Here is a 1,053,756-nt window from a genome sequence, read left to right on the forward strand (position 1 = left end):
AGGTGTTCCCAGAGCGAATTTTCACTTTTCAGGGGAATGTGCGCTTATTTGAAACTTCTTGGCAGATTGCAAGTGTGTACCCGACCGAGACTCGAGACTGGGACCTTTGTCTTCACAGGCAGGTGCTCTGCCAACCGAGTTTTCCAAGCACAACTCACAACAAGCACTCACAGCTTTACTACGACCAGTCTCTCTCTCCTACTTGCCAAATTTAACTGAAGTTCTCGTAATACCTTGCGGGAGTAAAACTTCCGGAGGAAAGGTCAAAATCTCGAGTCCTGGTACGACTCACAGTTTTAATCCGCCAGGAAGTTTCATATGTATGCTTTTTGTGTGCAGTGTTCCATCATTTAAACTACCTCATACAGTTACAGAATTTCTGTTTCCTTCTTTCTACCTTCTATGACTCGCCGCAAACTGTTCTCCTCCAGTGAACTTCATCACATCTTTATTGCGGAGGCGGCAGAACAACCTCATCAGTGGGAATGGCTCTACGGAGGTTACGAGAAAGTTGGGAATTGCTATTGGATCGAAGTTTTTGCTCTGGCCCCTCAAGCATGTTTACATATACCTGATGGATAAGATACATCATCATAAAGCAGGCAACTAAACTGAGATACTCGTCCTGAAGTAAGTTTTGATCTTTCATGAAAGTCCTTATCAGTGCTAACTGCTCTGTGACAAGAGCTTACTCCTTTAGGAAAGAAGCTATAGGGGCGCTAAGCGAGTCTGATCTATACACTTCCTCACAGGTGTGTTACCTGCTTATACTGTTACACTTTGTTCTGATAGATCAACACGTGTCGCGCTAGCTTTCAATATGACGAAATGAGCCAGTTCTATCTCAAATCCGCGCTGTGAATTAACGACACTTGGTCCAGTACGCTGACGTAGCTAAATGTATCTTTTCGGAGGTTTTTCACCTTTCAGCTCAGGAAATACCATTCACGAACAGTTAAAACATGATAACACACAGAAAAAGAATCTAAACGAGTCACTAACAGGTGGCACACATGGCTTCCCTACCTGATATTTTTATTGGATCAGCATCGAAGTGTCACTCTGTACTAAATGGTTGGTTCAAATGGCTCTAAGCGCTATGGGACTTAACATCTAAGCTCATCAGTCCCCTAGACTTAAACCTGCCTAACCTAAGGACATCACACACATCCATGCCCGAGGCAGGATTCGAACCTGCGACCGTAGCAGCAGCGCGTTTCCGGACTAAAGCGCCCAGAACCCCTCGGCCACAGAGGCCGGCACTCTGTACTAACTGCTCCCGATGACTCAGCTGTTATACTGCCACTATCTACTTCCTAGTAATCACTCCTATAGTAATGACTGGATTGGTCCCCTGTACTGGCGGTTTATAAACTGTTTTGTTTTTCTTTTTTTTTTCTTTTACGGACTTTAACGCGAGCTTTTCTTGTACAGACGTTTTCCCTGACTCTTCCGAAGATCTTACTAACGATTCTTCCAGAACCTACCGGAACGTTCCCAAACATTTTGGCAGTATTCCATCATCTGCTAGTCAGCTTGGTCGCTCGCCTAGCCATTACGTCACACCGTTTCCTCTGCATGCTGACAAAAAAACTCACTTTATACAGACTGCTGACCCGCTTTCTGATGTCCGCCCGACACCAGGCCTGATGCATTGGTCTTAATAAAGTTTCTCTCCTTTCCCTGCAGCCATTCAACTTCTTACATTAATAAAATTTTATATCCATGACCTATAAACCTAATGGTAATGGTATTGTATGGAGAGTGTCTCAGTTCAGGTGATGAATGAGCTGAGAAGTAGCTAAATAATAAATGTCTCCACACAACTATATTTTATTTATGTTTACAGTCCTTGCGAACCTTACTTTCTTGACAACCCTACTAATTCCATTTGTCCAGCCGGGTGTGTGGTTCAAGTTTTCTGCATGATATTTCGACGAGTAACTGATTCCTCTTTGTCAACTGCAGTGACAGTGTTGGATGTGCTCACTGTCTATATTACCGATAAAGAGCCGCTGTGTACCCACAAGTTCGCTTTATGGGGTGGCCACCCCTTTTACCACGTGTTTCTTCTCTGACTGTCGCCGAACTAAGCTCCATCTTCAAAGCTGAGAACTCTGAGGACGCATAAGCCGACTCAGGTGTCGGAAAACATATGTGCCATAATATGGTTGGCACTGGAAGTCAATATCGGGTGTGTATAGTGTACTTAACAATACGGTGCTGAATTTCGTTTCGTCAGCACCTTTTACTTCTGAAACCATTTGAATTATCATTCTGGATTAAATATGTAATATACCTGTCACAATGGAATTTATGACAAGAATTTGCGGGACATGCTCTAGATGGAGAACGTCTATTAGTTAGAAAACATCTTTACCGGGACCATTCGTGAGACACAGAAACCGAAAGAACAAAATTTTCTTCCTACCGTTGCTGTCCTTAAAACTAGCTTTATGAAAAGTACACTAAATCACAGCCATAATTTTCCGCGACTTAATAACAGAAATTGGGAAATAGGCATTTTTGCAATAATTTGATCGTTTGGAGAGTTCAGTAAGCCCCTTAATCAGAGTAATGTCACCTAAATGATGAGGAGTCCTTCCAAATGACACAAAGCGTTTACTGTAACGCAAACGGAGAAATTTTCTTGCAATAACCAGAAAATAGGCGTCCTTGGCGTTTTAGGAAGCAGCTTTCTAGGCTTTCGTTAACCGTATGTCGCATGTAAGCTAACAGCAGACCCTTTGAAAGAAATGAGAGATAATTTTGTTTATTTAAAACATCCAGTAAAAATAGCATTTCAATTACAGAAAATTTACCTGTACAGATTTTAATTGTTGACAGAAAACCATAATATTTACTTTAACAACCATCATGACTATCTTGGATTTCTGTTTGAAACAACAGTATAGTATGTTTTCGTATGCAAAAAAAAAAAAAAATAGAAATGTCATTAGAAATCTTGAGACACTCTTGTAAGTTTCCTGGGATTGATATAACACTAGATATGTAACTGAAATGTATAGGACAGCTTCCATGGCTGCCCAGCTGGCGTTCTTTATCTCGAGCTAGACTGTAGTACGGGACACGTGTACTGTGACGTCTCGATCGGTAGTGTATATCAGAACTGTGATGGAAGCATTTTAAAAAATGCGCCGCAATTTGCATAAAGCACAGTTTGCTGTAAAATAACCACAGAAAACTGATAAAAGCTTTTGTTTTATTATTCTGCAACTAGTTTCGCACCAACGTTCATAATGTGACTCTTTTTCGCCCCCTCGTGAAGACGTGTCTTGAATCATGCTTGGGTAGCTCAGTCGATAGAGCATTTGACGTGAAAGGTAAAGGTCCCGTGTTTGGGTCTCGGTCCGGCACACAGTTTTAATCTGCCAGGAAGTTTCATATCAGCGCACACTCTGCTACAGAGCGAAAATTTCATTCTGGCACCCCAGATATGCTCAATAATATTCATGTCTGGGGAGTTTGGTGGCCAGCGGGAATGCTAAACTCAAGAGAGTGTTCCTGGAGCCACTCTGTAGCAATTCTGGACATCTGGGGTGGCGCATTGTCCTGCTGGAACTGCCCAAGTCCATCGGAATGCACAATGGACATGAATGGATGCAGGTGATCAGACAGGATGCTTACGTACGTGTCACTTGTCAGAATCGTATCTAGACGTATCAGGGGTCCCATATCACTCCAACTGCTTACGTCCCACACCATTACAGTGCCTCCACCAGCTTGAACAGTCCCCTCCTGACATGCACGGTCCATGGATTCATGAGGTTGTCTCCATACTCTTACACGTCCATCCGCTGGATACAATTTGAAACGATACTCGTCCGACCAGGCAACATGTTTCCAGTCATTAACAGTCCAATCTCAGTGTTGACAGGTCCAGACGAGGCGTAAAGCTTTGTGTCGTGGAGTCATCAAGGGTACACGAGTGGACCTTCGGCTCCGAAAACCCATATCGACGATGTTTCGTTGAATGGTTTGCACGCTGACACTTGTTGATGGCCCAGCATTGAAATCTGCAGCAATTTGCGGAAGGGTTGCACTTCTGTCACGTTGATCGATTCTCTTAAGTCGTCGTTGGTCCCGTTCTTGTAGAATCTTTTTCCGGCCGCTGCGATGTCGGAGATTTGATGTTTTACCGGTACACTCGTGAAACGATCGTACAGGAAATCCTCCACTTCATCGCTACCTCGGTGACGCTGTGTTCCATCGCCGACTATAACACCACTTCAAACTCACTTAAATCTTGATAACCTGCCATTGTAGCAGCAGTAACCAATCTAACAACTGCGCCAGACACTTTTTGTCTTATATAAGTGTATTCTGCCTGTATATCTCTGTATTTGAAAACACGTTCCTATACCAGTTTCTTTGGCGTTTCAGTGTAAAATGATGGAAACTGTGAACGAAATAATTTTATGTGAAGTGAAGGAAAGAGAAAGTCTTCAGTGTACCATCAAGAGGTGGAGGGGGGGGGGGGATTGCTACAACCACGCTCGCTTTTAGTGGTAAAGATTCTCATACGCAATAGAGTATTTGACTGTTTCCTGGAAATCGTCTTAAATAGTTAATTATGTCATTTTATGCTCCTAGCATGCTTGTTTCCTTCTTGGATTTCAGTATTATTTTATAAAAATGGAAATTAAATTTAAATAATTTCAAAGCCTGCTAAAACTCTCCATTCTAATCACGTGATGCCTGTGACGTCACTGGCTGGCTCACTGCCCCTACAGTCATAAAGCTAACTCACAGTGATATGTCGATTTGGAATGCACGTTTCGGAAAGTGGTTTACAAATGGTGTGTGGTACCACACTGTACAAATACATCCATAAAAACTCTTGAAAAATTGGTTTTGAGTGTTTCAGAGAATGAGAAGGTCTGTAAAAGTTGATTGCACCGTACCGGCAAAACGCTGCCACATCGATGCCCAATTTCTCTCACTTACTTAGTTAAAACTGCTTTGCACTCTGAAGTTAACATTCATTTACTCGAGAGATACGCTATCCCACTGTTACAAAGGACAGCGCTGTCGTCGAAATTAAACTTATAGTAAGAATTATCGTTATTCCGCTTACGCGTACACCACTGGTAGCTCGGTTGATAGAGCGGTGGAACATTGGAGATTGAAAGATGATATCCGTAAGGCGCTGGTTCGAATGTTGCGTGTAATAATATTTTAACTTATTTATGAAACAAATCGACAGTCCTTTCATATGAAAACCAAATCACCATCACAAAACTTTACCTCACCGATTAGAAACAGAGTACTACCGTATCTTCCATGGCATTTACATCCGCTTACATTTGCAACAGCTATTCTCACATGTCACGTTCAAAAAGATATTTTCTAATTAATGTGAGCACACACTTTTTACTTTATTAGAAACAGTGCTTTTTTTTTCAAATCACCGTGCTCTCAAGCTAGGATCCCTATTGTTTTAATTTTGTTTCATACACTGACGCTAGTTTACACACAGAAACAGCACAGTCCTTACGTTTGTTACCTGCATGTTGTACATCCATTGTATCTCTCCGCATACAAAACCTCATGGTCCTACACCTCTTTGTACTATAGGACTATGGTGATATCTTTACTACTAGTAGTGCTTTCCAAAAATAGTAATTGCTTGTAAGCAAAGTAAATGCGTTTATCCCCTGTTGTCCATTTTTCAGACTAAGATTAATGTGAAGCTGTATACAGTACAACCCACCATCGAAACAATTGCTACAATTAGTTCTTGCTAACACTATTTTCATATTTCGTGTGTAACTTTTTTACCGGAAATTAGCACTACAACTTGCCAAGAACAATTTTATTGTGCTTTGGGTCGTATTTCATGAGTGATAGTCAACAATCTAGATATAAGTTATGGACCCAATAGCAAAAGTTCCCCAGTTCCTTAGTTTTGAGCGGGTTTAATGATTTTGCAAGCAGCAAGAAAAAGAATGTCCGTTCTTGCACAACATATCGCCGATGTAAATAAGTGAAGCATAAACACATCAATTTTCGTAAGGTGTTCACTATCAGTGTTAACAAAATTCCTTTCTATTGTCACTTAAAAGTTGTAAATGCGTTTTCCATCACTAAATAGCTAAACTATTTGCTGGAAAAGTACATAAAAACGTAGTAACTTTGGCTAACACTCCTGTAACACACGTATAAGCTTCGTCTTACTCTCAGTCTGTGACGTCACCAGAGTTTCAGCCAATAACAGTGCGTTTTCGACCGCGTGACCAAATCCTGATGTTTAATGATTTTTAAGCTTTAATTAAAAAAAATATCAGATATTTTGTGAGAATATTGACCATAAATCTGACCTCAATGTTGTAATCATTCGCCGGCCGCGGTGGTCTAGCGGTTCTGGCGCTGCAGTCCGGAAACGCGGGACTGCTACGGTCGCAGGTTCGAATCCTGCCTCGGGCATGGGTGTGTGTGATGTCCCTAGGTTAGTTAGGTTTAAGTAGTTCTAAGTTCTAGGGGACTTATGACCTAAGATGTTGAGTCCCATGTGCTCAGAGCCATTTTTTTTTTTTTGTAATCACTCCGAATAACAACAATAATAACCATATTTTTGACATAGGAAAACAGCCTATTGTTGGCGGGCCATAAATTATTCGCAAGTTCTACCCCAGGATCAAGAAGGTTTCTTTAATTATTAGGGAGTTTTATAACCGTTCCTGGTCTCCAACACGTTTCGCACTTTTTCCGCGACGCGCATGTTCTATTTTTTTGTGGTAAAATAGTTTCGCGCTCATTAATTGCCGTTGATACAATTTTTCAAAATGTTTTCTTCAACAATCTCACCCTTCTCCTCCTCCTCCTCTTTCTTCTTCTCCTCCTCCTCCTCCTCCTCCTCCTACTCCTCCTTACGAGTTCACTTACATTCGTACTAAAACCGTATTCTTTGCTTATTTGAAATACTAGCTGAGAAACCCAGCATTGCCCGAGTATTTATTTATTCCAATCTTCTATTAGTCCACCTCTTCCTCCCTCTTCCCTCAGTCCATCTCATCCTTTCCCCTCTCTCTGTACATCTCCTACACTCCCATCTCTCTGTCCATCTCCTCCTGCCCCTCTCTCTGTGAACCTACTCCTCCGCCTCTATCCATCAGCTCCTTCCCTCTCTGTCCATCTCCTTCGCCTCCCTCTTTCTGTCCATCTCCTCCTTCCCCCTCTCTCTATCCATCTCCTATTGTCCTCTCTCTTTGTTAATCTCCTCCCATTTCCTTTCTCTCTCCGACTGTTCCTCTCCCCTCTCTCTGTCCATTTCCCCGTCACCCATCTCTCTCCGTCTTCCCCTCCTCTATCTGGGCCGAACTCCTTCTCCCGCCTCGCTGCCTGCCAGTCTCCTCGTCTTGCCTTCTCTCTCTACATTATCACATCCCAATACGAGGCTGGTGGTTCTTATACCTACAGTACTTCTTTCCAGACTCAACTAATACTTTCCAGATTGTAACTAATATATGTACCAAATTGATTGAAATCGTTTCTTGGCTTTAGAATGAGCTTTTTACCCGTGGCTTTGCTCGCATACATCAAGTATATTTGACAAATATTTAACAAATTTCACTCGTATTTGTACACATATTCCACCTGCATGTCTAGGGAATATCGCCCAGCAGTTTCGTTTTCACGCAGCTGAATGTTTATGACATCGTATCTCCTGAACTATGTGCTGTAGAGCGATATAAATTTGCAAGTACGGTCCGGTGGTATATGTAGCCACAGTCTCGTAAATGTTAGTAGTAAAGTAGTAATAAATTAAAACGCAGTAAAGAAGTAATAAATTAAAACGCAGTAAAGAAGTAATAAATTAAAACGTAGTGAAGAAGTAATAAATTAAAATGTAGTAAAGAATTAATAAATTAAAACGTCATGCATGGTGAGGCAGTTTCTCACGCATCACAGTGTATATGACGCCGCATCTACTGATCTATGTGTCGTACAATATATATTTTTCTGTTTTCCGATTCAGCGTTTATGTCGTGTCTCCTGAATTAAATGTGGTACAATGATTTAATTTTTCGGGTATATTCAGTGGTATACGTGAATACTGTCTGCAAAAACCTTTCACAAATACATTCAGTAGTAAGGAAGTAATAAATTAAAGTGTCATACTTCATGTGGCAGTTTTACTGCATGAACAACGAAAATATATTAAGTGACAAACTTTTCTCCTTTCATCATTTTGTGTCAGCGAGCAAAAGTTTCGTAAAGGTTTGAATCACGTATAAAGTTTGTTTGCAAGACTCGAAGTACCCTATTCTCAAATACTGGATAAATAAAGTATGGGCATTCACGCGTCGTGGGATACGCTTCTTTTTCTTCCCTACCCCTACCAATTTGTTAGGTAAGCATTCATTACCCCCACAGTGATACTTTCGATAGTAAGAGAGACGTTTACCAAATTTGGTTGTATTTTGTCCAGTGGTTTAGAAGGATATGTGGAACATACATGCGTGCATATATACGTACATATGTGCATCAATTTTTTATCATTTGTATGGATATGAATCACGAAGTTGCTGCCAGGTGACACCAATCACGTAAAACAAATGACGCGCGGAAAACCGATATTTCAGCAAAGTCGATTCAGGACTAATCGGTTCCCGAAATCCGTTTTCCGTCGTCTGAAAGTTGAGTCGCACGTGAACTTTGTGTGTGACGATACTGTCACCCAAGGCCAGAGTAGATTCGCAGAATGACAATGGCACTAAACTACGAGTGGGTTGTCATCGACTAATGAGTCACTGAAAGTATATTTATTATATCGCGGTTACCAACAATAATATTTACTCTTTGGATTACAGCCACGCCTGTGCGTAAAGCTACAGTAATAATAATAATGTTGTTAAAAGTTAACACTTTCGAAACGGAGCCCGAGTCTCAAGGCATGTTGTTTTAATTTATTACGTCTTACTACATGCATTCGCGCCACATTTTGCAGGCAGTATCCACATATACTTAAGTCACTCGGGATGGAATTCCCGTATTTCGGATGGAAGCAGTCTGGAGTGGGTAGATAAATTGCCGATACCTGCGAGTGCTAACATGGTGACATTTCCATATTTCTGCTTTTTCAAATTATTACACGTACATTCCTGAGTTTCAGTCATTTCTGTTTCGTTTGTGTTAACAGCTGTCGTTAATAAAATTACGGGAAACTGCCACAAAGAGAAGTGACTGCTATTCCTTTGGAATTTCGTTCCATATTTCGACTCCTCCCTGTGGTTCGCATACTACATAAATAACTACTGCATAACATCAGAAATTCTCTCAACATTTCTCTTAAACATATATTTAAAAGTGCACAAAGCAACGCTTATTACATTAGGAAGTGTACCACGTTAGCACAAATTAATTTTGTGCTGAATTAACGTACATTTAATAAATGAACTACTTTACAAACGTTTGACACTATACAATAAGTGACAACCAGTAACGTCGTCATTTTACTTCCTAATGTTGCGGAAATGTTCCATTTCAGTAACTGTGACAGGGAGCTGTAACTCAAGGAACGTATCAAGAACATGCTAGCCTATTTTGTATTAAAATGTGGTCCAGATCGGCTTCTAAGTTATTAGTCAATAGAACGTAAATTACGAGGTTAGTTTCCAGTAGACAAAAGTTCGGGACTACCGTCAGAGCCCTGGCAAAAAAATTTTGCAAATCTCCTTAAAGCGTTCGATACGAACGGTTTAAGGAGATCTGCAAAATTTTAACATCCATCGATACTGATAAAAGACTTGTGGATGCGACAGCATTTATTTTATCCGCGCAGACCTCTGTTTATAGTAAATAAGCGCTGTGTTCCGGGCTGTCCAGCCAACTACCGGACTGGGAAGAAGATATCCATGTTCAAAGTTCCAAAGGTTTAAGAAGTGTGCAAGAAGTGGACTCGTGGTAATAGACGTGATACCTTCAGTCTATCAGGACACCAGAACGCTCTGTGGTAAGTGGAATTAAGTTAAATTAATGATAAATTGCTCAAAAAAAGTTTTACACAGCCCTCGTGAATTGCATAGTATGTGTTTTTTTTATCATAAACCTCTTTCCCAATACTCTTTTGACAGCAAGGAAAAGCTGTGTGTCAGAAATAATAATGAGCTTAAGTTCTTAGTTCAGTTCGGTAGAACGCGCTGTATATCCAGTCTTGAACGGCACAATGTGGATTCGTATACAATGTAGAATTTGTCAACCCCCCTCTAAAGGTAAATTAAACCTAAACCGTGCGCTCGTTGCCGTTTTGCAACATAAAGGGTTGTCATATGCGACGTTACCCACCGACTTGACGTACACAACAGTAACGTCATTCGAACACTCAGCCTCTATTGCGGGACACAAAATATTGAAAAATTGCCTCTCCGTGGTCGTCCGTGGCCAACAACATGCAACGTAATTCTCTCCGAACGATCAATTTGGTCTGTAGGTGTCACTAGGAGCAATAGTACGAACTACTTAGCACAGTGGTGCGCATAGTAGGTGGACAAGGGATGACCTGGACGACACGGAATAGAGTGTGAATCAGTGGCGTCATGTTTTCTTTACCGAAAAGTGCATGACTTGTCTGGGGCGTGATGATCGCCGTAGGAGGGTTGGAGGTGATAAGAGACCACGGCGCGTCTCAGACACGCAGCCTCACAGGTCAGCAGAGTGTGTCAGTCACGTTTTGAGTCGGTGTCATATCCAACACGTTTCATCGCTTTAAAGGGTATTTCGGCTAAAGGTTTTCAAGACGATAATGCAGTTGCGTGTTCCCCAGAGGCGGGAACTAACCGAACTGAATGCTCTACTGTATCTTCTGAATTTAACCTTATTAAGCACGCCTGGGACCACTTGAAACGGGAAGTATGGCACATCACCCACATAATATTCCCCGTCCCTATCAAGACTACTCCCAGCTCCACCCACAACACTACCTGATCCTCTTTCATAAAATTCCTACATGTTGTTGTTGTTGTGGTCTTCAGTCCTGAGACTGGTTTGATGCAGCTCTCCATGCTACTCTATCCTGTGCAAGCTTCTTCATCTCCCAGTATCTACTGCAACCTACATCCTTCTGAATCTGCTTAGTGTATTCATCTCTTGGTCTCCCTCTACGATTTTTACCCTCCACACTGCCCTCCAATGCTAAATTTGTGATCCCTTGATGCCTCAAAACATGTCCTACCAACCGATCCCTTCTTCTAGTCAAGTTGTGCCACAAACTTCTCTTCTCCCCAATCCTATTCAATACTTCCTCATTAGTTACATGATCTACCCACTTTATCTTCAGCATTCTTCTGTAGCACCACATTTCGAACCAAACTAGTTATCGTCCATGTTTCACTTCCATACATGGCTACACTCCATACAAATACTTTCAGAAATGACTTCCTGACACTTAAATCTATACTCGATGTTAACAAATTCCTCTTCTTGAGAAACGCTTTCCTTGCCATTGCCAGTCTACATTTTATATTCTCTCTACTTCGACCATCATCGGTTATTTTACTCCCTAAATAGCAAAACTCCTTTACTACTTTAAGTGTCTCATTTCCTAATCTAATTCCCTCAGCATCACCCGACTTAATTTGACTACATTCCATTATCCTCGTTTTGCTTTTGTTGATGTTCATCTTATATCCTCCTTTCAAGACACTGTCCATTCCGTTCAACTGCTCTTCCAAGTCCTTTGCTGTCTCTGACGGAATTAGAATGTCATCGGCGAACCTCAAAGTTTTTACTTCTTCTCCATGAATTTTAATACCTACTCCGAATTTTTCTTTTGTTTCCTTTACTGCTTGCTCAATATACAGATTGAATAACATCGGGGAGAGGCTACAACCCTGTCTTACTCCTTTCCCAACCACTGCTTCCCTTTCATGCCCCTCGACTCTTATAACTGCCATCTGGTTTCTGTACAAACTGTAAATAGCCTTTCGTTCCCTGTATTTTACCCCTGCCATCTTCAGAATTTGAAAGAGAGTATTCCAGTTAACATTGTCAAAATCTTTCTCTAAGTCTACAAATGCTAGAAACGCAGGTTTGCCTTTTCTTAATCTTTCTTCTAAGATAAGTCGTAAGGTCAGTATTGCCTCACGTGTTCCAACATTTCTACGGAATCCAAACTGATCTTCCCCGAGGTCAGCTTCTACCAGTTTTTCCATTCGTCTGTAAAGAATTCGCGTTAGTATTTTGCAGCTGTGACTTATTAAACTGATAGTTCGGTAATTTTCACATCTGTCAACACCTGCTTTCTTTGGGATTGGAATTATTATATTCTTCTTGAAGTCTGAGGGTATTTCTCCTGTCTCATACATCGTGCTCACCAGATGGTAGAGTTTTGTCATGACTGACTCTCCCGAGGCCATCAGTAGTTCAAATGGAATGTTGTCTACTCCCGGTGCCTTGTTTCGACTCAGATCTTTCAGTGCTCTGTCAAACTCTTCACGCAGTATCTTATCTCCCATTTCGTCTTCATCTACATCCTCTTCCATTTCCATAATATTGTCCTCAAGTACATCGCCCTTGTATAAACCCTCTATATACTCCTTCCACCTTTCTGCCTTCCCTTCTTTGCTTAGAACTGGGTTGCCATCTGAGCTCTTAATATTCATACAAGTGGTTCTCTTCTCTCCAAAGGTCTCTTTAATTTTCCTGTAGGCAGTATCTATCTTACCCCTAGTGAGACAAGCCTCCACATCCTTACATTTGTCCTCTAGCCATCCCTGCTTAGCCATTTTGCACTTCCTGTCGATATCATTTTTGAGACGTTTGTATTCCTTTTTGCCTGCTTCATTTACTGCATTTTTATATTTTCTCCTTTCATCAATTAAATTCAATATTTCTTCTGTTACCCAAGGATTTCTACTAGCCCTCGTCTTTTTACCTACTTGATCCTCTGCTGCCTTCACTACTTCATCCCTCAGAGCTACCCATTCTTCTTCTACTGTATTTCTTTCCCCCATTCCTGTCAATTGTTCCCTTATGCTCTTCCTGAAACTCTCTACAACCTCTGGTTCTTTCAGTTTATCCAGGTCCCATCTCCTTAAATTCCCACCTTTTTGCAGTTTCTTCAGTTTCAATCTGCAGTTCATAACCAATAGATTGTGGTCAGAATCCACATCTGCCCCAGGAAATGTCTTACAATTTAAAACCTGGTTCCTAAATCTCTGTCTTACCATTATATAATCTATCTGATACCTTTTAGTATCTCCAGGATTCTTCCAGGTATACAACCTTCTTTTATGATTCTTGAACCAAGTGTTGGCTATGATTAAGTTATGCTATGTGCAAAATTCTACAAGGCGGCTTCCTCTTTCATTCCTTCCCCCCAATCCATATTCACCTATTATGTTTCCTTCTCTCCCTTTTCCTACTGACGAATTCCAGTCACCCATGACCATTAAATTTTCGTCTCCCTTCACTACCTGAATAATTTCTTTTATCTCGTCATACATTCCATCTATTTCTTCATCATCTGCAGAGGTAGTTGGCATATAAACTTGTACTACTGTAGTAGGTGTGGGCTTCGTATCTATCTTGGCCACAATAATGCGTTCACTATGCTGTTTGTAGTAGCTAACCCGCACTCCTATTTTTTTTATTCATTATTAAACCTACTCCTGCATTACCCCTATTTGATTTTGTATTTATAACCCTGTAATCACCTGACCAAAAGTCTTGTTCGTCCTGCCACCGAACTTCACTAATTCCCACTATATCTAACTTTAACCTATCCATTTCCCTTTTTAAATTTTCTAACCTACCTGCCCGATTAAGGGATCTGACATTCCACGCTCCGATCCGTAGAACGCCAGTTTTCTTTCTCCTGATAACGACGTCCTCCTGAGTAGTCCCCGCCCGGAGATCCGAATGGGGGACTATTTTACCTCCGGAATATTTTACCCAAGAGGACGCCATCATCATTTAATCATACAGTAGAGCTGCATGTCCTCGGGAAAAATTACGGCTGTAGTTTCCCCTTGCTTTCAGCCGTTCGCAGTACCAGCACAGCAAGGCCGTTTTGGTTAATGTTACAAGGCCAGATCAGTCAATCATCCAGACTGTTGCCCCTGCAACTACTGAAAAGGCTGCTGCCCCTCTTCAGGAACCACATGTTTGTCTGGCCTCTCAACAGATACCCCTCCGTTGTGGTTGCACCTACGGTACGGCCATCTGTATCGCTGAGGCACGCAAGCCTCCCAACCAACGGCAAGGTCCATGGTTCATGGGGGGTAAACTCCCCTAATTTAATAGTCATCTGAGCCAGCACTGCCCTAGGCAGGTCTTGGATTCACTGTCATCAATCATCCTCTATACAGTCCTGACTTGGCTCCGTCCCATTTTCATCTGTTTCCAGAACTTTAAAAGCACTTCCGAGGACTTCACTTTGATAGTGATGAAGCGGTGCAAGTAGAGGTGAGGTTGTGGCTCCGTCAACAAAGTCATTCTACGGTGACGATATCAACAAACTAGTCTTTCGTCGGGAGAAATGTGTCCATTGCCAGGATAACTATATTGAGAAATAGATATGTAGACATGAAGAATGAAGATGTAGAATGTTAATAACGTTTGTTTTATTTAAAAAGCTTTAAGAGTTTTCACAAAAAATTCGGAGGTGTTACTTTTCAACACGCCCTCTTAGGAAACCTTGTAACCTCGTAAGAAGTGTAGGTAATATGCTCCTTTGATGGTTTGCTCTCAAGAGGATTGTCTGTTAGCACAACACCCTGGCAGTAAAAAAAAAACTCGGTATAGCTTTGCCCTATGAAGACTGAGTATTCACCTTTGTCATCGGTATTGGACCCGCATGTTTCCAATACTTATTTTGATCCTTTGAGTCGGAGTCATACTTGTACACAGAGCACTCGTCCATGGCAATTGGGCGGCTAAGGAAGTCGTATGTATTGATCAGAGACAAATATCACATTTCCGCCAATTTTTACATTTTCCACTATCGCTCCGACGGTGATACGCCGGACTTAGATCTCCAGGGCCACCACCTTTTGCGTTTCCCAATTCTTCACTGAGTGATGGTTTGCTAATTTCATCTTCGTCATTCTGACTCGTGTGACCACGTTGAAAACGTCTGTGCCACTTGACTACAGTGTCGTATGCTGGTGTATTGTTGCATACACTTCCACCAACTCAGCATGGATTATTACAGCATTGTCCCTCTTCAAATGCAGAGAAATGAATGAACGCACAATACTTCACTTTGTCAAAGGGCTGCGCCATTTTGTTGTTGATTCTTCTATCGGCATGTTACAGTACTTTGAGACGACGATTTCAGTGTGTATCGGGACTGAAGGCATGTACTTGCAGACAGAAAAAACATTATTTACAGAACTTCATTTATTACAGGTCATGATTAACGCTTTGTCTGTCCCTGGTAGTCTGCTATGACGAATCGCATCAAAGTGGTAACCAATTTGGATGTCATCAACCGAGAAACCCTCTGTAACATAATTTTCTTGTTACCTGGGAAACTGCGTAGAGGATATCGAGGTAGGATTTGTGGTAGGTATAATCAACTCTCCCATCCTCCTCATCAGTTGCCGATTTAGAAGATGCTTTTCACACCTGTGATAAAAAACCAGTTAACTGAGTTCGCGATTGGGCAGTCGCATCATAGGTGGTAGATAGTGTGGTTGAAAACTAGTCAACTACAATTCCTACATCTGCATCTACAGGGTGTCCCAGAAGTGTTGGAACAAACTTTGAGGGGTTGTAGAGGGTGTCTTGAGGAACAAATCGAGGCTGTGAACCGGTGTCTGAAAACGTCATCCAACGATGCTTCAGAGCATTAAAGTTATAGGCCCCAGCGCCTGCCACTAGGCTACCTCTTTGGCAGTAGACATGACTTCGTACGCTGACGGACCATAGGTGGAACGTCTCGGAATGTTGTTTGTTACACATTTCGTACTGACTACCACAATCGCCATTAGAGAAGATGAAGCTAGCTGCTGCGTGGAAAGGCCTTGTCCGCTATGAATGCGATGCCCTGTTACCTTTGTGGATTATAGTTTCGGACAAGAGTTTCCATCTGCAGTTTATTTATTTCCTGTATACCGAAAAACAATGGAGATTTTAAAGGGCTCCAGGAGAAAAATAAACTATGGATGGAAACCCGGCGTCTATAACTTCCACGCTCTGCAGCGTCGTTGGATGACGTTTCCAGACACGGGTTAACTCTTCGATTTGCTACTCAAGACACTCTCTACAAGCACTAGAAGTCTGTCGCAACACCTATAGAACATTCTGTATGCTCTGAAAACCACTGTGAAGTGCATGGAAGAGAATGCTTCATTGTACCAGTTATTAAGGCTTCTTCCGTGGAGCAGGAGTAGAGTGAGCGCCGTAGCTAATCTTATGTGCTTCTACATCTACACTCCGCAACCCACCTTAGACACCCAAGGCACTAGGGACTTCTGGCACTTCTATCTTTTCCACCCTTTGCTGTTCCATTCAGGAATGCCGCACGCGAAGAATGATTGCTGGTAAAGCTCCGTATGAACTCTTAATTTCTCCGATTTTCTCATCGTAATCGGTTCGCGAAGTCGTATGTGGGGAAGTGATATGTTGTCTGGCCGTTCCCGGAACATACTCTCTCGGAATTTCTATAGTAAACCTGTGCATGATGCATACAGCCTCTTTCGTAACGTCTGCTACTTGAGTTTTTTGAGCATCTGCGTAACGCTCTCGTGCCGACTAAACAAACCCACGAAGAAAAGTGCCGCCTTTCGTTGGATCTTCTCCACCTCCTGTATTACTCCAATTTCGTAAGGGTCTCACACTGACGAATAATACTTATGAATTGGTCTATCAAGTGTTTTGTGTTCCACTTCTTTCGTGGCTGAATTACATTTCGTTAAGATTCTCCCACTGAATTTCAGGCTGCCATTTGCTATTCCTACAATTAGTTGTATGAGGTAATTCCACTTTAAGTCGCACTGAATCGTTTCTTCTATATAATTTACTGTTATTTTTGTTTCCAAGTATTTATCGCCAATCGTTTGATCGAACAATAATGGATCTGTTTATCTAGTTATGCACAATGAGTTACATTTATTTACATTCAGGATCATTGACATGTGACCGATAACCCTTCCTGAAAAAGGGAATGACCTGTGATCTTTTCCAATATCTTTGTACTCTTTGCTACTCCATCAGCCTGTGATACGCTGTTGCTAGAAGGGGAGCAAATTCTCACAGGTATCTCATCTGGTCCAGCTGCCTTACCACCATTGAGCAGTTTTGGTTGATTTCCTATTCCGCGATAGCTTATCTCAATTCCTGTCGTTTTGGCGTTCTTGCGATGATTGAAAGGAGAAACCGTATTACGGTCGTATACGATGAAACAATTTCAGAAGAGAGATTTCAATATTTCTGCCTTCTCTCTGTCACCTTCTGTTTCAGCGCCAGTATAAAGTCTGAGGGACTGAAAAGGTGATTTCGATCCGCTTACAGACTTTAAATAAGACCAAATTTGTTTGCAATTTTTAGTCATATCGTTGGCAAGATTTTACTTTCAAATTAATTGAATGCTTCTCCTACTACTCTCCTCACGCTCATTTTGACTTCATTCAAGGCCTGCCTACTGGGCTTCGACTTCAGTTAAATCAGAGATGCAGCTATCTTTGCTCATGCAGCAATTTTCTATTACGGCTACTGAACCACAGTGGTTCTTTTCTAACTTTCATTACTTTTCTCGGTACATACTTGTTCAAATCTTTTGAGTTTAACTGTTTATGCTCCATATCTTCGTCCTCAGAGCTGAATATTTGACGTAGAGTCCTTAGATATTTCCTATTTTTTTAAATTCTCCTGGTTCATTGATGCTATCACTGGTTCCCTGCTTAACGTTTACTGATACGAAAAGTTCGGGCTAGTTCGTTACTAGGACGCCTAAGACATAGACTTCATGTGTCTGTTCTGTAACTGTCTGCGCGAATTAATTTTCAGCGAAGACATTCAGAAAAATCTCACATGAACCCCTTTCTCTGTCACCAGCAGTAATTGCTTAAGTCTCACATTCTATAGCTGTCTTCGAGATCCCTACTGAAGCGATATGTAGGGGGTTGTAGTATATTCCTGGATTGCTCACTTAAAGCTTGTTCTTGAAACTTTGTAAGTAGGCTATCACGAGATAATTTGCGCCTATTTGCAAGAATCTGCCAGTTCAGTGTTTTCAGCATGTACGTGATGCTCTCCCACAGGCAAAATAAACCTGTGACCATTTGTGCTGTTCTTATAGAGTTAGGAGAAATTTAGTGGTAAACTACCTCCAACCAAAGTGGAGCGTTCAAAAATTTCTATATTACTTTCTGTCACTCATTAAAGAAGAATGATAATTTGATTTCAGTAACATGATTGCACTGGTTGTTGCAGCGACTGTGTACGGCGACCCACGCCGGGCGCCACAGGCAATTGAGACATTGGTAGATGGCCCACAGGAAGTGCCAATGCCACGACCGGCACATCTGCTGAAGCTGACACATCTCTTCATGAAGTACAGTGCTCCACAGTGCCCACCTGCCCCTTATGCCATCCCGCTCCGTCCGCCGCTGGACCGTGGCGGCCATCAGCGGAAGACCAGTGACGTCATCCAAATGGCCGACCGTGCAACAGCTGATCTTGCTGTTAGTGTTGCCATCTCCTTATCCGTGCGCGAAGATCCAATGTCGGAGTAAGTTTCGTTTAAATGAAACCCAACAGAACTGTGCGCATCCACACATTCTGAAGCTCTTTATTTTTCCTCCAGTGCTGTTAGCAGAGCGAGGTTTGTGGTGATAAAGATAAATAACGATTACATTGTTCGTAATACTTGTATTCACAGAATATGTGTTACATGGTACACACAGAGAAGGAACTACTACTCAGAGATAACCCACACCTTGTAAATGGCAATGATCAAGATGAACCGAGGAGCCAGATTACCAACCTAACCTCACTACAACTTAATCTGGTGACAGTTTCAGCTTATGAAAAAGATAGATGTGTTGCTCTCTAGCAAGTGGTTTAGTCAATACATAAGCAGGCATTACCTTTGACTGCCAGTACTTACGAACAATCTCACTTCCTCTTACACATTGTCTAATAAAATGTCCTTTAGGCCTAGTACAAACATTTTTTAAGTCTGGAGTGCAATACAGGATTCTGGGGTAGTCTAGCAGAATTCTTCTTGGTATGGAAAATGGTTACAGTATTTTGATACTTATTATTTAACAATCCTCCTATCAGCTGTCGCAAATAGAATGCCTCTTTAGCCACAGAATTTAAAGCTGCCTATTTAGCTTCTACAGCTAGGATTGCAATGTCCCTCAGTTGCCGGCCAAAGTGGCCGAGCGGTTCTAGGCGCTACAGCCTGGTACCGCGCGACCGCTACGGTCGCAGGTTCGAATCCTGCCTCGGGCATGGATGTGTGTGATGTCCTTAGGTTAGTTAGATTTAAGTAGTTCTAAGTACTAGGGGACTGATGACCTCAGAAGTTAAATCCCATAGTGCTCAGACCCATTTTTTTGTCCCGCAGTTTCTAGCTTTCCCAGGACATGGTATTTTTCCCCAACAGAAAAACACTTCCATATTATGAATTGTGATAACCCTGTAATTAAATTATCTACAAAATTTGAGCCAACTAACCCAGTTACTTGCAGATATTTGAAATCTCATTTGTCAAACACACTGCCATAATTCATAGTACGATTGCTATAGCAAAGAACTCTTTCTGCTGCCTTCCAGTGCATACTAGTAAATTTACAATTATATTGACCTGAAACACTAGCTGCATAAGATAAGTCAGGTCTTGTATTAGCACTGATATATAGCAAACATCCCACAATTTCTTGACATGGGATGCGAACTTTATCACCTTGCACATCTGAAAGTCCTAATGCAGATTCCATTGGTGTTCCAACAGGAGTACAATCATACATATCAAATAGTTTCAGCACATCTGCAATATAACACTTCTGCTCAAGTTATAAACTACCTTCCTCCCACTTTCTAGTTATACAGATACTGAGACAGGTCTTTGCTTCTCCTAGATCTTTAACTTCAAAATGCTCAGCTAGCCTGATACAACTTGTCTATCATCACACTGTTATTACACAAGACATAAAAATTATCTATCTACAACGCAACAATTGCAAGACATTTATCTGACCTTTTAATAAAAAGGTTTCACAAGAATCTGTATTAAACTTTTCGGTAAACTCCTTAGCAACAATTTATTTCCTCTTTCATGGCCTTTATCCAGTCTTCTCTGTCACTCCTTGACATGACATCCTCCAAGTTCATGGCATCTTCTCCCAAACTGGAAACATCACTTACCAAATAGGTGACATAAACTGTGTACTCAGTGCATTTGGGTACACGAGCTGACCTTGTGAGTGGCTGGTCCTCTTCTATAGTATCAGGGTCTGTCGACTGCATCTCAGTCTCCTGAATGTCTGCTACTGACTGAGCATGTGGCATGTAGTGTGTGTCTCTATCACTGTTGGCTCTGTCACTCCCAGCACTGCTAACTTCTACTAATTCCTCTGCCTCTTTCAATTGAGCATCCTGTTCACTTGAGTAGAACGTACAGTAACCTTCATTATTTACAGCTGGTGTCCTGGTACTGACAGTCATGCATTCATTCTCCAGAAAAACAACACTCCCACTTTCACAATTTTTGGGGGTTCTGTGGATCAATTAGGTTCTAACCTTTGGTCATTTCACTGTAATATCCAAAAAAGTTCTTTATCTTAGGCATCCCACTTTCTTCTATTTTTAACTGGTATATCTCAACAACCAGATACCTTTAAATGGTTGAAACAAGATACTTTTCCCTTCCACAACACCTGTAGAGTCTTACCATTAAGTACTCTGAGGAACACAGTTCTTTGTGCAAATAGCTACATTGCATGCTGTAACCTTACCCACCCACACAACAACATTAATTTTTCCTGTCTCTTCATAGATTTCAAAAGCTTCAAGAGGCCTAAGATATACAAAAGAAAAACTTTTTACTTATCTTCATTTTCTTTTGTTGTTGTTTTTGTTGTTAGTTTCAGTTATCACGTCTAGGAGTACATTCTTGTGGCTGAAATTTCGACTTACTGGGTTCCAGATGACTAAATAATTGATGAAGTACTATCTGTTGCTATGATTTTCTTTTATTTTATTCCATTCTTCTATATCAAAATGACTTCATAATCTCCATTTTCATACGACCATCAATTACATTGTTGTAGACAAAATTAAAAAAACATGTACGTTTCCGTCACAGGCATGTGCCCTATATCTACTTTCTGTGGTACTCACAATATTCCAAAGAGTTTATAAAGCAAAAGAGTTTACAAACTTTCTTGACAAAAGAAAAATCATCACCAAGTTATAACATTATTTTATAAATGAATCCAGGAATAAATTTAATAATTAGCATTAGATTGTGCAATTAATAATATGAATTTTAAATATGCCAGATCTTTTGTAATTTCAAATATTTTTAAAAGAAGAGTAATTTTAACCACACATATAGATTAGTACATAACAATTGTAACAAATTAATTTCTTTTTTATACATTTTAGCCTGCAATATAATACATCATATACAAAATCATATGAAATTCAATTAGTTAAACTTCTGAGACAATGTTCACCTATACAAGTTATTTTGTATCGACTATTTATATTGAAAAAAAAAGGTTAAGTTAGAAAAGTGTGTCCCATTACAATTTATAACACAAAGTGCAAACAGCTATATTCCCTGCCTCTGCTCAATACTGAACAATGGAAAACCCAGAATGGAATAATGACAATATTATAAAAAGGATACACTGTTATTCATTATGTAGTGTAGATTGAGTCACAGACAGGCACAACAAATTTCTGTGAAACAAGTTGTTTCTCTTGAATTAGAGAAAACACACACACACACACACACACACATGACCACAGTCTCTGGTTGCTAGGTCAGGTTTGGATATATAATACACTACTGGCCATTAAAATTGCTACTCCACGAAAATGACGTGCTACAGACGTGAAATTTAACCGACAGGAAGAAGATGCTGTGATATGCAAATGATTAGCTTTTCAGAGCATTCACACAAGGTTGGCGCCGGTGGCGACACCTACTACGTGCTGACATGAGGAAAGTTTCCAACCGATTTCTCATACACAAACAGCAGTTGACCGGCGTTGCCTGGTGAAACGTTGTTGTGATGCCTCGTGTAAGGAGGAGAAATGCATACCATCACGTTTCTGACTTTGAGAAGGTCGGATTGTAGCCTATTGCGATTGCGGTTTATCGTATCGCGAGATTGCTGCTCGCGTTGGTTGAGAGCCAATGACTTTTAGCAGAATATGGAATCAATGGGTAGAGGAGGGTAATACAGAATGCCGCGCTGGATCCAACGGCCTTGTGTCACTAGCAGTCGAGAAGACAGGCATCTTATCCACATGGCTGTAATGGATCGTTCAGCCATGTCTCAATCCCTGATTCAACAGATGGGGACGTTTGCAAGACAACAACCATCTGCACGAACAGTTTGACGACGTTTGCAGCAGCATGGACTATGAGCTTGGAGACCATGGCTGCGGTTACCCTTGCCGCTGAATCATAGACAGGAGTGCCTCAACGACAAACCCAGGTTCTGTTTACAGCATCATGATGGTCGCATCTGTGTTTGGCGACATCGCAGTGAACACACATTGGAAGAGTGTATTCGTCATCGCCATACTGGCATATCACTCGGTCTGATGGTATGGGGTGCCAATCATTACACGTCTCGGTCACATCTTGTTCACATTGACGGCACTTTGAACAGTGGACGTTACATTTCAGATGTGTTATGACCCATGGCTCTACCCTTCATTCTATCCCTGCGAAACCCTACATTTCAGCAGGATAATGCACGACCGCATGTTGCAGGTCCTGTACGGGCCTTTCTGGATATAGAAAATGTTCGACTGCTGCCCTGGCCAGAACATTCTCCAGATCTCTCACCAATTGAAAACGTCTGGTCAATGGTGGTCGAGCAACTGGCTCATCACAATACGCCAGTCAGTACTCTTGATGAAGTGTGGTATCATGTTGAAGCTGCATGGGCAGCTGTACCTGTACATGGCATCCAAGCTCTGTTTGACTCAATGCCCAAGCGTATGAAGGCCGTTATCACGGCCAGAGGTGGTTGTTCTGGGTACTGATTTCTCAGGATCTATGCACCCAAATTGTGTGAAAATGTAATCACATGTAGTTCTAGTATAATATATTTGTCCAATGAATACCTGTTTATCATCTGCATTTCTTCTTGGTGTAGCAATTTTAATGGCCAGTAGGGTATATGCCCGTGTGTGTGTGTGTGTGTGTGTGTGTGTGTGTGTGTGTGTGTGTGTGTGTGTGTGGAAGCTTACTTGATTGGCAGTCTTTTCTTATTCCTGTCTGAAACTCAATATCTCCACTATACACTGAGTATCAATCTATCCTTTTCATACTATTGTCTTCCCAACATTGCTTAGGCAGACCAGATTCGAATGGTATGCATCGTACCATCTCACAAAGTGATCTGTTAGTCCTCTCCGATACACCAGTCTGTTTTGGACTGTAGGGCACAGTAATGTAATGCTCTATTCCATTCTCTCTATGAAATGAATTGAATTTAGAGTTCACAAATTCGCTGCCATTGTCTGATCTAACTGCTTTGATCTTTGCACGAACTCTGTTTTCTGCAAAAGTTTTAAATTCTGTATTTATGAGAAAATAACAGACTGTCCTTCAGGAATAATCATCCACTAGTATATACATGAACTTAGCCATACTGTGGGACATTTAATCCATGGAGCCACATAATTCCACATGCACAAGGCCATGCAGTTCAGTTGTGTATTGTCCTTCACTCTTAGAAATGGGAATTTAGGCATCTTAACAAGCATACATGACTTAAACTTGTCAATGGTTTCAGATCCACAACACTCCAACTTTGTAACCACTCTCTAAATGTAACTACTCTAACATGACTAAGTCTATAGTGCCATAAGTCTTCCATATTGCAAAATTTTTTAAAAGTGAGAGCTTCCTCATCTGACAAAACAGGTTCAACATATTTTAGTTTATAAATGTCATTTGACTCTTATCCAGAACAAAGTCGCCTATCACTTTTGAGCATCTTACATCCATCTTTGTCAAAAACCACTTTTATGCCTTTCTTAACCAAAGCAGAAACTGAAAAGAAATTAGTGGATAAGCCAGGGACAGGAATAACATTCCTGATTGAAGATATATCTCTTGAACTGACAATAATATCTCTTTTCCTGCACTTACTGGTTCGACGTTATTTGTATACTTAACAATTTTTTGTTTGCAATTTTCTATTACAATATCTTGAAGCAATTTCTTCCTTAATATCATGTGTGTTGATGCTCCAGAATCAATGATCCACTCATTCTTGTTGAAATTTGACATACCAAGTGCAAAAAACAATTACCTGTTTACTCTCTTGGAGTCCTTTAGCAATTCTTGATTCTGGAGACAGTCAAACTTGAAGTGACCATACTTCCAGCAGCAGAAACATTTTATTTTCCCCCATTTCTTGCTTGTCTTTGGAAAAACCCTGCTGTGATTTCTTGCAATGCTTTGTGAATAATGCTCTATCGCTGCCATCTTTGTCCAGCTTCAGGTATTCTTCCACACTTCCATTTAGCAACTTTGCCTTGTTGTTTTCTTATGTGAAATTTTCGTCCATTGCAGTGAATTCTATACCCATCTGGTAAGGCAGACAAACTTTTGGTAAACCTCTGAGCGTAATGAATGCAATTAGTCCATCATCAACTAGTTTGTCCAGGCTCTGTAGTTTATTGGCTACATCCGGAATATGAGTAACATAATTCTCAACATTTCCTTCAAATTTGGGTATTGTAGTATCTAACAGAGCATCCCAGAGATTCGTCCACCTAGTTTTATTCTTACCGGCAAGTAGATTTTCCAGAGTATCCCAAGCTTCATTTGCCTTTGTTGTGTTTTTCACATTTGCATGCAGAGATTTATCCACATGCTAGAGAATAAATCTCTACACATCTATATCCTCTTCTGCATCCATAGCAGATGACAGTATTTGCACCTATGGCATAATCTCATAATTGTTCACTCATTGCTATGAGTTTCATTCCAAACTTCCAGCTATCATAATCATCCTTGTTCCTCACTTAGTCTACCACTGGAATAGTGGTTTTGGTCAAAATTGCATTTGAAGACACTTTGGAAACTCATATTCACAAGCACTAAATCAAGTAACAGCTTTCTTTCAGAAACCAGGCATTCAGATGGTGGTGAATTTGACAAAACACAAATCTAAACAATTATCACTCACAGCATGGTTATATAATCCAATATGCTTGTCCAGTTATTTATCTTCCTACCTGCACAACATAGGCATACATAGGTCACTGCACAGATTATTATTCGGAGCCTATAACCTGTTAAAAGTGTGAGATTTGTAGTGATAAAGACAAATAACTGTGATCAGATGCAGTAAATGAAGCACAAAAATAAGCCTGTTTGTGCAGAGTTTACTGTAATGTGTAACAACTTACAACTAATGGCAGACAACAATACCCTCCCAGAATAAACAGCAACAGCCAAAGCACCTAAAGAATGGAAGGTAACACAAATCAAAGAAAAACTGTGCTCCTTCTTTAAGATAACATTAACATTCCACCATTAACACCCTCTCTCATTATTAATTATCAGTGAAAAAAAATTACAAGCTCCAAGTAAGTCCTAACAAGGCTTTAATTTTTTCAAATTTTATTTTACCTAGTGACTTTGTTAGAACATCAGCTTGTTGGTCATTTGTGCAGATGTGATTTAACATAACTTTCTCAGTAGAAGCTTTCTCTCTCACAAATTAAATTTTCACATCTACATGCTTTAATTTATGATAGTACTGTGTCTTCTTGCAAATATTTATTACTGGCACATTGTCTTCATAAAGTACAACAGCTCTTTGACTGCCAGAAAGACTATGATACAAATTACTGTGCCAACAGGCTTCACTAGTTGCCATGCTTAAGGCTACAGATTCAGATTCTGTTGATGTGGGTTGCTTCTTAGATGCCCATGAAACACTGCACCCCAAAACTTTGAAAAGATAGCCACTTGTGAACCTCTTGTGTACTCTGTCACCAGCCCAATCACAATCCACATTGCCAATTATAGGCTCAGTACACTTTTCATCCCTACCATATAACACATTCAGTTTTAGGGTTCCCTTAATATAACACAAGACAATTTTCAAAGCAATCCATAAATACAGACTTGGACATCATTGATACCTGCTTTGAATACTTATACCTATGCAAATATCTGGTGTGAAACCTAACGTAGCATACATCAGTGACTCTATTAATTTTCTGCAAGTTTTTTCAGTGTCTCCATTTTCAAGTTTTTCTCTTTTTAACATATTGTGATCAACTTTTCCTCCACAAGGGTTGAAACAGAATTACATTCAAACATGTCAAAAGCTTTCAACACTTTTTCAAGACAGGTACGTTGGCAAATAGTAATAGTAACTTCCATTAAATTTTGAACAATATTCATTCCCAAATAGTTCCTAATCATACCAAACCTTTCATTTTAAACTCATCAGTCAGTAACAACTTTAAACTGTCAGTTACATTCTGGGAAGTTGAAGCTATCAGCAGATCACCAATGTAAACAAGTGTGTATGCTTTGTGGCTACTTTCTGTCTTTACATACAAGCAATATTCAAAATCACTTCTTACAAATCCTAAGCCAGTTATTACTCAGCAAAATTTAAAATTCCAATTTTTGTGTGAGTCCTTTAAACCATACAGAGCCTTTCTAAGTTTACAAACTTTACCATTCATTTTACTGAAACATGCAGTACGTAATTTGACATAAAAGTCTTCAACTATCTCTCCATAAAGAAATGCACTACAAATACCCTGTTGGTAGATTGGGAAGTTATTCTCATTACAAAAACTAGGAAAAGTTTCACTGACATTAGTTTTGCTATTGGAATATGTATCTCTGAATAATTTATTCTTTGTTGTAAAACTTTTTCCACAAGAACAAGCTTTATAAGAAACAACAATGCCTTTTTCATTTCTTTTTTGCCTAAAAATTGTTCTTGTGTCAATAACTTCACAATAATTTGGCCTACATACATAATCCCATTTCTTACTTTCTTCAAGGGCTTGCAGCTCTGTTACTATGGTAGCATTCCAATTTTTAGCTTCACTACAAGGCTGCTTCAGTGTAGGTGCTGGGACTTCATCAATCACTGCTGTCAACAGGGCAACTCATAATCCTCCAAGTAACTGAATTTTCCTCCAGGGTCTAAGATTACATGTCGTCTCGTGATCAAAAACTACATCTTCCTCTGCATTCTTAAAAGAAAGTTATCTGTTTTCACTGTCTTCCACAAAGACATCAGACATCCAGTATACATGCACCAAGAACAACAACAACAAATCAAAGCATTTATGTGACAGCCAGTCAAAACCTTAAAATAGCATTACTGTATACAGGGTGATTCAAAAGTAACTGTTCACACTTCGTGAGTGTAATGTAAGCATTAAAATAAGAGTAAAATGTAAAATAAACTTTTGTCTCAAATTGCTTTATTTCAGAGTTACGCAGTAGAGTAGGGATCACAAGTGCAATGCAAATAACACTAAATTAATTCCTCTAGGGAAGCGGTGACACAAAGGGACCCAAAAATCAACTCAACTATGTATTGTATGGTTACCCGATGACATATTCAAAATTATGTCCATGTAGATGTGCTTGACTTCTTACCAATCTTGGATAGTTGCATGCTTTGTTAATCTTATTCTGCATAGCTACACAGCTATTTTCAATTCACTGCTGTAGTTCTGCTACATTCTCAATTGCAAAACCATATACGAGCTCCATGAGGCAGCCTGAAAGGTCCAGGGGTTAAGATCCAGAGATGTGGCAGGCCACGTAATTGATCCTGCATGACCTGTAAGCCTACACCCTTACTGGGATATACAGTTTTGAGGTACTCTCTAGCTTCTCAACTGAAATGTGGAAGGGCTTCATTGACAAAACAACGTCTGTGGATGTTAGGGAAGAACAACACGCCAAAAGCCTCTGCTGGCGCATATGTACTGCCTACCGCAAATGATATGCACTATAACTCGAAAATAAAGCAGTTTCAGACAAAACGTTAACATTTTACTCTTATTTTGATTGTTACAGTACACCCATGAAGTGTGTACAGTTACTTTTGAATCACCCCGTATATTAACACACACACACACACACACACACACACACACACAAAACAAGTACATTCACACTCTTCTACAATGTTTTACATGTCATAAGGTAGATGCAACAGGAACAAGTTCCTTCAACGCCTATAACTCTTGAAATAGTAACCGTTTGGTCAGAATGCCTACTATCTCTCTTCTAGTTGGTATGTAATTCACTCTAATCTTCTTCTGAATAACTATATGATGAATGTAATGATACATTGTCTGTACACATGCAGATCATTCATAAAATCATGACCAATTAATAATTTTGAAAATACTATACTTATCTATTTATAAAATAGGAACTGAGGACACTCTAATGGCAGTAATTTCTTTCAGAAGTCAGCCTAACAACACAAGTTATTTGGAAGCTTCATTTGTAGCCAGATATTCTGGTTCCATTGAAGAAAGAGCAACAAACAGACATAATTTACTTTTTCATATAACTGGACCTCTCTGAAACATGAGAAGACTGCCATCTGTTGATCATCTTGTGCATGTGTCCCCACCACAACCAGCATCACCATAAGTTTCAACACTAGAGTCCTCATTCTTCTCTAACTAAATACAATCTGTAGTTGTTAATTTATGATATCTGAATATTTGTTTGCACACAGTGAAATGCACTTTTGTTTATGAGTCTTAAAATCTGGTCTTGTCTCCTGTTTTAAATACAATAAACTTCCAACTATTTCTCAACAGAGTTTACTATTAGTAAAAGCAGCTGATTTACCTGGTATCTGTTTCATTTGCAAAAGATAATGGTTTTGACTCCATCACGCCATATTTTCTATAAAATTGTCTTCATACATATAGACTAATTTATTTGAATACAGTTGTTAAAATTCATGATTTGTAAGCCAAGGTAGTAATCTACATTTTCCGCAGTGGCTGGAAAACATGTATCCAATTGGTCCATAGCCAATTCATCATCAACATGAAAAAGCAGTACCAGGTTTTCACCTAATAACATACATCAATCTGAATGGTTCTCCCATGAACTCCATTCACTGATAAATGTAACAACACATTTACATAAGCATTTTGAGTCATGCTTTAAACCATACAGATTTCTCAGTAATTTACCTGCACATCCAGTACCATCAGCATAGCCTCTGGTTGACACATTAAAATTTCCTCCTTCAGAATAGCATTGAAAAATGCAATCATTCAATCAATCTGCATTGTACACCAGTCATGTTGAATTCCAGCACTCAACAGGGCTCCAGTGACCTCGTATCTTGCTACAGAGCTAAATGTGTCTGCATAAAGCATTCCAAATCATTGAATACATCCTTCTGCCACCAGCTAAGTCTTATATCAACCCACTTCATTATCTGAATTTCATTCTGTGGAAAAAAAAACACCAATTTTCAATCATGTTATTTGTTTTAGTTTTATGAAGTAGTCCCCATGCTTTATTCATCTTAAGAGAATTCATTTCTACCTTCATTGCTTTCTTCCAATCTTCAGAATCTTCATACTGCACCGCTTCATCATCATTCCTTGGTATCTCAAAAAGAAGCATTGTTCTCAGTTGTTGGGCTCACAGTGACAAGGTGGTTTCTTCAAATTCCACCAATCACTTAAATTGTGCATCACTTTGTCTTCATTTCTTGCTCCCAAGTTCCTCTTAACTTGCCCTCAGTGTCACACAAATGGTTCATTCCCATTACTCAGAGCTGCATGCTGGTTTCTACAAGCCTCTTGTCTATTGACTTGAAAATCAACATTTTCGCATTCGGTTTTTGTAACCTCTTCCTTTTCATCTCTATCTGACACATCAGCAATGCTTGTAGTCTCTTGAAATGGTGGCTCTTGTAATTGTTTGCAATTAAATTTTACATGATTGTATCCACGTATGTTACACTGCAAATATGACCAAATTATCAAAACAACCTTCCTTCTTCAAGAATATTTCAACTTGAGTTTGATGTTTAATTTTTGTGGGACAGTTTGATTCAGAGTGTGTACTGCAGCTAGAACTGTCCCACCCTACAATGCATCTGATATGTGTTCAGCAGAGCAGAGCCAAGAATTTGCCATCTCACAGGGGATTCTATTTTCCCTCTCAGCAACTCCATTCTACTGAGGAGTGTATAGTGCACTAATTGAATTTTTAAGTCCAATTGAATAAGCAAACCCATGTTCGTTAAGTTAAAACACTACAAAATCAGCATGAACCATAGCTAATATAGGTGGATTGTTTTTGGTACTAAGGCATGCAAGACAAATGTTTTTTCATTCTTGGCAAGATGAGAACAAATAATAAACAGCTCACCTATGTCCTTATTTAATGCAATGCAACGCAACTAACCCTGCTGCCATTCAGAATTGTTCTAGTTTCATATTCTTTCCACAAGTTTAATCTTTGTTTAAATCATATGTCTGTATTTTTTTTTCTTTTTTTTTGCCTTGCTCACTTTCCTTTTTTTACTTATTTTTAGTGGACGAGTTCAACATCATCGTTCTCAAGCCAGAAATGGGAGTGAACAGGCAGCATATGAGTGTCAGTAAGAAGTGTCTTTCTGATACATTATTATATCATATTCCTACAAAATACTAACATTGCTCATATTAGTGTTGATATTTGATACCACCTATATTCAGTGATTCACATGAAGTGTACCTTCATCCAACAAACCCTAGCTGAAATATGTGGTTTACAAAAGATCAGTCACTAATATAATTACCTGAACAAATCACTGTTCTAGTTTATTGTCTTTGTACACTTTGACAATTTCAGGAATAGCTTCACCACTGTGCCAGGAGATGATAAGCTGAGATGAAGCTGCATACTGACATCTATAATGAGGATGAGTTTGGTAGGAAATGAAAAAGAGTCTGTGACAAGTTGAAACTTCAAGTCCTTGTGAGGCATGCTCAGACTGTACAATTGGTAAAGCATTGTCCACAAAATTCAGGAACCTGCACTCATTATCAGTTTGGCATACAGTTCTCACACATATAATCAACATGAATAAATTTACATTTGGGCACTATACATTTCTTCTGCCTCATCTTTCCACATTGAAATTCTATAAATCCCACAACTAGAAAGGAGCATACTGCTCTGGACTAGATATTCTTTTGAGTATCAGTTCTAAGATTGATTTGATGCAGTTCACCATTACTGTCACTGTTGCCATCCAACACTCTATCACAAAAATCTCTTCAAAGTCAGAATTATTTTCAGAATTATCTTTCAAAACAAGTTATGCACTGAATGCACAGAGTGATAGGTCAATAATAATTGACAGGACTTCATGAAAATAGAGTAGGGACAGAAGGGGAATGATAGTTGGAAAAACATCAGAGTCAAACAAAAGATCCTCATTCATAGGTCGTGTGAGGGCTTGGAATCCACAGAGAAAGACATAAATAGAGAGACAAAGTCAGTGAGAGCAGAGGGACTGAATGAGAATACAAAAAAGAAAAGCAAACAATGCATGTCTCAAACAGTGCTTTTCAACTAATTATTTCAGTGTTCATTTGAACCAAATGGTTGTGGTAGAAAAAATAAATAATTTTTCTCAAAACTGAAGGAAAATTAGTCCTGCTTAATTTAGTACCAAATGATGCTACTCAAAAGTGCATTGTTTTCAAGTTATGAGCAAACACCTGGAAGAAATCTGAATATTTTGTCCCTTTTATCCACTTATTTTTATATTTCAGAGGAAAATGTGAAGTAGCAAAGTTGAGATTTGTAATTAGCACACCAAAAAAAAAAAAAAAAGAAGACAGAAATTTTCAGAATTTCTCCACAACTTTCCACTGAGATCTCTTTCTGATATGCTCATAACTGTACTAAGGATTGATGTGGAAACTACTGCACAATCATTCTAGTATCCCACGTATCAAAGATACTGAAAAAAAATACTTAAAAGATTACCTTACCAAAGCACAGAAGAGAAAACTTGAAAACTTTAAATAATCAGCTTTGTTTTAGCAGATGCAGGGGCACTTGGGAAGCAATTTTTAGCCTTGCAGCTAATGATAGAAGGTAGATTCAGTAAAACATGGAAACATTCATTGTATTCATACATTTGGAGAAAGCTTTTGATTACGTAGAATGGATTTTTTTAACTTGTTGGCAGTATGGTATCAGCTACAGGGATGTAAAAGTAAGCCCATGACTCAAATCATGAGTGATAGCAAACAGTAGTTCTGATTTACAAAAGGGCAACTGCCTCATCTGACTTGGGTACTATGACTTGTGGCATCCCACAATTATCTATGCTGGGCTTCTGTTATCTGCTATTTTTATAAATGATATTCCAGTATGTGTGAACCTATATACACTTTATTCTCTTTGCAGACGAAACAGATGTTTCCATTGTGAAACCATAAACAGCAGCACAGAGAGCGTGGCAAACACAGCATTTGGAGAGATTCTGGAATGGTTCACTGGAAATGATCTGACATAATGTCAACAATACACAACTTGTACTGTTTCACACAACACATGAAATGGAAGAATAATAAAAATAGAGTATAGTGATAAAAAAATTCATGGAAATGCAGTCCTCTTTATTACATATAGACAAAAAACTAAATTTTTCTCTATACAACCTCGATTTGTGTGAAGTCAGAGCTCAGCAATATTTTGTACCCACATTATAGCTTCTATTGGTAATAAAGATGCAGCCAGCACTATGTACTTGGGCTGTTTCCAGTAGATCATGTCTTATTGCCTAGTATTCTGGTGCAACTAATCACATCAAAAGAAAATGTGATCAGAAAAACAAGTGATTAGGATCATTTGTAGATCCCATCCTAGGAGTTCATCTAGAAAATTATTCAAACAACTGAGCATCCTCATCATGTTATCTCAGTAACCCTTTCTCTTATCTCTGTTATGCTAAGAACGTTAGAGGTACAAAATGAACTACATATATCACAACCATATTAACAATATTATGAAAGGAATAGATTTCTAATCACCACATAGAGTAGGCACTGAGGCACAGACAGACACAATGAAAAGACTTCTAAAAAGTTAATTTTTGGAGAAAAGATTTTCTTTGGAGACAGAAAACAAACACACATTCACAAAAGCACAACTCACACATGTTGCCACTGTCTCTGGTCACTATGGCCTGCCACAACTGTAGCCCTATACATGAGTATTATTTGTACAGAGAACTAAAGAGAGGCTAGCTATTTCAAGAATGGCATTCACTTCTCCTGTACAAAGGTGTTTAATACTCTTCCAGCCAATACCAAATTCAGTATTACTTACATAAACAAATTTAAAAAATAGTTAAAACATTACATGCATACATAAATACATACATACAATTCTTACATGTTTGAAATCATTTCTATTATTTATGAAATTTTATTAACATGTATAATCAGTGTGAATTGTTGTGTAGTGCATTGTAAAATGTTTAATTTGAACTTCATTGTTAACACTTGTTTGTCTTTACAAATTAAACTATTTTATGTACAGACCAATGTGAAACAATAACATGTACAGATTTATTGTATTTTATTGATATATTCTACATCATTGTGATTTATTTGCTCATAGAGCTATGGAGCATGAAGTGTTGAATAAATAAATAAATAAATAAAGTCAATTCTCTTTATGTGAAGCAGACATGTAGTCAACACTGATGGAATGGAACAAAAGTCCAAAATCACAACTAATGCAAGGCCGGGTTGCTCATTGTTATGACTTTCATGTAGTTTATATATTGAACAGGCAGTGAGAGGAATAAAGGAGTATATTCACATGTGTGTTGTTTGTCATTGATAGAATGTCAGTATAATATAAGTCACTGATGACATAACAGTGCCAGTATTCTCCAAAAGTGAACAGAAACTGTTGTGATTTTTTTTAACTTTTTTTTTTATTTCTGGGAAGAATCCTAAGTGGAAGAGTTGAATTTCCCAATTAGCCTCCCAAGAAACATAATGAGCAACTCTGGTAATTTCTCCTAAACTTTTTAGATGAACATTTTTGAGACTACCTCTTTTGCTTTCTTTTGAAGTGTAATTAAATTCTTTTCAAATTTTACTGAAGCTTCACCAGTTTCATAAATTTAATTCACATGTGTCTATAGTCCTTGCTCCACCCTTTATCTTGATGCCTCTTGCTAATTCATTAACACCAAAGCTTTTGAGTTCATGCATAACTTTTTGGAATTCTTAAATATTGAATTTCCCCAATTGTCTTCTCCATTTTTGATCAGTGTAATTTATTGTAGGCAGTTACGAAGTTTCTCTGTGTACTGTTTCCTATTTCTCACCTTACTTTGTGCTTTTAACACATAATAATCTTTTCCAGCATTAACCACTGTGCTTCTTATTCTGTACTCCCTAAAGTGATTATTTGTTAGTATTTGTGCAGAACCTGTGTTACCCTGTTTCAATTTTATATCTATCTCATGCCATTTCTTCTCATCAGTTCCTCTTTATATTGTTTCTGTTCATTTTCTACATTTTTACATTTCTTTTGTTATGTTATTAATTCCAGAATCTCATCTGTTACCTTTGGCACTCTTTACTGCTATTTTCAATCATAGTGCTTTTTCTGCTGCATTTACACCAACTCTTAAGACAGTTCCATTGGTTTTCATCACCAGTAGTTCCTTGAAGTGCACCATTCCTTTTGTCACATATTCTTCCAATGCAGTCTGATTTTGTAATTCTGTCAACTTGTCTACGTTTGAGCATTTCAGCTGCTTCCGGTTTAACTTCTTGAAATGGTTCAAATGGCTCTGAGTGCTATGGGACTTAACAGCTGAGGTCATCAGTCCCCTAGAACTTAGAACTACTTAAACCTAACTAACCTAAGGACATCACATACATCCATGCCCGAGGCAGGATTCGAACCTGTGACTGTAGTGGTTGCGCAGTTCCAGACTGAAGTGCCTAGAACCGCTCGGCCACACCAGCCGGCAACTTCTTGAAATTCAGTTGGTATGTCATTAGTAGGTCACTACCAATATCAGTGTTGGCATAATTCATATACTCCTTAGTTAGATCAAAAATCTTTGTCATACCAAATAAAGCATTATGGTGTCTTCTTTGGCCATCTGACACCTGCCATATATTCCTCCTTCTCAAGTGGTTCTTGGAAAATTCAATCAACTGACCTACTCATGCATATACTTGTATGAATCTTCCTCCCTGCCAATTTCATTCATCGAGACCAAACTGTCTTATTATTTTCTGTTTCCTACTTCATTTTAGTCCTCCATTATGAACAAAATCGTTGCCCCTTTGACATTTTTATTGACTTCTTTAACATTATTACAAACTACTTAAGTTTTTCTCTCACCCCTATCTGTGGTTGGTAGTACATGTATGATTTCAATGTCTGTTGGATATGTATTCAATTTTCTAGTCAACATTTGTTTTGTTTACTACTTATAACCCTTCAATTTATTGTCAAAAAAAATGTTCAAATGTGTGTGAAATCTTATGGGACTTAACTGTCAATTTCCCTGTTCACTATTATTCTCTTCCTGCTTTACTGTTATCTGCCACAGTACAAACAATTCTATTCTCTTCTTGCCATTGCAACCTACTGATTCTTAAAGTATCTGTCTGGGCTTTTCATATTTATAGTTTTAGATTTTCTAGCTACCCACAGAGCCTTAGTGACATAACATTAATTTTTTCAACCTTGCTTAGCATTCCTTTTTTGTATGATAGCTCCTCCTGTGCAATTGTCACCCAGAATCCAAATGGGGAATTTTTCTACGTATAGACTATTTTGCCCATGAAGAAGCCATCATGATATTTTTAATGGAGTACTGCATACGCTATTGTCTTCTACATCACAGTACTGCAGGCAATAAAGACATCCTGAACATTCCTGCAAATAGCATAACTGCTGCCCTACCAGTCTTCTTGACATTCACCAACTGTGAGTACAGGAAGAAATACCATCATCTTTCAGGATGAAGCTTCTTTGTATAACAACCCCAGAACAAATAGAGTTGTTGCTTCTGTTATATGAGCACTGTTGATGACTGCTTGGTCTCTTTCATCTCTCAGACCATTACAGTCTCCATCGTAAGTCTGGAAAGAGGCCCTTAGAAGGTAAAACTAGCCAGACCAGTTAGACCAATGTTCTTCTTCTGTTGCTCCCTGATCTATGGCAGGTTGGATCTGGTCTCCCAAGGAAGAGGTCAGTTTTTGGACAAATAGCTGTCGATAAATTTATTCTACCTGTAAATATTTTACACATGTGTAACAGATGATATTGATGATATGCAATTGACATCTTGATTTTCCTTTTGTGGAATCCCCTCCCATATCATAAAGATGTTTCATGAAGTTGCTCCCATATAAAGGGACACTGTTTCTGTTATAGGATTTAGTAGCAAATATTATGTGTGTAAAAACCAATGGTCCAACTTGATTGAGATACATCTGCAAAATAACCTGGCCTGTCTAACATGAAATAACTCATTTCATTTGCTGGTCACAAGGACAGTAGTGCTGCTCATGGTGACAGTAAAAGAATTAGTTGTAGTACTAGTAATACTAGTACTAGATGTAATAGTAGTAGCAGATATTTACTGTTGTAGTTGTAATAGAATAGAATAGAATAGTATAGAACAGATGTTTATTGTCTTATAATCTACAATTTCCAGCCATTGACTTAATGTACAGGAGACTCGTCAAAACACAAAAACTGGTTTACAGTTTTCCTTCTAATACCAGTAATATAATATAAAGTACTCAATAATTACTGTACTTAATTAAGCAATTAATAACTTTCCTTCAAAAGTAACAAACTTTTAAAAATTAACAGTCCTAATAACAGTGAATGTGCATCAGGAAAAAATCAGATAGAATTTTATTCCTCCACAGATCATTTTAGTATGATATTAGCTTAATACAATAATAAAACATCATTAAAATTTATCAGACATGAACATAATTACATAAATGTCTAGTTATTCCCAAAACTAACATACTATTCATTCACATGCCAGCAATAGTCACTGCCTATATTACAGACTGACAGTAGAACTATGATATTACCCCTCTCACTCAATTACATTTTTTGTGTTCCTATTTGTCTTGCAGAAAAACTGAGCCAGAATACCTCCATAGTGAACACGTTGAACTTGGAAAAATGAAAGGAGGTTAACATTTTCCATCACTGATCTTCAGGATGCAATTTTTCAGTATCATGCATTATAATCTGAGAGTATGTGTTGTAATTTGTTTCATTGCCTTGGGGAATGTATTCTGCAGTTTGATTCCTTAGTATAAAATATTGAGATCTTTGTTTAATTTTTCTCAGCATGTGTAGGTTAAGTTTGGCTCTTGTTCCATGATCATGTATGGAGCTATTAAAGTAATAATTACTAGCATTTTCCTTAATGAATATAATGTATTGGTAAGTGCATTCAGATGTGCAGTTAGAATCTAAACACTGTAAATGTTTTTTTTTTATTATTATTTTTTTTTTATTTTTACAATTATCACAATTGTTGTTTTTAGTTGTTTTCTTATGGTGCTTTTCTGTAACATAAATACTGGGGACATATTTTGTGGGTGTAATCCCCAAAAAATATCATGGCTAATGATAATGTGTGCATAGAAATAGTATGTAACTACCAGGCAGCTGTTGTTAGAAACTGATGACAGGACTACAATAGCATGCCATTCTGTCTAGTGCTAGTGCTAGTGTTAGTATTAGTGCTAGTGCTAGTACTAGTGCTAGTGCTCGTGGTCATTCCACTTCAGCTGACATTGATGGTGTTTGGCACTAAAGAGTTTGTAACAATCTTCTGCACTGTTGTCTACATTTACCTTGACAGTATTCTTTTCCTTAAACTAACACTGCAAAAACTTTTTAAGGGTGAATATTGACTACCAATTGAAGTGGAGACATTGTTATCCAAACATTATGCTCTTGCAGTCCTATTATCAGCTTGTAACAGCAAGTGGCTGGTAGTTTCATACTGTTCCTTTGTACAGTTATGATAGCTATTGACTATCACTTTTTGCGGATCAAGTGCACAAAATATCACCCCAATATTCAAATTACAGAAAAGGTTTAGAAGAATTATAAATAAAAACTATAATTTGGATCATTATAAAAACATGTTCAAGGAGTTGGGGAAAATGCCTTGAGGAAGTATTTTTGCCTAAGGTTACTTTGACTGTAACATTAACTCAGTAATTGTAAGTTTACTGTTGTGCATGTAACATTAAGTATTTATTTTCTATCCTAATATTTATTATCAACACCATTTATGTTCATAAAACTTTCTTACAATCAGTGTATTTTGCTCCTAACAGTGCCCCTCAATATGAGTTTGAGAAGACATGAGTTTCATCAGCAGCCACGAAGGTCATCCCAACCTGCACCAGATGTAATTGCAGCCACTGCTGGGTCTTCACACCTGATGATGGGGATATCTCAGTCACCACAAACAACATATGCACAAGCCTCTGTACTACCCCAACAAATAGAAAGGTCCTGGTCCATAAATGATGTGCCACAGCTGTCATCTCAACATGCAAAAGGAGCATTGTGGCCCTCAGATAGTGCACCTCCAACAGTATCCAAACCAGCAGATGTAGTAACCTGGCCTGTAGCTGGCCCATCACATGCAGCAGAGCAGTGGCCCTCAGATAGTTCACCTCCCATATTCCCCAGCCATGAAGCAGTAACCTGGCCTACAGCTGGCCCATCACATGCTGCACAGAAATTCACAGTACCACAGTCAACAGTCATCAAATCTCAGATGCCATCCCAGCATGCAGAAGAAATGCCCTGGTCCATAGCTGGCAGCTCCCACATATCAACCCAGCATGTAGGTGTATCTTGGCCCATTACTAACACATCTCAATTAAGTTCTCAACACATGAACGAAGGATCTTGGCCTATAATTGGCAGATCCCAGTCAAGAACTGAGACAGTTCCGCCACCAAGTGAACTACGTCAGCACGAATATGGACAAGTAGAGCAAATTAATAATGAATGGCCAACTGACACAGGTTTTCCCTCACCAAAACCATCAGAGTCATCTGATGATTCATCAAATTCATCAGAAACTGCTAATTCACGCCGGCGAAAACAGAAAAAAACCAAGATTATACGCCAGGTTAATAGCTATTAATTTTCTAGTAATGTTTGCTGTGAAAATTAGTGATATGACACTAGGAAGTGCATAGATTTCTATGGTACATTTATAAGAATAAAATGTTTCAGATTTGAGTACCATAGTGATTTCTTTTGGATTAACAGTCTACAACTAAAAGAAAATTTCAAAATGCAAGTTTTAAGGAAGAATTCAATAATACCAATAGAACAACATTATGAAATAGGACATAGGTTCAGGGAAAAATATGAGCTGATCATGAACCACAACTGAAATGAACTTAAGAAACTTCTTTCCAAGTTTTTTTTTAAGAAATTGTTTTCAAAACATGATTGCTTACAGTTGTAGTAGGATTGATAATGTTGATGGTAGTTTCCATCCTATCATCCTCCTGTATGCACTCACATGATGTAAGAAAGTTGATGGATGAGGAATAGGAGGCACCCCATAACTTTGTTTTGGGCAGTTTCTATTTATTTTCATTTTTTGAGTACTCCCTTTGTGACAAGACTGGCTCTGTACTTCTTGCAGTCCATCTGATTTCCAAAAAAAGAGAGAAATGAAATTCATCTTCAGAAAGCTGGGTGTGTACCCCAATTTGCTGAGGCCAGTGTACTTCAAATATCTTATTAATGAAATGATGAACTCACATGTGGTTCCCAAGTTCTTTGACACACTATATTTATCAGTTTATCACTATTTGCTACCAAATGAGACTTGTATGAATTAAACTGTTAATACTATTGCATATAAATATAACAAATATAGGAAAAGTTAATTTGCTATTTGATATTAGTACAAATGTGTATGTTTTTTAAACATTTGAAGAGTGAAAACATTGATTATAAATTGAATGAAGCTGAGGACTAAAGCTGAATACTTTAGTAAGATAAACCTATAACAATTAAGTTTCAAAATACAAGCTATAAGCTTATAGACTGTGGTGTTATATGATATGGAATTGTTCTTGAATTAAGGACTTTTTACCAGGTCTGTAGTATTTAGTGTCTATGTTTTACCAGATGAGAATGTAGGATTGAAGGAAACATTCCATGATACCTGTTCACAAAGATTTAAAATTTCCCACAAACTTACCATTATTTTTGTTGTTTCTGTCAACATTAAGTACCTACAGCTCTCATTCTGTCCTTTTGTGCTTCATAAATGGATTCTTTTATTCTGAAACCTATAAATTCAATATCAGCTTCATTATTTTTGTTGTTTCTGTCAACATTAAGTACCTACAGCTCTCGTTCTGTCCTTTTGTGCTTCATAAATGGACTCTTTTATTCTGAAACCTATAAATTCAATATCAGCTTTTATATTTACTTTTTTGTCAATGGTATCAAGGTATGTAATTAGAGACTAGTTGCATCACTGTTCTGTGTTTTTGTCAGTAGCTAAGATTTTAACATTTGTAACGTAGTTTTTTTTACTATTTATATAGGTATACTAATTCATATATGTATACTACATTTTATATGTATTTTATACATACATTTATTTTATATGTATACTACATTTTATATAGGTATACTATTTTTATATGTATAATGTAGGATAGTTCACAGTTTTGAATTAGTAATTTGCTACTATGAGATGATTTTCTTTCAGTGTAGTTAACAAGCCTAATGTGCAAATATTCTTTTGGTGCCTATTAGAGAGATTAACAAAGCCAGTACAATGTATGAGATAAAATAATACTCAGACTGGGAGAAACCTCTCACAATTTGAATGTGAGTACCATCTGTAGCACACTAGATCATGTACGCAGCAACTAAAAACTTTCCTCAGTTCTTTTGTTTTCTTATACAGTTGCACAGTTATTTGGGTTAATGGTGACTAGTCCTGAACTTTTTCTTTCATTATCAAACCATTACTCAACTGATTCCAAAATGATTAATACCCATATTCACAAATTTTGAACAGTAAGTACCTGTTCAACTTTAGTTAACAGGTAACTTAGTGTGAAGCAGACACTTATATTAAGGTACAGAATGATCAAACTTATTTATATCTCAAAATGTATGAATGATTATGTTAATCTTTTCAGAGGCACTCAGGTAATAGTTCAATAATGGATGTAAAAGTTCCAAACTACTCACCATTAAGCAAAATTATCCACGCAACTGAGATGGAAAAATAAATAAATAATAAAATTGAAGACAATTGTGGATAATTACACCAGCATAAGACTGGAATTCTATAAAAACACTTAGGTTATGTACATTAATGTGGAACTGCTTCCTCATAGTAAATGTTATTAAATTACTGGCATGCAGGGGGTCCTTTAGTTCACCAACAACTCTTGCATTGTGGCAGCCCGATCTCCACACCACTGTTTCCCTTTCAGTTTTAAGAAAATAACAGACAGGTGAGCTTTAGAATTAAATTATGAAGTGTTCACATCACATAAAAAATAGGCCCAAGAAACATTGCAGTCAAAGCATTATCTGTGTAATGTATTGTTGATGCAGTATTGTAAGGCATTTATGAAATCAAATGTAAGTTAACAACAATATGGAAATGATACATTGCTACTCACCACATAGAGGAAGCATTGGGTTGCAGACAGCAAAAATGAAAAAGACTGCTAAGACATGACAAAGCCCTTCTGCAGAAGGTTTAGTGTTTTAGCAATCTTCTCAGTGTGCCTTCCTGTGACTCAATACCCCTTCTATTAGGTGAGCAGCAGTATATCCTTTACATATTGTTGTTAATCCATCAATATTTTCTACTGTTCAAATATGAATTAAGTAGTATTAATATGTTCTGAACATTATCTATATTATGCACACCTAATGCAGTATTATAATGCATTTATAGAGATTATTTAGGTAACTGTAAAATGTTAGTGCTATTGCTCATTGCTGATAGAAGTGTATCTGTGTGTGTAATACATATGAGGATAATTGGCATAATTGATGCTCTTGTATCTTTCGATGTACTAAGGAAGAAAAATGTAATGATAGCCATTAAAAAATAAAAACATACAGAAAATATCAAAAAACTAAAAAGTGTAATTCTCATTATTTTAACTCGGGTTTCTGAGAGCTATACAATAACTTTATCTTAGCATATCCAATAGACAAATCAGGCTATAATTTCACATCTGACACTCGTAAGAGTGCTTACTACACAAGTCATATGAAGATCAGTAAAAATGAAGGCTAAACACAATATTCACTGATGTTATGTTTTCTTTAGAGCATTAAAAATTTTAATTCAGTTTTTACAAATTTATTGTGGCTCTAAAGTAACAAAATAAATAGCAAAATTTTCACAAATATAGTAATCAAGTTTTTCACAGTGGAAGTCCTCAGTACAGCTCATAAACTGTGGAGAGTAACGTTTTATTGCCACAGAGATTACTTTGGTGCAATGGTGAAATGCAGCGACTGAAGTTAAGTAAGCATTAATTAAAATTAATTTTTTTAGATATTATTGATACAAGTCAGTCTGTAGATACACTCATTGGGAATGTATGTATTTTATATATGATATTTGTGTCAAGTTTTCTCTGTTTTGCATACATCTCAAGTAAAACAGCAGAGTGTTCCCTGACAAGTGTTTCAGTTAATCATAGTGGAATATTCATATCACAAAAAGGTATATTCATGTTTTTTTTTATGTTTGGCAACATGAAGGGAAATTAATGTGAGGTTGCAAGGCTGTATCAAAATGTGTTTCTCAAAAGAGAAAACCTTTGCTGCTGTTAATCATCATGTTGCTGAGACTCAGTCCACAACACCACATTTACCACTAAAAAAAATCAAGCTCTGCTTAAAATGATGGAAATGTTATCATCACTGCACTAGTGCCAAACTGTCTGCTTCACAGGCTGATCATCATGTGCTTCTGAAACTGTGCCTCAGTCTTTTCTCTGAGCATGCAAAACAATGTATCCTGCACTATTTCTAATCAATATTAACAGTCTCCAAGATACAGTAATCAAAATGAAATGCAGACATGTAATAAATGAGTGTTCTTAAAGGGACAAATATGGTCCACAGCAACAATTTTAGCTTATATTCCATGTAAACAATTCTCATGCTGTTGTATTACATCAGTGCAAGTCCTAAAAATTAAGAGTCACCACTGGAGGGTGAATATATAACCCTCCAGTGAAACTAAGCATTTTTATGTTCACACTAACCAACATGATGACTGTTTCCCTTATTGTTGAAATACTGTGCAGATTCAGCAAATAAGTTCCATCACACATTTTTTTTCTAAAAGTATGCATTTTTAGTGTGGCATACCCGTGCATAGTCTGTCTTATTCATCATATCCCTGGCTCTGTTCAGTTCTGGTGATTATCAATATACACAACAGGAAACAATTCATAATGCTTTTTTTTAAGAACCAATAGCAGTTCATAAGAAATTAAATAATAGCATACATACCAGTAATTTATATGAAATGAGATTACTTCTGACCATAGAGATAAAATAGGCAAATTTAAGAACTCACAGAAATTCGTAGATAAAAGCATGATTAACACTGTGAACTGATACAGCTAAAAAAGTAAATTGTAATTGGAAATTCACCATAGCCCTCAAATTCTGTGAAGTCCATACCACAGAGAAAAACTTGGAAAACATTACCTCTTTGCTTGCAACTTGTTACATCCAGACCATGACAGTGTTTTCTTATAGTGTGAACTCATGACACCAAATATGTTGTGGAGTCTGCTGACCAAAGATTGCTCAACACACATCCAAAGTCACAAAGGATGGACCTAATGGCATTACCCATTTCAACAGCATCTTGTGTGTCCTCAGTAGTGTTGAGTCCAAGTTATGTCCAAGGACATGCAAAACATAATGGCAAAGGAGTATTAACCAATACACTGTGACTCTTTTTGGGAACAATAGAGTGGTTTACTGACTTGTTGAAGCCCCCTCTAAGATGTTGTAATTAATAACTTGAACATACATGATGTGACAGCAGTTTTGATGTACTGTTTGCCTTTAGGACTGCTAGCAAACATGTTGGTGACCTCACGTGTGAACATAGCCCATTTGAGGATACAACAGCCAGTCTCAACTACACCTGCTGCCAACATGGGCACATCAACTTCTGTATCCCCTCATTATCGAGTACCAATGTACTCCATGATTCACCAATGTAGACAACTTTTCCGATCCTTTGAATATCAAATAATAGTGTTCCTGTACTCTGATTAAAACCTGTGCACTAGGATGCTGAGGTCAACCCATAAATTGAGCCTCCATTGAGTAGTTTCTAGAATCCACATCCTTGATAGATATATTTATCTTGTGGTCCTTGTTTTGTCCTGGATTGCAGGTGCACTGCTTCATTTGATGTTTTAGGTGATATTGAAGTTTTAAAAAAATTGTATGTGCTGTTCAATAACCATCATCACCACCACCACCATCTACAGAAAGTGTCAACCAGAGCACCAACTTTTGCTCCTTTGACTCTGCTAGTAGCTGTCATAGCTCACTGACAATCTACTCTTAACAGCCAAGGCAGCTACTTTTTACTATGGCAGTTTGTAATGTCATTCTTGTGACATCAACTAAACATTACATTGTAATTAGAAAATTCCTTTTGAATCAAATTATGTTTTGTACGATTTCAGATGTCACTAATGAACAATTTTATATGAGATTCAGTGGATCAAAATAGAATTCAGAGACTGCCATAGGCTGTGGGTTCTGTTTGCTTGCAAATCATGTTAATAATACACTGATTAAACAAGGTTGGCATGTTGATATAATGGCTACCAACATACAAAAAGTGAAATGAACTATAAAAATGTTAAAAATCTGAACATACTATGGTTGATATGCATCTGATTTTTCAACTATAAATCAGGAATTATATTTTGACAAGGAAAGTTTTTCTTAAGTTACTGATGCATTACAATATTGTTTTGATTGTTTATTACTAATTAAAACTGTTTTTAGATGAAAAATAACCTGACTGTTGAAATAGGTCCAAATATCTGTTGTAGCTCAATTACTTAAAAATAAATTTTGAAGCAAACATCAGGAACTTAAGTTCAACAGTGCTCCCATATCATGCTTTGTGTGTTTAGTTCATGGACCCTATCTTGCAGCACAAATCCTGTTATCTCACTGTGAATAAGAGGTGGTTATGGCTTCCACTAAATGTTAGTAATGCTGGGAATAATTTATATAAAGAGAGTAAATATGAGTAAAAATACTGATATGGAAAAGCAATTGTATGTTTTAACCAAATGTGTTTGTTATATTACATGAGAACCAATTTCTACTACACAAAATTTAGATTATGATGAAAAATGAACCTTCTGTCTGAAGTAATTGATTAAACATGGATTGTTTTAACTAACAAAAAGAGTAGAGAATTCAACAGAATTATATAAGAGTTGGTGGCTTGTGGCCTTGCATATCAAAGGAATATCCTAGCTGCTATGAACGGCTATTGCTTATTGTGGTGGTGGTGGTCGTAGTGGTGATATGTATAGTACACTCAACAGTGAGGTCATCAGCACCCATATTCAACTGATGGGAGACAAATTAGGTTTTGTTTTATGGAAAGTATGCAACAGTTAGTAAAATATAAAATTTAGTTTTCAGTCACAATGAGACACACTCTGTCACTCACACACATGGTTTCACACAGAGTACCACAAAATGTGTGCCTCAAGGTGGTTTGGGATTAAAATACACAGTCTGTAAGTAAACAAGATCTAAGATACTGTAACAGGGAATCGTGCCTGGTTGAAAAATTGTAAAAAAACATTAAAAAACATTAAACTCTTCTACACAAGATACCATTGACAAAACCAGCCACCTCACAGAATCTTAAAACATGGATCACAGTCAATGCATTGTTTCCCAAAATAGAGACCAGGCCAGCTGGGAAGTTGGTTGCAGCCCTCAGGGCTCAGAATAAAACAAATTCTGTTAAGATGTGACGCACAGATACTGCACACAACAAGCACTGCATACTGGTGAATCTTGCTGTTGGAGGAGGAATCTATGTATCGGAGGACACTGCCCTATCTACAGATGTTTCAAGAGCATTTCCTCCACCACAGCAGCTGAAAGGGGGAATGTCACAGTCAAGTCAATGGTTTCATTGGTCACAGCTTGTTGCTCCTCAACACCAGCCCACTCCTCCCACAGACACAGCCCTCTGCCCGAACAGTGAGTTTTCCTAAAAGGCATTCTTAGCTGCACCATCTGCTGCTTCATTACCCTGAATGCTCAACTGCCCTTGTACCCAGCAAATTACACCTCCTTTCCCTGCCTCTAACTGGAAAAGGGTGTCATGAATCAGCTGAAGATACATTTCTGCTGAATATATGCAGAGGATAGTCTGAAAGGCACTTAGGGAGTTGGTGCAGCTGAGCAGTTTGGTAGCAGGTAGACACCACATCTGCTCCAGAGCCCTCAAGATTGTGTATAGCTCTGTGTCACATTGTGAATATACCACATAAGTGAATCTTGAGGACACATTCTGGAAATAACACAGTGCAGCTGATGCAATTACCCTGCTTAGGCCTATCAGTGTAAACAGCCATATGATCACAGCTTTAACATGGAGACACATGAAATGTGCAGTGTCTATTATATCTGTAGATGGTTTCCCTCTATGTATCTATTTCTAACCATCTGGCTGCAATCAAACATACTTGTCCATCCCACAACATGATTACTAGTCAACCAGGCAGTACAAAGCATTACATTAGTAAGGATACTACTGTACAAAACTACTTTATTTACTGAAAAAAGTGAGGGTTGTCTTTGCAATATTGTGTCAACATTTAATTAATATGGGATTATTAAAACCACACGTGAAAGAAAATACAGCACTTTTTACATGAATGAAATTATCTGAGAACATGACATAGCCAGGAACCAATATGGGCTCATAATTATCAAAATTAAAATTTTAAAGTTACATCACTACATCTTTTATTAGTATGTACTCTGTTGTAATGGCTTATTTCACTGCAACTCAGCTATAAAACGTTACCTCAGTATGTGTAATTATCCTTTCATAGCTTTTTGGCAGAAATTTTACCAAATATTATGCTAAAAATCTTACATGTCTGATATTTTTTGTATCTCATTACATCCTAAAAATAATAAACAACAAAATATACATGGTGTTTCTCAATTCCTACTAAAGGGTTCTAGGGGTTGTAGAGAAGACTTTGCAGATAAAGTTTTAAATAAGGAAACCATGTCCAGAAATACACCACTTGGATACAAAATATGTTTGAAGTTCAGACTACTTTCAATTCTCCCACTTCAGGGTACAGTACATAATGGCAGAGCTACACAACACATGTATCAAGAACACTTTCCATATTGCCTCAGTACATCACATACAATTGTCATCTAATTACATTAGTAGCTGCAAGTAACTGGTATGTTTGTAACCAGTAGGGTTGACTGTGGTGTTCCACAGAGGTTCAATAGTGTTTTGGACCTTCTGTATGAAAGCACATGTTGCAGGTACACCTTGTGCAATGAACAGCAGGGTCACCACATAGATCAGCTTCTGTAGTTCACAGAGGTCAGAGTTTATTCACTGGGTGTCTGTGTTGGCCTCATCATTTCATCATCATCCATGCAAATGGTGAGATTGGACTGAGCAAAGGTTGGGAATTTGTACGGGTGCTGACAACCATGCAGTTGAGTGCCCCACAAAACAAACATCATCATCATCATCATCATCATCTGCTCATTCACTCCACTTTCTGCATACCATGAAGACAGAGACTGATCCAATTTTGACCTTCTTTTACATCCAAACAGTATATTTCCAGAAATGGGTTCCTTATCAAAAATTTATCTACTTTGAGAGGCACTCAATAAGTAATGCAACACTTTTTTTCTGAAAGCAGGTTGGTTTTATTCAGGATTCCAATACACAGTATTATTCCCCAATCTTTGCCTAAGAAACTCTATTTTTCAACATAATCTCTGTTCCGTACGATGGCCTTATGCCACCTCATTGTGAGGGGCTGTATGGCAAGGTGGTAGCACTTTACTGGTCAACATCAGAGACAATGTCTTGCTGCATCAATAACCTCTCCATCATCCACCTACTGTTTCCCACAGAGTGCATCATTCATAGGACCAAACAGATGTAAGTTGGAAGATGCAAGATCCAGGCTGTAGGTTGGATGAGGAAGAACAATCCAATGAAGTCCTGTGAGCTCCCCTTGGGTGCACAGACTTGAATGATGCCTTGTATTGTAAAGGAGAAAGAGAAGTTTGTTTGCATTTTTGTGGCAATGAACACACTGAAGTCATTTCTCCAGTTCCCTGAGGGTAGCACAATACAATTCAGAACTGATCATTGCACCATGAGAGAGGATATCAAACAGAGTAACCCCTTCAGAGTTCCAGAAGACTCTTGCCATGACTTTGCCATCTGAGGGTGCAGCTTTGAACTTATTCTTCGTAGGAGAGGTAATGTGGCATCACTCCACGGACTGCCATTTTGTTTTCAGTGCAAAGTGATGAACTCATGTTTCATCACCCTTGACAATGTTCAACAAAAAATTGTCATAAGGCACAAGAAATTATGTACAGGTGGTCCTTCATTGCCCATTATGGTCTTCTGATAGACAGGGAGGAATCCAGCAGGCACAAACCTTTGAGTACCCCACCTGCTGGATGAGTGTGTCAGCACTATCAACAGAGATGTGTAGATGCACAGTGAGGTGTTTGTTTGTGATCCATCAGTCACCTTGAATGAGACTGTCCACATGTTCCAGCACTGCACGAGTCACAGCTGTGTGCAGCTGGCCAGCACGTGGGAAATCGGACATATATATTTGTCCTTGTTGTGGTGATGACAGGCACCTCACACAATGACTCACCATGCTTTTATTCACTGCTAGGCCTCTGTAGACATTCTGCAACTGCCTATGAGTATCTGTGATGCTCTGGTTTTCCACTCCCCTCTACATCCCTTAGGATCCTGTAATAGTAATTGTGAAACAACATGCAGTATAGGTAAGTAAGAGAAGAAAAGCTGCTGAGAAGTAGAAGTAGTGAGAATCATTAGCAAAATGTTTAAAGATAAGGTAAATGTAATGTAGAAATTCTAATTGATAGGAAACAAAATTATACAAGTTATTAAAGGAAAAGTGTGTGTATGAAATACACATGCTACTCATCAAATTGTGAAGTATGTTAGAATCAATGTCTGACCTGTGCTTGAAAGAAGGTATTACTTTTGTATGCAAGCAGTGCAATGACATTGGATGCAATGTGTAGATAGTGAAATAAACCCAAAACAAAGCAGTTGCATGCTCCAAATTATGTGATGGAAAGGCTGATGAAAATTAAATGTTACCACAATACAAGCAGAATGGCCAAAGTAGCAAAGTACTCTATTATCCTAATACAATTGTTTTGTGGTATGTCATAGTGACTGCAGAAAGTTTGATCACCCAGCAATAAATTACAATGAGCAACTCCTTGCAGAAATATTCTAATTTTTGTGATTGCCTGCTACTGTTGGTTTGAAAAACAAAACATGAAGAAAATTTGTTGGACATTGTGGTAAAGAACAGACTTGTGCTTAATGAAAATGTTTGGACTGAGATTACCATTAGCGAATGTAACCTATTTATACTGACACTGATCATCTACACACCCAAGGCTTGAGACAAGGTAAATGTTCATGCTCAATAAACTGGACAAGTAAGAGGATAACCCTCTAATTCTTGTCAGAAACATGTTTGAATACTCTTGTGCAAGTACATACCAATAAAGGATGAAAATGATCCCTCTTCTACAGAGTATATGCTCTTGTGAAACTTCCTGCTGTATTAAAGATGTGATTGGACAGGCTCTAATTCAAAAGAGAAGATATAGGACTACCTGATGGTGTATTTGTTAGTTTTCCTGTTGAATGTAACCACGTCTTTTGTAGAGTTTGTAAACACACACCTGAGAAATCATCACTCAGTTCTAAGGCAGCCATTGTGAAGACTGGTGGTGGAAGAAATTTTAATTGGTACTATTTAAGAGATGGTAGCATAAAGTTCTTGATCACCATTCTTTCCACCAGTTTCCAGAACTAAATTCAAAATCATTCTGAAAAACACACACACTTTTTCAGGCAACAGTTTGCAAAAGATTTCTGGAACAGATACTTGTAAAATCACTCACATCATTCCAGTCATCAGAAGAATTACAGGAGAAATACACAGACTGGGCTCCTTAGGGCAGCTTTGATATGCCACATCTTTGTTATGTCAATGAGTGCTATAGGGTGATATAGAAGCATTTATCATGGCATAAACCTGAATAAAACAATTAAAGACACATTTAAAGATTTGTTAGCAAAAACCATAAAGTGGCACCATGATACAAACATGATTAAGGAAATTAAAAACAAAATTGACACTGCTTCCTAGTTCATTATATAAGAATAGACATAAAAGCAAAATCAGATTGCATCATTAGAATTTTTCTTGAGCAAAAATTAAATTAAGTTCTTAGTTTGTTTACAGGATCTCAAAAATTTGAAATAAATTGAAGTATTTAGTCTGTCTGAATTCCATATAATCACAACAATTGAAAAAAGTAATTTAACTACATATTAACTGAATGTGTCTATAAATCTGGTATGAATAGAGCAGCTGACACATTCATAGCAAATACATATAAATAGAATAATGTAAGATATAAGTAAATACTGTATAGACCAGGAGATACAAAGTATATCAAAAAACACTGATAATGCTTAGTATGTAGGGTATAATGGCAAACTGGCCAATTTTTCAAATGGGAACCCTCACCCAGAAATACATAGTTTCAGCACTGTGGAGCACCGAAGTTTGACAATGGGGACATCAATGTATCTGAATAATGTTTAGTAGCTACAGCATCTACTAACCATCAGTGTAAGGTGGATTCATAAATTGTACCCAATAGCATTCCTGCAACTGTGCTGCACCTTCCCACAGCCCTTTGTTCACACTGTAATAATGTAGATAAAAAAAAGAGGTACGTGGTCAAGCAAGACACAATAAAATCCCTGGTCAAACTTTGAATTGCTCCACTAGAACATTCAGCCTCTTTCCAACAACCTGAATGAAATAGAAATCTTGTTAAACAATTTGATTGATATGGCATTTCATGGAGCACTGACTGAATAGCGATGTGTTAAAACTGACATACTTATCTTAGTTGAAATTAGTGTGCACATTTTGTACAAAAATTCTCAGGCATGGTGGTAGCTGCATATACATCCAAGAAAATATAGTGTTCAGTAATATAATTAAAATTGATAGCTTATCCAAAGAAAGAGACATAGAAGGGTCAATAGTAGAACTGCTAAATCAAAACATAGTTATCATCTGTGTATATGGGTCACCAAGTGGTGTTAAAGTTTTTCGTAATAATATGGATGAGCTGTTAGATAATTTCAACACACTCAAGAAAAATATTTTCACATGCAAAGACTATGATATTGATTTCTCCAAACCCAATAAATTTAAAGATGAAATTAAGACCTACTGAAATCCTTTAACTTGAAACCAACTGTAACTAACCCAGTCATGGAACTACTACTTCTGAAATAATTATTGATCAGGTTTTTGTAAATACAGTCAAATATATCTGCAACATACAAATTGTAAGCACTGATTCTAGTGATCACCATGCCTAAATACTAACAATAGCTATTCCAGGTGACATAAAACCCCAAAAATCTACTCCAATGTCAGGAAGTTCAATGATGAAAATGTAGATTACTTTTGCTCTCTCTTGAGAAGGGAAAACTGTAATGATGTTTACAGCTCAAACAACACAGATGACAAGTTTGATACATTTATGGGCACATACAATTTTTTTTTAAATAACTTTTCCTAAACAAACAGCAGTAATAAATTCTGTGCACAATCCAAATAAATGGATAACAGCAGGAATAAAAATAGTGTGCTAGAATAAAAGAAAATTACATGAATCCACAAAGAAGTTCACAAATCCTGTTTTTATTACTTATTTTAAAAAAATATAAACAAATTCTTAAACAAGTTATGTCAAAATCAAATAAGGCAGAAAATGATAAACAAATAGAAAATTCCAGGAACAAGACTAAATTAATCTGGAATATCATCAAAAAAGTAATAGGTACTACATCATTTTACCACAAGAACATAGAACTTCATGAAAGTGACAATAAAATAACTTACCACACAGAAGTGGCTAATAAATTTAACAGTCACTTTTCAAATGCAGCACAACAGCTGATTACTAAAATTTACAGCTCACAAAGAGACAGCAGTACAATACATTCATGTATGTGTGGAACAAAGTTTAACAGACGTCTGGCAGCGAGTGAAATGTGCCGCGCAAATCGTGAAATCATAGTACTCGAATCACTGCAGAAAAAACTGAAAGCCACAAGAGAACATGCTCTGTTGTTGGAAAACATTATTAAAAGTCTATCTGACCCATCACATAAAGAACTCGGTCAACTTCAAGAGTACAGTGAACCAAAGAAATGTGCCAAACCTAAATTTGTTTCCAGTGAGTTAGAAGTTCCATTAAGAAATCGATGTCAACATCTTATTACAGATTGTGAACTTAAAAATGTTGAAACAAGCAACTCACACCAAGACTACAAATCGGAATCGGCGGACAGGAAATTTACAAAGCGTTAATAAGTCAGTAAAATGTAACTGTCTCGATGTTGCAAACAAAGTGACTCCTAAAAACTTTAGTAGGCCTACAGTTTTGCTTGCTGACAGCCACAGAAGAGGAATTGCAGGAATTCTTTGTTTCCAGCAGGATCTCAATATTACAAATGTTGTGAAACCTGGAGCAGGCCTAAAAGAAGTTTTGAAAGACTATAAAAACAATAATCACGTGACACAAAGTGAACGCATCGTAATATTGGGCAGTGCAAACGATGTATACAAGAATGAACTAATAGTAGCAAACAGAATGCTAAGAGATGTGCTATGTACAACAGAGGATCAAAAAGTTATTGTTGTAGGCATACCACACAGACATGACCTTACTGAATCTTCTTGTGTGAACAGAGAAATCCAAAAAGCAAACAGGGTGTATAAAAAGATCTGAAAGACCACTTCAAATGCTTTTTTCCTCAGTATTGACGATCTTGAAAGACAGAACTTCACAACACATGGTATGCATTTAAATAAATGGGGCAAATCACTCAGTCAAAAGATCAAAATGTTAGTGGATAGTGTTTCTCCTAGATGTAAGAAAAGTGAGCCAATTCCACTACCACTGCTAAAGTACGCCTGCAAAGTATCTTCCCTACATTGTACTCCAGTTGCAGCAGTAACACAACATCAGGTATCACTGATTACAAAAGAATGTGCTGGGAGAGAAGAAGCTGTAACTACAGTTACAACAGGTAGAACACCTCATTCAAGTACTAAGATAACAGGAACAGCAAAAGTGGCAGCATATTCAGCAACAAGTGTACCAACAGGTGATCCAGCTGTCCATTCTGCAGCAACATTTGAACTACCTACAGTGGGAACCCAGCCTCTTAGATCATGTCATGAACAAGAAGAAGAGAAGAGACCTCCAAGAGTAGAAGCAGTATCAAGTGTAGCGGGCAAATGGAAAACTGTACCTCCATTACGTCTAAATGAGAAGCCAGCAAGAGGAAGAGGCCCATAAGATAAATTGTGCCAGAGATTTAATAGCTTCTCAGCAAAATAGTGCATCTGTAAAGAAAGACAGGTTTGATTTTATAATCTGTTATCTTAACATTGAAGGAGTAAGGGATAAAGAATTTATTGTCATTGAGTTTGGATTAGAAAATAAGTTTGATATCTTTTGTTTAAGTGAACACTGGGCTAGTGAGAGTGAACTTACATTTATTAAATTTGATTATTATAATCTAGCCAGTAGCTACTGCAGAAAATTGCATTTAAGAGGTGGTGTGGCAATATATGTTAACAAGTCACTTAGCGGTACAGTCAATAGATTAGATCTAGATTTTCTGTGTGATGAACAAAACTTTGAAGCTGCTGGTATAGTAATAGACAGTTTTAAGTTAGTTGTAATTTCCCTGTACAGGTCACCTAAGGGTATAACCAATGTATTTTTAGAAAAACTGGGCCTGCTGTTACATGTACTAACAGATACTAGATGGATACATTATGATATTGTGATAGGTGGAGATGTGAATGCTGAATTTGATGTTACAACACAAAAACGTACTGTCACTGAACTCCAAAACCTACTAAGACAGTGCAACTTGCATTCAGTCAATAACAAGCCTACAAGAGAACATGCATATCTTGACAATATTTTTGTAAATTTTAAAACAACAGAAGAATCATGTTTTGTGGCAGTATATCCATATTCTGATCATGATTCAGTATCTTTAAATTATACAAGTAGGTTACCTCTTGATAAGAGAAATGTAAATAAGCTTGTCCCAGAAGTTGTGGTCACTAGAACAGTCACAGATGAGAAAATTGACAGGTTTCGTACATCCCTTTCTAACAGATATTGGTTTGGCCTATGTTATAATGAGACACATTATACTCTAAGCAATTATCTGCCAGCAAAGGTACTATTTGATAGGTTTCTGAAAGCATTTTTGGGACAAATGGAAAGTAACTTACAGAGTCCTAAAAGCAAAAGTTCCAAATAGACAAAATACATGGCATACAAAACAGCTGTCTACTATGAAAAATCAAGTTATGTTGTTGTCCAATATTTATAAAAATCTGGAAACCAAACCATGCTAAATTAGCCTATGTTAGACCTAGGAATGAGTACAAAAAAGCAATTGTGGAAGCCAAACAAGCACACAAACTCAGAAGTATTGAGAAATCCACCAACAAGTGCAAAGCAGCATGGACACTAATAAATAGTGTCGCCAAAGATAAAAGAAGTGACAAAATTAGTATCTCTCCCCAGGAATTTAATGACTTTGTTATTGAATCAGTTGAGGAAGTAGGAAGTGCTATAATTAAACCTGAAATCAGCTCATCACAGTTACTGTCAAAAAATATTGCTAGGTCATCAACAAACACAAGTACCTTCAATTTTTCTGAGGTCTCACCTGGTTTTTTGTTAAGAATAGTGAAGCAGTTAAAATCATCAGACAGTGTAGGCATATATGACCTGTCTTGTAACATGCTGAAGAAAGTAATAGACTGTATAGTGTACCCCCTAACAGAGTGTATAAACAAGTGTATACACGAGGGTTTTTTCCCTGATGAGCTTAAACTGTATAGGGTAGTTCCAGTACATAAAAAAGGAGATAAAAATTCTGTCTCAAGTTACAGACCAATATCCATAGTCCCAGTTTTTTCAAAAGTTCTAGAATGCGTAATTTACCAACAATTATCTGTTTACTTTGATAACATAGGATTAATAAGTGGATCACAGTATGGCTTTAGGAAAAACCTGTCAACCATTGATGCCATAGACAATGTTGTTAAATACATCCATCAAGTATTTGAAGATAAATGCTTTGCTCAAGTGACTTTCTGTGACCTGAGCAAAGCCTTTGACTGTGTAGAACATACACTGCTACTCAAAAAAATGGACTTTTATGGTGTTAAAGGTAACAGCCTTAAGCTATTAAGATCATATTTACAAAACCGTAAGCAAGCCATCTGTGTTGGGAAAGAAATGTCTAGTATAGAACAAGTTAAGGTAGGTGTTCCACAGGGATCCGTGCTGGGCCCTTTCCTTTTCCTAATAATGATAAATGACCTGCCATCATTTATTAAATCCAGATGATACAACGTTTCTGAACAGCAGTAATGATCTTAATAGCCTTAAAACATGTGTTACAGAGACAATTGAGCAAGTTTCACTCTGGTTTAAAGCAAATGGGTTCTTGCTTAGTGAAAGCAAAACCCAGCAGATGGTATTTAGTTTAAAAGGCAAGTTTCCATCAGATGATCCTAGTTGTGTTAAATTTTTGGGGGTATATTTGGATTATAAACTTTCTTGGAATCCACATATTAAGTATATTAGTGGTAAATTGTCTAGGGTAATCTATTTGTTAAGGCGATTAATGCACTGTGTACCTAAAAATTACGTTAGAGTATCTTACTACTCATTTTTCCAAAGCATCAGATCCTATGGTATTATTTTATGGGGAAACTCCACTTGTGCGCATGATATACTATTGCTGCAAAAGAAAGCTATTAGGATAATTACAGGCTCACCATACAAGGCTCATTGTAAACCTTTGTTTACTCAACAAAAAATCATGACAGTAATAAACCTATATATTTACTATGTTTTAATCTACACAAAAAAGAACTTACCTAAAGTAAAACACAGGGCAAATATACATTGTTACAGCACTAGGACAAACAGCTCCATCTATACGCCCTACCACAGACTGTCAAAATCAGTTAACAGTTATGAACTTATGGGCCACAAATTATTTAACAAACTTCCACAAGCTATACAAAATTTACCAGAGCAACAATACAAACAAACACTTTATGACTGGTTAGTTGTAAACCCATTCAACAATATAAAGAATTTCATGACCTGTGATATTAAACTGTAATGTTCTTAACAATTCTGTTCTTTTATAGCATGTACTGTACTGTATTGTAATATGTGTATGACTTTGTCTATTGCTGTAATGGCTTAAAGACAATAAAATTATTATTATTATTATTATTATTCAAATATTTATACAATAACTCTGTTCATTCTCTATAATACTTGAGAAATTATTTATGATAGTAAAAAGATTACTCAATAAATGTTCAACAGTTGCTGATGAAATACCTGACATTATCATCAAAGCAGGTGCAGTACTTATCATAGAACCAATACCAGATATCTTAAACCCATCATTCATGAGTGGTATATTATCAACAAATCTGAGAATGGAAGAAGTAACACCACTGTACAAGAAAGGAGACACATATGAGGCTGCAAACTATAGGCCTCTACCAGTATTATCAGGCTTGGCAGGACTCTTGAAAAACTGTTTTCAGTAGACTAACAGCCTTCCTAAATAAAGAAATGACAGTAAGTGATTCGCAACTTGGATTTGGGATTGGCAGATCAACACAGCTATTTTTACCTTCCTAGATGAAATTCTAACTGCAGTAGGAAATAAGCAACATGTTTCTGGCATATTCATTAATCTTAAAGAAGTTATGGAATATGAGGCCTACCAAACAGGTGGATCCACTCTTACCTGCATGATCATCACCAGATCACTCAAATAAAACACAGAGATATAAAAATGCACGGAATTTCTAATTTTTATAGTAATGCACAAAAAAAAGAATCAGATATGGAGTCCCTCAAGGGGCAGTCCTTAGACCCATTCTTTTTGTTCTTTATGTTAATTATCTATGAGAAAAATCTACTTATGAGACAACAGTACTATTTGCAGACAACACAAATATCCTAATTAAATCATGTGATGAAGACAGCCTACAAAAAACAGCTGCAGATCTAATACAAGATTTAACATAATTGTTTAGACCAAAGAAGCTAATAATAAATTCTGAAAAATTCTCTCAGTCCGTTTCCACACTTCACAGAAACTCTACACAGCAACTCTGATTTTTGAGATTGATGGGAAAACTATCTCATCAATGAATTTTTAGGTATGCATTTCCAGGATAACCTAAAATGGGAGCTATAAGCAAATAATGTAAATAAAAAGTTAAATACACTTACATATACAGTAAGAATCCTATCACAAAATACAAGTCATGCACCAATAGTCATCATGTACCACAGCAGTATCTGTTCACTACTGATGTATGGCATTATATCTTGGGGTAACTCCGTATGTAGCAGAAAACCATTTAGGGTGTGAAAAAGATTGTCAGAACAATAACACATGGTAAATACAGACTCTTGTAGACCAAGATTTATAAGTGTCAGTATACTGTCCTTTCCTGCCAAGTACTAATCTTCATAAAAGTGAGCATATTAAAAGAAGAAAATATCTTCAAGCATAATTGTGATTTTCACTCTCATAATACTAGGCAGAAGCATTACCTGCATGTCAGTACAGTAAGTACAAACATTTGTTGGGAAGGGGTGTACCATACTGGCAATATGTTATATAGCCACATACCAACCTATCTGAAACAGATACAAAAATTACCTAAGTTTAAAGTGGAACTAAAAGAGTGCTTGCTTGACCACTGCTTCTATTCTGTTCCTGAGTTTTTGGAGCACTAAGAAAATATAGTGTAATCGATCACATAATTATTCTTAACCATACAACTCTTTTGATGATGTTATTGTTTTAATAGTTGTGTTACCAGTATCCAACATATATTGAATGCTGTATGTATAAACTTGTATGTACTCTACCAAACCTGACTCATTCTATATCATTTGTACAAATTATGAACTTCATCATGATTTACAGAATGAATAAACAAACAGTAAATTATTAGTATTTGTGTTGTATACCAGTGCAGTAATGCTTCAGAGATTATTATAAGTACCAGAACAGAAATTATGAAAAGAGTGATATGCTGCTTGCATATGGCAACTTTTGTGGAAATGACAGAGCTGCAACATGGTTGCAATTGGAACTGTTTCCCAAGAGATATACTCTGCATCATTTGTTGTTCACAGCAACTGTAAGAAGTCCATGAAAGACCAGACTGTTGCTCATTTTTTCTGTACGAATGTTTTCAGACCTTTTGATTGTACATACAGCTACGTATACTTTCTGTATTTCTTACATTTTTTTCCTGTATGCATGGTTGTAGTGAAGTGCACTAGGCTTTTTGTTGTGGAACACTACATTTGAAGATAATGTTTGGAACACTTTAGAGAGGGACCACCCACAGCACTCACCAAGTTGTACAAATACTGAGATAAGCATGGAAAGTGGACTGAGCAAAAGCTAAATCCATAGCATCATCATGCGAAATCCAGGCAACAGTAGTGGAGGTTTATTCATGATCAGAGCAGTCCGTGCAAAGGGATCTACAGTGCTCCATACTCCAGCACCAATGGTCAACTTTGGTGTTACTTACTGATGAATGCACACTCACTTCCAACAATTTGTGAACTTGCACAACATTCATGTTTGGCCAAACAGAAATCCATGTGAACAAGAGGCTTGAAGTGACCTACACAGGTCCATTGTGAACGTACAAGCTGGGACTATTTATTATCAGATCATTGGATCATATCGAATGCCTATCAGACTTAGAGGATTAATCTATCTCCCCCCAGAGATGTTCGCCTTATCTTATAATGTGAGACACCACAACAGATGTCAATATGGTTGTAAAGTGAAGGAGACCACTTTGATGCAAATGTGCAGAACTGTCTAGATATCACAAACCCAAATCAGGGGACTGTTATATGGAGATCAATTCCATGCCCACCAGATCTAACACCTTCTGATAATTTTCTGTAGGGTACTACAGAGACTATGGTATATACTATTAATGTAATATTGCAGGAGTATCTTGTTACATGAGTTCCCACTGTGACTGAATTACTGAATGCACAGCCATAGTTATTTCACCATGTGTAACAGTAGCTACACTGCTGACAAACACTGTGCAATCATGCTGGAGGTAAAATCTATTAACACCTTTTGTACTGAATGATGCCACTCTAATGTTGAGTCTCTTAACAACATGGAAAACACCAAGCCATCACCATATCTGAACTGTTATCTATCTGACAACCCAAAACAAACTTCTTGACATTAGTTCCACCTTGAAAAAAAGATTAGTTCACCATCCACAGCATACTAAGAATTTTACAAGCTGTAATGTAAAGAAAAAGTTAGATTTGGCAATCAAAAACTACAAGCAGACACAAACAAGTAAAGATAAAATGGTCAGAATTGTGTATAGCCTGGTATAAATTTCAGAAAAATAACTTTGGGGATTGGGAATTGTGGACAACAGCATCAATGATTAGATAAGAACTATTTTTTAACCAAATTTTGTGAGTGTAGTAAAGTGTTTCATAGGAACTATGTGAATCAGGTTTAATTATCTGTTTGTTATAGCAGTTAATCATCACAAATAAGCAGGAATTAGACAACAGCATGATTTGCTCACAAAAGGCAAGGGTTCTGAGTTCATGTCTCGATCCAGTACACAGTTTAAATCTGTTAGGAAGTTTCATATCAGTGCACACACTGCTGCAGAGTGACCAAAGTTTCAGTTCGATATCATCAAATGAGAATATTGTTACTATAATCTGTTCATCATAAGAAAAAACCTGATGTAAATAAACACAAATGCGATGACTGGTCAGAAGCCGTAGCACACGTAGACTGGTGTTGTTATGCTCTTGGAAGTAGTTCCTACTTATGTATTAGATATCTTATTACTAAGTTCCGTTAAATGAAACTTTAAGATATTTGTATGTGTTAACAGCCATTGACAATTTTCTTAATCACACTTTAGCTGCACAGTTTTTATATTAAAAATTGTTTACAGTCACAGCCTCTGCAGCATTGTGCTCTGATTGTTGCACTGTTAATGTGCAGTATCAAAATGGCTGAGGCTGCTTTCTGTTCCATAATGAACACCAATGTTAAATAACAAGATTATAAATAAAACCCACTGAAACTTCCTGGCAGATTAAAACTGTGTGCTGGAATGAGACTAGAACTCAGAACCTTTGCTTTTCAAAGCTGTGAGGATGGGTCACAAGTTATGCTTGGGTAACTCAGTTGATAGAGCACATGCCCACAAAAGGCGAAGGTCCTGAAATTGAGTCTCAGTGCAGCATGCAGTTTTAATCTGCCAGAAAGTTTCGTATCAGTGCACACTCTGCTGCAGAGTAAAAATTTCATTCTGAAAACCCACTGAAATCAAGACACTCTCCAAAACATGTATGGGTAGAAAACCAGGAAAAATTGTGTTTGCTCAAGGCAGAACCAGATTTCCTTGTTACATATTAGGAAGCAAACACTGACAAGGAAAGAGATTTGATCACGAAAGTATTATAGCAGACAACAGAATTAAAAATGTAGAATCAAATTTGTCACAAGAAACTGCAAAAAAAACTGAAAATTTTGAGAATTTGTATATACTATGTGATCAAAAGTATCCAGACACCTGGCTGAAAATGACTTACAAGTTCATGGCACCCTCCATTGGTAATGCTGGAATTCAATATAGTGTTGACCCACCCTTAGCCTTGATAACAGCTTCCTTTCTCACAGGCATACATTCAATCAGGTGCTGGAAGGTTTATTGGAGAATGGCAGCCCATTCTACATGGAGTGCTGCACTGAGGAGAGATGTCAATGTTGGTCTGTGAGGCCTGGCACAAAGTTGGTGTTCCAAAACATCCCAAAGGCATTCTATATGATTCAGGTCAGGACTCTGTGCAGGCCAGGCCATTACAGGGATGTTATTGTCATGTAACCACTCCGCCACAGGTGGTGCATTATGAACAGGTGATAAACTGTGTTGAAAGATGCTATCACCATGCCCAAATTGCTCTTCAACAGTGGGAAGCAAGAAGGTGCTTAAAACATCACTGTAGGCCTATACTGTGACAGTGCCATGCAAAACGAAAAGGGATGCAAGACCCCTCCATGAAGAAAACTACCACAGAATAACACCTTTGAATTTTACTGTTGGAACTAAACAATGCTGGAAGATAACGTTCACTGGGAATTCACCTTACCCACACTATGCCATTGGATCGCCACATTGTGTACCATGACTCATCACTCCACTGTTCAGTTGTCCAATATTTACACTCCTTACAGCAATTGAGGTGTCAGTTTGCATTTACCGGTGTGATATGTGGCTTATGAGCAGCCGCTCGCCCACCTCCCACCTAACTGTCATATAGTTTCAGTGGATCCTGATGTAGTTTGGAATTCCTGCGTGGTGATCTAGAAAGATGTCTGCCTATTACACATTATGACTCCCCCTCTTCAACTATCAGTGGTCTCTGTCAGTCAACAGACAAGATCAGCCTGTACACTTTTGTGCTGTACATGTCCCTTCACGTTTCCACTTTAATATCACATTGAAAACAGTGGACCTAGGGATGTTTAGGAGTGTGGAAATCTCACGTACAGACATATGACACAAGTGACACCCAATCACCTAACCACATTCGAAGTCCATGAGTTCTGCAGTGCACCCCATTCTGCTCTCTCACAATGTTTAATGACTATGAGGTCGCTGATATGGAGTACCTGGCAGTAGGTGACAGCAAAATGCACCTAATATGAAAGATGTATGTTTTTGAGGGTGTCAAGATACTTTTGATTACATAGCATAGGTTTGTAAAACAAGAAAACTTAAATCTGAAAGTTTAGATTGTTTAGACTAGATGATTTTTAGAATAAAAAGTAGATTTTTACAAAGGTATCAGCAAATTTCTGCTCCCAGTAACAAAGTTAATGATGTAGAAATATATGTAAGAACAACTGTGGTACCAAAAAAAATAATGAATTAGATTTAAATAGAAAATTAGTAGAATCGCAAGAAAGTGTAACACAAGAAAGTTTTGCCAATAGCTGTAAGGGCATGTGGACTAACATTCTGATCAAAAGTTTCCTAGGAGATGGAAAGTTGCATTTCATAGATTTTTGCAGCACTGTTGTGATAATTTTTCATTTGAAATGACAGATACATTTAAAACAAAATTCTTGAAAAAGTTCCTAGATGGTTAACCACTTTCATGGACCAATCACAAGCCCAGTCCAAGTACAAGGGTCACTCCAAAAGAAATGCACACTATTTTTGCAAAAATACAATTTTCATCCTGCATGTGTGAAAGTTTTACAGTGTGTAGGTACATCCTTCCCACTTGTTTTGATACTTAGTTCAACCTGTTCCTATGAGTGGCACCATCACAGCATGTCTTCAAGATGGCTGCTACATCGACATTCATCAGAATCAACATGCTGTCATAGAATTCCTGTGCTGTGAAAACGAGACAGTGGGAAACATCCACAAGAGGTTGACAAAGGTGTATGGAGATGCCGCTGTCGATCGCAGTACTATTAGTTGGTGGGCAAGCAGGTTACATGATGGAAGCGGGCATGGCAATATTGAGGATTGTCCTCACAGAGGCAGGCCTCATACTGCACACACTCCAGACAATGTGCAGAGAGTTAACGAATTGGTGACTGCTGACAGACACATCACATTGAACAAATTGTCACACTACGTTGGGATGGGGGAAGGAAGTGTTTGCACAATACTGAAAGTGTTGGCGTTAAAAAAGGTTTGTGCCATGTGCATTCCCAGGATGTTGACAGTGGCTGACAAAGAAACAAGAAAAATGGTGTGCAGCGAGCTTTTGGAACAGTACAAGAATGATGGAGATGAATTTCTTGGAAGAATTGTGACATATGATGAAACATGGCTCCATCATTTTTCACCAGAGACCAAGAGGCAATTAATGGAGTGGTATCATGCAAATTCACCCAAGAAAAAAAAATTCAAAACCACACCTTCTGATGGAAAAGTTATGGCTACGGTGTTTTTCGATTCCAAAGGACTCTTGCTTGTGGACATCATGCCAAGTGGAACCACCAAAATTCTGATGCATATGTGATGACACTGAAGAAACTTCAAGCTCGACTGAGTCGTGTTTGACTACATTGGCAAAAGCAGGATGTTTTGCTGTTGCAAGACAATGCACAGCCACATGTCAGTCAAAAAACCATGGAAGCGATCACAAACCTCAGATGACAACACTGAAACACCCGGCTTATAGTCCTGACCTGGTTTAATGTGACTATCATCTCTTTGGGAAACTGAAAGACTCTCTTCATGGAACAAGGTTTGAAGATGATGACTCCCTTGTGCACGCTGCCAAGCAGTGGCTCCAACAGGTTGGTCTAGAATTTTACCGTGCGGGTATACAGGCGCTGGTTCCAAGATGGCGTAAGGCAGTTGAGAGGGATGGAAATTATGTGGAGAAATGAAAATATTGTTCCTAAAGGATGTATATACACACTGTAAAACTTTCAAACATGTAGAATAAAAGATGGGTTTAAAAAAAAAATGTGAATTTCTTTTGGAGTGACCCTCGTATATCACATAGTGATTACGAGAAAAGCTTTTTGCATAATTTTTGGTCAGAACCAGAACAGGCCCGGATTTACAGCAAATTCCTGAATGGACCAATGTACAAAGAAAATGATAGGGGTATGAACATTTCCTGTGAAAAACAATTAAGGAGATTAGTTAATTTAGATAAACCTTTTGACCAGTTAACACAGACATGTTAAAAAGGTTACCAAAGAGAATTCAATGGGGACTGGTTTATGGACCAGATGATTCCACAGTTCAGTTTCTAAAATATGTTGAAATGTTTGACAGAGCAATCAAAAGAAATGAAAGGCAAAATTTTAATCAAAACAACTTTGGGGGTCCACCACATGGGGTTGGAGGGTGGAATAGTAACACAGGTAGTGAAGTCATGGCTGAACAGAAAACTTAATAATGAATATCATAGGGGAGGAAACAGAAGAAATTTCAATTTTAATGTGAGAAAAAGGAATGGGAATAGGGAATCTGAAAGTAGAGGTAGGCCATGGGAAGAAAATAATAGGCAACAGGACATTCAGAGGTCAGGTAGTGATGGAAACAGTCCTTTAAACTGAACAACATCCCAATGGGATCCTCTACATTTGGGGAAAGGAATTGGAACCAAAACCAGGCTAGCCACAACAGAGTGACACACAATGGGAGGAAAAGATCAGTGTCATTTAATTAGAGAAATTGGAGGGGTTAATGTAATCACAAGAATTGGGGAGGGGGGGGGCAGCGGCACAGAAAAAATAATAAAACACTCTGTTGAGGGGGTGCAATTAGATGACAAAACTGTCACAAAATTGTATAATCAATGTAAAGACATGGTTAATCAGGGGAAAATTATTTTAGGTAGGAACTTCAATCAATCTGGGTTAGGTAGATTAACACGTAATGAAGAGGGTAGTCTAGAGGACCATACTGATGACACTAATTTTGTTGCCAGCAGGACTGGTGACCATGGAGAGGGGGACAAAGGATTGCCAATATTGAACAGTGGTGGTGATAATGTTGTAAGGACTGATAATAGTGTTGATAATGATGATGATAGTAGTAAAGGTGATTTTGAAGGGGAATTGGATGGAATAATTTACATTGGAGTAAAGGAGTTAATCAGTGACAATGTGGTTAGTTGTATCAGTAAAGACACTGAAAATATAGAATATGGGAGTCAGATTTTGCCAGTGGAGCTTAGTAATACTTCAGTTGGTATGGAAGGACAGAAACAAGAATGATATTTCAGGCAAGATTCTGAGAGTAATTTAGGATAATTATAAAGATCACAATGATAAGAAAGATAAAAGTACTTTGTGAGAAGTTTTATCCTAATTGGGAGGAAAATCCAAATCATCAGCCATGTTTTAAAAAATCCTACAGAAATCAATTGACCTCTGCAGGAGAATTATATCTGGTGTAGCTCTAAGTAATTCTAAAACAGAAAGGGAAAGAATTTGGTAAGAGATATGGGTTATGGTGAAATAATCAGTATATTGCAAAAATTAAGGAATAAAATAAAACACATCTCCATCTTTTCTGAATTACCTGTTATCGGGATAAAGATAAAATGAGCAATGAGCAGGCATAGTCACATTGCGAATATAGAAGTATTGTTGTCATTTTCTATTAATGATGTACAGTTTACACAAGGTTGCCTTGTGACTCCCAATTTACATGAACATTCTTTTTTTTTTTTTTTTTTTCGAGGATGAATTGGAACAAAGAAGCAGCAGCAGGGTTTAACTGTGTCAACAGAAGACTTATGTTTGCTTACCCAAAAAACAAATATCACTTCAGAAACCAATTCCAATATTCAAAACTGTATAGCGACTAATGTGCAGATCAGGGAGGTGCGTTTTACTGATGACAGGGGATACAATGATGATGATTATAGTGGGGTAGAATTTAGTGATACTCAGTTTACTGACTTAGTTGAAGCTAAATTTAAAGAAGCAGAAAAGTTTAGTCATAAACAAAAAGATCAATTAAAAGAATTATTATGGTAGTACTATGATGTTTTTGATAATAGACCATGGAAAGTGAAAAACTGTGAATGTAAGCTAAGACTGGACCCTCATGAACCTCTCTTTTCTAAACCTTATGGAATACTTATTTCAAAGAGAAAGGTGTAGAGAAAGAGCTTCAAAAATGAAAAGTTGGCAGATAATTCAGAGGAATGACAGTGAATACAATAATTGCTTTCTTCTAGTTTCAAAATGAGATGGGGATGCAAGACTGGTTTTAGATTCAAGGAATTTAAATAAATTTTTAGAAAGAGCAAGAGATCATCTGGAGAATATTGATCAATTGCTGCACATATCTGAACATATAATACTCGTGACTAGTTAAAGTCTCTGTAGCTGAATTCATTTGTGTACTGGATTTTGAGTTGTGGAGAGAACATTTGGGAAAACTAACCATCTATGTGGACAATATCTTAATTTCTTGGAGATATTGGGAAGAATGTTTTTGCATATTAAGGCAAATTAAGACAGGGATGCATGTCATTGAAATTAGAAAAATGCACATTTTCTGTGAAATAGCTCAGATTTTTTGGTCACAACATTTTGGAAGAAGGGATGATGAAAAACTTTGAACCATCACAAAGTTCTCTACTCCAAAAATAAAGAAGCAACTAAATTCATTCTGTAGTATTTTCAGGTGTTATAGAAAATTTATCAGTAGCTGAATGCACCTTGCTTAAATAACCTGCTTAAGAAGACTACTGTGTAGGTATGGAACAAAGATAGCAAAAAAGCTTTTGAGAATATTAGGCAGTAGTTATATAACAGCAGAGTTTTGTACTGACCCAACTTGACTACACCGTTTTGTATGATGTCCAACAGTAGTGATTGTGGTCTCGGGGCACATCTTTTCAAGAAAAGTTTGTTGATGGTAAGATAGAACACAGGTCAATAACTTTCACAAGCAGAACACTGTAGAAACATGAAATATCATACTGTCATGGAGAAAGAACTGTTAGCTACTTATACAACATTTACAAATTTTAAATAGTGTTGGCCAGGACACCAGGTTGTGGTGGTCTATAAGGGAATATTATTCAAGAGTACAAGTGTTTGACAGTGTTATATGGAAACTGTGCTGGCCAGAGCAATATATTTAATTTCAATAAAATACATTAATGACCATTTTGGACACTATGGGACACAAAAGTGCATTCGGAAAATCCAAGGAAATGTTTACTTTTATATCACAAGGAGAGTGAGAAAGCAACTAGCAACCTGTGTCAGGTGCAAGAGTGTAAAAATCACTAACTAGGCATGTAGGTGACTCATACAAAACGTCTTATGGAAAGAACAGCTAGAACTCATTGCTATGAATACATACAGAACTTTACCCAAGTCAAAATGTGGTGGGGGTTGGGGCGGGGGGGGGGGGGGGTGGCAGGAAGGTGTCCTAGATATCTGTACTGGTTGAGCCATTTTACAAATTTATCAGACTATATCAACTCAAAAGGCTCCCAGTAAAAATATCATTCTCAAAATCAGGAGAAATTATTTTACAAAGATAGGAAAATCTGAAGAATCATTTCTGATAATGGTAGACAATTTACATCCAATTCTTGAAAATCTTTTGTTGCAGATGAAAACATTAATCACATCATAATATCAAAATACCACCCATAGAACAACCAACCAAATAATGTATGTAGGAGAGGGCAGAATATTTAGAATGTACAGCAACAAAAATCATGCCAGCTGCATAGAACATGTTGGTAATTTTCAAGATATTCTTAGTAGTTTGCAGCACATTTCAGCTGGATTCTGCCTATATGAAATTCTGTGTGATAGGAAACCATGTACTTTGATCAGTGAACTGACTGAATTCCCAGCATGCAGTTGAATAATTCCATAAGAAAGAGAGAAAATAAAAAAAATGGTGGAAGAACAAGAGAACATCAGAAAACAAATACAAGGCAAGAAACTGAAAACAATCCACTTCAAAACTGAAGACCTGTTGTTAGTTAATTCTCATTGAAAATATAGGGCTATTAGTGGAGAACTAAAGAAATGTTTTGATATCTGTACTGCCCCATCTGAATCAAGGTAATCCATATCCAAATGCATACAGACTGGTGCACCACAAATCTAGAAAACTGTCTATTCTACAGAATGCAGCACAACTAAACCATATAAACAAATAGCCAACACAAATAATTGATATTGAACAGACATATCAAAAGAATCCTGTACCACAATATTTTCTTTGTATATTGTGTATATTCTATTTTATTCTCTTCTTTATGTGACATTGTGATATCCTCAGAAGGACATACAATCTTTGTGAGCAAAGTGTGTAACAAGCACTAGGTCTCTAAGCTATGTAGCATTCCCCTTCAGTTTTTGTTATCGAATGTAATATTCTCCAAATCCTGTCCACCTATCATAATTACCTCTTACTATAATCACTATCCAGTCTCTCCAGGTTAAAAAAAACACTATGGGACTTAATGTCTGAGGTCATCAGTCCCCTATAACTTAGAACTACTTAAACCTAACTAACCTAAGGACATCACACACATCCATGCCCAAGGCAGGATTCGAACCTGCAACCATAGCAGTCGCGCGGTTCCAGACTGTAGCACCTAGAACCGCTCGGCCACACCGGCCGGCTCTCCAGATTAAGCAAGTAGTAGAATAACTTTATAATTCAAATTTATTTCATCATTTGCTGATTTTAAACTGACTTCATTATCAGTTTCATTTATTATGTAGAATGAAATATTTGTACAGTTATATGAAAGATCAGACCATATGATTTCACTGAAGTGATAAAATTTGTCCTATGACTAACAATGTTCACAAAACAGACTTTGTGTGATGAGTAGTACCACACCATGTACTGGGACATCTTATTCTGGTTTTTATGTATGTATATTTTGAGAGATGTGAATTCTGTGTGGCTTATCTATTTAGCTGTTAAACGTGACAGAAACTATGCACTTTATTATCTGTCTCACCAGACAGCAATGTTCTTATTTTTCTTTTCAAGTAAACCAATGAGATGTAGAAAACTAGTTAATAAGAGTAGAAAATGCAAAGAAATTACACTTTGTACTATATACTATGAATCAGTTTCACCATCTGCTACATAATAGTACATTACTGATTATCCTTGTAAGCAAAGACTATTGTGCTACTGTGACATGTAACAGTTACTCTGTGTGAATTTTGTGAGCCATAAATAAAGTGAAATAGGAACTATATTTTACGTTACACACCACAGAGAATAGATCACATCCTATAATTAGTAAAAATTTATACAATAGGAAGAAACTAACATCATAATTGTGTTACCTGTACATAGACACATTGCATATAGTATTACTGAGTTCATATTTACTCAGATCATGTGTAAGGGAAGATAAACACTAAGAGTAGGTGAGAATTTTAATTATATAGAACTTGCTAGTCACATGAAAGAGCAATGAGGAAACATAGTGTGACCAGGGAGGCCAGAAATCTGTGTTTTATGTATTTTCATACCTATAGTGCAAATAATTATGTTGAGGTATGATCTGTGACATATCTCATGTTGTAAAGATGTATACACTGATGTGAAAAGTTGCAAACATACATTGGTGTAGTACAAATTGTAAATAGTTATACATAAGAGCTACAGAGAAAAACAGTACAGTCCAAAGTCAAGACAGAATTAAGAGAGAAATGATCTTATATTTTTCAATACTACACACTGAAAGATAGTAAACCAGTGACATAGCCCTTACTTGTACATACACACACACACACAGTGTACGCTTTATTTGTGATAAGTATTTGACAAATTTATTACTGATAATACATGATGAACAGAGATGAACTACTTTGCCAACATAAATTTCTGTATTTTCCCCACAACTACTATTGATGATATTTTGGATATAAACAACTTTTGTAAATACCTAGTGATGAATATTTAGACTAAGAGAATATTTACTACAGTTTTTCTTCACACATTGTAATTCTATGATTAATATCATGCCTATAATGCATTTCATTTCCCTGTATGGGAAACAGAGTTGGCTTACCATATATGAGCATTGAATGCTTTCTGTGCCTATTATTCTATCCTTGTACTGACTCGACATATAATAATTTTGACTGATTGTGGCCTGTGCTATTGTAGTGCAAATACTCATGAAGGATGATAAGACAGACAAAATATGGATAGACTGTCTAATTTTCTAGCTCTTAATGCATTGACACACACAGTGAGGAATGTGAGAACTCATAAAATCCGATCTTACACTTAGAAGTGATTGTTTCTTTTGAACACCATTACTTAATGTTTTGTGAAAAGACACATTTCAAGTACATCTCGTAAGTGAATTTGACAGGGTAAATAAGGAAATTTAGAGACCCAGTATTTGAGGCCAGCCACAGAATGATTCTACTCCTACCAACATACACTTCACCTAAGGACAACAAACATAAGATGAAAGAAATTAGGGCTCATACGGAGGCTTATACACAGTCATTTTTCCCCCACTCTATTTACAAGTGGAACAGGAAAGAAAAGTAGTAGTGGTATGAGCTACCATATGCCTTGACTGTGTGATGGCTTGCAGAGTACATACGTAGATGTAGACAAAGTAGTTTAAAGATACTGTTAGCCACTAATAATTTAATATAAGACAAATTTTCCTTCTTAAGTTGTTCCAGGTAGCAGCACCATGGTAGCTGTGCTTTCAGACAATAAATGAAAGTTAAATGAACACAAGCTTATCCTGTAATAAATAAATTCTAAAATTGTAATGCACACAGCTAAATTACATACAATTCGAAAACATTTTCAGGAAAAGATGAGGCTGATTAATGACATGCTATCCGAATAATTAATTTAAATTTAAACATAATATGACTAAAATGTAACTAGGGCAATGATTCCTTTCAGCTCTTATGACATTTCTTAATATATTAGTATCAATTTTTTAAAATAGTTTCCACATTGAAGTAATTAAATACAATACTAGGAAGTTATCACTGAAACCTTAGACATTGCAGACATCAGAGTGCCTTCAAAATGGGCAGGGCACATGCAAAATTCAATAGGAGTAATGATAAGGATGTACTTTTCTGTTTTAAACAGTACTGGAAAATAGTGCTGAAACAATATACTAAAGTATATGTAACTCATATGAAATCAATAGTCCAGACAAGAAAATCTGTTCAGCATCGATGAGATACTGAATTTAATTGATGAAAGGAAAAAATGCAGCACATGAATCAGATAGAAAGGAATAAGACAGAAGTTGCAAAATGTTTAAGCAGGAACAGCTAGAGTGCATTTGTAAGGCTATGGAAGCATGTATAACTAGGTAAAAGATAGATGCCATCTATAGTTAGTTAGTTTCTTAGTCAGTCAGTCCAGTCAGCCAGTCAGCACATCAGCCAGTCCATTCATTTCACATTCCGTGGATTATTTGGATAATAAATCATAATGATGTGTAATGAGTTATGCTTTCCATTCACATCAAAAATCAATTTGTAAGTATGGCTTCATGCTGCACATTCATTACAATAACAATTTCTTCCTTGGAATAGAAGAAGTTGTCAAGGCAAAACTTACTCAGTTTGTATTCAAACAGGAAGGCTAGGAATCTTTGGAGAAAAGTATATCTAGAGCTCAACCAGAAAGGAAAAGGTGAAAGGAATACAGAGGTTTTTTACAAGGGAAATTAAATCAAAGGCAATGTAGGGGAAGTAAATAAAGATGAAATAGGAGATGACACTGCAAGAAAAATGTGACAGAGCACTGGAAGACCCAAGTCCTTGGAAGAGTCAGCCATGGCACAACTATTATACTGGATGTGCAAAATATATGAGGGATGGAGTACCCTCAGACTTCAAGAAGAGTGTAATAATTATAATTACAAAGAAAATAGATTGATAAGTGTCAATAATGCTGAATTATCAGTTTCATAATTTATGAGTGTAAAATATTGACATGAATTTTTATAAAGGAAAGGAAAATTGAAGAAGAAGTTTGAAAGAAGATGTGTACAGGGATCAAGAGGTTTGGATATGAGGCTGTGAGTAAAGGCCTTAAGAGCTGTAAACAGCAGGTGGAAAAAAAAGATTGTCCCTTGTCTTAGAAGATAGGTTGAAGAAGGAATGAAGGCAAGCCTACATTTACAACATTTGTAGACTTAGGTAAAGCTTTTGCCAGTATTGACTGGAACACTCTTAGAAATTCTGAAGATAGTAGTGAGAAGTACAGGGAATGAAAGGTTACTTATAATTTGTAAAGAAACCATACAGCAGCTATAAGAGACTAGGAGCATGAAAGTAAGCAGTGGTTGGGAAGGGAATAAAAGTTCATGGAGAAGAAATAAAAATTCTGAGGTTTGCCAATTCTGTCAAGAGGCAGGACCGGACTTGAAAGAGCAGTTTAATGGAATGGACAGTGTCTTGAAAGGAGGATATGAACTGAACATCAACAAAATAAAAACAAGTGTAATGGAATGTAGTCTAATTAAATCAGGTGATCCTGAGGAAATTGTATTAGGAAATCAGACACAGAGTAACAGGAGAGTTTTGCTGTTTGGGTAACAAAATAACTGATGATTGCCAAAATAAAGAGGTTATAAAATCCAGACTGGCAAAAGAAAGAAAAGTGTTTCTGAAGAAGGGAAACTGAAATGTATCTGCAGACTGTGTCTACAGTACCACCAAAGCTATACAGTTTACTGAAAACAACTGAAAAATTGTTGCAGAATGAGACTCTAGCCCAGATTTCCCACTTTATGTGAGTGATTTCCTTAACTGCTTCGGATATCCGAGCATGCTTCACAGACACATCCAAACTTCCATTCATCCCAATGTCTGCTCTAGATAGTGCTCACAGAATTATGTGATTCCAACATAAGGAGAGACTTATTTAGTTTTCTGGTCAGATTGCCTTGACTTTACCATGAAATAAGTTAGTGCAATGTCTTTATTTGACAGTGTCTGTAAAGTTTGATGCAATGTTCCTTCAAACACACATGAACATCTGAGGGAACATTGCATCAAATTGTACAGACACTGCACTAATTTGAAGGGAATTATGTTAACATCTAATACCAAAGAAGTATTTTTTGAGGGTATTTGTCTGGAGTGGAGCCGTGTACAGAAATGAAACATTGACAATAAGCAGTTCAGACAAGAAGTGAATAGAAGTCTTTGAAATGTAGAGGTATAGCAAAATGCTGATTATCAGGTGGGTAGATATCATAACTAATAAGGAAGTACAAACTATAATTAAGGAGAAAAATTAATTGAACAGTTTGATTAAAAGAGAGGATTGGGTGATAAGACATATTCTGAAACATCAAGGAATCATCTATTTAGTATCAGCAGGAAGTATGGGAGGTAAAAATTCTAAAGGGAAGCTATGGAATTAAGTTGCAGCATAAAGCCCAAATCACTGGTTCAGCAGGGGTGGGGGGTCTAAATAGTACTGAAAATATATATGGAGTAAGTGGAAAAGAATTTCTTCAGTAATATAGTCACGGGCTACTCTAAAACTGTTAACCTAAAAAGAAGTTTATAGACTAAATGTTTATAAATGATTTATACAGGGTATGAGCATGTAATTTAAAGCTAAGTGAAGTAGGAGCTACACTTCATATCAAAAGCTCAAATTTTACAACGTTAAATTATGTTACAAAATTCATTGTAAAATGCTGTTAAGTCATCAGAGGCTATGTACTTAAAGTTCTTCTGGCAATGAGATTAAAATTTTAGTTTACATTTATTGTAGCCTAACAATTATAGAATGAGGTATTGAAAATAAGCAAGAGATATGAAGAAACTAATTTAAAGTTAAGTAACAAGCTGATCATAAGTAGCACTCAAAGCCTACAAACTTTCAGTAACTTTTCTGTCAGCTGCAGATAATATGGATTTGAACAGTTTTAAGGAGAGTATTCTGAAACATGTTGGTTAAGATTCATCTGTATATTAAATCTTCAAAATAGATCTTCAACATTATCACAGTCTAAAAAATAAACTGTCTATTATTTATGACCAAACCAGAAAACAATAAATAATGTATATTACAACAGCTTTGTAATATATTAATACAAATATGTAATGACTTTCTAGACATATTTACCCATCTTGAAATACATTGTTAAATCACATCACAAGATGATAGTGACAATATTAAACTGCTGAATCTTATCACTGTTACTGGCATTTTTCTACAAAAAATTAGAGTATTGAGAATAGAATTAATAAAGATTTAGTACATAAAAACATTCTGTAAGAAACTGTTTGGAGTTTTGAAAGATGTGTCAATGGAATATTCATTATTTGTCTCACTGATTAAGCATTAAAATCAATATGTCAAAGAGGCACTGGAAATATTTCATTGTTCATTATAAAGCTTTTAGCTGTGTGCACCATGAAATCCACAAATCCAATTTGGAATACTTGACACAAGTACATGTTATGTATTAGTTTGTGTTCAGCAGACAGAGATAAGCATTGTGGCTTTGAAAATATCAAGCACAGTGTACTACATCTTTCCATCTCGGATTTCTTTTTCTTTCAAGTTTCTCCAAAAATATACTGGAATTCATTATTTTTCATGTTCTTGAATTCACTGCCATGTTCTGAAATTGGAAATATTCAATTCTATGTTTGAGATTTCTCAAAGTAAAATGCCAAGATCAGCTTGAGGTGAACACAAAGTGAATGCTCAGTGAATATTTAAGTAACAGTAACAAATGTGATATTTAGTCAGTTTCAGTGTGCAGTACCTATTTATGCTATCCTGAAGAAATGCACAGAGGGGCAAAGTGATATGAAGAAATGAAACTGAAGCGGAATAAGAAATGCAACTTGCATCAGAACAGGAATATTATCAAGAAATAATAACATGTGTAAGTGATACACAGCATGGGTAAAAAAAAGTGTTATATTGTTTTTACTATTGGCAGGCGAAGTGCCAGATTGTTTCAAATGTAGCATATTTGCACATAAAGAAAGATGATATGAGATATAGTGAAGGAGGAGTCTGTTAGAACCAGACATGAAGGACAGATAGCATTAAGAGTAAATGCTACATCAGTAACAGATGTGTGTAGTGTTGTGAACTTAAGAAGCATTTCATAACAGTTAGTGAAAAGATGCTGCCATGGAGTACCTCACGCCAGTTACTGCACATTTCTTCACTAATATGAATGTGACCCTCACTAGACCAGCAGAAGTAAGATCCATAACAAAATGTTTACAATTAAAAGGTTGCAGCTGAGCATTCAGTGACATGACAACATTCCAGATGAGTAGCATGAGTCCCCCATGAGATCGAATGCCATCCTCAGGGGGGGATGTCAAAGCAGATTGAGGAGATTGGAAGGAAATGTGGGAGAGCAAAGCAGTCTCAAGAATACAGTTTTGTTTCTTGGAGGCAGGAAACAAGCAGATGCTGCATTTCCAAGACCAGCCATAATTCCTCCTTGTTGGATCTAATGCTGTGAAAATTCCATTGGAGAAGATTCATAATGTAGAATGTGAAGGAGAGAAGAAATGAAGAGTAGTCACCTTGGTGACTGCCGAGTGCCAGTTTTCAAAGACTTTCTGCTACAGGGAGCAGATGGTGGAGGATCCTCTACCATGAGATCTAAAGAGGTATCAGTATTCTCAATGGGTCAGCCTGTGAATTCCAGGGCAGAAAAATGGTGGGCAGTGTGCACTGATGAAATGGAGGTCAGTCCGGTAAGGGTGTCACACGGCAACATCACAAGCGGATCTCCTCCGACTCAGGGAAGGAGAAGACCGTTTGCCTTTGCTTGATTTCTTAGAGTCTATGCAGTTGGTGGATGAATACTGAGATGTTTCTTGGCTGGAGGGACATAAAAAGACTTCATGTGTGTATTCCTTTTGTACTTTCTGGCCTGCCAGTTGTGTAGCAGGTGATTTGGCCACTTGGGACAAAGATTTGGTGGCTTGTTGCATAGGTGTAGGAGAATGAGACAGGGATACTACAATGATACTGGGTGACTTTACAGCTGCAGAGCTGAATTGGAGGTCAGAAGTCTGTGTGGCCATGTCCTTCACAGAGCAAGGCATAGTGAGAACTGTAGTTTAAGTGCTAGATGGGAAGATGCAGGGCTTTCATCTAGCCAACAACTTGCGAGCTACAGAGTAAGGTACCTTTTCCTTCATGCAGATCTCTTGTATGGCCTGCTCATCAAGACACATGGGACATTCTTGGGACGAGGTGGCATGGTTGCGATTACAATTTATACAGAAGGGAGGAGGAGGAGGCGGTGGGCAGTTGCCCTTATGAGCATCCCTAAACATATAACACATTTGGCCATGTTCTGACAGGACATGTGAGTGTGGAAGTAATGTTGGCACCGATAGCAACGAGTCATGTTTGGAATACACAGTCAGACTACGATGACTTCATAGCCTGCTTTGATCTTCTACAGAAGCACTACTCGATCAAATGTGACAAAAAAAGTGTGTGTGGGCACTTAGGTTGCATAAATCGTTTTCATTACCTGATGGACTGCAGTGATGTCCTGATCAGAGAGAAGTTTTGGTATCTCCCTTGGTCAGACCATCAAGCAGCTGAGTGTAAATAATGCCATGTGAAGACTTCAGTGTTCGGTCGGCCTTAACACAAGAGTATAGCTGTGGAGCAGCGAAGCTGTGTGCAGTTCTTGGGCTTCAAAGTCACAACTCGTATTCAGAACCAAAGATCCATTATGTAAACAAGAGCAGGATTTAACAGGGCCTGCAATTGCATCAACACCTTTCTGAATAATAAACAGAAAATAACTGAACTCCTTCAGTACATGATACCATGAGGGACCAAGATTCAGCCGCAAGGCACTTTGAATCTTTAGCCTCATTCTGTTTACATTTAATAGATGTAGATTGAGTTGAAGATGATAGGCTCATTGTGAAAAAATCCCCCACAATTGCCAGCATCTCCAATGGTGCACTCCTTCCATTTGGGCCCCTATAATATCCCTTCCTCAAGTTAATTACGATAATGTACTAATTCTCTCTTGAATGAATGTGTACTGTACTGGGCAACTGTGCAGATGAAAAAATGAAAAATAAGCAAGAATATTATGAATGTTTTTGAAGTTAATTGCAGAACTTTTCATAAAAAAAAAATACTGAAGATTCTCTTAAATACTTATTATTATTGTTGTTGTATCTCCAGCAATAGAGATTTGCTGCAGGAAGAATTATTCTTCTGAATCTCGGCTATGTTGGTCCTGGTACTCCACAGCTGTGGCGATCAATGATCTCAAGGAAAAATGGGAAGGGAATTAAAATGGCAGCAGATCCTTAACCACTGTAGTGAGAATAAATCCATGTCTGGGCTATTGGATGTTAGTTTCGGGAAAATGTATTACCCTTTCCTGTTTTGTTGTCTTTGATGATAATTATAGTCACCGTTTATTCATCAAGATGAGCTCTTTTGAATTACAGTGGCTTTTAATCCTTCCACCTTTTCTATATAGACACCAAACATTGAAGTCACAATGCTGACTGCTATGGTGGACGATCCCTTTCATACAACAATATATACCTCTCTCCCTTCTGCTAGGAAGACAACAAAAAACAAAACAAAAAATAGAAATTACATCCAAGTTGGCTAACAAAACCAGAGATACAATGTACAACAGTCTCTTTTTACAATCACTGCTGCCACTCGGGTCCACTATATCTTTGAGTGTCAATATTACCATCATAGTTTTTAACATATAAAACAATTTATAGCTTTTCTAGTCTGTCCAGATCAGGTATAAACAAAAACAATTAGCATTACATTCCAAAACATATGCAAAGTAAACATTTGGTCACTACCAGCTTTTAACAAAAACAAAAAACATTTCCAGTGCGTTGACACTTTCACCACTTTCACACGTGTGTTATAAGACAGAGAATACAATGAAATATCAGATTCTCTCGACGTGATACTACATAGCCCTCCTTGGGCACAAAATTTTTCTCTGACATACAAACATTTCATGTCCACAATTGTTAATGGTTTTGAAAATATTTGCAGAATATTTGCTTTCAGTTTTAAATGGTAATGAGTAAATTGATTATTACTTCAGATAGTAATGGAAACAGTTTTCTCTTAACAGTGATTCACATTTCTTCCAGTTAGATAAATTTATAGCTTTGGTTTTGCAAGAATTGGGCCACTCATTTTGGGCAAGGCTGGCCAGGAAAATGAGCCCTAAAGCCCCCATTGCCACTATCCAGGCCAGTTTTCTCAGTATCATCAGTAAATATTACACCAAAATTCAACATTACACAATTAGAACAACTTCTGCACACAAAAATCATATAGAGTTCATCTTATACAATTGAATGTTTTTAAATATATTATATCAATGAAAGATGCTGATGTCAATGAATGATGGTGCCAACGGATGTTGAGAAATGGTGAGAAACTGGACGTAAACTGGGAAGGGATGTTGTCATCCAAGGTGCAGTGAGATACTGGTAGTGAAGGGTTGGCAGGACTGGAGACAGGATAGTATGACCTAGGCTTCATAGCACCAAGATATAAGTTGTGGTGATAGGAAAAGAAATGTGAATGAGAAAAGAAAAAAAAGTGATGTGCCACAGTGCCCATCTGGAATGGAATTGTGTTACTTTCACATTCTGACTCGCTTCTGTCAACAAACAACCAACTTTGGTAGTGTCGGTTCGCACATATTATGTCCCAAAAAAATTGTCACGACACAGTACTTTGAGTCATGCAAACTGAAGAAAACTTCACAACACAGCATGTTGTCTCATAATCGACAGTTACATTCACTCTGACTCATTTTCTTTAGTGAAGAAGGGTGCAAAATTCCTCATGTGCACTAGCAATTGATTAGAAACACATTGTCTATGCATAGTAACACACTTTCAAATGAGCAACACAAAAATTTAAGGAATGTTGTGAGACTGTCCAAAGTCAGCACTTCAGTGGAAGGTTGTTGAAAAGACAGCTTGTCACCTAACACAAAATCACATGAACAGGGATCTCACAGAAGGTGATTAACACAATGCCGAAGGACGCTGTTCTTCACAGTTACTAGTCAGGTTTCATTACACAATCATTCAGCAATAATCACATGACACAGGCCTTTTGACATCTCTGACTTACTTTAGAAAACCTTTTCACCTGTCCAGGATGACATCAACCATATTTCCATTGGTTCCTAGGCAAATTGCTCTCAAAGCTAGCAATAACACAAAAAATTATAATGATGTGAAGGATCAACAAAAATAAGAGAAAACCTTAGGACAAGAGTGGTAAGACGGGAAAGAAAGAAAGATAGAGCTATCTTGATAAAGGAATCACAAAACGAACAACTTACACCTATTCAACAAACTGACATGAGATACAAGAGAAATCGTTAGTTAGAAACTTCATCACTTATACACAGGATCAAGAAATAAAATATAATTGTGAATCTTCACAAAAAAATTAACTTCCATCCTTAATACTAGATGTAAAAAACTTATACACTAGAGAATAAAAAAATCTTCTACTTTGCATAAGAGTGTCTTGTGAGTTGTGATTAATTTAAACACACTTAATGTCCATTAATGTCATTCAGTAGTTACTGACAGTCTTCACACAATATGCCAAAGAACACCCACACTGCTATATACACATCAATTAATGTTACAGATATGATACTAAAAACAATAGTGTTTCACTGTCTGTAGTAGTTTCTCTGTGAATACTATGGTGTATGACTGTCTTCTATTTATCCTAGATTAGATTAGATTAGTTTTTTGTTCCATAGATCCGTGTTGAGGAGATCCTCATGGATGTGGAACATGTCACTTAAAAAAAAAAAAAAAAAAAAAAAAAGGCTGAAATAACAATACTAACAGTATGAATATATACAATACATCATTTGTTTCTATTAAAAAATTCGTCAATGGAGTAGAAGGAGATGGCCACTAGTAAGTGTTTCAGGCTCCTTTTAAACTGATCTTTATTTGTAACTAATTTTTTTATGTTTGCTGGCAAATTATTTAAGATGAGTGTTCCTGAGTAGTGGACCCCTTTTTGAACTAAAGTAAGTGCTTTTAAGTCCTTGTGCAGATCATTTTTGTTCCTCGTATTGTATGTATGAACTGAGCTGTTTGTTGGAAAAAGAGATATATTGTTTAGGACAAATTTCATTAAGGAGTAAATATACTGCTAGGCAGTAGTTAGTATACCCAGTTCTTTGAAGAGGTTTCTACAGGACGTCTGTGAATTTACTCCACAAATAATACATATTACACGCTTTTGGACTCTGAGAACTTTTGTTTGACTTGAATAGTTACCCCAAAATATTATACCAGAGGACATTACGGAATGAAAGTAGGCAAAGTATGCAAGCTTTTTCATTTTTATGTTGCCTATGTCTGCTAACACTCGAATTGCAAATAAAGATTTGTTAAGGCATTTCTACAGTTCTGTGGTGTGCTCCTCCCAACTGAATTTATTATCAAGTTGTAATCCCAGGAATTTAAGACTGTCAACCTCTCCTATCTGCTCTTCTTCATACTTCATGCATATGCTGGGTGGAAACCTCTTACAGGTTCTAAATTGCATATAGTGAGTCTTTTCGAAGTTTAATGTCAGTGAGTTGGCTTTAAACCATTTATTAATATCCATGAAAATATCATTAGCAGATCTTTCTAGAACTACACTCGACATACCATTTATTGCAATACTTGTGTTATCTGCAAACAAAACGAACTCTGCTTCTGGCAGTGTAACTGATGAGAGATCATTACTGTACACAAGAAAAAGCAATGGCCCTAAGATGGATCCTTGTGGAACACCACATGTAATGTCTTCCCATTCTGATGATGACTGATGACTTAATTCACAAGTCCCTTGCACTGACACCCTTTGTTTCCTGTCAGTGAGGTATGACTTGAACCATTTTGCAGCACTGCCTGTGACACCATGGAATTCTAATTTATTTAAAAGAATTTTGTCGTTTACACAGTCGAATGCCTTTGACAAATTACATAAAATACCTGCTGCTTGTAATTTGTTATTTAATGAATTAAGTACATTTTCACTGTAGGTGTAAATAGCCTTCTCGATATCAGAACCCTTCAGAAATCCAAACTGTGTTCTTGATAATATGTTATTTGTGGTCAGATGGTTGAGAAGCTGCCTGTACATTACTTTTTCTAAAATTTTTGAGAATGCTGGCAAAAGGGAAATCGGTCTGTAGTTTAATGGTATCTCTTTATCCCCTTTCTTGAAGTGAGGCTTGACATCTGCATATTTTAGCCAGTCAGGAAATGTCCCAGTTATAATTGACTGGTTACACAAGTAACTTAGAATTGTACTAAACTCACAAGAACATGCCTTAATTAACTTTGTTGATATTTCATCGTAACCACTAGAATGCTTTGCTTTGAAAGATTTTATCATGGAAGTTATTTCTTTTGGTGAAGTGAGTGACATATTCATGTACCTGAAGCTATTTGTAAAGGCTAGTTTCAGATATTCAAGGGCATTATTTACTGATCCTGACAATCCCATTCTATCAGTAATGGATATAAAGTACTTGTTAAATAGATTTGCCACACTATGCCCATCGGTTACTAATGTGTCATCTACCCTTAGTGCTATTTGCTCCTGTTCCTTTCTTGTTCTACCAGTCTCCTCTTTCACTATATCCCATATTGTTTTTATTTTGTTCCCTGACATTGCTATCTTCTTCTTGTAGTGCATTTGTTTAGATGTCTGAATTACTTTTTTTAATATTTTACAGTATTCCTTGTATTTAGCTAAATCATCAGCATTGGAGCTATTCTTGGTCGACAGATACATTTTCCATTTTGTGTGATCTGTGGTTTTATTATAGACTTCTGTTTAATTTGAGTAACTTTTAGAGGAAAACAGTTTTCAAACATGGTACTGACATTGTTCATGAATGTGTTATATTTCTCATTCATGTCATGAGCACTATAAACATCTTTCCAGTTCATATCTTTGAGCAGTTTTCTAAAAAACTCAATTTTTGGTTGATTGACTACTCTCCTGTACTCAGATTTAGCAGTCTTGATAATCTGCTTAGAATTTACATCTACAACAAGGAGCTGCATGTCATGATCTGATATTCCATTTATTACAGGTTTTATGATATGATTTTGTTCCTTTAATTTGTCTATAAAAATGTTATCAATGGCTGTCCTTGAGGATTTAGTGATCCTTGTTGGAAAGGTTACAGTGTGAGTTAGATTGAAAGACAACATTAATAACTGCAGTAAATGTTTACTGGAAGATTGCATTAGAAAATCTGTATTAAAGTCACCAGCAATCAAAATTTCTTTGTTTCTCCCTGTTAAATAACCCAAAAGAGCTTCTAAATGATTTATGAATAGATTATAATTTCCCACAGGTGCTCGGTAAATAGTTACTATTATATAGGATCTGTTATGGAACTCTACTTCTGTTGCACATGCTTCTAGATGCTGCTCTAAACAGAATTTATTAATGTCAATGTTCTTGAATTTATGGCAGTTTTTAATAAATGTGGCAACTCCTCCTCCATCCATATCTACTCTGCAAAAGTAGGAAGCTAGCTTAAATCCTGAAATGTCTAACGTATCTATACCAGTGGTCACTTGATGTTCAGAGAGGCAGATTATGTCAATTTGGTTAGATGAATTCATTTCATCGATATAAATGAGTAGTTCATCAACTTTATTTCTGAGTCCCGGAATGTTGTGGTGTAATAAAGATAACTGATACTGCATACTAATGGCATTATAACTGCTATGGTGAAGATGAACTGGCAGTTTCTGATTACTTTCTGTTAAACATTGTTTAAATGGAGGCTGTATGCTAAAATCTGACTCCTGTTCATCTGTTTTCTCAAACTGAGTGTGTCTGTCAATCTCTCTTAAAACTCGTTTTCTATCCCCCTTCCCTATCCTGAAAAAGGCATCCCTCTGACGCCTGTGACCACTGGTATTTTACCAATTGTGACAGTGTCCCCCCTTAAGTTTTCTGCAATCAACCCAGACAGTTTTCCTTTCTCTTTCCTATTGAGGTGAAGGCCATGCCTAGTGTAGTCCCACCTATCGATAGCATCCACAGGAATCAAACCAATATGGGACCCTATATCCATCCTAAGCAGCCACTCCAACTCCAAGTTCACCCTCCTTACAGAAGAGTTCAAATGAGGCCGATCATGACGTCTCAACACAGACACAAATCCCACACTCGTACGCTTCGTTGCTGATGCTATCTTCACCAGGTCACTCTCTATGGAATATTCAGAGTCTCTGTCAATGCTGTTTCCTGGACCACCCACTATAACCACAGCATCCTCCTTCATGAAATCCTTGCATAAAGAAGCTACATCCTCTGTTACCTGACCCAGATCTGCACTAGGCGTGAAAAAGTTTGTGACCTGGTACTCTGGACCTAGATTTTCCTGCAGTAGTTGGCCAACACATCTACCATGGGAACTACCTAACAACAGAACTTTCTTTCTCTTTACGAATTTCCCTACCTTTTTCAAGTCCTTGAAAGGTTGTTGTGCCCTTTCTACAGCTTCAGCTACATGAGACTCATCCGATTCTGACTGAGGCAACAGGTCAAATCTATTTTCAAGATTCATCACAAAGCTGTCTGATGCTCTCCTTTGCCTGTTCCCCCCATTACCTGTTGCCACTTCCCACCTCCGTTCACCCTTCTCCCTCTTTAACCTTTCCAGATCCCCCCTTGCCTTGTCTAGGTCAGCTTGAAGAGCTGCAATTTTCCCTTCCTGTTCCAGTATTTTCCTATCTCTACTGCAGATCCTACAATACCACTGGTGAGCCTCATTATGTCCCGATTTCCCACACCACTACATTCACCCCAAAGAAAGAAACTACAGCACCCATCACACCATACCCCAGAACTCACGATCCTACGGCATGTCACACACTTCTCACTCATGGTAAAAATAGAAATCGTATAAACTGATTTAAGTACTAACTAATACATAAACAAAGGACCCTAGAAACTATTCAGGCAGATATAAATAAATTGAAAGAGTACTGAATAAAAAAATGGATGATTATATATAAGTTTAAGTCACTGTTTACTTAGGACACGCGCGCGTGAAATTAAGCCTAAAAACCGTGCTATAGGCACGAGAAGGAAAATAAATTTCTTACCCCGTTTAATCTTATTTAACACTTCACTAACACTTCCACTAATGTACCAACACTTATATTATATTTATACCAACTGGAAACGTTTACCTATAAGTTTAATTCACTGCTTACTTAAGATTTGCACGCGTGAAATTAGGCCTAGGATTTGTGCTACAGGCGCGAGAAGAAAAATACGCTTCTTACCCCGTTTAATCTTATTTTATACTTCACTAACACTTCCACTAATTTAACAACACTTATATTTATAATACCTGTAGACGTTTAAAAATAGCTTAATAACAACACTTTTTATAATTATTTAGTGCAGCATATACTCGAAGAGTCCGCGTCGGCGCAGTTTTGCCAACGTGCTTCATTTTTCTTCTTTCAGATATTGCTGACATATTCAAGTAAGCATCCCTAATTTCTGTCCCCAGTTTATCTTGTTTCTTGGGATTCTTGGTAACATTTTTGTCCACTCATTTTCTTCTTTAACAAACATTAGTCCCTCTGGTGTGCATCCGGTTGCAGTATGTGGCAAATTATTCATAATGTGTGTAAAATCTTTAATGCATTAATCCATTTGGTTTTCTTGTTGGAGCAATAGGTCCTCATAAACTGGTTCAGTTTTCTAAAGACACTTTCTATCGGACTGGCTTCAGCATGGTAACAACTTGTTTTGATATGTTTGATGCCTGCTGCTTGCATAGCATTCTTAAAAGGTAAATGCAGATGCATTATCTGTAAGAACTGCTTCCAGTTTTCCAGTGAATGGTATGAGGTCATTGAAAAGTTTATTCAGTATGGCCTTGCTGGTTGCTGCACGTACTGGATACAGCTGAATGTACTTTGAAAAGGTATCAAGCACTCCAATAATGTATTTGCATCCTCCTCTTGCATGAGTTACAGGCCCACACACCTTCAGAGAAAATAATTGCAAGGGCTTTTCAGGAAGGACTGAATGTATAATATCTAAGCTGTCTTGGTTATTCAGCTTAGTTATTGGAAAAATCTTACATTTTCTTAATACTTGTTGCACTTTTCTTCTCAAGCTGGGAAAGTAGCACATTTCAGCACACCACAGCACCCCCAAGCATAATGCATATGTAAAATCAGTCTTTCAACATAATCCGCTGGGATGCACACATATCATTCATCTGAAGTTTCTTTTCATCTGTAAAATAATACATCATTCTCTGTTTGGAAAAACTTCTTTAATTGTGGCTGCTTTCTCTGTCTTAGTTTGGATAGAACTGAAGGCCAATCTTGATCCTTCCTTTGTAAACTCACTAAATCCTTGCACATGGTTTCATAGTACCACTGGCTTTCCACATCTCTCATCAGAAGAATATAATGCTGATTCTGTTCTTGTTCCATGCTACCTTCAGAAAGCATGCACCATATAAGTAATAATGAAATGTTTTAAAAGCCCAAAAGCCCATATCACTGCAAGGGCCTCTAAGTCAGTTGTCATATATGATTGCTCACAACAGGACAAAATTCTGCTTGCAAATGCAATGGGGCAGAACGTTGCTTTTCCATCTATTTGTTTAGTCTGGAAGAGCACTGAGCATAACCCAATGCTTGAAGTACCAGTCATTAGTCCAAATTCCTGTGACATGTCCAAGTGGTGTAGGATTTTTGCATTTGGTAAGGTGTCTTCGATGTGCCAGAATGCAGTATTGCATTCACTTGTCCACCCACATAACACATTTTTACATACCAATCAGTGAAGCTCTTTGGCATTCATAACTTGATCATTGAGAAATCTTATAAAAAATGATGACATTCTGAAAAAAAGCCTTCAGCTGTTTCTTGTTGCTGGGCATCGGAAAGTTCTTTCTGGTGCTTATCTTGGCAGACTCTAGTAAAATTCCAATGTCATTAATCAGGTGTCTGAGGAACTTGATCTTGTTCAGTGCAAAGTGCAACTTTCATAAATTCGCAGTATTTTCAGATTGTTGAAATATTGAGAGAACTCTTGACAAGAGATTAATGTGCTCATCCCACAATGTTGTTGCTATTGGTATATCGTCAACGAAGAGCGTTAGCTGACTCCACAATTCAGATCCAAATACTGCATCTAGAGCCTGAATGAAGACTTCTGAACTCACGTTCCAAGCAAATGGCAGAACTTTTAAATTGGTAGCTTCTGCCCACATAGAAAAAAGCTGTATACTTCCTATATTCTTCTTCTAGCTTGACCTGCGAGTACAAAGTGTGAAGGTCAAATGTGGTGATGTACTTCTTACCATGAAATCTTTGAATCAGTTCATCAATATTTACAACGTGTGTTCTACTGGAACCATAATCTTGTTGATCAAATGGGCATCCAAAACTAGGCAAACTTTACCACCTGGCTTGGGTACAACCAACAACAGACTGCAATATGGACTAGATGAAGTCTTGATGAGATTCCACTCCATCATTTGATGAATTTATTCTTCCACTCCATCATTTGATGAATTTATTCATCAGCAGGTTGATGTTGCCTCCACAGTATTGGGTAAAAATTATGAAAATATGTGTCATTGTCATATATATCCAAGTGACACACATATCCTTTGATGATGGCTAGCTTTTCATCGAAAACCACTAGGTGGTTTTTCATAAGGTTTGACAGTTGGACTCTTTGGCTATCACTCAAACAAGAAGATTCAGATGTCTTCTGAGTTACATGATCATCCAAGATGCAAATCATCTTAATATCAGTTTCTATAATATTCTACTTATTTTTCTTCCTGTGATAACGGATCAGCTTGTTGTTGTATCCTTGACAAAACTGCCTGTGTGTGCTCTCTTCCCTTATCAACACCACACAAATCCTCTCACCATCAACATTAAAATCTGCATATCCTGCTAAGAAGTCAAAGTGCACATTCTTCTCATGTATGACCTCCATTCCTACTATACATTCCTCCAACAATTTAGTAATTAATACAAACGTGCATAAAATAGCTGCATTTCCTAGTCCCAATGCTAAGAAAGTCTGTATACATATATTCTGAGCCTTACTGCCCACAGCTCCAATTACCTTACAGTTACTTACGAGAAAGATTGGCAGTTTTGCATTTTGAGACAGTTTGTCAAACAAAGATGCTGAAATAGCATTAACATTGGCACCTGTGTCAAGAATTACCTCGACTGTTCTATCCAGAATCACTGCATAAATCATCAGCATAAAAACTGTCATCGTCCTATTGGTACATTTATTTACACCCTCAGTCAGTTCATCCTTAAAATTATGACCATTATTACATATGAACAAACTCAATCTCTCGTTGGAGCCGCTCTCTGCACTGACGACCATTTCTCAGGGGCACAATCTAGTCATGTTTAGTTTAACTGTTGGTTGGTTGGTAGTCTTGATTGATCTGTTTCATTGGTAGTTATAACTGGATTGTTTCTCCAGTTAGGATTATTACTAGCAGTAGACTGGTTTGAGTTTGATGGCTGCTGCCAGTTGCCTTGATTTTGTGGTCTGCTCTGTGTGTTGCTGCCCTGCTTGTTTGGATACATAGGGTTTTTTTTTAGGTTAAATATTTGGTGCATTTGCATTGAGTTGCTGAGCATTGTCCATTTGTTGATGTTTGACCTGAATTGTTTTGCCTGTTATTGTGGTTCTGCCCATTCTGGTTTGCAAAATATTTATTAAAGGAATTAGACAGACCACTATTTTGGTTTCTTTGTCTTAAATTTCTTGGTAATGGCCAACTGTGTCTACCACAGATAGAAATTCCACAAAATTGTCTTCTGGTATATACATTAACCTCTCATGCACCATACATTAACTTCTCATGCACCTCTACTGGAAGTTTAGCCTTAATAATTTTCACTATGTCCTTCTCAAGAACTGCTTCGGTCCAATATCTGGCCTCATTCAAATACTTCTCAAAGTATATCCAGAGGTTGCTGATTTGAAGGAAAAGGGTTCTGGATTGTACAACTCTTTCTTCAAATGCTACTAGACTCCCTTGGACCAATACCAGCTGAGAAAAGACTTTTCAAATTCCTCAAACTTCTGGCATGTATCCATTACATCTGTACACCAAAGGCTTCCTTCCCCTTGTAAGTAGCCTGCCACAAAACTGATTTTCTGGGCATCAGACCAAGCCCTAGGCAAGACCCCTCAAAATCCTCAAATGAAAATGACTGAATTAACTGATTGGTTCTCCAGTAGAAAGGGCTGAAATTGTAGATGCTTTAGTAGCTTCCCTTCCATGAGCATCTGTGTCTACAGATTATTGTTTGGTATATTGCCATGGAATGTGTCTGACACCACAACTTCACTTTTAGCTGTCTGTACAGAGATACTCATTACGGAAGTTGTTGCTTCCAAATTCGGCCTAATTTCATGAGAAAATGCAACATGGGTTGTTGAAATATTCAACTTGAGGTCATGAATGGTTCTATTACAGTCATATATGGTTTCCTCCACAACGTCCTTCCATTTGGTAAGTTCAGCTTTGATTTGCTGCTTTACATTACTAAATTGAGTTTGGATATGTGCAGTATTGGGTACTATGGATGCTGGCATTTGTTGTATTGCTTGCTGTAATTGTGTAGCAACACACCATGATATTTTAGTTTCAATCACTTGAACACAACCCAATGATACTTACTCAATCTTGTCTGCTAATGTTGCTACCTTAGATTTAATTTGTGAAATCTCAGATGGAATAGTTTGTTGAGAGATTTTTAGACTAGCCATATCATCCACTAAATCAATTTGTTGTGAGTTTATGCAGTCATCAGATTTGAGAGTGTCGAAATCTAACTTGGTAGGTACTGTTTTAACTTCAGCAACCAACCAAATCTCTAACAGTGGCAAAAATCTTTCCCCGTTCGCCTACAAGAATATCTTGTTTCTGTCCTAAACTATCTTGTTTTGCAGATAAGCTAACCTGTTCAATAGTGACAGTATTCATTATGCGAGATATTTTTTTGTGAATAAATTGTATTTATTGTGATTTGTCATATCTAGATAAGAGTGTGAATCTATTTGTAGACTATAGGTTTTATTATATGGTTAAGACTAGGTTGCACCATAAGCTTGGATTGTTTGGCAGCTACATTCTTAACAGTTGTGGATACAATATCTTACTTTGCAGAAAAGGTTTGGACAGTTGCCGTTAAATTCTGCATCATTTGTGATATACTCATGAGCAGATCTCAAGTATTTATTTCTGCACCCTGGGGTGGGGCCTGAGTTGTAACTGCAGTCTGAGTTGCAGGAACATCCTCAACTGCCTGTACACTTCCTTGCAAATTAGCTTCCTGCTCCATCTTATGGTGCAACCAAGTCTTAACCATATAATAAAATCTATAGTCTACAAATAGATTCACACTCTCATCTAGATACAACAAATGACAATAAATACAATGTATTCACAAAAAAAAATCACTAATAGTGAAAGGAAGTATACCACTGGGAAAAAGATAGAAGAGATAAACAAGGCCAGAAAGATGGTTGTGGCTTTCCTGGTGTTGACACTGCTACAAAATTCATGCGTGATGTACTCATGACATACAGTAAGTTACCAGTAGTGACCTCAGTCCATGACGTTCAGGTTACAGTACATAAAACACACACAACAAATACATGATATTGCACAAATAACATTGATACATACATATATATTAGAATGTAATTCCTCTCTCTTACCCAAAAGTCCTGTGAACTGTTGCCAGTTCTTATAATATCCCTTCCCAAGGTTAACTGCAATAATATACTAATTTTCTCTTGAACGAATGTGTACTGTAATGGGCAACTGTGCAGATAAACAAGAATATTATGAATGCTTGTGAAATTAATTGCAGGACTTTTCCTAACAAAAATCTTGAAGATTACTGCATCTCCAGCAATAGAGATTCACTGGAGAAAGAGTTCTTCTTCTGAATCTCGGTTATGTTTGTCCCGGGACTCCACAGCTGCAGCAATCAACAATTTTGTATTGATGGTTCTGCATGATCTCAAAGAAAAACAAGTCGGGAATGAAAATGGTAGCAGATCTTCAGTTGTTGTAGAGGGAATAAATCTATGTCTGGCCTACTGAATGTTAGTTTTGAGAAAAGACACAATGTCGCTCATAGCTGGTTTTGATCTGTGTTGTTATAAATTCGATGCAGGCCCTGAATCTTGCTGGTTAATCTTAATCATATATAATGTCCAATGTGAAGTGTTGGGTTTTTTTAAAGAATGTATTACCCTTTCCATCTTGTTGTCTTTGATGATGATTATATTCACCATTCATTCATCAAATTGATCTCTTTTGAATTACAGTGGTTTTTAATCCTTCCACCTTTTCTGTATAGTAACCAAACATTAAAGTCACAATTCTGATTGTAATGGCAGACTATTCCTTTCTTACGAGGTGCATTCATGTTCTAAGGCCTCCGATTTTTTTTTCTAATTAACTAGTCACCCAAAATTGATGAAACTGGCGTTACTTCTCGACGTAATCGCCCTGCAGACGTACACATTTTTCACAACACTGGCGCCACGATTCCATGGCAGCGGTGAAGGCTTCTTTAGGAGTCTGTTTTGACCACTGGAAAATTGCTGAGGCAATAGCAGCACGGTTGGTGAATGTGCGGCCACGGAGAGTGTCTTTCATTGTTGGAAAAAGCCAAAAGTCATTAGGAGCCAGGTCAGGTGAGTAGGGAGCATGAGGAATCACTTCAAAGTTGTTATCACGAAGAAACTGTTGTGTAATGTTAGCTCGATGTGCGGGTGCGTTGTCTTGGTGAAACAGCACACGCGCAGCCCTTCCCAGACGTTTTTGTTGCAGTGCAGGAAGGAATTTGTTCTTCAAAACATTTTCGTAGGATGCACCTGTTACCGTAGTGCCCTTTGGAATGCAATGGCTAAGGATTACGCCCTCACTGTCCCAGAACATGGACACCATCATTTTTTCAGCACTGGCGGTTACCCGAAATTCTTTTAGTGGCGGTGAATCTGTGTGCTTCCATTGAGCTGACTGGTGCTTTGTTTCTGGATTGAAAAATGGCATCCACGTCTCATCCATTGCCACAAATGATGAAAAGAAAGTCCCATTCATGCTGTCGTTGCGCGTCAACATTGCTTGGCAACATGCCACACGGGCAGCCATGTGGTCGTCCGTCAGCATTCGTGGCACCCACCAGGATGACACTTTTCGCATTTTCAGGTCGTCATGCAGGATTGTGTGCACAGAACCCACAGGAATGCCAACTCTGTAGGTGATCTGTTCAACAGTCATTCGGCAATCCCCCAAAACAATTCTCTCCACTTTCTCGATCATGTCGTCAGACCGGCTTGTGCGAGCCCAAGGTCGTTTCGGTTTGTTGTCACACGATGTTCTGCCTTCATTAAACTGTCGCACCCACAAACGCACTTTCGACACATCCATAACTCCATCACCACATGTCTCCTTCAATTGTCGATGAATTTCAATTGGTTTCACACCACGCAAATTCAGAAAACGAATGATTGCACGCTGTTCAAGTAAGGAAAATGTCGCCATTTTAAGTATTTAAAACAGTTCTCATTCTCGCCACTGGTGGTAAAATTACATCTGCCGTACAGTGCTGCCATCTCTGGGATGTATTGGCAATGGACGCGGCCTCATTTTAAAACAATGCGCATGTTTCTATCTCTTTCCAGTCCAGAGAAAAAAAATCGGAGGCCTTAGAACTTGAAAGCACCTCGTACAACAAGATATACCACTCCCCTTCCCACTAGGAAGACAACACAAAATAAAACAAAAAATTAGAAATTACATCTAAGTCGGCTAACAAAGCCAAAGATACAATGTATAACAGACTCTTTTTATCATTGCTACTGTTACTCGCAGCCACTATGTCTTTGAGTGTCGATATTACTGCCCTAGTTTTTAACATATAAAATAATGTATAGTTTTTCCAGTCTCTCCAGATTGGGCGTAAATAAAAGCAACTATGCATTACATTTCAAAACATATGCAAAGCAAACATTTGGGATCTACCAGCTTTTAACAAAATTAAAAAACATTTCCACCATGTTGACACTTTCATCACTTTTGCACACAACACCACCTCAGAGGTGTTAGGTGACTGTTCACACCTCAGGTCACATCACCCAAACTCCTGACAGAGGGACCAATTGGCCATATGGGAAGGTGACAGCTCAGGCAATCACCCAACGGTAAATGTGAACCCTACCTGTCAACCTGAGGCTGGGAACTGTGCGTTACCCAGTCACCTGTAACTCATTAAACACATGGGCCGAACTTCAGCAGTGCACATGAAGCAAGAAGAAACAAAGAAAACCTCAAATGCCAAAGCTGAGGAAAGGTAGGAGATGGAGAACAAAGGAAGAAAGGAAAGAAGGAAGAAAGAAAGAAAGAAAGAAAGAAAGACAGAGATGAGGGACTGCTATGATGTCAGGCTATCAAAACTTCAGAATACATTCCCAAAAATATCCCAGACATGTTCCCCAAGGGAGAGGAAGAAGAACATGCAACATGGAATGGGAAGAGGTGCTGCAAAGATGGAGGCCCTGTGGTAGCCAAGCATGAATCATCAAACAGTGGAAAACACCCTGGGGGGGTGTCAGAGGAACACTGCTCACAGTATAATAGTTTTCAAGTACAGAAGTATACTGAAGAATTGTGTTTGTGTTTTTCTCAGAAATTCCCTCAAAAGCCTCTGAAAAAACTTTCGAATTTTGTCAAATGTTTCAAAATATACATATTCAGTCTCATTTCATGTTACCAGGATTGTGTTATCTCAAGAAAGTATGAAGCATTATATATCACCAGAATTACACTATGTGATCAAAAGTATCCAGACACCCCCAAAAAATATGTTTTTCATATTAGGTGCATTGTGCTGCCACTTACTGCCAGGTGCTCCATATCAGTGACCTCAGTAGTCATTAGACATCGTGAGAGAGCAGAACTGGGCACTCTGTGGAACTCACAGATTTCGAAGGTGGTCAGGTGGTTGGATGTCACTTGTGTTGTACATTTGTACAAGAGATTTCCACACTCCTAAACGTCCCAAGGTCCATTGTTTCCGATGTGATAGTGAAGTGGAAATGTGAAGGGACATGTACAGCACAAAAGCATACAGGCTGAAGTTGTCTGTTGACTGACAGAGACCGCCGACAGTTGAAGAGGGTCATAATGAGTAATAGACAGACGGCTACCCAGACCACCACACAGGAATTCCAAATTGCATGAGGATCCACTGCAAGTACTATGACAGTTAGGTGGGCAGTGAGAAAACTTGGAATTCACGGTCGAGCGGCAGCTCATAAGCCACCCATCACACCGGTAGATGCCAAATTATGCCTCACTTGGTGTAAGGAGTGTAAACATTGGACAATTGAACACTGGAACATTTTGTGGAGTGACGAATCACAGTACACAATGTGGTGATTTGATGGCAAGGTGTGGGTTCAGCGAATTCCCAGTGAACGTCATCTGCCAGCATGTTTAATGCCATCGGTAAAATTCGGGGGTGGTGGTGTTATGGTCTGGTCATGTTTTTCATTGAGGGGGCTTGCATCCCTAGTTGTTTTGCATGACACTGTCACAGCACAGGTCTACACTGATGTTTTAAGCAACTTCTTGCTTCCCATTGTTGAAGAGCAATTTGGGGATGACAATTGCATCTTTCAACACAATTGAGCACCTGGTCATAATGCATGGGCTGTGGTGGAGTGGTTACACAATAATAACATCCCTGTAATGGACTGGCCTGCACCTGAATGCTATAGAACACCTTTGGGATGCTTTGGAACGCCAACTTCATCCCAGGCCTCATGAACTGTCATCGATACCTCTCCTTAGTGCAGCACTCCGTGAAGAATGGGCTGCCATTCCCCAAGAAACCTACCAGCAACTGATTGAATGTATGCCTGTGAGAGTGGAAGCTGCCATCAAGGCTAAGGGTGGGCCAACACTATATTGACTTTCAGCATTAGCGATGGAGGACGCCATGAACTCTTAAGTCATTTTCAGCCAGGTGTCCAGATACTTTCGATAACATAGTTTAGAATATTCTAAGGTTTAACATTGCTGATATACGGAAACAGATGCACTGATAATCACAAATAAAACAACATGACAGAGGACATTAAATGTATTGAAGGAAACATGATTAATTCCAATAATGAATTAGAGAACTTCCTGTTGATTAACACCAACTGAACTGTATGACAATTTTGAAGAGATTATTGAGACTGGTGGTTGTGCACATAATACAGTATATATTTGCACTTTAATACAATAATGCTCCATACCAGTCATTTTATTGAAATGCACTTGAATCAAATTTACATCAGTCATTTCGTTCCACAAACAACTAACTCTCCAGGAAACCTATGAAATAGAATTCATGCCATGTATGTTAATGTTGGTTAGAACTACAACAACATTCAGTGAAGCTACGAGTTTGACAGAAACATGTAATCAGTCTCAGACTGTAAGCTGCTGGTGGTTCAAAGTGAAATCTGAACAGCTGCAATAAATAACTAATAGATTCCAGATCCTCAGATAAGAAATTGTGCATTCACCAGTCTCCCTATTCTGTCATAAGCAGTTTCTCAGATAATCAGTTCAACTTAGAGACAGATGAATAATCCAACTTTACATTCTTTGACACTATAATGTAGGCACATACCAGATGTTTCATGTAAGTGTTGTCAGGCAATTTTGTCTGTTTTTCAACGAATATATACCATTTTCTTTTTCTGATATGAGAATAGATACAAGCTTTATTCATGCAAGATTCATTGTCAATGGAAAATGTCCATTTTTTGTACTCATTTAAAAGGAAGTTCCCAGAATTGTCTACTAATTTATTCAGTTCCATAAATGTAGTAGCAGTGATAGCAAAACATGAAGAGTACCAGCCACTACAGGAGTGAACGAGTTGCTCCACTTCATGGCTGTATCACAGACAGTGTGGCACAGACGAGCACACAGAACAGGAGAACCAAGTATAGGAACATGTGATCAAATGTATACCTGATATTCGGTGTCTACATTATTGTTAACATCATTTAGAGAAAGTGAGCCACATAACAACAGTACTAATACAGAAAGGTACTACTACCATCTCCCTGTCAAGATATTGTCTAGAAATAGATTTCTGTTTAAATTTCAGTATTCATAACAGGATAAAAAATTAAAGAAAGGTAAAAAAAAGAAGTGTATGAGACCTGGATAACTTTAAAGAACCAATGGTTGTCCAGAGTTTCTAAGGGAGTATATAGGCAATAGCTGACAACAAGGAAAGGAAAACTGTAGGTAAATGGCTAGCTCAGAGATGAAGGCAGCATAGTATCAAAGACAAAAAAGACACGTTTCAATAGAAATCTCAATAACAAACCGGTTGTGGAATTTAATCAACAACATGAGAACAAATGCATCAAATAAAGCCAACAAGAGGGAAATTCTGCACATGCATGCCATCCATCAGAAAAGTAAAGAAATCTTTAGAGAAATAAACACCTTTATAAGAGTTCAGATGGCAAGCCAGTATTACACCAAGACAGTAGTATGAAAAGGGGAGGGGAAGCAGATGATGAAAAGATATGTGATACTCTTCAAAGACACTGACAGAGCACTGAAAACCTAAGTCAAAACAAGGTGTCTGGAGCAGATGACAGCTCCTTGGGAGAATTTCGTGATGAAACTGTTCCATCTGGTACATAAAACACTGCCAAACTGAGAACATAATAATACCAATTCCAAAGTAGGCAGGTGCTAACAAGTGTTAAAACTTCTGAATCAGTAGTTCAATAAGTCATGGTTGTAAAATACTGAAATTACTTACAGAATAAAGTAAAAATGGGTAGAAGACTACATCAGTAAAATCAGCTTGGGTTCAAGAAATGTAGGAACGAGAGGCAATACTGAATTACTAAATTTAAAAAGTTCTCTCAACAACATCTACTGTAATATATTCTCTGAAATTGTGAAGGTAACGGGGATAAAACGCAAAGATCAGTGTTGTCTACAACTTGTACACAAACCAGATCATAATTATGAGAGACTAGAAACATGAAAGGGAGGCAGTATTTGTGAAGAGGATGAGAGGACTGTGTTTTAGCCCATTTCCAGTGATGTTCAACCCATACATTGAGCAATCAGTAAAGGAAATCAAGGAGAAATGTGGAAAAGTAACTGAAGTTTAGAAAGAAGAAATGAATAGTTAGAGGTATTTTGATGGCACTGAAATTCTGTTGGATTGTAAAGAACTTTGAAGATCAGTTGAACAAGTTGGGTAGCATCTTGACAAGAAGGCATGTTAAACATAAGCTAATGGAATGTAATTTGATTAAATAAATCCAGCAATGAAGAGGAAATTAAATTAAGAAATGAGACAACTAGAAGCAATAGACGAGTTCCGCTTTTTTGGGAGCAGAATTACTTATAATTTCCAAAGTAAGGAGGATGTAATATGCAGTGGCTATAGTAACAAAAGGAATTCTGAAACAGAAGAATTTGTTAAATCTGAACATAAATTTAATACCGAAGTAAAAACAAACTGCAATCCTTGACACAGAGGATGTGTATGGAGTCATAGGCCAGTACTGTGGGAAAATATTTATTTGTTTATGAGTCAGAGCTGTGGCTGTTTATCTGAGCATGAGAATAGCTCGAGATTAAGAAAGCATTTCAACTTTCACTGATCATGTTTTAGTAGAAACCGACTAATATAATGTAGAATTACATTTTACATCCTGAAGGAAAGCAGGTTGATAACCCTACTTCAAAAACTGGAAATCAACAAACATACGACACAGAATGCCAGCTTAAAATTAAGTAACTAAATGTTCTTTTTCCCTTTATTAAATAAAGTTTTAGTTACAAGCACAACATTGAAATTTTAAATTTAATTTAATTTTTTTATCAGCGTTAAATGTAACTCCACATATCTCTTCTCCTTTTTAGTTAACTACTTCTGCAGGACAAAAAAATGTAGTACTTTCCTATTCAACTACTCCCTATGTCTCATTTTGTTCTTTGTAAACAATGTGTGAAAGCCACTTTCTTTTATCTCTGTTTGTGTCATGCAGTTGTCACCTGAAGAAAGCCAAAACCACAAGCTGATGCAAGATAAAAGAAAATAGAATCTTTTTTAAAAATTTTGCTGTGGAAGAAGATTAGGTGGGTATATCAGGTAATTAATGAAGGGATACTAAATCCAATTAGAGAGAACAATGCATGTCATAAGTGTGTACATACTGAAAAACTGAAAACTGATTAGTCACAGAGAAAATCATTATACATGACCAGTCCATAAAAGTTACATCCAACCCTACTTGCATTAAGTCATTGTTAAGAAGTTCTCTACAAAGTGTAATATTTTAATCATTTTTTCATACTTAACCTTTTGTTATATTTTTCAGGATACCAACAAATACTAAAATCAAGAGGCTCACTGCAACGTTCCTTGTTACATCCCAATAGTAAATGGTGGAACCAGCTGCAAAACATTTCCAGTTGACAGTCCAAAGAAGGTTGAAGATTTCTTGACTTCAGTGATCTGCATTTGCTCCTTTCATCAAGAAATGAAGATGGATGATAAGACCTACCAAAGCACTGATTTCAAATGGTGCTAGAATTTCACATTATCTTACCACACACTTGAAACCAGTCCCTGTGCAAGTCTGTTAAGGGAAAATACACTCCACTTTTTCAAAAAATTACTTGATTAGAAGAAAGCCAAAAAAACGTTTTCAAAATCATTATTTAATTAAAATAAATTCTCAGAGAAAATTATATATCAAGGAGACCAGTATAATCTAAACTAGAGTGATTACACTTTTTCATGGACTGTAACTTCTGAGGTAATTGCGTAAAGCATCAGAGATTAAAAGACCCTACTTTCAAGAAATATCAGAGAATGTAAGCATTGATTAGTACTAGAGCTAGTCCTCAAAAATGATGCTGACAATATTTTTTTGTAATAACCTGATTAGTCAGCAAAATGAAGTCTTCTATTGATTTATAAAACTTATCTATGTATAATTTACCATGTTAAATGTCTAAAATGCATGCAGTGAAGCAGAAGGAAAGTAATACGAGTGTGCATTGTGATTTCTTACCTTTATGACTGAAAAGGTACAAGTATTGTATTTGGAATGTCAACACTACACTGAAATGAACTTAGATATCTATTTCAAAGACGACTTGTGAAGAGAGACATGAGCAAACCACCTTTATCACAAACCATATTTCTGTACACATTAAATTATTTCTACCACTGTCATCTCCACCATTTTATGGCTTAGAAGGAAAAACAGTAACTTCAGGAAATCACTCAAAAAAGGTATAAAGTTGGTAATGATATATGGGTCCTTATACTTAACCAGAAAATATGAGTGTACATTGTGATTTCTTACCTTTATGACTGAAAAGGTACAAGTATTGTATTTGGAATGTCAACACTACACTGAAATGATCTTAGATATCTATTTCACAGACGACTTGTGAAGAGAGACATGAGCAAACCACCTTTATCACAAACCATATTTCTGTACACATTAAATTATTTCTACCACTGTCATCTCCACCATTTTATGGCTTAGAAGGAAAAACAGTAACTTCAGGAAATCACTCAAAAAAGGTATGAGTTCGTAATGATGGTCCTTATACTTAACCAGAAAATACGGAAATTAAAATTCGCCGCAGTTCTCTTTGCAAGATGCTTTTTGTTGGCATCAAGTTGCATGAGATGAATAGATTTCTGTAAATGTTAGCACTGGATAGATTTAAGCATTGTTAACACACTCCAAGCTAACGCTTAGCACAGTGGACATAAAGTGACCATTAAGGTATATCCTATTTACAATCAGTGCCATCAGTCACTGCACCCAGTGTCAGCTTGCACTGCATGACTAGTACCATCATAACAAATGCATCCACAAAACAGTTTCAGTGGATAACAATTTTGTTTTTGTTGCATTAATACAATAAGCAATGGAGCATATATTTCTTTTAAATATTTATTACATTTTTTGAATCCAGCATTCAAATCATTTGTATGTCAAAACTCTGAAGTAACAGTAGAGTTAGTTACTTATATAATTATACTTATATAGTAATGCCTTTTCTTCTTAATAATTTAATGAACATTTGGCATTAAATGGAACTAGTTTAAAATATTTGAATTTTAACCTTAGTTGCAGATGTGAGTACCATATACAATTTAATTCGCATCTGCTAACAATAAATTCTTATGAAAATGGAGACCATCTGCTGTAGGCTCCCTGTCTACCACAGTGCCAGAAATTGTTTATTATACTGCTGAGTCAAACATTTCATTAAAAAAGTCATTAAAAATTATTTGCATCTGGATTTTTGCTTGAAATCATAATTTATATGTGACTTCCTACTTTTTGTTTTTGAATAAATGCAAAGTGTTAGTTTTCATAAATAAATTCCTGACTGTAGTTAATTACCTAATTTTTCTGGTGCTATGAGGTTTGAAGTATCAATATTTGCGTAGTATAAGCATTCCTTACATGATATTTTACAGGAAAAAATGCATGCCTTCTCTGCTATGCTCTACACCTGTCCATCCATAAGTACGGTAAGCACAGTACCTGTATCACTAAGAGTAGTGAGGACGTTGGCGATGGCAGTGGAATGATGTCCCAGCTGCAACTACGATGAGCTGGCCCATACACACACTTTAAGAGAAGCCAACAGTTCTGCTCTATGGCCTCAGTACAAAGCACTGGTAAGCTTAAACCTGCAGCAAATTTGATACCACCTACACAGTACAAGATACTGTAGGCTACAACACGGCACCACTCCTCTTCCTGCCTGAAAAGAGAACAGAAGACAGAGACCCTCAAAAACATATTTTTCAACATCAGACATATTGACACATTAGATCAAAATCATGTGTAACCTACATTATTTCACAAAATATTTTATATACCATATTAATGTAGTTACAAGCTGATTCATAATAATACACAAAGCAAGTCATTATTTAAAAGTGATATTTCAGCCATATTATCTACACCTGCATGTAGTTAGTGGAAAATATTTTTGTCTCAGCTTATTAACTTATTCCATTTTGGATCCATTCTTTTGTATTTTATGCCAGCCAGTTATCCTGATTAGTTTTTACCACATCTAATGTTTTCATCCCTTATCAGTCACTTTTAGATTAGCGTACAATCAGGAAAGAGAGACATTAGACAGAAGATATAAAAGAACTATTTGTTGACAACCATAAATCTCAGTATTATGGGCATTTAAATAGAAACTAAGGCAACAAAAAGCACTTTCACAACCTAATGTTGAAGAGGAGAAGTAGACAAAGGAAGTCATGGATATGAAATGAAAGTCTGAAATAATACATCGAGGCCTCACAATAAATAAACCACTTTCATCATCATCATCGTCATCATCATCATCATCATTATTAACATATATAGTGAAGAATTTCTCAATGGAAAAAATTCAATCTTCTTTTAAACAGATATTAATACTGCCCTACAATTTATTTCTGTAAGTAAATTGTCACAGTTTTATACCAGTACACCTGAATTCTTCAAGACAATTTACTGTGAGAGGAGATAATTTCTTCTATCTAACTTATTTGTTGATGTCAACTTATTTTGTAACTACAGTTAATTTTTATCTACAAAGATAAATTTAGAGTTGAGACAAAATAATACCACATTCTAATTGCACATTTTATAGCAGAAAGAATGGTATACAGTTGTGAATCACACTAAAAAATGTAGCAGTAGTAATTTATTCCAATGGGATGATAATGATGATGAAATTAACTAGACTATACTCAATTTATTCTACGTAGAAAATACTTAGAAACCATATGACTTCTTTTCAATATAAGAGCAGTTCACTGAGGAAACTCATTTATGAAGTTATACATTATAAATATTTTCTTGCTGTTAAGAAACATTCAACTTTAGAAAGTGTGTGGAATTTAATGTGGACATTATTGGACGAAAGACGCAGGAAGTGCCCGAAAGGTGGGAAATGTGATCCTAGCACTGCATATCCAGTGACACCTGACATATGAGATGCCCCAGTTAAAAAAGGGAAAAAAGCACCAAAGGGAAGGGAAGGAAGAAAGCAAGACAAAGGAGCCCATAGGACAAAAGAGGAAGGCAGCTTGCACTTTGATACTGCAGCAAACAGCCCTATAAATAGTCAATACATTACTCCATACATGCTCATTATCACTTCACTTTATCATGTCATATGTAAGTCTAATTCTGTACTTCATGAAAAGAACCTTGTTCATAATGTATGCAGTGATACCAGTACAGCCAATTAAAGTATTTTTTCAAATAATTTTATTGAAAATGTCATTAATAATCTGGTATTAATTTTCATATCCATGCATTTTTGATACATTCAGAACACTTATTTAATTCTGAATGATTCACATTACCCACAGATTCATTACTAAAACAAGTTTTCTGGTTAGAAATGTCAAACTGTCTTCAGAATTAGACTGACATACCAAATTACTTTTCAACTGAATACCTTTTCAGATCGTGGAGTACAGTTTTCAACAGCAATTATAGAACTTTCCTATATTAATGTATATATAAATATAAATGCCTTGCTTGTCAGTTTTTGTCAGAAACCCCGTAAAATATTTTAGTCATTTAGGGTGGAAAAATGTAGTAGTAACAGCAGCAGTAGCAGCAGCAAGCTAGCAAAAGCTTATATTTCTTTACTTCTGAACACAGAAATTAGTGCCTTGAGATCATCAGGTACAACTAACAAGCCACTGCATACATTTTGATTTTGTATATAACATTTCTCCTCACTTTATTCTGCTATTCATCCATTACAAACAAAATGGTGAACAGATCAGTATCTGCAAACAATGAAATGCCACTGAAGTACATTCAAAACAGAGCTGAAAAAAGGCTTCAGAAGAACATCTAAGTTCTACTTTAGTGGCCAGTAATTGTATCACACTCTCACCACAAGATGTGAACAGAAATTCTTCACAGAAACTTCAGCCAGTTGAAGTTTCTGTTGACAGTCAAACTTTGGTATGTGTTATTTATGCAGATTTGCTATTGTCACGAGCTATTTGAAAATAAGCTTTGTAACTATGAAACAATAAATATAAATATTTCCTGAGTAACTGTAAATTATTTATGATGATCTTTTGATCAGCTTCTGATTTCACTTTCCATAATTCTAAGTTTTGTGCTCCATAGATGTATGCATCTTTGTCAACGTTCCCCTCACCATAGTTCCCTTTATGCTTTGGCCTATGACTGGTGTATACACTTGCTGCATGTGACACTCATGTCCTCATGCGGGTTGGCAGTAATGCTGTTTTGACCAAATCTAAGGGCTTAACATTGACTGCAGTCATACAAGCATTTACATACAGTGTCAAATGCCACATTCTAGTTTGATATAAGTAATCAAATAAGGTGGACATTGGGTGGGCTACTGGAGGACACTATTGGTATCAATTTTAATACAATTATCCACCTGGCTTTTCCCTTGAAGAGACACAGAAGAATATTGTAATTATTAAATCAGATTAGTATCTGACGCAAAGAAGGTAAATAAGTCAATTGCAAGGTTATGTGCTAGGCAATTTTTTTTATTTATGTAAATTGCTTACAGATGAGGATCATATGGTTTGCAGATGACACTAGTGTATTAATGAGCAAGGTTATGGAATCTGTTTACAACAGCTTATTGTGATTCAATGCCAACAGGTTGAACCTTAATGTTAAGACAGTTACATTCAGTTTGGAAAAGTGAATAAAAACCACAGTCTCCAACTGGCACTTGATGATAATGAGAGGGTGTAATCAACAAAACTATTAGGAATATGTGCTTTTGATTATAATCATGTCAAAAATTTGCTCTTCAAAAGAGGCTAGAATGTTTTTGTTGCTTCTTACTGCTTGTACCTTACGAAATAGTATTTTGAAGTAAAAGTATGCAAACAGTTGTACATTACAGAAAAGGGCTATTCCACTATCAACACAGTGCTACAAGATCACACTGCAAATCCTTATTTGACAAGTTGTGTTCACTTAGAGAACCCTCCCTACACATATACAAATGTATTGTCAGTCAGAGCTAAAATTTGAGACCTATTAACAGAGATTACCCTAGCTACAATATGTGTAACAGCGGGTTCCTTCACTATGGTGGCTTGCTTTATAATGCATTGTCGACATACATAAAGAGGTAGGAAAAGGAAATGACTAAGAGCAGAGTTAAAAATATTTCTACTTGATCAGTCTTTCTACATTGTAAGTGAAAATGTTAGCTTACAGAATTGTGAGACCCACATTATCTGTAGAGCATATTTCTTATCTGATAACACAGGTACTATCATTATCGAGTTTGTCTTTGCATAAGAATGTGTCTACATTTTGCTTTCTGTTTCTTTTGTTTCAGATGCCATTGCAGTATACCACTTCAGTGAATACTATTCAGCTACAGGAATAGTTATAAGGAACATAGTGTTGGCAGGTGTCCATACGTCTCTGTTTTTGAGAAGTGTAATATATTGAACTTACATGACCCAGTAATTTTATTGTTTACAGTTCTTGTGAAAGGTGTAAACTAACTGCCGGTTCTAGATTTGTGGTTTTATTGAATGTCCTTTTCAAATGAAATACCAGGTGAGGTGGCACAGTGTTATGGTAATGGAATTTTATTCTGGAGTAAGCAGTTCAAATCCCCTTCCAGCCATCCTGACTTCAGTTTTCTATGCTTGTCAAGCAGGAAGAGCACCCATATGATAGTTTGTTGAGGGCAGTTCCAACCTTGTTTAAAATCTGCATAATACCAACTTTTTAATAATTTTTTTGAAAGAAAAAACACATGACTACACATAATTTTGTTTTCCTTTTCCCAAGACCTGGAGGGGAGGGGAGGGGAGATTGCACGGTCTGCCCTTGCCCCAGGAATGAGTGCCGCTGCCAAGTTGTCAAGACAAATGCTGACAAAAAAGCCATGGCTGACTTCTTGCACCACTCTTGTCTGATATGATCCAAGTTTGTGTGTGTGTTACACTTATGTATAAATAATATCTGTAATGTATCTGACATGTCATACTGTTCGTTGAATGGACAAAAGGTAAATACATACAACAGAAATATACAGTTTTAATGTACAACACTAAGAATTGGACAATTAACAGATCAGACAAAATGAAATTAGAAGGTACCAAGATGAGTTCATTGAAATCTGTGGCTGGCTGTACACTCCAGGATAAAAAATGAATCACATAAGGAACTGGAAGCTTCCAATACAAATTTTATAATATGGGATACTAAGCACTCTTTCTACATCTACATTTACATGGATATTCTGCAAATCACATTTAAGTGCCTGGCAGAGAGTTCATCGAACCACCTTCACAATTCTCTATTATTCCAATCTCATATAGCATGCAGAAAGAACAAACACATATATCTTTCTGCCTGAGCTCTGATTTCCCTTACTTTATTGTGGTGATTGTTTTTCCCTATGTAGGTTGATGTCAACAAAATATTTTCGCATTTGGAGGACATAGTTGGTGATTGGAATTCCGTGAGAAGATTCCACCGCAATGAAAAACGCCTTTGTTTTAGTGATGTCCAGCTAACGATTATCATTCAGTTCAGATTTCAGTGTGGTACTGGAAAACAATCCTTCCCCTCCTCCCCCCCCCCCCCCAACTCCCTTTCCAAAATCTTTTTTGTGGTGACAGACTGATCTGTTGCATGGCCTAAGGTCAAGGTTTGGTGGGGAAAGCAATAATCTGTTACTGAGTAGGCAAAGCCAACAAATGGGAATGCCAAATAAAAGTTATGGTAACCTACAGGCCTGTAGCATAGCCTAATATCTATGTTTGCATAATATTTAACACTGATTTTACCATGGAAACAAACGGCAAGATTCATGCAGAAAACCTGCTTTAGATTATGAACAAGTCTCATATGAGTATTTTGATGAGCACTATATACATGTGATGTACATAGGCCTAAACTTCAAAAAATCGAAAGGTGGTCCACTACTTGAACCTTCAGTTCAACCTTTTGACTGATTGCTTCTGTAATTGCCAAACTATTTCATTCAATGTTCTAATAATTTCATTTTACTAATCTTTATATCAGTGTATTCACATTCTGAATGAGTCAAATCCTAATACCAGATTTTTCCACTTTATTGGCATTTGCAGAGTATGTAGCATCAAGATACACAAAAAAATTCTACTAAACTGTCATGGACTCAGGAAATCATGGGCAGAACCAGAATGAAAGGCACTTCTTTGAACATGGGTTATTGTAAAAGTAATCATATTTTCATCTGCGGTGACATTCAAAGCCAGGCTTTGATGCGAAAGTTCTAGTGCCAATTGAATTATTAGTCTTATGAACAGATGGGTAGAAATGTGTCCTTTTAGGCCTGTTTGTATCATGTGAGGAACTAGGGCAAGGTACTAAACGCCAAACCAAAATCTTGCTTCATTTCACTAACTGCACTTTGACTGTGTGCAGCGTAAATGAGTAGATTACTGTACCACTGTAGTTTACAGGGTGAAGTGGAAATGTTTTGAATCCTCATCGAGCCATACCTGTACCTAGCGTAAAGTAGCTGGTACCAATGCTATGAAACTTAATTCTAAGTTCTGCCCACAACAATTCTTTTAAAAATTTTCTGAGTTAACAGTGATTTTACTTATGTTAGGGCTGCTATTAATGAGGTTAAGGAGTTGACAGTATTTTGCCCCTAGTACACAAAACTGACGCTGCTTACTTGTCTTTGAATAAATGCTTCATGTGGGGTGGGGGGGTGGTGGATCCGAGTTCGAAGCCAGTGAGATTTGTCGAATTCAACGCAATTCATTGGCCTGCGTTTCATGAATAGCCCCTAATGATTTCAGTATCGACGAGGAGCACGACATTACGTTTGCACTGATTACCTTCATAAATCTGATTAGTGTACCACTATCCCGATAATTGCCTTACGAATGCGTTCATCTTCAGTTCCTCCAGACCTCCCTCCCCTCCTTCCCTCTCGCTCTCACTATCTCTGTCTCTCTCTTTCTTCGTGCGTGTGCTGTTTTTCCGCGAAAATTTTCGTTACAAAATGTAAGAACTACAAACTGTTTGTACCAGTATATTCAGTTGTTGCCTCCACTACTTCTTTGCATTTATTCTTCACTGTACCAAATGTACAGTTTTCATTAAGTTCTTTAAACTGTTCCCGAAAATGAACCAAATCTGTTACATGTACCGTACTTTGCATACTCTTAGCAAGCATACTCCAACAAACGTTTGAGCATTCTTACTATCAAAGATAAGTGAAAATGTTCTTTAATTTTTTGAAGAAAGAAGTAACCGTATGTCATGTGCAGTACTTTAGCATAATGCATCAGAAAATGAAAACGTTCATGCAACAAGAAACTTTTCTCAAAATAAATTGACCCTAAGAATAGTCCTATGACGTTTCAAATGTGATAATAATTATGAAAAATCGAATAAGATTCAAAGCAGATCAAAAATATGTTTGAACTAGCACAACACGAATTCGCGATAGATAGGAGAAACTCTAACAACTACTGCTACAAAAATGTAAGACATAATTTATTTGTCGAAAAATTCCCACGAATAATAAAAGGATTCCCAAAAGAAGATAATTCAGTGTTATATGACACTAAGTAATACCGGTATCTCCCCTAGAGAGAGACTGTTCGTGCGATTTTTCTTAAAGCTATCATTACTCATCTGTTAGTACTGTTAATTTTTTTTTTAATGTTCCTTGCGAAGACCTAAATCTATTACATCCATAAGTAACAACTAATTTTATTCATTATGTTTACTAGAAGTTTTTTTTTCGTTTACGATATCTCAACAGACATGGCAGCCATAGAACTGTGTGCTGGTCGTAGAAGCCTTGCATGTGCGTAATACCTCATGAATGACCCGCCCTAGAGCTGTTTCACTATAACCACAAATCAAGTTCCCTGGGAAACAGTCTGGTTACTTACAGGTTACTCTGAGGAACACATTACAACGTCTGAAAGACATGAAGAGTAGAAATATGATGAAGCCCACCCGAAACTGACATGTATGTAGTTCTCACAGACGTTGCGAACTACACCTTTCTCAAACGTAGCGGTAGATTGACGTTCGTGAAAGAATGCCCAACCGCGGGATAATGAACATTAAACAAGGCACCACTCTCCTTCTGGGGGGAAACGAGGCGTACATTAATTACGAAGCAAAACTGCCGACACGAAAAGTGATCTGAACATGAATTTGGTACAAAAAAAGATAACGATACGAGGAATAAGTCAGTGGCTGGACGAGTGTCATTTAAAGGCCTCTCGCTTCTGTTCCGAGCAAAGGGCATCCATGACTGACAATAAACGAGCCACATAATTCATTCAAAAGGAAGGACATATGTTCTGTTACAGCCTAACGTTCCAGCTGTGAGCAGACTGAGAATAGTACTTAGTGAAAGAACTATCGCAGCATTTGCGTAATGTGGTTCAGGGAAACCACGGGAAAACTAAATTAGGCAGGCCGGGAGATTTGAAAGCAGCTACTCACGAACAGATAACTCCAATATCTCAACAATTACACTATTTAGCTTAATTTAGAGCAATGTGTACCATCGAAATATGGACCTCGTAAATGAGTCTCAGCGTACACTCAAATTTGCCCTCAGTGTTTCACCCCTAGTCGAAAAAAAAAAAGAAAAAAGACAGGAGAACTCTAAAGAAATAACAATTCGAACGCACGTTCCGTTAAGTGAATTTCAGCCCCCACCACTTCTTTACATACTCTCATAGCAGCAGTACATGAGATTTCTGTTTTCCTGACAGACAAAGGAGTATGTGGACCAATATGTTCGTGAGTCTGGAGTCACCTCTGGGTGGCCGTATTGTAGAGATGCGAAGAAACAGTGCAAAACAATTTTTTTATATTGTAAGTTATACTGCGCAGATCGCGTATGAACAAAAGAACATTTTACAACTGGGACCAACCGAAAGCGGTAGTGCATTTAAGACACCGATTGACACATTCGGGAGGATGGACTCATCTCTATCCAGCCATCCTGATTTAGTTTATCTGTTGTTTTCTTAAGTCATTTCAGCCAGATGCCAGGCTGGTTCCTTCAGAAGAACCAGGGCCGACTTCCTACCCCAACCTCGTAAAAACATCTTTGTATATTCTATGTATGTGTAGATTGGCTTTAAATGGTGGCCCAAGGAATATGTGAATGGAACGGGGAAAACACTTCAATAACTAGCACATTGGAATGTACCCTCTGCCATGCACTTCAGTGGTTTGCAGGGTATACACGCTGGCGCGACAAAATTCGGAGAATTCAACGCAACTGGCCATTTCCTTCAAATGGTTGGGGTGGCCAGGAAGAACTGGTAACTCACGTCAAGGACCTTCTCTAAAAGAAAAGCGACTTACGCATAGCGGACTAGACTAGTTCGGAAAGGTCTAGAGCAACTAGAAACTGATCACTTCAACATTCACCACAGATACCAGTACAGATTGCTTATCAGAGACTCAGATTTTCTTCAGCCAATGAAAGTACGTCCGGGACCTGGTGTGAAGTAGGGGAAAAGCACTGACAGAACCAGGCAGAGAGAGCACTGGACTAAGAGGAACGCTCGTTGGAATTGGTAACTATGTTGTCCAGTGTGGGGGGTAATGGAACATAACGTGTTTTTCCAGAGATTTGAACTGACTATTACAGTAGCCTGTACATAGCGAGAAGTGTGCTATACTACGCTGCTAACGAATCATTACTTTTGTAATAATTCTCATTGCTCTAAAGGTGGTTATTGCAGAGGTTATAGCGGAGAAAGACAGCATTTTAACATACACTGAGGAAGACCTTCCTTGAGTCCGAAAGTCAAGTTTTCGATGTTTGTGATATCTTATATGCGAAACTTTGAACTGACAAAGAATATCAAATATAGCTGCCACTCCTCCAAGAAATGAGTGGACGGTGACAGCTGCTAAACTGTTTTGCGATTTTCTCAAGCCAACTACAGTAACAACAGGAAGTTGAATGCGTTTACATAGACGACCTGTTCGATAACCTTAGATTAATAAACGTTCGTAAAATTTACAATTGCAGGAAAGTACGAAACGGGACATTTTTGTACTTAATTTGTTAATTAACATACCACTGGAAACCTAATAATGGTAGTTAACTAATACATAACCCATAAATTATGACTTAGGTTGGCTACGGTCATCGGTCCCTTATGACGTGCTTTGAGTAAAATGTAGAGTAGTACACTTTACGACAGTTTAGTAGCAATGTAACACTACTCGCCCCCCCCTCCCCCCCCCCTTTCAGTGTTCTGGAGTTAAGTGGACCCGAGCAGTTCGCTAATACTCCACTCGGGCATTCCAGTGTTTTTCTTTTTTTTGCGGGGTGGGGGGGAGGGGGGGGAGAGCACAGTTTTACAGTGAACGGCCAAACAATTCTGAGAATTCACGGCAAACGGTTCTACGTAAACTTGCTACTAGTCAGTATGGATTACATGTTCCACGATTCGAGTTCGGCGAGGGGGGAGGGCGAGTCAATTTTCAGATTTCCATGAATTTCAGATGTAGCCATTTTTTCATGGTAAGCAAAAAAATTTCTTAGAGCTGTATATTTTGAAGCTTAGAACTAGGTGCACAGACGTAAAATGTTAGAGGCTTTATGGTTACTTATTCCGCAAATCACAAAAAATTGTAAACATTAATTGTAACAACCCCGAGCCGAAACATCGTTCGGCAAGCTGCGGGGCACAAGCAGGTATTCGTAAAAATACGAGATTGTGAGGCTTAACACACGTATAGAGAAAACTTTAAAAAATAGCTGTACGTTTTCCAAAAACATTCAAAATAACATTTCGCAACTTTATGTAAAAATTATACGGCCTCATACACGCTGGCAGATATGACACTACGATGTTTACATCACCCGATGGGACCTCACCATCGAAGACGGACTGTGTTCTTTCGTGTTACTGAGCCACACAGAACGTTTAGCTAAAAGAAACATACTCATGACCCGTGACTGTCGTTGTTGTGGTCTTCAGTCATGAGACTGGTTTGATGCAGCTCTCCATGCTACTCTATGCTGTGCAAGCTTCTTCATCTCCCAGTACCTTCTGCAGCCTGCATCCTTCTGAATCTGCTTAGTGTATTCATCTCTTGGTCTCCCTCTACGATTTTTACCCTCCACGCTGCCCTCCAGTTGAATTAGAGACGTCAAAAACATCTCTTCCATTCCAATTTTAACTTTATATACTGTTCTTAATTTTATTCTTGTAACTATCCTGTTTTAAACATAATAACTTCATCACCTTCGTGTACCACTTAATAGAGGGCCACACCTCGTGTTGTGTGTCCCTCATCTTGTTTATAGACTCTGCCAGTATATCATCCCCGTAACGGAGGTCTCTCACTATTTCAAATTTCTTAGGTATGTTCGTATGAATCTACAAATTTTGTATAATGTAGTAGGTGGAATGTAAGTAGCTCTTTAATGAAAAATATCTATCTACCATCCTGAAAATTCGTCGTATTATATTTGGTCAGCATGCAACCTACACCCTTCCCAATAGATAGCCGAAATAAACAGCCTCGCCCTTCACGTCATCACCTCCACCCTCACCGCTCTCATCAGATGAGCTGACCTTAAAAATTAAAGCGGTGGAGGTGGAGTCCGACATAAGTTCCCACCATGTCCTCCATATAGGAAAGATCCTCCGTATTAACAATGACTCTGGCCCTACTTACATAGTTCGACACTTTCTGGACTCGCCATCAGCCATAGATTATCTGATACATTAACTACCACAAACACATAGTTGAACCTTCAAAACCCCACCATCCTCCTTTCACTGGAGCCAAAAATGTCTCTTACATAACAACGGCCTGTCCATGGTATGCAAAAATCCTCCCCCAGACCTTACATTAAATCCAAGCACTTTCTCAAACAATATCCAAACAAAAATCAAATGGTTCAAATGGCTCTGAGCACTATGGGACGCAACATCTTAGGTCATAAGTCCCCTAGAACTTAGAACTACTTAAACCTAACTAACCTAAGGACATCACACACACCCATGCCCGAGGCAGGATTCGAACCTGCGACCGTAGCAGTCCCGCGGTTCCGGACTGCAACGCCAGAACCGCTAGACCACCGCGGCCGGCTAATATCCAAACCTCTCTTCCCCTCCTATGCCTAACATCCGTAACTGGCTCATCGTAATTACACTTGGAATTGTAAGGTTAAATCCTCATCACCCAAACCAGATCTCATATTTCGAATCAGGCACACCAACATATTCATCAAAACAAAGCCTTCCGTCCATCCCCCCCCCCCCCTCCCCCCACTGCTGAAGATATCAAAAGGGTCTTCACCGTTCTCTTTCAAAATATTCATGAGTTCAGAGGTTATGGTACCTAAATCTGCAACTGAGTTCGCTTCATTATCAACCATCTCTAGACTTTAATGACCCATCCCAAACCTCTCCCCTAACCTTTTTCTATATCACAACAGCAGTACAACATTCTTTCCACATATCTGCGCATGTCATTAGAGACGGAGCATAAGCTCGAATTCTGTCAAGGATGGGGAGGGAAATCGGCGGTACCCTTTCAAAGGAACCATCCCGGCATTTGCCTGGAGATATTTAGGAAAATAACGGAAAACCTAAATCTGAATGGCTGGACTTGCGTTTGAACCGTCAATCTCCCGAATGGAAATCCAGTCCGCTAGCCACTGCGACACTTCGCTCAGTCTATAACAATTGCCAGTGGCCCTATATACATTTGACGTGATCATCCTATCTCTTATGATTGACTCTCCCATATATCCACTAATATGACTGCTGCCGACATAAACATCCACAGTCGATCCCCCACAGAGCTTCGACGATAGCATCAATTTATTGACTGCCTGCAAGGTGATACAGATCCTATCACACAGCACACGTGTTCTGAAAGCAAATCCATCACTGGTGTTTCCCTTACGTCTCCAACCTCATTGGGCACATCACTGTAGAAGTCTATAGACTTGCTGGAAACGATGACTTACCCATCCTAATCAGTATCCCTTACAAAACACCGCACACCCACACAGCCACTCCCAACGGGAATCGAAAACTCGTCCAATACTACTTCCACGCCAAATGGAATGCCAACTGGGAATATATTGATACCCAAATCTGAAGTTATTATTTAACCTTTGAACTTCCCGTTGACGTCCCTCATGCCATTTTCTTCCTACAACAGATATTGTCAGATGTCATAGTCACCGATATCCCAACCTAACACATCTATCCTCAGCCGCCGCAACGGAAAACGCCTTTGTTTTAATGAGTGCCACCCCAGTGTCCGTATCATATCCGTATTACTCTCTCGCCTACTTCGCCATAATACAAAACGAGCTGCCCTCCTTTAAACTATTTGATGTTCTCCGTCAATTTTCTCTGGTAAGGATCTCATAATGCGTTGTGATACTCTTGCAGAGAACGAACATGCGTAGTGTAAGCAATCCAATAAATTTGTTGTATACTGTAAGTGTTCTACCAATAAAATGCAGTCTTTGTAATTGTAATTTCTAGGAATTAATTGAGCCGACAACCTTAAAAATTGTACCTGGGGGTTGTAATTAAAGTGCAGGTACTCACAGAGGTCAAGTGTAGGTAGTAATTATCGTATGGCAGCGCAGATTTGTAGATGTTCTAATTCGTTAACGCAGAAACGATTTACGCTGGAAAAAATTTGTTCCAGTTTTGACCACCAGGTGCAAATCTCGCGCTGTGAATGCAAGAAAAACGTATATAAATAGTCCCATATACAACGGATTAGGAACAGCATGTGGGCAGAAAAGGTCAAACAAGTGAGAAAGGCATAAAATTGATTTTTATTATTAACTGCCGCTTACATAATTTGTTCAATATGAGCACCGGAGACGTCGACGAGATGCTGTAGAGCGCCAGATTTGCACTTGGTGGTCAAAATTGAAACTAATGTTTTCCGGCGTAAATCAGTTCCGCACTGACGTATTAGCATATCTACCCAGTTTCGCTGCCATGCGATGATAATAGCCGTCATAGGACCTCTGTGACTATCTGCACTTTAATTATAACCTCCCGGTATTGATTATTGTTTAACCGACATTTGGACGAATTTTTGTAGTAACTTGGAGGACCTCAAAATTTTTATGTTTCAGCAATAGCTGACACTTTTCACATCATAAAGATACTTAGCCTAAATCATCTTGTAATTCATATTGATCTTCTGATGACTGTACTAGACGATAGACAGCGTCACCTGCAAAAAATTTAAGAGGGATGTGTGGTGTCACCGCCAGACACCACACTTGGTAGGTGGTAGCTTTAAATCGGCCGCGGTCCATTAGTACATGTCGGACCCGCGTGTCGCCACTGTCAGTAATAGCAGACCGAGCGCCACCACACGGCAGGTCTTGAGAGACGTACTAGCACTCGCCCCAGTTGTACGAAGACTTTGCTAGCGACTACACTGACGAAGCCTTTCTCTCAATTGCCGAGAGATAGTTAGAATAGCCTTCAGCTAAGTCCATGGCTACGACCTAGCAAGGCGCCATTAACCATATCTAGAGAGAGAGTCTCACTTGTATCATCAAGAATGCTGTATACAAATGATGGATTAAAGTTAAGTATTACAGAAGCTATGTACTTTTCTTTATAGCATTCATTACGTATCCTGTTTCAGACCTCACGCCAGCCGGCGTGTGTAACGCGTGCATTTCGGCTACTTCCGAGTGGCGTGGCTGTCTTGATACGCCACAACAGGATGTTCACATTGTCTCTCAAATCTCTTATATAGAACAGAAACAACAGAAGGCTTATAACATTTCCTTGGAGAACGGCAAATACCGCGATATCACTTAAGTTCCACTCAGATTTAGTCTTCTATGGATTTCCTAAGTCGTTTTAAGGTTAATGCCGGGACAGTTCCCTGAAAAAATGATACGACGTATTTCCTTCCTCATCACTGATGGCACGCTGAAGCCGAAATTCTTCTCATTTTCATGAACGATAACAGGTATTAACACAGAAATTCTCTAGAGTGAGAATAACGGTTTTCTCCATCTGCAAGTGTTCAAGAATCCGCATCTGGCGACAAGGAGTAAAAATTGTTATGGGTCCTAGCTTGGGTGGAATGTGATGTCGGAGAAACCGACTCTCCAAGATATCGAACTCACTTCAAACTGCCAAAATTCGTTAACCAGTCTTTTAAAAGTCTTAGCGTGTTTTTTTTTTTTTTTCTTTTCATATCAAATGAAGTGCTATGTGTTTCACCAGGTACCATTAGGAATCTGGCGTGAGGAACCGAAGGGTTTGAGACGTGAACGCAGGCTAAATTCATATCAGTAGCGCACTGAGAAAATCAGCCAAATAAGCCCATAAAATAATTAAGGCTACGTCTTTTAAGTTTATAAGAGAGCCCGCACAACAGTATTAAATCAGGAACTTTTTTATTTAGAAGTGTTCTTGGTGCGAATCCCTTTGTGGTGCAGATGTTTAAATATACTACTGTCTGTGACACTTGAAGCACTAAGACGGAAATATGTGATTACAAGGGCATTTATTCCACAGGTTAGGGTCATGAGAATACATAAATGATTAGAATTACAAAAATGTAGATCCACTTATACCGTGAGATTCAGTACCGTGTGTGGCCGTCACGTGCTGGAGTCGGAGCCTCTAGAAGTCGTGACTTTGACTCAAAGGAGACTGGATAAGGTGCTGGAGACACAGTGCCATGTGGTTTGTGGCCGGGTCCACAAAGCATTGACAGTGGTTGCACGAGGACCACAACGAATCAAGTTGCCGACCGACCATATCCCAGACATGTAGCATGGGTGACATGCCAGGCGAACATGGAGTTCCGAGAAGCAGTGCTACCCAACGTTCTTCGAAGGAGGCTTGCAAATTCCTGGCTACATGTAGCTGGGTATTTGTCATGCTGAAAAATGGCACGTGGAGCTGCTTGCAGCAGGGGCAGTGCCTCGTGCTCGAAGATGTTCCTGATGTGGTTGCTGTTCAGATTCCCCTCAGTCCGTAGGAGATGAGATAGCCGGTTATAGCCAACGGCGCCCCAAATCATGGCACATGGCGTTAGTCAGCTATGTCGCCTAACAACACAGATAACCGCGGCAGCATCTAGCACGCATGCTGCCATCACTGTAGGACAAGTTGACGCGTGGCTCATCCGAGAACACTAAATTTTGTTACTCAGCACGCCAGTGACAGCGTTCACGTGTCCATAGCAGTCTGAGACACTGGTGCTTTCTGCACAATAGAAGCAAACACAGGAGCATGCATGGCACCCATCCAGTCCTCTGCAGAAACGCAGACGTGCCCATACCCTTTGCGGTGCTCCAAGGTCGAGTCAACGCTGTGGACGAGGTTGTTCTATCGGTTACGGCCACGACAAGACGCCGTCATTTCGCGATGTGGCCACACTGTGTTGTCTAGTACCCTGTTGTCACTGTGTACGAGCCTCTTCTACCCACTGGTTCCTCACGCGCACCACTGCCATAGTAGCTCCGTACGAACTATTATGTCACAATGCGACAAAACTGTTCCCAGAGACCAATTGTTCTTCACAGCTAATTGCGGGGAGACAACATGCCGGAAGCTTATAGCCGTCTTCTCTACTGAAATTACAGGCCTTTTTTTTAATTTTTAATTGCTCCTCGGACTTTTCTTCTACAAATTTTGACTTCTGTAGCCAGCACACGTACATTATTGAAATCGATGTCGACACCAATGGTAGTCACAGGAGTTTTAGCCAATAACACTCCCCCCCCCCCCCTACCCTCCTTCGCCATTAGCGCGGAAAAAACTCATCTTACTATGCATTGACGATGGTCCACCAGTGGTAGCAAGGTTTTCTACCCAATAATCCCATTTCTCCAGTACAAGCGCGGAAAAAACTCTCCTACATAAGAGAAGGCGACACTGGTCTCTGACAGTGCCCAGTCTGCATTGGATACCACAGGATCCTGAAGAAGATCCCAGCAGAGGGGTCGAAACGTCGATTGTTTGAAGAAATATGACGTGGCCTAACAACACAGAAGATTTTAACTTCAGTGACATTGGCCACGAAAGCCTGCAGACTCACTCGGAAGATACCCCTGAACATCCCGACATTTTTATGTCTCTGGAATTCAGCTTCGCGCTGTATCTGCAGAAGACAATTGGTAATGTAGGACAGTGGGCGACAGAGTCTAGTGGGCGGCCATTTTGAGCAGGGCGGTGAACACGAGCAGCGGCTGTTCCGCTGCAAGAACTTGCTGGCGGGGAGCTTACACGGCTGTGGTCGTGTACTCTGAGCCCGGCCGGCCGGCCGCTGCGGGCGGCTCGGGTGTCGCCTCCACGTGACGCGTCGCGCTCTCAGGGCCGCCTCGCCTCCTACCATTCATAGCCCGGCTACTGCCACATAGCACACTTCCCTGCAGCTAAACTTTCATCCAGCCAGCAGTGCTGGGCAATCTACCATTCCGTACCGTTGCGCGTGCGATAATGGATCATGTAGTGGAACTTCGGACAACAGTGACTCGTTAAGACACTTCTACATTGGTATCTGTAAATCAAGCAAAAATATCACACGAACAGCAATACGTAAGGATCACATACGCTGTTCACCCGAGAGATGAGGAGCTTGTTGCCACGAAAGTGCTGCCCAAAACATGCCGTGCTGCTGTAAATCGGAGATAACTCCGTGAGTGAGAGTGTTGCGAGAGAGAGAAGACAGCTGGGTTAACCAACTTCGTCGTATGGCGTTGCAGGATCATGTACTGGACAAACAACGATGGAGGGCAGTTAGCCGAGTGGAGGTAGGTCGAACTTGCAATGGAAGCATACATCCGACGGATTACCGATTTCGGTAATCTTTCGCAAGGTAGCATATACTTGGCTGTAACATATCTTCTCCAGTGTGATGCGCTTCTCAAGCGTTTCCGAGAAGTTTTCAAAGTTTTACGAGCTTGTTGAAGGCCACGCGAGGGCGCCAGTCACCCTTTAGCTCAGCCGCTACCGACATCACTAGAAATACGCCCCCCCCCCCCCGCCCCCTCCCAGCAACGAACTTGTGACGTCACCCTAGTCGGCTTGTCTGTCACATTTCTTAAACGCCCGGCGACATTCATGGCCTACGAGAAATCAATGTATACTTGATAAGGTACCCTTTAAAGGTCTTCAGTTTTTTTTGTGTGCTACCGACAGTTTGCATGCATTTAAACGGGCAGTTAGGAATTATTAAATGTGTCTGAAATAGGTATTTGTTCCCCGCCGGAGACGGCTGCTGGCACTCCTAAGGCCTGCAGTGTAACGTGCTGTGACATACGCGCCACGGCCTGTCTTTCTCGTGAACCTCGAGCCACTACGGCAGCAGACTGGAAGTATGCCTCTATTACGTTCCAGTCTCGTCATTTTTGTTCCAAATCTTCCCGTAAGCGTAAACCTGTATCAATAAAAAGAACCGTGTTTCTTCGGGAAAGAATGATAATAATGATAACAATCACTGTGGTACTTTTGTGGCTAGATGTAATCGAAGTAAAGTAATGGTGATGAAATGAATTTTATTTAGTAGTAAATTCATGCGAGTATCGCAAATACCCCAATGGACATTATTCAAAGCAGCTATAGCCCCGTATGACTTCACTGTGATACGCGCATGACTGTACGGACAAATAAACATTAATTCTATAACGATTTTCTTATTCCACCTCGTCACGAATGTACCGCAATGATCATCATTCTTATGATTTTTCCCCAAAGAAACATGAGTCATTGTAGCGATACAAGTTTTTGGTGGAAGAAAATAAAAAAGAAAAAATGAAAACATTATTGGGACGCTGTAAGAATAAAATTTAGTCTCCTCTGTTAGCCGATTGCGCTAACGTCGTTGCTCGATGACTGCTGCTCTCCTATTGTGTTCCACAGTCTCGTAAGGCTTTCAACCTCCATTTCTCGACAACGTTTGAGAAGCACTTCGTGATATTGTTACATCTAGGTATGTACTACCATCTTGCGAAAGACGTACAAATTCGGCTACCTGTTGGGTCAGAGGTGACCAAGTAGTGGAAAGTTTGGCCTTTTATTGGCCATCGGCTGTGGCAACAAATTCTGATCAAAGGTTGGGCATCATGGAGGGAAGGTTAACGCTACGACGTGGGCCTATAGCTGACATCGAGCGATCCTATCCCAATTATGGTACGGCTTGGCTGTAGCCGTTGAGGGGGTGTTATACATAGCCCGACAAGAATAGTGAAGTACCCAGAAGACAGGGTCGGGTGTCAATGTAACTTCGTACACATGCACAGTATCGGTGGGTATGTAAATAATAGATCTGCAGTCTCTTGTGGCTGGTAGAACGGCCACCAGAGTGCATTAGCGTTTTCGTGTTTAGTATTGTTATCGGGCCTCGTGGGATATACGAGGTGGTCAGAATCAGTCTGAAAAGCTTGTAAGGGTATTGCAGGGTAGGTTATGCTGAGAAATAATTATTAAGATAAAGATCCGAATGTTGGCTATTTCCTAGTTAATCGACATTGAAGTTAGCCAATCAGGCCGTTGCGCGCGCAAATTAAAAAGTCCATGCGGTCCGCTAAAATCGGTGCCGCCAAACGTGTTCTTCGTTTGTTTTCCTACAACCTAACAGGAGAGCGATACAAAAATGGGGCGGTAGTAAGGATCGAACCAGAGCCAAAGGATGAGCAGTCTACTTGGCTGTCATCTACGCCATGAGAACAACTGACATTAATTGTGTCTGGCGGGCAGCTTGAATTTGCGCGGCCAACGACCTGATTGGATAACTTCAGTGCCAATCGGAACGGTGCAACGTATTCTTAACAATTATTTCTCAGCGCAACTTACTATGCAACACCCTTACAAACTTTTCAGACTTTTTCTGACCACACTGTATAAGGAGCGTGAACAGTGTCAGATGTTGAGTGATTACTGTGAAGGACACGGAGATGCCACATACTCGTGTGACACAGCGTTGTCATCACCTGACGGAGATTGAGTAGTGGTTCATTGTAGGCCTCCATTTGCCTACCTGGTCGAATCGTGCAATATCCAGATTTTTAAGGCATTCCAGTGTGACAGTGGCCGTATGTTGAGCTGCATGAGAACGTGAGGGCAGGCATACTCGTCGTCAAGATAGCGGTTGACTACGTCTTATTATCACGAGTGTGGATCACCGTACTGTGCACCAAGCATATCGTAGCCCCTTCACTTCTGCACCTGCCACCAGAGAACAAATAATGGACTCCGCGCAACACTGTGTGTCCTCCGGCACCATTGGCTGGAGACTAGCAGCAGCCAGATTAGGGCTGTCGTTAACACCACAACAGAAACGGCTGCCTCTGGATTGGTACTGTGACCGGGAAGCACGGACCGCGGCTGAATAGCGCTGCGTTGTGTCCAGCGATAAACTGCCGTTCTGCACTATCCTGGATGACCATCGCTGGCTAGTATGGCGGCTACGTGGGGAAAGGTTCACTCATCCAATATTTTGGAGAGATACCGCGGTGTTACTCCTGGCATCATGGCCTGAGGAGTCATCGGGTATAACTCTAGCTCACGGCTAGTATTTAATCGAGGAACTCTGCCGGCACAACGGTACGTCCTGCATCATCATGCGTTACATCTAATGCCACAGTATCGGTTTGCCGTTTCTCAATGAGGCAGTGCTCGTCCATACATGGCCCATAGCTCTATGAACTGCCTGTGTGATGTGAACATACTCTCCTGGCCAATAAGATTCTCAGGTATGTCTGCTATAGAACATGTGAGGGTCAAGCTCGGAAGTCAACTCTGTCCCAGTGATGGTGTCTAGGGTCTCGAGGACTTGTGGGCCAGTTTCCTCAAGAAAGGACACAACGGCTTTACAACACGCTTCCCAACCGAATCATTGCATGCATCCAGGCCATAGAGGGCGCAATGTCATACTGACAAGTGGGTTCATACTGCCAAGTTCTTTGTAAGTTTCACGCGATTTTGTAATCACTGGAATTACATCACATACCCTCTCAACCCTTGAATTTTCATACCGTTTACTCCTCCCCTTCTGGATGCTTCACTTTTTTCGTCAGACAGTGTAACTGTATAATACGAGCAGAATTCGTGAAAGTGATACGTATCCAGGACGATCAGTCGTAGAAGGAAGAATATGCAGCTGTAACACCATATGTACCCTAGACTGCAAATCAGTGGGGGACCAGTCTCTTTTTGGGCGAGTTCCAGTTCACTTGCAAAGTTACAGCAGTTGCGATTTTATTCACTACGAAATCAAACGTGAAAGAGATCTCTTAGAACGAAGTAGTGTCTGTGCGTGACGTGATACGTGCTTTTAAGGGCAGCACGGACAACAGTTATCTCTCCGCACCGAACCGTGACTGCGTAACTCATTAAATGACGTATGTAATAAATGGTTCAGTTGGCTCTGAGCACTATGGGACTTAACTTCTGAGGTCATCAGTCCCCTAGAACTTAGAACTACTTAAACCTAACTAACCTAAGGACATCACACACAACCATGCCCGAGGCAGGATTCGAATCTGCGCCGTAGCGGTCGCGCGGTTCCAGACTGTAGCGCCTAGAACCGCTCGGCCACCCCGGCCGGCTGACGTATTTAATACTTTTGTGCACTAGGTAGAGACTTGAGCCTACAAAATAACTAAGCTGGACGAATAGCTTCAAAATCACATAATTCAACGCATGGAGCAATTAGTCCTCTCTGACAGGAGACATGTTGCTGCTCGTCGTGGGCCGCCGCAAATTTGCCGCCGTGTTACTGCAGCTACGCTGGAAGAACTGCTTTAATATCCTGTGGATCCCACAGAAACCAGTATTTTCAACATCATACTCGGTATTGTTATTGCTTCGTTGTACAAAAGTGAAACAACCATTTTGTATATTTAAAATATATTCTGAGACTAGTTCTTCGTACATAACTATCTTCTGATTTATTTACGTACTTTCATATTCTCCGTGTATTTTTTTGAGTCATCTTTATTTTTGTTCATTCTACAGCCCCTCCCCTCCCCCTTGAATTGTGGAACACATTTGTCAAATAAGCACGAGCGAATGTTGGTCCAATAATGCTACATTCCTAAAAGTTCAAAGTTCTGATCGCAGCACACCTCTCTGTTCAGGAACAAGTACCCACCAGGTAACGAGGCAGTTACTTATGAAATTAACCGTCGGTCCTCGAGGAATCTGCGTTATTTGGTGGAAGGCGTTAATTTTCCAGGTGAAAACTGTATAAATTTTCGGGGTTATATTTTTTCTATGAAGGCCGTTGCCTTGTGTTCCAACGAACTGTATAGTAGATTCTCGATTTCCTTGCCGCGTCAAATCCGACTAAAACTTCGAGCTCTCATCGAGATCCTCCACCGTATTCGACAGGAACAAAGGACTGTCTTGGCTGCCGCTGAGCGCTGACGCGAGCTCTCTGCGCTGAGCAGGCACAGAGGAATGCGCTTAGTCGACCACAATATTATTGCACCCGAGAGTGAAGGTGCTTCGGTCGGCTTATCGCGAGTTAGCGCATAATCAGGGTTCATAGTATATGCACAACTCACATGAAAGCATTACCACTGCGATGTGTATTCCGTAGCCATCACTGTACTTGTTTGTTGTAACGTCACCGCAATAATATCGTGGTTGAATAGTACGTTCCTAGGAGTGCGGTGACGCCACCAGTGTAGACGTTGGAACAATCTCTGACAGCGTGACGTAATAATAACGCACGCCAACCAATCACAAGCCATCTATGGGCTATAAATGATCACCACAACAACAGCAACGACACAGCCGTTCTTGGGGAAGACGATGGAAGATTTCGTTGAAAGGTCGAAGTTTTACTCAGATCTGACGTGGCAAGAAAACCGAGAATGTTTTATACCAGGTTGTCCTGCGAGAAATTTTGATCTCATTACTCATTATTGTTTGGTAGGTTTGATCTTGGACGGAACAGTACTGTTTTAACATTGACTGCTTCTCCAGTTTGCAACAAAATTGCTGAATAATAACGGCAGCACAACAACAAATGATGACTATTATTTTCCTCAGTGAATGTTCGGTTTAGAGATGCGTTTCAGCAGCTCGTCAACCACTGTGGAAAGTTAGGTCATTTCCATATCATATTTGGTTTTCGTCACATGTCACAGCGTCTTGCAAACGTGCAATGTATAAAGAATGGTCAACCAGCCACATATATCTTAAGTTTCATAAAGGTTGCAGATATCAAAATGGAGTTTCCACTACAGAGTATAAGGAGGGGGGATTGGTGTAGAATATTTTGCTATACTGTTGCATCCGAAATCTTATTATTTACCGAGATATAAATTTCATTAACATTTTAACTGGAATTAGTTAGTTGTTAACAGTAGCCGGCCGGTGTGGCCGAGCGGTTCTAGGCGCTTCAGTCTGGAACCGCGCGACCGCTACGGTCGCGGGTTTGAATCCTGCCTCGGGCATGGATGTGGTGATGTCCTTAGGTTAGTTAGGTTTAAGTAGTTCTAAGTTCTAGGGGACTGATGACCTCAGATGTTAAGTCCCATAGTGCTCAGAGCCATTTGAACCATTTTGTTAACAGTATTCGACATATGACGAAAAGAGAAACACTGGCATAGCATACGTTAACACTGGTAGTGAAACATTTACCAAAACGAACTAGAAGCTTTGATAAATGTCAGGGCAAAGTATGCTAATACATCGCTATTTGAATGTGCAGCAGCAAGTCGTGTAGAAAGCATGCGACAATAATACGTAAGTTAAACAGTACTGCGCAAATGCTGGATAAGTCATGCAATGAAATGTCATCAGTTGGTGAACAAATGTCTTTATTACAACGCGTTTCGGGTTTACCCATCATCAGATATTCTGAAAAAAAAGGATAAAGTGTCATGAAGTAAAATTTTCTTACAACAGTGACATGCCATATGAAGAACAAACACTGGTTACAGCATAATGAACACATACTACATACACTACATTGTTCAGATGAACTGAAAGTACATGTTGAGTTCATAACTGTCAGGGGCAGACTGACAGTGTTAGTAAGGCAACATCATCATGAAGTAAAAATTACCAATAGGGAGCACTAATTTGTGCAAGGTGGCGTCCTCAGCGTATATATATATATATTGATAAATATACAAAAAGCCAGTCTAGGAGCCACACAGCGTAACAATAGAATTGGTAAGTCTAAAAAAGGGAGAGCATTATATTAGCTATATAGGCATGTAAGAATTTATACAAGCTCGATCGGCAGAGAACATAACCAGTGACTGAGAGTTGTAGGACAACATGAATGTTGCCTAATTATAATCTTACACAAAACCGTGGCCATAGGCTTACAAGCTTGCACATGTTTCTTAGGCTAACCAATTTTTTAATACGAAAGTGACACACAGAATGTATTTTCAATTAATCACAGCAACTAAAATACAGGATTAGCATTAACATCGTGTTTGGTGTCGTAGTACTTCTACAACGTAGAAGCTGAGAGTCGGGACCATAGGGAACACTACGATATCGTTGTTAACTTAGGAATCAGAACAATTTGATGGTCATGAACAAAGCCAAATCAACATGATAAAAACAGGATTAAAAAGAAATGCAGCAAAATGTAAACACGGCGTACCCTGATGTAACATAAAAATAGTAAAAAAATAATTGTGAGTTGTGACTAACTGTCCTGCTAGTGATGTTGGTGGAGTGCGTAAATTAAAATACCAGACGTAACATTACATTGCTTTTGGTGTCTCAAAACATATCATGTAGTGCTAGTACACTTTACTGCAGAGTACCCTAAAATGGAACTACATTACTCTTTGTTTCGTATTTGGTAATGTTGTTTGCTGTATTCTGTAGTAAAGTGTCCTAGGTCTATGCAGCAAATGTTTTAAGACGGTAAATGGTATTTTGATGTTACGCACTCTAGCAACATCACTGGGAGAACAGTTAGTTGCAACTGCAAAGTGCTTTTTTACTATTTTTGTGTTGCTTCAGGATATGAAATTTTTATATATTACTGCATTTCTTTTTGATGATGTCTTTACCATTTTACCATTTGTTCCTGACCATCATGATGTACTGCTTCCTATGTGAACAACTGCATTTTAGGGTTCCTTATGGTTACGTCTCTCAGGTTCTGTATTGTAGAAGTACTACGACACCGAACACATGGTAAATGATAATCCTATGTTTTAGTTCCTTAGATTAACTGAAAATACATCATGTGGTTTACTTTTCTATAAAAAATTTCTTTTGTATAAGGAACTTCTACAAGGTAATAAGCCACGGTTTATTGCAGGATTATAATTAGCTTATGCTTATGTTCTCCTAGAATTCCCAGGATAACTAGTTATGTTCTCTGTCGATCCAATTTGCAAAATTCTTACATGTTTGTATAGCTATCATAATGCTCTCACTTTTTTTAGGATTACCAATAGTATCATTATACTATGCGTCTCTGACATTGGCTTTTTATCAACAAAGAAAAAAAAACTCTTTGTAATGGTCTATACATGTTATGCCTGAAATATGAATATGTATACATTTTAAATTGTCATTTAAATTTATATCACTGTAAATAACGTATTGTGTTTCGCTTTGCTATTTGACGCTGAGGGCACCACATTGGGAAAATTAGTGCCTGTTATAAGTAGTTTTTGCTCCACGATGATGTCACCTTACCAACACTATCAGTCTGCCTCTGACAGATTTCTACTCAACATGTACTTTCAGTTCATCTGAACAATGTGATGTATGTGGTATGTGTTCATTTTGTTCTACTTTATACAGCATGTCAATGTCGAAAAAAAATTTTGTTTCATGGAAATGCATGCTTTATTTTCAGATTATCTGATGATGGGTACACCCGAAATGCGTTATAATAAAGCCATTTGTTCACCTCTACTTCCTTGTAAACATCGCCCATCAGAGCTGCAAGTGGTTTCTATCGACAGAATCTCATCCCTAGCGCGTTGCATTGGGTTCTCCATGCTTTCACCTTGACCTGCTCGTATAGCTAGCTTGTGACACAGCGAGGTGAGGTAGGCGGGGATCGAATCCGCGTGACGTATTAATGAGCTTTGCTCTGATACACCGGCCAGTCTGGGAGTCATTTTTCGGCTGTTTGCTTAAGCAAATGTTGGGCTTGTTCCCGATACCCGTCTCAGACAATGTTATCCACAATCAGTTAAAATACCATAACACAATAAACAAAGTTTTACATGATTCATGGGCAGCTGTTGCACACGACTTCCCTCGAGCACACACATCATGGCCGTGTGACATTTACTTTTTCAGATCGTGATTCTGGGTGTACATTAATGGCTGTCCCTGCTGCGGTGTTGTCAAACTTAGATTTGTTCAGAATTAGGCCGACGCTAGGTCGAACGTCGTAGAGCACGCTACCCCTAAAATTCAGCAGGAATACGAACAAGGTACTTTCTGATGGACTGACACTATTTGATGCCTTTTATAATTATACAACTTACTTCGTTCCGAAACTTGACATTCATGTGCAACGACCTCCATACTGATGAGGGATGACACGGTAATCTTGAAGGTAACAGCGATCCAATGTTTGAGAATGTGTGGAAACCGAAATAGTTTTTCATCCCAAATTTGTTTTGTTGTGTTCAACAACCGGTTTTAATCGTAATGATCATCATCAGATTTATGTAAAAATGAATGTGCATATTTATCAGTAAGAGCATTATTTGTGGCGTTGGTTTACGTTGTCTGGGAAGCATTTAACAAATGACGTACCTGTCTTCTTGAACTTAGTAAAGGAGGCGCATAAAATTTATAGCTTTGGCCGACATTGACGCATAATATAAACAGATGATTAAATTGTGATAAATGTTTTTACATACTGTGTCCATGTCAACCACGTCTATAAATGTTATTTGCTTCTTTTACTAAGTATAAGGAGACAGGCATGTTATTTTTAGATGTTTGTCAGACAACGTGAATCAACGCTACTAGTTGTACTTTTTTAACCTTTTGCAATGCTCTTACTCATAAATATACACATTTCTTTTTAGATGAATATGATGATGGTAACGATCGAAAACAGTTATAGATCTGAAGAAAACAAACTTGCGATTAAAGTCTATTTTGGTTTCCATGTACGACCTCCATATTTCTGTTTTAGTTCACTGAGATTGATGTCTATGGAAGGACCACAGAAGTTAACAGACAATAAATCCGCCAGATCACTATGACTTAGCCTCCAAAGTTCCACCGCACTTATGAGAAATTCTGTCGATAAGTAGAAGCATCCAAAAATGCTTAGCGAAGGCAACGTCCTGTTTATTCAAATTGTTATTAACTATAAATCACTAATATATCTTTGAATGACTGTAAATATAGATTGACGGTAGACACTTTGAATGAATTCTTCGTCCAGGTGTATTCGGCGAGCGTGATGTGTGTTGCGTACTCATGTTGACAAGTGAATCACAGAAAAAAAAAGAAAAAAAAATGGTGTGGCATTGTTGGCTGGCAGGCCCCATCCGGGGAAGTTCAGCCTCAGAGTGCAAGTCTTATTTCAGTCAACGCCACATTGGGCGACTTGTGTGCCGGTGATGAGGATGAAATGATGATGAGGATACACAACACCAAGTCCACGAGTGGAGAAAATCTGCAACCCGGCCGGGAATCGAACCCGGGCCTGCTGCATATCTCATTTTGTTCGTAATTATTCGTTGGATATGTTCGGGGCGGACGTCGCATGACACATGTTAAAGTTCATCGTTGATCCGTTCACTCAGTTTTTTTTATTTATTTTTTTACAGAGGGCAGCTAACCCTCTTAAGTCGCATAGAGCTCAGAGCCATTTGAGCTAACCCTCTGACCGAACACGCTGAGCCACCGTGCCGGCATCACTCAGCTTAGCAGGCGGAATAAAGTTCATCTCGAGTTCTGTTCGATACTTGTAACGTGTCCATAATACACTGGCTGACAGAAAAAAGTGAGGGACCCGGAAAGGGGGCATTATGAGTCCTCTTACTAATATGACATTATCGCTCTGGTATCGATGCATTATATGGATTATATGCCAACTAGCTCTGCAGATGACGAAGAAATTGAAGAAATGTATGATGATATAAAAGAAATTATTCAGATAGTGAAGGGTGACGAAAATTTAATAGTCATGGGTGACTGGAATTCGAGTGTAGGAAAAGGGAGAGAAGGAAACGTAGTAGGTGAATATGGATTGGGGCTAAGAAATAAAAGAGGAAGCCGCCTGGTAGAATTTTGCACAGAGCACAACTTAATTATAGCTAACACTTGGTTTAAGAATCATGATAGAAGGTTGTATACACGGAAGAACCCTGGAGATACTAAAAGGTATCAGATAGATTATATAATGGTAAGACAGAGATTTAGGAACCAGGTTTTAAATTGTAAGACATTTCCAGGAGCAGATGTGGACTCTGACCACAATCTATTGGTTATGACCTGTAGATTAAAACTGAAGAAACTGAAAAAAGGTGGGAATTTAAGGAGATGGGACCTGGATAAACTGAAAGAACCAGAGGTTGTACAGAGTTTTAGGGAGAGCATAAGGGAACAATTGACAGGAATGGGGGAAAGAAATACAGTAGAAGAAGAATGGGTAGCTTTGAGGGATGAAGTAGTGAAGGCAGCAGAGGATCAAGTAGGTAAAAAGACCAGGGCTCTTAGAAATCCTTGGGTAACAGAAGAAATATTTAATTTAATTGATGAAAGGAGAAAATATAAAAATGCAGTTAATGAAGCAGGCAAAAAGGAATACAAACGTCTCAAAAATGAGATCGACAGGAAGTGCAAAATGGCTAAGCAGGGATGGCTAGAGGACAAATGTAAGGATGTAGAGGCTTATCTCACTAGGGGTAAGGTAGATACTGCCTACAGGAAAATTAAAGAGACCTTTGGAGAGAAGAGAACCACTTGTATGAATATCAAGAGCTCAGATGGAAACCCAGTTCTAAGCAAAGAAAGGAAAGCAGAAAGGTGGAAGGAGTATATAGAGGGTCTATACAAGGGCGATGTACTTGAGGACAATATTATGGAAATGGAAGAGGATGTAGATGAAGATGAAATGGGAGATACGATACTGCGGGAAGAGTTTGACAGAGCACTGAAAGACCTGAGTCGAAACAAGGCCCCCGGAGTAGACAACATTCCATTGGAACTACTGACGGCCTTGGGAGAGCCAGTCCTGACAAAACTCTACCATCTGGTGAGCAAGATGTATGAAACAGGCGAAATACCCTCAGACTTCAAGAAGAATATAATAATTCCAATCCCAAAGAAAGCAGGTGTTGACAGATGTGAAAATTACCGAACAATCAGTTTAATAAGCCACAGCTGCAAAATACTAACACGAATTCTTTACAGACGAATGGAAAAACTAGTAGAAGCCGACCTCGGGGAAGATCAGTTTGGATTCCGTAGAAATACTGGAACACGTGAGGCAATACTGACCTTACGACTTATCTTAGAAGAAAGATTAAGGAAAGGCAAACCTACGTTTCTAGCATTTGTAGACTTAGAGAAAGCTTTTGACAATGTTGACTGGAATACTCTCTTTCAAATTCTAAAGGTGGCAGGGGTAAAATACAGGGAGCGAAAGGCTATTTACAATTTGTACAGAAACCAGATGGCAGTTATAAGAGTCGAGGGACATGAAAGGGAAGCAGTGGTTGGGAAGGGAGTGAGACAGGGTTGTAGCCTCTCCCCGATGTTACTCAATCTGTATATTGAGCAAGCAGTAAAGGAAACAAAAGAAAAATTTGGAGTAGGTATTAAAATCCATGGAGAAGAAATAAAAACCTTGAGGTTTGCCGATGACATTGTAATTCTGTCAGAGACAGCAAAGGACCTGAAAGAGCAGTTGAACGGAATGGACAGTGTCTTGAAAGGAGGATATAAGATGAACATCAACAAAAGCAAAACGAGGATAATGGAATGTAGTCGAATTAAGTCGGGTGATGCTGAGGGAATTAGATTAGGAAATGAGACACTTAAAGTAGTAAAGGAGTTTTTCTATTTGGGGAGCAAAATAACTGATGATGGTCGAAGTAGAGAGGATATAAAATGTAGACTGGCAATGGCAAGGAAAGCGTTTCTGAAGAAGAGAAATTTGTTAACATCGAGTATAGATTTAAGTGTCAGGAAGTCATTTCTGAAAGTATTTGTATGGAGTGTAGCCATGTATGGAAGTGAAACATGGACGGTAAATAGTTTGGACAAGAAGAGAACAGAAGCTTTCGAAATGTGGTGCTACAGAAGAATGCTGAAGATTAGATGGGTAGAGCACATAACTAATGAGGAAGTATTGAATAGGATTGGGGAGAAGAGAAGTTTGTGGCACAACTTGACCAGAAGAAGGGATCGGCTGGTAGGACATGTTCTGAGGCATCAAGGGATCACCAATTTAATATTGGAGGGCAGCGTGGAGGGTAAAAATCGTAGGGGGAGACCAAGAGATGAATACACTAAGCAGATTCAGAAGGATGTAGGTTGCAGTAGGTACTGGGAGATGAAGAAGCTTGCACAGGATAGAGTAGGATGGAGAGCTGCATCAAACCAGTCTCAGGACTGAAGACCACAACAACAACAACAACATGGATGCATGCACCGGTACAGTTGGAATGGGTGTCATTAAGCCGTTGTATCCTCTTCTGAGGCAACTTGGCCCACAAATGGTCTTTGATATACCGAGTACTGGCACCGGGACAGAGGTGAGTTCCGGGCAGGTCCCGCACATGTTGTAATGGGGACAGATTTGGGGATCTTTCTGGCCATGGGAGTACCTCAACATGAGGCTGACAGCTCATAGACACACGTGGCTTATGTGGACGAGCGTTGTCTTGTTGATAAATGGCAAAACTACAGTGTCGCATTAGAGACACCACATGAGGACGCAGGATGTCTGTACTGTACCGTTGTGAGGCCAGATTTCCCTTAACGACTATTAGCCGTGATCTGCGGTCATAACTGATGTCTCCCCACACAATGAAGGCAAGAGTAACACCACTGTGTCTCTCAAGATCACTGCGAAAATGAAACCTCCCTCCAGGTAGCCGCCATACTCACCGACGATGGCCATCCTGGCTAGTGGAGTACCACGATTCATCGGTGAACACAATTCGACACCATTCATCAGTTACCCATGCTTCCTGGTCGCAACGCCATTCCAAACGCAGCTATTTGTGTTGTGCATGTCTCTAACAAACGAAAACAAAAAAATGAAGTTAATTATATTAAGTGATAATAAATGTAGACAAAAATATGGACTTGGCGATTAGATAGTTTCGGCAAACGTAGGAATATATCCCAGTTTCCGTTTTCTAGAACGGTAGCCAGTTTTACATTCAGTGTCAACTGTAGGCAACAAAACAAAGAGTAACTGAAAACATCTTTGACAAAAACCAATAATTTAATGCTGTTTCAGAAGCTGAAGAATAGCAAATAGCCGTTCCTCAGAATGATTAATTTAAGATGGTTTTGCAACTATTCTAATTTCGCTGTCATCATAACATGAATTGCATTTGTATTAGCAAGTTATCAGGTTACATGAAGTCTTACATAGGGAGCACGTAAGTATGTTCTTCAATAACATCAAGAACTTGGCTTTTAGTGTATAGCAAAACGTTCAGCATATTATTTTGGTTTGTCATGAATGTTTCATTAGACGACATTCTTCTCTGCGGAGCGAGGCATTCATCCCAAAAATGCTGCCCCCTCCCCCCCCCCCCCCCACGCCCTCCCGCTCTGGCTTTGACGGTATGCAGAAGAGAAGTTATGCAATTTGGGAGGGCTAAATCTTTCTGATTCGTGTTTTAAGACGTACTCGGCTGGCTCAGGTAACAAACCAGTTTCCGATGGTTCGAGTTCTACTGCAAGGAAAGTTTCAATCAGTCAGGGAGTTAACAAAAATAATTGTTCAATGTTTGTTAAATCACGCTTTCCTCGACATATTTTTCGTTCAACTTCAGAAAACTACATTCAGTGTATAGATATACCAAGCAAATTTAATTATGAGGCTTATTAGTCGTTAAGATGTCTTTTCACGATCATAAAAAACTTGTCGCGCAGTCAGCTTTTGGTAGAAAATGAAATATTAGTTGGTTCTGTAAGTCGTTCCAGCCCGCCACTTCTCTATCGCATAATACTCCGATATGAGCCACACCTCGATCTATTTAATCATATCAGATTTTTTGTATACTTTGCAGTGGTTACAAGGATAGAGCTGCATATAAATGGACAGACAATAAAGAACAGTAATTGTGGTTTTGTTATTCAATTACGTCTTTCTACCTGTACATTCGCATAATGTCAAGCCTCCATCAGATCGTGAGGTTATGCTTTCAGACGCCAAAAGGGGCGTTCACAACTTCAAAATTTTGTAATTACTAGTTGAAATCTAATGCCATGTAAAGATGTATAATTCTCCTAATCGCACGTGACAAATTGCCTCAGGCTTAGCGCTAAGTGTGCGTAATAATTAGTCAGCATGCTCTGTTGAAAACCACTAACTAAATCACTAAGGAAACTTTCTATACCTGCGACTGATTTTTCACAATGAACAGCAAAAATTGTTGACTGGTTTCATCTGTGTCAAGAAGGAAACTCCTCGCTGAGATTCCACGAGTGGAGATTTGTGTAAGTATTCATTACTGAAAGCCAACAGGACTAAAAATTTTGCAGTTACCGCTGGATGGGCCTCAGCGTGTGTACAAGTTTCGTGGCGTGCTCTGTGAGTAATACGCCACAAACAATACGTGCCACCACCATTCATTTCCAGCGTATATGTCTCTACAGACATTTCACGCATCAGTATTTGAAAGCATCACAACATAATTTCTCTTCTGTTAATTTTATTCGGATAAGGAGTTAAGCCCACAAAGAAAAAATGTTGTTTCAAATTTCTTCTATGAAATTTGTACTGACATATGTGCCACAGATCTATGCAGCGTACCTCAAAATAATTATCTCGATAATTTGACCACCAGCCTCTATATTGAGCCGAACGTTTCAACACTAAACAACATCTCCATTTTTCCTTTCGCAATATTTTAACTGTTTAATGCTGTTGACATAAGAACACAACGAGTGAAACACAATTATTCCACAAGGATAAAGACTGTAAAGAGAAAAAAGGATGTGCAGTGTTATATAAAAGAGCACCGAAAACAACAACAACAATGGTTTAAATTTATTTTCAGTCATTATCACTATGATAACCACCTTCTCGTCAGCTGGCAGCACTGCGAAGTCTTCCACAGTCTCACGGCAAGCGAGAAGGGCTCTTTGCCACCTGAAACCTGTCCCCTGGACAGAACTTGATACCTGTAACCCTCTTTCAGGTTCTCCTATATTACCGCTACATTCTTTCAAGTCTTGGCGCAAAATCTGATCGCGCAACATGGTTCCGCACTACATTTTTCTGCTTTCGTAGTTTGTTATACAAATCACTTTCTCACACACTTCAAATCTGGAGAGTCATCTTCTACGTTAATACACTTTGCGGAGAAATACGTTAAGCCTTATCAGTCTTGTCTTTTCTCCTTTCATCTTAGCGACGAATGAGTCTTACCATTACTTCTTTAGTATTGTGAACCAAGTTACCTACTCTACAAGGAATGATTGCTTTGTGCAGCGCTGAAATCTGGAACTTACCTGGGAACATTCCGCTCCAAAGCTCGGTGGTGCTATCCTGCTTCGTTTTCTCTTAGTTTTCCTCAAGTTACTTCTGGCGAATGCCAGGATGATTTCTGTAATAAAAAGAAGTATAAGTCATAAAATCGGCCGAATACGCGACAGTAAAAGGGTGACCAGCAAACTGCTTCAGTGACGAAGCGACGAATCTCTTATATAAAAAGATTAATTCATCTTGTGATAATAAAGGAATACTTGAATAGTTACATGTAGACGGTTTGCAGCATCTTTATTTTCCTATTAATGTCATCTAGTTGTAATGTTTTTGATTAGTTTCGTCTCGGTGAATTGAACTAAACTCTTCGTGTGTACGAGGAGATATGGTGGAAAATTACCAGCCAGGCACAGGGATGGCGTTGGTAAAAATGAAATTCCGTTTCTATTTGTTGGCACACGTTGCGCTCAACGGAAGTCGAGCGTCAAGTTAATCTGATGAGCGGTATTTGTAAATATTTTTTAATGAGGATTGTTGTGCGCAACTCGAGTGTCAACTTGATCTGATGTGCGGTGTTGTTTGTAAATCTTTTCAAATGAGCAATGTTGTATACATTTTATTAAAAAGAAAAAAAAAATTGGAATACTGCACCATCTTGAAATGCTTTGAATTGGACAATTTATCGCCAACCGAAATCCATCAAATGTTAATAAAGGATGTAACAAGTCTGTGCCGTCATTTTCAGCGGTTAAGAAAGGGGCCAGTGAATTCAAACTACCGTCCTGTTTTCGAAGACGATCCACGCGAAAAACGTCCCGAAAGTACAGCCACAGTGGACTACATGGAGAAGATTGAAGCTGGCTCAAACAGCTCACTCCCGATTTACGTCAGAGGAAAGAAGACGAGATAACTAACATGAGGAAATTACGAAAACATTTCGTGCAAGACAGGTTCCGCATTTTTAAAATGTTCACCAAAAGGAATGCAGTTACTAATTTATCAGCAATGTTTGGACCGTTTTAGGAAGCCTTCAACTATTTCTGTGCGCCAGTATGCTTGGTTACCACTTTGTGGTAGAAACGACACCGCAAAATAACGCGAAATCAATGTTGTATACCATTAAGATCGTGTCAGGTGTTTCTAGCATGCAAAAGGGACTCCTTTTTATTTGTTACCATTCGAATGGTAAAATAGTTATAAGTGAACTGCCTGCATGTCGTCTGCATCAACTGGATGAAAGAGCACGTCATAATAGGTCTGAATTGAAAAAAAGAAATTCAGTAGAACGACGCAACTGTCCACAGAGGTGCTTTCAAAATAGTAAAACCGAGATATGCGAACTGTTAGAATATCCACACTGTTCAGCAGAACCCACCTGAACCAACATCTAAACTGAAGTTTTGGCTGAAAGACGTTTTGAGGCCAATGAAGAGGTTATGAAAACTGTATATAGATATTTCGCATGTCTTTCAGAATCGCAATTCAGGGATGGAATCTGCTCACTATAAAAACCTTGGGAAAGTGCATTGATCTGAAGGAGGGTATACCGACAATAATATGCATTTTTATCTTAAAAATGTCACACAATATTTCTGTGCCAAACAGGTATCCTTTCACCTCGTTTTCGTGAACAAATTATTATGTACTTATTAATCCGTAGCAATATTCTAATATTTGTTACATCGTCCTATCTGCCTATCTGTACCACTCTAAATGATCGTAAATTTAAAGAAATCACGTCATTTTGTCTTTTCTTCTGATAATTTTCTGAATCGCCCCCCTTATTTCCCCAAGTCTGTGCAACCCACAATTATCAGTATCCTTCAGCAGAATAACATTTCAGATGCTGTGAGCTTTCAACTTTTTTATTTGCACATGTGTCATGATTCAAAACGATACATGCGAAAATTTCTTTTAGAATCACATATCAGTATTTCATGCTTGCTGTGTTAACGCAATGAAAAACATTTATTTCTTCCTCGTGTTCTAAATTTTTCTTATATATTCTCCTACTCTGATGCGAAAATTTCTATCACTTGCACCACGTCTGCCTAAGTTTTCTGCCTGTTATATTTATTTGTGCTGTGCCTAATAGATTTAGTATTAGTCATAGGCGTTAAAGGTTTTTCCGAAACTCATGACAACCTGACCCTCAGGTATTGGCGCTTGTTTTATTGTTAGACATACAAGACCATGGCACTTTTTTCTGTTCTGTAGTGAGGAATTCCCCAAAGCTGCTCAAGTCATCTTGAAGCATATGTATTAAGAGCGTATACTCGCCATTGCGAGTGCGAATGTGACTAAGCCAAGCGAATCTTCAATGGTTGACGACATGGGGATACAAAACAAGGGGAATTTCAAGTTATTAAGGCAGACCCTACAAAATGCGCTGTCAGAATTAAAGGTATGACATAAAACTGCACTAAAAATGCCGACAACAACAAAATTATTACCGAGCGGTCGATCGTCTCTCAAATGGTTCAAATGGGTCTGAGCACTATGGGACTCAACTGCTGTGGTCATAAGTCCCCTAGAACTTAGAACTACTTAAACCTAACTAACCTAAGGACATCACACACATCCATGCCCGAGGCAGGATTCGAACCTGCGACCGTAGCGGTCGTGCGGTTCCAGACTGTAGCGCCGTTAACCGCTCGGCCACTCCGGCCGGCGATCGTCTCTCATTTACGATACTCCAGTACCTGTGTTGTTAAATGGAATGCACATGCATGCATGTCCAAAGGAACATGGCGTCTTTCTTCTTAACAACACAGGCTTTGCAATATCGTATTTATCCACCAATACCGGACAGCGACTTTCAATTAAAATATCTTCCCCTGTACCGCACATGTATACGAGTACTGGTTGTGACACAGGACGACATATGCAAGTTTAGGTCTGACTGTGGGTCAAATCGGTTAAGGCGACCGCTCGTGTAAAGCGGGAAATCTGGCACAAGTTTTGCATTCTCGTCATTCCCTTATGCATTTGACGGTTGTTCGTATTCACAACTGCAAATATATTTCATCTCTTCCATTTACATTCCTTGGTCAACGTGACTCGCTCAAAGAAAGGCGAATTTTCTGCTCGCTCTCCAGTGTCTATGACATTTTACAAAACTCCAGATGCGTAAAACTTTTCTTTAACTTGAAAAGCTCAGTTACGAAGCTGCAATTTTATATTGTCTCTCTGTGCTGAACATAAAACCCTCCTCCTCTACTTTCCTTTCCTTTTTAATTAGACGAGATGCGTTAACTGTAGATAGTTGTGGGCTAATTAAGAATAGTCACACCCATTACTTCTGTAAAATCGATAACTCAATGCTGTTCTAAAAATATGATAGCATTTCACCAGTCCTGGAGCTACTGAAAGAAGTTTAGTAACTTTCCAATTCTCTTTTCCTCAAAGACTGAAACAGTTATCTGTTCTGTATCATTGGTGCGATTCAGAATTTAGTACCTGATTTTCTGCTCCTCACCGAAATACCTCTCTGCCGTTATCATGCCACTGCACAACGCTTCTCCTTGACACGGGCCATCAGTGGTTTTCTTATTTACTCATTTGTTTGCTCTTTCATTTTTACGTGCATTTCTAATGTTAACATATTAATTCCAGGACTCAGAGGTCTGTCACATCAGCTCTATTTCCGATCGATCTTTTGCAGTTACTTGTTTTTCCTGATAGCCAGTTAGTGAATATTTCGCTGCCCAATAGTTTCACTCTTATACACTTCTTCACATAACTAATTTATTATTCAATTTCAAAATCGCTTCATTGTTATTTCCATGAACCTATCCGTGAAATGAGAGGCTTTAAAAGCTACAGACAGTCGACCGATTTTACTTGAAAAATCAGGCCGTATGAGTTTTCACCACGACATGAATCGACAACTGCTTCCTCCTGTCCAATACAAAGTTTAATCTCTGAATTCGTGTTTCAGCCTAAGTGTGTCCAAATAATGGCTTGGTCTTGTTAAAAATACATCATTTTCTGTTGCACTTTTTGAAAATAATGTGGGCTACTATTAGATAAAGTTATATTCAGCTCTATTCCGCTAACGTACGTTCTCAAAAAATATATGGTATTTTTCCTTGTCGGTTCAGGGGTTGTAAAGTTCACAAAAACATCAGAACATATAAAAATTCCTGACCTTAAAACAACAGGTAAGTTAACGTTATTGCGCGCAGTAAGAGTATTATACAGTAAAACGGCTTAAAGAATATTATTGTGTTAGCGTATTTTACACAGTTCTTTACAAGATTTTTCACGCTATCTAATAACGAATGACTGTGCACAAAGTAAAATACCCACGCCTGGAACTGTCAGTCAAAAGGCATACTTCTTAATATTTGCTCTGCAATGATTTACTCAACTTTGCAAGACTACTCTTACCTCTGTCAACTCACTTTTACAAGTAGACAAAAACATCAATAAGTTGGCAGTGATGTTCACATGCGAGAGTCGTCTGAGAAATGAACTAGAAGGGCCCAGCCAATGAGATAAGAAAAAATACACGCTCTTACTAGTGCCTGTAATTTTTCTGGAGGAGACATTACTTTTTATAATATTCGATCAACAAACGTTTCGTTGTCACTATTTGCTCACGTTGATAGTAACATATAATAAAACAACGTCCAGACTCATTCATAACGTGTTTCTTGCTTGACTTTGCTACGCTTTAGCGCGCAACGCTCGGGCAAACAAAACCGACAAAGTACGTGGACTTCCAATTTGAGATACATCGGCGTTACAAGGTACAGGACACTATCACTGCCATTGTGTACTGACTGAAAACGTCAGTACAGGATTTCGTTGCGATGAGTGACAGAGAGCTAAACGGAGCGAGTATCGTCGTACGCAGAGGCGGCGCTGGCAGCGTTTTGAGGCACAAATAGCTCTGCAAACAGGAGCAGCGTGCGTGACGCCATTGTCACGACGGAGCGACCAGGTGCTCGCGACTCATTTGTGCGGCTGCTGGCTGCTTCCGCTTTCCTCCCCAACTCCCCGACCGACCCCTTCCAGCCTTCTGACCAACACTCCTTCCGCCTTTCGGTCCGCCGGAAACAGAACCTCACGACGACGCAGTCTCACACAAAAAAGACCTAGTTAGCACCAAAAACCAGTTCCCGTTTAATTTCCTGATACAAAACTACTGGAGCCTTCCGAGCGTGTCAGCTCGGAAGCGGGCAATAGCTGCGGGTGAAAAAGTTACGTCAAATGCGATTAAAACTAGTGGTGTTATACCAGACTAGTGTTCCTTCTTCTTTAGAACAATCTGGTGAGTATGACCACAAAACAGGGGACACTGCCATCTTTCATTTTGCGACAAAGAAGTATCAGTCAGTTTCTGTACCGTTAATGTAGCTGGCATTTTCATATTTTGTTGCGAGAAGCGTATTTAGCCTGTTTATGCTATAGCCATGTAGTGATATTCCTCACGACTCTGAAAATTCTTGGGGAGATAAATTGACAGTAACTTCGCCTACCACAACTACAGTATTCGCTCTCATACACTAAGTATGTTAGCGAAAGTAATGCATCTTCCGGTAATAGAAATGTTCTGTCGGTTCAAGTTAGAACAGATTCACCAACGAATAATATGATTTTTCTATGACAGTTACCGTTTTATAAATCAGTTTTCTTCCCCTAGCAGATCGGTTGACTAACTGGCACAGAAATCATATGTGTGCCGATGTAAGCCTTCATATATGGACATCAATTTTCTGAAAACAAAGAAGATGAAGACTCTGTCATTATCGCGACAACAACTTTCTCCAGAAGAAATACACTTACTAACTGACGATTAACACTATAGTTATTCTAGCACCGTAACGAAAAAGAGAACTATTTTCCTGTGAATTTTTGTAACAGAAATGTTTTCAGATCAACACGAAAAGAATATTTCTAAACACAGCTTTTCTTTAAGAAAATCCCGAAAAGTATTTGAAATAAAACAGGAACTCGAATTACTATTAATTAATGGGAGTGCAAAAAGTCAGCTCTACACGTGAATGTGCATTTTACAGTGTCACCAATATAAGCTGTGCTGTGTAAATGCGAAGCAAAACTTGTAGTGACTGTGCCCATGGCTGTTGTTCAGCAGCTGCGGTATGTATTCTTTCACGAAAATAAGGAACAGTCGTCACTTAAGTAAAATTTTGAAAAATTGTGCAGCTGACGACTTATTTTTATTTTGGTTAAAGTAAATACTGCAATATTATAAATAGTGGACTACAATAATGATAATGTTATTTGATACACATTTTTGAAACTTGAAATGTATCACTTTCTCTGACACTTTTAGAAAAGATCGTACTTTAATATAAGCAAAACTTGTATGCAGTTGTAAATTACAAACTTATATTGAAAATCATTACGTACTGCATGAACTGCGTTTTTATTTGACATCGAAGATAAGACATCCAACAGATTGAGGAAAAGATCAGGAGGGAGGAGTAATATAACACACAGAATGGTATAGTGAATGCACTGTATTAAAATCACACAGTATTCGAAGGAAAACATTTAACTTGCTGCTGGTCATTTGAAATTGTGCATCCTTGTACAACAATATCTCTTAGTTGATTCTGAGCTTTAATGACAGCAGTTGTTCTCTATATTACTTTTATGTAAATGTTTGTATTAAGTAATGAATATTCGTGAATATTACTTTATCCAGCTATTCCGATTTGAATTTTCCACGTCTTCTTTGCAGTGACACAAGGACTACTGGAAAAATAAGGAAGATGAAATAAATTTTAAATATATCTGATCTATGCCAATTTGAAGTCCTATTAGATTTACTGTTTTCGTGGAAACCGTAACTGAACACATTATTTCCAGTGTTTTGCGGAAATGAAGAATTTAATGTTCGGTCTACATCAACAGTGCATAGCAGGACAGTAAGTACTCGTATGCAGGTAGCAGCGATCTATATAATCAGGTGGAATAGCAATGTAGTGTAGGGATCTAATTATTTAAGCTGCCATTCAGAATTGGGACAGGGAACGCAACAAGAACGAATACTCTCATTTTGATGCATACGAAATGTAATAGGATGAAGGTCTGTGAAAGTCAATTACATAAGACGTCTTAGTTCTGTGAACGGATCAGGAATTAAGTGCGGAGACCAGTTTGAAAAAAAGAGAGAAGTTGCAACATTAGTGTGTGATAATTTTACTCCCATGATCGTTTCATGAGATAAATGTGGGAGACAGAATTATATTTGTCTTACTTGCCTTGGATGGTCCGATCTTGGAATGTTAAGAGAAATGATACCTTGTATCTTTCTTGTAGCTTATCCCACTGGAGCTTGTTAAGCAATTGAACGAGTATGGCGTTCTCACCATGACTTAAGAACACCACAAAGAAATGAGCAGCTCTTCTTTGACTTTTATCTCTCTCTTTGCTTAACACAACGTGACAAGTATATCAGACTGACGAGCAATACTCAAGACCTGGTACGGTGAAATTCTTTCTTATGATTGTCCTCCATGGTGGTCAAATTAAATTTCCTTGCTGTTATCCCCCATTAATCGCAGAGAGGCACCTGTCTCACCAATATTAAATTTGTGTGTACGTTCCATCTTAAATCAGTCTAGGGGGATAACTCTAGATATTTGACGGTCATGATTCCAGTGATTGTTCAACGTCCGTGCAATGAAAAACGTACTTAATATTCTTGGGTATTTACAAACATTAAATTACTTTAGTTTAGGGTGAGGTTCACAACATAGCCTTTGGAAAAAACATAGATCTTTCGCAGGTCTCCTTTCGTTTCAAATAATGATACCTTCCTGTGTACAGGGTGTCGCAGGACAAATGGTCAGTATTCAGATATATGACAAAAACGGATATTCGAAGCAAAAACGTCTAATACGCAAGAGCTCTAAAATGCATAACGTAAGAGCTATGAGCGCTAGTTCTTCTTCGCTACTTTGAAACACGTCTCTTCAACTGAACAAGTACTCATAGCTCTTAAAGTGCGCGTTTTAGAAACCCAGATTACAAGACAAGTTTTTCTTGTTTTGGTCCATACTACCTTCTCCCAAAATACGGAAAGCAAAGAGGCTGCACTAGAAGAGATTTGTTTCACTGCATCAAAGATGACGAAGTGCTCATAGCCCTTAAGGTATGCATTTTGGAGCGGATGTGTTCTAGATTTTTTTGCTTCGAATGATCGTTCCTCTCACATCGATGAATATTGACCATCCCCCTTGGGACACCCTGTATAACTACATACTTTACTAACAATCTCAGAGAGCCACCTGGTCAGTTATTGTGTATTTTTAATAGTACCGGTATTATAATATTCCTTTGGGACATCTCAGACACCACTTCCGCTTCAGAAGTTATATAATAATAAGTTACATAATAATAAGAAGACTTGAAAATTTAGTGTGCAGAGGGGAATAAGAGGCGAAAATAAAACTGAATTAGTAGCAAAAAAGGATAAGGAAAGATCAATCTAGATGATATGGGAATGAAGTACAATGACGACTGTACAGGAACAGAAAACTAAGGGAAGAAGAGGAAGAGGTAAAACTAGGTTTGACTGAAGGACTGTCGGAGCAGTGCTAAAAGAAAAAAGTGGGGCACATAATAGATGAAAGCATGGATGGGAGCAAATGTCCACAAGAGTGTGAATGTAGCGGGAATAAAAAGAGAAGATGGATGAAACACAAACAAGGGTAAGAAGAGGTATACTGTCCTGAAGTGTCACATAAACCTCGCATGCATGCATGCACAAACTAATTCCCACCATGCCTCCCAGCCAACCCTGCAGTTTGAACGTCCTAAAGCAAACCGTTCAGAATTTCATAACGTCGGAAGCTCAGTGAGGCTATCCGCGGATGCAGAGAAGTCGCAACGCTAGAAATTTATAACGAAACGCTGGGAGACCTGCTTGGTGCGAAGTGCAGTTGAACTTCAACATAGAAAAAGTAACGCTTCATGTATAAACAGACGAAAAGACCAGTTATTTTATGATTTCTGAACAACATCCTGAAAGTTGTCACATCCGTTAAATATCTTAGAGTGTGCGTATGGGGTTATTTAAAGTTGAACTACCACTGTAAACTAATCGTAGGAACGACAGCTGCTAGACTGGGATTCACAGGAAGAAGGAGGTAGCTTACAAACCATGGTTTAACCAACACTTGAGTGAAGCCCGTCAGTGTCGGATCCTTACCAGAAAGGTTTGATGAAGGAAACAGAAGATTCGAAGAAGAGCTGCATGTTTTGTCATATGTTCGTTCAGCAAGCGGAAGTGTCACGAAGATACTCATCCATCGCCAGTGACGGACCTACATGAGAGACGTTGTGCGTCATGGTGTGGCTTTCTGCTAAAATTCCGCCAGCGTGCTTTTCTAGAATAGTCAACCAATATATTGCTTCCTACTACGTGTATCTCATGGAAGAAACACGAAGGAAGACTTAGAGAGTTTAAAGCTCACACAAAGGCTTGCCAACAATCGTTCTTCCTGCGTACCACTCGCTACTGGAACAGGAAAACGGGTACTGAGATTATTTGTAAGGGGGTCAAAACTACAGTAGGGCAGAGTGTTGTACCTTGGAACACTTTTCAGACTTCTGCTTCTAGCTGTAATGAAAGTTTAATACCTTTTCTTATTCCATTCTTAAAAGGTAGCATTTACTTTTTCTGTGCTGTACACTTTTCTTTAAATTACAAAAATTTCTCCGTAAAAGAAATATTTTCCATGTACAACATGCTCATGTACCTAGGAACAAATGTTGTATTGAATCTTAAAAGGTTCAAATGGCTCTCAGCACTATGGGACTTAACTGCTGTGGTCATCAGTCCCCTGGAACTTAGAACTACTTAAACCTAACTAACCTAAGGACATCACATACATCCATGCCCGTGGCAGGATTCGAACCTGCGACCGTAGCGGTCAGGCGTCTCCAGACTGTAGCGCCTAGAACCGCACGGCCACTCGGACCGGCCAATCTTAAAGGTGATGCGGCTGGTAACATCTGGTCAGTACTGCATTTAATAGTCTATCTGTTATATTATTACTCTACTACACACCAGTAATCAGCAAGTAGAAGTATTATCGAAAACCAGTTACAAGTTAAATACATTTAGGAACAGAAATTACTGGAAACTGTCACAAATTTCTATTTTCAAGAGAGGTGAAACTGTTACGACTTTAAAAAGACTTATTTCATTGATATAATCACATGATACATGGCAAAAAAACCTTCAATTGTCTCAAGGTACAAGATGGTGCACCACCGACTGCTACAAAATCACTTTAAGCTATTGTCGCAGTAGTGGTGGTTGCTTCCGCTAAAGTACCTTTCCTTACCAAATGAATTGGTAAACCGTCTATAGTGACCTCCAAAGGATCAATGGGACATTAACGTTTCTTCTTTTCCCGCTCTCTCGTTTTACGCGTGAACGGTGAAAATATGCCTGTGTTCTATGGACGAGAAATTGCAACCAAAAATGAGTGGTAGGAGGAGGAGGATTGGAGATATGGAAGACGAAGCGGTAAGAGAAGAAAAAAATAGTACAAAGATCACTGTAGCCTTTATCAATCGCTGGTACTGTGCTTCTACGGGATCCAAGTTGTTCCGCTCTCTTAAAATGGACATTTAGAAAAGTTTTGGATGGGGCTCTACGGCAGAATCCATATAAATGCAGCAACAAAAACTTCCTGTGAGTGGGAACAGCTACAGAGCAAAGTGACGCAACAGCACTCGGCCGGCTGAGTCAGCCCCTAGCCGCTACGCTCCGCATTCTCACTGGATTTTCCGAAATACGTGACACCTGTTTCAGTCCTGTTTCTCCGCCTCTTTGTTGATTATTTCAGTAAATTATTTTCAAATGATATTATCTAAACATCAGCCACGTAGCTATGGTATAGTTCTATGAAAAATATGTGAAGAAAAGTATGTCACAAAGAGTTGTGGTCGTTAATATTACTATTTGACACCCGCCAATTAGTAGTTAATACGTCATTTGAACCACCTCCATGGTAGCAGTCACTAAATCCCATAGGCCACGTAGCCTCCGCGTAAAAACAGATGGTTTGAATCTCGATAGTGGGAAGACTTTCTATGACAGGTCATGGCCAGCAAGAGAAGTGGTGGTGACATACACTTCTTGATTACTAAACGATAGGTGACATACGTCGGTGTTAGAGATAATCTCCACATTTATCTACAGTATCTTATCGAAAGAGTATACAGTGCACTGATGATGGTAGTCCATTAGATCTGAGACTGGCAAACCTGGTGGACATTTCCTGATTTACGGATTTAGCAGTCCTGTCAACCAAGTGTCCAAAATTGGTAATCCCTCCCAGCCGTCATTCAGTGTCGTGCTTACATCTCAGTCGCCATCAGGACCGACTATAATATGAACAACGTAAAAATATTGAAAATAATGAAGTGGCACTTACATTGCTAACCACCAAAAACAACAGTGCGAGATCTCCATGTTGGAGATCACAGTCTATTTAGGGTGATCGTTATTTCAGTCCCCACCGAACGACGTGACGCAGTTGTTAAGGCACTGCTCCGGTATTACGGAGGAGTAATTGTTCAAATTCCCGCAGGGCGTCTTTATTCAAGTTTTCTGCAGTATTTCTAAATCTCTCCAAGCTAATGCTGGGATGGCTTAATTGAGAATGGCTAATTCCTTTTCCGATCTCCACCCAGATGAGCTATGATCTTGGCACTGACGAGTCGCTAAATTATACCCCCCCCCCCCCTTTCATCTTTTCTCTAAAGTTGTGTAAAGGAGGCAGTAAAATAGCTGTCTAAAATAGCATCATTAGATTTTCATGTCTGAATGTACGTTCAGAAAATGTATCTAGTTGAGATGCAATAAAATTTTACACCTTTCTTTCAGATGTGAGTTCATCATCATCAAAAACAATTATACATATACAACAGAAAAGTCTGTATATTTTTTAGTCTGCGAGTGCTGTGGAAGATTTACAGCATCTTTTCAGAAAAATGTGAGTAGGTCTACGTAAAGAACTAAGAAGGGTCCAAGCAGTTTAATCCACCGAGACTGCAAACGGGTCAGTCCGTTTCCTTGGATTATTGCAATCTGAATATTCTGTAAATTTGCCAATCTTCCGTATGTCTCCATTCCAGATAAATGGTAAAAGGGACATTTTACGAAACAGGACTGTTCAGTTTACTTCTACAACACAATTTCCGCTTTTCTGTTTTCTCTTCACTTCCAAACGACCTATGAAATCAATTTTCCAAAATCCTCTGGAAGCTGAAAACATTCACTAGCCATGACAGAGAGAGTCTTCATCAGCAGAAAGTACGTGCTTCCAGCCCAATGCTCACTTTCAAAATCATTGCTACGCCAATCAGTAACTTTGAAACCTACTTTGATTAAAGAGACAGAATTTTTTTATCCAGTGTTGGCGTAGAGGAAAAATTAATTCTGTGGCTTCGATTTACACCGGCTGCATTTAAGTTTCTGTGTGCACTGTGACTGTTTTACTGCGCTTCTCAGTGGCTGTTCTTTGAGAGGCGAATGCAATATGTTGTAATATTACTCTTCTGGTGAAATATCAATCACATTTTTTTCTTTGGCAGACAGAGTTCCGTGGACGACAGAGTTACTCATATCTTCGAAAAAGTGGTATAAATATCATTGAATAATGTAACATCTCCTTCTTTGGTGCAAATGGCCCTGAGCACTATGGGACTTCACATCTGAGGTCATCAGTCTCCTAGAACTTAGAACTACTGAAACCTAACTAACCTAAGGACATTACACACATCCATGCCCGAGGCAGGATTCGAACCTGCTACCGTAGCGGGCGCGCGGTTCTAGACTGTAGCGTCTAGAACCGCTCGGTCACCCCGGCCGGCCATCTCCTTTAATTGCAACAACATTCACTTCACTAAACTCTGTTTATTTGAGTCAGAATAAGTGAACTTCGTTCTTGATGGTATTTCACCTCAGTTAATGAACGAATGTTTACTAACCCTAGCAATCTGTCCTCATTTTTGTCTTAGTTCAAAGAATACAAATCTAGCTTTATACGCAATTTCTGGCCAGGCAAAGTATGTTATTCGAAAGATTGTTCACCACGTCCACTACTATATTCGTGGGAGATCACCATTTTCTACCTCAAACACTCTACATAGAAACCTTAGCAATAATTACAGTTCCAATTTTACTAGAATGTATGAACAGATACAAACCGTCCCGAAATTGGTATAGGCTTTCTGGATCAAAGTCAAAACAGTGATTTGTGTGTTTATACAGCTGTCTCTTCTAACCGTCAACAGGCGCTATTTCTCTGGTGTTTCAGCAGACAATTGCAATTTCGTTAAAGAACAATCATTATTGTTCTGTTTATTCTCTTGAGAGTTAATAAAGGAAAAAAAAAAAGGTTTCTGATGGACTATGTTTTCAGTTTTTAATAAAGGAAAACCTGCATCGGTAGCGTTGAACTCTCATCAAGACAGCACGGGGTACGGCAGTACATGAGATGGGCAAATTGGGCAAGGACTGCTGTTGAAGTACCCGTTGTCTTTAGTGTCTTTAGTGTTTTACAGTAATCCATACATATTATAAAAATAGATGTATGTATGAAGTCCCACATCTCCTCCTAAACCACTAGGCCTATTTCAACCAAACTTGGCACCCATATTACTTGTTCTCTGCAAAGAAAAACTTTGGTGGTAAGAACCAACAACCTCGTATCAGCGTGGGTGTGATAACGTGGAGAGGGAGAGATGGAGGGAGGAGGAGATGGACAGATAGAGGAGATAGACAGAAAAAGAATGACGAGGAGATGGACAGAGAGAAGTAGGAGGAGTAATGGACAGACAGAGGGAGTGAGGAGTAGACAGAGAGAAGAGAGAGGAGTAGGCACAGAGAGGGGGGAAGAGTAGATGGACCTAGAGAGTGGGGAGAATGAATTGGACACGGAGAGGGGGAGGAGCAGATGGACACAGAGAGCGGGAAGAAGGAGATGGACAGAGAGAGGAGGATGGAGGGGATGGACAAAAGGAAATAGACTAATACAAGACGTACTTGGGCAATGGCAGGTAATCAGATAGTTGCTAATAAATATCGATAAAACAAATACGGCACTAGACTAATTTGGGAGCGCTTTATCGAATGGGCACATAAAAATCCGCTTTAAAAATAATTTTGTTGTCAACCGTAAACAAACTAACGCTTTGCGTCGACACTGGGCGTGGTATGTAAAACGTGGTGAGCCATATTTGTTTGGATGTCTCCAGCTACACATCGCAAAAATAAAGCTGCAAATACATGTCAAAACACTAGAGAAAATGCGCCTGACGATTCCTAGGAGAGACACTCGGTTTATCGAAATTTCATTGGTTTAAATTGCGAGGCGTATTGTACAGAAATATCTCCATCTAATACACAATGATGTGCACCTAAAATATCGACAGGAATGAGAAATTGGTAATGTAGTAATTAATTTTGAAGTTTTGATTTGTTAAAATCTCCTAAAAATCAATAGTGAGGGAAGCACGATAGTGGCATTTTGTAACAATCATGTACAGAAGTCTATAACTGATTTCCTGAGATTGTGACTGTAGATCTGAGCCAGGCAGTCCACTGAAGGACGCTTCTACCTGAACACGTCCATTGTTTCTGTGTTTTCTTTCGTACGTACCAAGTTTTGCATCTGAAACTCGAGACATATCTGTTATTTCCTTGCTAACATTTCCAACCACATACTAGAATCCTCGGCTGGAATCAGCACGTGCCGTCACTCTTGATGTGTGTTCAACGCTACCAGTTCAGGTTTTTTTTTTATGAAACTGAAAACATAGTCCATCAGAAACCTTTCTTTCCTTTATTCACTCACTAGGATATAAACAGAACAATATAAAATTATATAAGTATAGATGTCAAAGATAGTATCTCTACATTTACTTCTTAATTTATAGCCGGCCGGGGTGGCCGAGCGGTTCTAGGCGCTACAGTCTGGAACCGCGCGACCGCCACGGTCGCAGGTTCGAATCCTGCCTCGGGCATGGATGTGTGTGATGTCCTTAGGTTTAAGTAGTTCTAAGTTCTAGGGGACTGATGACCTTAGAAGTTAAGTGCCATACTGCTCAGAACCATAAGTATCTGCTACACGACCTGCTTGGTGTCCGTCTCAGAGCCACCATATTCAGTGTACAAAAAAAATCTGCTCATACTTACATTTATATTCACACCGAGCAATACCCCATACGACACATTATGGAGTGTATCTCGTACAGTATTATATGCATCAATTTCTTTGTGTCAAGGATTGGTACGTGGACAAATAAATTTTGTTTGTTTCTCTGTGTTTTCTAAGTATAGTTCTTGCGCGTTTTACTAGCCAATCATATGAGGAACAATATCTTCAGTGTAGCGTCTCCCGCTGTAGTTCAGTGTACTTATCTATAAGGCTCCTGAACTGTCCAAAGAGTCCCATCACTAGCAGAATTATTCTTTTGATAAGGTACACCTCAAAATTTCCACAATGTATCCCAGTGTAGCATTTACCCAACACGTTACTAGAATCAATTTTTCACCCAATTATACAGCTGGTTAGAAAAAGAAATGGTGATAGCTGAACGAAAAATATTAACACGATGTTGAACATTTTTTGGGTTGTGCAACAGTCACACAGTGAATGCACATAGCTCGTCCATTGTTTCCTGAAGAAGTTTGTACTCGTTGTCTTTATTGTTCGTCATACAGTGGATACCTTACGAGTAGCCCCAACATCGATTATGAAGGTAGAAACGTATACGACTTTGTCCAGCATGTAATCGATCACAGATCCTCGAAACGCTTTATCAGGGGCAGAAACGATAGGGTGCTCAACATCAATCGCATAATCATAAAAATATGCCTGAGCATAGCTGCCAGTGTCAAATGTGATATTAGTAGTTTGGAAGATATTGCTCTTGTTAAGAAATAGCACCCGTACCTTGTAACACACTTGATCACCTGAAAATGTCAACACAACCCTCTATCACAATTTATGATGATGATTTATGGTGGAGGGCGCTAAACAGCAAGGTCATCAGCGTCACAATTTATTATTATACTGTATCTATAAAACCAACAGAATACCATGTAACCGCTACTGCACCATCTCAGAGACAGGCTACGCGTTTATAACAGTAGCAGCCAGCGTGATGTATATACTGATTTTTGCATTTTCTATCGATAAACTGGACTCATCGCTGGAAGAAGCTGTGAATGTGTGACTCATCGGACACTATTACCTTCTACCAGTTAACGTCGTACAAACGCTTTACTATTAATGATCAGAGTCTTGGAGACTATAGCTGGAGTCACGAACGATGGCGGACGAGATTAAGCTTGTTTTGTGCATCTACGTCATACATTCTCCGACAGCCAATGAGCTTTCAGTAGTGTTCTGAACGCTCTGCTGTGAATGCTCTAGGTAATGCGAGCATTAAACGTGATCGTGGAGAGTTGTTTAGGTAATTTCTATTCAAATTCAAATGGTTCAAATGGCTCTGAGCACTATGGGACTCAACATCTTAGGTCATAAGTCCCCTAGAACTTAGAACTACTTAAACCTAACTAACCTAAGGACATCACACACACCCATGCCCGAGGCAGGATTCGAGCCTGCGACCGTAGCAGTCCCGCGGTTCCGGACTGCAGCGCCAGAACCGCTAGACCACCGCGGCCGGCAATTTCTATTCCATTTGTTATGAGTTGTCATCGCTGATTGTAGTGGTAAGAGACAAATTCTGCATACGGGAGCAAGAGACATATTTTTCAGGACATACGCTTTCTTGAAGTACAAAGCACCTGTATACGTGTAACGCAACTGTCGTATGGAATCGGCAACAATGTAATTCCCGTACGAACCTCGACATGCGCGAATCGCCATCATTCGTGGATCGGACTATAGTATCGGTACGGAATATGACAGCGGAAATAAGTTGCTCGAGGGACAGGCAGAGCTCTGACAGTATTTGCGCTACAGTGTACACTTATGACAATCCTTTTGTAAATTTGTAGATCCCTATCACAGCTACTCTTCACTGATGATGTCTTGGCACAAGCGAATATCTTCTTCACGTTGGATGTTCTCGCTCTCTACTTAAAAAAAGAAAGACGATAGACTTAGATAAACTGACTTTAATAAACCGGTCTCAGACAGTCTCTACTCTTCAAGCAATAAAAATGTCTCCCAATTTGCCACACCTCGTCTGACCAATAAATTGTTTGCTTTATTGACAAAGGAGAATCGCAACGAACGAATGATCAGTTACCACCTCAAAAAGAAGCTGTTCTTTGCCATAAAATAGCTGTTACTAGAATAGTTAATTGGTATAACGAGTTAAGCTGAGTGTCTATCCCACGTCTGTGGTTACGAGCTACGGCCCTCTCTTCGACTATTCTGAAGATATATTTTCTACACAAAACATCACCTTAGAGTTACGCAGCTTGTATTGGCATTCACAAAATAAAGACTGCCACCAATCTAGTTAATTACGTTTTGGTGAGCTCCGTCTGGGATATGGAAGAAGTGCAGTAGAGAATATGGACAGATCCAAGGCAGATGTTCACAGTGAGTTTGAATTTGCAGTCGATCAGTGCGCAAGGTTACTTTTTCTCAAATACACTGTGCTCTTCAGTCTCATCAGGTGCTCCACAAAACACACTGCAAGAACAATATCATTGAAAATAACGGCATAATTGAGTTAAATGTTTTAATATTGTTGCCTGACGATGAAATTTATATCACTCGCTTTTTTTGTGTGAAATCGACAAACTATGACTGCTAGCGTTTGCTGAAAAATGTATTTACTAATTTCAACAAAAAGCTGCAGTCTAAAAATGCCCTGTAAAGTGTCTTCCTGCCTATTGTGTCTTATTGAGTTTCTCAGTTCATGTATGCACCATTTTTGGGGAATCAGTGTATGGAAACCAGTTAACTGCCGACTTCCACTGGACAAAAATTTAGCTCAAAAGTCCATTGCATAGCATACACGTCTTTTACAGGCGTCAGTTACTCTAATGATGCAAACTGCCGTCAACAAATAAAGCACAATTTAAAAATATCGTTTTTTCATTTACATCTGTTACCGTTTATTTTATACATCCAAATGAAGTCTTGTCATATAGTGAAAAGAAAGGGGGGACGGTAGTTGGGGCGTTTGGGGCAATAACGTGGAACTATACGTCGGTAATACTTCTCCGTGGTTTGACATTTTCTCACAGATTAAAACTGCGAAAAATCTTACACAGTTTAAAAAGACCGCAGCTGTATTACACAGTCTATAATGTGAAGTCAAATATGAGAAGCATGTTGCGAACGTCATTGGAGGCTTCCAATTTGAAACCTGGTGCGAACTACTGTTTTATAATACACAAAGGTTTAGAATCAAATATGTTGTGGACTAAACCTTCGAATTACAACAAATTTTTCTTGTTGTTTCGGTTACATGTTTATTCATTTTTTGCTTCAAAATTTCGTACGAGTTTCTTTGAAGTTACCGATTTTTACAATTACTTACGACTTCAGTTACACAGCAGCAGAGAGAATCGAAATACGGATTAAATATACTTGTTGCAAACGGAGGCAAGGTGAAAAACATCTTGTGTTAACAAGCTGGCCTCTTTCACTGGAAGCGAAGCGGCGCCAAAGTTCCCAGTAGTGAACTTTGCTGAACTCTGCGACGTGACCTAAGGTTCCACAGGCTGATCGTACTGCCAAGGGTCTGCCCACGCACAACTGAGCAGAAAACGCACCAACGAATCGTATTGATCGTGAATGTTGCGTAAGCAGCCTCAATGTGCTGATGTCGAGGGCTCTGGAAGCTGAGACAAATCCCCCCGCGACCGAACGTGCGTGGATTTAGTCACGATGCCAGTGGAAACTCTTTAGTGTTATATGACGATTTCTCTTGCGTTACATGACGGCTGCAAGCAACTGACTGCGTAAAAGAGGGCTCAAGACTGACCAATACTCCTCTCGGACGAATTTCAGTCACTTGCAACTGCTGAATGCGGCAAGACGGAACTGTCGATTTCATTTACAATTTCAGCTCCTTGGTTTGATGCTGTTGTAATTAGTTTGGTTTCGCAGTTATGTATCAGTAATTAACACTCTCACATTCATGTCTCGTAAGTGGTTTTATTTTCCAAATCTGCCATTACTTACCGTACAGGTGATGTCTTAATAAAACACTGACTCATTTGTTCATTTTGCAACATGTTTCACGACGAAAACATGCTACTACAAATATTCTTCACTGAAGCTTGAATTGTAATTGTGAACGAAGACACATTCATTCATGATACATGAGCGGACATCCAGACACAGTTTTCATTGAGCTACGATAGTGACAGGACTGAGTTACGTGGTAGGCAGCTTTGAATATTACGGGTCTTTATAAATATTTACTTGGGTTCGCACCAGGATTATTTACTGTAGAATCTGTTAAAGCACCGAATGGTCCAAATTTTTGTCATAGTGTGATAGCGGTACTTACCGATCGCATGGTACATTATTCATATCCATCGCTTAGGCGCAGTGCATACAACAGTAATTTTCTGCCTCAGAACGAGGCTCACAATCAATGACTAAGTAAATTCATCTTCGAAATAATGAATACCAGCATAAATCTTTCACTTTACAGCGGAGAGTGCTCTATTGTGGAACTTCATGACAGTTACAAACTGAAATCATTGCCTTTCGTGGCCAATGCTCTTATCTATTGTACGTCTGACAACATAACTTTACAGATCATTTTTTGTCAGTACCTCTCTTCCACTACCCTAATACTGCAAATGTCCTCCTCCATATTTTGCTAAACTAGCGCTCATGAGAGAAACGATATCGCTGAGCATGGCGTAGACATATCCTTAAGTTTGTTTCCCTCTGCAGTGGAATTTGAGCTGTTGCAAAGCAGGTATGTAGGAGAACTTCTGTCCAGTGTGAAAAATAGGAGAGACGCACTAGAAAAATTAAATTTGTAAAAAGACATCATGATTCGAGCCTGTACAGCTCAGTCGGTAACAGTACTGCACCAGGAGACAAGGTACCGGGTTAGAGTCACGGTCAGGTACATCGTTGTACAAGAAAAGAAAATATGAGAGAAACAACACGTACGAGTTTAATTAAGCTCATTATATAGTAAAATGTGAAATTAAAAGAAACTCGTGCTATATCGTTTTCTACGTGTCTTAGGTGGAAATGCTTCAATTTCACGAACTTGTTATGTAGGAGTTTTCTTTTACAAAATTCTCGATTTATTGATCTTCTTTTTCCTATTATATAGTCTATTTCAGCTGTTTTTTTGCTGTATATCACACAAGCCAAACTGACTTTTTCAACAGTTTTTTGTAGAACAGTTATGAAATTGATGTAGACATGCAGATATTACGTCGTTTTAATTGAGCGTCAAATTTATCATCATCACGAAACCTCGGAATATTGGCTTCAGGTAAGGTGGTGATGATTATCGCATAACGAAAATAAAAGTCAGCATCCTCTCTCCTCTCTAATGACCTCGTCACCGGCGGGACGCTGAACGCCAAGCTACCTTCCTTCCTTTCTTAAAAAGTTACCTTATAACATAAAATGTGTAGTAAGGCTTTCCGACTTGGTTATTTTGTTGAATGATAAAAGTAACAGCAATACGGAGAATCGTTACGTAAGTTACACGATGGATCCGCCTTCTTTCCAGCAGCCGAGTAACTAGAAGAGTCAGATGTAGGTGGCGTTACGTGATTCCTTTCTGAGAACTGCTCTTCTTTCTCCCGTTGTGCTGTATGTCGCAGAAGTTTCTTTCTGTATGTCGCACAAGTCAAACTGACGTTTTCAATAATTTTTTGTGGAACTGTTATGAAACTGATACAGACTTATTCAGTCTGTTTAATTGGGTGCCCAGTTTATGACATCATGAAACCTCGAAATATTGGCTTCAGAAAATCTGTTGAAGATACCACATAACAAAAATAAAAGTCAGTACCGTTTCTGATGACCTCGTTATTGACGGAACGTTAAAGCCTAAGCTTCTTTCCTTCTTTCAAAAGTCGCCTCGTAACATATAAACCGTACTAAAGCTTTCTGACATGGTTCTTCTGCTGAATGATGAAAGCAACAGCAATAACGAGCGTCATTACGTAAGTTACTCGATGGATCCACCTTCTTTCCAGCAGCCCAGCAACTAGAAGACTCAGACGCAGGTCGCGTTACGTGATTCCCTTCGGAGATCAGATATCTAGCACACGCCGTGCGAGTATTACGCAACAGCTGCGCAGACATGAGCACTTATCCTGCTCATTCCTGAAGGCGCGCTGTCATCATTATGGGAAAACTCTCAGTCCTATGAATGCTTCATGCGATACATCCTTCCGCCAGATGAGAGCCCATGATTCACGTCATGGTCAGCTCAGGCAGCAAAGCTTCACTCTGGCGTTGACTTTTTTCTGTACATCACGACGGGATGGCCACTTTCATCTTTCGTAAAGTTTTTTAATTATTAAGGAAGACAGTCGCAGACAGTTGGATATGGCAAATAGAGTGACTCCAAAGGCACAGAAAGCTGCAATATCACTGCGAAATTTCCACTGCCTGCCAGAGTAGGTATTTGATGAAATGTGACCTTCTGGAGCATTATTACTATCGTTTTCAGTAGAAGTCATAGCCACCGAACACTAATCGAGTGGGTATCGATGCATTCATAAACATAGCACGGTAGTCAGAGGTATAGCAAAATAACAAGTGAGAAATTAAAATTTGCTCTTTGTGTAAATGCTGAAGCTAGAAGACGCAAAATATACATATACTTTCTTCGCCATTTTTCTTGATTATTACAAAAGTCGCTGACTTACAACACTGCAGTTCTCCGCATCATCGCAGTCCTGCAGTACTTGATTTTTCTGGACTTCAGTAATAAATGCCAGCATTAGCTAGTTTTCCTGATGCTTTATCCATTCATATATCATCTTACAGGATAATGAATAAACAAGAGGGGTGCAAGAGAAAACATTTTCATATGAAGAAACCTTTCGTATGATGAAACACTTGCACTTATTTCAGAATCTCCCTCTCTTTTTTAATTCCAGTTTTACACCTATTGTAATGCACATTTTTTTATGTCTTCGCTGAAAACTTACCTCATATCACTGTTGGAGGTGGACACATTGGACAAGGAGAGTCCCGGCTAGAACTTCCGGCAATGTACACTGTTTTATATTACTCCATTTGCTATTTATAGCTAAAGTTTAGCTACAATACAAACATATTATATCCTTGTGTCGAAAATTCTTAAACAATTGCCGAGAAAGACAAAGGCAAAAGTACTGGAACAGAATTCAGGTTATTTGTACCTTTATTTGGCCATTCGCTTTTATGTCATCTGTGGTTTTCTCAAAGCACATAAAGTGAATGCCATGATGGTTATATCGATCAAACCACGACCGATTCTTTCCGCCACCCTCCAACTGATCTACTATCGTGATGAGAGAGGTTTAAATCCCATTCCAGCTATCCTGGAAGATTTTTCGTAAGTCAACTGAGGCGAATCTTTGGATTCGGGGTGGCTCATTAAACACGGCCTGTTTCCTTGCTAGTACTTGCCACTCAGAGCTTATGCTCAGTCTCTAATGACTTCAACCCCTATCAGATCTTCCTTTCTTGTCATAACCTCTTTGTTAATGAGACTTTAGAATCGAACATTACTCTCTTGCTTCTTGCGTACAAAATACTAGATAGGAATATTCCAACCGGACACAGTATTGTGTATAATAGACAACAGACTGAGCCATATGAGCACTGAATACAGAATTAAATTAACTCTCACTGCGCCTTTCGATAACAGACCTAGCGATACTACGTAGACGAAGCTGATTTTAAGACCATACAGTTAAAGGAGCTTAAGTGAAAATCGAGTAAAAAAATGAGTACGTGATACACATTTATTTATTTCAGATTTTTTACTCTGGCGTAGCATCAAGTGGACAGCAAAAGGATCAGGGACGGAGACATCTCTAAATTTGAAGATGATCTGAGAAGGGACTGTTCCTGGCCACGATTTGGATATGATTATAAGAAATCACGAAAGATAAATTAGTACATCAGGCACCGTAACTGTTTAGTGGTGGTCCTACTTATGAATCCAGCTGTTCACCATTGCGTGCTTCCTTTTAGCTAAACGTTATATTTTTAATCATTATTAACCCTATCAAATCCAATTAAATATTCTATGATGAAACAGTTCGTGGCTGTATTTAAGATAATCAACAGATCCATCGCCGTCTTCAGAGCGGCGTATTATACTTGCAAACTTCTCTGAACATTTACCGTCCTCTTCTTGGTTTATTTGATGGTATTAATCACTATGTACACTGACGCTCAGAACTTAAGGACGAAAGTAACTTTCGCATGATGTGTTGGTACCAAGTAATATAGGTCCATAAAACTTGGACCATAAATAGGAAGAACTGCTATAGTATAGTACAATACAGTACAGTACAGTACAGAAGATAACTGAAAGAATTACGCAATGACACGAACAGTAATGGCACTTTTATTCAAAGACAATAACTACACTGAAGTCACCGCGATTTATGATGGTCCTCTAGGCGTTACAAAAGGCGGGACATGGTCCTTAATACGGTGTGTGATCATTTCCAACGCCAGTACATGCTCTGTAAAGAGCTTCCATCCTGGCCACAAGGCTGGTAAGGAGTTACTGTGGTAGGGAGTTCCATTCCTCCTCCAGCACGGCCGCCAACTGCTGTATGGTCTTTGGTGCATGTGAACATGCAATACGTTTCTGCAACGCATCACACCCGTGCTCGATGGGGTTCAAGTCGGGGGAAAGGTGCAGGCCAGTCCGTTCGCCGTATATTTTGTCGTTCCGAGAGCTCACCCACCTGCGTAGATCGATGCGGTCGCTGACTGTCATCCACGAAAATGAAGCCATGGCCACATACATCCCTGAAGAGACATACATAGAGAGGGAGCACAGTGTCACAATAACACTGACCGGTGAGTGTGCCGTGTTCAGAGATTTGGTGGTCAGTAAGTCCATGCAATGTTATGGCTGAATGGAAGTCTTGTGAGTTGACAACGACTATGTGCCACTGGGTTCCCAATATCATTGGGCGCATTAAGGTGACAGGTAGTCGTGTATGAAATGTGAGATAAGGAATCTTGTTCGAGAAGTTCACGCTTCGAAAATCAGTCAGACTATAATGATGAACTTTGCTGCCATTTCTGAATATCATCATCATCATCATCATCATCATCATCATCATAAAATGGTCCGTCTATTGACAGTTGCTGTCATCATTGCTGTCCCCATCTGATTCTATTCCAGGTCAACTGCTTCGTAGTCTGGTGTCTTCCTCTTTTCTACATAGTCTAGTAGTATCTTCGTGTTTTCACTTCATCCAGCATGTTTTTTCTTGTCCTTACTATTTCCCTCTGTTTTTCCACTGTACCTTTGACAACGGTAGTCCTTTTCCTCACATGGTATGTACCACGCAACCTGCTTTCCTTTTCTTAACCAGGTTTAGGAGAGTTCTTTGTTACTTTACTCTTTCCAGTGCTTCATTGGATTGGGGAAGTAGACATCCCAGCATTTTGCACAACCGATTTAGAGAAACCGCATGAAACTTAAAACTGCTTGGACAAAGGGAGATTTGAGCACTGGTCCTCTCAAATGCTGCGCCACTTTCCTCAGCATCATTGTCTTGATAAAAATAATAAAAAAGTGACAAAGATATTACCTATTATACACTTGAACGCTAAAAAGTACACTGAAGCTTCTAAATACAGGCGAAATTTTGACAGAGATCGTACAAATGAATCGTCTTTAGTCCAAAAAACTGAACTGAGATGATCAGTGGCTGAGACAACCGAAAAACAAACGACGTTAGATAATTGCGATTATTGCTGAATGAATGTCCTACATAAATTTTGATAACAAATAATGTCACACCCGGCAGTTCTCTTGCTGTGTAAGAAAATCGAATGAACAGTGGAAGCCGGCGGTGGTGCCCGAGCGGTTCTAGGCGCTTCAGTCCGGAACCGCGCTACTGCTACGGTCGCAGGTTCGAATCCTGCCTCGGACAAGGTGTGTGTGATGTCCTTAGGTTAGTTAGGTTTAAGTAGTTCTAAGGTCTAGGGGACTGGTGACCTCAGATGTTAAGTCCCATAGTGCTCAGAGCCATTTGAACGATTCGAACAGTGGAAATGAAAATCGTTGTAAATGAAATTTTTACGAAACACTTTACCATCGCTATTGTATTCTCAGTAATCTGTTGCATGTCCCTAGATATGATTTAGGTACCAGACCACGGAGAAAGTTTTGCAGAGATATGTTAGTAGATGGTGTATGTTATTTGTGGCAAGCTGTGCTTCCCTCTGGAGTTTCAAAATTTGAAAGATGTGAAAAGTGATATTTTTTTACTACATTTCTACTAATTAAAAACCTAATGCTATATTTGTGTACTTGTTTTATCTCAAATAAAAAGCTGTGCGTCGGTGTTAATGGCACTTGGAACAAAAACCTTTTTCCCTGCTATTTTGTCATAAAATCTGATATTTTTAGTCCATGGGTGTGTACAAAATAAAAGTTGATTCTTGTAAAGAAGGAAAAAGCACCTATCCATTGTTAATAATGCAACTTATTTACATAAATAGCGCCATTACCCATTTCGAATCTACAGGTTCGTCTTCACACTGTTGTTCACGTTTATTGCTTAGATTACTTGTCGAAAACAAAAGCCTAAAACTAACGTAAGCAGCAACAAAAATAATATAAACGTGAACAGCCGTCTAAAGATGAACCTGTCGGTTTCTAAACTTGTAACGATGCTATTTGTGTAAATTAACAGCATTATTAACAGTGGCTACCTGCTGTTTCCTTCTTTGCAAGAATCAGGCTATAAAAACTTTCCTTTTGTCACCTAGAACCAGTCACTTTCCTGGCATGGCACAAGGTTATCAGTAAAAAATATTTTCTACTTTTTTTCCATTATTTTTTGCGGTGGTGCAGTGAGCAGCATGATTCGTGCTATCAAAATACCCTTTCGGGTTTTGTTGGATACAAATCAGTTATGCACAAATAGATATACAGACATGGCACTTGCAATATTTTCCATTTTCAGTCTTCAAATGTCCTTTACCGCTTGGGAAGTGATATTGGAGAAACAGTTGTTAACGGAATTCTTAGTCAAAGCGTCTTCCTGCGCCATGTGTTGCTCATACTGTAGAACAAAACTGACAAGTATTATAAAATTTATAGTTGACATCAGGCAGAAATGAACCTTATTACTTTTGCATGGTGTTTAATGTTCCACCTGAAGCAAAATGAGCAGTTCACGCCAGCCTAAAGTTTTATATGTAAATTGAACGGGAGAGGGAATGAAAGGAAAGGATAGGGACGGGATCACTGCCGTTAGCTGCATCGGGACATTACACAGAATCAGCAGCGGTGAATGAGGATGTATACAGGACCAGGATTCGAACTCGGGATCTCCTGCTTACTAGGCAGGTGCGTCAACCACTGCGCCATCCGGGACACAGCATTATCGCTACTGCGCGTAATATCTCGGCACGCCTCACGGCCGAACCACACTCCAATCGAGCCCCACCCACCCGCAGTCGCTCTCCATTTCCTCCATGCTCGCTACTCTGAGATTCCCACAGGAGGTCGGTCTGAAGAAGGTGGATCCATTGCCCAGATAGGCGGATTGATCAATTATATGAATGCTTGCTGTCTGTTGTTTAGGACACGTCCACGCATTCATATAATTCGCCTAGCTGGGCAGTGAATCCATCTTCTTCAGTACGGGTGCACAGATACGTCCGAACGCCTGTGGGAATCTCAGAGCAGCGAACATGGAAGAAATGGAGAGGGACAGCGGATAGGTGGCGCTCGATCGGAGTGTGGATCGGCCGTGACGCGTTCCGAGATAGTCCGCGCAGTTGCGGAAATGTGTCCCGGATGCCGCAGTGGTTAAACCACCTGCCTAATATGCAGGAGACCCCGGGCTCGAATCCCGGTCCGGTACAAATTTTCATTCGCCGCTGTTGATTCTACTTAATGTCCGATGCAGCTGATAGCAGTTATCCCCTCCCTTCTTTTCTTTCCCTCTCCTCCTGCAATATACATATAATGTATCACAGCTGTGGATTCAGGGTGGCGTCTGTTCTTTCGGACATGTCCGAAAGAACAGATCTTCAGCGAAACAGATCTTCAGCGAAATGAATAAGGCGTCGCGAGACGCCATGTTGGCTTTCAGTTGAAACCCGTAAGTACATGTACCGTTTCTAAGCACCAGCAATTTGAGGGTCTGTTGAAACCCGCCGTTAATTGCAGAATTTGTTGTGATAAAAAAACGGGAAACATCATATTCACGGTTAAAGAATGATTATAACTAGCGTATTATGAAAGTATACTGTTCAAGGTAATAGCACATTGACGATCCACCAAAACCGTATTGCTGTGGTACAATTTGTTGCAATTAAATGTCAGTTAATAGCACAGCTACTATTAAGGCTTTCGGGAGTTGGTAAGATGCAAAGAATGTTCTCTGTCTTTCATGGTCGGTGTAGCGTAATGACTAGAGCTGCAGACCTGAAATGTTACATGTGATGTGCTGCTGGTTCGCATATCACTGAATCTCGATATTTCTTTTTACTAACCTTCGCATTTTCTGATAGATTCTGATACTTTTTTATTAGTTTAATAGAAGCATATTCTATAATATTCGATGCTTTGTAAATATAAGTGCGTTCTTTCTGAGGAGTGAGTTTGTTCAATTGGCTTTATGTACAAGGTACCTTGTACTACTTGCAACAAGATATTTTGCAATTTATTGTTTCAAGATTTGTATTTAATATGCGGTAAAGATTATACTACTGAATAAGAGCAGTAATTAAGTAAGAATGATCTCAGGGTTTTACTAACAGTGAGAATAATGAAATAATTTTTATTTTATGTAGAAAACAACTGTAAATTTGTATCGCACTATTTGTAATGGAACTTTGACAGGTTAATGTCCTTATCGATTGTACATGTTCTTTCCTTTCTGCCTTATTACACGTTCATGGATATTGAAGTTCTTATTTATGTATACTACAGAGAGAACGTAATGACTAGCGTATGGATAAGGGAGGAAACAGATACAGCTGACAGTCGCTGGAGCGCGCTGCGATTGCGTATACTGCGTTGAGGCACACGAACCGTGTGTGCGAGTCATCGTTTCTACGCGTTCAGCAGCAGTTTGAGTTAGGCCGCTCTATGTTCACGGTCGAAAGCACGGTCCGTGTGCAGATGGCTTAACCTAAGGAAGATTATGCTGACTGACAACATCTGCCGGAGTGAGCTACAAGCTCAGGAACTGCAAAGCGATGGATGACTAGGTTTAACGTCCTGTCGACATCGAGCTCATTAGAGACGGAGCACGAACTCAGATTGTTTCAAGGATGGAGAAGGAAATCGGCCGTGCCCTTTCAAAGGAACCATCCCGGCATTTCTCTGGAGTGATCTAGGGAAACCACGGAAAACTTAAATCTGGATGGCCGGACCCGGGTTTGAAACGTCGTCCTCCCGAATGCGTGGAAAGCGAATTATGACTGTGTGTCTGTGACTTTGGTGACCTACGCAGTTAGCTCCCTGAAAATTACTACTAATGATTCAAAGGAAAATCTCACAAATCCAGCCTCTATTTGGGTTGGAATGAGATACACCACCTTATCCATGCTGTCACATCTTGCTCAGTCATAGGATATATCCAGGAAGCTTTACCATAAACAGCATAGTAAAACATGTCCTGTGAAGACTATATTTCACAAATTTACTTGATACCTTGGCGTACATGAAGTAGGACTTACTACACTACTCCTTTTCTGTACGACGTCATAGTAGATGCGGCCTGAAAGGATCTGTGAATGAATCGAAATCTACATGGCAACGGACATTACAAGGAAAGGTAGCCTTCAAAAAATGTAATGATCATAGACAACAAGAACACTGATAACTGAGCTGAGAAATAGATTGGTTCAAATGGCTCTGAGCACCATGGGACTTAACATCTGAGATCATCAGTCCCCTAGGATTTAGAACTACTTAAATCTAACTAACCTAAGGACATCACACACATCCATGCCCGAGGCAGGATTCGAACCTGCGAACGTAGCAGTCGCGCGGTACCGGACTGAAGCGCCTAGAACCGCTCGGCCACCGCGGCCGGCGAGAAATAGATGCTTTGATTCGAGAGTAGATACATATGACACAGAAATCTGAACGATTCAGAAGAGAGAGGGTACACAGAAAAGAAGCTACAAATTTCGGGCGAATTTTAACTCATGCACACAGAACTACAAACTTTTTATTTTTTAAAGAAATTCTGATTTAGGAAGCGTTATCTTTTACGTACATGCACATCAGGGTATTTTATATAATTACGTTTAGGATTAAAGTATTCCTTTACCTTTTACAGCTGTTCAACGTGTCCTCCACCAGTCACATGACAAATATGTAGACGATAGTGAAATTCGCCTCATTCTTTTTCGAGAATGTCTGGATTCGCAGCATACACTGCTGTCACGCGGGTCGCAGTTCACCTGAAGCTGTTGGAAGAGGAGGCACGTAGATGGAATCTTTCACAAACCCCACAAAAATGTCACATACCAGTATCTCAGGCGACGATGGAGGCCGACGGTGCAATGTAAGGTTCATACGTCCCCTATGGTCGGTCCATGGCTGTGGCAGGGCGTTGTAAAGAAATGCTCTTACATGCAGTCGCCAGTGCGGTATTGTTCCGTCCTGTTGAAAAATGAAACTTTCAGCAATCATGAAATGAACGCGAGTGAGCAAGTTGGGCCAGAGAAATGCCACCGACAACCTCGTCAATCGGAAAATTACAACTGCACCTAAGCTAAACATTTAGTTTCGTTGTGTAAGTTAATATTCACCCAATGTTTCTTTCTTAATTAATTTGGAACCCATAGGAATTGATACCGGATGAATATTTTTGAAGCACTTTTTATACTTGGGAAGTTCTAAAATATGACTGTGGAGAGAAATGGAGCAAATTAAATGGATATATGAAGTGAGGAATCATGAAATGCTTGAAAGAGTAGAGAAAACAAGTATATTAGAAGCGAATTAGAAAGAGGAAAGCAAACTGAGTTGGTATGTTCTCAGAAAAATTTGTTTTCAATAAATTATCATTGAAGTTACAATAGGAGGAGAAGGCAGACAAGGAAAAATATTTGCCCCCTGATATATTAGAAGAAAGGGGGAGCTTACCAAGAACCTAAGGGAACAGCAACGAATAGCACAATTTAGGTGTCAAAGTTTTGTTGACTGATTTATATAGGCTGTAACGATATAAGTGCAGATACTTCTGTTTGTGCTACCTTAATATGTACACATATCAGTGTGTTGGTTGCTTTTTCTCCGCGTCAAACAGTCTTCCTGCAAACATATCACATAAATTACTCCTGACGTTCACAAATGCAGCAAAGGGGACTACGCCTGTCAGTATAGATCGACCGTTTTGCGTCCACGTGTCCACATGTCCACACTTTAACTTCTAACGTGCTGCCCAGGAGCAAGTAAGCAGGAATGTCTTGCTCTTGCCACATGTACTTGGAGGTACTAATCAACATTAAACATAATCCCCCTAATAGCTATAATTATTGAAGTAAATACTGATGTAATATTGTCCAGTACACTGTTCTCAGTCGCCAACAGAAATATCTACACATATACCCGTTGCACCTTGTATATGATGATGAGAAACGTACGTGAAACCACCTGATCAAATAAGATACCTGGTGATGCCCTTGTATACAAGATATGGGGACCGGTCACAAACGTGTCTTATAATAACAATAAATAATATGGTACACTGACTGTCAATTTTTTCTTTCCATTTAGGTACAAGTCTGATAGGTTTCCAATTTGAGATTTCATTAAATAACACACAAACATTTTAACATTAAAAACACAACACAAAGTTAACGTGAATCACAAACATATGCTACATACAGCGGCACCTCCGCAGAGGCTAAAGCAGTACATGTTTAGAATACGGATCTGGTGTCTTACCAGGCTTGGCAACCAGGTCATCGTTCGCGGAGGAGTCGAGTCACCGACCACTGAAACAATACTTACGCTGCGTCCCTGGTATGTGGCGCCACATCCAAACCGTCAGCAGGAATGTGTGACAGGACACGTCGGGCTCTTCCGTTCCTGCTGTGTGCAGAACATACAGGCCTTTGCGTCTCTTACAAAGGACGGTTCAGTGTAGCACCTTTTCGAACATTTCAGTGAAGTTCGCCGTTGATTGCATTCATACATATCACTTTAAATGTTACAATAATGCACCCAGCTAAATTTCAGTACTCTTTGTGATTACCAATACAAACCGTGAAACGTTAATGCTAATGAATAACTACAAAATGGTGACTCTGATTAATACTGTACAAACTTCTTGGAACATTAAAACTGGGAGCCGACTGAGCTATCCAAGCACGGTTCATGACCCACCGACACAGCTCCTTAAATTTTTGTTTGTAAGGTGGGAGAGGTACTGGCGGAGGCAGAGGTGTGAAGGTGGGTCGTGAGTTGTGTTTCGAGCTCTGTCGCTACAACATTTACACGCGAAAGGTAGAGGTCTCAGGTCGGAGTCCCGGTCCACTCAGTTTTAATCTGCCAGGAAGTTTCAAATCTGACAACACTCCGCTGCAGAATGAACATTTTTCTGGAAAATCTGTACAAACCATTAGATCGGCTCTACGAGAATCGAGTGCCATTCTAACGGTAATAATATTATGTTTTACACCAAACGCCACCTAAGTTTTCTGTGACCTTCGTAAATACTATGGTCTTTCAGCTTGAATGGATACAAAGTAATAGGGCAGATAATTAGCTCAGAACCGCATTGAAGGAGTCCATGTTTACGTGGCTCCTTCGTTATTTTCGGTTGATGTGTCGACCTATCGACTGACTGTGGGCAGTCACTTAGGATTTCATGATATTTTCTGGCATGGTAAGTGTCACTGCGTATCACACTGAAGGTTCGTTACACATTATCACGAAGGTTCGTGGCAAGGTTTCGTTGATATCTGGTGAACTATAAGAGGGCTTCATAAAATTTCATCAGTAGGTAGGAAGAAAAACGCCAAGATCTGGCGTTATGACATAAATGTCGACATGTCGACAATGAATTTAAGGTCGAATCATTTTGTAGATATATGAGCTTAGACTTTCGCGCTAGAGGCTGTTTCAGTAAGACTGCTTGGGTGTGTGACAGCGTCGTGATATCACAGTTCTATCACATCAAGAAACGCTCACACAAAAGAAACAGTGAAATGTTTAGTAGATCTTGATCGGGATTAAAAAACATTGCGGCCGTGAGATGGAAGTAATTGAGCGAAACCAAGAAATTCCGTTCTTCCATGCTCTATATCTAAGTGGAATTAATGAGAACTGATGCCAAAATGAGCAAAATCTGGCAGCTGAATATGACGAAGTCTTTGAGTCAACCGACAGCAGAGGCTGTGCTAGGAATAGAACGGAGCGCTACATCGATCCGTGCACACAGAAGATGTCATGTTGACATACGCGCATGTATCAACGCTGACAAGCATTAAGCGATACAACTCCCGCGGCTGATTATAACGAGAGGACCATTCTGCAACTGGAATCGTTCTTTGCACATAACAAATGATGAAATCCAAGAGGGGAGTAACATGTTTCTTGAGCAACTGAAATATAATCGTGGAATACTGGGAAACGTATCGACACATTTCTCTAGAATTACGCTTTTTTTTTTTTCAAAACCTTCTGCTACAGAAAGCAGGAGCAAAAATACCGAAGAAGGAGAATGTTTTCCCTCAGTTTTGGATGTGACCAATACGTTGCAGCTTGTCGTATTGTAAATTTCCTCGAAGATCTTTAGAAGAAACACGGTCCTTTTCCCAATAAGTGTTAATGTCGTGGCTATACTGTGATACCTGATGTTCTACAGCGCGATAACTTAACATAATTTACCCAACCACTCAACCACCCCCCTCCCTCTCTCTCTCTCTCTCTCTCTCTCTCTCTCTCTGTCTCCCCCTCCCCCCCTCTCCCTCTCTCTCTCTCTCTCTCTCTCTCTCTCTCTCTCACACACACACACACACACACACACACACACGAGACAGAGGACGCAAAATAACGCTAGATTCACTTTCCAGGATGTCTATTTGGTTTTCTAGGGAAGGTTTAAGTTCAACGTCCCGTCGACATTAGGAATGGAACGCTAGCTCAGCTGAATGAGGCTGGGCACAGTAAGCTCACTGGGCAAAATATTAGTCAGCAACTTAAAAGAGCAGACTGGTCGCTTTAGAGAGCTGTAGATGGTGTACAACTGGTACCAGGTCGTCATGTGACTCTCACCGCTGATGTAAGTCATGACAGTGACGGAGCTATCGAGAGCTTGTATGCATTTAAACTCGCACTCAAGAATTATTAAACACGTCTGAAATAGCTACTCGCTTCCCTCAGTGGCCGGCTTTGGCATTCTTAAGACCCGCAGTGTGACGTGCTGTGACGTATGCGCCACGGCTTACCTCTCTCGTGGTCCTTGTGGCAGTGAATTGGTGTGTATGTATTAGTTGGTTGTGTGAGATCAACGTAGGAAAATGGATCAACGTCGAAATGTGACAGAATAAAAGAAAGGAGGTATCGCGTTTGGAGGTGCCCATGACTACACGGTGAATGATGTTGCACGATTTGTTGGCGTATCAATTTAGACAATCCAACGTGTCTATAAGGAATGGTGTATCGGTCGAAGTCATTTAACATAGCGTAAGAATTGTGGTCGTAAAATCATACTAACCGAGATGCATTGGAGACGAGTGTCACGTCTTGTCAGTGACAATCGATTTTAAACTAAGCATGAATATTGCTGTTGTCAGCGAAGATAGGTCCATCTCTACCAGTTTCCGAGCAGATATCGCGAAGGGAACAGCGTTGGAGATTTGGAGACGGGTACAATCCAAAAGTCACTGCCCACAGTAGGCATAAAGCTCCATGTCTTCAATGGGCCACACAACACGAAAAGTGGACAGAAGCAGACGGGAGACGAGAGACGGGAGACGATTCACCATTTTGCCTTTTTTCAAATGATGGATGGGTGATTGCTCCACGCGGCGTCTAACACGCCTTTCTTTTACATCCTCATGATGAGTATATGCGATGGACACTCTTGTCTTCTAATACTGTGTTCGTAGGGTGTACACATATATGTTCCCAGTTTGACGCACTTTGAGGAACCCTATCGACCCTCGACTGGGGCGCTAAATCACACGATCTTAGTCTCAGTGGAAATGTCTGGGACTATTCTGAACATCCTCTAACTGCTTTGCTGCAGTGGTAACACCAGTTACCGTCAGATCACCGAAGTCAAGAGCTGTCGGGCTCCGTTAGCATTTGGATGGGTGACCATCCTGTCTGCCAAGCGCTGTTGGCAATTTGAGTAGCTACTTGACTGGGAAGTAAGGGCTCCGGTCACGAAAACTGACAACAGCTGAGAGAGCGGTGTACTGACCACATGCCCCTGCACATTCGCATCCAGTTATACCTGTAGACTGACGATGACACGGCGGTCGGTCAGTACCGTTAGGGTCTTCCGAGACCTGTGCGGACGGCGTAATTTTAAACATCCAGTAAAACACAGCAATCAATATTCCCGCAGTTTGGTATGTCAACGGGACTTAATCATCAATAAGTTGCTTCAGATTTATATGACATAATAGAAGAAACTTTTGGAATCTCTTCGCCCGAACTGAGACCATTATGAAAGCTAACGGCGTCGTTCCACGATGTTAGACTGACGACAAATATTTTTGCCCGATGTGCGTATTTGAGCCTAGTCGTATTCTATAAGCCATCCTGGCATTGTCTTATGTCTTGTGTGTTTAAACACACACACACACACACACACACACACACACACACCAAGTAAATCAAGAAGTCAAGATACCTTTACGGGTACTAACACCACAGTCCTCAGGAATACGGTTCCAGTATCTCAGCCTTTTACTTCTTACAGAGGAAGATGTAGCACTGTCCTCTCTTTATACCAGCGTGGGTATGAGAATGATTTTCATCAACGTGGGATAAATGTTAGCTGTATGCTCACTATCTTTGTATTCGTAAAAAAACAACTCTCCTGCGCGTATATGTCCATGACTAACAGATTATGCACGTTCCGTGAAACACCAACCTTTTCTCTAGTATTGATGAGGTACATATGACAATGTGTTTCTTGATATTGAAGACAAGAAGGATGCCTCATCGCTATCTCCTCGTAGTGATCTAGTTATGATAAAACTTAAGCAGAGAGCGCTCGCCTGAGCTGAAGCGGACGACACCCCTGAAACCGGAGACGACGCTACAAAAAGCTGTCGACAACCGCACGAACAGGTCTCCTGAAACAAAGGGATACCTGAGCGACGCTCGGTGGGGCGTGCTGCTGGGACTGCTGCCTATGGCGAAGTATGCTCACAGTGAAATCTTCGCATTACAGGTGCAGGCAAAAACTTCAATCAACAAAAATCAATTTTAGCCACTTAATAATCTTTGAGATGGTCAGCTTCCAAAATTGTCTTTTACAAGGGAAAACTCAAGTTGAAGTATAAGGAAGAGAGGGAATTTGGACTTAAAATCTCGTCGAAATCTACCTGTTATTAGGAACGGATTGCTACCTCAAGAGGATAATGAACTTTTTATGGGTGGGAGGGGGGGTTGTAATGGGCTTGCGCTATTACCTCGTTTGCGAATCATTCCGGCGTTTGCCTCGCATGATTTAGAAGAAACACAGATAATGAAAATCAGGCCGACAGGGTGAGAATTTAAGCCATAAGGACCATTCACACTAAGAAGAAAAGTGATAAGCAGCATGATACCAAAAGAACGTACAGAATGCCTTTGACATTCTCTGTCATCAGGTCAATAGGCGCACTAGTACTAAAACCGGACGTCAATTATGCTTTATTGGCATTTATCGAATTATAGTTCTTACCCGCTCATTTGGCAGGTGAGTCTCCAACGTAGAGCGCAGAGGCTCAAAAATATTGAGAATTGGTGACTGTGGTAGCCAGGGAAGATGCGACAGTTCATCCTCGTGCCAGCGAAGTCATCCCTGGTCGATACGAGCTGCTCACATAATCAGTCGATCTAATGCGACCTTGCAGAGTAACCACGGGCCTCACGGAGTACCACGACACGAATGGTGAAATCTTCACCGAAGTTCCGATATGTTTCACTCTTGGGACGCAGACTCGGCCAGAAGTTGGAAACAGTATTAAACAAGATCCGTCCGACCAAATGAGAGTCTCCCATTGCTCGGTAGTCTAGGTTTAATGTCTTCGGCACCACGTTTTCATGGCACGGACATTTGCATCAGGAATCCCACCTCGCCCTATTTTGGTGCTGACATGGTGCACGAGTGCGACGTATAGTTCTACAGTGACTCTTGCAGCTGTCTTATTCTTATTTGTCGTCACAATTCTCTTTAATGACCGTTCGTCACGATCACTGAAAACACCCTTTCGTCGGTGTTGTGGTTCGGCGGGTGCTATTTTGTCGCTTTCCCAGTATCCAGTATAAATCTTAAATATGGTGCCTATCCTAGCCTAGACCGAACTTATGCTCCGTCCCTAATGATCGATTCGTTGACAGAACGCTAAATCCTAACGGTCTTCACCCAATCCGCATGTGTTCATTATTCCAGCCCACGATAATTAAAACTGTTTCCCCAAATCTACCAGTCACCTACCCGTACGTGCCATTGTATAATACGAGACGGATGAAGAAAGTAAGTAAACTATGTAGTATTTCAAAACTAGTTGCCATAACAGTTAATACATTTATCCCACTGGGAGATACGTCAGCTCCTTCATGGAAAAATGTAGCGATTCCCAACAATCATGATTGTACCCAGGCGTGCACCCCTTCGTCCGAAGCAAATCGACGTCCACGAATTCCTTTCTTCGAGGCTCCAAAAGTATGGAAGTTGCCTGGGGAGAGATAGAGCCTGTATCGTAAATGTGTAAGGCCTTCTCAGTGAAATCTCTTCAGCATAGCCGAATCAACAAGCACGCCGGCTCCGAGAAAATCTTGATGACCTTTTTCTTTGACAGCAAGGGTTCGCTGTTCATTGGCGTTCTCGAACACGGCGCCACAGATAACGCACAGCGGTAAGTGGACACTGCAAAAGTCCAAACGGTCAGGAAAGTTGACGGACGGCATTATTCTCTTGAAGGATAATGACCGCCCGCATGCTGCCAAGATTGTTTCGACTACGCTGTAGAAGTCTCGCTGGGAAACTCTTACACGTCCTCCACATGGTCTCGATGTCTCCCCAGGTGATTTCCATATTTTTGGAAACCCGAAGAAAGGCATTCGTGGCCGTGGATTTGCTTTGGACGAAGAGGTGCACGCCTGTGTAATATCATTGTCCTATGATGATGATGATGATGATGATGAGGTCCCATACCCCTAGGAGCGTAGGGGACGATGCGGGAGACCCACACCACCTACTAGGCAAGGTCCTAGCGGAGGTGGTTTGCCATTGCTTTCAGGCAACTGCAAACATTTTTCCACGAAGGCAATGGCCGTCTCGTCTCACAGTGAGATAAATGTATTAACAGTAGAAGAATTACGTTTGAAATAATAAACAATTTACTTAAATTTTTCTATCTATCTCGTTTTGAGTTGACTGCCGCTTACATAATAAGCCATAGACAGTTCAAGGCTATCTATGTACACGCTTTTACTGTATTATTTTGAACCACCGCTTGACATAACATGGTAAATGCCCACGCCTTCTTCTCGGGATAACAGGTCAGCCACCCCCCCCCACCCTCCCCTTGCATCTGTCAGGTATGTTACAGACTATGTGCACCCCATTCGGACTGTCATATCCGAATTGGCCGTTGTTTACCTAATTCACTTCACCCAAACTCTGGGTAAAGATAAAATGTTGGTTTGAGCACTGTAGTTATTTATTAGTCATGGTGCTACTACACTGAAGCGCCAAATAAACTGATATAGGCATACGTATTCAAATACAGAGATATTTAAACAGGCAGAATACAGCGCTGTGGTCGGCAACGCCTATCTAAGAGAACAAATGTCTGGTGCAGTTGTCACATTGGTTACTGCTGCTATAATGGCAGGTTATCAAGATTTAAGTGAATTTGAACGTGGTGTTATAGTCGGCGCACGTTATGGGACACAGCATCTCCGAGGTAGCGATGGAGCGGGGATTTTCCAGTACGACCATTTCCCGAGTGTACCGTGAATATCAGAAATCCGGTAAAACATCAAATCTCCGACATCGCTGCGGCTGGAAAAAGATCCTGCAACAACGAGAACAACGATGACTGAACAGAATCGTTCAACGTGACAGAAGTGCAACCATTCCGCAAATTGCTACAGATTTCAATGGTGGGCCATCAACAAGCGTCAGCGTGGAACCATACTGCGAAACATCGATATGGGTTTTCGGAGCCGAAGGCCCACTCGTGTACACTTGATGGCTGCACGACACAAAGCTTTACGTTTCGCTTGGGCCCGTCAACACCGACATTGGACTGTTGATGACTGGAAACATGTTGCCTGGTCGGACGAGTCTCGTTTCAAATTGTATCGAGCGGATGGACGTGTACGGGTATGGAGACCGCCTCATGAATCCATGTACCCTGCATGTCAACAGGGCACTGTTCAAGCTGGTCGAGGCTCTGTAATGGTGTGGGGAGTGTGCAGTTGGAGTGATATGGGACCCCTGATACGTCAAGATACGGCTCTGACAGATGACATGTACGTAAGCATCCTGTCTGATCACCTGCATCCATTTATGTCCATTGTGCATTTCGACGGACTTGGGCAATTCCAGCAGGACAATGCGACACCCCACACGTCCAGAATTGCTACAGAGTGGCTCCAGCAACACTCTTCTGAGTTTAAACATTTCCTCTGGACACCAACCCCCCCAGACATGAACATTATTGAGCATATCTGGGATGCTTTGCAACGTGCTATTCAGAAGAGATCTCCACCCCCTCTTACTCTTGCGGATTTGTGGACAGCCCTGCAGGATTCATGGAGTCAATTCCCTCCAGCACTACTGCGGACTATTGTCGAGTCCGTGCTACGTCGTGTTGCGGCACTTCTGCATGCTCACGGGTGCCCTACACGATATTAGGCAGGTGTACCACTTTCTTTGGCTCTTCAGTGTAGAAGTGGCGTACTTTTACTTTTCTTCCATCTTTTAATTGACTTAAGCAGCCACTTACAAAGGGACCTGCAGTTTAATATGAACCCCGAACCACGGTGCAACATGACATTTTTCACATTAACAATTCATTACAGAGGTGAGAGAAGCGATAAATGTCAGAAACTAATCCTAACACCGTTTGATGGTTAAGTCCGGGACCTTTGGATTTCATATGTGACCCCCACTTAATTCCTGAGCTACACAGTTCTACAAAAATGCCATGGCTGCTTCCAACCCCGTCCTTCTCCAACTGTTCTTCTCCAAGTGTTCTGAGTAATGAAACTGACGTCGAAGAGCTGTTACACTGTAACCTTCGCAACTGTTCCGGCCAGTCTTCTCCAGCTGCATGTAATAGAAAACCATGGACTTGCCCAGAAGTATCCTGGGATCGCCTGCCGCGGTGGTCTAGCGGTTCAGGCGCTCAGTCCGGAACCGCGCGACTGCTACGGTCGCAGGTTCGAATCCTGCCTCGGGCATGGATGTGTGTGATGTCCTTAGTTAGGTTTAAGTAGTTCTAAGTTCTAGGGGACTGATGACCACAGTAGTTAAGTCCCATAGTGCTCAGAGCCATTTGAACCATTTTTTTATCCTGGGATCCTGTGACAGTTAATACCTCGAAAATACAAGAAAAGCCTTTTCGAATTGATCTCGTGACTTGTAAAAGGAGCTGCTTTTGGTCATATTATTTCCGCAAAATACTGATTTTACCGATGACTGAGCTTTGTCAGAACAGTGGCTATTATTTGGTTTCTGAACGGAAGCAGAAAAACGTAACCATACTCGGTAAAATGTTGCGTTATTCAGCAAAAATTGCTTTTTTTGGGTTTTAGTGCATTATCGGATATTTTTTCACCGAGCGTATACAGATGCCTCCATGTGATAATCTGTATCAGCTCGAAACAGAAGTTCTTCCAAAGTATTTGTGACTGGACTCTTTAACGTATAAACGTTTACGTGCATCAGTGTTAGCTACAAATGTTCAATTCAGAATAGGGATTTGTCAAATGTGACAATGTGACAATTGAGAGGATTCCCCATGAACGGTGACGTTCGGTTGGTGCGTGAAGAAATGAACTGAATGATGCTTTTGCCATGAGAAATGTACAGTAGGTTACAGTTGTTCGGGTGGGTAGATCTCAAAGATGAGTTCACAGTCTAGAAGGTTTACACGGACTAGAATCCGTACTCAAGAAATCTGGCAATTAGAGCGTTCCAAACATAGGAGAACAGAAACTAACATTAAATTTTTGTATGTTCAAACATAAAATCGTTGCAGATCAGTAACAAAGTATTAAATGGAAGAAGCAACGTCTGTTATCTTTTTAAGAATCTTGCACTAGCGAGCGAAAGGACAGTAAGGAGAATGCGCACATTTCTGGCTGCAAGCGCAAGCAACAGGCCAGCCCATTGGCAGGTATATAGGGGAAGGTCGCGAACTCGACTAAGGGGACGTTTTTGCAGGGTGGCGTGAAGCAAAGCGCTGCAGATCCGTTCTCAACCGTAGCTTGGACAAAACAGGTTTGCCAGCCAGGTACGCGCTACCCTGCACAAAGCGCGCTGCGCTGAATAGCCCAGGACGAGGGGTGGAACAGATGGCAAGCCATGCTCACCATCCCCTGCCGGCTCCTCAAGATTTTATATATCTCATACATCGGACGTGTTAAATTTTCCTCCATCATTTTAAATCGAGGCACTGTTTCGAATTAGTGGTGAGCTGAAATGTAGCATCCGTCAACTTCTTCCATCGATGTTCCGAAGCAGTTTTCGTCTTTCATTCTTACTTGTTGTTGCATAATTTATTACGATTCATTGTCTCGTTCTCTTCTTCCGTCTGCGGAACGTTCAACCACCTACTACAGAAAATACAATAACTTCTATATAGTTACTTCAGGCACTTTTTGTTACTATTTTTTATTACAAGTTCAGTTCCGCAAGAGCGAAATTTCTCCGCCTAGTTTACTGCTTAGTACAGGACTGACGTCTCAAATGGCACTGCCGCTGCGTGAATCAATAGACACGTAATAGGCGAAACATAAACCAGCTACAGGTAGTCAGAGCGGACTTGTAGGTCATGATAGGACAAATTATTGCACGCGCGGGTGCGCGCGCGCTTGTGTGTGTGTGTGTGTGTGTGTGTGTGTGTGAAGTGCATACATTGTTTACTGCTTGATTCAGACAGAAGCGAAACATGTTCTGATATCAGAAGGAAATCAACCACGTCGCTGTTTATGAAACCCTCCTGACTTCGTCTCGTGTAATTTAAGAAAACCACAGAAAATCTTAATCAAAATGATCAGATGGGAATTTGAAATCCGCTCCTTCCATTTGTGAGCCCTGTTTCCTGTTCGTTATCCTCGTCCACGCACACAGCTGCGATAAACCAGTGAACTGGGAAAACGTAGATAACAACAGAAAATATTAACTGTTTCGAAACTTCGCTAACGAGCGCAGACGCTGTCGAAAGCAACCGCTTTAGTGATACAGAGAGCAGAGCCTTCTCTTAGTCAGATAGCTGAGTCACATATCAGCTGAGAGAGAATCAATAACTGGGCGAGTTGCGGCCTGTGTTTCCTCGCTTTTCCGATTAAAATATGAACGGATTTCCATACGAATTGTGAGACCTCCTTCGACGTCTTTAGTCCAATATTTTTATTCGAAAACGCATTCGTGTGTTTTGTGAGAGTGTAATAAGTTTTTGCAGGGAATTTTCGGAACTTACAGAAATCACTTACGTCGCATTCTGTCGTCACCAGTTGTTCATATTACGAACACAAGTGCGAAGCTGTCATCAGCCACCATGACAATGGTTCAAATGTGTTACTGTCTGCATACGTAAACAATTATTGAGCTTCAGCATGGAGGTTTCACGCTTTTGAACTGCTCTTCTCTACAAATTACCACTTGCTCGCATTTTAGGGCAGCTTTCGAACAATCCATGTTATAAAGGTTGTAAAAACTGCATTACAGCACAAATGAATAACGTTCATCGAGTAATGTTCATCTATTGGATGCATGACAAAGGATCAAAACTGCAGAAGCGAGAATGCACGGTCTTAGGAGGGTTAAATTCTGTGTTGTTGCCACATCTGTGTGTAAATTGTTGCATATACTGGATAGAATCCCCACTTCGAGGGATGGGTTTGTGCAGCGGCTACTATTTTGTTGATAAAATCGATTTTACCACGTAAATCATAGCTCTGTAAAAGATGAATGTATTTACCATAGCATTACACGTCAGCCTGGCCATAAACGAATGGAAAAAAGTGAGATATTTCATTGATTGCATGTGAAATCACATGTATGATGACCTAATCAGATTTAAAACAAGACAGACTGTTAATATTTTTCCACAAAACACCAATGAGAAGCTTTTGTACCATACATGAAAACCTCCGATGCATTCGTCGAGTTACTGTTACAATCGTAACTACACGACAGTTAAAAGTTCGAAAATTTGTAATTCTGAATAAAACTTGATTTACAGTCTCCTGCTAGCCAGCAGAATTTCATCGTCATACCCGACGTGAGCAAAGTAAATCACTCCGTCAAGACAAAGCTAATTTTCATTCACTGAACATATTCACTTAAGTTCACTCATTTTAACTACAGAAATTTGTTACGTTAAAAGGATAAGATGTAACCTGCGGGATCATTCTTGTTAGCTAAAAGTATGATAGATAATTTCCAACAAAAATGCAACAAAATGTGACACCTTTTTGTACTAAAATAATTTTACTAGTATATCCGCTGCTACATATCGCTTACTTTGACAACGACGTGATCATCGATGGAAAGAGAGAAATGTTGTTTAAAATCACGACGGCTGTAAAAACTGAAAAAAAGTGAATATGGAAACGAACTGTCTACAGAAATCCGTAAATGGTTTTCAGAAAGAAAAATATTTCGTTAATCAACGTCTAAAATGCTAAGTTTCGAAGTATTTTCTTCCGAAACCGAAATCCCAAAGGGGATACTGCTGCTTTGTATTTCTTTTCAATTACAAGTCTTCCCAGACTACAGACCGAAAGACACTGGGTTCGATCCCCAGCCAATCCTAGAATTTTTGTCTGTAACATGTCGTTTCTTTCACTCCTAGCAATGCTTGTTGACGTGCAAAAGTCGAGTTTCACCATGGTTCGGAATCCATATTAAAGTGCGGCCCAGGTAAGTCAGGTCAAAAGTCGGAGGAGGGCAACGGGATACCAGTTTCAACAGGACCACGCTTAATAAATCACCGTGGTGCTCAAAACAATCTTCGGATTGATGAGTGCTTTATTTATGAAATTTCCCAGAAAAGTGAGTTCGAACTTAGTCACTTCTCGAGTTTTCGCCACTCAAGTTTACTTACGTATCACATTCACTGTTTAAGGTGTATGTGATACCACACGCCTTAGATAACGTATTACATGAATACGAATACCCAAATCAGATTTTGCACGTCCTTTTAAGTCTCCAGTTGAATGGTTGGCGTTTGTTGCAGAACATACAGGTATTCTGCTTCGTTCTCGTTGTAGCGGATTCTTGTCAAGGGGAGTTTTTATTTGGTCAAAACTCCAAACTCGTTTAGCCCGGAGCACGCTGGACACGATGAATATTTTCTCCCGGTTTGGTTGAATTTAATTTCATCGTCAAGGGGATGAATATCTGAGGAAGATAACGTGGGGAAACCGAAGTCGTGCAGCTGTATGTTGTACAATCCCCCTAATACAAGTACGGTCTGTGAGGTACAGATGTGTAAGGAGTTACTGTTTCATAGTGAATGTTCTTTTCCCTCTCAGTCTCTCCGTCGAGACGGCTGTTCTCTGTGAAAGGACGAAAAATTACACATTAACGCCTCGTCGACGTCGAGATCATTGGAGACTGTACAACCCATGGGCTGGAAACGGATGTAGAAGGTAATTAATTGTGGGCTTTCCACAAGACGCGATTCCAGAAATTACTTGTAAATAATTTACTTACTTCTAGCCTCACGTCGTTGGTGATGGAACCTATTATTTTTGTAGCCTCTTCGACTGATGACGGAGACACTTATAGCTGTATCAGTTACAGAGAATGCACCTAAACAGCGTTTTTTTTTTTAATTACCAAAGGTGCGATGATATTTTTCTTTACACATATGGAACACACACTCACACCAGAACATAATTCTCGCGTGAAATTTGTATAAATTAGTTCACTTGTAGTGTAAGTGAACGTCATGTGTTTCTTACTTTTCTTCACAAGTAGTAAATCCTCTAAAAATTCTGTCGCTTCTGATAAATATACCAATAATTACAAAGATATCTACTTATTCTTGAATAAAGAATGTGTATTTAAAGAATAAAAACAGGAAGGAAGATAAGATAGTTCAAAACGAAAGATCTCTCAAGAATCAAGTAGTCACTTCCGCACACCGTAAGTATCTCCTTTATTGGTAATTCATTGGCAAAGGAATAGTGTCAGACTTGACTCACGGCTTTAATGTACACGTGTCTAAAATGATACATCAGTAATGGAGGAACATTTTTATTCTATGAGTGTGTATTAGATGGTCAAGTGGTTTCATATTTGATTTAATAGGTGAACACAAAGTGAAATGGTTTCAGAAGATTTTTCAATATTATTTTGGACCCCTGTCCTGTCTTCAAGAGCATTTCGTTGCTTAATATATCAGTGACGTGGCTTACGATTCTCAGGAGTCTGCCAAAGACAAAAAATCGATTTTATCTAACACAATAAAAGGGCAGTTCCGGGAGAAAGAGTTATGTGGTTTGTAGATTCGTCTACCCACTCTAAGGCAACATACGATTTTTGAAAGAATGGGGACAGTTAATGACTGTTCTTGTTGCACGAATAGTTCTCCGATTATGTATGTAATATTTTTCAAATAAAAATGACATGGCTCTTCCTCTAACCAGTTCTTAAATCAAGTTCGCCAAGCGATGTGCTGCAGCGATCCACACAGTGGACTGGGGCATGGTTTAATTCCCCGGTTGGACATGGTGATCTAAGTTTCTAGTGGTTGCCACTAACTTCTCCCAGCTATGCCGGGATCTACACCTATATTCTGAAAACCACTGTGAAACACGTGGCAGAGGGTAGTTTGCCTTGTACCACTTATTATGGCTTCCTCCCTCTTTCGTTCTTTAGTAGAGCGAGGGAGAATCTTCTCTTCCGTGCCGGATCAGTAGGTTGGAGTTGGAGTTGTAGTATATTCCTAGATTCCTCACTTAATTCTGGTCCTCGGAATTCTTAAGTAGGCTTTCGCAGACAAGTTAGCGTCTATCATCAAGGGTCTGCCATTACTTTCAGCACCTCCGTGTGGTTTTCGCATGGGTTTTCTTGCTGGGGCAACACCCGTTTCTCTCCCTAGCCTGTGCCGTCTGACAATATGGTGTCGTCGTGTATAATAAATCCTCATTTCCATTCCGCCCTGATGAATGGCCCTGAAATCACAAAAGCTATTATTTATTCATTAATTTTACTTAAATGTATGCACTCGAATTGCAGGCCGCTACTCGGTCTCTTAACACAGGATAAATGAATCGATGATGTGGACATATTCCCGGATGAAAATTCTGCTAATATTTACTTGAAAACTGAGTGATTAGACACTGTAAGGAGACTTTGGACTACGAAAACGAATCCGAGTAATCGCGACATGTTCACCTGCAAAAGCTGAGCGTCCCACGAAGCAAAGACGGTGTCGCAGCGCGCCGCTGGCTGAACAACGTAATGAGCGCGCAGTGCGCAGGCGCGCCGCAGAGGGCTCTCGAGGCGGCCGAGAGCTGGCAACGATGCCGCCTTTCTGGCGGGGGCTTTCCCTAGCGCAGATGTCGACGCCAAAACTGACTCAAAACGCAGATTTGCACTCGCAAGCCTGCGGACACACTTCTGAGATTGGTCAGGAACGGAAAGGCTCTGCCGCCGCTCCTTTTGTCTGTAGTCCAGGTAACGCTTATCTGAGGAAGCAAAAAAATCCATACCGCGCCTGCAGTGGGGTGACTCGCGGGCGCGTCGCCACGGGCAAGAAGAGTCTTGCCACCCTCCCCTTGCTGCTGCTCCAACAGGGCTACAGGCTCCCGTACATCCACCAGCAGCGTTGGCGAATGAGATAAGAAAGCCGCCTATCTGACGCGATACAAATCAGAAACAAATACACGTCTCTGCGTTTCTGGAAATCACGAGACAATTAAAATTATCGTAATTGCAAACATCAAAAACATTTCCGCTTTATTTAAACGTATTGTATACGATACAGCGCTTGTAGCAGTTTTGTTCGAATACAGCGTAGTCGTGGCATTGTTGCGTAACCTTTGCCTTTGGCACGTAACTAACGCAGATGAGGGGAAATTCCCGAGAAGTTAGATGAAAATGGCCGATCCCGCGGACTCCTGAATCGAGATTTAGTAGCTTCTCCGATTCTCTAAACTGGCGGCCGTAGTATCTATTCAGTACATTATCGGTATATTTCTGGAAAACTATGGAGTGGGGAATTCAGACGTCAATATCAGCGCCAGGTTAGTTAGTTATGTGTGTGAAATCTTATGGGACTGCCGACCGTAGTGGCCGAGCGGTTATAGGAGCTACAGTCTGGAACCGAGCGACCGCTACGGTCGCAGGTTCGAATCCTGCCTCGGGCATGGATGTGAGTGATGTCCATAGGTTAGTTAGGTTTAAGTAGTTCTAATTTCTAGGGGACTGAGGATCTCAGTAGTTAAGTCCCATAGTGCTCAGAGCCATTCTTATGGGACTTAACTGCTAAGGTCATCAGTCCCTAAGCTTACACACTACTTAACCTAAATTATCCTAAGGACAAACACACACACCTGTGCCCGAGGGAGGACTCGAACCTCCGTCGGGACTAGCCCCACTGTCTATGACTGCAGTCAGTGCCAGGACCACGGAGAATGTTGTTCAGAATTTAACTACCCGTCGATAGTTTTATTAAAACAGAAGTTGTAACGCAACTGAAGAAAGATGAGGTAAGAAAATACCCGTTATCTTATTGAGGGATCCTTTCCAGACATACGACTAAACTGAATCCAGGGAACCGACAGAACGACAGCCGGATGGCAACTAGACTTGTGCTCTGCCGACGCCAATGCCACTGTACAATCTCGCTCGATGAGACAACTAATCACATCCGTTTAACCTCCTCAGTCCTTCCGTAACATAATATATGCTACTTCCAAACTTTTTTTTTATAAAGCTCCGAAAATAAACTAAACTAGTCCTGATTGTAGTACACACCTTTCACAATGTGCGTACAGCGCATCACATATTTTCATCGTCTGCATGTACCCAGTAGGTTGGATCATATGCCTAAAATAAAAAAAAGCTATTTGTCGTAGTGGCAGCATGTCTTCTAGAAATAAAGGTAATTTCTGTTTCCTTTTCAATAATTTTTGACTAGGACAGGCTTTAAAATGCTAATATATCCTGCACTATCGAGTAAGTGATGGATATTTCATCGCAACACAGCGACATACTTTTTTTTCGATGTATTGTTGGGACTGCATTCATCAACGACCTATATTTTCACATTCCAATGACACTGTTTTCACCATTTTTAGGTGTTTAGTAGTGAGTTTTCTAAGTACTGTACAAGTTTCATTCATTTCCCAAAATAAACAGTTTTCTCTTTGAACATGATCTTAAATTTTGGTATACAACGTGAATTTTTTAAATTTAGTATTTTAATCTTATTTTGAAGACCAGGAAAGGCAAAGATGTACTCTTTTATTTCTGTTTTCAAAACAATCGTGCATAGAATTTTGAAACGAGGGTTTAAAATTCGTCAACAGTCCGTGTTTTTCGGAATCATGAGCAGGGCAAATTAGTTAATTTCTATTTAGATGCTGGATTAATGCCACAAAGGTTGACTGCGATTCTTTTCTGTGTTATACCGTCGCTATTGGTGAGTATACGTGTCAAGTTCGCAGCATACTACGAAGCATACTGCAGCTTAGAACCAGATTGTAGCATCAGAAGTTTATCTTCCACTGCCATTTCTTCGAACTTTAGCCCATATTACAGGAAGCTTTCATCTCCCATTACCTTTTCTTCCAACTTTAGCTTATATTGAGCGAAAAATTAACGAGTGAAAAACAGATTAGACAGCATCTGCTTACAACAGTCCTCAACATCTGCGCCTGTTCTCTGCCAGCTGCTGTACAGCTTGTGACGGAGGGTACTGGAATACAGTATAATTCACCATCCCTGTCCCTCCCACACATCACCCTTGCTACTTCATTCGCGGACGGTATACTGGAAGAAAGACTTGGGTCTATCCGACATTTGCGTCTTCGTCATTACGCTAGATGCATATTAGAAGAATTAATATATGAGTATTTCTTGACTCGTTTTGTGAGTATGGCTAGCTCCGACGCACACTGCAGTTAGTCATACATACCCGGGTAGACCCTCAGGCTGTATAAACAAACACATGAAGAAATCGTGCAGCTCTTCTTTGAAACTTTTCTACCACTACTGTTAATCCAACTTGGTAAGACTCCCAGACAGACGAGCAATTCTCAAGAATAAATCGAAAGAGAATTTTGCCAGCGACGTCTATCGTGCCCGAGTTACACTTCCTTAGTATTCTTCCAATAAATATGCCTTCCCCACTGTTAGATTTATATGTTCATTCCATCTTAAATTGCTCCACACAGGGCTGCTCACTCTCTTCTGGCTTGTTCAGTGGATACATTCAGAGAGCAGTAGATGAAGAAAGGGATAAATTAGGAATTATACGATGAATTAGAAGTCCATGGTAAGAAAATAGACATGTTGAGACTTACTGATCATATCGCAGTGTTAAGTGAAGATGCGGATCAATTAGAATCGATGCTGGCCCAGATGGAAATCGCCTTCAACTCCTTCTATAACGTGAAGATTGATCAAGCTAAAACAAAAATCTTGGTGGTGAATAAACAAAACATCGTTGCCCAATGTTTACTAAATAATGAAATACTGGTGACCGTCGAATCCTTCGCCTACGTAAGGAGTAAAATTATATCAGACGCAGGTTGGAAGAAGAGAATGGCAAGCCGAATCCACCAGACAAAGACTTCTTTTAACAAGAGAAGAAACATTTTCAGCTTCAGCGGCATAGACAAACATCTCAAGAAAGACCTCATAAAGACATTTGTTTGAAATGTGTTGCTGTACGGAACTGAAGGATGGACACTGGGAGAAGCAGAAAACACAAAATACTAGCCTTCGAGAAGTGTTACTACCGCAGAATGCTAAAGATTTCCTCGGGAGGTAACGTATCAAATGAAGAGGTGGTCCACAGAGTGGACGAAGAGAAGCCGTGTCTCTTGAAGCTTATCCAACACAGAAGGGACACATATGTCGGTCACCTGCTGTAGTATACAGTAGAAGGGAATAAGACAAGAGGCGAACCGAGACTGGAATACATGAACTAGATCATGGAGGATACCAAGTGCACCATCTATACCGCTCTCAAGAGGAAGATCAAAGACGGAAAAGTATGGTGAGCTGCTGCTAACCAACCTGATGGTTGAAGATTTAAAAAACAAATTTACTCACATATTACAGACATTTTCACTACATATATTTACTATCTTTCCACCAGGCGCCGATAGTCTGTAAATCTCTCTACATTTCGTTTCGCAATTAGTTACCAACCATGTCACCCGCCTATGCATAACTGCGTAATCTACGAACAGCCTCATAGATTTGTAGACACCAATTGAACTGAAAGAAGACACTTAGTAGAGTACAGTACCACCCTTCGCCCTCATGACAGCGAAGCACCGTGGTATGCATACCAAAAGATACTGAAATCGTTGGGGAACCGTCCTGAACTATGACCGCTTAAACGCCCGCAGGGTGCTGAAGACTGCAAAATGGATCAGATGGTTCCTATATCCGTCATAGGTGAGAGAAGACGGCAGAGGTGTCATGTGTCCCATTTCTTCCCGTGTAATATCCCTCACACGAGGATAAGAGTAACTCCACCACCTGCCTGAATAGTGTCATGCTAGAAAGCGGAATGAGTGGCATCATACGGTTTTCTACGTACTGATACACCGCTGTCAGCATACAGCAACATCTAGTACGGTTCGACAGTACGGACGACATATTGCCATCCTTCAGGCGTCCAGTGGCGGTATCTATGCCAACTCCGTGCCCTGTGGTACGCCAGTCCAGGGCGGCGCATGTGGAGCGTGGATTCGGTGTCTCACAGCGAGAAACTTCTGCATCGTATGGTTGTCATTCAGCACTGGTGAGTGATGTGCTGCCCCTCCGTCCAGTCTTGTAATTCGTGATAGTCAACGGCAACCTCTGTTATCTGCACGCCGTTACCCACGGCAGCTGACTCTGGCGACCGGATTTCTCTCCGAATCGCGATACTTTAGATCAATGACACTGTAGCACACGAGAAACTCAGTGGCTGCACGACTACGGAGATGGAGTGTCCCGACGGTCGGGCATCCACGCTCTGACCACGATCAAATGCGCTACTGTGGCGCGCCTTGGCCATTTTGCGCACATTTGTCAAGCCAGCAGCCACCTAAGAGGTATGACGATATTCCAATCACGTGAAGTGTCGAAATATTCCAGTAGGCGTGGTAACAGGAGCCTGCTTCTTCTAATTTTTTCTAATTAAAATGATGTTGAGTGTATAGCTTTTATCACACACACACTGCTCGCTTTGGAGCGCTGTAGATAGTGTACAACAGGTACCATGTGGTCATGCTACCCTCCACCGCTGGCATAAGTCATGGCCGTGAAGTGATGTGTATGTGCAGTCGTTTGTCTGGAATTAGCAAGATGGGTCATCGTGAAAGGATGACAGGAAGGAGCTATCGTGTCTAAATGTGCCCTTGACCACAACGTGAATGTAGTCGCCCTATTGGTTGGTGTATCAACGCGGACTGCCCAGTTTCTCTACGAGGAGTGGCGTACCAATTCGCAATAGGCATTACTCACAGAGGCAGATAAAGCAGCACATCGACACAAAAAGTGGACACCAACTGGCTGGAAACGTGTCGTGTGGTCCGAAGACTCACCTGTTTTGCCTCATATCAAATGATGCAAGGCGGCGACTGCACCGATGGCCCAGTGAGGTGTTTAGGCCGCAGTGTGTAAAAGGTGTAATTGTGGCCGGAGGTGGTTGTGTGATATTTTTGGGGTGTTTTTCGTACAATGACTTGGGCCCACACAATCAGGATACCGTGAACATGAACCACGATGGTTATTTCAACATCATCGGTGCGTAAGTGTTGCCTTTCCTTGTACATTTCCATGATGAGAGTGATTTGGACCCTCCCGTCTTCCAAGATGACAGCAGCTGCATTCGCAGGGCTGAAGGCGTACACTGTCATGGGATATCTCCTAATACCGTATTGAACCCCGTTTCGCTCGGCGTTGTGCAGCAGCTCGGCGTAGCATGAACTCACCAAGTCGTTGGAAGTCCCCTGCAGAAATATTGAGCCATGCTGCCTCTATAGCTGCTGCCAGTGCAGGATGATGTGCACGAACTGACCTCTCGATTATGTCCCGTAAATGTTCGATGGGATTCATGTCGGGCGATTTCGCTGCCCAAATTATTCGCTCGAATTGTCCAGAATGTTCTTCCAACCAATTACGAGCAATTGTAACCTGGTGACAGGCCGCATTGTCACCCATAAAAATTTCATCATTGTTTGGAAACATGTAGTCCATGAATGGTTGCAAATGGTCTCCAAGTAGCAGAACATAAACGTTTTTAGTTAATGATCGGTTCAGTTGGATCAGAGGACCCGGTCCATTCCATGTAAACACAGCCCACACCATTATGAAGCCACCGCCAGCTTGCACAGTGCCTTGTTGACGACTTGAATCCATGGCTTCATGGTGTGTGCGCCACCCTCGAATCCTGCCATCAACTCTTACCAACTGAAATTGGGTCTCATCTGACCTGGCCAAGGTTTTCCAGTTGTGTAGCGTCTAACACATATGATCACAAGCCAACAGAGGCATTCCAGGCGATGTCGTGCTATTTGTAAAGGCACTCGCATCGGTCGTCTGCTGCCATAGCCCAATAACGCCAGATTTCCCGCCACTGTCCTAACGGATACGCTCGTCGTACGTCCCATATTGATTTCTGCGGTTATTTCACGCAGTGTTGCTTGTTTGCCAGCACTGACAACTCTACGCAGACTCCACCGCGCTTGGTAGTTAAATGAGGGCCATCGGCCACTGGTTGTCGGTGGTGAGAGGTAAGCTTGAAATTTGGTATTCTCGGCACACTCTTCACACTGTGGATCTCGGAATACTGAATTCCCTAACGATTTCTGAAATGGAATGTCCCATGTGCCTAGCTCCAGCTAGCATTCCGCGTACATAGTCTGTTAATTCCCGTCGTGCAGCCATAATCACATCGCAAACATTTTCACATGAATCACCTGAGTGCAAATGACAGCTCCGCCGATGCGCTGCAATTTTATACCTCGTGTATGCGGTACTATCGCCATATGTATATGTGCATATCATTATCCCATGACTTTTGACATCTTAGTGTACGTTTCTGGTTCGACAAACACTCAATCACCCTATCACACCCAGAGTGGCCCTCTCAATCAGCCGATATTAATCCCATGGAAATTTTCTGGACTATTTGAGACAATGGGTGCAACGTAGAAATCGACATCCCTCCAGTTTGGTAGCTCTATTGGGTCTAATCATCAGTGAATGTCGTCAGCTGGATAGGCAAACCTGAAGAAACCCATGGACTCTCTTCCCTGCCGAACTGAGGCCATTACCAAAGCTGGAGATTGTATTACCCGATATTAGCGTGATGCCTACTGGGGGTGACTAAATTTTTCTCCTGTGTGTTTACTGGATTGCAAGTAACCTGCGGTCAAATCGCGATTTACGTGGAAAATAGTCCACGGTGCGTTTTATTCGTCGAAAAAATGATTTTACTTCTCCTTTATACCAGTATTTCCTTCCTACTTTGTCAGCCCCACAGAAGACATAAGATACAAATTATGTTGGGCCAATGTGCGTACTCGGGCAGCTGAGTTGGTAAAAAAACTGCCCACCAAATGCGGTTAACGAGGATGTAGCATATAGTTCTGTTTCAGTCTGCAAGAAAAGGTCATTAAGGCACACGTTCCGTTGGGGCAGAAATATTTCATATTGTCAAAGATATTGGTTTGAGAGGTTGTTATGGCACAAAACAACAACCCTTAAAGAGCAGACACGTGCCACGTATTTTCCTGTCACTTATAAAACTTTCGCCACCGGTACTGATTTGTATATGTGAGTAACCGTGACTCGGATCGCTCATTAACGAGTTTCCCCAGTAACTCAATCTGCTTGAGTTTTCTGTAGATGCTTTTTGCTATGCTCTCCCATCTCTACTCACATCTTCCCCTTTTTCATAATTTATTACTGCAGATTGAGATGCAAGTTTTATTTGACATTTGCAATATAGGGACCGTCACAACGAAAACTGCTAATAACTTAGCAATATCTTATTAGCAGGTTGAAACCAAGTATGAGAGTACTCTAACTCTGTCCGTACTATAGTATTTTCCTCGAATAGTATGCATGTTCGAAATTCGGAGTCGTTTTGAGTAGCTGTCGACTGTAAAGTGTTAAGTAAACAACAATTGCGTTTTGACTATTTACAGTTCGTGTCACTTGGATCAATAACTGTGATCTAATTAGGAGGCACGTAGTCACATGTAGTGATTGGTTCTGGCCAAACTACCCACAGTTTAGTTCCCTTATTTTTGAGGTCCTTCTTTTTATAAGCGACACATTGTACCAAGGTCGGTTAAGACTTTAAATACACTGGGAGTTCTTGTGAAACGAATAGCTTTAAAAATCCGGAACACTGATTCTACCTAAATCTGGACATAACTCCCACTTTTGCAATTAAGTCATTTTTATGACTTGCGGAGGAAAATAATCATAATTCCCCTGTCAGTCACAATAATATGGTTGAAATGGCTCTGAGCACTATGGGACTCAACTGCTAGAACTAAGAACTACTTAAACCTAACTAACCTAGGACACCCACACATCCATGCCCGAGGCAGGATTCAAACCTGCGACCATAGCGGTCGCACGGTTCCAGACTGTAGCGCCTAGAACCGCCCGGCCTCTCCGGCCGGCGTCACGATAATAAATTCGTTTTAAATTCTGCAAGATAATATTCCATGTGGCTCCATTTTGATGTGTTTTGGCGCTTACAGCACATACCTGTGTCCTTTTGTATATCATTTGTAATAGATATTAATGTTTTTAATCCCTGGAACTCGAAGCAAAGTGCAATTCATTATACAGAAGGTTAGCTTGGAATTTACCATCCAATCGACAATGAGGTCATTACAGACGGGGTGCAAGCTCAGTTAGGGGAGGAAATTAGCCATGTCATTTCCATATGGACCACCCGGCATTTATCGTGAGCGACATAGGAAAAGCACGGAAAACCTGTATCTGTATTATAGGGCGGATATTTAAGTCCCGAACCTCCCGTACAGCTGTCGTGTCCTTTAATGAATACAGATTCCACAAATGACATGTTTTCAGTCAAATTTTAGTTCAGTGACAGCTTAATGATCTCCCAGCCATTAATTCTGTACGAGTTTGCCATTCGTTCGCCGTTACAAGATGCCACAAAATACTTCGATCTCAACTGCATGACAGATGTAAAATCTTGTAAAAACCAAAGCATCTGAAGCTTAATCCAGAAGTTGGGAAATGTCATAATGCAAAAACGTTAAAAGAAGTTTTTTGTCACCGGCACTGGAATTCCTGCATATAATCATCTGAATTACCACAGTAACGGTTGTTTTAAACATAGTAGATAAGATTAAATTTCATAAAAAGCTTACCGAAGCCGGGCGAAAAAAATTGGGTTGTTCATAATGGTCCAACGCGCAGTACGTTAGAGCTCGTTTAAATGTAAATTACTGATTATTTACTAAATTAATTGTGGGAAAGCGTTGAGCCAATTTATCTCCCAAATGAAATACGTGACGGAAGGAAGAATTTACAATGTTTCAGTATGTTTATCTCGCATTAATCGAGTACAATGCGGCTAGACAAAAATGTTTTATAAAGCAGTAGATGTCTGCACGTACAAAACCATGCACTGGATACCGAGAAAAGAATTCACTGTGTACGGAGAAATGATCATACTGTTGCTGATATCTTGAAACTTACAGCACGTAGCATATTGTTCATTCCATTTATATATATATATATATATATATATATATATATATATATATATATATATATATATATATATATTCATTTCCAAGGCACAGGGAAGAGTAAAGTGGAATGTGTATTTATTGCACCCTAAATTTCATCTTCCTTTACTTCGATTTACGATTTGAACGCGAGTAGAATGCCAAATTGCATGCTTTTGTACCGGCAACAAGTACTGTAATTCTGGATTTCTGAGGATAATAGGAAGAGCTTTGGACAATATATTAGACCTCTCATCCAAAAGTACAATTTTTGCCACATATTGGGGGTGTCCATTCGAGCGGCTGCCTGTACTTAATTCTCAGGCTTTCAACATTTGTCGTGTGTTCCAACAAGAAATAACATACAAAAAAAGGAACGTTAGCATTCCTGCAGAATGTTAGTCTCATGTGACATGCATGTCTTACGCTCTTGCGATAATATACTACATGTACTAGAAGCTTTTTACAAACATTTCTTTCGTCTATGAACTGCAGCTTCCCCGTATCCTCTCAACGAATCGACGCTTGGTATTTGCTTTATCCGCAGCTGTACGTACGTGATCACAGCCTCACCTGATTTTACCTTCATCACATTTACATTTACAGCCACTGATCCCAGCTGAAACATTAACCCAGCAGATTACATTTTTATAATTATGTAAGGATGCTCCTTCACTTTTCTAAGACAAAGTTTGCACGAGGTCCTCTTATTGTCCAAATCTATCTGGATATTCGTTTAGCCTTTTTCATACAAAGCTTCATCATAGATATTCTCACTGTCTGCTAAAAGTCTGTTACTAGAACCATAATTCTCTGTCAAGTCATTAACACAAAGTACGAAACATCCTTCTATTGTGCTCTCATGAGACACAACCGAAAATACATTTATTATTCGTATTACTGTCGGTTCTGGATAATGTCTTGCGCTCTGCATGATCAAAAGACGTTCAACTCAACCGTACGTCGAGTATTTCAAATGATTTTCTCTGCTAGTCTGAAGTCTAGTATTGTATCAAAACATTTTTCCAAATAATAATCATCGAATGTAACAGCTTATATCGCTGTACGGCTTTCACAACATATAAAACTGCAGGGTAGAATTCATAATTATGATCGATATTTCACAAGCCATGCTGAAAAGTATAGGACACAAGACAGTGGTTAATATAGTTGAAATTAGGCTCTATATTCTGAAATCATTATCGAGATTTTTTTGCATTATCACTAGAGCCCAAGATTATGTTTGCTGCGAGGTTCTTACGGATTGGACAACGAATGAGTTTTGACAATGTTCGAATAAAAGTATGAACATTATCTTACTGGAAGAATCGTTGTAGCAGCTTCCTGAAGAATCTGAAGAGTTACGGACGACTTTTATCAGAACGCTGTGGCTGGTATGTGAATCACACTTCTCTCGATTACGTAGAACACTTTATTACATAATCACCATAAATTTCCCTTTGATATAGTTAAGAAACCATTCCAAAAACCGACCTTAGATGTTAAGAAAATCAATCAACTGCCATTCCGAAAAGGCACCTTTTCATTCTGCTGGCAACTTAAGCAAATGTCAATAGCAATTTTCGAACGCAAATATTTATCTGAATTGTCGGGAATTTTTAAGTTACTAGCTACATAAAACTGAAAGTTGTATAAAACTGCGTAAATAAATAAATTAATTTTGTGCTAATTACATCAATCATTACTATGCACCGCAGAGGAAGCGGCTGCTGTGTTTACGAAGCTACGGAAACCGTTTCAGCTGCAGCGTCGATCGACTATAATTAAAACTGTGTATTCGCGTTAGGCAGAAAGCTCACTTTTTCACCACGCGTCGGAGCGGAAGTCACAAACAAGGCACGCAACATGTTCTCCATCATAAAACACGTAGCCGCTTATCTGACTGGGAAGTATTCCACTAGATTAAGTACAATCTCACTTAAGAGAAATAAACATTTCTCGGTATTGTGTAAGGCGTAATCAATAACAATACATATGTCAATGCATGGATAGAAATCCTAGTAACTGACGAAGTTTTGGGGCTAGTAATTTCTTATACTTCACCGAACTGCGCGTAAAGTAAGTCGGTATGGTAGGTTTTCATGATTATTTTTTTCAGCACACGGAAAAGAAAGCAGCAAAACATTTTAATATCAGCGAAATAACTACACAACAGTGTATTACGAGCGACGGTTACATGAAAAATAGCGAATATTCAACTCATCACGTCGTTCTAAGAAGAGGACGGGGAAGCGGTGTATATTGTTCTCTCTTACTACACTTAGCAAAAAGAAAAAAAAAAAGAAAAAAAACTTGTGAAAAAACAAATCTTATTGCTCCAGAAACTCGCTATATCAATACGTTATTGATTAACACTTGCGACGACTGTTATGGTGGGAGAATTATAAGGTGGAAAAACGTCTCACACGAAAGTAAAGAACTACAGGATTTGCCGGCCGGGGTGGCCGAGCGGTTCTAGGCGCTACAGTCTTGAACCGCTCGACCGCTACGGTCGCAGGTTCGAATCCTGCCTCGGGCATGGATGTGTCTGATGTCCTTAGGTTAGTTAGGTTTAAATAGTTCTAAGTTCTAGGGGACTGATGACATTAGAAGTTAAGTCCCATAGTGCTCAGAGCCATTTGAACCATTTGAACTAAAGAATTTAACGTCCCATCACCAGTGAGGTCATTACAAACGCAGTCAGTGGTTATTTTCAACTTCTTGAAACTATTCTGCTCATTTTGAAACAATTAACTGGTTAGAACGGTACACAGTTTTCTAGCTCCCTATCATGAATAGTCCTACAACAAACTACCTGAAACACCGAGAATCAAAGTTATGGGAACTGAAGAAAAAATGCACAAGAGTTCATATAATTATGTAAGAGAACAGTCCTGCACCATAGTCTTCTTCATTTGTGACATCTGTTCTTCATTACTTTCTTTCATCCGCTTTCTACTTACTTTTAACATCTTTCATCAGATGGCGAATAAGTCTTTCTGCTTTGGCAAGAAGCCCCTTTTCGGCAGTGATGAGTGCAATGACCATGTTCTCTCCAACGTCTATCCCTAATTCGTCCACTGAGGTAACTGTGCTTTTTGCAATATCACTGAAACCAGGTACAGGCTACAGAATCCAAGTCTCCAAGCTTTAACGTACATATAAGTACCAAAACGTGTTTCGCTACCCGTTCCCAGCTTATGTGACTCAAACTTTTATTCTCATTTTGCGTACGACTATGGTGACAGTTTACCAAAACGCTTTAACACTTAGTTCTCCAAAGGCAGATTTGACGGTTATCATCACTGCTTCAGACAGTAATTACTTAATGGATATAAGTTTCAGAAACCTTCAGGTAAAGCGCATGCTGTGGACTGATTACTGCTGAAAGGTTATTATAAAATACTACCTATATCGATCTGCTCTGTATTTCAAACTATGGTAACAATGGAGGAAACCTATCTTACTATCTCTGAGATGTCCTCTATCTGTTAGTGGCTTACCTACCATCAGACAATTTCTTGTCCTAACTGCCTTTCTGGAGTTGTCATAGCCTCTCATTCTTTCTGCACATGTTCACAACAATCTAATTTTGAAATCTCTGCCTCTCCATACTACTAGCACGTTTCACCCTCATGAAACCTTCTGAATCTCCATCCTAAAGGTAACTGACATATGGAAAATTTTGAGAACGCCTTCATCTTTCATTCTGCCACTGTAACCTTCATAGTTTGTAGTAAATTATGGAAATGATCATCACTGTTATATTTACTCCCGTGACGGTGTTTTGTGATAAAATCCCAAACTTTTCATTCCCAGTATTTCAAATGAAATGGAAACTTGGAGAACAAAAGCGACAAGCGCACATGACTACATCGAAGAGAAACGCAAATTGCAGATTCCTCTATCAGATATTAGACACATACAATACAGCAGACACTATTACCATAACATAACAGATTTTTCAAAAGGCTGTCATATCTGTGAAGCAAAGAAATGCAGTGCACATCTAACAATACAAGCAGGACTTTCTACCCCACATCTACAAATTCCCGAATGAAGTATTTAAAGCGTAAATGGCCGAATAGCAAACATTTTCCAGTGCAGAATAAAACTGTGCATCAGACAGGACAAAAATAATCGATTGTTCCATTCATCTTCACGACACACCGTAATTCGGTCTTGCACTTAACAATGCACACAGGAAACCGATCTAACCGACCACACAAATGGGAATAATCAAAGAAGGAATATACACTTACGGATATAAAAATATGAACCGGTCTCTATCTTAAAATTAGTGAACATTGAAGCATAAACTTATATGCAACAGTACCTTCATTAGGGCAGTGGTGATAAAACGGGATGAATGACAAGAAATTATTGTCGTTTGATTGTAGCTACCGCTTTCGCTTTATTCATTGCCTCGTTCCATTTGGATTTTGTTTTCTTTTCTTCTTCAGACTTGCAACGTCTTTGCTGTTTGCGTAAGTAAAGGGTAACAATTATTAAACTATATGAAAAAAAGTAAATTAGTTACAAACTACGGCGTGGACACACTTTATTCAACATGTAAACGTCACTATAAATATTCTGATTTAGGTTATGGCATGTTCGATATGCCTGCCATCATTGGCGATGATGTGGCGCAGGCGAATAGCGAAATTTTGCATGACCCGCTGAGGTGTCGGAACATCGAGGCTGTCGATGACCTCCTGAATGGCTATTGTAAGCTCAGCAATGGTTTTGAGGTTATTGCTGTACACCTTGTCTTTAATGGTGCCCCACAAAAGTGAGTCACATGTGTTCAGATCCGGAGACTATGGCAGCCAATCGAGGCCCACGCCAGTGGCCTGTGAGTACCCCAGAACCACAATGCGGACCCCAGAGTGCTGCTCCAGAACGTCAAACACTCTCCTGCTTCGATGAGTCGAAGCGTCGTCTAACATGAACCACATCTTGTCGAAATCAGGGTCACTTTGGATAAGGGGATGAAATCATCTTGCAAAACCTTCAAGAAATATCGCATCGATTATTTCGCGACTGGACATTGCACACTACACAGTCACCTGTTGAGAGTAAAGAGACATCTCGATGGCGAAATGCGGATTCTCATTCTCCCAAATGCTCCAATTTTGCTTATTGACGAACCCATCCAAATGAAAGTGGGTTTCGTCGTTACACCAAACCATGCATGCCCATACTAATTCTCATCATGCCCCGCGGCCAATCGTGCAGTTTGAACGTACTAACGCAAACCGTTCTGAAGTTATGACTACTTTATTTCATATGATTCAATAGCTGTAATTCTCTACTTTTGCTAGAAGGAATCCCTTTCCTTTATGCAATTACAACATTCATTTCCTGAGATGCTGACTTTGTTACTTAATTTAATGTGGTATAATCCTCTGTACTTAAATAAATTCTCATAACCTACATTTTTCCACCTAAAACAGAAAAAATTGTTGATGTTCTAAACCATTTTATACCTACTACTGAAGATGACTTTGCGAACACGAAACCAGGCGCTATTAATTAGAAAATTAAATCAGAAAATTCACGAAGCTGCAACTTTTACAGAAACATTCATATGTTCGATTATGACAGTGGACAATTGTCTTAATTCAAGGCGATTAATATTACTGTATCTCGTAAGTATGTGTCTACTTCTACTGATATTCGGCACCTTTGAAATATATTTAAAAATTGTGTCTGCAAATTACGGTGAAGTTCGGGTCCATTCATAACACTTTTATCATTAACAGGTACTTAATACTTTTATATTTAGCTTTCGAAGCGATAGTTTCTCTAAAGTGAGCACGTCTTGGAACAGTCTCCATGCTCGAGGAAGTCCCGAAGCCTTACATGGGCTGCCCATACATTGTGATTAAACCACCAACTGGGGGGCTTTCTGGAACGGTGTCATATTCTGGTGGGGAGCTTAAACATAAGTACAGGAAGTGGCTTTGACATCCTGCAGATTACTTTAACTAAAATGACGCCAACAGCTGCACTCCTTTATTTTCAGCATTCTCTCAGAATTTTTCTTGGATGTCGAATCCAATCAGCTTTTCCAGCTTAATTTCCGTTTGCTTTTATTTAACGTTTTATGTAATAAAGAAAGCTAAGACAATTCGGTAAATAAATATTGTATCCTGCATAACACAAGTTCTCCTCTATTCCGTCCAAGTTTGTTAATGATGCTGACATGGTACGATATTCCATAACGTACATCATATTGTTAAAAATTGAGTCTTTGGTCACTGCTTTCTGTCAGTCATTTATAAAGATGTGCGGCACAAAACTTCTAGTTTATATCGAAGAAGGTGCAAGTAACTTTATTATTTGTTCGTAAATGTGTCATCAATGCAACTGAAAATGAAATGGTCGTATGGAGTTATTGGCCGAGAGACTTTGTCTGGGGTTGTATTTATTCAACAAATTCTACAGGACGGAGCGAGATGGTGCGGTGGTATAGCCACTGGCTTCTCACTCGGGAAGTGTCAGTCCAAAAACTCATTCGTTTATCTTTATTTTAGAAAACTACTTAAGATGAATTTAGAGAAGGTATTGATCAACGATGACATGGGTGAATCTGGATGCATACTATGTGCTACATAACTGGTATCTCTAATGACTATGCTTTTTTGTTTCTTTTAATCTGTTATGGGTATTACTGTAACAAAACTATATGAAGGCCAACAGTCAACTTAGAAAAAGGTGAGTCAGTTTTATTATGTGAGAAACTGCATTGTATTCTGAGAGTGAAAAATCCATCGACTCCCATATGAAATGTTAGTGTTATAGTAGAATGATCAGTGTCACAGTGGTACAAGTAATGACGCTATACTGTTTACACCTAATTAGAACCATAGGAAGTCTCATTACTAATAAACCCCTGCCTAATTATCTGCTTTTTCAGTAATAAGTGAAATCGCACTGAATTGTGCCCTTAACAAAATCAGGACCCAACAATTACGTCTATTATGCCACTGTTGTAAAGCCGATGAATTGTAACACTGACGCCCGAGAAGATTCTCTCTCTCATGATTATAAATAATGAGATATTATTTAGAAAGAAGTAGGCCAGTAATCTGAATCCCATTTTCTTAATTATCATAGAGCAAAATCGGCGTTTAAATAGCATCTCTTTTCAATATGCTTTGTACATAAACGGAAATTTAAACGATGAAAGTCAATGTTGGAACAACGAAGGAAGATTTTCATAGTAGTGTATTGGGATTCGAGACTCAAATGTGTAAAAATTAGGGAAATTGCAACTGCTTGAGCTGTCTAGTCAAGACATGTATTTTGCAGAAAAAGTGAGCCAAAGAACATATGGGGTATTTGCCTTTATTGCTTAAACTGTTAAAATTAATGAAATTATTGCTTTCAGATTATCCAGTGACGAAGCTGATTTCTGCAGACAAGTATAATTACTTTATAACTACAGTTATATCTTAAGCATCTTCGTATTTATACTTGCTGCAACGAAAAATGTGAATAAATTCAACTTAATGGCATAAACTGAAGGGGGGAAATTGTTTAGCTTTCGATGACAGCACTTTTATAGGCGTTTGGATTTCGTCACATCGATCAAATATCTACATGCTCCGTTACGGTGCGTTGTATATTGAAATGAACATGAGGACGCAGTTGCAGAAGGGAAATGGAATACCTAGATTTGTTGAAAGACATAAGAAAGTGCAGTGCCTCTGCTATAGGGGCAGTGCACTAAGACTCTCGCGAGAGATGTTCGAAATTACTGATTCAGTGTGAGAGAGCTTCGAGTGGACGTGAAGAGAGAGATGGAAAAGGGTTCTTAGAAGTGCTGCTAGGTTTGTAAAATGTGAAAGCGGTTGACCATATAAAAATAAAGATAGTTCAAAATGGTTCTGAGCACTATGGGACTTAACTGCTGATGTCATCAGTCCCCTAGAACTTAGAACTAGTTCAACCTAACTAACCTAAGGACATCACACACATCCATGCCCGAGGCGGGATTAGAACCTGCGACCGTAGTGGTCGCGCGGTTGCAGACTGTAGCGCCTAGAACCGCTTGGCCACAACGGGCGGCAATAAAGATAGTGTTTAAGATTTACTGTACAGCGGTTATACTGCCTCTATTTTACATTTAATATGAAGACCTTAAGAATAAGGTAAGAAGACTGGAGCGAGTAGGCGAACACTAGCATTTCACTATCGCGCCAGGCGCGAATGGGGCTGGAAAAAAGTGGCTAACAATGATATGGAATACCTTTCACAATGCACTCTACTGTGACTTGACATATTTCATTGAAGTTCTTTTGGAAATTTGTATTTTATCTAAAAGGAGCTCTTAAGTTCTGGGTGCGCTGTGGAAGATGCTTGCCTCACCGCAGCGCTTCTGCCAACATATTCGACACATTCCCAGTCAGATTAACATCTGACAAGCACGTTACCACAGCATTCAAGCAATATTCTCAACTTGCAGCGTGTCGTCGTTTCAACTACCTCTGTGAAGAAATCGAATAACTTGCCACGCAAGTATAAGTGAGAACAAAAGGTGGTAATTTTTCCTCCCTACACCTCAAAGATGGTTTTTCAGATAACATGGAAATCATTACGTTCGCGACTCCTGATTCCTGCCAACACAACCGACAGACAACATGACATTCAAAATTGTAGCGGCCGGCCGAGCGGTTCTAGGCGCTTCAGTCTGGAACCGCGCGACCGCTACGGGCGCAGGTTCGAATCCTGCCTCGGGCACGGATGTGTGTGATGTCCTTAGGTTTAAGTAGTTGTAAGTTCTAGGGGACTGATGACCTCAGATGTTAAGTCCCATAGTGCTCAGAGCCATTTGAACCATTTGAAAATTGTAGCACACTGACGTACGGGATTTTCGTGTCCCTCGCTCCTTCCTGCAGAAATAGTTTTCCTAGACACATACCACCTAGAATCACTTCTCATTGGAGAATAAAATACTTCCCCATTCGTTGCGCTCCCATCAACTATTTTCCTCAACCCAGTGCCAGTGGGAAATTGGGTGAATAAAGGAAAACATACTCGATTTGGACAAAAATATGGAAACACCGCAAGAACTGCAGCTTTGAACATAAATGCAAATTCTAGCTAAGCCTGCAGTGCTGTATGTGACAACGAACAGCACCTGTGCAATTTTCTTACTACGTTGCGAGTATCAGTCCTGGTCATAACAGTGTTCTGTGTAGTTGTGAGTGGATTATGTCGAAGTGAAATGAATCCGAACGTGGGCAAAATGTTGGCGCTCATGTGATTTGTGCTTCTATAAGCAAGGTAGCCGAGGTGTTTGGTGTTTCAAGAGGCACTGTATCGAAGATTTAATCGCCTACTGGTAAAGCGGAAACAACATCATCCGCTAAGTCACGGAGCTGACGAATATACGTGTTGAGTGACTGTGAAGGACGGTCATTGAATAGTAGTGTGACGAAAAATAAGAGAACAAAAACTGCAAAGGTCATTGTAGAACTGAATGTCACCCTCGCGAATTCTGTAGCACCAAAAAACACGAAGGCAGCTTCATAAGCAGTGAACTGAAGAGCGAGCTGGAATTCCGAAATCACTCATAAGAGATGCAAATGATAGTAACAGGAAAACGTAGTGTCGAATCCTTAAAAGCTAGACTATGAAGCAATTGAAGGAAGTAATTTGGTCGGCTGAGTCTTGTTTCACACTGTTTCCAACTTCTGGCCGAGTTTACGTCCCAAGAGTGATGAAACACATCGGGAGTTCAGTGATGATTTGGGGATGCATATTGTGATATTCCATGGGCTCTGTTGTTTCTCTGCAAGGTCGCATTACTGCCAAGGATTATGTGACCCTTTTGGTCTGTTAGATCCATTCCATTATACAATATTCGTTCCCAATGGTCATGCTGTGTTCCAAGACGACGGGGCCCCTGTTCACACAGCTCACATCGTCCAGGAATGGCTTTATGAGCAAGAGAATGAAGTGTCGCATCACTCCTGCCCACCACAGTCAATAGATCTCAATATTATAGAGCCCTTATATTCTACTTTGGAGAGCAGGGTATGTGATTGCTATCCACTTCCATCATCGGTCCCTAAACTTGACAGTATTTAGCAGGAGCCGCGCGGAGTAGCCGCGTGGTCTAGGGCGCATTGCCACGGTTTCAAATGGTTCAAATGGCTCTGAGCACTATGGGACTCAACTGCTGTGGTCATAAGTCCCCTAGAACTTAGAACTACTTAAACCTAACTAACCTAAGGACATCACACACATCCATGCCCTAGGCAGGATTCGAACCTGCGACCGTAGCGGTCGTGCGGTTCCAGACTGTAGCGCCTTTAACCGCTCGGCCACTCCGGCAGGCTATTGCCACGGTTTGCGTGGCTCTCCCCATCGTAGGTTCGAGTCCTCCCTCGGGCATGGCTGTGTGTTGTCCTTACCGTAAGTTAGTTTAAATTAGATTAAGTAGTGTGTAAGCCTAGGGACTGATGACCTCAACAGTTTGGTCCCATAGAAACTTACCACAAATTTCTAAAAAAATTAGCTGGAAGAATGGTATAAGATTGCCTTGAAAACCATACAAGATCAGTATTTATCCATTCCGAGTCGACTGAGAGCTGTTATGGATGCCAACGATTTTCCTACACCGTATTAGGCAATGTGTTGTGTTTTCGGTGTTTCCATATTTTTGTTCGCCCCCTGTAGATGGCCACAGTACATGGAGGCTATTCAGGCTATAAGTAGGTGATCTGCCAACAGTTAGGACTGCAGTATGTGCAGTGATGTTCTGTAGTTGAGTCACACTCTGTCATCGATTTCAGTATGTTATCAACAGAGAACAATTTCTATTATTGTTCTTGGACGACCTACACCTGGTATTCGTTGGAAACCTAAGGCTGCCTGAAAACGAATGCATGGTTCTGCAAAGCTCCTAGTGCACCACCTTCCAGCAATGAAATACAATCTTCTACCCTTCCGACGATGCCACCATGGCACCGATCAGACAGATTGCTCTCAAAGCAAGGCATCGCCTATGGTTCTTCAATAATGAACTTTAAACCTAAAATCTGGCTCGCAGAATTCCAGTATTTGAGCACTTCCTTCCTCACTACAGCCGTATGTTGATATCACTAGACAGAGTAGGTGTGGGAGCAGTCCGGCAATTTTCAGCTTTTCTAATATTGTGGTCAATGAGGGGTAGATTTTCACTCAACTTCAGATTGAATTTATAAACCGAGTTGTTACCTGTAACCCATCCAAATTCCAGCTCTGTCTGATAATTAATTACAGAGAAATTTACAAAAATGGTTCAAATGGCTCTGAGCACTATGGGACTGAACATCTATGGTCATCAGTCCCCTAGAACTTAGAACTACTTAAACCTAACTAACCTAAGGACATCACACAACACCCAGTCATCACGAGGCAGAGAAAATCCCTGACCCCGCCGGGAATCGAACCCGGGAGCCCGGGCGCGAGAAGCGAGAACGCTGCCGCACGACCACAAGCTGCGGAAGAAATTTGCAAGTTAAGTAAAAATATTGCGGGGTTTCACCCCTGAAAGTGGGGTAAAGCCCCGCATGGCTGGTCTTTGCCTTATTCGAGATAAACGTGGATAAAAATGGATGATGACATAATAAAAACTCTTGAAATAACCCTTTCTAACATTGCTGTAGCCAAGTCACCCAACACAATACTGAACTGAAAATTCGTAATTTTGAACATAATGTTTTAAAATACTTGTGCAGAAATAATACTTTCTTCTCCACGAAAGGAGTATCAGTTGGGTGACCTGAAAGATTTCAAATACTGAGGCTAAGATATCTAGGTAATTAGCAAATGGTATACTTTGTTGGGTCCTCTGATTCTTTCTTGAAGCCCTAGACTCTTGTTTTTCGGATACTTCTTCGCCAAGCAGTCAGTCCATATCTGTATCAGAGCTACTGTTATAATGTGAGAAGTCTGAGTCTGACTCCCAAGAATGATTAACTGGCGTTTTTATCTGTTATTTTTCCTTTTTTGCCATTTATGTAATGAAATCTAGATTACGTCGCTTTGTTCCTATAGTGCGCTCTTTTCTTTCGTTGGTACTTCTCTCCTTTTCAGTAGAAAGCTTTTCTTTTCCCGCACATTATTTTTCCAGTAGTTCTTTATTGTGTGTCATTATAAGCACAGATTTCAACGCTTTGTCAGGAAGTTATTTCTAAATATTCATTTTAGACAGCGGAATTATATCTTCAGATGAGATAATCTCACGCAACTGCGCAGGTTATCATTGAAGAATTGTCGTCACATTGATAGAGCGGCGGGGAATCATCCCAAAACTCCTGCTGGATTTTGCCCCATTTAGCCATTTCCTGAAAGATGCGCCATTGTTGATTTTGGGGAAAACTGGAACAATTACTTCCAAGAGAAGGTGAAGTTTAACTGCAGCAGTGTCAACGAGTAATTCGTTGATTCTTCTTCTCAAACTCTACGTTATACATTGTTCTAGTAAAATATACGCAAAGTTGACATAAGTGGTAAAAACAGATTTACCTCATCTTCTCACCTCTGGAACGACCTGCCGGGACACAGTTTCATGGAACCTTGTGGCGAATTCCTGAAACGACTGCAGTCAATTAAAAACCTGGTGCTGATTTTTGCTCCATGTGACGTTTCATCCCTAACTACCCTAAGTAACACGTCTGCGTAAGCCCTATAGAAGCGTAACAGTAAAGGATTGGTTGCCAGATCGTCTTAGACACAATAACCTCCCCAACATATCACACTATATATGTTAGCTAATTTCCTAACCTTCATCAGGCGAGTGACGCTCTGAAACGGAGAGTCTTTCCGTGCCAGTTGCAAAAATAAATAAATAGTGAAATGTGAACCACAGAGAAAAACCTCGAACGCAGCTACAACGATTGTAATCGCTCTGAAGTGTAGCACTACTGTTTCAAATTTTACTGGAACTTCTTTCAACGAGTGATGTCACCTTATCACATGCGGTCAACGGTCCTTCTCAAAAATCCGTTGATCGTTGTGATCTTGAAAAAGTGAGAGCTCTTCTATCTCAGTGTTCGGGGAAAGATTTCAAGTAGTTGTACCAGAGAGGTAATAACTTAGAGTACAGAGGTAACAAAACGTGTAAATAGCGCGCGTGTGCGAGAGCGAGAGAGAGAGAGAGAGAGAGAGAGAGGACAGAACTGAAATATGTAGTTTTGCACAACAACACTGGAGTGGCCGTGTATTCTGTGGTCTCTCACACGATTCTTTCTGTGCGATTCTTGTCTTCGTTCAACGAAGCTGAGAATACGTATCGTTACTATGTGGCGTACTTTTATTTCTCTGTGGTATAAAGTACATTCTAATTAGAGTTTGCAAAACTCAGCTTCCCCTTTAGAATGATCATGCCCATGAAACATATGCCTCCGTCTTCCGCTTTAAATCATTAGAGTATCGAAGTTCATCTGTACCGTGATGTACTAAACTACCGCCTGCAGCGGTTCTTTGCCGGTGGACATCGACGAGACGTAAATTTTCATTCCACACTCCTCTGACAGTTGGAACTTTACATAAAATCGGCATATTGTCTAAAGAAAGGATAGGGTGTTTGAATTTATCGACTGATGAAGTTAACGTCAATTGACTACTTAAAAAAAAGTTCGAGTATGTATCAGGATTGGCTGAGAAAGTTATTAGATGAATTCAGAAAGCAACGTAAAACCTCATTCGAGCTTTATGCTGACAATATGAGAAGCGGGAAATAATCTGTACAGAGAAAGTGAACCGCGCTCAGACGAACATACTAGGCACGCCATATTTATGACTCTTTTGACCTAGCAACGTAACGCTGTCCGGAAGACTGTGGCCCACCTTTATTCGAAGAGGCAGGTCTCACATCACTATCTGGACATCCTGGTTTAGGTTTTCCGAAGTTTCCCCAAATCACATCAGGTGAATGCTACAACAGGTCAGTTCCTTTCGCTTCCCTTTCCTACTGTTGCGCGAGTAGTGCTCCGTTTTTAATGAACTCCAGTGTTGACGGTTCGTTTGACTCTAATCAACCTTTCTTGGTTCATTCTCCAGCTGACATTATTTTTTAGTTTTTGCCGCACTCTTCCTTCTTTATCTATCTTTTTATTTCTACGTATCTATGAAAACCAAAACAGACGATGACATGTTATAGATATTCTAATCTTCAGTAGCCCCATTGCAGTTTCCACTATGAAGTCAAATCATCGATCGATGCATTAGTACAAGCCCCACGAAACTGTGGCTTTAATAATCAGTTTACATAAAAGACAACTGCAAGAACCCTGTGAATGTAGATAAAGGAACGACGAGATGAAAAACATAGTCTATCAAATTATTTCTAGGCGTATTACTAAAAAGGGTAACATAAATCGTCGCTAACATAAAAATTAATGGCATAGGTCGGGAAAATGGTTGCCTTAACCACATTAACCGCGGATTTGGCCTCATTCTTTACGTAGGCCTAAAAATTATTTTTCATCTCTGTCGCGAGAGGAGTTTCGCAGTCAGTGAACAGAAAAAAATATTGCTTTTGGTTAACGTATTAAGGTTATAGCCATCAACAAGTTATCCGAGACTTAGCACACTAAGAAAGGGTTATTTCTGTCTCTACCTGAAATGTATGATCTTCATGAAAACGGAATTACAGTGTTCTCGAAATATTGGAACACTGAGGTGAATCTAACGAGCTCCTTGTGTGCTTGTAATCTAGGTTTCATTCGGTACTCTCAGTTACACTGTTATTCTCCTTTGAGTCAGAAATCGTCGTGGTTAAGTGACTAATAACTACCTCCACGAGATTTTATGAGCCATATACCAATACTACGAAGTACGGCGCGTTCATTGCATATCTCATTCATGTTAAGGTATCTTGCTTGATTGCGGACAGTACCTCAATCAAAGATAAAAAAGAATCTCATTTAATCACCGACTCCCTAGCAGTTCTATTCACCATACGATCATAACGGGAAGTTTATGAGTCCGAGTTTGTTAATCAAAATTGTCGCCTCAATCTACATGTATATTTCGTAAGTCACTGTACAATGAATAGTAAAAGTACCAGGCATACTGCAACTGATTATGAAGCAATTGTTCTGAAATTTCGGCAGCCAGTCGTGATGAATTGTTGCCAGTCCTGTTGATTATTATTAAATATAACATAATGTACCCTTGGAAGTAGATTCCACACTTTCACTGTCGGTAAAGGGTCGTTTAGCAAGGCGTGGAACAGTTGTGGATTCTGGAAGAAATATTTAGCCCAGTGAAGCAAGTAAAGAAATAGTATGACTTTTTAGCCCCACTCACTAGCTCATAATAATTACCATTCTAGATATGCGCAAAAATCTGGTCCTATCTATGGGGTGAACACATATGAAAACCCTGAAAACAATTTAAGGTGCGACTTCGAGAGCACCTGCATAAAAATTGTGTCACATTACAAGGAGCGGTGGCAGAAACTAATAGCGGCATGTCACATGTACTGAAAAAGTATGGAGCACATGCCAAAAGTTAGATCTTCACCTACGGTCGGAAAAATATACTCCCAACCGCTACAACTATCACATTAAACTGAGGTCATAATAGGGAAACATTAAAGGAAACTGAAAAATAAAAGTTAATCGGCCAATTTACACAACATAGACTGTTTGGATATTTGATAGTGCGAGTGGCCCTAATCTAGCTTCATCGGGAGGCAGAAACTACATTAGGATCTATTATGAAAATCTGGGCTCCTCCAAATACTCCCTATCACGTCTGCAAACCAAGATTATAGAGCAAAGGGACAAGGAGGAGGCACATTCCCAGAACAGGAAGAGGTTTTTGCTGGAACACGGAAAGCTGCGAGACGTATAGGAGTATATTTTACAATGTACGCATTTCCAGCCTATCATGTATGGAGGACGTGGTTCGTTTGCTTCCTTTTCTGCATTGCAATCAAAAACACTCGATTTTTAACGATGATCCAGCTTAAATAGAGCGATTTAGTGAGAGTAATTAGCAGTGAATGAACTGCAATCTGGTGAAAATTGATTGCAAAGCAAGACTGACAATAGTCGCAATTAAGGTAGATTACGTATCTCCGCTCACACGCGCGGTAAACGGGTCGGATTTATGACTGTGTTCAGTGCTGCCCAGGATTCACACCAAATTAAAGAGCATATAATACCCATATAAACCTCCGAAGATTTCTTATCTTCACTGAACTTCTGGGAACGACTGCAAAATTTAATTTTTCACAACAAATTCATTAGATAATCCTCCCAGCGAAAAGAAAATCTACGTTCTGTTTCATTTACTCATTCGAGAGGCAAAAAGCATTGTTACTGGAACTCTTCCGATACACACGGTCAACGTGGCTACTACCCGTGCTAAATTAGCTGCTGCCACAGAACGTGAGTCTTCAGAACCCATAGGAAGTAACACTCGGGAGAAGGACACTTTGACGCAACGCTTCGGCGGTAAATTAAGAGCACTTTCAGCATTCGCTATATTGTAAAAAGTTCGCAGCCAAACTTACGGCTATACACCGCATTTTTTACGGAAATGCAATTTCTCTACAGCCGGAGTTCCTCTGCTGAACTTGAGCGCATTTGTATAAAAATTATAACAATTACGATAACAAATCTGAACAATCGGTATTCTTGAAGATATGGGATACTTTCGGTGGTCATCCAATGTACAGCAAGTGTCGAAATTTAGAGAAAGTAAACATTTTATCCGTAATAATCCAGTCGTCGTTTCGTACTTTTGCAACTACAGAGGGTATCGGGAAATGAAAATGGTATCGATTCCTTTCACCGCTTGCAATTGACTAAGAAGCACAATCCTTTTGTCGAATGAATTGTTTGCCGCGAGGACCTCTTGCAGATCGCAGAGGCGAGCGCCGCTGCAGTGCGCCGGTGGATGTGGTACATTCGATACCCGTGTTATGAAATTCCGCAAACGCTAGTATTGTTGTCGGCTACAGCTGTTCCGTCGGCAAACAGTGGCGGAGCGGCACTTACCAGCTAGAGAAGAACTGCAGTGCCGAGGAGTCGAGCAAGGCAATTTTCTGCGAGTGCGGAGGCTCGCCTCACACTGCATTCGAAGAATGGCGCGCGAAGGACTGCACGCGCGTGGTCATCCGAGACCGAACTGCGCAAGTCCGTTACTGGGCCGGCCGTTAGAGCGGGCCGCGAGGGGCGCGCGGGGGGGTTGCCGTAGGTAAGGGTGGGAGTGGAGGGGCCCGGGGGGAAACTATTGTTCGCAGCAAAGGGGCGAGCGCGCGCGACAACCCCCGCCGCGGAGCGCAACCCTCCGAGAGGCGAGCACACGCCAGCAACCTTCAAAAAATGCTTGCCGCTGAGTCGCTAGTTGCGTAACCGTAACCAATTTGCCACGGTCTGCAAACCGTGCAAGCTCGACGATGTCAGTTCAGCCCTGGCGAACAACTTCTTTGCAATCACTGTTCTCGAATGGTTTCTTCAGTAACGACACATACTCGGCAGTGGACTACATTGTAAATTCGATACCGTGTTGTTTAGAACATCTGCCTGTTGCGAGAACATCTGCCTATTGCGAGAACATCTGCCTACTGCGAGAACACACGGCGGCTCAATAAAAATCCAGGATTAAGATTCAGATATAGGCCACATGCCACAAGCAAATGATTCGCAGTCTTTCGCGAAAATTTTCAGTCCCTGAAAAACAAAATGAAATAACTCTAAGTAAAACTGCAAACACTAAACGGTTCAGTTGTGTGTGTCACTGAATACCGGTGCAAAGGAAGTGAAGCTGTATATACCAGTGGTCACCAAACGTTTTTGCTTAAGAGCCAATACTGACATTGTAGGATGACACCTCGGGCCGCATAGGAAGGTCATGGCGGCGGGGTGAGGTGGCATAAACTGGCCACTCTAAGAGAAATTCAGTTTTCACCAAATCATGGTAACTGATAGAAGCTTTCCAATTACGCGTTTTAAATGTACGTTTTATAAAGCATCACATGAAAAATTATTAAATAAAGAACAAAATAACCTATAAGAGCCGGCCGGTGTGGCCGAGCGGTTCTAGACGCTTCAGTCTGAAACCGCGCGGCCGCTACGGTCGCAGGTTCAAATCGTGCCTCGGGCATGGATGTGTGTGATGTCCTTAGGTTAGTTAGGTTTAAGTAGTTCTAAGTTCTAGGGGACTGATGACCTCAGATGTTAAGTCCCATAGTGCTCAGAGTCATTTGAACCATTTTTGAAACTATAAGAACTACATGCGTTTTTCTGAAGGCTTACATAGTGATAAATTCCACGTACCTAAGCGGGTAACGTGCTCAGTGCCATCATAACAGGATCCCTCGCTTTATTTTGTTTCTTTTTTTAAATCTATTTCCGGCCCCATTTTCTACGCATTTTGATGCCCTAGTATCTGGAACAATACCAAGCGGCTGTAGCAGTCCGTTTCCAATTGGGCTTTTATACTATTTTTGTATAACAGAACAGAGACGGTTTTAAATAATACGACTTAATTAGTTCAAAGTTATCACAAAGGGATAGAATGGCGGATAATAGCTATGCATACAAAAGTGTTTAGAAGTCAGTTTTACATGTTGCATTATGTGTGATTTTGGAAGTAACTAACTGTTAATGGGGCTTTTTCCGACGGGTATTGTGACCACATTTCCCGACCGGACGTAATGTCGGTATTAGTGACCCACAGAAGGAACTGTCAGATTGAGAGAAACAACAAGAAATTACATCTTTAGGCCACAAGACGTTGTTTAAACTTTGACATTGTGAAAAATTATTGCTCTGCATACAATTAAGATAACAAGAATATAAACGACTTAGGTGATTTATCAGGTGACTCAAACGCAAGTAAGTTTTTACTAAAAAGTAACGGAAGAAGATTCCTCTGTCAATCTCACTGACAACAGTGGTGATTTGTGTTAGGACTAGTGTGAACACTTCTCGGCAGGCAGTATCGCTGTTCAGACCAAAAACTATGCAGCGGCCACTTTTCCCCTTCTGCCTACTTTTCCACACCTTTTCCTGCCGATTTTACTATTAATTGGAAACCTACATAAATTAGTACGTTTTATTAATTGCAACGTGACATACCAGCCACGATCTCGAATGTTTTTGTTTTAATGTCATTTTTCAAATGGCTCTGAGCACTATGGGACTCAACATCTTAGGTCATAAGTCCCCTAGAACTTAGAACTACTTAAACCTAACTAACCTAAGGACATCACACACACCCATGCCCGAGGCCGGATTCGAACCTGCGACCGTAGCAGTCCCGCGGTTCCGGACTGCAGCGCCAGAACCGCTAGACCACCGCGGCCGCCAATGTCATTTTTCTTCTACTTATTTCGTTGTATTACAACAGTCTAAATTTAATTTCGTGTTATTTGCTAGAAAAATGTACCACATTTGAAGATGCCCGTCTCTCTAATGCGCATTCACAAATCCACGCTACTTCCGTTTGAAATGTATGCCACAGGAACTGATTAGTGCGAGTTGCGCACATTCGTGAGTTGTCAGCACTGGACGACAAACAATAAAATGTTCCCCCACTCACTTCTATTACCCGACAGTGGCCCCGCTACTTACGACTCGGCCACTGAGGTAAGAGCCAAACTGTACTTAGCTCACGGTCTAATTCACCAACGTCAATAAAAATTTAAGCACATCTTAAAACATTACTGTCTGTGCAAGTATTTTTATTTGTTACAGAGCAAGAGAAATATACTCTTAACAAGCTCTTAACGTAAGTTGACATTTTTGGGCTCTGCTGTTGGTTGCTAGAAGCGTATTATTATAAAATATGGCTGGGAACCACGGGCCGCACGAACACTTAATTAGGACAGCTGGCCGCAGTTTGACGACAGCTGGTACATACTGTCTTAACCTCATATGACCTGGTCTGTTCCTGTAACAGAGTCCATGAATGGTGCGGGCTCATGTATTTATCTCAAGAAAGGGATCTCATTTAATTCTAGAAATGACCTCATTGTATTAAGTGAAGATAAACATTTTGAATTATCAGCTGTTAAGATAATCAAACATAACATGGCAAAAAATTTAATTGCATTTTGTATGTGCCGATCTCGTAGTGGTGATACAGTCATCTTTTCCTCAAAACTCAGCTTACTACCCATCTTCAGATTGAAGCATACTCTTGTGTCCGTGTTTGCTTACAAACAAATTTGTTTTTGGATATGTTCGGCTTGAGCAAACATAAGCTTTTTCTTCCTTTTATTCGTATGTTTCGCTGAAGTTTCAGCATCACCGACGATGCTATAACTTCAGCGGGACATATTCGGGTAAAAAGAAGAAAAAAAAATTTTTGCTCAGGGAAGAACCTACCCAAAAAAATGTTTCTAGTCCACAACTAATATGCTCATTTGTGGCGATTTAAAATCACTACAAATAATATGCCAATAAAACTTACTTGAAAGTACCGAGTAGTTCTAGCATACCTTCGCTAGTAAATAATCCAAACAGACTAAATAAACAGTCTTTTTCAATAGATAACGACAGAACAAATGCGTAGCCAGTCATCTGTGTTGGTTACTTGATGCTAATATCCTCATAGAAAAGCATGCTAACGTAAGTGCGTACAAAAAGATCTTCTCAAAATCAAACTTGTATGAATATGCAGTCCACTTAAAACATGAAAAATAGGAGAGAGTGTGTGCAGAAGCAAATCTGAACAAAATGTTTAGTAAATGCATGAGACTATTCAAATTAAAATTTGAACAACCATTTCCCAAAACTCTGTCACTGGAACTTAATAAAGAAATATATGGGTGACAGTAGGTACGAAAAACCTGCTGAATCGCTTAGACCCAATCCAAAATAGACACACTGAACCAGATTTTTTTTATATTTTTGCAAAAAATACAAAAGAATTTACATTGCAGAAAACTTACAAACAAAAAGCAAATACAAAGCAGCCTGAAATATAATTAAGTGAGAGACAATAAATGCTGAGGTTCAAATGGCTCTGAGCACTATGGGACTCTACTGCTGTGGTCATAAGTCCCCTAGAACTTAGAACTACTTAAACCTAACTAACCTAAGGACATCACACACATCCATGCCCGAGGCAGGATTCGAACCTGCGACGTAGCGGTCGTGCGGTTCCAGACTGTAGCGCCTTTAACCGCTCGGCTACTCCGGCCGGCAAATGCTGAGGAGAAACACCTGAATTCACAAATTAAAAACAGAGATGTAAAAGTAAGCCACCCAGAGCAATTAGCATACTATGTGAATGTATACTTCAGCAGCATTGCTACGCCACCCAGAGCAATTAGCATACTATGTGAATGTACACTTCAGCAGCATTGCTACGAAATTACATTAGAAATTGACAGGCACAAATGTTTTACGCACCGAGGACCAGTAGGCAAACTGAATGATGTTCCTGCCAACAACCGAGAGAAAAGTGACACATTTAGTCTACATCTTCATCCATACTCTGTAAACTACTTTAAAAAGGAGGCCAGACAAAACATCCCAGTGTACCAGTTACTAGCGTTTCTCCCCGTTCCATACCCATATAGAGCACGAAAGAACGTCTGTTTAAATGCCTGTGAAAGTGCTGTAATTAATGTAATCTTGTCCCCACGATCTGTAAGGGACCGATGTGTATGGCGTTGTAGTATACGCCTAGAGTCATAATTTAAATATGGTTCTTGAAACTTTGTAAGTAGGCTTTCTCCGAACAGTTAACGTTACCTTCAAGATGCTGAGTGTTCAGTTCTTTCAACATCTCTATGACACACTCCCGCTGCTCAAACAAACCTGTGACTAGAGCACTTGCCAGCGAAAGGCAAAGGCCTCGAGTTCGAGTCTCGGTCCGGCATACAGTTTTAATCTGCCAGGAAGTTTCAAACCTGGTTCCCAAACATTAGAGCATTATTCTAGGATGGTTCACACGAGTGATTTGTAAGAAATCTCCTTCGTAGACTGACTGCATTTCCCTAGAATTCTGCCAGTAAGCCGAAGTCTGCTTTCTGCTTCACATACGACTGAGCCTATGTGATTGTTCCATCCCATGTCCCTACAAAGTGCTACATTTGGTATTTGTATGAGTTGACCGATTCCAGGTGTTACCCGTGATTCTGTAGTACAGTATACTAAGATTTTTCGTTTTGTAAAGTGGGTGATTTTACATTCCTGAACATTTAAGGCAAGTTGCCAACCTTCGCACCAATTTGAAATGTTATAAAGATCTGACTGAATATCCGTGCAGCTTCTTTCAGACTGTACTTCAGTCGGCCAGTGTGGCCGAGCGGTTCTAAGTGCTTCAGTCTGGAACCGGGCGACCGCTTACTGTCGCAGGTTCGAATCCTGCCCCGGGCATGGATTTGTGTGATGTCCTTAAGTTAGTTAGGTTTAAGTAGTTCTAAGTTCTAGGGGACTGATGACCTCAGATGTTATGTCCCATATGCTCAGAACATTTGAACCATTTTGAACTGTACTTCATTATCGGTAAGTGCATAATTTGCGAAAAGTCTTAGCTTACTATTAATATTTCCTGCAAGGTCGTTAATAAACAAAACGAACAGCAAAGCACCCAACCCACTTCCCTGGGGCACACCAATAAGCGTAGTTATGGTAGTGAGTCAAATGATTTTCGGAAATCGAGAAATACTGCATCTACCTGACTGCCTTCACCCATAGTTTTCACTATGTTATGTGAAAGAAATTAGAGTTCGGTTTCGCATTATAAGCGTTTTCGAAATCAGTGCTGGTTACCATGGATGAGGTCATACTGTTATAGATATCTCATTATGTTCGAATCAGAGTTTGTTCCAAGATTCTATAACAAATGAATGTCAAGAATATTGGACGGTAGTCTTGTAGATCACTTCTGCTACGTTTCTTGTAGACTGGTGTAGCCTATGTTTTCGTCCAGCTACTGGGCACGGAATTTTGTTCTAGGCATCTACAATAGATTATAGTTAACATATGGACTAACTTAGCCGCAAACTCGGTACAGAATCTGATAGCGATTCCATAGTGCGATAGGCCTTTTTCAAATTTCAACGATTTCAGCTGTTTCTCAACGCCACTGTCACTAATATCTATTTCACTCACCTTTTCAGTGATACGTGAGTTAAATTTGAGCAGCACTCCTGGATTTTCGTTTGCGAAGGAATATTATTGAAACAGAGTTAAACATTTATGCTTTTACTTTACTACCCTAAATTTCAGTTCCTGTATCGTCTGTGAGTGACTAGCCACTAACTTCAGTGCCACTAACATACTTTACGTACGACCAGAATTTCTTTGCGTTTTGTGAAAGAGCTTTCGGTAATATTGTGTCATTCAGATCATCATCTACCTTTGCAGATAAGTTAGTGAACTGATCCGAAAGTTCGGCTACTTTCTCCGATAGTGTACTTATTTCCTCAGTGTGTTTTTCTGAAAGCCTACCATTTAGCATCTGTCTATCTATAGCGCTATGATTTGTTTCATACCCATTATGCAGTGGTGTCTGTTCCTTTAGGTGATTCTTTACAGTGGCTGTTTACTACGGAGGGTCTCTCCCATGATGAGCTTTTCTACTAGGTACACATACACCAGTGCATGGTCAATAATTCTTTTAAATTTAAACCATAGTACTTCTACACGCTCCTATACCGAGCTAAATGTTTCAGGTTCCTGATTGAGATATGACATCACTGCTTAAACTTGAAACAGAGCACCTCTACATGCTCCTATCCCGAGCTAAAAGATTCAAGTGTCTGGTTGGGATAGGACATTACTGTTTCTTTATACACTGAAGAGCCAAAGAATGTAGTATAGGCATGCTTATTCAAATACAGAAATATGTAAACACGCAGAATATGGCACTGCAGTTGGCAACGCCTATATAAGACAACAAATGTCTGGCGCAGATGTTAGATCGCTTATTGCTGCTACAATGGCATGTTATCAAGAAGTGAGTTTTAACATGGTGTTATAATCGGCGCACGAACGATGGGGCACAACATCTCCGAGGTAGCGATAAAGTGGGGACTTTCGCGTATGACCATTTCACGAATATACGGTGAATATCACGAATCCGATAAAACATCAAATCTAGGACATCACTGCGGCCAGAGAAAGATACTGCAAGAACGGGAACAATGACGCCTGAAGAGAACCGTTCAACGTGACAGAGATGCAACCCTTCCGCAAAGTGCTGGGTCATCAGAAAGTGTCAGTGTGTGAACCATTCAACGAAAAGTCACCGATATGGGCTTTCGGAGCCGAACGCCCATTCGTGTACCCTTGATGACTTCACAACACAAAAGGTTTACGCTTCGCCTGAGTCCGTCAACACCGACATTGGACTGTTGGTGACAGGAAACATGTTGCCTGGTCGGACAAGTCTCGTTTCAGATTGTATCGAGCGGATGGACGTGTACGGGTATGGAGACAACCTCATGAATCCAATGATCCTGCATGTCAACAGGGGTTCTTGAAGCTGGTGGAGGCTCTGTAATGGTGTGGGGCGTGTGCATTTGGAGTGATATAGGACCCATGATACGTCTAGATACGACTCTGACAGGTGACACGTACGTAAGCATCCTGTCTGGTTACCTACATCCATCCACGTCCATTGTACATTTCGACGGACTTGGGCAATTCCAGCAGGACAATGCGACACCCCACACGTCCAGAATTGCTACCGAGTGGATCCAGGAACATTCTTTTGAGTTTAAACACTTCCGCTGGCCACCAAACTCCCCAGACATAAACATTATTGAGCATATCTGGGATGTCTTGCAACGTGCTATTCAGAAGAGATCTCCAACCCCTCGAGCTGTAACGTATTTACGGACAGCCCTGCAGGATTCGTGGTGTCAATTCCCTCCAGCACAACTTCAGACATTAGTCAAGTCCATTCAAGTCCATGCCACGTCGTGTTGCGGCACTTCTGCGTGTGCACCACACGATATTAGGCAGGTATACCAGCTTCTTTGGCTCTTTTCTTTTCGTTGTCCTTTGTTCTTTGGTACCCATTATTGCTATCAGTGCCACATGATCACTAATACCGGTTTCCACGTAGACAGTGTGAAAAAGGTCGGATCTATTTGTTGCTTTTATATCTATATTTCCATTATGCGGGGCTCGAACTTTTCAGTTTTCAGAGAAGGCACTTAATATTGTTTCACAGGCTGTCTTGTCGCGCCCACCACTAACAAAACTGTAACTATCCAAGGTGATTGTTGGATGATTTAAGTCTCCTCCGATGATTACAATATGACTGGGCAACTTATGTTCAAGAGAACTGAGGTTATCTCTAAAGTTTTCGGTTACATCAGGAGTCGAGCCTGGGGCCGATAGAAGGATCTAATCATAATTTTATGCCCACTCTTGATACTGAGTCTTTCCCAGACAATCTCGCATATAGCTCCACTTTCAATCTCGGTGGATTTGAGTTTCTTGTCTAGGGCGATAAATACACAACCTCCATTTTCCATTAGCCTATCTCTTCGGTATGCGCTTACATTTTACCCAAAACTTCACTGTCAAAATTTTACCCAAAATTTCATTAACACTCATGCTTAATTAGCTTCCTGTGCCTAGTATTACTTGAACTTCACTGATTTTTAAGAGCGCTTCAAACTTTATCACTTTATTGAAAACGCTAACCCATTTAAGCACTTGGATTTTAATATTCTCGCCTGTAAGGGAGCTTTTCATTGGATCTTCCTCTGCTAATTCTAGGTTTTCTGCAACCATTGTTATCTCTATCGGACAGACAGTGGACTAATCTTAAAAAAAAATAAAAAAAACCTTCTATACGCCATGCTCACAGTCAGCTACTGCCTCTGGTGCATAGTGCACGTATGACCCATTTACGGGGCCCTATAGTTCTCATCCTATGTCGCAAGTCTAGGAAGTCGCAGCACGACGCAAAACCAGTAGGCCACGAGGTGTTCTGGCAGACAATAAAATATTCAAAGTCCTACATTTAATCAAAGTTTGTGTCCTTATCGAATTCATAAGTACCATAAATATTCCTTTAAGAGAAATAATTAATTTATCATTGAAATCTGTCTGCTTATCTGAATACCTATACTCAAAGCTGGTGGCGCGGAAAACGTTGAAAGCTACAGACAGATTTCAGTACTGTTTCCATTTCTGAAATAATAGAAACAACAATAAAATTAGACTAATGAATTATATGAATAAATATAAACTTATTTGCAATGAACAGTTCTATTTCAGGCTCAGGAAAACTACAGAGTCCACCACAGGATAGGTTACGAATGTTGTTCTTGAAGCACTGGACGAAGGTGGCGCGGTAACTGGCACATTCACAGACCTGTCAGAGGCTTTAAACACTGTGGACCACAGAATTTTATTATATAAATTAGAGATTCTAGGAATAAAGGTTGTACCAAATACACTACTGCCCATTAAAATTGCTACACCAAGAAGAAATGCAGATGATAAACGGGTATTCATTGGACAAATATATTATACTAGAACTGACAAGTGATTACATTTTCACGCAATTTGGGTGCATAGATCCTGAGAAATCAGTACCCAGCACAACCACCTCTGGCCGTAATAACGGCCTTGATACGCCTGAGCATTGAGTCAAACAGAGCTTGGATGGCGTGTACAGGTACAGCTACCCATGCAGCTTCAACACGATACCACTGTTCATCAAGAGTAGTCACTGGCGTATTGTAACGAGCCAGCTGCTCGGCCACCATTGACCAGACGTTTTGAATTGGTGAGAGATCTGGAGAATGTGCTGGCCAGGGCAGCAGTCGAATATTTTCTGTATCCAGAAAGTCCCGTACAGGACCTGCATCATGCGGTCATGCATTATCCTGCTGAAATGCAGGGTTTTGCAGGGATCAAATGAAGGGTAGAGCCACGGGTCGTAGCACATCTGAAATGTAACGTCCACTGTTCAAAGTGCCGTCAATACGAACAAGAGGTGACCGAGACGTGTAACCAATGGCACCTCATACCATCACGCCAGGTGATACGCCAGTATGGCGATAACGAATACACGCTTCCAATGTGCGTTCACCGCAATGTCGCCACACACGGATGTGACCATCATGATGCTGTAAACAGAACCTGGATTCATCCGAAAAAATGACGTTTTGCCATTCGTGCATCCAGGTTCGTCGTTGAGTACACCATCGCAGGCGCTCCTGTCTGTGATGCAGCGTCAAGGGTAACCGCAGACACGGTCTCCGAGCTGATAGTCCATGCCGCTGCAAACGTCGTCGAACTGTTCGTGCAGATGGTTGTTGTCTTGCAAACGTCGCCATCTGTTGACTCAGGGATCGAGATGTGGCAGCACGATCCGTTACAGCCATGTGGATAAGATACCAGTCACCTCGACTGCTACTGATACGAGGCCGTTGGGATCCAGCACGGCGTTCTGTATTACCCTCCTGAACCCACCGATTCCATATTGAGCCAACAGTTATTAGATCTCGACCAACGTGAGCAGCAATGTCGCGATACGATAAACCGCAATTGCGATAGGCTACAATCCGACCTTTATCAAAGTCGGAAACGTGATAGTACGCATTTCTCCTCCTTACACGAAGCATCACAACAACGTTTCACCAGGCAACGCCAGTCAACTGCTGTTGTGTATGAGAAATCGGTTGGAAACTTTCCTCAGGTCAGCACGTTGTAGGTGTCGCACCGGTGCCAACCTTGTGTGAATGCTCTGAAAAGCTAATCATTTGCATATCATAGCATCTTCTTCTTGTCGGTTAAATTTCGCGTCTGTAGCATGTCATCTTCGTGGTGCAGCAATTTTAATGGCCAGTAGTGCAAGTGGTTTGAGACTTACCTGGAAAACAGAGTGCAACTACTCCAAATTTCAGATGCTTCGAGAATATTACTGCTAAATCATTTATCATACGCAAAATGCTCTAATGAGCCAAAACATTGTGACCACTGCCCACAGTGAGAATGAATGCTGCTTGGTGGCGCTGCGGGCATATGACACAGTAAGAAGGTCTACAAGCAGAGCAAAGACGGGTGGGGAATAATGCTTGCGACGATACGAGCCGGAAACGGAGAAAACCACTGACATAAGCGAATGTAACTAGGGCAGATTGTAATGGCCCGGCGCCTGGAAACGAACATCTCGGAAACGGCGAACTGGTCGGCTGTTAACGTACTGCTGTTGTGAGCATCTATGGAAAATGGTTGAAAGTTGGTGAAACTTCGATATGTTGGCGAAAATACTTGTTTAAAGTCGGTGGCAGGCATAAAACGCAGTCCGAAATTGTAATGTATGCATTCTCAGAAAATTATTTTGAATATGTGGTTCAGTAGTTCACTCGAATTGTTAATGGTTGCGAAAACATGTTTGACATATTAGCAACAAATAAGCATGAGCAAATAGGGATTAGTGAGCACAAGGTTGTTTATAGTGAGACTGGATAAAGTAACACCCAAATCCACCAACAATAAACGCCAAACACACATATTTTAAAAAATAGATAAAAATTCGCTTGACGCCTTCGGAAGAGACAGTCTCCACGCCTTGCAGCCTGACTATGTAAACGTAGTAGAGATGTTGGTTGCACCGAAAGAAACAGTATCGGAAATTGAGAGATGTATACCAAACAAATTTGTAAAAGATGGTACTGATCCCCCATGGTACAAAAGACAAGTCAGAACACTGTTGTAGAAGCAACGGAAAAAGGCATGGCAAATATAAAATAACTCAACATCCCAAAGACTGGAAATGATTTACAGAAACTCGAAATTTAGCGCTAATTTCAATGCAAGATGATTTTAATAGTTTCCATAATGAAACTCTGTTTCCAAATCTGACAGAAAACTCAAAGTGATTCTGGTCGTATGTAAAGTACACCAGCGGCAAGACGCAGTCAACTCCCTCACTTCGCAATAACAGTGGTGATGTTACTGATGACAGTGCCACTAAAGCAGTGCTACTAAACACGGTTTTCCAAAGTTCCTTCGCCAAAGAAGGCGGAGTAAATATTCCGGCATTCGAATCAAGAGCTACCGCCAACATGAATAAATTAGATAGGGATGTCCTCTGTGTAGTGAAGCACCTTAAATCAGTACAACCAAGGACTCCGGTCCAAATTGTATACCAGAGAGGTTCCTTTCAGTGTATGCTGATACAATAGCTCCATACTTAACAATCAAATAAAACCTCTCATTCGTCGGATGATCTGTACCTAAATACTGGAAAGTAGCACATCTCACAAGATTACCTAAGAAAGGAAATAGGAGTGATCCTCTGCATTACAGGCACATCTCACTAACGTCAATTTGCAGTAGAATTTTGGAACATATACTCTGCTCGAACATTATGAATTACCTCGAAGTAGTCGGCCGTTGTGACTGAGCGGTTCTAGGCACTTCAGTTTGGAACCGCGCTGCTGCTACGGTCGTAGGTTCGAATCCTGCCTCGGGCACGGACATGTGTGATGTCCTTAGGTTAGTTACGTTTAAGTAGTTCTAAGTCTAGGGGACTGATGACCTCAGATGTTAAGTCCCATAGTGCTTAGAGCCATTTGAACCATTTTCAACCTCGAAGGAAAACATTTATTTACAAATAGCCAACACAGATTCAGAAAATATAATTCTTGTGAAACATATTTAGTTCTTTATTTTCACGAAGAAATGAGTGCTACCGGCAGGGGATGTCAAATTGATTCCATATTTTTAGATTTCCGAAGTCTTTCGACACCGTACCTTAGAAGCGACTTCTAATCAAATGGCGTACATGTGGAATCGACTTAGTTGTGTGACTAAAGTCGTGATTTCCTGCCAGAAAGGTCACAGTTCGTGTTAACTGACGGATAGGCACCGAATAAAACAGAAGTAATATATGGTGTTCCACAAGGAAGCGTTATAGGCCTTCGGCTGTACCTGATCTATATAAACGATTTAGGAGACACTCTTAGCATTCCTATTAGATTGTTTGCAGATTATTTTGCCATTTACCGTCTTGTAAAGTTATCAGATGATCAAAACCAATAATTTGAAAAAGACAAGACATCTCTATGGTACGAAAATGACAATCGACTCTAAATAATGAAAAGTGCAAAGTCATCCACATGAGTACCTACTAAAAGGAATCCGCTGGTTACACGATAAATCACACAAATCTAAAAGCTATAAATTCAACTAAATACTTAGCAATTACAATTACGAATAACTCAAATTGGAACGAGCACATAAATAACGTTGTGGGGAAAGCAAACCAAAGACCGCGATTTGCTTGCTGAGCACTCAGAAACTGCGGCATGTCTACTAAAGAGACTGCTTACACTGAAGTCGTCTGCCCTCTTCTGGAGTAATGCAGTGTGGCGTGGGCTGCACATCAAAGAGGACTGACGGAGGATGTCGGCAAAGTTCAAAGAAGTGCAGCTCGTTTTATACTTTCGTGAAATAGGGGAGAGTGTGTCACGGATAAGACACGCGAATTGGAGTAGCAATCATTAAAACAAAGGCGTTTTACTGATATTCACGATACACTAGTGAAACAATCAGTCGTACGGGAAAATCCGCACTTCATCGCTACCTCGGAGATGCTGTGTCCCATCGCTAGAGCGCCAACTATAACACCACGTTCAAACTCACTTAAATCTTGGTAACCTGCCGTTGTAGCAGCAGTAACAGATCTATCAACTACGCCACACACTCGTCGTCTTATATAGGCGTTGCCGATCGCAGCACCGTATTCTGCCTCTTTACGCATCCCTTTACCAGATTGTTTGGCGCTTCAGTGTAATAGCATAGGCTTATGTGGCACGTTATACGTAGCGGTGACGGCAAATTATATTCTGGGGTGGTGGTGAAGCTGGGGGGGGGGGAGAAAAGGAAAAACAGTGAGCCCCTCTGGAAATAAACACTGCATTCACACCTGCACATCGAAGTGAACAGCTACTCGAAACATGCACCGCGCCGTGGATGCAGACGGGTGGGGACAGTATTACGCTATAGGAGACATCGCTCTGGACTTCCAGCTTTCGTAATTATCGAAGGGATCATGACAAATGTGGATTACGTGAGCATTACTGCAGGCCTCCAGCATTCCTTCATACTTCGTGTCTCTTCCAGCAGGATAACTGACTGTATCACAAAATATGAACCATGCTACAGTGGCTTAAGGAGAATGATCCATAGCGCATGTTGATGTCTTGGCGACCAAATTCGCCTGATGTAAACTCAATGGAACACATCTGAGACACTACTGGACACCAGCCCCATGCTCACAAACCCTTGTACGATAATTTACAGAAATTGTGTGAACTGCGTAGAAGTGTGGTACCACATACCACCAGAAAAATAACAAGATACTGTGAAGCCCATGCGACATACTTTCACTGCCATTTTATGTGCCACATGGAAACAAACATCCTATTATGTAGGTGCTTATTGCTGTGTCATGGACTTGTGACAACTCTGCCAACAACACACATTACATCCAAGATACGAGGGCGGCCGGCTTCCTAGTAGACGAAATTCGATGGCTGCCACGTTACACACGGTCGCCAGATGGCAACTAAACTCCACCAGAGGTCGCTGGTCCCTTGGCCTCTTTCTTACTCTGGCCACGTGACAGGAAGCAGGGCGACTGTATCCTATACTTAGGCTGTTGTTGGGTCACTAGGAGGCCAGTTCACTCAGAGTGAGCTTCCTGGCCCAGGCGCCGAATGCACTCACATTTCATCTATCAGGAACTCACTCAGAGCCAGCACTACGCCATCACCACTGTCCTGGTCAGTCTCCACAACCCAGAACCCCCGACTTGGCCTTACCAGCAGAAGACGTGGACACCATTACTGTGACCGACCATCTGGCTCTGTAATATTTTCTCCTGCTAACTATTGAAATCACTCAGGCCTTAAACTTTCGCCATACCTTCTGAAAGTTGACAGTAGCTCATCCTCTCGGGTCCTTAACCAAGTGCACTGTGGTAGTGTGATATTCTTACTCAAAGAAAGTCCTTGCGCGCAAATTTCCAACGATCCAAGACACTGTGACAGTCGCGGTCGCAATAACATTGTTTGTGTTCTTTAATTATACGAGGAGTCTTTTGGTTTCATAAGTGTTTCACCAAAAACTTACGTGAAGACAGACACTGGCCATCAGCCTTTATTCTTTTGTCAAGATAGCACAAGAAACAAGGCCCTTGGAGTAGACAACGTTCTGTTAGAGCTACTGATATCCTTTGGAGAGCCAGCCATGACAAAACTCTTCCGTCTGGTGGGCAAGATGCATGAGACAGGCCAACTATCTTCACACTTCAAGAAGAATATAGTAATTACAATTCGAAAGAAAGGAGGTGCTGACAGATGTGAATATCACCGAACTGTCATTTTAATAGGTTATGGCTGCAAAATGCTAACACGAATCCTTTGCAGAAAAATGTATAAACTAATAGAAGCCGTTCTTGGGGAAGATCAGTTTGGATTCGGGATAAATGTAGGAACACGCGAGGCAATACTGACCCTACAAGTACTCATAGAAGACAGATTAAGGAAAGGCAAACCTACATTTATAGCATTTGTAGACTTGGAGAAAGCTTTTAACAGTGTTGAATGGAAACTCTCAAATTCTAAAGGTGACAGGGGTTAAATACAGGGAACGGAAGGCTATTTAAAGTTTGTACAAAAACCAGATGGCAGTTATAAGAGTCGAGGGGCACGAATTGGAAGCGGTGGTTGACAAGGGAGTGAGACAGGATTGTAGCCTATCCCCGATGTTATTCAGTCTGTATATTGAGCAAGCAGTAAAGGAAACAAAAGAAAAATTTGCAGTAAGAATTAAAGTCCAGGGAGAAGAAATAAAAACTTGAGGTTTGCCGCTGACATTGTATTTCTGTCAGAGACAACAAAGAACTTGAATGAACAGCTGATCGGAATAGGCAGTATCTTGAAAGGAAGATATAAGAAGAACATCAACAAAAGCAAAACGAGAATATTGGAATGTAGTCGAATTAAATTAGGTGATGCTGAAGGAATTAGATTAGTAAATGAGACACTTAAAACAGTAGATAAGTTTTGCTATTTGGGCAGCAAAGTAATTGATGATGCTCGAGGTAGAGAGGAAATAAAATGTAGACTGGTGATGGCAAGGAAACCGTTTCTGAAGAAGAGAAGTTTGTTAACATCGAGTGCAGATTTAAGTGTGGAAGTCTTTTCTGAAAGTATTTGTATGGGGTGTAGCCATGTATGGAAGCGAAACATGGACGATAAACTGTGTAGACAAGATGAGAGTAGAAGCTTTCGAAATTTGATGCTACAGGAGATTGCTGAAGATTAAATGCGTAGATCACGTAACTAATGAAGAGGTACTGAATAGAATTGGGGAGAAGAGAAATTTGTGGCACAACTTGACTATAAGAAGGGATCGGTTGTTATGACATGTACTGAGGCATCAATGGATCACCAATATAGTATTGAAGGGCAGCGTGAAGGGTAAAAATCGTAGAGGGAGACCAAGAGATAAATACACTGAACAGATTCAGAAGGATGTAGGTTGCAGTTGGTACGGGGAGATGAAGAAGTTTGCACAGGATAGAGTAGCATGGAGAGCTGCATCAAACCAGTCTTTGGACTGAAGATAAGGAAGAAGAAGGAATACAATTACCTTGCTGAAGTCAGTTTGTTATTTAAATATTCGAATCATAACCGGTCAAGGTCCGAGTATTTTTTGTTTTCGATAAATATTCAAGACTTACCATTGTTGAAGTCTGTATGTTTAACATTGCCTCCTGTCGGGGCTGATTCTTTGAGTTTAATAAACGTTTTAAGTATATTCTATCATACCTTCTACAGCCTTCGGGGGATACGTTACTTACAATTTTTTTTCAGCTCGGTGCGTCATAACTTCCGAACGGTTTGCGTAGGACATTCAAACTGCACGTTTGGCCGCGGGGCATGATGGGAATTGGTATGCGCATTGTGGATGTGACTGTATTTTGTGCAGTGTCCAGTCACGGAATAATCGGTGCGATATTCCTTGATGGGACGGTGACTACCGAACGGTACATGAAAATTTCGGAAGATGATTTCATCCTTTATCCAAAATGATCCTGATTTCGACAAGTTGTGGTTTATGCAAGACGGCGCTCGACCTCAGCGAAGTAGGAGAGTGTTTGATGTTCAAGAGAAGCGCTTGTGAACGGCGTTGTGGCACTGAGGTACCCAGAGGCCACTGGCGTGGGCCTCCATTGGCCGCTATATTCTCCGGATCTGAATACATGCGACTCATTTTTGTGGGGCTATAGTAAAGACAAGGTGTACAGAAATATCCACAAAACTACTGCTGAGCTCAAAACAGCCACTCAGGAGGTCATCGACAGCCTCGATGTTTCGACACTTCAGCGGGTCATGTAAAATTTCGCTATTTGCCTGCGCCACATCATCGCCAATAATGGCAGGCATATCGAACATGTCATAACCTTAATCCGAATACCTATAGTGACGTTTACATATTGAATAAAGTGAGTGCATGTCGCAGTTTATAATCAATTTCAGTTTTTTTTTATAGTTCAGTAATTGTCACCCTGTATTAGACCCGATCATTTTCCTGTGTTATACCAATGATTTCCCGTGTCAAGGATGGAGATAAAATACTGTTTATCGATGTATGCACCATATTGATCACTGATAAAACACCAACACAGTTCTGAAAAAAAAGACAATGATGCTCTCAGAGATGTCCACAGTCCACAAGTGGACAATAGAGCAACACTGAATGCAATGAAGGAAAACTGTAAGAACTTGCGATTGAATACGAAGCACAATGGTGCTAGATTAAAAGTCAACAATGCTGTATTACAACGTATAAAAGAGACCAAATTATTGGGGATGAATGCAGACTGATAGCTGAAGTGCACAGAACATACAAAGGTACTGACAAAGAGAACATTTACAATACCTTGTACCCTTCTAATCCTTGCTCTAGTGTGCAGCATTTCAAGCTTCAGAATGACCTGCTTTGGAAAAATACATTTAATCCTCAATTTTGGTATCAAGTTTTGGAAATAAGTACTGGGATTATATAGACCGTCTTCAAGGTACAGAAATGGGCTGTACAAATAATAACAAAAAGAAGCAATAGGGCTCATTGTGTTGTTAACTGAAATGATAGAAATTTCGACCTGCCTATGTGAATATATCTTGCAGAATATGAAGTACGCTAGGAGAAATTTGCATATGTATGCTGCTAACATGGAAACAGATTGAGTCTCTATTTACATTCAAACATAAAAACAATTCTAAAACACAATATAATGTGTTATATCATGAAATAGAATTGTACAATAGCCTGCCATTGGAAATTAAAGATCTAAGTAATCCAGGTACCTTTAGCGAAAGATTTACAATATTTATTAAATAACAGGTATTGCACTGTGAATAAATATTTAAAATAGCCAAAGGCAGCCACTTAAAATCCTTAAACAAGTAATATGTAAACGAGAATCCAGGCTTTCTCGGCGAATTTCGATGATGGAGTCTTCTTGGATTATCAGACGAGTCAAGATGTTGTTACGCGGCAACGTTTCGACAAGTTTCCTACACGTTACCTTCAGGCGAAATCTTAGCCTAAAGATTAGGATAGGATATTTGTCGAAACGTTGCCGCACAACGATATCTCGGCTCGGCTGATAACCTGAGAAGACTTCATCAGTGTCATATGTAACTTAATAATGATGTACATGTACACTAACTGATAAATAAAGTTAAGCACCCAGAGCGAGGAGGGGACGAAACGAAACTTCAGTGGTTGAGAGGGTATGTGATGTTATTTCGTTGATAATAAAATCTAGTCATATTTACAAAGGAGTGCACAAATGCGGTATGAGTCCACTTCTCAGTATGATGCTATACCCACTATGGCCTGGATGCGCACACTGATTCAGTTGGGAAGGGTATTATTAAGTCTTCGTATCCTGTCCCGAGGCAAACTGGCCCACAACTGTTGTAACTGGTCCGTAATATCCTGGATACTCGACACTGGGATGTTGATGTTGAAGCTGGTCCCACACGTGTTCTATCTGGGACGGAACTCGAAATTTTTAGGCCATAGAGGTAACCTCAACATCACGCAAACAATTCATAGAGACATACGTCACTTGTGGATGAGCATTATCTTGTTGAAAAATTGCATCACGATACTGTCGCACAATGGATATCACATGAGAATTCAGGACGTGTGTGACGTACCGTTGTGCAATTAGTATTTCCTCGATCACCACCAACTGTGATATGAAGTCATAACCGATGGCTCCCCACACAACGATACCAGGGTTAAGACTGCTGTGCCTCTTCACTGTAAGAATTGGACATCCCTCTCCCCCCTCCCCATCTCGCAGGTCACTACCATACTAGCCGACGATAGTCATCCACCGTAGTGCAGAACCGAGATTCATCGCTGAACACAATACGACGCCATCCATCAGCAGTCCACGTGTTTTGGTCACTGAACCACTCTGAACCTTGCCGCTTATGTTGTAGTGTTAACGGCAGCCCACAAATTGGACGGTAATTCTATAGTCCGACTGCTGCTAGTCACCGACCAATGATACAGAATTTAGTAGAGATTCCGTTACTTGTTCTCGGATTGCAGGCGCAGATTAGAAGGAGTTGCAATGTGCTTGGTACACCATAAAGCAATCCTCCGTTGTGATGGTCAGACGTGGTGTATCGAAACCTTGACGACGAGTATGACCGCCCTCACTTTCCCATACAGCCCATCATCGGGCCACTGTCACACCTAAATGACCCACAAATCTTGATGCTACAAGGTCCGTCCAGCTGGCCAAATGGAGACTCTCAATGAGGACTATTTCAAATTCTACCAGGTGTTGATAACGCTGATTCACGCGAATACGCAGCATCTCCACGCCTTCACAGTGATAACTTCTGACACTATTTATATCTTTTTTATACCTTACCAGCCCTGGTGACAACATTAAAATTCGAACAACAGTTATGCAATCTGGTGGCCGTTCTATTTCTCACAGAGAATTGAAACTGTAGTCGTTTACATACTCACAAATGGTTAGTACGTGTACGAAATCACATTGATGGCCGTTCTATTTCTCACAGAGAATTGAAACTGTAGTCGTTTACATACTCACAAATGGTGTGTACGTGTACGAAATCACATTGATCTCCGAACATGTGTCACGGCGGCTTTACTTTTTTTTCCAGGCACTGTAATATGTAACAATATGTGACAGTAACAAAATTGCTACAGTATGATATTAATCATGAGAACTATAAAAAGAATAACAAATTTTGTATGTTATTTTAATACAAACATTTGTATCAACCACTGATGAGATCCATACAACGTACATAGTAGAACGGATGAATAAATAAATAAATATCAACAGCAGCCACAGACATAGTTTACAGATAATGCAGTTACCTTTAATGGAGTACTAGCTGAAAAAGTCTGCATAAATAGTCAGTCATATCTTGATCACATTCCAGTGTGGTGCAAAGATTAGCTGCTACTTTAAATGTTCAGAAATGTAAAATTGAGCACCTCACACATTGCAGGAAAGAATTATCCTATGGCTGTAATTTCAATGGCTTAAAGTTTTAATCAATTAGTTTATACAAATTCCTGTGTGTAATATTTTGTGGAGATATGAAATAAAATGATCCGTTGGCTTAGTCGTAATTATAGCAGATGGTAGACTTTGGTTCAGTGGTAGGATACTGAGAACATGTTGTTAGTCTACGAAGCAGACTGCTTACAAAAAACTCATGTGATTAATACTAGGCTATTTTTCAGATGTTTGGGAACAATACCAAAAAGGATTAATATAGGATAGTGAATGTATACGAAGAAGGGAAGCACCATTCATCACTGGTTTTCTTGACTTACGGCAGAAAGTCACGGAAATTCTGAAAAATCTGAACTGGCAGACGCTGGTCTCATCACCGCCAAGGCCAGTTCGTAACACGAGACATGCCTAACACAGTAACTACCAGCTTACTTCCAAATTAGAATCAACTGATGTTTGAAAGTATCATTTTGGGAAATACAGTCGTTATATTCCATTGCTCTGTACCAAGAATACCACATTTCAGTGGTACCATTTGGGTCTATCAGTAGGTCGGGTTTCACCAGGCATGGCCTGCACCTCAATAGGTATGGGAAGGGGAAGCTGGCAAAGCTTATAGGTGACAGTGTAGTGGGTGGTGGTGGGATCACTCATGGATAAATTCCTGTAGTAGCTGGTGTTAGAGCTGCACCTTTTTTACATTGAAGTCAGCTAATAGGTATACCTGCTTAAAGGAAGTCCCTCTAACTAAGGGCTCAGCTTCAGAGGACGTCATGTTTCCAAGTAGAGAAGGAATTAGCATATTTCTTCAAAATATAAGAGGTATTGGAGATAAAGTTAGTGAACTACTTATAGATATTGACTCTGAAATTATTGGTATATCGGAGCACCACTTAAATAATTTTACAATTCAGAGGCTTCCTTTACCGGGATACAGATTAGCTGGTTGTTTTTCAAGGAGTTCCTTGCGGGGTGGGGGAGTGGCTATGTACGTAAAAAACGGAATTCCATTTGAGTCCATAGACATATCACGGCACTGCACTGAATAGATATTTGAATGTTGTGCAGGGGCAGTTGAAATTCGTGAAACTAAACATCAAATTGTTGTTGTTTATAGGTCCCCTAACTCTGACTTAGAGCATTCCTGCTTAAGCTAGAGAGGATCCTTGATTCACTTTGTAGGAAGTACCAAAAATTATCTATATGTGGTGACTTCAATATAAATTTTGTATATGATTGTGCAAGAAAAAGGATGTTGGTAGATCTCCTAAATTCATATGATCTGTTGCAGACTGTTTTTTCCAACTAGGGTGCAGGGGAACAGTAGCATAGCCGTACACAATATTTTTAAGCATTCTTCATTGCTAGATGGGCATTCTGTTAGTAAAAGGGTGAATGGCCTTTCAGACCATGATGCACTAATTTTAACACTAAAAGGCTTTTGTACTAAAACAAATGTCACATGTAAATACAAAGTATGTAGGAAAATTAATCCAACAGCAATAGAGAGTTTTTTAGATCTTGTCAAGGAACGAGAGTGGCAGGATGTTTATAGTGCCGACAGCATAGATGATAAATATAATGCCTTCCTTAACACACTTTTGATGCTCTTTGAGAACGGTTTTCTATTAGAACGTTCTAAACGGGGTACTAGCAGTAATAGGCAGCCCGGGTGACTGACTAATGGGATAAAGATATCATGTAGAACAAAGAGGGAATTATATCAAAATGTTAGAAGTAGTCACAGTCAAGCTACATTAGCCCATTACAAACAGTACTGTAAGGTGCTTAAAAATGTTATTAAAAGGCAAAGAGTATGTGGTATGCAAATAGAATAGCTAATTCACAGGATAAAATTAAAACCATATGGTCAGTTGTGAAGGTAGTCACTGGTCAGCAGCACAAGGTCGAAGATTTAAAGTCTGTTCGTAGTAAAAATATTTCTGTTACCGATAAATCAGATATATGTACAGTATTTAACAATCTTTTCTGATCATTGCTGGTGAATTAAATAAAAATTTAGTTTCTACAGGGAATCATATAACTTTCTGGGCAAATGCCTTTCCGAGGTTGATGTCTGAAATACTCCTCTGTGATACAGACAAAGGGAAGATTGAGTCAATAATTAAATCACTGAAAACTAAGGATTCTCATGGATATAATGGAGTGCCTAGCAGAATGTTAAAGTACTGTGCTGCATATGTTAGCCCTGTATTTATCCATATTTGTAATTTTTTCTTTAGGAATGTTCAGTTTCCCGAACGATTAAAGTACTCAGTAGTAAAGCCGCTTTATAAAAAGGGAGAAAGGGATAATTTAGAAAATTTTAGACATATTTATATGCCATCAGTGTTTGCTAAAGTTATAGATAAGGCTTTGAATGTAAGGATAATTGATCATTCTATAGCACACGATTTGCTATCAAATGTACAGTTCGGCCTTAGAAGTTGATTAACAACTGAAAACGCTATATTCTCTTTTCTCTGTGAGATACTGGATGGGTTTTACAAAAAGGTTTCGAACGCTAGGTATATTTTTAGCTTTAACTAAGGCGTTTGAGTGTGTTGATCACAAAATATTACGGAATATGGGGTGTAGGCCACAAACAACAGACAGCAAAAGGTCATTATTCACAATGTTGAGAATGGCTGTGATGTGGGGTCTGAGTGGGGTACTGTCAAGTGGGAAGTGCCCCAGGGATCAGCGTTGGAACCACTCCTGTTCCTTATTTATATAAATGATATGTCCTAGCCGGCCGGTGTGGCCGAGCGGTTCTAGGCGCTTCAGTCTGGAACGGCGCAACTGCTACGGTCGCAGGTTCGAAACCTGCCTTGGGCATGGATGTGTGTGATGTCCTTAGGTTAATTCGGTTTAAGTAGTTCTAAGTTCTAGGCGACTGATGGCCTCAGATGTTAAGTCCCATAGTGCTCAGAGCCATTTGAAACATTTTTGAGTCAGTACCAATGAACTGTTTCACAAACCATCGTTAAGACCAAATTTCTAGCCAATGTAGCGAGTTGAGGTGACTCATGACTAGGTGTAATGTTTGATTCCAACTGTTTGAGCTATTATTTTTGTCCTGGCATTGTTGTTATTAACTGAATTTGTGTATTAGTGGATAAGGGCTCCACAATGGCAGAGTCCGAGATGCAGGGTGTTTCTGGGCAGAATACGATATAGTCATCAATAAATTAAGTAGCGCAGTTGCCAACAGATTACGTGGAGATGTATACGCAAATGGTTGCTATGAGGGAGGATAGGATATCGTACAGTCTGTCCATTATGTTATTGGTTTTGCCCTCCGCTAATTTGGTAGCCCCCTTTTCTCGTAACTCAACTGAGGATGTGTTGTCTTTCGTCGATGATTTGGTAGCGGCTGCAATGCCTGGGTTTTGGACGATCAACTGTTGCAAATGACTAAGTTACAGTTGAAAAGGGAAGCGAAAGCATTTGTCAGGTAAAAAAAAATGGGAATGTCGTGTGGCTAGGGCCTCCCGTCGGGTAGGGTATCATGAGGGTTTGGGGAATGTGCTTGTATGTGAACAAGTAAAGGACGATCTCCTGAAACACTACAGGAAGCAGAAAAGTGCACGATATTTTTCGCGAGCAGTTGAGTGGGTTATAACAGAAACAGAATGATTCAGTACAGAGTTTGATCAATACGATAAAGAAAATCGATTCATATACTTATGAACTGGCAGAGAGCGATGAGACGAACAAGATTATCCTTCAGAAGATGGAACATAGAGCTCTGGATGCCTTCTTGGGGGGCTGCCACCAGACAAGTTAAGATGGGTACAGGCAGGTATCCTGAGAGACCTAAACACTGTCATCAGGAAAGCCGTAGAGCTGGAGGAAATAGACACAGAGACAGGGGTGTGCGATAGGTGAAGCATTTTCTGTGCTGACCTAAGATGTTATAGGCGAAGACTTTTGGGTCGCGTCCAGACGCCATGTCGCTAACCATAATGTTAGAAGTGTGGTGTTGTTAGGCATCAGCAGTGAAATGTAGGCAAAATAGGCAAAGGTGAAATAGTCAGAACGTGAACGCAAATGGGAACTTCAGGTCCAACTTACAGCGTTCTCTGTAAATTTCAGTGCTACAAAGACATATACAGAAGTAGAGTGTCACTTGGTAGGAGTTGTAAGGGATAAGAAACGTAGATTTTTGCTAGCCGCAGGGGTGCATGTATTGGTGCCAAGTCTGGACCACGTAGCTAGAAAGCAGTTAAACCGACCATGCTATAGGTTGTGTGGAGTAGGAGATAGTGATATGAAGGCACTAGGTTCAGCGGTATTGGGTTTTCATTTTGAGAGAGTGTAGAAGTTGTGCGTTATATAGGTGAAGGGTACTGTACAGACCTAGGGCTAGACTCTCTATTCAATCTTAATACCAAGGTTGACCTTTCGCAACGCACAGTGGAACTTCAGAAACTATGATCCAGCTGTGGGAAACTGTCGCCATTGAAATGTTGCTGCAAAGTGTCTGTCATGAAGTACAAATCAGTTAAACTGTGGACAGAGTTATTAAGGCTTAAATTCAGATGATATGGTGCTACAAGGCACCTTGAAATAGCTTTGGGTTAGTGTGGTGTTAGAACTGCCTGTTGACATTTTATGTGTAATAGAGCCACTACAGGAGACTGGCATGTTGGGTGCAGCACTTCGTTTTAAATGGAAGAATGTCATACACATACAGGAAAGGGATAGTGAGAGAGTGGTATCAGTCAGTTTAGAGAACTTTTGCACCAATGGGGTAAAGTTAACCAAAGGTTTGTTGGTTACTAATTTAGATGTTCTAGACAAGAAAGATTTGGACATGTCATTTGTGAATCATTATCATAAACTACAGTCGCATTACATACAAAAGTAGGACATTTGAAGGGAAGAGACAGGGTAGCAAAGAAGTAATTATCACAGGAATCTGTTTAATCCTAGGGGTCAATTACTAGCGATGTCCGTAATGCAGTGTACAATTCCGACAGGGGATTAAGCACCTAAGTAGATAAAACCATACTTAACAGACAATTATGAAGGACTTCATAAACCTGCAACTGAATAGTGGCACAATAGAGGAGAGCACTAGGCTTTGGAGAGGAGTGAATAGGGACAAGAAAGTATAGATTTTGTTATGACTCTTAATGCTTAAATGAAAAACAATAACAGATGCATATGCAATAACCATCATTACAGAAACCCTTGATAATTTAGGGCAGTACCAATACTTCTCTATGATAGATTTAAGGAGTGGCTACCATCAGCTGGAGGTAGTGCTGGAGGACCGACCACAGAATGCATTTTTGGTTGCCTGGGCTCATTACCAGTATCGGAAAACGTTGTTTGGTTTAAAAAATGCACCAGTCACATTTCAATGGCTGTTGGACATAGTATTAAGGGGTCTGAAGCTACAACAATGGATAGTGTACCTTGATGATATTATCATGTTTTCAAACGATATGACGTAGCGTGTACAGCAGTCAAGGCATTTTTTTTATGAGCTTACATTTTCGATGAGTTACATTAAGTACTGAGAAGTGTCATTTGTCCCTGGAAGAATAGAGCTATTTCGGACATGCGATTACTCGAGATGGTGTAAAGACAGAGCACAGACTGATATAGACAGTGTGAGATTTTCGATTCCTCAGACAGGTAAGGATTTGCCTTCATTCTATGGGGTGGGCCAAATACCGTAGGAAATGCATGAATTGGCTTGTATTATTGCATGGCCGTTTACACTATTATTGAAGAGGGTATAAAATTCCATTGGGCAGTAGAGAGTCAAGCCCACTTGAAGATCTGCAAGAGGCTTTGAAATCAAGCCCAGCATTGACTTTTACAGGTTATGAAAAAGAGTTTTATTATCATGTGATGCTTCCAACCATGCACTGGGAGTGTATTTTGAGTCGAGTAATACACTCCTGGAAATTGAAATAAGAACACCGTGAATTCATTGTCCCAGGAAGGGGAAACTTTATTGACACATTCCTGGGGTCAGATACGTCACATGATCACACTGACAGAACCACAGGCACATAGACACAGGCAACAGAGCATGCACAATGTCGGCACTAGTACAGTGTATATCCACCTTTCGCAGCAATGCAGGCTGCTATTCTCCCATGGAGACGATCGTAGAGATGCTGGATGTAGTCCTGTGGAACGGCTTGCCATGCCATTTCCACCTGGCGCCTCAGTTGGACCAGCGTTCGTGCTGGACGTGCAGACCGCGTGAGACGACGCTTCATCCAGTCCCAAACATGCTCAATGGGGGATAGATCCGGAGATCTTGCTGGCCAGGGTAGTTGACTTACACCTTCTAGAGCACGTTGGGTGGCACGGGATACATGCGGACGTGCATTGCCCTGTTGGAACAGCAAGTTCCCTTGCCGGTCTAGGAATGGTAGAACGATGGGTTCGATGACGGTTTGGATGTACCGTGCACTATTCAGTGTCCCCTCGACGATCACCAGTGGTGTACGGCCAGTGTAGGAGATCGCTCCCCACACCATGATGTGCAGTCCTGATTGTGGCGCTCACCTGCACGGCGCCAAACACGCATACGACCACCATTGGCACCAAGGCAGAAGCGACTCTCATCGCTGAAGACGACACGTCTCCATTCGTCCCTCCATTCACGCCTGTCGCGACACCACTGGAGGCGGGCTGCACGATGTTGGGGCGTGAGCGGAAGACGGCCTAACGGTGTGCGGGACCGTAGCCCAGCTTCATGGAGACGGTTGCGAATGGTCCTCGCCGATACCCCAGGAGCAACAGTGTCCCTAATTTGCTGGGAAGTGGCGGTGCGGTCCCCTACGGCACTGCGTAGGATCCTACGGTCTTGGCGTGCATCCGTGCGTCGCTGCGGTCCGGTCTCAGGTCGACGGGCACGTGCACCTTCCGCCAACCACTGGCGACAACATCGATGTACTGTGGAGATCTCACGCCCCACGTGTTGAGCAATTCGGCGGTACGTCCACCCGGCCTCCCGCATGCCCACTATACGCCCTCGCTCAAAGTCCGTCAACTGCACATACGGTTCACGTCCACGCTGTCGCGGCATGCTACCAGTGTTAAAGACTGCGATGGAGCTCCGTATGCCACGGCAAACTGGCTGACACTGACGGCGGCGGTGCACAAATGCTGCGCAGCTAGCGCCATTCGACGGCCAACACCGCGGTTCCTGGTGTGTCCGCTGTGCCGTGCGTGTGATCATTGCTTGTACAGCCCTCTCGCAGTGTCCGGAGCAAGTATGGTGGGTCTGACACACCGGTGTCAATGTGATTTTTTTTCTATTTCCAGGAGCGTAGATGGTGAAAATAAAAAAAGGCTATGAGCACTATCGGACTTAACTTCTGAGGTCATCAGTCCCCTAGAACTTAGAACTATTTAAACGTAACTAACCTAAGGACATCACACACATCCATGCTTGTGTGTAAGTATAATCTAACTTCTGCACCATTTCAGTGCAGTAATGTGTTCATTGTAAATAAGTATTACAGTAGTTGTATTACATGTTTATTACCTTATAAATAAATAAAAAACTTTTTTATTTTAAATTCAGTGCATTAGTATTCGTAAAATGACCCTTAGTGTTCATTAAAAAATGACGATCATTCCACTTGGGACCTGTGGAATGGTACATTAGCTTATTTGTTTTAGTTGTAAATATTTGTCATGTATTGTTGTTTTTCTGACATGTCCCACATCCTGGAGGACCTCCTCACTACGGATCAATTGGAATGAAATTAAATCTAATCTAATCTAATCATACCCGAGGCAGGATTCGAATCTGCGACCGTAGCAGTCGCGCAGTTCCAGACTGTAGCTCCTACAACCGCTCGGCCACTCCGGTCGGCAGATGGTGAAGAACAGTCACTGGCTTACACTTCACAGCAGTTAAAAGAAGCCAAGAAGAACTACTCCACAACAGAGAAGGAGATATTGACCTTGTTAAATGGGGTTACGTATTTCAGGTGCGATCTGTACAGCAAAAAGTTAACGGAAGTAACTCATCACGCAGCGTTAAAGTGACTGTTAGAGTTTGAAAGATTCTTCAAGCACACTCGAGAGGTGGACATTGACACTGAATGAGTTTGACGTTGAAGTGTTTCATAAACTAGGCAAGAACCACAGGAACGCCGACAGTCCTAACAGCAAAGTTGTAACAACACAGCTGCAGTTCATTGCGCACGATGGGCTGTTATGTAGGCGACCTAAACTGGGGCTGTGCATGACAGTACCTGCAGAGCTGAAAGAGGAGGCATCGAAGGAAGCACACAATCATGTGCCTTATGGGCATGCAGGTCGTATGGTGACAGATTGAAGAGTGGCAGAGCATTCCTGGCGGAAACAAGGGAAAAGGATTTAGACCAGTAAGTAAGAAAATGTGTAGTGTGTGCACAGAGGGTGGATATAAGCCATCAGCAAGTACCTCTACAGAGATTGCCAGAGGTAACCAAATTTTTTTAGATGACTGGAATGGATATTTTAATAACAAAACATACTTGTAATATAACCTCAATACATCAGAATACTATTCTACACCAGTGGAAAACCACTATGTTATGACTATTATTAATCATTCCATGCAACACACTTCAATGATAGCCATCTTGAATCAACAAGCAACTACGGTGACACAGGGCAAGGTAAATAACTGGATAATTGGCTGATGAAGTTTGGTGTCCCTGAGATAATAATCACAGACCAAGGTACTAGCTTCATGACAGATTTGATGATATAACTGACAGGTTTGCTGAGCTTTATGATGGTGGTGGTAGTGGGGGTGGGCGGGTTGAAGCCAGGATGTCAACAAACCACCACCCCAGGGCATGAGTGAGAGGTGGTGTGGTGAGTTGGGGCTAGATGCCCAATGAGACAACAGTGAAACAATATTGACACACCATGTATTTATTATTCAGAATCCATCTGTGTATGTGACGTAGGTCCAGGCAGCCAGCATCTGCCGATCACCAGCAGTGCACATCTGTTGAGATAAGGGGTGACTATCACGTAGTTCACAGTTGCAGGTGGATGGCGTCGAAAAAAGCAGTGGTATCAGCACCTTCGACACTGAAACACTACCGACGCCACGGAGCCAGCTCACTGTGTCACCCGCATAACCCGGTGACCGCTAGCAGCCCCAGGAATCGCCGACCAGGGCAAGCAAGGCCGCTATATAGACTGCATGCAGAGGGATCAGCCCCCAGTGGCACAGCCAGTCCACGCGAACACTGCAAGTAGCAAGTAGTTTCCCCGCAGAAGTGGGAACAGACTGACAGCTTAACGACCGTAGACACGAACTAGAGGCCACCAAGAGGCCCATTGGTTGCAGAGTGCCAAGTCCCCTGCATTGGATACTGCATAAGCACAGCGCCATGGCTAGTAGCTTGTAATTCCACAGGAGAAGACATGCAGATGCATGGAGCTAATAGATCAGTAGACGCAAAGATTGGGAAACGTCATAGGTCCCACCTTGTAGCTGTATGCAGGTGTGCTGAAGAAACAGTTCCCAATGAATCAGCAAGCCATTCTGTGTAACTTGCTTGGCTGGTTTGACCCACTTCTCTGGGGTCTTGCAGCACCTGAGGAAGTTGCCTTAATTTTATTCAGCGGCGCCAAATACATTATTTGTGGTGGAACATGATTGCCTCCTTTAGAAAATCGGCTCTGGATTTTGCTTGCGGCTCCTCGGAAAACTCTAGACACATATTTAAACATTGAAACTCAAACAGTACACTTAGTTTTCTTCTTATACTAGTGTGGCTTAAATTGTGAGATTCATTGGCTATGTTCCTAATTATAAACATCATTTCTCTGGCTCAATCCACTGGACCGTCTTGCGCTGGTACAGAAACATATTCCCAAGTCACTACTTTACGAACTTGTATAATTATATTATCACATCCTTCAAATTTCCACAGATCCTTAACAAATATTTCACAATAACAGTGTCGCTCACTTTTCCTAATACTCCTCACTCCTTACTTACCAGGTATTCTCCATTCAAATCTTACATAACGAATCCTTAATTGACACAGGTTACCCACCCTACTTGTTTCTGATGCGCTGGCAGTTCATGAGATGATTTCATTTTCGCTTGAGGTGGATTGAGATTACACGAAACGCAATACAATATTAGAAACCATGACACTTATAGTCATTACATTGTGATGTTGCTTATCACGATACTGCCATACATGCTGAAATATCTGCTCTTCGGTAATTTGCCCTGTTTGGAGAGTTATGAGATCATCTAAGAGTGAAGGGAGTCCAATTGCCGGCCGCTGTGGCCGAGCGGTTCTAGGCGCTTCAGTCCGGAACCGCGCTGCTGCTACGGTCGCAGGTTCGAATCCTGCATCGGGCATGGATGTGCGTGATGTCCTTAGGTTAGTTAGGTTTAAGTAGTTCTAAGTCTAGGGGACTGATGACCTAAGATGTTAAGTCCCATAGTGCTTAGAGCCATTTGAACCATTTTTGGAGTCCATATTAAGGTATCATTTAAAAAGGTTAAATTCTGGGTTGGCAACGCATCTAGTGGCTTCTCCGGAAAATACAGTCTCGGCTGTGTCAGTTTTATCACAGTAGTTCAGCGATAGTATGTGGGAGACGAAATGACGCACCCCCTATTTCACAGGTCTTAAGTTGACTAGCACCCCGCTATCCCATAACTCCAACATCGTCATTCGCTGCGGGCTTCCTTTTTACTATTACAACCTCTAGAGAAAATATAGAGGAAACCCAATGCATGTTTATTTGTTAGAAATAAGGGTTTGGTGTCAGGACTTCTCTCTGACACCTGGATGTGTCTGAGTTCCCCAAAAACATTTGTACTTCACATGCCTGCACACTTGTCTGAGCCAACATATCGTAATCTGCGTCATTTTACCTCCCTCTTTAAAAAGAACTGGGCTTACATAACTTACCAATACAGTTATATTGAACCACACTACCCCATACCACGTGTGCTCATAAACATTTAATAATGCAAACCCACAAAATACAGCAAGACTTAACAATAACAAAACATACTTGTAATATAATCTCAATACATCAGAACACTATTCCACACCATTATTTTACAAACTTCATTACACTCCAATTTAATAACGTCATGAAAGCGCATAAGGCACTCCACGTAAACCCTGTTTGTGTACTTCCACTTTACTTTCTTTTCTTCTTTCTTTTCTTTTCAACGTCAACTGGTGCCGACGCTGACCCGTGCAGTAAAGTTTCCACGGATCCCTTAAACGGCTTAGCCCCCCCTCCTATGCACAGTGGTAGTCATTGTTCGTAACTGCAGCTTTATATTTCAATTCTATGTCCTAATAGGGTCCTTCGGATCGAGTTAGGAATTTTTTCGTCTTGCCCTTATGTGTACATGGAATCAACAGCAAAACCCATTGACCAGTTCTGTACTGAGGTAACTTGCCAACACATCGTGTCACTTGCCACTCGAATGTCTTCATATCCACTGTTTTCCCTTCTACCACACATCCCGTAACCTTTCTGAAAACTTCTTCACTCACCCTCCGTTCTTCCCGAGCTTAGACCTAATTACTCAAAAAGTGACGGCATATGGTGAGAGTTCGACAATACCTTGTACCTTAAAATTATATGCTGCCTTGACGCAAGGCAGGTAAACATCCCAACCGTTGTGATGGCTGCTGACATAATTGTTCCATTATGAGTCGGTTACTTTTATGTTCTGAGAATCCAAATGTTACGTTCTCGCTGGTTCAAATGGTTCTGAGCACTATGGGAATTAACTTCTGAGGTCATCAGTCCCCTAGAACTTAGAACTACTTAAACCTAACTAACCTAAGGACATCACACACATCCACGCCAGAGGCAGGATTCGAACCTGTGACCGTTCTCGCTGGTTACGATAAATGTGTGAAAGGTGGCCAAAGGATCTGTCGCCGTAGTAATCTGGACAGTAAAGAAAAAGATTAGTTGATACTAGTGCACGTAAATAAACATATTGTACTCAGGTTACAAGTGAAGAAATGCTACATTGTTGACAACTTGTGCAGAGGCCCCACTCGAGAGTGCGTCTGAGAACACTGAATGTTTGCCGGTAGAGCTATCACCAACTCGGTGTAACTTTCGGCACCAACTAGCGACACAGAAGTAAACTCGACTTGAGATGGCAGACTGATGTCCAGGTGTCCGCCGCTTATAACACCGTTCTAGCGGTCTTCATTGGTCGGCCCTTCATTGGTGATGGTGTTCGAAGAGTCGCTGGGGGTTCCAGCAGGGATCTCCGAGGCACCGGCTTCGGCAGTATCGATAGGCTAAAGGAAATCACGAATCAAATCGCACAACTAAGACGATATTCAATAGGCACTCAATTTGATTAGAAGTCGCTCGTGAAGAACTTTCTCAAAAGTCTTCTGGAAATCTAAAAATACGGAATCAATCTAACATCCCCTGTCGATAGCACTCATTACTTCGTGAGAATAAAGACCTAAGCATTTTTCACAAAAACAATATTTTCTGAATCCTTGTTGACTATTTGTCAATAAATTGTTTACTTCCAGGTAATTCATACGCTACGAACAGAGTATATGTTCCAGAATCCTACTGCAAATCGATGTTAGCGATATGGGTCTGCTCCAGTTCCTTTCTTGGGTATCAGTGTGACTCTGGGTATGAATCTTTCTTCGAGCGAGCAATTGTATATTATAGCTAAGTAAGGCGCTATTGTATCAGCAAACTCTGAAAGGAACCTGACTGGTGTACAATCTGGCCCTGAGCCTTGCGCCGGCTGGAGTGGCCGAGCGGTTCTACGCGCTAGTCTGCGACCGTGCGACCGCTACGGTCGCAGGTTCGAATCCTGCCTCGGGCATGGATGTGTGTGATGTCCTTAGGTTAGTTAGGTTTAAGTAGTTTTAAGTTCTAGGGGACTGATGACCTCAGAAGTTAAGTCCCATAGTGCTCAGACCCATTTGAACCATTTTGAACCTGAGCCGTGCCTTTATTAAGTGATTTAAGTTACACCGAGGTTATCTGTTTCTAAGTTACTCATGTTGGCAGTTGTTCCTGATACGAATTCTCAAACATATATTACGTTTTCCTTTGTGAAGGACTTTCAAAAAACCGTGTTTAGTATATCTGCTTTAGTGGCACTGTCATCAATAACATCGCCATTGTTATCAAGCAGTGAAGGTATTGATTACGTTTTGCCACTTGTGTACAGGATGTCCATAATTAAAGTTCCAGTTTCCAAACGTTGTAGGAAGAGAACCACTGTTCAGAATGACTTTAAATTCGAATATTACTGACTCAGGGATAAATGTCATGAAAAAAACCCAAGGAAAACGGGAATCTGACCAGTAGAAGGCGCTATAAGTGTCAGAGTGCATACACCAACAGACGCGCAATACACGTTGTTCCTCAATTTGGGTCCGAGACGCCCAACGTGACTGTCTCCAGGAACGATTGCACGCTGCTGGTAAAGAACGGTGACTATGCGCCAGTTGCCGTGCAGAAGCTGCAGTCATTCAAGGGTATGGCAAAAGGCATTGGTCCGATGACTACTAAGGGTTTCGAGAAAATGATTACAAAACTCGGAAAGATAGGTTCTTTTGAAGTGCAGTGTGGCAGAGGTAGGAAAGCTGTTGATCCGGCGTCTATCGAAGATGTGGGCACTGCATTGCATGAGAGTTCGATCGGTGGTGTGCAGACATGCAAAGCACTGGGAATTGCTCGAACGTTGGACACGTCTGCGAGCACGGTGCATAAAATCCTACAAAACATCCTTCACTGCTATTCATACAGTTCAGGAGTTGCTTCCTGCTGACCTACGGTACTCTTTGATGACTGATGTCAGCACAGTGCGCTCAAGTTATAAAATTCCTGAGATGCTGCTCGATGACCTGCTTCCTCGTCTTCCACCAATACTTATCAGGCACCCAGATGTCAGTTGTTCTTTGCCCTCTATGACCCACAAATACGTAGTCATGTGCTTGTCTCAGCACTTCATCTCTCATAACTGTACGTACCACAACATGTGGTCCCTGCTATGGCTCTACAGGTGTCTGAAAACGTGGTTGTGCCCTAAATACTTGGCAGTCAGCGTCAGCAGCCTATACTTCCTGCCCCTCAGTATAGGTTTTGCCAAGTGTCCACATGAACTTCAATCTTCTTATTCAGACCGTCGCATTAATGTTTTTGTTGCCTGGTTTGTATATCACTTCATAATCAAAGTTACTGAATTTCAGAGCACAGCACATTAACTTATTCGAAGGACCCTTTAGTTCCGGTAACTATTTCAATGCAACATGGTCCTTTACGACCCCAAATTTCTTCCTGTACAACTATCAACAAAAACACGTAATCCCGTAAACGACAGACAATATTTCCTTTTCTGTGACTGATAATTCCATTCCGCTGTACTCTATTGTCTTAATGCATATGCCACTGGATGTTCCTTGCCACCCATATCTTGACTGAAAATACAGTACATCCAACGGTCTGACTGCTTGTGTCACATGATAGAATAAACTCCTTCCCAAAATTTGGGAATACCAATACTGGACTTGTAGTCAATGCTTCCTTTAATTGCTCAAATACAATCTGACAGTTGGCTGATCACTGGAATGTTATACCTTTCTTCAATAAATGTTCTAACGGTGCTGCGTTTTCGGGAGATCGCGTAGCGGGTTTTCTATAATTATTACACAGTCCATCATAAAAATGACTGAAGTTGCATCGTTGCCTATGATTGAAAGAAATCAGGTACTGCACTAATCAGCCGACGTCACATGTGCTGAATTGCTGTTCAAATCGCTCTCCAATATTTTCTAAAGTTTTAGGTGTCGGATACTTATTTTAACGATTATTGGTGATAATATTTGCTCTAAAAGTAATTTATTATTGGGTTTTCATTCATCTCAGTCTTTCTTGTTGTGTTATTGATTCGAGTGGTCTGTTATTCGTGAGCGTGTTTTCGTCGTTCTTCGAAGTCGAAGCAGTGTGTTTTCATTTCGCGATGAGCAGTTGCAGCTCTAACGGTTCTAAACCTGAGTACTGACATAGGTTTGAAGAAGCTTTCGGAAACTTTTCTTCACTGTATTTTATAAAGTTGTTTGTGCGTTGTAGTCATTTATTAAACTAGGTACGGTAGTTTTCAGCCGGTGTTTCTTGCTCTTTCTTGTGAAATATTTCAGTGACAACTTTCGCTCACTGCTTTAGTTTCGTTTAGTGTTCCAGTGGACCCTTGCACTTTTGGTTTTAGACAAGAAATTGTGTGAAGTTTTTGTGGTATTGGTATTAGTTGTGGTTTAGTAGTATTAGAAGCAGTTGATCTCTTAGTAGGGAGTGAAATTCGAGATCACTCTTATTAGTTCTTTCAGTCGTCCTACTGAAGTAACTGAACTTAGCTAACGCAAGCGTTTAGTTTTATCACTAATTGTTAACATTTTATCATGAGTGAATAGTGTGGACTTTGTCGAAGGCTTGAAAGCAGTAGGTTACGTTGTGAGATTGTTCAAAGTATTTTCATGGGGGGGGGGGGGGGGGAGGGCCAAGGGGGAAGCCAGCGATATCCTCTCTTGGAAATGCAAAATTTTCAGCAAAAATAAGTTAATAGAGGAACAGGAGCGTAAGATCTGTGCCCTTCCGGTGCAGTTAGAAATCGCAGAGGAGGAACTACATACGATGAGGAGGGAGAAGGTTCAAAAAATGGTTCAAATGGCTCTGAGCACTATGGGACTTAACATCTGTGGTCATCAGTCCCCTAGAACTTAGAACTACTTAAACCTAACTAACCTAAAGACAACACACACATCCATGCCCTAGGCAGGATTCGAACCTGCGACCGTAGCTGTCGCGCGGTTCCGGACTGAGCGCCTAGAACCGCTAGACCACCGCGGCCGGCGGAGGGAGAAGGGCACTGGGGAGTGGGAACTGGCATTTGGTAATAAGGCTGCTGGGAGGAAGATATATTCAGATAGTTTTACTTCGCGTATCACCAATAGATTTGATCAACTGTCAGAGTTTAATAGAGAGGAGCCTCTTGCAGCGGTAGCTTCATACCTCAGTAGTTAAGGACCCTAAGAGAGCTGCAGTTACGACTATAAAGGAGAAGGCCCTACTGTTAGGTAGTTCACATGACAGAGGATTAGACCAGTACTTGCAGGAAGTGTTGAGAGCGAGTACCAGGTCACCAGCATTGTGGGGCCTTTTCCAGGGTTGGCTTAGGTGGCTGTTAACGTAAGGGAGTTGTGTACGAATTTTAGGAAAGAGGATCAGATAGTGATTGTGAATGGAGGTGGGAACAGTCTTGATAGGGACAAGGAGTATGACGTAGGTGGTGACCTGGAAAATATAGCCACTCAATCTGGTGGCGCAAACGTGCAGTTCGTGCAATTGTTTCAGCTTCATCATCGGCCTCATCTTAAGACGCTGTTAGGCATGTTAACATGAGGCTTGAGAAAGCACTGATGGCGGAGGTCATGGCTCACATTGCAGTGGTGTCAGCTGCCTATCAGTTGATCGGGTTTCACTAGGCACCGGCTGCACCCCAATAGATATGGGAAGGGGAGGTTGGCAAAGCTTGTAGGTGACAGTGTAGTGGGCGGTGGTGGGATCACTCATGTATAAATTCCTCTAGTAGTTGGTGTTAGAGCTGTACCTTTTCTAGATTGAAGTCAGCTGATAGGTATACTTGCTTCAAGGAAGTCTCTCTGACAAGGGAACCACCTTCAAAGCAGATCAGGTATTCAAGTAGTGAATTAATTACCATATTTCATCAAATTATAAGAGGTATTAGATATAAAGTTAGTGAATTGCTTATAGATGTTGACTCTGACATTATTGGTATATCAGAGCACCATTTAAATGATCTGATAATTCAGAGGCTTCCTTTATCAGGATACAGATTAGCTAGCTGCTTTTCAAGGAGTTCTTGGGAACTTAATAGGATTCATACACATTTTATTTTATGTTATTACTGTTCTGTTGTAACTTCATGTGATGACACGTTCCATGACCATGGAGATTTTCTTCTCAGTTTGGTCCTACGGAACTAGACGCGTAAAATAAAATTAAAAAAAGTGAATATATCTTCATGACCCTTGGGTAATTACATAACTCTACTAAACTCCCTCCGAAGAGGTATCGGAAGACCATAACGGTACCCACTGGCCGCCGCGTCATCCTCAGCCCTAACGCATTACCGGATGCGGGTATGGAGGCCATGTGGTCAGCAAACCGCTATCCCGGCCGTTGTCAATTTTCGTGACCGGAGTCGCTACTTCTCAACCAATTAGCTCCTCAATTTGCGTCAACCCCCTTGCTAACAGCGCTCGGCAGCACGGACGGTGACCCATCTGACAAGTAAGTGGTAGCCAAGCCCGATAGCGCTTAACTTCGGTGATCTGACGGAAACCGGTGTTACCTCTGGGGCAAGGCCTCCCAAGTAGCGTACGTCTATTGATGCGAAATGACACTCCTCAATACTCAGCAGCAGGTGTGCTGAATGTAGCCATTATTACACTTTCTCCAGATTTTTAGAAAATACAACGTCGGCGTGTAGTACGTAGAGTAAAACTGAGCAGTTGTTGCATATATTTTCGCTTTTATAATTTGTTTACCCCCCCATGAACCATGGACCTTGCCGCTGGTGGGGAGGCTTGCGTGCCTCAGCGATACAGATGGCCGTACCGTAGGTGCAACCACAACGGAGGGGTATCTGTTGAGAGGCCAGACAAACATGTGGTTCCTGAAGAGGGGCAGCAGCCTTTTCAGTAGTTGCAGGGGCAACAGTCTGGATGATTGACTGATCTGGCCTTGTAACATTAACCAAAACGGCCTAGTTGTGCTGGTACTGCGAACGGTTGAAAGCAAGGGGAAACTACAGCCGTAATTTTTCCCGAGGACATGCAGCTCTACTGTATGATTAAATGATGATGGCGTCCTCTTGGGTAAAATATTCCGGAGGTAAAATAGTCCCCCATTCGGATCTCCGGGCGGGGACTACTCAGGAGGACGTCGTTATCAGGAGAAAGAAAACTGGCGTTCTACGGATCGGAGCGTGGAATGTCAGATCCCTTAATCGGGCAGGTAGGTTAGAAAATTTAAAAAGGGAAATGGATAGGTTAAAGTTAGATATAGTGGGAATTAGTGAAGTTCGGTGGCAGGACGAACAAGACTTTTGGTCAGGTGATTACAGGGTTATAAATACAAAATCAAATAGGGGTAATGCAGGAGTAGGTTTAATAATGAATAAAAAAATAGGAGTGCGGGTTAGCTACTACAAACAGCATAGCGAACGCATTATTGTGGCCAAGATAGACACAAAGCCGATGCCTACTACAGTAGTACAAGTTTATATGCCAACTACCTCTGCAGATGATGAAGAAATAGATGAAATGTATGACGAGATAAAAGAAATTATTCAGGTAGTGAAAGGAGACGAAAATTTAATAGTCATGGGTGACTGGAATTCGTCAGTAGGAAAAGGGAGAGAAGGAAACATAGTAGGTGAATATGGATTGGGGGGAAGGAATGAAAGAGGAAGCCGCCTTGTAGAATTTTGCACAGAGCATAACTTAATAATAGCCAACACTTGGTTCAAGAATCATAAAAGAAGGTTGTATACCTGGAAGAATCCTGGAGATACTAGTAGGTATCAGATAGATTATATAATGGTAAGACAGAGATTTAGGAACCAGGTTTTAAATTGTAAGACATTTCCTGGGGCAGATGTGGATTCTGACCACAATCTATTGGTTATGAACTGCAGATTGAAACTGAAGAAACTGCAAAAAGGTGGGAACTTAAGGAGATGGGACCTGGATAAACTGAAAGAACCAGAGGTTGTAGAGAGTTTCAGGGAGAGCATAAGGGAACAATTGACAGGAATGGGGGAAAGAAATACAGTAGAGGAAGAATGGGTAGCTCTGAGGGATGAAGTAGTGAAGGCAGCAGAGGATCAAGTAGGTAAAAAGACGAGGGCTAATAGAAATCCTTGGGTAACAGAAGAAATATTGAATTTAATTGATGAAAGGAGAAAATACAAAAATGCAGGAAATGAAGCAGGCGAAAAGGAATACAGACGTCTTAAAAATGATATCGACAGGAAGTGCAAAATGGCTAAGCAGGGATGGCTAGAGGACAAATGTAAGGATGTAGAGGCTTATCTCACTAGGGGTAAGATAGATACTGCCTACAGGAAAATTAAAGAGACCTTTGGAGAGAAGAGAACCACTTGTATGAATATCAAGAGCTCAGATGGCAACCCAATTCTAAGCAAAGAAGGGAAGGCAGAAAGGTGGAAGGAGTATATAGAGGGTTTATACAAGGGCGATGTACTTGAGGACAATATTATGGAAATGGAAGAGGATGTAGATGAAGACGAAATGGGAGATAAGATACTGCGTGAAGAGTTTGACAGAGCACTGAAAGACCTGAGTCGAAACAAGGCCCCGGGAGTAGACAACATTCCATTAGAACTACTGATGGCCTCGGGAGAGCCAGTCATGACAAAACTCTACCATCTAGTGAGCACGATGTATGAGACAGGCGAAATACCCTCAGACTTCAAGAAGAATATAATAATTCCAATCCCAAAGAAAGCAGGTGTTGACAGATGTGAAAATTACCGAACTATCAGTTTAATAAGTCACAGCTGCAAAATACTAACGCGAATTCTTTACAGACGAATGGAAAAACTGGTAGAAGCCGACCTCGGGGAAGATCAGTTTGGATTCCGTAGAAATGTTGGAACACGTGAGGCAATACTGACCTTACGACTTATCTTAGAAGAAAGATTAAGAAAAGGCAAACCTACGTTTCTAGCATTTGTAGACTTAGAGAAAGCTTTTGACAATGTTAACTGGAATACTCTCTTTCAAATTCTGAAGGTGGCAGGGGTAAAATACAGGGAGCGAAAGGCTATTTACAGTTTGTACAGAAACCAGGTGGCAGTTATAAGAGTCGAGGGGCATCAAAGGGAAGCAGTGGTTGGGAAAGGAATAAGACAGGGTTGTAGCCTCTCCCCGATGTTATTCAATCTGTATATTGAGCAAGCAGTAAAGGAAACAAAAGAAAAATTCGGAGTAGGTATTAAAATTCATGGAGAAGAAGTAAAAACTTTGAGGTTCGCCGATGACATTGTAATTCTGTCAGAGACAGCAAAGGACTTGGAAGAGCAGTTGAACGGAATGGACAGTGTCTTGAAAGGAGGATATAAGATGAACATCAACAAAAGCAAAACGAGGATAATGGAATGTAGTCAAATTAAGTCGGGTGATGCTGAGGGAATTAGATTAGGAAATGAGACACTTAAAGTAGTAAAGGAGTTTTGCTATTTAGGGAGTAAAATAACCGATGATGGTCGAAGTAGAGAGGATATAAAATGTAGACTGGCAATGGCAAGGAAAGCGTTTCTCAAGAAGAGGAATTTGTTAACATCGAGTATAGATTTAAGTGTCAGGAAGTCGTTTCTGAAAGTATTTGTATGGAGTGTAGCCATGTATGGAAGTGAAACATGGACGATAACTAGTTTGGACAAGAAGAGAATAGAAGCTTTCGAAATGTGGTGCTACAGAAGAATGCTGAAGATAAGGTGGGTAGATCACGTAACTAATGAGGAGGTATTGAATAGGATTGGAGAGAAGAGAAGTTTGTGGCACAACTTGACTAGAAGAAGGGATCGGTTGGTAGGACATGTTTTGAGGCATCAAGGGATCACAAATTTAGCATTGGAGGGCAGTGTGGAGGGTAAAAATCGTAGAGGGAGACCAAGAGATGAATACACTAAGCAGATTCAGAAGGATGTAGGTTGCAGTAGATACTGGGAGGTGAAGAAGCTTGCACAGGATAGAGTAGCATGGAGAGCTGCATCAAACCAGTCTCAGGACTGAAGACCACAACAACACAAATTTGTTTTATAATTTCATAATTTTATACTTTCAATGTTTTAAAGTTTTAACATTTAATGACACCTAATTCAGTTCTAGATACTCTACATATTTCCACTTCCATAATATTACGATCTTTGTCTTTTACTGTTTATAGTCCATTATTCTATACTTTTAATATTTAACGAGCAGTTTTATACAATTTTTCTTATTGTACTTTCAGAGCAAGACTATTACTGTTTTATACTTACAGTGTTTCATACTTTTAATAATTCAAGACACTAGTCCAGTTTTGGTTACTTTATTTCCACTATTATAATTTACTGTTCTATCTCTTTTAAGAGTTTGACATCCGTTTGTTTACGCTTTTAATATTTTAACAGAAAATTTTTAGGTAATTGGTTTTTAGCAGTTTTAGTATTAGACCACCTCCTGTTAAACCTATCCTTACCACTCCCTTATCGCCCCACTCCCCCCTTCCTGCCCACCTTCTTTTCCCACTTGCAGTGCCCCTCGCTCCACTTTATGATTTTACTGTTTATTCCGTTTGCAAGTTATTACACCCATGGTTCTATAGTATTCATGTTTTAACGATAATTTTTACATATTTATGCTTCTTATAATTTTACCCGATGACACTCCCTTGTTAAAATTTATGATTTCCCTACCATTCCCCGTCCCTGATTCCTGTCCCCTCTCTCAAGCACTATGGCTTCGTTTCCCCCCCCCTCCCCCTCTTCCCTCCCTCTCCGCTCCCCTACCACCACAAGATACTAAATTAAAACACTGACTGCAGCTGAAATATACAGTACTCTGATATGAGGTTCTGACACAGTCAAGGCGGGCTGCTTACACAAATACTTAGGTAAATTCTACATTTACGTACAACAGTTCTTGTCTGTTTATTGTAAAATATTAGACGGTACGTATCTAGTATTACTTTGTTTTAGATCTGAAGATGATCAGTGTGATCGAATCGGGCCATGCAATTAAAAATGTACGACTGAGACTGAAAAATAATTGAGAATTCTTTTAAATATCAATACATTTTGGTGATTCCTTCGGCACGAATATGTTGGCTGTGGTGACTTGATTTTTATGTAATACCTTGTGCCGCGTACTTCTTCTTGCTCTATGAAGACTTTAAACACTGTAATCTAGGTATTCTCGCTAGTTTCATTCAAGGCTCGCTACTATTGTAACAACCAAACGTAAAGTGCAATTGTTAATGATGAGACGTATTCGAAAGGGAGTGTGACCATGATGATTTAGATTTTCTGTGGCTTCTTCAAATTACTCAAGTAGAATGTACGAAAGATTCATTCAACGTATTTACGTTCGATCCCTTCACTCATTCTTATCCAACTATATTAGAGCTTCGTCGCTAATTACCTTAAATAGCCTCCTCTTATTGCGATTACGATACATTTATATTTTATATTAAGTGAAGGATGGTAAGTCTCGTTTATTACAAGGAAGGAAGTTTTGAGTTTAACGTCCCATCGACAACTAGGTCATTACAGACGGTCCACAAGACCGAATTAGGGGAGAACGTGGGAGAAAAGTGACCGCTCCCTTTCAAACGAGTCACCCCGGCAATTGCCCTACGTGATTTAGGCAAATCGTAGAAAACATAAATGTTGGTGGTAGGGTGGGGATTCGAACCGTCATGCTCCAGATGTGATATCAGTGCTGACCACTGCGCGACCTCCTTTGGTCTTATTGTAAGGTCATCGATGAGTAGTTAAACTAGAAACTGAAGTACATAACTCCATCACTGGCGATCTGTTAAGATGTGTTCAAAAAACTGCTGCCTCCCGAATCAATTTATTGATCTTGAGCCGTGGTGGCCCTTTACACAGCCCATGCCTTTCTGTGAGCAAGCCTCTATCCGAGATGTCATGCTCTGTTCTGTCACACTAGAAATTCTCTCATAGTCCTATATCTTGATAGATATACAGCAGCAACGTATTTTCTCTGCATTTTGTTGCAAATTACTTGGATGCTTTGTTGGGCTAAAACTGAAATGAAAACTGCACACCTCTAAAGATATGTCAAAGGTACACCATATTTCGGCACTGAAAGAAGACAGTAAAGCTAATGGAACAACTTAATGTGGATTGACTTAGACCCACTTGCTGAGAATTAAAATTATGAGCCCATAACTACTATGTTTCTGTTCCTGAAAGATTTCTCTTATTTCAAAATTTTTAATGAATTAGTATTCACTGTAGTCAGGCTAGGACGACACAGACGAACAAAATTTCCCATGTAGTTGCATTTCAGTGAGATCGTATTCTGAGCAGGTGGAAGGTTGGATACACAGATAAACATTCTCATTTGGCCTGATGTTTGATATCAGTTGCCATTGCTGACACACAATGACAATAACAAATATTAGGAACAATGTAGTACCTAGGGCGGCAACTTGGATCATCAAGATCTATTTGCTGGAAGCTAGACAGTGAGAGTAGAATCTCCTTCAAAGTCAGTGACGGTCGCCAGTTGTACCAGGAAAGTGGTACGTGCAAAAGTGTAATTGCATAGCCGTTCCACTATCAACTTCGGGCAACTGGCAGAGGGAACCATAGCAAATAATGACTACTATCTGGTATTTGCGAAGGACGACTGAAAAATGCAGTAGGACAATGACCGTATAACTCAGCACCTGCTGAAAAAAAGAACTAAAAAATGTAACACACGTGAAGCTAGCCATGAGTACCCAAGAGGAGGCTATCATGTTCTTTTTAGATTTTAGCGAAGGCTTTGGTATTGTCGACTTAAGCGTTTTACTTTGAAAGTTGTCAGCCTAGAGGATTCTCAGAGTTCAGTGCAACGCTTTCACTCGTAGCTCACGTCCCGCCAGGAATGCACAATGCCTGAAACAAAAAGGACGCAATGTTATGTTTTACAGCGGTCACTGACCCTCTAGAGCAATCACTGCTTCAACGCTCATTCTTCGCTGCATTGTGTCCGTTGCTCTTTCCTCCCAACTGACTGCTCTGAAAGGTACCGCAAAGGCTGGAAGCAAATAATACGATGGGCGTTCATTAAGTAATGCAACACGTTTTTTTCTGAAAGCAGGTTGCTTTTATTCAGGATTCAAATACACCATATTATTCCCCACACTTTTACGTACAAAATTGTACTTTTCAACATAAACTCCGTTCTGTGCGACAGTCTTACGTCACCTTATTGGGAAGGCCTGTATGCCCACATGGTACCATTCTACTGACCGACGTAGGAGCCAACGTCTTGCTGCATCAGTAACCTCCCAATCATTCACGTACTGCTTTCCACGGAGTGCATCCTTCATTGGGCCAAACAGATGGAAGTGGAAGGTGCGAGATCCGGGTTGTGGGGTGGATCAGGACGAAGAGTCCAATGAAGTTTTGCGAGCTCTTCTCGGAAGTGCATACTTACGTGAGGCCTTGCGTTGGCATCTAGGAAGAGAATTTCGTTTGCATTTATGTGCTCGACGAACACGCTGAAGTCGCTTCTCAAATTTTATGGGCGTAGAACAATACACGTCAGAGTTGATCGTTGTAACATGAGGGAGACACTCTGCAAGTGCCTATGGATATCTACGATACTTTGGTTTTCCGCCAAAAGAAACTCATTGACAGCTCTCTGCTTGTTGGAACCCACCTCTGTTACGGATGACATGTTGAAGGCTTTGTATAGTGCCGTCACCTATCTGAACTTCATGAAGCTCTACCGGCTGAACCAGGAATATTCCACGTCGTCCCACGACAAATTCCGCAGTTTTTCAACCGAAATTAGTCGAGGAAAAAAGTTTTGCATTACTTATTGAACGCCCCTTGCGTAATGCGTCCCCAAAGATTTGGTATTCTCTTCCCATTGTACGTTACTGAGGTATCAACAGCTCTTTAAAACTGAGAAAACAACATGTAGGCTTATAACCTTCAGCAATGCTTAAGTAGAAAACCAATAAACTTGAGGACATCGATCGATTAATTTCAGTGTTGATCTTTGACCATTATCAAACAGGGCGTAGAACGTAAGGGTAGAACGTAATACGTCAAAAAAAAAAAAAAAAAAAAAAAAAAAAAAAAAAAAAAAAAAAAAAAAAGCTGTTCCAGATCGTCATTCTATTCTCATTAGTCAGAAATTTCAGAAATCTCTTCCATCTTTAGTCCTAAATGTGACAAACATAAAATTCGCTTCTTCAGGTAAGAATCTAGAAGTGACATTAGATGAAATAGCAAACTGGGTTTAAACCTACAGCTCTAGCTCGCTGGAAGACATCGGCATCTCTCACATATAAAAAACATACAAGCAATTCGTTCTGTATCACCTGAAAAATAAACGTCTACAAACGCATGTGCTTGTAGTTGTCCTGCAAGGACTTTATTAGGAAAGCACACGGTCTCTAGAGCTGGTGATGAACAACTGTGTGCGATACACAGAGTGAACCAGAACTTCACCGACAAAATTTCAAAGAATTAATGTAGGTTAATTCTTACAAAGAAGAAAACAGCAACCAGCCGCTATTAATACCGCTATTTATTTAGGTAAATAGCGCCGTTACCGGTTTCGAACTGGCAAGTTCATCATCAGACGGCTGTTCACATGATTTACTCTGTATTTCATCGTTTGGAGGTTAGTTATTTTCACATAAGGCGCTTCTAACACTTTTTTCTACCGTAGGGCAACAACACACCAAAAATACTTCGCCACAGAATAAAAATCGAAAACGGACGATAATGTAAAGCCTATCTTGAAAATCATGTGAACAGCCGTCTGATGACGAGCTTGCCAGTTCGAAACCGGCAACGGCGCTATTTAGCTAAATAAATAGCAGCTCTTTTCTTCTGTGTAAGAATTAACCTACATTAACTGTACACATCCACGGTCTCACCATGTCAGTTTTAGACAAAATATCATTAAAATTTCAAAGGCTGTTCAGGAATATGTACTGAGTATTTTCGTACAACGGACCTGTTGTATCCGGTGGCTCGTTACGGAATGGTAAAATAGTTATGATTTATAGGGATTGTACAAGAATATGAAAATACGGCGAGAAACGCATGCCTGAATATAGATGCAGATGCTGACGAGGCCTGCAGGTTGTGATGTTGTATTTCACCACGAACGGTATCTGTGCAATTCCCTTAATGCGTTGCAAACGTTAGTTGTGATAACTGTGTTCTGTGTAGTTGCGAGTGCATTATGTCGGATATAAGTGAATTCGAACGTGGGCAGATTGTTGGTGCTCGTATGGTGGGTGCTCCCGTAACCAAGGAAGCCGAAGTGTTTAGTGTTTCGAGAGGCACCGTATCGATATTTTATGTCTCCTATAAGGAAACCGGAAAAAGATTATCCGCTAAGTCAGAACGCGGGCGAAAATGTGTGTTATGTGATCGTGACGGACAGTTATTGAAGAGGACTGCGTCGAAAAATAAGAGAACGGCAACTGCAAAATCCATTGCAGAAATGAATATCGCACCATGAACTCTGTTAGCACCAAAACACGGAGGGAGTTCCATAAGCAGTGAATTGCTGGGGGAGCCGGACTTTCAAAACCACTCGTCAGTGATGCAAACTGTCGTAACAAGGAAACATGGTGCCGAGGCCATAAAACTTGTTCGCAGATGATGTAATTTACAGTCTAGTAAAGTCATCAGATGATCAAAACCAATCGCTAATTGACTTAGGCACGATAACTGTATGATCCGAAAAGTGGAGATTCTTTCTGAATAAAGAAACGTGTGGGGTCATTCACATGAGTACGAAAAACATCCGTTTTCTGTTAACACGATAACTCACAGAAAATTAAAAGCTTTAAATGCAACTAAATACCTAGGAATCACAATTACGAATCAGTTGGAACGATCACACAGATGATGTTGTGGGTAAGGCAAACCAAATGTTCATCCTCTGCTAGAGTATTGCTATGCCGCATGGGATCCTAGCCAGTTACGATTGACGGAGGGCATCGAAAAAGTCCAGAGGAGGGCAGTTCGTTTTGTAATATGGCGAAATAGGGGAGAAAATATCACGGATATGATAAATGAGTTGGGGTGGCAATCATTAAAACAAAGCAGTTTTGCATTGCGGCAAGATATTTTCACGAAATTTCAATCATGAACTTTCTCTCCTGAATGTGAAAATATGTTATTGTCACCCACCTCCTTAGGCAGAAATGAACATTGTAATCAAAGGAGAGAATTCAGAGATACTGCAGAAAGTTTTAAGTGTTTATTTTTCCCATGTGCTGTTGGAGAGTGGAACAGTAGAGAAATAGTCTGATGATGGTTCGAAGAACCCTCTGCCAGACACTTAACTGCGAACTGCAGAGTAGTGATGCAGATGCACATGGATGTGTCAGTACGACCCTGAGACAAAGGAGCACAGTGGGCAGTGGAAACATGATTCATCACTGCTGAAGAAAGGAAAGATTCAACCATCACTGGGGAAGGTGAAGCTATGAGTTTTTGGGACTATAGTAATGTGGTGCTACAAAATTATGCTCTAAAAGGGCTCAAAATTGGTCTCGCCGCTATGCTTCCAACATGGGACCTAGTGACTTCTTCTTCTCTCTTCGTATGAAGGACAACGAAGAGATAATTTTCGTGGTGAAATATTTCCTGAACAGCCATAATAAATACAATCAAAGTCTCTGACGGGTCTTCTATCGCTACGAAAAATTCGTCACATTGAAGAATGAATACGTACAGAAGAACTAACACAATCACCAAGTTTCGTGGTGGCAGCTAGATTCTGTTAAGGTGATAAAGCTGGTACTACTCCTAAATATTAGAATATTCTAAAGTCACTTTATTATTATTATTATTACTATTGCTATTAGATGTGATTGAACCAAATCAGATCTTGAGAAAATATAATGATTGTTTTCGGAACAGTTCTCATTTATTTCTCCATGGATTGTTTTTCAGTTTTCAGTCCACTTTGTCCCTGGTCTGGTGGTGACTTTATTCTCTGACAGCACTTTGTAGGTATAGGTTTTTGCTGAAAACTGTCTGGACTACACTGAGGTGACAAGTCATGGGATAGCGATATGCACATATGCAGATGACGGTAGTATCACGTAAACAAGATATAAAAGGGTAGTTTATCGTATGAAAAGTTTTCCGACGTGATTATGGCCACACGACGGGAATTAACAGGCTTTGAATGCGGAATGCTAGTTGGAGCTAGACACACAGGACATTCCATTTCGGAAACCGATAGGGAATTCAGTATTCCGAGGTCGACAGTGTGAACAATGTGCCGAGAATACCAAATGTAAGGTATTACCTTTCACTACAGACAAAGCAGTGGCCGACGGCCTTAACGACCAAGAGCAACAGAGTTTTCGTAGAGTTATCACTGCTAACGGACAAGCAGCACTGCGTGAAATAAGTCAATGTGGGACATACGACGAACGTATTCATGAAGACAGTGTGGCGAAATTTGACGTTAATGGGCTATGGCAGCAGACGACCGACGCGAGGGCCTTTGCTAACGGCACGACATCGCCTGCAGAGCCTCTCCTGGGCTTGCGACCATAGACGACTGGAAAACCGCAACCTGGCCAGATAGTCCCGATTCAGTTGGAAAGAGCCGATGGTAGGGTTAGAGAGAGGTGCAGACCACAGGAAACCATGGACTGCAATTGTCAACAAGGCACTGCCGAAGCTGGTGGTGGCTCCATAATGGTGTCGGCTGTGTTTACATGGAATGGACTGAGTGCTCTGATACAACTTAACCGATCGTTGACTGTAAATGGTTGTGTTCGGCTACTTGGAAGCCATTTGCAGTCAGCCCCGGATATACGATATTTCTGTACTGGGGCAAAATCTTTGTAGCGGCGACACACACCCCCGGGTGGCATATCACAGAAAAATCAGAGATAGCAAAACTATATACAAGTCAAACATACGATTGAAGCCACAGCACTTTACCTCACTGTAGAACAGCACTGAACAAAACACTGACACAGCACACTGATGATGAAGAACAAACTGTGAGGAACTGCCAGGGGTAGGGATACAAGGAGAACGGGAGGAAGGGCGGGGGAAATGGGTGTTGCCAGAGGGGGCGAGCAGCGTGCTTGTTTTTCTTTAGTGTGATTTTATTCCCCTGCCCCATATGGGCAGAGGAGGGCTGGCAGTGGCACAATCCGCCATTCTTCAGCCAAGTGACATGTCAGTTAATAAAAGGAGAAAACTATACATATAAAGGCGATAAAAAGGGGGACATAAAAATAGGATAAGTGGAGACAATGGGGGTTAAAATATACACTCACATGGAGACGTTCATTGTGGAACAGTTGAAAAAGTCGACATAAAGTTAAAAGACACAGTTGGTGATTCGTGGAGCACATAAAATACACTGGAATCACAAACACAGGTTAAAAGTTGGCCACGGTATTAAAACACTCCAGAACAAAGACGCTTTAAAACCACTGTAAGAAATGAAGCACACACAAAGTATAATAAAAACTGCCAGAAGGGGCCTGCTGAGGGAGAAGCCTGAGAGGAGGGAAAAAGGGGGAGAGAAAGGTGCAGCGGGAGAGGGGGTGGGATGAAACGGAAAGGGGGACTGGGGGCGCACCAAGGGGTGGGAGATGGCTGGAGTGGGAGATGAAGAGGGAAAACAAGTCGTAAGGGAGTGCAGAGACACAGAAGGGGTGCACTGGAAAGGGAGGGGAATGGGGAAGGGAGGAAAATCACTCATGGGAAGGGAAGAGGAGGGGAAATGGAGCCCTGAGAAGTGGTAGGGGGGAAGGTAGGGTTAGAGTTGGTAGAAAGGGCAGATGTCAGGGTGAAGCTCATCATCTGGGAGGGGTAGTAGCTGGAAGTTGCATTGGGAAAGGAGGTGGAGGGTGTGGAGATGGAGAAAGGGTGGGACACAACAGTAAAGGCATGGCAATCGGCTGGGGGTGGAGAGGAAGATGGACACCAGGGGGTGGGGGGCATTGAGTCAGAGGACGATGTACAGAATGCAGATGTGTTCAAGGAAAAGAAGGTGGGGGAATGGGATGAAGTCGTAGAGGATGTGTGTGGGTGATGGAAGGTAGATACGGAGACGAGGCAGAGTGCGTGGCGTTCTAGGATTTTGATGGCTTTATAGAATCTGGGTGGGATGGAAATCCAAGCAATGCTGGCATAACATATGATGGGGCAGATCAAGGATTTGTAGGTTTGAAGGATGGTGGAAGGATGTAGTCCCCATGTCTGGCCAGATAGGAGTTTCAGGAGGTGGAGTCTATTGTGGGCTTTGTGTTGGATTATAAGGAGATCGGGAGTCCAGGTGAGGTGGCGGTCAAGGGTGAGGCCAAAGTACTTTACAGTGGGAGTGAGGTGGATAGGACGACCGTAAATGGTTAGGTAGAAATCTTGGAATCGGAAGGAGCGGGTGGAGTGGCCTATGATGATTGCCTGCGTATTGGAGGGGTTAATGCAAAGGCATCACTGGTTGCACCAAGTGGTGAACTGGTCAAGGTGGATTTGGAGGGTACATTGGGACCGTTGAATGGTAGAATAAGACGCGAAGGCAGTGTCATCAGCAAACAGGAGGACATGAACAGGTAAGGGAGGTTTGGGCATATCAGCAGTATACAGGAGATAGAGGAGAGGGGAAAGGATGGAGCCTAGGGGCACGCTGGCAGTGGGATAGAAAGTACGATAGTTGGAATTGTGGATAGCAACATACAGGGATGACGGGAGAGAAAGGAAGCAACGAGACGGCCGAAATTGATAGAGAGAGCATAAGTCTGCAGTTTTGAAGAGGAGCCCGGGATGCCAGACGCGGTCGTAGGCATTCTGGAGGTCGAGGGAAACAAAGACTCTGGAGCGATGGGATTTTAGTTGGAGGGAAAGAAGATTGGTAAGGTTAAAGAGTTGGCAATCAGCTGAGGAGGAGGATCGGAAGCCACACTGGGTAATGGGAAGGAGTTGGTGCTGGTTAATGTGGCGATGAATGCGGTGGTAGAGGATGGACTTGAAGAGCTTACTGAACACGGAGGTGAGGCAAATGGGATGATAAGAAGAGGTGTCAGAGGGTGGGTTTGTTGGGTTTAGGGAACAGCGGGACATGGGAAGTCTTCTACAGGTCAGGGTAAAAGCCAGTGGAGAGGAGGGCATTGTACAGGGTAGCAAGGGCAGCCAGGAAGGACAGTGGTATTCCTTGAGGTGGCGGTAGGTGACACTGTCGTGACCAGGGGCGGTGATACGTTTGGAGCGGAGGATGAGTGTGATGTCGGACGAGTGTGATGTTGTGCGTGGTGATGGGAGTGTTTATGTCTGAGGGGTGACTGATTCAAGTACTGGAAACTAGGGGCGAGCGGTGGGAGAGAGATATCAGTGCGTACAAGGGCGGTGGGGAAGAGGGAGTAATCAAAATGGGGATTGTCAGGAATGGAGAAGATCTCGCATAGGTGGGAAGCAAAATGGTTAGCCTTACAGAAGTTGCAGGGAAGGGGCGATTGTCGCGGAGACAGCATGCTTGTGTTTTTTTTTTTTTTCTTTACTGAATTTAGATTCCCCACCAAAGGGGGGGGCTGGCTGGCAGCAGCTTAATATGCCGCTCTTCAGCCTTCAGAAGAGTTAAAAACATAATGAGAAGATAACAGACAATAAAAACAGGTGATAAAACGGTGACTTTTTAAAAACTGTAAAATGACGGAAAGTTGTGGAAGTTAAAATATAAAAACATAAGGTTGGCGATTAAGACACAAAGTAAGCAGACAGGCACAATTTAAAAACATGGAAACAGTCTTGTTTCTGTTCGCAACACATATAAAAGGGACAGCACAAAGCTGAACACACCTGTCCCTACATATAGGACTCCTGTAGCGATATTATCTGGGAAAGAAACACACTTATACCTCCACAGTACATCGATGTTGTCGCCAGTGGTCGGTGGAAGGTGCACGTGCCCGTCGACTTCGGACCGGACCGCAGCGACGCACGGATGCACGCCAAGACTGTAGGATCCTACGCAGTGCCGTAGGGGACCACACCGCCACTTCCCAGCAAATTAGGGACACTGTTGCTCCTGGGGTATCGGCGAGGACCATTCGCAACCGTCTCCATGAAGCTGGGCTACGGTCCCGCACACCGTTAGGCCGTCTTCCGCTCACGCCCCAACATCGTGCAGCCCGCCTCCAGTGGTGTCGCGACAGGCGTGAATGGAGGGACGAATGGAGACGTGTGGTCTTCAGCGATGAGAGTCGCTTCTGCCTTGGTGCCAATGATGGTCGTATGCGTGTTTGGCGCCGTGCAGGTGAGCGCCACAATCAGGACTGCATACGACCGAGGCACACAGGGCCAACACCCGGCATCATGGTGTGGGGAACGATCTCCTACACTGGCCGTACACCACTGGTGATCGTCGAGGGGACACTGAATAGTGCACGGTACATCCAAACCGTCATCGAACCCATCGTTCTACCATTCCTAGACCGGCAAGGGAACTTGCTGTTCCAACAGGACAATGCACGTCCGCATGTATCCCGTGCCACCCAACGTGCTCTAGAAGGTGTAAGTCAACTACCCTGGCCAGCAAGATCTCCGGATCTGTCCCCCATTGAGCATGTTTGGGACTGGATGAAGCGTCGTCTCACGCGGTCTGCACGTCCAGCACGAACGCTGGTCCAACTGAGGCGCCAGGTGGAAATGGCATGGAAAGCCTTTCCACAGGACTACATCCAGCATCTCTACGATCGTCTCCATGGGAGAATAGCAGCCTGCATTGCTGCGAAAGGTGGATATACACTGTACTAGTGCCGACATTGTGCATGCTCTGTTGCCTGTGTCTATGTGCCTGTGGTTCTGTCAGTGTGATCATGTGATGTATCTGACCCCAGGAATGTGTCAATAAAGTTTCCCCTTCCTGGGACAATGAATTCACGGTGTTCTTATTTCAATTTCCAGGAGTGTACATTGCACAACATTTTTTATGAATGTACTGCACATTATCTTACCTGAACAAAACGTCTCAAGACGGAAAATGAAACTGGCTACCAACCTCCAGCCTAGTCCAGTGCGATCTATCGAGTGTATTATGTACCAGAAGAGCTGGCCAGCTGGCGAGCTACCGCTTGCGACAGCCGTAACCCTCGACTTCCTGTTAGCAGACCCCTTCTGACCACTCCTGCTGCTGACCAATGGCACAATGCGGTGTGACTCAGACTAACTGCTGTTCCAACACTAACACACACTCATCAGTTGAAAAAATCCGAAACAGGGATGTTGTTTTGTCAATACAGCTCAAATTCTTCATGCAAAACGTATAGCTCTCTCTTTTATACTAGATATTTTCGAAGACGATTTTTACCCTCCACGCTCCCCTTCAATTCCAAATTGGTGATCCTTTGATGCCTCATAAAATGACCTACTGTCGCGTCCGAGGCATGGGTTTTGCCTGAGATTGAGCGACACAGTTCGCAACCACAACTTAGCTGGTTGGCCTTAGTGAGAGGGAGACTTTGACCTAACTACGAAGTGACGATAAATGATGTGAAGGTAACAAAAGGCTGGGAGATAATCAAGCAACTCTCCAGAACGTTCAACTATGTGAAGTTTATTAGAAAATGTACAGACTGAACCCCACAGCTCTGGCGGAGGTCTGTCCTATGAGCGGCCAAGTCTGATACAGAGACGGCGTAATGACACTGTCGTTCCGTCTACTCTTAGAATGCGATCCACACAAAAATCAGAGTCCCACAGCTGCTGCCTATCGACGCCTGCAGACTATCTCCTCACAGCCTCGTACATCGACTGCCTCTTCCGACTAAATCCCTGTCTCTCCAACTCTGTCTACTTTATTCTCGGAGCGTCTTGCTGCAGATTTTTATATCATTTTCCCTTCGACCCCGCCGGCTATTGCCTTGTAATGTCGAGGGCAACTTGCCTCCTTATTGGCTGTTATTGTGCACTATTCTTCAGTGGTTCTTCAGAGGCTGGGTGGAGGGGTTGAGATGCTTCTCTTCATATGGTCATACACTGCATGCGAAGCCCCATATTGGCTTCTCATGACGTAGTGCTGTCCCCACCAGAAGGCCATCTCTGTTACTCCCTCTCGTCCCATGCTCTCTCTAACTATTAGTGCTGTTTGTGTATTAACTTTAATTTCTGTCCTTCTCAAGGTCCCGTTACCAGAAGTGTGCACAGAGCCCCCCTTGTGCCATTATAGCTTATAGCTTTCAGCATGCTGTCAACACGGCTGCCCGTCAGCCTGGCGCCGGCTAGCCAGCCTGCTTCCGGACCTTCGGCTCCTCTCGCTGCACCTAAATACATTACTGTTGCTTCTTTATAGTTTATCAATTCTCTTATTAACAACGCCTCAAAAATTTCCCGTTTTGTTGTTACTAGTGCAATTCAGACATGGTTTCACTCATGGATATAACACCTCCCACGCCAGCAGAATTGGCGCTACTCTTCAGAGTAGCATCAATTGTGAATCCTTTTTATTTTCTTTTTATAACATACATTACAGGTTTTATTTTTATTTGTTACATTAACACTTTGACATAATACGTTTTCATTAGCACTTGATAGAACATAATTTCCTTAACCCATTAAATATTCATAACACCTTTCATTAAACATTGGTGAATATAAGGTATTAACACATTGAGACAGTTACATTAACTATTCATCTCTTAAGTTACACTTTGCTATACATATTTTTACAATTTGCTTTCATTTAACGCCGGTTTCTAAATAAGACTGTCTTGTCTTGGCCGTTTCCACACCTTTCATAAATCACCACATCTTCAGTCTCTTTAGTGCTTCGTCTTTTAGTTAAACTCGTTTCTGGATACTGGTTCACAATTGTGTTTCTTATACACACTTTACCGCAACAATAATTATTGTCGAAGTATTTCCACGTGCTTTTAAAACATTCCTGAACGCGTTTACAGTGTTTACAACAACATGTTACTATAAAAAAAATGGTTCAAATGGCTCTGAGCACTATGGGACCTAACTTCTGAGGTCATCAGTCCCCTAGAACTTAGAACTACTTAGACTTAACTAACCTAAGGACATCACACACAGGATTCCAACCTGCGACCGTAGCGGTCGCGCGGTTCCAGACTGAAGCGCCTAGAACCGCTGGGCCTCTCCGGCCGGCATGTTACTATAATTAGGATAATTATTGCAATAGTTATATACGTAAGTACCGAATAGTATGTGAAGTATCGAGAATATTTCACTTCCTCCTCCTGCCTTTCTGCCATTCTCTGGACATCGTCCAGTCTTTTTCCTGCGATTCTTAAATCGTCCAACTGTGTTACTACCTGCTCTAATGGTAAATCTAATGTTAACACTGAGACATTTCTCTTCTCATCATTCACAATACAACAATCGAATTCTAGATTAATCTGAGGCACTACATCTTTCTTTGTGGTATTACTATGGGGCAGATCAAGGATTTGTAGGTTTGAAGGATGGTGGAAGGATGTAGTCCCCACGTCTGGCCAGATAGGAGTTTCAGGAGGTGGAGTCTATTGTGGGCTTTGTGTTGGATTATAAGGAGATGGGGAGTCCAGGTGAGGTGGCGGTCAAGGGTGAGGCCGAAGTACTGTCTGTCTGTATGAACACTCTGGTTGCATATCCCTTACACTTACTGCGGAAGCTTATTTTACCCACCCCTTTCATTATTAGGTCCCGTGGTGGTTCCTTTCCACATAGTACCGTTAGGCCTTCCTCTTTTCGCGCTATGTACAACCATTCATTACTGTTTGGATGTGTCCAAATGCTTTGATTGAGTGCGACCACTTTTCGCACGCAATCTTCCAGAATTTTTCTCACCGGTTGCAACAACTTGGCTTCACACTCTTCGTGATCTAATGTTGACAACAAGGCAAATAACTGTTTGCAAGTCGTCTATTCTTACTTAGTTCCTTGCATTTCAGCTGTTCTGCAGAAAGTTTCGCGTATTGCCTTTTGGACTCATCTATTAGTAAGAATTGCTTTTCTGGCTCTTTGTATACATACCTCCCTTTCATATCCGGGATCTCTTTAGCTAGTGGAAGTACTCTATACAAGTTGAAATTATTGTTATCTATCAAGGGGATGTTGATTACATAGCCTAATATACAAACCACGATGAAAACATCTAAATCAATTATTCTTAGTAGTAGGTAACCTGAGTATTCGGCTAGACGAACAGGAAACTTTACATCTTTTAGCTCGTCACGTATTAAACTTAAGTATTTCACAATTTGAACTGGGTTTATGCTGTGCGGCTTTAGTATTCCCTTTAGTGAATTTACAATAGCGTGTACCATCTGTTCATATTCTTCCTCAATTTAGCCAAACACTGCCGCTAATTGTAATACTTGTTCTGTTATTGTGGCAAAGGACGCTACACGTTTGAAACCCATGTCTGTTTCTTTCACATAGTTTTTCATGAACCTCTCTGATCTTTGCATGCCTGTCTTCAGAACAAGTTCGTTCGATTCTAACGTATACACTGTCTTGTTCACTCCTGCCAACGTGGCCCTTCCACTGCCACTTGTTCCTTTGTTAACCTTAGACATCTAGTTTTTCCTTGTAATATGCTGCATCTGCTTCATCTAATGTCCCGAACAGTATCTTACTCACCTGTCCAATGAAGTTAAAAACTCCTCTTTTCCTTTTAGTCTCATGTTTCGTCAGCTGTTGTACTAGCTGTTGCAGACCTGTAATTTTTTTCTATGTGGTGTGTTACCCGCTGATCTAGTACCCTACACTCTATTAATCCTACGTTTAGTTGTTGTAAGATGTCCCGTCACCTTTGTGCCGCTATTTTACCGTACCTTTCTGCCTTCTGAAACCTCTCTGTTATAGCATCTAGATTCACATGCGTAACAATTCTCCATATGGTGCTATATATTTTTACTTGTCCTAAGTTATCATAATATAATCCTGAAGAACTCGAAAACTGTGTCACCTGAAAATTGTTCGTTGCATACTCTGATGCAGTGATGTCGCATGTGGCTACCACTATAAGGAGTTGGACAATTTTCTACTTGAGTGCCATATCTGAAATTTAGAAGAACTCTTTCAACCTATTTGAATGTACTTTTGTTTCGTTATTTCTCTTAATTTTTATTACTACATTAGGACCTTCAACTTTTAATACTTCAAATGGACATCTCCATTGCTAATTTCCGAGATCTACCGCGTCTCACCGACTCATCGTGCAGTAACACTTTATCTCCAACTTTGAATTCTGTTTCATGTCATACTGTCCCTTATTGGTTTTCTTACTCTTTATAATCGAGTCTCTAGCCACTCTGTGGGCTTCCTGCATTCTCGCTCGTAACCTATTTACATATGATTCATAATCGTAGCTTACCTGTTGTGATTCCTGCTGCAGTACTCCTGGTATGTTGACCTTATTCCCATACAGTAGTTCGAATGGTGTGTAACCTGTGCTGCTATGTGGTGTAGTGTTGAACACAAAAATTGCATACGGTACACATTTGTCCCAAAAACTTTGATCGCCTTTTTCAAAATGTCTGACATACTTTACAAGTATCCTATGACCTCTTTCTAGCGCACCATTTGATTCTGGGTGATAAGCTGTAGTATGTATACGCTTAACTTTCAACAGTTTACACACTTTTAAAAACGTAACTCAGAAAATTCGAACCCTGATCCGATAATAACCTTAATATAATGTTTTCCACGAATGCTTCAGCTACCGTCTCGGCATCTTGCCTTTCAGTTGGAACTGCTAATGTAAACTTACTTAAACCGTCCTGAAATGTTAACATGTACCTTTTGCCGGTGCTGGATACATCTAGAGGACCTACTATATTCATTAAGCATTTCTCAAATACTGTCTCTGCAGTGTCTGTAATCTCTAAAGGCATCATTGTCCTCATCTGCGTGTTTCTATTTGTCTGACGTGACGGACATTTCCGAATGTAATTTTCAACATCACGCTTTATTTCGCGCCACCGCTTGTACGCCTTTATTCTTTTTAATGTCCTGTGCATTCCTTGGGGCTCTCCCAAAGAATTTGCATGCATCTCCTTCAGTATGTTCTTTTCCTCCGGACTCATTTCCTCTTCGCTGTCTGCTTCCTGTTCTATTTCAGCCGACAGTTGTGCTTGCCGCACGTTTACGGAATTTTGTTCCCCATTTGTTTGTGCTAGAGAGATCCTCTCTGTCTCCATATTCTGTTTCGCATCTATCTCTTCCTTTCCTTCATGCCTTATTCTGCTTAGCGCTTCCGCATTACAATTTAGCTTTTCTGGCTTGAACATTACCTCACAGTCATAATCTACAAGCATTAGTCTCCACTTCAGGAGCCTCGAATTCGGATCTTTTACACTGAATATCCATGCCAGTGGCTTGTGGTGTGTTACCACCGTAAAGCTTCGTCCATATATATATGGTCTAAACTGTTTTACTGCATACACTATGGCCAATAATTCCTTTTCTGTTGTGCTATAATTTAATTCTGCCTTGTTCAACGCTCTAGACGCATATGCAATGGGCAAGTCTCGGCCCACTTTCCTCCCTTGCGATAACACGGCTCCCAGGGCGGCGTTACTCGCATCCGTTGTAACAATAAACGGTTTCGTGAAATCAGGGTACTGAAGTAGCAGAGGATTTGTGAGCTTCTCCTTCAGCTCTTCGAATGCATTCTTCTGTCGTTTTCCCCAGTCATACTCATCTCCTTTCTTTAAAAGCTCATGAAGTGGCTTTGCAATTTTGCTAAATTGTGCAATGAAACGGTGGTAATAGCCTACTAGTTCGAGAAACCCTTTTAATTATTTCGTTGTTCTTGGCTGTGGAAAGAACTTTACCTTCTCCACCTTCGCCATATCCGGTGCTATTCCTTTGTCAGTAACACAGTGACCTAGGAAGATTATACTTCCTTCCTCAGGAATTCACACTTGTCTGGTTGCAGCTTCAATTTGCGCTCTCGCAACCTATCAAATATTTCCCAGAGCTTTTCGTTATGTTCCTGCAGGTTTTTCCCATAACATACTATGTCATCTAAATAAACAAAACCTTTCACACCTTTCGGACCTGCCAAAACTGTGTTCATTAGTCTCTGGAAACATCCTGGGGCTCCCTTCAGTCCCATCAGCATTCTCTTATATTCATAATGTTGATAGTTCGAACGGAACACAGTTTTCTCTCTCTCCTTCTCATCCGTCAGTATCCGATGGTATCCACTTGCAAGGTCAAGCGTTGAGAAGTATTTTGCTTGCCCTAGCTGGTCCAAAATATCGGAGATGTTCGGTAGTGGAAATGCATTGCCTACAGTGATGTCATTTAACTGTCTGTAGTCCACTACGATTCTCCATTTCTGCTTGCCACTGGCGTCTAACTTTTTTGGAACCAATAGTAACGTGCGTTCCAGGCGCTCTTACTTTCGACAATTATGTCATCTCTTAACATTGCTCTGTTTGCTTTTTTAGCACTTCCTTCTGCGTTTCTGGGATCCGATACGGTCTGGCATTTACTACCTTCCCCGCATGTTCCGGCGCAATTGGTATATTGTGCTTTACTGCGGAAGTATAGGACAATTTGTCACCTGGTAGATGAAATACATCTCCGTACTCCGTGCTAACCTCCACTAGGGCGCTTTTCTCTTCCGCATTCAAGTGATCCAATCTTAATTGCTTTCGCAGAACACTAGCACGACTTTCCGTCTTTCCTACGATATCCGTGCTACCTTTTACTTTGCGCACTTTCACGAGTCTTTCTAACTCTTCCGTCATTAACCTGACATTTCCTAAATGAACTCTGTCCTCTAACAAGTTCAATGCACTCACTATGAATTTACCATTTCGCACTTTCACCAAGGATTCAGGTACATGCACCCCCAGTGCAATTTCCTGTCTTGGAATAATCATTTCTTTTTCGCTTCCCCGTGGTACATTTCCTTCCACCCTTAATAACATTATTCTTTCCTCTCGGGGGCCGTATTTCCCCGCCTAATCCTGAATCCGATTCGATCTCATATCCCTTCGGTTTTCTTCTACTGTCAAGGGTATATCTCGCCCTTGCAGCCGTATTACTTTACCTGCATAGTCTACCTTGACCTTATGTTCTGTTAAGAAATCTCTACCTATTAAACCGTCGTACGGGATGTCTAATCCCGATCCGTACACATGGAACTTGTTCCCGACTTTTCCAGCACCTTCCACACTTAGGTGTATCCTTACTGCACCTATCGTACTCATAGCTTCGCTTGTTACAACCTTTCAGCCGAAGCATATCTGCTACATTAATTCTAATTGCACTTTTCACTGGAATACTTATTCTCTTTAGTAAACATAAGTTTGCTCCTGTGTCTATCAATAACCTTAAATATCTTTTTAACTCTATGCAGTACAATATTAAAACATCGTTCTCTGTTGCACAGTCTATTATCCTAACTGTGGGTTTATCTCTTGCAACAATGCCCGACTGTGCGGCCTTGGCCGGCCGCGGTGGCCGAGCGGTTCTAGGCGCTTCAGTACGGCACCGCGCGACTGATACGGTCGCAGGTTCGAATCCTGCCTTGAGCATGGATGTGTGTGATGTCCTTAGGTTAGTTAGGTTTAAGTAGTTCTAAGTTCTAGGGGACTGATGACCTCCGATGTTAAGTCCCATAGCGCTCAGAGCCATTTGAACTATTTTTTTTGTGCGGCATTGCCGACTCTTAGTTTCCCTGCGCCACCTACCGGTTCTTTTAGGTACTGGCACCCTGCCTTTTGTCCAGGTGTGTCAGGGCCCTTCATGACAATCCTTAGCGTAGTGGGCCTGCCGGTTACACTTAAAGCAGGCTATATCTTTTACCCTTGTACACGGGACTCCACATTTACCTGGTAAATTGCATTGTGGACATCTCCACTCCCGTAAACGTCCATGGCTTTCTCTGTACTTCCCTTTGAAATCTTTTACATCTATGAGATGAATTTTCCTTAACCTCACCTGATATTCTGCGTCGGTGTGCCCAGGCTTGTCGCACGCATAGCAAAAGTTGGTGAATTCTTTACACGTCATTGCCCTGTGCTCTACCCTCTGGCTTATTCTTCCTGCACTTGCTCGCAGTATGACCTCTCAAACCGCAGTTGAAACATTTTAATTCCTTAATATCTCTAGAGCTCGCCACCGTTTCCCGCTCTTTCATGGACAGTATCGCTCTCGCTTCTTGCAGTGCTAACTCCTCTGCTGTCGCTAGCGTGATTCCATAGCCTCTGCTTCTTGTTATCGTTTGGATTCTATCACTGCTTAACCCTCTTACAAAACAGGTTCTTCCTAACTAATCGACCAATTCTATTGCGCCCTTTAAGTTATCTCTAGCCGTGACCCTGTTTACGGCCTCCCTGAAATCTGTGCATCTCGTCAATTCGATTTGCCCACAGCGCATTTGGCTCTCCCTGTCCCTGTCTCGCTTGAAAAATCTTACACGCATAACAGTCTACGGTGCGCTTACTCGCATAATTCTCTTCTAACACGCACTTCACTTCTTGCCACGGGCTCGTGCGTTCGCGCACTTGCAGTGTCGATCTGGCTTTTATTTTTGCTTTCACAAGTTTTAACAAAGTTTCGTGTTCCTCCGGCTTTACTAGCTCAAATGCCACATCCACATCTTCAGTAAACTCTCTGAGCTCTCTTTTGTTCCCCTCAAACACTTTCGAAACAATACACAATGCTTCTCACTGATATGTTACCGCTACTGGTGGACGACGAAGCTTCGATAGTCTGGGGCATCTTACCAAACTTAACTTTGTTGACAATTTAGAGCTACAATTTCTTAAAACAAATTTATGTGTACCGTTTCTCTTGGTGCGTTGTCTGGTCTGTTGATCCGCATTGGTCTGCGCAGCTTTGTGCCCGCGGTGTCCCGCTCTGCTGCAATGCGTCGGTCGCCGCACTGCTGGGCTGTGCCGACCCCGTCGCTCGCCTCGGCTGCCGCTGCTACGGCTGCTGCCGCGTCTGCCGCTACTAGGCCCGGACCCTCGGTCTCGAACCCTCGACCCGCTGGCTGCTTAAGCATCCCTGTGCCTCGTCGCTCTGCGTCGTGCTGCTGCTGTCCTACGCTGCCTCGCACTCGCTCGGACTTCTGGGACTCTATTGCCCTGAGGCCGATAACCTACTTGCTTTGAAAGTTGCGAGTCGTCACAACTTTCTACAGGTTGCTACAGTCGCTGTAGCAATGCCTACTGGCTGCCTTCATTGGATCCTACCTCCCAACTGCCCGAGTGCCTTTGTGGTACCCCACACCTGGCACCAAAAATTTTATGTCTGAGATTGAGAGACACAGTCCATAATCACAACTTAGCTGGTTGGCCTTAGTGAGAGGGAGACCTTGACCCAACTACGAAGTGACGATAAATGATGTGAAGGTAACAGAAGGCTGGGAGATAATCAAGCAACTCTCTAGAACGTTCAACTATCTGAAGTTTATTAGAAAATGTACAGACTGAACCATACAGCTCTGGCGGAGGTCTATCCTATGAGCGGCCAAGTCTGATGCAGAGACGGCGTAATGACACTGTCGTCCTGTCTAGTCTTAGAATGCGATCCACACAAAAATCAGAGTCCCAAAGCTACTGCCTATCGACGCCTGCAGACTATCTCCTCACAGCCTCGTACATCGACTGCCTCTTCCGACTAACTCTGTATCTCTAACTCAGTCTACTTTTTTCTCGGAGCGTCTTGCTGCAGATTTTTATATCATTTTGCCTTTGACCCCGCCGGGTATTGCCTTGACGTAATGTCGAGGGCAACTTGCCTCCTTATTGGCTGCTATTGTGAACTATTTTTCAGTGGTTCTTCAGCAGCTGGGTGGAGGGGTTGAGATGCTTCTCTTAATACGGTCATACACTGCGTCCGAAGCCCTGTATTGGCTTCTCATGTTGTAGGGCTGTCTCCACCAGAAGACCATCTCTTTTTTTCCTTCTTGTCCCACGCTCTGTCTCTTACTATTAGTGCTGTTTTCGTATTAACTTTAATTCTACTCCTCTTCAAGGTCCCATTACCAGAAGTGTACACAGAGCCCTCCTTGTGCCATAATGGCTTATAGCTCATAGCATGCTGTTAACACGGCTGCCTATCAGCCTGGCGCCACCTAGCCATCCCGCTTCAGGGTCTCTGGCTCCTCTCGCTGCGCCTACATACATCACTGTTGCTTCTTTATAGTTCTTCAATTCTGTTATTAACAACACCTTAACAATTCCCTGTTTTGTTGTTATTAGTGCAATTCAGACTTGATTTCACTCATGAATATAACACTACCAACCGATCCCTTCTTCTAGTCAAGTTGTGCTGCAAATTTCTCTTTTCCCCAATTCTATTCAGCATCTCCTCATTAGTTATGTGATATACCCATCTAATCTTCAGGATTCTTCTGTAGCACCACGTTTTGAAAGCTTCTATTCTCTTCTTGTCTAAACTATTTATCGACCATGTTTCACTACCATACATGGCTACACTCCATACAAATACTTTCAGAAACGACTTCCTGACGCTTAAATCTGTACTCGATGTTAACAAAATTCTCTTCTTCAGAAACGCTTTCCTTGCGATTGCCAGTCTACATTTTATATCCTCTCATCTTCGACCATCATCAGTTATTTTGCTCCCCAAATAGCAAAACTCATCTACTACTGTAAGTGTCCCATTTCCTAATGAAATTCCCTCAGCATCACCCGATTTAATTCGACTACATTCCGTTATCCTCTTCTTGCTTTTGTTGATGATTATCTTATATCCTCCTTTCAAGACGCTGTCCATTCCGTTCAATTGCTCTTCCAGGTCCTTTGCTGTCTCTGACAGAATTATGTCATCGGCAAACCTCAAAGTTTTCATTTCTTCTCCATGGATCTTAAGTCCTACTCCGGATTTTTCTTTTGTTTCCTTTACTGCTTGCTCAATATACAGACTGAATAACATCGGGGCTACAACCCTGTCTCACACCCTTTCCAGCCATTGCTTCCCTTTCATGCCACTCGACTCTTATAACTGCCATCTGGTTTCTGTAAAAATTCTAAATAGCCTTTCGCTCCCTGTATTTGACCCCTGCCGCCTTCAGAATTTGAAAGGGAGTATTCCAGTCAACATTGCCAAAAGCTTTCTCTAAGTCTGCAAATGCTAGAAACGTAGGGTTTACCTTTCCTTAATCTGTCTTCTAAGATAAGACGTTGGGTCAGTATTGCCTCAAGTGTTCCAACATTTCTACGGAATCCAAACTGCTCTTCCCCTTTCTTATCGACTTAATAACTGCTACGTCCTGTATCAAATGGTTCAAATGGCTCTGAGCACTATACGACTTAACTGCTGAGGTCATCAGTCGCCTAGAACTTAGAACTAATTAAACCTAACTAACCTAAAGACATCACACACATCCATGCCCGAGGCAGGATTCGAACCTGCGACCGTAGCGGTCGCTCGGTTCCAGACTGTAGCGCCCAGAACCGCACGACCACTCCGGCCGGCCGTCCTGTATCACAGGGCTACGATATTATACTCATTACAGAATTCTAAGAGCATGCTCCACCTCTGTCACAGCATGTCTCCTCATTTTTGAACTCTCTTAAAGTAAACAGCTCATCACATGCAAAGTGTCTCAGGGTAACAGCACAGAGAAGTTGTAAATTTGTGATTTATACTACGTATTGGTTTATATAATCGGTAATGTAGCTGCTTTTATTACCATGGTCATCTCTACCTGCGTAGGTGGGAGATTGATATTTTCTTAAAAGATCTCACCCCAACGAGAAGCACCTGATTAGCCCTTCAACTCCCAAATCATTTCCGTAGTACTCACGCCCTCGCTTCCACCCATCCGTCCGCGCGTCATTGACATCAAATTAATCACGAGACTTCCCTTGCGTGGTATTTTTTTCCTACAGTCGCATTACGCTGGCCTCGTGAAGGTCACAGACGCTTCCATGACATCTCTGGAGCCGGCCGCTTCAGTCAGAAGCCGCGCTGCTGTTACGGTCGCAGGTTCGAATCCTGCCTCGGGCACGGATGTGTATGATGTCCTTGGGTTATTTAGGTTTAAGTAGTTCTAAGTCTAGGGGACTGATGACCTCAGATGTTAAGTCCCGTAGTGCTTAGAGCCATTTGAACCATTTGACATCTCTGGAAGCTTCCCACAAGCTAGGTACTCACTTCCTCCCATACCAAAATTGGGTGGTAACCGTCATCAAATAGCTGAAGACACCCAACGCTAATTGCATTCTGTCTCTCAGTAGTCTTGTCATACTGGTGGAAGTAAGGTTATTAAAATTCTAGTACACTGTTTCCGAATTAATCATGCTGAGACCAGTCAGTCTGAGTGCAGTGGGATGTTTGACTCACTTCTCCAACCCCTCCATGCCTCCGCCACCGGACTGCATGCTAACAGCTCGACCACTGCCACCGTGTCGAGAACCTTCACCCACCCTCCAGGACTGTACTGCTCCTGGCCGACAATCTACCGCAGGACAGCTTTTAATGATTCCAGACTCGTAAAAGTTGTGCCACCCTTCTCAGAAGGGCTGGGCGCTTAAATGTCCCTGGGGTAAACATCAGGATGTTGAACAATGTGCTTCCTCTCATCCTTCCTGCAAAACGAAACGTTCTGAGATGTGTTTTCGAAATAGCTCAGAAAGGTTGACGCAGTGAGCAATAACAAAGTACCAGTCTACTGACGGCCACATCCCAAACGTGTAAGAGTCTACGGACCTAGGTTTCCTTCCGAATATAGCCCTATAGAGGTGTTCCTATTGGCTCCCGCCAAATTAGTGGGTAGATGCTTCAAGAACGCAAATGGGAATCACTGGAGGGAATACAATGTTCTTTTCGAGGAACACTATTGAGAACCAACATTTGAAACTGACCGCAGAAGGATTCTCCTGTCACCAACGTAGATTTTCACATAAGGAACACGGAGATAAGATATGAGAAGTTATCTCTTATAGGGAGGCATATAGGCAGTCTCTTTCCCTCTATCTATTTGCGAGTGGAATAGGAAAGGGACTGCCTAGTACTCGTCCAGGGTACCCTCCCCCAAACACCGAACGATGGCTTGCGAAACAAGCATATAGTTACATGTAAATATATTCTACCTGTTAAGATGTCAGTCCATCTATTTGTAAGCACACAACACTCACGGAAGAATGTTGTCTCTTATTTATCGAGAAAACAAAAGACGGAAGTTCTGCTGCTGGTAATCTCTGTAGAAACCTTCGCGTTAGCCCGTAATTTTCTCACTGCACTTACTTCACGAAACGTATGCGAGAGGTTGTAATATGTTTGCCCACAATACTTAGAAGAAACGGTACAGAGCTCACATCTCAACTCCAATTTCGTCAGAGCATCACTTACCATAGTCTCGCGAATCTTACGGTGGTCTTCGATGTACAGGATTGGAGCCCACCTAATTTTGACGAGTAAGAAATGTCCCCTGCCAAGCTACAGACGCCTTTTAATTCTCTCAAAATCCCATCACGTTTCGACAGCACATTAGTTAGAAGGCTGACAGGTAGAGAGCTGGCAAAACGAGAAAAATTGCACACTAATGTACAGGAGGAAATTCACAACCATGCAGAGTATATGCGGACAGCTCAGAGAAGTTCAGAAGAGTAACATCTACAATTCATCGATATCGAATGACGCTCTATAAATATCACTCTGTACATGTCCTAATCTCCTTCATCATGTTCATGATTACCAAGCTAGAAACACGACAGCGTAGTGGTGTCTGAGTCTTCATTGACAGCAAAGTCTCTCTCTCTCTCTCTCTCTCGTAAATCTACGAACAATAAAAACTTCATTGACGTCACCTGGCAGAGAAATCAATAAGATTTTACTGCAGCTCTCTCTTCCAATATAGCGGGAAACAAATACTGTCTGCGTATTGACACTGAACACATGTGGTGATCCTACTAAGTATACATGTGTTGGTTAACTGGAGCAGGAGACCAGTGATCGAAGTTGCTTCCACAGACCAGTGTAATGTTTTGTCGCCTGTACTGGAGGAAGACCATATCAAAAATCAGTCACAAGGAGAGGGTTCTTGTGTTCTCGTTGTTTCAAAAGCAGTTTGATACTTTTTTTTTGCTGTAACACATCAAAACAGTGTATCACTACAGCTCAATACACAGCCAGCCATACATTTTGTTTTTCTACCTTGACTTCGAAGACTATGTCAGGGGCTAAACCGACATTAACACATTTCGATCCATTGCCTCTCACAGAAGGCATCTTGCATGGTGTAAACTATGCTGGTCATACAACACACAGGATGGTTGAAATAAGACATAGGTGATGTTTCTTACGGACAAAAATGACGAAGACATTACAAAATATGGAAACTGGAACAGTTTGCGGCACTGTGGAGTGTTTCCAAATAGCTGTCCAAACGTGATGACACCTACATTTAATCTCATCTTCCGCAATGATGTGGTAACAGATGTCTTGGCGTTCCATTTATAAGAGACCAACAGCATTGATTCCTCATGTGGCAGCTATGTATACGATCACTGTTTCGGTGCTGGTCATCCCCGGAAGCGGTTGCTCTCTCCAAGACTTTCTCCATCTCAAACAAGTAGTGTCGGTCAATTATTAAGTCGTAATCAACAGCGTAACAGCGAACGGACGGGATGGAAAAGACACCATCAATACAGGATGATGTACTGTAATAAGCACCACAGCTGATAGTTCAATCAATTTTAGAAATTATACCAGTTTTTCTGTAATTTCGATGCCAACCAATGACGTGGTAGCACGCTTCCCAATTTTTGTATCATCACTAAACCACACCTCCACTAGTTTGCGAGTACCATATACCAGATTGTAAATGTAGATAGATGACTGTGCAGTACGTTTATTCGTGGTTAATTCTGGGTCATATACACGAAAGTATACTGGACATCGTCCTATACTGTTGCAATCAGGTTATCTACATATTCCTGCCACTTCAATCATAGTGTGGAATTTACAGTTACGATTGGCCATCTTTCCCTGTATGGATAGGAGTCGCAGGATATTCTCTCATTCATAGGATCAAATTGGAGATTACGAGATCTCCCCGCATTGTCTTCGACCAACCCTCCCTGCAATACTGTCGCCGATTTAATTTGCAACAGCCCAGACATAGGAGGATACTATACCCACCACATTCTACGTCTCATGAAGGAACAGAGAGCGAGCTGAGTCTGTAACTGCGGATCAGCAAAGACTGTTCTACACCAGCTTTACTCACGGCAACCATCTAAGTATACGAGACCTCTCCAGATGCGTGCACGTCGAGGAGATTAGTACTAGTTATCGGTATATAGTGGATATGAGAGTGTTGCGCTGATATAACAGAAACGTGTGGTTCATGCATGACGGAGTTCCAGACAGATGGAGTTTGAAGCATTTTATATAAATCCACTGTGTGGTCAATTCTGTAGTATTGTTCTAGTGTCTCGGGTCAGTACCAAGAAGGTGTTGGCAAGGCATGGCTGTGCTGTTTGACATGTGAAATTACACGCCATACTGCACTAACTCCATGAACAGAACAGTCTTTTCCACACACGATTATTCTCATGCAAATGTGTACGCAGGGTATGCAGTAGCTCACAATCACCTGTCGCTGTCTTAGAATCATTGCAGGTATGACGTTGAAGACACAATTTATGGCCAGAGCACTTTGTAAATCAGTCCATTCTGTATGAAAGTCTCTTCGGGTTTGCTGCCGGATCCTAAAATCAACTTGACTCGATATTTCGGCGATCCAACTGTTCGCCATCTTCAGGAAATGCTGCTTCTGCCGATGAGTCCCGCTGAGAACTGACGCAAAATTGCAATTTGACGTCCTATATAGGCCACCGTTCAGTACACGGCGCATGCGCCGCCCACCACGGTTTCTGCCTTACAAAACAGGGAGGTGGCGCCGCCCTTAGTGAAAAACTGCTGGCAGCGATATATCGCAATCCGTCCACCTTCTAAGATTAGGGCTCTTCTCGGCTCTGTGAAGGATGATTTGGGACTTAGGAAACCCGGAGTGTACAAAATCCCGTGTCAATGTGGGAAAGCTTACGTTGGCCGTTCTATTCGCACAGTGCATGACAGGTGTGTGGAACATCGCCGTCACACGAGGCTACAACAGCCGGAAAAATCGGCCGTAGCAGAACACTGCCTAAATGAGGGACACAAAATGAAATTTGAGGAAACCAACATTTCCGGTTTTTGGAATAGTGTCTATAAAGAGGCGATTGAAATTAGGTTGGCTGATAATTTAATCAACAGAGACAATGGGTTTCCTCTTAGCAAAACGTGGAATCCCGTATTATCTCGCATCAAAACTGAACGTTCTTCGGTGCGTCATGGATTGCGATATATCGCTGCTAGCAGTGTTTCACTAAGGGCGGCGCCACCTCCCTGTTTTGTAAGGCAGAAACCGTGATGGGCGGCGCACGCGCCGTGTACTGAACGGTGGCCTGTATAGGACGTCAAATTGCAATCTTGCGTCAGTTCTCAGCGGGACTCATCAGCAGAAGCAGCATTTTCCTGAAGATGGCGAACACTTGGATCGCCGAAATATCGAGTCAAGTTGATTTTAGGATCAAATGGTTCAAATGGCTCTGAGCACTATGGGACTCAACTGCTGAGGTCGTTAGTCCCCTAGAACTTTGAACTAGTTAAACCTAACTAACCTAAGGACATCACAAACATCTATGCCCGAGGCAGGATTCGAACCTGCGACCGTAGCGGTCTTGCGGTTCCAGACTGCAGCGCCTTTAACCGCACGGCTTGATTTTAGGATCCGGCAGCAAACCCGAAGAGACTTTCATGACTTATTACGCCGGGAAAGCCTACGTAATCACAGTCCATTCTGTAGTTGTCATGGTTGAATGTAGGGGACCAAATAGATCATGGAAACACGTTTGTGGGTCAACAGGGCACTCTCACCCCAACTGACCAGTTCGGGGAAGCCTAGTGGCGGCCCACGCCTTAGTCAAGAAATGTCCATTCATTTCACTGGTGCCACGCTGCAAGTCGTGGCCAATAATCAGTTCAATGTGCCTTTCCACACCGACACAACTTCCTCTCTGTTGTCATATTTAATTCAAGTGGTGATGATCATCATTCAACACTCACCATCCATCATTCCACATTGACCGTCATTCAAGCCTTCATACGTCACACTTTAAACAATTGTTCAGACCTCATAGTATTATTATGATTCCAAATTCGCATACAGTGTTCAATGTTATCAATCGTTTCATGATCTCAGAGACCATTTCTAGCTGTAAGTTCAAACAAACACCTGATAAACAGTATTATGTTTCTTTTGGCCAGCTGGCTGTAGGCCACAACAATTCTGTTAATAACATAGGAGGAAATCTCTCACAAACTCAACAACTCAACAGTGCCGCCCTAGGGTCGCGAAAGGATCTATCTTGACAGGACAATATGGAACAAGTGTCAGTTAAGTTGTACACGAGTAATTTACACGTTTAACCTGTGTGAATATAAGCCGTTAGCACTGAAACTAAACACAAACCTATGCAATTAACAGTCATCTAACCTTACACAGGGTGTAGTGACATGACTCAGAAAGATCTGTCTCGGTCTAAGCACATCAGCTTCTGTGTGGTGGCATTACAATTCGCAGTGATGTGTAGTTGCTGGGAGGGATTGAAAATAAGTATCAACACAATTCGCATAACGCAAGACGAAACCATCCCCATTATTACTCCGTCACAAAACACATGAAGCCACAAATCCCTTATACTGAAATACTCAGAAAATATCCCTGAACAGCCTCCGAAATTTTATCGAAAGAGTTCTAGTTCACCATGTGTAATTCTAAATTTTTCAAGTAAAGCGCTTTAGAGTAAGTATTCCAACGTATAACGACCTACAATTGTTACTAACAGTAAATGCTTGTATCTTATATTCCCCTGTTGCAGCTAAGTTTCTCCACACACTACGTTTAAAGCAATAAGGGAACCTTGCTTGTACATCTACAATAGCTTCTTCTTTTTTCGGCTGCGATTTTTTTATTGACGCTTCATGGCTGTTGTTTTCTTAAAATACTCAAGTTTTCGTTTCCTGACTTCGACCTGATCCATTTCCCGTTTTCTTTTGCGTGCACTTAAAGGGTGGGCAATGGTTTAAACCTGCTCGATACATTGTTTCCTTTTTTTTCTTAAAAATTGCAGTATATTATTGCTTGTGGGTACCAGAACTAATTCGATGAGATGACATCTATATAAGGCGTTATTATGGGGAACAACGTCCTAGAATGGGAAAATATGTTTCACCTGCTATAATGTACCACTTATGTCTTCTTTGTTGGAGGCAGTGTTAAGAATCTCTATGCCGGCCGGTGTGGCCATGCGGTTCTAGGCGCTACAGTCTGGAACCGAGCGACCGCTACGGTCGCAGGTTCAAATCTTGCCTCGGGCATGGATGTGTGTGATGTCCTTAAGTTAGTTAGGTTTAATTAGTTCTAAGTTCTAGGCGACTGATGACCTCAGAAGTTAAGTCACATAGTGCTCAGAGCCATTTAAGAATCTCTACGTAGTTTACAGGTAAAAGGTTAAAACTGTATGCAGACAAATCGTAGTTTATAAGCTTTTCTGACTTAGGTGATGATTTGACAGCTTGCACAAATATCATTCCTTGTAACCATCGCGTCTAGAAAGTGTAGTTGCTAGTCCTTTCCGACCTCCATAGTAAATTTTTATGCAGGTGTCGTAGGAGATGACCGAGCTGATACACACCATGAAAGTATCGCTTATAAAACAACTAGAACCAAGTCAATTTGTAAGTCAGAAATTTAATGTTGTGTCCCTTATGAAACTGGTGGATTTTAAATCGGGGATGTACACACCAAGAATAACATTTCCTGTGTCGACGGTGCTTCGTATTAGTAGTAGTAGTAGTAGTAGTAACGGTAATAGTAGTGTTGATTTTGAAGCACCTTACCCTGCTCCACTAGTAAATGGAGCAATGGAAAACAATAGTGACATAAAACACGTATTTTTGATCGTTATATCGGCTGGAAGGATATCAAAGCAATTTGGCTACGTTATAGATGAGAGGACGGGGGGAGGGGGGAGGGGGGTATATACAGGGTAGTCCATTGATATTGACCTGGCCAAATACCTCACGAAATAAACATCAAACGAAAGAACTACAAAAAACGAAACGTGTCTAGCTTGAAGGGGGAAACCAGGTGGCGGCCCGCTAGATGGCGCTGCCATAGGTCAAACGGATATCAACTGCGTTTTTTTTAAATAGGAACCCCCATTTTTATTACATATTCATGTAGCACGTAAAGAAATATGAATGTTTTAGTTGGGCCACTTTTTTCGCTTTGTAATAGTCACAAACGTATAAGTACGTGATTGCACGTAACATTCCACTAATGCGGACGGTATTTGCTTCGTGATACATTACCCGTGTTAAAATGGCTCCTTTACCAATTGCGGAAAAGGTCGATATCGTGATGATGTATGGCTATAGTGATCAAAATGCCCAACGGGCGTGTGCTATGTATGCTGCTCGGTGTCCTGGACGACATCATCCAAGTGTCCGGACCTTTCGCCGGATAGTTAACGTTATTTAAGGAAACAGGAAGTGTTTAGCCAAATGTGAAACGTCAACCACGACCTGCAACAAATGATGATGCCCAAGTAGGTGTTTTAACCGCTGTCGCGACTAATCCGCACATCAGTAGCAGACAAATTGCGCGAGAATCGGGAATCTCAAAAACGTCGGTGTTGAGAATGCTACATCAACATCGATTGCACCCTTACCATATTTCTATGCTGCACCAGGAATTGCATGGCGACGACTTTGAACGTCATGTACGGTTCTACCACTGGGCACAAGAAAAATTACGGGACGATGACAGACTTTTTGCACGCATTCTACATTTAGCGACGAACCGTCATTCACCAACAGCGGTAACGCAAACAGGCATAATATGCACTACTGGACAACGGAAAATCCACGATGGCTGCGACAAGTAGAATGTCAGCGACCTTGGCGGGTTAATGTATGGTGCGGCATTGTGGGAGGAAGGACAATTGGCTCCCATTTTATCGATGGCGATCTAAATGGTGCAATGTATGCTGATTTCCTACGTAATCTTCTACCGATGTTACTACAAGATGTTTCATTGCATGACAGAATGGTGATGTACTTCCAACATGATGGATGTCCGGCACATAGCTCGCGTGCGGTTGAAGCGGTATTGAATAGCATATGTCATGACAGGTGGATTGGTCGTCGAAGCACCATACCGTTCAACGGATCTGAAGTCCCCGGATTTCTTTCTGTGGGAAAATTTGAAGGATATTTGCTGTCGTGATCCACCGACAACGCCTGACAACATGCGTCAGCGCATTGTCAATGCATGTGCGAACATTACGGCATTACGGAAGGCGAACTACTCGCTGTTGAGAGGAATGTCGTTACACGTATTGCCAAATGCATTGAGGTTGACGGACATCATTTTGAGCATTTATTTCATTAATGTGGTATTTACAGTTAATCACGCTGTAACAGTATACGTTCTCAAAAATGATAAGTTCACAGAGGTACATGTATCACATTGGAACAACCGAAATAAAATGTTCAAACGTACCTACGTTCTGTATTTTAAGTTAAAAAACCTACCTGTTACCAACTGTTCGTCTAAAATTGTGAGCGATATGTTTTCACAAAGCGAAAAAAATGGTCAGTTTTTTTCACACATCAGTAAACTTCCACATGAGCACCCTTGGTAGCACGTAGCACATCCAGGCGATATTCAATTTCCGTCCACACATTAGTCAACATCACTGGAGGGATCGATTCAACGACTGTGGTTATCCGTTGTCGCAGGGTTTCAAGATCTGGTACACGTGTTCGGTAGACCTCGTCCTTGACGTAACCCCCATAAAAAGAAGTCTAATGGGGTTATGTCAGGAGAGCGTGGAGGTCCATCACGACCAATCCATCGCCCAGGAAAGGTCATATCGAGATAGGCACCGACGTCCAAACCCAAATGAGGCGGTGCACCGTCTTGCTAAAACAAGACATCGGGGTGGTACTGAAGCAGCTGAGGAACAGCATACAGTTGCAACATGTTCACATACACTGCAGATGTGATGGTAGCCTCAGCGAAGAAGAATGGCCCGATAATTCGATCGTGCAATAGCGCGCACCAAATATTCACCTTTGGACTGCTTCTGGTGCACTCCATGACCTCGCCAGGGGGTTGTGAACCCCAAATGCACACATTATGGCGATTCACTACTCCACTGACAAAAAAGGTCGCTTCGTCGGAGAAGGCAATTCGTCTGAGATAACCATCATCGTCCTCAATACGTGATAGTATTTCGACCGCAAAGTCATATCGTCGTGTACTGTCATTGGACAACAATGGAAATGGAAGTTTACTGATGTGTGAAAAAAACTTTGATAGTTTGTAAACAATTAGACACCAGTTTCACATTTGTATCTTACTTCTAGCCTGAGTTATCAATTTATGTAATCAGGCAAAGACTTTTCGGACACCCTGTGTATAGGGTGGTCCATTGATCGTGACCGGGCCACACATCTCACGATACTGTGCATGACAAAGGATCTCACTGGGTGGAGGGCTTTGTATGTTGGCTTCTGTTTCATTGTCTCAGATTTTTCGCGAACAGGCTCACGCCTGATCCTACATGCTTACCGTTTCCATCAAGGGCTCACATCCCCTGGGGCGGACCAGAACTTTCACGCCCTCATAATTTACAACAGCTCTTTTAGTGGGTTTTCCAGACCAGGTTAGCCATTGACAGTGTCTTGTGAGAGGTGGCATTCCCCTATAGATTCAAACAGCCCAGTTCAGTTGTATTTCCTAGTGTCCCAGCTAACATGGCGCAGAATATGGAATGGATGAGATACTGTAAGTCTCTTAGAAATTGTTCACATGACAACAACAGCAACATGTATACATACGTTTGTAGTTTGATGAAACTGAACGTGTTTTGTTTATCTTCTTTTCCAGTTCCACTGCAGACCAACCATGATTTACTTCTGTGGGGTGGTGGTGTTGATGAGTGGGATACCGTCTCAGATGCAGGTACAGAAGGATTTCCGTTCATTCAAGTTGTGTGTGTGTGTGTGTGTGTGTGTGTGTGTGTGTGTGTGTGTGTGTGTGGTGTTATATCAGTAGCAGCTTTCATCTATAGATGTAATTGTAATTTTGAGGTGTGGTGTAATACAGAGAGTTTCGCTCTTATCTGCAGGATTTGACGTATATTTAACGAGATAGACAACGTTCTCATGATGGTGCAGGCTGATAATGCCGAGGATTCATCACCAAATGATTGTGTTCACTAACTGAAATGTATGTATGGTAAAGAGTCTCTGTATGACAAAATCTATTCTTAATTTTTGAATTAAGGCTGGAGTTCTTTTCTCGGAAACTGCTACAAACTCGTCAAGCTATGGCTCACATGCATGCACTTCGGGAAATTGTATTTGTTTTGTCAGTGCATAGCTAATACTAAATATTATGTGCAATGTCACTAACTTCTACAAACAGTTCTCAAATTCATGTGTAGACCTCTGTCGAACATTGAAACAATTCACGAATCTCCTAGAGTAAAAACCCGCCGAGAATTGTTCAAATGGTTCAAATGGCTCCGAGCACTACGGGACTTAACATCTATGGTAATCAGTCCCCTAGAACTTAGAACTACTTAAACCTAACTAACATAAGGACATCACACAACACCCAGTAATCACAAGGCAGAGAAAATCCCTGACCCCACCGGGAATCGAACCCGGGAATCCGGGCGCGGGAAGTGAGAACACTACCGTACGACCACGAGCTGCGGACTGAGAATTGTTAGTTGTAGTTCTTTACACTGCGGAAGCCATAGATTACATGATATGTGTGTCAACTAGTTGAGACTGGGCTACAGGTGATACTCTTATAGTGATTTCGTTCTTATATTCAGTATGTCTGATAACTATATCTTAAAAGTTTTGGTATAACTTCTTCGAAAATATAGCGGAATTACTGATAGCTGGATCTTAAATTATCGATATAGCCACTTAGAAATTGTATGGACCTGTTACGGGAACTTATGTAGGTTCAAATGGCTCTGAGCACTGTGCGACTTAACTTCTGAGGTCATCAGTCGCCTAGAGCTCAGAACTAATTAAACCTAACTAACCTAAGGACATCACACACATCCATGCCCGATGGCAGGATTCGAACCTGCGACCGTAGCAGTCGCTCGGTTCCAGACTGTAGTGCCTAGAACCGCACGGCCACTCCGGCCGGCACTTATGTAGGGATGGTATGTTAATATATGTTCACATCATGTACAATATTATAGAATCGAGCAATGTATATGAATTACAATAAATGAAAAGCACCAGTTTGCTTTTGTCTAAAATATTACTTTTATTGTTAACCAGTTTTTGGCTTACAAGGCCATCTTCAGACTTCGTTTTGTCTGAAGATGGCCGTGTAAGAAGAAAACCGGTTGACAATGAAAGTAATATTGTTGAACAAAAGCAAACTGGTGCTTTTCATTTATTATAATGTTGTTCTACCAGGAACCGAAGGAAGATTCTGTTAACATAATATGAATTACTATTTTGCTGCAGTTTCAACAAATATTTTACTGTACTTTGAACAAAGTCTGTTGTAACACGACACTGAGAAGCAATGCATCGATTGTGCTCTTACTTCGTCGGACAATTCTTGTGATTTTGAGGAGTTGTTCTATAATGGATGACGGCTTGTGTTTTAATGGTTAACCACAGACACACAGCAGTTGGATATGTAATCCATGTGTACAACCTTTTATTTGCTATGAAAACATATTAGTCTACATCCCACAAATAGAAATTAAGACTTTGTAATAAAAACTGTTTCCATTGTCGGACATGGCTAGTCTGTCGCTAAAAGCATGACATCCAGTCTAATGCAATGTAAGCAGAGTCAAATGAAGATGTAGCTTTTTTTTTTTTTAATCATGCACCTTCGATTTTGTAAAAGAGTTCGATTCCATAGATTTTGACACTTAAGTATTTTCATCACTGTTTAATGTAAAAGCTAATATCTCATATCTCCTACTTGTAGCTATATTTACATGGACATAATGTTTAAATGGTTATTATTATTATTATTATTATTATTTACAGTGGACATGCAGCATGAGGAGTAGGAGGGGGAGGAGAAGCTAACACTCCTCTAGTTGCTTTAGTGGTATATCAACCAGAGGTTGATCCTATGATAATAGATGATGATTAGGCTAAAATAATATACGAACTGAATTGTATTGGCTAAATAAAGTTTATAACCTGCTGCACAAGTGTTCTTGCTACATATCTCAGTTGGGCACAGTAAACGAAAAAAAAAAGCTAATGGACACTTGTATTGAGGTCTTGCCATTTCCTACCTCTGATCTATAATGTAGCCAAATTGCTCTGATATCTTATCAGCCAATCTCTCTTCCAAAAATATGTGTTTTATGTCACTATCGTTTTACATTGCTCCATTTACTAGTGGAGCAGGCTGAGATGCTTCAAAATCAACACTGCTACTACTATTACTACTACAACTACTAATACAACTATACACAGTCGACATGGGAAATTTGATCGTTGGTGTGTAGATTCCCGACTTAAGATCCACCAGTTTCATAAGAGACAGAACATTAAATTTCTGACTTACAAAGTGACTTGGTTCTAGTTGTTTTATAAGCGATACTTTCATGGTGTGAATCAGCCCGGTCACCCCCTACGACACTTGCGTAAAAATTTACTATGGAGATAGCAGGGGACCAGCAACTATCCTTTCTGGATGCGGTGGTTACAAGGAATGATATTTGTGCAAGCTGTCAAATCATCACCCGAGTCAGAAAAGTTTATAAACTACGTTTTGTCTGCATACAGTTTTAACCTTTTACCTGTAAACTACGTAGAGATTCTTAACACTGCCTCCAACAAAGAAGATTTAAGTGGTACATTAAACAGGAAAAACATATTTTCCCATCCTAGGACGTTGTTCCCGATAATACCGTCTTATATAGATGCCATCGAATTAGGTCTGGTACCCACAAGCAATATTATACTACAATTTTTAAGAAAAAAAGAAACAATGTATCGAGCAGGTTTAAACCATTGCCCATCCTTTAAGTGCACGCAAATGAAAACGGAGAATGGATCAGGTCGAAGTCAGGAAACGAAAACTTGAGTATTTAAAAAAACAAAAAAAAACTGCCATGAAGAGTCAATATAAAACCACAAAAGGAAAGAGAAAAAGCTGACGCAGATGTACAAGCCAGATTCCCATATTGCAACTGGGGAACGTAATATACAAGCATTTTCTGTTAGTTGTATGTCGCTATATGAGGATTGGAACTTAAAAAGTAGCAACTGTTCATTCATAACCGATACAAAAGAGTTACATGTTTGCACCGGTTACTGTCCTTCAACGTAGTCAACAGCGTTGTGTAGAACCCATTGCCATCGATGTGGAAGATGTAGTATACCGTTAGCAGAGCCTTTTCTGTTGATCGTGCGAATGGAGCGGTCTACTGACTGTCGAATCTCTGGAACACTTCTGAAGGGAATGCTACGAAATGGTTCCTTCATCTTCGGAATCAAATCAAAGTTACAAGGACTTAAGTCGTATTACTGTTCGTTTTTGGAGCATCACCTGCGACCAGCTTTGCGAAAGAAGCGACGACACTTTCTGCGCAACCCACCCATCATTTTGCACGACAATGCGCGGGCGCATACAGCGCAAGCTGTGGTTGCTCTGTTCGGTCGATTAGGGACTTGGAAGTACTGTACCAGCCACCACACTCCCCAGACTTAAGTCATACCCTGTAGTCATACACTGCTTCAGTTTTTTTTACAGAAAAACAAAAGAGAAAAAACATTGTATGAAACTGCTTACCAAACAACAACACAAGAACCCTCTCCTTGTGACTGATGGGTGATATTGTCTTTACACAGCTCGGTGGAAACAATTTCGATCACTGATTGCCTGCTCCAGTAGACCAATACACATATATTTAATAGGCTCACCACATATGGTTGATGTCACCACGCAGATGGAATGTTTTTTTGTTTAAATGGTTCAAATGGCTCTGAGCACTATGGGACTTAACTGCTGTGGTCATCAGTCCCCTAGAACTTAGAACTACTTAAACCTAACTAACCTAAGGACATCACACACATGCATGCCCGAGGCAGGATTCGAACCTGCGACCGTAGCGGTCGTGCGGTTCCAGACTGTAGTGCCTTTAACCGATGGAATGTTTCCTGATATACTTGGAGAGGGACACAGTGAAATCTTATAGAGTTCTCTTCCAGGTCACGTTCCCGAAGTTGCTGCCAATGAAGATTCGGATACCATTACACTGTCGTATTTCTAGCGTGGTAATCATAGGAACACAATAAAAGAGATTAGAACATGTACAGAATGATATTTATAGACGATAATTGGAAATCGACAAATTGTAGGCGCTACACTTATGAATTTCTTTGAGCATTCTGACTGTTGCGAATTTCCTCCTGTACATTAGTAAACAAATTTTCTCGTTGTTGCAGCCCTCTACCTGTCAGCCTTCTAACTAGCAGAACCGCGCTGTTGGAACATGATGGGATTACAAGAGAATTAGCAAGGGTCTGTAACTTGGTGGGGGACATGTGTTACTCGTCGAAATCAGGTGGATTTAAATGCTGTATACCGAATACCAAAAGGCTCGTGAGACTATGGTAAGTAATCGATACTTTAATGAAAGGAAGTTGAGAGGTGAGCTCTGTACCATTTCTTGTAAGTACCGTGGGCAAACATATTACAACCTACCACATACGTTTTACAAAGTGACTGCAGTGAGAAAATTAGGGGCTAATACGAAGGTTTCTACAGAGAGACAGTCTGAGGGGGTGGGGGGGGGGGGTGGGGGCGAAGAGAGGTGAAGGTGATTGGGGAGTGGTGGAGTGCCAATAGTGTCCTCTGGGGTGGTGTTGTGAACTTGGTCAGATGGTCTCGAAATCTCAAGGTGAACACACAACTGTGATATTTCCACCAATAAATTCGAATTTCACGCAAAATTTTGTTTTCCCGCCATTTCCAGGGGGGAGGGGAGGCGATGGTACGGGAATAGGGGGAGGGAGCAATGTGCCAGCTGGGGAAAACCCGTGATGTCCTAAGGGGATGGGTATTAATTAATTGATTAATTAATTAATTAGCATAGTTAATTTGATATCAATTTGATATCAAAAGTGCTCCAGAATGCAGTTTTCTCTAATACTATTCTACACGCTACTTTAATACAAGTATGATGAACGTGAACTCCACCGACATAATTTTGAAAATTAATTCATTGTTATTTTGCGAGAATTTGGTTACAAGGGACCTGTAGCTCCGATAGGTCATTATAGAATGTTATGGTAATGGTCTATTCTCTTTGTTACCTCAACTAGCTTTGCTCCCGTGAAAATACCTTCACAACGTTGAAAAAGTCTGGAATGTCCTATCACCAAAACGTACTACACAAAAACGCAACAACTTTCAGATGAAACAGGTACACTGGTTGCCGTCGCAATGGTTCAGCAAAGCTCCTTTGTACCGCTCTTCCCTTGCATTCAGTGAATCTATACACGAGGCTAACTCTTCATCAGTAAACGTGTCCGTACTGCTATGTATCACTGTTGATGTATATCTAAAACTGCCGAAAAAGTAATCCCGAGACAGTAGCGGGCTGTACTGAATGAAAACTTGAGAGTGAATCGTAAAGTGGCCATTACTGTTGTGAGCAGCATGCACCGTGAGTGAATGGACAAGATTCTATCCTAACAAAACAAACACATACCGTTAACATTTGTGGTGTTGATCGGATATTTTGAGTGTAATACAGATACAAACGTAAATGGAGGTCAGAAATCGAGTACTCTGTAAGGACCCCTGGAGATCATGTGTCTCTTATGCCAAAATACTCAGAAAATAATTCATCAAGTTACCTTCCATTAGGAATGTGGGTGCACTGAACGAGTGTGATATGACTTTCAAATGAAATAGCACAGCAGTCAGCCGTCCTTTTCTTTCAGATTTTATTAGGCAAATTTAGGTTTCGACTAGTGTCTAGCCATTATCAATGCACTACTGAGTGTTATCAATGCATATCCTATAACGTCAGTCCCCTGTTGTTCGGGCTTCTGTCACAGTTCGTTCAAGACTAGTAGTCTTCTAGGACGTGCATTGATACCATGAAATAGTGTACTGATAATGGCTAGGCACTAGCCGAAATCTATTGTGCCTAATAAGACCTGAAAGAAAAGGACGACTGATTGCTATGCTCTATCACTTGAAACTCAGAAAATAACACTGAACAACCTTCGAAATTTTTTCAATGGAGTTCCGGTTCATACCGCTTAGACAACCAGAGATGTACCGACAGGGCATTTCGTTTCGCAAAAATGAGGATAAACTCGGCTCTGTAGATAATAAAAACGAAATCAGAAAAGTATTTAGGAGAACCATAGTAAACGTTAAAGAACACGAAACGCGATGGACTTCAATGTGCCACCCAACACATGTATAATCAAAGTTGATGAAATCTCTTTGTTTAATCTATTAGAGCATAGCTGTCATAGATTCCAAATTACGAAACTTTCTGTAAAAAGAAACACTTTTCATGCAGGGAAGGCATTATGTGAACTTCGGCATAAAAATACTGTACATATTTTGAACTCATTTTCTGATTATAACAGTAACAACTAACAAATTTTAATGATAGAATATTTCTTCAGTCATCAACCTATAAAACTAAAAGCAGCAAATGCGATATATGCAACCGATCACCGTTTCGCTCTTCGCTCTCTTAATTGTTTACTCGTGTTCGAGCATTAATTTTAAATGTGTACTCATATCACCATAAAATATGTACGTACGGTGAAATGTAACTACTTTGAATACGGATAAAAAACAATTATGTCGCCAAAAAGAGTGACTATAGCGCGGTTCCAATTTTTCCAAACCTTGTCGACGGTGACAGACTCAGCAGTGTTTTGCTGGACAAAAGAGTAGAAAAGCAAAAAGGAAGCCGCTACAAAAATGACTGCATGGAGAAAGAAAACGAAAACTAGACGTGACACCTCTGTCTGTTAATTTCTTTCAGAAATAAAAAAAAAGAATATCAATAGATAAATCTCTTGAATGATTTGGTTAAGGGTTACCGGCGTTTCCGCACTTTGGCCAGAATCTGTCTAGTAGCATATAAGAGTCGGTATCGCTTCAACTGCACTTTGTCTACGGCGAACGAAAGATGACTGTGTGTATAAAGACAGAGGGAGTATCTCTCGAAATATAACTTCCTCTAATCACCATATCAGGCACCTTGTGGAAATAAGTGGAAGAAAAGTCACGCTTAAAAAAGAGAACGTGCAATGTGACGATGTGCTAGGGAGCTTCCAGCGATGGTGAGTATCGATCGACGAGTCTTAATTTCGTCTGAGTGGTATGAGCCGCGTACGCCATCAACAAAAATCCCCGGACGGCTAAAGGCTCTGAAGAGATGTTTCATCCAGCTCTTCTTGTGCGGGCCCCTTGACACTCAACATACGTCATGTGCGACAGACGATATTCACACGTCAGAAAACGTAAATGGGTGAGGATGTGGCATAGCTCGTCGCAGATACAATGACGGCTTACAGTAAATTTATTGATTAATTTTTGAGTCAGTGATTTATAATAATTAATGCTTACGCTATTTCTTGCTGTATCCGTCATTATTATTCGTCAACTCTGAGCGGCGTTCGTATTGTGGATTCATTTTACCTGTTTGAATAATATCACGCAGATTGTAGTAGGAAGTTTTGCTCAGTGTAGAATGACGAACGTAACCCATGACTGTGGTAAACTGTCAGAGATTTCAGAATTTCTCTCTGTATCACAACTGTGATAAGAATACTGGATCTCCAACGCCGTAGAAGCACCGTCTGCCACTGAGCGAAATGCTCAGACCAGAAGAATATAAGAGCACCAAGGGGCAAAAGAGGGAGTAAAGAGTATACGAGATACTCTTCACTCCGTTAAAAACAATAAACCAGGCTAGATAGCCCTATGAGCGTTATTATCTAACGAGAAGTGGAAGGGAGAGGGCGTGCTTTCGTGCGTCATCGTAATAAAGGATGCTGCGTATTTTGTGTAATACAAAAAGAAGAATGAAAGATGAAAGATCGTAGGAACGGAAAAGCACGAAACTCAGAAGTTTCTCTGGGATCGATTAAAAAGAAACCAACATGGAGCTGACACCGGGACTTACGAAATGATACTGTAAAGTAAATTAAGGCATCAGCTGCATTAGTAACTTGCCTATGATCCTAATAGTACGAATCTCACGTCGGCAATCACTTACCCTTGAAGTTAAACAGCCCTACTACCGTTTAAACTACACGCCTTCCCTGAAGACTATTAACTAGCACTATCTGCGGAGCATTACCTTTAGTACAATCGTTATAATTCTGTTTTCACAATTATGAAATTCCATCCTCTAAATATATACTGCTAAAATCACAGTAAAAAATAATTTTTCCCTTTTTATTCTATTCGTTGATAAGGTGAGCTATATACATAGCTCAATAGTAGCCTACAGCTGCATGTTTGTGAAAAATAAAAAATTTGCTGAGACCATATCATAGAATATAGAATTTATGAGAAAAGTGGCAGAATCATAATATGAGAACAAAATTAATTTTCACTGGTCTGAAGCATTATCTAAAGGCAAATTAAAGTTCATTGGAGCTTCCATGCCTACCTAAGCAGATCTGTGGATTGAGAATGAAGCCCACCAGATCTGTTATTTTCTTCTTCCTCTGACCTCTATGTGCCACACTTCCATCTCTGAATAATACCAATAATTTTCAGTTTAGAATGTACTTCATGCCCATGTGTATTTATCATTTAACGATTGTGAAGTACAGTACTGGCTCATCAAAGAAGTTTCCCAGATGGAGCCTCCTGGCCGATAATGCCATACAATCATTGAATTTCATATCAGGTTAACCCGGAACTCCCCAAGCAAACTTTCAGAGGTTGTTCACGGATACTTTCCAAGCATTTTGGTATTAAGTACCAATGACCTCTGGTGGCTCATTACAGAGTAATGATATAATTACAGTTACTGCAGTCACCATTGTTTCTGTGAAAATATTTTCACAACATTAAAGAAGCCTGTAATAAGCAGTAAGCAAAATGCACAACAAAAAATAAAATGTACTGTCTGCAAAAGTACTGTGATGTGGCCACCTACAGTGCAGGAACAGCTTAGCATTGTCACTGTGCTGCTCTTCCATTGAATAATGAGCCAATACATGAGAGGCATTTCAACCAATCCTTCACTAGTAAACCTGTCCATAATACTGTTGTTTATCACTGTTAATGCACAACTAACACAGCAGGAAAACAAAGCCATAGACAGAACTGAGCAGTAGTGAATGCTGACTTGAAGGCAACGATTTAAGGTGGGTGGTAGCTGCTGTTGTCAACAGCAGGTACCATGAGCAAATGGAACAAGATCCACAGTGCATACCATTACATTTGCACTGTTGTGTACTATTTTCTGTGCAATACAGATGCAAAGGTAATTGAGGTAAGAAACCAAACGAAATGCAATAACTCTGTAATGAGGTACCAGAGACTGTAACTTCATTATATTAAAACACACAGAAGATAGCCCTGAAAAACTATGAAAGTTGGGTGTGTTCACTCTATTGCCTGTAACCACCTATGCCATAAATAAAAAGTGTATGACATTCAAACTAGTTTTAAATATTCTTGCCAGTCTTCAAGTACGTACTGTACTTCAGACGCCATACTATCCATTGAGCAGGTATAAGGAGACTGGGACTGAAATGAACACCATCATGCCTGAAAAATGGACGACAAATAGTAGAAGTTAAGTATCAAAAGGAAAAAAATAATATTCATATATACCATTTAGAGAAACACAATGTTGCATATGGTGTGCCACAAGGTTCTATTCTAGGTTCAATGTTGTCCCTGCTGTTTATTAATGACCTAGACTCTGGTAAACAATTAAAAACTGCAAACAGTGCTACATTTCTTGGAATATAGATCCAAGAAATATCTAAAGCGAGACAAGCATGTAAGCTTTAGCAATAAAATATTATCTGCCACTGTGTGAAAATTATTACTGGATGTATGACACAAAAAATGATAAATATATCCTACCCAGAGATGGAATCACTGTTGAGGAATCGTCTCTTTTCTTGGGCAGCTCACCTGCCAACAGAAGTTGCTATTTTCTCCAAAAAAAGAATTTAAGAACTTTAGGAAATGTTGTAACTTCCAGATTTTCATTCAAGCCACTACTTGTGAACTTGCAAATTCTACCACTACTGTGGTACATTGTAAACAATGACAGTGTTACAATAATACAGAAAATAAATAACTATGTACATTAAATGTGTTCTATCTCAGAAACCATTCAGAATGAGGCATATCTCCATGTGATGTTTTTTGTTCAGAAACACTAATACTATCATCCGTCAAAGAATGTATATTTCCTATTGATGTTCCCCATATATACTGTCCTAAACTGTACGACGACATAATTATTTAAGATTTTCATCTGTTGATATTCCAATATGTGAATTTTCTCTTACATGCTATAAGGACTTCAACTTTTAAATGTGTATGCTATTGAAAAGTATGCAGTTTTCTCATTACTGTCTTATTTTCACATTATATTATTACTTTATTATCTTACTCTTCTATTTCATCTGTTTTAGAAACCTTATTTATGTACAGTGTGCAATGTTATATACTTAAAATGTATTGAAGACTTTGTTGTTGTATTACCATGCACCCACAATTTCATCTAAAAGTTGTTCTCATAGCATCATTCTTATAGGAAATTGACTTTTCCAGTATATAATTGTACCCATGTACAGAAAAGATTAAAAGGATCAATAAATCAAATTATTTCAAACATTTTTTTCTTTCATAAAAAGCAAACAAAAGTTTTTTGCTGAAAATACGTTTAGCACATAGAAAGTTTGGATTTTAGATATTTTTACATCTTCTTTTTGTTTTCACATCATTCTAATGGATCCATTTTCATCAAGAAAAATAAACTAGTGTATTAAATGTGAAAATGTTACGTCCCATTCCAGTTGGTATTTATTTTATACACCACTGTCAGAAAATAGCAACATCATGAAAAAACATGTCAATCATATTAAATTTATAAAATGATTATTGCAGGACATGATACATAACTGTTTAGGTTACCGACAACACTGTATATATGTGGGACAATTATTACCAGGGATGCTGGCTTTTGAAAATCAGAGTGGGTGCCTAAATCACTGTTCAAAAATGTCGAAAATTAAACCACTTGAAAACCCAGTTTTTGATGTGTTTGAATGAGCAACACTTGATAACGGTAAACAGCTATTGTTTATTAGGTTATTTTTTCATACTAATTAATGAATGCAAAAAGTAATCCACAGTCCATATAAAGTTATCTTATTTTTTTCATATCTTTGTGTAATTTCTAAATAGCTCTCATAAAGAATTTCTTCCTCTGACAGGTTAGTTTGATGAAAATGTTCACCACCATATCAAGGTTCAAAATTTTGGATTCTTCAAGGACATACATGACAGTTGTCGTTCAATTTCTCTTGCATTATTGTGTTGCTCAGGTAAGCTTTCAATCTTCTAATGGTCGAGAAAGAACATTCTGCTGTACATATAGAGATTGGTATAGTTAGAGTTATCTGTCAGTTTCATCACCCCTGGAATCAATTTTCTGACCTACATGTTGTTGTTGTGGTCTTCAGTCCTAAGACTGGTTTGATGCAGCTCTCCATGCTACTCTTTCCTGTGCAAGTTTCTTCATCTCCCAGTACCTACTGCAACTTACATCCTTCTGAATCTCCGTGGTGTATTCATCTCTTGGCCTCCCTCTACGATTTTTATCCTCCACGCTGCCCCCCAATACTAAATTGGTGATCCCTTGATGCCTCAGAACATGTCCTACCAACCGATCACTTCTTCTAGTCAAGTTGTGCCACAAACTTCTCTTCTCTCCAATTCTATTCAATACCTCCTCATTAGTTATGTGATCTACCCATCTAATCTTCAGCATTCTTCTGTAGCACCACATTTCAAAAGCTTCTATTCTCTGCTCTCTAACCTATTTATCATCCATGTTTCACTTCCATACATGGCTACACTCCATACAATTACTTTCAGAAATGACTTCCTGACACTTAAATCTATACTCTATGTTAACAAATTTCTCTTCTTCAGAAACGCTTTCCTTCCCATTGCCAGTCTACATTTTAAATCATCTCTACTTTGACCATCATCAGTTATTTTGCTCCCCAAATAGCAAAACTCCTTTACTACTCTAAGTGTCTCATTTCCTAATCTAATACCCTCAGCACGTGACCTAATTCGACTACATTCCATTATCCTCGTTTTGCTTTTGTTGATGTTCATCTTATATCTTCCTTTCAAGCCACTATCCATTCCATTCAACTGCTCTTCCAAGTCCTTTGCTGTCTCTGACAGAATTACAATGTCATCGGCGAACCTCAAAGTTTTTATTTCTTCTCCATGAATTTTAATACCTACTCCGAATTTTTCTTTTGTTTCCTTCACCGCTTGCTCAATAGACAGATTGAATAACATCAGGGAGAGGCTACAACCCTGTCTCACTCCCTTCCCAACCACTGCTTCCCTTTCATGCCCCTAAACTCTTATACACTCCTGGAAATTGAAATAAGAACACCATGAATTCATTGTCCCAGGAAGGGGAAACTTTATTGACACATTCCTGGGGTCAGATACATCACATGATCACACTGACAGAACCACAGGCACATAGACACAGGCAACAGAGCATGCACAATGTCGGCACTAGTACAGTGTATATCCACCTTTCGCAGCAATGCAGGCTGCTATTCTCCCATGGAGACGATCGTAGAGATGCTGGATGTAGTCCTGTGGAACGGCTTGCCATGCCATTTCCACCTGGCACCTCAGTTGGACCAGCGTTCGTGCTGGACGTGCAGACCGCGTGAGACGACGCTTCATCCAGTCCCAAACATGCTCAATGGGGGACAGATCCGGAGATCTTGCTAGCCAGGGTAGTTGACTTACACCTTCTAGAGCACGTTGGGTGGCAAGGGATACAGGCGGACGTGCATTGTCCTGTTGGAACAGCAAGTTCCCTTGCCGGTCTAGGAATGGTAGAACGATGGCTTCGATGACGGTTTGAATGTACCGTGCACTATTCAGTGTCCCCTCGACGATCACCAGTGGTGTACGGCCAGTGTAGGAGATCGCTCCCCACACCATGATGCCGGGTGTTGGCCCTGTGTGCCTCGGTCGTATGCAGTCCTGGTTGTGGCGCTCACCTGCACGGCGCCAAACACGCATACGACCATCATTGGCACCAAGGCAGAAGCGACTCTCATCGCTGAAGACGACACGTCTCCATTCGTCCCTCCATTCACGCCTGTCGCGACACCACTGGAGGCGGGCTGCACGATGTTGGGGCGTGAGCGGAAGACGGCCTAACGGTGTGCGGGACCGTAGCCCAGCTTCATGGAGACGGTTGCGAATGGTCCTCGCCGATACCCCAGGAGCAACAGTGTCCCTAATTTGCTGGGAAGTGGCGGTGCGGTCCCCTACGGCACTGCGAAGGATCCTACGGTCTTGGTGTGCATCCGTGCATCGCTGCGGTCCGGTCCCAGGTCGACGGGCACGTGCACCTTCCGCCGACCACTGGCGACAACATCGATGTACTGTGGAGACCTCACGCCCCACGTGTTGAGCAATTCGGCGGTACGTCCACCCGGTCTCCCGCATGCCCACTATACGCCCTCGCTCAAAGTCCGTCAACTGCACATAAGGTTCACGTCCACGCTGTCGCGGCATGCTACCAGTGTTAAAGACTGCGATGGAGCTCCGTATGCCACGGCAAACTGGCTGACACTGACGGCGGCGGTGCACAAATGCTGTGCAGCTAGCGCCATTCGACGGCCAACACCGCGGTTCCTGGTGTGTCCGCTGTGCCGTGCGTGTGATCATTGCTTGTACAGCCCTCTCGCAGTGTCCGGAGCAAGTATGGTGGGTCTGACACACCGGTGTCAATGTGTTCTTTTTTCCATTTCCAGGAGTGTAACTGCCATTTAGTTTCTATACAAATTGTAAATAGCCTTTCGCTCCCTGTATTTTACCCCTGCCACCTTCAGAATTTGAAAGAGAGTATTCCAGTCAACATTGTCAAAAGCTTTCTCTAAGTCTACAAATGCTAGAAACATAGGTTTGCCTTTCTTTAATCTATTTTCTAAGATAAGTCGTAGGGTCAGTATTGCCTCACGTGTTCCAATATTTCTACGGAATCCAAACTTATTTTCCCCAAGGTCAGCTTCTACTAGTTTTTCCATTCGTCTGTAAAGAATTCGCGTTAGTATTTTGCAGCTGTGACTTATTAAACTGATAATTCGGTAATTTTCACATCTGTCAACACCTTCTTTCTTTGGGATTGGAATTATTATATTCTTCTTGAAGTCTGAGGGTATTTCGCCTGTCTCATACATCTTGCTCACCAGATGGTAGAGTTTTGTCAGGACTGGCTCTCCTAAGGCCGTCAGTAGTTCTAATGGAATGTTGTCTACTCCGGGGGCCTTGTTTCGACTCAGGTCTTTCAGTGCTCTGTCAAACTCTTCACGCAGTATCATATCTCCCAGTTCATCTTCATCTACATCCTCTTCCATTTCCATAATATTGTCCTCAAGTACATTGCCCCTGTATAGACCTTCTATATACTCCTTCCAGTTTTCTGCTTTCCCTTCTTTGTAGAATTGGGTTTCCATCTGTGCTCTTGATATTCATGCAAGTCGCCCTCTTTTCTCCAAAGGTCTCTTTAATTTTCCTGTAGGCAGTATCTATCTTACCCCTCGTGAGATAAGACTCTACATCCTTACATTTCTCCTCTAGCCATGCCAGCTTAGCCATTTTGCACTTCCTGTTGATCTCATTTTTGAGACTTTGGTATTCCTTTTTGTCTGCTTCATTTACTGCATTTTTATATTTTCTCCTTTCATCAATTAAATTCAATATTTCTTCTGTTACCCAAGGATTTCTACTAGCCCTCGTCTTTTTACCTACTTGATCCTCTGCTGCCTTCACTACTTCATCCCTCAAAGCTACCCATTCTTCTTCTACTGTATTTCTTTCCCCCATTCCTGCCATTTGTTCCCTTATGCTCTCCCTGAAACTCTGTACAACCTCTGGTTTAGTCAGTTTATCCAGGTCCCATCTCCTTAAATTCCCACCTTTTTGCAGTTTCTTCAGTTTTAATCTACAGTTCATAACCAATAGATTGTGGTCAGAGTCCACATCTGCCCTTGGAAATGTCTTACAATTTAAAACCTGGTTCCTAAATCTCTGTCTTACCATTATATAATCTATCTGAAATCTGTCAGTATCTCCAGGCTTCTTCCATGTATACAACCTTCTTTTATGATTTTTGAACCAAGCGTTAGCTATGATTAAGTTGTGCTCTGTGCAAAATTCTACGAGGAGGCTTCCTCTTTAATTTCTTAGCCCCAATCCGTATTCACCTACTATGTTTCTTTCTCTCCCTTTTCCTACTACCGAATTCCAGTCACCCATGACTATTAAATTTTCACCTCCCTTCACTATCTGAATAATTTCTTTTATTTCATCATACATTTCTTCGATTTCTTCATCATCTGCAGAGCTAGTTGGCATATAAACTTGTACTACAGTAGTAGGCGTGGGCTGCGTGTCTATCTTGGCCACACTAACTTTAACCTATCCATTTCCCTTTTTAAATTTTCTAACCTACCTGCCCGATTAAGGGATCTGACATTCCATGCTCCGATCCATAGAACGCCAGTTTTCTTTCTCCTGATAACGACGTCCTCCTGAGTAGTCCCCGCCCAGAGATCCGAATGGGGGACTATTTTACCTCTGTAATATTTTACCCAAGAGGACGCCATCATCATTAACCATACAATAAAGCTGCATGCCCTGAAGAAAAATTACGGCTGTAGTTTCCCCTTGCTTTCAACCGTTCGCAGTACCAGCACAGCAGGCCATTTTGGTTAGTGTTACAAGGCCAGATCAGTCAATCATCCAGACTGTTGCTCCTTCAACTACTGAAAAGGCTGCTGCCCCTCTTCAGGAACCACACGTTTGTCTGGCCTCTCAACAGATACCCCTCCATTGTGGTTGCACCTACGGTACGGCTATCTGTATCGCTGAGGCACGCATGCCTCCCCACCAACGGCAAGGTCCATGGTTCATGGGGGGGGATCTACATATTAGAGGAAAAGAAGTGCACTCTATATTCCATATTTCCAAGGAAATAATTTTTAGATTTTCTCTCATCTAACAACATATATCTGTGTGAAGTTAAGTTTTCTAGGTCAAAGTCATCCTTATAACATTCTATTACCTAACTGCTATTGTTTGTTTTGGAAAGAAGAAATGTTTCTATTTCTTTGAAGCTTTTTACAGCCTGAATCACAATACCTAAAACTTGAAAATAAATCCAAATTTTTTAGTCGATTCCCAGCAAGATCAACATTACTTCATCAAAACTTTCGTCGGTTCAAGATAACTTCAAAACATCTTGGACACTGTTACTATTATCTATGGCTTTGTGGAGTTGTTGAAAAGAATTTTGCAGAAAAGCATTCAAATTTTCAACTGGCTCTAAAATTTTAATAGGTAAGAAATGTAGCGATGAAGATAAATTCAAAAGAACACAGAAAATTTACGAAACATTTAGTTTTAACACTGTCATAAGATTTTTCACATTGGAGCTCCTTGAAGAACAAAATTAACTGTTCAAAATTCTGGAAATTAAATTTCAATGAAACTAACCTAGAAAAAGGCTGAAGAGCTACAGGATGAATAAAGCTAGCACCTTTGGCAGCTTCCAGAGACTCAAATATTGATGGTCTCTTGGTGGTGCGATGTACAAACTTGGCGATTTTTTTCACATTTGAAAGATAGTCTCTCTTCATGGTCTCATGCTGTGTTGCTTCTTGTGTCACAAGGTTCAAAGAATGGGCCAAACAGTGAATTTTTGGCTCAATTTCTCTGATTTTTGCTTGCAACCCAAAAAGGTGCTGGTCATACTTGCCACTCTGCTAGTAGCAACATCTCTGCATGACTTGGCATCTAGAGAAAAATGAGTAACAACATCCATTAACACTGCCAACAATTCCTCAACTGTAGCACATTCAGTATTATAGAAACCTAAAAATAATATGTGTGGTTTCAGTTGCCTGAGACTGCACTCGTGTATGTGCGTGTGTGTGTTTTGGAGGGGGGGGGGGGGGGGGGGGAAGTGTCTATTTTAGATGAAAGACTTACTGGTGGAAAGCTTTATTTGTGTCAGTCTTTTTGTTTTGCCTATCTGTGGCTCAGCATCTCCACTGTATGGTGAGTAGCAATTTTCCTTTTCATAATATTGTTACGAAAAATAATATGCATTAATCTGAAAATTATCACCAGTGACACATTGAAACTTGCTCATGTTGACGTAAGTTTCTAGTTTCATCTATGATTATCAAAGATTACAAGGATTATTTCATAAACATTTTCAAACTGGGTGAGACTTTGTTAGCCACTATAAAACCTTCTTAATTTGTTATGCCATACAAAAGCCATTTGTAATTTATATGCTAGAGCCAAATGGACAAATTAGAATTATCTTCTGCAACCAACTTTAAACCGTTTAATTAGAATTTTCATCTTTGTGACCACAGACTGCTAACCACTGCACAGTGAGATAATGTAGAACTACTCTTGTGTATTGCATTGCTTCATCTTTACCCTTAGGCATTAAACACTGCATAGTCCTACTTTTATCGATTGACCTGTTCTTACTATGGCAAGAAATACTATAATTTGAATTTTCATGACAGGTGAACCTTTATAACACTTTGTTCCAAGAAGAAAACTTGACTTCAGAGACTGCTTTTAACAAATCTTTATCTTCTTTAATTTTCCTCACATACGTCTTATAGAGGAACTCATTTCCTTACACATAGAACAAAACACTTCACTGTGCTTGTCTATAAGATCCACTTGTATTTGTCTCTCCACTGTTTTTGAAAAGAATGGCTAATGCCAGCATGAACAGTTTTCTTTGTTTCATTCAATACAGCAGTGGAACTTGAGCCACCTGAACCAATGCCTGCATATGTCATAGCTGAATCACTTTTCTTCATTGATGAGTGAACAACAAATTTATTCATTATGAAAACTAACTGTAACAAAGAAGTAAACAAAATAAATTTTAATTGTAAATAATTTTAAATGATACTACATTATGCACTTAAAAAATTTAAATTAAAACTTGCTACTCCACAAAGAATGGTACTGGGTGAGTGAATAACTACCAACAAAAAGTAGGCAGTCTAAATCTCTGTGGCCATTACACATTGGGCAGAATGTTCAAAAGCTTTTGTAACATGTCTGTAAGAGAGCAGTACTGTGGACCTGTCAGTTGTTTTTGGAGGACCGAGAACTGCTAGGCTGTGCTTATGCGGGCCAACGCAAGAGCACATGTCAAAATTGGCATAATTGGTGGTTTTCAAATTTTCCCAATTTTTTTCTGTTTTTTAATTTATTCAGTTTATTCCTTCAGCCACAAAGTTGGTGACCCTGATCATTGTCATCTGAACAGCCATGTTAGATATGTGTTATAAGGGCTGTAGAAGAGTAGTGAGGATTGTGTACCATTGTTTGGTAGGTGTAAATTTTTGATGAGATTGACTGTTATTCATGAACGACTGTTATCCAAGTGAATTACATAGCTTGAGCAGAGTTGTATGTCTGGCTTTCATGAATATGAGCTGCTGTGTGGTAATATTACAGTGCATATAGTGGTAATACTATAAGAGTAATAATATGTGTGCAGATGCTGTTGGCCTTTATAGTCCTTGTTAAAGTGTAGGTTACCATTTCAGTGGCTGGGTAGGTCTGTTCAAAGACCAGAAGAAGGGAAAGGCATACTACTTCTAATAAAATCATGTCTTGTAAAGAATTCCATTGTTCAAATCAGCCTTTGGCTTGAGGATAGCCTTACCTTTAATTTAGCTGTGGGCCAATAAGAAGCAGAAAAGGAATAAACCCAACAATTGGTAAGAGAGAGACCTCAGCTTGGAGTAACCGAGATCTAAATTGAATGGTAATGATGAACCTCAGGGGTTTAGGTTGACTGATTGCACAATGTTGGAATACTTCAATAGGTTTACCCTTCTTTGGTGCCATAGTTCACTTGAGCGTAATTGCATACTGCGAATACATATTAGTTTCTCTGTAATACACCTGAATGTTTCAGAAAAGTCCCCTGGCCACAAAACAAGTTGTCAAGCTACACAGTCATATTTCCTGCTGACAAAAGATTTTTTTTAGTTGGTCTGTCTTCACTTTGGTCTGTATTGATGGCTGAGTAATGCCAAGACTCTATAACATTGACCACAATTTTCCAGTGAAGTAACAAGTGTACACATATAACAAACATATGAAATATACAAAGGATGTTCAAAATGTTATGCACAGTCATCTCTATTTTTTTTTATTTTTGGAGCAGGAGAACGAAATTTTTTGAGAACTTGCTTGGAACATTTAGCTATACCTGAGCCTACTTAATGTAGCCCACATCAGCTGTGATGCATCTGGCCCAATGTTCTTTCCATGATGTAAATGTACTTTCGTAAAACTCTTGGGATTGACTTTTACACCATCTCTCGACACAGGAAATAAGGTCTTTCTTACTACCAAATCTTTTACCGTGCAGGTGGGCCTTGAGACGACTAAAGAGGTAAAAATCAGACACAGCCAAGTCCAGACTGTAGGGAGGATGAGGAACAATTTTCCAACCCATTTCTCTGATTTTCTGCTGTGTCATAAGGGCTGCAGGGGTTTGGCATTGTCATGGTGCAGTCTGATAAGCTGATCATGAAGCTGTGGTCTGTGGGTCTTGATGGCATGTCACAACTTGTCCAGTAAAAATGTCACGTGGCTAGGGCCTCCCATCGGGTAGACCGTTCAACGGGTGCAAGTCTTTCGATTTGATGCCACTTCGGCGACTTGCGCATCAATGGGGATGGAATGATGATGATTTGGACAATAAAACACCCAGCCCTGAGCGGAGAAAATCTCCGACCCAGCCGGGAATCTAACCCAGGCCCTTAGGACTGACATTCTGTCGTGCTGACCACTCAGCTACTGGGGGCAGACAAATTGCCCAGTGACAAACAGTAACAGTCCCAGTTAATTGTGGAGCCAGGTTACAAAAAGTCAATGAAAATTACACCACACTGATCCCGTAAGATGGAGGCCATCACCTTTTGGTCTGCTGTTCATAAAAGTCTTGGTTTTTTCCTTCCAAGGGGAACCCGGGTGACGCCACTCCATTGATTGGGTGTTCCTCTCAGGTTCGGACAAAAACAACCATGTTTCATCCTGGGCAATGACGCCGTCAAAACACTGTTTCCATTCTTCAGTAAAGGTCTCTATGAGACCCTCACACACATTCTTCCTCATCATTTTCATTTCTCTTGTCAATAATCTAGGCACCCTACATGCACAGATTTTTCTGTACCCTAATGACTGTACTAGTGATACCACACTACCCAATGACAAACAAATCACTTTAGCAAGCTGTTGTGTCATCACACATCTGCCATTTTGGAGGATTTGATGAATGATCTCCTTATTCATCTCACTCACTGCCATCAATGGTCTACCGCATAATGGATTGTCCAGTAGAGAGAAATCACCATCTTTAAACCTCTGCAACCACCGCTGGATATTGCTGCAATCCACTGTGTCCTCCCCATAAACAGGGAGCAACTTCCTGTGAATTGATGTGCACCGGTCTTGAAGAGGAACTCCATCACTGACTGTTGTCACAACCTGACATCTACTTCATGGTCCATTATGGCTCACCTGTAAATAAAATAAAATACTTTTATCTACCAACTTATAGCTAAATGTTGCAAGTGTATTCACAAAAACTTTCATTCTCCTGCAAAAAACAAAAAAAAAAAAAAAAAAAACAAAAAAAAAAATTAGAGACAACTGTGTAAAACTTTTCAAATGCCCTTTGTATTTAAGATAAATCTACTGTGTGAACTGTGGGAGAGTAGCATTTATGCATAACACAAAGATCACATGACCAACCTTGCCACTGGGTGTCTCTGTAAGATCTGCATGCAAAAAATATTTTGTTGTTCTAGACGTGTAAGTCTGCTTATATAGCCTGAGCTTGAATTGTCATTGACCAACTATGAGGGTCATTCAGTAAGTAATGCCCCACATTTTTTTTTTTTTTTTAAAACCATTAATATACATAGACAAATGTCCTTCTTGGTGCTTCACATTTGGTGTTTGTTCTATGCACTGTGAAGTTTTGAACCATTCTGGCAGACGGCAGAGCCATAGTACAGCATCAAAATGGCATCTACATATGAGTCACATTACAAACAGCATGCTGTCATTGAATTCTTGTATGCAGAAAAAGAAACCTTGGTGAACATCCTTAAATGTTTGTATGCAGTGTATGGTGCTGCTGCAGTTGATAGTAGTACAGTTCAGTGATGGGTAAATAAAGTTACAGCCTCAGGAAAAGCAGAAATAAAGCTCCATGATCAGCCACACTTGGGACGTCCTGTCACAGCCAGTGCTCCAGACATGCTGAATCGTGTGGATGCCATTACTCATGTCGACTGGTGCATCACAACTCGACAATTGGCTCTACAGTTGTCGTTCAGCATTGGTAGTGTGTCTGCAATGATTGAGACTCCTGGACATTCAAAGAGGTGCTCACAATGGGTTCCACAAATGCTCACAGTGAACTACAAGATTCAAAGAAAGGCCATTTCATCTGAATTGTTGGAGCATTTCGAGACCGACAGAGAGGCCTTTCCGTCATGGATCATTACGGGGGACAAAAGCTGCGTGCACCACTTTGTGCAAGAAACAAAAATGCAGTCCACGGATTGGCATCATCCTCATTCACCAAAAAAGAAGAAATTCAAGACATCCCCCTTTGCCACTAAAGTCATGGTGGCAGCCTTCTGGGATTGTGATAACATGATTCTCATGGATGTGATATGTGATGCCAAGAGGGTCAATCATTAATTCAGAGGCATATGTGAAGACTCTCAATAAACTCAAGAACCGTTTCTGATGTGTTTGATTGGACAAGAGTCCAGCAGAAATCTTGTTCCAACATGAAAAACCCATGCCTGAGAACCCGGGAATATCACCAGATTGGGTTGGACATCACTAACTCATCCACACTGCAGTCCAGACCTGGCACCCTCGGACTTACAACTCTTTGGACCACGTAAGGATTCTCTACAGGGAACAAACTTTGAAAATGATGGGAGTGTCAGCCATGCAGTGAAAACATGGCTACACCTACAGGACAAGTGCTTTTACCAGCAGGGAATATACGCTCTTGCACAATGTGGGCATTCAGTCATAGAACTTGATGGGGACTATGTAGAAAACTAGGCTGTGGACAAGACATGTTGATATATATTGTCACCAAATTCTGACTCTTAACAAAAAATATGTTCTGAGAAGAAAAAAGTGAGGCATTACATATTGAATAACCCTCGTACAATGCCTAGCAACATTTACATGACACTGCCACATCAACATTGGAAGAATATTATTGGATGCCGGCTGGGAGAAATTCAGAGCTTTAACATGGAGTACACACTATGTTATACATAAGCTGCCACATGTGCTACAGCATTCGTGTACTTGCGTATGAGGGGGCCTGGGGGGGGACCACCCGCTACATAGTACACATTGATCTTACCAAAACCCAAGAGGCAAAGATGCATTAGTTTACTTGATATATATTAAGTCTCTATGCGTGTGTGTGAGTGGGGGAGGGGGAGGGGGAGGTAAGTATGAGCTTTGTAAAAGAATGCTATTACCAGATGCTGTGAGTGCCACTAAAATAAGTGGCTCAGTTGTTAACTCACTTGGCCTATATTTATAAAGAGTGAAGTTCAGATCTCCATCTATCCAGACAAATTTTCTTTGACTCCCCTACATTACATGAGGAGAGTGTTAGGCTGGTTTCTTAAAGAACGCCACAGCCAGTGTTCTTACTCATTTTTCCCAAATTAAAACTCTTGCACCAGTTGTAATGAATTCAGCCCCAATGGGACATTTAATTCTAGCCTTCTTTCTCCTTATACTGACAGAGAAAAGTGATGGCTTGTACCCTAATGTTATGGAAGACAATTTACACTGATGTGACAAAAGTCACGGGATACCTCCTAATGTCGTGTCAGAACCCCATTTCCCCAGTGTATTGCAGCAACTGAATGCAGCATGGACTCAACAAGTCATTGGAAGTCCTCTGCAGAAATACTGAGCTATGCTGCATCTATAACCATTCATAACTGCAAAAGTGTTGCTGGTGCAAGGTTTTGTGCATGAACTGACCTCTCAGTTATTTCCCTTTTTTGTTTGAAGGCATGACATTAATGCTGGCTGATCTGAGTGGCCAAATCATTCACTCAAATCATGCAAAATGTTCTTCAAACCAATTGTGAAAAATTGTGGCCCAGTGAGATGGCACTGTGTCTTCCATAACAAATCCATAATAATAATAATAATAATAATAATAATAATAATAATAATAAAGATGGCCACTATGGCCGAGCGGTTCTAGGCGCTTCAGTCTGGAACTGCGCAGCTGCTATCATCGCAGGTTCGAATTCTGCCTCGGGCATGGATGTGTATGATGTCCTTGGGTTAGTTAGGTTTAATTAGTTCTAAGTTCTAGGGGCTGATGACCTCAGACGTTAAGTCCAATAGTGCTCAGAGCCATTTGAACAACTGAATAATAATACTTGTCTGATGAAAGAAAGAATTAGTTTAGGGCAAGGATGGCATAATGTGAATCCTTCACTCCCCTCAGTTTCATCAGCCAATTATTAACATAGTATTATTAAAGTATTGCTCTTCACCAAGTCTCACTTTCTGAAGCAGGAAAATAGCAAAATTTCCTCTTATTAAATTTCCTGTCCTTCCATTCAGTCAGACAAAATATTAATGCCAATAAACGTTACACTGCAATGCAGGTAAATGTTAAATAGAGAAAACTATACTACAGCATGACCAACATTGCATATTTATAAAGAAAATCATTCGACTATTTTTAAATCATGCAAATGTCTTTATCACACTACTATTGGAGTATTTAATATCATTCACAACCTTTTTCTCAATTGCAAGCACTGCTAATGCCAAAAGCCTATTCTCCATCATTGCATTCTGAAGGAAAGTTTTATCCTTTTCATTGCTGAGAAGCAATAAAATCCAAAACTTAATACACGGTTATTACAAATGATTGAAGCGATTTCACAGCTCTACAATAACTTTATTATTTGAGATATTTTCACAATGCTTCGCACACACATACAAAAACTCAAAAAGTTTTTTTAGGCGTTCACAAATGTTCGATATGTGCCCCTTTAGTGATTCGGCAGACATCAAGCCGATAATCAAGTTCGTCCCTCACTCGGCGCAGCATGTCCCCATCAATGAGTTCGAAAGCATTGTTGATGCGAGCTCGCGGTTCTGACATGTTTCTTGGTAGAGGAGGTTTAAACACTGAATCTTTCACATAACCCCACAGAAAGAAATCGCATGGGGTTAAGTCGGGAGAGCGTGGAGGCCATGAAATGAATTGCTGATCATGATCTCCACCACGTCCGATCCATCGGTTTTCCAATCTCCTGTTTAAGAAATGCCAAACATCATGATGGAAGTGCGGTGGAGCACCATCCTGTTGAAAGATGAAGTTGGCGCTGTCGGTCTCCAGTTGTGGCATGAGCCAATTTTCCAGCATGTCTAGATACACGTGTCCTGTAACATTTTTTTCGCAGAAGAAAAAGGGGCCGTAAACTTTAAACCATGAGATTGCACAAAACACGTTAACTTTTGGTGAATTGCGAATTTTCTGCACGAATAAGTGAGGATTCTCTACCACCCAGATTCGCACATTGTGTCTGTTCACTTCACCATTAAGAAAAAATGTTGCTTCATCACTGAAAACAAGTTTCGCACTGAACGCATCCTCTTCCACGAGCTGTTGCAACCGCGCCGAAAATTCAAAGCGTTTGACTTTGTCATCGGGTGTCAGGGCTTGTAGCAATTGTAAATGGTAAGGCTTCTACTTTAGCCTTTTCCATAAGATTTTCCAAACCGTCGGCTGTGGTACGTTTAGCTCCCGGCTTGCTTTATTTGTCGAATTCCGCGGGCTACACGTGAAACTTGCCCGCACGCGTTCAACCGTTTCTTCGCTCACTGCAGGCCGACCCGTTGATTTCCCCTTACAGAGGCATCCAGAAGCTTTAAACTGTGCATACCATCGCCGAATGGAGTTAGCAGTTGGTGGATCTTTGTTGAACTTCGTCCTGAAGCACTGTTATGACTGACTGATGTGAGTGCATTTCAAGCATGACATACGCTTTCTCAGCTCCTGTCACTATTTTGTCTCACTGTGCTCTCGAGCGCTCTGGTGGCAGAAACCTGAAGTGCGGCTTCAGCCAAACAAAACTTTATGAGTTTTTCTACGTATCTGTAGTGTGTCGTGACCATATGTCAATGAATGGAGCTACAGTGAATTTATGAAATCGCTTCAATCATTTGTAATAGCCCTGTATACTATCACACATTCAGAAACCCATAAAATAGATTTTGGTTTTTCCAACTATAACATGTGCTGGCATCTGATCTAATTTTATGATATAGTGACTGAATTGACGTATCTGAGAATGTGTTATCATCTATCAGCATTTATTCAAAATGAATGGGTATTTACTTCTGCTGCAGTGTGCTATCATCTTCTGACATTGACATAAACTTTGAGTGGTAAGGTTTAGCTGTGCACACCATAACCCATGCACATTTTTTATCAAATCTATATGTATTTGACCCATAAGGCAATTACGTCGTGCCAGTTGCACAACTGAAGGTGTGCTCGTGACCCTGATGCCAAGTTTCATGGAGTGCAGAGGAGTAGCAGTGCAAAGCAGTACAGTAGATTTAAGTGTGTATATTTCAGATTATTGCATCTATGTTATATTTAAGAGCATTCAAAGAAAAATAATCAATCAATCTGCATATGTCAGAAGTTAGGGTGTTTATGTGCTCTTACACAGCTGCTGCCACTGAAATTTGAAGTCCATGATTGGTTCCAAATGGTCTCCAACTAATTGAACATAACAATTTCCAGTCAATGCTCAGTTCAGTTGGACCATAGGAACCAGTACATTCCACATAAACACAGCTCACACCATTATGAATACACCACCAGCTTGCACAGTGCCTTGTTGATAACTTGAGTCCATGGCTTTGTGGATTCTGCACCACACTCAAATTCTACCATCAGCTCTACCAACAGAAATTGGACTCATCTGACCAGGCCACAGTTTTCCAGTCACCTAGTGTCCAACAGATATTATCACAAGCTTAAGAGAGGTGCTGCTGCTGATGTTATAATGTTAGCATAGGTCCTCAAGTTGGTCATCTGCTGCCATAGTCCATTAATGCCAAATTTAGCCACACTGTCCTAACAGATACATTTTTAATACACCTCACATTGATTTCTGTGGACGTTTCATGCACTGTTGCTCATCTGTTAGCACGGACAACTCTACGCAAATGCCCCTCCTTCAGTTGTTAAATGAGGGCCATCAGCCACTACATCATTCGTGGTGCGAGGTAATGCCTGAAATTTGGTATTCTCAACACACTCTTGACATTATGGATCTTGAAATATGAATTTCCCTAATGATTTCCTAAATGGTATGTTCTATGCGTCTAGTTCCAACTGTTGCCCCATGTTCAAAGTATGTTAATTTCTGTTGTGCAGCCATAACACATAACCTTTTCATAAGAATTATCTGAGCACAGCTCTCTCATTGCACTGTCCTTTTATACCTTGTGCTGTACCTGTGCATATCACTACCCCATGAATTTTGTCAGCTCAATGTATTTTCAGTCCTACGGCCATTTGTAATTCAGCTATTCTGAAGATAGAAAGGAAAATATATAACTACACATGAAAGTAAAGACTGAGAAGCAAGGCTTAGCCACATATAAAATAATAATCATTTCATATGGAATTCTGAGGAACAGACATTTTCATAGCTCAAGCAGTGAGACAGAATTATGAGGAAACTTGTAAGATTGGCGGAGAGGTATTTATGATCCACTGTAGAGCAATAGTTCCTTTGATACTAAATAGAGGAGGAAATATATCATAAAGCTTCTATCAGTGCTGGACATTCAGGATAATAAGTAATAGTTGTTGGAGGAGACATGGGACTCTCTAGAAAGAGAAGGGCAAATAGAGATCAAACTGCAGTCCCTGTAACTCGCAAGGTATGCTGTATATGCAGGAAGTATTTGTCTGCAATGTAGCTTTACACACACGTAAAAATTGGATGACAAATAATACAAAAAGTGAACTGAAGCTTTGGAAACATGGTGGTGCAGAATAATACTAAAGATCAGATAACTTTTAGAGATAATGTGCAGGTGTATCAAAATAATTTGTTGAACTGAAGACCACAACATAAAGAAAAAATTACAGGCATCATACACTGTGTGTGTGTGTGTGTGTGTGTGTTTGTGTGTGTGTGTGTAGTAATTTTTCATTCCCTTTATAGCCAGTGGCCTTGTCTCATTGAATTCGCCAATTCCCATCAGATAATTAAAGCTAAATAGCGCTGGGCCTGGTACTGGAATGGGTGACCACCAGGGTGCATTACATGCTATTGGCAATTTTATCTATGTCTTTCTAACAAAGGGGACGAGGGGTCATTGTGTAATGCTCTGGATAATCACACTTCATGCCATGTCCCAGATTAAATACCAAACCTCTCCACAGTGTCTCATGGAGTGAGGGTATGTGACACTGTTGATGGCAATCCATCCACTGAATGGAAACATTATGCTTGGTGGTCCCCTTCGTGCTTTTTAAGAGGAGTAGGCACTGGGTTTCACTCTGTCCCTACTGCCATCATTATACAGTGCGCGCTCGTGGCGCCCCCCCAATCCCCCCCCCCCCCCCCCCCCCCACACACATTACAGTTAATCTACATGTATCATATACACTTAAAACACAAATCTCATCCTTCACTTGCCACCTAAGTTCCTTATATTCTTACAGCTGACCATTTTTTCCCCGAAGTCTCTCTAATTTTGCTAGAGACAGCATCTGTCTTTCGCTTAGTTACGCATGCTTCTACAGCCTTGAATTTGTGTTCTAGCCATTCCTGCTTATCCATTTTGTGCTTTCTGTCACTCTCATTTTCATATGTTTGTATTCTATTTTGTCTGATTCATTTGTTGCATTTCTGTATTGTAACCTTTTGTCAATTAAATTCAGTATCTCCTGTGTTGTTTAAGAATTCCTAATAAGTTTTGTGTTTTTACCTATTTGATCTTCTGCTGCTTCCATTACCTCATTTCTCAAAACTATCCATTTGTCTTCCATTGTGATCCTTTCCCATCTTAGTCCAATGTTGCCTAATGCTCCTCTGAAAGTCTCAAAAACCAATATTTCTTTCAATGTATCTAGGCCTCATCTCCATAATTTCCTACCTTTTTGCAATTTCTTCAGTTTTAATTTGCACTTCATAACCAATAAGTTATGGTCAGAGTCCAATTTTCCCCATGGAAATGTTTTTCAATTTAAAATCTGGTTCCAAAAACTACCTTACCACTGAAATCTTCCAGTGTCACCAGGTCTCTTCTGTGTACACACCATTGTTTCATGATTCTTACATCAAGTGTTAGCAATGATTAAATTATGCATGACATATAAGCTTTTATTACTGTGGGGGCAGGGAGGGGGGGGGGGGGGTTATGTCTCTCTTTACTATGATAATGTACTATGCTGCTCATAGGAGGTTACCCACATTTTAATTTTCTTATTTATTATTAGACCTGCTTCTGCATTAGCCCTATTTTATAGTCTCGTACTCACCTGAGAAGAAGTAAGAACTTCATTACTGCTGCCAGCACATTTCACAAATTCCCATCCACAGTCAATCTACACATTTATTTTTTAGAATTTCAAAGAAATAAAAGAATTGTTTGCCGTGGTCTTAAAAGACAAAGAATGAGTGTTAATTCATAGAAAGCAGGATGTTGTAGCTGGAGATAATATTATTAATCTCAGTAGGTTATCATATGGGATGACTGATGGAAGTGGTTCCTGGTGATGAATACTAGAAGTAAACCTCCATGAGGGGTAGTCACAAAGTTTTCATTCTCAAAAATAAATAAATAAATCAAGCTCATATTCAGTCTTCTATGTGACATGTTTCCCCAACAATGGATGACTTGGGAGAGACCTTGGTGGTAGAAGTCTGCTTTTTGGCTGTTTAGGAAATTTTACGTCATAAAAATCAACTTGTCATAGTTCTGGAGATGTTAGCCATTCAAAAGTTTATTCATCCAAGGAAAGAGGAAGAAGTAATTTGTTTCTCCAAAGAAAGGAGAAGAAGAAGGAGGAGTCACTAAGTGCTTCCTAATCTTGGAAGCAACTTTCTAAAAATAGGAGGTGCAAACAACATTTATATTAATGAAGCTACACTTATCACAAGAGTGCTGAGAATCACATTACGGAAAATTACAAATGTTAACTTCTTCATTGATAGTGTTCTACAGATATGTAAGGCTATAGAAAACTCCTCTGTCAACAAAGAAATCACAGTTACCAAGAATAAAATTGAGAAAATTTGTTGAAGCTTCCTGAATGCCACATAAGTGACAATACCATCTTCAGAAAAGAAGTCATTTTACAAGGCATGGGCTACACAGAAATAATCTTGGAAAACCATTTATTAGTCAAGAAGTCCATAATGCAATGAAAACAGTAAAAGACAAGAATGGCCTGACCATATGACTTCCAGCCACAAATACAGCAACTGAAAATTTCCAACAAGAGAAATGAAACTGAGTCACTGACAGCAGGCCAAGCCCTAGAATCTCCACTTGCCACAAAAGCTGCTGATGTAAATGATTTATCTAGGATAGAGGCCTCCACAACAGCTTCACCAATATCATAAGCAGGTACATACTACACCACTGCGTCATTATCAAGAAAAATATCAACTGATGTGTCAGCATCCAAGTCATCAGATTCAACAGGAATCCGAGCATAAAGAGTTGTAGCACATCCAGAATAAAACAAGACAAGATGCAGAAAACCTGTCTCCCTTAAGGATTTTTGGAATCCAGCCTCAACACAATGAAGCGGGTGACATCAGACAACACAAGTATGAACTTTTCTCACGCTAACTGTAACAACTTAAAAGTAGTTACCCTTAATATACAGTGTCTCAAAAATAAAGTTTTGACTCTTGAGACTGAAACCAGTGATGCTTATGTTGACAGAATTTGTATTCAACAACATCGGTGGAAATGTTATGAACTTTATAACATTAGTAGTCACATGTATAACTTGGTGTGTCATTTTCCTGCGAAGGAAGCCAAAAATGGAGGTGCGTGAATTTATGTAAATTCAGGGGTTAAAGTAAAAAACAGGCCTGAAGCTGAATCTCTGAATGTATAAAAATATTTTGAGGCTGCAGTAGTGCAACTGAATGTAAAAAAATAGAAAATAATAGTTATGGCAATCTATAGATGACCATATGGTTTAATAAGTCATGGCTGCAAAATACTAACATGAATTCTTTACAGATGAATGGAAAAATTGTTAGAAGCTGACCTTGGGGAATATCAGTTTGGATTCCTAGAAATGTTGGAACACATGAGGCAATACTGACCCTACAACGTATCTTAGAAAATAGATTAAGGAAAGGCAAACCTTCATTTCTAGCATTTGTAGACTTAGAGAAAGCTTTTGACAATGTTGACTGGAATACTCTCTTTCAAATTCTGAAGGTGGCAGGGGTAAAATACAGAGAGCAAAAGGCTATTTACAATGTGTACTGAAACCAGATGGCAGTTATAAGAGTCGAGGGTCATGAAAGAGAAGCACTGGTTGGGAAGGGAGTGAGACAGGGTTGTAGCCTATCCCCCGATGTTATTCAATCTGTATATTGAGCAAGCAGTAAAGGAAACAAAAGAAAAATTCGCAGTAGGAATTAAAATCCATGGAGAAGAAATAAGAACTTTGAAATTCGCTGATGACATTGTACTTCTGTCAGAGACAGCAAAGGACCTGGAAAGGCAGCTGAATGGAATGGACAGTGTCTTGAAAGGAGGATATAAGATTAGCATCAACAAAAGCAAAACGAGGATAATGGAATGTAGTTGAATTGAATCAGGTGATGCTGAGGGTATTAGATTAGGAAATGAGACGCTTAAAGTAGTAAATGAGTTTTTCTATTTGGGGAGCAAACTAACTGATGATGATCAAAGTAGATAGGATATAAAATGTAGACTGGCAATGACAAGGAAAGGTATCTGAAGAAGAGAACTTTTTTAACATAGAGTATCGATTTAAGTATCAGGAAGTCTTTTCTGAAAGTATTTGTATGGAGTGTAGTCATGTATGGAAGTGAAATGTGGACAATAATTAGTTTAGACAAAAAGAGAATAGAAGCTTTTGAAATGTGGTACTACAGAAGAATGCTGAAGATTAGATGGGTAGATCACATAAGTAATGAGGAGGTATTGACTAGAAATGAGGAGAAGAGAAATTTGTGGCACAACTTGACTAGAAGAAGGAATTGGTTGGTAGGACATATTCTGAGGCATCAAGGGATCACCAATTTACTATTGGAGGGCAGTGCAGAGGGTAAAAATCATAGAGAGAGACCAAGAGATGAATACACTAAACAGATTCAGAAGGATGTAGGTTGCAGTTGGTACTGGGAGATGAAGAAGCTGGCACAGGATAGAGTAGCATGGAGAGCTGCATCAAACCAGTCTCTGGACTGAAGACCACAATAACAACAACATGGTGACCCAGAAATATTTACAAATAAGAGTGAGGCACTGCTGTGCATCTTACATGATGAGAAACTGTCGATAATTATGTGGTGGCTTCAATGTCAATATGTTGAGAGAAAGCTCAATTAAAATTGAATTCTTCAATATCCTATAAAGTTCCAACTCATATTCTAATATAAACAGCCCTACAAAAGTAACAAACACTTCAATGAGTCTCATAAACAATATATCTTCAAATATAGAAACCTTAAATACAGACGCTATTAATATTGATCTAGGAACATCCAACGACATTGAACTCATCATTGAAGTTTTGACAGTTTCAATAAATACAAAAACAGTACATCATATGTACAAAAGAATTTTCTCCTCTGAAAACTGTCTTTCATAGTGACTAACCAATCCTAGGCAGAAGTACCGTCACAAACAAATACAATGTTGCATACAATGTTTTCTTTTCTCTTTTCAAGCCAAACTTTGAAATGTGCTCTCCAAAAAGATAAGTCTAAATAAACTCATCTAGGCACAGACACATACTCGTACTCTATGTGATCAAAAGTATCCGGACACCTGGCTGAAAATGACTTACAAGTTTGTGGCACCCTTCATTGGTAATGCTGGAATTCAGTATGGTGTTGGCTCATTCTTAGCCTTGATGACAGCTTCCACTCTCATAGCATATGTTCAGTCCGGTACTGGAAGGTTTCTTGGGGAATGGCCCATTCTTCATGGAGTGCTACACTGAGGAGAGGTATCGATGTCAGTTGGTGAGGCCTGGCACAAAGTCAGCATTCCATAACATCCCAAAGGTGTTCTATAGGATTCAGGTCAGGACTCTGTACAGCCCACTCCATTACAGGGATGTTATTGTTGTGTAAGCACTCTGCCACAGGCCGTGCATTATGAACAGGTGCTAGATCATGTTGAAAGATGCATTCACCATCCCCGAATTTCTCTTCAACAGTGGGAAGCAAGAAAGTGCTTAAAACATCATTGTAGCCCTGTGCTGTGATAGTGCCATGCAAAACAACAAGAGGTACAAGCCCCTCCATGAGAAACACGACCACACCATAACACCACTGCCTCTGAATTTTACTGTTGGCACTACACACTCTGGCAGATGATTTTCACTGGGAATTCACCATACTCACACACTGCCATTGGAGCGCCACATCGTGTACCATGATTTGTCACTCCACACAACGTTTTTCCACTGTTCAATCATCCAATGCTAATGCTGCTTACACCAAGTGAGGTGTCGTTTGGCATTTACCGGCATGATGTGCAGCTTATGAGCAGCTGCTCGACCATGAAATCCAAGTGTTCTCACCTCCAGCCTAGCTGTTATGATACTTGCAGTGGATCATGACACAGTTTGGAATTCCTGTATAATGGTCTGGATAGATGTATGCCTATTACACATTACGACCCTCCTCAACTGTCGGCAGTGTCTGTCAGGCAACAGATGAGGTCGGCCTGTATGATTTTGTGCTGTATGTGTCCCTGCACATTTCCACTTCACTATCGCATCAGAAACAGTGGACCTAGGGATGTTTAGGAGTGTGGAAATCTCGTGTACAGACATATGATACAAGTGACACCAAATCATCTGACCATGCTCCAAATCCATGAGTTCCGAGGAGCACGCCATTCTGCTCTCTCACAATGTTTAATGACTACTGAGGTCACTGATATGGGGTACCTTGCAGTAGGTGGCAGCACAATGCATCTAATATGAAAAAAATGTATGTTTTTGGGGGTGTCCAAATACTTTTTATCACTTAGTGTAAATTCATCAATCACATCTGATGTAAGAAGTTATTTCTAGACCGAGGAAAGACTCAACTCTGAAATGAAAACTTACATTGACCCCGATTTTAAGAAATATGCAAGAAACAACAAGAATGTATATAGAAAGATGTTGAATCTGGCAGAAGTACAATGTAATGATAGATTAATAAGGAAGTCAGACAATAAATCAAGAACTACATCAGAAACTGTTAAAAGAAAAATAGGAGAAAGCTGCAAGGGGCAGGATGTTTTCTTAAATCTAGTGATAACATCAAAATAAAGAAAGAAGTCTTGCCCAATTACATTAATATCTTTCTAAGTGTATCTGAGAAATTAAGCATGAAATCTACCAAGCAAGAGAAAATAACAGCACCAAAAGTAGTCAGCAGTGTGAGAATAAGCCTCACTAATGAACAGAAAATGTTGAAAGTAATTGATAATCTGAAACCAAAAATGTCTGCAGGAATGGATGAGATGCCACTGTCATTAATAAAGAAAGTAGCCTCACAAATTTTGAAACAGCTGGTACATATTGCCAATTTATCATTCAGTGAATGGGTGTTTCCACTGAGGCTGAAGGTTAAACCACTATTCAAAAATGGGGATGCATGTAAGGTAGAAAACTACAAACCAATATCCCTCCTTCAATCTTTTACTAAATCTTTGACACCTTCAGTCTTCTGAATTGTGATAGCCATAACTTTCGTACAGATCACAACACAGAAGCAGAAGAGAAATTGAAGAGATTGTTAGAAATTTAGGCAGTAACAAAAGTGTGGTATCAACCTAGATCTTTCCAAGACTTTTGACACAATAAGTCACCAAATTCTCATTGACAAACTGGAGGCCACAGGCTTCAGAGGAATTGGGAGGAAGTTGTTTGAATCTTATCTCAAAGACAGAACTCATGTTGTGGAACTCATCTCGAAACAGGCAAAAGATATAAAGTGGTAATCAGATGCTAAGAAAGCAGAAGCAGGTGTTGCACAACACAGTGTTCTTGGCCCTTCTCCAATCACTCTTGATCTATATAAATGAAATTAAAAGCCCCAACAGTTGTCCAAAATTATTTTATTTGCAGACAATACATGCACAATTATAAGTGATGACAGAAAATCCTTACCCAGTATAGATGAAAAAGTTCTGAAGTGTGTGCATCAGTGGTTTCACAAAAATAAGTTAACATTTAATTTAAATAAAACTAAAGACAGCAGAGTAAAGTTAATGAGAAGGATGACCTCCATTTATTGTTGAGTGACAAGGGGAGAGAAAAAATATGGTCTGCAAAATTTTTGGGCCTGCATGTTGAGCATGACTTGAGCTGCAAAGGCTACATATCATATGCATATCCAAAAAACTCATTTCTCCATTTTTTGTGCTGAGAATAATTTCTAGAGTTTATAGCACAGAATGTGCAAGATCACTGTGTTTTGGTTATTTCAGTTCTACTGTTTCTTATGAAGCAATGTTATAGGATGTAACAAAATCTTGCTTGAGACATTTTTAAATTACAGGAAAGGGCCATTACAATTGTTACACACAGCTCTCCACAAGCACAGTGCAGGTCCTTATTCATGCAGCTAAAAATACTTTCAGTACCATCTTCTTACATATTCAAAATTGTAATGTATACAGGAACACATTTAAGTAGTTTGCATATAAATTCAGATACCCATAACTACAATACATGTATCAACAAGAATCTGCACATTGAAAGAGTGAGAAAAACAAAAACTCAAAAACATTTGAGCCATTATGGAATAAAGCTATACGGAGCTACTAGTTTGCATCAAGTGAATGGAAGATGAGGGGAAAATTTAAGTTATAATTAAAAATTACATGTTAAATAACTGTTTTTATAATATAGAGGAATATTTTGAATCTTTAAGTCACTAACAAATACATTGGTGTCCAAAATTAAAACAACAAACGGAAATTTTATAAGATTGTGTCTATTTTGCCACACACAAAAAAAAAAATAAATAAATAAATAAATAAAATATATATATATATATATATATATATATATATATATATATAAAAACAGGTGACATCAAAGAAGAAACATGTAAAGGATACAGAACACAATCAACTGCAACATGTATAACAGTAGACAAAAATGTACTTCATTTTTTCCAGCTTAATTGATTTACACGCACATTCCAACAACTGGTTAATGTGCTCACTATGGAGTGTGACCTCCTCTGGCAGCAATACAGAACTGACAACAATGGAACATACTGTGAATTTGTCATCACTGTCATGTTGAGGCAATAACACCCATTCTTCCTGTGGAGCTGCTCACAAGTCTCAGAGAGTGGATGCTGACGTGATGCAACTCATCTCCCTAATGCATCCCATATGTGCTCTATGGGATTCAAATTGGGAGACTTAGTGGACTATGCATGTGTTCAGCATTTTCCGTTTCCAAGAAAACACCAACCACTTGTGCTCTATGAGGACGAGCATTATTGTCCATCAATATGAAGTCTGGGCACACAGCACCTCACAACAATGGCACGCAAGTTCCCAAGACCTTGTCACAATACCTAATAACATTTAAACTTTTCCAATTCACTCATACAATTTCATGAATGGGTGTTCATGTGGTAAACATAATCCCTACCCACACCATTAGCGATCCTCCTTGATATTGGTCTCTTTCTGTAATGTTCAGGTCTTGAAATCATGTTCCACTTTCGCTTCAGATGTGAATCCACCAAGAATCACTCTCCAGGCCAAATGGGGACTCATCTGTGAAAAGAACATTGGCCCACTGTTCGACTGCTCAGGTGGAATGTTGATGACTCCACTCCAGGCGTTCCCTTTTGTGAAGTTGCATTAGAGGCATACTTATAAATAATAAAGGCTTCTCTGTCGAAGCCCTCTCTACGGCATTTGCCTTGGTGCAACACGTCCAGTGGATGGTGTGAGTTCAGATGCCATTTGCTGCACAGTACTAAGTTGGTACCATAGTGCCCTTACAGCCACATAACAGTCCTTTCTTTCTCATGTCACATGTGGTTGCCCCGCCCTAGACTTCAGAATACAGATTAGATCTCTATAAACAGTCACCACATCTGAGACACAACAGAATGATTCAGATTAAGCCATTGGGCCACATGAGTTTGTGACTGTCCTGATTCCATTCTTCCTATGGCCCTCCACTGCAGAGTGTCTAGGAGGTATCTTCTCTATGCCATACTGCACCATCCTTGACTGTGTACACAGTGATCGTGGATGTGGGGTTACCCAGCAAACACTAGTCAATTTGATAGATGCTCTGATGCCATCATTGGTGTGGTCTTCTGTTGACCGAAATGCCATCTTTTGTGCAGAACATGACTGTACAGACATCGGTTGACAGTTTGTACGATTATATCATGAAGTAGACATGGTACTGGGAAATAGCAGTTTGTTGCTTTCATTTTGGACACCAGTGTACTTTTATTTCCCTCATTGTCATTTGAATCATGCTATTCTTACTGTAAATTTTATATTTTATTTGTATACTTTTTAACTCTAAATGACATGACAAAAAATGGCTCTGAGCACTATGGGACTTAACTTCTCAGGTCATCAGTCATGACATGATAAATGTGTTTCTTAAAGTGTACTGCATGTATGCTGTATAATTATTTACTTCTTTCAAGAGATTGTATAAGATCAATGAATTAGTTTATAGTATGAATTTTTTAGTATATTGTAAAAAGGCAGGTTTATATTTATTGCATTAATTTGTATAACTGTGCTGTGCATGTGCAGTATGGTATTATGACAATTCCTGTATCACAAAAGTGATGGAAAGTATGATATAGACTAAACTATGTCAGGGGAATATCTAAGTGAGGCAAAGTTTGATAGCCCAAAGAAGCAGTAAGTCAGTATTTATGACTATGACCTGTGCAGAAAGAGCTGGAGCATTGTTACGGAGCAAAAACACTCTCTCAGATAGTGTTCTGCATCACTTCATTGTGATACCTTTCTGTAACTTTGTCAGGAGATTTTGGTAATATAGCCCTGCGTTGTTTGCTCCATACCAGCATAATCCCTCAGCACCACTCCATGGCAGTCTCAAAAAACTTTCAGAGTCACTTTGCATGATGTTGGTTGGGTCTTCCCCGTTTTTGGAAGTGATGAATCCATGTTTCCACTGCTTGCTTTGGTCCTTTGTCTTGGGGTCATAGTGATACCTCCAGCAGTCATATAAGATAATTAGGTGACTAAATAAGTCATCTGGATTGGAGTGACATAGTTACAACATATCCGCAGTTGCCTTGTTTCAATGGCTTCTAACGATTGGCTGGGACTAGCAGTGAAACCCAGTGGATGGTGACCTTTATCGTGTTCAAATTGTTGTGCCAGACATTGAAAACTGTTTCACTTTTTCTTCTTATAACTTCTTATATTCTTAATATATTGTGGTGTATGCCTTTTTGTAGCCTCTAAATAACTTCATGCAGCTGAATAATGTTTCAGTACCTATGTCTTGGAATTACTTCTTTAGTGTTGTTTTAGCATTAATGATAGCTGTTGGAGGTCATCATAAATTATTGTGGAAAGTGAGAGGTATAAGCAATATTTAATATTATTACTTGTCTCTGGTGTTTGTGGCTTAAAGTTTATATGCAGTTCCTGATGTCCAAGGTTCCTAAGTTGGTTAAAGAGCAAATCAAGCCAGTAATTCCAGACTGATCCATTTTCATTTTTCTTCTAGTCACATTTTCTAAATAAAATTTCACAGAAAACATATTTACAGCAACTAACACAGTATTAATTCCTCACAAAACAAATCACATAATTTTTACATACCTTGTAACTAGATAAGAAAAGACACCTAATTGTTGTGCCCTCAGCCTTTATTAAGACTGTTTTCATGCATGAATTTCTGAGAAAAACAACGTTTTCCAATTATTGACAAACAGCAAAATAAAAATGAATTATAATAATTATGTGTATGTAGTCAAAATACAATTTAATTGCATCAAAATGATGATATTTGTTCTTTCACTTAATTTCTCCTTTTCAATAGAATGTTCTAGAAATAGTTCATTTTGTTTACATTAGTATTTTCAAGACTGTTACTTTAAAGAAACTATTTTGCAGTGAATTTACCTATGTTATTTCAGTTAGTAAAGTGAACAGTCAGTAATGAATTATAATAAACTTTTAGCCTTACAAATAACATGGAAAAAGATGTAAGTAAAACTGTCCATCTTAAATACCAGTGTGACAATAGTGAGAGGAATATAAACATAGGACAAAGATATGACCCAGGTTTAATGACACAAACTGAAAAAAATCAGAAGCAATGGGAGCAAGTGATGTGCTTAGTATATTACAGGAAGGGGAACTATTAAATTTAAAGCCAATTGTTAGAATACTTCACCAAAATGTTCAATACATAAACTGGAGGTAATATTACAGGAATATAGGTCAAACATTCTAGTAGTTACACAACACGGGCTAAAAGAAAATCACATAGGAATATACAACTTGAAGAATTATGTGAAAGTACCCAGTTTTTGCAGAGCTTCCTATAAAGGTGGTGGGGTTGCCATTGTTTCTAACGATAAATCAACTAAAGCCACAAATATAACAAAATGTACTATAGAATTGAGCTTTGAAGCTACAGCACTGGAAACTAAAATTGCTGGGAATTTATGTTGTGTGTTAGGTTTGTATCAATCACCAAATGCTGTAATTAAAACCTTCTTTGAACAGCTGGAAGATATAATCCAATACTTCTCAAAAACATATGCTTATTTGATCATGATAGGAGATCTGAACATATACACAAGTAAAAATACAGACAATACTAAGACCCTACTGGACTTATTGAGCATATACAATCTAAAAATAAAAATGGATAAACCAGCCAGAGTAACAAAGCATAGTGAATCTATAATTTATCATGTAATAACAAATATTCCTACATGCTATTGTGACACACAGGTAATAAACTCCACATTAGCAGACCATTTTGTGATCATGATAGACATAAATATAAAGACTAGTGATTCAGTGCAGAAGATATGGAAGATGAGAAGACAGAACTACCCACATAACATAACTCTGCTAAAAAAGATGTTAGAGGCAGAAAACTGGGAAACAATATATGCAGCTAAAGATGCAAACACCAAATGGAACCAGTTTTTTTCTTTATTCAATTATTACTATGATGTTACATGTCCTGTTAGTAAAAGGCTTGTCAAAATGCAACAAAAAAAGAAAAGCTGGGTGACTGGAGAAGTAATCCATGCCAGAAAAAATCTGAGAGTATATTATGACCTCTCCAAACAAAAAAATACTGAGGCCTACAACACACTGTATAAAATAAAAAAGAAAGATTACTGTAGTTTTATCAGAGAAACTAAAGCATCGTTCATCAGGATGTCTATAGACAAGGGAAAGAACTACTCAAAAGGTTTATGGTCTTTCATTAATGAAGAGAGAGGAAAAGTAACAAATTGGGCAAAGGCCATCTGCCCACTGATGAGTGGGAAAAGCAACGAAACCCTCTAGAAATAGCCAATACTTTTAACAGGTATTATATTATTGTAGCAGACGAATTAATGTGACAAAATAAAACAAATGCAGTAAGTAAATTACACACAAATCATACTATGGTTTTCATACCTACAACAGATACAGAAGTTTCAAACCTAATAAAACAACTTAAAATTAAACATTCATCTGGCTTGAATGGTGACACATCATACCTCATAAAGGAATGCAGAGAATGTATATTAAAACCATTGACACACATGCTGAATGCTGCGATAGAAGAAGTATATTTCCAGATTCACTGAAAGTAAGTAAAGTGAAGCCAATATTTAAGAAAGGGAACAGGGGCGAATTAGGAAATTACAGGTCAATATCATTGATCTCAACATTTGCTAAACTCTATGAAACGATAGTAAAGAATAGAATTGTAAGTTTTATAACAAAGTACAGTATACTGCATTCATCACAACATGGTTTCAGAGGAGGGAAGTCAACAAAAACAGCATCAACAGATATAACTGAGCACATTCTTAATTTACCTGACAGGCAACAAAAGACTTGTGGGATTTTTATGGAACTGTCTAAGGCATTTCATTGTGTGAACCACTCAAAATTAATTATGAAATTATATCAGTATGGAATTAGAGGAAAATGCTATGACATACTTAAATCATACATTACAAATAGGAAACAATGAATGGAAATCAGACATACTAGTGGGGGAAATATAACAAACTACAGATCAAAATTGCAAACAGTTAGACATGATGTGCCGCTAGGGTCAGTGCTTAGGCCAATACTATTTATACTCTATGTAAATGACTTCCGTAGCTATATAAATCAGAAATGTATAATGTATGTTGATGACACAACAATCATTTTCACAGCTGACACAAAGGAGGAGCTTGAGAAGGAAGCACTCATGAATATCAAAAATCCAAATAAATAATTAACAAAAAACAACCTGTTTATGAATCAGTCTAAAACAATGAATGTAGTATTTCAGATCAAGCATAGTGAAAATTATAATATAAATGTTAATATAAATGGAAAGACTATTAAAGAAGTAACCAGCACAAACTTTCTAGGAACTATAATTGACAAACATTTGGCATGGGGGGAGCACATAGATGCACTGTGTAAAAAGATAAACAAACAGATCATCATCATGCATAAAACAGCAAAGTCTGTGGATGACAAAGTCCTCAGTTAAAAAGAATATTCACAATTCAGTAAAGGGCAGTGAGATACATTGCAAAAATACCACCAAGACAGACCTGTAGGCAAGCTTTTGTACACTATAATATTATGACAGTGTATTCACTATACATATACCAAAGCATAATGGTGGTAAGGTCAAGCGATAAACACCTCCTAAATAAAGATGTACACAACCACGGTACAAGAGGAAATGAAAATTACTACATGATAAACAGAAATCTAAAACTGTCTATGACTGCCCCTGAAGAAGCAGGCAAAAGGTTTTTTAATAAACTCCCCAAAATAATTAAAAAAGAAACAGACCTAAAATCTTTTAAAAATCATTTGAAACTATATCTCACAGAGAAATGTATATACAGTTTGAGTGAATACTACTGACAAATATTACAACATTGTGGGTGGAATAGACAGAGACTGTATCATCACAACAAGCAAAATTACAGGAAATGTGTACAAATAACTTAAGTGAAGCATATTCTTGTAGCATTGTGTGTTATCTGTATCTGATGTGGGCATCATTGATTCTGTCCAGTATATGTACATGTCATGCATTTAATCACCATTTAAAATATATGATTTAAAATGATTTAAAAGTAGTAGCTCTCTATTTTACGGCTTTATCTTAAAGCTTTTTAAAATACCACATATTTGACAATGGATCCAACAAGTTGAAAAGAGGTAGAGGGGAGGGGTAGAAAACAGTGTGCCATTAGACATATGGCTTATAAAGAGCCTGCAGGCTAAGGAAACATAGAAAACTCTCTACAATGTGTGCAAAACTGCATGAGAAGCACTTGTGCAAGAATACACAACTATAACAAGCATGAGCATCAACACAAAAATCCATCAAGGAAATATTATCAGTGTACAAGAGGTCCAGTACTTGATATCTTAAGCTGACCCCTGACATGAAGGAATACTATAAAAGGAAACTCTGTGATGCAAATATTAAAAGGCAAAGACAAACTGGGACAAGAGAGGGGGGGGGAGAGGGGTAGATCATCACTTGTGGATCATCATGCTAAGGGAAGTACTTGTACTGATAAAGCATGCTACGAGGGCTATCCACAAAGTACATTACATTTTGGAATTAAAAATAAATAAAGTATTGGAAATTTTTTTTATTATATACAGATGAAAGCCACACTTAAATACTACTTTTCTACATAGTTGCCATTTAAATTAAGGCACTTATCGTACCGATGGATGAGCTTGGAAATTCCTTCATCATAAAATTCGGCCACCTGTGCCTTCAACCACGTGGTTACCTCTTTTGGGGCAGAAAAGGTGTGATTTTTTGTGGATTTCCTGGAAAGAGGCACTACAATAAACTCTCAAAGGTATTGCCAAACTCTGCACAACCTCAGAAGAGCAATACAAAACAAGTGCAGGGGAAAGTTGGGCTCAAAGATCTTGCTGATTCACGACAATGCCCGGGCCCACACGGCAAATGCCACTCGTGAAGTTCTCGAATCTTTTAAGTGGGAGTTGTTTCCTCATCCGCCGTACAGTCCCGACCTGGCACCGAGTGACTTCCACTTATTCCCAGCAATGAAGAAGTGGTTGGCTATGCAGCGTTTTGATGACAACACACAGCTTCAAGAAGAGGTAACCACGTGGTTGAAGGCACAGGCAGCCGAATTTTACAACAAAGAAATCTCCAAGCTCACCCATCGCTACGATAAGTGCCTTAATTTAAATGGCAACTATGTAGAAAAGTAGTATTTACGTGTGGCTTTCATCTGTGTATAATAAAAAAAAATTCCAATAGTTTATTTATTTTTAATTCCAAAATGTAATGTACTTTGTGGATAGCCCTCGTATATGAACAAATATACAAGAAGGGGTGTAACAAAATAACCAGTAAAATAATGAATAAACAAAGACACACAAAGCAGTGTATACATGCTGAGAAATAATGAAGTTATAGACAGAATACAACACACTAGAGACAAAAAATGGTGTGTGGGTCCTAGGTAGTTCCTAACCAAAATTTTGAACAGCAACTTAACTGTGTAAGGTGAAGTGTACATTGTAAAATAAATGTACTTTGAAGAAAGTATAAAAGAAAAACCATTACTAATGATGCTGTAAGAACTACTTTCATTTTATTTTGCTTATTTCCTACAAATGAAATAATAGGATGATGAATTTTGCTTGAGAAATACTATGTTTATTTAGTATGCTAAATTATTAATGAGAAGCTATTCCATATTAATTGCTAACAAGTTAAGGTAATTGATGTATCCTGTTCCATGGAGATGTTTATTAAAGAGGCAGGAAGTCAGTAACACAAGTTTATTTCTCTAACACAATATTAACAAGATCATAATGTATTATGGAGATAAAATTTGTTTAAGTCTGAAATTAAACAAAATTCTCCTGCAAGTATGCAAACAAACAATGGTTATTCATGACAAACAAATTTAAAGTTCCTAAATACAAAAAATAAATAATTAAGTTGCTCAGCATGTAGAATTAATCAAATTACTCTTCAAAGGTGAGCTAAATCTTGAAATCTGAAGAATGTTAAGTTCAGCCTGAAGCAAGTTCTTGGGTTTGGAAACAGTCTGCAATCTGGGTTAAGTCACAGAAACAAAACACTTTCAAAGTATCTTTTAGTAGTGCTTCCCAGAAGAAGCATAAACAGTCAAATAGTTTGGAAAAATTTCTAAGTCTGGCAAGAACAGATGCACAAAGTAAATTCTTGGCATTATCTTGTCAGTTAAGAAAACAAACAGTAAAAATTATACCAGTTTCCAATTTTCCCATCACCAAACACACTTAGAACTCAGACAAAGGAGGTGGCATGCTGTCCCAGGAGACGGTAATGGATTCCAGAGTGAGGCATAGTGAAGGTTTTCTGACCACTTGCTCACTGCATAGAATTGTTTTTTTAAGCTTGTGCACTGGCCTAAATAGCTATCTTGTGGAAGAATCCATGTGGGTCTATTTTCAGTGCATGCAGGAAGGGGGGCAGTACATCAGTGATCTCTACCATCACCATGCACACCACCTGGTGGCCTGATCAGAATACCGTTGTTGCCCTCTGCTAATTTGGCTGCAGAGTTCCAAAGTTCAGAATCCCTGTGGCATCTGTTCTGTAGACGTGTGGCTCACAGCAACCCAAATGACTTGGAAGTGTTGTCAGCACCTGATCTCTATGGCAACACGGTGTCCCTCCCTTACCCTCCCCTCCCCTAGCCTCTTCTCTCCAATGTCCTCCCCCCCTCCCCCTCAGGCCCAGGAGGAGAGGTGGAATCCTCCATCCTGGGGAAGGGGAGTGCAAGGGATGGGTCAACTTCCATGAGGTTGCCATGATATATGCCCAATGCCCAGCATCATGCTGATGTGTGGCAGCCAGAGGAGGCACTGGATAGGCAGCATCTGTGGGAGAGTCCATGCAGTGTTGTGTTTCTGGAGGAGAGAGTTGTGTAAGATTTCCTGCAGGAGGCATGGCACCCCAACATGGCTGAACCTGATTTACATGTTTCTTGCACCAGATGCTGTCCTAAAATTCAACCTCAAGCATGGCTCAGCCAAGAAAGTGGGTGAAGGTAGATGGAAGCCGCTGGGGATGGCATCAGGAAAAGGTGAGCACCCAGACAGCATTATGTAAGGAAAAGCAGTGCCAACGAGCATGCTGAGGATGTGATGAGGACTACTGAGGGTGTAAAATGAAGGGCCATGAACTGTGTGGATGCCTGTGCAATTTTTATATAGACAAGGACCCATCTTGTGGGGTAGCATGGCAAGAAGAGAGAAAAAAGTACATCAGCTGCCATGAACCACAAGGCCTCCAAAATAGAACCAGCAAAATCTAAGTGTATTTTGGACCATGTGGAAGAGGTGATTGGCCAGTGAAGGTAATGCTTAGCTGGGGCAGGATGCTCGCTCTGATATGTAGAGCATGATGTGATGATATTTGTTGTGTCTGAATCCATGCCATACCAACAGATGTGTTGACATGCCAGCCTCTTCATAAATACCACACTCCAACTGCCCTGGTGGAACATACCAAGGACCCAGTACTGCAGTGTGTGGGGTGTGGTTGGTTGGTTGGTTGATTGGTTGGTTGATTGGTGTTGAAGGAACCAAACAGCAAGTTCATCAGTATCAGTCCCTTGTTTCATATGTGGTCCATTCAGACAGTTTGACATCTCAGAAAAGTCAGAACAATAAAAGGTAAAAGGCTAAAAAATGTAAAAGTGCAATCGTGTTGGGGGGAAAAAAAAGAAAGAAAGAAAGAAAGAAAGAAAGAGGAAAGTCAGCAAGAAAGCCACCCCAAGGCTATGCTAGAGGCAGGAAATATTCCACCTCTGATGCAGTAGAGGCAAGACCACCTGCTATTTAAAAGTGTTCAACCGCTAGAATGTAGAAGTGTGTATTGTAAAAGGAGACCAACCAATTCTAAAAAGTGATAAAAACAGAGTAAAAGGGAAAGACAAGAGAAGCTTGGCCAGGGAGGGGAGTCAAGAATCTCTGAACACTGCTGACAGTGGGAGACACCCCAACCCTCACCACCCTGCCCCTACTCCAGAGTGAGATTAAAAACCTTAAAACTGAGAATAAAAAACACTTTCATGGAGGAAACTGAGATCCAGTTCGACCATCAGGGAATCGTCTGCCAATATTAAAGGTAAAGTGTGGGGAAGTCTGTACTTAGTTGGCCCATGATTGTGTGAAGTGGGATTTGATGTGAAGCTGTAAATCTGCTGCAGGGGAGGTTACAGAGAAGGGGGCGTAAGTGACTGCTCCTGCCAGCCAAACGATCAGCAAGCTCATTACCCGGGATACCCATATGGCACGGGACCCAAAGGAAGTCAATGGAACAAGCAGCATGGTAAAGATCAGCAAGACGGTCATGGATGACCGACACCAAGAGATGGTGGGAAATACACCGGCCAACAGCCTGAAGGCCACTCATTGAGTCCGTACATAGCAAAACGCAGTGGAGTTGGGACTGTTTAATAAAGGTAAGGGCCTGGGAAATTGCCATCATTTCTGCAGTAAACACACCACATGTAGTTGGCTGGAGATGATTTTCTATGCCATCAGAGGATGTGAAGGCATATCCCACATGATCAGCAGATTTAGAGCCATTGGTGTAAAAAACAACAGCATCCCGAAACTCCCATAAAGTTCGGTGGAAAAAACAATGGAACACCATCGGAGGAACAGAATCTTTCAGAGCTAGGTGGAGATAGATCCGAATCCGGGGCCGAGGAACTAACCAAGGGGGGAAGGGGTGGGTTGGGGAGGCTATGTGGGAGACAGGACAAAGAAGGAAGCTGAAAATCAAGGTGAAGAGATTCAAGGTGGAGCCCAACAGGTAAACCCGCCCAAGGGCGGGAATCAGGAGGGTGTTGTCCTTTGTCTGGGAACAGTATAGAATAGGAAGGATGAGTGGGAGAGGAATGGACAGCAATTGCATAAGTAATCAGAATCTGGGACTGCGGACAGAAAGGGGGGGATCCCTGCTTCAACCAGGAGAGTATCAAGAGGGCTAGTAGGGAAGGCACCGGTGGCCAAACAGATACCATGATGGTGGACTGGATCCAGGAGGCACAGTGTGGAGGAGCAGCTGGACCATAAACTTGACAACCATAGTCCAAGTGAGGCAGCACTAAAGCTAGATAAAGGCGGAAAGGATGGAACGGTCTGCACCCCAAGAGGTGTGGGCAAGGAAGTGAAGGACATTAAGTTTACGGAAACATCCTACCTTCAGAAGTATTATATGAGGCAGCGAAGTGAGCTTTTGGAGATTCAGAGTGTGGCTTGCTCTTCACACCATGCTCATCAATGAACTTTTGCAGAAAAGTATCTTGGTCATCTTAGTAATATTGAGCAAACTCAACTTTGTGTGACATCTAAATTGGAGAAACACTGCATGCAACACTTACAATCGAAGCCTGTTATTCCTGTTGGCGCAAAGTCATTCAAACTTTTATATTCTTGGCTCCTTGTCTATGATGATATGTTAAAAATTGGTCAGGGATATATTTACACTGTTCCATTTCCTCTTCTTTGGTGTATTAAAATACTACCTTTGCTGCGTTATGGCACAGAATAGTAAGGGATAGGAAACTAGAAATTTTTATCAAAGCTCATTTGCATTGCCACAGGTAATATCAAGTTAAGCCAGATACAGAGGTTAAAGCAGGAAGTGATATATCACAAGTTGGTCAGGCTTTTGACACATTAAAACACTGTCTGCCAGGTGAGAAATATACATTCAGCCAAAAGAAGACTGCAACAGAAAACCAAGTGAAGAGAGAGAAGCATATTTGTTAGCTCATGAGGCATGGTGCAAGAAACTCTATCTCTGACACAAGAACATCTAACAAGGACCTGATAAATACTTAATTGATTATTGCAATCAATGGCTTTTACAGAAATAGCACTCAATTCTATGATTATGATAATGTAGTGAATTTATGTCCTAGATTCTCCATCACAGTCTATGAACCAGAAGACAATGTACTTGAGATGATGTATGTATTAAACTGCGGACCTAAAAATGACGGAGAGGCTTCATCTCACCATAGCCCTTAGTGGTTCACAAACCCACAACAGGCCACAGCTCTCCACCCACCCCACCACTGCCCCACACCAAACCGAGGGTTATTGTGTGGTTGAGCCCCCAGTGTACCCCCCGGTAATGCCTCATACCAGACGAGTGTAACCGTAAATGTCTGCATGGCAGAATAATTATAGTGTACACATACATGGAAATGGTTTTTGCACAGCAATCGCCAACACAGTGTAACTGAAGCAGAATAAGGGGAACCAGCCTACATTCACCAAGGTAGATGGAAAACTACCTGAAAAACCATCCACAGGCTGGTCAGCACACCGGACCTCAACACTAATACACCAGGCAGATTCATGCCAGACACCTGCAAGCAATTTCACACAGATGGTTATTCATTGCTCTTTATGGTCTCCTCTTAGATGCAAGGCACCCAGCTTTGAGTCTAGCAAGTGGTGGACTAGGGCATCAGCATTGCCAACAGAGACATCCAATTGATCAGTGAGGTGTTTGTGATCCATCACCCACCTTAAATGAGAGTGTCTGCACAATCCAATACCGCAGGAGTCACAACTATGTGCAGCTGGCTGGCTAGCAGATGATTGGACATGTTTGCATGATCTTCTTGCAATGATGATAGACACCTACCCCAGTGACTCTTTATGCTTTTATTCAGAGGCAGGCCTCCATAGTCATTTTGCGTACACCTATGAATATCTGCGATGCTCTGGTTTTCCACAAAAATAAACGCAATGACAGCCCTCTGGCTGGATTGATTGATTGATGATTGGGGTTGAAGGGACCAAACAGCACAGTCATCAGACTCTTGTTTCAGATGTGCTCAGTTCAGACAGATTGACATCTCAGAAAAGTCAGAACAATAAATGGTAGAAAGCTAAAAAACGTAAAAGGGCAGTTGTGTTGTCAATGGTAAAAACAAAATGAAGGAAGTCAGCAAGTGAGCAACCCCAAGGCTATGCTAGAGGCAGGAAATATCCCACCTCTGATGCAGTAGAGGCAAGAATACCATCTATTTAATAGCATTCAACCGTTAGAATTTAGAAGTGCTTATTGTAAAAGAAGACTAACCAATTCTAAAAAGTGATAAAAACAGAGTAAAAGAGAAAGAAAAGAGGAGCTTGGCCAGGGAGGGGAGTCAGGAATCTCCAAACACAGCTGACAGTGGGAGACACCCCCACCCTGCCCCTACTCCAAAGTGAGATTAAAAATCTTAAAACTGAGAATAAAAAACACTTTCATGGAGGAAACTGAGATCCAGTTCGACCATCAGGGAATCGTCTGCCAATATTAAAGGTAAAGTGTGGGGAAGTCTGTACTTAGTTGGCCCATGATTGTGTGAAGTGGGATTTGATGTGAAGCTGTAAATCTGCTGCAGGGGAGGTTACAGAGAAGGGGGCGTAAGTGACTGCTCCTGCCAGCCAAACGATCAGCAAGCTCATTACCCGGGATACCCATATGGCACGGGACCCAAAGGAAGTCAATGGAACAAGCAGCATGGTAAAGATCAGCAAGACGGTCATGGATGACCGACACCAAGAGATGGTGGGAAATACACCGGCCAACAGCCTGAAGGCCACTCATTGAGTCCGTACATAGCAAAACGCAGTGGAGTTGGGACTGTTTAATAAAGGTAAGGGCCTGGGAAATTGCCATCATTTCTGCAGTAAACACACCACATGTAGTTGGCTGGAGATGATTTTCTATGCCATCAGAGGATGTGAAGGCATATCCCACATGATCAGCAGATTTAGAGCCATTGGTGTAAAAAACAACAGCATCCCGAAACTCCCATAAAGTTCGGTGGAAAAAACAATGGAACACCATCGAAGGAACAGAATCTTTCAGAGCTAGGTGGAGATAGATCCGAATCCGGGGCCGAGGAACTAACCAAGGGGGGAAGGGGTGGGTTGGGGAGGCTATGTGGGAGACAGGACAAAGAAGGAAGCTGAAAATCAAGGTGAAGAGATTCAAGGTGGAGCCCAACAGATAAACCCGCCCGAGGGCGGGAATCAGGAGGGTGTTGTCCTTTGTCTGGGAACAGTATAGAATAGGAAGGATGAGTGGGAGAGGAATGGACATCAATTGCATAAGTAATCAGAATCTGGGACTGCGGACAGAAAGGGGGGGATCCCTGCTTCAACCAGGAGAGTATCAAGAGGGCTAGTAGGGAAGGCACCGGTGGTCAAACAGATACCATGATGGTGGACAGGATCCAGGAGGAGCAGTGTGGAGGAGCAGCTGGACCATAAACTTGACAACTATGGTCCTAGTGAGGCAGCACTAAAGCCCGATAAAGACGGAGAAGGATGGAGCAGTCTGCACCCCAAGAGGTGTGGGCAAGGAAGTGAAGGACATTAAGTTTACAGGAACATCCTACCTTCAGAAGTCTGATACGAGGCAGCCAAATGAGCTAGACCTGGAAAAAAAAACTGTGGGACCACAGGTAATCGTTGTGCATTTAGGTAGAGCTCTGAATCAGGGTGGACCATAGTCCGGCGACAGAAGTGGACCACCGACGATTTTGAAGGAGAGAACTGAAACCCTTGTGAGAGGATAAATACACAGGCACACCATATAACTCGATGGAGCTGCCGCTCTGCAGAGGCCATCAAACAGTAACTAACCCAAATGCAGAAATCACCCACATACAAAGCAGGGGTGACCGAAGGGCTGACGGCCGCAAGTCCATCTACAGCAATGAGGAAAAGAAGTACACTCAATATGGAACCCTGTAGCCGGCCACGGTGGCCGAGCAGTTCTAGGCACTTCAATCCAGAACTGCGCGACTGCTAGGGTCATGGGTTTGAATCCTGCCTTGGGCATGGACGTGTGTGATGTCCTTAGATTAGTTAGGTTTAAGTAGTTCTAAGTTCTAGGGGACTGATGACCTCAGATGTTAAGTCCCATGGCGCTCAGAGCAATTTGAACCATTTGGAACCCTCTAGGGTGCCATTCTCCTACATCCGTGGAGAGCTAGAAACAGTACCAACCCGCATGCTGAACGACTGATTCATCAGGAACTGGGGGTAAAAATAGGGAGCGGGTCCTGAAGACCCCACTCATGAAGTGTATGTAAGATGTGATGGCGCTAAGCCCTGTCATAGACCTTGTGAACGTTGGAAAATACTGAAACAAAATGGCGGTGCTGGGAAAAAGCCTGTTGAACTGCAGATTCCAAGTAAAGTAAATCATTGATCAGAGACCATCCCTCTCAGAAGCCACACTGGTAAGGGGACAATATATCCCGAGATTCGAGGATCCAACTGAGCTGACGGGCTACCATCTATTCAAGTAATTTGCAAACAATGTTTGTCAGACTAATAGGCCAATAGCTTTCGACAAAGAGGGGGTTCTTACCAGGCTTAATGACAGCAACCACGATGCTCTCCCTTCACTGATAAGGGAAGTCACCCTGGAGCCAAATACGGTTAAACACCCTTAGAAGATGTTGCCGTTATGGAGCACATAGATTTTGAAGCACTTGGTTATGAATGGAATCCCGGTCAGGGGCCATATCATGAGAAGAAGAAAGTGGGGAAAGAAGTTACCATTCAGTAAAAGGTTCGTTCTTAGATTCTGACTGACAAGGGGTAAAACATAAGGCAGAAGCTTTGGCCCACTGTTTCTGGTGATGGAAAGCAGCCAGATAGGAGGCTGATGCTGATGCTATTGCAAAATGTGTCGCAAGATGTTCCGCGAAAATCAACGGGTCCGTGCAAAGGCCATCTGGGAGGTGAAGGCCTGGGAGGATAGACTGCTGATGGCAACCTTGGATAGAGCTAAGTGTAGCCCATACCCATGACATAGGGAGAGTAAAACTGAGGGAAGAAACAAAGCATTCTCTACACATCCATTTACTTTGTTTGATTAAGTAACAGGCTTTAGCGCAATGGCGTTTAAAGGTAATAAGGTTGGCAATGGATGGGTGCCTCTTAAGGTGTTGCAAAGCTTGACAGCGATCACAAATGGCAATGCCAATGGCCGTACTCCACCGCGGGACTTGCCGGTGGCGAAATGGTCCAGATGAGCACGGGATAGCAAGGCTAGCAGCGCGAACAATAGCGTCTGACACCTCACGTAGGACGTCATCAATACAACCCGACAAAGAGGAAGAAAAAAACGACCTGTGCAGTATATAGAGGCCAATCGGTGCATTGGAAAGACCAACGAGGTAACCTGTCCATTGGGGAGCGGGAAGGGAGTGAGAGAATCAACGGAAGATGGTCACTATCACAGGTCGTCGTGTGGTGGCCAGTCTAATGAAGGGAGGAGGGAGGGAGAAGAAAGAGAAATATCAATAGCAGAAAAGGTACCACGACCGGCACTGAAATGAGTAGGGGAGCCATCATTAAGAAGGCACAAGTCGTGGTCTGCAAGAAACTGGTCTGTGAGAAGACCCTGACTAGATGGGAATGCACTGCCCCACAAGGGATGATGAGCATTAAAATCCCCGAGAAGGAGGAAGGGAGGAGGAATTTGCTGAAGAAGGGCAGTTAAGGCAGCAGGCATACGAGTCCTGGCAGGAGGGAGATAAAGATTGCAAACCATGACCTCAGAGTCCAGGTGGACCCTACCAGCAACTGCTTCCAATGTAGTTTGAAGTGGAATCCACGTGCTAGCAACGTCTGTATGGACCAATGTACAAACGCCACCAGAAGTCGGCAGGGGGTCGACCCGATTTCAATAGAAAACACGGAACCCATTGAGGGTCAGTGAGTGATCATCAGTAAAATGAGATTCCTGTAGAACCACACAAGCTGCAGAGAAAGATGAAATAAGGGATTTCAACTCCGGAAGGTGATGGTGATATTCATTGCAATTCCATTGGATAACCGCAGAATGATGATTCAAATGGGGGCTGAACAGGCTAAAGCCAGTCATGCCGTGGGGGCACCACCTGTCAGCGACAAGAAGGGGCCAACATCCGTGAACAACAAGTCAGAATCAGGTTGTGAAGGTGAGGATGGGACCTCTGGTGACCCCAGAGGCTCCTTATCCCAGGACTTATGTTTCTTCTTCTTTTCTGTTTGAGATCGAGTAGGGCTGTGTGGCATAAAGGAGCCAGCTGCAGCAAGATCTGGAACAGAAAGAGATCGGGTGACCTGGGGGCCCACAGACTGTGGTTCTTGTGGTCGTCATGTGGTAGCATACCTTTGGCCTGGAAGGTGCCAGGAGGGGGTGTCCTGGGAGGGGCACCCTTGACCGGCAGACGCCGAAGAAGTGGGACACTTCTCCAGCTGAGGAGGAGAAGCAGCGCCCAGAGGGGAGGGTGTGGGAGCCACAGGGGAGGGGAGGAGGAGAGGTGTTTGGGACTGGGGTAAGGGAGGGGGAGGAAGGGGTGAAGATGTAACTAAAGCATAGCTAGATGTCATGGACACAGGGTGAAAACGTGCATACTTCTTACAAGCCTCAGTGTAGGTTAGACGATTAAGGAACTTATACTTCTGTATCTTCTTTCCCTTCTTATAAACTGGGCAATCTGGTGGGAATGCAGGAACTCCCCTCATGGAGTGGACATCCACAGTCACCACAGAGAGGGGCCTGTGAACAGCGGAAAGATGTGTTCAAAATGCAAACACTTAAAACATCTCATAGGTGGTGGGATGTACTGTTTCACATCACATCGATAAACCATAATCTTTACCTTCTCAGGGAGGGTATCCTCTTCAAAGACCAGGATAAAGGCACCAGTATCAATGCAATTGTCCTTCAGATCCTTCTGAACACACCAAACAAAGTGAACACCCTGACGTCCGAGATTGTCATGAAGTTCCTCATCTGTTTGAAGGATGAGGTCCCTGTGAAAAATCACACCTTGACCCATATTCAGAGACTGGTGGGGGGCAATGGACACAGGAATTGTGCTAAGATGGTTACAGGCACGAAGGGCTGCAGACTGGGCAGCTGAAGCAGTTTTGATCAACAACAAACCCAACAGCATCTTGATCAGAGAGTCCACTTTGTCAAACTTGTTTTCAATGTGTTCCACAAAAAATAAAGGTTTGGTATTGGTGAAGGTATCCCCATCAGTCCTGATGCGAACCAGATAGTGGGGGAAAGGTTTCCCCTCTAGCCAACAAGCCTGACCCTCCTCCCAGGGGGTAGCCATGGAAGGGAAGGCCGAAGGGGCAGAAGAAGCAGCACTAAAAGAATCATGTCCATGCAGAGAGACAGCCGCAGAAGAACGGGCAGAGTTCTTGACCTGTATGAGTTTCATTTGCATAACATCCATCCTGATGCCACCCACTCCAATCAGGGGCTCTCCCCACGGGCGCCACGCAGCCACAGCAAGGGCTGTTTGGCACGACGGCCATTGCCGGGAGTTCCGATGCTCTAGGACGACAAGCGACCACTCCTAGGCTTACATGAGGAGGTCACAGCTCAGGTATCAGAAGTGTGATACCTGTGTTTTCAGAGGGATCAACCAATAGGGTACATAGCAACCTCACCACATGGGCTGGCTACCATGCTGGCTATACACCCTAGCCTCAGACAACGACGTGAAGGAAGAGGTGGAATGAACTAGGAGGGCATGCGTCGAAGACACTAGGTAAGGTGCTCTTCCCCAAATGGCTCACACTATAGAATAGAAATTTAGTAATGGAGGTCAAACCCCAGAGGGGGTCCAGGGAATGCCAAGAGGATGAGGTGATTATGCAACAAAAACCAAATTGCAAAGCCAACATAACCAGGAGGATAGTGGGGCCAACATAAACAAGGACACCAAGAGAGGTAGAGGAGAGGGCGAAGGGGAAGGAGCAAGGACAAAAAAGGAGGGGAAGGGCAAGGAAATGCAGCCCTGAGAAGAAGGAAGGCTGCAATAGCTTGGGGCACCGTGCTTGCACGCACGTACTTACGAAAGGACAATGAGCCCGCAGGGGGGCCCTCTGGCTGGAATGCACCTCCATTACAGACGACATTTTGAAGACTATGTCTAGCTCCACACGTACTGGAACTTCCTGAAGCTATAGGGGCTGGAGCAGGAATTTTCCACGATGTCCAACAACGAATTCTTCATTTTCCTCTACTCAAACTTCCCGAGAAAAAGAAGTGTTCCATTACTTTTTGAATGCCTCTTTATAATTACTGCCAAAATTATTTATCAAATATGCCTGAAATATCTGGTAACTGAACTGCAAGAAAACTGAGAAGATGGTATAAAACCACCAAGAATGAACCTACAGAAGAATACTTAAAAAGTGTAACCATTGACTTACCTTGTGTGATGTCGGTGATTAGTCATAGCAGCATAGAATAAGACCATGATCAACTGATCATTGAGTAAGACATCCTTCCTATTATATGAGTGCTCAGTGATTTTAATTTCTTCCAGAAGGTTAAGTAGCCTCCCTTTGGGAGTGCAGAGTAAACCATAACAATTATAGTGTCATAGCTGCATTATATTTTATGGAAGATTTGGTGTTTGCACTTTTGTCTTAATTTATACCAAAGTTTCCTGCTCATGACAGCCAGTTTTAAGTTTATAAACTAAATGTGGTTTGGGCTATATGCTCTTGACAATTATCAGCCCTCTTTTGGTATTAATCATTCTGCAATATTTGTTTGTATTGGCCGGCCGGGGTTGCCGAGCTGTTCTAAGTGCTACAGTCTGGAACCGCATGACCGCTACGGTTGTAGGTTTGAATCCTGCCTTGGGCATGGATGTGTGTGATGTCCTTAGGTTAGTTAGGTTTAAGTAGTTTTAAGTTCTTGGGGACTGATGACCTCAGCAGTTAAGTCCCATAGTGATCAGAGCCATTTAAACCATTTTTTTGGTTTCTATTGACAAGGGTTCCTGTTTGTGTGCCTTCTAACTTGTGCCCCATATAGTTTTAATTAGGGTGTTTATGTTTGGGTGTTGTATTTTATAATGCTTTTCACTTTATCTTCTGGCTGTATGTCAATTTCTTTATTCAGTTTATTGTGCTACACACCTCTGCCACATTTCTGACTTTATTGTCCTATGTGCCTCTGCCACATCCTTTCTCTTGTTTCTAATTTTTTTCTTTTCTTTCTAATTGTGCTATGTTCACGTACTTGAACCCCCTGCCTCTGTTCTTGGGCAGCATTCTGTAATAATAATTATCCAATTTATTTCCTATTTTTACATGTATGTGGCTTGCTTAACAGAATTTCTTTATCTCTATGATAACAACTTTTTATTTAATTGGTGGCTTTGTACCTGCATTTGGACCCATCGAATGTTTGTAATCTTTGCTACTGCTATGAGTACCTTATGCTTCTATCATACTGTGAGTGCACTGTGTGAGTGTGGATCAGACCCCACCACTTTGTCCCAGGGTCATGTTTACAAATTATGAGCAGTTTACAGTTTTACAGTTTACTGTTTATGGTCTTATCCTGATGATGCTATGACTGATGATTCACATTGCATGAGGTAAATTCACAGTTACACTTTTTAAGTGTTCTACTGTAGGTTTGTTTTCAGTGGTTTTGTACTACCTTCTATGTTGTTCATCATGTTCTGTTACTAAACATTTTACGCATATTTGATGAATGCATTTTGGCAGCAATTATAATATTTTATACATGCTTTCCTATCCTTTTCATCTTATATATCTACAATTTCTGTTTTTGCTTTTGAGTATTGTAGTTCAAGATAGCACGATGCCCAGTTATTTATTATGGACACTTTATATTGTACTTCCAGATAATCTGATGAAGCCCTTACCAGGTGAAATGATCATTTCTGCACCAGCAAAGAACATTATGCAACCTGTGACTTTTTTATATTAATTATATGCCATAACTTGTCCTCTCTTTGACTGTCAAATTCTGGCAATGAAAGTGTTTTCTTACACGTAGATTCAAAGCATCTACCTTGAAGAAGAATTCAACCATACAATAAAGTGGATACAGAGATAAGTTAGGATGATACTTCATTTAAGAATCATATATTTTCTGGGGAGAAATAGCTCAGTTGCCATCAAGGCTACTGAGCCACAATCCTATTGAGCATTTACTTGATATCAACAAGTGGCACATTATATCATTCTTCACATTCCTATTAGCATTAAAAAAGCTTGTTGAGATGCATGGTCACCTCTGTCACAGCACTTTTGTTATTGGCTCTTCACATTATTGTCATGTTAGATGGCTATTACACATGGTGTCTGCCGTTCAGTAGAATTATGAAGGAAAAACTTCAAAAAAATCCATTCACTAGAGTTGTTCAATGTGAAAAATGGCTTATGGAAATTAAGAGTGGTTTCAATGATGGATTTAATATAAGATTGTCACATTTTACTGACACAACATTCTTGCAGTACCATTGGTGTAATGTGTGTAGCATTATGCACGTCAACACATCATCACCCTAGTCAGATAAAAGTTTAGTTTCTTTTCAATTTCAAAGGAAAAAACCTGGACACCTCTCTCCAATTATGTTTTTATAAGAAAATCTAGTTGAGTGCAAGTGTCCAAGTTTATTAGAAATACAATTTAAAAAAAAATGTAAATCATTTTAAACCAGGACCTACATAATCTGAATCTGAAAATTTGCTATTAACATGTTAACATGTTCAAGTTAAGAACAATAGTAAATTTGTGGAGATGTTCGAGAAAGACGTCTCAAATTAGTTGCAAGAGTAGATACAAAAGTATGGGCTGACAAAAGATGCTGATTATCTTGGTAGATATTTTACACACACACGCACGCACGCACACACGCACACACACACACACACACACACACACACACACACACACACACACACACACACACAGAGCCGAGGTTGGCGGTACATTTGTAAACAGGAAACACGACACAATCCGATCGTAATTTGTAAAGGACGTTTCAGGTTACCGTTCATTCATAGTTTCTCTGGCACTATATTACACAGTTACTATTGTCTCAAATGAACCTTTGAAGTAACATCTATTATAAATTATCAGTTACTTTTTGCAGTATTGGTAAGTATTGACAAAACAGATAAAGCTCAATTAACGCAGGTATATATTGTGCTTTCATAAGGCATGCCAGCTAATAGTACCTTTCTTCTTCCAGTTTCACAGTAATGTGGAATCCAATTAATGTTCTTAATTTAGTAATGATGAAATATGAAGAACATTGTTTCTAGCTGAAATCACCTACTTCTGCTCAGAACGTACATATGTGTCATTTGTTAGTTGACTTTCATTTGAATGATATTGACATATGTCAATGTGCCAGTAATAGTTCTGAAGAAGAATACCTTCCTCAGCGACGAAGAAAAGGCAGCAAAATATTGGTTAAAAGAAGGAGGGGGAAAAACACTGGATGTTACGCAGTTTGCAAAGGCATTTTCGTTTCGTAAAATCAGAGCATGAACTGTACAAATGGAAGAATGAATTACATGAAGTAAGAAATATGCGCCACATGGAAACCCGAAGCCATCTGAATCAAAAACTCATTGAAAGATCTAGAACTGCTCGTGAGAGGCTATGCACCATTACTGATGGAGATTTATGAGACTGGGCCCTCCAAATTTAATCTGACATGAACACTGCTAATTTCCAGGCTTCGTCGACCTGGCTACGCAGGTTCAAGAAATCATACAGATCAGGAAGTCACAAAATTACCAACTTTATGTCACTTAAACGTGTAGAGCAGGTGCCAGTGACAGACAATGCTATAGAGACATCCATAGCTGACATAAAGATGAAACTGTTGTTTATATCACTGATCAGTGAGGTTTTGTGAAAAAGCTGCGTGGACACCACATTTTATCATTTTGGGGTGAAAAAAAGTCGGAGTCTGTTGCCCAATCAATGAATGCAATGACACATTCATATACAATGAAGTGTGAGCTGGTCAACGCAACACAACACGTCTCCACTCCACTGACTTCGCCATTGCTGACCACGTGTGTCGAGTCAATGCGACTCCCCCGCAAACGCGTATGCACAGCCTGAAACACAGTTGCTCGTTTTGCGGAATGCACCCTTCCTCTCTTCCGCAGACATCGCATTGCTTCCACTCGTGCCAGGAGCTGAACATTCGGCGACACAGCCTTTGTCTTGCTCAGTCCACGCGGTCACACCACAGCTCATCACTGGAGTGTATACCCTCCGGGATCTGTGATCGAGCCGTACTGCTAGGGCAACATGCCTGTACAGATGAATGTTAATGATGCATTGTATTTGTACTGTAGTGTAAGTCTTCCCAAGAATAAATGTGTCATGACCAAAACTGGTCTAGTCATTCCATCACCAAACCTCTCCTTTGAACATAGTGCGTGGGCACGGCAATAAAGCTGGTTCACCGCACGTTAATGACTGTAAGTGGTGATACCACACGTCTCTGCTTCACTGGTGACCCCGATGTGATCCGAGGCTAAAAACACGTGGTGACGAATGTTCGTCGGTACGAGTGACATGGAACTGTGAGTAGTCTGGCGCATACACGATCGCGCCCGAACAATGCTACATTTTTTTTTAACGTACTTATTTTGTATTGTTTTTGTGCGTGTGCTTCATTCCAAACAGTCTCGTGTTATTTTATTATGTTTTACTTTGTTGTGTCAGTTTCATTGTGTGCTTTCCCCTTGTGCGAGGACTCAACTCTAAGCTAAGATGGCGACATTGGAAGAGTTGTAAAAGACCGTTGAAGTCCTGCTCTCACACAACAAGGGACTGGAGAGTGAGCTACAAGCACAGGCTACACGCGTGGACGCTGCACACCCGCAGACAGCTCAGGACAATTTTGGCGCGCAAACACCCGCCACACCAACGCCTCCTACAATTGCCGGAGCACCCACAAGCACTGGACGGGTGTTGATCAAGCCTTTTGGCCTCGTGACCCTGTAATGTGGTTCAGCCAAGTGGAGGCGATCTTTATGAGCAACCATGTAACCTGCGACCTGGCAAAATTTGGACACGTTGTGAGCCAGCTCAATCAGAACTACGTGGCTGAAGTGCGGGATATAATCACCACCCCGCCAATGCAGTCATCCTACAAATGACTCAAGGAGGAGCTGATCCGGCGGATCTCGTCGTCTGAGGAACAACGAGTGCACCAACTGCTGCGGCAAGAGGAATGCGGCGACCGGAGGCCCTCACAGTTCCTGCGCTACTTGCGGAGCCTCATGCAGTCCGACATGGTGCCAGATTCTCTGTAACGCACTATCTGGGTGTGCAGTCTCCCAGCTCAGGTGCTGACAGTGATAGCAGTACAGACGGAGATGCAGCTGGACACCATCGCTAACTTGGCCGACTGGGTGCATGATGCGCTGACAACGGCGCCTAGCACCGCGGCCGTGGCAGCTTACGACACTGTCCCCCCACCTCCGTGGCGGCATGCGCCTCTTACAGCCACATCGGAAGCCGACGTGCACCAACTAGTGCAAAACTTGGCCGCACAGGTAGCAGCTCTCTCCACGCAAGTCGACCGGTTGGCGCGCTCACAGCAAGAGTGCAGCGCGCACTGCAGAAGCAGCAGAGCAGGCTACAGGGGCATGGCTCGCGCAGCCGGAAACACAGCAACAGCCGCTCCAACAGTACCCTGCAGACGTCAGAGCAGGCACAAAGCGGCTACTGCTGGTACCACGCCTGCTTCGGCAATGAAGCAACCAGGTGCTGCGCCCCTTGCTCACACCCAAACGGCAGCTGTGACCGGGCCTAAGTGCACCCGGCTGCAGTGCAACATCGAAGCATCTGTTTGTTGCGGAACAGGGTGCGGGTGTGAGATACCTTGTTGACATGGGTTCGGACCTTCCGATATTGCCCCGTTCTATGGTATGAGAATGCAGGCAGGTCAAGGCACTCTCTCTCGCAGCAGCGAACAATTCAGCTATTAAAACTTACCGCACACACAGCCGCAATTTAGATCTAGCTCTATGCCGCACGTTCTCATGGACTTTTACTGTGGGCATCGTTAATGAGCTGATTCTGGGCGCAGACTTTCTCGGCCACTATGGGCTGCTAGCCGACATCTCAAATGGCCAGCTCATCAACGCGACAACAAATTTAAAGATAGCGGGACAGCACTGGCAGGCCGCATTCTACAGTGTTAAACCCGTGAAGTGCCCTTTACCTTATGCTGACATCCTTGAAAAATTCCCCGACCTCACCTGCCCAGCCGGCGCACAGAGAGACATTAAACATTCGACGGTGCACCACATAATAACAACACCCGGACCCCCCACATCATGTTGCCCATGTCAACTCGCGCTGGATAGGCTTGTAAGCAGCAAATGCAGAATTTGAGGCCATGCTGCGACAAGGCACCGTTCGACCATCGAGCAGCCCATGGTCATCGGCGTTACACTTAGTACCCAAAAAAAATAATTCGTGGCGCCCATGTGGAGACTATTGCACCCTTAATTCGCAAACAGTGCCAGACCAATACCCAGTCCCACACCTGCAAGACTTCAGTTATGCTTTGGCAGGCTGCGCGGTGTTCAGAAAGATAGATTGTGCAAAGGCGTACACCCAAATTCCGGTGGCGCCCAAAGACATTAAAAAACAGCTATTGTAACACCCTTTGTACTTTTCGAAACCCTGTTTATGACTTTCGGTCTTCGGAATGTTGCCCAGACTTGGCAGTGGTTCCTGGACGACGTCTTGCGATGCTTGCTATTTTGTGACGCGTACCTCGACGATGTCCTGGTGTATTCCAAGTCGCCCGAGCTCCACCGCCGCCACGTAATGACTGTCTTTCACTGCCTGAGTGAAGCCAGCATCGTTATTAATCCAGCGCAATGCAAATTCGGTGTGACGGAAATCGAGTTCCTTGGCCACTTAATTACCCCCACCGGATTGACGCCACTACTGGAGAAAGTGCAAGCAATACTGAACGTGCCGCATCCACAGACACACAAAGAATTATGCTGTTACCTCGGCATGTTGAACTTCTATCGTCGACACGTGCATAACGCTGCCGCCACGCAAGAGCCATTGACTAAGGCGTCACACGGTCCTATCTCAAAGCGAAAGACCCCTGTGAATTGGATGGACGCAATGGAGCAGAGCTTAACGGACTCAAAACGAAATATAGCAGAAACAACGATGCTCGCGCACCTGGTACATGACGCTGACTTGGCTGTAGTCGTGGACGCCAGCCAGGCTGCCACCGGTGTGGCGCTACAACAGCGCACCAGTGGGAGCTGGCAGCCTCTCAGTTTTTTCTCTAAAAAGCTGTCCGAATCGCAACCCACTTGGAGCACTTATGACCGAGAGTTGCTTGCGGTGCATGTGGCGGTGAAATACTTCCGACCGTCCGTAGAAGCCTGACAATTCGTAATTTTCACCGACCACAAACTGATAACCCACACGTTCCACAACAACCACACTAAGTGTTCACCGCACCAACTCCAGCAATTGGAGTACGTGTTGCAATTCACTACAGACATCCGATACATTTCGGGGATAGACAATATCGTCGCCGATTTCTTGTCCCGAGCATGTGCCGTCATCTCACCCGCTGTGAACTTTGAGGACGTCGCCCAAGTACAGGAGAGTGATGAAAAACTGTACCGCTTCCGTCACGACACTTCCAGCGGCCTGCAACTGGAGCTGGTGCCTGTCCCCGGCTCTGCACGGAAGATTTGGTGTGACATCTCAACCGGCATGCACTGACCATTCCTTCCAAAGAATTTCCAGTGCAGTGCCTTTGACCGTGTCCACGGCCTCTCACACTGCGGCACCAACACCACTGTGACGCTCGTGACTGCGCGTTTCGTTTGGCCCGGGCTTCAGAAGGACTGCCGCGAGTGGGCACGCACTTGCACGGCATGTCAGCGCACCAAAGTTGGGAGGCACACCCACGCACCTGTGGGCACCTTCCCTGACGCGAGACGCCGATTTGCGCACGTGCAGATGGACCTCGTCGGCCCGCTTCCTCTCTCTCAAGGCAAGCAGTATCTTCTAACAATGGTGGACCGCTTCACTCGCTGTCCGGAAGCAACGCCCGTCGTGGACATCACCGCCGAGACCATCGCCACCTTGGTGGCACGCTTTGGATGTCCCAGTCACGTGACATCTGACCGTGGCCGCCAGTTCGACTGCACATTGTTCACTCACGTCGCCAGACTATGTGGCATCCAGTTACAAAGGACAACAAGCTACCATCTGGCGCCGAATGGCATGGTTGAACGGTAACACAGGACTCGGAAAGCCGCCTTAACTTGCTACGACACCTCGTGGCCAGGGGCAGTCACACTGGTGCTGCTGGGCCTGTGAATAATGCCAAAGGAGGAGATCGATGCGTCACCTGCTGACCTTGTATACAAACGGCCTCAGACAATCCTGGGCGATTTCGTCAAGGAAGTACCACTCCCACATGGCTGGCCTCCGAGTGCACGCACCAACGTGGCACGGCACTGGGAAGGTATTCGTGCATGGCGACCTGCAGCGCTGCACGCACGTCATGTTGCGTACCAACGCAGTACAGCCACTTCTCTGGCCGCCTTACAGCGCACCATATCACATGATCGCCCAAGGAGACAAAACGCTGGTCATTGAGTGCAACGGGAAGCCGTCTGCAGTGTCAATCGATCATGTCAAGCCAGGTTACATCTTGCCCGCTCCATCAGCCATGCATTTCTTCGACCCAGCGGAAGATCTGGTTACAGACGACACTCCCTCTGCCAGCGGTCAGATGGAGCACGCACCCGTAGCTGCCAGTGATGCACAGCTGCAGCCTGCTCTCATTGCGTCACCATGTGCCCTCCCACCAGGCCGCTCAGGCAGCCGGCATGACCTCCCGGAAAGCGCCCACCACAGGTGCACCGGTTGTCCCACCACAGCCTCAAGCAGACTACGTCATGCACGCTGGCATCTGCATCTGATTCAAACAGCCGTGCTGCATCACCAACATGCTGAGCCACCCAAAACAGCAAACACATGCCCGAGTCACCGGACGCTGTCAGAATCCGGCGTCCAATGTAGAGATCCAGCTCCAGCTGCCGGCGCCCTCAGCCGGTACTTCCAGTCAAGCTCTGGACAATGCCTCCCGTGTCCGTCGGAGCTCCTGGACCCGCGTTCGTGTCCCTCTGCCTCCGCCACGTAGGGTGTTGAGGCCGGTTCTGCATCTGCATCAGTTTAACGTATTCGCATCGCTGTCGAGCTCCGACATTGCACTCCACACTGCCTGTTTTGTCTGTTGCGGCTCCCGGACCCGCGTTTGAGTCCCGATGGTACAGCACTCGTGAATATTCTCCGTACCTCCGTTGTCCTGAGCCTCGAGGTTGGTTAGAATACTGCACTGTGTTCCTGCAACTGAGTCACTCGGTAAACTTGTGGAACGTTGTAATGTATGAACACTTGGACTTGCCACTCTCAACAATGTAAATACACTCCTGGAAATTGAAATAAGAACACCATGAATTCATTGTCCCAGGAAGGGGAAACTTTATTGACACATTCCTGGGGTCAGATACATCACATGATCACACTGACAGAACCACAGGCCCATAGACACAGGCAACAGAGCATGCACAATGTCGGCACTAGTACAGTGTATATCCACCTTTCGCAGCAATGCAGGCTGCTATTCTCCCATGGAGACGATCGTAGAGATGCTGGATGTAGTCCTGTGGAACGGCTTGCCATGCCATTTCCACCTGGCGCCTCAGTTGGACCAGCGTTCGTGCTGGACGTGCAGACCACATGAGACGACGCTTCATCCAGTCCCAAACATGCTCAATGGGGGACAGATCCGGAGATCTTGCTGGCCAGGGTAGCTGACTTACACCTTCTAGAGCACGTTGGGTGGCACGGGATACATGTGGACGTGCATTGTCCTGTTGGAACAGCAAGTTCCCTTGTCGGTCTAGGAATGGTAGAACGATGGGTTCGATGACGGTTTGAATGTACCGTGCACTATTCAGTGTCCCCTCGACGATCACCAGTGGTGTACGGCCAGTGTAGGAGATCGCTCCCCACACCATGATGCCGGGTGCTGGCCCTGTGTGCCTCGGTCGTATGCAGTCCTGATTGTGGCGCTCACCTGCACGGCGCCAAACACGCATACGACCATCATTGGCACCAAGGCAGAAGCGACTCTCATCGCTGAAGACGACACGTCTCCATTCGTCCCTCCATTCACGCCTGTCGCTACACCACTGGAGGCGGGCTGCACGATGTTGGGGCGTGAGCGGAAGATGGCCTAACGGTGTGCGGGACCGTAGCCCAGCTTCATGGAGACGGTTGCGAATGGTCCTCGCCGATACCACAGGAGCAACAGTGCCCCTAATTTGCTGGGAAGTGGCGGTGCGGTCCCCTACGGCACTGCGTAGGACCCTACGGTCTTGGCGTGCATCCGTGCGTTGCTGCGGTCCGGTCCCAGGTCGACGGGCACGTGCACCTTCCGCCGACCACTGGCGACAACATCGATGTACTGTGGAGACCTCACGCCCCACGTGTTGAGCAATTCGGCGGTACGTCCACCCGGCCTTCCGCATGCCCACTATACACACTCGATCAAAGTCCGTCAACTGCACATACGGTTCACGTCCACGCTGTCGCGGCATGCTACCAGTATTAAAGACTGCGATGGAGCTCCGTATGCCACGGCAAACTGGCTGACACTGACGGTGGCGGTGCACAAATGCTGCGCAGCTAGCGCCATTCGACGGCCAACACCGCGGTTCCTGGTGTGTCCGCTGTGCCGTGCGTGTGATCATTGCTTGTACAGCCCTCTCGCAGTGTCCGGAGCAAGTATGGTGGGTCTGACACACCGGTGTCAATGTGTTCTTTTTTCCATTTCCAGGAGTGTAGTTAACTTTTTCTATAGATCTTGTGGATGCTCTGTGTTATTATTAAGATGTCATACCAAATGACCTGCAGCGGGCGCCTTCGTCACACATGCTATGGACAGTTGTAGCCAGTGCTTCATGCCGCTGTCACTAGCCGAGCGTATGAGGACACGCCCACCGCACCCTCGCCGGGCCGGTGCACTGACGTCATGGGCCGCCGCCCTGCCAATGCTGACCAACCCCCACCGACTCTGCCACACTGTCATCACACAGCACGCGAACTTTAAACACACACACGCCACAGAAAGACTGCCGTGTTTTAGCAGCTACGGAGCTCCACTCTCCAAGGGGGGGGGGGGGGGGGGGGATCTGTGTGGCGGCCGCACTGTTCAAACGTGTGAAGGGCTGAACTATGGCACAGTCCACACAAGTAAGTAACGCCCGGCATTCACGGGTGCAGCTATACCGCTACGCTGAGTTTTGGCAACAGTGTGTTGTGCACAGGATGCATGGAACAAGGCTAGTAGACAGTGTGAGCCGGTCAATGCAACGCGACACACGTCTCAGCTCCACCAACTTCGCCGTCGCTGACGACGTGCGTCAAGTCAACATGACTCCCCCATAAATGTGTAAGCGCAGTCTGAAATGCAGTTACTCGTTTCGCAGAATGCACCCTTTGGTTTGACAGTGCCTTCCTCCCTTCCATGGACATCGCGGCGCTTCCGCTTGTGCTAGGAGCTGGACATTCAGTGACGCAGCCTTTGTCTTGCTCGATCCATGCGGTCGCGCCACGGCTCATCACTGGAGTGTATACCCTCCGGGATCTGTGCATTTCATTTGTAACATAGTGTAAGTCTTCCAAAGAATAAATGTGTCACGACCAAAACTGCTCTAGTCATGCCATCACCTAGCCTCTCCCTTGAACATAGTGCGTGGGCATGGCAATAAAACCGGTTCACTGCATGTTAATGACTGTAAGCGGTGTACCACATGTCTCCACTTCACTGATGACCCCGACATGATCCGAGGCTAAGAACACATGGTGACGAATGTTTGTCGGTACGAGTGATGTGGAACCGTGAGTAGGCTGGTGCATACATGATCTCTGCTTCAGTATCAAAATCTGGAAAAATGGGAAAGAATAATTTTCAACATTTCATTCTGAACATATTCCTACCAGCTGCAGAAACTAATTCATTGCTTTTGTTAGATTCATGGTCTGCACATAATGACGCCTCTGTTTTTGAGAAGAACGACGAAAAATCCATAGATGTAATGTGGATTCCGCCTGAACTACTGGTGCGATTCAACGCTTTGATAAAGAATTTTTTCGACAGTGGAAAGCATTTTTCAGGAAATTATCAGACAACATAATTTCTGATACCTCTTTCTCATTTCAGGTTTATTAGTGGAACAGTATTCTTAAGCTCCAGTCGTTTGTTCATTACTAGTTTTCTTCGCCACGCTTTACAAATTTGATCAAGTAGGGCTGGTATGCAGCATAATATGCAGAACAACAGTCAGGACTGTTTCTTAGTTCTTTCAAGTTCTGTCTAAATAAAGCTAATGGTTTCTGTGAAATGCCTGACTACGTCAATTTTTTCTTTCTCCTGTGTGCCTGGTACATGAAAAATGTTTGTTTTTGTCATTCAGTAGACACTTCGCATTTTTGGGATGACTACAAGGAATAAACAAAAAAAACTGTTTCACTGATAGTAAAATGCACAATATTCAAACATTATAATACAGAATGGCCTACAGGAATTGTTATCAAATGTAGCACTGCATGACACATTTCGTTTCAACAAATTACAAGTCCTCATTGATGGAAGTCGTCTGTAACATCAAACACTGCCATTATCTTATTTTCTCTGCTAGCCACGTTTATCAGAGTTACATGTGCAAGAACTGAACCGTCTATATGAAGTTATTCAAAAAAATGTTTATCTAGTTTAAGCCAGTTTTTCACCAGAGCAAACAAGCTAACATGCATGAGCAAAAGAGAATTCTGCCTGGTCTACCTAGAAGACTTCTTGCATGCCTTTCAACTGGACTCCACTGCAGATATTAACATGTCCCCAACCTTCCCCAATTACCTAATCAGAAAATGGAGACCTGCAGTTGAATGTGGAATCTGAACCACATGTCTTTCGAGGACACTCCAACATCTGAGAGATGTGATTGCTTGGTTAAAAATCATAGAGAAAAAGTTCTGGTCTGAACTGGATTTGATCCTGTGCTCTGGATCTTTTTTTTCTTTTTATAAGGGTGACTTGGTATTTTCATGAAAATCAGACAACCATAGTCAAATCATAATTTAATATCGGCTGCAAAAAGAAAATCAACAAATTAGTTCATGCACAAACAATTATTAAATTCTGAATGGAAAGACTAGCCCATTATCCCACCCTTTTCATTTTTTTTTCATATACATGTGGAAGAGAAAAAGTGACAAAACAAGCTACAATGGAGGGGACTGAAGCTCAGGGAAGAAACAGGGATTGCAGAGGAGCTTAACAAACACTCTGATGGTTAAACACAAGAAAAAGCATATTCGCAAAAAGCGTTCGGTATCATGGCAACCACTGCCATTTCCAATGTGCAGTTGTCAGATAATGGTGAAAAACATGGAGATTGGGGCATTCCCACCTTTAACGACATAGTGAACATAGTAACCCAAGAGCCAGACAATCGTGTTCATTTTCGTCTGAGGAAAAAAAGGATATGTCCAGATGTAGGAGAATTTTGTCTGGGAAAGCGGTTTCAGGCCCTTGGGTAAGGAAAGTTAATTGATGGCAGACCCGGAGCTAATGATCCCGTCTGCAAGCAACAAGCCTGTGAAGTAAGGTGGCAGTTTGATGACATTCCTCACACTGATCAGTTGGACGAAGGCCAATACAAAAAAGACAATCACCAGTAGGTATCAGATGGCGAATGACCTTATACCACGTTGAAGCAATCTCCATCGGCAATATAGAAAGACTAAAATGAGACCAGACCATTTTCCAAGATGTTGATGGGGAAGCAAGTTCAACAGAAGAAAGGGGACATGGTGCACCTGAACAGGATGATAGCATGTTGGTACTAATATGCATCATAGAAAGTATATTATCACCTAGGATACCGATAATTAGAAAGTATTCACAAATGTGCCGCAATTTAGGATTAATCCATCCAACATCAACAGCAAGGGTCAGACAGACTGGCTGGAGGCAGGAAAGTAAACGAGAGGTAACTGAATGTGGAGTCCGTGTACAGGTTAAAGCATTTAGACGGGCAAATAAAATGGATGTCTTCATTTTGATATCGAAAAGACCCAATCCTCCAAGCTTTTGAAGCCTGGCCACCACTTCATACTGGACATGAAAGATATGGTGGCGTCAAAGGAATCTACCAGACAACTGTTTCAGTCTGCGGGCCATCATCGCAGGAAGCGGGAAGACCTGCGCAATGTAATATACTTTACTGAAGACATAGGTTTCTAAGACTTGTACCTTGTGAAAGAGGCTAAGTGAATGGCGTTCATGTTCAAGGATTGCCCTGTGAACACGACTCATAACCTCACGCTGCTTTAGTGTCACCATTCTGATCGGATTGCGATCCACTAAGATCCCTAAGGTCTTATGGCGATTGACAACCATCAGCCAAGGAATGACGACATGATTGAAGCCTCTCAATGGTAGGAACGTGCATTTATGATCATTAATGCGAGCACCAACAAGATGACAAAATGAATCCAAGGTATCCTTAAGCCTCGGTATGTCGTATTAAAACCATGACATCATCGGCGTATGCATGGACCGAAAAAAGTTCCCCAATATAGTCCAGCCACATAATTGCATGGCTCTAAGAAAAAGACAAAAAGCGACATGGATAAAGGATTTCCCTGGGGTAGACCCCGTCTGATCGATATACAGGGGGTAGGGTGACCATTCACAATCACCGAGACATGGATACTGGTAAAAAGGTGAGTTAAGACCTGTTGAGCATCATTATTAAGGCCGACAGTGGTGAGAACTCTCATTAAAAAATCATGACTGACACGATCAAACGCATTTTGGAAATCAAGAAGAAAGCAAAGCCCTTGGAATATTAGTGGCAGCCGCCACTGAGATTACATCGCGACATTCAAGAACAGAAATCAGTATCAGGCACACAGCTTTGGTGGGTGGCAATAATGGTATCAAGCAGCTTAGAGAGATGGATATTAATCGTTTGAGTGACAATTTTATAATCAAAGTTAAGGAGAGTAATAGGACGGAGGGAATCAATCACAGGTCGACCTGTGGATACCGGGTGGAGGACAAGTTTACCTTCCCGAAAAGGAGCAGGAAGTGAGACTGCCCACATAAAAAAATGGTGCAAATGGCTCTAAGCACTATGGGATTTAACATCTGAGGTCATCAGTCCCCTAGACTTAGAACTACTTAAACATAACTAACCTAAGGACATTACACACATTCACGCCCGAGACAGGATTCAAACCTGCAACCATAGCAGCCACGTGGTTCTGGACTGAAGAGCCTAGAACCACTCTGCCACAGTTGCCGGCCTCCCCGCATTACTTTATTTACCACTGACGTTAAGGTGTCACCAATGAGTGGCCAAAATTGAACATAAGACTCCTTAGTAATACCGTCTAATCCAGGTGACTTGCAGGACTGAGATCCTGTAACAACATCATATATCTCATCCTTGTGAAAGGGATGCAGAAAGGCATCATTTAATTGAGGAGTGATGATGCAGCAAGGATGTAAAGTGATAGAGAGAGTTTTCAGCCGGGACATGGGTATTGCACAGATCAGTAAAATCGGTGTAAATAAAGTCGAAAATGTCACGGTGAGAGGTGAACATGTGCCTGTCAGCAGTTCTGAGGGAGACAAGGCACACACGTTTCTGGCATGCCCGTGAACGGACTAGATGGTATAGTGACATCAATTCGTCTTGTAAAAGGGAACGTGGTTGAGACATCATCCACAGTCCATTTGCATGCGTTTGAGCTGCAGCAATTTGGCTTTGATGCGCTGTATATCAGTAACCTGTAGGGGAGCATGCATAGCACTATCATACAGTTGACGTAAGACTGAGTAGTAAAATTCTTGCGTTTGTCGATCGTCTGCCACCTTCGCAGCTCCAAAACACATGAGAGCCATTCGGATTTGTCATTTTACACGCAGTGTCCACCATGCCACAATAGACGAGTATCGGCCCATAGTACGAGAACAACGAACCTATACATCCTCCAGGATGACACCAAGAGAGGTATCTTGCAAATAGGCTATATTGAGCATCCAGGGAGGACAAAACAATTTTACCAGTTGCCGCTCTTAATTAAACGTGATGGCTATGGCACAATGATCAGTAAAACAGGCTGGTATTACATCAACATCCAGAAGTTGCCCACACAAGGAATCAGAAATGTAAAAGCAATCGAGGTGACTGCTAGACGTGGGAGTTATGTATATATGTCACACAAGTGTAGGATAGGGAGAAACCCAAACTTCATGCAGGCGCAACGAGTGCACCAGGTCGTTGATTTCTTTACTGAAATTAAAATTAGGAGACTGATCCACCGGCCGTAGAACACAATTGAACTCCCCACCTAAGATAATCTTTGTTGGGAATTTTCGAAGCAGGTAAATGATTTCTTCTTTATAGAAACTCAAACGTGCGGTGGTACGACCTGTGCCAGACAGGGAATAAAGAAGGAATAAACTGAGATCACAAAACGTGCACCCGATCCCCCTTCCACTGTTGAGTACTTCAAAATCCATCAATGGAATGCCTTCCCTATAAAACAAGGCAGTGCTCATAGAAAGTTCGGAAGCTACATGAAGAAAGGTTGAGAACCCAGGAATGGAAAACTGGTCGAATAAGACTTCCCGTAAAAAAACATCTGCCCCAAATTGATATATAAACAGTCACAAAGTGGTGATCCAAAGCTCAGAAGATATTCTGTTAATATTCAGAGTAAGAAATGAGTATGCTTGCATGGAATTTCAACCCAGAAAGAATAACAAAAAACAGCAGAGATCCATTAGTTGATGGAGAAATATACAAGTAACCATACCAGAATCAATAGCCAAACCAGAAACAGAAGAACTATGAAACAGAACCCTCATCTTCCCACTGCTTTTTCTTCGGCCATGACGCGGCTCTCTGGGGCTGTTTACTGATTGTACTATGTCCCTGCAATGCTTGTGCTCCCACATTTGGTCACATGGGAGCATCATGTAGGTATTCCGTTTCAGATTGCGAGGGAGAGGCCTCTACATACCACTCGTATGCAGACATCGGTTCACGGAGGGATGGTCGGTGAATAACAATGGGATCCACTGGCTCTTGAGAATCAATCAGTTGTCTCATGGGAGAAGGCTGTGACTCACAGGGGGCAACAGAAGTCGCAGAGGGGGGATGGGAAAGAGTCAACAGGAGAAGTGTCTGAGAGAACCGGAGAAGACACATGGGAACCAGAAGCAGGTTCCTTCACAGGCATCTCAGAAGGGGTGGCCTCGACAACAGGAACAATGCTAGATAAGGTGTCCGGGATCTTCTGCACAGGTGTGAAAGCACCTGTGGCATCCTCATCCATGATTTCAGACTGAGAAAGGGGGTCCTTTACTGGAGGCCCATCGGAAGGGGGAGCCCATAGGGAAGGTTCATGTGCCTCAACATCATATGTTCGGCACTGCTTGTTGTGAGAAATCATGGTGGGCACATCAGAATTAATGGCATCAACATCCCAATGCAAGGACAGAGGGGGAAAATCACGGGTGGTGTCTGTCAATGGATCACTACATCCCTCAGTAAAAGGGAGTGATTCAGTCTGAGATCCTGTGGGAGAAGATCAGCTAAAGTCAATTTTTTACGCTGTTTGTACGTAGCTTTTAATACCGCCAAATGCCGTAGACGATTAGTATGAAAATGACCGGTTTGATTAGAATAATAACTTGTTCCTTCTTGGCCACTGTACATAATATGGACCCTATAACCACATACCTATAGATGAGAAAGAATATGTTTTTTGACCACCAGTTCCACCAACCGAATACCACTATAGACCTGTAAGCGGTGCTGAGCGGACCTGTATGCAGTGCTACGGTAGAGGCGAAACTAATAGCACAACCTAGTGACCCGACGGGCGAAGCAGGAATGAATCTTGAAGTGTGCACTTTGCCACTGGACCATTTTTGTTTAAAAAAAAAAAAAAAAGAGACAGAGAGAGAGAGAGAGAGAGAAGAAGAAGTAGAAGAAGCAAAGCAGAATATGACTATTAGACCTTACATGTGTAGTGGAAACGATAGCTGTGTCACCTCCGTTCTGTTTATAAATTTCCCCTAAATGGTAATGAGAAGCTGGGGAAAAATGGCAGCTGACATACAAGGAAATTATTGGACCAGTGTTAAGGGAGAGATGGAAGAGCAATTCCATGTCAAAAGCACGATCTCCATGTATGTCATGCTTCCATAGAAATTGAGACACTTTAGTTCTTCCATCCCTGCATCATTTTGCATACTCTGTCTAGAACAGTGTGCTCACCATGCGAAACAATCCTCACTGAATAACAAAGTTTCATGTTGTGACTCTAATATGATAGGGTTGTTTACTACATGCCGAATATTAGCTACAAAAACTAGAAACTAATAACATAGCGTTCATAGGCAATGTTTGTTACCTTGGGTTCTCTTCTGTTCTCTCTAGTATAAACGATTCTACCCATAAACAAACGAAAGGTAGAGAATTTTCTGCAAATGCTCATTTTCATGTGGTTGCTTCGATTCATACCATTGTAAACCTGACTTTAGGCGCTTGAAATTTATGTCTGTGAACACCAGATAACTCCACTATGCAGCGCTGCTTGAGTGATTCACCAAGTCGTATGCTAGGCAGGCAGGGCTGTAGAAACCGCTGTTATAAGCGGTTCTTCGCATGGCCAAAAATGTGTAACTCAACATTTTTTACAAAATACTTGCAGTGCCTGTTAGCAGGTAAAATTTTGGCAGTGCATTACTTTCATTTTCTTCTTCCTGTGTAAAAAATTTCATGGTAGATTTCGACATGTCTTGTTGGACCACTCCCTTGTCAGTAGCATAAAATATAATAAATATTAACAGCTTCTTCAGTTGATGTCAGTTATAGTGTTTAATATATGCACTGTTTTTACTATTTCAAAACAATAATTAAAATCTTTAGCAGGACACTTGCCACACATTCCCTCACCCAATTGTACATGCATCTAGTAACAAAATATGACTGGTGTTTCCTGTGATCTATATATGACATTTGACTATGTGAATCACAATATTATCCTAGATAAATTGAGGTTTTATGGAACTGGCTGTATAGCCAACCAGTTGACAGTGTCTCATCTAACCAATATGTTGTAAAGTTGTGGTTGATAATTTGATGAAAGTAAGAATGGGAAATTCTTCTGACTGGAGATATTTATGCAAATTCCACAAGGTTCAGTCTTAGGTTGACTATTATTTCACATGTACACAACTGGTCTTCCAACTAATATACAACAAGCAGAATTAGTTCTTAGTGCAGATTGTAGTAGAATTTTAATCATTCCAAAAGTACATACAGCAACAGAAGAAATTGTAAATAATGTTCTGTAAGTATTATTGTGTGGTTTTCTGTGAGTGGTTTCACAGTCAATCTCAAAAAGACATAACATATTCAGTCCTTCACATCTAGAGGTAAATATAGCACATGGTGAGTATAGCCCAGAGACTTTTTGAACATCTTTAGAGCATGTGATCAAGTCTCAGTTGCTCTCCAGTCCAGTACCATCACGAGTTAAATACTGTTTGTGCCATTATAAGTTAAATCTTATGGTCTTGTAAGTAAATTAATTATAAAGTGAATGAATTTAACCTGCTTATTTAAATGTCAAAAGTAATTTTTCCCAGACGCCAATAGCTTGCCTAAGCAGAAGGCTATCAATTGGAGGGAATGGAGCAATTTTCATGGTAATGAATCACTTAATACATAAAGTAAACAAGATGTCATTAGTCACCAGAAGTTTCACAGGCTGTTAACTTTAAATTCAAACCAAGTCAATTGCAGTTTCTAAGGATATTGATCCCTCCCGTAGTCAGTGGACTGGTTCCTCCCCAAGACCACCAATCTGCACACTGGGTAGTCAAACTGCTCTAGGGAGAAAGCCATGTTACTCTCACAGTTTCAGTTTGTTTCTGTTCTAGGCATTACTTCATGACTAACTCTAATGTAGTAACTGCCACCTTTTCTGAAATGCTTGTGTGGGTTTCCGTCACCTTGGAAGGAGCTATGTACAGCTACACTAAGCCTGGCTCAAGACATTCAAGGTAGAATGCTTGTAGTACATCCAGTACATCCAGTATGACAGTACATCCAGATCTATGACAGTACATTAAGCTACAGATATATGATTGGAACCTTGAGAAATTATCTTTGGTGTACCTTCAATGTTAGAGCTGTTAACTTTGTCATACTGCCCCTGTTTGCATGCTCACAAATCATGAATACTTATGTCTCATTACTTTTCTTCTTGATTTTAAATTTTCAAGATTGTTCTCTGTTTTTCTGATCAGTACACTCTCTAGGGACTGGACAAATAATAATTTTTCTAATTTGTTTCTGTGTCTTTTCATATACATTTGAGTTGGTCCATAGCAAGCCTGCAGATAGCTGTAAAGTCCACATTTGTGGGCTCGCAGTTTCCCACATTATGTAACAAGACTGCCTCACATGTCTGAGTTTCATTAAGAATATGTCCAATTTAATTACCACTGTCCATCTGTGACTGATATTTAGTCTCATGCTTTACCCTTCATAAAACACTTTATTCATTTATATTTCCAACTGAATCCTCTTGCAGAAAGAGAAGAGATTCAATGCCTCAATGGTCCAGAGACAGAAGGTTATCAGGTGAGGTCAATTTAATCTGATGGTAGGGGGAACAAATTTTGGAACAATCTGCCCTAGTACATCATTTGTTATGCTTGACCAAAATTTAGCAGTAATGAGAATACACCTGTTTCCCACTAACCACTACTAGTACTGTGGGTGCTGACCATTTTTCTTATCATTCTAGAGAGAGCAAATTTACAGTCATTGCCTGCAACAACTACATAGCCATGAAGGAGCATTTTCAAAGCCAAGGAGATGGTCCAGCAGACAATGAAAGGGAAAAATCCGATACTGTGTTAGCTATGTTTGAGCAGTTGATGGCAGCAATTTGGGTGCAGGCTGATACCTTGTCAAAAACAGCTCAATTACAACACCAAAAGGAGATTATCAAAAAGTTAGAGGCACAAACAGTTCAAAATGCAGATCCAATTGCAGCTTTAGCAAAGAATTTGGAATCCCAAACTGCCAGTTCTATGAAAGCATCAAAGAGATGATTATTGAAAGGTTTAGAAGTATAAAATTACGATATATTGAAAAAGATAGATGAGAAAAGTACAAAAATAAGTTCAGACTGAGCAGCAAATGCAGACAGACATGTCTGCTTGTGTCTGTGTATGTGCGGATGGATATGTGTGTGTGTGTGCATGAGTGTATACCTGTCCTTTTTTCCCCCTAAGGTAAGTCTTTCCGCTCCCGGGATTGGAATGACTCCTTACCCTCTCCCTTAAAACCCACATCCTAAAACAAACACAAACATACACACAAAATTCTAGCTTTCGCAACCAACGGCTGCTTTGTCAGGAAAGAGGGAAGGAGAGGGAAAGACGATGTGGGTTTTAAGGGAGAGAGCAAGGAGTCATCCCAATCCCGGGAGCGGAAAGACTTACCTTAGGGGGAAAAAAGGATGGGTATACACTCACACACACACACACATATCCATCCACACATATACAGACACAAGCAGACATATTAAAAGGCATTTTGTACCTTCTCTACCTCAGCCATCACAGTTATTTTGCAGCTCAAACAGCAAAAAACATATACTACTTTTAGTGCCATAACTCTCAATCTAATTCTCTCCATACCATATGATTTAATTTGGCTATATTCCATTACTTTTATTTTATTTTTGTTGATTTCTATCTTATAAACTTTTTTTAATTTATGTTTTTGATATCTGTACATTATTGTTTGTTTATATATACATTCATTAAGTTGCTATGTGCCTTTATGGGCCCTAACATTTGGTTCAATGTCAGAGACAGCCTAGTATTTTAAGTTCTTTTCACTTATGAAATGCCATATAAAAGGGTTTTTGTAGTTAAATATTCTGTTATGTTTGTTTCCGGTTAAGTATTTTATGAGTATGATATATTTCAAAAGGCAATGATAATTTTTCAACGTCATAATATTTTGGCTTCTTTCCACAGTATTTTATGATTAGATTAGATTAGATTAATTATTAATTCCATAGACCCACAAAAGAGGGGATCCTCCCGGCTGTGGAACATGTCAGATAAACACATCTACATCTACATCTACATGATTACTCTGCAATTCACATGTAAGTGCTTGGCAGAGGGTTCATCGAACCCCAATCATACTATCTCTCTACCATTCCACTCCCGAACATCGCGCGGGAAAAACGAACACCTAAACCTTTCTGTTCGAGCTCTGATTTCTCTTATTTTGATGATCATTCCTACCTATGTAGGTTGGGCTCAACAAAATATTTTTGCATTCGGAAGAGAAAGTTGGTGACTGAAGTTTCGTAAATAGATCTCACTGCAAAGAAAAACGTCTTTGCTTTAACGACTTCCATCCCAACTTGCGTATCATATATGTCACACTCTCTCCCCTATTACGTGATAATACAAAACGAGCTGCCCTTTCTTGCACCCTTTCGATGTCCTCCGTCAATCCCACCTGGTAAGGATCCCACACCTTGCAGCAATATTCTAACAGAGGGCGAACGAGTGTAGTGTAAGCTGTCTCTTTAGTGGACTTGTTGCATCTTCTAAGTGTCCTGCCAATGAAACACAACCTTTGGCTCGCCTTCCACACAATATTATCTATGTGGTCTTTCCAACTGAAGTTGTTCATAATTTTAACACCCAGGTACTTAGTTGAACTGACAGCCTTGAGAATTGTACTATTTATCGAGTAATCGAATTCCAATGGATTTCTTTTGGAACTCATGTGGATCACCTCACACTTTTCGTTATTTAGTGTCAACTGCCACCTGCCACACCATACAGCAATCTTTTCTAAATTGCTTTGCAACTGATACTGGTTTTTGGATGACCTTACTAGATGGTAAATTACAGCATCATCTGCGAACAACCTAAGAGAACTGCTCAGATTATCACCCAAGTCATTTATATAGATCAGGAACAGCAGAGGACCCAGGACGCTTCCCTGGGGAACACCTGATATCACTTCAGTTTTACTCGATGATTTGCCATCTATTACTATGAACTGCGACCTTCCTGACAGGAAATCAACAGGAAATCACGAATCCAGTCGCACAACTGAGACGATACCCCATAGGCCCACAGCTTGATTAGAAGTCCCTTGTGAGGAACGATGTCAAAAGCTTTCCGGAAATCTAGAAATACGGAATCAACTTGAGATCCCCTGTTGATAGCGGCCATTACTTCATGTGAATAAAGAGCTAGCTGCATTTCACAAGAACGATGTTTTCTGAAACCATACTGATTACGTATCAATAGATCTTTCCCTTCGAGGTTATTCATAATATTTTAATACAGTATATGCTCCAAAACCCTACTGCAAACCGACATCAATGATATAGGTCTGTAATTCAATGGATTACTCCTACAACCCTTCTTAAACACTGGTGCGACCTGCACAATTTTCCAATCTGTAGGTACAGATCTATCAGTGAGCGAGTGGTTGTATACGATTGCTAAGTAGGGAGCTATTGTATCAGTGTAACCTAATCGGTATACAATCTGGACCTGAAGACTTGCCCGTATCAAGCGATTTGAGTTGCTTTGCAACCCCTAAGGTATCTACTTCTAAGAATCTCATGCTAGCAGCTGTTCGTGTTTCAAATTCTGGAATATTCCATTCATCTTCCCTGGTGAAGGAATTTCAGACAACTGTGTTCAATAACTCTGCTTTAGCGGCACAGTCGTCAGTAACAGTACCATTGGCACTGTGCAGCGAGGGTATTGACTGCATCTTGCCACTTGTGTACTTTACATACAACCAGAATTTCTTCGGATTTGCTACCGAATTTTGAGACAATGTTTCATTGTGGAACCTATTAAAGGCATCTCGCATTGAAGTCCGTGACAAATTTTGCGCGTCTGTAAATTTTAGCCAGTCTTCGGGATTTCGCATTCTTCTGAACTTTGCATGCTCTTTTCCATTGCCCCTGCAACAGCATTCGGACCTGTTTTGGGTACCATGGAGGATCAGTTCCATCTCTTACCAATTTATGAGGTATGAATCTCTCAATTGCTGTTGCTACTATATCTTTGAATTTGAGCCACATCTCATCTACATTTGCATAGTAAGTTCAGAAGGAATGGAGATTGTCTCTTAGGAAGGCTTCTAGTGACACTTTATTCACTTTTTAAAATGAAATTATTATGCATTTGTTTCTGGTGGATTTGGAAGAAACGGTATTGAGCCCAGCTACAACGACCTTGTGATCACTAATCCCTGTATCAGTCATGATGCTCTCTATTAGCTCTGGATTGTCTGGGGCTAAGAGTTCAGGTGTGTTTTCACAACCGTTTACAATTTGCGTTGGTTCATGGACTAACTGCTCGAAATGATTTTTGAAGAAAGCATTTAGGACAATATCGGAAGATGTTTTCTGCCTACCACTGGTTTTGAACAAGTATTTTTGTCAACATATCGAGGGAAGGTTGAAGTCCCCACAAACTATAGCCATATGAGTGGGGTATTTATTTGTTACGAGACTCAAATTTTCTCTGAACTGTTCAACAACTATACCATCGGAGTCTGGGGGTCGGTAGAAGGAGCCAACTATTAACTTAGTTCGGCTGTTAAGTATAACCTCCACCCATACCAATTCGCATGAAGTATCTACTTCGACTTCACTACAAGATAAAAATGTAATTAGAAAAAATTGAGTTTCATTAACTTTAATGATCCTCAGTCAATAACCAGTAAAATTTTGTACATGAATTAAAATTAAACTTCTAATATTTACTTACATCTGCTTTCATTAAATCCATCATTCACACAGTAGCTAATTACTTAGCTATTACAACCAAGTACTGTGAAAAATTAAAGTAAATTATCCATTTCAATGATCCTCAGTTAAGAACAGTCAATTTACGTACAAGATTTAAAATTAAACTTCCACTGTTTACAGACTTAAGACTTACATCTGCTTTCCATACATCCATCACTCACACAGTAGGTAGTTACTTGGCTGTTACAACCAAGTATTGTCAAAAATTAAATTATAATAAATTTTCATTAAAATGGTCTACTGCACTTATTGAGAAATTCATGGATGGAATAGAAAGAGTTGGCCACCAAAAATTCTTTTAAATTATGTTTAAATTGTGCCTTGTCTGAAACTAAACTCTTAATGGTTGCTGGTAACTTATTGAAAATATGCGTTGCTAGTTATTGGACTCCTTTCTGGGCAAGAGTAAGTGATTTTAAATCTTTATGTATATTGTTCTTATTCCTAGTATTGATACTGTGTACTAAGCAGTTACTTGGAAAAAGAAATGTGGTATTTGCAACAACCTTCATTAAGGAATAAATATACTGAGAAGCACTGGTTAGTATACACAGTTCTTTGAATAGTTTACAACATGATGTTCTCGGATTTACACTACACATTACTCTTATTATACGCTCCTGTACTCTAAAAATTTTTTCTTGGTTTGTGGAGTTACCCCAAAATATGATACCATATGACATAATGGAGTGAAAATAAGCAAAATATACCAGTTTTTTTTTTAATATTTATATCTCCTATGTCTGACATCATTCACATTGCAAACACAGACTTGTTTAGGCACTTTAGCAGTTCATTAGTATGTCACTCCCAAGTGAATTTATTATCAAGTTATAATCCCAAGAATTTTACACTCTCAACTTCTCCTGTTTCCATGTCATCATATTTTATACACACACTAGAAGGAAATCTCTTGGAAGTTCTGAACTGCGTATACTGGGTCTTTGCAAAGTTTAATGACAGTAAATTGGCTGTGAACCACTTATTAATGTCAATAAAAATTTGATTAGCTGCCCTTTCTAAATTTATATTTGATTCACTATTTACTGCAATGTTTTTATCATCTGCAAATAAGACAAACTTGGGATCTGGTAATGTAACATATGACAGGTCATTAATATACACAAGAAAAAGTAGTGGACCTAGTATGGAACCGTGGGGAATACCACATGTAACTTCTTCCCAGTCAGATGCTGAAGTGTTATGTAACAACACCGTTTGTTTTCTATTAGTAAGATATGACCCAAATCACTTAGCAGCACTACCAGTGATGCCATAATATTTTAAGTTAGTTAAAAGAATGCTGTGATTCACTCACTCAAAAGCCTTTGACAGGTCACAGAATATGCCAGTTGCCTCTAATTTGTTGCCTAATTAATTAAGGACATTTTCACTGTAAGTGTAAATAGCCTTCTCAATATCAGAGTCCTTAAGAAACCCAAACTGTGACTTTGACAGTATGTTATTTTCACTAAAGTGCCTAAGTAGACGCTTGAACATAACCTTTTCAAACAGCTGGAAAAAGAGAAATCGGTTGATAATTTCATGGCATTTCTTTGTCCCCTTTCTTGTGGAGAGGTATAACTTCACCATATTTAAGCCATTCTGGGAATGTTCCTGTGATAAGTGATTATACAAATAACTTAAGATATTACTAAGCTCATATGAACACTCTTTTATTAACATTGTTGATATGTTATCGTAACCACTAGAAAGCTTTGATTTCAAGGACTTTATCATGGATTTTATGTCTTTGGGTAGGATAAGTGTCAATTCCATTTTACTGAGATTGCTTGTGTGCACTGGTCTCAGATATTCCATTGCATTATTTACTGAACCTAACAACCCCATGCTATCAGTAACAGAGACAAAATACTTGTTTAAATGGTTTGCCACACAACATGCATTTGTTACCAGGGTTTCATTTTGTTTTAGAGCTATTTGTTCATCCTCATTTCTGGTCCTACCTATCTCTGACCTAACTATAACCCATATTGTTTTTATTTTATTGCTTGATGTATTTATCTTCTTCTTGTAATGCAAGTATTTAGATTTCTGGATAACCTTCTTCAATATTTTGCAGTAATTTTTGTAGTGAGCTATAATGCTAGTATCAAAGGTGTCCCTACATATCAGATAGACTTTCCTTTTTGTCTTACATGATATCTTTATCCCTTGTGTGATCCATGGTTTCTTATTAGACTTCTGCTTAATTTGAGTTACCTTCAGTGGAAAACTATTTTCAAATAAGGTGCTAACTTTATTAATGAATGTTTTGTATTTGTCATTTGTGTCTTGGATGCTGTAAACTTCAATCCAATTAATTTCTTTGAGCAATCTCCTAAATTTTGTCAGTTGTTGGCTGTTTTATTGGCCTTCTGTACTCAGTTCTGATAGATATTTTACCCTGATAATTTTCAAAATTTAATGTTAGGTGTTGCATGTCATGGTCAGATAGCCTATTTACTACTGGTTTTGTAATGTGGCTTAGTTACCTACAATTGTCTATAAAGATATTATCAATGGCTGTCTTAGAACATTTGTATACCCGAGTTGGGAAATTTACAGTAGAAATTAAATTGAATGACAATATAAATGATTTCAGCAACTGTTCACTGACAGTGTTTTTCAGGACATCTATATTAAAATCACTAGCAACCACTAGTTCTTTGTTTTTTAATTTTAGATGAGATAATAAATGAACTAATAATGAATGATGTTACATGTTGCTATAGCATATGATCTTTATTTGTTTATGCTGTATGTGGCGCTGCTTGGTTCTCGGTTTTAAATGGAAAAAAATGTTTTAGCTTTGATCAGTGGAAGTTGTAATCACTACATCCTGTTAGCCACCCCCTCCCGCCCCCCCCCTCCACCTGATGTTTGCTTGTAGCAGTGGAGGAAGTAGACTATCAGTTATATGTTTTCCCTGTCATTGTTTGTGGTCAAACTTGATTTTCTTATACATCTATGTATAATCCTGACATGGTGTAGGTGCTATTTTGGTAAATACTGTTTTGTATGACTGGTTCATACATCCTGATATGCTACATTCTGTATCTTGTTGCATGCACTCAGTAATTTTGTAACAGTTTATTGGATGAATTATAACTTTAACAGGATGATCTGAAAATTGGTTCATATAAGCAAAAATTAGTCATCAGTTTAAATAAAAAGCTTCAGTTGTTTGTATATTGCACTGGTTACACAAGAGAGAGAAAATAAGATTACAGAATATAGCAAAGACACAGAACATGCCTCATGAATGTCATTTGTACCTGAAGAATTACAAGAGGATCCTCAAAAATGTTGTAAGGAAAGCTAAAAGAATGGCAAATGCCAAATACATTGAAAATTCAAAAAACAAATCTAAAGCTGTATGGGAAGTTATAAAAAAATCAAACAACAAGTGAAACTAAACAATATAAAAATATAAACTTATGTTATGAAGGACAAATGATTTCTTGGCCAACAAAAATCCTAGGAACTTTCAACAAATAGTTTGCAAATTTAAGTGAACAGTTGGTGAGTGGACTGGAAAAGCACAACAAAATATCAACTCCATCATCCAATAGCATGAGAAATGTTACTACATCATTGTTCCTTTCACCCACAAATACTGAGGAAATTTTATCAGTTATAAAAACCTTGAAAACAGGGTGCTCATGTGGAATTGATTGAATACCAGATGCAAGTATTAAAAATGCTGTGTTGCCTTAGCTCAACCCTGGACACACTTGTCATCAGGAACCTTCCCTTCATGCTTAAAAACAGCAATACTGAAACCACTGCTCAGAAAAAGAAATCCAGATTGTGCCTCAAATTATAGACTAATAGCCCTACTGCCTGTATTTTCAAAAATTTTAGAAATTTTTTTTTTGTAAGAACTTGTCTGATTTCCTAAATAAAAATAAAGTTCTCTCCCCCTCACAACAAAGTTTCAGGAAAGGCTATTCAACTGAAAGTGCAATATTTGAATTTCTTAATGAAATCTATACTAAACTGGATGCAAGTGAGTTTGTGACGGGCATATGTCTTGATTTATCCAAAGCTTGACCATAATGATCTATTACAGAAGCTTGAGCAATTAGGAATTAGAGGTATATACAAAGAGTGGCCCAGGACATACCTATGTGGTCACAAACAGGTGGTTGAAGTGCAATATACTGACCATAACAAAATCAGCTACTACTACTCAGGATGTGAAAATGTGAAATTTGGGGTCCATCAAGGGTCAGTATTAGGACCCATTCTGTTTCTCCTCTATGTCAGTGATTTTATGTACAACAAGTATTGCCAAACTACCCTCCAATTTGCAGACAATACAAGCTTCCTTATTAGTAGTAAAACAGAAGAAAAACTAAAATACTGCTATCCAAACAATGAACAGCGTAGAACAGTGGTTCAGCTGTAACAAACTAATTATAAACAAGTAAAGACAGTACAACTGAACTCCCATAATCTAAAAGGAAGACACCATCCAAATGTACAAATAGAACTAAGGGACAGAGTTCTTGAAAGTGTTGACAGCACAAAATTTCTGGGACTCTGTCTCCAGAACAACATAAAATGAGAGGTACACATAGAATATTTGCAAAGTAAACTAAGCAAAACCTACTACATGATAAGGATCTTAAAAACTTGTTGCAGCAAAGCCAGTCTGTTAAATTTATACTGCTCCTATGTGCATTCTGTAATTGAATATGGCATAATCTTCTGGGGCATTGCAACAACAAATATTAAATTTTCAGGATGCAAAAGGGTAAACAATATAAAATCATGCAGAATCATACTCAATAAACAGTCAGATCTTCCTCTTCCTTGCATTTTTATTATGAAATATCAGTTTTTATCAAACAATATATTGATAGACACCCAGATATATTATTAAAAATGGAAATATACATGCATACAATACAAGGCAGAAATCTGAGCTTCATGTGAAACAGGTGAGAACATCATTGTGCCAAAAATGAACTCTACATACTGGGATAAATATTTACAATTATCTGCCTAACCATATTAAATCAGTAAGTAAACTCAGTAGTTTTATGGCTGAACTAAAGGCATATTTAATGGATCGTTGGTTTTACAGTCTGACAGAGTACTTAGAAATGTGAAAACAAAATAATGATGCGTTATGAATATTCTACTTTGTATGTTGCCTCTAATGTTTGTTGTAGAAAAGATTCTTTGCTAAATTATTTCAATATCTAGTCCTTAGGAATGCAATACAAAGTGTATTTTATCTTCTAAAGAACTAACCATGTCCAATATCCTTGTATATATTCTATGCATGTAGGAATTGAAGGACTAAATAAATAAATAAATAAGTTGCCATCCTGCAATTAATTGAGCAGGCTGGAATTCCATGTAATTCTTTTTCCAGACTTCTCATTGCTTTTCTTCACAGCTTGCTCAAGGTACAGATTGTATAATAATAGGACTGGGCTATAATGCTGATTCACTCCCTTCTCAACTATGAGTTCCTTTTTAAGTCCTCTGATTCTCATGATTGCAGTCTGGATTATGTACGTGTTCCAAATACCATACCATTTCCTGTATTGTAATCCTTCTACCATCAACGTATGTATTTTCTTATTCATTATTAGGCCTAGTCCTGCATTACCCTTATCTGATTTTGCACTGCATTGACAACCCTCTACTGACCTGACCAAAAGTCTTTTTCTTTCTGTCACCACATTTTTCTCTATGTCCAACTTCAACATGTACATTTCCCTGTTTTAATTCTTCAACCTATCTACCAGATTAATGGATCTAACATGTTGCACTATAGTGCATAGAATGCCAGTTATGTTTCTCCTGATGTTTACATCCTCTTGATTATCACCCACCTGGAGATCCAAATAGGGGAATATTTTACCCAACTGAATGCCATCAATCATTAAGCCATTCAGTAGAGCCACATACGCTCAGGAATAAATAACAACTGTAGCTTGTGCTTGCTTTTAGCCATTCACAGTACCAGCACAGCAAGACCATGTTGGCATAATGTCCAGTTTAGTAATGCTAACTGTTGCCTGTACAACTACTGAAAAGGCTTCTTGTCTCTCTTCAGCAAATACAAGTTGGTCTAGCCTCTCCACAGATACCCCTTAATTATGGTTGCCCTACAATACGGCTATGTGTATCACTGAGGCATGCAGGTCACCTCACCTTAGTAACATCCATAGTTCATGGAGAAATGTTTAAATATCACCTAGAACATTCTGTGGATAACAAAGCTGAAACCATCCAGAAATGTTAATACATTGTTTCTCTTCTTGTCCAGACTGTATACCAGTTTGGTTAGGTTTTTTTTAGGTACAAATGATCCATACTTAAAGGGTGGAAAGTTGCACAGGACACATCAATACCCAAGAATGGAAATAGAAGTAACCCACAGAATTACAGAGCTATGTCACTGATGTCAATTTTTGGTAGGATTATGGAAAATATACTGTGTTCAAACATTATGAATTACCTCAAGGGAAATGATCCATTGGCACATAGCATGGATTTTAAAAAATATTGTTTTTGTGAATCACAACTGGCTCTTTACTCACACAAAGTAATGAGCACTATGAACTGGAGATCGCAGGTTGATTCCATATTTCTAGATTTCCAAAAGGGTTGTGACACAGTTCCTCCCAAGAGGCTTCTAACTAAATTACCTGACTACGAAACATTGTCTCAGTTAAATGGATCCATGATATCCAGCCATAAGGGTTACAATTCATGGTAATTAACAGAGTCATTGGCAAAACATAAGTGATATCTGCCACTCTTGAAGAAAGTGTTATAGACTGTCTGTTGTTCCTAACCTATATGAATGATTTAGCAGACAATCTGAGAAGCTGTTTTAGATTGCTTGCAGATGATGGTGTCATTTATCATCTAGTAAAGTCATCAGAACATCAAAACCAATTGCAAAATGATTTATACAAGATATGGTGTGAAAAGTGGCAATTGACTCTAAACAATAAAAATTGTCAGGTAATCCACATGATTACTACAGGGTATCCATTAAAGTTTGGTTGTTCTTGATATTCATAAATGGCTTACCAAGTTATTTAACACAAGCTGGTGCTGTACTGTTTGCTGATGATACTAGTCTCTTTGTTAAAGCTCACAATGTGACTGACTTACACAAAAAATTGACATATCAAATGAAGAAGTAGTTAAAAAGTTAAGAGAAAACAGCCTATTTGTTAATGAGAAGAAAATGTTGTGGATGAATCATAGGTATACATCAAATAAAGTAATCCTTAACATATCACTGAAGTTAGGTGAACAGAAAATGCTACAAACTTCAGATACTTAACTTCTAGAAATTTGGTTAGATAAGCCTCTTGAGTAGGATAAACACATGTAATGCCTCAATAAAAAATTAAGTGAACGCTGTTACATATTAAGAGTGCTCAAAAATTCCTGCAGTGAAGAAACAGTCATGAGTGCCTATTATGCATTCATGTCTACATCTACATCTACATACATACTCCGCAATCCCCCCCCCTCCCCCCACCCGTTCCACTCCCAAACAGAATGATGGAAAAATGACTGCCTATATGCCTCTGTACAAGCCCTAATCTCTCTTATCTTATCTTTGTGGTCTTTCTGCAAAATATAAGTTGGCGGCAGTAAAATTGTACTGCAGTTAGCCTCAAATGCTGGTTCTCTAAATTTCCTCAGTAGCGATTCAGGAAACGAATGCTCCCTTTCCTCCAGAGACTCCCATCCGAGTTCCTGAAGCATTTCTGTAACACTCGCGTGATGATCAAATCTACCAGTAACAAATGTAGCAGCCCGCCTCTGAATTGCTTCTACGTCTTCCCTCAATCTGACCTGATAGGGATCCCAAATGCTCAAGCAGTGCTCAAGAATAGGTCGTATTACTGTTTTATAAGTGGTCTCCCTTACAGATGAACCACATCTTCCCAAACTTCTACCAATGAACTGAAGATGACTATCCGCCTTCCCCACAACTGCCATTACAGGCTTGTCCCACTTCATATCGCTCTGCAATGTTACACCCAAATATTTAATCGACATGACTGTGTCAAGCGCTATGCTACTAATGAAGTATTCAAACATTATGGGATTCTTTTTCCTATTCATCTGCATTAATTTACATTTATCTATCTTTAGAGTTAGCTGCCATTCTTTACACCAATCACAAATCCTGTCCAAGTCATCTTGTATCCTCCTACAGTCGCTCAATGACGACACCTTCCTGAACACCACAGCATCAACAGCAAACAGCCGCACATTGCTATCCACCCTATCCAAAAGATTATTTATGTAGATAGAAAACAACAGCGGACCTACCACACTTTCCTGGGGCACTCCAGATGATACCCTCACCTCCGACAAACACTTACCATCGAGGACAACGTACTGGGTTCTATTACTTAAGAAGTCTTCGAGCCACTCACATATTTGGGAACCAATCCCATATGCTCGTACCTTAGTTAGGAGTCTGCAATGGGGCACCGAGTCAAATGCTTTCCGGAAGTCAAGGAATATGGCAACTGTCTGATACCCTTCATCCATGGTTCACAAGATATCACGTGAAAAAAGGGCGAGTAGTGTTTCACAGGAGCGAGGCTTTCTAAAGCCGTGTTGATGCATGGGCAGCAACTTCTCTGTCTCAAGGAAATTAATTGTATTCAAACTTGGAATATGTTCAAGAATCCTGCAACAAACTGATGTTAAGGATATTGGTCTGTAATTTTCAGCATCCGTCCTTCTACCCTTCTTATACACAGGCATCACCTGCGCTTTTTTCCAGTCACTTGGGACTTTACATTGGGTAGGAGATTCGTGATAAATGTAAGCTAAGTAAGGAGCCAATGCAGCAGAGTACTCTCTGTAAAACCGAATTGGAATCCCATCAGGACCTGGCGATTTATTTATTTTCAACCCATTCAGCTGCTTCACAACCCCAGAGATGTCTATCACTATGTCCTCTACACAGGAATCTGTACAAGACTCAAATGGCAGTATGTTTGTATGATCCTCCTGCATGAAAGATTTATCAAATGCTAAATTTAAAATTTCAACTTTCGTTTTGCTGTATTCCATTGCCAGGTCGGACTGATCAGTGAGTGACTGGATGGAAGCCTTCGACCTGCTTACCAATTTTATTTAAGACCAGAATTTCCTTGGGTTTTCAGCAAGAGCTTTTGCTAAGGTATGATGGTGGTACTGGTTGTATGCTTCGTGCATTGCTCTTTTTACAGAAGGACAAATCTCTACAAACTTTTGCCTGTCCTCATTCTCCCAATCTTTCCTGTACCATGAGTGCAACTGTGTTTGCTTCCTGAGCATTCTCCGAACTGCAGTTAAACCACAGTGGGTCTTTTCCATCCGTAACCCACTTTTTTGGCACATATTTCTCCAATGCGTGATTTACAATGTGTTTAAAATTTGCCCATAATTCTTCCACGTCCATCATACCGGAAGTAAATGAAGTCGATTCATTTACTAAGTGGGATGTTAAAAACTAGTCTGCTGTGTCATGGTGTCTTATTTTTGGGGTTTTACATGCCCAGTAAAACACTCCTTTACTGTTCAAAATCGAGCAATAAGAATTATAAAAGGGAATACCCCTAGGTAGTTTTGTACGGAAATATTCAAAGAACTGCAAGTTATGACTCTTCCGTCTATATACATCAGTGAAAGTTTATGCTTTTTGAAATCCCATCTCCAGCTCTTTTCTTTCAATAGTGATTACCAAAACTATGAAACTAGACAAAGAGTTGACTTCCATGGAGAAGTACATAAGAAAGCCATGTATCAAAAAAGTGTAATAGATCATCCCAAAATTCTTTCTGCTGCACATTTTTAAAAACGAACTTAATAAAATACTTATAAATGAAAGCTTTTACAGTGTTGACGATTACATAAATTTTATGAATTTGAGGACATCCATAACTTAAGTTACTGGATATAATGTAAACTTAGAATTTGTATGGTTTATGTATTTGGTTATCTGTGTGATTGTATATGTATGATTTTCTTCTGTTTTGGTACTTAATTATCTTAATGAATGTGTACTGACACTATCATTTAAGTTTTTTTTTGTGTCAACATATGACAAGTCCTATATCACTTTATATGATAAAATGGATGATCAACAAATAATCAATAAATCAAATCACACAAATGAACAGATTGCAGAGTCAACTAAATATGAGGGGATATGATTACAAAAAACTTAAACAGGAACAATCACACTGAAATTTTGTGGGTAAAGGCAAACCAAAGACTGTTTTATTGGCTGAACACTTAGAAGATGCAACAGATCTTGTAAAGTGATTGCCTATATACTATGCTAGTCTGTCCTCTTTTGGAGTATTGCTGCATGGTTTGGAATCCTTAACAGTTGAGACATCAGAACGGCTCAAAGAAGGGCAACTTGTTTTGTATTATCACAAAACAGGGAAGTGGATGTAATGGATATGATACGCAACTTGACAAGGCAGTTATTAAAACAAATGAACTTTTAGTCATGGTGACATCTTTTCTAAAAATTTCAATCACCAACTTTCTCCTCCACATGCAAAAATATTTTCTTGGTGCCCACCTACATAGGAAGAAATGATCATCATATAAACTAACAGAAATAAGAGCTCATATGCAAAGATTTACGTATTTATTTTTCCTGTATATTATTTGAAAGTGGAACGGTAAAAAAAATTGTCTGAAGGTGGTTCAGTGAATCCTCTGCCAAGCTCTTACGTGTGAAGTGCTGAGTAGTCACATAGACATAGATGCAGTTATGTATGGTGAATACAGTACCATGACTGGTACAGAATGACAGGCTCTAATGATATAAGCCAAATGCCAAGAGATCAGTCTTGCATTAAAATAATGTAAATTTCATGAATGAAACAATAATCCTCATGTCTGTAGAAAAAGACATATGCAATGTTGTAGGCAGTTTGCAGTGGGAGTAATAGGAAAAGGGGTAGACAGGTCGAATTTAATCATCTGAATGCTACATGCTCAATAAATTCTTTACTAAGAAGATACAGGGAATAATAGTGAATATTGATTCACAATATAATTACGGAGCACAAGTGCATTTTGGAAAACACTGCAAATGAAAAAAGTACATTTAGCTTTACATTGATTGATTAGTAAGAGTAATAGTGTGCTTCTGGATGTTCTGCCAAGTTGTTTCCATTTTATGCTCAATATTTTGATGACCAACCCAGCCATCTTCTTCATGTACTGTGAGTTTTGGTGTTGTGTGTACTCACTGCCTGGGTGCCAACCAGACTGTGAACTGTTAATTTGGATGCATGAGCTGTTAAGCTGATTGTGCAAAAATTCTCACACTTGTTGACTCTTGCAGTCTTCAGAATTATGTGGATAATATTGTTCCAAAAGTAAGATGGTGTGTTGCCAGGAGTCTGGCTGGGTAACATTAACCAGTAATAGTGGTTTCATTGCCACATCACTCAATGATTTTAGAAACTCTGATGGAATGTTATCTGTCCCTTCTGCCTTATTTGATCTTAAGTCCTTCAAAGCTCTTGTAAATTCTGGTTCTAATACTGGATCTCCTATCTTTCTGCTGTCGACTCCTGTTTCTTCTTCTATCACATTATCCAAATCTTCTCCCTCACTCCTTCACTGTACTCTTTCCATCTATCTGCTCTCTCCTCTGCATTTAATAGTGTAATTCCTGTTGCACTCTTAATGTTACCACCCTTGCTTTTGATTTCACTGAAAGTCTTTTGACTTTCCTATATGCTGAATCAGCCCTTCTGGCAATCATTTCTTTTTCTTCAAATTTTTTATACACCCATTTCATCTTAGCTTCCCTGCATTCCCCATTTATGTCATTCCTCAATGGCTTGTATTCCTGAATTTCCTTGAACATTTTTGTACTTCCTTCTTTCATTGATCAACTGAAGTATTTCTTCTGTTACCCATGATTTCTTCACAGTTACCTTCTTTGTACCTATGTTTTTATTTCCAGCTTCTGTGATTGCCATTTTTATAGAAGTCCATTCCACGTTCCTACTGAGCTATTCCTTATTGCTGTATCTACAGCTTTAGAGAACTTAAAGTGTACCTTATCATTCCATAACACCTCTGTATCCCACTTCTTTGTGTATTCATTCTTTCTAACTAATCTCTTGAACTTCAGTCTACTCTTCATCATACTACATTGTGATCTGAGTCTATATCTGCCCCTGGGTAAGGCTTACAGTCCAGTATATGATTGCGGCTCTGTCTGATGATGATGTAATATAGCTGAAATCTTCCGATATCATCCAGCCTTTTCTAAGTATACCTCCTCCTCTTGCGATTCTTGAACAGAGTATTTGCTACTAATAGCTGAAATTTATTACAGAACTCAATTAATTTTTCTCCTCTCTAATTCCTTGTTCCAAGCCAACATTCTCCCATAACCCTTTCTTCTACTCTTTCCCCTACAACTGCATTCCAGTCCTTCATGACTATTAGATTTTCATCTTCCTTTACATACTGTATTACTCTTTCAATATCCTTATATATTTTCTCTATCTCTTCATTTTGAGCTTGCAACATTGGCATATGTACCTTAACAATCACTGTCCGTGTTGGTTTGCTATTGATTGTGAAAAGAACAACGCTATCACTGAACTGGTCACAGTAACACAGTCTCTGCCTTACCTGCCTATTCATAACAAATCCTACTCCTGTCATGCCACTTTCTGCTGCTGTTGATATTACTTGTACTCATCCGATCAGAAATCCTTGTCTTCTTTCCATTTCAATTTACTGACGCCTACTATATCTAGATCGAGCCTTTGCATTTCCCTTTTCACATTTTATAGCTTTCCTATCATGTTCAAGCTTCTGGCATTCCACACCCTGACTCTTACAACATTATCCTTTTCTACTTTGATTGAGCTCATATTATATGGGCTAAAACAAAGTAAACTTTCTTTGCATCACTATGTTGTAATGTACAAGTGTTAGCACACAGTACTGACCAACTTGGAGCACTAAACAGCACAGCTGTATAAGATCACAGCCAAACATTTATTCCATTACTAATTCTCTCATAGGCAACTGTGTTGTTAGAGGGTTGTGCTGCTAGCTTGCAGGCTGGGCAATTTTCTTGCACAGATTGTAAATTTTTTCTCTCCTGGCTCACAGTTTATTTTATATTAATGCAGCTCATTTGGACATACAACACAGCTTATCACTGTGTTACCTGAAGCAATAATGAAGGAATAGAAGTGGGTTCACAATTGTAAAACAACAATAGAATGGTACAAAACCATGTTATTTGTGGTTGGAGCACTTTATACATAGGCACAACCACTTGAGGATTAAAGAAGTTGTACTAAATGATCAATTGTAAAAATGTTTGAAGAAAATATTTTCTTCAGCAATAGTCCATTTGGTTTCAGACCAAGATTTGGCACAGTTAAAGCTACTCTATCACTTCTGACACAATGCATCAAAAAACTTGCAAATTGATAAGTTATCTATAGAACACACTTTTTGATTTATCAAAAGCTTTCAACACTGTCCTATGAAATACTACTGAACAAGCTGTATGTATACTGACTTAGTGATATTTTATTTAAGTAACTGAATGCAGATGGTTGAAGTTAACGGTACTGAGAGCATTTTAGTGACCCTCAAGGGTCTGTACTGGGTCCAGTCTTATTCATTCTTTATACTGCGATGCAGCTGTTTGCAGATGATGATGCTCTCTGCGTGACATCAGAAATATTAGCAATATTGAAATATGAAGCAGTCAAGCCACAGTTAATGCTGAAGATTGGTGTAATGTGAATTTCCTTTGTATCAATGAAGAAAAAGTACAGGACTCACATGTTGTATGAAACCACTGAAGATCAAGAGAGGGAGTGATCAATATTATGACTGATATAAAAGTACAGGTTCTCAAGTAATTAAAAACATGCTCACAGTGAAAAAGAAAAGATTAATACAGGCCTTAAAGGAAGCTAGGTGTAAAAAAATTAAGATATAATATTAACATCTGAAAATAAGACATGTGCAATGTGGAATATCATTAATAGTCACTGCAACAGGAAAATGACTTCACAGGCTGAAAGCAGTAATCTGAATGCGGTGCAGTTAAATACATTCTTCACTGAAAAGGTGCAAGAAATAATAAATGTGATTGGCACTTCCAATATAGCCACTGACTATTATTACTGCCTGGGAAACAGCACAAAGCCTGAAAGTACATTCAGCGTTAAACTGGTCAGGGTACAGGATGTTACTAATATACTGAAGAAAATGAAGAATAATTTTAGTAATGATGTTTATGGTTTAAATTCAGCCATGTTAATGTGTGATTCAGTTCAACTGCCTGAATTGATAACTCATGTAGTAAATACACGTATATTGGAGGCTCAGTTCCCAAAGGCACTAAAATTTGTTAAAGTCACTCCGATACATAAAAAGACAGCCTCTCAAGTTGTGATAATATTAGGCCTGTTGCGATTGTGCCAATCTTGTCTAAAGTAGTAGAAGCTATACTAAATAATTAAAAAACTAAAATACTTTGAAGAAAACAAAATCTCCACTGATAGTCAATTTGGTTCCAGATCAGTGTTAGGAACTATTAAATGTGCCTTATAACTTTTAACACAATGTGTGAAGCAACTAGATAGCAAGCTAGTGGTTCAGAATAAACTCTTTGATTTATTAAAAGCTTTCAACACTGTGCCTCATGAAACCTTATAGAACAAACTGCAATTCTATGGCTTTACAGGAAGTGCTGTGGAACTGATAAAATCTTATCTAAGTGATAGAGTGCAGAAGGTGGTTTTAATGGTGCAAAATCAGATTACTTATCTGTGGGCATAGGTGTCCCACAAGGTTCTGTACTTGACCAAATTCTATTTATTATTTATATAAATGACTTACCATGTAATATAGCTGGGCCGTCAACTAGGACTTACTTATTTGCACATGATCTTGCAGTCTGTATAGTTGCAGGAGCAGCACAGAAGGTGAAATATGAAATAGACCAATGTACGGTCAAAGTTGAAAATTGGTGTAAAGCTAATTCCCTTTGTGTCAACCGAAAAAAAATACAAGACCTGTATGTATCATGTAATAATAACACTGAATTTGAGCAGAGCTCAAACGTTGTTAATTTCCTTGGAATCTCAACTGATTCAAAATTATCCTGGGGTAACCATATAGAAAAAGTAAGTAACATTAGCAAAGGAATATATGCTCTAAGGAAGCTTCGTCTTTGTATAAACGTGCCAGTACTTAAAGTGGTTTACTTTGCTTTAATACACTGTCATATTTCCTATGGCACAATACTGTGGGGATATCAAAGCAAGACAGATTATGACCCTACCCTCAATATTTATACTACAGTGTGTAATGCATATTAAGGAAAACTATTCCACTTATCAATAGTATGATTTGTGACATATTTATAACACAAGAAACAAGCAGGACATAGTTTATTTCCAATGTAACTATAAAAAAACACAAAAGTGCTTCCTATACAAGTCCATAAAATTTTTTAATGCCATACCCCAACATTTCAGGGATCTTCCAATTCAACAATTCAAAAAAAAGTAAAGGAATTTCTTATTGAACTCAGCATTTATGAAACTGATGAATTCTTAAGAGAGGTAAGGTATATGGTATGATTACACTTTATGTGATCAGTTTGTATATGCTTCTATATCTGAGTAAGTCTGTAATTAGCTAAACTTTACTATGCAATATCAATTTGTACAAGAAGTTTCTCTGTTTTGTATTTGTGTGAAGGTACTATAATTATTTGTGTAATATTTATATTGTGTAATATTTTTCTTGTTTTTGTAATTATTTGTGTAACATTTATACTGTGTAATAATGACTTTCGTAATTCCTCAGATGATCTCTGAGGTCCCTACAACAATAAAAATCAATCAGTCAATTAATCATTACACCCTAATGAGACAAGGAGTAAATACTGATAGTTCCCTTGTGATAACAACCGATTCCAGATTGGTATAATCATATAAAGTGGTATGCAAAACTGGTAAGGGTATATTTCCTCCTAGGAAATCATATCTGTGACTTAGTATTTCTCTAGTCAGAGTTGGCTATTATACCTTGATACAGACTCATGTAACATGTGATCTATTATGTCAGGCCATCAAATGAATACAAGCAATGATTTTAAATTAAGGAACAAGGATTTTTGGGTAATATGCACCATGGCACACAAAGCTCATTGTGAACATAGGTTTAGAAAACTTAAAATTATGATGCTGCAATCATCATTTATTTTCCACTGGATATTACACATCAAAGAGAACTACAACAACATCCAACAGTATGACACAGGTCACAAGCACAATAGCAGAAACAATCATATCTAATATCGTTACATAGTATCTACACAAAAATGAACAAACATTTATGCAGAAATCAATAAAAATCTTTAATGCCATACATGAGCATTCCAGTTATCTACTAATCCAGTAATTAAAAAAGAAAGTTAAGGAATTCCTATTAGAAGTGACTGTTTATGTAATAGATGAATTTCTGATTGAAACAAAGAAAATGGTCTGACTGAAATTTGTGCATTCTTGTACTTGTAGATAAATGCCCAAATATTATAAATTTGTTGTATAAATGTCTATAGCCATATTGCATTTGACACCTGTAATGCTGGAAATGACATCTGCGGTTTTCAAACCAATAAAAATTCATTCATTTGTGATAGATAGGAAACTACAGAAGATGCACACTATAGTATAAACTCTACAGAAAGTACAAAATTTTAATATGTACTTGCTGATGTAACATAGACTTCATAAGTTACAGTTTCAAAGGCAAGGAGCATACCAAAATAAACTTATCATTATATAAAATACAAATTAATATATTAGCATCCATTTTCTTTGTTTATAAATATAGTACAATAATAGATCACAACATTTAAAGAATATATTCATTTTTATATTTGTCTGTACCCAGAATTCATTTGGCACATTTATGAGAAATATATATTTTTGATATATGTATATATGTTTACTACCAGTATAATCATTGATACTGATGATTACACCCACATCGTCAGGTAAAAGTGAGCAATTCAAAATGTATTTCTTTCCTTGATTCACCAGTACCAGAGAACAAATTCTTCAAAAATTCAGAAATACGTATTTGGTATCAGTGCTTATTTTAGGACGGTTACAGACATTACACAGAAAACACCAAACATCAACAGGTTTAGAGCTCATACACATATATTTTTTGTCTTTTTAATTTGTTTTTAAACATTTAACATCTAAGATTGACTTTTTTTTGTAGTTGAAATTGCCTTCTGGCAGGTCATAGAAATTGATTTAAACACCGAACATCAACAGCTTTGGATCTTACACAGTTTTAAAACATGGAGCTCACTGAATAGACAGTTTCATCTCTGAAACTGATTTCTGACAGGTAAAGGAAAAGGATTTTCTGATAGACTTCTACCTGTTGCTCAACGTGCTTTATTTTAAGTGATGAGCCTGACAGATTCTGCGCTGAAAGTGACGCCTGTCAGACCCTGGTGATGCCTCTGTTGTGGAGCTCCAGTCTTGATGTGGGTACATAGGATCTAAGGAAGGCTTTACAAGTCGAGGGAGAGGAGGATGATAAGCAGCTACCATTCCACCATCATCTAGCTGGTTAGATGATTCTGTGCGGCTTGAAGTACCAGGTTCTGTGTCAGATTCAGAACCAAAACTGTCATACTCCTCACTTGGTCGAGGTTTCTTCACACGACAGTACTCACTCCTCATAGACTATGATAGAAAGGAGGAAGCTTATTAAAATTATTAGTCAGACACAATTAAATGAAAATATTTTAATTTAATTCCAGGACTTAAATATGATACTGAAAGTCATGGTGGAATAAAGACAATGGAAGGAGCAAAGGTACTCACCTGACAGCTGAGGCTTAAGTGATTAACAGGAATATAAACAAGACAGAAACTGTTGTTAAGCATTTGGACAATGCTCTTCCTTTGAACTAACAGACTGAAATACACATGCGTGTGTGCTGCCCCCCCCTCCCCCCCATTATATTATCTGTGTACTCGTCAGTCTGCAGTGCCAGTATCATATATCTGTGTGTGTGTGTGTGTGTGTGTGTGTGTGTGCGTAGAATGACTAGCTCTGGGATAATATGTGTGTGTGTGGGAAGGGGGAGGGGGGCATGCATGCACACACATGTGAATAAACAAGAGTGAAATCATGAGTTTTAGTCTGTCAGCTCCAAGGAAGTACATTGTCCGAGCTCTAAGGAAGTACATTGTCCAAAAGCCTTGGAATAATTTCAGTCTTTTTTATTCACTTTTACTCCTTCCATTGTTCACAGTGCATAAGCATGAGCACAATTCTGGAATGCAAAAATAGTCTTAGATTAATTCTATTGTGTTATGTCAGGTATGAAATTTTAAAAATGAAATATAGATCAGTAACAAACAGCAAAACAGTTATTTAGGTTTTATTTGTAAGCTCAGATATGATTATTGGTGTAATTTCACTGGAGTGGGCAGTAACAACTGATCGTTACAGCTTATCACTTTTAGTGTTAGGCTGTGAGGCTTACGTACTTCTTACATTTATTGTTAGATTTCTTCATGCATACGTTATTTGTGGTACAGCTTAAAATACTGGTTCTTTTTAATGTTATCTGTTCATTTACTCCATGAATTGGAGTGGTCACTATTCTGAACAGGAATTTGATTTAAAGAGAACAAGAAGCAGTGCATTTGACCCATAATGTCTCTTTCATGTCTTCATTTTGGTTGTGAACGAGAGTAGCCTCTTCATAAATATTTTAATGTAATGCCACAAAAATACCATTTGGATCCTGGTTTGCTAATTGGAATCGTCAGACATGCTGATACAGGTCAGATGCTAATAATTATTTCAAGACTTTGGCAATGATCCCAAGATACAGTATATGTTCATCAGTGGTTGGGACAAGGTCAGTCACTCCTCAACTGGACCTCCAGCCAACATTAACTACACGACAAATTCCAATGATGTCTGCATTAACTGTTTGCAGAATTTCAACTGCCACAGGATTTACAGTTTCGTGACATATTGTGCATCAGAGACTTAGAACAGAATGTCTATATGGCACATATCATGTTGTGAGTTTTGCACTCACAGAAGTACATAAAGTAATCCAGTTACTTCACAGACAGCAACATCAGGATCTGACCATGAATAAATAGGAAAATGTGCCCTTCTGATTTGACATCCATTCAGTTTGCGATGTTATTCTTGTCACACATTTGTCTTTATGGAAAATGTTATCTGGTATAACCATATAAATATTGTAAAAAGAGAGCTATTTTAGTGGTGGGGTTCTAATTTGCAGATACTTTAAGTTGTGTGAGTATACATAGTTACACATCATTATTTTGAACAATGCTGCTAATGCCCAGATAACAGGAAAAAGGCACTGAAACAAACTGTTCAACTTTGTGGGGTGCTATTCTGTCAGACTTCTTATTCATGGAGGATATTCTACAGCACATGAATTTCTGGTGGGAAGATATTCCCTATATGGTTTTCCAATCTAGGTTTCCAGACCAGGATCCAATAGGAAAAGTTAATACATCATTATAATTCTTCTTGCCAACACTTATGAAGTACCAGCATCATCTGAAAGTCTGGCCAACAAAGATGAAGTACTGAAAGTTACAGTGGACCTGAGACAATGTGATACATTTCTCTGCTGTACATCCTATTCAATGTTAAAACTGGTGCAGAAAGGAAGAGATCTATTACACTTTGGCAATTTGCCAAATAGGAGTCCAGGAGTCCAGTGGAAAATTATGGAGAGGACTATGATGCTCATTCATCATTGTTTATGCCTGGATAACTCAGTGTGCATTGTGAAGAGGTCATCCCACCAGTGATGCAGGTCCAAGGGGAGGTCATGATGTCATGAGAATCCACCCTTCCCCCCCCCCCCCCCAAAAAAAAACTACATTTTACTAAAAGTGTTTATATTTTTATATATATTAATTACAAAATTTTTAATCTAACTTTCAGAGGTTACAGTACTGCAAGAACTAAGACTCTCAGAAATGGTGAGAAATTAAAAAAAGATTACAAAATTTGTTTAACACAAAGTATTTCTCAGTTGCTTTCCTGTAAGCTGGACCATGCAGGCTGGTTTGTGGGCTGACTGGCTATAGAGAAAATCCTAGATAGGGAAAAGTAGCCATTCAAAGGCTGACCTTACCTGTTGCCATCAACAAATGCGACATGTTTTGTGAGCCTACAGGTGAAACCAATAAACTCTTAAGGTTACGGGAAGGCAACACAGAAGGTGAAAGATTATACACTAAGAAAAAACCAACAGAAATACTGACTTTCCAGAGTGCAGGTGGAAATAAGAGAAAGATACAGAATTTCCCCTGTTTATATGCTCATATGGCTATAGTCTGCAGCTCTGCATTCATAGTTTTTGCCCTAGGTAAAATACTAGTAACAGTGAGTGCATACTTTGATTTCATACCATATAAATTTTGAAGGTGTTGAACTTGTGAATTTTTGTTGCTATTATAGTTATTAAAACAAGATCATGACACAGTGACTTTTCAAATTTTCAGACAAATGCTTTTCAGATGAAATGCTTACTTGTACCGCAGTTTCTTGGAAATTATACTGAAGTGACAGAGCTAAGTCATTATATAACAAAATTATATAAAATGTTTTATTAGCACAACAATAATACATTGATATTCTTTATATAATATTGTGCATCTGTGGCTATATTTTTGGATTTGTGTGTTTGCGTGTGGGTTTGCTTTGTGGGATGGTGGTTAACCCCCCTCCCCCCCCCCCCCCCCCACCAAAAAAAAACTTCAACTATTTATTAGACTAGTCAACTCTCCACAGAGGAGGATGAATATTAGTGCAGTGAGTTGGTAAATATTTTTATTGGGCACTAAGAAAATAATTTCTCAACAGATGATAAACTTTACATACTAATCAAAAGTTCCGTCAGAATGTAAATAATTTTGAAGTAAAGGTAAGAACAGACTGAGTAGTAGAGACGTTTGATTGCTGACAGGCACATCAACAAGATTGAAAAATTCTCTAGGTAACTCATATGCATGTACATGTCCAAAAGCTAGTGATTTTTTCAGTCTTGTTCATTAGTTAATGTCTCTACTGTTTGGTGAGTTCTCACCTTTACGCCTAAATTACTTACAATGAGAAAATTAAGATATTAGTGAACAACTGTAAATATACTTGCAAGAAACTGTGAGGGTTTGAAGAACTTTTTAAATGCAGGCAGGCTTTTGTAACACTTAGTGCTAAAAGTTGGCTGCAACCAGATCCTGTCAGAAGCAAAACCTTGGGACTAAACCCAAGTGTTAATTGAGAGAATAGATAACATGGAAAAGGGGCAGTAAGCCTATAAAAATTTAAACCCACAGGGCTAGAAAATGAGTCTGCATGTGAAATTATTTGGGCAAGACCAGCTGTCAAAGCTTGGCTAAACTGTTTAGTTGAATGCTTCTGGTAACCACCAGATTAATGCACAGAAGTATTTGGAAATTTTTGAGGCATGTCTTGTATAACAAGTATATATGTTCTCCAGTTGTACCATGATCGTTGGAGCAGATTTTAACCACCCTGCACTGTTTAGGTAAATGGCAATCTCATAAGTAGGAGATGAGATAATCTTTCTGAAAATATGTTCTGAAATGTTTTCTCTGAAATCATCTAGCAAAAATTGTTAAAAGTGGTTCAGTAACGCATCCACAAATGAAATAAATTAAATTTGTTAATGACAGATAAATCACATATTTCTGAGAATGTGTGCATAGAGATTAGGATCAATGATAATGATGAAGTCTAAGTGACAGTGATTACCAATCTAAAAATGACTGCAAAAACAAGCAAAGAATTTTAAATTGTTGGTAAACTGAACAAGTAGCCGAGAAACTATTATTCAAGTACAATAAGGAAAAACAAAGTTTGAAGCAGCAGGTAGATTTATAAAAACATATTTGGCCATAATGCAAAAAAAAAAATGCAATGGCTTCATATGAAAATCCTATGTCAATACTTCTTGCAATGGTCATTATCATCATCATTATTTATTGCACTGGTCACCCTTTAAGGCCTACAGCAGAAAAACTAAAGAAATAACCACACTACAAAAGGAGAAAAAGCTGCATTATTTAAAAATTATAAAAAAAACACACAATAAAATGCACAATAAAATAGTCAGTCAATCACAACAGAAGAAAGGACAACTTCAGATGGTAGTCAATTGTTGCCAAACTCTAGTTTCATCTTCCACCACTCTCTAAACCACTTCTGTAAGGTCTGTTAATTCTTTGTTTGTGTCCTCCCTTGGGAATTTTTTAGTAGGTTGAGGATGGAAGACTCAGTATGGAAGGGATCTATCAGACTGAAGGATGCTGCCAAACCACTGTAGTCTATTGTACCCTAACATCCAGCCAGTGTGTGGTTTCCCAAACTGCTGGTGCTAAGAAATTTTGTTATTTTCTGTTATGTGTTAATGCTGCAGATAAGTTAATGGCCTGGCATTTGATTGTAACAGTGAGACCAAAGACTGCAGAAAAGTGAAATGATGAATTCTACTTTAACATATAAGTTATGAAAGGAATAGCAATACTACCACCATGCAACTACAAAAGTCAACACTAGTGGTCATAAAAACAAATACAAGTGCTAATGCTCAACGATGTTTCAAAAAAAGATAGGGCCCTACCAAGTTCTCCACAAAAACAATGTGTAAGTGAATTAACTTTATTCTTGACCAGGATTTATGGCATTACCTATGGAGCAATGAACTGTTCCCAAAAATTGAAAGATGGCACAAATAGCACTCATTTATGTAGAAGTGATGGACAGAATTACCACCCTCTACCACCCACCTCCATTTATAGTACAATTTAGAACATATTCTGAATTCAGACATAGTGAACTGTTGTTGTGGTATTCAGTCTAAAGATTGGTTTGGTGCAGCTCCCCATGTTACTCTATCCTGTGCAAGCCTCTTCATCTTTGAATAACTACTGTAACCTACATTCTTCTGGATCTGCTTTGCTTACTGTATTCATCTTTTGGTCTCCCTTTATGATCTTACCATCCACACTTCCCTCCATTACTAAACTGGTGATCCCTTGATGTCTCAGAATGTGTCCTATAAACCAATCCCTTCTTGTAGTCAGGTTGTACCACAAATTTCTTTGCTTCTCAGTTCTGTTCAGTACCTCCTCATCAGTTAGGTAATCTGCTCACCTATTCTTCAGCATTCTTCTGTAGCATCACATTTCCAAAGATTCTACTCTCTTCTTTCTAAACTGTTTATCGTCCATATTTCACTTCCATACATTACTACACTCCACACAAATACTTTCAGGAAAGACTTCCTGATACTTAAATCTATACTCAATGTTAACAAATTTCTCTCCTGCATAAATGCTTTTCTTCCAATTTCTGGTCTACATTTTATATCCTCCCTACTTCAGCCATCATCAGATATTTTGCTGCCTAAATAGCAAAGCTCATCTACTTTTTAAGTGCCTTGTTGCCTAATCTGATTTCCTGAGCATCACCTGATTTAATTCAGCTACATTCCATTATCCTTGTTTTGTTTTTGTTGACATTCATCTTCTATCCTACTTTTGAGAAATCTTCTATTCCATTCAACTGCTATTCCAGGTCCTCTGCCATCTCTGACAGAATTAAACTGCCATTGGCAAACCTCAAAACTTTTATTTCTGCTCTCTGCACTTTAATAATTCCAACCCCAAATTTTTATTGGTTTACTTTACTGCCTGTTCATTGTACATATCGAATAGTGTTGGGGATAGGCTACAACCATATCTCACTTGTTTCCAACCATTGCCTGTCTTTCATGGCCCTCAACTGCTATAACTGCTGTCTGGTTTCTGTACAGGTCGTAAAAGCCTTTCGGTCCCTGTAATTTACCCCTGCTGCCCTCAGAATTTCAAACAGAGTATTCCAGTCAACATTTTCAAAAGCTTTCTCTAAGTTTACAAATGATAAAAATGCAGGTTTTCCCTTCCTGAACCTGTTTTCTAAGATAAGTCGTAGTGTCAGATTGCCTGTCATGTTCTTACATTTCTCCGAAGTCCTGACTGATATTCCCCGAGGCTGGCGTCTACCAGTTTCCCATTCTTCTGTAAATATTTTATATTAGTATTTTACAACCATGACTTATTAAACTGATAGTTTGGTAATTTTCATGCCTGTTAGCAACTGCTTTCTTTGGAATTGGAATTACTACATTCTTGAAGTCTGAGGGGTCATGGCTGGCTCTCCCAAAGCTAGCAGTAGCTCTGATGGAATATCAACTACTCCCAGGGGCTTGTTTCAACTTAGATCTTTCATAGCTTTGTCAATTGCAGTATCATACTCCCATCTCATCTTCATCTACATCCACTTTCCTTTCTATAATTTTACTTTCAAGTTCATCTCCTTGTATAGACCTTCTATATACTACTTCCACCTTTCAGCTTTCCCTTCATTGCTTAGGACTGGTTTACCATCTGAGCTCTTGATATTCATACAGCTGTTCCCTTCCCCCCAAAAGGCCTCTTTAATTTTCCTATAGGTGGTATCTATCTTTCCCCTACTGGAATATGCTTATAAATCCTCATGTTTGTCCTCCAGCCATTCCTGCTTAGCAATTTTGCACCTTGTGTCAATCTCATTTTTTAAACATTTGTATTCCCTTTGGTCTGCTTCATTAGCTGCAGTTTTAAATTTTCTTCTTTCATCAGTCAAATTCAATATCTCTTGTGTTATCCAAGGATTTCTACTAGGCCTTGTCTTTTTACCAACTTGATCCTCTGTTTACCAACTTGATCCTCTGCTGCCTTCACTGTTTCATCTCTTAAAACTACTCATTTGTCTTCTACTGTGTGCCTTTCTCCTTTTCTAGTTAACCTCTGCCTAACACTGCCTGAGAAACTCTCAACGACCTCTGGTTCTTTCAACTTATCCAGGTCCCAATTCCTTAATTTCAAACCCTTTTCCACTTTTCTTCACTTTTGATCTACAGTTCATGGCCAATAAATTGTGGTCAGAGTGCACATCTACCCCAGGAAATGTCTTACAACTTAAAATCTGGTTTCTAAATCTCTGTGTAACCATTATATAATTAGTCTGAAACTTTCCAGTGTCTCCAGGTCTCTTTTATATATACAACCACCTTTTATGATTCTCAAACCCCAAGTGTTAGCAATGAATAAATTATGCTCTGAGCAAAATTGTATCAGGCGACTCCACCTTTCATTCCTTTCCCCCAGTCAATATTCACCTACTATTTTTCCTTCTCTTCCTTTTCCTACAATTGAATTCCAGTCCCCCATAACAATTAAAGCTTCCTCTCCCTTAACTATATGAATAATTTCTTTTATCTCATCTTACATTTCTTCAATCTCTTCATCATCTGCAGAGCTAGTTGGCACATAAACTTGTGTTACTGTGGTAGGAGAGGGCTTCATGTCTATCTTGGCTATGATAATGCAGTCACTATGCTGTTCATTGTTGCTTACCCACATTCCTGTTTTCTTATTCATTATTAAACCCACTCCTGCATTATCCCTATTTGACTTTGCACTTACAGCCCTGTATGCACCTGATCAGAAGTCTTCTTCCTCCTGCCACCAAACTTCACTAATTCCTACTATATCTAACTTCAATATATCCATTTTCCTTTTTAAATTTTCTAACGTAGCTGCCCAATTGTCTTTGGTGTGACATCATGTGTGCTGCACTGCTGTTGGAATTGCTTGTTAATATTTTATAAAATTTTAGTCTTCATTTACTTATTTTAACATTAATTTGTGTCAATATTTGCTGTAAAAGTAACTTATTAGTGGATTTTCATTAATCTCAGTCATTCTTCCTGTGTTATTGACTCAAGGGGTCTATTATTCGTGAGTGTTCTTGCGTCGTTAGTCTAAGCCTCGCCTCAGAAGTGTGTTTACATTTTGTGGCGTGCACTGCAGCTGTAGTGGTTATAAAGCTAAAGTACTGACAAACTTATTTGTGCTCTGTAATACAGTTATTAAATTTAATAGCTTTCAGTGGTGTTGGGTGCCATTTGTCATGAAATAATGACTTAATAAACTTTTTTAATCATTCGCTCACTGTGTTTTTTTAGAGTTTTCTGTGCATTGAAGTTGCTTAGTAAATTTTGTGCTTTAGTTTTCAACTGATGTTTCTTATTGTTTCTAGTGAAATATTTCAGTAAAATTTTCGTTCATTGTTTTAACTTTGCTTAGTGTTCCAGTGGACATTTGAATTTTTTGGTTTTAGGTAATAATTTTGTGATGTTTTGTTGGTATTGGTATTAGCTGTGGTGTAGTAGTATTAATACTAGTAGTTGCTTTCTTAGTAGACAGAGAATTTTGAGACCACTATTATTATTTCTTAAATAGTTCTACTGGTGTAACTGAACTTTGGTAACATAGACATATAGTTTCTGTCAGTAACTGTAAAATTTTACCATGAGTGAGAAGTGTGGGCTCTGTTGTAGGTTTGTGAGTACTGGGTTACGGTTCGGGATTTGTTCAAAGTATTTTCATTGGGGGAATGCATGGGGAAGCCAGTGGGCATTCTAGCGAGATCCTCTCCTGGGAATGCAGAATCTGTAGTAGAAATAAGTTGATAGAGAAGCATGAGCATAAGATCTGTGGCCTTCAGGTGCAGTTACAACGTGCAAAGGAGGAACAAGATGGGTTGAGGAGGGTGAAGGGTGGTGGGGAATGGGAAATGGCAGTTAGCAAGAAGGCAGCTAGGAAGAGGACATATTCAGACAATTATACTTTGCGTACATGCAACAGATATGGCCAACTGTCAGAGTTTAGTAGAGAGGAGCCTCTTGTAGCTGTAGATGTAGGGAACATGCAGCAGTGCTCAGCAATTAGGAAGCCTAGGTTAGTTGCAAAGTGTATCAGAAAGAAGAAGGTTCTGCTGCTAGTTAGTTCCCATGGTGGAGGTGTGGGCCAGCAGTTGCAGGAAGTGTTGGGGAGTGAGTATCAGGTCACCAGCATTGTGAAGCCTAGTGCAGGGTTGGCTCAGGTGACTAACAGCATAGCGGAGTTATGTAAGAATTTTATGAAGGAGGATCAGGTAGTGATAGTGGGTGGAGCAGGGAACAGTCTTGATAGGGACAGGGAATATGATGTAGGTGGTGACCTGGTTAAGATAGCTACCCAAACTGGTGGCACTAATGTGCATTTCGTGCAACTGTTTCAGCATCATGATTGGGCTCATCTTAATGCAGCTGTTAGGCACGTTAACATGGGGCTGGGGAAGGCGCTGATGGCAGAGGGCATGGGTGACATCTCAGTCGTGCCAGTTGGATCTATCAGTAGATCGGGTTTCACTAGGCATGGCCTGCACATCAATAGGTATGGGAAGGGGAGGCTAGTTAAGCTTATAGGTGACAGTGTAGTGGGTTGTGGTGGTGATGTCAATCATGGAAAAATTCGTGTAGTAGTTGGTGTTAGAGCTGCACCTTTTTTAGGCTGAAGTCAGCTGATAGGTGTACCTGCTTTAAGGAAGTCCCTGTAACTACGGGCTCACCTTCCGAGGATGTAATGCTTCCAAGTAGAGAAGGAATTAGCATATTTCATCAAAATATAAGAGGTATTAGAGGTAAAGTTAGTGAACTGCTTGTAGATGTTGACTCTGAAATTACTGGTATATCAGAGCACTACTTAAATAATTTGACAATTCAGAGGCTTCCTTTACCAGGCTACAGATTAGCTGGCTGTTTCTCAAGGAGTTCCTTGTGGGGTGGGGTAGTGGCTATGTACATAAAAAACAGCATTCATTTGAGTCCATAGACATATCATGACAGTGCACTGAACTGATATTTGAATGTTGTGCAGCAGTAGTTGAATGTAGTGAAACTAAACTTCTAATTGTTGTTGTTTATAGGTCCTCTACTCCAATTTCAGAGAATTTCTGCTCAAGCTAGAGAGGGTTCTTGATTCACTTTGTAGGAAGTATCAGAAACTAGCTATACGTGGTGACCTGAATAAACATTTTGTATATGATGGTGCAAGAAAAAGGATGTTGTAGATCTCCTAAATTCGTATGACCTGATGCAGACTGTGTTTTTTCCAACTAGGGTACAGGGGAACAGTAGCACACCCATAGACAATATTTTTATTCATTCTTCATTTCTAGATGGGCATCTTGTTAGTAAAAGCGTGAATGGCCTTTCAGACCATGATGCACAAATTTTAACACTAAAAGGCTTTTGTACTCAAACCAATGTCATATTTAATTACAAACTATGTAGGAAAGTTTATCCAACAGCAATAGAGAGTTTTTTAAACCTTGTCAAGGAACAAGAGTGGCAGGATGTTTATAGTGCTGATAACATAGATGGTAAATACAATGCTTTCCTTAACGCATTTCTCATGCTCTCTGAGAGTTCCTTTCCATTAGAATATTCTAAATGGGGCAGTAATGGGCAGTCTGGGTGGCTGATTAGTGAGATAAGGATATCATGTAGAACAAAGTGGGAATTATATCAAAATGTTAGAAGTAGTTACAATCAAGCTACAGTAGCCCATTACGAATAGTATTGTAAGGTGCTTAAAAATGTTATTAGGAAGGCAAAGAGAATGTGGTATGCAAATAGGATAGCTAATTCACACGATAAAATTAAAACAATTTGGTCAGTTGAGAAGGAAGAGTCTGGTCAGCAGCACAAGGTCGATGAAATAAAGCTAGTTCGCAGTAAAAATATTTCTGTTACTGATAAATCAGATATATGTACAGTATTTAACAATCATTTTCTGGAGCGTTTATGGTGAATTAAATACAAATTTAGTTTCTACAGAAAATCATATAACATTCTTGGCAAATGCCTTTCCGAGATTGATAGCTGAAATATTGGTTGGTTGTTTTTGGGGAAGGAGACCAGACAGTGAGGTCATCGGTCTCATCAGATTAGGGAAGGATGGGGAAGGAAGTCGGCCATGCCCTTTCAGAGGAACCATCCCGGCATTTGCCTGGAGTGATTTAGGGAAATCAGGGAAAACCTAAATCAGGATGGCCGGACGCGGGATTCTACCGTCATCCTCTGAAATACTCCTCTGTGATACAGACAAGAGGGAGATTGAGTCAATAATTAAATCACTGAAGACTAAGGACTGTCATGGCTATGATGGAGTGTCTATCAGAATATTAAAGTACTGTGCTGCACATGTTAGTCCTGTATATAGCCAATTGTAATTTTTCCTTTAGGAATGGTCAGTTTCCTGAGCAATTAAAGTACTCAGTAGTAAAGCCGCTTTATAAAAAGGGAGAAAGGGATAATGTAGATAATTTTAGACCTATTTCTATGCCATCAGTGTTTGCAAAAGTTATTGAAAAGGCTGTGTACGTAAGGATAACTGATCATTTTATATCACACGATTTGCTATCAAATGTACAGTTCGGCTTTAGAAGTCATTAACAACTGAAAATGCTATATTCTCTTTTCTCTGTGAGGTACTGGATGGGCTAAACAAAAGGTTTCAAATGCTTGGCATCTTTTTTGATTTAACTAAGGTGTTTGATTGGGTTGATCACAAAATATTGCTCCAGAAGTTGGACCATTATGGAATATGGGAGTAATTCACAATTGGTTCACCTCTTACATCTACATCTACATCTGCATCTATATCTACATCCATATTGCGCAAGCCACCTGACAGTGTGTGGCGAAGGGTACTTTGAGTACCTCTATCAGGTCTTGCTTCTATTCCAGTCTTGTATTGTTCGTGGAAAGAAAGATTGTCGGTATGCCTTTGTGTGGGTTCTAATCTCTCTGATTTTATTCTCATGGTCTCTTTGTGAGATATACGTAGGAGGGAGCAACATACTGCTTGACCCCTCGGTGAATGTATGTTCTCGAAACTTCAAGAAAAGCCTGTACCGAGCTACTAAGCATCTCTCCTGCAGAGTCTTCCACTGGAGTTTATCTATCATCTTCGTAATGCTTTCACGATTACTAAATGATCCTGTAACGAAGCGCGCTGCTCTACGTTGGATCTTCTCTATCTCTTCTATCAACCCTATCTGGTACGGATCCCACACTGGTGAGCAATATTCAAGCAGTGGACGAAGAAATGTATTGTAACCTACTTCCTTTGTTTTCGGATTGCATTTCCTTAGGATTCTTCCAATGAATCTCAGTCTGGCATCTGCTTTACCGACGATCAACTCTATATGATCATTCCATTTTAAATCACTGCTAATGCCTACTCCCAGATAATTTACGGAATTAACTGCTTCCAGTTGCTGACCTGCTATATTGTAGCTAAATGATAAAGGATCTTTCCTTCTGTGTATTTGCAACACATTACACTAGTCTACATTGAGATTCAATTGCCATTCCCTGCAACATGCGTCAATTCGTTGCAGATCCTCCTGCATTTCACTACAATTTTCCATTGTTACAACCTCTCGATATACTACAGCATCATCCGAAAAAAGCCCCAGTGAACCTCCAATGTTATCCACAAGGTCATTTATGTATATTGTGAATAGCAACGGTCCTATGACACTCCCCTGCGGCACACCTGAAATCACTCTTACTTCGGAAGACGTCTCTCCATTGAGAATAACAAGCTGCATTCTGTTATCTAGGAACTCTTCAATCCAATCATACAATTGGTCTGATAGTCCATATGTTCTTACTTTGTTCATTAGACGACTGTAGGGAACTGTATCGAACACCTTGTAGAAGTCAAGAAACATGGCATCTACCTGGGAACCCATGTCTATGGCCCTCTGAGTCTCATGGACGAATAGTGCGAGCTGGGTTTCACATGATCGTCTTTTTCCAAAACCCATGCTGATTCCTACAGAGTAGATTTCTAGTCTGCAGAAAAGTCATTACACTGGAACATAATACGTGTTCCAAAATTCTACAACTGATCGACGTTAGAGATATAGGTCTATAGTTCTGCACATCTGTTCAACGTCCCTTCTTGAAAATGGGGATGACCTGTGCCCTTTTCCAATCCTTTGGAATGCTAAGCTCATCTAGAGACCTACAGTACACCGCTGAAAGAAGGGGGGCAAGTTCCTTCGCGTGCTCTGTGTAAAATCAAACTGGTATACCATCAGGTCCAGTGGCCTTTCCTCTTTTGAGCAATTTTAATGGTTTTTCTATCCCTCTGTCATCTATTTCAATATCAACCATTTTGTCATCTGTGCGACAATCTAGAGAAGGAACTACAGAGCAGTCTTCCTCTGCAAAACAGCTTTGGAAAAAGACATTTAGTGTTTTGGCCTTTAGTCTGTCATCCTCTGTTTCAGTACCATTTTGGTCACAGAGTGTCTGGACATTTCATTTTGATCCACATACTGCTTTGACATAAGACCAAAATTTTTAGGATTTTCTGCCAAGTCAGCACATGGAACTTTACTTTCAAATTCATGGAATGCCTCTCGCATAGCCCTCCTCACACTACGTTTCCCCTTGCGTAATTTTTGTTTGTTTGCAAGACTTTGGGTATGTTTATGTTTGCTGTGAAGTTCTCTTTGCTTCTGCAGCAGTTTTCTAACTCTGTTGTTGTACCACAGTGGCTCTTTTCCATCTCTTACAATCTTGCTTGGCACGTACTCATCTAATGCATATTGTATGATGGTTTTGAACTTTGTCCACTGATCCTCAACACTATCTGTACTTGAGCCAAACTTTTGTGTTGAGCCATGAGGTACTCTGAAATCTGCTTTTTGTCACTTTTGCTAAACAGAAAAATCTTCCGACCTTTTTTAATATTTCTATTTACAGCTGAAATCATCGATGCAGTAACTGCTTTATGATCACTGATTCCCTGTTCTCCATTAACTGTTTCAAATAGTTTGGGTCTGTTTGTCACCAGAAGGTCTAATATGTTATCACCATGAGTCGGTTCTCTGTTGCTCAAAGTAGTTTTCAGATAACGCACTTAAAAAATTTCACTGGATTCCTTGTCCCTGCCACCCGTTATAAACGTTTGAGTCTCCCAGTCTATATCCGGCAAATTAAAATCTCCACCCAGAACTATAACTCAAAATATTTTCCAAATTTTCCTTGAGATGCTCTGCCACAACAGCTGCTGAGCCAGGGGGCCTATAGAGACATCCAATTACCATGTTTGAGCCTGCTTTAACCGTCACCTTCACCCAAATTATTTCACATTTCAGATCTCCGTCAATTTCCTTTGATACTATTGCACTTTTTATCGCTATAAACACGCCTCCCCCTTCACTGTTCCGCCTGTCTCTGCAGTATACATTCCAATCTGAGTTTAGAATTTCATTACTGTTTACATCTGGTTTCAGCCAACTTTCTGTCCCTAGTACTATGTGGGCATTGTGACTGTTTATTAATGAGAGCAGCTCTGGGACCTTTTTATAGATGCTCCTGCAGTTTACTATTACCACATTAATATTGTTATTCCCTGTAGCGTTTTGCCTACTACTACCTTGTTGCGTCTCAGGAGGCCTCTTGTCGGGCCTAGGGAGGGAATTCTCTAACCTAAAAAACCCATATGTGCATTCCACATGTGCTCCACTACCCTTGTAGTTGCTTCCTGCATGTAGTGCATGCCTGACCTATTCAGGGGACACTACATTTCTCCACCCGATAGTGGAGGTCAAGAAATTTGCACCCCACATCTCCACAGAATCGTCTGAGCCTCTGGTTTAGGCCTTCCACTCGGCTCCAAACCAGAGGACTGCGATCGGTTCTGGGAACAATACTACAAATAGTTAGCTCAGATTCCAACCCGTGAGCAGGGCTTTCCTCCTTCACAAACTCCGCCAACTGCCTGTATGAAGTGAGGATGACCTTTGAACCCAGACGGCAGGAGTCATTGGTGCTGACATGAGCAACAATTGGCAATCGAGTGCACCCAGTGCTCTCTATCGCCAACAGCAGGGCCTCCTCCACATCTCGGATCAGACCCCACGGCAAGCAGACAGAGTGAACACTGGCCTTGTTCCCCAAATTTTCCGCTATTTCCTTAAGGGGCTCCATCACCCGCCTAACATTGGAGCTCCCAATCACTAATAAACCCCTTAAACCCCTCCCCCCATTTGCCTGCTCAGACCTTGCTGAAGGAGCGGGTGATGCCATCCGGCCAGCCTCCACATTGAGCCTCTTCCTTGTGCACCGCGAATGCCGCTGAACCCGCCACTCCCCTTGGGGAGAAGTTGGCACAACCGCGCCCGGTACCCACGAAGATGTCTCGACAGCAGGGACTGTGGTTGAAGCATGTAACACCTGTGGTGTACCATGCAACACACCAGACTCCCCACTGCTGCTAAACTTCAAGGCAGCAGCCTGAAGACGGCTGACCACAGCCATCAGCACGTTCAGCTGTTCGCGAACAGTGGCCAGCTCCTCCTTTGTCCATATACAGCAGTCACACATCCCATCCAGCCTAAGAAATCAACAACTCTAGAGAGTTAATCAACTTTTAACTAGACTGCTAATTCACTAAAGGAGGCTGATCTCTGACTAAACTGTGGTTACTAGACACTTCTTTTTGAAAACAATGAAAATAAGCACTACCTGTGTTTGGACTGTATTCAACACAAACATAGCACTACTGGCACTACAGCTGACTAAAGGGACTCACTCTGACTGTATTCAAAACAAACACGAAATCTATGGAACACTATTGCTAGTACTTGAAAATTAAAGCTTCCTAAAAGCAAAAACGCACAGAAGAAGAAGTGACAAGTAAGAAAAATACAGTTAATACTTAAATTATTGTAGCTCGCTGCACAGCAAATGTGAAGCAGGCAACAGGCAGCAAAAGGTCATTATTGACAATGTTGAAACGGCTGTGATGTGGGGTCTGAGTGGGGTACTGCCAAGTGGGGGTGCCCCAGGGATCAGTGTTGGGGCCTCTCCTGTTCCTTATTTATATAAATGATATGCCCTCTAGTATTACGGGTAACTCTAAAATATTTTTGTTTGCTGATGACACTAGCTTGGTAGTAAAGGACGTTGTGTGCAACACTGGCTTGGTTTCAAATAGTGCAGTACATGACCTAAGATCATGGCTTGTAAAAAATAAACTAACGCTAAATCACAGTAAGACTCAGTTTTTACAGTTTTTAACACACAATTCAACAAAACCTGACATTTTAATTTCACAGATCGGGCATATGATTAGTGAAACAGAAAAGTTCAAATTTCTAGGTGTTCAGATAGACAGTAAGCTGTCGTGGCAAGCCCACATTCAGGATCTTGTTCAAAGACTTAATACTGCCATTTTTAGTATTCAAACGGTATCAGAAGTGAGTGATCATTTGACATAAAAATTGGTCTACTTTGCTTACTTTCATTCGCTTATGTCATATGGTATTACATTTTGGGGTAACTGTTCCCATTCTAAAAGGATATTTTTGGCTCAGAAACGATCAGTTCGGGCAATAAGTGTTGTGAGTTCACAAACCTTGTGTCGACCTATGTTCATGAGTCTGGATATTTTGACATTGGCCTCTCAATAAGTATATTCCTTATTGTTGCTTCTTGTTACCAATATTAGTTTATTCCCAAGAATAAGCAGCTTTCACTTGGTTAATACTCAGCACAGCAAGGCCAATTTGGTTGATGTTGCAAGGCCTGATCAGTTAATCTTCCAAACTCTCACCACTGCAACTATTGAAAAGGCTGCTGCACCTCAAAAGGAACCATGTGTTTGATCTACCTTGAACAAAATAACCTTATCTGTGATAACAGGTGACAATAACTGATTCCTAGAACATCAAAAACCTAGCTCACTTGCTTTACATGTGATAACATAAAAGCGACATATAAAAGTCACTGGCCCTGTGCTGATTTTGAATGGAACAGGAGGAAAGCTTAGTATTATACAATATAAATTACTTTCTCTCAGGTACTTTACAGGGATTTGCAAGCTACGGAGACAGAAGTAGAGCATGCAAAGATAGAATGACATACTTCTTTTGCTGAATTATTGTATTGTACAAGTTTCTTCAGTGGAATCTATAATGTTATGGAAACTGGTACAAACTTTAGTTAAGTACACAAGACTATAAGAGAATTTAAGACCTACATTATCTGTGAAACTGCTTTTTGCATTCTCCATAGGAGTTTAGTCTAGTACATTGAATGGAAGCTCCACCAGGAAATTTAAGATTCCAGTGAACAGAAAGAGAAAACTACACCTGACTTATGTAGGCCAGCCACGGTGGCCGAGAGGTTCTAAGCGCTTCAGTCCAGAACTGTGCTGCTGCTACGGTCGCAGGTTCAAATCCTGCCTCAGGCATGGATGTGTGTGATGTCCTTAGGTTAGTTAGGTTTAAGTAGTTCTAAGTCTAGGGGACTGATGACCTCAGATGTTAAGTCCCATCATGCTTAGAGCCATTTGAACCATTCATTGACTTATATAGCGCTGTCAAAAATGGAACTTAGTGTGTACAGGTAAAAAATGATTAAATGTTTCATGCAATCCATGCTGTAACTGCTTCTTCATCGAGTATTCATGGGTGTAGGTAATTGATTGACTAATTCATATAGTATATAAGGTGCATATAAACAGGTGTTAAAACTATTAAAATATAAAACTGAATGACAAGTCCACTAGTCTTAAGTAGATGTTTTTATTGAAATCGATTAGAAATTCACACAATCGGTGACTCACACAACTGCTTTCTAGTTGACTAAAATAAAAACAGCTACAAACAGCTACTATGGACTATTCAACTTTTCATTCAGATTTATATTTTAATAGTTTTAAAATCAGTTTGTATACACATGATATACTGTAAGATCTGGCCAGTCAATCATATATATTTATTTTGGTTGTGGCTGCCCTAGTTTCAAAATTATCTATTCATGGGTGGTTGCTATGTTGGACCGAGAACTGTTTCCACAGCATTTGAAATACCGCAACAAATGAAAACAACACAAAGACTGTCAAACGTTTTTTAGTCCAAACTCTGTCAGTTCCTACTGATTCTGAAATAGGAAGATGATAGATGAAGACAAAATTCTCAGATAATTGAAATAGCTGTCACAATATCTGTTTTTGCAGAAATTGTGATGGGTCTTTATGGTAATTTTTAGAAAAAATAAATGATAAAGAGTGCATTACACAGAATAATCATGATTAAAATCTTTCTAAAAACTTATTTTCAAAAACTCTCAGATCACTGGTTCTGCCAACAAATTTTTAGAAGTTTAGTATAATGATGAAAAAAGTACTGGCGCTTGCAGTTTTTTTTATTTACCTGCTCAGATTACCTTTATTGTTTTCATTCTCAGTCAGGTTTCAGTCAAAAAGTTTCTTTCATTGAATTTTGTTTTAGATTTTAAAATTGTTTTGCCTGCACACCAAATAATAGACAATAGTCCAAGTCTGTGCTTTTTACACTTGAAAACAAAAGAACTTCAATCATAGGAATGGATGAAGGTTCAAGGTACAAACACAGAAAAAAGATAATTATATTGGGTTTGCAAGTCATTGACTCTGTTCTGCAAACTTCAACTACAATGAACTACAAGCTTTTGAGAACAGTGCTATCACCTTATTTGTATGGTACAGTGTCTGTCCACCTGCTTAGCTGAGTGATTACATGGTTGCCTGCTATGCAGCAGGCCCGGATTCGATTCTCGGCCGGGTTGGAGATTTTCTCCGTTTATGAACTGGGTGTTGTGTTGTCCTTGTCACCATTTCATCCTCATCACTGGCATGCCAATTGCCTAATGTGGCATCAACTGCAATAAGACTTGCACTTGGCGGCCGACCTCCCCTGAATGGGGCCTCCCAGCAAGCAATGCCATACACTCATTTCCATTTTTAGTGTCTGTTATAGATGCTGTGTTGCTCTTAAATGGCATGTCAGTTTAAAGCTGTGTTTATAAAAGTAGATTAATTTGGTAATTAAAGAAACCTAGTGACTGAACTTTGGAACTGATTTATTATTTGCTGTTCACATAACTCTTAATAGAATGTCACATTCTTTAACATCATAAACAAGATTAATTGTAATAGCAAATTTTCTTCTTTGTGCACACTTTATTGAAAAGTTTAAGTATATTTTGGAACTGTAGTGAAGTTTACTTTTATATTGCAAAATACAATACCTTTCTAGTTGGTGATGCATCACCTTCACGGTATACAAATGTCTGCATTTTTGTGCTTTCTGTGTTGACTGGCGTAGCAACATGGAAAGTAGCATATGGCCTAATATCTTCTGAGTACTCTGCAACAAAATGCCTTTCATGAGCGCAAGGCTTACAGTAATTAATATACATAGAATGCATTCCAGCTGATACAAGAACAATGTTTTTTTAGCACTGAGGTGTACATTTTGAATTCTCAATCAGCCAAATAACCTTTATGTTTAAAATTAAAAATTAAAAGTTATATCTGAGCAGAGTGATGTACTCATTGAGAAACTAGACTTGTATTTAGGAATAGAATGATTTAGAATCCTGTCTAAGCATCCTGATTTTAATATATTATGTGGATCCCTTATATCCTTTCACTTGAATGCAGCAATGGTTCCTTCAGAAATGCTTTTCTTCAAATTTGTAAAACTGAAGAAATATTATCTTAATTCTTGATACTGTTGGGATGTTTAACTTCCCCATGTAAATGTTTCTGGTTACTTCATTAATCAATTTCATTGTATTAATGTTTTTTTAGAAGAAAAGCAGATTCTTACAGCCCTGTTTCAGAAAGATAATTATATATACTGTTTTACAATGCTGTACCAATTGCTCTAGTGATGATATGACTATTTTACAATTTTAGTATCTTTCACATTTTTTAAAGATTCATTTTCTTCCTATACCTACTAATAATTTTATCTTCTCTTCCAAATTTTTGTGTTTCTTGCACAATTTCCAATTTTTCACTCCTTCTTCTTCTTCTTCTTCTTCTTCTTCTTCTTCTTCTTCTTTTCGTTGGCATTTAACCCATCTAGTTCTTGCCTCTGCTGCACTCAAATTTTGGCAAATTTATTTAACTTCACATAGTGGCAATGGCCTTCCTGTTGATAGTTGCCAGTTACGTATTGAGGGAAAGTCTTGTGTGCCACATGCCTATGAATTGTATAAGCTTCGTTCTGTGTGAGAACATATTTTAGCTGTTTTTTTTTATTTTGAATAAAACAGTCTTGCTTTTGAAAATATTGCTTTAGTGATGCATTTTGCCTTTTCAGAGTATCATCAGTTTATCATGGATTGAGATACACTAGTAGAACTATTATGCTGTGGGATAAACATACATCCAGATTAAGCTAACCAGGGCACGTGCCTCCAATACATTCATGATGGCAGGTGCAGTGATACAACCACAGTTAATAGAATTGCACACATCTAGCTTCACTAAAGATGGTGCAATGATAATCATCTATTAAATTAGAATACTTCAAGCATGTATACAGTTGAGCATATTGTATGCATTCTCGACATCATCTACTGTGATAGGTGGTTTTCACTGCCCTACATTTAGTGGAGCAAGATGTGTGCAATTCTATCACTGCTTTATTGCACTTGCCATCTCTCAATCCATGACAATCTGATGATACCCTACAAAGGCAAAACATGCCATTAAAGGAATATTTCCACAATCAAGATTCTTTTACTCAAAAATAATGATTATATGGTTGCTGTACCAGTTGGCCAGATGGAGTGGGAGATGTTTCATATTTCAACTGTCAGTGTATTGAATTTTCTTTGATCAAAAATGTGGAACAGCCCAGTATTTGCCTAGATGAGCATGAGAAACTACGTGAAAACCACACTCAGGCTGGTTGGTGCACCAGAAGGGGTTGTTAATCTGTCACACGCATTTTGTCTGGATCTGGCTCACATTTCTGTCTTGCAAGCTAGGGTGCTATTGATTACACAATACAAGCAGTCACAATTTGTTCTTGCCATCACAAAGTATTACTAGTAACATTGGCTTGTCATAATGTTGTTGGGTTACACTTTGTTAATTATGAAAAGATTCTATCTGCAGACAGTAACTCAGGAAATGATGTTACGCGACATATACATAACACAGCTGTGGAACAAGTTACAACCCTGGTAGTATTATGGTAAGGAACTGATATACCAGTGCCAGTGTTCTCACCAATGGCAGCATCACATTAGGAGCACATCTGTCAATGAATGCTTTTCTGGGGTACTGTGAATTACTCATGTTGTTTCCAGGACCTTGAAAACAGCTGTTCTTGTAGAGGTGAGTTTGTACACTGATGAGTCACAACATTATGACCACTGCCTAGAGTGAGATGGTGCAGTGTTTAGCACATTGGACTTGCATTTGGGAGGACGATGCTTCAAATCCATGTGCAGCTATCCTGATTTAGGTTTTCTGTGATTTCCCTAAAGTGCTTCAGACAAATGCCTTGATAGTTTCTTTGAAAGGATGTGGCTGACTTCCTTCCTCATCCTTCTCTAATCTGGTTTGGTCCTCTCCCCCAAATCAACCAACTAACCAACCAACCACTGCTTACCATGAGACTGAAATCCAACTGCTGGTGTTGCAGGCAAGAAAAATACATAAGTGGAGCAGAGAGAAATGAGTAATCATTCAAGCAATAATAAGGGCCACCAACAGGGAAATCCACTGACGCAAGTGACTTTGAACAATACCAGTTTGTTATGGCCTGGTACCTGGAAATAACACTTCAGAAACAGCAAAGCTGGTCAGCTGTTCATGTGCTGCTGTCATGACCACCTATTACAAGTCGTTGAAGGATGGTGAAACCATGAGTGAGTGACAACGTGTTGGACGTGTAAGCCTTATCACAGAATGTGGAGATCAGAAGCTTATCTGGTCTGTAAAGCACAATAGGTGGCAGACCTGATGATAGAGTACAATGCTGGTGCAGGCACAATTATGACCCAACAATGTAACCACTTACAATTTACAGTGCACGAGGGTTAACCGAGATTGGTCTGGTCAGATGAGTCATATTTCTCTTTACACCAGGTCAATGATGATTTCTGGATACACCATCATTCAGATAATCAGATGTTCATAACATTTGTTCTGTCAAAGACACAGGCTAATTGGGACAATATCATACTATGCAACACTTTCACCTGGATTTCCATGAGACCTGTAGTAGTAATCGAAAGCACCATGACAGCTATAGGCAACATGAACATAACTGGGGCCACCTGTATACCTTCATATTTGATACAATATTGCAGGGCCTATGTTGTTCAGGATTATGATGCAATGTTCCTTTGGACATGCAACCATGTCCAAAGCAACAGACACTGACTACTGCCATTATGGAATACATGAAATGTATTCACAGTTGAGAATATGGACGACTATCAGCTGTATAGTGGAAAAATGACAATGAAAATTTGTGTCATTCCAGCAATCTAACTCAGATTTCCCACTTATCATGAGCAGTTGCCTTATCATTAGATATCTCACCATGCTCCATGGTCAGACCCAAACTTCCACATGTCATCAACCATGTTTCTACAACCTGCAGCTGTACATCCATTATGTATATTCCTGTTCAGGGAAGATATTTTAATTGGAATTCGCTTACCCAGTGTCAGTGAATTGATACAGTATTGCAGTGTCTGAGTGTCTGTGTTGTTCAGAATTAAAATTTAATGCATGCATGCATGTGTTGGCTCACCATTGGCAAGTGACTTTCATTTAAAATGTTTCCTCTGTACAGGAATATGCATAATGAATGTATGAGTGTAGGTTGTAGATACATGGTTTATGACATATGAAAGTCTGGTCTGACCTTGGAACATGCTCATATAGTGTAATGGTAAGATAACCACTCACAAAAAGTGGAAAATATAAGTTTATGTCCTGAATTTCCATTGTCATCATTCCATTATATAACTGGTGCTTGTCAATATTTGCAACTGCAAATATATTTCATGTACTTCATACCTGAGATCTTCCCCAATGGCAATGGCATATTCCAGCAGGATATATGTCTGTATCACATGTTCTGTGTCTTGCTCTAGTGGTTTGATGAATGACGGTGAACTCACATTGATGTCTTGGTCTCCAAATTCAACTAACCTGAACTCAATGGAACACATCTAGAATGCTGTTGGACACCATCTCATCACCTACAAACTGCCAGACTGTAATTGACAGTAACTACACGATCTATGCATAAACGTCTGATACCACATACCTCCTAACAACTATCAATGACATCAGATCTGTGCCATGCTAAACTGCTGCTGTATGATGTACAAAAGATGGAGCAACTTCCTTTGAAGTAGAGGGTCATAAAGTTTTTGGCTTATCAGTGTCTGTAGCCATGACATTATGTTATAAAAATGTGTTTCACTTAGAGTTTGATTCTTCAGTTTGGTGCTAGTTTGCCCAAATATAGGTATTAAATTAGTTATCAACCTAAAGCTCTGTTTTAACAATCACAGTAATTTACTATCATGATCCTCTGACTTATATCTGAACTGTAAATTTGGCCATCCAGTCAATTATGTGAAGACCCACAGCTTAACATGGGCTTTGTACCATTGTAAAACTTCATGTATTTTGCATACAATAAGCACTTAAAGCATTTAAAGTGATATTAAGTGCAAAGGACCAAGTCTAGACTAGCTGCATAGCCTTGGGGTATATATTAGAATTGCCCAGAACTTAAGGCACTGCTTTTTTTTTCTTAACCGAAAACTATTGCTACAAATGTAAAACATTACATATATGTATTATTTGAAGTCCCTTAATGAGCGTACCAAGTTTCTGTAAGTTACGACAGATAGTGTAGCTGCAGGACAGATTCAAAATAATGTCTGTAGGTGATGTACATTACAAGCAACATGCCATCATTGAATTTCTCACTGCAGAGAAAGAAACTGTGGGGAATATTCATAAACTCGTGCAAAGTCTATGCAGGATCTGGTGTTGACAGAAGTATAGTTAGTCACTTGGCACAGAGGGTGAGGTCATCAGAAGGCAGTTTTGGTGGAGCTCCACGATTTGCAGCAGTTAGGGAGACTACCCATGACTGTCACACCCAACCTAACCCCCTCAGACTTCCACTTGTTTGGACCATCAAAGGATGCCATTTGTGGAAGACATTTTTAGGGTGATGAGGAGATGATTCACACAGTGAAACACTTGCTCCACCACCAGGACAAGCACATGCACACCCTTGTTTCATGCTGGAGGAAGGCCATAGAACAGGATGAAGATTATTCGGAAAAATAGGATGTGTAGATAAAACACCATTTCTTCATGTGTGTAATTCTCATTACACTCAATAAACAATTGGAGGAAAAATGCAGTGCATTGCTTTCTGGGCAACCCTTACAATTTACATAGGAACATGACAGAGAGTTTGTAAACCTTTGGCGAAAAAGAGGGAGATCAGAAACAAAGTTACAAACTTGAAAGGTTGCTACTCACCATATAGTGGAGATGCTGAGTCACAGACAGGCACAACAAAAATACTGTCACAAATAAAGCTTTCAGCCATAAAGGGCTTTGTCAACAACAGACAACAGAATCTGTCTCTCTCTCTCTGTCTCTCTTTTACACACACCACACACACACACAGCTTTGTCAACAATACACAACAGAGTCTCTCTCTGTCTCTCTCTTGCACACACGCATGCACACACACACACACACACACACACACACACACACACACACACACACACACACACACACATACGACTGCAGTCTCACAACCACAAATAACTGATTATGTTATGCAAATCATATCACACAAAGTGTTACAAAAATAAATGTGGCAGAAAGTATTAAATGCTAGTTACAAATAGACAACAGGTTTACCTGTTACATTCCATCCTGAATTTTCCATTGTTTGAAAATTACAAACTTTTATCATTAGCCATTACTACTGCAAAATTTACTGACTAGTTCTATTCTAGCTCTGCTAATCCTTGTTAGAAATTGTAGAAGCCATGAATGTAGTAAATAAAAAAAAAAACATTGTTATAGTACACAATTAACTGTTTATCATTTATGAGCGCCAGCACACACAAATAAATGTGGAGGAGCTGAGTTGGATCAACTGGTATAAATCATAAAATAGTATCTATTTTTGAATTAATGGGTTCCTTGCTGAATTACATGTTTATTGGCACCAGTTGGAATTATATGTAAAGTGCATAGGGTCTAAGTAGAGCTTTGAATTAACACCATAAACAGACTAATTTTGATGTCAGATATTCACATAACGTAAAACTTGAGTTTGTAACAACTGGTTTTATCTGCAGTTATATATTTCCATTCACTTCACATTCCAGAAGGTTCTCCTTCATAATACATTGTACAGAATAAAATGTTAAAATGAATGAATAACTGACTATGCTATGCAAACCATATCACACAAACTGGTACAAAAATAAATGTGACAGAAAGTATTAAATGCTAGTTACAAATGGACAACAGTTTTACCTGGAATGCATTCAAGTCCTGCAGGGGATGGAGGTAACTTGCGAACTGTTGCATAATACTGTTCTCTTCGAGCTATGTTGTGTTTATTATCTTGTGCAACAGTGGTTTGAATTTCAGGAATGGAAGTTTCTGGTTCTGAATGCTCCCTTGCTTCTGGAAAAAATATATAAAAGCACAGAAGGATTAGCAGCTAAAATTTTAAAAAGGGTAAGCCATAAAAATCTGTCAGATACAAGAGGGTTATCAACAATGGGGGCAATCTGAAAGAGATGACCTCTGTGAGGATATATGACAAATAAAATTTAACAAAGAGTATGTAGCCCTTTTTTTAAAAAATTGATATTAGGCCACTGCCATGCAGCCATCCGCCACATTTACAAAGGTTCTTAATTAATGGTTATTCTACTAAATACTTTGTGAATGGTTATTTACAAAAAAAATAGGTTATTAATAAATAACTAATACCTGTTCCCACTATAAACTAGTCATAAATTGAGTATACCACAATAATAATAATAATAAATATAATAATAATAGACCCCATGGATGCCTGGGAAAAGAATAGGCCTTCGGTATGTTCTGCCAGTCATAAAAGGCGATGAAAAGAACAAACCACTAATAGGGCTAACCCCCCTTTTAGTGTGATTAGTTGGTTCAGGACAGAACTAAAGAAGCCTCGGACAAGTGCCATCATGGTCGGGGATGATGCTTGAACCCTATGCCCTCCCACAATGGTAACGACACTGCTAGCCAACTGGAAAATGATTTAAATCCAAATAGAGGTGTTTTGCAGGATATGCTTCCTGCAACCACCCTAGAAGGAAAACAAAGGCAGAGGATGAGATGGTCAGATGAAGTTAATCGACACCTCATGTTCTGTTATTACCAAGCAACAAACCTAGGAACCAACACAACTGGATTCAGATCACAAGTATACACAACATCTATTACCAGATACCCGGAATTAAAATTTTTAACAGAACAGTGTCTAGCTGATCAGATCCGTGTAACAATAAAAAATAACAGGATACCCCAGTCAGAATTAGAAAACATCAAACAACAAGTACAACAAATACTGGAACAAAATAATGTGCAATCAGAAGAAGAAGAAAATACAGTAATGGACTCAAACATCCCCGAGCAAACAAACAAAGAACAACACACATCAATTAAACAATCAGAGGAAAACAAAATCTTAAGACAGCCACCAGAACAAGCACAAATAGAACACGAAGTGACACACATGTTAGATATAGAAGAAAAATTTCAGCTGACATATATAGAATACAAATACACAAACACAGACATTAGACCATTCTTGCATGGACCGCCAAATAACCCCCAAGTCGAAACAACAATAAAAACTATCAACACAATCAGTCACAATAAAATAAATGAATACACAACTATGGAAGAGTCACAACTACTGGTTTATATAGGAGCACTCACTACACTAGGCAGAGATCAGAACCAACCAACACACAGAAGAAACCCACAAAACCAGCATGGCAACACAGGCTACAGATCAGAATAGAAAAACTGAGAAAAGACATCGGATAGCTAACACAATTTACAATAAATGAAATATCAGACAAAAAACGAAAAAGGCTAGGTAAAATCTCACAACAAGAAGCGATAGAGCAATTAGATGAAAAGAAGCAGAAATTACAAGCATTGGCCAAACGACTTAGAAGATACAGAAAAAGTGAAAATAGAAGGAAACAAAACCAAACATTCAACACAAACCAAAAGAAATTTTACCAGACAATATATAACACACACATTAAAATAGACAATCCACCAAACATAACAGACATGGAACACTTCTGGAGCAACATATGGTCAAACCCGGTACAACATAACAGGCATGCACGGTGGATACAAGCAGAAACAGACACATACAAGATGATACCACAAATGCCTGAAGTGATAATTTTGCAACATGAAGTCACCCCAGCAATTAATTCTACTAACAATTGGAAAGCCCCTGGAAAAGATAAAATAGCAAATTTCTGGCCAAAGAAGTTCACCTCAACATCTAACTAAGTTATTCAATAGTTACATTGCAGACCCATACACATTTCCTGATACACTTACACATGGAATAACTTATCTGAAACCTAAAGATCAAGCAGACACAGCAAACCCAGCAAAATATCGCCCCATAACATGCCTACCAACAATATACAAAACATTAACTTCAGTCATTACACAGAAAGTAATGACACATACAACACAGAAAAAAATTATAAATGAAGAACAAAAAGGCTGTTGCAAAGGAGCACGAGGATGTAAAGAGCAACTGATAATGGATGCAGAGGTGACATATCGAGCTAAAACTAAACAAAGGTCGCTACACTACGCATACATTGATTACCAAAAAGCTTTTGATAGTGTACCCCACTCATGGTTACTACAAATATTGGAAATATACAAGGCAGATCCTAAATTGATACAGTTCCTAAACATAGTAATGAAAAATTGGAAAAACACACTTAATATCCAAACAAATTCAAATATCACATCACGGCCAATACAGATTAAGCATGGAATATACCAAGGAGACTCATTAAGTCCTTTCTGGTTCTGCCTTGCTCTGAACCCACTATCCAACATGCTAAATAATACAAATTATGGATACAATATTACTGGAACATACCCACACAAAATCACACATTTGCTATACATGGATGATCTAAAACTACTGGCAGCAACAAATCAATCAATTACTAAAGATAACAGAAGTATTCAGCAATGATATAAATATGGCTTTTGGAACAGACAAATGTAAGAAAAATAGCATAGTCAAGGGAAAACACACTAAACAAGAAGATTACATATTGGATAACCACAGCGACTGCACAGAAGCGATGGAAAAAACAGATGCCTATAAATATCTAGGGTACAGACAAAAAATAGGAATATATAATACAAATATTAAAGAAGAACTAAAAGAATAGACAAAGACTAACAAAAATACTGAAAACAGAATTGACAGCAAGAAACAAGACAAAAGCTATAAATACTTATGCTATACCAATATTGACCTACTCATTTGGAGTAGTGAAATGGTGTAACACAGACCTAGAAGCACTCAATACACTTACACAATCACAATGCCACATACACTCCTGGAAATGGAAAAAAGAACACATTGACACCGGTGTGTCAGACCCACCATACTTGCTCCGGACACTGCGAGACGGCTGTACAAGCAGTGATCACACGCACGGCACAGCGGACACACCAGGAACCACGGTGTTGGCCGTCGAATGGCGCTAGCTGCACAGCATTTGTGCACCGCCGCCGTCAGTGTCAGCCAGTTTGCCGTGGCATATGGAGCTCCATCGCAGTCTTTAACACTGGTAGCATGCCGCGACAGCGTGGACGTGAACCGTATGTGCAGTTGACGGACTTTGAGCGAGGGCGTATAGTGGGCATGCGGGAGGCCGGGTGGACGTACCGCCGAATTGCTCAACACGTGGGGCGTGAGGTCTCCACAGTACATCGATGTTGTCGCCAGTGGTCGGCGGAAGGTGCACGTGCCCGTCGACCTGGGACCGGACCGCAGCGACGCACGGATGCACGCCAAGACCGTAGGATCCTACGCAGTGCCGTAGGGGACCGCACCGCCACTTCCCAGCAAATTAGGGACACTGTTGCTCCTGGGGTATCGGCGAGGACCATTCGCAACCGTCTCCATTGAAGCTGGGCTACGGTCCCGCACACCGTTAGGCCGTCTTCCGCTCACGCCCCAACATCGTGCAGCCCGCCTCCAGTGGTGTCGCGACAGGCGTGAATGGAGGGACGAATGGAGACATGTCGTCTTCAGCGATGAGAGTCGCTTCTGCCTTGGTGCCAATGATGGTCGTATGCGTGTTTGGTGCCGTGCAGGTGAGCACCACAATCAGGACTGCATACGACCGAGGCACACAGGGCCAACACCCAGCATCATGGTGTGGGGAGCAATCTCCTACACTGGCCGTACACCACTGGTGATCGTCGAGGGGACACTGAATAGTGCACGGTACATCCAAACCGTCATCGAACCCATCGTTCTACCATTCCTAGACCGGCAAGGGAACTTGCTGTTCCAACAGGACAATGCACGTCCGCATGTATCCCGTGCCACCCAACGTGCTCTAGAAGGTGTAAGTCAACTACCCTGGCCAGCAAGATCTCCAGATCTGTCCCCCATTGAGCATGTTTGGGACTGGGTGAAGCGTCGTCTCACGCGGTCTGCACGTCCAGCACGAACGCTGGTCCAACTGAGGCGCCAGGTGGAAATGGCATGGCAAGCCGTTCCACAGGACTACATCCAGCATCTCTACGATCGTCTCCATGGGAGAATAGCAGCCTGCATTGCTGCGAAAGGTGGATATACACTGTACTAGTGCCGACATTGTGCATGCTCTGTTGCCTGTGTCTATGTGCCTGTGGTTCTGTCAGTGTGATCATGTGATGTATCTGACCCCAGGAATGTGTCAATAAAGTTTCCCCTTCCTGGGACAATGAATTCATGGTGTTCTTATTTCAATTTCCAGGAGTGTATATAGAATACATCACAAACATTCAGCAACAGAAAGATTCACATTAAGCGGAAAGGAAGGAGGAAGGGGACTTATCGACATAAAAAACCTACATTATGGACAGGTAGACAATTTAAGAAAATTCTTTCTAGAATGAGCAGAAACTAGCAAAATACAAAGGAATCACTCATATAAATACATCGGCTACACCACTGCAATTTCATAACCACTTCTACAACCCTCTAGATCACATAACATCAACAGATACGAAGAAAGTAAATTGGATAAAGAAAACACTACATAGCAAGCACCTGTATCATCTAACACAGCCACACATCGATCAAGACGCATAGAACACATGGCTAAGAAAAGGCAATATATACAGTGAGATGGAAGGATTCATGATTGCAGTACAGGATCAAACAATAAACACCAGATATTACAGCAAGCATATTATTAAAGATTCCAATACCACAACAGATAAATGCAGACTTCGCAAACAACAAATAGAAACAGTAGATCACATCACAAGCAGGTGTACAATACTAGCAAATACAGAATACCTCAGAAGACATGACAATGTAGCAAAAATAATACATCAACAACTTGCCTTACAACATAAACTTATAAAACAACATGTTCCCACATACAAGTATGCACAACAAAATGTACTGGAGAATGATGAATACAAATTATACTGGAACAGAACCATTATAACAGATAAAACAACACCACATAACAAACCTGACATCATACTCACCAATAAAAAGAAGAAATTAACACAACTAATTGAAATATCCACACCCAATACAACAAATATACAAAAGAAAACAGGAGAAAAAAGTGAAAAATACATCCAACTGGCTGAGGAAGTCAAGGACATGTGGCATCAGGAAAAAGTTGACATTATACCAATTATACTATCAACTACAGGAGTCATACCACACAATATCCACCAGTACATCAATGCAATACAGCTACATCCAAACTTATACATACAACTACAGAAATCCGTAATTATTGATACATGTTCAATTAGCCGAAAGTTCCTAAATGCAATATAACATATACGGTACAGTTAAAAGGAAGTCACGTTTGATTAAGGTCTGTGTCACTTTCCATTTTTGACCAGACATAACGTCTGAGAAAAGAAAAAAAGAAAGAATAATAATAGTAATAATATACATAGAGTCTCTAGATAGTTAAGTCAGACATGGTCTTGGAGATACCCATATAAATCTTTATCAAATCCTGGAAAATAATATTGAGCAAAATGCTGATTGCAGTCTTCAAATTTGAAGAATCTTTGTATTGTACAATATTTTCAAAGATTAGTTTATTTTCTTCTCAGTAGTTATAGGGGGCTCGGAATTCAGGTATGACATTTATTCCTGTATTTTATTTTCATACCAGATCAACTGTAGTAACCACAACTAACAGTGGGAATGCCTTGGGCTGCGGATCGGAGCCGCCAGGCGGGGCTGCTGCCGCTGGTGGATCACACACCACCGGGTATACACAGTATGAGTTGGATGACAGACCAACGACAACTGACAACAACTGACCACGACCGACTATGAGCGACACAACACGGAAGAGATAAACAACGGAGGCTTGTGGAAACCACAACACCAAACACCAAATGTAAATCCACTCAGAACCAGAGCCAGGCAATGTCAACAACGAGCAACGACCAGAACGCAGTACCGCCGAGAAAGAAACAAAATCCAGAGCAAGTACCAGACTGCTGGACTAGGGCAGAGCAGGTCCATATATACGAAACCGGAGGGAGCGGCTATTGGCTGCTGTCTGCACATGGCTTAGCGGTGGTGCTGCGTGGAATAGCCGCCACGGAGGTGGAGCCCTCTATGGGCTAACCACGTCCATTTGTTCTGCCGCGTGTTCGACTTCCACAGGTACTAGATCAACCATTCAAGAGATTTTATAATTAATGACTTTCTTTTATTTCCAGAGAAATAGTTAAATTTTTAGTGTCTGACCAATATTTCATTATGCCATTGATTAGAGGGTGTCCTGTCATTTTTTTGACACATGTCATATGTATAATACTTTATGACTCTGAGAGCTTCGACAGTCTGTTTTGTTTCCAGTGCTTGTCTTGATAGTGGTGGTGGTAGTGGTGGTGGTGGGGGGAGACCTGTTCCTTTGTACTTTGTCACTTTCTTCCAATTGAATCATCTTCAACTACATGATTACTTAGGTCACTGTTCAAACAGTGCATAGCACTTACCATGAGATCACTGACACTATTGTTATCAGGGGAAATAATATTCTCTCCTTCACCAAATGCCCCACCATCCATGTTGGCAATCTGATGAGTGAAGCCCGATTATAAGTCCACTGCCCATACAGTCACTGCTCAATGATTCTTAAATAACAATACAACAATATGAACTGAGTACAGTTTATTTTTGTTCCCTAACAAGTCAAACCAATAATCACACTTCCATGATTCATGGTAAATTATTTCACAAGAATTAATTTGCAGTTCACACATGACAGCCATCTTCAGCTGTAGCCATCATGGAGATCAATACCACTATCTAGTAGTGAATATCAAGTGTGTTTGTTACTGAGATGTATAATGTGGTATGAATAATGTGACCTGTGGTAGGGAATATATACACGATTTGATATATTTCATTAGATATTATTAGTTTCTTGTAGTCTCACACAGTTTTTAATCATTGGTCAAAATCATCTAGCATTTGTGGATATACTAATATTCTGTATGGATATGTTTGAAATGAAGAAATCAAAGTATAGATTCCGATATTAAATATAACTCACTTTAAAAATAAGGCCTCTTTTGCAGTCATTTCTACTTGAAAACAGTATGTGTGGACATGTGATAATTGAAGTAAAGTTACAGAGAAATATAATTTCGTCTACACGTATATTATTACTCATTACACCACAAGGTGCAACTTCTGAGATTATTACACATGTGTAATAACTTGTCACTTCTCAGGAATCCTGCTGGGAGTGGGAGGCTTAGTAGAAATCAGACATTACTGTCATGTTTTCAGTCAGCTCCAACCTTAGTAGGAAACAATACTGTTTATGGTAGCATTGCATATTGGTGTATTGTAAATTGTTGCAATAAGATTTCAGTTATAAACAAAGTTTATAAACTGTGCATTACTTTTCCTTCTGTAGTAGTGCAAAAGACAGGTAGGCCCTACAGTTTTGTATTCAAAAAGGTGTCAACAGAAGATGAGAAGAATTACTACCCTTTCTCTCTTCTCTAAAATATTTAAAAATATTACAGCAAGAGTAATCCTTGGAATAAATGGCATGATTATTAAAAACCAGTTTGACTTCCAGCAAGGAAACAACACTGTAAATTCTGTAAGTCAGTTTATTCAAGAGACTTGCTCCATATTAAATAATGTTAAAAATGTCACATGAATATTCTGTGAGCTAATAAAAGCACTGAATTCAATGAATCACTCCTTGCTTAGTCAAAAATCACTAACTGGTGGAATCAGGAACAGTGCTTCACAATGGTTCAGCTCATACACAACAGATAGGAAATAAAGAGAAAGTCTAACATTAAATTTAAGCAATTACTCATCTGACTGAAAAAACAATTTTTCTTTGATATCCACAGGGTATGATGTTGGGTCTCATCTGTTCCTGTTCTATGCTAATTAAATATCACTTACTGCTGTGACCGATATGGTTACAACTCAAATGTCAATGCAATAAGTACAACAGGAATAAAATTTGAAGCAATTAGAGTTGCTTCTTTACAGCTACAAACTATCAGACAATTAGTAAGTAAATTATTCATAGCATATACAAAACAAAACTTTAGATTATGGACACAGATTGTGATATCTACTGTATGAGACTTGTTGAACACTATAGTTAGTTGTAGAATTGGTGAGATATTATGAAGTAATAAATTTGCACTAATGTTTGTGAAAATTGCAACCCACAGGAAGACTGGCCCAAACGGAGGATGTGAAGAACAGTGTACCAACAACATGTGTAGGTCTATTAGCACCATGTCTTCTATGGAAAATCAGTGTTAAACCAAGGACAGGTATTTTCAGCAGATGAAACACAATGTATATGTGAATGTAAGTGCCTGTATGCCTAAATGACATAAAATAGTGCAATATTGACATGAGAGTAAGTTGAAATGAGACAAAATGATTAGTCTAAAAGCAAACAATGAGAAATTCAGGATGGAATAATGACAAAATTATGAAAAGGAAACATTGCCATTCACCATACGGAGGAGATGTTGAGTCACAGACAGACACAACAAAAAGACTGTCATTCATGTTGACCTTTGGGCCAAAAGACCTTTTTCTAAAGTAGACAACACACACATATATACACACAAGCACAACTCATACACGCATGACCATTGTCCTGGCCACTGAGACCACGATTAGTCTCCATGAATTGTTTTTGTCATACCACGATATTTTTACTTGTATAGGACAGGTACCATAACACTGATGCATGTGTGGCACTAGAGTACTGAAGAGGGTATATGCAGCAATGCATGGGGGCTAAATCACGCAATGTGACCATGGAATGACTGCCACCTTTTCTGCACATCTTTAACAGACCATCTCACTTTGTCCTACATGTTGACTTGACATCTGAGCACTCATATTTGTGGAATACTCCTTCTATCAATGATTGTTTCTGTTTAAGTTTCGACTGGAGGTGTTCATTGTCAAGGCTGCAATGGACATGTGAATCGAATTTCTGGAAAGCTGAGTGACAAACTTTTAGGTATCTAGTTGATTTATTCTTCAACCTTCCCTCAAACAATGATTCTATATGTACAAGCTTGCATAGGTGTATGATTATTTGGAGCACTACTGAGTACAACATACATTCTTAGATTTTGCACCTAAAGGATAATTTCAACAGCAACTGCTACATCTTGGAGGCTTTCGAGGCATACTTCTGTGGGACAACATCCAACCATGTGCGTATGTGTGTGAAAAGGGGGGGAGGGGCAGGGAGGCGGGAGTGGAGGGGGGGTGGAGAGGGAGGAGGTTGGGGTCCCACACTTTCTTCAAAGAATGATGTGTATCATTGCTTCCTTGGCCTGCACATTCACCTGGCATGGTCTGTACTTGATTGATGGTATAACATCTATTTCAGTCATATCCATCATTCCTGGTGTTGTAATTTCAACAACCTTTAGTGTATATAGGGTATTTATTTTGACTGAAAACATCAAAATAGCTCAAAAAGTACACATCAAATCAAAAAAAGTTATAATTCCAATTTGTTTGTCTCAGAGGGGGACATCCAATGATAGCACATTCAACCCTCCACACCACCCCATGTGTCGGTGGCTGGGGCCAGCTTTGAAATCTTCAAAGGGAACCAGCATTGTAGATTACAATTCTACTGCAAAATCTACATATGTTTTACCTGAAGAATTTTCTTCATTTTACCACAGATGGCACTGTAAACAGAGTAATAGAAATGGGAACACAATCATAATTTATAACATGCTACTCAATGTCGCTTGAATATTCAATGCCATGTGAGACCCCACTTCCATGCTGTGAGGATAGCACAGGCTAGTATTTCACAACTTGTAATTGGAAATCACATTTGCAATGTTGTATTACTACAACATATTGAACAGGTGACTACTCAGTGTGCCACTGTGGCCATGGCTTGAGGTGAATGCTACTCTACTTTTCCCATTAGAGTAAGTGTTCACATGTAGTACCACCAACTTCAATAAGCTTAGTGATCTACTTTTCAAATGACCATACACAGGACAGAAGCATATCTGCAACCTTCACAGCCGGTTGGCACTTGTTGGTACACCTTATCTACATCTACACAGATACTTCGCAAGCCACTGTACAGTGTATGATCAAGGGTACCCTGTACCACTAGTTGTCATTTTCTTTCCTGTTCCACTTGCAAATAGAGTCAGGGAAAAATGGCTATCTATATGCCTCTGCATGAGTCCTAATTTCTCATTTCTTATGTTCTTGGTCCGTAAGTGCAATGTATGATGGCAGAAGTAGAATAATTTGGCAGTCAGCTTCAAATGCCAGTTCCCTAAATTTTCTCAATAGTGTTTCTCAAAAAGAACGTCGCCTTCCCTCCAGGAATTCCCATTTGAGTTCCTGAAACACCTCTGTAACACTCACATGTTGTTTGAACCTACAACAACAAATCTATCAGCCCACCTCTGAATTGCTTTGATGTCTTCTTCAGTCTGACCTGGTACAGATCCCAAACACTTGAGCAGTACTCAAGAATAGGTCACACCACCGTCCTATATGCAGTCTCCTTAACATGTGAAACAGTCTTGCCTAAAAGTCTCCCAATAAACCGAAGTCGACCATTTGCCTCCCCTACCAGCACTCACAGGCTTGTTCCACTTCAAACATTATGCCCAGATATTTAAATGACTTGACTGTGTTGAGCAATGTACTACTAATATTGTATCCAAACATTACAAGTTTGATCTTCCTACTCATCCACATAAACTTACATTTTTCCACATTTAGGGCAAGCTGCCATTCTTCACACCAAGTAGAAATTTTGTTTACAACATCTGGTATTCTCCTACAGTCACTCAGTTTCGAGACCTTACCATACACCACAGCATCACCAGCAAACAACTCGCAGATTGCTGCCCATCCTGTCCACCAAATCATTTATGTGTATAGAGAACAACAGTGGTCCTATCACACTTCCCTGGGCACTCCTGACAATACCCTGATGAATACTCACTGTCGAGGACAACAAACACAAAAATAATTTGGTGATGTCAAATCTGGTGACCTAGTGGGCCAATTAATAGGGCCACCTCTGATGACACAATGAACCAGTGTAAACATGGTCTAATTCCTCCCTTACCTCAATTGCATCATGTGGTGGGCAAAAGTCATGTGGAAACTACATACACTGTTGAACATCCAGGCCAACATTGTGTAGTAGTACCAGTAGTTCCTGTTCAAAAAATGTTTTCTATTTGTATCTGTTCAATGTGCCATCAATAAAATATGGACCTGTTATTAGTGCCACACCATACATTAACTGACCAAGGGACATTGACGATCAGCTTGCTGTTACCAGTGGGGATTGCATACATTCCAGTAATGTATGTTATGCTAGTTAATTCTACCATGGTTTATGAATGTAGACTCACTGAAAAATAGTACCTTGGGAAAGAATGGGTGGATTATTTGCATTTGTTGACATGCCCATTCACAAAATACTATGGGAATTAGTACTAAGAAGTTCTTGATGCATTGACACGTGGCATGGATGATAATGTATAATGACACAATACAGTGTAATTGCCAGGAATTTATCTGTGGGTTGAGGTGCAATGTCATGAGTACAATTAGTTCATTAGCTTCTCCTGTAACATGTTGCCTTCATTTCCTTTTGCCAGTCTGTATGATGCACTCAGACATAAAGGCATTTACAAACTTGTAAAAGAATGAACAAGAATGAGCTTTCTCTGAAAAATGCTTGGCACACAAGGCAACAGCAGCCTCAACATTTCTTCTATATTCTCTGTAGATCAGGATCATCTCAATTTTTCTTCTGTGGTTGCTACACTCATAATCCACTTGCACATCTGTTCGCCAAATGATAGGCATATGTGCAGCTAATAAAGACTGCGCAAGTATTGTAATGTTTAGAGCCACTATCTGTTCTGTATCTGCATGATACATGAGCTCCAGTCACAGTGTACTGCATGTTATGTCTTAGTTTGCTATACAGCCACAGTGGTGCTTGAAGTAGTCCCGTGTTTGATATGCTGGAGGAATACAACATTGTGAATGGGTTTCTAATTAGGAGTTATGAAATACTGGCCTGATCTACTCTCCTAGCATGGAGGTGAGGTCCCAAGTGCCAATGGGTATTCAGGGGCCACTGAGTAGTATGTTATAAATTACAATTGTGTACCCATTTCTATTTCTCTAATTGCAGTGCCATCTGTGGGATAACAAATAAAATGCTTTAGAAAAAATGTATGTAGATTTTGACATAGAACTGTTTTCTGCAATAAAAAATGGGGGTTCCTGTTGAAGATTTCAATATTGATCCTCGCCACTGACGCATGGGTTAGGGTGGTGGGTTGAGTTTGGCATCATTCGATGTCCCCATCCAAGAGAAACAAATTAGAATTATAACTTTTAGATATGATGTGTAGTTTTTGAGATATTTCAGTGTCTTTTGTTAAAATGAACAGCCTGTATAAAAACAGTTGTTGAGGAAGTAAATAGGTGTATACAACAAGTGCAGTGCACCTGCAAAAGAATATTGTGAATAGGACTATTCTGGTATTCTTAGGATACTCTTCATGGAACGTCTTCAAGCAGATATAACACACATGGCACAGGGCTGGGAGTAACTATGGATTTAGAGCTGACCGAGATATGTCATAGATATATTAGGTATCAGCACATGACTTTTTGTGATCTGGGAAGGATTTTGGCATCCCTCATTTCATGGAAAAATGTTAAGGTAGTGAAGACCTGGAAAGTGTTGCATTTAAGAAGTTCTTCTGGGGTGGTATTTGATAATGTGTGCTGTGCATGTTTATAACTGATGGGTTCTGGTGGTTTGAATATTACAACCATATGTAGAACAATCTATATCCTTACTGTAGAAGGAAAGTTGCTACTCACCATATAGTGGAGATGCTGAGTCGCGATAGGCACAAGAAAAAGATTCACACGATTAAAGCTTTCGGCTATTAAGGCCTTTCTCAGCAGTACACACACACACACACACACACACACACACACACACACATAAACACAACTTACACACGTCTGCAGTCTCAGACATCTGAGACCACGCTGCACTGTGGCAGTGTGGTCTCAGCTCTCTGAGACTGCAGACGTGTGTGTAAGTTGCATTTATGTGAGTGTGAGTGTGTGTGTGTGTGTGTGTGTGTGTGTGTGTGTGTGTGTGTGTGTGTGTGTCTACTGCTGACAAAGGCCTTAATGGCTGAAAGCTTTAATTGTGTGAATCTTTTTGTTGTGCCTATCGCGACTCAGCATCTCTGCTATATGGTGAGTAGCAACTTTCCTTCTCTGGTACTGTTACATTCCATCCTGGATTTTCCGTTGTTTGAGTATGTCCTTACTGCTCTTGATGCAGTATGCCTCTTCCTCAATTTTATCCTGCACTCCACTTCTCCTCCCCCTCTCCCCCCCACCTATTTGCTCATGTACAACTTGCCCCTTCCCCTTCCTCTGCCAGTGTGAGCTCACTGGTGCTTCACTCTTATCCCAGCCCCGTGTTGCTTCTCCTTCCCACCACCCTCACTCTGCCTTCCTTCATTGTTGCCTTCCTTCTCCCAACATTTTTGCTGTTTTTACTGTTTCCAACCACACACCCTCTCATCAATGACGTGGCAAGTAGTTTTCTCTCTCTCTCTCAGAAATTGTCCAAAAGCTTAACTGCAAGTTAAATCTTGTTCATGTATCTATCTACTGCTCAACACTTCATCTATTTGGTAAATGATTATCTTTACTCTCTCCATTTTTTGTATTCAACCCAGGACTTTCTCACATCATTTGCATGTTACAAACAGAAATTTTACTGTTACAGGTGCCTTTTAATTTACAGTTTTAGCGTATCAACTGAGTGTAGCAGCCAAAATTTATTTGAATGGTGAATACTGAATATAAATAGAAATTATTATTTGAGATATTATTCATTGACCAACAAAAACACTCATTTATCACCTGTGATTAAAAAGGGGTATGAATAATAGATAAATCTGAAATCCAAAGAAATTTCTTGTTCTAATTTTTTGTTATTTATAAAACAAATGTACTAGTATTTTTTGTTGGTTCTTAATTAATCTTCAGAACAACTCTTTTCTGTAACATGTCATCAGAGTTGATTTGATTTTGGAAGATCTGCCTTTATGATATCTAAAAAATACCACCTACAAATGCCAAAGAAGAGTATTACATCTTCTGAAAATCACATTTATTTCTTGGTAACAATGTAAGATTTTTAAAATATGATATTTTTCAGCAAAAATTTGAGAAAACACCAATTCCATTCTACTTTTTGGTGAGTAGCTTTATTCTGATTCCACATCAGCCTTATCTCCTAATATCCCATTGAAAATAGAAAGATAAATTTTCATTTTATGTGAAAACTTCATCTGAAATTTGTCACCAGTTTCTTTGGCTATTATGTGTCTGTAGTTTTTTGTACACCTCCATTATACATGCACAACAATACAAGTGAACTATTTGTTTTTGAATTATGGGCAAAACAGTGCTGCAATAGTTGTATGTTCTTTCTTCGGGGCATAAATGTGAAAGAAGCCTTCAAACCATCTATTGAAACTTTCTCAATAGGAAGTTGCCAAAGAGCTGCAATATTATGAACCGTTTTAGGTAGTCAAACCCAGTGTCTCTTACAAAATTTTTCCATCGCAAGATTCTATGTAACTGCAGAGATGTACATCATGTTGAAAAACTTTTCCATCTTCTAAGGCAAAGGTTTCTCAGAGGTTGTTCCAAAAGACTTTCAATTATTTCAAATGCCTTTAGATATTCAGCAGCATCCCACATTTTTGTGTAGTTTTGTGAATCTCTTTGATTAATACTGTTTTAGGAAACTGTAGATTTAAAGTCAGTTGATTTTAGTCACATTCAGCCTCTGAGACATTACTTTGTTCACTCATTCTGCAGCACTACAAGTGTGAGGGAATTGCATGATTATATCAACAATACACTCATATTTAATAGCATTAGCAATCTTGTGATTAGCAATCTTGTCATGTTAAGGAAGGTATTGTAGATTAGCTGTGTTCTAATCTTTCCTAGTTACCAGGGGGAGAACGCAGTACTGGCAAGCGCAGAGTCAGTTGGATTGGGCCTCATTGGTAGTATTAATTTTCAAGCTTTTTATGCTCCATTTATTACACTGCAAATTTGTGTTCAACCACAATGTTCACCTGAACACTGTATTTCCTTACTTGGTACTATTCTATTCGAGATGGTATGCTTGTGCCTTCCTCCAGTTTTTGACCTGACTTCTCCAGGCAGTTATACATCAACCTATTGCTTAACATGAGCTCTGAAATGTGATGCAACTTAACTTGATATTTTTCTCTTTGATAGAGGTGAAGGAAGTCAGAAGTGACAGAATCAATGCTAGAACAAAGGGGGGATTGAGCACCAGAGTTTATATCTGTAGTCTTGAACTTAACCCACTGATCCACTGAAACACACCACTGCACCATTCATTAATACTTACCTCATAAAAACTGTGCTGAACCAGAGGAACAAACAATGTTTATACGTGTCTCAGAAGTAAACGAGGAACATGTAATGATACTGTAACATATTCATTATTTAAGTTACAAATAATAAATAACAAATAATTATTTGTACTCAGTGAGGAATAACCTATATATCTGGGAATAATTTATTCAAGAATACAGTTCTCTGAGTGATCTATTTATTCAAATACTAATGGCCTTGCCACAGTGGAACTTCCATTCCTGTCAGATCACCTGTCTGGCTTGGATAGTACTTGGACGGGTCTATCAAGTGCTGTTATCAAGTGAGGTGCACTCAGCCCTTGTGAGCAAACTGAGGATGTACTTGATTAAGAAGTAGCACAATAACTGAAAACGGCTGGGAAATTGGTGTGCTGACAACGTGCCCCTCCATACCCGCATTCAGTGACACCTATTGGCTGAGGATGACATGGCGGTCAATCGGTACTGCTGAACCTTCCAAGGCACATTCTGTTTACTTTTTATTTATTCAAATAATTACCAAGATAGAAATTTGTTTCAATAATGTCCATCTCTGACTTTGAATATGTTTCGCCTTTAGTCAATCAGCATCTCCACTGTAAGCTTCAGTCATATGGCGGCAAGTGTACACGTAACGTTGACCGCTCTGCAGTTTTTGAGGACTTAATTTCAATCAAGTGTATTCTATGTGACGAAACAGTGCTAAATGGAATTAGAATATGCACGTTTAAACATAAATGGTGCCACTCAAACTGCTTTGCTCAGGAAGATTTACAAATACAGTGTAAATGTGTCATAGAGTGTAACGGCCACGAGATTGCGAGTGAAAAGTGCTACGCGGGATTAGCAGACAGCGTGCATGACGAACTTCAAAAAGAAATTGACATTATAAAAAATATATATAAAAACAATGGAAAATGTGGCACTAAACATACGGGAACTGTCTGAATTGTCAAGGCAACAAGATCACATTAATGCTAGCCATAAAATTCGTAAGTCTGCACAACCAAATGTCAAAGTGTAAACAGTACGACTGTAACTAGAAATATGAATCAACTGATCACTCAAAAAGACACAAGTGAATTAATCACAAGAAAAGAAAGTGTTAATAGTGCGTCTATGGCTAAAAATATGAACAAACTATCCACACAAAAAGATGCAAGTGGATTAAACGGAGAAAAACACAACGTAAATATTTGTAAAGAAAGAAAAGTAAACAACCACGTTATGCACAAGCAAGGACACAAGCAACAAACATATATTTTTGCAGATAGTCATGGGAGAGGAGTTACAGAAATTATGAGAAGAAATCACCCAGACCTTAATGTAACGGGCATCATCAAACCAGGCGCGCCACTATGTGAAATTTTGGAAAACAGTGACAACATATTGATGACCGATAACAGCTGCATCATAATAGGAGGCGCAAATGACATTTACTGTAATAAAACTTGGCGTGCAACAAGAATCCTAAAGGAAACAATCAAAAGGATGCCTCGAGTGCATTTCTACATTGTTAGTATCCCTAGGAGACACAATCTGATGGAAAACTCATGTGTAAACATTGAGACTGTTACAGCAAACAGGCTATTTGAGAAAATATGTAGAGGTTTCCAGAATACGACTTTTGTAGGGATTAACAGTGTTCACAGAGAGCACTTCACAAGACATGGTCTCCACATGAACGTAAAAGGGAAAAAGATTATTAGTGCCGAAATACTTAAATTTATTAATGAGTCATCTGTAACGGATGGGTCTCCAATCCCAATTCAGTCAAAATGAGAGTTGTTTGTAACAGTGGAACCATCATTATCTGCAGGAGAGCTACAACAAACACCAGTAGCAGCAGCAGAGTCTCTGATATTCTCAGCAGCAGTGTCAGATAAACCACTAGCAGCAGAATCACCACAATCATCAGCAGAGTTGTCGTCAACAGCAACAGCATCCAGAACAGCAGACTCCATAATATTATCTCAAGGCAATGAAAATGCTTGTGAGAAAAACATACAAGAGTCATTAGCTGCAGCAGCTAACCAAGTAGGGCAGTCACCAAGTCGGAGAGCACAGGAGCCACCAGCAAGAGCAACCACACAGAAGAGGTACCTGAGGCCTGGGAGATCAATAGTAGAAGCAGCTTCCAATCAAGACAGATGCCTGAGAAGTAGGAGACCTGCTACCTCAAGTGAGGATTTTTATCGTATCGAGTAAGCAGAAAGAGAACATGGAAAAAGATATAAGTAAAACTGTCCATCTGAAATACCAGTTTGACAATAGTGAGAGGAATATAAACATAGGACAAAGATATGACACAAACTGAAATAAATCACTGCATAGTATCAGAAGCAAAGGGAGCACGTGATGTGCTTAGTATACTACAGGAAGGGGAACTATTAAATTTAAAGCCAACTATTGGAATACTTCACCAAAATATTCAATACATAAACAATAAAACAGAAGAACTAGGAGTAATATTACAGGAATATAGGCCAAACATTCTAGTAGTTAGAGAACATGGGCTAAAAGAAAATCACATAGGAATGTACAACTTGAAGAATTATGTGAAAGTAGCCATTTTTACAGAACTTCCTATACAGGTGGTGGGGTTGCCATTTTTTCTAACATGTCCTGTTAGTAAAAGGCTTGTCAAAAAGCAACAAAAAAGAAAAGCTGGGTACTGGAGAAGTAATCCATGCCAGAAATAATCTGAGAGTGTATTATGACCTCTCCAAAGCCATAAATATAACAAAGTATACTATAGAATTGAGCTTTGAAGCTACAGCACTGGAAACTAAAATTGCTGGGATATTATGCTGTGTATTAGGTTTGTATCAATCACCAAATGGTGTAATTAAAACCTTCTTTGAACAGCTGGAAGATTTACTCCAATGCCTCTCAAAAACATATGCTCATTTGATCATTATAGGAGATCTGAACATAGACACAAGTAAAAATACAGACAATACTAAGACCCTACTGGACTTATTGAGCACATACAATCTAAAAATAAAAATAGATAAACCAACCAGAGTAACAAAGCATAGTGAAACTATAATTGATCACGTAATAACATAGATTCCTACATGCTAATGTGACACACAGGTAATAAACTCCACATTAGCAGACCATTTTGCGATCATGATAGACATAAATATAAAGACTAGGGATTCAGTGCAGAAGATATGGGAGATGAGAAGACAGAACTACTCACATAACATAAATTTGCTAAAAGAGATGTTAGAGGCAGAAAACAGGGAAACAATATATGCAGCTAAAGATGCAAACACCAAATGGAACCAATTTTTTTCTTTATCCAATTATTACTATGATGTTACATGTCCTGTTAGTAAAAGGCTTGTCAAAAAGCAACAAAAAAGAAAAGCTGGGTACTGGAGAAGTAATCCATGCCAGAAGTAATCTGAGAGTGTATTATGACCTCTCCAAACAAAAAAATACTGAGGCCTACAACACACTGTATAAAATACACTCCTGGAAATTGAAATAAGAACACCGTGAATTCATTGTCCCAGGAAGGGGAAACTTTATTGACACATTCCTGGGGTCAGATACATCACATGATCACACTGACAGAACCACAGGCACATAGACACAGGCAACAGAGCATGCACAATGTCGGCACTAGTACAGTGTATATCCACCTTTCGCAGCAATGCAGGCTGCTATTCTCCCATGGAGACGATCGTAGAGATGCTGGATGTAGTCCTGTGGAATGGCTTGCCATGCCATTTCCACCTGGCGCCTCAGTTGGACCAGCGTTCATGCTGGACGTGCAGACCGCGTGAGACGACGCTTCATCCAGTCCCAAACATGCTCAATGGGGGACAGATCTGGAGATCTTGCTGGCCAGGGTAGTTGACTTACACCTTCTAGAGCACGTTGGGTGGCACGGGATACATGCGGACGTGCATTGTCCTGTTGGAACAGCAAGTTCCCTTGCCGGTCTAGGAATGGTAGAACGATGGGTTCGATGAAGGTTTGGATGTACCGTGCACTATTCAGTGTCCCCTCGATGATCACCAGTGGTGTACGGCCAGTGTAAGAGATCACTCCCCACACCATGATGCTGGGTGTTGGCCCTGTGTGCCTCGGTCGTATGCAGTCCTGATTGTGGTGCTCACCTGCACGGCGCCAAACACGCATACGACCATCATTGGCACCAAGGCAGAAGCGACTCTCATCGCTGAAGACGACATGTCTCCATTCGTCCCTCCATTCACGCCTGTCGCGACACCACTGGAGGCGGGCTGCACGATGTTGGGGTGTGAGCGGAAGACGGCCTAACGGTGTGCGGGACCGTAGCCCAGCTTCAATGGAGACGGTTGCGAATGGTCCTCGCCGATACCCCAGGAGCAACAGTGTCCCTAATTTGCTGGGAAGTGGCGGTGCGGTCCCCTACGGCACTGCGTAGGATCCTACGGTCTTGGCGTGCATCCGTGCGTCGCTGCAGTCCGGTCCCAGGTCGACGGGCACGTGCACCTTCCGCCGACCACTGGCGACAACATCGATGTACTGTGGAGACCTCACGCCCCACGTGTTGAGCAATTCGGCGGTACGTCCACCCGGCCTCCCGCATGCCCACTATACGCCCTCGCTCAAAGTCCGTCAACTGCACATACGGTTCACGTCCACGCTGTCGCGGCATGCTACCAGTGTTAAAGACTGCGATGGAGCTCCGTATGCCACGGCAAACTGGCTGACACTGACGGCGGTGGTGCACAAATGCTGTGCAGCTAGCGCCATTCGACGGCCAACACCGCGGTTCCTGGTGTGTCCGCTGTGCCGTGCGTGTGATCACTGCTTGTACAGCCCTCTCGCAGTGTCCGGAGCAAGTATGGTGGGTCTGACACACCGGTGTCAATGTGTTCTTTTTTCCATTTCCAGGAGTGTAGAAAAGAAAGAGTGCTATAGTTTTATCAGAGAAACTAAAGCATCCGTCATCAGGATGTCTATAGGTAAGGGAAAGAACTACTCAAAAGGTTTATGGTCTTTCATTAATGAAGCGAGAGGAAAAGTAAGAAATCAGGCAGAGGACATCTGCCCACTGATGAGTGGGAAAAGCAACACAAACCCTATAGAAATAGCCAATACTTTTAACAGATATTATATTATTGTAGCAGACAAATTAATAAGACAAAATAAAACAAATGCAGTATGTAAATTGTTAAACCCCCCACATACAAATCATACTATGGTTTTCATACCTACAACAGATACAGAAGCGTCAAACCTAATAAAAAACTTAAAATTAAACATTCATCTGCCTTGGATGGTGTCACATCACATCTCATAAAGGAATGCAGAGAGTGTATATTAAAACCATTGACACTCATGCTGAATGCTGCGATAGAAGAAGGTATATTTCCAGATTCACTGAAAGTAAGTAAAGTGAAGCCAATATTTAAGAAAGGGAACAGGAATGAATTAGGAAATTACAGGTCAATATCATTGATCTCAACATTTGCTAAAATCTATGAAATGATAATAAAGAATAGAATAGTAAGTTTAATGTCAAAGTACAGTATACTGTATTCATCACAATGTAGTTTCAGAGAAGGGAAGTCAAGAAAAACAGTATCAACAGATATAATTGAGCACATTCTTAATTTACTTGACAGGCAACAAAAGACTTGTGGGATTGTTATGGACCTATCTAAGACATTTGATTGTGTGAACCACTCAAAATTAATGATGAAATTATATCAGTATGGAATTAGAGGAAAAGGCTATGACATACTTAAATCATACATTACAAATAGGAAACAATGCACGGAAATCAGACATACTAGTGGGGGAAATATAACAAACTACAGATCAGAATTGCAAATAGTTAAACATGGTGTGCCGCAAGGGTTGGTGCTTGGGCCAATACAATTTATACTCTACTTAAATGATTTCCCTATCTATATATATCAGAAACTTATAATGTATACTGATGACACAACTATCATTTGCACAGATGACACAAAGAAGGAGCTTGAGAAGTAAGCACTCATGAATATCGAAAATGCAAATAAATAATTAACAAAAAACAACCTGTTTTTGAATCAGTCTAAAACAATGCATGTAGTATTTCAGACCAAGCATAGTGAAAATTATAATATAAAAGGAAAGACTATTAAAGAAGTAACCAGCACAAACTTTCTAGGAACTATAATAGACAAACATTTGGCATGGGGGGGGGGGGGGGGAGCACATAGATGCACTGTGTAAAAAGTTAAACAAACAGATCTTCATCATGCATAAAACAGCAAAGACTGTGGATGACAAAGTCCTCAGTTAAAAAGAATATTCACAATTCAGAAAAGGGCAGTGAGATACATTGCAAAAATACCACCAAGACAGACCTGTAGGCCAGCTTTTGTACACTATAATATTACGACAGTATATTCACTGTACATATACCGAAGCATAATGGCGGTAAGGTCAAGCGATAAACACCTCCTAAATAAAGATGTACACAAACTCGGTACAAGAGGAAATGAAAATTACTACAGGATAAACAGAAATCTAAATCTAAATCTACATCTGAAGAAGCAGGCAAAAAGTTTTATACACTCCTGGAAATTGAAATAAGAACACCGTGAATTCATTGTCCCAGGAAGGGGAAACTTTATTGACACATTCCTGGGGTCAGATACATCACATGATCACACTGACAGAACCACAGGCACATAGACACAGGCAACAGAGCATGCACAATGTCGGCACTAGTACAGTGTATATCCACCTTTCGCAGCAATGCAGGCTGCTATTCTCCCATGGAGACGATCGTAGAGATGCTGGATGTAGTCCTGTGGAACGGCTTGCCATGCCATTTCCACCTGGCGCCTCAGTTGGACCAGCGTTCGTGCTGGACGTGCAGACCGCGTGAGACGACGCTTCATCCAGTCCCAAACATGCTCAATGGGGGACAGATCCGGAGATCTTGCTGGCCAGGGTAGTTGACTTACACCTTCTAGAGCACGTTGGGTGGCACGGGATACATGCGGACGTGCATTGTCCTGTTGGAACAGCAAGTTCTCTTGCCGGTCTAGGAATAGTAGAACGATGGGTTCGATGACGGTTTGGATGTACCGTGCACTATTCAGTGTCCCCTCGACGATCACCAGTGGTGTACGGCCAGTGTAGGAGATCGCTCCCCACACCATGACGCCGGGTGTTGGCCCTGTGTGCCTCGGTCGTATGCAGTCCTGATTGTGGCGCTCATCTGCACGGCGCCAAACACGCATACGACCATCATTGGCACCAAGGCAGAAGCGACTCTCATCGCTGAAGACGACACGTCTCCATTCGTCCCTCCATTCACGCCTGTCGCGACACCACTGGAGGCGGGCTGCACGATGTTGGGGCGTGAGAGGAAGACGGCCTAACGGTGTGCGGGACCGTAGCCCAGCTTCATGGAGACGGTTGCGAATGGTCCTCGCCGATACCCCAGGAGCAACAGTGTCCCTAATTTGCTGGGAAGTGGCGGTGCGGTCCCCTACGGCACTGCGTAGGATCCTACGGTCTTGGCGTGCATCCGTGCGTCGCTGCGGTCCGGTCCCAGGTCGACGGGCACGTGCACCTTCCGCCGACCACTGGCGACAACATCGATGTACTGTGGAGACCTCAAGCCCCACGTGTTGAGCAATTCGGCGGTACGTCCACCCGGCCTCCCGCATGCCCACTATACGCCCTCGCTCAAAGTCCGTCAACTGCACATACGGATCACGTCCACGATGTCGCGGCATGCTACCAGCGTTAAAGACTGCGATGGAGCTCCGTATGCCACGGCAAACTGGCTGACACTGACGGTGGCGGTGCACAAATGCTGCGCAGCTAGCGCCATTCGACGGCCAACACCGCGGTTCCTGGTGTGTCCGCTGTGCCGTGCGTGTGATCATTGCTTGTACAGCCCTCTCGCAGTGTCCGGAGCAAGTATGGTGGGTCTGACATACCGGTGTCAATGTGTTCTTTTTTCCATTTCCAGGAGTGTAATAAATTCCCCAAAATCATTAAAAAAGAAACAGACCCAAAATGTTTTGAAAATCATTTGAAACTATATCTCACAGAGAAATGTATATACAGTTTGAGTGAATACTAAGAAGGTGTTTAAATATGTCACATCATTACTGAAATGTACCTTTAAAAATTATCATTTCTGTATGTTGTTTGGATTTGTGTGTATATATAATGTGAAACATGTAATACCTTTGTATGCTTATGGACTATTTCTGTTTAATTATTTGTTTCATTTATATTTAATGAAATTAAGTTTGATGTTAATAGCCTATTGTATGACACACCCAATACTCTCAGCTGGATTTTCAGCTGGAGTCCATGGGCAAAGAATAAATAAATAAATATATATATTAAAAACTGAATTAGTTGTTGCAGTGATAAGATGGCGATCCCAATCCCCATTTGGGAATCTACAGTTAGGTTTTCCATGGTTTTCCTAAACTCCAGGATGGTTCCTTTGGAAGGGCACAGCCAGTTTCCTTCTGCATGCTTCCCCAGTCTCAGTAAGTACTCCACATCTATTACCTCATTGTTGACAGAATGTTAAATCCTGATCTTCCCTTTCCTCATATAGTAAAATCAGAAATATTACCTGAAGTGAGTAAACTGTGCGCCAGTCATAGCTCCACTCCCATCCCTCTTACATGCACCTAGTTGCCATTTATGTCACCTCTCTTTATAACCAAGAATGTGGCTTGTCTCCTGCTTACTCAAAATGTTAGAAACCAAACTTATGATGTATTTTCCTCTCACTTTAATCAGTCTGTGTGTACCATTAACCTGTACTCTTCTGAGAGAGAAATAGATACACAATTTGGTTTTGAAGTTCTGATGATATTTCCACTGTCTTGATTTGTGATATGGAATAGTTGAGTGTCTAAAAAAATCTAAATTTTTTCACACATACTACTCATTTGATCCTTTTCTAAATCTCATGCCATCTTCCTAAATCTTGAGCTCAGTCCGATGATCTGCCAAGTTTTTACTTCCAGAAATGTTAGACCCATAGACAAAAAGCAGTGGTTCCACTTTTGCAGTTGACACCCTTTCCAAATGAATCTGTGTGAATGCATAGCCAGTTCAACCACTGTCTTCACATTGGATTATCACCCCACTAACCTGAAAAAATGGGGAACTTCCTGTGTCATCTCATCCTCATCCAGTACCAGAACTAATAAAAAGAAAGAGAAAGAAGAGTAAAGAATTTTCCAAGCAGAGAGTATGTACTGATGCACAGTGGTCATAGCTTTGGTATCTGTTTGTGGCTTGTGTATAATTTGAAAACTTCCTGGCTTGTGTGTAACTTGAAATCTTCCTCCCAGCACCAGTACACCAAAATATTGGAATAAAGGATCTCCTTTACAGCATTTGTTAGGATCCCACCACCTATGTTGTTTCAACTAATACTAATTACTGCTGATATTATCTACATCGGTTCCATTTCAACCACACTTGATCCCCCCACCCCTCCTTCCCTTGTACACACACACTGTCACTAACATCATTGTCCACTTTGTTGTTTGTCATGTCTCATCTTTTCTCGGCTGCTGTTTCTGAAAAATTGCTTCTTCTCTAATTTTTCTCCATCACTGTCCCCATTTGCTTCATTTATGCTTCTACCTTCACATGCTACATGCCTTAATTCTGATTTATTAACTGTCCTTACAGGTACTTAAAACATCTCAGGTTTCCAAAAGTTCTCTGTTGCCAACATGCTGCTGTTATCAGCTTAACTTCTCTCTTGCTCACCCCCCACACCCTGGCTTGTTCCCTTGACTTAAGCTCCTTAGAGACTCTCCTAATTAATTTGTTCATTACTCTTGTATCCCTAAACATTGTAACTAGAATCTCAGGATATGAGATCAGTGTACACTTGGTATGTTTGCTTGAGGGTAGGAGTGTCACATGTTAGATCTGAAGGAGGCTCTGCTTGTTACTATCAAGGACACTGAGTGCACCTGGCTAGATTGCGGCTCACTTTCATGTGGCTGAAGTGTGGCAATGGATTCAGAGGCCATACATTGTTATTATAGATACTTAACTGAAGTGCTCAAGGCAGCTAGCTTCACATTCCGGGTGGAAGCACAGCTTGCAATTTACAACATTTTCTTCTCAGAATTTATTGCATCTTTCTTTTTGGAGTTGGGTAGGAGGCATCAACCAAAGATTCAAATTGTGTGGAACTTGCTTCATGTTTTATCTTAATTCATATCTGTATTATTATTATTATTATTATTATTATTATTATTACTAATATCGTTATTCCCTGAAACTTATTGCTAACAAGTATTTGGAGTTAGACAATGAATTCCACAATTATAATCAAATTATTCTATTTTATGTAATATTGAAATTTTACCAAAATAGCAAATGTTTCTTCGTCTAGCTGTGATTCCTAGTACAAATGATATCTGTGTCTTAGATATATGAACTTACTTTTCCTTACACAGAAGCAGACACCAAAGATGCTTGCTATGACAACCAAAGCAGAAAAAACTGATAACAGTATCACTTTCAAATCCTTATGTAGTGGTAGTTGTTCATCACCATTCACTAATATCTGGTTTGGGGTATTCACACCTGGTGAAGAGAAGTTTTTGATTATTTTGATGAAACAACAGAAAATTTTTACATGCAGGCTATGATTTACATTCATATCCATATTAAAATATTGATATGATCTGTACATAATAGAAAGAAACATTCCACGTGAGAAAAATATATATAAAATACAAAGATGCTGTGACTTACCAAATGAGAAAGCGCTGGTAGATAGACACAATAAAAAACATACGAACACACACACAAATTTCAAGCTTTCACAACCCAAGGTTACTTCATCAGGAAAGAGGGGAGGAGAGGGAAAGACGAAAGGATGTGGGTTTTAAGGGAGAGGGTAAGGAGTCATTCCAATCCCATGAGCAGATACTGTAATGTTTCCTAATAGTGCCATAATCTTAAATAAAGATATTATTATATGAGTTGAGAAACTTGATCTGTAGCTAATTGATAAAATTATGTACAATTCAGAAATAAAAAGTGAGGCAGACACACATGACCAATGGTATAACTTGTTCCCTAGCATCATGTTTCAGTATATTATTAATTACATGTGGCCTTCTAGGTATAACTAAATAATTCATTCTGATGATATCATTAGCAATTCACTGCAGTAATTCACAGTTTTGCATAAAGTTTCATGGTTAATAGCATCATCTTAATAATCATTGCAGACCAAAAAATACCTTACAGTATTTTCACTTGTATTTTGAACATACAAATGTTGCTATGTATTTCATAAAACAAGCAACTACAAATTTCAGGTTGTGAAAAGTATTTATTTTGTTTTGTCCAAATAACTATATTTCTTGAAATGGTTTGATGTCTTTTGCAATGAATTTAAAGTCAAATGCAAACACAAGTCATTCATTTGCATAGGTTGTCAGAAATATTTTACACACAATAAATTTACTATTCCATCTGTTTGACATACTATGTAGCTAATATAAACCACATAATAAGAGAACCAGTAACAAAATAAAACAATATCAGTATTCAGACATCCACAAAATAAAATAAAAGTGAACTAAATATGCAACTCATTGTGAAAACAAAATGGTACTCTACAAGACTCAAACAATGGAAAATAAAGTTAGATCTGACAAAAAACTAGGTATACCAATAATACAATACCAATCACCATTATTTAGGTTTTATTTTTAGGCTGCCAGTTTTGATAATACATTATGTCACCTTCAGGCCTGCTTAAATTGAGTAACCTTCATGTTACAAAATATAGCAGCACTTTTAACTGGTCTCTGTCCAAGGAGCACACATGCCCATAATAATCTTTGTGAGACCAGTTAAAAGTGGTGCTATATTTTGTAACACAAAGGTTACTAGATTTAAGCAGGCCTGAAGATGACATAATGTAGTGTTGAAACTAGTAGCCTAAAAATAAAACCTAAATAATGATGATTGATATTGTATTATTGGAAATTGACCAGCTGTAGTCCCACACTCTAGATAGAAGATGGAGTTACGTTCATTCAGAAACTAGGTATGTTTCACTCTATAAAAATATAATAAACTTCCTACTTACCTCCATTGATACTAAGTGTTGTGAATTGGTAATTCCCAACATTTGAACCAGCTGAGTTGTGTGCAGTAACTTTAAGATTGTATGTTGTTCCAGGGCTTAGACCAACAATCAGGAATAATTTCTCAAGGCCAATGTTATTTCCCACTGAAATATGTTATATTTAATTGGCTTTAGTTTTACAAAGATTTGTGTAACATATTCTTCAATGTAACAGTAGGCCCTTAAGATAAGGATGTTTAAAAATATAACAAAGGAATGACATTTAAGTGTTAGTAACGTTTTTTGCTTCCTGGATTTTGATAGCAATGAAATTTATTATTACTGCATATGAACAGAAACACACATATTAAAATTTAATTTTTTATTATTTCATATAATTCTGCTGCCATACTGTTAAACCTCAATGTTTGAGTAGTTAAAAAGTAAAATTAGCATAAGTATTGAAATTTATAAATTTTTTGGTTTGTGACCTTACTATAGAATATGGTCTCAATTTTTACTAGGTTTATGTCATTGAATTCAAGAAGTGTATCATTAATTTGATAGTCGCATTTAGATCTGGTGCTCTTGTCATTAATATTTATATGGAAAAAAGCTGAATAATTATATCAAAAGAAAAATATTATTGAGAAAACTGTAAAATTGCAAGAAGACAGTATGATTGGCCAGTATTTACATTCAACAGACAAAATTCCAAGTGTTTCCTGACTGTAACATATAAGTGCAGGAAAACCATACCTAAATCTTGGCACTTTTAGAATTTTGAGGGGAAAAGAGAAATATGTTGGAAAAAGTTGCAAAGCAGGTGCAGGTCACTCAGATCCAAGGTTGACAGGAATTGACTTATTGTGAGAAAAAGGTGAGTTGGACACCAAACATAGGCACCACCATATTCCTTTTTAATATCTCTGGGAAAATTCCTTCCTCCATTACTAAGTTTATCATAAGAGGTTTTTAAGGGTATTTAGACATCTACAGTTTCAACATCTTTAACTGTCATATAATCATTTAATACTCTCAATTTTCATTGTATCAGTTTGTTTGCAACATCAGATTTATCTAGTGCAAACATCAATAATAGTTCTATATGTAAGATCACTAGTCACCAAATACCATACACGCTGATTGTTTGATAGACACATAAAAAGGAAGTGAAATAACTTAGGTTGCAGACATACCCACCCACATGCACACATGCACATGCACATGCACATGCACGCATGCACGCACACATGCACGCCTACACACACACACACACACACACACACACACACACACACACACACACACACACACACATTCTCTCCTAAGACTGCTACCTGATTCTGAAGGTCAAGTCACAACAACCAGTAAACAAGTCACGGTAATCAAGGACATAGGTATAACCAGCTGCAGTAACTTCAAGTGGAATAATGCCACAAAACTAACTGTTGGAGTATACAGATTCAAATTCAATGGAATCATTATTTGAAATAACAAAAAAGAAACACTTTGATTAAGATATTTATGCTCTACAACAAGTTTTATTTGTTCACTGACCAGGTTTAAATTTCTGAGGCAAGAAATTGTTACGTTTCAAGAAGTGATACTGCTGTTGATTCACTGATTTCTCATAAAGAAAAGCAAACAGTTATCAGGAATAACACAAAACCAAGACAGCACAGATAATCAGATAATACAGCTAATCCAAAAGACACATGTTTTTACCAGAAAATGCTATTTTCTGTACATACAACACTGTCTTTGTGCATCCAGTAAAGTAGTATTCACAGTACATCGCATTTGAATTGGCAGTTATTTGGTGTTGAAGGCTGCTCTTTTGCTGTTGAGGACATCACAGGGATGATGGTACCATTTCCTTGTTGACTGAGTTTTTCTAACATATGAAGTATTTTTTTACCTAATAGAGTTTTACCACTTCTATTTAAATGCATTCCATGTTTTGTATGGTGACTCCTTTCAAGAAAGTCCATACTGAGAAAATGTGCATTTTGGTTCATTTTGAAGATCTTATGGATCTGTCTGTTTGTCTTTCTGATTTCAAGATTTACACACGAGGTGGTCATTAAATCATATCTGTGAGGTATTCCACTAACGACAATGACCCCCTCTCTTGTGAGATGTAAGGCTTGCTTTAGGTTGTAGGTTGCAGTTTCTAGTTCATTTCTGTAAACATCGTTTGCATCCACAATCCATAAGATGCTTCTATTTTTCTTCTCTGTTATTACTAATCCTATGTTTTTTTGTAACTACCTTCATAGGTGCCCCAGGTTTAACGTGTCTGCATGCTTTCACATTAAGGTCATAGCGAAATATTGCTGCAAGACTTCATCCGTGACTGTCCGAGAAAATTTCTATATCTGCAAACTCATCAAACAATTGCAACTTCTTTGATGTATTTACATGCTTTTCTTGTGCTATCTTTCCCACTTCACATTTTTTTGAAACTGTTGTTTTGTTTACTAAATGTGAACAGTTAGTTCATACCCACCGCTGTGATTCTGCACATGTCTGAAAACCTTTTGTTATGATTTCATCGCACTTTTTTAAAGCTGCTGTTTTGTTTACTGAACAAGAATGGTTAGTTTGTACCCACTGCTGAGATTCTGCACATGTCTGAAAGCCTTTTGTTATGATTTCATCGCACTCACAGCACTCAGCAGTCATTAATGCATGAGTCCATATTTTGTGATCTATCATATACGATCACTTTCTTCTGATTAACAATTGCGGACCTGTGGAGCTGTTGTTGCAGTTCCTCATTTTTGTTTTGAAGATTTAGTACTTCCAGATTTAAGGCGTCCATGCTTTTTTGTAAAACGAGTAGGCGCTTATGAATTTTCACTGTTTCATTACTGTATTGTCCATGAATTCCTTTTTTCACTCTAAAACTATAACTTTTATTCTGTTTTTCACTACACACATGTATATTTTCTGCTATCTTTCCAAATTTCATAGCTGCATTCACACCATGGGTATCTGTATGAGTGACATAATTCAAGGTGATAGGAACCTCGTAACTATCATTCCAGCAACTGAAACAAGCACATCTTCTGCAGGAAACTGGATGTGGACATATAACAAAGTTAAGAGTCCCTGCATTTACCTCAAGATTAAATACCAAACAACAGAAAAATATTTCAGGAATGTCTGATGGCGAGATTGCGGCTTTCACTGTCTTCTGGCTATAAAACTTGGGTCACATGTATAATAATATGTTATGAACAAAACTATTCATTCTAATTATAGGAGAATATTTCAGGTATAATCTGCAGTTTTTTCAAAACTGGCTGAAGTATGGGTGAATAATCTGCAAACCAGGCAATCCATACTCTGGTAATTGGGAGCTTGTTGAATGTGCATGAAATAAAACTTAATTTATCAGAAGAAATTTAATTTGTTTATTTAAACCCAAGTGAGCATTCTGCATCATCAGTTTATTTATTTCTATGATATTGTCTTTATAACTTACTTTGCTGTATGAAGAACACATGTTACATCATATGGTTTTTCAAGGTATATGGCAAGAGTGGAATCTGTTTTTTGTATTCTGTCTTTTTCTCATGTCTGGATGACACACTTGTTACAGCTCTGTCTGATTGACCTGTACATAATATTTCACTGACCTTGCAGATGACTTGCAACATTGTGCGAAAGATAGTGCTGAATAACATCTTAACTATTTTACTGTTATGATAAAATGGCAGTTTATATTTAGGATATCTTAACTTTTTTGGAGGGAGCCCCTGAAATTTTTCCAATGCATGAAATGTTGCAGCATTAGCAACTGGAGTTGGTTAGCATGTACAACTGTAGAATGTCATCAATCAAGTCAGAACTACAGCTATTTCTGAAGGTGGAGTGTTTGATCATCCATTTCTGTTCAAAAGACTGATTTGATTAACCCTTTAAGTAGGTATGACTGACATACCCATCCATGCTCTGCTAATTCACAGTTACTTGGACACATATATCCAGCTTCTGCATTCTGTGGCTAGTAGCTAGTGAGAATGGTGAGTTATCAGCCTGATACTGAAACTTTGGTATTAGTTGAGCTTTGCCCACTAGATGGCAGCACATTTCCAGCAGCACAGCATATTCTGGGCAAGTTGTAATGTTTTCCACTCAAGTGCATGTTGACAGAATGCATCCAGTGAAGCAGCCTTTGATGCATGCCTTTTTTGTCTATGTTTGCTGCCAGGTTAGTAAGCGATTTTTTGCAATGGTAAAAAGGAGTCAAGTCACTTACCAGACTTAGAGATAGACGAGCTACTTTCAGAAACTGATAATAATTTCAGTTACAGTTCTGTAGGTTTACAAGATAGATGTTGAGGCTAGTGACAATGAGTGCGGTTCAGAAACATCTGTCAATGAGACACTACTGCAGCAGACAGTACATTTGTGCATGTTAGTTCAATGTGTAATCGACATTTGTTCAGAGGTAGCAGTAGTACAGTTGTGCCTCTAAAACAATATCATATGATGAGTTATTTATGTGTTTTGTGGGTGATGCTTTGTGCAAAATAATAGCTGAACAGACAAACTTATATGCAAAATGGTTTATAGCTTCCCATCTCAATTTGGCGGTATGCTCCTAGGTTCGCAGTTGGCAAGATACTACACGTGATGCGGTAAAAACATGTATTAGAATGCTCATACTTCAAGGAATTCTTCACAAACCAGAACACAAGATGTGCTTTTCAAAGACAGAATCAGTTGACACACCTTTCATCAGGAAACGGATGGGTGAACAGTGGTTTCATCTTTTATTGAAATTCCTCCACTTTGGTGACAATACACAATATGACCCACTAGGCACTACCAGCAGGGAGCTATACAAAATTCACTCAATTAGGGAGCATCAGCTGCATAAATTCAGATTGTTATACATGACAGAAAGTAATATCAGTTGCTCTGGAAAGGGTGCTTGGATGGAGGCCATTTATTCCATAAAAGTACAGCAGACATCACATTTTATGAACTCTGTGAAAGCAGCTCTGGGTATTTATGGGACTTTATTGTTTGCACTGGAAAGGACAGTGTTTATGGTAGCTTCCACATGATCTACTCAGGAAAGGCCATCTCATTTATCTTGACAACTTGTACACCAGTCCAGGTTTGGTAGAAAAACTAACCAGCAATAACACCAACACTGTTGGTACAATGTGTCAGGACAAGAAGGGATTCCCTGACTTCATAAAGAAGGAAAAACCAGAGAAAGGAGAGTACATAACATGATACAGAGGCAATCAGTAGATAATGAAACGGAAGAACCAGAGAAATGTTCTTATGGTCAGCACCTTGCATGAATATACATTTTTAAATGCCAACTCAAAGAAGGGACTCATTCAAAAGTCATTGATTACAACAAGAATACTGGGATGCAAAACTTTCAAACGACCAGGAGCAGGCTGAAAAAAATATCATAAGAAGATTTCCACCACTTGTTGGGCATTGCATGCTTCGGTGCTTACGTTCTGTACAAGAAGCATGATGGCGAACAAAGTAAAATGAGCTTCATGATTAGTCTCAGCAAACAGTTGGCTATATCTTCACCAAACAAGAGACATTGGTAGGATGCCCATCTCGAACACTGAAAGCAACAAGCCTTGCAGCCAGGCAGTTTCCAAACCTTCTGCCACCCACAATTAAGAAAAGACCACGAAGGAGCTGTGTTGTGCATGAAAAAAGGCCTTCATTAAGAGGCTTCAAACTAATGTGCAAAACGTAAAGTTTCCTTGTGTGCAGCACCACACTTTAAAATGTTTCACACCAAGAACAACAGTTAATATCATGGAAATATATTTTTTTTAACATCTGCAATATGTTTTATTCAACTCCACCCAAAACATAAATGAAAACTTCTATGTGTAAAAAAAATAAGCACCACCACCGTACGGGGCATGCTGGTGCATATTAATGATGACATAATTAGTGTGAAAGAGCAGAAAATCAGACTGGCAAAGGAATTTACCTATGCCATTTAAATTATCCCATAATTTACATTAAGTGTTTTAGGGAAATCATGGAAAACTCACATCTGAATGGCTGGCTGGTGATTTGAAGCACTGTCATCCCAAATATGAAGAGCTTTCGAACATCCTACACTTTATCTCTCTCTCTCTCTCTTTCTTTTTTTTTTTTTTTTTTTTTTTTTAGGAAGCAGCTTAAATATAATACATGGTATCACTAACTCAGCTGTGGCAGAACTACATAAGAACAATTACCCTTTTGCCACATTATATGATACTTTGATCCTTTGGTTGTGAAGATTATTAAATTCTACAAGAGAAACTAAAATGTTGTGGCAGCATAGGCAACCCCCTTGCATGGATGGAATCATGCCTCATCAGGCAAACTGAATTACATTTACAGATGATACCACAGGAAAAAGATTAAATTAAGAGTGGGGAAACATCATACATGGAGTCACACAAAGGTTGATGTCTGTCTTGTGCCTGTGCTACACCTGTATAAATCATTTCCCTATGACAGTTGAGGACTCTTCAAAACCTGCAAAGTTTGCTGATGACATCAATATACCAATAAAGGCTCCAAATACATCCACACTAGAAATAACCAGAACAATGAAACAAAATAACAAGTGGATCACAGCAAACAATAACTCATAATCTTCGAGGTTCTCACATTGTGGTACTCCAAACAAATAAAAATAACTTACAGGTACTAGAGATAGATATCAATAGGCTCATACTGGATGAGGCTCCATGTGTGGATTTCTTGGGCATCCAGATTAATAATAAATTGAGATGTATTACAATTTGGTAGTGGTGGGTATGATAAGACATCCTGTGAAACTTTACTAAATGCCTTTTCTGAAAACTATTCAGAACAGAGAGTTAAGAACCCCACCTACGATGGAAATATATTGGATCTAATGGTAACAAACAAACAAACAAACCTGACCTCTTTGAGGATATCCACATCAAAATTGCTATTAGTGACCATGACGCGGTTGCAGCAACAATGATTACCAAAGTACAAAGGACAACTAAAACAAGCTAAAAGATATATGTGTTCAGCAAACTAGATAAAAAATCAGTAATGTCAAATCTCAATGAGGAACTCAAAACATTCAGTACAGGCCAGGAGTGTGTAGATAAACTCTGGCTCAAGCTTAAAAGAATAGTTGACTACACATTAGATAGATATGTACCCAGTAGAACAGTACATAATGGGAGGGAACCTCCAAGGTATACAGTAACTGTAAAGAAACATCTAAAGAAACAGAGATTACTGCATAGTAGGCGTAGAACAAAGTAGAGGGCTATAGATAGAGAGATGTTGAATGAAACACATTTGGCTGTGAAGAGAGCAATGCATGATGCCTCAATGACTACTGTTGCAGAATATTGTCAAATACAAGTTCACAAAATCCAAAGAAATTATGGTTGTATGTAAAGACTGTTAGCAGCGCCAAACTTAGCATCCAGACAGGAACTGATACTGAGAGTAGCAAATCGAAAGCTGAAATTCTTCAGTTTGTTTTCAAATGTTCCTTTATAATGGAAAACTGAGGAGAATTGACCCAACTTAATCCTCGTACCACCGAAAAGATGAATGAAATAAGTAATAGTGTCAGTGGTGTTGAGAAACAACTGAAATCATTAAACTTGAACAAAGCTCCAGGCCCCAATGGAATCCTGTCAGAATCTATGTTGAATTTGTGGCTGAGTTAGCCCATCATCTCACTATAATCTATCATAGATCCCTTGAATAAAAAACCATGCCCAGCTTTTGGAAAAACGCACAGGTCATGCCAGTATAAAGAAGTGTATTAGAAGTGATCCATAAGACTACCGTCCAATATCCTTGACAACGATTTGTAGTAGAATCTTATAAAATATTCTGAGTCAAACATTATGAGGTATCTTGAACAAAATGACCTCCTCAGTGCTATCCAGGATGGTTTTTGAAAACATCGACTATGTGAAACCCAACTCGCACTTTTCTCACATGTCATACTGAAAGATTTGGATCAAGGTAACCAGGTAGATGTAATGTTTCTTGATTTCCAAAAAGCATTTGACTCAGTACAGCACCTATGTTTATTATCAAAAGTATGAGCTTATAGGATGACAAGTGAAATATGTGACTGGACTGAAGACATTTTGGTAGGGAGGGCACAGCATGTAACCTTGGATGGAGCGTCATCATCAGATGTAGAAGTAACTTTGGGTGTGCCCCAGGGAAGTGCGTTGGGGCCCTTGCTCTTCATGATATATATTAATGACCTTGCAGACAATATTAATAGTAAAATCAGGCTTTCTGCAGATGATGCAGTTATTATAATGAAGTATTATCTGAGAGAAGCTGCATAAGCATTCAGTTTGATCTTGGTAAGATTTTGACACGGTGCACAGACTGAGAACTTGCTGTAAATGTTCAGAAATGTAAAATTGTGCACTACACAAAACACAAAAACATAGTATCTTACAACTATAATATCAATGAGTCACTGCTGGAATCAATCATGTCTTACAAATAGCTGGGTGTAACACTTTGTAGGGCTAATCTGAGATTATGATGCACCTCCAATGATCATGTGACCAGCATGTCATTAAAATCTAATCTTTCTTTCTTACCTTCCAATCAGAATGACTATTTTTCTCTTTTTGATGGTAGGACTGTGATTCTCTGTTACAGAATCTCACATGTTCCTTCCATAAAAGTTACTCTGCAGATGTTCCACATTCATAACATTATAATTAAGCTAGTTCCCAAAGTAAAAATAGTTCACTAAAAAGTCAAACCTCTGCAGAAAGAAAAGGAATGTTATATGCTGAATACACATTCTACAGTAATTAAGGAAATTTGCTTTTAAACTAGTTTGTGTTTTATCCAGGATATTGCATTTAATATGTGATAAAACTAGACAACTGCAATTTTTCAGTGCTTTGAATTTTTTCACTGTAACAACAAAGACTATTTTTTTCATTCTGTGTAGAAAAGTTGGCCACTATATAGAGTGCCACCTTTTTACTTCCGTGTAACTGTGTGATAGTGTCCTCAGTACCTAGCTCCAAACGCCACAAATGGAAGTTTAACTGCAATGGAATAATTGTGATATTAGGCTGCACCCAGACACGTGAATGAATGACTGAAATGTATTGCAGTTCACACAACATAGAGATACTGTTAGTAATCCATCATATTTTGTATGGTTTTGTGCTGTTATTGACAGTCTTGTGATCTACTGGCTGATGCATTAATCACATGCTTTCTTATTGTTATCAATGCCCTTTTCATATTTAAGTTAGTGCTATGCAAGTAGTAGGCTGAGGATTGTGGCAATGTAGGTGAATAAAGTGCAACATAGTCTTGGAGGATAGAAAAAAGAACACTGAAAAGTGCACTATCTACAGGATGAAGTTAATCTTATACAAAAAATGAATTCAATGATCTGCACTTCAAATAGGAAATAAATAGTGGTCAGTCTTCATTAATCATCTTCTGTGATCATATAATGTGATTATGAATTGTATTATCCAATATTAAATCAGTAATAGTTACACAAGTGTTAGAGAAATTTGATCTTTTTCTTTGCCAGTAAATAAGTAGTGACCTGCTACATTTTATTAAGATATTTAACTGAAAGCTCACAAAAATGTAAAAATGAAAAATTCATGACCTGCTTAGATTTTTTCAGATTTTTCTCTCAGAGTTTACTGGACTTTATTACCACCATGAGAATATGCTGACTTTCACAAGAAAAACAAATGAATATCCAACTGTAGAACTGTGGTTTCCATAACATTATTAAATTTTAAAGTTAGTGTAATTTTCCATGACTGCACTTTTAAAAAGTTGACATTCACTTACTCAAATGAAAACTGACCTCTTTTCACAGATAATTTACTTTTTCAAAATGTTTGAGTATTATCTTAAACATTTTATCACTTTTTCTATGAAAACTACAAAGCATGTGTACCTTCATGCTAAATATCAGCTGAATAGAGAACTATTAGTAATACCTGTAATCCAGTTGTCTGATCCTCTAGGTACATAATTTGAATATTCAACAACAAAATATAATATAGGACATCCTCCATCTGGCCAAGTGGCAAGACGTAGCCCAACACTTGTAGAATTAATAACCAGAACATCATAAGGAGACGGTAAGTGTGGACGCTCGCCTCGAGTTCTGACAGCCAGTGTTTTACTGGGATCTCCACTACCAACTCTATTGTAAGCCGTTATAAAAACATGATAGAGTGTCCCACAACGAAGATTGGTCAAAGCATGTGTGTTCTGTGATGCATCTAGTTTGATTTCTTCCCATTCACCATGCTCCAGTTTAAAATGTACAATAAAGCCACGTACAGGACTTCCTCCATTGTCACCAAGCTTCCATTGTAAATGCAGTGTATCATGTGAAGCTGTAGGAACTATAAGTAATGGTGCACTTGGTGGAACTGAAAACATTATTACAAATATAATAATTTCATATATAACTGAGATCCACTTACATTACTGTTTACTATAATAACTTGCAGACACATAAATTTTAATAATCTTCTTAGTATGAGTAACAGAAATTGTCTTTCCAAATATCTACCACTAGGCTCATTAAATATTAACATCACATAATTTTCCATCATTCCTGCAAGAATTAGGTTTTCTCAAAGTGTTATGTTAGTGTGAAGAAAAACTACAATCCTGTAATTTAAAAATGAAGTGTGTGAAAACTGCAGTAGTGAGTAAATTAAGTGCATTTAAAGGTGACAGTTCATGGTCAATGAATTAACAAATGACATTATTACAACTAAGAATGAAAAACTGGAACTGCATTTAGAGCAACAATCATATGAAATGATGCAGGTTAGATGCATTAAATCATTAAAGTGAAAGGAAGTTACACTCAACAGTAGGACGTCAGATGAATAAATGTTACCAACTTAAGTAAAGGAAGCTACATTTACAAATGAAAGGAAAGCTTTTGACTTTCCTTAAAATGAGACAGAGTAGTCAATCCAAATCTTAGGTATACTTTATGATATACATATGTAGGAAATGACACTGATGATAACATAAAAGTAAACATTTTGTTCAGTATGGTTTGTAACTAATAGGAAGAGTTCTTTTGGGTTACTGTCATGTGCAATACATATGTATAACATATAGCAATAAAGGTTCAAAATCTCATCATTCACTTCCAAACAGATGAGATACTTAGGAAGGTAAAAAAAAAAAAAAAAAAAGAAAAAAAAAGAAAAATATTGGCTATACACTGTTATCTTCTGTCATACAGTGTATGGAATTTGTAATGAGGGACATGTAGTCAATATTTCTGGAATTATAAAAACTTAATTAAGATGATTTCATTTGGAATTTATTATTCAGGACTTAGTTATCTGTTACCTCTTTGTAATACTGTAACTGACTCCACTGAAAATGTGCTATTTACAGAAAAAAATCACAAAATGTCAACATAAACAAACTAGAGATTATATAAGATTTCTACATAGACAAAAGTTGTTACTTGTCACATATATCACAGGATACATTTTGTTATCTACTAGCTGGCTGCAGTGGCAGAGCGGTTCTGGGCGCTTCAGTCCAGAACGGCGCAACTGCTACGCTCGCAGGTTCGAATCCTGACTCAGGCATGGATGTGTGTGATGTCCTTAGCTTAGTTAGGTTTAAGTAGTTCTAAGTTCTAGGGGACTGATGACCTCAAATGTTAAGTCCCATAGTGCTCAGAGTCATTTGAATCATTTATCTACTGACAAAAAATGACCTGATTTAATCAAAAAACATGTCTCTTAAAAACAATGTTTATAAAAGAAACTTTTATGTTCCAGTAAATTCTTCAGATACAGGTACTATCTTTTGTAGCATTAAAATAATAGTTTTCAAAATGTATACTTCTGTTAAAAATTATGTTTTAATTAGAATATTACTGTGATTGAAATGTGTATGTTTCTAAAATGTTCTGGCATGAACAACTAGGTTATAAATAGATGCAAAGTAGGCCAAATGCATGTTTAGTCAGTCACATGTTTTCAGTGTATTAGGAAGTTCAGATGTTATTTAGCAGTCCACTCACTTAGCCATTCTCTTGTTGAAATGAGCTTTGCAAAAATATTTTTCTGATGTTTATGTTTTTACTACATTGTTTTCTAAGGAGTGTTTCAGAAGAAAATAAATGACAAGAAGTAAAATGCTGAAAAGTATTTCAATCAGTATTATAACAAATGTACACATATAGACAATGAGATGGAGGTGATCTGCAAACTATCTATATGAGTGCCAAATAAAGATAAATACATTAATTTAATGTAGGTAGTTAATCTTCCCAGTTATAAGACTATAGTGCAATATTGATTTGAACTTAACCCAAAAATTTAACCAACTTCATCATTAGAGATTGCCTGGGAAGGTATATAAAAGTTACAGAAATCCACAATGAATATGTCATTGAAAACAACTCTAACAATAACAAATACACAGTAAAAGAATTTACTTCATTTTACATCCTGTAGTAGTGGAGAACAAAAGGGGAATGTGTCATTTGAAATCACTGTTTTTGTACATCATGCACCCAATTTTTCATTCTCTTAACATGAACAGTTTTCCATACCTTTCAACGTATTTTACTTAGTAACAATTACAACAAAATGATCAAATATGCATAAAGTACTTGTATTTGCCAATACTGTCCAAAATTTAATTAATTTCAATGATTAACACAGGGAAGTAGAAAAAATTTTCTGTGGGAATAGCCTTCAATGTGGTTTTGAAAACCTACAAATCCCAACAAGAAACACAAATTTTTGTTGAAAGCTACTCAAAACTTATGTTCCAGAAATCTGAATTTTTTTAACAATATTTAATGATTAATGCCATCACTATGTTGACATTTGTGTTGTGATGACTGCATGTCAGCTGCTGTTTCTTATAAACAAATCCATGTTTTGAACTAAAAACTTATAAGCAAGAAGAGCTACAAAGGCACGTAGATATCTGAAGCCTATTACAAAAAGATCAACATGAAGTCATTATCAAGGAATGAGATATGCAAACTGAAAAGTTCTAATTTACCTAATCTATTATATTGTACCGTAAATGAGGTGAATTAGGCTTCATTGACTGTGTCATAGTTTTTCAGAGATTGTATTATCAGCACAGACCAAATTGTGTGTAAGAAACTGGATGTACTGTATTTCTTTATTTGTTGTTAGTATACAATATAGACATAATTTGCCATGGCTGCTTCTGCCTCTTAATGTATTAGTTGTCTAATTCAACATTCTTGACCACCCTCCTTCATGAGAGACTTACAGAACATGATGTGTGAATGAATAAATGAGTAATTGCAGTTATAAACTGGCTCATTAATAGTAAATCAAAATGTAGTTCTCAACACAACACAATTTTTCTGTGATATTGAATTTCTGTCCCGAATCCATAACATTATTTTTTTTTACACATGGGCTCACAACTGCTGTATATTTCTTGCAGGATGTCATTTCCTGCACAAATTGTTCTTTTATTTTGAAGTAACGCTTTGTTTCAGTATTATCTTCTTAGCCATGGCTTTACCCATGTATGTGTATGTCACACACATATGACTGAATCTCTGCTGTTTCACACCATATGACTCCAGAGATGAAGTTAAATTTACTTGTGGTATTCGCACAATCTTTGGTCTCTAAACATATTGACATATGAGTCATGTATATTACAAATTTTGTCACATAGTTTCATCCCAAAAAATCAGGAAAAATTTGAATTTATTTCCTACTCTACATGCCCCTTCAATTTCTCTCTTCCCTTTTCCCTCTGTTTCATCACACCCTGTCCCTCTTCCACCAGCCTCCTCACAACCTGTCACTCTTCTATCTGCCTCTTCACACCCCTTCCCATTTCTATCAGCCTCCTCACCCACTATTGGGAGGTTGATGGTTTTTATTCCCAAGTGGTTGTTTTCATACAATAAGTGATAAGTGTGCCAAATTTGCCTGAAATTGATGTAGTTGTCTAGGAGGTGATGTGGAACATACATATGTACATACATTTTTGTAAAATATAGATATGGATTCAGCTCATTTCACTCGTATCATCAACAAACAAACTATAATTGAAGGCAGATTACACATATATGTTAACAGAATATGTAGCTTTAGTTTAAAACCTTGAGGTGTAGTCCACATGTCTCCACCACACTTGCTTCCAGTTATGTGAGAGTATAAAGCAAACTTTTGTTCCCTACTGCTTAGATAGGATGAAACCACCTTAATGCCTCAGCTTCAATTCCATGATGTTCAAATTTATTTAGAAATTCATTTTTTAAGTCACAAAAGATGTCCAATGGCTGCAATCTCTTTATCATGACCTTCTATTAGCCCATGAATGAATGGATATACCACAAGGTTGATTGATGATGTATTCCTAAAACCATTCTACAAAGTTGTCAATAAGTTGAAGTGAGAGAAACAAGTAACATGTCTACTGCACATTGTCCTTATGAAACTGACAATGACATTGGTCTGTAGTTATCAATACCATATTTTCCCCAGCTTTTATATCTGAAAGACCTGCTTGTATATCTGTGCTGTGTAAGTAATTAAATATCTTGTTTATGCAGGACATGCATATCATAAATGCTATTCTTGGTACCTCATCCTAACCATATGCAACTGTACACTTCAGAGATGTAATAATTGCCTCAGTTTATTTGCTGTTAAGACTCCAGTAAGTGTCTAGTAAGGGTCTTCTGTAAATGAGTTATGTAATTGATGTGTGAGAAGTTTTAATTCATGTTGCTCATATAAGTGATAATCAAAGATTTTGGATATCACAGAAATGTCTGAGATATTTTAATTCTGGAATTTCAGTGAGTTCAGTATTGCACATTTATAGTGATTCTCTGACACAGTCTCCACTATATTCCATACCATTCTGCTATTATTCTCAATATCGTTTTGATACTATTCTCAGTTTGTGTCCTCTGCAAAAAGTTCATCCACTTACATTTCCTAATAACATTACACCATATCTTGTAATAAAGCGCTGCAGAGGAATCTTAACTGTACTGTAAAGCTTTAATAAACTTTCTGTTTTTTTACATTTACATCTACATCAGTACTCTGCGAACCAAACCACCATGAAGTGCATATCAGTAGGCACTTCCCATTGTGCCGTAAATTGAAGTTTCTTCCTATTCCATCCACATATGGACTGCAGGAAGAATGATTCTTTAATGGCTCTGTGCATGGTCTAATTAGTTGAACAGCATCTTCGAGGTCTATACAGGAATGATTCATCATCTGAGAGTGGTGTATTTCCAAATAGACCAATAACTGCAAAAGTAACATCTCTGCCTAGAATGGGTGACAAATGTGAAACTGCTGATCATAGGCCAGTATCAGTTTTGTGAGGTTTCAGCAAATTTATGGAAAGGCATGTGAAAGATGTGTGAAATAGATGTTAGTGTCAGTGGTGTTGAGAAACAGCTGAAATCGTTGAAAGTGAATAAATCCCCAGGACCCAATCAAATCCCTAGCTGCTTCTATCCCCAATTCACAGAAGAGTTAGTTCCTCCATTAACTATAATCCATCATAGATCCCTCAAATTAAAAACTGTGCTCTATAGTTGGAAGAAAGTACAGGTTACATCTGTCTACAAGAAGGGTAGCAGACATAATCCAAAAAACTACCATCCAATATCATTGACATCCATTTGTTGCAGAATTTTTTAACATATTCTGAGCTCAAACATAATGAGATATCTTGAACAGAATGACCTCCTCAGTGCCAACCAGCATGAATTAGAAAAACATCAATAATGTAAAACCCAACATGCACTTTTCTCACATGACATACTGAAAGCTTTGGATCAAGGCAACATGGTAAATGTAGTATTTCTTGATTTCCAGAAAGCATTTGACTCAGCACCACATCCACACTTATTGTCAAAAGTATGATTATATGGGGGATGAAGTTAAATTTGTGACTGAACTGTGTACTTTTTGTTAGGGAGGACACTGCATGTTATCTTCGATGGGGAGTCATTGGCAGATGTAGAACTAACTTTGGGTGTGCCCCAGGGAAGTTTGTTGGGACCCCTGCTGTTCATGTTGTATATTATGACCTTGCAGACAATATTAATAGTACAATCAGGCTTTTTGCAGATGATGCAGTTATTATAACGAAGTACTATCTGAGAGAAGCTGCATAAGTATTCAGTTAGATCTTGATAAGATTTCAGCATGGTGCAGAGACTGGCAACTTGCTCCAAATGTTCTGGAATGTAAAACTGTGCATTTCACAAAATGAAAGGATGTAGTATCCTATAACTATAATATCAATGAGCCACTGTTGGAACTGGCCAACTCATAGAAATACCTGGGTGTACTTAGTATGGATACGAAACAGAATGATCACATAGATTCAGTTGTGGGTAAAACAGGTGGTAGACTTTGGTTTATTGGCTGAATACTAGGTAAATGCAATCAGTCTAAAAAGGGGATTACTTGAAAATCACTTGTGCTACCCATCTTAGAATATTGCTGAAGTATGTGGGACCCATATTGAATAGGACTGGCAGGAAGTATGGAACATATACAGAGATGGGCAGTATGAATGGTCATATGTCACATGAGAGAGTCACCTAGATATTGAAAGAGCTGCACTGGCAGACTCATAATGATACATGGAAACTATCCCAAGAAAGTCTAATAAAAATATTTCAAGAACCTGCTTTAAATGATGACTCTAGAAATATACTACAACCCCCTACATATCCCTCCCCTAGGGATCATAAGGATAAGATTGGAGTAATTACAGCACATACAGAGGCATTCAAACAATCATTTTTCCTGAACTCCATATGTGAATGGAATGGGGAAAAAGCCCTAATAACCAGTACAGTGGGATGTACTCCCTGCCATGCACTTCACAGTTGTTCACAGAGTATGTTTGCAGTAGAAATAGATGCGGATGTAGATATACTGTAGATTCAAAGCAGAATATATGTACTATTGTAATCTGGAGCCCATAGGAATGTGAAAACAACTTACTATAATTTCTAGAAGTTAGGTACACATGGAAAAAATGCATGTGAAACTGCTAAATAAAAGCTTGAGAAATTGGTGTTAAATCATAAAAATACTCAGAGACTGTTGCATTATTTAAGGATAATCATGTGATTAGTATAAAATAACCATGGATTGGCAATATTTGGCTTGCTTTTCTGGATACAAGGTCAACACCCAACACAGTAGTGCAAGTTACATGCCTAACAGCTCCACTGACAGTGAAGATACTGGAAGAATGTATGAGCTGATAAAAGAGATTATTCAAACTATTAAAGAAGATGAAAATTTAACTGTGCTTGGAGACTGGAATTTGGTAGTAGGAAAAATAGAGAAAGAGAAATAGTAAAAGAACATGGACTGGGGGAGAGGAATGAAGGGTAAAGCCACCTGATAGAATTTTGCACAGAGCATAATTTAATCATTGCCGGCACTTGGTGCAAGAACCAAAAAAGCAGGTAGTACTTGTGAAAGAGACCTGAAGAACCCCAGAAGATTTCAGACACATTATGTCATAATGGCAAGACAGATATTTTGAAATTAAATTTTAAGCTGCAAAACATTTCCATGGGTAGATGTGGACTCTGGCCATATTTATTGATTACAAAATACAGATTTTGAAAAGATAGAAAATTAAGATAATGAGATTTGGATAAACTTGTGGGTTTTCTACTGACACTGGCAAGTGTCTGGATAGAAATAACCAACTGTTTTGATTACACACTCTTTACTTACGCCCAACAGCCAGAAAATAACAGAAGTCAACTGAATACAAACATAGTCCACAACAAGATCCAAAGCTCACTAAATCCCACGATAGAGCACACCACATTCTATAATTACTGGTGACCTATGATTGCCACAGAGCCTCCCTCGCCCCAGGAGTGCAGAGCGCTGGGGAGAGTAAGTGGGCGTTGTTGAATGCAGGGGTGTTGAGGGCCACTCAACAGGTTTTGCCTGATTGTGCAAGGAACCAAGACCACCCATGTTGTGGCTGGTTTGAATGGAAGGAATGGGTGGACCATTTCTCATGGGGTCAGGGAGGACCATGCAGGGTGGACTAGAGAGGACATAGTCCACCATCCAGTGAGGAGGAGAGACTGGTCACCCTGCAAATGTGAACTGTACCTACATGGGAGGTGACAGTGTTGGAAGAGCATCGAAGAGGGGGACACACATCTTGAGCATCCCATTGATGCCAAGTGTCACTGTTATTCCAGCTGCATCCATCCCATCTGGAACAGGGAATGTCCATTGGGTGGTTATATGTGAAGTGGGCATGGCCTTGGGGATGTGCCCCACACATGAAGGACGAAGAGTGATCCATCTTGGAGCAGTAAGGAAAGCTTGTTGTGCAGGCACCCAGAAGTATTGATGGAAAAGCAGATCTCATCGATGGTAGTGACAGGTTGTACTCTAAAATAAATGGAAGAAAAATATTATAGTTTGGGAGAAGCACAAGAGCACAATGGGGGACAGCAGATGAAAGCACTTGCAATGATGGACTGTCACATGCAATGTGTTTTTGAAACTGAGGCAGTGGATCATCACACGCAGAGTCAGAGTGAGGCAAGGGAGGGGTCCATCATGTGCAACCCTTAAGTTACTGATCGACATAGGCTCAACACATGCAAGATCAGGTAGATGCACAGGCTGAGGGGTGGTATTTACTGGTTCACAGTCATTGCACAATGGTGAGGAACTTGACTCGGTGCACAATGGTGAGGAACTTGGCTTGACGAGAGGTTGTGGTGGGACGGACTCCTCGATTGTCTAAACTGGTTTACCCCACTGAAGTGAAACTGTCTGACACCAGCTGTTGATGAGGATGTCCATAATATTAACCATGCATGTCAATACCCGATGCAGACCAGATTAAAGCAGCTGTAGTGCTGGTTTGACAGTGTCACCCTATAACATAATAAACGTCCACGGCCAAGTGCAAGAAAACTGGGGGGGGGGGGGGGGGGGGGGGGCAGATATCCAGTCATGTGGGAAGTATATGGATGGCCATTTTCCAAAGCTACTGCTGATACAAATGAATAACACCATGATGTGGTTTACCTTGGTGGACAACTTGTTTGACATACATGGAAACTTAGATGACAGCCCTCGTTTTGTTTGTTTGGTGAACCATTTACATGACCACCCCAATCTTATTAGTGACTTGCTGCTAAACCCCCTGAGTGTAATAAATATGCTCCTGCTCAAGCACTACTCATTGACATTAATGTACTCCAGATCAGAAGTTTGCATGTTCAAATCATGTTGGGGTCTTCCGTGTTCAAATCACGTTGGTGTCATCAATGTGGGTTTTCTATCAACACCGATTAGCTTCTGGGTAGAAATAACCAACAGTTATGATGACACACTATTTATTTGCACATAATAACCAGAAAATAGCACAAGAGAGGTGAATACAAACATTGTCCGCAACAAGATACAAAGTTCACTAAATCCCAAGATAGAGCACTCCTCATTCTATTGTCAATAGCAATCTATGGTCACCACAAACTAAAAGAACCAGAGGATGTCGAAAATTTCAAAGGAAGCAATAAGCAACTAAAATAGGGAAATGAATACAACACCAGATGAATGGATAGCACTGACGGATGACACAGTGAACACAACACAAGATCAATAGGTATAAAGACATGAGCCAGTAAAAATTGTTGGATAACACAAAATGTATTGAATTTAGTCGATAAAATGTTAAAAAATAAAAATTTCAGCAAATGAAGAAGGTAAAAAGAAATATGTGTGTCTAAAAAACTGACAGGGCACAAGGTGGCAAAGCAGTAATGGTTAGAAGACAAATCCAAAGTTTTAGAAGCAGGTGTTAGTATGGGAAACATAGATGCCACCTGTAGGAAAATTAGAAAGACCTTTGGAGTAAAGATAAGCACAAGTATGAATATTAAAATCTCAGATGATAAGTAGACCAGTACGAAGCAAAGAAGGGAAGGCTAAAAGGTGGAAGAAATATGTAGAAAAGCTGTACGAGGGAGACAAACTTGAAGACAATGTTTTGAAAGGGGAAGAGGAAGCAGATGAAAAACTGCTGGAATATATGATTATGTGAGAAAAAAATTGATAGAGAATTGAAAGACCTAACATGAAACAAATCACCTTGAGTAGAAGCCAGTCCCTCAGAATTATTGAGATCTTTGACAAAATATACCATGACAAAACTATTGTTCTTGTTGCGCAAGATTTATGAAACAGGCAAAATATCCACAGATTTCAAGTAGGCTGTAATAATTTCCAGTTCCAAAGACACAGATGCTGAGAGGTATAAACATCACTAAACCATCTATTTAATACATCATGGCTACAAAGCACTGACACAAATTATTCACAGAAGAATGAAAATACTTGTAGAAGAATATGTAAGAGTAGATCAGCTTTTGATCCACAGAACATTAGGAACAAGGGAGGCTATATTGATCATATGACTTATCTTAGAAGATAGCTTAAAGAAAGGCAAACCTACATTTATAGCACTTGTGGATGCAGGAAAAGATTGACAGTGGAATACATACCTGAATGTAACGGTTATCAACAAGTTTTAGAGAAACTAGACCAGAGTTATTACAGTTAACTACATGAAAGGTATGCAGTTGCTGAGAAGGGAATGAGACAAGGTTGTAGCCTATCCCAATGTTATTCATTCTGTGCATTAAGCAAACAGTAAACGAAAGAAAGCAGAAATGGAATTCAAGTTCAGGGAGAAAATAAATTTATGGCACAACTTGACTAAAAGAAGTGTTTTGTTGATAGACACATAATGAGGCATCAACGGATTGTCAGTTCAGTAATGGAAAATAGTGTGATGGGTAACATTTGTAGAGAGAGACCTAGGCTTGAGTACAAAAAGAAGGATCAAATGAATTGAGGTTACAGTAGTTATGGAGAGAATGAAGAGACTTGTACAGAATAGACTAGCATGGAGAGATACATCAAAACAGTCTGTGGACTGAACCACAGCTGGCTGTTGTGGCCAAGCGGTTCTATGCACTTCAGTCAGGAACCGCGCTGCTGCTACGGTCGCAGGTTCGAATCCTGCCTCGGGTATGTGATGTCCTTAAGTTAGTTAGGTTTAAGTAGTTCTAAGTCTAGGGGACTGATGATCTTAGGTGTTAAGTCCCATAGTGCTCAGAGCCATTTGAACCATTTGCACTGAACCACAATAGCAACAACATACTGGAGAAATACCAGTTTAGTGAAAAAAAAAGAAAAATCAGACTGATGGAAGTCACTGACCATTTATTGGGAAAATAAGTATGTTATGTGAATAGTCTGCAGTTGAAAAATCCTAATATATATAAGGGTAGTGCTTGATTTTTGACAGTATGCACTGGTATATTGTATAGGTATCTCTGATGGAAAAAAGTCTGAGCTGCAGATTTTGAGATGTGATGCAATAGAACTTTTCCTGCAGTTGAAGCAATGCAAAACAAATGCTGTATTCACACTTTTAAAATGCTCAGAGATGCATTAAGATAACATTTTAACAAGTCTAAATTTCAAAAACACTCCTTGGAATGTCACAGTAGCAGAACCTCTTATTTTACAAATCAAGCACTATTTAAGAGAATCTACAACTGTGTTGAATAAATAGATAATTTGATTTTGATACAGATCTATCAAAGCATCAGAGTCTTTCACCAGACCTATCTACAAAACTTTAATTCTCACACATAAATGATCTGTCAGTTATTTTCACTCACCTTAATATTTTTTCATCTGTGGACCAATTGGATTCTGAATCTGTGAGAACTGGCAAATAGTGTGAAAGACTATATTTAACTTTGGTAATAAGTTCAAATTTACTGTCTGAGTTGAAACTGAACACGGAACCCTGCTCACGAAAGTTATGAATCTGTGTCCAAGCACTCTTCTGGTAGACATTTAACTTGACACAAACGTTTAATGCAGTAAATATTTGAGTAAAAAATAGAAAAATTTCAACTCATTCACAATTTATTTCATTTACTATCATAAAAGACCCTCTATGAATTACTGTACTCTCTCACAGAATGTTTACCATGCCTATCATCCAGTGATATCAAAAGATTTATTTCATTGTCTTCTCTCTTAGTGAGAATTCAGATTTTGTGCTTACGAATGTATCAATCATGCAGTAATATGGCATGTGAATGATACTGAAATCATCTGCTTCAGGGTAAAATTTTTAGATTTGTAAGAACAGAAGGGCTAGATTTTAATGTCTCTTCTACATTCAATGTGCTGCAAAGTGTAATCTCAAAAATAGCAGCAAGCTGTCACAGTTATATCTTCACCTGTTGCTATGGTATTTTACACATTTTGAGTTATTTGCCTTCAATTATGGATGTTTTATTTCAGCAATCAAGGTTCTCCCTTTTGGTTTGTCTCAAGTCTTAACATATTTTATTTTGATAGATAAAAAATCTACTCACAATATTTTATTTGGATAGATAAAAAAATCTTCTCATGATGTGGAGGCAGGAGAACACACATATAAAGTTATTGAAGTTTGCAATTCTTCGTAGCCAGTGGCTCCTTCTTCTGGCAGAAGGGTTGAAGGGGAAGAAAAAGGGGTGAAGAAAAAGGATTGGTGGGTTTAATAAAAGGGGTAGAGTTTGTGAAAGTTGCTCAGGACACCAGGATAAGGGAGACTTACCAGACAGGATGAGAAGGAAACACTGATTGTTGTGGACTGCAACAAATGCAATCTGAAAACCTGAGAGCTTAAATGTGTAAAATGCAAGGCAGAGATAACTTCCAAAATATCATCCATGAGTTAATAAGAGTGGCGAGCTAAAGTGCATTGTATGTGACAGAGGTGGGAGGGGGAAGGCAAAAAATTGACAGATCATAAAATGAAAGATACAGAAAACTAAAATGGAGTTAAGAAAGGAATAGTTAATGTGAATAAATGCAGAGACCAAAAAAATTAATGTAAATTAAAGCCAGGAGGGTGGCACTGGCATGAATAATTCTAAGTTATCAGTTAGGATAAATGGGCACAGGCAGAGGTTATATACTGGCAACACACAATATCCTGTTGCAGAACATGCTCTACAACACTACAGTCATGACTTCTTCCAGACACCAGTTTCCCAGAAGCCTGCAGGTGGGAACTAGCACTACATTCTGTCCTTGACTCTCAACTCTCACCAGGCCTTAATTTACTTTAATTTCTTCAGCCTCAGCCTTTCTTCACAATAACTATTCCTTTATTCACTCAACTTCAGTTTTCTATATCTTTCACTTCTGACACTGATGTACTTTGCTTTCTGCACTTATTAACTCATGCACGATGTTTTGAAAGTAATCTCTGTCATGTGTATTACCCTACCTTCAACCTTTAAGCTCTGACGTATTCAAATCTAGTCCTGTGCAGCCCCAACAACCAGTCATCCCTTCTCATATTGTCTGGTAAGTTGCCTCTGATGTGGGGCTCTGGGTGACTTTTCGAAGTTCTACACCTTTCCTAAATCACACCAGTCCTTTTCCTTCATCCCTCTTCCATCACCTTCAACCCTTCTGCCAGAAGAAGATGCCACAGGCTCTGAAAGCTGGCAAACTTTATTACCATTATATGTGTGTTCTCCTGACAACACTTAGGGAGTAGATTTTTTTATCAATCCTATTCCATTATATTTTCAAAAATTGATTATTTTTGTTAAAATATTTTGTTTGTTATTCTCATCCTTCTTTGTTGATTGATGCTTTCCATTCACTTCTTTAAAATATAGATCTGAGTGAATATTCTTTGGGAGATTATATTTAAGCATTCTGTAGAAAACTTGGGCCTTAATTTTCTGAGAATTACATCAATTTAATGGAGCTGACTTTATCATAAACATGTGCAATGTTCATTATCACTTCTGCAGCTGTTGTCAAACTCCATTAAATTTTTAAATAAACTTGCTATTTTGTCAACAGTTTCACAGTACATATGTCCATTATCAATATCTATGTTTTCTCAAAAATAGTGTAAAATGTGAATTACCTGAACAAGGATATTAAAAGCACAACACTAGTGTAGAAAGAAGTCACACAAAGATGTACACATGAATTCATTGACCTTTCAAGACATATTAGTTGTCTTACGACTAATATGGAGGAGTTAAAGACTGAAATAATGAACTTCCTGTTTAGCAAACTTCTTCTACAATAATGAAGAGTATCTTCATGAAAACTATTAAAATTATGTTTAATCTTATGGTATTTTATGATTAATGTTAACCATCAACAATAATGTTAAGCCATTTAATTGTACTGCACTTAATTAAAATGTACATTCTTGACTTCTTTTGTCATCAAATGGGCCTCTCTCTATGAGATATACAGAATATAACTGATGAAATGAAATGTCATTTTAGAATCAGAACTTCGTTATGTTTGAACAACATATGCAAGGAAAGAATAAAGACTACATAGACTTCTGTACAGAGATATAGGCAAACATGCAACTGCTTTATACATTTCGGAGTAAGATTCAGTCATTGATAGTAAATATATTTTTATTTTGCTTTACCGGCTTTGACAAATTAAGTTGAATTCTTCACAAGCTCAGTACTGGTTTACAGATTATTGTAACCACATGCAATATGAACATTTTTGGACATACTACAGCACTATGCTTCTATGAAGAAGATATTGACATCTGCTAAACCAATACTAAGCAACTGAAGATGACAAATTAAGTTGCTGAAACCAGCAAAGTGAAATAAAAGTACATTTGGAACTGATTATTTTTATTTATTTATTTATTTATTGTTCCGTGGGACCAAATTAGGGAGAAGTGTTCATGGTCATGGAACGAGTCAATACATGAAATTATAACACGATATTAGAAACAGATAAAATGAAATATAAAAAACCATATTCAGGTGACAAGTCGTAAATTTAAATAAAGAAAATCAACAATGTAACACTGGAATTTGCTTAATTTTTTAGCTCTTCCAGGAGCTCCTCGACAGAATAGAAGGAGTGAGCCATGAGGAAACTCTTCAGTTTAGACTTAAAAGTGTTTGGGGTACTGCTAAGATTTTTGAGTTCTTGTGGTAGCTTATTGAAAATGGATGCAGCGGAATACTGCACTCCTTTCTGCACAAGAGTCACGGAAGTGCATTCCACATGCAGATTGGATTTCTGCCTAGTATTAACTAAGTGAAAGCTGCTAACTCTTGGGAATAGGCTAATATTGCTAACAACAAACGACATTAAAGAAAATATATACTGTGAGGGCAATGTCAGAATTCCCAGACTATGAATAGGGGTTGACAAGAGGTTCTCAAACTTACACCACATATAGCTCGAACAGCCCGTTTTTGAGCCAAAAATACCCTTTTTGAATCAGAAGAATTACCCCAAAAAATAATACCATATGACATAAGCGTATGGAAATATGCAAAGTAGACTACTTTTCGTGTTGAAGTGTCACTTATTTCAGATACTGTTCTAATGGTAAATAAAGCAGCATTTAGTTTCTGAACAAGATCCTGAACATGGGCTTTCCACAACAGCTTACTATCTATCCGAACTCCTAGGAATTTGAACTGTTCCGTCTCACTTATAATATGCCCATTCTGTCTGATCAAAATATCGGTTCTTGTTGAATTGTGTGTTAGAAACTGTAAAAACTGAGTCTTACTGTGATTTAGCATCAAATTATTTTCCACAAGCCACGAACTTATTTCATGAACTACGTTATTTGATACTGTTTCAATATTACACACAAGATCCTTCACTATCAAGCTGGTGTCATCAGCAAACAGAAATATTTTTGAATCACCTGTAATACTAGAAGGCATATCATTTATATAAATAAGAAACAGCAATGGCCCCAACATCGACCCTTGGGGAACGCCCCACTTAACAGTGCCCCATTGGGACTGAACATCACTACCACTCTCAATATTGTGGAGAATTACCTTCTGCTTTCTGTTCTTAAGGTAAGAGGCGAACCAATTGTAAGCTACTCCCCTTACTCCATAATGGTCCAACTTCTGCAGTAACATTTTGTGGACAACACAGTCAAAAGCCTTCGTTAAATCAAAGACAACACCTAGTGTTCGCAACCTTTTATTTAATCCGTCCAAAACCTCACAGAGAAAAGAGAATATAGCATTTTCAGTTGTTAAACCATTTCTAAAACCAAACTGAACATTTGACAGCAAATTATGTGAATTTAAATGCTCCAGTAACCTTGCATATACAACCTTCTCGATAACTTTAGCAAACACCGATGGCATAGAAATAGGTCTATAATTGTCAACATTATCCCTGTCTGCCTTTTTATGAAGTGGCTTCACTTCCGAGTACTTTAATCGGTCAGGAAACCGACCACTCCTAAAGGAAAAGTTACATATATGGCTAAGTACTGGGCTAACATACATAGAACAATACTTCAGTATTCTGCTAGATACCCCGTCATATCCATTAGAGTTCTTGGTCTTTAGTGATTTAATTATTAACTCAATCTCCCTCTTGTCAGTATCATGGAGGAGCATTTCAGGTAACAGTCTCGGAACACTTTTTTTCTAAGAGCGCTATATGATTCCCTGTTGGGACTAGGTTTCTATTTAGTTCACCCGCTATATTCAGAAAGTGATTATTAAATACTGTACATATATGTGACTTATCAGTAACACGGACATTCCCACTACGCAGTGATTCTATATCCTCGACCTGTCTCTGCAGACCAGCCACTTCCTTTACGACTGACCTTATGGTTTTAATTTTATCCTGAGACTTAGCTATTCTATTTTTTATTCTGACATATAAACTACAGTTACTGGAAATGAATAAAATAATACTAAATATACAAGGTGAAGCTAAATGCTGCACTTGGAGGTCAGTACCCAATTCCTCATTCCAATTTAAGACAAAAGTTTATCTATCAAAATCGGATTGGGTGCATTTTGAAAACATATGAATGTAAACAAGGAGCTGGAAACACTGTCACATCATGCAGTACATCACAATGTACAGAGGAATGTGTATAATCCCATACTTTGGTACCAGCTGTCGTAGCTTACTGGGTAGACTTCTGGGACCTCAAACTCACATCCGCCAAGGAACTATAGTTCAAATCCTCGTCAGGTTCCTTTTCCATTTTTTAGCCATCTGTTCCCTAGTTCCTGTCATGTACAAGTAGGACATCATTTTGTTACATAACAATAGCCTATCAAATCATAATGGAACCTATGACACTGCGTGCATGTGTCTACTAACCATGCAGTGCACAACCATAACTGATCCTGTCAAGTTCATGTAGGGCAGCTTTCTGGTGGAGTACACAAATGATGAATATGTCAGTATGCTTTTGTTGTTGGTTGCATCTGATAACCAGTCTGCTGCAGCTCGAGTGTATGCTGCACGGTACTCTCAAAGGTGCCATCCTAATAAGAATGCTTTTTGTCATCTGAAGTCATGCCTCCAGGAGAATGGTAATTTTCATCCACAAGTAATGAACAAAGGTCATTCAAGGACTAGATACACTCGACAAATAGAGGACATATTTCCTAAAACCATTCACCAATCACCTTGGCAAAGTATCTGTGTTAATGCAAGGCAATTCCAGATATCTCAAAGACTGGTTGTTGAAGTGTTGCATGATGAATAACTGCATCCATATCATTACATATTAACTCAACACCAGCAACCAGAAGACCACATTCAATGACTACAGGTTTGTGAATGGAAGATGATGAACATTTTATAAATGACATGATATGGACTTATTAGTCTAACTTCACTCGTGAAGGTATTTTCAACCTCCACAACATCCATTATTGGTCAGAGCACAACCCAAATGTCACTCTCATGAATGTGGCTTGCAGGCACTCTTTAGTACAAACCTGTGGGCTGGAATTGCAGGAGGAGAGCTTTTGGGTCTTTTTATGTTGGTGGACAAGTTGAATGCACCTCTGTATCATACATTTCTTTGCAGTACTTTGCTTAATGCATTAGAAAACTTCCACTCGGTGTTTGGCAACATCTATAATTTCAGCATGATGGTGCACTGCCTCATTTTGGAATTAATGTATGTAACTAGTTGAATGAAGTGTTTCTAGGGAAATGGATTGGTGGCACAAATCCAATGTTCTGTCCTCAGTGTTTCCTGGTGCTCAAATATTAGAATTTTATTTGTGGGATCAGTTAAAGGAACAAGTTTATAGTACTAAACTTGTGGATGTACATGACCTAATAGCTCACTAGCATACCACTTCGCCAATGGTGGATGCAGGTGTGTTGCATAGGACCAGCAAAGTATGAGCCAGAGAGTGGTGAAGCTTTGGCAAATGTAAGGTGGTTACTTTGAACATCTTCTTGTCTGTGCTCATACTGGCTCTGTGAAGGTAAGCCTGGATGTCAAATGTACAAAATGGAATTGTTGTGTGTAGTATAATAAGGTGCAATACGGCCTAGACTGCCTACTGTGTTTTGTGAACCTCACTGGATGCAGACGATGTTTCTGCATCCAATATTACTTTATATTGGCTTTATTTGTGCCACGGATGAAGCAAAGTGGTCGTTTACATGTGGAAGAAGTTCATGTTATTTCTTACTGTTTAAATAAAAGAAAGAGTAACAGAAAGTAATACACAAGCTACCACATTGTGGAGGCATAAATTCTACACAATTTGACACTTTAACTAAAGAAAAAGGTTGGAACAAATGAGACTTGAACATTGATGAGTCTGCACATCCATTCCCTACTGCATAGCTTCTGTGGCTTTTTTTCAGCTTGTATATGAGCTGAAATTGGTTCATGATAGGCAAACTATTCTAAAGCATGAGGAAAGAAGTAACATACAGCAACACTTACAACTTTCATTAAAATTCACAACATGCATGTTAATTTTGAGATTCAAAATGAAAGCCATCAGAGACAAAATGTAAAACCCAATGGTAACATTTTCTTCTTCACTTTATTGAATTTGTAACTAAAATGGCAAGATAATTAAGGATACAAGCACTGAGAACTTCCTAACATATATGACGTCAACATGAAGTGAAGTTAGCATGACAAATATCTCTTATCTTAGAATTCATGAAATATTTCTATCATACACATTTCTTTATTTTTTAATGATGAACTCTCTTATTTGTATGGAATGGTAAGCAGATGACAGCTACAGCACAGGGATAGTGTACATACCTTGAACTAAAAGTTGATAAACAATGGTATCTTCTCCATACTCATTAGAGACGTGGCATGTGTATTCACCCTGATCAGTTCTTTGTACTTTTGACAGGAGAAGAGAACCATCAGGAGCAAAATTGATTCTTGGGTGCTGGTTTAATGGTACATCTCCAGCTTCTAGCCATCGCCGTTTAGGTTCAGGGATGCCTACAGCTTGGCATGGTAAACGTACATCGCTCTTCCACGTCACCATCCTTGGTCCCCCGAATGAAATAATTCCTGCCCTAACTGCAACTAACATCACACACTGAGTTAGTACCTTAAAAAAACCTGAAAAATTTAATCCATAAATGTAATATAAATGGAATATTTTCTGTTATTCTAAAAAATTTTTTTTACTACTTTCTGCTTTAATAAGAATCAATGGTTTTTGAGATTCAAAGAGCCCTCAGACTAGTGCTTTTGACTGAAATACTTTCCTGTGCTTCTTCATCTTCAATGCCTGAAAAACAAAGTGCAGTACCCAGAAGACATGGTCACATATCAATGTAACTTAACACATGAACATATCATCATTAAGTATGTAAGTGATTAGAGTAGCATTTTTCTGCGGAAGGTAGAATGACCACCAGATTGCATTAGTGTTTTTCATGTTTAGTATTGTTACCAGGCCTGAGATGGTATATAAGAAGCATGAAAGTGTCAGGTCTTGAGTACCAAGGACACAAAAATGCCATGTACTAGTCTGAGACAGCATTATCAGCACCTGACAAGAGTTTGAAAGTGGCCTCATTGAGAGTCACCATTTGGCCAGCTGGCTGACTCATGGATTATCCAGATTTATGAGGTATTTGGATGTCACAGTGGCCCAATGTTAGACTGCATGGGAACGTCAAAGTGTACATACTTGTTGTCAAGGTTCCAGTCAACTACGTCTGACCACCACAATATAAGATCTTCATATTGTACCCCAAGTACAGAGTAACATCTTCACATCTGTGTGTCATCTGAGGAAAAGTACTGCATTCTCTGCAACATTATGTGACATTGCAAACCACTGATTGGAGACTAGCAGCAGACAGACTAGGAAATAACTGTGACATGCATAGGCTGCTGTTAACACCACAAAACAACAGCTGTGTCTTGAATGGTACTATGACCAGAAAGTGTGGAATGCTGATGAATGCCACAGTTTGTTGAGAGATGAATCACAGTTCTGCCCTACAACAGATGACCAAAGTTGACGAGTATGGTGGTGGTCTGGGTTGAAATTCAGTTCTTCCAATGTTATGTAGAGGCACAGCAGTGCTATTTCTGCCATCATGTTTTGTGGACCCATCAGATATAATTTCAGGTCATATGAGTACAGATCACAGATATGACTACAGATCACAGATGTCAACTGAGGGATCTCTGATAGCATAACAGTACATCACAGACATTCTCCATCCTCCGGTGTTACACTCCCATGTGAGAAATTGTGGTGCCATTTTTCAACAGGACAGTGCTCATCTACCCACCTCATACATCTCTACAAACTGCTTGCATGATGTTGAGGTACTCGACTAGCAAGCAAGATTCCCAAATCTCTCCCTGATAGAACATGTGAGGACAGCTCAGATGTCAACTCCATCCCAGCATCAATGTCCAGGTTTTCAAGGCTCAGTTACAACAGTTGTAGGCCACCTTACCTCAAGAGAAGATGCAATGGCTTTGTTATATCCTTCACAACAGAACAAGTTCATACATCCAGACAGGAGGGAATGCAAAGTCATATTGATAAGGGCTCATACACCTAAGTTCTTTGTAAATTTGACTTGGTAACCACTGAATTAACATCACATATCCCCTCTGGCCATTAGTTCCATTTCCTCCTCCCACCCCCCCTACTTCTGGGTGCTTTACTTTTTTTGTCAGCCATGTATGAAGTCTGTTTTTTCTTAGCATTGTCACAGTATTACTTGTGCTGCAACAAACTGGACTTTTCTCTCTCTTAATACACTGTATTTTTTCCAAATATTGATTAAAAAGAAATTTAAATTTACATTACAGTATTTTTATATGTACTATGAAAAAACTAAATGCTTACATTTACGACCATTGCACTGTAGTCAATGACATTAGTCTTTGTGTGAGCAGAATCAACAAATACAAGGGATTATTATGTTGTATGCATTTTATGCACAATTTAATGGAGTCATTTTTTGTAGTAAAGTTTGAGAACAGTTTAAGGAGTCATTTTTTCCATGAATAAAACTTTACTTGATATTTGATAGTGCTTAGTGTTGTTATATAGACCAAGTTTAAAGCCACTTCTGCAAGTTGCCATAGCATTTGCCTTTATAAGAGCATACACTAATGAGTAGGTATATTATAACCACCTACCTAATAACCAGTATGTCTACGTTTGGCATGGATAATAACAACAATTTTTTGTGGCATTGAAGCAACTCTAGGGAGTTGGCACCACATCTGTACATACAAGTCACCAAATTCCCATAAATTCTGGGGAGCGGGATGATGACCTCTGTTCAACCAGGATCATATCTGGCAAGTTAGGGGCTTGCACGTCAATTGGAACTTGCCACTATGTTCCTCAAACCACTCCATCACACTCCTGGCCTTGCAACATGGCACATTATCTTGCTGAAAGATGCCACTGCCATCGGGAAATGTGATCGTTATGAAGGAGTGCACGTGGTCATCAATCAGCATATGATACTCCTTGGCCACCATGGTCTCTTGCACAAGCTCCATTGGACCCATGGATGGCCATGTGAACATTCCCCAGAGCATAACAGAGCTGCCACCAGTTTGTCTCTGTCCTGTAGTATAAGTGTCATGGAGGTGTTCCACTGGAAGATGATGGACTTGTGCCTTCCCATCAGCATGATGAAGAAGGTATCAGGATTCATCAGACCATGCAATGCTCTGTCACTGCACAAATGTCCAGTCTCAATGGTCAGGTGCCCATTTTAGTTACAGCGGCTGATGTTGCGGTGTTAACATTGGCACATGCATGGGACATCAGCTGTGAAGGCCCATTGTCAGGAGTGTTTGGTGCACTGTGTGTTCAGATACAGCTGTACTCTGCCCAACATTAACGTCTGATATTAGCTCCTCCACAGTTCACTGCCTGTCCTGTTTTACCAATCTGCTCAAGCTATGACGTCCAACATCTATAATGCTGGTTGCCGTCGAACCCCACGATGTCTGGACACGGTTTCACCTTGGTTTTGCCACATGTTGGAGACACTCACCACAGCACTCCTTGAACACATGACAAGTTGTGCAGTTTCCAAAATGCTGATGTGCCTCCTCCATTCTACACTTGGACAGCACTCTCACTGATACTACAAGCACCATTTGTGTATCTGATTAGCACTCATTCCTTGCCAGATGATGGTGCTATCCCCTAGATGTGTTTATATTGATAGTAGGTCAGTGGTTACAATGTTCTGGTTGGTCACTGTAATTTGGTTGAACACCTAGAGAAGTTTTAATGAAGATGATAATGACTAGAAATAACTTTACATGTAATATTGCCCCTGACTTGAAAATGAATTTCTTTCAATTTTATTCTGCTACTGGTACTTTCTACTACCACTGTAAGGAGCTTCAGTACAACAGGACTGAGATATTCTCTGAAGTTTGCAGCTGTTTCCTGTAGTGAATGAAGTGCCAAATGGAGAAAATATACTTCAGGTTCTCATATGATGGTTTATTCATATTACCAAATCTGTTGGGTATTTATGGGCTTGATTGTTTATGGGCTTAATTTTTATTTACAGACTTTTATACCAAACATATGCCCTATCACCTTCCACAGCTGCATTACTATGCATCCAAACTGTCACAAATGTTAATTTAGATATCAATCAGTATTCAATATCATTTCCAGAAATTAATCATTTTCTGCTCAGTCATTTACAAGTGTTTCATTAGTTTTAGTCTGCCTAAGAAACTGTGGCATTTATAGAATCACTGAAAATCATTTTTCAGTATAGTGTAAAATAAAGTGAATTCTAGAAACCAGTGGTCATGAATGGATCTACTTCTCTCTTTCTGGAGTGAGCAAGTGTAAACATTTCCAGCTTGAGCATCCGAAGTGTAATGTATGTAGATCTAAAGGTCAGATAGCTTAAAAAATGGCTACAGGAATAACAAAAGCAGCAGCAGCTATATTGACATGAGCTGCTGTCATAGCAACATGGTGGTTCACAGCAACAGCAAAGGGGACAGGATGAGTTGTTACAGCAGAATCACTGGCAACAGCATGACTCTCACAAATGTTGAAATGCCGGTAATATTGTCAGTGCATAGCAGCAACAGCTTCATCCCAGACCATCACTGATGAAGAAAGGTATTGATATTAGCCTCTGTGTTAAGAAAGGCAAATTAACTTGGGTATTTGAACAAATGCAGCTGGCAGTACATTGCAATATGGAGTAACATTTTCACAAGTTTTAGGCCTATTCTGGTAGATTAGATGTCACTATTAATGTGATATCACATGATTGAAATGTTATACAAAATGTGCTTTCAAAAGCTGCTCTAACTACATACACATAGTCCAATGCACAGAGCCAATAATGTGTCCTAGATAATTCAAGATAATTTTTCTTGTAATCACCAAACATCAGTTCCTTAGCAAGCTTATGATGGAAATGCAATCGACATAGCTAAAAGTAATGATGGCAATGCAATCAATATAGCTAAAAGTAATCATTGTCATGCTACTAATGGAGGCTTGTTTTGTTTACATTAAGAGTAAAAACAATTTCATAATAAAATTACATCCCACGGCTGTAAACAAACTAGTGTATAAGGGATGTGATGTATGCTATAGAAAGCTATAGAAATAATCAAGAGAATGGGAAGCAACTAAATTAGAGATGAACTTAATTCTGCTAGTGCTGCCAGTCTAGTGGTTATATCAGCATTGCTAAAAGCAAAGAATTTGGAATGTAATGTACCAATTCCCATGATTCAAAAGCAGGGGGTAATATAGCAGGCAATTTTGAGGGAATTAGATTAGGAAATGAGACACTTGAAGTGGTATATGAGTTTTACTATTTGGGCAGCAAAATAACTGAGTATGGCTGAAGTAGAGTGGATATAAAATGTGGACTGACAATTGCAAAAAAGAGTTTCTGAAGAAGAGAACTATATTAACACTGAATATAGATCTAAGTGTCAGGAAGTCTTTTTCTGAAAGTATTTGTATGGAGTGTAATGATATATGGAAGTGAAAAATGGATGATAAACACTTTAGAGGAGAAAAGAATATAAGCTACTGAAATCTGGTGCTAAGAACGCTGAAGATTATATGGGTAGATCACATAAATGATGAAGAGGTACTGTATAGAATAGGGGAAAAACAAATTTGTAGCATAACTTGACTAAAAGTTGATAGGGCACATTCTGGGACCAAAGGGATCAGCAATTTAGTATTAGAGGGAATTGTGTGGGAGTAAAAATCATAAGAGATGAATAAAGTAAGCAGATTCAGAAGGAAGTATGTTGCAGTAGTTCAGAGATGAAGAGGCTTGCACAGGATAGAGTAGTATGGTGAGCTGCAATAAACAGTCTTTCGACTGAAGACCATGACAACATAACACTGGAAAAAATCACAGATGTGGAGTGTTAACAAACTGAGAAACTGGTGAAAACAGAGCATCATGTACAAGTTTTACACTCTCACAAGAAAATAAAGTAGTAACAAACCCCACTGAATTCCAACTTTGTAGGCATTGATGGTGTCCCTTCAATAGTAGTAAAGAGGAGTACTCAGAACCTGGTTAAACTACTAACACACTTTTGTGATTGCTCATTTCAAGCAGGGACCTCCCATAATGCATTGTAAACATCTAAGGTAATTCCATTATATAAAAAAAGGTGTGAAAGATAATGTAAATAACTACAGGTCCATCACAATTTCCTTTTGAATTTCAAAAATATTAGAAAAAGTTATGTATAATAAACTAAAAGAACTTATAAATAAAAAGAAAATATTATTTAATGAAGAACACAGATTCAGAAATAAGATGCCAACAGTAACTGCCATTGTGACTGCATACTGAGCCTCTGAGCCTGACTGACAAGAAATAGGAATTGGCAGGAGCATTTATTGACCTATCAAAAGCTTTTGGCATGGTTCATCATATGAGTCTGGAGTCAAAGCTTGAAAATTATTTAATTCAAGGTCTCTCCCAATGCTTGCTGAGCAATCTTAAGCAAGCTACATCAATCATACTAACAACAACTGCAAAACTATTTCTGCTATTTATGAACACTAGTCAGAGAATAATCCAAATAAATATGATGTAAACAACACAATAAAATTCTCAGAAACATAAAAGCAAATACCAAGTTCAAAATCTTTGGAAAACCTTTAATTTCATATTTACAGCATCACTGCTTTTATTCCACTGGAGTATATTTAATGTATGAAGTGCATTATTTGTAATTTCAAATATATAAGCACAGAATTCACTTTCACCTATATACACATAAACTGACTTTCAATGTCTTATGCATAAAGCAATTTTGTAGACTACAGGACTGAGAAAAATACAATAGCATCTAAAGCACTGCCCTGTCTTAAAAGATTCATGGTCTCAATTGCCCATATTAAGGGTCAAACAGTTTTTAAAGAAAAACATTTGTAATCAAAACATATTATGTGGCCCCATCCCAGTTGTATTGCAGACATTTATATCTGAGCTTCTCCTAGCATATGTCTATCTGTACTGTATTGACAGGCACAGTTATGCCCAATGTGAAACCCATTAGACAATGTCATGACCGTCTTCATTTCTGTCACGTACATGTGCAGTGTCAAAGTCAAACCCAATGTGCAAAATGTGTGGATGAACAATATATAAAACAATGCACATCTACAAAAGCAACTACTTGCATTTGTTACTCTGGCAGTCACTTATCTATGGGCCACATCTGTCCACTATTTTCAAAATTATGGCAAAAATCATTTCTGTCAATGGCTTTTAGTACATGAATTTCACTTAAATCTATTTAATTGAATTCCGAGGTGGCAGCTCCTTTTCTGCAGTCAAACAACATATCTCTACCTAGTGTTCAACACACAGGAAATAGTGTAGCTGTGCTAAATGGGGTTCCCCATTCAACAAAAATCCCCTTACCTAAGCACTCATCAGATAACGTTCCAAGACCATACATCTTCCCACACAAACTGACATAGAGCCAACAAGCTCTTTTAATATAATGGACCTATCACTTTCATTATGAAAAATCCTACTCCAGCACCCTCCTCCTTCAACTACAGTGGGATCAGTTAACATCTGTCGAAGCTTAAATATTAGTGATAAATGGTTTCATATTTTAATGAATGTAATTCAGCACACGAACTAAGAACTAGTTGGCTGCATTACTTAATCTGATGTAAAAGCATTAATAGGGGTCATAGCGGGGACAGATTATGGCTCACAAAATAGTAAGTTTAGAACAAAACACTGTGCAAGAATTTATCTTTCAATTTTCTTCAGCGAAACGCACAGAGTCTAGGAAGTAAATGGAATGACTTTTTGCAAAAACATACATAATGTCTGAAGGGATACCGCAATTACTGGTTATACAATGTCACTTATAATCCATGTTGATTGCAAAAATGTTTATTCACGTGACCGGTTTCGGTTCCTCTAGAACCATCTGCAATTTAATGTGACGCGGCATGTGAAGGTTGCTGTGTGTGGATGGGTTACTCCTGTAACCGTAATTGCAGATCTGAAGATGGTTCTAGAGGATCCAAAACCGGTCATGTGAATAAACATTTTTGCAATCAAAACAGATTATAAATAATATTGAATGACTTTTTACCTAATTAGACTCAACTATATGCAAGTATTGTTTTAATCTCCTAAGTTTGGTTAGCTGGCAGTATGAATTTAAGGGACTTCCAGTATAAAATTTATCATGAAGCCAGATGTAATGGCAACAGTGGAGTCACCATTGTTACAGACTAAAGTATCTTTTACATGCCTTATAGTCTCCAAAAAATAACAGATATATTGGCATTTTATCACTTGATATTATGAACTCACAAGACATCAGGAATGTTGTGGTTAGTATTGTTCTTCTCCCATCCACCTGTTCTATAAGTTACCAAAGAAATGTTTCTTCATTAGCGATCTAAACTCACACACTAAATGACTTCAGTAGTATGGAAGTTGAATGATTCATTAGATTGTTCAGATTTACTTTTACTTAACACAAATCCAGCCTACTAAATAAGGCACTGCATTTCAATGGCAATATCCCCCTTACATCTTGTTAGCATGTCTTTCTTTATCTCTAAAATACCAGTGGATATCACTCACAGACACTTTAGATAGTGACCTTCTTGTCATTAAAATATTAGTGATTGTTCCAGTTCCTTGTAGCATGCCCACATGAGTGACATCAGTCTTAACTGCAAGAGTAAAAATTGGAATGGGTGTCAAAACAATATTAAGCGAGCTTTTTGAATCACATGTACCTAATGCCAACTTGTGGGGCTGGTACCCTTAGTCTGAGAATTCTGTCCTTAGGTACACTTTGATAGCACATCTAGGAATATTTCAGTGAATCCTAGATGTCACTTTACTGGGCCTCATCTCACTGCAGGTGGTATTCTGCTGCCTTCTTCTGACCTTTCAGTAAGTCTGTTTGTAGGTCATCTTTAATAAGACAATGTCTAGTAAAGCACTGTAATCTTCAAGTTCATGACAGCTTTTCTTTACATGTCACCAGTACAAGCACTGCTGGACTTCTGAATGCTGTGACACAGTAGCTGAGAGACAGCTAGTAATCACAGTGTTCTCAGCTGTATCAACTTACCAAAACTTTATTGTTGTGGGGAAGATGACATCTTGGGCCTGGAATATGTACAAAAAGCAAAGAAAGCAAACTGAACCAAGTTTTGCTTAGAAATATGGATGAATATGTCCGCACAAGCATTTTGTGGGGAAGCCAGAAGTTTTAGAGGTCCTACATAGGATAATAATACAGTTAAAGCAGGTATTTAACATGCAGTGTCATTTGTGGATGTCTTAGCTCCAGCTTACACCAAAAATTGTATCAATGATACAATCAATTTCCATCAGCAGTTTATTTTTAATGTGCTACACAGGTGCCTAATGTGATTGTATAGTCCTTGATCTTCAGTCTTTCTTGAAAATTGAAAACTATACTTCCAGAGTTGTTTCATGATTTATTCAAAATAACCTTTGTATCTTAACAGTGGAAGCTAGTCAACATTGTGCCTGTGACCAAACATGGCAGGAACCAGTCTATGCAAGCTCCTTTTGATCTGTTTCTTTGATCTCTTATCTCTGTAAGATTATGTGCAAAAAATCTGAATAGTTTGTAGGAAATTATAACATCCTTTATAATTTAGTATTTTGTCTCTGTAAAAAACTCAGTTCTATTGATGCTCATTACACACTTGTAACCAATGTGCAACTGAACTTCACTGATAATTTCTGCATAATTGCAGTTTTCTTAGATACCAAACACACCTATGGAAACAACAATCATACTATTCTTCAACAAGTGTAGTGCTATATTAGCATACCATCAAAAATTATCAACTGGTGTTGTCACTACCCTCACCACAGCATCGTAACAATAAGCATGGTAGATGGTTAGATGATTACCAGACTCCTGTCCAAGGGTTTACCATGAGGAGATCCTTAAAGTCTGCTGTTTTTTGGTCTATACACTGTGACAACAGATTATGGTATCCTGTCACCATCCCACAGTATACAAACAATTTCATAGTATAAGTCAAGGATGAATTTGAAGGCTGAGCCCTCAGCTTTTTACCAAAAGATGGCAGTAAGGTAACACTGCTATGAGTGATAAGGGAATCGAAATAGTACCTGGAAATGTCAACAGGTGTTTCTTCCCAGGCATGAGCTACAGAAACCAAGTACTCTGTTATAATGATTGTATTACGTCCTATAAACATTTCCAGTCTGTTATTAATTACATTCTTGTCTATATAAATGATTTTCACACCCCAGATGATGCAGCCAAAGCAATAATATTTGCAGACAATACTAGTGTGATAATAAGTGCACCAAAGCTATTGCTACCAAGAACTGCTGATAAAGTACTAAATTACATCCACTCTTGGTTCAAGGCAAACAGGTTGACATTGAATGTAAATAAAACAAATTATATGCAGTTTGGGAAAATATGTCAAAATGTAAATCTCGATCTGGTGTGGGGTGACAAAGCCTTAGACAGAGTGACATCCACAAAATTGCTGGGGATTCATGTGGCTGAAAACTTAAATTTTACTGACCACGTAATAAAACTTGCACAGAAACTTAATTCAGTCTGTTTTGCCCTCAGAATTATTGCAAATGTTTGTACCTCAGAGGGTGCCAGAATGGCATATTTAGGCTATTTTCAATCTCTTGCCACATATGGAACAATATTTTGAGGTTCCACAACAAAGCACCTAAAACAAATTTTTTTGTTGCAGAAGAGGGCCATCCAAATAATAACTCACAGTCATCCACAGACACACTGCAAACCCATATTCAAAAAGCTTAGAATACTTACTATACCATCATTATACATATATAAATGTGTATTGTATGTCAGGATGCACATTGCAGATTTTGAGACAAATGCCAACCTTCATAACTACAATACCCGTAATAGCACAGCACTCCATACTCAGCGAAAAAAAAGAATGAATACACAAAGGCATGTGAGCCATATTGTTGCAAAACTGTACAACGCACTGCCTGTCAACATCAGAAAGTTAGAAGATGATAACAAATTTAAAACAGAATTAAAAAAAATTTCTGGTAGAACAATGTTTTTATTCTGTAAATGACTATGTAGTTCTATAAATTTTTTCTGATGATATTTAAAAAGGCAAAATGGAAAATGCTCTATCTCTACCTAATCATTCATTACCTAATCATTCATTACATTTACATACTTAAAGGACAGCTGTTGTGTCATGTAAATACACTCCTGGAAATTGAAATAAGAACACCGTGAATTCATTGTCCCAGGAAGGGGAAACTTTATTGACACATTCCTGGGGTCAGATACATCACATGATCACACTGACAGAACCACAGGCACATAGACACAGGCAACAGAGCATGCACAATGTTGGCACTAGTAAAGTGTATATCCACCTTTCGCAGCAATGCAGGCTGCTATTCTCCGATGGAGACGATCGTAGAGATGCTGGATGTAGTCCTGTGGAATGGCTTGCCATGCCATTTCCACCTGGTGCCTCAGTTGGACCAGCGTTCATGCTGGACGTGCAGACCGCGTGAGACGACGCTTCATCCAGTCCCAAACATGCTCAATGGGGGACAGATCCGGAGATCTTGCTGGCCAGGGTAGTTGACTTACACCTTCTAGAGCACGTTGGGTGGCACGGGATACATGCGGATGTGCATTGTCCTGTTGGAACAGCAAGTTCCCTTGCCGGTCTAGGAATGGTAGAACGATGAGTTCGATTACGGTTTGGATGTACCGTGCACTATTCAGTGTCCCCTCGACGATCACCAGTGGTGTACGGCCAGTGTAGGAGATCGCTCCCCACACCATGATGCCGGGTGTTGGCCCTGTGTGCCTCGGTCGTATGCAGTCCTGATTGTGGCGCTCACCTGCATGGCGCCAAACACGCATACGACCATCATTGGCACCAAGGCAGAAGCGACTCTCATCGCTGAAGACGACACGTCTCCATTCGTCCCTCCATTCACGCCTGTCGCGACACCACTGGAGGTGGGCTGCACGATGTTGGGGTGTGAGCGGAAGACGGCCTAACGGTGTGCGGGACTGTAGCCCAGCTTCATGGAGACGGTTGCGAATGGTCCTTGCCGATACCCCAGGAGCAACAGTGTCCCTAATTTGCTGGGAAGTGGCGGTGCGGTCCCCTACGGCACTGCGTAGGATCCTACGGTCTTGGCGTGCATCCGTGCGTTGCTGTGGTCCGGTCCCAGGTTGATGGGCACGTGCACCTTCCGCCGACCACTGGCGACAACATCGATGTACTGTGGAGACCTCACGCCCCACGTGTTGAGCAATTCGGCGGTACGTCCACCCGGCCTCCCACATGCCCACTATATGCCCTCACTCAAAGTCCGTCAACTGCACATACGGTTCACGTCCACGCTGTCGCGGCATGCTACCAGTGTTAAAGACTGCGATGGAGCTCCGTATGCCATGGCAAACTGGCTGACACTGACGGCGGCGGTGCACAAATGCTGCGCAGCTAGCGCCATTCGACGGCCAACACCGCGGTTCCTGGTGTGTCCGCTGTGCCGTGCGTGTGATCATTGCTTGTACAGCCCTCTCGCAGTGTCCGGAGCCAGTATGGTGGGTCTGAGACACCGGTGTCAATGTGTTCTTTTTTCCATTTCCAGGAGTGTATATACTTAAGCAGTGTTGTGTATATAAGGACTTGCCGTTTAGGGAGGACAAAACTAAAGCCTTATGAAAAACAGACTATGCATTTAAAATAACAAGCAGTGATGTATATAGGCTATATTAATTTCATTGTATTATTATTAACTTCATTGTATTATTTTGTTTTGTACTTTTTTACATACATATTGTTTGTGTCCCATTTCTTTGAAATGGCTTACATGTACCCTTGACAACTTCCATACAATATTTATTGTCAATGGATGCATAAATAAAATAAATAAATAAACTGCAAATAATCTGCACAAATCAACAATCACACTCTCTCTGTCCCTGCATGTTAAAATGTATTAGTATGTCACTTGACTACTTCTTTCATGGCAGAAATGTATTAAAGAGTTCCAACAACAAATTGTTAAGATGATTAATAACTTAAAAATTCAGGCATGTACTGACAGGAGAGAAAATCTTGCAATCCTCTTACACAGGCTGGTACGAACAGGGATTTCCTCTCTAATCAGTAGCTTATGAATATTTAATAAACTTCCACTTTCTGCCAGTCAGTTCACATAACTAACTTCAGAAGCAAGCTATTAAACTGGTTACCTATTAATCCTTTTTATGATATCACTGAATTTATTAACATAAAATCAATTGACATTAATTTTTAATGTTTTTGCTATGTAACATCACTAACAGTATTTGTTTATTGTTTTGCTGTTTATCCTATCATTTCTAGGTTTTATATGGAATATGGAATGTTTATTTAGTTTTAAGGTACTATTGAAGGAAAATATAATATGTTATCAATGTAAAATGCCTGTTCCATCTCAGGTGGTCAATGGTAAATTAAGAATCTAAATCTGAATCTGAAGACCTTTTATATGCTTTTAATCTGCAGTAAGATGAAGTATGACTTCTACGTTTACAGTTTTAGATCCATTCAATTGATGGTCTGTATATCTGTAAAAGCAACATTACAACTTCAACTATGTATGCAGAATTGGCTATCCCCTCATTCAAATTGAGATGGAAGCCTTTGAGTATAGAGCTCATCTTAAGAGAAAGATCATCATTACATCATCCCTGGCAATGAAAAATACATTTGCATATGTATATAATCTTTCAGTTCTCTTACACAGGCTGGTAAGAACAGGGATTTCCTCTCTAATCAGTAGCTTATGAATATTTAATAAACTTCCACTTTCTGCCAGTCAGCTCACATAACTAACTTCAGAAGCAATTTTTTTTCTCATTGATTTATTATTATTATTATTATTATTATGCTAGTCATGACTTAAATACTGCACCAGTTACTTTTTTGTGCATTGTGCCACACATTTCGAGAATTTATTCTCATTTTCAAATGCATTTGTTTACAAAAATATTTTTGTGATATTTATACATGTGATTGTCTGACTCTTGTGCATTGTACTTGTCTTTTTGATGTTACACTGAAATCAGAAAACCAGAAAAATATATCTTGGAATTTTTTTATATGATAATGTTAGAGATAGTATTTTTGAGTGTCTACATACAAGTATTGTGCCTCGTCCATACTTGTAATTAGACAGACAAAAATACTATCTCTAACATTAACACATAAAAAACAGTACAAGATTTAATTTTCTGATTTTCCAATTGCAGTATAACCCCAAAAAGACAACTACAGTGTAAGAGAGGTAGAAAATCTCACATGCAAACATAACAAAAAATATTTACCTAAACAAATGCACTTGGGAATGGGAATAAATACTGAAAGCACACATAGTGCTAAACATGAAAAATAAGTAACAAGTGCAGATTTTTGTTTTTTAAATCATGAATGACACAGCTGCAGGCTTTCAAAGAACATTGATTATGAAGAACAAAATTAAATTATTGCTGTTACTGTACTAAGGCACAATATTGTATTCAATCTAACAACTTCAAAATGGTTAAAAACAGTCCAATATGTAAACAGACAGAGTAGGTCTAAAGGACTCAATAAACTAAATAAATAAATGATTCACAAAGAAATGGACAATTTCCAGATTTAAATATCTTGTGGATGATTAAATATTTTTGGAAAAAAAAACATGAACTATTGTCATCAACATCATACTGGGATACTTGCCAGTCCAATGCCAATTTCATCATTACTTGGAAAACATGGTGCTAATAAAGTGATTTTCCCACTCATGTTCGCTATTCAGTACATGATTATCAAATTAGTAAAGAAATGGTATCTAAGAATGACTTACAAGTCAGCACTCTATCTAAGGTATATTCCTTTTGGTATGGCTGGCTCAGAGTTGTTACGAATGGATTGAAAGTGACAGACATCCCTGCAGGAACTGTGGTCAGCTATGAAGTAGATGGGCATGGCTTAGACTTTGTGCTTCCCAATGAAACATTGATGCTAACAGCTTAGGAATTTGTGACCTTACAGATCATACTATATTCAACAGAGCTAAGAGTCAACAGAATCCTGATATGTGCAAATTCCACAAGTGATCTGTTATCTTTTGAAGAGTAGCTTGGGGGAAAATTGCAAACTACGTAGAGCAGAATATCTTAAGACTGAAATATCACTATAAATTAATCTGTTTCCAGTGCATACTGTGCCACATTGACATAAGGGGGATGATTACTCTGACCAGATTTTTATAAACATACAACAACTTGCACCCACTATAATATTTTTTCCATAGTCAGACTACTATCAATGGCATGCAGTTAAGGGAAGAGAGGATAGCCATCAGAATGTAACCCAGACACTAATTTAAAATGAACTTAGTACAGAGCTATCAAACCTCATACCCCATGGTTTCGTAAAAGTTGGCTGATGTGGAAGGATATTGTCACCATTAATAATACATGGCTACAAACAAAACAAAACACTTGTTAAAGGTAATACACTCTATGAACTGCAATTACTGTACAGCTGAATATGACATCCTGCATTTTTGTTCACTGGAGTGCATAACTATAAAAGAAAGGGTGAAAACACTACACGAAGACAGTTGATTATTTCTCACTCCAATTATCTCTACGTCCTTTCAACTATAAAACCTGTAAATGTATTTATGAAATCATTAGTTTCTGTAAGCTGTACCTTTAATGGTGCTTTAAGTTTTTTCTTATAACTTTATTGGTTTTTAAAATTGTTACTTTATGGAAAACCTGAACTTTGGATGTCATAATGTTCAGTGATTTTATACTCATGAAAACAAAGTGCATAAATATTTATATTTCTATACATACCTATCCTATGTATAAAGTAATCACAATTTAATTTTACCCCATGTTTTTGAATTTTTTATTTGGTTGTATAAGCCATTATACAAACATATTCGAAACAAATTAAAAGGTTTCATCTGGTCTCATCAATTTGTGGTGATGGTAATTTTGTTTGTCCAGTGCTAATGTATGCAGGGATCCTATGTGTCATTTTTGTTCTTCAAAAGAACCACAGGTGAGGACAAAGACGTCTCTGATGACTGAATAATGTCCTCTCACAGTATATTTTCCAGTGGCTACTGAATAATCCATTGTTTAGATAGTGACACCCTATATGAGTGGTAAATGATGAATGTTTCACATTGTGTCATCTGGATCATCTGGTGTGTCCTGTTTTCGCTTCAGACCAGACTACATTAAAAAATTTATTCAAAATGGACAGCACTGAAATGATATTGTTCCTTCCTCAAGCCATGTCCTATTGCTAACTGGGTAGATGATTCCCTTACTGAGTTGTCAACAATAGTAGAGTAGAATGAGCCACGATCTATGGCACTGACCTGATCTACCCATACAGGAATTTAGGGATGAGTTGTGGTTGTTGATGGCAGTTGTTGACCCTGAGCTGTCCTTCTCCACTTGTGATGGTTATGATCCTCACTGGTAAACAGATGTCATTTGTGAGGCTGAGTACTTTTCCACACTTGTCTAGCACTCCACAGGTTAACTGAGTAAGTCTATTGATTAGAACTCATCTCACTGAGGGTGGAAGGATAAGTTTATCTTCAGTGTTTTGTGAACTTGTTGACGTAATTTTATCACCTGGAGTTCCAGCCTACCACAGTGTGTGACTGCCTGTGATACCTGCAAGAAGTCTCATCCAAGGATAACTGTATGGCTACATTCTTGTAAAATGACAAACTTGATTGGCCATGTTCTGTCATTGATAACTATTCTCACAAAACTTATCCCTATTGGCTTGACATATTTTATATTTGCAACTTTCAACACAGTGGCTGTTTAATTTCAGAATATAATATTTTTCAGATGACTGTGATAAGCAACCAATATCACAGGAAGTGATGAGCCAGAATTGACTAGTGTCCAGAAAAGTTGTTCATTGATGCCAGCAATGTGATTTTCTGACATCTTTCAAACTGCTGTCCATGGAGGCAGCCCCACCTCCATAGATGGTCAACTTATTACATTTTTCTCATTTTAGCAGTTGGGCAAGTAGATGGAACCCCTGCACAGTGTTCAGGAGCAACTTTGGCACACCGAAGTGTGAATTCTACCAGGTAAAGTGATGGTATTCATTCTGCATGTCAGTTGTAGTCATCTGCAGTTGCTTGGTGTGCATAGAATAGTCCTGCTGTTTGAAATTTATTAGGTATTGAACAGTCTTCTTTTTTTCTTTATTATAGCATATGATGTGGCCAAGGTGTCCACAACGAATACATATCAGAGTGGTGACCCTTCTCCAAATGTCTGTTTTTCTGTGCAGTAATCGAACTGGCAAGGGAGCCATTTTTATTTATGTCATCAACACTCTTGGATGTTATGTGACAGTTGTGGCATAAGTGTGAGGTTTATGACTTCATTCACCAATGTTGTTATCTCTTGTAGGTATCTGTACCAATGGTCACTGAACCTCTTCTTGAATTAACAATGATATCTCCTTCTGGTTGGCTTTTACAGTCAATATTGTTACAGAGGCAGTCTTGATTAAGGGATATCATAAACTTCTATTATCTGTGTTATTATTATTACCATATTAAAGAAGTGAGGTCCTGACAGTCTTCCATGACTTCCATCGATATGACAGCCTGTTGAACATCATTCATGTGTGCTCTTTTTTTGGACAGAATCAGAATTTTTATTATCCCATAACATACAAAGTCAATTCACAGATCTGATGAACTGGGGACTTGTCAACATTACATTTACATTACAATTACTGTTTGTATATACAGTATTACAAAAACAATATATCAATACTCGAGTTTACATGTATTACAAATTAATATATAACAACAGCATTTACGTAATGACACAGTGCCACAATGCCCTGGCAACACTTCACGAAGTCCTCTGTTGTGATGACATCCTACAAAATAAGCACCTGATAGATATCTACTGTTCTGCCCCTAGCCCTTTCATACCCAAACTATGAAAAACTGCACCAAAGGATTTAATATTTGGGGAGGATATTACAAAAGCAAATCAAAAATTTAATACATACTTTTTTTTTTAATTTGTGTGCAGAGTACAAGTGGGACTTTCGAGTTCCATCAGATCATGGAGGGATTGGACAAAAGCACAATGCATTACTATAACTAGTACAATGCAGGAAAACCATTGACATTCAAAACAGCTTCCAATTATCTTGCAACTGGATAAATACAGGTCCTGTGTGGTTTTCAAAGGAATATTATATCATTCTTCCCATAAAATAGTGGCAAGTTCAGGTGATTATGATGGAGGTTAACAGTGAACAGCAATCAAACACCCTTCTCTCCCAAGTACACCACAAAGACTCACTAATATTGAGATCTAGTGATTAGCAGCCAGGGGAGAAGCAGCAATTCGTCATTGTGCCAACAAAATCAGTCTGGGATGATGAGCACTGTGTGAGCAGGTGCCCTGTCATCTTGGAATGCAGCATCACCACTGTGAAACATTGTATCATGGGATCATTTTGATCAGTCAGAATGGTCACATAATCCTTGACAGTAACATGACCTTGCTCAGTAACCATGGAGCCTATGGAATACCATAATATGGCCACCCAAATCATCACTGAACCCCCACTATGTTTCACTCTTGGGACATGAAGTCAGCCAGAAGTTGGAAACATTGTGAAACAAGAGTCATCCAACCAAATGACTTTTTTCCATTGATCCCTAATCCAAGGTTTATGGCTTTGGCACCCTGTTTTTCTGGTATGGGCATTTGCATCACTGATGAGAGGCTTTGGAATTGCAACTCACCCTGCAGTTCCCAGCTTATGAATGGTTTTTGACTGCAATGTTCTGTACTGCAGTGACTTTTGCAACTGTCATCCTCTTATTTTTTGCCACAATAATCTTCAATGACTGGTCGTGAACAGTCAACACACACTTTCATCCATGTTGTGACTTAGTGGATGGCATCTTTCTGCTTTCCCTATATGAAGTATAAATCTTTGATATGGTGTTTCTTGAAACACCAAACACCTTTGTTACAGAAGCACACACCATACAATGATGAATTATTTGCCCTTGTTCAAAGTCACTCAGCTCCAAAACAATGCACTCATAACCACAAAGAGCACTGTTTTGACCATGACTGGCCCTTGCAATGTGTTGAGAATGTTGCACAGGCACCATTCATGATCAAATACAGCAATGCAACTTTCAGGCTTGGCTGGCATCCACATTAATGTTCAAACATGAATTTCTCATGGTGTTCCATATTTTCCTCTGGCCCGTGTATCTGGTCAGATTATTTATTTATTCCATTAATAATATCAGTTTACAGGAACTAAAGCAATACAAAAACACTCAAGATAATGTCCTTTCACATCAACAGGGCACATAAACTCTTATGAGGAAACAAATAATAGTGCAATGATGTGACAATCTATCATTTACTGTCCACTGTAACCAGTGATATTGAACTACCACAGCCAAGGAGTTTCCTGTGCTACAGCAGAGGTAGACAGGGGTCCTGATAGGATGCCACTGCATGAATTCTGCTCCATGCTTTCTATGACTCTAGAAAGTGGACTTTTAAGTCCTGTTGGGCAGAAAAGGGCAATTTAAGTGTGGATATTTGGTAACTTCCATCATATTTAGGAGCTACATCATTTTACACATGAGTGTGTCAATTATGCATAGTAATGGGCTCTGTTCTTTAATAGCTCTTTGGCTAGGTGGACCTACTGCAAATGTATTCTTAATTTCTGAGTGAAATTTGTCACAGCTCTTGAGTGTTCTCTCTCTTTTTTTTAAGCAACTGCTGTACTATATTTCCCAACAGTTACATTTAACGACACAGTTGAATATGCTTAACCATTTTTTGGGAGCCTGGCCAGTTACTCTCAAAAACAATGTTGGTTGCCCACTGTGCATCTGACTCACAAATATCTTTAAAGTAGTGACTATACAACTGGAGATGCTTGTGCATTGTTGAAGTACTGACCATATGAGTGGAGAGGTCTGTGTATTCCCATGAAGCTGAGGGCTATCTCAGCTATAGTGTAGCTGCTGGCAGGGTCTCCAGTGCCTGCCATGCTGGACAGGCCTCAGTGGATTAATCAGACAAAGAGTGTCTCACAAGGCCACATCACTCCCATATACATCCTCCTAATCCTTCCCCAGTGTTCCAGATACACAAGCCAAAGTGTGATGCAACCCATGCCGAGGGGTGTGTGACACATGGGAAGACATGTTATTAACAGAGTATCAGGGATATAGGTACTGGGCAACCTCTCTGAGTAATTAGCTAGTGTGGGACTACATGGTGTCTATCAAATAAATCTCCAATGCTTGTGGAACAAAAATGAAGAACAGTGAGCAAACCAAAATGCTAATGAAATGTCAAGCACAAGAGCATCAGGTTTGGAACTGATGGAAACTATTTCCTCAATTGGACTGGGTGACAGACCAGTCCAACAAGTGGAAATCATCACTGAGAAGTTGGACAAGGTCAAGATCAAATCTTTGTCTAGTGCTCAGAGAAGGAAACTTCTCAAAGAACAAAGAGCAAAGGAAGGTAAAGAATGGCTTCCTAAACATAAATGGAGGGAACTAAAAGGTCTTGAACCTAACATCTCCAATAATGACTGCCTCAGAGTGAATGAGATAATAGAGCACTTTCTGCATCCAAGACAGATAACAAGAGAACAAGAGAGGAATCTAATGCTTCCACATCTCAGGATAAACAGAGCCACAAAAAGGTGAGGCAAGAAACAGGGAAAGAGATTTATTGTACTGCAGCCTCAGTTTTTAGGATGGTGGTTACCCAACAGAGATATCCACTAAGAAACATAGCCTTGCATCAGGTGCAGCTTGTTCAGATGGTTCTATTTGAGAAGATTTGGGAGGATGAAAGTGCAGGCCCTAAATTCAGAAGGGTCTACCTGGACAAGGATTCTCTTTTCTTTGCGTGCAAGGGAGTAGGAACAGTGGACTGGTTTAAGGAGATGGTACCCAAGATGCCTCCATGGTAGAAGGAGAAGCTGCTAGTCAAGGCAGTAGCTGAGCTCTTCAAGATCACAAAGATATCAGTTTGGATACCAAAACTCCTAAAGGATACTCCTGCCAAGGGTATTTAGGTTTCTCACAGGTTACTGTTATGATAATCAAAGACATTAGAAGCAACCATACTGGCAAGTTGGGGGCTACAAGTGTTGCAGATAAATCTCCAACACAGTAAAGGAGAAAATGCCACAACGACTCACCTTCTGGGGAGGCAGAAAGTCGATGTGACCCTGATCCAGGAACCCTGCCTATATAAAGGAGGCATTTCAGACCTTGGAGGAACTGAAGGTAAGTTGATTTATGCTAGAAATAGAAAGAACTCTAGAACATGTATTTATGTTAAGAATGGAATTTAATTCTTGCTGAAGGCTTCTGTTCCTGAGATTTGATGACCTTCAGGATGAAACAGCATGAGAAAAGAGGCATGAGGGAAACTGTATTGGCCTCAGCTTACCTTTCTTGTGAGAACAGTACTCCTTTTCCAAAGGAAGTGAGGAGAATGGTAGACAGCTTGGTTTATTGTGATGCAGGTGCCCAGGACCTGGTATGGGGAAGTAGTGACACCAAAGCAGATGGGAGCACCAATGTGACTATTAACTTGAATGTAATTTGGAAATCATGTGTAGGGACTGTACCTTCAGGAATAGAAGAAGGGAAGTAGTAATTGACACAGTTTTTGGGTCTACTTTAATTACATCTAACAACAGCACATGGCATTGGAGTCATCCTTATCTGACCACACTTATATTAAGTTTGTGGTTGAAAAGGGTGTTATAAAGAGACTGTGGCCTAAAGGAATCCTAGGAAAACAGACTTGGACATAGATAGAAAAGACCTAAACTCATGCTTATCTGAAGTCAGAACTTTAATAAAGAACTCAGCAGATTTTGAGAAAATGGCAGATGCAGCGACACCTGCCATTACGACATCACTTTAAGAAGCCTGTCCAATCACCAAGAAGTACACAAACATAAATGTACCTTGATGGAACAACAACATGAAAGAGCAAAGGATGCAGGTACAAAGACAGTTCAACCTTGCAAGAAAGAAAGGGCAATAGGCAAAATATCAGGAGGCTCTTGTCAAATACAATCTTGCAATCAATCAAGAGAAGATGTCATGCTATATTCTGTGAGGAAGTGGAATGTACAGCTAATTGTGCTCGACTTCATAAAATTCTCACTGGAATACCAACTAATCCAGGAGGTACTCTAAGGAAAGAGAATGGTTGATATACAAAGAAAATGAGTGATACGCTCAAGACATTTCTCTCAATGTTCTCTGGCAGATAATCCAGAACAGGAGTCATTTCCACTGAGGCACTAGTTTACAAGTAATCACAGTGAAAACTGGAAATCTGCCAGAGAATGTGTTGATTTCAAAACAAAATCCAATGGGCAGTGGGAACGTTTCAACCACTCAGGTCACCAGGCCCAGATGAATTCTTTCCAGCTCTACTACAAAAAGCAGGAACGAGTTTAATTAGATTCATATGCAGACTGTTTAGAGTGAGTCTAGCATCAGAAATCATTCCTAATGGTTGGAGGACGTGAAACAGTGTCAACTCGTGAGGGTGGTAGAGAAAAACTCTACACTTTCAGTACATTGCTCTCTGGGTCTGCCAGGATATTAGAGGGACTTTTAGCAATATCTTCAAATTCAAAGTTAAAGCTGCACAAGAGCAAAACACTGAGAGCACCATATCCAGATGGATTAAGACAATGCTAAGCAAAAGAAAGGTAGAAGCCACCATTATTAATGATTTTTGAAAAAATCATATTTCTGTCATCAGCTGTACAATTATATTTACTCTCTACTGGTTTTGGTTATTACAACCATCATCACAGGAGAAAAATAGTGTACACTAATGGATCAAAAATACATTTTTGTCAAATATGACTCACTCAAATGTACAACATACATAGCTGTCATAATAGTCTGAACACATTCCACATAAATGTGCTGTGTTTGGCACAATTACAGTAATGCACACTTGGTGAAAACTCCACATTTAATAAGTGTACAGTTATCATGAAGTGTATAATACTGTACTTGTGCCAAGGCACAGCCCACTACTGTGGAACCTAGTGGTGAATGAACTCACTGAAGAATTAAATACTGCAGGCTAGTTTTGGCAAGGAGACACAGATGATTTAGTCACAGTAATAAATGGTAAATTTGTTAGTACTGTTAGAGCAATTGCTTAATTTGCAAAACTTATGCAGAAAACAGGATCTAATGGTCAGTCTCAAGAAAACTGCTGTAGTATCATTTACAAGGAAGCATATGCCACACAATACTGGAATCTCAATCCTCTCAATAAGAACTATGAATCTAATTTATTAGTCTCATAATGTACATACCCTAAATCATTTGAGACACACAAAGGAGACACATCAAAATTGTGATAAAAGTTCATCATAAACATAAAACAGCTGATGTTAAGAAACAATATCATAATATAATAGAAGTTTGTTACATATACCACAATAAGATCTAACACTGTATTACCCCTCACTCAAATTATCATTTCATCCTCTATGAATTCTTCCATAAAATAGTAGCATTTATCCCACAAAATCTGCTTTAGCCTTATTTTTAAAACCTCTGGCTTCATATTAAATATGTTTTTGTTGATTAACTTGTTACATGTTGTCATCCCAATATACTCTGCAGACATGCGTATAATTTCAGCTGGTGTGTTGGTAGCACAAAATTATTTTTATTTGACATGTTATATGTGTAGTTAAAATGATTCTCTTCAAATAATGTTTGTCTGCTGTGTAGGAAGATCATAATTTCCTAAATGTATATGGAGAGAACATTTAGGATTTGTAGTTTCTGAAATAATGGGGATCAAGATTCTCTTTGCTGACCAGTGCACATCTATTTGACAATTTTCTTTTGCAATTTCAGTATCAGAGATACACTATTTGAACTTGACCAGAAAATTATACTATATCCAATGTAAAACTCAAAATAACTATGATATGCAATTTTTCAAATAAACTAAGCAAAACTGCTTAGTTTATTTGTCAGGCAGTCAATATGCGTATTCCAGCTTAAATTCTTGTCCACATTTAGTCTCAGGAATTTGATCATCTCAACTTTTTCTATAACTATTGTTGTGTTTTTGTATGTTCCACAAATTTAGAATGTTTGATTTTGAAGCGTACCATGTGGGTTTTTGCAATGTTCAGTTCAACCCATTTAACTGGAACCAGTTTTCTAGGGTATCCATCATGCTTATGATGGAGCTCAGAATTTTTTCTGTGTTGTCACCTTCAATTAAAATAGAATTCACATCTGCAAACAGAACTGATGGGTAATTTGTGTATTTATGGGTAAGTCATTTACATAGAACAGGAACTGGATTGGCCCCAAAATTGAGCCTTGAGGCATGCCTTGTGATACTATATTCCATTTAGAATAATAATTCACTGCATTTGAGGTGATAGTTACCCTACATTTTCTGTTTTGAAAGTAAGATATGAGCCAATTTAGAGCATTGCCATTAATCCCATATTTGTCTCATTTGTAGATAAGCAAGGCATTGTTCATGGAGTCAAATGCTTTTGTAAGATCAAAGAAGACACCTGCAATTTTACTCCTCTGATCCAGCAATTTGCATATCTTTTCAATAAAGTTACTCACTTCATCCAGAGTGTTCTTTCCTGGTTGAAACCCAAAGTGGTTACTTCGTCATTTTTTACAACAAAATTTTAATCTAGTTTCCAGCTACTTTCCTTAACACTTTGGACAGAACTGGAAGAATAGAAATATGGTGATAGTTTCCCATATGTTCCCTCATCCCTTTCTTGAATGGAGGTCCGACTCTGGCATATTTCAACACATCAGGAAAGCATCCCTGTTCAAAAGATCAGTTGAATATTTTAGTTAGGGAAGGTACTATTATGTCACACACTGCTTTAACCACTGTGTAGGTATCCCAGCCTACCCTGATGAGTTCTTATTTCTTTAACAATAATACAACATTTTCCACATTGCTTATTGTGACTTACCTAAAATCCATGACAAATTCAGCTTCTTGGCGGAGTCCAAAAGGATTTACTTTACTCTGATACTCTGCTACACCAACATCTGACTTTGTCACATTTATGAACAATTCATTTAAACACTCTGGCACTTGAGCTGGGTTTACAATAATGCTATCATCTACTTTAATCCTAGATATTTCATTACTACTAATTCTAATGTCTAACTCTTATTTGACAACGGACCACACTGCCTTTGTCTCGTAGCATACAGATGTTAATCATTTTGTTAGAGTACAGGAGACACATTAAAATATGGTTAATACAATTTCACTGATGTAAAATTGTAATTAATAATACGGAGTAATATTTAAATATTGATGTAACTCTTTTGCAAAAAGATACCTTTTACATATTCACATACCAAGAAAATTGACAAACTGCATCCTGCTCAAATATTCAGTTAATCATTTACGAAACTTTCAGCTGAGTAGTAGCACCACTGAAGCAGAGTATCATGTAGCTTTCTTTCAGTGAATCTAGGTTCATACTCAGAATCTTCTTGGCATTTTGTTTGTTGTAAATTTTCATTCCCATATACTCGGAAATCTGAGCATCTAAGTTTAAATGATAAGCAGAGAGTTTAAAATTTTCTTTATTTATTTGATTATAATTGTAATCAAAGCAGTTCTCCATGCTCCATTCTAAACTGCTACATAAACAATGATAATACCATGGATAGCTGGAGTGGGTGCTTAACAATTTCAGATTTTTAAATGGTAGGTGGCATGATTTCCTTGGATGCAGAGCGCATGTTTCCAATAATTCATTTCCACAATTTTAATATGCACATTAAGTTGCTTGAATTTCTCCAAAAACAATAGCAACCTTGTAACTGACAGGAAGTAGCTATGATATGCAATTTTCCTTGTGTTCATATCAGAGGCTTTAGCTAAAATTGCATCACTGAAAGAAAGCTACATGATACTCTGCTTCAGTGATCCTTTGCAAATGTAAAGCCACATAGTTTGTTTACTTGAAATTCCACATATTTGTTCCAATTTAAATTTTTGTCAACGTTTAATCCTAAAAATTTCACAGAATCCACTTTTTCTAGATTTTGATTTTTATGGTTTATTTTAATTTCCTGGATTGTTCACCATTTGTTATCAGCTGGATCACATGGGTTTTTGGGACTGTTCATGGTTAATACATTGAGGTGAAATCATGCCTCTAAATGATATATTGTATTCATGATGCAGACACAGATAGTTTCTGGCTCATGGTCCTTAATACAGATATGTCATTTGAAAATAAAACTTATGTGGTATTTATATTGATTGATAGGTCATTAATGCAGAATAGAAATTAAGTTCCATAAGATTTCACACACTCACAAACAAACACACACACACACACACACACACACACACACACACGGAATAGAAACAAAATAGGTCCTAGGATAGAACCTTGAGGGACACCTTGTGTTACTGTCTTCAATTCCGAAAGAATAATTTGTTACATTTGTAGAGACAATCATTCTTTCTTTCCCATTGCACAAGTATGACGTAAGCCAATGTAGAACAGTACCCCCAGTTCCATAGCTGTCAAGTTTATGTGTAAGAAGTGCTTAATTTAGTGTACCAAAGGCTTTTGTGAAGTCACAAAAGACCCCTGGAACTTTATTTTTGTTGTCTAATGATGTGCTAATCTTGTCAACAAACTTGTTAATTGCATCTATAGAGATTTTTTGACACATGAGGCCAAATTGATTTTTCAAAATAATCTCATACTTTTCAGTAAAATTTTGAATATGGATAGCAAGAGCGTTTTGGAATACTTTTGACAGAATTGGAAGAAAGAATTGGGATGATAATTTCCCATACTCTTTCTTGATCCTTTTCTGAACAGCAGTTCCACTTCTGCATATTTCAGTACCGGTACCTCTGGAAAACATCATGGTTCAAAAGATTAGATTATTTTATAGATAATGGGAGTCCTATTATTTTATACACAAATTTAAGAACTTTTGTGTGTATCCAGTCCCAGCCTGCAGAATTTTTCGTTTTTCAATGTTAATATAATATTTTCTACTTCCAGTGCTGATACTGTTTAAAATTTGTGACGCATTCGGACATTTGATCTACTCTGAAGGGACATACTTTGTTGTCATAATATGCAACACTGACATCTCACTTTGCTACATTAATGAAGAATTCATTCAAGCATTCTTAGATCTGAGCTGTATTTACAATAACCTCATCATCAAGCTTGTTTGCACAAATTCCATGGCTAGGGGCCCCAATACCTAATTCAGTTTTCACAACTGACCACACTGCATTTGATTTATTCTCATGTCTTAAAAATAAACTACTTCTTGCCATTTGCTTTGCTGCCTTACTGACTTTCTTAAATGTAATTTTATAGCATCTAGCACATTCAACAAATCAGTAGTTTTATTATATCTTGGTTCACTATGTAGCTCTCTCTTCTAAGCACTAGAGATTTCTATACCTTCAGAGATCGATTTCAATTTTTCTGTCATTTTATTAAAAGAAGTTTTAGGTGGAAATGTTTCACTGAAAACATTTACAAAATTAAAATTTGCACTACTTGAACTACAAGTCATACAACTTTGCTTCCGCCATTTTTTCTCCAAGATTTGAAGCTTTAATGAAAAAAATTGGTTACACATGTATCATTCAAAGTATTTTTCATAGATGGCCCCTACTTCCTGCCATCTTTTGGGCAGTGTACAAATCCCACATTGAAAAAATTGTTCATCTTTTGAAGCGATCCATGAATCGATCCAATATATGACTTACTCATGAGATTGCAAGTGTTGGTCAACCAGGCCATGCGCCATTGATCTAAACAGGTGATAGTCAGAGGGTGCAATGTCTGGACAATATGGTGGGTGGGGTAGGACTTCCCATTTCAATGTTTCCAAGTACGTTTTGACCTCTTTTGCAACATGGGTTCAAGCATTGTCCTGCTGCAAAATCACTTTATCGTGCCTCTCATTGTATTGCGGCTTTTTGTCTTTTAATGCTCTGCTCAAATGTATTAATTGCATTTGATAATGAGCACCTGCAATTGTTTCACTTGGTTTTAACACCTCATAGTACATGACACCGAGCTGGTTCCATCAAATGCAGAGCATGATCTTGGAGCCGTGAATACTTGGTTAGGCTGTCAACATGGAAGCATGGCCGGGATATCCCCATGATTTTTTGCATTTAGGGTTATCATAATGAACCCATTTTTCGTCCCCGGTCACAATGTGATGCAGAAATCCCTTCCATTTTTGCCTCTGAAGCAACTGTTCACAGACACACAAACGCCGTTCAATGTCTCTTGGTTTCAGCTCACACGGGACACAAGTTCCTTCTTTCTGAATTGTGCCCATAGCGTTGAGTTGTTTTGAAATGGCTTGCTGTGTCACTCCCACTAATTGTGCCAATTCTTGATGAGTTTGATGTGAGTCTTCACTCAGCTATGTCTCCAATTCTGCATCTTTGAAAACATTCTCTCTTCCACCATTATGCCAGTCTATGACGCTAAAATCACCATTCTTGAGGCATTGAAACCACTCACAACACGTTCTTTCACTAATACCGTCCTTACCATTCATACCTGAGAGCATTCAATGAGACTCAGCTGCTGTTTTCTTCATACTGAAACAAAACAGTAACACCTCCCGCAAATGACGAGAATTAGGCTCATAAAGTGACATTTTCAATCAAGAACAACTTTATGATGAAGACACAAATTGAGTAATGTCTGAATGAGGTTATGTTGACTCAGGTCCAAGCTAACTGCCTGAGGTCTGCGATCAGTTTCTTTCGACCACTACTTACCGTTGTCACTACCTATCGGCAAACGGCTGAAGCAAAGTTGTACACCTTGTATTTTGCTCAAAGTGCCATTCTATCTCATTCAGCCTGTCATGATTGTGATCTGGCAGCTCAACGAATAATGCTGAATGATCAGAAACTCATAATTTCAAACAAAATTTTTGTACATCTTTAAAAACACAATTCATTAATAATTCATTAAAATTTTGTCAATACATGTATGTGACTGTGCATTTTCTCTCACTGATTTCAAAAAAATTAATTTGAAACTGTATTTTTTTTATTAAGTTAATGAATTTTAATGCTTCACCATTTTCACACTGATCTTGAAATTGGCAGCAGTTATATATATTTTTTTCTATTTCTTTTTAGTGAGGTGTTCTTGTAAAAACAAAATTTACATAGGAAATGCTCTGTTGTGTCTTTCCTTTGGATTCTATAAACTGGGATTATAACATTATTTATGTTACTTAATTAAACATACCAACCCCAAGAAAGTAGAATCCTCATTTAAATAGTTAAAGTCAGCTCTTACATGGTAATCTGAATCTGAATGGGGTAGCCCTGGACGTGAAACTATCATGGAACTCTCACATAAAGAATATACATTCTAAGGCAAAAGAACCTCTCATGAATATTAGAAGGGCCTGTAGTAAAAACTGGGGTATAGTGAATATGCTACACTGTAGTACGAGCTATGATAATTTATGGGGCTACAGCAGGGTGGAATGAAGTAGAACAGAAGGTGGCTGCTCAGGAGACTGGCAAGGTGCAGAGACCAGCCTGCTTAGCCATAACAGGCAGAACAAGCAGCACAACCACTGCTGGGGTGGAGATCTTTCTGGACGTGTTGCCATTATACCTTTGGGTTTCAATGGAGGTAGGGGTACTCAGTTTAAAAACTGAAAGAACTAAATACCTTAAGGATACCCAGTATCTCACACACCAGTATAGTGAGTGCGGTAAATATGGGAATGGTCAGGGAAATACTGGCTGAGCATACAATAACTTCTAGCTTCTTCAATAAACCTTTCAGTGTAACTGTTTGAAGGAGGGAGCAGTGGAAGAATGAACCCCAAAACCATTCAGGATACATAGGGTACAGACTATACTAGAGAGAGCAATCTCTCTAGAGAAGCTGCTCACTTTATTCCATATGGGAATATCTGCTATCAGAATGTACACAGAGGAGTACTTGTTTAGGTGCTACATGGATCATCGCATCCACAGTTATTCAGAAAGCCAGGTGGCTCTATCAGCCCCTCCAACAAGATCAAAGAGAGATGCAGAATGCCATGAAGCCATTGTGAGGCTAGTGAAATGCAAGAGGGTAAACCTGCTGTGGGTTCCTGATCACTCAGAAATTCATGGCAATGGACAAGCTAATAGGCTGGCCAGGACAGGTGCTATGACTCCATTTTGTGGCGTGGGATCTATTCTAGCCATCATTAATGTGATATGAAAATCAAAATTATGTAGCTCGATCAGAAGGTAACACACAGAATATTGGACTATTATCTGAAAACAAAACTGTGGCAAGTTAATGATGCTGAAGGCATGTTCTGAGAGAAGTTCTATAATCCTGTACTTGAATAGGAGACAGAATAAAGTGATGGTAAGACACATGACTGACCATGAAAACTTTAAGAAACACCTATATACTATGGGTATACAGGAAGGACCACTAAGTGTAAACTATGTGGTGAGGAGGACGAGACCACACCACACCTAATCTTCCAATGTGAAACACTGGTGGGCAAAAGACACAGTATATTTGGATCATTAAGTTCTGAAAAAATCATGTTGAATAAGGAATTAGTAAAGCATCTCCTTCAACTCTTTATGAGTGCCAGTTAGTTTTACTAGAATCACAGGGGGCGAAAATGCACAATAAAATCAGTTTTAGTGAGGGCAACAGTGTCTTCCTGTGCTAATTAAATCGAATCCATTGTAACAAAAGAGGTGCTCAAATCTTATATATGCAGGGATAAAATTATTCATACAGTTTATTTCATGTGAGAACATAAAAAATTGTAACAGACTTATGCAGCTTTGATGAAGTTTACTGAAATTGCACATAGATTACCTTTTGACTCTGGTGTCACTGATGCCACTGGTGTACTCTGACCTTCTCCAATTTTGGTAAAAGCAGTAACCCAGAACTCATATCTCAATCGTCTTTTAACTCCAGGAAGAGTAAATCGTAAATCTGACATTGACAGATGAAGGGCTGAGCGAGCATCTACTTGATGCCCATTATCTACAATACGTATGTAAATGACATACTTCACTATAATGCCATTTGGGTGAGTTGGAGGTAACCAAGTAACCACTGCTGTATCTGGTGCTTGTAGTAGTGCTTTAATTCCAGCTGGAGCACCTGGAACTAAAACCATTTTAATAGCAAATAACCAAACTCATTTTTAAAAATGGATCAATTAATAAACATTAGGAAAGGTTATATTGAAGCTAGTCACATATATTACAAAGCTTACCATCTTCCTTTGTCATACAGAACACTTTTGGTGATTTTACACCATCACCAACACGAGTAAAGGCTAGTATCTGAACACTGTAGTTTGTGAATTTGAAAAGACCATGCAAAACTGTAGTAAGTGTTGGTGTCATTTTAGTCCTTGTTTCATCTATGTCTGTAAAATAAAGATATCCTTTGATAGAACACATCAGTGATCACAGTTCACAAGTTTATAACCATTATATCACATAAAATTACCTTGCTGTTGAGAGGGTGACACTGGTTCATAAATAAGTCTGTACCCTTGGATTACACCATGTACCAATGATTCTGGCGGAGGTTGCCAGCTGACTTGGAGTGATTCTGAAGACAGTGCTGTACATCGAACATCTCTGGGAGCAGCCTCTGGAACTACACAAATGAAAAAAGAAAGAAGATCAAGAAATGAAGACAAGAAGGGAATTATAGACTCACATAAATTTCCATGTATAACCAAGGAAATAATATGGTAATGTACAAATGATTTAAGGCATCCATGGCCACATAAAAAAATTGCAAAAATATAATGATCAAATTTCACAAAAAGCATAATTTACATTTGAATTGTGTACCAATAAATAAAACAGTTTTTGTCATGGAACAACCTTAAATTTTTGGCATGATCAATAGACAATAAGATCTCAATAAGAATGACCCAATAAGTGATCTTCAGGTGTGCACATTTCTTTTCCTGGAGATAAAGAGGGGTATTTGAAAATTATTGAAAAAGTGTTCCTTTCAAAACTAATTACATTCTTCGACAAGAATAATATTTCTGGATGTCAACATGGCTTCAGGCCACAGCGATCAATTGAAACAGCCACTTTCAGTCTGATAAACCATGTCTTAAATGCCGTGGACAACCACAGAAATATCTCAGGTTTATTCTTGGATCTAACAAAAGCTTTTGATGTGATTGATCATTTTATACTCCTGAGGAAGCTTGAATAGTATGGTGTAAGAGGTGTGCCAAATCAGTGGATTGAATCATATTTGGAATATTGCTCTCAGGTAACTGAAATTAAGTACACAGAAGGAAATGACCTCCAAGTACACCTTTCAGAATCATGTGGACTAAGCCAAGGTGTTCCACAGGACTCCATTTTAGGTCCCTTTCTTTTTTTGGTCTACATTAATGATTTCCCATCATACGTTAGGGATTTTGTACCAGTACTGTTTGCAGATGACACTAGTCTATTGACTGAAGGGAATGAAGAAGAAAATCTTACTGCATTTGCAAAAAATATTAAAAAAAGAGTGTCTGAATGGTTTACCAGAAACAGGCTAATAGTTAATCCCCAAAAAACCGTACTCATGAATTTCCACACTGATCAAAATAAAAATCTGGCACAACCTGTAATATGTATAGATAACCAAAACATTAGTGCCATCAATGAAACTAAATTTCTTGGGATTCATATCCAGGAGAATCTTAAATGGAGCACTCACATCACATCCCTAAATTCAAAACTAGCAAAAATGAGCTATGTAGTAAGAATTATCTGCAACAATACTAGTGTAGAAACAGTTAGGGCTGTATAATTTGCCCATGTGCATTCAATACTGAAGTACGGTATCATTTTCTGGGGAAATGTACACCAGGCCATAACAGTTTTCAGGAAACAAAAGGCTATTATAAGAATAATGAAACGAGTGAGCAGCAGAAAACCATGGAAACCCTTCTTTAAAGATCTAAAGATCCTACCCTATCCAAGATGGCCGCGAGTGTAGAAGTGTGTGAATCTAACTTGAGAAATAGTTATAGTTATGCTGTTAAAAAGGGTGTTTGTAAGAATTGTAACACTGCAATAACAACGCTAAAAGAACGAATTGCTAGCTTACAATTCATAGTCAGTTCCTTAAGAAGCGATATTGACTCACTCAAGAAAGAAAATCGGGATCTGCGATCGAAGCCAACACTAAGTGAAGTGATGCAAGACAAAAGTAATATATCGTCCGAGTGGGTAAAAGTGCCGTACAAAAATAGTGTTCCAACTACAAAAAGATCAACAAAATCTGCTAAAAATGTCACATTTTCGGAGAAAAACAAATATCATGTTTTGCAAACAAGTGACTGTGATAACGACTCTCCAAATGATCATGAAATTGAAAAAGACAGTGAACTGAAAATGAATAGCGTTTTTTCAAATAATGTCAACAACAAACACAGATCATCAGGGAAAAAGAGTAGTGTACTATTACTACAGACAGTCATGGCAGGTATCTATCCAGCATGCTCCGTGAGAAAAATCGCGACATAGCAGTGACTAGTGTAGTGAAACCGGGAGCGGGATGTAAAAATGTTGTAGACATTAACTCTCAGACGAAATTAATGCAAGAAAATGACTTTATCGTCTGTATAATGGGTTCAAACGATGTGGCAAAAAATGAAGCAGAGGTTTGCGTGAAAACGCTACAGAATTTTTTACAAGCCAATAAATGCAGAAACACAGTAGTTGCCACACTTCCTCATAGGCATGATCTGATTTATAATTCGTGTGTAAACAAAGAAATTCGGAAAACAAACATTAAAATAAGGAAACTGTGTTCTCAATACACTAAGTGCGATGTACTGGATATAAGCAAGCTACATGGAAATCTGTACACGAAGCATGGAATGCATTTGAACTATGATGGGAAAAGATTTGTTTGTGATCGTGTTAGTGAAATAATCAAAGAAAGACTTGTAAGGGATAGAACAATTGATCAGCTTCCTGAACATCCTTCCAACAGCGAGGAAAACAAAATAAACAAGAAAGAAGAACGAAAATACAACGCTGCTGACGTTCCTAATTTAAACTAGAGGTATGTGATGCTGTAAATATGATTCCCAATTATCAAATCGTGAATACGCCCGAACTAAAAATTTATCACCATAATGTGCAATCCCTGCGTAATAAGATCGATGAAATTAACGTTCTATTAACACATGAACTTAATGATATCTCAGTGTTATGCATTTCAGAGCACTGGCTTAACCCAGAATTAATCCAGAATACGAAAATAAACAAATTTGTCTTGGCTGCTTACTACTGCAGGAATAACAGCAAACAGGGTGGGGTAGCAATTTACACAAAGGATAATGTAGATTTTATTAGACTACCTGACTTAACTAGGGCAATGTCGAAAAGGATTATGAAATTGCAGCTATAAAAATTACTCAGTTCAACCTGGTTATTGCTACAGTTTACCGATCACCGTCCGGGAATTTTGAACTTTTCTTAAACAAAATGGAGTCATTGCTAAATAAAGTAAATAAAATGGATTGTGAATTGATAATCTGTGGTGACTTCAATATTGACTTCCTCACGAATAGTGGAAATAGGAAGACCATTTTGAACCTTGCAACGTCCTACAATTTAAAGGCTGAAGTAAAAGCAGCTACCCGAGTATCAGAAACTTGTCAAACAGCTCTTGATCAGTTTCTAGTAAAGAAGAGTTTACACAACACCTCACTAAAAATTTTCAATGCAGGTTTTAGTGATCATCTTGCTCAAATATTAAGCATAAAAGTACAAGGCAGTATTATTAACAACATGTCTTTTAGAACAGCATATCGAAGCTATAATCAGCATAATGTGAACTACTTCAACAACTTATTACAGAAAGAAAAATGGCTAGGAGTGTACAAAATGAACGATATAAATGAAAAATTCGACACTTTCATTGATACATTAACCCATTTCTTTGAACTTGCATTCCCACTGAAAACATTAACCATACAGGGAAACTCTAGAACAAACAGCTGGATCACAAAGGGAATAAGGGTTTCATGCCAGAAGAAAAGACTACTTCATGAAATATGTAACTCAAAAAATTCCTCACCTGTAGTACGCGCATACTATAAAAAATACTCCAAAATATTAAGAAAAGTAATAAAAGCAGCAAAAATAATGCATAATGATGAAATCATTTATAATTCAGCTAATAAATCAAAGGCTATGTGGAGTGTTATAAAAAAAGAATGTGGAGAACACAGACAACCTTGGAAAAATATAACACTATCACATAAAAATAAAAAAGTAACAAACCCCTTAGAAGTAGCTAACACATTTAACAACTTTTTCACAGGTGTTGCTGAAAATATGTTACAATCAAACTTTAAGAGCATCCAGGCAAATGAATATAAAATAAGTATATGTAGAGGATCAATGTACATCAGTTCTGTTTCACAAGATGAAGTAGCTAAAGCAATAAAAGGGCTAAAAAATTCCAAATCGGCAGGTATTGATGGTATACCTGCAACAATGTTAAAGAAGAGCGCATCAAACCTAACTGAAGTACTCACACATTTATGCGACTGCTCACTTCAGGCAGGCACTTTCCCTGATGTGTTAAAACATCAAAAGTTATTCCTGTATATAAAAAAGGGGATAAAGACAATGTAAATAACTACAGACCCATCACAATTTCCTCCTGCATCTCTAAAGTACTGGAAAAAGTTATGTATGAGAAACTTATGAAATTTATAAATAAAAACAGCATCCTATGTAATGAACAACATGGATTCAGAAATAAGAGGTCAACGACAACTGCTGTCTATGAGTGCATCAATTCCATCCTAAACCTGATGGACAGAAAACAGGAAACAATAGGAGTCTTTATTGACTTGTCAAAAGATTTTGACATGGTGGACCATAAAATTCTGCTATCAAAGCTAGAAAGATATGGTATTCGAGGTCTGTCCAACAAGTGGATCAGTTCCTTCCTGACAAATCGTATGCAGGCAGTGTGCGTCAAGCACACAAATATTGAACTAAAAACTGTGTCTAATCACTTATCTGACTATAAACAAATAAAATGTGGTGTACCCCAAGGATAGGTATTGGGACCCCTTCTGTTTCTTCTGTACATAAATGATCTAAGCTTAAATATTGATGCACACAAATCAATCATATTTGCAGATGACACCACGATTCTACTAAAAGGAGACGACGATGAACAGTTACAGCAGACAGTAAACACGGTCACGAAACAACTTAGCAGCTGGGCACAGAGTAATCAGCTTGTAATAAACAGTAAGAAAACCGTTGCTCTAAAATTCCACAATGTTCCTAACAAGGACATGTTTATCCCATCAGTCTCTATCAATGACGAACCAGTTGGTAACAGTACTGAAACCAAATTCTTAGGACTTTGGCTGCAGAGTAACATCAGATGGAATAAGCATATTGAATGTCCCAATGCAGAACTGAGCAAAACATGTTATCTTCTTTGTTCATTAAAATCATGCTGTAGTGAGAAAACAGTATTGAATGCATATCATGCGTACTTTCATTCTCGTCTTAGATATGGGGTCACCTTCTGGGGAAACTCTAAAATAGCTAATAGCACTTTTAAACTACAAAAAAGGGCCATTAGAATCTTGTTTGGGTGCAAGCCTAGAGACTCTTGTAAACCCCTGTTTAAGAAATCTGGTATTCCCCCATTACCGTGTGTATACATTATGGAAACCCTTTTGTTCTTTAAATTAAATGTAATAGGCAAGGACCAGAGGCTACAAAAAAACTGTGATATACATGAGCACTTTACCAGACAAAACAGGAACTTACATATGACTCAAATCAGCACAGCACTGTGCCAAAAAGGTACTTTTCACATGGGAGTTAAGATTTATAACAAACTTCCTGAAAACATAAAAGCTATCACTGAGGTCAATACATTTGGAAAATCTCTAAAGTCATTTTTACAGCATCACTGCTTTTATTCCATTGAAGAATATTTAAATTTATGAAATGTGTTATATAAATACTTCTGTGTAAAGTGTATTATTGTAAGCTTAAATATGTATGCCTTGAAATTACTTTCAGCCTGTATATTTATAACTTGACTTGTCCAATGTCTTATGCATAAGCTGCTATGTAGACAACAGGACCAATAAAATACAATCTACAATCTACCCCTTCCCTGATTTATATACTGGAGGTAGTCATGCATGTCAAAAAAAGCATACTGAGAAAAGAAAACCTTTTTCCTCAAAACAAAAGTGTCCATGATTACAGTACCAGGTCAGTCAGTGACATACATGTTAATCATTGTAACACAACATTATGCCAAAAAGGTGTATATCATGCTGGAACAGAACTTTCCAACAGATTACCAAGACATATAAAATCTCTTCCTGAACTACAAAGCTTTAAAAAGTATGTGACAGCCTACCTTCTGAAAAACTGCTACTGTTCAATCTCACAGTATCTTATACAAGAAAAAATGAAATTTGTATCTTTAATTGTAGATATAAGTTATAAATATACAGTATTTCAGAAATTTGTAATTATTAACTTTATAGATCCAATTTGTCATAAAAATTTAAATCATGTATGTTTGACATTTGAAAAACCAATAGCTAAAAAAGGTTTTCTGTCCAATATCCTGTGTACAATATATGTGCTGAAAAAGGGATTTATATGGACAAATAAATAAATAAATAAAAATGGAAACACACTATACTACTAAGGAATGGAGAGAAGACAGATAGACAAGTTGTGGAATGGCAAGTGTGTCTGTACCAGAGGAACAAGGAATGGATACTTTCAGTAAATTAAATTTTTTATATTTGAAGGGTCCAAAGGAAAAAGGGGAAAAAATTATGTTAGTACAGTTTCAGAAAGCTTTCAACAAGCTGCTTTTATCAGTTTTTGTTTCATGGAAAGTAGGGGGATAGCGTCAAAGTTCAAACGGTTTAAAAATATAGCACCCACAGGAAAAAGGAGGTAAGTCAATGACAAACTACAAAAAAATGAGGTTAGTCAGTTGTCACCAATGATCACAACTGTTGCTTACATTCCATTGTCTATGATTATCAGGTGTTGAGTATGTGTTGTTGGAGAGGTTGTGTGTTGTGTGAATTCGTTAGTTTTTTTTACATTTTAACTGAACTGTGGAAGTGAGCATGGAAAATGAAGATGAGGAAAGTATCACCTTCAGCTAACTGTCACATTCAACATAGAAAACAGGTCAACTTTCCAACATGAGAAAAAAACTTTTATCATCCACCCATGAACTAAGGACAGACTGTAAATGTTTTCAGAGTACCACTGACGCAGGACATGGGTTATATTATATCTAATTATAACAAAATGACTGTGAATGAGCAGAATGCTTACTTTGCAGGCCTAATTAATGTAAATAGTATATTGCAAAGGAGACCTAGGTGACCAGGAAATGAAGCTAAATTTTGTGACAACAGTTATTCATATCATGAAAGAGTGAAGAGGGAAAATTTTTTCACTGAAGTAAATGTTTGTTCTAAAGCCTTTACATTTTTTCATGGAATATCTAAAAAAAAAAAAAAAAATAGAAGTAACACAACGTCATCTGAAAAAAGGTGTGAGTCCTTAGGATGGTCAAGGCCAATACTCTAATCAGAAACATCATGTGACATCAGAGACACTTGACGCAGTTCACCAACCCATTAGTTCATTTAAAGGTGAACAAAGCCATTACAGCTTGAAAACCTCTAGGAAAGAGTATCTCCCACCAGGTCTAGGATGAGTGCAGAAAAAAAAAATCAATTAACTGTCAACGTGAAAAAACTTCACTTATTAAAATCTGATATGTTTTATATTTGTAAAAAAAGTTTTAAAGTAAACAGCATGGCATCAAGAGAATGTGAAACTATTACTATGGATTTACAGAAGAACTTACCTTTCCCTAACATCACAACTAACGACATGTACTACAAGAGACAATTAACTTTGTGCATGTTTAATATTCATATATTGTCAACCGATGAATCATATTTCTTCACGTATGATGAAACAGTAGCCTACAAAGGATCTAACAAGGTCTCTTACTTTTTGTTTTATTTTGTGACGACAATTCTTGATACCTCTGTTAGAAAATTAGATGTATTTTCAGAATCTTGTGGGGGGCAGAACAGGAATTGAACTACTTTCTGCCTGCTGCATTACATCATTCATCATGTCAAGAGACTTGAGCATGTGAAAATGACTTTTCGAATCTGTGGCCACTCGTATTTCAAATGTGATCATAACATGGCCAGAAAAAAAAAATGAATGCCTAAAGACAGGATAGAGGAAATAGAGAGTTCAAGAGCAAAATCCGCACCTCTTCATGTTGTTGAAGTAGACAGGGAGATTGTGAGAGATTGGTCTACACGCCTCAGTCAGTTATATTTCAAGAAATGCCCATTTCCTTTTAGACCAATAAGAGAATTAGTGACTGCAAAAGAGAATCCCCGATTCTTGGAATACAGAAGTACATTCCATGGCCATTGGGATTGGCACATTATCAACAAGCCACTTATGGTTCCAACAGAACAACCTCAGCCTCAAGAAGAGTTCTTTTTACCTGATTATGCATACAAGGGAGAGTCTTTTCGGTTTCATCCTTATTTGTATTATCATATATTTTTTGTATTACTTACTTAAAACAGTTTTTATTTTAAATTTTGTAAACAACTACCACTACATTTACTTTGTACAAAACCTACAAGAATGTGTTTTTGTTGTAGGTGCACAACCTATTACTTATGAAAGTGTGCAGACCTACAGCAGTTAAGGATATTTTGTGGAGAAGAGGCTAGGCAGTTTTTTACCCAGCTGCCAAAACTGGAAAAAGGACAAAAGTGTAACGAGAAACTGTGTCATCAAGATGACACTATTTTTCCAAAACCAATAAGTGCAAGTGCTAAGAAGAAGGCCCAGAGAGAAAATGAATAAACAATGGATGAACATAGTTTACAAAGAAATTGTTTGGGCCTACAAAGTTTTGTTCTGTTTGTAAAGAATTAATTCTAGTCTATAATTTTCTGTCTTATGACATTAATGTTTTGTTCGTAACTAATAAACTTCTGCACATTCATTTGTTGCATCGTTAGTTCTAATTGCACTAGGTTTGGCACAGTTAAAGAATTAGCAAGATTTATTGTCATTCCCCCTTTGATAATGACCTACCCCCTTTTTCCCTACAAAAAATTGAAGTTATTGAATATAATATTTTCTTTTGGATGTTACAGTACCTTTACACAAAAACCTTGTAGAGGTATCTAACGACTATAAGTAAGGCTACGCTATAGATAAATTTCAAGAGGATTTGCTAAAAATTGCATTTGGTACAGAAGGATTGGTGTTAAAATCTTCTTTCCTGAAAAATTAAGAAGAACTGACTTATCTCCTCTTTCCTGTGGACTCTTCACTTGGAAAAGGCCTGGAGCTATGGGAAGATTACATCTTAGTCAGATAGAGATTACATCTTAGTCAGATAGAGATTCCAGAATCAGATACGGGATTGTAAGGCATACAAAGGAGACAGTATAGACTCAATTCACAACTTAGTAATGATAAAGAGTTTAAGAGATTTGATGAAGAGTTAAAAAGATAAAGAGTTTAAGAGAATAGTCTGGAAGAATCAATGTGGAATGAAGTGGGATACTGAAGTACTGATGAATGATGAGCTGCATCTGAATTTCTTTGAGGTAAAAACCAATACTACAATAGGCACTTCACTCAAAGAGGAATGGACAACTCTAAGAAGATGGATCACATAAGCCTGACAAACAGATATAGACAGATAGAAGGTAGCTAGCTGTGAAGAAATATTGAGTAACAACAAAAGTATTTTCAGTTGATTCATTAAAGAAGGAAGTATAAAAATGTTCGGGAAGAAAAGGAATTGAGCAACAAAAGTCACTTAGGAAGTGACATAAATATGAAGTGCAGGACAGTGAAGACAAATCAGCTGCAATGATAATAATAATAATAATAATAATGTTCATCAGAGGGATTGATTCAGCATGCATAAAAAGCAAAACAACCTTTAGCAAAATGAACACAGAAAAATCAGACCAACCTTTGGTGAAATTAAATGCAAAGATATCAATATTAAAAGTGGAAGATGAATTCCACAATTAAACCCAAAGGAGAGAATGGGTTTGTGGAAAGAGTACACTGAGGTCCACAATGAAGGGGAGAAAATGTCTGATGATGTGATAAAAGATGAAATGGTGGTGGATATGGGAGACATAAGTGATCCACCATTAAAGTCAGTGTTTAATAGAGATTTAGAAGGCCTGAGTTCAAATAATGTAGAAGGCATAGATACCATTCTTTCAGATTTTCTAAAATCATTTGGGGAAGTGGCAACAACATGAATATTCAAGATGGTTAGTAGAATCTAGGACTCTGTAGACACGCCATCAGACCTATCTCTCAATCAGCTTAATGTCTCATCATCCCAGTCTCTAAAGAGAATAATATCAAGATGATTGGAAAAGAAATTGATGATCTGTTAGATGACAATCACTGTGGCCTTAGGAAAGGTAAAATCATCAGAGAAGCAGTTCTAACATTATATTTGGTAACAGAAGCAAGACTTTAGAAATATCAAAACAGATTTAGAGAATTTGTCAACCCAGGAAAAGCATTCCACAATGTAAAATTGTGCAAGATTTTCTGAATTCTCAGAAAAATGCATATAATAAATAGGGATTGTCAGATAATACACAATATGCACAAGAACAAAGAGAGAAAAATAAGAATGGAGGATCAACAAAAAAGTGCTGAAATGCATTTTTCACCCCTATTGATCAATATATACAACTAACAAGCACTTATAGAATTAAAAGAAGTGTTCCAGGGTGGGATTAAACTTTTGGGTGAAAGCATGTCAATGATAAGATTTGCTGATGAAATTACTACTATCCTCAGTGAAAGTGAGGTAGAATAGAATGCAATGAACAGTATAATAAGCACACAGTATTAACTAACAGAAAAAAAGAGAAAGTGATAGTAATGAGGAGTAGCATGAATGGGATTAGCAATAAACTTGACATCAAATTTGGGGACAATGAAGCAGATGAAGTGAAGAAATTTGGTTCATCTTCCCCTCAACATGTGATCATTCAATTTATGTTTTTCACAACTGCTATCCCTAGGAATTAAGTTGAATTGACATTCTTTGGATCTGTGTGATTTACTGTGTAATCAAAATGTAATGGATTCCTTTTAGTACTCATACGGATGACCTCACACTTTTGATTATTTAGGGTCAATATCCACATTTCACACCAAACAGATATTTTGTCTAAACCTTTTTAGTTGTTTTTTTTTCTTCTGAGGGTGTATTCAGATGGTAAATGGCAGCATCATCTGCAAAAAATCCATGATGGCTGCTCAGATCAAATCCTAAATCATTTATAGAAATTAAAAACTGTAGAAGACCTAGAACACTTCCTTGGGGAGTGCCAGGTTGCTATGAACTGTGAGCTTTCTGACATTAAATCATGACTCTAGTCACACATCTAATTCAATACTCCATAGGCACACAATTTTATTAAAAGCAACTTCTGAGGAATAGTATCAACAGCCTTCTAGAAATATGGAACCAATCTTAGATCCCATGTCAACAGGACTCATTACATCATAAAAATAAATTCCACAAGAATGATATTTATTTATTCCATTTATTGAGGTAATTCATAATGTTTGAAAAGAGTGTATGTCCCAAAATCCTGATGCAAATCAGTGTCAGTAATATTAGTCTGTAATTCAATGGATTACTATTATTTCACATCTTCAGTATTGGTGTGACATGTGCGACTTTCCAGTCGATAGGTATGCATCTTTCATCAAGTGAGCAGTTGTATATGACAGCTAACTATGGACCTATTATATCAGCATACTCTGAAAATAATGTAATTAGTATTCAATCTGGATCAGAAGACTTTCCTTTATTATATGATTTTAGCTGCTTTGTTACACCGAGGATATCTACTTCTAAGTTACTCATGTAAATTATATTTATGTAAACTAAGTGAAAAACTATGTAGTACATTTGCTCAAATGATGAGCTTCAAATATTTTTTCTCTAGGAATGATTGTCAAATTGAGGACAGGGACACCTGGAGACAGACATTACAAGATCTGCAACTGGGACATGCTTAAAGTAAAGCTACTTCCAGTTTAAACAGACTGTACAGTCAGTCACATCAATTATCAGTGGGATCCCCTCTGAGCATTCTGTTGGCTGAAATGTTTATAGACAATTTCGAAAAAATGTTTTTTCATGAAGAGCTCATAAGTTCTATTTCAGTCCCAGGCCATGTGTGTGGGTGACATAGTATGCTTGTAGACAGGTACCACCAGACAATTAAACAAATTTTTCGAATATTTAAATTCATACCACAGTAAAATCAAATTTACAGTGGAGGTGGGAGAGGACTCAATCTACTTCTTAGACATTACCACTGGCATTAGGAAATAAAAATATTTATTAAAGACATACAGCAAAGTAACTACTACAGAAACAATAATGCCTGCCAATTCCTGGCATCCTGTGACACATAAACATGCAACCTTCCATTCCATGGTACACTGCCTGATATTTATACTACAAACCAAATCAGATTTTAAAAATGAATTTAAAATAATTAAAGAAGTTTTATACAGTAATAGTCCTACCCTAATTTATAAGATACTTAGAATGAAGAGACAGAGGATAACAGCATTTTTGTATCCTCCTCAGAAAACAATAAACCACACTGACAATAAATGGGTCCCCATGCTATATTTAGGTAGGTCTTCACAGGTACTTGCCAGCATACTAAAATCCAGGATAAACAGGGTGTTCATTTTAACTGAAGACATTGAAATACCTCAAAAACTACACATCACATCAAAAAAAATTATAATTCCAATTTGTTTGCCTTAGAGTGTACATCCAGTGATACCACACTAAAACCCCCAAACCACCCCATGCATGAGCTGTGGTGAGGGGTCGGGCAACTTTGAAATCTTCAGCAGGAACCTTCATTTTTGATTGCGGATTATGATTATATGGCAAAATCTACATACATTTTGTCTGAACCATTTTCCTCATTTGCCACAGATGGTGCTGTAATCAGAAGTATAGAAACAGGTACACCACCATAATTAATAATGTTATTCAATGGTCCTTGACTATACCATGGCACATGGGACCTCATCTACGTGCTGCAAGGATAGGTCAGGCCAGTATTTCGTAACTTCTAATTGCAAACTCCATTGTATTCCCCCAACATTTCAAACAGGGGCTACATGACACACCACTGGGACCATGGCTGGAGGTGAATGCTACTCTACTTTTACTATCAGAGTGAGTGTTCAAATGTAGTACTTCCAACTTCAATACACTTACTGATCCACTTTTCAAATGACCATACACAGGACAGAATCATATCTGCGGGAATGTAAGCGCAGACATTTCTGATGTGTTGTCCATGTCTTCATGGTCTGTTGGCACTTGCTGAGACACCTTATCTTTAATTATCCTCACAGAAATAAATCCAGTGACATCAAATCTGGTGACCTAGAAGCCCAATTAATAGGGCCACCTCTGCCTATCCACTGACCAGTGTGAATACAGTGTAATGCCTCCCGTGCTTCAATTCCTTAATATGTAGGACAACTATCATGCTGAAACCACATATGTTGTTGAATGTCCAGAGCCACATCCTGCAGTAGTACCGGTAGTTCCTATTCCAAAAATGTTCAATATTTGTGTCCATTCAATGTGCTGTTGATAAAATGTGGTCCAATGAGTTTGTTTCCCATGATACCAACCGAGGACACTGATGGATAACTTGCTGTAATTAGTTGTGATTATCTGCACTCCAGTAGTGTATGCTATGACAGTTAATTCTACTGTGGTTTGTGAATGTAGACTCAAAGGAAAATAGTACTTTGGCAAAGAACATGGTGGTCATTTGCATTTGTTGATGTGCCCTTTCACAAAGCACTACCCAGTAACGGAAATCAGCATCAAGACATTCTTGATACAGTGACACATGATATGGCTGATAATATGATGAAGCAGTATTGTGACAATAATATCTATGGGACATATGGGAATTGCAGTGTAATTACTGGGTGTTTATCCCTGGGTTGTGGTGTGCTGCCGTTACTACTGCTGTTTCCTTAGCCTCTCCAGCAACAGGGTGTTTCTTTCATTTCCTTTAGTATGTCTGCCTGCTACCATTGGACATAAAAGAATTCACAACCATGTAAAAGGATGAATGAGAGTGAGTTTTCTCTGCAAAACATTTGACAGCCTTAACATTTCTTCTACTTTCTCTGTAAATTATGATCATTTCAGTTTTTTATTTTGTGGTTGCAACATTCATAATCCACTTGCACATTTGTTCTCCAAATGGTAGGTAGGTGTGCAGGCAATAAACACAGTACAAATATTATAATGTTTAGAGCCACTATCTGTTCTACGTCTGCATGATACATGAGCTCTGATTACAGTGTACTGACTGTTACTATACATCTTAGTTCGCTACATGGCCATTGGCACATTTAGTAGTGCCCTGTTCCATATGTTGGAGGAATACAATGTTGTGAATGGGTTTCCAATTAGAAGCTATGAAATACTGGCCTGTTCTACACTTGTAGCATGGAGGTGGGGTCCCATGTGGCATTGGATATTTGAGGGCCATTGAGTAACATGTTGTAAATTGTGGTTGTGTACCCATTTCTATTCCTCCAATGAGAGTGCCATGTGTGGCTAAATAAAGAAAATGCTTCAGACAAAACGTATGTAGATTTAGCTGTAGAATCATAATCTGCAATAAAAAGCAGGTGTTTGCATTGAAGATTTCAATTTTGCTCCCACCACCCATGCACGGGGTGGGGCGGTGGGTCAAGTGTGTTATCATTGGCTGCCCCCTCTGAGACAACTAATTGGAATTATAACTTTTTTTCATCTGATATCTTGCTTTCAAGATGTTTCAATGTCTTCATTTAAAATGAACAGCCTGCATACACCAGTTATCTATACTAAGAATACTGTTGCTCAAATTCTGTTAAACTGTAAAGATAAGGATCCATCTTTTGAGTGGAGTATAATAGGAAGTCCTTCAATTTGCATGGCAAATTACATGTTGATCAAACAAGTGGGGCTGTAATTACTAGAATAACTAAACATGAATGGAGCTGAAGACTGAAAAAGGAAGATTCCACACATGCTGAAGATGCTCTGAGTAAATATCATCCTTATGATATTATATGTGATGTTTTCTATGGAGCATATAAAGGCAAAAAACTAAGCTTTCTCAAAATTCTGGCTTCCAACAAACACTAATCACAGAATCCTGACTTAATCCATAATGCTCAAATACAGTTCCATTATTCACTCATTTCTTTGTCTCTTCATAGCAGTCACCCATTGCTTCATCCACATTTAACACTGTAGTCTGTGCCAGTATTCACTTGTGTACTGTTTTGACTTCACATTTTCATGCTTTTAATCTTTCAGTATAATGTGATATAAGGTTTATTTTTACATATCTTCTTTCAGTATGCTTGGGTTTTTCATACATATATATAGTCATAAAATGGTCACATATCTCTGGGAAAACAATCTTTGTACAGTTATAAACTCTCACTGATGTCATGTGGACAATATGTTTACTCTTAGGCTATCTGAGGATGGACTAAAAAGCCAAAACCTTGTTCACAATGAAATTTAAAATAAATATTAATAACATAATATGCTACATAAGTGCTGCAGACTAAGGTCCTCCACTACAACAATATCGAGGACGGTGGTGCACTGGTAATAAAATGGTCTCACATTTGGGAAGACCACAGTCCTTATTTATTTTAATTGGTTTCTTCCTTCATCACTCCATCTGTGATAAGCTCGCAATGATATAGTGTGTCAGTTTTTTAAATTATTATATATGATGACATGATCCTTTTACACACACAATTAGCTTGACAGTAATGTTGCAAAAGAAACAAAAGTAAAATTATATTTGAATAACACACTACAGAAGTGTAAATGGATTGATAAACATGTACAAAGGTTAAGTAAATGAGCAAACTTTAGGAGCTGGTGACTTCTTCTTCTTCTGGTAGAAGCGTTGAAAAGAAACAGGGACAAAGGAAAAGGACTGGTGAGGTTAAGGAAATGGGGAGAGTTCAGATGGGATGAGAAGGAAAGGCTTCTTTCCTTCTAATCCCATTTAAGTCTCTCCTTAGCTGGGGTAGTGGATGACTTTACTGAACTCTTTCCAGTTCCTAAATGTTGCCAGTTCTTATCCTTCATCACTCTTCCATCCTCTTTAACTCTTATGCCAGAAGAAGGAGCCACTGGCTCCAAAAGCTTGTACATTTACTTGACATTTATACATGTTTTCTCCTGCTTTTGCTAGTGAGTAGGTTTTTTTATCTGTCCAATTACATTATATTTTCAATAACTGATTATATTTGTTGATCTACAATCTAAAAGATAAGCCATGAGATTATGTTATATGTAGACCGAGCAGAGAAACATAAAGAGGGCACCACTGAAAAATATATTTACAGTATGTTACACAAGTACTTCTATAATTGATCAAGCTTATATTGGATTCTGTCACATATAGATCTTATCATTCCAGGGGTGTTTTTGATTATGATCTAGAAACTCTTCCAAACTACAAAATGACCTTGCCAGAAGGAACTGCCTCAGGAGCTCATAAAAAACAGACCTGTTACTGAATTTACATTTAGTTTCTGAACATTTCAATCTCCATCTAACCAACATAATTCAGGTTTCTGTTATCCCAAATATGCTCCATGATATCATGGTCCTGTCTTCAAAGGTTTCCATCAGATCTCCAAAGTCTACATGATTTCAAACAACAGTTACTACAGTCAACCATTTATGTCCTCCAAACACAGCATCCAAAAGAACAAAAAAGTCAAAATAATATCCTCTAAATATGTTATGATCTCCAATAATCTGTTGACTAATAGGTGTACCAGCAACAGAAACAGCAAAACTTTTGAAACTCCTCTATACAGGAAAGTAGTGGTAATGGGAAATATGTCATCTCATATGTCATCTCACTTTTCACTGAAGATGACATGACCAGTTTTCTTCCATATCCTTCTTCAATCAAAGCTTGTGCTTCTTTGCTAATGACTTTGTGAGTTAGTTAGTTACACGTTCCATGAACCATTTTGCACATTAGATCGGAATGATGTGGAACATCTCATTCCACATTCACATCACAAATTAATTTCTACATGTGGTAAGCAATTCCTACTCACCACCTTTTACAAGTTACAGTAACAGAAAGTGTTTGGTGGAATATAAGGAGTTGTCAAGAAGAAACTTTCTCAGTTTTTAATCAAATTTTACTTTACTGTCTGTCAGACACTTTACATCACTGGGTAAGTGATCAAAAAATTTTTGTTGTAGCGCTGTGCATCACTTTTCTGCTAAAGAGTAATGTGGAGTAATGAATGTCATTTTTCCTTCTGACATTATAATTATGTACTTCATTGCTCCTTTTGACATGTAGTGGTTTATTTGCAACAGACATAATGAGGGAATAAATTTACTGTGAGCCAGTAGTCAGAATGCCCAAATCCTTAAACAAATGTCTACAAGATGATTGTGTGTGAGCACCATATATTATTCTTACATTTTTACATTCTTACATTGTTGTGCGATAAAATTTTTCTTTCTTAGAGATGAGCTACACCAGAGCATTATTCCATATGACATAATTGAATGAATTACTGATTTACTCTCCCCAAGATTTGCAGTGATTCTAAGCGCAAATATGGCTGAACTAAGTTGTTTTAGCAGTTCAAAAAAGTGGTTTTTCCAATTTCGATTCTCATTGATATGGACTTCTAAGAATTTTGAAGTTTGCACCCTATTTATTATTTAGCTGCCATGTTTACACTTGTCATTGGTGTAGTAGGCCTACCTATACATGTGTGGAACTGAATATGATGTGTTTTTAAAATTGAGGGTGAGACCATTTGCAGAGAATCAGTCAATGATATTTTTAAGAACTTTGTTAACCATTCCTTCTCTTTCTGTATGTATGCTTGGATTGATTACAATACTAGCAGCATCTGAAAAAGCCCTAATTCTGCCAGGGAATGCCACACACGATTTCTCCCCAGTGAGAATTATGCCCCTGGACTATATTGTATGAATTACTAAGTAAAACTTTCTGCATTCTTTCGGCTATATAGACAACTACTGGTTGACTATACCATCAGTACCATAAAACGTCAACTTATCTAGGAGAATACTGTGATACACACCATCAAATGCTTTAGGGAGGTTGCAGAAAATACCAACTGGCACTCTTTTATTATTTAGAGCTCATCTGAAGTTATTACCGCCAATAGACTTTTCGCTAAGATATGTCGAGGTTATCCTAATGCTACATATGTTAGGATAAATAGTGATTGCAGAGAGCATTTTACAGAGCATGGACTTCACAGAAACATGAAAGGGAAAGAAGCCATAAGTGCTGAAATATCGAATGCTATTAAAGACTCTAAAGTAGAATGAAACACTATTACACTGTCTGAAAACGGCCTTATTAAAGTATCAACATTAGTGGAAATAGGAAGGGCTGATGTCCCACAATCATTGGTAGCAACAGAAGATTCTTTGACATTAGTAGAAGTAAAAAAATCTGAAGTGTCGTCCAGTACAGCAGCCACATCAGCCAAATTGTCAGTAGTGTCGAAATCATCAAAAACAGCTGAACCATTATCATCAGCAGCAGATGTACCACCTTCCCCAGCACGTTCAAAATCAAGATAGTAAGATGGCGCCGACAGGAAAGTGTAGTGACGCTTCTCTCTCGTTAAAAAGGCAAAAAATGAACAGTTCTTCGTGTAGAGAATGTAAAAAGCGTGTGACGAAGGGTATTCTGTGTATCAAATGCAACTTCTGGTTACACGAAAAGTGCGAGAAAGTAAATCTAAAGTTCGTCAGCGATGATTTTCCGTGGACATGTCACGGTTGTTTACGTGACGAAACGGCCGATCTTGTAAGTGCAGTTGATACACAAAACGAAATTATAAAGTTACTACGAAGTGACATTGAGGCATTAAAAACCGAACTTTCAACCATCAAGAAAGAAAACGATACATTAATACAAGAAAAGAAGTCCTGTGTGTGTAAAAGCCATCAAACGGAAAAGCACGAAGATCGCGAAAATACGAATGACCGATCGTACTTTAAAAACAACATTTCAAGTGTTCCCGTTGATGTCTCGGTAAACTCAGTAAGCCAAAAACCGGAAGATAAATATAAATGGGAGGTGGTGACATACAGCAAAAGGTAAAACAAGGCGACAGATACGCAACAAAAGGAAAATACTTTTTAATAATTGGCGATTCGCTGCTGAAGAATATCGCTGTCCCCAATTGCAAGATCGACATACGACCTGGTATTAGAACGCATCAACTCGGTAAACATTTTAAAAATATGGTAAATGCAAGACAAGATACTACAGAACCAGATTCTGAAACCAGACATAACTATAATGGGGTGTTTATACATGTTGGAACGAATTCGTTAAGGAGCAGCAGTGAGGAAGAAATGGCAAGCGAAACAAGAAACATGATTCGTTATGCAAGAAATATGTTTGCAGGATCTCGTCTGATACTTAGCGGAATCATAAACGGAAGGTCGGTGAGTGAAAAATATATCGCCAAAATAAACTGTGCTCTTAAACAACAATGTGATCGTCTTGGGGCAATTTTTATAGACCCAAACAAATTCCTATATGAAAACTCACTAGCGAAGGATGGCTTGCATTTAAATAGACTGGGGTCTGTAACGTTCAGCAGAATGTTTGCAGATGTCTGCAAAATCATTAGATGCAAGGGAAACTAATATGGCCTGAAGGGGGTGAAAAATCATACACTCCAGCTGGAAAAGAAAAATATAAGCACCATACAAAAAAAGACGATACTAAAGAATTTGCCCCAGAATACAGCTCACAACATGTAAACCAACAAAAGAAAAATTACATAAAAGTACTTCATCAAAATATTCAATACTTTGGTAACAAAAAATTAGAAGCAGAAGTACTCCTGAGTGAAGTAAGACCAGACATATTATGCATAAGTGAACATGGACTAACTGAAAGTAAAATACATAATGTGGCAATAAAGGACTACAAACTAGCTAGTTACTTCTGCAGATCTAAATATAAGGGTGGTGGCGTTTGTATATGTATTAAAACAGGTACTCTATTAAAGAATGTAAACAGTGAAGCTGCTACATTTCCCATAGCTAGAGAAAAAGACTTTGAAGTTACTGGTACAGTGGCAGAGGATTTTAGAGTGTTTTGTGTGAACAAGTCACCATGTGGCAATATTAGCATCTTTCTAAAAAAAGTTGCTAGCTTATTGAGAATGAATATGAAAAGAAATCTTATTATATGTGGAGACTTCAACATTGACATGGGAACAGACACAAAAATAAGACAGGATTTTGAAGAATTGTTAATACAGCATAACATGAAAGTGACAATGACTGCACCAACAAGAGTGACTTCACAAAGTGAGACAATTATTGACAACATAATTACTAATATGTGTAACTATGAGTCACATGTAGTTCAGACAGAAATATCTGATCATCATGGACAACTAATCAGCTTTTGCAGAAGTAATGACACAGTATCAGAACCAAAACAAACAACCAAAGAAATTAGGATCATCAGTGAACAAAATATCAACATCTTTAGAACAATGTTAAGTAAGGAAACCTGGAATGAAACCCTACAGGCCCAGAGTGTAAATGAAAAACATGATGCATTTATTTCAACAATTAAGTACCATTTTAATGTAGCATTTCCCAAAGTAAAGAGACAAGAAAGGCAGCAAGATCAAACACAGTGGATTACCAGTGAAATACTAGAACAGCGAAGGAAGCTTCAAGACGTGAGACAGATGGGCGAGGCTGAAAACTATAAAACGTTAAAAAAGAAGTATAGAAAAACAATAAGAGAAGCAAAAGCAAGAGCAATTGACACCACTATAGCGAACTCAAAAAACAAGGCAAAGGCAGCTTGGAATGCAATCAATGCTGAAAGAAAGGGAAAAGATGGGTCAAACAAAGAAGAAGGTATTAGGTCAATTAAAGTAGACAACACAGTGGTCACAGATGGTATGGAAATAGCAAACATACTGAATAATAACTATATCAGTGTAGTAGAAAACCTAAAATTGGAAAGAAATAGTCAAAAACAGAAGGGTATTAAGGTACCAAAAAGATCATGCAGTACTATGTTCTTGAGACCAGTCACGGAAGATGAATTGCGGAAAACTATACAGAAACTGAAGTCCAAGAAATCAGCTGGTGATGATGAAATATCAAATCATGTAATAAAGCTGGTATGTGAGGAGATAATAACACCACTGCTGAACATAGCAAACTGTTCTTTCAGAGATGCAATTTTTCCGGAAAAACTGAAGATAACGAAGGTAGTGCCAGTGTACAAGAAAGGGCGTAAGGATGATCCCAACAACTACAGACCAGTTTCACTGATATCAGGTTTCTCAAAAATCCTAGAAATGCTTATGTGTACCAGATTAGTTAACTATTTGGACAAACATAACATTCTCATGACCTCACAACATGGTTTCAGAAAGGGTAAATCTACAGAATCAGCAATTGTCAGTCTAACAGAATACATTTTACAGTCCTTAGATGAGAAAAAGGTTGTCTCTGCAATGTTTCTGGATCTTTCAAAGGCATTTGGCACCATTGACGATGAAATGCTGATACAAAAATTAAGCAACTATGGCATTCGGGGGCAACCAAGTGAATGGATAAAATCATACTTGTGCAACCGCAAGCAGTATGTATAATTAGGAAACTCGTACCAATCAGAAACCAAATCCATCAAATATGGAGTGCCGCAGGGTTCGGTAATGGGGCCATTGTTATTTAATGTATTTGTTAATGATATAGATGTTGAGGAGGAAGAAAAGAAAATATTGTATGCTGATGACATGACAATACTAAATAGTGACCAAAATATGGAACAGCTTGAGAGAAGAGCATACATATCTGCAAATGTCACAGCTCAATGGCTGTTGGAAAATGAACTGGTTATAAATCTAAAAAAGACTATGTATGCAGTGTTTAAAAACAAGGAAAAGGCTGTAGACATGGATTTAGAGGTTGATGGAACAAGGCCGGAAGAAGTAGAATCTGCTAGATTCTTAGGTATTCTTGTGGATAATGAACTGAAATAGAAAAAACATATTAATAATGTCTGTAAGAAACTGAGCTCTGTCATATTCTTAATGATGCAGCTATCACAGTATTCAGACAAGAACCTTCTGTGTACAGTGTATCATGGACTTTTCGAACCATACTTACAGTATGGAGTGACTGTGTGGGGAAACTCAAACAAACAAGAGACAAAACGAGTGTTCACATTACAAAAAAAAGCAATTAGGACCATTTTAAGAAGAAAGACCTCTGAAACATGCAGAAACTGTTTCAAGAATTTAGGTATCTTAACTTTTTCATCGTTGTATATATACAAAACAATAATGTACATCACAAAAGGTAGTGAGGACTGGGTTACAAATGCTAGTGTACACACCCACAATACAAGAAAGAAGAATGAAGTACGGAGCATACCCCACCGACTGGCAATGCTAGAAAAAGGACCCCAGTACTCTGGTATCAGACTACTAAGAAGTCTGCCTAAAACCCTGCAAGATAGTGTACTTCACAATGACTTTCCAAAGAAACTTAAAGACTATCTCACTGAAAAAGAGTTTTACAGTGTTGCAGAATACTTATGCCATTAAATTTGTATATATTGTTACTCATTATCAGTGATGTAAAAATGTAAGCTAAAGGTGTAGAAAAATAAGTGATAAAGAATGTTAATACTTTGACATGTTCTACATTACACGTACATTTACTGTACACAATGTAATCTTACAGGATCAAATAAAATTCAATTCAAATTCAAATTCCAGAATCTGTGACTAGTCCATCAATCAGAAGAACAGAGGCAAGACCAGTGGTACAAAATGCCACTCAGATATCATCAATAGAAGAAAAATCAACACCATTGAAGCATCATTTATCAGCTACATACGCAGCTTCAATGCCACAGTAACGTCAGTGCCAACTGTAGTTCAAGATTTAAACGAAAATACAGTTTCAGCGAAAGTTCCAGTATCAATTGGAACATCAGTTACAAAAACAGACTCAGCATCAAAACTGGAAGCATCTTCAACATCTACTGAATCATCAGCTTCAGAAACACCTCCAGCATCCACTGAAACAGCAGCTACAACTACAGATACAACAAGTATGGTGGCACGTCCAGAGGTAAGAAATACAAGGAGCAGGAAACGTGTAATTCTTAAGGATTTTTGGTACCCAGCTTCAGCAAGGAACAGCCAGTAACATTGGGAAACATAAGTACAAACTCCTCTCAATCTAATTTCAATAATTTAAAAATAATGAGCCTTAACATACAATGCATTAAAAATAAAATATTAGAACTTGAGATTGCAGCCAGTGAAGCCAGTATAGATTGTATTTGCATTCAAGAACATTGGTGCAAGAGTTATGAACTAGAAAATATTTGCATTTCCCCATACAAATTAGTAAGTCATTATTGCAGGAAGGAAACAAGACATGGTGGTGTTTGCATTTGTGTAAAACCTGGAGTAAAGGTTAAAAATATGACTGTAACCGAATCCTTGAGTGAAGAAAATCATTTTGAGGCTGCAGAAATACAGTTGAATATGCAAAAGAGTAAATTAATAATAATGTCAGTGTACAGATCACCATGTGGTGATCCTGAAATTTTTAGAAATAAGTTAGAGGCATTGTTCAAAATATTACATCATAAAAAATCAACAATAATTATAAGTGGAGATATTAATGTCAACTTATTGACTGAAGGTGCATCCAAAGATCAGTTCCTGAATGTTTTACAGAGCTTCAATTTGTATCCATATATAACTAACCCTACAAGAATAACAAACTCTTCAAAAAGTCTCATAGATAATATCATCACAAATATAGATACCATAGATGTAGATGTAATAAATGTTGACCTAGGAATATCTGATCACAATGCACTCATCCTTAAATTTCCCATAGCCCCTGTGACCAAAAATAGTTCATACCAAATGTAAAAAAGAACCTTCTCCACAAATAGTTGCAGTCACTTCATAAATACACTGGCTAACCAATCATTCCGTAGAAATACTGGAACACGTGACGGAATACTGACCTTACAACTTATCTTTGAAGAAAGATTAAGGAAAGGCAAACCTACATTTCTAGCATTTGTAGACTTAGAGAAAGCTTTTGACAATGTTGACTGGAATACTCTCTTTCAAATTCTAAAGGTGGCAGGGGTAAAATACAGGGAGTGAAAGGCTATTTACAATTTGTACAAAAACCAGATGGCAATTATAAGAGTCGAGGGGCACGAAAGGGAAGCAGTGGTTGGGAAGGGAGTGAGACAGGGCTGTAGCCTCTCCCCGATGTTATTCAATATCTGTATATTGATCAAGCAGTAAAGGAAACAAAAGAAAAATTTGGAGTAGGTATTAAAATCCATGGAGAAGAAATAAAAACTTTGAGGTTCGCCGATGACATTGTAATTCTGTCAGAGACAGCAAAGGACTTGGAAGAGCAGTTGAACAGAATGGATGGTGTCTTGAAGGGAGGATATAAGATGGACATCAACAGAAGCAAAACGAGGATAATGGAATGTAGTCGAATTAAGTCTCGTGATGTTGAGGGTATTAGATTAGGAAATGAGACACTTAAAGTAGTAAAGGAGTTTTGCTATTTGGGGAGCAAAACAACTGATGATGATTGAAGTAGAGAGGATATAAAATGTAGACTGGCAATGGCAAGGAAAGCGTTTCTGAAGAAGAGAAATTTGTTAACATCGAGTATAGATTTAAGTGTCAGGAAGTCATTTCTGAAAGTATTTGTATGGAGTGTAGCCATGTATGGAAGTGAAACATGGACGGTAAATAGTTTGGACAAGAAGAGAATAGAAGCTTTCGAAATGTGGTGCTACAGAAGAATGCTGAAGATTAGATGGGTAGATCATGTAACTAATGAGGAAGTATTGAATAGGATTGGGGAGAAGAGAAGTTTGTGGCACAACTTGACCAGAAGAAGGGATCGGTTGGTAGGACATGTTCTGAGGCATCAAGGGATCACCAATTTAGTATTGGAGGGCAGCGTGGAGGGTAAAAATCGTAGGGGGAGACCAAGAGATGAATACACTAAGCAGATTCAGAAGGATGTAGGTTGCAGTAGGTACTGGGAGATGAAGAAGCTTGCACAGGATAGAGTAGCATGGAGAGCTGCATCAAACCACTCTCAGGACTGAAGACCACAACAACAACAACCAATCATGGGCAGAAGTACTCTTACAAACTAGCACAAACACTGCATATAATGTTTTTTCTTCCCTGTTTATGTTGAATTTTGAAATGTGTTTTCCTAAGAAACTTGTCAAAACAAACACATATGGGCATACACATGCTAACTCCTGGATCACAACAGGTATTAGAAATTCCTCCAGGACCATGAAAATGACTATAGACTGAAAAGTTGGACTAACCCCAAGTTTAAAGAACATGTAACAAATTACACAAAAACATACAGAAAAGTAATTACAAAAGCAAAATTACTAAGTAATGATAAATTAATAAGAAAATCAGGGAATAAATCAAAAACTATTTGGGAAATTGTGAAAAGGGAAACAGGTAAGGGCCTCAAGGATCAGGAAATAGTACTTAAAAATAGTGAAAATATTGAATTAAAAGATGGAACTCTGGAAAATTACATTAATAATTACTTTTTAAGTGTACCAGTGTTATTAAGTAAAAACTTTACTAAAAATGAGAAATTAACAGCCCCAAAAGTAGACAGTAGTATGTTGTTAACTCCCAGAAATGATAATGAAATATTAAAGGTGATAAAGAGTCTAAATTCAAAAATGTCTGCAGGTGTGGATGAAATGCCTGTGTCAATAATAAAAAAAGTTGCCCAACAAATTATAAAGCCCCTGGTACATATTGCCAATTTGTCTTTCAGCGAAGGTGTGTTTCCTGAGAGGTTGAAAATCTCTAAGGTTAGACCTCTGTTTAAAAAAGGAGATCATTACAAGGTAGGAAATTACAGACCAATATCCCTTCTCCAATCATTTTCAAAAATTCTAGAGAAATTAGTGAAAACCAGACTCATAAATTACTTAGATGCTCACAAACTTCTAAACTGCAATCAACATGGCTTTCGCTCGGGCCACAGCACAGAATCAGCTATCCATGCCTATACCAAAGAGATTGTCAGGAGTCTCGACACTAAAAAATTTGTAGTGGGAATTAACTTAGATTTATCTAAAGCTTTTGATACAGTAAATCACAAAATTCTGTTAAACAAGATGGAGGCAGTAGGTGTAAGGGGAGTTGTGAAGCAGTGGTTTGAATCTTACCTTCAAGATAGAACTCAGGTGGTAGAAATCATTGCAGAACATAAAAATCAGAAAATCAAGTGGGTCTCAGATGCAAAGAAATTGGAAATAGGTGTCCCACAGGGCAGTGTTCTTGGTCCCTTATTCTTCTTGCTTTATATAAATGACATAAAAATCGTAATATTTCTACCAAAATAATGTTGTTCGCAGATGACACTAGCATAATTATAAGTGATGATAAAAAATCATTAACCACCACAACTGATATGGACCTGAAATGTATTCAACATTGGTTTAATGCTAATGAGTTAACACTTAATCTAAGTAAAACAAATTATATACAGTATGGCAAAGCAACTCAAGATATGGACCTTCAGTTAAAACTAATGGATAAGAAGATAGAGAGTGTACAATCCAAAAAGTTTTTGGGCATGCACATTGATCAAAACTTAAGCTGGAAAGACCATCTCAAGTACTTATCCCACAGGCTCAATTCAGCATGTTTTGCATTGAGGATATTATCTAGAGTATGCAGCACAGACTGTACTAGACTAGTGTATTTTGCTTACTTTCAGTCCATCCTGTGTTACGGCATAGTGTTCTGGGGTAAAACTAAATCAAGCTTAACAGATATCTTCAAATTTCAGAAAAGAGCTATACGAATCATAACATATAGCTCTCCAAGAACTCATTGTAGGCCCCTTTTCAAAGAACTGCAAATACTCACAATACCATCACTGTATATTTTTAAAAGCATTCTGTGTACAAGAACACATATGAAAAATCTATGTACAAATGAGGCCTGCCATAATTATAATACTAGAACTCGTAAGAATTTGTATGTAGAAAGGGTAAGGACAACACAAACCCAAAAGCATGTAAGTTATTTTGGAATAAAACTATACAGTGCTCTGCCAGTGTACATGAAGGAAATAATAGATGAAGTAAAATTTAAGACTGAGCTTAAAAATTACCTTTTAAGTAAAACTTTCTATGACATATGTGAGTACTTTGATTGTGTGCAAATTTATTGCCAAAAATTTTAATTTATATGTCTAAATTTGTACTTTTAAAAAATGCCTTGAAAGTGATATTCCATTATTATGCCTGTAGTACTTGTACTAGTATGATAACTTTGTTGTGACAATTCCTACATCATGTAAATGATTTACAGGAAGATAATAAAATGAAAATGTAAATGAAATGAAATGAAATCTGTTGAGTGAATGTGAAAATTGCATTTTCAGTAGAGCAAACCTTCTGAAGGCCAAAAGGTGATTTACTAAGGATACTGCAGTTGTTAAGGTGAGATGTTATTCTAGAATACTTTATCTTCTCAAAAATTTTGGATAATGGTGTCAGCAGTGAAACAGGTCAGTAATTATTGGCATCTCTCTTATAACCTTTCTCAAAGAATGTCATATATCAGTCTCTCTGGGAAAATGCCTTGAGTTAGTGATGCATTACATATTTCAGATAAGACTGGGCTTATTACATGAGAACAAATATTTAGTACTCTAGTCGAAACACCATCCAAACCAGATGAGCTTTTACTTTTGAGAGAATGTGTAATCTTCTAAATTTCAGAAGGAGAAGTTGGTGATACTTTCATATGACTGAATTTTATGAAAGTTACATTTTCTACATACTGCTGTTATTTTGCTATTGAATGTTATTATACTAATTTCACAATTCCAAAAAAGGGAGATACTGACAGTTGTGAATATTAGCACACTATCAGTTTAATGAGCCATGTTTTTGAAACACTGATACAAATTATTTACAAAAGAAGGGAAGAACTGGTAGAAGTTGACCTTGGGGATGGTCAGTTTGGGTTCTGGAGAAATTTAGCAAACATGTGAAGTAATAAAGACTCCATGACTTATCTTAGAAGATTGGGTAAGGAAACACAAATCTACATTTATAGCATCTGCAGGTTTAGACCAAGCATTTGATCATGTTAACCACAATACACTCTTTGAAATTCTGAAGATAGGAGGCATAAAATATGGTTAGCAAAAGGTTATTTACAACTTGGACAGAAACCAGATTGCAGTTATTAGAATCAAAAGGAAAGCAGGGTTGTAGGCTATCCCTGACATCATTCAATCTGCACACTGAGCATAAAGTAGACAAAACCTAGGAAAAAGAATTAAAGTTCAGGGAGAAGAAATACAAAGTTTGAGGTTTGCCAATGGCACTGTAGTTCTGTCAGAAACAGCAAAGGACTTGAATCAGCAGTTGAATGGAATGGACAGTACCTTGAACAGATTTTGTAAGGTGAACATCAACAAGGTTCCATTTTAGGGCCCTTACTTTTTCTTGTGTATATCACTAACATTACCAGGTGCCAAGTTCGTTTTGTTTGCTGATAATACAAACATTGCAATAAACAGCAAATCAAGTGTAGTCTTAGAAAGATCGGCTAATAAAATATTTGTGGACATTAATCACTGGTCCACTAAACTTTGAAAAAACACACTACATTCAATTCAGAACTTGTAAGGGATGTCCGACGAGTATATGCCTAACATACAATGACAAGTAGATAGAAGAAGTGGACAGTGTTAAATTTTTAGGATTACAGCTCGATAATAAATTCAACTGGGAGGAGCACACCACAGAACTGCTGAAGTGTCTTAACAAATCTCTATTTGCAATAAGAATTGTGTCATAGTGGATATAAAAATGAAAAAGCTGGCATACTATGCTTACTCTCATTCCATAATGTCATATGGAATGATTTTTTGGAGTAATTCATCAAGCCAAGCTAAAGTTTACCGGGCACAAAAATGTGCAATAAGAGTTATATGTGGTGTGAACTCAAGAACATCCTGAAGAAGCCTGTTTAGTGAACTATGGGTACTAACTACTGTGTCCCAATAATTTATTCCTTAACAAAATTTGTCATTAAAAATATATCACTTTTTCAAACTAACAGGTCAATTCATGGAAACAAAACTGGAAATAAGAATAATCATCACACTGATTTGAAGTCACTTACTCTTGTACAAAAAGGTGTGCACTATTCAGGAACAGACATTTTCAATTACTTGCCAGCAGCCATAAAAAGCTTAACAACCAATGAAATTTGGTTCAAGAGAAGCCTAAATATACACAGCATAACTTCTGTAGTAATGTGTTCATTGTAAATAAGTATTATAGTAGTTCTATTAAATGTTTATTACCTTATAAATAAAAGAAAAACTTTTTTATTTTAAATTCAGTGCATTAGTGTTTGTAAAATGATTGTTTGATATAGTGTTCATTTAAAAAATGACAATCATTCCACTTGGGACCTGTGGAACGTACATTAGCTTATTTGTTTCGGTTGTAAATATCTGTCATGTATTATTGTTTTTCTGACATGTTCTACATCCTGGAGGACCTCCTCACTATGGATCAATTGGAATGAAAGTAAATCTAATCTAAACAGTAAAGCAAGGGTTATGGAACTTAGTTGAACTGAATCAGGCAAGGCTGAAGAAATGATATTAAGAAATGAGACACTAACAGCAGTAGATGAGTTTAGCTATTTGGTTAGCAAAATGACTGACAACTCCCAGAGTACATAGAATAAAAAAAGCCAATTGGCTATAGCACAAAAAGCATTTCTGAAAAACAGGAATTTGTTAACTTCTAACATAAATTTAAGTATTAAAAGTCTTTGCTGATGGTAATTTCCTGGAGTGTGTGTTCAAAAGATATTGAACATTCTTGTTTCCTTTGTAAATCAATGAACTACGTGAGGCTTTCTCTGGTGCAGATGGGGTGGGGGACGTTCATACACAGCCATCAACTTTTTCTCACCACCAGAAAGTGTCAGTCTAGGGGCAATGTCTTAAGCATCTCATGGGTACAGGATGAGTGGTACAGCCACTGTAAAGATGGTCACATATCAGCAAACAGCAGATTGCTTTGTGGCAGACCCTCACCAATTAGAAATGACAATGTCACTGAGCAGGTGCATAATTTGGTCACTGAAGACCTTTGTATGACAGTATGAGAACTTGCAAATGAGGGTCATGATACTTTGTGGTACAAACAACCGGATTTTTGGGGGCTAAATCTTGGTTTCTCCACCTGATAACCATTCCCAAAGAGACATTCATGAAGCGTTTCTGACAACAGCTTGAGTGCTGGGAGAAGTGTGTGATTACCAGGAGATTACTTTGGAGGGGATTACAATTCCATGCCTACAAATCAATAAATATATTCCCACTCACCTCATATTTAAGGAAACCATTTATGGAAGTGAAACACGAATGGTAAGAAGTACAGACATGAAGAGAACAAAAGGTTTTGAAATGTAATGGTACACATGAATATTGAAGCTTAGATAGGCTGATTGAATAACTAATAATGGGATAAGGAATGAAATTGAATAACAAAATTGGAACAACTGAACTAAAAGAAGGGATTTGTTGATAGGACACATTCTGAGACATGAAAAGACATATGGTGGATAAAAACTGTACAAGGAGAAAGGCTTGAAAACAGGAGGAGGTTTGGATGAATGTAGGTTGCAGTAATTATGCAGAGATGAAGAGGCTTGCACAGGATAGAGTAGCATGGAGAGTTGCATCAAACTAGTCTTTGTGCTCAAGATCACTACAAAAACAACAAGAGCAACACATTCTAAGAAATCTCAAATTTGTTGGTTAGTTCAGATTATGAGATACATTGATTATAGATGTACTACTGATATGATAATAACCAAATAAATGTTTGAGGAAGGAAACAGTTACAAATATGAAATGATTTTGTTGCCTAGTTTATCTGGGAATACACACCATTTATAAATGATGATCAGATAATCTCAAAATGCATATAAAAAATTACTCTAAAATGTCATTTTTACTGACTTAAACATGAGAGGAAAATCCATTCTTTTGTTTCTGAGTCTAATAAAATTTAGGTGTTAAAAATAAATTTTGCTTTTCTTTTTATTTTACTCTTATGAGTAAATATCTGCAATTCATTTGACATTAAATTCATACTTTTATGTTTCTGTTACTGCTTTCTTGCCATACTGATAGACATTGACTCTTATTTCATTTTGCCCAATTTTTAAATCTTTCATTTTTTTCCTGTTGCCTCTTCTGCTCCATAACTGTAGAATACATGTTCTCTTCAAACACATACACTGTATTAATATATTTCTATACAAGTGTAAGAAACAAGCACAAAATAAATTAAATAAAGAAAGATGTGAGGTAAATGGCTGTACTGAACCAAAAGAAATATGAAAGTGACACATTAATGAAACTGCCATCCAATGATACCATAGTGAAATAGGAAGTTAACAGTCAGTTGGTAGGAGAGAGAAGAGCAGCATGACTTGGTTTTATTTAAATATTGGTAAATGAAGTAAAATTATTTCTGAACAGTAAATGAAACTATAAATGAGTAGTAACAGATCCATATATACTGAATCAAAAAAATGAAGCCACACTTTCTGCAATGATGTTGAATGATGGCTAGTGTATATAATAAAAACTATACATCTCAGTGGAGGAAAATAAACAGTTACTGCCTTGTCGGTGGTGATAAATACAACTTCTAAATATTGTCAATTACCTGCATACTTCTCGTAAGTGGGGGTATTTTACAGTTCACTAAATCATGAAATTTTGTGAGTGCTACAATTTTGCAAATGAACTTTGATGCAAAAGCCAATAAGAAATGGCACAGGAAGGGATACAATGGACCTATAAAAGCAAATAGTCACTTCATGGAATGATTGGTGTGAGGATAATACAAAGAAGCTGAAGACCTCACTGTGATGCAGCCACATCACCAAATAGTCATCATAATACACTGATCAGCCAGAACTTTATGAACACCTACCTAATAGCCAGCACGTCCATCCTTGGCATGTATAACAGCAGTATCACATCATAACATGGAAGCAATGAGGCCTCGATAGGTTGCTGGATGGAGATGACACCACATCTGGACACCCAAGTCACCTGATTCCCGCAAATTCCAGGGAGGGTGGCGATGATCTCTGATGCCACGTCCAATCACATCCCAGATGCGTTCGATCATGTTTAGATCTGGTGAGTTGGGGGTATGCATATCAATTGGAACTTGCCAATCTGTTCCTCAAGCCACCCCATCACGCTCTTGACCTTGTGACATGCTGCATTATCTTGCTGAAAATTTACACTGCCGTCGAGAAACATAATCGCCATGAAGAGGTGTGTGTGATCTACAATCTGTATATGATACTCCTTGGCCATCATGGTGCCCTGCACAAGCTTCACTGGATTCATAGATTCCCACGTGAATGTTCCCCAAGGCATAATGGAGCTGTCACTTGCTTTTCTCTTGCAGTACAGGTATAATGGAGCTGTTCCCCTGCAAGACCTCGAGTTTGTGCCCTCCCACTGGCATGATGAAGAAGGTATTGGGATTCATAAGACCATGTAATGCTTGGCCACTGTGCTGATTTCAATCATAGTTGCTGATGTTTTGGTGTTAACATTGACACTTGCATGTGTCGTCAGCTGTGGAGGCCTATCGTTAAGTGTGTTCAGTGCACTGTGTGTTCAGACACACTTGTACTCTACTCAGTTTAAAGTCTGATGTTAATTCCTGTTTTACCAGTGCACCCAGCTTATGACATCTGACATCTGCAATGACGGGTGGCCGCCCAACCCCATGATGTCTAGACGTGATTTCACCTTGGTTTCACCACGTACTGAAGATACTCACCACAGCACTCCTAGAACACCTGAAAGGCTGTGCAGTTTCCAAAATGCTAGTGACAAGCCTCCAGGCCATCACAGTCTGCCCCCAGTCAAACTCAGACAGATGGCATGCCTTCCCCATTCTACATATGGATAACAAACTCATTGACACATCATGCATCATTTGTGTGTCTGATTAGCTGTCATTCCTTCACTGGTGATGCTGCTAAAGCCTGGATGGGTTTATATCAATAGTAGGTCAGTGGTCATAACGTTCTGGCTGATCAGTGTGTAATATGGATTTGTTACAATCAAATTATTGACAAAATCCTATGGCTAAAGCATAACCATTGGAAATTAGTGTCAGGTGTGTTAAAAGTCTCTCAAGATAGTCAGTAACTTATTCAGAAAGACATGCAGACTATCGGTGCTATTAGTGATTTAAATTACCATTGAAATACCAACCAGATGTGGAAACTGCAACTTTTGGATTGGTGGTTTTGCATGACAACCAAAATATTTCATATGTCCCCATGGAGTATTAATGTGAAAACTGTATCACTCTGAAGCATTATTTTGCACTTTGAATAAATACATTTGTTAATGAGCTTCAAAGGTAACATGCCATAAACAAAACAAAGAGAAAGTAACCATTTACCTGCAGCTGACTGAAATGTGGCACAAAAGTTATAAATGTACTATTGATAATTAGTTTCTTAGTTAGGAGCTTGTTCCAGAGAGCAAACGGGCAGGTAGGTGACAATTCTGTAGTACATTATCTTCTCAAAAATTTTGAAAATGGTGTGAAGAGTGACACTGAGTGGTAGGTAATGACATCTGTGGTGTCACTATTTTTAGAGAGAGGCCTAACAATCACATATTTCAGTCTTTCTGGGTAAACATGCTGTGTTAATGATGCATTACCTAAGTGACTAAAAGCATTACGTACTATAGGGCCAGAACATTTCAGTGTCTTATTTGAAAGATTGTCCACTCAATAAGAACTTTTATTTTTTAGAGTTATCTTCCTTGTTTTGCCAATGACCTTGCCGCAGTAATGCTGGTTCACATCAGATCACTGAGGTTAAGTACTGTTGAGATTGGCTGGCACTTGGATGAGTGGCTGTCTGGATCAACTGAGGAGTAACAGCTCCAGCCATGAAACTTGACAACAGCTGGGAAAGCAGCATGCTAACCACATGCGTCTCCATATATGGATACAGTGACACCTATGGGCTGAGGATGACATGGCAGGTGGTTGGTAGCATTGGATATTCAAGGACTGTCCACACAGAGGGTTTTCAGTGTTTCAAACGGGATTTTGACATGAAGTTTTAATTCACTATATGTCATCTGTATTGCTTCTTTTTCTGTTTTGTTATCTCTTCTGAGCTATTTGCACCATTCTTTTCACCCAATTTTAGAACGTAATTATTAAAAATATCCAATGCACATGAAATTACTTTTACAATGTTCTCATTCTCTTTAATGGAAATAATGTCACCTTCTATGGCTACTTTTTCCTGTATTTTACAAAGAACTTTGAGTGTTGCATAACATGTACCATTATTTAATTATGACTCTTACAAGATACAGGAGACACACTTGAAAAGTTAAGTGGCACTGATTTAAAGTTTCAATTAGGTTAGAGTGCTTGTATTTGAAAACACTATGCATAGCTTGCTTAAAACTTTACATTGGTCAAACTGGACACATAATTCATACAAAGAATAAGGAACATGTTAATGTATACAATTATAACACACCAGAAATGTCTACCGTAAGTTTCCACTCACTCCTTCCCTATCACACACATACAAAGACATGGGCCATACTCTTAAACCCATTGATAATCAGTGAGAAATACTCATATAGTGAAATGAATGAAAGTTCGTTAACTTGAATTGAGAAATGGAAAAAAAAAATAATATGTTGAATAAAAGTAGTCAGCAAGTTTTTTTAAATGGTGAAGTTGACCAAGAATCCTTAAAATTGATCAAGAGCTTCTCGAGTAAGTAGTAGAACTGTAACAGTACAACAGTACATGTAACGTTGGTTGATTTGGGGGAGAGGACCAATAAGTGAGCTCATCGATCCCATTGGGTTAGGGAAGGATGGGGAAGTAAGTTAGCCATGCCCTTTTAAAGGAACCATACCAGCATTTGCCTGAAGCAATTTAGGGAAATCACAGAAAACCTAAATCAGATGCGGGTTTGAAACATTGTCCACCCAAATGCAAGTCCAGTGTGATAACCACTGCGCCAGCATGCTCAGTAGTACATTAAGATAACTTCCAAAATTCTTTGTAATATGAAGACATATCTAGACATAAATTATACAGAATACTCACAATATGTGCATCAGTGCTATTGTAACTATCAAAATTTGTTTCAGAGTCACTGTTAAAGCATTCAAAAGAGAAATACTGTGCAAAAAATATCATTACGTGAATCTAATAGATGTCAGTACATTAAACAGAGACATGCATACCAGTCACGGCCTACATTTGAATTACTATGGCAAACAGTTCTTGGCTGAAGAAATCTGCCGTCTTGTAAACAAGAGTGACAAGAAGCACAAAAAGATTGCACATCAGAGTACTTTGGAGAAATGAATCACTAGGGAAGAAACATCAGGCAGCCTCCTCATCTGAATGATTTTTTACTGCCAAAAGCAGTAGCTACAAATTGCACAAACTAGAAACATTTAAACTGAAGGTAGGTGGTACTGTAGATTTTCCAACAAATTCTGTAATAAAGATCTTTCACCAAAATGTTCAGTCCCTAAGCAATAAAGTTGTTGTTGTTGTGGTCTTCAGTCCTGAGACTGGTTTGATGCAGCTCTCCATGCTACTCTATCCTGTGCAAGCTTCTTCATCTCCCAGTATCTACTGCAACCTACATCCTTCTGAACCTGCTTAGTGTATTCATCTCTTGGTCTCCCACTACGATTTTTACCCTCCACACTGCCCTCCAATGCTAAATTTGTGATCCCTTGATGCCTCAAAACATGTCCTACCAACCGATCCCTTCTTCTAGTCAAGTTGTGCCACAAACTTCTCTTCTCCCCAATCCTATTCAATACCTCATCATTAGTTACGTGATCTACCCACCTTATCTTCAGCATTCTTCTGTAGCACCACATTTCGAAAGCTTCTATTCTCTTCTTGTCCAAACTAGTTATCGTCCATGTTTCACTTCCATACATGGCTACACTCCATACAAATACTTTCAGAAACGACTTCCTGACACTTAAATCTATACTCGATGTTAACAAATTCCTCTTCTTGAGAAACGCTTTCCTTGCCATTGCCAGTCTACATTTTATATCCTCTCTACTTCGACCATCATCGGTTATTTTACTCCCTAAATAGCAAAACTCCTTTACTACTTTAAGTGTCTCATTTCCTAATCTAATTCCCTCAGCATCACCCGACTTAATTTGACTACATTCCATTATCCTCGTTTTGCTTTTGTTGATGTTCATCTTATATCCTCCTTTCAAGACACTGTCCATTCCGTTCAACTGCTCTTCCAAGTCCTTTGCTGTCTCTGACAGAATTACAATGTCATCGGCGAACCTCAAAGTTTTTACTTCTTCTCCATGAATTTTAATACCTACTCCGAATTTTTCTTTTGTTTCCTTTACTGCTTGCTCAATATACAGATTGAATAACATCGGGGAGAGGCTACAACCCTGTCTTACTCCTTTCCCAACCACTGCTTCCCTTTCATGCCCCTCGACTCTTATAATTGCCATCTGGTTTCTGTACAAACTGTAAATAGCCTTTCGCTCCCTGTATTTTACCCCTGCCACCTTTAGAATTTGAAAGAGAGTATTCCAGTTAACATTGTCAAAAGCTTTCTCTAAGCCTACAAATGCTAGAAACGTAGGTTTGCCTTTTCTTAATCTTTCTTCTAAGATAAGTCGTAAGGTCAGTATTGCCTCACGTGTTCCAACATTTCTATGGAATCCAAACTGATCTTCCCCGAGGTCGGCTTCTACCAGTTTTTCCATTCGTCTGTAAAGAATTCGCGTTAGTATTTTGCAGCTGTGACTTATTAAACTGATAGTTCGGTAATTTTCACATCTGTCAACACCTGCTTTCTTTGGGATTGGAATTATTATATTCTTCTTGAAGTCTGAGGGTATTTCGCCTGTCTCATACATCGTGCTCACCAGATGGTAGAGTTTTGTCATGACTGGCTCTCCCGAGACCATCAGTAGTTCAAATGGAATGTTGTCTACTCCCGGGGCCTTGTTTCGACTCAGGTCTTTCAGTGCTCTGTCAAACTCTTCACGCAGTATCTTATCTCCATTTCGTCTTCATCTACATCCTCTTCCATTTCCATAATATTGTCCTCAAGTACATCGCCCTTGTATAAACCCTCTATATACTCCTTCCACCTTTCTGCCTTCCCTTCTTTGCTTAGAACTGGGTTGCCATCTGAGCTCTTGATATTCATACAAGTGGTTCTCTTCTCTCCAAAGGTCTCTTTAATTTTCCTGTAGGCAGTATCTATCTTACCCCTAGTGAGACAAGCCTCTATATCCTTACATTTGTCCTCTAGCCATCCCTGCTTAGCCATTTTGCACTTCCTGTCGATATCATTTTTGAGACGTTTGTATTCCTTTTTGCCTGCTTCATTTACTGCATTTTTATATTTTCTCCTTTCATCAATTAAATTCAATATTTCTTCTGTTACCCAAGGATTTCTATTAGCCCTCGTCTTTTTACCTACTTGATCCTCTGCTGCCTTCACTACTTCATCCCTCAGAGCTACCCATTCTTCTTCTACTGTATTTCTTTCCCCCATTCCTGTCAATTGTTCCCTTATGCTCTCCCTGAAACTCTCTACAACCTCTGGTTCTTTCAGTTTATCCAGGTCCCATCTCCTTAAATTCCCACCTTTTTGCAGTTTCTTCAGTTTCAATCTGAAGTTCATAACCAATAGATTGTGGTCAGAATCCACATCTGCCCCAGGAAATGTCTTACAATTTAAAACCTGGTTCCTAAATCTCTGTCTTACCATTATATAATCTATCTGATACCTTTTAGTATCTCCAGGATTCTTCCATGTATACAACCTTCTTTTATGATTCTTGAACCAAGTGTTGGCTATGATTAAGTTATGCTCTGTGCAAAATTCTACAAGGCGGCTTCCTATTTCATTCCTTCCCCCCCAATCCATATTCATCTACTATGTTTCCTTCTCTCCCTTTTCCTACTGACGAATTCCAGTCACCCATGACTATTAAATTTTCGTCTCCCTTCACTACCTGAATAATTTCTTTTATCTCGTCATACATTTCATCTATTTCTTCATCATCTGCAGAGGTAGTTGGCATATAAACTTGTACTACTGTAGTAGGCATGGGCTTTGTGTCTATCTTGGCCACAATAATGCGTTCACTATGCTGTTTGTAGTAGCTAACCCGCACTTCTATTTTTTTATTCATTATTAAACCTACTCCTGCATTACCCCTATTCGATTTTGTATTTATAACCCTGTAATCACCTTACCAAAAGTCTTGTTCCTCCTGCCACTGAACTTCACTAATTCCCACAATATCTAACTTTAACCTATCCATTTCCCTTTTTAAATTTTCTAACGTACCTGCCCGATTAAGGGATCTGACATTCCACGCTCCGATCCGTAGAACGCCAGTTTTCTTTCTCCTGATAACGACGTCCTCCTGAGTAGTCCCCGCCCGGACATCCGAATGGGGGACTATTTTACCTTCGGAATATTTTACCCAAGAGGACACCATCATCATTTAATCGTACAGTAGAGCTGCATGTCCTCGGGAAAAATTACGGCTGTAGTTTCCCCTTGCTTTCAGCCGTTCGCAGTACCAGCACAGCAAGGCCGTTTTGGTTAATGTTACAAGGCCAGATCACTCAATCATCCAGACTGTTGCCCCTGCAACTACTGAAAAGGCTGCTGCCCCTCTTCAGGAACCACATGTTTGTCTGGCCTCTCAACAGATACCCCTCCGTTGTGGTTGCACCTACGGTACGGCCATCTGTATCGCTGAGGCACGCAAGCCTCCCCACCAACGGCAAGGTCCATGGTTCATGGGGGGAAAGTAGAAGAACTAAATATTTTATTAATGCATGAACTAGAGAATATTTCCGTAATGTGTCTTTCAGAACACTGGCTTGACAAGAACTTAATTAAATCTGTCTGCCTACACAATTTCACTCTGGCTGAGTACTATTGTAGACCTAGTGGTCACTATGGAGGTGTAGCCATATATGTAAAAGATAATATAGAGGTTACTAAAATAGATAATGTCACCTCCCTAAGTTGTGAAAAAGACTTTGAGATTACATTGATAAAAATTCCAAAATTAGGTTTGATAATAGCTACAGTGTACCGCTCTCCAACGGGAAAGTTTGAGGTATTTTTAGAAAAAATGGAAATTTTCTTAAATAAGCTGCATAAAACGAGGTGTGATGTTGTAGTATGTGGTGACTTTAACATAGATTTTCTTAGTAAATGTAAACAGAAAACCACCCTTGGCAATCTCATTAAAACACATAACCTGACAGCCACAGTTAAAGTTCCGAGAATAACACCAACCACTCAGACAGGTTTAGATCAAACCCTGATTGATAAAGAGAAATTGGAGTGGTCAGTAAAAGTGTTTAACACAGGATACAGTGACCACACAGCTCAAATACTTACCACCACAAAGGAAGGAAGACCGGTTAAGAATAACTTACTAAAGGTCAAGAGAAGGCTCTACAGACAGAAAAGCATTGACCACTTTAACTCACTATTGCATACTGAAGACTGGTCTGATGTCTATGAAAAGCAAAATCTGAATTCGAAATTCAATATTTTTCTAGAAAAATTGGTAAAGCATTTTGATACAGCCTTCCCTCAAAAAATGGTAAATATAAGAGAGAAGACAAGAGGAAAGGGTTGGATTACTAAGGGAATCAGAACTTCTTGCCAGAAAAAAATGGAGCTCCACAGAATCTGCAAAGAAAATAATGCAACTGAGGAAATGCGTACTCACTACAAAACATACACAAAAATCTTACAAAAGGTCATTAAACAGGCAAAAAGAATGTACAATGATTACTATATAAATAATTCTACAAATAAAGTGAAAGCTATGTGGGACATCATTAAAAAAGAAACTGGCAAAAATAAGAGAACTGAGGAGAACATTGTCTTGATACACAACAATAAAAAGATTTTATGGCCTAGAGGAACAGCAAACATATTCAACAAATACTTCACTGGGATAGCTGAAAATTTAATAAAAACTAATTTTAGTTCAACTCAGCATCAAGTGCAACAGTAATAAATTTTCAATGTTTGTTGACCTAGTAAACAGGGAAGAGACATTGAAGGCTGTCAGAGAACTAAAGACAACATACTCAGAAGGAACTGATGGTATACCGAACAGAATCCTAAAACTCTGTATCCAAAATATAATTGACCCCCTTACTCACTTATGCAACTGTTCCCTAGAGTCAGGCATCTTTCCAGATCAACCAAAAACATCAAAAGTCATCCCTATTTTCAAAGCTGGTGACAAAGATGAAGTAATAAACTATCGTCCCATTACATTAACATCCTGTTTCTCAAAATTAATAGAAAAAATTATGTGTAGTAAGTTGTTAAAGTTTATAAACAAAAGTAGTGTGGTATCTAATACTCAACATGGCTTTAGAAGCAAGAAATCAACGGAGACACCAATCTATGAATGCATATCTACTGTATTAAAAACAATAGATTAAAAACAACAAACAACAGGTATATTTTTGGTCCTAACCAAAGCCTTTGACATGGTAAACCACAAAACCCTATTGAAGAAGCTAGGGCACTATGGAATTAGGGGGTTGGCAAATGATTGGATTTGTTCATTTCTCAGCAACCATAAAGATAAAGTATCCATCAGACATATAGATGATAAAGCATGAATAATCACAGAATATGAATCATCAGAAAGCCCAATCACTTACGGGGTACCGCAAGGGTCAGTAATGGGACCCCTACTTTTCTTGTTATATATCAATGATTTGGATATACATATTGATTACCACAAAGTAATACTGTTTGCTGATGACACAACAATACTGGTAAAAGCAGCAAAAAATGAAGATATACAAGAAGAAGTAAACAAAGTTACAAAACATATAAGTAATTGGACAGCAGAAAATCAGTTGATAATAAACTACGACAAAACAGTAGCCTTAAATTTCCATAACCACCAAAACACTACATTGATATATCCAGAAATAAAAATCAATCAACACCCTATTGGAAATGATGAGGCTACAAAATATCTCGGCATCTGGATACAAAGAGACTTAAAATGGGACAAACACATAGAACAAATTAATGCCAAGCTGAGCACGGGCTGTTATCTTCTTAGGGTTCTCAAACGATGCATAAATGAACAGGCACTATTGTGTGCCTATTTTGCGTACTTCAATCCCATCTCAAGTATGGACTCATATTCTGGGGAAATTCCCCAGCAGCTCAAGGGACCTTCAGAATACAAAAAAGAGCCATTAGGATTATGACTGGGAGTGGTGGTCGACAGCCCTGCAAACCAATATTTAAAGCACTGAATATACTACGTCTACCGTGTATGTTTATTGTTGACACACTAATGTATGTAAAAAAAGTATATGATTGGAAATGATGGTAATACTTTAAAAAACAAAGATATACATGATTATAATACTCGAATAAAATATAACTTGCACATACCCCCAGCCAGTACCAGTTTGTATCAGAAAGGTACATGCTACCTGGGCATTAAACTCTATAATAGACTATCAAATAGTATAAAATGCTTACAAAATATTAGTGCTTTTGAAAGATCTGTCAGAGAATATGTACAGTACCACTGTTTCTACTCAGTAAAGGAATACTTGGACCAGAATAACTGTTAAGAACTAAAGCTACTGTAATTTGTAACATTGTATCATTGTAAGAAATACAACTATTGAAATTGGTAGCATGTTGAAAAATGATTATTTAAATATGTATCATTTTAAACTTAGTAATAAGTCCAATATCATCCTGCACACTGTACTACATATGATCAAAGGACTCAATAAATAAATAAAAAATAAATAAATCTTACAAAAATTAGAAACTGTTAATCATCATGAATTCCCTTAACATTGATACTGACAATATACTGCACAATTTAGTCCTTTGCCTGTATCAACATAAGAAGTAAGATACCTACTGAAGTGTATTTATTTGTGAGTCTATGTTGATCATGATAATGTATGTAGTGAGTTGTTTTATTTATTATTTAACAGTTGCTATAACAGTTGTGGCTTCCAAATCTTTGGTTAATGTGTCTTTACTTAAAGTTTGTTTCTGTACCTTCAGAATAATCTGTCTATTTATTTTTTTCTCTCTCCCCATTTCGCATCATACACCTTTGAGAATGAACGGGCTCTCAATTACACTTTGGCTGACACAATCTCATATCTTATCATCTTTTTCAAATGAACCCTGTTAGTTTCCTACATGTGATGAGTCTGAAAACTTGTCTTGATCCACTCATCATCACATCTTCACATCTCTCTTCCTACCAACAAGAAGGAATCTGTGACTCAGAAAGCTTGATATCTACTGTTTACTTCCAAGCTTTGGACAAATTAAAATAAACATCTACTGATATGATTTAGGCAGTTTCTGGGATCCAGATAACTTTGAATCATAAATCATGAAAGATGGGCATGGATTATACTATGACTCGCAAAAAAACTGTTTTGTTCTTTTATTAAAACTTCTGGACAGCAACAAGTCCACAAATTTTATTTCAGTAGGGATACTAATGGCTTGATATATGCAAGTGCAGTAACGTGTGATTCATGTATGATATGTTGTTCTGTCCTCATGCTGACTGATGAAATCTCTGTTATTTTTATGAATATGGATGCAAGTATTTTTGTTCTAAAAAATGAAGAAATCCTTTACATGGAACTATGAGGTGTAATTTTATGAACATGGTCACATAAAATAGATTCCTACATTTACCCACTATCTTTCCATTCACAGTGATCTTACTTTGACTAAAAACAATGATATGACTACCAAGTCCACTAAAAAAATCCATGTTTTACTTATCATCTCAAAGAAGAACACCCAGACTGCCAAATTTCTCTGGTACCCTCTATGTGTAATCTCATACTGTAGTAGTAAATGGGTTAAAGTAGATTCATCAGACCACATTGTAGGTTCCATTCATTGATAGTCCAGATTTTATGCTCTAGATACCACTAAAGCGTTTATTTGGATTTGCCTGCTTTAGTGGTTTTCCAGTTGTAGCACTACCATAAACATACTTTCCACAACATTGTTTTCTTTCATACTGTATCTCCTAGGTGTATACTAAATCCAGCAATCATGCTGATATCCAGTCTTCTTACAACAGGTAATAATGCCTTCTAATATGTGTCAGTATGGTTAGTATTTCATTCACTACTGCTTCTAGTAAATGAAGATTTCTCATGAATTCTGCAGGCTGTCATTAGGTCCATTTGCACCAAAAAATAGGCATATGTACACTAACAGGAAGTCATCTCTATAGACCACAGTTGGCACAACATCCAAAGGTGAAACATGCAGTAGTGTGCACTTATTGAACAACAATACTATCTGAAATAAGAACTCATGAGCCACTGCATTAGTCAATTTCCACAGTACTGGTATGTATGTACTATGTACCATCGGCCACTAGATGAGCAGAAGGTAAGACTCACTGCCACTCATTATAAAAAGACTGCAAACCTTTTATCCTGGATCCTGGATGAGCTCACAGTGGGGTCAAGCTACTATATTTACTGAAAGAAATGGTTTGTTTGTGTGACACAGCAACCTCTCAAAGCTGATGATACACAGACTCATGGAATGTGAATGACGAAGAGGCTGTCACAAGAACTCTACCTGGGGCAGGTTCTTTGCTTGTTGGTCATCTTCAGGCAGTCAGGCAAGATAGTGATACTAGTGTCAGTAACTTAGTGACTACTTCTTTGTAGTGCCACTGATTACGACTTCTTTCCTGATATCTTCTCCGCAGCACGAAAGAACTCCATAGTGGAAATTCAACTCCGTCACTGATTTCTCATCATCCATATGTATTAACCATGACATCCTGCTTCCCTATATCTCAGATCTCAAATACTGTGTACCAAACACACACAAAACATGCTATTGGAACCACTATGCTGAAGATCTTAGACAACGTGGACAACTTTAGGCACACTAAGCTGTCTTGTACTAGCACAGCACAAATGTTACTTGTTTAAGTGTTGTACTGCCAAGGTTAAGTCTGCACAGTCTCACCATAATGGCTTTTTATCTTGACAGTCACTTAACTTATTTAACGAGTAACTTCCTGGCAGATTAAAGTTGTGTGCCAAACTGGGACACAAACCTGGGACATTTGCCTTTTCTGTGCACACGCCTGGTTCAATGACATTTTTTTCACACAAGCAACGTAACACTGAGTGCCCCCCCCCCCCCCCCCTTACCACCCATTTTTCCACAACATATCATTTGCCCCACAACCTTCTCCTTTCCTCGACCACACATTATTTGCTGTTCCTTCAGCATTTGGTAACATGTTTGAAAATCTAAATTTAGTTAGTGTGGAAATTTCTTGATTCCACTACTAATTATGATACACCCTGTGCACAAGTTTGGCACATAGTGTGTGTGTGTGGGTTTTTTTTTTCCCCACTCCTCTCAGCTTGGCACCCAAAGCAGCCACTTGTGACTTACACTGGCCTTGTGTGGGCAAGTGGTCTACTGACTGACATCCATAAAGATTTTATGTTTTCAACAAACAATGAAATGAATTGTCTAGACATGCACATTTGACAATATTGTTTTAAGTTCTCTGCATCAAGTACTAATCTGATCAAACTACTTTGAATTTGTGGAACACAGATGCCATAAAATGTCTTACCTGGCAGTTACTTTAAACATGAAGCCTATTTTCATAACTATCCTTTTGTTAAATATTAAATAAAATGGAGAAGTAGTAGAAATAAAGGGAAAGATAGTTACTACATAAGATCAGAAAAAAACAGGAAAAGATATTTTTACCCACATTATGAAAACAGTAGCAGCCAAGAATTGGTAACATATCACAGCCAAAAAGCAAATGTGTCATCAAAAAATCAGAAAGCATGCACTGTGCAATAAAAATCAATATTATTGTGCATGATCAAATGAAGTGTTCCTGTGGTTCAATGACAGCATTCATCCCAGAGGTAGAAAAGTCTTTTTTTATTTTTAAGATGGTCGAAGTTTTACACAGCAGTTACATAGCATGAGGTAATATTTGGATTAAATGATAATGTCGCTTGATGATGAAATGTATGAGGAAGTTTCTACAGTGCTACTGGTGTAACATGCCTGCAAAGTAAGATGAAGCAAACCAGAAATGCTGTACCTCACCTAAGAGAAACCTACAAATGGATTATCAACCAATAGGATTATCAACCATTTATGTCCAAACGCAAAACACGTGGAATCGTGAATAAATTCTTGAAATTCATTATGTTTAACATAACAGAATGGAAATTAGAAGGTTTTTGTTAATGTGAATCATTTCTTATGTGTAACAAATAATATTAGATGGTTACATATGCATGTTATTCAGTTTGCATTTCCTGGCTGTATAAATCTCAAAATATTTATATATAAAGTTATTTAGTGCTGTACCAACAGTGTATTGAATGATGGATGGGTTTAGTGTTTCAATTGTGCAGTCAAACAATTAAGTTCATATCTGAATCAAGATTCATTTTGTATATGCAAAGACAATGTATTTGGCACAACACAGACACTGTTTCATGGATCAGATCTTACAAACACAAAGAATCTGTCAATGTACTAAGTGAGATATAAAAGTTTTCAGAATTCTCATCATGTATTGACACCATAACATAGTATGGAGACATAGGGAAATGATACATAATCATTTATTTTCATTATATCCTTTCTGTTGTTATGCTCTGAACCAATTTTACTTTGTTCAGTCAGTCTCTCCGGCTTTCCATCATCCACTGGGTTACAAAGTTACAAACCAATGGCCGATAAAACTTGTATGGAATGTATATCACAACTAGCTTCTCTTTTTCAAGAAATTACTGAACACAGTTATTCCTTCAGATGAAGGACTGCTTATTATTTAAAAAATGCAAGAGTTTTAAGAAGCCTACCTTAAGAAACGTGTCACAATTACTACATCATTACTCCAGAGACAGTTGGCATATCGAAGGAAACTATCTGAACTGAGAAGCCATTTTAAAATTTGCAGTTATGTCATTTAATATTTAGTTTAGTTTGTGATCCATCTGGAGGAAGTTTTATATTGTTATGTCAACATTCCATTAGATGCTATCACTCCTATTAATAAATACTTACATGGAATACATTGGGGTATGGTGATATGAAGGAAAGCTGCCAGTTGTAATATGAGTTAAGTTATCAGTTTCAGGTGAAAAATTATTAAGATAAAAGTAAAAATTACCTTGTTAATAATAATAATAATAATAATAATAATAATAATAACAATAATACTTATAATATTTACTTCTCTCTAAGTTTTTTGTTTATAATAATAATAATAATAATAATAATGGCGTGTGACGAGGGCTTCCCATCGGGTAGACCCTTCGCCTGGTGCAAGTCTTTTGATACGACGCCACTTCGGTGACTTACATGTCGATGTGGATGAAATGATGATGATGAGGACAACACAACACCCAGTCCCTGAGTGGAGAAAATCTCCAACCCAGCCGGCAATCGAACCCGGACCCTTAGGATTGACAGTCTGTCACGCTGACCACTCAGCTACCGGGGGCGGACTTTTTGTCTATGAATAGCACATTGACTCATACCTTTGTCACCAACATAAATGTTCAGGTACTCAAACATTTAAATGACTATGAAACAGCATCGGTTACGAATATTTACAGTGAATCTCATAATACCAGAGTCACATGGCAAAATTACTATTTTTTAATATTCTGACCAATAAAAATTATACATTCATAACAATGTGGTTAAGGTAATAAATAGAGTGTACCTTAATTTCTAGATCTGAAATTCTTATTCATGATAACAAATGCTACAGTGCTCATCCAAACTGATGAAACAGTTTGGTCTTTCAGAGCCAATGATTCAAATCAGTGTATGAAGGAAATTATCATGAACCCACTTAGACAGATAAACTGTACAAAGAGGGAAAATTTACTGATTATGATGGTGTGCAGTTGAGTACAAAATATGAGACTCCAAAATATATTTTCTACTCTTTACCAAATTCCATATGAGGGCTTTTAGAGTGTGGTACATCCTTTGAAAAGCAAGCTTTCCTTCAGTAAGGGCACTGCCTGAATGCATAATAGGAATTTATAATTCCCAGCCTACACTTTGATAATATAATATATGCTGTTCAAATGTATACTTCAAAGTTTCTTAATAGTTTTACTTACAGAATTATCTCCTATATTAGATTTTTATTACTATTTCTTCTATGTGTTTTGTATTTTCACATTTATAACCTGAATAACATGACATAATACTGTCAATGGTATAGTATATTCAAAGGAGCAGGATAGAACTACCAAATCCCAGTGTTAAATTATAAATGTATTACAAAAACTTCTGCATTTGTGGTTCTAATTGAGTTACTTTAGCATAAATTTATTATATGATTACAAATGGATGGCTGTAAATGACAGAGAAAAAGTATGCTTCTTCAGAAAAGTAAACATTTGCTTAAGCATGAAAGTTAGAGAGAGTAAAAAATAAAAATAAAAATACAATATACTTTGCTCAGTGAAATTGTGTATCAAATGAGATTAAATGTAGCCACAGTCTTGAACACATACCATAATACAAACTGTAGTATCATAGCCTACTGATACAGCCTGAGCCAGTGCATCAAAGATTCCTGAAGGTGCCACAAGCAGTGGTCTGAACATCACCACCAATGAAGAATGTCCAGGCTGTTGACCAATGAAGACTGCAACAATGGTGTTATAAGTGGTTGGTGCATGGGCACCAGCAAAATAATTCAAGATTACCCCTAGTTGCCATCAGATGACAAACGTTACAGCAATTCCTTGATAGATAGCTCTACCGGCAAACAGTCAGGTAAATAGATGCATGTCCGTGTCGAGCCTCCGCTTATAGCTAGCAACAGTTCCCACAAGTTATCAACAGTGTAGCGTTTCTTCATCCAAAAGCTGCATACAACACATTTATTTAAAGTATGCTTGTGCCAACTAATCTTTTGCTTGCCAGTCCACATTCCTATGGTAACAGATCCCTTTGGTCACCTTCCACCCATTTACCATTAGCAGCAAAGACATAACATAGTGGCTGCTGGCACAAATCATAACATCTGCAATGAATCTTGTCTACTCTATGAAGACACATTGTTTTAGTTCCTTTGTTGCCTACTTTTAGTCGCTTTCTAGACATTTTGTTTCACTTTTATCATTTGTGCTTGTAGATATTTCTGTTTAAGATCTGTGTTTGCCATTTTAATTCATTTTGCTTGTTCGTGCTGCCACATATTGATTTAGCTTTAGTATTTTTTGCTTTTTCCTGGCTAACCTATTGCATGAAGCCCCATGCATGTATGCCTCACACTTAGCAACACCACAATTGCAAGTACCTTTGGCACCAACACTTGATCTAAGACAGTTTCTTCAGTTACATATGCAACATATGATACAGCTTATGATAAGGGGCTTCATTCAAATGCAGGCAGCAGCCAGTGAGAATTGAAATCAGATGCCACCAATTACAGGCAGCACCACTATTTACACAGCCTCATTAGTGCCTCCATTTTGCCCATTTGAAGGGGACAAAGAGGATTGGAATGAATACTTGGCACAGTTTGAAGCTTATCTATCTGCACACAAAGTACCAGGTACTGTTAAACAATCTTTTATCTTATCAACAGCCAGTGTGTCAGTGTACAGAACATGTTGAACATTATTCCCCACTTTGCAGCCAGAACTTGTGAGCTATGAAGAATTAATCCAAGTTTTGAAGGAATACTGTGATAAGTAAGTCTCTGTGCTGGCTGCCACATTTAAATTTTTGAGGCTAAAGCAGCAGTCAGGACAAACATATAGACAGTGGGTGACAGACTTACAAGGGTTTACTAGGTAGTGTAAGTTTAAATGTGAGTGTAGCAAGTATAATAGTGACCTCATGATTCATGATGCCATTAGTCAGATAATGACTGATAATAAAATAAGGGAACAGGTTCTCAAGTATCCTGAGCTATTCTTGCAGCAAGTTTTCCAAATTTATTGACTGACAAGACTCTTGTGACAGTGCTGTAGACAGTTTTCACTCAGTCAGCATTTGTGCTGTAATGCCTAGCAATAGCGTTGCATGGCCATGTAAGTATACGGCTTCCAAGTTGAGCACACAGTGGCCCACTCAAAATCAGCATAGCCAGTCATCCAAGGCATCAGGTCAGCAAGGTACCAGCATGATGTCTTACCCATAGTGCTTCTCAGTGCATAAGCATCACATACACCCTTAACGAAATGCAATTTTTTTATGTGGCAAGAATGGACATGTTCAGGGGCTATTCTTGCAGAAAAAGAAGGCTCCCTCCCATAATATATGCCCACGGGAATCAAACTTTGATGTACATGTTGTGTATTCAGAACCAAACAGAACTTCTAGTGTGGAACAGAAGTGTGGTTGTTCACAGCCCAACAAATCAGTAGCCCTTTGTGATCTCAAACCTTGAAGGAATGTTAATGAATTACAGTCAGTGCTAAGGAAGCTGATGTATTACGTCTGGTTTTTTCTGAATGCAGCTCAGATTGAGGCACTGTTGCACCACCTTTGCCACAAGAATGTAGCTTCTGTGTGGTCCCAGGAATGTGACAATGCTTTCTGACAACTCAAAGACACTTTGCTCAGTGATCATTGCCCCATTCATTTTGATCCTTTGAAACCTATAGTCTTAGCCATGGATGCCTCATCGTATTGTGTTGGTGCTATCCTCCTGCATATGACAGATTCTGCTAACAGCACCAATAGCATTCACCTCCAGATTGCTTAACCAGAGAAACTATTTGCAAATAGAAAAGAAGGCTCTTGCCATCATCTATGGAATGACTTAAGATTCATCAGTATTTGTGTAGAAGGTAGTTATACTTGGTCTCCAACCACAGGCCTTTGCACTCATTTTTAAACCTGGCCAAGCACTGTGGAGAAATTGCAATGTTGGGCTCTCATCATATCACACTACCTGTATGAGATAATGTACAGGTTCACATCCAAGCACACCAAGGCATACATGTTTCTTTGCCTTCTCTTAGCACTGGATGTGGATTTTGACACATCAGAAGCATCTTGTTGCCATATTGATGCACAGGACACAGCCATACTGTACCAGCTTCCATTAGATCACCAAATATCAACCAGGCCACAGCAGCAAATGCAGACTTGCAAATTCTGTTGTGCAACATCCCCACTGTTGACCTTGCATTGTGAATCAACTTGTCAGCCATGTGTTTCACCAATACTTTGCATGGTGGCGTGATTTGCCTGTGTTTAGTTGTCCTACTGCTACACACTGAATCTGAACAATCATGTGTGGTGGTTCTAGAGGTTGTCAAGAGGCATCTCTCTTTTTCCAAGCATTAATCCCGACTTGCAGGGTCTGCTGATTAATTGGAAGTGGCATGTTAATTTTAAGGGGCAGCCAGATGCCCATCCTGTCACCAAGGTTGTCCAGAGGCATGTTTTTAGTTTACTTCATCAGGGTCACTGGGTGCATCAGCACCAACCAATTAGCTCACTAACATTGCACACGGTTTGGCATGAACTCTCGGATAGAGCAGATGAGGGCTCAGTGTCATGCTTGTGCAGAACATCAGGCAGCCCCTTCTCAATGATTCTTTGATTGGCCAAAGCCTGAAGCACCTTGACAGTACTTGCATATGGACTTTGCTGGACCTTACTGGAACACTCTTTGGCTAATTCTCATTGAAGTATATAACAAGTTTCCAGAATGAGATTTTCACTCTGCAGCAGAGTGTGCACTGATATGAAACTTCCTAGCAGATTAAAACTGTGTGCCCGACCGAGACTCGAACTCAGGACCTTTGCCTTTTGCGGGCAAGTGCTCTACCATCTGAGCTACCGAAGCATGACTCACGCCCGGTCTTACAGCTTTACTTCTGCCAGTATCTCGTCTCCTAACTTCACTAACAAGTTTCCTTTTGTGGTTCCCATGCATGCTATGATGACATGTTGCACCCTTCAAGTCTGGACTCCATATTTTGCCTAGAGGGTCCACCAGAGCTGCTTGTGACTGACAATCGACCTCACTTTGTGCCTGCAGAATTCAAGGACTTCTGCACAGCCCATGAGATTCATCACACCACCAGTGTGCTTTTTCATCGAGAGTCCAACAGAGAAGTAGAACACTTTGTTTACACTTATAAGCAGCAGATGGGGGCCCACCACATGTTGCACCAAGCTTTGCTGCTTTTCTTGTTATCCTACTGCTCCCAGCCCCACAATGGTGCAATGTTGGCAGAGTTGCATCAAAGATGGTGGCACCACACCTTGCTACAGCTGTTGCATCCACTGCAGTGACTGGCACCTACTCTGCCCACTCACACAATGTATCACATTAATGACCCATTTTTTTCAGTGATTAGAAGTGCTAGGAATGCAGAATTGTCATAAAGGTTCTTGGTAATTGCATGTTTTTGATACAGGGTCCAGGCAGATTGCAGAGACACCACCTACATCAACTTTGCCCCTGTAAACTGCATGATCCTGCCACTGACTCTTTGTCCACATATTCATTACGTGTCTGCATGATGCAGCCTGCATCCCCTCTGACTACATGGAGTCCCATATTGCCAACACCTGGCCCTAAACCAATGGACCTGGATCCTACACCTCATCCGTCACCAAGCAGAAAGCAGATGTCCCCAGCTGAAGGTCCATTCAGTTCTGCAACCACCATTACAGGATGCTGTTGCAATCTGACCACCAGAATACCTCAAACTGTCATTGCATGAGGGGCATGCCCTTTGTCTTGTTTCTCAGCTGGCATTCTGGAATGGTCTCAAAGTGAATGCTAGGGCACAGACAGGAGCTCAGCACCATCAGCCACAGCTTTGGCTTGTGTCTCCTTATCAATTCCTGCATCCACATCTGCCCCCCACCCTTCCCCCCCCACCCTCCCATTGTTGTTGCAGTAATTGTCAATACATGATGATGGTGAGGAGGTTTGAGGGCGGTGGGGGGGGGGGGGGGGAGAGTGTAGTATTGTAGCCTATCAATATTACCAGAGCTGGTGCCTTAAAGGGTCCTTTGGATGAAGACTCCTGTGGGTGCTGTGAGTGGCATTTTGAACATCGCCACCAATGAAGAACCTCCAGGCCATCAATCAATGAAGATCGTGAGGGTGGTGTTATAAGTGCTGGACTCCTGGGCACCTTGGCACCAGTCTTCCAGTTCAAGATTCCTTATAGCTGCTAGTTAATGCCTAATGTTACACCGAGTTGTTTATAGATAGCTCTACCAGCAAACATTCAGTGTGTATAGATGCACACCTCTGCTGGGCCCCTGCGTATAGCTAGCCACAGCTGCTACAATCCATCAACAGTGTAGTCAGCAATACTAGTCAATGTCCCATTTTATGTGCTGCGATTCTGAGTGGATTGTGTATGTCATGTAACTATGAGTGTGCTCTTACAACAGATTAGAGTAAGTGTCTAAAACAGTCAGGAAAATTTTTATTTCTGAGGTCTGTTTGTTCATTGAGAATGTATTGTGGTTGTTCTACAAGGCACTATACATTTAAATTTTTTTCTAGAGTGTACATTAATCTGCCTGTGTAGTGTCTTTAAAGATTCCATGATGTTCTTGGTGTTATGATTATAGTTTCATAGATATGCATTAAATGAAGATCTACAACATTAAGTAACCTTGTAAGTGCAGTACATGAATGTCAGAAAACTTCAAAACTGTTGTCCTGCTGTTAATGCCACTGTAAATTGTTCTCATTATGTTGTATTATGTTCTGCAGATGCTGTGATGTGGCACTATATATAAGTGAAAAGTGCGTTTTATCTGGTAGAGTCCAATGTCGACTTTCTCACATGCTGTAACATTCATGTTTTCTGTAGCATTGTGTCAAGTTATTCAGTGTTTAATCAATGTATTTCCATCAAAATGTGTGTTATTAGTGATGCATGTTACTTTAACTGCATTAATAACAACAGTGTTCATCCCGATAACCATTAGTAACATTGAAAACTGTGAGTATCCATCACCCTTGTTTCATGTGCTTCAGTTACCACTGTTTACTGCCAACATAAATGAACTTAACTCTGTATGAACAGGCCTTGGAAGGCCCAATGGTACAGGCCAGCCGCTGTGTCATCCTCAGCCAACAGACATCACTGGATTTGGCTACGGAGGTCCATGTGGTCAGCACAACACTCTCCCGGCGGTATGTCAGTTTACGGGACTTGAGCCAATACTTCTCAATCAAGTAGCTCCTCAATTTGCCTCACAAGGGCTGAGTTCACCCCGCTTGCCGACAGACCATATGCTCACCCATCCAAGTGCTAGCCCAGCCCGACAGCGCTTAACTTCGGTGATCTGATAGGAACTGGTGTTGCCACGGTGGCAAGCCCATTGTTGTTACTGCCAACATGGACCACACTGTTCCTTCAGGTTCAGACTTCTCCATGTCAACAGTGTAGTTTGACTGTGAACCTGCTATCATACCTGCCTTGTTGCTCACAGCTAAGACGGAATTATGTGAGTTCATTTCATCGGTTTCTGCCACCACCAAGACAGCCTCACCTGGCACAATATGGCCAAATTTGCCTGCTGACTTGCATGCTGACCATGCTACACTGAGTGGCCTGCTCACCAACCTCGTCTCTCCTGTAAAGGATGTCGCCATGCTGTTCCACACCACATCGCCACCTAAATGACAAGGTTGGAGCTACACGGCTCATTTGGTGAGTCCACAGCTTGCTGACACATTCCACTCAACTCTTCATTCTGCAGTGTTCTCACAATTTGTGTCGAAAATGCCCACCAACCTGCCACAACAGGCTCCAGTCACATGGTTTCATTTTCACATGCTATATTGGTGATGCCAGTCACCTCCACCACATCATTTTGCCAGCATGCTCACCAGGCATTGCATTCTGCCTCTCCTGCATTGGCTCCACTGAACATTTTAGTGATGATGCCAGTCACCTCTTCTACACTGGATGCCTGCACTTCTACACATCTCATCTCCCACCTGCATGGATTTACGGCAACACCGGTCACTTCTGCCATACCGGACACCTACACTCTCATGCCTTCCATGCATCTCGCTTCCAACTCCCATGAATTTTCAGTGATGCCAGTCCATTCTGTCACTGAACACCTTCGCTCTCATGTCTTCTGTGCTGACTCCTGTTGCACCAACCTACGATGCCCATACTCTGCTCGTGCCCTCTTCAAATGCTCCAGTCCATAGCACTGCAGCATCCATCAAGCTTCCCTCACTCACACCCACTCCTTTTGCTTTGGGCCTTCACGTCCCTTCTTTGTTCATGCCTGCATTGTTTGCACCTACTGCCTCTGACTGTGGTTCCACTACCTTGTCCGAACCTGCTCAACTTGCTGCTGCTGCCCACGTACACGGCCCTGCTGCTATGGACTATGCCACCCCTGCTCTGCCCACACCTGCTCCTGCTCACCACTCTCTGATGCCCCTGTCACCGGATCATGTGTTTCAAATACATCCATTCAGGACATTAGCAAACTTCACATGCATCTGACTACTAGCCAGGCCAGGCTTCTGCTGCTTCAGTCAATGGTCTGATAACGACCCTTGAGCCACTCAATCATGATTTCCCACCACATTCTGGTATGGCTCTCCTACCTCGTTTCACGTTGGCTGCTTAATCATCCACTCATAATACTATCCCTTCGAGGTTTCCCAAGCTGCCAGCCCTGCAAAATGACAATCCTAAGATGCAATTTGCCCTATTGGACAATATTCTCAATTTCCATGGTATCTCACATGATAGCAAGAGGTTCATTTTCTTGGCCGGCCGTGGTGGCCGAGCGGTTCTAGGCGCTTCAGTCAGGCGCTGCACGACTGCTACAGTTGCAGGTTAGAATCCTGCCTCGGGCATGGATGTGTGTGATGTCCTTAGGTTAGTTAGGTTTACCTAGTTCTAAGTTCTAGGGGACTGATGACCTCAGATGTTAATTCCCATAGTGCTCAGAGCCATTTCATTTGCTTAATCAGTCATTTGCGTGGCCACATCGAGCTCATCAGTGATCTACTCCTTTTGCTGCCTAAGGACTGGAGATATATGTTGGCTAAAAATAAACTAATCATGCACCTGTCCCATCCTTCTACAGATGCTACACACCACATTATTCATGACGAACTATTAGGTGAGCGCACACCGTCCCAGCTCAGGTGGAACTTTCACTCTCAAATAGACAGTGAAGTTATGCCTGACATTGCTCTCAGACTTCCTTAACAGCTACAGCTGCAATTTCTTTTGCATGTCACGACTGCTCTGGAGTCATGCCACCATTTTGCTGAGCAAGCATTCACTATTATTTGCTACTATCAGCGCTTGGCTCAAGCACTGTCGCTGACCACAGTGGGGGTCAGTGCCTTCCACACTACCCCCTCCCTTGCACTGCTGGAGCCTTGTTCACCCAGGTCAGTCCACCATTTCTATGCTGCTGCCACCTGGTAGCCTCCAGCCTGCACTGCCAATGTCAACAAACTGACACTCAACGACTTCAACTGAAGCCACGCCCAACTGGCCTCCGAATGCTCAGCAATGACACAGCCTGTCTACTGACACCGCCTCCCCTCCCTACCTATCTGCACTGTTGGTTCGATGCAACATTTGGTGCCACTGCTAACAATTGCAAGCCTCCATGCAGTCACCCAAATGCCAATGGTGGTCATGTTTAGTCGTAATGTCCCACCTTGTTGCTACATGGCGCCTACCAGCCCAGGTCACACAGTGTAAACCTCACACACATGCTTACCACCTCTACATGTGTGACATTGCATCCAGCCTTCGCATCCTTTTGGACACAGGAGCAGACGTCAGCGTCATCCCTGCCATTGCAATGCCTATTGGATCCCTCTCCAGTTTCATAACTTCTCACTTTTGCAAACAGGTCAAATGTCACAGTTCACGGCTCTCTCAGGTTATCACTCTGTCTTTCCCACAATAAGCTTTTTCCATGGACTTTTTACGTGGCAGAAATCGATGAACCTGTTGTAATGTTTGACTTTCTCCATCATCATGACCTCTCGCCTGACCTTCAAGCTGCTTCACTTCACCACACTACAGGTGCTTTGATCTCCTGTATGACAACAGCCATAGACTGCACCCAGTGTCTGTTCCTTTGGCCGCACAACTGTCAATCCTCACGGAATGTGAGTCACTAACCTCTCAGCTCATGAACATGCTCTCTGAGCTCTCACATGAGCTCTCTCAGACAGCATCCCTCTGCACACAATATTTGAAGCTGCTCTCACACGTCACAGAAACATCCCCCAAACTGTCACATGTACTGGCGGACTTCTGTCACCTCTCTACTGATGCCTGGACTTCTGAACATGATCTCGGCCAGATGATTGCAACCCTGGCCATCATGCTGCTCCCTCCATCCACAGCAACTACACCGACTCCACTACACAAGGCCCAGCAGCTGCACCCACTTCTGGGTGATGTGCATAGCAATTCCAACATAGTCCTTGCAGCTAGCGCACCACCACACACATCGCAATGCACCTCGCCCGGGATTTCCCGACATCAGCTGACATATCAGTCACACTGCCAATGGACCCATCCCCATCTCTCACACAACAACAATCCATCTCCCATCAATGATATGTTTTATTTTCTATCAGCTACCCACAGCACATGCTACCTGACCTCCCTTCCTGCTTTACTTGTTTCCTAGGCACCATCACCAGTGGCACCTGTCATAAAATAAGTGGAGAGGACTCTGGTTTAACAGAAGGCATGGTGCCTTAATGTGTTCAAGCTATGCTGCACTGAATACATTGTCAAAGACTCACTTGATGCAGGTATCCTACAGCCCTCAGACAGAAGAGTCCGAAATTCTTGCATGATCATAAATAACTACCATATTCCCTACACCCAGGACTTCATACAGTTGCTACATGATGCCCAAGTGTTTACAGTGCTTGACTGCTGTAAGGCATACCACCAAACTCCCTTGCGCCCACCCAACATATCTAAGACCTCCACCATTATTTCGTTTGGGCTCTCTGAGTACCAATTCATGTCTTATAGCCTTAAAAACGCCACCCAAACATGGCAACATTTTATCACCTCAGTGTTGTTTAACTTTCCCTTTGTCTATGCATACCTCAACAATATTCTCTTGTTTTCATCATCTGTGAGCATGAATGGTGCCTTGAGCAAGTTTGCATGGCCCTGGAATCAAACAGCATCGAGATGAATCATGAAAAGTTGCAGCTTAGTAGCACCACCCTCACTTTTTTGGGGCGCACTGTTTCATCTGATGGAGTGCACCCCACTTCAGGCCAGGTCGGCCTCATTCTCAGCGTGCCTCTCCCAGAAGATTATTCTGAACTAAGACACTTTCTAGGCATGGTCAATTTTTATCACCAACACCTCCTCCACGCATCTTCCATTCAGATACCTTTGACTGATGCATTGGCCAGGAAGAACATGTCATGCAAATGGCATCTTCCTTGGACAAACGACATGATTGACGAGTTCAACAGTCTGAAGACTGTACTTTTCAAGGCTGTAGCCTTTGCCCCCCCCCCCCCCCTGTCCCATAAACACGTGTCTCTCACAGCACACATCAGTGATGTGGCAATCGGTTTCTTGCTACAACAGCATGTGAGTAACACTATGAAACCATTCCACTCCTTCTCAAAAAAACTGACAATGTCTCAGTGCTAGTGGTCAACATATGATTGAAAACTTTTAGCAGAGTATGAGGCAATCAAATACTTCCATAACAATATCAAAGGGCACCCCTTCACTATATATGTCAACCATGAACCTCTTGCTGAAACCATTCACAATACATCTCAGGATCTCCCTCCCCAAAGTTTTGCCATCTTGACTTCATCTGCCAGTATTCCACAGATGTATGATACATCCATGGTGCAGAGAATGTGGTGGTGCACTAACTCTCACAAGTCAATGTCACTGTCATGCCTACAGACCTCAAAGACCTGGAACACCGGCATGCTGCCGACATATCAATCGAATGGGTATGTACTGACCGATCGAGTTCACTCGTGCTTGAAATGCGCAACCTTCCTGGAGCAATGACACCAGTGCTCTGTGACACAGTGACAGGCAGGGCCCAACCAGTCATCACTTTGTCACCTTCCACAAGTTCACCCACCCAGACATAGGAGCAACCACCACAGTGGTAACTGAACATTACATCTAATAGGGAGTCAAGCATGACTGCCACATGTGGGTGAGGGCGTGCATCCCTTGCCAACATAGTAAGGTCGGCAGCCATGCCTCATCCTCCCATCACCATTCACTTTGACAGGCTCACGCACGTTCACATTGATCTCACGGGTCCCCTCCCTCCCTCTGAGGGTTTCAAATACATACTGTATTCAATCAACTGGGGCACCCAGTGGGTTGAGGTGGTTCCTCTGGAGGACATCATGGCTGATAACATTGCCCGTGTTCATCAACATGTGGATCTCCTGATTTGGCTGCCCTCTGCCCCTGACAATGGACTAGGGCTACCAGCTCAAGTTTAACCTGTTCGACCATCTGCGTGCTCTGTCTGGTGTGTCAAAGTTCCACACCATGCCCTACCACCCACAGAGCAATGGCACGGTTTAAAGCTGGCACAGGACATTCAAGGCTGTGCTCATGTGCCATGGGGGGCCTGGTCTGAAGCACTTCCATAGGTACTTTTAGGTGTACATGTGGTGCACAAGGAGAACCTGGATGCATCACTTGCAGAAATCCTGTATGGCAACCCACTAATCTTGCCTGCCTAGTTTGTGGATGACATCCCATTTCCCTCTTAAGGTGAACTACCTGGCCTGGTCGAGCATGTTTATGCGCACATCTCTAACATTCAGACTGCAAAACCTAAGCCACATGCCACTCCACACATATTCCTCCATAAGGACTTGGAAACTTGCCACTTCACGATACTATGGAATGATTCTGTATGTGCAGCTCCTCAACATGCCCAATCAGGACCACATAAAGTGCTCATGTGTGACACCAATACTATGCACATCATGCTCAATAGCTAACTTCAAACATTATCAGTGCACCGCATAAAACCCGCTTGGACCCTGAAAGGCTCCCTTGAGGCACAGGCTCCTCTGTTGCCCCAAGACGATACATGAACACAGTGACAATGTTCCCACTGAACCAATGCAAGCTGATGCACATCCCATCTCTAGAGCTGGATGCCATATTCAGCTGCCCTACTGGCATGAAGACTACTATATGTCACTGCAGCCAGTCCCCTTAGCTCCACCATCACAGGGCCTCCGAACGACATCTCCACCCTCCACTGCACTTTGAGGGGGGGGGGGAGGGATGGTCTCGGTGGTGACTATTGATAAGTGACAAGTGTATTTTATCTGTGAACAGCTTTATTTGGTGGAGTCCAATGCCAGCTTTCTTATGTGCTGTAACACTCACATTTTCTACTGTATTGTGTCTAGCTATTCAGTGTTTAATAAATGTATTTCCACTTATGTACATTACCTTAGCTGCATTAATAACAACACATGAAAATGGCAAAATGCCTAAATTGCAATTACAAAATAAAACTCTAACAGCTGAAAGCAAGATGAAATCCCTTAAAAAGTTTGTACTCATGTTTGCTGTTATTTTATTAGCCATATAAACAAGGAAGTCCTGGCTGCTGACAGCTTAACATTGGATGATTATACATGTTTAGATGTTCCTATGCTAAATGTCTAGGTCTTCACGTATAGAAGTCTATTTGGAGTATTTGTGGCTCTGTATGTTTTTCTACTACCTACTACTGTTGTTCAGATATACATTATATGTTTGGGACAGGGTTTCTTTTCTCTGCAGGCAAATTTCTAAGGAACTCAACAATTAGATCCACCAGATGATGTATCACAGAATAAACAGCTAATATCCAGGAAGCAGAACAATAGTTTTCTTCTTTGGAAAATTAAAAGATTTTTAATATCTGCAACATCAGGGACATAACCAGTTTTCCTGCCCCTGTTGCGCTTTCCCAATGTTGATAAACTTATTTTTCCACCATTAAGGCCAAGTATAGACATTGTGACATCTGTAGATATCAGGTGTTCTAACAACTGACATCCGAAGATGATTTTCATACATAATGGCCCATTTACACAAGAAGCTGTACAGCTTGGTTTTCATGGTTATGACAGTGCAGTGATTAACCATTATACCTAAATTGAGATGTAAACTTGAATCATTGTATTTGCAGTGTCCTTTTCTTGGTTCAGATACAACAACTGTCTGTCTGTCTGTGTCTGTGTCTGTGTGTGTGTGTGTGTGTGTGTGTGTGTGTGTGTGTCTAAAATATGTTCAATATAAAACTTAGGTACTGAAGACATTTCTGGAAGAATAATGGTTTCATATTAGTTGGGAGCTCAGTGTCAGTGAATGGAAACTATGTTTGTAATACTTCATGACACCATATTTAAAATGACATGTAGTAGTGGATTTTTGTAAAAATGCCTGCATTAGATATCTTGGTCTGGTTATATTACTAGCACTCACATTTCTTGTGTATACATATTCTATTAGATACCCTTTAACAGCATTAGCAAAGAGCTTCCTTCGTTTTTTTAATTTTATATTGACTAATTAGTTGAATAACCTTCTCTCAGCTATACAGCTGCCAATTGCCCATTGCTAGTTTCATGTTTTGTTGACTTGTACAGTAACTCTCATTTTACAGTCTTGGATATTTCCATAAAGTCCACCATCAGCAATGGAGGGTGAACCTTTGCCAATGCCAGCCATATGTGCTGGCGAAATGTCAGGAAAATCTCAAACAAACATCACCCAATGAATTTAAGACAGAAACCAACAGGTAATGTGTCAACAAGTGGTCGTGAAATTCTAAACAGTTTTGTACTATTAGGAAGTTGTGTCTTACTGTCTTCAGCCATGTGGGGTAGCCATGCGGTCTGAGGTGCCTTGTCACAGTCTGTGTGACTCCTCCCATCGGAGGTTCAAATTGTCCCTCGGGCATGAGTGTGTGTGCTGTCCATAGGCTAAGTTAGTTTAAGTTAGATTAAGTAGTGTGTAGGCTTAGGGGCTGATGACCTCAGCAGTTTGGTCCCAAAAGACCTTACCACAAATTTCCAATTTCTTACTGTCTTCCACTGAAGTAATAGTCACAACAAACTTTGCTGTACCACAAATCAGAAAAATCTAATTCTCTTGCAAACATTATCTTTGTGGTCTGCCCAGTTCTGGTGCTTATCAGTTCTTAAATATATTTTGTAGTTTACTTCTTTAGAAGAGTAATTATTTATTGATATTTCTGTACTGCAAATTTCAGAGTGTCTGGCTTGGAACGTAGGTACAAAATTATTTACTGGTTTATAGAGAGATGATTTTATACAAAATATTCACTACTATTTTCTTCAGTTTCATCCTCAGAATGGGCTGTATAAGCCAATGATCTGTCATCAGCATACATGGTAACTTTCTGATGTATGTTTCTTAGGAAGTCATTTCTGTGTAGTATAAACATTATTATTGGAGGCTGATACACTCTGTTTCACTTGATGTTGTTCTACTTAGTTTATTTATTAAGAAACATAAATTATTACCTACAGTCCCTCATTTATTTGTAACTTTTGTGGACCCTTGCTTGATGAGTTTGAAGTACCCTTTCTTGATGTTTTGTGCAGAACATTATATGAGTGTCTTGTTAATCACCCTGGATTTTTCCTAAAATATCTTGTGTATTTAAGTATCATTCATAATGTTAATGTAAACAAAGACAGCAAAGTGTATTGGAAAATAGCATTCACAACCTTGGTATTGCACTAACATGGTGTAATGTTGCTTATTATTGGTCAATTGTCATTTCACTTCATTCTGTTACTCCGTCTGATCCTTAAAAAACAACAATTACATGACTTTTGCTGCATATCCCCCAGTTTCTCACTTACAACTTTTTGTCACTCCAGTTCCCATCTGAGGAAACTGTTTGCAGACATCAGAATCACCCACACCACTTTGCCACAGATTCTTATTCTGCAGCACTGTCACAGCACTCACTGACCATTTTTGCTCTGTTGTTTGTCATGTTGACTCCACTGAAAGCCTACAAGTGAAAGTGTCCTACACTTATTGTACTGGTTTTCTCTGGAAACTGTAGCAGTGTTGTATCAGGCTTCACTGTGAGGAATTTGTAATACCTTACAGTATGACTTATAGAATGGTCTTCATTTCTAGCTGACGATTACCTTAGATTAAATAATTTTGTGAAAAGTTATAATAAATTAACTGATGAATGCTTCATTGAGCTACCAAACTGACAAGCTGCTATAGAAATAATTTCTGATGTAATACTTTTGCTTCTGAGATGTTTTCACATAGTGTCTTCACAAGCATTCCCAAGAATAATGATTTCATATTTTTTCAAACAATGTGCCTTTTGAATGTTGTGCAGAACTTTAAATTTTCAATTTCAATACAACAGCATACAGAGTGTTACCATATTAAATGCATGTGACCAGAGAATATATCTAGCCCCCACAAACTGTACAGAAATAATGGATATCGTTAGCTCTCTAAAACCCTCTAATTCAGGTGGGCATGATGGCCTAAATATTATTGTTTTAAAAGGCTGTAGCCAAAATGTGTCTGTACCTCTGTCTGTAGCAGTCAAAAATATAATAGCATCAGGCACCTTTCCAGACAGACTAAAAATAGCACAGGTAACATCCATTTTTAAAAAAAGGTGACAATAACAAATTAGAAAACTACAGACTAGTCTCGATCCTTCCTGTCTTTTCCAAAATAGTTGAGAAAGTTATATATAGCAGGATTATAATCTTTCTTAACAAACACAACCTGATGTTTGAAAATCAAAATGGATTCCTAAAAGGTAAATCAACTAGCACTGCAGCTGATCAACTAACTGAAGAGGTGTTGGGGGGTATCAAAAGCAAGGAACATGTGGTGGGTGTATACCTAGACCTGGAAAAAGCCTTTGATTGTGTGAATGTTGACATCCTATTAGACAAGCTAAGGAAAATTGGCATTAGAGGCACTGCTTATGACCTAATAAAGTGTTATATGAGCAATAGAAAACAGTTTGTTCTGCTTAAAATGGAAAGTGGTGTCTCCAAATCAGAGATCACTAACATAAAATATGGTGTGCCTCAGGGCTCGGTGTTGGGCCCCCTTCTGTTCTTGAGCTATGTAAATGATATTAAATACTGTGCTATAAATTCCAAAATTGTTCTGTATGCTGATGACACATCCATTGTGTGTAAAAAGGAATCACATAATGAACTAGAGACTGAGTGTAATAATGTGACAAAAGAAATTGTTCAGTTTTTTAATGAAAGCCACTTAAATGTAAGCACCAATAAAACATGTCTGATGGAGTTTAACAAAAGTAGTTTGAATAACGAAATTAAATTATACATTGGCAACGAATTGGTAAAGAAAGAGTCTAGTGTAAAATTCCTTGGCCTAACAATCCAAAGCAACCTGAAATGGGACACACATATTGACTCCCTAGCAACTAAGTTCTCAAAAAATATATTTGCAATCAGTACTATTAGCAAGTTCTGCAAAGACACTGTAGTCCTAAACACTGCATACCATGCTCTTTTCTCCTCTCTCTTGAACTACGGTATTGAAATTTGGGGGGCAACAACCAAAGATAATCTAGATAAGCTACTCATTCTTCAAAAAAGGGGTTGTGAGAATAATCTGTGGAGCAAAATATAGGGAATCTTGTCGCAACTTGTTCCCAAAAACAGGGGTGTTAACCGATATAAACACATACATTCTAAAAGCCATATTGCTTGTGAAAAGACTGCACCCAAATACTTATTTGAATTTCCACCAGTACAATGCTAGAAATAAAGAAAGATTTTACATCGGCAGCCTCAGCACTTTACAAAAAGGGGTCTCAGTACGCAGGTATAAATTAGCTAATGCACTGCCTAGTGCAGTCATGGCTCTTCCTACAATAAAACTGAAACATCAGCTTAAGAAATTTTTAGTAAAACACCCTTTCTACGCATTAGAAGAGTACCATACTTACATGAAGAACAACAAATGCTTTGTGAAATTATGTAAATAGAAATCAGTAAACATCTTATTGTAATTTTGCTGTAAATTAATGACGTATTCAGAAGAATGTGTCTTGTGTATTGTACAAAAAACTGTAATCATTACTGTTTCTTTGTAGCTTTGCAGTGTACCATTCGATGTTGAATAAAGCTATTACTATTATTATTATTATTGTTATTATTATTATTTGATGTTACTTAATTACTTAGAACTTTCATTTTATATATAATAAATTTACATTCTCCTTGCTTCTTGCAGTGCCTTATGTTATGAAAGTTATTAATAAAAATATTAAAATTCCAAGGCAAAGCGCATAATTTCCCCTTCTTTCATTTCTGACTGCATTCATCACTTAACTGTAACATGCATGCAACAGCAGTTTCTTCCATCTAGCCTAAGAGCAAGCTTGCTCAAATCAAACTGGGATCATGCTTCAGATAAGAATAAGTTGTAGTAAGAGCACTGGAAATTGAGTGTGATGGATGCTTTCGTGTTTTGAATGGTCACATGCAGCAACTGTCATGTGAAACTTACTTTTATAAAATATGAGTGCAGGGGAAGTCCGTGTATTCTAGGTAGGTGGGTAGGTCTGTACATGTGGTTCACAGCTCTCTCTACAGTTTCTAAGCAGCTGATTTTGTGAAACAAGCAGGAACTTAATACAGCTGAATCAGGTGCATTTTCTGACTGCTGTCACATGGTAGTCCAGCTTTAATTGAAATCCTGAAGCACGCTACTATGTGATAATCAAGTACTGCGTATTTATTTTTTGTGTCAGAACTAAGACTAAAACTTACTTAATATTAAGGATCCATGGAGGACTGGAGCAACTGTGGTGAGTATTTCATCTGAATACTACAAAGCAATAATGACTCATCTATGAGTCTTATGTCTGAATTACTTACTGCCTATTTCTTCACTCTCATGTTCCTCCAATCCTCATGTCCCTGTGTTTGGTTTTCTCTTGGAAGCAGCAGCAGCTCGAAAGTCCTGCAGGCACTGTGGTTGAGGATCCTCAGGAAGGAAGTACCTTCTCAGCTTTCAACAGTATCTAATGAAGTGTTTCGCACCATTAGTGTTTTCATTTTATTTATGGCAATCTAATTTCCCAAGAATTTAACAGCCCATGGAAATTAATGCTGGTGGTCTTCACAGAAGTAAAAGAAAAATAAAAGCCACATAATTCAAATCATTCACCTGTACCATCACAGTTTCATGTCTTTTTTTGTGAAACTAAGGGAGAGGAGTTTTTTGGCCACAATATATCATTCAGGGGATATTTTTCTTTACCGAAGGTACAAATGAGAATAGGATGTTTCTGTATTTAAACAGTTTACAAGACTATGTTGTTAGGAAGAAAGTATAAGTTCAGACTGCAGCACAAATGTTACTGCCATCAGACAGTTGATGGCAAAATAACTACACAACAGAATGAAAATTAGCTCTTCAACTTGTAGGTCAAAAATTTGACAGTCAAGTGTGGAAAATGAACTAAGGACCAATAGATCACTTTAAATCTGGATCCAATGTGCCCTAATAAATTGAGAGAAGAAAATATACACAAGAAATTTAGATATATCTTGCTAAAAATATTTTATTTTTATGTTGTAATCAGTGTCATTACTTTCCTCTTGCTATTATGTTTTCTTTTTTTAACATATTAAAAAGAGAATCATATTTTTAAATACTAAAATCAGCCATCAAGGAAAGCAATTCAGAATAATAGAGTGCAACAGAAATGTGGTAACATATGTGGAATATAGACATATTGTATGACTGCATCAGGCAATAATTATGTTGTAATGTGCTCTGAAGCAAATGATGGATTTAACTGATACATCAGTAATGACACACTAATATTATTTATTTCCTTTATTAACAGAAAAAAGTGCTGTGTAAGGTACTTATTGTCAACATTATGTAACTACTTTATTAAATATTCACAATGCACCAATCACGTAAATTAATGGTTACAAAATTGTAGTGGGAATAGAAGAGCTTCACATGAACTTTTCTATACATCCTGGAAATGAAAGGGATATATTTTCATGGCTCCCAAGGGAATGAAGAGTGTTTGGGAGTGGGAGGAAGACTTAACCATCAGTTGCATTGCTTAAACTGCAATCCACACAGCCTGCAGACTTGTCTTCTCGCATATATACTTAGCAAACAAACAATGAGATCATCAATATCGACAACAGTCATCTAACATTGTCTACAACAATACAATGTTCCCTGCAGTTGGATCATTTTCTTCTAATGCAAATGATGACAAGCACCATCAAAAAATGAAACTGATTCCTAATTTACACGCAGCATTTAAACTGAGATTGTTTCATTAATGCCCATAACTACAAAACAAAAAGCCATACAACTTATTCCCTCATCACTAGAATTAAAATATTTGCCATTAAAATAAAATATTCAAATAATGCCATTGTTTCACTGATACGCCTTTAAATTGAAATCAATAGGCTTTCACTTAAGTTAAAATTTTGTTGCTTGTCATACCGGAAAGACAATTTATAATTACGCTTTGTCAGGTATATAAAAAATTATATTGTTGTGAAAACAAACAGTAGGCTCCAAAGGCATAGTTATAAATAGAGTACATACTGTTTAGAAATACATATCCATTTATATATAGCTTAAACTTTTTACACTGATGTCAGTTCCTGAGGGCGCAGGGTGACATACATATTTTCAAGTAATGAAGAGAGAAATATGCCCCTTTGGAGCTGCTTGATAATGTTGTAATTAATATTTTAGTACTTAATTTGTACAGTAGTGATTGTAATACAGACTACAATTAACTCAGAAATTGCTATAATGTTGATTAAATTCAATGCACTCGCAAGGTTATCATAAAAAGTATGTGTGAACTCATATAGAAAAAAAGAAACAACAAGCACGGAAAATTTCAGGCAAAGTGCCTCCTTGGGTACTGCAACACCATTACAAGAAATTTATGGAAGAATAAGTGTCACTGGCACTATTATCTGATTGAGTAAATTCTTTTTGTTAAATATTAGTACTGAACAGGATATAAAATCTATTAAATTTGAATTCAAGAGGGTACTCAGTATGCCAAAAATTGATTAACTTAGGACATTCCTCAAAGACATGAATTGGGAATGATGTACATAGTGCTCATGGCATGAAAGAGAAATACAACACTTATTAACAAAGTCATTATTTTATTTGAATACTGTTTTCCCTAAAACTAACCAAGAGTAGATCAATACATAAAATAAGGAAAGCCAACCACTCACCTATAGTGGACTGATTCTAGGAGGAGCACAGAGACATGAAACAGGAAACAATTTGAACAGTAGCTTTTGGGCACTTGGTCTTTTTCTGGGAAAAGTATGCACATACAAACACACAACCACACAGACACCCAAGCATGTACTCCTGTCGCCGTAGTGAGACTGGTTATGGATATTCATTTACTGAAAGCAGTTGCCTGAGCTGATGGAAGAGGGGAGGGGGCAGCAAAGGATGCTGAATGTGGGGCAGAGACAGATGTCCATGGCCACACAATAAGACAAAATCAGTACAAAGGGTACAGGAAAAAGAGATATAGGAAGAGGGAGACTGGGGTGGGAAAAAAAAGATCAAGATGGAGATAAGGTGAGAATAAGGAGGGAAACAAGAAGGGTGGGAGAGGGAGGGGGAGAGGGAGGGAGAGGGAGAGGGAGAGGGAGAGGGAGAGGGAGAGGGAGAGGGGGAGAGAGAGAGAGAGAGAGAGAGAGAGAGAGAGAGAGAGAGAGAGAGAGAGAGAAAATGCCTGAATGCCCACATGAGGGGTGGGGGGAGAGGGGAGGGAAGAGGTAGGAGAAAGCAGTGCACAATCTTGATGGGGAAGAAGGTTGCAGACATGTGGACGGGAGAGAAAAGGGAAAATGTAAGATGAGGCACTGGGGGCAGGTTAGCAGCAGTTTAGGTCAGGGGGATTGTGAGAACGCAGAGTATGCTGGAGAAACAACTGCCATTGTTGTAGTCTAGAGAAACTTTTGCTGGATGGGCCCACATGGTAAAGTAGCTGTTGAATTAATTTGCGTTATGGAGTGCACCATGTTTAACAACTGGATAGTCAAGTTTGTGGTTTCCCACAGTTTGGCAGTGGCCATTCACACAAGCAGGCACTTGCTTACTTGCCGTGCCCACATAGAATGTTGTAAAGTGTTTACAATGTTTCCTGTCTTCTATTGGGTGAGAAACGTCTGTGACTGGACTGTGGTAGGAGGTGATGGATGGGTGTATGGGACAGTGACATGGGGGGATATTGATGAACAAGGACATCACATCCACACTAACCAATAAGGAATCCATTTTTAATCAAGCAGGAATTGTAGAGAGTCAATGAAGGAAGCAAGCAGTGTCATGAAAGTAAGATGAGAGTTTACAGTCAATAGTTTGGAGGTGTTGGTAAAAAAAAATAGAGGTCTGTACTGGGGCAGCATTGTACCCTGCCACAAAGGGACACCCAGTGTTATGGAGTTTGTGGAGTTTGAGCAGTAGGTAAATGATAAGAGTGCATGGGGTTGCTGGTGTTAGGGAGATAGATTCATGTTATGAGTTTTGGGTTGGACCTAAGGGCCTCATGGAGTTGTTTGAGGTCATTTTGGACTTCTAGGATGGGATCATGATTGCAAGGTTTGTATGCAGAGGTGTCGGGAAGTTGACAGAGGCCCTCAGCCACATAGCCACTATGATTCATGACCACTGTGGTGGTGTCCTCGTCTGCAGGAGTGATAATAAGGTCTGGATTGTCTTTCAGGTTATGAGCAGCAGTGTGTACAATTAGAGGGATGTTGGATGCACTGAGGAAGAATTCAGAAAAGGAAGGTGAGGCCAGGTTAGAAGTGAGGAATTCCTGAAAAGTTACCAGGAGGCGGCTGTGTGAAAGGACAGGAGGATCATGTTTGAAGGGAGGTTGAAACCATTTTAAACAAGGTTCTATATGGGATTTTTGTTGGCTGTTGCCAGTAGGGTGTGTGGTGAAGAAATTTTTCCACTGTAGAAAATGAGTAACGAAAAGGGCATCCTTTACAAATTCAGCATTGTTGAAATTATGTGTGGGGCTAAAGGTGAGCTCTTCAAAAAGTAGAGATTTCTGCAAGGGTCAGAGGTTTGGTAGAAAGATTGACAACAGTGTTATAGGATGGATTTTCAGGAGCATGTGCATGACTATGATACCAGTGCAGAAGTCCAGCATGAACTGAAGGAGTTCCTCAAGGTCTTAGCATCATCCCAAAACATGATACTTGAATCTGCCTTCCTCCTCACAACAGTAAACACCTGAACCCTTACCCTTTATCTACTCCCCAAACACCTCAAAGCCAATTCCGCAGGTCTCCCTACTGGTTGTCCCATTGTGGGTTAGTACAATGCTCCCCCAATATGAACATCTGCCTTTGTTGTCCAATGTCTCCAAATTATTGTCCATAACCTCCTATCCTACACTAGTGACACCACTCACTTCATTCACTGCTAGTTCCTGTCCCATTACCAGCAGACTCCTTGTTGGTCACTGTGGATGCTATGACCTTATACATCAACATCCCCCATTCCCATGACCTTGTGGCCTTGGAACACTACCATTTCCAACATCCTCCTAATGGCAAACTCACCACTTCATACCTAATCCACCTAGCCAACCACATCCTTACCCACAGTATTTACCCCATGACATAATTTTTCTTTTTATCATTATTCTATTAATTCATCTGTGAACTTTTTATAATTGCTTGATTATCAAGTTTATAATCTGACTGACTACTCTGCATGTCACATTAATTTTGTGTTAATTGTGTCAAAAGGTGACACTGCATAACTGAACCCCTGCGGAGCAATGAGTCATGTAATTGTCTACGCTGGGTGTCTGCCCAGCTGAAGAATGAGTGTTAGGTCTGCACTTAGTCATGGCACATCACATAAAGTTAGTCTCTCACCCTCCAGGTTCTGTTGCACTAGCCAGTCAATTCCTAAAACCTCTTGCCTGCTACATATTCATTGACAAAGTCTTAATGATGTGAACTCACGACAAGGAAAACATTTGCTCTTTTGCTTCACCTTGTGGTTCTCAAATTATCAAGCCACCATCCTAGATCTTGTTGTATGGTCATGGAGTCATCTATATAAAGATCTACATCTATCCTGCTACCCCTCTTTTTGTGTCCTTTGCTGCCCTCTCCCCACCTCCAGCAGCAAAGGGAGCTGCTTTCAATAATTGAGTATCAAAAATCAATCTCATTGTGGCCACAGGAGTGTACATTGTGTGGTTGTGTGTGTGAATGGATGTACTTCTGCTAGAAAAAGAGCAAAAGCTCAAAAGCTAGTGTGAATGATGTTTACTGTTACATGCCTCTGTGCTTCAAACATCACTCCACCATAGGTGAGCGGTTGCCTTTCCAATATTTCACATATTGCTCTGTCCGGATTTCCATTATTGTTACAAGAGTACACCAGATTCTATAAAGAAGCCATAGATTACTCAAGGAATGAAGGTATCCTCTAAAAAAAAAGGAAACTGTATCTATTAGTCATAAACAGCTCTGACATTGATGCTACACTTCATTACAAGAAATACAGGAACTATTAAAGTTAGTAATATCAACATCAAACCAAATGCATTAAAAGAAGAAGATAATCATATAAGAGTAGTAAAATAAAGGCAATATGGGTTTGGTGGAAGAGGAGACTAGTAAAACCAGATATGATGAGGAGTAGATATCATTCAGAGTTGATGATACATTGGTAACAGATGCGTTCAGTACTGCAAAATATTTTAACAAGCATTTCCCATCTGGCACAGAAAAGATGGAGTTGTTGGTTCAGTAGATGCAACCATGGAATATCTCACACCAGCCATTAGAAATAACTTCAGTAACACAAATATGACCCTCACAGTAGAAGTAATGTCCACCAAACAATCTTTAAAATCAAAACACTCTATTGGTTATGATGAAATATTGACAAAGTTAATTAAAGAGTGTACTGCTCAGTTCAAGTTATGTGTGTTAATCATCATCTATCAGTGGAACATCTCCTAAATGATTGAAATATGCTGAAGATAAGCCTTTTCTAGGAAATGAAATGAGAAATACCACCAAATTTCCATCCAATTTCACTTTTGCCAGCATTTTTGAAAATTTTAGAGAATGTAATATAAAATCTGCTTCTTCGACATTTGACAACAAATAACACATTGTCAAAGTTACAGTTCAGATTTCTAAAGGGTTGAGAAGGCTGTCTACACAAAATGATAATGTATTTAATTAATTAGACAGTAAATCACAGGCTACTGGTATATTTTGTGATCTGACAAAGATGTCTGGTTGTGTAATAACAATATCCTTTTAAATAAATTATAACATTATGCTGTAACAGCAACTGTTGCCTAATGGTTCAAATCCTTTCTCTCTGATAGGAAAAAAAGGTGTCACTAGGAAAGAAATATATATCAAGTTATCAGACATCATCCAACTGGGAACGAATTACATGTGCTGTCCCACAAGGATCCACCATAGGACCCTTAAGTTTTCTTGTCGATATCAATGACCCAACATCTGTAACATTACCAGATGTCAAGTTTGTTTCGTTTTACAGATGATATAAATACTGAATAAATAAAAAATCAAGAAAACAAGTGCAATCTTAGAAAGATTAGTTAATGAAATTTTCATGGATGTTAATAAACGATTCCTAGCCAATTGTTTGTCACTAAACTTTGAAAAAACACACTACAAGCATTTAGAGCTCGTGATATGATTTCCAACAGTGTGTGCCTAAAATACGATGACACACAGACAGAAGAATTTGACAGCATTAAATTCTTGGACTTACAAAAAAAATGGTTCAAATGGCTCTGAGCACTATGGGACTCAACATCTGTGGTCATAAGTCCCCTAGAACTTAGAACTACTTAAACCTAACTAACCTAAGGACATCACACACATCCATTCCCGAGGCAGGATTCGAACCTGCGACCGTAGTGGTCACGCGGTTCCAGACTGAAGCGCCTTTAACCGCACGGCCACACCGACCGGCCTCTTGGACTTACAGCTTGATGATAAATTCACCTGGGATGAGCATATCGCAGAAATGGTAAAGTGTCCAAAGAAATCTCTATTTGCAATGCAAATGTTGACAGACATACAAGATATAAAAGTAATAAAACTAGCATTCTATGCTTACTTTCATTCCACAATGTCATATGAGAAAATTGTTTGGGGTCGCTCATCAAGCCAAGCTAATGTTTCCTAGGTCCAGTAAAGTCTAATAAAAATTATTTGTGGTGTGAATTCAGGAACAGTCTGCACAGGCTGGTTTATGACATAGGAATACTAACTACTACTTCCAAATATACTTATTGCTTAATAACATTTGTCATTAAAAATATATCTTTTTTCAAACTGAGAATAATCCTCAAAAACATTTAATGTTACTTAATTTGACCCAGAAAGGTGTTCCTTATTCAGGAACACTTATTTTCAATAAGTTTCCAGCTGTCACAAAAAGTTTAACTACTAATGAGGTTCAGTTTACGAGAAGCCTAAAGGACTTACTGGTGGCCAACTCCTTCTCCATTGGGGAATTTCTAAGTAGAAGCAATTGATGTGTTCATGCTGCTAATAATGTCAAATAATATATTAGTTTCACCTGACTTCTGTACAAACTTGATACAGTAATGTGATCCATGTAAGTAACTGCTGTAAAATAATTTTTCTACCCTATGATGAATTGTTACAATAGCCTAATATTATCATATGCACCTTACAATACTGAGCATAATGTTTTGTTACAAGTTATTTCTTACCTTTTAAATGAAAATACGTTTAAGATATTTTTTTACTTATTGCACATGTATAAGGATTATTGCACTTGAGCTCCATGAAAGGTGCATTAGCATTTTTTTGTAAATATTTATTTCGTATTCTTGTTTTTATGAAATATTCTACTTCCTGAAGGATCCAAAACACAAAAGAGAGTTTAATAACTGCTGTTATGCACCTTACTGAGATAAATGAAATACAGTATACTAAATGTGATACTGTAGTCATCAAAGTGTTATATAGGGATATCATATAAAAAATGCTAGGACTGAAAGAAATTTTTTTCCTCAATGACCCGAGTGACTTTCTTTCAGAAAGTTGAATGAAATCAATTAGCAAATAAAATAAATATTTTATGGTTGTAAAGATGGCTACATAATTATGTCAACTGATAAACACAAACAATGATACCTATTCAAGAGGAACTCAAAAAAGAAACGACCTGGTGAATCATACTATGGCTTTTCCCCCATCATATTTGGCATTATGAAATACACTAACAGGATCTGATTAAAGACAGAGTTGATAAAGAAAATTTTCAAATGAGATATTGTTTTAGAAATACTCGCAAACACTATTACATAACAACTGATTTGAGATTTTATGGAAAATCAACAGTTGAAAACAGTATTGACTCATGAAGAATCATTAGTATGGAAGAACAACATACACCAAATTTTTAAATGTAAAGAAAAACATAGAAACTTCACAAAAATGTTAGTAAATGTTCTTCATAACATTGATAAACTTGGAATGTCATGAATATATAATTTATTTGAGTTCAAGTTAACCCTCCTTTGATTATTTAATGTCCTATGGCATCTACATGTAAAGTAATTTCTTTGGTCAGCATTATATACTTTACATCCAAATCTTACATCAGAAGTATAGCTAGTTATTTAAACTGTACAGTACATCATTAAATAAAAATAAACTATTCATACATATCATATGCCAAACAAACATGTGTTAGTAATATCTATATCAAATCAAAATAACAAAGAACATAAGTAGATATCAGTATTAATATTCTATTCCCAGAGGGTATATATAATTTGCAACATTGATGGAACAAAGAAAAAAAGTTAAAACTTGGTATTTACTGCCAAATTCACCAGTGAAACATAATTTTAATAAATTAAATTGCTGGTCCTATTTTATGGAGTTGTGGCTCTAGTGTTGTAGTTGCAATCTCCAAGAAACTGGAACTGTTCGCAAATCAGGTAAAAGCTCAATGTGTCTGTGACTGTCATTTGAACTACGTCACAATAACAATGCAGGACAAATTTCACAGAGGTTATAGAAAGATTTCTCATGATAAGAAAGTAATGATATGACAAAATACAGCATTTCAGGACTCGTTATTAACTTACTAAGAACCAGCTAATTGTCAACCTCTGCAGAAAGAATAGCAGAACAACAAACAAATACCATTTTACTTAAGTCCCAAGAAATCTACATACAGGCCTCCAAGCATTGTGTATAAGAGAGTTTAGAATAAGTTCATTTTTCAGACATACAAACTATAATGTGACAAGGCTCTATTGCTGAGCAATACCATGTTTTACAATGGATTTTCATCACAATTTATTATCATAATAGCTATTTCAAAGAGCTTGATTTCTATGGTCCTTCAAGCTTTCTCTGGAAGGACAAAGATGAACTAAACCTTACCACAACATACAATTTTATTTCAGCTTTGTATGAGGTGCACAGTGGTAAAATATCATTAAGAATATTTTTACTGACAAGTAGAAACGAGGTTATGATGTTAACTCACAGACTATGGTTTCTCTAATCAAAGTGCTATCGAAGTAACAATAAGTGATATAACAGATGTGAAGAGCATAATTAGTAACAAATACATGTGTATGTTATATAAGTGAAGATAATAACAGGACATTCAATAATCTTTTGAAGTATGCAAATTGGAATCTGGAGACCTACAGTAATGCAGGTGATTTGTTTTAATTGCCTTTATGTAATAGAAAATTTATTATTACATCACATTCTAAACTAGAAGAGTAAAAATACAGTGTGAAACAAGAACAGAAGTTGTGCTGTGTATAAGAAAATCATCTCATGATGTGAGAATTCTCAATATGCTGGTAAGGCGAAATGTCCTAGTGTGCTCAGTACTACAAAAGAATATACAAGAATGTTAAAGCTACAGAAATTATATTAAGCAATGATCTATATCTTAGGAAAGTAAACAAATAAAACTATATCAGATAGAAAAAGTATTAACAGTGATATCAGCGAAACAAGGCAAATAATAATAGCATCATTACATTCAGGTTGAAGGCATGTTAGTTGAAGATTTGGTAAAACTTACTAACATGGTTAATTAATATTACTCAGAAACAGCCCCCCCCCCCCTCACATAAGAAATAATTACAAACTAAATTATATGTTTCTATGGATGAAAAACTATATCCATACATCCAGCAATGCCAATAAAAATAAAAAAGTAAAATATGTTACCTGCAAGCTAAAAAGCAAAATGTCTCATAGAACTGATAATATACAGGACAAAGTAATCAAATGTATTGCAGGAAACATAATCCACAGTCTTACATGCATTATCAAAGCATTAATTTTCATGTGAATATTACCTCAAGATTCAGATTGTTTTAAAGAAAAGGATGACAGGCCTGATCTCACCAATTACACACGAATGTCATTTTGTCTAAATTTTCAGTAGTGTCCAATGCAGAGAATGCCTTTGGAAATAAACAAATTTGCTGACATTGCAGTAACCAACTTTCTAAAGCTGGTCATTGGTGCTGCAGATAATGATGAAAGAAATTCTGGGTCATTTACAGACATATAAAAAGCCTTTGATTCATCAGTTATGAATTTCTGCTATGTCATATTGCTTCAGTGTTTGGTGAATCTTATATGGCTTGTTAAGGCCCTGTATCTTGTACAAGTATATCATACCAACAGCATACACTGGGTTGTGAAAATATCAATAAAAATTAACTGCAAGGGACTTTAAATTTCTGAGTTGTGTGTTTTACTCTTTAAAACATATTTCTAATCAATTTACTAGTGCAGTCAGCAGCAACAGGAACAGTGCTTCTGACAGATAACACTAACACTTTCTGTTGCAGGAGAATGTGAGGCTGGTCTACAGCAAAAAACCGGGTAATTATATTAGACAACAAAATTTGGGTTACAGATAGTTGTTTGAAGTGAATGCATGGAAAAAAAGAGTGTGGATGAATGTCAGCAACTTAAGAGGCAGATAAGAACCTACCGAACAGGTGAAATTTGGAGCCATGGATTTCAGCAAGTGTCCTACACAAATTTCTCATTGATATGGACTGTAATTTATTCATGGTGGGAAAATCATGCAGCAATTGTAAATACATCATTACATACTGCACAAATGTTGTCAGGTTTTAAGAATACTTACAGATTATTGCAACACTAAAATACTATAAATTGTATATTATTCTTTCATAGACAGTTAACAAACAATGTAAAGAGTTTGTTATTAGAAAACATAAATATAAGGGAACAAATCAATAAACTACAAAATAAAACTGTAAGAGTTTGCTATGAACATGTCTCAAGAGGTGCACAGGAATACACAACAGGCCACTACCACACAAGCGCAACCACACACCAGGCACCTCCTCAATTCCTAGTAGCTGCCTCCAGATGATAATCACTAATTAGGACTATTTTCTGCTTTCACCCCATAGCCACTGAAGCATGAATTTCATCCACTGGTAGTACTGCGAGCTACCAGAGAGAGTGCTGTCAACCATGGAATGTTTTGAATCTGTCTAGTACTGCCATGGATGGAGATCCTTCTGCCAACAGGCATGAAAGACGATATGCCAACACTCACCCAATTTCTACAATGCCAGCAGTTCCTATAGTAACTACAGTTCCTGAAGTTACACAGTTCCAGAAGCTCTGGGAGTTCAATTCAGAATACTAAAGTTCCAACTTAGCACTCACTATTTATGGAGCAATAGGAACAGTTAACTATGAGTATCTGAATAACACTTTCTGTCACAGTGGCTGAATCATAGACTGTCAGGAGAGAGCAAAGTTATTTAGAGTTTCATTGCATTAGGTATAGAACCCAAGTGTTACCATAATTAAGTAAAACTGTGCACAATAACTATAACTAAATGTTATTAATTATTTGTTATTGTGTTGTCACATTTCTGTTCTAATGCTGCCACCTTTGGTGGAACCATAACAGGAAATATATCATATGTTCTACAACTTTGGATGTCTGAGATGAATTGCGAGAAACATTCAATTACAATATCCCAACACTGGTAATGAAGAAAAGTGAAAATTGTTAATAGTTTTTTGCCAATTACCAACACTGATTATGAGACAAAGTTTATAGCTTTGCTGAAAATTTTCAGTCAGTATCCAACACTGGCAATGAGACAACAACAACATGAATGATATTTTAATGTTCCCAAAAGTGACAACAAGACAGTGCAAAACCACAGAATCATTGCCACCAGCAATGCCCATGACCGAAAAGGATCAATAATGGAGACAAGGTTACAGAACTAAGTACAGTGACCTAAGCCGTACAAGACTGGGAAAGACTTGAGAACCTACAGAGACTGACTGACTAATGGTGTCAACAGCAAGCCACCATGAAGTGAACAAACAAGAGGACAACAACAAGAAAAAGATGTACAACAGAGATGGCAGAGCAGAATAAAAAGTCCAATGAGCAAACCAAGATCAAAAAGTTAAGACACAATGAATCCAGAAACAAAACAACAATGTGTAGCAAGACTAGTACAGCAGCACAGGGAAATCAAGAGTGACTGACTGATCAGCTATGCTGCTGGCTTCAAAGAGCAGTAACTGGTGCCGACAGGTCAGCAGGATAGGCATGCCTCTGTAGCCAGTGCTGCAGCAGTGACAGCAGCTCTTGAAGATTGAAGCAGTACTTCCCAGTGGCTGTCATGAAGATTCATGCCTTCTGATGGGCTTTCAAACTCACCAGGTTAGGATACAGATACATCCCCACTGAAAAGGGTGTGTAGGCCCAGAAGCACCAGGCTGGTGCTATGGAAGGCACCAGAGGAGTCCTGATACTGAAACTGTCCAGTGGGAGGGAAGAAGCCGCTGGGGTGTGATAGCAGGAGCAACAATGGCAATGGGTATGAAGGCTGAAGGAAGGCTCTACCTCCAAGCCCATATCCATGGTAGCCACTGCTGGTACTGCAGAGCACAAGTTGTACCCATTGTGTAAGCTGTACCTTGCAGACTGGTCACCCTGGCTGTATATGATTGCCTGGGGAGCTCATGGTGATGGTTAAGTTGCAATTATGCCACTGGCAAAAGAGTCTTGTGTGCAAAATTCTGTGTGAATGACTGGCAGAGTACCTCAGAGTTAGGTTTCTAGTAACTGCTGGGTGACTTCATATTCTGCAGCATTTTGTACAACTCAGCAGCATTATCAGCTGGATTGATGATTCACCTTACCTGGCAGTACCACAAGGACTGGCACAGGTAGTCCTCCCAACTTTCTGCAGAATCATCAGAGCTGCCAAATGGCATAAAATAAGATGAGGGAAAAGGCTTGTCTGCAGACACCTGGCCCACCATCAGCATGGTGTGAGAATGGAATAATTGCCATTCTGTTTGAGCAGTGCTCATATCTGCTCCTGCTGCAGCTTTTGTTACTGCTCTTCTAGGTGCATCTCCTTCTGCCAGCACTGCAAAAATGCTAGGACCATGGTAGTAATGTATTAACACCATGAAAATGAGGAAAGCATCACATGCATAACAAAGTCCTACATTGGCACTTTTGGATCTGCAAAGGGCATGACAATGTCAAAAACCATCACTGTCAGCAAGTATGTAACTATACTAGCCAATGATGGCCTGACTACAAAACTGGGGAGCTGAATCTTGGAGAGGGGAACGAAACTCTATGTGTGAATCTAAATACAGGGAGCAGACAGTTTGAACACTGGAGACAAGCAAGGAGATAAACACCAAACATGACCAGTGCGAGTGACTGAACAACTAAGTATGTGGAAGCAGAGCACAGCAGGAGGCAAAGGCCAAGTAGTTGAAATCAGCCTAAAAACTGATGGCCCTGGCCTGTTGCTGCTGACATGTAACCACCTGACTATATAGCTCTGCCCGTACAGTGCTTTACACACTCCATCTGTAACAGCTTACAACACTACTCTGCTGTGAGAGCCATGCAATTTTATGTGTGTCCTTATTGATATCCACTGGCAGGGACACTAAATTCAGAACTGGAAATACTCACTACAGAGGCACCATAGAGACCAATATTTAGTTCTTGTTACATGTAAATGATTATATATCCAAGAAGCAGAAACAATTCACTTTGCTAGTGATGCAAGTACTATAATCATACCTAGCAGACTATTTTCAAGACAGGAAAACATAAATAATGTTTTCTTGAAAATTAATAGCTGGTTCCCTGAAAACAGAATTTAGACAAACAGAGGGTTGGGTTGTTTGGGGGAGGAGACCAGACAGCGAGGTCATCGGACTCATCAGATAACGGAAGGATGGGGAAGGATGTCGGCAGTGCCCTTTCAAAGGAATCATCCCGGCATTTGCCTGGAGCGATCTAGGGAAATCACGGAAAACCTAAATCAGGATGGCTGGATGTGGGATTGAACTGTCGTCCTCCCAAATGCGAGTAGACAAACAGAATTTAGGCAAAACATAATACATTCAATTCATACTACATATGGCCTGGCTGCGCCATTAAAAATAATGTGAGACGGTAAGTCAATAAATGAAATATTACATCATAAATTCTTAGATGTTCATATTTATAAGAACCTGAACTGGAAGTTACATGTTACAGATTGTGTTTAATGTCTAAACTATGCAATTTTTACATTATAGATAACATTAGATTTTGGAAATGAAAATGTAAAAAAGATGATTTATTTTTCCTATTTACGTTCAGTGATGCCTCATGGCATTGTATTCTTGGGTAACTCATCACTGAGGAATAAAGTGTTCATTGTACAGAAGCATGTGATAAGGATAATGTGTGGTGTTCACTCAACAGATCTCTTGTAGGTAGTTCTTTAAACTGTTGGTCAAACTGAAAACAGTCTCTCAGTACATCTTCTCCCTGATGGTGTTTGTTGACAACACTCAATCATAGTTTGAAAACAACAGTAACATTGATAAACAGAATACTAGAAGGATTAATGATTTACACCAGGGCTTCCCAATGGGTGGTCCGCAGACCCCTCAGGGGTCCGCCAGCTCTTTCTAGGGGGTCCGCGACCACCTTTCACCAAATAATGTAAAACAATGAGTAAAACTAGTGAATAAAAACGTGAAAATCAACTTCATCACTATTTTAGTTTTCATGTGAAAAACATGTGTACTTTTTACTTCAGGTCCTATTCCCAAGCAGCCTTTGCAGTTCCTAGGTGAGAACACATACACAATTTAGTGCCAGAGAATGCGCCTTCTCTGATCGACTGTTTCGCAACTATACGGGGGTCGTTTTTGCACCGGCTCATGGTGCTAGATGTGCTGAAACCTGTTACGCATGCACGGAGCGATCTTTGTTGACCAATCACAGCACTCGCTGGCACATATGCGGCCCCAGGCATCATTAACTGTTAAACCTGCTTTGCCAGTGCACTACCTATTTCATAAGTCGATTTTTGATCAGTTTATTACTTCTAACATGGATCGGTGGCTCAAGTCAGAATCATTGAAGAAGGGTGCAGTTTCTCCATCACCTTCACAACAAGGGAAGTTTCCAGTTGAAATGAATGAGGAGGGAGGACGACCAAAGGAAGAACAATCACAAGAAGCTCCACAGCCAGATTTGTTATGTGAAAATAACCTCTTCTGCCAGAATTGTTTCCTTTGAGAAATAAAGTCTTACGTTCTGTGAAATGCTTTGTCTTCTTATACAGAAATAAGAGAGTCTGTTTGTTTGTTTTCCTAAATTGTTTACAGTCAAGGCTGACTGCCACGATATGGTGTCCAAGTAGTAGTTGAAGTTGTCAGCTGTGGCTAAACTGTTGCCACGCCGCCTGCCAGTTGCCAGCTACCAACTGACAGTACACTGTTGCAAAGGCACCTGCTAGCTGCTGGCTAAGGACTGACAGCTGCCATTCAATAGATACGCAAAGACGTAAAAATAACTAGACTTCCCGAACTGTTTACATGGGCACAAAAATTGATTGTGGAACAGGGAAACGGCTTTATAGAAGCAGATTTCCAGAATCGATTTTGAAGTGTTTACCTGACCAACCAAAAGCGGAACTGGGACATCGGCTTATGAAATCTGCTTTTGGAAAGGCACGTAAACTGGGTGAATGTACTCCCACACATTGCACAACAGATGTCACAATAGTCCTTTAAAGGCAATTCCTTGGCCTCTTTGCTTTCATGATGTGTTTGTGTCCCGAATCATGGGTCTGCCTCTTTTCTTCACAGCCACGTGGAATGGCCGAGCAGTCCAAGGCGCCATGTCGTCATGGATTGCGCGGCCACTCCCACCGGAGGTTCGAGTCCTCCGTCACACACACACACACACACACACACACACACACACACACATGACTGTTACGAAATATGCATGCTCCTTACACAACTGCAGCCAAACAGTGGAAGTGAACAGACCACAAGCGGCAGCTTGTCAACAGCAAACAGTTTGGATGTGACGTTGATTGCTCTTGGAGGAAGGCAGCTCCAATGTGTGAAATGTCAATCACCAAGTAATTTTAATCAGGCTATAGTGTGTTGAACAAAGGGAGGAAATCCACTAGTAAGTGTCTGGATACAGTGGTAATTCAAATTGGATCGTTAATTTCAAGTTGTTTTCATTCATCTCTAAACCAAAGACTATTGATACTTCGTGGGCTGGGGGGGGGGGGGGGGGGGACACATGGTACTTGCATTAAGAAGCTTTCAGCTTTCAGTTCCCATGGGTTTCGCTCTGAAATTTAAAGGGGGTCCACCAGCTGAAAAGGTTGTGAAGCCCTGATTTACACTATCCAGCTCTCAGCCTTAGTCTGGTCTCTCTCTCTCTCTCTCTCGCATGGAAGATGAACAAAACTCTATTGAGTGTCTAAGTCTCAAACTATAAGTTTTGAATAAGTGAATGGGAGAAACATATGGATTTTCTCTTAAATAAACAGGTGTCTTGAAACCGCTGGTATCATCATTGACTGTTTCAAGCTGTGAAAGGTGCAATGCCACACCCTTGACAAAAATCATGCCACATAGTTGTAACTAAATAGCACCTGTTGATATGGAGAACACAAAATATCTTTTGTTGCTGTGTTATCACCCTGTCATCATTGGGTGCTGAAAGAACAAGTAAATGAGCAAGCTAGTTTCTGCAAGGAGAGCCTTTAACCATTCATGTAGAAGAAACAGTCTCTCAGATCAGATTACTCTATCTGAAACTCCAACGTATTTGCAGACTTTGAATTGTCACTGGCCTGCGCAAGGCAGTGATGTACTTTGCACTTGAATCCGCAGAGAAAGTACTGTTTCAAATCTGAAAAACTTACTGGAAGAGCTTCAACATATGAGGGTGGCTTTCCAACAGGATGGGTTTTCTAGAAAACACATTCATGCTCCACTTCAATTGAAGAGAGTGTAGCACAGGGAACATAAGGGAAAAAAACCTAGACAGCCCAACTGTGAGTTTCTTGTTATACTTACATCATAGTTTTTCAAGAATTGGAAGAATACTCATTCAGCTGAAAAACATAAAAAATACTGGGGTCTGACAGAAACAATTTCAACCTTAGCGTAGAAGACTCATATGAAATTCCAATTGAGTGTGGAATGTCATATGAAGCCCAAATGTGCTTCATGATGAAAGATCATTGTGATAAATATCATCATCATTAATGCTTCATCCTACCAGATAAATCTGCATTAGCAGCGAAATGTCTTAGCACAGGACATCAGAATGAAAATAAGAAGACCAAAAATATATCCCATGTTTCAGTTATCTTGGAGTATGTTGCAAATGAGGCAATACATATTAGTATGATAAACAATCATCAATATGGATTCTGGGTTCCAATTCAGTACAGTTTTTACCTTTGCACTTTCTACCATCACGCTGCATCAAGCAGGACAAGAACTTCTGATGACAGTCCAATCACAGCATAGTGTAGGACTCTTACAGAAATCCAAATATAATTCAGTTTTCAGTCACTGCTGTGTCTGGCAAGATCTAAGGAGCTGTGCATGTGTGGAAGGCCACACCTTAGTTCCAATCAGGGGGATCTTAAATGCTTCCACCATCCATCTTATAGCAACTATGTTATGCATGTGTGACTTTCAGAACTTAGTCAACAGTAATGAACAGTAGCCACTGGAAGGTGTCAAACAGTTGCCTCAAAAAATGTACTTAGATTTACACAACATAATACAGCATCAGACCTGAGAATATTTGATGTGATATCCATCAGACACTGAAAGTGAAAACAGAGTAAGGAAAATACTTCTGATTGATTACATATATGTAAACTAGAATTAACAACAGATAATAGTTAACCCTCGAGCAGGCACACTGTTTTCCATAACAAGAGTGGGTGCACAGCACACTTTGTACACACGTACAGAATAGATGTCTTTATGTTACCAAGGTAAACACATATGAGCAGAATCACAGATTAATCTTAGTTTAATAAAGAATGATAAAATAGACTTACATCACATGAGCTTAATCACTCATTAATTAAACATTAATGAAAAAAACTTTACCCACAGTAACGGCCCACTCAAAGCATTAAACAGTGCAGCTGCATCAGATCCCTGTAAAATGCTTATTTGATTACTAATTATCTTGTAGATAACTGCCTCATTATGGGCTTGTGCTGCTAGCTCATAATCTGGGAAATTTTCTTGCATGAATCATAAATTTTTCCTCACCTAATTCATTGTTTATTTTATATTACTGCTGCCCACTTGGACATATGACAACACAACCTATTACTGTGTCAACTGAAGCAATAATGGAGAAATAGTTATGGGCTGACAATTCTAAAACAACAACAGAAGGGTGCAAGACAAAGTTATTTGTGATTGGCACATTTTATACATAGGTGAGTCCACTTGAGGGCTAAACAGCATAGAAAGCAAGTGTATAATAATTACTTCAATCTACACCAGTTTTCCTTGACATTTTCCAGGTTCTTGTCGATCTTGCTGTTGGCCGTAAAACATGACTGACTAAATAAATGTACAGGAAGCATGGAAGAAGTGTGAAATATGTGAGTTATGGTGAAACGTTAAACCCAAAATACTATCTTTTTTTAATATAAAACCACATTTCTCAGAAATTATTATAAATGATAAACATTCTGCTCCTAACATGCATTTGAATTTGATACATTATTGCAGAAAATGTTAATTGTAGGAGCTTCACTTCTGGCTAATAAAAAGTTCATTATGATGGAGTATTCCAAGTTGCTAATTTTTCTTGCAGTGGTAGACTAGGAACCATTCTAATTCAGAATATGGCACTTTACTTCTCAGAAATGACAATCAATGGAAATTTGATTACAAAGGGTGAAAGACATAAGCCAAAAAATGTGTTATGGAAAATAATTATTCAAAATTTCATTAAAGATTTCCACTGTACAGTAACATATTAAACAATTAAAAATTACATGCTCTTATTCTTCTTCCCTCCAGGTTTATGCAATCAAAAGAAGACAGACAACGAAAGTCCACACCAGATCACAACTTAATCCTGAACAAACACACCAAGAAAGATGATTTCATGAACCAAAGCCATATATCCTTACTGGAAGTTCTGTGAACGTGCTTGTCATTTAATGCAAGACCTTGGTGCAGTGTGTAGTGATAATGGACTGTATGCTACTATCTGTTTTCTCCTTACTAGCCAAATTCCAAATGAGTTTTATGAGCAGGATTCAGACTGAAAATTTTCAGTGTGGGTATTATTATGAAGCAAATTTGGCAATGCAAGTACCACAAACATGCACATATCACTTTCATCACTTTAAGATCAGTGTAAAACACAGATATGCTCAGTCTCTCAGTATACTGTTTCTTCAAGTAGAGTTACTAGGCAATTTGACTTTCTTATTTTAATAAGAAAGTCAAATTTCATAGGAATCAAATATCTCTATATACTACAAGATCTGGCAAAATTTAAGTTGCATCGTGTACTGAAGAGGCTTTTGAGTACCTACCTAGCGCCACAATTTTATGGAAATTCCTCTAACAATTGTGGCTTTAAATCAGTCAATTCAATCTGACACAGATCATGAAAAAGTACACTATTGGCCATTAAAATTGCTACACCATGAAGATGACATGCTACAGACGTGAAATTTAACCAACAGGAAGAAGATGCTGTGATATGCAAATGATTAGCTTTTCAGAGCATTCACACAAGGTTGGTGCCGGTGGAAACACCTACAACGTGCTGACATGAGGAAAGTTTCCAACCGATTTCTCATACACAAACACGAGTTGACCCACATTTCCTGGTGAAACGTCATTGTGATGCCTTGTGTAAGGAGGAGAAATGTGTACCATCACGTTTCTGACTTTGATAAAGGTCGGATTGTAGCCTATCACGATTGCGGTTTATTGTATCACAACATTTCAGCTCACGTTGGTCGAGATGCAATGACTGTTAGCAGAATATGGAATCGGTGGGTTCAGGAGGGTAATACGGAATGCTGTGCTAGATCACAACACCCTCGTATCACTATCAGTCGAGATAACAGACATCTTATCCACATGGCTGTAACGGATTGTGCAGCAATGTCTCGATCCCTGAGTCAGTGGATGGGGACATTTGCAAGACAACAAAATCAAACATGTATTCTCGCCAACATATCGAGGGTAAATTAAAGTCATCACCAACTATTATCATATGAGTTGGGTACGTGTTTGAAATCAAACTCAAGTTTTCTTTGAACCTTTCAGCAACTGCATCATCTGAACTGGGAGGTCGAAAAAAGGATCCTATCATTATTTTATTCTGGTTGCCAACAATGACCTCTGCCCATACTAAATCACAGGAACTATCTACTTCAATTTTGCAACAAGATGAACTACTTCAAACAGCAATAAACACACGACCACCAACTGTGTTTAGCTTATCCTTTCAGAACACCATTAAATTCTTTGCAAAACTTTTGACTGAGTTTATCTCTGGCTTTAGCCATCTTTCAGTGCCTATAATGATTTGAGTGTCAGTGCTTGGAGCTCTGGTGCTTTCCCAACACAGGTATGGCCATTTACAGCTGTTATACCAATGGTCCCTGTATTTACATTCTTCCTGTGTTCAGCCTGCACCCTTTGTGACTGAAGACCATCTTGCGTCTTCCCGAGACCCTCTAACCTAAAAAACTGCCCAGTCCATGCCACACAGCCCCTGCTACCCATGTAGCCACCTCCTGCGTATAGTGGACACCTAACCTCCCTGCCGCCGTTGGATAAGCAGCTGGAGCAGCAAGTCATATACTCTTAGCTCACTTATTTGTTACATAGTTTAATTCTTAATTTCTTTGCGTGTTTTTGGTATTTGCATTGTTTAATTCATAAATTTCAGGTGTATTATAGTATTTGAGAGTTGTAGCATCACGTTTTAGTACCTGAATAGTGTAAATTCGGGTAGTCATCTGTCTTCTGTTTTTGTTTTGAATGGCCAGTGTCGGTTGGTCACAGCCAGTGTACTCCCTGACGCCATTGGATAAGCAGCTGCAGCAGCAGCAGCAAGTCATTTACTCTTAGCTCACTTATTTGTTACATAGTTTAATTCTTAACTTCTTTGCGTGTTTTTGGTATTTGCATTGTTTAATTCATAAATTTTGGGCGTATTATAGTATTTGGGAGTTGTAGCATCACGTTTTAGTACCTGAATAGTGTAAAATCGCATAGTCTCCTTCCGCCGCCGAGCAGTGTGTCAGCAGTGCGAAAGTAGCAGCATTACTGCATTTACTACGCAATCTTGTATTTTAATAACCATTTAAATTTTGTGTCGAATTGTTTGTGCTCTCTGTAGATTAGTTCAGATGTTCTTTGCAAAACAGTTTTTAGCATGGATAGGGACTGCAACTGCTGTGTTCGGATGCAGGCTGAGTTGGCATCCCTTCGCTCCCAGCTTCAGGCAGTGTTGGCTTTGGTCACACAGCTTTAGGCTGTTAACAATGGGCGTCACTGTGGGGGTCCAGATGGGGGTTTGTCGGGGACGGCCAGCTCGTCCCACACATCCCCTGATTGGACTACGACTGTGGCTGCCTGGGATACTGCCCACATTGAGGCTGATCCCTCACTTGTGGTAGAGTGGGAGGTCGTCTCGAGGTGTGGCAGGGGGTGAAAGATATTCCAGAGGGCTGAACGGAAGGCCTCTCCAGTTTGTCTGATGAACCGGTTTCAGGCTCTGTCTCAGGCTGATACTGATCTTCGGCCAGACATGGCTGCTTGTCCTGTTCCAGAGGTTGCCCCCTAGTCTGCAAGATCCGGGTGGTCACAGAGGGTGGGCTTACTGGTAGTTGGGAGCTCCAACGTCAGGCATGTAATGGGGCCCCTTAGAGATATGGCAGCAAGAGAGGGGAAGAAAACCAATGTGCATTCCGTGTGCATACCGGGGGGAGTCATTCCAGATGTGGAAAGGGTCCTTCCGGATGCCAGGAAGGGTACAGGGTGCACCCATCTGCAGGTGGTCGCTCATGTCGGCACCAATGATGTGTGTCGCTATGGATCGGAGGAAATCCTCTCTGGCTTCCAGCAGCTATCTGATTTGGTGAAGACTGCCAGTCTCGCCAGCGGGATGAAAGCACAGCTCACCATCTGCAGCATCATTGACAGGACTGACTGCGGACCTTTGGTACAGAGCCAAGTGGAGGGTCTGAATCAGAGGCTGAGACGGTTCTGCGACCGTGTGGGCTGCAGATTCCTCGACTTGTGCCATAGGGTTGTGGGGTTTTGGGTTCTGCTGGATAGGTCAGGAGTCCACTACACACAGCAAGCGGCTACATGTGTAGCAGCGGTTGTGTGGCATGGACTGGGCAGTTTTTTCAGGTTAGATGGCCTCAGGCAAGTACAGAGAGGGTAGCAGCCTCAAAGGGTGCGGGGCAAAGTCAGGACATGCGAGGGCCAAGCAGCAATCGGTATTGTAATTGTAAACTGTCGAAGCTGCATTGGTAGAGTACCGGAACTTCAAGCGCTGATAGAAAGCACCGAAGCTGAAATCGTTATAGGTACAGAAAGCTGGCTGAAACCAGAGATAAATTCTGCCGAAATTTTTACAAAGGCACAGACGGTGTTTAGAAAGGATAGATTGCATGGAACCGGTGGTGGCGTGTTTGTCGCTGTTAGTAGTAGTTTATCCTGTAGTGAAGTAGAAGTGGATAGTTCCTGTGAATTATTATGGGTGGAGGTTACACTCAACAACCGAGCTAGGTTAATAGTTGGCTCCTTTTACCGACCTCCCGACTCAGCAGCATTAGTGGCAGAACAACTGAGAGAAAATTTGGAATACATTTCACATAAATTTTCTCAGCATGTTATAGTCTTAGGTGGAGATTTCAATTTACCAGATATGGACTGGGACACTCAGATGTTTAGGATGGGTGGTAGGGACAGAGCATCGAGTGAAATTATACTGAGTGCACTATCCGAAAATTACCTCGAGCACTAAACAGAGAACCGACTCGTGGAGATAACATCTTGGACCTACTGATAACAAACAGACCCGAACTTTTCGACTCTGTATGTGCAGAACAGGGAATCAGAGATCATAAGGCCATTGCAGCATCCCTGAATATAGAAGTTAATAGGAATATAAAAAGGAGGAAAGTTTATCTGTTTAGCAAGAGTAACAGAAGGCAGATTTCAGACTACCTAACAGATCAAAATGAAAATTTCTGTTCTGACACTGACAATGTTGAGTGTTTATGGAAAAAGTTCAAGGCAATCGTCAAGTGTGTTTTAGACAGGTACGTGCCGAGTATAACTGTGAGGGATGGGAAAAACCCACCGTGGTTCAACAACAAAGTTAGGAAACTACTGTGAAAGCAAAGAAAGTTTCACTCCAAGTGTAAACGCAGCCAAAACCTCTCAGACAAAGAGAAGCTAAACGATGTCAAAGTTAGTGTAAGGAGGGCTATGCGTGAAGCGTTCAGTGAATTCTAAAGTAAAATTCTATGTCCCAACTTGACAGAAAATCCTAGGAAGTTCTGGACTTACGTTAAGTCAGTAAGTGGCTCGAAACAGCATATCCCGACACTCTGGGATGATGATGGCACTGAAACAAAGGATGACATGCGTAAAGCTGAAATACTAAACACCTTTTTCCAAAGCTGTTTCACAGAGGAAGACAGCACTGCAGTTCCTTCTCTAAATCCTCACACAAACGAAAAAATGGCTGACAGTGAAATAAGTGTCCAAGGAATAGAAAAGCAACTGGAATCACTCAACAGAGGAAAGTCCACTGCACCTGATGGGATACCAATTAGATTCTACACAGAGTATTCGAAAGAACTTGCCCCCCCTTCTAACAGCCATGTACCGCAAGTCTCTAGAGGAACGGAAGGTACCAAATGATTGGAAAAGAGCACAGGTAGTCCCAGTCTTCAAGAAGGGTCATCGAGCAGATGCACAAAACTATAGACTTATATCTCTGACGTCGATCTGTTGTAGAATTTTAGAACACGTTTTTTGCTCACGTACCATGTTGTTTTTGGAAACCCAGAATCTACTCTGTAGGAATCAACACGGATTCCGGAAACAGCGATCGTGTGAGACCCAGCTCGCTTTATTTGTTCATGAGACCCAGAAAATATTAGATACAGGCTCCCAGGTAGATGCTGTTTTCCTTGACTTCCGGAAGGCGTTCGATACAGTTCCGCACTGTCGCCTGATAAACAAAGTAAGAGCCTATGGAATATCAGACCAGATGTGTGGCAGGATTGAAGAGTTTTTAGCAAACAGAACACAGCATGTTGTTCTCAATGGAGAGGCGTCTACAGACGTTAAAGTAACCTCTGGCGTGCCACAGGGGAGTGTTATGGGACCATAGCTTTTCACAATATATATAAATGACCTAGTAGATAGTGTCGGAAGTTCCATGTGGCTTTTCGCGGATGATGATGTAGTATACAGAGAAGTTGCAGCATTAGAAAATTGTAGCGAAATGCAGGAAGATCTGCAGCGGATAGGAACTTGGTGCAGGGAGTGGCAACTGACCCTTAACATAGACAAATGTAATGTATTGCGAATACATAGAAAGAAGGATCCTTTATTGTATGATTATACGATAGTGGAACAAATGCTGGCAGCAGTTACTTCTGTAAAATATCTATGAGTATGCGTGCGGAATGATTTGAAGTGGAATGATCATATAAAATTAATTGTTGGTAAGGCGGGTACCAGGTTGAGATTCATTGGGAGAGACCTTAGAAAATGTAGTCCATCAACAAAGGAGGTGGCTTACAGAGCGCTCGTTCTACCTATACTTGAGTATTGCTCATCAGTGTGGGATCCGTACCAGATCGGGTTGACGGGGGATATAGAGAAGATCCAAAGAAGAGTGGCGCGTTTCGTCACAGGGTTATTTGGTAACCGTGATAGCATCACGGAGATGTGTAGCAAACTCAAGTGGCAGACTCTGCAAGAGAGGCGCTCTGCATCGCGGTGTAGCTTGCTGTCCAGGTTTCGAGAGGGTGCGTTTCTGGATGAGGTATCGAATATATTGCTTCTCCCTACTTATACCTCCCAAGGAGATCACGAATGTAAAATTAGAGAGATTCGAGCGCGCATAGAGGCTTTCAGACAGTCGTTCTTCCTGTGAACCATACGCGACTGGAACAGAAACGGGGGGTAATGACAGTGGCACGTAAAGTGCCCTCCGCCACACACCGTTGGGTGGCTTGCAGAGTATAAATGTAGATGTAGATGTAGAAGCAGAACCCGAAACCCAACCACCCTCTGGCGTAAGTCGAGGAATTGGCAGCCTGCACAGTCACAGAACTGTCTGAACCTCTGATTCACACCCTCCACTTGGCTCTGTACCAGAGGTCCACAATCGGTCCTGTCGACTACGATGCAAATGGTCAGCCCTGCTTTCATCTTGCAAACAAGACTGGCAGCCTTAACTACTTCTGTTAGCCACTCGAAACCAGAGAGAATCTCTTCTGATCCAAAGTGACACACATCACTGGTACTGATGTGAGCAACCATATGCAGTTGACTGCACCCTGTGCTCTTCATGGCATCCAGGAAAACAGGTTTGTGGGGGAAACAAAAAATAGCGTAGGATTCATTGATAACATCATCCAACAAATGCCATTATTGTTTCTACATTGTCTTCCGGCAGGAGAATGCTTGCACGCACACTTCTTTCATTTCTTTAAGATGATAATATTTTATGTTCCTATAGTGGTTTTACAGTCACTCTTGAAACATAAGTAAGACCAACACAGATGGCATGGCAGTTAATGAAATGAACTAACATGTACAGCAGTATCTACATATACACCTATATGACTACTTTCCAATTTTCAGTGCCTGGCAGACCTTCAAACTATTTCTGTGCTATTCCACTACAGAGTAGCTTTCAGGAACAATGAACACTTCAATCTTTCTGTGTGAGCTCTGATTTCTTGTATTTTATGATGATGATCATTTCTCCCTATGTAGGTGAGCACCAACAAAATATTTTTGTATTTGGAGGTGAAAGTTGGTGATCAAAATTTCATGAAAAGATCTCCTCACAATGTTTTCACTTTGTTTTAATGATTGCCATCCCAACTCATGTATCATATCCATGACACTGTCTCCCATATTTAGCAATAACACAAAATGAGCTGTGTTCTGCCAAGAAAACATAGTCTTTGGTTCACCTTCCCAAAAACACTTTCTATACGATCATACCAATTTAAGTTGTTGATAACTGTAATCCCTACGTATTCAGTTAAATCAACAGCCTTTAGATGTGTATAATTCATCATGCAAATGAGATTTGATGGAGTCCTTTTAGTACTCATGTATATGGCCTCACACTTTTCATTGTATAGAGTCAATTGCCACTTTCTGTACATACAAATATCTTCTTGAAATCATTTTGCAATTGATTTTGATGTTCTGATAACTTCACTAAATGGTAAATCACAGTATCATCTGCAAACAGTCTAAGAGGGTTGCTCAGACAGTCTTCTAAATCATTTATATAACAGAGAAAGAGCAGAGGCCCTTTGCAGATGCCAGATACAGCTTCTGTTTCACTCAATGACTTTCCACTATTATTATGACCTGTAACATTTCAGGCATGAAATCATGAATCTAATTGCACAACTGAGATGATACTCGATTTGCATATGCTCTGATTAGAGGCCATGTGCAAGGAATGGAGTCACAAGGCTTTTGGAAAGCTAAAAACATGGAATCAATTTGAGATCTTCTGTTAATAGCACTCATTATTTTGTGTGAATAAACAATAAGTTGTGTTTCACAAGAATGATATTTTCTGAATCCATGCTGACTGTGTCAATAGATTGTCTTCTTTGAGGTATTTCATGATGTTTGAACATAGTATATGCCCCCAAAGTCCTACTGCAAATCAGTGTCAATGATATGGGTCTATAATTGAGCGGATTACTCCTATTTCCCTTCTTGAGCATTGGTGTGGCCTGTGCAATTTTCCACACTTTAGGTATGGATCTTTTGTTATACGAGGGTTTTATATGTTTGCTAAGTTTGTAGCTATTGTATCAGCATACTCTGAAATGGACCTAACTTCTACAATCTGGACCAGAAGACTTGCTTTATTAAGTGATTTAAGTTATTCTGCTACACTGACTATAGAGACTTCTACATTTCTCATGTTTGTTGCTGTTTTTGATACAAATTCTGGAATATTTACTTCATGTTCTTTGGTGAAGGAATTTTGGAGAACCATGCTTAGTAACTCTGCTTTAGTGGTGCTGTCTTTTGTAATATTCCTACTGATATTTTGCAGTGAAGGTATTGATCATGTCTTGCCACTTGTGTAATTTACATATGACCAGCATTTCTTTGAATTTTCTGTAAGATTTCGAGTGAGAGGTTCATTGGGGATGTTATTAAAAGCATCTCAATTGAAGTCCATGCTAAATTCTGAGCTTCAGTAAAAAATTGTCTATCTTGCAGATTTTGTGTTCTTTTAAATTAGGCGTGTTGTTTTCGTTGCTTCTGCAACACCGCTCTCAACTGCTTTGTATACAATGGGGCATCAGTTCCATCTCTTATTAATTCATTTGGCATAAATCTCTCCATTAATAGTATTTCCTTGAATGTGTGTCACATATTTTGTGTACTTACATAGTTAGTTTGGAAGGAGTGGATACTATATCTTAGGAAGGTGGTAAGTGAATTTTTATATGCTATTTTTAATAGATATACCTTGCAATTAATTTTGGTGCATTAGGATGTTATGATATTCAGTCTCATTACAACAATCTTTTGTTGACAAATCCCTATATCTACCATGATGTTCATTATTTACTGTGGATTATTTGTTGCTAAAAGGTCACATAAATTTTTGCAACCTCTTACACTACAAAAGGGCTCCTGATGCAATTGCTTGAAATAAGCTCCAGAGAAAGCATTTAGTACAGATATGGACAATGTTTTATGTCTACCACCAACTTTAAACATGTATTCCCTCCAACATACTGAGGACAGACTGAAGTAAACACCAACTATAATTGCATAAATGGAGTACCTATTCGAAATGAGACTTACGTTTTCTTTGAACCTTTCAGCAACTGCATCATCTAAACCAGTGGTTTGGTAAAAGGAACCAATTATTAATTTATTCCAGTAGTCAGTCACAGCCTCTAATCATACAAGCTTTTAGAAACTATCTGCTTCAGTTTCACTACAGAACAAACTACTTCTAACAGCAACAAACCCTACATCACAAACTGTATTTAATCTATATTTTCTGAATCCCATTAGGACCTTTGTAAAAAGATTTTAGTGCACTTATCTTCAGTTTCATCCACCTTTCAGTACCTATAACAATTTGACCTTCAGTGCTTTCTATTAGTGCCTGGAGTGGTGGTTCTTTCCTAACACAGCTATGAAAATTTGCAGCTGTAATACTAATTGTTCCTAGATCTACTGTCATTCTGTGTTTGACCTGCAGCATTTCTCCAGTTTTCCAAGACCCTCTAATCCAGAAAAACCATCCAGTTCACTCCACACATCCACTGCTACCCACGTAGCAGCCTCCTGTATGTAAATGGCCCCTGACCTATTAAGTGGAAGCCAACATTTGGCAAGAGTGAATTTCAGACCCCCGTCTGGCTAACAAGAACTAGGTTTTCCATGATTTTGCCAAAATCATTTCAAGTCAATGTATGATGTGTCTTTTGATTACCCCATGGCTAATTTTAATCTCATTAAGCCCAAACAAGCACATGTACCAATCATGATGATGATGATGATGTTTGGTTTGTGGGGCGCTCAACTGCGTGGTTATCAGCGCCCGTACAATTACCCAATCTTTGCTCAGTCCAATTTCGCCACTTTCCTGGATGATGATGAAATGATGAGAACGACACAAACACCCAGTCATCTCGAGGCAGGTGAAAATCCCTGACCCCGCCGGGAATCGAACCCGGGACCCCGTGCTCGGGAAGCGAGAACGCTACCGCGAGACCACGAGCGGCGGACTGTACCAATCATAATGACTTCAACGTTTTGAAATAGTAAACTTTAATCTTTGTTCCACACTTCCTTTTTACCCATGCATATATGCATGTGGGCAGAGATGAGAAGATAAAATTTTATCCTTTTGCACAACATTACTGATTTTAACTTGCTGTAAGATTATCATGATTTCATAATAAGTAGTTTCATATTTATCAGAAACTTAAAATCAATGTTCAGATTCATGATGTTGTTTCCAAAGCTACACTGATGAGTACTCAGATCCACATTGACATTTTAATTAAATCATTTTCAAACAAACCGGGAAATTACAAGTGAGTTACAGTTATGCAAAATCCAACCTCAGTGCTGTCTGAAACACAGTGATCACAGGAGATCCATGTACCAGAATGTATACAGGCTGCAAATGAATTAATCATGAAATCTTGTGGATATTGCAATGCCAAAAATATAACTCCCTAACAAAACTGAAAAATGATAGACATTGTGACTCACCATCTTCCAGTGTCTGAGCCACAACTTCTTCTGAAAGTGGTCCTGGTCCTCGGCTATTAAAAGCTTGGACAACAACACCATATTTGCTATACTTCTTTAATGATTCTAGATGGTACTCTTCTTTCCCATATCCTTTCCATGGTACTGTTGTATAGTTATAGTGTACCTTTCCTTCAGATTCTCTGAAATTAGAACAATGAATATATCTGTTTTAGCAACAAAATTGCAGCTGCAGATAATGTTCATAAATCACCAGGATTAAGAAATACAGAGTGTTTGCACAAAGTAGGGTACCAAAACATGAACACACATAGAAAGAAGCCTATACATGTTGACACACATTCACAGAGTTATCAGTACAAAAGAGTTCTTGAAATTCCATATGTATGTCAACAATTTTTTGCATTTTGGATTCTAGATTCATTTTTTAAGCCACAGTCATTTTCCACCTTGATGTTCATCAACAAACATAAACTAGGTCAGAAGTGAATGTGTCAGTATGCATGTTTTTGTGAGCTGATAGACATTTTGTTTGTTCGAGTACCTTTCTGTTCAGATTTCTCAAAAAAAAATTCTAAATACCCTCTCATGAGTCAAACAAACTTATGACTGTTAGCCATTATCTTTTTTGCATCCACTAAATATCCCATGTTATTGCAATATAATTTGGCTATTTGGCATTTATGTACACATCTTAATTTTTTTTTTTCATGAAATAGCCACTACAGAGAGATGTTTATTTTTGTAACACACTGCAAGTGAGTGAAAGCCTGAAGATTGCTTCATTTGCAATGGAACATATGTGTTCACTTCCTTTCATTCTCACTTATCACTTGCAGATTCAGTAACAATAGTACTATTGGCCTTCTTGCAGTTGAGACAGGTGTAATGAATCTCACCCTATTTGGCGGAAACCAACATAATGTCCAAGCAGCATGCCATTCAGGTGATCCTCTGGAGGTGCATCCCAAGTAAGCATAAGCTGTGTGGAGCTTACAGCATCAATAGTTACATGGCGTGGTGGTGCTGTAGGAGCCTCTTCCTCAGTGCGTGCCAGCATTTCTTGGCTTGGGGCACCAGGGCCAAGATTATTCTCAGCAACCACACGAATGCTGTAGAGTGTTGCTGGGTGCAACTGAGACACCACAGCACTGTTCTGTTTGCCATCAACAGTCATTTCTTGAGATGGACCTTGCCATGAAACTGAAAAATGGAAAGTAAAAGAAGTGCAAATGTAAGTGGATATGACATACACAAACTACCTCTTTAGTGACACAATAGTGGCTAGAATATGACCTCACCTTGAGTAGGATTGTATTGCAGCACATATCGAGTTATTGGACTGTTGCCATCATCTGGTGGATTCCATGCAATGCTGATTTTCCTGCTATCTTGTCCTAGTACATGGACATTAGTAGGTTGAGATGGTAAGTCTGTGAATATAAAAGAATTATACAGCAACTTGTGACAAAGCAAGCTGGGATGTTGTTACTTTCTCTCTTGTTTTGCCATCTACCTCCTTAAATTCATTTTTTCATTTTAACTAATTACTATTAACATCATAATCATCATCATCATCATCAGACAATTCAATCATTAAATGATGTCACCTCTTCGAGTTATGGATCTCTTGTTTAGCCATCTGCCTCCTTAAATTCATTTTTTTCATTTTAACTAATTAAGATTAACATATGTGAGTGTAATCTGCACTTTCATAAAAGAGAAAGGTTGGCCCTCAATTGTAAAGAATATAGCACCAGATCTAGTTTGGTGTTTAGTTTTATGTATGTAATAGATTTTCTAATTCATTTTGACTATTCCTAGTTAATATCTTTAGTTATAGGGTGAAATCAATAATTGTTCCATAACTTAAATTCTATTGTTGACTTACAAACAAATATAAATTCTGTACTAATTATAAACCTTTGGAGGAACAACCACTGGTATTCTTAAAGTATCTATTTGGCTCTATTCAAATATATGATAGCAAAGCCAGCCCTCAATTTATTCCAAAGTAATTACCAGGTCTGTCAAAAGTATTGTTTGTATAACTATATTTGTTAATTTTATCATTTAAACAAATAATTCAGCTTAACGCTTGTAGTAGAAGAAACTGTTAAAAAGAAGGAATTTTTCAATATATTCAGTGAATTGAATGAGTTATGTTTTAATTGTAATTCCTTTAAATTTACATCAAACGATGTATAGTTTCAGTACCTATTATTGTGATGATATATAAAGGCCCAATTTTTGGACCCAAGACAGTCAGTCCACAGCCGATTTTCAGACAAGGAAGCTGTATTGGTTAGGTCAACAACAATGCATCAACTTAACTGTGACATAAATGTAACACCAATGACAGAACAGTAAACTATTGTAGCAGTATGCTGATGTTTGCCTGCAAACTATTAATGAGGCTTATCGAAAGTTAACCAATAGTGGACTGGCCATATTTCCAGGGAAAGGATTAATGAAGATTTGTTGTCTGAAGAAGATCACATGGTAAGCAAAAAGGAAGTGTGGCACCCTGTAATAACAGCAAGTGTACAAGTTATACATGTTAAGCATTTACTGGACAGTGGTAGTGATTTGAATGGCATTTCACAGGCATTTTTTGAATCTATTAAGAACACAGAACACAGGAGGCACCTGATGCATGTGTCTGGAATAAAAATTGTTGGTGCTACTGGTAAGCTATCAAGGAGTGTGAAACAAGAAGTACTATTAACTGTGGAATTGGCGGGACAGCTGCCTGTGTGCAATTTCTTGGTAATTTAAAATCCCAGCATAGAGGTAATATTTGGGACTAATTTCTTATGCAAATAGCAAGTAGGTGGTTCAACATTCTGTGTTGGATTCACTAAGTGGTGACAATGCTTACTTCAGCTGTCTGTCTCTACTTTCATGTTTCCTGAGACAGTCAAACTCTTCTCCTATTCTATTTGTAGGTTATAAGTGAATCAGCAACATTACATCTTTGGCTTTCATGTGATTTTGTACAGCAGGATACTTTAGTATAGGAATATTTTAGAAAAGGTTTCTCAAGTTGTATATTATGTTGTGTTAGTTATAAGTAATGGAATCATAAGATGGAAGAAAGTAAATTGGTAGCATGGTTAAAGACATTCTGTCAAACAAAGAGGTAAGGCAAACTGAAAATGAAATGTGTTAGCATATGTGGAGAAGGTGTAGATTATCTGAAAACTATCATTAACATCTGAATTAATCAGCTCATGGGTGCCTGCAGTAATGCGTGTGGAAAGAATATGCAAGATTTGTATGTATATTGCACTTCAGGCTAGAATCTCAAGCAATTTGATGGAACACAGTGAAATAAGTTTTTCTAATTGATAGTTTTGTATGGTCAGTAATAAGAGCTCAGTTTGCCTTAGCATAAGGATCTATTACTGTGGAGTGTTTTTCAGTAGTCTCAATTTTGCACTGAATAAGCACAGCAGGCGCTTATTAGATAATTAAGCAATAATGAAATAATAAAATAATGAATCATGTTAGGGTCTTAATGGTTAGGGTGCCTGTCTTTGCAGTAGGGATGTTTTTTTGAAAATGCACTCCACTAGTTAACGAGGTAAGAGAGGTAAGTAAAATAATGGAGCTGACAGACATGATTGAGTAATGAAAAAGCTAACTGTACACAAACAAATGTGGTGTAACTGTATTCATGATATAATTTTGAACTAGGCAACAATGAGTACTGTGTATATTGTGCAATTCATGACACTGCAGCTGGGAATGAAAGCTTAATAGAAGGAACAATATTTTAGTGAGATACAAGTCATATAACACTGCATTATCAGATCTATAGGTTATCTGAAAACTTCTATTTGTGTTCTGAGTAATTATGAGCTCAAAGTGGTAATACTGGGATGAAAAAAAGTAATTTTGGTGATTAACTGATAATGGTGGTGCTAGAGTCTTGTGAATAATCTGACAGGTCAACTATTTGGTAACATCTTGTGATTTTGCAAGGATTTCATTTTCTGGTTGAATGAGAGTAGCACTCAGAGTTGAATGGAGAAGTAGGGCAATGATTTGGTACAACTTCCATCCCCTTGTTTTTGATTTGAATAGTAATTAAGTCATGAGGTGGTGACTATTTTTTTTTTCATAATGTAACATTTTGTAAATCTATGCTACTACACATCTTGAGTTTTTGCTAGAGGTGATGTACATATTTTAGACACTAAGATGATGAGTCCATAAACTACACTCCTGGAAATGGAAAAAAGAACACATTGACACCGGTGTGTCAGACCCACCATACTTGCTCCGGACACTGTGAGAGGGCTGTACAAGCAATGATCACATGCACGGCACAGCGGACACACCAGGAACCGCGGTGTTGGCCGTTGAATGGCGCTAGCTGCGCAGCATTTGTGCACCGCCGCCGTCAGTGTCAGCCAGTTTGCCGTCGCATACGGAGCTCCATCGCAGTCTTTAACACTGGTAGCATGCCGCGACAGTGTGGACATGAACCGTATGTGCAGTTGACGGACTTTGAGCGAGGGCGTATAGTGGGCATGCGGGAGGCCGGGTGGACGTACCGCCGAATTGCTCAACACGTGGGGCGTGAGGTCTCCACAGTACATCGATGTTGTCGCCAGTGGTCGGCGGAAGGTGCACGTGCCCGTCGACCTGGGACCGAACCGCAGCGGAGCACGGATGCACGCCAAGACCGTAGGATCCTACGCAGTGCCGTAGGGGACCGCACCGCCACTTCCCAGCAAATTAGGGACACTGTTGCTCCTGGGGTATCGGCGAGGACCATTCGCAACCGTCTCCATGAAGCTGGGCTACGGTCCCGCACACTGTTAGGCTGTCTTCCGCTCACGCCCCAACATCGTGCAGCCCACCTCCAGTGGTGTCGCGACAGGCGTGAATGGAGGGACGAATGGAGACGTGTTGTCTTCAGCAATGAGAGTCGCTTCTGCCTTGGTGCCAATGATGGTCGTATGCGTGTTTGGCGCCGTGCAGGTGAGCGCCACAATCAGGACTGCATACGACCGAGGCACACAGGGCCAACACCTGGCATCATGGTGTGGGGAGCGATCTCCTACACTGGCTGTACACCACTGGTGATCGTCGAGGGGACACTGAATAGTGCACGGTACATCCAAACCGTCATCGAACCCATCGTTCTACCATTCCTAGACCGGCAAGGGAACTTGCTGTTCCAACAGGACAATGCACGTCCGCATGTATCCCGTGCCACCCAACGTGCTCTAGAAGGTGTAAGTCAACTACCCTGGCCAGCAAGATCTCCGGATCTGTCCCCCATTGAGCATGTTTGGGACTGGATGAAGCGTCGTCTCACGCGTTCTGCACGTCCAGCACGAACGCTGGTCCAACTGAGGCGCCAGGTGGAAATGGCATGGCAAGCCGTTCCACAGGACTACATCCAGCATCTGTACGATCGTCTCCATGGGAGAATAGCAGCCTGCATTGCTGCGAAAGGTGGATATACACTGTACTAGTGCCGACATTGTGCATGCTCTGTTGCCTGTGTCTATGTGCCTGTGGTTCTGTCAGTGTGATCATGTGATGTATCTGACCCCAGGAATGTGTCAATAAAGTTTCCCCTTCCTGGGACAATGAATTCACGGTGTTCTTATTTCAATTTCCAGGAGTGTATGTCAATTTCCAACCAGGACTTGGCATTTCAGTGATTTTGCAAAGGGGAAAGAAGCCCAAATCTTTCAAGTTTAACCAGTTTCAGACAGTTATGACCTAGAGTAATGTTTTGTAGTGTAATGTGTACCTGATTTTAAAATTTTTACTGGTCCCCATCTTTTGTACTATAGTCAAGATGCCTAATTTTTATTAAAAGTATAGCTTATGGGTATTTGGTGCCATTGTACAATACAATGTATGTACATATTTTGTATGGCCATTTCATATAAGAAGAAATTTGAATTACATATGTAGAGTAGTTTTTGATGAGATTTCTTATGTAATATTTTTTGTGTGTAGATTCTTAACTCACTTTCTGGGGTCACTTGTGCTCATTTAAATGCCCAGTTAGCTATTTGCAACATCTATCTGGTCAATCCAATCAGGGATTAAGGTGATGAAGCAAGCTGGGATCTTGTTACTTACCCTCTTGTTTAGCCATCTGCCTCCTTAAATTCATTTTTTTCATTTTAACTAATTAAGATTAACATATGTGAGTGTAATCTGCACTTTCATAAAAGAGAAAGGTTGGCCCTCAATTGTAAAGAATATAGCACCAGATCTAGTTTTGTGTTTAGTTTTATGTATGTAATTGATTTTCTAATTCATTTTGACTATTCCTAGTTAATATCTTTAGTTATAGGGTGAAATCAGCAATTGTTCCATAACTTAAATTCTATTGTTGACTTACAAACAAATATAAATTCTGTACTAATTATAAACCTTTGGAGGAACAACCACTAGTATTCTTAAAGTATCTATTTGGCTCTATTCAAATATATGATAGCAAAGCCAGCCCTCAATTGATTACAAAGTAATTACCAGGTATGTCAAAAGTATTGTTTGTATAACTATATCTGTTAATTTTATCATTTAAACATATAATTCAGCTTAACCCTCATAGTGGAAGAAATTGTTAAAAAGAAGGAATTTTTTGATATATTCAGTTAATTGAATGAGTGGTGTTTTAATTGTAATTTCTGTAAATTTAACATCAAACGATGTATAGGTTCAGTACCTATTATTTTGATGATATACACTACTGGCCATTAAAATTGCTACACCACGAAGATGACGTGCTACAGATGTGAAATTTAACTGACAGGAAGAAGATGCTGTGATATGTAAATGATTAGCTTTTCAGAGCATTCACACAAGGTTGGCGCCGCTGATGACTCCTACAACGTGCCGACATGAGGAAAGTCCCCAACCGATTGCTCATACATAAACAGCAGTTGACCGTTGTTGCCTGGTGAAACATTGTTGTGATGTCTCGTATAATGAGGAGAAATGCGTACCATCACGTTTCCGACTTTGATAAAGGTCGGATTGTAGCCTATTGCGATTGCGGTTTATCATATCGCTACATTGCTGCTCGCGTTGGTCGAGATTCAATGACTGTTAGAAGAATATGGAATCGGTGGGTTCAGGAGGGTAATACGGAACGCCGTGCTGGAGCCCAACGGCCTCGTATCACTGGCAGTCAAGATGACAGGCATCTTATCCGAATGGCTGTAACGGATCGTGCAGCTACGTCTCGATCCCTTAGTCAACAGATGAGGATGTCTGCAAGGCAATAACCATCTGCACGAACAGTTCGATGACGTTTGCAGCAGCATGGACCATCAGCTCAGAGATCATGGTTGCGGTTACCCTTGACGCTGCATCACAGACAGGAGCGCCTGCGATCGTGTACTCAACGACGAAACTGGGTGCACAAATGGCAAAACGTCATTTATTCGGATGAATCCAGGTTCTGTTTACAGCATCATGATGGTCGCATTCATGTTTGGTGACATCGTGGTGAACGCACATTGGAAGCGTGTATTCGTCATCGCCATACTGGCGTATCACCCAGTGTGATGGTATGCGGTGCCATTGGTTACACGTCTCGGTTACCTCTTGTTCGCATTGACGGCACTTTGAACAGTGGACGTTACATTTCAGATCTGTCATGACCCGTGGCTCTACCCTTCATTCGATCCCTGCGAAAGCCTACATTTCAGCAGGATTATGCAAGACCGCATGTTGCAGATCCTGTACGGGCCTTTCTGGATACAGAAAATGTTCGACTGCTGCTCTGGCCAGCACATTCTCCAGATCTCTCACCAATTGAAAATGTCTGGTCAATGGTGGCCGAGCAACTGGCTCGTCACAATATGCCTGTCACTACTCTTGATGAACTGTGGTATCGTGTTGAAGCTGTATGGGCAGCTGTACCTGTCCATGCCGTCCAAGCTCTGTTTGACTGAATGCCCAGGTGTATCGATGCCGTTATTACGGCCAGAGGTGGTTGTTCTGGATACTGATTTCTCAGGATCTGTGCACCAAAATTGCATGAAAATGTAATCACATGTCAGTTATAGTACAATATATTTGTCCAACGAATACCTGTTTATCATCTGCATTTCTTCTTGGTGTAGCTATTTTAATGGCCAGCAGTGTATAAAGGCCCAATTTTTGGTCCCAAGATAGTCAGTCCATGGCTGATTTTCAGACAAGGAAGCTGTATTGGTTAGGTCAACAACAATGCATCAACTTAACTGTGAAATAAGTGTAACACCAGTACGCCATGTGTTAAAACAATGACAGTGTCTGTTCAATGTATTTGAAAGATTGTGAACTGTGTGGTTAGGGTTTTACTGCTCATAGAAATACAACAGTAAACTATTGTAGCAGTATGCTGATGTTTGCCTACAAACTATTAATGAGGCTTATCAAAAGTTAACCAATAGTGGACTGAGTGGAAAGTGCTTGACTTGCCATAGAATTGCTAGATTGGGGCCTCTGTGTGATGGGTGCTGTAGTTGTTTCCATGTGGGTGACTATAGTGCCGTGGGAGTAGGGGAAGTAAATGAGACTCATCATTGGTTGTGTAGGATATGTAGTAGAGATAAGAAGATACTAGAAGAGGAGGGGTAAATTGCCACCCTTCAGGCTGAGTTAGACAAGTCCAGGGGAGGTCTTGACAGGTTTAGAAGGGACAAGTGCACAGAGAGATAGGAAGTGGCAACTGGCAACAGGAGGAATAGGCCTAGAAATTTGTCAGCTTCATGGTGAATGTGGAAAATAGATTTGACCTGTTGTTTCAGTTAGAAGCTGGTGAGCCTCAAGCAGTTGTAGGTGTAGACAGGGCACACCAAACTTTCAGCAGAAAATTGAAAAGTAAGGATGTAGGGAAATCAGTAAAGAGAAAGAAAGTGTTGTTGTTAGGTAGTTTTTATGGAAGAGGTGTTGGCCACCTTTTGCAGGATTAACTAGGATCAGAATACCAGGTCACCAATTCTTTTAAACCTAGTGCTGGTGTGGAACAGGTGACAGAGGATTTAGGATCACTTTGCAAAGATTTCACTAAGGAAGACACTGTGGTTATAGTGGGTGGGCCAGGTAATAGTGCTGACAGAGATCCTGGGAAGGTAAGAGTGTGACATGGCAAAGATTACATCAGCATCAAAGCATACTAGTGTTGAGTTTGTATCTGTTCTTGGGCACTATGACCGACCTCATTTGAACTCTTCTGTCGGGGGAGTTAATTTGGAGTTGGTATGGCTGCTTATGTCGGGTGCAGGGTCGCACATTAGTGTGGATCCCTGTTGATTCTCTCAATAGGTGGGATTATACTAGGTATAGCCTTCACCTCAACAAGAAAGGGAAGGGTAAACTGGCTGGGAAAGTAGCAGGAAAGTTAAAGGGAGGAGGCAATGTCATGAGTGATAAAATACCAGTGGTTATAGGGTTCACAAAAGACCCTATTTTAGGATAGGAAAGACAGAAAGAAACCAAGTTTTAAAAGACTGAGACAAACCTTCAGTTTGAGAAAGAAACCAAAAAAACATAATTCTAGTTTATTACATCAGCATAAACAGCTGTTGGTTAAGAATTTTCAACAATCAGCAGAACCCAGGTTTAACTCAGTAAAGTAAAATGTGAGCTATCTTCATTGCATCAAAAAATTCGTGGACTGAGAACTAAAATTAATGAATTAATTATCTGCATAGATTAATTAGAGTACTCAAACCCAGCTGACATAGTCTGCCTCTCTGAACATCATGTGACCACTGGTATAGAACTTTTAAGTGTTACAGGATTTAGGTTAGCATCTCACTTCTGTAGAGTAGAAATGGAGAAAGGAGTAGTGGCCACATACATAAATTTAAGAACACAGACATTCATAAATTTTGCCTAGAACAGCATATGGAAGCATGTGCAACACAAGTAGAATTTCACAAAAAGTTCTTCATAACATTAAGTGTATACCAAGGACCTGCAGGTAACTTTAATCTGTTCATAAACCACCTTGAAGCTGTACTGGCCCATTTAGAAAACCAAAAACAAAGAAATAGTGGTTTCTGGTGACTTCAATCTAGATTTCCTTAAAGACTCTCCCAATAATAACTTATTTGATTTAATAACACTATCATTCAACTTAATTCTGACTGTTAAGTTACCCACTAGGGTAGCCAATTGCTCACAAACAGCCATTGTTAATATCTTTATAGAAAAGTACAATGAACAAAATTATGTTACAAAACAATAGTCAATGGGCTCTCAGACCATGACATGCCGTTCCTTCTGTTAAATGTTAATACTGAACAGGATATAAAATCTATTAAATCTGAACTCAAGAGGGTAATCAATAAGCCAAAAATGGATTATTTTAGGACACTCCTCAGAGGCATTCCCTGGAGTGATATTTACAGTGCTCATGGCATGAAAGAAAAATATAACACTTTTGCTAATAAAGTGCTTACCTTATCTGAACACTGTTTCCCCCAAAAACTAACCAAGGTTAGAGCAAAGTCTACAAAGAAGCCATGGATTACTCAAGGAATAGAAGTATCTCATAAAACAAAAAGAAAACTGTATTTGTCAATCCAAAACAGTTCTGATTTTGATGCCATAGAACATTACAAGAAATACTGCAAAATATTGAAGACTGTAATATGGATATCAAAGCAAATATATTACAAGGAGAATATAGTCATATCAGATAACAAAATAAAGACAATATGGGATATGGTGAAAGACGAGACCAGTAGAAGCAGACATGAAGAGGGACTCTGCCTCTAAGCACTATGGGACTTAACATCTGAGGTCATCAGTCCCCTAGATTTAGAACAACTTAAACCTAACTAACCTAAGGACCACACGCACATCCATGCCCGAGGCAAGATTTGAACCTGTGGCCAAGCAGCAGTGCGGTTCTGGAATGAAGCACCTAGAACAGTTCGGCCACAGCGACCGGCCTGCAGAGGGGCAAATAGCATTAAGAGTAAATGATACATTGGTAACAGATGTGTATACTGTTGCAGAACTTTTAACACACATTTTATAAATGTTACTGTTACTGTTAATGAGGTTGTCAGGTTCTGTAGATGCTGCCATGGGATACCTCAAACCAGACATTTCAAGTAACTTCCATAATATGAATTTGACCCTCACTACTGCAGCAGAAGTAATGTCCATCACAAAATCTTTAAAATGAAAAACATGTAGTGGGTATAATGAAATATCAACAAAGTTAATTAAAGAATATGATTCTGGGTTAAGCAACATATTAAGCTATCTGTGTAACCACTTGTTTATCAGTGGAATATTTCCTGAATGGTTGAAATATGCTGAAGTTATCCACTGTTTAAGAAGGGAGATAAAGAAATTGCGTCAAATTTCCATCCAATTTAACTTTTGCCAGCATTCTCAAAAATTTTATAACCATCTTATCACAAATAACATACTGTCAAAGTCACAGTTCAGATTTCTAAAGGGTTCTGATATTGAGAAGGCTATCTACACTTACAGTGAAAATGTACTTCATTCATTAGACAAAAAATTCAGGCAACTGGTATATTTTGTGATGGGTCAAAGGGATGTGACTGTAAATCACAATATCCTTTTAATGTAAATTAGAATATTGTGGTGTAACAGGAAATGCTGCAAAATGGTTCAAATTTTATGTCTCTGGCAGGAAACAAAGGGTGTTATTAGGAAAGAGCCATGTATTAAACTATCAGGCATCATCCAACTGGGAACTAATTACATGTCGGGTCCCACATGGTTGCATGTTAGGGCCCTTAGTTTTTCTTGGGTATATCAATGACCTTTCATCACTAACATTACCAGATGCTAAGTTTGTTTTGTTTACTGATGATACAAATATCAAACAGCGTGGTCATCGGTATCATCAGATTAGGGAAGGATGGGGAAGGAAGTCGGCCATGCCCTTTCAGAGGAACCATCCCGGCATTTGCCTGGAGTGATTTAGGGAAATCACAGAAAATCTAAATCAGGATGGCTGGACGCGGGATTGAACCGTCATCCTCCCAACTGCGAGTCCAGTGTCTAACCACTGCGCCACCTCGCTCGGTAACAATGCAGGGAAAAGATATATTGCTACTTACCATAATGATGGCATGTTAAGTTGCAGACAGGCACAATTAAAAGACACTTACACATTAACCTTGCACCACAGCCTTTGTGAGAAAAAGAAAGAGAAATCAACATACACTCATTCACAAAAACAAGCACACCTCATGCACACATGACTGTCATTCTGGTCCAAGCTGCCAGAGATGGCAATCATGTGTGTGTGAGTTGTGCTTGCTTGTGTGAATGAATATCTGTGTGTTTCTCTTCCTTTTTATGACAAAGGCCATGGTTAAAAGCTAAGATAAGTGTCTATCAATTGTATCTGTCTTTAACTAACATTTCATCTTTACAGTAAGTAACACAGTTGATATTCAAACCTGGAGTTCCCATTGCTTAATTTCTAAATGTTGATTGTTGATCATTGACCTTCACCAAATTATATTGGAGCAAAAAAAGAAGGAAAGGTAAAGAAAAGCTGCAAGCACATGATTTTACATAGTTTTTTCAGTTACTGTGAGAGGAACATAGAACTGGTTGGAAAACTCTAGTGGCAGGTATTGGGTCAAATGTGTTATACATTGCTGAGAGCCTTGCTTTCAAAATTCTGAGAACCTACAATCCAATATGAGTAAATAAACACAACACTTCCTGCAATTTGAGTCTTGGTTAGTGACTATGTGATATGACCTTACACAGAGTGATGCTGACAATTATTCTTCCCATGTATCATATGTGAATAGGTTATGAATAGAATGAATGATCTTGGAACACAATGTCTCTCAATCAACAGCTTGTGGTAGATTTCAGAGTATAATGTAGATTTAAATGCAGTCCACATTGTTTTCATTTTGATGTTATTGTAGGAAAATGTAATGTTCTTATACCACAAATGATTAACAGTTTCTGAAAATCATTCTAACCATAGAAATCGAAAGTTTTTCTCGCCTACCCACTATTCATACTATAACTTCTTCCAAATGACTGATGGCTGAGGATAAAGTATGATGTTGCTGCTGAAAATAAAGATGAAGGGTGTAAACTGAGTGCCAGCATGTCCCCTGCAGTTGGAAAGCATCACAAGTATCAAATGTTTTAATGTTTCCACCACACACATAAATGGATATCCACATTGTCTTATAGTCTCACTGGATATAGCTATTAAGAGAGGTATGGAACTTCATAGTGTTGGCACATCATCTGATCATAAGAAACTAACTTCCTCCTCTGATCAACTACTAGTATTTGCTATATACCATGGCTGTTTTTTCTCGTTATAACAGGAAAGTAAAAGTTACTTAATTTTCACCATGCTACAAGAAACTTTCTTTAACTCTATCAGGAGCCAAAACTGTTGGTCACTGATATGTATTTAGAAGTAACAGAGATTCAAATATCCATCTAGCCATTGTGATTTGAGCGTACTGTGGCTGACCTAAATAATTTCAGGTAAATGGTCAGAATATTTTTTTCATAAAGTCACAAATCATTTCTTGTCCCATCATTCTCCAAACGAGTTAGCATTATATATCATAAATTTGCTGATGATGAGATGTTACAACTTCTCATTTAGCTGTTGGTTATTTGTTGCTTGATTATTCCTGCCTACCAGATTCAGTGAAAATAGCCAAGATTTAGAGTGTCTTTTTGTCGGTATTTTCAGTATAATGAGCTGGTTGATTGTCCAGACAAATTTCTAACCACTCTAAAGAGGAATATGTAATAACGCCATCAAATATCTGGCACTGTACACACTGTAACTATAAATGAGTACACACAGATGGTTTCATCATGCATTTGTAGAGATACAGCAAGGGCACTGACTTTGAAAACACAACTTCCTGCATGAAGTGTGGGATTCTGTCATTATTTCTGAAGCATTTATTTCATATGTTCAAACAAATTAGGCACAGTCCTTTAAGCAGTAACATAGACATGGTTTTTCTTAGCTTATCTGGACTGTGACACAATTTTAAATTTCATCAGTTAGTTCTTCACTTGCTTCAAGTAACTGTCTCTCTGGAACACACTTCTAGCATACATTATATGATTATATTTGCGTACGTGACATTTTATGAATTGAAATTGTCAAAATTTGTATGCAGTAATCAAAGACTGAATTCATATTGCCTTATTTAAAATATTACTTAGGAACTATTTGAAACATAAGTTATCAGTTTATTTAATATCATGATATAATAATTAGAAATACCAATGGCGTAAAAACAGTACAGAGATCTCCTTGAAACTCAAAGGAGTGGGTATGTATTTTAATCTATCATCCTAACCTAAAGGTAATTTCCACTTTGATAACAGGTGTGATAATTACCTTGGATCAGGAGATGTATTGTTGTCTGATCATGGCCATATTCATTTAGAGCAAGGCATGAGTAAATGCCTCCATCTCCACTTCTGACATGTTGTATTGTTAGCTCTGATGTCAGTCCTTTGTTACTTGTAATATTTTTCATGCTGAAACATTTAAACAATCAAATTTTAAATATCACAGTTAATAATGAACCACAATGTGTATTAATGATCACTGAATGTTGTTTAACATTGCCATAAAACAAGAAATATAGCAAAAAGGAAGAAATAACCTCAGTCTTTCAAAACATTAAAGCAACCATTTGTGGGATGATCATTACTGCATATAAATTTTCCACAAGCCATTACAACAACAAAACTACCAGGATAGTACCAATAAACAAAAAATAAGTGAAGGTAAAGACTCACTTGTAAGTGAATGAATAATCACGTCATCATCAATGGAATGTTACACATCATAATTACATACAAAATTCTTTCTATTTTTATTGCCTAGCATATGATATCATAAAAATGAAACATAAAGTGAAGCCCATAAACGCACAGCAGTTCTGATAAATAAATAAAATATCAGTCTACTTGTATAATTTTGGACTGCAATTCACAAGTACTAAGGTGATCCTTATAGCAACTGAATGCTTTATTTAATTTTTCCATTACATTGCACAGGAAGTCAAGACAAATGCATAGATTTTGAGATTGACATTGCAGATATTTATTTGCTGTAGGATCTGGGATAGAAGCTTTTCTTTGACACATACACTGGCAATCTTTTATTACCTATGGTCCACACTGTTAAAATGTAAATACCTTGTGGGACACCATTCTATCTGACTTAATATTCTGAAAGCGTAGAAAAAAGAAAAAGTCAAAATTCAAAAAAGATGATGAAACTGGACTTTTTAACTAGAAGATGAGTCTTAATCTTCTCAATGAAGCACTGAATAATATGATGAAATCAGGAGAAAGGTGAACCAATACTCGCAGATTAACATCAAAAAATCTATAAAGTCTATCTAAAAACAAAGATGATGTAACTTACCAAACGAAAGTGCTGGCATGTTGATAGACACACAAACAAACACAAACACACACACAAAATTCAAGCTTCCAGTCCTGGATCAGTCTCTGAATGTGCTCTCCAGCAGGGATACGACTTCCTCAAATCCTGCCCTGAAATGAGATCCATCCTTCATGAAATCCTCCCCACTGCACAAAGAGTGTCTTTCCGCCGTCCACCTAACCTTCGTAACCTCTTGGTTCATCCCTATGAAATCCCTAAACCACCTTCCCTACCCTCTGGCTCCTACCCTTGTAACCGCCCCCGGTGTAAAACCTGTCCCATGCACCCTCCCACAACCACCTACTCCAGTCCTGTAACGCGGAAGGTGTACACGATCAAAGGCAGAGCCACGTATGAAAGCACGCATGTGATTTACCAACTGACCTGCATACACTGTGAAGCTTTCTATGTGGGAATGACCAGCAACAAACAGTCCATTCGCATGAATGGACACAGACAGACAGTGTTTGTTGGTAATGAGGATCACCCTGTGGCTAAACATGCCATGGTGCACGGCCAGCACATCTTGGCACAGTGTTACACCGTCCAGGTTATCTGGATACTTCCCACTAACACCAACCTATCAGAACTCCGGAGATGGGAACTTGCCCTTTAATATGTCCTCTCTTCCTGTTACCCACCACGCCTCAACCTCCGCTAATTTCAAGTTGCCGCCATTCACACCTCACCTGTCATTCAACAACATCTTTGCCTCTGTACTCCGGCTCGACTGACATCTCTGCCCAAATTCTTTGCCTTTACATATGTCTGCTTGTGTCTGTATATGTGCGGATGAATATGTGTGTGTGCGCGAGTGTATACCTGTCCTTTTTTCCCCCTGAGGTAAGTCTTTCCGCTTCCGGGATTGGAATGACTCTCCCTTAAAACCCACATTCTTTCGTCTTTCCCTCTCCTTCCCTCTTTCCTGATGAAGCAACCGTTGGTTGCGAAAGCTTGAATTTTGTGTGTGTGTTTGTGTTTGTTTGTGTGTCTATCAACATACCTACTATATCAGTAACATGGTAAACAGATCATAAACAGCAATGTTTTCATTGGTTTCTGTTTTAAGATATTTTGGAAGATCAGATTTATCTTTAACTTTGGCCTGATATGCATCACCTACACGAAATAGATACAAATGCATTTGCACCCATTTGCAGAGTCTCTTCAAATTACATCCCTCGAAAACAGGTATACTTCCTCCACAAAGTAAGTAAAGTGGTTTACTCTTAGACTGTACACAAAATATCTCTCTATCCATTGTTCATAAAAGATTCTGTGATCACTTCTATTTTCCTTTTCTGCAACCTGAAATGATTATTTCAACTTAAAGTATATGTACTGGTGTATTCACTGCTAAGTATAGTGTTCAAAATTTGATAGTAACAGTGATTATTAGACTTCTGCAAGGCTTTCCCAAAACCACAGAGCAATTAGTTGAAAGACACTGTTACATGAGTAGTACATACTTCTATTGGCTCTTATTGATCAAACTATATGTGATACATGATGAATGTCAAATGAAGATGAACCTGCTCTACTGTTTATGATTGTCACTGTGTATGTCGTGACAAAACTTATGTTACTGGAACCTCACTGTGCTGTGATGAACAACGCAAAGGCTGAAATCTGTTGATCATGCTAGCATCACTGTTTCAAACAAATTATTCTGATACATAATTTCTTGTATGAAAAACACATAAAAAACTGGTAATTTAGTTCCATGTGTTGTGACCACAACAATGATAATGCTGTGGGCTACACAAAATGGTTTCAGGGGCCACTGGTTGCCAGCCACTGCTACAGAATAACATTCTGGAGCATAGTTAAATTTTCCATAAAAAACATTATGAATACAGAAAGTAATGATTTTATGTAGCTGAATTTATTTTCATTCAGAAATCAGAGTCACTGTATCTATAGTATGTAGATGGTTTATAAACTAAAGTACTTTCACATCTGCTGCTTAATAAACCAAATACACAGCTCTGAAAAACTTAAGGACCACATAGGTAAACAAATGTAACATATTAACTACTTTGTGGAAATGGGTGAAACTGTGCGAACATGTTGCTAGTCACCCAATCATGCACAGAAAGTCAGATGTCACATGGCAAGAGGTTATCATGACCTTAGTACCAGATGGGGCTGAGCCTGCAACACAAGGCAGGTTAATGAATGGGAAAAAGACAGTGTGTGCCGTTACGGTGCACAAAGGTGGTTTTCTTCATTACACCTACATCTACATGGATACCATGTAAATCACGCTTAAGTGCCTGGCAGAGTATTCATCTAATTACCTTCACAGTAATTTCTATTATTCCAATCTCAAACAGCACACAGAAAGAACAAATTCCTCTCTCTTTCCGTACAAGTTCTGATTTCTCTTATTTTATCATGGTGATCGTTTCTTCCTATGTAGGTCAGCATCAATAAAATATTTTTGCCTTTGGAGGAGAAAGCTGGTTATTGAAATTTCTTGAGAAGATTCTGCCAGAGCAAAAAACACCTTTATTTCAATGATGTCCAATCAAAATCCTTATCATGTCTGTGAGACTCTCTGCTCTAGTTATTGATAATACAAAACATGCTGCTCTAATTTGAACTTTCTTGATGTACTCTGTTACTCCTATCTGTTAAGGATACCAGACCATGCAGCAGTACTCCAAAACATGACAGACAAGCATAGTGTACTCAGTCTGTTTAGTAGATCTGTTGCATTTTGTAAGTGTTCTGCCAATAAAATGCAGTGTTTGGTTTGCCTTCCCCAAAACATTTTCGATGTGTTACTTTCAATTTAAGTTGTTCATAATTGTAATTCCTAGGTATTTAGTTGAATTTATGGCCTGTAGATTTGACTGATTTATCATGTAACTGAAGTTTAATGGATTCTGTTTAGCAGTCATTTGGATGATCTTACACTTTTCATTATTTAGGGTCAGTTGCCAATTTTTGGAACATATGCAATTGGTTTTGATATTCTGATGACTTTACTAGGTAATAAACAGCATCATCTGCAAACAGCATAAGACAGCTGCTCAGATTGTCACATAAATTAACTATACAGATAAGGCACAACACCTAGAACACAACTTTGGAGAGTACGAGAAATCACTTCTGTTTTACTCAATTAATTTCCATCAATTACTATGAACTGTGACCTCTCTGACAGGAAATCATGAATCCAGTCACATAACTGAGATGATATTCCATATGCACGCAATTTCACTACAAGTTGCTTGTGTGGTACAGTGTTAAAAGCCTTCTGGAAATCTAGCAATATGGGACCAATTTGAAATCCCTTGTCAATAACACTCAACTCTTTGTGTGTGTTAAGAGCTAGTTGTGTTTCACAAGAATGAAGGTTTCTAACTGCTTGTTGACTATCTGTCAATAGACCATTCTCTTCAAGGTAATTCATAATGTTTGAACACAATATGTGTTCCAAATCCTGCTGCATATCGATGTTAATGATATTAACCTGTAATTTAGTGGATTATTCCCACTAGCTTCCTTGAATATTGGTGTGACCTGTACAACTTTCCAGTCTTCAGGCATAGATCTTTTGTCAAGCAAGCAGGGATGATTGTTAAGTATGGAGTTATTGCAGCAGCATACTCTGAAAGGACTCTAATTGGTATACTGTCTGGATCAGAAGATTTGCTTTTATTAAGTGATTTAAGTTGCTTCATTACTCTGAAGATTCTTTGGTGAAGGAATTTCAGAAGGCTTTGAAAGTAATTCTGCTCTGATAGCACTGTTGTCAATAGTATTTCCATTGGTATCACACAGAGTAGGCAGTGATTGCATCTTCCTGCTGGCATATTTTACATACGACCAGAATCTTTTTCGATTTTCTGCCAGGTTTTCAGCCAAAGTTTTCTTGAGGATACTGTTATAAGTACCTTGCATTGAAATCTGTGTTAAATTTTAAGTTTCTGTAAAAAATCACCAATCTTGGAGATTTTGCATTCGTTTGAATTTGGCATGCTTTTTTCATTGTTTCTGTTACAGCATTTTGACCCGTTTTGTGTACCATGGGTGATCTGCTCTGTCATTTGTTAATTTATTTGGTATAAATTGCTCAATTGCTGTCAATACTATTTCTTTGAATTCAAGCCACATCTCATCTATGGTTACATTGTTAATTTGGAAGGAGTTGAGATTGACTCTCAGGAAGATGTAAAGTGAATTTTTATCTGCTTCTTAAATAAGTATATTTTTTGTTTATTTTTGGAGAATTTTGGAGTTTCTATACTCAATCTCACTATGACAACCCTGTGTTCACTAATCCCTGCATCTGCTTTGATGCTTGTTATTAGCTCAGGATTATTTTTTGCTGAGAGGTCAACTTTCACAACTGTTTACTATTCATGTGGGCTCATGAATTAACTGCTCAAAATAATTTTCAGAAAATGTGTCCAGCACAATTTTGGATGATGTTTTATGCATACCTCTGGATATGTATTTTCACCAAAATACTGAGGGTAAATTAAAGTCACCACCAAGTACAATAGTATGAGTCAGGTATATGTTTAAAATTAAACTCAAATTTTCTTTGAACCTTTCAGCAGTTGTATCATCTGAGTTGGGAGGGCAGTAAAAGGATCCAATTATTATGGCCAAAAGACCCCATTTAGATGACTTCACACAGGGAAAAACCATAAGGAAACTGGAAGAAGGATGAAGTGTGACCAGTGTAACCCAGGAATTTGGTATTCCTAACAGCATTGTTTCACATGTGTGGGGAGCATTCCAAACCACAAGCACTCTTACCTAACAGAAAGTACGTACCAGTCCAGCCATAGTGAATAGAGACAATGGCCATATATGTGTGAGTTGAGTGTGTGAATGTGTGTGTGTTTTCTATTTCTGAAAAAGAGTCATTTGTCCGAAAGCTTAAATATTTAGCAGTTTTTTCATTTGTGACCCAGCGCCTCCTCAATGTGGTGAATAGCAATCTATTCCTTTCGTAATATTGCAGAAATGCTGATTTTGTTACGTACTGGTACGTTAAATGCTATAAAGCTCTTTTCAGAAAAGTTGTACCACCTGCTAAAAAGTGGCTAATAATACATTCATCCTCCATCATAGAACGAAGACAAGATCAGTGTGGTTAATTATTCAGTCTGAATTAGGACCAAAGTCAAAAAATAAGATATTCTGAAAATCAGATTTGATAATGGTATTATAGTTATCTCTTTTTAGATAGGTAACTATATCAATGACTTCTTCTCAAATGTAGCAAGATCATATTTAGATATGGAAGCCAATCAAGACACTGCAAATCCCATGGTAAGCAATGAGAACACATTTTACAAAATTGAAAAAATCACTGAAAGAGTTGTGCAAACCTAAATATTGTGTTTAAAAGATAAAACTTCATCCACATGGGATGAAATACATTTGAATAAAGGGCTTGTATGATTATTATAAATCAGTCTCAAGCAGGGATAGTTTCCAAATAAATTGAAATATACCAATGTAAAACCACTGCACAAAAATCGATCAACAGAAGATATGGAAAATTACTGTTCTGTATTTTTTTGCCTGTCTTCTCTAAGCATCTGTAAAGATTGCAGCAAAACAAATCAAAACATTTCTTAGGTACTATAAATGGCATAATTTTTCAAAACCACTTTAGATTTCAACAAGGAAAGAGCATTGTAAATGTCATCAATGAGTTTATTCAAAAGACATAGCATTTCATTCAGTCAGTCACTCCCTAAAAATACACAAATTACTGATATACATAATCACAGACATTGCTTTACAATGGTTCAACTCTTACTTAACAAGTAGCAAAGAAACCAATTTTAACTTCAAATTCAGACAATTACTCCCCCAAATTGAAAACTGTTTGCCAAGGAGTCCCACAACGTTCCTATCTGTTCTTTTTCCACATGCATGACCTACCATTTACTATTGATGTTCATTCAGTTTTATTTGCTGATGATACATCAGTTCTAATTGAAAATAAGATGCCTGAAAGAATCACAGAAAGTGTCAAAGTACTTTAGGACAACTTGAATCTTGGTTCCATCATACTGGACTAAAACTAAATGTAAATAAAACCAAAATGCTACCATCTGAAACTAAATCATTGGGACAGATTGAAGGAAAAAAAAAAAAAAAAGAAAGAAAGAAAAAGAAAGACTTGGAATGATAAATCACATAGACTGAAAGTTTGATAAAAATTTGAATTGGAAGGCACTCATTGACTACTTGGAAAACAAACTGAATGTCTTAGCACTTGCAATGTGTGCCACAAACACAGGCACCAGAAAAATAGTATACCACTGCCACTCTCAGTCAGTTATTCATTATGGTGTAATCTTCTAAGGAAATTCAGCAAATGTCTAAAGGCTCCCAGTATTACAAAAGAATATAATTATGAATATGTCTGTTGCCAAAATGGGAGTACTGCTGACCACTGTTAAAAATTTAAAATACTATCCACTACTTCTCTTTATGCAGGGTGTTACAAAAAGGTACGGCCAAACCTTCAGGAAACATTCCTCACACACAAAGAAAGAAAATTTGTTATGTGGACATGTGTATGGAAATGATTACTTTCCATGTTAGAGCTCATTTTATTACTTCTCTTCAAATCACATTAATCATGGAATGGAAACACGCAGCAACAGAATGTACCAGCGTGACTTCAAACACTTTGTTACAGGGAATGTTCACAATGTCCTCCGTTAGCGAGGATACATGCATCCACCCTCTGTCGCATGGAATCCCTGATGCGCTGATGCAGCCCTGGAGAACGGCGTATTGTATCACAGCCGTCCACAATACGAGCACGAAGAGTCTCTATATTTGGTACCGCGGTTGCGTAGACAAGAGCTTTCAAATGCCCCCATAAATGAAAGTCAAGAGGGTTGAGGTCAGGAGAGTGTGGAGGCCATGGAATTGGTCCACCTCTACCAATCCATCGGTCACCGAATCCGTTGTTGAGAAGCGTACAAACACTTCGACTGAAATGTGCAGGAGCTCCATCGTGCATGAACCACATGTTGTGACGTACTTGTAAAGGCACATGTTCTAGCAGCACAGGTAGAGTATCCCGTATGAAATCATGATAACATGCTCCATTGAGCATAGGTGGAAGAACATAGGGCCCAATCAAGACATCACCAACAATGCCTGCCCAATCATTCACAGAAAATCTGTGTTGATGACGTGATTGCTCAATTGCGTGCGGATTCTCGTCAGCCCACACATGTTGATTGTGAAAATTTACAGCTTGATCACGTTGGAATGAAGCCTCATCCGTAAAGAGAACATTTGCACTGAAATGAGGATTGACACATTGTTGGATGAACCATTCGCAGAAGTGTACCCATGGAGGCCAATCAGCTACTGATAGTGCCTGCACATGCTGTACATGGTACGGAAACAACTGGTTCTCCTGTAGCACTCTCCATACAGTGACGTGGTCAACGTTACCTTGTATAGCAGCAACTTCTCTGACGCTGACATTATGGTTATCGTCAACTGCACGAAGAATTGCCTTGTCCATTGCAGGTGTCCTCGTCGTTCTATGTCTTCCCCAGTCGCAAGTCATACACTGGAACATTCTGTGCTCCCTAAGACGCAGATCAATTGCTTCGAACGTCATCCTGTCTGGACACCTTCATTCTGTAAATCTGTCTCGATACAAATGTACCACGCCACTGCTATTGCCCCGTGCTAATCCATACATCAAATGGGCATCTGCCAACTCCGCATTTGTAAACATTGCACTGACTGCAAAACCATGTTCGTGATGAACATTAACCTGTTGATGCTACATACTGATGTGCTTGATGCTAGTACTGTAGAGCAATGAGTTGCATGTCAACACAAGCACCAAAGTCAACAGTACCTTCCTTCAATTGGGCCAACTGGCGGTGAGTCGAGGAAGTACAGTACATACTGACGAAACTAAAATGAGCTCTAACATGGAAATTAAGCATTTCCGGACACATGTCCACATAACATCTTTTCTTTATTTGTGTGTGAGGAATGTTTCCTGAAAGTTTGGTCGTACCTTTTTGTACCACCCTGTATATATGAGGTATTGACTTTGTTATACAAAAACAAACATACATGACACTTTCGGTTCCCGTCACAATTACAACAATCACCACTAAGGTAACTTCAACCTTCCAACATACTGTTTCAAACTCTAAGCCCAAACACATGTGTATAGTGGGTTAAAAATATACATTAAAATAAAAGCCAGTAACATAATTAAGATGGATCCTGCTTCCCTGAAAATAACTGCTGTTTGCTCTTCTGGTGGGCAAGTGCTATTATTCTATTGAAGACTTCATTGAGGACAGTTTCACAGCTTGAACAAGGGAATAAGATATTTTATTTTTGTATACTGAATACTGTAATAAGTATTAGTGTAGCTGTATCTCAGAAATTTATGTAAAATAACGTACACTTTTCTATTTCACTTAAAATGATCTTATTGTAACAGTTGACATATCTCCTATACATTAAATCAAATGATCTGAAAATTGTATGCAACACAATTAATTAATCATGTTTCACTGTTTGAGGCAAAGGAACCTTCCAAATATTTTCATTCATTTCACATGGATTTTCAGTTTCACCCAATGGAAAAAAAATATCAGTTTCAGAGATTTCATGAAATTCTTTAGGTTTCAACATAATGTTATCATATAAAGAAAATGTAATGACAAATTATAGAGACAGAAATAAGGAAAATGAGAACTTGATTTCAGCATATGAGCTTATATTACTAACTTCAAAACTATTGTGACAGTCAATGAGCCTTCCATTTTATGTTTGAAACCTCACTGATATTGCCTTATTTGAATATCAGTTGCTGAAACTAGAATTAAGGGCCAGATACACTGTAAGGTCCCACACAATTCCTATTAACAATTATGGAATCATAAAGGTTAATTTTTTTATGTCTCACAGTTATTGTGTCTTGGTTTCATCACATGTTTATATTTTGTTGAGGAGCAAGATGCATCCAATATTTCTAATATTTCAAATATTAAAGGTAAATGTCATCCCATTGCAACTTTTAAAACTGCAATTGGATTCAGAATTACATTAATTAGGCAACTCACAATGATTTCATGGTGTTTTCATGTATTTCTGAACAAAAAGAGGGATTAATTGGTATCTTAGTCTCTTTAATAAGTGACCTCAAGGCACTGTATCGTAAAAAACTATCACATGCACTTCCTGCTTCATTGTTTTTAAATACACTGTCAGATGAAATATTTTAAGATACAAAGCTTTCCATTTCTGTATAAGTTAGCAGGAATAAAATTTGACACCTTACATTTTGCTGCATATATAATAAACTGTCATAAAACTTGTCTAATCCTTTTTAGACTACCTAAGTAAAATTTGCATTATTGACGGATTTAAAACATTATATGTGTTAAAATGAGCAGTTGAGAACTAGCATTGGGACAATATAACTGTGTGTGTGTGTGTGTGTGTGTGTGTGTGTGTGTGTGTGTGAGAGAGAGAGAGAGAGAGAGAGAGAGAGAGAGAGTTGATGAAAGACATTGCCCATAACTACAGAAAGATTTTCAATTTTGTTTAAGTGCCTGCTCCTCAATGACAGAAGGCACCCATTCAAATTTGTCATTTTAGCTGAATGCAGTCATGGTGTTATTATTGGATGGTACTTCATGCAGGCATCACAAGCAGTCTTAGAATGAGGAAGATCAAAGCTTCAGACTGACAAAGCTATTCCAACAAGCACGCTTAAAGATTGCTCTCGGCCTCTGTTGACCACTGAAGAATTTATTAACCCACCATCATCAATAAGACACATTTCAGTCATTGATTTAGGGGCTCAGTTAAAATTAAAAGCTTTTGTCAATTATAACAAGCTACTCTGACTCACAAAATAAATCTATATACCAGTAATTATCATCGGCATCATAGGTAGTCAAGGAGAACTTTAGATCACTGTCAACTTCAGAAAACTGTCATAGATAAAAATGACTCACCCCTACAGGTATGTAGGGATGGGCAGCTCAGTGCCACTGATGAAGGATCGTGCACTGCTAGCACTACACACAACACAGTGAGAGAAGCTACTATTGAACTGCCAATACGACCTTGCCTGACCTAGGAACAATATCAGCAAGTGACTGCCATTCTGCATCAATTTTTGGTTGCTTTGAAAACAGGAGTGAAGAAAAGTCAGGTCAGGCAGCCAACGATTTAAAAAAATGTATCAACACGGAGCAACATCTGCCAATTAGCCAGCACTTGTAGGGGGTGTCACCAGCTGAATGGCGAATAATTTTGGATTACTGGAGAAGATGTTGCAGAACAAGGCTATTGAACCTTTAGGGAGGCCTTGGTTCTCTACTGTGGTGTTAGTGAAGAAGGAGGATGGCACGTGGCATTTGTACATCAACAACTGATGACTGAACAAAATCATGAACAGAGATTTCTACCCACTGCTGCACACTGATTTTATCATAGACTGCTTGAAAGGAGCCAAGTATTTCTTGACTATGGACGTGCAGACCGACTACCAGCAAAAGACTGCCTTCACAACTCCTGATGGATTCTATAAATTCAAAGTTATGCCATTTGTATTATGAAACGCTCCAGCCACCTACAAGTATATGATAGACAACCTGCTCTCATACCTTAAATGGACAATGTGTCTTAGCTATCCAGATGAAAGAGATTTGAAGAACATTTATGTTGCCTGAAAATAGTGTTAAAGTGTGTTCAGACTGCAAGCCTCTACCTGAGTTGAAAAAAAGTGTGTCTTCATCCCTCAAGAAATAAAAATATTGTGGCAACTAGTTAATGGCTTTGGAGTCCATTCAGATCCAGAGAATATAAAAGCAGATACAGATTTTCAGATTCCTTGGAACATTTCTGATGCAAGAAGTTTTCTTGGGATGTGCTCATACTACCAATGTTGGACTTCTGTACCAGCGCATGTCCCTTTCAAAAACTACTGCAGGGAGATCACAAATTTTCCTGGACAAGGTGCAAGAAGGATCCTTCCTCATCCTTAAGGAGGCACTAACTTCTTCCTCAGTCCTACAAATGTATGATGATAATGTGAAGACAGAACTTCACACTGACACTAGGCGGTATGGGATAGATGCAGTTCTAATATAAACACAGGTAAGTGCTGGAAAAGTGATAGATTATCCTTACAAAGTACTCTCTAAGTCAGAGATGAACTAATCTAGACACAAGAAAAAGTGCCTTGCAGATGTTTCTTCCTGAAAAGTGTTATCTCAAAATTTCAATAGTAAATCTCTACTGTAATGACTGCCCATGGAGTTTGTTGAGCATCTCAGTAATGCTCCTGCACTGACTAAATGATCCCCTGATGAAGTGCGTTGCTCTTCATTGGACCTTCTCTACCTCTTCTACCAGTTCCACGTGGTAAGGATCCCATATTGATGAACAACACTAAAAAATCATTTAAACAAGTGCCTTGTGCCTTGCAAGCCATTTCCTTCATGGCAAATGTCCTTTATTTGGCAAACCATTCACCACTGTGACGGATCATCATTCTCTATGCCAGTTGAATAGCCTGAAGGATCCAAAAGGTCAACTGGTGAAATGGGCATTGAGGATTCAGGAGTATGACATCTCACTGGTATACAAAAACAGATGCTTACAAAAGAACGCTGACTGCCTTTCAAGAACTCTTTTGACAGAACAGAGCAGTGTGAATGAAATCTCAGTCATTCCTGCATTACATTACATTGCTGTTGAACTGAGGTAAAATAGATCATTGCTGAAAACTGTATAACCTTTGAAAATGAAGGAACCGACCAAAAAAGTATTCCAATTAATAAACAGAATATTGTACAAGAGGAACTGCCATCCAATGGGAAGAAAATGGCTGCTCATTATCTCAGCTTATCTAGGCCAGCTATCTTGAAGTTTTTCTTGATGCTCCAACAACTGGCCATATGGGATTCATGAGGACTCAAGATGGAATCTGATGCAGGTATCACTGGCCATATCCCTAACAATCTGTTACATATTATGTTAGCCACAGTAAGGAATGCCTGTGAGGGAAACATGTGACACAATTGCCTCTTGGGCGTCTGGCACCTTTTACACCTTCAGGGCACCACTACACAAATCGGAATCTACCTCTAGAGAAGGTTCTCAAAGTCAAAAAATGAGGGGTAATAATCTGCAGTGTGCCACACCTGTGACCCTGCCACCAAAGCTGTGGCAACTGCTGAAAGTCCAGAAATTGCAAGATTACTTGTATGAGACATCATTTTGAAGCATGGAGCACCTAGAGTGACGATCTCTGTTTGTGGGAAAAAATTTATGTTGAAGACTAACATCACAGGTGAATGGCCCCATAGAATGCATTAATAAATCATTGGTAGTTATGCTCTCAATGTACTTTGATGTCAAACAGAGAGATTGGGGTACAATACTACCAGCTGTGAAAGTAACATTTAATACAGCAAAGCAAGACATGACAGCTTTCCTACTGTTTTTATGCTCCACAATTTTGAGGGTAAAATGATAATGGATTCAGTATTTCCATTTCAACCAGAAGGTACTCAGGATGACTACATGATTCACCTCATCGCCAAGACTGAAGAAGGAAGACAATTGACTCAGAAATGGTACTTTGACACAAGTTACTAAAATGCTGCTTTGTGTGATATTATATCAATAGTTACTAAAATGCTACTTTGTATGGTATTATATCAACAGATGTTTGTTGGACATCACATTCAAAGCTGAGGACTATGACCCTTCATCAAAAAGACAGAAGTGCAGAGATGTCATCTATGTCCTCTGCACGAAATCCTGCTACAGTCCTGAAGCACAGACCAGTGTGGGGCCTGAAGACCCTCCCAAGGACCATGAAACTTCAACATGAGAGGCTATTTTCAGTGCTTATCATACTGAGGAGGATGTGACCACATAACCAGTAGTTGAGGAGCTGCCAGTGCTGCCATACAAAGGATGTCTAGATCAGTGTGTAAGTAGTTGGCTCCATTGAGAACTTGTGAAACAGTGGGTCACTCACTCTGCAGGAAAGTGAGCAGTGCTGTGTGCAGTGTGGTGAAGTGATTAAATATCTATCATTTCTGGAACATTCTAGAAATCTCTTATGTTTGTAGTGTTTGTATCTTTTGATATTTTTATAAACAGCTTGCTCCATCCTGGAGGTCAGTTCCTTTCTATCTGCGTGTTGGTGTTCATAATAAATGTGCTTTCAGTGCTACATGTTGTACTTCACTGATGACCTTAATATCAGATTTGGACTTGACTGTGTTTAGACTATGACAATATTTATTTTTTCTACACTATTATTATAAAACTCGTTTTTGTTGAAGAATTGTAGAAAATTTTATGAACAGCTCACAGCGTAGAACACTTACTTGCTAGTGTGATGATAGCAGTGGGGGTTTAGGCCAACTTCAGATCTAAAGTACAAGAGGAAAGTTGATATGGGTCAGGTGTGTTACTATGCATCAGGTAGCTGAATGTGTGTGGGATTCACACGAGGGTTCTTTAGATTAGGTGACTCTCCATCTAATCCAGACAGCTGTAGGAAACTCAGAAGCACCAGTGTAAGACAGAAAGAAATGCCTCCCATAGGTAACAGTATTAAAATCCTAATGGTTAAATACCAAAGCATTCACAACAAAGTGCCAGAGATTGGAGCACTCCTGAAAGTCAATGAAGCTCGCATAATACTACATACAGAAAGCTGGTTGAAACCTGAAATTAATAGCAGTGGGAGTTTTGAGGAAAAAATTAAGTGTATATCAAAAGGATAGGTAAATGAGAAATGGAGCTGGTGTATTTGTTGCAGTAGGCAAGAAGCTCAAGCCCACTGAAATAGAAATTCAAGATGCATGTGAGATTATTTGGCAAAGACCCAGTACCAGGGGTGGGCATAAAATGATAACTGGAACCTTCTATTATGCAATGGACTGATCTCCTGATGTAACTGAAAACTTTAGAGAAAACCTCATTTCACTTGTACATAAGTTGTCCAATCATACTGTAATCATTGGTAGTGACTTTAATCATCTAAGAATCAACTGGAAAAATTACAGTTTTGTTAGTGGTGGGTGTATATCTAACCAGTTTATTAGAACAAGAATTCAAGACAATTTTTCCAAAGCATTAAAAATGGTAAACGTGGATTTCAGAATGCAACCTAATCATCCAGATCCAGATGAGATGCCACCTGCAGACATCATCGAGGAAAGAGAGGATGAGGAACAACGTGAAGCGACTGAAGAAAATGTGAAGATTGCAAACAAAAAACTCAGAAACAACAGTGCCCCATGGGATGACAGAATAACAGGTGAATTAATGAAAGAGGGAGGGGAGAGCCTGTACTTGCAAACATATAAACTGATCCAGTTGATACGGAAGAATGAAACATTGCCATAACAATGAAAAGTGGCAGTAATATGCCTGATATTCAAGAAGGCAAGCAAAATGGCATGTGGTAACTACAGAGGTATCAGCTTGCTGAATGTACCTACAAGGTACCTACAAGGTACTGCCTATCATTATCCTCAGAAAATTACAACTATTCATAGAGAATAACATGCAGGAAAGCCAAGCTGGCTTTCAACCAAACTGATCAACAATAGATCAAATTCTCACCCTAAAACAATTGTTTGAAAAAAAAACTGAGAATACAATAAAAATATCTATAGTCTGTTCATTGATTTTCAATGTGCAAATGGTAGCATTCACAGGAATAGTCTATGCAATTCCCTGGACGACTTCACAAACCCTGAGAAGCTGCAGAGAGTGGTGCAAACTTATATGAGTGGATCAAGGACAGCTGTGTGTCTCCAAGGGGCACGACAGAGGAATTCAAGATTGAGACAGGTCTCAGACAAGAAGATGCTCTCCCATGTGGTTCAATGTTATTTTAGAGATAATAATGAGGGAATGTAGGCAACAGGAATGGGCTGGAGTACAGATGGACGGAAATTTCAGTTGTCTCACATATGTGTTGTGACTCACCGATCTTTCAAAGTGCCGCCGCGCAGTTACACGGGTCCTCTACATGCAGCACTGTCTGCCAGCCATGCAGCAGCAGCACCACCTAAGCGGCCAGCCAGCCAGCGGCTACTAGACTTGGACTCAGTTATGATTTGACTCTTAAAGTGTACACGTCTTACACTGTTTACTTGATATGTGACTTTCATGTATTGCATCTTCCTTGAAATATATTTGTTCAACTTGAAGTTATAGCAATTGGCGATGAGGTAGTGATTTTTCTTTTCCATCGTTGACCCACATGTTTCCATGCCTACTTTAGAGCAACTATTGCAAGGTCTCATAGAGCAGCAAATGCTTCTCACAAATGCGATTCATGATTTTGTTGCGGCATCAAATACAGGGCGTCTCTCGTCGTTGTCTCTACCTACTTTTCCTCCTTATGACGAGACAACGAAGACTGGTCTGATTACGAAAAACGTCTTTGACAGCACTTCTTGGCATTTCATGTCGCGGATGAACAAACATGTAAGTCTCTGTTCCTTTGATGGATTTCACCTCAAATGTATCGGTTGTTGTCACAATTGGCTCCTTTGAAAGATCTTACATCTCCGTCCTTTGCTGAAATGTGCTCACTTCTGTCCATCTATTTTCAAAAGCAAACACATGTGGTAGCCTTTTATCGTTGTCAAAAACAACCACATCAATCCTATCACGCTTAGGCTGCTGAACTTCATGGCCTCAGTAGAAAGTGTCAATTTGTTACTGAAGTTCACAAAGATTCCTACACCGATTCCATGGTGCGGGATGCTATTATCCGATTGGTGCCCGACAAAGAAGTTAGGCAACGTGCCCTTCAGTTGGCAAATCTGACTCTAGATGAAGTCCTATCCACTGCTCAGTCTTTTGAAATTTCTCACGCTGCTGGAGCGCAAATAGAGGCATGGGGCGATGTCGGGGAAATATAACCTCTGTGTGATGAAGCACGTGGCGTGTCCCCGCCGGCCGACGTGGCCGCAGTATGCTCCCAAGTGCAGCCTCGGCCTAACTGTAAAAAAAACCTCTAAGAGACTGCAGCAAAACCCACAGCAACTTCCTTCATGTTTGCGGTGTTTTACAAAACATTCATAAGAAGATTGTCCACAACGTTGGGCCGTGTGTCACCAATGCAAAAAAAGGGTCATGTGTCATCTGTTTGCAAATCTGACTACATACATGATTCCAGAATGAAATCATCTGCCAGGAAGTTACATACATGATGTTCATGAACATGATGCTGATTCTGATTCTGTGTTGTCTGTCAATTGTACTTCTTCCCTTTCAGGGAAGTTATTCCTCACTGTCCAAATACTTGGTCGAGATGTTCGCATGCAGGTGGACACTGGTTCTGCTGCCACTATCATCAGTTCTCAGATGTATCTTCAGTTGGGTTCTCCAATACTGTCACCTGTCACTAGGCAATTACAGACTTACAATAAACAGAAGATTTCTCTCTTAGGACAATTTGATGCTGAGGTATCTTACAAATCTGTTGTTCACACTGTTCCCATATTTGTGGTAGACCATAGTAATGCAGAGAATCTTTTTGGTTTCGGTGCCTTTCACGTTTTTGGGTTCTCCATAGATGACTCTGTCAATATCATCTCTGATGCTATTCCTTATGCCCAATTGGATTCCTTGTCGACGACATTTTCGTCCCTTTTTTCTCCTGGGTTTGTCCATGCAAATGACTTTGATGCTCATGTCACGCTCAAACCCACTGCTCGGCCTAAGTTTTTTCGGGCATGGCCCATACCTGTGGCCCTTCCTGATCAGGTCAAATGGGAGCTGGATCATCTCACTGCTTCAGGGGTCTTGCTTCCTGTCACTTCCAGTGAGTGGTCCTCTCCTGTCGTTGTTGTTGCTAAGCCAAATAGAGATATTCGTCTCTGTAGCAATTTCAAAGCCACTGCAAATGCTCAATGCCTTATTGACACTTACCCTATGCCTCGACCTGAAGAATTGTTCACTAAACTTGCTGGAGGTCAGTATTTTTCTAAACTTGACCTGTCAGAAGCTTATCATCAACTTCCTCTCGATGCTGCTTCCCGGCAGTTTCTGGTCCTTAACACGCCTTTTGGACTCTATCAATACCAACAATTGCCATTCGGGGTTGCCAGTGCCCCTGCTCTCTTTCAGCAATTCTTGGAACAATTATTGCTCACTGTCCCTGGGTGTATAAATTACCAGGACGAAATTGTTGTCACTAGCTCCACCACTGACGAACATCTTCAAAATCTCCGCACACCTTTTTCATCTCTTACAGACTGCCGGTCTTAAGTGTAATCTTCCAAAATCAAAATTTTTTCAGGCATCTATCACATACTTGTCGTTTCAACTCTCTCGGGATGGTATTCATCCACTTCAGCAAACTGTCGCTGCGATCGATGCCCTTCCTCACCCTACATCTGTTAAGGAATTGCAGGCCTTCTTGGGGAAAATAGCATACTATCACAAGTTTTTACCATCTGCTGCTTCGGTGGCTCAGTCATTGCATCGCCTGTTGCATAAAAACGTGCCTTTTCACTGGTCCACGTCATGTGATGTGGCTTCCCAGAAACTGAAGACTATGCTGAAACAGGCCCCGTGCCTGGCCAGCATCTTGTTCTTGCCCCAGAAGTCTCTCAATAGGGCGTCGGTGCAGTCCTTGTGCACCATTTTTCTGATGGTTCTGAACAACCCATTGCTTATGCCTCCAAAACGCTCACGGATGCCCAACAAAAGTATTCTCAAATTGAAAAAGAAGCTTTGGCCATTATTTGTGCTGTTCATAAGTTTGGTGTTTATCTCTATGGATCCAAATTTCATCTTGTTACGGATCACAAACCTCTTATTTCCTTGTTTCATCCATCAACGTCACTTCTGGACAAGGCTGCACACCGCCTCCAGTGTTGGGCCCTTTACTTGTCTCGTTTCAATTATCAGATTCATTTCCAGCCAACGGCTCAACATGCAAATGCTAATGCACTGTCTCACCTTCCCATGGGTCCTGATCTGGCATTCAATAGGGACAAACTTTTGTGTTTCCAACTGGATGTTGCCAAGCAGTGGGTTGTGGACGGGTTCCCCATCACCGGGGACCGGCTGGCGGCTGCTACGGGTTCTGACCCTACCCTCTCCTGGGTTTTACGCTGTATTCATAAGGGTTGGCCAGATCATCTGTCTGCTAAGACTTCTGTTCCATTGCGGAACTACTATGCTTTGCGTTACCGCCTCACGGCTAGGGATGGTGTTATCATCCTTTCCACCAACAATGCTTCGCCACGTGTTGTGGTACCTGCGTCTTTGCGTGCTTCGGTCTTGTGCCTCCTTCACCAAGGGTACTGGGGTGTCTCTTGCACAAAATCTCTGGCGTGCTGTCATGTGTACTGGCCTGGCATCAACTCTGAAATTGCACACATGTTCACTGCCTGTGGCCCGTGTGCAACACAGGCCATTGCCCCGAAGTCATCTTTGTCACCATGGCCTTCACCTGAGAAGCCCTGGGAGCGTATTCCTGCTGACTCTGTGGGACCTTTTTTAGGTACTTATTGGCTTCTCATTATTGACACCTACTCTAACTTTCCTTTCATTGTGCGTTGCACGTCGTCTACCACCGCAGCAACCACCAATGCTCTAGCTCGCATTTTCTCTTTGGAAGGCCTTCCCTCTACTCTTGTTACTGATAATGGTCCGCAATTTGCCTCTTCCGATTTTGCGGATTTTTGTGCCTGTCACGGTGTCATGCATGTCACGGCCCCTCTGTTCCATCCACAGTCAACCAGTGAGGCTGAACGACTGGTCTGCACATTTAAGGCTCAGATGAGGAAACTCACCATCATATCAGTGCCAGCACAAGAACTGACGCCATCAGGAGACATGCCCATGTAGGAACCAGATGACCATCATCTGTCAGAGCAACTCTACTCGCCTCCTTCTCCTACGGATGTGGACACATCATCCATGTCTCTTGTTATAACAACTGGACTTGTTGCAATGGGCAGATTGGTGCACAGGGCCCCAGCAGATTCGACCTTCATGTCTCCTGTCATCTCGACCTGTTATCATCAGGGACACTTCCGTCCGTATGGGAAGCCTCCTCCTCGAGACTTTACGGCCAGTCAAACAACATCTGTGGACGTTAGCAATCTACAGGCCACCTCCATCAAGACCTTTGCAAAAAATTCAAAGGGGGGAAAAGTGTTGTGACTCACCGATCTTTCAAAGTGCCACCAAGCAGTTACGCGCATCCTCTACATGAGGCTCTGTCTGCCAGCCATGCAGCAGCAGTGCCACCTAAGCGGCCAGCCAGCCAGTTGCTGCTAGACTTGGACTCAGTTATGATTTGACTGTTACAGTGTACACACATCTCACTCTGTTTACTTGATCTGTGACTTTCATGTATTGCATCTTCTTTGAAATATATTTGTTCAACTTGAAGTTATAACAATATGCAGATGACGTAATACTGCTAAGCTAATTAATTCACAAGCTGAAAGAAGTGTACCAGAAAATGGACAAATATGCACAGAATTTTGGGTTAAAGGTGAATCAAGACAAAGTAGAGTTCATGCAATTAGGAAGGAGACAAGGGCAGCGAGGATTTCTTGAGATAGATGGTAAAAGGTTCAAGAGAGTTCACGAGTTCACATACTTGGGAACTTGATTTACCAGTAACAACAACATAGAAGTGAAGATCAGGGAAGGAGTAGCAATGGGAATGAAATGCATTTATTCCCTCAGGGAGGCACTTAGCTCAAAATCTATGTCAGTGAATATTACAAGGAGAACCTATAAAACAGTAATACTCCCAGCAGTCATGTATGATTCAGAAATGTGGAGCATGACAAAATTTGAAAAGGAAAAACTATTAATATTTGAAAGGAAAGTAATGAGGAAGATATGGAGACCAATCACAGATAAATGAGAATGGAGAAGGAGGAGGAATGAGAAAATCTACCTCTTGATGCAACAACCAACAACACTACAGAAGCTGAAAAGCAAAAGAATCCAGAGGGCAGGCCATGCAGCCCACAAGTCAGAAGAAAGACAGGCAAAGAAAGCATCTGGGGGCACACCACATGCCCATAGTATGACGAATGCAATACTGGATGGATGACCTGGAGACTGAAGACAGCTGGAAGAACTGAGCACAAAACAGAAAGGAATTGAGGCAATTTGTGGAAGCAGCAAATGGTCTGCAGGGCCTGTGACTACTGGATACGTTAGTACAGGCATGATAAGACATCCTGTGGAATATTGCTAAATGTCTTCTGGAAACTACCTAGAACATATAGTTTGGAACACCACTTGTGATGAAAATATGTTGAATCTACTGGGAACAAATAGATCTGATCTCTTTGATATCAGTGATCATGAAGATTGTGGCAACAATGGTTACCAAAGCACAAAGGACAACTAAAACAAGTAGAAATATATACAGGTTAGTCCATTGATAGTAACCGGGCCAAATATCTCATGAAATAATAATAATAATAATAATAATAATCATCATCATCATCATTTAAGACTGATTATGCCTTTCAGCGTTCAGTCTGGAGCATAGCCCCCCTTATAAAATTCCTCCATGATCCCCTATTCAGTGCTAACATTGGTGCCTCTTCTGATGTTAAACCTATTACTTCAAAATCATTCTTAACCGAATCCAGGTACCTTCTCCTTGGTCTGCCCCAACTCCTCCTACCCTCTACTGCTAAATCCATGAGTCTCTTGGGTAACCTTGCTTCTCCCATGCGTGTAACATGACCCCACCATCTAAGTCTCTCCACCCTGACTGCTACATCTATAGAGTTCATTCCCACTTTTTCTTTGATTTCCTCATTGTGGACACCCTCCTGCCATTGTTCCCATCTACTAGTACCTGCAATCATCCTAGCTACATTCATATCCGTAACCTCAACCTTGTTGATAAGGTAACCTGAATCCACCCAGCTTTCACTCCCATACAACAGAGTTGGTCGAAAGATTGAACGGTGCACAGATAACTTAGTCTTGGTACTGACTTCCTTCTTGCAGAAGAGAGTAGATCGTAGCTGAGCGCTCACTGCATTAGCTTTGCTACACCTAGCTTCCAGTTCTTTCACTATGTTGCCATCCTGTGAGAATATGCATCCTAAGTACTTGAATCCATCCACATGTTATAACTTTGTTCCTCCTATTTGGCACTCAATCCGTTTATATTTCTTTCCCACTGACATTACTTTCGTTTTGGAGATGCTAATCTTCATACCATAGTCCTTACATTTCTGATCTAGCTCTGAAATATTACTTTGCAAACTTTCAATCGAATCTGCCATCACAACTAAGTCATCCACATATGCAGAACTGCTTATTTTGTGTTCACATATCTTAATCTCACCCAGCCAGTCTATTGTCTTCAACATATGATCCATAAATAATATGAACAACAGTGGAGACAGGTTGCAGCCTTGTCTTACCCCTGAACCATGAACTCAATTTACCGTCAACTCTAACTGCTGCCTGACTATCCATGTAAAGACCTTTAATTGCTTGCAAAAGTTTGCCTCCTATTCCATAATCTTGTAGAACAGACAATAACTTCCTCCTAGGAACCCAGTCATATGCCTTTTCTAGATCTATAAAGCATAGATACAATTCCCTGTTCCACTCATAACACTTCTCCATTATTTGTCATAAGCTAAAGATCTGGTCCTGACAACCTCTGAGAGGCCTAAACCCACACTGATTTTCATCCAATTGGTCCTCAACTAATACTCACACTTTCCTTTCAACAATACCTGAGAAGATTTTACCCACAACGCTGATTAAAGAGATACCTCTGTAGTTGTAACAATCTTTTCTGTTTCCATGTTTAAAGATTGGTGTGATTACTGCTTTTGTCCAGTCTGATGGAACCTGTCCCAACTCCCAGGCCATTTCAATTATCCTGTGTAGCCATTTAAGACCTGACATTCCACTGTATTTGATGAGTTCCGACTTAATTTCATCCACCCCCGCCGCTTTATTGCACTGCAATCTATTGACCATTTTTTCCACTTCCTCAAATGTGATCCTATTTCCATCATCATTCCTATCCCATTTTACCTTGAAATCTGAAACATTACTGATTGCATTTTCACCTACATTGAGCAACTCTTCAAAATATTCCCTCCATCTGCCCAAGGCATCCACAGGATTCACCAGCAATTTTCCTGACCTGTCCAAAATACTTGTCATTTCCTTCTTACCTCCCTTTCGAAGACTGCTAATTACACTCCAGAATGGTTTTCCAGCAGCTTGACCCATAGTCTCCACCCTGTTTCCAAAGTCTTCCCATGATTTCTTCTTGGATGCTGCAATTATCTGTTTGGCTTTGTTTCTTTCTTCAACATAACTTTGTCTGTCTACCTGGGTTCTGGTGTGTAGCCATTTTTGATACGCCTTCTTTTTCCTTTTACAGGCTGCCTTGACTGTATCATTCCACCAAGCTGTTTGCTTCATCCTACTTTTACACACTACTGTTCCAAGACATTCTTTAGCCACTTCTAGTACTGTGTCCCTGTACCTTGTCCATTCCTTTTCCAATGACTGTAATTGACTACATTCAACTAACTGGTACCTTTCTGAGATCACTGTTATGTACTTGTGCCTGATTTCCTTATCCTGAAGTTTCTCCACTCCTATCCTCCTACATATGGACCTTACCTCCTGCACTTTCGGCCTCACAATCCCAATTTCACTGCAGATTAAATAATGATCAGTGTCATCAAAGAATCCCCTGAATATGCGCGGGTCCCTCACAGCCTTCCTGAATTCCTGATCTGTTATCATATATTCAATGACAGATCTGGTTCCCCTGCCTTCCCAAGTATACCGGTGAATGTTCTTATGTTTAGAAAAGGAGTTTGTGATTACTAAGCCCATACTGGCACAGAAATCCAAGAGTTGTTTCCCGTTCCTGTTGGCTTCCATATCCTCTCCAAATTTACCCATAACCTATTCATACCCTTCTGTTCAATTTCCAATCCTGGTGTTAAAATCACACATGAGCAGAACACTGTCCTTGTCCTTTACTCTAACAACTAAATCACTGAGTGCCTCATAAAAACTATCCATCTTATCTTGATCTGTCCCTTCACAATGCGAATACACTGACACAATCCTAATTTTCTTGCTAGACACTGTCAAATCTATCCACATCAGTTGTTCGTTTACATGCCTTATTGCAACTATGCTGGGTTCCATTTATTTCCTGATGTATAGCCCTACACTCCATTGTGCTATTCCTGCTTTGACTCCTGACAGGTAGACCTTGTATTCTCCCACTTCCTCTTCTTTCTCACCCCTTACCCGAATGTCACTAACAGCTAAAACGTCCAGCCCCATCTTACTTGCAGCCTCTGCCAGCTCTACCTTCTTCCCAGAGTAGCCCCCATTGATATTAATAGCTCCCCATCTCATTACCATTTGTTTGCCAAGTCGTATCTTAGGAGTCCCTGGTTTGTCAGTTAGAGATGGGACTCCATCACCTCCAAAGGTCCGAGGCATTTTGCTCTGATTGTTGCCAGCATCATATTTAAAGTACCAGGGAAGCAGGTTGCTAGCCTTACTTGCCCCGATTCCCATTGGGTTTTACCCCTAACAGCTGAGGGACTAACCGGTGGATTTGGTAATCTTTGCCGTATGAACACAAAGGTGACCACGACTCAGAATATGTCCGAGATGCCCAGCCTTTTTCCAAAGTAACTGGTATCCCGACTGTCGGGACCACTTACTTGGCCACTCATACGTTGCCCATGGTTCATGAACTAGGACATGACTACAGGAACCCACACCATGAACCACTATGAAATAATCGTCAAACAAAAAAACTACAAAGAATGAAACTTGTCTAGCTTGAAGGGGGAACCAGATGGCACTATGGTTGGCCCACTAGATAGCGCTGCCATAGGTCAAACGGATATCAACTGCGTTTTTCTAAATAGGAACCCCCATTTTTTATTACATATTCATGTAGTACGCAAAGAAATATGAATTTTTTAGTTGGACCACTTTTTTCGCTTTGTGATAGATGGCTCTGTAATAGTCACAAACGTATAAGTACGTGGTATCACATAACATTCCGCCAGTGTGGACGGTATTTTCTCCATGATACATTACCCATGTTAAAATGGACCATTTACCAATTGCAGAAAAGGTCGATATGATGTTGTGATCAAAATGCCCAATGGGCGTGTGCTACGTATGCTGCTCGGTATCCTGGACAACATCATCCAAGTGTGCGGACCGTTCACCGGATAGTTACGTTATTTAAGGAAACAGGTAGTGTTCAGCCACATGTGAAATTTTAACCGTGACCTGCAACAAATGATGATGCCTAAGTAGGTGTTTTAGCCACTCTTGCGGCTAATCCGCACATCAGTAGCAGACAAATTGTGCGAGAATCGGGAATCTCAAAAACGTCAGTGTTGAGAAGGCTACATCAACATTGATTGGACACATACCATACATCTATGTACCAGGAATTGCATGGTGATGACTTTGAACATCATGTACAATTCTGCCACTGGGCACAAGAGAAATTACGGGATGATGACAGATTTTTTGCATATGTTCTATTTAGCAATGAAGCATCATTCACCAACAGTGGTAATGTAAACCAGTATAATATGCACTATTGGGCAATGGACGGCTCTGAGCACTATGGGACTCAACAACTTAGGTCATAAGTCCCCAATGGGCAATGGAAAATCCACAATGGCTGTGACAATTGGAACATCAGCGACCTTGGCAGGTTAATGTATGGTGTGGTATTATGGGAGGAAGGATAATTGGCCCCCATTTTATCAATGGCAATGTAAATGGTGCAATGTATGCTGAATTCCTACATAATGTTCTACCGATGTTACTACAAGATGTTTCACTGCATGACAATGGTGATGTACTTCCAACATGATGGATGTCTGGCACATAGCTCACATCTGGTTGAAGCGGTATTGAATACCATATTTCATGACAGGTGGATTAGTCGTCGAAGCACCATACCATGGCCCACACATTCACAGGATCTGATGTCCCCGGATTTCTTCCTGTGGGGAAAGTTGAAGGATATTTGCTATCATGATCCACCGACAATGCCTGACAACATGCATCAGTGCATTGTCAATGCATGTGCGAACATTACGGAAGGCAAACTACTTGCTGTTGAGAGGAATGTCATTACACGTGCTGCCAAATGCATTGAGGTTGACAGACATCATTTTCAGCATTTGTTGCATTAATGTGGTATTTACAGGTAATCACAGTGTAACAGCATGCATTCTCAGATATGGTAAGTTCACAAAGGTACATGTATCACATTGGAACAACCGAAATAAAATGTTCAAATGACTATATTCCATATTTTAATTTAAAAAACCTACCTGTTACTAAGTGTTCATCTAAAATTGTGGGTCATATGTTTGTGACTATTACAGCGCCATCTATCACAAAGTGAAAAAAGTGGTCCAACTAAAACATTCATATTTCTTTGCGCACTACATGAATATGTAATAAAAAATGGGGGTTCTATTTAAATAAACACAGTTGATATCCGTTTGACCTATGGCAGCGCCATCTAGCGGGCCAACCATAGTGCCATCTGGTTTCCCCCTTCAAGCTAGACAAGTTTCGTTCTTTGTAGTTTCTTTGTATGACACTTATTTCCTGAGATATTTGACCTGGTCACGATCAATGGACCACCCAGTATGTGTCCAGTAAACTAGATAAAAGGTCAGTAATGTTATATCTTAGTGATGAAAATGAAACTTTCTGCACAGGGTAGTAGCAAATATAAGAACTACAGCTCATGTTTAAAAGAATAATTGATCATACACTGAATAGATATGTACCCAGGAGAACAGTTCATACTGGGAGAAGCCCTCCATGGTATATAGTCACTGTAAAAAAAACATCTAAAGAAACAGTGATTACTGCATAATAGGGCTATAAAAAGAGAGATGATGAATGAAATGCATTTGGCTGTCAAGGAAGCAATGCATGAAGCCTTCAATGACTAATGTAGCAGAATACTATCAAATGATCTTTCACAAAACTCAAACGAATTCTGGTCATATGCAAAGGCTGCTAGTGGCATCAAAGTTAGAGTCCAGTTCATAGAGAATGAAATGAAAACTGAAATTCAGGGTAGCAAAGCCAAAACTGAAATTCAGGGTAGCAAAGCCAAAACTGAAATGCTTAATTCCATTTTCAGATTTCCTTTACAAAGGAAAGCCCAGGAGAATTGCCCCAATGTAATTCTTTAATCACTGAAAAGATTAATGAAATAAATCTCTGTGTTAGTGGTGTTGAGAAACAGCTGAAATCATTAAAACTGAAAAAGCTCTGGGGCCTGATGGAATCCCTATCAGATTCTATAATTAATTTGGGGCCGAGTTATCCCCTTTTCTAACTATAATCTGTCAAGGAGCCCTTTAACAAAAAACCATGCCCTGATCTTGGAAAAAGCACAGATCAAGCCTGTATACAAGAAACATAGTAGAAGTGACCTACACATGTACTGTCCAAAAGCCTTGACATCAATTTGTTCTAGAATCTCACAAAAAATTCTGTGCTCAAACACAACGGAATGATCTCCTCCTTGCCAACCAACATTGAGTTCAAAAAATAGATGATGTGATACACAACTCGCACCTTTCTCACATGACAGCCTAAAAGCATTGGATAAAGGCAGTCAGATAGATGCAGTATTTCTTGGTTTCCAAAAAGCATTTGACTCAGTACCACACCTACACTTATTATCAAAAGTATGATCATATGGGTTATCAGACAAAATATGCAACTGAATTGAGATATCTTGGCAGGGAAGATGCAGCTTGCTATCTTGGATGGGGAGTCATCAACAGATGTACAAGTAACTTTCAATGTACCCCACGGAAGCATGTCGTATTGTCAGTGGTCTTGTTGACAATATTAACACTAAGTTCAGATAGTTCCACAGATGAAGCACTTATCTACAGTGAATTACAGTCTGAATGAAGCTGCACAAATATTCAGTCAGACTTCGGTAAGATTTCAAAGTGATACAATGATTGGAAGTTTGCTTTCAATGTTCAAAAAAGTAAAATGGTGCACTTCATAAAATACACACATAGTAATGGTTTATTGGTAGAATACTAGGGAAATACACTCAGTCTACAAAGGAGATTACTTATAAATCACTTGTGCAACTCATTCTAGAATATTGCTCGATTGTGTGCGACTACCAGGGGATATGGAATGTAGGCAGATAAGGGCAACACAAATGATCACAGATTTTTTTGACCAACAGAAGAGTGTCACTGAGATGTTGAAGGAACTGAAATGGCAGATTCTTGAAGATAAATGAAAATTATCCTGAGAAAGTCTACTAACAGGGTTTCAAAAACCAGCTTTAAATGACCACTCTCAGAACATACTACAACCCTTTCACTCATATAGGGATTGTGAGCATAATTACAGCACACACAGAAGCCTTCAGACAATTATTCTTCCTGTGCTCCATATGTAAATGGAATGGGAAGAAACCCTAATAAGTGTTACAATGGATCATACCCTCAGCCATGTACTTTACAGTGGTTTGTAGAGTACAAATGAAGATGCAGCTGCAGATATCACTTATATCAGCCAGTGTCATCAACAGCATCAGTACCAGTACCAATTGATACCCATGATGGCTACCTTTCTCACTGTATTTTTTTTATCTGAAGATGGCCTAACTAAACTGAAACCAGTCATCACAACAAAAAAATACATTATCTGACCTATGCATTGATTATAAAATTATAAAACAAGATTCCTGTTTTCTTCTAGTGAGATGCAGCTGTCTTTCTACACACAACATTTCTCAACACAAAAGGTATTAGTTATGAAACAAAGTCATGGCAACATAAATGAAACACAGAAATATAGACGGTTTTGAGATTCCTACACTCACAAGGATGACTTTGAAACTGAAACTGAAGGTGTGGAGAAGTAAGTTCCTACCTTTAGCCATGATTTACTTTCAAAATGATCTAAAGTAATTACAGTGATTTGTACTATAATGCATTACTATACAGAAAATACTTTAAAGTCATGAACACTTATCAAATAACATGAATAATGTTTATGAGTAACTTTAGCCACAAAAGGCCAGCAGAAAAAAAAAAAGAGAGGATACGAAGTTAAGATTACACCCCCATAAATAAATTTGCATTTGACAACTCTGAAAATAATTGCCGCATGTACATCCATATGACTCTGTTTGGCAAAGAGCACAGTTATTGTACCACATATTACCTTTTTTCAATTTCATTCATGGATGAAGCAAGGGAAAAATCATTGCCTCTACATATTTTTGTGAGCTATCATTGTTCTAGGTTTATCGACATGATCCCAATAAGACTGATATTAAGGTTCTGAATAATATTTTTAGATTTCATTCTTAAAGCTGTTTCTTGGAATTTTTTAATCAGGTTTTTGCCAGACATGCAGCATACTTTTTTTTGCAAGCCTGTCAGTTGAAATTTTTCAGTATTTCTGATACTCTCCAACCAGTCAAACAAGCCTGTGACAAACAACACCACTCTTATTTGTAAGTACTCAATGCCAAAACATACTGATATATTAAAACTGTGTGCTGAACTGGGATTCAGATTTGTGACTGTTCTTTTTGTTTCTGCTGACTAAGTCATTCAACCATGACTCACAAACCGTCATCACTGATTTACTTCTGACAGTACCTCTTCTCCCACCTTCCATACTTCGCACAACGTATTCTGCATACTTCTGCTATCAATAGGAATGAGGAATTTGTGATGATTGTTCTGTGGATTAGGTTCTACCAACTTTTTGTAACATAGTGTGAGAAATGCTCTTTAGCAACTATAGGAAGGAGTTCTCTCCTTAAGTAAACTACAGTCAATTGCAGAGCTAATTTATTTGCACATTCTATGTAGACATTGAAAATAATTCCATTGGCCCTGAGAAATACTTAGGTACTAGTAGCACCATATACTATGCCATTTGTCTTTGCAGCAGTACAATTGTACAGTACCAATATCCAATTATTTTCTTTTGTGGAAAGGCATACTAATGGCCATTACAATTGAAACACTAGAAGGATAACAGATTTTGCTTATTGTGCACATAATGTGTAGTAGGATGGAAACATGATTAAATTTATAGGTGATTTGTGGGTCTGCATGGTGCTAAATTTAGCACACAGAGTTGCCAACTCTGGCAGCAACTATGGCTCTAAACCAAATGGGCATCAAGTCAAACTGAGTTAGGATGACAGATACTGTTACATCATTCCATGCTGCTTCAGCTATATGCCAGAGTTCATTGACTGTAGTGGCTGGCAAGTAGTGGCTTACCAGTTCTCAGCAGCCCAGTGCCCAGTTGTATTTTGTGAGTGACAGACCAAGAAAACTTTCTGGCCACAACAACTGCTGTACACTCTCTATCAAGGAAGTCAGGACAGCATGAGCAACATGCAGTCATATGTTATCTCATTGGAAGATAACATCTTGGAGGCCTCAAAAATAGGGCACAGCCATCAGCCTTACCATGTCATAACTGTAACAGCTGTTGTCCAAATTACTGGCTGAGCAAACCAGGTTATTGTGTTATGTACCCAATAGCATCCACATTGTAACACAGGCTGCTGGGCATGTGTGACAATGACAATTGTAGCCTGGTAACTTTGGTTCCCGTATGATCCTCCACACACATATATATCTATTGCTATACCATACATAGAATCAGGACACATCTGAGTAGATGAGGTGGTGCCATTCTGTGCCCACTGCTGGTGATGGGAGCACCACTGCCGGTGCACCTCTTGCTACTGCTGTGTAAAGGAAAGCCACAACAGTTATAACCATACTGGCAGTCCATGGCCACCCAAATGCTATCACACTGTCTGTGTGGATGCTTGTTTCACTGTAAACAAGAATATTTCTTAAGTCCAGAAGTCCAGGTACATGACATGGCCATATGATCCTGCATATCTGAGCAAACAATATAATTGTCCTCTCAGGAGACAGTTGCATGTAGCCATTGAGATACTGCATGACAGTCAAGGGATCCCAAACAACACAGCAGCAATACTGTGGAATGATAAATGGTAGTCTGAACAGGCCTCAGTCCTGCTGCTGTGAAATTACAACACATGCTGGTAGGCATTTCTCCTTCTTACACACAGCATAACATGGTCTTCTCACAAACAGCTGACATTCAAATGTGCTACCTGAATGAGAGATACAAAGCACAACCATTCCTTATATATAAAATGTATGGGGCATTTACTGAAACACAGACACTTCTGATGTGCCTCAATAATACAAATAGCTGTATTGCAGTGCAAACACAAATGATGGGTGTCTGTAGTGTGCGCAGGCAAACATGTGATTCTTGAAAGTGACAGCAGCCTTTTAATCAGTTGCAAGGGAAACAATATGGATGATTGGCTGATCTATCATTGTTATATCTGACAACAGGGCATTGTTGTGGTGGTACTGCAAATGGCAGAAAGCAAGCCTACTGCTTAAATGATGATGGCATTCTCTTGGGTAAAATATTCCAGGTGTAAAAAGATCTCCCATTTGCATCTCTGGGCATGGACTAGTCACACCCCAATGCTGTTGTCAACAGGGAAAACAAAACTGGCATTCTACAGAATTGAGTGTGAAATGTTAGAACCATTTATCAGGTAGGTGGTTTAGAAAATTTGAGAAGGGAAGTGGATAGGTTGAAGTTAGACATAGTGGAGATTAATGAAGTTCGGTGGCAGGATGAAGAGGACTTTTGATCAGTTGAGTACAGGGTTATTAATAGAAAATCAAGTAGAGGAAATAGAGGAGTAGGTAGAATAATCAATAAGAAAATATGGATGTGGCTATGCTAAAATGAATAGCATATTGAACACATTATCTACATCTACATCTACATGGATACTTTGTAAATCACATTTAAGTGCCTGGCAGCAGGATCACTGGACAATCTTCACAATAATTCTCTATTGTTCTGCTCGTGAACAGTCTGAAGAAAAAATGAACACATATATCTTTCTGTGCAAGCTCTGATTTCCCTTATTCTATTTTGATGATCATTTCTCCCTATGTAGGTGAGCATCAACAAAATATTTTTGCATTCAGATAAGAAAGTTAGTGATTGACATTTTGTGACATGATCCTCCCACAATGAGAAACACCTTTATTTTAATGATGTCCATTCAAAATCCTGTATCATGTCTGTGACACTCTCTCCCCTATTTCTTGAAAATACAAAGTGCGCTGCTCTTCTTTGAACTTTCTCAATGTACACCATTAATCCTATCTGGTAAGGATCCCACACCACACAGCAATATTCCAAAAGAGGGTGGACAACCATAGTGTACATAGTCTCTTTAGTACACCTGTTGCATCTTCTAAGTGTTCTGTCAATAAAACACAGTCTTTGGTTCACCTTCTCTGCAACATTTTCTGTGTGTTCTTTCTAACTTGAGTTGGACATGATTTTCATTCCTAGGTATTTACTCAATTTTGTGGCCTTTAGAATTGATTGATTTATTGTATAACTGCAGTTTAACAAATTATTTTTAGCAGTCATGTGGATGACCTCACACTTTCCATTATTGAGGGTCAATTGCCAATGTTTGCAACATACAGATACCTTACAATTTTGCAATTGGTTTTGATCTTCTGATGACTTTACTAGACAACAAATGACAATATCAACTGAAAACCATTGAAGACAGCTGCTCAAACTGCCTCCTAAATTGTTGATATAGATAAGGAACAGCAGAGGGCCTATAATACTACCTAGGGGAATGCCAGAAATCACTTCTGTTTTACTTGATTACTTCCCACCAGTTACTACAAATTGTGACCTCTCTGACATGAAATTACAAATCCAGTTGCATAATTGAGCCAATATCACATAAGCATGCAATTTGATGACAAGTCGCTTCTGAGGTACACTGTCAAAAGCCTTCTGGAAAAACAGGAACATGGAATCAATTTGAAATTCCTTGTCAATAGCACTCAACACTTTGTGTGAGTAAAGAGGTGGTTCTGACTTACAAGAATGATGTTTTCTAAATCAATGTTGACTGTGTACCAATAGACCATTCTCCTTGAGGTAATTCATAATGCATGAACACAATATATGTTCCAAAATCCCACTTCATATTGACATTCATGATATGGACCTGTAATTAAGTGGATAACTCCTGTCACCTTTCTTGAATATCGGAGTGGCCTGTGCAACTGTCCAATCTTTGGGTATGGATCTTTCTTCAAGAGAGTGGTTATGTATGACTGTTAAGTATGGAGCGATTACATCAGCATACTCTTAAAGGAACTTAATTTGTATACTGTCTGGAAAAAATGAACACATACATCTTTCTGTGCAAGCTCTGATTTCCCTTATTCTATTTTGATGATAATTTCACCCTATGTAGGTGAGCATCAACAAAATAGTTTTGCATTCAGAGAAGAAAGTTAGTGACTTGCTTTTACTAAGTGATTTAAGTTGCTTCACTGCTTCAAGCAGATCTACTTCTAAGTTGCTCATGTTGCCAACTGTTCTTGATTCGAATTCTGGATATTTACTTGGTCTTATTTTGTGAAGGAATTTCAGAAGGCTATGTTCAGTAATTCTGCTTTAGCATCACTGTCATCAACAGTATTTCCATTCCTGTCAAGCAGAGAAGACAATGGTTGTGTCTTGCCACAAGCATACTTTACATTTTCTGCCAGATTTTGAGACAAAGTTTTATTGTGGAAACTATTATAAGCATCTTGCTTTCAAGTCCATACATAATTATGAGTATCATACATAATTATGAGTATCTGTCAAAGATTACCAATCTTGGAGATTGTTGTAGCCATGATAGACCCAGCACCATAGTACATGTTTACCACCTATCTCAAGAGTTTGAAAAAATGTGTGATGAAATAAAAGAAATTACTCAGATACTTAAGGGAGAGGAAAATGTAATTCTGTAGGGGTGACTGAAACCCAATAATAGGAAAAGATGGAAAAATAGTAGGAGAATATGGACTGAGAGAAAGGTCTGAAAGAGTAAGGCACTTGGTATAATTTTGTTTGGAGAATAATTTAATTATTATTAACACTTGGTTGAAGAATCATGAAAGAAGAAGACACTGGAAGGATTCAGATTGACAGTCTAATGGTAAGACACATTTTAGAATATTTCCAGATGCTAATGTGGTCTCTGACCATAATTTAGTGGTTATGAATCGTAGATAAAAACTGGAGAATCTGCCAAAAAGTTAGGAAATTAAAGAGATTAGACCTGGATAAGTTGAAAGAACCAGAGGTTGTTGAGAGTTGTAGAGGGAGCATTAGGCAACAATTGCCTGAAACAGGGGAATGGAATACAATAGAAGATGAGTGGGTAGCTTCAAGAGATGAAATAGTGAAGGCAGCAGAGGATCAAATAGGTAGAAAGCAGAGGCCTAGTAGGAATCATTGGGTATCACAGGAGATATAAATTTAATTGATCAAAGCACAAAATATAAAAATGGTGCAAGTGAAGCAGGTGGGAGGGAACACAAATGTCTAAAAAATGAGATTGACAGGAAGTGCAAAACAGCTAAGAAGGAGAGCCTAAAGGGTAAATGTAAGTTCTTAGGAGCATGTATAAAGAGGGGAAAGGTGCATATCACCTACAGAAAAATTAAAGAAGCCTTTGGACAAAAGGGAAGCAGCTGCATGAATATCAAGAGCTCAAATGGAAAACAATACTAAGCAACGAAGAGAAAGCTGGAAGGTGGAATGACTACATAGAGGAGTTATTCAAGGGAAATGAATTTCAAGGCAGTATTGTAGAAAGGAAAGATGAAGCAGATGAAGATGAGATGGGAGATGTGATACTATAAGAGAATATGACAGGGCACTGAAAGACCTAAGCAAAAATGAGGCTCCTGGAGGAAAATGTATTTCCTCAGAATTGCTGATATCCTTGGGAGAATCAGCCATGACTAAACTACTCCACCCAGTGTACAAGATGTATGAGACAGGGGAAATACACTTATATATAAATGATAATGTAATAACCCAAATTTCCAAGAAAGCAGGTGCTGACAGATGTGAATATTACTCAAATATCAGTTTAATAAGTCATGGTTGCAAAATACTGATATGAGTTCTTTCCAGAAGATGGAAAAACTGGTAGTAGCTGACCTCGTGGAAGATAACTTCGGGTCGTGAAGAAATTTAGGAGTGTGCAAAGCAATACTGATCATACAATTTATCTTGAAAGATAGGTTAAGGAAAGGCAAACCTGTGTTTATAGCATTTGTAGATTTGAGGAAATCTTTTGACAATGTTGACTGGGATACACTTTCAAATTTCTGAAGTAGGGGTAAAATACTGGAAGAGAAAGTTTTTTACAACTTTTACTGAAACCAGGTGGCAACTGTAAGAGTCCAAGGGCATGAAAGGGAAGCAGTGATTGAGAAGGAGGTGAGGCAGGGTTAAAGTTTACCCCCAATACTATTCAATCTGTATCGTGAGTAAGCAGTAAAGGGGACAAAAGAAAAATTTGGAGAAGGAATTAAAATTCGATAGGAAGAAACAAAAACTTTGAGGTTTGCTGATGGCACTGATTCTGTCATAGACAGCAAATGACTCAGAAGAGCATTTTAAATGGAATGGACAGCATCTTGAAAGGAGGATATACGATCAACACCAACAAAAGCAGGAGAAGAAGAATGGAATATAGTCAAATGTAATAAGATGATGCTGAGTGAATCAGATTAGGAAATGAGACACTCAAAGTAATAGATGAGCTTTGTTATTTGGGCTTGGGCTTGATGACCAAAGTAGAGGTGATATAAAATGTAAAGTGGCAAGGACAAGAAAATCAATTCTGAAAAAGAGGCATTTGTTAACTTTTAATATGACTTTAAGAGTTAGGAAGTCTTTTCCGAAAGCATTTGTCTGGATTGTAGCCTTGTACTGAACTGAAATGTGGACAATAATCAGTTCAGACAGAAGAGAACAGAAGCTTTTGAAATGTGGTGCTAAAGAAGAGTACTAAAGATTAAATGGGTAGATAGCCCGTCTAATCAGAAGGTACTGAATAGAAATGGGGAGAAAAGAAATTTGTACCATGATCTGACTACAAGAAGGGATCATTTGGTAGCACACACTCTGAGGCATAAAGGGATCACCAATTTAGTAAGTGTGAGGACTAAAAATTGTAGAGGGAGACCAAGAGATGAATACAGTAAGCAGATTCAGAAGGATGTGGGTTGCAGTAGATACACAGAGATGACAAGGCTTGCACATGATATTGTACTGCATCAAACCTGTCTTCAAATTAAAGACCAAAACAACTACAGGGCATTATTCCTACATACTTCATGCAATTGCACTAAGATGCTAGTTATAGTACACTTCACACCAGTTTGACATTTGTTGCATGCCACCTTAATGGTGTTCCAGTTTTAACAGCCATCAGTTGGTCTGGAGACAGAATTCGACACTTCCATTATTATTTTGCTGTTCCTCATTTCAGTCTATCTTGTATAGCAATATCTGAACACTAATTTTTGTGACAGCTTTCATACATGGCCAATGTCTATCATGGGTTTGGGAGAGATCTTGTGATACTATATTGTTGCAGTAGTTTTTCAAGGGTCCATGCATCGTCCTTCAGATAGTCAGGTATATTTCAATCAGTATCACCTTATATGTCAATTTGTGCTCTGACCTTTACTTCTTGTGCAGTACGAGTTGTGTTTTGAAGAAACTTCCTCATATTCCTTTATGCCAAAGGCAGTCTTTATAATCTTCCATTATCCTGCCAGATACACAATTTTTGGAGATTGATCAATTATTTGCTTGGAGTCAAGTCATAGTTCCTCTAAAATTTCATTACCTCAATTAATTATTCTACTTCCTCACTTGAGAAATGAGCTAGCTTGTTCCTTCTGTATTTTCCTGAAATTTTTGAAGATAATTGTTCTTTGGTGAACACTATTCCTGCAACTGCCTCATAAGCACTGATACCACTCTTAATGTGAAAGTCCTTGGAGAACTCAGGTATCTTTGTTGCTAACAAGTCTAATACATTTACACCATGGATAAAGGAGAGGATATTTAGAGCTTTTCTCCTTGTTAAAAAAGAGGTCATTAGTCAGAGCACATGCTCAAATTGCGGAAGGACGCAGAATGAAATCAACCATGTTCCTTTCAAAGGAACCACTGCAGCATTTGCCTTAATCAGTTCAGGGAAAGCATAATATCAAAATCTAGGTGGTTGTATGAGGATCTGAAGCACTATCTTCTCAAAAGTGTTTCCAGTGTCTCACCAATGCATCAACTTTCTTGGTTCCATCCTGGATAACAGTTTTAACAATTTGTTGACATAATTTTGATGTTAAACTTCAATTATAACATAACAAGATTAAGAAAGGAGGTAGATGGGACTACATGCATGTTTAGAAAATTTACAGAATTATGAGGAGATGGATGTTTGGTCCTTCTGAACACTATGTTCAAAAATGTTCAAATGCGTGTGAAATCTTATGGGACTTAACTGCCAAGGTCATCAGTCCCTGAGTTTACACACTACTTAACCCAAATTATCCTAAGGACAAACACACACACGCCCATGCCCGAGGGAGGATTCGAACCTCCACCGGGCCCAGCCGCACAGTACATGACTGCAGCACCCTATACAGCTCGGCCAATCCCGCGCAGCTGAACACTATGTAACCACATGCATAGAAAAGGTAAATGTACGTTAATAGTATGCTTCCATGTATACAGCTGAGTTGTTTCCACTTCTATTAATACATAGACTAGACATCTGCGATGTCATCATAAAGAACAGAAAGAGCTTCAAGAGTTCTGAGACCATTTAAATTCTATCATAATATAGAAGAGGGAAAGTTACCTTTCCTTGATGTGTTACTTAAGAGAACACTGGACAGATCTGTGAGTCAAAGTGTATAAACATAACCCATGCACATTAACCTCTATCTCAATGCCTCAAGCCATTACCATCCATCATCCAGAAATTCAATGCTTTAGACTGGTCAACAGAGGTAGAACATATTTAGAAATGGGCAGCCTTATCAAATAATTACAATACCTACAAATAGTGTTCCATAGGGATGGGTGCTCAAATCATAAAACTGAGTGGGTGTTAAAGTCACACTCAAGAACACCTGAGGAAGAAACTGAGACTGACACAGAAAAAGAAATGCTAAGAATCGCTTATCTACCCAATGTTTGAAAAACTAATAGATATGAAAGGAGATTTCAATTTAAACAAGGCACTCTATTGATTAACATGTTGCTGCCATCACAGAATCTGCATTTCAGGGAATATAAGTATGGGCTTTGAAAAACAAAACAGCATCAAAGGGCATTGTGGGCATCACGAATTGAACCAGGGTATAAACTGCAGTGTGGGACCAACTTTTGGCTGAATATGGACATGTCAATAAAGCAGAAACCAATGATGAAATTGTTGAAAAGAGTACACCACTTGTTGAAAAGTGAAAGTCATTGTTGGCCACTTCTCTCAGCCAATGTGAGTTTTCACCTGATCAGTAGTGCATAATGAAAAGATTAATTTTCCCATGGTTTGTAAACAATCCTTCACACATAAACAATAAGTTTTATAGAAATGTTACATAACTTTGCAGTTATCTTTGACACAATTTGGAGGAATATTGCAAATTTTGAAAGCTGTTGCCATTAAGTTATTGATAGAGCACACTGTGGCAAGGAATGTATTTGCAGAACACTGCTCTGTATCATACCACTCATACATTCAGGCTGCCTTGCAATGACATGTGGACAGATAAAATATAAGTTCCCATGAGTTTCTGTTCTATTTTGCTGACAAATTTTATTCTTGACTCATCTAATTTCTTGAATTCTTAAAATAATGTTTGCAAAGACAGATTGTGTGGGCTTGGTATCTGGATACTTTCCAGTATACAACCTCCCCACTGCTCTAACAGTTCGGTGGAATTCATCATAAACAAAAATCATATCCAATTTTTAAATTGTTACATACATTGTGAAATTTTGAATAGCTTCATGAGCAAATTGGCTGACTGCTAGAATGGCAGTGCACACACTGATGGGCATGAGGCACACACAACTTTGCTTACATTTTTTATAGCAGGGTAGATGCTTGTGATACTGTTATCCTATTACTATCTGATCAAGCACCACACATATCATGTGAAATATGCTAGCAGCAAGACACAATCAATGCCTTCTTTGTGTGATAGCAGTGGAGATACTATCAAAGACAGTGCTTCCAAAGTTGAGTTACTAAACACAACCTTTCGAAATACCTTCACAAAAGAAGACAAAGTAAATATTCTGGAATTCCAGTCAAGAACATCTGCCAACATGAGTAACATACAAGTAGATATTCTTGGAGTAGTGAAGCAACTAAATCACTTAACAAAAGGAAGTCTTCTAGTCCAGACTGTATACCAATTAGGTTCCTTTCAGAGTATGCTGAAGCAAAAGCTCCATACTTAACAATCATACACTGCCATTTGCTCGACAAAAGATCCGTACCTAAGGACTGGAAAGTTGCACAGGTCACTCCAATATTCAAGAAAGGTTGTAGGAGTAATCCACTAAATTACAAGCCCATATCATTAACATCGATATGCAGCAGGATTTTGGAATATATATTGTGTTTGAACATTATGAGTTACCTCTAAGAAAACAGTCTATTGACACAAAGTCAACTCAGATTTAGAAAACATTGCTCTTGTGAAACACAACTAGCTCTTTACATACACAAAGAGTTGAGTGTTATTGACAAGGTATGTTAAATTGGTCCCATATTTCTAGGTTTCTAGAAAGCTTTTGACACTGCACCACACAAGCAACTTGTAGAGAAATTGCATGTTTATGGAATACCATCTCAGTTATGTGAGTGGAACATGATTTCCTGTCAGATAGGTCACAGTTCATAGTAACTGATGGAAAGTCATTGAGTAGAACAGAAGAGAGTTCTGGTATCCTCCAAGGTAGTGTTATAGGTCTGTACCTTATCTATATAAACAATTTATGAGACAATCTGAGCAGCTGTCTTATGTTGTTTGCAGATGATGCTGTTTATTACCTAATAAAGACATCAGAAGATCAAAACCAATTGCAAAATGATAAGATATCTGTGTGTTCCAAAAATTGGCAACTGACCCTAAGTAATGAAAAGTGAAAGGTCATCCACATCAGTGCTGCTAAATAGAATCAGTTAAACTTCAGTTACACGATAAATCAGTCAAATCTACAGGCCATAAATTCAACTCAATACCTAGGTTCAAATGGCTCTGAGCACTATGGGACTTAACATCTCAGGTTATCAATCCGCTAGAACTTAGAACTACTTAAACCTAACTAACCTAAGGACATCACACACATCCATGCCCGAGGCAGGATTCGAACCTGTGACTGTAGCGGTCGTGCGGTTCCAGACTGAAGCGCCTAGAACCGCTCGGCCACCAGCGGCCAGCTGAATACCTAGGAATTACAGTTACAAACAACTTAAATTGAAAAGAACACATGGACAATGTTTTAGGGAAAGCAAACAAAAGACTGCATTTTATTGGCAGAATGCGTACAAAATGCAAGAGATCTACTAAAAAGACTGTGTACACTATGCTTGTCCGTTCTCTTTTGGAGTACTGCTGCAATGTCTGGGATCCTTACCAGATAGTATTAATGGAGTTCATGAAGAAAGTTCAAAGGAGAGCAGTACATTTTGTGTTATCAAGAAATAGGGCAGAGAGTGTCATGAAAATGGTAAGGATTTTGGGTGGACATCATAACAAAACAAAGGTGTTTTTTGGTGTGGCAGAATCTTCTCAAGAAATTTCAAACACCAACTTTATCGTCCAAATGTGAAAATATTTTATTGACACTGACTTACATAGGGAGAAACTATCACCATGATAAAATAAGGGAAATAAGAGCTCGTGTGGAAACATATAGGTGTTCATCTTTCTGTGTGCTATACAAGATTGGAATAATACAGAATTGTGAAGGTGGTTCAATGAACCCTCTGCCAGGCATTTAAATGTGATTTGCATAATATCCACGAAGGTGTAGATGTAGATGTCTCTGAAATCCTCTTCGATGACTTTCCCAATGGAAAAGAAAATGTGTACATTTCCTTAAGTAAAGGTATCATAACATGGAAGCCAGAAACATTAAAAATTACTTCATCATTCAGAAACTTTGACACACTGTCCACCATAAATTAGAAAAAAATGCACTTCAATATACCTACTCATTCTAAATGTACTTGGAGTGCCTTGTCTTAGCTACTTCATCCTGTATACATGAATAAACTTTCATTTCACAGGTCTGAAGATGAGCTGCACTTTGTGCAGATGATACAGTAGCTATCAGTGGGACACAAACAGAAAAAATATTATGCCTCTCAAAGAATTATTAAGTGGTTATCTGTGAACAGGTACTGCTTTATTTCAAAATAAATACATAGTACCTTTGGTTATATGCAATGAACAGAATAACACCAATGACTATGGAAGCACATCAATAGGAGTCAGTGAATGGAGGAAAATATTTCAGATTGACCAAAATAAGAACTGGAAGAAATACATCACTGAGATTCTCAAACAGCTAAATTAATTTTTTTTCCTTTCACATAGTTGCTAGCTTTGGAACTAAACATCTCAACATTTTATAACATTGTGAATGTCGCAACTGATAACAGTCTAATGGCATAATTTTTCTGCTGTAACTCATCACACAGACAAGAAGTATCAATTGCACAAAAGGAAGTAGTGAGAATAATATGTGATGTTCACTCTCATTCACTTTGTAAGTGCCTCTTTGAGGTACTTCAAAATATACAAATAATAATAACAATTGTCATAAACAAGCCATCACAATATTAGAAGAACAAAAATACTCATCACTAGAGCTGCTAATGTATTATAAAGGTGTCCAACTTGCATTCTCAGATATCTTGGTCATTTAAAAAATATCAGAAAATGCTGACATGTAGCAGAGAAAATTTGAAATCTAAACTGAAATTTTTTCTGAACAACTACTCTTATTTTATCTAATTAAAAACTAAATGCATGGGTAGGTAGGAGACAAAGCTGTTTACTTTTGTTTTTAAGTTTAAATATGTTTTCATCAGTAACATGATTAGTGTCAGAGAGTGGTATGTTTACTTTTACTAAATTTAAGCTATGGTGTAATACAGTAATCTTTAGATAATCAGCATGTAGTCATACATACAAGGAAATTAAGTCTATACTGCCTTTAAACACTCAACATCCCTTCAGAAGAAATTCTCAGGTCTGTGATTCACAAGATTTCCTGTTAAAACTGACTACAGCAGTTATTGTATGGCTTGTGAACATACATATTACTAGGTGAAGTTCTCATGTACTATGGCAGGAGAACGAGTAAGAAAGGGGTTGGGGGAGAGGAGGGGGGGGGGGCAAACATTTGATTGCTCAAAGAATCAGCACGTATGACTATCTCCTGGGTGTACAGAGCTGGGGTATTCTTGTGCGGAAAAAACAGCCACTTGGACAGCTTTAGGCAGTGATTCATGTTAACAGCCTCCCATAACCTCATTAGGGGATTAACATCAACTTTCCTAGTGATGGCTGGGTCTTTACACTTTTTTACTGCTGGTGAATCCACATGTCGCTTGCTTTGCCCATTTCTCTCAAGGTCATAGTGATACATTCAGCATTCATCCATGGTGATTATCTGGCTAAAGAAGTCATCTGCATTGGTCTGACACAGATCTACTGTTGCCTCAGTTTGGAAGGAAACCAGTGGCTGACAACATTCATCATGCTCAAAATGTCATGCAAGCTGTTAAAAACTGATTCATGACTGATTTTCACTTTTTGTTCTATTGCTTCTATTGTGAGTACCAGGGACTCCACCTCTCGACAATCCTTGGCTCTTCATAGAGACATGGTCTGCTCCATCATTCTCCATCATTCAGACATGTATGATCACACTGGAAGCACCTGTGTCCCCTAACCACTGTGTCATATGTTGGTTCATTGTTTCTGTACACATCTACCAAATTAGCATGTCTATGCCCTGAAGAAGGCTATGTAACATGGAAAAATATTGGTTGTTTTGATATCTTAAGTTTTTTATAAGATGATTGGCAGTACACCCAGAAATATTTCACTAAGACTGATGCAGTGTCTTTGATGTAGAATATGAATTGACATACGGTACTCCACTTCATCAGTGGGATGCACCATTTTGTTTAGGTACCACTAGTGGCCTGCTGTGGTACAGTGGCGTGGGGGTTTCAATGTGTGTGTGACTACTCACATAAGTGATAAGAAAGTTAATTAGATGACTTTATTGCTTTGTAGTGATAATTAAAATTTTATGGCTACCACTCACACAATTACTAGGTACCACAGGGAACTTTATATCTTACATATAATTTTTAGTGTGCAAATAAGTGTATATCAGTTAATTTCAAACTACTAGTGAAGTTAAACATCATTAACTACAGTGAATCATTATAATATTGGAATTTCTTTGACTTTTTTATTTTAAATAAAATTAAAATTTTAACTGAGTTAAATATGGAAATTAATGTAATTAATATAACAGTAAGTAACTGTACATGTATTTCACACATGTTTTCCATGAAGTTTTATTGTAGACGGCCTGTCAAAAAAGTGAAGCACTCAGAAGACATGGTCAGAAGGCAGTGTAACTTCATACATGTACTCACCATCAATAGTTGTTTAAATCATTGCAACTGAAATTCTCTGACAGGTAGAACAGCCTGTAGAGTGCATTACTGTTATTCATGGTTAGTGCTGTTACCAGGCCTGGTAGGATGCACAGGATGATTCTGTGATGATATTCCAAATTTTTAGGGGTGATACAGAAGGGTAAATACATCAATTTCAAGTGAGGGACCATGGTCCAAAAACAACCGAGTCAAAAGTTTTAAGCAAAAATCATTCTGATACCTCTGACAGGGGACCTCCTCTTCTGCAAGATCTTTGCTTTCCATATTTTGTGATCATATTGTATGAACCAAAACAAGACAAAAGTGTCTAGCAAATCCAGTTGAAGAGAGGGTGTTGCACAGTAGCAAAATGAACGATTGCTCATAGCTCTTATGCTATGCACTTTAGAGCCCATGTTTACCAGAATTTTTTTTTCTTGTTTTGGTACATACTACTTCCTCCCTAAATATGGAAGGTTAAGAGCTTGCAATAGAAGAGGTCTACTGTCAAAGGTGTCATAAAGATTTTCACTTCTAACTTTCAACTCATTCATTTCCAAACCAGGGTCACTGACTTCAAATTGGCACAATTACCCTTCTCTATCATCCCTGAAAACTTTTAATGGCATCACAGAACCGCTCTGTATAAGGGACATGCACAGCTTCTCCCCTCCCCCTTTTTTACTTTTTCTTTCACAAGTGTGCTTATAAAATGGCATAAAAGAAGGAAGAACAAGTCTTACACAAATATAAACAAATTCTTTCAACCCCACCCATGGTCATCCACACACACATACACACACACTAGCTGGTTGGTTGGTTGGTTGGTTTTGGGAAAGAGACCAAACAGCGAGGTCATTGGTCTCATCGGATTAGGGAAGGAAGTCGGCCGTGCCCTTTCAGAGGAACCATCCCGGCATTTGCCTGGAGCGATTTAGGGAAATCACAGAAAACCTAAATCAGGATGGCCGGACACGGGATTGAACCGTCGTCCTCCCGAATGCGAGTCCAGTGTGCTAAACACTGCGCCACCTCGCTCGGTCACACTAGCTCACATCCTTTAAAACAGCATAAAAAAGTTCAAACATTCCAAAACTGGCACTTAAAACAAATGAAATATAAGAGAAAAGCTAAAATAATTACACAGGGAAATGTGACTAGCTGATCACTTACAAAAAACATGGGTGAGCCAGCCACTCCGATAACACACCACAAATTTCTCTCCAAAATTTTAGAGAAAAAGCCAGAGATTCACAAAACCTGAAATGCAGCACCACATGAATTTGATTGTCAGTTAAAATAGAGGGAAAATTTGTTGGAAAACGAGCTGCTGCCCTCTGATCTGAATACAAAACAGGGTCTACTACATGTGGCACACCTTGATCTGCATGCCATAAGAACCACTCATTGGAGGGTCCTCTTGCCAGAGTAAGAAGCCACATGTCATAGGGTGTATCCTAAGTGAAGATGAGTGACAGGGACTTCAGCCCACCTGTGTGGCTGGAAAGAGGTGCACCTTTGCCGACTTGTTGACTTTATCGGATGCAGCTTATTGTCTTCTGTCACAATGAGCCACTGTTCTTCCCACTGATGCCTGACCCTGTACCTCAACAATGAGGTTGGCATGCAGGAGGTAGCACACTGAACTATCTGGGGATCACAGCATTCGTCTTTGGCTGCCACCATTTTGTTTCTATTAATACCCACATGCCACACCACAAAGCAGAAAGACATCTATCTGCTGAGTCTTTGTAAATGGAGAAGAGCATCCCAGATATCCTGGACTACTTTATCTGCTGCGTATAAGTGTTGTATAGAGTTAAGTGAACTCAAGAAGTTGGGACACAACACATCTCATCTGCCGCTGAGCCCAAATGATCACGTATAAGTTTGCATTGCCTTAAGGCAATCATGGCATGAGAACACAATCAGAGGAAACAACAGAGCAATCAACAAACTTGCCATGTTTAGACCCACCCGTGAATACAGCTTAAGAGTTGTGGAGCTCATTAAAACTGTCATAAAACATTGTACTAAAAACACATGCAGGAGTGCATCCTCTTCCATACTGCATTAAGTAAAAAAATGAGATAATTATGTGGCACTGATGCCTGGGAGGCCCCATCTGGAGAAGTTCAGCCGCTAGGTGCAAGTCTTATTTCAGGTGATGGCACATTGAGTGATTTGCATGGCAGTGATGATGAAATGAGGATGAAGACAGCACGACACCCAGTCCACAAGATGAGAAAATCTTCAACCCAGCTGGTAATCAAACCTGGACCCACTGCATGGTAGGCAAATACATTATCCCTCAGCTAAGCAGGTGGAAATTGCATTAAGTGTGAAATTACTTAGGGTCTCTGCAATAATCATTGTTGCAGTCAGTTAAAACTATGGATTTGTCTTTGTAATTGGCCCACATTAGTGAGTAAAGCACATGCTTCATGTGGATCCCAAATGGTCTTGTTGCTTATGGACATCTGGAGGAAATGTGTTCCATAGCTGGACGAGGAGCAGTGTGGTATACTGGTGAGCAGGGAGTAGTGAGGAATTTGTACACTTACTGCATCTTGGGGACTTGCCACCAGATGGTGAGTGGTGGTTCCCCAGTCACAGCACAGAGACTGGGGATAGGGCTGATCTTGTAAGCACTCACAGCCAGACTGACCCCTCATTGGATGTAGTGTCAATGATCTTCAGGTAAGAATATATCACTGATCCATACAGTATGGACTCATAGTCTAGTCACAATTGCAAGAAATTCCTATAAAACTGGAACAGGAATTCCTTATCTGCTCTCTAAGACCTGTGGCTATGGCAGTTTAAGATATTGATCACTTTCTGGGTCCTTGCCTTCAGGTCCTTTAAATGTGGTAAGCACAATATTTCTGAATCAAAAATGAGGCCCAGAAACCTCATCAAGTCCTTAAAATGTAGAATGATGTCCCTAATATACGAGGGCTATCCACAAAGTACATTACGTTTTGGAATTAAAAATAAATAAAGTATTGGAAATTTTTCTTATTATATACAGATGAAAGCCACACTTAAATACTACTTTTCTACATAGTTGCCATTTAAATTAAGGCACTTATTGTAGCGATGGACGAGCTTGGAAATTCCTTCATCGTAAAATTCGGCCACCTGCCCCTTCAACCACGTGGTTACCTCTTCTTTTGGGACAGAAAAGGTGTGATTTTTGTGGATTTCCTGGAAAGAGGCACTACAATAAACTCTCAAAGGTATTGCCAAACTCTGCACAACCTCAGAAGAGCAATACAAAACAAGCGCAGGGGAAAGTTGGGCTCAAAGATCTTGCTGATTCATGACAACGCCCGGGCCCACACGGCAAATGCCACTCGTGAAGTTATCGAATCTTTTAAGTGGGAGTTGTTTCCTCATCTGCCATACAGTCCCGACCTGGCACTGAGTGACTTACACTTATTCCCAGCAATGAAGAAGTGGTTGGCTATGCAGCGTTTTGATGACAATGCACAGCTTCAAGAAGAGGTAACCACGTGGTTGAAGGTGCAGGCGGCCGAATTTTAAGACGAAAGAATTTCCAAGCTCATCCATCGCTATGATAAGTGCCTTAATTTAAATGGCAACTATGTAGAAAAGTAGTATTTAAGTGTGGCTTTCATCTGTATATAATAAAAAAATTCCAATACTTTATTTTTAATTCCAAAACATAATGTACTTTGTGGATAGCCCTCATACAAATCAGGTAAATTAGAAATATGGCTATAATGATACGTATTGGAGGAGAAACAAAAAGCTGAAAAATTGTGTGCAAATAATGAGCAGTGCCCAGACTCCTTACCATAGGCATTACACACTGTTTATGGCCACAGCAGAAAGGGTAACACTTAAAACACTTCCCCAGCGAACACCGTCTCCTGCTCAAAACTGTGACAGCACTTCACCAACTCATTATCTAATAAATGACTGAATGAATATAGGAAGGTGACCATGAAAGTCTCATTTGTGCACCTGTCCTAGAATTGCTTACTGATGTCAAACGATATCACTGTAGAATGCTGTTTATGTAAGAAAGCCTGTTGGATAGCCATCTCTCACAGGGTCAGGTTGTCAACAGTGGAACAATATCTTCTGAATCCAAACAAAGAGCAGGTGAGAACCTGCCTGGTTTCTAATATGCAGACTATATGGTAGTTGACCACTTGTTCAAATTTCTGTCCTACATGGCTTGTTAAGGTGACTTGGTGGTAACTGCTGGGACACATTTGGTGCATTCCCAATATGAAAAGCGGTTTAAAAATTGTCTCCCTCTATGAGTTGGGAAACTGTACTATGTGAGCATCATTAGTTTCAGACAATGCCAAATTCAGCTCCCATGTCAAGAAAGGGCAGTTGTAGGATTCAAAATTGTTGGACCTGAAGTGGAACCCACCCCTCTCCATGGTGGTACAATAGAGATGGACTGCTGGATATTTGCTCTCAGTGGAAGTAGTCATCACAAAATGGTTTGCCATTATCTGGGTGATGTCTCTGGGTGTTGTTCTGAGACACCCCTGTTTCATCATCACTCCTATAGGTAACCAACTGCACTGGCCAGAAATCCATCCGATGGCTTCCCATTCTTTTGTAGAACAAATCTAATAATTGAGAGAGCCCAGGAATGCTTACCATAACCTTTTCTTGCTATCCTTGATGATGCATCAAGCTTCAGCTCTCACTACTCAAAAGTCTGCAAAGTTTTCTACTGTTGGGCAGCACTTAAACCATTATAGAGCTGCATGCCTGATCTGAATTGCTGAGTGTCATGCATCAGTCCACCATGGTACATGCTGACTTCTAAGATGACATGAGGACTTTGTGATAGGTGGCATGGTGTATCACACATCTGATATGGTCCACTGATTCCTGGAAGGTGCCTCTGAGTTCAGACACAGCCAGCTGGCTAAACAGTGTCCAATTAGCTCTGCTGATTATTCATTTTGGTGGTTTCCTTGCAATGATTACCCTGCATGGCAGGTGAAAACAGAGTGGAAAGTAGTGACTGAGCAGAGTCTGTGAGGACTGGGGAGCATAAAGAGGTGTCTGTTGGTGAGGACAGCCCTACAGCAGCAGAGAAATAAGTGGGATTGCATGTGTTGAAGAGGCAAAGCTTCTGAGACATCATGAAGCTTTCTAAAACTTGACCCCTTGGGCTAGTAGACTGTGAATCCCATAATTGTGGGCACTGAAGTCTCCTAGTAGTAGAAATGTTCAGGGTAGTTGGACTATAAGATCTGTGAGAACCTCAGAATCTACTGCTTCCTGTGGTGGTAAATACAAGGAGCATACAGTGATCCTTAGACCCACATGAATTTCAGCTGCAACTGCTTGCAGGTTAGTGGCCAAGGATAGAGCAGAGGATCCATATGTGTTATCAATAAGCACTCCTACTACTATATTGGCCCTTGCCCCAGTCTGGTCATCCTTGTCAAGAAGGGTATAGCACCCATAGCACAGAGGCTTCTGAAGGTTTAAAATGTGTTTCTCATGAACTCAACTTCAGGGTACATTCCTGCACTAGGATTTTCAGTTCCTCCCCTAGCACCCTGAACCCACTGTAGTGTGGGAGCCATTTATTGGTCAGGTTTCTCTTTAACCCTGTCTTTCAATGGGTTTGGGGATCTTGCATTGATGGAAGTTTAGTCAGGGGGGCTAGTTGGTTGCCACAGACAGATTCATATTCCACTGTCTCCAAAGCCTAATCATTAGAACCATCAGAGTGATTGAGGTCTACATGGTGTCACAGTTTACAGCCTGTCCTCTTCTGTGAAGGACACATCCCATTTGGTTGCTTTTGCCAGAAAAGGCTTCTTATGAATCTCCACAGCACTGATAAGAACAGTGCTGGCCTGTTTACTGGAGTCTGCCTTTTGAGGTTCAAAAAATAGCTCTGAGCACTATGCGACTTAACTTCTGAGGTCATCAGTCACCTAGAACTTAGAACTAATTAAACCTAACTAACCTAAGCACATCACACACATCCATGCCTGAGGCAGGATTTGAACCTGCGACTGTAGCGGTCGCTTGGTTCCAGACTGCAGTGCCTAGAACCGCACGGCCAGTCCGGCCAGCCCTTTTGAGGTGCCAGAAGCTTTACAATATCAGCAGCTGTGGTCTTTTCTGATGTTCTTGGGGAAGCTATGGATTTTGGAATAACAAAACTCATACAACATTACTTACAAATGCAGCAAGTAGTGCTGACACTAGCAGCCTCCATTTGTGCTGAAGCATGGGCTTTTGGAATAGGCTCCCAGGGCCAGCAAGATCCCCAGTCCCCCTCCAACAAAACATATGTGGGACCAGCTTGGATGTCGAGTTCATCCCAGTGGCAGAATCCAGGATATCAAGGACCAGTTACAACTGTTGTGGGCCAGCTTGCCTCAGGAAAGGATACAATGACTTTATGACACACTTCCCCAGCAAATCAGTGCATACATCTATGCCAGATAGCTTGCAACATTGTATTGGTAAGTGGGCTCAAACTGCCAATTTTTTTTTGTAAATTTCACTTAATTTTTAAGTAACGAGATAACACCACATACCCTCTCAACCCATGAATTTTCATTTAATTTCCACTTTCTCTTCTATGTGCTTCACTTTTCTTGTCAGGCAGTATATTTATTACAGTAAGATCCTTTAGCAACAGGTTCAGTTAATAATTACAAATATGAAACAATACTGAACAGTACCTCATATGACTCTGCATTTCAATAGGACTTCCTTCTTTACGCCATGACAGAGTTATAGGCAAGTCACCAGTAGCTTCACATCTGAGAACAGCAGTCCCACTCTTGCGAACCATTTCCCTATGAGATCTGGACTTGAAGCGGACTGGTGCTGAAAAGAATTTGCGAGAATTATCAGGAAAATGGTTCCAATTATTTACATAACTTGAAGAAAGGAAATGATTATTAACTTGATAGTTTTTGGACTATGTCATTAATTTATTTAAAATCCATTGTTTTTGTTACTGTGCCTTTAGAAAATAACACTTTTATTTTTATTTTTATGAGAAGTTTGTATCCAGTGTTCTCCAGTGGCCTCAGAGGCTTATTAACTTTATATGACCTCTCATATGGTCCTCAATGGAGAAGTCAGTTAATTCACAGAAATTAGTAGAGTAGTGTTTAAGTTTCTGCTATTTAATAAACTGAAACAGCTACCTTTATGTGCATAAACAGAGTGGTAAAAGGACACCAAAGGTTGCAGCATTACTCAGGAGACAATAAATCAAAGGGACAGAACATTTGTTGCTAATTTTTGTTCTATGAGCATTAGCCCATTGTCCAAGACATGTTTCTCTGCCTAATGTTTTGTCTTCTAATGCTGGAAACATTAGCAGAGGTTATAAAGAATCAGACAGAAATTTAAAATTGATCTTATTTAAGTTTGAAACTGCTAGCTGAGGCTTTATAGCCTCTGATGATGTATCTAGCAATTGGAGACAATGTCAGGCATGGAAACATGCCTTTGACCCTGACCAAGAGCTCACAAAACTAAAATCATCAAGGATGCATGTATTAACCATGAAAGCCTGCACTATATGATTAGAACATTCACTGTTAAAAAGAAGATGAAAAATAATTCTAATTTACTCACAATAATACAGATTTGGGAACCAAGCAGGAATAGTGAAAAATTATTATGTAATCAATCCACAAACTTTTCTTTTGGATGTATTTTCTTGTACAATTTACCACACACAAGTGCCTCTACCTATGACATGAGATTATGTTGTACAAGAATTCTTACTTGTTTAGTAAGAGTGGATTTCCATACAAAGCCATAAATTATGGTTATTTTAAAGTTTTCCTCAATCGAAAGGTTAGTTTGAATAACATCATCCTGTTGTTGAAAGTATGCCCTTGCCTTCCTCCAACCTTTGATTGATTCACCCAGCAAGTTATAGAGGGACCTAAAGTTTTATGTGGACTCAAATCACAGAGAACATGACATTTTTCACATTGATAAATTACTGCTGAAGGTGAAAGGAATGATAAAGTGTTAGAAAAAATCCTATAACTTACTGGGAACCAGGCTCCAGACCTTTACATTTGCAGTCTGCTATTTATGGGCCAAGTTACTGAACCACACTTACCATACAATGAACAATAGTACAAGTAAAAACAGAGCATATATATGGTGTCCCTTCTGATAGTCATCATGTGTCTTCTGTGGGTATTTATGAATATATGTTCACTTTCTTTTTTATTGTACATGTACAAAGTCAATTCAGACAGATGAGATGTTTGATATACTATCTTGCGTCAACACCAATTGTTCTTTTGCTTCTTATTAGAAGTCATTGGGAAATGTCATTTTGATTATCATTGTATGGAAAACAGTTTTAAAATTTTTGTGTGTCCAGTCAATAAATTAGTGTTAATTTAGTATCGTTCAAAATTGAACAAAACATATTTATTGACATGAAAGGCAAAGCATGAACAATTCACAGTATTTACAGCAGTAACTGACTATGCCTGCTGTGTGGCATAATGGCAGAAATAAGTTCGTTTTGTAGAATATTATAATCCACAGCATTACAGATACTACAGAAAAGTGTAACGGAACATATTAAAGGCTTTACTGTACCGAAGTATGTGATACCCTCCAAAATCAACCAGTTTAATGAGTATTTATGATTATAGAAAAGTTATTGTGTATGTTAACAATGATTGCATAACATGTCTCCATAAACAGTCAACCCATTAAATTATACTGAATAACTGACCCACACAAAAGTTAATATCACTTGATCACTGATACAGCAAATGTCATCATGTAAAAACACTGAGTTCATCTTAAATAATTAATATGAAGTACGAAAAATAGTGGCCAACTTAGGTATTTTGGATCTCCTTAAATAAAAATTACCCAGTGAAACCTATTTGTTCACTAGGAGCGTTTTCACTCAGTATTCACGTAATCAATCCTATTTTAGACGAAAACCAATGTAATTCTTAATAATTCATGTTATTTACTTATTTATGCAAATTAGAGAAGTCAATTGACAAACTTCTAAAAAACGGACTTTTTGTAACAAAGAATTATTCTGTCAAGTCAACAAATCTGTCTGTCATTTTAATAACATGTTAAATTATGTCACTCGATGCAAATTAATAACTTTTCTGCACAAATTATGATAACAGATGTACATGTGACTTGTAAACTATATCTCTTTTTAGTAGTTCTTTGACAATGTTATAAATACAAGCAGCAAGAACGGTCGAGAGGCAGTCGGAATGTCACTTTGGTACAGTGTGTTTGTGTGTTATTGTTTGAGGTGGATAAACAATGCAAAGAACATGTAAAGGAAGTTGTGTTGTGTCATGGTCTTTGGTGGACAGTGGAATGAAGATGGCCACCAGAATAATAAATATTTGAAGTTTACATATTTGTTGGTTTTGCTCGTTCTTTATCATCAAAAGCACATAAAAACACGGGACCTCATGTTTTTAACCCTAGACAACCAGATGTAGAGCCAGCACCAGCACCGAGAGACAGCAGCGATCCAGCAAGTAGCAGCGATTACTACAACACAATGCATTTTAATGGCGCTAATCTAACATCAAGTGCTAACAAGCTCCGTAAATGGGAGTGAAATAGTGCGATTATAGCAATTAGCAATATCTACGACCAGGCGACCATTACAAAAGTGGGGGCTCAGCCGGGATCTTTAAGTGCATCGATGATAATAGTGCAGCGATAAATTTCGTAAGTGCTTAGCATTCCAAAAAAGTTTATTTGTGCAATGTGGCAACAGTGAAAATATGTCAAAAATAAATAAATAAATAAAGTGTGGTTGTGTGACTACCAAAAACCATCATCACACCGCTCGGAAGATTAACGTCTGGATTATGTCAATGGAATTCATCAATCAAGACTTCAGCTTCGATAAAACCGAATATAAGTAAAGAAAGCCAGCAAGAACACCGATCACGACATCATAGCATATAAAGCAAGGTATTTTGTTGTTGTCATTTAAAATGATTAATAGTTAACATGTCTCTACCTGAGAGTGATGAGATAGTAGGAAATGTAAAAATTGAATCAGGGGATGGTGAACAATTAAACTTAACAGAGTGGCTAGCAGGGTTTGCAACTCAAATAAGCTCGCAACTTAAACAATCAATTGAACAAGTACGTTTGGATGTTAAACAATCAAGTGAACAAGTAAGTTTGAAACTCACCGATAGACTGGATAAGTTAAGTTTGGATTTTGATCTATTAAGTAATCATCTCAATTCGAAGTGTGAGGAAATTAAAACTACCCTCAGTAAGGACACTAGAGAACAGTTGATACACTTCAGAAAAGAATTTCAAGTTAAAGTTGAAAGTTTAAATGAAAACATACAAGCTAACACAGACAGCATGGCTGTCATCTACAACAGAGTAGATACTGAAGTTGAAAGATTAGATCAGAGAATAGACAAAACTTCAGAAAACCTTAAACAAGAATACAACCTGTATACCACTAATGTAGATACAAAAGTAGAAAATATACACACTAAATGTATTCAATTGGAGGACGCATTGATGTCCAAACAAACGATTTTCAATCAAAATACAATGTATGGGCACATCCAAGTGAAATGCTTTCCTGGTGAAAATCTGCACCCTATTGACTTTATTCACCAATGTAAGGATATGTTTGTTGTAGGAATGTCAGATAACATAAAAATTAAGTTAGTAAAACGGTTTCTAGAAAGGGAGGCCCTATCCTGGGCAAATGAGAATAATGATTCTTGGAATACTTTTGAAGAGTTTGAAGCTAAGTTTATTTGCAAATTTTGGTCACAATCCATATAAGCCAGATTAAAGTCAGAATTTCTAAATAGACCAGTGTATAGAGGGAAAGTAGGGGGAATGCAAAAATTTTGCAGAGATCAATTGAAAAAACTTGCTCACTTGAATAACTCTTTTGATATTATGACACAAATTGATGTTTTAAAAAGAAGGTTACCAGAGAGACTGCAGTGGGAATTGGTCCATGGACCAGACGATTCAATGGAAGAGTTCCTGAAATTTGTAGATAGATTAGATAGGGCCTTGGAAAGAGAAAATAACCAAAGTTTTGGCTCTGGCAATAACCAGTATGGGGGGTGGAACAGGAATGTAAACAGAGATTATTATGGGAGGAGAGACTTTGAAAATTCTGGAAATAATGCTCCAAATAGGGGAGATAGGAGATATGAAAATGATTTCAGAAACAATACACAGGAGGGAGGATGGAGGAGAGATAACAGGAATGATAGAAATAGGTATGGGGGAAGAGAACAAGGTAGAAGGGGGTTTGTTGAAACTAATGAACAAAACGACAACTACAAACGGACAGAACGAGGGAACCAGCCGGAAACGGTGGACAGTCCCACTAGATGTCCGTAGTTTTGGGGCTAGACAATATTATGACAGGACAACACATAACCGGAACTGGAAAAGGAGAGGATACAATGTAAAGAGTAAGTACCATGAAAACACTGATGTTGTTAGAATGAATAAATTAGAATTTAATAAAAGGTTTTGGGATACTATGAGTAAAAGTGATACAGTTAATAAAAACAGTGTTCAAGCACAGGTAGTTAGTGAAAGTGCAGAAGTTGAAGTTATTGCAGAGTTCCATAGTTGGGCTGAAAAAGATACTGGTGTTAATATCAAGTCAGACACACCACAAATAGAATCTATTTTGGGGGGTTTATTAGATAAGAAGGGGGATGACGAAGTGTTTAATGGAGCCAAAGACTCAATTGCTGAGATTCAGATACATAGGGGGGAAACAGAAGATGGGGTTGTTGCGGAGGAGGAGGAGGAAGAAGTAATAGAGGGACATTTAAATAATGATCCTAAATCAAGTGATGTTATTGATGAGAGTGTGGAGGGAGAAATAAAAGTATTTGTCGAATTGAAAAGTGATGATGAGGTAAGGGTAAGTGATGTGACAAACATGGGTAATAATGAGGTTAATGTAAGTGAAATGCAGACTAGGGAATGTGTATCTGAGGACAAGCTATTGTCTATTGGGAACTATGAAACACTAATCTATGAGAATGGTAATAATAATATTAAAGAAAATATAAAGGGATGGAATGTAAATGTGTGTTTTCAAGAGAAAGGGGAAAAGTTTTTAGAAGTTTTGTGGAACAGCTATGGAAACTGTATAAACAAAGATGCCTTTTGGAAAGAATTAGCAAAGGTAAGTGCAACCTTGTATCCTACATGGTGGACAAGAATCCGTAGTGGACTTTATAAAAAATGGGGTGAAAACAGTAGGTTGTTAAGTGACAACACAGTCTTAAAAGGAACAGATGAAAACAAAGGTTTATGTTTAAATGTCAATGCTTTGCAAACAGAGAGGGATGTGTCTAAGTGTAGGAAAGAGACATTAGACTTAGGAACTAAAGAAATTGAAAATGATCTATTGTTTGAAGATACAGAAATAGACAAAGATGTTGAGTTAGGTTGTCCATATGTTAAAGTAAACATTGACAAGTGGGAAGGAAGAGTGTTAGTAGACACAGGAAGTCCTGTTTCTGCCATCACTTCTAGACTTAGAGATAAGCTCAGAAATTCTCAACATTTTCCTGAGATGCCAGTTGTTGGATTAAAAGTGAAAGGAGCTACAGGCAGAGCCAGCAAGGTAGTTAAGAAACAAGTGTTACTTACTTTTAAAATTGATAACCTAAATTTTGAACATGGATGCTTAGTAGTAGATGACCTGAATGAAAATTTCATTTTAGGTATGGATTGGATATTAAAAGTGAATGCTGGGTTTAATTTTACAGAAAAACAAATGTGTATTATAGAACCTGTTACGCAACAAAGCTGTGTAGTGAATTTGTTAATTTTAAACTGTGGTGACAGCTGTAACCACATTCAATCAGTGTATCATGAAAATGAGGATGTTAATTATCTGGATGAGAACTTAGAGGAAGATGCAGAGGGTCAAGAGTTTGAGAAGTTAGTAGAGAAAAAACTGGGGGAAGCTGAAAGCCTAAATAGTACACAAAAGGAAAAATTAAAAGAGTTATTATGGGAATTCCAGGATGTGTTTGATGATAGACCTGGTAGAGTGAAATATTATCAATGTAAATTACAGTTAAAACCTCATGAGCCTTTCTTTATGAAACCATATGGAATACCATTTGCAAAAAGAGACGCTGTGGAAAAAGAAATACAAAAAATGGAAAATTGGGAAGTTATAGAAAGAAGTCGCAGTGCCTACAACAATCCGTTGGTCATTGTAAAAAAGGGAGACAATAGCGTTAGGATTGTATTAGACTCCAGACATCTGAACAAGTATCTCATCAGAGAAAACGACCACCCAGAAAGTATAGATAAGCTGTTAGGTAAATTTGAGTGTGTCAAACATATGACAAGCCTAGATCTCACCGCTGGTTTTCATCAAGTTGAACTTTGTCCTGATTCGAGAAAATATACAGCCTTTTTATATAATGGTAAATGTTATCAGTACACAGTCGTACCATTTGGTCTCAATGTATCAGTTGCGGAATTCATCAGAGCATTAGATTTTGTACTTGGTCATGAAACTTGTTCAAAATTAACCATTTATGTAGATGACATTTTAATCACTGGGAAAACTTGGGAAGAACACCTTGAACTATTAAGGGAGGTATTTATGAAACTCAGAAAGGGAGGAATGACATTAAAATTAGAAAAATGTAAATTTGGGCTAGAGGAGTTAAAATTTTTGGGACACATCATCACAGAACAAGGGATTTTGCCAGACAAAGACAAAATAAAAGCCATAGAAAATTTTCCAACACCTAGAAACAAGAAACAACTCAAATCATTTTTCGGCTTCACAGGATTTTACAGAAAATTCATCAGTAATCAAGCATTAAATGCAGTTTGTTTGTACAACTTACTTAAGAAAAATGTAGTGTGGGATTGGACACTAGAATGTGAAGATGCTTTTAACAAAATCAAATCGCAACTATGTAACAGCCAACTTCTACATAGACCAGACATGTCAAGTCCTTTCTGGCTAGCTACTGACAGCAGCGATGCAGGGTTAGGAGTACATTTATTTCAAGAAAAGGAAGTAAATGGAAAAATGGAACACCGAACAATCGCATTTGCCAGCAGAATTCTTCAAAAACATGAAAAACACTACACAGTGGCAGAAAAGGAATTACTAGCTATACATTGGGGTTTTACAAAATTTAGAAATTACCTCTTGGGACATAAAGTAATAGTACAGACGGACCACAAAGCATTAAGCAATCTCCAAGAGTGCATGTTATACCATAACAGACTCACCAGATGGGCCATGTTTCTCCAGCAGTTTGATTACGAAGTGAGGTACATTCAGGGAAAACAAAATGTGGTAGCAGACGCTTTATCAAGACTACCTTTGGGAAGTGATTTGGAGGGAAGTAGTGGGGAGGATGAGAGAATTTTCAAAATTATGTATCTAAAGGGCATTAAAGAGGAAAAGGAAATACAAAAAATCTGTAACGACATTAGGAGGTTTCAGAACCACGATGACAACTGGAAACTAGTCAAAAGTTACATAGGAAAAACTGGAGGAGAAAAGGTAGAAGCATATTATAAAGTACACAAGGGGATACTATTCAGAAGACCTAAACTGGATTTAGACTATTGGAAACTGTGTTGGCCTGAGCAACAAATAGATACGCTCATTACTTATGTACATGAAAGCTTTGGCCACTGTGGCACCACTAAGTGTATTCAGAAAATACAGGAGAACATTTATTTTTACAACATTAGCAGAAGAGTAAAGAAAAAGTTATCAACATGTGACAGATGTCAGAGGGTAAAAGTGACTAACCAAACCACCAGGGGAATAATGCAGAACATATTACCCACAAATAAACTCGATCTCATTGCAACTGACATCTATGGACCGTTACCCAAGACAAGGGGGGGTTACAGTTATATTTATGTCATGGTAGACATCTTCTCCAAATTTATAAAGCTTTATCCCTTAAGGAAAGCTACCAGCAAACAGATAGTTTCAAAAATTACAAGTAATTATTTCAACACTGTGGGAAAACCTAAGGCAATACTTTCAGACAATGGGTCTCAGTTCACCTCTAAATACTGGAAAACTTTTATTGAAGACACGGGAATTAAACACATTTTAATATCTGCTTACCACCCGTCAAGCAACCCGGCTGAGAGATACATGAGAGAGATTGGAAGACTGTGCAGAACCTACTGTAGCCAGAACCACACTAATTGGTTAGAGTACATAAATAGTTTTGAAGAAATAATGAACAGCTTACAGCACTCTTCCACTGGATTTTCCCCACACAAAATAATGTACAACCAATACCCCGCTAGTTTCTTCACTGAAAACATAGAGTATCCACCTTGCAAAATTATGTCACCCCAAGAAAGAGAAGACTGTGTACGGGAAACCATGAAAAAACAAGGGGAATTGAGAAAAAGGCGACATGCAGCCAAGGGAAAAGCTACACAGTTCAAACCAGGGGACCTTGTACTCGTCAAGACACAAGAGAAATCAAAATTATTGTCAGCCGAACTTAAAAAGTTTTTTGATATTTACATTGGTCCATTTGAAATAAAAGAAAGCCCACATCCTAATGCGTATAGACTTATCTTTCCCAGATCAAGAAAGTTATTTGGATTAAGAAACATCACTGAATTGAAACCATATAAACATGATTAAGCACATTTCCCTGTTTGAATACAGTTACTTACCCATTTTCCATAAAGCATGTTATCAGCAAACATTTTTACTGGGTGTGTCAAATAGCAACTACCACTCATTCTACAGACCCTGGAAAAGTTCCGATCTCTGAGAGAGTGTTTTTATATTTTTATTGTCACTATTGAATATTAAATTTTGAGACATCTTCTTTACTTGCAATGGGCAAGAAGGTGACAAACATTTATTACTTTTCTTTTGTATTATTGAATATGGGACATACTTGCACCAAATAAAAGACAATGTAAAAATTGTTGTGCAAGACCCACCTTTTGGTTATTATTGTGTTCTTAGGCATAAGATTTGTGTACAATTTTCTACAGCTAATCAGATGTTCACCAAGTTTGATGTTTGTGTTATGTTGTGACCAATTTAAGTGTCCAATTTTAGTATTAATATGTTCTTGTACTGTCTAGACTATGTGTCTCAAGGGGAGACAAGTTTTTTAAATATTTCCTTTTTTTAAAATGCATATTATATTCATACATGTGACTTCTCTAGTGTTTGTGTTTATATATCATGTCCATACTTACAATTATGTTCTTTGTTTTCATTTTTTTTATGTGGCTCAAAAAGAGCAGACAGTTGCAATATTTTCCTATGGACATATGACCTGTCCATCTATGTAATATATTTATGTTCCTTCTATTATCTTGATTAATCTGTGACTCAATGAGAACTGACTTTGAAATAATTTACATATATTGTTTATATATCTTAAAATCGCAGATGATATATTTGTGTCTGTTTTTGATCATTTTCCATGTGGCTCACTGGGAGCAAAGATTAACATTTTTTTTTACTTTCATATATTACTAAATATTTTTATTATGCTGTCATACTGAATGACATAACACAAAGTGCATTTGAAACAACACAACTAAAATATTTGCAGGAAAAAGTAATTTTGAAACGTTGTAACGGTCCTTGTATACATACACATTATGCATAGTAAAAAAAAAAAAAAAAAAAAAAAAAAAAAAAAAAAAAAAAAAAAAAAAAAAAAAAAAAATTATTAAAGTAGTACTTTTCCAAATTTTAACAATTTGGCACATTTGTCCTAGTCGGCTAATATCATTAATGTTCTGTAAATGATATTACCCGAGGGGGGTATTGTAACGGAACATATTAAAGTCTTTACTGTACCGAAGTATGTGATACCCTCCAAATTCAACCAGTTTAATGAGTATTTATGATTATAGAAAAGTTATTGTGTATGTTAACAATGATTGCGTAACATGTCTCCATAAACAGTCAACCCATTAAATTATACTGAATAACTGACCCACACAAAAGTTAATATCACTTGATCACTGATACAGCAAATGTCATCATGTAAAAACACTGAGTTCATCTTAAATAATTAATATGAAGTACGAAAAATAGTGGCCAACTTAGGTATTTTGGATCTCCTTAAATAAAAATTACCCAGTGAAACCTATTTGTTCACTAGGAGCGTTTTCACTCAGTATTCACGTAATCAATCCTATTTTAGATGAAAACCAATGTAATTCTTAATAATTCATGTTATTTACTTATTTATGCAAATTAGAGAAGTCAACTGACAAACTTCTAAAAAACGGACTTTTTGTAACAAAGAATTATTCTGTCAAGTCAACAAATCTGTCTGTCATTTTAATAACATGTTAAATTATGTCACTCGATGCAAATTAATAACTTTTCTGCACAAATTATGATAACAGATGTACATGTGACTTGTAAACTATATCTCTTTTTAGTAGTTCTTTGACAATGTTATAAATACAAGCAGCAAGAACGGTCGAGAGGCAGTCGGAATGTCACTTTGGTACAGTGTGTTTGTGTGTTATTGTTTGAGGTGGATAAACAATGCAAAGAACATGTAAAGGAAGTTGTGTTGTGTCATGGTCTTTGGTGGACAGTGGAATGAAGATGGCCACCAGAATAATAAATATTTGAAGTTTACATATTTGTTGGTTTTGCTCGTTCTTTATCATCAAAAGCACATAAAAACACGGGACCTCATGTTTTTAACCCTAGACAACCAGATGTAGAGCCAGCATCAGCATCGAGAGACAGCAGCGATCCAGCAAGTAGCAGCGATTACTACAACACAATGCATTTTAATGGCGCCAACCTAACATCAAGTGATAACAAGCTCCGTAAATGGGAGTGAAATAGTGCGATTATAGCAATTAGCAATATCTAAGACCAGGCGACCATTACAAAAGGAAACTGTAAATAATGTGTTTGAATATAATATACCTCTCACTTAAAATAAATAAATTACAAGAAACCACGGCATATCCTTTTCTACCCATAAAATGGTGAAATAACAACAATAAATGTCATGCATTCAAAAGGGTTCATAACTTAACAAGAAATTTCATATGTTTTGGATGTATTAATAAAGTATTCATAGGTTTCAAGCCATGTCAGGTGGTTAACTGCCCATGAGCTTTTGGCCAGGGTCTCCTCTACCATTGTCAAGTGGTTGACTGCCATTTGAATGCTGCAACTGTGCTTATATAACTGCACTGCCACCAGTCATGCACTGTATATGGCAATGTTTTGGTGGTATGACTGCCCTGGCCACTTCAACTTCCCAATCAAAGGATCCCAGGCTGTACTTATTGGCAATCCACTGTCTTTATTGAGGGTATTGTCTGATATTTTGATCTCTATTGCTTCATTGACTATGTTATCCCACAAGCCGTTGGTCCACTTAATAATAGAAGTATCACTGAATGCTGTTTGGTGTCCATTTTCCAGTACATGCTCTGCTCCAGCTGATTTTTCGGAATAGTGTATGTGGAAACACCATTCATGTTCTATGCATTGCTGTTTAATAGTGTGGACTGTGTGACTGACATAAAACTGCCCACACACACACACACACACGCAGTATTTTGTACATTCCAGGTGTTCTGAGGACTACACCATCTTTCACATGCTTCATTAGTTGCTGGATCTTTGCTGGAGATCTGAAGACTGTGTTGGTTTGATGTTACTCCAGGAGATGGCTAATCTTCCCTATTACTGAGCAACAGAATGGTAAAAATTCAATCTTCTTTGTGTCTTCCTTGGAGACCTACTGCTTTCATGGCTTAGGTGAAATTGCTTGTGAAATTTGTCTGTTGTTATAACCATTTTCCTTGAAATCTTTATGCAAGTGGCTCAATCCCATTGGCAGGTGTTCAGCATCTGAGATGGTTTCAGCTTGATGTACCAAAGTCCTGCAAACAGACAGTTTCTGTGTTGGGTGGTGGTAGCTGGTGCCATGCAGATGCCAATCTGTGTGGGCGGGCTTACGGTTAATGCTGTGACTGAGACACTCATTGGGTTTACGGTGGACAAGGATATCCAAGGATGGCAAGGAACCATCCTTCTAGAATTCCACTGTGAACTTTAAGCAGTTGTGGATGTTGCTGAAGTGTTACAAGAACTCTTCTAGTTTTTCATGTCCATGAGGCCATATGACAAAGGTATTGTTGATGCAGAAATAAAATTAACTTGGCTTTACAGGAGCCATGTCCAATGTGATATCCTCAAAACATTCCATACAGAGGTTGGCTGCAACTGGAGTTAATGGGCTCCACATTGTGACACCATCCATCTGGTTGAAATATTCTCCACTACATAAAAAATGCAATGACCTCAAGGTACGTTTAAATAAATACACGATGGTCTTGTCAAAGAGCCACGCATATGGGCATGCATATGAACAGTGAAATCACATCAAAACTAACCACACTATCCCCTTACCAAGGCATAGATGTTTAATTTGATCTGTGAAGTCCAGCATATTCTTTATATGGTGGGACAAAAAACTGCATAACATACCGTAATCAATATGGCACCAGGAAACTTTCACACGGGTGCCATCTCAGCACTTAAGAAGGGACTAAACTTTGCTCCTTCACCATGATGTATCCCTTTCATTGACATATTAAGTGCGTTGAACAAGCAATTCTTAAGTTTCTCAGTGAAACTGCAGAAGGAATTCATAGAGCAAAGAGCCACATTTTTTAAAAATCCAAGCTGCCAGCACCAAACATGACTAGAGCTGAGTGCAATGGCCTCTGTGCCTTCCACAATGATTCTCTTGCCATAGTCGCACCAGCTGACCAGGGTAATGCTGCCTTCCTGATGGAACAAGCCAACTTTGACACAAAAATCTGATGGATGCTGGAGGAAGATATGTACCAAAGAGTGCCTCAGGACCCAACATCCAGAATAGTAATGAAGACTTAGGAGCTTCTCAAACAGTCATCGCTGGAAGAGAGTGCTATTAAAAACCACCTCCCCCAGGCACCCAGTCCACCCACATTCTAATGTCTGCCAAAGATGTGTAAGAAGGATACACCTTTAAGGCCTATAGTGAGCATCATCAGATTGCTGACCAACAGACTTGCAAGGCATTTGGCTGGTTTCCTCTTGATGCACGTTGGACATTGTGTGCACCATATAAAGAATACAGCAAACATTATTGATTCAATTAAATGTCTATGTCTTAGTGAAGCAGATATTATGGTTAGCTTTGATGTGCTTTCCCTACTCCCATGTGTGCCCATCAAGATTCTACAGACTTGCTGTCCCGGTTCTTTGATGACACCATCATGGGTTTATTAAACATACCCTGATGTCACTGTATTTTTCACATGGTGGAAAATATTTAAGCCAAATGAATGGTGTTGTGATGGGGAGGCTATTACTCTGGTTGTAGCCAACTTCTTTATGGAGCATTTTGAGGACATCACCTTGGACATGGCTCCTGCTAAGCCTGGTTGTTTTTGTCACTACATCAACAATACATTTGTTATATGGCCTCATGGACATGAAGAGCTGTAAAAGTGTCTGGAACACATCAACAACATCCACGACTACATACAATTCATGATGGAAGTGGAGAAAGATGGTTCCTTGCCATTCCTGGATGTTCTTGTCTGCCATAAAGCCAATAGATGTCTCAGTCACATTGTTGATTGGAAGCCCATGCACATGGATTGATATCTGCATGCCACCAGCTACCATCACCCAGCACACAAGCTGTATGTTCTCAGGACCTTGATACATCAAGCTGAAACCACCTCTCATGCTGAAAACCTGCCAAAGGCACTGAGCCACATACATAAAGTTTTCAAGGAAAACAGTTATAACAACAGACAAATTTCACAAGCAGTTTCAGCTAAGCCTCAAAAGGAAGACCTCCAAAGAAGACACAAAGAAGATTGCGTTTTTAGCATTTTGTGGCTCAATAATAGGGATGATTAGCCATCTTCTGAAGAGGCATAAAATCAACAGTCTTGGGATCCCCAGCATAGATCCAGCAACTAATGAAGCCTGTGAATTATTATGTAGGCCTCAGAACACCTGGAATATACTAAATACTGCGTGGGTGTGAGCAGTCTTATATCAGTCACATTGTTTGCACTATTGAACAGTGATAAATGGAACATCAAATGTGTTTCCACCTGTGCTATCTTGAACAATCAGCTGTAATAGAGCATGCACTGGATAATGGACACCAGATTGCATTCAATGATACTTCTATTGTTAAAGAAACAATGGCTTCTGCAATAGCATAATAAATGAAGCAATAGAGATAAGAATATCAAATAACAGCCTCAATAAACACAGTGGATTGCAGCTAAGTACAGCCTGGGATCCTGTGATTGGGGGGTTGAAGTGGTTGTGACAGTCCAACATTGCTATCTATGGTGCAGGACTGGACACCAGTGATGCTACTGGTGGCGACGTGGCTGTATAAGAATGGCAGCAACATTCACACAACAGTCAGCGACATGACAGTGGCAGAGGAGATCTCTGGCAAGAGCTCATGGGCAGTTAACCATTTGACATGGTTTGAAACCACAGAATATTTTATTAGTTGATATCACTGTGACAGCATTCATTCGTATGTAATGTTTAGGATATGCAAATTATTGGGAATTTAAATTGTATGCAACAAAGTATTCAGTTAACATACTTTCATAATTTACACCAGATAATGCCATCTGGTGTAATAACTTGGAGTATCTCATGTCTAAGAAATAAATTTTTGTTGCCCAAAAGTGAATGCTAGATTTATCAATGCCGAGCATTGGATGCCAGTCCCTGCATTAAGCATCTGTCCTCTACAAGTCTTCTGGCTACCCACTACGAGCTAAAAAATTTCTTTCTAAGCAATTTCTTCAACTGTATAGAAGAATTTTTATTCAATAATTTATATTATATGCCGTAAAAACAGTTATAGGCCTTTCAAATTAAGTATTTTCGACTGTTGTGTGCATTTATCTGTAACAGGTTAATGCATTGCCATACTTAAATACAAATTGTGTTAAATAGCATATAAGCTTATTTGTGCCACATTATTATGGTCATAAAAATGACCCATGTAACACACAACACCTATTCATGTCACACAGCAGCCACACTAATTGCCTGCTAGAAATACTGATTATATTTCATGTGACCTCATTCTTTCACAGTGGCATGCTTCAGATACAATTTTCTCAAGTTACAAGCCACATCACTCTTAATCAAACACCAAAGATTTCTACAGCTGACTCAGCCATCATTATCAGGGGTTAAAAAACTGACTGCCAGGGCTGGTACAGTGTTCCACTTATATAGGTGTGATAGCAGCATCTAAAATCTTCCGGAATGGGTGGAAGTGATGCAGGTGTGGAAAACAAGTTGGCCAGCTAATAGGATTTCTGTCTCACCATGGGACTGAGAGACATCAGGGGCATGAGGGACCAATGCCACATCTTTCAGGGTATGCTGATATAAGAGCCCAATAATTAGTAAAAAATGAAATGATAATGTGGCATCACTGGCAACCAGGGAAGTTTCAACTGCTGGGTTGCAGGTCTTATTTCAGGTGATGCCACATTGGGCACCTTGTGTGTCGGTAATGATGAGATGATGATGAGCACAACACAACACCCAGTCCACAAGCAGAGAAAATACTCAACCTGGCTGGGAATTGAACCCAGTCCCATTAAATGGCAAGCAAACATGTTACCACTCAGATATGCAGGCAGACTTGATACTTAGTAATCATACATAACTTCTTGCTCAATGAAAGAAGAGTGTCTAAGGACTGGAAAGTAGCACAGGTCACACTAACACTCAAGAAAGAAAATAAGAACAATCCACTGAATTAAAGGCCCATATCACTTATATCCATTTACAGTAGGATTCTGGAGCACTATGGTAAAAAATTATGAGTTACCTCAAAGAAAATGATCCATTGACACACAGTTAACATGGATTCAGAAAACAATGTTATTGTGAAACACAACTAGCTCTTTATTCACACAAAGTAATGAGCACCATTGACAAGGGATCTCAAATTCATTCCATATTTCTAGATTTTAAGAAGGCTTTTGATACTGTTCTTCACAAGCAGCTTCTGATCAAATTGTATACCTATGGAGTATCGGTTCTGTTATAGCTGCGAGCGACCAGCAAGCAGTGCATGGCAGAGAATGGAGACATGAAGCCATCAGGTGGGGGTGCCACTGGAGGTATTGCTAACAACGAATAGACAAAACAGACGAAGAAGTAGGGGATGACAGACACTACAACCGACCAAGACACAACACGAGGTAAGCAAGCAAGAACTGGGGTGGTAAACATAGTGAGACAACAACAATGCAGGAACACTCCAAACAATGACAGTATGTATCTCAACACATGGAACTGGAATGCAGTAAGGCCAAGAAGCACACATGAACTACAGCAAGTACCAGACTGCCAGCGTAGTGCCATGCAGCCATCTAAATACAGGACCATGGGAAACACAATTGGCTGCAGGCTTAGCGTAGTACAGAGAGTGGCACACTCACAAGGGGAGGCTCACGGTGCAGGTGCGTGCCAGAGCACAGAAACCCCTAGTGGGTATCCAGGTCCACAGACTCTGGCACACATTCAACTTCTGCACCATCCAACACCAGATTCCTGATCCCCCCCAAAACTTGTCCATAGGGGTGGAAACGACCCAGACGGAGGCCATGATGGGCAAAAAGAGGGAATGGAGGGAGACCCTCGGTCATCACCATCAGCAATGTGTTGGGATAGCAGTCCGTGGAATCCATCAAAACATCACCAGAGTGCAGGGCATCACACAGCACCTTCGATCCTTATGGATGCAGGAAGGAGTGCTGACATGCCTGCCGGGAGCCAGCAGCCATCAGCAGTGGGGCTGGCTTGAGGACCTCGTGCACACCAGAAGGAAGTGGAGGGCATTAGGGGAGGTGAGGTGCCATGAAGGGGTATGAGGCTGGAGTTGGTTATGGTGGTGGTGCTCGAGCCCCTTCTAAGTCTGTACCAATGTCACAAGCTGCCCATGGGTTGCGACTACTGTGGTGGAAGTCCAAGCAGCGTTGCCTCCATACGAGCTGGCCCACACTGCTGTGCTGGGGTGTAGTGCTGAGAGGGTCAGAGGTGAGGCTCAGAAGGTGATGGTGTCAGCAGATGGACCAGGGTCATGGATGCCACCCATGGAGGAGTTTGGCCCATCTATGACCACAATTTGGTGTGGTGCAATAAGTGTTCAGGAATAAGGTATGGCCGACACGGTGGCAGAGGATTCAACTGCTTTTGTCAGCTGTTGTTTAAGCGTCCTGATCAGTCATTTTGCTGTGACATTGGAGGACAGATGGAATGGAGGGGTGCAGATGTGTTTGATACCATTGGCCTCACAGAATGCGTGAAGGAGGCTGCTGCAAATTGGGGGCCATTATCAGAGACCAAGGTATGAGGCAGGCCTTCGATAGTGAGAACCTGAGCCAAGGCCATGAGTGTGGCATCAGGCATGATGGACGCCATGTGTACCACATATGTGTATCTGGAGTATGCATCCACAATGAGTAACCACAGCGATCCCAAAAACAGGCCCATAAACTTGAGATGGATGCAGTCCCAGGGGTGGCGAGGCATGGGCCAGGGTGCAAATGATTCCAAAGGGCTGGCCTGGTGATGCGCACACACCGAGCACACATGTACCAAGCATTTGATGTTGCCATCTATGCCGGGCCAATACATATGCCAGTGAGCCAATGCCTTCATACAGGACATCCCCCAGAGTCTGCATTGTAGCAAGCGTAGGACATGGTGGTACAAATCAGGTAGGATGATCATCCGACGGACGTCAGCCTCTGCGGCCAAGAGAAGAACACACACCACAATCGATAGTCTGTGTGAGAGATGCCGCCAGGGGCTGAATTCAGTTTTCAACCAGCGAAAAGATAGGTGGGCCATCCATGGGTCATGTAGCAGAGAACCTGCCTTAGGATGTGGTCCTGGCATGTGGCAATGGCGACCTGTGCAGCCGTGATAGGAAATCCATCCTGTGTATCAATGTGAAAGCAGAGGACTCCCTACTGGTCAAATTTGGGATCAAGGCCCAAGGGGAGATGTGACAATGCATCTGCACTGAAGTGTTGAGAGGTGGGGTTATATTGGATAACGTACGTGTAACTTCATAAGAACAGAGCCCAGTGCTGGAGACGTTGAGTTGTTCACTCTGGGAGGTGTATGTGTATGTGTGTGTGGGGGGGGGAGGGGGGGGGTGGCTGAATAGGGTAACCAAAGGCTTGTGATCAGTAAGGAGAGTGAACTTCATCCCAAACAGGTAGATGTGAAACTTTTGAATGTTGAAAACTATCACCAGAACCTCTTTCTCAGTCTGAGAATAGTTCCTCTATGCTGGGGACAGCATATTGGAGGCATACACAATGGTCTGTTCTGAGACATCCTCATTCCTGTGAGCCAGGACTGTACCAATATCATAGGTCAAAGCATCAGCCACCACAACCAAGGGGCAGTCCGGACAGAAGGGAGACAGGCAAGGAGCAGACTTCAGCATAGTTTTCAAGTGGAGAAAAGCATGATCACAGGCAGGAGTCCAGTTGAAAGGCACTCCTTTGCGACACAAGCGATTGAGGAGCTGTGCAACATCAGCAGCCTGGGGTAAAAACTTTATGTAGTAGTTAGCCTTGCCCAAAACACCTGGAGGTCAGATAAATCCTTGGGCTGGGGAAGGGAGTTGATGGCTGTGACATTGTGATCCGATGGACAAATGCCGTCTTTACTGAGCCAGTGCCCCAGGTATTCGACTTCCAGTTGAAAGAAACTACACTTGTTCAGTTGACAGTATAAGCCTATGGCCTGCAGGGCATGAAATAAGGTACCAACGTTTTCAAATGCTTATAGCGTTTATGGCCGGTGACCAAGATGTCATCAAGATAATTGGCACCAGCTGGGATTGGCTGTGTGAAGTGCCACAGGTACCTCTGGAAAATGACCAGTGTAAAGTAAATAACAAACAGAAGGCTCTTGTATTTACATAATCCAAAAGGTGTGTTGATGACAATGATGTTCTTGGATTCCTCATCTAAGGGTAATTGATGGTAAGCCTCTGCCAGGTCAACCTGAGAGAAGTACTAGCCAAGCACAAGTTTGGTGACAAGGTCTTCCTGCTGGGGAATGGGTTAAGTTTCAACCAGAGACTGTGCATTGATTGTAGCTCTGAAATCCCCACATTGGCGAAGGGAGCCATTGGGTTTACTGACCACCACTAACAGGGACACCAAAGCACTCGATTTCATGGGCTCAATGATGCCAGCAGCCTGCAGTCGATCGGTCTTGTTGACTGCTGAACTTAAGACCACTGGAAGGGGTTGAGTCCAGAAAAACTGCATTTGAGCATCTGGTCAGAGAGCAATGTGCACCTTGAAGTCGAAAGCACACCCTAAGGCAGACTGAAACAAAGAGGCATAGGCCAAGCACAAATCATCGAGGTCCTGGAATGGGATGGCAGTGGAAATGACCTTAACTCCATCAGAAATCAAAAAGCCAAATAATGTGAAAGCATTGAGTCCAAACATGTTTGAAGCCAATGGATGGTCAACCACCAGTAGTGTCAGGAGATGGGGAACGTGTTTATAGGTGGCTGGGACCGAGAACTTCCCATAGAAGGGAATAGAACCATCACCATATGTGACCAATCACCGAGAGGTGGGAGATGACTGTGGGGTACAAAGGCATGTATACTTCGCCAGATTGATCAAGGAGTTGGTGCCCCCCGTATTGATCTGGAAATGAACGTCCACATTAAAAATGCAGAGCATAAAGGACAACTTCCATGTCAATGGGTCTTCTAGTGGAATGACTGATTGCAGCGTATGCACGGTATCCTGATGACCCATGTGTGAAGGGCAGGTGCGGGTTGAGTGGCTGGGACAGACTGATTGGAGACGGCCATCTTTCTGACAACCCATGCACATCTTCCAGCAATGGGAACAGCCAGCACAAGAGTGGACAAAAAAGCACTGTGGACAAGATGGAAGTAACTGATGTGACATCGATTGGTGGCTCTGAACCCATAGAGACATTGTACAAGGAGGAGTCCAAACAATGTTGCTCTCTGTGGGTGGTACCACAACGATGGCACAAGAGAAGTACCCTCACGGTGGACTCTACCGCCAACAATATGACACCCTTCAATGCTGATTGGCACAAGTGAAGTCACATTTGTGGCTGAGACCCTGCAAGTCCACGACCCAAGAATGGAATGATTGACCAGGCTGTTTATGGTACTGATGGAACTCAAGCCAAGATGCCACAACATGATATTGCTAGGAATAGTAGTTAGTCAGCAGCACACATATTCATTAAAGAAGAGAGCCACGGGGTCTGACAATGGTGCCAACTTGCGCAGCAGAAAGAACGTGTCTGGTGATGCCCAGGACAATAATAATGCAGCTTTAGGGAGTCATTTGTAGCCTGAAACACTTAGAATTGTTTCAGACAATGAAAGTAGCATTCCTAGTCTTCCTTAACGTCATTAAAGGGCAGAAACAACGTCAGACATGGGGAAGTGTCTGAAACCAGGACACCCAGGAGCTGGTGCTGTCGGACTCCCCTGCACTGACTTTGTCCATCAGCAACTGCAAGGACTGCTGTAAGACATCTAACTGGTGCTGCTGCTGCTGCTGCTGCATGAGCCACTACTGTTGTTCCAAGAGCCATACCAATGTAGCCTCGATGCTACAAAACCTTTTACCTCATCACCAATCTTATAGCTTTGAGTGACCAGCAAATGGTGCATAGCAGAGAAAAGAGATGCAAAGCCGCCAGGCGGGAAGCCGCTGGAGGTATCACAACAATGAACAGACAGGACACACAAACAAGTAGGGGACAACAAACACTACAACTGACCAGGACACAACACGAAGTAAGCAAGCAAGAACTGAGGTGATAAACATGGCAAAACAACAACAATGCAGGAACACTCCAAACAATGACAGTATCTATCTCAGCACACAGAACTGGAACACAGTATGGCCAAGATGCACATGCGAACTATAGCATGTACCAAATCGCTGGGGTGTCACTGCGTGACTGCCTAACTGTAAGGCAACAAATTATCTATTAGCTACATATTTCCAAGCACATATTATACATATGTATATATAAGAATTCTACTGAAGCTAGAGTCTCTTTTTTCACTATCTGTGTACTGAAAACCATTAAGAGGTTTCTAAATTGACTTGAAAACCATCTGTATTGGTTGGTAATATACTGTTTGAAAACTTGCAGCAACACTTTTGTCTTTTGTTTCTGCCAGAAAAAGAAAAAAAGTTAAAGATGCCTGACAAAAGAGCTTTCAATCACACAATGACTTTTGGAAGTGCCTTTGACAGTTTTGTAACAGTTGCTTAGTGGCATTTAAAAAAAATGATGCACCATGAAGCAATTATCCAAATGGGACAGAAATCAGTAGATGTGATGTCCATGCACAGACAAACAAATGATTACAGTTTCACAAAAATTGGATCATTAATTCAAGACAAGGAACTTTACAACATGAGCAAGACAATAACGTGTTGGTCCACCTGTGGCTCTTAGTCAAGCACTTAGCATTGGTTGACACAGTTATTGGGTGTCCTCCTGAGGGATATCATGCTAAATTCTGATCAATCAGAATGTTAGATTGTCCCCATAATGCACCAAACATTGGTACCACTGCATCCTTACAGCACAGTGGTACATTGATGATACTCTACAACCCATTTTGTTGTCCTTCATGTCAATCCATCCTGGCATTACATTCCAATAAGATAATACCTGCCCACACACAAGAAGAGTTCTACTGCTTGCCTTTGTCCTTTCCTAACCATACCTTGGCCAGCAAGGTTGCCAAATTTCTCCGTAACTGAGAATGCTGCAGTGCAGTTTCTCCAAAAGACCATATGAGGAATGCAAGCAATATGAGGAAGGCGTTGTCAACATACTGCAGGAAGCAAAATGGATGCAACCGTATAGAGTTCAGAGCTTTCTTCTTGAAGTTCTAAGTTCTCCATAAACAAATGGAACATGAGAAGTAACCTATGGCTGAGCATTACCTAAATTAACAATAAACAGCAATGCTTTTAACCGAGAATAGGGGTACACAAGGGGGTAGCGTTTAGATATCAAGTGAAAGCAAAGACAGATGCTTGATGCTCATGTGGAGGTGGAAGCAACAGTTTCAAATGTGGTGCTGGTGATTAGGCATAGATCCCTCAGAGTGGTTGGTGGGTCACATTGTCCATAAACAGCCCTTTTCAATCAATCCCAGACATGTTCGATAGTGTTCATGTCTGGAGAGCAAGCTGGCCACTCTAGTCAAGTGATATTTTCCTGAAGGAAGTCGTTCACAAGATGTGCACGATGGGGGTGCAAATTGTCATCCATGAAGATGAATGCCTCACCAATACGCTGCTGATATGGTTGCAGTATTGGTCACAGGATGCCATTCATGTATCATACAGCCATTACAGCACCAACCAATTTTACATATTCACATACTCCTTTACCTTTAACCCAAATGAATACAGACTCATTAACAGATATTTTTCTTTTGTTACGTGTATACAATGACAATGCAGAGGTAGACATATAGGCAGATTTACCAAAGTCTTTATTTGCAAGTTCAGCCATATGGTAAGTACGGTAAGCAATAATGTCTCTATCAACAAAGCTTTCAAGTCCAGGAACATTAGGTACTCCTGTACCTCCTCGTACAATTGCTACAGTAAGCCACCCCAAAACAGAAGGGAACCTCCACCTTGCTGCACTCGCTGGAGAGTGTGTCTAAGGTGTTCAGCCTGACCAGGTTGCCTCCAAACACATCTCCGACGATTGTCTGGCTGAAGGCATACATGACACTCATCGGTGAAGAGAACATGATGCCAATCCTGAGCAGTCCATCCGGCATGTTGTTGGGTCCATCTGTACCATGCTGCATGGTGTCGTGTTTGCAAAGATGGACCTCGCTATGGACATTGGGAGTGAAGGTGCACATCATGCAGCCTATTACACACAATATGAGTCATAACAAAACGTCCTGTGGCTGCAAAAAAAGCATTATTCAATATGGTTGCATTGCTGTCGGGGTTCCTTCAAGCCATAAACCATAGGTGGCTGTCATCCACTGCAGTAGTAGACCTTAGACAGCCTGAGCGAGGCATGTCATCGACAATTCCCACCTCTCTGTATCTCCTCCATGTGCAAACAACATCGCTTTGGTTCACTCCAAGATGCCTGGACACTATCCTTGTTGAGAGCCCTTCCTGGCGCAAAGTAACAATGTGGATGCAATTGAACCACGTTATTGACCATCTAGGCATGGATGAACTACAGACAACATGAGCTGTGTACCTCCTTCTTGGTGGAATGACTGGAACTGATTTTTTGTCGGACCCCCTCCATCTAATAGGCACTGCTCATGCATGGTTGTTTACATCTTTGGACAGGTTTAGTGAAATCTCTGAACAGTCAGAGGGACTGTGTCTGTGATACAATATCTTCAGTCAATGTCTATCTTCAGGAGTTCTGGGAACTGGGGTGATGCAAAGCTGTTCTTGATGTGTGTATATTATAGGTGGCACTACAGTGGCTAAAATATCAGTCCAGGCTGCTTTTGCCCTGTATAGAGCCACATAATAGCCTTCCATTTCTTGCTTTTCAATCCACTGATATACTGAATTTCCAGCATTAACTGCTCTATTCATCACTGGTTTCACCTGTAAACAGTTCACCATGTAATACACCACACAGTCTTCCATTTCACACTCTTAATTACAGTGGACCTGTCTTCAATCCAACAATTTCATCCTACAACCAGGACTCATTTTCTCAATTTTTCCCTTGAGGAAAGATAATCATGTTCACTTCCACTACCCACTGCATCTACTTACATTTTCTTTCTTCGCAATGGGTCATTTTTTTGTTCATGTTCTATAATTTGAAGAAATGTTGAAATTTAGAAGACTTTTTCTATCAAGTCACTAGATCCCATATAAGTTTCACTCTTTGTTTTGAGCATAATCTGTGTTCCAGTTGTTATCTGTACTTGAAGAGTATTTTTCCAAAGTATACAAAACACCTTTGATAGTTAGGGGACAATCTTGAAAGTTTTTATTTGATCTTCTTATTATTCCATTCAATTTTTTTTTATAGGAGGTTCGTAGAAAAGCCTCCATCCTTACTTTTTCAGTTTTTGTTTCTTCTATCTTGTTTCTTATTTCTGAGTGTGGTGTCACTGCCAGACAGCACACTTGCTAGGTGGTAGCCTTTAAATTGGCCGTGGTCCGTTAGTATACGTCGGACCCGCGTGTCGCCACTATCAGTGATTGCAGACCGAGTGCCGCCACACGGCAGGTCTAGAGAGACTTCCCAGCACTCGCCCCGGTTGTACAGCCAACTTTGCTAGCGATGGTTTACTGCCTACTTACGTTCTCATTTGCCGAGACGATAGTTTAGAATAGCTTTCAGCTACGTCATTTGCTATGACCTAGCAAGGCGCCATTATCAGTTACTATTGATATTGTGAATCATGTACCGTCAAGACCAACGTTCATCATTAATGGATTAAAGTTAAGTATTCCACCACCTACGTCCATTTTTCTAAATTCTAATTTCCTTGTCCTGTTCCAGACCTCACACCATACTGCGTGAGCTAAAACGCTTGCATTTTGGCCTCCTCTTGTAACACGGTGTTGGCTCTCCTGCCAACCACAACATTGGCGACGAGGCACAACCATGTTCTTATCGATATTGCCCTGACTTACTTGTGTAATGGCTTCACCACAATCTCCATATGTACTGTTCAAATTTTATTGCTTACAGAATCAGCAGACGCAGGCATTACTGGATGCCCTTGGACAGCTCGTCCAGGGTCAATGTGCGATGCAAAATGATGTGGCAGCAGCCGCTCCACCACTAACACAGCCACAAAACGCAGTTGCACCAACTTTTCGACCATTTGATGCTGCACTAGAAAGCTGGACGGTGTGGTCACGCCAATTTGGATTCCATCTCGCCGCCTACAGAATTCAAGGTAACGAGCGGCAGCCTTTTTCGTTATCATCAGTCGGGGTGAACACGTACCGGGTGATAGTCAAATTATTTCCCCGATGCAACGTAGCAACTCTGTCCTACGAAGAAATTTTGTCTGCATTAGATGCATATTTCAAAGAATCAGTCAATGTAGTTGCGAAACGGTATACCTTCTTTCATACAAAATGTACTGCAGGTCAGACTAATCGGGAGTGGGTTGCAACCTTCAAAGGCCTTACTAGGGATTGTGCTTTTGAGTGTCAGTGTGGACTCCCTTATTCAGACACTATAGTATGTGATGCAATTGCACAGAACGTTTCTGATGTTCGTATAAGGGAACAGATTTTGAAACTAGTCAGTCCCTCCCTTCAACAAGTGATGGACATATTGGATCAGCAGGACACACTTGACTTTGCTCAGGAATCATTTGAAACTTCACCAGCCACATGTCAGGTTAAGCAGCCCACCAGAAGAGCTGCACAGAGCAGTAAACAGCCCTTGCAGCCGGCCGCGTCACTGCCGCCAGGCTCTCAGCCACGTGTGCCGTGCCGGCAAGCAAATGCAGTGCTCAAATCCTGCCCGCGGTGTGCTACTAGACATTCGCGTCAGAATTGCCCGTCACGCCAAGCTATTTGCTTTTATTGTAATAAGAAAGGACATGTTCAGAGTGTTTGCCAGAAAAAGCTCAGATCGGAAGCTCAAAACCATTCCAGGCCCTTTGCTTCATGCCGGGATCGGAATCGAACCAAGGATACTCAGGCTCGTGAAACTTTGCCCATGGAAATTCATGTAGTTCATGCCACTCCGCCCAGTGCCACTCTCTCTAACAGTGACTGTGTTCGTCCCACAAATAGTGCGCGTCGACATCGCCAGAACTCCCATCACGTCACAAGTGATTTTGTATCAGTGTCGGTTCACGTTGCACGAGACAGTCGCTCTTGTCGTCAGCAGGACAATAAACTTTTTGTGGACTTGGACATTAACGGCAAAGTGATACCACTATAGCTTGATACTGGGGCTGCAGTTTCACTAATCAATCATGACACTTACAAACTGCTGGGCACACCTCCGTTGCATGCCGCAAATGTTAAGTTAACTAGCTATTCAGGTCAAGAGATCCCTGTGTTAAGACAGTGCAGCCTTCTTGCAACATACGAAGGACAAACAAAACTTGTGTCATTTTACGTCCTTTGTTCTTCTTCTGGAGTGAACTTGTTTGGTTTCGATTTATTTCAGTTGTTTAACTTGTCTATAGTAAATCAGGTACTATCAGTGAACCAGACTGTGCCTTCAGACAGTGTTTCTCGTCTATGTGAAGAATTTGCCAACATTTTTGCACCGGGCCTTGGTTGCGCTAAGAACTATAAAGCACATTCGGAACTGAAAGTAAACCTGCAACCGAAATTTTTCAAAGCATGCGATGTTCCCCATGCATTGCGTGATGAGGTCGCAAAAACATTACACGAATTGGAATCACAAGGTGTAATTGAACGTGGGCAGGCTTCTCTCTGGGCATCACCCTTAGTAATTTTGCCAAAACCTTTGGGAAAATTGAGACTTTGTGTGGACTTCAAGGCAACAGTGATTCCACAACTCATGATTGCAACTTTTCCTTTACCCTGCCCAGACGATCTTTTTGACAAACTGTGCCCGGGTAAATATTTTTCGAAGTTGGACCTAGCAGAAGCGTACTTGCAAATACCGGTGGACGAAGTATCCCAGCGCGTTTTTGTGGTTAACATGCATCTTGATTTGTATCAATTCAAATGACTGCCATTCGGGTGTGCATCCGCCCCTGCATTGTTTCAGAAATATCTACAAACTGTTGGTGCGTCGGTCCCTACTGCAGCAAATTATCTGGACGATATTGTGATCTCCGGAAAGATGGAAGAAGAACATTTGGCCAATCTCAGAACATTATTTCAGGTCTGCGACAAAATGGTCTTCACTTGCGGAAGGACAAATGTGTGTTTTTTACTCGTGACTTGCCATACCTGGGACATGTACTCAATGCCCAAGGCATACATCCCAGTCTTGAGCACCTCCGTGCCATACAAGACTTGCCTTCGCCGCAGAATTTGAAGCAGCTACAGAGTGTGCTGGGAAAAATCTACTATTATCACCAATATGTTCCACACGCCTCTTCCATTTCAGCTCCGCTTCATCGCTTACGGCATAAAGGTGTTCCGTTCGTCTGGACAATGGAATGCGAATGCGCCTTTTGCCAGTTGAAATCGGCGTTGCTTTGCAATACTTGCCTTACGCCATTCGATCCCCAGAAGCTACTTTTGTTGATGGTGGGTGTATTGGATTTTGGGATCGGTGCTGTGCTTGCACACAAAGATGGATCGCTTGATCGCCCTATTGCCTTTGTGTCCAAATTGCTCTCGTCTGCGCAAAGAAATTATTCGCAGATCGAGAAAGACGCATTGGCTCTCATATTTGGTGTTACAAAGTTTCATGATTTCTTGTATGGTCGTCACTTTACCATAATCACAGACCACAAACCTTTGACATCGTTTTTTCATCCGACCAAGCCTGTACCTCCACGTACAGCGCAGAAATTCATTTGTTGGTCTATTTTCCTCTCGCAGTACTGCTACGATATCTTGTATCGGTCCACTGCTAAGCACGAAAACGCTGATGCATTGTCCTGCTTGCCTGTTGCTGAGGATAGGGCATTCGATTCCTCCGAACTTGCTTGCATGTTCATTGATTCGGAAACCGATGACGTGATCGAATTGTTTCCAATTGATTTTCGTCGTGTAGCTACAGCCACGGCTGCCGACTCTGTCCTTGCTACCGTTCTGCATTTTGTTGCTATGCAATGGCTCTTGTCAAAGTCATGGATCGAGGATCCGTTGGTTCGTCGATTTTTTGCTCACCCGGAGAGACTTTTTGTATGACGTGGTGTTTTGCTGTTGCGTTCTGATAATGATCAGTCCAGGGCCGTGGTCCCACGTTCGTTACAGTCCTCTGTCTTACAGCTTCTCCACCAAGGACATTAGGGTATAGTGAGAATGAAACAACTTGCTCGTCAGCACTGTACTTGGTTCCGAATCAATGCCGCGATTACGAAAATGTGCTCCTCTTGCATGGTGTGTGCTGAACAACAATCAGCACCACCGCGGAAATTCTTTGCATGGCCAACAGCCACTTCCCCTTGGCAGCGCTTACACATCGATTTTGCTGGTCCATTCTGGAATGCTCGATGGTTGGTTGTGGTAGACACATTCAGTAATTTTCCTTTTGTTGTCCAGATGCCTTCCACGACGTCATCTGCCACCATCCAAGCGTTATCTGCTATCTTTTGCATTGAAGGTCATCCACAGACTATTGTTTCTGACAATGGTCCACAATTCATGTCCACAGAATTTCAGTCATTCTGCAAGGCCAATGGTATTCGACATCTGACGTCTGCACAATTTTCGCCACAGTCAAACGGTGCCGCTGAACGATTGGTCAGGACTTTCAAGTCACAGATGTTGAAGTTGAAAGAGTCACATTCTCGGGAGGATGCGTTATTGCTCTTTTTGTCCTCATATCGCTCTCACCCCGAGATGGTTGCTCTCTGGCTGAGTTGCTCCACGGTCGTCATCATCAAACCTTGTTGTCTTTGCTACATTCGCCGCATCAGGTTTCTGTGCAGCGGCAGACACCTGCTTTTGCTCCAGGCGACATTGTCTACTATCGCCACTATCGAGGTTCACGGCATTGGCTAATGCGTTGGCATTTCAATCAGCTGCGCCTCTGTCGTCGCACGGGATCTGCCGCTCGGGGTCTGCTTTCAGCGACGGTGCCATCCGTTCAGCGCCCTGGGTACCCATCTACTGGCTTGCCTCAGCCCCAGGTGTTACCGACGCTGTCTTCCATTTTGCCCCATGGCGACGCGCCGCCACCACCTCTGCCAACGCTGCCGCCGCTACCTGTTCTCCCACCGGCGACGCCCGCAGTGGACACGTTGCTGCAATCGCCGGGCGCCTCCCTCGGTCACACGCCGCCGGTCGCTTCCCGTGACCAGTTGTCCTCCGACATGGAACTCTTGCCCGCTCCGGACCATATGTCGTCTTTGCCCATCGGGTGCCCCAGCCTGATGGAGGTCGACCCTTTGGCCCCTCTTGTCTCTCTGCGGGTGCATACACCGCATGTTGGCGTGCACCCTGGAGCAGGTTTTCAGGCGTTTTCTAGCTCCCCGCGGTCTGAATGGCAGGGTGCGGGTGGCACAGCCTCACCTGTTGTTAGGCTCCCCACCTCGTCACATACGTCAACATGGTGTCCTCCCCACAGCAGGCGGAAGCCTTATACCACAACCGTACACCGATTTGCGGGGGAGGAATGTGCTGTCACCGCCAGACACCACACTTGCTAGGTGGTAGCCTTTAAATCGGCCGCGGTCTGTTAGTATACGTTGGACTTGCTATGACCTAGCAAGGTGCCATTATCAGTTACTATTGATATTGTGAATCATGTACCGTCAAGACCAACGTTCATCATTAATGGACTGAAGTTAAGTATTCCACCAGCTACGTCCGTTTTTCTAAATTCTAATTTCCTTGTCCTGTTCCAGACCTCACGCCAGCCTGCGTCAGCTAAAACGCATGCATTTCAGCCTCCTCTAGTAACACAGTGCTGGCTCTCCTGCCAACCACAAAACTGAGTACATATTTGGCAGCAGTCAGAAGTGACTCACTTTGTTGCGCGAAACAGTTACACACCGTCACAGAATGAATTGTTATGTAATGAGTAGTTACTTGGTGACTTACAAAATGTGCCACATACCTCATGTGTTGCTTATCAAGTCCAAGTGACAGTTTGGTAGAGAGTTTTAAGAAAGAAAAAATTCCACTGAGAATTTACACATCTAATACTTAAACTTTCCTGGTTTTATGCAGAGGAAATTCATAAAATCATCATTCCTTCACTATGGTGTGTTTAAGCTATCCAGCAGAAAAATCATGTAAAATTACTTTGTTTATAATATGTTTTTATTATTGCTGATATTTTGTCAGTTGCCCAGGTAGAATACTGTAACAGATTAAATTTAAGTATTTCACTTTCTACCAACATTTTTGGATGTTGGAATCACATACTTTGGTACTCAACTGTGAAATAGATTTCTCACATTAATGTTTAACTGACTGTATACACTCCTGGAAATGGAAAAAAGAACACATTGACACCGGTGTGTCAGACCCACCATACTTGCTCCGGACACTGCGAGATGGCTGTACAAGCAATGATCACACGCACGGCACAGCGGACACACCAGGAACCACGGTGTTGGCCGTCGAATGGCGCTAGCTGCGCAGCATTTATGCACCGCTGCCGTCAGTGTCAGCCAGTTTGCCATGGCATACGGAGCTCCATCGCAGTCTTTAACACTGGTAGCATGCCGCGACAGCGTGGACGTGAACCGTATGTGCAGTTGACGGACTTTGAGTGAGGGCGTATAGTGGGCATGCGGGAGGCCGGGTGGACGTACCGCCGAATTGCTCAACACGTGGGGCGTGAGGTCTCCACAGTACATCGATGTTGTCGCCAGTGGTCGGCGGAAGGTGCACGTGCCCGTTGACCTGGGACCGGACCGCAGCGATGCACGGATGCACGCCAAGACCGTAGGATCCTACGCAGTGCCGTAGGGGACCGCACCGCCACTTCCCAGCAAATTAGGGACACTGTTGCTCCTGGGGTATCGGCGAGGACCATTCGCAACCGTCTCCATGAAGCTGGGCTACGGTCCCGCACACCGTTAGGCCGTCTTCCGCTCATGCCCCAACATCGTGCAGCCCGCCTCCAGTGGTGTCGCGACAGGCGTGAATGGAGGGACGAATGGAGACGTGTCGTCTTCAGCGATGAGAGTCGCTTCTGCCTTGGTGCCACTGATGGTCGTATGCGTGTTTGGCGCCATGCAGGTGAGCGCCACAATCAGGACTGCATACGACCGAGGCACACAGGGCCAACACCTGGCATCATGGTGTGGGGAGCGATCTCCTACACTGGCCGTACACCACTGGTGATCGTCGAGGGGACACTGAATAGTGCACGGTACATCCAAACCGTCATCGAACCCATCGTTCTACCATTCCTAGACCGGCAAGGGAACTTGCTGTTCCAACAGGACAATGCATGTCCACATGTATCCCGTGCCACCCAACGTGCTCTAGAAGGTGTAAGTCAACTACCCTGTCCAGCAAGATCTCCAGATCTGTCCCCCATTGAGCATGTTTGGGACTGGATGAAGCGTCGTCTCACGCGGTCTGCACGTCCAGCACGAACGCTGGTCCAACTGAGGCGCCAGGTGGAAATGGCATGGCAAGCCGTTCCACAGGACTACATCCAGCATCTCTACGATCGTCTCCATGGGAGAATAGCAGCCTGCATTGCTGCGAAAGGTGGATATACACTGTACTAGTGCCGATATTGTGCATGCTCTGTTGCCTGTGTCTATGTGCCTGTGGTTCTGTCAGTGTGATCATGTGATGTATCTGACCCCAGGAATGTGTCAATAAAGTTTCCCCTTCCTGGGACAATGAATTCACGGTGTTCTTATTTCAATTTCCAGGAGTGTAGTTTCATAACACTACTGAATAAGTTGTTTGAATTAAACATCATCTGAAGAAAACTTACTGAGAATATGAAGATACTTTTTAAGTACTACTTAGTCAAATAATTGATATAGGCCCTACCATGTACTGTTAGCTGGACTACAGCACTCAGTCCAACACTAATATTGTTGCTCGCCTCACACAGATAATGTCCTTCATCATCCTGAGAGATTGTTTCTATAAATAAGGAGCCATTTGCTAAAACCTGAACTGGTTCTGGGTTAGAATTGACTTTTAACAGTTTTGATTCCTTTCTGTGTTGATGAGCTAAATCTAAGTAATGTCCAGGTTTAGAACCTGAAAAAGAAATGGTATATTAACAACTTCAGGTTTGTAGTAGTGGGTATATATTTTTCATTCTTTTATGACAAAACACTTACTGTATTTAAGTCATCTAACATCATAAAAATACAAATTAAGTAGGCCTCTGAACAACATTTGTATTGCCGTGTAAATTGCACATAACTTACTTTTGAGGGTTGTATAATAAGTAAGGCAACACATTTTTATCTCTGCCAATTTCAGTTGAAAAAATTCAGAATTTGTTGTGGGACATTGTGGAATATTTTGCTTCACCCCTATAGTTTCACAAAATTCCAGTAGGTGGCTGTGCTATACATAGCCTTCAAAATTGCATCTTTAATGGAGGTGTATTCAAAGCAGAGAGCTGTCAGTGAGTTTCTTTTGGGGGAAAACCAGAGCATCACAGATATTCATGGAGAATAATGCCTATGGAGACCTGGCAGTGAACAAAAGAATGGTGAGTCATAGAGAGAGGTATCTGACATCATCACAATAAGGTTGCGTCAACCTGTCTGATCTCCCTCATTCTGGCCATCCAGTGATTCCTACAATGTTTGATCATACATACACTTTCCTTTGAGGTGAATCACAATCAAACACCTTGCTGTATAACTGAATGTCTCTGTTGGTAGTGCTGACACACTCATCCACCAGTTGGGGTACTCAAAGTTGTATGCCCACTGGGTTCACCACTGTCTGACAGAAGGGCCATTTTTTTTGGAATTGATTGCATGTTATGAGGCTGATTGTGACAATTCTTTATGAGACATCAACACAGGAAATGAAACATAGGTTCATCACTTTGAACTAGAAACAAAACACCAATCCCTGGAGTGGTGCCACATCACCTATCCTCCAAAGGAAAAGTTCAAAGCTGCACCCACACAAAATAAAATTGTAGTGACAGTCTTCATGGACTCTGAAGGGGTTATTCTATTTCACGTCCTCCCTTTTGGTGCAATGATCAATTCTATTATGTATCATGCTACCCTCAGGAAGCTGAAGAAACAACTTCAGCATGTTCATTGCCACAAAAATGCAAACAAACATCTCCTTCTCCATGACAACACAAGGACTCACATAAGTCTGCAGACCTGAAAGGAGTCCACAACACTTCATTGGACTGTTCTTCCTCATCAGTCCTACAACCCAGATCTCACACCTTCTGACTTTCATCTGTTGGCCCAATGAAGGATGCACTTCAAGGGAAGCAGTTGGCTGATGGGGAGATATTGATGCAGCAAGACAATGGCTCTCAAGTCAACCAGTAGAGTGGTACCATGTTGGTATACAGGTCCTCAAAGTAAGATGGCACAAGGCCATCTCTTTTAATAGAGATTATATTGAAAAATAGGATTTTCTACCCAACAGAGAGGGAATAATATGGTATATTGCAATCCTGAATAAAACCAACCTGCTTTCAGAAACAAAATGTGTTTCATTACTTATTGAATTTATCGGTTGACAGAAATTTATATTTACAAGTGCATTAAGTTAATTGTGTGAATCAGAGAGTAAGTGGGTAACTGTCAGATTAGATATCCAAAGATTTGAGTTTCCATTCTCAGTTGGTCCTAGGCAAAATCATATCTAATATCATACTAGTAAAGCACTTTGGTGTTCAAACAAACCTTCAGGCTGTCGACAAAATGTGGTTTTAATTTTAATCAAAGACAATTGGATGGCAAAACTTTTAAATTATTATACCATGTTGCAAAAACTAAATAAATGATGTATGGGAAAATGAATGTTGAATAAAGCAAAAAGGACACAATGTCCTTAAAGCTGTATAGAAAAATATGATTGACTATTACCAGCACAAAGTAAATGTATCAGATAACCCAGGATCAAGAGGAGGAATCACTGAAGGTGGGACGGAGGTTTGCAGTACTATTCTTTTGTTAATATGTAATCACGTTACGTACATGTTATGTCATTGATATACTCTCTGAAGACACACTTTTCAGTTTAAAAGGAGAAATTATATATTGTCATTAAACGAGAGAGAGAGAGAGAGAGAGAGAGAGAGAGAGAGAGAGAGAGAGAGACGGGGGCCTGCTAAATTAGAAATGCATTACCTGATGCTTTTTTCCATGACACTGTGGGCTGTGGGAAACCATCTACTTTACAGTCTATGATTACAGACTGTCCCAGCTTGGCTGAGGTATCCTTTGGTTCAACCACCCAGGTTGGTGGAACTGTAAGGCAACAAATTATCTGTTAGCTACATATTTCCAAGCACATATTATACATATGTATATATAAGAATTCTACTGAAGCTAGAGTCTCTTTTTTCACTATCTGTGTACTGAAAACCATTAAGAGGTTTCTAAATTGACTTGAAAACCATCTTTATTGGTTGGTAATATACTGTTTGAAAACTTGCAGCAACACTTTTGTCTTTTGTTTCTGCCAGAAAAAGAATAAAAGTTAAAGATGCCTGACAAAAGAGCTTTCAATCACACAATGACTTTTGGAAGTGCCTTTGACAGTTTTGTAACAGTTGCTTAGTGGCATTTAAAAAAAATGATGCACCATGAAGCAATTATCCAAATGGGACAGATATCAGTAGATGTGATGTCCATGCACAGACAAACAAATGATTACAGTTTCACAAAAATTGGATAATTAATTCAAGACAAGGAACTTTACAACATGAGCAAGACAATAACGTGTTGGTCCACCTGTGGCTCTTAGTCAAGCACTTAGCATTGGTTGACACAGTTATTGGGTGTCCTCCTGAGGGATATCATGCTAAATTCTGATCAATCAGAATGTTAGATTGTCCACATAATGCACCAAACATTCTCAGTTACAGAGAAATTTGGCAACCTTGCTGGCCAAGGTATGGTTAGGAAAGGACAAAGGCAAGCAGTAGAACTCTTCTTGTGTGTGGGCAGGTATTATTTTATTGGAATGTAATGCCAGGATGGATTGACATGAAGGACAACAAAATGGGTTGTAGAGTATCATCGATGTACCACTGTACTGTAAGGATGCAGTGGATGACCAAAGGGGTTCTGCTATGAAAAGAAATGGCACCCCAGACCATTACTCCCACTTGTCGGGCCATATGGCAGGTGACAGTCAGGTTGGTATACCAAATCTGTCTGGGGCATGTCCATACAAATCTTTGCTGCTCATCACTGAAGACAATTTACTCCAGTTAAATGGATTCCAGACCAAAGACATGTCTTGGGACTCCATGGACAGCAGTGGGATACCAACCTGACTGCTGTCGCCCACCATATAGCCTGACCAGCAGGAGTGATGGTCTGGGGTGCTCTTTCTTTTAATAGCAGGGTCCCTACAGTTGTCATCCACAGCATCCTTACAGTACAGTGATATGTCAACAATATTCTATACCCCGTTCTGTTTCCCTTCATAACAAGCCACCCTGGGATTACATTTCAGGAAGATAAAGCCCGTCCACACTTGGTGAGAGTTTCTACTGCTTGTCTTCATGCTTTCCAAACCCTGTCTTGGCCAGCAAGGTCACTGGATCTCTTCCCAATGGAGAACATTTTGAGCATTATGGGTGTGACTCTCCAACTAACTCTGGATTTTGACAATCTAACATGCTAATTGGACAGAATTTGGCACAGTATCCCTCAGGAGGACATACAGCAAATCTATCAATCAGTGCCAAGCCAAACAGTTGCTTGCACAAAGACCAGAAGTGGACCAACACATTACTGACTTGCTCAATTTGTGAAGCTCTTTCTCTTGAATAAATCATCCAATTTTTCTGAAATTGTAATCATTTGTTTGTCTGTTCATGTACAGCGCATCTACTGATTTCCATCACATTTGGATAATTCCTTTGTGGTATGTCACTTTTTTTTATCTTAGAGTGTATATCATGAATCCATTCAGTCATGAAAACTGTTTCTTGATTTCATTGGCATGATAATGAAAGTTAAAATCACCAGATACTGGTACCATTTTTGTGTAAAATAGTTTGAGGCAAATCCAGCAACCAAAATTAAAAAAAAGGACTCACTTTAATACCAAAAAAAATACTTTAATATAAAGTTCATTTTGGTTTTTGGCATTTTTTCTTTGTGATCTTGTAACACTGATTGTAAACAGGATTCAAATACCAATGGCAACTGGTTCTCTTTTAAAAATAGTACAATTATGAATGGGAAATCAGAACAACTAAATGAAGAAGACTCAGGACAGAAGGGAATTACAAGTTGGAGCAAGATGTCTGAGGGTTGGGACAATGATCCAAAACTAATAACAAGAAACAAATCTTTAAAACTCAAATTGTGTTTCCTCAATATATACAGTCAACTGTTAAAGTAATGTGGTTTAATCACAGTGCCTTTTTTTGGATACCTGATTGTTCTTTGATTATGGAATGGAAGGAACAGAAGTTTTCTTATCTGATTTAGTTTTGTTACAGTTCATCAGTATGTAAGGGAGAGGTGCAGGATGCAGCAGTCAGTAAACATGTACACACAAACTCAATTAGTTCTCAGAATTTGTCCATATTTATAGACTTATTTCATCTCTAAGAGCTCATATCATTCTCCCTTCAATGGCAGTCCATTTAACTGTGAAAACAGAATGTATAGAGGTAAAATGTATTTTAGAAACATGTAAGGTACTTATATTATACTTGGAAAGATTACAAGTTTACTGATGTAAGTGTTTTACATTATTTGTTAAATTGAAAGGTAGAAGAAAACCAGCTGTTTTGATCAAACGGAAACTCAGCAAGGTGTGGCTGCAGAAGTAACCTCATTTGGTGGCTCAGAAGTAAAAATACAGTCTGCAGTGTTAATGGTGTTCAACTTCAATAAAATACTTTCCATTGGGGTAATCTATCAAGTGGACAATCCTTATATTTGTGGTCCACCTACCTTCAGCTTTAGAGACACTGGAGAGGGTAAAATTTTCAAGTAACATTTAATGTGAATCTTTTAATATGTTAAACCCACCTGTGATTGAATAATAGTCATCATAATGCTGAATGATCTTAAAAAAAACTTAATTAACATTCTGAAACCTGAAACCACTTTTCAGACTACTTGTACATGTTACTGAATAATAAATGTGTTAACAAGTGAAGCTTATCCCTAATCTGCAGTTCTTGGAAGAAGTCATAGGAAATAATATACTTTGTAAAATAAATGACATTTTCTTCAAATCAGGTGGCTTGTGAACCTGCTGCTAATTATGGGGCATAACGTCTTCCTAGTTTGACATTTCTGGACTTGTTTAGTCTCCTCCCATGACCCACAGCAGAAACACTTTCACATATCCAGTGCGAATAAGTCTTTGGCCTTTATATCATTTTAGTCTGTCATTTAGATAATCTTTCTCTTCAAAAATAAAACTTACAAACTTCTACAATTAGTAAAAATTCAGAAATAACTGACATTAGTCTTAAGCAAGCTCGCTGATCTCCCAGTCTCTCTCTCTGCTCTAATGTGTGTGTGTGTGTGTGTGTGTGTGTGTGTGTGTGTGTGTGTGTGTGTGTTTTAATCCATTTACCCCAAACCAGGATATATTAAGGGTGAATTCAATAGAATCAAGATTTTTTACTGAATCATTACCTTATATTAGTACAGAAGCATCATTTGCAAATTGAACCAATAAAGAATCGACATCTGTGAATGAGTTATTCATTGAGTCTAGAAACAGAATTGTTTTAAAATGAAGACATGAGAAATATCTCATGTTACACACCACTTAGAGTATTAATTTTCTGCATTTGAGGTGTTTTGTCTACTTAGTTACTGCAGGGGGTTTTCCTGTTTAAATTCAGCTCCCTCAGCTTGACACAGTCACACTTATATGTACACTCTTCATTCAAATAATTAAAATGATTTTGCATCTCAAAATTTGTATCACATTAGAAAATATGCATTAATCTCCATGTGACTGATTTTATCTACAAGAGATGAATGTTAATACAAGAATTTGAATTTTATTAAGAATTACCCCCTTCCCCCTGGATTCACTCACATATATGTTTGACACATATACTGCACACATCTCCTCTTCCCCCTCTGTCTGCCCACCACTTCCTCTCTCCATCTCTCTGTACATGTCATCCACTAAGCTCTGCTTTTTCACCTCCTCCTTCCCACTCTCTCTGCCTCTCTATCTCCTCCTTCCCAATCACTCCAACCGTCTCCTCCTCTGCTTCACTTTTTTCATCTTCTATTCGACCCTCTCTCAGTGTCCATCTCCTCCTCCCCTTATATCTCTTCATCTCCTCTTCCCCCATCCTTATCCATCTCTCGCTCCTCCTCTTTCTGATTACCTTCTTCTCTCCTCTCTCTCTCTGTACATTTCCTCCTTCTCTCTCTCTGTCTGCCCCCTCCTCACCCCTCTCACTGCCCATGACCTCTATCCCCCCCCCCTTTTTCTGTGTCCATGTTATCCTTCTCCACACTCTCTCTGTCCATCTCCTTCTCTTCCCCCTCTACTATCCATTACCTCCTCTCTCTCTCTCTCTCTGTACACCTCCTCCTTACCCTCTGACTGTCCATCATCTCCTCTGGCTCTCTGATGTCTATCTCCTCCTCTCCGCCTTACTTGGTCCACCTCTTTCTCCTCCTTTGTTTCTGTCCATCTCCTTGACACTTCTCTTGGCAAAGTCATTCCCATCCACATGTGTAGCTCCTGAAAGCCATGCTGATAATACCCACATAACATGTTCCTCTCTCTGCCCATCACCCCCTCCACATTTTATCTGACCATCTCCTTCTGTCTCACTCTCTCTGACTGTCCTCTACACTTGTACGTCTGACATGTAGGCCACCCTGCAAGTCAGGTTGATATGGCAAGCTAATACTATACCCTGTCATGCTGGGCAGCTTACATGGCAGGGGTTAAAAAACATGTTTCTGTCCATATCTCTATTCCTACAAGAGATAGAAGGTTCCAATCCCTACTGTTTCGATAGTTGTTAAGTTTTCTGTTTACGTACCAAATTTGGTTGAAATTGACCCTGAGATTTAGGAGAAGACGCTGATGCCGGACACACACACACACACACACACACACACACACACACACTGTCACAAAAAAAAGTGTACCTGGAAAGATGATGTCAGTTTTGATTCAGTGATGGCATATGCTACCTGGTGAATAGTAGATGTATTGATAATGGTTTCAACATTGTCTGCAAACACATAGTGTAGCGACACAGCTACCAGAGTGCCATCTGTGTCCACCCTGTAATAGGGAATGCTCACAGCTCAGTGTGGTGCAAACATGTGAAGCAAGCAGGCAACCATGCCACAGAGATGCGATCTTGTTTTCTACACCCAACTGAGTGAATTTGAAAGGGGTCAGACTGTAGCCTTCTGAGATATGGGATGGTCCTTTACGAGAATTGTCACACAAGTTGGACATGCTGCATCAGTTGTGCAATTATGCTGGTATCAGTGAACCTGTAGATGAGATCCTGCATATACACACAGCACAGACACCTGTCAGGATTATTGTACAGTAAATGCAGATGTGTATGATCATACAAAAATGGTTCAAATGGCTCGGAGCACTATGGGACTTAACTTATGAGGTCATCAGTCCCCTAGAACTTAGAACTACTTAAACCTAACCAACCTAAGGACAACACACACATCAATGCTCGAGGCAGGATTCGAACCTGCGACCATAGCGGTCGCACGGTTCCAGACTGTAGCACCTAGAACCGCTCGGCCACAGCGGCTGGCTATGATCATACAGCTACCACAACACAGATAAGAGGGCTTGTGTGCCCAGATGTGTCAACATGAGTTCTTGCAAACCAGTTATTAGCAGTAGGACCATGGGCACACACACCTCTAGCCTGTCTTCCACCCACTGCACAGTATTGATGTACATGGCTACAATGGTGCTGTCAGTGGGTCACTTGGAAGATGGTCTTAAGGGACGAAAGCAGATCCTGCCTGCAAGCGAGTGATCATTGTTTCTGCATACAGCGTAGACCTGGTGAGTGCTGTCTCATAGAATGCATTAATCCAAGACACACTGGCCCCAGCCTTGTGATCTGGGATGTGATAAGCTACAACTCTTGTTCACCTTTGGTGTTTCTGCCGGGGCCACTAACCAGTGCTCAGTACATGCAGAATGTTGTTAGAGCTGTTCTTTTGTCGTTCTTACAACAGGAGGATCATTTGTTGTTCCAACAGGATAATGCTTGCATACACACTGCCTGTGAAACTCAACACGCTCTGCAAGGCATGCAGCAACTTCCCTGACCTGCACGATCTCTGGACTTGTCTCCAATTAAGTACATGTGGGATCTGATGGGACAAGAAGTGACTCGTGTGACTTTTCAACCAACAGCTCTTACAGAACTACATGGCATGGCATGACGTATCTCAGGACAGTATTTGCCACCTGTATGATCAACTAGATGCCAGAGTCAGCACCTGTGTTGCCAACTGTGGAAGATACACCACATATTAATGTGGGTATTTCAGCATGGGCCAATACCTGGTACTTCAGAACTGAACCACTTGTGCTATTGATCTGTAAGTGTGATCATTTCATGTACCCCATGTGCAATAAATACTGAGTGAATTGGAAACCTTGGGTGTACTATTTTTATGCCTCTGTCAACCTTTTGATATCTTGTTACATCTTTGTCAACTCTTTCATATATTAGACTTTTATTTCTTGTTCTGTCATGAGCTACTACACCACACTAAACCCCTTCTCCATTAAGTAGGTAGATGGAAAAGCTAGAATTAGTAACTTAGCTTCCACCACAGAGGACAGTAGGAATTATTCCCTTTCAATTACAAACATTCATAGCTCTGTTGCTGGAAAATCATTTGGGCTTTGCAGTTGTGTTCCAAGACATCAACATTACTCTTGCAACCTTTGATAAAACTGTCTCTATGTACTGAAAATAGACTGAGTTCTCAAATTTGTATTCAAAGGTGCATAGGTCATGAAAACTAGATTGCATATCATCTTTGGTTTATTTTTGTATGAGTAAAAAACATATACATCTGAATGTATAAGAATGTTCATATCTTTGTATACCATTCATGAAGATTCGATAGTGAGCAAGTTTGTGTCAACTTAAGTTATTTACAGATGGTACAGTTTAGCAATGAATGAAGGTATTATACACTAAGTGGCAAGAAGTCATCTACTAAAGCATCTCCTGATAGAAATTTGTTCCTGATAAATAAAATTCAAATTGGCATTGATCTGTTTCACAGTAAGCTATCAACTGTTCTACATGGCCCTGCAGAAGTGACTTCAAGGCCTTCAAACACTTGTGGCTGTTCTTTGCAGATGTTATAGTGTGTGGAAAGTATGTCTCATCATTACTGAAGAACCACCCTAGATGCTGTTGACTTAGGAAACCCGATTCTTTGTGAAATCTCTGACATGCATGTGGCAATGACTAGTATCTACCACTCACAATCAACTAATTCACAACATGATGGAACATTCACTGCATACCTGTGTGCAACAAACTGCTCAGATACTGTGTCTGCACTCAATCCATATGCTGCATCTAGTTACAACATTATGGAGTCATACACTGCATTTCTTCAAATGACACATCACTTCCAATGATTTTTGGTCACCCACATTAATCTTAAACCTTAATGACAATCATTTTGTCTCCAAATGATACACTGATTGTATCACACATGTAATAAGATCATTCCCTATGTGCCGTATGACTGTGTTGTGTGAATGTTACCTAAGTAAGTCAGTGGAATTTTGCTTTGTTAAGCACTTTTAGGGCACGTCTGGTCTGAAAATGAATGGCCACATTCAAAACTAGTCACCAGTATCAATTAAATGCATCTATGAAAGAACTTTTAATAAAGAATTATCAAATCTTAAGTGCCTGGTCCTTCCCCAACAAAATGTTGAAACTACATAAAAATGCAGTTCCATCAGTTGCACATGTACGTATGTTTACAAAAAGAATGTTCTTTATCTCTGCATAAATAAAAAGTCTTCCACTTTTTCATACAGAGAAGAACTGTTCACATCAATGGTCAAATTTCTATCTGTGACTCATAATCGCTGCTGTATGGTGAGTAGCAATTATCCTTTTCATAATACTGTGTTGTCATTATTACATCATAGCATTTGGATGTGTCACACTGATGGCTTACAAAAAATATGATAAGTCTGTATATACAGTGAGTACACAGATAGATATTTATTTGTTATAAGGGCATGATGACAGGTTTCCCTGTATCTCAGATCAATTATCAGTCTTATCAGATTTTGTAGTACAAGTATTGTGTTCAAGTGCACATAAGCGGCACACCCATACAGTTCTATCCTGTAACTGATAATTGGGAAAACTGTCTCATAGTACATTGTATTTAGTGTTTTATTACACACATATTCGCACAGTTGGTGAAGCAGATACAATATACTGCTTATTTTCCTGCATATGTAGTTAACATAGAGTTCCCACTGAAGATAGCCATCCAAGTGCAGACCAGGAAATTTGCAGTCTTCACTGCCTGTATACAAAATTCCACAAATAACACCTGCACATCTGTGGCATGAGTTTCCTGCTGTGAACTATGATTTTTACTTTTGGACTTTGGTTACTAAAATATGCTCTAAGACAAAGGAGTCATGCAAAGTGACCACAAATTGATATTCATATAGGTATTGATGGAAAACACAAAATTATAAACTTTGTTGGTTGATGAATGAATGTGTAATACTGCCCATGTAGCTGACAAGGATAGTAAAGAGGGCACATATTGATAGCATGTTGATGCATTATGGCTAGGACAATTAAACCAGCTCTACATTTTGAAAATATAACTATCAGTCAATGCAAAGCTGAATAACTGCTTGGATAAGGGCCAGAGCCGGCTGCGGTGGCGGAGCGGTTCTTGGCACTTCAGTCCAGAACCGCGCGACTGCTATGGTCACAGGTTTGAATCCTGCCTTGGGCATGGATGTGTGTGATGTCATTAGGTTAGTTAGGTTTAAGTAGTTCTAAGTTCTAGGGGACTGATGACCTAAGAAGTTAAGTCCCATAGTGCTCAGAGCCATTTGAACCATTTAAGGGCCAGAGGTGGACCAACGCATTTTTGACTTGACATGCTGCATTACTGTTTCAGTTGTAGACCAAATATGGATTTTTCTCACCCCATTTTGATAATTTATATTTGTGCATTGTTTATGCTTTTTTAGGTAAGTAGATAGGAGTTCAAGAGATGTGTTGGTGATATTGGATGCCCTCAGTTCCTTCATCAGAAGTGCATGTTGACCATTTAGAAACCTGTATGGGATCTAAAAGTATGCCTGCAGTATGCTTTCCTTCATCTAAATGACTTGGTGAAAAAATTCTGTGACAGCTCTTGAGGTATTGTGATCTTTTTGAAACCCATGTTGGGTTTCTGTGAGGAGACTGTTTATCATGAGAATGGCACTGTTATGTTACAGAATAGAAATGCAGAAGAAATTACAATTTTTCTGAAGTTCACACAAGCACATCCATAGGCATCACCAGGCAGAGGTGGTGTCACAGCTATTCAGCAGAAAGAAACAATCAAAACCATGTCAGTCAATAAACAATCAAAGGTTGGTGCAGTGACACCAAATGCCAGGCAAGTTACACATTCAGCAGAACATCCACTGAGGAAGTAAGCGACATATATTCATTAGTTCTTATTATGCTAAGCAACAAGCAATGTGTAAGATTCAAGAATATCTATCAGAGACTTGACAGCACAATTAAGAGCCTGCAATGAATTGTTAAGAAAACACAATAGAACGAGGACTGCTGAGAATTAGAAAAAAAACAGGCCACATTCAATCATAACAAATAGAGCCTCACATCACTGCCTCCCCATAAATACCCAGTTCTCCAGCCCTGAGTTGTGTGAGATAGCCATGTGGTCTCAGGTGCCTTGCAACGGTTCACGCAGCTAGCCCCGTCGGAGATTCGAGTCCTCCCTCGGGCATGGGTGTGTGTTTATGTGTTGTCCTTAGCCTAAGTTAGTTCAGGTTAGATTAAGTAGTGTGTAAACCTAGGGACCGATGACCTTAGCAGTTTGGTCCCATAGGAACTTACCACAAATTTCCATTTTCCAGCTCAGAATTCAGTTGGTCATTGGAATCAATGGTGTTCATACCAAAGCATTTGATTCAATGATTATTGTGGTGTAGTGACATCCATGTATTAGATGTTCCAGCACTTCTCGTGAACACCCTGCTTGCCATTCCTGAGATGACAGCGAACAAGTAACCACGACATGCCATTCGTGGGACTTGGCAATGGTGACCTACCACATCACTGATGGGGGGACAGAGGGTCTTCCATCACTAGTACATCTCAGGGTGCTTTTCACACTAATATCACTGTCACTACTGGGTGAGATGGCTGTCCAGTGCCTCTGTTCCTGATTGACATGGCAAGAGCTCAGGGCCTTCTTATCCAGTGGGGCCAGGATCATCTGACTACATGTCTTCTGACAACATGGTACATCCAGTTGGGACATGGCAGGTCATCATTTCCTGAAGTGGGGTTGAGGATGTTCTAACCCAGTGTGAGGCCATACTCTCGCACCATGGCTTCACCTGATAGGTGGTAGCCGAACAGACTTCAACTGAATTACTGGAACAATGGTCTCACTGACCAGAAACACCAACCTGACAATAGGTGTCAGCAGAATTTCTCTGTGTCACTGACACGAGGTGTCAGCTGATGCTCGAAAGAAGACAAGAAACTTTAAATCTGAATGAATAATTAATACCTTGGTAATCATGTTTTATTAGCATCAAAGAGGTGCTTACAGGATCCACAACACAATTCTGATAATGTAGAGGTGTCTCCACTTGGCATTACTATAATTTGGGCCAGAAATGGTTCTTTGGTGACTTCAACATGGCACTGATGTCCTGGAGGGACTGACAAAATAGGAGATGATGTTGTAGCATCAGTAACAGCCATCTCATGTCTCATGATGTCTCAAATGGTGTCCACATGCCTCAGCTATGACAGCATTGCAGTGATTTCAAAGAGTATTATCTGCTGGCCTATTTTATTCTTTCTTTTTTTATGGTCAGGATAGGACATAGAGATTGGCATTCAACATGGAAAGTGAATTTTGTCAAATCTGAGGAGCCTGTAGATCTGTCACAGTTTCGAGAGAATTTTAAAGAAAATTATTTGGTACCTATGAGGTGTGACAGCTGCAATTTAATGGGATATAGTGTACCATGTAGTGGAATGGTACCAGTAACTTGCACCATTTGTAGGCATTATGATCATGCAGCATACAATAGTAGCGACTGTTGCTGGGCAATGATCAGACGCTAAAGATTAGTTAAGATTAGCTGTTTATGTTTTGAGCTGCTAACAGAAGAGGCAAAGGCTGCCAGTCATGCTTGCAAGATGAAAACAGAGCTGACCATTTGCAGCATAATTGACAGGACTAATTGTGGACCTCTGGTACAGAGCCAAGTGAAGGGTCTGAATCAGAGGCTCAGACAGTTCTGCGACCGTGTAGGGTACAGATTCCTTGACTTATACCAAAGGGTGGTTGGGTTTCGCGTTCCGCTGAATAGGTCAGGTGTCCACTATACGCAGGAGGCAGCTACATGGATAGCAGGGGCTGTGTGGCATGGACTGTTTTTTTTTTTTTTTTTTTTTTGGGTTATAGGGTCTCGGGAAAACCCAAGAAGGGCTTCAGCCACAAAGGGTGCAGGGCCAAACACGGGAATAACATAGGTACAGGAAACATCAGTATAACAGTTGTAAATTGCTGTAGCTGTGTTGGGAAAGTTCCAGAGCTCCAAGCACTAATAGAAAGCACTGATGCTCAAGTCATTATAGGCACTGAAAGCTGGCTAAAGCTGGAGATAAGCTCAGCTGAAATTTTTGTGAAGAACCTAATGGTGTTCCAAAAGGATAGGCTAAACACGATTGGCGGTGGTGTGTTTGTTGCTGTTAGAAGTAGTTCATCTTGTCACGAAATTGAAGTAGATAGTTCCTGTGAGTTAGTATGGGCAGAGGTCATTGTTGGCTACTGGAATAAAATAATAATTGGATCCTTTTACCAATCTCCCAATTCAGATGATACAGTTGCTGAAAGGTTCAAAGAAAACTTGAGTTTGATTTCAAAGACGTACCTCAATCATACGATAATAGTTGGTGTTTACCCTCGATATGTTGGCAAAAATACATGTTTAATTCTGGAGGTATGCATAAAACATAATCGAAAATTGTGCTAAATGCATTCTCTGAAAATTGTTTCAAGCAGTTAGTTCATGAGCCCACACAAATAGTAAATGGTTGTGAAAACACACTTGGCTTCTTAGCAACAAATAATCATGAGTTAATAAGAAGCATCAAAATGTATACAAGGATTAGTGAACACAGGGTTGTTGTAGCAATATTGATTATTGTAACCCCCAAATCCTCCAAAAATAAATGAAAAATATACCTATTCAAAAAAGCAGATAAAAAAATTCACTTGACACCTTCCTGAGAGACAATCTCCACCTCTTCCAAATTAATGATATGAATGGAGACCAGATGTGGCTTGAATTCAGATAAATAGTTTCAGCAGCAATTGAGAGATTTATACCAAATAAATTAACAAACAACGGAGCTGATCCTCCTTGGTACACAAAACGGGTCAGAATACTGTTGCAGAGACAATGAAACAAACATGACAAATTTAAACAGACACAAAATCCCCAAGATTGGTGACCTTTTACAGAAGCTCAAAATTTAGCATGGACTTCAATGCAAGGTGCTTATAACAGTTTCCACAATGAAACTTTGTCTCAAAACCTGACAGAAAATCAAAAGAGATTCTGGTCATATGTGAAGTATGTTAGCGGCAAGAAACAATCAATGCCTTCTCTGCACAATAGCAATGGAGATACTATCAAAGACAGTGCTGCCAAAGCAGAGTTACTAAACGCAGCCTTCCAAAATGCCTTCACAAAAGAAGATGAAGTAAATATTCCAGAATTCGAATCAATAACAGCTGCCAACATGAGAAAAGTAGAAGTAAGTATTCTCGGAGTAGTGAAGCAACTTAAATCACTTCATAAAAGCAAGTCTTCTGGTCCAGACTGTATACTAGTTAGGTTCCTTGCAGAGTATGCTGATGCATTAGCTCCATACTTGACAATCATATACAACCATTCACTTGACGAAAGATCTGTACCCAAAGACTGGAAAGTTGCACAGGTCACACCAATATTCAAGAAAGATAGTAGGAGTAATCCACTTAATTACAGGCCCATGTCATTAACGTCGAGATGCAGCAGGATTCTGGAACATATATTGTGTTTGAACAATATGAATTACATCAAAGAAAATGGTCTATTGACACACATTCAACATGGGTATAGAAAACATCGTTCTTGTGAAACACAACTGGCTCTTTATTCACATCAAGTGTTGAGTGCTATCGACAAGGGATTTCACATTGATTTCATATTTCTGGATTTCCAGAAGGCTTTTGACACTGTACCAGACAAGCGGCTTATAGTGAAATTGCTTGCTTATGGAATATCATCTCAGTTATGTGACTGGATTTGTAACTTCCTGTCAGAGAGGTCACAGTTCATAGTAATTGATGTAAAATTATCGAGTAAAACAGATGTGATTTGTGATGTTCCCCAAGGTAGTGTTATAGGCCTTTTGCTGTTCATGATTTATATAAACAATTTGGGAGAAAATATGAGCAGCCATCTTTGGTTGTTTGCAGATGACGCTGTCATTTATCGACAAATGAAGTCATCAGAAGATCAAAACAAACTCAAAACAATTTAGAAAAGATATCTTAATGGTGCGAAAATTGGCAGTTGACCCTAAATAACTAAAAGTGTGAGGTCATCCACATGAATGCTACAAGGCTTTCGTTATACTTCTGTTACACAATAAACCAGTCAAATATAAAGGCCTTAAATTCATCTAAATATCTAGGAATTACAATTATGAACAACTAAAATTGAAAACAACTCATAGAAAATGTTGTGGGGAAGGCTAACCAAAGACTGTGTTTTATTGGCAGGACACTTAGAAAATGTAACAGATCTACTATGGAGACTGTCTACGTTATGCTTGTCTGTCCTCTTTTAGAATACTACTGCACAGTGTGGGATCCTTACCAGATAGGACTGACAGAGTACATCGAAAAAGTTCAAACAAGGGCAGCACATTTTGTATTATCGCGAAATATGGGAGAGAGTGTCACTGAAATGATACAGGATTTGGGCTGGACATCATTAAGAGAAAGACGTTTTTTGTTGTGACAGAATCTTCTCACAAAATTCCAATCACCAACTTTCTCCTCCGAATGTGAAAATATTTTGTTGACACTGACCTACATAGGGAGAAATGATCACCACAATAAAATAAGGAAAATCAGAGCTCGTATGGAAAGATATAGATGCTTGTTCTTTCCACACACTATATGAGATTGGAATAATAGAGAATTGTGAAAGCGGTTCAATGAACCCTCTGCCAGGCACTTAAAATGTGATTTGCAGAGTACCCATGTAGATGTAGATGTAGATTATATATGTTGAGTTTTGCTGTTGCTTTTAAAAGAGAAAGTGTTTCATTTGTATTAGTCATGTAAATGAAAAAGTAGTAATAAATTGCTAAAAGATGCTGAAAACACATTGAGGTAACATGAGTGATGCTGTAGCTGCCCTGATGAAGTAGGTATCAAAATTACAGAAATCGTATAGTGAAGAGTTAAGTAAGCAACTAGAAGCTTTACAAGCCACGCAACACTCACAGTCATGTTCAGATGGGGTTAAGGCTGTAGTAAATGTACCCTCCTACGCTATAGATCATTCAGTGGCTAATCTAATAATGCCCTTCTTCAGTAAAACAACAGAGGACATGACAGTATTCATAAATGATGTTTTAGCCACAGCTAAAATGAGTAATCGGTCAGGTGAAACAGCTGTGTTGATGGCCAATCTATGTCTAATAGGTGAGGCTAAAACTTATGTGATGTGTCACAAGATACTTAGGAAAGTGAAAAATTTGATGATGATGATGATGATGATGATGATGATGATGATGATTGGTTTGTGGGGTGCTCAACTGCGCAGTCATCATCGCCCCTACAAAGTCCCAATCTGTACACAGTCCAGTCGAGCTACTTTCACAAATGATGATGAAATGATGAGGACAACACACAATTCGAACAATTAGCAGAGGGCTTGCAAAAAAGGTACCATAAACAGAACAGTACTAAATATTTCAGAGAGATGTTGAGTAGGTTAGTGCAGAAAGCCAATTGAGGTAACATGAGTTGAAGCCTTCTCTGACAGAATTCAAAACGTGAATGCATAAGCATACGAGTTGACACAAAATCCAGAAGCAGATCAAGTCATACTCATGGAAGTGGAAAATAGGGTTCGAGACATCCTTCTATGGGGAGTCCTTGTGGAATTTTCACAGAGCTCATGTGGAAAATCCTGATGATTTAGTTGTAGTGCTTCACATGGCTATGCACTTGCAGGAAACTGACTTTACTACAAAAATATGCAATGATTGACAGATCTTTGTTTCTGAACAAGAACATTATTGGTGTGGAAAGAAGGGACATTTGAAGGCACAATGTCGCCGGTCATAGTGTTATAGTTGTGTACATTTTGGTCACAAGGTAAATGAATGTAGAAGGAAGGAAAAAAGTAAATGAAATAAACATAAGCAGGTGTTAAATGTAAATGGGAATGTCTGTTCCATTAGGAAACATCCCCAGTAAATCACAGTAGTGCAGACTGGTACGCAGAGATGGACTGCTGCTTGATGGGCTTAGTACAGGGCAGGGAACATAAAATTCTGGCCAATACTGGTGCTCATGTGTCCGTCATTAGTCTGAAGCTTGTGGGCAAGAGGTTATGTAGAATCAGAAATAATGATGTGGAGTCATGGGGGACAACACAGCTCGATTTTAAATTAGGAAGTATAGGGTTTTCTGAGCACATGGAAGTATTGCCACCTGTGAGACATGGATATTTCATGATTTTCAGAATTGACTTCCTAGATAGCTAACATGCCAAAATTGATCTTTGGCGGCATACAGTTGAACTTAGTGGAAATTTATTTCCAATGTGTGCAGCTGCTGCCAGTGTTTCTACATTTCAAGGTACAGCAATCACAAAGGTGTCACCAACTGAACTTTGAGAATGTGAATTAAGGATAATTTTGCATGACAAAGTACCAGCAGATGCAGAGACATTGATTTGGCTAACAATGAATATCAACATACCACAATGAGTATTGTGTATGCTTGACCCATTGCAGTACAGTCAAGCACTAGATGAGAAGTGTTATTTTATACATGGTAGTGAAGTGTGGATTAGCAAAGTAAATGGTAAATTATTGGTTTTGGTAAGCCTGGATAATTTTGGATGGAAGATGTGAGAACCCCTAAAGGATTAATAGTAGCAAATTCAGAGGTAATTGATGAGGATGATATTGATAGATCAACAGATGAGCAAAGCTTCAAGTAAACCATCAATGCATCTGCTCTATGTGCTGAAATTTGTCACTTGAAAGATTGTGAATGGGAAGCCACGGAAACATTGTCGTTCAAATACTCAGATCTGTTCAACTCAGATTGTTCACTGCCAGCAACACCCATAACACAACACTGCATTCCAGCAAATGATAATACAGCAGTCTATAAGAAATTATACATATTTGGCCAGAAATGCACAAAGAAGGAAGTAGATTACAGCCAAGCTAGTTGCAGATGAGTGTGGTTCTTAAGCATTACAAAATACAGCACAGTCATCACGTATTGTGAGGTGAGCTAGCCAGCAACTCTGGAAGTGTTTAATGTATATGCGGCAAGGCATAGCAAAACCCAAGCAAACACAGCCCATGATCATATAAATACCCAGCCACTTTTGCACTGAAATATTCTTGTATTAGTACCGCAGTACTACCTCCATGGGGCTGAGACACTTGGGGCACCATTCAGAATGATGTACAAGGTCCACAGTCTGACCTCGGACCAGGTCAGCCTGCCCTGAGACAAAAGGCACAGAGACATCGCACGACCCACTGCATCCTGGGACATAGCATGCCACAGGGCTCCTATGCCAGGTCATGGCTGCTCCAGCACTGGAGATATCAGCCATGCCTCAGCTGTGGAGCTGGAGGACGCCGTTGGCAGAAGCAGTGGTGTTATGCCACTGCTCAATTATGCCATGCTCTGTCAGCATTGTGGGACATCACACAGACACACACAAAGGAGGTAACTGCATGCATCAGCCACTCTGCTGCTGTTTTACATGTATCCCACTGGAGAGCTGCAATAAAGGAATTTGAAAGCACAAAACAAATCTACTGCATCCTGCCCTGTGGGTATATGGATAGGCAGTGCCAAAAGTCCAAATGTTTAATGATTAGATGTAAGATCTAACTTAATATATATTATTTTGTCTGTCTTGTAAGTACTGGTGTTTCAAAACAAGTGTCAGGAAGAACAAGGCTTCTGCTCAGTCAGGGACACAAGGTGTGTCAGGACTGGAGGCAGTTCACATATTACTGGAAAAGGTAGCACAGTTGACAGAAAACAGTGTGGAGTTATGTGGTCTACGGAGGCTGTCAAGGGAGCTAGAACGTTTGAGGAATTTAAGAAGGGGTTAGTTCAGAGATGTATGGAGTAGAATAGTACCAGACATTTTAGAGAACAATTGGGCATGGTAATGAAGAAGCATGCAGAGTCAGTGGAAGAATTTGCAAACAGAATAAGAAAGAGTGGGGATGGAATACTGTGGTAAATGAGGTGATTTTACAAGAGGTGGAGCAGAGGGCATCTGACACATTTTTCAGAGGATTACCTTCAGAGATGTTGTGATGAGTGTGGAGAGGGGGTCTGACTGATTTGTGCAGAGCTGTCAGAATGACAATAGAATCTGAAGAAACTGACATGTCAGCCAGAGTGCAGGTTAAATGAACAGTGTTCTCCACGAATATAATATGTTACAGGTGTGGGAAAATAGGGCATGTGAGGAGGCAATGTCACCAGCCTCTGGACAAAGGCAGTAGAGGCAGTGGTCACAGTAGTTTCAGAGGCAGGAGACGAGGAAGAACCAGGTATTAAATGCCAAAGGGTGCCTGGCATCCAACTATGGTCATTCCCAGCAAGTTTAGATGCTACAGAGTCATATGCAGAGGTGGATTCTGTGGTCAGAGGAATAGCTGAAGAAAGGAATTGCAGGACACTGTTGGACATAGGGGCACATATGCCAGTTCCCAGTGGTGATCTGATGGAACATATACAATGGAACCTATCAAAATATAGGTTACATGAAGTGGGTGATAAAGATTCACACTGTTGGGATCAGTGGACATAGATTTTTGCCTGGGTACAGATAAGTACAAGCAATTTGTAGAGACTGTGTCCCTTTGTGAGTGAGTGCTATGACACGATTCTGGGATTGTATTTCTTGTATAAATGTTGTGCCAAAATTGATGGTTGTAAAATGGCATCATCATTTGACATGTTCAAATCCAAGAACAAGGAGACAGGAGTATTGGTTAAGGAGTTTGCAAAGGTGATAAGAGAAATTTGGAACATGGTGCGCAGGGCAAATACATGGGCACTGGAAAAGTAAGAGGAGGTAATGAGCCATAGAGCAAGAATGCCACAACAGAAGGTTGGAAAATGGGTGATGTAATCAATTTCATACACTCCAAAGTGGAAGACAAAGAAATTTGAAGTGTCAAGGGAAATATCAAGTTGCGGAAACTATGACACCAGTGAATACCAAGACTCATTTGCCAACAAGAACAACAATTATACACATTGAACGTTTGAAACCTTTTCAAGTGAGTCCAGAGGTTATCCCTGGAACTAGAGGGGCACCCAGAAAGGAAAACTGGAAAAGAATGTGTAGGGGAGCAAATGAGAGGCTGTAGGTGAAGCAGCAATGGGAAATAAATATGGGTTAAGACCTAGGAGACAAGAATAAGTGAATGTTTTTTGTATGTTAGATATAGGTGTAGAATAATATTTAGTACAAGTGAGATGAGCTGCTGCAGGGCAGTAGAAAACTTCAGGGGGAGGAAAGGATAATACGTATCCTTGTCCTCAGGTGAGATACAACAGGGGACAAGGTTATATGGGTTATAACCAGATTACTGGTCACTGGAGTGGAGGCATTACAGAACCAGCAATGGGAGCACAGGTGGTACTTAATGCACGGGAGATATGGAATGAGGTAAGGTGACTAGAAGAAGCCTTTGATAATTTTTGACTGGGAGCAGAGAATCATGGGATACTTAAAGGGGTTGCTGGGGTGTGTAGGAGAGTACATGGGAATTAGGACAAATTAAGGGATGAGATGACACAGGTTCTGGGGATTATATCACATATGGAAAGGAGGAGAGGCTGGATCTATGTGGGAGCCCGATTTATGAAAACTCCGTTTGGGACAGCTGACAAGGCGGACATTAGGAGACTGAATGACACAATAGAAGTAATAAAACAATGGTTGAAAGGAAACAGGGCAGAAAGTGAATGGCACACCATGAAAAATGTGACTTTGGAGAAAGATATGTTGAACAATACTTGATTACTAGGCCAGCTGACTGAGGAAGTGATGAGTTGTGCCAAAAGTTTGGAAGAATCAGTGAATCAGAACATTAAGCAGTTGCAAACTGAAGTAGACATACTGGACAAGGAAGGAGTAGTAACAGTATGGTTGCGGTCCTCGGAAGACAGCATGAGAGAAGCACAAAGAGAGGTAGCAGAGCTATGGGAAGCTATGCAGCAAGACATTAGTCGTGCCTCAGTTGCCACTGCCTCAGCCACTGAGCCTGGAGGACATTACTGATGGAATCAGTCATGTTACGCCAATTCTTGGTCATGCCAGGTTCTGTCAGCATTGCAGGGCATTGTGCACACACACTAAGAAGACAACTGGGTGCCTCAGTCACATTGCCACTGTTTGAAATGTATCTCGGTGGACAGCTGGAATAAAGAAATTTGAAAGCACAAAACAAATCTACTGACTCCAGTGCTATTTCATGAAATAGCAAAGCACCTACAACTGCCGGTAGATGAATTTATAGGTCAACATGTAACTGGAGGAATTATTGAATGTAGTGATAGTCCCTTGGCAGGTAATACTGTCATTGTGCTAAAAAAGTCATTAGATTGGACCAGGAAGTGAAGATTCTACTGTGACTACCGTTTTTTAAATGCACACACTATAACAGATGTATATCCAGTCTTAAACATCATTAAAACATTAGAGAACTTGGGACAATGCAAATATTTCTCAACAATGGCTGCTAGAAGTGGTTACCACCAACCTGAAGTATATCCAGGAGACAGGCCTAAAACAGCATTCACTGTACCATCTGGCCATTATCAATATCACAGGATGCCATCTGGATTAAAAAGTGCTTTTGATATATTCCAATGCTTGTGGATGGAGTACTTCACAGGTTGGAACCAAAGATCTGTATGGTGTATCTTGATTATATAATGGTTTATTCAAGAAATTTAGAACACCATATTAAACACTTTGATAAAGTGTTCTGCAGACTGAGAAAAGCATATCTCACACCTAGCATAAGGAAGTGTTATTTTGCTCAAACAAAAGTTAATTACTTTGGTCATGTTATCAGTCAAGAGAGAGTGAGGGTGGATCCTTGTCTCATTTTAGCTAAGCTTGATTTTGCAACACCACAGAGAACAAAACAGTTGCAGTCATTTCTTAGTTTATATAGCTATTATCATAAATATTTAAAGGGACTTGCTGAAACTGCACAACCATTGGCTTGGTTACTTCAGAACAGAGTTAAGTTTCAATGGACAGCATAATGTCAGGAACCATTTCAGAAATTGAAGGAAAAACTTATATCAGATCTTGTATTAGTATCCCCTGATAACAAGAGGGGATTCATACTTTCCTATGACGCTAGTAAAAGTGTGTTAGGCTGTATTCGGAGTCAGGATTATAACAGAAATGAATGCCCAGTGGCATGTGTGGCTAGACATGTTGACAGTAATACATGGAATTTCTTATTTTTGTTGTTATTTGTGTTGTCAGAAATTTGAAGTGATAACTGATCATGCATTCTTGAAGTTGTTGTTTGGGCTAAAAGACCCTTTGAGTCAGCTAACAAGATGAGCACTCAAACTAAGAGAGTTTGATTATGAAGTGGTTAACAAGCCAGGAGTAAATCATACAAACACAGAAACTCTAAGTAGAAAAGTAACAGCATTACAGGCATTAGGTAAGACCAAACCAGAATGGAAAAAGGCACAGACAGCAAACAGTGAATGCCAAATATTTAAAACATAATCTCAGTTCATAACACATGTGGGTGTAATATGGAGATCTACAAAGTGTGGTCCAAGCACTGTTGTTCCTACAGCACTCAGAATGGAAGTGTTATGACAGGCACATGACCATGTATTATCAAGTCATGGAGGTAGAAGGGCAACTGATAAACAAGTCACAGAATTTTTTGTGGAAGAACAGTGTATTGATGTAGAGCAGTTATCAAAAACTGCATTCTGTGTGCTAAATGAGCACATTTAAGTCATTAGAAAATACAGTTACAGAGATTACCAGAAGCTGGAAAACAGTTTCAGTGGTAGGAGTTGATGTGTTAGGACCTTTAAATAGCACTCCAGCTGGTAACAGATATGTACTCATGATGACAGGTCATTTTTCAAGATATCTAGTAATGACTGCAGTTCCAGATCATAAAGCTAGTACCATCATACAGGCAATGGCAAACACCTGCTTACTACAGTTTGGTGTACAAGACAGCACAATCATGGACCAAGAGACTAACCTTGTGTCTGATTTAATGAAACAGCTATGCCCTTTACTGTGAATCAAGAAGTTATGTACCAATCCATTCCATCTGCAAACAAATGAACAAACAGATAAAGTTCACTGCACAATATCTAAAATGCTAAGCCATTACATAAATAGCTATGTAACATATGGACTGGGATAGCTATTTAAGTTTTGTAGTCAGTGTGCATAGTTCAAAAGTTCACACAGTAACAGGTCTTTCACCATGTGAGGTAGTGTATTGGCAGAAAATGCCATCACCTTTTGATGTGATTCATCCAAAATTAGGGACACAAGGTGAACTGGTAAAACAATTTGTTGAGCAGTTAAGAAAAGCCTGGCAAAGCGTAAATTGTGTCAACACTAAAGCTTTGGAAAATCAAGAATGTGCTGGACAATGTCCAAGCAAACTACTGCAACACAGGATAGGGCAATGGACACTGCTAGCAAACCCTTATACCCAAAAGGGCAAAACAAAAAAGTTCTTAATGAAGTGTCAGGTTCCATACCAGGTCATCAGAGTTACTTCATCAGTAATGTAAAACAACAACTATTGACTAAGACGTCTGTAGTCCATGTCATTAGAGTGAAACCATTTAAAAGAGTGACTGCTGCATTACCACAGTTTCCTTTACCAGAACCAGAAAAGGAGAATTTGCCTTAGAAAGGAAAAGATACACACAATGTACCACATGAACTTGGATGTGGGGGAAAATAGGGTCAATCTACACATTTCATACTTTAGGTGTAAGTGGGTTATGATGGGCTATATGTTAGGATACTTCAGTTAACATTATATTTCATTTGCTTATCTTTGATTCTGTAGATATATACTGATCCAAAGGACTGCGGGGATTCATGGAAATTTGTTTTTCTTAAGTATGGTACCAATGATGAGGTCCAGAAGGATTATCTTGGGCATGATATTACTACACTTTTACAGTGGAGGTACAATTCGAAACCAGCCTCTGAACACTGGCATTTCTTTCTTGTGACTACCAGATGAAGCTACTCACAAATTATGAAGTGTTATTAGTCTCAGAAGGAAAAGAAGCTCATGTACTCACGTCCACAGCATATCTAACCAAATGTATGATAGAGGGTGTTACCATTCGTCCAACCATAGGTTGTTCAGACTGGTGATCAGGCATGTGAAATGCAACAGTTTCTTGGGAAAGTGGAAGCAGTAAAGTGTAAAAGAGAATTATTAGTCTTGCTCCCATATTTCCAGAAAATTGGGTACCATAGGTTTTACTACACATATTCACCAGAAACAGTGATTGTCAACTGCCACAGAAATGGAAAATCAACAGGGATGACAAATTTTGAATTGAGAAATAACAGATTACTAATCAACAGAACAAAGTGTGACATAGCCATAACATGACTTCGTCTTCCAGCCACTATCACAGGAACAACAAGGACATCCTTTTCTCGAACAGTGTTGTATAGGCCAGAGGAACCATTACACATGTTACTTGTACAGAACCTAACCTTCCTTCACAAAACCTTGGATTACAGTCAGTTAGACTCTTTAGATGAACTGATACTCTCATAAAAGGGAAAAATTTCAGTTGATCAGATGCTGCAACATGCAAAGCAATATGAGAAATGCAAACAAAACACAGTAATCATTTGTGTGTCCACAATGAGTGATATAATGATTCTAGTACTCATTTTTGCTATTTATTTCTGCTTGAAATGCAAAATATTCCATTCAAACAAACTGTTACTTCATGAAATACCCATGGAATCAATACAAACTAGTAATAAGAATTGAGAATAGGAATGTTAAGTGTATTAATAATAGGAAACCAGACTAACAAGACAATGTAAGTTACATAAATAAGTTAACAAAGACTAAGAGCCGTGTGATTCAGCTCAAGAAGCAACCAAGGGACTGAGTTTAGTGTAATATTAAACTGTAAATTGAAATTATGTACTAACTAGTTAATTCTTTCTTTAAAAAGTGAAGAATGTTATGTGATAGAATTGAAAAGTGGAATAAATTAAAATTTTTCTTAAGTTCATGCTAGCACAGCCACCAGCAACACCAGGCAGAGGTGGTGACATACCTACACAGCAGAAAGAAACCATTAGAACTGTAAGTTGTCATGAAAACAAGCAGAGGTTGCTACATTGGAACCAACAGCTAGGCACAAGTTAGACGTTCAGCACAATGTCCACTGAGGGAGACAGACAGAGATATATTTGTTAACTCTTGTTACGTTAAGCAACAAGCAATATGTAGGCTGCAAGAACAACAATCATAGACTTGACAGAGCAGTTATGAGCCTGTAACAAATGGTTAAGCAGACACTGTGGAACATGGGCTGCTAACAACTAGTAAAAAAGTGAGTCTCATTGAGTCACAATGAACAGAGCTTCACATCATATCCTTCTGCCATTCCCCATAAATATCCAGTTCTCCAGTTCTGAATTCAGCTGGTTATTCAAATTGATGGCATTCATACCAAAGCACTCAATTTAATGATTGATTACGATGTAGTGACATCTGTGTATTAGGTGGTCCAGCGCATCTTGTGAACACACTGCTTGCTGTTGTTGAGATGACATCATCTGAGTAACCACAAAGTGTCACTCGTGGGACTTCACATTGGTTGCCTACCACATCACTGATGGGGGGACAGAGGGTCTTTCATCACCAGTACATCTCATGGTGCTTGTTGCACTAACATCATAGTCACTGTTGGGTGATAGAGCTGTCTGGTGCCTTTATTCCTGATCAACACTGTGGACACCTCCAAGTAGCAAGAGCCTACCTGTCTGGTGGTGCCACTGTCATCCCACTACACTGCTTCCAACAACACAGTACATACTGATGGGATATTGTGGATTATCATTATCTTCTGGAACATGATGAAGGATGTTCTAACCCAGCATGGGACCATACTTTCAAACAATGGCTTTGGCTGCCAGGCTTTGGCTGAATTGCTGGAGCAGCGGCCTTGTTAACCAGAACCACTGAGCTGACAACAGGAGTCAACAGAATTCCTCTATGTCACTGGCATGAGGTGTTAACCAAGGCTGACAAGGAGACACATAACTGTAAATCTGAATGAATAAATAACTTCCTAATCATGTTTTATCAGCACCAAAATATGCTCTGCAGGTTCCACAATACCTTCCTGACAATATAGAGGTGTCTCCACTCAGCACCCCTGTGAAAGCTGTTATGGTATTGTGATCTTTTTGAAATCCATGTCGGGTTTTTGTGAGGAGATTGTTTTTAGTGATAAAGACACTCAGCTGTGCCAGCATCACTGATTCAAAAATTTATTAAATGTAGGAATCTGAGATATTGGTCTGTTGTCTGATGCTCCCTCCTTTGATCCCTTTTTTATATATTGATCTGAGAGGGCTCCTTTTCAATGCATTAGAAAACATACCTTCTTTGATGCTACAATTGGATGAGATATGTAATTGGTTTAACCACAACATTTGAACATATTTTAATTATTGTGCTGAAAAGACCATCCCAAGCACTTAATTGTTTGTTTTTTTAGCTGCAGAATTATTTTGCTTACCTCTTGTTCTTTTATTTACTCAAAATCAAAACCCTTGTCTGTTGTATAGCAGTGTATTTGGATGTTGAGTCGATGTGTGTCAAATTATGGTGGCAGCTGGGAAGATAAAATGTTTATTAAGAATATTACAAACAATTTTATGGTCTTGTATCAGATGACTATTTCTGGGAGTTATTGCTTCACCTTCAGTGTTTGTAAATGTTCTATAGTGTTTGTTAATGAGTTTCCAGGATAAATGGCTTACATTTGCTGACTGTGCAATTACTTCACTATGGATTTGTTTCCTAAGATTTTACAGTTCTAATTTGAAACTTTGCTTAGTACTGGTATATTTTTCTTTGAAAATGTGCAACCAGATGATTTTTACAACATACAGAGGTCATGGAAATTTTGTCTAAGGTTGACTAATCTAGCTAGTGTTTTCAATTTAACTCTTTTTTTATTTCCCCCACTGATTGAGAACTGTTAGGCAGGCCTCTTTCATCCTGGAGTTTGAGCAACCTGTCAATCCTTCCCAGGCTTCCAAAATCTCTCTCTCTTACTTCCCTAAAAGAACAAAAAGTTCTGAAAGCTAGGAATATATATTTTGTGAATTTAATGTATCTATTAGTAGCTATGAAACTTTTCCTCTTGAAAGTAAGTGAAGGCCAGCCCTGCCATCTCCTCAAAATGTTACAGAATATAGATTAAAATATCTAACTATTGTAATATACTTGCTTATTTCAACATTAATATTATCTAATACTATGCTATCCATTGTAGGAATTGTATTTATTGAGAATATAGATTAAAATATCCAACTATTGTAATATACTTGCCTATTTCAACATTAATATTATCTAATACTATGCTATCCATTGTAGGAATTGTATTTATTGTGATGTTAATGTAAGTTATATTATACATGTGATAAAATATCCAATAGCCCCAGGTATATTAACCTTTGCAGTACCAAGGGGGTGGGGGAGTGTACTTTGTGCCCCCCTTGTGTAAATATTTAATTTAGATTGGCATTTCATATTTAAAATTCTGATAAAATTATTTACTGTTTTTTTATTTTCTATACCAGATTTTGTAAATATATAAATTTTTCAGCTAAACTTAATACATTAATTTAAGTCTAATGGTGCTCATCATAAAGTCTGCTCCTTAGTAGTAGACATGAATGACACACTTATAACATTTTTGCAGTGTAGGCCCTCTGGGCATTAAATTTGTCTGTTTGAGTAGAAACAATAATTCATTTTTCTTTGGTTTCTGATTGTTTCTTGTTTCCTCTTATTCAGTGATGTTTTGTCCAGTATTAGAGACAACTGTGTTTGAAAATATACCATCGCTCTCTTATGGAGAGGGAAGTATTAGACATTTTACAACAATCTACAGCTTCCAAAATTGAATTTGGTGACAGTGATGAGGTGGTGAGTGAAACTGAAGTGTGGGAGAGAAGGAAATGTGCTTTATTAAAGAAGAGTTCCTTTCTTGTGCTAGATCAGTTTAGTAGTCATTTGAAAAAAATTGTGAAAGAGGAATTTAGACAGGGAAATATAGAGCTTGCTGTTATTCTAGGAGAACTTGCTTCACACTTTCAGCCTCCTGGAGTCTCAATAAATGAAAAACGAGAAAAGAAAACTAAGAGAGGAATGCAACAAATGGATGATGTATGAAGCCCAACATGAATTCATGCTGAAGGGTGCTTTAAAATGACTTACAATCAAACAAGTGTGTCAGTGGATAAAATAGTCATGGTCTAGAGTGGGAGAAGACATTATTGTTAAATCTTTCAAGAAGTGCAGCACAAGTAACGCTTTTGATGGCAGTAAAGACCATGTTATACGTATATAGAGAGGATAACAATGATGACGAAGAGGGAAAAGAAAAATAAGAAGAAAAAGGTTCAGATGATATTCAGGGATTTTAAAGGTCGGTTCAGTTTTATAAACTAAGATTGTTTTTAGTCTGGCAAAGTGTTATTTAAAAAGCTGTTTAAAAATTTAGGTGCATCCTGTAGTTGTAGCGTCTTACAGTCCATAGAATACTGTGATTCTGGGCATAATATTACACCTGTATTGATCTGACCAATGATTTGTAGAGGAATCACAACTTAACTCCTGTGGGAACATTACAAGCTGATGGAAAGCATATACCTCAAGAACTCTCCCTCTTAAGAACTGAAAGATATCTCAAGAAGAGAATGATATTTCAATAAATTTGTTTTCAGTGATTCTAGTACTGGAAATATCCCAGTCACAATTGTTCCCCTGTGAAAACTCCCAAAGAAGGCTTCTGTTGCTATCGACTCGATATTACGAAGCTGCAACTGGTTAACCTACTGACACTAATATGAAAAAGTTATAAATCTGTATTACAATGAGATAAAGGCAGCATTGACACAACTGATCAAATGGTGAGGAAATTTTTAACTAAGAGGGCTACAAGAAGGTGGCCACTATATATTTTCTATACTCTTGGGGACATAGCAGCATCAAATGGTTATGCATTGTTTCTGATCAACTTCCCAGAGTGGAATAAGACAAAATATAATAAGCGACAGCTTTTTCTCCAAGATTTGGCACTCCGTCTCACAAAATCATACAGTGAAGAAAGGGCTATGAATATTAGAGGATTCCAGAAACGTGTGGTTTCAGCCATGGGCGGTATTCTCAGTAAGGAATATCAAGCAGAAGTTCACTGCAAAGGAAACTGGAGAAGGAAGGGGAAGATGTCATCATTTGCATTGTTGAAAGGCAGTCAAAAGCAGTGAAGTACGTCAAAGTGAACAAAACAACATTGATCTGTAACAACTGTAAGAGATACAAATGCAGTAAATACAGAAAGAAAACTGTTATATGTTCAAAACGAGAAGACATTTCCAAAGAAAGTGACAAATAAGTGATCCCAGAAAATATGTAATGTAAACAGCTGAAATTAGCCTAAAATATCTGTAATATTTTTGAATTATAATGAATTGTTCTTGAATAACTCTCTAATGACTTTTACTACCAATGTAGAAAGCTACTGCTCAAGAAAATAAGACTGAAAAACTTAAATGATGACAAAAGTGAAAAATACTAAATACGTTTTTGTAGAGACTGCTGAAGGAAATTTACAGTTTCTGGACCTTTATCACACATCAGTAACTCTTTTTACAATACTTTGTTAATAAAGGTCAATAAAAATTAAAGAAATTTGAATTATAGAAATTCTGTGGTAGACACAAAGTATCCCTGCACCCTTTGTACTCTGCATTATGAACAATACATTGGTATTGTAAGGGCTAACAACATTTTCAGTCTTCAGATTACCACAAAAATAAATAATTTATTTTCACAGCATCTTGTGCTGTAGTTAACTATATGTTACACAATTGTTTAAATAAGACAAGCAGATTAACAGTAAGAGAAATGCAGTTATATGTGTGTGCATCAACTAACTTATATTCTTAGTTCTAAAGGATTGGTGCAAAATCTGCAAACAAATAGAAGCTGTGCTATGATTTTAAAAACACACTACTATTTGCTTTGATAAAGTGAAGGCTGATGATTTTGTAGTTAGGCAAAAATAGATCAACAGTGGCAAACAAGCTGCTGCTAAGCAAAGAAGGAATCATCTCTGCCATATTTACTAAAAGGTAATTCATAAACAGTGCTAGTAATTCAACTGCTTGGCACAGATACTTGTCTTTTTGCAATAACATAAGATCAGATGTTCCAAGACAAGCTTTCTGAAAGCAGTCTAATTTCTGTAATATAAGTACTATGACAATATACTTATTTAGCAGATATAAAGTTAATAACAGTCATTTTCTGAGTTAGCACCAACTTTTACAGTCCTATACACTACCTTTGGCACCTGGTGAAGTATGTTCTCTTTATATTTCAGCATATTAATTCTCTTTGGTGGGGTAAAATGGAAGGATAGGAAGCTTATATGAAATTTCATCTTAATGAAAATGGATACAACAACTCAAAGGATGGTAGAAAATACAAAGGAGGTGAAAAAAGGGAAAAAGGAAACCACTGTACTAATGGTACAGTGTAATGCAATGGTACTGTCAGGGCTGATCTTTATGCCTAGTTATTTACTAAGTCTACACACCAACTGCTTCAAATTAATTTGCTTTATTATGTTTATGTGACTAAGCAGCTGGTGCTACATTTCAAGTTCGAGACTTTTTCAAATTTCATTTGGTTGATAGAAAGTATGAGCATATATGCTCATAATACAATGATATTCAAGATGTAGGTTACCATGCAAGTAAATATAATTTTCTATAACACACAGAATATTGAACACTTAGCACTAGCTCAACATAGAACCATCATCAGATATTAAAGTATTTTGTGATTCATTAAAGCATTTCACATTTGAATGAATGTGGCCATAAAAATTTTACTGGAATGTCCGGATCTTGTGGTAGTTAACATACATCATTTCACTCCCACATTTCATAGACTACCAAAAACAACAGTTTCAAACATCATGTGGGTCTTGTATCTTTCCCAGTTAGTGATAGTTATTTCAACAAATGTCTAAGATGAAAAAATGAAATGATCATATGGCATTATTGACTGGGAGACCCCATCTGGGGTTGTTCGGCTACCTAATGCAAGTCTTTTTATTTGACGACACTTCAGAGACTAGCGCATCAATAATGATGAAATGATGATGAGGACAAACAACACTCAGTCCATGAGTGGATAAAATCTATGACCCAGCTGGGAATCAAACCTGGGTCCCCTGCATGGCTTCAGCTGCAGAGGCAGACAATGTCTGAGATAACATCCCTGCTACTGAGAGATTGTCATATATAGTCGACAAATAATTTACTAATGTCAAGTGGGGCAAAAAAAAAAAAAATTTCATATCTTATACAAATCAAAGACATATTTCCTATGAAAAAGAAAAAATCTGTCTGAAGTGTCAGTATTGTAAACCTGAATTTGTTTATGTAAACAGCATACCTGGAGTCAGGGTTAGAGATGAAAACTACAGTATTACTGATAAGTTAATAAAATATCATTTCTTGGTTAATGAATTTCTGAAAAGTAACTTTTTTCCAAACAAACAAAAATACTACAAATTCAGATCTTTTTGTTATTTTATTCATGACAACTTTATAGACATTCCATATAAACTACTTTTATGTTTTTATGGTAGACAACAATATATACTGAAAAAGTATTTAAAAGAGGGTCAGAGCAATCTCATCCATATGAAAGGCTATATGTGAAAGAGTATTTTTCTTTTTCTGCTACCTACAACATTTCCAAAGAGAACGCTTTGCTTCAGTGGAATTCATATTTATTCAGACAATATTTCAAATGGAAAGGCCAATAATGCTAATATGTAAATACTCAAAATGAAATTAACTATTTGAAAATTTCATTAATACACTTTAGAACTTAGTGTTGCTGTGCTGTTCATTAAACAAATAAATCTTGTAACTTATATAAAAAATATTCTTTGAAGTAGTCATATACATTGTACCAATATATTTATTAGTTATTTCTAGGAACATAACCACTGTCTTGTGCAGGTAATGTAAAGAAGTTGTTGGCCTCGTATTGTGAGGTTTCAACAACTGAGGCATTAATATCTTGAAGGCTGAAAGGTAAAACAGTAGTAATAAATAAAACCACACAAGAAATAGTATTGAATAATCAGTAGAAAGGAACATGAATAAGTGAAGGACATGAACCAACTACACATGCTGATAAGCTTTAGGTTACCTGCGTGGCTTGAAGAAGTAGGAGCTTTTTGTCAACCGCATGTCATCCAAGGCGGTGATAATCAAGTAACGCACAGCTATCTCATTCCTCGACTGCGAAAGCAACACAAGAAGGGTGAAAAGACAGTTCAGCATGCAAGCTTTGTCTAGGTTGGGATAGGGGTGAACATGGCCTGCAGGGATCCATTGCTTCTATGCCTTTTCAGCACATTTGCCCAGCACCACTTTGCAAGTTTAAATTGAAGAACAAATAAATTATGCACTTTGAACATAAACAAAAATGTCTGAAAACAGATGAACATGATTGACTAATCACTGTAACTTATTTCTTTCATTTAGCTGGCATGATTTGGGCCTCAACAGTTTAAGAACTTAGTTCGCATTACACTTCTTTCTGTGAAATTAAGAAATATAATAACAAGTCTGGCAATAACACGAAAAAATCTCCCATAAAAGTGAGAATATGAATACATGAAAGAAGGAACCAAATTAAGAAATAAAAATAACATAAAGTGTTAAGTGGGCAAGGCAATGTTTAGCACTATGTGCATGTAGCAGGATCCCTCCATTTCATTGCTAGTTACCCGTGACCAGAAGCTGCGCCGTGTAGGTTGTGACTCGGGCTGGATTTCTCACTTCACATGTGTAGTTGCCGCTATGTCTAGAGCTAACGCTACTGATCGCCAGGACACTAGAGTAATCTTCGTAATCTCGGATCGTGAGGTCAGGGTCATCATGCAGGCCTGGGGTTGGCGGGAGAGGATGGGCATCCTTGAGCCACTCGAATGTTAGTGGTGGGTCGCCTCGCTTCACACTGCAGGTCACCCGTACTCTTTCACCAGTAGATAACTCTCCAAATGAGAATGGAGTAATAGCTGGTGGCACTGAAACACATATATACACACACACTCAAGCCAAACACAAATCTACTGACCTCAAAGGGACCCAGTGAAGAAACAGGCCAGTAAATTCTCAATTTTTACAGCTTCTCCAGGTTGAATTCATTCAAAGAATGCTAAATTTGTTTGTACTGGCTCTAGCCTGTATGAATATGATTATTATTACTAAAATGTACCTATAACATAAGAATGTGAGATTTTCCTCATACAGAATGAAATATAAGATTCTAAACCCCTCAAGACTTAAATCAACATGTAAATTAAAATCTCATATCATGAATGAGTGCAGTATACCATGATTTTTAGCGCAATATTGTTCTGATTTCCACCATATCCACCTCCGAAGAAACTGAGCACTACAGAATTATATATATTTCTTTTCCTCCCCCTCTCTCTGTGACTGTTCCACTATTGCCTGATAATATTTTGCATTTTCTGGTTTTAATACAAACTATAATGTGTCAAATGAATAGTAACTTACTTCCTTCAAATTTATTCTTGCTTATGGCTGTAGTAATCCGTCATTTCTACAGATACAATTCTGTCCTATATATCAGCAGAAATTAGGCAGCCTAAGATCCTTTACTCCAGTACAAACAAATTTCTATTTAACACACTGAAACAGATTTAAACACATCTAGGCAGACAATTACTGGCCAGTTTAATCATGGAACTTTGAGGCTGCCTTCAGGTGATACATACAATCATACCATTAACAGACAGAGGGGCCGAATGAGAAGCACGGGCAGCAGTGTTGCTGGCCACACAGGTGTAGTTCCCATCATGTGATTGATCAAGTTCTGCAATACTCAGCACACTAGTGAACTGGTCCAGATGGCGCACAAGTACACCCTTGATCGCAGAATTGTGCCCTATTTCACTGTCATCCTTCAACCACTGTATTTGCAGAGGAGCATCCCCCTTGCTCACGACACACTGAACACCTACCCGCTCTCCCAGGTGGACATCTGAGCGGAAGCTGAAGGGAGTGATCTTTGGTGGGACTGAAAAAAAGACAAATATTTTCAGCTATAGTTGTCTGATAAGAATTTTCATTCTTTCTGTTACCTTTTATTTCTGACATGTTGAAATTTGAATTTAATCCATGACTGAAGTGTAAGGAAACAGCATCATTCGCATGATTTTGCAAAGTTTTTGAGCCTTGATGCTTTGTCCTTTTTACATTTTCACCATCTAATTCAGTTACACTAGCACTGCGAATCAGATATATAGTTTTGGAGTAAAATTCATTTTCATCAGTGATAAAAAATCAGGTAAATATGTAATAATCATCAAATATATAAACTGAAAAGAAAATACTTCCTTATATTAAAGTAAGTTGAGTTATTTGCTTGTATTTGCGTCTGTCTCAATTTTTTATACTAAATCTGAATAGTGAAATAGGCATAGCCACAAAACATTAGTCATTGTTTTTAATGATCACTACTGGTGAAATATCATTGTGTATGACAGCGGGAGTCAATTGAAGTGAAAGCCTGATTGAAAATTTGGTATTATTGTCAGCAAAGTGCTGTCCCTCACATGGTGGATATACAAAGAAAATTATTCACCTATGGAATAAATAAGTTGATAAGTGGCAGCATCATCATAGTACTGCAATCTCTACAATAATTTCATCATTTTCCTGTAATCCTGTCAGGTGAATTGATTTACTAATCAAGATAATTGTGCTTATATTTGGTAAGCTCACAAGGTGCAGTGCAGAAGGACACATCCCCCAGTGCTAGGTCACAGCTTCACATACGAATCATCCAATTTTTGCAGCAAGCTCTCCAGTATATCTCTTCATAATGGCTCTGCACTACATGGTTCCCTTCTGGGCTGTAATATGGACATTGTTGCTACCTACTAACAACATTTGGCTAGTGCATGGATTTGCCTGCTGTCAAATGCAGAATTGTCTTTACTCACTGCTCAACCAACTATTGTGTTTTCAGTGAATGAACTGATTGCATATAGGTGCACCAAGAATGTGGTTTATATTCAAGTGTTTCCCAGGTGAACCTACAAACAGTGTTCTCCTGCACTGACATCTGAGTTACTTAACAAACATTCAGAATACTGCATTGACTATGAGGTATCTACTGCCAGAAGTTTGTCAATTTGTGTATTTCCAGACAATTCAGGAACTATTACTTTTTCTGATTTAACTGTCAATAAATTGTGCTTAATACATCCTGTGCTGTTGAAGAAGCATAATTACGACAATTTGCTCTTTAAATATATTCCTTTGTGTCTTAATTTTCTTCACAGTGTTGCATGATCATAATATTGAGAAAAATGTTGTACACTGCAGTATACCAGTTTCTTTATATAATACATTATTTAATCTATTTATGGAGTGAATTGTTATAGCCGTGTAAAAATGTCTGGAATATCAGAAGTGTTAGTTACATACTTTCTTCCATTGTCATGACGTACATCACAATATTCTTTGACTGATACTGGGATACTTGCAAAGAGCTACCTTTTTTCGTCAGCTGTAGCTGAAATCATATGGCACCAATTTGAAGCAGCTGTAAATGGTTAAAATTAATTAAATTAACAAATGATGAAATTCTTTTTGAAATAGAATTTGAATCTCACAAGAAGAACGTTATTTGCATTATGATTATTTTGACATTGCAGACCTTGCAGGAAATGACCTCAGCAAAATATGAGAGTTTAAATATATTAGGTTCTCATTGTATCTCACAGGTTTGCACAGTGACACAGGAACACAATTATAAAGCAGATGTTTTTCTTTTACATGTGTAGTTATCTGGCATATACATTATTCATCGAAAATGAACCACCATACAGTTGTCACTAAAATTTACACTTCAGATACATAGCACCCTATTTTAAATTGACAAGGAGGAACTTCAAAAGCTTTATATACAATAAGACAATGGACACAGCCACAATCCATCAAAAATGTTCAAAAGCAGCTTTCAAAATGTGCACATTCATTTGACAATATCCCTGCTCTACTCAACATGATTAAAACTACACAAGAAGTAGGACCAAGCAGTTATTCACTCTTAAATTTCCAGGGGTAGATGTGGACTCGGACCACAATTTATTGGTTCTAAACTGTGGATCAAAACTGTAGAAATTCCAAAAAGGTAGGAAATTAAGAAGATGGGACCTGATAAACTGAAAGAACCAGATAATGTTGAGAGTTTCAGAGGGAGCATTAGGGAATGATTGACAAGAACAGAGGAAAGAAAAATGGGTTGCTCTGAGAGATGAAATAGTGAAGGCAACAGAGGATCAAACAGGTAAAAAGATAAGTTGTAGTAGAAATCCTAGGGTAAAACAGGATATATTACATTTAATTGATAAAAGGAGAAAATATAAAAATACAGTAAATGAAACAAGTGAAAGGGAATACAAATGTCAGAAAAATGAGATTGACAGAAAGTGCAAAATGGCTAAACAGGAATGATTAGAGGACAAATGTAAGGATTTAGAGGCATATATCCCTAGAGGAAAGGTAGATATGGCCTACAGGAAAACTAAATAGGTCTCTGGGGAAAAGAAAAGCATCTGCATTAATATCAAGGGTTCAGATGGAAAACCAGCACTAAGCAAAGAAGGGAAAGGTGGTAGGAGTAAATAGAGGCTCCGTACAAGGGAGATGCACTTGAGGGCAGTATAATAGATATGGAAGAGGACATAGATGAAAACGAGATGGGAGATATGATACTGTGAGACAAATCTGACACAGCTTTGAAACACCTAAGCCGAAACAGGGCTCTGAGAGTAGACAATATTCTGTTAGAACTACTGATAGCCTTGGGAGAGCCAGTCATAATTAAACTCTTCCATCTCGTGAGCATTACGTAGAAGACAGGTGAAACACCCCTCAGGCTTCAAAAAGAATGTAATTATTCCAGTCCCAAAGAAAGCACATGCTGATAGGTAGTTAAATAAGTCATGGTTGCAAAATATCAACATTAATTGCTTACAGATGAATGGAAAAACTGATGAAGCCGACCTTAGGGAGGATCAGTTTGCATTCCAGAGAAATGTAAAACATGCACTGCAATGCTGATTCTATGACTTCCCATAGAAGATAGGTTAAGGAAAGGCAAACATACATTTATAGCATTTGTAGACTTGGAGAAAGCTTCTAACAATGTTAACTGGAATACTCTCTTTAAAATTCTGAGGGTGGCTGGGGTAAAATATGGGGAGCAAAATGCTTTTTTCAATTTGTACAAAAACCAGGTGGCAGTTATGAGTTGAGAAGGGAGTGAATGTAGCGTATCCTCAATGTTATTCAATCTGTACACTGAGCAAGCAGTAAAGGAAACATAAGAAAAATTTGGCGTAGGAATTAAAGTCCAGGGAGAAGAAATAAAAACTTTGAGGTTTGTCAATGACATTGTAATTCTTTCTGAGACAGCAAAGGACTTGGAAGGACAGTTTAACACAATGGGCAGGGACTTGAAAGGAGGATATAAGGTGAACATCAACAAAAGCAGAACAAGGATGATGGAATGTAGTCAAATTAAATCAAGTGATGCTGAGGGATTTAGATTAGGAAATGAGACACTTAAAGTAGTAGATGAGTTTTGTTATTTGCGCAGCAAAATAACTGATGATGATCAAAGTAGAGGGGATATAAAATGCAGACTAACAATGGCAAGAAATGTGTTTCTGAAGATGTGAAATTTGTTAACATCAAGTATAGATTTAAGAGTCAGGAAATCTTTTCTGAAAGTATTTATATGGTGTGTAGCCATGTATGGAAGTGAAACATGGACAATAAACAGTTTAGACAAGAAGAGAATAGAAGCTTTTGAAATGTGGTGTGACAGAAGAATGCTGAAGATTAGATGGGTTGATCACATAACTAATGAGGAGGTACTGAATAGAATTTGGGAACAAAGAAACTTGTGGCACGACCTCACTAGGAGAAGGGATCAGTTGGTAGGACATATTCTGATGCATCAAGGGATCACTAATTTAGTACTGGAGGCAAGTGTGTGGGAAAAGGGGGGGGAGGTAAAAATCATGTAGGGAGACCAAGAGATGAATACAGTAAACAGATTCAGGAAGATGTAGGTTGCAGTAGTTACTCAGAGATGAAGAGGCTTGCACAGGGTATGGAGAGCTGCATCAAATCACCCTTCAGACTGAAGACCACAACAAGAACAACAACAGCAACATGTGTTAAGTGGTCATCAAGCAGTTTTGTCACATTTCAAGATAATGTAGTGCTGAATGGTTTTGCTGGATACTGTCACCTGATCAATGGGTGAATATTACCTGCCAGCACATCCATTTTCCTTTACCTATGACCAGTGATAAAAGCATATACTTGGGCTCCCATTTCCTCAATATAAGAATGTCGTCTACAGCCTGAATTGTGTCCTGACAGTATGAGAGGTCCATTTCATTATGTTTCTGAATTATTTCCTAATTTAATCTACATTTATCAATATGTTATATAACTCATAAAATCACATAATCTCTTCACAAGCTTTAGGTATTCAGCATCAGTGTTCTAATGGCTGTGATATTTTCTTTGCCCTGTGAAGTACTGTTAGCAGAAGTGTTTAATTCTTGACAGTGACTTCTGTAAAACACAGTGAGAAGATGGTATCAGATGGTATGTTGTTGATACTTTTACAGAACTTTAAAGCAAGTGAAATATTACATGACACAGTCATTTTATGCAATGGAGAGGCAAGGGTATCATCACAGACTTGATGTAAGCTGAAAAGATGTGTGCAGCATGTGTAGTGAATTATGATGATATGGAGTTAACTAGACCTCTAAGTAATTACATGTCTGCATGTTTGTTAACATTGAGTTATGATTAATTGTTGTATTAAGGTGTTGTATGCCAAATTTTGTGTGATTAAGCTTTAACTTGTCATGTAGTACTTCTGATATCCTCTTCATTAAGTATGTTCCCTTTCTTGATTATTATTTATATCTGAAGTCTACTGTAGCACAGAAAAATAGTTTGTAATAGGCATTTCACTCTACTTAAAGTATTCATTCACTCATATCACATCCATGAAGATTTTCCTTCAAGCTGGGATTGACAGAAAGCAATGTCTGAATGAATGACTAATTAATTGAATGCGTATAGACTTAATAGCCAGATGTATTTATTCATGTCTGAATGTCCAGATAGACTGAAGGGTTAGTATTGCACCAAACCTTCAATATACAGCAATAATGTGCCCTAAATTTGGAATAGTAATGTTCACTGTTCTAAAGTAGCTACAGTTCTAAAGCAGCTAACAGGCCACCACATCATGTTATTCTAGTGCAATGTGAGAGTAAGATACTACTTCAGAGCGCTTGGACCAGAAGCTGCTGTAACAGTAAAAACCTCATGGGTGTTCTGCTGGTATTATACTTGACATAACAATAACATTGCTATGACCTGACTGTTAATGAGTGAACAAGGCAGTTACCTCACGTGGAAGGTCAATAGCTGTTCCATATTTGGTTTGTTCTCTGGAGTATGTCCTGTGCTTTGTCCAAGGTTCACATGCAGGGGTGTCCCTGATCACCATATATTTTGCATGACCATCTATTGTTAAATAAACTGTGTGCAATGTCAGATGATTGCAGAACAGGGACTGAACATTTATATATAACCCAGAAGCAGAACACGATAGCTTTGTAGGAATGATCTCCAGAGATGAATTTTTATCCTCTACCACCAATGAAAAATGAATGGCTTGAGCAAGAAACAGCTATAGCTTCTGAGCAAAACAGAAAAAAATTATAAATACAATAATGAACATGAAAGATAGCAATGACTAGCTGCAATACTAGATCACAATAACCAGACAACCTACAGTCATTAGCAGAACAGAATAAAATCTTTCTATTCTATTCTATTCTATCAATGACAGCAGACAATTTAATTACTATCAAACAGCTGAAGAATTCTGGATAAAAGAGAAATAATACAGGTTTCTGTAAACACATATGATTACAAAATGATGACACTGAAAGCAATACACCATTCTGACATTTAAGTGTTGCACTTATTTAACTTTTGTCTTTGAGGTATAATCCATATCCATCATGGTTGTTAGACCTTTCCTAGAAGTTACTTTCATCTATTAATTGTTGAAATGAGATAAAGAAGTTTATTTTATTATTATTATTTCAACCCATGTCCACTTGCCAGCACAGGGTATCGATAGTGAGATAGAGACACACATACACTCTGTGATATGTGATTTACCCTATCACATGATACATGAGTCTACACACACTGAGGACAGAGATCAGATTAACTAGTCAGTGATGCTACTACACTATCCTTCATTCTAGAAAGGTTAGTGTTGCTACAGAGCAGAGTCCCTGCATAACAACAAGCTGAACATGCGCAGCATGTAGGGTGCCGAGCCTAAAGTGAGGTTAATACTGTACATATGGTAGTCCTGGAAGTGGTCTGGTCAACAATGTGGTCAGCCAAACCTGGATTTTGTGGCACCTGCGGTTGCTGTATTGTCAAGCAAGGTCTTGATGGCTGTGTCAGTGATGTCATCTGGTGAGGTTGAGTCAGCTTTCAGTGGTGTCAAGATGGAAGTGGTGTGGTGTTGTCCAAAAATAGAGAGTGTGTCATTGAGTCAGAGTAGCAAGGTGATTTGTCAACCTCAGGAGAAAGCCTAACATGATGAAACAGAGGAGGCAGTGGAGAGTTGTCAGACAGTGATGCACTCACTAAGATGCAGCCCTGGTAGGATGAGATGGAAACTGACTAGGAGTGGTGTCCTTCCAAATTAATTGTGACACTCCATGGGGGTTCAGCCCATGGAGGTTCCTCACTTTTCTCTGCAGCAGCCTCAGTGTGATCATGAAGTACAGCCAATTAATGGAAACAATTAATGGAATGGGCTTGTATTGGGAGGGGGTGAGCACCAGTTGAACAGTGTCATCCCATAACTGTACTGGCACATGTCCAAATCCTTATGGACAAAGATGCGTGCGATGGAGTGCATCTGAGGCAGGGGTGTGTTTAATAGTGAGATGTACTGACTGACATTGCGTACTAGTGTAGGCAGATCCGAAGCTGAGACAGTTGGTGAAGTCTCAAAATGTTCAACTGGCAGGTGCATGGGTTCACCATAGGTGAGCTTGGCTAATGACACATTTCGGTTCTTCTTGAACACCATACGGATGCCTAGTTAAACAGATAGGAGAATGTCACTACATTCTCTGACATAGCACATGAGTGTGGCTTTCAGTGTGTGATGCCACCATTCCCCTAAACCATTACTTTCAGGATGGCAGGTGGTGGTGTGGAAATGCTGAACACCACACATGCAGCACAACTCATTGAAGAGGCTTGCTTTGAACTGCCACCCTTGGTCAGTGGTGATAACAGTGGGGCAACCAATGTGGGCTATCCAAGTATCTATGAATGCACAGGCCATATATTCCATTGTAATATTACTAATGGGCATGGCCACCACCTATCTTGCAATTTGGTCAGTGACAGACAGTATGTAGCAGGACCTTTGAAATTTAGGTAGGGGTCATACCAAGTCCAAATGCTTATGTAAAAAGATGGAATGTTGAACTTGCCTGGAGGGCTGGTAGTGTGGCATCCAATCTTGGCTTGTTGGCATGATATGCACACCTTGGCCCATAGTTTACAGTACTGTTTGATCCTAGGCCAAATGAAGCATTCAGTGAGAAGTTTGACAGTTATGCATACACCAGGGTGTGCCAGGCTATGTAACATGTCAAACACCACATATAAGAAATCACATGAGACCAGAGGGCTGTCCTACCAGTAGAAATGTTGTAGAGAAGATAATAATCAGTACCATGCAGTTTTTGACACACAGTGTTAAGACTAGAAGTTGGGTCCAAGATAAGAGTCTGCAGTTGTGTATCTATGAGTTGGGCTTGTGAAAAGGTTATTGACAATCAATGACAGTCTAGACAGATAATCTGCAACTGGCCTATCGGTACTGTTCACATGGCACAAGTCATTGCTGAATTGAGAAATAAAGGGTAAATGTCTTAACCTCCACGATGAGCAGTTGTAGGGTGAAATGGCAACTGACTCTGCCAACAGACAGTGACCAGTGAATAAAGTTATATGCTGACCACTTCTTCTGAGACTCTGAAACTTTTTTATAGAAGAACGGGAGGGATGGAGATCTCCATCAATTTGTTGGTGGAGAACAGCTCTAATGGCAGTGTTACTTGCCTTGGACATAATAGTGGGATAGGCATGAGAATATGGTACTGTGAGAGTGACAACTTGTTGAAAGCACTGTCTCAAATCATTGAAAACAAGCTGCATGTGGGTGTCCATGGGACTGTTTTTTTGCAGATTTGTCTTTGCTAGTGAGGGCTTGAATTAGTGGAAGCTGAAATGCAGCAGGACGCAGGAGGCGCCTGTAATAGAGATTTACCAACCTCAAGAAGCTACAGAGTTATTGGTATGTTGGAGGAGGCAGCAGTGAACTAACAAGAGCAGTGCAATCATCAGTTGGCTTGTAAGCGTCTACACTGAGGGGGAACCTGGGAAAGTCACAGTTGGTTTGTGTAGTTGTCACTTCTCTTCAATAACAATTACCTCCCATCCAGTCCAAAACCTCAAAAACTCATTTGAGGTGTAGTTTACGTTCATCTGGGGAAGCTGAAAATACTAATACATCATGCAAGTAGGTGTAACACTGATTTCATTCACTATCTCTTTAGCAGCCCTAAGGTGATCAGGAGTTAAGTGGTGCATTTGCGGCCTTGGAGGGAGCCCAGGAGTGGTTATAATGCAGTGGAATATACCATTATTACTAGCGAGCTGGCATGGGCCAAATGAGCTGGAACATCACATGTGACCTGCACAGTGGCATCCACTGTACTGGGCACTGCACTAAGCTCTGCCTGGGCAAGTGCGAATGCAACTGTAGTAATGTGTGTGTGGAGTCATAGTTTGCAACGATGTCACATGTCACACTGAGTGAGACTTTCACTTTGGCTACGTGGTTATGCAGGGTGCTAATTTCAAGTTGCAGTTTAACAGTATCAGCCAGATTGTCTGTTCATAATCGTTCCAAGTATAGTAGTTGGAATAACAAATCCATAGATCCCTCAGCATATGTAGAGAGGAAGATAAAGAGCCCACTGCAATGTCCATAGAGAGCATAGTGCCTGCAGCAAGCACAAATCCCTGGATAATCAATCCGATAGAGAAGTACGTGACCATGGATTGGGTGAGGTCAGGAGCCAACTTGTAACAAGCCATGAAGTCTACCCCAATGACTGGTTCAGTGACTGTCATGCACAGGAAGTTACAATCAGTTGTAGATTGAACACCAAGTCAGTTGTGGCAGTGGTAGATTCGTGAACTTCAATTACATAATTATTAGTAGCTCATAAGGCAGTCATCAAGTGTGCCAGAAGATGGAGAAGCCTGTACATGAGGGAGTACAAGTCACGTCAGAACCTGCGTCCACAAGGTAAAGTCTTTCTGTTGTGTGTGTTAAGATATAACCTGCATGAGGCAGGTGAGTGAATCAGACTTGAGGCAGTGAAACACAATGTGGACATTAGGCATCATGATGCACTGCAACAGCATGGTGCACCCTTGTTAGCCCAGTATATTATTTTGGAAATTGACATGGTTGCTTACAGCTCCAAAGGCGCGCACTGAAACATGTATGAGACCAGCAGTTGACACACAGATGATGGGGTGTTTTTTGTGCTGTCAGTCAGTCTTGTTTGCACACTGCTGACAAGCATGCAGTCTGCCAGTTGGACACAGACTGAGCGAGTGCTGAAGTTAGTCAGCTATGTTCGGCTGCAGTCAGTGAAGGTGCTTGGTAGGTGTAGCCAGTTCATAGCTGATGCTGTGTGAAATACTGTGCCGTGCATGCACTAGATGTGTGGTGTGGTGTCTTTGAAGAAATCAAAAATGGCTCTGAGCACTAGGGGACTTAACTTCTGAGGTCATCAGTCCCCTAAAACTTAGAACTACTTAAACCTAACTAACCTAAGGACATCACACACATCCATGCTCGAGGTAGGATTCGAACCTGCGACCGTAGTGGTCGTGCGATTCCAGACTTTAGTGCCTATAACCGCTCGGCCACTCTGGCCAGCTGTCTTTGAAGAAAGACGGCTTGTTTATATTGTAGTTGTGTCTCCTGATCCTGTGATGTGTTCAGTTGTAGGGCAATCCTCACAGACCTGGAGTGATGACTGGATGAGTGTTGGGAGCTTAAGTAGTCACAGAGTAGGCTTAAGTAGTCACAGAGCCTATAATACAGCATCAGATGGTACAGTAGGGTTTGCGATTGCATAGAGGTTATGCCACAATTCCTAAAGTGTCCATGTGCTTAGTTCTTCATAACAGATAATCTGTGTCAGCTGCTGTTCTCATGAAAGAGATAAATGTTCTAATATGGCACACTTCACTGTTGCATCTTGTCGTGAGCTGGAGGGTCCACTTAGGTGTGCAATCAGCATCACAAACTTCACCTGATCGTCAAGGTCATCGTTATACTGCATTATTAACTCCACTGTAGTGAGCCATGCCTCAATGTGGAGGGGGTCAAACTCTGGTAGCTTGATTCTATGGAGATGAGTAGGTGTACAGTAGGATTCTTGTAGCAAAATTGTTGTATACAGTATTAAAGTCCCATAGTCCAAGCCTGTACTGGAGTGTCATCCCTCTTATAGGTGTAGAAATAGCTTCAGGGATGTGAACCAAAGTATTTTGTCCTTCATTGGAAAGCATGTTCTGCTGGATTGTAGGTGGGCCTTGCGAAATGGCAGGCTGTAGCCTGTGGAGCGACTGATATGGAAGAGATGGTTGGCCCCATGTTCGGTGGAAGTCCAGTAAGGCTTCTAGTCACTGGCTCAAGCTGTCCTTTTTGTGGGAAGTAGTATGACTGGCATTGTGTTCCATCTGGAATGAATGGATTTTGACATGATGCAGGAGACACAGATGTTTCAAGGTTTGCAATTGAGAGAAAATCATCACGAAACGTATTTGACAGGGGAAAACTTTCCCAGAAGTGGCAGTCCAAAGCCATTGCATTTGATATGAATGCTGGCTTCACATAGTGCAGGTAGTCTTGAGATGTACACTGCATAATTTTCATCGAGATAGGCACTTGAGAGATGTGATGATGATGATGATGTTTGGTTTGTGGGGCGCTCAACAGCGTGGTTATCAGCGCCCGTACAATTACCCAATCTTTGCTCAGTCCAATTGCGCCACTTTACTGGATGATGATGAAATGATGAGGACAACACAAACACCCAGTCATCTTGAGGCAGGTGAAAATCCCTGACCCCGCCGGGAATCGAACCCGGGACCCCGTACTCGGGAAGCGAGAACGCTACCGCGAGACCACGAGCGGCGGAATTACTTGAGAGACATTAAAGTTTGCAGACTCATGGAAGAAGAAATTGTCCAGTACATTTTCAGTGTTTTGTGAGTAGTTTCCTGCATGCGCTGCACTGTCACACTGTAACCAGTCACAATTAGGCAGCATTGTTGGGCACAATCAGAAACATGAAAGATGCACAGAAATTGTGCAGTTACGAAAACTCATCAGAGAAGTAATCTAGGGTTCACCAATGTAGACACTGTATACTGACAGTGAGGTGGAGACATGCATACACAATGTAATACATGTGATTTATTCTAACAATTTATGCACACGTCCATACCCACTGAGGTTAGAGATCAGACTAACTAGTCAGCGATGCTGCTACACTATCTGTCACTCCAGAGGGGTTAATGTTGCTATAGGGCGGAGTCCCTACACACTAATGGATGTCTACCTTTCAACTTTTAGAGCTTCTTGGTTTCCTGTCTCATTCAGTGCTAGATGTTTCACAGGAATGACATCTTATTTCTTCCAATTCCTTTTCTGCCTTCAGTAATCACCTGCAATAGATTTTCATTCAATATGATATGTTCTCAATGCGTTGTCTTTCTCTTCATAACTATTCTTGATGGATCCTGGTCTTTGCTGACAGATTTGTGGACTCCTTTATTTGTCATTCTCACCAGCCATTGTATCTTAAGTAGTCTTCAATATACTCACATCTCAAAGTCTTCTATTTTGTTGATTGTGTTTACTTTTAATGTCATCCTTCCAATTTTCTTCAAAAATCACTTCTAAATTAAGGCTGAATAAAAGTGGAACTAGTAATTATCCCTTTCTCAAATATTGATAAGTTTCTATTAAGACAGACACAGCATCATCTGATTTTATGTGCACAGACTGGTTACAATACACAAGGTTCGAGTCCCGGTCTGGCACAAATGTTCATTGTTGTCATTCAATTCTACCTCTGATGGAAGTCATTATTCACAACTGCAAATTCATCTGATGGGTTCCAATATAAGTTTTCAATAATTTAGATGTCTTTTAATCAGTATAAAAATATTTGAGGTGCTGCATTGTTTTATGACTAGAAGCTTCTTTGTAATCCATAAAGCAAAGACACACATCCATCCTTGCTTTAAGTAAGTACTCAAACTCTTCAAAAGTATTTCAACACTAGTATTATATGTCATGTAGACCATGCATAAAAATAGAACAAGTGTATATCTACTACTCTCAACAAGTGTGATACAAAGACATTTAGAAAACAGGAAAGGAAGATTAAAATTTAAGGTCTTGTTGATAATGAGGTCATCAGGGATGGATAAGTTACGCAGAGTTTTAGTTCTGTGAATTTGCTCTTCACTGTTTCATTAAGCTGTTCCTGATTCCAATGGATTCTCACTGTTGAATGCAAACACAACGAAAAATACTTTGCAGTTGTGCCTATTAGTGCAGCACTTTCTGCATGACCACTAATTTTATTAAACTATTAGAATTCCCAAATCTTCTCATGTAGAGATCAGGAAAAAGATGATGTAGTAATTCTGGAAACTCACCACAAAAATGCAGGTGCTTGGGTCCAATCAACAGAAACAGTGACATACACGGAAAATGTTGAAAATGAAGAAAAATTACTGTAAAATAGGAGAATTCACAAAAGATTTTTACTGGCTTCTTCCACAAAAAAATGTTCCTCAAATAAAGCTATATTCATACTTCAAAATAAAACAGTGTGTGTGGAATAAATTCTTAGAAATAGCTGGTGCACATTTTCAGTGCCACTGCAAAAATAACATTGTTAAAATATTTTCTTATGTGCCATAGGTTCATAGGTGATTTAGTTGACTCAACAGATTTAACCAACATTTTTTGTATTATGGGTCTGAAAGAATAAAGTTCAACATTATCTTAAATACCACAAGTTTTTAGCTGATGTATTTCATTCTACCATTGCAACTATTCTTTTTCATATTACGAGTCAGTCATAATATTTATAGAAAATGTAACTGTGTGTTGTGCCATATCCATGCTTAACAAGAAACAATAGAATTTCTGGCATCAATAAAAATCAAATAAAAAATTATGATAATAGAAACCATGAAACAATACAAAATTATATCATTTACTATGACACCAAGGACATATGTTTTGTATAATTACTTATATTTTTATTCAAATAACAGCAAACTATTAGCTGAACAACAGGAGCAAACACATCTGTAAATCTGTGACAAGGGAATATTTTGTAAGGCATTCACTCAGGATGTGGTCCTTGGACTACCTATTTTCTTGATTTATATCAATGAATTCTCAATATCAATAAGTAAACAGGCATAATATGACATTTGAAATTATACAAACACCCTGGTTAAATTCACAGCAAAGGATGTAACAGGATGCACAAAAAGAAGGGTGCACATACATGTCACAACTAGTAATTCATATTTTTTGTAAATTAATGTTCAAAAATTGTATGGTGAATAATAAGGAAGTCATTTAAAGAGAGTTCAATGGACAGAAAATTAATATCATTACTGAAATTGCACCAGCATACCTGCGTAGTACTTTCTCCTTCTCTACTTCTCTGCTCTCCCCTGTAGTCCACCCCCCCCCCCCCTGCCCCATGGCTTGCCAGTATAGGGCCTATATCCAAATCTTGGAATTCATCTAGTTTTAATTTATGCTAGTTTCAACACTGTTCCCTTGCTCATTCTCTTCCAGAGTCATTATTCATACCCTTATGTAATTACAATTTGCATTAACTCTCTTTTCATCACTGTCTGGTATTTTATATCATCTTTATTTTTATTTGCTACCTTAGCTACTCCTTAAAACATTTTCTTTAGTTGTTATGTTTGAGTGATTTCAACTCATTATCAGTGCCCTGGAGTTTAAATATCAGCTGTCAGCTTACTGTTGCCTCTGGTTTCTTTCTTGAAAATTTTGTGCTCTCTTAATTGAAAGAGTAAAATGATATTTCCACAAGATTCAGGAAATACCATCTCCAAGAATGTCTTTTTGAAATGTTACTGAGCCCAAGCAAATTTGTATGGCTTGAAACCTGAGAATTTACAATATCAGTATTACATCATAACAGTCTCCAGCTGCACTTCACTCAACTATTTTGAAAACACATTTTTGGTATAAAACAGTAAGTTATTTGTATATATTTCTAGACTTATCAGTTTGGTTAAATCTGGAAAAAAACATACCCATTACATTTATCTTGGCTATTCCACTTGAAACATATCCTTGTTTATTTGTTGCAACACATTTATATGGTCCATCATCTTCTGCTGATTGTACTTTCTCTATTATAAGTGATCCATTCGGGAAGACTAACTGCCGTCTGTTGTAAGGTAGCTGTCTGTCTCCTAAAATATTCAATGTTGAAGTAGCTTATTATTTTAACAAATACTTAGTTCTAACAATTCAGAACTATGATTTTTGTAATGCAAGATAAACTAGTTTATGCTATCTATAATTTATACTAATCTGAGCTTATATTCTAATTATTTGGACTTAATTGGGTTTTTATTGATACATTTTTACCTCATCATTATTTTCAGAAGTTGAGAATACTTTTTACCACATCAGAATGAATGAATGAGGGAATCTGTTGAATTTCAGCTGTTCATATTGTTATGAGAGCATCCAAAATATAACTGAGTATCAAGATATATTACAATGGTAGTAATAGCAGGGAAAATGAACAGTACAAATATGAAAAACACTTACTTATCTTGAGATTGAGTTATGTGCATTTTGTATACCTCTATTAAAGAACAGATATGTCCAGTAGTAGTCCCAATGTAGATAATTAAAATCAGTTAGTGCTGTCAATCAGAATAATCAGGGATACTTTTCTGACAACTGAGCCTACCTCCTTCTCATTAAGAACTATAGTGATAGCTAAATGATAGTTATACACACTTCCAAATCATTCTGTACTTCATTTATAAGGTAGGTGTTGATTATTGACACTAGTATAAAGGAAAAATGATTAACTGTTGTGTTTTCTGAAGTTTTTCAAATTATTACGATTATCTCTGATTACTACATCTGCAGTCATGAGTTATGAGTTAGTTAGAAAAAATGTGTTTCTCATCAAGATTATGAAGGCAGTATCAAAAGTAATGCAAAAGTGGTCATAACTTCTAAATTAAATATTGTATGCCATTATAATTCAACCACATGTTTATAGTGGCTTGTTCTCTTTACAGACATTCCAGAATTCTTTTTTCACTGCAGATGAATAACGGACTCCAACCAGAAGCAAAAATCTGCCACTGAGATGTTTGTTAAGGAGGGTGCAAGCTGTCTGACTAACATAGAAAGCAACAGCATGTGAAGTGATGACACTGGAGTTGAGCTATGTGCACAGGTAGATATAAAATATTAGCAGATGGGATAAACAGTGCAATGAAAACCATAAACTGTGGCCACCAACACAAACTGACAATGTTTTAATATGTTGTTTCACATAAAAAGGCACATATATCACAATCTGTGACACTGCTGTACAACCAAACACGAGTTACACCATACAGAAAATGATGAGAATCAAGCAGTATTGGAAAGTGTATGAAAAGTGGGTACCTTGACAATTGAAATCTGATTTGAGAGAGAGAATGGTGGGAGTTTGTTCTGGTCAAAGCAAAGAACACTTTTTTTTGTCTAGTGACAATATAATATGGGAACATATTTTTAAGATCTCTAGACATATACTCATTCCATGGAATGGCATTCACAGGAAGTCATGGACACAGTTTCTTTAAATTTATGGAACAGATATATACCAGCAATAGTGAGATGCATAATGAAAACTTCAAGTTTAAAGAAGTCATCAGGAGCAAGTGTCATGTTAATGCATGTCAAACTTCTCTTTTGCAACAAATCAGCTAATTAGCAAATTCAGATGTCCTATGGTTATCTGCCTACTGCACAGCTTGGATCTGACAACCTGTGTGGCCCAATGGAGGACAGTGTGCTGGGACAAAAATTATAGGACACTGACGATGCTAAAACAGCAACTTTGTGCATTTACTGATGTTTTAAGTTTCACATTAAAAATATTTTATTTATTATTTAAAATAAATGTATGTAAATGTTTACCTCTATGCCATGTAATGTTTTCTAGTGGATAACCAGCTGCAGGGCAATCTACTCGTAAAGTCTCTCCTGCTATAGCAGATATTTCACCCATTTCACGTACGTGTGGTGGACCTGTTCCATTAGCACCAGATACAAAAATATTAACATCAATAACGTGAAGTTTGGTAATGTAAATGTATATTTATTTAAATACTCCTCTAGGTATCCACATGGTACTTTAATGTAACCATCAGCTCTTAGGAGCAATTTATGTGACAAATGAAATCTGTTACAAATGACACTGTCGGCAAAAACCTTTTGTTCCAAATTATTGATTGTATCTGAATTACACAGTAAAACAGTAGAGAACTGAACTGAATCTTCAGAGAGAGAGAGAGAGAGAGAGAGAGAGAGAGAGAGAGAGAGAGACAGAGACAGAGAGAGAGAGAGAGAGAGAGAGAGAGAGAGAGAGTTTGCCTCTTCAAATTTTAGTGTGTACATTTTTTGTTACAAAACAAAAACTAAAAATGAGTTTGTGAATGTTCAGCAGTATACAATTACCATTACTAAAGATCATCTCCTAAATTATTAAAACGGATGAAAAGCATCAGTACCTCTGCCTGGAGTACTACAGAATTTACTTTCTTTTCTATTAGTATAATTAATAATTATTTATCTGATTATACTTACTCTCATTTATCTGCAGAGAATCAGATGATAATTTATGGCTGTGAATATACATTTAGAAGGTGACTGTCATCATAATTGTGAAAATTTTATTTTTATTGCCACATGAAATCAGCTTCATTGAGGACACTGTGAAAGTCTCCATTTCATATATAATTTTACATTCAAAATTGCTTTTATTATCAGCAACAGCCATACTGAATCTTACTGTAGACTCTTTCTATAAAATTAGACAAACATACCAGTAGCAATTTACACCCTAGTTTCATGGCAGCAACACATCATGAAATGACTCCACAAAATGCTGAGAGCACTGAGGAGCTGTTCTTGTCCATAGCTACCTTAACTACAATCTGCAGCTAACGGATAATATCCAGAACGGACTCAGTTACACACATACCTAGTTCAACTGCATCTTGACATGTTTAACATGATTACTGTCAGGTGCTTTGGGGCCCACACATGCATCCATACACACAACCATTCTGACACAGATTGAGGGAAATGGACATTCATGTGAAAATTCCAGTTCCTGCATAACATTGGAGGTGGAGTATCACATGCATTGGGCATGATCTGGTCACAACAAAATGTGCTTATACTGTGCATCTTGCCCACCCTGTGATCAATAGTCACACCAATGGCCAATATAAGGTATGACAACCTCTTGGCTATCTCATTTGCTGTGGTGGCAGGAACGTTCTCTCTCCAACAATGAATCTATCACTGATTCCATTGCTCATGAGAATATGCTTTCTTTATTTCAATTGTGATGTCTTATTTTATTCAGAAAGACAATGAAACACAAGTGTGTCAGAAATGGAAGTAAGATTACTCAGGATTTTCAATATACCATTACAAAAATGTTATATGCTGCAATATTTAATACTATGACACAAGGCTAATGAGTAATTTCTTTATACAGAATTACTCTGCTCAGTATATATACAAATGAGTGTTTTTAGAATGTAGTCATACAGTAGGAAGGCAGGCATGTAATGTTATTATATAGAATATGACACTGTATTCACAATCCATTGGACAGTCTGAGCATCAATACATTCTGTAATCCAGTTTGGTCTATAACAAAAGGGGGAGAACCATGTATTTCAGGCATTTCTATCTGGATATTTCAGCTGTCACATATACATATTTTCCCAGTCTGTTTTGAATACAGTTCAGCACAAATATCTTCATGTAGTTAATTACAATAAGTGCATTCCACTTGCAGTTGAGCTTCTTACGGAAACTGATGTATGCCAAGAAAATAAACTTCATACTTCTTTCATATGTAACTTACAAAACCATGAAAGTAGCAAAAAATTGGAAATATCTGCTTTTTGAAATAATAATTCTCCATCATTTTTGAGTAATCGTTATTTGGTCTTTGTACATGTACATTTCACATTTTTCAATACTATTATAGTAGAAACTGAATATTTATTCAGCGATTATGTAATGACTAGTAAGAAAAAACTTTGCAATGTTGATGTTAGATGTAGGTTCCATCAGCTGCTATTATTGGTTTAAAATAATTGTTAATAGTTTCTTGTATTTCAAAATAATTGTTACAGAACCTACATCATGGTAGAACTGTCCACAATCCAGATTGATTTTAAAATCACTATGCTTTGATTTCCTATGATTTTTGGACTGAATTACCCAGCCACTTATAGAATACAATTTAATGTAGACTGTGAATCAACTGCAACCTGGCACTTTTCTCATTAACAAATCATTTGCAGATGTGAAAAAAAGTAATGAGCAACTAGTGACAATTCAGGTTAACTACCAGACATTGGATTTGTAACACATCACTGTCCCACTAAGTCACATGAGTTTTTGTTAGGACTACACGCATTTTTTCAGGATTGCGAGATAACTCTGATATGTATCTTTTGAAATAGGTCTATTTGTTTGGCTGGCGGTAAAACTATTTGTTCAAAGTTTCTGGCACTAGGTTTGCAAGAGAAAAATAAAGTACAACAATGCCATAAATAAGGAGTTTCTGAATTACTCAAAGAAAATTGTTACAGAAGATGATACTGAATTCTGTAACATGACACAAAACAATCATTAATTTTTTTTCCTGCAGAATGCCCCTTCAGTGGTTGTTACTCAGTTCAGAACTGTAACATTAAATCCAGTAAAAATCACCCAATCCTAATTCTTTTGCAAATGAAACAGTTTTAATTTTAGAAACATCTCACTTTCTGAAAAAAATTGTTGTAAGCAAAAGCTGGAGTAGTCTACAACATGATGAACAGTTTAGTAATACTTTCAAGGATGCTTTGTTTTACTGCTAATAGCAATTCCACACAGATGACTTTTACTCAATCAATGTGAAACATGTCATTATTCAGTGTTTCAGTGCTCAATAATGGCAACCGTATTTACTCTCCTTTTTTATAATGGTGTTACATAACAACAAAATTGTAAAATCATATTTATCTGCTTATCAGATATGCTGCTATGGATAAGAGAAAATAACTTCATAAAAGGATACTATGAGAGATAACAGAACTTGTGAAACACTATGCCACTGAAGAACCACCAGTTAAAGCAAAACATATTTGCTCCTTCCTTGGTACACAGCAATAATGATGCTAAAATTTCCAAGCAGAAATAGTGCAGATACTAACCGTAGACATTAAGTTGAGCATTGTGTTCCACTTCTCCCACTCGATTCACTGCTAAGCATCTATATGTCCCTCCATCTTCAACACGAACACTTGTAATATTCACATGACTAATGACATCCCCATGTGATGGCACATATTGGCCAATTACAAACCTGAAAATTGTGGTTCACTGTAATGCACTTCATTAATGAAACTTCTGTAATTGCAAACAGTTGGTTTATCTCTCAAATGATGCAAATGTAGGCTCAAGTTCTACTAGGTGAATGTTTAAAACTTCTGTAATGACTTTCTTCACACCTGTAACAACACACACTTAACTCATTCTGTTCAGGACATCTGATATAATTATGATAAAATTTAATAAAATCTGAACTCAAATACAACTGTTCAACAATAAGAAGGGCTTCCATAAAATGAAACAATCAGCTTAGTAGATAACAGTGACTACTTCATCAACTGAAAAATACATAATAAGTCGGACACACTTATCTTTTATCGTTGGTGTGATTTTCTAGATAAATAAGTTAAACTTGTCACACTGGTGTGAACATACTTTTTTATCCTACTCTGCATAGGTAAACACAGTTTATCACTTCCACTGGCAGTGTCACAGGGACTTGTTGAACAGACAGGTGGTTCTTGTGGCCAATGAAGTGGATGGCTAGCAAAAAGCAAAGCCCAGAGCATGGTGAAAGTCATGTTAAGCATGCTCAAACAGTTCAAGGTTCAATACAAATTGAAAAAATGTGAGTATGGTCAAGGTCAATGATCTCCTGTTATCAGTGGCACATATCAACGGCTTTAGAGAATAGTGAGAACTTCTGGAAAAGTGCAGGGCCATGGTATTTATAGGCACTGTAATGTCATTGGATGGGCCCATGTGAGGTGCCTGTGGATGTGGCAGCACCCTCCGTGGCAATAAGCTGAAGCTGCAGTATGAAACCCAAGTATCTCTGGCCTTTCCTCCATATTGATACTTGGGCTGAGTGGGGAATATGAATCATTATTGAATACTAAACATACAACCCTCAATAAATGAACTTTTTACACTTCTATTTTATTCAAGATGGTTACTTGCAGTACATGTTACAACACACTATTTGGAAACTCATTATGTTCCTCTATTTACTCTAGCTAGTCTTCAGAATTATTAGTTGTAGCTCCTGTATATTTTCCTGTGCATTACTGTTTTATTATTTATTCTCCTGGTGTTAAAATTATTATGATGCATTATACATTTGAGGAGAAATTCACAAATGAACTGCTCAGTTATTTTTTCCACATTATGTCTAATGCTTTACCTGATTATCTGCCAATCATCAATAAACTCGTTATATTCAATCAATACACTGAAAATTTGTTAACTAGATGAGAATTAATGTTCTTCTTTTTTATCTTGGAGCCAGATAAGAATCAGATTAAATGTATAAGGTACTAGCTCCCAGGAAATGGAACATTCAGTTTCATACTTGCTCGGTTTATCAGTACAGTTGACTGAGTGAAGTAAATTTATAATTTATTTGTGTGATTTTATTGCTTTCCTATGTGTAGCTTCTTTACACTACTAATATAAATAACATTATCTGCAAAGTTTCTTTCAAATTTTGTTTATGTGGTAGTTTTCCATCAAGTTCTTTCACTCTGCTGTAGTGTTAGCAGTGTAAAACTTCAAAGTGAATTAAGTAATTTGGTTCTTCCTCTATGGCCATGGTACAGTATTTATGTTACTTTATTTTCCTGCATGAACAACAGACAACATTCGTGGGTGGTTAGTATGAAATGATCAAGGAAAGTAAACAGCCTGTTGTAAATATGAGATGGCTGAAGGTTTTGACAATCTCAGATAGCACCAGGCCTTGACAAAAGTACATTTATTTGTAAAAATCACACAGTAAGGGTACTTCGCTAGTAGGTTACAGGTAGTCTCTCTTCTTTTCAGAGGCAGCTTACATGCACAAAATCATTTGGACAACAGGCTGAGTGAATGTAGGAGGAATCAGAAAAATAAAGATAATTCACTCTATATTCAGTAGCCAGCTGTTTCAGCCTCAGGAGAAACTCCAGTCAGCAGTTACAGCCCATATCTTAAGAGTTGCTCAGCCTCCTAAAATAACTTCTGTGGTTCATCTTTGCATTCACAGATCATTTCTGATAGCTGACACAAAATGTTGTACCTAATTTTTAATCAGTTTTGCCATTGAATGTTCGGATATTAACTGAAATGCAGTAGTCTGAAAAATTTAAAGGACACTTTCTGAAAAATCCTACAATGACTACTTTTGCTAATGTTTGACATTTTTAACTTCATTCACCCTTGAAGACACATTGCTTTTGCTTGAAAGGTAAAAACTGAAATAGTATTGATGCTAGACTCTTATTTATAAACACAGGCGAAGCTTTCTGCTTGCTGAATGATTAAAAAAGTGCAAATGCCAACCAGTCTACAGTGTATTAGGATCCTACTGTCATAGATCTCAAATAAGCAGAAAATGCAAAACAAGTGCACTTGCATTTCATCTTTCTTTTGTCATGTTCTTGTGTTGAATTTTTTTAAAAATATAGCACAGAGGGAGAGGCATTAATCTCATAGTCAATTACAAATTGACTCACAGTGGCTTGAAACTGTTATGAAATATTAAATATTTATGAATTTCCAAATGTGAGGCATTCATCACACATGTGACCTTTCTTACTAATGGCTCCTGTATTTGTATGACAATGATATGGAGAGATTAATACGGATCTCCATTTTTGGTCTCAAATATGTAACAGAACCTAACTGAGGCACCTGTGTTCATCCTGATAAAATGTGGAAGTTACCCATGGTGACAGGATTAATCACATTTGTATATGTACACTGTAGAATGAACTGAGCTTATCTGCTTTATGGAAGGAATATTCTTGTACACAAATGACGGATAATTTACCACTGAATTATTTTTGGTTCTGTCTCTTTCTTGCAACATATTTGTGTTGAAATTTGCTGAAATTGTTGAATCTGTAATTCTGGTTATGTCTTTTGTTAATTCTTATACTGTTTCATTTCTTGATACAAATCACATTCAGGAGTTGTTAACATCTTTTTCTAGCTACATCACAATTTAAGATTAAGATCAATGTCCATTACAACCAGAGGTAGTAATATGATTGTCATTTACTAATATTTATAGACAGCATCCACTGTAAAACACTTATTTTGGCAAGCACTGAATTTATTTTTGGACATCATAAGATGCAAAATTTTATTGAAAGTTTACACTTGATCCATTCAGTTCTTCAGTTTTTGTGTGATTGGGTAATGTTTATTAAAGTACAGATATATCTGCTGCTAAAAGCCAGTTAATAAGTTCACCTGCAGTACTGCGATATATATGGATGGTCCACTCACAGTTTAAGCAAATAACTGCAATTGAAAATTGTGTTTTTCCCTCTTGAGCTAAATAATTTTAATGTTAACATACCTTAAAATTCAACGAAGACATGATTTGTGTGAGGGACATTTAAGAACGACATAGATTCTTTCCACTTTTGTCTTTGCATCTTCTGCTCCACTCAGTTTCTTACTTTACACAATTGTTCTTTGGTGTTACTATATTTCATGTGTGCTTGATTGCAGTATTATTCCAAAACCAACAGTAACAACTCACGAAATCTACTACATTACATTTTCACCTTTCAGTTTATTTTCCAGCTTTCCTTATTGATCCCCTGAGGATCTTCAGATTAGAATGTTTGATTAAGACTGCATAACTTTTTCCTGTTTCTTTTTGGCACTGTTAGTTTTTGATTTGTTCATTTTCATTTTTTATATCTTCCAGTCACTGAAAATGGCATTGGGTTTCATGTTTTTACATAATCAAATCTCTTACTTTAGTTATCTGCTAAAAATTTATGTATGGAAGTATTTGCTTTATATTTGAAACTGACAATATAAAGAATGCTTTTCCTTTGATTCAGTGATGCAGTCATTCAAGAACTTTTTAGGATTTGTGCATACACTGTATATCATAAATTCAGTACTGCTTTAGTCACTCTTTCACAGAAGTAGCCTTGGACCTGGAATTATGCAATTCCTGGTTCTGTGAAAAAGATAACTTAAGGTAGTTTTAATTAGCTACAGGGCTCAAATGAATATCTCACCAGAGTTTGTTAAAACATAAGGAATTGAAGCAATGCTTCATTGTTACTTCCCTCACTGCAAAGTTTGACAGAAAGCTGAAGCCTCTACCACCTACTCGTGGGTACTTGTATGAGTTCACCATTCCACTGTCTCCATTAGTGCTGTTCTTCAACATACTTACTGTTAGTCTGAGGAGGTCCTCTTTTCCAACTGTAATCATGAAACTGAAATTCCTTGTATCTATAGATACTGATATTCAGGGGTTTGTTCAATACTCCTCTTTGCTTTGAAAGTGGTCACTCAAAAGTTTTCTTCTAACTTACCATTTCCAATTTCTTATATTCTCAGTTTGCACATAATGACTGGCATATTTTAATAAGTACTAACAATCTGCACAGTTTTTGGGAAAATGCTTAATGTTTATAGTCCCAGTTTCCTTGTTTTCTGTATAAAATACATTATATTTTTGATAAATATTGAACATATTTCCTGCTTAGTTAGATACCTTTGTCTAATGTTGACAATGCTCTTTAGGGAGAGTTCCAGTAAAAGTTTTGTTGACAAGTAACAATGTGTAGTTGACACTTAATCACTAGTTGATTTCTTCAATTAACCATCATTTTATTGAAATAACAGTCTTTACTTTTCACAGTCATGGAAAGTATCATTTCTTTATTCCAGTTTCACATATCGCATCTACATTTCTCAAGTCTTCTGATACATTTATCAAACCAATGTGATATATCAATTGATAGGTGCTCCTCCAATGTGTTTTTTGTGTAGTTCTGTAGTTGGATCACTACATATAAAGCTCAAGTTCCATTCAAGACAAAAAAGTACTTTTCAGTAATTTTAGATTGTATCTTTCTGCTATTTTTTTTTGTGACATCACAATTAGGAAATTCTTACAGTTAATTCATTCAGAGTACTTCCACTTGTATAATGTTGTTGAATACATTCACTTGTCATTTCTTTCTGAAACTTTGATAAAGCACACAGCTGAATATACATACTATAGAAAACTATAATCAGTGTTATTTATGAGCATAGTGCTAGAATAAATCTGAGCCAAGTTGTCATATGCAGCAGACGGGAGACAAAACATTGATTACTGCCCATGTTTTTGTTGTATTTCCTGTGTTAGGCTTGAACCAACAACATGTGACATTTGTTATTCTTAAGCTGGTGGTCATTTCAGACTGTTGGACACAACATCTTCAGAAGAGTAACATGTTATCTACACATCACTTCCCTTGAGTCATTAGATGTATGACAGTTTCTCTCTTCAGGTTGCTAGTAGTTGGCCTTGTGAAGCTGAATGAATACTGTCACAGAGTTTGAGACCCAAGAAAGGTTAATCAGAGATACAGAATCTTAGGATCTGTTTGTAGTTTTACTGAGTAATGGCTGACTCACACTAACACATTATTATTCCATATACAAAGAGACAAAGTTCACCTTATGATGGTAGATATCTATTAAGAATAAGAGAGACTGTGGGTCTTGTTCTGTCCATGGTTGGAATGATGGAATAAGTTTTTCCCGCATGATTCCATGAAAATTTTTATTTTTATTGCCTTAATAACATCTGAGAAATGGTAGCAGCATAATATGTTTACTATTGCAACAGGCTACAATATATTTTTGAAGCTTTTTTATAACACTTCTCTTGATTGTCTCTGTCAATGAATAAACAACTTTTGGCTGGAAATTAATTTTTAACCCACTTCTTCAACTGGTTTCTTGTTGATTATCACAGTAGATTGTGTAATTGTGTAGTTGAAAGCAGAGTAAGCTCTTGTTATTGTTAATTACTGTAAAGTGATGATGATTATCCAATCATCATTTCAAAATATTGAAAACGATTTTTCACCTCTGACAAACTTTTTATCGAGGAAAATTCAACGTTATACAGCTGTCTCACCACAAGTTTGACTTTGCATGTTGTTGTTGTGGTCTTCAGTCTGAAGACTGGTTTGATAAATTTCCCCAAACTACTTTAAGCTGTGCAGGACTCTTCATCTCTACATAACCTGTTCATGGTATTTACTTCTTGGTCTCACTCCACATTTTTTTCTCTCCGATACTAATTTCACTGTACCCTTCTTTTAATTAATTGGGTCACTAATTTCTTTTCTCCCCAATTCTAATCAGTACCTCCTCATCACTTATGAGATCTATCCATCCAATCTTCTGCATTTTTCTGTAGCACCACATTTCAAGAACTTCCATTCGCTTCTTCTCTGAACTGTTTATTGTTAATTTTTCACTTCTGTACAAGCCTACACTCCATACATATATCTTCAGAACCTACACTCCATACATATATCTTCAGAAAAGACTTTTGAACTCTTTAAATTTGTACTGAATGATAACAAACTTCTCTTCTTCAGACTCACGTTTCTTGCCATTTCCAGTCTACATTTTTATCTTCTCTACTGCAGCCATCATAGTTATTTTACTGGCCAAATAGCAAAAGTAATCTACTACTTTAAGTGTCTTGTTTCCTAACCTTATTTCCTCAGTATCACTAGATTTCATTTGACTACATTCCATTATCCTTGATTTCCGTTTGTTGATGATGGCCTTATATCCTTTCAAGATGCTGTCCATTCCATTCAGCTGCTCTTCCAAGTTGTTTGTTGTCTCTGACAGAATTGAAATGTGCAAATCTCAAAGTTTTTGTTTCTTCTTCCTAAATTTTAATTTCTCCTCCAAATTTTTATTTGGATTTCTTTACTGCTTGTTACTGTACAGACTGAATAATACTGCTGATAATCTGCAGCCTTGTCTCACTTCCATCTCAACAATCGTTTCCATTACAAACCCCTCAAATCTTATAACTGTCATCTGGTTTCTGTACAAGTTGCACATAACTTCCTCTATATTTTACCTCAGCTACCTTTGAAATTTCAAAGAGTGTATTCCAGTCAACATTGTCAAAAGATTTCTCCAAATCTTATGCTACCTTCTAAGATGAGTAGTAGGGACAGGATTGTCTCACCTGTTTCTACATTTCTCTGGAACCAAACGTATCTTCCCTGATGTCAGCTTCTGTCAGTTTTTCCATTCTTATATAAATAATTTGTGTTAGTATTTTGGAACCACAACTCAATTACTAAACTTATAGTTTAGTAATTGAAAGGATAAGCATAATTTGGCCCCATATGCAGTGTTTTACAATAAGTTGTGTTTCTCTGAAGACACTGAAAAAAGCTTCTGGATATGACCTTCTGGATGTACGATGGTATCTTCATTCATCTCAGCGCATCTTCATTGACATCAGTTAGTTCAGTTTCTGCATACATTGCAAACATCAGATTTTTATGTATGCAGCTGGCAATAATTTAACTGTAGATTTACAGAATTCAGAATATATCTTTCATTATGAGATCAGAGCCATAACATGAGATTTTCATATAGTAGCTTGAAATTCAAAAATACCTAGTAAATACTGATTATAAGGAAAACCGATTCCAGCAAAAGAGGCACTCATGTCATGCATTTGCTAGTCTCCATGTAAAATGCTGGCACTTCAAGTTGAGCAGTAACAATAAGATATGTATTTCTTATGAGTCACTATCAGACTCTAGCTGATGTTCCATAGAATCTGACTGGTAATGCAGTTTCTTTGGACTATTATCAAAGCAATTCAATTAGTGTTGTGATAGGAAGAAAGTTATACTCATATTGCAAAAATCTGGATGCAGCTGTTCGAATTTTCCTTTGGAATAAAATGATTTTATCAGACTGTAGTGAAAATTACTAATTTTCTCATAGGTAGTTCAAGGTATGTAAATGTTGGGCAATACCTGGCTTTCTTCAGATGCTTTTGTAAGATGTTATGACTATTTATGAAATTAATAATGCAAGAGAGAGACTTTCAATGATATCAATACTTCTCTGACAAGAGTTTTTTTTATACACAACCACATTTCATTTTACTTGTTTGTTGTCATTTTGTATACAATTACAGGCACTGTTTTACCTTCATACTGAAGTTATATTTTTCAGGGCAGATAAATACAAACAATACCAGTCTGCTGTTTTCTAGAGGTTTCATAATTTGGTTTGATATGGGTGTTTCTGACTGTTAACAGTCAAACTGCTTGAACAGTGTTTCTGCCCAATAGAAATCATTGTTTTTGAGTGCACTGTGTAATCTACAAATTACTACAGTTAAGTCCAAGTGATAATCAACATCTGGATATAATGACTGTAGGTGTGTGTTCAGATAGGTTGATTGATTAGATTAGATTAATAACTGAGAAGAATAGATTATTGATGGAGCAAGTAGCTCAAAATAAAATGAAACTGAAACAGTGTGTTTTGATTTTTGTGAGGTCGCAAACACATAACTGTTTAACATGTAAGAAAAGCTTTTGTGGTAGAAAAAATATCTCATATTTGTCTTAGTATTTAGTTATATTAAGGAGCTACTATTTCCCAGGTACCAGTGTTGACACCTCCAAGAGAAAGATTAAGGAGGAAGGAAGATTAGGGTTTATGTCCGATTGACATTAAGGCCATTAGAAAAACATAAACAGAAATATATCCTAATCCAGAGATTCACTTCTGACATAACATTTCATACACAGTTCAAGAAGATAAATGGGACCGATGACTTCACTGTTTGATCCCTTGCCCCAAACAAAGCAACCAGCCAAGAAGATAAATAATTTATAATTGCTTTGTAAAACATTCTAAACTAACAACTATGTAATTATATGTTTCCTGTTTCAGTATTCTGTTATCTGATGCAACCCATCTTGACAGAAAGTGAAGTTTAATGTGGATCTGAATAGCTACAGGCTGGTCTGCTGAGTCTGTAATGTACCTTGATACTGTTATGTTATCCTATAAACTTCCTTCAGCACAACCATACTGAGTGTTTCATTTCACCTGGATATTAATAGTTTTTCATATTTAGATAGCAGCCTTCTGATGTAATTACTAATGTAGGATCTGCTTTGATATATAGGCTGTCTTAAATAGGTTATGTGAAATTATTTTTGAGTCTTGGATGGAGATCCCAGTTCTTGATCCCAGACTGAGGCTTTGAGATTCCTCATACTGACTACCCTCAGGTGTCTTCTAGTTCAACTCTGTCAACTGTCAAAAGACTAAAGAAAGCCAGTGTCTTCTGAGGAGGTTGAAGTTGGCTACACTTCATCTTGGTACCTGTACAATTGTACCAATGGACACAGGATAAAAATAAAGACCATATCTTTCTTACACATTTAATGAGACACTGATGTTTATACACTACTGGCCATTAAAATTACTACACCACAAAGGTGACATGCTACAGGTGCAAAATTTAACCAACAGGAAGAAGATGCTGCAATATGCAAATGATTAGCTTTTCGGAGCATTCACACAAGGTTGGCGACACCTACAACATGCTGACATGAGGAAAGTTTCCAACCCATTTCTCATACACAAACAGCTGTTGACCAACATTGCCTGGTGAAACTTTGTTGTGATGCCTCATGTAAGGAGGAGAAATGCATACCATCATGTTTCCAATTTTGATAAAGGTCGGATTGTAGCCTATCATGATTGCAGTTTATTGTATCGTGACATTGCTGCTCGCGTTGGTCGAGATCCAATGACTATTAGCAGAATATGGAATTGGTGGGTTCAGGAGGGTAATACAGATTGCCATGCTCGATCCCAACGGCCTCATATCACTAGCAGTTGAGATGACAGGCATCTTATCTGCATTGCTGTAACGGATCGTGCAGCCACGACTCAATCCCTGAGTCAACAGATGGGAACATTTGCAAGACAACAACCATCTGCACAAACAGTTCAATGACGTTCACAGCAACATGGACTATCAGCTCGGAGACCATGGCTGCGGTTACCCTTGATGCTGCATCATCACAGACAGGAGCGCCTGTGATGGTGTACTCAACAATGAACCTGGGTGCACGAATGGCTAAACGTCATTTTTTTGGGATGAATCCAGGTTCTGTTTACAGAATCATGATGGTCGCATCCGTGTTTGGCGACATCATGGTGAACACACATTGTAAGCATGTATTTGTCATTGCCATACTGGCGTATCACCCAGTGTGATGGTATGGGGTGCCATTGGTTACACGTCTCGGTCACCTCTTGTTCACATTGACGGTACTTTGAACAGTGGACGTTACATTTCAGATGTGTTACAACCTGTGGCTCTACCCTTCATTTGATCCCTGTGAAACCCTACATTTCAGCAGGATAATGCACGACCACAAGTTGCAGGTCCTGTACGGGCCTTCCTGGATACAGAAAATGTTCTACTGCTGCCCTGGCCAGAACATTCTCCAGATCTTTCACCAATTGAGAGCATCTGGTCAATGGTGGCCGAGCAACTGGCTCGTCACAATATGCCAGTCAGTACTCTTGATGAACTGCGGTATCGTGTTGATGCTGCATAGGCAGCTGTACCTGTACACGCCATCCAAGCTCTGTTTGACTCAATGCCCAGGCATATCAAGGCCGTTATTACAGCCAGAGGTGGTTGTTCTGGGTACTGATTTCTCCAAATCTATGCACCCAAATTGCGTGAAAATGTAATCACATGTCAGTTCTAGTATAATATATTTGTCCAATGAATACCCGTTAATCATCTGCATTTCTTCTTGGTGTAGCAATTTTAATGGCCAGTAGTGTATATTTGGCATCAATGAAATTTTATATACTCATGGATTAAGAATTTTTCTCTTTGCATGTATACCATTTATATTCAAAGTATTCAGTTGGATTAAATACAGAAAATAGGTGATAAATTATGTAAAGAACAATTTTTACTAACCAGGTGTTTCAATTATCCAGTCAGGAAGGGCACTTCACCAGTGTAAGAAAATAATAAAGAGCAATATAAAAATGAAACGGGTAACAGGACAAATTATTAATTTAGATTTAATATTAACATCAAATATGATATTTTCAACATGAAATCTGATTGAGAAAGTGATAGTGGAATTCAAATCTAGTAAATACCTCTGTGGTTAGGGAAGCAAAATATAAACCACTTAAGCAGTTGACAATACAGAGAGAAGAATTGGTGAACTGTGGATTTTCACAGAAAGGACAGAGTTAATGAAATAAAAGTAACAAAATTATTTTAATTATGTTCTCATTATAGCGAGGAACAGCCTACATATCACTGAACATGAGAGCATAGGAAGAAATAGGTGAATGGTGCATGTAAATTTATGAAAGGAATTTTTGTATGCAAGATCTCCGAGAAACTTCAGAGATTTAATAGATCTTACAAAGTAAATAATTTTTTGTTATTAAGCCTGCATCTTGTGATATGCCATTTTAAATGTATGCAACCAAGTTTGAGGTATATGGAGTAGAGCATAAAGTGACTGAGAAAACATTGTGATTGACAGCTGGGTGGAGAAGAGGGACTATACACAGTTCTCATGATTGCAGATGAAGCAATACTGTCAGAACCTGCTTGGAAAGTAAATTAAGCTAGTATATAATGAATTGTTCTGTTAACTGGATTTCCCCATGAGTCAATTAGAAAAATTATTCAATCGAAGTACCTTGGAAACACTTCTTTGCCACTAGTCCATCCAACCAAAATCAACATAATCCCAACATTGACCCTTGCCTCTCCCAATTCATAATACCATCCAACAGTGACTCTCTCCTCTCCCACCTAACCACTCCCTGGTCACCTTCCAGGAATTCCTTACCTCAAACTTGGTGTTGCCACCGCCACCACCAGGTCCCTTCCTAAGAACACTAACCTTTCAACTGGAGACAGGACAGTCATACACACCCTGAAAACAGAGCCTCACTTAAACATTGTCCATGTAGACAAAGGCTCCGCCACTGTCATGATGTTTTGCAGTAACTACCTGACCAAAGGCCCTGCAAACTGTCTCACACCTCCACCAATCTCTGTTAGATTGATCCCATCCCAGTTGTCAAGCATAACCTCCAGTTCCTGCCATTCCCAGAGCGTCTTCCCCAAATCCATCTCCCTTCTCACTCCAACAGAACCCAACACACTCAACTTCTACATGCTCCCCAAAATCCAGAAACACATCAATCCTGGATGCTTCGTTGCAGCTGGCTATTGTGCTCCCACTGAAAGAATTTCAGCTCTTATTGACCAACATCTCCAACCAACAGCCAGAAACCTAGCCTCCCACTCATCACTGTTGATGCCACCTCCCTATACATCACCATTCCTCATGCTCAAGGCCTTGCCACTATTAACCACTACCTCTCGTAACTTCCTTCAGACTCCCAAGACACTACCTCATTTCTTATACTCCTTACCAACTATATCCTGACTCACAAATACTTTTCCTTTGAAGGAATGGTATACAAACAAACCCACAGCACAGCCATAGGTACTAATGTGGCACCCACCTAAGCCAACCAGTTTCTTGGCCATCTAGAGACAGCCTTTCTAGCTTCCCAAAACGCCCAACCCTAGTCTGCTTCAGGTTCTTTGATGATATATTTATGATCTGGATTCAAGACCAAGACACCCCATCCACATTCCTTAACAACCTCAACACTTTTTTTCTCATTGCTTCACCTGATCTTCCTCTACCCAGCCTTCTTGGATGTTGATCTCCCACTATCACATGGCTCCATCCACAAGACTATCCACATTAAGTCCACTAACCACCAACAGTACCTGCATTTATACAGCTGCCATCCTTTCCACACACAAAAAATCCCTCCCATACAGCCTGGTCACCCGTGGAAGACTAATATACAGTGGCAAAAACTTGCTTGCCCTGTATGCTGAAGACCTCACGAAGGCCTTCACAGGTACGCATGCCCCCAAAACTTGTCCACAACTAGGTTTCCCACACCATATCTTTACACACCCCCAATCTTCCCATCACCCCCAAGAACCAGATACAAAGGAATGCCTCCCTCATCAGCCAATATCACATTGGACTGTGTGAAGGGACACACTCTTCCAGCATTACTTTTCCTCAACAGAAGTAGTCAATACCAGAAATAGTTTCAAATTCTGAATAGGTCAATATTATCTCAGCTGTTTCTCTAAAAACTTTCATATGAGTTTGTGTACAATGTGCTATATTTCAAGCTAAAATATATAAAAAGAAATTACTTTGTTTTGTTTGTTACAATCGATATGTACTAGCTCTGAATGTACGAGGTGCACTCAAGTTCTAAGGCCTCCGATTTTTTTTTCTCGGGGCTGGAAAGAGATAGAAACATGGGCATTGTTTTAAAATGAGGCTGCGTTCATTGTCAATACGTCCCAGAGATGGCAGCACCGTATGGCAGATGGAATTTTACCACCTGCAGCGAGAATGAGAACTGTTTTAAATACTTAAAATGGCGACGTTTTCCTTATTTGAACAGCGTGCAATCATTCGTTTTCTGAATTTGTGTGGTGTGAAACCAATTGAAATTCATCGACAGTTGAAGGAGACATGTGGTGATGGAGTTATGGACGTGTTGAAAGTGCGTTCGTGGGTGCAACAGTTTAATGAAGGCAGAACATAGTGTGACAACAAACCGAAACAACCTCAGGCTCGCACAAGCCGGTCTGACGACATGATCGAGAAAGTGGAGAGAATTGTTTTGGGGGATCACCGAATGACTGTTGAACAGATCGCCTCCAGAGTTGGCATTCCTGTGGGTTCTGTGCACACAATCCTGCATGACGACCTGAAAATGCAAAAAGTGTCATCCAGGTGGGTGCCACGAATGCTGACGGACGACCACATGGCTGCCCATGTGGCATGTTGCCAAGCAATGTTGACGCGCAACGACAGCATGAATGGGACTTTCTTTTCGTCGGTTGTGACAAGGGATGAGACGTGGATGCCATTTTTCAATTCAGAAACAAAGCGCCAGTCAGCTCAATGGAAGCACACAGTTTCACTGCCACCAAAAAAATTTCGGGTAACCGCCAGTGCTGAAAACATGATGGTGTCCACGTTCTGGGACAGCGAGGCCGTAATCCTTACCCATTGCATTCCAAAGGGCACTACGGTAACAGGTGCATCCTACAAAAATGTTTTGAAGAACAAATTCCTTCCTGCACTGCAACAAAAACATCCAGGAAGGGATGCGCATGTGCTGTTTCACCAAGACAACGCACCCGCAAATCGAGCTAACGTTACGCAACAGTTTCTTCGTGATAACAACTTTGAAGTGATTCCTCATGCTCCCTACTCACCTGACCTGGCTCCTAGTGACTTTTGGCTTTTTCCAACAATGAAAGACACTCTCCGTGGCCGCACATTCACCAGCCGTGCTGCTATTGCCTCAGCGATTTTCCAGTGGTCAAAACAGACTCCTAAAGAAGCCTTCGTCGCTGCCATGGAATCATGGCGTCAGCGTTGTGAAAAATGTGTATGTCTGCAGGGCGATAACGTCGAGAAGTAACGCCAGTTTCAATCGGAGGCCTTAGAACTTGAATGCACCTTGTACAGTTGAAATTATTTTAATTTAGAAACATTTGAAATTAAGAAATATTTGGCACACTTAAAATTTCTGTTACAAATTATGCAATCTGATACTATTTATTATGTTTATTTCTGGATTCATTCATAAATAATAATTGAAATAATAATCGAAATTCATTCGTCAAGAAAATTTGTAAGCCCTTTGGAATATTGTTATTACTGCAGAGTGTAATAGTAGTGGGCATACCTCTGACGTGACAAGCCAAGTTTTTATATTTGGGAAGAACAATGTAATTTTGTCTTTGTTAATGTGAAAATTCAAAAGACAGTCTGATATAGAAAAATGTGAGAGAATAAAATATTCATGAAAACAAAAAATACAGTGCATGTATTCTTCAGAGTTAATTATGTCAGATGGAACCATGAGATCCTACAATATGAAAATTTCAGCTTCAAGAATCAGCCCCTAGATATGAAGAACTGGGAGCCAGCTGCAAGAAAAGAAGATAAGTAAAAAGTTTATTGAAAATCTTACTCCTCTCGTATTTTTGGAAAAGATACTTTACCATCAAAAATAGGAGTGACAACAACAAATTGTTGAGGGAGGGGGAGATTACGACTGGAAAAACTGAACCATAGCTTTTACCAGGTTTATTATCTCTCACCATGCCCTGAAATGAGGGGCATCCTTGACAAGTCTCTTTACACCTCTCCTAAAGTGGGGTACCATCGCCCACCCAACCTACACAACATCGTAATCCATCTCTATGCCACTCTCACTCCTGAACGCATGATGTATGGATTATATCCCTGTGGCAGACCAAAGTGCAACACCTGTCCAATCTAGTAACCCAGCCAGTCCTGTCACATGCTTATCCCACACTATCAGAGGCTGGGCCACCCAAGAATGCAACCAAGTCATATTCAAACTCTGCTGCAAACACTGGAAAGCTTTTTATGTTGGTATGACTACCAACCAGCTGTCCACCAGGATGAATGTCCACTGACAATCTTTTCACAGAAACGAAGTTGACCAATTGTTGGCACAACATGCAGCTGAGCACAACATGCTCTATTTCAATGGCTGCTACACAACCTGGGCCATCTGGATCCTTCCTCTCACCACCAGCTCCTCTGAACTATGTAGATGGAAGTTAACCTTACAACACTTTCTCTGCTCTCGTAATCATCCTGGCCTCAATCTCAGGTGACCCACAGTACCCACACCCTCCACCCAACAGTTTCTCCTTCCTCTGTCCTGTAACCTCCTTCTAATTCATGTTCCCATCTCACCTTCAGAGTGCACCACTCACCACTGGTTCCTGCAATCATGCATCACACCACATAGCCCATACACCGGCAGCCCTCATTCCCCCATTCCAAGCTGACAAACAGGCTGCCTCCATCCAAGCTGCTCACCACCCATCCACAATCCCTCTGCCTGCCTCCTGCCTACCTCTCCCTCTACCCACCCCACCCAACATTAGCCACACCACAACCAGTCTTGCCGAAATGCAGCACTGGCACTGTTAACCCAGCCAACAACAGATACCAGCCGGCACTATATAGGGGCAAAGGCTTGTGTGTGTGTGTGTGTGTGTGTGTGTGTGTGTGTGTGTGTGTGTGTGTGTGTGTGTGTGTGTGTGTGTGTTTCTGTATGTATTTTATTCGAGGTAGCGAAAGTATTATTCCAGAAGATAGCAAGATTTCTTTCTTTTTGTGTGTGCCTGTCAACAACTCAGCACTTTTGCTTTTCAGTGTGTAGTCTCCTTCATTTCAGAGGTATTCACATTCCACTGGAAATTTTCTACAACATTTACTATTCAGTCTCCAACAACAATGTATAGCGATAAAATTTTATGTCGGAAGGTGCAGGTAACTCGAAGTGAAGGTTTATCATTGCAAGATCCTTCATTCCTCTGACATAGCCCTACAGCTCTGAAATGTTCCACTAGCTGTAATGAAAGATATTACTGACTTGCAAGAAAGTTATGTAGTTGTAATATTCTGGCTGGCAACATAAATGAGAATACTGTTTAAATGAGGAACTAACATTAGATTTTATGTTGAACTGTGGTATGTATTGTCTGAAGAAAGGACACACAGAGTGGTAACTAAGATGGTCAAGAATAGGAAAGAACAGCAACCTTATCACTGTTGAAGGAAAATCACAGACAACTTGAATCAGAAAGTGCAGATGGGGACTTGAACTCTGCTGTTTACAAACATGAGGGAAAGCCTCAATAACTGTAACAGCTCACTTGTTATTTGAAGACAGATTCAGATGTACTGCTGTTTCACTTCAAGGAACTGAGGAACCAATGGCATCAGAAGGGATACTAAAAACAAAACATGCTGATTACTGATCACATGAAGAAAATGGATGAAGAGAGGAGCTAATAAGGGAAAAACAAAAGATACAGTGAAAATCTCATCTGCACTGACCAATGGCTCTGACTATGAAGACCAAGAAAGGAAAGAATATAAGTACCTGTTCAAGCACAACTTTACAGGAACACTTAAGGTAATTAAGCATTCATATGGCAGCATTTGCCAAATGATTAAAGTAAGTAACATATTGAAGAATAAGTGTATTGCTGGAAGACACTGGGAAACTTACAGAAATAGGGTTACAGTTTGGAAAGGAAACTGCAACTGTAACAAATTGCCTGGTTACTCATACAGGTGTTTTAGATCCATCACATGTCAACCCATATATTCTTCACTTCCTGGTTTAAATGACATTACAATGACATTTGTGCAGCACAAATATTTCTCAGCCATTGTTAACCTTAGCTTATAAAATAGAGGCCACATGTTATCTTTATATTGGCTTCTCAGATGTTCTCAAGATACTGAGTGGGTGCCAACCAATCATTCTAAAAAAATAAAGTACTCAGAAGTACCACAAAGCACAAAGAAGTCTATGCAAAAATCATCCAGAATCGGTGATCTCACAGCCACAGAGCAGGACAGACAAGTGGAAATAGAACTAATGAAATGAATAAATTTCCAATAGTAACAACTAAATTCATCAATGAACTGCCACATCTGCCACGTCTTTTTAACATACAGAGTTTACAAATGATGCAACGAGTATAATAATTCAGTTGATTTCATTTATATCTGACAGTGGCATTTCCAACTGATGAAATCCCTCTCTCTCAATTATGTTTGGCTTACTGTTAATAATGATGCCATTAATTGTTTGCAATGTGGATGTTGTCATCTGTTAACCACTAATAATACAGTTATTTATTTAAAAATAAATACATTGCTACATCTTCAATATATTAACTATGTTTTAAGTCAGTACATTTGTCCACAGTCCTTGGTGAACATTTTTAGCATATTAAAGAACTTAAGTTTAAAACTGTGGTTATAGTATTGTTAAAGTGGAGCAAAACATATATTATAGTTACATCAAATGCTACAGAGTTACCGAGTATTATTTACATTGGCTAGTGACATAGTGATTAACTTGGCAACTGCAAATATGTGCCAGTGTTTCTCTCACTGGTTTAATTTATTGTCTTACTATTCTGATAGTACTTGTTGAACTTTGATAAAAAGAGATATATTCATTTCCAGTTTTAACATCAGTATAACGTTTTAATTTGGTTTCTAGTTACTTTCAATTTGCTTTCTACACCATAAATGACCGTGGCTCTTTCAAAAAACATATAGTTCATTATTTCTTAGCAAAGCCATTTGAAGGGCAACACTGTTGCAAGGATCAAATGTAAGCACCAGTGCTGACTAATGTTAAGTTACTCTGTAGTGTGTCTGAGAAGTCCTTGTACATGTACGCTAAAACAGTGTATTGTATGTTGCATCTTAAAGTACGTATGTATAAAAACAATGTATCCAGCAGATCTGGTTGTACACCACAGTGCATTACACAGAGATCTATATGTTGTGATGACCTCCTCAATATCTTGCACAGCATCTCAGGAGTTATGCGTTGAAAGATTTCTCAACACTTTTGAACAATTCCTCATTAGTATTGTACCAATACTGAGCTACATGGGGGCCGAGTTGTCTGGTGTGGTACTGTCCAGACTTCATGGTGGCCATTTCAATGCAAATGGCACTGGAGAATTTGCTGAACCATTGCTCAATCTAGTGGCCTCAAAATCGTTCAACAAGGAACTCATGAACCCGATTAGCAAAGTGTGCTGATCTCCATCCTCTTGTAAACCCATGATGCTTGAGCTCTTTGTCTTTTTTTAAGTATTATGATGACATCTTGGTGCATATCATGATGTGCATTCCTTTCCAACTTCTTCACATATTCCTTAAATCAGAAAACCATATTAAACCCTTGAAAACAAAAATGTATCACACATTCATCACAAAATATTACTCTCAAGAGTGACAGACAGCATTTGGACAATGTGACAGCAAAGTACAGCAGGCTGCAACTTACTGCTCCATGTTATTGTTATATAATTTATGCACAGACATTGGTCTAAATACTTTCATTACTGAATATCTTTTTATTACGGTAATATACTGTTGACTGCATTACTTGAAGTTCAGTTGCTCTTTTGTGAAGACATTTCACTGGAAACTCCTCAATAACTTGAATGATGGTGGCACACATTTCCTCTCACATTTTCTTATTTCTACTACTCAACCTGTTCTTAACACTCCCTGAAATAAAAGCAGGGTTGATTTAAGAGGTGGAGCTTTGTTTAAGTAATCTAAAGACACTCATTATCTATATCATTGTTTTCCATTTTTCATTACATTTGTGAACATACATGTGACTAGTCACTGATGTGTCCTCTCATCTACATCTACATCTATGTTCCATTGCAAATAGAGTGAGGGGAAAACAATTGTATATATGCCACCATACAAGCCCTAATTTCTCATAGCATATCTTCACGGCCCGTATGCAAAATGTACATTGGAGGCAGTAGAATCATTATGCAGTCATCTTCAAACACTGGTTCTCTAAATCTTCTCAACAGTGTTCCTTGCAAAGAATAACGAATTCCGTCCAGGGACCATTTGAGGTCCTGAAGCATGTTCGTAACACTTGCATGTTGTTTGAACCTACCAGTAACAAATCTAGCAGCCAACCTCTGAACTGCTTCAATGTCTTCCCTTCATCTGATCTGATACAAATCCCAAACACTCAAACAGTACTCAAGAATAGGTTGCACTAGCGTCCTATATGCGGCCTGCCTTACAGGTGAACCACATTTTCCTAGGATTCTCCAAATAAACTGAAGTCAACTATTCACCTTCCATATCACAATCCTCACATAGTCATTCCATTTCATATTGCTTTGCAATGTTATGCCCAGATGTTTAAATGATGTTACTGTGCCAGCAGGAAACTATTAATGCTGTATCTGAACATTATTGATTTGTTTTTTTCTACTCATCCACATTAACTTACATTTCTCTGCACTTAGGCCTAGGAGCCATTCATCACACTGACAAGAAATTTTGTCTAAGTCATCTTGTATCCCCCTCCAGTCATTCAACTTCAGCATCTTACCATACACCACAGCATCATCAGCAAAGAACAGCAGATTACTGCCCACCCTGCCTGCCAAAACATTTATGTATGTATAGAATAATAGTAGTCCTATCACATTTACCTGGGGCACTCCTGATGATACCCATGTCTCTGATGAACACTCACTGTTGAGGACAACATACTGGGTTCCATAACTAAAGAAGTGTTTGAACCACTCACATATCTGTGAACCTATTGCATCTTCTTTAACAGCCTGCTGTGAGACACCATGTCACATGCTTTCAGGAAATGAGGGATCTGCCTGTTGCCCTTCATCCATAGTTCAGAGTATATCATGTGAGAAAAGGGCAATCTTTTTGCAAAAGCGATGTGTTCTAAAACCTTTACTGGTCTCAAGAAAATTTATTATATTCGAAATGAGAATGTGTTCAAGGATTCTGCAGCAAACTGATGTTAGGGATATTGGTCTGTAATTTTGTGTGTCTGTTCTTTTGCCCTTCTTATACACAGGAGTCACCTGCACTTTCTTCCAGTTGCTTGGTACTTCGTGCTGGGAGATAGATTTTCAATAAATGCAAGCTAGTTAAAGGACCATTGCTGTAGAGTACTTCTTGAAAAACGAGACTGGGATTCCATCTGAACCTGGTGATTTATTTGTTTTCAGCTCTTTCAGTTGGTTCTCTATGCCAAGGATGCTTATTACTATGTTGTCCATACAGGAGTCTGTTCAATGGTCAAACAATGGTGCGAAACTTCCTGTCAGTTTAAAACTGTGTGCTGGACCAAGACTCAATCTCAGGACCTATACCTTTTGCTGGCAAGTGCTCTACCAGCTGAGGTACCCAAGCATGACTCATGACCCATCCTGACAATATTACTTCTGCCAGTACCACATCTCCTACCTTCAACGCACATTCTGCTGCATAGAGAAAATTTCATTCTCAAAACATACCCCAGGCTGTGGCTAAGCCACGTCTTCACAATATGCTTGCTTTCAGTAGTGCTAGTCCAATATGTTTTGCAGGAGAACTTCTGTGAAGTGTGGACTGTAGGGGATGAGGCACTTGCAGAAGTAAAATTATGAGGACGGGTCACGACTCATGCTCAGGTAGCTCAGTTGGTACAGCACTTTCCCCTAAAGCAAAGGTCCTGAGTTCAAGTCTCTGTCTGGCTAACAGTTTTAATCTGCCAAGAAGTTTCATAACACCACACATTTTGCTGCAGACTGAAAATTTCACTGTCGAAACACCGATATGTTTGTATGATTTTCCTCCATGAACAATGTCTTGAACATGAAATTTAAAACTTTGGCTTTCATTTTGCTATCTTCAACTGCCACACCAGACTGGTCAACAAGTAACTGGATGGAATCTTACAGCCACTTAGCAGTTTGACATAGGACTAGAATTTTCTTTGGTTCTCTGCCAGATCTTTTGCTAACATATGGTGATGATAATTTTTGTATGCTTTGCGCAATGATCTTCTCACAGACGCATGAATCTCTACTAACCTCTGCTTGCTGTCATTTGCACATTTTCTTTTGAAATGATAGTACAAAAGCCTCTGCTTACTCAGCGTTTTCCAAACCTTGTTATTAAACCATGGAGTGTCTTTTGCATTCCTGATCCACTTACTAGGCACTTAGTTCTCCAGACCACGATTTACAATCTGCTTTAACTTTGCCCAAAGTTCCCCTATGCCCCTCTTACTGGAGCTAAGTGATATCAGTTCACTGTCTAAGTGAGATGCTAACAACTGCTTATCTGATTTTTTCTAGCAGAAAACTTTTCTAACCTTCTTAACTGATTTATTAATTTTTATAACCATAGCTGCTAAAATGACATCATGATTGCTAATCCCTGTTTCTACACTGATGTCAATAAGTTCCAGCCTATATGTAGCTACAATGTCTAAAATATTTCCCTTATGCCTGGGCTGCTGAACTAACTGCTCAAGACAGTTTGCAGAAAAAGTGTTCAAAAGTACTTTGCATGACTGTCTAGCTGTACTTCCTGCAGTGAATCCATAGAGAGCCCACTTTATACTCGGTAGGTTAAAGTCACCTTCAACTAATATTGCATGACTGGGTATTTCCATGTTACTGACAACAGACTTCCTTTAAATTACTCTAGAACCGCCACAGCAGAATCGGGTGACCGGTAAACTCAAGTTCGACCTCAGTAGTGACAATATTTTTGTCAGCTGCAATGAACACTCCCTGTCCTATGGCCCCTAATCTGCCTTTACAGTATATGTTGCATAATTTGCTAAATATCTCAGAGCATTCCGCTTTGGGTTTCAGCCAGCTCTTGGTCCCGAGAACAATTTCAGAGCAAGAACTTTCCTGGAGGGCAGTAAATTTGGGAACATTGTTATGAATACTTTGACAATTTTCTGATAAAATTTTGACAGTTGAAGTGTATCTGCTCTGAATGTGATCTGACTCTCCTTGCTGTGTTTTGACTGGCAAGTGTTCATCAGAGTACCTCAAACTACCAGCTAGCCTAAAAAACCCTCATGTGCACTCCACAAATACTCTGTTACCTGAGTAGCTGCTTCCTTTGTGTAGTGCACCCCTGACCTATCAGAGGAGTCCTACAAACCCCCCGCTGATAATGTGAGGCTACAACAGGAAAAATAAAATATTGAAACAGACTAATACAACACTGATATTGGTAACAATGTTTTGTCCACCTCAAATGTGATATATCAATAATAAAACAACTATTTATTTCCCCAATTGTACAAAGTCAAAATAGGTACTAGGACTTCTCAGACACCCTGTACAGAGTGCTGCTTTTTCTAGAAATTTCTGCAATGATGTCATATCTGAGAGGCATGAAGATTGAGATTGTTGTAGAAATCAAATTTGAATGGTGATGTTACATTATTCTACATATCACTGCAAGAAAATGACCTGGACAGTTCACTGCTGGAACAGTTAGCAGTAACTTCTGGTAAACCTTCCGGGATGTAAGGTTAGCAGTAAGCTTCTCAAAGGTCTGAGTAAATGCTTCATTCCAAGAAGACTGCACATGTAATTATAATAGTTTTGAATCTCTTTCACAGCACATTCAACATAGCAGGATGCATAAAAAAACGTAACTACTCTCTGAATGTTCTGGACAAAATCATGCTCCTTATTCACAGCATCATGCTTTATCTTAAGTTTATTAAATGTTTAATGTATACAGCTGCTCAATAGTTTAGTGTCTTTTCCCTAAGCTAATGAAAGTACATGCACTACTTGTACCATCAGTATATAGTGTTACATCTTAATTAAATGAATGTGAAAGTATGAGTGACTAGGGAATGAGGAGCTGAAAATTTTTACAAACTTAACAGTTCTTCATTCTATTGGTCTATACAAGACACTAACAGTAACAGGATTGAGTTATCTGAAATATGGTGTAACACATGTATTTGTGTTTTTTATGAGTTGTTTACCATTTACAGAAACTGAATTACTGGGTAATTTAATCAATATCATACTTATCCACAACACTACTTTTAGAGTTTGCAAAAACAAAACACAAGTAAACAAAGAAGCTGAATAAGCCTTTGTTGAAGCTACTGGATAGATTCAAACTGATTACAGCTGACACCATTTTGAAGACTATTTAAAATTTTGAGTCTGTTTCTTTTCAAACTTCTGTCAGTTTACCTTTCATTATGTGGTAATGGAAATCCATCAAGTGCCCACTTTATGTTGGGAGTGGGGTTTCCAGAAGCAACACATTTCAGTGAAATTGGTTGACCTGGTTGAATTGTCTGTCTGATGAAGCGATAAACAAATTGTGGTGGAGTGTCTGAAATTAAAAAAAAAAAAAAATGACAATTTTTAAAATGTAGATAACCATTGAATGAGTAATACATAAATTTTCAGTTTCAGTAAATGATATCAGTTATAAAAGTTAGTTGTATTTAACAAAGAATTTTTTGTTATGGAATGACAAACCAAATCATTTCAACTTACGGCAGTGATTCATAGCAGCTTATCAACAATTTTGGAATTTTAAAAGTTTAAGACATGCATCAGAAATCATAAATACGCTAACAAATTAATTTGATATGCTAATAATGCTGATATGCTTATAATTTGACATGATAATAAAATAATTTGATAGATTACCGTATTTACCCGAATCTAAGCCGCACCTGAAAAATGAGACTCGAAATAAAGGGGAAAAAAAAAAATCTCAAATCTAAGCCGCACCTGAAATTTGAGACTCGAAATTCAAGGGGAGAGTAAAGTTTTAGGCCGCACCTCCAAATCGAAACAAAGTTGGTCCATTGTAATATGAGACACAATTTAGGTCGAATGAATGACGATACAGCTACAGTAGATTGGTTCGAGTCGAAAGCTTAGCAGTTAAGCTTTACCAGGTAGCCATTGCTATGCGTCAGGCGCTCCGTCCGTATTTATACGGATACCCTTCCTTTTTCACGTGCTTCGTCTGGTTTGAATTGATTGCTTATTTTGCTTTGATCTGATAAGTGCCGTTTTCTATGTTATAGGTGTTTACGTCAGTCACTCTAAGCTGAAAATGCATTACTATACTGTGTCATGCATTGTTTGACGCATTCGATAGTGCATGTTTACAGCCTGTCGCTGCTCGCGGCATGGCTTGCTTTTGTGCGCGCTACCGCCGCCTACAATTAAAAAAAGAGAGGAATCGTCTCATTAGCGAAACAATGGCAAGAGACTGCTATTTGTTGTTACTTACACTGCTGCTTTCTTTGATAATGATCAACAAGAACCAAATAATAGACTGCGTATGATAGAACATCTTCTGAACGAGAGTTTGGCGAAAATTTTTCTCCGTTTGAAACTCTTTGCGGCCGCTTCTTTAGTACATCAAATTCTGCACAGAAATTAGTCATCTTAGATTTAAAAATCTAGTCAGTTGCCGTGCTTCATTTCTGACTGTATCACTATTAGGCATAAGAGTAATACGAATATAAACATGACACGATACGTATATTCTTCCGCGTTTGCTGTTGTCTCACTCTAGTTTCGTAGTTTATTTGTCAGACAGGATTTAAATGAGATAGAAGCAAACACGAAAGAATACATGGCAAAATGTTTATATTCGTATTATTCTTATGGTGAAGAGAATACTGCATGTGATTCACATTTCATCAGGTTCCTATTAGCAACCATCTCTTCTCACAGGTAGGAAAAAATTCAGAACGTAGAGTTGGCCATATTGACAAAAATCCCAGTATTACCAGTCGGATTTTCGTAGTACATTGAAATTCGAAGATGAACAATACGGAATTTGTATTTACTTCGTTGGATAATGTATCAAAAAGCAGTGGTCGAAACTCGGGCGGAGAAAAAAAACTCGTCTTCCAATTTTTTTTAAAATTTTATTTACTGACGCAGAGGTTTGGCGCCAGTATTTATCTTTGTGCGTACAAAGGATGCCTGTGTAGCGCTACATATATTCGACGGCAGAAGTTAGTTGTGGCGGCACCTATCAACATTTTTCAGAACTTCCGCTTGCTTTGCACTCGATTCTAAGCCGCAGGCGGTTTTTTGGATTACAAAAACCGGAAAAAAAGTGCGGCTTAGATTCGAGTAAATACGGTAAGTGCATTATATTGAGTAATCTTCAAAAAGTCAGTCTGTTCAGGATATGGCTTGCATGCATGGATGCTGACTGGACAAAACACACTGAACATTCACTGTGAGACAGTACCAATAATAATAGGATGGATATGTTGCTAACCAACAATCTTTCAAAGGTTATTCAGGATTTTTTTTGCTGAGTGGCTTGAAATAAGCATGAACTTCAGCAGTTTGCTGCCAAGAAAAGATTATTGTTCTTACTGACTGAAGAGGACTAAGAAACATACCTTGGACATCTCCTTTGTAAAGGGACTTTGTAAATGACGTGACATTGATAATTCATATCTTTACGCCATTTTAACATGACAAAGCGTCAATATAAGTGACATTAAGGACCACTTTCAGATGCGGTTAACACAATGATGAATTAGTTGCAGTGGTTCTGTTCCATGACCAGCTCTTTCAACAGGTATGATACTTACATCTTACTTCCTTTGGACTCATATTTATTCTGTTCATTCCAGGAACAATGAAGGTTGTACATGAACAGTTATTACTGTATACCATACATTGCACATTACACATAGATGAAGTGTCTAGAAACATACATAATATTAACAGCTTCTTTGAATACTGAATTCGCAGCTGCAAGAAGGAAGACTTTTCCTAAATCACATCAAGCCAGTACTTAGTAATGTCACAACCCCTTGATACTGCAGTAACTTGATTCTCCATGGTGGACTTTACAAGGTATGAGGTGCACTTTTTCATAGGTGAACACTTTTAATGTTACTCTCCACAATCACTAAGAGTTGTCTTACATGGAAAACATGTCTTGAGGTGTGCCTTGGACGTTTCAAGTCCAAATCTCAATGTACAAGTATTTAGGGATTTCGATATTGTCCATGCTGCTTCATGTCCTAGTGCGTCTTTCTGATGTATGAGTTGGGAGTGCCTGGTCTACATCTCTGAGATGATATGGATCACATATTGGCAGAGCATCAGACATTGCTCAGCTCTCTCTGCCTACTGATCTCAACTGATACCTGAGGATGCAATATCTGAGAGAATATATTCTTTATCACAGTGAGTTGGTCTTAATCAGCAAACATTTCACACATTTCATTTCAGGCAGTGTCTACTTGTTCTCTATGGTGCAACCTACACCAAACAGAACATGCATCACATGTTGTGCAGAAGTTCTAGAGCTGAGTTGGGTTTTTCGAGTTTGTATCAACAAATTTGCGAAAAATACAATTTCTTGCAGACATTTGTGTTTAGTGTTTACACAATATTTTCCACTCTCAAAGCTCTGTCCAGTGTTACTCTTTTGATGTTGAACAGTGGTCCAAATGAATGTCCACCCATTTCACTTAGAATTTTTTGTCAAATATCTAGATTACTTTGTAGTTGACACTATCATAGACTTGGTTTTCAGAATAACTGAAATCACTGGCATTGTATCCTATCATGGTGATGCTAAAGTGTTTGCAACTGTTAATAATGTGACAGATAGTGTAGTCTACTGTGATCATACTGGTTGTAATACAGAACAGCTGCTTTAAGGAAACAGTTCTGCTGACAATTAGAAAAGACATTGAACAGTACAACAATAAAAATGCAAGTGTTTTGTCTGATGGTTATCACTTTACTTATGATTTTTATTTTTCGAGTTTTGGTTGTTCGCTCCTTTATATATGATATGATGGACATAAGAATAACATAAACAATTAACTTATTTCCTTTTAAACAGAAGTTCACCTTGGATAATCCCAGAGACATTGTACATATAAAAGGTCAACAGAAAATTACTATGTAAAAAAACCAGAGGACACCATGGGTCTAAGATACGAAAACAGTCAGGAGCAAGAGGAGAATAGTGTTTAATATCCTATCGACAACAAGGTCATTAGATACAGAACACAAACTTGGAATAAGGAAAGATGGAGAAGGAAAGCAGATGTGCCCTTTCAAAGGAACTATCCCAGCATTTGTCTTAAATGATTTAGGGAAATCATGGGAAACCACTCAAGAGACTTCCCTGAACAGCCTCTGGAAGTTTGTTGTTAGACCTCAGATATAGACTGTAGAGACATTGATAAATGGTTTTCAAATGTGCAGACCAGCTGAAGTTTCACTAACATACATGAAAACTGCAACACCAGGAATGAGACTTGTGACTGAAATGGCCTCATACGTACCAGTTCAGTGAAAACAGTCATTAGCATTACAAAATCGTAGGTTGATCTCAGACTTCAAGATTCAGTAGTAGTGGCCTGAGTTCAAAGAGGACCTGTGTGTATTTCTGGAGAACCTCCTTCCCCCCCCCCCCCCCATCCCACCCTGCAGCCAGACAGTTTGGATGTTCAATGGTCTATGGTTCACACGAACAGCATGAAACCTTTTCTTCGAAAAAGACTTCCACAACCCTATTTACATGGGCTGGGCCTTATCCCACTGAAATATAGGGTTGTGGAGTTCCCTAAAGGAAGGGCAGTACTTTAGACACCAAAACCTCTCTCATGTACCAGCTACTACTCACCCTTTCCTCATTATATACTAAGCTGACAAAAGTCATGGGACAGCTTATGATTCACGTGCTTATGGCAACACGATGGGGTGTACCAAGAATACCAAACTTCAGCATTGTCTCTCACTGCAGACAACACAGAGGTTGATCACCGTCACTTAATGACTAAGAGCAGCGGCATTTGTGCACAGTCGTCAGTGCTAACTGACAAGCAAGCATGAGATAATGTGGGATGTATGACAAACATATCCATTAAGACAATGACTCTAAATGGCTGGAAAACTGTGACCTCATCAGATAAGTCCCAATTTCAGTTGCCAAGAGCTGATGGTAAAGTACGAGTATGGTGCAGACCCCACAAAGACATGGACACCAGCTGTCAACAAGACAGTGTGCAAGCTGGTGGTCCCCCACAATGGTGTGGGCTGTGGTTACACGGGATAGACTGGATCCTCTGATCTAGCTGAACTGATCATTGAATGTAAATGGTGATGGGAGATGATTTGCAGCCACTCATGGACGTCATGTTCCCATACACCACTGGAATTTCTATGGTTGACAATGCACCAGGTCAAAATTGTCCGTAATTGGTTTGAAGAACTTTCTGGACAGTTAAAGCGAATCATTTGGCCATCCAGATCATCCAACATGAATCCAGTCTAAAATTTGTGTCCGCCGCCAGTAGCTGAGTGGTCAGCACGACAGAGTGCCATTCCTCAGGGCCCGGGTTCGATTACGAGCTGGGTCGGAGATTTTCTCCGCTCAGGGACTGGGTGTTGTGTTGTCCTAATCATCATCATTTCATCCCCATTGACGCGCAAGTCGCCAAAGAGGCGTCAGATCGAAAGACTTGCACCTGGCGAATGGTCTACCCTATGGGAGGCCTTAGTCACACGACATTTATTTTAACATTTATGTGACATAATCGAGAGGCCAGTTCATGCACAAAATCCAGCACTGGCACAACACTCACAGTTATGGACAGCTATAAAGGCAGCATGGCTCAATATTTCTGCAGAGGACTTCCAACGACTTGTTGAATCCATGCCATGTTGAGTTGCTGCCAGGCAAATTATGAAAGTATGTATAATAATCAAAGCTCGAATAGTGTATCAGTGAGCCTTAGATACATCACATTTGGTGTTTGTCCTCTATGCCTCCCAACACTGAAGGCTGCCAGTTTGCGGTCACCACAGCAGCATCAAACATATAGCCAGCCATCCCATCACAGTAGGACTCCAAATATACTTCCTTTGAATGAAAAGTTCCAGGACAGGACTTTTTTATTTCTGAGTTCGCAATATCTAAACACGAACAAATGTTTTTACTGTTACCTAGTATGTGTACGTGCTTGAAATGACCTAAACCATGTTTCTGCACCAACTCACTAGGTGGCATGTCTCTGCTTAGCAACACACTGTTTGGGTTCTTGGCGAATTAGTTGTGGTGACTCAGTAGGTGCTGATTGTGAGCAAAGAGTGAATATTAAGTTCTGCTTTAAGCTCGGAAAAATCCTTGTGAATCTAGGATAACTATGAGGAAACATACGTAGGTGAGGCACTTTCAAGAAATCGTGTTTTCGGGTGGCACAAAAGGTTTCGTAAAGGTACAGATTCAGAGCAAGACGATCTCAGAGCTGAACGCCCGCCTACAGCACATACTGATGCAAACGTGGAGCGTGTAAGGCTGCCGGCAGACGGACCGTGCCGTCGAACGTTAACGTTGAGCGTCCCGAGTTCAATGTGCTGCTGAATACTCAGAAACGATGCGACTTGTGCATTCGGTAAGTGGGCCCCAATGTGTAATATGCGATCTCAACGCGCCCCAGCGGCAGCTGTCGGGTGTATCTGGCTTGTAAATCAAACTGTTTACGAAATGGATGGGTGTGAAATTCCTATATTAGGTCTACTAAAACGTACTTTTCTCCCTTGTCCATATGATAGTCAGGTTGCCCTATCTGTAGCACACATACATAAAAACTTCAATATCCGCGAATAAGAACTCTTCAGAAAATTTGCATTCCTTATTGCCTATTAGCTAATAACTTTCTCTTTTGTGTAATCAAAAATTAAATATAGGAAACATAAAACCAGTAAAGACAAGAGACAAGCAAGACAGCACACATTTCTTCAAGTCGTCCATGTTTTTCTCTGTAATCTTGCAACAGCTGTACATGGCGTGCTTTCCTTTCTGCGAAATAATCTATTACCTCATCAAAGTTCGTCAAACGTAAAAATGTCGTTGTCTAATACCGAAAAAGCCGTTAATACAAATAGTAACCAAGACTGTTGTGGTTTCACCATTTGATTACGTCTATTTCGTCATGGTCTGCCAGATAAGACGGAATGGGTCTTTCTAACGTTGCAGCAGTTGTAACACACGCCAAATAAGGGAGGCTGTTTTTGCACATATGGTCATTTTTATCCACCTTATTTACATAAATAACACGACAAAATACAATTCACGAAGTACCAATATCAAACGCCTGTTAGGCCTACTACATGCAAAAAGTTTTATGTTAGGAAATAGTTTCACATCTCAGTCATATGCTCCTGTTTCTCAAACGTGAGATCGAAAAGTAGTAGTACGAAATTATTATATAATTTGGAACTGTCATATGCTTCCATATAATTTGTGTGATGTCCTTGTTTCTTCTCCTTCCTCATTCTCACAAACAATATTGTCATCACTAATTCCGTAACTACTCCTGTCATTGTCAAAACTTATTCTCCATTAACTTCACTAAACGTGCCAGAATCACCGGTTCAGTTATCCAGCGTTTATTCCCCGATTAAGCTTAACTGGCCCTTGGTAGTTTAGTGATCTGGCAAAATTTTATTTTCTTGGATACACCGAGAAGATAATACGTAATCTTTCTTACCTGTTATTCCTGATAATAGTTTATTTCCACTATGGTAGTCTGAATCTATGGATGTCGCTAATAATTATAACAACGCTTATCATTCTCACACCAAATCAACTACAGAAACAAACAGCGATTGGCATTCACCCGTTCGGGTTTATTCGGGTCAGCTCGTATAGCCATGTCCCCTTTTGTCTGCGAGAAAGTTTTTTTTTTTCTTTCTTTTTGCAGTGACCAGTTTTCGTCCAATGAGCTGGGCGAGGTCAGAAGGGGAGGCCGACAAGTGTTTGCCATCTTTTGGCCTGTTGGCAATGACAGAATTGACACGCATGCCCTGCAATCTTTCTCAAACGATTTTATAGAAACTATTAGGTAAAAAATTTCGTTTTTGCTTTACTTGTTGCTTTATATGTCAGGTTCATTATGATGTGACAATCATTTCATTAGAGGTCATAGTTATTGGGATATTTACGTGGAAGTAAGACCTTGCGTGAAATTCGAGAAAGTTTGCAATGAAAAATAGGGTCGCTAGGATGGTGTGTCTGGTGCATATTACAAATATGTTGCTGCGTATGAAATTTAGCAAACATATTGACTTTTTCTTTATACTTGGTTGGAAGTCTCTATCTGACATCAATCTCAAGAGAATTGATCTGACATACCTTACTTATTTGCGATCGCACCGGTCCAGCAATAAAGCCAGAGTGAAATATCCACAACATTCCCCATATTTCATAAACAGTTTGAGGTATCGAAATGAGATTGTGGGAAATGGTAGCACATAAACAGCGGAGTACTTTGCCGTATGGCAATAACTACAGGTTTTATAGCTGAAAGAATGTAATTTTTAAGGGACATTGATAGCTGGTGAAATGAGAAATGCTATGGGTTTTGGAACAACGTAAGTGGAGTCATTACACGTTTATTTTGTACTGAGGATGTGCTTTTCCTCAGTTCCCCACTTACTAAACCACTATTTCAGAATTCTCTCGCATTTGCGTCTGCACAACGTGTTAGTGAGCAAATTTTAACATGGCAAGAAGAAAAATGTGTAGGGTTTACTCAAAATTCTCCACCTATGACTTCTCTCTGAAAGCTACAAATGGTTAACAAACCAGACGAAGATAAATCGCTGTATTTTCAGCGGAATTATTTTTAGATACCAACCAAAGAAGAGGTGACAGATCTTTTTGAATGGCCACCACGCAAGTGTGGGCATGGAGGGGCGCCGCTTAATATCTACCAAAAATGTGAGTGTACGCTTCAGTTTAGAGTCGCACTTTCAATCCAGCGCTCGGGATTTCCCCTATATCGCTCTAAGCGAGTCCCCGCCACTGCTGCGCTCCCCATGCCTCCCCATGCTTCCCCAGCCGACTGCTCATCTAGCGGCCATGGCATTTAGCGTGCAATATACACCTTGCACGCATTCAAATGTCAACTGATGATTCGAATTTGGCCCCACCTGGATAGAACCATACGTTAGCCCACATTCCTGTCGAAGGTTATAACTGGGAATGACAATGTAGATTGCAGTCTTTGAGAGTAAAGGAATAGTTCACCGTGAGTATGTTCCTCCAGGTCAAACAGTGAACCTCTTTACATCAAGGTCTTGAAACGTTTGCGACAAGCAATTGGATGTCACCGAGCTGATTTGTGGTATTCTCAGGACTGGTTCTTACTGCATGACAATGCAAATCCCAACACTGCCGTATCTGTTTCCGACTATCTGGCCAGACATCCTATTATTGCCATCCCACATCCGCCATAGTCGCCCAAACTCTCGTCTTGCGTTCTTTTCTTTCCTTCTTCTTCTTTTTTTTTTTTTTTTTCGCGAGTGAAAATGCGACTCAAAGAAAACTTGATCAAGATATCACAAACATCCAACGGGCCGTGACAAATGAGCTTACAAGCATCGCAACTGAAAATTTCCCTGCTTACATCCAAGACCTTCAGAAACGTTGGCAACCGTATATAGATAGGCAAGGGGTCAACTTCGATAGGCTCATGACTTGGTAGGTGAAATTTTTTATTAATTTTTTTTTAATACTGTCCTGGAACTTTTCTAACAAAGGGAGTATAACATTTTGCCAATTAGTGCATGAACAACGCTGTTAATATACCATGGCAGTAAGAAAATTTCGTGCTCTCTGGATAATGGAAGCCAACGATAAGTCATATGAAGGGCAGAAGTGGAAAACATTCTACATGTCAAATCTCACATTTTTCAGGAAAATAAAAAACAGTGTATATTTTTGTACATAACTTATTTATATCAATAACACTGAGTATATATTCTGATATCACAGAATTATGCTGCCCATCTCATCACTACAAAAAATAGAGACAAATTAGAACATAAATTCGGTTATTTATTAAGAAAGTTGTAAGTGCCATTCAGAAAACTGACTGGTTCTGAGTGCCAATAAGAAAGGTTCAAAGTGTTATTAATACAGAGGCACTACGTTTTATTTGTAGTAATAAAAAGTACCTAAATTCGGCAGAAATGTTTTAACTATAGCTGAACTGTAGTCAACACAAACAATTTCTCATTTTATTTACATTTTTTAGGGTTCCTCACCTCAATACATAAAAACGAAACCCTTATACGATCGCTTTGTTGTCCGTCAGTTCAGACTCCTTTTTCTCAGGAACGGATGGAGGTATTAAACTGAAATTCAAGTAAAATACTAAGGTCTACGGTAGCTTGGCGTTGTACAAAATTTAAACTTCTAAGTCAGTGCTATCAGAGGATACATCTATTTATGTGGTGAACTACCTGTAGGACTATACATAATTATGTTTGTACGGAACTCTCAGAGAGCGCGAGTCCATCTCGCACGTGTCCAGTTTTTAGAAGGGAATAACAAAATTAAATTCATGATAAAATCTCTCAATATTGACTTCTGTTTCTTACACAACTCCACTCTTGAGATCAGATGCTACAAAATTTACTGTACAACTCCCTGTGCTGTGGAGGAATAAAAGGCGCTGGCCACTGTGGCCGAGCGGTTCTAGGCGCTTCAGTCCGGAACCGCGCTGCTGCTACGGTCGCAGGTTCTAATTCTACCTCGGGCATGGATGTGTGTGATGTCCTTAGGTTAGTTAGGTTCGAGTAGTTCTAAGTTTAAGGGACTGATGACCTCAGATGTTAAGTCCCATAGTGCTCAGAGCCATTTGAACCATTTTTTGAATAAAAAGCAACATTGTCCACAGGTCCTTCTGTTTTACAACTTAAAAACATGGCTGGTCTTTCAGATGAAGTACGGCAAGGCTTAAATCTGCCGTGGTCATTCCTATTTTCAATACACTGAGGTTCTTCCAGTCTTCTGTTTCAGAGTAAGAATTTTTAACAGCTATTTGAGATGGAAGAGTGTGAGACACTTCGATGATACCACATTTGGAGACCGTACGCGCATGAATTGTGCTGGCATTTGGAACTCCTGAGGGGAGCACTGCTTGGTACAAAGACCATGTGCCCTCTAGTAATGAATGTTTGGAACATTTCCTTCATGATTTGACACTTTGAACAAGTACAAGGACATGCGACAGAGTACCGAGAACACAATAGCACTGATGACGCATTTTTGGATAAATATTGGGCACATCACATTTTACACGTACAATTTTCAGAAGTTCAGCAGACGGTATCAAAATGACAACACAGGCAGGTCCATCTCCATGGAAGTGCTCAACGTCGAAATTACATTGCGGCAGGAATTGAACGGTTTGTTATGGTAGTTCAATGTCGATCATTCCTTGCTATGATCACATTCCGTGGTTCATTATTTGTTCGTTGCTGCGTACATTCCAAAAACACATTTTACTGTTGTAGCACAATTCCGTTTACGAGCCGAAATTTCTTAACAAATCCACTTTCCACCGTCTGATCATTCTTCCATGTTCGAATTCACTCATATATTAATAGTGCGCTTTTTGACGTCGAAGACAGTAGATTCTACTGACACTTGCATCCATATTTCCAATCTGATGATTCTTCACTACTTGTAGATCACATAAGAGAGGGAGCTGATTGACTTACGTGTCCAACTTTATGAGAGAGTGTCATTTATTAGTACCAGTACTGCACTTTTCTACGCAGTCTACTAGTTTGGATCCATACAGTTTAGTTATTTTTTGTTTTGGATGTTGCAATGTTTACAATTACCAATGTCTTTGTTTAAAATATTTGAAAATTAATTAGGTTGCTTAGAACAAAAAAGATCTAAATTTGCTGACTTTTGACAAAAATAAGTGTAAGTAGCAGATGAAGTAGGAACGCCGTTTTTTAAAATTCAGTGATTCCCAGTTTTCCGTGTACACAGTAACCATGACTACAGCTGTTCCGCATTCGCGACCCGAAACGAATAATCTGAATTGATCGAATCACTTTATAAGCCGCACTGACTAAAATGACACCTGACTTCACTGCAGGAAATATTAGACATGTACCTGTAAGGAGAGGGAGATGTTCATCCTCTTTAATGGATATCTCTCTTTGCCCTAGCGTTTATCCCGTCTATTACGAGGTCCACTTTTCCAGGATTTGGCACCTTCTATTTATTATTTAACTATGTGGCCGGGCGCACTTCCCGACGCCACAGTTTTCACGGTAACTTATGAGGGGGAGGAGGAGGGGGAAGGGGGAAGACGTATTGGCGAGTTGTGTAAACTATGTTTAGTGCGTTATTGTATTTTACCTCCTTGCATGTTGCATTCTCTGAGGCAGAATGTTGGGATCTGTCTAGCATTTGTCTAAACGAGCGTGGAAAAACCTCCTAAAGACTACGCTCAGGCTGGCCAGTGTACCAGCCGACGGTTGTTTATCTGCCACGCAGATTCGATTCGTGTCTGGCTCACCTCCCAGTCTTTCAAGTTATCATGCTGCATATTACGCTAAACGAGTAGATCCATCCTCTTCAAAGGACAAGGGAGTAGAAGAATTCTGCATCTAAACCTGAAAAATAAGCGCATTATCTGTTGTTTCCACCTAATGATCGAATTTAGATCCCGGGAGGACCATATGACACCGTGGGTCTTCATGGTCAACAAAGCATTGTGCAAGTTTGTGGTGGTTGTGACTGCGTGCGCAGCGTTAAATCCCAAAGTGTTAAAATAACATGGAAACACTGCTATTGTCTAACGTGTTTTTATACTACCAACCAAAACTAATGCTCTGAGGGCAGATGAGGACAAACAGCCACAGACCATGCATGCTACCTGCATAGAATTTCACTCTTGGTACAATATACTCACTTAAGTACCGTTAGCTGGGCATCTGCGAGCAATTACCGTACGCTATGGTGACTATGGTAAGAAAGCTTAGACGACGGTTTCTTCCTAATAGCTTTGGTCAGTTAAAATCGCAACCGCGTTACCTGTGCGTTAAATGTGTTGCATACCACTTATCGCTCGTTGCCTCATTTCGATCGCTTTGTTTGCGTATGTGATCAGTGTCTTACTAGATACCCTAGAAATCGGAAGCATGAACCGTCGCTGCGCGGGGTAGCCGCGCGGTCTAGGGCGCCTTGTCACGGTCCATGTGGTTCCCCCCGTCGGAGGTTCGAGTCCTCCCTCGGGCATAGGTGTGTGTGTTGTCCGTAGCGTAAGTCAGTTTAAGTTATATTAAGTAGTGTGTAAGTCTAGGGACCAATTTGGACCCATAAGGCCTTACGACAATTTTCCAATTTCCATGAACCGTCTCTAAACTTAGTGAGGATGTATAAAGGGTCACGTAATCTACGGAACATTTTTGTTCTACATTGTTATCATCCTGTCTGTTACAAATAAACAGTATCTATAGTAGTATTGAAACTGTCAGTATTTAATTCAGGTTTTATTCGAAAGTTGATTTGTAAACTGAAACACAGAGATATTATAGTGAAAATAAATGAAAAAACACTACAGATTTATCACACAGTGCTAGAAAACGCAATTTCCTGCAAAAAATGTGAAATAAAAAAAAGCAAAACAAAAGCATGTCAAGCATCGCTTCAGTACTTCGTCAAACTTATAAAAAAACATGTTTCTGTTATTCATGGCCGGCCGTTGTGACCGAGCGGTTCTAGGCGCTTCAGTCCAGAACCGCGCTGCTGCTACGGTCGCAGGTTCAAATCCTGCCCCGAGCATGGATGTGTCTGATGTCCTTAGGTAAGTTAGGGTTAGGTAGTTATAAGTCTAGGGGACTGATCACCTCAGATGTTAAGTCCCATAGTGCTTAGTGCCATTTCAACCATTTTTTGAGTAAAAAGCAACATTGTTTTACAACTTAAAAACTTTCGCACTTATCAATAATAACAAAAAACTAAGCTCCGCCCGAAAGGCCCCGAAGACCCAACGTAACTGACCGGCCGCCGTGTCATCCTCAGTCCACAGGCGTCACTGGAAGCGGATATGGAGGGCATGTGGTCAGCACACAGCTCTCCCAGCCGTATGCCAGTTTACGAGACCGTAGCCGCTACTTATCTATCAAGTAGCTCCTCAGTTTGCCTCACGAGGGCTTAGTGCACCCCACTTGCCAACAGCACTCGGCAGACGGGATGGTCACCCCTCAAAGTGCCAGCCCAGCCCGACAGCGCTTAACTTCGGTGATCTGACGGGAACCGGTGTAACCACTGGGGCAAGGCTGTTGGCTATAAATGATAACAGGAAACTCCTATCTGTGATCATGATGAAGAACGTGCTATTAGTACAAAAACAACAACAATAACATGAATTTCTTATGTTTGTGCGTATAAACTGTACCTGCATCAAATGTAATTGCTTTGGTTAGATAACAGCGAAGAAGTTACACGATCAACTGATTTTTATTACTTATCAAATACAATTTATACTTTGTAAGGATATAGAATACACAATGAACTAACACTGAACGATGTGTGGCTCTAAATATTTGCAAACCAAACAAACAAAAAACCAACAAACGTCGTCGGCTCCCCGTTCCTCTCTCACACATTCATTTATGTTTTTTTCCCTAACAATGCTACCAATACTACCGGTAATACTTTCATTTACTACGTCATTTACGTATTGTACCTAAACGACTGCACCGTAGTTTTGGTAGAACGCAGCTCTAGCCAGGTCCACACAGGCCTCCTTGAGTATCACATTATCTAGACTCATCACCTCATAAAACTATTTTACAATATTATACAGGCTAATTACTCCATAATTTGAAAGATTCAGCCTTGCTGCGCAACTTTTGTTGTGACCAGTGGCTACTGCGCAGTTGCACGACCATGAAACCCAATGTTATTGTTTCTCGAGAAGTAGCTCTGCCAGTGACTTTTCTGCCTCTCCTGCAACAACGAAATGCCTGATCTTGCAGGACTCTACAGTGGAGGCCTATTCACACACTCACAGTTTTGACCGCCGACTTACTCTGATGTCTACACATCGCACCGTATTACCTCACGCGCGCGTTGAAGCGTTGTAGTAATCGACATCCTTTGGCCACATGGTGTTCGTTCATACTGTAAATCCCGTTTTACGGAAGAAGGCAAGAGCAGTACGCATTACTCCTAATGCCACTCTGAGGAGTAGGAAGTTGTGCAGGAAGTGTCGGTCAATGAAAGAGGAAACAGTTTAAGAAGAAGAAAAAAGAAATATAATGTGGTCATTTCTTGAGTAAATAAATTTGATAGAAACGATCTTTTCATTTGAGACATATAATATGAAGTGTGGCTGTAAAATAACAGTACTGATGCTCTTACAGAGTAAGTACACATGAGCCAAAGTTGAGCGACCAATAGCTGTGGAGCATGATGCCTTCTCAGTCGAAAGTGGGATCTCTGGTGTTTGCAGACAAATCAGTGTGGCCGTGGCCTTCGTTATTTTGTTATTTTGTTATGCAGGAAACATGATGAGTGTAAAAACAGGGCAACAGATTGTTGTTAAGTTTCATATGAAACTTGGAAAAACTGCTACTGAAACCTATCTTTTACTAAAAAATGTGTATGGCGAAGACTATTTATCACACATGCGGTTTTGAGTGGTTCAGCTGTTTCCAAGATGGCCGAGAACAAGTTGAAGATGACTTCCGCCCGGTACGCCCTTCGACAGCAAAATCGTATGAAAATATCGAAAATGTTGGTAATTGAGTGTTCGATAGATTGCTGAAACTGTAGGAATCGCCAAAGAATGCGGAAGCCAAATTTTGCATATTCATTGTAACATGAGAAAAGTGTGTGCGAAACTACTGACGAAAATTCTCGCAGTCGATCAAAAAGAAACTTGTGAAATTGTTTGGACTGACACTTTCAATACCATTGAAAATGATCCTAATTTCTTAGAAAGTCTGATCACATGTGACAAATCTATGTTTCCCAATTATGATTCAGAAGCAAAGCGCCAATCCATGTATTGGAAGGGCCCAGCTTTCGCAATGCATTGAACTGTATATCTTCATTGTGTGCTTGAAGATCAAACTACTAATCAACATTATTATCCAGAGGTTCTTGCTCAACTACATGAGAAAATAATAAAAAAAACCGAATTGTGGAAAAATCTAGTCATGAGTTCTCTATCAAGACAATGCACCGGCACATACCGCATTGTCTTTTTTAAGAGTTTTCTAACGCAGTACAGCATCCTCTTATTAGACCACCCACTTTACTCGGCTGACCTCGAACCATGTGACTTTTATCAGTTCTCCAAAGCCAAATCTCGCATTCGGCAGGACGACGGTTGAATCCCGCGTCCGGCCATCCTGATTTAGGTTTTCCGTGATTTCCCTAAATCGCTCCAGACAAATGCCGGGATGGTTCCTTTGAAAGGGCACGGCCGACTTCCTTCCCCGTCCTTCCCTAATTCGATGAAACCGATGACCTCGCTGTTTGGCCTCTTCCCCCAAACAACCCAACGAACCCAAAGCCAAATCTGCACTAAAAGGAACAAGATTTCAGTCCGTTGAAGCAGTGAAAAAAAAAAGTGGCACGCGTCATCAACGAGTGAAGTTTCCATCAATGGAAAATTCGCATGGAGCGTTAAAGGGATAGAGGAGGGGGCTTGTTGAGAATGGGAATAACCAAATATGTATGTTTATGAAATAAAATGTTTTACAGCAACAGTCCCATTATTTTAGAGCCACACCTCGTACAGCAGTCCGGTAGGCACATTAGTAACCCTGTTCCGTGATCAAAGACATACAGCAGTATTAACATTAGCTCGAAGAGTACATTGAAACAGAGGATTCAAGGACTATCTATGGAGGGATTTTTCAATAATTAATTATGACTTTTTTTACGAGAACCGAAGATATTCTCTAGCGTGCAGTAAAATCAACGGCTACTTTGGTAGGAGAACTGTGTTTCTTTGTAATGGCGTTCTTTAGTGAAACAAGATCTGAATCTCATTATACAACGGTACGGTGTACATGTGCGTTCTTAGAGTTAGTTAAATAGGCAGAGAATTCGCACTGATGCTATAAGCTAAATCCTTCCAGCTAAGCCCTTGCCATTTGTATAGGCTAGGATCAGTTTCGACTACTTTCTATCTGCTTGAAGACTCGAGTTCTTTCATTTACAGAGTCACAGATAAGCTGCTATATCTCGTCACATTTCCGTGTTGTTTAGTAGTCAGAGACGTATTTCATTTATTCCAATACAGTGTCTCGCGAGATGTGAAAATAGCAACATTTGCCAATTTTGTTATCGGTACTGTATTTCTACATCATTCAAGAGATCACTCTGTTGTGTTTCACTCGTCCTTCCGTTACGGATAATACGCCATTGTTCCGTAATTTTCTATGGAAATCTCTATTGGCTATGTGTCCCGACAATCTCATCAATAGGGTGCTCCTAAATTCGCTCAAGCAGGGGTCGCATCGATTAAGGCGCTGGATTCACATTCGGGACGAATGAGTCGGAAACTCCCGTCCCGCCACCCAGTTTTAGGTTTTCTGCGGTTTCCCCAAATCGTTGATGCTATAGGACGAGCTTGTTCCTTTAAGGATACAGCTGACTTTCTTCGTCCTCCCGGGACGGAGATTTTCTCCGATCAGTGACTGGGTGTTGTGTTGTCCCCATTATCATGTCATCATCATTAGTGGAAGGCAACGGGAAACCACTACTGGAATCACTTCCCTAGACGCTCATGCGGTGGACCTCTCTGACGAGGCTTCCCCCATGACAAGACCTACCGTAACGCAGAACACAAAGTTTGACTTCCTTCTCTAGCCTTATCATATCCAAGCTTGTGCTTCGTCTCTAATGACCTTGCCGTTGACGGGACTTAAACCTTAATCTTCCGTCAGCCTTTTTTTCTATTGTCTTTCTAAATTCTTTGGCGAAACTCTTAAATGTGCAGAGGACGCCAGATGTTACCCGTTTCCATGTTGCAGGATCAAACGTGTACAACAGTGTGTTCCACTGTCCCACGTATATTGAGTGGAAGATGAAAAGGCATAGTTCATATTAATTCAGGCAAGCTAAGAAAAAATCTTACCTTCATAGTCTCGGATGTTATTGAATTTAGCATATGTTAAAATGAAGGAATAAGTAAGGAACACGTATTTTTTTGTTGTCTCCAAAAAAATCTCTGCTCCGAGATACAGCCCTCCAAAGACGACATTGCGCATACCATTTTGAAGATGCGAATTTCGGAAAAAATTTAAAATGCTGTATCTTTGGAACAGTTTTAGATATTTATTTGTTTTTTTTTTATTTGAAAGAGAATTGCTTTATGATTACGCAGAAATCCTCCATTTGGTCTTATCTGACAAAGTTCTTTTTCTATAGCGTTCTGAACTTACTTTATAATTTATGGAAAAAAAATTTTCAAAAATTCCAAACCATAAAATTTTGATTTTTTCTGTTGATTAGTACATTCTACTTTCCCTGAAAGGGAGAGCTTCCACCTTTAGGTTGAACAGGTTTTATTAACAACTGAAATTTTTGCCATACATAAAACCTGTGTTATTCTCATACTATCATATAACAGACTCATAAAAATCAAAACCTAGCCTTATTTAACATAATTTTAGTTTTCAAAGAAGAGTAAGAAACTCATTTTTCAAGCATTTCAAATGGTTCCAAACTTTATGTGAAAGGTCCAAAGGTTTCAATTTATGCAACTTCTGTGCACTCTGTTTTGTACTGAAATTAGACAGTCAATGAACCAAAAATGTGTTCCACGGCTTCAGTATCTTCCTTTGATATAGAGTGATGCCTTCCTGTTGAACCAACAGGACCTGTAGCACTTAACAATCTACAAAACATTGTGAACAGGAAGTGAGCCCTGATGCCGTTGTTGCTGTCCAGCTGGAAACCTATTTTCAGCAGCTGATCCATGTGGTAGCATGAAGTTCACTACAATTTCGTTTAACTCATAACTGGTGTCTATAATCTCTGCAATCCACCAATCACAATCATACACACACGCAACAAACATCCTCCTTCCCAGGTTGTGAATATGAATATTATCCCGCTGTTTCTGAGGTGTTGGCCGAACGAACGAAATTTCTTCTTTCTTGCTCTTTAAAGTGCGTGCAATATGAGTTCGCCCATCACTTCGAGTCCAGAAATGTGTCTTCTGAATTCCTTTCACAGGAGTCGTTTGTCTCGACCATTCTTCTTTTTGTTGCTCACGGAGTTCTTCGATTTCCTCTTTCGACCAAAGAATGAGGGCTGTGGATGTGTAAGATTTCACGACTCTCGTAAAATACTCAGCATTCTGAATCGCAGCTGTATTTGGTCTGGAAAGATTATGTTTTGTAGCGTGGTGGCTCAGCACGCCCCCTACATTATCACAAGGCCCCTTCCCGTAACCAGTAGCACTGTATACCAATTCAGTTGGCAGAAGCGACTTACTCAATTCAAACATCTGTTAACGATTTTTAAAATGACTAGGAGCACAATCAGAAATAATGAAGATCTTCTTTGCCCCTGTTTGCAGTTGAAGAATTTTGCGCATTGCTAGCAAAGCATGTGCTGAGTCATGTCCTGTGTCATCACTTATAACTGCAACACTTGAAGTCTTGTTTTGAAAATACGTCACTCCTGTAAAAATTGAAATCCGGTCATTACTCCAATGATACCCTTGTACTTCTTGTTGGAGACCAGTTCTCAGCAAAATCACATTGAAGCACTAAACATAGTTCTCCAGCCTGTACACACCCTTTCACTTCTGCAATGTGTTGTTGCTGCAATTTCTTCAGATGCTAGTGTGTTACTGCTTTCACTGACCATTTACCAAGTTCATTAATGAAACTGTAAAAGGCAATAGTTTTCTTAATTAGTTTATTTTCCACCAATGTCGCATATGTAATTTCTGCAGAGTTATCTGCTACGTCTTCCAGGCCAAGTGTCTGTAGAGACAGTTCCCCCTTTCCAGGGCAGTCGCCACATTCTTGAAACAAACAAGTCTCTCGTTTTACGTCACAGACTACTAATGACTTCACAGGCCCGACCAAGGTGTCATATGTCACGTGCTCCAGTAAGTTCTTCAAAGTTAGCACAAAAAGTTCAAAATTCGCGCAGTGCACACATAAACAGACATCTCTAGGTGGGTGTGGAACTACCCACTCAGGTCGTAGTGCATAAAATTTTGATCTTCCGATATGTGAAGTTCTATGGTTGCTCTTATAAATTGCAAAAGTTTCTTTAATACTGCGAGTCATGTACCTCTCCACTTTCAAAACTTTTTGATCTTCAACTGTTACAGTTATAGTGTCTTTTTTGTTGGCACTCTGTCGAGAACAGTCCCATTTATCTTCCAGATAAAATGATTGCACTACTTGAACCTGAGCCGCTTCTACAGGATGAGCATAATAGGGATCTGGTCTTCCAAAGACTCCTTTTACAGACCTCACATTTCTTGATTTGTCTACCATGTACTTTGATACTGATGGAACGTGGTTACGAATTGTTTTCTTTGAAAATGTCTCTGGAATAATAGTTAAAAGTTGCACCTTTTCACTGCAGGATGCACAATATTCAACAGTTGAATTGATATTTGCGAAAAATTCATGGCCAGAGGTGCAAGAGTGCTTTTGTTCAGCTTCTTCTGAAGATGAAATTTCTACTTTGAAGAGTGTGGTCAGTTTTGCTGTAGTGTATTCATCCATAGCTTTAGTAATTTCTCTGCGCTTTCTTGATGCATAGCGCTTATGACCCGACTTCGCTGACCACGGTTTCTTAACAGGACTAACACCTACCTCTGTAGCTGAGTGATTCAGGGTATTTAATTCTTCCTCTATTGATGCAAAATCTGCATCATCTGCACCGTGGGAGGCTTCACCTTGTTCAGATACTATCATTATTGTTATTCTGTCAAAACACTTAGAACACAAAAATTCGTCACTGGAAACATCTTCACTTTGAAACAGTCTGCAAATGAGAACACTTATTCCCAACTTGAACAAAGTCTGTTTTTTTGTTTGTCTTGTATATCACTCTATTATGGATATGCAAATAGGATAGTTCACTTTCCTGTGGCCTCAGTCAGAAGACATTTCAAACACTCCTTTTCACAAAAGACAATGCAACGGTGTCAACTGGCAAATTCTTCACGAAAACACAGAACTCACTGGATGGTCCCAGATTTCTTAGAAGCCTCTTAAGTAAACAAATTAACACTGAACATCTATTGTACAGAAACCTGCAATGAACAACCACGACACAGAAACTGACAAGAAACTACAACAAAGTGTAATAAATATCTGCAACAATGAAAGCGAAAAGAAATAACTGCAACAAAGAAACTGATAAGAAATAACTGCAACAAACACAATAGAAATAAACATTGTAACGCAGGAATCAGTAAGAAACAACTTCAGTGAAGAGATACATTACGGTACCCTTGAAAGTTAAAAAAGTGATATTTTAAAAATATAACCTGTCCAACTTAAAAGTGGAAGCACTCCTTTACAAAGAATATAGTGCTACATGGTACTAATCAACAGAAAAAAATCTAACTTTTCTGGACTGGCATTTTTGAAAAAAATCTTTCTGTAAATTATAAAAAAATTCAAATGGCGACAGTAAAAGAACTTTCTCAGATACGTCCAAACGGAGGATACCATTGTAATCATAAAGCAATTATCTTTAAAATAAAGAAAAAATCTAACAAAATGTCTAAAACTGTTACAGAGCTACAGCATTTTAAATTTTTTTTCCGAAATTCGCATCTTCAAAATGGTGTTCGCAGTGTCATCTTTGGAGGCCTGTATCTGAACTTGAATTTCTACTCCAACTTTTTCTTTGAATTCTCTTATTGCTTGCTCAATGTACGGACTGAATAGTACCGGAGAGCTACAATCCTGCCTCATTCCCTTCTCAACCAGTGACTGATTTACTTTCACGCTCTTCGCCCTTATAACTGCTGTCTACTTTCTGTACAAGTTGTACATAACCTTTCGCTCCCTCTTTTTACCCTTGCTACCTTTACCCTCGCTACCCACAGAATTTCAGAGTGTGTTCCAGTCAACATTGTCTCAAGTTCTGTCTAAGTCTACAAATGTTACGAATATAGGTTTGCCTTTCCTTAACCCCCCGTGTAAGAGAAGTCGTAGGGTCAATATTGTCTCGTGTGTTCCTACGTTTCTCTGGAACCCAAACTGATCCTACACTAGGTCGACTTCTGTCAGTTTTTCTATTCTTCTGTAAATGATTTATGGCAGTATTTTGCATCCATTACTTATTAAACTGACAGTTCGGTAATATTCACAACTATAAACACCAGCCTTCTTTGGAACTGGAATTATTACATTCTTCTTGAAGGCTGAGGGCATGTCACCTATCTCATACATCTTGCACACCAAGGGGAATAGTTTTTCCATGGCTGGTTCTCTCAGGGACGTCAGTAGTTTAAATGGAATGTCGTCTGCAACAGGGACCTTGTTTCAACTTAAGCCTTTCCACGCTCTACCAAATTCTCGCAGTATCATATCTCCTGTCTCATTGTCATCTACGTCTTCTTCCATTTCTATAATACTACCTTCAAGTTCACATCCCTTGTCAAGCCCCTCTATATACTTCTCCCATTTTTGTGTTTCCCCTTCTTTGGATGGTACTTGTTTCCCTTGTGAGCTGTTGATATTCATATACCTGCTTCTGTTTTCTCCGAAGGCCTCTTTCATTTTGATTTAGACAGTATCTATCTTTCATCTGTTTATACATGCCTCTGTGGTCTTGCATATGCCCACTAGTCATTCCTGCTTAACTTTTTGCATTTTCTGTCAATCTCATTTTTTTAGGCTTTTATATTCCCTTTTGCCTGCTTCATTTGCTGCGATTTTATATTTTCTCCTATATACAATATCTCCTGCGACATTCGACGATTTCTATTGCTGTCTTCACTATTTCTTCTCTCAAAGCTACCCACTCGTCTTATACTGTATCCCCTTCCCCTGTTTCAGTCAATCGTTGCCTAATGCTCCTCCTGAAACTCTCAACAACCTCTGATTCTATCAACTTATCCAGGTCCCATCTCTTAATTTCCTACCTTTTCACGATTTCTTCAAAATCTTTGTCTTATCATTATACACTGAAACGCCAAAGAAACTTGAATACGCACACGTATTCAAATACAGAGACATGCAAACAGGCAGAATATGGCGCAGTTGCTACAATGGGAGGCTATCAAGATTTAAGTGAGTTTGAACGTGGTTTTATAGTCGGTGCACGAGCGATGGGACATAGCATCTCCAACGTTGCGATGAAGTTAGGATTTTCCCGCACGACCGTTTCCCGAATATCAGGAATCCGGCAAAACAGCAAATCACCCAAATCGCTACGGCCGGAAAAAGATTCTGCAAGAACGGGACCAACGACGACTGAAGATAATCGTTCAACGTGATACAAGTGCAACCCTTCCGCAAATTTCAATGCTGGACCAACAAGTGTCAGCGTGTGAACCATTCAACGAAACATCATCGATATGGGCTTTCGGTGTCGAGGGCCCATTCGTGTACCCTTAATGACGGCACGACACAGAGCTTTACCCTTCGCCTGGGCCCGTCAACATCGACATTGGATTGCTGATGACTGGAAACATGTTGCCTGGTCGGACGAGTCTCGTTTCAAATCGTATCGAGCGGATGGACGTTTACGGGTATGGAGACAACCTCATGAATCCATGGACTCTGCATCTCAGCAGGGGCTGTTCAAGCTGGTGGAGGCTTTGTAACGGTGTGGGGCGTGTACAGTTGGACTGATATGGGACCCCCGATACGTCTAGATACGACTCTGACACGTGGCACGTATGTAAGCATCCTGTATCATCACCAGCGTCCATTCATGTCCATTGCGCATTCCGACAGACTTGGGCAATTCCAGCAGGACAATGCGACACCTCACTCGTCCAGAACTGGTACAGAGTGGCTCCTGGAACACTCTTCTGAGTCTGGCCACCAGACTCTCTAGACACGAACATTACTGAGCATATCTGGGATGCTTTGCAACATGCTGTTCAGAAGAGATCTCCACCACGTCGTACTCTTACGGGTTTATGGACAGCCCTACAGGATTCATAGTGTCAGTTCTTTCCGGCACTACTTCAGACATTAGTCGAGTCCATGCCACGTCGTGTTGCAGCACTTCTCCGTGCTCGCGGGGACCCTACACGATATTAGGCAGGTGTACCAGTTTCTTTGGCTCTCCAGTGTATAATCAGTACGAAATGTTCTGGTGTCCAGGTCTTTTCCACACATACAACACCGTTTCATGATTCTTTAACCAAGTGTTAGCGATAGTTAAATTATGCTCTGTTCCAAATCATCAAATGGGTTATGATAATGCGTTCGCTATACTACTCATTTTAGCTCCCCCGCAATCCTATTTTCTTATTCAGACGTACTCTCCTACATTTCACCTATTTGATTTTGTATTTATAACCCTATATTCATCTGACTAGATGACCTCATCTTTCCACCGAACTTCACTAATTCTCACTTTATATAACTTCCTCCTGTCCATTCCCTTTCCAAGTTTTCTAGTCTACCTACCCGATTAATGGATCCAACATTCCATTCTCCGACCAGCAGAATACCAGTTTTGTTTTCCCTGATGATCACATCCTCCTGAATAGTTCTTCCGAGGAGATCGGTACTGAGGACTATTTTACCTCCTGAATATTTTACCCCAGCCGATGCCATCATCATTTAACCCTGCAGTAGAGCTGCATATCCTCGAGAAAATAGTGGCTGTACTTTCCCCTTGCTTTCAGCCGTTCACAGTATCAGCACATCAAGGCCTTGTTGGCTTCCCTGCAACTACGGAAAGGGCTGCTGTCCCTCTATAGGAATTACACGTTTGCCTGATCTCTCAAAGATACCCCTCCGTTGTGGTTGCACCTACGGTACGGCACACAAGTCACCCCGAGAAGGTCCATGGTTCATGGGGGCACAGGAGAGACAAATACGTTGTTTTACACATTTGTTCCTGTGGCACAGAAATTGCTGGGTAACCATCTCGGCTTCTTATCAAAATCATTTCCCACCCGTCATCACCACACGCTGTAGCAGTTTGTAACCGGATTTAGAAACATCGTGTATAGTAATGTAACTAGGGTGACCATACGTCCCGATTAATCGGGATTGTCCCATTTTTTGAGGCTCAAAAATTTGTCCCGAGTTCTTTTTTTTTTAAAAAAAACAAGCAATTTGTCCCGATTTTCAAGGATTATTTTCAGACATTTACAAAGTGGTTAACATATTTTCTGAGTGTCGATTTTAGAAACTATCAATTGAAACTGACATTCCGTACGTTGGTACCCCCTGATAATGTACAGCTTAAGCACTATAATTGTTGCGTACTCTTATTTTCTTTGCTTTTGCTTGCCATTGTTGTCAGCACTCAGTATCAGTTTCCTGAAGTGTTAGCACGTCGTGGCGATTCCGAAACGAAAATCAAAGTTTTCGGAAGAGCTTCAGAGGAAATTTCCTTGCTTCACTGCTACAGACAATGTCTGTTCAGCAAAATGTAACGTATGTAACTGTGCTGTATCCGTGTCTCATGGTGGTGCTGCAGATCTCAAGCATCATATGGAATCAGCGAAACAAAGGAAGAATCTTCGATCGGCAGGTTCCTCGCAAAAAATGACAAGATATTTTATAACTTCAAATACACAGGAACAGAAAAACGTAGCTGCAGCAGAAGGAACCCTGTCATTCCATGTTGTTAAACACCACCAAAGCTATCGTTCTATTGACTGCAGTGTTCAACTAAACAAAAAAATTCCTGATTCTAAGATTGCAGAAAATGTTTCGTGTGGAAGAACAAAGTGTGAAGCAATTATCAACAATTTTATAACTCCGCATTCCCAGAAACAGGTAATAGCTGCTGTAAACAGTGCAAAATACTTTTCAATATCTACTGATGCTAGCAACCATGGGCATCAGAAAATTTTTCCTGTGGTAGTTCAGTATTTTTCTGTAAGTGAGGGTGGACTGCAGACGAAATTGATTGATCTTGATGAATTGCAGAACGAAAAGTCCGAAACAATTTCCAATTATCTTTCTCATGTTATACAGTCATTCAGTATCATCTCAAAGTGTGCTGCATTTGGTGCAGACAATAAGAGGGTAATAATGTTTTCACACATCTGAAAGAAAAATTAAAAAACTCTAACATTGTTGGCATAGGTTGTCCAGCACATGTTGTTCATAACACACTTCAAAGTGCTTGTGATGTTTTACCTGTTGACATTGACTGCATTGTCATGAAGTTGTACAACCATTTTCATATTTTTTCTATTCGTGTTGCAGAACTCACTGAATTCTGTGAATTTATTGGTGTCACTTACAAAACTTTACTTTCCTTTCCCAAAACAAGGTGGTTTTCATTGTTGCCAGCCATAGAAAGGATCTTGAAAATGTATAAACCTTTGAAATCTTACTTTTTGTCACAGTCTAACTCAAAGTGCCCTGCAATCTTAAAGAGTTTTTTCAGTGATCCTATAAATGAATGTTATTTACTTTTTGTACATTCACAAATGATTGTTTTCTAACAATCCATTCTGAGAATTGAGAAACGGAATAATTCCATATGTGAAGTAATAGCAGTCTTAAATAAAGCTTTGACAAGTCTAAATTCAAGGAAACATGAACATTTTGTACCACTAAGTGTAAAAAAACTGCTGAATGATTGTGATGATCAGTCTGTTAAGAAATTTGACATAGCAGTATCAACGTTTTATGATGCTTCAGTAGACTGTTTATCCTCATGGTTACAGGGAATAGCTGAGTTTTCTGTATTCTCATGGATGATGCTCACAGAACCACCAGAATGGTCAGTAGTTGAAAATACTTCAATGTGGCTAAATGAAAGGGCATTCTAGTAAATGACAGCCTTTTATTTGATGAAATAGTTCATATACAGTCGAGTGGAAACAGACAGTGAACAATGGAATCAGTTGATGGCACATGAAAAATGGTGTAGGTTTTTCAGATCTTGCCAGTGTAATGAACAGTTCAGAGAATCGCTTAATATAGCGTAGTACTTCTTTTCACTCCCTGCCCACAATGCAAATGTTGAAAGAGTTTTCAGTTTGCTATCGTGACAGTGGACAAATGAGAGGAATAGATTTACGGTGAGGAACGTTAAGTGTATCTTACTGACCTGTTTAAACTTCAGTAAATACAGTTGCGCTGCAGGTTTAAAATATCGTGTCGGACTTAATATCTACTGGCTGCTTTTGAGTGTGAACTTCTTACAGAGACAGTCGGTAACATTGCATGATTAGTGTCGGGATATTAAATAAGGACTTGATAGCCATTTTCTATGTTTTAAGGATAATAAACCAGCTTACTGGAAATTTTAGATATTTTTCAAACGAGTCATGCAAGAATCCCGAACGCCCAGTACTTTAACTAACTTTCAGATGCTGCCCATGGACTGGAGTTATGTGGACTTTGCGTGGTAGGTACTTAGCTGACTTTTCGTCAACGCTGTTTTTGCCGGCTAAACCAGTATCTATCATCGCAGAGTGAAGGGGCAGACAACCTGAAGCCTATTCAGATTGTTTAACGTTAGTGAGAGTGCGACCCACCCCGCCGCTCTACCATCACGAGATCACGCGATACATCGGCAGCTGCTCATTGATATAAGCGAGAGTGAGTGAAAGAAGTGGAAAACATGTGATGTAAAACTTTCAGCACGGTTGCTTATTCAAGGAAACCGCAGTTTCGTACACTGTCTATTTACATTTAGGTGACAAAAGTCATGGGTAACCTCCTAATATCGTGTCGGACCCCCTTTGCCCGGCGTAGTGCCGCAACTCCCCTGCAGAAATATTGAGCCATGCCCTCTCTATAGCCATCCATAACTGTGAAAGTGTTACCGGTGCCTGGATTTTGTGTACGAACTGACCTCTCTATTGTATCCCATGGATGTTCGATGGTATTCACGTCGGCCGATCTGGGTTGACAAATCATTCGCTTGAATCGTCAAGAATGTTAGAAATTCCATCGTTGCTTGGGAACATGAAGTCCATGAATGACTGCAAATGGCCTCCAAGTAGCCCAGCATAACGATTTACAGTCAATGATCGGTTCACTGGAGTAACGGATCCATGTAAATGCAGCCCACACCATTATGTAACTACCACCAGCTTGCACAGTGCCTTATTGACAACTAGGGTCCATGGCTTCATGGGGTCTGCGCCACACTCCAAAAGTGAAGGCCACAGGCCACTGCGTTGTCCATGGTGAGAGGTAATACCTAAAATTTGTTATTCTCGGCACACTCTTGACACTTTGGTCGCGGAATATTGAATTCCCTAACGATTTCCTAAACTGAATTTCCCACGCATCTATCTTCGACTGCCATTCCGCGTCAAAGTCTGTTAATTCCTGTCGTGTAACCATAATCGTATCGTAAACATTTTCACATAAATTACGTGAGTACAAATAACAGCTCCACCAGTGCACTGTTCTTTTATACCTTGAATATGCGATACTATCGTCATTTGTAGCTCCGCATATCGCTATCCCACGACGTATGTCACCTTATTGTATATGCACTGGGCGATGAGACAAACATTCCGTATACTGGAAAAAAAATCTGTATTAAACAGGAAATATCTACTACTGTAATCTGTAAGTGTGGGAACTAAAGAGGTAGATACAAACAGCTCTCGTGTCATTTCCTAAGCCATTTCTACTTACGGAAGATTTATTTCCACGCCTCCCGTACATTCTGTCACACAAATATTAATGGCAGCTGCTACTGAGATTTGAAGAAAAAATTTATACAGGGTGTTCGGAAATTCTTGTTACAAACTTCTAGGACTTGTAGAGAGGAGTGACTACATAACATTTTGAATAGGAACCCATGAACTGAAATGTACTGTTTCCTTTGTATTCCAGTTTAGATCTTTAGTTCATTCGCTTCTGCTTGAGGAACTGAATTAGGTGTGATGCAGTTCAATTATTATGTAACATAACGAAACATCTATTTATCATTTAGCACATTTGTGTTTAAGCATCACGTGTTTACAAAATTCCAAAACAAAAAAGAGGCGGCCGGTGTGGCCGAGCGGTTGTAGGCGCTTCAGTCTGGAACCGCGCGATCACTCTGGTAGCAGGTTCGAATCTTGCCTTGGGCATGAATGTGGTTAGTTAGGTTTAAGTAGTTCTAAGTTCTAGGAGACTGATTGCCTCAGATGTAAAGTCCCATAGTGCTCAGAGCCATTTGAACAAAAAAGAGCAGTATTGATGAAGTACAACAGTGGCTCGATGTGGCGACCACCAACGTTGTTACAGACATTATACCCACGAAGCATGTTCTGGTAGACACTCTCTATCCCATATGGTGCCTCATCACTTTCTAGTGCAGCGGCCAGAACTCTTGCCAGCAGGTCTTCCCCTGTCTCTACAAGAGTCTCGAAAATTAAATTTTGCGTAAGACTCAACACCAGATGACCTTCTGACGTAGTACATCTCATGCCGTCTATCCTATTGCATACCAGGACGAGCAACTCTAAGACTTATCTCTTTCCCCAAGTAGACGTGGACGCATTACGCATCTGAACTGAAAGCATTGTAAAACGGAAACGGTCTGTTTCCGGACATGGGTTCCTATTCAAAATGTTAGGTACTAACTCCCCTCTTCAAGATATAGAAGTTTGTAACTGGAATTCCCAAACACCCTGTATAGAAATACGTGTCGTAAGTTTGCATTTAAATGGTGCGAGTCTAGGCTGTCTTGTTTGAATTCAGAACTTTGAGAAGCTTGCATCATCTGCAAAATGTATGCATACGTTTCGCATTTGCTACTGAACCACTGAATTGAAACGAGAACTACTAACACACACACACACACAAAAGAAAAATTTTCGCTTGTCCATCCGTGTTCATGGGTTGGGTTGTTTGGGGAAGGAGACCAGACAGCGAGGTCATCGGTCTCATCGGATTAGGGAAGGATGGGGAAGGAAGTCGGCCGTGCACTTTCAGAGGAACCATCCCAGCATTTGCCTGGAGTGATTTAGGGAAATCACGGAAAACCTAAATCAGGATGGCCGGACGCGGGATTGAACCGTCGTCCTCCCGAATGTGAGTCCAGTGTCTAACCACTGCGCCACCTCGCTCGGTTCGTGTTCATGAATTCATTTTTCACACAATATTTTTGCACAGGGGCTGTTTAAGGCTCAGCCGCCACAAGTTGCCGCTTGTGACGCCAATCTCAGAGAGGCGCCACAGGGGCCACAACTGTACGATTTCCATACAGGATGTACGACAGTTAGAAGCGATCACTTGTCGCGCCAAGATAAGTGAGGCGCCAGAAGGGCCACAACTGTAAGATTTCTATACAGGATGTATGGCAATTAGAAGCGGTCGCTTGTGGCGCCAAGCTTAGAGATGCGCCAGAGGGGCCACAACTGTAAGATGTCTATACAGGATGTATGGCAATTAGAAGCAGTCACTTGTGTCGCGCAGCTGAGAGGGGTGTCAGGGGAGTACAAGGGCAAGATTTGTATACGGTGCATATCACAGTCAGTAGCGAAAACCGACACGGGTTAAAGTGTAGGTGGGAAAAGAGGGGATGTGGGGGGAGGGCACCAAATGATGAGTCGCTTATGCGGAAAAATGATCTAGAACCAGCCCTGATTTTGCAACTGTATGAAACAAGGACACCTCAGTCCAGTTGGATATGTGTAAATTTGTTTTTTCTCAATCCTGCCATAAAAGTGAAGGACATTCCAAAGAACACATGAGTTGACTGTAAAGGGAAACTGAAGTATGTACATTTTTTCTTCGAATTCCCATTTCCCTGAGACGAGTAGAACAAGAGGCGGCGGCCGGCTCTGTTACTGGCAGGTGTTGCGTTCCACTCAACTGCCCGTCGCTCGACTACCCTCCGCGTCTAGCGCTGCAGTTGTTCAATGTCGAGCCCTGTTTGACTACGAGAGACGCGCTCTACATGCTGACACACAACATCTGGCGCTTGAGTTGCACTGCGATTTGACAACTTTAAGAACCAGGAACGCAGTGTAAATAACTAGAAGCAAAAAGACACATGTGAAATAGATAAGTGTAAAAAGCAACAAAATTTGTAAAAAAACAACATCAAAACTCCAATCAGTGACCTGAAACTTAATCCTAACAGGTGCTTATGCAAGGGTTGAAATACCTAAAATGCTCACGTAGATTTAGACCAGGACCTGCTAGATGTATATTCCCACTGGAATCTTAATTCAACCTTTTTAACCTAAGCTTTCTGTCTTCTTGGATTTTCCCCATAATTGCTAGAAAATTATCAAAAATTGAAAAAATATCAACCGCAGGACTTAAACCCAGGCCCCCATGATTGAAAAATAGCTGGACTTAACTGTCTGTGTGGAAAGGGAAAGCCGTTAGCTGTGTGCGTGGATGGGCTAATTAGTGACCTCATGTGGCTAACTGATGGTCTTGAGATTGACGCATCAAACCACCCGTGATCTCCTTTCACTTTTTATCTAAGACTTAGCTGAGAACTTTTCACTCCAAATTTGAGTGAGCACTCTCACTGCCGTACTACTACTACTACTACTACTACTTATGTCACATCGATTCTAAAGTGACAGTGTGTCCACAATCGATTATACTGAGACAGGGAAGCAATGGTCGGAAATGCGTATTTATAATGTCATGGATATATACAGCGTACCCTCGTTGTAACTCGTTGTAACTGTTCGAAGCGACGACTGTCCGTCTTAGTGCACATATTGCAAAGTGCATGCAGTTTTCCCTCATTCTCGAAAAGATCTCGGATGTCTGTTGTACACTGGAACAGGCAGCAGGTGATAAACAGCGTGCACTCCCGGCCAAAAAAAAAAAAAAAAAAAAAAAAAAAAAAAAAAGATATACTGTACACAATTTAGCTCATAGCACGTGTGTCATGTGAAGACCGCGTGCATCGCACCGGCGCATTGACCTGTTCCGCAAACACACCACTATCTCTGGGGTCAGTTGTCCATTGCGTCAGACAGCTTCTGATGTGTCCCTGGTGAGGTGTGTTACTATGTACAGTACATGACGTGTAGTCAACAGTGGAATGTTACTCGTCACGAAATTTGACAGACATGCATTTAATGTATGATGTGCTAGGATGTAGTGCCCGTCAAGCAGCACAAATATACAGAGAACGCTTTCCCAATAGGCGTCATCCTAAATGTCAGAAGTTTATCTCCGACGACACCAACTTTTGAGGGACGGGGTCGTTCACGGCACAAAGAGCCGGCCAAGATTCCCGCCACAGACACGTCCGAATACTAGACTTTGAGGAGATGTGTTGGGTCGTGTCGCCGGGCACCCAGCAATATGCACCAGTCAACTTTCCCGTAAAACACCCGCTTTTGGGGATACAATGTGGAGAGTACTGGTGTAACAGGTATTACACCCCTATCATAAAGAAAGTGTGCAAGCACTGGAACCAATGGATTTTGGGCCCCGCGTTCACTTTTGTCAGAGGATTATCCACCGCAGTGCTGTAGCGCGGAGCTTCTTACACTTTGTATTGTTCAGAGATGAGGCCTCATTCACCTGTGCTGATGCTTTCAACAGCTGTAAAAGCCACGTCTGGAGTGGAGTGAGAAGAATCCCCACGCTACCTACATCGGTGGCCGCCAGCAACGATTTTCTGTCAACGTATGAGCAGGCATTGCCCAAGATCATCTCATACGACCTTATTTGCTACCTCCCCGTCTGACTGGTACACGTTACCTGGTGTTCCTGTGAGATGTGTCCCACAGTTCAAATGGTTCAAATGGCTCTGAGCACTATGGGACTTAACTTCTGAGGTCATCAGTCCCATAGAACTACGGTCGCAGGATTGAATCCTGCCTCGGGCATGGATGTGTGTGATGTCCTTAGGTTAGTTAGGTTTAAGTAGTTCTAAGTTCTAATGGACTGATGACCTCAGATGTTAAGTCCTATAGTGCTCAGAGCCATTTGACCAATTTTTTATTAACTGCTTAATGATGTCCCGGTTGCATACCCGGAAACTTTTGGAACATTCTGTTCGCGGGAGAAACTTTGAGAATCACATTGCTCAGGTCCTCTGACATTAAGCACCGGACTGTTAACAAACCGCTAGTAGCGAAGGATGTCCATTCGGGTATGTTAAATTTAGAAGACATATACAACACTGATTACAACTTTTTTTAGAGGACGGAATGGAGAAGCGCGCGACTGAGAACCACACTTCATCGCCCTACATTATCGTGGGTACATCAGAGACATTAAATGGGTGTTTCTAAGGCGCTATGTTTAACACGCACCTCGAACTGTAGGACGCTGAAAATTGATTTGCATTTTTTATTATGTTAGACTCTACATTCTTTACTATGAAATCGACAATCTTTTTCTGAAGTAAAATCCGAGTAATGGACGCAAAATCTATTTTCCAAATTCTATCTAACCCGAAAATCATTACACCTGTATAATGAATACTTTTGTTCTCAAATAACACCAAAGCGAGGAACTCTATTTCCTTCTTTACTGGTATCGAACGGAACTCCGTCTTGACAAGCCTGTATCTCCTGGTCTGACATGGACAATAGACAGTGTGGGGGCCAGGAGTCGCCCGGAGGAAATTACGGCGAAGTAAATCTCCGCCCTATCGAAGGATCGGACCTGGGCCTTCCCACCCGTAATCACATGTTCTACCACCAGACACCCGGACTAGAAATTAACTGCTAGCCAACGGTCTTCCTACGATGCGGCCAAAGTTACGGAACATACAGATCAACGGGTTCACGGCGGAAAATTGTCATCACTGCTTGACAGTGTTTCGTACTGACATCTGCTATTGGTAACTAAATGTGGATTTAAGTTTTCGAAAACATCCACATGTTTCACTTTGTATTTTTTCGAAAATTTAGTTTTAGCAATCGCTTCCCCTGCTGGAAATGCCTCCTCGTGGATGTTTTCCTTATACTCATTTACATCATCAAGTGAAAGCCAACAGGCGACATACTGTAAGTTAACATAGGCAACGTACCACATGATGAAAACATTTGTACTGAACAACGGTTCCCGAATTTTCTCTTCTGTCGCTTGCGATGTAAGACAAATACAACACAACACATGCGGCGCCATAGAAACTGCATTACACCCGTGAATACAGCTGAGAATGAATCGAACGACACTGAACTGCTTCCCTTCATACGTGTTGTCATATATATTATCATTGATATTCAAGATATATCAATGAATTTTGTGGCAGAGAAAAACGAAGCATAATTGCTCCTTAATTCATTACGTTCGAAATGACACGGCCGGCCGGGGTGGCCGAGCGGTCCTAGGCGGTGCAGTCTGGAACCGCGCGACCGCTACGGTTGCAGGTTCGAATCCTGCCTCGGGCATGGATGTGTGTGATGTCCTTAGGTTAGTTAGGTTTAAGTAGTTATAAGTTCTAGGGGACTGATGACCTTAGAAGTTAAGTCCCATAGTGCTCAGAGCCATTTGAACTATTTGAAATGACACGGAAAGCCCGGCGGCGTTACTGCAAGGAACGTAATAATGAGATATTAACAAACCTGTGTCATCACTATGTGATAATATAAATAGGAATAAATGTTTTGGAGATTCGAGTGAAAAAGCAAGTTCTCCTTTTTTAACTCTGTTAAATGGAAAAGAGAAAAGAAAATCTAAAATTAAACAATAATTTAGCGAACGTTCATTTATAGCACGAAAGACGGTTACAGAAGAAGGATGCGGAGATACCACTTATAATTCAACAAATATGCCTTAGGATCATATGTGTCACAAACAAATTACAGTTTTAAACATGGCTGACAGCAGCAAACGTAAATAAATTTTCATTGTGTAAAGTTTACAGCCAAAAGGTTGCATAAATCTAACGTAAAAACCTTAACCAGGTTTCGATACCATTACGGGCGTCTTCCTCAGATGGACATCTATAATGTTTTACCATATTATAAAATAAACGTCTAAACTACTTAATACTTGGCCACATTGAACAGGAGATCATGGAATAAAACTGGTACTTACATAAATTACATGACGTTAAATTTGTGAATATACATGATGAGCTAAGGAGCTCAAGTCAAACAGCAGAAAAGATGAAATAAAATCCTCCATGGGAACAGCAAAAATTGTTACAAAAGGTACAGCTTGTTAAAAGAGCAGACATTAGACTGAACATTTGACAACTAGCTACAATGCCAAATAAATATGGTGTGGGGCGTGCTACTGAGCGCTAGTAGCGTGATAAACGCTCACCTGTATAAAATACGTAACTGTTACAGTAACACACCCATGTGATAAATATTTAGACTTTTTAAACAAAATAATTGTTTGTAGTATAAAAAACAGGATTTACAAAAAATACAAAAGGAGTAAAAATAATTTTTATAAAAATGACTACAACAAAAAGTAGCAAAATAAGTAAAATGATTAATTACAAAAAGGGGAGAAACATGTTTTACATAAACTTCACAAAACAGAATGTGGTATGCAATACCTTCTGGGGTACAAACTGTAAGCGAGTACTGAGTACGTAGAGGAACGGGAGAAACAACGGTTCCGAAACGGAAAAGAATGGAAACCAAAACCAACGCACCATGAAGTTGCGAACAGTGGCTTAAAGGCGTTAAAGAAGCATTTGCTTCTTAACTACAGCTGTTCACTTAAGATGAGGCCATCTTTACTGACTATATGTCTAAAAATCTCAAGTTTCTCTAAGACATCAAGTTTCCACCCTTTCTTCTCTCTATGTAGGTTGGTCATTTCCTCTACTATTTTTGGATTGCGTCCCGATGTTAATAAAGGCTCTGCGAAAGTAGAATTATCAACACTAGTGCCTTTCTTCCCTAGAAAGTGTTCCTTATATCTTTTGTTAAAATCTCTACCGATTTGTCAGGTATAAAACACCGAGAAACTATCGCAAGTGATTTTGTAAACTCCTGAACTACATAAAGGGCCATTTGTTGTTTTCAAATTATGGATTAAATTTTTTATAAACTGTTATTAGTGGAGTAAATAATCTTGCAGCCATGTTTTTAAGGAACAGACGATGAATCCTACATGATACGTTACCTGTGTAATGTAGTGAAATACATTTTTCTTTACCAATATCCTCTTTCAGAACGTTTCCTAGAGTAGTGATTACTTTTAGTGGTCTCAGCTTTGAAAATTTTTTCACTAATGAGGGTTCGTAACCGTTATGAAAGCCACTGTTTTAAATATATTAATTTCTTTTTTTTGTTTAACTGGTTATAGTGGCGTGACTATAGCGCGATGAATAGCTGAATGAAAGGTAGCTGTCTTGTGTGACTGAGGATGTGTTGAATCTGAAGGCACATTCCGATCAGTATTCGTTGCCTCACCAAGCTATCATCTGCTATGGCTAAATTTAGATCCAAATAATTTAAATCTCGTTTTCCATTTTTTAACTCGCAAGTGAACTTGTTTTCTCATGAAATATTTAAAATAGTTGGTTAACTCCTTCATTAGTTCCACTGCATATAATCAAGATATTATCTACGTAACTAGAGTAGGAATGAATACCTAATTCTGTTGCAGCATAACATCTGAAAAATATTTCTTGTATCGAATTTATAAAAATGTCTGCTAGAAGGCCCGCTAACGTATTACCCATTGCAAGACCTTCTGGTTGCTGATTCGAAATCGTTGTATTTAACTACCACTTCTAGTAACTGTACCAAGACCGTAATTTGTTCCTCTGTTATATCTTTTTTGAAGAGACGCAGGATTTTCTCCACGATTTCTACAGATATTTGGACTGATATATTAGTTTACAAATTAGTAATATCAAACGATATTAGTTTTGTCTTTTGGTTACATTTTAAGTTTTTAATTTTATTCACCAAGATCTCACTCTTTGCTCTTGAATAATTATTTTGGAAGACGTATGAGTTTTTAATCTTTCCGCGAAGCAACCTAGCTAATTGGTTCAAATGGCTCTGAGCACTATGGGACTCAACTTCTGAGGTCATTAGTCCCCTAGAACTTAGAACTAGTTAAACCTAACTAACCTAAGGACATCACACACATCCATGCCCGAGGCAGGATTTGAACCTGCGACCGTAGCGGTCTCGCGGTTCCAGACTGCAGCGCCTAGAACCGCACGGCCACTTCGGCCGGCCCTAGCTAATTCATGCTACGCACTGCTAATACTGTTCACAATCGGACGAATTGGGTGATGACTCAATTTTTACATGCCAGTCCGAGTTCTGTACACCAAGTTATAGCTATATGTAACATTACATTGTCGTAGTCCGTGGATTCTGCGTAAAAATGTGTCTGGGACGTGGAGAGAAGTCGAAGATGTGCATTTTATTTAGGTGAAATACTATTAAATGGCTTAATGTTATGACATATTATTGTATTATAGCGCTTATTTTAATTTTAAGTAATCTAAAATATTAGTTTCAAGAGTTCCTGTGAAGTTTCTCCTCAATGAAGTAGGAGTGGTACAACGAAAGTACAAACTTCCACTATATTACCTACAAGCCATTTACGATACTCTGGTATGTTGTTGAATGTTTATGTGCCCATGTATCTTGAAGTTTTTGTATAGGTTACTTTTGGTACAGGTGTTAAATTCACGCCTTTCGATATTAAAAACACAAAAAAAGAACAGAAATATTGGTAATAATAAAGGGCATTAAGGAAATATATTGTCAAAACACCAATATCCTTGAACAATAGACTTTCCCCATGAAACGTTCCTAACTCATGCAAATGGAAGCTTGCAGAGTCACCTGCTTTATATTATCAAATATTTCGTTACCTGATTTTATCGTAAGAGGTCCGCTACAACGGTTTATTCCTACAACTACATGACCTCCAAAAGGTACAAAATTTGCATCTTCTGACAATGGGACTGTAATATCGTTTGTGTATAACAGAAACGACAGAGAGCCCAAAGAGGATCCTCTGGTAGACATATCTGATTACTTCAAATTGTGAGTACCTATTGAAATGCCATCGACAAGGACCTGATACGTTCCTCTTTCTTTCATGTAGATAAGAGAAAAACGATGATCCTGCCGAGTCTACAGTTCCATTATATTTTAAGAATCGGATGAAAATATCATGGTAGAGTAGCAGTAACAGCAGAATGTAACGGACAGGAAAGCTCACTGATTTCGAAAGTGAACTAATCATTGGACAGGGACCGTTGAGCATTGCTGAGGATAGCTGTAAAATTTCGTATGAAACCAGCGGAATGAGTCACTCGTGAATTCCAAAGAGCTACAGTCAGTCCAGCTAGCACAATGACTGTGCATAACCATATAAAAAAACAGACAGACACAGCTCAACGGTACCGACCGGCCGCCTTGTCATCTTCAGCCTGTAGGCGTCACCGGATGCGGATACAGAGGGGTATGTGGTCAGCACACCGCTCTCCTGGCCGTTGTCAGTTTTCCAGTTTTCGTGACTGATACCGCTGCTTCTACGAGGACCGAATGTAGCCCGCTTGCCAACAGCACTCGGCAGAGCTGGACTGTGACCCATCTAACTGCTAGCCAAACCCGACAGCGCTTATCTTCAGTGATCTGACGTGGACCGGTGTTACCACTACGGCAAGGCCGTTGGCTCAGATAAAAAGAATGGGGTACGATAATCGGGCAGCTTCTCATTAGCCACAAATTTGAGTGGTCAGTACTAAGCACCATCACAGCTTAAAGACTGACCTCATTGGACAGTGGATGGATGGAAACGAGGGATTTGGAGTGATGAATCACTCTATACCCTGGGCTAAACCGTTCAGAGGATTTAGGTTTAGCGACTTTCTGGAACATGTTACCTTCCACCACGTGTAGCGCCAACAGTGAAGTGTGGAGGAGGTGGTGTTTTCTGTAGTTAGGGCATGATATCCCTATTATGCTTAAGAAAACGCTACATTTGGAAGGTTATGAACGTATTTTACAGCATTGTATACTGAGTGTAGTAGAAGAACAGTTTGGAGACGATGGCTGCTTGTATCTATATGACAATGTACCATGCCATATATCAAAATCTGTGACGCTATTGTTTGTGTGCAATAAGAATCGTGAAATGGACTGACCTGCTCAGAGTCCCGACACGAACTGAATGGACCGTAGCATCCCACATAACTACTTTCTAAGGTTTCGGGTCTTGTCTCGATATGGGCTACCATTCCTCCACAGACATTCAGAAAACTCGTTGAAAGTTTTCCCAGCAGAGTTCAAGCCTCCATAAAGGCGAATGAGTGGTGGACAAATCCCTTATTAATGTCCAATAATTGGTGTCTAGATACTTACGATCTCATAGTGTATTAGAAGTGTTTTGGGACTATCTCTGATTAGTTCATTATTTACTTTCAAAGACATTTCCTCATTTTCATAAATTATGTTCAGGTACATGAATTATTTTGAGTTAAATTACTATGACGTACCACGAAGAAAAGTAATTTCTAAACTGTTGATTTAGTTCCTGTGAGCCTCGCCTCTTCGGTTTTCACAAACGACCACCAGATGGCTCTACAGATATCTACATTTATCTCTATATGTACATCAACATTATTACTCTGAAATTCACAATTAAGTGCCTGGTAGGGGGTTCATCGGACCACCTTCAAGCTATTTCTCAAGCGTTTCACTCTTGAACAGTGCACAGGAAAAACAAACACTGTGAGATCTGACTTCTCTTATTTTAGTATGATGATCAAAATAGTTCAAATGGCTCTGAGCACTATGGGACTTAACATCTATGGTCATCAGTCCCCTAGAACTTAGAACTACTTAAACCTAACTAACCTTAGGACAGCACAAGGAAGCGAGAACGCTACCGCATATTATGATGATCATTTCTCCTTATGTAAGTAGGAGGTAACAAAATAGCCGGCCGGGGTGGCCAAGCGATTAAAGGTGCTACAGTCTGGAACCGCGCGACCGCTACGGTCGCAGGTTCGAATTCTGCCTCGGGCATGGATGTGTGTGATGTCCTTAGGTTAGTTAGGTTTAAGTAGTTCTGAGTTCGAGGGGACTGATGACCTTAGAAGTTAAGTCCCATAGTGCTCAGAGCCATTTGAACCATTTTTTTTTTTTTGGTAACAAAATATTTTACCTCGTGGAGTGCCTCCTCTGGGCTTAACCCATTTACACCACCTCCCCACCTCACCGTCTCCTCTCCTTCTATCTCCTCCTCATCCCTGTATCACCAATTGTATGTTGCCCCTACCCCTGTTCCTGTCCCTCCTCCCACTGCTATCGCCCGCCATGGAGACTTTTACCCCTCCCCACCTGCCCTGCAACAACTGCTACCCCTTTCCCCACCAGAGTCACTGCCCGCCACACCACAGTCACCACCACAGAGCGCCCCACCTCCCTTGCTGGTGCCGCCACCTCACAAGAGGGGCCTGCCCCCCACCACCTTCCCATCCATCCAGTCTCTCACCCCTCTTCCAAGACCCCACCCTTTAGAAAAACCTCCCAAGCGCCCAAGCAGCGACCTCACCTCCACCCCCTCCTCCAAAAAACCACTGACCATCCCTCTTTCCTACAATTCCCCAATGGACACCACCCCTGCCCTGTATACCTTCGTAATTGCCAACCCTGATCTGAAATTCCTAGCTGCCCACACCCTCACCCTCAAAATCTGTAAATACATCACCAGTGCCCCCATCACCTCCACAGAGACTCTGTCCTCATCAAATCCCCCTCTCCCTCTTTCCATACTGATCTCCTCCATTGCCTTCCCGACGTCACCTTTGGTCCCCATACGTCCCTCACCCCTTTCCTTACATCCTCCTCTCCTCATCAGCCCCAACCCCCTCGACATCCACCAAACCTCTCCGCTGTGATCACAAAACTCAGCCCTGTGATCACAGAGGCAGTGGTGTTGGCGCAACTGAACGCCCACTCCGCTCTGGAAATCCACTCGGCCCACCATACCTAAAACTCCTCTGACCCTACCTTCCTCATGCACGTCTTTACAGAGTCGGCCTCCTCCATAGATCACCTTCTCACTCAAGGAGCTCTGATTTTCAACCGCCGCCACCCTATTGACCTGTCTCGTTCCCCTCCTCAGTCCTACCGCTGCCAATGCTGTCTCCTGTACAATGACTACTTCACCCAAAGCTGCAAGACCCCCCTCCCCACCTGCCCCCATTGTAAGGCATCCCACTGCCTTAAACAGTGTCATAACCTCGCCTCTCCTCCTTGTTGCAGCACCTGCAACGAATCCCATCCCACCAACTCCTCCAAATGCAAAGCCAAACCCCCTCCCACCAACCATGAGCTCATTGTCCCAGTTCACCCCATGGACAAGCCCATCCACCCCAACAATTCCCTCCACCCTCCCCCTACAGCTGAAGACATTATCCAGTTCCTGACTATCATCCTGCAGAACATCCACCCCTTCCAACACCCCACACCCTCCAGCAGATTTCCCTTGCTGACCACTCAGTTTTCCATTAGAATCTCACGCCACCTACTCACACAACCAGGATCACTTTACCTTCACCCACCAAGACACTCTCATTTAAGCCTCTCTCTCCTCCCCCCACTTCCTTCCCGCCTCCCACCTCCTGGCACGCCAAGAGTATCATCTCCTGTACCCAAACATTCGCTCCCTCCATGCCAACAAATATCTCTTCATGCATACCCTATCCTGGCACCAGGTTGACTCCTTCATCCTTAATGAAACCTTCCTCCAACCTAACCATGTTGTCTGCACCTCTCCCTATCTCCTTTACTGCACCAGCAATCCCCTTCCTCTTGCCTGAGGTGGGGATACAATCCCTCCTCAATGACCCAACTGAACACCTTCTCTTCAGCATCTTTCTTCCCTCCCTCACCCTGTGCCACCATCTATATCTGTCCCACAGCTCCTCTCCCCTACGACTTGATTTCCCATGTTGACCATACCTTCTCCACCTATGTGATTGTCGCCGACCTTAGCATCCGCAGTCGTTACCCTGCCACCCTTCGGCGGTGGCATCAGTTCCTTGCCACCCTCCATGGTGGCCTTGTTCCTCTCCCACAACACACCTGTCCTGAAAGTAACTCCATCCCAGATGTTATCCTCACCTCCCCCAACCTTCTTGGTCGTATCGCTGCAGATATCCTCGATCCCATTGGTAGTGACCACCTCCCCGTCCTCACCATTTCCTCTGCCTGTGGCCCCCCTGCAGCCCCCTGCCCAGCTACCCTTCCAACATCTGTCCACGACTACTGCTCTGCAGACTGGGATGCCTACCGGAAATCCTTTGCCTCACAGGTCGAAAGCCACCCTCTTACCTTTCACCTGCTGACATCAACCATGCCTCTTCCTTCCTTCAGAAGACCATCACTGACGTTGTGGAGGCCCACGTTCCTACAAAACTCATCCACCCTCACCACCCTACGGTTCCTCCGCAGGCTATCCTTCTTCTTCATGAATCCCACAGGCTATACCACTCCTTCCTCCACAACCGTGTCCAGGATACACCGGCAATTAAAACGACCCATCCAGAACCTCTTTACAACAAATAAACGCCGGGGCTGGCGCCAGACATGCACACACACCTCAGCTCCAGCCTCCCTGTCAACTCCTTAAAGCACTGGTCAGCCTTCCACCGCCTTACTAGTACCCATCCCACCCTGCATTACCCTATTCTCCACGATAATTGCCCCTTCTCTGACAACCTCAATAAGGCTAACCATTTTGCTTCGCACCTATCCGATGTCTTCTCTATTCCTGATGATCTCCATTTTGATTACTCCCTCTTCCCCACCGTCCTTGAACGCACTGATCTCTGTCCCACTGCTCGCCCCTAAAATTGCAGTACTTGTATCAGTTAACCCCCTCAGACATGAACACTCCCATCACCACACACAACATCAAACTCGTCCTCCGCTCCAAATGCAACACTGCCCCTGGTCACAACGTTTTCACCTACTGCCACCTCAAGGAACTCTCTCGTCCTTACTGGCTGCCCTTGCTACCCTGTACAACGTCCTCCTCTCCACTGGCTTTTACCCTGGCCCGGGGAAGACTTTCCATGTCCTGTTGTTCCCTAAACCCAACAAACAGCATCTGACACCTCTTCCTATCGTCCCATCTGCCTCACCTCCATGTTCAGTAAGGTCTTCGAGTCCATTCTCTCCCAGTTCTATAGGAATGCTAAGTATGGAGCTACCGTCAGCATAATGTGAAAGGAACATGCTGGTATACAGTCTGGACCAGGAGCCTTGCCTTTATTAATTTAGGTGCTTCCCTAAACCGAAGATATCTACGTCTATGTTACTCGTATTGGCAGTTGTTCTTGATTCGAATTCTGGAATATTTACTTTGTCTTCTTTGCTGAAGGAATTTCGGAAAAATGTGTTTAGTAACCCTCTATTAGTGGCACTGTCATCGGTAACATCAACATTGTCATCGTGCAGTGAAGATATTGATTGTGTCTTGTCGCTGGTGTACTTTACATATGACCACAATCTTTGTAGGTTTTCTGCGAGAGTTCGAGACACAGTTTCGTTGTGGAAACTATTAAAAGCATCTCGAATTGAAGTTCGCGCTAAAGCTCGAGTTTCTCTAAAACTTCTCTAAACTTGGGATTTTTGCGTTCTTTCAAATTAGGCATGCTTTTTCCGTTCTGCAACAGTGCTCTCACCCGTCTTGTGTACCATGGGAGATCAGTGCCATCTCTTATTAATTTATTTTGTATGTATCTCTCAGTTGCCGTCGATACTATTTCTTTTAATTTAAACTACATCTGGTCTACGCTTGCATAGTAAGATTGGAAGGAGTGGAAACAGTCTCCAGGGAATGCGTCAAGCGAATTTTTATCTGCTTGTTCAAGTAGATGTATTTTGCTTTTATTTTTGTTGGGTTTGGATGTTGCGATGTTCAGTCTCGGTACAACAACCTTGGGGTCACTAATCCCTGTACATGCCACGCTGCTCCCTACTTGCTCATGATTATTTGTTGGTAAGAGGTTAAGTGTGTTTTCACAGCCATTTACACTTTGGGTGGACTCCTGAACTAATTGCTCAAAATAATTATCGGAGTACTTATTTAGTTCAATTTTGGACGTCGTTTTATGCCTACTACGACTTTAAACATCTATTTTTGCCGACATATCGAGGGTAGACTGAAGTCACCACCAACTATAATTGTATGAGTGGGGTACTTACTTGAAATGAGAGTCAAGTTCTCTTTGAATTTTTTTTTTTTTTTTTTTGCATCATCTGAGTCCGGGGCCGGTAAAACGAACCAATTATTAATTTATTCCGGTTGTCAAGTATAGCCTCTACCCATACTAACTGACACGAAATACCTACTTCAATTTCACTACAAGGTAAACTACTTCTGACACGGTTAGGTCCTTCAAACACAACATTTCGGGTGAACTTACTTCCAGCTTCAACCAACTTTCCACACCTATAACGATTTGAGATTCAGTGCGTTCTGTTAGCACTTGGAGCACTGGCTCTTTTCAAACACAGTGCGGCAGTTTACAACTACAATACCAATTGTTGCTAGGTCTACCTTACTGTGTATTCCCTGCACCGTTTTAGACGGGCTTTCTTTAGTTTCTTGAGGCCCTCCAACCAAAAAAACCGCCCAGGCCCCTCCAAACAGTCCACGCTATTCGTGTAGCCACTTCCTGTGTGCACAGGGTGCGGCGCTTAAATCCGGACAAATGAAACTTTTTTTAAAAGCAAATTTATTAAAAGAAAATACAATGAAAATGAAAATCCTTTTACATATAGGTAGTGGTATCTTTCAGGAGGAATATTACTCGATGTAATCCCCTTCAGACGCAATGACCGCCTCCAGTCTTGTCCTGAAACACTCGCACGCACTCTTTAAAACAGCGCTGTCCATATTCGCGAATGCTGCTTCGATAGCGGTGCTTAGAAATGTAACATTAGGTTGCCTCCTCTTATTGGTAACTCTTTCGACTACGCTCCTAACATAGTAGTCGAGGAGGTTCAAATCCGGGCTATTCGGGGCCAGAACTCCTTTGACTATAACATGTCAACGTCATCCGAGAGCCAGTTTTGGACTAAATGGCTCATATGAGGCTCTCCTCTGCCATCCGACGCATTGTTCGCTCGAATACATTCAATACTGACGTCTGTTTCCTCAGCCATTTCCCTGGGTCCTCCGAAATCAGCGCCTGAGCCTTTTCGATGACTGCCGCAGTTCGTGAAACGCTTTTCCTTGAAAGAGGTTTCCTCGCCGGGTTAGCGGAACCTTCCCCAGACTTCTCCGAAGCATTAGACTTGACCACAATATCGTAAACAGTTGATCTCGGTTACCAGAAGAATCGAACAATTTTAGTGGGCGAACGCCCAGCGCGAAGACTTTCGATAAACGCGGCTCTTCGGTTGAACTCCGCTCTTGTCCGTAACATCTCGGCCATATTGAGGTCATGACTGTTTACTAGATGCCTATTGCTTTCAAGAACGCCAGTCTCGACCTCTAGCGGAACTACGATATGGCGGGAAATTCAAATTGAAATTTCTCCGGATTTAAGCGCAATACCCTGTCGTGCAGCGCTGACATGTTACGCGGTACCCGGAAACCCAGGTCTCTGAGCTAACTGTGGTTTAAAATATGGACTTCCTATGTGTAGAAGCAGTGACAGCTCAGAATTTGTCCAAGCAGCAAGCCTATAATAAGCGTTGAAGAATGGAAATTTCGCACTAAAGATTTAGTTGGATGATTTTACGAAAATGCCTAAATCAATAATAGTGCCTTGAATCGCTTTAATCAGCTTGTGATAATCACACATCTTCAAAAACTGTTTGCAATTGGTTTGCTTAATTTCGTTGTAGTCATACAAAGCAGCAATCAGCGCTTTAGGTATTCGTAGATGTACCGAAACAGACAAAATTAGCTCGTTCATGGGGCATTTACACGAAAATAATAGCTCGTTTCTTTGTTTATTCTGCACATGTCATGACCACTGCGTTCGAGAGGCGAAGAACAATTTCTGCTTAATCATATACAAAAATCTGTTTGCACAAGTCATCGATGAATTCAAGAAAAGCAACAGAAAGCGTCGCTTCATGACAATGCTTGCCCACGTGATTATCTTAAAATCAGCAAGAGGTGCTATAACATTATATTGGCTGGGCAATGGGGAGCAACTTACTGTAACTTTGGATGACATTTATTTTAACCACTTCGGACACAAATAATGCTCATCTAAACAACAAATAAAAATTTTTTTATATTTCTGGGTCATATTATACTATATCCCTAAGAATACTATATCCCTAAGAATTCCAAACAAAGTGTTATCCATACACACAGTAACTAAGGATTCTCACGGTATGAGCACATCAGGTTACTATTTCTACAGTGTTATATAACTTCCAGGCATACTCACTTACTTTCCTGTATAATAATTAAGTGTAGTAATGTTCTGCTAACTGCTGTTAAATGGCTTATTTGTTGCGGGATTCATACTAAAACCGCATTTAGATTTGTAATAGTTTCAGTGCAATGTAGCAATAGCAAAAGTTTGTATAATGCACTATATGTTTTTGCTCCAGTAGTAATGTACTTTCTCTTTTTACATGTCATATCGTTTTTCCATGCTTCTGTGATCAAATATTGGACGCCAGAATTTCTCCGAAGCCACTTTGTTTACACTCACTTCATGTTAGTTAAAAGCATTTTTATTGTTCTGTTCTGTATCAGACTTTCATTTTACGTAGTTCCTTAACATTAATTTGCTTTCAGTGTTAATTCATAAAGCAACACAAAAACGGCATAAGAAGTAGAATATACTGCACGACTCTAATTGTAGCATTCATGTGCTCTTCTCTCATGACACGTAATCTCTTTATAGTGTATCTACGTTTCATGGCGGAATACTGTTGGAACCACTTTGTTTACATCCATTGCATGAAATTTAAAGCACATGGCGTTCTGTGGCACTGCTTTTGCTGTGAAACAAGTAGTACAAATGACTACTGTGTGTAATTAAGTATGCTTCAATAAGATGGTGATTGCGTTGTTGCTTGATTATGCGTGAAATACGACTTCTAAGTGGCAACTGACCCACGTCATAATATTCTACAAATTTTGAAACACAATTTCCATCATTTTTTTCTCACATTTAAAATAAATTTTTGTCGTCTAAGTGCAGCACGTATAGAAACGTCATATCGTGAGATCATCTGAAGAAATGGAAAATTATGAAACCTATAAAAGTGTTTTTTTCTTAAATAAGTGATTTACAGGCAAGTTATCTTAGCGTTGATCTCTGCGGTTGGTGTCCATTTCAGTAAGATTCTTCTGGGTGTGTGAGAGCGTAATGATGCCTCGACACTTGCGACTTTTCGAGTAGTGTTGCAGGTAACAGTCACCAAGGTGACTACTGATTTTTAAAATTGCGTTCGGGTGCCGTGGCATACTGTATGTTGATTAGGTGACAGGATCAAGAGGGAGATACAGCAAATGCTTACTGACTGGAATATTTTATGTTAATTTTATAGGTTGGCATCGGAAATGCTGTGACGAGTACGTCGTGACGTGGTGGCGCTTATGGGTTAGACGGTGGCGCCTGAGATGAGTTGGTACTTCTCGCCATCGGGAGGGTCGGGCAGTGGCAGGTCCACACTGGCCAAGCACGGTCGGTCCGCCTGCAACCAATATGGCAAGGGCCTGTTGCCCTTTTGCGATTCATGTGCTGAGCCGCTTTGCTAGATCGACGGCTTCTTTGATTTTCCTTTTAATAGTAAGCGTCTGCCTGGTTAAAGCACGCGCTTTTTGAAATTATATGGGCCCACCACAGTCGTCTTATTGTTCTGCCACGGCCAATTTAGTACCGACCAAAATCATGTACGCCGCTCGTGCCCCGTAATGTGTGTGTTGATGAAGTCCCACGCCTCGCCAATGCAGAAAAGTACAGAATTACAGCTGATCTCGCTGCACGGAGTGGCTGCGCGGTTAGAGGCGCCATGACACTGACTGCGCGGCCACTCCCGCCAGAGGTTCGACTCCTCCCTCGGGTATAGATGTGTGTGTTGTTCTTAGCACATGTTAGTTTAAGTTAGTTTAATTCGTGTGTAAGTCTAGGGACCGATGACCTCAGCAGTTTGGTCCTTTCGAAATTCACATACATTTGAACATTTGGACAGCTTAACCTACTAGACTCCTGGCGTGGGAACTTTATCTACGACGTCTTTAGTGGAACGCAGAAACTCTATTATTTTGTTGTTGTAATGGAATGGTTAGATTCCTCTGGGGATGGAATCTCGCCCACCCTGTCAGTAACACTTACAAAAAATGGTAGGCGGACGATTTGCAGCAGCTATTCCTCGAAGGTTCTTTTGACGTACTCTCTTGCTGTAACAGCATTGTTTATAGTACTCTCACTATAACGATTTGCCCTGAAAGTAGTTTTCACCACAAATTTTGGTTCAAAATGGCTCTGAGCACTATGGAACTTAACAGCTGAGGTCATCAGTCCCCTAGAACTTAGAATTACTTAAACATAATTAACCTAAGGACATCATACACATCCATGCGCGAGGCAGGATTCGAACCTGCGTCCATAGCGGTCGCGCGGTTCCAGACTGAAGCGCCTAGAACCGCTCGGCCACTCCGGCCGGCCACATATTTTGTTTTAGGCATAAAATACATTAACGTGTGGGTATTTTACTTAAGGTCGTCATCAGAAATAACAACACGAAAAAACGCATGGAGGGGAAGGATTATGTGATCCACTCGTACTCTGACGTGGTTCTTACAGGGGGTGGACAAAATTATGGAAACACCAGAAGCACAATACATTACCATGCCTAATACGGTGCAGGTAAACCGTTGGCACTCAAAACAGCTTCCAGCTTCCGATTGTCTCGGAATGGATAAATACAGGTCTTTTATGGTTTTCAATGGAATAATGGCACGCTCTCGAAACAGGGATCGAGGTGGACAGCGAGCACGCACATTTCTCTCCAAAGTAGACCAAAAGGCTCAATAATATTGAGATCTGGTGACTGTGGTAACCAGTGGAGATGCGACAATTCATTTTCGTGCTCACAAAACCAGTCCTGAACGATACGAACTGTGCGAACACAGCATCGCCATTGAAGAATAAGCACTGTATCATGAGATCGACCTGAACAGCCAAAATGGTCATGTAACCCTTGGCAGTAATGTGACCTTGCAGAGTAACAACGCGGCTCATGGAACACTACAGTATGGCTACATAAATCACCACCGAACCCCCGCCGTGTTTCACTCTTGGGACGTAAACTCAGCCAGAAGTTGGAAACACTGAGAAACAAGACTTATCAGATCAAATGACATTCTTCCATTGCTCCGCAGTCCAGGTTTTATGGCTTCAGTACCACGTTTTTCTCTTACGGTCATTTGTATCACTGATCTGTGATTTTGGAATTCCAGCTCGTTCTGGAAACCCCATCTTATTGGCTCCCTTCGTGTTGTTTTTGTGCTGGCAGCATTCGAGAGTGCGACACTCGGTTCTGTAGAGACATTTGCAGCTGCCGTCCTCTTCTCTTCCGTCACAGTCCTCTACAGTGACCGTCCGTCACGATCTCTCAACATACACTTTCGTCCGTGTTGTGAGTTAGCGGACGATGTCCTTCCGCTTTCATTGTATGCGGTATAAATCTTCGATATGGTGCCTCTTAAAACACCTAACATTGCAGCTACCTTGGTTACGGATGCAACCACCATACAAGCACCAACAATATGCTCACATTCGAATTCACTTAGCCTCAACTTAACGCAGTTACAACTGTACAGAACGCTATTCTGATTCCGACTGACACTTCCAGCGTATTGAGGCACTTGTGTACAGGTGCCGTATGAGGTCAAATACACCAGCGCGACCTGCAGGCTTGGCTAGAATCTGCATTTATGTTCGAGCATGCATTTCTGTCGGTGTTTCCATACTTTTGTCCAACCCCTGTATATGTTCCACTGGTATTTTGACCTGTCGCCTATATGTACAAATGGTAATGAAATCAGCGACCGTTTTATATTTTCAGTTGTGCCTTATGTTTTCAGAAAACACTCGGATCGTATTTATGATTACAAATGTTTGATATTTTAATAGATTATTCCAAGTGTCAGGCTTTGTATTATTACATGAAAAGTCGAGTGTCTCATGCCACAGTGACATCGATTCTTCAACTAACGAAATTATGTGAAACAGTTTTTGGCCAAAGCAGTTTGACACATGGTACATACCAATAACACGCAGCAATTCCCACTGGTTCTAAGGTAACCTGTCGTGGAACACATACGTCCCAATGGTAGTGAAAGGGTTAATATATGAATCACTGAGTTATTGAGTTATTGTGCTTTAGGTGCCGATGAGGCATGACATTCAGGTATCTGTCCGTCATTTTCGGACGGACGGGGACGTAGTTTTTGGGGACGCAATAGTATACGTAAAGTAACAATATCAAACCACCAAGTAGTAACACCAATGCAAACTGCCTGCAGTAGCAGCCAAAATGTCGACAGTTTTATTGTATTGACACAGTCACATCCCCAGGAGAAAAATGGCTCTGAGCACTATGGGACTTAACATCTGAGGTCATCAGTCACCTATAACTTAGAACTACTTAAACCTAACTAACCTAAGGACATCACACACATCCATGCCCGAGGCAGGATTCGAACCTGCGACCGTAGCGGTAGCGTGGTTCCAGACTGTAGCGCCTAGAACGGCTCGGCCACTCCGACCGGCTCCCCAGGAGAATCTTACTGAAAATGACTTCGGGAGTGAATGGCTGCGCTCATATATTAGCATCCTGTTTGGGCAGCTGAGCCGCTCAGAATGGCCGCGAGGTTTGAGGTGCAATGTCACGGATTGCCCGGCTCCTCCTGCTGGAGTTTCGAATCCTCCCTCGGTCATGGGTGTGTGTGTTGTTCTTAGCATATGTTTGTTTAAGTAGTGTGTAAGTCTAGGGACCGATGACCTCAGCAGTTTGGTCCCTTAGGAATTCACACACATTTGAACATTTGAGCAGATGATGTACAACAACTTCGCATTTCTGAAAAGGTGTCGCGTTTGGATATATTACCTAATTTTTTTTCCGGTGGGTATCAACCACAGTTCCAGAAAAGTAAAGAGCATCTGTCAACAGGCAAGCCGAGCCCTGCTACGTGATATAATTTAACATCTCCTAGTAAGCTCGATCAAATTAATTTATATTATAAATATTGTTAGGAAAAGTACAGGATACGTACTATGAGGTATACAAATGAATAAATAAATAAAAATTTCATTAAAAATTTTCTAGGGAATCTTCGCGCTGGAATCTCATACAGTGGAGTAGGAATGATGAGTGCCGCTTCGAAATTAATCCAGATGACCAGCGAAAACGTATCTGGAAACGCCTGTCGTCCGCCATACGGCCCGACATCTGGGAGTGATGGTCTAGGGAGCCATTTCATTTGATAGCAGGACCCCTTTGTCTGTCACCTGTGGCGCCGTTGCAGCACAGGGGTACGTCGACGATATTCTACGTCTCGTTCTGTTTCCATCATGGGCTTACATTTCAACAAGATTATGCCCGCCTGCACACGGTGAGAGTTTTCACCGGTTGTTTCTTGGTTGCCAAACCGTACCTTGGCCAGAAAGATCACCGGATTTCTCCATAATGGAGAACGTTATGAGCATTATGGGCAGGATCCTCCAAACAGCTCGGGATTTTGACGATCTAACACGCCAGTTGGCCAGAGTTTGGTACGATATACCTCAGGAGGAAATCCAACAACTCTATCAATCGATGCTAAGCCGAATAACTGCCAGAATAAGGGCCAGAGGTGGACCGAGTCGTTATTGTCTTGCTCAATTTGTGAAGCTCTTTTCTTGAACGAATCATCCAATTTTCCTGAAACTGTTATCGTTTGTTTGTCTACACATGTACATCACATCTACCAATTGCCGTCCGATTCGGATAATTCCTTCGTGGTGCTTCGTTTCTTGTCTTAGAGAGTATTTTTTGGTATACTTTTATTTTGCCCATTCTGTATCTAAGCGCATACTGTTTCGCAGATATGCAAGTGCATCGAAAACATTTTTTAACAACGTCAATGTTGATGCACTTAAAAGGGGATTCCTCAGAGAACCAGTCGCAACAAATAACCTGAGACCCCACAACAGTTAGCTAAATACGTTAAATGACTGGTAAGCTCAAGGCTCTCTATGTAAAACTTGCCCAGATATATAAAATTACGTGTGAGGTAAGTTCCAGCTTCATGACTGACAACCGATTTACGTCAGGTGATGAACAATAAGGATGCTGCTCGCAGACGTTTAATCAAATTCGATCCCTGAACGCATGTACTTAATCTTTGTTTTAAGTGTAATAGAGTATTGATCTGAGCGTAGAGTGCAGAGTAGCTTGTTTCAGAGGCTGACAACAGTAGATGAGGAAGAGCAATTGAAAATATTTGTTTTATGGATGGGTACGGGTAGGCTAACAGATAAATGAGATATTGTGTGATTATATTGGTGGGATAAGTACGTGATCAGTGAATCGAGAAGCTGAGGGGCGTCCACTCTAAAACGCCAATGAAACAGACATGACTTGTAGACACGTAAGCTGTTTGGTAGTAACTATTGTGTGAGAGACACTGCTATTGTCAAACAGGCGGATGGTGTATATGTAACGCACACAAGCATTCATAGTTAGAACTAAAGGTTTAGAATTTTCGCTGCTCATTTTGCGTTGAGTTAAATTGCAACAGCAGAGGTCTGATAGAACGAGTGATTGCACGAGTTCCCGTTTCGCATCCGTGGAAATATTATTTGAAATGTTTAGAAGGCATATAGGAGTGCAGATTCATGAGCTCATTCAAAATTAAACTCACATCCTTCTGCGTTTTCTGATCAGATGTTGGGATATCGTGAGGAAGAATAGAGGGCACGTGTTGGTGACTTTAGGGCTAATTAACCTCTGTTATAATATTAAAAGTACTTGGTACTTCTACTCATCTAGTTTTACGACCAGGCTTTGTTCACATCCTAACACTGAAAACAGGACATCAGTCTTGTGGACAATGGCAGCAAGGATAAATATCTTCATACGAAACACTTAAGCAAAGCCGGTGGTCATAGGCATATAAATGGTATTTATAAGAGGAAAATACCAACGGGAAGTCATTGATATACAAGGTGAGCAGCTTCTGGCCGAGGACTGACGTCTATGGCACTCTTGGTTCAAGATACTTACAGGACGACTTTTCATTCGCACGGCGACGCGCTGTGGTCTGCTTTTTCCGTTGTGTTGATACGTGTTACAGGATCCTAACAAGATAGGGCTGACGTATGGCGTCTACAAAGTTCAGACAAGAGCAATTCATATTGCATTATCACGAAATAGGGAAGAGAGTGTCAGGGATATGATAAGCTAACTGTGGTGGCATTGAAACAAACGCGTATCTCATTGCGATAATATCTTTTCAGGATATTTCAGTCATCGACTTTCTCCTCCAAATGACAATATGTTTTGTTGAGTTATATCTCTATTGGGAGAAATAAGCATCTTATAAGAGAAATCATAGTTCAGATGGAAAGATTTAAGAGCTCATTTTTTCTACGTACTGTTACAGAGTGGAACGGTAGATAAACAGTGTGAGGCCGCGCGGAGTGGCCGCGCGGTTTGAGGCGCCAAGTCACTGACTGCGCGACCCCTCCCGCCGGAGGTTCGAGTCCTCCCTCAGGCATGGGTTTGTGTGTTGTCCTTAGCATAAGTTAGTTTAAGTAATGTGTAAGTCTAGGGACCGATGACCTCAGCAGTTTGGTCCCTTAGAAATTCACACACATCTGAACAAACAGTGGGAAACTGGTTCTTTACACCCTCTGCCAAACAATCATGTGTTAACTCCAGAGCAATAACGTAGATGTAGAAACTTCTTCAGGGATATATCTGAAAACTAAGATTTGCCATTTTTGTGAGCAGCAACTATAATTGACACTATCATATGCTTCGCTGAAATATAGTGATGCCAGTATTGCGGTTTCTTCGTTTTCCGTAGCGCATTTCAACACATCAGTTTCCTGAATTATTGCGGTAGTCGTACTATGGTGTTTAAAGAAACTAGATCGGTCTTTGTCATGTAAACTGATCGCGCTTCAGTATTGTATTTACCCAGTTGATCATGATTAAATATATTCGAGGACAGAATGTTGATCACAAGGTGATGGCGGGCTTTTATTCTTTTGGTTGGATCGGAGTTAGCTTAGTTTGTATCGAATGATATTTATTTCGTTCCCAAAGTAAAAATGAAACACGTCTGTCTAGACTGTTCTTATGTTCTCCGTGACATTCTTGACCGTGTTCAGTGATCTAGCGGTTCTGGCGCTGCAGTCCGGAACCGCGGGACTGCTACGGTCGCAGGTTCGAATCCTGCCTCGGGCATGGGTGTGTGTGATGCCCTTAGGTTAGTTAGGTTTAAGTAGTTCTAAGTTCTAGGGGACTTATGACCTAAGATGTTGAGTCCCATAGTGCTCAGAGCCATTTGAACCATTTGACCGTGTTCACACCATGCTGATACCGTCGTTGCCTATCGCTTCAAAAGAGAGTCTCATTATTACTTTTGTTGTTGCGTTTACTGTAACGTGTTTTTGGTTTAAAGGTTCCATGTTAGGTACGTGGCTTGCGGGTTCTCACAGGCGATAGGATGTCCCAGCAGGATGTTTGGCCTCAAAATTATTTAGGTAATTACAGCAGCTGGGACATGAAAAACAGTTCCCGATTTTGTCTTCTCAACACTCACATTCTAGAAATTCTTCCACAAAATAGCAGAGGTCATATCGCTGCACACAATGGAACTAGAGTGCCATGCTATAGCTTTGCGAAGGTACAGCCTTAACCTGTTTCCCAATGAAGCAAATATTGACTATTTCCAGTCACGTTTGTTTGTCTTTTCGTTTTTCTGTCACTCAAGTTGTCTTGTTTTATTATTGTCGTCTTCTCATTACTAGTGTCCACCTCTTCACCATATTCCTCTGTCTCTCCAATCACGTCCATTACAGCCACTGCACACATTCTACACCACTAAATCTGTATGACTTTACTCTGAACAAATAAATATAAACTGCTGCTTTTCCTGCTAGAGCTATTACTATTTTTAAATCTTTAATTGCAATTGTGAAGTGTTAGGTTTCATATTAAATAAATATAAACTGAAGTGACAAAAGTTAATGGGGTCTCTAGTAATATCGTTTCGGACCTCCTTTTGCCCGGTGTAGTGCAGCATCCCGACGTGGCACGGACTCAACACGTCGTTGGTAGTGCCCTACAGAAATATTGAGCCAGGTTGTCTGTATACCGTCCACAGCTGGGAAAGTGTTGCCGGTACAGCATTTTGTGCTCGGACTGCTCTCCCGATTATGTCCCATAAATGTTCGATGGGATTCATATCGGGTGACGTGGCTGGCCAAATCATTCGCTCGAATAATCCAGGATGTTCTTCAAACCAGTCGCAAACAACTGTGGCCCGGTGATATGCTGCATTGTCATCCATAAAAATTCCGTCATTGTTTGGGAACATGAAGTCCATGGATGGTTGCAAATGGTCTTCGAGTAGCTCAGTAGAATAATTTCCAGTCAATGATCGGTTCAATTGGACTAGAGCACCCAGTCCATTCCATGTGAACACAGCCCACATCATTATGGAGCCACCAAGAGCTTGCACAGTGCCTTGCTGACAACTAGGATCCATGGCTTTGTGGGATCTGCGCCACACTCGAACTCTGCCATCAGCACTTACCAACTGAAATCGAGACACATATGACCAGGCCACTGTTTTCCAGTGGTGTAGGGTCCAACCGATATGGTCACGAGCCCAGGATAGGGGCTGCGGGCGATGTCGTGCTGTTACCAAAGGCACTCGCGTCGGTCGTCTGCTGCCATAGCCCGTTAACGCAAAATTTCGCCACACTGTCCTAACGGATACGTTCGTTGGACGTCCCACATTGATTCATGCGGTTATTTCACGCAGTGTTGCTTATCTGTTACCGGCGACAACTCTACACAAACGTCATTGCTCTCGGTCGTTAAGCGAAGACCACTGTGTTGTCCGCGGCGACAGTTAATGCGTTAAATTTGCTATTCTCAGCACATTCTTGACACTGCAGATCTCGGTACATTGAATTCCCCAACGATTTACGAAATGGTATGTTTCATGTGTCTAGCTCCAACTGCCATTCTGCATTCAGAGTCTGTTAATTTCCGTCGTGCGTGAGACATAATAACGCAGGAAACCTTTTCTCATGAATCACCTGAATACAAATAACAGTGCCGCCAGTGCACAGTCGTTTTATACCTTGTATACGCGATACTACAACCATCTGTGTGCGTGTGTGGATTGCTGTCCTATGACTTTTGTCACCTCAGAGTAAGACCTATTGCAACATGGGTATAATGAATGTAATCATGAACTATGAAAAATTGTCAGCCAAATGTTTTCAGGATATATATGTAAAAATTAATTATTAGAGTGAAGAATTTCTTACTTTCACTTGATCATTACGCAGTCCCTGTAATGTTGGAGTGTGGATGAAGGATTAAAGCATGCAAGGGGCTCGTGATTGCCCAAAATATGGCTAATTCTTTGCATATGAAGAGAGTCTATGTGGACGATATACACTGAAGGGACCAAGGAACTGGTATAGGCATGCGTATTCAGACATATATAAACAGGCGTGCGTGCTGCGGTCGGCAACGCTTATATAAGACAACAACTGTCTGGCGCAGTTGTTAGATCGGTTACGGCTGCTACAACAGCAGGTTATCAAGATTTAAGTGAGTTTGAAAGTGGTGCTGTAGCCGGCGCAAGAGCGATGGGACACAGCATCTCCGAGGTAGCGATGAAGTGAGAATTTTCCCGTACGACTATTTTACGATTGTACCATGCATATCAGGAATCCGGTAAAACATCAAATCGATGTATAGTTTTAAGTGCAGTAAGAGAAATGAACAGAGTAAGTTTTTTCCACCTGATGGCATCTGAGCTTCCCTTGTTTCAACTAGTGTCAAACTAAGAGGAAAATAATGATTGTTTTTGGTCAAGTACAATTTGAAGGATAGTATTTATCTCAATCAAAATCACATGAAATTTGAGCTCAATTAGATGGGAACTTAACTGTGAAAGTTAACCTTTCAAACATGTTTGTACCAACCAAAAAAATATTTCAAGCGGAAGTCAGTGGCGACTCGTAACCACAAATTCGCAACTGAAGAGTGGAAATGTTAAACATTTTAATTGCCAAATCTCACTTTTTCACGGGTACCAAAAACAATGTATCTCATTTTGTACATAACTTATTTTTACAGGGTGTTTCAAAAATGACCGGTATATTTGAAACGGCAATAAAAACTAAACGAGCAGCGATAGAAATACACCGTTTGTTGCAATATGCTTGGGACAACAGTACATTTTCAGGCGGACAAACTTTCGAAATTACAGTAGTTACAATTTTCAACAACAGATGGCGCTGCAAGTGATGTGAAAGATATAGAAGACAACGCAGTCTGTGGGTGCGCCATTCTGTACGTCGTCTTTCTGCTGTAAGCGTGTGCTGTTCACAACGTGCAAGTGTGCTGTAGACAACATGGTTTATTCCTTAGAACAGAGGATTTTTCTGGTGTTGGAATTCCACCGCCTAGAACACAGTGTTGTTGCAACAAGACGAAGTTTTCAACGGAGTTTTAATGTAACCAAAGGACCGAAAAGCGATACAATAAAGGATCTGTTTGAAAAATTTCAACGGACTGGGAACGTGACGGATGAACGTGCTGGTAAGGTAGGGCGACCGCGTATGGCAACCACAGAGGGCAACGCGCAGCTAGTGCAGCAGGTGATGCAACAGCGGCCTCGGGTTTCCGTTCGCCGTGTTGCAGCTGCGGTCCAAATGACGCCAACGTCCACGTATCGTGTCATGCGCCAGAGTTTACACCTGTATCCATACAAAATTCAAACGCGGCAACCCCTCAGCGCCGCTACCATTGCTGCACGAGAGACATTCGCTAACGATATAGTGCACAGGATTGATGACGGCGATATGCATGTGGGCAGCATTTGGTTTACTCACGAAGCTTATTTTTACCTGGACGGCTTCGTCAATAAACAGAACTGGCGCATATGGGGAACCGAAAAGCCCCATGTTGCAGTCCCATCGTCCCTGCATCCTCAAAAAGTACTGGTCTGGGCCGCCATTTCTTCCAAAGGAATCATTGGCCCATTTTTCAGATCCGAAACGATTACTGCATCACGCTATCTGGACATTCTTCGTGAATTTGTGGCGGTACAAAGTGCCTTAGACGACATTGTGAACACCTCGTGGTTTATGCAAGATAGTGCCCGGCCACATCGCACGCCGACGTCTTTAATTTCCTGAATGAATATTTCGATGATCGTGTGATTGCTTTGGGCTATCCGAAACATACAGGAGGCGGCGTGGATTGGCCTCCCTATTCGCCAGACATGAACCCCTGTGACTTCTTTCTGTGGGGACACTTGAAAGACCAGGTGTACCGCCAGAATCCAGAAACAATTGAACAGCTGAAGCAGTACATCTCATCTGCATGTGAAGCCATTCCGCCAGACACGTTGTCAAAGGCTTCGGGTAATTTCATTCAGAGACTACGCCATATTATTGCTACGCATGGTGGATATGTGGAAAATATCGTACTATAGAGTTTCCCAGACCGCAGCGCCATCTGTTGTTGAAAATTGTAACTACTGTAATTTCGAAAGTTTGTCTGCCTGAAAATGTACTGTTGTCCCAAGCATATTGCAACAAACGGTGTATTTCTATCGCTACTCGTTTAGTTTTTATTGCCGTTTCAAATATACCGGTCATTTTTGAAACACCCTGTATACAAATAACTGGGAAGGTGCTCTGATACTACAGAACAATGCTGCTCACCTCATCACAGCAAACAAAATTAGACAAATTAGGAAATAAATTATCAAAAAGTTCTAGGTGCCACACCAAGGAACTAACTGGTTCTAAGCGCCAATAAGAAAGTTTTTGTTTCCGTTGTCATTAGTACTGAGGCACCACATTTTATTTGTGATAATTCAAATTCTGAAGTACGGCAGTGATGTTTTAACCAGCGGAACTCGAGTCAACAAAAACAATTTCTCATACCTTTTAAATTTTGCACGAGAGACTAAGAAAATTAATTTAAAAAAGTTAAGTACTAACTTCTGTTTCTTACACAACTCCTTTCTTGAGATCAGATATTGAAAAGTGTACTGCAGAGCTCCCTAACCTGTTGAGGGAGAAATGTCTACATCGTCAACAGGTGTTTCTGTTTTGCAACTGAAACACATGGCTGGCCATTCAGATGAAGTACAGCATGATATACAGCTAGTAATGAATGTGTCAACCATTTTATCCACGATTTGGCACTTGGAACAAGTCTAGCAACATTCAACAACGTACCGAGAATGCAATAGCTCTGAAAATACATTTTCTGAAAAACTGAAACGTTTAACGTTTCCACTCTTCAGTTATCTCGCAGCCGGCTTGTTCGCTGAACAGTCTGTACTGGGTCGTTTATGCTCATATTATAGTAAACTTTCACCCACGTCAGTTTTCGCTAATAATTATGGCGTACTGTGAATATAGTACTTAGGAACACATAGAAAATATAAGACATGAATTTCGAATATTTGGCAGTTTACAAGTTTACTGAAAGCGAGCTAGATCTTCAATTTTTTTTGCGAAAAGTACTAGATGTATTCGTGTAATTATTATTTCCTACCACAGTGCTCTTCTAAAATTGTCTACACTTTCCGTTTCATAATTCATTTGTGACTTCCTGCAGCAACATATAAATCTGGCACGAAGTTTTAGTCGGTTCCAAATGCAGTTCTTATGTAGGATCTAATAGTTAACACTAAAATTTAATGATACAGGTAGTTTATAGTTTCACAACTGTATTCGTTATTCGTACATTTTACCTGAATAAATGTGTCGAATGCAACAGAATAAGAGGTTTTTTTTATGTAACTCTGAAATTAAAAATGATACTGGTTATTTAACCGCTAATTATCAAATATTATCCATTATTTTTGTAAATATCAGTATTTTGTACATTATAACTCGGAATGACTTTAGAATTTTTCTTAGCCCCTCTACAACAGTAAGCATGCAATAATCACAAGAAAGGTATGGAAGTGAATGATTAGGAGAAGTGGGGCAATTACCTCCGAGGCGGAGCTCGCTGGTGCCCTGCGCGACGTCGTCGTCGTTGCGCACGAAGCACTGGTACATGCCCTGGTCGTCGCGGCCCACGCTGTGGAAGTGCAGCTCCTCCGTGTGCTCCGCCAGCGGCTGGCCGTCCTTCAGCCACGTCACAGACCGCACCGGGTGTCCCGTGATCTGGCAGCTCAGCTGCGCCGGCCTGCGCTCCCACACACCCTCATCGTCAGCTCACTCTTATCTTTGACATTTTTTTACGCATAACACACTTCATGTTAGACTAGGGCGACAATAATTGATTGATAATGAAATCTGCAATCTCTATCGAATAAAAATCTTTTGTTTATCTCTTTGAGAGATGACGAACAATGTGGAAATCAGACAATTATCACAACGCATTATGTGGGGAAATACAGCACATTGGTGAACTACCTCTTGTTACCACTCACAATTTCTTCAGGAGTATAACTATCTTTAGTCCACCCCCGGCAGCTGAGTGGTCAGTGCGAAAGAATGTCAATCCTAAGGGCCTGGGTTCGATTCCCGGCTGGATCGGTTTAAGAAAATAGCCCAGAATAACATAGAATTAATTCTCCCTCGTGGTCCTAACGTCTCACCCTGTCCATCACGTCTTACCCTTCTTCCTTTCGACACACACAAGGTTCTCACCACTATGCGGAGACTCCTATATCCCAGCATGAAGGATCTCTTGTGAATGAATGGGGGACTATAATTGGCTCTTATCGAATTTTCCCGCCGTATTACTGATGCCGGAAGTGTGTAAGCACCATTCGCCTTTTTTTTTTTTCTCTCTGCAGACGAGACTTTCAGCCATAAAAATCTATTTGATACAGATAGCCATATTGACCCACAATTAAACCTTTCAAAGTGCCCTACATATCGTCAAATATGGAAAGACTCTTACTCAATGACACTGCTATCCGACTGAGGACAGGGGAGTGAATATTAGATCATGAAACCGATCTCCAAAACCCAGCAACATATCACTGCATACTGTGTTGATGTAGTAAACATACAATTCGTATCCTGTGCCATACAAAATCACCCCTTTTGCATCATTTGTACATATATCATGAAGACACACAGCATAAGCACATGCACCATAGGTATACTCGCGGCACTAGATATTTCCCGCGAGGTCAGGCAGTCATTCAATCCCAACACATCACCATAGCGCCCTCAGTGGTTCAAAGTCACTCTCGGAACTGTTGTACAAAGACTAATTCGTTCCCCATCGGTACAAATGCGTTACTGTTTCTGGTCCTGACCTGCTTGCTTGCTCGCTTTTCTACACACATCTCCAGACTCTATGACTACAAGAACATATCTAATTTCGCATGGTTTGCAAGAATATCATACCATTTTCGTGGTACTTCTCGATATCAAACACATATCAGTATCGCTTGTATAGCAGTATCGCTCGCACAATATATTTCTGAAGTTATAGATTGGAAATTAATACTATAGAAACCCGAAACTTTAGCTAGGTGGAGCATGCTGTAAACTATAAAGTAACTAGAAACTTATCCCATCTGCAAATACCTTTATGTGAAGAAACTCGACATAAGAAAATAGTGTAAACTGATACTTCCACTCGCTAATACCAATGTCGGTGATGTAACAGATTCCAAATCATCCCTATAATTTACAAAGTCAAATAACGTGTTTCTCACATCTAGAGGACCAGCAAACGTGTCTTCCACCTGCTAGATGCACACGCCACAATTGATGTTCTCTCAACTAAATAAAGAAGTGAAATGTGAAGAAGCAGTCAACTGAACAATTTACATGTGTGAGACTAATGACCCCATGCAAACATACATCCATATTGAATCTTCTCAAATTTCCACACAATCACGAAAGCTGCCCAGACATATTAAGTATTAGTTCGCTATTTAGCTGTCTAGAGGACTACACAGTTAAATCAGCTAAATTCCTACACTCCAACAGGCCTTATACTTTGGACAGCTCCTGCCACTAACGGGAAACATGACTCATTCCTGTCACCGGCGCTGCATGCCAAGCATGCATAGGCAGAATCATCCTTGGAAAAAAACCGGCCTCATATATATTTGAACACTATACTTACAATTAAATGTTATGATTGCAGTCTCCACTGAATGACATTCGACAATGAGTGAAGTATTGGACGTACACCCTACTGACAGCTGTGGCTCTGGAAATAGAAATATCTTTACTATTCTTATGACTTGACATACTCTACCCTTTGCTATCACAGTATTCCACAGTTTTTTCCTTTACACATGTCAGAACACAAACACACACTTTGTAAGCCTGATGCTCAAGGTGATCCTATCACACATCCCCTACTACTAAGTATAATACTTCGCAAATAATTGATTTCAGATGATACTAAATAATACTGACCGAAAATCAGCGGTGGGGGGGGGGGACATGTCTCATTAGTTTTCTTGTGAGTGGTACCACTGTGGCTTAAAAAGAGAGTAGTAATCGTCTTACAAGCAGTCAGATGTTAAAAAACACGACCATATTTTCATCACAAGCGGTCATAGTTGTACAGGTGCACTCAAGTTTCTATGTTAAAAGCTATACTGGCTTTATAAATCGAGGTATGGTATTACCTCCAAATGAATTGGTTTTTCCAGACAAACACCATAGGAGTGTATATTATCAGACCAGCAGTCCTGTTACATGTAACCCATGATGCAATCTCGTGATAAAATCGCTGAATTTTGAAAGTGATTCGGTTAAGGAACATGGTATGAAACCAGTATTTGCAACTCTTTCACGCTGCTAGATATTTCTGCAGTATTTGTAACACATTCTGTCTCGGTACCATGACAGAGGTTCGGTGATATATCCACTGAATCATAGGCGATGACTGATTGAGGAGGATCACAAACAGTAGTAGATGTTGTGCTGATTGACGTCGTAAGAAATGTGCACTAGCTTTTCAGATCTCTAGTGTCACGCTATCTCTTAGAAATGATGTCTATGATTTGGAATTAGGGCCCTCCATTCAAGCACATACCTGCGTTGGATCCTATGGAGAACTCCTTTAATGTTTACAGCCACTAGTGAATCATATTTCTGACACTCTCATATCTCGAAACGAGTCACCTCTCTCGAACCTATCTGCTACAGTAAAATTCCAGCTTCGTTTAGGGTAGTCCCTATGCATCATGCAACAGGCCTCTCAGACTCTGCGCTACCATCCCTGCAGCTTTGCGCATGTGATCGTTCCAATGTAAGCCGGAACTGAGTAGAAGTCGGAGGATACTATATCTACCACCTTTTGCATACCGTCTAGAAACAGGCTAAGCTGCGTTACTGCAACAGGACTGTGTTTTGACCATTCAATAGAACCGGGAACTGTGAGAAAAATGAGCATTTTTGCTACCTCATTGTGGTGCACCTCAAAACTACATACAAGTACTACAGATCCACATCCATTCACATCTGTCTCCACAACATGCTATCTTCGTTATCCTTTACCATTCATCAGAGAAAATTTACGAACTTTAAAAGCTCAACTAACTTCATCTGATAGAGAACTAGATAAGATTTTTACCGCATCTCTCTCCTCCCATATATCGAAAACAAATACCGCATGCACGCAGGCATCGAGCACATGTGACGATCCTATTAAATATACAGTTATTGATCAATTGCAGAGATCAGTTTAAAGTTTCATCACCTCTGCTGTAGGAAGATGATCGTGTCCCGCCGACTATAGTGTAAGTCGCAAGAGACCAAGAAATGCCCCCTGTGGCCCTGTCTCGTTGTTTGAAACATTTTTTTGGATCTAACATGCTTTTTACACTGCCAAACATTTTGTTTTGCTGCCACGACTTCGAGGTCTGTGTCAGGTTCTAAACTGACATTAAGACGTTCTGATCCACGACCTCTCGCAGACAACAAGGACATCACCCCAAAGTACCATTATTCAAGATGTCACACTGTGACGTGATTGACGTCATTCAAGATGGCTGCTGTGACGCCAGCTGATGATGTGATTGATGTCATTCAAGATGGCTACTGTGACGTCAGCTGATGATGCGAGTACCGTTACCCAAGACGTCTGCAAAGTGTCACACTCACCCTCCCAAGCCCTCTGGCGGGAAGTTTGAATTTTGGAGGGAAGATAGGTCAACTGGGCTACCTCTAGATGTCGCACTGTGTAAATCATATTGTTACTGCTGTTACCATAATGCACCACACACACTGGATGATTTTAAATAAAAGTCATTTACAATATAAGGAAATTGGAAGAGATTTGCAGTGTTGGCGTGGGTTTCCAAACAACATTTAAACTCATCTGTCACATTGATGGAATAGCTGATGGCTCTACGTTCCATTTCAACTGATTCCTCATATTGCAGTCATGTACGCGATCACCGTTTCGGTGTTATCCATCCCCAGAAGGTGTCACCACTCCACCAAAACTCTTTCTCCAACTCAAACAAGCGTTGTCAGTCAACCATTATATGGTAACGAACAACGTGCCAGTGGACAGATGGGATGGAAAAGACACTCCTGATGTACTGAAGTATTAAGCATAAAAGTTGCTTGCGTGAACAATTTTACCAATTTTACAGTAATTTCAACACCTATCAATGATGTGACAGAATGTTTTCCAATTTCAGTATCATAGCTAAACCACCCTCTCCCTTTATTGCGAATGTGGATAGAGGACTGTTCAGTATATCAATGCATTGTTACTTCCATCCATCATCAAAGTATATCAGACAGTGCTCTACGTATTTCTAACACTTCGAGCATAGTGCTTAATTTACGATTTATCTCTATACTGATGGGGGTCACAGAGCATTCTCGCAGTCTTATGGTAAAATTAGAGACTGAAAGACCCCCTCACACTATCATTGACAAACCCGCCCTGCAACACCATTACCAGTTTAATCTGAAATCGACCAGAAGTAGACTGCTACATTTCACGTCTTGTGAATGAATGGAGCTTGCCGAGTGCTCGCCCATCCAAGTGCACAAGATTTCTCAATATGTGCCCATGTCGAGGAGGTTAGCACTCCTTATCAATGTATAGTAACAGATTTGAAAGTGTTGTGATGTAATAGCAGACAGTTAAGAAGAACAAGAAACGGCTGATTTTTATGCGCGGTGGAGCTCCAGACGGATGGAGTTTGAAGCATTTTTACGTAAATCAACCAAACTATCAAATTTAAAGTATGGTTCCAGAGTCTATGATCAGTACCCGGTAGGTATTGGTAAGAGAGAACATAAACACACGCACTCCTAAGGCTACAACTTTCCGCACTTAAAATGGGCTATAATGTTAGATCGCTTGCGTTTCCGACCTATCAGTCATATGGAATGTAGCGTTGTTAATATTCCAATGTAAGAAATATACCGGGTGATCAAAAAGTCAGTATAAATATGAAAACTGAATAAATCACGAAATAATGTACAAATTGACACACATGCTTGGAATGACATGGGGTTTTATTAGAACCAAAAAAACACAAAAGTTCAAAAATGTCCGACAGATGGCGCTTCATCTGATCAGAATAGCAATAATCAGCATAACAAAGTAAGACAAAGCAAAGATGATGTTCTTTACAGGAAATGCTCTATATGTCCACAATCATTCCTCAACAATAGCTGTTGTCGAGGAATAATGTTGTGAACAGCACTGTAAAGCATGTCCGGAGTTATTGTGAGGCATTGGCGCCGGATGTTGTCTTTCAGCATCTCTAGAGATGTCGATCGATCACGATACACTTGCGACTTCAAGTAACCCCAAAGCCAATAATCGTACGGACTGAGGTCTGAGGACCTGGGACGCCAAGCATGACGAAAGTGGCAGCTAAGCACACGATCATTACCATACGACGCGCGCAAGAGATCTTTCACGCGTCTAGCAATATGGGGTGGTTCTAATAAAACCCCATTTCATTCCAAGCATGTGTGTCAATTTTTACCTCCCTATCTACATTATTCCGTGGTTTATTAAGTTTTCAAATTTATACAGACTTTTTGATCAACCGGTACTTCAAGCACATGACATACATCCTTCTTCCCAGTTTCTCTACGATAAACTATGTTATCGAACCGTAAAACGAAAAAACTACTTCCTTAAAACATCGGCTCTGTGTGATACGAGCATGGTACAGCTTTCCAGAGATGTACAGTGTCCACGGTTCACATCCGATCACGCTTCAGAAATTATACTATGCTTGCATCAGACCTATATAAAATTATCGTTAATAACGGGGAATACCTATTACAAGGAAACAGATAAATGCATAGCAGCAGCGTCCTACATGTGAAAATTAGAAGTCATTCCGCCACTAACTCTGTAAACAGCACATCTATCAGGCAAATGTATACATGGGGATTGCAGTGCCTCATAACTTAGTTATGAAGCTGAAGTCTCGATTTTACACCGAAGATGTGACAGGGGGATACCCATGTCGGTGATGTAACAGATTCCAAATCATCCCTATAATTTACAAAGTCAAATAATGTGTTTCTCATGTTCAGAGAACCAGCAAACGTGTCTTCCACCTGCTAGATGCACACACCACACTCGATGTTCTCTCAACTAAATAAAGACATGAAATGTGAAGAAGCAGTCAACCGAACAATTTACATGAGTGGAAATAATGGCCCATCACACACACACATCCATATTGAATCTTCTTAAATTTCCACGCAATTGGTAAACGGCCCATTTTAACACGGGTAATGTATCACGACGCAAATACCGTCCGCACTGGCGGAATGTTACGTGATACCACGTACTTGTACGTTTGTGATTGTTACAGCGCCATCTATCATAAAGCGAAAAAAGTGGTCCAACTAAAACATTCATATTCCTATACGTACTACACCAATATGTAATAAAAATCGGGGTTCCTATTTAAAAAAAAAACGCAGTTGATATCCGTTTGACCTATGGCAGCGCCATCTAGCAGGCCAACCATAGCGCCATCTGGTATCCTCCTTCAAGCTAGACAAGTTTGTAGTTTTTTCGTTTGCACTTATTTCGTGAGATATTTGGCCCGGTCACGATCAATGGACCACCCTGTATATTTTGCTACTAAAGTGGGACTATAAAAAAACAACATCGAATTTGAATGAAGGACAGAGAATCCATTGATACCTAAATCGGAAGCCACCAGTTATCCTTCCAAAACCACACAGCTATACGCCATACACCCATCCCCCTTTAGCTGACAATGAAATTCGCTCAGTTATACATCCGTCGTGACAGATCTCCCTTTATCAGGACTCACGTCCTCATCACTGCCTACTACACACATCGTAAGGCTTGGTTCGGAGGTTCATCCTCATCATCCTCCCCTATCACTCAGTCAAACATCCATCCCCATAAATTTCATAATTCACATCACCCAGAAACATAAAAATCTCAAAATACCTTAACACCTGGAAGTCTACATAAATTCATCACTTCACTCATTTCTGTGTAATTATCTTAACGGAATCAAGGAATCAGCCTTTTATCTTCTCGCCAACGCAACTCACCATCTCTACTTTTTTGTGTGCAGACATTCAATATTTTAAAGCCATGTAAAATTTTTAGAGCAGCTATTTGTAGCCTCTGGCAGTAAACTCCCTCTCTCAAAATTCCGAGTTGGGTGAGGAGGATGAAATGACAATAAAGAGAAAACGAAGAACAAAAACTGAACGAAGGGAAACGGAATGGACATGGGGAAACACACTTTGGTAATTGTGCTATGCGCAAGTCAGCTACAATTGTGTTGACATTAACAGTGCTACAAAGAAAGGAAAAAAGGAGCTGAGAATTGTTTTATAGAAGTACATGATTGTTTGATGATTGAAACTACAGGTGCTGTTCCCACGATCAATGGATGCACTTCTGCCCAAGGGAAGTGGTGCTGTGGTAAGGCACTAGCCGCGCATTCGAAACCAAGCCCCACAGATTTAAGTCTTCCTTTGTTTCCCTAAGTCATTTAAGGCAAATGCTGGGATGGTGCCTTTGAAAAGTACACATCCGATATCCTTCCTTTTCCTTTCCCTTTTTTTCCATTTGTACTCCAAAGTTTGCGAAAAGTGTAACACCCACAAAGAACATTCCAAATGCATACAAAGTTCGAGGATGTGTCGCAAAGTGTTCTAGCAATAGTTGATTAAGATACGGAGAGAGTACACACAGACTCAGCAGCATCCTCATGTGACTGGAATGGTGAGCGATATACGAAACTCTACAAGTAAAGAGGTGCCAAATAGAGTGTTAACGAAAAAACGAATGCCAGTATGTCTCATAGACATCAAAATGTAGTTGATTAGCAAGTGAGTGAGTTCTAACAGAGAAGAAGGACCGGCCTTCACGAAATGGATTTGTCGTACCGTAAAACTTCGACTTGAACAGTGCCTGTTGCTACAACAGCGATGCGAGTGCCATATCAGGGGATAGAATGGGATGGTATGTAGCAACGAGCGGGTACTGTACTACGCAATGCGACCACAGCACAGTATGAACACTGTCTTGTTGATATGGGACAGCAGACCGTATAGCTTGGTCCACAGTCTTGTCTCGACGCTGGAATATTACGACCGATAGTGGACATGTCAGTGCTAACGACGCAAAGCCGTGCTTCGGGCTGGGGGCTAGAACAGTGGCGTTCATGCAGTCATGCTGGTTTTCAGCTTGCAGAAATCATCAACATCCCCAGGTTAGGTGTGCTGATAGCAAAAATATAATATTCTCGGACGAGTTCCTCTTAAAACTGCCCTACAGAAACGGTCACAGGTATATGTGTCATTCGATCGCGATCTTATTGCACTTGGCCTCCGTAGCCGTTATGGGAAACACACGGTGGCGTTACACTTAACAAGTGCTGTGGTAACTAAGGAAAGCGCATCATATTGTGATTGATTTCATGACAGTTGTGCATGTACTCTCAAGTCGTCCAGCGTGTCCTCGTGATACATCACGATAAAAACTCCCGATAAGCCGACGGAAGCGCTCTCACTTCCAGGTGCCATAAAATTGTGGTCGACTAATACGTCACAATGTGGAAGCTTGCGTTGTTAAGGAACGTTACGGAGAACTCAGATTTTGATGATTTGAGGTGCCACGGAATAGAACATGTGATCTAGGCTCCTCTCTGCTGAGAAGCATGGACAGAATGAACAACCTCGCGAAGATTTTAAAGCACACGTTACTGCTCTTCCTTCAAACGCCCCCACCTGCCACGTTCCAGCAGGATACTGCCGGGATACTTGTGTTGACGACTGTGCAGGCTTTGCCTATGAACGACGTGCACCACTGCACTCTGCTTTGCGTGAACGCCCGGTATGTCGTCCATCGAACATGCCCGGGATATGGTTGATCGGCTACTTGTACAACACGGTCCTTCAGCAGCCACTGTTGACGCTTTGACTCGCAGAAAAGCCAACTGGAGAAATATCCCTCTGGAAAATAGCCAAGATTTCTGTAATTGCATGCCACATGACGCGCAGAGTCACAGATTGCAACAGGTTGGTGCTTCTCACTATACTGAATTTTCAAAACGCCAGCTCCTTTATTGTTTTGTAGTCTTAATGAGGTGTCTATCGATATGTAGACAATATGCTTCATAAACTCCAATTAAGATACGTACGACCCCGATTTTTTATAATTTACGTTTTAGTATATAACCAGGCACGGTGTTGATACAAAATGTGATGTACAGTGTAGGAAAATATGTTAATATCGTAAGAGTAAAACCAACATAATAAATAATGGAAAACTGCAACAGAACCGGGAAACAAGAAATTTACGGAAATTTATGAACTATGGGTAGGAGGTGATGGCTGAAAGGCGCTGAACGCTGCCCACAACGTGAATTGGTACCCAGAAACAAGTGGTAAAGAAAGAGGAAAAGCGCATTTTCAGCTAGAAGAGTCCTGGATATGTTACCGTATATCTTACTGAATATACAGGGTGAATCATAAATCAGGAAAATTATTCCGAATATCGCACGATAGATGGCTCAAATGGCTCTGAGCACTATGAGACTTACTATCTGAAGTCATCAGTCCCCTAGAACTTAGAACTACTTAAACCTAACTAACCTAAGGACATCACACACATCCATGCCCGAGACAGGAAGGAATCTGCGACCGTAGCGGTCGCGCGGTTCCAGACTGAAGCGCCTAGAGCCGCTTGTTTATCGCATAATACTATGGACAATAAGTCGACAACCATAGTTATTTTTTCTTCGTGTACTTATTGTCTACAAACAAAGAAAAAATTAACCAGTTAAAGAAACATTGAGGAACCTCACCATCTAGTCATGTTATTTTCCCACAATGACGCACTTAAGTCTTGATTTATATTAACGATTTTGGGGAAAATAACGAAAAAACCCTCAACTTCTGGAACCACGCGTTGCCGATATTGGCAACGTGTACAGCTACCCGTCATATCTAGTTTGAGCTGTAAGCGGAAAAAGTGACCGGTTGTGACAAGTTGTGCAGTCTTGGCGATCTTTCCTCCTAGCTTCTGCGAGCGCATAGAAACAAGAAGGAAGACCAGTCCGGAACATTCATATGGAAGGTAAAATAAAGGTGCATTTGGACTGTGGGAACACCTACAATGTGGAATGTGGAAAATATAATCAGCATGGCTACTAGCTGCCCAGCAATACATTCCACGTAATCTGTACGTAGAATAGCGGACAAAGAAAGACTGGAAGGAACAATATACACTATGTGATCAAAAGTATCCGTACACCTGGCTGAAAATGACTTACAAGTTCATGACGCCCTCCATCGGTAACACTGGAATTGAATATGGTTTTGGCCCACCCTTAGCCTCGATGACAGCTTCCACTCTATCAGGCATACGTTCAATCAGGTACTGGAAGGTTTCTTGGGGAATGGCAGCCCATTCTTCACGGAGTGCTGCACTGAGGAGAGGTATCGATATCGGTCTGTGAGGCCTGGCGCAAAGTCGACGTTCCAAAACATCCCAAAAGTGTTCTATTGGCTTCAGGCCAAGACTCTGTGCAGGCCAGTCCATTACAGGGATGTTATTGTCGTGTAACCACTCCGCCACATGCAGTGCATTATGAACAGGTGCTCTATTGTGTTGAAAGGTGCAATCGCCATCCCCGAATTGCTCTTCAACAGTGGAAAGCAAGAAGGTGCTTAAAGCAATAATTTAGGCCTGTGCTGTGATAGTGCCACGCAAAACAACAAGGGGTGCAAGCCCCCTACATGAAAAACACGACCACACCATAACACCACCGCCTCCGAATTTTACTATTGGCACTACACACGCTGGCAGATGACGTTCACCGGGCATTCGCCATACCCACACACTGCCATCGGATCGCCACACTGTGTACGGTGATTCGTCACTCCACACAACCTTTTCCCACTGTTCAGTCGTCCAATGTTTACGCTCCTTACACCAAGCGAGGCGTCGTTTGGCATTGACCGACGTGATGTGTGGCTTATGAGCAGCTGCTCGACCATTAAATTCTAGTTTCTCACCTCCCGCCTGACTGTCATAGTACTTGCAGTGGATCCTGATGCAGTTTGGAATTCTTATGTGATGGTCTGGATAGGTGTCTGCCTATTACGCATTACGATCCTCTTCAACTGTTGGCGTTCTCTGTCAGTCAACAGACGAGGTCGGCCTATAAGCTTTTCTGCTGTACGTGTCCCTTCACGTTTCCATTTCACTACCATGTAGGAAACAGTGGACCTAGGGATGCTTAGGAGTGTGGAAATCTCGCGTACAGACGTATGGCACAAGTGACATCCAATCACCTGACCACGTTCGGAGTCCGTAAGTTCCGCGGAGCGCCCCATTCTGATCTTTCACGATGTGTAATGACTACCGAGGTCGCTGATACGGTTTACCTAGCAGTAGGTGGCAGAACAATGTACCTAATGTGAAAAACGTATGTCGCTGGTGTGTCCGGATACTCGAGCTCATTAGAAATAATTGAGTGGTAATCATCACAGCATTAAAGAAATTAGGTAAGGCATATATTATAAAAATAGCTACTAGATCACTATTATCAACACATAGTTAAATGTAAATTAGAGGCGAGGTGATTACGAGAAGTGTCTCACCAAGTTTATGTATCATAACAGTAGACAGGAAATGAGATCACATTAATAATAGTTATCCATCGTTTTGCTACCTTATTCTTTCTTTTTTAGGCATAGCGTCTAGAGTAGATTATACCGAGGTTACTACAGAGTAATTATTGTAATGCTATTTAGAGAAACTGATGAGGTTACTACTCTTTCTTGAAATTACGAGCCGGCCGCGGTGGCCGTGCGGTTCTGGCGCTGCAGTCCGGAACCGCGGGACTGCTACGGTCGCAGGTTCGAATCCTGCCTCGGGCATGGGTGTGTGTGATGTCCTTAGGTTAGTTAGGTTTAAGTAGTTCTAAGTTATAGGGGACTTATGACCTAAGATGTTGAGTCCCATAGTGCTCAGAGCCATTTGAACCATTTTTTTGAAATTACGAGCCTGTAGTCGTGTCACATAAGGTTTCGATTGAAGAGGGCGACGATGAAAAGTAAGTACTAATCAAGACTCATCTATACGACATGTCGTAGCTCTGTTTTCTCTGACCAAGAGACTTTTAAACTCACCTGAGTCACACACTTTCCATCCTTCCCACGCATTTTCATTAGATTAGATTAGATTATGTTAGTACTTGTTCCATAGATCATGAATACGACACTTCGTAATGATGTGGAACGTGTCAGGTTAATTAAAGGTGTCTATCCAAGATATCACATTACACAAAATATTACATGACACTTAATATTTTTAATTTTTTTTGGGTGGGGATGGGGAAATTGCCCACTTACTATATCCAAAAATTCATCTAATGAGTAGAAGGAGTTGCCATTCAGAAATTCCTTTAATTTACTTTTAAATGCTATATGGCTATCTGTCAGACTTTTGATGCGATTAGGTAAGTGACCAACGACTTTTGTGGTAGCATAATTTACCCCCTTCTGAGCCAAAGTTAGATTTAACCTTGAGTACACTGCTATTACTTTTGAATTCGTTCAGACCGTTAATAACAAATTTCATAAGTGAATATATATATTGTGAGGCTACAGTGAAGATCCCTAGCTCTTTAAATAAGTGCCTGCAGGATGATCGTGGATGAGCTCCAGCCATTATTCTGATTACACGCTTTTGTGCAATGAACACTCTTTTACTCAGTGATGAGTTACCCCAGAATATGATGCCATACGAAAGCAGAGAATGAAAATAGGAGTGGTAAGCTAATTTACTGAGATGTATATCGCCAAAATTTGCAATGACCCTAACAGCATGAGTAGCTGAACTCAAACGTTTCAGCAGATCTTCAGTGTGTTTTTTCCAGTTCAACCCCTCGTCAATGCATAAACTTAGAAATTCTGAATATTCTACCTTAGATACTGATTTCTGATCGAAGTCTATATTTATTAATGCTGTCATTCCATTTACTGTGTGGAACTGTATATACTGTGTTAATACCCCTTCTGCATCGGTGTTTCTCTGGAGCAATTAAATAACTAACTGAAATCTGACAAACTTTGTCTTCATAAAGAGACGGAATCAGTTTTTATTGACTGTGGTTTCGGGACTCCATGAAAATTTGTAATTTGTGTGGGGAGGCCACGAAAAGAAAGCAGCTCTCCCACCCTCCAGAATTTGCGTATAGCAAATTACTGCTGTGATAAAATGCGCGGCACTAACTTCTCACCGTCTGCATCTGTAACAAAGTTACTGTATGAAATAGCTACCGCACGCTGAGTTCTGTGTACCGAATTTCCGCAGAAAAATCCCATTCACAGAAACAAACACAGAGAAGAAAAGTGCGCAGCTAAAGACTTTAAACGAACACGGATAACACGCCTGTCGGAGCGATTCAGATACGTGGATTCATAAGCAAGAAGAGAAGCTCATACAGAAATGTGTGGCATACACGAAGATATGGAAACAAAGTATTCCACCATGCTTCTGGGGCGAACTGGCACCGCAGTACTATACCAATGTCAAAAATTACGTTACTGTACTAAATAGAAGACATCTATTTAGGCAACAATGAAAGTTCATGAAAGCATTCCCTGCTGCAGTGCAGTACAGGAAATGAAGGTGGAAATTGTTGGACATCGTATTTATGAATATAAATAAAGGTAATGGAAGCGTATTCTGACATGGTAGTTCTTCCCTTTGAGCAGAAGCATTAATAATGTATTTTCACCTGTCACATCATATGAGAAGAGCCAGTTTCGTTACCTTCCGTTTTACCTTCCCTTCTTTCTTTCCCTGTTCATGGGTGATGCTCTGTTTTCGAATCCAAGATGTCAGAAATCAGTCTAAGTTTGCTCCCACTGCAGGCAGAAGCTGGTAATAGTGGCTACAAAAGTTTAGAAAGTTTCAAGGGATTTAACGGAATTGCTACCATGGGGGAATATATGGTTACAGGTCTCTTTCTGGAGTTCAAGGATTACGAATATGATGAGTACAACCTTTATCCTAGGAGAACACTAGGATTTTGAATACCTTGGCGAAACATGGGAATAATGTATTGTCACAGTTGCTGTTTCTCACTAGTAGAAAGTCTTGTGCATGTTGGATGTAAAGAATTACGTGGTCTTCAGTGGAATTAGTAGTAACTAAAGACCACCACATATGTACAGATAATTTTATTTGATTTTGTGGAACCAACTCTGAACAAGGAGCTTATATTCAGTGCCCAGGAACATATATTACGCCGGCCGAAGTGGCCGAGTGGTTCTAGGCTCCATAGTCTGAAACCGCGCGACCGTTACGGTCGCAAGTTCTAATCCTGCCTCGGGCATGGATGTGTGTGATGTCCTTAGGTTAGTTAGGTTTAAGTAGTTCTAAGTTCTAGAGGACTGATGACCTCAGAAGTTAAGTCCCATAGTGCTCAGAGCCATTTGAACCATTTTGAACATATATATCAGACCAAAGTGAAGACGGTGTCAAAACGTACTGGATGTCATGACCATATGGTCTCTAGAAAATTCATTTATCCCACATTTCCTTCTACACTGATAAGCCAAACCTTTATGACCATCTGATGAATAGGGCGTTGGTTCACCTTGGTAACTCAATACAGTTGTGATACTTCGTGGCACAGATTGGACAAGTCCTTGGTAGGTTTCCCAACGTATGTAGCACTAGACGTCCACGTATAGGTGACGCACTTTCCGTAAATTATAGGACGATGGTCTTTGGGCTTGGTGTTCGCGCACGTTACCGTACCACACGTGTTTCATCTGGTTCAGACAAGTCAAATTTGGTGGGCACGACATCAACGTGAGTCCACAGCAATGCTCCTCAAACCACTGTAGCACGATTCTGTCTTTATGACACGGACACCTATCCTGCTGGAAGATGTCATTACCGTGGAGGAAGACACCAAGCATGAAGGGAAGTAGGTAGTCCACAATAATTTTCACGTAGTCCATGAGCTACCATGGGGCCTCCGGTCACTAACACAGGTCCCATAGAAACCTCTCTGTGATGAAGAAATCTTCTCTTACAGCATCTGCCACTGGCGACTAAGGAGAAATTTGCATGACCTTCTCGCCCTCCCTATAGAAATGTGCAACGAAACTTGCTCCCAGTTTTAGGATCTTCTCTATTAATCCTATCTTGTAAGGATGCTAGATGCCGGCCCCAGATCGAATCCAAGCCGGTGGATTAATGACGAGAGCCGGTGTACCGGTCAGCCTGGATGTGGTTTTTAGGCTGTTTCTCACATCCGACTAGGTGAATACCGGGCGCTGTAGTCAGTTACGTTATTCGCAGTTATTTCGACCACGTCTCTCATTCCTATGTGTGATAACACTAGGTAGCTGTAGACAGATGAGAACACTAATTCCGTCCGTAGGGAGGTGTGGCGACGAGAAGGGAATTTGGCCGTCCTCTAACACTAACATAGACTAATCTAGAATGAGATGCCGACCCCGTGAATGAAGATACGAGGTGAGGCTAGAAAAAGTGAGCCAACTGCAATTTAGACTAACTGAATGGAGCTTACTTAATGAGGGTCGTAGCATACACTGGTAACACCATAAACGTCCTACAAAGGGCTAGATTCCAATCTCAGGAGACAAAGACATGAATGATTACCAAAATTAGCATAAAGTCAGAATTTTGTCACTCATATTACCTTCTTACTTCCAAGGAGCTATTATTTGCCGAGAATCTGGGTTAACTCTCTGTAGTTTGGATAATATAATTTCTCGTATGTTTCTGTCCATAGCGATAAATTTCTTTAGATTAGCATTACGTCTTAGTGAAATGTTTCTTCGTATACTAATTCGCTTTACTGAGCACTACAACTCGCTGATCATTATCTTCTTTTCGACGGTAGAATCTCCAACGTCAGACAGTTGTTTGCTGTGAATCAAACGCTGCTTACATTCACGGGCATCACACGCATTTCCCGTTCAGGACCTGATTCGAAAGACTTATTTCCTACCATTGTCTCCCTGCCTCGAAATACTCTTCTACTACCTGAGCACAAGAATCATTCTGTGGTAAATTCTTCGTCCACAGTCAATGACCTGAACGATTCTGATGAAACTTCTCAAGACCTAAGAGCACAGTCCTACGTTAAAAAACAGCCGAGCACTAACATATACGACAAACAGTTCCTTTGTAAAGCGAGCAGTCTCTTTTTCCCCCCTTTTTTTTTGTCAGATCTCGATCAGTGACATTTTTCTTGGAGGAGGTGCAAAATTTTTTCCAGATATTTTTATTCTAATCTTCGAACGCACGCTGCTGTGCAAGGCTTGGTTGTTTGCGAAAGTTACTGTATGTAAGTCTCCGATTGTCTGTAACAGTAGAGCACTTTAAATTCTTCGAAGTAAGTGGTTGCTCGTCAATGCGGTAATTTTTTGTCTTGTTTCGACATTTATATATCTTCTTCAGTAACTGATATGAGATTATTACTGGCCTCTTTGGGAGCTAATAAACTGTTAAAGTGTTTCAGTTTCTCTCTGATCGTAGTTATGTAGTTCGATCAGTCTACGTAATTGATTTTTCACTTAATGTGTGATAGATCTTCCTAACTGAATTTATTGGCTGACAACTGTGATTCCCAGAGGGAGACAATATGAGTCATGAAATTCACATTCTAGCAGCTTAATCGGTGGAAGTAAGCAGAGCATAATTGAGATACAAAGCCAGTTATCATCTGTATGAATTACACGCTATGATAGGAGAGCTGTCTTTTAAAATTGTTAAAGCCAAATTTTGTACTAGTTCAACCAAATCTCTATCTGTTTTGACTCTCATGTTAAAACTCTCAGATATCTCGCACACTTCACGAAAATGAACAGTCGTGAACCCTTTTTCCCCTGTGATATCAGTTTTCTAGAGACTCACCTGCCCCCATTGACAAGCATCTCGCTAGAGGAATTAGATCCAATTGAGGTGCATGACGTCGGAGACGTGGCCAGTCATAAATGCCCCATGCTGTCTGGCTGAAGGATAATTGACCTTTCTAAGAAGTTCAGCCACATAGAGCGCTCTCATCGACACTTAGCCATACTCTCCCATTAACTCTTCAAAGTATCGAATCTCCTGTGTTTCAGCGAGAAGCTGCTGTTAATCCTTATACTACTTATCTAACGGAGCATGTCCAAATCTTCTTCCTTCACTCGTTAAGTGGCGTCTTGTTTCCATGTATTGATACCTGTCAAGTATATTTGAGGACCACACGGACCACACACTATGATCTTGTGAAATAAGACGAGGTCGCATAAGGACATAGGCAGAAAGTTATTAGAGTTATATCGAACTACACTTCGCTGCTTTTCACAGGTCGACGACAGTAACATGGGTGCCACATTTGTTTCGCTGTTCAGGCTTCTCTCGGTAGAGCTACACGTGAAACCAAAATACCCTCCGTAGCGCAAACTTAAAACTATATCGTCGTGAAATTTCACCATTCCAGCTATAATACCAGGGTAGAAAAAATTATGTGTGCTACTTTCCACTCCCCACTCATATGCCAAGCAAATACCTGGGCGACAGTAACCAGCTTCGTTGCCTTTCTTTCGAACTTTGTTCGTTTCGAAGATACAACAGCACGTCTTTTTTCAATACCACCCTATATATTTTACTCGGCAATCCATTTACTATCCTCAAGACCTATTCAGAAACGCATATCAGTCTACTAATCAAGCAAACATCGCATTAGTAAAAATGTAATACGAAAGTGGTTATGATCCTTCTATACTAGCACTAGCTGTCACAGGGGTACCCATGGTAACGCAAAGCGTCTGCTTGCTGGAGTTGACAGTAAAGGAATGGGAAATACGAGGAAGATGTACACAGGTTATTTAATCATCTTCAGTCAGAGTAAAACCTACAACGAAGAGAAGGTAGAAATGCTGATCATCTATGGAGAATTTAAGTTTGGGGTGAAACGTCCCGTTTTCCAGTTTGCTGCTGAAGTGTCAGAAAGAGGAAGTGGAAACATCCGTCGGGAAGGAATGTTCTTTTCACGATATCACTCTCTGTAACGTTTCACTGCCTGAGTAGGATAACGGACTGTCTTCGCTGTACACAACGAATTGCCTAGAAGTTCAAGTTAAACAATGTGTAAAGACTGCCACACGTGAGTGAGGGCTACGACAGGATCAGATTTCTTGTACCAGTATTGTGCCATAATCGATCTTCGGCAACATAGGGAGGAACTTGACCGAAAAATGTTTAAGTTAGGTGAAACCATTGCCAGTGTAGCGATGTCGCGAGGGGAGTCTGTCGTGGAAGACGAACCGATTAAACCGCGAACGGTAACACAGAGACTTGATTTGCAAGGTTGTTTACCTAGGGTACCGGGAAATCATTTTGGGTCGGTGTTGAGTCTAGCTTGCCGGTAGCAATTTTGTCTGTGATAGAACCGTTAGATCTCGCGGTCGCGTTCTCGATTCCCGTGCACGGGGTCACGAGTTCGATTCCCGGCGGGGTCAGGGATTTTCACCTGCCTCGAGATGACTGAGTGTTTGTGTTGTCCTCATCATTTCATCATCATCCATGAAAGTGGCGAGATCGAACTGAGCAAAGATTGGGAATTTGTACGGGCGCTGATAAACCCGCAGTTCAGCGCCCCACAAACCAAACGTCATCATCATCACCGGAACCGTTAGAAAAGAGTGAAGTGTTGGGTCGGGCGGGTTGCTTACTTGAAAGAGGTATTGTACGCGCACAAGAAATAAACAGCGAAAAGAAGGTACCTGTTTCTATAGATAATTTTAGCGTAGAGGGCATAGAATTAACAAAGGGGTCGTTAATCGCGAATATGGATATCCTAGAGGGAGAAGAATGGGACGCGAGATGTGTCAGCCACGGTCAATCGCCGGACGCTGTTGAAGCTGCATTAAAGGGAAAAGTGAAGCATCTAGAGAGAAGCAATAAGGAACGAATGGAGAAATTACTTGCGGAATTTAAGGATTTATTTTTTCCAAAAGGGCCATTACCAGAAAAATGAATCACCAGTCTACCGCAAACCACACAGAATACCTAGCTACTTAAGCCAATGCTGGAGGAATTTATCAATCAACAGCTGGAAGATGGAATAATTGAAGAAAGTAATAGTGCGTGGAAGGCATGAATAGTCGTCCGCCCAAAAAATCAACAGACGGAACACGAAGATTTAGGTTTTGTTGTGATTACAGACATCTAAACGAGAAAACCGTAACCAGCGCCTACCCTTTGCCAAACATCACAGAAACCTTGGATCATTTAGTGCAATGCAAATATTTTCAACAATGGATCTGAAGGGTGGTTATTACCAGACAGAGGTTGCACCGGAGGATCGATACAGAACAGTGATTCCGGCACCCTGGGGACACTACCTATTCAGAAGAATGCCATTCGGATTTAAAAAAATGCACCTACAATGTTTCAGAGATTGTTGGACGGATTACTCAAACGTTATAGTCAGGGTAATGCTTAGTATATCTCGATGACGTAATGGTCTGTGGAAGTGATACGGAACAGCGTATGCACCGATTAAGGGAAGGACTTGTAGTAGTCGTTATTAGGAGACGCGAACTTTTACTGCCGGTTAGAAAGAGGATTTGCAGATATTTCTAGACCATTGACACAACTGTTAAAAAAAGGTGTTACGTTTGTGAGGTCAGAAGATTGCCAGCATGCTTTTGAGGTGCTAAAAAAAAGCTTTAACCTCGAGTCTGATATTGGTATTTCCGGATTTTAATAGCTAATTGATTTTGTCATGTGATGCATGACACCATGCACTTCACTGTGTGTTATGACAAAAGGTAGAAGGCGTAGAATATCCGGTAGCTTACGTATCAAGACAGCTAAATTGCAGAAAGAAATTATCCCACAACGGCGAAAGAGTTGTTAAGCCTTATTTATGGAATCACACAGTTCAAATGTCATCTGTGTGGTAAAAAGTTTAGAATAATAACAGATCATGCTGCATTAAAACGATTGTTGGGGTTAAAGGATCCTGCTAGTAGGTTGACGCGTTGAGGAGTAAGACTAAGTGAATTTTATTTAGAAGTCACGCGTAAACCTGGAAAGAAGAACGGAAATGTGGATGGCGTGAGTAGAAAGGTAGCATACTACATATTGAGGGTAATGAGAATAAGAAATGAAAACTTGCACAGAGAGCGGATGACGAATGTAAGCTTCATTTTAAGCAGTCACAGTTTCGGATGCAGGATGTGTTGCTACGCAAGGAAACCAAGTTGGGATCGCAAGTCGTGGTACCAGCTAAGCTAAGGAATAGAGTACTACAAGAAGCCCATTGTCACATATTAGCAGGTCATGGAGGTTGCAGATCTGCCAACAGAAGCATATTAGAAAGTTATTGGTGGAGGAATAGGCAGATGAACGTAAACCGGTAAGTACGGAATTTCATACAGTGCGCTCGGAGAGCGGATTTGTTTCGAACCAGAGTACCATTGCTGTGGTTACCTAAAGCTTTAGAACCATTCGAATTTCTGGAGATTGATGCTTTAGTTCTATTCTGTTAAACACCTGCAAGTAATAAGTACGTGCTCACAATCATAGACCATTTTTCAAGATACGTAGAAATGGTCGCAATGCCAAACCAACAGGCAGCAACACTAACAGAAGCACCTGTGGACAATTGGATACTGAAGTTTGGAATGCTTCAAACATTAGTAACAGACTAGGGAACGAACTTCAGTTCAGATGTATTCAAGGAATTGTGGATGTTGTTGAATGTGAAGAAGTTAAATACGAGTTCTGTCCATCCACAAACCAATGGAAGAACTGAAAGAGTGCATAGAACAATTTGGAAGATGCTTCGATACTACGTTGAGTCACATAAAACCAACTAGGATGTCTATTTGAAGTACGTCGTTTCAGCCTACAGTTCAAAACAGCATACGAATACAGGATTATCGCCATATGAGGTTGTATACAGTCGTAAAATGCCATCACCGTACGACATATTGAAAACGAAAAAAGGGAGGACTGGAGAGTCTGTTAAGGGATTTGCCAGAGTGATTAGGGAAATTTGAAATAGAGTACAGAGAGCAAATACACGAGCACTAGAGAAATTGTAAGAAGCAATGGGCCATACGGAAAGAGCGCCACGGTATAGTGTTGGTCAGGGAGTGATGCTATCAACTTCGTATATGACGAAGGAAAAGACAAAGAAGTTTCTTGCAAAGTATCAGGGGTCATACCAAGTGGTAGAGCCTACGTCGCCAGTAAATGTCAAGATTCAGTTGCCAACGAGAAGGACAACTGTGCATATACTGCGCTTGACACCTTTTCGAGGGAGTCCGCAAGTTATTTCAGGGATAGGAAATACGGACAGGAAAGGGAGAGTGAGGAGGAAGGTACTGGAATATAAACAAAAGGCTTTGAATGAAACGGTAAGGAGGAACCCGTATGGATTAAGGCCTAGAAGATAGTCGTTTAACATTTTTTAAGGTTAGGTTTAAATTTAGTGTAATTAGTACTAGCAGCTGTGGAGTAGCAATGGAAAATTGTACTGAAATGCAGGAGGATCGGCAACGAATTGACGCATGGTGCAGGGAATGGCAATTGAATCTCAATGTAGACAAGTGCAATGTGCTGCGAATACATAGAAAGAAAGATCCTTTATCATTTGGCTACAATATAGAGGGTCAGCAACTGGAAGCAGATAATTCCATAAATTGTCTGGGAGTAGGCATTAGGAGTGATTTAAAATGGAATGACCATATAAAATTAATCGTCGGTAAAACAGACGCCAGAGTGAGATTCATTGGAAGAATCCTCAGGAAATGCAGTCCGAAAACAAAGGAAGTAGGTCACAGTACACTCGTTCACCCACTGCTTGAATCCTGCTCACCAGTGTCGGATCCGTACCAGATAGGGTTGATAGAAGAGACAGAGAAGATCCAACGGAGAGCAGCGCGTTTCTTTACAGGATGTAACACGAAAGTGTTACGGGGATGATAGATGAACTCCAGTGGAAGACTCTGCAAGGGAGACGCTCAGTAGCTCGGTACGGGCTTTTGTTGGAGTTTCGAGAACATACCTTCACCAAGGAGTCAAGCAGTATATTGCTCCCTCCTACGTATGTCTCGCGAAGAGACCATGAGGATAAAATCAGAGAGATTAGAGCCCACACAGAGGCATTACGACAATGTTTCTTTTCACGGACAATACGAGACTGGAATAGAAGGTAGAACCGATAGAGGTACTCAAGGTACCCTCCGCCACACACCGTCAGGTGGCTTGCGGAGTATGGATGTAGATGTAGATATAGATATTTAAGGGGGCGGAAAGTAATAGGTATTCCTGCCCGTGAGTGAGGTGCAGAGAAGAGGAGATGATGTAGTTCATAGCGGGACTACTGATCTTCGTCGGGCTGGATGCGTTACGGAACCAGCGCCTGAAAGTAGGAATTCTGTTCCCCAAGCAGGAAGACGTAGTGATCACGAGTCGTCGCTGGATGATACAGGTGGTATTCAAAGCATGGGAAACGCGTAAAGAGTTGAGAAGATTGGAACAAGCATTCGTGAAATTCCGTCAGGGAACGGAAAGGCATGGGATACTCAAAGGAACTGTCGTGGTATGTAAGAGAGTACAAGAGGAGTACGATAAATTAAGGAGTGAGATGACCCAGGTAATGGGGATTATACCACGTACGCGAATGAAGTGGAGTTGGTTCGACGCTGGAGGTCGGTTTATGAAAACAATATTTGTCGCTGCTGATGAGGCAGACATTCGAAGGATGAACAACACCGTAGAATAGGTTAATTAATGGGCAAAAGGGAACAAAGCACTAGTGATTGGTACACTACGCTGTATGCAAGTTTAGAGAAGGACGTATTAAATAACACACGACTACTACGGCTATTGACTGGGGAAGTAATGCGATATGCCAAGTCTACAGAAGATGCAGTTGATCAGAACATCAGGGAACTACAAACCTAAGTAAGAGTCTTATAGGGAAGCAGTAATGACAAAATGGTTGCACTCCATAGAAACTAGTGTTTGGGATCACGAGGAAAAGTAACAGAACTACAGGTGACTATTCAGCAGGCTGTAAGAGATCAGTCAGGGGTAAACTTACTGTCGCCAGAGCAGTATTTAGAGGGTCTGAAGAAAGTACGGAAGGAACTACCGCCGGAGTTGGGGTTGGTTTTAAAACCCGAACATAAGAACTTACGTTTTTTGTTTCAAGATAGCCACAGAATCTGTGAGACTGATGGAGCAAAAGTTTACCGTTTCTAGACCAGTATCAGGGAAGCGAGCATGTTACGAGTGCTACATAGTTCATGCGTATCCTGTCGAGTGGGGGATATTGGTGAAAATTGTAAGAGCAAAAACGCAGCGGCTATTATTAATTGCAAAAGACAGGGGAAGGAATGTAGAAATGGAGGAAGCCAAGTTACAGAAATTCTAGCAAGGGGAAATTACAGTCTGTCTGCATATGGTAATAAAGGAGGGGCACAGAATACGAAACACAAGACAGAGTCCAGTGGATTGAGTACCCCGAGCACAAAAGTACCAGAAGGAAGATAAACGCACGAGCGGGTAGTATTAAGGGTTGTTGTTGTTGTGGTCTTCAGTCCCGAGACTGGTTTGATGCAGCTCTCCATGCTACTCTATCCTGTGCAAGCTTCTTCATCTCCCAGTACCTACAGCAACCTACATCCTTCTGAATTTGCTCAATGTATTCATCTCTTGGTCTCCCTCTACGATTTTTACCCTCCACGCTGCCCTCAAATACTAAACTGGTGATCCCTTGATGCCTCAGAACATGTCCTACCAACCGATACCTTCTTCTAGTCAAGTTGTGCCACAAACTTCTCTTCTCCCTAATCCTATTCAATGCTTCCTCATTAGTTTTGTGATCTACCCATCTTCAGCATTCTTCTGTATCACCACATTTCGAAAGCTTCTATTCTCTTCTTGTCCAAACTATTTATCGTCCATGTTTCACTTCCATACATGGCTACACTCCATACAAATACTTTTCGAAACGACTTCCTGACACTTAAACCTATACTCGATGTTAACAAATTTCTCTTCTTCAGAAACGCTTTCCTTGCCATTGCCAGTCTACATTTTATATCCTCTCTACTTTGACCATCATCAGTTATTTTGCTCCCCAAATAGCAAAACTCAATTACTATTTTTAGTGTCTCATTTCCTATTCTAATTCCCTCAGCATAACCCGACTTAATTCGACTACATTCCATTATCCTCGTTTTGCTTTTGTTGATGTTCATCTTATATCCTCCTTTCAAGACACTATCCATTCCGTTCAACTGCTCTTGCCAGTCCTTTGCTGTCTCTGACAGAATTACAATGTCATCGGCGAATCTCAAAGTTTTTATTTCTTCTCCATGGATTTTAATACCTACTCCGAATTTTTCTTTTGTTTCCTTCGCTGCTTCCTCAATATAAACATTGAATAACATCGGGGAGAGGCTACAACCCTGTCTCACTCCCTTCCCAACCACTGCTTCCCTTTCATGCCCCTCGAGTCTTATAACTGCCATCTGGTTTCTGTACAAATTGTAAATAGCTTTTCGCTCACTGTATTTTACCCCTGCCACCTTCAGAATTTGAAAGAGAGTATTCCAGTCAACATTGTCAAAAGCTTTCTCTAAGTCTACAAATGCTAGGAACGTAGGTTTGCCTTTCCTTAATCTGGCTTCTAAGATAAGTCGTAGGGTCAGTATTGCCTCACGTGTTCCGATATTTCTACGGAATCCAAACTGATCTTCCCCGAGCTCGGCTTCTACCAGTTTTTCCATTCGTCTGTAAAGAATTCGTATTAGTATTTTGCAGCCGTGACTTATTATACTGATAGTTCGGTAATTTACACATCTGTCAACACCTGCTTTCTTTGGGATTGGAATTATTATATTGTTCTTGAAGTCTGAGGGTATTTCGCCTGTCTCATACATCCTGCTCACCAGATAGTAGAGTTTTGTCAGGACTGGCTCTCCCAAGGCTGTCAGTAGTTCTAATGGAATGTTGTCTACTCCCGGAGCTTTGTTGCGACTCAGGTCTTTCAGTGCTCTGTCAAACTCTTCACGCAGTATCATATCTCCCATTTCATCTTCTTCTACATCCTCTTCCATTTCCATAATATTATCCTCAAGTACATCGCCCTTGTATATACTGCTTTCACCTTTCTGCTTTCCCTTCTTTGCTTAGAACTGGGTTTCCATTTGAGCTCTTGATATGCATACAAGTGGTTCTCTTTTCTCCAAAGGTATCTTTAATTTTCCTGTAGGCAATATCTATCTTACCCCTCATGAGATAAGCCTCTACATCCTTACATTTGTCCTCTAACCATCCCTGCTTAGCCATTCCGCACTTCCTGTCGATCTCATTTTTGAGCCGTTTGTATTCCTTTTTGCCTGCTTCACTTGCTACATTTTTGTATTTTCTCCTTCCATCAATTAAATTCAGTATCTCTTCTGTTACCCAAGGATTTCTACTAGCCCTCGTCTTTTCACCTACTTCATCCTCTGCTGCCTTCACTATTTCATTCCTCAAAGCTACCCATTCTTCTTCTACTGTATTTCTTTCACCTATTTCTGTCAGTTGTTCCCTTATGCTCTCCCTGAAACTCTGTACAACCTCTGGTTTAGTCAGTTTATCCAGGTCCCATCTCTTTAAATTCCCACCTTTTTGCAGTTTCTTCAGTTTTAATCTACAGTTCATAACCAATAGATTGTGGTCAGAGTCCACGTCTGCCCCTGGAAATGTCTTACAATTTAAAACCTGGTTCCTAAATCTCTGTCTTACCATTATATAATCTATCTGAAACCTGTCAGTATCTCCAGGCTTCTTCCATGTATACAATCTTCTTTTATGATTCTTGAACCAAGTGTTAGCTATGATTAGGTTGTGCTCTGTGCAAAATTCCACCAGGCGGCTTCCTCTTTCGTTTCATACCCCCAATCCATATTCACCTACTATGTTTCCTTCTCTCCCTTTTCCTACTGACGAATTCCAGTCACCCATGACTATTAAATTTTCATCTCCCTTCACTATCTGAATAACTTTTATTATTTCATCATACATTTTTTCAATTTCTTCGTCATCTGCAGAGCTAGTATTCATATAAACTTGTACTACTGTGGTAGGCGTGGGCTTCGTATCTACCTTGGCCACAATAATGCGTTCACTATGTTGTTTGTAGTAGCTTACTCGCATTCCTATTTTCCTATTCATTATTAAACCTACTCCTGCATTACCCCTATTTGATTTTATGTTTATAACCCTGTAGTCACCTGACCAGAAGTCTTGTTCCTCTTGCCACCGAACTTCACTAATTCCCACTATATCTAACTTTAACCTATCCATTTCCCTTTTTAAATTTTCTAACCTACCTGCCCGATTAAGGGATCTGACATTCCACGCTCCGTTCCGTAGAACGCCAGTTTTCTTTCTCCTGATAACGACATCCTCTTGAGTAGTCCCCACCCGGAGATCCGAATAGGGGACTATTTTACCTCCGGAATGGCTTGGTTCAAATGGCTCTGAGCACTATGGGACTTAACATCTGTGGTCATCAGTCCCCTAGAACTCAGAACTACTTAAACCTAACTAACCTAAGGACATCACACACATCCATGCCCGAGGCAGGATTCGAACCTGCGACCGTAGCAGTCGCGCGGTTCCGGACTGCGCGCCTAGAACCGCTAGACCACCGCGGCCGGCCCTCCGGAATGTTTTACCCAAGAGGACGCCATCATCATTTAATCATACAGTAAAGCTGCATGCCCTCGGGAAAAATTACGGCCGTAGTTTCCCCTTTCTTTCAGCCGTTCGCAGTACCAGCACAGCAAGGCCATTTTGGTTAGTGTTACAAGGCCAGATCAGTCAATCATCCAGACTGTTGCTCCTTCAACTACTGAAAAGGCTGTTGCCCCTCTTCAGGAACCACACATTTGTCTGGCCTCTCAACAGATACCCCTCCGTTGTGGTTGCCCCTACGGTACGGCTATCTGTATCGCTGAGGCACGCAAGGCTCCCCACAAACGGCAAGGTCCATGGTTCATTGGGGGGGGGGGGGGGGGGGGTGGGGGTATTAAGTGTAATTGATTCAATTTAACTTGTAAGTTTGGAACAGAGGATTAGAGGTTATTATGGCAGAAGACTAGTAATGAAATAAGTCCCTTGGTATTTGAGTCTTGGAGCACGGCAAAGGGCCCCATAGAAATGTGTGAGATTAAGTGATAGGGTTAAGCAAACCAATTGTTAGAATAATCCTTAAGAGGCGAAACAGGATCAGAAGGACCAGTCGCCTGGAACTCTAGCGTAAAAGGTAATCTAAGTTGCTCGACCCAAGCGACCGGGTCTTGATAAAAAGGAGGGCAATGTAGCGTATCAAGTGTATGCCAGAGCGAAAGTGAACTGCAACAGAGACAGCCGCAGGCAGGCAAGAGTGTTATGCATTGCGAAGCAAAATAAGGCTGACGGGTGTTGTGAAGCAGAGCCAGTTGGAAACGGTATAGCAACAGCCGTTGCTGCAATACACTACCGGAAGACTGGAAGCCTTCCCTCACTTGCCACCACGGAATTGTTTAGTGTGTGTGCCTTAAGGCGTAAACAAACATAGTCTGGAGCGTGTAAGTACTCAACCATTCGTGTACTAAAATATTTTCGTCTCAGTATCACAGCCGACGCCGCGAGTCTGTGACGCTTGGGGCGACATCCTGTATTGCAGTATGAGGTCCGCTGTTCGACCACTGGACAGGGCAGCCTGCCCTGAGTCATGAGGGAGTCGCCGCCGGAGCAGAGAAGCGGCCGCTCGCTAGAGGGAGGTCACGGCCACCTTCGCGGTATCGCCAGACGCGCAGCCGCGCTGTCATCACGGTTGCATCCGGAGACGTCGCTGACAATGGCATTCGGGTGACGCTAGGCTCTGCCCCGCTCTTTGACTGTCAGCAATGCCGGACGTCTACTGTTTCGCATGAGAGGCAACTGGACTCCTCCACCAAACTGTTCCTCATCTACTACGGCCGAGGGCCAGAATAAAGAAGTTAATTAAACAGATCTACTGTCGTCCTGACGTCTTGTTTCACTCTCCATGGATGAAAAATCGTGGGTCTTCTAACAATATCTTCGTAATGAACAAGATTACAAGAAAGACAATCATCATCTTGAGGCTGAAGCTCTCTTGTCCACGTTTGCTTACAAATAGATTTGGTTTTGGAGAAGGTGACCCCTTGAGCATTACACAATTTTCTCTTTTCTTCTACATGCAAGACATGTTTCGCTGAAATTTCATCATCAGTGGGCTTTCATTTTCTTTCTATTAAACAGGAAAAATGCTCTTTACTATTTGTACTCCTATAAATTTGAGTCTTTAAGATATTATTTACAAATTTGAAAAAAACAGATGAAGTTTTGTAAGCCAGCCGCAGTGGCCGAGCGGTTCTAGGCGCTTCAGTCTGGAACAGCGCGACCGCTACGGTCACAGGTTCGAATCCTGCCTCGGACATAGATGTGTGTGGTGTACTTAGGTTAGTAGGGTTTAATTAGTTCTAAGATCTAGGGCACTGATGACCTCAGATGTTAAGTCCCATAGTACTCAGAGCCATTTGAACCATTTGAAGTTTTGTATATATACCTTGTTATGCATGTATTTATACACTACTGGCCATTAAAACTGCTACACCAAGAAGAAATGCAAGTGATAAACGGGTATTCATTGGACAAATATATTATACTAGAACTGACATGTGATTACATTTTCACGCAGTTTTGGTGCACAGAACCTGAGAAATTAGTACCCAGGACAAACACCTCTGGCCATAATAACGGCTTTGATACGCCTGGGCATTCAGTCAAACAGAGCTAAGATGGCGTGTACAGGTACAGCTGCCTATGCAGATTCAACACGATACCACAGTTCATCAAGAGTAGTGACTGGCATATTGTGACGAGCCAGTTGCTCGGCCACCATTGACCAGACCTTTTCAATTGGTGAGAGATCTCGAGAATGTGCTGGCCAGGGCAGCAGCCGAACATTTTCTGTATCCAGACAGGCCCGTACAGGACCTGCAACAGGCGGTCGTGCATTATCCTGCTGAAATGTAGGGCTTCGCAGGGATCGAATGAAGGGTAGAGCCACGCGTCGTAACACATCTGAAATGTAACGTCCACTGTTCAAAGTGCCGTCAATGCGAACAAGAGGTGACCGAGACGTGTAAGCAATGGCACCCCATACCATCACGCCGGGTGATACGCCAGTATGGCGATGAGGAATACACGCTTCCAATGTGCGTTCACTGCGATGTCGCCAAACACGGATGCGACCATCATGATGCTGGAGTCACCCGAAAAAATGACGTTTTGCCATTCGTGCACCCAGGTTCGTCATTGAGTACAACATCGCAGGCGCACCTGTCTGTGATGCAGGGTAACCGCAGCCATGGTCTCCGAGCTGATAGTCCATGCTGCTGCAAACGTCGTCGAACTGTTCATGCAGATGATTGTTGTCTTGGAAACGTCCCCATATGTTGACTCAGGGATCGAGACGTGGCTGCCCGATCCGTTACAGCCATGCGAATAAGATCGATTCCATATTCTGCTAACAGTCATTGGATCTCGACCAACGCGAGCAGCAGTGTCGCGATACGATAAACCGCAATCGCGATAGGCTACAATCCGACCTTTATAAGTGTCGGAAACGTGATGGTACGCATTTCTCCTCCTTACACGAGGCATCACAACAACGTTTCACCAGGCAATGCCGTTCAACTGCTGTTTGTGTATGAGAAATGGGTTGGAAACTTTCCTCACGTCAGCACGTTGTAGGTGTCGCCACTGGCGCCAACCTTGTGTGAATGCTCTGAAAAGCTAATCATTTGCATATCACAGCATCTTCTTCCTGCTGGTTAAATTTCTGTCTGTAGCACGTCATCTTCGTGGTGTAGCAATTTTAATGGCCAATAGTGTACCTTGTTATGTTATGCTGTGGTTTACTTGGGTTTTTATGTTTCTTATTGCACTTGTTTCCTTTCACAGTTTGTCATGTACAACCAAATAGAACTTGATGTAGAAAAGCTATTCACGATTGAGTTTGTGTGTGTGTGTGTGTGTGTGTGTGTGTGTGTATAGTTAGGAGAAGGTTTGTGTGCTTTGGTTGGTTTAAATGGCTCTGAGCACTATGGGACTTAACATCTGAGTTCATCAGTCCCCTAGAACTTAGAACTACTTAAACCTAACTAACCTAAGGACATCACACACATCCATGCCCGAAGCAGGATGCGAACCTGGACCGCAGCGGTCGCGCGGCTCCAGACTGAAGCGCCTAGAACCGCTCGGCCACACCGGCCGGCTTGTGTGCTTTGTTTAATTATTTTGTTTGTTTGTATGTATGTATGTATGTGTGTGTGTGTGTGTGTGTGTGTGTGTGTGTGTGTGATTATGGGTTGGTGTTATCTGATAGTTCTTTGAGTGTTTATGGGTTGGTGTTATCTGATAGTTCATTGAGAGTGTAGAACAGAACTCCGTATCAGAGATCTGTGTATTCATTTATTATTTGTTTTCTTTCGATTATGGATTTTTGTATTTGGTAGCTTTCTTCAATTATTAGGTTTTGTGGGGACTTATTGGTGCCTCTGAGAGTTTTCAAGTTGGTGTTGATGTTTGTTGGGGTGTGTTTAATGTCCATAAGTTCTTCAGGAAATGTAGAATGATAGCTGCTACTTTTTAATATTCTTCTGTGTTTTAAGTATCTGGTATTAAATTTTATGCTCGTCTGTCTTACACAAATTGTAATGCAGTCCTGGCATGTTAGTTGTAAAATACTAGACATGTTGTATTTACCTGTTTTCGTTTTGGTTGCCCTTAATCTTCTCTGTACTGAATTATCTGTTCTGTAGGCTATTTTTGGCCTTTGTTTTTTTCAGTTACGTAATTATCAAGTAAATAGATAGTGTCAGTACCATCCATATCACATGGATGTCAAAACCATAAGACGTACTGTATGTAAAAACGTATAATAATGAAATTCACTTAATAATTACAAGTAAAATTAGAAATAATGTACGAAAATTATGTAACATCTACTTACAGATAACCTGATGATGGCAGTTCATCGAAATAGGTCTACTGTAAAAAGTAAAGGCAATCAAACTTAGCAGCGTACTTGGACTTGTAAATATACATGTCATACAGCTGAAACCATATAAACTGGGAAACTGAACCGCCAAACTAATTCGGAAAAACTGAAACCAATGTGTGTGTCGGATTACAACGAGTCTATTGTTGCAGCGGTCAGATATGACACGTTACTTAGCTCGAGGCCTTAAACACGTGCGTACTGTGATCTCATGCCATTTACAACGTTCATACCGGGAATAATCGCTGAATTTCAATTCAGTCTTATTCGTGAGATTTAGAGAACCATCACCAGGGAAATCCATTGCGTCTTCGCAGAGGCACTTTATAAGCGCTGTTGGATCTTCCCTAAAACAAAACCGATTGGTAAGGTTCATCGTATGCAACTGGGATAAATACATGAGAAGATTCTCGTTACTGCTGTAAACAATGTGTTGTCGGCCTGTGTGCTGCTATTAATTTTGAATCATATAACACATTTTCTCAAATTTAATTCTTTGTAAAGTTATCTACTTTGAGGAATGTGAAGAATAAAGAATAAGCCTACTTGATATTTACTTTATTTTAAAAACCTCTTTGTGGGAATAAGTACATTATAAGAGCGTATGATAACTGTATGTCAGTGCAGCACGCACTGCAAAGCATAGCTCATCACGGCCAGTACGGCAGGCACAGCTGCCTCTGGGCATCTAAACCAACCGATAACGGATATCGGCTTTGTCCCGAATTGTAACGATGTGCCGTATAACGTCATAGATGACTTAGTGAAGCCAATGAAAGTAAATACAAATTCATAGATGTGGTGTCATACTGATCTGTAGCTTAGTCTGAAGTCTATGTCACTTTGCTGCATTATAATTCGGTTGTGATTCGGCGAAGCCAATGAATGCGAATACTGGAAACTGATTGGTTGTGAGTAGGCGAAGTGGTATCGAACGCTTCCGTTCGCTTTTTCGGGCATTCAGCAGCGAAGGGATTAGTACAGAAAGCGTTAGAGTGGTAGTGAGTTACTTGTTGAGCCCGGCAAGCAGGAGTTGCGGCGTGACGCGGACGGAGAGCGGCGCCACCACCTCCACCGTGGCGTCGAGCCGCGCGGCGCCGGCCGCGTTGCGCGCCAGGCAGGAGTAGCGGCCGGAGTGCGACGGGCGAGCGCGCACCAGCACGAGCGCGCCGCTCGACGACATGTAGCGCGTCTCGTCGTCCACCATCTCCGCGTCTGCGAACTCCCACCTGCAAACAGACCTCATGTAGCCACCGACAGCGTGCGTCGCCACCAACAGGCTGAGAGGCACTTTTACATGTAAAGGTGGCTTTTGAATGTAATATGGGAGTTGACATCTCGGATATTCGGGAATCCAGCCGGATGTTCGCGTCGTTCTCGCACGATATTTCGACAGCGTGCCCCGCTGTCTTCTTCAGGTGCTACCTGAGACTGGTCCTTGCGTCGATCGAGTCCAGTATTTATGCCTGGAAGGAGCTGGGCGTTCCCTAATCGGTCCGCGCCGAGTCCAGTGTTCCGTCTGTGGTCCGCGCCCACCAGACTCGGCTTCAATGGACCCCAATGAAGACGAGTATGGCGGGCGCGGACCACAGACGGAACACTCGACTCGGCGAGGACCGATTAGGGATCACCCAGCTGCTTCCAGGCATAAATACTGGACTCGATCGACCCAAGGACCATCGCCAATATTATTTAATCTTTATATCAACGACATACCGACTCTACCACATGTAACTCTAACCTTATATGCGGATGATACGGCCTTCCTCACATCCGGAAGAAACATCGAAGTCATTACAACAAGAGCACAAATACAAATTGATATAATGGAATACTGGGAAAAACAGAACAAAATAACTTTTAACGCTACAAAAACAGCTGTAGTATTTTTTACAAAGAAGAGACTACCAAGATTAACAACTCAATTACAAGTCGCAGACCAACACATACCTTGGAGCTCAAAGACAAAATATTTGGGTATACATTTGGACAAATCACTAACATTCAAAGAGAACACAATAGAAAGAAAAAGAACTGCTCAAAAAATGATGAATATGCTCATTCCGTTCTTCAAAAGTAAAGAGTTTAACACGAAAACCAAACTACAATTATACAAGTCAACCATTCTGCCAGCAATACTATACGGAGCGGCAGCATGGGGCACTACACGTCAAACCAACATTAAGCAGTTACAAATTCTTCAAAATACATGCCTGACGTGGTCTCTTGCAGTACCTTGATGGACGAGGGTAGCTGAAATGCATGCACAATTACAGGAAAAGACAGTAAGAGAAAAAAATCCAAGATCATGCACAAAAAATTTTCCGAAAAATAGACATATGTCGAGATTCTACCCCTCAACTTAGAACCGTTGCAATAATAGCACCACAACCGTGGCACAGGTATAAAGTACCAAAATCAATAGTACCAGGCTAACTTAAAAACAAAATAAATCAAATAGACAATTAACCTCAATATCAAGACCATCAACTGCAACAAGAATATCAAGAAATCAGGCGCTGAAATTTCCTAAGCAAGAAAATAAGAAAAAATTAAAATTTCTAAGCTAACAAGAAAGGACAAAATCCCAGAAGAACAAAGGACCCCAAAAGAGAGAGCCCAGGTTCTTCTGAATGTTTTTAAAAATAAAGTTATGAAAAACTTACCCTATCCTGAAACACACAAAAACAAGTAGAGACCGCCGAAGGCGGGTAGACTTGGGACCAAAAAGAAAAACCCAAGGACCATTTGCTTAACCTACGTATCAACTAGGCAAGAAGCCTAGTAGAAGTCACGGCAGGCGCCCAAGGACCAGTCTCAGGTAGCACCTGAAGAAGACAGTGAGGCACGCTGTTGAAATATCGTGCGAGAACGATGCGAACATCCGGCTGGATTCCCGAATATCCAAGATGTCAACAGATCGCTGGGAAAGCATGAAGAATTAAATATGGGAGTTATTCCTTGTTTTGCGACTGTAAAAAGTATTATTTGGACCAGACACGCTTCCCATAATTTAAAGCATCTTCATTGGTCACTGTAACAATTGTGGTTTTGTTTGAATATGTGTTTAACGAGATTATAAACAGATCTCATGTTTAATATTAATTTTATTTTTTTATGTCTCGCGTTTTTTTGCTCCTTCGTTATTTCCATCAGTTTTTCTGTAGACAGACATGTGAATTTCAGTACACTACACTCTACTGCCACAATATTTTATATTTTGCATGTTTTTATACAGGATGTTTCAGCTGCCCCTTCGGCTGGATATTGTGCAACTCTCAACGTCTTCAAAAACCACACGCGAGATTTTCATATTTCCTCGCTTGGTATGCAGAAGATATTAGTCGTGTAGAGAAAATGAACGGGACCTGTATGTAGTAAATTTAATGTAGTTAAATTTTGTACTGGGATACATTTTTCCTGTGGGCCAAGGTTTTCGAATTACTCAAGAAAATCACGTTTGAAAGTGACGTGTTCGTTTTTCTTGAATAATTCGAAAACTAAGGCCTCTAGCGAAAACGTATCCAAATACAAAATTTAACTACATTAAATTTCCTACAAAACGTTCATGTTAATTTTTTCTGCAGGACTAATAGTTTTCGCATAACGAGTGAGAGGTTATGAACATCTGGAGCGTGGTATTTGAAGGCGTTGCGTTTTACATAAAACCCAGCCCAATCATCTTACGTAGTTTGTCAGATATGTTGCAGAAAATGCCAACAGCTGCTATGCTTGTGAAATTCGGTGAGTGCACATGTAAAAAGCATTCTCAGTAGGGCAACTCTTCTGAAATCGAAACTGTGATTTGTTGAGAATACTACGGTTGCTCAGGTGAGATACTATTCTAGAGTACGTTGCTTTCTCAAAAATTTTGGAAAATGATGTCGGCAGTGAAACAGGTCGCTAATTATTGACATCACTTCTATCACCTTTCTTATGGAGGAGTTTGACGACGGCATATTTGAGTTTCAGAATTTTCTTAATTTCAGCAGCAGAAGTTGGTGATACATTCATATGACTGAATTTCATGAGAGCTGCCTTTTCAGCACTCTGCTGTGATTTTTCCTTTGACCTATTTGTCTTCGTACTTGCTGCTAAACGTAAGATATCATTATCAAATATATTTGCTACCTCATACTCGTCAGTTATAGCCCTTCCATTCAGTTCAATAGCGACATTATCCTTTTCTTTGGCTGGTTGACCGGTCTGTCGTTTCATTAAACTCCATAACCTTAAGTTTGCTGTCGGAATTACTGATTTCTGACATTATGTGCACGTGGCTTCATTTTTAATAACTTTCCTTCTTAATTTTAATAATTTTCCTTCTTAATTTTGAGTAGTTTTTGTAGTATGCTACTACTGCAGGAGGTCACGATGCTTGCTTCGTAACAATGTTCATGATGTGGGTTTTCATCTGTATTGTGGAGTATGTTACTGTTGTGCCTCTTATGTGAATCACTCTTCCATTAATGTCAAGCCAGTTTTGGCTATACCTGCAGTACCGTATTTTGTCTTTGTTTAAATTTCCAATATCTGTTCCCGGAGTAGATGAATTGCCTATACACATAATTAAGTCTGTACGGAACCCTTAGTACGCGAGTCCTTCTCGCATCTGGCCAGCTTTATATCATTTAAGTTCCTTTATTCCTTACTCCACGTGCAACTGTAGTTGGGTGAGGGTATTGTTAGTTGGGACGTGTTTAAATTTGAACGAAAGCTTTTCGCTACCACTCGACAGGCAGTGTCAGTTTTGGGCATGAGAGGGAAGTGCAGGACGGAAAAGGGACAGTAAAGCTCGTAGCATTAAACAACCCCTGACTGGAGTGCATAAACCAGTAAGATCGTATGGTAACATGGACTGCCGCGAGTTGATTAGATTGTAACACACACGCAATGAAGACGGCTGTTTAGAGCCGATATCTAGATAGGCTAGAATAATAAAAAACTAATGGGATTACTACCGATGGGATTACTCACCTTCCATGACTGGGGTGTTTCCAATCCACCGTAGCTCTTCCCTCTCTACCTACTATTGAACACCATTTTGGAGGTGACGAATATGGCCAGTGGGTGAAATAGAGAAGGAACACAGAGCTGTAAGCCAGAGGATGATTGGACATTTTAAAATCTAAGGAGATTTTACCCCATCCCTTTCGATTCGAGAACAGCAGACGTGAGATACTGTGGGCAGCAGCGGACAGAGTGAGCCACAATTTCAGGCGAGGATGGACAAATTTCGAGAGGAGGGAGAGAGCATGATTGGTCACTTTCAAACTTGAGGCATTTTGCTTTTCCCCACTCCTAAGGTCAACGGAATGGCCTGAATTACACGAGTGATTCCGAAGCAGTGATGAGTGAGCGCGAGGCAATGACGGAAGGTGAGACACGATTGCTGACCTGGCATTTGGTTGCTGCAGTAAGAGCACCGAAGTGACTGTGGAAGATCTTCTGGTGTTTTGGTAGGACCGAGTTTAGGTCATGACTGGTCGCGTTTTCGTCACTTTCGTTTTTGCTTACTTGGTTCAGCCAAATGAAGGAGAATTTTGAGGTCGTTATTATGTCTCATAATGACTTTAGATTCAACAAACATATCAATGGTTTTCAATTCCCCGCTAGGCCGTATTTTTTCCTTCACTGTCACCGGTGCTTGTAATAGCTGTCTATACTTAGTGGAGAAGCATGCTTCTCAGGTGTATCTTCAAGGCATGAGAGAGAATTATATTTTCCCTTCTTATAAGAAAGGATTTGCTGATTTTTGTCTCCTCATGAGTGTATTTCCAAACTTTCTACAAAGTGTCTGTGCAAGGGAGACCATTCCACGCCATGTAACATTTTGGTGGTCGTTCACTGTTTGCGAACTGGTGTTCGTATTCCAGATGTGTGTTCAGTTAGTTAATCGTGTCTTAATAAACCAAGATTATTTGAAATAGATACAAATCTCCCATCACTGATGCAAAAGCAAACCACCACTTTCCCCCCAGGTCAACACCATCTGATCGCTAGAAGCCGTTTACACTGTGCGACATTAGTTTATTAATATGTCAGCTGAGATTTTGTTGCTGATCCAAATTACCAAAGTAGCAGGCCAGCTAGGGGAATACAGAGGCATTGAACCAATCTCAGATTAATTCCAATGTTCATTTAACAAAGCAGTATCATTTCACTCAGCTTACCTCGTCAGAACTTATTTTACACATATTACGGTACCGGCAAATGTTCTTTCGGTTAAGTTTTCCCATCAGGATGTACATTAAGGAGATAATAGTAAGATTTCAACCTCAACTCGTTTAAGAAAGCATTATAAAAGTATGCAATAACAGCGAAGCTGCATAATGGACACCAACATAATTAAGTATCATTATTTTCAACTGGGGTGGAAAGGAGTCATACATATGTAATCACATTTGTAGAAGGCTTCATACACCCTATAGTTCACATCATGAATCTCTTGAGTACATAACTTGTACGAGGTATTAGCGTCAGCGATGTGCTATAATGCTTGATAGGACTTCTCGCATCAAAGAGATGTAGTATCAGCTAGGAGGATGGGTCGGAGGGAACAGACTCGTGAGTGTCAAATTAAACGCTCTTCGTCTGAACACAATCCCAGGTAAGCTTACACATGAAGCACAGGAAAATGAGCTGTATCATTATAATAATTTTTTAAAATTTTTTTCAAAGGAGCTTTATATTAAAGGCTGAAATATGAGGAAAGAAACGAACGCCAGAGGGCGCGAGGCACGCCGGAGTGAATAATTTAAACTGATGAGGCTATGACCTCGCGTTTTCGCTTTTAATTACCGTATGAAATTGCGTTTGTCATGTCGTAATGTTATTAAATTGCACATTTAATGGCGGAGTAGATGTATCCCATATAGAAAGAAAAGCAGATAATTTTTTAAAAAGATAACATAAATATTTCGTATTCCACTTTGAAATTTACATGGTCGATCGATTTTAAGTACATAGTCTTTCGTAAATCAATTGTATATTATTCACATTTATCGGTTAATAACCCACAACTAAACATGAGACAAATAAGAAGATAGGTAACTGTACAGCTCAAGGTCTTTCCTTCTGTATGTTGCAAGTATTTACTCTGAACTAGCCAGGACTAAAAAACGTTAAAGTGATACTAAAGCTATTCTAGGGACCGTAACGGACAATACGCTATTACGCATAGCGAAAATTGGCAAATTCGATAACCAATGTAATAAGTCCCACAAAAGGCTTCTCACGGAGAGGGTATAAGGACTTCGAATCTACCTTTTACGGTACATTCACCTTCTTTAGTCCAATAAATCATTGGTGGTTGATCATTATATAGGATGTATCGAAAAAAAAATCATCCGATTTGGCACGTCTATGTTTCTGAAACTAATAAACATATGCCATGAATTTGGTTTTTTGTTGAACGGGAAACTAAAAAAGTTCTTTTTTCATACCTTTTCATAGGTGTTCGACATGCACCCCTTGAGATACACGGCATATGTCAGTGCGGTATTAAGATAGTTCCCACACTGCAACGAGTATGTTCGAGTTACAGTTTCCACAGCTGCTGTCAGGCCGGTGACCTTGGAGACCAATAATGTAAGGCTGAATTATTTTGTCCAGTGCGATCGACCCATCGTTCAGTAATCCTTTGATTTAAAAATTCCCGCACTTCCAGATTCCAGTGTGACGGTGTCGCATCCTGTCGGTACAGTGTTCCCGGCAAAGAAAAATGGACCATACACCTTTTCCCGTGAAACTGCACAAAACACATTCAATTTTGGAGAGTCCCTCTCATGTTGTACAACTTCATGTGGTTTTTCCTTACCCCATATTCTCACATTATGACGGTTCACCTTTCCATTTAAATGGAGTGTTGCCTCGTCACTAAACAGTAGCGTGTAAGAAAACTGTCATCCTCCATCTTGCCAAGAACGAAATTACAGAACTTCACACGTTGTTGTTTTTCACCTTCACGAAAAGCTTGCAGCAGCTGAATTTTATATGGTTTCATGTGTAAACGTCGACAGAACATACGTCAGACGGGCGTCGGGCGCATGTTGAGCTGTCGACGAACGGATTTCTGCGTATTCCTTGTGAAACAGTGGCGCATGCGTTCGACGTCTGCGGCAGACGCTCGGAGACTGCCCGGCAATTTGCCTTTACACAAACAACCAGTTTCTCGGAATTGCTCATGCCATCGTCTAATATTCTGTGCTGTAGGAGGATCCCCACCATACCTAGTACGAAAGTCACGCTGAACAGTTATTACTGACCCGCACTGCGCAAAAAGTAGAACACAAAACGCTTTTTATTGTTCCGACACCATTTTTAGTAGAACTGAAGTTCTAGCGGGAACCATGTAAAACTCGAAAGTTAGCTCTTTCGAACAATACATTGTTCGCGTACATATCTCAAATAACATAACAGTTACGATTTTTTTTAAATCGTATGATTCTTTTTGATACACCCTGTATTTCCAATAGACATTTAATAATAGAAGTTCCACAGTCCTTAATTTTTTAAATCTGAACTGAAAGAGATGGTGAAGATAAGAGTAACGAATAACTTAAGAAACGAGGACCACTGCGTTCACTTTGATATTCGATAATTCAGCTCCTGTTTTGTCGTCATCTGTATCAAAGTAGTCCCAGCTCTGAGTATTCCTCAGGTAATTACAAAAAACTTACCACTAATTTGCGCAGCTACCCACATGACTCAGTGGGACTAAAGCTATTTATCGAAGTTGCATTTTCACTGGGTACCTTTGGGACGGTCGCTGTTAACACACCTAAGCATTCTCAGAAATGTGTAACTCATCGGACATTCCCAGGACCATCGTGCGCCGAGACATGCGCGTAGTCGGCCGTACAAGGCCGCAAACTAAGGGAGAGTCAAGTAGGAATTAAGAAGCAATCAGTCCGATGAGAAATTTAGGATCCATGTGTAACGAACAACGCACCGATGTTTCCGTAATTTCTCTATTAGTTCTATTTCGAGTTGCTTGATAATTCAGTTGTGATTTAAATCACTAATGAAATTTCCGAGACAAAAGATACTTCGTAATGGTGATTCCTAGAAATCCGAGGCACTGAAATTTGGAATCAGGTTTCGTTGTTGCCATTTTGAGAGGAGTTAATCGTTTACGCAGTACGGCAGAGAACCTTAAAAACTACTCAAGGTTTAAACGGGCCGCTGCCGCTTCGTGAGAGGTGTGGTGATACAATGAAATCCGTCTTCCTGATGGTTGGAATTGTGCCAGTATACGAAGCCTTTATGGGAAAAAGGACGTGGTAAGTTATTACACCTCATCAGTCAGGCTCCGGAGCCCTTAGCCTCCAACTTACCTGGCAACGGCACTATTTCTTTGAAGTTGGAAGACTACAAGAGTGTGCCTCCAGTCATGCCATAAAAGGTCCGGTTGTCGCCACGTCCGGCTCACTCAGTTGAATCTTCGAGGCACACCAAAGGCTGTAGAATTTACTGACATGTAGCAGTAGCAGTTCAAATGGCCATTAGTTCAGAACACAGCAGCAACCCTCGAATACGCACGCCGTTTCGTTCACACGGTGTGCGCGATTACCGCGCTACAACTGCAATTCCACTGCGCCAGCCATGTGATAAGATTCACCAAACTCCCCCCCCCCCCTCTTTGTTACCCTGATCTGCCTCTCATCTTTCAACATTCTTACTCCGATATGATCGTAGTTCTGTGTGTCTATCTATGGTGTCAGTAAGTGTTCTCTTTGCCATCTGGCAGTGTGTAGCGTTACTGAAGGCTTCCCTCGTCTTTATATTGTGATCTGCTAAATTCTGACTTCAGAATATCTCTGTTTTTATTAATTCTCAATTTATTTCTTATTAGTGTTGTTATAAGCTCCCAATTTTACCCAGTGTCCGAACGAATCATGGATCCCTGCAAGTAGGGCAGTTACCAGCGTCTTACACGATCGGATAGTGGCTGGGTAGTCCATTTAAAATCGCGGCAGCCTGTTAATATTTACCTCCCCCAGAAACAGGGACAAGCTCCTTTCAGTTTCACCGCTCGGAAGTGAAAGACCTGTGGAAGACAGCAGTGCGAGGTAGTGCCGGCAGGGTAATGTAGTCTTTAGGTGTAAAAACAGACGATTTTGGACTAATAAGGGAATGGTCCAATATGCCATGTCGAATCCTACCGTGAAATTTTTCATGCAGAGTACACAGAGAGAAATACACTGTTATAATTGTAGTTGCTAAGTCGCACCATAAGTATTTTTTTTTAAATATTAAGTTACTCATCTTTGCCGCATGAAGAACCGCTTGTAACAGCGGTTTGTACAGTCCTACAAGAGGATGTAGCGCCGCGTAGCGCTAAGTTCGAACACAAGTGAATTTTAAGCACTCAGACCATACTAAAAATGTATCTCATCATTTATTTTTTGAGTAACTTGGAGATCTTATCGACAGCTAAACTATTGCAGATGTAATTGTCACACAAGTGACTAACAGAAGAAACAAAATCAAGATAGTTGTATGATGTTACATCACAGACGATATCGATCAATCGGGACTTTAATTTGTTGAAATTAAACATTTTATAACAGTTCCTGTAGCGCAGTTCTTACGATAATTTTTGAATAATGTATATTTTTCTAACTACGAAACAGCAGTCGTCAAAAAAATGCGAGATGCCTGTCGCGAGACGAAAACAAACATTTTCCTTACAACAGGCACACCAGATAAAAGAAAAATTAATGCATTCAGGCACATCACAACAATCACTGGTTTTATTTAGACAGAACTGGAATGGAGTAAGAAATGGTCATGGTCGTTGTTCTGCATATTGTACTGCGTACCAGGCATACTTAATCAAATTCGCAAAATGTGGTGATGCAAACTGAGAATGCAGAAATGAATGAAGTTTAACAGTACTGTTCTGCTGATAAATCTGAAATAATAAAGAGTCATCGGAAATTATAATGTCCGACAATGATCTGAAAAATGCTTTATACTGCTGAAACAATTTTGTATCGAGAGGCTGAATCACACTATTAGTTTCGGGTGGAATCCAAATTATATTAACAGTCTTTTCGTCGTCCGCCTAAAGAAAGACGTGTCGTAATGTCCAGGACAAGAGTCCAACAAAAGCAGTGAATTATTCTCTTCAGATGGTAAGACGACGTTATTTTCTTGCAGTTTCCCAGAATTTTCTACGTAGATTGCAAGACGTTTGCTACGAACATTCCTGTTTTTTTTTTTTTTTAATTGCCTTGATATTCCTGAAGACAGGAACAAAATTGTGGAAACTGTGTTCGACTGAAACTTATCACTGGCATTGTTGGATACGATTGTGTCACATCATTCATGGACCACACAAGCGACTTTGTCTTTCTTTTGTTGGAAGTGTTGAAGTGTTGTTTGCATGAAACTTGCACGATTGGCTTTACATATAGCTTTTAGAGGATAACGGGAGGCTTGGTCTTCACGTCAACTACAAATTTCTCTGTTGCATTACCTATTAATGACATATTTACTTGAGATAAACATCGTAATTTTGCGACTTCTTCTACCGTATAATTTCCTGACTCTGATTAACCAGATCGAAGAAGCCTGGAAATCAGTAATGTTCATCCCACTTGCAATTCAGAGCGCCCAGTCTCTCTCTCGGTAACGATGCATTGACTCCCACGAACTGTTCTAAACCTTTCAAATAGTTTTTCTTTCACACTTTTGCGAGTTTAATTTTGGCGCATATTTCGTACTTCGAGTAAATCGTTCCTCCATTTATATAATTCATGTTCTGATTTAACGAAACGAAACAGGCTTTTCAGATGGCGTTTCCTTCTTCCTTCGATGAAACAAATAATTTTCAGCCTTTTCTTTGTCACTGAAAGTTATTACTGTACATGTTTTCTTTGATCTTGGAAGGTACTTTATTTTTGTTCTGGACTTTAATTAGCACAACGATCATGGTTCGAACCATAGTTCATGGAATTGCTCGAGTTATTTCCTGTTTCTTCTAATGTTTCCAAAATTCCTAACGCAATGTCAGCATCATTGGAATGAATGTCCAAGAAACTACCTAATAAATAGCACATATGTACGTCTTCAGGAGAAGTAGGTGATTTTTGTTGCATACCACGTTCTTCATATTTTAGCTTTGCAAGGCTGAAAACATTAACTGCATTAACATTACTGTGAAACTCTGGAACATGCGCAAGGTCAGATGCTATTAGCACGCATATGTGAAGAAATCACAAAGAAATTAATTCAATTTTATCTTCATTGTTAACACTTAGCAATATTGCAAAGGAAGCTACTAATTGTTATGGATATTAAATTATATATAGCGGTGCCAGTGTTGTCCCGTTCTACGACGCGATTCCTTCCGACACGCATGCAGTTCTGAAGGAACAGCCGTTATAAAATACATAAAATGTATTCGCAGTTGCGCATATGGACAACCATCGGCTGTATAATGGAATGAGGACAACGAAAATTTGTGCCGGGCCGAGACTCGAACCCCGATTTCCCTCTTATGGCGAGCAGTCGCCTTACGATTAATTTAAGTGAGTACGATTCACGGCCAGACCAAAACTTCCATACGTCGTCAACCATGTGTCTAAAACCTGCACTCGTACATCCATTATGTATATTCCCGTACAGGAGAGACATTTAAATTGAATGTCGCTTGTCCAATGTTAGCGGATAAATAAGATATTTCAGTGTCTGTGTTGTTCAGATGTACGATACAATGCTCTTTCGGGCATGCATGCTGGAAACAGATTTCTTATCATTTACTTTGCTGGACCCATTACATTGATATGTAATTCGTTCGACTGGCACACAGGGTGGCGAGTTTGATGCGCGTGAGCGAGTCCTGACTACGAGAGTAGAGCTTGGGAGATGAAACAAAATTCAAAATGCACAGGGATAGCTTTCAGTAATACTCGTCTTTACTCATTGGTCCTTACCCAAATGTTGTTATCTATTTTCATGGGAGATCGACTTACAATGCGGGAATGTTAAGGTACGGTTCCTATTCTTTCCTCTCCATAATGTTGCAAGGTCCGCTGGCATATTTTGAAAGAGTGCGTGTACACTGCAAGTTACATTGAGCCCTCCTCCCCCCGCAGCCCCCAATCCCCCCCCCCCTTCTCTCTCACTCTCTTCCGCCCCCCCCCCCCCCAAACACACACACATACACGCTCGCGCATACACACAAATCTTCATTCATTTCTACAGTGTACACTATCTGGTCAAAAGTATCCGGACACCTGGCTGAAAATGACTTACAAGTTCGTGGCGCCCTCCATTGATAGTACTGGAATTCAATATGGTGTTGGCCCACTCTTAGCCTTGATGACAGCTTCCACTCTCGCAGGCATACGTTCAATCAGGTGCTGAAAAATTTCTTGGGAAATGGCAGCCCATTCTTTACGGAGTGCTGCACGGAGGAGTGGTATCTATGTCGGTTGGTGAGGCCCGGCACGAAGTCGGCGTTTCAGAACATCCCAAAGGTGTTTTATAGGATTAAGGTCAGGAGTCTGTGCAGGCCAGTGCATTACAGGGATGTTATTGTCGTGCAACCACTCCGCCACAGGCCTTGCATTATGAACAGGTGCTCGATCGTGTTGAAAGATGCAGTCGCCATTCTCGAACTGCTCTTCAACAGTGGGAAGCAAGAAGGTGCTTAAAACATCAATGTAGGCCTGTGCTGTGATAGTGCGTTGCAAAACAACAAGTGGTGCAAGCCCCCTGATGAAAAACACGACCACACCATAAAACCACCGCCTCCGAATTTTACTGTTGGTGCTACACGCGCTGGCAGATGACGTTCATCGGGCATTCGCCATACTCACACCCTGCCAACGGACCGCCACATTGTGTACCGTGGTTAGTCACTCCACACAACGTTTTTACACTGTTCAATCGTCCAATGGTTACGCTCTTTACACCAAGCGATTCGTCGTTTGGCATTGGCCGGCGGGATGTGCGGCTTATGAGCATCCGCTCGACCATGAAATACAAGTTTTCTCACCTCCCGTCTTACTGTCATAGTATTTGCAGTGGACCCTGATGCAGTTTGGAATTCCTGTGTAGTGGTCTGCATAGATGTCTGCCTATTACACATTACGACCCTCTTCAACTGTCGGCGGTCTCTGTCAATGAACAGACGAGGTCGGCCTGTACGCTTTTGTGCTGTACGTGTCCCTTCACGTTTCCACTTCACTAGGCCTATCACATCGGGAACAGTGGACCTAGGGATGTTTAGGGGTGGAGAAATCTCGCGTACAGACGTCTGACACAAGTGATATCCAATCATCTGACCACGTTCGAAGTCCGTGAGTTCCACGGAGCGCCCCATTCTGATCTTTCACGATGTGTAATGACTACTGAGGTCGCTGATATGGAGTACCTGGCAGTAGGTGGCAGGAAAATGCACCTAACATAAAAAACTTATGTTTTTGTGGTGTCCGGATACTTTTGATCACATAGTGTAAGTGTGTGAGGGTGGGTGGTAGTGTGGGTGGGTAGTCATGGTCATAAGATGATGAGGTCCCCTACTCCGAGCAGCGTATGGGACGATGCGGGAGACCCGCACCGCCGACTAGGCAAGGTCCTAGCGGAGGTGGTTTGCCATTGCCTTCCTCCGACCGTAACGGGAATGAATGATGATGATGAAAACGCCACAACAGCACCCAGTCATCTCTAGGCAGAGAAAATCCCCAACCCCGCCGGGAATCGAACCCGTGCGCGGGAAGCGAGAGCGCTGCTGCAAAACCACGAGCTGCGGACCGTGGTCATCTTATCCTAATATAAAATGTTACCATACCTACCTGTGCAGAGACCTTTATCAAATTCTAAGGGGTTAATTTCTTCTTCTTTGAACAAGAAATCCACTAAAACATCTCTGGCCTACCACTCTGTCAACTTCGCAAGCTGTCGCATGCGTCTATATTACTACAGAGACTTCGGAAATGTTATCCTTGTGCTGGGAACCGAATCAGATAACCAGTCGTACAGTGCGTTCGTTCAACCGATTCCTGCTCAGAGAAACTTTCGGAAGAATCGTCCTTTATCTCAGTGTCGTCTGTACTTGTTTTATTTACATTACTTTTATAAAATAATATACTTTAACCGAAAAAATTGTAACGAACATTATTCAGCATAGTTCCTGGACTAACGGATTCACTATAATCAGCAGCAGCAACCACTTGATAGTCACTGATAGTTACAGACCTCTTCCAGATACATTACGAACATCCTCTGTGTTAAACCTGAACGAAGGAACTGTCTGTTAGTATTCCATTACTAACAGCAGATGTACTATACTTACTGTCTACTTACGAAGTACTGCTACCCTTGGAAATAACATTAATTTTTAGAATTTTTTAGTGCACAAACAATAATACTTCCCCACACTCCATTAATCAAAGATAGTATCCAGTTTCCACGTTATCTGAAATATATCTTACTTCTTTCCTTGTAAGTACCTAAATTTTCTGACTCCAGTGCTATTTCACTGCTCTTTAGGTCCAGTGCGATCCTTACCGCGTGGTACATATGTAGTTAAAGAAATTACACATATTAACTTGGCTAAAGCTACTGAAATAACAGAGGGCACGCTGTATCTCTGCCAAAATGAGTATCAGCACGGGACCTTTTACAGACTACATTCTGGCAGAATTAACGTCGAATAACCCAACAAAACGTAAATTGGAAAATAAGGGCTCCCTACGAAGCGTCTCGCAGATGATTGACATTTTCGTTTCGTTAGTGTCAAAAGTCAGGTTTATTCACTGTGAGTCCCCCTGACATTAGAAGACATCACCTGACGCTGAAGAAATGCAAAAATTAGTTTATTTTATTACGGTTGGCCAGAGAGTAAGTTTCTCTTCTGATGCAGAAAGGAAGGAAATTTTGTTGCTGGGAAGCTTTAATCACATACAGAAATCATTGAGCAACTTCTCAAAATATTTTCAGAACTGAGGCACTTGCTTTCCCGTGAAATCAACTGACTCATAAAAGTCAGCGTCTGGGGCTTGGAACCAGTATGTGATAGCCGTTATCATCCCTTGTGTGAAAATGTCGAGAGACATGGACTTCCTCGGGTGTACGAAAAGATGGAAACAAATGCGAGCAAAAACAAGAATACAGTATAGATGGTCAGATTATTTACCCGATGAACACAAATACGATATTCGCAGAGCCATATGTGGGCGAGCAGTGTTGATAATCAGCGCATTTGCACTGAGCGTCCTGCTTCTCGTGTTCTGACGATATGTTACAGCTACTGCGATCGGATTATCTGCCTTAAATGGTCGTTGAGTTCAATAACCATGAAGCGGTGATTATCCATAACGCGCTGCTGCGTCTGTTCCACGAAGTCGTCATCGATGAGGGACGAACGCCCATTGCGCATTTCATGGAGAACTTTCTGCTGATCTTCCAAAACTTTGATGTATTCTTAAGACATCATGTCCTTGCTCATTATATCCATCTAACACACTAGTAAGAAATGACGATATATTCATATCGGCGGTATATTCTGTACGTTCCAAACTAATTTCGCAGTTGGCGGCAGATGTACAGTCAAAGCTGCCGTTTTAAGCCCTTACAACGAGGAGGCTGGGAGCGACTGTGATGTGACAGCTATTTTTCTAGTCCATTCCACCCCCTTCAACCCGATTTAATCAAAACATTGAAAACACAATTTACATACGACCCTAACCTCCAATTTTTGAGGTATTGCCAATGACATTTGGGTGCAGTGAACTGTCTATATCATTAGCCACCAAAATAATTTAAATTTACACAATACTTCATTTGAAGCGTAAAACACGTCATAACTCTAACGCACAGCTTGTCCGATACCATGGGAATGACAACGTTAGCCACTGGAATAAAAGCAGTGGTCTCATCTGAAGTGGAATGTTTTTGGCAGTAGCATTTGCGTGGGTGCCGTTGTGGTGAGTGTCTTGGGAGATGCTATAGCAGAATACAAATGTGTTGTTTTCGCCTTGGGTGTAGGTGGCAACACTGACTCACAAGGGCAGTCATTCAGTGCATCGATATCACTTTATTTTTAAACAGAAGACCAATCGAGAAAGATTATTCGAAGTGTTTGTTTAACACTGACTCACAAGGGCAGTCATTCAGTGCATCGATATCACTTTATTTTTAAACAGAAGATCAATCGAGAAAGATTATTCGAAGTGTTTGTTTATTATTTAGTAAGCTAACACATCACCTCGAACATACATATGAAAGCGTAGATTTGCACCCTGATAACGAACGGCTTCAAGCTAAGTATATCCACAGGAGTCGTCGATTTGGGAACCCACCTTATTATCGGGGGCGCGAGTTAATGAAAATTAAAATAAACGAAAATTAGACTTGAAGCTACACTGAGGTAACAAACGTGAAGGGATAGCGTTACGCGTATATAAAGATGGCGATAGTACCATGTACACAAGGTATGAAAGGGCAATGCTTTGGCGAATCTTGACATTTGTACTCAGGTGGTTCACGTGAAAAAGTTTCCGACGTGATTATGGCCACACGACTGGAATTAATAAACTTTGAAAGCGGTATGTTAGTTGGAGCTAGCCACATGGGACGTTTCACTTCGGACATCGTTAGGGAACTCAACATTCCGAGATACACAGTGTCAAAAGTCTGTCGAGAATATCAGATTTCAGGCACTACCTCTCACCACGGACAGTGCAGTGACCGACGGCCTTCACTTAACGATCGAGAGCAGCGGCGTTTTCGTAGAGTTGTCAGTGCTTACAGACAAGAAGTATTGCGTGAAATAATAGCCGAAATCAATGTGGGACATACGATGAACGTATCCGTTGGGACAGTGTGTCGAAATGTGGCGTTAGTGGTTTATGGCAGCAAACGACCGACGTGACTGACTTTGCTAACAGCAGAACTCCGCCAGCAGCGCCGCTCCAGGGCTCGGTACCACATCGGTTGAACCCTAGACTACTGCAGAACCGTGGCCGGGTCAGGTGAGTCCCGATTTCGGTTGGTAAGATCTGATGGTATTGTTTGAGCGAGGCGGAGACTCCACGAAGCTATGGACCCAAGTTGTCAAGAAGGCACTGTGTACGCTGTTGGTGGTTCCATAATGGTGTGTGCTGTGTTCACATGAAATGGTCTGGATCCTCTGTTACAACTGACCGGTCATTGGTTACATTCGGCTGCTTGGAAATCTTTTGCAGCCATTCATGGACTTCATGTTCTCAGACAACGACGCCGCGTGGGATTAGCCGAGCGGTCTAGGCGCTGCAGTCATGGACTGTGCGGCTGGTCCCGGCGGAGGTTCGAGTCCTCCCTTGGGCATAGGTGTGTGTGTTTGTCCTTAGGATAATTTAGGTTAAGTAGTGTGTGAGCTTAGGGACTGATGACCTTAGCATTTAAGTCCCATGAGATTACACACACATTTGAACATTTTGAGACAACGACGGAATTTTTATAGACGGCAATGCACCATGTCACTAGGCACAATTGTTCGCGATTGGTTAGAAGAACACTCTGGACAGTTGGAGCAAATTATTTGACCAGCCAGATCGCCCGACGTGAATCCCATCGAACAGTTATGAGACATAATCGAGAGATCAGTTCGTGCACAAAATCCATCACCGGCAACATTTCCGCAATTATGGACGGCTGTAGACGTAGCATGGCTCAATATTTCTGCAGGGGACGTCCAACGACCTACTGAGTACACGCTATGTCAAGTTGCTGCCCTACGCTGGGCAAAGGGAGGTCCGACATGATATTATGAGGCAGCCTGTGATTTTCTGAGCTCAGTGTACTATGAAGATAATAGTGGATGATAATAATTACGTGTAGGTGGGCGGCGGGTGTCCCTGGGCGACGCAGGGCAAGACGAACATCTGCTCGCGGCGGGCCTGGACGGAGAGGGCGCGCTCCGAGAAGCGCGGGCTCTGCACGCCGCTCGGCTCCACCACGGTGATGCCCGCCTCGGCGCTGAATACGGTGGTGTAAGTGGCGCCAGACAGCCGGTGCGTCACGCGGCACTCGAAGCGCGAGAACGCGTCCTCCGCGTTCACCGCCATCACCAGTAGCTCCCCAGACGGCATCATGTGCACCTTGCCGTCTGCAACAAACGAGCACAACCATAAATGACTCCAGACAATTCTCGGTGTCCCATTTGGTTTTATCTTCGGGGAAGAAGCAAACATAAAAAATAAAAAAGTGTCGTAAGTCCTTTCACAGTGCTCACATCTTACACGCAACATACAGTGCTCCCCAACCCTCAGTATAAAATTTTAGAGATGGCAGGTAGCCTTACACTGATTATTTTAGTTGTTCTTCGGTATTTGCTGCTCTAACAGCAGCCGTATTTACAGTACTTGGGTTCGGCCTGTTTATGCAAACCACAAAATCTTCTTGTGTTACATATTTGTCCAGACTCGTTGCAGTATGCGGCGGCGCTGTATAACAATTTCTTTTATTTTCTGAAATAAATATATTACTTTCTCTATATAAATACTGGAGTTCTAGAATGTGCCCTTCATGCAGGAAACGTGATTCACTTTCTAGCTGTACAACATTATACTCAATTACATACAAATTTAAGATTCATTCTTCACCTACACGTTTCACTCACTCCAACACACAGTCTGACAGCATAACAAGGGTATTTCACGAGGGGACTTTAAGAAGTAAGTAACACATTTCTATGGCAGACGAATTAACATTTAATGAATGTTGCACTACGCTTCAAAGTGACACAGATAAGTGATAGTATTTTCAGCAGTCACCAAGTCCCTGTAAACTATGATCGGAACGTTCTACCAATTCTTCAATTCCTCGGCGGTAGGAATCCGCTCCTTGGTCACGGAGTCATTCGAGACGAGCTGTGTGAGCATTCTCATTGTTAGAAAATCTCTTTCCTCCGAGATGTCCTTTCAGCTTGTCGAAAAGATGGAAATCGCATGGGGCAACACCTGCAGTTCCAGATCAGCATCACCCTCGTCTATGAGACCTTGATCAAATTGTTGGCATCATTTGAGTATGTCTGGACGCGACATTGCATTTGGTCCCTATACCGTATAATTTCATGGTGAATCTGGGTGCAAATTAGTCGTTTTCCCCACAAGAAGCGTACTGTTTTGCGTGCTTTAAATTCGGAGTAGGTTTCCATTTGGTACGCCATTTCAGTCCCACACGGTGATGTACTTGTTATCTCTAATGCAGGAGAACTATGTCTGCAGGAAATTCGGAACATGTATTTTCTTCTGACAGTGCGCGACTCTTGTTCAGCAAAGGTCTTTGAATGAGCCGACATGTGTAATTTACTTTCCGAGGTCCCTGCGTATTAACTAAAAACAACAGCAAACGAAATTGAGTTCTCCAAAATATCTATTATATGGGAAAATGTACATTTGTTGTTAATAGCTGTCTTATGACCGTTTGTCTGTAAATTATTTAACTACACTACTCGCCATTAAAGTTGCTACACAACGAAGATGACGTGCTACAGACGCGAAATTTAACCGACAGGAAGAAGATGCTGTGATATGCAAATGATTAGCTTTTCAGAGCATTAACAAAAGGTTAGCGCCGGTGGCGACACCTACAACGTGCTGACATGAGGAAAGTTTCCAACCCATTTCTCATACACAAACAGCAGTGGAACGGCGTTGCCCGGTGAAACGTTGTTGTGATGCCTCGTGTAAGGAGGAGAAATGCATACCATCACGTTTCCGTCTTTGATAAAGGTCGGATTGTAGCCTACTGCGATTGCGGTTTATCCTATCGCAACACTGCTGCTCGCGTTGGTCGAGATCCAATGACTGTTAGCAGAATATGGAATCGGTGGGTTCAGGAGGGTAATACGGAACGCCGTGCTAGATCCCAACGGCCTCGTATCACTAGCAGTCGAAATGACAGACACCTTATCCGCATGGCTGTAACGGATCGTGCAGCCACGTCTCGATCCCTGATTCAACAGATGGGGGGACGTTTGCAAGACAACAATCATCTGCACGAACGGTTCGACGACGTTTGAAGCAGCATGGACTATCAGCTCGGAGACCATGGCTGCAGTTACCCTTGACGCTCCATCACAGACAGGAGCGCCTGCGACGGTGGACTCAACGACGAACCTGGGTGCACGAATGGCAAAACGTCATTTTTTCGGATGAATCCAGGTTCTGTTTGCAGCATCATGATGGTCGCATCCGTGTTTCGCGACATCGCGGTGAACGCACATTGGACGCGTGTATTCGTCATCGCCATACTGGCGTATCACCCGGCGTGATGGTATGGGCTGCCATTGGTTACACGTCTCGGTCACCTCTTGTTCGCATTGATGGCACTTTGAACAGTGGACGCTACATTTCAGATGTGTTTCGACCCGTGGCTCTACCCTTTATTCGATCGCTGCGAAACCCTACATTTCAGCAGGATAATGCACGACCACATGTTGCAGGTTCTGTACGGGCCTTTCTGGATACAGAAAATGTTCGACTGCTGCCTTGGCCAGCACATTCTCGAGATCTCTCACCAACTGAAAACGTTTGGTCAATGGTGGCCGAGCAACTGGCTCGTCACAATACGCCAGTCACTACTCTTGATGAACTGTGGTATCGTGTTGAAGCTGCATGGGCAGCTGTACCTGTACACGCCATCCAAGCTATGTTTGACTCAATGCCCAGGCGTATCGAGGCCGTTATTACGGCCAGAGGTGGTTGTTCTGGGTACTGTTTTCTCAGGATATACGCACCCAAATTGCGTGAAAATGTAATCACATATCAGTTCTTGTATAATATATTTGTCCAATGAATACCCGTGTATCATCTGCATTTCTTCTTGGTGTAGCAATTTTAATGGCCAGTAGTGTAGTTTCATTTATGATACATATGCAATATTACACACTGTCCAGTCACATTAATGTGACCACCTGTCAAAAGCATGAATAATCACCTTTTGCAGGACAGACCGCTGCCAGGCCTGCAGGATTGTGGAGCCATGCTGACTCCATTACCGTAGCCAGCTGTGCTAGGTTCTTCGGTTGAGGATCCATGGCGTGATCGAACGTGATCCCAGAGATCGTAAATTGGGTTTAAATTCTGGGAGTCTGGTGGCCAGAGGAGTACGGTAAACCCATTGCTGGTGCTCTTCGTACCACGCAAGTTCACTGCGAACTGCGTGACACATTGCATTGTGCTACTGATAGATGCTCTCGTGCCGTGGGAAAAGAAAATGCATATAAGGGTAGATTTGCCCCCCAAGGATAGATGCATAATTGCGTTGATCCATTGTGGCTTCCAGAATGACGAGATTACCCAGGGAATGCCACGAAAACATTCCCCCGACCGTAATGCTCTCTCTTCTGTTCTGGATCCTTCCGACGATTGTTGCAGGGTGTTTGCTTTCATAAGTTTGACAGTGTACACACCAAAGTCAATTTGTCATCCGAAAACGCCACCTGTCGCCACTCAGTAGACGTCCAGTTGCCGTACTGGCGTGGAAATTCCAGCCTTCGTTACCAGTGAACAGCTGAGGAGACACCGATGGTGGCGCCTCGGTTCATCTGGACAATCAGCTGCTCAACAGCTACACATATATTCGTCCGCACACATCTGGGGTCGTTCACCCCTGCCGTCTACGTCTCGTTGTGCACCGCAATTGCCTCGGCGCAGGTTTTAGATAGCGTCGTTTTGCTACGTGCGATATGCTTTAACCACGGCGGTACGCGAACAGTTTACAAACATAGCCTTTTCGGAAGTGCTTCCACCCTTGGCCCGAAAGACAACGATTATACTCTCGCTCGAAGGCTTGTTCTGAACAGATAGCCCCTATTGGTCTACTGAGTGTAGTATATTACCCAAAGTTACTACCTGTCGTTTATGATCTGTTATAGTAAGTACTATGGACTTCTAGGGATATTGGTTTTCTTCGTGGGTGCCATAAAGAGATATTAATAGTAATATAAACTCATATGGGCCTACTGCCTATCAGGTAGGGCCGCGGGTCACTTAAAGCGTTCAGCTGCTCCATTATGCCGTCCTAATCTTCGTTTGCTGATGATTATGTCTTCTGATACAGCTTCGCTGCGTGTTCCTGAAATCGCGAGAGTACAACTGGTATCTTCGGTGCCTTGCGGGACATTTTGTGGCACGTGGAAAATGCGCCGAAACGCTTTATTCTGGAGGCACTGCAATTTCGCTATATGTTTGTTGGCAGCTGTCCGCACACTGGGCAGGCATAGTCTATGATAGTCCGGATGGGCGCTCTGTGTATTCGAAGACCACACTTAACCGACAATTTGGAGCGTTCATTCAGCAGGAAGATCTCGGAGCGCAGGTGACGCCTCCTTCCACGTGTCGTCGACATGATGGTTTCAGGTCAACTGCCGGTCAAGGGTGACTCCCAGGTACTTGGGTTTTGGTGCCCAAGGAATGAGGGTGTCCACTACCACACGCTAGTAGTGTATGGCTCTTAGCAACATGAAAATGATTTTTCAGTTAGAAGACCATTCCTCGATGCCACGGGAGGTAGCTTGGAGACGGCAATGAACCGCCACCGGACTTCCGTGACGACATTCAGGGCAGTGTTGTCAGCGTAGATATATTTTGCAACTCGAGGTGATGTAGGTAAGGTAGCAGTGTAAACACTGTATAGGACAGGACCCAACACCCAGCCCTGCGCGACTCCAGCAAAGACACAGCGTCTCGCGGAGGCGGTATTCCAATTGGCACAACGATGGTCCTACCCTCCAGATAACTAGCAAGTAAATGCACCAAGTGGCTCGACAAGCCATACATGAAATGCTTGTGTTTTTCCCGTGTCTCCCGACTAGCTTTATATACCCTCCACTGATAGTGCTGCCACTTGCCGTCTGTGAGTGGTTATTGCACGTTGACATCGAACATAGCCGGCGTGACATTAATGTGACTGGACCGTGAGTGAGTGCATCAGGCAGCGACTCCTAATGAAAGACTGATAATTTCGAATTTTAAGCAAATTTATTTATCTCAGCAGTCTTTAATGTTATGAACTTGTGATGTGAATGGTGATCTATAATTGTTATCTGAAATTGTTGTGTAAAGTTTTATTACTACCTATGTACTAGATTAGACAAAGTTCATCTAGTCTGATTGAGGACTCGTTATGTACTCGCACAGCAGCATGCCATATGTTATAAGCATAGCGAGGGAACAGTTTACTAGGAAGACGTCTGCGCGCAATCGAGTGACAGATAATTATGTTGGTTCTTAGTGAGTGATTAAATAACGCTATGCCACAGGGACCTATGTGCAATCACCGCTGCAGTCTTCTTATTGCTTTAAGAAATGAAATAATTTCTAACTCGGCTGCAATTAGGCACTGAAATACACTCCTGGAAATTGAAATAAGAACACCGTGAATTCATTGTCCCAGGAAGGAGAAACTTTATTGACACATTCCTGGGGTCAGATACATCACATGATCACACTGACAGAACCACAGGCACATAGACACAGGCAACAGAGCATGCACAATGTCGGCACTAGTACAGTGTATATCCACCTTTCGCAGCAATGTAGGCTGCTATTCTCCCATGGAGACGATCGTAGAGATGCTGGATGTAGTCCTGTGGAACGGCTTGCCATGCCATTTCCACCTGGCGCCTCAGTTGGACCAGCGTTCGTGCTGGACGTGCAGACCGCGTGAGATGACGCTTCATCCAGTCCCAAACATGCTCAATGGGGGACAGATCCGGAGATCTTGCTGGCCAGGGTAGTTGACTTACACCTTCTAGAGCACGTTGGGTGTCACGGGATACATGCGGACGTGCATTGTCCTGTTGGAACAGCAAGTTCCCTTGCCGGTCTAGGAATGGTAGAACGATGGGTTCGATGACGGTTTGGATGTACCGTGTACTATTCAGTGTCCCCTCGACGATCACCAGTGGTGTACGGCCAGTGTAGGAGATCGCTCCCCACACCATGATGCCGGGTGTTGGCCCTGTGTGCCTGGTCGTATGCAGTCCTGATTGTGGCGCTCACCTGCACGGCGCCAAACACGCATACGACCATCATTGGCACCAAGGCAGAAGCGACTCTCATCGCTGAAGACGACACGTCTCCATTCGTCCCTCCATTCACGCCTGTCGCGACACCACTGGAGGCGGGCTGCACGATGTTGGGGCGTGAGCGGAAGACGGCCTAACGGTGTGCGGGACCGTAGCCCAGCTTCATGGAGACGGTTGCGAATGGTCCTCGCCGATACCCCAGGAGCAACAGTGTCCCTAATTTGCTGGGAAGTGGCGGTGCGGTCTCCTACGGCACTGCGTAGGATCCTACGGTCTTGGCGTGCATCCGTGCGTCGCTGCGGTCCGGTCCCAGGTCGACGGGCACGTGCACCTTCCGCCGACCACTGGCGACAACATCGATGTACTGTGGAGACCTCACGCCCCACGTGTTGAGCAATTCGGCGGTACGTCCACCCGGCCTCCCGCATGCCCACTATACGCCCTCGCTCAAAGTCCGTCAACTGCACATACGGTTCACGTCCACGCTGTCGCGGCATGCTACCAGTGTTAAAGACTGCGATGGAGCTCCGTATGCCACGGCAAACTGGCTGACACTGACGGCGGCGGTGCACAAATGCTGCGCAGCTAGAGCCATTCGACGGTCAACACCGCGGTTCCTGGTGTGTCCGCTGTGCCGTGCGTGTGATCATTGCTTGTACAGCCCTCTCGCAGTGTCCGGAGCAAGTATGGTGGGTCTGACACACCGGTGTCAATGTGTTCTTTTTTCCATTTCCAGGAGTGTAATTTCAGTGACGAGAAGCGAAAATTTGTGCCGCACCGAGTCTCGAACCCCAGTGTCCTGCTTCTCGCTAAGGGTTGCCTTGACCGCTTCGGGCCGCGCGGTATTAGCCGAGCGGTTTAAGGCGCTGCAGTCACGGACTGTGCGGCTGGTCCCGGCGGAGGTTCGAGTCCTCCCTCGGGCATGGGTGTGTGTGTGTGTGTTTGTTCTTAGGGTAATTTAGGTTAAGTAGTGTGTAAGCTTAGGGACTGATGACCTTAGCAGTTAGGTCCCATAAGATTTCACACACATTTGAACATTTTTTGACCGCTTCGGCTATCCGGACTCAACCCGCGGCCGCCCCAGATATCCTTCTAGTCGCACACTACTGACGTAACGGCCCCTGTTCACTACGTCAGTTAACTGATAACGTACAAATCTTAGTGAGTTGCACTCAAAACTCGTGATACCAGTTGAGGAGCTACTTCGGCCAGGAGTAGGGGCTTCAGGTCACGAAAACTGACAACGGCCGGGAGAGCGGTGTGTTGACCCTATGACGCTCCATTTCTGTATCCTCCAAGCACTCATCGTTAAAAGTCGTCACTACTCGGAACACTTCATGTCGACTGCTTTCTGTTTCAGACTGCCACAACCTTCAATGACCACAAAGTTGTTGCACTGACGATGTGAAGCTCTATTGTCTGAGCAAGCGGATAATTAATTGATTAATAAGGTAGATAACAGCCTTAATTTAATTTCATATTCCTTGCTGGAAATACACTACTGTCCATTAACATTGCTACACCAAAAAGAAATGCAGATGATAAACGAGTATTCATTGGACAAATATATTATACTAGAACTGACATTTTCACGCAATTTGGGTGCATAGATCCTGAGAAGTCAGTACCCAGAACAACCACCTCTGGCCGTAATAACGGCCTTGATACGCCTGGGCATTGAGTCAAACATAGCTTGGATGGCGTGTACAGGTACAGCTGCCCATGCAGCTTCAACACGATACCACAGTTCATCAAGAGTAGTGACTGGCGTATTGTGACGAGCCAGTTGCTCGGCCACCACTGACCAGACGTTTTCAGTTGGTGAGAGATCTGGAGAATGTGCTGGCCAGGGAAGCAGTCGAACATTTTCTGTATCCAGAAAGGCCCGTACAGGACTTGCAACATGCGGTCGTGCATTATCCTACTGAAATGTAGAGTTTCGCAGGGATCGAATGAAGGGTAGAGCCACGGGTCGAAACACATCTGAAATGTAACGTCCACTCTTCAAAGTGCCGACAATGCGAACAAGAGGTGACCGAGACGTGTAACCAATGGCACCCCATACCATCACGCCAGGTGATACGCCAGTATGGCGATTACGAATACACGCTTCTAATGTGCGTTCAACGCGATGTTGCCAGACACCGATGCGACCATCATGATACTGTAAACAGAACCTGGATTTATCCGAAAAAATGACGTTTTGCCATTCGTGCACCCAGGTTCGTCGTTGAGTACACCATCGCAGGCGCTCCTGTCTGTGATGCAGCGTCAAGGGTAACCGCAGCCATGGTCTCCGAGCTGATAGTCCATGCTGCTGCAAACGTCGTCGAACTGTTCGTGCAGATGGTTGTTGTCTTGCAAACGTCCCCATCTGTTGACTCAGGGATCGAGATGGGGCTGCACGATCCCTTACAGCCATACGGATAAGATGACTGTCATCTCGACTGCTAGTGATACGAGGCCGTTGGGATCCAGCACGGCGTTCCGTATTACACTCCTGAATCCACAGATTCCATAATCTGCTAACAGTCATTGGATCTCGACCAACGCGAGGAGCAATGTCGCGATACGATACACCGCAATCGCGATAGGCTACAATCCGACCTTTATCAAAGTCGGAAACGTGATGGTACGCATTTCTCCTCCTTACACGAGGCATCACAACAACGTTTCACCAGGCAACGGCGGTCATCTGCTGTTGGTGTATGAGAAATGGGTTGGAAACTTTCCTCATGTCGCCATTGGCGCCAACCTTGTGTGAACGCTCTGAAAAGCTAATCATTTGTGTATCACAGCATCTTCTTCCTGTCGGTTAAATTTCGCGTCTGTAGGACGCCATCTTCGTGGTGTAGCAATTTTAATGGCCAGTAGTGTAACTATCGCATTTCAAGGAGACAGTCTTTACAATGTGCATTCACTGATCCGTGTTACTTCCGTGTCAAATTCAATAGCTCAGCAGCTGATCAGTACTAGTCGCGCACGCCCGTGAGTTGTCAGTTCTGGAAGCGAACGGTAAAACATCCCCCTTTTCACGTCCTCTAAGATCAGAGTGGCCGCACTACTTACACGTCTGTACCTAAGGTAAGTTGCCAACTTCACATAGCACACAGCCGAATTTATAACTTCAATTAAAATTAAGAAGCACGTCTCAAAATATTAGTGTCTCTGTAAGTATTTTTGTCTGTTACTGAACAGGAAAACTGCACCCTTAAGAAACTCTTAACGTTAGTTGACATTTTTGGATTCGTCTATTTGTTGCTAGGTGCATATTATTATAAAAAGTGGCTGAGAACCGTGGGCCGCACGAGTGTTTAATTCCAGCCGCATGCGGGCCGCGGGCCGCAGTTCGACGACCGCTGCACTAGAGGGTGGAAAAACGAACACTTAAATCTTTCCGTGCGAGCTGTGATTTCTCTTATTTTACTACAATGATCGTTTTTCTCTATGTAGGTTGGTGTCAAAGAAGATTTTCGCATTCGGAGGAGAACGTCGGAGATTGAAATTTCGTTCAAATGGCTCTGAGCACTATGGGACTCAACTACTGTGGTCATCAGTCCACCAGCACTTAGAAGGACTTAAACCTAACTAACCTAAGGACATCACACACACCCATGCCCGAGGCAGGATTCGAACCTGCGACCGTAGCAGCAGCGCGGCTCCGGATTGGAGCGCCTAGAACCGCACGGATTGAAATTTCGTGAAAAGATCTTGTTTTAATGATAACCACCCCAATTCGCGTATCATATCCATGTCACTCTCTCCCCTATTTAACTATAATACAAAACGAGCTGCCCTTCTCTGACCTTTTTCGATATCGTCTGTCAATCCTAACTGATGCGGATCCCACACCGTAAAGCAATACTCCTGCAGGAGCGGACAAGGGTAGTGTAAGCTGTCTCTTTAGTAGATCTGTTACATTTTCTAAGTCTTCTTCCAAAAAATCAGAGTCTTTGATTAGATTTCCCCAGAAAATTATTTACTTGATCGTTCCAATGTAAGTTATTCGTACCTATAATCCCTAAGTATTTTTCTGAGTTCACAGCCTTTATATTTGTGTGATTTATCGTGTAGCCCTAACCGAAATTTGGCAGATTCCTTTTAGCAATCACATGGATGACTTCAAACTTTTCATTATTTAGAGTCAATTGTCACTTTTTTCACCATACGGATATCTTGTCTAAGCCATTTTGCAATTGTTTTTGATCTTCTCATGACTTTACCAGACGGAAAATGACAGCGTCATGTGCAAACAATCAGAGAATGCTACTCAGATTGTCTCATAAATCGTTAATACACAGTAGGAACTGCAGACGGCCTATAACACTTCCATGGGGAACGTCGGATATTTCTTCTGTTTACTCGATGGCGTTCCGTCAGTTACCACGAACTGTGACCTTCCTGACAGGAAATCACGAATCCAGTCGCACAACCGAGACGGAACTCTAGAGGCACGCGATTTAATTACAAGCCGCTTATGAAGAATGGTATTAGAAGCATTTTGGAAGTCTAGAAATATGTAATCAGTTTTCAGATCCTCTTTCTGCAGCTCTCATTTTTTCGTGAGAATAAAGACCTTGTTATGATTCACAAAAACGATATTTTCTGAACCCGTCCTATGTGTCATTAATGTTCGAACACAGTATACCGACGCCAGTGATATGGCTTTGTAATTCTTCGAATTATACTTCCTTTCTTGATTATTGGTGTGACTTGGGCAACTTTTCTGTCTTTAGATACAGATCTGGTATGACTGTTAAGTACAGAGCTATTACTGTATATCAGAATACTCAAACAGGAATGTAATCTGTATACAGTCTGAACCGGTTAATGTAGCTGGATCTCTAAAGATTCTTTCAAAACACGTTCTTGAGGAACATAGTAAACACATTCCAATTTCATAAGATCTTATGAAAGAAAAAGCGAGATTTTTCTATAAAGAAATTATGAAAAAAGACGATTTCTGCGTAAGTGCCGGATGGCTTGATAAGCTTAAAAAAAGACTTCGTATCCGCTTCCTAAACACAACAGGAGAAAAACTCTTTTGATTTCGAAGCTGTAGAGCCGAAAAAACAAAATTTCAATAATTTTTTTGAAGAAGGCGGAAGAAAGCGGATTCTTCTGGAGACTTATCCAACAAAAAATTCGTCCACAAAGCAGAGGCAAGTGCTCGTTGCAGAAAAATGTCTATGGATAGACTCACATTTATGTCATTCTCCAATGCTAGTGGAAAGCACAGACTTGAGCTGCTTGTCATAGGAAAACCAAAAAATTCTAGGACGTTCAAAAATGCTATACATCTACCACTCAAATGTAAACACAAGAAAAAGCTTCGATGACACGGAATTTGTTCTGTGAGTGGTTTCACGAGGAGTTCGTGCTATCGCTCAAAAAGTTCCTCAAGAAGCTAAATTTGCCTCAGAAAGCCTTGTTGGTGTTGGATAACTGCTCAAAAATGGCTCTGAGCACTATGCGACTTAACTTCTGAGGTCATCAGTGGCCTAGAACTTAGAACTAATTAAACCTAACTAACCTAAGGACGTCACACACATCCATGCCCGAGGCAGGATTCGAACCTGCGACCGTAGCGGTCGCTCGGTTCCAGATTGTAGCACCTAGAACAGCATGGCCACTCCGGCCGGCTGGATAACTGCCCTGACCTTCAAAGACCTTACTGTTACACATCAATAGATTCGTTTCGATGGTCACTATCAGCAAATGAGTACCAGACAATGGCATCCCATTTAAAAAAACAAAGTTGACCTTCATATCTCTTACCCGACAATACCTAGAAAAAAAAGTCAACGTCATATTATGGCCTCCATTGTCCCGTGCAACATTTATCCCACAAACTTTTCATCTACTATTATACTTTCGGAGTTATTCTAGGTGGCAATAGTTAGTGACTCACCCTGTATATTATCAGTAGGGTAGAGTGTTGTACCTAGAGGATAATGTACCTAGCCCCACACGATGTTTCTTGGTTGATACTTCAGTCTAGTGGGCGATGTTAGAATCACATGAAGGAACGCGCACAAGAGACCGTCATAAGCAGTTTCCGCCGATTTATACAGTTTTTGTTATTGTTGGACATGAGATTGTGTTTTGGGCGGTCTACATATATTGCCGTATAATATACTAGTAAGATATTGTTAATTTTTCATGTAAAGAATTTAATGGCGAACAAAATCCTGTATATTTTAGAACTGCTTATATAACATATGGACAATTAAGCCATACGTCGTCGGTTGTGCACTATCTTGTACCTCGAAGCAGAAAAAAAGGCCTTTTCCACGAAACATGTGATATTTGCAAATTATCTGAGTATCTTCAATGTCTTAACAATTTTACTTGTCTTGAAATCGAAATCTGTATTAGTTTCCAATATTTTAAAATGTAATAACTTGTAACTGGGTTTTGATAACACTTTTGCTTAATTTTATTTCATTTATTGACTATTAATGTGTAGTGGAGTTATAATGCAACAGTAGACTATTAAATACAGTACTGACAAGATTTTATTCATCGCAACGCTTTTAAATGTCAATCGAATATCTTTTTCCTAGGTACATGACCATGGTATACCTTGCAACATGTTTTCACATTTCTAAAAACTTTAATTTTCCGGAGTAATTTTTGTACATTCAGAAAAAGACTGCACCGCATAAAAAAGTAATTAGAAACAGAATAAGAACTACATTAAATTTCAATTACTAGGCTGACTAGAGGCGAAATTCTTAAAAGCGTACCAAGATACAACACTGTCCCCGATTTTATAAACTGAAGTACTAATTAATGACTATATCAAAATCAAGAATTAAAAATCAAACTCGATAACACAAAACCAGGTACTATATGAAAAGAAAACCAAAGACGAGTAAGCTAATGAACAAAACCTCGCCATCAGTCCAATCGCTTTGTGAGTGTCCTGGAAGAGACTTGTTTTCTGCTCAGACGCCTGCTGCACACTATAATGAAACATATTAGCATGTTAAAACTGTGTGACGGACAGAGCCGTGAAACGTGCTCAGGGAACTTCGTTGATTAGAGGACTGACTGCGATTGAAAATGATCTGTTTCGAGTGCCGGTCACTGTTTCAAATTTACAATCCAGGAATTAACAAAATATTCTCTTTATTTTTGTTGTGTACCTGAAGAAAGAAACAGTTGCTTATGTCAAAGAATTTCAAACGTCTTTAATAGACAGTGTACATTTCTTACTTTGAGATTCTGATGTTATAAATACCTTTGCTAGTGTCTTTTTAATAATGTGCTATTTCATTACAGCCCACATGTGATGAAAGTAGCTCTTTATCAAAGTGTAATACCTAGTGTCGTCTTGTGTGCAGCTTCCACAACAGCGTGGAATCCGTTGGAACGCGCTTGTGGGAAGCAAGAGACTGAGTTTAATATAATTAGGCTCTGCCACACAAAGACCGACTGACCGCCCGCAGCGGAAAAGCCATAATCACATTTCATGTCCGGCACACCGTTACGCGCATTAGGACGTACCAGCTGAGATAATTTCATTGAAGCGTCCCCGCCTAGCATACACTGAATGAAGCACGCACTGCGCAGCAGCATAAGCCGTACAAGGCAGCAGCACCAGCGTACATTATTCTTTGCGTGCTGCTCCGGAACATGCATAAACACGCACCTTTCACTAGTAGCTTTGGCTAATCATTTTGTAAAACGTAAACATAGAATAGCTGCCATTGTAAAGTTTTTGTTTTAAATTTGCTATTTACTGTAAACGAAAGTGTTTTATGCTGCTGTTTTTAAAAGAAACACTGTAGCGTACTGTATCAAAAACCGCTGACTGCCTCCACTACACAATACTATCCAAGCTGACTGAACTAACTTAGTGACTGATCTTGAGCTGGATTCCCAAACTGTACTCACGTTAGGAATAATCGCTGAGTAGCAAAATTTTAACATACGTCTACGCGAAAAATCAGCGTGAGGAGAATATGATGAACTTTGAGCACGAGGACCCTATCGAATTTGAAAGGCTTAACACAGCGGTTAATAATTAATTCTCAGTTAAGTTACATTCACGAGACAAAAATCGTGCATTCTATTCAGCCTAGGAAATAGGAAGAACCTCAGTTACAGATAGTTGAGTTTTTAACACGAGCAGCTTGACGTTGTTTCCAACTAGTCGCTCTTGTTCTCTTTTTCTTCAATTGTCTTAAATGATTCCAGGAAAAATCAGAATATCAATAGCCAAGTAAGAGGCTACGATCATGTTTATTTAGGTAAGGCTCGGTAGGGAGATTCCGTAATGCTTGTCAAATCCGAGCTCTTCCACCTCTGATAATTTTACTGCAGACATATGATAAACCAGTTGTTTGAAAAACGTCGCTGAGTAAAAATATGGGAAATTAACGTCGTAATTACAGGAAGGTCGTAAAAGAGTTAATATTTCTTTCTCCAGAATGTTTGGAAGTTTGCTCTCATCAACGATGAAATTACTACATGGGAAATACCATTGTCCTCAATGTATTGTACAATGGCACTAGAAATACAAGGAACAGCAGGTTCAGACTGGACAAGCATACGGAAATAATTCGAACTGTCTTTATGTAAGGAACCACTCCACAATTCGCCTTAAGAGATTTACGGGAATCACCTGAATAGCTGCTCATGCTGAATGCACTGGGAAATTTTCTGATATTCAGAAACAAATAAAAAACAAATGAACTACAACGGAGAATGACAGTCTTCACACATGAAGCTTGCTTATGTAGCAGCACCTGCAAACACAAGTAGTCGACGTCTTGCTCATGTCTGTGGAATTTGAGTGATGGCACGAACTCATTTTAAAAATGAACAAAAGATGTTTGCTAAGGAGGCGGCTCAGCTGCAAAACAAACGGACGTCCGGAGCTGGGTAGATAAAGAACGAGAAGAAACGGCAACTCTGATGTCCGAACAGCTTAGGAGCTAAGCTCATGAGAGCAAACTGCGAAGGAGACGAAGGAGGACGAGGATAGCAAGACGCATTTCTTTAACCATATTAACTTTTATTCCATGAACTATGATATGGTGTGTGGTGGTGAGTGGGTATAATTCGATTTATTTACGCTGTTCTTAAAGAAATTTCCCGTATAAATAAAATGTCTGACATATCGCATAAGTGTTTTTAAATTTGGATTCAAGATGTTTCTCCTTAACATTTCGTTCTAGAGGAATTTTCGAGTAGAGATAATTAATAAAAAAAACTGTAACTGGCCAGTATTTACCCATATAAATATATTTATTAATTTTTGATTTTATTTTTTTAATTGTATATACATGTGTTATTTTTGTTCTGTTGACATAGCATTCATCGTAAATTTGCCCTGTGGAATAGTAACTAACTAATTATAACTAAATAACTAATTTACTCACAAACAGTGCGAAAAACATACCGTTTGCAATATTTGCGACAGTCGCGCGGTGTTCATGCGTGGCTAGTTAGGTATATTGTCTGGTAATTTTCTTTGAAGGCATGTTCCAAGAACTTTAAAATGAGCGTTCAACATAACGTACGGCTCATTTTTTGTTGAATCTCCGTCTGTAGTCTGCTGAGCATGTCTGTGACTTGTGGGTCAAAAAAGCCCACCATTGCTGGCGCAGTTATTTGAACGTATGACGATAAGCAAATCTTTCCCTCCATGAGTGCTCAGTTTCAGGATTTATTGGCAGCATATTTCCAGCATTCAAGTCTTTCTGCCACCTACTTAATTTATGTGTAGGCGCTATATGGTTCAAATGGCTCTGAGCACTATGGGACTTAACTTATATACAGGCGATAACGAAGTCATTACGGACGGTTCCAGAATGCAGTTCTTGTGACTCCAAAGTCCCCTAGAACTTAGAACTACTTAAACCTAACTAACCTAAGGACATCACACACATCCATGCCCGAGGCAGGATTTGAACCTGCGACCGTAGCGGTCGCGCGGTCCCAGACTGTAGCGCCTAGAACCGCTCGGCCACCCCGGCCGGCTGTAGGCGTTATACTTCGCATCTTTTATCATGTATATCATGCAGACAAGAAGATGCTCTCGTAAACTATTGCTTTCGTACGGAAGCTAAACTAACCATACATCATTTTCTGACAAGACAGTACTGTTAAGATGGTCATTTAGACATGAATCGCTCTTAACGGTCATTAAAAGCATTCGATCGGCGTCACTGATTATGAATGACTTGTCACTGATTATGTTTTTCAACAATTTATGTATTTTGATCTAGTAAAGCACAACTGCATACGTTTAAAATCCGTTATGGAGGCAAATTTTTTTACAAATATTGCACAGTCCCATAAAAAAGACCATGTTTTCTACGGACGATACTTACATAACCCAACAATAATATATATTTTGAACGACAGGAAAAGTATGATGCTCTCCTACTGCAAGTATTCATACAGTGTTCATTATGATCATCATTATCCGTCTACTACAGCAGATTTGGATCTATCTGTCAAAAAATCTGCAGTCGATTCGCATTCCTGATCAGATACTGTACAAGCTTGGAACTTATTAATCTAACCGTAGTGCAGAATGTCCTATATCATGTCAATTACTGACTGAAAGCGTCCATGTCTGTCTGCAGTGTTTCACAAAAGAGTAACTTGACCATTATATTTAATGCAATTTATGCAAGAGTTAGTACAATGAGGGATAATTACTTTCAAATATCAGTTCTGTCATAATATCAATATACACTATCCCATCAAAAGTATCTGGTTACGCCTATGTAATGCGTAATTGACGACTAGATGTAACGAGAGGCGGACCCGCCGATATAAAAGGAGGCGGGGAGGATTGTGGTGTCAGTAGAGATAAAGTAACAGCAGAGTAGTTAGATCAGGAGAGATCAGTGACTTCGAATATGGTTTAGTCATTCGATTTCACTTGAGTAACAGATCCATCAGGGATATTTCAACCCTTCTAAAGCTGCCCAAGTCGACTGCTGGTGACGTGACTGTGAAGTGGAAACGTGAAGGAACAACCAAAGCTAAACCAAGACCAGCCACTGACGGATAGGCACTGTCGAACATTGCAGCTTGTGGTTGTAAAAAATCGCATGAAATCAGCGGAAGGAATCGCTTGTGAGATCCAAAGTGCTGCCCCAAGTCCAACTAGCACAATGGCAGTACGTAAAAAGTTAAAAAGAACGGGGTATGGTAGTCGAGCAGCTCCTAAGCGACACTCGGGATTAAAGAGCGAAGCCATTGGACAGTGGATTATCGGAAACGAATGATTTGTAATGAATCACACTATACTCTGAGACAATTCCGAGAAAGGCTTTGGGTTTGGTGAATCCTTGAGAACATTACCCCCATCATGTGTAGTGACAAAAGTGAAGTACAGAGGAGATAGTGTTACGGTTTGGGGGAGTTTTTCGTGGTTAGGGTGTAGTCCTCTTATTCCGCTTAAGAAAACACCCAACTGAGAAGGACATGAACACACTACAGTACTGTATACTGCATACAGCAGAGGAACAGTTCGAAGACCATGACTGTGTGTACCAGCCTGATAATGCACCCTGTTATAAAACAGTATTTGTGAGGCAATGGTTTGTGGACTATTACATTCCTGAAAAAGACTGGCCTACCAGGAACCCCAACCTGAACCCAAGGGAACACTTCTGGGATGACTTAGAACGTCGGTTTCGCTTCAGACTCAGCGTCCAACATCACTATCTTCTCCGGTTTCGGCTGTCGAGGAAGTATGAGCTGCTATTCGTTCGCATACTTTCATACACCTCACTGCAAGTGGCCCAGCAGAGTTCAAGCTGTCATGAAGGCGAAGATTGCACACGTCCCATATTTCTGACAATTAATGTGTGTCCATGTCTCCGGACAGTTTTGATCAGATATTGTATTATTATTCGTTTTGAAGATGAAAAGCTTCATAAAACTGGATGAGACAGTGTTGTGATAAGGCACAGGATTAAAAAATATATTACGGCGCCTTTTGAGTCACAAGAACTGCATTCTGGAATCGTCCGTAATGACTTCGTTATCGTCTGTATATAAGACTCTTCCTCGTCCTCTTCCGCCTCGAATTTGTGAAAAGCCATTTCAGTTACCAGTTCAGTCACCTTCACTTAGTATTTTAGTGTTTTTTACTACATCATACCATGGTAGTTTAGGGGACAGCAGCTAAACGTAGCAGTGTACCTGGGAGTGAGGAGGTTTGTGATTTTATATCAGTTTTAACTCTCTGTCAGTAGTATAATAGCTATTATTTGTAGTCCCACCCCATACACGATCCAATATATTAACGAGAAAAAGTATATCCTACAACGCACTGTCACTCCCATGTTCCAACATTCATCTATGCGAATGCCCATATGCTGTTTGCCCCTATAGATCTCCAGTTACTGACAAATGTGAAATTTTTCTGTTCATCCCTATTTTGTAGACTGTGTGAAGAGTAAATTTCTACATCGTTACAGATGAACAGCAGTATCTTCTATGGAGTACAACTGCCTGATGGACGTTGACTAACACGAATAAGACGATATTTTGCAGCACCTGTGGAATAACGCGAAATGGTCTGTTGGTAGCACACTTAGACATGTTACTGCAATCATATAGGAACCGGAACTACTGTTAGCTCATTTCGGTAAAGGTTTAACGTTAGTCAGACGTCTCATGAAACACACAGAGTCAGGTAGGCTAGAGACCTAAGCGAAAGCAAAATTAATACTAATAGACTAAGTAAATTAAGTCAGTATGAACGAAACATACATAACCACTTCTGGAGCTGAACCTGGCTACATGAATAATTAATACAGTGAAATATTAAGGGCTATAAAAACGAGACTAGTTATACGATTCAGAAGCGCACTTGAAGTGTAAATGATTGCGATAAAATATTTGACTTCTTAGCAACAAACGATTCTGAGTGTATAGGGACCATCATGGCGGATTCCGTGATTAGTGTCAAATTCGTTAGAGCGAGACTGAATTCCATAACATTTTAGTCCACAAATAATAAACGCGAAGTGTATCTATTTAAGAAAATAGATATAAATTAACTTGGCGTATTACAAAAAAGACAGTTTCCATTCGTTCCAAACTATTCAAGCGTAGATCAAATGAAGATTAAATTCAGAGAAATGGTACCGATGGCGAATGATAGACTTATGTTAGAGTAATTAATAAGAAGCGATACACTAAACATGGTACTCAAAACAGGTCAGAACACTGTTTCAGAAGCAACGAAAAAGGATGCCAGATTTAAAAGACCGCAAAATCTCGCTACAGAATCTCAGCCGGCCGCGGTGGTCTCGCGGTTCTAGGCGCGCAGTCCGGAACCGCGCGACTGCTACGGTCGCAGGTTCGAATCCTGCCTCGGGCATGGATGTGTGTGATGTCCTTAGGTTAGTTAGGTTTAAGTAGTTCTAAGTTCTAGGGGACTGATGACCACAGCTGTTAAGTCCCATAGTGCTCAGAGCCATTTTGAACAGACTCTCATGGTACCAGAAACAGGTCAGAGCACTGCTGCAGAAGGAACGAAAAAATGATGCCAAATTTAAAAGAACATAAAATCTCCAAGATTAGCGAAATTTTACAGAAGCTCGAAATTTAGCGGGGACTTCAGTGCAATATGCTTTTAATAGTTTCCACAACGAAACTTTTTCTCGAAATCTGGCAGAAAATCTGGGGCAACGGCCTTGCCGCAGTGGATACACCGGTTCCCGTGAGATCACCGAAGTTAAGGACTGTCGGGCGTGGCCGGCGCTTGGATGGGTGACCATTCAGCCGTCATGCGCTGTTGCCATTTTTCGGGTTGCACTCAGCCTCGTGATGCCAATTGAGGAGCTACTCGACCGAATAGTAGTGGCTCCGGTCACAGAAAACCATCATAACGACCGGGAGAATGGTGTGCTGACCACACGCCTCTCCTATCCGCATCCTAACCTGAGGATGACACGGCGGTCGGATGGTTCCGATGGGCCACTTCTGGGCTGAAGACGGAGTGCTTTGGCAGAAAATCCAAAGAGATTCTGGTCGTATGTAAAGCATACAAATAATGTAAAATATACAAACAATGTAAAGTATACAAATAATTTGGCACTGTGAGTCCACCTAGCACTATGACGCCCGGATGCAAGCATTGATTTAGTTGGGAAGGGTGTCATACATCCGTTAAATCATCTTCTAAGGCAAGATGGCCCACAACTGTTCTAAATAGTTCTTAATATCCGGGATACTGGCACTGGAACGGAATTAAGGTACAAGTTGTTCCCACACATGCTATCAAGAACCGATCTGGGAATCTCGATGGCCACAGGAGTACCTCAACATCACGTAGATAATTTACAGAGACTCCTGTCATGTGTGGAAGAGCATTTACCTATTAAAAAACTGCACCACGATCCTGTAGCACGAGAGATAACACATGAGGTCACAGGATGTCCTGGACGTATCGTTGTGCAGCCGTGACCATTGGCTCCCCACAGCAAGATATCAGGCGTAACACTACTGTGTCTCTCCAAAACATTGGATTAATGGGACCTCTCCCCAGGTCGCCACCATACTCATCGATGATGGTCATCCGGAGTAGAACATAACCACGATTCATCGCTCAACAAAATGTGACGCCATTCATCAACAGTCCATGCTTCCTAGTCATGGCACCATTCAAAATGCAGCCATTTGTGTTGTGGTCGTAGATGTACCCCAGGCATGAGCTGGTAATTATCCAGTCCATCTGCTGCTAGTCTCCGACCAATGGTGCGGGAGTCCATTACTTGTTCTCGGAGACAAATAGAAATGTGAAGGTGATACGATATGCTTGGTGCACAATACGTCGCATCTCCCTTGTGGTGGTCAGATGTGGTCACCTACAACCTGACGACAAACGTGACTGCCCTTCGTTCCCATTCAGTCAAACATTGGGTCGCTGTCACATCCAGATGCCCTACAAATCTGGATAGTACGCTATTAGACCAGCTGGCCAAGTAGAGACCCCACAATGAGGCCTCTATCGCACTCCGTGAGGTCCCAATAACATTGTCTCACACGAGTACGGGGCATCTCTGTGTCCTTCACAGAGATCACTCAGCACCTGGCGTTGTTCAGACCTCTTATATACCCTACTAGGACTGGTAACAACGCTAAACATGAACAACACAAACACATTCTTGTGGTCACAGACATTTGCTATCGAGCGAGATATCCCAGTGGTTAGCACCCTGGACACGCATTCGGGAGGACGACAGTTCGAATCCGCGTCCGGCCACCCTGATTTAGGTTTTCCGTGATTTCCTTAATCGCTGCAGGCAAATGCTGGGGTTGTTCCTTTGAAAGGGCACTGCGGACTTCCTCCCCATTCTTCCCTAGTCCAATGGGACCGATGACGTCGCTGTTTGGTCCCCTCCTTCAAATCAACCAACCAAAAAACCAACCAACCAACAGGTATTTGCTGCTCTAATCATTTACATATCCGCCGATGGTGCACATGTCTACGAAGTTACACTGACATTCAACTTTGTCTTCTGGGTGCTCCACTTTTTTATCAGGCAGTATATGAACCGAGGAGAATCCAAATTATTACAAATTACGTATTTATGATCGAAACTAGTTCTAAACTCAAGCTAGCATGCCTACTTTGACCGTTACACATTTTTTAATTTATAAATTCTTTTCGGTGGCACTGTAGGGGCAGTAGCGAATGCTAACGTTCTGCGATTAACGAGATCGACGTTTTGCACCGTTTCCGGTATCACAGGCCACACTAATAAGGAGGGTTAAGACACCACCCTGTTACGTCTAGGCTATTGAAGACTCTGACTTAGGCCGGCCGGTGTGGCCGAGCGGTTCTAGGCGCTTCAGTCTGGAACCGCTCGACCGCTACGGTCGCAGGTTCGAATCCTGCCTCGGGCATGGATGTGTGTGATGTCGTTAGGTTAGTTAGGTTTAAGTAGTTCTAAGTTCTAGGGGACTGATGACCTCAGATGTTGAGTCCCATAGTGCTCAGAGCCGTTTGAACCGTTTTGACTCTGACTTGATCAAGATTTGAAAGAACGCAGATTGTGGCGTTGGTAATGGGACATTTCCGGTGTTCACTCCCACTGATTTCGGAACAAACAATGAACGTTAATTGGTAATCGTCAGTCTCCTGGTGATGTATTCCTCTTCCTTTTAAGGGATCTGTAAAACGCTCTTGTGCTAGTTTTTCCCTTGTTTTTGTAATTTTCTCATTTTACGATGCAGTGAAATCTGTTGAATGGGCAAAGGCTGTTTTGATAGCCGACATTCTGATAAGACCTCATTTTTTTCTATCTTTCTCAGTAATTCATTGACTAAGTGTCCAACTCACTGAATAACTGTATTATATCACTTACTAACTGCATAACTCATTTACTGTCTGACATAATGACTAACTGTCTAACCCACTGAGTAACTGTCTAAACGCTCACTAACTAAGTAACTAAGTATCTCAGTGACTGATTGACTGACAAGCAACCCACCTTTATTTACTGAAGATTTATCTCAACGTTGTGTAGGTACATCAAGTCCGTTACGATTATCCTTATAGGATCTTCAACGGAAAAACTTTACTTTCGCTTTGTAACCTAGAGTTTCAATGCTGTCCATAACTTTTTTGTTTCATTGCATTGCTGTCATACTGTTTATAAGTCAATTAATAACAGATGTAGTACACTAAAAGTTCTTACTTGCTGCCTAACTAATGAGTTGCTTACATAGGTACGTAGGTCCAGTTCAAAAGTCACACTAATTCAGCCCTCCTTAATTTGTTTCAATGCTCTCTCTGAAATCTTATCAGTAACAAGAGGCACAAATAATTTACAGGCATTTCTACAAATGACAGAAGAGACGCAACCTTCATTTTAGATGAACAGTCCTTGGTATTGTCTGATTACAAACTATAAAATAAAATGTTTTTTCTCTGGTAGAAGATTCAAAAAATAAAAAGCAATAAAACGTTGCTTTCAGTACCCCCTTTTCTTTCTACCTGTAACTGAAGTAAAATAAGTACAGAAAATCAGTCTAAGCATCTTGTAACAATAACTCACAGCAGTTTTGAGACTATTCATCACATAAACTTGAATGTGTGTGAGGGACAGAATTCCTCCAGATATTACAGTGACTGCAGCGTCTACACTGTTGAGACAAACCGTTATGACCACTGTCCACCAAGAGACTTGAATGCCTCCCGATGGCGATGCGAGCACGTGACGCGGAAAGGAAAGTATTTGAGCGGAGCAAAGTCGAATGGAGAATAATTCTAGTCATGAAACGGGCCGCAAATAGGAAATTCCACTGACGTAAATAGAGTACGCTCTGCCGAAACTGCGGTTCGGTAGTTTTCGTACACCACATAAACGACGTAGTAAATGGTGGGATTACCGGTAGTATTGGTAGCTCTGGTAAGTAAAGAAACATACATGAATGCGTAGGAGAGAAACTGGGAGCCGACGACTTCTCTTTGTTTTTTGTACATTTGGTTGCTTGTTTAGCACATAATTTGATCTCCGCATTGTTCAGTGCTAGTCCATTGCGTATTTTATATTCTTACAGAATATAAATAGCTTCTCGTAAGTAATAAAAATTAGTGGATCGCGTACCTTTTGCGCTTTTATGTAGCCAAAGCAATTACTTCTAATACAAGTACAGTTTAAATGCATAAACATAAAAAATCTACATAATAATTTTTGTGAATTTGTACGCGCTAGAACGTTCTTCATCATGGTCAAAGGCAACAATTTCCTGTAATTATTGGTAAGTAGCAAAGTTGTTTATGAATAACAGAAATATGTATTATATAAGTTCGACGAATTAATGAAGCGATGTTTGATATATTTTTGTATTGCGGTTTTCTGTAATTTTATCTTTTTTGTTTTGAGAAAATTGCGTTTTCTATCACTATATGATAAATCTATATTTTTTTTTTTTCTATTTTTACTACAACGTTCGTCTGTTTCACGTTACAAATGAAAAATTCTCGAATAAAACCTATATTAAACATAGCCAATTTAACTTTTGCAATAAACACTGTTTACTTTTAAGTAATAGACAGGAGGGTAACAACGCGGAACAAAAATGTTCTGTAGTTTACTCAGCCCTTTATTTGTCCTCACTAAGTTTCTGGATGGTTCACCACTTACGGTTATTAGGGAAATTTAATAATACACTGATCAACAACCTCCTTGCCGTAGTGGTGACACCGATTCCCGTCGGATGACGGAAGCTAAACTCTGTCGGGCTGGGCTAGCACTTGGATGGGTGACCATCCGGTAGGCTGAGAGCTGTTGTGTGTGTACTCAGCCCTTGTGAGGAAAACTGAGGAGCTACTTGATTGAGAAGTAGCGGCTCCAGCCCCGTAAAATGACGTACGACCGGGAGAGCGGTGTGCTGACCACAGGCCCCTCCATATCTGCATCCAGTGAGGCCTGTGGGCTGAGGATGACACGGCGGCCGGTCGGTACCGTTGGGCCTTCATGGCCTGTTCTGGCGGAGTTTAGTTTTTTTGGTAAGACACTGATCCCATACACAAAGAAAGCGATTGTTATGAGGTAACGCCCACTAGGTATGCAACACACCTGATGTACAGGTAACGTGGGTACGACATTTACTGACCAAATCTAACAGGGAAGCTGCCGTAGTCTACGCTTACTTACTTACGATAGTCTCAGGTAGCATACGGCAATCTTACAACTCTACACATTAGCGACTTTAACAAAGCGCAGATTGTTACATCCTGGCTCCTGGGAATAAACATCTCGGAACCAGCGAAGCTGGTAGGCTCTTCACGTACAGCAATCGTGGGCATGTATGGAAAGTGGTTAAAGGACGGTGAAATCACGATTAGGTGGCAAGGTAATGGACGTCACGCATCATCACTGAATGTGCGCCGGCCGCGGTGGTCTAGCGGTTCTGGCGCTGCAGTACGGAACCGCGGGACTGCTACGGTCGCAGGTTCGAATCCTGCCTCGGGCATGGGTGTGTGTGATGTCCTTAGGTTAGTTAGGTTTAAGTAGTTCTAAGTTCTAGGGGACTTATGACCTAAGATGTTGAGTCCCATAGTGTTCAGAGCCATTTGAACTGAATGTGCAGGTCGGAGACTAGCCCGATCTGTAAAGCACGACAGGCAGCGGTCTTTGGAAGATCAAACGACAGGGTACAATGCAGGTGCAGGCACAAGCGTTTCCGAGCACACCGTCCAGCGCACATTGTTGAAAATGAATCTAGCGTGTTCGTAAATTGACTCATCGAATTCGTCAGTTATGATTGTGGTAGGCACGGGATCATCGAGGTTGGACTGTAGATCCATGGAAATGTCTCATCTGGTGGGACGAACTACGTTTCTTGTTACACGAGGTCGATCGTCTTATCCGGGCACGCCGTCATCCAGGCGAAACTCTGACGAAACATGGCCTGCGCCACGTACGCAGTCCCGTCGGGGCATTATTATGCTATAAGGGACATTCATTTGGGTTTCCATAGCCTATGGTAGTAATCGAAGGCACCATGACAGCTGTGGACTACGAGAATATTATTGTGGACAGCTCGCATCCCTTCATGCTTGATGCCTTTCCCGGTAGCGAGAGCATCTTCCCGTAGGATAACTGTCCATGTCACAATGACATAATCGTTCAGTAGTGGTTTGACGAGCGTGGCAGCTAGCTCATGTACATGTCTAGGGCGCCAAAGTCGGTTTATGTGAAACCAATGGAATACATCGGGGACGCTATCGGGAGCCAACTCTGCGTCTACAAACTACCGGCCCGTAATTAATGGGAATTACGTGCACTGCGAGTTGACATATAGTTCCACATACCTCCAGAAATCTACAAAGGACCTGTCGATTCCATGCCACGCAGAATAGCTGCCGAACTGCGTTCCAAAGATGTACCAGCACGCAGTTAAGCGTGTAGTCTTATAAGTGTATGTAACGGGCACTGCTAGGAAAAACGCGTCATCTCTCTAATGTGTTAGATCTTTATGGGGATGGGTTAATATGTGGTGAGCAAGGATTCCCAACCATCTATTCATCACATGAGAAAGCTTTTTAGTAATCCTGAATAACATGAATTGGAGACACTTGAAGTAGTGTGTCACTTATACAATTAACTACAAACTAAAACAAAGTCAAGGACTGTAGGAACACTTCGTTACCACTTTATATTACCATTTAGTGACTATGGAAGTTAGGTCATATTTACTGCGACGTATGTATGGACAGGAGGAAACTCTAATTTCATATTCCATTTGCGACTGCCACGAGCTGAACGATAGACATGACACAGAGCACTCTTCACACTTATGAAACTGCTAAAGGTGTGAACAAAAAACAGAGACAAAATTTGTAGAACAGTAAATGTTGAAAATGGCTCTGGTTAAGACTGCTGGACCAATGTTCGGTGGACGCCGCATGGTTAGCTAAATATAGAATTTAGTCTTTGGGAAACAATCGGAAATACATCATATGAAGCTGGATTCTGCGAAACAGCAACATAATAAAAGCTACCAATAACCTGAAAGTACTGAAAAATAAAACGTATGTCAGTTCCGCGATATTTTCCGACGGTGGATAGTTCTGTACTGATGAAATCTTTGGTTATGGAAACTGACAGTTTTGTGAACATGTGTTTTCACATATTTGTCTCCGTCCAAAAGAAATCAATGTGAATTCTAAGAATACTGATATTCTGAATTTCCAACTGAGAAATATACCTTTTATGTGTTTACGAATAATCCAGTAAAATTTTTGCTCATCTCTTACCTGGGTTTTAATCTCTGTGCATTGCCACCGGTGCTAGATATATTTTTTTGCCCTGATGACGACATCCTCCTGAGTAAACCCCGCCCTGAGATCCGAATGGAGAACTATTTTACCCCTTGAATGTTTTACCCAAGAGGATGCCGGCAACCAGAATAAATTAATAATTGGATCCTTTTACCGACCTCCAAATTCAGATGATATAATTGCTGAAAGATTCAAAGAAAACTTGAATTTGATTTCAAACACGTACCCGACTCATACAACTGTAGTTGGTGGTGACTTTTATTTACCCTCGATATGTTGGCGCAAGCCGAACGTTGTGGCGGAGTGGTTCTAGGCGCTTCAGTCCGGAACCGCGCTGCTGCTACGGTCGCAGGTTCGAATTCTGCCTCTGGCATGGATGTGTGTGATGTCCTTAGCTTAGTTAGGTTTAATTAGTTCTAAGCCTAGGGGACTGATGACCTCAGATGTTAAGTCCCATAGTGCGCAGAGCCATTTGAACCATTTGTTGGCGCAAATACATGTTTAATCCTGGAGGTACGCGTAAAACATAATTCGAAATTGTGCTAAACGCATTCTCTGAAAATTATTTGGAGCAGCTAGTTCATGAGCCCACGCGAATAGTAATCGTTTGTGAAAACATACTTAACCTCATAGCAACAAATAATCCTGAGTTAATAACTAGCATCAAAAAGGATACAGGGATTAGTGAACTCATGGTTGCCGTAGCGAGAGTGAATATTGCAAACCCCAGATGCTACAAAAATAAACGAAAAAATACCGATTCAAAAACGCAGATAAAAATTCACTTGACGCCTTCCCGAGAGACAATCTCCACTCCTTCCAAATTAACAACATAAGTGTAGACCAGATGTGGCTTGAATTGAAAGAAGTAGTATCGGCTGTAATCTACATATATACTCCGCTAGCCACCAAGCGGTATGTGGCGGAGGGCACAATTCGCGCCAAAGACATATTTCCCCCCTCTATTCCATTCGCGGATCGCACGAGGGAAAAACGACTGTCTGAACACCGCAGTACGAGCTCTAATTTCCATTATCTTTGAATGGTGATCATTGTGCGATTTGAAAGTTTGTGGTAATAATATATGCTCTACATCTTCGGCGAAGATCAGATTTCGGAATTTAGTTAGCAGCCCCTTCCGTTTAGCGCATCGTCTATCTGTAAGTGTATCCCACTTCAAACTTTCTATGAGATTTGTAACGCTCTCGCGATGGCCAAATGTACTAGTCACGAATCTTGCAGCTCTTCTTTGGACCTTTTCTACCTCTTGAATGAGACCCAACTGGTGAGGGTCCCATACAGACGAACAGTACTCTAAGACTGGACGAACTTATGTATTGCAAGCAATTTCCTTTGTTGAAGGACTGTATCGCTTCAGGATTCTACCAATAAACAGCAATCAAGAGCTCGCATTGCCCGTTACTTGTGTAGTCTGATCATCCCATTTGAGATCATTTCGCATAGTCACACCCAGATACTTGACGGATGTTACCGCTTCCAAGGACTGGGCATTTATTTTGTACTCGTACATTAATGGGGATTTTCGCCTTGTTACACGCAGTAGGTTACACTTACTAATATTGAGAGATAACTGCCAGTCATCACACAACACATGTATTTTCTGCAAATCCTCATTGATTTGTTCACAACTTTCGTGTGATACTGCTTTCCTGTAGACTACACTATCATCGGCAAACAGTCTAATGCCGCTGTTAATATCATCAACCAGATCGTTTATGGAAGTCGTAAAAAGCAGCGGATCTATTACGCTGCCCTGGGGCACGTCTGAAGTTACGCTTGTTTCTGTTGAAGTCACCCCATTCAGGATGACATACTGCTCTCTTTCTGTTAAAAAACTTTCTATCCAACCGCATATGTCATGGGATAGACCGTAAGCGCGCACTTTTTGGAGCAAGAGACAGTGCGGAACTGAGTCGAACGCCTTTCGAAAGTCGAGAAATATGACATCAACCTGGGAGTCACTATCTAGAGCCTGTTGTATATCATGCACAAAAAGGGTCAGCTGTGTATCTCATGACGTCTGTTTCATAAAACCGTGCTGGTTTCTGCAGATGAGCTTCTCAGAGTCTAGAAAGGTCATTATGTTTGAACACACAATATGTTCCATGATTCTACAACAAATCGATGTCAGTGAAATTGGCCATTAATTATGTGCATCCGATTTTCTACCCTTTTTATAGATTGCTATGACCTGGACCTTCTTCCAGTCCCGTGGAACTTTCCGCTGTTCCAATGATCTCTGATAGATGATGGATAAGAATGGTGCTATATATGTAGCATAGTCAACATATAGTCTTACGGGGATACCGTCTGGGCCAAGGTGCCTTCCTGGCGTCTACGGATCTTAACTGTTTTACAGTCCAGATACATTTAACACTATGTCAGCCATCCTTGCGTTTGTTCGATAATTGAAAGCGGGAATGGTGCTGCAGTCCTCTACCGCAAACGAGTTTTTGAAAGCTAGGTTTAGAATTTCGGCCTTCTGTTATTCATCATCCGTTACTTTACCCGTACTGTCAGCAAGAGAAGGTATTCAATTGATAGATTTATAGCAAATAAATTAACAACCGACGGAGATGATCCTCCTTGGTACACAAAACGGGACAGAACATTGTTGCTGAAACAACTAAAAAAACATGCCAAATTTAAATAGACGCAAAATCTCCCAGACTGGCGATCTTTTACAGAAGCTCGAAATTTAGGGTGGACTTAAATGCGAGATGTTATAATAGTTTCCACAACGAAACTTTGTCTCGAAACCTGGCAGAAAATCCAAAGAGATGCTGGTCGTATGTGAAGTATGCTAGAGTTAAGACAATCAGTGCCTTCTTTGCGCAAGATGCTATCGAAGACAGTGCTGCCAAAGTAGAGTTACTAAACACAGCCTTCCGAAGTGGCTTCACAAAAGAAGACGAAGTAAATATTTCAGAATTCGAATCAAGCTGCCAACATGAGTAACGAAGCAGTATATATCCTCGGACTAGTGAAGCAACTTAAATCACTTAATAAAATCAAGTCTATTGGTCCAGACTGAATACCAATTAGATTCCTTTCAGAGTATGCTGATACAATAGCTCCATACTTAACAACCATATACAACCGTTCGCTCGACGAAAGATCCGTACCCAAAGAGTGGAAAGTTGCAGAGGTTACACTAATATTCGTGAGAGGTAGTAGGAGCAATCCACTGAATTACAGGCCCATATCATTAACGTCGATATGCAGAGGATTTCGGAACATAGATTGTGTTCGAACATAACGAATTACCTCGAAGAAAATGGTCTATTGACACACAGTCAACATGGATTTAGAAAACATCGTTCTTGCGAAACACAACTAGCTCTTTACTTGCACGAAGTATTGAGTGATATTGGCTAGAGATTTCAAATTGATTCCGTATTTCTGGATTTCCAGAATGTTTTTGACACTGTACCACACAAGCAGCTTGTAGTGAAATGGCGTGCGTATAGAATATCGTCTCAGTTATGTGACTGAATTCGTGATTTCCTGTCAGAGAGGTCACAGTAGTTGACAGAAAGTCATCGAGTAAAACGGAAGTGAGTTCTTGCGTTCCCCAAGGTGGTGTTATAGGCCCTTTGCCTTTCCTTATCTATATAAATGACATCGGAGACAATCTGAGCAGCCGTCTTAGGTTGTTAGCAGATGACGCTGTCGTTTGGCGACTAGTAAAGTCATCAGAAGATCAAAACAAATTGCAAAACGATTTATAAAAGATATCTGCATGGTGCTAAAATTGGCAACTGGCCCTAAATAACGACAAGTGTGAGGTTATCCATATGAGTGCTAAAAGGAATCCGTTAAATTTCGGTTACACGATAAATCAGTCAAATCTGAAGGCCGTAAATTCAACTAAATACATATGAATTACGAGCAGCTTCAATTCGAAGGAACTCATAGAAAATGTTGTGGGGAAGGCTAACCAAAGACTGCATTTTATTGGCAGGACACTTAGGAAACGTAACAGATCTACTAAGGAGACTGCCTACACTACGCTTGTCCGTCCTCTTTTAGAATACTGTTGCGCGGTGTGGGATCCTTATCAGATAGGATTAACGGAGGACATCGAAAAAGTTCAAAGAAGGGCAACACGTTTTTTTTATTATTACGAAATAGAAGAGAGAGTGTCACTGAAATGATACAGGATTTAGGATGGACACCATTAAAACAAAGGCGTTTTTCGTTTCGGAGGAATCTTCTCACGAAATTCTTATCACCAACTTTCTCCTCCGAACGCGAAAATATTTTGTTGACGCCGACATACATAGGGAGAAACAATCACCATGATAAGAAATCATAGCTCGTATGGAAAGATATAGGTGTTTGTTCTTTCCACGCGTTATGTGTAGTTGGAATAATAGAGAACTGTGAAGGTGGTTCGATGAACCCTCTACCAGGCACTTAAATGTGATTTGCAGAGTATCCATGCAGATGTAGATGTAAATGTCATCGTGATTTAACAGCACAGTAGAGCTGCATGCCCTGGGGAAAAGTAACGGCTGTGGTTTCGCCTTGCTTTCGATCGTTCACAGTGACAGAACAGCACGGCCACGTTGGCTGATGCTGCAAGGCCAGATCGGTCTACCATCCAGACTGTTGCCCCTGCAACTACTGAGAAGGCTGCTACCCGTCCTCAGGAACCACATGTTTTCTGACCATTCCACGGATACCCCTTCGTTGTGGTTGCACCTATGGTAGGACTATCTGTACTGTAGCGGCACGCAAGCCTCTCCACCTCGCAAAGGTGCTTGGTTACTGGGGAGCATCCTAAACCGAAAATTACTTTCACGTAGAGTATCTCACTTTAATAGATGTATTTACTCATGTAGTATTTTCCTTTCTTTGATGTGGTTTCAATATAATGTTCAAAAAACATTTGAACTTGGTACATTTGAATGTGTGAACAGGATACTGAACATGCCTTGGTATTAGAATTTAGGAACAACAAAAATAAAGTAATCGACTTACACACACACATACGACTACTTACAGGTTAAGAACGACAAGAATGGGACAGATATGGTTCAAATGGCTCTAAGCACTATGGGACTTAACATCTGAGGCCATCAGTCCCCTAGACTTAGAACTACTTAAACCTAACTAAACTAAGGACATCAGACACATACATGCTCGAGGCAGGATTCGAACCTGCGGCCGTAGCAGCAGCGCGGTTCCGGACTGAAGCGCCTAGATCCGCTCGGCCAGATGGGACAGATAGTCGCTTGTAGTCGTACAGTAAGAATCACCTCGGCATTTGCCTAAAGTAATTCAGGGAAACCATGGAAAATCAAAATAAACACCTAATCTATTCTAAGTAACCCTTCAGCGTATAGAATGTAAGGGTTAACAGGTACTTCTTAACTGCCTTTTAAATAAGTTTGTCTCAGAAATTTCTTTAATTTCCTTTAGTAATTTATTGTACAGTTTTATTCCTTGGTACACAATATTGTTTTGAATTTTATGTTTGTCCTTTTTTGGTAAATGAAACTTCCGTCTATATCTTGTTCTGTGGAGTTATTTGTGCAGTAATTATGAATGTTACTTTTGATGCTTACAAATGATTGGTACAGATACAATGTACAGTTAAATTCCCAGTACTTTGAACATATCTTTACAATGAGCTCGACTACCATTTTCGGTTCATAATTCTTATGGCCATTTTCTGTAGATTGAAAACTGTACTTAAATTTGGTGCATTTGTTCCGCAGAAAAGAATGCCTTAGCTAAGAGTTGAGTGTACAAATGAATAGTATGTAACTAAAAGACACTGGCTGTTGCATATTGACGACAGAACTGTATGTGCATAACATGCTGATGACATTCTGGTTCCAACTATCTTTATGTGTTCACACCACTTCAACTAAGAATAGATATTTAGTCCAATAAATTCTGAATTTCTTACACATGCTATAGAGGTGCCACCTAAATTTAATTTAATACTGTCGTTTTCCCTTTTTATACTGATATTCATGGCATTAGTTGTCTTTGTGTTCATTGTCACTTGTAAAATTTTTTGAAGGTTTCATTTGCTTTCTCTACAAGGAGTTCTCTTGTTTTCTAAGTGACTAGAATAGTGCTTCCATCAGCAGTGTGAATTTTTTCCTTATTTCTAACGTTACTGGGGAAGTCGTAGATATTTGTGATGTAAATTGAAGGTGAAGGGGGAGAATGGGAAGGAAAGGGAAGGAACTAATAATATCAGTTACATCGGGATTTCGTGTGGAATCAACGACAAGTGAAAATGTGTGCCAGACTGGGGCTAGTACCAAGGATCTCTTGCTTACAAGGCAGTTGCGTTAACCACTGTGCCACTCGGACACAGTGTTTTCGTAAATGTGCGAACTATGTTGGCACTCTCCCCGGCCGATTCACATTCCAACCTAGCGCCGCCTATCCCGTTCCCCGTCCATGTTTACGGGATATGTATATACGATTAGTGCTGACATTACTGAACACATTATTTATGACGTTCCAGACTGCTTTGCTTTTATTCTCTGCATTGTATATTATTAAAAGACTTTTTTTACAGCAGTCAGCATCTTCCAAAAATTTTTATCTACCTATGATAGAACTTCAAGAACTCTGGCTCATTATGACTCTTTTTCATGGAACTGAGGTACTTCTGGATTTAGGAGGATTTCTTAATACTTGTAATTATTCATTTGTTTTTGTGAGGCCCTTACACGGATGCGGATACTTTAGGAAACGCCTTTTCGAAGTCCAGTTTAAATAATGTCGATAATTTAGAGAATTTCACATTTACATTGGTTCCTCTATACACTTAATCCCAATTTCTATTTACTAGTTCTTTGAAATTTTTGAACTTTGGTATATGATAAATATCTTTTGTAGGCTTTCGGTTTAAGCAATTTTTCCATAACCAATTTTACTGTTATCATGTAACAGAAATGGTTTGACGGTCCAAGATCTTATACAGCTACATCACACTTTTTCCTTGTCCATATTTGTGCTACATGACTGATGCAGTCATTGTATTAACCCTTGTTGCACTGTCGACCAACAAGGGCATGCCAAAACTTTGAAAGATATTTATGAGGGTGCTACGAGTTTCATTTATGATTTTTGTGTTTATGGTTATGTCTCCACACATAACTGTGTTAACGTTTTTACTTGAGACGCTTTAGGACTTCTATTAATTTACTGGAAAAATGTGGGGGATCGATACACACGCAAAATGTTTAATTTCTTGGTGATAGCAAGTTATATTAATGCAATAGCTGATATTTCAAAGTGTTTTTCTTCACTTACTATACTAAGGTCATGTCTTGATTTGAATAGTGTTCGTTTTCTGGTACAAATGCATTATCCTCCACCCTTTGAAGTAGTCCTACAGTAAGAGTACTTCCTTTCATTCAATGATAGTACTGCATGTTGGATCTCTGTATCTTTACAACAGTGGTCTGTGACACAAATTACTTTTCAGTTCAGAGATTGGAGCTCAACTTAAAATTGTTGTATTTTTTGATTTTGGTTTTTAGCAATAGCTTTTCCCTTCTGAATCACAAAAATGCCATATGTTGCGAGATTCAATTTTGAATGAAACCACTCAGTGAGCTCATATCATCCGTAGAATCTAGTATCTCAGGGATGCCTTTCACTGGCGTGCTCCCGTGGAATCTTTAATTTCAGATTGTACTGTAAGTCTGACAAGATGTAGTTTTCTTCGAGATCTTACGGTGGGTAGATGCACAATTAGCACTTCTCAGTGTTGATCAAACGACAGAGACATGTAGTTCATCAAGAAGTAGTGAAAAATTGCTATTAAGGGATATTTTTTGAGTTTAGAAATGGGGGTAGATGTTTTTCCTCGCGCTTTGAAATAAACTAGTCGCTCACAGTTCACAATTCATATTTAATATTCAGCAAGATATCACTGTTAAATGATTTCCCCCCCCTTTTTTTTTTTTTTTTTTTTTTGCAAAAGCGATCTCCGTATCTTTATTGTAATCAGATCGCTTTATCCTGTATAATAGTTCATTATATTCCAGAGTGTATTTCAAGCCATAAGTAATAATTCTAAATTTGTTACTGATGGTGTACCTTACGGAAGTATTGAGATTTGATGACTGTTTGTAATGAACTTCGGTAGTTGACCGATTATGACGTAATTTACTAGTAAAATGTTCTGATTACACTAGGATAGCTAATATTAGACGTCTGTATTTACTCGTGGTGCTAAGTGTTATTTCTTTTGATTAATAGTAATGTTCATAGTTTCTCCTCATTTTCAAGTGATATGTGTATTGAAATAATTTTATATGATTCTGCATGTACAGAATAGAGCAACATTTTTATTTTTTGCAACTACTTACAAGCAGTTTGGATAAAAAATACTAACGTAGAAAGAATTTGCAGTGCGGAGTTTCCACGTATGAAATGCATTTTTAACATGGTCTCGTAAGTAAAGGCACGTCAGAACAGCACAATAATGTGTGGAGCACTAGCTTCTTTTTTTTTTTTTTAAAAAAAAGAAGAAAACACTCATGGTTAGTCAGTCATGGGGTAAGGACGAATTTTCTGCAAACGTCCCTGTCAAATCTCCATTAGAATTTGCGCGACAGCGGTACAGACGTTGAGATTTTTTCACTAAAACTTCAAAGTGACGAGATGAACACCACATTATTTCTGCTTTAGCGGACGGCAGCGTCCAGCTATGCCGCTCACGTCGTTTTAGCTTGATAACTAAGGGGCCATAATTGAAATTACTTAATCTAGATAACCTTTATTTCAGTTTTCACGCAGTTCGGGATAATGGCTGTCTTTCAGAGTACGTTACATGTATATTTAGAGAACTGCTGGCCTCCTTAATTAATACCTCAATATTTGCAAAGTCCTTTTTAGCACAACTGAAATTTGTTGGTCGCTGTTGGACTTTCACCAGATGTTTCTCTCAATGTTAAAAAATTGTTTTTCTCTAACTGTCTAGAAACTGAGTATTATATTATAAGTGTCTGATAACACCTACTAAATGTATACTTGAGATTAAATCAGTGTGCATTGATGCTGTTGACCAACGGTAGAGCGCAAATTTTGAATACTTAAGCTCATTGTTACCTCATATTATACAACAGGAGATTGGCTCATCACACATTCATAACGTAGACATTTTTAAAACACACCTCTATTCTTCTCGCGTTTTGCCAACGTATGCTATAACAAGTTAAGAAAAACGTGGCAAATGTAAATATATCAACAACAAAAGAAACAATTTCTCATGTATCCAGGTTACGAGTAACAAATCCATAATTACAATAAGACATATGCATCTACGAGGAAATCAAATAGCTTTTCGAAGCTAAAGCAGTGATATCCGAAACTTGTGCACGAAGAGTTTGAGATAGATATAGAATAATGATTCCGTAACCGGCACCTAACAATAAATCTGTTCACGACGAACAGCAAAACATGACACATACCACTCTGGTCTGGTTTGCATAGATATATGTAACTTCTACAGCATTCTTTAATATGACATTAGTTTGTAAAGGAGGCAACTGATGGTACACTATTGGCCATTAATATTGATACACCACGAAGATGACGTGCTACAGACGCGAAATTTAACCGACAGGAAGAAGATGCTGTGATATGCAAATGATTAGCTTTTCAGAGCATTCTCACAAGGTTAGCGCCGGTGGCGACACCTATACCGTGCTGACGTGAGGAAAGTTTCCAACCCATTTCTCATACACCAACAGCAGATGACCGCCGTTGCCTGGTGAAACGTTGTTGTGATGCCTCGTGTAAGGAGGAGAAATGCGTACCATCACGTTTCCGACTTTGATAAAGGTCGGATTGTAGCCTATCGCGATTGCGGTTTATCGTATCGCGACATTGCTCCTCGCGTTGGTCGAGATCCAATGACTGTTAGCAGATTATGGAATCTGTGGGTTCAGGAGTGTAATACGGAACGCCGTGCTGGATCCCAACGGCCTCGTATCACTAGCAGTCGAGATGACAGTCATCTTATCCGTATGGCTGTAAGGGATCATGCAGCCCCATCTCGATCCCTGAGTCAACAGATGGGGACGTTTGCAAGACAACAACCATCTGCACGAACAGTTCGACGACGTTTGAAGCAGCATGGACTATCAGCTCGGAGACCATGGCTGCGGTTACCCTTGACGCGCATCACAGACAGGAGCGCCTGCGACGGTGTACTCAACGACGAACCTGGGTGCACGAATGGCAAAACGTCATTTTTTCGGATGAATTCAGGTTCTGTTTGTGGCATCATGATGGTCGCATCCGTGTTTGGCGACATCGCGGTGAACGCACATTGGACGCGTGTATTCGTCATCGCCATACTGGCGTATCACCTGGCGTGATGGTATGGGGTGCCATTGGTTACACGTCTCGGTACCCTCTTGTTCGCATTGACGGCACTTTGAACAGTGGACGTTACATTTCAGATGTGTTACGACCCGTGGCTCTACCCTTCATTCGATCCCTGCGAAAGCGTACATTTCAGCAGGATAATGCACGACCGCATGTTACAGGTCCTGTACGGGCCTTTCTGGATACAGAAAATATTCGACTGCTGCCCTGGCCAGCACATTCTCCAGATCTGTCACCAACTGAAAAGGTCTGGCCAATGGTGGCCGAGCAACTGGCTCGTCACAATACGCCAGTCACTGCTCTTGATGAACTGTGGTATCATGTTGAAGCTGCATGGACAGCTGTACCTGTACACGCCATCCAATCTGTGTTTGACTCAATGCCCAGGCGTATCAAGGCCGTTATTACGGCCAGGGGTGGTTGTTGTGGGTACTGAATTCTCAGGACTTAGAACCCAAACTGCGTGTAAATGTAATCACATGTCAGTTCTAGTATAATATACTGTATTTGTCCAATGAATACCCGTTTATCATCTGCATTTCTTCTTGGTGTAGCAGTATTAATGTGCAGGAACTGAGGGTATCGGACGCCAGCTCCGCAACCACAAGCCAGTAATTTACTAGAATTGCGTGACCTGTGTAGTAGACATGTGGTGTCACATACCTCGGGAAACCTACAATGGACTTTTCGAATCCATAAAGTGCAGAATCGCTGCTGTATTACGTTGCAAAGGAAGACCACCTCACGCTTATGCAGCTAGACATAATTTTTTGATTCCTCAGTGTATAAGCATTTGTGTTAGGATTCTGGTTCCATATTGAGTGAACTGTAACTGTTTAAATGGGATTTTAGACACAGTTGCTACGAAATTTAATCTTAAAAAATGTCGTGAGCAAGTTCAATACATGTGAATTGGTATAAAATGAGTATCGTCCTCAGGGAATTTTCGCTTACAAAAGGACGATGTCGAGGCAAAAGTATGTACTTTATTAATATCATTTAAGTCATATAGTGATTTAAAATGACTTGAATGAATGGGGGAAATGAGGGGAAGCTTAGAATTTACCGCCACATTGACGACGAAACCATTAGAAATTATGCAGAAGCACAGATTGGACGAAGATGGGAAAGGAAATCAGACGCGACATTTTCAAGGAAATAATCTTGGCATATACCCTGTGATACAGAGGAATGTATGATTTACATACATCAGGATGGTCGATTGTGGATATGAGACATACATCTCCCGAATGCTAGTATAGTGCCTCCACCACTGACCCAACTGGCTCTGCAAATGAAATAAATAAGACATTCATATTTCTGATGCATTCTGCTTCTCTTTCGATTCATTGTTTGTGTCATACTTACGAGGCTGGAATCAGGTTCAAATGGTTCAAATGGCTCTGAGCACTATGGGACTAAACATCTGTGGTCATCAGTCCCCTAGAACTTAGAACTACTTAAACCTAACTAACCTAAGGACATCACACACATCCATGCCCGAGGGAGGATTCGAACCTGCGACCGTAGCAGTCGCGCGATTCCGGACTGAGCGTCTAGAACCGCTAGACCACCGCGGCCGGCCCTGGAATCAGGAACATACGGTAAATTCGAAGGCATAATCGACTACTCAAGAATTTCTTTTTTTTCTCCCGACCTCTCCCAACCTCTCTATTTCTATCTCTCGTTTCCTTTCCAACATCGCAATGTTATGAACTACTAGATGTACGTTGATTGGTCCTATAAATGTTTTACGTTAGAAGTTATATGTAACTGAAATGACATACATAACACACTTCCACTAGGGATAACACTGCAGAACTACTTTTTACTGAAAACTGTCTAAATACAGGAAAGAAACTGGATTTTTAATATCAGCCGGGAGGCATCTGATCGAAAGCGTTCACCTCATTTTACTTATGCTGAAGAGTGAGTGAAATTCTCTGCGGAAACTGTCACCAGTTCGATAACACATTGCCTCACAAAAAGTGAAGCAGACAGAAGGGGAATAGGAAACAAAATGAAACTTCACGAGTTGAGAGCATATGCGAAGTTATTGCTGTGATTATAAAATCGAGTCATATTTGCAAAGAACTTGGCAGTATGAGCCCTCTTACCAGTCTGAAGTCGCTTCATCTCGGGCCTGGATGCATGAAATGATTCTGTTGAGAATGGTGTCATAGCCGGTGTGTCCTCCTCTGTGGCAAGACGGCTCACAACTGATGTAACTACTTTTTGGGATAACAGATACTAGCAACACTGAGACGGAGTTGACGTCCGAATTGGTCCCACATATGTTCAATGGGGAACAGAATTGGGGAACTTGACGGCCACAGATGTACCTCAGCAACATGCGGACTGCTCACAGACACTTATGTCAGGTGTAGAAGAGCGTTGTCCTGTAGAAAAGTGGCACCGCGTTATTGTTGCATGAGAGGCCAAATATTAGGACTCCGTGACGTAGCATTGTGCCGTTTGTCAATCCTAGCGATGGTGTGAAGTTGTGCCCGCTGGCTCCCCATACCATAAAGTCAGGCTTGCGAGTGGGCATTGATTGAAATCAATGGGAGAAAGAGAAAATTTATGCCAGACCGAGATTCGAACCCGGGTCTCCTGCTTACTCCACAGGAGTTCACCTGCGAAGCTTGCAGTCCAGGCAGGAGGGATATGGCGGATACATGGCTTAGACACAGCCCGGGGACTGTTTCAGGTAAGAATTTTTCACTCTACAGCGGTGTTTACGCTACTATGAAAGTATGGAAGCTGAGGTACTGGCGGAAGCAAAGCTGTGAGGACCAGTCGTGAGTCGTGCTTGAGTAGCGCAGATGGTAGAGCACTTGCCCGCGAAAGGCAAAGGTCCCGGATTCGCTGCCCTGCACACAGTTTTAATCTGCCAGAAAGTTTAATATCGGCGCACACTCCGCTGCCGAGTGAAAAATTCTTTCTGGAGAACAACATTGCTAAAGCAAATATTGACTTTTAACGTAACATGAAATACAGTGTTCACACTGTGTTGCTACGTATTGCTGTGCCCGAGTGCTACATATTGCAGTCGTCAGCTTTTTACTTAAACATTCGTTTCATGAGAAACTCGCGACAGACCGCTCTTGCGCTGTCAGGTGCGCGTTGCAGCTTCGTTCGTAATAAATGCAGAGGGCGGGACCTGGACGCTCATATCGCTTCGGAGCTCCGGCGCTGTAATTACCCGGCGCACTCGATGCTCAAACTAGAACTGCAATCGCAGCCCATGCTCTCCACTTGTCAAATACCAAGTGCGGTAACATTCTCATGTGAACGTCGGTAATTCCTCTCCCATCGACAGCTGGGATTTCGCCTGCCGAACAGTGACGAACTGTGACGGAAATATCGACATCCCCCAGGCGCTAAAGCACTGCGACGTTCTCTACTTCAGTCACACGTAGCTTAAATTTCATTCTATTGGATCTTATTTGTATTGTGTTAGTTTGTATGCAGCTGTAATTAATACACCCTGTGGAGTCACAAATGCAATAGCCCGTTTTATTCAAAGTAAAAATATTCATTATTTTTATTATTCAGCATAGTCTATGGCAGGAACAGAGAAATCGAATGAATGAATGCATTAATTAAAAATAGAATTTTAGGACACACCTGCTGAAACTAGATAATTCCTCCATAAATGACAAAGAATAAAAGTGCAAGATTATTGTAAGACAATAAGCAACTAAAGGAAAAGGTGAAAAGTTATGTATGTGCGTGCGCGCGCGCGTGTGTGTGTGTGTGTGTGTGTGTGTGTGTGTGTGTGTGTGTGTGTGTGTGTAAACGTATTTATTTTCATAAAATTGAAGCAGTATGTACTGCTTCTTTTCCCAGACGTCTCTTAAAAATGGGACTTAAAACACTGCGGCATTTTTCAAAGTTGTCATCATAGAGGTTTTACTTCGAATTACGTGGCTGTAATATCTCTTACTTAACTTTTTCCTTGTAACGGAGTAATCCACTAGCGGTAGATTGGTCTTTGGAGAAACTTATCTTTACCATGCTAGGTGCATAGAAGTGTTAGAAGCGACGTAAATTCCATGTATCACCGTACAGGATGTTTAATAAAACATGGCCTGATTTCAACATTCCATATTTGTTGATAAGAACATTCTACAAACACGGCATGGATTGAAAAATACTCACAAACTCTTTAAGGTTTAGCAGCTATACTATTACAGATCCTCTGTGTGCACCAGCAGCAGCACGAATAACATCTAGACGGTTGTTAAATTTGTCATAAACTTTGCACAATGTATCGGCATTTATAGAAGTTATGGCGGGTGTTATTGCGTTCTACACCTCTTCTATGTCAAGAGGTGTAGAGGAGGTAAACAAATTTTCCTTCACATATCCCCACAAGAAAAAAAACCGCATGGGGTGATGTCTGGCCATCTTGGAGGCCACGAATGCAGGGCAGTGTCTCGCGTCCCGTGTGCAGTATCCAGCTCTGAGGTAGAGTGTCAGTGAGAAACTGACGTAAATTGTTGTGACAGTGCAGTGGAGCTCCATCTTGTTGGAAAATAGAGTCATCGGGAACCTCCTGCAGTTGTGGAAAAAGCCAACTCGGCAACATCTGAAGATATCTCAACTCTCGATAAGGTGCACGGGACCACGAGTCACTGCCCTGCATTCTAGGCCTCCAAGATCGCAAGACATGACCGCATGCGACTTTTCCTTGTGGGGATGTGTAAAGGAAAATGTGTGTATCTTCCTGTATCTAGTGACATACAAGAAGTTAAGAACAGAATAACACCTGCCATAAATCCTGTAAAAGCAGATGCATTGTGTAAGGTTTATGACGAATTTAGCTATCGTCTAAAAGGTTTTCGTGCTACTGATGCTGGTATATACATAGAGAATTTATAATAGCATAGATAAAACTTAAGATTTTTATGAGTATTTTTCAATTCATCCCATGTTTGCAGTATGTTTTTATCAATAAATATGGTGCTCTGAAATCAGGTCATTTTTTTTGAAACACCCTGTATTTCTATTACAGTTATGTAATCCAGTGAATGAAATATTTTAATAGACTATCACGTGCTAATTTATTTCGTTGTTAGAGTCCTCAAAATTAGAAGCACAAAAACTGCTGTGTGCAAAATTTAGTACCCTGAGCTGCGACGGCCGGGGTAGCCGAGCGGTTCTAGGCGCTATAGTCTGGAACCGCGCGACCGCTACGGTCGCAGGTTCGAATCCTGCCTCGGGCATGGATGTGTGTGATGTCCTTAGGTTAGTTAGGTTTAAGTAGTTCTAAGTTCTAGGGGACTGATGACCTCAGAAATTAAGTCCCATAGTGCTGAGAGCCATTTTTGAACTGCCACTTCCGGCAGTAGCAAGGGCTCTAAGCTGGGTGTGTATCGAATGAAACAGAGCTTAGATGACAGATACGGGTATGCTCTTACATGCTCCTTAGACAGTGTCGAAGTTCATCAAACGTACTGGTTGGCTAGTGGCTGGCGCGTCACTCTCTCTGAAACCCATGACCAGATGTTCTCAATGGGTGAGACATCTGGATAACATGCTGGCAAGGGTAACAGACGAACATCCTCTGTATCGAGGTAGATCAGGCAGCACGAGCGATATGCGGTCTCACGTTAGCTTGTTAAAAGATAACGTGACGGAGACTCCGAATATAGGACACAACACCTGCCTTAACACATCAGAAGTGTAACACCTGCTGGCCAGACTACCGGCTATGTGAACCAGAGGTGATGGTGTTATGTACCCAATGGCACCCTATACCATCAAGCAAGGTGATGGGTCTTTGTGACAAAGATGCTGCAATACGGCAAACAAAAAGTTCGTTCTCTTTGGAGACCGCTCACTGAGAAACGTCCATCGTGATGTTGTACGTAGAACCGGTAACTTATCTCAAAAGAGCACATGGTACGTCTCCGGTGTTCAGTGTTGTCGTTGGGCGCACCATTGTTGGCACCCCTCTCTCTGCTGCCGCTTTAACCCTCCAAAAACTCTTTAGGCCCAACTTTTGAAAATACGAGACACGTTCGGAAAATAAATGTACTGTGACCATAACGATCCGTTTTTTGTCCGTTTAGTTTCTTGAGGTTTGAGAACACTGGGTAGTAGAGGGGGATCGCTTGACCAGAAAGAGCACCGTAGGAACACGGTAGTGCCTAACTTCCCGTTGTAGTATCCAGATGAGTGAAAGACGTCTGTAACAAATCTCGCCAAATGCGAACCACGTGCTGTGATCCGCTTCCTCCTGCCGGAAGGAATAACACCTACCGGAAGTTTTTAGCGAGTCAAAACGGTTCACGGTGAAGATGTTATCAACGGAACGAGTGCGTTTAAGTGGTGTATAGAGTTTGGTGGAGGCAGAACAGATCTTCAGACGCACAGAGAGTGGACGACCTTCCATTTTGACTGGAGATGATGCAAAAAATGGAGGAAAATATTCGTGAAGACCGCCGACTGACAGGGGATGAAATTTCTGCGACGGTTCCACAACTCTTCAGAATTCTCTTATACGAAACACACACACAAACGCTCGAATACAAGAAAATGCGCAATATGAGTCCCAAAACAGCTGACAGAGCAGCACAAGAAAAATCGGGTCAGTACAGTTTCTTGAGCGACTTGGATTGGAAGGTGAGGATTTTCAAAGCTCTATTGCCCAGCGTAGTACAACACCTCTAGGTGGTTGGCCTTAACAAGGCGTTGGAAGTCCTTTGCAGAAATATTGAGCCATGCTGCTTCTATAGCCGTCCGTAATTGCGAAAGTGTTGCCGGTGCACGATTTTGTACACGAACTGACCTCTCGATTATTTCCCATAAATCTTCGATGGGATTCATGTGAGGCGATGTGAGTGGCCAGACCATCCGCTCGAACTGTCCAGAATGTTCTTCAAACCAATCACGTACAACTGTGGTCCGGTGAAGCGGCGCATGTTGTTCGTAAAAATAAATTCGTTGTTTGGTAGCCTGACGTTTGTGAATGGAGGTAAATGGTCTCCAAGTAGTCGAACGTCCAGAAGACCCAGCCTATTCCATGTAAACATAGCCCACACGATTATGGAGCCACGTCCAGCTTGCAGATTGCTTTGTTGATAACTTGTGTCCATGGGTTCTTGGTGTCTACGCCACACTCGAACCCTACCGCCAGCTCTTACCAACTGAAATCGGAATTCTTCTGACCAGCTAGTGTTTACCAGTCGTCTAGGTTCCGACCGTTATGATCATGAGCCCAGGAGACGTGCTACAGGCGATGTAGTGCTGTTAGCAAAGGCACTTGCGTCTATCTTCTGCTCTCAGAGCCCATTAACGCCAGATTTCGGCGCACTGTCCTAACGGATACATTTATACATCTACATCTACATCCATACTCCGCAAGCCACATGACGGTGTGTGGCGGAGGGTACCTTGAGTACCTCTATCGGTTCTCCCTTCTATTCCAGTCTCGTATTGTTCGTGGAAAGAAGGATTGTCGGTATGCCTCTGTGTGGGCTCTAATCTCTCTGATTTTTTCCTCATGATCTCTTCGCGAGATATACGTAGGAGGGAGCAATATACCGCTTGACTCGTCGGTGAAGGTATGTTCTCGAAACTTTGACAAAAGCCCGTACCGAGCTACTGAGCGTCTCTCCTGCAGAGTCTTCCACTGGAGTTTATCTATCATCTCCGTAACGCTTTCGCGATTACTAAATGATCCTGTAACGAAGCGCGCTGCTCTCCGTTGGATCTTCTCTATATCTTCTATCAACCCTATCTGGTACGGATCCCACACTGCTGAGCAGTATTCAAGCAATGGGCGAACAAGCGTACTGTAACCTACTTCCTTTGTTTTCGGATTGCATTTCCTTAGGATTCTTCCCATGAATCTCAGTCTGGCATCTGCTTTACCGACGATCAACATTATATGATCATTCCATTTTAAATCACTCCTAATGCGTACTCCCAGATAATTTATGGTATTAACTGCTTCCAGTTGCTGACCTGCTATTTTGTAGCTAAATGATAAAGGATCTATCTTTCTGTGTATTCGCAGCACATTACACTTGTCTACATTGAGATTCAATTGCCATTCCCTGCACCATGCGTCTATTCGCTGCAGATCCTCCTTCTGCCTTTCAGTACAATTTTCCATTGTTACAACCTCTCGATACACCACAGCATCATCTGCAAAAAGCCTCAGTGAACTTCCGATGTCATCCACCAGGTCATTTATGTATATTGTGAATAGCAACGGTCCTATGACACTCCCCTGTGGCACACCTGAAATCACTCTTACTTCCGAAGACTTCTCTCCATTGAGAATGACATGCTGCGTCCTGTTATCTAGGAACTCCTCAATCCAATCACACAATTGGTCTGATAGTCCATATGCTCTTACTTTGTTCATTAAACAACTGTGGGGAACTGTATCGAACGCCTTGTGGAAGTCAAGAAACACGGCATCTACCTGTGAACCCGTGTCTATGGCCCTCTGAGTCTCGTGGACGAATAGCGCGAGCTGGGTTTCACATGACCGTCTTTTTCGAAACCCATGCTGATTCCTACAGAGTAGATTTCTAGTCCCCAGAAAAGTCATTATACTCGAACACAATACGTGTTCCAAAATTCTACAAATGATCGACGTTAGAGATATAGGTCTACAGTTCTGCACATCTGTTCGACGTCCCTTCTTGAAAACGGGGATGACCTGTGCCCTTTTCCAATCCTTTGGAACGCTACGCTCTTCTAGAGACCTACGGTACACCGCTGCAAGAAGGGGGGCAAGTTCCTTCGCGTACTCTGTGTAAAATTGAACTGGTATCCCATCAGGTCCAGAGGCCTTTCCTCTTTTGAGCGATTTTAATTGTTTCTCTATCCCTCTGTCGTCTATTTCGATATCTACCATTTTGTCATCTGTGCGACAATCTAGAGAAGGAACTACAGTGCAATCCTCCTCTGTGAAACAACTTTGAAAAAAGACATTTAGTATTTCGGCCTTTAGTCTGTCATCCTCTGTTTCACTAGCACTACTGGCACTATGGTTGACTAAAGGGACTCTCTGTGACTGTATTCAAAACAAACACGAAATCTATGGAACACTATTAATAGCACCCGACAATTAAAGCTTCCTAAAAGCAAATACACACGGAAGAAGAAGTTACAAGTAAGAAAAATACAGTTAATACTTAAATTAAGGTAGCTCGCTGCACAGCAGACGTGAAGCAGACGGCAGTTACGACGACACAGAACATTTGCCGCACGCCCCACATTCGAATTCAGCTGTTGTTTCCTACGGTGTGCTTGTCTGTTAACAATGACAATTATACGCAAACGCCGTTGCTCTCGATCGTTAAGTGAAGGCCGTTAGCCACTGCGTTCTCCGTGGTGAGAAGTAATGCCTGAAATTTGTCACTCTTGACACTGGAGATCTCGTAATATTGAATTCTCTAACGATTTCCTAAATGGAATGTCCCATGCGTCTACACTGAAGCGCCAAAGAAACTGGTATAGGCATGCGTATTCAAATACAGAGGTATGTAAATAGGCAGAATACAGCTCTGGGATCGGCACCACCTATGTAAGACAACAAGTGTCTGGCGCAGTTGTTAGAACGGTTACTGCTGCTACAATCTCAGGTTCTGAAGATTTAAGCGAGTTTGAACGTGGTGTCATAGTCGGCGCACGAGCGATGAGACACAGCATCTCCGAGGTAGCGATGAAGTGAGAGTTTTCCAGTACTACCATTTCATGAGTGTACCGTGTATATGAGGAATCCGGTAAAACATCAAATTTACGACATCGCTGCGGTCGGAAAAATATCCTGTAAGAGTGGGACCAACGACGACTGAAGAGAATCGTTCAATGTGACAGAAGTGCAACCCTACCGAAGATCGCTGCATATTTCAGCGCTGGGTCATCAACAAGTATCAGCGTGCGAACCATTCAACGATACATCATCGATATGGTCTTTCGGAACCTAAGGCCCTTTCGTGTACCCTTGAGGACTACGACACAAAGCTTTACGCCTTGCCTGGGCCCGTCAGCACCGACATTGGGCTGTTGATGACTGAAAGTATGTCCAGGTCGGACGAGTCTCGTTTCAAATTGTATCGAGCGGATGGACGTGTACGGATGTGGAGACAAACTCATCAATCCATGGACAGTGCATGTGAGCAGGGAACTGTTCAAGCTGGTGGAGGCTCTGTAATGCGTGTGCAGTTGGAGTGATATGGGACCCCTTGTACCTCTAGATGCGACTCTAGTAGGTCATACGTATGTAAGCATCCTGTCTGATAACCTGCGTCCATTCATGTCCATTGTGCATTCCGATGGACTTGGGAAATTCCAACAGGACAGTATGACATCCCACACGTCCAGGACGTCTACAAAGTGGCTCCAGGAATACTCTTCTGAGTTTAAACACTTCTGCTGGCCACCAGACTCTCCAGGCATGAACATAACTGAGCCTATCTGGGATGCCTTGCAACGTGCTGTTCAGAAGAGACCTTAACCCTCTCAAACCCTTGCGGATTTATGGACAGCCCTGCAGGATTCATGGTGTCATTTCCCTCCAGCACTACTTCAGACATCAGTCGAGTCCTTGCCACGCCATGTTGTGTCACTTATGCGTGCTGGCGGGGGTCCTACACGATGTTAGGCATTTGTACCAGCTTCTTTGGTTCTTCAGTGTAGCTTCACCTACTGTTCCCCGTTCAGAGTCTATTAATTCTCGTCGTGTGGCCATAATCACATCGGACACCGTTCACATGAATCACCTGAGTACAAATGACAGCTCCACCAGTGCAATGCCCTTTTATACGTTGTGTACGGGACACTATCGGCATCTGTATACATGCATATCGCTAGTCATCGCTATTCCATGACTTTAGTAAGTCGGTATAAATTACTGCAAAATTCGTTGGTTGCATCAAGCGGCATGCCTGGAACGATTTTTAGATTTAAACTCGATATTGATGAATTTCTAAAGGAAATATGAGTGCCAGAGTGAAAATTAGAGCATCCGGAATGGATTGAAAACCTCGCATTTTAGGTGGACTTGACTGTACGCTGCCCACAGTAGACACTGTAAGGTATTAAACAACGTCTTTCTGATTTGCTGAGGATGCATTTAAATATAAAATAATTTTATGGACGGGATACGTTCTTAGAAAAGCAGTCTAGTTCCCTGAGCTTACTGTTGTTGAAGAAAACGCGAGGTTTGAAGTATTCATTGTGGCCTTTAACAAATTACAAGGATAGTTTCCTAAAAGTTTTGAGGACACTGCGAATCTTATATGCGTTTTCGAACTGTTTTCGAGACTATTTGCAGTTTCAGTTCATGTAACGGACTGACCTGTAACGTAATTCCTGTTTTAATGACAAATCCTTTTACGTTAAAGCTGTCCAGGACGTCTACACGGTTCTCCTCAGACAGGGTTTCTACGTGTCCATAATAAGGTTGCAAAAGTGCTACAATATTTCGAGCGACGTACACTGGTGTCCAAAATTAATGCAACAAACGGAAATCTTGCATGGTTGCGTTTATTTTGCCACAAAACAGTGTAAACAGGTGACAGTAAACTAAAATAATGTAAAGAACATAGAATGTAAACAACTGCAACATGTGTAACGGAAGAAAAAAATTTTCTTCGTTTCTTCCAACTTAACGGATTTGCACACAGCTGGTTAATGTCTTCAGTGTGGGGTTTGACCACCACTGGCAACAATATAGGCCTTACAACGATAGGATGTGCTGTGAATGATGTCTTCAATCTTTGAGTGTGGTCGGTGGAATGTGAAGTGGTGCAACCCGTCTACTAAGTGCACCCCAGATGTGCTCTATGGGATTCAAATTGGGAGAGCGCGCAGGTTACGCCATGCGTGCAATATCTTTCGTTTCCAAGAAAACGTCAGCCATCTGTGCTCTATGAGGTCGAGCATTATCGTCCATTAATTCCAAGTCTGGGCTCACAGCACCTTGCAGTAACCGCGCAGGAGATCCCAAGATCTCATCATGATACCTGACAGCAATAAACCTTGCCGATTCGCCCGTACAATTTCATGACGATGTGTTCGAGCGGTCAACATGATCCCTGCTCACACCAATAGCGATCTTCCTCGATATCGGTGCCTTTAGACTATGATTGGGTCCAAAAATCGTGTTCCAGCTTCCCTCCAGATGCAAATACGTCTATAATCGCTCTCCAGACCAAATCGGGACTCATTTGTGAAGAGTGCATTGGCCCATTGTTCGACCATCCAGGTGGCATGTGAACGATTCAACTCTAGACGTTCCCTTCTCTGAAGACACGTCAGGGTACACATACAGCACGTCTCAGACAATAACGGCCACTCTGCCCAAGCCTTCTGTACACCGTTTACCTCGATACAGCACGTCCAGTGGATGCTGGGAGGTCAGATACCAGCTGCCGTGCAGTACTAAGGCAGTACCGTTGTGCCCTTACAGCCAAATAACGGTCCTCTCTTCCTGATGTCACGCGTGGTCGGCCCTGCCCTGATCTTCGGTATAAAGCTTCGGTCTCTATGAACTGTCGCCACACCCGAGAAACAACACAACGATTCACATTAAGCCAGTTTGCGACTGTCCTGCTTCCCTTATTCCCATGGCCCTCCACCGGAGGGAGCCTGATAGGCGTCTTCGCTGCCACATAATGCACTATCTGTGGGACTGCACGGCAAACACTAACCCGTTTGATAGGTGCCCTGACGTCATCACTGATGTGGTTGTCCATTGACTGAAATGCAATCTTCTGTGCAGAACGCTATCGTGCGGATGTCTATTGACAGTTTGTATGATTTTATCGTGAACTAGACACGGGGAAATAGCGGTGTGCTGCTTTAATTTTGGGCACCAGTGCAATTGGCTTAAGGACCTTTTTTCGATTATGAAACTAAAGTCACGATTATGTGACAATCTAACTGCTAATATCTGTGAAGCTGTCTGCGTCTGTCAGTATGCCGACAGTTTGTTGCAGGTAGAAGTAATATTATGTATTCAGCATTCCAAAAATAATTAAATAATACAGAAAACTTATTTATCATCCATGTTGTTGAGAAATGTAAAATATAGAACCAAGTCGTACGATATTTAAATGCAGCACGCTCTGAGTTTGCCCTTCTTCCCCCTCCATGAGCACAGACAGTGTGGCATGGCGGCGGGAGCAATGTGCAGTGAGGTAGAGCGCTATGGCACTTGTGCCAGAGCACGGCTCCCGAACCGAATTCTTGACCTTTCCTGATCTAGACAACCTGATTTAGGAACAGAAGCATTTGAAAACATTTCGTTACTATTGAGAGTACATTAACACATATGAAAAATAAGTTTGCATAAGAAATGCCTTACTGAAATCTGGAATACATGGTATTAATGTTCCACAATAACATTTATTTAAGAGTTCGCTATGAACCGGCTTTCGGATTTCTAGGCCATGCTCAGATAACTAAATATTAAGTAGATAGTTCGCACAACGTTAGCAAGAGTTCATAGCTGTACAATGATAGTATTCCAAAGAGTGTGACATTTTACAACTGTATATCGGTATAGAAACACAAGCAAAATTAAGTCACAAAGGAACTCTGAACAAATAAATATTACTTCATAATCAAAGATTAAAAGTATACGAATTTATAAGCCAAAACCTTTACGGAAGTGAGTCATAGCACATAATAGGCCTAATATGTTATATGGATGTGATTGAGAGACCGGAAAAGATGAGGGGAGGGGGGGGGGGGGCAAGTGGAGAAGTGAATCTGTAAAGTCTGGGTGTGCGGCAGTTATAAGAATAGTATTATCTAATGATGAGAAAAATATTAACTGGCCGCTGGTACTTTACTTAGGATGAATGATAAAACTGTGTATGGCCATTAAAGATTAGGTCAGGATTTTTTGGTTGGCGTTTGTTAATAGCCAGAATAATGAGTAATGCCATTTTTATGCCCTTCGTTCTTCTATGAAGAACTTAACATGTGTTATCGTAAGAATGACATTCATTCAGAGTATCTTCAGCGAAGGTGGAATCTCTTTTTCAGCCTCCAATTCCTTTCATGCTCAGTTAGTCTCATAGCCCTACCTGACGGAGCGATCAACAAGTCTCTGTTCGAAGGCTGTACGGTCGGTATGAGAATCAGGTAAAACCACCGTAAAGACTGGGGCAGTACCAACTTGAAAACACCCATTTAGTAAAACACCGTGTCCTGCTGCACATCCTCGTGTGATAGGAAGCGTCGATCCTCCAGACCTATTTGAAGCGACCGAAGGAGCGATAATCGTATGGAGAGAGATCAGGAGTGTAAAACGGGCGCTCGAGTGTCTCCCACTCAAGTTGGCGTAATTTATGCGTTACAAAAAAATGTTCAGATGTGTGTGAAATCTTATGGGACTTAACTGCTAAGGTCATCAGTCCCTAAGCTTACACCCTACTTAACCTAAATTATCCTAAGGACAAACACACACACCCATGCGCGAGGGAGGACTCGAACCTCCGCCGGGACCAGCCGTGCCGGCCGCGGTGGTCTAGCGGTTCTGGCGCTGCAGTCCGGAACCGCGGGACTGCTACGGTCGCAGGTTCGAATCCTGCCTCGGGCATGGGTGTGTGTGATGTCCTTAGGTTAGTTAGGTTTAAGTAGTTCTAAGTTCTAGGGGACTTATGACCTAAGATGTTGAGTCCCATAGTGCTCAGAGCCATTTGGACCAGCCGCCCAGTCCATGACTGCAGCGCCTCGGACCGCTCGGCTAATCCCGCGCGGCTATGCATTACAACATTTGCGATATGGAGACGTGCGTTATCATGTAGCAGTTTCCGGGATGTTCCTCCTCAATTTCATACACACTCTTCGCTTTCAGATGGATGTCTACCGGTGTTTGTCCTTCTGCAGCGATGAAAAGAGTAACAGCACGTTGGTGCCGGCCGGTGTGGGCGTGCGGTTGTAGGCGCTTCAGTCTGGAACCGCGTGACCGCTACGGTCGCAGGTTCGAATCCTGCCTCGGGCATTGATGTGTGTGATGTCCTTAGATTAGTTAGGTTTAAGTAGTTCTAAGTTCTCGGGAACGGATGATCACAGATGTTAAGTCCCCTAGTGCACAGAGCCACTTTTGAAGCACGTTGGTCCTGTTTGGATGCAGTTGGTAATAACGTCAACGTATTTCACATTTACACATTTGCTGTACGCACGTCGGAAACACACGAACGCCACAGTAGCGCACTCCAGTGGAAACTTTTTGATTGCCCTTTATAGTTTGCCATTCAGAATCCTGTAAATTCCACTCTGCTCTAAAGGTGAAATCCTGTCTTTACCGTTGCAAGGAATGCGGGCAACAGTATTCCTATTATAAATAGCTGGGCCGACCGATGTGGCCGAGTGGTTCTAGGCGCTTCAGTCTGGAACCGCGCGACCGCTACGGTCGCAGGTTCGAATCCTGCCTCGGGCATGGATGTGTGTAATCTCCTTAGGTTAGTTAGGTTTAAGTAGTTCTAAGTTCTAGGGGACTGATGACCTCAGAAGTTAAGTCCCATAGTGCTCAGAGCCAGTTTTTTGTGGAATATCAAAACTATGAATTCAAGTTCCTGATATGTCTATGTCCTCTAAGAACCGACGGAATGTTCAATAAATGCCCGTATGTTAACAACGTATGTTCTTTGAACTCTCAAACAATGATTGAAATATGTTTCCATAGATCAAATTGTGTTAGCATGAACAGCACCAAAAAAACTACGTTTTCATACATATTATCGCGAGAATGATAGTATTATATACAGGCAGTTTCAGGTAAATACAATGTGTGTATCTTGACATTAAGCTCATGACGCGAAGTTTCTATTTAACAATCTTCAAACCTCAATTCTCTGTTTTACGAATCCATTCAAATTTTGACGTCCACTTTTCTTCAAGAACAAGAACAGAACTGCTACCGTAGTTAGCTGATGAATCATCTGGAGATGCCAGGTCCTTTGGCTTCCAGTTGATGTGTCGGCCCAACCACAAGTAGGCAAGTGTGATTAATGTTAGCTTAAGATTAGACTTCCTACACGCCGGTCAGGGGCCTGAAGATGGCGTGGTAAAATTCTGAAACTGGTACCCAAATAAAATAAGTCTGAAAACTAGACGGCTGAAAGATATTGAATTTGACATCCTGTATCGAACAGTCGAGTCCCGCAACAATCTGTAAAAAGATGGGCATACAGAGATAAGATTAAACTGCTCTCCACTATTCCGATTTTGTAAGTATACTTCCTTAGCTGCACCCCATCAGCCTGACGTGACAATTCTGAGTAATAATACGAACTTCCGAAGAAGACCGGAATCGCTTTCATGTTCAAACCAAATAAATCCCAAGTTCTAAATATCGTAGTTTCTCATAAACTGCCAATAGAATTTTGAACCACGATACTCCTCTGAATTTGTTTCTTTCAGAACTACGATACTAGCAGTAGAAACTACTACAGTTTCATTTTAAAAATCGAGATTTATGCTGATATCTCCGTAATTAAAACAGATTTGCAAGAGATTACACGTCATTTAGCGAGAATTTTTTCGCAGTTTATTTTGACGAAAATAGAATTATTATTTCTTGAACTGTTCCGGAAATATTTTAGAAGGTCAGCTTTGCTGAATCCTCTGTACAAACAGCAATATACAGCTTAGTCAAGATGTACAGACACGTATATTTACCTAATGTCTTAAGGACAGCCATTATACGATATCTTGATATTTCGTTCCTGAAAGACAAATATGGCCATACTGTAGGCATCTGTCTGGTCACAGTCTGACAAAGAAAGAGTATTCGGTCTACAATGCGTGTGCCTATTCTTTCAGGCATGTCCGAAAGAACAGTCACCACACATATATAATTACGGCGATGACGGCCAATGATGCCAATGATGCGTTCGGTGCAGATGCACAACTCGAATTTATACAGCAATCGGCGAAATGCTGCGCGTAATGAGGGTAATGAGCAGGGGCACTACATCAGTAGTGCGTGGTATAAGTTGAGATATTGGGTCTGACAGGAGGCATGCTAGGATAGTCAGAGCGATTGTTTTGACCACAGTGTAAGGATGGCGTAGTGGTCAGTACATCTGCCTAGTAAGGAGGAGACTCGGGTTGAAGTCCCAATCCGACACAAATGTTCAAATTGCACCATTGATAGATACCACTAACCACTGGCAGCTAATGTCTTTAATTCCATTGTGCCTATTCAATCTATGTCTGCAAAGTCAGTTAACAACGCTTACGCTAGGCATACATTGACATATGTATGGTTTCCATGATAGGATACACTTCACGTACGTCAGCTGCTTCAGAAAAGGCTGTTCCTGGCACCTACCAAATTATAACTTTTTCTTCTGTGACATGCTAGGGGGTTGTAAGACAACGACGCAAAGACCACTAACGTAGCTTCCAGATTTATTATTACTCTACTCTTAGAAAATACGTGTTTCCGAAAATTGCACTACGACTTTCGCTGTTACTGGTTTGATATCTTGTTTTTGCATTTATTGTGTCTGTAACTGTAAAGAAAGGGTGTTCTAGCATGATGGTCATTTCAGGGTGGAGAACTTAATGTTTCTAATTGGCATACATAGTAAGAGAACATAGGATGTGCATCGGCATAAATACCACTGAAAGATGTACGTACCATCAAAATACTTATGCAGCTCAGAGGAGAGACGAATTTTATAGTTTCATTACGTTAGATTAGATCGAATGTAAGGAACCTGGCGTAATGAGAAAAAAGACAAACGTGATGAAGGTAGCAGAAACAAGAATACCATGCTTAATAGCAGAAATGGAAATGCAGAAAAGGAGGAACTTTGTAAATTAAAAAGCAAGTTTGCATAAATTAACTCTGTAATACAGACCTGTAAAACAAACTTTGTCACACAACATTCGTTAATTTTCACAAATCTGGTGCCGTGAAACAATGACCTGCAATAAAAGACGAAGTTTCTAAAATTATGTCTATGGAATTTATTACTAGACACACGGTAGTGGATCATGGCTTTTAAGAATGGCTGAGAAATAGGTGAATCTGATATTTAGCGCTCCAGGACATTAAATATCACGACAGTCGATTAAAAAGGAAGAAAGATGGGCAGTGAAAAAATGAGTCTTTGGAAAAATTACGAAGTAGAAGAATAAATGTGTAATAACGTATCCAAATTTTGCTGATAAATCAATCTACATCTACAGCCATAACCCGTAAGCAACCTGACGGTGTGTAGCGGAGTGTACTTTGAATACCTCTATCGGTTCTCCCTTCTATTCCAGTCTCGTATTGTTCGTGGAAAGAAAGATTGTCGGTATGCCTCTGTGTGGGCTCTAATCTCCCTGATTTTATCCTCATGGTCTCTTCGCAAGATATACGTAGGAGGGAGCAATATCCTGCTTAACTCCTCGGTGAAGGTATGTTCTCGAAATTTCAACAAAAGCCCGTACCGAGCTACTAAGCGTCTCTCCTGCAGAGTCTTCCACTGGAGTTTATCCATCATCTCCGTAACGCTTTCGCGATTACTAAATGATCCTGTAACGAAGCGCGCTGCTCTCCATTGGATCTTCTCTATCTCTTCTGTCAACCCTATCTGGTACGGATCCCACACTGGTGAGCAATATTGAAGCAGTGGGCGGAAAAGTGTACTGTAACCTACTTCCTTTGTTTTCGGATTGCATTTCCTTAGGATTCTTCCAATGAATCTCAGTCTGGCATCTGCTTTACCGACGATCAACATTATATGATCATTCCATTTTAAATCACTCCTAATGCGTACTCCCAGATAATTTATGGTATTAACTGCTTCCAGTTGCTGACCTGCTATTTTGTAGCTAAATGATAAAGGATCTATCTTTCTGTGTATTCGCAGGACATTACACTTGTCTACATTGGGATTCAATTGCCATTCCCTGCACCATGCGTCAATTCGTTGCAGATCCTGCTGCTGCCTTTCAGTACAATTTTCCATTGTTACAACCTATCGATATACCGCAGCATCCTCCGCAAAAAGTTTCAGTGAACTTCCGATGTTATCCACAAGGTCATTTATGTATATTGTGAATAGCAACGGTCCTACGACACTCCCCTGCGGCACACCTGAAATCACTCTTACTTCCGAAGACTTCTCTCCATTGAGAATGACACGCTGCGTTCTGTTATCTAGGAACTCTTCAATCCAATCACACAATTGGTATGATAGTCCATGTGCTCTTACTTTGTTCATTAAACGACTGTGGGGAACTGTATCGAACGCCTTGTGGAAGTCAAGAAACACGGTATCTACCTGTGAACCCGTATCTATGGCCCTCTGAGTCGCGTGGTTTGAATAGCGCGAGCTGGGTTTCACACGATCGTCGTTTTCGAAACCCATGCTGATTCCTACAGAGTAGATTTCTAGTCTCCAGAAAAGTCATTATACTCGAACATAATACGTGTTCCAAAATTCTACAAATGATCGGCGTTAGAGATATAGATCTATAGTTCTGCACATGTGTTCGACGTCACTTCTTGAAAACGGGGATGTCCTGTGCCCTTTTCCAATCCTTTGGAACGCTACGATTTTCTACAGACCTACGGTACACCGCTGCAAGAAGGGGGGCAAGTTCCTTCGCGTACTCTGTGTAAAATCGAACTATTATCCCATCAGGTACAGCGGCCTCTTCTCTTTTGAGCGATTTTAGTTTTTTTTCTATCCCTCTGTCGTCTATTTCGATATCTACCATTTTGTCATCTGTGCGACAATCTAGAGACAGAACTACAGTGCTGTCTTCCTCTGTGAAACAGCTTTGGAAAAAGACATTTAGTATTTCAGCCTTTAGTCTGTCATCCTCTCTTTCAGTACCATTTTGGTCACAGAGTGTCTGGACATTTTGTTTTGATCCACTTACCGCTTTGTCATAAGACCAAAATTTGTTACGATTTTCTGCCAAGTCAGTACATAGAACTTTACTTTCGAATTAATTGAACGCCTCTCGCATAGCCCTCCTCACACTACATTTCGCTTCGCGTAATTTTTGTTTCTCTGCAAGGCTTTGGCTATGTTTATGTTTGCTGTGAAGTTCCCTTTGCTTCTGCAGCAGTTTTCTAACTCGGTTGTTGTACCACGGTGGCTCTTTTCCATCTCTTACGATCTTGCTTGGCACATACTCATCTAATGCATATTGTACGATGGTTTTGAAATTTGTCCACTGATCCTCAACACTATCTGTACTTGAGACAAAACTTCTGTGTTGAGTCGTCAAGTACTCTGAAATCTGCATTTTGTCACTTTTGCTAAACAGAAAAATCTTCCTACCTTTTTTAATATTTGTATTTACCGCTGAAATAGCTTATACAGAGATGAAGATACAGGTATCAGTTAACGAATAACCTGAGGACAGCACCAGATCAGTGAGTTAACACAAAAGAAAACTGTAAAAATATACTTGATTGCGTTTTTTGTCTTCTGGTTGTATTTAGATATAAGCACACTGAACTAAATTAATAGGAGTAAGTAGTAACAACGGCAATATTAGATTGACTGAAATCATACCAAAATATCACACCACAGAAAAGTGGCAATACGTGAAAATTAAGATTTTTATAGTTTTGATATTGCGTTAGATTATATAGATTATTTGCTTATATAGTGGTAAGACAGAGATTTCTGAACCAGGTTTTGAATTGTAGCAGATTTCCAGGGGCAGATGTGGTCTCTGACAACAATTTATGGGCTATGAACTGCAGATTAAAACTGAAGAAACTGGAAAGAGGGCGGAATTTAAGGGGGTGGGACCTGGGTAAACTGAAAAAACCAGAGGTGGTAGAGAGTTTCAGAAGGAGCATTAGGGAACGGATCGCAAGAACTGGGGAAAGAAATGTAGTAGAAGAAGAATGCGTAGCTTTGAGAGACGAAATAGTGAAGGCATCAGGGGACCAAATAGATAAAAGACGAGGGCTAGTGGAAATCCTTAGGCAACACAAGAGATATTGAATGAAATCGATGAAAGGAGAAAATATAAAAATGGTGTAAATGAGGGAGGTGAAAGGGAATACAAACGTCTAAAAAATTAGATCGACAGAAAGTGCAAAATGGCTAAGCAGGAATGGCTAGAGGCCAAATGTAAGGATGTAGAACCTTAAAAGTGGTAAGATAGATGTTGCATGCAGGAAAATTAAAGAGATCTTTGGAGAAAAGGACATCACTTGTATTATTATCAAGAGCTCAGGTCGCAAACCAATCAAAGAAGGGAAAGCAGAAAGGAGGAAGGAGTATATAAGGGCCTATACAAGGGAGATGTACTCCAGGGCTAGATTATAGAAATGGAAGAGGGTGTAGCTGAAGATGAGAAGGTAGATATGATACTGCGTGAAGAATTTGACAAAGCATTGAAAGACTTAAGTCGAAACAAGGTCACGGGGGTACATTCCGTAAGAGCTACTAATAACCTTGGGAGAGCCACCCGTGACAGAACTCTTCCAGCTGGTGAAAAAGATGTACGAGACAGGTCAAATACCCGCAAACTTCAAGAAGAATATAGTCATTCCAATTCCAAAGAAAGTAGGTGCTGACAGGTTTGAAAATTACCGAACTATCAGTTCAATAAGTCACGGTTGCAAAATACTAACACAAATGCTTTACAGAAGGATGGAAAAACTGGTAGAAGCCGACCTCGGGGAAAATCAGTTTGGATTCCGGAGAGGCAATACTAACCCTACGACTTCTCATGGAAGATAGGTTAAGGAAAGATAAACGTACGTTTATAGTACTTGTAGAATTAGAGAAAGCTTTGGACAATGTTGACTGGAATACTCTCTTTCAAAATCTGAAGGTGGCAGGTGTAAAATAGAGGGAGCCAAAGGGTCTTTACAATTTGTACAGAAACCAGATGGCAATTATAAAAGCCGAGGGGCACGAAAGGAAAGCAGTGGTTGAGAAGGGAGTGAGACAGGGTTGTAGCCTATCCGCGATGTTACTCAGTCTGTATATTGAGCAAGCAGTAAGGGAAACAAAAAAATATTTGGAGTAGGAATTGAAGTCCAGAGAGAAGAAATAAAAATTTTAAGGTTTTCTGATGACATAGTAATTCTGTCAGAGATAGAAAAGGACTTGAAAGCGCAGTTGGACGGAATGGACAGTGTCTAGAAAGGAGGATATAAGATGAACATCAACAAAAGCAAAATAAGAATAGTGGATTGTAGTCGAATTAAATCAAGTGATGCTGAGGGAATTAGACTATGAAATGAGACACTTAAAGTAGTAGATGAGTTTTGCTATTTGGGAAGCAAAATAACTGATGATGGTCGAAGTATGGAGGATGTAAAATGTAGACTAGCAATGGCAAGAAAAACGTTTCTTAAAAAGAGAAATTTGTTAACATTCAGTATAGATTTAAGTGTCAGGAAATCATTTCTGAAAGTCTGGAGTGTCGTCATAAATGGAAGTGAAACATGGACAATAAACCGTTTAGACAATAAGATAATAGAAGCTTTTGAGATGTGGTGCTACAGAAGAATTCTGAAGATTAGATGGGTAGATCACATAACTAGTGAGGAGGTACTGAATAGAATTTGGGAGAAGAGAAATTTGTGGTACAACGTGACTAGAAGAAGGGATCGGTTGGTAGGACATATGGGGCATCAAGGGATCATAAATTGAGTACTGGAGGAAAGCGTGGGGTGTAAAAACCGTAGAGGGAGACCAAAGATGAATGCAGTAAGCAGAGGGATGTGGGTTGTAGCAGTTACTCAGAGACGAAGAGGCTTGCAGAGGAGAGGGTAGCATGGAGAGTTGCATCAAACTAGTCTTTGTACTGAAGACCGCAGTACACATACACACACAAACACACTGCATTAGGGCTTTCATATAATGTTTCGTGCAATAGATGTCACAGAGGTGCGTTTCGCTACATGAGCATGGCAAAGTACATTTTATCATGGAACGAATTACAATTTATTGGGCTATATTATTAATTACACTGATATTTTGTGAATGCAGGAAATTAAAGCTTTTGAGAGTGAAATGCGATTGAAATTGGGATATTGCCGGGCGCACAGTGATGTACAAACAAAGCTCCCGATACGTCCTTCATTTTCGGAAAGCGATAAACAGCTACTGACGCCACATTTCACGCTAAAGATCTTTATGGATGGACAGTGCGTCCTATCGTGTGATGTTGATGAAAAATTTCAGTCAGATGTATCATGCGAAGAGATTCTGCATCACAGATGAAGATGACATAGTTGTCTATGGAAAGATCAGATTCTAGCACTTAAAAGCAATCTCTGCAGATATACCTCGTCCTTTAACAGTCCTTATTGATTTTCCACATGTATACACACCGTTGGGATACTGCACGGCGGTAGCAAAATCAGACCACGAGTGAAATCTTCATCAATCAAATCACTGCTAGTTCATGAGTAAGAGCATCTGAAATGCCGCAGCATGGTGGTGATCCATGCGGGTACAGTTGTTTCGTATATCTGTGGAAAAAAAACTTTGTCACTGTGCAATATCAAACATTTGCGTCACGTAATCACCAGACTGTGACTGAGAGGAAACATCTTAGGTTAACTTCCACACCTAGCTGTGTGATGAGTGGATGTATTTGAGTTTGTGCTTTAACGTGTGATAATAATGGCACATTTCTTAAATGAATGAAACGATAGTACTTATAAATCTTAAGAGTTATAAAACACACTAGATACCTATGGAATCCATGAATGAAATGTTGCGTACAAATTCAACGTCTTTTTGTCATGTTGGCACCTATTAGTTAGTTTCGATAAAATACTTCAGCAGTTATGTGTGGCTGCCTCACATTTTTACTATGAACCTCATGCTAATGGTAAAGTCAGGGAAGTGTTATATTATTCGTATTTTTGACGATACACGCATCAGTGATTAACAGAATTTGCATTGAAGTAAACAGACGTACAGAAAATGTCTTTTAACATGTTAGCAACAATAACAAATAACAAAAGAGCATCCGATCTATGTAATAGCTTTCGAAGTGTAAGTGTTGCCTAAAACTGAATATCAGCCATACCCATCGTGCTGAAACGACCAGTCGTGTATCAGAGTTTCTCGAGTTTTTACAACTATTTTCTGAGGAGTACCTCAGTAACACGAGATCTACCGAGTTTTCTGTCGCGTAACAAGCATTAATGTATACTGCATTTCGACCGTGTGCGTGGAGGTGGTCTGAGGAGAAAGAGAAAGCAGAGGTACACCTTCAGAGGATGATGAGGCCGCCGTTTTGATACACGTCCGAGGACCCAACCGAAGGCTTTTTATCACACTGTACGTCGATGAAAATAGTACAGAGGGGAACATAGTCAAAGGGACTTGCAGGATATACAGGGTGTTACAAAAAGGTACGGCAAAACTTTCAGGAAACATTCCTCACACACAAAGAAAGAAAATATGTTATGTGGACATGTGTCCGGAAACGCTTAGTTTCCATGTTAGAGCTCGTTTTATTACTTCTCTTCAAATCACATTAATCATGGAATGGAAACTCACAGAAACAGAACGTACCAGCGTGACTTCAAACACTTTGTTACAGGAAATGCTCAAAAGTCCTCCGTTAGCGAGGATACATGCATCCACCCTCCGTCGCATGGAATCCCTGATGCGCTAATGCAGCCTTGGAGAATGGCGTATTGTATCACAGCCGCCCACAATACGACCACGAAGAGTCTCTACATTTGGTACCGGGGTTGCGTAGACAAGATCTTTCAAATGCCCCCATAAATGAAAGTCAAGAGGGTACAGGTCAGGAGAGCGCGGAGGCCATGGAATTGGTCCGCCTGTACCAATCCATCGGTCACCGAATCTGTTGTTGAGAAGTGTACGAACACTTCGACTGAAATGTGCAGGAGCTCCATCGTGCGTGAACCACATGTTGTGTCGTACTTGTAAAGGCACATGTTCTAGCAGCACAGGTAGAGTATCCCGTATGAAATCATGATAACGTGCTCCATTGAGTGTAGATGGAAGAACATGGGGCCAAATCAAGACGTCATTAACAATGCCTGCCCAAACGTTCACAGAAAATCTGTGTTGATGACGTGATTGTACAATTGCGTGCGGATTCTCGTCAGCCCACACATGTTGATTGTGAAAATTTACAATTTGATCACGTTGGAATGAAGCCTCATCCGTAAAGAGGATTGACACATTGTTGGATGAACCATTAGCAGAAGTGTACCCGTGGAGGCCAATCAGCTGCTGATAGTGCCTGCACACGCTGTACATGGTACGGAAACAACTGGTTCTCCCGTAGCACTCTCCATACAGTGACGTGGTCAACGTTACCTTGTACAGCAGCAAATTCTCTGACGCTGACATTAGGGTTATCGTCAACTGCACGAAGAATTGCCTCGTCCATTGTAGGTGTCCTCGTCGTTCTAGGTCTTCCCCAGTCGCGAGTCATAGGCTGGAATGTTCCGTGCTCCCTAAGACGTCGATCAGTTGCTTCGAACGTCTTCCTGTCGGGACACCTTCGTTCGGGAAATCTATCTCGATACAAACGTACCGCGCCACAGCTATTGCCCCGTGCTAATCCATACATCTAATGGGCATCTGCCAACTCCGCATTTGCAAAACTACGTTCGTGATGAACACTAACCTGTTGATGATACGTACTGATGTGCTTGATGCTAGTATTGCAGAGCAATGAGTCGCATGTCAACACAAGCACCGAAGTCAACATTACCTTCCTTCAATTGGGCCAACTGGCGGTGAATCGAGAAAGTACAGTACATACTGACGAAACTAAAATGAGCTCTAACATGGAAATTAAGCGTTTCCGGACACATGCCCACATAACATCTTTTCTTTATTTGTGTGTGAGGAATGCTTCCTGAAAGTTTGGCCGTACCTTTTTGTAACACCCTGTATAACTCAGTAGCAGACAGAGTTTGAGGACACTGGAAAATTAAATTACTCACGAATGGGATGGCTTAGAAAGGAACATTCTAGTTAAGTGTGTGTGTGTGTATGTGTGTGTGTGTGTGTGTGTGTGTGTGTGTGTCTGTGTCTGTGTCTGTGTTTCCCTTTCTAGGGCGGAACAGGAAGATGTTACAGAATAGCAACCAAAGTTACTAACAATTTATTTGTGCTCGCAGAAGACACCGCCTTATCGTAGAAATCTGTAGTGCCGGGCGGGAGTCTTCGCGTGTCTCAGTGACGCTGAGGGTTACGCCGGCCTTAGCATATCTATTGGCAGGGTCACCCAAGAAGGCTTCAGCGCAGGGACCTGGCGAAGGATGTCCCGCAAATTAGAGAAGAGAGGGCTGTGTTCTTCCAAGGTAGCTCCGCCGGCAATGGTTGGGTATGGTTACGGCGACCCCGAGTATCCTGAGCTGGGGCTGACCAGGGCCGCCTAATTTCTTCTACCTTTTACTCTGGCCATACTTCAGGGACCGTCGGTAGACGCCGCAGTGACACGGTGTGTGTTACGAAGAACAGTGGCCTTGGCATCACCGCCTGGAGGAAGGTGCAAACCTCTCGCAGTCTTCTACTCTTCCTCCAATCTTACAACCATACAGCTTACAATCAGGAGGTTGGAAGCTTGGGCCAATAAAACTGGTTTTCGTTCTCACCAGAGAAGTCTCTGTCTCTCAGTTTTAACAATGCTCGTTGAAATTTTAACCAACGTGAGCTCACAATGGAGGACAGTATTTTAAATTCTGAGGAACACTGTGCTCTTTTAGGACGTACTATATGACTCGAAATTAACCCAGCTCTCGCACATGAGAGATCTGTGTACAAAGGGCTTCATATCATTGAATATTTTGAAACGTCTCAGCGGAAATGCTTGGAGTTTTGAGAGACCCCACCTCATACAGTTTTATAGGGCATCTGTTAGATCACGATTAATTACGGTAACGTGGTTTATGGATTACCCCGTATTTCCTACCTCCAGATCTTACCCGCTGTCCACACTGGGGGCATTCGGATATCGACGGTAGCCGAGTTCAGAGTCCGTGTGCAGAGGCTGGTGAAGTTATTCTGGAATTCTGGACTCGGCGGCACCTCCTTCTGGCTCGACAGGCCCTGAAAATCTCAGCGTTGCCTTAGTCGTTGGTACTTAGTACGGCGATCCACCCGCGCTTTGAATGGCTGTTGACGAATCGCACAATGCAACCAAGCTATTCGTGATCCGTGTTACTGACTGTTTCAAGACTCTGACTGTATCAGGTTTCCGAACACACAGTCAGGGATGGAACGAATTGCCGCCTGGTGTCTTCAGAGACCAGAAGCGATTTTAAGCTTGATGCAGAACAGATTACGTTCTTACACCTGTTTTATTCAATTTTAAGTACGCACCACTGTTATGTCGTTGTTTATACGGGAGGATTCCATTAAGAGAATTCTCTCGGTTGTTCAACTATTTTTCGTGATAAGGTATTCAATGTGCACCTTCCGGAACAATTTACAAATTATGATGTGAACTGATGTAACATTATGACGGCCCTGGAATGAAGTCACAGGCATCACAGTACAATGTTTCTTGTCTGTTGACTCGCTCAGTGCGCCAAAGGCGGTCCACTAAATGTGTCCGGTAGACCAGTTGATTCAGCTCACCCATGATTCCTTGCAGTGTCTCCAACACCGTAGCACGGAGGAAATATTTTTCAGGGTACCTGGACACATCGGGATACAGGGAAACGACGTAGCCGACAAAACAGCCAAAGAAGCATGTCGAGGTGGTGCTGTACGGCGATATCCCGTCCCTTTTCGTGCCATCATCTCATTATCTCAGAGACGACTCATGCATCAGTGAGAAACTGAATGGTTGAAGGTGTCGGAAAACAAACTGCTGTCACTGAAATCGAGCACATAGACATGGCGGACTTCATGCAAGCCTCGCCAACGTAAGGAAGTGCTGCTCACCAGACTGCGCATAGTCCTTCAATGCACGGTTTCGTCCTCTGGCGGGGGTACCCACCTCTCTGTGATGTGCCACTTTCAGTTCAGCATATTACGGCTACGTGTGTCTTATATACTGACATCAGGACAGCCCTCGGCTTGCCTGCAGATCTGCCCACCATCGTCGCCGACACTGACAGATGTGTTACAAGAGGTCTGATATTTTGTGAACTGTTGGGCCTCATCTCTAAAGTGCTCCAGAGGGCAACTGCATGTTGCATGTTAACGTACTGTAAAGAAAATGGAAAATGGATATGAGCGTATGGCAGTCGGGGAAATTCAGTTGCCAAGTGCAAGTCTTACTTCATTCGACGCCACATTGGGCGACTTGCGCGCCGGTGATGAGGATGAAATGATGCTGAGGACAGCACAACACCCAGTTCACGAGCGGAGAAAAATCTCCAGTCCGGCCGGGAATCGAACCTGGGCCCGCTTGCATGGGAGGCGAGCACGGTACCACCTAGCTAAGATGGCGGAGAACGCACAGTAAACTTCTCCGCATGTGGGAACAGCATTCATCTAACCTAGCCCGAAAGAGAATGGTACGCTGACTTTCCATCAGGGCGCTGATCTGCACCCATATCTACATACATACTCCGCATGCCACATTACGGTGCCTGCTGGAGAGTGCCACATACCGCTACTAGCCATTCCCTTTCCTCTTACACTCGCTAATAGAACGAGCGAGAAACGACTGTATAAAAGCTTCCGTATGAGCCCTAATTTCTCGTTGTCCTTACAAGAAGTGCACGAATAGCGGCAGTAGAATTTTTCCGCAGTCGGCACAAATAGCTGTGCTTTTAAGTTTCCGCAGCAGTGCATCGCGAAAAAAGAGGCGTATTCTCTCCAGGGATTCCCATTTGAGCTCACGAAGCATCTCTGTAATAATAACGTTTTGATCGAACCCACCGGTAACAAATATAGCAGCGCGCTTCTGAATTGCTTAGATATTTTTCTGTAATCCGACCTGGTGGAGATCCTAACATTCTAACAGTACTGAAGAATGGGTCGCTCTAGCATTCTATAAGCCGTCTCCTTTATAGCTGAGCTACACTTTTCGAAAATTGATTGCTGTTCGCCATGTCCGTCAGATCATTTATGAATACGGAGAATAAGATCGGTTCTGTCACACTTTCGTGGGGCACTCCTGACGATACACTTGTCTCTGATGAACATTCAACGTCGAGGACAACGTAATGAGTTCTATTACTCAAAAAGTGTTCGAGTCACTCACGTATCTGGAAACCTATTCCATATGCTCGTACATTCTTTAACAGTCTGCAGTGGGGCACCGTGTCAAACGCTTTCTGGAAATGTAGGAATATGACATTTGTATATTGTCCTTCATTCATGGTGCACAGGATGTCATGCGAGAAAATGGGAAGCTGAGTTTCGCACGATAGATGGTTTCTAAATCTGTGCTGATTTGTGGACTCAACTTTTTTGTTTCAATGAATGTCATTGTATTCGAACTCATAATGCTACAACTAATACCCTTCGTGTCATATGCTACACACTTTACTTATTGCATCATGAGAAACAGAAACAAGATACCAATTTTCGCTTTATTCATCCAACCATTGTGTTAGTACAACAGCCTCCCATTTCTTGGCAATTTAGTGTTTCCATTATGTAGCATGAAAGGACTTACAGACCCCTATGGCAGAGAGCTACCATTGCGTATAAACGTCGCCAAAATGACAACAAAAGACACATATGCGTATAGAGATTATGCATTTTCGCTGTTTAATAGGTTAGCGGCATATCACTGTAAAGACGTGATTGACTGGGAGATAACCAGTCGAATCAACATACATATGTATAATATTACTATTTCAGAAGTAATCACCATAGCTGTTAATACTTTTATGCCACTGTGAGACATGACGGCATTGTCTTCATGAAAAAACGCTTGCGGCGGTCTACAGAACCATGATTGTGCCCAGGCCTGCACCTCTTCCTCTGAAGCAAATCTGACGGCCACGAATGTCTCGCTACAGGGCTCAAGAAACACGGAAAACGCATAGGGAGACATCGGAACTGTATAGAGGATGTGTAAAGGCTTCCCAGGGGAACTTCTGCAGTCGAAACAACCTGAGCAAATGCGGGTCCGTGGTGCCTGGGTTGTTTCGACTAAGTTACATAAGTTTCGCTTGGAAGCCCTTCCATATTTTCCATACGGTCACTGTCTCATCCCATGCAATTTCTGTACTTTTGGAGCCCTGAAGAAGAAAATTGGTGGCCGTCGATTTGCTTCGACTGAAGAGGTGCACGTCTAGGTACAATCATGGTTCCATAGGCAACTGGAAACATCTTTTCATGATGGCATTGAGCACCTTGCCGCACGGTGGATAAATATATTAACGTTATGGTGACTCCATCTGCATCTAAATCTGCATCATACTCCACAAGCCACCTAACGGTGTGTGGTGGAGGATACTTTTGCTGCCACTCACTGATCCCCCCCTTCCCTCTTCCACTTGCGAATGGCTCTTGGGAAGAATGACTGTCGGCATGCCTCTGTATAAGCTCTAATTTATAGTATTTTCTGATCGTGGTGATTTCGCAAGAAGTGTGTAGGAGGAAGCAATATGTTGTCCGACTCATCCGGAAAATACCCTCTCGTAATATCAACAGTAATCCTCTTCCAGATGGAGCTCGTCGGAATTCCAGTTACATTCGCTGTCGCCACTGCCGCTACAGTTCATCACAGCTCACTTAACCGAAGAACGATCCGCCACTCGCCGACAACACACGACGCCGCCACGGCAGTGACTACCCCGGATTTGCAGGCGTTAGTGTGTACCAATTGGATTTAACCTTAGAGTAAGACTGTCACAGGTTAGGAAGATTTTACAACGACGTCTTGAAGTTGAGTATTTGTTTGTTATTGAAGGAATGTGTGTTTTGGAAGTAGAGATGTTGTTATTTCAGTAGTTGAGCTTACAGGTACGCGTGCCTCGTGTTTGACTGGGAGCGCCCCTATTGTTGTGATGGGCTGTCACAAATGAATTGGGTTGTAAACAGAAATAAATGTCACGATTATCGCACACGTAAAATGTAAGAATTGTAATTTATTTACAGTCAAAATGAACGAAGTACTGCTCATTAGGAACTCTTTCTCGTAGCACTGTTCAAAGACAAAGTTCGCAAACACATGCAATGCAGATTAACTTTAAGAGTCTAACTGACTGTCTCTAACTCTGCTGTCGCCGGAAACGGTAGCCTTCTCGCTGCTTGCTGTGGAATAGGTGGTGACTGACACGTAGCTTGATGTAGAATTGAGACTTTACCTCGTGTCCATGTGTCGGTCAATTTCAAAACAGGACGCCGATGGTGGCAAAGAGAACTTCTGTCTTGCTACTTCCAATTTATTGGTGTGGCCAGCGGTGTAGCCGCGAGCATCCGTTTGATGTCGGTAGCCGGCGTCAGCGTCATTCCTATCGACTGCACCACATCTGTTTACATCAACATCTTGGCGTTTGTTGTCAGAACATACCTAGACGATGCGACAAAAGTTGGCTGAAACATATTCGTTCGAGATAGATGGTACCTTTTCAAAAGTATCACTATACCCTTGCAATAATTATAACCTCTGTGAGTTCTTGTGCACTCAAATGCACGTCATCTCCCAGCGGTAGACTTCCTGGACCACGAATGACTCATATAATGTGTTTCCAGGTAGCTTTCTTGATACTGTATTGCACTCGTGTTCTGTGTTTTCTTGCGTTTCCTTTCCAGAGATGGCGTAGTGTGGTATGGTGATCACTCCACGTCATTCCACTTTCAGGCCTGTAGCCTCTGAAACGGCCTGTCAGTGTCATATCTTCTAGATTTATGTCACTATTTTTGACGTTTTTGCGTCTCTCCCTTAGTACGCTGAATGATTTTGGTGCGTATTCATTACCTGATTACCTCTTCTACCCGCCTTCAATGCTCATTATTCGGGTGATGTTCCCAAAATACAAATTTTGCCTTTGCATCAATAGCATATTCAAAAGGCATATCCTTTCCTAGGTGACTAATGTGTTTGAGCCCCATTAAATACCCGCCAGTCGCAGTGATGAATAGAAAGAACACGAAAACAGAGTGAAACTCTCATTTCCAGTTATCAGCATCCCGAATATTATTGTGGTATTTTTGTTACTTCAATGGCCTTACTAAATGCTTCTATCATTACATAGGTCGTTGCACATTTAGTGACTCTCTGAACAGTTATCGGTACGTATTCACAAATACTGCCTCGTACGATGGCACCTTTTTCGCGGACGTTTAATGGGTGTTAACTGTCTGGTTTCTAGCCGAATAGAAACACTCTAACTACCAGTTTGTAAGTGTGGTCCGTATTCATGTGAAGAGAGCCTTTGTGCATTGATCTGCTGTACCGGGTACATATTGACGAACCCACTGTAAATGCTCGCTTCCTGCGACAATGAATGAACGGTAAACAAGTGGATGGTCGCTTAGCGTACATGTCACATCCATGAAGTCTCACTCACACAGATTATGAAGATTTAATTTTTCCAGTAACATCAGCTCGACCGGAAAATGTCACTCGAGGAAGCTGGCCATCTTAGCTGTCTTTTCCCACGCTCGTTGCACCAATTTCCTTCCTACACTAAACGATGCATTTGCTTTACTGTACAAACGACGCAAGTTACGCGCTTCTGATGAAAATGGGGCAGTAACAGTTTATATATTATTTTTATGAGTGCTATTAATTTTAGGGAAAGATCTGGCGTGGGATCATTATTGTAGAATGAGATAACTTTTCAGTGCTGATTCTAATTTTTCATCATAATATTTTTTGTCTTTTACAGTTGCAGTAGTGTAGATTTAGTCCGCGTGCAGCACCATAGTCGGATAATTTTATCTTTTGTTGCGGTCTGCTAGTTCTTTCTCAATTAGTCCATGGCTGCTTTGGTTAATAAAGTTTCTTTGGATTTTTATGTAGTTGTTTCCTAGCAGGAAATAGGTGGGTATTTGCGTGTTGGGTGCTTACGAAAGATGAATTGGCTACGGCCCGAAAATTCCTAGAATGTGTATTGGTCACAGACCACGGTCCACAGAATTCAAACTGTTGTAGCGACGCTGGGACACCTGTGGCAGAAGCCACAACACTGAGACGCGTTAGAACCCATGGAAACTGTCTTGTCACTGAGTCTTCCGCTGCAACACATACGACTGGCTTGACCTCAGTCGAGGACTCCCTAGCTGTAGGTTGCTCTCAATACGCAATACAAGTTATTATCTAGCAATGCCATTGGACCAACACGTTTCTAGACTAAAATCTTCGTGAACACAGTAATGTGTGATAGGTCTACATCTACATCTATATCTATTACTCTGGTATTCACAATTAAGTGTCTGGCAGAGGGCCGGCGGGAGTGGCCGTGCGGTTCTAGGCGCTACAGTCTGGAACCGAGCGACCGCTGCAGTCGCAGGTTCGAATCCTGCCTCGGGCATGGATGTGTGTGATGTCCTTAGGTTAGTTAGGTTTAATTAGTTCTAAGTTCTAGGCGACTGATGACCTCAGAAGTTAAGCCGCATAGTGCTCAGAGCCATTTGAACCATTTTGTCTGGTAGAGGGTTCAATGAACCACCTTCAAGCTGTCTCTACCGTTCCGCTCTCGAAAGGCGCGTGAGAAAAACGACCACTTAAATTTTTCTGTGCGAGCCCCGATTTCTCTTATTTTATTGTGATGATCATTTCTCCCTACGTAAGCAGATGCCAACAGAATGTTTTCGCAATCGGAGGAGAAAACTGGTGATTGAAATTTTTTGAGAAGACCCCGTCGAAACGAAAAACGCCTTTGTTTTAATGATTGCCACTCCAATTCACGTATCATGTCTGTGGCACTCTCCCCCCTATTTCGCCATAATACAAAACGAGCCGCCATTCTTTGAAGTTTTTCGATGTCATGCGTCAAACCCATATGATGCGGATCCCACACCGCACTGCAACACTCCAGAATAGGGCGGGTAAGTGTGGTGTAAGCAGTCTCTGTAGTAGATCTGTTGCACCTTCTCAGTGTTCTGCTAATGAATCGCAGCCTTTGATTTGCTCTACCCACAACATTATCTATGCCATCGTTCCAATTTAGGTTACTTGTAATTGTAACCCTTAAGTATTTAGTTGAATTTACAGCCTTCAGATTTGTGTTACTTACCGCGTGATCGAAATTTAGCGGATTTTTTTTTAGTACTCATGTGAATAACTTCACACTTTTCTTTATTCAGGGTCAATTGCCACTTTTCGCACCACGCATCATTTTGCAATTCGATTTGGTCATCTGATGACTTTACAAGACGATAAATGACAGCATCATCTGCAAATGATCTAAGAGGGCTACTCAGATTGTCTCCTATGTCGTTAATATAGATCAGGAACAATAGAGGGCCTATACACTTCCTTGAGGAAGACGCACACTGCGCAACAGTATTAAAAAAAATTGTGTTCTGCATTACGGCAGGTCTTGTATGGGGGAAGCCTCGTCAGAGAAGTCCACCGCATGAGTGTCTACGGAAGTGATTCCAGTGGTGGTTTCCAGTTGCTTTCCACTGATGATGATGAAATGATAATGAGGACAACACAACACCCAGTCCCGGAACAAAGAAAATCTCCAACCCAGTCAGGAATCGAACCCGGGCCTCTTGGAGTGACAGACCACCGCGCTGACCTCTCAGATATCGGGGCGGACCAACAGCATTAAACGATAGCTTTTTGGAAACCCCGTAATTGTCTCCCGCTGCGACACGTAAGTTTGAAACACTTACACGTAAGTTTGAAACTTGGTTCAAGGGTGTCTGCAACCTTCCTTTGTAATGGTCCAAAAGCATGTCGCCCAGTGACGTCACCCATGGGCTCGACGACGCTTCAAACAGCAAGGCGTTGACAAATGTGGACAAAAGGCCACAACTCAGAAATTCTTGTGATGTCCAAGGTGGATTAATGATTTCACATTACCACCAAACCCTACCATAATTCTGTCCATCACCACTGTGAACGTGTCACACGATGGGAAGTTCGTCACACGCTCTCTTATCCACATTCCACCGCTTCTTTTGACGCTTATGAGATGGACTTCAGAAGCGCGACGGCCAGCTTTGAAATCACGGGGTTTTCTTATGAGTGGCCAAGGAAAGTATCCAAACTCATCGCTACTCAGAATCAGCGCGAAAAGGCCTCTGGGCATGGCATAAAGGTCGTCAAAGAAACCACTTCTTTCTCTGGGGTGTCGATTTCCACACATTTCGCGGTCGGAAACGACAGTTCACAATGCGATGAGCAATAGGAAGGCTTTCTTGATAACCTTTTGACACTACTGACAACGTCGGACGTTTCAACCCTTCTCTGAGGACATTGTGAAGCTGCATCCGCATTGAAAGTGATTTGGAGCGCAGGGTGACCGCAATTTTTGCTCTTGTGTGCAGGTGGGAAGCACTAGGGACCGTTGAAAACCATTCGACGAAATTTGGCTGTGATCCGAAGCCGCAAGAGAGACTTATGCTCTTTCTGCCCTTTATTTCGCGTCCCCCCCTGGCGTGATTACGGGGAGAGGGGGGGGGGGAGGAGAGAGAATTTGGGGATAGTTGACACTAACATTCACACACATTTGAATAAAACGGTAAAGGGTCTTTATGAGACCCCCTCCTCCCAGTTCGGCAAAACCCTCGGTGGCACTTGTACAACTTCATTGAGAATTTTAAAAATGAAAATATAGAGAAGCAACTCTTAAAGTAGTAGAGAATTTTAAAAATGAAAATATAGAGAAACAACTTGTAAAGTAGTCCAAGGCGCTTGTAGGTAGGCAACGCCTTGACAGTTGTGCCAATCCAGTCCTTGCTTGCAAGCACCTCGGAATACCTTACGGGTTGTCTCCGTACACGTTGTCCGCCCCTGGTAGCTGAGTGGGCAGTCCGCCTTTAGCTGCGGAGCAGCTCGGACTTGTTTACGTCCGGCTGCGAACGTTCGCGGAAGAAGCGGTGTTTACACCGTCGTCACTCGCGTGTGTTATTGTTTGAATCGAACGCAATGGCACACAATTTCCGAAAAACCACGATACAGTTCACGTTCTGTAACGAGTATGCACGACCGAAGGCTTTCGAAATCGAACGTTTCTTGAGGGACGAAGTGCAACTTAATTACACGGAGATGATTGGAATTCATTTATCAATCGTGAGCAGCACTCTTTACGTAAAGATGATTGACGACGCAGCATGCGATAGGATCATTGAAGCCGCCAAACGAGGATTCCAGTTCCGACACTCCGATGGTCATATTGGCGAAGTTTTAGTCGCTCATTCGGGCCTGGGCGTGCGTACGATTCGAGTCTTCGAGCTGCCTTTCGAGGTACCAGAATCCTTGGTCACTGAATCGCTCCAGCCATATGGCAGAGTTATCAGTCATACGGCCGAACGTTGGGCAAGTTTTAGCACGTATCCAGTGCTCAATGGTGTCCGACAGGTGCGAATTGCGCTTACGAAACATGTGCCATCGTACATCAACATTGGCGGCTGTCGAGCTATTGTCATCTATGATGGACAGTCCCGGACATGCTCCGTGTGTGGTGGTGAAGGACATCTTCGATCTGCGTGTATGCAGAGGAGACTCGTGCAACTCCCCAGCGGAGACCTCCAGAATCCGTCTACACCGACGTCACTGCCGATGACTTACGTGGCGGCGCTTCGCGGGGAGGTGACGCAGAGATCGGAGCGCACTATCGAACCGACGCCGCAGTTGATTGAGGCGCCTTCGGACCCCACTGAAGAAGGAATGGCTCCGACCAATCTCCAATCCCAGACATTACAGGTGGTGCAGAAAGAGGATGACAGCATCACAACAGGCATGGAAGCTGAAGTGGAACGGCCCCAGGGCGTTGTGACGGTGGCGAGAGCGCAGGTGATGCAAGATTCGCCAACACTAGAAGCCGAGGTTAGGGTCCGCAAACAACGCTCGCCAAAGCGCCGCAAGAAGCGCCGACTAAACTCTGCGGAGACGCTCCCTTCTCTTCTTGGGAGCCCAGATGAGTCTAACACTATGGACCTGTCTGACTTGGAACCACAAGCTTCGGATGTCGCAGACCATATGAATTCGGACAGTGAAAAGATGTCATGTCGCGCAGAAGACGCATCCGCTCAGGGGCCTGCTACCCCTTCTGTGGTGGAGTCTCAAGCTGCGAAAGAACAACAGATGTCACACATCAATGCCGCACAGGAAAATTTGGAGCACCCCAATAATATCAGCTGGTATGAGCAGGACGACGAAATCACCGATGCGGACCGTTCTACTGGTGGGGACTCGCATCCGTCCGCATCTCAAGAAACCTAATGTCACAGGGACACGTCCGTCGGGCGACCCTCTGCGGATGTCCAAAGGGACTATCGATACGGTGAAACTTTGTCATTTTAACATCGTGTGGAGATGACGGCTACTCGACCCCAGGCATACAGAATAGGGACAGTGAATGTAAATACCATCAGATCGCCCGTGAAACAGCAGTTGTTTAGGGACATGATATACGCGTCGGATGTGGATATACTGATGGTGCAGGAAATTTACATTCCTGAGTTCCAGGAAGTCCATGGATACATCTCCTACACCTCGCCGCACTCGAACAACGACAGTGGAACGGCGATATTGGTCCGGGACGGGATTCCGGTTCGCGACCTGGCTTATCTACCTTCGGCACGAGGACTGGCGATAACTGTTAATGGAATTCGCATTCTCAATGCTTATGGCGCTTCCGGCACAGACAACAGACGGGCGCGTGCGAGATATTATTCGGAAGAGATTGTGCCCTTATTTACCGGCAGATTCGATCATTTCATTATAGGTGGTGACTTCAATTGTGTTTTAGCCCAAAAAGACCAGACTCCACATTACAATACCTGTCGTGAATTGCATGTGCTCTACCGGGATCTGGAGTTACGCGACACCTGGGACATGATTCATAGGAACCGTGAGGGATATACTTTTTATACCAGTCACTCGGCGAGCAGGCTCGATCGAATATATGTATCGGTTGGCCTACAGGATAAGGTGGTCGACGCGGAACGATGGCCTGCGGCATTTACTGATCATCTGGCTTACATTTGTGCCATATCACTCCCTAGGCAAAGTGTGTGGAGAAGCCGCGGGACATGGAAGCTCAATTCGTCACTTTTGGCGGACCCCGAATGTCGTCAGAGAGTCGAGGAGGTATGGGCCACATGTCAACGCCGTCTACCAACATATACCTCCGTGCTTCAATGGTGGCTCGAGTGTGCTAAGCCGGCAATAAGAAGAGCTCTCATACAGTATGGTCGAGATAGGACGGGATGGCAAAGAGACACTCTTGATTATTATTACACCATGCTTCGTGAGCTGTCCTTCCAGGTGCCGTCGGCAGAACATCATGCGGAAGTTCATCGTGTCAAGGCACAAATCCTATCGATCACGCGACGACGACTGGGTGGCATCCCAATACGGGCAAGATGCCTCGACACCATCACTGGGGAACGTACCTCGATGCACCATGTGTCGCGGGAACATAAACGTTACCGCCGGGCATTGGTAACACTGCTCCATGGTTTAGATGGCCGTCAACTGACAACACAACAGGACATTGCAAATGAATTTTTAGAGCATTTCCGCCACCTCTATGCCGGTACACCGATGGACCGTCTGGTGGGGGAAGAGATACTGCAACATCTGCAAACGACACTGACAGAGACGGATAAGGCAGCGCTTATGGAGCCACTCACAGAAGACGATATAAAGGTGGCACTCACAAAAGGAGCGGCCCCTAAATCACCAGGGCCAGATGGGATTACGCTAGAGTTTTATCGAGAATTCGTGGACATGATGATGGCACAGTTGGTGTCGATGTACGATGAGGCGATGCGTCCTGACATGCGCCTACCGTCGGATTTTGTGACGGGCTTTCTTCTCCCCATCCCGAAGATGGCGGGGAGTCGCAGTGTTAATCAATATCGGCCTCTCACTATGCTAAACACCGACTATAAAATCTTTGCACGACTACTAGCGTCTCGTCTCAAGCTGCCGATATCCAGGACAATATCCCCTGATCAGGCTTGCCTAGGGGTGCGAAGCAACATCTCCTCGGCGTTAAGTGAATACCGTGACGTTATCGCCCTTGCGGAAACGTGTAAACTGCGAGCAGCTATGATATCTGTGGACTTCGATAGTGCGTTCGACAGGATAAACCATGACTTCTTGGCGTCAGTCATGAGCCGAATGGCGATTCCACCTGTTTTCATCTCCATCGTTATGAGGCTAATACGAGGGGCTACATCGAAGGTGATTGTAAACGGTCGGGAAGCGGGCTCGATTCCTATTAACAGCTCAGTCCGACAAGGGTGCCCACTCTCCATGATGCTGTTTGCGATAGCGCTTGAGCCGCTGATGTGTGTTATGAGGCGCTCACTTACTGGGATAGCGCTTAATGAGAACTCTTTCGTTTGTCGCGCATACGCGGACGACCTGATCCTTCTTGTCAGATCAGGACATGAAGTGCGTCAGGCTGTTGAACATCTAGACTCTTACGGGACGGCGGCAGGCAGTGTCGTTAACACGACGCAATCCAAAATTATGCACATTGGACGGGGTCTGGAAGACGTACCGGGACCGTTTCAGACGGTGGAATCGCTGAGATGTCTGGGGATTACATTTACCCGTTCACTACGGCGGTCAGCGGCGGCGAGTTCTCGGCGGCTTCTGCAGAATGTTCGTCTGACGATACGCAACAACTCACTGAGAGCCTTTGACATGATCCAACGTGTGGCATACACCAACATTCACATAGCGTCACGACTGCCCCATTTAGCGCAGATCCTACCAATACCGAAGGGTATCGCAGACCGCCTCATGGCTGCCTTTGGTTACTATGTTAGTACTGGGATGTTATTTAAGATCAAATATGATACTTTAACGCTACAGTTCCGGAACTGTGGCCTCAACCTCACAAACGTGCGAAACAAAGCTCTGGCGCTTTACATGCGAGCGATGATACGAAATTGGCAACAAAGAAAGCATACCATAACGTCAGCTCTGATAGAAGTACTTGTTCCGCCTTCGTACGAACCCCCTATTGCGGTGGGCAATATTTCGCCTTCTCTTGCACACATTGCCTCATTTCTTGTTGATTACAGTTATGTTCGTCTGAAAGTACCTTCGACGAGAATACCCACGACTCGGGAGATCTATAGATGCTTGATGGATCACCATGGCCGCAACATAATGGAATTCAAATACCCGTCGAGAACGTGGAACCACATTTGGTGTGCAGTGCATACTCCATTACTGTCAACAGCAGCGAGATCGATGTGGTATATTCTTATAAACCGTAAACTTGTGACCAGGAGTCGATTACATACAATTCATATGGTCGATTCTCCACATTGCACAAACTGTGGACTGTTAGCAACGGAAGAACATGGTTTAGTGTGTGGCGCAGCGAGGGACGTCTGGATGCTGACGCGTCGAATACTGGCCTTCCTTCGGCGCACTAACTACACAGAAATCACATCGGATGTACTTTTTCTACCAGACAAGACCTTTTTTCCCAAACAAAAGACGTATGCGGTCAATTGGATCGCTGGACATGCGACGAAATATTTGTATTCGTACGATATTAAGTCCGTGATGGATTATTGGATGTATTTACAAGAACAACACGAGCTCATACGGAGTCATACGAAATACAGGACTTACTTTTCCAATTTTTAGGCAGTGTTTTTCACAATCCGCCCGACAGCTGGGGTGTCCCAGAACTGGGAAGACTCCTGCAGCAGAACGACTAGAGACAGTACTGCGCGGTTTAATTATATTGGCATATAGCACACTGAGAAGAAAACTGGCCCCTACCTGTTGGTGCCAGTTATGACTGCATTATGTTAACGCGAAAAAAAAACCACACACACACACAACGATGGTAAACACCGAAACCACCTCAGATACTGGTCCTTCGAATGGTCGATGCAGGAGAAATACATACCGCCCACACTGGCAGAAATGGTCAAGATTATATGGCTTTCTGCCAGGTTTATGATGCGACACCGCGTGCTGCAGGGATTGTGATGCAGATGATAACTTCATTTTCACTACCGCCCGTGACTAGGATTGTCATTTACTTTATATCTGTTACAAAAAAAAAAAAAAAGAAACAAAGAGGGCGGCCTTTGCGTTCATTTTATGGTTTCCAAATTGTTTTTGCTGTCTCGATACTTTTCTTATCCCTAGGACAGCACAATTGCACGAATAAAGATTGTTTGTATATATATAAAAAAAATGATCAGCGCGACGGCGTATTATACCTATTGGCCTGAGTTCGATTCCCGGCTGGGTCGGAGATTTTCTCCGCTCAGGGACTGGGTGTTGTGTTGTCCTTACTATCATCATTTCATCCCCATCGACACGCATGGGGCCGAAGTGGCGTCGACTGTAAAGACTTGCACCAGGCGAACGGTCTACCCGACGGGAGGCCCTAACCACACGGAATTTCCATTTTCCGTACACGTTGATTTTTAAATTTTTCAATAAAGAAGGGCGGGTGACACCAAGGGTTTTGCCGTCTTAGAGGAACCCTTCGCCGTTTTATTCACGTAGCAATGAAGCACCCCTCCCCCCTCCCAGTGATCACGCCACGGGAGGACGTGAAATAGAAGGCTGACTAAAATACCACAAGCATCTTTTGATGTTTCCGATCACGTTGAAATTTCGTCCAATGGTTTTGAACAGTCCCTATGGTACAAACCTGTACTCGAGAGCAAAAACTGCGGTCGCGATGCACTGCAAAGAAGTGCAATCGCGTTTAATGGGGCTGCAGTACCACAATGTACTTACAGAAGAGCTGAAATGTCTGAGGGGTTTCAGCAGTGTCAAAGGTTATCAATAAAGTCTTCCTGTTGCTAACCGCACTGCGAACTGTCGTTTTCACCCACGAAATGTGTGGGTATCAACGCCCCAGGCAAAGGAGTAGCTTCATTGACGCCCTTTAGATCTCTCCTTAAGGCCGTTTTGTGCCAGTTCTGAGCGGTGGTGTGTCTGGAATGTTTTCCTCGGCCGCTCATAAGAAAATCGCTTGATTTAAACTCTGAGCGTCGTGGTTCCGACCACCATCGCAGACTCTTCAAATGAGGAGGTGAAGGGTAAGAGTGGTTGTGACGACCATCCCATCGTGTGACACGTCAGCGTTGGTGCTGCACAGAATGGTGATGGAATTAGGTGCCAATGTGACATCATTAACACACTATACACTTCTGAACTGTGGCCTTTTCTCCCCATGCGTCGTCAAGCTCGAGGGTAACGTCGCAGGGCGCCACGCTTTTGCACCGTTACAGAGGAATGTTGTGGGCACCGTTGAGCCAAATTTCAAACTTAATACAGCGGAAGTTGAAGAATCATGTTATTCGTAACTAACAACGCGATCAGTCCATGAAAATGATGCGATACTGGCCCGTTTCAGCTCTCCGACCTTTGGAGTAGCAATGTCTTGTTAAAGTAGCTGCTCAACACGAGGTTTCAGCCAGTTCCATTCCTCTCACCAAGGAAAAATTCTTTGAAGTATCGAGAATCAGTCATGAACATGGCACTCAGATGTACTGACTCCGCAGCTATCGAGGTAACGCATATTATTCGTACGATAGTTTATAATCCATTTAATAAGCAGGAAAGAAACATCCGCGAACTAAGGAATACTCCGTGTCTTTGGAGTCTTTCGCGGTTACCTTCTTCAATAAAATCTTCTCGGTTTACAAGCCGCGTCACTTCGAATAAAACACTTGAGCTTTCGATAGCTGTCACCGCCATCGTTATCGGGAGTTCAAACCGCTGACTGCCAGGGCTGACACGGTGTTCTATTTATATATTTTTAATGGCAGTGTCTTGAACCTTCCAGAACGGCAGGAGTGACACAACGTCCAGACTAACCATTACGTCATTTTGGCCTATCCTTATTTTTCTGAAGGTCTCAACGAATCTTTTTGTACCTTCAGCAATCCATAAAGCCTGGGGGTCTGGCGGCCCGTGGCATTAATTTTTTCGTCACTGCTTCTGGCATACCGGAGTCCTTCATTAACTTCCTTGTTTTTTCGACTATAATCTGTGTTGGATCGCGACTAGCCTTATGGTATGTATCATCTTCTAATAAATGCAGCACCTTTAGGTGGTAGTCTTCGGTGTTCAAAACTACAGTGGCATTTCCTATATCGGCTGGCAAGACTACCAAATCCTCATCACGTTGTTAACTAGTAGTTAGGCTGGACGTTGAGTCACTTTTCACGAGAGTGCCAGTACAAGACACGCTGGGTCTTTTGGCCCAATAATTTCCACCTGAGGTCGTCAAGCTGTTCCGTCATGTCTTAACGACAACGTACTTTCTGCAGCGCAACGAACATTTTGAGATGACAGATGGTATAGCCATGGGATCCCCACCGCCTCCAGCCGTAGAAACATTTTCATGGAACAGTTTGAGGCGGAAGCTCTGAACTCTGTGAGGTTGCGTCCATCTTACTTACTACAGTACGTTGTCGACACTTCTTTGATATTGTCCCTTCGTAAAGATGCACTGCAGCAGTTCGTCGACCACATGAACGTGTCCATCCCAACATGAAATTTATTGTGGAATTGGAGAGGGATGGCAAGCTTCCGTTCTCGGGTGTTTCAGTTGAACGGAAGGAAAGAGGCCGGTTGGTCATTCAGTGTATAGGAAACCTACACACACTGACCGGTCTTGGAACGCCAACAGTTTTCAACACCGTGTAAACAAGGAAGGGGTCCTGAACACATTACTACACAGGGCAAAGATTATTTATGACAACGAGCAACTAGAGTCTGCATTTAGGCATTTGAACCGCGTGTTCAGATAAAATGGTCACAGCAAGGGAGAAACTGCAAAAGCTTTCAAGTCCCACCGATGAAAGACGCGGAAGAGGCGAAGAGACGAAGCCAGCAGCACTCCTGTGGAGCAACTACTAGCTAGGTAGGAAGCGTGTTGAAGAGACATGGACTGAGACCAGAGCTCCGGCTCGCCACCAAGATAAGAGATACGTTACATCCTGTTGGAGACAACATAGGTCTTCGTGTTCCTAGAGTGTACGATGTCCTCTGTGAAAGTGGTAGCATTTACATAGGTCAGTCTATTCGCACTGTCGCTGAGCGTTGTACAGAGCATTCACGACATATAAAACAAAGGGAATGTGAGACGTCGGCCGTGGGTGAACATTGCTAGGAAACGGGCATAAAATACAGTTTGAAAAGACGAGAGTTTTGGCTCAAACACCGTCATACTGTGATTCTATTACAAAAAAGCGACCGAAATTAGAATAAACAGCAGCAGTCTTAGTAGAGACCAGGAGTACACACTTAGTAGAGCACGAGGGCGGGCTTTGGACATTGTGCGAAAGCAAAGACGTACGCTTGGCGCTTGTAGGGACACGGGCGCGACGGGTTCAAACGTGGCGCCGGCCCCTCACGCCACGTGACATCACTCGATCCCGCGATGGGATGGAGCTGCTAGGATCTGTCCAACTTGCCTTCCGCGCATGCGTCAATCCGGCCCTCTACAGAAGGTTCTAGACACTACCATTACAGCCGCGCGGAGTGGCCGCGCGGTTAGAGGTTCTATGTCACGGATGACGCGGCCCCTCCCGCCGGAAGATCGAGTCCTCCCTCGGGCATGGGTGTGTGTGTTGTTTTTAGCATAAGTTAGTGTAAATTAATTTTAGTAGTGTATAGGGACCGATGACCTCAGCAGTTTGGTCCGTTAGGAATTCACACGCACACACTACCATTACAGTTATAAAAGCAGAACACCGCGCCAGCCCCGGAAGCCAGTGATTTTAACTGGTGATGACGATGGCGGAGTCAGCTATCGAAAGCTCCAGTGCTTCATTCGATGTGGAGCAGCTTGTAAAATGTGAAGATTTTATTTAGGGAGTACTCTGTTCACTTGTTGCTGTGTCGTCCGAACAAGACTCAGCCAGGGTAAAAGCACCATAGGCGCAAAGATGCGAGCTGCTGCTGGTACCATAGAGACTCGCCACTTGAGCGAGTTCCACCAGCGGCACAGGCGGCGCTGGCGCTGCGCGTGAAGATACCGACTCGGCCTCGGCCAATTGCCGGCCGATACAATCCGCCAATGACCGGACGACAACGGACAGAGGCCAACTCGGAAGACAGACGTGCAACTCTCGCCCACTTGGTTGTAGATCATCGTCTAGGGCTGACTTAGGCAGGGAACGTCGTATAGTTAACTCTTAGAAGTGAACAGACATTTTTTGTAAATTGTATTTGCTATGTACTGTGAAGTTTACCCACGATAATTTGCACTTAGCCATTGAGAAAGTTTTTTGTGTTATATTACATGCAGTGCTGCCAACTTCATTTTTCAACAAGTCACGAAGATAAGTAAACCTTTTAACTCATTTGTGTGACTTCGTTACTAATTTGTTGGTGTGTTGTAGAACCTTCGTTCTCCTATCCTGTTAGCTGATCCTGGGGCACAGCTGTGTAATGGTGACACGGAGAAACTGTCTTAGCGGTGTACTGCCCCAGAAGCCGTTTCACGAACGCACAAACTAGGCCTACCGTAACAACAGTGGCAACTCGCCCTTCACAGCAATAGCGACGAAGCGTTTAGAAAACTGGCGACAAGGGTTTATAAATTTGTGATTATTCGGGTTTTATTGGTGTAAGCTCATTGTCATCATCTTATAGCTCTGATAGCGCTATTACACACGCCTCTACTACGGTGTTCTGATCATACGACTTTTTAATTGTGGGACCTAAATTTGACAATTTTTTAGTGTTACTATTTTGTACAAGAACTGGCCACATTCAGTCTCTAGATCGCTTTTATTTATTTCCTCGTGACCGCTTTCGGCTCAGCTGTCCATATTAAGTTCCATTGCACATTTTTTTTAAATTACAATTGTTTCAAATTACAGATGGTTTGAGATTTAAGTCTAGAAAGCTTCAAAATCCTTAAGAAATTAGTTAGTGTTCAGTAGCCGATCAACATACCATTTGTTACAGTTGTAGAGTGACCTGTCGGATATGGAACTGAAAGTTCACAGTTACTAATTTCTTTAGGGTTTTTAAGCTCTCTAAACATAAATCTTAAATCATCTGTAATTTGAACCAAACGTAATTAAAAAAAAATGTTTATAATGGATCAGAAGATGAGCAGCTGACCCGACTCAGGTCACTTGGAAATGAAGAAAAGCAACTGAATTTGGACAGTTTTGTATAAGTAATGATCGGGAGTTATCTCTGATGACGAATGTGAATATTTTTGATTTATTATATGCGGATGATGATATGGAAGTCTTTTCCAGAGTAACGTGCCAACAGGGCAAAATGGTGTCTCGTCCATGCCAAGAACTGAAGCACATTTTCTTCTCCTCGCAATCGGGCAGCGTTACCTTCCAGCCCAACTTCTGACGGGAGTAGTACCCATTTCGCCTAGGTGGGTGGACGTGACTATCAACTGCTCTCACTGAAATCGATGCTACTCGGTCTCTCGCCACCTTTGTTTTAGAAACGCGAAAAACAGTTTTAGCAGAGGAAGAGGAATTCATGCCAGATTATACTTTTTTATCAAGTACATCTCCTCTAGTACGAGTTTATAACTAGAAAAGGACAAAGAAGAGGCACTGAAAACTGCTTTAAAAGAAGAATCTTCAGCCAGTTGATCTACTGTTTTGTTTTGATGTGGGCTGAGACGAAGGAGATGTATGGAAAAGGCTCCCCTTTAATAGTCTTGTCGGCGGGAAGTACAGCTGGTCGTAGCTACACAGCGAGAGCAATTAGACTCAGGCTCGCAGACTCGCATTCGGGAGGACGACGGTTCAATCCCGTCTCCGGCCATTCTGATTTAGGTTTTCCGTGATTTCCCTAAATCGTTTCAGGCAAATGCCGGGATGGCTGCTTCGAAAGGGCACGGCCGATTTCCTTCCCAATCCTTCCCTAACCCGAGCTTGCGCTCCGTCTCTAATGACCTCGTTGTCGACGGGACGTTAAACACTAACTACCACCACCACCACCATCAGGCTCGCAGACATGTAGCACCATACAACCTGTGAAACAATTATTTTGTATGTATTGTACTACTACTATACAGTATACACAACTGCCGAAAACTTGTTTCAGTTATTTAGAAATCTAGCCAGATACTTTTTTGAAGTAAAGCAAGGGAATTAAATATACCAAGTTAACAGTCCATTCAGAAGCACTAGGCCGTTCGTAACCACGAGACGCTGCTGCTTTTATCTTTATTTTGTTTCGAAGACGTATGACTCCAGAGTATCCAGGACGAAACCTTGATGCCTTCAAGCAAGAAGGTGAGTAGGAAGGAATGTATAAAAGATTGTATGTATAGTTTTAGGAATCGAAAATAATTACTCGCTGAGCACAGTGATCTCAACTAAATATCTGGTTGTGCTCAAATAAATTTTGAAATCAGTTGTTGCGCCACAACTGTAATGGGGTGATGAACTGTCCTGTCTCAATCAGCAGAATGACCTCGAAGAGAGAGAGAGAGAGGGAGTCATTAGCCTGAAGTCCCGGCACTGTTGCACAAGAAGGCGTATTGAAAGTGTACGAGCACTCATTCAGGTGGCTGACGAAGGAGAAGACGGCAGCCAGCGCCTCGGACAGGCAAAATTAAGAACTCTTACAGCTCCAGCGGGGCACTGGAGGAACTGAACATGCAAGAAGCCAGAGAAAATAGTCTTTGCCGCCAGTTGGCGATGGCCTGCCGTTCTAGCCTGCTCCGAGTTCTGGGGTGGGAGTGCTGCCATTGGATATATACTAGCCCACCAGCTTATAGAAGATGTTTGTTTTAACTTGAGACAGCTAAATGTCTCAAAATTGATGCATCGTATGAAAAAACGTTGTAGGTGGAAAGTTAGTATTAGTATTAGGGATATCTGTCTGGGCTACAACTGACCACCTCCTACCCAACCCTCCGGCAGGGTGGGATAAGCTTTGTATTTTCAAATGGGAACCCCCCACCCATTTTTATGAATGGCATATTCGGTTGGTTTGTTGGTCTGCAAGGTAAACGGACTAAGCTGCGTGGTCATCAGTCCCCGGCATATTCGGATTTTACGTCGAAACATGTGTATGGTATGCTCAAAGAATTGTTTTCCATTCGTGGCAGATGAAGCTGTAATCGACAAATATCAAGTGTGGCTGTTTTTACAATTAAGAACCTACGCATTCGATTCTAAATTTTATTTAAAATGCGCCGCGCGGGCTGAGACGCCTTGACACGGTTCGCGCGGGTCCTCCCGTCGGAGGTTAGAGTCCCCCCTCGGGCGTGGGTGTGTGCGTTGTTCTTAACATAGGTTAGTTTAACTTAGTTTACGTAGTGTGTAAGTCTAGGAACCGATGACCTCTGCAGTTTGGTCCCTTAAGAACTCACACACATTTGAACATTTTTTTGTAAGGGCATCTCGTAGTTAGCCCCTTTCACGATTTGTCTTCTTGAAGCTCTGTCTTGAGCATGGTGACTTATTTGCTGCAAGATCATCCCAGTCAGGCTCCTAATCTGGTCTATACACTCTAATGATGCGCGTCCTCTAGGTCTTCTGCCGTCGACTTTTCCCTCTACCATCGTTTATTCCATCCCTCTTTGCATCTGGCAATGCTAGCAAAATATTTTAACTGATTTTGGTTGACAAGAGTCGAAAACCTTGTTCTGACGCCGAGCTTCCACAGGATCGGTTTTGTTTTAGTTTAAGACCACTAAATATCTCGAAAACGACGCATCGTACGAAAAAAAAACAAGCTGCTGGCTACCAGCTCTGCGCTATATTCCATTTTCAGCGGTACGCAGGTCTATTACCCTTGTCAGAGTGTGCAACAAAGTTCTTCAAAGCCGACAACTACCAATAAATATTAATGATATATTGAGAGATAACTTGCACTTAGGATTGCTTTATGTAAGAATGGCTGAAAACTTGACTACCACTGATTTCAACCCAATAAATGAGGCGAGGCAGACATGGGTCCAAGCAGCTCAACCCAAACCGCGCAACGTGCCGTGCGTTAACAGCTTCCTAGCAGGCTCTGAATTGGCATGTAAGATATGACAGGTATTCTGAATGCGCTGCACAAGTGGAATAAATTGCATTGCCCACAGTAGTACTGAGGCGCCGAAAGATAAACGATCCTTCACATCCCGCGATAAAGCAACCTTGAAGACATATGGCGGTCATTCGAATGATTTTCTGGCTGTGACTCCAAATGTTAATGATTATTTTAACAACTTAGACATCTAATCGTTAACTATGTGGTATTATTATTGTCAATTGTATATTCTGGTATATTCTTATGTTACACATTTTCGTTTTCATTACCTACATATTTTTATTGCTGTATTGTTAATTTACGTGAGGTACTCTTATTTGGTGATGTGTGCTATACGATACATAAACTTAATGGCAGAAGAAATAAGCCATGAAGCAAAGATGAAACGTAAAAATTTAGTTTATTTGAAATAAAATGTTGGACTATGGACGTAGAACCTACTTGTTGATTTACAGTATTCATTTATTAAATTATTGTTTCGTTTATCTGCATTCTGATATGGCCGGCCGAGGTGGCCGACCGGTTCTAGGCGCTACAGTCTGGAACCGCGTGACCACTACGGTCGCAGGTTCGAATCCTGTCTCGGGCATGGATGTGTGTGATGTCCTTAGGTTAGTTAGGTTTAAGTAGTTCTAAGTTCTAGGGGACTGATGACCTCAGAAGTTAAGTCCCATAGTGCTCAGAGCCAATTGAGCCATTTTTGCATTCTGATATACCGTATTGTGATATAGTACTTTTGTTTCTTCCGAAATACTAAGAATGCGTTTGCCACGAGAACAGCCTGGCATAGTTTATTTACCGCAGGAGAGGGTTATCACACGTGTCTCAGCGACAGACCTGAATGTATGCTACCAGAATAAACAGATAACGCATCGGTGGGTTGTTTCACTGAACTCATCAACAGTGTGACAGTATTAGTAACAACAGAGTGCAGTTTTCCACTACTGTGACAGTATTAGAAACACCAGAATGCAGTTTCTGCATATTTTGAAGGGGTTATACAATACGCTGATCTGCATGGATTAATTTGCAACTTGCGTTAGTCTCTGTTGTTTGAAAGGAATAAGGTATCCCTTACAGCGACAGGTCTTGTGGATGATGCACTTAGGACCAAATGAATTAATTACGCAGTGTAACAAATTGCAAGGTCACAAAAACCTTTTTTTTGAAAATGTAGGCGTTCTTTTTGTATTTCAACCTCCCTGAACTCTAAAATGAGACTCAAAACATCGTATCACCCACAGTTTTTGCACAATTTCCATACATCTGGAGTAACGATAATATACACGTAAACACCATATGAAACTCAGTAGCCGCGCATCGCTTTCAACTAATCAACACTTGCCCCTCTAGCGGGACACAACGAGCCGTCATATTGCAAATGAGCGCTGCCTGTCCGTCACTGTGTTGTGTATGTGGAAGGAAGTACGTACTAGTGTTAGTGTACAATGTCTAAACGAGCTATGCGAATTCTCCTAACAGTTTTTGTCATATTTGTGGTGAACTTGTGGTGAAAAAAAGACCGAACAAACATTACTGCTTTCGTGAGAGAGATCAACAACGCCTATTTTGATGTGAAACTAGGCGACATCAGTAAAGCATGGACTCCACAGGGCGTCTGTGTAGAGTGTGTAAAGATTTACGACGGTGGGCGGCAGGAAAGAATGAGTCACTAAGACTGGGCATCCCTATGGCCTGGTGGAAGCAACACAATCGTATCGACGACTGCTATTTCTGCTCTTGTAAGGTTACCTGTCTCAACCAGAAAAACAAGACGACTATTGAGTATCTGAACAACATTCGACACAGTGATTCGTCCTGTAACACATGGACTGGATATACTTACACCTGCCTCCACAGACATTAGATACGCACGACAGTGATGACAGAGATACTGCGGAGGAGATGGATGACATTGACCCTGAAGTAGGCACAGGTAACTGTCCTGTTCTGTTCATCCAGCCAGATCGAAATGACTAAGTCCGTGATCTGCGACTGACAAAGAAAAAAGCATAGCTCCTAGGGTCAAGACTGCATGGAAGACATTTGTTAGCAGGTAGCATTTCTGTTACATTTTACAGAAAAAGGGACTTGATATTCTCACAATAGTTTGCTCACAACGACTTTTTAGTGTACTGCAGTGATGTACTAGGTGTGGTGGGTCAGTTCAACATACCATACGCGCCAGCTAAGTGGAGACTATTTATTGACTCATCTAAAAGAAGTGTGATGGCAGATCTGCTGCACAATGGTAACATGTAAACATCGATACCTGTCGGCCATTCTGTACACCTGAAGGAAACATATGACAACATTAATGTGCTCCTTACTAGCATTTATTATGAGGATATGAGGATCACAACTGAATGGCGTGTGGTGATTTGAAAGTGTTAGGTACGCTTCTAGCACAACAATCAGGATTATCAAGTTCGCTGTTTCATCTGTGAATGGGACAGTTGAGCTTGTGACAAACATTTGGAGCAAAACCAGTGGCCCTGAGGTTGGAGTTGGTGGCAGGAGACAAAAATATCAAGTGTGACCCCTCTAGTGGAGAGAGAGAGAGAGAGAGAGAGAGAGAGAATACTCTTGCCACCTCTGCACTTCAAACTGGGCGTGATGAAGCAGTTTCTCATGGCATTACCTAAGTGTGGCAGCTGTTTCAAATACCTATGTTACAAGTTCCTGAACCTGTCAGAATCTAAGTTGAAAGAGGGCGCATTCACTGGTTCTGATAATCGGAAATTAATGCTAGATGAAAGATTCCTTCATTCAGTGAATGCTGTGGGGCGAGAAGCCTGTACTTTTAAGTGTGTGGTGCGAAACTTCATGGGAAACAACCACAGCCCAAAGTATATCGACATAGTTGAGAACATGCTGACGAAATTCAAAATGCTGTTATGCTCCATGAGTTTGAAGCCACAGTTTTTAAATTCATACCTTGACAACTCTTTACTCATTTTTGTTGGGTGTAATTTTAATAATGTCCAATTCAACTTTTAACTTATAACTTAAATCCACATCTGAATCATCTATTTCTTTCTCCAACCAGTTATTTGACAAATACACGGAGATATATCCTCGAATGCTAGTACATATCTAATTTTGTTTCTGTAAAATACTGGTTTTATCACTTTAACTATTAGCTCTGATCCCTCATGTAGTTCTTCTATGCGAGAGCATTCGGGGATTTTAATTTTTCCTCGTATCTCCTCCATGACGCTATTGTTAAAGCGTTCCACGTCTTGCTGTGTGTATATCGGCAACTCTTCTGCTTCATATTCTTGCGGGATTTCTGTGTATAACTTTAAGTTTACAGCCTTTTCAAACGAATTGCCATTAAATGAAGTTACTCCACTAGTTTTAAAATCGGCAAATGGCTGTGCTGTAGCTAGGTGGACAACATCCAGCTCACCACACTTAGATAGAATATAACCATCATTTTAAGCCGATCCAAATGGGAATAGAGCTTAATAAACACATTTTTCGTGTATCCCTTAATATAGTAAACGTTCTCGATTCCACTGATTTCGGCCAGAACACCAACACGTGACCAGTTTCCATGGCTGTTTACTGTAAATGACAGTACTTTGTATTCCCCCTTCATAGTCAGATTTTTCCATACAGAAAGTTTAAAACCGTACATAAACCTGGCCTGCACATCGGCAATAGCTTCTTCCTTTTCCAATTGCAGCTTATATTCTTCCTTTACAGCAGTTATCTTCTTCATATACTCCAGTTTCCTTTTCTTTACTTCGAGGTCCTCCATTTCCAAGTTTCGTTACCGTACACTTAATACATTAACTGCACTTAAAGCAGTAATTTCTTTAATGGGGATTAGTTTAAGTCTGTTTGATACATTGGCGCTTTTTCTTAAGACTTGGGGTATAACATTATTTGTAGGAACCAGTCTCAATACGGCGATATCTATATCAGACGGTATTGTCGAGAACACAGCTCTAGACTGAGAAAAATAAGTTTCTCCTGCTTTAACATAACACTTATGCATTATACTTATATTGTCTTTGTTGGAGTCAGAGTTAAGAACCTCCACATAGTTTACAGGTAGATAATTAAAACTGTATGCAGACAGAGAATAACTTATAAGCTTTTCTCGATGCTGAGAGCCCGGTAGACTTACTTGCACACCAGTCAATTTTCGGGTGTTCTTTTTACCCCAGTAGACAAATTGTAGAACGTTGTTAAACACCACACAGCAAGTGTTCTGTAAATTGGAGCTAGACGTATGAGATATTCCCATTTCTCTCCTGCTACCCACATTTGAAGCTCATAGGTTCTTCCTTCTATAACCAGGGTTGCACCTTTTAAAACCCACGTTGTTACCTACCTTGATACCTATTTTGAATTTTCAGCTTTCAACATACTTTAAATCACCTCCCTTTTCAGTAAATTATTTCAAGCCACCATGCATCTGAAAGAGTTTTATCATTTTTAGTCCCCATCTACCAAGATTTCTCGAAGAAAAATTTCTGCTATTGAACCTCTCCGTCTCATACTTTATTCAGTCAAATAATTTTTTCCATCAGTTTTAATATGAGTGAATCCTACTTAAGATTTTTTCTGCTTTACAGATCGACCATGATGCAGTTTTCAAATGGTTCAAATGGCTCGAAGCACTATGGGACTTAACATCTGAGGTCATCAATCCCCTAGAATTAGAACTACTTAAACATAACTAACCTAAGGACATCACTCACATCCATGCCCGAGGCAGGATTCGAACCTGCGACCATAGCAGCAGCGCGGTTCCGGACTGAGGCGCCCAGAACCGCTCGGCCACAACGGCCGGCGATGCAGTTTTATGAAGTATTATATTCGAAACAAACAGTGACACAGGCATTTTCCTTTCCCTAATTTCTATACTTCGCGCAAGCAAAACTTGAGACAAAATTTACGTCTGTGGGGAAATCTACAATCGTCACAGTTTTATGATCTGCTTCTTGGGTTGCATCATTCGTTTCTTGCTTCAGCATGTCATTTCATGTTATCGTTAGTAAAATAATCATTTACAATGTATAATATTTATTGATTTTAATAGCTATGTTTGTTTATAAAGTTGTATAGAACGTCTGAAAGCCGGCCCGTGTGGCCGAGCGGTTCTAGGCGCTTCAGTCTGGAACCGCGCGACCGCTACGGTCGCAGGTTCGAATCCTGCCTCGGACATGGATGTATGTGATGTCCTTAGGTTAGTTAGGTTTAAGTAGTTCTAAGTTATAGGGGACTGATGACCATAGATGTTAAGTCCCATAGTGCTCAGAGGCAATTGAACCATTCTAAGGAGGCGCAACGATGTTTTGAGGACGCTTTGATAATGGAAGGACTGATGGTGGGAATCCTTAACTTAGGTTTTTCTTTTCTATAGGATAGTGGTTTACTTTAAATTTATGGGCCCTGTCATTATAAGTATTTTTGTTTGTAGTTCGAGTTAGGCTATTGTATGTTAAACTCCTAAAGCAAAATTTGCTGTAGATTTCGTAAGATCACGAAACTATTGTAATAAAGTAATTTCTGTGATTCACTTCATATATTAAGTAATATTAGTGTACAAAGTAACAGTTTAAAAGTTATTAAGTAAGAACTATTTTTATAGTTCCAGAAAGTCTACTGAAACAGTAAACATTTATTACCATATTATATGAGGAGCCCATCCGCCCCCACCTGCCCTCACAACAAAAGGAATATTTATTTTACAAGGAAAGCTGTACCCCCGGCGCAGTAAAATAGCGGACCGCGGGGCGTATGTGGCTCGCTAACGATTTTTGTGCGGCCAGCCAAGACAGTCATAATTTTTATGTTACAATTTATATCTTTTCTGAAACGTAAAGTTAACTAACGCATACGATCATTTTATAAGGTGAGACCCTCCTCTAACCTCTGCTTCCACAAATTGGCCCACAAGCCAAAACTATTACCCACCTCTGCTCTAACCCGATATTTGTCTACATGACTGGGATGTTAACCCATGTTTAGTGTTCTCGCCGGAGTTTGACATCGAGATCGAGATGGATGCACGAGCGTGGGCCATCCAAAGTTCTTTGGTTTCGCGTCCTTACTGCGCCCAACAACGTGGACTTCGCGTCAGTTGGACAGACCCTCTGGAGGTGTAAGCTGGAAGGAAAGTGTGCTCGTTTCCGAGGGCGTCCGATCGCCGACGCTATTTTCGCACACTGATAATCGCTTGCTCTTTGTTTTCCTCTCCGTTTATTATTGCGTCTTTGTACGCTGTTGACGATTCTTGGCTTTCACGTTTTGGATTACTCATTTTTCGTCCGTTCTTATTTGTGTATTGCTTTCACCATCCACCACTCGGTCCTTATGAAGACTCGCTGTTTCTCAGAAACCGACTCGTGGAACTTCCACGCCCGTGTAATACGTCACTAAATTATGGTAGCTCTTAATGAACGCTACTTTACGCACTTCAGTCCATAAACTATGCAGAGAAATAATGTCGAGATGTACGTCATCTTGAGAAACTGTGTTCTTCACTAGTTTCAACTGCTGTCGCAGACGGTCATGGGATGATGCAGATAATGCAGAGCAGATTAGAAGCCGTCTTATCGTATTTCACACGTGCTAGATAGGAGGAACTTCCGATTAATGTGTTGGTCAGCTGATTTGACGAACATCTTGGTGACTACGATGGGTTATATCATACTGTAGTGTTGGAAGAGCACGCCTTTGTGCTAACGACAAAAATGTACTGGACGTTATTTTAGGTGTATTCTGTACTGTTTAGTGATCCTTTAACTGAAAATAGATGTATATGGTCACTGAAGAAGAACAATCACACAAAGCTGTAAATTCAAATAAATAGTTAACGATTACAATCATGAATAACTTTATTGGAACGATTACACAGATATTGTTGTGGGTAAAGCAAACCAAAGACTGCGATTTGTTGGCAGAACATGTAGAAAATGCAACAGATTTATGGTTCAAATGGCTCTAAGTACTATGGAACTCAACGTCTGAGGTCATCAGTCCGCTAGACTTAGAACTACTTTAACCTAACTATCCTAAGGACATCACACACATCCATGCCCGAGGCAGGATTCGAACCTGCGACCGTAGCAGCAGCACGGTTCCAGACTGAAGCGCCTAGAACCGCTCGGCCACAGCGGCCGGCGTAACAGATCTATTAAAGAGACTACTTATATAACGCTTGTCCGCCCTCTTCTGGAGTACTGTTTGCGGTGTGGGTCCGCATCAGATGGGACTGATGGAGGACATCGAAAAAGTTGAAAGAAGGGAGCCCATTTTGTATTATCGCGATATAGGGGAGAGAGTGCCACGGACGTGATACGCGAATTGGGGTGGCAATCATTTAAACAAAGGGGGTTGCGTTGCTACAGGTTCCTCTCGTGAAATTTATTACAATCACGAACTTTCTCCTCCAGTTGCGAAAAGAGTCTATTGGCGCCTACATATATAAGAAGAAATGATCATCGTGACAAAGTAAGAGAAATTAGAGCTTGAACAGAAGCAGTTAAGTGCTCGTTTTTCCCGCACACCATTCGAGAGAACAGCTTGAAGTTGGTTCGACTAGCCCCCTGCCAGGTACTTAATTGTGAACTGTGAAGTAATCATGTAGAGGTAGCTGTAGATGTAGACGTTTCCAATACCAATGACTCTCGGTGTTAGTGCTGTATGCCACCACCTGATACATTTCGGTAGTTGGTGTTCTTTTGATCGAAGCCGCACTCACAGGCGACCGTATCTGACTCAAATGTGGAATCTCATCTCTTCACAAAACACAACTTTGCGCCATTCATTACTTTAACGGTGTCTTTCAACACATCTACAGACACGCGTTGCACAATGATGAGGTGTAAGAGGACTCCCCACGAAACTTAGACTCACTAAACTCCAGCTTGGAGCAAAGGGTTTCGTTTCGTCGTAGCCACAGTTATGGCTTAACACATATCTTAGTTTGAACAAGGATCATTGTGCTATCAAAAGTAGCTGCTCGTCCGATACGTCGGTGGAGACACGACCTGAAATCCATTCCGTTGGGAAAAGTATGATACTCACGTGCACCTTGCATGACCTTTGTCATCGGCTGACGAACTCCATGGTGCTTCTAGTAATTGACTTTACTACTCTATATCAGTATCCCACGTAACTATTTTATTTCTGTGTACATCCTCTTTGGAGGTGTCTATTTTCTTATTTCGGTAGTGAATAATGAAAGCAGAGGACATTTATATGTAAGTTTGTTATCAAAGGTGGAATGTAGTTAAATGAAAGGAACTAGTCCTTGTACAAATGATAGCACTTGCCATTTCTAAACTCTGTATATAACATTTATATTTCATTCAGAATTTTAATATGTTCAGTTCCCATGTATCTAAATTAGAACACGAGGTCTATTGTACAAATTTGTGTCCTTGTCGAGAGAGCCATTTTAGTGGATAAAATGAATACTTCCAAGAATTTATTTAGTGACCAGGTTTCACTGTCCAATACGGCAGGGTAACCCAAGGAAACAAAAGGCCAACATGGTGAGTTTAACATCATGGAGCATTTTTCCATAGTTACCAGGTGGATGGGTACAATTGAAGAGCAAACTACTGCATAACTTCTCTGCCAGGATACCTCCTAGGAGCGGCACGAAATGGAAGTAGTAGTGTAGAAGGGAGTGATACAGGGTTGTAACTTATCCCCAATGTTACTCATTCTGTATCTTAAGCAAGCAGTAAAGGAAACAAAAGAAAAATTTGGAGTAGGAATTAAAGTCCAGGGAGAAGAAAAAAAAAACATTGAGTTTTGTCGATGACGTCATAATTCTGTCAGAGACAGCAAAGGACTTGGAAGAGCAGTTTAACGGAATGGACAGTGTCTTGAACGGAGGATATCAGATGAATGTCAATAAAAGCAAACCGAGGATAATGGAATGTAGTAGAATTAAATCAGGTGAGTGACTTAAGGTAGTGGATGAGATTTGCTACTTGAGAAGCAAAATAACTGATGACGATCGAACTAGAAAGGATATAAAATGTAGACTGGTAATGGCAAGGAAAGCGTTTATGAAGAAGAGAAATTTGTTAACATCGAGTATGGATAAATTTGTTAATATTGAGTGTGGATTTATGTGTCAGAGAGTCCTTTTGACAGTATTTGTATGGAGTGTAGCCATGTCTGGAAGTTAAACATGAAGGATAAACAGTTTAGACAAGAAGAGAATAGAAGATTTTGGAATATGGTCCTACAGGGGAATGCTGAAGATTAGTTTGGTAAATCACGTAAATAATGGGGAGGTACGGAATAGAATTGGGGGGCAGAGAGGTTTGTGGTACAACCTGACTAGAAGAAGGGATCGGTCGGTAGGAAACATTCTGAGGCATCAAGAGATCACCAATTTAGTACTGGAGGGAACCTTGGAGGGTAAAAATCGCAGAGGGAGAGCAAGAGATGAATACAGTGAGTAGATTCAGAAGGACGTGAGTTGTAGTAATTACTCGGAGATAAAGAGGATTGCACAGGATAGAGTATCATGGATAGCTGCATCAAACCAGTCTTTGGATTGAAGACCACGACAACAACAGCCCCTCCCCCTAGGATGAAGAGGCCACCGTGTGTCTCGAAATAATACCTCCTATTTCTCCTAATGGCGGTATGATCGTCATGAAAAACCATATGTTGGTTGCGCAGCTGAAGATCAGTTACACTATTTAATGTTCAAAAATACAGAAAAAGAAAGCGAAGGTGATAGAGGGTCAAGGGGGCTGTGTAAGCTCCCAATGGGACACACAGAGTGTGTCACGTCTCGGCTGTCGCCGTCCCACGCCTTCCACCTGCGGAAGGGGCGTTCAAAGCAGACGACCTATCGTAACTTCGGAAATCATTGCAAAAGATTGAGAAACAGCTTTGGCGCTCGTTTTCCATAGCGACCATTCTTACCGTAATTTCTTCACAGCTGAGAAAACTACTTTTATGTTGGCATCTGAGCAGGACTCCTACAATCATTCAACATACATGTTTAACGTTTTGAAAAACAACGCACACCTAGGATTTAAGACATTGTACCGCAATATAAACATAAAATTACAATACAATCGTATTAAAAATTGACTTGGCCTTCTTAATACATAAAAAAGAATATAAAAGACTATATATTCTCAAGCCTTTCAAGCAGAGCACACGAAGACACTTGTCGGCAAACAGCATCCAATGATGAGCGGAAGTTGCACTACATGACCTGTAGCGTTTTATGTGTTCGGACAGTAAAGAAAGATGTGACTGAACATCTTCTTAACCGCAGTCGCTCAGTGAGGATGGGAACAGAGCAGTAGGATGTGGATGCTTCCTTTGACAGTTGTGGTTGATGTGAGGCGCCTTGTAATTCACTTTGGCGTAATCTTTGCCTTTATACCTGCAATTTTCATGCCATTCTGTGTTCCACTTCCCCTGATTATTAATTTTATGACGTTTAAAATATCTGCAACTGGCAATGTACGTGCTACTGCTTTGGATAGCTTGTCTACTGTTTCATTACCTGTAAGGCCACAGTGTTCTTTTTCCCAGCACATAGTAACTTTTCGATTCGTAGTGGTGATTTGTAATATCAGATTCATGACGTAATTTTCTACTAGGTGGTTCGATCTCACGCTGAGCAGATGACTTGACCGTTGTAGTGGTGATCTAGTATCAGAAAGGATGGCGAACTCGTAGCCCATGCTCTTCTGGGCTTATTGAAGGCCTGGTAGTATAGTCGAAAGCTCTGTTGCCATAATCGTTATTTCCTTAGGTAGCTTGAATTTAATTCCAATATGACAGAAGCTATCCCAATACGCACAACGACATTCATCTTCGTTCTTCGAAGCGTCGCCATAAAAGAACCTTGTGTTGTTGTATTTGGAGAAGAACTCTGTCAAAATGCAGTTATCTGAACAACCGCGGTCAACGCCCAGATCAAATACAATATGTAATTCCAGTATACTGGTACGGTAATCTTCAACGCAGAGTAATCTTTGTGCAGACAGGTTTCTTTTGAGAAATGGATTAGTATCCATGTATGCGGCAGTGAGAGGATAAAAGACCTTTACTGAGCCAATATCTGGACTTGAAATACAGCCCAGTTCAGGTATAATTGCCAAGTAATATCTGACCTTGTGCTAACTGCGACCGTTTTAGTAAAAAATTTACACTCACGTTTCCGCGACGTAGATGCAGGGGAGGCTCATTTGATTAGACTAGAAGAGCCCAGAATTGTTTTTGTATCAGGGTGCGCTCTAGCCAATCTTGCATTTTCAACGTTCTTTGTTTCTGATGATATTTAATAAATCCACGCTGCAGCAATTAAACAAGAGGAATTCTCTTATTTTGCCAACTACGGTGGCTTGAGCTTCCATTTAAGTAACTTCTGTGCCAGTACTTGGCAGCTCACAACTCACTGTGACGGTCTCACCTAGGATATTAACATAAGGGTCAAAGAACATTATTATTGTAGGTTTATTTAATTACGTCAAATACATGAGTTTTGACATATTACTCGAACTTTCCTTCCATATTTGAAAACATATTTCCTTTGGCCAGTTTTAAGGATTGGCAGACACATCTGGTGATAAGATCTTCCGTTGGTGTCTGGAAAGTCCAGAAGAGTAAGCTGAGAGCAACAAAAAGTGGTTCAAATGGCTCTGAGCACTATGGGACTTAACTTCTGAGGTCATCAGTCCCCTAGAACTTAGAACTACTTAAACCTAACTAACCTAAGGACATCATACACATCCATGCCCGAGTCAGGATTCGAACCTGCGACCGCAGCGGTCACGCGATTCCAAACTGTAGCGCCTAGAACCGCTCGGCCACCCCGGCCGGCTGAGAGCAACAACGATATGCAGTAAAGTTAATATTTCAGTTTTTCCAGCAACTGGCTGACGCTGCACCGAACTTACAATCACCCAAGGATTGCTAGAGGTTCAATAAGCTGGTGACTGCGTCGTAAACGGAAAGTAAAACCAAATATTGACTGCTCAGAAAGCAGTAATTACATTGCCATTTTATGGTGAATTGGGATAAGGTTTAAAACTCATTAATAATCCCACAGGAACACAAAAACTGTCGAAGGATCAATATTGCAACTAGATCTAAAAGTCTGAGAAGCTTTGTTTAGTAGATTACATACCTCCATCGGTCGAAGGATATATGTTCAAACCGGAGTCCTGTAGCCAGGAGGTGACTGTGATGAAGTCCTTGACGAAGCTGGGAGCGACGCATTTGAGCAGCGCGTTGTTGTCACGTATCACTTCAGGACTGGAAACTGTCACCGTGAAGCTCTGCATCACCACTGTGGAACAAAACATGATGTTAGCAAAGGTGTCAACCCTTTTTATAATTAAAAAATATAAAAGTAATTCTGCAGCTCCAATTGGTACATCAGCTAAACACTGGATACGTCTTCGTAAACAGCTAAATTCAATCCCTGTCCAGCTCTGTTGCCTTTGATTTTTCATTGTTTTCCTAAATTCATGCTGAAGTTTACTGAGAGAGTCTCTTCGGAAATAAAGGTAATATCACTTATAACATCGGTCATACTACAGATTTTACGAGGGGCGTTCAATAAGTAATGCAGCACATTTTTCTTCTCGGCCAGTTTCGGTTGAGAAAACGTGGAATTTTTTGTGCGACATCGCGGGATTTTCCGATCCAGCTCCTACATTTTCATGAAGTTCTGATAGGTGGCGGCGCTATGCGTAGCCTTCAAAAAGGCTTCTGTAACGGAGTGCGTTTCGATTAGAGAACTGTCATTAAGTTTCCTTCAGCGAAAAGCCAAAGCATCGCAGATATTCACAAGCGCTTGCAGAATGTCCGTAGGGACCTCTCAGTGAACACAAGCACGATAAGGAGTTGGGCGAAGCGTCTGTTTTCATCGCGCAAACCTGTCCCATCTCTAGCGTTGCGGCCACCGCACACAGCTGTGATTTCTGCAATGTTGTAACGTGCAGACACTCTCATTCGGCGTGATCGACGTATCAAAAACTCCTCGCTGCACTACTGGACGTTTCTGGTGGCAGTGCTGACACACTCGTCCACCAGTTGGGGTACTCAAAGATGTGTGTCTGCTGTCTTCCTCACCACTTAACAGAAGACCATAAGGAGCAACGAAGGACCATTTGTGCGGAACTGCTTGCGTGTTATGAGGCTTATCGTGATCATTTTTTGTCGAACATCGTAGCAAGCGATGAAACTTGGGTCATCATTTCGAACCAGAAACAATCCGGCAGTCCATGGTGTGGCACCACATCACCTCTCCTCCGAAGAAAAAGCTCAAAGCTGCACAGTCAACCGCTAAAGTCATGGCGACAGTCTTCTGAGTCTCTGAAAGGGCTATTCTGTCTGATGTCCTCCTCATGGTACAACCATCAACTGTGAAATGTATTGTGCTACCCTCAGGAAACTGAAAAAAAAACAGGTTCAACGTGTTCGTCGCCATAAAAATGCAAACAAACTTCTTCTTCTCCATGACAAGGTTTGCGTACCCGAGAGCAGCTCAAAAAATGTCGTTAGGTGTTTCTCATCCACCCTACAGCCCGGATCTCGCACCTTCCGGCTTCCAGCTGTTTGGCCCAATGAAGGATACACTCCACGCGAAGCAGTACGAGGATGGGTGGGAGGTTATTAAAGCAGCAAGACAATGGCTCCGACGTCGACGAGTAGAGTGGTACCATGCGGACATAAAGGCTTTTTAGTAATGTGGCGTATGGCCGTCGCATTGGACGGAGATTATATTGCAAAATAGGGTTTTGTAGCCAAAAGAGTGGATAATTAGATTGTGTATTGGAATCCTGAAAAAATATCAATCTACTTTCAGTAAAAAATATGTTATTGTAATTTTTGCACGCACCTCGTAGATTAACCAGAAACAGGTGTAGGAGAGATCCGATCGTGAGTAGCTGTCATCTACTGTCAACGGCGCTGGAGGAGCGGATCGTCATGGCACTGTTCTACTGGTCATGAATAAAAGATTGCGAACTGTATTCACTGCTTATGCAAAGAAGTCACCAGTGCTCTTCATGGAGTAATGTGGTTTCCGTTTCAACTTTTCCATCGAACAAAAATCCTAAATAGTACCTGCAATCTGTCTTAGATTGTTCTTATGGAGGCCAGACGTGCTGGTGTCTGAGCAACAGACTCAGACATGTGTTACTTGAATCATTTACCATAACATCTAAGCATCTTCGACCAAGGAAGCAGCTTCAGAAAAAGCGCATAACTTCGTGTGTGAGTGGTATCGGTTAAGAATCATGGATAATGGCAGGTGTAATGTCTTGTACACAGCCAAATACGTTTTTATTTTGACAGAAAAATGTGTATTTATGGTACGAATGTTTGTCCATTGTCCTCAGTTCATCACAATACTTGTAAAGGCAATTAGACAGTAATAGGAAGGTACAAGTTGAACAATGAATTGTAGATATTCGGGTTTGATGCCTCAAGAAATAGACTATTAAGGAATAGTTACAACGGCTGTATTTGTCCCATGTACGCAAGCCGTTTGTAAGTTCGGTAAATTTCCGTATAAGAGAGGAGAAAGTTGGTAAACCCCATAAGTGTTTGAAACTATAGTTATTGTCAGTGTTTGCCTACATAATTTTCGTAACACCTTTTTTGAAAGTTTTAAGCGGATGTGACAATTAACTTGAGGAATACGTGTGCAAGAAGAGGGTGAATGGGTACCCTGGAGAAACAGGGAGAAAAATCATTTTGCTCGACAAGAATGTGATGGGCGGAATTTCCCCAAAATGTTATTTATGAGGTAGACACCTGTTGTTTGTTTCACCAGTCGGGGTCAACTGTAATGCACAATGATGATGCTTGACGACAATAAGACTTATGACTTAAGGGGCATATATTTGGTAGGTATTGGCAAACTAGGTACTACAAATTAATTGGTTGATTTGGGGAGATGACCAAACAGCGAGAAGAGCATCTTCCCATCGGATTAGGGAAGGAAATCGGCCGTGACCTTTCGAAGGAACGACCCTAGCTTTTGCCTGAAGAGATTTAGGCAAATCACGGAAAATCCTAAATCAGGATGGCTGGACGCGGGTTTGAACCGCCGTCCTCCCGAATGCGAATCCACTGCACTAACCACTGCGCCACCTCGCTCGGTAGGTACTACGAGAAGGGCTTTTAAAAACAAAAATTTCTTGTCAAGTGAGTGTTTGTTTTGGCATAGGAAGAGTAGGTGTTGCATAACAACAACCTAAGTTACTAATAAATAATGTAATTGGCCACATCAGTAATCAAATATGGCCAATTAAATACAAGTAAACGTTCTACCCTAATTTTTCATAACGCCAGAGAGAGAGAGAGAGAGAGCACTGAAGGATACTATTAATGTAGAACACGAAGAGCGCACTCTAACCGCCCCCTTTACTACCTCCATATGGCCATATTGCACATATAGCGCTCCGAGCCTCGCGTCAACGCACTGGCCATGCACAGCCTGCATATGAAACACACTACAGGTATAACACCTGTGCAAAAGCCCGTCAAACAATACCCTCCTTCTCACAAAGTATTAACAAACACCTACGAATGCAACCTGATATTTTCGTTAATTCCGTGTGAATGTTATTGTTTTCCTCTTGATGATAATGTATAATAACTAGGTTCTCATTGTTTAGCATAATTTTTGTAATGGTAACTGGTATCAGCATAGTTGTAACCCAGATTATGTCAAATTTTTTAGAATAAAAGTAGTAGTTTTGAATTATATTTTTGCAGCTGAATTAGCTTATTCTTTTATTTGCTATTGACTGGAAATGATGTATTCATGTGCAATTTTTATAATTAATAAATGAAATTAATTCAGATTAGCTTCTCAAGCTGGCCAGTGTACAAACCCATGACTACAATAATTAACTTTTGAAAGCGTACCCGAAAACTTATCACCATAAGTACTTGCAGCCCAACGACTGCTTACGAAATTTCCCCTTACTTGTTGTTTATCAGCATCAAAAATGGTTCAAATGGCTCTGAGCACTATGGGACTCAACTGCTGAGGTCATTAGTCCCCTAGAACTTAGAACTAGTTAAACCTAACTAACCTAAGGACATCACAAACATCCATGCCCGAGGCAGGATTCGAACCTGCGACCGTAGCGGTCTTGCGGTTCCAGACTGCAGCGCCTTTAACCGCACGGCCACTTCGGCCGGCTTATCAGCATCCATCTGGAGTTGAGAGCATGATCTTTGTCATACAATAGAGGGAGAAAGGAATTCAGACAGTTATCAAACAATTTCGTTCTAAGGGTTTGAAAGCAGCACATGTCAGATTAAAACTGAACTGGACGAAATGCCTGCAGACAATGGATCAATACAAATGACAATACATTTTTAGATTAACGGGCAGATAATGCTCTCAGGACTGTCGATGATCGTGCCTCGCATCCAGCTGCGATGGTCAAATAGCATAGTTGGCGTAAAGGGTGGCTGGGAATTTCTGGTGCACATATGTAATAACACTGAGCCCAACCAAAGAGGGTAGAAACAGTGGGAAACGATCCAGTGGTCAGTATTGTTAATGTAATAAATAAAATTGTACAAGACGATTCTGTAGTGTTACAAAAAATCCAATACCATGATTAAAAAAGTATTTCGAATACGTACTTAATGTCGTTGTGACTCAGATTAGATGACATGTATTGAAAAATTTGCTGTAGAACTACAGAAGTTACTTATTAGATTAATTTAATCATTGATCTGGAATTAGTCGTGTGTCATATTATGTGGTCACACATACAATTATCTTGATATTTTGTAGGAGAGAAACGGAAAACATTCAGAATAATTAAAAATAATTAATAAAATTACATATAATACCATGAAACCGTGTTATAGATGTGGTACACACTCACATGGTGACATCATAACACCCTGATTTACTTTACCTACGTCTAGAATCACGCATTAATTAAACAATTCTTACGAACGCCAGGTTAATGTATTTTGTGATAATGTCACCTGCACCATGTGAAATGCAATTAAAAGGTATTTTGAGTACTAGACGACATTTATTTCCAGTTTCTACGGTAATTTTTCTCATAGGTGACAAAATATTAGGTAATGTAAATCTCGCACTTACTGGTGATATGATCATCCTTGAGGCGGCATTTGGGTATTTACATAAAAGCTCATCTACCTATATATTTTCAATTGATGACTCTATGTTACTTGTGTTTTATAGTGTTACTTAGAACCTGAAGTGATCATTGATAACTCATTACTTTTGAAGTGGTGGCCATAGAAGTAAATAGGTGGACGCGGTGCAATGTCGAAACTATGTCTGTGAATGCGGCGATTCGGTCACATCGTTGAAGTGGACTGCGCCAGAGTTAGACAGTCTTTCTTTTTAGGCTATTAGAATATTTCACGAGATGCCGTATAGACTAAGGAAAACCTGGTGAATGAGTCGTGTTCGAGGCGCGGGAAATTTCTGCGAGCATATCATTTTCGAGACTAAGAATTTTTTTCAAGCATCGAGATCGGACTTGGAAACTTTTCGTCTATGCTGAAAATACACTTTTAAACTGCGATCAATTTTTGAGCTCTTTCGACGTAGCAGAACCTAATTGTGTGCAATGTGAAGTCTATTTTTATTTGAGAAGGATTTTTCTGGAATTATAAAATATTTAAGTGACAATTCTACTCGCGTGATTTACTGAAGATCTTTGTTTCATAGAGTGACTGAGCTTATATTATCGTTACCTAACACCCAACCTCAATTACGAGGGCTTGCTGAAAAGTAATGTCTCCGAATTTTTTGTATGAAAACTCCTAAAGCTTCTTAAGTAAAAGAAACATTATTAACATTCTACCTCTTTATTCTTCATGTCTACGTATTTGCAGCCCCTTCGCTAAAGGGCTCTGAATTGTAGCGTGTAACATGGCAGTGTATGGCGTAATTATACCAGTACGTGAGAAACAATGTGCTGTATTTGAGTTTCTAATTCGAAGAGTTCATCCACACGTGTATCAACTTCTTCTTCAGCATCACAATGCCAGACCACACACGAGCCCTGTGACACCTATAACAACCCGTCGCCTTGGGCTCATTGTCATCGATCATCCTCCATACAGTTACGACTTGGCTCCATCCGAGTTTCATCTGTTTCCAGAACTTAAAGAGCACTTTCGAAGACTTCACTTTGATAGTGAGGAAGCGGTACAGGCATGGGTGACTTGTGCGCGTTAGCAAACCTGGGGGAGAAGTACTGGCCCCGGATCGAATACGCCGTGCACATTAATGTCGAGGGCCGGTCTGTTGCAGCCCGGATGTCGTCTTTAGGCGGTTTATCACATCTGATTCAGTACCCACGTTGGACCTCAGTTACACAATTCGCAAACATTCCGAAAACATTCATACTCTTTCGCATGATATGAGCGTATAAGACTAGACACAGAGAAATGGGGTACACAAATTCCGTCCTGGAGTGGTGAAATAAGTGTGACGACGGGAAGGAAAGCTAGGCATATGGTCGCCCTCTGCCACTAACAATGACAAATCGAGATTAACGTGCCGAGCCTGTAAAGATACGGGTTAAGGCCCGGAAAAAGAAACATATTATGATGTTGGATCACTGACTTTTGTATTTACTGAACAGTTATTTATCATAAGCTACAATGAGATGTAATTTAGACTTCAACATTGAGTCAGATTAATTACTGCTTTATTAGCTAATCTCGTGGATGTCTTTATTTCTTATTGTGTGTGTGTGAAATCTTATGGGACTTAACTGCTAAGTTCATCAGTCCCTAAGCTTACACACTACTTAACCTAAATTATCCTAAGGACAAACACACACACCCATGCCCGAGGGAGGACTCGAACCTCCGCCGGGATCAGCCGCACAGTCCATGACTGCAGCGCCTAGACCGCTCGGCTAATCCCGCGTGGCTGTTTCTTATTGAAGGTATATATCAGCAGCTGTTTTGGACAGTAATGTTTAACACTTTTACATTTGTATGTCTTTTCATTTAAACGTGTGTAAGAGTGTACAGAAGTGTTTTTGAATATTTTTTGGGCCTTTATGTGTGGTGTAGCTATTGTAACACAGCAGAAGTGTATTACAAGCAAACGTAAAATTTTCTCGAAGCCCTCTCCAACCAGCACCAAATCAAGGCAAGCCAGGCCAACGCCCCATGCCACAATCAAAACGATAAACAGGCAGAAAGCCGACATTGCAGAAAGCTGAACAAAATCTGAAGATATTGCCTCACCTTGCGTGAGCGAGAGGCCAGAATTATGAACTCCGCAACACGACCTCAACGAGCAGAGGACAAAACGTCATTCCAATAGCACAGTTTGATTTCTTTAAGGAGAGTAAAAGTTTTACAGGAACATCTGTCAGCTTCCAGATATGGCGGAAAAGCAACAAGCTGAAGGCCTGAAAGCCATTCTTGCGAAACAGAGGGTTGGTGAAGACGGTTGATGAACCCATAAAGTATGTCCCATTCGGTAATCGCCGGCAAGACATAAGGCCACTTCCTCACACAAGCAATAATACATACTCAGGCTCTTGAGCCTTGACATGTTTACGTAGCGGTACACCAGCTATGACGCCGAGCCTCTGATGCGCTGCTACCATTCTCCAAGATGACTACGGCCTTTGAGACTGCTACCTGTCAGATCTGTTGTACTCGGTAGGTGTGAGCTGCCGACCTCACAACCATTGTTGAAAAGACTTGGAGACGTCTACCTCCGACTTGCTAAGTCTAACTGATAGTGTTTGGCGCACCGTTCTCCTGTCGCAGTGTCTGAGATGCGTGCTAATCGCTGCTGTCCCAAACTACCACCTGGAGGCAGTCATCGACATCTCAGACCTTTCTTGGTGGAAGGGTGTGTTGTTGTTCATCCTAGCTCTGCGTAGATCTTCGGAGAGATTACCTCTGACATCAGCGGTATACACTGAGGTGACAAAAGTCATGACATACCTCCTAATATCGTGTCGAACCCCCTTTCACCCAGCGTAGTGCAGCAGCTAGACTTGGCATGGGCTCAACAAGTCTTTGGAAGTCCCTTTCAGAAATAATGAGCCATGCTGCCTCTATGGCCGACCATAATTGCAAATGGGTGGCCGGTGCAGTTTTTTGTGAATGAAATGATCTCTTGATTATTTCCCATAAATGTTCGATGAGATTCATGTCAGGCGGTGTGGAAGGCTAAATCGTTTACTCGAACTGTCCAGAATATCCGTCAAACCAATATTGCAAAATTAGGCCTGGTAACATGGCGCATTGTCATCCATAAAAATTCCACCCTTGTTTGGGAACGTGGTCTCCAGTAAGCTGAGCAAAATCATTTCCACTCAATGATCGGTTCAGTTTGACCAGAGGACCCTGTCCATTCCATGTAAACACAGCCCACACCATTATGGAGCCACCACCAGCTTGTACATTGCCTTGTTGACAGCTTGGGTCCATGGCTTCGTGGGGTCTGCGCCACACTCTAACAATACCATCAGTTTTTCCCACAGAAATCGGGTCTCATCTGACCAGGCCACGATTTTCCCTTCGTCTAAGATCCAACCGATATGGTCACAAGCCGAGGAGAGACGCTGCAGGCAATGTCGTGCTGTTAGCAAAGGCACTTGCGTCGGCCGTCTGCTGCCATAGCGCATTAACACCGAATTTCGCAGCACTGCCCTTACGGATACGTTCGTCGTACATCCCATATTGATTTCTGCGGTTATTTCACCCATTGTTGCTAGTTTGTTAGCACTGACACCTCTACGCAAACTCCGCTGCTCTCGGTCGTTAAGTGAAGGCCGTCCGCCACTGCATTACCCATGGTGAAAGGTAATGCCTGAAATGTGGTATTCTCGGCACGCTCTTGAGGCTGTGGATCGCAAAATATAGAATTCTTTAACGATTTCCGAAATGGGATGTCTCGTGTGTCTAGCTCTAATTACCGTTCTGCATTCAAAGTCTGTTTATTCACATCGTGCGGCCATAATCACGTCGGAAACCTTTTCACCTAAGTACCAATGATAGCTCCGCCTGTGCACTATCCTTTTATACCTTGTGTACGCGATCTGTATATGTGCATATCGATATCACATGACTTTTGTCACCTCAGAGCATACAGGCTACGCCGGCCCCCAGTGAGGCCTACCGCCCACCCGATCCCATAATTAGGTGAACCTGATGCCGCACGGCGACGTCCTCTGCTGATTTCTGAGGCAGCTTCCTCATGTTCCGAGGCGTGTACTGCACTGCCGCCAACCTGGTGGCCGCCGAGCCAGCGACGAATACACGATTGTAAACTATAAAGTAATATAATACTGTTCCGCTAATGTTGCATCATTAACGACCACTATACTGACCGGCCCACTCCACCGCACTCTATGCTCCGTCATCACGACAACAGCAGGAGCCTCAACCCAGGTTACACTACTGAGTCAAATTGGATTATATCTTAATTTTAACGGTTCTGTTTTGATTTATTTTTGCAGTTCTTTCGTTATCATGATATCAGGGTAAAATGAGATTAATTTTCATTCGGTATACCATTTGTTAAAATATGGAAAAATGAACAACATAAAACACAGTTAAGCATCCACAAAAGTGATATAATTGGATAATTGTTTCTAACAGGCAAATGTCATCTGTGACTATGAAGTGGATACGATACGTGGCGCATAGAATGGCTACAGCAGTTCATTAGTGGTGCCGTAATTTGGTAGTGTGGGCAGATTTCATAATGTGACCTATAAACTTTACCCGTCCCATATAATGATCGAATAACTCGTCGGATTGCTGCCGGGTAAACTGGTCAAAATCTGGCGCTATTGCCGTAGGTAAACCAGTATTGTTTTCAAAGCATCTGCTGCGGAATAACGCGATGGTGATCTTTTATATAGACGTGCGGTTGGTGGAGCCGTGCAGGCGTGAACCATATAGGAAACCACGCAGAAAATTGTACTGTACGTAATAGGGACTAGCAGCTCCACTGCCTGCCAGAGGAAACTACCAAACTCCTGGGGGCGAAGGGAGTGATAAGGTGGTTCCCGTGTCAATAGGTATCTACCATTTACAGGACGCACATCAAACAAGACAGACGGGTCTTGAAAAAAAAAATCATTGCATTATGTTTATATTGCGACTTCCCACCAAGGTCAGAAATATTTTAGGGTATAAGCAAAGCAGCTGTCTGTCGCACCTTTTGCGATTGCGGGTTGGCTTGTATCGATCAGATCATCAGAACCTTTGAAGACTGTTGAGTAGAACTTGAACGCCAGAAAGCACCATTTTATTAATTTTGTTTTTAAGTGCCAGTGCCTTTAGTACGAAAATACAAATGATGTAGCAAGACAGATACTTCTAGCAGTACACTGAGGTGATACTACAAATGAAGTGCGATGTAGCAATCAGTTATAGTGTCAAAAGCAACAGCAGGTGTGGGGACTGTGTTCCACGATTGAAGGAGATTGTGATATACGTTTTTTTAAAATGGCCATATTGAGGAGCTCATTGGCAGCAACGTAACGTTGAGTGGTTTCGAAATGAAAAAATTGGGCAGAATGTAGTTTAGATACAAAATTTATTAAATTTTATGCCAATTTTTGCTTGTTATTTAGGTCTAAAATCTGTTTTAGACACTATGAGTTCGTGGAAGTTCCAAGATGTGTGACTGTGCCTAGCAAAAATGCGAATATGCTTTCAAATATATCACTTGAAGGGATGGGTGGTTGAAAACTGTACGTCCTAGTGGTTTGAGAGTGAAACCGCTGCTTTAAAACAACTGAGTGTTTATTTTTTGTCAATTTTTTCTTATATTCGTTGCTTACTGTAATAATAAAGGTTAATTTTCCAGAACAAAGTTTCCATTCTGCAGCAGTGTGTGCGATGACATGAAACTTCGTTACAGATTAAAATTGTGTACCGGACTGAGGTTCAAGCTCTGGACCTTTGTCTTTCACGGGCATGTACTCTACCGTATTTTTTTAATAGCTTTTTTATTTAAAGTGATAAACTAATTACAATTTCTCAAGGCTGTGAAACAATTAAAGCATCTCTCTGTTAAATTAAATTATTTTTTATATATTTTTTATATTTATGTAGGTTCACAGACAGCTACAGGTTGGAAGAGACAAGGTGGGCAACGGTCGGATCCCGAGTCCTGGCTACGATGCCTTCCTTCTCCCATCGCTGAGCTGCCGACTGAGCAACCCAAGAAACGACTCACGAACTGTCCTCGCAGCTTCTGTGAAGTTTTAGAAGATAGGAGATGAGGTAGCGGCAAAAGTACAGCTGTGAGGATGAGTCGCGAGTAGCTCAGTCGGTAGAGCATTTTCCCAGGAAAGGTAAAGCTCCCGAGTTCGAGTCTCTGTCCGGCATAAAGTTTCAAGGTTTGTAAAAAAATTTAAAATTATATTTTTTCATATTGTTAGGACTCAGAGGGTTAAGGCAATGACGATAGTGTCGGTTATACGGCGTATAACTTTTTGTGTGGTCTCTTTAATGATCCGCTCCTGCAATGCGTCGTCCGTCGTAGGCTTATACTGCGGAGCACCAGAAGGTTAGAAACCCATTTTCACTTTCACATACGTTGCCCAGATATCCGCTTCCCCAAGTCGTAGCACGTCATGCACACGTTTCATATCACCCTTTCCTCTCCTACACTATCCCCTTACGGTTGATAAAATTTCCCCCTCTCCTAAAATTTCTTCGCAAATTCTATACATCTCGTAAACTCGACCATCATAATGCACCTGCCTACCCAATTCTCCCAATCTAGCACAGCTTCAGCAGTGTCCGAGGGGGGCACACGAGCAGAGGGATCAGCTAGTTATCGTAAGCTCCAGTGTTAGCCGCGTTATCGAGCTCATTAGGGAAATAGCGTTCACTGCTGGAAAGAATCCTATTGTGCATTCGGTGTGTCTGCCGGTGGGTCTTGTTCGAGAAGTTACTGCAGATTAGTAGGAGAAACAGTCCTATAATCTTCGGATATAGTGTTAGTGATCTGTTGCTCGACAGGGTCACGTTGATTATATTTTCAGCCGTAACGTTGCAAAGCGATATGAAATGGAATGAGCACGTAATGATAGTAGTAGGGAAGGCGAATGGTCGACTTCTGTTTATTGGGAGAATTTTAGGAAAGTGGTGCTCATCTATAAAGGAGACCATGTATACAACACTTGTGCGACCCATTGTTCCATTCGTGAGTACTGATCGAGTGTTTGGGATCACCATAAGGCCCGATTTTTAGGAAGACGTCGAAGCAATTCAGAGGCAAGCTGCTAGATTTGTAACCGGTAAGCTCGATCAGCACGCGAATATCACAGAGATGCTTCGTGAACTCCAATGAGAATATCTGGAGGGAAGACGATGCTTATTTCGAGAAACACTGTTGAGAAAATTGAGAAAACCGGCATTTGAAGCTGACTGCAGACCGAGTCTACTGCCGCCAACGTACATTACACCTAAAGGCCGCAAAGATAAGATAAGAGGAATTAGTGCTCGTGCGGAGGCATGGGACAGTCATTTTTCCCTACTCCGTTTGCCTGTGGTACTGGAAAAGAAATTAGTAGTAGTGGTACAAGACACCCATTGCCGTGCTCCATATTGTGACTTGCGGAGTATGTATGTAAATGTAACTGTATCGCGTCTAAAAAGATTTTTGAAGGAGATAGGCATTTCAAAGGTGCTGTCTTGAAATTATTGATTGAACGACAAATTTGAAACCGTTTGCGATGAAGCAACGAAAATAGGCGTACAGGAAAATATTTACAAATACTTCACCATACAACAAAGCGTTGCGGAGACTACATCTCCTTTCGTGCTACACTGGGATTTTCACCCTGCAATTTCTTAGAGCTATGCCACTCTAGCTTAACACATTCCAGCCTCAAAATGTCAACTCACTGAAACTCCGCTGAGTGCTGGTATTTATCACGAATCTAGGAGACATCCTTCCTGCTTCATCACTATATTTAATAAACGCTCTTCATACATCTTACAAACACTATCAAGTCTCTGCGGGAAACCCCCGAAAATATGATCGAGTAAATTCGTCAATATCAGTCGATATTTCGGTTGATACCCACCTCCTCTTCAACCGCCTTGGTGTCATTTTCAACGCATGAACCACAGAATAACCTGTTTTGTTGTCCGTATTTATCATTTCATTCTACCTCCATCGTCCTCTCACCTTATAGGAGATGGGACAGGCTGATAGCAGCCATGTTGCTGCTCATATAGTTTCTTGTATTAAGAGATTAAAATAATAGATTTGAAATGTAACAGTAGGTTGCTTCTGATGATTTGCTATACAACACAGATGTCGCTGTTGTGGCTGGTGCTAAGACGATGACGAGACACATCCAACAACTCCCTCGAGACACAGAAGATACTGTGAGAGTGGAAGAAAGAAAAGAAAGATGGAGGGATGGGGAACAGAAGGTGTATATTGGCTGTCATGTGTGGGAGTGTCGGGAATACGTTGGGTTTGGTTAATGAGTCAGAGTAGGAAGCAGCGATGGATGGTCGGGAGATTGAGAGAGGTGTTTGAACTTTGATGTGAGGAAGAATATGGGTTCTAAAACAGCAGCTGCTAGAACGGGTTGATTTCAGGACGGATTTCTGCGACAGGAAGAGAGATCCTGTTGAAGTAACTTCGAACAGGATATGGAGGTTGTGGAGGTGGATAGAGTATGGGATTTCTTGGCATGTGTCGCTGGCTGTTCAAAACAAATGACAACGGCACTAGAGATTATGTAAATCGCTACACTATATAGTGCAGTGTGTCTTAGCATACAATAATGCAATACCCCGTAAAACAGCGCGATGCGGCCAAGAAATCTTGGAATATATGCGCAGGAGTTGTGAGCCCATATACTACAGAAAGCATTAAACTCTTTTGTAACTAAAAAGAAGTGGCTCGTTCTGGGAATTAAAGGTAGACCTGTGACTAGACGTAATATGGAAACTGATTAAATACCAAACTGTGCCGTACGACGCTTGCAGTGCAGATGAATCTCACGAGACCACTTCTTTGCATGTTGAAAATTGGTTTGACGACTCAAGCGTGCATGTTGATAGAATATTTTGACAGACTTTTTTTTTTTAAGCAAATTGCTTTTTACCTCACATTTTCCTGATAATTAGATACCTATAATTCTATGTTCTTTGATGCAGCCTTTAAGATGTATTTCTATTATCTCTTCAGCCTAACATTATGTAACGTCCACCCGGAATTTCTAAAACCTTCCCTTCGTCCTCGTGTCTCAATTACAAATCAATTTACTGCTAGGTGGATGACTCTATGTTTGATTCACCATAGATATGGTTCATTATATTTATTATTCACGGGGTAGACAAAGTCTCTCATTGGATAGAAGACATACGATTGCCAACAGGAAGTGAAAGCTCTCATTTGTGAAAAATGGTATCGTAGTATCGATGTTGCTTTTTATGTTACGTTTTCAACCTGACGATAAATGCGACGTGGTAGTGAGTTGAATATATAATGATGCAGCTGGTGCGATTATGGACTAAGACAAAGTTGAAGTCATAGCGAAAACGAAAAGCGCAAAACTTAGGCTTTGATAAGGAAAGGCTCTTCATGAAGCGTAATTCTTTTTTGCGGAAAAGTTTAACTTAGAATACATTATTTGTCTGCCTCGTGCCTTTCTCCACCGTCTCTCTGTAGCTATCCAGAGGTTTCTCGGTTTCCTCTCCGCAGAGGGGAATCGGGTTGAATGGGTAAAATTAGACAGTACGCTGGAGGTCTATATCGAACCGCAAGGGTGCTGATGACACTGCGACAAAAGAACCGCCAAGACAAATCCTGATTGTAACAAAGGCTCCCGGATCGATGTAGCCTTCTGAGAGCGGAGGGTGGCAATTGCGGTGTTGGATGGGTGAGCTTGTTTTATAGATATCACTTCTGAGCTTTCGCACTCATATATAAGTCTTTTTACATGTTATTCTTAATTCCTCACAGCGAAATTTCACTACTGTGGTAATCAATGACTGTGGATTTAACGTGCCTGTATCTTTACAATAATAACTAGTGAAACCTTAATAAATGTTAACTACTGCTGAATTTCCTGCAATTGCTAATCATAAATCGGATTAGGTACACAAGGCAGACAACACCGCCTACACTATGCAGGAAACCATCAGATCGAACCTGTTATAATCTGTGATGTTTCCAGATTCATAAACAGCACAAAGTAACGGTTCTACAATTTTACATCCAACAATATGGATCGATACTCATGAAAAGTAACATGTCGAGGTGACTTTAGTAGGAAACGCGTGCATCATGACATGTGGCCCTGATGTATTGAAGCTAAGGGCACACGCCATTCTGTATGACATACAAATCCGCTGAACGAGGTGGCTGAGTGTGATTATGCAGGGTGTTCAAGCAGGAATAATAATTTATTGGTTGTAATGACAATTTAAAGTAAAAATCTGAGATAAAAATGTGTACAGCTTACATCTCTTAGAAGTTTACGCGTAGTATAACAATGTCGAAGCGTTAAGAAAAATCGGGAAAAGGGATAATGGAAAAAGAAAATTGAGTTAAAATGACCGTCAAGCTTCCTAAAGAAAAACTGATTTGTGCTATCCCCACAGAGTATGAGTGCCCCGTTCTTGGAATGGGAATGTGTATCGAAGATTCCGAAACTCAGCGCTTTAGGCCCTTAATATCAGATTCGCGTTTGACTTTTCGTTCCGAGCACAGTGCATTCAGATGGGTAAGGTTACAATTTATTGCCACACACACACTCCCAGTCGGAGCCTGTTTTACAAGGCAGAATCCTCGGCTCCGCCGCCTTGAAGGAAGGCCGCGCGGAGTGGCTGCGCGGTTAGAGGCGCCATGTCGCGGATTGCGCGGCCGCTCCTGCCGAAGGTTCGAGTCCTCCCTCGGGCATGGCTGTGTGTGTTGTTCTTCACATAAGTTAGTTTAAGTAGTGTATAAGTCTAGGGACCGATCACCTAAGCAGTTTGTTCCCTTAGGAATTCACACACATTTGGACTTTTGAAGGAAGTCGAACCAACAGTGTTGTCTTACCAGCGATAACTGTGCCACGAAAAGCTATTTCAAGACTTTGGCGATTGTTTCAAGACGGAGGTGACAATTAACGTACGTCAATACAATGACGACCAGGAATAGCTACTTCCAACAGTACCGGTATTTCATAACTGCACGACGAAATGGAAAAATGTCCTGTAAAACTACTGTTTGCAGATTTTAGAAATGCTAGAGCAGTTGGAGGTTCAAGTCAGACTATGTATCGGAGAGTAAAAGTAGTTGGTATGTATCTCTCACGTCCGGAGTTCTGTATTTTTCTCGCGGAAATACAATGACAGGACAGTTTATAATGGAATCAGCAACACTGACATTGAGCATGGATTAATGGGGAATCATGCACTAAATAAATAAATCTGCCTTCAGTTTGAACACCCATCTTGCCGCACATCAGTCTCTTAGGAAGGTGGTTGCCCGTACAATCACAGGAACGTCGAGGAAAGAGGCCTCTTTGGTGGTTGTTGAGCCCTGGTATAGCGAAGCATCATGTAGGATGGTTATACAGATTCGTTCGTGGTCACACAGTTAGACAATCCACATGCAATAGAAATATTTTATACTTTGTAGCTACAATCAAGCCTGACCTTATAGACAGTGTGACTAATAGAGACAGGGATTAGTTATCATGATTACATCATAACGACGATTGTTACTAACGTTCGTAGGCTACGAGAGTATTTATGCTAAAAAAAGCAGATAAGCAGCTTTTAGCATCCTACTTATACAATGAACAGATGTCATTTAGTTCCAACTGACGGATGTAAAGAAATTATGGGCAAAGTTTAAACTGTAATTGCGCAGTGGAGACGTATATAGTAAGAGAGAAACTTGTTCATCTTCGTTACTGTGAAACACATCTCTTCTGCTGAACAAATGTCCTTGGCACTTAAGGTACGCACTTTAGAGCCCACGTTTACTGCATTTTTTTTCTTTTAGTGGCCCAAACTACCTCCATCCAAACTATGGAAAGCAAAGGGCTTTCAGTAGATGTTTCTCAGTATCGAGGATGACCGAGTGCTTATAGATCTTGAGGTATGCGTTTTAGAGACCATATCAACTTGACATTCGTTGTTTTGATGTAAGGAACCAGTCCCCAAATTTTTAAAACGTCATTGGGAAACATCCTATACACACAAACAATCAGATGGACAGGGTGAGCAGCAATGTGTGACTCTTTGCTGATGACGCTGTATTATTCGAGAAGATATCGTCGTTGAGTCACTAGAAGGATTCACGATGTCTTAGACAGTGTCCATTTGGTATGATGAATGGCAGCTTGCTAAAATAGAGAAAATGTAAGTTACTGCAGATGAGCAGGAAAAACAAACGTCTAATTATCGAATACAGTATCAGTGGCGTGCTGCTTGACACATCCACGGCGGTTAAATTTCCTTGGTATAATGTTGTAAAGCCATATGAAATGGAAAGAGAACGTAAGGTCGTTAAAAGGGAAGTGAATAGTCAGCTTCGGTTTGTTGGAAGAATTCCAGGTAAGTGTAGCTAATCTATAAAGAGGACCGTGTATGGAACATTTGTGTGACCCGTACCTGAATACCGCTCGAGTGTTTGGAATCCAACCAGCTTGGATTTAAGGAAGACTTCGAAGCAGTTGAGAGGAGTGCTGCTAGATCTGTTACCTATGGGTTCGAACAACACATGAATATCGCGGACATGTTTCGTGAATCAACTGGAAGTCTCTGGACGGAAGACGTTCTTCGTGCGAAACACTATTGTTAAGAGAACCGATATCTGCAGCTGACTGCAGAACGATCCACTGCCGTCAATGTACATTTAATGTAAGGACTGCGAAGACATGGACTCTCCGGCTAGCTGTTGTAGGGCTTTCTTTACCTAGTTAGTATGGTATTTACTCTGCAATTAAAACAAAAACAACTAACTAAATAAATGAACAAGCCAGGTCTCGGGTGGCGACCCCTGCCCTCTCTGACACCAAGCTGCACCCCAGCCCCACCCCTCCCCCGCCCCCAAAACACGAGTAACCTGGTGTTTTTTTTTAAAAAAGTTGGTAGAGCAGATGTCCCCGAAATGCAGAGGTCCCGAGTTCGAGTCTCGGTCTGGCACACAGTTTTAATATGCCAGGAAGTTTCATCCTTTATGTTTATTGCTGGTTTGTTATAATTGATTGTATGGGAAGCATTTATATGTTCATTGCAGTTTCTCTGAACAAGGGAAACCAAATGCACTTATATGACGAATTAAAAATTACGTTCATGGCAACATCTGTATGTGGAAGTGTTAAGCTGTGGTGTGTATGTCACTTGCTCAGTGTACCAGACAACAAAATTTCCAACAAAAGTGTAAATAAAGGTAGTAATGAAATAAACTAAACACTTAATGTACACACTTAAGTTTTTGTATCTTTCTGTACAGGGTGGTATTTCGATGCATAAACTCATTCGCGCACACAGCAAACGTACCTAAGCACACTTCAGATTAATATGCTGTAAGTGTAACTGGAATGCATCGATAATGAAAGCATGCTGCCGAAAAGTGTCGTTCTGCTACGTAATTACTGGCTTATTCACTGTTGTGAAGGTAATTTCATACAAACAAGGGTCACTGCGGTAACAAACCGAACCAGTCAAAATTACATTATCACTCTGTAGCCATCCGCCGGAGACTCTGGGTCCCTAACACCAAAATACTCAGAAGTTATCCCTGAGCAACCTCTGAAAGTTTGTCGGCGTTCTGGTTCATCCTGTATATACTACAGCTTCCATTTGACTTAATCAGCGTAATTGGTAATTCAGAGAGGAGTGTGGAGTCAATTAACGATGCCACGGGGTATCTTCGCAAATATGTGATTTATTCGAGGAATATTTGACCAATAGAATCGAGTACGTTATACTGGACAGTGAACGTTTCTGAGAAAGGGAAGTGGCTTCGGTTGTGCCTTAGGGTCACATGATAGAACATTTAATGTTCTCACTGTAAGTAGACTATTCATCAAATAGGATCAGCTCCACTAGAAGATAGTTCGCTGGCAGTGCAGTTATGTACGGGAAAGTATCTCCGTTACATGATAGTAATGATCTGCATAAAGATTCGGACAAAATTTTCACCTGATGTAATGAGTGCCAGTTCCTATTAAAGGTGGCAAAGTGTAAGAGAATACCTCTAAAAAAGGGAAAGAACCCGACGGTATCTGATAACAAGGTGAGTGGGAAACATTCTTGATCACAAGTCGTGTAAGCATTAAGTATAAAACCAAGACATCTCATGAAAGGGTATGGTTATGTAAAATCAGTGTTACAGAGGGTGAAGGTAGGACTTAGATTGGCTCAAAATTGGCTCTGAGCTCTATGGGACTTAACTTCTGAGGTCATCAGTCCCCTAGAACATAAAACTATTTAAACCTAACTAACCTAAGGACATCATACACATCCATGCCCGAGGCAGGATTCGAACCTGCGACCGTAGCGGTCGCGCGGTTCTAGACTGAAGCGCCTAGAACCGCTCGGTCACTCCGGTCGGTGGACTTAGATTGGGTTGAAGGGTTCTGGGAAAATGCAATGCGTTAGGAAAGGAAATCGCATACAAGACGTCTGCACAAGCAGTTGTAATGTGTTTTTCCAGTGTTTGGAGCCATTATAAAGCAGGCATGACAACAGAAATCAAAAGAATTCAGAGGCGTGCTGGTAGGATGGTAACAGGTCGCTACAGGCCATACAAAAGTGCAACAGAGGCCCTCGGAGAGCTGAACTTTGGGCTTGGATGAAAGATGACGTTGTTCTCGAGAAACACTGTTGGGTGTAATTAGAGAATCTGTATTCGAAGATGTATATATCGTGTAGGGATTATGAGAATAAGATAAGAGATAAGAACATGTGTAGGGGCATATAGACATTTAGTTTAACCTCACTCAATACGAGCATGGAAGACGGAAGAAAACTGATAATTTTGGTGCTATATACCCTCCACAATATACTGTAACTACAGTGGTTTGCGGTGAGAGCGCTAATGCGCTGGACTCGGGTAGGCGCGCCGGCCCCGGATAACCGACCTCGGCCGGTGTGTCGGCCAGCCTGTATGTGGCTTTTAGGCGGTTTTCCACATCCCGCTAGGTGAATACCGGACTGGTCCCCATGTTCCGCCTCAGTTACACGACTCGCATACATGTGAACACGTTCGCACTATTCCATGGATTACACTAGTCGCAGACAGCTGGTGTACATGCATCCCATACTTGGGGGTAAGGGGTGGCGGCAGGAATGGCCACCCCCTAAACCTAACCTTGCCAAATCCGTTCCTAACCGTGCCGACTCCGCGAAACTACGGGTCAATGCACCAGCAAAAGAAAGAAAGAAAGAAAGAAAGTGGATTGTGGTGTATATATAAAGATGTATATAGAAAAGACATTTTATGCTAACAAAAATAAACTCAGCAGTTCTAGGGAAAATGTCTGGGGCTAATACTAGAACGTTATGCAATCGTTGTGTTGGTTCAAAAAAATGTACAAATGTGTGTGAAATCTTAAGGGACTTAACTGCTAAGGTCATCAGTCCCTAAGCTTACACACTACTTAACCTAAATTATCCTAAGGATAAACACACACACCCATGCCCGAGGGAGGACTCGAACCTCCGCCGGGACCAGCCGCACAGTCCATGACTGCAGCGCCTAGACCGCTCGGCTAATCCCGCGCGGCCGTTGCGTTAGTGATATTGCATTGTTTGCCTCAGCGACAGATAAACTTTGACAATAAATACTAGAATGTTATGGACCAAGTTTGATAATACAAATGAAAATCAATTATAATAAGACTATAAAGATATTTATAATCACTATATCCAAAGAAAAGAATACAAATTATCGCCGGCCGGAGTGGCCGTGCGGTTATAGGCACTACAGTCTGGAGCTGAGCGACCGCTCCGGTCGCAGGTTCGAGGAGGAGGAGGAGGAGGAGGAGATTAGTGTTTAGCGTCCCGTCGACAATGAGGTCATTAGAGACGGAGCGCAAGCTCGGGTGAGGGAAGGATGGGGAAGGAAATCGGCCGTGCCCTTTCAAAGGAACCATCCCGGCATTTGCCTGAAGCGATTTAGGGAAATCACGGAAAACCTAAATCAGGATGGCTGGAGACGGGATTGAACCGTCGTCCTCCCGAATGCGAGTCCAGTGTGCTAACCACTGCGCCACCTCGCTCGGTCGTAGGTTCGAATCCTGCCTCGGGCATGGATGTGTGTGATGCCCTTAGGTTAGTTAGGTTTAATTAGTTCTAAGTTCTAGGCGACTAATGACTTCAGAAGTTAAGTCGCATAGTGCTCAGAGCCATTTGAACAAATTATCGATGAAGTTAAGTGTGCGCCTGGTGCGAACGCGTAATCCGTGAACAAAGATAAGATCGTATTGAGCGAAGCAGTGCATGAACACCAAGAACTTAAGCCAGAAAGACAATGTCCGAAGCGATGTCAATATTCGAATAGCAACTAGACGAGATATAATAGAGTCGTTTTGGCACACTAAAGAAGAGTGGCCCACATTCTCTTGCCTACCTCCGTGCTGCTATCGGTTTGGCAACGTAAACCTGTAATCGCGTCTCTGGTGGTGCTGGACAGATGCTAACTGTAGTGCCTCAGATCCGCTATCACTGGCGGGAATATTAGAAAATCATAAAAGCAGATAATGAGTTATGTATTTAGCACAGTTCACGGTAATGACTGGATGGACAAGAAGGAAGTGAACATATGTGTAAAAATTAAGTGCATTGTAAAAATTACGTGTAGTATTTTTGTAATCTAAAAATAATTTTAAAAATAGTAAAATTTAGATGTGACTGCATGGCAAAAACTAAAATCTGTATGTAGTTTGAGTTATGGCAGTGGAAAATGGATTTAAAGTGGATTAAAGATGTTCATTGCTGGATTACAAGAGCTAAGTCACAATTTTATGAAGTATTTACCAGGAGACAAAGTAAATGCTGAATCGATTTAGTTCGTTCACATGGTCGCATTGCTTTGGATTTAGCACGTCAGGTCGTGATCATCCATATGTTACTTAGTCATGCTCGTAGAAAACGCCCACTTTTGACCTAGGGACACTATGGTGTAGGCGTTGATTATAATACAGCTAACACATAATTTGTTTTAAGTGGTTACAGCTGTGCAGTGTTTGTGCCCACGGGAAACAAAATAAAATGTGTCAGTGTGCCCAACTCAAAAGTAAGAGTGCTATTTATTTTAACGACTTTTATACCGTGAAGTTTCCATGTGTTCGTCCGAAATCTTGCGACGTTATAGTTACGGCAGCCAATAATCTTCGTTTCATTCTAGGTGTACGACACGTCCTGTTTTGTGTCATGACTTTGCGGAGACACGTGTTTAGCTATGTGAAGTGGAATCTGTCCTCGCTGACGGCAGGTAAACACAGTTAACAGTTGCTAGCGAGGATAACTGAGTGACGTCGAAAAGTTGTATCTCACGTGTAAACAGACTGGTAGCAGCATTAGAGCGCGAGAGAGCTAGGTGAAAGGCGCAAAAATTGCATACAGTGGTACCATGTTCATTAATAGCAATGTATACATATAACAGAAAGAAATACAGCGTAACTGATGTATTGTGCACATGAACTGATAAACAGTTGAATGTCTGAATGTATTACGAAGAATGCCTATCGTGGCTGGAGTCTACGATATAACGCGAGAGTTACTGTACTCGAAGTCGTAATCGACCGGTGTCTACACCTTATAACAGCCAAAACGCTGTAGTCGCGATGCCTAGAAATAAAGACTAGTTTTTTTTTATTTGTACCGTGAAATATTGAGATAATATAGTAGAAGTATTTAGACGGCGCTGTTACTGATAGTAATGAATTAAAGATACCCCTTACCTTATTTCAGAGTGAAACCTGCCACGATCGCTATACGTGTCACGTAAAAAGGAGTATGCATGTATGTGCTATCCTTTACAAGGACAAAGCTAGGGACAAACGGCCAGGAAATAGGATACACTGAGGCTGTGAGAGATTCAGGGGAATTCTACAACAGTAAATTTCTGAGTGTAACTACCTTATAGTAGAATTTCACGTGAAAGAGAAGGAGTAAACTGACAGCAACCGTTAGCAGTAATTCCAGTAGTCGGGATGGGTGAGGGACGGGGAAGGAAAACAACGTGTATTTCGTATTCATCTCTGACGCCGTGATGGTTATATGGCCAATCTAATTATTAATTATAACCCAGCCCATAATTTCGCTTGCTAATTTCTAATTTTACATCAGGTTTACATTGTTGAATCAAAATTTAACTTGGCAGTAAAGATGTTTATTTCCTCCCTTATGATGTCCTACATCACTGTACCTGATACGTACTTAAAGGCAGTAGCTACTGATTATAGAAACGAAAGTAGTGCCATACAATGCATTTAACTTTGATCTTAGCTGGGAAAGAAATATCTGTATCTGGATAGCAGGACACTTTTTAAATAAGACAGCCATAAGAAACAAAGAGAAAGAAAAAAGTGTAAGAGGATCATGCTGAACGTCTTGTTGATGTTGAGGCCTGTATAGAAGATGAGGTATAGCAGCTACAGAGAGCAAAGGAAACAGTATAATGCCATGTCAACAGGGAGATTATAGGCATGGAGCACTATCTTACCCAGAGAAAGACGTAAATATGTTATGAAAGGAACCACCGCGGCAGTCAACTGAAGTGAGCGAGGGGAGCTGCACAGTGCTAAAATCAAGACAGTTTCATGGAGATTTGACGTTTACTCCTGTATATGCACTCAGCGGAAGGCGGATGGAGGAAGGAATAGGCAGTGACAGTCTACCGCTCTGATTGTGACACTTTTCAGATAACACATGAAATTCATAATTGAAATTTTTCTTAGGTCTACGAATACAAGCTGGTGGTAAAAATACTGCGATCCGCAATAGATAAGGTGTGGTCTGCTGCAGTTATGTTATGTACGCTATAGCTTTACCGTTGTCGTGTACATGGAAGTTTGTCTGACTGCATTTAACTCCAGGTAGATAAAGGAGTAAAACTAGTCCTCGATTTCCAGAGTTAACTAATCATTCCAGTCTGTCAGCAGCTCGTGGTCTTGTCGTTAACGTCGATGACTCTTGGCTAGGGATCCCGGGTTCGATCTCCGGTCAAGTCCGGAATTTTCTCTGCACGGGTATGGGTGTGCATGTTGTTCTCATCATCATCGACGCACAATTCGCTGAAGTGGCTTCAAATTAAAAGATTTGCATCATATGGCCAAACGCCCCAGAAGAAGACTCCCGACCAAAAATGCCATATGTACATTTCACTTCTCTACTCTGATAATGAGTCATACACTGAGGTGATAAAAGCATGGAATACCTCCAAATATAGTTTCCGACCTCCTTTTGCCAGGCATAGTGCAGCAGCTAGACGTGGCACGGACTCAACAAGTCGTTGGAAGTGTCCTGCAGAAATACTGAGCCATGTTGCCTCGATAGCCTTCCACAATTTCGAAAGTGTTGTTGATACATGATTTAGTGCACGAACTGACCTCTAGATTACGTCCCATAATTGTTCGATGGGGCTCATGTTGAGCGATCCGGGTGGTCAGATCATTCGCTAGAATCTTCCAGAACATAAAGTCCACGAACGGTTGCCAACGGTCTACAAGTAGAAGAACATAACCATTTTCAGTCAATGATCTGTTCAATTGGACCAGAGGACCCTCTCCATTCCAAGTAAACACGCCCCACACCATATGGAGTCACCATCATCTTGCACACTGCCTTGTTGGCAACTTGGGCCCATGGCTTCGTGGGGTCTACTCCGTACTCGAACCCTACTATCAGCTCTTACCAACTGAAATCTTTGCTCAACTGACCACGCTACGGTTTTCAGACGTCTAGGGTCCAACTGATAACGGTCACGAGCCCAGGAGAGGCGCTGTAGGCAATGCCGTGCTGTTAGCAAAGACACTCGCTTCGGTCGTCTATTGCTACAGTCCATTAACGACGTATTTCGCCACACTGTACTAACGGATACGTTCGTGGTACGTTCCACATTTATTTCTGCTGTTATATCAAGCAATGTTGCTTGTATTTTAGTACTGACAGTTCTGCGCAAACGCCACCGCTCTCGTTCTTTAAGCGGAGGCCGTCAGCCACTGCGTTGTCCTTGGTTAGAGGTAATGCCTGAAATCGGCACTCTCTTGTCACTGTAGTTGTCGAAATACCGAATTCCCAAACGATTTCCGAAGCGGAATGACCCATGCATCTAGCTACAACTTCTATTCCGCATTCAGAGTCTGTTAATTTCCGTAGAGCGGCCATAACCACGTCGGAAACTTTTTTACATGAATCACCTGAGCACAAATGCCAGCTCCGCCAACGGCCTGCCCTTTTTTTTTATATATACATTGTGTACGCGATAATAGCGCTATCTCTATATGTGCATATTGTTATACCATAACTCTTGTCACCTCAGTGTAAATGTTATTTGAAGCAAGGAGTCCTGTCAAGTTTTGTTCCCAATTACTTTGGAGGAGGATCGATGTCGTGAGCCACTCCAGTATGTCCAAGAATCAGGGATAGTTTGTTTACACTGTACAAGGTAACCGCACCTACTCGTCATCACAGATTTCGTCCAGATTTGTGGTTTAACTAGTGCTTAGGCAGAAATGAAAGTGATAATGGTGGGAGCTCCAAATGGCCAAGCATTTAGAAAAAAATAGTCTGGCGAAGTATTTTCCAAACGGCGGTTGGTGCAGCGGAAAGAGTACAGAACGGTAACCCGAGGGACACGCGGTTGAGTGCTGATACAGAAACTTTTGTCTTCTTTATTCAAAATTTTTACGTTTATTACACTGCAAATAAACCGAAATAATGCTCAGTATATCATATTAATAGATTCACAAGAAGCATGAAAGGGAAAGAGGACCTTACAAATATCTTTCGAAGAAGGGATTTTAATTAAAGCGTACAGGACTTCATATTCCTTTGGTTTCATTTTGACCTTTGACCAGCTCTCGCAGCCGAACAATAGGTCTCATTTTTACGATGAATAATACTACATCTTGTGTCAAACATAAACCGAAAAGTAATAAAAGATTCTAATTTAGAATACGAAGTTCTCGTGTATGCCTTACAATACCTTCCTGGAAATTTATTTGCAATCTCATATTTTCCTTCACCTTTGCTTTTCATGCCTGTAATAAAAATATTAACAAATACAATATAGGGTGTTTATAATTAAAGTTTCACTACTTGGAAAGTCCCCATGACAAATGAGTGATCGTAGGACAATGAAAATTCGAAGTAACATTTTTAAGGACATGCGGAAAAGTAGTGACGAATAAATCACTGAAAAAAACACATTTTAATTTCCACATGCGATGGTAACGTTTGTTAATTTTGTACCATGTTTACTTTCCAGGCTAGAAACATTGCTCAATGTGACGACCATCTGCACCCACGACAGCCTAAAACCGTATTAGATATTTCTCTACTGTTGCTCGAAACAACGGTGAACCATGGGATGTTCAGCTGTCGTGACACAGCTCATGCACTGCTTGAAGATAGCGTATTGTGTTCAGCATCCTCATTCATGGCAACAGTAACTTCTTTAACAATTTTTGGCACAACTGTTCGTCGGCACCTCCCAGGAGCAGTTGCCAAATCGCCAGTTAATCCAAACTTTCGAATCATGTTCTTCAACCCCGCTGCAGAAAGAGGACCTCTCTGTATCCCTTTAATGCATCGAAGAGCAGCAGCTCTGTTGCTGCTGTTTTGATGACACAGGTTTTCGAGTAAAGCACTGATCACGGTGGTTGTGTTTGAACCCTGTATCGCCGTACCAGTACCGGCGCCTAACGGCAAGTCATGACACTAACACTACTAACAACGCAGATCCTGCAGCTCACAGCCTGAACATTGTTCCGTTTCGTTTATTTCTATTAAAATTAAAGGACAAATTGAAAATAAAAGGAGTTTCCACATAGGTACTCGACACCACGATCCTCGAATTATCAGTCTGGAGTCTTTCCATTGCGCTAACAGCTGCCCTGAAACTACACTAACATCAGTAGCTCATGTCTCGCTTTACCCGCATTAAATATGTATTTTTTACCAACACTTGGCCATCTGGAGCTCCCACTTACGTCATTTTCATTTCAGTGCAGACCCTGCGTGTACCATAAAACTGGAAGAAATCGGCGATGACGAGTACGCGTGGTCCACTTGTTAGACGGACGGCAAAACGTAAATGAGATGCGTTAACAGTATACGCAATGTTCCGAAAGAAGACAATAAGTTAAGTACACCACAAAAATCACCTTATTGTCAGGTACTGCTTAAATTACGCATAGAATGAACTCAGAGATTAGGACAATTGAAACTGAAGATGCAAAGCGCTATAACAGTTAGAAATGCTAGCACAACGTGAAATATACGGATTTTCTTGCTATGTCTTACACAGATTCACCCCTACAAGATAAAAAAAAGCTACCTGCTACAAATTTATGTGGCCTGCAGGCAAAAACGACAGAATAATTTCAGTTGGGCGAACATTCAGATACAAAATGGAGTGACTGATTAAAATGCGCCGACATTTTAATTTCCTGCGCAGTTGGAAAAGAATTATTAGCCACCATAGAATTGTTAATGCGCCTGGCCGTCAGACAATGGTACCGTCTGCATGTAATTAAGTGCCTTCTGACTTTCATCTAACCACCAAATGAAACGCTTGCAACTTGGGGCGCCGATGCGCAGAGTGCTTCTGTGGCCGGTAAAGACTTTTGCTCCAATAACAAGCACTTACTCGCGCTTTAAAACCGTGACACTTCCTATTCCCGTACGCTTTGTTATACAGATTCACGCAGGTGTACAAGAACATAAGCCTCTTTTCTTCTTTCAGCAGTTCACATCATTTTCCTCTTTATGATACGGACTCTGTTTTGTCCTGCAACGTGTATCTTCTCATCTCCCTCCCCCCCCCCCCCCCCCCACAACCCACTGAATCAATCCCCCCTCCCTCCCGCCACGTCCGTCCTGCCGTTGCTATGACGCATTTATCTTTTACCTCTTACATGTCGTCGGTTACCAGTTGTTCTGCTGCACAGAAACCTTAACTATGCACTGACTTATCAATGCAGCTAACATTATCAATTCTGTGCTGATGACCTTCGCCTTCCTCGGGTGAAGCAGAGGTGTACATCAGTTGAAAACATTAATTCTTTTTAAAACGTGCTTTCAAGTATTCGTGTTACTTCTTATGCATGCTGTAATATTGTACACTCTTGGGGATTATGAAATTCAAAAAATAAAATTAAAGTTTTGAGGTTTACGCCCGTTTGACTGCAGAATATTTTGTCAGTTAACATGAAGATCAACTCTGACAGTAATAATCTGTGTCTGTGAAAAAGATCGTGTTGAAAGTCGGCCTTTATTCTGCAAATTTCAGCATTTAATATGTTATTTTTACACTTCAATTGAGTTACTGCATATATGCAGTTCTGTACATGGTATCGATCCTGTACGTATAGTCCCTATTGAATATCCCGTTCAGAATTCTCTCAGTTACGTTTAGAACTGTTTTCAATAGTTATTTTTCATTTTGAATATAGATCTTGTGTAACCTTTGGAAGTAACAGTATTTAAATACCATCACATTTTATCTCTCTCCACAAACTTGTAGACGTTACATGGGCGACCAAAGAACTACGTTCTTTCACCCTAATTAGTGAAGCCTGACAGTGTCAGGAAGGAGACAGTGGTCATAAAAGTAATTTATTAAATAATTTTTTTTAATGTAACAATTTTCAATTCCTAGACTGTAATTTTCACTACACAATTAAAGCATGATGACTAGTTTCGGTTGCTTTCTACAACCTCCCTCAGATAGTTAAAATCGTAAAAACGAGTAGAACATACGTTGAAAGGCATCATCATTAGCTACAGTCTTGAAACGACATGCATTCGTATTATGAGCCATCAAGACTAGTACAGTACGTAGCGTTATCTAGAGCAAGCCAGATTGTAAACCCTAATCTCGTAACATGCAGGTAATGAAGAATAAAAATGGCCACTTGCGTTAGTAAAATGGCCAGTTGCATTTTCAAATGTTGCTTACGAGATAAAATTAACAGTGGGGAGACGAAAAGGAATGCAACACGTTTCGTCGAGAGTTGGACTAGTACGCTCGAGATACACACACAAAAGCTGAACCAGTTTCGGCAGCAGATGTTACAAAACTAGTGTTGTGTGTCGCGACGTGGTTATTGTTAAAATCCCGAGAACGCAAGTTTCAAGCTTCAAAAAACAGATTTTTCCTTCCTCCCATATGCATCCTGCGACGTGACATTCACAGCAAAATCAAAGAAATTTGAGCTCGTAATGAGACTAACCAACAGCCTTATCTCTAATTTTAGCATGCCCATCTTTTAGCAAATTATCCAGTTCTCATGAAACATTCTAAGTCCTCACATTCATGTTCTAAGTTGTAGAACGATGACCTTACTCCTCATACCTCTCCTACATTACCCTCCTGAAAGCCCACACACGAAGTCCCAAACAGGAGGATAGTTCACCGATAGATACTTTCGCATAGGAAGTGGTTGTCATAATATTGTACTAGACTGTATGCCATGCAGACTCTATTTTAGTATCTGTAATGCTATTGTTTGCATTGCAACTTGCATCTTGATATTACTGAAAATTGCTGGTTCTTTGAGGTTAGTTGTACTGAACGTTATTCGCAACTGCTTGATATGTTGAACGCTAACATACTGATCACTGTTCCTCATATGATATGGTGGCTAACATAAGGGTTGTCGAAAATCATTGTTGTACAAGGCAAACTATCTGGCCTTTTTTTTCAGCTCCACATTTCTTTATGGTAGATTGTCAGGGACATAGAGAAAATCTGTGGTTACCTTCTCCTTCGCAAAATTACTGATGCAATATTACTCTCAGACACTTTTGAGTCGTACTATGCCGAGAGACGTAAAACTTTGGTGCTGTGAACTGTTCGGAAGCTGCCCTTTACATGAGCTATGTATTATCGTGCTTGACAGGTGTCGGTATATTGATAGCTCACCTCTGAGCTTTCATGTCCAGAAACAAGTAATGGAAATATTCGCAGAATTTAATTAAAAATACCAAAACGTACGTCATATTTAAGCGTACCGTCCGTCTCTGGAACCTCCACATTGATTTCCTGTAGCTGTGGAATGCCTTATAATGTGAAACTTCCCTATTATCTATCTTTAAAATTACATCAGTAATTTGCGATTCACTGTTCCGCGCGAATTCTGAGAGGTTGAAAATACGCAGGTACAACGTATCATCCGCTACACAGGTCGCGCGAATATTGAGTCCATTTTCCAACTTCGTCCCCTTAGTTCAATGTGTCGCGTATGGAAGCATTGGAAAAGCTCTCCAGATGAAATTTTTGCAGGAATGGCTTATTTCTGTTGGCTCATAACATAGAAAACTGATTATAGATTAACTTTGACCATTCTTCGTGTAAAGCAAGAAGACATAGCAGTGTGTTTACATCCTGCTGCAGTTAGCTCGGCCGATGAATTTAGAACAATCAGTTAGCTTTCTAGTAAAGCAACGTAAATTATTCCCGGAGTTATCTTCGTGGCTGTCTCATATCTGCGAGCACCAGACGCGGCAATGGCACAGCCTGCGAAAGTAAAACCAGACTCCCAACAGCCTACATGAGGAATGGAGTTTTCGACAGACGCCGGCCGCGGTGGTCTAGCGGTTCTAGGCGATCAGTGCGGAACCGCGGGACTGCTACGGTCGCGGGTTCGAATACTGCCTCGGGCATGGATGTGTGTGATGTCCTTAGGTTAGTTAGGTTTAAGTAGTTCTAAGTTCTAGGGGACTGATGACCACAGATGTTAAGTCCCATAGTGCTCAGAGCCATTTGAACCATTTTTCGACAAACGATCCAGCCAGCAGCATAGTATCGAAGTTTGAGTTGTTGTTTCAGTATATGATTTAGGATAGTAGCTATATTAATGATAGTGAGAACATAATGAAAGCCTCTGCCTACTGTCTCATGATTTAAGTAGAGTATCTCACAGATGTTAATAAATTTTTATGGTAATTTTGTAACTTCATCTCAAAGTAATTATAAATGTTGCCACTAGTTGAAAAGGGTAAGACATTTAATCTAAAATGGTCACATTAAAAGACGTGACACATTTGAGTTGAATAATAACGTTGGAAGTGTTAAATTTGCATCTAGGGTATGTGGCTTTTATTATATGAATTAATCTTATCTTTATGAACTGTTATCAGAATGGTTAGTTCTGAAACTTATTCTTTATGTACAATGTTGTATAACATCCACATCTACATTATACTCTGCAAGTCACATAACGAGTGTGTGGCGGAGAATACTTCTGCTACCACTAACTGATTTTCCCTTCCCCGTTCCACTCACGAATGGCATGTAGGGAGAATGGCTGTTAGTAATCCTCTATATTAGCTCAAACTTCTCGCATTTTATCGTCATCTTTATTTCGCGGGATGTACGTGAGAGGAAGTAATATGTTGTCCGACCCTTCCCGAAAACTGCTCTCTAGAAATGTCAGTTGCAAACCACTCGGTGATGCATGACGCCTCTCTTGTAACGTCGGTCACTGGGGTTTCTGAGCTCCTCTGTAGCGTTCTCTAAATTAAACTTAACTCCGTCTGAACAGACGTCAGAAAGTCCACCGGTACCCACCGACCGCCGTATCATCATCGGTTGCTAGGCGTCACTGCTTGCGGATATGGCGGGCCATGTGGCCACAACACCGCTCTCCCGGCGGTTTTGAGTTTTGATGACCGGAGCCGCTACTTCTCAATCAATTGGCCACACAGGGGCTGAGTGCACCCCGTCTGCAACGCTATCGCTGAACAATCCCGTGACGAAACGCGCCGCTCTTCGTAGAATTTTCCCTATTTCTTCTATCAGTCCTGCCTAGAAAGAATGACAGATTAATGAACAGTACAAAAGAATCGGTCGAAAAAGCAACTTGTAAGCCACTTCCGTCGTGGATGAGCTACATTTCCCCAGATAACCCTGACGTCCTTCTGGAAGGACGGTGTCACTCACTGTTGAAATTATTTATTTTTGCGAATAATGCATTGCAACGGACTGTGACACATTGTTATATGAAGTAGGCAGAGTCAGTTGCGTGCTGCGACAGTCAGTTTGACGCTGTCCTTCATAGTGAGTGAGAAACTGTGTCTTGAAAATAGGGCCTATTTTACCATGGACGAACTGACTGACCTTGTCATCGATGTGTATGTATATTTTCTTTCATATTGCATCAATAACTCTGAAACTTGTTATATAATATCTTCAAGAATTAACCTATATTATTTACGGGTTCATATTACGATTGAAAGTTTTCGTCAATTGTAATTCAATAATGTTTTCAACTGTCCTTCCAGAAGGACGTCAGGGTAATATATTGTCATTTTGTATTCAAAGAAAATGATGTACACTGATGGAACTTTTGGACATGTTAGAATCAAAAGATGAGGAAATACCCACTACTGGCACGTGTAGTAAGGATTATGAAACAAAAGGTATGGGGTTACGGTGTAGTAATGACTTATGTTGACCAGTTACTTCCACATGTTCCATATCGAATATACTTTGATAACCTCTTTACCAGCGTTGAACTACTACATGACCTAAAAGAGAGGGGTGTGGCAGCAACAGGAACAATAAGAGGAAACAGAGCTAAGAATTGTACTCTATGATCTGTAGATAAAATGATAAAAGAAAATAGAGGATCATATGAAGTTTGTTCTGATTCAGCATCTGGGATTTCCATTGTACGTTGGAATGACAACAAAGTTGTTACTGTAGCCACCAACTTTGACAGAGTGCAACCACTACGCTCTGGAGCAAGATTTTCCAAGGAACAAAAGAAAAAGATTAGTGTGCCTCAACCTAACTTCTTACACTCCTACAATACTCATATTGGAGGCATAGATCGAGCTGACCAAAATGTATCCCTATACAGATGCTCTGTAAGAGAGGAAAAAGTGGTATTTCCCGATCATTGCACATTTTATAGACATTGCAGAGCAAAATGCCTGGGATCTTTACACGCACAACGAAGAACCCATAGATCATCTGACATTTTGTCGTCGAATTGTCACTGCAATTCTTGAAAGTAACAAAAGAGTCACTACCAGCAGAGGACGTCCTAGTAAGAGGGCAAAACTAGATTCTAGATTTGATGGAAGAGAACATTATGTTGCTGAATTACCAACGGACGAGAAAACAAAAAAGTAAAAGAAGCTGAAATGTCGAAGTTGCCATAAAAAAACTACTACTATTTGCGTAAAATGTGATGAACCACTTCATGTTTGTTACTTTTTGTCTTATCATACTAGTGCATAAAATATGTGTATAGGTTATTTTCTTTGTTTTTTTTGTATTTATTACCTGTTTTGGCCCATAATTCAAATTTATTTATGTTTATTTGAAAGGATAAAAACCAAAACAAGTTAATTGTGCAATGTTATATACTTTAAAAACATTTTCCCTTATTGTCCTGACATCCTTCTGGAAGGACGCCCACTTTTGGAAATACTAAATAAAAATAAATACTCAAAATTGTTTTTACTTTCTTCCTTACAACCTTGTGGATCAATGTAGATAAGGTATAAATCAATTTTGAAAAACAAATAATTCAGGACTGTCTGGGTTAAGATTCATCCTATGAATCTCAGTCTAGCATCTGCTTTTCCTACTGTTTGTTTCACGTGGTAGTTCCACTTAAGGTCGCTCTGGATAGTTACTCCTGGATATTTTACAGTAGATACTGTTTATAACAATTTGTCATCAATAGCGCAGTTGGTTAGTATTAGATTTCTTTTCCTATGTAAGCACAGTATGTTACATTTATTAATGTTCAGTGTCAACAGTCAGAGCCTGCACAAATCCTCCACAGCCATTCTGCAAATCGATACTGTCTTCTGGTGTTGCCACTTTCTTATAGACAACCACATCACCTGTAAACAGTCTTAAAGACCTTCCGAGACTTTCTACTGGATCATTTATATACATTGTAAACATTAGCTATCCTATCACAGTTTCATGGGGTACTCTGGAAATTACCTTTATATCTGGCGGTTTTGGTCCGTTAAGAGCGACCCGCCTGCAAGAAGGTCTAGAATCCAGTCGCAACTCTAGTCCGATACTCGGAAAGGTATTTTTTTCACTAAACGGCAGAGCGGGACGGTGTCAAATGCCTTCCTGAAGTCAAGGAACAAGGCATCAGCCTGAGCGCCGTTATTTACAACGTTGTGGATCTCACGGAGGAACAGCTCGAGCTGAGTTTCCCAAGATCTCTGTTTGCGGAGTCCATGTTGATTTTTATACGGTAGACTTTCGTCCTCCTAAAATGTCATAATTCTTGAACATCCTTCATAATTCTACAATAGACTGACGTCAGCGACAAAGGTCTATAACTATGTGCATCTGTCCTACGACCCTTCTTGAAAACGGGAATGACCTGCGCTTTTGTCCAGTCCGTAGGTATCCTTCGTTGCTCCAGTGATCTACGATAAACTGCTGCTAGAAGGCGAACTACTTCTTTCACATAATCTGTTTGGAATCTTTTCTATTCCACAATCGGTTATTGCAATATCTGCCATTTCGACCTTCGTACGATGACTGAAAGGAAGGTTCGTGTTACGATCTTCCGCGATGATACAGTTTCGGAAGGCACAATTCAATATTTCGGTCTTCTCTCTGCTATATTCCGTTTAGGTTCCAATATAGCCACTGAATGAATGAATAGAGAATTTTGAGCAGCTTACTGCTTTTATGGAAGACCAAAACCTCTTAGGAATTTTTGTCAGATCGGTTGACAAATTTTACTTTCAAGCTCGATGAACGCCTCTCTCATTGCTGTCCTTTATGCTTATTTTCGCTTAGTTCAGTTTGTGTCAGCAAGGTCATAAGTTCCCTCAGATTTGTGATGAAGCTCATGAAGCGTCAAGGAAAAATATTGTAGTTACGCGAATTTCTGTCAGGGTAAATAATTTAATAAAAAATACGAGGCCAATTATTGCATGACTAGGGTAAGTTAGCAGGTGATGACCAATTTTCGTGTCACCTACGCAAAGTTGCCAGATTTCTGGAAACAATTCAAAATTGCAGGAATTATCCTTATGCATATGAAAAAATTCAGGATGGAAATGGTGCCCGTTTTCCTATGTAGAAATGACGGGAAATTCATATTGGACAGAGAAAAACACCGAACTGATATAGTGGGAGCAAAAGTAATATGGCGCAGCCATCGATAAAGTGGAGATGGTTTGCTCCACTTTTTTTCATGCACCTCTAGTGATATCTTTGGTATACCACACTTTTATCGAATTTATCTCCTAATATTAACTTTGACACAAAAAGGCTATACATATTCTACATATACATGCATACTCCGCAAGAAAGATATAGTGCAAGGCGGAGGGTATCTTTTAAAGCTGCCAGTTATTCCCTTTCATGTTCCACTCACAAATGAAGCGAGGGAAAACGACCGTCTATATGCCTCCGGATGTGCTCTAATTTCTCTTATACTGTCTTCGCAGTCCTTACGGAAATGTACTTTGGCGCCAGTAGAATCGTTCTACAGTCAGCCGCAAATGCCGGTTCTCTAAATTTTATCAACAGTGTTATGTGAAAACAACATCGACTTCTCTCCAGGGATTATTATTTGAGTTCATAAAGCATATCTCTAATACACGCGTGTTGATCAGACCTACCAATTACAAATCTACCAGCACGGCTCTGAATGGTTTCTATGGTTTTCTTTAATCCGATCTGGTGGGCATTCCAAACACTGGATTAGTATTCAAGAATTGGTCGTACAAGTATTCTATATGTGGTCTCCTGTATAGATGAGCACCGTTCTCCTGAAACTCTCCTAATAAACCGAAGTCGTCCATTCGCCTTTCCTACTACCCTGCATAGGTGCTCTTTCTATTTCATATCGCTTTGCAGCGTTACGCATGGATATTTAATCGATATAACTATGTCAAGTAGCACATCACTATTGTTGTATTCAATATTACAGAACTGTTTATCTTATTTATCTGCAATAACTCACTTTTCTGTGCATATAGAGAAATCTGCCATTCATCACAGCAAGTAGAAATTCTTACTACGTCATCGAGTATACGTACTACTGCAGTCACTCAACGATGATACTTTACCGTACACTACAACGTCATCAGAAGACAGTATCTGATTGCTGATCACTCTATCCGTCAGGTCATTTATGTATATGGACAACACACTTCCCTGCGGTACTCCTGATGATACCCTTGTCTCTGAAGAACACTCGCTGTCCATGACAATTCTATTACTTAGTAAGTCTTCGAGCGGCTCACTTATGGTTCAAATGTCTCTGAGCACAATGGGACTTAACTTCTGAGGTCATCAGTCCCCTAGAACTTAGAGCTATCTAAACCTAACTAACCTAAGGACATCACACACACCCACGTCCGAGACAGTATTTGAACCTGCGACCGTAGTGGTCGCGCGGTTCCAGACTGTAGCGCCTAGAGCCGCTCGGCCACTCCGGCCGGCGGCTCACATATCTGAGAACCTATTGTGTATGCTCGAATCTTCAGGAGGCTTCCGTGTGGTACTGTATCAAATGATTTCCTGAAAACAAGATATATGGAAACTGCCTGTTGCCCTTCATTCATGGTCTGCACGATATCGTGCTGGAAAAGGGCAAGCAGTGTTACACAGGAGCGATGTTTCCAAGTCTGTGTTGAACTGTGGATAGAAGTTTTTCTGTCTCAAGTAAATTTATTATATTCCAACTTAGACTATGTTCAATAATTCTGCAACAGACGTACGTTAGGGTACTGATCTGTAATTTTGTAGATTTGTTCTTTTACCATAATTATATACATGTGTCATCTGCACCTTTATCCGTCGCTTGGAACGTTGCACCTGGACGGAGATTCACGATAAATGCCAATAGCCAGAGTTTCTATTCTTAGTTGCCAAAAAAGACACACTTGAACGAATATGTATAGTGTTAACTAATGACACCCACTAAAAATTCTTGTGCGATAAAAATTCATAGTTTTCGGGATTTAATAACGTGGCAGTAAATCAAATTCACGTATATTACTCAGTAAAACACCAATATCGCACGTTTTAATGAATTGTGTTGGTACGACAATGAGTGATGGAAGACCTGGCTAGATAAACAGGAAATTGTTGCTGTAAGTTTGAGCGAGTGGCGGCCGAGAGGCAGACGGCTAGCAATCGAACGCCACTCGACAATTGTTTCTATTCCAGTGTTGGTATCATAATAAAGTTATAGCCAGTTCATGTGTCAAGAGAAAATGCTATGAAGAAAGTTCAAGGCAGTTCATCAATACTGCCTTTTGTTAAAAGCCAAAAGAATAATGGTAAGTAAATATTTATTACAAAATGTATTCTAATTTACTCAAGTTTACCACTATAATGTAGTAGGATACCTAGTTTATAGGAATTTACCAACTGTTTTTTAATTTATCTAAATATAGTATGTAACCTATTATGTTTCATACGTATTATATTTCCTTGATTCTTCCCTACAAATAGGTTTATAATAAACTAGAAATTTTCCCGTCACGGCTTCTCTCGGGTTAATCAGTAAAAGAAAACTACGCAGTGTGAGTTTTTGGAGGTATTCTTGTAAGGTGATAGGTTTATAGCGTTCTCCATGTTTTAAAAGCGTAGGTCTGCACTTTAAACGACAAAATACATTGTGTTTTCTGTAGGATTATTTTCACTTCGTTAAACTAGTCTCAATAATCAAACTAATAAAGCAACTGAAAATGTAGAGGTCTTCGTCTGTTACTGTTTCACTCAACCGTCTGAGCCGAAATTTTGTATGAATGATACTTTTGTATATGGAAAGAACTCAGGGCTATTCCCGTTTCGAACACCTTTTCATAGTAACAGCCGATGCAGTGACCTGCACTGTCATTAACAACACGTGAGAAGCTGATGCACTGTTTCCACTGACATAAAGCACAAATATGCACTGCGGTGGGAAAAACTGTAAATACTGCACTCAAGATCAACCATTAGTGATTGTGTCCTTCACAAAGTGTTTCACGAAATCACAAGTTAAGATAATAGAAACGACATACGGTAAGTTCTCGTTATGTTCCTCGAGAATGTCGAGAACAGTGAGAAATGAACTTTTATCTGAAGTAAAATCGGAAGAGCAGGTTCTGCCGTTGCCATGTTCATCAACAACACACAATGATGATGACGATGATTGATTTTAGCGGCGCTCAACTGCGTGGTTATTAGCACCGTACAAATTCCCACTTTTACTCAGTTAAGTCTCACCACTTTCATGAATGATGATGAAATGAAGAGGACAATACAAACACCCAGTCACCGGGCGGAGAAAATCCCCAACCTCGCCGGGAATCGAACCGGGGACCCCGTGATCCAGAGACAGCAACGCTAGCCACTAGACCACGAGCTGCAAACTCAACAATAGAGAGACCGAAACTCGTCACTTCAGCTGAGGAGGAGTCAGTAATGCCTTACACTAGCTTTGCTTGCTCCCTTTCTTCACATTAACCTGAAAGTCTTCATATGGTTTCTTCGTGCAACATCTTCCAGGCCGAGTACTTAGCTTCTAGAAAAATTACGTATGATGTTTCCTTAGCTTCACGTTGTTGGACTGGGACCTGAAGGAGTAACTGTTTTTATTGCACAAAATATTTCAAGTTATACCCAAACAAATCTCTCGGAACTAAAGGTGATACAACATTTACCGGAAAAGAATTTAAGAACTGGAGAAAGGCCATTGAAAAATTTGGGCCACACGATAAGAGTGGTGCTCATTCTCAGGCTGTATTGAGCCTTACTCAATTAAGAGCGTCTACTGGGGGGAAATTATCTCGCATGAAGTTGGGGCAACAATAAATGGCTTTAGAAGCATTGATGATCATCATTAGTAGTCATAAATATCTTTTCAGACAAGGACTGACTATTAAAGGACACACATACTTTGACGGAAATTTAATGGGACTACTGAAACTCGACAGATGACTAACCATCTTTGAAATTGTTGTTTCAAAGAGAACTATGTTACACCCATTGAAAGACAGAAAATGATATTACTCAATTCCTTGGTAACGAAATTATTAACAGGATAGTTCAAAAAACTATGTCAATGATACCTTTGATTTGTTCAGTGATTTTTGATGGCACAATGGATATTTCAGGTAATGAACAAATTAGTTTTTGTGTAAGACAGTGTGATGACAACTTAGATCCTCAGGAAAAGTTTTTTGAAGGTCTATAAAAATCATTATGTATGTGGAGCAGATATAACTGTACTCATTTGTGATGTTTTTCTTATATTGCAGCTATCTCTAAGTAACGTCCGTCGGCAGATACATGACGGGGCAGGAAACAGGAGTGGGATTCATAAAGGGATTCAAAGAGTTATAATTGGCAAGAAGCCTTCTGCAGACTTTATACACTGTGACGGTAATTGACGTAATTTTGTTATGAAAGCAAGCTGCGAAATTTCAAGAACTGTCAAAGACTCCATGGAATCAGCTCTTCAGTTAGGAACTCTGTTTTGAAACACAAAAGTAAAAGACAGGTTTATGCGCAATATTGAAGATGCGTCTGAAGGACCTGTCAGTAATGCTGGCACGATCACACCTTTATGTCCTACTAGATAGCTACACCGGCTGTCATAAATTAATGAAAGTTTGAGGAAGTATTCTTTAGTTCTCAAGACACTGAATGAGCTTGGTAATGAAGGAGTCATTCATCCACTTAGTGTTTTTGACGATGGAAAAATGTGTCTTGGCTTCATAATGGGGAAAGTTTCTAGAAATATTGTACAATAATTTTCAAGGAGAAAAAAGAATATTTGAGTTTATAATTGAGGGTATTAACAAACTCGGGATGAATGAAATATTTTCTACCTGATACGAAGAATACAATGTTAAGATATCGGAGTTTGGCTCAGAACAGCTGCAACGTCCATGTAAAAAAAGGAGTTCCTGAGCGGTTGTCCTAGGGCACGGATCCACATGAATTTTCATCGCTAGAAGAACTTTACAGGCAGGAATATTTTGAAATCATTGATAGACATAACCGACTGCAACTAAATTAGAAAAAAGGTCACTCACTATAAGAAATGAGAGACAGCATTACAAATGCCGGAACTTAAGACATAATTTCTCAGTAAAGTGTCTGGCACGTAGGAAGAAAAACGTATCTATCGAACATGCTGTGACACATACGCCAGCCACATGCAAATGCGGAAAACTGAAGGTATTCGGATAGATTAGCAATTACAATTTTAGGAATTTACGCTCTAGATTTCGCTTGCTTAGCATGATAAAATGCAAACTACTTTGGTAACTAATATCAGCTAGATTATACGTTCTACCCCAAACACAGTATATTTCAGCTGGAATCTTAGGCGTCATAAGTGGGTTTTAAAGGGAAAAGCTGAGTCACAGATACTCCCTTAATTGTTTGCTTAATAATCAGACCAATCTTAACTGTTGTTACCAGCTTCGTGAGTGTTCGTCTAACAAACAGTCAGTAAGGTCTCGCGTAATGTACCTACAGCTCTGGGACCAACATATGGAAACATCGTGAGAAATGCATGCTTGAACATGAATGAAGATGCTAGCCAAGCCTGCAGGTTGCGCTGTTGTATTTCACCACGAACGGTCACCTGTGCAATGTTCTCAGTACGTTACAAGTGTCAGTCGTGGTCAGAACAGTGTTCTGTTTAGTTACGAGTACATTGTGTCAGAACATACAGGGAAAGCGGTAAAGTAAGTCACAATGCGGGCGAAAGTGTGTGTTGAGTGATCCTGATGGACGGTAGTTGAAAAGTATTGTAACGAAAAATGAGAAGACGATAGTTGCAAAAAGTTATTGCAGAACTAGATGTCGCATTCACCACTCTGTCAGCAGCAAAACAACACGAAGGGAGCTATAGAAGCGGGGAACTGGAGGGCGAGCTGGAGTTCTAAATCCACTCATCAGTGACGCAAATGCTCGTCACAGGAAAACGTGGTACCGAAGACATAAAATCCGGACTGTGGAGCAATGGAAGGAAGTCATTTAGTCGGATGAGTCTTTTTACACTGGTTCCAACTTCGGGCCGAGTTCACGTGTTCGAAGCGTGAAAAATGGCGGCCGTCCGGTGATAGTTTGGACAGCCATATCGTGATACTCCATAAGGCCCGTTGTTACTCAGTAAGGTCGCATTACTGCTGAGGATTATCTGACCGTTTTGACTGATCAGGTCCATACCATGGTGTAATGTTTGTCCCCCAATCGTCATTCTGTGTTCCAACACGACAGGGCTCCTGTGCGCAAAGTGCGCGTCGTCAAGGGCCGGTTTTTTGAGCATGACGATGAATTGTAGCACCTCCCCTGGCCTCCTCAGTCACCAGACCTCAACATTATTGAGCTTTCGTTGTCTTCTTTGGACAGAAGGGTGACCAGTCTGGTGAGGCAGTTGACGACAGCAAAACGAATGCCTAAGTTTTACATTTCACGTTCAAGAAATCGTTCACATTGGAGAACCGTGCAAACATACCGTCATTTGACAGTACAGTCTATCAGAGCCGCGTATGGACGATATAAAGGTAAGCATACGTGTCGTACAGAAACAACTGAAAGATTTGAGCCCGCATCTCGTGGTCGTGCGGTAGCGTTCTCGCTTCCCACGCCCGGGTTCCCGGGTTCGATTCCCGGCGGGGTCAGGGATTTTCTCTGCCTCGTGATGGCTGGGTGTTGTGTGCTGTCCTTAGTTTAGTTAGGTTTAAGTAGTTCTAAGTTCTAGGGGACTGATGACCATAGATGTTAAGTCCCATAGTGCTCAGAGCCATTTGAACCATTTTTTTGAAAGATTTGAAAACAAATCACCAGGTCCGGATGGAATCCCAGTTCGATTTTACAAAGAGTGCTCTACGGCATCGGCCCCTTACCTAGCTTGCATTTATCGTGAATCTCTCGCCCAGAACAAAGTCACAAGAGACTGGAAAAAAGCACAGGTGACTTCAGTATGTAAAAAAGGCAAAAGAACGGACCCGTAAAATTACAGACCAATATCCCTAACTTCTGTTTGCTGCAGAATCCTTCAACATATTCTCAGTTGGATTATAATAAACTTTCTTGAGACTAAGAAGCTTATGTCCGCGAATCAGCATGGGCTTAAAAAGCAACGCTCGTGCGAAACTCAGCGTGCCCTCCTCTCTTATGATATACTTGAGAACAATGGATGAAGGGCAACGGGCAGATTCCATATGTCTTGATTTCCGGAAAGCATTTGTTACGGTGCCCCATTGTAGGGTGTTAAGTAAGGTACGAGCATATGGAATAAGTTCACAGATATGTGAGTGGCTCGAACTTTTTAAATAGTAGAACCCAGTACGTTGTCCTCGACGGCGAGTGTTCCTCAGAGAGAAGTTTATCTTCTGGAGTACCCCCGGGAGGTGTGATATGACCGATGATGTTCTCTATATACAAAAACAATTTGGTGCACAGGGTGGGCAGCAATCTGCGGTTGTTTCCTGATGGTGCCGTGGTGTACGGTAAGGTGTGGAAACTGAGTTCAAGACGACTTAGACAAAATTTCCAGTTGATGTGGTGAATGGCAGCTAGCCCTAAATGTGGAAAAATGTAAATTAATGCGGATGAGTAAGAAGAAGAAACCTGTAATGTTCGAATACAGTATTACTAGTGTCAAGTCTTTGAAATGTCTGGGCGTAACGTTGAAAAGCGATAAGAGGTGGAACGAGCATGTGAAAACTGTGGTAGGGAAGGCAAATGGTATACTTCGCGTTATTGGGAGAATTTTAGGAAAGAGTGGTTCACTTTTAAAGGAAACCGCATATAGGACGCTGGTGCGACCTATTATTGAGTATTGCTCTAGTGTTTGGAATACGTACTACTTCGGATTGAAGGAAGACATCGAAGCAGTTCAGAGGCGGGCGACTAGATTTGTTACCGGTTGGTTCCAGCAACACGTCAATGTTACGAAGATGCTTCGGGAAATCAAATGGGAATCCCTGGAGGGATGGCGACGTTCTTTTCGAGAAACACTGTCGAGAAAATTTAGAGACTCGGCATTTGAAGCTGGCTGCCGAACGACTCAACTGCCACAAAAATATATCGCGCGTAAGGACCGCGAAGATAAGATACGAGAAATTAGGGCTCACACGGAGGCGTACAGACAGGTATTTTTCCCTCGTTCTATTTCCTAGTGGTACAGGTGTATTTGCGAGTGGAACAGGAGGGGAAATGACAAGTAGTTGTAAAGGGTACCCTCCGCCACGCACCGTACTGTGGCTTGCGATGTATCCATGTAGATGTAGTTGTACATGTAATCGCTACCCACCTCCATCATCGTTCCCTGAACTTGTAACTGTGGTATCAGACTCCCTTAAGAACCAGCGTAAAATAGTCAGTGGCTTTCGGATATTATATGTAGATCTAGTAACCAAGACATGTAAGCCTTCTTTCCGGCCCAATACACATGACAAAAGTCTCTTCCTCTACTATGATTCGATCTGACAGTGCGTGCGTTTGCCACCCATTAACTGAAAGTAGTTTTCCATTTAACAGCCCTGTTCAGATAACGAGGAAAGTACAGCGGTACTGCTGAACAGTGGTACGATTTGCCTACGACAACCCGTTAGTGGTTTTAATTATTATTTATGAAGTGCACGTGTACATATGACAACTAAATTTTGTCAACTGCCAACTCACCTTCCTGTCCGCAGTAATAATTTTTATCCACTGTGATGTACTTGGATGTTACTCTTTCTATCTCTGACATACAATGTATGTTCAGAACACTGACCGTGCCTTCTGAAACTCTATTGGTAGGAGAAAACCTGAGGATAGTAACGAGGAGGTGATTCGAATGAAAGAAAGACATCAGAAGAAAAGAAAACGAAAGGAAAGAAAAAAATGGTTCAAATGGATCTGAGCACTATGGGACTCAACGTCTTAGGTCATAAGTCCCCTAGAACTTAGAACTACGTAAACCTAACTAACCTAAGGACATCGCACACCCCCATGCCCGAGGCAGGATTCGAACCTGCGACCGTAGCAGTCCCGCGGTTCCGGACTGCAGCGCCAGAACCGCTAGACCACCGCGGCCGGCAAAACGAAAGGAAAGGAAAGAAAGAAAGCGTTCGTTCTCACCTCTCTCTTCCTACCATCCTCCTCCCACTCCTTTTCTTCCTGCTCTCTTTCTTTCTCCCCTCCCTCTCTCCTGCCCACCGTTTCACGGAATTTTGTGTTTGTGTGTGTTTGTGCGTGTGTGTGTGTGTGTGTTGTCACGCAGCATAACGGACACTCTCTCACACTGTATTCTGTCTGTGTAATCGATAGCTTAATAAGATTTCCTCTCAGTTCATGACTGTACGTTGTTGTTGATGTTGTCAATGTTATTGTGATGTTGGTAGTCTTCAGTTCACAGACTGGTTTGATGCAGCTCTCCACCCTAATGTATCCTGTACAAGCCTCTTCATCTTTGCTTAATTACTGCAAACTACATCCGTCTGAACCTGCTTGCTACAGTCAAACCTTACTCTCACTCTACAATTTTTAGCAACCACACTTCTGCAGTTACGAAATTGACGATTCCGTGATGGCACAGGATGTGTTGTATTAACTGATCAACCTCATTCAGTCAAGTTGTGTTATAAATTTATCCCCAATTTGATTAAGTACCTCTTCATTAGTTAGCCTTTCTATTTATCTAATTTTCGGTAGTCTACTGGAGCACCACATTTCAAAAGCTTATAATATCTTCTTATTTGTATTCTTTAACGTCCACGTTTCACTTCCTAACAAATCTGCACTCAAAACAAATAAGTTCAGAAAAGACTCCCTTATACTTAAATTCATTATAGAATTACAAACATCAAAAAAAGTTTTGCATCACCCCGATTCCCAGAACTCCTGAAGACAGACGTCGACTGTGGATATTGTATCACAGACACAGTCTCTTTGACTGTTCAGAGATGTCACTAAACCCGCCCAAAGATGTAAACAATCATGCATGAGCAGCGCCTATTAGACGGAGCGGGTCCGACTGCCGATCAGTTGCAGTCATGCCACCAGGAAGGAGCTACGCGGCTTGTGTTATCTGTAGTTCAACCATGTCTAGACGGTCAATACCGCGGTTCGATCGCATCCGCATTGGTACTTTGTGCCAAGATGGGCTCTCAACAAGGAAACTGTCCAGGCGTCTCGGAGTGAACGAAAGTGATGTTGTTCGGACATGGAGGAGATACAGAGAGACAGGAACTGTCGATGACATACCTCGTTCAGGCCGCCCAAGGGCCACTACTGCAGTGGATGACGGCTACCTACGGATTATGGCTCGGAGGATCCCTGACAACAACGCCACCATGTTGAATAATGCTTTTCGTGCAGCCACAGGACGTCCTGTTACGACTCAAACTGTGCGCAATAGGGATAATAGTAATAACAGATTGAGTCTTAACAGGGGGAACAAAGCAGGAAGGATATGGTCTGGGAAGAAAAATATTACGTTAGTACCAACTGGATGAGAGAGAAAATAAGGTACGACAGGAACGAAAGGGAAAGAGTTTAAAAGTGACTTAATGGTTGAGAGTAAGAAAATACTAAACTGTCAGTCTAGAAGAAAAAGGAACGATTATTGTAGTCCGTAGCGGAAGAATAAATGAGGGCCTGGTATGTGAAAGAGATCTTAAACTAAAGAAGAAGTGGACTGTGCAGATTAATGTCAGCCTTAAGATGAAAAGCAGTATGCTCTGGAGAAGGTCAAAGAAACGTAGACAGTAGAGAAGTCATGAAAAAGATGAAAAAGGAAGTAATATGATAAAACGCGAGAGAAAAGGATGAAACGCAGAAGTGAAGAGAACTGAGATGTTAAGGAAAAGAAGAATAGTGAAGAAGGTGTAAAGGAGATGTCATTATGTGTAAAAGGGGGACAATAAAGTGTTAAAGAGGAATATAGAATTACGGAAGTAATGTTGATAAAAGGCAGGAGCATGTAGGAAAATAATTAAAAGAGGTAGCGGATGTGCAGACGTGAAATAAAGGGTAAGGGAATTAGTCATATTCCAAAAACAAATAGAAAATGTGTTCAAAATGGTTCAAATGGCTCTGAGCACTATGGGACTCAACATCTTAGGTCATAAGTCCCCTAGAACTTAGACTTACTTAAACCTAACTAACCTAAGGACATCACACACACCAATGCCTGACTAGCGGTTCTGGCGCTGCAGTCCGGACCCGCGGGACTGCTACGGTCGCAGGTTCGAATCCTGCCTCGGGCATGGGTGTGTGTGATGGCCTTAGGTTAGTTAGGTTTAGGCAGTTCTAAGTTCTAGGGGACTTATGACCTAAGATGTTGAGTCCCATAGTGCTCAGAGCCATTTTTGAACCAATGCCTGAGACAGGATTCGAACCTGCGACCGTAACAGTTCCGCGGTACCGGACTGCAGCGCCAGAACCGCACGGCCACCGCGGCCGGCAGGAAATGTGTAACAGACAGTATTCTTCCAAGTGTAAGTGCAGTAGGAATGATAAAACTGGGAACCAAAAGGGTTTATTTATGGAAAACAGCCGTTTGGTAAATAATCAGTCACGGATAGGGATAAGGAAATATGTTAACACGAAAAATGGAGCCGCGCGGGGTAGCACAGCGGTCTAGGGCGTCTTGTCACGGTTCGTGCGGCTGCCCCCGTCGGAAGTTCGAATCCTCCCTCGGGCATGGTTGTGTGCGTTGTCCTTAGCATAAGTTAGTTTAAGTTAAATTAAGTGGTGTTTAAGCCTAGGGACAGATGACTTCAGTAGTCTGGTCCCATAGAACCTTACCAATAAATATGGAAAGTCGTAACGGTTACAGATTGGTAATATAATCTCAGGAACCGATAAATATAGTATATAGAGACCGAAAACTAATAGAAAATGGGTGAATATCTGAAGGAGGAGTCAGAAAAACTCAAACTACGCTAAGTACAATTAACAATGGCCACAATGCATCCACATCTGTAGCCAAGTGGAAGAGGAAAAGCAAGAGTTACATTTGGTTCATGGACAATTACGCCTACTACATACTAACAACGAAATACTCGTACATTAAGTACACTGCATGACGGACCACCCGGAAATGTGCAGAAGAAACCAAAATGCTGGTGCAACAACTCCATTAAACGATTTAACTCATATCATGAATCTTTATTTTGAAAAGAAGAAATGGCTGTTTCTCCAAAATGCAACGTAGTTGTCAAAGTAAAAATATATTTAATATGATGGACAAGTCATATACTTGACCAGAAAGAACATAATCTTTTATTTTGAAGTTTATTTATAATTATGAACAAACGTCAAAGAGAAAGAAAACATATTATTTCTCTAAGGAAGAAGATATCTGTTACATCATATTATTTATTTACTTACATATTTAATTATTTATTTATTCTCTACACATGTGATTACACTGTGCAGAAGACACAATATCATTAAGAAGAATTTATTAGTTATACTAACAATCAATGCAACTGAATATACACTAAGGAGACAAAACATATGCCAATGATCATAGAGATTAAGCTAGCAGAGGAACGCATAAAATGTGAGCGAAAGGAAGAGCATAAAGGGATGTAGGAGACCCTGAAAAAGAGAGTGGACAACGCGCCTTACTCTCATGCAAAGGACCGGCTCCTCCGCGCGAGAGTCAGACGTGCTGACCACTTGACTGCGGATGTGTTTCCTTGAGAGACTGGTCAGGATTTGACGAAATGACTGAAAGGATTCGACCAAGTCACCATATACAATACGTGGGATGACAGGATGTTTTTACCAAACGTGTTTACTTTTACTTGGACGGCGCATTCCAGCAGGGTTCAAGAGCAACGAAGATAGCTCGATAGCTGAGATAAATTCCACGGCAAACTGAAGAAACCAGTTGGGAACAACCAGCTGCAAGTCTGCTTAGCGGAACACGATTTGAAGAACAGGACCCCGCGTCATGGTGAAACGGCACAGTCCTACATACGGAACGTTTTGGCCCCATGCCACATTGTGATTCTAATATGACAGAATCCGGAAAAATCTCACACTTGATGAAAGGGGTCGCAGAAGAAATGTATCAACCCTAGTATTAAAGCATGTCGCAACAGCCGATGAATTGATCAGGTGGTGCCATCGCATCTAGGAAATGTAGCAGGAAGGAGTCGGAAGAAAGAAGAATGACAGACTCCCGAATGTGGTCCCTGTGGCACTTGTAGAAGACCACCATGGCCTCGTCTCTCTCATATGCCAGGCAGTGAGAGTATAGACATATAGCAGTTTATGACAGCAAAAAATGTCGGACCGAGTCCCTCGCAATCCATTCCGTCAGCTAGATATACACTGATCTGAAGAAGACGGAATGGATTGCTGGCACACTAATAAAGATATGTTTCTGAAATTTGTCTGATTTACTTCTAGGGCACGTCAGCAACGAGTAACAGACGAATTTTTTGATTTATTCATTAGTTATGTATAAAAAACGTGACCAAAAACACACAACAAAACTACAACTTTGTCTCAAGCTCCCGTCATTTTATTATTTTGTCAAATTTCAAAAAACTGTGGTATTACTCCCTACGAAATATCGTATAGATTACGAAAACAGTTTTGTTTAATTTCAGATAAGATTTGCAGACTTCAGGACTTCAGTCATGCACACATCTCATTTTGGACTGAGCAAATTTAACTCCTCGAATGGGGGCTTAATGATGATTGAATTTCTTTTGAAAAATCAGGAAATATTGTACAAGAATTAATAAATGATGTGCAAAAAGATTTACGTTGATTGCTTGATTAATTTTTCTAAAAAAAATCATAAAAACCACTTGTAATGTAGGCTGACTGAGGAGAATGGACCCCTTAAGCAAAATGGCCTCGTTTGGGAAAAGTGAATTTGGGGAACCAGAAAATTTCTTAACTGGAGTATCAGCAGGGAGAATCTGAACGAATTACTCTTAGATATAATCCCAAATCCTGGCCACCACGCTTTCTTTCTCGAAAGGCCTTTGTGGCCTGCAGAGAGAGAGAGAGAGAGAGACAGACAGACAGAGACAGAGACAGAGAGAGCTCTAGCGTAGCGACAAAAATTGAAAACTTTACGAGAGTTTCTGATAGGAATAACGCGTTTAATTTCTACTGCCGTAATTGAAGTGGTGGAGCGAACATTCCGCAGGGGAGATTTCTCCACCCGCAATCAACTCAATTAGTTTATGTACGACTTCGTGTTTCCAAATATAAAAAAATATAACTTTCATATGAAGCAAGAAGTTTCCGTAAGTACCTACTTAGAAGCCTGTGTCGAAATGTAGAATGCGATGAAAATTTTATGGAAGTTTTGTAATAAAATAGATTTTCTCTTAATCTGCGTCTGCCTGTATCCATTACACTTACTCCGACAATACAGTGTGGATATTACTTAAATTCGCAAAAGTGCCTCTTGTTTAGCTAACTGCATTCCGTCGAAAATAGTGCCACTTTATTCGGGACCACAGTGCTCTTGTAAAACAGCTAACATATAATCAGACTATGAGTTTAGGAGTTCCTGGTATCCTTAGTTAAGTGCAGTCGTCTGCGCAAAAACTTTGAGGAGGAAAAGTTTGATGTAAACAAATATTTATTTGTTTCGAGGTACACAGGGCAGTTTTAATTCCAGTATAATTACGTAAAGTGAATTTTCGTTTCATTCGTCGCGAAAAATAAAATGAAGCTGTTTCACTAACAACGGAAGCACCACACTTGAATGGTTCCGACCGAGGAAATAAAATGATATTACAACACGGAGATGTTTCTGTTCTACCACCCATCTAGGTAATTTATCTCTGCATCTGTGTACAATGGATAAGGTTAAGAAATACAGACACTACAGCTGCACATATCACTGAAGGAACAATACAGCGCAATGGACGGTAATGTGCATGAGATTCACAAGATTCATAAACAAGGTATTATTCGGCAGAAAGGTAAACATTTGATTCAACCAGCAAATATTAACACATGTAGTACTTACAGTGTCATATTTCCGGAAACAGAAATTCCTGTGTTGCTGTATGTACTTCTCTTCCTCGTCGTCGAAGGTCAAATGTGGGGCTTCAATGAACTGATTAAAACACAACGGGATGGAACAGTGTGCACACATTACAAGGACAATGTGTGGACATGATACATCATTTTCTGTGTATATACACTCCAGTCGGGAAGCTACTACTTTATGACTACAATGTTGATGAAAAATTACCACAAAAGTGGAGTGACCACATAAAACAAACAGTAGGAAAAGCGGATAACTATTCGTAGGAAGAATCCCCGAAGGAAGTGACTTACAAGGCGTCTGTTCGGCCGATTCTTGAGTACTGTTCATCATTCTGGAATCCTTTGCAAGAAGGACTGATAGAAGAGAGAGAGAACATCCAGCGTAGAGAGGCAAGTTTCGTCACGAGATCGTCTGGTCGGCGCTATATGGTTACATAGATGCTCAACAAACGACAGTGGCAGACGCTACAAGAGAGGCGTTGTGGACCACGGAGAGATTAACTACTGAAATTTCACGAGAGTACTCTCTGGGAAAAGTCCGACAACATATTACTTCCCCCCACATACAACTCGTGAAAGGAAAACTATGAGAAAATTCGAGAAAGTAGAGCTAATACAGAGGTTTGTCGACAATAATTCTTCCCACACGTTTTTCGCGGATGGAACAGCGAAGGGGGGGATCAGTTAATTATGACAGAAGTACCCTCCGCCACACACAGTCAAGTGGCTGGCGGAGTTTTGATATTGTTGTAGGTGTAGTAGTCTAGTATGAAAAAGAGTGACTACATTATTCAATTCGTTTTGATCAGCCAACCGAAACTCCACATTTGCACTTCGATGTTGATAAAATGGAGAGCGTACGACAACCCAGCAACTTCTGTTTTGTAAAGTACGACTCTGGCAGTACAGCATGTGGTAATAAAATACTGTTTGACGCAAGTATTTTGCTTTCTGCGAAATAACGCGTCACTTATGAATCTTTTGAATCTGCTGGTCACAGTTGTGTATTACAAAGTATTGCATTTTCAGCGACGACTGCATCTTAGTCGTTAGATTCGCAAACATGTAACTGTCTATTGCATACAAATGTCGAGTTTCACAGATAAATTACCTTCATGGGTGGTAGCAGACATACCTCCAAATTCTAAATCAATTTTGATTCGGTTCTATTGTAGGTTAAACTATTTTTTAGGGATAAGGGAGGTGACGACACCGATGCTGGTTTATACTTGTGTCGCTTCGTGTTTTCCTGCAGACCATTACCCTCGATTGTTACGTATAGTTCTCAAAATCATAGATGCTTCGGGATGAACGCCCTGTGTGTCTCATATGTTTTCCTAAATGGTCAGCGACAAATCATAAACTGTCTTGTCACGGGGAGGACGAAAACACTCTGAGGAAAGCTCAGGCTATGTGCAGGAGAATATTTAGTTAATAGAAACTGGGTTCTAGGCACCAAGCCAAGAAAAGCATGCGGTGGCCCTAGAACAACTTTAACGTTCTCCTATGCAGTCAGGGACTGCAGGATCACTAACAATGAGATGCGATAATCACGTAGAGTCGATCTCATGATAATGACATTGATAGTGAGGTAAACGTGGCATTATAAATTGATGTGGCACCCTAAATTGAGTAAAAGACAGCAATAGTTTCATACTGTACGATAAAAGGAAGAAAGGAAGATGAGGATTTAACGTCGCGACATCGAGATCACTAGAGACGGAGCACAAGCTCAGAATATTTCAAAGATGGGGAAGCAAATTGTCCGGGCTCTTTCAACTTAGTCATTTCGGCATTTGAATGGAGCGATTTAGGAAAATCACTGAAAAATTAAATCTTTTTGACCAGAAGGGATTTGAACCATCGTCCTCCCTAATGCGAGTCCGAGTACTAACCACTGTGTCACCTCGGCCGGTGTAATAAAATCTCCAAGTGGTGGCCAAGTGTAAAAAATTCACCGTAATTAATTGCTTAATAGAAAAAGTTTCTGTTCATCAGCATGCAATGATGTAGATGGAAAGAAAGGAGTTGACAGTCATGCGATAATGGTAGACAAAATTCAATGAGGCAGCAGAATTTCTTCGTGACAAAACTGCTGATTACCCTTATAATTCGTTTCTTCTCTCTAAGAGCTTGCTGTGCAGCGTAGCCGGCTAAGACAATGATGTCCGATAATACAGATTCTGCACGTTGGTCAGAAACAGTCTTACAATCTTCTAACGTTGTTGCTGGGTGGGTTGTGCTGGGAAGTAATCATTAAGAAAAAAATCGATACGTTGCGCCATTTCCGAGATAATTAGCACTGAATTTAGCCAATCAGGCCGTTGCGAGCGCAAATTCAGCGGTCCGCCAGATACAATTAGTGTCAGTTTTTCTCGGAGCGTAAACTTGTATTTTTCAGCCTTTTTTGAATACGGGACCCGTTTCGAAGTAAAAAATATTCTGGCGAACCTCCAGAACCGTAATAAATATATGTCAGTGATTTCAAAAGCAACGTATTTGATTTTCTCTCTATTAATACTACACTGATCGAGAAATGAAGTACTCTGGGCAAGGCAGTCGCAGCAGTCTCTCTGTCTCGTAGCGAAGGCGTGGGGACGAGACGAGGTGAGAGATCGCGATAGCATAGGCTCGCGTTATCGCTCACTTCAGTTTCCGAGTCCCCCAGCAAGTACGGATGTGATTATCGTGTCTTTGCACTTCGATCTGAATGAGCATAAAATGGAGAAGTTTCTTAAAGACCTGCGCAGCCCTCCACGTTTGGTACAAGCGGAAGTGGCGGAAGCATAACAGAAGTATGATTTTACTGTCATGAGTAATAAATCTCAATGTGTAATTTGCGTCGAAGTATTGTCACGTGAGAGTATGAAACCATCAAAGCTTATGCGTCACCTCTCAACTAAATATTCCAAGAAAGCTGATAAACCTTCGGATTTCTTCAAAAGGAAACTGAAAATCCTTCTCTCTCTCTCTCTCTCACTCTCTCTCTCTCTGTTCGTTTAGTCGGTTCCGACTCTTCGTGACCCCATGAACCAAATCACTTTTTCCTGTCTTGCACTTTCTCCCGTAGACCTTCCAGGTTCTGTGATGCCATCGATGCATCTCATCCTCTGACGTCCTCTTCTTCTAGTTCCTTCAATCTTCCCCAGCATTAATGTTTTTTCCAGCGAGGCATGCCTTCGCATTGTGTGTCCAAAGTAGGTCAGCTTTGGTTTTAACATTAGAACTTCCAGGGAGAAATCTGGTTTTATTTGCTCCAATACTGATCTGTTGGTTCTCTTTGCAATCCATGGAACTCTAAGAAGTTTCCTCCAACACCAAAATTCGAAGGAGTCAATTCTTCGCCGTTCAGCCTTTCTAATGGTCCAGGTCTCACATCCATACAACACAACTGGAAAGACCGTGGCCCTCACAATACGGATATTTTTTACTAGTGTTATATCTCTGGACCTTATAACCTTGTCAAGGTTTGACATCGCCTGTCTACCGAGCAAAAGGCATCTCCGGATTTTATGGTAGGAGTCGCCATCAGCAGAGATCTGCGAACCGAGATAACTGAATGTGGTCACTGCCTCCATGGTTTCTCCTGCTATATCCCACGAATTGGTAGGTGTAGTTGCCATAATTTTCGTTTTATTCACATTCAGCCTAAGACCGGCCTTTTCATTTTCGTCTTTCACCTTCAGCAAGAGTGTTCTCAATTCTTCATCACTTTCTGCCAACAGGGTCGTATCATCCGCGTACCTGACATTGTTTACATTTATTCTGTAAGTAGGCTGTTTAGGTTTTCTTATTGGTAACGCCACGTAGCGCTCTGTATGAAAATCACCGGCTGTGCTGTGTGCAGTCTGTGGCTAGTTTGCATTGTTGTCTGCCATTGTAGTGTTGGGCAGCTGGATGTGAACAGCGCGTAGCGTTGCGCACTTGGAGGTGAGCCGCCAGCAGTGGTGGATGTGGGGAGAGAAATGGCGGAGTTTTGAAATTTGAAAGACTGGATGTCATGAACAGCTATATATATATTATGACTATTAAGGTAAATACATTGTTTGTTCTCTATTAAAATCTTTCATTTACTAACTATTCCTATCAGTAGTTAGTGCCTTCTGTAGTTTGAATCTTTTATTTAGCTGGCAGTAGTGGCGCTCGCTGTATTGCAGTAGTTCGAGTAATGAAGATTTTTGTGAGGTAAGTGATTTGTGAAAGGTATAGGTTAATGTTACTCAGGGCCATTCTTTTGTAGGGATTTTTGAAAGTCAGATTGCGTTGCGCTAAAAATATTGTGTGTTACAGTTTAAGCACAGTCGTGTATAATTTTTCAAAGGGGACGTTTCATATGTCGACCCTTAGACGAGGATACCTCACTGGAATCTTCTGATTTTTTTCCTTGTAGTTTGTGTAATTAGTGTAGCTATTGTTAATTGCTAGCGCGTAATTGTAGAGAGAATTTCCTTTGTAGTTGTAGTTTTTCATTCTTGTACAGTAAAACAGTTGTGGCATGCATGTAGATTTGCACCAAGTATTTCGCAGCTGCCCTTGCAATTAACTAGATATTATTTTCAGTGCTATGTTAATGTGTTCCCCTATTTTTGCTCTTCAAATTGTGTTTTTCTGTGTTGTCGTGTGAAATATTGTGACAATAATGGCTTGTGAAAAACGTAATACTAGGCTCCAAAGTAAACTGAGAAATGACAGTGGAGACGAAAGCAGTGTCTTAGCGCCACCGTGTAATGAATTAACTAATGTTCAACATAGTAATTTGGTAATTGTGCATAGGGAAATGGAGCGGGCGGCAAACAATGGTGTAGGCAGTGAAACAATTAGTGAACAGGGAAGCATTATCGATCGATCGCTCGGCAACAGCTCGCCTCAGGAATCCGAAAAAGCATTTAACTTTTGTTTATCATGAGGTAAGTACATTGGCTTCTGCAGAACTTAGCTTTCGGAGGAAAATAACTACGACACTTCCACAGAGATTATCTTACAACAAGACGCACAGTTTAGCGCTACAGTACACGTATTTGAGTGATTAATTTTGTACTTAAAACATTTATTTTTAAAGATATTTGAAGTACAATGATACAAAGGTTTTCCGTGATACATTTCATTCCATTGCTGTAATCTGTAACACCTGAGGGTATAATTACATAATCCTCAGGGGGGTACACACTTGCTTTGTGTATCATGTGTTTGGCAAGGACAAGGTGCCCTAGCTAATATGGTATTTGCTTACACAACTTTACACATTGGTACCATATTTCTCTAACACATAATTACACAGCTATCTGATCATTTAACTGAGAGAGACAAACTTTTTTACTACGGCAGTGACAGATGTTTACGTAATTACACCGTTGGATAACTTCACACTTAAGAAATTGTATTTTGTCTGTACTTTGTGAACTGTTCATATTTTTTCGGACCCATTGTGATATTATGAGAGCTTTGAATGATATATTTGGTATGGGATCACGATTTTTAAAGTACGTTTGAGGTAGATGACACTACTGAAATGAGCAGAGAATTTTCTTTAGGTTTTGAAATTATTGCAGAAAGCTACGACGTTTTTGACATTTGACTGAGGTGTTATGATATTATTATTACAACGATGATGTGTATTATGCTGCTGAGGTATGTTTATGATCAATAAGCTGATGCTATATCAGTTATTTGATTATGCTACGTATCTGTTATGATGAAATATTGAAGAAGTGTCGATGAATAAGGTAAGGAATAATGAGTAGTAGTTAGGGACTCTGGTTTGTGAAAAAGGTTGTTGGAAACCAAGAATCGTACTTTAAGAGTTATGAAATGTATGTAAATGCGTGAATGTATTACAATGCCGACGAAAATTTTTGGACACTGTTATATCAATAGGATTTTGTGTCTACAGCTTTGTAACGCAAATTCTTGACCTGTGAAATATTTTTATATGAGACTGTCACTGTAGCGGAAACTGCTGTCGTAAATATTTCCGTAAGAAAGTTAAGTGACCACCTGCACGTAATGCGTCGTGGGCACCCAGCTGTGTCAGATGCCTGGAGAAAAAGCCATTAGTGTGTGTCTTTTCAGAGGCACAGGTAGAAAAAAAAGGGAGGCCATTATCCTCACTATTGACATTCCTTTGTAAAAAGCATCGCAAATACGACACGCTCAAACTTGAAAACATAATATGATTATACTGTGGAGCTCTTAATTTCTGATATTTACTAAAATGCCTAATGAAACGATGAGAAACATTTCACGGCTATTGTCTTGCTAGTTGAGAGAAATGCCATATGGCTTGCTTTATGTATTTATTTACTCATTTTGTTTAATATCAAGTTTCTAGCTGCAGCAGCATTGGTTAAACTAAAATTTAATAGATGTACTAATATAAATATTATGCCTACAGATACAGTCAATTATAAATTTATGATCTACTTCCAAGAAAATGAGGGCACATAAATAGACATTTCCCTTCACAGGAATTGCATAAATAATTTTTTTACGATTTGGTAACTTATCTGCTAGCGTAAGTTTTTGTGATGCATCACTCTAGTGTTAAGATGTGACATTGGTATTACACATGGCCATTTTTACTGTAATATTTTTTCTGCTTGAGCTATGTCATGTTTAGATATAAGTTATTGCATTTGCTGCTGCTGTTTGCCAGGCATAGTACTACTAAATTTCACTTTGTATTACTCTGTCAAGCTAGTTTTACTACTGATTTATTTTTCTTATTGCTGCACATAAGCTCATATTAGTTGTAATGTTGCATTGCTTGGTAATTTAGATTTACTGTAGCTTGCTTTGCAATTTTCCATTTTTTTTGTCATTGCTGTTTGTGTTAATTGTTTTGTGCTGCTGCACAGCCTCGTCCCTTAGTTTAGCATCTGAGCTCAGTAGATTTAAGTTAGCTTAAGAGGGGGTAGACTATATAAGAAACTAACTATGATGGATTGGAAGAAATGCATTGAGAAGCTATAAGAAAATGGTTTGGCCAAAAAAGTAGTGTACAGTGGAGAAAAACTATTTTTGAAAGAGGATATGAACAGAATACAGAAAGCATGCTTGGATAGGATTTTTTTCGTGGAAACAAATGTTGAAATAAGAAAAAAAAGATCTATGGAATGAAGTTTTGGGTTGGACTGCAGTACCAAATGTTACGCTGAAAACGAACCCTGTCCTTTCCTTTCGTGTTATCCTACTATGTGTTTGTGTACTCTTGTGTATTTGTGCTTTTCCTGTCTTTATGTGTTTAGCTAATAAGATTTATGTTGTAGAAATTTTCTAGTACTAAGCTACATTCACTATGATGAGGAATACTATTATCCTCAAATATAATTAGCATTAATAATATGTTATTTACCTTGTAAATATGCTTAGACATTATTTATCTGTTCTGTTTTGTTGCTCATGTGTGAAGTTGATGTTTCAAAAGTTATTCTGATCTTTTATGTATTTACTTATCTCATAATTCCTGTAACACTGATGTATATGTTTATTTCTATTCTGTTGTAAAGCCTGTACTACAAATGTTATCTGTATTGTTATGTTCTTTAATGATGTATTTTGTACCTTTGTATTTGTATTCTTATGTTATAAAATTGTAATTGACACCAGTTCATCATATTATTAACTTGTAAGTTCCATTTCACTGCACACATTTCTGTTGGTCATAGTATATGGACAATATGTGAGAAGTAGGGACTGTTAGTGTTTGCACATGTGTTAATAATTCAGCAAGGGACTGGATAACAGCATTGCTGGTTCTAAGGACAATTCCAAAAACTTAGTGGGTGCACAAGTGGTGGTTATGGACTTGCTATATTATCTGCAAGACTCTTCAATGGTGATTGTGCACCCGCACAGTCACAACAGATGGCTGCTGGCCATCTCTACAAGGACTACAGTGGGTCTGCATCTCTGATGGCCCACCAATATCATTATTTCTACAAGGACTGCAGTGGGTCTGCATCTCTGGTGGCCCACCAATACCGTAATCCCTACCGGGACTACAGTGGGTCTGCTCTGTGATGATCTACCTACCAATCTTCTTCAAAACGTCGAATGACTTTGCTGTGGATTTGCTCTGTTGTGGCCCATTATCTGTCAGCATGTCAAGAGTCAGCACTGTCTTTCCGTTGGAAGGACAACACTACTTCTTCAAGACTGCATGGAAATCCACTACTTCTGTGTGCATTGTCTTTTACTGCTCAGACTTTGCGAAAAGAAACGGCAGTTTTACTGTGATGAATGATCAGGACTGTCTTTATGGACTGTGAGAAAATTTTAGCTTTTGACCAACATTGTATTAATAAGTGTGTGCATTTGATATCTTTCTTACTGTAATTATGAAAATTTTTTTCAAATCTGTATTGGCCAGTGCCCAAAACAATTTGTAAAATTTTTTGTGGGGAGCATGGGGGCTATGTAAGTAGGCTGTTTAGGTTTCCTTATTGGTAACGCCACGTAGCGCTCTGTATGAAAATCACTGGCTGTGCTGTGTGCAGTCTGTGGCTAGTTTGCATTGTTGTCTGCCATTGTAGTGTTGGGCAGCTGGATGTGAACAGCGCGTAGCGTTGCGCAGTTGGAGGTGAGCCGCCAGCAGCGGTGGATGTGGGGAGAGAAATGGCGGAGTTTTGAAATTTGTAAGACTGAATGTCATGAACTGTTACACACACACACACATATATATATATATATATATATATATATTATGACTATTAAGTTAAATACATTGTTTGTTCTCTATTAAAATCTTTCATTTGCTAACTATCCCTATCAATGGTTAGTGCCTTCCGTAGTTTGAACCTTTTATTTAGCTGGCAGTAGTGGCGCTCGCTGTATTGCCATAGTTCGAGTAATGAAGATTTTTGTGAGGTAAGTGATTTGTGAAAGGTATAGGTTAATGTTATTCAGGGCCATTCTTTTGTAGGGATTTTTGAAAGTCAGATTGCGTTGCGCTAAATATGTTGTGTGTTACAGTTTAAGCACAGTCGTGTATAATTTTTCAAAGGGGACGTTTCAATTCCAGCTATTTTAATTCCTGTTTCTCCCTCATCTAGTCTCACATTCCTTAACCAGCAGTAAATTACTCCGATTAAGGTAATAAATAGTGTTGTTGTTTGATGATTAAAAATAACATTAGCTTACTGATTATTCATTTGCTTTTATGATCTAACAATGTTGTTTATCTGAGTTTAGCTATCCATTGTCAGCGAGAAAGCGTTATTAGTTAGCTACCGACTCTCTTACAGAGTCAGTAAACCAGGGAAGCTGCATACAGATACCGAGAACCTTATTTTGCCATCAGCTCTGGATATGGTTGCAATTATGTTAGGTAAGCTGGAGACAGACATCCTAAAAAGTATACCACTTTCTAATAATGCCACTGAACGCAAAATAAACAATATGGCTAGTCACAATACGAAAACAGTTAGACGAAAAATTAAAGAAAAGTGACATTATTCGTTGAAAATTGATGAATCTACTGATGTCTCAGATAGTGCGCAATTTATGGTACTTGTGTTGTTTGCGGTGGATGAAAGTATCATGGAAGAAATTTTATTTTGTAAAACACTTCCTACGTACACTAATGGGCAATGTTTGTACGATATATTTTTAGAAAGCAGTCGCAACTACGTGATTGTCTGGACAATATGTATTGCTATTTGTATTGATGGTGGTAAAGATATGACTGGCAATGAAGGTGGGCTAATTGCGAAATTTAAATCAATAATGCCAAATGTTTCATGAACACACCACTTACATCATCGGCAAACTCAGGCAGCCAATGCTTTACTTTCTGATTTAAAGGGTGTGCTTGAAGAGGTTATCAAAATTGTGAACTGTATGAAAACTAAAGCGTTGCAAACTCGACTGTTTCGAATCATTTGTGAAGACATGAGTTCGCTCCATCAAAATCCTTTTTATCGGACAGAGGTCAGGTGGCATTCCAAAGGAAAGATATTGACACAAGTTCTGGAATTAAGGCTGAATTGTTAATGTTCTTAAAAGATTCTAAATCTGGATATGCGAATTATTTTTGTTACCCTGTTTGGCTGTCAAAATAAATACTTCTCACTGATCTTTTTAACCACCTAAATATACACCTACTACAAGAACATCCCAGGAAAAGAAGAAAACATTATAATCGACATGGATAATATCAAGGGATTCCTTACAAAATGTTGTTTGAGGTCAACGTCTTTACTACAGATGAAGTTTGAGTCTTTCCCTCGCGTTCAGAAGATTGTCGAAGAAACTGTAATGGAGCAATCGGTGGTAGTAAGTTCTTCAATTCCTTATATGATATTGATCTTGGATAATTCGGAAGAGAAACTATTAAGTTACGTTCCAGAACTGAGCTCTGAAGCTGACGACGGGTGTGGATGGGTACTAAATAATTTTTTTTGGATGCCGCTACAATTGACTTACATGAGCAAGAGAATGACAGAAACACTTATACACTTTTCAGGGTCATTAATGTGACCACTGCCTACGTTCCATGTCAATGTGCGATAACCACTCACAGACGGAAAGTGGCACCACAAGTAGTGGACGGTATATAAATTATATCCAGGGGACGCGGAAAACAGTACAGTTATTGTAATTCGGAAACTAAGAGATTTATCTGACGTCCAGAAAGGGATGATCATTGGCTTTAGGGCAAAGGGTGGAAGCATTTCCGAAACGGCTATTTTTTAAACTGTTTGCGTGCCTCCGTGGTTAAATTATACCGTGTATGGCAAAGTGGCGCTATCAGAAGCCGGCGAAAGGCAACTTTGATGCACTACGGGCCATACAGGGTGGTGGACAACGTTTGCGGAGATGGGTACAGTCGAACAGATGTGCAGTTGTTCAGCAGCTGGCAAGGGGCCACTAAGACTGTCTCCTCAACGACCGTTCAGCGAACGTTGCTGCGTGTGGTCCTCCCCAGCTGTCGCCTGGTTTATGCACTCATACTGACTGCTGTTTATCGGCGGCGAAGTCTGGAATTCGCATGCCAGTGCCGCAACTGGACGTCCACTGAGGCTGGTCGCTGTTTCAAATCAATCACCCTTTAGGCTCCATCGGCATGAAACGTCTGAAAGCATACACCGTATAACAAACATCAGAAGGGTCCAGACCTGAGGAGGAGGCGTTATAGTCTAAGGAATGTATTCGTGGCATTTCCTGGGTGATCTGGTCACTACTGGTCGACACAAGTACACATCTATGCTTGGGAACCATATCCACACCCACACGCAATTTGTTTTTCCTCCGTACGATGGCATCTTTCAGCAGGATAATGCAAAGTGTCACGCAGCTCTCAGTTTTCGTGGGTGGTTCGAAGAGCACCAGTATGAATTTGACCACCAAACTCACAGGATTTAATCCCATTGGAGAATCTGTGGGGCCACATCGCTCGCGCTGTACGCGACATGGAACCTCAACCGATAAATCTAGTGGAGATGGTGAGGACACTGGAGGCGGCATGGCTCCACATACCTGTCAGTACTTTCCAGAACCTCACTGACTTTCTTTCTTCACGTCACACATAGGTCAGCACGTGTGGTTATTTAGGCTTTTGACAGGTGTTACATTAATGACAGTGGACAGCGTAGATTTTGCTGCTGACGGCAGGATTAACATGGAATTTAATTCGCTCAAGATTGACGTCTTCTGGATGAAGAAAAAAGAAAGATGTCCGCAGCTGGCAAGGGAACTTTGAAGTTATTAGTGCCATTCGCCATTTCCTCGTATGCGAATTAGCGTTCGCTTCAATTGTGATGGTAAAAATTAAGAAGAGAAATAGACTTCAGCTAGAAAACGACTTGGTCATTTGTGTCTCAAAAACAGAACCACGCTCGAAAAATTATTAATAAGTAAACAGGCATAGCGTTCTCAATGAAATCGTTGTATTTTTACTGTAGTGTAGGACCTACATCCCTTGCTTACTTGTATCTGGCTAAGTTGCAGCCGTGACAGATATTGCTGGCGCTACCATCCGAGTAAAAACTATTAAAAATAATGAAATTCTGATAAGCGTCAAGTATGATTTTAAATAATACAAATAGGAGACATTAGTTATTAATAATCAAATTGAAGTTGTGCCGGTTGAGTGCTGAGTATTTGCGTATAGTTACTGAATGGAACCCTCACTGATACCGACTTCACTCTTGATGGTAAGGCTTATACTCCACGGAAAAGAAATGACAATGAAAAAACAGTAAACGCGGAAGAGTAGACAGCGTTATGTTTACATCAATATTATTATTAATATGATAAAAGTACAGTCAAACTTCGCTTAACGAACACCTTCCATGAAGAGTGATTTGCATAACGAGCGATACAAAATGTAATTTTGTAAAAGGTTGAAACGGTTAATGAGCATTGTTTCGCATAACGAGGCTCTTCAGTGCCTCTTTTTTCCAGTCTTCGGTAATCATTTCAGAAACCACCTTCTGACTTAGGCCTCTTCAGCTGCTGTAGTTGGACAATACGTCACTCGCTGTTCCACGACCTCCCGCCTTGTACAACAGAAGCTACTCATTTGTTGGAGCTCCAACAAATCCAACAATCCTGCTGACGGCAGGATTAACAAGGAATTTAATTCGCGATGCGTTAGCTTACTCGTTTGTTGGAGCTCCAATAAATAAGTAGCCCAGATGCAAAAGCCACTAAATGCATATTTTGTCGATTTTGGGTTGAGCACACTACCGTATAGATTCTTCCAACGTCTACACGCTGAAATAGGTTTCATGGTGCAAAACACGCTATAAACCGTTGAAAACGGCTGCCTAAAATCGTGTTAGGTTGCAAAAGCTGCTAACTGCACATTGTATTCAGCTGCAAAGCCCTCTAAATGTCCAACGTTTTCAAAACCCCCCATGTTCAACAGGCATGGCAGTCGCCGTGCCATATCCGGATGTAAAGCACGTCAGCTGACATCAGACTTACCAGTATAGTCATTCAAAGCTACCTTTCAGTTTGTTATGATTAGAATGGATATTTGTCTTATTTAGAGTTAGACTGGCTGCGTTGTAGTGAATGCGTACGCAGCAATGAAGCCCTCGCTGCCGATGCGTTGTCAAAATATAGGCACATTTCACCTAATCAATAGAATGTTTGTTGGCGTATTTGCGTGAGTGTTTTGAAGAAAATAAGTGATTTTGTGGGCGCTTTAAATGCAGAAGGTAGTACAAACGAAGTGGGAGTAATTGAAATAGTAGGAATCCTGCAAGAAGTCAATCCCATCGTTGTAGTTGCAAATGACCAGAACGAGAACGAGGGCGACGGTTCCTCCCGGAAGAGGAAGAGGCGTCCTAATAAGTGGAAAAGAACCGTTTCCAAAAAGGAAAGGTCAGGACATGAAAACTATTATTAAAGCAATGTTATACAATGAAAACTGTGTTGACATCAATTGTTACGACATTCGAGAAAGGATTTGTGAAAGTTACTGGTAACTGGAATTTCTAGAATCTAACAACAACAAAAAATTGTGTTCAAAAATGCAAAAACAAGAAGATTTGCCTCGTTCGTGGAGAGTCCTTCTACAATCTTGAAACTGGAAAGGGCAAGAGCATCCTGAAAACGGGATAAAATTTCAGCAAAGGAAACGGCCCAACGCCAATCACAGATGGTATAGGCATTCAGCAGCCAACCTCAGAGACGTCAAAAAGCCTTTGAAGCTCCACTTTGGTGAATACTGGGCGACCAACGAAATTCAAATCCTATACCGAGGTGTTAGACGAGCAGGAAGGCAATTCTATAGTCGCTCCTGCCGCTGCCAACTATTAGGAATAGGAAGTAGCCGAAAGCGATTTTGAGTTGATGGGCAGTGTTGAGATCGATGTCACTCCAAAACAATTTTCAGCTAATTTCATTCTCTAGAATTTTTTGTCGCTATTTTAACTAACATGCAACTTGTCACCAATTTTATTATTTTCTAAAATTTTCTCAATGTTTTACTAAGATGCGATTTAGACATATTTTATTTTCTACAATATCTTGTGATGTCAAAATCACTATGGTGTATTGTTTTAAAAACGTTAATGTTGAACATTCATTTTTGTTCTGTTTTTGAAGTTAAATAAGTCCGTTTTTCCTGGTAAAATAATGTCACCTCCGTATTTTTATATGCTAATTTTGTAGAATTTTCAGATTTCTCTTTGAAATGAAACGTATTCTGAAACTTCCTGGCAGATTAAAACTAAGTGCCCGACCGAGACTCGAAATCGGGACCTTTGCCTTTCGCGGGCAAGTGCTCTACCATCTGAGCTACCGAAGCACGACTCACGCCCGGTACTCACAGCTTTACTTCTGCCAGTACCTCGTCTCCTACCTTCCAAACTTTACAGAAGCTCTCCTGCGAACCTGCAGAACTAGCACTTCTGAAAGAAAGGATATTGCGGAGTACCGGGCGTGAGTCGTGCTTCGGTAGCTCAGATGGTAGAGCACTTGCCCGCGAAAGGCAAAGGTACCGAGTTCGAGTCTCGGTCGGGCACTCAGTTTTAATCTGCCAGGAAGTTTCATATCAGCGCACACTCCGCTGCTGAGTGAAAATCTCATTCTGGAAACGTATTCTGTCTATATTCGCAACAATTAAATTCCATCCTTCTGCCACTCCTGACATGTCACCGAATAGCGGGTTTTGCAACCCACTGTTTGTTTCGTAGTTGGATCGACACGTTTGCAAAACCCGCTAACTGCATAAATCGCGTGCAAAAACCGGTGAGTCAATGTTTCACTTAAGATTTTAACGTATAATAGATAATCACATATTTCAGCCATTAATAATGACTAATGAATTGTTTTTTTACTTATTTTTAGAAAAGAAATGATGTCATTAATAGCTTGGATGGGACGAGTTTTTCGCGATTACCTCAGTTTCCCTTATCATGCAGTTAGCGGCTGTTGCATCTGGGCTACTCAAATGACAATGCCGCTAACAATGCAGTTCAGCCTTACTGTTAGCGACATTTCTCGTGTTGCAATTTTTATCGCTGGTACCTCCGCTCCGGCCTCCTCGGCGATGTTGCAAATTCTCTGTGTCGATGTCGCACGTTCTCCTAAATTCGAAAACTGTTGTTAATTCATGGCGTCTAGATACCTGTTTATGAATTCCATTTTCGATCTTTCGTCATTAACCAACACGATTTGAATAAGGTTGCCAATTAACCAACACGTAGCGAGATGTATCATTCGACTAGTCGTCTTGTGAGTTTGAACAGTAGGAGAAAAGAAACATCTTTAGATAACTTTCTTCTAAATAGTGATATACAGTATTATACATTACATTATTATCTTATAAACTGTTTTAGTATTTTCTTCGGAATGGAACGCATTATCCTATTTTTACGCGAATTCGTTCTGAAAAATACATTTTACATAACGATTGTTTCGCAGTTGATGTAGGAATCAGAAGTGAATTACGCTTTTTAAGCAAGGTCCCAATGTATAGTCAGTTAGTAAAAAAGTAGATATTTTTTCGGATTTCTAAAAGTTACTTGTTGGATCTTGTTCATTTAGTTACCGATCGGTTCCTGAAAATAGTTTTCAAGTTTTGCGTTTATTCATCGTCAACACGGTGTATTTGTAATAAAATGACACTCATTCTACTCGAGTCAGTATTATCGTTAAAACAAGGCAATACGTGATTTTAGTAAAAAATAAATTTCACTTTTCTCAGGCCTATGTTTTTGTATTCCGTAGTCCCTGACTTTCAGGTAAGCACTGGTTTGGTTTTTGTTTCATTTACTTTCACCCTGTTTCGAAAGAAGACAACATGGAGAGTATTTAGTATATTTTATTATAAACTATTGCACTAGATATTTTTCAACTCTTTTATAAATCACTATCAAAATGGGGATAATTCACTTCACGGCAATCACAATTAACAAACGAAAGAAACGAGAAATGAACCAAGCGACAAACAACGACGATTTTGTGGGAATTCCGATCAACCCACAGTGTTAAGTAAACAGAAAGAACGTGAACACACAGAGTGTCAATTACAGGCTGAGTTGAGCTCAAGCGTCCTACATCCGCTAGGTAGAAATTCTATTTCTACATCTACATTTATACTCCGCAAGCCACCCAACGCTATGTGGCTGAGGGCACTTTACGTGCCACTGTCATTACCTCCCTTTCCTGTTCCAGTCGCGTATGGTTCGCGGGAAGAATGACTGCCGGAAAGCCTCCGTGCGCGCTCGAATCTCTCTAATTTTACATTCGCGATCTCCTCGGGAGGTATAAGTAGGGGGAAGCAATATATTCGATACCTCATCCAGAAACGCACCCTCTCGAAACCTGAGCAGCAAGCTACACCGCGATGCACAGCGCCTCTCTTACAGAGTCTGCCACTTGAGTACATCTCCGTAACGCTATCACGCTTACCAAATAACCCTGCGACGAAACGCACCGCTCTTCTTTGTATCTTCTCTATCTCCTCTGTCAACCCGACCTGGTACGGATCCCACACTGATGAGCAATACTCATGTATAGATCGAACGAGTGTTTTGTGAGCCACCTCCTTTGTTGATGGACTACATTTTCTAGGGACTCTCCCAATGAATCTCAACCTGGCACCCACCTTACCAACAATTAATTTTATATGATCATTCCACTTCAAATTGTTCCATACGCATACTGCCAGATATTTTACAGAAGTAACTGCTACCAGTGTTTGTTCCGCTATCATATAATCATACAGTAAAGGATCCTTCTTTCTATGTATTCGCTATACATTACATTTGTCTATGTTAAGGGTCAGTTGCCACTCCCTGCACCAAGTGCCTATCCGCTGCAGATCTTCCTGCATTTCGCTGCAATTTTCTAATGCTGCAACTTCTCTGTATACTACAGCATCATCCGCGAAAAGCCACTTGGAACTTCCGACACTATCTACTAGGTCATTTATATATATTGTGAAAAGCAATGGTCCCATAACACTCCCCTGTGGCACGCCAGAGGTTACTTTAACGTCTGTAGACGTCTCTCCACTGAGAACAACATGCTGTGTTCTGTTTGCTAAAACTCTTCAATCCAGCCACACAGCTGGTCTGATATTCCGTAGGCTCTTACTTTGTTTATCAGGCGACAGTGCGGAACTGTATCGAACGCCTTCCGGAAGTAAAGGAAAGTGGCATCTACCTGGGAGCCTGTATCTAATATTTACTGGGTCTCATGAACAAATAAAGCGAATTGGGTCTCACACGATCGCTGTTTCCGGAATCCATGTTGATTCCTACAGAGTAGATTCTGGGTTTCCAGAAATGACCTGACACGCGAGAAAAAACATGTTCTAAAACTCTGCAACAGATCGATGTCAGAGATATAGGTCTATAGTTTTGCGCATCTCCTCGACGACCCTTCTTGAAAACTGGAACTACCTGTGCTCTTTTCCAATCATTTGGAACCTTCCGTTCCTCTAGAGACGTGCGGTACACGGCTGTTAGAAGGGGGGCAAGTTCTTTCGCGTACTCTGTGTAGAATCGAATTGGTATCCCGTCAGGTCCTGTGGACTTTCCTCTGTTGAGTGATTTCAGTTGCTTTTCTATTCCTTGGACACTTATTTCGATGTCAGCCATTTTTACGTTTGTTCAAGGATTTAGGGAAGGAACTGCAGTGCGGTCTTGCTCTGTGAAACAGCTGTGGAAAAAGGTGTTTAGTACTTCAGCTTTACGCGTGTCATCCTCTGTTTCAATGCCATTATCATCCCAGAGTGTCTGGATATGCTCTTTCGATCCACTTACTGATTTTACATAAGACCAGAACTTCCTAGGATTTTCTGTCAAGTCGGTACATAGAATTTTACTTTCGAATTCACTGAACGCTTCACGCATACCCGCCGGCCGGAGTGGTCGTGCGGTTCTAGGCGCTACACTCTGGAACCGAGCGACTGCTACGGTCGCAGGTTCGAATCCTGCCTCGGGAATGGATGTGTGTGATGTCCTTAGGTTAGTTAGGTTTAATTAGTTCTAAGTTCTAGGCGACTGATGACCTCAGAAGTTAAGTGGCTTAGTGCTCAGTGCCATTTGAACCACGCATATCCCCCTTACGCTAACTTTGACATCGTTTGTCTGAGAGTTTTTGGCTGCGTTTAAATTTTCAGTGAAGCTCTCTTTGCTTTCGCGGGAGTTTCCTAACTTTGTTGTTGAACCACGGTGGGTTTTCCCGTCCCTCACAGTTTTACTCGGCACGTACCTGTCTAAAACGAATTTTACGATTGCCTTGAACTTTTTCCGTAAACACTCAACATTGTCAGTGTCGGAACAGAAATTTTCGTTTTTCTCTGTTAGGTAGTCTGAAATCAGCCTCCTATTACTCTTGCTAAACAGACAAACCTTCCTCCCTTTTCTTATATTGGTATTTGCTTCCATATTAAGGGATGCTGCAACGGCCTTATGATCACTCATTCCCTGTTCTGCGCTTACAGATTCGAAAAGTTCGCGTCTGTTAGCAGTAGGTCGAAGCTGTTATCTCCACGAGTCGGTTCTCTGTTTAATTGCTCGAGGTAATTTTCAGATAGTGCACTCAGTATAATGTAACTCGATGCTCTGTCCCTACCACCCGTCCTAAACATCTGAGTGTCCCAGTCTATATTTGGTAAATTGAAATCTCCACCTAGGACTATAACATGCTGAGGAAATTTATGTGAACTGTGTTCCAGATTTTCTCTCAGTTGTTCTGCCAGTAATGCTGCTGAGTCGGAAGGTCGGTGAAAGGAGCCAATTATTAACCTAGCTCGGTTGTTGAGTGTAACCTCTACCCATAATAATTCACAGGAACTATCCACTTCTATTTCACTACAGGATAAACTACTACTAACAGAGACAAACACACCACCACCGGTTGCATGCAATCTGTTCTTTCTAAACACCTTCCCTCACTGCCAGTCCTAGCGATCTATAGTTTGGTTCGAAGCACGGTTACGGAAATGCATTCCAGTAACCATGATGCGAAGCCTTGCACGTGAGCTGTGTGTGTACTGTTGCAGCCATTTCTTATCATATTTCAACCTGAGCTCCTTTTAAATATGCTTTCACGAGTTTTTCTAAGACCGAATGATATTTTTAGCACAGCAGATGGTCAGCACTAAATATATGGTATGGGTATGCTGCAAATTCTAGTCGCAGCATTGAAAGTGATTCATTTGAAGTCACTCCTGCGACCACGACGCCCCGAGTAAGACCTTGCGACCTCATGGGGTTCCCGACCCACAATTTGAAAATCACTGGCGTAGATGACAGCGCCCGATATTGCGCAGTCTTTGGCTCTGGTTCGATCCTTACTACCACCCCTCGTCCAGTTATTGTATTACTCTCTTGTTCGGTTTAACGAAACCAAACGAATAACGCATTTGGTGACACCGACTCTGGCGGGCCGCTTGAATCTCTGTGCTCAAGGGCTTTCAGACTATTTCCGACCACCCGGTATATTACTAAACTGCTATCCCGGAACTCATTAACAGTTACAGGTTGCCTATCTAATGGCTTCCAGAGTCAACAAAAATTTGATTTTAAATATTTCGCGTAAATATTAACCGAATTTAAACATTTAAAATGCAGCCATAATCTTACGTTAAAAGTTTAACAAAATATGACAAGTACTACAGTTAGAAACTGAGTTTTTCTCTTGATCAAAAATTTTTTTCAGGCGACTGTCAACAGCATCTATATACTTGGAGAAATGCATGAGACACACTTTACTGTCTTACAATACATTTATTCACTAACTTGAAAACTTATGAAAACTGATGTTTAATGCGGTGATACAGGCTTAACCAAGTAGAAAACAATGTTGGAAACATGTAAGAGCAGTAAGTGCACAGAACCATTGCACAGGCACAACGAGACCCAGTTGGCTAACACACAAGAGTTGATCAGAGACACTACAAGCCAAAGTCAAAGATCCTAGATCAAAGAACAACTTACTAAGTATGTGTTCACGACAATACAGTCACAGAGAGATACACATGCACTCAAATTACAATAAATGAAGATACAATTGTATAAGAATATTGTCCTTTTTTCCTCAGTACATATTATGTATCATATTAATCACATGATACTATTATAATACTACATGTTATTATAATGTCACATGGTAAAAACAGACCAATCTTTTGGAGAGGGGGGCGGGTAACTGATCCATTTACTGGAAACTAGGGGCGAGCAGTGGGACAGAGGTATCAGTGCGGTCAAGGATGGTGTGGAAGTGGGAGTAATCAAAATGGGGATCGTCAGGAATGGGGAAGACCTCGGAGAGGTGGGAAGCAAAATGGTAAGCCTTACTAAGGTGGTTAGGAAGAGGCCATTGTCGTGGAGAGTAGGGTATTGCGGGATGGGATGGCTACCAGTAAATTGGTGGAAGGCTGACCAGTACTTGGAGGAGTTGACAGCGATGGTGAAGTTGAGGCGTGTTCATTTCTGATGCCAGTCCCAGCGTTTCTTTGCTGTAAGGAGGTTCCAGAAGTTTCGCTGTAATTGACAGTGGCGAATAAGTGTATCCCGGTCACAGGTGCAGAGGAAAGAGTGGTAGAGCCTATGGGATTCCCGCAGAAGAAGGACGGCCTGCAGAGGAAGCGTAGGGAGGTGGGGGTGGATGAGTTTGGTGGGGATGTGGGCCTCCACAGCGTCAGTGATGGTCTTCTGAAGGAAGGAAGAGGCATGGGTGATGTCAGCGAGACGGTGAAAGGTAGGGTGTGGCTTTCGACCTGTGAGGCAATGGATTCCCAGTAGGCATCCCAGTCAGCACGGTCATAGTCGTGGACGAATTTTGGAGGGGCAGCTGGACAGGGGGGCTGCAGGGGGCCCATGGGCAGAGGAGATGGTGAGAAGGATGAGGAGGCGGTCACTACCAATGGGATCGAGGACTAAGGAGATTGAGGGAAGCAAGGATAACATCTGGGGTGGAATTACTTTCAGGATGGGTGTGATATGGGAGAGGAACAAGGTCACCATGGAGGGTGACAAGGCACTGATGCCACCACCGAAGGGTGGCAGAGTCATGGCTGCGGATGTTGAGGTTGTTGTCAATCACAAAGATGGGGAAGGTATGGGAAATGAAGTTGTAGGGGTGAGGAGCTGCGGGATGGATACAGATAGTGGCACAGGAGATTGTGAGAGACGGAAAAATGATGCTGAGGAGAAGGTGTTCAGTCGGGTCATTGAGGAGGGGTTGTGGCCAGACAGGGAGATGCTTCAGGTGGCCAATAGTGGCCCCACATCATGTGAGGGGAAGAGGATTGTCAGTGCAATGAAGGAGATAGAGGGAGGCGCAGACAATATAGTGAGTTTGGAGGAAGGTTTCATTAAGGATGAAGGTACTGCAATAGGGTATGCATGAAGAGGTATTTGTTGACAGGGAGGGAGCAAATGTTAGGTAGAGGAGACAATGCTGTTGACGCACCAGGAGGTGGGAGGGGGGAAGGAAGCAGAGTGAGGAGAGAGGGGCTTAAACCAGGGTGTCTAGGCAGGTGAAGGTAAAGTGGCCTGGCTGTGGGAGTAGGTGGCATTGGTATTTAAATGGAAAACAGAACGGGCAGTGAGGGAAATCTGCTGGAGGGCGTGGGGGCAGTCTAAGGGGTGGATGTTTTTCAGGATGATGGTTAGTGGATGACATCTTCTGCTGTAGAGGGAGGGTGGGTGCAGGGAATTGTTGAGGTGGATGGGGTGCTCGATGGGGTGAATTGGGACAGCGAGTTCAGGGTTGTTGGGAGGGGGTTTTGCTTTGCATTTGGGGAGTGGGTGGGTTGGGGTTCATTGCAGTTGTTCAAGAAGGGGGAGAGGTGAGGTTAGGACACTGTTTAAGGAAGTGGGAGGCTTTACAACGCGGGAGTTTTGGATGAGGTGGTCATCGTACAGAAGACAACCCTGGCATCAGTAGGATTGAGGAGGGGAACAGGATGAGTCAACGGGGTGGTGGGGGTTGAAAATCAGGGCTTGCTGTGTGAGGAGGTGAACGATGGAGGAGGCTGACTTAGTAAATATATGCATGAGGAATGTAGGGCCATAAGAGTTGTAAATACAGCAGGCCGAGTGGATTTCCAGGGTAGAATGGACTTTCAGTTCAACCAACACCTCCACCTCCATGATCACAGGGCTGAGTTTTGTGATCATGGCAGTGAAGGTTGGCGGACAACGAGGGTGTTGAGGCTGATGAGGAGAGGAAGCTGTAAGGAAAGGGGTGAGGGATGCATGGCGGCCAAAGCTAATACGGGGAAGGTGCCAGAGGAGATCAGTATGGAAAGTGAGAGTGGAGGACTTGAGAAAAGAGTCTCTGCGAGGGATAAGTTGGGTAATGAGAGTTCTGGGGATGTATTCTCGGATTTCAAGGGTGAGGGTGTGGGCATCTAGGAATTTCGGATCAGGGTTGGCAAGGACGAAGGTATACAGGGTAAGGGCTGGGGAGGTGGGAGAAGGAGTGGTATCCATGGCGGCATCAGAGGGAAGTTGGGTGGGTGTTGATTTTTTGTAGGAGGGGGTGGAGGTGAGGTCGCCACTTGGGCGCTTGGGAGGTTTTTTGGCGGGTGTGGCCTGGGAGGAGGGGTGAGGTACTGGATGGATGGAGAGGTAGGCCCCTCTTGTGAGGCCGCAGCATTTGGTATGGTGGTGGGGCACTCTGTGGTGGCGACTGTGGTGCTGTGGGACTTTACTCGGGCAGGGGAAGCAGCAGTTGTAGCAGGGAGGGTGCGGAGGGGGGGAGTCGTCTCAGTGGGTGACAGCAGTGGGAGTGACGGGCAGGAGCAGGGGTAGGAGCAATGTACAGGTTGGATGCAGGGATGAGGAAGAGGTAGAAGTGGAGGAGACTGTGAGAAGTAGAGGGGGATTAGACGGTTCAAGCCCAGAGGAAGCACTCCACGAGGTTACAGTGGGGGCAGGGGAAGGGGAGGTGTAGATGATGGTGGTAGTGGGCGTGTCCATGATTGAAGGCGGTGTTCACTGGTTAGTGGGGTTGCCGAAGTGCGAAAGGAACTAAAACGGGGGCCGGCGGTGGCGGCGAGCACCAGGCGGCGGCGGCGGCGAGCACCGGGCGGCAGCGGTGGTGGCGGCGGCGGCGGCGGCGGCCGCGGTGTAGGTGGTGGCAGCTAGCACAGGGCGGCGGACAACAGCGACGGCATGCAGACTGACGAAAGGACGGCAGTGGCCCGCAGACAGACAGACAACAAAGACAGGGGGCTCTTCCAAAGCGACAATTACACCCTGAGTATAGCCCAGGCAGCGTAATTCCTCCACTTGGAACTCAGGGGATCCAACCCTCGGATCTGGCCGTGATCGGCGAGGGCGCGGTCGTAGATACCCGCACGGCGGAGGTACACTTCTTTCAGATTGGCTCTACTTGACACTGATGGTCGAATGGAAAGGTTCGTGACAGGAACGACCTCTCTTGATGATTTACACGCCGTCTTTACTTTGGTCCAGTGTACACGAAGGCTCCATGCAGGTCGCGCTGCAAATGGCGGAGCAGGCGCTGAGCTGCAAACCACCAGACGGCGGTGTGCTGCTGTGTGGTGTCGGTGCCTGGCAGCTTTTCCGACACTTCAATTACTCTATTTTTTTTAAATGGTTCTGCAGGAAGGAGGTGTCTATACACTCGCGCGCAACTCAATTAGAGACAGCTGCTGGGTTAGTGAGAGTATCTTCGAAGCACATCGACTAATGGAATAGTTGGGATGGTCGCGTGACATGGATGTCATTATATCTCACAGTGGTCATCAGCGTGACAGTCGAAGCAGAATGTTTAACGCACGTGATATCAGGATATTTCATCTCATCCAAATTTTGGCTGGCCCTTGCATGGGACACTATCTTAGAATGGACATTTCGTCGTATAACAAGTGTATTGTGATTATCTCGATATGAGTCCGCCCCTGGTAGCTGAGCGGTCAGCGCGACGGAATGTCATACCTAATGGCCTGGGTTCGATTCCCGGTTGGGTCGGGGATTTTCTCAGCTCAGGGACTGGGTGTTGTGTTGTCCTTATAATCATCATTTCATTCCCATCGACTCGCAAGTCGCCGAAGTGGCGTCACCTCGAAAGACTTGCACCAGGCGAACGCTCTACCCGACGGGAGGCCCTAGCCACACGACATTTATATCTCGAAATGAGGGGAATCGTCACCGCCTGCCGTGGGGAGTAACGTGTTGCTGGCTGTGTTCGACATCGATTATCACAAACTGAAACAATGTATAGACAGGCCACAGTGCCGCAAAACCTCTCGGGTAAAAAATATTGGATAACAACGGCCAGAAAGCATTCGTATTGCCCATAATAACTACCTTTTTTTTGGAACACAGTGGTCAAAACCCCAAATGTGTACCTCTGCTTGCCCATCGTCAGAAAGTAAAAAGAATAGCATTGGCCCAAGGACGACCACCACTGGATGCGTGAAGCACGGAAAAAGGCAACTTGAGAAATGAGTCAATGTAGATGAGGACAGAAATTTATACTTCTCTGAAAACCATATGAGGTGATACATCCCACTTGCCAACTATGTTCTGTTCAGGTGGATGGTATAGGTGTTGCGATGTAGGGAATAGTGACAAGGTAAGAAATGTGGCCTCTGATACGGCCCTCATCGTCTTTCACCGACGAGGGACGTGGGTCCACCTGTTCACCCACAGCAAGCCACAGGCGCATTCAACAAGACAATGCACCACCTCGTCGATCCCGAACTGCAGCATAATACTTTGAGAAATACTCCACAGAAATGAGCGTTCCTGTGTCGCTTCCTTTTCCATGTCACTTGATCTCAATCGTATTGAGCATATCTCGAATGCTACTAAACGACGAGGATCCGACCAATCTCGGTTCCTTATGGGCGGAGGTTAAACTCTCATGTAGCAGGATGGATTCAGAACTGTTTCGGTACCTCGTAAAGGTTTTGATACATCGCAGTCGTTATCCGGGCCACAGGAATTGCTCACGGCAATGGGCAGGTGTCGCTAATAGTTCGTGAGTGTACGACCCTAATATAGGAAATGGAAACTGCCAATATCGCTAAGGAGTTTTTCACTTTTTATGCACATTTGTTTTTGGATCCTGAACTGGATACAAACGTTGTAACGAGTTTCATCAAAATTTATCAGTTTTTAATTCTGGAAGAACAGTTATCAGTCAACGGCAGAAATATGCCTGCACTGCGCTGGTAAGTAGAAATGGTGAAGCTATTGCCCATCCTCACGGCAAAGCAAAATTCACAAATGGAATGAGCTATAGAAGGAAAGAATGCTGCCTTGTATAAACTAAAACAGGCCCTACTCTGAAGACGAAAACCAGTAACTGATTATGTTTGACAATTACACAAGATTCTTTTCTGTGAGACCTGGTACACAACAATATCTGTCAAAGCGCAGGAACACGTCCGTAGAAAATTTCTCGTCCAGTGCCAATGAGTCCTTCAAATTTGATGGAAGGTGATACAATGAGAAAATAGAAGTCATGGTCGAACTAGTGGCGTACTAATGCGGTACGATAAGTCGTTCGGTAGAAATGCGAGTAGTCTCAAACTTTTTGAGTTGGGTTAAAATTCTGGTTGAATGAATGTGTTCGAAAATGCACCCACTCTATGCCAGACCTCACCAGTTGCAGCAGGTGGCTAGCTGTGAAGTGTCAGTTTTACAGTAACCCATGATCAGATGAGTTCACGGGAGAGAGATCTGAAGAATTTGATGGGCAGGGCAACAGTCGAACATCTTTTTAGCGAGTTAGGTCAGGATAACACGGAAAACATGCGGTGTTCCAGAAGTTATTGAAGACACCGTAACGTACGCCTGGAAATAGGGCACTGTCTCTGTCCTTAATACTTCAGAAATGTAGCGCCTGCTGTCCAGATGACCGGCTACGCGAACCAGGGGCGATTGTGCCGTGCACTCAATGGCGCGGCATACCATGCCGCCAGGTGCTGAGCCCGTATGACGATGATGAATACAATTTGACAACCTTCTTTCCCTTCTGAGCTCCCACTCGCGGATACGTCCATCGTGATGCTGTACGCAGTACTGGAAGTCTGAAAAGACGATACAGCCATTCCAGCGTCCAATGATGTCGTTAAGTCAATCACAGTCCTCAGCTTCCACGTTAAGTGAAGCCCCGTCGCCAGAAGGTATGCGACTGCTGAGAGTCGGTGGTGCTCCTGACATCGTCGCACTGTCCGTGTACATATTTGTATTGCTCGGAAGAAGCCCATTTCCTAATTTTAGGTATGTCACTTGGCTGTTCAACCCTATATGTCTCAGTGAACATCACTCGTGTTTGTGTTTGTGTGTGTGTGTGTGTGTGTGTGTGTGGCTGTGTGTGACCTCTCGGGCGTTAGAAGCATGGGAGCCGTTGAGATCCTGCATGGCCTTGAGTATGGTCTTCCTGAACCCATCGATTCGATGTAACAGACAGTCGTGGGATCCTGATAAACAGTAACATCGCAAAAAGATAAATCGCAGTCTCGGTAGCCCAAGATTCTGCCGCTGTAAAATTCCAGCACGTGGTGTAGGCGTTTCAACTTCTTACACGAAGCGTAATACGATTTCCTCAAGACGACTAACATTTAAATACAATATATGAATGAGAAACTTGCTGCGTGATTTTATTCTTTATTAGTTAGTGTAGTTGCACCGGAATGCAAATCGTTTGCATGTCCAAGCATGTAGTACATTTAACGTCAGTGTCACGTTTGTTGCAGGCAGACTTCATGTGATGGAAATTTTAATGGCTAGTAGTATAAAATTAAGATATGATTAGCACTTATCCCTGTTAAGTCTACATCCTTTAGCTACCATAAATATATCTATATGTTGTGTAACAGTGGAAGCATACGACTGAGAGGTGGCGTAGTGATGCAGGCACTGAACTCACATTCCGGAGGAGTGGAGTTCACATCTCGTCCACCTATCTAGGTTGTGGTTCTCTGTTGTTTCCCTAAATCGCTTAAGGTAAATACTAGGCTGGTTCCGTTGAAAAGTGTACTGCCGATTTCCTTTTCAGTCGTTGTTAGCGGACTGTCTTCAATGACCACGTCATCGACAGTCCGTTAAACTCTAATCTTCCTACCTTCCCTTTATTTGGTTTCTGAAGTGTATGTTAGTGTTAAAAAAGTTTCTTTACTGATCACTGTTACAGTCAGTGCACGGTTGTTGTAACAGCACGTTTTTCATCAGTTTGATATGCAATTTCCAACACTGTTCTATCGAGACAGGGCCTAACAGTCGTGTTGTGACATATGTAAGTGCTGACATCAACGATATTAAATTTCCGTTTCCTAGCGCTCCTAAATATAGGTAATTCCTTTATCTCTCTCACCTGCTTTGTTCCTACTTAACTGCATTATTTCCGAGCGAGTGCGTAGCACTGATGCGATGCTAACTTAATACCACTACAAACAAATTTGACCTTCAGTAATTGACTACGTTAAGTCGAGACCATTCTCAGCTGCTCCCAAAGGTCATTTTGTACGATTACTGCAAACAAGGCTGATCTTCAATAATCCACTACGTTAGCGGGAAACTATTCTCAGCTGTTCCCAAAGATCTCATTAAATACACGCCTAAATTTACTGACTCCATCTGAAACCTCGTTTATGCATTCTGAATACCGGAAAATTGTTGTTCTTATGTTTGCGTAGCTTCTGTTGCAGCATACCTGTCAGTAAGAAACAATAATATTCTAATTTCACGAAAATGATGCTATCTTCAGACTTCTCGTTCATTTTATACGGGGAGATTAGCAGAGATGTTCAGCGAGGAGTGTAGATACAAAAATTATTCGAAATGAAAAATAATTATCACCGTTAATATGAATTGAGAAGATAGTGAATAACCCAAGCGAAATAGAGATGACCAGGGTGGTAGGTGACAACGGCAAGGGCCGTGGATTGACTGGAGGAATCGCCATGAACAAGGATCAGTTTATTTCTCATAATTTGCGCATTGGGTCCCGTAATACTTCTTTTGTACGTATACACAAACAGTACACCTGTTTCACCCACCATTAGACGAATCAAGACGAATTATTTTTGCTACCGGAACTGACCTGCACCGATAGTCACTAAACTTCCCAGCAGTAAAAATTGTGTGCCAGACGGGGACTCTAACCCGGATTAAACGTTTCACGACACGTTTCTACATCTCAAACTGCGCTACGAAAGCCATTGATTGTTCGGTGTGCGAAACAAAAAAAAAAAAAAAATGGTTCAAATGGCTCTGAGCACTATGGGACTTAACATCTGAGGTCATCAGTCCCCTAGAACTTAGAACTACTTAAACCTAACTAACCTAAGGACATCACACACGTCCATGCCCCAGGCAGGATTCGAACCTGAGACCGTAGCGGTCACGCGGCTCCAGACTGAAGCGCCCAGAACCGCACGGCCACACCGGCCGGCTGTGCGAAACAGCCTAGGCCTTGTACCTGTATCATTCTCACGCTCCTCTTCCATTTACAAATTGTGCTCCAGAATAACGACTGTTGCTACATCGCTGGGAAGTCATGAATTTCTCTAATTCTTCTGCAAAAGTCAGTGCCCGTTGAAGGACGTAGTACGTTTCTTTACCAGTACCTGAAGTGCACTTGCAGAATTTTACGAGTAAACATTTTAGTGATTTTGGAGTTACTTCAAGTAGTGTCATCCACTGCAATATAAAATCCATGATGAACAGAACAGCATTCATTTTCTGCATCTCCTTCGTTAATTTAACTTACTAAGGGTCTAAAATTGACAAATAAATCTCAAAAAAAGTTCGAACAAGGAACTGAAACGCAACCTCGCTCGTGAATTAATTACCCTTTCTCGTGCGTCTTAGGATGAAACTGCGTTAACCGTAAATATGGTCGTCCCATATTTTCAATTGGTCCACAATACATCCTCATAACGAAGCATTACCTTTACTGACATCTGAGTGGTTAGAACGGATATCCCAGAACCGGCTGATACGAAGGAGTGACGTCTGCTAGAAGGATGAGAGTCGGCCTGAGCGGGAGTGTGCACTTAGAAAAACAAACATGGCTCGGCAATGAGTTTGGATTCAATTAGGATTGTGCGTAATCGTTTCAAAATGATTGTGATAAAGTGTGGAACACATTGCACTATGACAGTAAAAGTTTTACGAGATTTCTAAAATATACGTAGTAATTCGTTGCCAATAACTCAGCATATTCGTAAAATCATAGCAATCTTCTTTTTACGAGTAGTCACGATGAGTGTAATCAAAGGTCCTACGGTTGTGCGAGATGTTGTGCGAGTAGGACACAGCTATATAAGATTCAAAGCGAGTGGACAGAGCTTTGGTGACGTGTACCTGAAGCGTAAACCGCAGCACCCGTGTGAAATGTCTGGCTGTTACAACCCGTCCACATCATCACGTTTTCGGTAGCAGTGTCGAGCGCAAAGGTTTCACAATGTTACAAGCTATGTTAGAGTAAGGAAAGTTGGAAAGTTGTGGTAAGGACTATGGGACCAAACTGCTTACCCTAGGCTTACGCACTACTTATTCTCACTTAAACTAACTTACACTAAGGACAACACACACACCCATGCCCGAGGGAGGACTCGAAGCTCCGACAGGGGAGTTGGAGTAAGGACTTCTATATAAAACATGAAGGTGTCATGCTGGTTCCCACTATACCATACTAGCAGACCTTACTGACGCTTGTGATACTTTCTTTGCCAATGTGAGTGAGGTGTCACTGCCAGTCACCACACTTGCTAGGTGGTAGCCTTTAAATCGGCCGCGGTCCCTTAGTATACGTCGGACCCGCGTGTCGCCACTATCAGTGATTGCAGACCGAGCGCCGCCACACGGCAGGTCTAGTCTAGAGAGACTCCCTAGCACTCGGCCCAGTTGTACAGCGGACATTGCTAGCGATGGTTCACTGTCTACATACGCTCTCATTTTCAGAGACGACAGTTTAGCACAGCCTTCAGCTACGTCATTTGTTACGACCTAGCAAGGTGCCATATTCAGTTACAACGTATGTACTAGAATGTATTCTGAAAAGATAATATTGTGAATCATGTACCGTCAAGAGCGATGTTCATCATTAATGGATTAAAATTAAGTATCAAACTAATTACGTTCGCTTTCTGAATTCTCATTCCTTGTCATGTTCCAGACCTCACGTCAGTATAATTCTTCCCTCTTCACGCTAGCCTGCTTGAGCTAAAACGCGACCTCCACTCGTAACACGGTGTTGGCTCTTCTGCTAACACAAAAGTGAGAATGTTAATAAAGGAGATAATTGTCTTGAATTTTCGCTATAATTGTGATTTGTTGTATATTTTGTGAATAAAAACATCTAGATCGCTTTATGCTCGTAAATGTCTTTATTTATAAGGTTGTTTCGGCTACTGCCAGTGTCAGATTAAAAAGTAGAACTTAATCCATATTGGCGTATCTTTGATTGATACTAACAGTGAAAGCTATTTTGCAAGTTCTAAGTTTTCACGTGATAACGGCAGTAGCCGAATATACGTTATAAATAAAGACATATATTAAGCGCTCGGTCCGCCTCCACAGCTGAGTGGCCGGTGTAGCTGGCTTCCATATGGAGGATCCGTGTTCGATTCCCGGTAGTGCCAAAGAGTTTTCCTCAATGAGAGGGTTGGGCTGGCGTGCACTCAGCCTCGTGATGCCAACAGTGGAGCTACTTGAACGAACAGTAGCGGCTCCAAGGCTATTCGTCGACAACGGCCCGGGGGAGCGATGTGCTGACCCCATGCTCCTGCACACCACATCCTCGTGGTAGTGGAAGACGGGGCGGCTGGAATCGACATCTAATGGTCTTCAGGGTCTGATCGCTGAGTTTCGTTTCGTTTTCAGTAAGCGATCGAGAAGGTTTTATTAGCAAAATACTCAAAAAACGTGATAATATCCCTGTGAGTGAAGTTTTCTGTAATTTTCGCTATACTTTT

General features: G+C 40.4%; 1 protein-coding gene and 1 pseudogene across 1 annotated transcript; both read right to left on the reverse strand.

The window, feature by feature from the left end:
• Positions 1-377,372: 377,372 nt before the first annotated feature.
• LOC126184293 (Down syndrome cell adhesion molecule-like protein Dscam2) lies at positions 377,373-973,041 on the reverse strand. Its single transcript, XM_049926671.1, has 28 exons — positions 972,864-973,041; positions 874,341-874,614; positions 856,520-856,738; positions 823,893-824,089; positions 764,007-764,151; positions 747,429-747,434; positions 740,305-740,456; positions 736,997-737,107; positions 735,094-735,255; positions 720,242-720,535; positions 719,217-719,516; positions 687,639-687,758; positions 685,339-685,554; positions 653,256-653,403; positions 602,694-602,836; positions 589,615-589,746; positions 589,213-589,516; positions 588,314-588,495; positions 493,166-493,318; positions 492,927-493,082; positions 492,518-492,817; positions 461,701-461,973; positions 442,476-442,916; positions 432,481-432,624; positions 430,815-430,958; positions 404,547-404,699; positions 398,228-398,346; positions 377,373-378,866 (listed from the first exon to the last, which is right to left on the reverse strand). The coding sequence occupies exons 1-28, from the start codon at positions 973,039-973,041 to the stop codon at positions 378,573-378,575; spliced, it is 5,460 nt and encodes a 1,819-aa protein (XP_049782628.1). The 3' UTR covers positions 377,373-378,572.
• LOC126185940 (5S ribosomal RNA) lies at positions 777,823-777,940 on the reverse strand (annotated as a pseudogene).
• Positions 973,042-1,053,756: the final 80,715 nt, after the last annotated feature.

Source organism: Schistocerca cancellata, chromosome 4, assembly GCF_023864275.1.
Source record: "Schistocerca cancellata isolate TAMUIC-IGC-003103 chromosome 4, iqSchCanc2.1, whole genome shotgun sequence".
NCBI classification, from domain to species: Eukaryota; Metazoa; Arthropoda; class Insecta; order Orthoptera; family Acrididae; genus Schistocerca; species Schistocerca cancellata.

Bases quoted from the DNA above. Each gene is read 5' to 3' on its own strand.
- LOC126184293 (XM_049926671.1), bottom strand. From the start codon at position 973,041: ATGTTTTGTTCCACAGTGGTGATGCAGAGCTTCACGGTGACAGTTTCC. The intron at 856,739-874,340 runs GTAATTATTATC...GTCTGTTTGCAG, and splicing joins CACCCGCCGCCCACCTACAC to GTGGGAGTTCGCAGACGCGG. The intron at 685,555-687,638 runs GTAATGCATTTC...TTTCTTTTTCAG, and splicing joins GTCATGGAAAAAAGCATCAG to GTTCTAAACCTGGACATTAC.